The following is a 1,153,433-nucleotide window of genomic DNA, read 5'->3' as shown; positions in this document are numbered from 1 at the left end:
CCAGTGTTGATACAATGTAATGATACATAGTGCACTGTACACACTGCATGATCAGATGTATGATGCTGCGATATGTCGTCATAAGATGCATGTAACAGCACCTCATCGTTCAATGCATCGTCCCATCTGTCGTGCAGAACAGCAGATGGGACGATGCGATGAATGACTCATAAATGAGGGATCAAGCGTACACACTATACAATGTGTACGATATATAATTCCTATCTGTGGCAGAATTATATAGCGTGCAATAAATCATATCATATAGTATGTACTCCGCTTAAGTCAAAGGTATGAGCAGCACCATAGAGAGCCAATCCATGCCCCAGTTATTTTTGGGGCAATGCCTAATCATGGAAGGCGTGACCACGCCCCCTTAGGAAAAAATATTTAAAAAATAATTGTGCACGGCAGAGGGGGGTGCTGTGAGACACTCAGCCAGGGGCAAATCCAGGGGGGTGCAATCAGTGTCACCCCCCCACCACCACCAGCAGAGTAGACTGCTGCTGCAGCACAGCACACAGCAGCAGCATGTGCTGGGCTGTGGATACTGAGGTAAAATGAATAGGCTGCAGTGGTGGTGCTTTGCCCCTCCAACAAGCCTGGACCCAGATAATTAGTAACCACTACACCACCCCCTCCCCTCTTGGTGCCCCTGAGTATTCGGTATACAAGTTTGCTCAGCTAGCCTGTAGAGCAACCCTAGTCATAGGTGACAAATGGGGTTTAAGGAGTTATACAGATGCATCAGCACTTTTGGCTCTAAAGTTGACTCTTTTTTTTATGTTCACATGAGGGTGATAAGTCTCAAAGCAACACCATGGACCAAATGTTAAGGTAAATTCAGTTTTAAAAATAACTGATGCAGCTGGTCCTTTACTTTTTGTTCAGAAAGACTGATTCTGCCATAGCTGGGAATCTAAGCAGTGGGAGTACTGTCACTGCTCTGGATGGAAGATCAAGCTTTTTCTCACATTAGAGTCTCTAGTAGCTTCTAAATATGTCCTATTCCTGAATATAATTTCAAACAGACTGTGGGGCCTATACATCATCACTTATTTTTCACAAAAGCATGTGAAAATTTAAATTTTCACATACTTTTGTAAAAAATAAGTGTCAGGGCCATGCATCAAGTTCCAAAAAAGCATTTTTTTCCAGAACTTGATGGTGTTACTGAACGCCATTCTGAGATGGCATTCACCCCCGATAATCTTCACAGGCTGCTGTTTACACGGCAGCCTGTGAGGATTTACATGGCAGCCATAGCAGAGGGATCTAATTCAGTACCCTCCCTGCTGTGTCTGCACTGCCGAGCCCCGGAGCACTGCAGACATGTGGCCCGAACTCACCGAAAGAAGATAGATGAGCCAGGCTAAGGAGATGCGAGGCAGGAAAAAGGGGGGCCGGACACCTGCGGGGAGAGGGGGGTTCCGAAACGTACAACCGCGGGGGGCAGATTGTACTCCCATGGGGGAGAGAGGGCCGGATCGCACACCTGCCGGTAGTGAAGTCCGCAGCCTGTCTTCAAGCTGAAGACAGGCAGTGAAAACTAGGCGAAAAGTCTTTCACATCTGAAAAACTGCTTCGTAGAAACAGCAGTTTTTTGGAAGTGATAGTTTAGGGCAGGAGGCATGATGAATGCCTCCTAAATTGTGTTTGAAGTTCGTGTGATAATCATGTTTTGATGAATAGGCCCCTGAGTATCCAAATTCACTCTAAAATATGCTTAAGCAGTTGCAGCCCCTTGCTAGTTTTGTCTATGGCTTTGCAGCAGGGGAAAATAGAGTTGGCAGACGCAGGCTCCAAAGTCTGGACAATTAATTTCCCATAGAAGTCAAATGGGTCATTTAGATTAGAGCTACATGTGAAGGCACTGAATACACACACAGAAAAGAGAAGGATCAGGATGAAAGGGCCAGCAGATATTCCTTTTTTCTTTTGCCCATTAATTGGTTTTGCCTCAAAATAGACCTACTGTATAGGAGGTTTTACCATTTGATCTCAGTATAGATATCTTTGCCATTTTCTAATTAGAAGACCACCTGTTTCACCAGTAATGGTGTTCGAACTCTCAATAGCATCCTATACCTGCACACATTTAATGAAAGCAGAGGTTCCATACTATGTTATAGTCACCTTCATCAGAAAAGACTCCACTGTATAATAGACCGGGACATATTAACCAGTCACCAAGGTCTAACTTTGGCCAAGCTCGGATTATCCATAAGTGAGCAAAACGTTTTTTTTAGAGAGGGGGACTCATAGGAGATATCCCTTATTTATCTCTGGTTGTTCTGCCAAGAAAGTGGTCAGAATTACTTTCACTGGTAGTTCAAAGTCAGAATATACATTTAAGGGACAAAGCTATTAGATAGATGAAGACCTTAAGCTGGGTAAACACTAGATGTCGCTAACAACGCGAGTGAGCATGCATCGTCCGTGACCTGGGACCGGATTAAGGGGGGCCACAGGGGCGGTCGTCCCAGGGCCCCAACACACAGAGTACTTAGAAATTCTCCCTGAAGGACAAATCCCCCCCCCCTCACAACAACCAAAATGGGAGCGGAGCCAATACGACAAGCCCCACCCCATATTACCCATGAATCGCGGCATTACAGTATGAGGGAATGGAACTTAATGATGTGAGGTGCCCTACCCCATTACCAACCTGCAGCATAAAAATGTAAGTGTATGTGTTGTATACTGGTATATGTGTTAGTGTGTGTATACTGTTTATGTATGTGTTATTGTGTATGTATGTGTCTGTGTACACTGTATATGTGTATGTAATATATACGCTTGCCACATATATATGTATGTGTGTGCATGTTATATATATATATATATATACATATACACATACATACATACATACATACATACATACATACATACACAGTCCAGTACTTGATTACATCTTAGATCACATTTAGCCCAGGTGTCCAGGTCCATAAGGAATGTAAGGACACTCCTGAAATCTAGCACATAAAGAGGGACGGCACTCCAGGGGGTGAATTTACTAAGGTTCGATTTGGGATTCATTTTTATGAATTTCTCAAATCGACTGAAATTTTATTGAAATCGAACTGCAAAATCTCTCATTTACGAATATTCGATTTTGCATTCGATTTTCAAATCGAATTCGATTTTGTTTGATTTTAAGAAGGGATTTGATGTTTGATTTTGCATGTTCATGTACAAATTGAACACCAAATCGTACTTCAAATTCCCAAATGAATAGACCTGCATTTCCCTTAGAAGTGCCGAGGCTGAGCATTCATTGATTGAGAGAGGTAAGCCTCTGCCTCTCTCAGCCAATGAACAGCTCCCACCATTGACTTCAATGGTGAGAGCCGAAGGCTAACCTTTAGAATCCTTAACAAGCTTTTTACACTAAGGATGTATGCATCCATCTGTGTCAAATAGAACTGCTCATGCTAAAATCGAAAGCATGAAGCACGTCTATTTATTTGGGGTTTTAAAGTTCGATTTTGTTCGTTAATGAAGGGATCCTATATTCGAGTGTGGTGACACATCTCGAATGCGCGCATGTGCACCTCCACTGCTTATGCGATTGACGGTGATGGTACAGCCGATACCAAAAATGATGCAGCCTATATTGAAATTAATTTTCAGTTTGATTTGACATTCGATTTTGGCTTTAGTAAATCTCCTATACCCAAATCGAACCAAAATCAAATGGAAAATCGAACAGAATACAAAATCGAAATTTAGTAAATAAACCCCCTGGCCTTTTAGATGCAAAAATAACTGTATTAAATGGTAAATAATACCCACATCATGTTGAATTTTCGGTTCTTACAAGCACCTTTTTCAAGACATCAATCACATCAGAATAGTAGACAATCCCTGCAGGCTGTAGGATTGTCTTCTATTCTGATGTGATTGACATCTTGAAAAAGGTGCTTGTAAGCTTGTAAGTCGACATGATGTGGGTATTGTTTACCGTTTAATACAGTTATTTTTGCATCCAAGAGACCTGGAGTGCCATCCCTCTGTATGGGCTATATATATATATATATATCAGTTGCGTAACTAGGGCAGGGCGAGCGGGGTGCGTGCCCTGGGCGCCGTTGGACCGGCGGCGCGGGGGGGTGCCGCCGGCCACGGTACTGGCCCACCCGCCCTAGTTAGCCAATGTAGCGCCAACCACAATGAGTGTGGTCAGCGCTACACATTTACACAAGACCGGCGCTAGGCTTCCTGCGCCGGTCCTGTGCTTCACACCTGAGCCCGTTCCCTCCCCCTGAGCACTTGCCCAATAGCGCTAGGAGGCGGGCTCAGGCTGTGCATAACACACGCATCGCCGCCAACACTGGCGGCGATGTGTGTGTTAAACAGCAGCCAATGAGAGTCAGATAGACTCTCATTGACTGCTGCAGCACCCACTGCAAGAGCCGGACTTCCGTCCAGCTCCTGCAGTGGGTAATGGGACTGACATCATGACGTTTGTCCCATAATGCTGAGCGCGCCAGCCCGGGCGGGAGCGGCGTCGCGAGCAGGACCAGGAGCAGAGATTCAGGTAAGTATATTTTTATGTGTATATATATTTATATATTTTATTTTTTTTAACCTATCTGCACAACGGGGGAGGGGGGTGGCTACTACTGGGGGGACGTTTACTAGGAGAGGGGTGGCTACTACTGGGGGCGCCATTGGGAGGACCTCTACTGGGGGGGGCTACTCTACTGGGGACTACTACTTGGGGGGGAACTACCACTGGGGGCATTATACAAGGGGCCTACTACTAGAGGCACTGCACTCGGGGGACCACTACTGGGGGCAATAATAGGATAGGCCACTACAGGGGGCACTGGATAGGGGGGATCACTACAGGGTGCCTGCATAAGGGGACCACTACTGGGAAAACTGCATGGGGGGTGGACTACTGCTGGGGGCACTATATAAAGGGCACTGCATAGGGGGGGGGACTACTACTGGGGGCACCATATAAAGGGCACTGCATAAGGGGATACCGCTACTGGGCGCACTGCATTGAGGGCACTGCATAAGGGGGAACACTACATGGGGCACTGCATTTGGGGGGCCACTACTGGGGGTACTGAGTAAGGGGAACTAATTGGGGGCTGTATAAGGGGGACCACTACTGGGGATACTGTATAAGGGGCACTACTATGGGCCTGCATAAGAGGGACCACAACTGCATACTGGGGGTACTGTATAAGGGGCACTACTGGGGTTAAGGTGCATATGGATAGGAATGTTCAGCGTGAAAATAAAGGGGTGTGTCATGTTGACACGCCCCATTTTTAAGTGACCACGCCCATTTTTTTTCGGCGCGCGCACATCTCGGGATGTTGGGGGGGGTTCCCTTTACAAATTTGCCCTGGGCTCCAAATACCCTAGTTACGCCACTGATATATATATATATACAGTCAGGTCCATAAATATTGGGACATTGACAGAATTTTCAGATTTTGGCCTCTATTCACCACCACAATGGCTTTGAAATGAAACAAACAAGATGTGATTTAACTGCAGACTTTCAGATTTAATTTGAGGGTAATTACATCCAAATCAGGTGAACTGTGTAGAAATTACAACGGTTTCTATATGTGCCTTCCACTTTTTAAGGGGCCAAAAGTAATGGGACAAACTAAACAATCCTAAATCTAACTTTCACTTTTTAATACTTTGTTGAAAATCCTTTGCAGGCAATTACAGCCTGAAGTCTGGAACGCATAGACATCAACAGACGCTGGGTTTCATCCCTGTTGATGGTCTGCCAGGCCTCTACTGCAAATGTCTTCAGTTCCTGCTTGTTCTTGGGGCATTTTCTCTTCAGTTTTGTCTTCATCAAGTGAAATGCATGCTCAATCGGATTCAGGTCAGGTGATTGATTTGGCCATTGCATAACATTCCACATTTTAGCCTTAAAAAACTCTTTGGTTGGTTTGCAGTATGCTTCGGGTCATCTGCACTGTGAAGCGCCCTCCAATGAGTTCTGAAGTATTTGACTGAATATGAGCATATGATATTGCCCGAAATACTTCAGAATTCATTCTGCTGCTTTTGTCAGCAGTCACATCATCAATAAATACAAGGGAACCAGTTCCATTGGCAGCCATACATGCCCACGCCATGAAGCTACCACCACCATGCTTCACTGATGAGGTGGTATGTTTTGGATCATGAGCAGTTCCTTTACTTTTCTTCTCTTCCCATCACTCTGGTACAAGTTGATCTTTGTCTCATCTGTCCATAGGATGTTGTTCCAGAACTGTAATGGCTTCTTTAGATGTTGTTTGGCAAACTCTAATCTGGTCTTCCTGTTTTTATGGCTCACCAATGGTTTGCATCTTGTGGTGAACCCTCTATATTCACTCTTGTGAAGTCTTCTCTTGATTGTTGACTTTGACACATATACATCTACCTCCTGGAGAGTGTTCTTGATTTGGCCAACTGTTGTGAAGGGGTTTTTCTTCACCAGGGAAATAATTATTTTGTCATCCACCACAGTTGTTTTCCATGGTCTTCCGGGTCTTTTGGTGTTGCCTAGCTCTCCGGTGCATTCTTTCTTTTTAAGAATGTTCCAAACAGTTGATTTGGCCACACCTAATGTTTTTGCGCTCTCTCTGATGGGTTTGTTTTGATTTTTCAGCCTAATGATGGCTTGCTTCACTGATAGTGACAGCTCTTTGGATCTCATATTGAGAGTCGATAGCAACTGATTCCAAATGCAAATGTCACACCTAGAATCAACTCCAGACCTTTTACCTGCTTAATTGATAATGAAATAACGAGGGAATAGCTCACACCTGTCCATGAATTAGCTTTTGAGTTGATAGTCCCATTACTTTTGGTCCCTTAAAAAGTGGGAGGCACATATTGAAACTGTTGTAATTCCTACACTGTTCACCCGATTTGGATGTAATTACCCTCAAATTAAATCTGAAAGTCTGCAGTTAAAGTACATCTTGTTTGTTTCATTTCAAAACCATTGTGGTGGTGAATAGAGGCCAAAATCTGAAAATTCTGTCAATGTCCCAATATTTATGGACCTGACTGGGTGTATATACCGTATATACTTGAGTATAAGTCGACCCGAATATAAGCCGAGGTACCTAATTTTACCACAAAAAACTGGGAAAACTTATTGACTCGAGTATAAGCCTAGGGTGGGAAATGCAGCAGCTACTGGTAGTAATCCCCCCTCTGGTACTGTCCCCAGTAGTAATCCCCCCCTGGTAGTGCCCCCAGTAGTAATATCCCCCCCTGGTAGTGCCCCCAGTAGTAATATCCCCCCCTGGTAGTGCCCCCAGTAGTAATATCCCCCCCTGGTAGTGCCCCCAGTAGTAATATCCCCCCCTGGTAGTGCCCCCAGTAGCAATATCCCCCCCTGGAAGTGCCCCCAGTATTAATCCCCCCCTGGTAGTGCCCCCAGTATTAATCCCCCCCTGGTAGTGCCCCCAGTATTAATCCCCCCCCTGGTAGTGCCCCCAGTATTAATCCCCCCCCCCTGGTAGTGCCCCCAGTAGCAATATCCCCCCCTGGTAGTGCCCCCAGTATTAACCCCCCCTGGTAGTGCCCCCAGTAGCAACATCCCCCCCTGGTAGTGCTCCCAGTATTAATCCCCCCCCCTGGTAGTGCCCCCAGTAGCAATATCCCCCCCTGGTAGTGCCCCCAGTATTAACCCCCCCTGGTAGTGCCCCCAGTAGCAACATCCCCCCTGGTAGTGCCCCCAGTATTCCCCCCCTCCCTGGTAGTGCCCCCAGTAGCAACATCCCCCCCTCTGGTAGTGCCCCCAGTAGCGATATCCCCCCTGGTAGTACCCCCCCGGTAGTAGCCCCCCCAGTAGAAAGAAATGTAAAAAAAAAAAAACACTTACCTGTAACCCCGCTACAGGCTCCTCTGCCGCTTTGCATAATGGGAGAGACGTCGTCATGACGACGTCTCTCCCATTACCCACTGCGGGAGACGGAAGATGGCTCCCGCAGTGGGAGCAGCAGCAGCCGCTGAGAGTCTGACAGACTCTCAGCGGCTGCTGATTATACCAAACACATAGCTGCCGGCTCCGGCGGCTGTGTGTTTAGCAGTGTGTACTGCTGACCGAACTCCGTCCGGTCAGCGCTACACACGCGGTGCAGGCTGTGTCACAGTCACAGTGACACAGTCTGCACCGCGGCCCGCATGGTACGCTACTCAGCAGCGTACCATGCGGGCATGACTCGAGTATAAGCCGAGGGGGTGCTTTTTCAGCACAAAAAATGTGCTGAAAAACTCGGCTTATACTCGAGTATATACGGTATATATATAATTTATATTAGAAAAAAACAAAACACAGGTGTGGGAGCGCTAACAATATATCATAGAATGAATCTAATGAAATGTTGTAAATAGATAAATACACATTTAATAATAAAAAATGCACAAATATAAATCAAAAAGAATTCTGTACATGAATAACGGATAGAAATAAAAAATAAATACACATGTTGTCCTTATGGAAAAAGAATATCATAACAGATTAAAAAACAAATATTGAATAATGAATAAAACAATAAGTCCTCAAGATGGATACAAAAGTGCTGTATGCAGCGGAGATATTGAAGAAAAAATAATCTAAGTAATAGTCCAGAATCCAAATAGCCAGATACTGTTAGAAAAATAAAGCCAAGTGAACGTGCTGGATATTTCCAGTGGCTTACCCGTTCGATGCAGTTAATAATGTGGGTATTCGGTAGCAAAGGATCTGGGTGAAGTCTCTGCTCATAAGTCTCGGCAAGGAGAGCAGCTGATTGCGGAGTCTCGTAGTGTAGATAAGCGGTGCGGCTCTGTGACACCGAGCGGCTGGTAAGTGTGCCGCTCTTGCAGCTAGCGACGTCTCGCTAAACTGTTATTAGCAGTCTGGGGTCATCTCTTAGTTAGCCGTGGCATGTGGAGCCGAAATCAGTAAGAATTGAACAGGGCATATGTAGAGAAAAGCCGCTGGTTGGTGTAGTAACCGCTTCTTGGGGCAAGCTTCTTAGCCGTGGTCAGTGGGACCTTTGAGCAGGAAAAAGTGAGTATAGATGGGAGCACCTAACGCGTTTCTCGGCACTGGTAATCTAGCCGTTTCCTCAGAGGTATTGCTCCCATACCAGGACATCCGTATTTAACTCTCCAGGTGGAAATGCTAAATTGTTGCAGGTGGACATTGCATCTGTTACTCATTAATTTACTAGCAACACTGTGTAACAGCCTTTTCATTACAAAGTGTCTTTATCTTGTTGAATATAGATGAAAACTTTTTTCTTATTTCTTGTATATAATCAAAGAAACATATCTCAGTAATAAAACAAAACAAATTGGATCTATTAACTCAAATCAATAAAACAAAAATGTGTGTATTAAAATACAAACACAATCGGAAAAGATTAAAAATAAAAATAAATATATATGTATAAATATATAAAAAATACACACATAATTTTAATGAAATAATATAAAAAATAAGTATACAAAAATATATATGAACGTTGAATATACTATGTACAGATAATAATATCAAACATTAATTAAGATTTAAATAACAGTATCAAAACTAATTGTTGATTCTTTACTAAAAAAATAATAATAAATGAATAAAAACACAGATTACATACATACTATGGCAGAGAAAGACCTACATTCTGCGTCAAACTGGTGTCACAGTGCACCAATGACCAGAATGCAAGTACATCCAATCCAGGATGTACATGTAAAAGACAACTGAGCAAATATTTTAAAATCACTTATATAGTGTGAAGAAAAAATTGTAGGTATAAGTTGAAAGCTCCTCTAAACTTATCCTATAGATTTCTCACTGAAACCTTGTATACCATATACATAAATGGTGAAAAGTGTTAGTTGGATGCGAAGTATGCGTGCCGCCACAACGGATGGTCCCAGAAATGAGATATATTTAAACTCCAATTTGAGGGGCCAGGCAGTGGTGCAACACGGATTATTCCTACTCCAAAATATGTATATCAAAAACCTTGATGAAAACAGACATGGGGTATTGTTAATAATAATGGGCTAAGTTTACTGTGAATAATGTAAAATAAAATCTATACAATATATAACTCGCTTAGGGAGACCCAATCTCTATAAGGAAATGTGAGAATAAAAGAAAAAAAGAAAGAATAAAGAACAATCATAATGATGATAATATTAATTATAATGATAATAATACTAATAATAATAATAACTAGATATGACTATAAATATATATGTATATGTGAGTAATAGTGTATAAATTTATATAAATGGACAAGAAAAGAATTGAATAAATATATGTGAAAAAATGCGTGTGCGTTGCAGCAGTGGTCAAACCCATACAATGAGATATATTTAAACTCAGAATCTAGGGATGGCCAGTGGTGCAACACACACGTCTCTCAAGAAAAAAAGAAAAGAAAAAAGAAAAAGAAAAAAAGAAAGAGGTGGAGATGATCTCTTATAGTCCCACTGAGTATCCATGTGAATGATGCAAAATCCACCCCCAGGGACCTAGGGTCTGGATCAGCATAAGCACAGGGACGTCAACAGTGGTTAAATTCAATGGTGTCATTAAGGCCTTTGGGTGAAAGGGTATCTAGATTAAATATCCAAAATGCTTCACGTTTGCATAAGAGATTATACCTATCTCCACCTCTAGTAGTGAAGTGAATCTTTTCCAAAGCCATGATAATAACATCTTTCATCTCTCTAGTTTGACAATTATTGATGTGACTTGACAAGCTGTGTTGTTTAAAACCTTTCATAATATTCCTTCTGTGTTCTAGGAACCTAATATTCAGGCTCCGTGTGGTCCTCCCGACATATTGTATGCCACATTTACATTGAATAACGTAAATGACTTATGTCGAATTACAGTTCAAAAAACTCTTTATGGCAAATTCACTATGAGTACTATGTGAAATAACGGTATTGGTGCCATTAATCATGTATTTGCAAGTTATGCATTTGTCTCGGCCACATTTAAAAAAACCTTTTGGCTTAGGTGGTAACCAATTATTCACAGAAGGCGTCAGTATATCTGTAGGGAAGCCACTAGGGGCTAGTTTATGTTTCAAGGTCTGTGCTCTCCTGAATGTCACAGTACTAGTAGAGGGAAGTATGGAGCCGAGATATCTATCATGACGTAGAATAGTCATATTGCTGGTGATAATTTTCTTAATCTCATGTGCAGCTGTATTGAATTGAGTAATGAAATTAAATGGTCTATCAGTGAATGAATTATTTACCCTTTTGTTGGGTTTTTTGAAAAAAAGGGTAGGTCTAGGTATCTTGACAACTTCATCAAGAGCTTTATCTAGAATGGAAGTGGGGTAACCCTTGTGAATAAGAGTCTGGTAGAGATCACGGCTCTGGTTCTTAAAAGACAATTCAGTAGAACAATTCCTTTTTAGACGAAGAAACTGTCCCTTGGGTATATTATTTTTCCATGGTCTGTAATGACTGCTTTGATAATGTAAATAGTTTTGGCAGTCTACATCTTTAATATACGTAGCTGATTGTACCTTCCCTTCTGATATAGTTATCTGAATGTCAAGAAAATTAATGGTGGTAGAATCAAAATTGTGAGTGAAAGTTAAACTGCATCGAACGGGTAAGCCACTGGAAATATCCAGCACGTTCACTTGGCTTTATTTTTATAACAGTATCTGGCTATTTGGATTCTGGACTATTACTTAGATTATTTTTTCTTCAATATCTCCGCTGCATACAGCACTTTTGTATCCATCTTGAGGACTTATTGTTTTATTCATTATTTGTTTTTTTATCTGTTATGATATTCTTTTTCCATAAGGACAACATGTGTATTTATTTTTTATTTCTATCCGTTATTCATGTACAGAATTCTTTTTGATTTATATTTGTGCATTTGTATTATTAAATGTGTATTTATCTATTTACAACATTTCATTAGAATCATTCTATGATATATTGTTAGCGCTCCCACACCTGTGTTTTGTTTTTTTCTTCAACTAGTTACATGAGGGATTCACCTATCCCTTAAGTGGTGAGCTGCAATCATATCTGCAGTTCTCAGTTTTTCATTTCTGGAGCGCCCATTTTTTTGTGTGTCTTTCTATATATTTATATTAGAACCCCCCAGAAAATCCTGCGTTTGCCCCTGCCCACATAGGGTCTGTCGAAGTAAAAAAAATTGAGTATGATCGTTTGCAATTATCTAATGATCTAGTCGTCTGTTGTCTGATAAAGGGTAAATCGGACGCTACTTTGCGTCGGCACAATCCAGTGCGCACAACTGCGAACCCACCACACACATACACTGATTCACATAACGCACAAATAGACATATGCTTACACATAGAAGCTCATATGTGTATCCACATGCGTACACATAGACGCCCACGTGCATCCTCACATACATACGAACATTGCCTACATCAATGCACAGACGAACATATGCGAACGCATACTATATGTATATAATGGTTCCTCTTTACAATAAGTTAATAAAGAGAGTTATTAAAGGTAATTTTAACAACTAATTATGATGTAATATGTACTTTAATAAGATCTATAGTTTAGAACATAGTAGACATGTCATGATTGGTATTATATTAAATCACTGTTCATTTGTAGATCTCCGGTACTATCGGCAAGGAGGTCGCATCTTGCGTCCGCAAGTTATGAACTATAGAGAGTTATTGGTTAGCATGTTAACATTTTGTATGTAGTGTCTTTAGCCAGTTTAAGCAGTTCTTCGGCAGGAAACTACACAAAGCAACTGTTGGAGGACTAGGACATACCCCTGATGACACCGTATGAATCAACCAATGACAATACAATCCAGAAGCAAGAACCAATGGAAACCTGTAAACTAGGGGTGTGCACCGGCCACTTTTCGTGTTTTGTGTTTTGGTTTTGGATCTGGATCTTTCTTCGTGTTTTGGATCTGGATTGGTTTTGCCAAAACCACCCTTCCGTGTTTTGGGTTCTGGGTTTTGTGTTTTGGATCTGTATTTTTTTGAAAAAAAGCATAAAAACAGCTAAAATCACAGAATTTGTAGGTTTTTCTGCTCCTATGCTATTATTAACCTCAATAACCTTAATTTCCACTCATTTCCAGTCTATTCTGAACACCTCACACCTCACAATAGTGTTTTTATGTCCAAAAGGTTGCACCGAGGTAGCTGGATGACTATGCTAAGCGACACGAGTGGGCGGCACAAACACGTGACCCATCTAGGAGTGACACTGCAGTGGCAGACAGGATGGCAGTTAGAAAAACTAGGCCCCAAACTGTACATAATGCAAAGAAAAAAAGAGGTGCAAGATGGAATTGTCCTTGGGCCCTCCCACCCACCCTTATGTTGTATAAACAGGACATGCACACTTTAACAAATCAATCATTTCAGCGCCAGGGTCTGCCACACAACTGTGGCTGAAATGATTGGTTCGTTTGGGCCCCCACAAAACAAGCTGGCAATTAATGTGTCCCTGCACAAACTGGCTCTACGGAGGCAAGATGTCATCCTCATCCTCCTCATCCACCGATTCCTCACCCTCTTCAGTGTGTACATCCTCATCCTCACAAAGTATTAACTCGTCCCCACTTGAATCCACCACCACAGGTCCCTCTGTACGTTCTGGAGGCTGGTCTCCCTGGAAGAGCTGATAATTCATTTTGATGAACATCATCTTCTCCACATTCTGTGGAAGCAACCTCCTACGCCTTTCGCTGACAAGGTTCCCGGCTGCACTAAACACTCTTTCGGAGTACACACTGGAGGGGGGGCAACTCAGGTAAAATAGAGCCAGTTTGTACAGGGGCCTCCAAATTGCCTCTTTTTCCTGCCAGTACAGGTATGGACTGTCTGACATGCCTACTTGGATGCTGTCACCGATGTAATCCTCCACCATTCTGTCAATGGTGACAGTATCATATGCAGTGACAGTAGACATGTCAGAAATTGTTGCCAGGTCCTTCAGTCCGGACCAGATGTCCAAACTTGGTCCTGCCTGCCCTGCATCACCGCCAGCGGGTTGCTTAGGATACCTAAGTTTTTTCCTGGCAGCCCCAGTTGCGGGAGAAAATGAAGAAGGAGCCGTTGACGTGTCACGTTCCGCTTCAGCTGACAGTGTGTTCACCAGCAGGTCTTTGCACCTCTGCAGGCTTGTGTCGGCCGGAAAGAGAGACACCACATAGGCTTTAAACCTAGGATCGAGCACGGTGGCCAAAATGTAGTGGTCTGATTTCAACAGATTGACCACCCTGGAATCCTGGCAAAGCGAATGAAGGGCTTCATCCACAAGTCCCACATGCCGAGCGGAATCGCTCCGTCTTAGCTCCTCCTTCACTTTCTCCAGCTGCTTCTGCAAAAGCCTGATGAGGGGAATGACCTGACTCAAGCTGGCAGTGTCTGAACTGACTTCACGTGTGGCAAGTTCGAAGGGCTGAAGAACCTTGCACAACACGGAAATCATTCTCCACTGCGCTTGAGTCAGGTGCATACCCCCTCCTTTGCCTATGTCATAGGTGGATGTATAGGCTTGTATGGCCTTTTGCTGCTCCTCCATCCTCTGAAGCATATAGAGGGTTGAGTTCCACCGCGTCACAACCTCTTGCTTCAGGTGATGGCGGGGCAGGTTCAAGAGTGTTTGCTGGCGCTCCAGTCTTCGGCACGCAGTCGCTGAATGGCGAAAGTGGCCAGAAATTTTTCGGGCCACCCAAAGCGTCTCCTGCACGCCCCTGTCGCTTTTCAGAAAATTCTGCACCACCAAGTTTATTGTGTGAGCAAAACATGGGACGTGCTGGAATTTGCCCAGATGTAATGCCCGCACAATATTGGTGGCGTTGTCAGATATCACAAATCCCCAGGAGAGTCTAAGTGGGGTAAGCCACTGGGCGATGATTTCCCTCAGTTTCTCTAAGAGGTTGTCGGCGGTGTGCCTCTTACTGAAACCGGTGATACACAGCGTAGCCTGCCTTGTAACGAGCTGGCGTTTCTGAGATGCTGCTACTGGTGACGCTGCTGCTGTTGCTGCGTAAGGTGATACATCTACCCAGTGGGCTGTCACAGTCATATAGTCCTTAGTCTGCCCTGTTCCACTTGTCCACATGTCCGTGGTTAAGTGGACATTGTGTACAACGGCATTTTTCAGGACACTGAGGACACTTTTTCTGACGTTTCTGTACAGTCTCGGTATCGCCTGCCTAGTGAAGTGGAATCTAGACGGGATTTGGAACCGGGGACACACTACCTCCATCAATTGTATAAATCCCACTGCACTAATGGCGGATACCGGACGCACGTCTAACACCAACATAGCAGTCAAGGCCTCAGTTATACGTTTTGCTTCAGGATGACTGCTGTCGTACTTCATCCTCCTCGCTAAGGACTGTTGGAGGGTCAATTGTTTAGTAAAAGTAGTGGTGTTCCTACTTCCTCTCTGGGATGATGAACGACTCCCAGCAGCAGCAGCAACAGCAGCAGCGGCAGCAGTAGGCGTAGCAATGCAGGATCCTCCGGAGGAATCCCGGATAGGAGAGTCAGTCATGCCAGTGATATGGCCTGCAGGACTACTTCCGATCCTGACTAAGGAGGAAATTGACGAGGAGGGAGTTGACGGTGTGGTTTGCAGGCGCTTGGATACAACAGGACAACGGGATTTAGGTGTCCCTGGACTGCTTACGGTCTGAGCCAAAGTTTCTGAACTTGACAGTAACTTTTTATGAACGCGCTGCAGGTGCCGTATAAGGGAGGATGTTCCTAGGTGGTTGACGTCCCTACCCCTACTTATTTCACCTTTACATATGGTACATATGGCAAGACAGTTGTTGTCCGGATTTGGATAGAAATATTGCCAGACCAAAGAGGTGGAATGTTTGGTCTTCTGCCCAGGCATGACCGTGATGGGCTTTTTCATCCCACGGACAACAACTGTCTCCCCCGGAGCCTGATTTAAACAAACCACATCACCATCAGAATCCTCCTCGCCAACTTCCTCCTCAGCGCCAGCTACACCAGTATCCTCATCCTGTTGTACTTCAACAGTGACATCTTCAATTTGCATATCAGCAAGTGGACTGTGGGTGCTCCTTTCAGCACTTGCAGGGGGCGTGCAAATGGTGGAAAGAGCCACCTCTTCCCGTCCAGTGCTGGGAAGGTCAGGCATCGCAACCACCACCACACTTGGACTCTCCTTGGGGATTTGTGATATCTTCTTAGAAAGCACAGTTCTTCGCTGTGCTTTTGCCAGCTTAACTCTTTTGATTTTTTTAGTGGGAGGAGTGCTTCCATCGTCATGTGAAGCTGAACCACTAGTCATGAACATACTAGGGATCGACCTTAGCCGTTCCTTGCCACTCCGTGTCGTAAATGGCATATTGGCAAGTTTACGTTTCTCTTCAGCTGATTTAAATGTCTTTTTCAAGGTCATTTTCCTGAACTTTGCCATTTGGGATTGTATGTGCCCTCTACTATGACATTGGGCATCGGCCTTGGCAGACGACGTTGATGGCATGTTATCGTCTATGTCATGACTAGTGGCAGCAGCTTCAGCACTAGGAGGAAGTGGTTCTTGATCTTTCTCTATTTTATTTTTATCGGAGAAAGTTTGGTCCTCCATTTATGTTATATCGATTTGATATATACGTGCGGCTAAACACAGAAAATAATTTTTTTTTTGGTTTGGACTGGAGTGTACTTTGTGGGTTACAGCACCCTTTAACGGTCAAGCCAGCCGGCCCTTTACTTATGACACAGGCGCACTCTTGGCACTACTTTGTTGATGCACGTGCGGCTACTGCGCACACAATTCACAAACACAGAAAATAATTTTTTTTTGGTTTGGACTGGAGTGTACTTTGGGGGTTACAGCACCCTTTAACGGTCAAGCCAGCCGGCCCTTTACTTATGACACAGGCGCACGCTTGGCACTACTTTGTTGATGCACGTGCGGCTACTGCGCACACAATTCACAAACACAGAAAATAATTTTTTTTTGGTTTGGACTGGAGTGTACTTTCGGGGGTTACAGCACCCTTTAACGGTCAAGCCAGCCGGCCCTTTACTTATGACACAGGCGCACGCTTGGCACTACTTTGTTGATGCACGTGCGGCTACTGCGCACACAATTCACAAACACAGAAAATAATTTTTTTTTGGTTTGGACTGGAGTGTACTTTCGGGGGTTACAGCACCCTTTAACGGTCAAGCCAGCCGGCCCTTTACTTATGACACAGGCGCACGCTTGGCACTACTTTGTTGATGCACGTGCGGCTACTGCGCACACAATTCACAAACACAGAAAATAAATTTTTTTTGGTTTGGACTGGAGTGTACTTTCGGGGGTTACAGCACCCTTTAACGGTCAAGCCAGCCGGCCCTTTACTTATGACACAGGCGCACGCTTGGCACTACTTTGTTGATGCACGTGCGGCTACTGCGCACACAATTCACAAACACAGAAAATAATTTTTTTTTGGTTTGGACTGGAGTGTACTTTCGGGGGTTACAGCACCCTTTAACGGTCAAGCCAGCCGGCCCTTTACTTATGACACAGGCGCACGTTTGGCACTACTTTGTTGATGCACGTGCGGCTACTGCGCACACAATTCACAAACACAGAAAATAATTTTTTTTTTGGTTTGGACTGGAGTGTACTTTCGGGGGTTACAGCACCCTTAACGGTCAAGCCAGCCGGCCCTTTACTTATGACACAGGCGCACGCTTGGCACTACTTTGTTGATGCACGTGCGGCTACTGCGCACACAATTCACAAACACAGAAAATAATTTTTTTTTTGGTTTGGACTGGAGTGTACTTTCGGGGGTTACAGCACCCTTAACGGTCAAGCCAGCCGGCCCTTTACTTATGACACAGGCGCACGCTTGGCACTACTTTGTTGATGCACGTGCGGCTACTGCGCACACAATTCACAAACACAGAAAATAATTTTTTTTTGGTTTGGACTGGAGTGTACTTTCGGGGGTTACAGCACCCTTTAACGGTCAAGCCAGCCGGCCCTTTACTTATGACACAGGCGCACTCTTGGCACTACTTTGTTGATGCACGTGCGGCTACTGCGCACACAATTCACAAACACAGAAAATAATTTTTTTTTAGGTTTGGACTGGAGTGTACTTTCGGGGGTTACAGCACCCTTAACGGTCAAGCCAGCCGGCCCTTTACTTATGACACAGGCGCACGCTTGGCACTACTTTGTTGATGCACGTGCGGCTACTGCGCACACAATTCACAAACACAGAAAATAATTTTTTTTTGGTTTGGACTGGAGTGTACTTTCGGAGGTTACAGCACCCTTTAACGGTCAAGCCAGCCGGCCCTTTACTTATGACACAGGCGCACGCTTGGCACTACTTTGTTGATGCACGTGCGGCTACTGCGCACACAATTCACAAACACAGAAAATAATTTTTTTTTTGGTTTGGACTGGAGTGTACTTTCGGGGGTTACAGCACCCTTAACGGTCAAGCCAGCCGGCCCTTTACTTATGACACAGGCGCACGCTTGGCACTACTTTGTTGATGCACGTGCGGCTACTGCGCACACAATTCACAAACACAGAAAATAATTTTTTTTTTGGTTTGGACTGGAGTGTACTTTCGGGGGTTACAGCACCCTTAACGGTCAAGCCAGCCGGCCCTTTACTTATGACACAGGCGCACGTTTGGCACTACTTTGTTGATGCACGTGCGGCTACTGCGCACACAATTCACAAACACAGAAAATAATTTTTTTTTTGGTTTGGACTGGAGTGTACTTTCGGGGGTTACAGCACCCTTAACGGTCAAGCCAGCCGGCCCTTTACTTATGACACAGGCGCACGTTTGGCACTACTTTGTTGATGCACGTGCGGCTACTGCGCACACAATTCACAAACACAGAAAATAATTTTTTTTTTGGTTTGGACTGGAGTGTACTTTCGGGGGTTACAGCACCCTTAACGGTCAAGCCAGCCGGCCCTTTACTTATGACACAGGCGCACGCTTGGCACTACTTTGTTGATGCACGTGCGGCTACTGCGCACACAATTCACAAACACAGAAAATATATTATTTTTTTAGCACTTGGGGGGAGCACCCCTGATGGACAGAGCACCCCCTGGACAACACTACAGCACCCCTTTAGGACTGGGACACTGCACAGGACTTTGGAGTGGACACAGCCCCTATGGAGAACTGACTGCACAACACAGTCCAGCCAGCCCCTATGGACTTTGAAGTAGTGGACACAGCCCCTATTAACAACAGCAGCACAGCACAACACAGCCAGCCCCTATGGACTTTGAAGTAGTGGACAACAGCAGCACTACACTACACTACACTACACAGCACTAACTCCCACCCTCCCTCTTCACTGTCCACAGCCGAGTGAGAAAATGGCGCCGACGCGGGTACCTTATATAGGATCCAAAACCCGCGAGACTCGGAAGGCGGGATGATGACGTTTTGCCTCGATGTCAGATCCGAGTCAGGCGGGAAAAGTCGAGCCTGACTCGGATCGGACTCGGATCGGGGGGGCTCGGGGGGGTTCGGATTTCAGAAATCCGAACCCGCTCACCCCTACTGTAAACTAGTTCCTTTGTTAACATAGAACTCTATAAGGTATATAAATTGCGTCCCGATCCCAGTGTTCTGACATCCACTTTGATGATCACAGACCTCTGGATTGATAACTGTATACTGGGACCAGTGCGTATGTATCGGCTTGTACTATTATTGATTGCTTTTGACTCTTAAGTGTTAAATCTTTAACAGTGTTACTTTTTCATTACATAAATAACTTTTTGTGCTTTGGAACCACACGATTGGACTGGAAAGAAATTCTTTCTTAAGCGACTTGCAGCGCTAAATAGCAACTAGCGACTATTCGGTATCAATAGATGGAGTCTCATCAGCTGTGAGGTCACGCTACCAGAAATCACTCAATACTACCGGATTTCGATTCCTCAACAAAGGGTGGACGTCACATACGGATAAGAACGCAATGTGTTTTAAGCCTGTTTTGTACTCAGTGTTGTGAAATCGATTATCCTTCTTTTGGGTGATCTAAGGAGCGCTGATTAGAACTTAGGGACAAGAGAGAAAAATCTGTTTCTTTTATTGTCATTTTCGCGCTGCAAATAGGCGATTTGCAAGTAACGTATGCTGCTTCTCGGTAGTGCTGCTGCATGTTTAAACAATTGTTTTGATAGCTAGTCTTGCATTTGTTAGAACACCTCTTTATAGGTACTGCCAAGGGGGAAGTATTTTTCTGGCCAGAAAACAAAGGTATTTGAATGTGAACGTATGCTTGTTGTGATAAAAGGGAAAGAAAAATGGGAGGTTACGCGGCAGGAGAGACCCGGTAGTGTGTCTGACAGGGCACAATGACTACCGAGTAGGTATACAATAGCAAGTTTACTGGCAGCGGAAACAGGGATTGCTGTTTCCGGCGAAAACCGGAAAGGGGTTTTCGGGAAGCACACCTGAGATTAATCGCACAGCTTGTTTATAAGTTAGTATTTATAAGCCAGGCGATCGGACCGCACTTTTGCGTACACACCGCATAGTTGTGTACAATATTGTGATTGTGAAAGGGTGGTGCTGGAAGGCAGGGAACATCCTAGGCTGTATTCTGTTCCCCATTGTGTAAAACTGGCATAACGATTAGCGGTTGGTTGAGCACAGTTGGAAGAAGTTTGTGACAAAGCTTTTAAATTTGTCCCGGTGATAGAAAAGTTGCAATAGGCACTTTTCGGTCCCTCATTGTGTAGAACTGATATAACGCTTATCGGTCGGTTTGTGCACAGTGGGTGGAAGTGTGTGGAAGCACTTGTGAATTCGTCCACCGGTCGAAATCTCTAGTGGAAGTAGCTAAGCGTTGTCCCAAATGGGTGCTAAGCAGTCGCTAGGGGGGGTTGAGGAGATGCTGCTAATGAATGGGCCGGCTGGGTCAGCAAGGTATATTATGAATGTTAAATATGGCGCATACGTGACCGTATACTGTAACAAATGGGTCAGATTGACCAAAGGATGTGTGAAACCCTTTCCTAAAGTTGGCAGTTTTGATTTGGAGGTATTGAATAATGTTAGAGTTAACATATGTTTAGTGAAATCACTGAAGAAACTAGTAAAATACAATGACTGTTTAAGGTTGTGGCAGCACGAGGGGAACATGTGGTTATGTGACGTGCACGCAATGCAAAACAGCATTGTGCACGTGACGCAAGGGAGCGCGCACACATTGCAAGGTAGCGCTTCCCAAGGTAAAGTGGATCGCGCATGCGCACCTCCACTGCTTATGTGATTGACGGTGATAGTACAGCCGATACCAAAAATGATAAAAATGTAACTAGTAAGTTATATCCTGTACTAAGTAATTATAAAGAAAATGTGTATGTAGAAGAGGATGAACCCACAGTAATATCAGCCATTACACATGCTGTTAATCTGTTAGATGCACCACAAACACAAGGAAAGGAAGTGATCCCCCCAGTTGTAGCAGAAGTAGAAATTGGCGAGGGAAGTGGAGTACGTAGCAGTAAGAGACTGAACCTCCAGAGTACCGAAATCATAAGTCCTGTAGTTAACCCTGAACACAGCAATGTGGCAGGTACACATCCGGTCCGCACAAAGACCATTCCCCATGGGAAACTGGATAGAGAGGGTGTGTAGTTCCCATGAAGGATGTAACAATGCATTGTCCATGGACAAGAGCAGAGTTACATTCCATAATGTCAGACTTTCCCGATCCTAGGAAAGAGTTAGCCAAGTGTTAGAAATTTGTTAGGGATTTAGGTAATGCCCACGAGCCAACTAATAAAGATTGGCGAGTAGTGTTAAGGGCATGTCTCCTTTCCAATACCGACGTGAAAAAGTTTATCACGGCTTGTGTATTGGATGAAGATGTACCCTTAAATGACGAGGATAATCAGGCTAACATTCAACGTATAGTCACACAATTGGCCGTATATTTTCCAGTGATAGTTAACTGGAGCAAGATCTTCACTATCAAACAAAAAGATAGTGAATCTGCAGCAGACTATTTCACCAGGGCACTGCAGACGATATCCCAGTACACTGGGATAGAAAATATAAAGGATGATATACACCACAGGGAGGTAGCTATAACGGTACTCATGGATGGTCTCAAAGACACTCTAAAAACCAGGGTGCAAACCTCTCAGCCTAACTGGAGAGGAACTACTGTAGATGCTCTTAGAGAGTCAGCAATAGATCATGATAAGAACATACTCAGGAAGAAAGAGACACAAAGCGAAAGGTTAATGGCTGTAAGCATTCAGGCTTTAGAGGGTTCATATACACAACTGCAAAACATATATTTACCTGCACAATTACAAGATCTCAACACATATCAACCCGCACAGCCACAAAACACATACCAACCATGAAGGTGTTATAATTGCGATAAATTAGGACACATAAGTAGGTACTGTAAAGTGAAAAAGTGGGTGCCACCTAGGAAAGGAACACCAAATTACACACATAGAGGACACCCACATAATTCAGGAAACATCCAACAATCACCTGCTCACATAGTGGCAGTGAATACTCTGCTAGATAGTGATAGTCAGCGCTAGGGGTCAGGTCATACCTGTAGTCTACAGCCAGTCAGGTTAACAGAGAATACTAGGGATGAACCTACAATGACAGTTGATGTATCTGGTAGTAAACATACTTTTCTTGTAGACACAGGGGCGACCAGATCAGTGTTAAATTCTCCATCTAATTTACAAGTTACTAACAAGACAGTACCAGCAATGGGAGTAACGGGGAGAGTGCAGCATTATACTCTAATCAAATCGGCTGAGGTTATTATCGGGCCACTGCAAACCAAGCATTCCTTTCTCCTGGCAGTGGCGGTCCCTACTAACCTGCTGGGAAGGGATTTGTTGTGTAAAATGGGATGTGTCATTTACTGTACCTCTGATGGTATATTCCTAGATATCCCAGAGAAGGTTGCTCATGAGGTAAGGGATATATTGGACACTCCACAAAGGTTAATGCTTCACTCTACCATTTTAGAACAAAGCTCATCCCAAGTAAAAGAGATGTTATCTCAAATACCGAGTTCACTTTGGACCAAGGATGGACAGGACACTGGATTGATGGCAAATGTATCTCCTGTAATGGTAAATTTAAAAAGTGGTAGGCAAGCTCCAAAAATCCCTCAGTACCCGTTGAAACCAGAGGTAGAGTTAGGGGTTTATCCCATAATTGAGAGGTTGTTACAACAGGGGATTTTAATTCGTACAGCTAGCCCAGCCAATAGTCCTATTTTTCCAGTGAAGAAGGCTGGGGGAGGGGCTATAGATTAGTACAGGACCTTAGGGGTGTAAACAAAGTAGTTGAGAGCCAATTCCCCGATTGCCAATTGCCCAATCCAGCTGTCATTCTCATGCAGATTCCACCATCTGCAACCAACTTCACTATGTTCTGCCTTCTTCTCTGTCCCTCTTCACCATGACTGTCAATATCTCTTTGCATTCACCTACAGAGGGGTACAATATACATGGACATGATTGCCCCAGGGTTTCATAGATAGCCCCAGTATTTTCTCTCAGGCCTTACACGACTGTTTGCAATCTTTTCAACCAGGCAATGGATGTGTTCTAATTTAATATGTAGACGATTTGTTGTTGTGCTCTGATTCATTTATGTCATGTTTAAATGATACTAAACTGTTGTTACTTCATCTCTCACAAACAGGGCACAAGGTTGCAAGGGACAAATTACAGCCATGCCAGACTAAGGTTAAATACTTGGGACACTGTCTAACCAGGGACATTTGACGACTGACAGAATACAGGCCATACAGACCGTGACACTGCCGCAAAACCAGCAGCAAATCCGTACATTCTTGGGCATGTGCGGATACAGCAGAATGTGGATCCCAGGTTTTTCTATTTTGGCATTATCATTGCAGGACTTATTCTCATCCTCAAAACCCGATCGTGTCACACACACTGAGGAAACAGAGCAGGCTTTCCTTAACCTTAAGGACAGTCTGACAAAAGCACCTGCATTTTGAATATCAGATTATGAAAAACCTTTTGAGTTATATTGTACAAAGGCTGATGGCTGCGCAGCAGGTGTCCTTACACAAAAACATGGTGATGCTAGCAGACATGTAGCATACTACAGTGCACAATTGGACACTGTGGCAAGATCACTCCCAACATGTTTAAGAAGTGTAGCAGCAACCACTCTCCTGGTAAATAAGAGTGAGGATGTAGTATTAGGTCATGATATGATTGTTTATACACCACATGCTGTATCTGCTTTGCTGAATTCTGCCCAAACCAGACACGTTTCTTCAGCTAGGTTCACAAATTGGGAATTAGCTCTAATGGACCTGCAAATATCACCATTAAACGGTGCAATACATTAAATCCAGCAATGTACTTACCATATGTGCCTCAAGATGCACAAAGGGTGGAGAGAGATGAGTCGCTGGTTGAAGGTGAGTTTTGCAGTTATACTGATACACATGATTGTATGGAGTATATGAATCAGACCTTTACTGCAAGACCTGACATACGTGATACACCATTAGAAAATGTAGATTTGACATTTTACATGGATGGGAGTTGTCACAGACAAACTGACAAAGGAGAATTATGCACAGGTTATGCTGTTGTAGATGACGAGGATGTTGTAGAAGCCAAACCACTTGGTCCACCTCACTCAGGTGGCTGAATTGGAGGTATTAAGGAGAGCATGTGAGCTGGCAGAAGGTATGTCAGCTAATATCTACAATGACTCCAGGTACATGATTTTGGGGCTCTTTGGCGTCTGAGAAATGTTATGACAGCAGCAGGTACACCAGTCGTACACTCACACCACATAAAAGGACTCTTGACAGCGATCCAGCTACCAAAGGCAGTAGCTGTCATTAAATTCAAAGACTCGATGAGCAGATGAAGCTGCCAAGTGGGCAGCAGGGTTGCGCATAAATTTAACAACTGATAATATGATGGTTTTCCAGACAATAGACATGCAGAAATGAATTGAGATGCAAAATTTGTGTCCCCTACAGGAAAAGGCAGTCTGGAGGGCGAAGGGATATGGTCAGGAGTCCTCTGGACTCTGGAGAGTTGGACAAGGTAAGCCTGTTGCTCCCAGGGCATATTACCCAAACCTGGTTGAGGCAGCTCATGGTCTGACTCATCTGGGAAAACAAGGTATGTGCAAGTTGGTCAGAGCATATTGATGTGCACCAGGCTTTTCTTCTGAAAAAAAGGGCAATGTCCTGCCTAACCTGCTTGAGGAAAAATGTTGGCAAGACAATACCAACTGAGCCATCTCATATCCCTCTGACAAATGGCCCTTTTCAGGTAATACAAATTGATTTCATCCAATTACCACCCTGCAGGAATCTCAAGTATGTATTCGTTTGGAACGATGTGTTTTCTAATTGGGTAGAGGCATATCCAGCTGCCACTAATACTGCTGTTTTTACTGCTAATAAGATTGTTTAGGAATTTGTATGCAGATACGGTATCCCTAGAATCATAGAAAGTGATATGGGTACTCATTTCACTGGAGATGTTTTCCAGAACATGTGTAAGTTAATGGGTATCAATAGTAGACTTCACACCCCCTACCGACCGCAATCCAGGTGGAGAGAGTGAACGGTACTATTAAGAACAAACTGAGTAAGATCATGGCTGAAACTGGATTAGGATGGCCAGGAGCCTTACCGCTAGTCCTCCATAGCATCAGGACCACTCCTAGACCTCCTCTTAATATGTCCCCCTTTGAGATACTGTTTGGGAGGCAACCTCATTTGATTATAAGTCCACAGGATGATTTGAAGAGCAATAATGAGGTTACTGTGTAATATTTCTTATAAAAAAAGAGTAAACAGCTCAAACAGCAGCAAGAGAAATTGAAAATGTTATCAACTGATATGCCAGAAACAAACTGTCATGATGTTGAACCTGGAGAATTTGTTATGATCCGAAATTTCTTACGCTCAGGTTGTTTGACAGATCGGTGGGAAAGTCCGTATCAAGTATTACTGACAAGTACAACATTGTTGAAAGTAGCAGAGAGAGATACCTTGGTCCATTCAACCCACTGCAGAAAGGTCAACTACCCAGAGAAGATACAAGGCATGTCAATTGCGAGCCTGTTCTGGGAGAGTTAGAGACTGCAGTGGAACCTGAGCTAGAGAAATTTGCAGACCACTATTCCAGCAATGGAGTGGCGGGCTGGGTTTGTGTTTCTGCTTCCTTCCAGGGTTCTCATCATCCTTATTTGTTTCGGGATTTCCTGCCTCTGTGACAGAGGACAGATGACGGAAACTGATGGTGATATCGATGGAGTGAGGTCAGGAGAAGGAGCGATAAAACAATCAGGGTGGTATATGGCCAAACTCAGTACAGTAATTGTTAAGAGATCTGTTATCCTAGAAACTCTGAGTCAGTGTGAAGGGCTATTGTCTGAGGAATACCTCAGTGGATTCCTAATTGATGAAAAGTGCATCCAACAATGCCAGCCCAAGAATAATCTGTATTTGGGCGAGCATCCTTTAGAGGATTACCATTCCTTAATGGGTAAGGTCTTAAACCAGACTGAATGTTGGGTTTGCACTCATGTGCCTCAGGGACAACATAATGTAGGATTAGTACCATTCCCGTTAAATGTCTCTGAGGTTCTTGAATTACAGGGGGGGGGAAAGGTGGACAAGAAATTTAACATATCTAACCCCCCTAATTTGAAGCTCCACCAGTATCAGGTAGATAGATCCCTGTTATGCTTAAATATCACTGATTTCAATAAACCAGGAAATTGGGAGATGACTGGGAACAATCAGACAATGACCTTTTCAAACAGAGCTGATAATGAACCAATAGATTCTGAACTTGTACGCAAAATTATTGTAGGTGGGAGATACTTCAGGTACAGGTACACGCGTAGTTATGTTAAAGTAATGGTTGGCAGAGTACCAATAGGGTACTATGTAGATATTATACAACCGGTAATGTGTACCAGTCAAATGGAGGAAAGAGGAGCAGGATCCTTTGTTTGAATAATGTGTTCCATGATAGTGATGTATTATATTCCTTATATACTCCCAGATGATATGTATTTTATATGTGGAAGGAAAGCCTACAAGTGGCTCTCTCTCCGAGTTCAGAAGGTTTATGTTTTATTGGTAGGGTGTTACCAGAGGTTATGACCCTTACACATGGTGAAATGCTTGGTATCCATAAAAACACACCATCTCCATACCTTCATATGAGGTATGAACACAGAGACAAAAGAAACATGATTCCTGGTGAAGTACATAAAGCCACACAGTTGATTAGCGGAAGAACTGGCTTCCAAATTTTGGTAGCATTAGATCCCACCAGGATCGCTCGGGGAACTTTAAATTTTAGATACATCCAAGACCTTGCTAAATTAATCGATAATATCACTGAGATGTATGATGAAACATTCAGGTATACAGGTAAAGAGCTACAAGCTTATAAAAAGGAGTTAGTACAACATAGGCTAGTTCTAAACTATTTAACATCTATTACTGGTGGATATTTGTGACTTTGGCCACCCAATTTGGTGTCAAGTGTTCCACATATGTTACCAATAATACCAATGACCCGAAGGAAGATGGATGAAATTCTGCAGCTGAAATGGGAATTTGGAAAGAACCATAATTCCTCGCTAATTGAGATGGAGGAGAAGGTAGCAGAGTGGTTCTCATGGTTGAACCCTGTAAAATGGTTCTCCGGTCTAGGAGAGTGGCCCCATGAAATGATAGATATTGTAGGTAAGCTCCTTATCCTTATACTTGTTGTCATCTTAGTAATTGGTTTATGTGCCAGATGTGTCCTTGCTGTGTTGAAGTGTGGAAAATGTACCACTAAGGTGAACATTAAAAATGAAATCTTGATGGTCGTGGATGGTGGTGATATGGGTACTAAGGTTGATAAAGAACTGCATGACAATCCTAACATTGAATATGCCTACAGATAATAATATGCTAATAGGCTAAGGCATGTATAACAATAATTATTGTAAATGTTTCATTAAACATCCTAGGTAATGTATTCTCAATTCCCCTAAACTTCCTTTATAGGTTCGATGAGATCCCACATCCTATCCATTGTCACGTATAGATCCGCTGAGTGCGTATAAGGGTTGTTCTACCCTCTTGAAACGCATTATTAATGGTTCAATTACTAACTTGTGTCACACCGTTTAGAACATTGCATAATACATTATTATGCATGACTGGAAAGGTTAAGATGTGATAGTTTTATGTTTGCTATTAAAGGGTGGACTGTCGAAGTCAAATAATTGGAAGTGATCATTTGCAATTATTATCTGACTATCTAGTCATCTGTTGTCTGATAAAGGGTATATCAGACGCTACTTTGCATTGACACAATCCAATGCGCACAACTGCGAACCCACCATACACATATACTGATTCACATAACGCACACACATAGACTTATATGCTTACACATAGACACCCACGTGCATCCTCACATACATTCATACAAACATTTGCTACATCAATGCACAGGCACACATATGCGAATGCATATGTATATAATGGTTCCTATTAACAATAAGTTAATAAAGAGAGTTATTAAAGGTCTTTTTAACAAGTAATTATGATGTAATATGTACTTAAATAAGATCTAAGGTTTAGAACATAGTAGACATGTCATATTTGGTATTATATTAAATCATTGTTCATTTGCAGATCTCCGGTTCTACCGGCAAGGAGATCGCATCATGCGTCCGCAAGTTACGAACTATAGGGAGTTATTGGTTAGCATGTTAACATTTTGTATGTAGTGTCGGTAGCCAGTTTAACCAGTTCTTCGACGGGAAACTACACAAAGCAACGGTTGGAGAACCAAGACATACCCCTGATGACACCGTATGAACTAACCAATGACCAGGAGCAAGGACCAATGGAAACATGCCAGCTTGTCTCTATTGTTTTATCTGTGACTTTTAAGGTATATAGGCTATTGCTCTGGACACCATAAGGTGTCCAGAGCACCATCTTTGATGACCACAGGCTTCAGGATTGATGACTGAAAACTGGGTCCAGAGCACTAGCGTATGTATCGGCTGTACCTTGTATTTTTCTTGCAAAATATTACTTTTTGTGCTTTGGAACCACAATTGGATTGGAAAGCAATTATTTCATTTTAGCAATTAAGGGGTATCCATACCCTACTCCGCAGCCAGCCCCCGTAGGCCCCTTTCTATGTCCCCATTCCCCAGCCAGCCCCCTTCTACAGTACATTCGGAATGTATTCATAGCGCTTCACTTTTTCCGCATTTTGTTATGTTACAGCCTTATTCCAAAATGGAATAAATTCATTTTTGTCATCAAAATTCTACACACAATACCTCATAATGAAGACGTGTAAAAAGTTTTTTTGAGATTTTTGCTTTAAATTAAAAAAAAAAAACGCATCACATGTACATAAGTATTCACAGCCTTTGCTCAATACTTGATGCATCTTTGGCAGCAATTACAGCCTCAAGTCTGTTTGAATATGATGCCACAAACTTGGCACACCTATCTTTGGGCAGTTTCGCCCATTCCTTTTTGCAGCACCTCTCAAGCTCCATCAGGTTGGATGGGAAGTGTTGGTGCACAGCCATTTTCAGATCTCTCCAGAGATGTTTAATCAGATTCAAGTCTGGGCTCTGGCTGACAGGGGTGTAGAGAGTCCTTTCGGGCCCAGGTGAAGAGGGGGCATGACCTAATCGTGGGAGGCGTGGCCATGCCCACTTGAGCAAAAAAAATCCAAAACACACTTCTGCAGCACTGCTTCGCTGGGAAGGGGGGCGCTGTGAGCCCCTTAGTCCGACGCAAAGCCAGGCGGGGTGCGATCAGTGTGATTGCTCCCCACCACAGGCATAGGAGACTGCTGTGTGCTGGGCTGCTGTGAGAGGGAGGGAGAAGGAAGGAGGGGTGGCGCCGGGCCCTTCAGGAAGCCCAGGGAATTAGTACCCGATCCCCTCCTCTCGGCGCCCCTGCTGGCTGGACCAGTCAAGGACATTCACAGAGTTGTCCTGAAGCCACTCCTTTGATATCTTGGCTGTGTGCTTAAGGTAGTTTTCCTGCTGAAAGATGAACCATGACCCCGGTCTGAGGTCAAGAGCGCTCTGGAGCAGGTTTTCATCCAGGATGTCTCTGTACATTGCTGCATTCATCTTTCCCTCTATCCTGACTAGGCTCCCAGTTCCTGCTGCTGAAAAACATCCCTACAGCATGATACAGCCATCACCATGCTTCACTGTTGGGATGGTATTGGCCTGGTGATGAGCGGTGCCTGGTATCCTCCAAACATGACGCCTGGCATTGACGCCTAAAAGTTCAATCTTTGTCTCATCAGACCAGAGAATTTTGTTTCTCATAGTCTGAGTGTCCTTTTAGGTGCATTTTGGTAAACTCCAGGCAGGCTGCCATGTGCTTTTTACTAAGGAGTGGCTTTCATCTGGCAACTCTACCATACAGGCCTGATTGGTGGATTGCTGCAGAGATGGTTGTCCTTCTGGAAGGTTCTCCTCTCTCCACTGAGGAATGCTGTAGCTCTGAGAGAGTGACAATCAGGTTCTTGGTCACCTCCCTGACTAGGGCCCTTCTCCCACGATCGCTCAGTTTAGATGGCCGGCCAACTCTAGGAAGAGTCCTGGTGGTTCCGAACTTCTTCCATTTACAGATGATGGTGGCCACTGTGCTCATTGGGACCTTCAAAGCAGCAGATATTTTTCTGTACCCTTCCCCAGATTTGTGCCTCGAGACAATCCTGTCTCGGAGGTCTACAGACAATTCCTTGGACTTCATGCTTGGTTTGTGCTCTGACATGCACTGTCAAGTGTGGGACCTTATGGTGTATGCCTTTCAAGATCATGTCCAAGCAACTGTATTTACCACAGGTAGACTCCAATTAAGCTGTAGGAACATCTCAAGGATGATCAGTGGAAACAGGATGCACCTGAGCTCAATTTTGAGCTTCATGGCAAAGACTGTGAATATTCATGTACATGTGATTTCTTAGTGTTTTTTTTTAATTAAATTTGCAAAGATCTCAAAAAACTTTTTACACATTGTCATTATGGGATATTGTGTGTAGATTTTTGAGGACAAAAATTAATTTATTCCATTTTGGAATAAGGCTGTAACATAACAAAATGTGGAAAAAGTGAAGCGCTGTGAATACTTTCTGGATGCACTGTATGTCCCCACGGTAGTGTCATGTCCCCACTCCACAGCCTGCCCCAGCCTATTATGTCCCCACTCCCCAGCCAGTCCCCTTCTATGTCCCCGTTCTAGTGTCATGTCCCCACTCCACAGCCAGCCCCCGCAGGCCCCCTTCTATGTCCCCACTCCACAGCCAGCCTCCGCAGGCCCCCTTCTATGTCCCCACTCCACAGCCAGCCCCAGCCTCTAATGTCACAACTCCCCAGCAGCCCCCTTTTATGTCCACACTCCACAACCAGCCTCTGCATGCCCCCTTCTATGTCCACACTCCACAGCCAGTCCCCTCAGACCCCCTTCTGTGTCCCCACTCCACAGCCAGCCCCTGCAGGCCACCTTCTACGTCCCCACTTCACAGCTAGCCCCAGCCTTTTATGTCCCCACTCCCCAGCCAGCCCCAGCAGCCCACTTCTATGTCCCCACTCCCCAGCCAGCCTCCGCATGCCCCCTTCTATGTCCCCACTCCACAGCCAGCCTCCGCATGCCCCCTTCTATGTCCCCACTCCACAGCTAGCCTCCGTATGCCCCCTTCTATGTCCCCACTCCACAGCCAGCCCCTGCAGGCCACCTTCTACATCCCCACTTCACAGCTAGCCCCAGCCTTTTATGTCCCCACTCCACAGCCAGCCCCCGCAGGCCACCTTCTATGTCCCCACTCCACAGCCAGCCGCTGCATGCCCCCTTCTATTTCCCCACTCCACAGCCAGCCTCTGCATGCCCCCTTCTTTGTCCCCACTCCACAGCCAGCCTCCTCATGCCTCCTATGTCCCCACTCCACAGCCAACCTCCGCATGCCCCCTTCTATGTCCCCATTCCACAGCCAGTCTCCGCATGCCCCCTTCTATGTCCCCACTTCACAGCCAGCCTCCGCATGCCCCATTCTATGTCCCCACTCCCCAGCCAGCTTCCGCATGCCCCTTTCTATTTCCTCACTCCCCAGCCAGCCTCCGCATACCCCCTTCTATGTCCCCACTCCACAGCCAGCCTCCGCAGGTCCCCTTCTATGTCCCCACTCCATAGCCAGCCCCCGCAGGCCACCTTCTATGTCCCCACTCCACAACCAGCCCCCGCAGGCCACCTTCTACGTCCCCACTTCACAGCTAGCCCCAGCCTTTTATGTCCCCACTCCCCAGCCAGCCCCAGCAGCCCACTTCTATGTCCCCACTCCCCAGCCAGCCTCCGCATGCCCCCTTCTATGTCCCCACTCCACAGCCAGCCCCCGCAGGCCACCTTCTATGTCCCCACTCCACAGCCAGCCTCCGCATGCCCCCTTCTATGTCCCCACTCCACAGCCAGCCTCCGTATGCCCCCTTCTATGTCCCCACTCCACAGCCAGCCCCTGCAGGCCACCTTCTACATCCCCACTTCACAGCTAGCCCCAGCCTTTTATGTCCCCACTCCACAGCCAGCCTCCGCATGCCCCCTTATTTGCCCCACTCCACAGCCAGCCTCCTCATGCCTCCTTCTATGTCCCCACTCCACAGCCAACCTCCACATGCCCCCTTCTATGTCCCCACTCCACAGCCAGCCTCCGCATGCCCCCTTCTGTCTCCACTCCACAGCCAGCCTTCGCATGCCCCCTTCTATGTCCCCACTCCACAGCCAGCCTCCGCATCCCCCCTTCTATGTCCCCATTCCACAGCCAGTCTCCGCATGCCCCCTTCTATGTCCCCACTTCACAGCCAGCCTCCGCATGCCCCATTCTATGTCCCCACTCCCCAGCCAGCCTCCGCATGCCCCTTTCTATTTCCTCACTCCCCAGCCAGCCTCCGCATACCCCCTTCTATGTCCCCACTCCACAGCCAGCCTCCGCAGGTCCCCTTCTATGTCCCCACTCCATAGCCAGCCCCCGCAGGCCACCTTCTATGTCCCCACTCCACAACCAGCCCCCGCAGGCCACCTTCTACGTCCCCACTTCACAGCTAGCCCCAGCCTTTTATGTCCCCACTCCCCAGCCAGCCCCAGCAGCCCACTTCTATGTCCCCACTCCCCAGCCAGCCTCCGCATGCCCCCTTCTATGTCCCCACTCCACAGCCAGCCCCCGCAGGCCACCTTCTATGTCCCCACTCCACAGCCAGCCTCCGCATGCCCCCTTCTATGTCCCCACTCCACAGCCAGCCTCCACATGCCCCCTTCTATGTCTCCACTCCACAGCCAGCCTCCGCATGCCCCCTTCTATGTCCCTACTCCACAGCCAGCCTCCGCATGCCCTCTTTTCCTCTTACCTCATGCGGCTCCTCTCCTCTGTCCTCTCTTCCGCAGCGCTGCGTGACATCAGGACGTCACCAGCGCCGGGTTTATTAAAAAAAAAAAAAAACCTTATTGCACCGCTCCACTAGACGTGTACATAGTGGTCTATCACAGTAGCTGCATGGCCCGGGGAGGGCTGACAGCAGCAGCCTCATCCTCGCAGAGGCCGTGCAGCTATTAAATAAGTTTAAGAAGAACAACTCCTAAATGACAGTGGGGGCACGTGCCTGAGTGCCCCCCCCCTGAATCCGCCACTGGGTGCATGGGAGAAGCAGAGTCTCAGAAAAGTCTTGAAAATGTAGTGGGTGTTTTTGGGAGGTGACTTAGCACACTCATGGATGATCCATCTTATGGGAGTGTCGCGGGCTTGTCAGTGAAAGTGGTTGCATACACAAATGCTCAACCACTCACATAGGAGACCATGCTTGGACAGCTCTATAGTGTACACTGTCTATATGACTAAAGGATTTCATTTATTTCAAAAACAATTTAGCTGATGATACAGCAAACATAAAAGCTCCACAGATGGCTCACAGAAGCCCAGAATATGTAGCTGGAGATAAGATAATACATTGGTTTATTGCTTCAAACCCTTAACAACCTTGTATAGCTTACATAATTAAACTAATAAATAACGACACAGACAACAAGAGCTTGGCTAAAAGGGTCACAGCTTTTATTTATAATTAATTAACCTAACCAGGGTGGCAAGAGACGCTGCAGACTCAGTTCCAGCTTTCACCTCACTCAAATACTTGGGGAACGACTGACACATCCCCCCTTAAGACGCACTAACGATGCGAGGGTCTCACTTCCACTCTGGGCCAATCCGAGGCGCTTACAAACTGAAAAGTGCCCGGGTCCCCCCTGCGCGGAGGACAAATTCGCCAGGCTCATTGAGGGCAAGTGCCCCCACAAAGTTATCTTACGCCACATAAAGCCACTGAGTTGCAGCGTACTCCCGCCAAAGCCAGACTCCAAAGGAAACTGGCCTGCCACCCAAAACGACCGAGCCCCAGAAACACAAATCCTTATTACCACAAAGACCCAGTCCAATTGAGACGCCTTCCAACCAGACGTAAACTTCCAAGTTGGATTGCCAACGCAAAGCTATGATACAGAACCAAGCCACCCAGCGACACAGCATCTGGCACTGACACATACACACTAGACTCGCCTTGACCAACATCATATTTACGCGCCACTATCAAAGTCAAACAGAACAAGGCACCATTTTGACCATATACTCCTCCAATCCGCCTTATTCCAATAACATTCTAACCAAGAAGAGTCAACTCCACACCTTTCAACTGGACCACGTCACTGCTCTTGACAGGCACCCCACTCATAAAGCACACCCAATGTGACAACCAAGGATCAAGCACGAAACTTGCAACTAAACCACGCACACCCTTCTTCAACCTGACACCCAGAAAAACAACAGAACTGCCGTGTAACCAAACCATGTCGCTCCAGCCCAAAATTATAAGATTGGCCTACCAGCCCAACATGCTGTCAACTGCAGCAATTCCAGTGATAAACAACATTCCGTACCATGAGTACCTCACTAAACCCAACCATCCTGACACAACTTTGAGAAGAACACATAGCAACTACCTAGCAGGGATGCATTAGAGGGGAAATAAGTAACACGAGTGAAGAGGAAAAAAAACTAAAAAACCTACCCGTGAACCAGATTGGGTCAGATCAAGGCTCCCGGGAGGAAAAATTTAAAAATCCCTTCACAACCCCCCAATTGTCGAACGCTAGATGTTCCACGATTGGCTGGTAAACAACGTTTCAGGTTGATGCCAGGTGTGCAACTACTACTTGCCCTAACGTATAAGTCTTTTAGACAGCTGACTTACAATGCCCTAAATTCTGCATGTACCTGGGGGATGTCCCCTTAACACTTAACACTGCACCAAATAACTGCCCCAATATGAAAGAAATGAGTACTAAAAACTGAAGCTCATGACCTCACCCGACTAAACCCCATCCAAATCGAAGCAAATTTGTAAAGCAGGATACGGGTGGGACATATTAACCCAGTGCACCCCACCAGCAGGTGTATCTACATAATGTACAGAAGGACGTACCGGGCAAAGAACCTCAGGATGTTGGGAAAAGAAAACTAACTACTTATTACAGGAGACACACACACGTAGATTAAATTGTATAGGTAATATCATATGAATGCGTGCATACCGAAGGCCTCCATACATGCTCTACCATGTAAAATACATGACAGTATCCTGTTACCCTGTGATCCAAAGACAAAATATTTAAAACAAAAAACCCTGACGATGAAGATGCCTTATTGACTACCATCAACTCTCATCACCTAAAAAACGCCCTAAAATTTGCTGCCAAAAAGGAACAAATGAAAAGAGGCCTAAATCCCCCAGAATCGTCTGACCCCTAACACGAGCAACACTTTTAAAACTGCATGTCAATAGGCCACCGGTGGATGACGCAAACGGGGAACCCCTCCAAACAACTTGTAATAGTTAGTCAACCATAAATCGATTGGATTGGGTCATGACTACTTTCAATCTCACAATAGAATGAGATCCCCGTTGGTGCCGCCACCCGACAGTCGTCGAACCTACCCTGCAAATTAATGGTTCCAAACAAAGGAGCAAAGCAAATATTTGAAGACTTACCCTCCGCAGACGTCTAATCTCTATAAGCTTGTTAAGCCCACCCGGCAGACAATTATTTTGCAATGTCATTGTGACGAGAGGCCGCAGCGCCAACTGTATGTTAAATCTAAAACTTCAACACCAAAACGCACCAAATAAAATGACACAGCAATGCAAACTAAAACTGACGACTGGCCTTGGTTGTTGGTGACATGAACTAAACCCAATTTTGTCACCAGAAATTAACAAGACAACGACTCAGTCACGCGGACCAGGGAACATGGCCACGACAATTGGGAACAGTTCCAAACAGCAAGAAATAACGCCTTATATCCACCTCGTGCTAAGGCCGAATCCAAGAATCGACGCAGAAAAAAAACATCAAAATTAGGAGCCAAAAACCCGGACGAGCCAGCTGCACTGGTGAATAGCTACCTCGATAATTCGCCCTGAAGCCAAGGCAAATGTGGTAGCCATTAAATTGAACCAGAAAACCGTCCCAACTACGGAGTGCCTTATTGCCATCCTCTTACAAACAGACATGATGATAAGCTGGCTCTCCCCGGAATTGGCACCTCCCCTGTCCTAGATACCAATCGAACCATGGAAAGATATAGAAAACTAAATTAAATGATCCAATAAACTAACAAACTATGCTCACTACAGATTGTGCCAACCATTAAACCACCCGCAATGTGACCATGCAACTGAACAAACTAGTCACTAACAAACGACCTACTGTTATCTCGACCATATAGATCCCTAACTATAAACAGTAAAATACAACCTATCAACATGTAATATGAAAATGGAACCCAAGAAACCCTTAAAGGTGCCTGAGCAAAAAAAAAGGAGTGTCAAACCGAAGTCATTCCTTCCTGAACCCATAAAGAGAAAGCTAACCAGACAATGCGCTATAGTAACCCGTCCAATTGCCGGCATGAGCACACTCTTATCTAAGAATCTATATAACTCCAAACAGGCCCAGGAAACCACAGCCCAAGCATAACATTATTATTCCCAAAACCTGAAAAACACCCTGAAATGACACGGCCTTGTATTGCAGACCACAAACTAAAAGCCTACCCAAAATCAAACGTGACCATCAAGGCACCGAAACCCAAACTGACTACTTACGACTAAAATTCGACAAAAATTGAGAAACTATTCTGAAGGACCTATGGAGATGGCATAATATTGAACTATACTGCCTAGGAGAAATGCTCCACTAACCAGAAACTAAATGCCACCTGTGTGGGAAAAACCCCCACCAAAGAGGTACAGAGATCCTGCAAGGGGCACGAGAAAAATGAACCTACATCCACCCCGCAACATCTCCGCTCCAACTTATGCCCACAAAATTAGTAATAAACCCTGACCAAGCGGAAACTACAGAGTGTCCTGACCAGCAGAGACTAAACGAACGACCAAAATTAAGCTGAATGAAGAGCCTGCAACCACAACAAAATTTTCACCAACAGGTTATCTATAATTGGAACATAGCCTAACTAGCTTCCTTGGAGCTGACCCCTAAGGCGGGAGCTTAGCCCAGCTGAACGTCGGCAGACCCAGGCCCGGAGCTCGTCCTCGCAGAAGCGACAAGAGGGAAAAACGACAGCCCCGAGAGCCTCAGGAATCATACAGGCAACCATCGTCCTCCCGCCACCTCCGATAAAATAGGACCACCAGCAGAATAATCTCAGCAAGGCGACACCGTGACTAAGGGGGGTCGACATCACTGCAACCAACCTAAGTCTTTTCTTTTTTATTTTGTTTACTTCCAGAAAGCATACCACACCGGTGTATTTCCTTCCGAAGTGGGCAACAAAATCCCCTCTTGTCAAATATGAACCGGACAAACATGAAAACGTGCCAAACAGATGTATCAAGAAAATACCCACGCTTCTTCAGCCCGCTAACCCAACCGCAATAGGTGAATATGATCCTGCATTTAAACCAATAAATATGGTAAAATCAAAATTTTCATCCCACCCATAGTGTTCGTCTTCTTAGTAAGAATACCCCTACAACCTCATATAAGTGCAAATTTGTCTTTGCGGCTCTTTCCTCACTGAAGTGCAACTGCGCAGAAAAACTGATGTTGCACAATGTAAGTTTCCGTCTTGCTAACCCATGTCTATGTGTCATCACCTTCCTATCCTTATCACATATCCTCTTAAATGAACGCCTCGCAACCTATTTGGTAATTTTCGCGCGCGTGCCAGGTAACGGAAATAGAGAGAAGAAATAATCAATAAAATTGTGAAACAATCATACTCACCAGAACCCTGGGTCCCAAAACCTTCTACACAAAGATTACATGCGGAGGATCCACTGGCTCGACCGCCGGGGCCGCCTTGACGCGCACAGGATCATCAGCTGATCGGGTCACCGATTCTTCTCCCAACACTCTTCCCACAAAACGCAACTGTGTCATAAGCCTCACAATCCACCAAATCTTCTCAAAATTCCTCCTGCAACCACTTACACCTGCAACTACAGGAGGCAGGTGAGAAAAAGCAAGGGAGGCAACACGGTGGGAGCGTGGATGAACGCTGCATAGGGAGGATGGGCGGAATAGGGTGGGGAGGCTAACCAAGGAGGTGGAAAGGGGAGGAGAGGAAAGTAAAAAGGGGGGAAGGGAAAAAAGGGGGTGTGATGAGGAGGAGAGAAAACCAAATATGCATGTTGAATGTGGTAAAAAAAATATAAATATATATAATTTTTTGCAGGTAGCAGAGGAGGTAAAAAGGGTCTGAGGTACAGGAACATGAGGGGATAAAGGGACACGGAGTGTGTGCCTGCACAAGGGAATGTGTTAGCAAAACAGTGTGACTGATTAGAAGAGAAAAGGGGGCAGGATGCAGGCATACGATTGGAGCTGAGCAGCACCACAGCAAAATGGTCGCGGGATATAATGGATGCCAGGCCCAACCGTTTTGGCCGGACGCCAGGGGCCAATAGGATGGTGGGAGACCAAGTCCCACCATCCAGAAATAAGCAGCACGATGGCCGCTGGAGAGGAGGGGGGGTTGCCTTTATAGAGCACGGTGAGGAGGGGGTGAGCTGACGGGGCTGCCGAGTGTTGACACCGTGCAGCCCCAGGGTAAAGGGCAGGTAAGGGTGGGGGAGGAGGGCGCCCGACGGGAGAACGGAAGCGGAGGCACCCGCTGACACCCGGGAATGCCATGACGGGCTGCAAGCAACCCCGCATGGCAGGAGGAGCGACAGAAGGTGAGGGAGGAGGGAACTGGCAGGCGCCGCGGTGGAGAGAGATGTAGCAGATGAACAGGGAATTGCTATAATGGGGCTGCAACTGAAAACCATGCAGCCCCGGGGAAACTGGAGCAGCTAAGTGAGGAGGGGGGGATATACCTTGAAGGGGAAACAAACGGCAGGGAGGATGGCCAGGGTGGGGGAGATGAACGGGAATACAGAGGGGGTAATTAAAAGAGAAGAAATGTAGGACATGGTAAAAGTGAATCATAATGTACAGCCTATCTCAAAATGCAAACTACTCAGCCTGATAGTATTGCAAAGATCCATCACCAAAGAGGCAGTCATTATGCAAACAAGCCAATATATACTGATAAACCGACCACTCTCTCAATCCATGTCATTGGCTCTACCAAACATCTGACCAGCCAGCACTATAAACTGCCCAGCAACAAAGCTGTCATAAACAGCCATACAGCAAAAACACCAGTAATCTTACATATGCTCATGCTTATGCCGCCTTCGCATACTATAGTTACAGAAATTTTCTCATGTGGAAACTACTTCAAAGCAGGGGCATTTCAAGAGAGGAGGGGGCCCATGAGCAGTCTCCGTTCGGGGACCCCTCCTCTCTCTCTGGTGGCCGGCAGAGCACTCAGCCCAGCACAGGTCACCGGAAAAATGGTGCGGCAGCCATTTTCCTGATGTTTCCATACTACGCATGCGCAAAATGCCCGGAAATTGACTGCGCCGGACATTTTCCAGGCGTGTTTTACAGTGATGACACTGGTGCTGATATGGGACCCCAGAGTGGTAAGTATAATATGGGTGCAGGGTGTGCAGAAATGAATGACTGTAATTCAATTGACGTGTGTTTAACTGTCGTACTTGCCTGCTTAATCACTAGTGTATAAAATTGGTGAAGGTTCAATATGGGGAAATACTCTCATATCAATTCTGCTGCAAGTGCACAAGACAAGCTGCCCTAAAGTGACAGAATATCATTGAACTTCTGTTGGACTATCATGTTTGCGGTATCATCAGCTAAATTGTGGTTGGTGATGGGGCTCGCTGGGACAGCTGCTTTTTGGAACTGTCATCTCATGAGACCAATATTGAATTGCTCTGGTACAGTAGTAGTTTGTTTATCCGCTGCTGCAACTTGTGGTAAGTCAGATTTATAATTAACGAGGGGCTGAATAAATAGGTGGATGATCCAGAGTAGGTTGCAAAATTCAAATTAGGCAGAACATAAAATGCATCTCGGTAAACAACAATAAAATATAGGTCTGGATTTCGCCAGATATTCATCATAAATGCTCACTTTCATTGCCAGCTTGGGGGTCGTTCAAGTGGAGCTGCCAAACGGGTGCCACCCCATAGGGGAGCAGTGCAGATGCCCAGAGCAGATCACCACATGGAGAGCCCCCAGAAACTGGTGACTGGGCAGGTGGGCAGTATTTCTGTGCCTTTTAGAAGTGGCACGCTCAACTGTTCAGCTCAGAGACCTACTGCCGAGTAGTTACAGTACGAGATGCTGCATCAACATCTTGCAACACTTGCTTTCTGTCAAGACCAGGACTCTGCACTGCAGTCTGCCCTGAATCCCTCATCACTACAGCCCAAATCTCTCCTTCTCTCTGCAGTGCAGCCCGAATCCCTCCTTCTCCCTGCAGCCAAAATTCCCCCCTTCCCCTTGCAGCAGTGCAGCCCAAAACCCAACTTCCCTCTGCATATACAGTCAGGTGTATAAATATTGGGACATTGACAGAATTTTCATATTTTGGCCTCTATTCACCACCACAATGGATTTGAAATTAAACAAACAAGATGTGCTTTAACTGAAGACTTTCAGATTTAATTTGAGGGTAATTACATCCAAATCTGATGAATGGTGTAGGAATTACAATGGTTTCTATATGTGCCTCCCACTTTTTAAGGGGCCAAAAGTAATGGGACAAATTAAACAATCCTATATCTAACTGCAGTTAAAGCACATCTTGTTTGTTTCATTTCAAAGCCATTGTGGTGGTGAATAGAGGCCAAAATATGAAAATTCTGTCAATGTCCCAATATTTATGCAGCTGACAGTATATAGACCTGGTGCTAAGTGAAAGGTGTGGGGGATCTGGAAGGATTGTTGGGGTGCTCCAAAAATACTTGAACAGGGTGCTACTAGACCTGGGGCTGGCCTTGCTCATATCCCACTGGTGTCCATGATCTATACCATTTATTCTATGTGCAGCAAATGTTTTCACTATTAGGCATCAATGATATTTTAAAAACCCTCTCTAATATAGCAGTAACAGCTCCTCGTCTTGTGCATGCAAACAAAACATTTGCCTAGATACAATCACAAAATCTTAATATGTGCCCAAGCACTAGTCAGTCTCAGCAGAGCATTTGCAAGCAGACCATATAGTAGACGTGTGCTGGGAAGTCCTATAGGCAAAATAGTGAAAATTTGCATATGAAGTAATCAAGATCACAGAAATGCTGAAATACTATGTACTGCCATGTTATAGAAACTCTGTATGTCATGCATGCTGCAGATAAAGATATTTAAGGTCTCACAATTTAAAGATACAACCTTGCTTTCTGCTACTAAACAGGGAGCCTGATTCAGAGATTTACACTAAAGCAATCGTAGCTGTGATTTCTCACGGACTGCAATTGCGACAATATGCTAATGACTCCAAAGCCAACCTGAACATAGGGACACCCACTGCTGCCTTCTCATATCTGTCCAAAGACCTGGAACTTCGAAAACATCAGGAACACTGACGCAGATCGGGCAGCCACGTGAAGTCTGACTTGACTCAAACACTGTTGCTCTCCTGACATGCTGAGAGCTCTCATGCTGCTAACAAGATTGCTATGGCTAATTTATGCACGTCCAGGAAAAGGCGTTTAAATGAATGCTCTGTATGAGCATAATTTGCAAATCAATCGTTGCACGTGCAGCTTTCGCGCATGAGCAAATGGCTAACTATCTCTCAAACTACGTAATATCATCATTGTGTAAATCTCTGAATCAGCCCCAGGGTACATAATGGATCAGCAGAGATGAAATTAGAACGTAACTGAGTGCTGCACCTAAAGCACTCTTCTTCTAGACAGATTATGTCATTATATTTCAAAGAAGAAAGTGTCACATGTTATAAGACTGATGGAAATATAGAAATGTTATGCATGTTGCAGATAAAGATATATTCACAGTTTAAAGATTTGAAATGAATGAAAGAGCCAAATCCAATGACATGCCTGTACATGTGCTGATATAAGTGTAGATTTGCTGATTGTGTCATGTTGACAGCGACTATAGTTTATGTAATTAGCTGTCAGCTACTACTAAAGACACTGTAATTAAAACACTGAATACTGATCTGCACACTGATACTGTATTAAACTATCTCTGCATCATTCCATCTATACAGTGTAAGTGTACAGATCTATTCTATAAAGAAGGTGACTGTGATGAAGATGTATCCCCACATGGAGCAATGTGTCACGACCAGGGCTGTGAGGAGTTGGGGTCAGTGGCACTTACCTGTACGGATGCTCTGAAGGGCTCCTTCTGGCGGGGTGCAGGCACATGGTGGTCCACGCTGCATGCTACAGGGGTCTGGAGGCATAGTGTCCTGGCTGCTAGTGGGAGTATTGCACACCTTGGCAGTGCTGCAGCACGACATGGGCGCCGCCATCTTGGATGTGGTCAGGTGACTCCTTTTGGCCAATCCAGACAGAGCACTCCTGGGAGTCCCTAGCAACCAATCCTGCACTTCCTCCGGCTATTTAAGGGCTGATCTGCAGTCCTTTCATTGCCAGTGCAACGTTGATCCCAGCCTAGCTGGGTGTTAGTTCTGTGAGCTCCCTGTTATTCCTTGTTCCTGCTGAGTCTCACATATAAGTATACTGCTCCAGGTTCCAGCCTCCCAGACACTCTGTATACCAGCGGTGCTACTCCCTACTACCACCCCCAGAGGGAGCCCTGCTGAAGCTATCCTGACAGTCTGTGAATCCCCAGATGTCCTAGATACCTGTTGGGTGTATCTGCAGTCCGCTCCGGGTGTATCTTGTCTCCAGCATCTATTCTTCAGCAGTGGGCCATTCATGAGCAACACACATCTCAGACCAGCGTCCTTTCAATATCAGACATCTGCTCCTATAAACTCCCTTGAATCCACCCCGGGTTAATCTCCACAAGTACTTAACCCTCTTGTGACAGTTTGCACTGGCCCCATGGATTCTACCGGTGGTCAGGACCCTAGGGCATACCTCCTCCAAGGCATTGCCAACCGTCTGGAGGGATCGGAAGAGACGCAGCAACAACTGGCCCAGTTTCTACAGGAGATGTCTCGTCACCAGGATAACCTTCAGGCTTCTCTGGTCATAATGAATTTACCAAATGTTCCAAATCCACAGCCCGTACCAGTCACCCCTGCTACTACTGCTCCATCCCATCTGCATCTGCCAATACCTAATAAGTTTGACGGGAACCCCAAGTCATGCCAAGGTTTCCTCAACCAGCGTGAGGTACATTTCACACTTCAACCAGCGAACTTTCCCTCCTCCAAGGCCAAAGTGGCTTACATAGTGTCCTTTCTTTCTGGATCCGCCCTGGACTGGGTGTCGCCACTGTGGGAAAGATCCAATCCTCTGCTGGACAGTTATCCTGAATTTATGGCCTCCTTTAGGAGAATCTTTGATGAGCCAAGAAGAACGACGCTGAGATTCTACGCCAATGCAGTAGGTGAGTCAGTAGGTAGCCCAGTGAGTCAGTAGGTAGCCCAGTTCCAGATGCTGGCTTCAGAGCTGAGGTGGAATGAGGAGGCCTTGATCGCTGCATTCTGGAGTGGTCTTTCTGACTGAGTAAAGGACGATCTCGCCACTAAGGATCTTCCTTCCTCACTGAATGAGGTCATCTCACTTTGCAACAAAGTGAACCTTAGACACCGGGAACACCAAGTGGAGAAGACTAAGGGAGATCGCTATCAGTTCAGCCCAGCCACCCTTCCTAATATTCGGCCTAATCCTGAGCCATCCAATGAGGAGCCGATTCAGATCAGTAGAGCTCGCTTATCCACTGAAGAATGGCAAAAACGTCGCCGAGACAATCTTTGTCTTTATTGCGGAGGACTGGCCACCTGGTGGAATTCTGCCCTGTTCATCCGGGAAACTCCCGCTCCTAACTGGCATCAGGGACACCAGGTTAGGAGTAATTTTTCAGTCTCCATCTAAAAAAAGAGTCTACCTTGCCTCTCTCTCTAGAACTTGAGCAAAATTCGAAACTAGTGCTTTCTAGAGAGCTTTATCACCACTGAACTTGTCCAGGAGCTCTCAATTCCCATCACTACACTTGAACACAATATCACATTATCCGCAGTGGATGGCAGCCGTATCCTTAATGGGACTGTGACCTCATTGACTCAACCAGTACGAGTCCGAGTAGGGGCGCTCCATACTGAGCTCATTCGATTTTTGGTTATTCCCAAGGCCTCTCACAGGATTATCCTAGGCTATCCTTGGTTGAATAAACACAACCCTAATATTGAATGGAACACTATGCAAATTCTGTCCTGGGGGAGGCGTGTCATGAGTCTTGCCTACCATGTATCAGACCTGTCAAAAAGATTGAATTGTCAGAATATTCACGACTTCATTGTCCGTATCATTCTTTCTGTGATGTATTTAGTAAAGCCGGGGCGGATTCCTTACCAACGCACTGAGACTGGGATTGCCCCATTGAATTAATACCAGGGAAAACCCCACCACATGGCCGCACCTACCCTCTGTCCCTGCCAGAGACCAAGGCCATGTCTCAGTATATTCAGGAGACTCTGCAAAAAGGCTTCATCAGACCTTCTACCTCCCCAGCCAGTGCGGGCTTCTTCTTCGTAACCAAGAAAGACGGGGGCCTCCATCCTTGTATTGACTATCGGGGATTGAACAATATTACAGTGAAAAATAGTTACCCTTTACCTCTCATCACTGAGCTATTTGATAGGGTCAAGGGATCTACAGTTTTTTCAAAATTGGACTTACGGGGAGCATACAACCTCATTCGAATACAACCTGGTAACGAGTGGAAAACCGCTTTTAATACTCGCGACGGGCATTTTGAGTAGTTATGCCTTTCAGGTTATGCAATGCTCCAGCGGTTTTTCAAAGCTTCATTAATGAGATTTTCAAAGACTTGCTCTATTCCTCAGTGGTAGTGTACCTTGATGACATCCTGGATTTCTCTTCCTCATTAGATGAGCATCAGAAACACATGAAAGAAGTCCTGTCCCATCTTATAAGAAACTATTTGTTTTGCAAAATTGAGAAGTGTGTTGTTGAGGTTCCTTCCATTTTTTGGGGGGATATATAATATCTGGATCTGGGCTGAAAATGGATCCCAAGGAGGTGCAAGCCATGCTGGACTGGTCGCGTCCTTCCTTGAAAGCAGTCCAGAAGTTTCTAGGATTCGCCAATTATTACAGATGTTTCATTAAGGGATTCTCTACCCTAGTGGCTCCGATATCCACTCTGACTTGGAAAGGAGTGGTTCCCGCTCGATGGCCTCCCAAAGCTGAATCACCGTTCCAGTTGCAGAAACAAGTACTTATCTCCATTCCCATCCTGAGACAACCTGATGTTGATAGACCTTTCTTCTTGGAGGTGGATGCTTCTTCTGAGACAGTTGGAGCAGTACTGTCCCAGAGGTTCAAGGATAACCCATAGGAGAACAAGAACTGCTAGCAGTCAAACTCACTTTTGAGGAGTGGCAGTATTTACTCAAAGGGGCTAAACATCCCATCTCAGTGTTCACAGACCATCGAAACCTACTCTTCTTAAAGAACATTCATTGCATCAGTCCTCATTTGGCCCGGTGGGCAATCTTTTTCTTCCGGTTTGATTTCTCTCTAACATTCCGTCCAGGATCACAAAACCCAAAGGCCGATGCCCTGTCACGTTCTCTCTCCTCCGAGAACACACTAGAAGAAACAGCAGCGTCTCCAGTTCTGGAACAAAGTTTTTGCTGCCATCAATGTTCAACGTCCCCTGGGGAAAGTCTTCGTAGTTCCCGAACTCAGGAAGCAGCTGTTAACATGGGCCCATAAATCTCGCTTCTCTGGCCACACGGGGGTTCGCAAAACCTTAGAATTTCTCCAAAGGTCCTATTGGTGGCCTGCCATGAAGGCCAAGATATCTGAATTTATTTCCTCTTGCACCCAATGTGCTCAGCACAAGACATCCCTTCAGGCTCCTCCCGGAGAACTTCAACCGCTACCCATGTCGACCCATCTATCTATGGATTTCGTAACCGACCTCCCTGTCACTAATGGGTGCACTACCATCTGAGTAATGATCGACTGTTTTTCCAAGATGGTGCACTTTATACCACTCAAAAAACTACCTTCCGCTTCTGATCTGGCTCAACTCTTCATCTCTCACATATTCCGTCTGCATGGGTTACCAACCGAAATTGTTTCGGACCGAGGAGTCCAGTTTGTGGCCCGATTCTGGAGAGCCTTATGTTCAGCACTACAGGGCAAGCTAAAGTTCTCCATGGCCTATCACCCCCAAACCAACAGGTGCACAGAGAGAGTGAATCAGGACCTAGAGACATACCTAAGAATTTATACGTCCTCTTCCCAGGATAATTGGGCAGATTTTACCTGGGTGGAATTCGCACATAACAGTTCATATCATTCCTCCAACGGACAAACCCCAATTCTCGTTGTCTACGGCCATCATCCCAGAGTCCCTGGGTTCCAAAGTCTTCGATGTCCCAGCAGTCGATTCCTTGCTACAACAATTCTCCTGAATCTGGTCCCAAGTCCACTCCTCTTTATTGAAGACATCCAGTCACTACAAGTTAGGGGCAGACAAGAAAAGAAGGTCTGTCCCCAGCATGAAAATAGGGGATCAAGTTTGGCTCTCTACTCATAACTTACGACTTCGGGTACCCTGGATGAAGTTTGCCCCTCACTTCATTGGGCCTTTTGGCATTACAGAGATAATCAACCCAGTGGACTATAAATTGAAGCTACCCACTTACCTCAAGATCCCAAACTCCTTCCATATCTCCTTGCTCAAACCCTTGATCCTTAACCAATTCCTTCAAGTTCTGCCATCACCTCCGAAAGTCCATACCGAAAGAGGGGTGGAATTCGAGATAAAACAAATTCTGGATTCTATAGTCCGTTATTGTCAACTCCAGTATCTCCTGGATTGGAAAGGTTACGGACCAGAAGAGAGATGTTGGGTGAAGTGTGAGGATGTCAATGCATCCCGTCTAGTGGCTAAGTTTCATTCTGAAAACCCAGAGAAACCCAAGAAGTGCAAAGAGGTCACTCGTAAAGGAGGAGGTACTGTCACGACCAGGGCTGTGAGGGGTCGGGGTCAGCGGCACTTACCTGTCCGGACGCTCTGGCTGGGTCCTTCTGGTAGGGTGCAGGCACATGGAGGTCTGCGCTGTATGCTACAGGGGTCTGGAGGCATAGTGTCCTGGCTGCTAGTGTGAGTATTGCACACCTTGGCAGTGCTGCAGCACAACATGGGCACCATAATCTTGGATGTGGTCAGGTGACTCCTTTTGGCCAATCCAGACAGAGCATTCCTGAGAGTCCCTAGCAACCAATCCTGCACTTCCTGTGGGTATTTAAGGGCTGATCTGCAGTCCTTTCATTGCCATTGCAACATTGTTCCCAGCCTAGCTGGGTGTTAGTTCTCTGAGCTCCCTGCTATTCCTTGTTCCTGCTGAGTCTCACATATAAGTATACTGCTCCAGGCTCCAGCCTCCCAGACACTCTGCATACCAGCGGTGCTACTCCCTACTACCACCCCCAGAGGGAGCCCTGCTGAAGCTATCCTGACAGTCTGTGATCCTCCCGGATGTCCCAGTTACCTGTTGGGTGTATCCGCAGTCTGCTCCAGGTGTATCTCATCTCCAGCATCTATTCTTCATCAGTGGGCCATTCATGAACAACACACATCTCAGACCAGCGTCCTTTCAATATCAGACATCTTCTCCTATAAACTCCCCTGAATCTACCCTGGGTTCATCTCCACAAGTACTTAACCCTCTTGTAACACAATGTAGTCCATGGCCTTAATGCTGGCTGGATCACTGGACAGTTTCACCACACGGATTGGGATTTTCAGGCATTAACTACAATAAGTATATCTCAAAATAAAGCTGCTGCTACCAATTGATGGTCAGAGGAAGACTCCTCATTTCCTGGTGAGTTCGGTGGCTGAACTAGACAAGATCTGCACTTACAGTATGTGGCTGGTTTGAGGACACATGAGAACATAGATTCAACTGAGAGGTTTGTGAGATCCTTAATGAATGCTACATAGAAAGAACATAGATTGACTCTGCACCACCCATTCCATAGTAAGGCTATAAGTACCACAGAGCGTCTCTACAGTTAGACTGGTGGGCCCTACAACGCTTGATAGTGAAGCTTCCATAGATCTAGGATCCATTTATACTGAGGAGAGTATGGTCCAAACATCTTTTATACATAGAAAGGGCCTGGGTTTTGTGGCAATAGGAAGCTTCAAATAGGTCCACAATGATAAAGGTTAAATGTTCAACATAAAGGTTAAACATAGTTGCAGTTAGGTGATGAATGTGAAGCCAAAGCGGTAAGCAGGTGCACACAGTTCTTTGCTTTAACTAGCCCACAGTGTGAGAAGTCAACATTAGCTACAAACATGTGATAATTGTGAAGTCAAAGTGGCAAGCAGGAGCAGGTCAGCCCCCATGGCTGTGATCTCCTCTGATCTGGCAGCAGCAGTCAGTTCAGTGGGATCCTCTTCAATAGCCGGCATGCTTCTCTCACTCCGTCAGCAGGTGAGTACTCCATCTGAAGTCCAGCAGCATTACTTGTCCCTGGATAGCAGCTGCACTGGCTTCCCCTGACTGCTCATGCGGTTAGACATCAGGTGCGGCGGTGGGTGACGTACTGAGGATTCTTCCTTAGGTGCTAAGGGATTTCCATGTGCGGTCCTGTGTCATGGAGATTGTGGTTTCTGTCATGGGCGCCGCCATGACAGTCCTTCTCATGTGACAGTATCTCCACCAATGGTAGCATTGTCTTGGTCAGCTGACGCTGTTCACCTATCAAGTGCTATCTATGGGTATATATCCGGCCCCAAAACTCCAGGAAGTTGCCTGAACAATGTTTTTCATTCTTAGTGTATACTAGTTTGCTACTCATTCCAGGTTCCCCTGAGATTACCTCTGTGTCTTCTCCAGTGCGTTTGACCATCTCTGCTGGAGTGCTACCCTGTGCTACCTCCAGTGCAACAGTGCTTCATTTCCATCTCAGCCTGTGTGCACTCGGTATTGTCATCTCTACCAGTGAGCTAACTCCATGCCATCTTTAAGTGTAACAGTGCATCATAAACATCTCTTCCTGTGTGCAAATCCTGTGCTACCTTTAGTGCAACTGTGCATCATTACAACTAGGCCTGTGGTATTACTTAGTGTCTCCTTCCGAAGCAACAGTGCATCATAACAACTCTGCCTGTGTACAACTTAACGTCTCCCTCCGGAACTACAGTGTGTTATACAGGTTGAGTCTCCCATATCCAAAATGCTTGGAACCAGGGGTATTTTGGATATCGGAATATTCCGTATTTTGGAATATTTGCATAAAATAATGAAATATCTTGGGAATGGGACCCAAATCTAAACACAGAATGCATTTATTTGTTATATACACATTATATACACAGGCTGCAGGTCATTTTATACTATATTTTTTATAATTTTGTGCATCAGAAAAAGTTTGTGTACATACATGAAATTCATTTATGTTTCAGATACACACAGCCTGAAGGTAATTTTATACTATACTTCTAATAATTTGTGTTTTAAACAAAGTTTGTGTACATTGAACCATTAGAAACAAATGGTTTCACTTTCTCAGTCATGCTAAAAATATTCCATAATTCAGAATATTTGGATATGGGAGACTCCACATGTACCACCTATGTCTGTGTCCTATACCAAGGAGTCCTCATTCAGCGCAATTGTGCGTCTACACACCTCTACCGATGGGTACCTCAAGTACCAATTCCTTGTGTAACTGTGCCTCCTGGAAGGCATATTCCTTGGGCCACCGTCTCTCTGACTCTCTGTTACCATGGGGTTTGGACACCAGATCAAAGGACCGTGACCTGCCTGCTGGGTGCAGCTAAATACCCATATCCTGATTGGTAGGGGTCACTGGTGAAGACCTCCCAGCAGATTAGACTCCACACCATTGATAAGGTCTTGTCAACATTCAAATCCTGTGCATGAGGAGATCATACATTCAGGCCCCTCACCTCCGATGCCTTACCCAACCTAAGACCTCTGCCTCCAATCCCTCAGTGGCATGTGTGACATAGGGTTAGCTTATACGTAGCCTCGGTCCTCACAGAGTCTTCCCTTTCTCAACCCACAGCCTCCGGGACATCCAGCAGGGATCGCTTACAAGAGTCTTCTCGAGGTCTTCTGCACCTGGGTCCATTTTGTGTTCTTGTGTTGGCTTCACACAGCCAGGATCCTTTCATTGTGGCAGTTTCAATAACCGGTGCCACACCCACTGATCCCCAGACCCCTTCTGCCATCTCAGTCCTCCTGACTTCTGAACATCCCCTCTTCCTGACAGACCCATCTGCACTCCTTGTGGCAACATACTGTAGCTGCACGGCACACAGGTAGGCTCCCATCTATATCTGTCTGCCCTTTCATCTCTAGCTGTCAGACTTTTATAATTTCCTGCTAGGTAGTCCTCCTGCTCGAGGACCCAGTATACTACTGGTTAGGGTCCCCAAGCCACAGACCTCCTAAGGGCTCCTCTACTCCACAACTCAGTCTTCCAATGAGTGCAGGAAATTTTCCATGGCTAAAGTTGTTACTGGTCTGCCAGGGATCTGACAGACTGTCCTGCATATGCTTCATACAGGCCAGGAGCCATGAAAAGTTCACCCTAACAGCTACCATAAGGCTTAATAGGAGTTGCACTTTAACTTTAAATAAAAAATTACAGGGCTGCAGGACACTTCTGCGTAATTCACCCTTTCTCTAAGGACAGTAGTCTAACACCTAAAAACATGGGGTGGCTCTGTCTGACTATTTGGGTGACTGCAATTTTAGGGTCACCACACATGTAATGCTCCTATTTTATTATTTTTCTGTATTTACTGACACTATGCTGAGACACTTTGTTTTTCACTTTGCTGATATGTTGTATTTGCTGTTCTCCATGTTGGACATCTTACAATTTGCATATGCTATATACCTGTCTGTTTGTTCTTATTGCACTATTTGCAAAATAATAAAGAGAATGAAAGAAAAAAAAACACCTGGGCCCATAAATATATTGTAGGTAAAGAGGGTAAAATCCATAGACTTTCTATACACCCAGTCACCACTAAGTACAATAGATCTATGGGCCCCATCCCCCTATGTACATTAGATCTATGGGCCTAGATCCCTCCTAAACTAGAAGTAAGGTATCATATCCTAGCGCCCGTTAAACAGATTATACTTATCTTAGATTTATCAGTATTATATTTTCCTTGATTTAATTCATCTTCAAGGAGTGGTGAAGTGTGATAAATATGAGGATAACAACATGCAAAAGAGAAATGAAAAAATCTAGTGCAAATTGTTCTGTCAACAAAGTATATGAAAATGTATTTAATGACACCCAGTGGGATACCATATTAGAAGATGATGATTTAGAAGAGTTAATGAAGAAATTGGAATACAAATTACTCAAAGAAAGATGAATTTGGTAGGAAGTTAGTACTCTGGAGAGATATGTAGCCCATCATCTAATCCCCAGAGGATTGAAAATTAATAAAATGTCCTCTTTTTCCAATGCATCAGAGACTTTCAAAAAGGAATGGGAAGGAATTATTTAAGGGTGTTCATTTCAATTTAATAATTAAGGAATGACAACTAGAACTGTCAGAATTGGAGGAAGAAATCTGTGTACTAAAAACTTTGGTAGCACCGTAAGAAAATAAAAAAGTTTAACAGAGATAAATGTGAAGTTATAGGGGAAAGTTACCCACAGAAAAATTAAGGATCAACAAATGTTGTACTATCTCATAATATGGGAGAGGGGTACTTAGAGAATATTGAGAACCATGATAAATCTATAAGAAAAAGATGGAAAGATATTCCCAAAAACAGAAATCCTTGGAAAAAGTTCCCTAACATTACAAAACAATATAATACCGATAAAAAAGCAAGGTATTGGGATCCAAAATATAGAAGACCAATCCAAGAGAATTCATCACTCTATACAAGAGATGGTAATGATCGATTCTATAACAAAAGATGGGAAAATGACAGACAAAAAGAGAGGTTTCTCATAAATAAATCAAATAGGTTCCAACCCTTAGAGATGGAGAGAGAGGACCATTTTTTTTTAGAAAGGGAGAGAAGAAGATTCAGAAAGAAATTAATAAACTAACTCATAGGGGAAAGAGGGCAGGGACCAATAAAAACAAAAAAACAATTTGAAAAAGAAGGGAAAGAAATGTCAAAAAAATTCAAATAATACTATTTTAGTTGAGGCAAATGAAAGAAATAAAGTCAAGATCTTCGATCTCAGTAGACACGTATTAAATCCTCATGAAATGTTGGTCTTCGAAAAAGGTCTAAAATTTGCACCTACAAGTTACATTATTAAATTTAAGGTGTATGTAGACTTACAAAAATATGTGCGGAAACTTTCATTAAAAAGGTTTTTTGCCCTCAAGACAGGTATGGACCCTGAAATAGCTTAAGAACCCAGTACCTCTACCTCCTTTAGACCATGATCAATTTTTTATCCCACATATATCAGGGGCAATGTTGTAGATACATTTAATTAATTAGTACAATGGGATTTAGAAGAATTACCAAAGTAAAATAAAACATAATCTAACAAAGAAAGAAAGTGAAGCCCTCAAACAATTAAAGGAAAACACTAACGTGATAGTGAAACCAGCAGATAAGGGTGGAGGAGTCGTTCTAATGGACCAGGACAAATATGAAAACGAGGTACTCAGACAGTTAATGGATATGACAACATACAAAAAATTAAGGGGAAATCCCACAAAAAGAATTCTAACGAATTTAATAATGCTTGTGAAAGATCATGTCGAAAAATCAGCCATAACTGAAACAGAATCCAAATTCATCATTAACAATGAACTGGCAATACCGGCATTATATATTTTACCTAAAGTCCATAAAAATGCACACAAGCCCCCCGTAGACCGATTGTATCGGGAATAACTTTGGTTACGGCAAACCTCTCAGAATTCATAGATCACTTTTTGCAACCTCTTGTTTTAAAAAATAGATCTCATCTTAAAGATACTCTTGACATTTTAAATTTATTAAAAGAGATCAAATGGGAGGAAGACTATTAATCATTGCCGACCACTTTACTTGATTATCAAGCATGAATTAGGTCTGGAAGCAAACTCTATGTTTTTAGAAGGAAGTGATCATACAGCAGCACTGAAAGAGTTTTTATTAAAAGGGATTCATTTAATTTTAGAAAACAATTGCTTCCATTTTAAAGATCAGTTTTACCTCCAGAAAGTCGGGACGGCCATGGGCACCAGATTCCCCCCATTACGCAAACATGTTTATGGGTATGTGGGAGACCCAATATGTGTGGAGTAACACAAAATATGGGGGGAATCTGGTGTCATGGGCAAGGTATATTGACGACGTTATTTTTATCTGGAAAGGTGGATGTTAAGCTTTGGAAGAATTTTGTGAATATTTAAACAATAACACTTTTAATATTAAATTAACTGTTGAGATCAGTAACCTGACTATCAACTTTTTAGATTTAACTATTTATGTGCAAGAGGGCCAATTGATGTCACAGAACTTTATGAACCCAACAGACTCAGGAACGTTTCTTGAAGCTATGAGCTGCGACCATTCAAATTGGCTGGATTAAATTCCGAACAGCCCACTGCAGAGGCTGAAGAGAAACTGCACAGAAGACAATGTATTAAGGAACAAGCAAGCAATATGATTAAGGAATTTGACAACAGTGGATATAAAATTGATAAGATTGGGATGGCTATGGAGAGATGTATGAAGCTTGATAGGAACATCTTATTAACCCAAAAGAGTCAAGCCCAAACATCTGAAGAAGGATTCAAGTTAGCATTTATCATGGATTATAACTCCCAATATAAGCAGATTGAACGTATTATAAAATCTCATTGGTCCATTTTAAAAGCGGACCAGATCCTGAAACCCCTCCTTCCAGAAAGACCCAAATTTATTTATAGCAGGGCAATAAATATTAAAGACAAAATCACTAAGAGCACTCTTTCACCTCCTAAAATTAATAGAAGAATTACAACTAAGGGTTTCTAGAGGTGTGGGGCGTGTACTATGTGCAAATCAATAAAGGGAGAAAGGAAGAGAGTGTTACAGTAAAAATAAATGGCATTGAGAAAAAAATAGAAGACTTTGCCACATGTAACTCCAAAAACGTTATATATTCTATAGGATGCAATTGTAATGAACATTATATTGGAAGGACTTCAAGACCGCTCAAAATTAGATTAGCGGAACATCTTCACAATATCAAAAAAGGCTTAGAAACTCATGCCCTGTCGTCCCACTTTAAAGAAACACACAATTAGGACATTAAGGAGATTAAAGAATTTGGGGGGTTAAAACAAGTAAAAGCTAATTGGAGAAATAATAATCTTACCCAAGAACTAGCCAAAACAGAGATAAACCTTATTTATTCCCTAAAAACTTTGCAGCCAAATGGTATCAATGAAGATTTCGAAATTCAATGGTTCTTAGAATAATATTATATTTTATTTCTGAGATTGTTTTATCTTATTAGTGACACTTTTTTAAGAAAAAAGTTTTATTGATGTCTTTTCAAAGAACTTTTTATTATTATGGAAGTTTTTTTCTAACAAATGATATAATGTCCTTTTTAAACATAATTGTCTTATGATTCATATATATTTTAACAGCTATGATAGAGTCTAGTGCAATACATACATAGAAGATGGTATTTGTTTAACGTTACCGGCAAGTGAAAATAATCTGGATATTCTGTTGGACATTAAAACTACCAGTCCCAGACTCCTTGGAGCTGGATGATGCACACTTCCGGTCCTCGTAATGTAGACGGCGCGGCATCACTTCTGGCATAAAGATGCATTATCCGGAGGTGAATATCTTAATATCTGGGGACTGTGTTTCCAGTTTAGAAAGCCCTCTATTGGCTAGGATCAGCTGGAAGGACCAGCTTTGCTATAGCATGTGGATTTGTTTACACATGCGACCGAAAGTTAGACACGCGGGGACATCCGGTCCATGAAAATTTAATGTAGCAAGTTTTACTGGCTTGGTTTTATATATATATATATATATATATATATATACATATGAATATGAGATCAGTAGAATGTTTGTATAGAATATGAATGGGGACACATGAAAATAGATTGATTTATATGCATTTATATGTTTGGAAGTTTAATGAAGATGGCTCCTCCCAGCAATCAAGCTGTAATTGAGAGGGGTATTTAGGGAGCCTGCTGTTAGCACACCCTCATTGCCTTGATAAAGGCCCTAAAGGTCAAAATGCGTTGGTAGCAGAGGGACATCACAGGATCCATCCAGAGCAAGTGGTGGACTTATAGCTGAGGTGAATCCAGCCGGAAAAACATCTTCTCAGTTATTATATGCATCTATTCCGCCTGATTCTGGTAGGAGGCCAACTTTACCTGTGACCATGTACTTGATCTATGTTTAATGAAAGTTCTATATGCACCTTAAACATTTTTCTTTATTGTAAAAAAATTTTTATCTTGCTATTTTATTTACCATAATAAATGTGTTATATGTTCATTTCGGTTTATAAGTGGCCGTTTGTTTCCTAAGGGTATGATCTATGTGACTTCCCTTTAGGTAAAGGCTATCTTTATTATACTTTGTTGACAGGACGATTTGCACTAGATTTTTTTCATTTCTCTTTTGCATGTTGTGTTCCTCATATTATCACACTTCACCACTCCTTGAGGACGAATTAAATCAAGGAAAAGATAATACTGATAAATCTAAGATAAGTATCATCTGTTTAATGGGCGCTAGGATATGATACCTTGGCCCTCATTCAGAGCCGCTCGCTAGTGGCCGTACGCTCGTTCCGAGCGATGTTCGCACATCTGCGCATGCGTACGGTTTTTAGTACGCATGCGCGAACCAGTCAGTGCGGCCGAAAATCATTTGTACGCAATATAGCGAGTGCCTGCTATTTTGAGTGACAGAATGAGGCGTATGTGGGTGGTAACAGGGGAAGGTGCTTGAAAATGGGGAGTGGAGATCCGTTCGCAGGCGTGCTTAAAGGTCAAAACGGGCGTTTTAAGGGAGTGCATAATTAATACAGCAGCGTCATTGACCACGTCACTTGGTTTTTTTTAACTCAGAACTGCTCGCAAAATAGCGGTTCAAAACACCAACCACAAGAATAGCGAGCAGTTCATACGCTGTACGATGTACTCGATTAATCTAATAAATAGCGGACCTGACGTATGGTGCGTGCGGCCAGGGGGCGTTTTTATCAAATAAACGAGCGTATGTTTTGCTCGCTCGTTCAGACTTAGAGGTGTGAACAGACTGCAATTTGCGAACGGATCATTTGAATAGCCACCTCTTGTTTTTGAACGAACGACCGCAAATAGCGAACGGCTCTGAATCAGGCCCCTTATTCCTATTTTATGTCTATATAATTATTGGGGAAGACAGATACCTGGCACAAATAGTGAATACTTGCCATTTTTTCATGTCTAGATTCCTCCTAGTACACAGCAAAGGTCTGATCCCATAGATATATTGTACATAGAAGGGGACTAATATGATAAAACAAAATAACTTCCAGATGGGACTTTCGTGTAAGCACTAACCTACCATGTTACTACTTCCCACCATGCAAGAACCAATGTCAACTCCTATCACTCCTATTTAAAAATGCATGTGTCTTACAGCATACTTCATGTATTAGATGTATGACATAATTTCGGCACAACAACATCTAAGCACCTGATACACTGTTAGACTAAATGTTGAGTGGCACTCATATACAGTATAAATAATATGTGTAAAAAGATACAAGCGTTATGTATAGTGTAACATGAACTGTAGTAATAACATATGAACATAAACTGAAATAGATATCAAAACAGAACTGAAACAACTACAAAAAAAACCATTAAAACAAAGTTATCATCAAGTTGCTTATTGCAACAATGTTTAATCTATTTTGAGAAGAAGTGGTTGTTTCTGTGAAGCCAAGGAACTGCGGGAATGGTGATAAATAGGCTGGGTGCCCCCTTACAAAATATCCACAAAGAGGCATGATGCCAAGCAGACTGGTGGAGCCACTGCGCTCCATCATTCCTCCAGAGGTGGTTCAGGCTCTGCATGTCCATGACTTGGATTTGCATAATTATTCCGATTATGTTTGGTTCAATGGTGAGATGCCACAAACTGGTATGCAAAGTCATGTTTGACATGCGATATCCATGTGAATTGGGCATGAGTAAATCTCCAACTTGCCAAATCATGGGTTTATCACTGAAAAACACCAAATCAGTGCAACTCGATCCTTTCTAAATTTCCCCCCTTGGTCTTTGTGTTCTCTGATGTGTAGGAGCTGGGAAACACTGGAAGGGGACAGCATGTGGGTTTGGTTACCCGGAGTGATTGTCGTGCTTGTGGTGTTTCCTTTCCTTGCTGGTGTTACCAGTCTCTGTGCTCTCCTGTGGTCAAGAGCTGGGAGAAGCTGGATACTGTCAGCTTGGCACTCCTGGCTGCCCGTAAAAGAGGACAAGTCTCCCACGCACCATGTAGCCACCTGCACCCCCCACCAGCTGCTCGCAATCAGGCCCGCCAAGAGCCATGGCGGGCCCTGGTAATAGGGGGTGTGACCTAATCGCGGGAGGCATGGCCACGCCCCCTTGGCAAGAAAAAAAAATATTTGCAGCGGCGCTGCGTGCTGGGGAGAGGGGCGCTCTGAGCCCCCTCAGCCCGGCGCAAAGCCAGGGGGGGAGCGATCACTGATCGTTCCCCCGCACAGGCTAAGGAGACTGCTGTGGCTGCTGCTCAGCAGCCACGAGCAGTCTCCAACTGTGGCTCAGCACACTCTGTGTGCTGGGCTGCTGTGAGGGGGGGGGAGTGGCGCGGGACCCGGGCCCCCACCGGGCCCCTCAGGAAGCCCGGGCCTGGGTAATCTGTACCCGCTCCCCCCCCTCTCAGCGCCCCTGCTCGCAATCCCTCCTAGCCATTCACTTACAGTTCACAAGTGGGTGGGCCGGGAGGGCCGATGATGTCATCATAGCCCCATCCCCCACTATACAATGCCTGTGATCTCAGAAATGTATAGTGGGTGGTGGGGCCATGATGCAATCACATCACCATGCCCCCCACACGGCCCACCTAAGCAGCCACCATGCCCCCTATAAGCCTAACTATCTGCTCCCTCCCAGAGGATTGGGCAGAAAAGTCAGCAAGTTTGGCTTAGTACATAGACCCGTTACTCTTTTGTAATTCCTTTACAATATCTCCCCTCTCCAATTAAGGTTTATTTGCTGTATGTCAAGGAATTTTTGGTTTCTTGTCCTGCTGCTCCAGAAAATGCTTTGACACACTATGGATTGTTACCCCATGATATTATCAATATGTCCTGCTTTCTTGTTTTTATTTTTGTTTGTTCTAAACGGGTTGGGTATGAAATCCCGGCTGTCGGGATGCCGCTGGTCAGAATACCAACAGCGGCAACCCGACAGCCTGAATCCCGACACCTATAGGAAGGCATGGTAAGTATTTTCCCATTCCCTACCCTAACCCTCCATCCCCAGTGCCTAACCCTAACCTCCTCCCCCTAGTGCCTAAGCCTAACCTCCCCCTCCCCGGTGCCTAAACCTAACCTCCACCCTAGTGCCTAAACCTAACTTCCCTCTTCCCGCACCCTAATCCTAACACTCCCTCCCTGATGCCTAACCCTAACTCTCCCCCTAGTGCTTAACCCTAACCCCGCACCCTAACCTCCCCCTAACACCCCGATACTTACCTTCAGGATGCTGACGGTCGGGATACTGCCAGGATCCCGACCTGTTAGCATTTCAGGGCCAGTATTTAGACCATCGGCATCCCGCACGCCGGGATGCCACCTACATCCCTTCTAAACAATAGATTGTCTTCTGTATTAGAGGAATGTTAATCTTTTATGGTGTATTGTTTTTTTTGTTTGATTGGAATTAAATTCATGATCATGATGAAGGCAGTGAAACCAAATGGATTAAATATTGACATTGTACTGAAGGTATTTCTAGAATAAGAAAAGCAGGACGATATAGATCAAAAACACATACTTGAAATCACACTTTTACACACATGCACCATTCATTATAACATTATAAAGTCAAACAATACCTTGTAACTCTAGCATAACAATAAAAACCCTGGTGTAAGAGTAATAGGGGGACATGTAGTGTACTAAGCCTTGGAGACAGAAAGTGAAGAGATATAAAGTACCAATTCAGCTCCTGTCATTTGTCAAACACAGCCTGTAAAGTGACAGGAGCTGATTGGTTGGTACTTTATCTCTTTCTTCTTATCTCTCTCCAAGACTTAGAACATCTCCCAGATATCATGATTTTTTTTTTCAGTTCTGTTATCTAGTGCAGTTTAAGTTCATATGTTATTGCTATAGTTCATGTTACATTATACATTATGCTCGTATCTTTTAACACTGTTTATATCTTTTTACTTGAGCTGCTTTTTAACAGTCTGGGGTTTGATACCTTACAGTATATACCATAAATATTATATACATCTATGCACAGAGGGACTAGATAATACCAAATATATATCCTTAACCAAACTGGTGCCAAATCCTTGCCCTATATTATGCTTCTGATCAGGGGAATAGGGAGGGCGGTTTCGGCAGAGAGCGAGCTCCAGGCACCAAAAAAGGTGGAAGGGCGCTGCCTCTCGATTCTGTCACTGTGACTCCAGTCCTGCGGAACAGCCGACAGGACGTGATCGCACCCCTCACAAAACCACGCCCCCTTGCCCTCTCCCTGCCTTCCCGGAGACTGACGTCACCGGGTCTTAGGGCTTCATTCAGAGGCGGCCGTACGGTCTACGACCGCACGGCCGCCTCGATGTTTGTCCAGTGCGCATGCGCACGAGGGAGCCGGCGTAGCGGGTCTCTTTCCAAAGGGGGCGAGCTGTCGATGTTGATTGACAGCTCGCCCCATTTGGAAGGCGGCCCAGGGGGTGGCAGCCCAAACGGAGGCGTTCCCATGTGTGATGTCAGTGGAGAGCTTCTTACGACAAGTAATACCCTACCCTAGGGTCTCGTCATAAGCCCCGTAACCCTAGCGGTTGTTAGAGCTCAATTTCAGATTTCGATTCAATTGATTTTTTTCAATCAGCCATTGAAACTCATGAAACGGTACATTAGGAATAAATGACAATCCTTTATTAAGTAAATTAGTCTCTGCTTTACTAAACAGTGGTCTATATGATGAAGATTTTGTTGAATTTTGTGTTTCTTTGTTGGAATTTGTTCTAACTAAGAATTTTTTCCTGTTCGACGGGTGCTATTATCTTCAACTTACCGGGTGTGCCATGGGCTCAGCAGTGGCCCCGGCATACGCCAATATTTATATGTTTTTTGTTGAACAGGAAATATTCTTTAAAGATGATGCGATTTCTTCTAATATTACTTTCTATACGAGGTTCATTGATGACCTGTTTCTTGTGTGGAGGGGGTCTGATAAGAAGTTAAGGGAAATTGTTGAGATACATAATTTGACAGGTTCGCCTGTCAAATTAACTATCAGAATGAACCAAGCGAACATCGATTTTCTCGATGTTAAAATTATAAAATCAAATAATTTATTGTCAACTACAGTTCATACGAAACCCACAGACCGCAATACTCTTTTACACATGCAAAGCTGTCACCCTAGAAACCTTAAAATTGGTTTACCATACTCACAGATGGTTAGAATTTTGAGAATTAACAACCAGAAAGAAGTAGCGATTTCACAAATTGATGATTTAATCTTGAAGTTTAGGAATAGGGGTTATTCCTCTCAAGTTTTACAAGAAGCTAAACAGCGAGCATTGGTTTTGGATCACAAGGATCTTCTTAGTAAAAACAATAAGCAATTGCAGAGTCAAGTTTTTCCTTGGGTTAACAGATACAATGTTCTTACCCCAAATATCACCAAGGCAGCTAAAAAGCATTGGCATCTGATTAAATCGGATAAATCACTTCCTCTCACTAATACTGAGTTGATGCCTAGTTTTTCCCGTGGACGTAATCTGAGAGACTTATTAGTTAAGGCCGATATCTCTAACTTATCTCGAGAGGTGACCCCTAAGCATTTTTTAGCAAATATTAATCTTAAAAAGGGTTGTTTCAAATGCTCCTGCGTTACGTGCAGGTATTTATTAAGTGGTGACACTTTTTATCACCCCTTGTCAGGAAAGAAATTTTTGATACGGTTTTCATTAAATTGTAACAGTACATTTGTTGTATATCAAATTATTTGCCCCTGCGGACTTTCATATATCGGCAAAACTCAGTGTAAATTTAAAGAGCGAATGGCGATGCATCGCTCAAATATTAGATCTGCTCTAACTAATGGTCGCAGTGAGTTCCCTGTAGCCCGTCATTTTTTGGAAAAAGGCCATACGTTAGCAAGTTTATGTTACCGTATGATCGACCATGTCCCAATCCCCCCAAGAGGTGGTGATAGGGGACGCTTACTCTTGCAAAGTGAGGCTCGATGGATCCACCGCCTAGGTACCTGTGCACCAAGGGGTTTAAATGAAAATCTCCCTCTTTCCAGTTTTTAATTTTTTGGCCCTGGTTGGCTAATTCGTCAGGCTCTGGGTAGTTAATCTTTGCAATAATTATGTACTAGTATTTCCCAGGTTACACCATTATAATATACCCTAGTGAAAGATCGAGTTAGTAGTTACTTATTTATTTCAGTGTTAATGTAAGTAGTATGTTATGCTTTAAAAGTGAAGCTGTTCCATCTGTTTTGTATATTTAACTTGTTCGATCATATGCATGTATTACAGCGCTAAGGGAATCCTGTTGTCATGGTGATGGTTTGTTTGCGGGTCACATGGACGTCGCGATGACGTCATTTGTTCAGGGACGCCGGTCGGGTGTGTGGTCCCGCGCCTGGCAAGTTCCTTCACAGGGGTGAAGTCTATAAAGGTAAGATGTACGTTTTGTCTTGTTTTTATCCTGAAGATAGTGCCATTAAAGAGGCACTGAAACGTTGATAACACATTATATTTGTGTGGAGTTGGTTTTGTATAGGACGAGTGCCGCACTTCATTGCGTTGTGGATTTTTCCTGTGAAGGCACCGTCTCAAGCTTTGCCCTGTTACTGTGGGAGTGCCGGACTGCTGCATATGTGTATATATATATATATATATATATATATGCAATTTATATCTTTTTTAGTAATAAATTGCTTACATATTTTATATTTATTTTATTTCTTTATGGTTCGTATACTACATTTTGCACTTTCAAATGATATATATATAATTTTCACTACTTGCATATATATATATGCATCGCAGTGCGCGTGCGCTAAAGCATCACTGTGATCGCAGACATATCGCAGAGTATTTGACAGGAAGTGACCATTTGGGGGTGGTCAGTGAAATGCAGGCATGCCAGTTCATTTGAACACCATTACGTGCATAAATTATCCGCTGTAATGGCATACATAGCTTGAGATCTCACTGCGAATATTAGCAATTCCTGAGTAAGGTCTGACCTTGTGCAAGTGTGCGTGAGGCTCCGATGTTTCTCAGTGTTACCGATGTTTTCTCAGACTTGGGGAAGTGGGCGTCGTTATGTTGAGCTGCAACGGCATAGCGATTGCAGACAGCATATATTCGTAGTGTGACTGCGTGTGTAATTGCAGCTGCGATCGCACTTGCGATCCTTAATGAATCAGGTTCTTTATGTTTTGTATGTATGAATAATACAAAAGAACAGGCTCTATGGTAAATTTAGCAATTTTTTCCCCTTTCTTATGCTCTCGTGCGCCCATGTTGGCCACGCACCCAATTCAGTACAGATGAGGGGCGCCGACACATACCTTTGTTCCGGGCACCATGGCTCCTAGCTACACCTCTGCTTCTGATTGAGAAGTACCTAGGAAACAACATAAAACATTTTGTATGTTTAAGTGACTTGTTCAAGCTTATCTGCTAAAGGAAAATATTTTATTTTATACTTGTATGTTTATGTGACCTGTTTCGGCCTACCTGCTAAAGAATAATATATTATTTTTATACCATAAGCCTGAGAAATGATGATTTACACATTATATAAACACTATGGGGCATATTCAATTGGGCGTGAGGTTCAGCGAGGCACCCGATTACAGGGAAGGGGGGCTCCCAGTGCCCGTTACAGGGAGGGGGGAGGAGACACGGGGCTCGCACACACTGGAGGTCACACACACTCCGCACACACCGGAGGTCACACACACTCATGCACACTGACATACTCACCGCTGCTGCAGGAGACCGGGTCCCGGCACTGGAGGAAGAAGACAGTGAAAGGTAAGTAATTAAGGAATAATTAAGCTAATTGGAAACTTCCAATTCCTTAATTAGTCCATAGGGAGGGGGGTCCCAGAGTAAGTCCAGCTGATTTTTAATAAAATTAACAATTTTAGGAAAAATCAGACTTGCTCTGGAGATGCTCAAAATAAAAACCTTCCGTTGCTCAAAATCTAAAAAACCCAGCACCTGATTAAATAGCAAGAACCAGTGGAGAATATGCCCATAGCAACCAATCAGCTTTGAAGTAGCATTTATTAAGTACAGTCTATAAAATAATAGGTAGGAGCTGATTGGTTGCTATGAGCAACTTCTCCACTGGTCCACTTCTCCTCACTTTTCACTGCTTGATAAATAGACCCCTTTATCTTTACACCAACAGAAACTCGAGAGACCCCTTATACCACTAGTGTATAGAAAATTCTTTCTAATTATGGGTAAGGGCTACCAACTATGAGCCGTATTCAATATGAGCCGAGCCGCGCTACTTTTTCGCTGCCCGGACTTTCTGCCTACTTCGCCTGTTTGGCAGGCGGAAAAGTATCACGCGCGTGCACGCTTTACCCCATATTCATTATGAAAGTACGTGAAAACGGCACCTGGCGAAACTGAAATAGGCGAAAGTGCTGTCGGATTTGGGGAAATCAGTCTGACACCCCCCCAAAAGATGCTCTGACATGGGGGTTCACTATGATACCCCCTGATTTGGCTTGCTGAAGGTATTTGGGGTTTTTAAACGGGCTCAATAACTGCTAAATAGCGTTTTTCAATATGTGGTGCAGAATAGTATTCTGGAGTATTTTTTTCTGAAAATAACTATTCCCAGCAAATTTGGGGTACTTGAAAATGGGGGTCTGCATATTTAAAAGTTGCAAAAGTGTAGTTGTAAAAATTGTGAAATATCCACCTGCCGCAAGCACCTGCAATCAAAAAAACACTTTGGGCATACATGGAGATCCGCCCAGAGTCAAGTTCACTAGTTTTTAACTTTGTACCCCAACTTTTTTTTTTTCGACCCCTTTTTCAAAGTAATTGTTTGGGGGTCCTTAAGTTTTATTTTTTTATTATTTTGACACAGTTTACCTTTGGGGGACTGTCTGAAGGCTGCACGGGGGTTCCCACAATGTTGCACCTCAAAACCCCAATTCTGCACTTTTTCCGCCTGCTATTCATAGGCGAAACTTTTTCGCCTGGTACATTGCATTGACTTTCTGCCTAGGCGGAAAGTCCTTCAAATTGAATACGGGGTAAAACCACAACAGGCGAAAATGACGTCACCAGTGAAAAAGTTTCACCAGAAACACTCGAAAACAGCTTTTTGCTCCAAATTTAATACAGGCCTATATGAATAGAAACAAGAGGAAAAGGTACAGCGTGATAACATAGTGCCATAGTTCATACATAAAAAAAAATAAAACATAACATCTACTAAAGGCAGTCAAGGGGAACTTGGACACAGACCATCAGACACATATCAGCGCTCTGTTTTATCCAATACTGATATTCAGACATCATACGTTGTTTTTGAAAAATTCAATGCTTGTTTTCTTCATAATTACAATTCTGGCTGCTTTTGCATGTAGCCCACAAATACTGGGCAGCTTTATTTTCACACATCAATCTAGATTTGAGTTTGGACATGCTCCTCTCAAATCTAAATCTCTGCATATTTTATATCTGTCTGACCTTCAGTGCAACATGGTTTTGCCAAGGTGCACAGTTACTTGCTCTTTATTGCATTACTCCCACCTCAGAATCAGGCCAGTGTTTACTGTCACTGACAGGGCCGGATTAAGGCTTGTGGAGGCCCCCACCAAGCAACACGAAGCCTCGTCACACCGACCTATTGATACCTAATAGTCGCTAGTCGCTATTTAGCGCTGCAAGTCGCTTAAGAAAGAATTGCTTTCTAGTCCAATCGTGTGGTTCCAATGCACAAAAAGTTATTTATGTAATGAAAAAGTAACACTGTTAAAGATTTAACACTTAGAGTCAAAAGCAATCAATAATAGTACAAGCCGATACATACGCATGCGCAATGGTCCCAGTATACAGTCATCAATCCATCGGTCTGTGATCATCAAAGTGGATGTCTGAAAACTGGGATCGGGACGCAGTTTATATACCTTACAGAGTTCTGTGTTAACAAAGGAACTAGTTTACAGGTTTCCATTGGTTCTTGCTTCTGGATTGTATTGTCATTGGTTGATTCATACGGTGTCATCAGGGGTATGTCCTAGTCCTCCAACAGTTGCTTTGTGTAGTTTCCCGCTGACGAACTGCTTAAACTGGCTACAGACACTACATACAAAATTTTAACATGCTAACCAATAACTCTCTATAGTTCATAACTTGCGGATGCAAGATGCGATCTCCTTGCCGATAGTACCGGAAGATCTGCAAATGAACAGTGACTTAATATAATACCAAACATGACATGTCTACTATGTTCTAAACTTTATATCTTATTAAAGTACATATTACATCATAATTAGTTGTTAAAAAGACCTTTAATAATTCTCTTTATTAACTTATTGTAAATAGGAACCATTATATACATATGCGTTCGCTTATGTGCGTCTGTGCATTGATGCGGGAAATGTTCGTATGTATGTGAGGACGCACATGGGCGTCTATGTGTATGCATGTGGATACACATATGAGCGTCTATGTGTAAGCATATAAGTCTATTGTGTGCGTTATGTGAATCAGTGTATGTGTGTGGTGGGTTCGCAGTTGTGCGCATTGAATTGCACTGACACAAAGTAGCGTCTGATTTACCCTTTATCAGACAATAGACGACTAGATCGTCAGATAATAATTGCAAATGATCACTTCCAATTATTTGACTTCGACAGTCCACCCTTTGATAGCAAACATAAAACTATCACATCTTAACCTTTCCAGTCATGCATAATAAAGTATTATGCAATGTTCTAAATGGTGTGACACAAGTTGGTCATTGAACCATTAATAATGCATTTCAAGAGGGTAGAACAACCCTTATATGCACTCAGAGGATCTATACGGGACCATGGGTAGGATGTGGGATCTCATCGAACCTATAAAGGAAGTCTGGGGGAATTGAGACTACATTATCTAGGATGTTTAATGGAACATTTACAATAATTATTATTATACATAACTTAGCCTATTATTATCTGAAGGCACATTCAATGTCAGGATCGTACTGCAGTTCATTATCAACCTTTGTACCCATATCACCACCATCCACCACCATCAAGATTTCATTTTTACTGTTCACCTTAGTGGTACATTTTCCACACTTCAACATAACAAAGACACACTTGACACATATACCAATTACTAAGATGACAACAAGTATAAGGATAAGGAGTTTACCTATGCTAGCAACCATTTCCTGTGCCCACTCTCCTAGACCGGAGAACCATTTTACAGGGTTCAACCATGAGAACCACTCTGCTACCTTCTCCTCCATCTCAATTAGTGAGGAATTATGGTTCTTTCAAAATTCCCATTTCAGCTGTAGAATTTCATCCATCTTCCGGTCAATCACTTCCTTGGGGTCATTGGTATTATTGGTAACATATGTGGAACACTTGACACCAAATTGGGTGGCCAAAGTCACACAATATCCACCAGTAATAGATGTTAAATAGTTTAGCACTAGCCTATGTTTAGCACTCCTTTTTATAAGCTTGTAGCTCTTTACCTGTATACCTGAAAGTTTCATCATACATCTCGGTGATATTATCTATTAATTTAGCAAGGTCTTGATGTATCTAAAATATAAAGTTCCCCCAGCGATCCTGGTGGGATCTAATGCTACCAAAATTTGGAAGCCAGTTGTTTCGCTAATCAACTGTGTGACTGTATGTACTTCACCAGGATGCATGTTTCTTTTCTTCACCATGTGTAAGGGTCATAACTGATAACACTCTACCAATAAAACATAAACCTTCTGAACTTGGAGAGAGCCACTTATACGCTTTCCTTCCACATATAAAATACATATCATCTGGGAGTATATAAGGAATATAATACATCATTATCATGCAACACATTATTCTAATGAAGGATCCTGCCCCTCTTTCCTCCATTTGACTTGTACACATTTCCGGTTGTATAATATCTGCACAGTATCCTATTGGTACTCTGCTAACTATCACTTTAACATAACTACGTGTGTACTTGTATCTGAAGTATCTCTCACTTACAATAATTTTGTGAACAAGTTCAGAATCTATTGGTTCATTATCAGCTCTGTTTGAAAAGGTCATTGTCTGATTGTTCCCGGTCACTTCCCAATTTCCTGGTTTGTTGAAATTAGTGACATTGAAGCATAACAGGGATCTATCTACCTTATACTGGTGGAGCTTCAAATTAGGGGGGTTAGATACATTAAATTTCTTGTCCACTGTATTCCCCCCTTATAATTCAAGAGCCTCAGAGACATTTAACGGGAATGGTACTAATCCTACATTATGTTGTCCCTGAGGCACATGAGTGCAAACCCAATATTCCGTCTGACTTTACCCACTAAGGAATGATAATCCTCTAAAGGATGCTCACCCAAATACAGATTATTCTTGGACTGGCATAATTGGATGCACTTTTCATCAATTAGGGATCCACAGGTCGCACACATACAGTATTCCTCAGACAATAGCCCTTCTCACTGACTCAGAGTTTCTAGGATAACAGATCTCTTAACAATTACCGTACTGAGTTTTGCAATATACCCAGGGGAGTAGCGAGGGTGGTTCCAGTGGAGCATGAGCTCCGGGTGCCAAAATGGACAGAAGGCGCAATCCTGAGTTCATGGGTGCTACACAGTATGATGGCTGTCTGTTAGTTTTATCTTGGTTTGTTTGCTCTACATCCTAAATAAGTTAAGGATCTGACATCTGTTTCTACATTTCATGCTCCCTCAAACTGGGCAGATAGCCTCCCCTCTGGCCCTCCCTCCTCTGTGATCATCTTCTGTCACCTCCCCTTTCCTGTCAGATTAATTACATTCACTTCTCACCTCTTTAATTCCCTCCCCTCTCTACCCTGTGATCAGACCCTGTCCAATCCTTTCTTATTGGCTTCTGTCACCACCCTGTCGAAGCTGGATAATTGGCAAGATCAGCTTAAAATTAGATCGAAACGACGCCATCTTGTGAACGGCCGCAAGACACCATCTTGAAAATGAGATCTGCAAGACGCCATTTTGTGAATGGCCGCCCAGCGCCATTTTAGCTAAACTCACACTTAAGTACATATGGCGATGCTATTATTAGCATCAGGCGATTGCATATTTTACCATACCACATACACACATTAATACACACAGTTGCGCTGTTAACATGTCACACATTAGCGAATACATAATACCCCGCATGCGAACACTGTTTATTAGCTTTATGCGTACGCATCTGCCCCTAGTTAACTAGCATCTTTTCCCAAACCCCTAATACTTACACAATGCACACACACATAAAAGGTTCCATAGCTTTAAAGTGTAAGATTCAAGTTTTATTCATTTATTACAAATGCTGTGAAATAAAGGCTATTTGGTATCTAAGGTTTAATACATGATAAGTAAGTCGTGTTTGGTGTTATACTGATCTGCACTTTCTCAACAGCTTCCTGGTATCATCAGTGTGAAGATCGCAACATGCATTCTCAACTTATGGACCGTAGAAAGTTAAAGCACCAAAATGTACTTTGTAAAACCAACAGCCTAGATTTGCATGAGGTGGGAAAATGGAGATAACCAGCTGTCAGAGGCTGGTCTGTGTCCATTTGAATCAACCTGTTAAATGTCCTGTAACAGAAGTACCGTGTTGGGGAACCAATGGGATCGCAACGAACCTCTCTATTGTATAGTCTATTTCTGTGGGGGTATAAATATGTGTGTTCTGACCCCATTCTTCAGTCTTCATGCTGATGCTGTTGATGGAGGTTTCTTGCTGATGCCGGAATCTGGTCCCAGAGCGCGTGCATATGTATAACTGTATCTTGGGTCTGTATAATTTATTTGCGCTAAATTGTACTTAGATCACAGTGTGTAACTATCTGTAATTTGCTTGAATAATACTTTTTGCTTTGGAAACACATGTTCAAGGTCTGAAGTCTTTATTTTACTGTATGCTGTGTACGCAAATAGCGTAAATTTTAGAAGGTATAGGCAGGTTTTTAGAAGGTATAGGCAGGAGCGTATAGAGGTTTAAAGTCAGAATCTTTAGTTGGGGGTTCGTAGAGTGAGGTCATTTACCTATCCACACGATAAACATACGGTTATCGATATCTCACCAAAGGGTGGATAGTGGCCATACGCAGTTTACCTGCAACCACTCGATGCTGAGAAATTGCTACCCATTATCGTGTGAGTCAGGGTACACTGACTAGAATCCAGGGACAAGAAAGGAAAAAGTTTGTTTTCCTTTGTTGATAGAATTTCACGCTAAAAAGGGGTGCTGTAGTATTGTGTATGCGGCTGAGTAGCATTTGTGCACGCACACTAGAGATGCACTTTTTCGTACGCTGCTAAGGGTAAGTCATATGGTTGTGTAGTAGTCGCATTATTGTGTATGCGACTAGTCGCACAATAGCATATACGTACTTTCGGTTGTGCTGCCACCTGTTTAAACAAAGCCGTTGACTTTACATTAGCAATTGTTGCCAATAACTGGGTTAACGTGTATTTTTCTGCACAGGAAAAAAGTGTGTAACTGTGAGTACTTGTTTAGGGTGTAACACGGGACCTAAATGTTAAGGGTATAGTAGGACCCTTAAGCGTTAGGCGTAATGAACGGCCTAGTGACTCGGTAGCAGCTTACCATTTACTTTACACAAGGCAGGTGTATGGGTTGTTATTTTTGTTAAGGTTCGGCTCCCAGTGTGATTATAGTATTCAGTAATCAATGTGTGTGATCTGTTAGGCTTATTTGAACACTATAATTGAACCGCATAGTTTTGGTTAGACTATGATTGTGAGCTGGTGAGAGGGTGGACGAAATCAACTGGAAAACAAAGGGTACTTTGCTGCCCCCTAGCAGTTGAAACGTAGTCAAAAAGGGATTGCTGAGTGGAAGCGGCCTTTACTTCCGTAGGTGAGTGGAGGCATCTAGAGGTTCTCCATAGGGTTCGCGGATACACCCTTTTTCAAAGGCGTCCGCAGGTAAGTGAAAGTATCTTGATTGTCTTTCACCAGTTTAAATTTTTATTGAAAAAAGTAGGAGTTGTCCCAAGATGGGAGCCACGCAAACAATAGAGATGTTAGACAATGATGTGCTGCTAATGGAAGCGCCCCCTTCATATTATGCATACTAAGTACGGTGCTTATGCAATAAGGTATTGTGACGTATGGTTTAAGATAACGATGAAGAGTGTTAGGCCGTTTCCCAGAATTGGTAGTTTTGATAAAGACGTATTGAGTAATGTCCATGATCACATTAGTCTGATGCGTTCTCGAGTGAAAAAGGTAAAACATAACGTATGTTTAAAATTGTGGCAGCATGAAGGGGATGCATGGCTTAAAAATGTGCAAGCGACGCAAACTAGAGTTGCGAACGCATTGCCAGAAAGTACACCCACGGCGCTAAATTGCAATGAGTGCGAACCGCAAAACAGCGCGCACATGTGGCAAGGTAGCCTTGCGGAAGGTATTGCCAGTAGTTCACGCACACCACCACCACATGTGGATGGGGGTGCAGGTACAGTTATTGAAAAAAACCATAAATATGTAACAAGCAATTTGTACCCTCTCTTAAGTAACCATAAGGAAAATGTTTATGATGTGGATAATGAGCCTATTGTCATGTCTGCCATTTCCTATGTTGTACACATGTTAGATGCTGCACCACGACAAGCACAAGTGGTGCCACCATCTCCTTCAGTAACAGCACGGGAAGTGTTATCATCCTCTGCACCCGTAGAGGAAGTTGTTAATACTATACGTTGCAGCAACAGACTAAACCCCCAGCCAGGTAATAAAGTCAAAAGGTACCAGTGTGGCCGGTCTGCATCCCATCCAGACAATAACTGTTCCGAATGGGAATGCAGATGCGAACGGAGTAATGCCCACAAGGGAAGTAGTAATGCATTGTCCTTGGACAAGAGCAGAGCTAAATTCCATCATGAATTATTTCCCTGATCCCAAAAAGGAACTAGCCAAATGTCAAAGATTTTTGAGAAATTTGGGTAGTTCTCACGAGCCAACCAATAAAGATTGGCGAGTGGTGTTAAGGGCCTGTCTACCACGCAATATCGATGTGACAAAATTTATCACGGATTGTGTTTTGGATGGTGACGTTCCCTTAACAGACCAAGTAAACCAAGGTAACATTTCCCGCATTGTAACTCAATTGGGTATATATTTTCCAGTAGTAGTTAACTGGAACAAAATTTTCACCATAAAAAAAAAGAGAGTGGAGCTGCAGAAGATTATTGCGACCGGGCTCTGCAGGCTATCACCCAGTACATTGGGTTAGAAGATATTAAAGATAGCACTCACCACAGGGGAATAATTGTCACTATATTCATGGATGGCTTTAAAGAGAACCTAAAAACCCAGGTTCAGACCTCACAGCCTGGCTGGAGGGAAGTCACAATAGATTTCCTTATAGAATCCGCCATAGAACATGACAAAAACATCTCAAAGAAGACAGAGACTCAGAGTGAGAAACTAATGGCTGTCAGTATTCAAGCTCTAGAAGGAATGACGGTAACATCACAGCCACACACCTCTGCACCTGAACAGTTACACGTCCTCACCAATCCCACACCACTGCAAACACAGCCCTACCCCACTTATCACACACAGCCACAAGTCCAATACTACCCACAAACTCCATACCCCCCACAATATCCTTTTCCTCAATATCCTTACCCATACCCACCACCTTTCTCTCCTGCTCAACCCACACAACAATCCTTTCCACGAAAGTGTTTTAATTGCAACCAGCCAGGACATCTAAGTAAGAGCTGTACGGCAAAGAGGGTAGGACCCCCTAACCAGGGAGTACCTGGATATCCCCATAAAGGATATACGCAGAGACCAGCAAATATCCAACAGGCACCAGCTCCAATTGTGGCCGTTAATGCTTTATTGGAGAGTGGGAGCCAGCGCTAGGGGTTAGGTCATACCTGTGGTCTACAGATAGTCAGGTTAACAGGGGGTACTAGGGAAGAGCCAGACATGTTGGTTGATGTAGCTGGTACTAAGTATCCTTTTCTTGTAGACACAGGGGCGACCAGGTCAGTGATAAAATCTCCCATTAATTTACAGGTAACCAACGAGACAGTACCAGCCATGGGCGTAACGGGTAAAGTGCAACATTATCCTTTAACAAAATCCACAGAGGTTACCATTGGGCCATTGCATACCAGGCATTCTTTCCTCCTGGCAGCAGCAGCTCCTACTAACCTACTGGGAAGGGATTTGTTATGCAAGATGAGATGTGTCATATATTGTACCCCTGATGGTGTATTTTTAGATATCCCAGAGAGAGTTGCGCATGAAGTGAGGGATATGTTGGACACTCCCCAAAGGATAATGTATCACTCTACCAGTTTAAATGAAAATCCATCTCAGGTAGATCAAATGCTATCCCAAATTCCAGATTCACTTTGGACCAAGGATTGACAGGACACTGGATTAATGGCAAACGTAAGCCCTGTAATGGTAAATTTAAAAGGCGGTAGGCAAGCTCCAAAAATTCCCCAGTTCCCACTAAAACAGGAGGTAGAATTAGGGGTTTTTCCAACAATTGAGCGATTATTACAACAGGGAATTTTAGTTTGTACAGCTAGTGTAGCCAACAGTCCCATCTTTCCAGTGAAGAAGAGTGGTGGGAGGGGTTATAGGCTGGTACAAGACCTTAGAGGTGTTAATAAGGTAGTAGAGAGCCAATTTCCCGTAGTGCCAAATCCAACTGTCATTCTTATGCAGATCCCACCAAATGCATCCCACTTCACTGTCATTGACCTCTGTTCTGCTTTCTTCTCTGTGCCTCTTCATCCTGACTCTCAGTACCTATTCGCTTTCACATACAGGGGTGTACAATACACATGGACACGATTGCCCCAAGATTTCATAGACAGCCCCAGTATCTTTTCCCAGGCCCTGCATGACTGTTTACAATCTTTTCAACCTGCCAATGGGTCTGTTCTAATTCAATATGTGGACGATTTATTGGTATGTTCTGATTCGTTTATGTCATGTTTAAATGATACTAAACTTTTGTTGCTTCACCTCTCGCACACAGGATACAAGGTTGCTAAGGACAAACTACAGCCGTGCCAATCCAGAGTAAAATATTTGGGACACTGCCTAACTCAGGGGTTACGACATCTCACAAATGACAGAATCCAGGCCATACAGAACATGACACTGCCGCAGAATCAACAGCAAATTCGTACCTTCTGGGGAATGTGTGGATACTGTAGAATGTGGATCCCAGGTTTTTCTATTTTGGCCTTGCCATTACAGGACTTAGTCTCTTCCTCAAAGCCCGATCGTGTCATACAAACAGAGGAATCAGAGCAGGCTTTCCTTAATCTTAAGGATAGTCTGACAAAAGCACCTGCATTGGGAATACCTGATTATGAAAAACCTTTTGATTTGTATTGTACGGAAGCTGATGGTTGTGCTGCAGGTGTCCTCACACAAAAACATGGTGATGCCAGTAGGCCCGTAGCATACTACAGTGCCCAATTGGACACGGTGGCAAGATCACTCCCAATGTGTTTAAGAAGTGTGGCAGCAACGGCTCTATTGGTGAGTAAAAGTGAGGATGTAGTATTGGGCCATGATATGATTGTCTATACTCCCCAAGCTGTATCTGCTCTGCTGAACTCTGCCCAAACCAGACATGTTTCTTCAGCTAGGTTTACCAAATGGGAACTACCTCTAATTGCACCTGCAAACGTAACTTTTAAACGATGTAATACGCTGAATCCAGCAACGTATTTTCCATTTATACAACATGATGTACAAAGGGTGGAAGGAGATGAGTTGCTGGCGGGAAGTGAGTTCAGCGGGCATAATGATACACATGATTGTATGGAATATCTGAATCAGACCTTTACTGCTAGACCTGACATACGTGACACACCTTTAGAGAATGTGGATGTGACATTTTACACGGATGGGAGTTGTCATACCCAAACAGACACAGGTGAATTATGTACAGGTTATGCTGTTGTCAATGACACAGACATCATAGAAGCTGAACCCCTTGGTCCTCACTCAGCCCAGGTGGCAGAGTTAGTAGCACTAAAAAGAGCATGTGAACTGGCAGCAGGCAAATCTGCTAATATTTACATTGACTCTAGGTATGCGCTCGGAGTGGTACATGATTTCAGAGCTCTATGGCGTCTGAGAAATTTTATGACAGCAGCAGGCACACCAGTTGCACATTCCAGACATATAAAACAATTACTAAAAGCAATCCAACTGCCCAAAACGGTGGCAGTAATTAAGTGTAAAGCCCATACATGTGAGGATGATCCGGTGTCACTGGGCAACAACAGAGCAGATGAAGCTGCGAAATGGGCAGCAGGGTTAAAAATGAACATACCAACAGAACAAATTATGTCTTTCCAAACAATTGATATGTTGAAATTAATTGAGATGCAAAATTTGTGTTCAATCCAGGAAAAGTCAGTTTGGAAGTCCAAGGGATGTGGGCAAGAGTCCACCGGGCTCTGGAGGGACAGACAAGGTAAGCCAGTAGCCCCCAAGGCATATTACCCCAGCCTGGCTGAGGCAGCACACGGTCTGACTCATCTGGGAAAGCAAGGTATGTGCAAATTGGTGAGAGCATACTGGTGTGCACCAGGTTTTTCTTCACAAGCAGAAAAGAGAGTTATGTCCAGTCTGATCTGCTTGAGGAAGAACATAGGGAAAGCGATCCCTACTGAACCATCCCACATTCCACTGACTGACGGACCTTTCCTGGTAATACAAATTGATTTCATCCAATTACCACCCTGCAGGAATCTCAAGTACGTATTAGTGTGAACTGACGTGCTTTCCTATTGGGTTGAGGCCTACCCAGCGGCCACTAATATTGCTGTGTTTACTGCCAAGAAAATAGTACAGGATTTTGTATGCAGATACGGTATCCCTAAAATTATTGAGAGTGACAGGGGTACTCATTTCATAGGTGATGTTTTTCAAAATATGTGTAAACTGATGGGTATTAATAGTCGACTTCACAACCCCTGCCGACCGCAGGCCAGCGCCAAGGTAGAGAGGATGAACAGGACTATTAAACATAAGTTAAGTAAAATCATGGCAGAGACCTGACTAGGATGGCCAGAAGCATTACCGTTGGTCCTACATAGTATAAGGACCACTCCTAGACCCCATCTAAATCTGTCCCCCTTTGAAACACTATTTGGTAGACAACCTAATTTGATTATACGTCCACAGGAAGACTTGAAGGGCAACAACGAGGTAACTGTAAGGTATCTTATATATAATGAGCAAACAGTTAAAACAGCAACAGCAGAAACTGAAATTGTTGTCCCATGATATGCCTGAAACTAACTGTCATGATGTTGAACCTGGAGAATATGTTATGATCAGAAATTTCTTGCGTTTAGGTTGTTTGACTGATCAGTGGGAAGGCCCGTACCAGGCATTACTGACAAGTACCACATCCTTGAAGGTGGCTGAGAGAGATACCTGGGTCCATTCCACTCACTGCAAAAAGGTCAACCAACCGATGGAGAAACAAGGCGGAGACAAGGCTGATAACGTGGACCTGTCGATCGCGAGCTTGTTCCGGGAGGATTGAAAGGTTGTAGTGAGATACCTGAACTAAAATAAATTTGCAGGTCTTTGTTGTGGCAATGGATTGGCCTGCTGTGTTCATTTTCATATTCTCTTCCAGAGTTTTCACCATTCTGGTTGGTTCGGGAATGTCCAGTTTTTGTGACGGGGGACCGATAGAGGAGATGGTAGATGATGTCAGTGCTGATGGAGTGGAGTCAGAAGGAGGAGTGCTATGCCAATCAGAGGAGTGTCTGACCAATCTTAGTACTGTAATTGTTAAGAGAGCTGCTATTCCGGATACTCGAGGACGATGTGGAGGTTTATCGTCTGAAGATTCCTGTATTTGTGAGCTTTGTGGGTCCCTAGTTGATGAGAACTGTATCCAACGGTGCCAGCCTAAATATAACCCGTACTGGGGAGGGTATCCTTTAGAGGATTATCATAGCACGGTAGGCAAAGTATTAAACCTGACTGATTGTTGGGTGTGCTAACACGTGCCACAGGGTCAGCATAATGTATAGTTGGTGCCATTTCCGCTGAATATTACGGAAATTTTAGAATTGCAAAAAGGGAAAACATTGGATATCACATATTTTTCCTACATATGTAGAAATCTTAAGATAAATTCTATTGTATATCAAATACATTCCACTGAAAGAATTTTTAATGAATTCTCATCCAGACCAATTGGAATCCATTTATCTATAATCTTCATCCAAACCTGGATAAATCCTATGCTTGAGTAATTGAATGAGAGACATAATATAATTGTCTTGTTACCGCTCTACTCTATGGAAATACATATATTTGTAATAATCAATTAAAACATCGTTTACTATGACACACATCAGTATAAAGATTGAAATCTGACCACAGTGATTATTACTTAGATGTTTATCTGGGCCCGATTAGTTTTGTCTGAAATAATAGTAATAGTAATAGGGGCGTGTAATATATGTCAATCTTAAAGAGTGGGGGAGGTATTAGGATACATGGAGCTATCCGATTGGAGGACTCTATCTCTAGAAGTTTTGGATTGGCTACAAAGAAAATGCGGGGGTATTTGAGAAACTTCCGGTAAACGGCTCGGCTTACCTTGATAAAGCTACATAGCGAAACGCCGCGTCGGTCAGCAGCGCTCCACACTACCGTGTCCTTGTTATGATAGTCCTACATCCCAGCGCTAATATACGAGATGTATAATTTATAATGACAGAGAGATGCATATTGTAGCGTGGGGTGTAGAAGACTATTGTCAGCTGATCTGAAATTGTGATATTAATTTAGTGACACTACCAATTATACTGACTTTTGTTAAAGTGATCACAGAGTACGGTGCTGTTCCGTGAAGGAAATTTCTGAGACATGCAATTTAGCATACAAAGAAATGTATATCCAGTTTAATGAGTGGGAGTAGAGATATCTTCCATTTGCATAAACTTTTCCCATCCATCCATGCACTGGTTACTGTGAGAGACTAGATAATCTATAATATATACTAATAGGCTGCAATTTATTGTGGGAGAATTATAAAGAGATTGGAAACTATATGATATTATTTAAATGGGATGTTGATGGTGGAAGCATGTATTGACAACAAATACAAATTTTGTTGCTGTGAGCGCTGCAGCAATAAGAATAGAAGTACACAATATATATGCTGTCATAGAATTTGGTCAAAAATAGAAGTGAAGAACCACATACCTATAATAATAGAAATAATATGTGAGGTGATTGAGATTTATAAGATCAAGCCTTGGAGAAGAGTTTTCTCTCTTCGATTACTGACTAATACCCCTATACATGCTTTAATGGAAAGCATACATTAACTCATTACATGTCAATCCTAGCAGCCAGATTTTGTATATTATATATATGTGAGAATAATTTTCGAATTGGTAGTATGTCAATATCGATATAATCAGATACATGCTGACCTATATTTAACACCAATAATAGGATATTGAGTGGATTAGGAGCGCACGCAATTTTTAACTGAGTCACTTACACTACACACATAAAAATGTTTTTAATAATTTCGCTTTTTAGTCCTTGATATTATATGTATATATTATTAAAAGTTAGGTTTTATGTATGTTTATTTAGTGCACCACCATGGACATCTTCTTTCTTTCCTTCTATCAGCAATTAAAACATTGGATGGAAAATTCCTCTCGTCCAAACCACCTCATTTCAAACTCTATCAATTCCAAGTAGATAGATCACTTTTGTGCTTAAACATAACCAACCCCAATAAACCAGGGAGTTGGGAAGTTATGGGGAATAATCAGACGATGACCTTCTCACTGAGAGCTGATAATGAGTCTATGAATCATGATCTGTTGCTCTCAATTAGATCTAATGGGAGACATTTTAGGTATTGGTATACATTGAGTTCCACCAAAGAAATTATTGGTAAGGTACCAGATGGATATTGTGCTAATATTGTGATAATACAACCAGAAACTTGCATGTACCAGATGGAGGAACCTGAGATGGAAATGTGTTTAATGATAATGATGCATACTATTCCTTATGTTCTCCCCGATAATGTATATTTTATATGTGGAAAAAAAGTGTATAAGTGGCTCTCTCCGAGTTCCGAAGGTTTGTGTTACCTCGGAAGAGTAGTCCCAGAGGTTATGACCCTCACACATGTTAAAATGCTTGGTATTCATAAAACATACCATCACCATATCTTCACACGCAGTATGAACACAGAGGCAAAATAAATATGATACCTGGTGATGTGCATAAAGCCACTCAGTTAATTAGTGAGACAACTGGCTTTCAAGTTTTAGTAGCACTGGATCCCACCAGGATCGCTCGGGGTACATAAAATTTTAGATATATTCAAGATCTTGCTAAATTGATAGATAATATCACCGAGATGTATGATGACACCTTCAGGTATACAGGTAGGGAATTGCAAGCATACAAGAAAGAACTGGTGCAACACAGGCAAGTGTTAAATTATTTAACCGCTGTCACTGAAGGATACTGCGTAACTTTGGCCACCCAATTTGGAGTGAAGTGTTGCACCTATGTCACCAATGATACCAGCGATCAGAAGGAGGTGATAGACCGAAAGATGGATGAAATTCTGCAGCTAAAATGGGAATTTCGGAAGAACCACAATGCTTCAGTGGCTGAAGTAGAGGAGAAGGTAGAGGAATGGGTTTCATGGTTGAACCCAGTGAAGTGGTTCTCAGGCCTAGGGGAATGGGTCCAGGAAATGATCGCAAGCATAGGTAAACTCCTGATCCTCATACTGGTTGTCATCATAGTAATTGGCATATGTGCCCGGTGTGTTCCTACTGTGGTGAAGTGTGGAAAATGTAAAGATAAGGTAAAACGAAAGAACAAAATTATGATGGTGGTCAGCAATGACAATATGAATACTGGGGTAAATCTAGAACTGCATTACAACCCTAAACTAGGTAATACCATCATATAATGTATTATATTTAGACATACACAAAATGTATTATCAAAATGTTATTTTAAAAACACCTGAAATAATGTAAGTCCCTATTCCCTCTCAAGACTGCCTTTATAGGATTGATGCATCCCCACATCATTCCCATGATCTTCCAAGATCCGCGGTGTGCATATAATGGTAGTTTTATGTTCCCTCCCAGAGACACATTATTGATGGATTAAGAATCACCTTGTGCCATCCCATAATAAATAATAATATATATAAATGTAAGCCTAAATAAAATTTTAAAATCAGAGTGTGATAGCATGTTGTTCGCTATCAAAGGGTGGACTGTCGAAGGTGGATAATTGGCTGAGACAAGATCAGCTTAAAATCAGATCGAAACAACGCCATCTTGTGAATGGCCACAAGACACCATCTTGAAAATGAGAATTGCAAGACGCCATTTTGCGAATGGCCGCCCAGCGCCATTTTAGCTAAACTCACACTTAAGTACATATGGCGATGCTATTATTAGCATCAGGCGATTGCATATTTTACCATACCACATACACACATTAATACACACAGTTGCGTTGTTAACATGTCACACATTAGCGATGCATAATACCCCGCATGCGAACGCTATTTATAAGCTTTATGCATACACATCTGCCCCTAGTTAACTAGCGTCTTTTCCCAAACCCCTAATACTTACACAATGCACACACACATAAAAGGTTCCATAGCTTTAAAGTGTAAGATTCAAGTTTTATTCATTTATTACAAATGCTGTGAAATAAAGGCTATTTGGTATCTAAGGTTTAATACATGATAAGTAAGCCGTGTTTGGTGTTATACTGATCTGCACTCTCTCAACAGCTTCCTGGTATCATCAGTGTGAAGATCGCAACATGCATTCTCAACTTATGGACCATAGAAAGTTAAAGCACCAAAATGTACTTTGTAAAACCAACAGCCTAGATTTGCATGAGGTGGGAAAACGGAGATAACCAGCTGTCGGAGACTGGTCTGTGTCCATTTGAATCAACCTGTTAAATGCCCTGTAACAGAAGCACCGTGTTGGGGAACCAATGGGATCGCAACGAACCTCTCTATTGTATAGTTTATTTCTGTGGGGGTATAAATATGTGTGTTCTGACCCCAGTCTTCAGTCTTCATGCTGATGCTGTTGATGGAGGTTTCTTGCTGATGCCGGAATCTGGTCCCAGAGCGGGTGCGAATGTATAACTGTATCTTGGGTCTGTATAATTTATTTGCGCTAAATTGTACTTAGATCACAGCGTGTAACTATCTGTAATTTGCTTGAATAATACTTTGTGCTTTAGAAACACATGTTCAAGGTCTAAAGTCTTTATTTTACTGTATGACTGTGTACGCAAATAGCGTAAATTTTAGAAGGTATAGGCAGGTTTTTAGAAGGTATAGGCAGGAGTGTATAGAGGTTTAAAGTCAGAATCCTTAACCCCTCTGCTCTCCTTTTCCTATTGGCTTCTGTCACTGGCTCTCTCTGATTGGCTTTGCCCTTCCCCTCTTCTTTCTTATTGACCTCTGTTACCTCCCCTCTCCTTTCTTGGCCTCTGTCACCTCCCTTCTCCTTTCTTATTGGCCTGTCACCTTCACTCTCTGATGGCACTTTCCTCTCCCCTCTACTATTTGCTCCCCTCCCTCCGTCTCTCCTCATTCATCCATTGTGCTTCAATGGACTTAAAAGTGAAACATCTGATGTAAAATCCTAAACTTCAGTTATAAGGTATGAGTTTAAAATAAGTCACTGCTTTGCTATTTAAAGTAATGGAGGTGTTCCCAGACATGACCACAAAGTGTTATTTGAAAGGTCTTTTAAAAAATATTAGGAGACCTGAAATAATAATAATGGTGGCAGACAGAACATGATTAGTAGTACTCACATTAATATAGGTGCAATGTATAGTTGCGAAGAAGGAGCATAGCTGAGAAGGGAGCTTCCCATAGGTGTTCCCAATCCAGGGAAAGGTGCTTGGGGCAGTGATTGCAGTAATAAGCTGTGCACCCTGTGGAATCTCACTCAAGCACATGTATTCTGTCAGTTTAAGTTAAATGATCAGAATATATAATACAATCTCCTCTATTGACTAATAACAATGATTCAGAGGAAATAAAAGTCAGATCCTAGGTGCTATACATAAATAAAGCAGTGCCAAAGGAGCTACCCTATAATGTCAGATAGTGTATCACCGAAGCATTCCATTCCCCCAATGGTACCTCAATGCCCAGTGTTATACTGCCACTGTTTGCTGTTTTTCTCTTCATTATTCCCCTGCAGCCTGCCATACCCCACTGATACAGTTCAGTACAGGGAGTGGGGAGGGGGCGCTATGACATGCACTTTCTCCAGGCACCATGGTCCAACGCTACTCCTCTGCATATACCGCCCTGATTGTTTTATCACTCTTTCTCCTGATCCCACTCCATCGATATCACCATCAACCTCCCTCTCCGTCATCTGTCCTCTGTCACAGAAACAGAAAATCCTGAAACAAATAAGGATGATGAGAACCCTGGAAGGAAACAGAAACACAAACCCAGCCCACCACTCCATTGCTGGAATAGTGGTCTGCAAATTTCCCTAGCTCAGGTGTTCCACTGCAGTCTCTAACTCTCCTGGAACAGGCTCGCAATTGACAGGTCCACGTTATCCTTTTCTTGACTCCGTCTTGTATCTCCTCTGGGTGATTGACCTTTCTGCAGTGAGTGGAATGGACCCAGGTATCTCTCTCTGCTTGTACTTGTCAGTAACACTTGATACGGACCTTCCAACCGATCTGTCAAACAACCTGAACGTAAGAAATTTTGGATCATAACAAATTCTCCAGGTTCAACATCATGACAGTTTGTTTCTGGCATATGAGGTGATAACATTTTCAATTTCAGTTGCTGCTGTTTTAGCTGTTTACTCATTTGTATAAGATATTTCACAGTAACCTCATTATTGCTCTTCAAATCATCCTGTGGACTTATAATCAAATGAGGTTGTCTCCAAAACAGTGTCTCAAAGGGGGACAGAGTAAGAGGAGGTCTAGGAGTGGTCCTGATGCTATGGAGGACTAGCGGTAAGGCTTCAGGCCATCCTAATCCAGTTTCAACCATGATCTTACTCAGTTTATTCTTAATATTACCGTTCACTCTCTCCACCTTTGCACTGGCTTGCGGTCAGTAGGGGGTGTGAAGTCTACTATTAATACCCATTAATTTACACATATTCTGGAAAACATCACCAGTGAAATGAGTACCCATATCACTTTCTATGATTCTAGGGATACCGTATCTGCATACAAATTCCTGGACAATCTGTTTAGCAGTAAAAACAGCAGTATTAGTGGCAGCTGGATATGCCTCTTCCCAATTAGAAAACAAATCGGTACAAACTAAGACATATTTGAGATTCCTGCAGGGTGGTAATTGGATGAAATCAATTAGTATTACCTGAAAAGGACAGTCTGTCAGAGGGATATGAGAAGGCTCAGTTGGTATTGTCTACCCAATGTTTTTCCTCAAGCAGGTCAGGCAGGACATTGCCCTTTTTTCAGCCTGAGAAGAAAAGTCTGGTGCACACCAATATGCTCTGACTAACTTGCACATACCTTGTTTTCCCAGGTGAGTCAGACCATGTGCTGCCTCAGCCAGGCTTGGGTAATATGCCCTGGGAGCAACAGGCTTACCTTATCCATCTCTCCAGAGTCCAGAGGACTCCTGACCACATCCCTTCGACCTCCAGACTGCATTTTCCTGTAGGGAACACAAATTTTGCATCTCAATTAATTTCTGCATGTCTATTGTTGGAAGACCATCATTTTATCAGTTGTTACATTTTTGCGTAACCCTGTTACCCACTTGGCAGCTTTGTCTGCTCTGTTATTGCCCAATGACACCGGGTCTTCTTCACATGTGTGGGTATTACATTTGATGACAGCTACTGCCTTTGGTAACTGGATCACTGTCAAGAGTCCTTTTATGTGGTGTGAGTGTGCGACTGGTGTACCTGCTGCTGTCATAAAATTTCTCAGATGCCAAAGAGCCCCAAAATCATGTACTACCCCGAAGGCGTAACTAGAGTCAGTGTAGATCTTAGCTGACTTACCTTCTGCCAGCTCACACGCTCTCCTTAATGCCACCAGTTCAGCCATCTGTGCTGAGTGAGGTGGACCAAGTGGTTCGGCTTCTACAACATCCTCATCATCTACAACAGCATAACCTTTGCATAATTCTCCTGTGTCAGTTTGTCTATGACAACTCCCATCCGTGTAAAATGTCAAATCTACATTTTCTAATGGTGTGTCACGTATATCTGGTCTAGCAGTAAAGGTCTGATTCAAATACTCCATACAATCATGTGTGTCAGTATACCTGAAAAAACTAACTTTCAGCCAGCGACTCACCTCTCTCCACCCTTTTTGCATCTTGAGGCACATATGGTAAGTATGTTGCTGGGTTTAACATATTGCACCGTTTAATGGTGATATTTGCAAGTGCCATTAGAGCTAGCTCCCATTTCGTGAACCTAGCTGAAGAAACATGTCTGGTTTGGGCAGATTTCAGCAAAGCAGATACAGTATGTGGTGTATAAACAATCATATCATGACCTAATACTACATCCTCACTCTTATTTACCAGAAGAGCGGTTGCTGCTACACTTCTTAAACACGTTGGGAATGATCTTGCCACAGTGTCCAATTGTGCACTGTAGTATGCTACAGGTCTACTAGCATCACCATGTTTTTGTGTGAGGACACCTACCACGCAGCCATCAGCCTCCATACAATATAAATCAAAAGGTTTTTCATAATCTAGTACTCCCAAAGCAGGTGCTTTCATCAGACTGTCCATAAGGTTAAGGAAAGTCTGCTCTGTTTCCTCAGTGTGTGTGACACAGTCAGGTTTTGAGGATGAGACTAAGTCCTGCAATGGTAATGCCAAAATAGAAAAACCTGGGTCCCACATTCTGCAGTATCCACACATGCCCAAGAAGGTACGGATTTGCTGCTGGTTTTGCAGCAGTGTCACGCTCTGTATGACCTGTATTCTGTCAGTTGTCAAATGTCATAGCCCCTGGGGTTAGACAGTGTCCCAAGTATTTAACCTTAGTCTGGCATGGCTGTAATTTGCAGCCTTGTGCCCTGTTTGTGAGAGATGAAGTAACAACAGTTTAGTATCATTTAAACATGACATAAACGAATCAGAGCACAACAACAAATCGTCTACATATTGAATTAGAACAGATCCATTGCCTGGTAGAAAAGATTGCAAACAGTCATGTAAGGCCTTAGAGAAAATACTGGGGCTATCTATGAAACCCTGGTGCAATCGTGTCCATGTATATTGTACCCCTCTGTAGGTGAATGCAAAGATATATTGACAGTCTGGGTGCAGAAGGACAGAGAAGAAGGCAGAACATAGGTCAATGCTATTGAAGTTGGTTGCAGATGATGGAATTTGCATGAGGATGACAGCTGGATTGGGCACTATGGAGAATTGGCTCTCAACTACTTTGTTTACACCCCTAAGGTCCTGTACTAACCTATAGCCCCTCCCTCAGCCTTCTTCACTGTAAAAATGGGACTATTAGCTGGGCTAGCTGTACGAATTAAAATCCCCTGTTGTAACAACCTCTCAATTATGGGATAAACCCCTAACTCTACCTCTGGCTTTAATGGGTGCTGAGGGATTTTTGGAGCTTGTCTACCACTTTTTAAATTTACCATTACAGGAGATACATTTCCCATCAATCCAGTGTCCTGTCCACCCTTGGTCCAAAGTGAACTCGGTATTTGAGATAACATCTCTTTTACTTGGGATGAGCTTTGTTCTAAATGGTAGAGTGAAGCATTAACCTTTGTGGAGTGTCCAATATATCCCTTACCTCATTCGCAACCTTCTCTGGGATATCTAGGAATATACCATCAGGAGTACAGTAAATGGCACATCCCATTTTACACAACAAATCCCTTCCCAGCAGGTTAGTAGGAGCTGCCGCTGCCAGGAGAAAGGAATGCTTGGTTTGCAGCGGCCCAATAGTAAACTCTGCAGATTTGGTTAGAGGATAATGCTGCACTTTCCCTGTTACTCCCATTGCTGGTACTGTCTTGTTCGTAATCTGTAAATTAGATGGAGAATTTTACACGGATCTGGTCGTCCCTTTGTCTACAAGAAAAGTATGTTTAGTACCAGATATATCAACTGTCATTGTAGGTTCTTCCCTAATATTCTCAGTTAACCTGACTGGCTGTAGACTACAGGTTTGACCTGTCCCCTAGCGCTGACTATCACTGTCTAGCAGAGTATTCACTGCCACTATGTGAGCAGGTGATTGTTGGATGTTTCCTGAATTATGTGGGTGTCCTCTATGTGTGTAATTTGGTGTTCCTTTCCTAGGCTGCCCCCACTTTTTCACTTTACAGTACCTACTTATTTGTCCTAATTTATCGCAATTATAACACCTTCGTGGTTGGTATGTGTTTTGTGGCTGTGCGGGTTGATATGTGTTGAGATCTTGTAATTGTGCAGGTAAATATATGTTTGCAGTTGTGTATATGAACCCCCTAAAGCCTGAATGCTTACAGCCATTAACCTTTCGCTTTGTGTCTCTTTCTTCCTGAGTATGTTCTTATCATGATCTATTGCTGACTCTCTAAGAGCATCTACAGTAATTCCTCTCCAGTTAGGCTGAGAGGTTTGCACCCTGGTTTTTAGAGTGTGTCTTTGAGACCATCCATGAGTACCGTTACAGCTACCTCCCTGTGGTGTAAATCATCCTTTATATTTTTTGTCCCAGTGTACTGGGATATCGTCTGCAGTGCCCTGGTGAAATAGTCTGCTGCAGATTCACTATCTTTTTGTTTGATAGTGAAGATCTTGCACCAGTTAACTATCACTGGAAAATATACGGCCAATTGTGTGACTATACATTGAATGTTAGCCTGATTATCCTCGTCAGTTAAGGATACATCTTCATCCAATACACAAGCCGTGATAAAGTTTTTCACATCGGTATTGGGAGGGAGACATGCCCTTAACACCACTCGCCAATCTTTATAAGATGGCTCATGAGCATTACCTAAATCCCTAACAAATTTCTGGCACTTGACTAACTCTTTCCTAGGATTGGGAAAGTCTAACATTATGGAATGTAACTCTGCTCTTGTCCATGGACAATGCATTGCCACATCCCTCATGGGAACTACACCCTGTCTATCCGGTTTCCCATGGAGGATAGTTATTGTACGGACCGGATGTATACCTGCCACATTGCTAAATTCAGGGTTAACTATGGGGCTTATGGTCTCGGTACTCTGGAGGTTCAGTCTCTTACTACTACGCACTCCACTACCCTCGCCAATTTCTACTTCTCCTACAACTGGGGGGGTCACTTCCTTTACTTGTTTCTGTGGTGCCTCTAACAGATTAACAACATGTGTTATGGCTGATATTACTGTGGGTTCATCATTTTCTACATACACATTTTCTTTATAATTACATAGTACAGGGTATAAATTGCTTGTTACATTTATTATAATTTTTGGTATTGGCTGTACCTTCACTTTCAACTGCATAGGGCGGTGGAGGTGCGCATGCGCTATCCCCTTTACCTTTGGTAGCGCAACCTTGCAGTGCATGCGCGCTCCCATGCGCATGTACACAACGCTGTTTTGCATTGCATGCGCGTTCCCTTGCGTCGCGTGCGCGACGCTATTTTGCATCGCGTGCATGCTCCCTTGCTGAGCGTGCACGACGCTGTTTTGCGTCATGTGCACACCACTCAGCCACATGTTCCCCTCGTGCTGCCACAACTTTAAACAGTTATTGTATTTTACTCGTTTCTTCAGTGATTTGACTAAACATATGCTATTTCTTACATTATTTAGTATCTCCAAATTGAAACTGCCAATTTTAGGGGAAGGTTTTACAAATCCTTTGGTAATTTTGACCCATTTGTCACAGTACACAGTAGCATACGCACAATACTTTATGTACCTTGCCGAACCTGTCGGCCCTTCCATATCATCGACCATTTCTAGCGTTTGCTTAGCCCCCATTCCGGAAAATGCTTAGCAACTTATCACTAGAGAATTTCGACTTGTGAAAGATTTCTAAGAGCTATGTTCATGCACTCCTTCCCGTTGTGCACAGCCGGCCCGCTAAATGTTTCAGTCAGCTTACACAATGAGGAGCAGGACAATTGCCTATTGCGATCTATCCTGTTTGTGGCGAATTTAACCCAAGCTTCGTCCACTCGCTTCCTACTTTGAGTTACTTTCACCTGGTAGAATTTAAGTGTTCCAATAACACTTACCCTTGCCAGTGAACTCCTCCCCACAACTACCCAAGTCACAATCACAGTTTATGCAACTATGTGATCCGATCGCATTGCCCCAGAGAACCTAACTGATCAATGGGCTTTGCGATTACTATTGGGTGTTGGACCGAAAACCTACCGCTGGTTTTTCGAACCACAATATACCTGCTTTGTATACTGGCCAGTAGCAGTTTGCCTCGTCAGACACCTACCGAGTTTCCCCTGTCTCTTTTCAACAGTAACCTTTTCACATCACAAACACACGTTCACTTTCATATCCACGTTTCGTTTTCTGCGCAGAAAATTTTTTACCCAACTCTAGCAGTGCAATTTAGAAGTTTTTAACAAGTAATCATGCTATGCATATAACAAGACTGTCTATCAAAACAATTGTTTAAACACGTGGCAGCAGTACAGGAAACACGTATACGCTATTGTGCAATGTATACGCTATAGTGCGAGTCGCACTTTAGCGCCAAAAGTGACAATAAAAGAAACAAACTTTTCTCTCTTTTCCCCAAGTCCCTATTCAGCGCTCCTTAAAATCACACAATAACGGACATTGGTTTCACAACACTGAATGGTAACAGGCTTTGAAAACAGGGCCTGATTCACAGCCGGACGCTCTGAATCAGGGCTTTTTTTTTTTTTTTGCGGCCTCCTGGCCGCTCACTAAGCTGTGGGTGACCACCCACAGCTTTTGTGAGCGGCCAGGTGATGGTCACGACCATCGGGGCTTGTGACGAGACCCTCGCAAGCCCCAGAGAGCTTCCTGCTCTAACAGAGCAGGAAGCTCTCCACTGACATCACTGGTGATGTCAGTGGTACCTCCCACAAAAGGCAGGCGTCCATTTGTGTAGTTACCCCCCCTCCCCGCCTACCAAATGGGACAAGCTGTTGATCAACATCGACAGCCACCCTGTTTGTAGTGAGTCCCGGAGCAAGAGAATTTCTCTCTCGCTCCGGGGCTTGCACATGAGCGTGCGCAGTACCCCACCATCGACCCGCTAGTGAGCACTATGTGCTCGCGAGCGGGTCTGAATCAGGCCTACAGTGCATTGTTACCTGCTTATGGTGCCTTCCACCCTTTGTTGAGGAACCGAGAACTGTACACTATCGTGCGACTTCCGGTACCGTGATATCAACTGTGAGCCCCCATCTGTGGATACCCCTTAATTGCTAAAATGAAATAATTGTTTTTCAATCCAATTGTGGTTCCAAAGCACAAAAAGTTATATTTTGCAAGAAAAAGTATAACACACTGTGATCTAAACAATTAGCGCAAAAAGCAAGTAAAGTACAAAGTACAGCCGATACATACGCTAGCGCTCTGGATCCAGTTCTCAGTCATCAATCCTGAAGCATGCGGTCATCAAAGAAGGGAAAATGACTCCCTTATGGTGTCCAGAGCAGTAGCCTATATACCTTACAGTTCACAGATAAAACAATAGAGACAAGCTGGCATGATTCCATTGGTCCTTGCTCCTGGTCATTCTGGTCATTGGTTAATTCATATGGGGTATATCTTGGTTCTCCAACAGTTGCTTTGTGTAGTTTCCCGCTGAAGAACTGGTTAAACTGGCTACCGACACTACATACAAAATGTTAACATGCAAACCAATAACTCCCTATTGTCACGGACGGTGTTTCTCGGCATGGTGGTCACCGGGTATTATCTGTGAGGTCATTGTGGCGGGGGGTCTCTGGCAGCGGTGCTGGTGTTTGGCGAGGGGCATTGGCTGCGCATGGTTCTGTGCGGGCACATTGTCACTAGGCCTGGTGAGGTCTGGTGGTGTTTCCATTCCGTTGGCATGGGCGCCGCCATCTTGCCTGCGGCCATGTGATCCCAGCTGTCCAATCCTGGTAGGTCATGTGCTCATTCCAGCCAGTCACAGCACGGCACTAAGTATTTAGTAAGGTCCAGAGCCTTCCTTCCTTTGCCAGTGCAAAGTGTTTCTCAGCTGCGGCTGAGAGAGAGTACCTGTGCCTTACCTGCCTGCTTGAAAGTTCTACTAGCCTGAACCTTGCCTGCTCCAACCTGCTGGACTTACCCTGCACCCTCCATTTCCCTTCTCACCTGCCTGAGTACCCGAACCTGCTGTTTCCCTGCACCTTGCCTCCGTTCACTCCCAGCTGGACTTCATTATCTCTGCCTGCAATCTGTTACAGCTCACCATACCTGTATACTGGCCTATTCCTGCCTGTCACTATCTGGACATTCTCCCATTAACCCCACTACAGTTATCAAGTGCACTTTAGTGCTATACCTTTTTTTTTTTCCTTTGCCATTCCCATGTCTTCTAAGCCACTTATTAAAAACTCCACTTTTTCATTTAAGTCTGCTTCTGTGTCTGCTCCTATCACCACTCCGGGTCCACAACAAAATCAGAACCTCACACCTATAGTTCGTAACTTGCGGACGCATGATGTGATCTCCTTGCCGATAGAACCGGAGATATGTAAATGAACAGTGATTTAATATAATACCAAACATGACATATCTACTATGTTCTAAACCTTAGATCTTATTTAAGTACATATTACATCATAATTACTTGTTAAAAAGACCTTTAATAGCTCTCTTTATTAACTTATTGTAAATAGGAACCATTATATACATATGCGCACCTGTGCATTGATGTAGGAAATGTTCATATGTATGTATGTGAGGACACACTTGGGCATCTATGTGTAAGCATATAAGTCTATGTGTGTGTGTTATGTGAATCAGTATATGTGTATGGTGGGTTCGCAGTTGTGCGCATTGGATTTCGTCGATGCAAAGTAGCGTCCGATTTACTCTTTATGAGACAACAGACGACTAGATCATCAGATAATTGCAAATGATCACATCCAATTATTTGACTTCGACCGGGGACATAGAAGTGGGCTTGTGGGGTCTGGCTGTGGAGTGGGGACATAGAAGGGGGCTGCTGGCTGAGGAGTGGGGACATAAAAGGCTGGGCTGGCTGAGAAGTGGGGAGTAGGGGACATAAAAAGCTGGGGCTGGCTGGGGAGTGGGGACATAGCTTGGGACACAGAAGGGAGGCTGGCTGGGCACATAGTAGGGGGGCTGCTGGGGCTGTCTGGGCACATAGAAGGAGGACTGATGGGGCTGGCTGTGGGCTTAATAGGTGGCTGCTGTGGCTAGGGACACAGAAAGTGGGCAGGGGCTTTCTGGGGATATAGAAGTGGGACTACTGGGGATGGGAACACAGAAGGGGAGCTTGCTGGGGCTAGGGACACAGAAGGGTGGCTGCTGGAGCTGGGGACACAAAAGGGGGCTGCTGAGGGTGGAGACACAGAAGGGGGCTGCTGAGGGTGGAGACACAAAAGGGGGGCTGCTGGAGCTGGGGACACAAGGGGGACTGCTGGAGATGGGGACACAGAAGGGTAACTGGTGGGGATGGAGGCACAGAAGTGGGGCTGCTGAAGCTGGGGACAGAAGGGGGGCTGGCTGAAAGGCTGGGGTTGCAGAAACACAGGGGGTGATGCCCTGCATTTTTTACACTTATAGCACAATAGGAGCAGCTCTGCAGTCGGTCAGGGCAGGCTGCTGTTTTGGGCAGGGGCATTAGTTTGAAGGTAAGCAGTTTGCTGGTGCTGCCCGTGGAGATGTGAGGTGATTATTGAAGGAAGGGTTTGGGCGCTGTAATGTGAAAAATGAAGGTGACGAGGGTGTGTGTGCTGTGATATGATGAAGTGGGGAAGTGCTGTGAAAGGAGCAAATTGAAGGGGAAGGGGTGCTGTGTACAGACCTGCCTACTGACACTTTTGTCCTGTCACCCACAACATCTGCCCCACATACACTAATTCGATCATCTAGCAGACCTGGCCCGCACGCTTACCCTTGCGCTTACCATACCCATCTCTGCATACTCGCACTGTCCTCCACCAAACCTGAATCCAAAGACTCTCAGACCTTGCCAAACTCCAGACCTGCACCGCCCACAGCTTCTGCTACTGACAGGTTAGGTCAGTCATATGTGAGGGGGCTGGGGTGTATTTTTTTTTTTTTTGTGGAGGGCAAATGTGTTTTATATTCTCCCCTGAGGAGCAATGTGTTTGTTTTTCTCCCTGTGGAAGACAATATTGTTGTAAATATTAAAAATAGTAAAAGAATGAATATATAGTTGGATGGGGGACTCAAAATGTATCTCACTGGGTGCTAGTGTGTGATGAGTGCTGAGGGGGAACTATAAGCTGTTTGCTAAAGGGGCTGGGAGTGCTGTGTGGGGGAAAGGGACAGTGAGTGCTGTGTGTTGGACAATGAAAGGTACAGTGAGTGCTCTGAAGTGGGCAGTGGGTGCTGTTAGGGGGCAGCAAGGAAGTCAATGAGTGATCAGTGGGGGGTCAGTGTTATATGGAAGGAACTGGTAGAGAGACAGCTGTGAAGGGGGAAATCAGGGAGATATGCAGGGAGGACTAAATGAGACAGCTGTGAAGGGGGCAATCAGAGAGATATGCAAGGGCACGGACAACAAAGGAGGGGGTAATTAGAGCGATATGGAGGGAGGGGGCAATGAGATGGCTATGGAGGGGGCAGTAAAATAGATATGGGCAATGAGAGAGCTCCATGCATTCTAATGTCTTATTTTGGCTGGCAGTTGCAGATTCAGAGTGAGGGATCTTAATTATTTGGCACTTTTAAATGCAGCTATTCCAGACAGGCTGAAACTTTCCAAGATTTATACAGCTACCAATGGACCTTAGAACACCAGCTGGCAGGCAGGGCATTAATTGTCTTGACCTTGGTTATTGTATTTACTACATGCCCTCAGCGGGATGAAAATGAGGACGTGGCTCATGGGTATGGCATTCCCTGTGAGGCCACACCCCTTGCTAGGACACACCCACCTTTCTAGGAACTTGCGTGCCTTTGGCGAGCGTAAAACATGTCCGCCCGCACCTTCCCCTATTGTGGTGCCCCCCTGTCGGTTTGTTCTGGATCCGCCCCTGCATGCACCTCAATCACAACCCTGACTGTCACACACTATCTGGGGCGGGGTGCACAACACACTCTTTTCATGCATGCCGGCATTAATTAAGCCGGTATACATGAAGAAAATCACAAAGGAAAGCTCTCTCAGTAAGAGAGTTCCATGTCCATGACATGCGCAGAATGACACACATGCCACTGGGGGTGTTGGGTGAGATTTGATTGGATGCCTGTCACAGCACTCACCGAATAAAAGCCCATAGGCTTCTATAGGGTATTGCCATCTGAAGATTGAGTGCATCGCCTTCCGGGTCTTGGTGAATATGAGAAATGCTGTCAATCCCACATTGAATACACAGATGTATATGCAGCATACTTGCCTACTCTCCAAGGACTGCCGGGAGCCTCCTGTAAATTGGGTGCCGCTCCTGGTCCACAAAAGTAGGAAAGTCTCCCGGAATGGGGGCTGCCAGAATGTCAGTAAGTATGATATGCAGCAAAAAAAAATCACTCCACTGAGCCGACATTGGCAGTGCCTGCAACTAAGAATCAGGCCCTAGATTTATTTTTTCTCATCCCAAATGCCCCGAAGAGAGTTTTTCACTACATGTACTTTCTGAAGGGCAACTCCCTTCTTCATCTGAACTGGCTGCAAGTTATTGTGAGCAATACTTTCAAAAATGCTGAGAGATGTGGCCCTAATCCTTGGGTCTGACTCAGATGTGCATGCAAACGCCATCGCAGCTGCGATCACTCACGGATTCACAATTGCAAAAATATGCTAATGATCTACTCACCGTCCAGAGCTTAGAGACGCCTACTGAAAGCATCTCACATACGCCGCTCATGCTCAAAATCGGAAACATCGAATGAAGATCAGGCGGCCATCAGCCTTCTGAGTAAGTCTAAGCTGTTGCAGACATAGAGGGTCTCCAGGCATGCAGAAGCCTCTCCAGCTGCGAGCAAGGACACAGTGGCTAATTTATGGATGCCTAGAAAACATTGTTTAAACAGTCCGATATGTCTGCGTTTTTCTAACCACCCACCGTTATGTCCCCCAAAACCTGACAACCTGTCATTCACTTTGTGAGTGAATCCTCTACAATCACTGCTCATGCACTGTGCGGGATCGGTATGAAATACCACCGGATGCTGGAAGACCGGCGGTGAAGATCCCGACAGGTAAGTATTTTAACTATTTACTAACCTAACCCCCCCCAACTCTCCCTTAGGCGTGCCTAACCCCCCCCCGTGCCTAACTCTAGCCCCCCCTGTAAATGCCTAAACCTAACCCCCCCTTCCCCGCCTAACCCTAAGTCCCCCCTGGGAGCCCCTAACCTAACCCTCCCCCCCACGGCTGTCTGCATCCTGCTTACTTTCGACCAGTATGCCGGGCGTCAGGCTCCCGGTGTAGGTAAAATGACAGGCGTCTGTCATTAGACCCCTGCCGGGACAGTCAGGAAGCCGGCGGTCGGCATTTTGACTTCCTGACTGCTACCCCACTGTGCGGCTCACATGCATACACATAGGTTAACAATTGCTTAATCTGTGTAAATATCGGCAATGCGTCCACATCTGAAACAGACCTCTTGTATGGTCTTGCTCTGCCCAGCTCCATAGGTTAGTTTAAAACACTACCATCTTACCCTCTTATCTTGTACCACAGTACCTAGAGGTGCATAATGACACCAGAAAGAATATGTGCACCATAATGACCACATAAGTGTTTAAGCCCATTGTAACTCAAGGATCTGCTAAAACATCTTGTGGAATATATTTTTTACTTGTAGCAGAATATATGCAGGTGCGGATTTTCCATAAACCTCACAGGGAGTTTTCTCGGCAAGCAAGACCATTTCGGGGGCTGGAGTCTCAAATTTATTTTTTTCTTTTCCTTATCCTTTTTTTTTTCAAATAGTAGTGGACTCCTGCCTATTGGCCCAGGAGTCCATCAGTAATTTAATTGGTAAGTCAGTGGGAGGGGGCCAGAGGGGTGGAGTTTTAGCAGTGTTAGTGGCACCTGCTGCTGGATCAAGTTACCCGGCGACCATGGCTGTGTGTGAGGACAGGAGTAGGGCCGGCTCTAGGGGTGTTCGACCAGTGCGGTCGCACAGGGGCACCACCCATAGAGGGCGCACCCCTCCCCAACAACCCGATTTCCACGGGACAGTACTGTCCCGCTGTTCCACCCGTGGGCCGGGTGGTCAAATCGGGAGGTTGGGGACCCACACCGCCGCAGCTGTGCGGCGGTGCCGGACCCCCGGAGTGTAAATGGATGCAGCACGCACGGGTGCTCAACATCCATTCACTTATGGGAGAGAACTGGAGTAAGCACAACCAGTGAAGGAGGGCTGGGCTTTACCCCCAGCCTGACGTTATTTGGAGGCGTGCCATGCAAGCACGCCTCCTAATAACGTCACTTAGGGGGCATGGCCTATGTTAATGAGGCCACGCCCACAATTTTGGTCACGCAGCCCAGGACAGGAGCTTCAGCTTTGTTGGCGGCGCTTCGCTGGGCATAAAGAAGAGTTCCAGCTGTGTGAGTGGTGCTGCTGGGGGCAGTGTGAGACAGAGGAGAGAGGCACTGGGGGCTCTGGGCCTGATTCAGAGCCGGACGCTATTTGCGCTCACTCGTTCAGAAAAAGGGGCCGGCTATTTAAATTGAGCGCTCGCTCTTTGCGGTCTGTTGACGCCTCTATGTCTGAGCGTTCGAACGAAACATGCGCTCGCTATTTTGTAAAGACGCCCCCTGGCCGCTCATCTCCGCTATTTATTTGATTAATCGAGTACATCGAAAGGCATCTGAACTGCTCGCAGTGCTTGTGGTTGGATTTTCCTACCGCAATCATGCGAACAGTTCAGGCTAAGAAACAACCAAGTGACATGGTCGATGACGCTGCTTTGTTAATTATACACACCCTTAAAACGCCCGTTTTGACCATTTGGCACGCCTGTGTTCGGATCACCACTCCCCGTTTTCAAGCACCTTCCCCTGTTACCACCCACAAACGCCTCATCCTGTCACTCAAATTAGCAGGCACTCACTATTTTGCGAACGCTCAATTTCCGACCGTAATGACTGGTTGGCGCATGCGCATTATGACCCATACGCATGCGCAGATGTGCGAACATCGCTCGGAGCGAACGAGCGGCCGCTTACGAGCGGCTCTGAATCAGGCCCTCTGTGCGGTGGAGGACAGTGGCAGTGAAAGCGGGTGTGAGGAGCTCCAGCTGTGTGAGGTGGAGGAGATCGGCATCCGCTGTGTAAGGACCTTAGGCACATGGCCAATATGATGAAATTTCACTTCAAAAGAAGAGGCACAAACTCCAAGAGGGAGAAGATCAAGCAGGAGCTGTTTGCTTTCAAAATGGTGTGGGGTCTTTTAAGGTTGTGTGCTTGGTGGGGTCCCTGTTATTGTGGTGCAGAGGGGGGGCTAAGGGCAGCATGTGCCCTTAGCCCCTTGATGGGCTGTGGTGTAGTGGTATGGGGTTATATGACTTTTGTATAAACACTGGAGAGGCACAGTGGAATGGTGCTGGAGACACACAGGTAGGACCACTATTAGGTTTAGAAGAAAAGGCTGGAGCACAGTAATCTTTAGTAAGACACCAATTCTAGAGAAACCATATTACTGATATACATGGTACCAGAATTAGCAAATATATTAATACATTTTATAAATATAAATTTGTTTGATCAGGGAAACTCACATTTTACCCTGCCCCCAAAACTTCTGGTACTATGTATTATCTGAACATATGTTGCACGATGATGATATTGGCTTTATTCCTACACAAACAGGCGGCTTCAGGACCATGTGATCTGAATAGCGAATACAGACTGAAGACACTGTCTGCCCAGCGAGGAACAATTTCTTCAGAGATTCCCCACAGAGAAAAACCACCATATAGGTAAGGTAGTACACACATAAACAGTATAGTTTTTTTATTTTTTTTATTTTTTAATGGGGGCTGCTCTGTCTATTCACTGGAGAGAGGGTCTTGGGGCATGCTCAGCAGCTATTGGAGCACTGGGTATGCCCCCAGGGTGACAAAAATTGGGGAATTAGCTGGTAGGCATGGAATTTCATACAAAGCCACGCCCCTTTCTACAAGGCCACACACCCCAGCCCACACTTCTAGAAAGCCGACCTGTGGCCACTTTGGAAAAATTTTCAAGGGCCTCTTTACATTCCCAATACGCCCCAGAATAACTATCACATCAGTCTAATGTTACAGTGATCATGGTACTGAACATATACATAGCGCAGATATTGTTCCCGGGAATCTTCTGTGGAGATGTTACATTTAGGGGTTATATATCAATGATTTATTTCCAAGTTTTTGGGTTCTAACTAAGTGATTTTGCAGTTACTGACTGTACAATTTCACCAGCAGTGATCACAGTAGACAGGGGCTGGCTGGCAACCTTTAGCCTGGGGGGCAAATGCACACAGGCGGCCCTGGCAGAGGAGTAGCGTGTAGCCAGGGTCCCCGGAGCATGTGCGTGCTATGGCACCCTCCCCTCAAGTGTTCCAGGGAGGAGACAGGTCCATATGGGATTAATGTAAAGTAAAAATAAAGATTAGGGGCAGCCCCCTGTAGTGGTGCCCATATGCAGTGCCCCCCTGTACCCCAGGAGAGGACCCCCTTTATGCAGGCCTCCAGTAGTGCCCACAGTAGTGATCCCCCCTATGCAGTGCCCCTTGTGTCCCCAGTAGTAAGCCCCTTATGTAGTGCCCCCAGTAGTGGTCCCCCCTGTGCAGTGCCCCTTGTGCCCCCAGTAGTAAGCCCCTTATGTAGTGCCCCCAGTAGTGGTCCCCCCTGTGCAGTGCCCTTTGTGCCCCCAGTAGTAAGCCCCTTATATAGTGCCCCCAGTAGTGGTACCCCCTATGCAGTGCCCCTTATATAGTGCCCCCAGTAGTGGTACCCCCTATGCAGTGCCCCTTATATAGTGCCCCCAGTAGCAATCCACCCCCCATGCAGTGCCCCCAATAGTGGTAACCCTTATGTAGTGCCCCCTTAAATAGTGGCCCCAGTTGTAGTCTCCCCCCTATGTATTGCCCTTTATATATAGCCCCCAGCAGTGGTCCCCCGAAGCAGTGCCCCCAGTGGTAGTCCCTTCCCCCTATGCAGTGCCCCTAGTAGTAGTCCCCTCCCCTTGTAGTGCCCCTAGTAGTAGTCCCCCCCTTGTAGTGCCCCCAGTAGTAGTAGTCCACCCCTTGAAGTGCCCACAGTAGTAGTCCCCAGTAGTGGTCTCCCCTCTTGTAGGGCCCCCGGTAGTGGTCTCACCCCTTGTAGTGCCCCCAGTAGACACACGTAATAAAAAAATAAACAAACACTTACCTGAATCCCCGCTCCCGCCATCCGCTCCTCCGTCTGTCCTCCCAGGCCAGGCCGTTCTGCATTATGGGAGAGACTTCATGACGTCTCTCCCATTACCCACTGCAGGAGCCGGAAGATGGAGCGGCTCCGGCAGTGGGCGCAGCAGCAGTCAGTGAGAGTCTGACAGACTCTCATTGGCTGCTACTTAGAACAAACACACAGCTGCCGGTGCCGGCGGCTGTGTGTTTGTCAGTCAGTGTGTAGCGCTGACCGAACTCCGTCCGGTCAGCGCTACACGTGCAGTGCAGGCAGCTGTGTCACAGAGACACAGACTGCCCGCGGCCCGCATAGCGCTGCGGGCCGGGGGGCACATGGCACCCTGCCCCCCGGCCCAGCCCGTCTCTGACAGTAGACACCAGAATGTGGGCAGGGGGGCTCTTCTCACTGATTGTCCATCTTCTTATGCCAATATCTCTATAGATCATGATTGTGTGTAAAGTCCTGGAGGGTAGAAACAGAGGATATTCATGGGTCATCCCCGTCATTACAGATTTATTTGAGTTTCATTATTATGTTCATTACCACTGGAATACAAGAAAAGAGAACTCTCAATAGGCGCTAAAAGAATCAAGTGGGTTACTTAAATAGCAGCTGTGAGGAGGTGTCAAATCTCAGCAGAGAAGAGGATACAAATAAAATATCACAGCGCTTAAAATAACAGTATAGATAAATAATAAACAATGATCCAGAATTCAATTATTTAATATAAAAATTACACATTAAAAAACTGGAAATAATCCTTAAAACATAGCAACTGGATTCAACATATAATCACACGTGATGATAATGCAATAATTAGTAGCGACCTGAAGAGCAATGATCGCATAATTAAGCCCAGTGTGCAACTGTCCAAATAAGGGTCTCTTAATGGACTTAATATAATATATCCCAAATTCCAACAGTGTGCTGACAAAAAAAAGGGTCTGATGATGACCTATACGTAGCTCACCCTTGAAGAGGCGTCCCGCAAGAGAGAAGGTATGCAATGAATGGAACAGGCTGTAATATTCCTCACATATCCAATGAAGAGATGAAGCCGTGGGAGGAGCCACGGGGAAACGCGTCAGTACTGCTACTCTCTCGCCTCATCAGCCCGGAGGTTGATGGAGGGCAAGTGAGCAGAATTAAATAGTTGAATTCTGGATCATTGTTTATTATTTATCTATACTGTTATTTTAAGCGCTGTGATATTTTATCTATGTTCATTACCACTGATTTATTTATTTATTACCAGTTATTTATATAGCGCACATATATTCCGCAGTGCTTTACAGAGAATATTTGGCCACTCACATCAGTCCCTGTCCCGTGGAGCTTACAATCTATATTCCCTACCACACACACATACACATTAGGGTTAATTTTTGTTGGGAACCAATTAACCTACCAGTATATTTTTGGAGTGTGGGAGGAAACCGGAGAACCCGGAGGAAACCCACGAAAGCATAGGGAGAATATACAAACTCCACACAGTTAGGGCCGTGGTGGGAATCAAACCCACGACATTAGTGCTGTGAGGCAGTAATGCTAGCCATTACACCATCTGTGCTGCCATGTCATGTGAGATTGCTGTGAACTGAACTGAAGTGTCCCCCCTATAGACGCATTTACGTTTCGAAGGACTCGCTTCCCTCCTGGGCACAGACCAAATGCTTCTGTACAAAAAGCACCCGGGTCCGCCCGCACAGAGCAGGACAAACTCGCCATGTATATCGAGGGCCAGCGCCCTCACAACATTTTCTTGTGCCACATAAAGCCACTGAGATGCAGCGTTCTCCCGCCAAAGCCAGCTTCCAAGGAAAAACTTGCCCACCACCAACAAAACCAAGAAACTAGCCACGGAAAACAAGTCCAAAATAAACACCTTAAAACCGAAGCAGGAAGATGTACTTCCATCAGGACGAAAAATCGACCAAGGTCCAAGCCTAAAACCTATGCCTAACCACCAAACTTACACATGACCACACATGCCTGGCCAAAACCAAGTTTAACTCTACCTTGCCTTAAACAAGACCTAATGATTATGGGCACCCCGCCGCACCACATGGGAACCATCTCTGATCAGACGATGCGGACAGTTGGCCACAGCAAAATAACATCATCCCGAATCTCACGCAGTCATGCAATCAGCTCCACGCTCTTCACATACATTCAGGCAACACGCAAAATTGGCCACAGCAAACTGAAGTCATCCGGAATCTCACGCAGACTCACAATCAGCTCCACACCCTTCACATACAAATTTGATAGCCAAAATGCAACACCAATCAGCCAGATGCGCCCCATCAAACTACCGAACCAACCAACCCTAACAGAATGTACACCGAGGGCCATGCACGCCTATCCACCGAACATGTCGTCAACCATGTAACAAACTGGCAATCTGTATCAAACCATGACTCTCAGCCCAAAAACATGTAGGAATGGCCCAACAGCCAAACCTGCTCATCTATTGTTTCCTCCACTGACAGGAAGAAAACCTTAACCAGGAACCACCGCACCAAAACCAAGCCACATAAGCATACAAAATTGAAAATCATAGCAACTAACTAGCAGGGATGCAAAAGGGGGAAACAAGTAACCCGAGTGAAAAAGAAAAACTAAAAACCTCCCGTGTACACAAATTGGGCCAGATCTAAGCTCCGGGAGGAAAAATTAAAAAATATCTTCACACCCCCACTTATTGGATGCTAGCCATTCGAAAACTGGTGGGTAAACAACATTTTTAGGTTGACGCAGGGAACGCTACCAAAACTCACACCCACCAATCCCTTGAATGTAAGCTATAGACACCAATGCCAAAGCTGCGCCAGTCGCGGCACTAACACTAAAGAATGAGTTACATGACAAGCACCATCTAAACCCAGCTAAGCTAAACTTCACTTATGGACAACAGTAAACTAAAATGAAGAGAGGAGTTAAAATGTAATGTACTAACCACCGGGCCCCCAATATAAGGAATGGTTTGCAGAGAGCCATTAGAGGGATCCCCAGCCTCGGCAAGTTAAGCCGTCTGCCCCTTCCTAATCGGTTGGCCTGGAAAACCTAAGCCTGCGCAGCATGACCGAAGCCCTGAACACAGCGTATTTAAACAATGAACAATGAGGAAAACAAAGTCACTGGACACTGGACACTACATTTGCACTGACCCGAACAACCGAAATTGCAACTGAAAAGTCAAACTGAAAAGAACAACTCCTAAATCGACAGAAGCCACCTTGTTATAACCCCAAGCAACCTCCCCTAAAGCTGCAAGTACAAGGGTCTGTGGAGCCAGCACCGACGGGAAACCCCTACGACTAATTTTAAAGGGCCTCGGATAGCAGGAAAGATTATGAAGGGCCATAAAGACCCTTCAACTTACAAAAGAAAGAGATTCCCATCAGTGCTGCGACCACAGAAGCCTTAAAGAGACCACACCAGTAATACCCTCATACAAATGTCAAAAGCATGTCCCTTGAAGACCTAACCCCCAGAGAGCCCTGCCCGCCAAAAGCCTTCCAGTCCTGCCAGGCCACTAAATAAGTCTGCAGAGTTGCTGGCGCAAACACCCTCCATGCCGGCCTGCTAATCTGCCATACAAAGGGCAAGGTTAGCCCACTGCAGAAATTGCTGGAGCCAGCATCTAAAAAAACGGGAAAAATTAAAGTGAGCCAAAGCACACGCAAATTACAGCATATATACCGGGCACCTGACAGGCTCGGAGTCGAATATCGTCCCCCAGACCACACAAAACCAAATGCCTCAACAGCAATAAAGCTGGAGGAGAGGGAACCATCTGATTGCAAATGGCATGCACAACCCAGAGTGTAGCACCAGAAAAAAACCCTGCCGATTACTTAAACGACCATTCCATAAGTCAAACGACAAGACAATCTGAAACAATTCTAACAACAAAAAGAGCCAATAAGTCCTTCCGCATGTCATTCCAGCATCCTGGGTGCTACATATCAGTCAGCATAAAAAAGTCCCAGAATCTGACAAGCCAGTTGCCTTGGCAAAAGCTGTAAAGTAGTACAGGTTGAGTCTCCCATATCCAAATATTCCGAAATACGGAATATTTTTAGCATGACTGAGAAAGTGAAACCTTTGCTTTCTGATGGTTCAATGTACACAAACTTTGTTTAAAGCACAAATATAAAAAATATTGTAGAAAATAACCTTCAGACTGTGGACCTCATTCAGAGGCGGTCGCTCAGGAGCGATAGGTCGCACCCAAAGAGATCGAGAATATGCAAAACGAGCGCTCAGTCGCAACGCACATCATAAGCGCGGAAACACCCACAACAATGAAAGCACACCTCCTATCTCTACGGCCTAATTCAGCACGATTAACACCTGTTACATTGTTAATTGCCTACAAACATCGGTTGAGGCAGAAACCATCGCCAGCACTCACAATGCTTAAGGTAGACTCTGCGCTACCCTTAGCTCTGCGAGCAGTAGCGTCGTTATTGCAACGAGATGATGTGTGTGATGACTCGCTCAGTAATATATGCACGCCTTTAAAACACCCTTTTTAAGGTCAACCACGCCTGCGTGCGCACCACCACACCCCCGTTCACAAGTACCTTCCCCTGTAACCACCCACAAACGGCACGAAATGTCAATCACAGCTACGACCTCGTAGTGACTAGCGAGCAAGAGGATTGCGGTTGGGAAGACAGGCTTGCACACGCGCACTGCCATGTACACGCATGCGCAGTTGAAAAAAACATTGCTTGCTATGACAAATTGCTCCGTGCGACCGCCTCTGAATGAGGTCCTGTGTGCATAAGGTGTATATGGAACTAATTAATTTCATGTATGTACACAAACATTTTTGATGCACAAAATTATTAAAAATATAGTATAAAATGACCTTCAGGCTATGTGTATAAGGTGTATATAAAACATAAATGCACTCTGTGTTTAGATTTGGGTCCCATTCCCAAGATATTTCATTATTTTATGCCAATATTCCAAAATACGGAATATTCCGTTATCCAAAATACCCCTGGTCCCAAGCATTTTGGATATGGGAGACTCAACCTGTAATACCAACCATATCTGAAGGACATATGTGGTCACCACTAATTTGAACCAGGGACCTGGACCAAGTGCGGAGGTCTTCCTCAATCTCAGAAAACAACCAAACGTGGCGATGAGGCTTGCTCGCACTGGACACAGCCCCTACCAAATACATGCCAACAACCTGCCCAGAGGGATGAAATGACAAACACAATTAAATTAACCTAGTAACGACTACACAATACACAGCTTAACCCCAAAAGCCGACAAACCACCAAAGGATACAAGAATCATCAGTTCTGCAGAAAATTACAGCAACTAACCACGTCTAACTAAATGCCCAGATAAAACAAGCATGAATCGAAACTCTGTCTTATTATGTGCTACCGGAGCACCCGAAACCCAAAATCCGAAATAAAGCTTGGGCGGAAAAGAGGTGGTCAGCAAAGACATCGCTCCTTCCCCCGGCCCTATAAAGAGAAAGTCGTAAGAATAATGTGAAACATGAGCCGGCAGTGCCAGCAGAAATGCACAAGTGTAAAAGCAATTGAATTTCTCAAAATAGGTGCAGGAGACCGCAGAGCCCATGTGTAAACATTTATCAAAAAATAAACAACGTCCTAAATGAACCCATATAGTGCATGCGTCCAGATGTGAAGGTAACAACCGGAATAGCGATACAATATCTAACCTAGACAACAAAATGCCTGAACCAAAACTATAAATCAGCCACAAGGCCTAACGAACGCTGATAAACCAAAACCAAAAGATGGAGAAAACACCATGCAGGCTGATTCGGGAAAAGCAGCAGTAACCGAATTTCCATGGGGTAAGATAAATGCTAAATAACACACCCCTTACCTGTAAAACCTATGGAAACTCCCCAGAAGGCAAATTACGATGCGCCCTAACCTTCATTAGTCGGCCAATGGGAAGACTAAAACCAACCAGGAAACCTTGCGACCAAAAGGCAGCATAAACCTTAACAGGATATGAATACAACCACTTGGCAAGATCAGCTACACCAATGGGAGGATCAGCCTGAGCAGTGCTCCTGACAGAGTCCCCACGTACAGCTGACCCACCACCACATACATGTTGGCAATCCCTGGTCGGGTGATCAACCAACAGGTGCAATAGGAGTGGCGAAAACTACATGACGCGCGCCGCATGCACCTATGGTCATCGAAAGCCAAACAGTTCCCTTTTGCCACTCCCGGCCCATCCGGTCTCACCAGAAGGGGGTTCTGTGAGGCTGCACCTAACCAAGGAAGGCCGACACTGCTATGAAACTCACAGTCACAATTAAACGTCGTTAACCACCAGCGTCATCACCAAATAGACAGCTAGCTCCTATTTACAAGCCATAATCCTTCATGCGAGCCCTTTGGGCCGCGTGAACGTATCATGAACCAAACAAGTATATATTAAAATACATTCATATGTTCCTCAGCACGTGTGTCTCCAGATAACAGGCTGCAAAATTCAGTATGCCTGTAAGCCACAAATTAAAACAACAATAAACCCCATCCCCAATGCCCCCCGGTTCCATAACCTGCACCAAACCCTGCTTCATCCCGTTGACAAAACAAATTTACCCATGCAAATCTCATCCGTAACGCTGATGCACAAAAGCCTAAGAAACATGGTGTTGGCACAAAGCAAGTCTACGCGGGCCTCCAGGGGAACCAGATGAGTAAGAGCTAAAACTGGAGTCAGGCAAGGGAAGAAAAACAAAGCTGATCATACTCACCAACACCAGACGGCCCGGGAACCGCTCTGCCCGAAACTTCACGTGGAGGAGTCGCCGGACCGACATCTGAGGCCACCTCGACGTGCACTGGGAAAAGTAGCCGCACGAGCCACCACAACGTCTGTAGAATTGACAGCTGGGAATGGCAAACCTGAAACTAAAAGGAGAAAGGTGAGTAGTCAGAATGGGAGAAGGGGACTGGAAGGTGGGGAAGGGGTGGGTGAGAGGTGGCAAAACCCAAAGAAAATGGAGGGGGACAGGACCAAGCGCACAGAGGAGAAAATGAAAGCAGGGGGGAATGTAAAGGGGTGAAAGGAACAGGAGAAGGAGGGACCAAGGCAAGGAAGTGGGGGGGCACTGAGGGGAAGGATGTGGGGGTGGAAGCATGAACTGCCAGGAGGCAGAACAAGCATAGGGAGGGGGTACAAAAGTAAAACCATGGGGGAGGTGAAGGAAAGGGGAAAATGAGGGGTAGGCGGGGGAAGGGGTTGCCATCAAAACACAGGGCTACAGAGGGGGGGCAAACCAGGGCTCAGGAAGCCTGAGCCCGGGGGATATGACAAAAATGCCACCTGAGCAGGGCCATTCAAAGTGGCATGGGGAATGATGCAGACAGCAAGGAAACATAGGGACAGGGGGAGGGACAGGCCCCTAGAGACTCCCAATGGGGAAGCAGGAACCTTGAGGGCCCAGAAGCAAGGGGTGTATGAATTAAAGCCAGCAGCCTGGCTGAACTGGCAAGATCCTACTGAAGCAGTGGGATCCAAAATGGCCGTTGGGCTGAAAATGGCCGCCAGCCCCGACGCACGAACAGGGAAATGGCGCACCTTGGGTGTTCACAATGAACATCCCCAACCCAGCGGGAACCCGGCCACATAAATGCCGAGCCCTGCGATGAGCCAGGGAAACAAGTGGATGCCGGGCGGGAAGGGGGGGAGATGCCGCCCGCACTCACAAGCTCGAGCAGCACTGAATGTGCAGGGGAACTCAGTAGAGGCGTGGGGGAGGGGGGTGCGGACTGGGCCTGCAGGGACAGGGCATAAAATATTGTAAAATGGGGGGGGGGGGAATTTAAATAAACAGAGCTGGAAAAAGGGGGAAGAACAAAAGGGAAGGAGAAAGATAGAAGAAAATGAGGGATAGATTGAAAAGTGTAGAAGTGAGGCAGAATTGCCTGATACTTATCACTCCAAAATGAAAAAGAGGCTGTGTACAGGAAAAACCCCAACTTATATACAGTTTCTCATTAACACCTCCAATCAACCCATTGGTCAAGCAACATACCAGCTGAACAAAACTTAAACTAATCTGCCTAGCAACAAAGGCTGTCAAGCCAGCCAATCAGCAAAAAAATTAGGATTCTTATTTATTCTCAAGCCTATTCAGCAAGGGGTGTGGAGAAGATCCCAGGACTTTTAGCCCAGAGCTGGATGTTCTTCAGGGGGTGAATACCATTTTATTTGGGAGGGGGTCCCCACTTCTCTACAAATTCCAGCAGAGCTGAAAGGTTGGGGCTGGTTGCCATAATGGCAGAGGACCCCATGCTTTGTGTTGCCCTGTTATAGCGTCAGCTCACCGTCTGGTTCAGCCTCGTGCTGGTTACTGAAAAATAAGGGGAACCTCATATAGCCTTTTCCTGTATTTTCCAAAACCAGCCTATTCTCAGAGGCCCCAGACTGGTTATGGATTTGGGGTGAGCCCACGCCATTAATGTTTCCAACAATTTTTAACCCTTTTTACACATTTTAAGCAAATAAAGCAGTTTAATGGAGTATACACACGGTCAGATTTGTCAGATGAACGATTGAACGATTTAAACGATTTTACCAAAGTTTTGAACGATTTGAACGATTTTTGACTGCATTAAAATGAATGGAATCGTCCAAGTCTGACTACAAACACATCAGATGTCAGATATTGTTATCTGACAAACGGGAACGCGCATCGTTCATCGTCCGTCGTTCAGGCATGTCAGATATGTCAGATTTTCCTTCAGATATGAATGACTGAACGATTTTTAAATCGTTATCGTTCAGATCTGAAGGAAAAATCTGACCGTGTGTATGCACCAGAACAGTGGGTTTGCTGGCAAATCTGCTGTGGTATAGGGGTTTGAAATCGATGTTGAATTTTAAATGGCAGTCAAATCCAATGCATAGTACAGTAAATTATAGTTTTTTTAGACTGCAATCCGATGTCATTGTTTGGCAGTTTTTAAATAGACGCAAAAGGGATGTTTAGTAATTTTTTCCCCGTGTGGTGTTTCTTGGTATTTTTTAGATTTTCAGATGTAGCAAAAAACCTCTAATTTTCCTAGAACTGCGATCACAATGTTTAACCTTTATTTATATAGCACTGTAAAGAGACTATTTAATAATTCACATCACATCAGGCTACTTTCATTGACTATATAAATGGTGTTTCTAATCACTGATTAGAGCCAGGGTAGGGTTTACGTATCCCCTCTGGATCCTATATTTTACCCTATATGCACAACATGCTCCAATCTCTCCAGCCTTTAGCCACAGTGCTCCAGTGAACTCTGAAACTATATGTTGCCGTGAGACATTCACATCAATTGTTTATTTAAAGCAAACCCCTTCTTAATTGATATTTATCTTCCAATTCGCCCTGAAAGGTGGCCAGCGATGGACACTTCCTCTGCACACTCTGCTTTGTTTGAATAGTGGTTAATCTCAGAGAGACTTTACGATGTTGGGATATTGCTGGGGCCCAGAGCACAGAATGGTTCTTCTGTAATAACAGGGCAGATACTGACACAATAGCTGTGAGTCTGTGAACTTTTCCTTTTAACTGTTTTGCAAACATCTCAGGGTTGTCATCCTCAGACACGGAGGCACCTCGTCACTCTTTACAAAGCCTGGACCTTTTTCTTCAAAGAACTCACATTATAGGACTGGTGGGGGTATAATATTATATCTTATCTTGAGGCTACAGTCAGTAAATTTATTGGCTGTCAGTTACAGTGAAACTTTTGTCCATTAGTATGAATCTAACATGTCATATACTGATGATTTTAGACACTAACATCCAGTTCCCAGGTATGCTGTCTATGGGAAAGGTGTTTGTATTAGGATAGCAGTTCTCACCATTACATCTTTTATACAGTGCCTCCACGTCAGTCAGAATCACGTAGCGTCTTTATTGCATAATGTCCAGGAAATCTGCAACACCAGAGGGAGACTAAGGGAACACTCTGCCTACCTACTATTTATGACCTCAGACACACAAATAGAATAGAGGTGCTTCAGATTGGTCTTTAGATGCCACACTAGCACATTAATTGCTAAAGCGCGGGGACTACTAAAGTTTCAACTGTTTTTATTTAAAAAAAAAGATATTTGCACATGTACATTAAAAGGGATGGGTACGGGATGCCAACGCTCAGAATCCCGAAGGGTTAGAATACCGACACTTGTCGGTCAGTATTCTAACCCTCCCCCTCGGTGCCTGACCCTAACCTCCTCCCCGCACCCTAAACATAACCCTCCGCTGTTAGCGCCTAACCCTAAACCCCAACGCTAACCCTCCCCCCAACCCCACTACTTACCTTAGGGATTCCAGCGGATGGGATGCCGGCGCCTGGGATTCTGACAAGTGTTGGGATTCCAGTGCCGGGACTGAGCGCCGGAATCCCTGCGGTCGGGATATTGATTGCATCCCCAGAAAAAAAGGGTTACTTCAATTAAAGGAACAGATGGCAAGCATTTCTTAAATCACATTAAATACGAGGTTCATTATGGCCATATCACACACCCTTAGGTGACGTTTCCTACTAAACATCCCCTCACTGACTATATGGAAAATACAAAGTAGAGATGTGCGCAGACAACCGTGTTTTGGTTTTGGTTCTTAATCATCATTACAGCCTCAAGTCTTTTTGAATATGATGCCACAAGCTTGGCACACCTATCCTTGGGCAGTTTCGCCCATTCCTCTTTGCAGCACCTCTCAAGCTCCATCAGGTTGGATGGGAAGCGTCGGTGCATAGCCATTTTCAGATCTCTCCAGAGATGTTCAATTGGATTCAAGTCTGGGCTCTGGCTGGGCCACTCGAGGACATTCACAGAGTTGTTCTGAAGCCACTCCTTTGATATCTTGGCTGTGTGCTTAGGGTCGTTGTCCTGCCGAAAGATGAACCGTCGCTCCAGTCTGAGGTCAAGGGCACTCTGGAGCAGGTTTTCATCCAGGATATCTCTGTACATTGCTGCATTCATCTTTCCCTCTTTCCTGACTAGTCTCCCAGTTCCTGCCGCTGAAACACTTCCCCACAGCATGATGCTGCCACCACCATGCTTCACTGTAGGATACTGATGATGATGCAATAAATGCATTGAAACGTTGAAAGCTGATCCTGTGCTTGTGGCTTGTGTATTTCTTGATACCGGAGTGCCGCTGATATTGTATGTATATTTGCTGCTATATGGTAGCATGCTGCAGAGGGCACCCGGGACTTTAACTTTTATTAGTGGGAGTGCCATTCTATTGCTGGAGATTATATATATATATATATATATATATAGCAATCCCTCTGGCGGCACTCCGGATAAAAAACTTCAGACAAGAAGAGCTGTGTTTAGCAACGTTTCAGCGCCTTTAATAAGCTCTTTTGTCAAGCTTACAATACACCAATAGACAAATGATTAACCTTAAATAGCCAGCCTCCCATGTGCACGATGATCAATCAGCCACGTGTATGACGCCGCACAGCAGTCGCACAGGAAGCTGCATCGCGCCCACCCCCATGTTACCATGGTTATACACCAACAAACAAAATCAATTGCAAATATAAATAACAAGAAAACAGACATCACAACACGAAATAGACATCGCATATCACCATGTAACAGGTAATTGCATGTGAAACATACCCAAACAGCATATTAGTACATATGACAAACATGACACAAATACATACATTAAAAATAACATAATCAATAGCAGTAAATATCCAAACTGTCAGTAAAGGTGCATCTAGCTGCAAACCCAATGACGCATATACAAATGCTATAACTAAAATGAAACACATGTGCATAAATGGGAATAAACAAACATGAACATAAACTGGAATATAATGAAAAAAAGACCATAGACCAACCTAGTCGCAAAATGTAAACTGCAAAAATGTAAATCATTTGTAGTCAATAAAGACAATCTGTGACATCGATGGTGACATCGATGGTACCACAACAAAGTATAATTTAGCCAAAACAATGTAACCCCAGACTCTCATTAAGACCTCGGGGAACCATGGTATCTAATCTGATAATCCAGTTAGCTTCACACTGTAACAGCTTTTTACCCCAATTTCGTGTTGTGATGTCTGTTTTCTTGTTATTTATATTTATATTTACAATTGATTTTGTTTGTTTGATGTATAACCATGGTAACACGGGGGTGGGCGTGACGCAGCTTCCTGTGCTACAGCTGTGCGGCGTCGCACACGTGGCTGATTGATCGTCTTGCACGTGGGAGGCTGGCTATTTAAGGTTAGTCATTTGTTTATTGGTGTATTGTAAGCTTGACAAAATCGCTTATTAAAGGCGCTGAAACGTTGCTAAACACAGCTCTTCTTGTCTGAAGTTTTTTACCCGGAGTGCCGCCAGAGGGATTGCTATGTGACAGTGTGCTTGAGGACATCAGGCTCATTGAGGAGGGCACCCGGTGAAGTATACACATTTGCCATTGAGTGCCGGATTGTGGTTGGAGATATATATATATATATATATATATATATATATACACACGGAAAGCAGGTGCGGCACTCGGCACAATAAGCAGGCGGAGACACAGGAGTCAGATGTCAACGTTTCAGTGTTAGATACACTATCGTCAGGATAAAGAAACATACATACATCTTACCTTAAATAGCATCACCCTGGTGCACACGCCGCGACAGGACCGGGACCACGCACCCGACCGGACGCAGCTGAATGACGTCATCACGCCTCGCCAAATCAGCTGATGACACCATGTGTACCATCACCATGACAACAAAGCTAAACAGTATGGAAGAACATTCCGTATTAATGCACATAGAAATAACAGTATACAAAATACATACATGTAAAAAATACATACATATAGACACACTGCATGTATAAATTAATCAGAACATAGCAAAACTTAAAGATTCATTTAATCCCCTAGGAGAGATGACATCTAAACGATGTATCCACCGTGCCTCACATTGAAGTAATTGACGGGCTCTATCACCCCCCCTAAATGATGGGGGGACGTGATCAATCATGCGATATTTCAAGCATGCTAAACTGTGTTTCGCCTCCACAAAGTGGCGAGCCACAGGTTGATCGCTGGAACCACTGGTTAAGGCAGCTCTAATGGCGGAGCGATGAGTAGCCATACGCTCCTTTAACTTACATTGTGTCTTGCCCACGTATGAGAGACCGCATGGGCAGATGATCTGATATATAACGTAGGAGCTATTGCAGGTTAATCTGTGGCGAATCTGATATTTTTTGCCCGAATGTGGGTGAAAGAATGAATCACCCTGTATTAAATATCTACAAGTCACACAATTGCATTTAAAACAACCAAGTTTCTTTTTAGACAAAAAATGTGTGGATATTGTATCACTCCTTTTAGTGATATCAGATTTCAGCAATAGGTCCCTTAAATTCCTGCCACGAGAGTAACAAGACATCAACTTAGTATCTGAGAGTTTTAAAGTGGAGTCAGATGCAACAATAGGCCAGTGTTGTTTCGCTGACCGATTAATTTGAGAAGATCGTACATTAAATCTATTGACCCAAGGTAAAAAGGCACTGGTAGGACTATTGTTCTTTTTCATAAATAATGAACCCTGATCAATTTGTAGGACATGATCTTAAGTCCTATTTAAACTCTCCCTGGAATACCAACGAGAGACAAATTTATCAATCAAATTATCGATTTGAAGAATAGCTGTTCTCAACATTACTGTTTATACGCTTGATCCTGATCATCTGGGAGAATGGTAACCCATGTTTTAAAGATGGTGGATGGCAACTTTGTGCCTGCAAAGGAGCATTCCTATCAGTTTCCTTATAGAAAACGGATGTAGAAAATATATCATTTTCTCTAGAGATTTTAACATCGAGAAAAAAATAGTCTTTTGATGCAATCTAACAGTAAATTTGACTGGACTCAAGTTATGTTGATTGATATAATCAAGGAACGCAATATCTGAATCATTCCAAATGAGGAATAAATCATCTATGTATCTTGAATAAAATAAAATTTTGGAAACCATCTCAGGTGTACTGAAAAAGATATTACGTTCCATCTCAAACATATATGCGTTAGCACAACTCGGCGCTACAGCAGAGCCCATAGCACACCCATTTATCTGAAGATAAAAGACACCATCAAAATAGAATTTTTTTTTTGTCAATATAAATTCTAATAGCTGCAAACAGAAATCAATAAATGCTGTATCATACAAAGTACATTCCAGCAATAATTTCTTGACAGCCTTCAGGCCATGGCCATGTGGGATAATTGTATACAGGCTGGACACGTCAGAACAGATCATCCAAATATCCGTAGACGTAACATGCAGATCATTTAATTGGTTCAAAAAGTCAGTCGAGTCTAATAAACATTCGGGATGTTTCTGGACCAATGGTTGGAGGATGGAATCCAAAAAGATCGATGCTGGCTGAGTCAATTATGGGGCGGCCCGGGGGAGGATAAAGTCCCTTGTGCACTTTAGGAGGAGTGTAAAAAAGAGGGACTATGGGATGTTCCGGTAAAAGAGCATTAAACAATTCTTCCTTAATAATCTTAGTGTCCAGTGCTGCCAATAATAAAGATGAAAGTTCCTTTTTGAACATACTGGTGGGATCACCAGATAATACTTGGTACACTGTAGAATCCTGAAGTTGACGTAATGCTTCACTACGATAATCGCTCACATCTTGGAGAACAATAGCGCCCCCCTTGTCGGCAGGGCGAATAATTAAGTCAGAGTTACTGGATAAGGATTTCAATGCATAACGGTCATCAGGAGATAGATTAGGGTGAATATGTTGCTCTTTATTAATAATGTTACCAACATCTCTATCTAAAAGACGAATAAAAGTCTTAATACTCGAATTATTAGATACTGGTTCAAAGGTTCAACATCTCTGAATTTTACGTAACTGTGATGGAATAGTACTACCTTCATTATTAGAAAGATCAAGAGGTTTGTTAAAGAATTCCTTTAGTTTCAATTGACGGTTAAGATGGAATTTGTCGACATGCCATTGAAAATCATCAAACGGTAACGTTGGAATAAAAGACACACCCTTTTGAAGAAGACTAATTTCCCCATTTAATAATTCATGGGACGATAAATTGAAAATTATCTCTTCCGTAGGAGAGGTGTTTTTTTTCCAAGTCCCCTGCATTTTGTTCTGGTGTCCTCTATGCGTAAATCTGTTCCACTTCCCATGGTTTTTGACCGAGTAGCTGTTCATAAAGGGATCCCTCTTCTATTAATAGTAGGCTCGATATCACTAGCCGTACTAGTAGAATCTTTTTTATTTTCATTCTTTATATGCAGCTGCAGCTGCTCCTAACTATCTCTTTACACTGCACTTTTCTTAATATGGTGGTGCCCTGGGGCAGGTTGGCTGGGCCAGTTTTGGGGGGGTCCTGCGCTCTGGATTTGAACCGTAGTATGTTAGGAACCTACCCAAAAGAGCTTACCTGAATATGGTGGGTAGGCCCATAACCTTGGCCATGATTATGCTAAAAACCTCTATTGATTGCAAAATATTATTGCATTTATATATATTATTAAAAATTTGGAGTTGTGCACCTGAGATTTGTCTGTTTCTGTGCCTGCAATTAGTCTCATCAGGTAGCACCTCCCATCATATATATAGTCAGGTTGTGCAGTCCAGAAATCTTTCCCATATACTAGTAGAATCTTGGGAAGTCTCTGTATCTCGTAAATTGTGGCGATAATCCCGTGTTAAGAATGGACGTTTGGAATTAGATTGCTGTCCCCCCATTACCCATTGATAAACGCGATGCTGTTCATAGTCGGCTTCCACTTTTACAAATTTTTCTTTTTTGAATTTGATCAATTCCTTCTTGTATACAGCAATCTGATTATTGAGCTTCAATATCCAGTCAGTCTCTGTGTCAGTAGTGAGTGTAGATAAATGATCCGATTCAAAAAGAGCAATTTTATCTTTCACAATGGTCAGCTCCTTGCATTCAATAACAAGAAGCAAGAGATCTAAAGAACATTTATTTAAAATTGCAATCCATTTTTTGCAAAAGAGGGGGTCATATCTACCAATCATCTGGCAATTCTTCATTCTAAAACCTCTTGGTATCTTTTTAGATCTATAGTAATCGCTAAGGGATATTCCTTGGTATTGGAAATCAATCTCCCGTTTCTTCAATTTAAGTAAGTCCCTGTAGATACAATCCGTGGAGAGAGATTTATTATGTTCATTCATACCATCTTGTTCTAAAATGGCTTCTGCATCTGATTCTGAATAACTAAAGATATCCCCAACTGGGAATAATGCAGGGTTAAATGGTAACTCATTTAAAGAGGTTGATGATTGAGCCATAATGTAGCCAGTAGAAAAAATAATAAATAAAAAAAATTAAAAATAGTGAAAAAAGTGATTAAGTCCCAGGTGGGCAAAACAACCCAATAATCGTATTTCAAACAGGTGATATTCCGTAGATGATAGCCAAAACAATGTGTGGCTGGGTGCCTTGACAGGTTATTCAGGAAAATGAATCCAATAGATATATACAAAGGTCCGGCACTCCAAGAAAAATAGCAGCCCTGGCCGGTGCCCTCACAGCAAAGAGCAGTACACACGGAAAGCAGGTGCGGCACTCGGCACAATAAACAGGCGGAGACACAGGAGTCAGATGTCAACGTTTCAGTGTTAGATACACTATCGTCAGGATAAAGAAACATACATACATCTTACCTTAAATAGCATCACCCCGGTGCACACACTGCGACAGTACCGTATGTATGTATTTTTTACATGTATGTATTTTGTATACTGTTATTTCTATGTGCATTAATACGGAATGTTCTTCCATACTGTTTAGCTTTGTTGTCATGGTGATGGTACACGTGGTGTCATCAGCTGATTTGGGCGAGGCGTGATGACGTCATTCAGCTGCGTCCGGTCGGGTGCGTGGTCCCGGTCCTGTCGCGGCATATGCATCGGGGTGATGCTATTTAAGGTAAGATGTATGTATGTTTCTTTATCCTGATGATAGTGTATCTAACACTGAAACATTGACATCTGACTCCTGTGTCTCCGCCTGTTTATTGTGCCGAGTGCCGCACCTGCTTTCCGTGTGTACTGCTCTTTGCTGTGAGGGCACCGGCCAGGGCTGCTATTTTTCTTGGAGTGCCGGACCTTTGTATATATCTATTGGATTCATTTTCATGAATAACCTGTCAAGGCACCCAGCCACACATTGTTTTGGCTATCATCTACGGAATATCACCTGTTTGAAACACGATTATTGGGTTGTTTTGCCCACCTGGGACTTAATCACTTTTTTCACTATTTTTAATTTTTTTTATTTATTATTTTTTCTACTGGCTACATTATGGCTGAATCATCAACCTCTTTAAATGAGTTACCATTTAACCCTGCATTATTCCCAGTTGGGGATATCTTTAGTTATTCAGAATCAGATGCAGAAGCCATTTTAGAACAAGATGGTATGAATGAACATATTAAATCTCTCTCCACGGATTGTATCTACAGGGACTTACTTAAATTGAAGAAACGGGAGATTGATTTCCAATACCAAGGAATATCCCTTAGCGATTACTATAGATCTAAAAAGATACCAAGAGGTTTTAGAATGAAGAATTGCCAGACGATTGGTAGATATGACCCCCTCTTTTGCAAAAAATGGATTGCAATTTTAAATAAATGTTTTTTAGATCTCATGCTCCTTGTTATTGAACGCAAGGAGCTGACCATTGTGAAAGATAAAATTGCTCTTTTTGAATCGGATCATTTATCTACACTCACTACTGACACAGAGACTGACTGGATATTGAAACTCAATAACCAGATTGCTGTATACAAGAAGGAATTGATCAAATTCAAAAAAGAAAAATTTGTAAACGTGGAAGCCGACTATGAACAGCATCACGTTTATCAATGGCTAATGGGGGGACAGCAATCTAATTCCAAACGTCCATTCTTCAGACGGGATTATCGCCGCAACTTACGAGATACAGAGACTTCCCAAAATTCTACTAGTACGGCTAGTGATATCGAGCCTACTATTAATAGAAGAGGGATCCCTTTAGGAACAGCTACTCGGTCAAAAACCATGGGAAGCAGAACAGATTTACCCGTAGAGGACAGCAGAACAAAAGGCAGGGGACGTGGAAAAAACCACCTCTCCTACGGAAGAGATAATTTTCAATTTATCGTCCCATGAATTATTAAATGGGGAAATTAATCTTCTTAAAAAGGGTCTGTCCTTTGTTCCAACGGTACAGTTTGATGATTTTCAATGGCAGGTCGAAAAATTCCATCTTAACCGTCAATTGAAACTAAAGGAATTCTTTAACAAACCTCTTGATCTTAATAATAATGAAGGTAGTACTATTCCATCATAGTTACGTAAAATTCAGAGATGTTGAACCTTTGAACCAGTATCTAATAATTCGAGTATTAAGACTTTTATTCGTCTTTTAGATAGAGATGTTGGTAACATTATTAATAAAGAGCAACATATTCACCCTAATCTATCTCCTGATGACCGTTATGCATTGAAATCCTTATCCAGTAACTCTGACTTAATTATTCGCCCTGCCAACAAGGGGGGAGCTATTGTTCTCCAAGATGTGAGCGATTATCGTAGTGAAGCATTACGTCAACTTCAGGATTCTACAGTGTACCAAGTATTATCTGGTGATCCCACCAGTATGTTCAAAAAGGAACTTTCATCTTTATTATTGGCAGCACTGGACACTAAGATTATTAAGGAAGAATTGTTTAATGCTCTTTTACAGGAACATCCCATAGTCCCTCTTTTTTACACTCTTCCTAAAGTGCACAAGGGACTTTATCCTCCCCCGGGTCGCCCCATAATTGCTGCGAGGGGCGGACTGACTCAGCCAGCATCGATCTTTTTGGATTCCATCCTCCAACCATTGGTCCAGAAACATCCCAAATGTTTATTAGACACGACTGACTTTTTGAACCAATTAAATGATCTGCATGTTACGTCTACGGATAATTGGATGATCTGTGCTGACGTGTCCAGCCTGTATACAATTATCCCACATGGCCATGGCCTGAAGGCTGTCAAGAAATTATTGCTGGAATGTACTTTGTATGATACAGCATTTATTGATTTCTGTTTGCAGCTATTAGAATTTATATTGACAAAAAAAAAATTCTATTTTGATGGTGTCTTTTATCTTCAGATAAACGGGTGTGCTATGGGCTCTGCTGTAGCGCCGAGTTGTGCTAACGCATATATGTTTGAGATGGAACGTATTATCTTTTTCAGTACACCTGAGATGGTTTCCAAAATTTTATTTTATTCAAGATACATAGATGATTTATTCCTCATTTGGAATGATTCAGATATTGCGTTCCTTGATTATATCAATCAACATAACTTGAGTAATTGTCCAGTCAAATTTACTGTTAGATTGCATCAAAAGACTATCGATTTTCTCGATGTTAAAATCTCTAGAGAGAATGATATATTTTCTACATCTGTTTTCTATAAGGAAACTGATAGGAATACTCTTTTGCAGGCACAAAGTTACCATCCACCATCTTTAAAACATGGGTTACCATTCTCCCAGATGATCAGGATCAAGCGTATAAACAGTAATGTTGAGACAGCTATCCTTCAAATCGATAATTTGATTGATAAATTTGTCTCTCGTTGATATTCCAGGGAGAGTTTAAGTAGGACTAAAGATCATGTCCTACAAATTGATCAGGGTTCATTATTTATGAAAAAGAACATTAGTCCTACCAGTGCCTTTTTACCTTGGGTCAATAGATTTAATGTACGATCTTCTCAAATTAATCGGTCAGCGAAACAACACTGGCCTATTGTTGCATCTGACTCCACTTTAAAACTCTCAGATACTAAGTTGATGTCTTGTTACTCTCGTGGCAGGAATTTAAGGGACCTATTGGTGAAATCTGATATCACTAAAAGGAGTGATACAATATCCACACATTTTTTACCCAAAAAGAAACTTGGTTGTTTTAAATGCAATTGTGTGAATTGCAGATATTTAATACAGGGTGATTCATTCTTTCACCCACATTCGGGCAAAAAATATCAGATTCGCCACAGATTAACCTGCAATAGCTCCTACGTTATATATCAGATCATCTGCCCATGCGGTCTCTCATACGTGGGCAAGACACAAAGTAAGTTAAAGGAGCGTATGGCTACTCATCACTCCACCATTAGAGCTGCCTTAACCAGTGATTCCAGCGATCAACCTGTGGCTCGCCACTTTGTGGAGGCGAAACACAGTTTAGCATGCTTGAAATATTGCATGATTGATCACGTCCCCCCATCATTTAGGGGGGGTGATAGAGCCCGTCAATTACTTCAATGTGAGGCACGGTGGATACATCGTTTAGATGTTATCTCTCCTAGGGGATTACATTAATCTTTAAGTTTGGCTATGTTCTGATTAATTTATACATGCAGTGTGTCTATATGTATGTATTTTTTACATGTATGTATTTTGTATACTGTTATTTCTATGTGCATTAATACGGAATGTTCTTCCATACTGTTTATCTTTGTTGTCATGGTGATGGTACACGTGGTGTCATCAGCTGATTTGGGCGAGGCGTGATGACGTCATTCAGCTGCGTCCGGTCGGGTGCGTGGTCCCGGTCCTGTCGCGGTGTGTGCACCGGAGTGATGCTATTTAAGGTACGATGTATGTATGTTTCTTTATCCTGACGATAGTGTATCTAACACTGAAACGTTGACATCTGACTCCTGTGTCTCCGCCTGTTTATTGTGCCGAGTGCCACACCTGCTTTCCATGAGTACTGCTCTTTGCTGTGAGGGCACCGGCCAGGGCTGCTATTTTTCTTGGAGTGCCGAACCTATATATGCAATCCTGTGCTCTGGCACTCCTGTTTCCAATATGCATATAGCATTAAAGCTGGCTCTGGTGCCCTCCTTGGGGACATACATGCCTATTCTCCCGGGAATCGCGGGAGGTTCACGATTTTTTTGGTAACCCCCCAGGCCCCCGGAAGAGTAGGCATATCTCCTGCATATCTCTCGCTTCCCACCAACTTCCTAGTGAAGTGGGCAGGATGGGGAGATTTTACCTGGAATTTTCGGGTCCGTGTGGAACGGGTGTGGCCTCCGCAAGGGCCCACAAATCACGTTGGTTTTCTGTAAAGGGGTTGGGCTTAATGAAGTCTATCGTCTGGTCCCGCCCCCCGAAGAGAAGAGTAGCAAGTCCCCTCCTTCTGCTCTCGGAAAGCTACCCAGGAATGTCGGTAAGTATGCTTGGGGGTCAGCGCCCCAGAAGCATATCATCCAGAAATAGAGGCGGCACCCAGAGACTTACAAATCGTGTACCGTTAAAAAGGGTGTATTATTAAGACTCAACATTTCAGGGCTCTAGTCCCCTTCCTCAGGACAACATCCACAGGTTCACGATGTTGTCCTGAGGAACGGGACTAGAGCCCCGAAACTTGGACCCTTAATATATATACACAGTCAGGTCCATAAATATTGGGACATTGACAGAATTTTCAGATTTTGGCCTCTATTCACCACCACAATGGTTTTGAAATGAAACAAACAAGATGTGCTTTAACTGCAGACTTTCAGATTTAATTTGAGGGTAATTACATCCAAATCGGGTGTACGGTGTAGGAATTACAACAGTTTCAATATGTGCCTCCCACTTTTTAAGGGACCAAAAGTAATGGGACTATCAACTCAAAAGCTATTTCATGGACAGGTGTGAGCTATTCCCTCGTTATTTCATTATCAATTAAGCAGGTAAAAGGTCTGGAGTTGATTTTAGGTGTGACATTTGCATTTGGAATCAGTTGCTATCAACTCTCAATATGAGATCCAAAGAGCTGTCACTATCAGTGAAGCAACCCATCATTAGGCTGAAAAATCAAAACAAACCCATCAGAGAGATAGCAAAAACATTAGGTGTGGCCAAATCAACTGTTTGGAACTTTCTTAAAAAGAAAGAATGCACCGGAGAGCTCAGCAACACCAAAAGACCCGGAAGACCACGGAAAACAACTGTGGTGGATGACAGAAGAATTATTTCCCTGGTGAAGAAAAACCCCTTCACAACAGTTGGCCAAATCAAGAACACTCTCCAGGAGGTAGATGTATATGTGTCAAAGTCAACAATCAAGAGAAGACTTCACAAGAGTGAATATAGAGGGTTCACCACAAGATGCAAACCATTGGTGAGCCACAAAAACAGGAAGACCATATTATACTTTGCCAAACAACATCTAAAAAAGCCACTACAGTTCTGGAACAACATCCTATGGACAGATGAGACAAAGATCAACTTGTACCAGAGAACAAGCAGGAACTGAAGACATTTGCAGTAGAGGCCTGGCAGAGCATCACCAGGGATGAAACCCAGCATCTGGTGATGTCTATGCGTTCCAGACTTCAGGCTGTAATTGCCTGCAAAGGATTTGCAACAAAGTATTAAAAAGTGAAAGTTAGATTTAGGATTGTTTAGTTTGTCCCATTACTTTTGGCCCCTTAAAAAGTGGAAGGCACATATAGAAACCGTTGTAATTTCTACACTGTTCACCTGGTTTGGATGTAATTACCCTCAAATTAAATCTGAAAGTTTGCAGTTAAATCACATCTTGTTTGTTTCATTTCAAAGCCATTGTGGTGGTGAATAGAGGCCAAAATATGAAAATTCTGTCAATGTCCCAATATTTATGGACCTGACTGTATATAATCACAGGGGCTCTGCACTCACCATAATAGCTAACAATAATAATAATAATAAACAGTGGGGTTTTGGTTCACGAATTTATCAATTCAATTAAGCTTGCCGCCCCGTCAAGGTACCCCCACTTTACTGCAAGTCCCTACTCTTTTGCTCAGAATTATAAGTGTATATTAGTGTTAAACTCAAGGTATGCTATCTTGTTTTAAGCTCACAGCAACTTTGCTTTTAAAGGTGAGATAGTCACCTAGCACACCTGTTGCAAAGCACCTAGGAAAACAGCTGACACAAGCTAGATTGAACAGGTTAAAAGGGGTGCATGAGAAAATGTGATCACAAAATTATTATTAATTAAAAAATTAATCAAATAAACAAAAAGCACTAATCCACTGCACTCACCTTTCTTATATTTGGGGTGCAACATGGTATGTGACCACATTGTTTAGATAGAAATCACATGGGCTCTGCACTCACCATAACAACAATAATAATAATAATAATAATAATAATAATAATAATAATAAACGATGGGGTTTTGGTTCATGGATTGATCAATGCATTTAAGCTTGCAGCCTCCATCTAGGGACCCCACTTTACTACTCTATTGCTCAGAATTATAACATGGACATAGCCATCACATTAGTGTTAAACTCAGGGTATGCTATCAAGGTTTAAAGCTCACAGCAACTTTGCTTTTAAAGGTGAGATAGTCACCTAACACACCTGTTGCAAAGCACCTAGGAAAACAGCTGGCACAAGCTAGATTGAACAGGTTAAAAGGGGTGCATGAGAAAATGTTATCACAAAATGATTAAAAAAATAATTAAATAAACAAAAAGCACTAATCTATATATATTTTTATAATTCCACCCCCAGTAGCTCAACTTACAGTTCCTGAACTTATTTGTATAGAAAAATAGCCATGACTATCACATTACAAAAAATCTGCATTAATTTCTGTCCATCAAAAAATATTGTTGGCAATGAAATGGAAACATTTTAATAACAGTAATTTTCTCTTTCAGATTAAATTATTGTATATTATATTTAAGGAGCCATACAGGAAAATTACAAGTAACAGGGAAACAGACATATCAATGGTACAGTAGCTAGAAATTGACATATATTTGGAACTATATAGTGTAATAAACTAGCTAAGAATCGGACAAAGACGAGGGTTGGGTAACTCACTGTATCTTGATGGGCAAGTGAAGGTAAGTAACTAAGCGGGGTGGGCAGTTCAGCATGCAATAAAACTGTACCCAGGGACGTAACTAGGTATTTAAGAGTCCCATAGCAAAAGTTTCTAAGGGCCGAGAGTCAGAGTTGGAGAAAAGGACTGGGAGACAAGAGACAAGTAGCACTGGAAGCAAACAGAGTGCAAGGAATAAAAATTAGGAAGGAGGACCCTGCCCTCATGAGGAAGAACTTTATATCTTTTCAAGATTTGATAAAGATTTAATAAATCTCCCTCTGGGGCATCAAGGGTGAGATGGCAGAAAGGCAGGGAAAGACACCAAAGGACAGAGGGAGTGAGGTCAAGGGAGGAAAGGTATAGTTATTGTTTGCAACCTTACTGTATCTAAAATGTTGCAAAGTGACATTAATTCTGTTCACGCATTAAATAGAAATGTTCATAGCTGTGATGTGCGGTCAGGTGAGGCAGAGCCTTTCCTGTCATACTTCAGTATACTCCAGGGAATGGGTATGAAGTCCCGGCGGCTGAATAACCAGATACCGGCAGCCCAAAGGGAGAAGATCTTGACAGGCAGGTAAGTACCCTATCCTTCCCCATCTCCTTCCCCAAACCCTAACCTTCCATTATTGGTGCCTTTCCCTAACCCCCCCTTACCGCACCCTAAACCTAACCCTCCCAGGGGGGTGCCTGACTCTAACCTCCCCCCAAGGGTGCCTATCCCTAAGCTTCCCTCCAATACCTAACCTCACTATGCTCCCTAAACCCCCTTGTATGGCTAAGGGCTCCCCAGACTTATCTCGTTCAGGCTGGCATCCTTCGGCATTCTGGCATCGGATTAAGATAGGCGCCGGTGTTTCGCTTATCTTGCGTCCCTTGTCTAGATTTGGATGTCGGTATTGAGACCTCATAACTACATCCCTACTCTAGAGTTTTGACTATAAAAATAAGAAAAATGTAAAGAAAATTTTATAAATATCTTCTTTGTATTATTCTAATCATTTTTATAGTCAAAACAGTAAAACGTGTATTCGATTTCCACTAAGGCCCTAACTGTGTGGAGTTTGTATATTCTTCCTGTGCTTGTGTGAGTTTCATCCGGGTGCTCTGGTTTCCTCCCACACTCCAAAAATATACTGGTAGGTTAATTGGCTCCCGACAAATTAACCCTAGTGTGTGTGTGTGTGAGCATGTGGTAGGGAATATAGAGTGTAAGCTCCACTGGGGCAGGGACTGATGTGAATGGCTGAACATTCTCTGTAAAGCGCTGCGGAATATGTGTGCGCTATATAAATAACTGGTAATAAATATGTGAAATATACAGGAAGCTGAAGAAGGCAGACTAGTCACTGGCTGCCTTTGACAACGTCTGGTAAACATATCGCTCTGTCTCATCCTGAACCAGCATTGTGGACTTTCTACACTTCCATCTGCTCCTATCCTTCTATAGATAGCTTGCTACCCCTGAGCTCATCCAACTTATGCAATGTACTTGGAAGTGCAACACAGTCTTGTTCTGGTGACCCTGGAAGAATGTGGAAAAACGGGTTTCCATTGTATTTCTTGTGATGCAGACACAGCAACTTTGTGGAACTCGCCATGTTAGTTTATTTCTATCTAAAAAGAGAATGGAGAGAACTCTTGAAAACTGTATTTGTTGTTGTTATAAATTGCAGCAGTTTCTGATTCTCACCATGGAACATACTTGAAATTCCAGACACTCCACTGGCTAATACAGTATATTAATCAATGTTCATCTATTTTTAGCGTGTGTGGTATGTTAGGTCGGCAGTTTTCACGTCGACATGCATCAGGTCCGCATGAGAATGTAAACATTGTCGAAATGTCACCAGTGACCATGTCAACATTCATCATGTCTATACGGATGACATGTAGAATTACATCCCTTCTTACAGTCCACACATATCATCACATTTTCTCTTTCCTCACTTTCACATCCCCTGACCCTAGGCCAACTTTCCTGTGTGACTGGATCGTACAGCTCACGAATAACCTCTGCAATCTGGCTGGAACAATTTGCAATATGTAGCACCTATCCTTGTGTATCAATACCTATTTCACTATAGATTGTAAGTTTGCGAGCAGGGACCTCTTACTTTTATGTCGGTCTCCAACTACCCAGTTTTGATCTATAAATGTTTCCAAGAGTAAAGCACAACGGAATATGCTGCGCTATATAAGAAACTGTTAATAAATAAATAAATGATACAATGTAGACCTAACGTCCCTGGTGGCCCAGCGGTAACTTACCTGGTTCTAGTGATAGCTTCATCTCCAGCGGTGTCTTCCAGGTCCCAGTGGCCATGGGACCAGCACTTCCAGCGGAGACACCTGACAAAGCAGCGTTCTAGTGGGTATTTTACCCCTAATCCCTATCCCTCCACTAGTTCATAGCAATAACCTTCCTGCCTCCCACCTCCCCTCTGCCCTCAGTTTAACCATAACTAAACCTCTCAGATGTCAACATTCTGAGCAGGTCAACGTTCTGAGGACGTTGGCATGTCTGTCTGTCAATATATTGAACCATTTCAACATTGTGGTGTCAACATTATGAATATCGACATGGTAACTGTTGATCATGTGACCGGATCCAATTTATTTTCTAGCAACTGCTCATTATTTCAGCTCTGCATCTGAAAAATTGCTTTAATATTTCCAGCAGTTAAAATGAAAGAAAAGGCTGATTGTAGAAGTGAGATACGGATCAGTGTAACTCATGTCACTGCTATACGCATGGGGAGATGGAATGAGTGGAATGAGCTCAATGCTGTCTGTCTGCTCTGCAGGGGACAAGAGGAGGGAGCTTTTCCTGAAACACAGACCTCTGATTGGAGGCCATCACACTCAGTACTGCCATAAGGCACAGAACCAGTGTCCACTTCCAGCATCTTTATGGGTTTTTCACAGAATATATTATAATAATGTACAATAATATAATAAGTACATAAATTGTAACTGTTTGAAATACAATATGTATGTTACTAACAAAAACAGTCCCTCTCCTGGATGTTTGCATTATAACATTACTATATATTTTACTGCAGTTGTTTTACAAATGGAATTGTGAGTAAATGGATGTTAAAATGACACCAGGTATGGACCTATTAATCCCTATGCTGTGCTGAGTGTAATATTGGCACTCCAATGACTTAACCCACTAGGTGGATCAGTTCATGGCACCATATTAGGGGCTTATTTCTGTCAGAAAAGGGTATGGAGAACTCTTGAAAACTGTATTTGTTGTTCTTAGAAATTGAAGCCGTTTCTGATTCTCACCATGGAATATACCTCCAATTCCAGACACTCCACTGGCTAATACAGAATATGAATCAATTTGCAGCTATATTTAGAAACTACTCATTATTTGAACTCTGCTGGAAATTAGGGGTGTGCACCGGCCACTTTTCGTGTTTTGGTTTTGGATCTGGATCTTTCTTCGTGTTTTGGATCTGGAATGGTTTTGCCAAAACCACCCTTCCGTGTTTTGGGTTCTGGATTTTGTGTTTTGGATCTGTATTTTTTTTTTTAAAACAAGCATAAAAACAGCTAAAATCACAGAATTTGTGGGGGGGTTTTATTATTAACCTCAATAACCTTAATTTCCAGTCTATTCTGAACACCTCACACCTCCCAATAGTGTTTTTGTGTCCAAAAGGTTGCACCAAGGTAACTGGATGACTATGCTAAGCGACACGAGTGGGCGGCACAAACACGTGGCCCATCTAGGAGTGACACTGCAGTGGCAGTCAGGATGGCAGTTTGAAAAACTAGGTCCCAAACAGTACAGAATGCAAAGAAAAAAAAGAGGTGCAAGATGGAATTGTCCTTGGGCCCTCCGACCCACCCTTATGTTGTATAAACAGGACATGTACACTTTAACAAACCAATCATTTCAGCGCCAGGGTCTGCCACATAACTGTGGCTGAAATGATTCTTTCGTTTGGGCCCCCACAAGACAAGCTGGCAAATAATCTGTCCCTGCACAAACTGGCTCTACAGAGGCAAGATGTCTTTCTCATCCTCCTCATCCACCGATTCTTCACCCTTTTCAGTGTTGTATACATCCTCATCCTCACAGAGTATTAATTCGTCCCCGCTGGAATCCACCACCACAGGTCCCTCTGTACATTGTGGAGGCTGGTCTCCCAGGCAGGGGTGTATCTAGGGGTCAAGTACCCCTGGCAAACTAAGGGACTGGTGCCCCCCTCCAATGACTGCTACTACTAAAAAAACAAAAATAACACACACTGGGGGTAGTTTAATTCACACACATGAAGAAATAGGGAGAGTATAATTTTTATTTCTCTTTTTAATATATATATCTTTTATAGAACTCACTCTATTGCAAACCACTATATATAAATTTATTTATGCAAAAAAAGACAGGAAAAGCTTAAAAACATTGAATCAAAAACAAACAAAATGCATTATGGGTAACATAATTTACATATATTCAAATTGAACTATCTATACTGCAATATACTTTTTAACAACTGATACCTACACTCTACAAATAATTTACTGGGATAATAACTCACATGAATCTTTTATCTTTTATATTACCCCACATAAGAATGAAGACAGTCCATATGGACCATGTCTTATTCCCAACTCAGGGTTAGCCATAACCTATAAAGCTCATATCCAGTCTCCCAAACTGAAGAAAAATTTAATTTATTATGCTTACACTGGGGGTAGTTCAAGTTACATGCCTGTTGAAATAGGGAGACTATATATATATATATATATATATATATATATATATATTTATTTATTTTATTACATGAAAAGCAATGCTTATTAATTTCTATATGTCAACAACACAGGAAAAGAGGGCATCAATAACAAACAAGATGCATTGTGGGCAAGATAATTTGCATATATGCAAATTACCTTACAAATATAGCCTTGTGATTGATGTGGTGCTTGCACTCTTTTCCTGCGCAGTTACCATATTGGAATTCATGAGTGGTGATTGGTATGTGTTGGGTATTGTGGGGAAAGAGATGTATTTGGAATAAAAATTAAAAAAATGTACTCTCCCTAATTTTAAATGTTTCTGATATAAAGGGACATATAAGAAAGCTAATACATACTAGCACTCAACGGAGAACACTGGTAAGAGCAGAGGAGACAGAAGGAGACCTGGGATCTTTGCTGCAGCTGACTTACGGTACACTGCGCAGAGGGGACAGGAGATCATGTGCTAGTGATGTCGGGCTGAAACAGCGCCAGCACCCCTGGCAAGGGCCAATAGGAAGATATGCCCCTGCTCCCTGGAAGAGTTGATAATTAATTTTTATGAACATCATCTCCACATTTTGGGGAAGCAACCTCCTATGCCTTTCGTTGACAAGGTACCCGGCTGCACTAAACACACTGGAGGGGGGGGGGGCAACTCAGGTAAAATAGAGCCAGTTTGTACAGGGGCCTCCAAATGGCCTCTTTTACCTGCCAGTACAGGTAAGGACTGTCTGATATCCCTACTTGGATGCTGTCACCAATGTAATCCTCCACCATTCTGTCAGTGGTGACAGTATCATATGCAGTGACAGTAGACATGTCAGAAATTGTTGGCATGTCATTCAGTCCGGACCAGATGTCCAAACCGGCCCTTGACTTATGACACAGGCGCAAGCTTGGCACTGCTACTGTGTTGATGCACGTGCGGCTACAGCGCACACAAGTCACAAACACAGAAAAATTTATTTTTTATATTTTGGAGCCCTTTGGGGTTACACCACCCTTCAACAGACGAGCCAGCTGGCCTTTGATTTATGACACAGGCACATGCTTGGCACTGCTACTTAGTTGATGCATGTGCGGCTACAGCGCACACAATTCACAACACAAAAAAGAAGAATTTTTTATTTTTGTTGGAGCGCACTTTGGGGGTTACACCACCCTTTAACTGACTTATGGGACACAGGCACACACTTGGCACTGCTCCTTTGTTGATTCACGTGCGGCTACTTCGCATACATTTCACACACAAACAGAAAAAAAAGAATTGTTTATTTTACACCACCCTTTAACAGACAGGTGCACGCTTGGCGCTGCTGCTTTGAGGATGCACGTACAGTGCACACAATTCACAAACACAGAAGAAAATGTTTTATTTTTGTTGGAGTGCACTTTGGGTGTTACACCACCCTTTCACAGACAGACAGACGCACGATTGGTGCTACTGCTTTGAGGATGCACGTAAAGTGCACACAATTCACAAACAGAGAAAAAAATATATATTTTGGAGTGCACTTTGGGGGTTACAGCACTCCTTAATGGACAAGCCAGCCGGCCCTTTACTTCTGACACAGGCGCACGCTTGGCGCTGCTCCTTTGTTAATGCACCTGCAGCCACAGGGCACACAATTCACAAACACAGAAAAAAAAATTTTATTTTGTTTGGAGTGCACTTTGGGGGTTACAGCACCCTTTAACGGACAAGCCAGCCAGCCCTTGATTTATGACACAGGCACATGCTTGGCGCTACTTTGTTAATGCACGTGCGGCTACTGCGCACACAATTCACAAACACAGAAAAAAAAAAAATTTTTTGGAGTGCACTTTGAGGGAGCACCCCTGATGGACAGATCACCCCCTGGACAACACTACAGCACCCCTCTAGAACTACAACCTTTATGGGACACTGCACAACACAGTCCAGTCAGCCCCTATGACAGCAGCACAACACAGCCCAGCCAGCCCCTATGGACAACAGCAGCACAACACAGCCCAGTGAGCCCCTATGGACTGAGTGGACACAGCCCCTATGGACAACAGCAGCTCAACACAGCCCACCCAGCCCTAGCTCCCATTCTTCCTCTTCACTGTCCACAGCCAGAGTGAGAAATGGTGCCAACGCGGGGACCTTTTATAGAATCCAAAACCCGCGAGATCTGGAAGGCAGGATGATGACATTTTGCCTCGATTTCAGATCCGAGTCAGGCGGGAAAAGTCGAGCCTGACTCGGATACGACTCGGATGGGGGGGATTCGGATTTCAGAACCCGCTCATCCCTACTGGAAATATGAAAGCAATTTTTCATGTACAGTTAAAATGAAAGAAAAGGCTGATTGTAGAAGTGAGATTAGGATCATGTCACTGCTATATGCTTGCCCAGAAACTCGGATTTCACAGTGATCCATCAATGAACGGATCAGACTATGGTCTTTCAATCTCCAGCCATATGTATGCAACCCTTAATCTTGATCAGTAACACTAATACCCTAACCATCACCATTAATCCTAATACCGTAACCCTCATCCATAGGGCAAAATTTCCTAAGCGGCGGTTTGACGGCAGTTTCTATTCTATTCTCAACCACGGCGATTTGGTGGCAGGTTCTACTCTGTTCTAAACCCTGGGAGTTTGGTGGCGGTTTTGCAGCGGTTTCTAAATGACATCCCTGTTCTATTCTATCCTAAAATGTGTTTTGATGGCTGTTTTGCAGCGGTTTTGGCCTTAGGAAATCTGCAGATAGCAAAACCGCCGCCAAACCACAGTCAAAATACATTTTAGAATAGAACAGGGCTGTCATTTAGAAACCGCTTCAAAATCACCACCAAACCCCCGGGGTTTAAAACAGAATAGAACCCGACCACCAAACCGCCGGGGTTTAGAATATAATAGAAACCGCCGTCAAACCACCGCTTAGTAAATTTTGCCCTTAATCTTAAACCCTAACACTAATACCCAAAACCCTCACTATTAATCCTACTACCCTAACACCCCAACCCTTAACCCAAACCCTTACCCTAATATTCTATCTTTAATACTCTAACCCTAATAACCGCACCATTAAAGAACAGACTACATGGGCCAATTTGTTCTTATCCGCCATCAAATTCTTTGTTTCTATGTTTAGGTGCGTACACACTAGATGATGTGCTTATGATGAGATATCCCTTGAACTCTCCCCGGCACTCCAGGACACGGTATGGTGCTAAAATGTGTCCAATCTGACTAACGATCTATCATGCATCATTTGCAAATCATTAGATCATGCACGATATATCGTTATCTTACCAAACACCTAACGATGATCTTCAAGATTTCAGCAACATTTAAATAATGGGCAGGCCTAACTAGGGGATATATAAAGCAGGTGCCATTTTAGCTCTGTGCATTTCTGCTCTGTGACTAGTGAGGCTTGATTTATACCTGCTGAACGCTATACATTGCTATTGTGCTCTGCTTTGTTTTGCCTGGCTTAACAAAGTTTTTGCTGCATTCTATAGTGATGGATCCCTATCGCTATAGAGTTCTGCTAGCAGGGCCGTAGCTAGGGTAGTGCGGCTGGTGCCATCGCACAGGGCACCACAGGGCAGGGGGCGCTGTTTAGGCCTCTCAAATTTCTGTTTATTATCATTCTCACTTGTAGCTTCCTCTTATTTCATCCCCAGCATCTCCTAGCCTCTCCTATCTCTTCCCTGGCCCTTCCCCATGAGGCCATGGCCCTTTTTTGGGTGCATTATGTCCCTTTGAAAAATGAGGGGGGCGCCAATGCTCTTTCTGGCACAGGGCACCAAAAAGTCTAGTTACGGCTCTGTCTGCTAGCCTATGCTAGGTAGGGATGAGCGGTTCGGATTCTGTGGAATCTGGACCCCTCCGAACATCGGGGATCCGAGTCCACCCGAATGCTGTTTGGATGTCCCCGTCTGACTCGGATCCCACTGCGAGGTCGAACGTCAGCCCACTGAGGTCGGATCCTCGTGAGAGGATCCAACGTCAGGGCCCCACAACTGTAGGGCAGACCGCAGTGAGAGCGGTCTGCCCTATACAGCAACAAACACATAGATGCCGGCAGCGGATGTGTGTTTGTTATAGTCTGTCTGACTTTCATTGGCTGCTGCGTCCACGGAGGGAGCCAGCTGGAGCTCACTCATGAGGGGGGAGACATTGTGACATTTCTCCCATAGATTCGAGAAGCGTCGGACCAGACAGCAGCGGACTCAGGAGTGGGGCACACGGTAAGTATTGTGTTTGTTTTTTAAAATGTTTTTTTTGTGTATGGGGCATTACCAATGGGTGGACTAATAATGGGGCAAACTACAGGGGGCACTACTAATGGGGGCATACTACTAGGTGCACTACTAATGGGGGCATACTACTAGGGGCACTACTAATGAGGGCATAATACTAGGAGCACTACTAATGAGGGCATAATACTAGGAGCACTACTAATGAGGACATACTACTGGGGGGCATTACTAATGGAGACATTAATGGGGGCATTACCACTGGGGGCACAACTATAGGGGGCATTACCACTGGGGACACTACTAATGGAGGCATTAGTACTGGGGGCACTACTAATGGAGGCATACTACTGGGGGCCACTATTAATGGGGGCATACTACTGGGGGCACTACTAATGGGGGCATATTACTAGGGGCACTACTAATGGGGGCATACTCCTAGGGGCATTACTATTGGTGGCACTGCAAATGGGGCACTACTAAAGAAGGCACTACTAATAGGACATTACCACTGGGGTCACTACTACTTGGGTCACTACTAATGGGGGCATTTCTATTTGAGGCACTACTACAGGAGGCATTACATAGGGGGCACTACAATATACAAGCACCATGACTCCTTGGGCAATAGCCCTCTGTGTATACAAGCAGTGTGACTCCTTGGGCTGTAGCCCACTGTGTAAACAAGTACTGTGACTCTGCTGGCCGTACCCCAATGGGTGGGTGGGAGGCATCACAGAGGCAGGAGGGGCAGGTGGGTAGGGATGAGGGACAGCAATGTAGGTGGCCGGAGACAAATGATTTCTAAGCCCCCTGATCATCAAATCATACAGCAGATGCTGAAATTAAAGCTGCATGTCAGGCCTCATCTGCCTCATGGAGCTATTTATGTTGGAATTTAGTTGATCACAGTGGTCTGGGGGCCTTCTCAAGACCTCTTCAGCCTGCCTCAAGAAGTCATCTGCAGGCTGCATGGTCTGCGGCTGCTTTCTTCCCTGCCAGCGCCTTCTTTTTTGTGTAGCTGTTGGTGGTGGGCATGGAGGCAGTGATACCTCCCTCTCACTTTCCCAATGAGGCTCAAAACCTGGAGTCCCTGCCAACTTTAGTTCTTGGGTGGGAGTCTGTTGGAAAAAAATAAACCAAAAATTAATGATCATGTTTTAACCAATATTTCCTTTTATTCTAATTTCCTACAACTATGGATGAGTGGAAAACCATTGCTGAAGAATTTGAACGGCATTGGAATTTCCCTAACTGCAGGGGAGCCATCGATGGGAAACATATTCGCATCACCCTACCTGCCAACAGCAGATCCTACTATTATAATTATAAGGGGTACTTCAGTATTGTTCTCATGGCAGTGGTGAATGCCAACTGAGTGTGTCTTTGTAGATGACACACTCAGGGGAGGAGATCAAACACAGCCTAAACTCTGTCTTTGTGGCCAACGAGGCTTTCGCATTACATGAGAATATCTTGAAGCCATATGCGCAAAAGGAGCCTGACTAGAGAGAAGCGGATCTACAATTACAGACTTTCCAGGGCACGCCGTATTGTGGAAAATATGTTTGGAATCCTCAGTAACGGCTTCCGCATTTTCCACACCTCAATAAACCTGCATGTGGACAAAATTGACTAGGTCGTCTTGGCATGCTGTGTCCTGCATAACTTTCTACAGTGCAAAACAACTCAACAAAGGGCATCTGGCACAGCTATGCCAGGTGACCCTGACCAGTCTGAAGAGATTGGCCAGTTGTCGTCTATGGCAACACCTTTTTTTAATGGACCGGGGCAGTGCCATGGCAGGAGGACTGTCTCAGATAAATAAATTGGAGTGGACATTTGGGGAAAGAAAATATGTAAAAATAAAACCCCCCCAAAAAAACATGGTGTATATGCACTCTGTCTCTACTTACCATACCTTCCTCGGATGCCACGTTGATAACTTCGGCCACCTCCTCTTCTCCCTCACTTGGCCATCAGGAAAACTGATCCTTGCTGAGGTTGTTGCTCCAGAAGAAAGGAGATCAAATTATAATACCACAAGGTGGGGTGGTACACATCAGCGGAGGCTCCAGATCTTTTGGGCTCTTCCACCTTCTTCTGCTCTTTCACAAAAATGGTCCTGAGATTGTGAATCTTACTCCTCACCCATTTAACTTACGTCGCTGTAGTATCGACTGCTATATTGGACCAACTCCTCCAATGCCAATAGTTTTTTGGACTTGTTGACATAGTCACGACAGGTGACTCGCCAGAGACATTCCTTGGCTTGCAGAAGCTCTAGGGAGTAGAGATGAGCAGGTTTGGTTTTACTCGGATATGTTTGGATCTCAAAAACTTAATTTTCTTTGACTATCGGCTATCGTGCTTTGGATAGCCAATAAAATAAATCCGAACTTGCGATAATGTTGGCGAAAAAGAACTGAGTAAATCCGAGTAAAACCGAGCCCGCTCATCTCTAATAGGAAGCCAGTTATAAATTTGTGTTCCTTATCCGAATACATTTCTATGGAAATACAAGAAAAAAAATTTAATTGGACATTTGTCATAATTGTTTGTGATTTAAAGGGGTTTTTTTATGCTGTTGTGTTATTTTTAATGTTGTTAATAGTTATTGTATTTTTAATGTTAGTTTCAGTTATGCTGTGTTAATGTTAGTGTTTTAATGTTGAAGTTAATTTTTTATTTTTTCAATAAAGTTTTATTTAGAATTTTTTTTAGTAGATATATATACACAATAAGGCTGGGCACAGAATGGTGGACAGTGGGTCATGCATTTATAAACATTTTTGGTCAGTGGGTGGGTCATGCATTTAATCAACATTGGTGGACAGTGGGTCATGCCTTTATACACATTGGTGGTCAGTGGGTGGGTCATGCATTTATACACATTGGTGGTCAGTGGGTGAGTCATGCATTTAATCAACATTGGTGGACAGTGGGTTATGTCTTTATACACATTGGTGGTCAGTGGGTGGGTCATGCATTTATTCAACATTGGTGGACAGTGGGTCATGCATTTATACACATTGGTGGTCAGTGGGTCAGTGGTCAGTGGGTGGGTCTTGCATTTAATAATAGTCATTGGTGGCCAGTGGATACATTGGTGCTCAGCAGCAGTATCATTATACTTACCAAAATATAAAGGGCTGCGCAATCAGGTGTGCCAGCTGCTCAAATCAGGTCACGATGCTGCACAAAATGGAGACTGGGCATGTTCAGGGATATGTCAGTCAAGTGACACGGAATGGATGATAGATCGTGCAATAGATCATCATTGCCAACACACGAATGATCTGCACAAAATTGTGTACGAGATTGGCAAATCTTACTTGCTATTGTGCAGGATAAAATAAATTCTTACCTGCTGTAAGCAAGATCTGAAGATGCAATGTATGACCCGCGGGTACGCCCATCGTGATCGTGAGTGGACACACACGGTTTGGTCATATTTTACATGATTTGTCATTCCAATGTGTAGAATCGGGCGAATCATGTAAAATATTGTCTAGTGTGTACGCACCTTTATGTATGATGTGGCTCATGCACAGTCTGTGATTTCTTTTAATAGCGCAATCGCAGTTTGCAGATGTGTCCGAATCAGAATCAGCCCCTAATGCTATAAGGACATAAGTGTTCGATTCACATGTGGTTCTGAGAGAGAAGAGACAGCATGGAATGAATGCCACCTCTCCTGCCAACTGATTACTTCCTCCCACTACAGCCTCCAAGATTTTGCCCATTTTGATCCCTACCTATGGAATTCTCTCCATATCAGACTCAACTTCTCTACAAAACTTAACACGAGCTTTCAAGACCCACTTCTTTATCAAAGCCATTCAGCTCTTATCCTAACCCACAGCTCCATTCTCCTTGATCACTGTCTGCCCGTCCCCTTTAGAATGTAAGCTCTTACAAGCAGGACCCTCTTCCCTCATGTGCTTCTCCTTCCCTTACTATCATCTGCTTCATACTCCCTACCACGGCAACTAACCCTTGGTTTTTTTCTACCCTGCTGCTTGCTTGAGGATTATGACCACTAGTGGAGCAACGTTTATAAACCACATCCTTGTATTGCAATATTTTGTATTGTAAATCATTGTTTTCTTGTTTTGCTCATTCTGTTTTTGTACTTTGCTCTGTGCTGTAGAACCCTTGTATCGCTATATATATATATATATATATATATATATACACTGTATATAAGGGAGTGCCTCCTGTGTTTTGTTCTATCCCTGGGGGGTCTTGCACACCCTTCATCGGAAGAGCAGTGGACTATTTTTATATATATATATATATATATATTCCATAGACAAAAAAACCTTATGTTTCATATGTCCCATTAAGGCTGCTTAGACATGATCTGAAATTTCACAAACCCTATTGATTTTCTGCCACTCAAACTTCAAAAAGCAATGAAATTACAATCATTAAGGCTGACGCCTTAATGGACATGTTCCTTGCGCAATACAGATATGGTATGCCATCACACCCTGTGGTTAACTGCAGATTCAGCACTCTCACAGAATGAGATTGCTGTCACTCACAAAATGGTGGAGCTGCTAATTCACAGAATTGTGTGCTCATTGGAATACACACATGCAGTCTATGTAACTGAGGTCAAAGCAGTTATGTGGCTCCCACATCCCACTCAGTGCCCACAATCTTCCCATTTGATCACCAAAACAATCTTACTGGCTTCCAACATCCTTCTCACTGCATACATTTACCTAATTTAGAATACACGTTCAGCTCCCTTACTTTTAAAAATATACTCTGTCTATGCATGTACACTTTCTTCCCCTATATGCCTCCAGGCTGCTATATATTCCCTAATCCCTACTGCTGTGTGGTCTCCCAACTGTGATAGTCCGTGTTCCCTCATCCGCACCAATGTTTTTCCCCAGCCCTGCATCCGTGCCTTCTCCACAGCCACGTTGCTGTCTTTCTCTCATCTGTGGTACTCTTTCTTCCTCCATTTGCACTACTCTGATCCCCCCCAACCGTGCAACTCTGTCTCCCCCCACCATCCGCACCACTCTGTCTTCCTCCCCATCCACACCAATCTGTCTTCCCCAATCCCTACTGCTGCGTGGTCTCCGAACTATGGTAGTCTATGTTCTTTCATTCGCACCAATCTGTCTTTCTCCATCTGCACCTCCCTGCATCCGAGCCACTCTGTTTCCTTCTGCACCACTGCCTTCCCCTAAGCCACGCCGCTGTCTTCCTTTCCTCTGTGGCACTCTTTCTTCCTCCATCTGCACCACTCTGTCCCCCCCAACTGTGCAACTCTGTCTCCTCCCCCCACCTGCACTACTCTGTCTTCCTACCCATCCACACTAATCTGTCTTCCCCATTCCCTACTGTTGTGTGTTCTCCTATTTGTGCTAGTCTGTATTCCCTTAGCCGCACCAATCTGTCTTTACCAATCTGCACTACTCTGTCTTCCCATGTCCATGCCACTCTCTTCCCCCATCCACATCACTGTCCCACGAAACCGTGCCACCCTGTTTCCTCCCATCCGTACCATTGTTTTCCACCCATCTGCATTACTTTGGCTACCCCCCCTCTCTCTCTATACTGCTTAACCTTCCCTCCTCTACACACCTTTGTGTCTCACCTATCCACGCTGCTGTGTCTCCTCCCCCATCCACGTCGCTGTCCCCCCCAAACTGTGCCACTCTGTTTCCCCCATTTGCACCACTGTTTTCCACCCATCTGCATTACTTTGCCCCCCCTCTAAACTGCATAACCTTCCCTCCTTTACACACCTTTGTGTCTCACATATCCACGCTGCTGTGTCTCCTCCCCCCATCCACACCACTTTTATCCCATCTGCACAGCTGTTTTCTGCTTTGACCTCAGTTGCATAGACTGCATGTGTGTATTCCAATGAGCACACAATTCTGTGAATTAGCAGCTCCACCATTTTGTGAGTGACAGCAATCTCATTCTGTGAGAGTGCAGAATCTGCAGTGAACCACAGGGTGCGACGGCATACCATATCTGTATTGTGCAAGGAACACATCCATTAATGCGTCAGCCTTAATGATTGTAATTTCATTGCTTTTTGAGGTTTGAGTGGCAGAAAATCAATAGGTTTTGTGAATTATCAGATTATGTATAAGCAGCCTTAATGGGACATGTGAAACAGTAAGGTTTTTTGTCTATGGAATTTCATAGCTTTTTTAAAATTTATTAACTATCAGGGTTTGGATGAGCAAGCCGGGCCACCTGCAGGGGAGAAGGGCAACAAAATGGTAATAACGCAGTTGGAAGAGGGGACAGCACACAGGTGGTTGGTTTGGGAGGTGCAGAGTGTGAGATGGCTGTAGGTTTGTGGGGTAGCGGCAGCAGCGGTAGTGCAGAGCAGTGGCAGCGGTGCAGTGCAAAGGGGGCATCAGTGGGCGACAGAGGGCTCATTGGTAGTGCATATGGACATGAGCAAATCAAATCAATAAGTCACAGATGCACGAATGCAGCAGTGAGATCCATCTATGCATCTGTTGAAAATTGAATGTGTTAAAAAAAAAAAAAAGGCATAGACCCCCCCAATAAAGGTGTCCCCTTCCTCAGGGCACCCCAGGCCCAGGCTGATAGCCAGGGGTTATCCCCAGCATCCCTGGGCGGCGGGTGCTGGGTTGATGTGTGTTGTGTGGTGCATATGTTTATATATATATTGTCTTTTGCAGTAGTACTACAGGACCCAGCAGGCATCCCCCACATACTGGCACTTGGAGAACCACAAGTACCAGCAGGTGGGGCACTATGTGCCTGCTGGTATCAATAGTATCCCTGCAAAAGAAATATTCAAATAAAACAGACACAGTCTTTTAAATCTTTTATTTACCGGGACCTTCACCTGGAGGGCGACGGCCATTAAGCTCTTTTGCGCGGCTGTCGCCCATCCAGGGCTTCTGCGGCATCTTCACCTGGATGGCGGCGGCCATTTAGCTCTTTTGCACAGCCGCCCATCCAGAGCTTCAGAGCTCACGGCGGCCATCTTTGAATTTTCACAAATGGCGCTGAGGCGCCATTTTTGAAAATAGCACGCTCGGTTCTCACCATTGAATTCAATGGTGAGAACCGCTCATTGGCTGAGAGGCGGAAGGCTCACCTCTCTCAGCCAATGAGCGCTCCGCACCGGGATATCTGTACTGAAATCCCGGGCAGAGCTGTCATTCGGGTATTACACTACTAAAGTTTGTGGGTCCGGGTATCTCGTTTTTTTATTTTGCCAAGACCCTGAATTGTGTGCAGAGGACCTGATCCATGCAAAGGAGGAGGTGAGTTCTTACAGGTAATCCATTGGATAATCTACTGGACAAGAGGACAGATTGGCTTCAGGGATACTAGGTGAGTATGTGAGATAGTGTGTGCATGTGGGAGTACATGTATGTTTTAATAAAATTGTACTTTTCTACGGTGTGCTGTGTGTTCTTTTTAATATTGCTTTTGCTGTGGAACTAAAAGTACAAGCAAGCTTGTAATGCCCCACATGCCACTTGTGGTTCTCCAAGTACCAGCATGCTGGGGAGGCTTGCTGGGAACTGTAGTTCCACAGCAAAAGTCAATATTTATATTTTCAAATGCACCACACTTTACATAATCAACATGGCACCCACCGCCCACAGGTACCGGCGATAGCCTGGAATGCCCTGAGGAGGGGGACCCCTTCATTGAGATGGGTCCACGGCCTGGGCTGACTAGCGGTCAGGGGTGATGCTGCGGCTGGTGGGCCCGGTAAAAGGGCTCCCCTGGATGTGGTATCAACCCCCCCTTCCCCGCTAGATGGAGTCCGGAGCTGCTTATGGGGAATAAAGGGGAGTCCTATGCATTTTTTGCCCCTGTACTTCCAGACCCAGGGCCACACAATTTTATTTTTAATTACACACAGAAGCAGGCATCATGGATCTACCAGATCTGGGCCTGCATTCTGTGTGCTGCTACCTCCCCCGGGTCCTAGCGCTTGTACCACCGCCGCAACACACTGCCACCGCTAAAGCACGCTACTGTCCCCCCACATATAGGAGGAGGTGAGTATAACATTTTTTATTACAGGTACAGTACACCATTGGATTACCTACTGGAGAAGAGGACAGATTGGCTTCAGGGATACTAGGTGAATATGTGAGATAATGTGTGTATGCATGAGTACATGTGTGTGTGCATGTATGTTTTAATAAAATGATACTTTTCTATGGTGTATGTGTTGTGTTTTTTTACTATTGCTTTTGTTGTGGAACTACAGGTACCAGCAAGCCTGTAATGCCCCACATGCTGATACTTGTGGTTCTCCAAGTACCAGCATGCGGGGGAGGCTTGCTGGGAACTGTAGTTCCACAGCAAATGCCAATATTTCTATTTTCAAATGCACCAAACTTTACACAATTAACCCAGCACCCACCGCCCAAGGGTGCTGGGGATAGCCCCGGGCTATTAGCCTGGGCCTGGGGTGCCCTGAGGAAGGGGATTCCTTTATTGGGGGGGTCCCCAACTCCCCAGGGATCCCCAGCCTGGGCTGACTAGCGGTCAGGGGTAATGCTGCAGCTGGGGGGCCCGGTGAAAGGGCTCCCCTGGCTGTGGGCATCACTTCACCACTAGAAGGAGTCCAGTGCTGGCTTTGGGAAATACAGAGGGGCCCTATGCATTTTTTCCCCCTGTATTTTCAGAACCAGGACTGGCTCAGAGCCCTGTGCTGGTTGCACTAAATACGGGGGACCCCCTACATCATTTGTCCCCCGTATTTTGGCAACCAGGGCAGGTTCTGAAAAGCTTGGTGCTGGTTGTGCTTAATACAGGGGAACCCTACGTCATTTGTCCCCTGTATTTAGCACAACCAGTACTGAGGCTCCAAAGCCCAGTGCTGGTTGTTTTTTGGGGGGTGGGGCCACGCCATTTTTTTTTTTTAAACACAGGCAGCCAGTCCTGGTTGTGCTTAAATGCAGGGGACAAATGACATAGGGGTACTTAAAACCAACCAGCACCGGGCTAGTCAGAACCAGCCCTGGTAGCCAAAATACGGAGGACAAATGATGTAGGGGGTCCCCCGTAAGTTGTGCAACCAGCACTGGTCTCTGATCCGGTCCTGGTTCTGGAAATACAGGGGAAAAAATTAGTAGGGTACCCCTGTATTCTCCAGGACCAGCAATGGACTATTTCTAATGGCGGGCTGATGCCACAGCCAGGGGAGTCCTTTCACTGGGCCCCCCAGCCGCAGCATCAACCCTGACCGCTAGTCAGTCCAGGCCGGGGCTTCCTGAGGAGCTAGGGTCCCCCCCCAATAAAGGGTTCCCCCTCATCAGGGCATACCAGGCCTAGGCTGATAGCCCGGGGCTATCCCCAGCACCCCTGGGCGGTGAGTGCCAGGTTGATTATGTGATGTGGTGCATTTTAAATAATATTTTCTTTTGCAGGTGAACTATAGGTCCCAGCACGCCTCCCTGCTTGCTGGTACTTGGAAAACCACAAGTACCAGCATGCTGGGCATTAGGGCCCACTGCCACCTGTAAAAAAAATATAAAAAAAACACAACACACTTTAATATTGTAATATTTTATTGTACAGGTCTTCACCTGGGGGACAGCGGCCTTTAAGCTCTTTTGCATGGCTGCCACCACCCCAGGGCTTAGGCCTCTTTGCCTGGCAGGCGCCAACCCACCAGGGCTTCAGCGACTTCGCCTGGCAGGCACCAACCCACCAGGGCTTTGGCATCTTCGCCTGGCAGATGCCAACCTGCCAAGGCTTCGGCGTCTATACCTAGTTGGCGGCAGCCTGTGATAGCTCTTTTTCATGGTTGCAGGCCACTAGAACTTCTGGCGTCTTCGCCTGGCGGGCGCCAACCTACCAGGGTTCAGTGTCTTCACCTAGTGGGCGGCAACCTGTGATAGCTCTTTTTCGTGGCTGCCGCCCACTAGGTCTTCTGGTGTCTTCGCCTGGAAGTCGCCAACCCACCAGGGCTTCAGCATCTTCATCTGGCGGGCACCAACCCACCAGGGCTTAGGCGTGTTCACCTGGTCGGTGCCCACCTGCCAGGGCTTCCAGCGTCTTCCCCTTGGGGGTGGCTGCCACCTCCCCAGGGCTTCTGTGATCCTCTTCAGGTGCCTCCGCCTCCAATGACATTACAAGTCATGATTGGCTCATGACGGCCATCTTAGAAAATCAAAGATGGTCGCCACGAGCCAATAACGGCTCGCGATGTCATTGCCGGCAGCACCCGGCAGCTGCGGGACCGGCGCCTGTTCAGGTGATTGGCTTGTGGTGAGGTGCCATTGCACTGAGGTGCCATTTATTAAATGGGCGCCGCTGCCATATTCGGCAGAATGGCTGGTGGGGACTGGACCCTCTCGAATACAGGCCAGCCGCCAACGCCCTCACCGCCACCGGACCCTCCTCCAGACCCTCCGTTGACACCCGCGACCCACCGCCGCTCCCCTGCGACCCGCCGATGTCCCCGCCACCGCTTTTGTCCCTGCCGCTGCCGCATCCGTGTCTCCGCCGCTGCTACCATTGCCCACAAATGATGGCCATCTTTGTGCACCCAAGTGAAGCCACTATGACTACACCTGCTGGAGGTTCCTACTGCGGCTGCGCAACAAGTTGAAAAGTCCTATCTTTATAATGGTGCATTCTTAAGGTAATAGTTTAAAAACTGTAACTTTCTAATTTACCTGAACCCCAAAAGCATGTACCCTGGTACAATAGCTACCTAATAAAACAAACCCCAAGTCTAAATTCCACCCCTACCCTGAGTTTGCCTTCCCAAAAATCCCCCATAGACTACAGCAGAAAAAGGTTCCTTATTGAGAATGTCAGAAAAATGTGACAGTTGGAACTTTAGATTACTCCCATGTTCTACCCGGCCATGCCAAATTTCAGATCCGTACCGCCTATAGCTTTTGAGGTGTAGCCCCTTGAACACCCTGCCCCCCCTTCAGAATTCTCTATGGAACAATCCGTTTTTTTAGATGCAGCCTTAATATAAGGGCACGACTGTGCCATAATATATATATATATAATATATATATATATTATATACATATTATAAATAAAGTATAATAATAATGAAATGTTCTGTCATTCATTTTCTGTGTAGATGAAGTATTTGTAATCTATGTCTGTTCAGATTAAAGGTAGGGTACATCACTCTGTCTAAAAGAAAATTCTACAGGGGGGAAAAATATCTATGAGATTAAGCTCTACAGGAAAAGTGATGATTTAAATAAAAACATTGATGAAAGAATCCTTCGATTGAAACACTAGCTATTTATTTAAAGCAACTATCCACTTTATTGGAATCCTGTGAATAGATGCATTGTGTCCTCTTATCCCAAAGTCAACAAATGAATGAAGACAGAAAATGAGGTTCTCCTGCTCCCTGTCACCTATTTCACCAGTGCTTGAAGTTTGAATTATTACATATATTGATTTTTTTTGCTATAGAGCTGAGCAGGAGAAGATACTGTGTATCAAACCTTCATGAGAGATAACGTGCCCATAGTGTGAGCGTAGTTTTGAGAGCTGTACTACTTCCTTCAATGTATCTGGAATCAGCAGTAGCTTACGTTTCAAGACAAAGCAAGAAGACAAACAGACAACCATGGTTGGAGAACAAATCAGACACAGACAACAATGTAGTTACACATCATAGCACTGCGTAGACCATTCTGGGGAATGGTCCGAGTGCTGTCTTTATTTATAGGGGTCTGAAAAGGTTAGTCACCATGAGTCAGCTTTATTCATTGGCACAAACAACTTGTTTGTGCCCCCCTAATACTGGCTGGACATATAGATAAGATAAACATAAGACATTACGATGCATATTCTTGTCGTTATCCTCGCCTGTCATCTCATCAACATCTTCTATCTTGTTATCTTCAGACTGTCCAAGGGTCTCCACCCCTGATAGTACTTTATCTTCTCTACTCCAGGCTGTCTGGTGATTAACATGTTTTTCTGAAACTTCAAACTTATGTAACTTTTAAAATCACTCTTAAAGCAACATACACATAGATAGAGCATTTAATAATCTAATTAAGCATTCCACACTAACATTCCCCTCTTTATATCAAATGATCTATCTTTCAGTAGAAATGTCCATGTTTCTTTAGTAGTTTCTTGATGTTCTTGTTGTTCCCCATCTTTCCTTGGCCTTTATGACTTTTGTTTCCTGCCTATCATATACCTACGATAACCAGCATATGACCTTATAGTGCCTATGTTACCCATATGTTATCCTAAGGACCACATATAGATAGAGCAAATATCATTCAGTACTTATCATTGGTGTTTATCATAGGAACTATTCTTACTGTTGCTTGAAGGTCAATCATGCCAGGAGGAAAGATCGAGGAATCAGGTATCTGGACATCAGGGATTAGAGTATAGGCCCCCCCTCATTTGTAACTCCCAGGTGTTAACGAGACCTCTCCTGGGGTGCGGAGTCTAGCCCACCTGATGGTATTCACCAGTGACCCCTCCAAGCGGGATATGGGCTTTGCTGCACCAAGTGAACAGGTCGCGGCCCCCAAGATTGGTACCTGGTGCAAACACTGAGTATAATGCGGGAGGACTATATCTTTTACTTGTTACTGGTACTTCAGAATTCTTGATCTTCAATTATTTCACTCAAGCAAGAACCTTCTGCTCATCTTCTTTAGTTGTGAACTTAATTCTTATCCTTACTCTATCTCCATTGTTAATTTCTTACGGTGCGATGCTGTGAACCCAAGTGTCTCTTCCTTCCAGCTTTACTGCAGTAGGTGTAGTCAGCAACACCTGAAATGGGCCATCGTATCAAGGTTCAAGTGCCCTTCTCACATGTCTTGAGATAGATCCAGTCCCCTGGACTCAATGAATGAGTACTGTCATCAGAGTCTGGATCTGGAAGGGAAGAGAATACTTGACAATGGAGATTAGTTAAAGCTTTACACATTGCTTGTACATAGGCAGTTACATTTTCATAATTATGCTGTAACTGCTGAGGGAAGTAACATCCTGTCTTAGGTACTGTATCAAAGCTTATGTGTCTTTACAGAGGTGGTTCTAATAGAGAACAAAACTGTTGATAGACATTGTAATCAGGGCCTACCTGTTCCTATTACTTTTTTATACTGATGTGTAAGGCCCTCTCTTAAATAGCTGTAGGTAACCTTTCTGCAGCTTCTGAAAAGGTTAGAGTGGCCTTGGGGTATGTTCCTGTACGGTCTTTACTTTTCTTTATCCTGGATTACATATTTCCTGCATCCCGCATGCTGCTGCATTGAATTCTGGTGCCATCCATTGCTGCCACACAATTTGGCTTTCTTTGTACAGTTCATCTTTTCCATGCGTTATCTGTAACATGGCATATGGGCAAAAAGAACAACAAGCCTTTGGCAGACATGCCCGTTGTCCTCCCTGTCCATACACCCTGCTCATTCTTTCACAGCTCCTATGTTTTATCCACGATTCCTTCTCTCCCTTGGAAACCTGTTCCTGGAAGTGCTGCAAGGTGTCCTCATGGACTGGAGCTTCTTCTACTTGAACTTAGTACACAGTTACTGGGTCCTGCAATGCTGCTGTATCTGCAATAGCGTTACCTTTTACTTCTGGTGTCTGTTTCGGGGTAGGGGCCTATATCTTTATAATAGCTTCTTTCTGATGTTAGTTCAAGGGCAATGAATAGCTGATTAGTCAAAGTTGCATGCTTGATATAATTTCTGGTTTCTTCAGGTAGGGACAACTTTGTGGATTTCATACCTGGAATTTCTGTAGAGGTTTGGCCATCTGTCCCCCCACCAAGATTCAAGCTTCTTTGAGTGCACACAATTCTTCTTCTTGTGCTGAGCACTACGGAGGTAGTGCTGTGAAAATTAAGGTGTCTGTATTTGAAGTGTCTGTATACCCTGTGTGTATACTCCCATTAACATAGTATCTGGAGCCATCTACATTCAGGATTCTGCAAAGGAGTGTCCATTACATGATGAAGAGCCCTGACTTTAACTTACATAAGAGCTAAACAATCATGATGAGGGAAAAAAGTATGTATATTTTCTTTACTTCCTTTACTAACAACTTCTGACAACTTCTTCCTCCATATTATATGATCTGTCTTCATCTGTAATCTCAGTACCTTCTTCCTTATCCCATGATTCAACTTCATCTGTACTTTTTCCTACTTGAGGGATTATTTCACAAGGTCATTTCCCCTCTCATGAATCATTGATAGGAAGGTGAGTTACTGGATTGAGAACTTGTGCATATTAAGATGGTTACATGAGATGTGCTTTACCGAAGCCACTTCATACCTGGTTAATCTTGCAGCGGACAGGTGCTTGGTTTGTTTTCTTGACCAATTACTGTTCAGTTTTACTGGAAATACTCCTGAAATTTCAACTTTACTTAATTTGCATGATGCATTTTCTTCATTCTGTACTTGAGTCAGTGGATACTGTCTTATTGATACTGGGAGAGTATTTGGCTTCAGGGTATGTTGAACCTTCTGTACTGCTAGACGTCCCACATTTTCTTTCCTTTGGACAATAGCTTATCAGGTAGCTTGTAGGGTTCTCTGCTAAGAATAATAAATAGCTGCGGTCAACTGTTCGTTCTGTTCTTTTGTGAGGCCTGAAGTTAATACCACTCCATCCGGAGTGTACTTGATACATGCTTTTAACTTGGATACTACATCTGCTCCCAGTAGGTTAACTGGACATTTAGGTGAAATCAAAAACTTAATTGGTACCTGTAGTTGCTCAGATCCTATCTTCATTAATACAGGCTTACTTTCTTGTAAGTTGACTTCACTTCCTTCAAGTCCAGTCACACTTAAACTTTATTGGATAATAGATTGTTTGGTACCTCCTCTTCATCATAGGCTAGTTCACTTTGCTGTTTGAGCTTCTATATCAATTGTGGTTTCTATGTCGTTCGTCGCCTCTATCAGTTGGTTATTCTTATTATGGGGGTCTGGCGCGAACAAAGCCACTATATCTTGCATACCGGACAATGCCCAGAGTCTGCGTTGCTCTTGAGTTCCTTCCAAGTGTCCTGCTTCATCACCAACACCTTGGTCTTGGGTGGGACATATTGAAGGCACTTCATCTGATGGTGGTTCTGGTGTGCCCGTGCTTATTGGTGTCATATCAGCTAGAGCTTTCTCTGACCCTGCCATTAGCTCTGGTTGCAATCTCTTGCTTTCCGATATTGTCAGATGTAGCTGTTATCTCTATATCTCAGATTATCAATTCAAAAGTCCTAAAAATACAATGAGCTTCTAAGCTATAACTCATAACGTGACTTTGCAATCATCTGGAACATCCTTTAGCAGCACACAGCTAAACAAACCATAACTATCACCTGTACAATATATCCTAAATACATTTCTAAACCTTGAACATTAACTTTATCAACATTTACTTTCTTTGGTCGACCATTCTTTAATAAAACATTAATCCTGTACGTACTTTACATTTTCTATAATTTACTTTTTTTTTTCTTATTCTGCATTCCTGTCATAAATTTGCATTATCTGTGCTATATATAAAAGAATGTGGTCGCGCATTCACGTCTTAAATATGATGTACACAGCAACAAAAACTTTTAATAACTTCTTAACTTATATAAACAGCTTGGTAGTTGACGTGGCCTAGTCACTCCCCCCCCCCCCCCCTCTTTCTGCTAGCCGCTTCTTATAATCAGTTTCTTTTAGCAGCATATGGAGGAGACAGACTACCACTTGCTCGCAGGATTATTCAACTTTATGCAATTGCATCTAAACTAAAAGGTACCTTCTTATACATATAGAGTACTGCCAGATAAATATACATTTAACCTTTGTTAATTACTGTTTACGTTATTTAAAACAACTGTTACTTTTAATCGTGTATAATGCCTGTTCTGAGTGTCCTTTCTTGTGGTTCTCAATTTCCTATTGCGTAAGCTGTATGTTCCCCTCACTACATGTTGGGGGGAATTCTATGTAACGCATGTATTGCTGTACATCTGGGTGTCTTGCTGGTGGTGTAAATGCATTGTGGTGAAGGGGTATATGGAGCATTTACCTCACAGTCTGCCACACCGTGATATCCATGCCTCTCTACGTGAGTTAACCTGCTAAAACCTGCCACGTTCTAGCATCTGTGAAGCCTGCCTTCAGGAATATGACCAGTATTCCTCCTACAGGCGTCTGGTGCCTTCCTTATCTGTCATGATCTGTAGGGGTTCATCCGAACCATCTGATTTCTTACTATTTTGTAAGTATACATGTATTGTATGTGACAGGGACTTTGTGTGAAAGCTCCCTATTTGTTGGAGGTCTTGGTAGGAGGTGTATGTAATCAGCAACCCATGAGGTGCCTCTGGTCCGGATACCACCGGAGTAGGGATCAAATTAGGTCAGCAATACATGAGGCGCCTCTCGTCCAGATACTTAGCCTGGAGCAAGGCAGCTCCACAGGTGCCGCCAACCCCTCTGTCCCAACCACCGATCCTGGACAAATCAACAGAGGCAACCCATCGGGCATGCCACCCTTTTGGTTGCAGCTGTGGGATATTGATCAGCAACGCATGAGGCGCCCTTTGTCCGGATACTTAGCCCGGAACCAAGGCAGCCCACCCGGTGCGACCACTCCCCACTTGCATTTATCTAAGCAACCCACTGAATGCTGCCAATTATTTTTAGACAGCAATACACTGGCCGCCTTTGCTAGCGTATACTGTTCCAGAACAAATCAACAGCCACAATATACTCTAACAGTCGCCACTGGGCCAGTGATCATCCTTACTTTAACCAGCATGTCTATCTGTGCTCCCATGTCTGGGTAGTCACAGTGTCGTTATGATATATATATCTATCTACAGTCAGGTCCATAAATATTGGGACATTGACAGAATTTTCAGATTTTGGCCTCTATTCACCACCACAATGGTTTTGAAATGAAACAAACAAGATGTGCTTTAACTGCAGACTTTCAGATTTAATTTGAGGGTAATTACATCCAAATCGGGTGTACGGTGTAGGAATTACAACAGTTTCAATATGTGCCTCCCACTTTTTAAGGGACCAAAAGTAATGGGACTATCAACTCAAAAGCTATTTCATGGACAGGTGTGAGCTATTCCCTCGTTATTTCATTATCAATTAAGCAGGTAAAAGGTCTGGAGTTGATTCTAGGTGTGACATTTGCATTTGGAATCAGTTGCTATCAACTCTCAATATGAGATCCAAAGAGCTGTCTCTTTCAGTGAAGCAAGCCATCATTAGGCTGAAAAATCAAAACAAACCCATCAGAGAGAGAGCAAAAACATTAGGTGTGGCCAAATCAACTGTTTGGAACATTCTTAAAAAGAAAGAACGCACCGGAGAGCTCAGCAACACCAAAAGACCCGGAAGACCACGGAAAACAACTGTGGTGGATGACAAAATAATTATTTCCCTGGTGAAGAAAAACCCCTTCACAACAGTTGGCCAAATCAAGAACACTCTCCAGGAGGTAGGTGTATATGTGTCAAAGTCAACAATCAAGAGAAGACTTCACAAGAGTGAATATAGAGGGTTCACCACAAGATGTAAAGCATTGGTGAGCCACAAACACAGGAAGACCATATTATAGTTTGCCAAACAACATCTAAAAAAGCCATTACAGTTCTGGAACAACATCCTATGGACAGATGAGACAAAGATCAACTTGTACCAGAGTGATGGGAAGAGTATGGAGAAGGAAAGGAACTGCTCATGATCCAAAGCATACCACCTCATGGCGTGAGCATGTATAGCTGCCAATGAAACTGGTTCCCTTGTATTTATTGATGATGTGACTGCTGACAAAAGCAGCAGAATGAATTCTGAAGTGTTTCGGGCAATATTATATGCTCATATTCAGTCAAATGCTTCAGAACTCATTGGACGGTGCTTCACAGTGCAGATGGACAATGACCCGAAGCATACTGCAAAAGCAACCAAAGAGTTTTGTAAGGCTAAAAAGTGGAATGTTATGCAATAGCCAAGTAAATCCTCTGACCTGAATCTGATTGAGCATGCATTTCACTTGATGAAGACAAAACTGAAGGGAAAATGCCCCAAGAACAAGCAGAAACTGAAGACATTTGCAGTAGAGGCCTGGCAGAGCATCACCAGGGATGAAACCCAGCGTTTGGTGATGTCTATGCATTCCAGACTTCAGGCTGTAATTGCCTGCAAAGGATTTGCAACAAAGTATTAAAAAGTGAAAGTTAGATTTAGGATTGTTTAGTTTGTCCCATTACTTTTGGCCCTTTAAAAAGTGGGAGGCACATATAGAAATCGTTGTAATTCCTACACCGTTCACCTGATTTGGATGTAATTACCCTGAAATTACATCTGAAAGTCTGCAGTTAAATCACATCTTGTTTGTTTCATTTCAAAGCCATTGTGGTGGTGAATAGAGGCCAAAATCTGAAAATTCTGTCAATGTCCCAATATTTATGGACCTGACTGTATATTCTTTACTTGTGCACACTTCAAGGAAGGCACTTATCTAGGGGTATGCCACACCCCACTTCTAATGTAGTGTACTTTGGTTAACTTTACTTGGTGCTACTGTTATAACAAAAGACTAGCTTCTATGTGAGCAGCTATCCTGCTTCTGAGGTCTGTGTATGACCACACTATACGACCACTGAAAGCTCCTTTCCCCCCGTGCTTTGGTGGTGGTACTGTCTTATCTTTACAATACGCATTGTGGGTTTTCCTAGTGCGTCTATTCAGGCTAACTTTACCCAGCAATATGTACAGTTGGTGCAATGAAAGCTGTACAAAACATTTCATCAATATTTCAATTTCTAATGCCTACATAACATTTAACAAGCGTTAATGTCAATTCTTTCTTTTGATCTATTAATACTTAAACTATATTCTCTAGCAGTTCTCATTTAAAAACATAAACATCAAAACATTTCATGTACACTTTATACAAGTTATCTCTAACCATCCCGCTCACCATTGCCCCATGAAAATATTCCCAATCATAACTTTAAAATGTTCACTACAACATGCACACATTTCTTTATGTCCCTTGTAACAATCCTAGTTATTTTACTGTATTTCTGTTATGCCACTTAATTAGACTTATAAAGATCTCTAATGCATTCCATTTTAATTTACTTCTGTAAATATCACAAGATGGTGCTATTATAATGCTTAAAAATATGTCTAATTAAAGATTTCAAATTGTAATATGTGCAATATAAGAGGTTATACTGGAAAAATGCCACAAATTGGTACTTGTAATCTTTAGTTACTTACAAAACTCAGTCTGCCCCGCACAGATAAGGATACTGGATAGGAAACGTGATAGTGAGCAGGAAAAAAGACAGTTTAAGCGTACACACACACATAAAACAGTAGATTCCAAACACATCGGGTAAACCCGTTCGAAAAGCGTTTTTATCCTTACCACTGAACGCTCCCAGCTGCCAGAGGGATAGCAGAAACGAGTACACAGTTGCATCAAAACGGCAAAGCTTTTCATGTACTCACCGGTTTTGCTTTCAACATATCCCTCAGCAGGCAGGAGATGATCTGTTAGTGTTTCCAGATTAAGCTTTGTCCGGTCAATGTCACCAGCTGTGAGCGTAGTTTTGAGAGCTGTACTACTTCCTTCAATGTATCTGGAATCAGCAGTAGCTTATGTTTCAAGACAAAGCAAGAAGACAAACAGACAACCATGGTTGGAGAACAAATCAGACACAGACAACAATGTAGTTACACATCATAGCACTGCGTAGACCGTTCTGGGGAATGGTCCGAGTGCTGGCTTTATTTATAGGGGTCTGAAAAGGTTAGTCACCATGAGTCAGCTTTATTCATTGGCACAAACAACTTGTTTGTGCCCCCTAATACTGGCTGGACATATAGATAAGATAAACATAAGACATTACGATGCATATTCTTGTCGTTATCCTCGCCTGCCATCTCGTCAACATCTTCTATCTTGTTATCTTCAGACCGTCCAAGGGTCTCCACCCCTGATAGTACTTTATCTTCTCTACTCCAGGCTGTCTGGTGATTAACATGTTTTTCTGAAACTTCAAACTTCTGTAACTTTTAAAATCACTCTTAAAGCAACATACACATATATAGAGCATTTAATAATCTAATTAAGCATTCCACGCTAACAATAGTAAGCAATCAGCTTCTAACAATCATTTATCTAGCACAGTCTATAAAATGACAGTTAAAAGCTGATTGGTTGCTATGGGCTACTCCACATAAGTTTTGATACATCTCCCCATTAGTGTACTTGCTTATGAGAGAAGGTGCAGGCCCCCATGTTTTAGTTTTGGTTCTAATAAGTCAACATTGGGTTTTTTTGGTTTTGGCAAAACCACCCTGAAGTGTTTTTGTTCGGTTTCGGATCTCTCTAAAAATAGATAAAAAAGGCTAAAATCAAGTAACTTGGACCTGTTTTTGTACCTATAGTATTATTAACACCAATAACATTCATTTTCAGTGATTTCCAGTTAATTCTGACCACCTCACAGCACCTGAAATAACGAGGGAGGGACTTCCATGCAATGCAAAATATGGGAGATTCTGTTATTAGATCCAAGTTACGAATTGCGAGAAGACCAGAGTCAGGACTTGGTTTTATTCAAAACCCCAAAGTGATTCCAAACAGGGACTCAAAGTTCGGGGTTGTGTTCAGTTTTCATTAAACCAAACTGCTCATCTCTAGTGCTTACAAGTCACTGTGTTCCAAGCGAGAAGGCACAAATGTGTGATGGAAGATGGTAGAGGTGAATGCAATCATTTCTGATTTTACTGTGTGGACAATTAGAAAACAAGCAAATCCTGAGACTGGTTCATCCACATTTATCTGCCTTTTCTTTCTGGGTCTGATTCATTACTGATTGCAAATGCGATTACGCTTGCAATCGGCTGACTGTTGGTCTCCGCGCATAAATCGCAGTGCGTCTGCGCGGACTGGCCACTTTGATCGGGACAGCAATGGCAGTGACTACGCAGACCCATTGCAAAATGATTGACAGGAAGTGCCATTTGTGGGTGGTGATGTGGGGTGGTCGGCAAAACGCAGGCGTGAACTTAGGATTCAGAGTAGCAATTGACTGTTTCATTACTGAGAGGGAGCACTGTGACTCGCACAGGATCAGTATCTAAATAAAGGAATATATTTTAACACTTATCCCTACCAGTAGCTGATTTACTTATAGTAATACCTGTCAGATATGATTGTGGTCATCAATATCATTTAGCGTGGATTACCCTGTTAGGTCCTGCAGCTTTGATTGACATTCCAGAAGTCCCAGACCAGGTAGTGCAGCACAGGTCCTCACATTTATTAGTATACCTTAGGAAAGTAATCCGCCCTGGTACAAAGAACAGCTCTATCCTAACAAAAAATCAAAAAGGGAGAGCAACAAGAAAGGGCTGCCAAATCAGAGACCCTGCAGGCAGAGGAGATAGCAAGAAGAAATTTATTTTGCTGTCAACCACTTAAGGTCTACTGATTTCAGGGGTTCAGATGGGGGAGCCTGTAGAGCCCTGAGAACCAAAGACAAATCCAACGGAGCTACCGGATGGACAAAAGGGAGACTGAACCCTCAGAACACCCTGAAAAAATGTCCTAACATCAGGCAGTGGGGCGTTTCTTCGCTGAAACCAAACAGAGTGCCGATGCCTGAACCCTCAGGGTGGCCAGGCGGAGCCCCCGGTCTAACCCCGCCTGAAGAAAAGCAAGCACCCGGGAGACCCTAAAAACTTCAGGATCATATTTTCTATGCTTACACCATTGAAAATATGAGTGCCAAACTCTATAATAAATGTGGGCAGAGGAAGATTTCAGTGCCCTAAGCATCGTCTGAATGACAGAACTGGTAAAACCCTTGGCTCTTAAGATGGAAGATTCAAGAGCCACGCCGTCAAAGACAGCTGAGGAAGGTGAGGATGCAGGCAGGGACCCTGTGTTGACAGGTCCGGCCTTAGAGGAAGAGGCGATGGAGTGTCTATGGAGAGACTCTGAAGGTCGGTGAACCAATGGCGTCTGGGCCAAGCAGGGGCTATCAGTATTACTGTTCCGCCCTCCTGCTTGAATTTCCTGAGGACCCTTGGGAGGAGGGAGTTCAGAGGAAAAAGATACGCTAGCTTGAAGTTCCACTTCACTGCTAGAGTGTCCACAAACTCGGCTGCAGGATCCCTGGTTCTGGACCTATACCTGGGGACCCTGTGGTTGTGGCCTGAGGGCATAAGTTCTACCTCTGGAAATCTACATCTGTCCACTAGGCTCTGAAATACCTGTGGATAAAGAGCCCATTCCACTCCACAGCATGTATATCCGATTCCCAATTGAGGACTCCTGGTATGAATACTGCAGAGATTGCTGGAAGATGATGGTCTGCCCAGACCAGAATGTTTTATACTTCCGCCATGGCAGCCCGACTTTGTGTGCCTCCCTGGTGGTTGAGGTAGGCTACTGGGGTGGCGTTGTCGGACTGTACCTGGACAGGCCTGCCCTTCAGTATATCCTGTGCCTGAACAAGTGCTCTGAACACTGCACGCAGTTCCAGGATGTTTATGGACAGGAGACTTCTCAGATTTGGGAAACACAGCCTTCACAACCTTCTGGAGTTTAAACACTGGAGCCTTCCTAAGCCCTGGCTCCTCACTATCTATGTTTAACACAGCTTTGACCACCCTAATCAAGGAGGGAACATCTGCTGTAGGAAAATGGTCCTCCTCTCCTGTGAGAGACTCTTGAGAGGAGCCCCAAGTGATAGGAGGAAGCCGACCGCCTTCTGTTTTTAGGCTGTACCAGCCGAACCGCTTCCAACATTCACTGAAATGCAGCAGGGGACGAAGCCATACTCTGACCTGAGTGGGCATAAACATCCATCCAGGACAGATGCATAGGAGGCATAAACATAGTAGGTTGTAGCTGCTGAGGTTACCCCATAGTAGGGGCCGGCATAGGAGCAGATAACCGGTTTACAACCTGCGCCATGATCTGGGAAAAGGAAGCCCCAAGGGGGTTCCTGCCCAGGAGCTGGTAGATTTGACTGATGTGGTGACTCCTTGAAACAGTTACCACATAGTCCATTCTGTATGAAATCCTGAGGGAACAAGCCCGTCTGATAGGCCTTACATGAAACCAGCACAGGGGCTTTCGTCTCCTGTTTTTCACTTTCTTTGGACATAACAATATCCCTAATGTTATGCAAAGTAATATAATACAATGTGACAGTCTTTCACACCCAAAACAACCCACACACCTGTATCAGAGGGCTTATGAGGAGAAACAGCAGTGATAGTTATAACTGACAGTTATTCAGGAATAAAAAGGCAGTATAACACACAGCCGATTTACACAAGCCACATACAATGCAAAAATATAGAATATATATATAGTGATTCAAAAAGAACTAATGGCATCTACCTCCACAATAATATGCACAATCCAAAAGGTGTGTAGGCAGTACAGACCCAGCGTAGCACTCAAATAATTTTTCTAAGACTTCATATGCTTTTGCTCCGTGCTGGGTCTGTACTGCCTACATACCTTTTGGATTGTGTGTGTATATATATGAACAGCACACAAAGCTGAGTAGGATATCGAGCTCTGTATAACCTGGCCATCCAAGGAGAGGTATACAGGGAGACTAACCAAGCCTCCTGAGATCTGCAGCCACCGAGAGCGGTCTCTGGCCGTCTCATATAACAGGGAGGCAGGTAGTAGCAACCCAGACGGAGGAAACTTCATCTCTGGACCAGTGTCTGAGTTGGGGGAGGTGCCGCCAAGGAAAGCGTACTTCCCCTAGGCTGTATGTATCCACCGGGCTCACTGACCTATACATGGCCACCACGATTATCATCCTCGGCTGTCAGGAGAATCTCATGTCCCGGTAGGTCTAGTTGGGGAAGCAGTTTACCTGGTTCCTTACAACAGCGGCCTCCGGCAGGTCTCCACCGGCAGAGGTACAGAATGCCACGTGGTTCCCCGCCATCAACGGCCCACAGGGAGCCACCTTACCTGCATCCCCGATGTCTCTGGCTGCAGTCCTGGGCTCAGCGCTCACTCCGCTGACGCTCGCTGAAATCACCAGTTTCCTCACTGGTGTTGCAGCGCCGGCAGTGGTAGACAGAGCAGCAGTCTAGTCATGCTTACTCATAGGAAAAAAAAACTTGCTTGGGACTGCTAAAGCAGTCCCCTGTTCACCAGGTGCACTACTGTACACCAAACAAAAAGACTAAATGCCTGTAGCCAGGGGTGGTGTATATATGGAGGAGGACCCAGTGCATCCTGGGAGCTAAAGCTTGTAACTGTTTGGTGCCTGTATCACTCCAACCACATACCCCAAAGTAATTCCTGTGGACCCCGAAGAAGAAAGTATTTATAATCTATGTCTGTTCAGATCCCAGGTAGAGTACATCGCTCCGTCTAAAAGAAAGTTCTACGGGGTGAAAAAATTATCCATATGAAAGAGAGCTCTACAGGAAAAGTGATGATTTAAATAAAAAACATTGATTAAAGCAGAGCCAGCCCTAATCAATTTGGTGCTCTAGAAAAGATTTTGGCTGGTGCCCATAATCCCACAATAAAGCTTAATGTTGCATTCAATATGAAAATTTTTACTCCAATGAATTTCATTTCAAAGCCAAACAATTTGAAAAGAAATTAATTTAATGTAGATTAACACTACTGTTCTCCCCTCACAGCACTCCTCTCCTCTCACTGCAAAGTCTCCATCACCCCCACCCGGTACAACACTTCTCACCCAGCACCCCTCTCCCCTCACTGCACCCCTCATCCAGCATGCCTATCCCAGCACAGCACCCATCACCTGTCAACAAGAAGAGCACCCTCATCCAGCACCCCTCTCCCAGCATAGCAGCCTTCTCCCCTCACTACACAGCACCCCTATCCCAGCATAGCACACATCACTCCTCAACCAGAACAGCACTCCACACCCAGCACCCCTCATCCAGCATCCCTCTCCCAGCATAGTAGCCCTCTCCCACCAATACACAGCACCCATCACCCCACATCCAGCACCCCTTCCCAATACAGCACCCCTCATCCAGCACAGGACCCCTCTGCCAGCACAGGACCTTCCATACAGCACCCATCACCCCTTACAGCATCCCTTATCCAGCACCCCTCTCCCAGCATAGCAGCCCTCTCCCACCAGTGCACAGCACCCATCACCCCACATACAGCACCCCTTCCCAATACAGCACCTCTCATCCAGCACACCTCTCCCAGTGCAGCACCCATCACCCCTCACACAGCACCCATCATCCAGCACCCCTGTCCCAGCAAAGCACCCATCATTCAGCACCCCTCTCCCAGCACAGCACCTTCCATCTGGCACCCATCACCCAACACAGCACCCATCACCCCTTACAACATCCCTTATGCAGCACCCCTCTCCAAGCACAGCACCCCTTTCCCAGCACAGCACAGCACCCATCACCTGGCTGTGTGCGGTCCGGCGGATCTACCCAGAACTGGTAGGCACTGGCAGGCTGCAGGGAGATAAGTCAGTGCAGGTGCTCTGCCTGCTGGACTTCGCAAAGGTCCATGGGAGGAGGAGCTTCTGCGGCTGGGCATTTGCAGCAGCCCTCCTCCAGTGGCCATTTTGTTGTAACCTGTTGCCCCACTTATTGTCTCTGCTCCCTGACCTGTTTGAGTTGCCTGATCGGTGCAGAGAGCTCTGATCACAGTAGCCGCCAGTAAGGTAGCCGAGACCGCCAGAGCAGAGAGTCTCCCAGCATCCAGCATGTCCCCCTGACATGCCCCAAACCTCCTCTGGCACCGGCCCTAGGCATCCGCCTATGCATAGGGCCAGCTCTGTATGAAAGAATCCTTTGAAATAAATACTAGCTGTTTATTTAAAGCAACTATCCACGTTATTGGAATCCTAAGTGTCAATAGATGCATTGTGTCCTCTTATCCCAAAGTCAACAAATGAATGAAGACATAAAATGAGGTTCTCCTGCTCCCGGTCACCTATTTCACCAGTGCTTGAAGTATGAATTATTTCATATATAATTTTTTTTTCTATAGTGCCACACAAATGAGAATAATAAAAAAAATTACTGTGTCCACCTAGACTCTGTTCTAACAGTTCTATGATATATACCAGTGTTGGCTAACCTTGACACTCCAGCTGTTTTGGAACTATATATCCCAGCATGCCCTGCCACAGTTTTAGCATGGCCTAATAGCAAAACTGTAGCAGTGCATGCTGGGTTATGTAGTTCCATAACAGCTGGAGTGTCAAGGTTAGCCAACACTGATATATACTGTAAGATTGCAAATACTGTAATTTGGAGTTATGCTTTCTTTCACATTTCTATCCCCGAAATGAAGGTTATATAGTGCTTCCTATAATACAGACAGTGGCGTCCCTCCCCGGGGTGTCACCTGGTGCGGGGAGGAATGCTGTACTCGCGGGGTAGCCATGTGCCAACAAAAAGGAGGCGTGTCCTCACGTGCTTTTTACTGGGGGGGAGCAGGGTGGTTGCAGGAGGTGTGGACCGCCCTGTGTGCAATGCAGGCATCCTCACAGTGTCAGGAGCAGAGTGCTGCACTTACTACTACAGTGCAGCACCCGGCTCTTGTCACTGAGGGGGAGCCTGCACCTTGTTGATGTCACCCCTCGGCGGGTGACACACGAGTGCGGCCCACACCCAGCTTGTGACGCCACTGAATACAGACATTTGTATTCGTTTCCATAATGAGTCACTTATATTTCTAATCAGAGGCACTTTTAAGAGAGGAGGGGGCTCATGTGCAGGATCTGATCTGACCCCCTCCTCTCCGGCGGTGCAGTAGATTCTGGCATTGTTCCAGAGTCTACTGCGCATGCGCAGGTCTCCAGGAACATGGTGCCTGCACCTTGTTCCCGGAACATCTCTACTGTGTACGCGCGAATCACCAGGGAAATGGCCGTGGTGGCCATTTTCTTAGTGATTTCTGCAGTGCTGCAGCCAGCTCCGGGCCCACGGAAAGGTAAGTATATCTAATTGGGAGCAGGGTGTGCAGTGTGTGGGCCCCCCTGATCCCAGGGGCCCGTCATAAGCACTGCACACCTTGCACCCATTATAAATACGCCCGTTTCTAATATATACCTCTAATTAATCGAACTGTTCATGTTATTTTTGTTTTCAGTGTCCATTCATTTTGGTAGCTTCTTAAAGTAAAACTGACAAACTAAAGATGAATACATTTAAACTTTTGGTCTGAAAATAAGAAGTTGTGATATTTTTATACATTTTTAGTCCTGGAGTTGACATCTGCTAAGTTTTAAGGTCACAACCTGGATATTTGTTATGTAGACACCACAGACTTGTTGAGCTATACAAAAGGAATACATATTGGGAATCTGGCATAAAAGATAAAAAATAATCATAATAAGAAACGAAAGACAAACAAAGAAAATCTGGAGACGTACACAGCGACCCCAGTGATTGTGCTGCTGCAGGGGCCTCCGGCACAGAGCTGAGCAGGAGAAGATACTGTATATTAATCCTTCAAGAGAGATAAAGTGCCCATATCAAGCAATCAGCTTCTAACAATCACAGCCTATAAAATTACAGAAGCTGAATGGTTGCTATGGGCTACGTTACTTAGTTTTGATACATCTCCCCATTAGTGTACGTGTTTATGAGAGATGGTGCAGACCCCCATGTTTTAGTTTTGGTTCTAATAAATCAACATTGAGTTTTTTGGTTTTGGCAAAATCACCCTGAAGTGTTTTTGTTCGGATCTCTCTAAAAATTTATAAAAACAGCTAAAATCAAGTAACTTGAACCTGTTTTTGTACCTATAGTATTATGAACACCAAAAACAAATTTTCAGTGATTTCCAGTTAATTCTGACCACCTCACAGCACCTGAAATAACGAGGGAGGGACTTCCATGCAATGAAAACTATGGGAGATTCTGTTATTAGAGCCAAGTTACGAATTGCGAGAAGACCAGAGTCAGGACTTGGTTTTACTCGAAACCCCAAAGTGATTCCAAACAGGGACTCAAAGTTCAGGTGTGTTCAGTTTTCATTAAACCGAACCGCTCGCGAGATCCCCGCGCACAGGGGTAGATGTATTATAGCGGCACTTAACGTGCCACTATAACGCTTCCTGCTTCGCCTCTTTACTGAGGCGAAGCAGGAAGCACTACCGATGAGATGTATGAACATCTCATTGGCCGGAGAGGGGGGAGCATTAACTCCCCCCTCCGGCGCTACCCGCTAGAGTCCACAGTGCATCAGCCTACTACTGATGCCCTGTGTCTCAGTCCCGGCCGGCTCCACTGAGCATGCACGGGATCTCGCAAGTATCGCAAGACCCCTGCTTGCAGCCACCGCTGTCACTGCTGTGAGGATAGGGCAGCGCCAGGCTGTAGCTGTCGATAGTGACAGCTACAGCGGGCCGAGCAGTCAGGCAATTGGACCATTCATACATATCTAACCATTCATAGATAGCAACGCTGATAATTACAGGGGCACATAGCTCCCCTGTCATTTACCGCCAACCCCCGATCATACATCGGGTAGAAGCGGTGTCAGCACACATGACGTGCGCTGATACTTCTTCTGAGCTTCTTACATCTCCCCCTGTATTCCGAGCGAGAAGGTACAAATGTGTGATGGAAGTTGCTAGGGGTGAATAAAGTCATTTCTGATTTTACTGTGTGGACAATTAGAAAACAAGCAAATCCTGAGACTGGTTCATCCACATTTATCTGCCTTTTCTCTCTATGCGGCAGCATAAAGGGGCAAGGGGGGAGGAATTGTCAATGACCTTCATTTAATAGTGAGAATTCCAACTTTTGGGACTGGCTGTTGAAATCAATATTGACAATAAAATAAAACCTAATTTAACTGTAAAACACCAAGATAAATTTGGACTAAATGTTTAGTAGTAATAAAATGCAACTGAATGTAAATTAACTGGACGCCATAAATTTAAATAATATATTTGTTATTGGGTAGCCTTTGTCTGACACCTACGAACAACCGGCACACCCCATTATTCCTGGGGCACTGGGAAGAGCCGCTAGGAGACGTCCCGGGACCAGGTGAAGGGGGGGTAGCCACGCCACCCCTTCCCCCCCCCAAAAAAAAATAGAGAAATAACCCAAGTTGCAGCGTCGCTGCGTTGGGAAGGGGAGGCTCTGTGAGCCCCCGAGCCCTGCACAAATCCATGGGGGGGCGCGATCAGTATGATCGCTCCCCCCCACAGGCATAGGAGACTGCTGTGGCTGCTACTTACCAGCCGCGAGTAGTCTCCTACTGCAGTCCAGCACACAGCAGCGTGCGCTGGACTGCTGATAGGTAGAAGGGGAGGAGCGATGTCGGACCCGGGCCCCTCCAGCAATGGATCATCTGACTGTACCCTCACTTCCCAATCCACCCATCTGGACTTTTTTGTGATGCTCCTCCCAATAAGTTGCAAACTTTGCCCATCTCTAGGGCACAAATTGTTACTTTAACCATAGAAGTCAGGATAGTGGGGGGTGAGGCAGGTGGATGTGCTTTTGTAAAGTTGATATAGCCAGATGCCTCCCCACACAGCAAGACACAGCTCTAAAACTATGCTCTCTTCTTTTTTTGATCTAGTGCTGCATATTGAAAGCTAATTTTTGCAGTCTTCCACAAAGCCAGGTGCAATGGTGCTTGCATTTCATACTTATCAAGGAACTCTGTCTTGCCTGGCCCTACCACTATAACCTCTGCTCTGACACAAATCCATGTGCTTTGGCAGAACTTTGGTTGCACCTGCCAAATCACCAAAGAGGATTTTGTGGTACATGTTGGCCCTTGAGCATTTGGTTAATACAGCAGACTATCTTCCCTTTGGTCCAACTGCGCTAGCCACTTTTCTTTTGCGAGTGTTGATGTGTGTGTACTATTTAGCAGTGATATGCAGGGGAGTAGCGAATGTGGTTCCAGGGAGCATGAGCTCTGGGTGCCAAAATGGACAGAGTGCACCATCCAGGGTTCCCTAATTCATGGGGCGCTACACAGTATGACTGCCTCCTGATAGTTTGATGTCAGTTTGTTTTTCTCTATATCCTTAATAAATTACAGATCTGAGATCTGTTTCTACATTTCATGCTCCCTCAAGCTGCCCAGATTGCCTCCCCTCTGGCCCTCCTTCCTCTGTGATCATCTTCTGTCACCTCCCCTTCTCGATCAGATTCATTACATGCACTTCTCACCCCTTTAATTCCCTCCCTTCTCTACCCTGTGATCGTCTCTTTGCCCCTGTCCTCTCCTTTCTTATTGACTTCCATCACCACCGCTCTCTGATCAACTCTTTGCCCCTCTCCTTTCTTATTGGCTTCTGTCACTGCCCCTCTCTGATTGGCTTTTGCTCTTCCTCTCTCCTTTCATACTGGCTTCTGTCACCTCCCCTCTGTTCTTTGATCCCCTCCCTCCTTCTCTCCTCATTCATTCATTGTGCTTCTATGGACTTAAAAGTGACACATCTGAGGTAAATCAATCCTAAACTACAATTATAAAGGTATGCGTTTAAAAAAAAGTCACTGGTTTGCTATATAAAGTAATCGAAGTGTTCCCATGCATGACCAATGACCACAAAGTGTTATTTGAAAAGTCTTTTAAAAAATATTAGGAGACCTGAAATAATAATAATAATGGTGGTAGACAGAACATGGTTAGTAGTACTCACATTAATATAGGTGCAATGTATATTTGCAATGTTGGAGCATAGCTGAGAATGGAGCTTCCCATAGGTGTTCCCACTCCAGTGATAGCTGCTTGGGGCAGTAATTGCAGCAATAAGCTGTGCACCCTGTGGATTCTCACTCTAGTTCATGTACTCTGTATTATATAGTCTGATCATTTTACTTAAATTGACAATCTCCTCTATTGACTAATAACAATGATTCAAAGTAGATAAAAGTCAGATCCTAGGTGCTATATATAATAAAGCAGTGCAAAGCAGATACCCCTTAATGTCAGATAGTGCATTCTATTCCCCTTTGCCCAGCATCATACTGCCACTGTTTGCTGTTTTTCTCTTCACTTCAGTTTCCCCCCACAAGCTGGCCAATGGGACCTCAATGGCACAGTTCAGTACAGGGAGGGGGGCGCTATGACATGCACTTTCTCCAGGTGCCATTGTTCCACACTACTCCTCTGGTGATATGCAGAATTAATAGTAACACTAGCAAAATTGCAGATACACCAAACATTTAAGGTGATTAACCGGGTGTCAGGTTTATTTGAAGTGTAGTAGTAGTTACTGTTATAGCCGTACTCAGTTACACACTTGCTGATTTAGATTGAGCAGAGCATACAGCGCACCAGCCCACCAGCCAGTGATGTATGGAGGTAGCAGAGAAAGTGTAGATAGGCAGAATGTGCTGTACACCCAGTGTTTTAAATGCATCAACTTCTGAATCAGGCCCTATGTATCTGTGAATCTATTTATCTATTTACCATGCCTGTGTCCCTCAACTACACTACAGCGTGCCTGACTGTACCCGCAAATGTCGCCCATAGTGTTTTCTTACATATTTGTTTTCAGGTGGCGTTACTCTATTTGACAGTGGCAGCTGTGGAACTTTTAAGATGCCACCTCCACACTTTCACCTCAGGTGCTAAAACGTGGGTATTGGGGGGAAAGAGGATTCAGTAGGAAGGTTTTGCGTAGGGTGCTAAGAAACCTTGCACTGGACCTGTATGCAGGATATTCTGGTAGGGTTTCTGGAGCTAAGTGGAACACGTCCGTGTCCCCCTCGCTTCAACTTTTCCATGGTGTATAAATATTTTTTATATCCTTGTGAAGCAACCTGTAAAGGATTTGAGGGTTAGACAAGAAAGAATATATCAACATTTTAAGCAAGTTATGGTCCACATTACTCTAGAAACATGACCAATGACTGTGACGTAAATCCCCTTGGGAAAAAAATCAACAGAATTCTTCTAACTATGTGAACCACAATAACAAGGTATGCAGTCGAGATACTGACAGTCTAGATATCAACCGTCGGCATCCCGACTGTCTAATCCTGGCAAGGGTCAAATGACAGGCGTCGAAATCCCGACGCCTGTCATTTTACCTACGACAGGAGCCCGACGCCCGGCATCATTTATCAAAAGTAAACCGGGGACGGACAGGAGGGTGGGGGAGGGTTAGGTTAGGGGCTCCCGGGGGGGACAGGCAGCCCCCAGGAGGGTTAGGTTTAGGCTAGGGGAAGGGGGGGTTAGGGTTAGGCACCCCCCTCTGGAGACTTAGGTTTATGCAGCGCGGATGGGGATTAGGGACTTGGGGGGGAGGTTAGGGTCAGGCACCCCTAAAGGAGGGTTAGGGTAGGGAATTAAGTGAGCGATACTTACCTCAATTAGCAGTCGGGATCTTCACCCCTGCCGGGCTTCCGCTGTCGGGACTTGATCCGCGGCCAGAGGTAAATCATACTTCTTCCAATAGCAAATCCTTTTTACATAAGCTCTTGAATGAAATGATGCCTGGTCTCAGTGTGCATGGCTCTTCTATGATGCTTGATGCTGTATGATAGATCAATTCCTTGTTTATGAAACTCATTTCAGTCTATGGGCCAAATGTAAAAGAGTGAGAGTTTAGCAGTAAACTCACTTTGGTCGAGTTTTATCTTCAAAATGGGAAAAACATCTGGATGAGATTTTAAATCGTGAGTTTTTTTTGTAAAAAAAAACATGCGAGTTTGCTCTGTTGCTTTGTTCTCGGACTCTATTACTTTGGCAGAATTTCAAAAGTGTGAGAAAACTCACATTTTCTAAACTCTCATCCTATTACATTTGGCCCTACTGTAAGTGTCTTTATGATGAAAAACTTCATTTGGTGCTTTGATTTCGACTCACACCAGTCATTTCTTGACTTTCCTTCTTGGATATTTGGAGGCTCACAAAACATAAATTTGCAAACTCATCATAATATCTCTTTGGTAGTTTTCCACTGTTTGAACTTGCAGTTCTTTTCTATGGTTGATTGTCCACTCTGGTAGCCTCTGGTTCAGGTATGTCTACATCTGTTGGCAAATCCAATAACACAATGGTTCTGCAAATCCAATTCCACATTTTCTCTAAGTGGTGCTGTAGCTTGGAATGTGACATCTCTTGACTTGATAAGCTCTTTAGTCTTTGCATTCCAGAGTCTGTAACCTCTCTTGGCACTATCCAAGCATGATGCACTTCATAGACTTTGGTTCCAGCTTACGTATTCTCTCTTTGGGTATACGTACATAAGCAGTACACCCAAAAACTCAGATGTCTGATACTTGGTTTGCTTCCAGACCACACCTCTACTGATGTCTTGTCCTTCAGAGCAACAGTTTGGGCACAATTTTTTTAAATCGGCTGCCATGGACACTGCTTCTGGCCAAAAACACTTGCTTAGGCAAACATCTTTCAGCACACATTGGGCTCTCTTCACCTAAGTACAATTTGCATGGTCACTTACACCATTCTGCTCTGGCATGTATGCAATGGTCAATAGATGCTCAGTACCAGTCTTCTTCTGGAAGATTTTCAAAACTTTGTTGAGATATTCTCCTCCATTATCAGACCTCAAGACTTTTATATTGTGACCAGCCTGTGGACCTCATTCAGAGTCGGTCGTTGCGGCCGCACGGTCGTAAGGGAAAAGGGGCGGGATATGCAAATGATGCACTCGCAAGTTGCGTCCTTAAGATCGGATCGTTAGCTGGCCAACCAAGGGGAGGATGCGGCCGTAAAACAAAAAATACGTCCCCTTCTCGTACGCATTACACGTCATCTCCGGTCATATAAGGATTAATCGAGACCATCGGTAACCATCGGAACTGGTCGTAGAGCTTAAGGTTGACCATACCCCCTCTTAAGCACTACGATCAGGTCAGTGTACAAACCACCCATGTCACGTGTGTCATGACACTACTTTGTTAATTATGCATTCCCATAAAACGCCGTTCGCATAATTAGGCACGCCTGCGTTCGGCTCTACACTCCCCCGTTTTCAAGCACCTTCTCCTGTTACCACCCACAAACGCCTCATTCTGTCACTCAAACTACCGACCTGGCTGTGTTCAAGGAGAGAGAAATTTCTGATCGAAGCAGCTAGTTTGCGCACGCGCATTGCGAACGCAACGACCGACTCTGAATGAGGTCCTGTGTCCCTACTAATTTATTATAATTTGCAATCTTGTTCATCACTTTTCTTTGATTAAGTAGATGTGTGTTATTCTTGTGAAATCAATGATTTATATCGGGGCTTGACAAATTTTTTGAAAATCTAGGAGCAAGAGTGGAAGTATAGGAACCAGACCACTGCCCCCAACCCTCAAAAAACAAACAAAAATTACAGGATTAAGGAGCACAGTGTGTTTTGCAGCTGTTACACACACTATACTAGTCCACAAAATGACCACAGTTGAATGGATGTAGTAAACTGGAGACCCCCATTGTCCTGCACAACTCCACCCCGCTCCAGATATAACAGACCACATTTGTACATAAACCATGGTGCCAAAAAGTACTACCCTTTGCAAACCCAGCCCAGGGCCACATTACTGAGCACCTACCCCCCAGGCAACCAACCCCACAGCCACACCACTAAGTGGGTACCCCCAAGCAAACCACACCTCTGCAGCCATATTGCTGTGCAGCTACCCCCAGGCAAACAACCTCTCCCCCCACCCACTCATGTCCACATTACTCAGCAGCTAAGTCCCCCACTGGGCAACCAACCCCCACGGCCACACAACTAAGGGGGCACACTCAGGCAAAACACCCCTCTGCACCATCCCCCTCTTTGGGCCACACCAATACTCCTCCGAAGCCGCAATCCCTGGCCTCTTACCGGAGAGCTCTATGCAGCTGGAGTTAGGTGACAGCAGACAGCCAGGATGGAGGGCAGAAGTCAGCACCAGCTGGGACAGGCAGGAGTCAGTGCAGACCGAGAAAGGAGAAGTCAGCGCAGACAGGCACAGCAGTCACCGCAGGCGACACTCAGCACATGCACTCCTGTGCATGAAATGCCCGCCGCAATACTATAGGCATGCTCACAAATATACACTGGGGCTGACAAAGATCCGCTTCCTCCCTCCCTGTAAAATCTGGTCGCCAGGCAGCAAAATCTGTTCGTCATGGTGACCTGGCTCCCAGGATTTGTCGAGCCCTGATTTACATAAAGTATCTGCATCCACTTATTGACTTAACTTTCATCGGACCACACACATCCATATGCACCAGTTCCAGGGGTGCCTCTACTCTACTTGCTGACTTTGGAAATGGATTATAGCTTTGTTTGCCTGTAATGCAGCTTTCACACATGGTCTTTTCTGTATCAGTCACTAATATTCCTGTTACTATACCATTCGGCAATTTCTGGACACTGTCAAATCCAACATGACCTAACCCTCTGTGCCAGAGTTCCATAGACTGTAGGTCAGATGTCATCATCACATACAACTATTGTGTATCAAGAACATATAATTGATGGCACCAGGTACCTCTAGCTAATACAGTCCCTCTTTTGTTCCATACAATGCACTTTCCTTTTGTGAACAGGATTCTGTAGCCTCTTTGTTCCAGAACACTTATAGCTATGAGGTTTGTCCCCATATCTGGTATCTAAAGCACATCTTGGATCTGTGACTGTTTCTAGTCCCTATTTTCAAGTGGGTAATGACTGTCCAAATTTTTGTAGCTGTAAGCACCTAATTTCCAACTCTTGTTATAGGATCATATGTTCATTATAGTAAACAACTCTATTACAACTGAAATGTCTTGGAGCACCTGAGTCAATATACCAGGAAATCTTTCTGTGACACTCAAAGCTGACTCATCTTTTCTGGTGCACTTCTTGCTTTGAGTAGCATTCACATTTTTCAGTTTACATTCAGTTGCTTTGGGGTCTATTCAGCAACAGTGACTATGTTGCCCAGAATATTATCGGGCAACATCGTCACAAGATTAAATATAAGATTTATATATGATAAAATGTTAAAACTTTAACATATATAAATGTTAAATATAATCGCACATAAATATACATGTATAAAGGCTAGTATAAAGCCTGTATACACATATCAATCAATTTCAGGGGGGGTGTAAAAGGCTCTAGATTGACTTACCTGCCGCTGATCACCTGGAAGCAGGGATGAAGACTGGGCGACCTTACAAAATGCTGCAGGGACTTGTGGGAAAATTTTCCTCTGTCCCTGCAGTTTTCCGGAAATTAAGTATTTTTTTTTCATGTAATGCCATTCTGAAATGGCGTTATATAAAGGAAATATTTGAGTGATTTAACACTTTTTGCTTTGCTGAATAGCAAAAAGTGTTAATGCACTGTATAGATCAATGGCTGATCCCTACAGTGTGGTATTCAGCGAGATGGGAATCAATGGAGAAGATAATTGAGTTACCTTCTCCATTATCCCATTGCTGAATGGGGGAGCTACATAAAAAATACGAAAACCATAGTTTCCGTATTTTTTATGTAAAAAAACCCAATGCTGAATAGACCCCTTTGTGTCCATTTTTGTGATATACATAACACTTGTATTTGAATTTTCTGAGCTTCTCACTTTTAGTGTGTAATGCACTATTCTCAGCATTTAACTGAACTGGTGCATGTTCTTGGAACTGTAGCAGTTTTGTCTTGACAATTTCTGTAGTTAACTTGGTTGTGTAGGCTTCTACCGCTACAACCAGGAAATCAAATGTCGACGTTAAATTCTGTAGCATTGCCAGTGCAATCTACTCATCAGCAACTTGGTCACTGACAAACGTTAACTGCTAGGTTATGGACATAATTTTGTCAATGTAGTCACTCATACTTGTGCATTCACCCAACTTGGTATCATATAATATGCGCCTCAGACCAATTCTTCTCATCAGCCCCCCATCCTCATATGCTGCCTTCAGAGCCATCCACATGTGTTTAGCTCACATTTTCCTATGACTAATAAAATAAACGTGCTGTTCAAAACTTTAGCCTATTGTTCCCATTGCTCTTTTTATATTCTCTGGGCTTGGATTGTCACCTTGGCCAATTGTAACTTTCCACAATCTTTCACGCTTAAATTGCATTTCCATTGCAAATTTCCAAGTGGTGTAAGTTTCTGAACCTTGCAGCTTAATGAACCCCATCATGGATGAATTTCCTGTGTGTGAAAACAGTTTTGCCATCTCACTGATTTTTATTTAGCAATACTCTGCACTGACACACTATGCTGACACTATGTGACATGTATCTTTTAGCATTTAGGTGCTTTGAATTTGTGTGCCTGGGCACATAAACTGTTGATATGTGTGCGTTATTTGGAAGTGGTATGCATAGTTAATAACAAAGCTATCACAATTACTGATACACCTAACAGTCCAGTTGCTTAACCAGTTAACGGGCGCAATCGCATTGGATGCGACCGCAGCAAGCTGTGCTTCAGCTTACACAGTTGCATCCCATGTGACCATGCCATCCCTTTCTGTCCCCTGGTATTTAACCACTTAACCATTGATGGTCGTTGGCAATCCCTAGTATACTGTATACTATACCAACCCTAATAGGAGGCCCCGTATAAAGTCTTGATCGTACAGGACCACCATAATAAAAATAAAATGACCTATTACATCAATGTTAAAAATAAATAATCCTGGAATAGCCTGTATGTGCCGTGATATCAGGACGTGACCTGGTGTTATGAAGTCACTGTCCAATGACTACCGGCGTGGGAGTGGCTTTGCAGCCATTCTTTCACCGGCTACTTCTCTTTCACAGCACCGGAGTCCTCTGCGGACGCCACTGGACCCTCCCACATCCCTGCCGGACTCCCCCTGCTGAACCCCGTCGCGGACGCCACTGGACCCCCGCAATGCAAGCCGGACCCCTTGTGGACGTCGGACCCCGATGTGGAGGTAATTCCCTCTGAAGGAGGGCACCGGAGCAAATACAACCCTTTGTCGGCTGACCTGAGTGCCGGGCTGTTGTGTGTCTATATATATATATAAAAATGTGTCATTTCACATTATTACACATAACTGAATTTGTGGACATCTATGGTTTGATTTCTTTGCATGTGTGGATTGCATGGGTTGTTGCTGACATTTGGTGAAAATTTAATTACAATAGCCCCATTACAAATATATTTACTGAGAAAAATGTTGATGTGTTCAATACTTAGTTTACCCGCTGTATGTATGTGTGTGTATATATATATATATATATATATATATATACACATACATACATATACATATACACACACACACTATCGTTCAAAAATTTGGGGTCACTTAGAAATGTCCTTATTTTTGAAAGAAAATCACTTTTTTTTTATTAAATTAATCAGAAATACACTCTATACATTGTTAATGTGGTAAATGACTATACTAGCTGCAAACATCTGGTTTTTAAAGGAATATCTACATAGGTGTATAGAGGCCCATTTCCAGCAACCATCACTCCAGTGTTCTAATGGTACATTGTGTTTGCTAAGCGCGTTGGAAGACTAATGGATGATTTGAAAACCCTTCTGCAATTATGTTAGCACAGCTGAAAACTGGTTTGCTCACTAGAGAATCTATAAAACTGGCCTTCCTTTGAGCTAGATGAGTATTTGGAGCATCACATTTGTGGGTTCGATTATACTCTCCAAATGGCCAGAAAAAGAGAACTTTCATGTGAAATTCGACAGTCTATTCTTGTTCTTAGAAATGAAGGCTATTCCATGTGAGATATTGCCAAAACACTGAAAATTTCCTACAACAGCATGTACTACTCCCTTCAGAGAACAGCACGAACAGGCTCTAACCAGAGTAGAAAGAGAAGTGGGAGGCCCCGATGCACAACTATGCAAGAAGACAAGTAAATTAGAGTCTCTAGTTTGCGAAATAGATGCCTCCCAAGTCCTCAACTGGCAACATCTACAGTGAAGAGGCGACTACAGGATGCTGGTCTTCTAGGCAGAGTGGCAAAGAAAAAGCCATATCTGAGACTGGCCAATAAAAGGAAAAGATTAATATGGACAAAAGAACACAGACATTGGAAAAAAGTGTTATGGACAGACGAAGCGAAGGTTGAGGTGTTTGGATAACACAGAAGAACATTTGTGAGATACAAAATAAGTGAAAAGATGCTGGAAGATTACCTTCACCATGCTTGACAGGTGGCGTCAGGCAATGTGATGGTCTGGGGCTGCTTTGGTACTGGTAAAGTGGGAGATTTGTACAAGGTAAAAGGGATTTTGAATAAGGAAGGCTATCACTCCATTCTGCAAGCCATGCCATAGCCTGTGGACAGCGCTTGATTGGAGCCAATTTCCTCCTCCAACAGGACAATCACCCAAAGAACACCTCCAAATTATGCAAGAACTATTTAGGGAAGAAGCAGGCAGCTGGAATTCTGTCTGTAATGGAGTAGCCAGATCTCAACCCCATTGAGCTGTTTTGGGAGCAGCTTGACCGTATGGTACGCAAGAAGTGCCCATCAAGCAAATCCAACTTCAGGAAGCGTGGGCTGAAATTTCTTCAGATTACCTCAACAAATTAACAGCTAGAATTCCAAAGGTCTGCAATGCTGTAATTGCTGCAAAAGGTGCATTCAAGTTTGAAGGACAAAATTATTATTTCAAATAAAAATATTTTTTTTCTAACCTTGCCAATGTCTTGACTATATGTTCCATTCATTCTGCAACTCATTTGATAAATAAAAGTCAGTTTTCATGTAAAACATGAAATTGTCTGGGTGTACCAAACTTTTGAACGGAAGTGTGTGTATATAAATATAAATATATATATAAAATCTGTTAACACTCGAGGCTGGGATGTACAGGTACAATTACAATGGGGACCAATGGAGAGGGGGGGATGTGAATACACCCATAGAAATTTTTTCTTAAATGTTTTTAAAAATACATTCTAAATGTAATTATATATATATATATATATATATATATATATAATGCAGGACAAAACGTGTGATGTCGCTGACGATGTGCAACATAGCGAGTACACACTGCTTGATGTGGACCATATGTTGTCCGATCCGCCGACACATACGATATATCATCTAGTGTGTCCCCGGCTTTATACACTTGCTGATCTAGATGGAACGGAATTTGAGCTGGACATACAGCGCACCAGCTGGTGATGTAATGATGTATGGAGGTAGCGGAGCAAGTACACGCAGGATGCGCTTTATATACAGGACAATATGCAGTATATTCTGGCAGGGTCTCTGGAGCTAAGTGAAATACGTCTATGTTGCATCTTGGCACTTATACACAGTTTTTTGTATAGCAGTATTCCGGCGCTCCCAAGGATCGTTGTTATTTTGGGGAAAAAAAAGAGAATGGAAATAAATATAGTATAAATCTGTGATAAAAACCAAAAAAAGAAAGTATATTTACATATATTCACCCTTTATAGGTGAGATCAGTACAATGGACACAAATCAACACCGTGGTCCTACGGTGGTTGCAATAGCAACGATGAATCGTTCTGGATAGGTCTCAAATCCTGGCAGTAGTTGTTATGTGAAGAAAATAAAACATGGCTCCATAGTGCAAATCGGTTGTCATTAAGACAGAATAATAGTAAATAATATCCTGCTCACCTTATTCGATCCTTGGGAGCGCCGAAATACTTCTATACAAAAAACTATCTTTATCCGGATCTCTGTTGAAAGTTCCGATTATTCCAGGCTGCACCTTCTTTCGGTTCATTTATAAGACCACATAAGGAGAGTAGCGCCAATCATCCGAACCTACTTATACACAGTAACAAGATAGCACTGCACATGCGCAAAAGGCCAAACGATGGCCAGTAGCACACTCTATATTACAACAGAAGCTTAGATCTCTTTTTTTTACTTCTGTGTTCTCCCATATCAGCAGCGGTTTACATGCATGCACTACAAAAACCTGTGTATTATATCTGTATTATTAGATAGTCTCTAAAGACAACACTTCAGTCTGTGTCCAGACATTCCCGTTTGTGCATGGTGGCTGATAACAGGGTGTCTGTGCCTTGATTCGGGGCAGAGACCAGACCACTTTTGCTTATATCTTTACATATGTAATAATTAGCATATTGAAATGTTGGGTACTTTTTGTGCGGATAATTTTGCAGTGGGGAGCAGTAATTCCCTATTTATTTACAGGATGTCAGTACAAATGGCAAAATAATTCAACCTATCATCCAGACTGTTCACACCCTATGCATAACACATTCAATATATTCAGTGGTGCAGTAATGGGATTAGATAGCATGTCGGGACCTGCAGCTCTCAGCATGGGGGTGAGGGGGGTGGTGTACGGCAGGGCCACCGAAGCAGCAAGTAGTTCTTTGGCCACCTAGGGCCCTGCATTTCTTACTATTCATGTATGTAACTTGAGAACATTGCTCTTCCTTTACAGACTAATGTAGTGAAATAACCATTTATATTTTTGGGACAAAAGGTTCTATCACTCAATTTAAATTAAAACTCTTCTGAAAGCTGAACAATTCAATAATAATGTCTTAGTATTTCTGTCCCTGATAATGTGGATTTCAGACTAATTGGATGACAGGAACCAATTTATCTCATTAGGGACGCCTTTATCTGATGTCTGTTACCTTGGTAATAAACTGCTACCGGTCCTAGAAATAAAATCAGGATTTGTCAAGTGGCAAAAACAGGAGGAATAACCCATAATATACTCTATGTGCAGTTCAGTGATACACAGTTACTGTACCTGTTAACAGGAATAAAACATTTGCAATCAAAATCTGCAATATTTACTAGGATACTTTCCAACTCTCCCTGATTGTCAGGGAGATTTCCTGAAAGGCTAGCAATCTCCCTGATTGTACCTTACCCCTATTGTATAGCTGCCGACATTTTGGCGGTGCAGAAGGAGGTGTGGGGGCGGCTGAAGTGGGTGGTGCGGGGTGTGTGCCAGCGCGATCGCCCTTCCCCCCCTTTACAAGTCAATATTAATGGCATTATAAAGCAGGGGGTGGGGCTACAAAGATGCGCATCACTGCATCCCCGTACCACCCACTTTCGTGTGGGGCACAGGGAGCCTGCGGCGACTTGCCTGCTCTTGCAAGGGGGCCTGGAGCAGCACCCGCTTTTCGGGAGGGTCCCGGCAGAGTAGGCAAGTATGTGTTATATGCTTGGGAATAAATATAAATCAGGAGCTATATACATTCAAATTGTATAATCAGTGCATTTTAAAAGGCACAATGATCCTTATGGTTACATGCATTTTCATATAAAGGTTTCTCTTTGCCACTTATATGGAAGAGAGACAGGGTTCTCTTTGCCACCTATATAGAATCCCTTGTAAATAGGTGCTGCTTTCACATTCTCCCTGAAATGCTTTTTTCAAAATTAGGCAAGTATGGATTCTTGGTACGTGTACTGAAAACAAACAGGCTCCACCAACTCGCCAATCACTAATTTTGCTTTGGCCTCCTTAAAACAGCATCATAAAAGCAAACACACACTGATTTTAGGACATTTTTAATAGAGCCACAATATGAGAATAAAGCCTACTAATGCACTAATTTCTGTCACAACCCGGCTCGCCTCCTGAACTCGGTCCGTGCGTCCCGTCTTCTCAGCGAGATGCAGACTCCATTGTTTCCAGCCTGCTAGCCCGCAGCTCACATACAGCCAGCACTGGAGAACTGATGTCCCGATCACCTGACCGATCCAGCCAATCTATACCCAGTCTGAGCCAGCCGGGACCATCTGACACGGCTCATCCAATCCTGGCTAACCTCGGGGTATATATTCCAGCTGCTGGCTCTCAGTCATTGCCAGTACAATGTCTAGCTCAGTCCTTACCGAGTGAAGCGCAACTGTGCTCCGTTGACAGTCATATTGTTACATGCTAATGCAGTTCTGATGTTGTTTGCTGCACTAACTCTCCATGCTATTTCACACCTATATTATCAGCATCTCGAGTTACACTGGTAATCCCATCTTGAGCCAGTGTGCTGTCTCTGTGCTACGTCTGTGCAAAGCATCCACTTATATGCTCAGGTATATTGCCGTTCCGGCTTCCCTGGTTCCATTCCAGACTAATCCACAGCTACCATCCATTCCGGTGTTTGGACTGTATCTGGTCCTGTCATCATTAGAGTGCTCCCAGACTACAGAGAAAACCCAGTCCAAGCCTGGTAAATCCTTCTGCCAAGATCTGCCACTCAAGTGTCCTGGACTACAGAACCAAGTAAGAAGAGTGTCATATTACTATCAAGTAATAACCCTGTTCAGCCTGGTTAAACTACTGCTACTCTCTCCTCTGTTACCTACATCATACAATCAACAACACCGATGTCTCTGGTGGTCTAGTGGGCAGGGCCGGACTGGCCATCGGGCACTTCTGGCAAATGCCAGAAAGGCCGATGCGGCAGAGCGCAGGCTTACAGCCGGCACTGCGGTTTTCACATTCACCGCGGCTGCATCACTGCGTAATGACGTCATTACGTGGCATAACGTCATTACGCGGCAGGCGGTCATGTGAACCTGTGCGGCTGGAGGCTATTTAGCCAGCTCCTGTGAGCTGGCAACTTGCTACACTGCCCGGTGCTAAGTGCAGGGACGTCATCACACGGCCCCGTCATGACGTTATTGGACGCTGCGGCTGCCGGGTTTGAGGATGCGCGGCGGGGCTCATGGCCAGGGGTTATCAACGCCATTAGCTCCCCTCTGTCACTGTACTCGGCGGGAGGGTGTACCGCACTGCAAGGGAAAGGAAGCCATGGGCACTCCAGGTGAGAACCAGTCTCCCACATTCCAGCAGCAGCGGCCGGAGCTGAAGGGCTGCTCAGGAGGCTGCCGTGTGAGTGATCGGTGCCACAGCAAATGTGCGGGGCCAGCAGAAATGGAACAGCAGCAGGTCAGTGCTCCCATCCCAGTGTTTACCCCTTCTCCAACCAAGTGCTCCCCACCATTACTGACCCCCCATCCCAGTGTCTCCAATCCTGCAAGCCCAGTGTCTCCCACATTCCCTCCCCAACCATCCCACTGCACTCATCTCACTGCCCCCCACGTAGAACCCCCAAGCCAGTCACAGTGACCCCCCCTTCATTCAGTCTTGTGTTCCCACCTACCAACCTCATCTTCCTGCCCTTTCCCATCCTGCCCAGTCCCCCTATCCACAGTGACCCCCCCATCCTGCCCAGTGTTCCCCACTAACTCACTGACCCATCATTGCAGTGACTGCCACCCTGCCAGTCCAGTGTCTCTTCCCTTCGCTCCCCAATCAGCCCACTGTCCCATCTAACTGCCCCTCAGCAAGAATACCCAGACAGTCCAGTCAGTGCCCCACCCTCATTCAGTCCAGTGTACCCCCTTTTCCAGCCTAGGGTCCCCCCCTTACCACCACCATCTCACTGCCACCTTTCCATCTAGCCCAGTGCCCTCCTATATATCACATACAGCCTCGCCTCATCACCCACTGCCTTTCACCCTCTACCAGGCTTCACCCACTACCTATCCCTGTCACACACTGCCTTTCACCATCATACTCTGTCACCTACTGCCGCCACTCTGTCACCCATTTCATTTTGTCGCCCACTGCCTCTCCCTGGTGTTGCCCATTGCCTCTCTCCATCACCTTCTCCCTGTCACCCTTTGCCTCTCCCCACATCGACCACTGCTTCTACCCGTTACCTTCTCCCTGTCACCCACTGCCTCTCCCCGTCATCCGCTATGTCACCCACTGCCTCTCCCCGTCATCCTCTATGTCACCCACTGCCTCTCCCCGTCATCCGCTATGTCACCCACTGCCTCTCCCCGTCATCCGCTATGTCACCCACTGCCTCTCCCCGTCATCCTCTGTCACCCACTGCCTCTCCCCGTCATCCTCTATGTCACCCACTGCCTCTCCCCGTCATCCGCTATGTCACCCACTGCCTCTCCCCGTCATCCTCTATGTCACCCACTGCCTCTCCCCGTCATCCTCTATGTCACCCACTGCCTCTCCCCGTCATCTTCTATGTCACCCACTGCCTCTCCCCGTCATCCTCTATGTCACCCACTGTCTCTCCCCATTATGCTATGTCACCCATTGCCTCTGCCCGTCATCTTCTATGTCACCCACTGGCTCTCCCCGTCATCCGCTATGTCACCCACTGCCTCTCCCCGTCATCTTCTATGTCACCCACTGTCTCTCCCCGTCATCTTCTATGTCACCCACTGCATCTCCCCGTCATCCTTTATGTCACCCACTGCCTCTCCCCATCATCCGCTATGTCAACCACTGCCTCTCCCCATCATCTTCTATGTCACCTACTGCCTCTCCCCGTCATCCTCTATGTCACCCACTGCCTCTCCCTGTCATCCTCTATGTCACCCACTGCCTCTCCCTGTCCCCTGCTTCTCCCACCAGTGGCGTTAGTTCATCACAGATGCCTGCGGAGGAAAGTTATAATTTGGTGCCCCCCCCCCATCTTTACAGCCCTAAGTGGGGCGAATATATTGTAGGCGATTTGAGGAGGAGCCCCTTCAGTTCTGGGGCCCAGCACCTTCATGGTCTCCCATAGTCCTCCTGCCACTTATCATTCGGTCATGTTAGGGGGGTGATATATTTAAAGAGCATATATTTTATCACTCTGTCATGTTAAATAATTTAACAAGGCAGAGTGATAAAATATATGCTCTTTAAATATAACACCCCCTAACATGACTGAGTAATAAAATATGTGCTCTTTAAAAAAAAAATCACGCACACTGGGTGCATGCGCCCGGCATCCATTCACAGTGACCGCAGCGCTTGGGGGCTGCCCGGCATGTCCGTAAGTGCCGGGCACGCCCCCAGAAGATGAAAAGGGGGCCTGTCAAAGACAAGCCCCTTTTTCTTTGGTCACGCCCCCTTTTTGGATGCACGCACCTTAGGCGCGCGCAGAAGTGCTGCCCACACTGTATGTAGATGACAGAACCACTTTACACAGTTATTACAGAAGGATTTTTGCTTGTTTTCTTACTGCTCACTGAGAGTATTTTGTAATGAAATTTACTTCAGACAGTAAATTACACAAAATCATTATTAGCATTTACTCATAGTGCAGCTGTACACACTTCAGCACTTTACATCTGAGATAAGCCCTTAGTTGCCAACATTAGAAGATTTCCAGGGGGTACTACTGGTTTTAAGGTACGTGCATGTAACACACATTATGACATGGTCACTGAACATGGTTGTTATTTTAGACACTTTAATGTAGGTTATGTTACAAAGATAATAAGGATAGGTAGGATCAGGGTCGTAACTAGGGTGATGCGACATTCCACAGCACAGGGCACCGCAGGGCAGGGGATGACTTCTGACTCACAATCTATGGAACTCTGGCACAGACAACTAGGCTACCTGGGTTATGACAGCGACCAGAAACGTCTTGACAGAATGGTTTCAGGAATATCCATGAGCAACACCAATGTGTGAGAGATGTATAATAGACATGAAAAGCCTTCCCAAAATCAGCACCTGGAATTGGTGCATACAGGTGTGTGTAGTCCATTGGAAGTGAAAACAATAAGTGGATACAGATAACATTAATCGATGATTTCACAAGAATTACCTGTTTATTTTGTTAGAGCAAAGTAGTAATGAGCAAGATTGCAGACTGAAAGAGGTCAGTAGAAACTCAAACTGGTCACAAGTTGAGAGTCTTGAGGTCTGACAATGGAGGAGAATATCAAAACAAAGATGTTGAAACCTTCCTAAAGAAGAACAATGAACATCTACTGACCATTACAAACACACCAGAGCAGAATAGTGTACACGTGTCCTGCTAGATCTTTGCTGCGTACGAGGTAAGTCGTGGCACACATGGCGAGAGGCATGCACCGCAAGCAGATATGCGCACTGCGTTCGCACCCGCAACTCCATAGGATTGCTTGGTGTGATCTCAGTGTGGGCCGTAGCGTACGCTACTGCAGGTAACCGCAATGCACGATGCATGCGCACTTTTGTAGCGCGATCAGCAAGGATGTAAGAGGACACATCTGTAAGCGAGTGTGCAAATCGCACTATAGTGGAGAAGGCTCCATCTATGCTAAAAGATGCCAGCCTGAATGTTTTTGGACAGAAGCAGTAACTACAGCAGTATATCTAAAGAATCATGCCTCCACAGTCACTGTGAAAGTTAAAACACCAATAGAGCTGTGATCAAGAAGAAAACCAAGCATCAACTATCTCAAAGTCTTTGGGTGTCTTGCCTATCTACACAACCCCAAGGAGAAAAGATATAAGCTGGATCCCAAACCCGTGAAATATATCATGCTTGGATACTGTCGAGAGTAAAATATACAGATTTGAACCGTAAGAAGAGAAAAGCTGGTACAGGAATTGCAGAGTGAGTATGTGACACTGGATATGCCATCAACTGGAGGCAAGTAGGCAAGTCTGAAACAGTAACTACAGCGTAGATATCCAACCACAGAACAGAACCTCTGCAAGATAAAATAGTGGAAACTACCTAAAAAGAATAATGGAGTTTGCAAATATCACATTCTATGAACCCCTAAAATATCCAGGAAGCAAAGTCAAGTAACAACTGGTGTGAATGGAATTCAGCAATAGACAAGGAGATGACCAAGAGCCTGATTCAGAGATGTACGCTAACCCGATGGTTACTGCACATATCCAATTAGAAGATTGCGCATGCGCAGGATGTGTACTGTACATGTGCAGCCTTCCATCAGCGAGTCTGCTCGCAATGCCTCCCAGCCACAGCCTGATTGACAGGCTGTGGTGTTTGGGAGTCAGAGTGTGGGCGTTCCCGACTAGCATCGCCAGTTTTCCTGGAGAGAGGAGGCCGATGGTCATGATGGTGATCCAAGGCAGTGTCTGCTGACACTGCACTCGGATTGCAGGTGCAGCAAGGAATGTGTCTGATTCCTACAGACACCTCCTTCTGCATTAGCATTTTAGATGGACAGTATTGCACAGCCGCTTCTGTGCAGCTCTTCAGTCCTGAGTCAGAGATGGACGAAATTGAAGTCACCACAAAACAGTCAAGCAAATGGATCATCTTCAAAAAGATGAAAGCAGGCAAAATCATCGTCAATTATAAAGCTTATCTTCTCGCAAAGGGTTATACTCAAAGATCTCAAGTTGCTTATGGTGAAACCTACTCTCCTGTAACAAGGTACAGTATATTGCCATGTCTGCCTTGCACAAAATACTGTTATACCAATTAGACTTTGACTCAGCTTTCTTGAGAGGAAAACTATCAAAGGAGATATACAGTACATGGAACCTCCAGAGCATTACTGTGAGGATATGTTCTAAGGAGAAGTCTGTCTCTTAAAGAAAGCATTGTATGGTCTAAAACCAGATGGTCATTGTTGGTACATCAAACTAGATGCTGTACTTCAAGATATTGAATTTGTGCATTCAAAGACTGAACACATAGAAGATAAACTCTTTAATAGTGTTGTGTATGTGAATGACCTGTTAAGAGCAGGCCAAGAACAGCACATGACAAATGTCAAGCAGTTTCTGGGACGACAAATGTTCAAAATGAAAGATCTAAGTCCTGCACACTACTTGCTAGGCCTGAAAATCTCAGAAGAATAAAGTAGTCATATCTATTTATCAGCAAACCTGCATTGAAAGTATACTTACAAAGTATGCTATGTCAGATGCTAAACCAATAAGCACTCCCATTGACAACGGCATCAAACTAACTAAAATCAAGTCACCAATAAGTGAAAAAGAAAGAGCATGAGACACTATTGGGCATTGAATATACGCAAGTGTTGGAACTTCTCCTGCCATCACGCATGCAATAAGCAGAGTAAGTCAATTTGCCGTTAATCCTAAAGAAACAAGATTGGAAAGCAATTAAGAGAATCTTTTTTTTTTTTTTTTTTTTTAAATTAAGAGAATCTTAAGATACCAAAAAGGGTCATCTTCCTTGAAGTTAGAATTCACCAAATCTGGAAATTCTACCATGAAACAATTCTGTGATGCCGCTTGGGGAAGAAATTAGGATGACGGTCATTCCTATATGTGGTATCTATTTCTACTGGCAGGCGCAGCGGTAAGCTAGTAAAGTAGAAAACAACCCATTGCGGCCCAATCCACCACTGAGGTAGAATACGTGGCACAAACAGAATGAGCCATGGAAGCATTACACATCAAATGGATCTTTGGGGTAAATTTACTAAGAATTGTGTTTGACTTCTAAACCAAATTACTGGATAATGACATCAGTTTAGAAGTTCAAAATCACAGATTTACTAAGCAACATTTTTGAGCGTCTTTTGTCTTCCTATGGCATTAGTGTGGCCAGTCCATGAAGAGGGCATAATCAGCACTTAACCAGCTATAATTTACATCATACAAAGTATGAAATAATTCTGACTTATACAGGACCAGCAACCACAGTATGCCATTATAAGTGGCAGTAGGACCATCCTGTCTGAGCTGCATGTTTTTAATTCAGATGTGGGCTCCATTTCACATCATTTGAGCCACTTCGGGAATCTGGGGGGCAGAAAAATAACCTTGCACTGCCCTGGACATACATGTACACATTGGTCTCCCTATGCACTGGATAATTTATCATTATACAGTATTAATAATTGACCCTATAGATGGTCTTTATCAGTGCACTCCTAACAGTGCATGTTTTCCAGATCTCCTAGTTGGTGCACAAGTATATTCATTACTGGCTGACATTTTAAAAGATCAACAGGTACTGCTAATTATTTCATTTGTGACACTGATTATTACATGCCACTTCTATTGTGATAATAATGGTGTGGGCTAGGGAGGGGGTTTTCCAGGCATTAATAACCCCCCCTGCATTTGCCTAGGACCTCAGTGAGCCAGTTGCAGTCTGTAATTGCACTGGCTACACTCTGTGACTGACATTGGCTTCCCATTGACACACAGGACAGCCAGTTTTCTTCAATAATACAAGGTAAAAAGACCTCTCATTGCATATATTTATTCAACTCGTATACTGTATATACAGTGCACCCGGGAAAGTATTCACAATGCTTCACTTTTTCCACATTTTATGTTACAGTCTTATTCCAAAATGGAATAAATAATTTTTTGTCCTCAAAATTCAACACAGAATACCCCATAACGACAACGTGTAAAAAGTTTTTTTTTGAGATCTTTGCAAATTTAATAGAAAAAAAAAAAAAAAAACACTAAGAAATCACATGTACATAAGTATTGACTTTGCCATGAAGCTCAAAATTGAGCTCCGATGCATCCTGTTTCCACTGATCATCCTTGAGATGTTCCAACAGCTTAGAGTCCACCTGTTGTAAAATCAGTTGATTCGACATGATTTTGAAAGGCATACATCTGTCTATATAAGGTCCCACACTTGACAGTGCATGTCAGAGCACAAACCAAGCATGAAGTCCAAGGAATTGTCTGTAGACCTCCGAGACAGGATTGTCTTGAGGCACAAATCTGTGGAAGGGTACAGAAAAATATCTTCTGCTTTGAAGGTGCCAATGAGCACAGTGGCCTCCATCATCCGTAAATGGAAGAAGCTCGGAACCACCAGGACTATTCCTAGAGTTGGCCGGCTGTCTAAAATGACCGATCGGTGGAGAAGGGCCCTAGTCAGGGAGGTGACCAAGAACCCAATGGTCACTCTGTCAGAGCTACAGCATTCCTCCGTGGAGAGAGGAGAACCTTCCAGAAGGACAACCATCTCTGTAGCAATCCACCAATCAGGCCTGTTTGGTAGAGTTGCCAGACGAAAGCCACTCCTTAGAAAAAAGCACATGGCAGCCCACCTGGAGTTTGCCAAAATGCACCTGAAGGACTCTCAGATCATGAGAGACAAAGATTGAACTCCTTGGCGTGAATGCCAGGCGTTAGGTTTGGAGGAAACCAGGCACCGCTCATCACCAGGCCAATACCATCCCTACAGTGAAGCATGGTGGTAGCAGTATCATGCTGTGGGATGTTTTTCAGCAGCAGGAACTGGGAGACTAGTCAGGATAGAGGGAAAGATGAATGCAGCAATGTACAGAGACATCCTGGATGAAAACCTGCTCCAGAGCGCTCTTGACCTCAGACTGGGGTGACGGTTCATTTTTCAGCAGGACAACGACCATAAGTACACAGCCAAAATATCAAAGGAGTAGCTTCAGGACAACTCTGTGAATGTCCTTTAGTGGCCCAGCCAGAGCCCAGACTTGAATCCAATTGAACATCTCTGGAGAGATCTGAAAATGGCTGTGTACAAACGCTTCCCATCCAACCTGATGGAGCTTGAGAGGTGCTGCAAAGAGGAATGGGTGAAACTGCCCAAAGATAGGTGTGCCAAGCTTGTGGCATCATATTCAAAAAGACTTGAGGCTGTGATTGCTGCCAAAAGTGCATCAACAAAGTATTGAGCAAAGGTTGTGAATACTTATGTACATGTGATTTTTTTTTTATTATTAAATTTGCAAAAATCTCAAAAAAACGTTTTACCCGTTGTCATTATGGGGTATTGTGTGTAGAATCTTGAGGACAAAAATGAATTTATTCCATTTTGTAATAAGGCAGTAACATAACAAAATGTGGGAAAAAGCGAAGCGTTGTGAATACTTTCCGGATGCACTGTATGTATAATCAATAGAATGGTCTTAGTACAAATTATTTTTCCACATAGTCCCCATACTTGTCTAAGCATTTGAACCAACGGTACACCAATGCATCTATCCTGACATAGAGGAAATCAGTGTCAAGCACCTGAAGCCAAGATATGACGGCTTGCTGAACTTAACCGTCAGTTGCGAATCACCTTCCATCCAGGTGCTTCTTTAATGGTACAGAGATAGAAATCACCTAGTGCCAGATCAGGGCTGTAGGGAGGATGGCCTGGTGCCTCCCAATAGTAGTGCCGCGACAACCTTACGCATGCGGTTGGCTGAGTGTGGCCTGGCATTATTGTGTAGGAATAAGATGCCTGTTCGCAGCAGTTTTTAAGGAATTGCCATCCGCAACCAGCACAATTTCACCCAATAGAGGACCACATTCACAGTATCTCCCTTGGAGAGGAGATCAACAAGAAACATGCCCTTGTGGTCCCAAAACACTGTCACCATGAACTTCTTTGCTGATGGAGTTGTTTTGAATTTCTTTGAAGGTGAGGACGTGTTTCCAGGTCATGGATATTTGCTTCGTTTCTGGTGTCAAATGATGCACCCACGTTTCATTGCTTGTAACAATACGCTGCAGGAACTGCACTCGCTCCTCATGGTACCAGGTGAAATGCACAAGGCATTCCCATCCTACTGGTTTTGTGAACTTCTGTGAGTTGCTTCGGTAACTATCGTGAACTTTTTCCTGTACCCCAATTTATCATAAACAATGTTGTGCACAGTACCCGCTGAGATGTTCAGTTTTTTCAGCAATATCACTAACTCAGATGCAGTCCTTCTGAATCAGACCTTCAGTGCATCACAAATTGTTATCTATGGTGGGACATGCTTGGCCAGCCGGATCGCTGCTCATCTTGAAATGTCTGCACTGACATTATCAAAGACAGTGCACAAAAACTAAAACGGTTTTCGTGACATAACATTATCACCATACACCTCGAAAAGTTGGAGATGAATTTCAGCTACTGATGTGCTCTTTAGATACAGGATTCAGATCACATTACGCACCTCAATGTTTCCGCCAGCCCCGCCATCTTACAACTGAAGCTGGGACAGTATGAATAATATAAGGCGCAGTCTAATGCCCGTGAGGGGAAGCAGTGGTCTACTGTACCTGTTCTGGCCAGGCGGGAAATTAGAGAACATTACACACATGAAAGGTCTATTATTGAACCACCCTCGTCTGTATGTATTTCAATGAAGACTATTGTTTTTACTTTTATGTAAAAATCAAGATGGCTATCAATCATACGAAAAAGAAGGGTAGTGATGTGATTGTGATGCAAGACTTTTGGCCACCACTGTATGTTAGTGTTGTAATACACAGTAGGCAGTGATGTATAAAACAAGATATTAAGGTGGTTCCACCATATATATATATATATATATATATATATATATATATATATATATATATACACACACACACAGATTATATATATATATATATATATATATATATATATATAGTTCCTTTTACAATAGAGAGCTCACATAGTTTGTTTTACAATACAGAAAGCTCATGTGTGGTTTGTTTTTAACTACTACCATATATACCTTCTTTCCATCAAGAATTTGGTGAACTTCTATGTTAAAAATCCCCAATTTGCTCATCGCAATCATATTTTGGTCAGGATTGGCACAACAGGGAAATAAAAAATGTTGGATTTCACCAATGCCCCGGCTCAGAAAGTAGGGATTGTGAATTGCCTCAATACATCACAAATGTATGGGAGCCTTAACAGTCAAGGTTTTAAGAATACCCATGCTTGAGCACAGATGGTTCAATCAAAATCAACTGAGATATTGACTCAATTATGCTGAAGTATGCTATACTTAAAACCTTGACTGTTCATGTCTGCACTAATGAGTAAACTTATATCTGCTGCTCTTCTTGTATTGCCCAACTAACCCACTTTTTTTTAAATCATTTACCAATTTTACTACTTTTCCTAACTATTCTATTTTTTCCATTTTAATATTAGCCAGTAGGTAAAATTCTGCACTAACAATTTTAACTAAAATCTGATTATGTTTTGCCACTGTATAGTCCTGATTGTTTTGCAGCAAACCAGCAACAGTATAATGTGCATGTTGAACCTCAGACTTCCTGGGGAGGAGTTGGGCAACCACATAACCCTGGGTATGGGCAGATTTAGTCCAGTATTCTCCCTATTTATACTACTGATCTGGATAGGTTTCCCCCCAACAATGAGCTAACTGCAAAAATCATTGGCCCATTGGATGACGGTCTGCAAGGTCTTTAGGCTAAAATCCAGGTGCATTTGTATCACATGTCTTTTTGCATTAAGAACTTACATATATTCAGAGGATAACTCAAATTAGTTAATTTAGCTTACATGCGAGGATTCTCTTTGCGTTTGGTTACAAATATTTGTCAAACCGATAGAATTGTTTAATACTGACAGACTGTCAGATTTGTAATTTTCCGTATCAGTAATTATTGTGATTTTTTTCTTTATTTTGATTATCTGAATGCGCAGTACTCACAAAGGAGGTGTCACTGCAACTCTTTAGCCATCTCTTGTTATGAATATAATAAAAAAAAGTTCCATACAACATGAAGGAATGAGGTAGAGGGCAAGTTCTAGACCAATGGTTCTAAAACTCGGTCCTCAGGACCCCAAACAGTTCACATTTCCCAGGTCACCTAGAACCTGGTTTCAGAAATACCTTAGCGTTGTGCAGCTGTGCTCAAGTCCAAGGGTTGGCCAACAAAATACTAATCACTGTTGAGATTTGACTTCAGACTTTTATAATATATGGGCTGCAAAAATTTATTCCATACTGCCTAAAACAGGTATTTCTGATAATATAAAAGTTAAGTCATATAGCGCTCACCTTATTGTGTATACCTTAAATATGTTGGATCTGTATCTGATACAGACTCAATTATATGGATATGATAACAAAAACCAGCTCATGCTCACCTTACAAAGTTGTGTATTTAAATAATTGTAACCATAATAAAATATTGACAATGATACTTCAGTAAAGGTATAAATAAATTGTATTTACGCTCATATGAATATATGGGGGGGGGGGGGGTTGGATGTGAAACAAAGTGTACAAAAGTTAAAAATATGAGGATAAGGGGGGGGGGAAGAAAAATGGGGTAGAAGATTAAAAAATATAATACATTGGACTGGTATTTACATATCTCATGTTGATAAAAAATGATTTCAAAATTATTATTAAGTATCAACTTGTCATATGGTAGCCAGGAAAGTAGATGATATAGGAACAATGTATCAATTGAGGTTAATAAGCACTTGACATTTACAGACAACAGTTCTGTCATCATAGACCACCAACTGCATTGAAAGTGCACACATGGACAGGAACCCTCACGGATAGTAACTTTCAAATGATTGAATACATTAACCTCAATTGATACATTGGTCCTATATCATCTATTTTCCTGGCTACCATATGACAAGTTGATTCTTAATTTTTAAATCAATTTGTTATCAACATTGGACTGGTATTTACATACCTCATGGATTATATTTTTTCCTCATTATTAATTTTTTTTTTACTTTTTGTTTCCCATTCCCCTCACCACCCCTCATGTTAATCGTGTTGGTCTGTCTATCCCAATATATTCATATGCGCTAAAATAAAATTTATTTATACCTTTACTGAAGTATCATTGTCAATATTTGATTAAGGTTACAATTATTATTTAAACACACCGACTTCATAAGGTGAGCGTGATCTGGTTTTTATTATCATACCCATATAATTGAGTCTGTATCAGATATAGTTCTAACATATTTAAGGTATACACAATAAGGTGAGCGCTATATGACTTAACTTTTACTGTAGTTTTGAAAATGGAGGTGGCGATCTCCGAAATATAGCAGCTCCTGGACCATCGCCCCAATAAGTTAGCCTAAGCGCAGCGCATTTCCATTATATTTCTGATAATGTGTTTTATTGAACACTGTATTATTTTCACTTTTATGTAAAAATCAAGACAACTATCATACGAAAAATAAGGTTAGTGATGCAAGACTTTTGGCCACCACTGTATGTTAGTGTTGTAATACACATAAGGTGATGTAGTAAACAAGATATTAAGGTGGTTCCTCATAAGCTATATGTACTGTTCTTGTAGTACATTGCAGTGTCAGTTGTTACAGGCAATCAGCATGTACTGTACTGATCTATAGAAAACAGGTACTTCAGGTTAACAAGTTAACTGCTAAGGAGAACTGTCATTTTGTAGAGGATCGTAGCCTCAGGTTGAAAAAGTTAACTTATCACAGGTGATTGACCCTCTATTGAGGATTGTGGCACCAGATTAGCAAAATAGCTGTCAGGGACAACTGACACTTTACAGAGGATTGTAGCCTCCAGTTAATAAATTAGCTTTCAGGAAATAGCAAGCAATTATTTATCAGGGCCGTAATGCGCAACTGGTGCCGCCGCACAGAGAGTAAGGGTTCTGTGGGCAGCTCCATCGCCACCTCACGGCCCTTGCTTCTGGCTAGCAGGGTACCTGGAATGTCACCTTGCAGCCAGGATCGCTTGTGCAGTGCCTTCCTGAGCATCCTGTGTTTTGCGGATTTCTGTTTGTGGAAGCAGGTGGGATAATTACTTACCCATCAATATATATTAACTCACCTGTGCATGATAAAGACATGACCTGTTGGTGGTACTAGAGGACTGTGGATGAGAACCCCTGAAGTAGACTATAAACTCAGACAAGAAAGTCTCCTTCTCCATCCCAATACTAACTAGGGTACATCTGTCTCTTCACTATCAGTACCTAGTGAGTGAGCTGAGCCTGTAGCCAGCACTGGAAAACTGTGCACTTATATTTACAAGCCCTTGATTATTGGATGCAGACTGCATCACACCACAGCTCTCTACCTCCAGTGTGAGGAGAAGAATGGGATGGGTAACTGCTGCATCTCCAAAGTGTGGTCTTATACAGAAAGGTTGTCTGTTGGTACAGAAGCAGCAAAACACAGGAACAATGATCACGACCTGCAGGTCTGCCCGTAGGGGGAGTGGGACACATGTCAGGGATCTATGGTAGGTACAGACTCAGGAAATCTGTCATCGAATAGTGGAACGGGCTTCCTCCATCGAATGTTGCAATGCGATGGTAGCTAAGCATCTCATCAAAAGCATTCGATGGTATATGGCAGTCAGTGGTATAACATCACAATGTTCTGCGTATGCGCAATTACCCAAAATCATACATGTGCCATACTCCTGCAGCACGGCCGGCCAGGGGCGGGGCTGGAGTCCAGAGCGGAGCAATGCTGTCTATCAATGGAGGAGGCAAAGCAGCTGCAGGACAGGACTGACCTGAGTGACACCAAGCCCATACTTGCTGCCCTTTTGGCTGCTTCCAGGTTGGCACTGTGGGCAGCAGGGCTCATCTGAGTTGGGCAGGTCTGGGTGCATGAAGACGTGATTGTGTTGTCATAGTCCTGCTCCCTGCTATGCAATTACTGGCATTGTGAAGCAAAAGGCAGAGTCACGGTGACGCAAATTAATACAAATCGCTGGGGAAGTGGGCAGACGCATGACCCCAGTCTCAGAGAAACTGGTCAGGAACGATACCCTGGACTCCTGACAGAACCAGCCGAGTGAACCATGAACCCGCAACCCACCACAGCCGTGGAACCAGACCCTTGAAACTCAGGAACAGGAGAAACTAGCCACACTAATAGCCTGCCAGAGGGACTGATTAAAAGTCCAGAAAAGCACCAGATGCTGGAGAGGCACTCTTGAAGGTAACCATAGTAAACAGAAACCAAGAATGAAGGTGATTCCAGTTAGCCTCAACAAGGAAATCATGTAGGCCATAACCTTAATGGAAACCCTGGGGCAATTTACAGGCCGAATGGTAGGGCTTAAAACTCTGCAAAGTGGAGTAGTTGATAACGTCCTTTCCAGATGGGAATATGAAGAGAAGCATCTTTTATGTCTATGAACTCTAGAATCTTCCCGCCTTTCATTACGGTGATGACCAAGTGCAGCAAACTCCATCTTGAAACCTGCAAGAAAAAGATGGGGATTCAGATGCTTCAAGTTTAGGATTGGATGGAAGGACCCATCCGGCTTGTTTAAAAGGAATATGCTTGAGTAAAACTCAAGCCCTTGCTGGTGTAAAGGAACTGGAACAATAACTCTAAAAGAGAACCAGCAGCATCCAAAAGGGCCGTCCATCTGGACAGATCTTGGGGAAGAGGAGTGCGTGACTCTAGAATGTATCCTCTGGACAAAACGCTACTCACGCAGGGGTCCGGGTATGGATTGAAGCCAGACATCCCGGAACCTGAGTAAGCGGGCCCCTACCACCTATTGTACTATGTAAGGCGCTGCGGAACACTTGTGGCGCCATATAAATGAAGGATAATAATGATAATAATAATAATGGTGACATTAGGCCCTTTTTGAAAACAAAAACAAACAGATGTAATCAGGGCCTCGGTCTTTCTATCCATCTGATCCTTCAAGGTGACTGCCTGCACCTCAAGAATGATCATGGCCTTGGCCAATCTGGCTAATGGAGTGTCTGCATGGGCTGGGACTTCCCAAACCATGATGTCATCATCCGCAGAGGGATAAGAGTACCCGAACCTCCTGGGTACTGAAACTTCCAATCAGGTTTAAAAGAAGCCTCTTTCAAGATATCAGAAAAATGCGAAAAAGGCTGGAAATTTAGACAACGGTTTTTTCTTAGGCTTGAACAAGGAAGAACCAACCTCAGAATCTTCTGCTTCAAGAAAAATTAGTATACCAGGTCCAAAGATTTCTGTTGCTGGCCCTGCTGATGTCAGAGGGAACGATTCTGCTCATCTCCAGCCCACGCTGCTGCTACTGGTGGAGTTTGGAAAATAGCAGAACTGGTCCCACGCTAACCGAGAGGAGGCTCTGGTGTCTGATCCTGCTGCAGGTAGGACCTGCTCTGCTGCCTATTGGAAATGTAGGGGAAGGAAGTGCGCACACATAGCGGGCAAAGCCAGGGAGGTGGTGTTGACAAGAGGGGGAGGGCCCTTCTGTCTTAAGTGCCTCGGACCTTCCAAAGAATTAATCCGGCCCTGCATAAAGGGGCATGCGAGAGGCAAGGAAAGGGCCCTGACAACCTGTGATAGTAGTAGTGACACAGCCCAGGGTTGTCAGTATAAGATGATTTAATTCCAACACCTATTCCCTCTTTGTAGAATACAGTGTGTGCTCGTGCTCAGCTGCTGTAACAATGGTGGCAGCTTTAATGAAACACACAAAAAGTTGATTGATGCTGCCACAGACAGCACAATAAAAATAAACAAAAAAGTGTCCTATGGGCACTTTTTCCTAATAATTTCTAATGTTTACGATTCCTTAAAGTGTACAAGCTCGTACAGCCAACTCTATGCACCGGAGATACACAACCTTTTCTAGTCTGAGGGCTGCATTGAAAGATCGCACTAATTGAAGGGCAACATTAAAACTTTATTTGTTTAAATCAAATACATACAATTTACTAGTTGAAAAGACCTTGGAACATTGTTAAAAGGAGACAAAAGTGTGTGTTATGCTGCAAAGTGTGTCCATCCCCCCTGTAACAAAACATTTCCTCACCATCTGCAGCAACACCATCACAACCCCATAACACATCCTCCTGCACTGCCTCTGTACGCTCTCCATTTTGCTCCTACTGTTGTAGGGTCAGTAGTGGTGCCATTAAACAGATGCAATCCTGAAGCTTTTAGAGTGTAAATAAGCTCTCCGACATTAAATTTACGTTTTTGGCTTGTTTCAGACATGTAAATAAATGTGGGCTTGTGTGCTTTGTATGCAAAAGTATGCTTTAAAGTGCCAGCCTGGCTCTATGAGAATGAAAATAAATAACACAAAACTCTCTAAAATGCAACAGAAACTAGTCATTTGTTATTAGCAGACAATTAAATAATTCACTCTTTTGTTTTAAATAAAAACAGTGCAATTAATTTTTGAAACATTTGGGGCTTACTTCATAGTGCAGAGACCAATTAATAAAATATACTTATCTGTGCTTGAAGTCTGTCTGTCCGAATAAAACTAGAGTAATGAGTGGGAAAGCTAAATATCTTTTATTTACACTTTATTTTGTGCTTTTTATGGTGCATACACACGGTAAGATTTTTCCTTCAGATCTGAACGATAACGATTTAAAGGAAGGAAAATCTGACATACCTGAACGATGGACAATGAATGATGCGCGTTCCCGTTTGTCAGATAACGATATCTGTCATCTGATGTGTTTGCAGTCAGACTTGGACGATTCCATTCATTTTAATGCAGTCAAAAATCGTTAAATCGTTCAAAACTTTGGTAAAATCGTTCATCTGACAAATCTGACCGTGTGTATGCTCCATTAGATGCAAAAAAAAAAAAAAAAGATTAGTGGTGTATCCCATGGCAAAGAAAATAAACTGGAAAGCACAGAGCAGCACTGTCATATTCCATGTCAAAGAAAATAAACTGGAAAGCACAGAGCAGCACTGTCATATTCCATGTCAAAGAAAATAAACTGGAAAGCACAGAGCAGCACTGTCATATTCCATGTCAAAGAAAATAAACTGAAAATCACACAGCAGCACTGTCATATTCCATGTCAAAGAAAATAAACTGAAAAGCACAGAGCAGCACTGTCAAAGAAAATAAACTGAAAATCACAGAGCAGCACTGTCATATTCCATGTCAAAGAAAATAAACTGGAAAGCACAGAGCAGCACTGTCATATTCCATGTCAAAGAAAATAAACTGGAAAGCACAGAGCAGCACTGTCATATTCCATGTCAAAGAAAATAAACTGGAAAGCACAGAGCAGCACTGTCATATTCCATGTCAAAGAAAATAAACTGGAAAGCACAGAGCAGCACTGTCATATTCCATGTCAAAGAAAATAAACTGGAAAGCACAGAACAGCACTGTCAAAGAAAATAAACTGGAAAGCACAGAGCAGCACTGTCATATTCCATGGCAAAGAAAATAAACTGAAAAGCACAGAACAGCACTGTCATATTCCATGGCAAAGAAAATAAACTGAAAAGCACAGAACAGCACTCTGTTGTACCCAATAGCAAGGAAAATAACTTAAAAGCACAGTGGATAACTAGAATGGACATTCTATGTATTTAGAAAAACTTGTTGGATGGTGTTCGGGACACAGAGTCCTCTTCAAAGCAAAAAAATTCACAATGATTAAATCTCTCTTTAATAGATTCAAAGTGATAATATCATGGAGATGGTAAAATACGGTGTCTCGACCGGCTTTACCATAACCCCACTATACTCGTGTGTGTGTTTGTGTTTGTGTGTAGCAAATGAATGACTCCACAATTAAACATAAATTGAATTTATTCTAAAGCAAACTCAGGATTTTTTTTTTCTTCTCATTTTCTTTTATAGCAAATTCTATCACATACATGTTAATGCAACATAAATTTGAAAGGAGACCAAAAAAAAAAAAAAAGAAAGAAACCCAAAGAATTTATCTGTACAATTGCCATGATACACGGGAAAGTGAAAATCAAGATATAAATACAGAGATGTAACATGACAAAAAAAAAAAATCCATGCAAATATTAACCAAGTATTCATCGCTTGTGTATTCAGCCTTCACCACCCCAGCACAATGGGGAGCCCCTGACAAAAGATCCGGGATCTCATCAGTTTACACATTGACAGGGTCTATAAATAATATACAGGGTTGCTGCTTGTTAGGGGAGAGTTGCGATACATAAGACTCTAGACGTGTTCAGGCTGTTAGTAGGCAACATAAGGAAGTTCACTGACTGTGAACTGGGCAAATGAGAGACATGCCTTCAATATCTATGCATTACAGTATTTTAACATGGGAGGGTGGGTACATAAGCGGATTCCTTTTTACTTTTGTGTTGAGATAATCTCTCAATTACAAAGTGTTCTTAGAAATAACTCAAAGCTAGGACTGGTGGTCAATTAGATGGCTAGAGGTCAGCACACCCAACACCTGTGTGTTTCTCACTAGGATCCATTTAATGTTTCTCAGACTTCTGCCATTCCTATGGAATGAAAAATAAATCCTTAGTTTTATCCAATTATTTAGACAAACACCCAATGTATGCTGTATGGACATTTAGAACAGCTGTGGATTGAAGTCATTATGGTCACTAGGGGAAAACTATCCAACTTCATCATTACAGACATTGGATCTTTCTTCATGTGTTGGTAGGATGGATTAGTCAGTGTCTTTATCTGCTACATGGAGGATAAGAAATGGACTGTGTCTGCAGCACTAAAAAAAGGTTTAATATAGCACCTTCATGAGTGGCCATCTTCCATGTTTTCCTCCTGTAGAGAGTGGTGAAGGCGGCATTCCAGAAATAAGAAGTGCAGCCTGGGAAATCATCTCATACATACAGTGACAAGGTCTTTATCAATCATACAAGGAAATTGTGAGGCGTTCTATTTACAATGTGATTAAATATTTTATAAATAAATCAAATGAACTCTAAAAAAAAAAAAAAAAAATCTCAAAACAAGAGTCTAAGACTATTCCCTCATCTGTGCCGCAGAGTAAAAACTGGATACGCAAGAGCAGAATCAACAGGAGGGGGCCCGTGGATAGGTTAACCCACAGTTGGATCAGATTGGGTTGCTGCGGATGCGCTCGGATATGGGTTGGATATATCGGATACTAGATGGAAGGACAGGCCTGGGGAGACTGGATTATGAATACAATCACATTGATCTGTATCAGACAGTAATAGATCTGAGATCACATCTAGATGTGGTGTGAGTGTGGTCCAGCCTCAGTCACTTATTGTCATTTGAAATTAAAAAAAAAAAAAAAAAAAAAAAAAAAAAAAAAAGAGGGAATCTCCCTATAAAGACAACTGAACATTTTTCCTAATTTAACATTGTGGCTAATCTGCACAAATAATGTGGTTATATTAAATATGTCTTATTGTGCTTCATAGGCAAACATTGCAATACATAAAATGCCACAGTTCTTCTGAATAATAGCAGCTCACTCCTACTATAGCCTCATGTGACTAACATGAGTGAAACCCTTCAAATATTTTTAAACCTTTATTTTGATAGGGAACCTCAAATTCAGAGTGTAATCTTCACTCATACCCAAAGGTTTATATATTATAAATCATTTTAGCATATGGTTTTCACAGATAAGTAATGGAGACCTGCCAGCATCTACACCTTTAGACAAGTTTAATAAAAACAATCCCCCCAAATAAAATTGTTGTGTTTAAAAGATATAACATCCTCATATCCCCCAATAAAATGCTCTTTATATGGTAGGTCAGATGCAGCTGCTGACCTGTTAGTCCCAGCTCAACAGCGCAGATGATTGGACACATTGGGCTGGGATAATGCAATGCCAAGAAGCGGGGAAAGGAATAAGGATCCAAATTAAATAACAACATCGTCTCCACTTGCTGAATGTGAAATCGTTTTAATGTGTGTAGCTAAACACTGTGGAACCAGCTCCCTCTAAAAGGGATATTACCAGCAGCTGTAAAATTATTTTGCTGAATATTTACAAAATAAAACAGCATGGAAAAAAAAATATATATATATTTTAGGGTGCAGACCTTCGTCTGCTTGCAAATTCTAAAGCCAGTTCAAATGCAAATTCGTCTTCCTTATGGGAATTTTTTAGTTGCACCGCTGAGCCACAAATCTCTGTGTACATTCATTTCCAAAAGCAACAACAAAGAAAAAAAAAATCACATACAGTTTTGTTAAATAAAATACTGATTGCAACAAATATTGGGAGGTGCTTTTTCAGAAAAGGTTTGAGAGGCACCGCTGATCTCTTCACCTCGCAGCTCTGGATGGGGCCCTTTTTTAGGAATTCAGAACAAATGGACAAGAAAAACACAATTTTCTTGACTAATGAAACCCTTCTAGCGCTGGATCTCTGGAATCCTTGCCAGCCTTTCCAGTGATGAAGTTGTTCTTTCTATTAGTGTTAATATTTAATGGTCCGCCACTGGACACACCCTGTGTATGGGAGGTGCTGGCGTGGTCTCTGCCGACACTTTCCAAAAGCCACCCAGGACTGAATCTGCCCACTAACTGTGCGTGGATACATCCGAAGAGGAGCTGCTGTTGCTGTTTGTCGTCTGGGCTCTTTTAATGTACAAGTTCAGAAGTTTCATCTGGGAGGGAAAAAAATAAAATATATTATTCATCACAGAATAAAACAAAACAGCCTAATTAGAAGAAGAAATCATAATTGTTTCAATGGTACCGTAGGTCTCATTAACATATACATTGATATCAGGCGTTCAAACGTGGGTTCATAAAGGTGCATTAATACATATAGGGGGGAGATGTACTAACCTCTGGAAAGTGATAAATTGGAGAGTGATAACTACCAGGCGCTCAGCTCCTAACTGTCATGTTACAGGCTGTGTTTGAAAAATGACAATTAGGAGCTGATTGGGTTGGCAGTTTTTCACTCTTCAATCCAATTTATCACTTTCCAGAGCTTAGTACATTCTGCCCCATAGTCACAAAATTGTAGATGCGAATGGAGCTGCACTCTCTCTCTGTAAAGGTGTTGTTTTACATTAAAGTCACCTGCAGAGTTCATTAACACTAAGAAAATTTGGTCATAAGTAATTCTAAGGTGACCAGCTTAGAAAAGTATATGCAATAAATTGTTGGTGCTGCCCAAAAATAGCTGCATTCACTGCACTCAATGGCAACAGGTGCCCTCTAATATCTGCATATTCTATATTTCACCAAGCCATACCATTGTTAGATAAAGAACTGAAAGATGTTTCCATCCACATCTAGGATTCTCCCCAGTTCAGCCTTGTCTGGTACAGACATTACGGAAAATAAAAGTGAACTTGTAGTGATTAGCAAGCTGTGTACTGGGTGGGGAGCTGTGTCTTTCTTTACCTCCTTTATCAATAGGGGTTTTTATCACTATATTGTTTTTACAAACACACAGTTATATTCCAAAGTACATTTTAGTGTGAAACAGTCTCTTTATGGGGACAACCAGTGGATTAAAAGTATCATAGCATCTATTTTAGTTGTATCCATATATTTAATTTTGCAGTTGAGACAACACATATTCCACATGTCACCCATTTATATGATTTACAGTTCCCCCTTTTAAAATAAGAAACTCATATTCCTGTTCAATAAAACACAGGTATCTTATTCCGCAACATTTATATTCATTAGTGGGGATGGGAGAAGACAAATGACACAAACATATAATGCAATACACCGTGCCTTAGTGGGCAAATTATCTCTGTACACAAAGATATATTTAAAAACTGCATTGTTGCTTAGCTATGAGTAAGTATATAGGTGAATATATAACCCTGGCGGGCGAGTTGTGTTTACCCATTTGCTCTACTACTAAGGGACTAAAGGAAGGAAAACCACTCATTAAAATGGAAGGAACAGATACTAGGAGGTGGGAGTGAAGACAACCCACAAGACTGTTGTTGCTTGGTTCTACGAAATAAAACCTTTTATGACATCCTTTAAATATATACAAATATAAATGCATTGTTTGTACACACAACTGGATAACCAGAAATTAGAATACTTTGTTCTTTAAAAGCTCAGGAAGCACAATTTCATTTAGAGAAATAATTGGTATTTTATGCAGACTTTTTCAGTTCAGGATATTCTTCTTATAAGCAGTGCTTTCATTTTCCTTATATCTACATTTGCACTTTAGGCAAAGGAGAATATAGATAAATGCACATTATCAATTTACCCTACTTACGAGGGTGTTCACTGCATGCCGAAAGGCTAGATTCTACTCTGCCCTATCAATCACTTGTGGAAGGAGAAAAGTAGGAAGAGGAGGAGCAAATAAGGAGGAGAAGTGGCAATGTGAAGGAAATATTGACCAATGGAGAGGAGGATGAAACAAAAGGTAGGTTAAAAAGGAGGACAGGCAAGTGGAGAGTACAGAAAGGCAGGAGGACAATTCCTTTGCACCTCACTTCACCCCCCGCCCCACCCCCTCTATTGAAAGATTTCTCTTACAATAATGTGGATAGTTTGAGAAATGCAATAAAGATTTTTGTATACAAATGCGTCCACGTTCATTGTAGCTGATCGCGGCACAAACATGCCCGCAAATCGCGTTATGTGCCACGCTACGGCGCGTCCCCGATCGTGGGAGTGCATCTGCATTCAATCCTATCGAGACGCGAAAGCGCGTCTCCAATAGCGGGAGTCCGTTCCGCGCCAAGCATAGCACGATTCGCTGCGCTATGGACAACAACAATGTAGCTGGGAAGATCTGTATTTTATTCCTACATGGGCAGCCAAATCTCTCTCTAGCTCGTTCACCATAACACATGTACCCTTACCTTACTGCCTGTTAGCTGTGCAAGATAAGGTTTCAGCTCTTCCCCAATCACTGAATAGATCGCTACGAGACAGAAGACACTTGCTTTCCGGACACTGCTCTCTGTATTATCGTAGCCCTGAAGAAAAAAAAACAAGAAAGTCTACAAATGGAAAATTATACACGAACACGCTAGATATTATCTTGCAAATCAGATTATATTTTGTATATACGTTAAATCTTTTTCTGGTAGCAAATTAGAGGACACTAGCCCACCATGAAAATTAGAGAGTGGTGCAGGGAGCTTTGGAATTTTAAATTTATCAGCTAGATATTCAGACTTCTCCCCCTCTACAGTCCAGTGGCTGCTTGGGAACTTCTGTTACCTCCAAAAAAAACACCAAGTAAAGGACATGAGTACATGAGTAGACAGAAGCAGAAATAAACAATCCTAAAAAGGATAAAAAGAAAAGGAAGCATGAATAAAAACAGAACACAAAGGAAGGGTGGGCGTCCAGAGTTTCACAATGGAGTATGAGTAAAGGATTTAACAATCACAAATTGTTTTACTTATTTTTTTTATTTAATTCAGTGGGGAACACTAACACCATAGACATGTACAAAAACTGCTGAGAATTTGAAGCATGCAGCACTTTCGTTCTAAAGCTTGGTTGCAAAAGTATTAAATCTATAAAATTTGGTGAAGGTGTGCACTGAAGACCAAGTGGCTCAGCAAAGGCAAATGTGGTTCAACGAGATGTCATTCCACCAGTTATTGAAAGACCTTTAGATAGAGAGAAATGATTCAGTGAAGAGTTTTGTCTGTTGAGTAAAGGTGCATACACACGTAATGATTTTTGGAACGAATTGTCGTTAACGACGTCGTTATCGTTCAAAAAATCGTTCAGTTTCTGAGTTATAACGATGAACGATAATCATTCAAGCGCGCTCCCATTTGTAGTTATCGTTCATTCTCCATTTCAGACTATCCAACATAATGATTTTCATTAAGGGAAGGAACATTTTTCATTCATCATTGTAAAAATCGTTCATTACACTTCAAATAATTGTTCACTTTTTCAAGGGAAAATCTGACAGATAATCTGAAAGAAAATCGTTGGTTACAAAATCATTACGTGTGTATGCACCTTTAGTCTGCTTCCCCGTTTTCCATCCTGGTGATGAAAACCATTGTGATGGCTAGAACCCTCCATCAAACGCATGATCCTGCTCGTCTCTCTCATGGCCAAGGCACCTTGCTGATTTATGCAAGCAATGTAAGTAATGCAAGAGGTGGTGACCATCGAAAACTGCTCTGTGCACCAGCATTTTTATTGGGAGCTTTGATTCTTGAGGGTTTATGCATCAGCAGTGAAAAGCGTATAGAAGTAGACCACTGGAGAAGTTGCCCATAGCAGCCAATCAGCTTTGAAGTAGCATTTATCAAGAACAGTTTATAAAATAATAGGTAGGAGCTGATTGGTTGCTATGGGCAACTTCTCCACTGGTCCACTTCTCCATGCTTTTCACTGTTTGATACACAGGCCCCTTGGAGTCCAAAGACCATGTAACATGGACTGAAGAGTGATAGCCCCCAGAGCCTCAAAGGCCATTGTAACTGTTGTCCAATTCCATATGGATAACAGGAAACATGAACAAGGAATAAACAGCGCTAGCTTGAATAAATACTAAAAATAGGATGGAATGGAATATGAACCATAATATTTAATATATGAATAAAAGCAAGTCACATCAAGTTAAAATAACAATAGTAACACCAATAGGTAGCCCAAAAGCTCAGTGAATAGTTATATATTCCAAATGATCACAGTTCTCAGCGGCTGGGAAAATTAGCACCACAAAAGTGTAAAGTGCAAAATGCCGAACCTGTATCTATTACAGCCTCCTGGAATACACAGAAAGCGCACCTCCATTAGGTCAGGTAAAAGTAAAGTAAAAACTGCACAAATTAGCAAAACACTGCTGGCCCTTTTAACAGGTCAGGTCCCTTTACTGACCAGATGACATTATATTCTCTCTGCAACAAGTAGCAGCTGGTACTGTAGCTTTAAGTTATACAAGCGAAAAAGACATGTCCCAATGGGGATATACAAATGTCACGTGGAGTACTGCACATATTAATAAACATGGCACAGGTGGAAAACCATTTGGGTATCAGTAAAAATTGTAAACCTAATATCCAATATTTCACCAATACACTTGGAGCACAATGCACTCCAGTCTCAAACCGAGGAGATCCTTGTTATTGCCCACATTTAAAAAGCAAAGGTGACCTTTCCTGGAGACAACCTTGACGTTTTGAAGGTTGGAATCAACATGAACAATCATGACAGTTTCAAGTGAATGGTGTTTAGTGAACAAGACCAGATCATAGAGACTAGGGAAATGTTTTTTTTTTTTTTTCATAAAGCTTACTCTCAGCCGCTTCATAAACATCTATAAAATCTCTCAGTATGCAGACAAAGATAAAAGAAATATCCTCTAACCGCTAGCTAAGCAGATTATAGAGCTAACCGTTTTTGGTCTCTTTTTCGTGCATATATAACTCAAACTGTAATGTGCCTCATTTATGCACACAAGTACAGTGTTGATCAAATAGACACAATGAGACAGCTAAACAATGTAATTACGTCATACAATTTAACAGCTTATGTTGTATCAACATATTAATGAAAGAACTCATGACAATATATAAAATGTGACTCATTATTTGTTCCCATCCCAGTGGCAAATGCAGGATTTCTAGAAGGAGGTTTCCAAATGCTTGATTTTAGAGCGAGTGTGGCCAGTCCATGAAGAGGGCAGAATTAGTAGTTAACCAGCTTTAATATGTGTCATACAAAGTGTATTATGTGTCACAATTCCAGCACATACATGGTCAGTGATCACAGTAAGCCATTAGATGCAGCAGTAGGGCCATCCTGCCTGAGGTAAATGTTTTTATTTCAGATGTGGGGACCATTCCAGGGCATGGGAGCAAGTCCAGGAGTCTGGGGGAGCAGCAGAAGAACCTAGCACTGCCCTGGACAACAAGAGATATGGTAAGAACTTACCTTTGTTATCTCTGTTTCTACGAAGTCCATAGGGTCCACAGGGTTGACCTTGGGGTATAGCTGGATCTGGATCCACGGGCACCACGCAGTTAAAGCTTTGCTGCTCCCAGGATGCACTTGGGTCCGTCCTCCTCTATACCCCGCCCCCAGGCACCTCAGTTGGTAAGCAGCTAAGGCCGGAGGAGGAGACTAAACAGAGAGAAGGAAGATTGGAACACACAAGAAACCACACTCACAGAAATGGGAGACGGAAAACCGGTGACCAGCCACACAGCCCATATGAAGCTAGGTGCGTCAGGGCGGGCGCCCTGTGGACCCTATGGACTTTGTAGAAACAGAGATAACAAAGGTAAGTTCTTACCATATCTCTTGTTTTCTACTTCAGGGTCCATAGGGGGTCCACAGGGTTGATCTTGGGGATGTCCCAAAGCAGTTCAACTAAGGGCGGGGACGCTCCTGTGCTGAAAGGAGTACCCGGCGCCCAAAGGATGCATCCTGAGAGGCGAAGGTGTCAAACGCATAGAACCTCAAAAACGTTTGAATTGAAGACCAAGTGGCCGCCTTACACAGCTGAACAGCGGAGGCGCCACGTCTAGCAGCCCAAGAGGGACCCACAGAACGAGTGGAATGAGCCTTAATAGAGGCTGGCACAGGTAAACCCTCCTGTGCATAAGCCTCACAAATAACGGAACGAAGCCAACAGGCTAACGTTTGCTTGTTGGCAGGCCAACCCCTCTTGTGAAAACCGAAGAGGACAAACAATGAATCCGACTTCCTAACCGGAGCAGTCCGGTCCACATAGATTCTAAGTGCCCGGACTACATCTAAGGAAGCCTCACCAGCTGAAAGATCAGGTGACTGAAAAGCTGGCACAACAAGTTCCTGATTAATGTGGAACTTTGAGACCACTGTGGGCAAAAACTCAGGACGAGTGCGGAGCACCGCTCTGTCCTGATGAAAAATCAGAAAAGGGGGGCGACAGGAAAGCGCCCCCAACTCTGACACCCTCCTGGCAGAAGCAATTGCTAGAAGAAAAACGGTCTTGAACGTCAGCCACTTGAGGTCCACCACCTGAAGAGGCTCAAAAGGAGGACCCTGCAAGACCCGTAGCACCACCGCCAAGTCCCACGGAGCCACAGGAGGCACGAAGGGAGGCTGGATTCTGAGAACACCCTGGAAAAAGGTGTGAACATCCGGTAGTGTAGCAATCCGTCGCTGAAACCACACGGACAAAGCAGACACATGAACCTTCAGAGAGGCCAGGCGTAAGCCGAGGTCCAAACCTGATTGAAGGAACTCCAAGATTCTGGAAACCCGGAACACCTGAGGATCATAGTTTCTGGATTCACACCACTGAAAGTAAGTGCGCCACACCCTGTGGTAAATCCGTGCGGAGGCAGGCTTGCGTGCCCTAAGCATGGTACCAATGACCGAACTGGAGAAACCCCTAGACCTCAAGACGGCTGTCTCAAGAGCCACGCCGTCAAAGACAGCCGACCCAGATCCGGGTAAAGGCATGGCCCTTGAGACAACAGGTCCCGACGCTGAGGAAGAAGATACGGAGCGTCGATGGAGAGACACCTCAGATCGGAGTACCAAGGACGTCTGGGCCACGCCGGAGCAACCAGCACGAGAGTGCCGCCGTCCTGCTTGAATTTCCGCAGAACCCGAGGAAGTAAGGATATCGGAGGAAACAGATACGCCAGGTGAAACGTCCATTTCACCGACAGCGTGTCTACCAGACTGGCGCCTGCGTCTCTTGTCCTTGACCCGTAAACGGGCAACTTGTGATTGTGCCGGGAGGCCATCAAGTCCAGCTCCGGCAGCCCCCACCTGTCCACGAGTAGCTGAAACACCTCTGGGTGAAGCGACCATTCCCCGGGATGCACGTCATGACGGCTGAGGAAGTCCGCCTCCCAATTGAGGACTCCGGGAATGAAGACTGCCGAGATCGCTGGAATGTGACACTCCGCCCAAGCAAGGATGCGAGACACCTCCGACATTGCTGTCCGACTTAGAGTTCTTCCTTGGTGGTTGATATACGCCACCGTGGTGGCGTTGTCGGACTGCACCTGAACCGCCTTTCCGTGAAGAGCGGGACCGGACGACTGCAGGGCCCGATAAACCGCCCGCAGTTCCAGAATGTTGATGGGAAGAAGAGCTTCTTCCGCAGACCAACGACCCTGAAGTGACAACGAGCCGGTCACTGCCCCCCAACCCCGAAGACTGGCATCCGTCGTGAGCAGGACCCAGTCCGGGATCAAAAAGGGGCGCCCCTCGACCAGATGAGCTGTCTGAAGCCACCAAGCCAAAGACTGCCGAACCTCCGGGGACAACACCAGCAACTGAGAGCGGATCCGGTGAGGTAATCCGTTCCATTCCGATAGAATCAGCCCCTGCAGGGGCCGGGAATGGAACTGGGCAAATTCCACCATGTCGAATGTTGACACCATGGAGCCCAAAACCCTCATAGCCGAATGGACCGACAGGCGGCAACTGCTCAGGCAACTGTGTATTCTCAGCTGCAGGGAGGAGACCTTCTCCGGGGTCAGGAAGATCCTTTGCTGACGAGAATCCAGCAGGGCTCCCAAATGAACCATCCGCTGAGATGGAATCAGGGAGGACTTTTTCCAATTTATCAGCCACCCGTGCACTTGCAGGCAAGCGACCGTCAAGTGGAGATGATGAAGCAGTACCTCCGGGGAACTCGCCAGCAACAGGTGGTCGTCCAGATACGGTAGTAGCCGTACATTCAGTCAGAGTCCTCATGGATCTCCCCGTCATCCGAAGACACGTCCATGTACTGAGCCGCCAGTGAAGCCGGAACGGAACGCTTGGACGCCCGTGGGGGCAAATCACTGTGCAACATATTTTGAAAAGCCGATGACGAAGCCGCCAGACTCTGAACAGAGCTGGAGAGGACGTCCACCCAAGGCGGGGGCACTGCCTGAGGATACCCCTGAAAAGGTACCATCGACTGCTGCGGCACCGTGGGGGATTGCACGTATACCGGCAAACCCGCATAAGGACCCACAGTCTGAGACCCGGGAGGAGACTGCACCAGACGAGTCACACCCGGGGAACGGGGGATGGTAGGCTGGGGCAATGCCCTAGAAGGGGCCGCAGTTGGGACCGCAAGTCGGTCCGCGATTGATGCCAGCACTTGCGTAAACATCGCCCACGGAGGGTCCTGCGCCACCGGGGGATTAGAGGGTCCAGGTACCAACTGGCACCGCCCACACAGACCGTCCTGAGACAAATCTGCCCCGTCAACCCCTGTCGAACAGCGTCGGCAGGACACAGGAGCCTCGGAGCGCTCATTCCCCTCATCAGACATGACAAACTTTTTTTGCAATAAAAGTGTCTCACCGAAACGAGGTAAGGCGTATAACACCCACGCACTCCCAAGTATGCAACCCAAACAGCCCACAATATGGTACTGAGGAGCACACCGCAGTATGTGACGGACCTCACAAATACGTAGATTTATATAAGTGAGGTACCCAGAAAGAACACCCCTCCCCCACGCACCTGCGGGCCGTAGGAGAAGGAAAGGGATAGGTAAAAAGCTGACAGTAAGTAGAAAATAAGCACAGACAGCAGCACTAGCAAAAGTCACATACCATGCAGAGAAGTTATACTCACTGCACCTTCCGCTACAATCAACCTCCCAGATTCAGTGTCTGGGAGGGCTATAGCGCTGCGAACACCGTCCTGAACAGGGGAGAGATACGCAGGGGGACTGGTCCACTGTAAGCCTGCCTGGGAGCTCTGCAATGCTGCCTGAGGAAGATGGCCGCCGGAGAGCTCTGAGGAGGAGTGGCCAGGAGATAACAGCCCAGCGACGCCAGCACACATGAGAGAAGGCGCGCTGGGCTGAGGGGAGGAGCGCTGAAGCAGGGAAGGCTGCCTCCCCTGCTAGTACTAAACCCCCGGGGAAGCCGGTTCCCCGCCGGTACTTACACCCCGGGGGCCAGCGGTCACGCGGGGTATTCCTGAAGAGGGGGAGCCCGCCGCCGCTACTAGCGCCACCGGTCTGTCCCCAGAGACCGGCGGCATGAAGACTGCATTATCCCCGCGTGCAGCGCTGACAGCGCTGCACGCGGCTTACCTGGCCTCTTCAGTCCGGCACCAGTCAGTGGGAGCTCCCGGAGCCACGCTAGTACTGACTCCGGGGTCCCGCTGCGATCCCCGGATCAGTACCGGCGTCGCAGCGCCAGCGGGGCTGTTGGAGCGGCAGCGTAGACGTCCAGATGGACAGTCTGTTGCTGCCGCTCTGAAGACAGCAAAAAGAAAATAATAAAATCTACGTTTTTAAAATAAATAAATAAATAAAGCTTAGGGGCTGCTTATGCAGCCCCACTGCACAGGGTGACCCGACTCCGGCCGGGCACCAACTAAAACTGAGGTGCCTGTGGCCGGGGCGGGGTATAGAGGAGGACGGACCCAAGTGCATCCTGGGAGCAGCAAAGCTTTAACTGCGTGGTGCCCGTGGATCCAGATCCAGCTATACCCCAAGGTCAACTCTGTGGACCCCCTATGGACCCTGAAGTAGAAATACTGTATATGTCCATATTAGGCTCTATAGCAGTGCTTCCTTAACAGTGCATGTTTTCCATATCTCCTATTTGGTGCACAGGTTATTACTGGCTGATACATGTCAAGCGATCCACAGCTGGTGCTATTTATTTCATTTGTGATACTGAGAAGAACATGCAGCACTAGTAAAATTCTATTATATTACTATTTCTATTGTGAGTATGATGTTTGCTGGGGCGGGGGGGTTCCAGGCAGCCGGAAACCCTCCCTGCATTTGCCTATGCATCCCCAGGATCTCAAAATAAACATTTCAGTAAGACAGGTTTAGGGAATGGACAGAGAAAAGTCCTGTATTTCATGAAAAAGGATAGAGGGGGATTTGTACAGTATTTGTAAGGCTGCTTCTAAGGAATGTGTGCCATCTCTGTACACAGACATTATAACATGTGAAGTAAATGCCTGTTACCTGTAATAAGCCTGGAATAATATCTTGCAGAATTTGGTGCAGTGACTCCTTAGAAATCCGCTCAATGACTTTAGTCTGCATTTTGATGGCAGCTAGATTGATGGGGTAGTCAGCAGTCTGGATGATGGGGCAGAGAACTTTTATGCATTGCTCAGGGTGTATGGAGCTGGCGAGGGTGGATGCGGCTTCTTCTGCAGCTCGTACAACCTGCAACACAGAGAGAATAATACTTCACACCTCAGCTCGTTCAGGTAAACAGGATTCTCAAACTTTGCACAGATTATGTGTAGCAAAGTGAAACCCAACAAGACACCGTACCTTCTACAGTTTACATCGGTACCCGCTTAGCAACCAGTGCCACATAGCATGAGAACAGATGTAGAAATTATGTATACAATTTCACTATACTTCAAATATTAAAAGCAAACCTCCTTAAATAAAATGAACAGTCTTCTGCCTGAAGGTTAATTTGTCCTACACTGGACAAAAACAGATCATCTTTACTACACAGGTCTCTGCAAACTGTCTGTGGAAAGAAGCTACATCCCCAAGTTTATTCATTTGTAAACTATGGCAAACATGGTCAGTTGTGGGACTTAGCCGTTCATGAAGAAAATATTGTACCAAAACTTTTTTTTGGCACTGGCACTCACTTTTCAGTAATCATTTTTGTAAGCTTGTAACAAAACGTCCACTTGGAATGACTCACACATTAGGCAGGGCTGACACGGGTTCTGTGTGAAAGGGGTCAGCCCAGAAATAACCAGGGACCAAGTTGCAGTGTGAAAAAGGTTTTGGAACTGTGACCCAGATCCAGCCCATGTTCAATAACCCAGGAAAAAGGAGGGTTGGAGCCCTGGCTTCTGTCTGAAAGTGGTATTATTGCATCTGATACAGGCTCATTAATGGGGGGTATCAACTAAGCGATTTAAGCAAGCGATTGCACAATAACGATGTCGTTATCGTGCAATCGCTTGCAAATAGCGCATGCATCGGGGATGTTTTGGACGGAAGCGACCTGCGATGCGCGTGCCCGCGGGTCGCTTCCGATATCGCCCGTACATGCAGGTCAACCTGACGATCTCGTCAGGTTCTGCATGTGCGGGGATGAGGGATGTGCCGGGACTGAACGAGTGACCGTTCAGTCCTAGCACATCACTAGCTATACAAACGAGAGCACGATTGCAATGTCGCAATCATGCTGTCATTTGTATATCGCTAAGTGGATACCCCCCATAAGTTAACAGTTTTTAAACTGAAGACATCATAGCAAAAATAATTTGTAATCATTAAATGACTATTTGATCCACCTAACCTGTAAATATTGATTCTGTTCACACAAACATTCACCTATAGTATATCATTTGTCTTTTCACTCCTGATAAACTACTGGAAACTCATCTATAAATCAGGCTGACTACTAGAACCCCATCATTCAGTTCTCATAGCATCTGTACGAAATCTTCATTTTCTGTAGTCTCCTTTTGTCACCTATGGGCTAGGCTAGCATGTTTGGTGGATGATCATTGTCTTTACATATATTGTACTATTAAGCTAAATATTACATCACTTTGTATATACTGTAGTATTAAGATAAGCAGTACATCACTAGAATGCTTGTTTAATCCCAATACCTCAAATAATCTGATGGATTACTTAGTCAATCTTGTGATCGGTTGTATTGGAATGATTTCCTGTAGTCTAATGAGCTCTGGTCCCCCAGGAGTAGGACCCTTGTTTATTTGCTATATGAAAAAGGCAGAATAGAAAGATGGATGGGTTGCTTTGGGAAACCCATCTAACTACAGTTTACATCTAACTATGAACGGTTGTATGTAGTTAAGTTGTCATTAAAGCTGCAGACTGGATGTTTCTCAGTTTACGGTCAACCTCATAATTTTTACTAGATACTTGAATCTGATAAGTACGTACATCTCAGGATAAAATAATGGGCCTGTCAAAACATGGCCTGCAACTTTCCACCACTCTGGTTAAGAAACACGCTAGCAAATTGTGCAAGCAGATTGAGAACATTTAGGATACTATGCTGTGCCATGACAGTGAACACAGCTGTTAACGTTTCCCTAAACTGATTTATATGGTGATTTCCTAGCTCATAAAAGGCTGGCAGGAATGTAAGTAGAGAACTGGAATCAGTTAGTTACGACAGCAGATGTTCTCATTTTTACGACCTATTACCAAGTGTTTTAAGTAGTAAAAGGGATCAACCAGTCACACAGTACTGGATGGAGCATCAATGCAGGGCAGGATTAACAATGGGGCGGGTGGAGCTGCAGCTTCAAGCCCACCCATTAAAATAGGCCCACAACAACCACTATTGTGCGGATTTTTTTTTTTTTTGCCTGTTACCATCTCAAACATTAAACTCCCGGCCACCTGGGCTGAAGCATTAGGCATTCACACCTCCCCCAAACCACGATCAAAGCTCCGTTCCCAGATTTGTTCTAAGTTGCACCTGTCTGGGAGTAGGACCGGCAGTGAAGGTAGGAGGCTGCAGGGCAAATCAGCTGACGCTGATTGGGACAGACTTGTCCCAGCAGTGACATATCTGTAAGTGACTCCCTGACATGCCTTTAACAGGGCTCTTAGGCCCTGATTCACAGCAGACGCTCTGACAGAGCGCTCGCTCTGAATCAGGGCCGTCCCTCCTTCATTTTGGAGCGGTCTCCTGGCCGCTCGCATAGCTGTTGGTAACCACCCACAGCTATAGCGAGCGGCCAAAATGATGGTCGCAATGGTCAAGACCATCGCGACCATCAGGCTTGCGAGAGACCCTGTGGTAGGGTCTCGCTGCCGCAAGCCTTGGAGTGCTTTTGGCTCTATCAGAGCCAAAAGCACTCCCACTGACATCACTAGTGATGTCATTGGGGCCGGCCGCAGACGGTAGGCGTTCCCATGGGGACGCCTCCGTCTGGGCAGCCACGCCCCCGGCACGCCCACCAAAGTATGTGAGCAAAAACAGAGCCTGCTGGCTGGTATTTGTCCAGCCCTGGGGTTGCAGGGAGAAGTGGCACCTACTGGGGCAGAATCCAGTGAGTGCTTTTTATCTCTGTAATCTTTAATTAAATTACTCTCCATTAAAGCCTACTTCCTGCCTAAAGGGTACACTGGGCCTGATTCATACCCGCTCGTTAGGCTGCGCTCGCACGCAGTTGGTCGATTTTTGCTATCTGCGCATGCAAAGATGCAGTGCACGTGCGCGAACCAGTCACTGCGATCGGGAAGCGATCGCACGTTGTACACAGACAGCTCACAAGGACGAGTGACAGGATGAGCCGTTTTTGGGTGGTGACGGGGTAGGTCATTGAAACGCGGGTGTGGATGTGCGAACAAAGGCGTGCCAGTGCGTTCTAATGGCATTTCAGGGACGTGAATAATTAAGACGCAGTGACATAGTACACGTCACCTGGCTGTGTTTCACACTGCAGCGATTGCAGTGCTTGCGGTAGGATAGGGGCAACCACAAGTTCTGCGTGCGGGTTCCGATGGTACTCGATGTTACTGATAAATGCATACACTTCCTGGAGATGATGTGTGTAACGAAGGGAAAGTGGGCATCTTACATACAGTCAGCGATTGCAATGCTAAGACATAGTGGGCATAATAATGTCTTACCGTGCGATCGCAGGTTCTGCATACTTTAGCTGCTGACGGCTGCATGCGAACGCATCTTGCGAGAGGGACTGAATCGGGCCCACTATGCGATATGTCAGTCAGCGAACGACATATTTCATAGTGCATATGCGCGTGTGTACAAACGATATGTCTGTGAATTACATTGTTCACAGACATATCAGGTCAGACCTGCAGCACAGCCAAAGGTACATCTACTTTTGTGCACAAGTGACCCACCGACCACCCATACACTGGCATCACAATTTGATGGGCAAATTTAAATGCCCGTCCAGTTGTGACGTCTTTCCAGACATCGAGTTGGCCATTGGTAAGGGCGTAACACTTATAAAATCGTCCACTTGGGCAGCGGGACTACCGGTAGGCTGCTGGGTCGCTTAAGTATGTACAGTACTCATCTTAATGTATCATATTTGATGTATATGTGGCCTAGGATTAGCTAAAATGATAGCCACACACCCTTTTACGGTGCTCATTCCCACTGTATTGGCTTGACGTGGAAACTCCCCTCTAGAAATCCTGCGTTTGTCCCTGTAGATCTGCCCGCAGCTTGTTGTTTGATTTATCCCACTGCAGGGGCCATGGTGTGTAGCTGTGTATGGCAGTCACTTTGATGCTTGGTGCATTATATGGTGGGACCTGATGTTCTCTGTATTATACAGCAGTCACTGCGATACTGTTTTATATGGCAGTCACTGTAATGCACTCTATTATATTGTGGTCACTGCAATGTTCTTTATATTTTATGGCAGCCACTGCAATGCTCTCTGTATTGAATGACGTTTACCGAGATGCTTTCTGTATTATACGACGGTGACTGCGTTACATTGTGGTCACTGCAATGTATAGTGGTTACTGCAATGCTCTCTGTATTATGTGGTGATCACTGCGATACTCTCTACATCATCTGGTGGTCAAGGTAATGTTCTCTGTATAATATGACAGTGACTGCGATACTCTATGTATTATATGGTGGTCACTGCAATGCTCTCTGTGTTATATGCCAGTCATTGTAAAATACTCTATGCAGTATATGGCAGCAACTGTAATGTTCTCTGTATAATATTGTGGTCACTGTGGTGCTCTCTGCATTATGTGGCGGTCACTGACTCGCTGTAGTATGTGGCAGTCACTGCGATGTTCTCTTCATTATATGGCGGTCACTGTAATTCTCTGTGATGGTTGTCGCAGCTTAGTATAGGCAGCAATACTTAGCCATTGTGTTTTGCAACATTTGAGCCTCCATGCTCCATTTAAATTGGGTAGATACCCCAGAATAAATGCAGCAGGCGCTGGCAACCTAAAGTAACTGTACTAAAAATGTGATTTTACATTTTAGTTTTTACAGTGGTGACAACTCTATGTTATCTAGCCAAGGGTGTGTACTATCTACAAGGTGGGTGGATGCCGAGCTGAGGCCCTGATTCAGAGCCGGAACGCTCTGACAGAGCGCTCCCTCTGAATCAGGGCCGGCCTTCTTGTTTTTTAGAGCGGCCTCCTGGCTGCTCGCATAGCTGTGGGTGACCACACACAGCTATAGCTAGCGGCCAGGAAGATGGTCGCAATGGTCAAGACCATCGCGACCATCGGGCTTGCGACGAGACCCTTGTGGTAGGGTCTCGTGGCCGCAAGCCCCAGAGAGATTTCGGCTCTGACAGAGCCGAAATCTCTCCCACTGACATCACTCGTGATGTCAGTGGGGCCGCTCCCAAATGGAGGCGTTCACATGGGAACGCCTCCGTCTGGGCAGCCACTCCCCTGGCCCGCCCACCAAAGGGGGCGTGCTATCACTCAACATCGACAGCACGCCCCCTTTGGTACGAGACCCGGAGCGACAGATTGCCCGTCGCTAGCCGGGTCTCGCGCATGCGCACGACGGAGCCGACTCCGTCATGCGCACTGGGCCACCATCGACCCGCTTGCGAGTGCATGGCGCTCGTGAGTGGGTCTGAATCAGGCCCTGAATCTTTGCCTGGGGTGAAAGGAAGCCTAGCTTCACCCCTGCATGTATGTATACACATACAAAAAAATATTCGCTACACAAAAAACCCTTAAACTTTTTCTTGTTATAGCTTGAAGGTAGGCTCTAAACATGCCCTCCATGGAGTTAGCCACACCCACTGCACATGCCACACTACCTGTGTAGACCACACCCACACCACACAGGTCACGCTCTCACATCACTAGTGACACCGCCACAGCGATTGTCACACCCCCTTCAGCATCACACAATAGGCCCTTCATAAATTTCAGCTCCAGGCCCATGTGGACATTAATCTGGCACTGCATCAATGTACGTACTACCTCTGAGATGATGGAGGGTTATTACTGTGATAGTTGAGCTACAGCAACACTGAGTAGAATATTACCTGAAGCATCAGACTTGGAAGCAACTACTGGCAGGTGAACACAATTCTTCCTCCCAGACACTATTGAGAATCTGTGCCAAGGTCACTTAAGGATCTCCAGGCTTTGGAGAGTACACAGCTCAATACATTTAAGTAGGGAAAGTAAACTATAGACATAACATTGCAGAGAAAGACAGACACCACAAAGTGGCTGCAGTTAAGGTTTGTCATTGTAGTGATGTAACCTGACAGCATTTGGCTAGAGCTCTATATACTAACAAACTCAAAAACCAACCGCATTCTACTAAAAGAAAAAAAAAAGTCCCCAAAGTTTAAACACTCCCGAAATTTTAATCCACTAAGTGAGTCAGGTGCTTTAGGTATTTTGAAAAGTGCCATTTGAGCTCTATATGTTCGGAGTTTACGGGAGTAATGTTCAGTGGCATATCAAGATCTTCACTTAGACTGGAGAGGTGTCAGTAGTAGTATTTGGTGGCAGAGGGGACAGGTTTAACCTGGTAGAGGGAGACTGAATCAAGATACTCAGCTATCAGCAGGACAGAGACTCCCTCACCACACATCCATTGAAATCACCACTCGGTGGTTTTGCCAAATTAGAGTAAAGCCTTATTCAAGGCTGGGTAGGCATTAAAATGACATCACCACGATTTGCCAGATCAGAACGACAAATCGTGCTTATCGTCTAATGCAGGGGTTCCCAACCACGGTTCCCAAGGCACACTAAGTCCAGGTTTTAAGGATAGCCATAGTTGAGCACAGGTGACTTAATTAATACCTTAGTTATTTGGATTTAACCATCTGTGCTGAAGCATGGATATCACTAAAACCAGGACTGTTAGTGTGCCTTGAGGACCCAGGTTGGGAAACACTGGTCTAATGTGTATGCACAATTGCGTGGTCCTGCAGACAACATATGAGATTATTTGATTGACAATGTCGCATGGTCAATCAAATGATATCATGCGTATGGCTGTGTATTTTAATGAAGAACAGAACAAGGTATCGTTCCGTCTTTCACTAAATCGTGTAGTGTGTACGGTCAATCTGTGATGTTACGGGGCAAAGGGAATTGGCTACAACCATCTGCACAATTGGCCATCCTTCTAATGTGTACCCCGCCTAACTGTCCAATCCGACCGCAAGTGATCCCTTTTAGCACGCAAATCGAATATGGCCAATTAATTTCAACAGGACCATAACAGTGCAGTCGCCCGGAGAGCAGATTACATATTTAAAAAGTGATATGATTTCCTATGCGATGAATACATAAATAAAATGAAAGTGGCTTACAACTGAATCTCCTGTGTTCTTTTGAGCGACCCCACTCTGATTTATATTTTCCTATAGACAATCCAACCAGTCTATTTCCTTATACTGCATTATTCGTTACAATTATCGTATTACTTTTTACTATTTTGTTCCTTGTCAACCCACTGAATATTGCTTTTGTGCTTTTTAAGTAAGCTTCAATAAAAATATGTTCGTACGAAAAAGGGGCGGGGACGGACAACAAAAGTTAACCATGGATAGAGTTGGAAAAACACCAGGTTTATTTTATTTTAAATCCTTTTTTTTTTGGCATTAATGTTTCAATGAAAAAGTTGAATCCTGCTTATTATATTAATACTGTGAAACATTGCTACTGTATGTATTAGAAGCCTTGATCAACTATGTTTAATGCTTTCGAACATTAAAAATACAAAGTTATTAGGAATTTTTATTTCTTCTTCCTTCCACTCATCTCAGTAGGACTGAAATAAACATGAAGGAGATTAAACCATGAGGTGTTACTCTGTATATTGCCTCTTTAAGGTGTTGGAGTTGTTTACCCTTTAAGATTGAGAACGTTAGTTGTGGTTTTCTCCTATCCTATAGAATTGTTAGTGGAGGAGTTTGTGGAGTTTTAAGCTGGGTACACACTGACAGATATATTGGCCGATCAATTGATCGGCCAATATATCGGGTGCCCGTCGGCCAGTGTGTACCAGCTATATGTCTGTGAATGACGTCGTTCACAGACATATCGCGTCGGCTGGGCTGCACAGCTGATGGACAGATATCTGCAGACATACTGTCCATCGGCAAGTGTGCACGGGCAATCAGACGATGCAGCCGCGGGGAGGGGGGTGGACACGCCCGCTGCTGCCTGGAAGATAATGGCTGTTCAGTGTATATGAATGACCATCATCTACAGATATACAGCACCAGTCAAAAGTTTGGACACACGTTCTCATTCAATGGTTTTTGTTTATTTAAATTATTTTCAACATAGTAGATTAATACTGAAGACATCAAAACTATGAAAGAACACATATGGAATTATGTTGTAAACAAAAAAATGTTAAACAAATCAAAATATGTTTTATATTTTAGATTCCTCAAAGTAGCCCCCTTTTGCTTTGATGACAGCTTTGCACACTCTTGGCATTCTCTTAATCAGCTTCATGAGGTAGTATCCTGGATAGGTTTTGAATTAACAGGTGTGCCTTGTCAAGAGTCAATCTGTGGAATTACTTGCCTTCTTAATGTGTTTGAGACCATCAGTTGTGTTGTGCAGAGGTAGGGTTAGTACACAGTGGACACCACTATTTGACTACTGTTGTAATCCATATTATGGCACTAACCACTCAACTCAGTAAAGAGAAACAACAGTCCATCAGTACTTTAAGACATGAAGGTCAGTCGATACGGAAAATTTCAAGAACTTTGAGTGTATCCTCAAGTGAAGTTGCAAATACCATCAAACGCTATGATGAAACTGGCTCTCATGAGGACTGCCCCAGGAAAGGAAGACCAAGAGTTACCTCTGCTGCAGAGGAGAAGTTCATTAGAGTTACCAGCCTCAGAAACCGCTACTTAACAGCACCTCAGATTAGAGACCACATAAAGTCTTCACAGAGTTCTCGTAGCAGACAAATCTCAACATCAACTGTTCAGAGGAGACTGCGTGAATCAGGCCTTCATGGTCATATTGCTGCGAAGAAGCCACTACTAAGGATGAACAACAAGAAGAGAATTGTTTGGGCCAAGAAACACAAGGAATGGACATTAGACCAGTGGAAATCTGAACTTTGGTCTGATGAGTTCAAATTTGAGATTTTTGGTTCCAACCGCCAAGACGCAGAGAAGGTGAGCGGCCTAAACACAATTGAGCTGCAGCGCCATGCCATCCCATCTGGTTTTTCAACTGCGTCAGATGACCTGGGCTCCACAATCACCCGACCTAAACCCAATTGAGCTGTTTTGGGATGAGTTGGACCGCAGAGTGAAGGAAAAGCAGCCAACAACTGCTCAGCACCTCTGGGAACTCCTTCAAGACTGTTGGAAAACCATTCCAGGAGACTACCTCATGAAGCCGATTAAGAGAATGCCAAGAGTGTGCACAGCTGTCATCCAAGCAAAAGGGGCTACTTTGAGGAATCTAACATATAAAACCTATTTTGATTCGTTTAACACTTTTTGTTTACAACATAATTCCATGTGTGTTCTTTCATAGTTTTGATGTCTTCAGTATTAATCTACTATGTTGAAAATAATTTAAATAAACAAAAACCATTGAATGAGAAGGTGTGTCCAAACTTTTGACTGGTACTGTATCTGCAGATCACTCGATCTGCAGATATATCTGCTAAGTGTGTACCCACCTTTAGCTGATGCTAGGCAGATTTAGTACCTCTCTGATCTGGTTCACCCTCCCTATTTATCTATGGTGTGTGAATTTATTGTATTGGTTTTGCTCACCCAAATGAAGACCACAAGCAACAAGTATGTGGAATACCACCAGGGGGATTCTCTTATAATAGGCTTTTTTTTATTTTTTTTAAGGAGTCACGATGCTGTACCTGTAGTCACAGCATAATAAAAAAAAGTTGTTGTTTTTTTTAAAAAACCATTTAGTTTAAAACAAAGGTGCTTTAAACTAGCCAACCCTGTCCATGAATTAATTCTTGTCCACTAAAGGCTCACTGTGTTAAAGTCCACCTTTAGCATATGAAAAGTGTAAGTGGATGCCATTTTTATATTAGGACACAGCCTTTCTATAGATTAGAAGGACATTTTATACTGCTTTTCACAAGTGGAACTACAGTCTTGTCTCAGTACCCAACCAAGAGTTATCGTACAAGTACAAAAATTTTCACAGCAGTGGCATGAACGAAGGCCTTGGAGAGGATAACGAGGAGCATTAACAATTCACCCAAAGCTACCCAATTAATCACTTTTACAATTACCCAAAAAACTGTATAGCCAATTTTTTTTCTTACAATAACTGGGATTCGATAACATATTGAGAACAATTTCAGAGAATCGCTATTTGGAGTTCAGTATATAGCTATACAATTATGCTTTGAATCTTTCCTACTTGTTTATATGTGCTATACAGAATCTATAGCTCAGACAAATGTCTCCTGTTGGTTTTACAAGAAATATTAAATAGCTTCACATGAAGCATTAAAAAGTATAAGAGTAATATTTATTTTGTTTTAGTTCGTTCTTATTTAGGTTAGTTAAAAAAATATAACTTAAGACATGGATGAATTATGGATATTAAATTAAATAAGAACATTTAGTGTAACACCAATTAATAACCGTTATTTTACACATTAGTTTTTCCTTAAGGTTTACCAAATCTAATCAGATTTGTACAGATTAAAAGTACCTGCACTAGTTTATTCTTTTATATACAAAAAGTGTTTTCAGAAGCACTAACACCAATATAAAACATTCTACACAGACTCATCAATAAAAGAGCAAGTCATTCAGGGGTACTCAATTAGCTGCGGGGTAAAATTGCAGCGCTGGAGCTATTCAATTAGTAAGGATTACCTCACGCTCGAGTCCCTGCAATCGGACTGAATGTAAAGTCCATGGAAAAAACATCAAATCCAGCTTGCACACGGGGAAAAATCCCCATTGATTCCTCAATTTACGTGGAATTAGTGTTTCTGCGCGCGCTTCCTGATATTTTGCCACGGGAAAAAGGCTACTTAATTGAATAGCCTTTCCCTGCACCGCAAGGATTTTGGAAGGCAATTAGTCGCAGGGTAAACCCTGAGGTTAAGTGAATACACCCCATTGTGACTGAATACTATCTCTGTCCCCATAGTTGGTATAGGGTGCCCGTAATGAACACTAAAAATATGAGGCTCTTAGGAGCATGTGGACTGGAACATTTACATAATAAATTATAAAGTGGATAATTTAGGCAGCACAGACTGTGTGAATGGACACATTTTCTCTGTAAAGCACTGCGAAATATGTGCGTGCTACAAATGTGTCCTCATACATCTAGCCTCCTTGAGTGTTAAAACAGCCCTTCTAATCGCGCCATGCTGTGGTGTGACACGGTAGCGCCGAGCGTCTTTTTGTCACAGCCACCGACACAGAATTTCACATGCAGATACAACCACAGATACACAGAGAATATAGGCATGCTGCATATCATTTTAATCAGCAGAAGCTGCTTGTGCTAGCTATTTGCATCACTGTGTGAATAAGACGCATTTGAAGGTAAAAAGTTGCACGAAAGATGCTCGGTGCTACTGAGGCACACAGAGCTTCTGCGTTATGGGTGGTGCGACTTGTAGCGCTTGGAGGATAGATGTATGTGGACACATCTGTATATAAATAACTGGTAATAAACTTAAGCTGGGTACACAATGGCCGACATATTGGCCAATCAATTGATCGGCCAATATATCGTGCCCCTGTCGGCCAGTGTGTACAGACGATATGTCTGTGAACAACGTCGTTCACAGACATAACGCATAGGCTGTGCTTCACAGCCAATGAACAGATATGTCTGCAGACATATCTGTCCATCGGCAGTCGATCGCCATTATACAGGGGTGCACAGAGGGGGGGAGCCGCGAGCGGGTACTAATTACCCGGGTCCGGCACAGCTCCCCATCCACTGCAGCCCAGCACACGCTGCTGTGTGCTGGGCTGCAGTGGGAGACTGTCCGAGGCTGCTAAAGCAACAGCCCGAGCAGTCTCCTATGCCAAAGTGAGGAGCGATCACGCTGATCGCGCCCCCCCATTACCTGTGCGCTGGGCTGAGGGACACACAGCGCCCCCCTCGTGGTCACGCCTTTCACGATTAGGCCACGCCCCCTACCAGCCCCCGGGACCCGCTGCAGCATGCAGATGATGGTCGTTCAGTGTGCATGTCAGTATATCTGTCAGGCGTGTACCCACCTTTAGTCTCAGAATTCCCTGACTTTGGGGCACTGCTGTAGATGTATAAATGATCAAAGGATTGCTGAATATTTAGGGGATTATTTAGTGTGTTTTCTGCATAGTAATATAATCTGTGTAATATGTTTAATCTTGTACTATAATTTGGGGAAGGACAACATGGGAAAAAAGCTGAACTGTGGCCAGATCCTGTCCTGGGAGAGTCTGCCAACTACCCTACCGAGTGAGTCCTCAGTAATGAGGAAACTCAGATGAGAGAACAGCTTGTGCACAGCCAGTATAAATAGCAAGCCCGGGACAATCCTATCTACAGTACACAAACAAATAAGACCAGCACTATGTACAATTGTGGTAGCAACAAACAGTGAGAATCCCTAAGTATAAACACTCCACTTGTCTGAGTTGTGGATCCTGCAAAATGCTGGAATTTAAGATGTTCCCTTAAGAAATCAGTATTGAAGATGACCAATTTTGGTAATTTACTTGACATATTGAGCAGTGCCCAAATGACTGGATATATTTTCCACAAGCATGTTAGTGATTATAGGGCAATACATTCTGTAAGTAGTTTTTCACATTAGTTCCCAGTGACTGCCTGCACAGGAATGTATCATTAAATATTAACCCACAACTAATCCTTCCCCCACCCCCCTGAAAGATGTAGACTTTACTGAACAGAGTTATATAGGTGCTGTTGCAAGAACAATGAAATAAATATTGTTATATAACCTTTGAAAGGTCACATCAAAAAAGCAACATGTTTGAGCTCTCTAAACACATAGAACACCACACAGTATACTGTATATACCACACAACATAGGAAGACACATAGTGTAGCACGGCCCTAACTGTGTGGAGTTTGTATATTTTCCCTGTGCTTGTGTGGGTTTCCTCTGTGTGCTCCGGTTTCCTTCCACACTCCAAAAATATACAGGTAGGTTAATTAGGTTTCAACTAAATTAACCCTAGTGTGTAAGTGTGTGTGCATGTGGTAGGGAAATTCCTCTGGGGCAGGGATTGTTATGGTCAAATATTCTTTGTAAAGCGCTGCGGAATAAGTGTGCGCTATATAAATAACTGGCAATAAACAAACTTTGTTTAAGGCACAAAATTATTAAAAATATTGTATAACATTACCTTCAGGCCCTGTGTATATGAAACATAAATGAACTTCATGTATGTACACAAACTTTGTTTGAGCCACAAGTATTGAAAATATTGTATAAAATGACCTGCAGGCTGTGTGTATAAGGTGTAAATGAAACACAATTGCTATCTGTATTTAAATGTTGTTACCATTCCCAAGATATTTCATTATGGTATGCCAATATTCCAAAACACACACACGTATACGTGTTATGAAAACCGCACTCCCTTGAATTTTAAGGGTGTCAGCTAAAACAATAAGAGTATCAGAGGGATACTGCTATAGCGATCAGTAGATGGATGTAACTGTTTCAAGCGACTAGCAAGTTTTCTATAAATTTTGTGTACAGAACCCCTTGCGGGTATGTGGTAAAGTGCAAAAGTGTATAAATAGTTCAAATTATATCAAGTAAAACACAGGTCTGAGCCACATCTATAACAGTGCAAGTACATGCATAAGTGTTTACACAATGTGAGTAAATAGTTTGATAAAAAAGTGAAAATATATAATGAAAAAATAGATAAAATATGGTAAATATTTGCCAACAATTTATTATGTAAAGAACACAAATCTAGCCCTGAAAGCAACCACAAATTAGCCAGTTCTTACTGGTTACCAACCAATTTTAATATACAAATGTGCCAAGTACACATACGATCATATATGATATTTAATACACTTGCATGAATAAAAATAAATATAAATAGTTATGATCAATTCATAGTGCATGGAGGACTAAAAGCAACAGTTTCATATGCAAATCTTGCCCTAAAGACAACCATAAGTTGGACAGCTCCTACCAGTTGCCAACTAATTTAAATATACAAAAGTGCCAAGTGAAATGCAAATATGCTTACAATCATAAATACGATGTGTAATACACTTGTAGAAATGAAAGATAAAAAATATATAAATAAGGTTGCACTCAATTCATAGCGAATAGAGGACTAAAAGCAACAATTTCATAGATTTTAAAAGTAATTATGAAAACATGGGATAAAAAAGTCAATTACCCTTAACTCTCTTTCTTCGTAGTCCATAGGGTGGTACTTGGAGGACAGGACACCAACAGCAAAGCTTTTTCCTGTCCCAGGATGAACCAGTCCTTCCCCCTATACCACGCCCACAGCCAACTCGGTTTCGTTAACAAGCCCAAGGCAAAAGCAGGATAAGAGAGAAGGAAGACTGGTACACAGAAAAATCACACACTCACACAGAGAAGGAAACAAGTAACCAAGAGAATAAACCCATAGAAGCTGTATGCGTCAGGGCAGGTGCCCTGTGGACCCTATGGACTTCTAAGAGAGAGTTAACGAGGGTAAGTTTTACCATAACTCTCCTTTTCTTCTTCAGGGTCAATAGGGCACCACAGGGAGACAATGGGTCTCATTCAGACCAGCTCGCAAGCGGGTCGGTGTTGAGGCCCTGCACACGCGCAGCGGGCGCACACATGCGCAAGCCCCGAAGCCAGAGAGAAATTCTCTCGCCCCGGGGTTCACTACAAAAGGGGTGGCTGTCGATGGTGATCGACAGCTCACACCGTTTTGTAGGCGGGGTGGGGGGGTGGCTGGCCAAACGGAGGCATTCCCGATGGAACACTTGCCGTTTGGGGTCGGCCCCACTGACATCACTCGTGATGTCAGTGGTGAGCTTCCGGCTCTAATAGAGCCGAAAGCTCACTGGGGCTTGCGGTAGACGAGACCCTACCACAGGGGTCTCATCGCAAGCCCCGATGGTCGGCTCTGAACATAGAAGCGGCCGCCCTCATTCAGAGCGAGCGGCTCTGAATGAGGTCCAATGTCCCAAAGCAGTTGTTCAAGGGTGGGGATGCTCCTGAGCTGAGAGGAGAACCCAGTGCCCAAAGGAAGGATCCTGAGAGGCAAATGTATCAAAGGCATGGAACCTAAGAAAGGTGTGGACAGAAGACCAAGTGGCCACCTAGCATAGTTGTTCGGCAGACATACCACGGCGGGCTGCCCACGAGGGACCCACAGTGCAAGTAGAATGAGCAGAGACTGTAGCCGGCACAAGAAGGCCAGTCTGCGTGTAAGCCTGTGAGATAGTCATGCAAAGCCATCTGGCCAGAGTCTGTTGCTAGATGGCCATCCTTTCTTATGGAATCCATATAGGATGAAGAGGGAATCCGATTTCCTGATGAAACTAGCATGGTCCACGTAGATCTTCAGAGCGTGGACCACATACAAAGAGGCCTCACCTGCTGGGAGGTCTGGTGATTGAAAGGCCGGAACCACAATTTCCTCATTGAGGTGGAAACGAGAGCCCACCTTGGGAAGGAAGCCAGGGCGTGTTCGAAGAACAGCCCTGTCAAGATGAAAGATTTGAAATGGGGAGCGACAGGAAAGCACCCCTAAGTCAGATACCCTACGGGCAGATGCTATAGCTAGAAGAAACAGAGTCTTCGCAGTGAGCCATTTGGCATCTACTGAATCCAGGGGCTCGAATGGAGGTACCTGACATTCATGGAGAACCACTGACAAATCCCACGAAGCCACAGGAGGGACAAAGGGAGGTTGTATACGTAAACCACCTTGCAGAAAGGTGTGAACATTCGGTAGAGGAACAATTCTGTGCTGGAACCAGATGGACAGAGCAGAGACATGCACCTTCAGGGAGGATAGGCGAAGTCCAACATCCAATCCAGCTTGCAGAAATGCAAGGATTCTAGAAATCCTAAAAACCTGAGGGACATAGTTCCTAGTAGCACACCACTGGAAATATGTATGCCACACTCGGTGATAAATCCTGGCAGAGGCCGGTTTACGCTCTCTGAGCATGGTCTGGACAACAGGGCTGGAAAACCCTTTAGACCTTAGGAGGGATGTCTCATCAGCCAAGCCGTTAAAGACAGACGGGCCAGGTCCACATGTAGACAGGGACCCATGGACAACAGGTCTGGTAGTAGAGGAAGTTGGAGAGGAAAGTCTATGAAGAGACTTTGAAGATCAGAGTACCAATGGCGTCTGGGCCTAGCCGGAGCTACCAACAGGACCGTGCCCTGTTCCTGCTTGAACTTCCAAAGAACTCGAGGCAGAGGGGAGACGGGAGGAAAGAGGTATGCCAAATGGAAGGTCCACTTCACAGATAATGCGTCCACGAAGGCAGCGGGTCCCTTGTCTTGGCCCCGTACACTGGAAGCTTGTGGTTGTGTCGTGAGGCCATGAAATCCATGTCTGGTAGATCCCATTTGTCCACCAGGAGCTGAAAAACTTTTGGATTGAGAGATCACTCCCCTGCATGCACATTGTGACGGCTGAGGAAATCCGCCTACCCGGGTGAACACTGCTGAGATGGCTGGGATATGGCTTTCGGCCCTTGTGAGAATGCGGGACACTTCTGCCATTGCTGGCCGACTTAGAGTGCCTCCTTGGTGATTGAGGTAGGCCACTGAAGTGGCATTGTCTGACTGTACTTGTACTGGCTTGCCCTGGAGAATATCCTGTGCCAGAGTGAGGTCTTTGCAAATGGCTCACAGTTCCAGTACGTTGATTGGTAAGACCACCCTTGGCTGGAGTCCAGCGCCACTGGAAGGAGTGCTGGCCAGTGACTGCGCCCCACCTGCTGAGGCTTGCATCCGTTGTGAGGAGTACTCAGTCCGAGAACCGAAAGGGGCGCCCCTTGTTTAGGTGGGACATCAATAGCCACCAGGATAGGGACAGGCGAACCTCTAGAGGCCTGTCATCTGGGACCTGATGAGATGAAGCAGTCCATTCCACCTGGAGAGGATCAGGTGTTGTAGGGGCCTGGAGTGAAATTGAGCGAACTACACCATGTCAAAGTTGGACACCATGGATACCAAGGTCTGCATTGCAGAGTGAATTGACACTCGGCGACTGTGGCGTAATCTGCGCACTCAGTGCTGTAATACAAAGACTCTCAACTGTCAGGAAGAGTCTCTGAACCTGAGAGTCCAGGAAGGCTCCCAAATGTACCATTCTTCAAGAAGGGGTCAGGGAAGACTTTTTTTCAGTTTATCAGCCATACTTGTAGAAAGGCAATGGTTACTTGTAGATGGCAGTGAAGAATTTCTGGGGAGCCTGCTAAGAGCAAGAGATCGTCCAAGCATGGGAGCAGTCTGATCCCCTGACGGCAAAGATAGGCCGCCATAACTGCCCTGATTTTGGTATAGACTCAAGGAGCTGTAGAAAGCCCAAAAGACAGTGCTTGAAATTGGTAATGTTGCTGTAGTACAGCAAACCGGAGATACTGCTGATGAGAAGGCGTTATAGTTACATGTAGGTAAGCATCTTGAATGTCCAGAGACACCATAAAGTCCCCAGACTCCATAGCCAGAACAATAGAGCATAGGGTTTCCATACGAAACCTGGGCACCCTGAAAAATTTGTTCAGAGACTTGAGAATGAGGAAAGGCCGATGAGACCCGTTGGGTTTTTGAACCAAGAAAAGGGTAGAATAATAGCACTTCCCTCTCTCTGTGATGAGGGGACTGGAATTATTACCCCCGAGAGTAGTAAGGACTGAATGGCCTTCTGGAGGAGCATGGCTTTGCTTGGGTTTGATGGAAGTCCTGTGCAAAAGAACTGCTGGGGGGGCCCGCCTCAGGAATGAGAGGGCGTATCTGTGGGAGACCACTTCTCTTACCCAGGCCTCTGAGGTGGTCTGATGCCAGAACTGGGCGAACTGAAGTCAGCCTCCCACTCTGGGAGATCCCAGGGAGAGGACCGCCCCGTCAGGCTGAGGGCTTGTCCTAAGATTTGGTAGGTGGAAGTCTAGTAGTCCTAGGTTTGGTTTGGTCCTAGGCTTGGGGGCCTTTGTGGATGCAGACTGCCGTGCTAAAGGACTGACCTTAAGCTTTTCCTTGGGGATGAAAGGACCGAAAGGATGACATCCGAGGATTCGTAGTAGATGCAAAGGGCAGGACACCGTCTTGGAAGCTGCCAAGGTAGTCACAATCTTGTCCAATTCTGGGCCAAACATGATCTACCCAGAAAAAGGCAGAGACTCCAAAGCCTTTTTAGAGTCCGAATCTGCTTTCCATGAGCAAAACCAAACAATACGGCGGGCTACCACGGAAGTAGCAGATGCGTTGGAAGCTAGGAGGCAAGTATCCAAAGCCGCCTCCCCTGACATTTCCCCGACGCCGGGAGACCTTCGATCGGGATGCTGGGCGCCACGAGCAGACAGCCACGGGGGTGGAGGGTATGGTTTAGGGCACCCGGGGGGGACTTAGGGTTAGGCTAGGGGGAGGGAGGGTTAGGTACCCCCGGCGGGGACTTAGGGTTAGGCACCCCCCTGGGGGCTTAGGTCTAGGCAGTGGGGAAGGGGGGGGTTAGGCACTTAGAGGGGGGATTAGGGTTAGGCATTTGGGGGGGGAGGTTAGTCTTAGGCACCCCTAAGGAGGGTTAGGGGGTTAGTCAATACTTACCTATCGACGATCGGGATTTCCAGCGCTGTCGGGCTTCCGCTGGATTCCAAATAGGAGGCTGCATCTCTAATGTGGGATATGTATGACAGCTGTTCCGTGGAAACATCAGAGGGAAATATATCTTCTAGGGCCTCTGCCCAACTCTCAATGGCTTATGCCACCCAGGCCGGAGCCCTGGCAGGACAAGTAATAGCTCCTGTAAGAGAGTATATAGACTTCAGGCAAGCTTTCATCCTTCTATCTGTAGTCTCCTTTGAGGAGGTTGCAGTGTGGATAGGCAAGGTAGCGTTCTTAACTAGGCGTATCACATGGGAATCCACTGCAGGGGGGAACTTCCCATTTAGTGCAATCAGTAGCCGGAAGAGGAAAAAGAAATCAAGCGTTTAGGCAGCTGAAACTTCTTACTAGGTATATTCCATGCTTCATACATATGATTAGGTAGCTTATCCAAGTGAGGAAACTCTGGCAAAACTACCTTCTGTCGCTTAAGTAGTGGCTCTTTTGCCCTAGGAGTGAGTCCTGTCTCTTCTATTTCAATAGATTTTACAGCTCTTACAAGTGCTGGTATATTCAATTTAGAGGGGGGCTCCTCTTCTCCCGAGGGGGAGTCAGACAGAGAGGTCTGCGTCTTCTGCCTCCCCTCATAACTCAGAATCTGATAGCTGGGTGGACTCTGAAGATAACACATCACGCTTAGTAGGTTTACTAGGTAATGGTCTCTACTTTTGCAGCATTTGTTGAAAGGCTGTAGAGGTAGCTGCTAGACACTGCACTGAGGTAGAAATTACGTCTACCCATGGGGGAGGCAAAGGATTCGCAGGGAGTACCTGCTGTGGCCATCCCATAGGGGAAGCTACCACAAGGACCGATAGGTGGTCCAAAATTTTTGCCAACACCTGTGAAAAGCAAGCCCAGGGGGGTCCTGAGGAGAGGATGCCGGGGCTGAGGGGCCAGGTGCTGTATAACAAGATGCACATAAACCATCTTGAATGAGATCCTCTCTAGCCATTTCTGCTAAACAGGACTTGCAAGATACCAGAGTGGGAACAGCAGGCTGCTTGTTATTCTTGCCCTCGCCAGACATAGCTGCAAGGATAATTGTAGCACACAATCTGGCACAGTGCTGTGAGCAACCCAGATATATGTACAATATGGCAGTGTAGTGCGCAACACAGATATACAATATGTGATAGCCCTCACAAATATAGGTAGATGTGATGTACAATAAACAACCTATACCTCTGTATTCCAGGGTTATAAATAAAGGGAAAGGTATATGATGACAATTTAACAAATAAACAGACAGCAGCGCTAGCACAAGTCATATACAATGCAGAGTATACAATACAACTGCAATGGGCACTAAATTCAACTACACAGACCGCAGTGGCTGGTAGGAAATAGCGCTGTACTACCTGGCCTTTGGGAGAGGTATACAGGGAGACCGGACCCAGCATTCCCGGAGACCTGAATACAGAAAATGGCTGCTGTGAGTCTCAGAGGGGAGGGTGAGGAAGGAGTAGTGGAATAGCGCCCTGAGCAACAGTGTCACCAGCAAAGCACCCCCACACCATCACCACCTCCTCCTCCATGCTTCACAGTGGGAACCACACATGCAGAAACCATCCGCTCACCTTCTCTGCGTCTCACAAAGACACGGCGGTTGGAACCAAAAATCTAAAATTAGGACTCATCAGACCAAAGTACAGATTTCCACTGGTCTAATGTCCATTCCTTGTGGTTCTTGGCCCAAACAATTCTCCTCTTCCTCAGTAGTGGCTTTTTAGCAGCAGTACGACCATGAAGGCCTGGTTCATGCAGTCTCCTCTGAACAGTTGATGTTGAGATTTGTCTGCTGCTTGAACTCTGTGAAGACTTTATGTGGTCTCTAATCTGCAGCAGAGGTAACTCTTAATCTTCCTTTCGGCAGTCCTCATGAGAGCCAGTTTCATCATAGCGTTTGATGGTTTTTGCAACTGTACTTGAGGATACATTCAAAGTTCTTGAAATTTTCCATATCGACTGACCTTCGTATCTTAAAGTAATGATGGACTGTCGTTTCTCTTTACTGAGTTGAGTGGTTGGTGCCATAATATGGATTACAACAGTAGTCAAATAGTGGTGTCCACTGTGTACTAACCCTACCTCTGCACAACACAACTGATTGTCTCAAACACATTAAGAAGGCAAGTAATTCCACAGATTGACTCTTGACAAGGCACACCTGTTAATTCAAAACCATTCCAGGAGACTACCTGATTGAGAGAATGCCAAGAGTGTGCAAAGCTGTCATCCAAGCAAAAGGGGGCTACTTTGAGGACTCTAAAATATAAAACATATTTTGATTTAACACTTTTTTTGTTTACAACATAATTCCATATGTGTTCTATCATAGTTTTGATGTCTTCAGTATTAATCTACTATGTTGAAAATTATTTAAATAAAAAACATTGAATGGCCAGGTGTGTCCAAACTTTTGACTGGTACTGTATATATTTTTTATGTCTCTTATGTCATATTTAGGTGAGGCTGTCTTCCATCACTTTTTACTTGCATTCTTTGTGATTCTAACTATTTTCAATCAATCATTTTTCATTTCATAATTTTGTTTTTCACCATATAACCATCTCTATCTACAGGAAGGAAAGGAGGGGTATTTAATAGCGATCTGGATTAAGGATGGCATTCACTATTTGGGCTCGTCTTGAAAAAGACCCAGCAAGAGTCAGAACACATGGGTACCATGCAATATCATTGGAGGTGACTGCGATTCTTGACGCAGCTCAGGAGTTAGAGGCCAACCTTTATTGTTCATGCACACTCAGAGCTGTCAGTCGCCAGTACTTGGCGCTAGCCGGTAATTATTATTGGTCAGCCACATACGGATATTGCATATAAATGCCACATATTTTGTGTGTTTTGTTTTTATGTACATGTTTTACTATTCTATCCTGTGTAATTAAATGGAATTATGCTATGTAAATGTTCTCCTCTATTTTTGAGTGACTTCCTGAGTAATCACTAACGTGTGGAGACATCCTACCTGAGAGGATTTCACGAACTGCTTATGAAACAGAAGTTGGGACAATTATCTGAATTTTGGGAGTGTTAAGGCATACCCTTACATTTGAAAGCGCTGGTGGATTGGTATTCATTATTTTGTGTGCATCTCTCTCTATCTGCTTATATACACATATCTCAACTATAAAAAATATTCATGGACATTTGCATATTTTATATTTAAAAAAAACTATATATTATTCACAAATTCTTACACATTGAACAACACAAAATGGCACATTAAAAATAATGTTAAACTGTCTTAAAATACACAAAAACAATTGACAAATGATTACAGATTTTTTGTTAAGTTGCTTTTTATTTAAAAAAAACAAAACAAAAAAAACACCAATTTAAGGATAAGGAGATTTTAAACACTGCATGAAATATTGATTTCTTTATGAATATTCTATTGTCAAGACTTCCTGGCCTTAACACTAGGTGCTATGTTTGGTAATGTCTACATTAGACTATGTGCTCACAATGTGATATCGTGAGCAATTTCCCTTGAACTCTCCCCAGCAGCTCCCCGGCACTCCAGTACACGATGTGCAGCAAAAGCTGCACGATGTGTTACAAGATGTATCGTGCACAATCTAAAGATTTGCCAATCTTTAGATTGTGCAGGATAGCAAACAGATGCTTGCACGGATCAGGGATATCCGTGATGCATGCATCTGTATGTAAAAAAATAAACACAGATGCTCGGACGGATCAGTGATATCCGTCTGTGCTGCTGTGTTTTAAAAAAAATGAAAGCCTGTGCGAAATAAAAAAAAAAAAATATTAAAAAAACAGCGTGCCCCCCCCCCCTCCCCCCCAAAGAGCAACCAGCACCGGGCATTAGTGGCCCAGTGCTGGTTGTGCAAAATACAGGGGGACAAACATAGGTGTCCCCCGTATTTAAGCACAACCAGCACCGGGCTAGTCAGAACCAGCCCTGTTTTCCAAAATACAGGGGACAAACAAAGTAGGGGTCCCCCGAATTTTGCACAATCAGCACTGGGCTCTGATCAGGTCCTGGTTCTGGAAATGCAGGGGAAAAAAATTAGTAGGGTCCCCCTGTATTTACCAGAACCAGCAACAAACTTTTTCTAGCGGGGGACTAATACCAGAGCCAGGGGATCCCTATCACCTGGTCCCCTGGGTGAAGCATTAAACCCTGACTGCTTGTCAGCCCAGGCCGGGGATCCGTGGTGAGCTGTAGCGTTATGGTAGTCTTACCTAGATAACTGTTTTTCATCGAGGTCCATAGGGTCCACAGGGATGCCATGGGGATATTATGGTTGTAAGACCACGCAAACAACAGTTAAAGCTTCTGCTCCCACAATGCCCCGTGTCCTTCCCCATATATACTCCGCCCCTAGTCTTAGGACTTCACTTTAGTTAACAAGCCTCAAGGCAGGAGAAGGAAAGAGGAGAAGGAAGTACAATCGTACACTAGAAACACTCTTACATAAGATGAGGGAATCGGTGACCGAAAGAATATAACCCAATGAAGCCATGTGTGTCAGGGTGGGTGCCCTGTGGACCCTATGGACCTCAAAGAAAAGGAGTTATCTAGGTAAGTCTACAATAACTCTAATTTTCATTTTCGGGGTCCATAGGGATCCACAGGGATAACATGGGAGATGTCCTAAAGCAGTTCCCCTAGGGTGGGAGACGCTCCTGAGTAGAAAGGAGAACTCGTCTCCCAAAGGAAGCATCCTGAGAGGCAAATGTATCAAAGGCATAAAACCTAAGAAGTGTGGACAGAAGACCACTTGGCTGCCTTGCACAACTGTTCAGCGGAGGCACCACAACTAAATGCCCACGATGGCCCTACAGACCGAGTAGAATGTGCTGTCACCGTGCCTGGGACAGAAAGATCAGCCTGTGTGTACACCTGAGAGATAGTCATGCATTGCCATCTCGCCAGAGTCTGCTTATTAGCTGGCCATCCTCGTTTATGAAAACCATACAATACAAAAAGAGCATCTGATTTCTAACAGAGTTTGTACGCTCCACATAGATACGGAGAGCACGAACTACATCCAGGGAGGCTTCACCTACAGAAAGGTCTGGAGCCTGAAAAGCTGAAACAATTATTTCTTCATTAACATGAAAACGGGACACTACCTTAGGAAGGATACCCTCCCTTGTACGAAGAACAGCTTTATCCTGGTGAAAAATCAAAAATGGGGAGCAACAAGAGAGCGCTGCCAAATCAGAGACTCTGTGAGCAGAATAAATGGCAAGCAGAAAAAGTGTCTTCTAACCGGGATACGTTTAGGAAGCCGGCGGCTGCAATCCCGACCGCCAGCTTCTCGAATCCTCTATCCTGCCTAGGGTTAAGATTTTAGACACCTGTCATTTTCCCAACGCCGGGAGACAGGCGCCCGGCATCCCGATTGAAGGGATGTCGGGCACCGCGAGCGGACAGCCAAAGGGCTTTAGGTTTAGGGCACCCGGAAGGGAATTAGGGTTAGGCACCCCCCCGGGAGGGTTAGGCTAGTGGGAGGAAGGGTTAGGGTTAGGCACCCCCGGGGGGGGACTTAGGGTTAGGCACCCCCCCGGGTGACTTAGGTTTAGGCAGCGGGGAAGGGGAGGTTAGGGTTAGGCACTTGGGGGGGGGGGGGGAGGTTAGGGTTACGCACCCCTAAGGAGGGTTAGGGGGGTTGGTTAGGTTAGTTTATACTTACCTTAGGGACGATCGGGATTTCCAGCGCTGTCGGGCTTCAGCTGCCGGGCTCTGCTGTTTTGTTGGGCTACCGCAGCCAGGAATCGCACTGTCCCTCATGCGGCAGCCGGGATACCATACCGAATGCCTTCTAACCACTTCAAATCCACAGAGTCTAAATGTTCAAATGGGGAAGTTTGTAGTCCCTTAAGAACCAATGACAAATCATACGGTGCTATCGGTGGAACAAAAGGAGGCTGAATTCGCAAAACTCCTTGGAAAAAAATTCTAACATCTGGTATTGAAGCAATCTTCTTCTGAAACCAGACTGACAGTGCATAAACCTGCACTCTCAAAGTGGCCAGACGTAGACCTTTGTCTAATCCTAAACAAACAGATCCTAAAAATCTAATTTAGGCGCAATACTAAATGAAAACAAAATATCACAGGTGTTTATCCTAATATCAGCTCCCAATAAGTATTCTGGAGATACTAAATAATGCACAATATTAAAGGACCGGAAAGGCAGATAGAGAGCGCTTGACCAATTATTTAATATGATTATTTAAACAAAAATATCACAAGGTTTATAAAAATCATACATATAATAAAGGCTAAAAATTCAATACATTCATTCTGATGAAACTGTTAGATTGTGAGAACAGAGAAACTCGTTAAGGGACTCTAAGCAGGAATTCCAATACCGGAATCCTGCAGTGAAGACGCTGATGGAATAGGCAATGTAGCATTTCTAATTAAATGTGTTACATGAGCATCCACAGTAGGAGGTACCTCCCATTTAGTACATACAGAAGGTGGAAACGGATACAATGATGTTACTCTTTTAGTCACATAAAACTGTTTATCAGGGTTAGCTCATATCTCCTCGATAAGCTCTGAAAGCTGATCAGATACAGGGAACTGCGTTTTGACCATCTTCCGGTGGTGATTACATTTTGGAGCCTTCTTACTATGAGCTGGTTCATCGTCCTGAATATCTTGGACTGATTTATCCGCCCTTACCAAAGAAGGAACATCCACTGTGGGCGATGATCCTCCTCCCCCAGAGCTAGATCCTGGAGATGAAGCCTGTGCATCATCTGATTCTCCTGATGTGTCTGAATCCATATGTTGGGCAGACTGACAAAAAGATAACTTGCGTTTAGGTGCTTTGGTCATGACCGGTCTGTTATCAACATCAGATGGTGCCATACTAGACAGGCCATAAACATCCTTCCATGAAGGATGCATAGGAGGTGCAAACATAGTATACTGTGGACACCCCATCCAAGGAGGCATCGTAGGAGCAGCCATACAATCCACAACCTTCATCATAACCTGGGACACAGAGGAGACCCAAGATGGTTTTTGTCCAGGGACAGGTAAACTGGATTGGTGAGGTGAATCTATATAACAGACAACACGCAAACCATCCTTTATGTCCTGAGAGGACACATAAGTCGTACATGACTTACATGGAACCAGCACAGGCTGCTCCTCCTCCTGTTTCCCTTTATCTTTTGACATGGTCAATAAAGGCAATAATTGCAATGTTATAAGACAGCCTTCACAAAATCTCAATTGAATGTGAAGTACTCAGAACGAAACCTCCACCCCAAGAGGATGGAGAGACAACAGAAATAGTTATAATTGACAGATTTTAGAAATAAAAGACAGTGTCAATCAGCAGCTAGCAAACAGTCTCAAACAATGCATATGTAATAAAATTACAAATGGTTCTAAATCAACTACAGCACCGCAAAGGAGTGGTAGGACATAGAGCACCATATACCTTAACCAAGGGAGACATATACAGGGAGACTGACCCAGACCCTCCTGAGACCACAGCTACAGGGCGCACTGAGCGTGGACCGCGAGTGTCTCATATACACGTGGAGGGTAGGTAGAGCAACCCAGACGCGTGAAACCCTTTGTAGGGACTGCGTCTGGGTCAGGGGGAGGAGCTGCCTAGGGAGCGCTTAACTCCCCTAGGCTGTGTTAACCAGCCGGGTACGCTGGCTTCATGGCAGCAGATGCGTCTGCTGCCAATCCCCGCGGTCAGACGTTAAGGCCTTGGCTGGTGTAGTGAGGACACGGACAATCCCAGGTCCTGACAGCAGCAGCATCTGATGCGTCTCTGACACCAAAAGCAAGGATTGCAAAACGACAATTCCTCGTAAGCAAGGAATCGCCTTACCGACATCTCCGAACATCCGATGCAGTCCAGGTCGCAGCATTGCTGCTAGCTAAGCTCAGCCGTGACCCACCAAAATCACCAGCACAATTACTGATGTTGCGGCCTGGCGGAGGTAGAAGGAGTCGCATTATCTGCGTCTGAATATAGGCGCTGAGTACTGCTGACTCAAACATAAGAAAATAAAATAAAACATAAAAGCTTAGGACTGCCAAAGCAGCCCCCTCTTACAAAGATGAGTAAAATACGCGAGCCACCGGACAATAGTACCGTCCTCTAAGGACGGTACTTCCCGAATGAGAGCTCAGTGCAGGATTTCACTATGGAAACCCCGGTGCTGAGCGCTCATTGGCTGAAAGAGGCGAGCCTTCCGCCTCTCAGTCAATGAGACGTTCCCACTATTGAAGTCAATGGTGAGAACCGCAAAGGTAACAATAGGAGACAGCGAGTATGGATATATATTTTTTTTACAGGTACCCTATGGATTCCTACTGGACAAGGGGACGTGATGGCTTTAGGGATACATAGGTGAGTATGTTGCTTTTGCTGTGGAACTACAGGTACCAGTGGGCCCGTAATGCCACGCATGCTGGTACTTGTGGTTCCAAGTACCTGTAGTTCCACAGCAAAAGACAATAGTTTCAACACTTTCAAATGCACTATTCTACATAATCAACCCGGCACCCACCGCCTAGGTGTGCCGGGGATAGCCCTGGGCTATCAGCCTAGGCCTGGGGTGCCCTGGAGAGGGGGACCCCAACTCCCGGAATCGGTATGAATTACCACTGGACCCCTGGCCGGCGGTTCAAATCCCGACAGCGCCTGGCCGGCATAGGAAGAAATCCTGATCGTCCCTAGGTAAGTATTCACTAACCTACTCTACCCCCTAACCCTCCTTTAGGGTGCCTAACCCTAACCTTCCCCCCCTGTGCCTAACCCTAATCCCCCCTCTAAGTGTCTAAACCTAGCCCCCCCTTCCCCGACGCCTAAACCTAAGTCCCCCGGGGGGTGCCTAACCCTAACCTACCACCGGGGGTGCCTAACCCTCCATCCCCCTAGCCTAACCCTAACATCCCGGGGGGGTGCCTAACCCTAAGTCCCCCCCTGGGAGCTGTAAACCTAACCCTCCCCCCCACGGCTGTCCGCTGCGGCGCTCGGCATCCGCTCGATTGGGATGCCGGGCGCCGGTCTCCCGACGTCGGTCAAATGACAGGCATCTAGATTTAGACACCTGTCATTCGTCCCTAGTCAGGATAACAATGTCTGGAAGCCGGCGGTCGGCTTCCTGAACGTATACCCAACACCCCAGGGATCCCCGGCCTGGGCTGACTAGCGGTCAGGGTTAATGCTTTGGCTGGGGGACCCGGTGAAAGGGTACCCCTGGCATTAGCCCCCCGCTAGAAAAAGTTTGGTAAATACAGGGGTTACCCTACACAGTTTTCCCCTGTATTTCCAAAACCGGATCAGTGCCTGGTGCTGGTTGTGCCCTATGTCATTTGTCCCCTGTATTTTGCACAACCAGCACTGGGTCACTAAGCCCGGGGCTGGTTGCTCTTTTTTGGGGGGCGGGGAGGGGCACTGCAGTTTTTATTTTTTTTCACAGGTTCTTCATTTTTTAGACACAGATGCACGGACGGAGATCCATCTCCCTGATCATCCATCGTATCTCCCTGATCCATGCCTGCAAGCATCGTATGCGGATCCGAACGACATATCATACAGGCATAACCACTGCCGTAGGCAAGATCTGAAGATGCGATGTACGACCCTTGGGGATCTGCATTGTGATCATGAGTGGACACTCACGATTTGGACATTTTTTACACGATTGATCCGATGCATTGGAATCGGGCAAATCGTGTAAACTATCGTCTAGTGTGTACGCACCTTAACACTGCAAATCATCCAAATCAGAAAATGCCTATTTTCTTGTTGAATCAGATTATTATGAGGGTGAGTCTATGCTTCAGGGGTTGAAAACATTTGAATGTAAATGCAGAGATGGACGAAGCAAAACAAAGAACCATGGAGATAAACTTACTGGTGATTGCAAAAGACCTTTTGACTTAGGAACAGATTTATATTCCAGCAGTACCGGGACAAAAAGATAGGTACTCCAATCCCAAAATCATTTTGTAACCCTGGGATTTCAAGCTCTAATCGTGCGATTGGGATTAAGGGAAAAAACGGTAATAAAAACATTATTATTTCTAAAAGTAGTTTTATTTTTTCTCCACCTGTCCTCCCTGCCATCCATCTCCCCTGTCCAAATCCACAGTGTGTTCTGAACCCCATAATACCCAGTACTTAATTATAATACTGGGTATTTTTGGGACTCAAAAATGTCCAGGATCCCAGTATTGGAATCTCTACCCAAAGCACACAGCAAAAGGCATAATGGAGTGGCTTAACACAAGGGACTCAGTCACAACACATTAAGAATCTGTGCAATGATTCAAAATCGCATTTCCCCAAGCTAAGATGTCAAAATCGTATTTCCCCAAGCTAAGATGTCAAAATCGCATTTCCCCAAGCTAAGATGCCAAAATCGCATTTCCCCAAGCTAAGATGAAGAGCTCAGTCATAGAGCTGTAACTGAAGATACTTCTACCAAGTATTATAAGAAGGGGTATATATTTACCTAATCAATTATTGCCTGTATTTATTTATGTAACTCAATAACACATGGGACAAATATGTTGCTTATACCCTTTTCACCCAAGAATTTGACCAGGGAAATTGCTGGGTAAACGGGGTTGCATATCGGTGTGAAAGGGTCAACCCGGGTTGTGTGTGCCCGATCTATTGCCAGTGTTATTTTTGGGACCGCTCCGTATACGCTGTGGTGTGAAAGGGGGGACCAGGGATATGTTGCAAACTGCTCAATGGCAGATCAGAAGCGGTGAAGCATGCTCTGACATCACCATGGAGGCAATTGTGGACAAGATAAAGGCTCTCGTCCATAATGGTATCGAGTATTAGCTCCCTTAGCCATAAATTGCGCCCTTCTTCTCCGGAAACATCACGGTGCAAGGTAGAACAATGTAACAAGCTGCATCAAGCTCTCAATTGCCGTTTGTAACAGCAGTAATCGGCAAACACACAGGAACTCTGGGCTACACATTAGTAACTCGTCAACCATGATTAAAGCAATGCAGTGGGCAATCACCACCCACTTTTCATGTCTCATCTTTGTTAGCCTGTAGCGTCCACTTTTAATGACTCACACTAGTTTTGCAAGGCAGCCACAGGTGCAGTATGAAAGGCGACAACCCGGGAATAACCCGGCTCTAACGTGTAGTGTGAAAGGGGTATGAACAGAGCTGTAACACAGGTTGAAACAGTGTTCATTAACCTAGCTTGGACCCAGGATTTTGGTGAGAACCCAGTATAAGAGAGGAAATATTAAGAGAAAAAAAAACACTCAGTAAGCAGATACAAATGGAAATTACATGGATCTGTAGTTTCTTTAAGTTTCAATTTTAAGATAAAGAAAAAAACTTTAGAATTGTCTTTTAAATTGATAATATAGTGTTTGTGTGTCAGTCAGCAGTAAGAATCTGCCAATAATTCCATTTCGATTCCTTGCTGGAAAAAATAAATCCCAAAATGTGAAAAATGCCATAGGTAGGGGCAAATTGACTTCTTTATTTTTTAAAGACACTGTCTTGTGTTTTGTATCTATACCTCTATGAATACATGTAGAGTTTTACAAATACAGCCTTGCTCTGCAGAGGGTTAATTCATTGTAAAGTACAAGGGAGCCATTCATTCAGGCTTCAACAGTTTTCTTGGGCAGATTGTTAATAAGTAAGCGGACATCACTTGCTCTACAGCTTTTGGGACACAGCAGCTCACACAGAGGAAAATAGTATACAGTGTGTGGTTCTGCACGATTTTTCAGAAACTTCACAATATACTTAGAATGGAGAGATTGTAGTGAGGTGGCAGTAAAACATCTGTAACCAGACACAAATCTGTGCCCCAGCAAGGGTATAGAAGTGATATAGTACCACATTTGTATGTGTTGTAGAAGTGCTCTGTATAATATGTTACACTGCATACGCCTCAACTACAAAACAGCATTTAGCTGTAACACTCCGCTAAGGAAAAAGACCATGCTCAGTGCATGTATAGAATTGTGTTATCCTCTATTTAAGTCAAACAAACACACCGGAGAGAGACAGTTTGTGGGCTGAATCAATATATAAAGTTCCAACTAAAGTACAAAGTACAAATGTGCTGCCTACCCTGTGTGCAAGTGGTAGGTACAAAATGTTTTCCTCCCCTGTGTGCAGGTGACAGGTGCACTTCAAGTCTAACAAGAAATTACCTCAACAAGAACTTATCAATTAGATCACTGCATATTTGAAATTGTCAAAGGCTAAAAAAATGAGAGACAGACTTGTAATAAGTTCTGTGAAATGAAAGACGGCAGCTCTGTATCATTTTGTTCCATTTAAGATACAGATGTGCACTCATGTTCCTGCATGTAATATTACAGCCTAGAATGGAAAAGATTTACTATGAATCTAGTCCTGGCAGGGAGTCAAATGACTTATGTAATATACTGAGTTTGCGTCACAGAAGAAGCAGAACAGAATGTCTCCTGGAATCCGGTCAGGCAATCTAACCACCTGACTCTTCACCTGGAAGACAGAACATCTCTGTCCAATAGAAATGGCACGAAACTGATAAGGGTTTAGGGGTTAATACATTATACGAAGGATATAGTTTTATTGAATGTTTAGGATCTTGCATACTCCAGGATAGAGGCTAGCTATCCACTCTAAAGTTGAATAATTTAACCCATTCACAGACAACCTGATGCCTCTGGGAATACTATGAGGGGTATCCAATTAACCCCAATATTATTCCTGGGGCGAAAAACGGGGATTGTTCGCTGATAATCCCTGTTTTTCGAAAATTTTTCCCCCCCCCCATATCCTAATATTTTGGACATGTGATAAGCTCACAAAACCTATGTGTTCTCTCCATTGCAGGGGTGAAAGAACCAATTTTCGGGACACATCCCGAAAAAAAGCCACTATAAGTGCCGGCGTCGGGCGGCACTTCGGGGCTAATTGGATAGCCCTGCGACGATCCATTAGCAGCGATGCTAATTGTATACCGGTCTATTGATTAGTTCCAATGTTTGGGGCTGTGGTCCTCCATACACAATCTCCACTCTTCCCAGGACAGATCCATATTTTCCTATTAATACACTGCAGGCAAAGAGGAGTGACTTAATGAAAAATGACAGGGCAAACACAGACATGGGTGTGGCTTCATCAGTAACATGACCAACCCACTTGGATTTACAGGAAAGCTAAAAAATTTTTTATAAATCTTAGCAGCAGCTTGGGAAGTTATGGCCTTTTTGATGGGGAGGGGATGGGAACACAGTATTACTACAAGCAGTTAATGTCATAGCAAAACATAGCAGCCATGTTCTATTGCAGGATAATTATGGTGGTACTTATTCCTGTTCTGAAGCTTTGAGTTACTGCTGTTATGAGACAGAGATACAGGAAACCGTTATAAAGGTGTTATACAGTGAATGTGCTCATCCTAGCTTAATACCTATAAACAGAAGAGTGGCCCCAGGGACCAATAGCCACATTTCCCTCAATAACCAGCCCTCCCCTTAATAGACTAGCCCTACACACACACATTGTACAGAGCTAATTTACCTCTTTGTGGGAATCCTTGTGAGCCTCAAGTGTCTTCATGATCGTCAGCTCAGCATAATTTTTAAATCTGGCTGGCTGGTTCCGCAAAATTTCCCGCAGTACTCTTAACGCCAAGGCTCGAATTGCATACTGGAAAAAAAATATACTGACAATATCCACTAGTTGTTGAAGCAAAATATCACCACACACAGTCCAGGGAAGCTAAATCATAAAGCAAATATTAAAGAACAGCATGAAGACAACCCTACCACATATTTTTAACATTTCATGTGAAATTATCTTAAAATACCACTAAACCTTAATAGGAGTTGTCACCAAAAAAACACTAATACTGTTCCCAAAAACAGTAAATAAGTAAAACGTCCCATACTAGACATTTACTCTGTAGATGAGTGCAACCTACTGCTCTCTGTAATCAGTCATTTTAAACAAAGGGTACAGCTGGCCATCCACTATACAATTTTCTGTCACATATCTGTCCATTCTGGCTGGTTGGAATGAAAACCTGGTAATGTATGGGAGCAAATGACAGTCGATCATATGATTTTAAACACTGAGGACAAATAAAATTGTTCAAATTGGTTACATTTGTGTGTTTTAACCAATTTGTCCGAACAACCATTTTTGGCTATTTTCCAGTGTTTGTGAGCATATGGACGATTGTCATTTGCTCCCATACATTACCAGGTTTTCATTCCAACCAGCCAGATTGGACAGATATCTGACAGAAAATTGTATAATGGATGGCCAGCTTAAGTCAACAGACTTAGAGACATTTAACACTCAATGGGGTAGATGTATGAAGCCCAGAAACGGTATCAGCGCACGTTAAGTGCGCTGATACCGTTTCTCCCCGATGTATGATCGGGGGTCTGGGCGGTAAATGACAGGGGCGCTATGTGCCCCTGTCATTATCGGCGCTATCTACAAGATAGCAGTGCCGACAGCCTGGGCTATGTACGAACGGTCAGATCGTCTGACCGTTCGGCCGGCTGTAGCTGTTATCGACAGCTACAGCCTGGCGCTAGCCTATACCCACAGCAGGGACAGCGCTGTCCCTGCTGTGACGGCTACCGGCTCCAGGGCTGCACGCGGGGATCTCGCGATACTTGCGAGATCCCGCGCATGCTCATTGGAGCCGTCCGGGCCTGACACACATCGCATCAGCACTAGGCTGATGCGATGTGGTCTGTAGCGGGTAGCGCCGGAGGGAGGAGTTAACGCTCCCCCTCTCCGGCCGGTGAGATGTTCACACACACTCGGTAAAGAGGCGAAGCAGGAAGCGTTATAGCGGCACTTAACGTGCCACTATAATACATCTACCCCAATATGTGTTTAAGAAGTTCACCAACAACTTTCATGTCGGTGATCACGCCTACTCTTTCACTGTGAAATGTAATTCACATTGGGCCCTGGAAGGATATTTGGTTTACATTTAAAAAAAAAAAAAAAGATGAGAGGAAGATCTTACATCTTTGTCCCCCAGAGTCTCCAGCAAGAGAAGGAGAATAGTTTTGAAATGCTCCTCCCAAACTCCAAGGTTGTCTTCTCGTGTTATTTTCAGTAGCTCACAAAGGGCTCCTTTTCTCTCCTCAACCCGTTCATTGTGATTGGACAGTTCCTTCAAAAGGTCAGCGACCAGGTCAGAGTGGTCAATGGGAACTGTAAGATACATGAGTTGTAAAATATATTGAAGAAAAAGTAAAGATTATATATCCAATAATAAAAAACCTACTAAGTTGTGGAGGCCAACAGAAAAAAAAAATCTGGAGGCAACAAACCATCACGCAGCTGGTCCATATCGTCATCAAAGACGGCTTCCTTCAGAGCAGTTTTATCATAGCTATTTATTGAGTCAGAATAAGGGTAAGGGTTGTACTCTCGTCCACGTGGCCCACTGAAAGCACGAGGTGGTTGAGTATTTAGCAATGAAGTTTTGTTATCTAATGCCATCCGTCCTCCTTCCACCATGTCAGAACCTCCACGGAGGTCACCCACAGGAGATGCCATTCCAGCCTCTCGGGAGACCTGTAATGAGAATGAATGCATTATAAAATCATCATACTTCAAACTTTAAAAAACTTTGTATGAAGACCTGTAGGGTTGTAGCAGGCTAATAAAGTAGCACCAGATGCAGTGGTAGATGTGATCCTTACTGATTCTCACTAAATGACTGGCATTTCCAGAAAATCATGAACATCTTAAACTGAAACAGATGACTGCTTTTCCAATGTCAGAATGCACATTCAAAAAATTCATATATAGAATAGTGGCTTGCTTTCAATCATCATTATTAGTATTATTACAGCATATGTATATAATGGCAGGAAATCATATTTACAATTGTAGATAAAATGGAAAAAAGGCTTACTAGAGTAAAAAATGAAACGCCACAAAAAATATCCAATATTGAATTAATTAAACAATTGTGTATCAACAGCCAGTCATTTTAAGTTCTTAAAATACAAAATATTTAGTAGACTCCCTCCAAATGCACTGCTGGTTTCCTCTGGCTTTAGGAGTCTTAGGGGGCTACCTAGCATGTGAATAGTATTGTGTGGGGGGTGTCATGAAATCTCTAATAGCAAGCAGCAAAAACACAAGGTGTTATGTAACAGGTTAGCATGAGTATGCTGATTACAATGATACAATATTATTACAGGTCATGCAAAAAGAACCATATATGAGAAAAAGAAAACATAGTACTAGACAAAATAAACAAAATCCACTTGAGAAATCTGCACAGTCCTTTGGTCTTTATATACAGAATATTCATAATGCTAAGCAAACCTAGTGACAAAGTCTGGTGTGACAAAGCGTGTAGCCTAGCACATACGAAAGCCAGCAAGCAGCTGGTAATGTATGCTTCTAGCTACTTAAGTCAAGTTTCTGACTTTGATGTGTATTTAAGGATTTTTCCTGCTTGCATTCCACTCTGGCTTCTATAGACTTTTTAAATGTTATGAGTAATTGTATGAAGTGCACTGTATAAATCGTTATATTACAAAAACAGCATTATAAATCATTCCTAAAGATGTGTGGCCATTTCTGCTGCCTCTTACCAGGTCACCGTCTTTCCTTCCATCCCGTTTAACTGGCTCATTAAGATCCTCTTGGCTGCGGAAGCTAAATTTCTCAATGGCTTCAGTGACGCCACGAAGGGAGCTGTAGATTTCATCGGAATTCAGGTTTTCTGTGTCATAATCCAGCAAGCTGCAAGTAAAACACCAGAAAGTTTAAAGCAGGCACAAGTACATATCACCTATGGCTCTTCCATGTTGCTAAAAGCATTATGAAATAAGACAGGTGACAAGTCCAGACCAGTACACCATACCCATCCAATAAATGCTAAAACTGTATTAGGTAACAATGCTGGTTTCAGTGAATTAATATACCCTTGTATGGGTGGATGGTGCATATGGTAATTAGTCAAATCAAAGACTAAAAGTCCATTAAGTAACAAAATTCATTATAAGATTAACTGCAGGGACGGATTAACGTATGTGGGGGCCCCAGGACAACAAATTTATGAAAACTGTCAATAAAATATGCTGGTGAAGTTATTATAAACTATAATGTGTAAATACTCCCAGCACCATAAATATATGTAAAAACCATGTAGTGCACCCAGTACACATTATGCCACACAGAGCAGAAAACCCTCTGCACATATGCCATAGTGCCCCAAATGCTGGTGGTGCAGCTATATGTCGGGGGCCCCCAGTGTGTGGGGACCCCTGTGCGACCGCCCCGACTGCCCTGTTGTTAATCTGGAATGATTAACTGGTGATGTAAGATACCAAATTACTAAACTTTTCCAAATCAAAGAATTAAATATCAAGCACAAGTTACTGTATGAAGGAACATTCTGAAATTTATGGACAGGGATTTCACACCCGCAGCTCCCAGACTGTTGGTACACATACTGTATGTATGAATCAAACTACTTGTTAAAGGTTTGATCAAATAATTTTTACATGTTCTATTATTTACTCAAAGGAATAGAAACCTGTTTTATGGGAAAATCTTTAAAGAAATTAGAAGCATCCACTGTGAAGGATCAGTTAAATAAGTAGTTGGGTTGGGTATGTAATCCCGGCGGCTGCATAGCCGCCGGGTGAAATGCCGACGCCGGAAGACCGAACAGTTAGAATCCCGACGGAGAAGGTAAGTACCTTATCCCTACCCTCTCCCCCCCCCCCCCCCAACCCTCCCTTAGGGATGCCTAATCCTAACACTCCCGGGGTGGTGCCTAACCCCAAGTCCTCCGGGGGGGGTCTAACCCAAAGTCCCCCCAGGGGTGCCGAAACCTAACCCTCCTCCCCCGCGGCCAACGCTAACCCTGTCCCCGCTTACCTTCATTCGTGAAGCCTTCTGTCTGTATTCCGTTATCGGGCTAAAGATAGGCGTTGAGATTTCGACGCCTATCTTCAGTCCTATGTCGGGATTTTGACGCCGGAATTTCGTTAGACGGCTTCCCGGGTTCCGGCATTATAATTACATCCCAAGAAGTCAATATAGGAAGTAAAACATATTTGGGTGCATTTAGCTGTTACTGACTAATGTACCTCATGATATGCCACGTATGAGTGGAGCTTGACTCAGTACATAGAGACACGAGGAAAGATTTAACCAGCACAATAGCACAGAACACAACAGAGAATATTTTCAATTCAAATCTCTGTTTATGCAGAATGACGACTTCTAATGTCAACGGTGAACTAATCAGATTTTACAGCTGGTTAATGTTTAATAAGGTTGATATTCTTTACACAGTGTATTTGGGACATGCACAGCACACATGACTTCAATAATAAACGTAGCATAAGAGGAATGATTTTCCCAAGTTTATGCTGGTAAATCAACTCTGACATAGAAATGTGACAAAAAACAATTAACAACCTACCGAAAACTTTTGTTTTGTTTAAGTGCTAAACAAACAGCTCAAGCTGACAGCAAACAGTTCATGAGGAATGAAATAAAAAACCACATGCGTATATTTATATGAACTAACTAAAGTGTTTAAACTCCAAAGCACCCTAGGCTTGGCCACTGCCAAGCACTGTAAAGGTGCCTACACACATGGCGATATTTTACGCATTTGTTCCAACGCATCGGAACAACTGATCGTGTAAAATATGCCCAAATCCTGAGTCCCCTCTCACGATCACGATGAGAAGCGCGTCCCCGCAGGTCGCACATCGCATCTTCAAACCTGCCGTGCTGTAGGGCAGATCTGACAATCTCAAGTCACGATGCACTGGATAGTTTAGGAGGCTAGGAGGCACGATAGATCGTGTGTCAAATTGGCAGCTTTTTCAGACCAAATCGTGCCCACGACTGCCAGGGAGCTCTCGGGGATAGTTCAGGGGTGAATCATACACATTGTGGGATTGTGAACACATCGCTATGTGTGTAGGCACCTTAACATACTTTCTAAAACTGCTACTTAGGAAAGCCATGCTTCTTTATCTTGCAGGAGTCTGTGTAATATTTGTAGTCTACCAATATCAGTTATCACTGTAAGCATAACCAATAAGCTGTGCTTTATTGTTTTAGACTTTTGTCTCCTGTTAATACTATTTGAAACATTGTCCAAATGTGGTCAGGTGCCACATCAGTTTTTGTTGGAGTAAAAAAACAAAAAAAACAAAACAAACAACCCAAACTGCATAGATACATTCAAAATAAATATTGAGCACATAAATTAATGAACTCTTCTCGTATTTCAAGAAGCAGTAGGAGTGATGGAACAAGAAAGATTGTCATTATTGCTTTAGCAAAGAGGATAATTATATTGCAGCAGCCATTAATGCCATACAAGTGTACCTGTCCGCACAAAACGGAACCAATTGAAAGTTGAACAGGACGTTACATTATTATTCAATTTAAACCATCAATTGTATGCAACTATATATCCAGTTTGCCAAACATAACAATGATACAATGCAATGCATTTTTTTTTCTTTGTAAACATGTTTACAGGAAAGCATAAAGTATAGACAGCAATAAAACTACATTAGAATTTTGCATGTGTTAAATTTTGTATTTCATAAACAAAGAAACTTAAAGTTTTACATGTCCCATTAAGACTTCTTACACATGATCTAAAATTTCACAAGTACTGAATTTCTAAAAAAAAAAAAAAAAGGAAGATCCGATCGTTAAGGCTGACACTGGATGGATGCGTTCCTTGTGCAATACAGATATGGTATGCCACCACACTCTGTGGGTAACTGGAGATTCATCGCTCTCATGGCATAAGATTGCAGTCACTCACAAAATGGTGGAGCTCCTAATTCACAGGTGTGTGCTCACTGGAACACACACATGCAGTCTATGCAACTGAAGGTCTCAGCATCTCCACATTTCCCCAGTACCTGCTCACCCCAGCTCTGCTCGATGCAATCCCTGCTCAGCCCTTGCACATATCCACAGTCCCCACTCTAGCCTATTCTACTCCTTCCAGTCCCCATTCTGCTACATCTCGTTTCTGCACTCCTTATGCACATCTCCCCAGCCCCCCTCCCCTCTGCGCATATCCACAGTCCTCACTCACTGCATATATTCCTATCTGGTGGCGAGTCAACATGCAGCTCACTTCCATGTGGGGTCAGAGCCACATGTCTCTTCCTGGTAGGGGGCGGGGCATCATGATTCAGTCCAGTAGGTGGTGAGGTCATGGGTTACAGCCCAGTTGAGACATGGCAACGGGGGAACACGTCTCAAAAGGGGCAGAGCTGCAGGTTACAGTACAGAGGGGGGCGGGGCCAGGCGGTAACACAAACCATCAAATGATAGCTGGGCTTCCACCATTGGAACTTTCGACGAGAAGGTATCTAACCATCCGCGTCAAATGTATTCGATGGTAAAAACTATTTGATGTGCGCATGCGCAAAATTCCCCAGCAGCGCTGTTGGCAAGGTGCGGGATCGCAGGCAGGGCCCACGCTGGAGCAAAAACATACATACTGTCACTGTGACTGGATTCTCTATGTAGCAGCGCTGCTGCCACACTGTGCTGGGGGACTGGCCGGTGGGTATACTGTACAATACTATATATACATAGTAACAGATTTATACAGTGACAGTCCGGCTCCAGTCCAGCATGGCCGACACAGGTGACGGGGGAGGTTGCTCGCTGCTAAAGTGAGTCAGTCCAGTCAGTATGTTACATTACATCCAGCTGAGCTAGGCAGCGAGAACTCGGAGGACAGAGAGACACCCAGGACTTGTGTGAAAGTTTGTGTCTGTGTGAGTGACTTCTGCTGCTGCAGGGTGTGGGCTGCACACTGATTGGCTCTCTGTGACAGAGAGAGCCAATCAGAGCTAGCAATATGCCCGGTTGCTTAGCAGCAGCCTAGAGTGGGGAAGGAGGGAGGGACTGAGGGTCACGTCTCTGAGGCAGTGAGAGATAGCCTCCAGCTAACCCAGGATGAACATTCTTTGATGCGGACACTGCAGACAACAGCCAGGAAGGGCCAGGGGAAGCATAGCTAGAAAACAAGACACCAGCGGGACACCATTGCATGATTACCATTCGATGGTGACAAACATCGTAAGGCCACCATCGAATGGTAAAAATACTACAACCGGAACAAAAACATTGATGGCTAGCAACCATCGATGTCCACTCCTAACCCAGATTGGAGCAGCTGCGGGCCAGGTAATGTATGATCGGGGCAGCTGCAATCAGGGGGGTAGGGAGTGAACAAGGCAGCTGCAGGGGTGCGATCTGAGTAGCATTTGCGGGAGGTAGTCAGCTGCCGAGACTTTGGGCAGCGCGGGTTTCATGGTGTGCGGTGGTGAGTCAGTGTAACAAGCAGCAAGGTCTGAGCCGCAACTGTTGTCAAAAGAAAGGAAAAGGAGACAGAGGGAAACACCTAGGACAGGGAACCGGGTAACAGTACACACACGGACACTGGGTGTACCGATCAAAGTATGATGCAAAGAGCTGTTGGTGAAGAGACACTTTGAATTTCCCGCTCTATCCTCTGAATAATTTACACGATGTCATCGCAACTGACTGGCCCCAAACATAGCACACACGGACTAAATAAGTTTGCCCCAAGACAATGCAAGCCCTAATAAACCACTCAGGGTGATCCCACCCAGCCCCAAAACACCCGCCAATCATTTTTAATGACATTTATATGGCTAACTAATCTCCTAATCACAGAGCAAATCGGACATATTTGTACACTTAAGTGAAGCCATTTTTAGTACACCCACCAGAGTTCTCTACTTGACATGCGCAACAAATTGAAATTCCCTGTCTATAAAATTGGGCATATTTTACTAAATTAAAAAAAAAAAAAAAAATACGGAACAGGATCTAACTAACAAAAATTGTCCTCTACCCTGAGTTATGCCTTGCAAAAAATACCTTAAAAAAAGCAGAAAACTGACACACTTGACCAAACAGGAAGTGGAAGAAAAACACATTTTCAAATTTAGTTTATTTCAAATTTTTTATTTTTTTGCTCTAAAATTGGCTTGCAGCACTGAGCGACAGTTCTAGGTGGCCATACACGGGACGATTTTTAACACTATTTTGGCAGTTTCTACAGGTTGGACAAACCAATCGTTTGAAAAAAGTTGTATTTTGAGTCCCCGCTGTCATCTAGTTGGATCGCAGATCAGATGGTTTTGCAGAGAGATCTCAACTGATCGTGTACCATGTGATACACTTCTATGCATCTTATCCTATGATCTTAATGATCAATCGTACACCATTTGACCACATCTTATGAAGAATTTCAGGGGAAGCATTTCAAGGGAAATCGTACAACTAATCTTACCAACTTTGAATCTCACCATGTATCATCATTCCTGGACAAAAGTTCGTCCATGCAAGATGACGTTTTGCCTCTTTCTGAGTTCCGTTTTTTTGGAGGGAAAAATCCGAACTCCACGTGCAAACTCGAACCTATCCGAGCCTGCACATCCCTAATAAATATATATATATATATATATATATATATATATATATATATACATACACACACAGTCACTGTGGGCGGCACTCAGGGCAACTAATAAATGAAACACACAGACCGCAGGTCAAGCAGATCGACGTTTCAATGCGTCAGCATTTTCCTCAGGATACGTCGATCTGCTTGACCTGCGGTCTGTGTGTTTCATTTATTAGTCGCCCTGAGTGCCGCCCATAGTGACTATACATTTTTCTCCCACTTGCATGGGAGTTCAAACGGAGGGCACCGGACGCAATTTAGTGCTTGTTTAGGACGGGAGTGCCGGCAATCTGGTTATATATATATACATACGGAGGGCATCTGTAATTGTTTATGTATGAGTAGAGTGCCGCTGGCCTGGTCAGGAGAGTGCCGCTGGTCATTGGAATATATATATATATATATATATATACACACACATACCGTATATACTCGAGTATAAGCTGAGTTTTTCAGCACATTTTTTGTGCTGAAAAAGTACCCCCTCGGCTTATACTCGAGTGAAGTGTAGCGCTGACCGGGCGGAGTTCGGTCAGCGCTACACAGCACAAACAGACAGCCGCCGAAGCCGGCAGCTGTGTGTTTGCTGTAATCAGCAGCCGCTGAGAGTCTGTCAGACTCTCAGCGGCTGCTGCTGCTCCCACTGCGGGAGCCATCTTCCGGCTCCCGCAGTGGGTAATGGGAGAGACGTCATGAGTAATGACGTCTCTCCCATGCAAAGCGGTCGGAGGAGCTGTTAGCGGCGGGACCAGAAGCGGGAGTTTCAGGTAAGTGATTTTTTAATTCTTATTACGTCTTTTTACTTGGGGGGGGGGGGGAGGGGGGATATACTGGGGGCACTACCAGGGGGCAATTACTACAGGGGGCACTAAAATGGGGGATTACCACTGGGGGAACTACCAGGGGGGGATTACTACAGGGGGTACTACCAGGGGGGGATTACTACAGGGGGCACTAAAAAGGGGGATTACCACTGGGGGTACTACCAGGGGGGGATTACTACAGGGGGAACTAAAAGGGGGGATTACCACTGGGGGTACTACCAGGGGGTGGATTACTACAGGGGGCACTAAAAGGGGGGATTACCACTGGGGGTACTACCAGGGGGGGATTACTACAGGGGGCACTAAAAGGGGGGAGTACCACTGGGGGTACTACCAGGGGGGGATTACTACAGGGGGCACTAAAAGGGGGGATTACCACTGGGGGTACTACCAGGGGGGGGATTACTACAGGGGGCACTAAAAGGGGGGAGTACCACTGGGGGTACTACCAGGGGGGGGGGGTTACTACAGCGGGCACTAAAAGGGGGGATTACCACTGGGGGTACTACCAGGGGGGGATTACTACTGGGGGCACTAAAAGGGAGGGATTACCACTGGGGATACTACCAGGGGGGGATTACTACTGGGGGCACTAAAAGGGAGGGATTACCACTGGGGGTACTACCAGGGGGGGATTACTACTGGAGGCACTGAAAGGGGGGATTACCACTGGGGGCACTACCAGGAGGGATTACTACTGGGGGCACAACCAGGGGGAATTACTACTGGGGGCACAACCAGGGGGAATTACTACTGGGGGCACTACCAGCTGCTGCCATTTCCCACCCTAGGCTTGTACTCAAGTCAATAAGTTTTCCCAGTTTTTTGTGGTAAAAGTAGGTACCTCGGCTTATATTCGGGTGGACTTATACTCGAGTATATACGGTACATTATATATATATATATATATATATATATAAATAAAAAAAACCTTTATTTATGTGCAGCACCCTTACAGAGTATATAAACAAATGAGCAATACAAGACAACTGTGACTAGAACACATACTGTAGCAGGACAAGGACAAACTTTATAAATGTTCCTGCAACAGGGCAGCAGAGACCAAAGGGGTATGGCATATATGATAGTATAAGTAAATTAAAAAAAAGCACATGAGGGAAGAGGGCCCTGCTTTTGAGAGCTTACATATATATAATCTTATCCTGTCCCAGATGCATCTTAACATACCTAACTAAAGCACAAAAGACATGGGGCCTATGTATCATTCTGTTATATAAAATTATACAGAAATGGCAGTTTCTGCATAATTTTATGTAAACTACCTATGTAACAAAAGCACAATGCAGGAGATTTCACATAAATATCTGGCAAAGTGCTAATTAGCGCTGCAGATTGCAGTCCCCATTATTATCAATGACCCCTATGTATTAAACTCCAAATAGCTAAGCTTTTTGGCGTTTAGCCCCAGTAGTTTACACTAGTTTCAGATGGTGTAAACTACTGTAAGCCTATGGAGGCACAAGGGGCAGGAGGGAGATCTTTAGATCTCTCCCCCGCAGTCCCCAGCCGGTTCCGGAAGTTGGCACTGAATTTGTCACTTCTGTGAAAAACTTCTGCAATTTGCTGGGTATATAACTCGCAGGGACAGCGGTTACCGCAACCACTGTCCCTGCATGTTCTTTGTACATATTTTCATTAAAATATAAAAAATCCCTTGCGAGTTGGGTACATAAGTCACAGAAGTACCGTGATTATTAGTACATAGACCCCATAGTCTTTTACTTTTATATGTATTTCTGTATGTGTAGAGAATTCTGTATGTGAAAGAACAAAAATGTATTTATGTTTATACATGGTGTTTGGACTTTGCAGGGGCTTGTAGTTATGGTGTTTCCACACGGTCCGATTTTAATGAACGATATGAATGATAACGATATAGTTCATATTGTTATTGTTCAGATCGTTAATTTTTTTGTACCTTCCAACCCTCAAACGAGCAGTGATGTGCGGGCACGTATGGACGATAACAATATTGTCCATCGGCCATGCATGCAGGCCAACCTGGACGATATCATCCAGGTTACATAGAGAACCGCGATCGTTGGTCGCGGGTCACTGGGCCGTCGTTGGTGGTGTGCTGGATGAGCGATATCGATCATCCAGCACACCGGGAAGATCAGTCAGCGATATTGTTATCGCCGACTGATCGTCCCATGTGTACGCACCATTAGACAACAGCTTTTCCTGGTAGGGAAAGTGCTGTACTCTGTTTGGAAATTGTAAGACAGTGGTTATCAAACTCAGTCTTCAGGACCCAAAACAGGTCACACTTTCCAGGTCACCTAGCAGGTGCACAGGTGTAGTCATTACTCATAGACTTATTTTAAAAGAGCCACAGGTGGAGCTAATTATTCCACTCGTGATCCTGTGAGGAAAGTTGGAAAACATTAATTGTTTGGTGTCCTGAGGACAGAGTTTGAGAGCCTGTGTTGTAAGATATTTAGCAGGGTTGATCAGTGTTGTCCAGGAACCATCAGTATGTAATTTCTTCTTTATTTATGAATGGCTGTAACAATGGCAATTTATTGAGTTGGGTACAATGTGAGAGGTAAATGTACATTATATATTGTGCAGGATTAGTAACTTTGATGTTCTGTTTGAATTTTGATTAATCTATCATGATGGCATTTTCAGTAGGGAAATACAATGTCTAATTTGATTGCTATTACACTTTCCTATTGAAATATTGCTTTGATTTCTCCATCAAGTCAGGATGTATAAGCACGCATCTGGATCTGCTAAACGAAAGAAGAAGAAAGAGGTGGAAAAGGAAGCACTGAAACAACAAAAATTTATGCAGTCTTTCATAAGTCCGAAGATTCCTACAGTCTCTTAAGGAACCTGAACTTGATGCACCAGGAACTTCTCAGTTCTTGCTTGCTTGCTCTCCCTACTCAGAGGAAACCTCCAATACCACAAGCCTGCAGTCTGGAACATCCCATGACATAGAAGCAGCAGATGTACAACAGACCTCTTTTGCTTTCATTAAAGAAATTGCAGATCTTCAGACAGCGAGCATTCAGAAATCGTCTACCGCCTTGTCAGGATCACAAGATACAACCAAAAAATCTACGGCAGATGATATAATTGTAAGTTATCCTCATGATCCCGCCGACTGGGGACTGGGTAATAACATTACAGAACCCATGAGAGAATATTTTACCCGTAACCCATTAAAAAATACTTTGTCAGATTTTTCAGCATCCAGGAGAAACTATTCTGATGGTACACGACTTCTGACTCCAGATCTTTTTTGGAGAAAAAAGATTAATGGTGAAAGTGTTCACCGCGATTGGCTTATATACTCAATCAAAAGGCACTGTATTTTGCATCCCTTGTAAACTGTACAGCAGTACATCACATACCCTTGCAACAGCTGGATTTAATGGAATGGAAAAATGCTGGATCACGGTTTAAGGAGCATGAAATATCAAGTGATCATCGCAGTTGTGTAATGAAGTTCACACAAAGAGCCAAACATAGTTGCCGGATAGACCATGCCCTTGCTTTACAAATGGATAAAGAACAGAACTACTGGAGAGAAGTTTTAAAGAGAGTTGTTGCCGTTATCAAGTTCCTAGGTGAACGTGCTTCACCCTTTCGTGGGAATGATGAGTTATTTGGTTCTCCACAGAATGGGTGTTTCCTTGGGTGCCTAGAACTGAATGCCCAATTTGATACGTTTCTTGAAAATCATATCAAGCAATATGGAGGAGCAGGAAGTGGAGTAAGTTATTACATGTCCTCAACCACAGTGGAGGAATTTATTGACCTTATGGGAGCTAAAGTTTTGGATACAATAGTCAAAGAGCTCAAAAGGGCCAAATATTATTCTGTTATTGTGGACTCCACTCCGGATCTTAGTCATGTTGATCAACTAGCAATAGTTGTGAGATATGTGAACAAAGATGGACCAGTAGAACGATCTTTAGGATTTGTGGCAATACATTCCCATACTGGAGAGCACCTTGAAAGCACTTTACTATCAGTGCTTTCTGATAAAAATATTGACATTTGCAACTGTCGAGGACAAAGCTATGACAATGCCAGCAATATGTCTGGCAAATGAAATGGATTGCAAGCAAGAATTTGTGCAATAAATCCTTTAGCATTGTATGTACCTTGTTCTGCTCACTCACTCAATCTAGTGGGAGCATGTGCTGCTGATTCTTGTGTAACAGCTGTATCGTTCTTTCATTTTTTGGAGTGCCTTTATACCTTTTTTTCTTCATCAACTCATCGATGAGAAATACTCACTAAACATCTCAGCAAAGGATCTGGACACCTTTCCCTAAAAAGATTGTCAAGCACAAGATGGTCAGCTCGTGCTGATGCTACAAAAACATTAAGAAGAGGCTACAAGTATGTTGGTGATGCACTCAATGAATTGAAGGACTCAGAACAACAACCTGCGAATGCTCGAGGAGAAGCAAAAGCTCTGGAAAAGCAACTGCAATGCTTTTGAAACAACTATCTTGCTTGTTGTATGGGGAAACATTCTTGAAAGGTTGGATGCAACAAGTAAGACTTTGCAAAAAATAAATGTTTATATCGACGAAGTTGTGAATCTCTACAGTTCACTGGAGGAATATGTTCAAAAAATTAGAGATTCTTTTGACAATTTTGAAATTGAAGCTAAAGAAATGACACCCAACCATTCTTATCCAGGTGAAGGAAAGCGCTCAAAAAAAAGAAACCTTTTCATGATGAGGAAAAGAACGATGATGAACCGCATATTTCAGCAAGAGAAAAATAAATTTTCGATACCATCAATATAATAATAGATCGTCTTCTTGTGGAGTTGAAGAAACAAAACAAGTCCTACAAAAACATCAATAGGCGATTTGCGATTCTTAAACCATCAGCTGGAATACCCATAAATGAGCTGTGCAGTGTGGCAGATAACCTGCAAAGCAGTTACCCAGATGATCTTGAAGAAAGTTTTACTGAAGAATTTATCCAATGTTCTTCAATGTTACCTCAGGAGGTTAACCCATTGGCAATGAGGCAGTATATAATTGACCATGATCTCCAGGATACATTTCCCAATACAGAAAACATGTTACGTATATTTTTATGTATGCCTATTGCTAATGCCAGTGGAGAGAGGTCATTTTCCTGTCTAAAACGAATTAAAAATGAAAGAAGAACCACCATGGGCCAAGATCGTCTATCAGCACTATCTTTGATGGCGGTGGAATCAGGTCTTGTTAAACAACTGGACTTCAAAGACCTAGTGGATGCTTTTGCAAAAAAAAAAAAAAAAACAAGCAGAGTAAAACTGTAGCAATATTTGTAAAGTTAAAGTGATACTATATTTGTGAAAAGAAATTATAACTGTATAGTGATCAGGGATTTTTTTTTTTAGTTACATTGTTTGCACTTTGATATCAGGTATTAAAAGTTAATATAACTAACTTTGTCAAAAGATTGTTTGAAGAGTGTTTTAGATCAAGTGTTAAAAGTAAAAAAAAAAAAAAAGATTTGGTTAACATTGTTTGAACTTTCTGATATAAAGCATTGAAAGCCATTTGCACTTTTTTTTATATAAGGAGTTAAAAAAAATTATTTTTTGTTATAACCTTGATTTTTTCGAGTAGGCGTTAAAAGTTAATAATACATTATTTTGTATTATAAACACTGTGGGGGAATTCAATTCAAAGCGAATTGAATAGCGCCAGGAGGGAGCTCCAGGTGCTATTCAATTCAGTGCGCTATGTCGGAGAATCCCAGTTCTAGCAACTTAACAAGGGTATTAAGGCGCGAGAGCCAGCATTCTCTGACTAAAGTGCCGGGTGCGCGGCTATTAGCCTGCGCTAAGCAGTAAAATAGCTGCGCGCCCGTCACCTTTGTCGGATTTCTACTCGCATCCCCAGGGGGGCGCAAGATGAAATCCTTTGCCCGCCCAAATAGCGCTGTGTATTGAATAGCTTCGGGAGCTCCCTCCCGTTGCTATTCAACATCGCACTGAATTGAATTCCCCCCACTGTTTGCATTTTCTCTGCTATCAGGTAATCAACGTTAATATAAATTATTTTGTACTACATTGTTTGCACTTTCTATGACATCAGGCGTTAAAAGTTTAAATACATTATTTTGTATTATATATGCACATTATTTTTGCACTGTGTATTCATTTTCCATTTTAATGTTTTAATGTCCGTAATGTTTAAAGCTTTAAATAGTTGAGCATAAGGAGGAAAAACAAAAAAATTATGTAAGGGCATGAATCAGGAACTCACATATAGTGCTATGGATTGTTTGAGGGAGGGGGCCCCAAACTAGTATCTTGCCTAGGGCCCCATGAGGTCTAAATCCGGCTCTGCCTGCTGGTCACATTTACACACAGGCCAAGCAGCATTTTCAATCCCCAAACCAGACAGAAACTGCTTTTAAAAGTCTGACTTATATAAACAAATACTATATTATCTTGTGCTGTACACACATTCTACATGCAATCTACAAAGAGCATAATAGTTTTTGTCACCAAATACTGACCTGTATGTTTATTTCCAAGCAAAGGATCAATTAACACAGTAAAGACATACGGGAATCTAATTGTCCCGAAAATGTGTTAACGTATAAAATAATTAATACAAAAGAGACTGGAAGCTTACAGGATGTTGTCTGAAAGTGAGCATGCAAGAGCACAGGCAATTCTGTGTTAATGTAACTGAGGCAACAGCATATAGCCTTGCTCGGATGGCACTTTATTGATAAAATGAAGTGACCTTGAATATGAAGCAGATTTTCAAAGAAAAATGGTACTGTGTAAAGTCTGGCAGAATTTCTGATCAAAATAAGCAGTCTTGATTTAAACACTTCCTATTTATAGGAAGAAAATGGTAGCCAAACAAGGCCTACCCATTTAGCAACTAGACAACCTACCGAATTAAATGAGGAACTACTTTATTATTTGATACATGATGGGGAATATATGGCCTTTAGATCCCCCCAATCTGTGGAAATTGTGTGTACTGTTCCACTTATTGTCTGATGATCACCAGCCAATAATTACTAAGGGGACACATCATTTGAAATAGGAGACTCCCTTCTCTCACGGCAAAGTACCCCCCATGTGTGTGCAGGCCAGTATGGGGGAGAACTCGCACAATATGCCCTTCCACCATCTATGGAAAACTATTTTTTCCGTAGCGCTGGATGATATTGTCTGGTGATCACAGTATCAGCTCGCTTTCAACAAATTGCTGACTATGCGTATTTGAAGGGAGAAGTGCTCTGGAGACAACCTTTTTGCTCGTTTTGTGCTCTGGAGACAACCTTTTTACAACTTTTCTGGGAGTGCTCTGTAGTTCAGGGGTTCTGGTGGAGAGTGTGTTAAGCCATATCCTCTATAGTGTTGACCCTTTCCAACTTTGATCCTAGGATAGGTTTATTAGGTACCCTCGATAAAGACCTCTTCTACAAGTATACCAGACAAAATTGTTTATGTTTTAAAGTTGGCTGAATTAGGTATTGTCCAAACATGAATGGCCCCTATAGGCCCATGTTTTGCTGAATGGGTCTTGTTTGTTTACTCTGTTAGAAATGCACTGGCAGAATTTGACAGAATCTGAGCCAAATGGCTGTAGTCTCCCTTTGTCAAATCTGATTTCTCAGACCTTGGACCATACTTTTCTACTTTTGAAAAAACATTTCAGGGAGATTGTGAGCGCGGTGGTAAAGTGGGTGTGTACTGCTACATGTGAGACACGTGTAATACAATTGATTTACGTCCAAATGTAAATGAGCTCCAAAGCAGTTAGCAAGATCATCTTGTTGATGAAAATACATGGATACTTTTCAGAAAATGCATGTAGCCATAGGAATCATTGTGCCTATAACCAATGCTGGGAAATTATACTTATGATCCCATTTGAATGTATATATCTCTGTTATTTTTTAATGTAACAGCTTCATAATGGGGGTAAGGTGCAATCAGGGAGATTGCTAGACTCTTCAGGGAGTCTCCCTGACAATCAGGGAAAGTAGGCAAGTATGCCTTGGACTCTGGAAATGCTGTTTTAGGGCCATGCCACTAAACCAATTCCACCTTAATTCTAATACTGTTGATGACTATACATGTATTACCATATGTTTTTCTTCACTTTTTTTTGGTTGGTTCAGATTATATGTCTAATCATGCTACTTGCTACATATATGCCCTTAGTACAGTACATCTGCTTCTGACAATTGTACCCATTTGTCTTGATTTTATCTATCACTTCAAGGAGATTACAATTAATATTCCTTATTAAATAGGCTGGGTTATGTATAGGTTTCTTTTATTACTTATGTTTTTCTTTGTTTTTTTTTTAGGCAAAATCTTAAATAAACTCAATTTAAGAGGCAGGCCTGGTCAAAGTATGACTGACAGAAACTGAACATGTGTGTATATATACATAGATTTTTGTGTATATATAAATGTGTATGTATATATACATGTGTATGATATATTTATAGTGTGCAATAACTACTCACTGCTTAAGAAAAAAAGGGCTGGGTGTTTTCTCATTTGACATCATCATAACCTAGTCCCTGAAAATGTTACAGAAACTTAATAGCCCGGAACCAACTATACACTAAAACATACTAACTATTAAACTGTAAATACCTCCAAGCACTACACACTGACTTATATAAGCATGAAACAATATGCTGAATTGGGTATCTGTAAGCTTCCACTCTAAACTGTACATTCACATCCTTACCCTTCTATCCCTAATTCCCAATCATGAGATATGGAATAATATGAATGATGATTAAAATTTTATAGATTAGTTGTTAATATGAAGCAAATCTCAAAATGTCTACTCTAGTTATCAGTAACAACTATGAAAAAGCTTTGCTGCAAATGTAATGTTTACTAGAGTGACCATCTGGAAAAAAAACATTTGTCTAGTTCAATTATAGACAATGGTATACTACCACTGTCAAGTGACTGCAAAGCATACAGGCATTTTCACTACAGAGAATTTAACTACATATAGCATATTTCACAGCAACAAAACAAATTGCTCAAACACATTTAAACTTAAATATAAGAAAAAACTATTATAATAATGATCCTTAATCTCATGCACCAAAGTAAAAAAAAAAAAAAAAAATTTATCTGGTTGAGAGTAAGGCCATCACAATCACTCTTGCTAGAAGACCTTATTACCTTGGGGAGAGGCCACCATGAGAACAGTTGGTTGGAGAAGTTAAAGGACTTGAGCGACTGCTGGAGTGTCGAGAAGGTGTACGGCCCATGGTATTGCTTGGTGATCCCTACAACCAGAAAAATGAATGGGTCACATTAAAAACAAATGTGTACAAACTCCCAACAGAGCTATCAGAAGATGGGATAAAAAAAAAAAGAAATGTGGGAGAAATTTCTACATCGCCAAATAACTTACAAAAATCATATAGAGGGACAAATTCAATAAGATGCAAGCTATCGCTGGCAGCTCATGCTGTGCTCATATCTGCCCATTATGGTAGCCAATTTCTGCTTGCACCACCAAAGGCTGCGAGCAGAAAATTAGCTAGACATCCCACAAAGCTTCCAAAAGCCATTACGGTGACTACTTTGAGGCTGAATGAATACTTTTTGTAGAATCATTAGCATGTGAGAATAATTAATTTCTTATCATGTTGATAAACTCAGCAAGCTTGTATTACATGTTTAGAGCAGTCTGCAGTTATTTAAGAAAATGTGACCTGTTACACCACATGAAGCACAATCTCACAGAATGCTGCCACCTCACCATGCTGCTGTTGCTGGAATTCTTGAGGTGGTTGTGCAGAAGCTTGGTCGCACCATCCTGGAATGTTTTTGGCAAAGCACCCAATAACATTGTGAACTCCGGTGTGTTCAGTTCAAATAGAGAGATTAGGACGATTTGTGCTGCCTGAAATTAGATTATATAAAGTCATGAATGGGGAAAACATGGTATGGAGCAGAAAAGGAAATCTTCTGGAATATAGGACATCCAGGTTAATACAGGAGTACCGCTGAGCATTAGGGGATTCACTTCTAAAACCTACAACATATGTTAAGTTACAGATTTTGTTATATGATAGAAACATTACACGATGCTGGGTTAGGTTGGTAGATTGTTCATACCAACCATTAGTTCTTAATGCTAGATCTCAAGTTAAGACACCTATAGCAATTTTACTCTACATCTGTCGATAAAGTATTAACTATACATGGGATTCGTGCGGTGTAGTGACAAGTATCTGGGGAATGGGGGTTCACAGGGATTAGTGACAAGTATCTGGGACTGACTGAGCAGAGAGATCAGATCAGAAACTAATCAGGCACATGCAGTGAAAATGCAGTGATCACTTTCATACACACTCATTCATCCAACACCCTCACCACCTCACACAACTCTTCACAAATAACTACAGGTTCGAATTGTAATATCTGAGCATACTAACATTTTTAAGAAATTAAGATTTTTTTTTTTTAATAGGACCTGAGCAAGAGGCTAGAAATCCACCACGTTTACCGTAAAATCAGAAACTTGCTGCAAAACATCGAAACGCCTTGTCATGGTCAAATGTTTGGACAGAAGCATTTTCCACTGGTAGATGTGATATATATATATATAAAAAAAAAGTGGAAAAAGAGCGCCTCCTAGTGCAATCTCGTATAGACCTTTGGACCCTTCACCAATTTAAATCACCTGTGTGGTGGAGGGGTACCTTAAGCAGTGGAATAATCCACAATTAAATCAGCATATGAGAATCACTGGTCGTTCAGCACTTTTCCTTCCTCATCCAAGCAAGGAGACCATAGTGTAGTTTATTACACAAACAATTTTAATACACACAAAGTAAAAATGCCTGTACAATGTAAAAAAAAAGCAAGCTTATCTGTAGATGATCACATCACAGGAGCCCCAGGCAGTAAATCACAGCAATAATCTCAACGCGTTTCGTCCAATCATAATTCACAGGACTTCATCAGGAGGATAAGAGAGGATCATAACAAAGACCTATATATACCCTAAATAATCCTTTAATTAGTGGGCGTGTGTACCGCCACTTCGCAATTAAGATTGCGTTCCAGGAACCGGAAGTGCATTCCACTTAACCGGAAGTGGATATTCACAAGTCCGTTTTGGGACTCACCGGCGTGCCAGATATGCTGAAAGGGTCACAGTGCCCCCAGCTCCAACAGCCGCGTGTAGCTCCAGCGGGCTCCGCTTCTTAGTGGCGGCGGCCATTTTATTGTAGCGCATCCTCTTGTAACCACTCTAGTGGTGACTGGTGCCATTTTGCCTTAGTCTAGATATCAATAGAAGCCAAATAATAGTCAGGATGATCGCAAAATCAATATGACCAAACTTCCATCACTTCTGGACTCTAGGTATAAAATTAATAAATAATGAGCATATAAATATAGCAAGGGGAATAAAACCAATAACAGATCATCATATATAATAATAGAATGGAAAAATAAAAACCCCCTAAGGATCATAAAATCGATAATGATCAACAATAAGAATAATACAATAGAACAAGGACTATATTAAAGAGAGAAGAGGAATGAATAATATAGAAAACATCAAAAACACAGTAAACAGTAATAATTAGAATAATAACATAATAATCTTAAGAACATCAAAAACCTAATCTAAAAATGGGGCAATTTCGTAATTATCGTTCAAGCCATTGGGAAACATAGTATTGAAAAAATAAATCCAAAACATCTCACGTCTAGATAATGTATTATCTAAATTGCCACCTCGTTCTCCCATCTTAACGTGTTCTATGGCTTTAAATTTAAAACCATTCAATTCAGAATTATGAAACAGTTTAAAATGCCTAGGTACACTATGATTGTCCAATTTATTTTTATTACTACGTACATGTTCCTGTATACGCATTTTTAGGGGTCGCTTCATTTTGCCAATATATTTCAATCCACACCGACATTCTAGCATATAAATCACCCATGTTGTTATGCAGTTCATAAACAGGAAAATTTTTTGAATCATCAAAATTCATAAAAGATTTGTTTTGCGGATGAACATATTTATAAATAATGCAGTGGCCACACTTAAAAAAGCCTCTTCTGTTAATCTCCCAGTTGTTCTCAATTCTTTGTGTTTTCACCTTTAATTGACTGGGAGCCAGTATACTTTTCAAATTCTTGGCTTTCTTAAAAACAATTTTTGGTCTATCTGGTAGGACTGTATTCAGTACACCATCCATTTTCAAGATATCCCAATGCTTAGTCAGGGTTTTGTGTATCCTTTTTTCTTCTTTATTATATGTAGTGATAAAGAGGACCTCATTGTCATGTTTTCTTATCTTTTCTTTATACTTTAATAACTCAGACCTATTCATATTCTTTGCTCTTAACTTGGAGTCAATCAACAGATTATCAGAGTAACCCCTTTCCTTAAACCTATCCGAATATAATTTAAGTTGTTCCTCGCAGATGTCTTGTTCACTACAATTACGTTTAATCCTGCAGAATTGTGAAAATGGTATATTTGTTTTCCATTTATCAGCATGACCACTTTTGAAATGTACATAGGAGTTGGTATCCAGTTTTGATAAAATTTTTAGTTTGGATGACATTATTAGTACTCATTAAAACTAAATCCAAATATTCCACGTGGTGGTCATCAAATTTATATGTAAAAGATAAATTAGATGTATTCACACTAATAAAATCCATAAAATCATCAAATTTAGATCTAGGACCCTTCCAAACGATTAAAATATCGTCTATGTAACGTTGGTATAAAATGATGTTATCACTAAATGCATTGTTCCCATAGATGAAAGCATTCTCCCAACTCCCCATATGTAAATTGGCAAAACTTGGTGCAAAAATAGTCCCCATTGCTGTTCCACATATCTGTATATAAAAGTCACTTAAGAATTTTATTTGTATCTTAATTAATTTTATATTGAAACACAATTATTTTAAATTTTTATGTGATTCACTTAAGATAGGATCTACAAGTAGGAATTCTCTACAAGATTCTATTCCCTTTCATGGTCTAGATGTGTATAATGATTGGACATCGATAGTAACCCAATGATAATCCTCCTTCCAAATAAAATTCTCCAAAATTTGTAATATAGCTGTAGTGTCTTTAGTATATGACTTCAGTTTACAAACATATTTCTTCAGAAATATTTCTACATACTCTGAAATATGTGCTGTTAAGGAGTTGATGCCTGCCACTATTGGTCTCCCAGGGGGATTTTTCAGGCGCTTGTGAATTTTAGGGAGAAAATAAAAGATTGGTATCACTGGGTTATTTTCGATCAGATATTGGAATTCATCCATCCTAATAATATCTTGTCTCAATGCATCTACCAGAAAAATCCTAACTTTTTCCACAAATCCCTCAAATTGGCAGAGTTAAGAAATGGAATGGGAATATGGAGAAACATAGAGAGAATTCGAGACAGAGGGGACAAGGAGAATGGACTAAAGTACAGTCTAAATCCAAACCTACCTTTAAGAGATTCCCAACTCCTAAAAGAGTGGGTTTCATGAACCATAATCGATATTCTACATTAAGTAGATTGGAATCCAATAGTGATTCCGATTTTTTATCCCCAATGGCCTCAGACATGAGAGAAAGACCAATGGGAAGTATGGGATGTCAAGAACAGGTGAGACGATCATCACCACTAAAAAGAAGGTTGGCAGACGACAAGGGAGAAGGGGGGGCCTTAAGCGAATACAAAAAAAGACGAAATCTACCCAACTAAATTAAGCTATAGAGCTAAAGGATAAAGGCATTTTTAATCTCTCATCTTATCAGTTATCCGAAGCCGAGATTTCATTTTTACGCAAAGGTTTGACGTTTGCCCCCACAGCCCAGTCTAACAATTTTCAATTATTTATTGACTTGAATAAATTTATTAGGAAATTAACTTTACGTAGACATTTCTTGATAAAGGAGCCTATAGAAGTAACTAGTGTTATAAATTGCTCCAAGTCAGGATTAAAACCACCTTCAAAATACTACCCGATAGAATCCAAAAGTAGGCAGATAGAGAGATGTTTTATGAATTGGTGAAAAAAGAATTATGTGATACTATTAATACTACCCAGCGAATAGGTGTGAAAGATAATCTAACCAACTTTGAAAAAAATGCTATAAAAGGCTAAAAAAAAAAGATGAGTTAGTCCTCAAACAAGCCGATAAGGGGGGAGGACTAGTCATCATGAATAGGAAGGATTATGAAACTGAAGGTCTCAGATTGTTAAATGATGCTGTTTCCTATAAAAAATTGTATACAGAGCCCACAGAGGGATTTGTGGAAAAATTTAGGATTATTCTGGTACATGCATTGAGACAAGATATTATTAGGAATGATGAATTCCAATATCTGATTGAAAAGAAACCAGTGATACCAATCTTTTATTTTCTCCCTAAAATTCACAAGAACCTGGAAAATCCCCCTGGGAGACCAATAGTGGCAGGCATCAACTCCTTAACAGCACATATTTCAGAGTATGTAGAAATATTTCTGAAGAAATATGTTTGTAAACTGAAGTCATATACTAAAGACACTACAGCTATATTACAAATTTTGGAGAATTTTATTTGGAAGGAGGATTATCATTGGGTTACTATCGATGTCCAATCATTATACACGTCTATAGACCATGAAAAGGGAGTAGAATCGTGTTGAGAATTCCTACTTGTAGATCCTACCTTAAGTGAATCACATAAGAATTTTATTTGTATCTTAATTGATTTTATATTGAAACAATTATTTAAAATTTTTATTTGGATTTAGTTTTAATGAGTACTAATAATGTCATCCAAACAAAATTTTTTATCAAAACTGTGGACACCAACTCCTATGTACATTTCAAAAGTGGTCATGCTGATAAATGGAAAACAAATATACCATTTTCACAATTCTGCAGGATTAAACGTAATTGTAGTGAACAAGACATCTGCGAGGAACAACTTAAATTATATTCGGATAGGTTTAAGGAAAGTGGTTACCCTGATAACCTGTTGATTGACTCCAAATTAAGAGCAAAGAATATGAATAGGTCTGAGTTATTAAAGTATAAAGAAAAGATAAGAAAACATGACAATGAGGTCCTCTTTATCACTACATATAATAAAGAAGAAAAAAGGATACACAAAACCCTGACTAAGCATTGGGATATCTTGAAAATGGATGGTGTACTGAATACAGTCCTACCAGATAGACCAAAAATTGTTTTTAAGAAAGCCAAGAATTTGAAAAGTATACTGGCTCCCAGTCAATTAAAGGTGAAAACACAAAGAATTGAGAACTGGGAGATTCAAAGAAGAGGCTTTTTTAAGTGTGGCCACTGCATTATTTGTAAATATGTTCATCCGCAAAACAAATCTTTTATAAATTTTGATGATTCAAAATTTTTTCCTATTTATGAGTTTATGAACTGCATAACAACATGGGTGATTTATATGCTAGAATGTCGGTGTGGATTGAAATATATTGGCAAAACGAAGCGACCCCTAAAAATGCGTATACAGGAACATGTACGTAGTATTAAAAATAAATTGGACAATCATAGTGTACCTAGGCATTTTAAACTGTTTCATAATTCTGAATTGAATGGTTTTAAATTTAAAGCCATAGAACACGTTAAGATGGGAGAACGAGGTGGCAATTTAGATAATACATTATCTAGACGTGAGATGTTTTGGATTTATTTTTTCAATACTATGTTTCCCAATGGCTTGAACGATAATTACGAAATTGCCCCATTTTTAGATTAGGTTTTTGATGTTCTTAAGATTATTATGTTATTATTCTAATTATTACTGTTTACTGTGTTTTTGATGTTTTCTATATTATTCATTCCTCTTCTCTTTTTAATATAGTCCTTGTTCTATTGTATTATTCTTATTGTTGATCATTATCGATTTTATGATCCTTAGGGGGTTTTTATTTTTCCATTCTATTATTATATATGATGATCTGTTATTGGTTTTATTCCCCTTGCTATATTTATATGCTCATTATTTATTAATTTTATACCTAGAGTCCAGAAATGATGGAAGTTTGGTCATATTGATTTTGCGATCATCCTGACTATTATTTGGCTTCTATTGATATCTAGACTAAGGCAAAATGGCACCAGTCACCACTAGAGTGGTTACTAGAGGATGCGCTACAATAAAATGGCCGCCGCCACTAAGAAGCGGAGCCCGCAGGAGCTACACGCGGCTGTTGGAGCTGGGGGCACTGTGACCCTTTCAGCATATCTGGCACGCCGGTGAGCTCTGGGAAGGCAATCCGCTTCTAATAAGGGCCATATTAAGTATTTGAGTGAGTCCCAAAACGGACTTTTGAATATCCACTTCGGGTTAAGTGGAATGCACTTCCGGTTCCTGGAACGCAATCTTAATTGCGAAGTGGCGGTACACACACCCACTAATTATAGGATTTAGGGTATATATAGGTCTTTGTTATGATCCTCTCTTAGCCTCCTGATGAAGTCCTGTGAATTATGATTGGACGAAACGCGTTGAGGTTATTGCTGTGATTTACTGCCCGGGGCTCCTGTGATGTGATCATCTACAGATAAGCTTGCTTTATTTTTTACATTGTACGGGCATTTTTACTTTGTTTATGTGTGTATTAAAATTGTTTGTGTAATATACTACAATATGGTCCTTTTTCTTTACCTTGATTGCATATACTGCTGAGATTGGCACATATTTGATTGGGTCTCCTTGCTTGGATGAGGAAGGAAAAGTGCTGAACGACCAGTGATTCTCATATGCTGATTTAATTGTGGATTATTCCACTGCTTAAGGTACCCCTCCACCACACAGGTGATTTAAATTGGTGAAGGGTCCAAAGGTCTATACGAGATTGCACTAGGAGGCGCTCTTTTTCCACTTTTTTGTTTTATAGGATACAACTGCTTGAACTACAGTTTTTTGGGAGACAGAGCTGCCACCCTGAAGATCTGGGGAGTGCTGCATCACTTATGTCTACATAAGACTATAGTGACATTATTAAGGACTAGCGCCATATACCACTACTGCTGATATATATATATATATATATATAGATATATATAAGAGAGAGAGAGAGAGAGAGAGAGATACACACACTTGTTCAGCTGCACCAATTAGGTGGATCTCTGCTAGTAGAGGACCTAAAAATAGAAATGGGAAAGAGGGGGTACCTTTGGTGCACTACAACTTTGAACATTAATTGAATATGAGAAATTTCCACCATTTCTTGGTATATTAACAGAGGTAAAAATATATAAAACAAATTACAATACAAATCAATACATAAATACCTGCACCTACCACGAGAGGTCCACCTAAGAGCTCACACTTGTAAGGGTGTAGGTGGCAGATCACATCCATCCTTCTGTATTGGGGCAGGTTTACTAAAAGTTGTTTTATGCTTTTTATGTATTGATTTGTATTGTAAATTGTTTTATATATCTGTTTATATACCAAGAATAAAATATTCAGGTATAAGAATTATGGGCTGCCATAGGGATTTTATTTAATGAATAATATCCAAAACAAAAACAAATGGTGATTTGAAGAGTAACTAGAAGGTTGTGTTTGACCAACAGCTAATATTGCAATAAATCCCCGTAAGTGGTGGAAATTTCTCCTATTCAATTAATATTAAAAGTTGTAGCATAACAAAGGTACTCCCTCTCTTCCATATATAGATATATACACACACACACAACTAGATTATATTTATCCGAAGACTATTCAGTGTGTCCTCTAGCTCAGACAGAGCTCAACACACATGACCACTTAAGATATAATTTGTGCCTGCTTGTTATATCACGTTAAGGAGTTCTGTGAAAGGTTTCCTGTTTTTTTACGATATGGGCGATTCTGACTCATCGAAAAGACAAATCGTTTAAATCGTCAAGTGTATACGCACTATGCGCGCTCCCGCGGCATCATCCATTGCAGATCTTCAGATCTTCCCTACATGCAGCTCAACCTGACAGACTCGTTAATGATTCCCCGCAAATTGTGTAAGCTCTACTTAACAACCAGGCGTTACGGTTTCACTATATAGTTAGCAATGAAACTACGAACGACGCACGATATCTCGTTTGGTAGATTGCACAGTGTGTATGCCATAGATCGTTTGTCCGGGAGTTCAAGGGTAATCTAGACGACCATTGCATTGTGTGCAAGTCCTCTAGTGTGTACCTAGCTTTGCTCTGAGGTTTTATTTCTGTAGAATGTGCATATTATATTGATTTGTAACTATTATTTGTAAAAGAAAATCACCTAACTGAATAATTGAATATTTAACATACAAAAACATGTTAAGCAAATGTATATCTCACTAAAATGAAATTTTATAGAATGTTGCTTTACTTTTAACTTGGTTTGCCGTCAATTTAAAATGCATTGAGCTGAAACTTAAATATTCAGCATTAGGAAAAGAAGTTAATCAGGGTATCAAAATGGAATAAAAGCCTGCATAGTAACTGATGCTTAATTTTATTAAAAGTATCTACTAGTATCTTTAGAATTTTAGAATTATTAATTAATAAACTTAATAGGGTCAGGAAAAATAGGGTGAGAGGGACTTGTTAGTCAGAGAGCCTCTATTTTCCCGTGTTACCTTGCACAGTAAAGGGGCCTATCCATTAGCAGATAAATTGAACTATATATCGTTCAATCATTCAATTTATCTGCTATGGATAGGCTCTGAACGATGACAGGTGCGCACTCCCGCAGCCGATAAATTGAATCTTTCATCTCTCCAACATGTTGGTCAATTATCGCATATCGCTGCCAGATATTAGAAATATCTGGCAGTTTATATGCGGTAAACGACAAAAGATATTAGCAGCAGCTACAGAGCGCTGCAGAGAAAAAAATCCACTCCCTGAATGATGTCATGCAATATCGTTCATCTTTTGCCAAAATCTGTCATGTACATGACAGATATCATTCAGCACAGCCACCGGAATTTTCAAGGGATATCTTTTTGTCTTTCATCACTCAGAAAAACATCTGCTAATGGATTGGCAACTTAACAGGTTGCCAAATGGACAACACAATGGAAAGAAACACTTATTTTATTTATTTATTTATTAACAGTTTCTTATATAGCGCAGCATATTCCGTTGCGCTTTACAATTGGAAACATTGATAGAACAAAACAGGGTAATAACAGACAGACATAGAGGTAAGAGGGCCCTGCTTGCAAGCTTACAATCTAAACACTTACTTTAAAGAGGTGATTCAGCAAAAACTAAGCAGCAAAAATAGAGAATATGGTGGTAAAAATAAGCGTAGCTGAGAAAGGATAAAGGGTCAAGTTATAAGAACATTTTCTATTGCGGGTAAACGGCATAAAAGTGAATTACACACAATATCCAGAATATGAGCTCCGCAGGGGGATACAGCAACAAAACAAACGGGGGTATGATATAGTAAAACGTACACAGCAGTTAGAGGGTTAAGTAGCTGCTATATGATGCACATAAGCATGTAGTAAACATGGTGTGACGTAATCGGTATGGAATTCCGGCTGCCGCATGGCCGGCAGATCGGTTCCCGGCAGCGGCAGCCCGACAGATCAGCACAGCCCGGCAGCGGAAGCCCGACAGCACTGGAAGTCCCGATCGTCCCTAAGGTAAGAATACCCTAACCTAACCCTCCTTAGGGGTGCCTAACCCTAACCTCCCCTTCCCCGCTGCCTAAAACCTAAGTCCCCTGGGGGGGTGCCTAACCCTAACCTCCCCCCCGAGGATGCCTAACCCTAACCCCCCCTTCCCCTAGCCTAACCCTCCAAGGAGGGTGCCTAACCCTGAGTCCTCCCCGGGTGCCCTAAACCTAACCCTCCACGGCTGTCCGCTGGCGGCGCCCGGCATCCCTTCGATCGGGATTCCGGGCGCCAGTCCCCGGCATCGGGTAAATGACAGGCGTCTAGATATAGACGCCGGTCATTTATCCCGCGCTGAGATAAAGCAGCCGGGAAGCCGGCTGTCGGTATTAAGGCAGCCGGTTTTCCGACTGCATACAGGTGTGACTCATGTTAGGCTGGGCTGTAACCAGTGTTCTAAAGTAAAACACATGTAAGAGAAAAAAATAAAAGACTGAGCAAATGGTAAAATCCATGCTTACTATTGCCTAAGGTACGAATGTTAGCAGTGATGGCTTAGCGATAAAAAGAGAAAGGCCTGCTGCCATCAGCCATTTTTCAGTAGCTTAGGATGTAGCAATAGCATATTCTGCAGTAACTTTTCCTATTCTATTATAGTGGGCAGGACCTACATCTTCAGAATCTAAACACAGTCCAATCAGATAAGTACACTAAAACAGATTTACTAAAAATTAAGCCTAACACCAACAGTGCCTGTAATGAGCAGAACTGGAAAATCGTTACGTGCAGAGCACCCAATAATTTTTTAATCTCTATAATGAATTATGATGGTGATTAAAAAAATAAATAAATAAATAAGAATATCAGCTTTAAAACCCATTCTTGTGCCGAATCTATCAGTACCTGAGAGGCATGAGTCATAACTAATCATCTGCAGATTAATAAATGTGTTGGGAGGTTCAGGAATAATTGTGTTCTATCTAGGTATGGACATCGGAAACCCACCATCAAATGATGGCTGGGGCTTCCACCATCAAAAAACTTTCGATATGATGGTAAGTAACCATCCCATCAAAAGTATTAAATGAAACAAAACTATTAATTTGATTTGCGCATCCACAAAAGACCCTGCTTGCGCAAGCGCAATAGCCCTATAGAAAGGCTGGCAAGGGACAAGACAACACTACCATTACAAGAAACACATTGATGGTCGGCAAACATCAACCATCAATGTCCATCCCTACTTGTATCAGTCGCTCAGGGAGATCAGAGGAACAGATAATCTGTAGCTCTTTACAAGGAGCCACTAACTTTGCTCAAGTTAACATACTTAAGTTCCAAGAATACCATAAATTAAGAGTTTTGAGATGTCATCTGATTCTTAATGGGAGAATTTTGCTTTAATGATGTCAACATTTCTAGAGGAAAGAAATAATGTAGTTAACTGTTAATATAAATCTATTGGTATATAGGACGGAAGGGTTGAAGAACCCAATATAGGAATACATGGGATGTAGTTAAGAGACCGGCGGCCTCGCTCAATGACGACGCTGGAATCCCGACAAGGCGGTTAAGATAGATGTCGAAATACCGATTCCTATCTTAATCTTGACACCTGAATCAAGGAGGACCCCAGTCTGAACGAAGGTAAGCCGGGCCGCCCTTAGCGTTAGCCACGGGGGGGGTGTTAGGTTTAGGTAAGGTAGTGGGCTTAGTGTTCGGTTTTAGGGCGCGGAGTTAGGCACCCCTATGTGGGAGCGTTAGGGTCAGGCACTACTGGGTTGGGGGGGAGGGTTAGGCACTAAGGGGGAGGGTTACGTTTAGGCAAAAGGGGGTAAACTTAGGTTTAGGCACTAACGGTGAGGGTTAGGGTGTGGGGTGGGGAGGGTTAGGCGACAAGAAGTTAGGGTTAGGGGGGGGAAGGTAAGTATACTTCCTGACCTCTGTCGGGATACCAACCATTGGGATGCCGCTGTCGGTATTCTGACAGGAGGCATTGTGACAGCTGGCATTACATACCCATTCTGAATACATTAATGAAAAAGGATTTGTAAGGGAAACTGAAGAGTGAGATAAAATATTGTTAAAGGGTAAATGTGGAAATGTTGATGGTTAAATACATCCAAGCTCAGGTACAATCTGATTGGTCCATATGTATAGCAGCATTATGCAGATTTACCGTATATACTCGAGTATAAGCCGAGTTTTTCAGCACATTTTTTGTGCTGAAAAAGCAACCCCTCGGCTTATACTCGAGTCATGCCCGCATGGTACGCTGCTGAGTAGCGTACCATGCGGGCCGCGGTGCAGACTGTGTCACTGTGACACAGCCTGCACCGCGTGTGTAGCGCTGACCGGACGGAGTTCGGTCAGCACTACACACTGCCAAACACACAGCCGCCGGAGCCGGCAGCTATGTGTTTGGTATAATCAGCAGCCGCTGAGAGTCTGTCAGACTCTCAGCGGCTGCTGCTGCTCCCACTGCGGGAGCCATCTTCCGGCTCCCGCAGTGGGTAATGGGAGAGACATCGTCATGACGACGTCTCTCCCATTATGCAAAGCGGCGGAGGAGCCTGTAGCAGCGTCGGGACCAGGAGCGGGGTTACAGGTGTTTTTTTTTTTACATTTCTTTCTACTGGGGGGGCTACTACCGGGGGGGGGATATCGCTACTGGGGGCACTACCAGAGGGGGGGGGGATTAATAATGGGGGAACTACCAGGGGGGGGATGTTGCTACTGGGGGCACTACCAGGGAGGGGGGGAATACTGGGGGCACTGCCAGGGAGGGGGGGAATACTGGGGGCACTACCAGGGGGGATGTTGCTACTGGGGGCACTACCAGGGGGGGTTAATACTGGGGGCACTACCAGGGGGGGATATTGCTACTGGGGGCACTACCAGGGGGGGGATTAATACTGGGAGCACTACCAGGGGGGAAGTTGCTACTGGGGGCACTACCAGGGGGGGTTAATACTGGGGGCACTACCAGGGGGGGATATTGCTACTGGGGGCACTACCAGGGGGGGATTAATACTGGGGGCACTACCAGGGGGGGGGATTACTACTGGGGGCACTACCAGGGGGGGATATTACTACTGGGGGCACTACCAGGGGGGGATTACTACTGGGGACAGTACCAGGGGGGGATTACTACTGGGGACAGTACCAGGGGGGGATTACTACCAGTAGCTGCTGCATTTCCCACCCTAGGCTTATACTCGAGTCAATAAGTTTTCCCAGTTTTTCGTGGTAAAATTAGGTACCTCGGCTTATATTCGGGTCGACTTATACTCGAGTATATACGGTACCTTCAAATTACAATGCAAAAGGCTACTGATGATTACAGGGAACCATTTGGACCCTTCCACTGAGGATTACAGAAGACCACATTTAACACTCTGCTAGATAATATTAAATCACAAATATTTAAGTAATGCAGAATGTATATAAAAGGAGTGCGTGTGAAAACAACAAAATGCCCTTCTAAAACCAACTTGTACTTAATGTTTGGGCACCCTATCTATTGCATGCAGGCAACTAATGCTGGATATTTTTAAATAATTTTACTTTAGAGCTCAGTCAATATATATTACTTTAGGGCTGAGGATTTGGGCTTGTCGATGCCATCAAAGTTCTTATTTGATGACCAGGTTATTAATACACACACTATACACAGATCAAGTGCAATTTTGTGGTTAGTGCACACGTCTACCTGTTTACACCTCTCTTCCAGGCTTCCCTCGGGCCCAGAGGATGCTGTGCTGGGTCTGGCTGCAAGGTCATCGCACGCCCAGTTATGCAGGGTCTGGGTTTCATAAGACGGCCATGCAGAGAACCATTTCAGAAGGAAGAATTGACGGTTAGAGACCACAACACGTAATATTGCTGTAGAAGTGTGTAATACACTATCTGACATATTAAAATCAGGGACATTATCACCAAAAATATTTAGAACACTAGTGTTTACTAAAAATCAGGGTGACTTCTATGCACCTGCCTTAAGGCCAGAGAAGGAGATGGGGAAAGGTCTGTATACAAGAGCACTAAAGTAAAGCAATACTTGCTGCCAGCTGTCACACTGACCATGCTTATTAGTGATTTGACAGCTTACAGAGTATATGTAACAGAACATAGTAATACACCAGGTTTGACTAGTTTGGAGATCTGGGTGAGCCATTCTATTGAGCGAAGTCATAATTAGATGCTGGAGATATCATTCAAGTGATCAGCAGTTTGGCAATGGTAGGGATCATTGTTGTTCTACTAGAGTACTTGAAAACAGAGACATGAAAGTAACACATTAATGTTTTCTGCAAAGCACATACAATACGCTTTCTTTTTAGAATAATTGACAAACCAGAGATGATCAGGAGATAACAGGATGTAAAGCAGTAAAACCGAATTGTAAAATGACCTAAAAGCGGGTCATAGTACCCTGAAATTACTATTTATATAGAGTATTCCTTCCTCACATTACTGCCATAAACAAGTGAGACTAGTTATGGCATCATTGCTCCAATAATGGCTGGATTGAAAATACAGATTAAAAGAACATTGTTTTTATGTGACCAAGGAGAACATTATTATAACTTCACTTAACATAATGTCTCCTATTATTGCAATGAAAACAAATAGAAGTATTTTGGAAATAGACAGAAGAACATCAGGATCATTTTGTTTTCATGGCGATAACCCAAGTAGACACTGGTAAGTCAAAGCGTGCAAAAAAATGAGGTGACGAATATGAAATTAATTAACATATTGAGGCAATGAAAAAACTTAATTCAGAAAGACTATGACAGATTCCCGAAAAAAAATTTCAGTTGATAAAATTTTCAATGCATTAGTCTGTGAAAATCAAACTAACGCTCTGCCTAATAAATGAATTAAGTGACCTCTGATAAGTGATATCACTAACCCCAGCAAAAAAGTTGGATTTTATTTAAGAACTATAATCAATCACATTGATAATCATTCAAACTACAGAAAATAACATAGGGTAATATGTTTCCTAGCACATTAGACTTCCTGTCAGAAAGCCCACCTATAGACATGCTGCAAAATTAATACCATGTATGACATTAAGGAACAGTAGCTCTGTGTAATTTGGTTGTGAATAAAGTTAAATATTTTTGGTTTTGTTTGTAAGTAAATTATCCCCTGTACTGAAGCCTCAGCAGCTGTGCAGAGATTCTACATATGCTGTTCAATGGCATTGACGTTTAAAGAATTCAAGAAAATGATTTCTTTTGGAGTCTTACAAACAATGTAATAAATCGCCCTCATTAAAACACAGTACTTTACATGTTCCATTTTTGAACACGTTTTAATAATAAGAACCAAGTAATTGGTTTCTCAGAAATAGGAGGATATTAAACTAGTTGCATAAGCTCATTTGTAAGTTTTCTGTCCTTAGGCAAGTTCCCAGCTTCTATACTGATTTATTATTTTACTAAGTGCTAACTAGTGGAGCGCACAGTTTAGAGCAGAGTGTGCCTGGAGGAAGCAATCTTCATTAAAAGCTCCATCTAACAAACGACTTCACAAACGTGCACACTACAGATTTCAGGCTAATTAAATAGAAGCTCATTACAGTATCATGGTAGCAGACTATTACGTTTTTTAATGCACTGCCTGCTGCAAATCTCTACCTGGGATCTTCATCTTAATATAAACAGAAAGTCATTTTTAAAAACATGGCGTATTGTCAGTACATGGTGTCAATGTTCCCAAAGCACAAGTAGTACGTACAGGTTGATTAGGACCTGGGAAGATTCCCATAAGGTTCATAGTAAGGCTGGTTAGCCTTTGGCTTGTGTGCCCTATCTTATAAGTGCCCGATTTAAAAGTGCCAATTAAATTGTAAATCGATTATTGGCGTTATACAGAAGTGAAAGAGAGGGAAATTCACCGATCTACAATCAAACAGCAATCCAAACATTACTTGGACAAAGTGGAATGAAGAATTGTGAATTCACACTCTCCATACTACTAGCTCCTGTGGATACATAACCAGGACATTCATCACTGAACTCCCTGTCTGGTAGCTGCATACACCTGGTGCTTCCCTTCCTACTATTGCTGCTGGCTCTGTGTTTACATTAGGGGTGAGCGGGTTCGGATTTCTGAAATCCGAACCCCCCCGAGCCCCCCCGATCCGAGTCCGATCCGAATCAGGCTCGACTTTTCCCGCCTGACTCGGATCTGAAATCGAGGCAAAACGTCATCATCCAGCCTTCCGAGTCTCGCGGGTTTTGGATCCTATATAAGGTACCCGCGTCGGCGCCATTTTCTCACTCGGCTGTGGACAGTGAAGAGGGAGGGTGGGAGTTAGGGCTGTGTAGTGTAGTGTAGTGTAGTGCTGCTGTTGTCCACTACTTCAAAGTCCATAGGGGCTGGCTGTGTTGTGCTGTGCTGCTGTTGTTAATAGGGGCTGTGTCCACTACTTCAAAGTCCATAGGGGCTGGCTGGACTGTGTTGTGCAGTCAGTTCTCCATAGGGGCTGTGTCCACTCCAAAGTCCTGTGCAGTGTCCCAGTCCTAAAGGAGTGCTGTAGTGTTGTCCAGGGGGTGCTCTGTCCATCAGGGGTGCTCCCCCCAAGTGCTAAAAAAATAATATATTTTCTGTGTTTGTGAATTGTGTGCGCAGTAGCCGCACGTGCATCAACAAAGTAGTGCCAAGCGTGCGCCTGTGTCATAAGTAAAGGGCCGGCTGGCTTGACCGTTAAGGGTGCTGTAACCCCCGAAAGTACACTCCAGTCCAAACCAAAAAAAAAATTATTTTCTGTGTTTGTGAATTGTGTGCGCAGTAGCCGCACGTGCATCAACAAAGTAGTGCCAAGCGTGCGCCTGTGTCATAAGTAAAGGGCCGGCTGGCTTGACCGTTAAGGGTGCTGTAACCCCCGAAAGTACACTCCAGTCCAAACCAAAAAAAAAATTATTTTCTGTGTTTGTGAATTGTGTGCGCAGTAGCCGCACGTGCATCAACAAAGTAGTGCCAAGCGTGCGCCTGTGTCATAAGTAAAGGGCCGGCTGGCTTGACCGTTAAGGGTGCTGTAACCCCCGAAAGTACACTCCAGTCCAAACCCAAAAAAAAATTATTTTCTGTGTTTGTGAATTGTGTGCGCAGTAGCCGCACGTGCATCAACAAAGTAGTGCCAAGCGTGCGCCTGTGTCATAAGTAAATGGCCGGCTGGCTTGACCGTTAAGGGTGCTGTAACCCCCGAAAGTACACTCCAGTCCAAACCAAAAAAAAAATTATTTTCTGTGTTTGTGAATTGTGTGCGCAGTAGCCGCACGTGCATCAACAAAGTAGTGCCAAGCGTGCGCCTGTGTCATAAGTAAAGGGCCGGCTGGCTTGACCGTTAAGGGTGCTGTAACCCCCGAAAGTACACTCCAGTCCAAACCTAAAAAAAAATTATTTTCTGTGTTTGTGAATTGTGTGCGCAGTAGCCGCACGTGCATCAACAAAGTAGTGCCAAGCGTGCGCCTGTGTCATAAGTAAAGGGCCGGCAGGCTTGACCGTTAAAGGGTGCTGTAACCCCCGAAAGTACACTCCAGTCCAAACCAAAAAAAAATTATTTTCTGTGTTTGTGAATTGTGTGCGCAGTAGCCGCACGTGCATCAACAAAGTAGTGCCAAGCGTGCGCCTGTGTCATAAGTAAAGGGCCGGCTGGCTTGACCGTTAAGGGTGCTGTAACCCCCGAAAGTACACTCCAGTCCAAACCTAAAAAAAAATTATTTTCTGTGTTTGTGAATTGTGTGCACTGTGGCTGCACGTGCATCAACAAAGGAGCAGCGCCAAGCGTGCGCCTGTGTCCCATAAGTAAAGAGCCGGCTGGCTCATTTCTTAAAGGGTGGTGTAACCCACAAAGTGCACTACTCTCCAGCAAAAATAAAATAATATTTTCTGTGTTTGTGTGCGCTTTAGCCGCACGTATATATATCAATATAACATAAATGGAGGACCAAACTTTCTCCGATAAAAATAAAATAGGGAAAGATCAAGAACCACTTCCTCCTAGTGCTGTTGCTGCTGCTGGGAGTTGTTCATCATCCCAGAGAGGAAGTAGGAACATCACTACTTTTACTAAACAATTGACCCTCCAACAGTCCCTAGCGATGAGGATGAAGTACGACAGCAGTCATCCTGAAGCAAAACGTATAACTGAGGCCTTGACTGCTATGTTGGTGTTAGACGTGCGTCCGGTATCCGACATTAGTGCAGTGGGATTTAGACAATTGATGGAGGTAGTGTGTCCTCGGTTCCAAATCCCGTCTAGATTCCACCTGCATCCTCAAAGCAGCAGCGACAAGCGTGCGTCTGTCTGTTAAAGGGTGGTGTAACTCTCAAAGTGTTCCAAAAAATAAAAAACTATTTTTTTTATGTGTTTGTGACTTGTGTGCGATGTAGCCACACTTGCATCCTCAAAGCAGCAGCGACAAGCGTGCGTCTGTCTGTTAAAGGGTGGTGACACCCTCAAAGTGTGCTACACAAACAATTAAAATATTGTTCTTTTTTTTTTGGTCTTTGTGAAATGTGTGGGCTGTAGCCACACCTGCATCCTTAAAGCAGCAGCGACAAGCGTGCGTCTGTCTGTTAAAGGGTGGTGACACCCTCAAAGTGTGCTACACAAACAATTAAAATATTGTTCTTTTTTCTGTCTTTGTGAATTGTGTGGGCTGTAGCCGCACCTGCATCCTTAAAGCAGCAGCGACAAGCGTGCGTCTGTCTGTTAAAGGGTGGTGACACCCTCAAAGTGTGCTACACAAACAATTAAAATATTGTTCTTTTTTCTGTCTTTGTGAATTGTGTGGGCTGTAGCCGCACCTGCATCCTTAAAGCAGCAGCGACAAGCGTGCGTCTGTCTGTTAAAGGGTGGTGACACCCTCAAAGTGTTCTACACAAACAATTAAAATATTGTTCTTTTTTTTTTTTCGGTCTTTGTGAAATGTGTGGGCTGTAGCCGCACCTGCATCCTTAAAGCAGCAGCGACAAGCGTGCGTCTGTCTGTTAAAGGGTGGTGACACCTCAAAGTGTTCTACACAAACAATTAAAATATTCTTCTTCTTTTTTCTGTCTTTGTGAATTGTGTGGGCTGTAGCCGCACTTGCATCCTCAAAGCAGCAGCGACAAGCGTGCGTCTGTCTGTTAAAGGATTACATCGGTGACAGCATCCAAGTAGGCATGTCAGACAGTCCGTACCTGTACTGGCAGGAAAAAGAAGCAATTTGGAGGTCCCTGTACAAACTGGCTCTATTTTACCTGAGTTGCCCCCCCTCCAGTGTGTACTCCGAAAGAGTGTTTAGTGCAGCCGGGAACCTTGTCAGCGAAAGGCGTAGGAGGTTGCTTCCACAAAATGTGGAGAAGATGATGTTCATAAAATGAATTATCAACTCTTCCAGGGAGACCAGCCTCCAGAACGTACAGAGGGACCTGTGGTTCCAGCAGGGACGAATTAATACTCTGTGAGGATGAGGATGTACACACTGAAGAGGGTGAGGAATCGGTGGATGAGGAGGATGAGGATGACATCTTGCCTCCGTAGAGCCAGTTTGTGCAGGGACACATTAATTGCCAGCTTGTTTTGTGGGGGCCCAAACGAACCAATCATTTCAGCCACAGTTGTGTGGCAGACCCTGGCGCTGAAATGATTGATTTGTTAAAGTGTGCATGTCCTGTTTATACAACATAAGGGTGGGTGGGAGGGCCCAAGGACAATTCCATCTTGCACCTCTTTTTTTTCTTTGCATTATGTACAGTTTGGGGCCTAGTTTTTCTAACTGCCATCCTGTCTGCCACTGCAGTGTCACTCCTAGATGGGTCACGTGTTTGTGCCGCCCACTCGTGTCGCTTAGCATAGTCATCCAGCTACCTCGGTGCAACCTTTTGGACATGAAAACACTATTGTGAGGTGTGAGGTGTTCAGAATAGACTGGAAATGAGTGGAAATTAAGGTTATTGAGGTTAATAATAGCATAGGAGCAGAGAAACCAACAAATTCTGTGATTTTAGCTGTTTTTATGCTTTTTTTTAAAAAAATACAGATCCAAAACACAAAACCCAGAACCCAAAACACGGAAGGGTGGTTTTGGCAAAACCAATCCAGATCCAAAACACGAAGATCCAGATCCAAAACCAAAACACGAAAAGTGGCCGGTGCACACCCCTAGTTTACATATAATCCTAATGCATACTTATCAGTTTACCTCTATGATAATGTACTTTTACCTTAGCTCTGTTTCTAAGTCTTATATCATCTAGCTCCAACCACTGTCTATTTTATTATTTAACTTCTGCTCCCACCAAATCTCCACTTTTATTATACTCAATAATAAACTTTTGTTTTACATACACATTTTTCCCACACTGTACTCTTACTTACATTTCTGGAAATCTGCACTCTTACATTCTTTCCTCATTCCTACTTTTTCTTCCCTTATTCACATCATCCTTACCATGACCATGTTTTCTTCAACTCCCACGGTCACCCAGTGTCTACCTAATGTTTTGTCCTGCCTCCTGCTTCCACCTTTATGCTTTCCCCCTTGTCTCCTCCACTTCCTCTTCCCCTTATCTCCTCTCCTCTGTTTACCTTCCTCCCCATCTTCTCCAATTAATCCACTTTCATTCTCTTATACTCCACTGGGGTCCTACTACCTCACTGCTAATCCCTCCTCCCACCCCCCTCTCCATGTCACTTCACCCCATATCCATCCACAAATCATTAAGCTCCCTTCCTGCCCACCTTCTGCTGGCTCCCCTTCTAGCACTGGAGACCGCACCATCGCTACACTCTATTCATCTCGGTCCCCCAAACTAATCTCACCTCCACGCTATAGCAACCCTGATAATCTCATCCAAATCTCTACAACAAACGCTGTCCCCCTATCCTGTGCCCTCTGGAATGCCAGGTCAGTCTGTAATAAACTGGTCCCAACCCATGACCTTTTCATCTCCAGCTCCCTGAATCTCTTAGCCATTACTGAAACCTGGATTTTACCCTCTGACACCACTTCTCCTGCAGCTCTCTCCTCTGGGGGCCTCACCTTTTCCCACACCCCACGACCTGGGGGTCGCCATGGTGGTGGTGTTGGGGTCCTCGTATCCCCTGGTTACTCATACCAACCCATACCCTCTGAACCATCCCTTACATTCTCTACATTTGAAGTCCATGCCTTACGCCTCTTCCACCCAGTACACCTCAGAGTAGCTGTCATTTACCGTCCCCCTGGCCCTCCCTCCAAGTTCCTTGACAACTTTGCTTCCTGGCTCCCTCACTTTCTCTCCTCAGACCTTCCCTCCATTATCCTAGGTGACTTCAATATTCCAATTGATATGCCCCACAGAATCCTCTGCCTCCAAACTCCTCACCCTCACATCTTCACTTGGTCTCTCCCAATGGACCTCCTCACCCTCCCATGTGAGTGGCTTGATCTGGTATTCACTCACCGATTTGATATTTCTGATCACTCCAATTCCCCTTTCCCACTTTCTGACCATCACCTTCTCTCTTTTAACCTGTCCCTCTCTCCTTCCCCTTCTCTACCTCCAAAAGCCGCCATCACTAAGCGTAACATTGATGCTATCGACAGTTTCCTTTTCTTCCCTGCTTGACTCTTCTCTCCCTTATCCTCTCTCTCTCCTGTCCTGACCAAGCCACTTCCCTATACAACGCCTCCCTTACTTCTGCTATGGACTCTGTTGCTCCGGCAATCACTACTCACACTCGCAGATCTACTCCTCAACCCTGGCATTCCAAATGCACCAGATACCTGCAAAAGTGTTCACGAACCGCCGAGCGACAGTGGAAAAGATCACGCTCTATGGCAGATTTTCTCCATTTCAAATTTATGATCTCATCCTATAATGCTGCTCTCTCCCTCTCTAAACAGTCATATTTCAAGTTCCTCATCTCCTCTCAGTCCTCTAATCCCCAGCGTCTCTTCACCACTTTCAACTCCCTCCTTCGCCCACCCCCTCCTTGCTCTCTGCCCTTGACTTTGCTACCTACTTTACATCTAAAATTGATTCCATACGTCATGACATCATATCCAACCAGTCCCCCTGCTCTCCACCTCCTCCTTTCCCAGATCACCCCTCCAAATCAACTTTACCAACTCTAGCACCCTTCTCCCCTGTATCTGGAGAGGAAGTCATGGCCCTTATCCGGTCCTCCCCCTCTTCCACCTCCCCCCTTTATCCTATCCCCTCTCGCCTCCTCTCTCTTTCTGCCTGCTCCCATCTTGCCCACCTCATTAACCTCTCCCTCTCCATCAGGCACTGTTCCTTCTGCGTTCAAGCATGCCCTTGTCTCCCCCATTCTTAAAAAACCTACCCTTGATCCTAACCTTCTTTCTAACTACCGACCCATCTCTCTCCTCCCTTTTGCCTCCAAACTCCTTGAGCGGATTGTCTACAAACGCCTTACCAATTTTCTTTACTCCCACTCCCTCCTTAATCCTTTTCAGTCCGGCTTCCGTTCTCTCCACTCCACTGAAACTGCCCTAACAAAAGTCAGCAACGACCTCCTTGCTGCCAAATCCAAGGGCCACTACTCTCTTCTCATTCTCCTTGATCTCTCTGCTGCTTTTGACACTGTGGACCACCCTCTCCTGCTGCATATCCTTCACTCCCTTGGTCTACGTGACACTGCCCTCTCCTGGCTGTCATCCTACCTCTCTGACCGATCTTTCTCAGTTTCCTCTCATGACTCCTCTTCCCCCCCCCCCCCACAGCCTCTTACAGTAGGTGTTCCTCAAGGTTCTGTTCTTGGACCTCGTCTATTCTCCCTCTATACTTCCTCTCTAGGTGAACTCATCAGCTCTTTTGACCTCCATTATCATCTCTATGCTAATGATACTCAAATCTACATTTCCTCCCCTGATCTCTCCCCCTCTCTTCTAACTCGTATCTCCAACTGTCTCTCTGCCATCTCTTCCTGGATGTCCCAGCGATTTCTTAAACTTAATATGTCTAAGACAGAGCTGATCGTCTTCCCACAAAACCTCCCACATAACCTCACTTCCCACTATTTCTTTATCAATTGATGGTATACCTCACTTCCCACTATTTCTTTATCAATTGATGGTATAACTATCTCATCTAGCCCCAAAGTGCGCTGTCTTGGAGTCATCCTGGACTCATCCCTCTCTTTCAAACCACATATCTAGAACCTTTCACAGTCCTGTCGTTTCCATCTCAAAAATATTTTTAAGATCAGACCCTATCTCACCCAGGATGCTACAAAAACCCTCATACACTCACTGGTCATCTCCAGATTGGACTACTGTAACCTCCTCCTATCTGGCCTCCCCAAATCCCATCTCTCTCCTCTCCAGTCTGTCCTCAATGCTGCTGCACGGCTTATTTTCCTCTCCAAACGCTCTACATCTGCCTCCCCTCTCCTACAAGCCCTCCACTGGCTCCCCTTCCCTTTTAGAACCCAATTTAAGGTTCTCACGCTCACTTACAAAGCCCTCACCCAATCTTCCCCCATATACATATCTGATCTCATCTCCCTTCACTCTCTTCTCCGCTCTCTTCGTTCAACTAATGCACGCCGCCTTTCATGCCAGCTGATTACTTCCTCCCACTCCCGCCTCCAAGATTTTGCCCGCACTGCTCCCCACCTCTGGAACTCTCTCCCACTCCCCATCAGACTCTCCACCTCTTTGCAATCCTTCAAACGGGCTCTCAAGACCCATTATTTCATCAAAGCGTTCCAGCTGTCATTCTAACTCCCTGATACATACACCTTCCTCCCCATCTGTGTCACCCCTGTTTGTCTTCCCCTCCCCTTCTAGAATGTAAGCTCTTATGAGCAGGGCCCTCTTACCTCTTGTACTTCTCTCTACTTTAGTTTCATCTATTCTTACTCACCACTAGGGCACCTAACACTTGGCTGCTTATGCTCTGTTGCTTATCTGGGTGTCATGATCACTAAAGTAGCAAAATGTATTATCCATGTCCTGGTCCTGTATTGTATTGTTCTGTAAGTCGCTTGTCTACAACTTGTTTATGTGCTTTGTAAGGCGCTGCGGAACATTTGTGGCACCATATAAATAAATGATAATAATAATTTGCTACAGAGTGGTCTACTGCCCTGTGATGTGTGGATAAAGTCAAATTTCATAGCAATATTCAGTCCACTCCAATAAGAGTTTCAAAAACCACTAGTACCAATAAAGAAAGGGAAACAACACAGAGGCAATCAATTAATAAACTAGTTTAATTTAATATAAAATACGTAATCTGCAAAGGCCACATATTAAATATTAGTACTCATTATGTTCTTTCTAAAATTAGTTTATGAAACCTTCTCTATTTGAGGTTCCAAAACGTAATAACCAAATGAGATCATAAACCATCATAAAAAGCAGCATTAATTGCACAAACTCTGACGTGCGCCAGGATTCAATAAAACTATAAAAAATGCTTAATGGATCTGTTATACACTACTGTCATTCTTACTTCTGCTGTTCTTCATAGTTGAAAATATAATCAATTAGTACAGGTAGTTAGGGGGAATTGGTATGGAATCCCGGCTGCCGCATGGCCGGCAGTTCGATGCCCGGCAGCGTAAGCCCGACAGCACTGGAAGTCCCGATCGTCCCTAAAGTAAGTATACCTTAACCTAACCCTCCTTAGAGGTGCCTAACCCTAACCTCCCCCCCAAGTGCCTAACCCTAACCCCCTTTCTCCACTGCCTAAACCCCTGGGGGGGTGCCTAACCCTAACCCCCCCTTCCCCTAGCCTAACCCTAACCCTCCCGGGGGGTGCCTAACCTCGAGTCCCCCCGGGTGCCGTAAACCTAACCGTCCCCCCCACGGCTGTCCGCTCGTGGCGCCTGGCATCCCTTCGATCGGGATGCAGGGCTCTGGTCCCTGGTGTCGGGTAAATGACAGGTGTCTAGATATAGACGCCGGTCATTTATCCCACACCGGGATAAAGCAGCCGGGAAGCCGGCTGTCGGTATTAAGGCAGCCGGTTTCCTGACTGCATACCAGTTAGGGTAAGCTTTAATGCCCAAAATATAGCTTTACAAAATGTACTAGGGTCATTCCATGTCAAGTGATTTAACTGGAGTACTGCAATGTGTTACTGTCATGTAATAATGTTACTGGAGTACTACAATCCATTCCGGTCTTGTAATACTGTATTATTACTGAAATACTGCAATGTGTTCTTCTCAAGCAATATTGTTACTAGATTACAATCCATTTCTGTCATGTCATTAAATTGCCTTACCATTTGCTTTTATTCTCTGCATACAGTTAATACTTTCAGAGAGTGTCTCAAATATAGATTTAAGTTTAACAAAAAATATGTAGTTTTTGAGCTATGAGGTTTTGAAAATATCAAAGATCCACACATTTTGGCAATTGTGAACATACAAAAACTTAATTTTATCAGAACAGAAATAAGAGATTTAAAAAAAATAATAATATATATATATATATATATATTATTCATAACAGGCTTTCATTTGATATATCACATGACTAGACTTTAGGACGTCAACATTGCAAGACCCCAGACTCAAACATTTAAAAAAGAGATTTCTGAAATACATAGAATTTTAAATTTTCAGAAGATCGTGATGTTTTAAGATTGTCCATGCCAAAAAGCAAGTTTAAATCTCAATTGGAAGTAATATTTTTAGTAATTTTTGTTGCTTGTAGCATGTAAATATTTCAGATTTTGTACTATATTGCAGTCCAATATCAAAAAATTGGAAAAATGTTGATTGTTTGTGCTGTTTACTTCATTAATCTTGACTGTTTTTTTTTTTCTTATACCTTCGAGACAGTAATATCTAAGGGTGCATTATATTATTAATGGGGAATTATAAAAACTTGATAAATAATTTGGGTAATATTACAAATAATTACAGTGAATTGTTTTGACAAATCTAAAAGCAGGAAGATCCATTGCTCTGGTGTTTGTAGTTTGGCCTTGCATGCAGAGACAATCCAGTTGGAAAAGTGGAGTGTTGAGAAAAGCAACAAACCAAATTCTACCTATAATTTATTTTGTAAAGGCTAGACCATTAAGACATGTGACTTGATTATACATCAAATAATCAATACCAATTGTAAATTCATATATATTCTATGTAACAGAATGCAACAAAAACGTAAAATTGCCCCATGTCCTTATCGGAGTACTACAATGTATTCCTGTTATGTAATAATGTTAGTGTTCCTGTCATGTAGTAATGTTACTCTATTCATACAATCTGTCCCTGTCATGTAATAATGTTACTGGAGTACCGCAATGTGTTTGTCAGGTAATAATGTTGCCACAGTGCGCAGAATCCTGGTGTTCACATATCGGGTCTGGCGGCTCTGCTTGGCATCTGGACAGTGGACAGAGTCCACGGTGCCCGCTGCTGAAATCCTTGGCTCCCCCTCTGACTCCGGCTGCAGTCCATTTTCACGGCCGTGGCTCCCATAGGGCTTCACGTACCACTCAGAAATAAATTTAAAGGGGCGTCCAATGATGACATCACTGTGGCGGCGAGACTGAAGTCCCAGTATATAAGGAGGATCTGGGACAATTCTCATTTGCCAGAGTACAGGCTCTCAAACCATACTCCAGCGTCCTGTGATTAAGTCTGCTCGCTTCTGACCTTGGCTTTGGTTGTGACCTGACTCAGTCTCATTCTTGGTACTGCGCTTGATTTTCAAGTTTCAACCTTGGCTTTCCTCTGTGTCTGTTCCATGGTACCATCTTGTCCGTTTGGCTCTGACCCGGCTTGACGACTACGTGGTATGCCTGCATTGTACTCTGCTCTATCCAGAGAACACCAGCATCTGTACAAGGGAACAGAGTCTGCGGGCCACAACCTGCGTATTGGACGCAGCTAAGCCCAAACCTTCTTGCGGGTGTCCCTGGTGAATACCGACGTCACGTTCAAGACTGCGCCACAGTACTGGGTCTCGCAAATCTCGAAGTATGGGCTAGCATCCACTATCCATCGGTGACTTGCAACAAATGTTGCTGGAGTACTACAATCCTTTCCGGTCATGTCATCATTTTACTGGAGTACTGCAATGTGTTCCTTTCATGTAATAATGTTACTAGAGTACTACAGTCAGTTTCCTTTTTGTAATATTATAACTGAAATACTGCAATGTGTTCCTGTCAAGTAATAATGTTACAGGAGTACTAGAATGTGTTCCCATCATGTAATAGTACTGAAAAACTGCAATGCGTTCCTGTCATGTAATGAGGTTACAAAAGTACTGCACTGTTTTTCTGTTATTTAATACTAGCTGGGATACCCAGCATTCCCCGCGTTGAAGGATAGGACTATGGGAAAATCTGCTGCTTTTCATTTTCTACATTGCAGACCAACATTGGAGACCATGGGAAAATGTGCTTGGAGGAATTTAGAAAATGTCAATGCAGGTGCAGTGTGACAGTTGAACCTCAGAGTCACTGCTCTTCCACTGGAGCTCTGCCTGCCCCCCACTGGTACATATCAGCCTGTGCCTTCAGATCAGAGCAGTTTTAGACACTGGAAGATATCCTGAGCACTTGCTAAAACAAACATTTTAAATCAGACACTTCACGGCCTACTTGGCAGGCACCATGTAGACCTCCATGACCCTGACAAAACTTAAAACATAGCCATAAACCTGATCCTGGTAAAAATACACCACCATCAGGGGCATATCTATAATTGGTGCAAGGTGTGCACGTGCACACGAACCCCAAGGGCCGGGGGAGCCCACACCACACACCCTGCACCCATATAGTCTTATACATACTTCTCTGTAGTCTCCAGGGTGCTGCTCTGCAGAAAAAGATCACTGGGAAAATGGCAGCGTCCATTTTCCCGGTGACTTGCGCACACGGGCCCCCTCCTCTTTTAAAACGCCCCTGACCTCCATGCCAAATTTGGTGGAGCTAGGTACAAAACTCTTGCTGTGCATAAAGGACAATTAGTTGTGTAATGTTACTGAAGTACTGCAAAGTGTTCCTGCCATGTAATAATGTTACTAGAGTGTTGCAATGCGTTACTTTTAAATACCTTACTGGAGTACTAAAAAGTGTTCCTATAGGAAATAATATTACTGGCATACGGCAATGTGTTCCTGTCATGCAATAGTATTACTGGAGTAATGCAATATTACTGCAGTACAGCAATGCGATTCTGTCATGCACAGATCTGTCCTCATATACCTAGCCTCAATATACCTTGGGGCACAAGATTCCTGGCACGTGAGCTGCGCCGAGTGGTGTAGCATCTTTTTCACTCTTATATGCGTCTCAGTCGCAATGCGACAAACCTGCTTACACATATGCAAGTGTTGCGTATTAAATTATTCAGTGCAGTATCATGAATCGGTTTTGTTGCATCGCATTGCCTAATGCTGGGTACACACTGGCCGATCAATTGATCGGGCAATATATCGTGCCCCCGTCGGCCAGTGTGTACAGATGATATGTCTGAACGACGTAGTTCACAGACATATCGCATTGGCTGTGCTGCACAGCCAATGGACAGATATGTCTGCAGACATATCTGTCCATCGGCAAGTGTGTACGGGCAATCAGCAGACCGCCCGGCCACAGGTGTGCAGAGAGAGCGGGGGAGCCTCGAGCGGGTACTACTTACCCGGGTCCGGCACAGCTCCCCATCCACAGCAGCCCAGCACTGGGCTGCACTGGGAGACTGTCCGAGGCTGCTAAAGCAGCAGCCCGAGCAGTCTCTTATGCCAAAGGGGGGGAGCGATCATGCTGATCGTGCCCCCCTTTGGCTGTGCGCCGGGATGAGGGGCACACAGCACCCCCCCTCCCCAGCGCCACGTCAGAAATGTTTGTTTTTTTACCTGAATGGGGTGTGGCCACGCCTCCTGAAATTAGACCATGCCCCCAGTCCAGCTCGACCCGCTGCAGCAGCAGATTATGGTCGTTCAGTGTGTATTAACGACCATCATCTGCAGATATATCTGTCAGGTGTGTACCCACCTTAAGACGCACATTCAAGCAAAAATGACCCTTGGCTCAAGCCCAGTTGCATGGGACCTGGCACGCTGGCAAAAGCGTATGAGGAAATATCTGTAATAGTATTACTGGAGTACTGCATTGTGTTTATATTATGTAATATTAATGGAATACTATAATGTGTTCCTGTCCAATAACAACCGCACTGGAGTCCTGCAAACTGTCACTACAGGTAAGGTGGTTACTGTAAAGATGACATCCACTAGCAGACTTGAATACGACTGCACGATTACGACATTGTAATTGTGCAGTCGTTTGTCAGTCTTTGATGTGCCTACACTGAACAAGCAGTCATTCAGTGTAGGCTCATCAATCATCTGCAAACATGCTGAACCTGACGTTATCGTCAGGTTGTGCAGCATGTTTGCACGATGATAGATGTCTAAACGACCAGCGGGCATGCTGGTTGTTTTAGACATTTTTGCAAACGATTTATGAACGATTGAGCAATCGTTGTCGTTCAACTTAATCGTCTAGTGGATGGGCACCTTAACAAAGGGCTGGAGTGCGGCTCTGGGTTATAGCTGCAGGAGGAAAGGACACTGCCATGCTTGCTGAAAACATTTGACAAGCTATGCTTTCATCTTTGAGGAACAGGTTATACAGCCTTGAAATGTCAGGCTCATGTTACTGACAGCAAAGCTGCTATTTTTGGGCGAAAAGCAAAAAAAATTAAAAATAAAACTGCACTGTCAGCCGTCATGGCTCCACTGTTTACCTAAGTTTAACCATTTAGATCTAGTGATGAAAGGGATTATAAATCTTACACTCCTCCAGGCCCTTAGTAGTACTATGAGGAGGCAACATCTCAATTTACACAACTTTCCCTGATAAAACATTTCAAATGAAAAACTACCTCACTTTTTCAACTTGAATACAAAGTCCCACTGGTGTCCACAGTGCATCAGCTTGTCTGACGGAGTGTATATTATATCAGTTAGGATATCTAATGTGTATTTAGGTGAACTTGCTCATACCAGCCAAAATGACTCATATCCTACATTGTCAGACTGCAGAGAATGGCACACATGGGAGATATTTTGCCTAAGTTTACCAATCATATAATATGTTTAGACTAACATACATAACCAGCCTTGGACTAGCCGGACAGGTAAATCAGGTCTGCGCCTAGCTGATCTTGTTTTGGTGACTGAACCACATAGTGTAAGAGTATTTGAGAAGTGAAACAGATACAGAACATATACATAATAGATTGTATGTCAGGAATAACAGATCCACTATTTGTATAGCTGCACGCACAGCATTTCACATGGGGACTGTATTTATGGCTTGTTACAAGTTGCAAAAGCCTCACAAAAACAATGTTACATGGGTGGAGGCCATATATCTAGTTGGATTTGGTGAATTATGTTGAATAAGATGTGCCTAAAAACAGGTCATAGCTATATTATAGAGTGGCCAAAAAACATGCCCTAGTGTTCACTGAAGAGGCACCATGAACACTGGATGAACCTTTTTATTCCGCAAGTTCTCTGATTGTAATGAAAGTCTTTCTTTATAGTACAGGTTGAGTCTCCGATATCCAAAATGCTTGGGGCCAGGGGTATTTTGGATAACGGAATATTCCGTATTTTGGAATATATGCATACCACAATGAAATATCTTGGGAATGGGACCCAAATATACACACAGAATGCATTTATGTGTTAGATACACCTTATACACACAATCATTTTGTGGCTCAAACAAAGTTTGTGTACATACATGAAATTCCGTTGTTTCATATACACCTTATACACACAGCCTGTAGGTAATTTTATATAATATTTGTAATAATTTGTGCCCTAGACAAAGTTTGTGTACATTGGACCATCAAAAATCAAAGGTTTAATTTTCTTAGTCAAGCCAAAAAAATTCCGTATTTCGGAATATTTGGATATGGGAGACTCAACCTGTATAGCTGTTGTTTAGAGTAAAATGACAGCATTGTTAGGTGTATCCTTCTTATAAAACTAATTGCTGATTGTCATTTGCTTTCATACCTTACCAGATTTTAATTTCAACCAATCAACTAGTTGGATGGTTGGACAGAAAATCCTTAGGTGTGTACCCAGCCTTAGTGAAGGCATAGCAGCTATATATAGGAGTGTATTAAACCAATGTGTGTGTATATATACCCAAATACAGGACCAAACAGTCATATATGAATGAAGACACCTCTGAAGTTTGTTCCATGACTTTAGGCTTTTAATAAATACAGATGTATCCTCATACATCTAGCTTCAATACGCCACACAGCGCGACTTGCCTGGCATGAGTGAGCTGCAAGATACTGTGCTACTCTGCTAGCATCAGGTGTCTTTTTTGACAAATATGCATCTAAATTGCAATGCGATGAGACCGCTTCAGTGGCTTGTGATAATTTGATATGCGACACCAGTATATCTGTGTGCACCTGGGTCTGTATATAAAGCACAACAGAACTTAGAATCAAAAAATCTGCGGCCGTTACATTGTAGCTTTTCGTATACGGATTCAAAAACCCAGTCGCACATAGATACACAAGTGTCGCATATCAAATTATTCAGCAGTGTCTGCTGGTGCAGCCTAGTCACATCATATTGTGACAAATGCATTTTCAGCAGAAAAGATGCCCGGCGCTAGCAGAGTCTGACAGGACCTGGCGTACCAAGAGATGCTTTTTAGCATGAATGCAGCAAAGACGTATAAGGACACATTTGTATGTATCATGTGGTTGGCAAGAAGTTGATTATATAATTAGATGTAATGTATATAGCTTTTATAATAGGGGCATACAAACATATCAAATGACAGATTATCTTGAGAGTTTAGGAAGAATATATAGAATAATACAAATTGTATATTTGGACAAAACTGGAACATGTACAGGAATGGTAGTCACCTTGGTAATATGTAAATGAGCTATGTGGTCACTTTAGAAGTGAGTCGGAATGAGTTAGAAAAGCAAATATAATGTGGGTCATAAAAAGTCTGCTAAGTGTCAGCATGGCAATAAAGAGAGAACAGGTGGGGTTAAATAAACATGGTCTGTAGGTGAAGGTCTAATCTACTCATCAATATATCTCTTTCCGGAATCAATGTGAAATTACAAGAAGGTGAACTGCAGTTTGTAATTATAAAAGCCTGGTGAAGCAGAACATTTTATTCCCTGCATTGGTATAAAGATTATGAAGTAATTGGGTAGCCAAACTCCTCCTCACTTTGTACTCATTCACCTGAAGTCGGCTGCTGTCCAGACCTGGAAACTGGCAATGAGACAAGGGTAACAAGAAAAGCAGGAACAGACTTGGGTAAAGGACAAGACCTACACAAGTGGGTGGATCCCAAAGACAAATAAAAGCATTCACTTTTACTGCAGTGAAAAGAAAAAGAAAACTAATGCAAATCAGGTCACATCCACTAACAGAAGCTACTTGAAAAGTTAATAAAATAGGACTCTACAAATTGCAATGATAGTAAAACTATCCTTGATAAACTGATAAACTGTAAAAGTTAAGTTACAATGAGAACTTGTCCTCTGCGGTTTTAGATCACCACTTCCCCATAAAAAAAAAAAAAAAATTATTGCTACTAGTGGGAGAAATTACGTTAAATAATACTTTTTAGTGTCCATGGCATGAAATACAATGCAGACAGTTTTTTAACTTGGGTATTTAGAGAATTAAATTGCATGTGTGGCTCTAGGTCTGTTTTCCTTATTGTAGATCAGAGGTTCTCATCTCCAGACCTCAAGTACATCCAACAAGACATGTTTTGTGAAACTATTGCATTAAGCCAGGCATAAATTATGCAATTATTGGCAGACCGGACCTATAATTGATCGGACGGTCAGACATGAAACATCTTCCAACATGCCAGACTGATCCAATCATTGGTCGGTCACATCTGGCAGTGTATCTGCTGCCGTGGCAGAGCACATAAATTTTGCCCTGTTCCTCCCCAGATATTGTGAAGCCATTAACTGAGAAAATATCTCACAGTGTATGGCCATGATATCTAATGGGTTTCAGGCTGTCAGATAAAATGGTTGTCGATCTGACAGACATTTTATACCTGACAATGTATGCCCAGCATTAGATGTCAATCTCCCTTTTATACAAATGGCTCCATATTGGACTTACAGGTAAAAATCTGATGTGCATAGGTAAAAGATCAACCTAGTGGTAAAAAAGAAATATCTTTCACATGGATAAAACTCAGAGTAGCAACTTTGTGTGGTGGACATATGTGAGAGATTCTTCTTCTTCTCTACCCTGGATCCATTACAAGAATTGTAGCTCTTGCTGACTGGAAAGGGTGGGAAACACAAGGCTTTTAACATGTTTATCATGAGTCTTCACAATTTCAAGTTGAGTAGACATCTTGCACTGGCCTGGGAACACTAACGATATAAGCACTGGTCAAGCTACCAGAAAGCAGAGGGACAGGACAGACTTCTAATCCCAGGTATGCAGAAAGGGTTGGTTATGAAATCCCGGTTGTTGGGATGCCGCTGGTCAGAATACAGACAGCAGCATCCCGACAGCCATAGGAAAGAACATTTAGTGTTTCCCTAACCACTACCTTAATCCTCTCTCCCCGGTGCCTAACCCTAACCTCCCCGCACCCTAATCCTAACACTCCCTCCCCGATGCCCAACCCTAATGCTCCCCCTAGTGCCTAACCCTAACCTCCCCCTAAAACACCGATACTTACCTTCGGGATGCCAATGGTCGGGATATTGGTGCCAGGATACTGGTGCCGGGATTTCGGCGCCGGTATTTAGACTGTCGCACACCGGGATGCCGACTACATCCCATGCAGTAATGGTCGGTTCACATCACTGAGCTAAGACTGAAACAGTACAGGATAAAACAATCTCATCCAGATAAAAGTAAGTTGCTCCAGGTATAGTAACAGTAAAATTATTTGTTTACAAAAAATTAAGTTTATATAAGAGACAGTTAAGTGGATGAGAAGAGTTTAAAAATAACAAAAATTTTATAAAGAGGTTTCAAATCACCCATGACCTATATCTGAGAAAACAGGAAACCTTAAAGATGCAAAATTTGAAGGCAAATGGACAATATGAAGTCAAAATCATAATTATTTTCTCACTCAACACATGCACACCTCCTCACTCATACGTGATACACGCGTACCTTTCTCACATCTGAGCTCTTTGGTTCAGTAGTCCAGGTGATTATTCTGGAGACGGCGAGTCGTGTTTCGCTGGAGTTCACAAAATCTGTGGGGTCCATCTGCCGGGCCAGGGACTCTATGTACTTCAGTATCGCAACTTTCACCTGTGAGAGAGAAGCTGTCATCTGAGTATAATAGTGATGGTGGTTCAGATCACCAGTAAACAGTGATGAGGTTGCAAACTTATTATGCCATACAGGGAACTATAAATAACAGCACATTATAACAACCGAAAATATAGATACATTAATGGGGGGAGGTAGGGGGGGGAAGGGTGTTTGTGGGCAGCTCAACATGGTGTTAAGATGTGGACTGGAAATGCAACTAATTTTCATGGGTTGGGTACTGCAAATAGAGAAGATGACTTACAACAGACTTAAGCTGGGTACACACCTAAACTTTGTGCCAATGCAATGTAATGATATTTCGTATTGCCATACACACTGCAGGATCCGCCGTATATCAATGCAATATATTGTTACATGATTAATGTAGCAACACAGTGTGGTCCGTGGCATCGCCCCATATGATGTGCAGCATGTCAGATGGGAAGATGCGACTACCCAATTCATCAAAAGGATGAATTTGGTGTACATCCTACACGATGCTCATTGCGATCCATCGTGGACTGCAAGATCGCCCAATATATCGCATAGTGTGTACCCAGCTTTAGTCTTACATTGGATATAGGATGTATACTGATGATATACCAACCTTCAGGTTTGGAGTCTGAGTTTGATCCACAATGAACCTCATCAAAATGTTAAACTGCTGATCAAAAGGAAATGAATCCCTAGAGAGAAAAATATGAACTTGTGGGTATTTTGGAGAGAGATAATTTTGCCTACAGAATTGGTTATCACAAATGTAGGTTGCACTTCTATAGCAGACTGCTGAGATACATCAATACAGAGCACTTTCATAGCAGAAAGCTGAGATACACAAACATATAAAGCACTTCTATAGCAGGCTACTGATATACACCAACATATAGCAGCACTTTGATAGCAGGCTGCCGAGATACACCAATATTAAATGCACTTCCATAGCAGACTGCTGAGATACACCAACATACAGTGCATACAGAAAGTATTCACAGCGTTTAACTTTTTCCACATTTTGTTATGTTACAGCCTTATTCCAAAATGGAATACATTTTTGTACTCAAAATTCTACACACAATACCCCATAATGACAACCTGTAAAAAAGTTTTTTTTGAGATTTTTGCAAATGTAATAAAAAAATAAACTAAGAAATCACATATACATAAGTATTCACAGCCTTTGCTCAATACTTTGCTGATGCACCTTTGGCAGCAATTACAGCCTCAATCTTTTTGAATATGATACCACAAGCTTGGCACAACTATCTTTGGGCAGTTTTGCTCATTCCTCTTTGTAGCACCTCTCAAACTCCATCAGGTCGGATGGGAAGCGTCGGTGCACAGCCATTTTCAGACCTCTCCAGAGATGTTCAATCGGATTCAAGACTGGGCTCTGGCTGGGCCACTCAAGGACTTTCACAGAGTTGTGCTGAAGCTACTACTTTGATATCTTAGCTGTGTGCTTAGGGTCGTTGTCCTGCTGAAAGATAAACCGTCACCCCAGTCTGAGGTCAAGAGCGCTCTGGAGCAGGTTTACATCCAGGATGTCACTGTACATTGCTGCATTCATTTTTCCCTCTATCCTGACTAGTCTCCCAGTTCCTGCCACTGAAAAACATCCCCACAGCATGAGGCTGCCACCACCATGCTTCACTGTAGGGATGGTATTGGCCTGGTGATGAGTGGTGCCTAGTTTCCTCCAAACATAAAGCCTAGCATTCAGGTCAAAGAGTTCAATCTTTGTCTCATCAGACCAGATAATTTTGTTTCTCATGGTCTGAGAGTCCTTCAGGTGCATTTTGGCAAACTCCTGGCGGGCTACCATGTGCTTTTTACTAAGGAGTTGCTTCCGTCTGGCTACTCTACCATATAGGCCTGATTGGTGGATTGCTGCAGAGATGGTTGTCCTTCTGGAAGGTTCTCCTCACTCCACAGAGGAATGCTATAGCGCTGACAGAGTGACCATTGGGTTCTTGGTCACCTCCCTGACTAGGGCCCTTCTCCCCCGATCGCTAAGTTTAGATGGCCGGCCAACTCTAGGAAGAGTCACGGTGGTTCCAAACTTCTTCCATTTACTGATGATGGAGGCCACTGTGCTCATTGGGACCTTCAAAAGCAGCAGATATTCTTCTGTACTCTTCCCCAGATTTGTGCCTCGCGACAATACTGTCTTGGAGGTCTACAGACAATTCCTTGGACTTCATGCTTGGTTTGTGCTCTGACATGCACTGTCAAGTGTGGGACCTTATATAGACAGGTGTGTGCCTTTCAAAATCATGTCCAATCAACTGAATTTACCACAGGTAGACTCCAATTCAGCTGTAGGAACATCTCAAGGATGATCAGTGGAAACAGGATGCACCTGAGCTCAATTTTGAGCTTCATGGCAAATGCTGTGAATACTTAAGCTGGGCATACACGGCCAGATAAAGTGTCTGTCAGACCGACAGACATTTTATCTGGCAGCCTGCCAGCCGCAGATGTCCACGGCATACACTGTGAGATTGGCAGACATCTGCGCTCCGCCCCTCGGGGGGGAGGACCATGGGAAGGAACACAGGAAACGTCGGTCTGTCGGCCACGGCTGGGCATACACTGCCTGATGCGGCCAACAGGTAACCCCCTAAATATCGCATTGGACGGGCATGCTGGACAATCCGGCATGCCCGACTGAGCAATATTTAACCCTCAGTCGGCTGCATACACACTACAATTATCGCGGTGATCCGCGGATATCGGGCAGATCGCCCTGATAATTGTAGGGTGTATGGCCAGCTTTATGTACATGTGATTGCTTAGTTTTGTTTTTTTAATTAAATTTGCAAAAATCTAAAAAAAAAATGTTTTACACGTTATCATTATGGGGTATTGTGTGTAAAATTTTGATGACAAAAATTTATTTATTCCATTTTGGAATAAGGCTGTAACATAACAGCAGTCCCAAACAAAGTTTTTTTTTTTTCTTTTACTCTGAGCAGCGGCACATGCCGAGTGAGGGAAGAACCCGAAGCAGCTAAGCGTCCGATAGTGTCACCGCGCCATCTTCCCCCGCCGGCTTCGCAACACCAGTGACATGATTGCCAATTTCGGCGGGCCTAGCCAGGCCTGCAACCGGAAACATCGGGGATTACAGGTAAGTGTTCCTCGGGCCCGCTGATGCGGAAATCCATGTGGCAATCCGTGCCTCAGGCGGTGGAGACTCGCCAGAGGACGCTGTTGTGAGGAGCCTTGTGCAAACTGTCTCAAACACTAGACCACCTGGACATGAGGGATCCTGACAGCCAGGGGCTTGATGGCGGCTGCGTCAGTGTGTCAGGTGGATCCATACAGCAAAGGGGAGGTTTGCTTTCCCCTGGCGGCCCCTCCCCCGACGCGGGTTAAGATATGAGCTTCCCGCGTTCCTGGTTGCTCTCCCCAGCCTCCCTCTATCAGAGTCGGCCAGAGACCACTCTCAGGTGATCTCAGTGGCTATACATATGTAATTTCGATTATATATCTACATGCATTGCATGTGACTCAATTAAATCTGCTGTGTGTTATGCTGCCCTTTCTATTTCTGAATAACTGTCAGTATTAACCTATCACTGATGTTTCTCCTCATTAACCCTCTACTACAGGTGTGTGGGATATATTGGGTGTCAAACAATTGTCACACTTATACTCAGACTTTGTGTAACTGTAGAGATATTATGTCCAAAGAAACTGAGACACAGGTGGCTGAAGCCCCTGTGCTGGTGTCATGTATGGCCTGTAAAGCGGGGTTAAACCCACAGGATTTCACACAAGATGGATTATATGGTCACTGTTTTAAGGAGTTACCACAGCAGTCAAACTACCAGCTTCTGGACAGGAACCTCCTTGGGTTGCCTTTTCCTAGATTATGGCGCAAATTGCAGACAGGTTGGCGGCTCCTATGCCGGCCCCGATGATGGAGTTCCCTCAGCAGCTGTAACATACTATGTTTATGCCCCATATTCATCCGCCCTGGATGGAAATGTACTGTATGCTCACTCAGTCAGAATGTGGCTTCGTCCTCAGCAGCTTTCCAGCAACCGCGGCAAGCAGCTAGGCCAGTACAGCCAAAACCCAGAAGATGGTCGGCCTCACACGCCGTCCAGTCCTCAGACTCTGGTACATCTTCTGACAGGTATGGCGATATGCTGGTCTCCTCTAAGGAGTCTCTCTGTGGAGAGGAAGACCGTTTTTCCAACAGCAGATGTCCCCTCTCTGATTAGGACGGTCAAAGCTGTGCTAAACATAAATGATGAGGAGACCGTGCAAAGAAAGGCTCCAGAGTATTAGTATTCAAACGCCAGAAAATTGTGAAAGCTGAATTTCTCAAATCTGAGCACCTTTCGGAACTTATGGGGGAAGCATGGAGTTCTCCGGACAGGAAATTCCATATTACAAGAAAGGTTGAGGCCTTATACCCCTTTCCATTGGATGAGTGCACCAGATGGGAAGTTCCGCCAGCAGTAGATGCACATGTGGCACATCTGGTTAGGAGTGCCACATTGTCAATACCAGCTCCATCCTCACTTAAATGTTCCACAGATAGGAAACTGGAAACCTGTCTTCACCCTATCTGGAGCGGTTACGTGCCCGGCCATGGCTACGGCCTGGGTTTCAAAAGCCATTGAGGAATGGATGAAGATACTGGAAGATTCTCTTCCAGAAGCTTCCAAGGAACAGCTGACAATCATCTCCTACGAGAAAAAGGGTTTCCTGCACAGGCAGGTCAAACAGACTATTTTTGGGGGCACTCATAAATAATTCAATATATGAAAATGTGTAAGATATGGTTGATTAATTATAAAACATAAAATTGTATTAATACTCATTAAAATATTAGTGCACAAAGGCACTGAAAAACACAATGATAACTATAAACAAAAAATATATATTTGATAAATCCTTTCTGGAAAAGTCAAAATTGTACTTCTATAGCAGGATGGAGAGGGCGAAAATATTTATAAAGCAATCTTTATCTCACAAGAAAGGAGAGAAGAAAAGTATGCCAGCAGACACGGGCAGAAATTAGTCAGTTGTCAACAGTGTAATATATAGAAATCATCTAAAAAATTAGCTTATCATACACCTGCAAAAGGATATGTTCCTGTGTTCAAAATTATATCCACAGACCACCTTATGCAATAGGTCCAATCAATTAATATTCAGAGAGGCTCATTTAACCTTAGTAATACAACAATCACCAGTTCAAAATCTTAATAGCATCACATAGGTGCACTGTCAGTAATAAACTGTTTTACAGTATCTTTGTTAAGGTACTTAAAATGACATAGCATTAGATCAGCATTTTCATGTCATATAACTAAACAGGCATTAACAACAGATGAAGAAAGGTAAAAGTAAGGAAGTAAGGCTGCATACATACGTAAAGATTTTCTGTCTAACCATCCAACTAGTTGATTGGTTGGAATGAAAATCTGGTAACATATGGGAGTAACTGATTATCAGCAGTTTGCTCCTAAATGCCAGAACACAGATGAAAATGGTCGTCAGACAAGTTTGTTAAATGTTTGATCTAAACAATTTGTTCAACAGTTTTTCTCCATTTTCCGGCATTTGGGAGCAAATTCCTGATTGTCATTTGCTTTCATACCTTACCCATACATGCCTACGCTCCCGGTTTTCGCGGGAGGCCCCGGATTTTTCGGGTAACCCCCCGCACCCCTGGAAGAGTAGGAATTTCTCTCGCATTCTGCCCACTTCCTAGTGAAGTGGGCAGAATTAGGAGAATACCCGCGGCAATCGCGGGTCCCCGTGAAGGGGGCGGGGCTTAAGCTGTGATTCTGCATGAATCACAGCATTTGGCCCCGCCCCTATGTAAATTGTGCCCAATCGCGTAATTTTACAGTGAGGGGGCGGGGCTTAATGACACGATTCGTCAAGCCCCGCCCCCGTCGGCCCCCTGCTGCTTCTCTTACCCGGGCTTCTCCCGGGAAGAGAATATTAAAGGTAGGCAACCCTGACATTACCAGATTTTCATTCCAACCAATCAACTAGTTGGATGGTTGTACAGAAAATCTTTACGTGTGTATGCTTTCACTCAGGAAATGTGCAAGCCGAGTGATGAGAGAGTAGAGAGACTAGAGTCTATAGAAACAATAGTATGGTAAAAGTTTTTTAAGGATCTGTCGGGTATTAGGTGAACCTTGTTACCATAAAGGTATTGCAGGGCTCACATGCGCCCAGAGCAGTCAAACTGCTACCAGAGGGGATAGAAAAGTACCTGTGTCACCATTCGATGTCTGCAATAAGAAAATGGTCTGAACTGTGCTGCAGCTCACTGTCCTGTCAGCTGATTTGCGCTCCTTATCCACACTTAACAGGCAAGTCGACAGGTCCGACTATGGAGAGTGTGACACCTGAGGTGTGTCGCACAACAGCAGTCACGTGGTCTCGATCAGCTGATAGGGCCCTTGATGACGCGCATTTCGCCCGGAGGCTTGTTCACAAGGAGGAGTGTCCAGATAGATTATCTCCTATGTTAAGGAGGCAGCATCCTATTTGGGAGAGGCAGCATTGGATGCGGTTATATTACCCTATAAAGCAGGGGTGGGGAACCTATTTCTGCAGAGGGACATTTTAATATATATATATATATATATATATATATAACATTAATCGTGGGCCCGGTGCAGGCCACGACCCTCTGTGTGACATCATACGGGAGGCGGAGGCACAATCGCTGGTGATTACAGCAATGCCTGGAACATGCTGAAGATTCTCCGGGGAGCTTTAAGGGCAGCAGTATGACCCTCTGAAGCGTCCTAAGGACGCTCCAGGCAGCACTGCTGCATAGATTCTGGCTGCAGGATGCCATTCTAGGCACTGCTAGACAGATGAGGCTATCAGAAAAAAAAGCTGCCATACTTCCTGACCTTTTCTGGGTCCCATCATAATTTATGCTTTAGAGCTCCCCATATAACTCTCAGACCTCCCCTAACCCCTAACAAATGATGCCACACAGACATGCCCTGGCTTTACACATTATGCTGCACATTAATGCCCTTTAAACATTATGCCATGCAGTATTGCCCAGTCTTTACACACTTTGCCACATAGCCATGCCCGGCTTTTACACATTATGCTGCACATTAATGCCCTTTAGTCCCCCTATGCATTGGTCCCAGTAGTAGCCCCCCCCCTATGCATTGCCCCCAGTAGTTGACCCCTTATGCAATGCCACTAGCAGTAATCCCCCTATGCATTACCTCTAGTAATCCCCCATATGCAGTGCCCCCAGTAGTAATCCCCCCTATGCAGTGCCCCCCGTAGTAATCCCCCCTATGCAGTGCCCCCAGTAGTAATCCCCCCTATGCAGTGCCCCCAGTAGTAATCCCCCCCTATGCAGGCCCCCAGTAGTAATCCCCCCCTATGCAGGCCCCCAGTAGTAATCCCCCCCTATGCAGTGCCCCCAGTAGTAAGCCCCCCTATGCAGTGCCCCCAGTAGTAAGCCCCCCCTATGCAGTGCCCCCAGTAGTAAGCCCCCCCTATGCAGTGCCCCCAGTAGTAAGCCCCACCTATGCAGTGCCCCCAGTAGTAAGCCCCCCCATGCAGTGCCCCCAGTAGTAAGCCCCCCTATGCAGTGCCCCCAGTAGTAATCCCCCCCATGCAGTGCCCCCAGTAGTAAGCCCCCCTATGCAGTGCCCCCAGTAGTAAGCCCCCCTATGCAGTGCCCCCAGTAGTAATCCCCCCTATGCAGTGCCCCCAGTAGTAAGCCCCCTATGCAGTGCCCCCAGTAGTAATCCCCCCCTATGCATTGCACCCAGTAGCAATCCCCCCCTATGCATTGCACCCAGTAGTAATCCCCCCCTATGCATTGCCCCCAGTATTGGCCCACCTAATGCCCAGGTCACTCATACCTATTTGTGGGGCAGATACCTTCAATTGGGCCTAATGCCCCCTATGTAGCCCGGGCCTTATGCACACCTATATACCCACAGGCCTATTGCCTGAATTTATGCCACGGTCCTAGTGCCCTACAACCCTGGTGGTCTAGGGAGGGGTTAAATAATGGTCACCCAGGGCCGCCTACCCGTACGGTGGAAGAGGCTGCGGGGGGGGAGCTTTGTCAGCTCTTTTTCTTTCCACCCCCGCAGTCCTCAGCTTCATTCTTCTGCCGCTGGCCTGTCCTGGACAGCGGTGCAGCCTCTTCCTTTCTTCCTTCTTGATCACGCAGTCTTCAGGCCTCTTACGCGGCCGCCGGAACTGTTGCCGCAACGCTCTTCTCTTCAGGAGGTCTTCACTCCTCCCCTCCGCCGCCGGTACTGAAGTTTCCCGCTCAGCGGCGTCTAATTCAAGACGCCGCAAGTGGGCGGGTCTATGATGCAGTGACCCGCAATTGGCTCATTGCGTCTGCTTCCTATTGGCTGCTGGACCGTGAGCAGTGTTTGGCTCGTGGCCAGTGCCAAACAACCACCGCAGCTACTTGGCTTCCGGGCAGCGAGCTCCGCTTAGCTTGCGTCCGAAGCCAAGGTTCTCCCGCCACCACTTTACCGCCGACGCTGGTGGAAGGGACCAAGCGGTCCCTTCACCAGGTACCAGCCGCGGTGGCTTACCCGGCGCTGGGAACAAACACAATGTCCCAGCGCTGGGCACGAATGCTGTGCCGATGCTGGGATGAGACACTTGATCCCAGCACGGCTTTCCACAGCAGCAGCCAATGAGAGTATCTGACTCTCATTGGATGCTCTAACAGACAGTGTTGTATCTTTCTGAGGGGGACACGCTGTGCTGCAGCCAGCTGTCAGGGATTGGCCACAGCACAGCGCGTCCCCGGGGCCCGGCTACTCTCTAAAAGTGAGTCCCCACTACTGAATCCCAGGTATAATACGCGCTATAGCGCTTATTTGCGAACACTGAGACCATAGCAGTGGTTAATCCTTTTGCACTGGAATGGGGAGTACCACTCAAAGGTACAGACGATCCGTCTCTTGCCAGAAGTGCGACTGTCCCTGTCATGGTGGTTTTCCGACATACAGTCTCAACAAGGGTCGCCCATTCTGGATTCCAGATTGGGTACTCCTCACGAACGATGCCAGCCTCCGCGGATGGGGCGCAGTGATAGGTCGACACATGTTTCAGGGAAAATGGACAACAAGGGAGAGCCTTCTGTCCATAAATGTCCTGGAACTAAGGGCAGTATTCACAGCGCTTGTTCAAGCTCAGAAAATACTAAAGGGCAGGCCTGTCCAGGTACAATCTGACAACGCCACCGCAGTAGCCTACCTCAACCATCAGGGAGGCATACGGAGCTGGGCTGCAATTATGGAAGTGTCAAACATTCTGGTCTGGGCAGAATGTCACCTTCCAGCAATATCGGCGGTGTTCATACCAGGAGTCCTCAATTGGGAAGCGAACTTCCTAAGTCGGCAGGATATACTCGGCGGAGAATGGGCTCTTCATCCACAGGTATTTTAGAGCCTGGTGGACAGATGAGGTCTTCCAGAAGTAGACCTCATGGCCTCAAGTCACAACCACAGGGTCCCCAGATACAGAACTAGGGATCCTGCAGCCGAGTTTGTGGACGTTCTGGCAGTGAAGTGGAACTTCAGACTGGCGTATCCGTTTCCTCCGTTTTCCCTTTTTCAAAGAGTCATCAGGAAGGTCAAGCAGGTAGGAAGGACAGTAATACAGATAGCTACTGCTTGGCCCAGACGCCATTGGTTCACCGACCTACAGAGTCTCTCCATAGACACCATGGCCTCTTCCTCTAAGGCCGGACCTGTTATTACAAGGTCCCTGTCTGTATCCAGATCTTCCTCGCCTGTCTTTGACGGCATGGCTCTTGAGACCTCCATCTTAAAGGCAAAAGGTTTTTCCAATTCTGTAATTCAGACAATGTTGAGGGAAATGAAACCTTCCTCTGCCCGCATTTATTACAGAATTTGGCTCTCGTATTTTCAGTGGTGTGCACTGAGAAAATGTGACCTTAAGGTGTTTAGGGTCTCTTGAGTGCTTTCTTTTCTTCAGGCTTGTTTAAAGTGGGGTCTCCGTCTGGCCACCCTGAGGGTTCAGGCATCTGCACTTTCAGTTTGGTTTCAGCGGTTTTCAGGGTGTTCTGAAGGTTCAGCCTCCCATTGTCCTCCTGGTTGCCCCATGGGATTTGACATTGGTTCTCAGGGCTTTACAGACTCCATTTGAACCCCTGAAATCACTAGAGCTAAAGTGGTTGACAGCGAAGACAGTTTTTTTTCTGGCTATCGCTTCGGCCCGTAGTGTCTCTGGTTTGGCAGCCCTGTCTTTCCGATCTCCTTTTTTGATATTTCATCAGGATAGAGCTGTTCTTCGTACTAGGGCGTGTTACCTTCCTAAGGTGGTATCCCGGTTTCATATGAATGAAGAAATTGTGGTTCCAGCTTTGCAATCTTCTGGCCTTTTGGCTGGTGAAGCATCACTGGATGTTGTCCGTGCACTACGCATCTATGTAGATCGTACCAACTCCATTAGAAAGTAAGATTCTTTATTTGTGTTGTATGGTTGTCATAAGTGAGGCTGGCCAGCTAAAAAACAGACTTTGGCCAGATGGATGCGTATGACAATTTCTCAAGCGTACACACAAGCTGATCTTGTTGTTCCAAACACGGTAATAGCACATTCTACAAGATCTGTGGGACCATCATGTGCGGTCCGTTGAGGTGCCTCTGCTGAACAAATATGCAAGGCAGCCACGTGGTCTTCCATCCACACCTTTGTCAAATTTTACACATTTGACACTTGCCTCTCAGGATGCTTCCTTTGGGCGTAAGATGTTCCTTTCTACTAAAACACAAGAGCGTCCACACCCTTAAGGGAACTGCTTTGGGACATCCCCAAGGTATTTTCTGTGGACCCTATGGACCCCGATGAAGAAAGTAAGAGTTATGGTATAATATACCTTTGTTAACTCTTTTTCTTCGAGGTCCATAGGGTCCACAGAGCACTCACCCTAACGCACCTGGTGTTAATGGGTAATCTTTTCTTTTGTATTTTCTATGATTCCCTCTTCTTGGAGAGAGTGTTTCTGGAGTACATGGGTCGTTCCTTCTTATTCTTTGTTTTTTGCCTTCTCCAGCTTGGGCTTGATAACAAACTAACTGCCTTAGCCAGGGGCGGGGTATATATGGAGGAAAACCCAGTGCATCCTGGGAGCTAAAGCTTGTTAACTGTTTGGTGCCTGGATCACTCCAACCACACCCCCCAAGGTTTCTTTGGGGTCCATAGGGTCCACAGAAAATAGAGAGTTAACAAGGTATGCTATACCATAACTCTTATTTTTTTTAGCCCCTTCCAACCCCCAAACTACGGATGATGCGCGGGCACGGATGGTCGATGACTACCATCGCCCGTGCATGCAGTCCAACCTGGTAGATATCGACCAGGTTACATAGTCACGGGTCGTTTAGGGGTTGGTGCTGTGCTGGATGTTTGATAACAATCATCCAGCACATGCAGGACGATCAGACGATATCTTTATCGTTGTCTGATCTGACCGTGTGTATGTAGCTTCAGAATAACAGACTGGAAACTTTAAAAGGAGGGTGGAGCTTGAAATCATTGTTTTTCCTCTGTTAACCATGGTTACCTGCAAGGAAACACGTGCAGTCATCATTGCTTTGCACAATATCCTTACTAGCAGCAAGGATATTGCTGCTAGTTAATAAGTACCTAAATCAACCATCGGATCATCAAAAACTTCAAGGAAAGAGGTTCAATGGTTGTGAAGAAGGCTTTAGGGTGCCCAAGAACATCCAGCAAGCGCCAGGACCATCTCCTAAAGTTGATTCAGCTGTGGGATCGGGGCACCACCAGTGCAGAGCTTGCTCAGGAATGGCAGCAGGCAGGTGTGAGTGCATCTTCACGCAGAGCGAGGCAAAGACTTTTGGAGGCTGGCTGGTGTCAAAAAGGGCAGCAAAGCAGCCAAATCTCTACAGGAAAAACATCAGCGACAGACTGATATTCTGCAAAAGGTACAGGGATTGGACTACTAAGGACTGGGGTAAAGTTATTTTCTCTGATGAATCCCCTTTCAGATTGTTTGGGGCATCTGAAAAAACGCTTGGCTTGGAGAAGGAAAGGTGAGCGCTACCATCAGTCCTGTGTCAAGCAAACAGTAAAGCATCCTGATATTCATGTGTGGGGTTGCTTCTCAGCCAAGGGAGTGGGCTCACTCACAATTTTGCCTGAGAACACAGCCATGAATAAAGAATGGTACCAAAACATCATCCAAGAGCAACTTCTCCCAACCATACAAGGACAGTTTGGTGACGAACAGTGCCTTTTCTAGCATGATGGAGCACCTTGCTATAAGGCAAAAGTGATAGTGGTTTGGGCAACAAAATATCAAAATTTTGGGTCCATGGCCAGGAAACTCACCAGACCTTAATCCCATTGAGAACTTCGGTCAATCCTCAAGAGGCGGGTGGACAAAACCCCCCCCCCCCACAAATTCTGACAACTCCAAGCACTGATTAGGCAAGAAGGGCGGCCATCAGTCAGTATGTGGCCCAGAAGTTGATGGACAGCATGCCAGGGCGAATTGTAGAGGTCTTGAAAAAGAAGGGTCAACACAACAAATATTGACTCTTTGCATAAACTTAATGTAATTGTCAATAAAAGCCTTTGACACTTCTGAAATGCCTGTAATTATACTTCCGTATACCATATAACATCTGACAAAAAGGTCTAAAAACACTGAAGTGGCCAACTTTGTGAAAACAAATACTTGTGTCATTCTCAAAACAACATATACACCACTTCCATAGCAGACTGCTGATATACACCAACATATGCATCACTTCCACAGCAGACTGTGGATATACACCAACATATACAGCATCCATAGCAGACTGCTGACATACCCCAACACTTCCACAGCAGACTGTTGAGATACTCCAACATTATATACAGTACTTTCATGACAGTCTGCTGAAATACACCAACATATGCCTTCTTCCATAACAGACATCTGATATACACCAACATATACAGCACTTCCATACCAGACTGCTGAGATACGCAAAAGACATTATACAGGTTGAGATTCCCATTTCCAAAATTCTTGGGACCAGGGGTATTTTTTATATCGGAATATTCTATATTTTGGAATATTTGCATACCATCTAATTACAGAATGCATTCATGTTTTAAATACACCTTATACACAGAGCCAGAAGGTAATTTTATACAATATTTTAAATAATTTTGTGCATCGAAAAAAGTGTGTACATACATGAAATTAATTTGTTTCATATACACCTTTTATACACAGCCTGAAGGTCATTTTATACTATATTTTCAATAATTTTCTGCCTTAAACAAAGTTTGTGTACATTGAAGCATCAGAAAGCAAAGGTTTCACTATCTCAGTCATGCTAAAAATATTCCGTATGTCGGAATATTTGGATATGGGAGACTCAACTTGTATACAGTACTTCCATAGCAGACTGCTGAAATACCCCAACATTATATACAGCACTTCCATAGCAGACTGCTGAAATACCCCAACATTATATACAGCACTTCCATAGCAGACTGCTGAGATACCCTAACATTATATACAGCACTTCCATAGCAGACTGCTGATATACACCAACATACAGATGTGTCCTCATACACCTTTCCTTTTTTGCCTCATTTGGCATGAGATACCAGCATGGCTAAGACGCTCCATGACAAGTTTTTTGCTGCAAAAGTATTCGTATAAAGTAGCAGATTAAAGTAGCAAATTTTGAGAAAAATCCCACAGCGGTGCTAGTTCGCAAATTCAAAGGCATAGCAAATTCTGCCATATGGCTAGGTTTTAGGAATGGTGTACAGTATGTGGGCACATCTGTATACTGCACTTCCATAGCAGGCTGCTGGCATACACCAACATATACAGCACATCCATGATAGACCGCTGAAATACACCATTATCTGACCAATTAAAACAGGGGTGAACAATTATGCTAGCTGGGGTGCCACGTAACAATTTTTAGTACACTGTTGTGGGCCCCACAGAAAATATTTTGGACATATCATTGACATTGTTTATTGCTCTGCCTCTTAAACTCCTGACTTTTTATAAATGCCATATGTATGGTAAAGATGCCAAAAGAACATAATGGCAAAAGGAGTTGTTTCTGCCCTATTGCCCAGGTACACAACCTTAATTGTACAGGTTTATAGTATCATAGACAGATGCACAATAGCTTTGTCAGGGAGTCTAATTTTTCATGGGCCCCAGTACGTCAAGAGAATGTTACTCTCCATCTCTGCAGCTCTCTTGCGCACCGTGCACAGGTGGTGTTCTGCAATCTTTGATTCTTCCCAGCTCCAAGCTCTTGTTAGGATAATATGAAATTGAAACATTCAGGGACCCAGTGAACAGTCACGAGGGGTGCCAATAAAGATCCAACCCCCACATCACTTTATACAGTTTATAACCAATGAGAAGGCCAACACAATCAGACACAGCTGTGCCTAGCTTGCTGATCAACTATGAGAGTGAACCAGTAGTGCGCTAGATGTCAATGTGGAGTCATAGCAGACTGCTATCAGCACCGATGGCTCCCTTACCATGCCTGTCACGGGGCCAGATCTAATTGCCTGGAAGGACTCATACGGCCCGCAGGCAGTATTTTGTTCACCCCTGAATTAAAATCTACATTCTTATCACACCAGGATAAAGGCAAAGAAAACTGTACATAAGGATTAGCATTAAAATAATATTTGATGATCAACAGAACTTATTGCTGCATGCAGAGAAAGAATGTCTACAGGTATAAAAAGGTTGGTTTAAGTGGATACACAAAAGGGTGAACTAAGGTATATGGATGTGTTGGTTGGTTATGGAAATAACATTTTACAATGTCAAAACGTTTAATTCTTATCCTGGTCATTAAATAACATACTGAATATGGGACAAATAGCACAGCTGTGCTCTCCCTCTAAAAAAATAGACTTGCATTGATTAATAAAAGATAATGGCAAATTTTAGCAAGTAAGCTCTGTATGCCGTAGATGGAACATACATCAAAATGACATAGTATACGGGAGATCACAGATGACAAATTTACAGACAACTTCACAAATATAGATATTGATCATTAAAATAAGCAGATTACACAATTACATAGAGACCATGGAATGAGAGAGAGAGAACTGCTAGCAAAAGCTTGCAATAAATGTATATATTTCATCTCTCACCAGATGTACATGTGTAGGTCTAGGACTCTTCCAGTAATAAAGAAACGTTTCAAGAGAAGCTCACTGCATGCCTGAAAAAAAGCACTCATGTGGATGAAGCCTTAAAGCTGGGTTCTCAACTCAGTCCTTGGGACCCCAACCAGTACATGTTTTCCAGATCCCCTCACAGAATCACAAGTGAAATAATTAGATTCACCTGTGGATCTTTTAAAATGTGTCAGTTAGTAATGAATACACCTGTGCACCAGCTAGGTGACCTGGAAAACATGTACTGTTTGGAGTCCTGAGGTCAGAGTTTGAGAACCACTGCACTAGACGACAGGCATATTCACCGATGGTTTGGGTGATTAACCTTTGCCCTGGACAATGCAAGATTGCCGGTACACACTAGAAGATTTAATGAATGACAGAATGATCACTCGTTCCATACATTATTAAACTACACATCCCTTCATGCGATATCGTGTAATTGGCTGTGCAGCACAGCCTATCACACGATATCGCATGCGACCCGTGGGAGCATGCAATCGGGTATACACACTGCACGATAGTCACGTGTTGTCATTCTGATTTTGCCTCAAAACGACATATCGTCCAATTTATTGAGTAATGTGTACCCAGCCTAAGACTAGCCTCTACTTAAGATTGCACAGACTGGTCTTTGGAGACAGAGGTTAATGTGTCACTCTAACATGAAGCTACTTTGCTTATAAACAGACTTTTGTTATCATAACTGTTATTATCTTATTATACTTTCTGTATATTCTGCATAAAGCTCTTCCGTTTAAAAAAACAAACAAACATGTTTGACAAGCTAAAAACTCAGACAAAAAAGCAGTAACTGTTTGCCAACACTTCAAGTAAATACAGTTTGGTCTTGATATACACGGACAGGAAAACATTAAATGCCACTGAACATGCTTATCCTAGTTTTATTCGATAGGTGTCATCTTATCAACAGCCTTATAAGTGCATGAGAATCTGTTTTGAGCACCCAACACCTTTCACATACTGGGACATGTAGTTCCAAAACAGAAGATCATTTGGTATTTGTATTTGTCTGGTGTTGTTGCCATAGCTTTATTTAATAACTAGATGTTCTCTACAAATTGCAAATCGTGCATGATCATTGCTGTGTAACTTGTGGAGCGGATACACAGATTGCTTTAAAACACCTCATTTACTTTAAGAGATCCAAACTGATGTCCCAGTTTTAGTCAAACGCCAGAGTGTGGACTTTTCATGCTGTAATGACGGAATCAAAATATTCCCAATAAAATGTGTTGTGTGCAAAAAATGGCATCTGCCAATGCAGTCATCCATTCCTCACCTTGTCACATCCAAGGCCTTCTGGACTTTGGCCTGCACGGAGCCCAGCAGGTCAGCACCCATTTTCTTCAGGAGTTGGGTGAGTAATATGAACAACCAGTCCTGCAGGTCATCCTTGTGAATAATGACGAAATCCACCAATGTTTCTAGGAACATGCTGAATACCTGATTTGGGGCAAGGAGAAAGAATTGGAGATTCAACTGTAAACTCATTAGAACTTTAAAAAGGAAAAATCTAAAGCAGAGCTGAGCGAAACCTTGAAAATGTCAACTGTCTCGAAAGTATGACTATATTCTGTATCTGGTCATAAACAAATTGAAATGTTTAGAGCGGTTCATGTACCAGCGAAGCTAGGCCCTTCATGGGCTGAGCCAAATTTGTGCAATAAGGTCTACTTAATAAATAAAATATATGGCATTACTTTATGGTGAAGCCTACGAAAATTTGTCTTCCTCCACAGCGTAGGTTTGTTTTTAGGAGTCGTAAAATGACACACAGCTTAATCTTACATTCAATTAGCCCCGTTAATTTACCGGGAGTGAAAAAGAGTAGTAGCCTTGGGCTTTAATGCCTGGGGCTATTCAATTAGAGCCCCTTTTTGTCACCCATTAAATTACAGTCATTAACACATAGAATTCGGGATAAATTCACGGACTTGTGTGTTAACATAGTCGTGGCACCTGTTAACAGGCTATTTATCGGGGATTTCTTTTCGGATCTAATAAGATGGAAAAAAAAAACCCATGCTAACTGCAGCCTGCCTTCGGAACTAATAGGACCGGGGATCAATTAGTCCGGAATATATATATACACACACCTATATCTATGCACATATATAGCAGATATGTAGAAGTAGAAATATATATATATATATATATATATATATATATATATATATATATATATATACACACAAAGCATAAAGAGCCGGCACATCCTTATAATAATAGTTAAAGTTTTAATCCATCACAAAACGATCCACAGTTAGCATCCATCAATAAAGTGCATATTCGTGAAAAAATTGGTCAGGGCATAGGGGTGACTGGAAACCAAAACGCAATTGGAGCAACATCAAGTAACAGTCAGTAAATCCATATGATACTTATCACAGGTCAAACCCCAGCGTGTAATGCCAGACAGCTGTTTCGGTGGTTACTGTGACACCTTCATCATGGGCAGCAAAAAACATCCCCCAACAAACACAATATATACCTGTATGTTAATTGGCCAAACATACACACCTGTATCAGGAAATTATCCGGGATTACAAGACCCGGGAATGGAGTAACACGTGGTTATGCGAGCCTCATCCAAGCTAAGGAGGTATGCTCCGAAAACCGGAACTCGTCACTGGTTGCCATAGCAACCGCTAACAACGGGCTAATGACAGCGATGGTGGCGCTCAGGGAACAGAGCTAGCCACCCGCATGTAAAGCCCAAAGTAATCAAATGAAAGCCATAGCATTGCGGCATAAGTACACTCACAGCCAAAAGGTGACACGACAACATATAAAATCGCCGTTGATAACCACTGACATAGCATGAGTGACGTTCCTAAACAAATGGAACTAGTTACCTGTTGCTATGTCAACTTATAAATAGATTGCAAACTGGATAGGTCTCAAATTCTGGCAGTAGTCATTATGTGAAGAAAATAAAACATGCCTCCATAGTGCAAATCGGTTGTCATTAAGTCAGAATAATAGTAAATAATATCCTGCTCACCTAATTCCAATTGCATAAGCGCCTTAGACATTCATTTTAAATCCCGATGTCCGTCGGTAATGAAAAAATATATATCTCTTAAAAATTATTTTATTTAACTTCCATTAAAATTATTTCATATATGGCCATACAAAAAAAAGAAAATCAATAAAAATATAAAATAATTATAAAATAACCATAAATAGTGCCAAACCGTAATGTAAAAAATGTGAAGAAGGCACCAATAGCAGCAACGCGTTTCACAGACCCTGTGTCTGCTTCCTCAGGCTGACCTGACCTATCTGTAATGGGACATTGTATTTTCTTTATTTATCTTATTGTATCATATGCCGACTATCTTCTCCATTTATTCTACTTTTTTCTATGTGCAATATGTGTTGTTAGTACTTGTATATATTGACCTCTTGTTCACACCTTGTCTATATCAGTGGATTTGTTTGGAATCTATTTATGAGTTGACATAGCAACAGGTGACTAGTTCTGTTTGTTTAGGAACGTCACTCACGCTATGTCAGTGGTTACCAATGGCGATTTTATAAGTTGTCGTTGTGTCAACTTTTGGCTGTGAGTGTACTCCGTGTACTCATGCCGCAATGCCATGGCTTTCATTTGATTACTTTGGGCTTTACATGCGGGTGGCTAGCTCTGTTCCCTGAGCGCCACCATCGCTGTCATTAGCCCGTTGTTAGCGGTTGCTATGGCAACCAGTGACGAGCTCCGGTTTTCGGAGCGTACCGCCTTAGCTTGGATGAGGCTCACATAACCACGTGTTACTCCATTCCCGGGTCTTGTAATCCCGGATACCTTTCCTGATACAGGTGTTTATGTTTGGCCAATTAACATACAGGTATATATTGTGTTTGTTGGGGAATGTTTTTTGCTGCCCATGATAAAGGTGTCACAGTAAACACCGGCACAGCTGGGGTTTGACCTGTGATAAGAATCACATGGATTTACTGACTGTTACTTGATGCTGCTGCAATTGTGTTTTGGTTTCCAGTCACCCCTATGCCCTGACCTCTTGTTTTACGAATATGCACTTTATTAATGGATGCTAACTATGGATCGTTTTGTGATGGATTAAAACTTTATTATTATAAGGATGTGCCGACTCTTTTTGCTTGATACAGTAACATATGTGCTGTGCACTCATCTTTTTTAACTGGAGTGTGCTGTTTGGCTCAGGAGGACATATATATATATATATATATACACACACACATACAGTATACACACGCACACATTTATATATGCAGATGTGTCCTCATACATCTAGCCTCAATACGCCACACAGCGCAACTTGCCTGACGTAAGTGAGCAGTCATGCCTCGTGAGACTCTGCTAGAACCGGCTGTATTTTGTGGTCGAAAATGTGAATAAGTTAAAATGCGATGCAACTAGCACTCACCAGGAGACTGTGCTGATTAATTTACTTTAACTTAGATATCTGTGTGCACTTGAGTCTGTATATGAACCACAACAGAACTAGGAATGACAAAAGCTGCACCTGCTACATTGTAGCACTTCGTAAACAGATTCAGAGACTAAGTCACATTAGATATACAAGTGTCACATATTAAACTGATCAGCACAGTCTCCTGGTGCATCCTTGTTGCATCGCATTGTGACAGACGCATTTTCGGCGCAAAAAGATGCAAAGAAGACACCCAACGCTGTCCCGTGAGGGGACCTGGTGCGCCAAGAGGGACTTTTTAGCGTTTGTACATATACACTCTCACACATTACATTATATATGTATATATATACATACATATATATATATATATATACATACACAGTTAGGTCCATATATATTTGGAAACTGACACAACCTTTGCTATTTTAGATGTTTACACAAAAATATTGAAGTTAGAGTTACACAATATAATTAATACGATGCAGACTATCAGCTTTAATTTTAGGGTATTCACATCCAAAGTGGAGTAAGGAGTTAGGAATTACAGCTTTTTAACATTTAGCCCCCTCTTTTTTAAAGGATCATAAGTAATCGGACAACTGACTCAAACGCAGGTGTGTGGGCATTGCATTTGGCAGCTGTTGCTGTGAGCATACAACATGTGGTCAAAGGAGCTCTCAATTCAAGTGAAACAGGCCATCCTTATGCTGCAAAAACAAACATAAAAATCCATCAGAGAGATAGTGGGAACCTTTGGAGTGGCTAATCAACAGTTTGGTATATTTTTAGAAAAAAAATAAATAAAGAATGCACTGGTGAGCTCGACAACACGAAAAGGCCTGGATGTCAACGGAAGATAAAAGAACCCTTTACATGGTAAATAAAATCCCCTTCACAACATCCAGCCAAGTGAAGAACACTCTCCAGGAGGTAGGTATATCATTATCTAAGTCTACCATATAGAAGACTTCATGAGAGCAAATGCAAAGGGTTTACTACAAGTGCTAAACATTCATAAGCCTCAAGAATAGAAAGGCCAGATTAGACTAGGCCAGTTCTGGAACAGCATTCCTTGGACAGATGAAACTAAGATCAACCTGTACAAGAATGATGGGATGAAAAAAATATGGAGAAGGCTTGGAATGGCTCATGATCCGTAGCATACCATATCATCTGTAAAACATGGGGGAGGCAGTGTGCTGGAATGGGCATGCATAGCTTTCAATGGCACTGCGTCACTAGTGTTTATTGATTATGTGACAAAAGACAGCAGCAGTTGGTTGAATTCTTAAGTGTACAGGGATATACTGTATACTCAGATTCAGCCAAATTCAGCAAAGTTGATTGGATAGCGCTATCAGATGGACAATTACCTAAAACATATTTTGCGAAAGCAACACACAAGGTTTTTTTTTAGGGAAAAAAGTGAAATATTTTGCAATCGCCGAGTCAACCACCTGATCTCAACCTAAACGAGCATGTAGTTTACTTGCTAAAGTTAAACTTAAAGGCAGAAAGACCTATGAACAAACAACAACTGAAGACAGCTGCAATAAAAGACTGGCAAAGGCTGGGCATACTCTACCTGATGCAGCCGAATTTCACTTTGAAAATATTGGATCGAATAGGCATGCTGAACGATCCAGCATGCCCGATCGATCAATATTTTCAGACTGTTCGTCAGCATACACTGTGCAATTAATTGGCTGATCCGCCTATGGATGCCAAGATCTCATCCTCCTCCAGGAACACCTTGTGACACCTGTTGTTGAAGATGAGACATCAGAAAAACTATGCACTGTGACGGTACTAGGCTGTACTTCAGGAAGTTGATCACCCAACTACGCTGTGCCAATGTCTCAGTTGCCAGCTGCAGTTGAGACCGGAGCAGAGATTCTGACCTCGCCTTGATGAAACCGTCCACGTATGGAATTATCGTCACTCCTATGAACCGCAAGTGTACTGCCATGAGAGCCATTACTTTGGTGAAATACTGATGTGTCATTGCACATCTAGACTTAATATGCCATGCAGCGCAATATATGCCTGGCGTGAGTGAGCCACCAGATCCCATGCAACTCTGCTAGCATTGAGCGTCTTTTTTAGACAAAAATGTATGAAAGATGCAATGCGATGTGACTGAAACGCACCAGGAGGCTGTGCTGAATAATTTGATATGTTATACTATATTTGTGTGCAACTGAGTCTGTTAACAGAACTTGGTGTCCACTGTATCATAGCACTTTGCATGCTGATTGAGAGTCTCAATTGCACAAAGGTATACAAGTTGCATATCAAATTAAGACGCACTGCAAAAAAAAAAGATGCAAAAAAAAATAAAAGACACCCAGCGCAAGCAGTCTCTCACGGGACCAGGCGTGCAGAGAGGGGCTGTTTGACAGGACTGCAGCAAAGATGAGTGGACACCTCAGTATACACTGCAAACCTGAGGAGGCAATGATGCCCCTTCCAGATTAGCATTTTATAACCATGAAAACAAGAAACTAGTTCCATCCCATGGAAGTGATGACCACACGGAGTGACTCCATCTTGAACTTGGCAACTCACGGTTGTAAGCTGAAAGTCTTAAGGTGGGCTGAAAAGACAAGTCTGTTTTAGAACTAAGAACCTGTCTTGTCTAGTGGAACGGGGAATGAAATTGACCCCTGAAAAGAGAGACCTCTTATTTCATCCCTTGGAAACAGTGTTGCAAAAAAATATGCTAGGACGGAGGGCCAAGGAGCTCTAGGATTCGACCTGATTCGATGATGTCTCTCACTCACTGAAATCAGAAGCACCATATAGACAGGCCCCAACCATGGACCGGTCCAGGTGAAGAGGAGCCCTGTCATGCTGACTGCTTATCAGCAGGCTCAGGGCTGGACATCTGCCCTATTTTGACTGTGTCTATGTGGTAGACGCCATGACTACAGGAAAAATAACCTCCTACTGGTGCTCCCTGCATCTTTCTTAAAACATGAAAGGATTAAATCAGGGGCCCACTTGTTTTCGTGGGCATCAATGCAAGGAATGAGCTCTTACTTAATGTTGCTTCATCGTTGATGGAGTCCAGACCTAAGATAAAAAGAACAATTCTGGGCAAAAGGAAAGACCTCTAATACCCTTTTGGGTTCAAAGTCAACATATCATTTAAGTGGGAGTGTGTCTAGCCGTAATGGTCAAAAATCTTGACTGCATCATCCATATAGGTCAGCATGTCCCTGGTCAGATTCACCAAAGGAAATATCACCTTGTTAGCCCAGGCCACCATCAAAACAGGTCTGAGAGAAGCCCTAGGCATTGACGAAAATCGATTTAACAATCCCCTTGCATTGGCTATTCAAGCTGTCCTTTAAGGATGCTGCATCAGGAATGGTGATGGTGGTGTGCTTTGACCAGCCAAGGAATGGGGGTATCCACCAGAGGCGCATTCTTGCATTTAACCATATCTGCATCGTAAAAGTATAGCAAATTACTTATTGCGTTTCAACAAGGAAACTGGCTGACGCTCAGGTTCCACCAGATCCTGGAAATGCAAGGCTTGGCGGAATGCCAGTACCAATTCCTCCACCAATTGTCACTGGAGAAATTCCAATTCCATGTAGCTGGGTCCTAGGCAACCTCCCCCTCCTCCAACTCAGAGAGATACAAATCTAATTCATCTAGAAACCGGACCCACACAGAGCAGAACTCATATGTTATTTTTACATAAGGTAACTTCCTTAATATATTAACTATATTTTGTAGTATACACAGTTGTATGTTTACAATTTATGTCGATATCAAATTTAATGCTGCATCTCATTGGGGTTAATTTTTCCTATGCTAGGCTAAAGTCATGGCACATCTATGGTCTGTAGAAATTTTTTAGTTAATATGTAGATCTCTCTAAGAACAATAAAAGAGAAAAGGTGACACATGGACTATGACACAACAATTGTTACAAAATGTACACTGAAGGACCAAAAACAAAAAATTCAACATTTATAACTTGAGCCAGAGACAGCTGCCTAACAGTTTTCCCGACTCACACTGTTACTCATATACAATCAAAACAATGGAAGGGGCCCAAAGGCGCTGTCTTTCTTAAACTAGTCCAATGGATGGTGTAAATCGCATGGACTTCTAATCGCATGGACTTCAGTTTATTCTCTGAATGTGGCCTTCCCCGTATTCACAGTACATAGAGAAGAGGGAAGGATAGATTCTTTAAGTCAGAATTCTTCAAAAACCACATGGAAGAAAACCTCTGCGGCACTCACCTAAATTAGGTGGTATACGTTCATGTAAAGATTTCTTTGTGCATTTCACGGTAGCTCTATTACCTGACCTGAAATCTTCTGCCAATATTTAATTTACGCATTTGATGCTCTTTTGAGAAACTTTAATTCCACAGTTACCTACAGATTCAGACGTGTAAGATAGAGATGACCAATAATTGCCCTCCAGCGGGGCTTTCAGTTACGTGATTCTGTTTGACGTTTGGAGAGAACAAACAAGAATGAGGTGGCGATGCTGCGTTATTATAGCTGCCGGTCACACAGTCAGCGCACATAGCATAGCAGCAACTATCACTATTCAAATTCCTGTGTAGCACCCCCACTAGTCCAGCAAAGTGCAGCAACTCTACGTGGCATCGATTCCACAAGTGAACAGAAGACCTCTGGAGAGATGTTGACTCATGTCGTCTGGATAGCTTCCCACAGCTCCCTGGTATTTGAAGGTGCAGGATATTGGGTGTGAATGGACCTGTCCAGCACGTCCCATAAATGCTCAATTGGAATCATGTCGGGCAAACGTGGTGGCCACACCACTCGTCGGAACTCTCCTAGAATCAATTCTGGACAACTTGGGACTGATGACATGGTACATTATGCTGCTGGAATATTCCATCATTGTGGGAGTACATGAAGGGCTGCAAATGGCCATCAAGCAAAGCAACGTAACAGTTAGCGGTCAATGATGTGTTTAGGCAGGCCAGCGGACCCAACCCATGCCACATGACCACACCCACACCATTATGTATCCGCCACCAGCCTGCACGGTGCCTTGTTCACAACTGAGGTCCATGACCTTTTGGTGTCTGCGCCACACCCAAACCCTACCATCAGCCTGAAACAACTGAACCAAGACCCATCAGACCACATGTTGCTAGTCCTCCATGGTCCAATTAGCAACGTCTCAAGCCCAGGAGAGGCGCTCTTTCCGGTGTCGTAGTGTTAACAGGGGAACTCTGGTGGGTCTTCTACTCCCATATCCAATGGAAGCTAAAGAACGCTGCACTGACCTGCAGGATATGCGACCGGTACTTCCTGCATTTATTGTGATAGCCAGTGTCGCTTATCTGTTACCGCAGACAATTCTGGCCAGACGATCTTAATGGTCACGATCATTAAGCACCCGTGATCGGCAACTGCACTGTCCACGGTGGGTGGTAATGCCTTCCATGCATTATTCCAGATACACATGTGACACCATTGATCGAGGAATACTGAATGTCCGCACAACTTCGGAATGGAATGTCCCATCCGTTGGGCACACACCATCATGCTCTGTACGATCTCTGATAATTCACGTCACCTTGCCATGAGCAGCCTAGCCGGTGTTCAAACTGACTCACGAGATGTCAAATTACAACTGATGCAGGCCTTGGCATTTCCAAGACATTACAGCACAGTGACGCCAACTACCATTACCTTTACATACTGTTAACCCATTACTTTTGGCACTTCAGTGTATTTACAGGATGCAGTGTAAGCACAATTGAAAACCTTAATAAAAAACAGTGAACTGGAAAGAGTTAAGGCTGCCCAAGCCTCCCTCCATCACCGCATCCTCTCCCTGTAGTTTAAGATGCGGAGACTCAATCTGATGGGTTCAATGGTCACGCAAAGCAGCAACTCGTGTGGCCATTGACTATGGCACCAGCTTCTTCTCAGAGAATTATTACTGAAATCGGAGGTCACTGTAGCAGAAGCAGCCACATCGCTAACAAAAATACAGATGAGTGCTTCATTCTCCTACAAATGGAGACTGTACAGGGACCAAATAATGACCACCATTATGTACACTATTATTGCTTGTTTTTGCCAAAGGCAGTTTATTTAAATAAAACAATAACACTTGTATGAGATGCCCATTAAATTTTTGCACTAAATTGTATAAAGACATGAACGCTCATAAGAACAAATATTAGTGAAACCATGAGTAGATTACCGCTGTTATCCCACATTATGCTCAGGGCTGTAATACCATGTTGCTCAATGGGGCTGGTGACACAACCCACACTCTGCATAATCACAACACAAATGCAGACAATATACACTCCTTCATTTTAACAGTGTAATGCTGCATTTTTAAAGCACCAAAAACTGAAAATAAAACAAAAATCAATGTTTAACCAACTCCAAGGAAACCCTTGCTTTTCAAATCTGCAAAGAAAAAGAATAAGTGAGAGAATGGGGACAGTGACAGACAAAAATAAATAGACATTAAAAGGACTTACTCTCTTGGGTGAGATCCACAGCAATGCAGAGCATGCAATAAAACAAACCACACGTTAGTATTTGTCATGAGAACAACAAAACCCCTCTCACAGACTCCAATATGGCCTGTCTGCTACCAGAGATGTCCGATTATTCACCAACTCCCTGTTTATACCCGAAGGTCATTTTACACTTTAGTAACATTTAAGGGAGCTGTATACAGGTCGACCTCTGTTTGTCTTTCCCACAATATGGATCAGAAAACACTACCTTAAACAGCCAGTTCTGATATAATTCCTATTTTCTTAATGTCTCAAATAGAAATACTACTGTCCCTTGCTGCTTTCAACATTACATTTAAATAAATGTAATTCACACAAATGTCATCATTGTAATCAATATTGAAATGGTGTAAAATTAAGCTGAAAACAATCATTCAACAATAATCTGCACTGTAAAAAATATTAACTTAATATTACAAGGCACTAAATATATTTACAATCAACAATACATTTTTCAACACAAAAACTTATGTGAGAGCTAACATTTAAAATAATAGATGTGAAGTGGCAGTCATGTGCCAACGATATGGCAAACAACTCAATGTGTATGATCCTGGAATATAATCATTTGCATTAATAATTATGTAATAAATGTTATAGACAATATACCATGATATAAGAAAAAAAAAAAAAGCATTGTGAAATTGACAGGAAAGGTTACAGCAAGTAAAAGGGTCACTGAAATGTAGTGCAACTATGATAGGGGGTAACTATGATAGGGGGTAAAACACAGATTCATAGGAAAATCTCCTAGATGTAGCCACCTTGGGGATTAGATGTATTAAAAAGGAATAGATTATCTGTGTTGATTCATACTGTACTGACATTAATATAGTGGTGTTAATGGTAAAACACTATACCTATATCTGCATGTCTAAAGGGAATTGGTATGTAATGCCGGCAGCTCATTAGCCGACAGATGAAATACCGACGCCGGAAGCCTGAATGGTCTACATCCCGACTGGGTCTGGTAAGTACCCTAACCCTCCCTGGTCCCCGCATCCTAACCCTCCCTTAGTGGTTCCTAAACCTAACCTCCCCCCCGATGGTGCCTAACCCTAACCCCCCTTCCCGCTCCCTAAACCTAACCCACCTGGGAGGGCACTAGTCCTAACCTCCCCCTTGTGGTGCCTAACCCTAACTTCCCCCTTCCCATAGAATAACCCTATCCCTCCCAGAGAGGAGGTCTAACCCCAAGTCCCCCCCGGGGGGTGCCTAAACCCCCTCCCTCTGCAGCGAACAGCTAGAAAGCCCCGTTAACCTTCGTTCGGGATGCCGGCTGTCGGGATTTCAACGTGGGACAAAAGATAGGAGTCGGAATTTCGATGCCTATTTTTAGTCCTCGGTCGGGTTTCCATTGTCGGAATTCCGACGGCCGGCATCCCGGCCAACGCTAATCTGACTGCATATAGTCTAAAGTACTTCACAAATCATAATTGGGTTTGATTCCCACCATGGCCCTAACTGTGTGGAGTTTGTATACAGCCATGACCAAAAGTTTTGAGAATGACAAGTATTGGTTTTCACAAAGTTTGCTGCTTCACTGTTTTTAGACCTTTTTGTCAGATGTTACTATAGTATACTAAAGTAAAATTACAAGCATTTCATAAGTGTCAAAGGCTTTTATTGATAATTACGTAAAGTTTATGCAGAGTGTCAATATTTTCAGTGGTGACTCTTCTTTTTCAAGACCTCTGCAATTCGCCCTGGCATGCTGTCAATCAACTTCTGGGCCACATACTGACTGACGGCCGCCCATTCTTGCCTAATCAATGCTTGGAGTTTGTCAGAATTTGTGGGTTTTTGTTTGTCCACCTGCTTCTTGAGGATTGACCAAAAGTTCTCAATGGAATTAAGGTCTGGGAAGTTTGTGAAAACCAATACTTGGATCATTCTCAAAACTTTTGGCCATGGCCGTAGTCTCCCTGTGCTTGATTGGGTTTGCTTCGTGTACTCCGGTTTCTTCTCACACTCCTAAAATATACTGGTAGGTTAATTGGCTCCCAACAAAAAAATTAACCCTAGTGTATGTGTGCATGTGACAGGGAATATAGATTGTAAGCTCCACTGGGGCAGGGACTGATTTGAATGGACAAATATTCTCTGTAAAGTGCTGTGGAATGTGAATAAAGAACTGGTAATAAATAAAAAAATATATACATTTCTCGGGGGAACAAATAATAATTTGCACCAATCTAACAAATCTACAGGGAGAAATAAAAACACATTACATTGTTGGTTGCAGCAATAAGGTTCGGTAAAGGGCAAGCAACCTCAAGTAGGCTCTGGTAAAGGATAAACAACTCGTTTAGGGCTCTGGTCAAGGGCAAGTAACTCATTGTGTGGTCTAGTAAAGAATGGGCAACCAGCCGCGGGTTCTGGAAAAGTGCAAGCAACCTGCCGTGAGCTCCGGTAAAGGGAAAGCAAACCCCTGCGGGCTCCCGTAAAGCGCAAGTAACCTACCGCAAGCTCCATTAGGGGGCAGGTCATTTAATGCGAATAGTGGAAACCACGCATGCAAATTCCCCCACCCTGTTAAAGTGCAGAAAACCTGTCACTTGCTTTGGTAAAGCACTGCCAACTCACCATTGGTTACAGTAAAGTACAGCCAACCTCAAAGCCCATGGAAAAGTGCAGCTAAATCACTTTATTTGACAAGAGTTTCATAGAGAAGGTCACACAATGGCCAATACAGCTTTAGAAGCACTAGTTGCAAGCACTGCTAAAGAAGCATAAGTGGTCCCTAAATGAATCTGGATATGCAAGAAACAAGCCACAACACAATAATTAACGTGCAACATGCAAGGTAACCAGAAAAGCAACGAGAATGCATGGGAGATGTATAAATACATTCTAGCCTAAAATTTAAAATAATGTGTGAAAATGTAAAGAGGAGCGGGCACTCCTAGAGTTTAAAACCCAGCAGAGCACAACGCTAAAATAATCCAATAGGTTATGGATAACAAACGTGGTACTGAGATGATTTGTAAAAATAGAAAAAGTGTATTTGAAAAACAAAACAGCGTACAGGCTTCATACAGCATAGTAGTATGGCTGAGTTTCATCTATGCTGTATCAAGCTCGAACGATGTTTTGTCATGCATTAAAAGTACACTTTCCTTTTTGCAAATCCTCTGAGTAACACATCTGTTATTTGTTGCATTGTGCGTATATATATATATATATATATATATATATATATATATATATATATTAATATTATACTCAAGTCCGGTCAAGGACAAGAAAGAGACCAGCACAACAACTCAAATATGCAAAAAGGTTGTGATGTCATAACATCATAAAAATGGCCATGCTCAATAAGAGTAGATACAATTGGCAAGCAATGGATCACTTAGCAGGAAGCAGTATATGCTGAATACTTAGCATTTAGCCTGCTGACCATAATCGCAGCCCTAGAGCATGGCCATTTTTATGATGTTATGACATTACAACCTCTTTGCATATTTGAGTTGGTGCGCTGGTCTCTTTCTTGTCCTTGACAGGACTTGAGTATACTGCATTTATTTTATATGTGAATACAGCACCTAGATGTCTTTTTTTAAGTGTGTGTGATTTTTCTACTTGGAGATATATATATATATATATATAGATAGGAGGTGAGTAGGAAATTTCAGGTAAAAGTAATTGGTACGTTCTCCCTGTAAATATAGGGTGTCAGCTGGACCACGTGGTGGAGCATTGGGTATGCTCCTTATTGAAGGTATGTATAAGGTCTTATGGAGCATACACACGGTCAGATTTGTCAGACTTATCAGATTTGTCAGATGAACGATTGAACGATTAAACGATTTGAACGATTTTACCAAAGTTTTGAACGATTTGAAAGATTTGAACGATTGAACGATTTTTGACTGCATGAAAATGAATGGAATCGTCCAAGTCTGGCTGCAAACCCATCAGATGTCAGATATCGTTATCTGACAAACGGGAACGCGCATCGTTGATCGTCCATCGTTCAGGCATGTCAGATATGAACGATTTTCCTTCAGATATGAACGACTGAACGATTTTTAAATCGTTATCGTTCATATCTGAAGGAAAAATCTGATCGTGTGTATGCACCATTAGCGACTCACGTTAAAATATATAATGAGGTTATATGTGTAAGTGTGATTCTGTGCAATATATATATACCACAAAGAAAAAAATGTGTTTGTGCAAAACCAATATATCATAAAATAAATTTGTATTTTAATTCACATAAAGCAAACAACATATAACAATCAGGTAATAGTGAGCCTCAAAAAGCTGTACCACTGACACTCAGGTTTGAGTGGTCCCCTGTGCAAAATCTGCATACAGTAAAGTGCAATGTGCTATAAATATTGTAAATATCAGACTTCCCTGCCTCTTGCCTAAATTAACTACTAAGATAAGCACCTGAATGATTTATTGCGCTTTTTAGAAACCTTCATTTAATATTTTTTAAATCCTTTTAAAGTGTTTTTGGAACACTCAATATTAATTCTCCTGTGCCTATTATATCAATTGCTTTTTATTCTTCTATCAGTATATGTTTTACCTTATATTTATCTAGTATATAGAAGGGAAGTCTATGATATTTACAATATTTATAGCACATTGCACTTTACTGTTTCAGATTTTGCACAGGGGACCACTCAAACCTGAGTGTCAGTGGTACAGCTTTATGAGCACATGGAGTCTCACTATTACCTGATTGTTATATGTTGTTTGCTTTATTTGAATTAAAATACAAATTTATTTTATGATATATTGGTTTTGCACAAACACCTTTTTTTCTTTGTGGTATATATGTATTGCACAGAATCACCCTTACACATATAACCTTATTATATATTTTAACACGAGTACGCAAGTTGCTAAGACCATATACATGTGTGTATATATACAGTTAGGTGCATAAATATTGGGACATTGACAGAATTTTCATATTTTGGCCTCTATTCACCACCACAATGGCTTTGAAATGAAACAAACAAGATGTGCTTTAACTGCAGACTTTCAGATTTAATTTGAGGGTAATTACATCTAAATCAGGTGAATGGTGTAGGAATTACAACAGTTTCAATATGTGCCTCCCACTTTTCAAGGGGCCAAAAGTAATGGGACTATCAACTCAAAAGCTATTTCATGGACAGGTGTGGGCTATTCCCTCGTTATTTCATTATCAATTAAGCAGGTAAAAGGTCTGGAGTTGATTCTAGGTGCGACATTTGCATTTGGAATCACTTGCTGTCGACTCTCAATATGAGATCCAAAGAGCTGTCACTATCAGTGAAGCAAGCCATCATTAGGCTGAAAAATCAAAACAAACCCATCAGAGAGATAGCAAAAACATTAGGTGTGGCCAAATCAACTGTTTGGAACATTCTTAAAAAGAAAACGCACCGGAGAGCTCAGCAACACCAAAAGACCCGGCAGACCACGGAAAACAACTGTGGTGGATGACAGAAGAAATATTTCCCTGGTGAAGAAAAACCCCTTCACAACAGTTGGCCAAATCAAGAACACTCTCCAGGAGGTAGGTATATATGTGTCAAAGTCAACAATCAAGAGAAGACTTCACAAGAGTGAATATAGAGGGTTCACCACAAGATGTAAACCATTGGTGAGCCTCAAAAACAGGAAGACCAGATTAGAGTTTGCCAAACAACATCTAAAAAAGCCATTACAGTTCTGAAACAACATCCTATTGACAGATGAGACAAAGATCAACTTGTAATAGAGTGATGGGAAGAGAAGAGTATGGAGAAGGAAAGGAACTGCTTATGATCCAAAACATACCACCTCATCAGTGAAGCATGGTGGTGGTAGTGTCATGGCGTAGGCATGTATGGCTGCCAATGGAACTGGTTCCCTTGCATTTATTGATGTGACTGCTGACAAAAGCAGCAGAATGAATTCTGAAGTGTTTCGGGCAATATTATATGCTCATATTCAGTCAAATGCTTCAGAACTCATTGGACGGCGCTTCACAGTGCAGATGGACAATGACACGAAGCATACTGCAAAAGCAACCAAAGAGTTTTTTAAGGCTAAAAAGTGGAATGTTATGCAATGGCCAAGTCAATCCCCTGACCTGAATCCGATTGAGCATGCATTTCACTTGATGAAGACAAAACTGAAGGGAAAATGCCCCAAGAACAAGCAGGAACTGAAGACATTTGCAGTAGAGGCCTGGCAGACCATCACCAGGGATGAAACCTAGCGTCTGGTGATGTCTATGCGTTCCAGACTTCAGGCTGTAATTGCCTGCAAAGGATTTGCAACAAAGTATTAAAAAGTGAAAGTTAGATTTAGGATTGTTTAGTTTGCCCCATTACTTTTGGCCCCTTAAAAAGTGTGAGGCATATATAGAAACTGTTGTAATTCCTACACCGTTCACCTGATTTGGATGTAAGTACCCTCAAATTATATCTGAAAGTCTGCAGTTAAAGCACATCTTGTTTGTTTCATTTCAAAGCCATTGTGGTTGTGAATAGAGGCCAAAATATGAAAATTCTGTCAATGTCCCAATATTTATGCACCTGACTGTATATCTATCTATATATATATATATATCTATATATACATACACACATATATATCTATATATGTGTACATACACACAAATATATATATATACACACACACGCGCATTTAAAATGCTATGTTTTACATTAAATCTATACATCTCCACAGGTGAGCATTATAAAGCGGTGTTTTTCAAAGCCCGTCCTCATGGAACTTTAACAGTGCATGTTTTCCAGGTCATCTAGTTGGAACACACTAGACCTACAGGTGGTATTAATTATTACTGGGGATACCTTGAAAATAAGCATTGTTAGATTATCAGGAGGACAGAGTTTGAGAAACACTGTTATAGAGCAATGTTTATTTAAATACATGTACCTTGCTGTGTGGATCAGCAAACATCCGAGTGAAAATCTCACACAGCCTTTTAAGCTCCACGCGGCTGCAAATAAACACACATAAGTTACAAGATGCTAAACTACGTTCGCTGTTCATGTTATTATAGTTTACTACAAAACTACTAATAAATTAGGTATTGCAATCCTTTAATAAAGAGGAAATAAGTGGGAATGAGAAATAAATATGCAATTCTGTATATAGAGTAATAAAAATTAGTTATGGTAAGAACTTACTTTTGTTAACTCTCTTTCTTCAAAGTCCATAGGGTCCACAGGGAGACCTTGGGGTATAGCTGGATCTGGATCCCAGGCACCACGCAGTTAAAAGCTTTGCTCCCAGGATGCACTGGAACCATCCTCCTCTATACCCCGCCCCCGAGCCAGAGGCACCTCAGTTCGTAATTAGCCAAAGGCCAGAGGAGGTAAAAAAAAAGAGAAGGAAAACTGGAGTACTCGAGAATCACCCTATGGACTTCGAAAAAAAGAGTTAACAAAAGGTAAGTTCTTACCATAACTCATTTTCTTCTTCAGGGGCCATAGGCTCCACAGGGAGACCTTGGAGATGTCTCAAAGCAGTCCATTTCAAGGGTGGGGACGCTCCTGCGATGAGAGGAGAATCCGGCGCCCAAAGGAAGCATCCTGAGAGGCGAAGGAATGAAATGCATAGAACCTTAGAAAGGTCTGGATAGACCACCATGTGGCCGCCTTACAAAGCTGAACAGCTGAGGCATCACGTCGAGCTGCCCACGAGGGGCCCACAGACCGAGTAGAATGAGCGGTAACAGAAGTCGGAACAGGCAGGCCTGTCTGTCTGTAAGCCTCTGATAGTCATACAAAGCCATCTAGCCAATGTTTGCTTGTTAAAAATAGTTATGGGTTTCGCGCTATAGAGTAGTACCTCTGTTTGCTTGTTGGCTGGCCATCCCTTCTTGTGAACTCCATAGAGCGCAAATAAGGAGTCTGATTTCCGAAGGGAACTTGTCTAGTCCACATAAATTCTGAGAGCACGGACCACATCCAAAGGAGGCCTCACCTGCCGAGAGGTCAGGTGACTGAAAGGCCGGTACTATAATCTCCTGATTAATGTGGAAATTGGAAACCACCTTAGGAAGAAACTCAGGGCGAGTGCGAAGCACAGCCCTGTCCTTGTGAAATATCAGAAAGGGAGGACAACAGGAGAGTGCCCCCAATTCTGACACCCTCCTGGCAGATGCATTTGCCAGCAGAAAAAGAGTCTTAGTGGTTAAGCACTTAATTTCCACTGAATCTAGTGGTTCAAATGGAGGACCCTGGAGGGCCCGGAGAACTACCGTCAAATCCCAAGAAGCCACAGGGACGATGAATCCGGAGAACTCCCTGAAAAAAGGTGTGGATATCCGGGAGCGGAGCTATCCTTCGCTGGAACCACACTGACAGTTCAACGAGGCCAGGTGTAGGCCGATGTCCAAACCAGCTTGAAGGGTTGCTAGTATTCTGGAAACACTTCGTAATCCCTTGTGCGACACTACTGGAAATAAGTATGACACACTCTAATATATCCTGGCTGAGGCAGGTTTACACGCTCGAAGCAGCTAGAGAATCCCCTGGACCTTAGGATGGATGTCTCAAGAGCCACGCCGTCAAAGACAGACGATCCAGGTCTGGGTAAAGGCAAGAACCCTGATACAACAAGTCCGGACGCTGAGGTAGCAGGAACGGAGTGTCGATGGAAAGACTCCGCAGATCTGAGTACCAGTGACGTCTGTGCCAAGCTGGAGCCACCAGCAGGACCCTGCCTTCATCCTGTTTGAACTTCCGAAGAACCCAAAGAAGCAGAGATACTGGAGGAAATAGGTACACAAACTGGAAGGTCCATTTCACTGACAGAGCGTCCACTAAGCTTGCTTCGGCATCTCTTGTTCTGGACCCATACACTGGCAACTTGTGATTGTGATGGGAGGCCATGAGGTCCACCTCTGGGAGACCCCATTTGTCCACTAGGAGTTGAAACACCTCTTGAAGAGACCATTCCCCTGGATGCATGTTCTGACAGCTGAAGTTCGCTTACCAATTGAGGACTCCCGGAATGAACACTGCCGGGAGGTGACACTCTGCCCAAGTCAGGATGCAGGACACTTCTGTCATTGCTGCCCGGCTCAGAGTTCCTCCTTGATGGTGGATGTAAGCCACCGTGATGGCGTTGTCGGACTGAACCTGCACGGCTTTTCCATGAAGAACGTGTCTTGTCATCATGAGGGCCCTGTACACAGCCCGAAGTTCCAATATGTCGATTGGAAGGATTGCTTCGTTCGCTGTCCAACGGCCCTGAAATGAGTGCGGGCCAGTTACTGCGCCCCAACCCCGGAGACTGGCGTCCGTTGTCAGAAGTACCCAGTCCGGGATCCAAAAAGGGCGACCCTTGGTAAGATGAGTTGTTTGTAGCCACCAAGACAGAGACAGGCACACCTCCGGAGAAAGCACCAGCGTCTGAGTCCTTATCCGGTGGTGTAACCCGTTCCACTTGAATAGTATCAGCCCCTGCAGGGGCCTTGAATGGAATGGGCATATTCCACCATGTCGTATGTGGACACCATGGATCCTAGAACCTGCATTGCCGAGTGTACCGAACCCGAAATCTGCGCACTCGCAGTTGCAGAGAGATCTTTTCTGGAGTTAGAAAAAATCTCTGCTGATAAGAATCCAGAAAGGCTCCCAAATGAATCATCCTCTGTGAGGGAATTAGGGAGGACTTTTTGCAAATGATCAGCCACCCGTGCGCTTATAGACATGCGATCGTCAGGTGCAGGTGTTGCTGAAGTACCTCTGGAGAGCCCGACAGCAAAAGGAGGTCGTCTAGGTACAGCAGGAGTCGTATACCCTGACTCCGTAGGTGCGCTGCCATGATGGCCATAATTTTGGGAAATCCCTCGGAGCTGTGGAGAAGCCAAAGGGCAGCACTCGAAACTGAAAGTGTTGTTGCAGTATAGCAAACCGCAGATAATGCTGGTGGGAAGACATTATTGGGACATGTAGGTATGCATCCTGAATGTCCAGTGATACCATGTAAGCCCAGGTTCCATAGCCAGTATGATGGATTGTAAAGTTTCCATCCTGAACCTGGGCACCCTGAGGAACTTGTTCAGAGATTTTAGGTTGAGGATAGGCCATTCGGCTTTTGAACCAGAAACAGAGTAGAATAGTAACTAGTCCCGCGCTGAGACAGTGGAACTTGTACAATGACCCTTGCTTTCAGCAAGGACTCTATGGCCTCCTGGATCTGCAAGATCTTGTTCTTGTCCAGCAGAGGGCTTGTGCAGAAAAACTGGTGGAGAGGCCTTCGACGGAATGAAAGGGCGTACCCTTGAGAGACCACTTCTTTTACCCAAGCATTCTTGGTGGTGTGACACCAGCGCTGGGCGAACTAAAGAAGTCGGCCTCCCACTCGGAGATCCCCCAGAGGGAGGCCCGTGCCATCAGGCTGAGGAAGTAGGGCGTCTGGCACTCCAGCCCTGTTTCTTAGGCTAAGGAAGAGGTTCCATTGAAGGCGCAGACGCTGATGGCAGAAAAGCGGACTTAGATTTTTGCTAGTGCTTGTACAATTTTGTCCAGGTCTGGGTCAAACAATATCTCTCCATTGAAGGGCAGGGCCTCCAGGCCCTTTTTGGAATCAATGTCTGCCCTCCAGGAGCGTAACAGGGAGCGCCGAGCAGACACGGCTGCGGCCAAGACTCTGGAGGTCAGTAGACTGGCATGCAAAGCAGCCTCACCAATATAAGCAGTCGCATCCCTCATGTGGCCCATTAAAGAAATTTGAGCTTCAGGAACCGCCTTGAGAAAGGTGTCCTTGTCCTCCAGGACCATCACCCAGCTCTTTATTGCCTTGGCCACCCATGAAATAGCCATGGACGGACAGGCCACGGCTCCCGAGAGAGAGTAGATCGATTTCAGGCAAGTCTCCACCTTCCTATCTGTAGAATCCTTCAGAGAAAAATAAAAGGACAGCATTGGCAGCATAGTACTTTTAATCAGACGAGTAACATGAGAATCTACCGCAGGTGGTGATTCCCACTTCTTGCAGTGACCCTCAGGGAACGGATAGCATGAGGCCAAACGCTATTGCGGTTGATACCTCTTACCAGGTGATTGCCAGGCCTCCGCCATGTGGACTATCAACTGGTCAGAGAGAGGGAAAACTGCTGAATTCACCTTTACCTGTTTAAATTGAGGGTATTTGGATTTAGGGGCAGGAACCTTTACCTGTTTAAATTGAGGGTTTTGGGATTTATTTGCCCCTAAATCCAAATACCCTCAATTTAGATCTATATCTAGCTATATCTAGTGTGGATCGGTCCGCCCATACCAATGCGAGAATATTAATATTTGATTTAGGCTCCACCTCCTATGAAGGGGAATCAGAATCAGACGCCTCAGCCACTTCCCCATCATCCGATGACACATCTGTGTCCTGCGTAGACTGGGACGACAACACAGGGCGTTTAGATGCAGTCTGAAAGGCCGTAGACGAAGCTGCCAAACTCTGAACTGAACTAGATAAAACATCCACCCATGGTGGTTGTACAGCTTGGTAAGACCCTGGAAGGGAATGCCAGACTGTTGTGGTACCGGAGGGGATTGCATATAGTGCGGTAACCCCTGGTAGGGAGTGACAGTCTGTGGCACAGTAGTAGACTGCAACAACTGCGGGTTACCCTGATAGGGAAGGATGGCTTGTTGGGGTAACACCATATGGGGTAAAACGGCCGGGACTGTCAGGCGACCCGCAATGGAGGCCAGCACCTGAGAAAAAAAATGCCCAAGGGGAATCCTGTCCTGTTGTTGGGGGATTTGAGGGGTCAGGCAACTGATAGCACATCACACATAACCCATCCTGAGATAAATCTTCCTTTCCCACCCCTGCAACACAGAGCCTGCAGGAGAGCAGAGTGGATGCAGCAGTGCGCTCGACCTCCTCGTCAGACATGTCTGACAATATATATATTGAGAAATCAGGAAGAGCGATACTAGACACTCACAAAGTATGAAAGTCACTGGCCCAACAATATGGCACTGTGCAGCACACAACTGTATGTGACAGACCTCACAAAAACTCGAGTCTATATTTGTGAGATTAGAGAACCTCCACAAATACACCTGTTAGGGCTGTAGAAAGGGATAGGGATAGATATAAACGGACAGAATCGGAAAAAAGACACAGACAGTCAGCGCTAGCATAAGTCACATACAATGCAGATAGAAATCACCTACTGCAAATTGAAAATACAATCAACTGCCCAGATTCAGGGTCTGGGAAGGCTATAGTGCTGTATACACTAACCCCAGGGGAGAGGTATACAGGAGGACAGGTCCGCACGCTGCCCGGAGAGATCTGCGATGCACCAAGAGAAAACGGCCGCCGGATACCTCAGAGGGGGCGTGGCTGTAGGAGGAGAGCAGCTCAGCAAAGCCAGACCTTAGCGGAAAGGCGTGCTGAGCTGAGGGGAGGAGCCGCTAAACAGGGAAGGCTACCTCCCCTGGCCGGCAATTAATACCCGGGACGCTGGTTCCTGCTACCAACTTCAAGTCCCTGGTGGTCTAGTGGAAGTGCAGGGTATTGGGGGCAGGAAGTGGTGATCCGCTCTCACATGTCCCCATACGTCTGGCAGCAGTCCAGGGAGTCCCGCAGGGCCTGGCTAGCACAGACCCCGGTGTCCTGCCGAGATCCCCAGATCTGTACTGGCATCTCGAAGCCGGCGGGTGACGGAGCGGCAACGCAGGCGTCCTATGGACAGTTTGCTGCTGCCCGCTCTAAAGAGTCAAAGTAAAAAAAAATAATAACTCAAAATAAATACAGATTTGCGGCAGGCTAATCAGCCCCCATGCGCAAAACAGTGACCTGATTCCGACCGGGCACCAACTAGAACTGTGGTGCCTCTGGTTCGGGGGCAGGATATAGAGGAGGATGGTTCCAGTGCATCATGAGAGCAAAGCTTTTAACTGCGTGGTGCCCGGGATCCAGATCCAGCGATACCCCAACGGTCTCCCTGTGGAGCCTATGTACCCTGATAAAGAAATAAAAAAGGTAAGAATATCTTCCCTAAATGCACTTCAAAAATACAGATCTCTTTATTTACTAAATCTCAGCCTAAAAAAAAAAGTCTACATATACATGACCATTGGCATCAAATAAAGCCATGATTCCAACCAAGCACAGCAACTTGCCCTAGAATCTGGTTGACACAGTCAGCCTGCATGTAGCAACACTTGCCAGTAGGGTTACACTTAAAGCACTAACAAGATCTAAAAGCAAAACTACAAATTCTGTCTTCAATCTCTTAGAAGTCCACTAAAACTTATTTGCATCTTTAGTACGTGTAAATCATGTGTGTCTAAATGTAGTTTCGCTAAACTAAAGTTATCTTATGTATTTACCATTGCAGATAAATAGAATTAGTATAGTATCTCTCCTTATTACACCTATCTATGCATAGTGATGTTATGTTGACATGAGATATAGATTGATAAATATACTTTACCTGAGTGTCCTCTGACTCTTGAGCAGGTTCTGCAACCCAATCAGTCCCTCTTTCCTTTCTGACCAATTGGAGCTAGCGCAATGATTAAGGACCTCTGCAACATCCTCGGTCTGACGCAGGTAGTGCGGAATTCCACCATTTCTTGAGCCATAAGACCTTTCTGAGCATGCGCTAGAGGCGTCACTGTTCGCGTCATCATCAGAATACATTCCATAAGGCTCGTAGCGTCTTCTCACTGGCTTTTTCTGAGGACAAGAGCTAATGTTAGCAACAAAAAACTATTCCCAAGTATTATTCACTCGTACGGACACGAAGCTCCAGTATTCAAATTCATTCAACTTCCCAGCAGCAAGGGAGAGTCCAATCAAATAAAGAAAACCACTAATATCTCCAAATCTATACTTAAATAAGGCAGCGTCTGTTGAGTTATTAAAGTATTTAACATTGTATTTACATTCCTATACAACAGTGTGTAAACTGTTTTGTGTTATCAGCTCAGACATACTTTAGTGTCCCAGCTGGGTACACACTGACAGATATATTGGCCAATCAATTTATCGGCCAATATATCAGGTGCCCGTTGGCCAGTGTGTACCAGCGATATCTCTGTGAACGACGTAGATCGCAGACATATCAGTCAGCTCTGCTGCACAGCCGATGGCAGATTTATGTACAGATATATCTGTCCATCGGGAAGTGTGTACCGACCGCCCGTACACTTGCAGCGGAAGCCGCGGGGATGGGGCAGGACGCACCCCCCAGGCGAGTGGGGCCCAAGGCTAGAGACAGATGATGGTTGTTCAGTGTGTATTAACGACCATCATCTGTTATTTTATATATATATCTATATATATATAGATATATATATATCTAGTGTTCCCTCTAGCTCCGGCGGCAGGCAGGGCGCCGGAGCTAGAGAGGGCGATGTTGTGCGTCCGAAAGGGGGCGTGGTTACTAAAAGGGGCGTGTCTATAAGACGCGTCCCCCTTTTCGGCATACTTGGGGGCATGCCCGGCGCTTACGGACATGCCGGGCAGCCCCCAAGCGCTGCAGAAAGGGAGAATAGACGCCGGGCGCATATTCCCCGGCGGTGACCGGGTCACCGCATGTTTGTCCACCCGCGGGACACTGCGTCCCGCGGGTGAGAACGGCTCCCGCAGGCTGTTAGGGCAGGGCGCTTTTTACCCTCCTCCTGGAGGGCAGGGTGCTTTTTGCCCTCCAGAAGGAGGGCAGGGCGCCGTGCCCCGCTAAAACAGCCTAGCGGGAACACTATATATCTGTTCAGTGTGTACCCAGCTTTACTGCCAAAAAAATCTACCCATCTCAAATACACATAATGTCTGGTAATTTTAATTTAACTTTTACATACATATTTGTAATCATTATTAGCAGCTTATTTATAGAAAGTAACATGTATTTTACGTTTATAGAGAAAATAATAATAGCTCAGCAAAGCAAACAGTATTTTAGGACTTCTTTGTAAAAACTAATTTATTTCTATTCTTTGATGGCTTACACCAGATGTTTCTGGTCCATAACTTTCAGTGTGCAGGGTTTTAATATATTCAAACTGTATATTCTGGCACATGAAACAAAACATGGCTGATGAAAAGAAAACTTGCGCTGTACATATAAATAAGCGGCTGCATAATATTTGTCCTTTCACGACCACACTGCACAGCAGTATGGACCCAACATTGCCTCAGCATTATTTGTAAATAATAATTCTGCAAAAAACTAAAGGAATTTTACAGAATAATGACACAAAACATGAATAAACCCTTAACACTTGTCAAGCAACCTGACTGCGCTCCTCTCTCATGCTGCAGGAGGGTAAATCCAGATGAAGTTGTTCAACACAGGTTGCTGGATCATTAAAAAAATATATTTTTTTGTCACTTATCTCTATATGGTCAATAGTTCAATAACACAAGTATTTTTCTTTTACTCGCTTCCTTTTAGAAATGGCAGCCAACTTGAAATCATGGTGGACAGTGATTTTCCGGTTTGTAGGTGTTTTACGCAAATCTCTCAGGACTGGGAGGAAGTATGGACAAAAAACATTATTCTCACCAAACTTTGGGCTACATTTTTGGTTCACATTGATTATAGTATAATGATTTAAAAAGGGGCTAAACCAAACACAAATATTAGTGAGATGACTTTTCAAGGTGAAACAATACCAGTTTGGAAAGTGAACAATGAGATAAGGTAATCAGAAATGCCACCCAAAGTTTGTGGATAATAATGGTTTTTGTGACAAGCCTCTAAACACCTTCTAGCCCTGAGATACCTGAATTTGCGTTAAAACCTATATACATGAACATCACTGTCCGCCATGATTTAAAGATGTCTGACATTTTTTAATAGTAGTAAAAAAAACAAGAATAATAAATAAATGATTTGCAGTTTTGGACTATTGGCATATAGGAGTGAAAACTAAAAAAAAAAAAAATTATTTATTTTTTATATTGTGTAGTGGATATGCGCCTTGAGAATGCTGAATGTCCAGCTGGCTACTACTGGAGAGCTGTAATGCACTGATATCTATATATATTTTTTTTTTTTATAGAATCACCTTTTTGATTGGTGGTTTACCAAATGAACACAAACCAGCATCATAACTTGTACAGACTAAAACAATGCCCAGTACGGCAGAAGCAAGAACACAGAAAGGCAGGTTAGTTAGGAGGACACAATATACAGAAACTGCCTAACCCTGACACAAGGCAAATAGTGATATTTCTTTAAACAGAAGTGTGCTGAATAAGCAGGAAAAGCAGGTTAAACTCACTGGCAGGCATCAGTGTTTGAGGATATAATGAAGATACGTGACTTGTCTGATGTTATCACAAAGTGATATGTACACCAAATATCAATTATGCTTGAGCAGCACATGACAGACACTAAAATATTTGTGTTTTATGCTCTTTTTAGGGCAAACAGATTTCAGAATAATTTACATAAGGGTCGTACCATTCATCTCTGCTCAGTCCCGGAGTCATAAGAATGAAATATTGCACAATATAGAATCAATTTAGAGTAAAAAATAGAGTAAAGTTCACTTGTAAGAGAATTAGTGGAAAGGGTATGTACATTGTTACTAAGCAGTAACAGAACACTGACCACTTAAACCAATGCCTGGACCAGGTATGAGATGTCACCAGGCAATAGACTACACAAAATATGTTTGGTTGTATAAAGCCTATAATAAAACCATACACAGATAATATACTACATACTAATTAATGGAATGCCAGATCTGTAATAAACTGGACTCAACCTATGATCTTTTCATCTCCAAATCCCTGCATCTCATAGCCATTACTGAAGCCTGAATTTCACTCTCTGACACCACTTCTCCTGCAGCTCTCCCCTCTGGGGGCTGCACCTTCTCTCACAACGCTCGGCCTGGGGTCGCCTACCAACTAGACCATCCCTTACATTCTCCACATTTGAGGTTCATCCTATATGCCTCTTCCAACCAGTACATCGAGTAGCTGTAATTTACCGTCCCCCTGGCCCTCCCTCCAAATTCCTTGACAACTTCACTTCCTGGCTCCCTCACTTTCTCTCATCAGATCTTCCCTCCATTATTCTAGGTGACTTTAATATTCCAATTGATATCCCCACAGAATCTTCTGCCTCTAAACTCCTTACCCTCACATCTTTATTTGGTCTCTCCCAATGGACCTCCTCACTTTCCCATGTGAGCAGTGCCAGATTAAGGTCCACATGGGCCTGGAGCTGAAATTCATTAAGGGCCTATTGTGTGCCATTGCAAGAGCTGTAACTATCGCCGTGGGGGTGTACCTAGTGATGTGGAGGCGTAACCAGTATCGGTGAAAGTGTTATCTGCACATGGGGTATGGGCTAGTGCACAGGTTCTCAAACTCGGTCCTCAGGACCCCCCACACAGTGCATGTTTTCCAGGTCTCTTCACAAAATCAAAAGTGCAATAATTATAACCACCTGTGGATCTTCTAAAATGTGTCAGTGAGTAATGAGTACACCTGTGCACCTGCTGGGTGACCTGGAAAACGTGACCTGTGTAGGGTCCTGAGGGCCGAGTTTGAGAACCACTGGGCTAGTGCATATGCAGGCAATGCTCCGGTGCCCTTCCACGAGAAGCACAGTGTGTAGTATACAAAGTAGGATGGCACATGTCTTGATAAAAGTGGTTCAACACTGAAACGCTGACAAGGAAGCAAAGTTGTGTTGTGGTTTATTGCTTAGCTGTGAAGTCTCACTGAGTGCCGTCCTACTTTTATATACACACACACACACACACACACAAAGGGAAACACTCCTTGTTAACGTGACTTCCCATGACAAAAAAAAGAAAAATGGCGCATAGTGATGAAGTAAATTTGTCTCTATTAAGTAGCGCATGGATCATGATGTGACATCTCTCTCATATATAGAGAGAGAGAGAGAGAGAGAGAGAGAGAGAGAGAGAAAGAGAGAGAGAGAGAGAGAGAGAGAGAACGTACCTTATTAATAGTTATACTGAGAAGATATTAGTTCTAGACACCATAGTGTGAGCAAAATAGTGTCGATTCCACACACAGTTGCCCAATGTTTTAATTCAATGCATGCATCCCAGTAACAGAGTTCAGTGGTATTCCTGGGAAGTTACAGGGGGGGTGACTAAGCAGTTGCTGGCGTAACGCTGTAAGTGGCTGCATCCTGCTCACATAGGAGGCCATACTCGGAGAGCGAAACTGCACCTGCCATGGGGTGCAAGATAATGCATCCGATTGTGCACCAATGGTCTAAAGACACTCCATGGAACTGCAAATCAGAATCAGCCCATAAGTGCCACATATACAGCGATTTTATATATATATATATATATATATATATATATATTATATATATATATAAATAATTTATTAATGTTAGTGTACCCAATGTTCTAAACCTTACCCGGATAAACAATATACAGGAAGGAGTGCAGGTACAAATAGCATCAATCAAGCAATGGCCACAAAATATATACAGTGTATATATATTACAGATAAAAACCCATAAAATAGATATCCTAAAACTGATTTTATCATTGTATCCTGAGGTGATGAGTGATAGCCAGCAGTACAGAATGTCTTGAAATTAACCAGCTCAGGTTTATACTGATCATATTACATGGAATTCTCAAATTCAGGTGCATTTATGTACTGTATAAAAAAAATATGAGATATGGTAAGAACTTACCCTTGGTATCTCTATTTCTACGAAGTCCATAGGGTTCCACAGGATACCTTGGGGTATAGGTGTGACGTCAGTCGCAGGGCACCAAAGAGTTAAGCTTTCAGCCTCCCAGGATGCACTAGGTCCCCCTCCTATACCCCGCCCCCGGGCCAAGGCACCTCAGTTAGTTACCAAGCCATAGGCCGGAGGAGGAGAAGGAAGAGAGAGAACAAAGATCTGGACACATACAAGAATCACATTCTCACCAGAGGGAGACGGAAAACCGGTGACCAGAGCAAAGCCCATCTGCAGCACAGGTGCGACAGGGCGGGAGTCCTGTGGAACCCTATGGACTTCGTAGAAATAGAGATAACAAGGGTAAGTTCTTACCATATCTCATATTTTCTACTTCAGGGTCCATAGGGTATCCACAGGATACCTTGGGGATGTCCCAAAGCAGTATCCTTTAAGGGTGGGGACGCTCCTGTGCAGAAAGGAGAATCCGCCGCCCGAAGGAAGCATCCTGAGAGGCGAAGGTGTCAAACCTGTAATACCTCACGAAGGTATGGACAGAAGACCACGTAGCAGCCTTGCAGATCTGTTTTAACTGCCGAGGCACCACGTCGAGCTGCCCACGAAGGACCCACAGACCTAGTGGAATGAGCCTTCAGAGAAGGAGGGACCGGTAGGCCTTCATGAAGATAAGCTTCAGAAATAGCCATACGGATCCAGGCTGCCAAAGTTTGCTTTGAAGCACGCCAACCCTTTTTACAGAAGCCATAGAGGACAACAAAGCGTCCGACTTCCTAAACAAAGAAGTGCGGTCAACATAAGTCCTTAAGGCCCGCACAACATCCAAAGAGGCCTCACCCACGGAAAGACCCGGTGAGTTAAAGGCCGGAACAACTATTTCCTCGTTAACATGAAACTGGGAAACAACTTTGGGAAGAAACTCGGGCCGAGTGCGGAGCACTGCCCTGTTCCCATGAAAAACCAAGAAAGGGGGTCTACAAGAAAGAGCCCCTAACTCAGAAACACGTCTGGCTGAAGCAACGGCCAGAAGGAAAACAGTCTTAGCTGTTAGCCATTTAATATCCACTGAGCCCAGTGGTTCAAACGGCGGTCCTTGGAGAGCCCTCAGGACCACAGCCAAATCCCAAGGCGCCACAGGTGGAACAAAGGGCGGCTGAATACGGAGAACACCTTGCATAAAGGTGCGCACATCCGGGATTGTAGCAATCCTACGGTGAAACCAGACAGATAGGGCCGAAACCTGTACCTTCAAAGAAGCAAGGCGAAGCCCATGATCTAGTCCCGCTTGCAGGAAGGCGAGAATCCGAGACAGACGAAACTCCCGCGGTGCATAACCTCTCGGTCGACACCACTGGAAGAACGTATGCCACACGCGATGGTATATCCTCGCGGAAGACGGTTTCCGAGCTCGTAACATGGTACGCACCACAGAGCTGGAAAACCCCCAGGACCTCAGCATGGCCGTCTCAACAGCCACGCCGCCAAAGACAGCCGAGTCAGGTCCGGGTGAAGACAAGGACCCTGAGACAGAAGGTCCGGTCGTAGCGGCAACCGCAGAGGACTGTCCACGGACAGACCCTGAAGGTCTGAGAACCAGTGCCGTCTGGGCCACGCGGGAGCTATCAACAGGAGCGTCCCTCCTTCCTGTTTGAATTTCCGGATTACCCGTGGAAGAAGGGAGACCGGAGGGAACAGGTATGCGAACCTGAACGTCCACCGGACGGACAGAGCATCCACCAGAGACGCCCCTTCGTCTCTTGTGCGAGACCCGTACACCGGCAACTTGTTGTTGTGCCGGGACGCCATGAGGTCGATTTCTGGAAGACCCCACCTGTCCACCAGTAGTTGAAAAACGTCCGGGTGCAGGGACCATTCCCCTGGATGAACGTCCTGGCGACTTAGAAAGTCCGCCTCCCAATTTAGCACTCCCGGGATGAAGACCGCTGATATGGCCGGAAGATTGCGCTCCGCCCAAACCAGGATCCGAGAGACCTCTACGAGAGCCGCCCGACTGCGAGTTCCTCCTTGCCTGTTTATGTAGGCCACGGTGGTAGCATTGTCCGACTGGACCTGCACCGGGTGACCCTGGAGAAACCGCTGTGCCTGCAGGAGAGCATTGAAGACCGCACGGAGTTCCAAGATATTTATTGGAAGCTCCGCTTCTGTCGGTGTCCACCTGCCCTGGAACAAGTGTGGACCCGAAACTGCTCCCCAGCCCCGAAGACTGGCGTCCGTTGTCAACAGGACCCAATTTGGAACCCAGAACGGACGTCCCTTGTTGAGGTGGGTCGTCTTTAACCACCACGCAAGGGACAGGCGAACCTCCGGGGTGAGCACAATCGTCTGGAACTTCAGAGACTGAGGCAGCCCGTTCCACTTGGACAGGATCAGGTGCTGCAGAGGTCTGGAGTGAAACTGGGCGTATTCCACCATGTCGAACACCGACACCATGGAGCCCAGTAACCTCATCGCCGAGTGTAAGGACACCCGGCGGCTGTGCAGACAACTGCGCACCCTTGACTGTAAAGCAGAGATCTTGTCCTCCGTCACGAAGATCCTTTGCTGTCCCGAGTCCAATAAGGCTCCAAGATGCAGAATCCTCCGAGACGGGATTAGAGTGGACTTCTGCCAGTTGATTAGCCAGCCGTGCCGTTGCAGCAGTGCAATGGTCAGGTCCAAGTGGTGTAACAGGAGCTCTGGAGATCCTGCCACCAATAACAGGTCGTCCAAGTACGGCAACATGCGGACTCCTTGCAGCCGCAGAGAAGCCGCCATGACCGCCATAGCGTCCTGTATGTCCAATGACACCATGTAGTCCCCAGGTTCCAGCGCCAGAATGATGGACCGTAGGGTCTCCATCCGAAACTTCGGGACCCGCAAAGACTTGTTGAGTGCTTTGAGGTTGAGAATCGGACGATATGACCCATTGGGTTTCTGTACCAAAAATAGATTTGAATAGAAACCCTGGCCCCTCTGGGAGAATGGAACAGGCACTATAACTCCAGCCTGGAGCATAGTGTGCAATACCTTCCGCAGCTCCGTAGCCTTGTTCCGGTCTGATGGTAGACCCGTGGTGAAGAATCGAGCCGGGGGTCTGTGCCGGAAGGAGAGGGCGTACCCGTGAGAGACCACCTCCAGAACCCAAGTGTCTGTCGTAGTGAACGACCAACACCGGGAGAACTGCAGCAGGCGGCCTCCCACCCTGGGATCCCCCAAGGGGAGACCCGGACCGTCAGGCCGCAGGCTTGTCATCTGGCTTGGGGGCCGGACGTCTGGTACTCCATGCCTGTTTCCGGGGCTTACCGATTTCTTAGGGCCAGCCTGTCGAGGAAACGACTGTGGTTTGGGCCTGCCCTGGGCCCTAGATGACCGAAAGGACGATGGTCCAGAACCAGAAGGAGCAGCGGCCGACGGGAGACAAGCAGATTTGGCTGCCGCCAGCGTGGCCACAATCTTATCCAGATCCGGACCGAAGAGAACTTCTCCGGTAAACGGCAACGCTTCCAGACCTTTCTTGGATCTGCGTCCGCCTTCCAGGATCGCAGCCACAAGGTGCGACGAGCAGCTACCGCTGCTGAAGAAATTCTAGACACCAGAGTACTAATGTCTAGAGCCGCCTCGTTGATGTAGGTGGCCGAATCACGGAGATTGCCAATCAACTCCGCCTGTTCGGCCGGACAGTCGGATTCAAAAGAAGCCTCTAATGAATCCGCCCAGCGCTCCATCGCTCTGGCAACCCAGCAAATGGCCATAGCCGGCCGTGCTGCCCCCCCTGCAAGGGAATAAGCGGACTTCAGGCAGATTTCTACCTTGCGGTCCGTAGCATCCTTAAGGGAGGACATGGATGGCATCGGCAATGTGGCACTACGGACAAGACGGGTCACGTGAGAATCCACCTGTGGAGGGGATTCACACTTAGCAAAATAATTATCCGCGAACGGATAAGCCACCGCCAGGCGTCTCTGCGGCTGGTATCTTTTGCCAGGTTGTTTCCACGCCTCCTCTAAATGGTCCACCAACTGACCCGAAAGAGGAAAGACTGTGGCATCGCCCTTCACATCTTTGAAAAAGGCATACTTAGATTTAGCCGCTGGGGGAACTTCGTCCTCAATCACCAAGGCTGTGCGGACCGCCCGAATAAGTCCAGGAATATATACTTTGGACTTAGCATCAGCGTCCTTAGTATGGAAAGGTTCCTGATCGTAAGGATCCAGAATCTCCCCTTCATCAGACGTCCCTTCGTCATCCTCATAAGGAGCGGACAGAGACGCCACCGGCCTTTTATGAGGCCGCATCACAGACTCCCCTTGCAACACATCCGACAAGTGCTGTACAGAACTCGTCAGGGAGTTAACCCACGCTGGCTCCTGAGAACCCGGGAGCGGGGAAATAGGGAGACTGTGGGGTACCACCAATTGTCGTGGGAACCCCTGCATGGGTGACGACACCACAGACTGCTGGGACAAACCCATCGGAGTAAACGCGGGCTGCGGAGCTAACTGGCCCACTAAAGCTGTTAACGCCTGAGCGAAACAAGCCCAGGGCGGCTCCTGTACCGGTGCTGTAACCGTAATAGGCCGCGCCATGGACAAACACTGCCGGCAAAGGCCCTCCGCGCTACCCTCCCCCTCCGCTAACGGTACTTTGCACGTGGTACACTGTAGCCGGAGGGGAAAATCACTTTCAGACATTATGGCACCACGTATGTGACCTCTCTCACAAATTAAGTATTAAATAGGCGAGAGACCACCCTGCAGCACCGCACCGCAAGGGCTTTAGCAGAAAGAACAGGGACAGTAATAAAGCTGACAGTTTAGAGAAGAAAAGTTACAGGCAGCGCTAGCACAGTCACATAGTGCAGGAATTGTTATTTCTCTGCATTGTAACAGCGCTGATCACTCAACTACACAGACACAGGGCCTGGTAGGACACAGCGCTGCATACACAGACCTGAGCCACAGCGGAGGAGAGGTATGCGGGGGGACCCAGACCACGATGCTTCCTTCCAGCAGCGTTCACCATGCGTTGCAGAGAAGATGGCCGCCGAGGAGCAGAGAGAAGCTGGCCTGGGGGAGGAGCGCTGACACAGGACCAGTCAGCACAGTGCAGAGAGGGCTGTGTGCAGCGGGGGAGGCGCCGGCTGTGAGACAGGGAAGGCGCGCTCCCCTGGCATGCATTTAACCCCTGGGACGCCGCAGCGCTACCGCTCTGCTGCGGTCCGCTGTCCCAGGGGGTAGTGGAAGCGCAGGTTGGTCGCCTGGCTCCACGCTGCAGCCAGTCCCCAGGGAGCCCCCTGCCTGGGGACTTAGGACCATGTGATCAGCGGGGACCCACCGCGGGACCCCGCTGCTTACCTCTGTCCCCCTTGAATCCGGCCATGGTCCGGAGCATCTGGGGTCACCGCTAGCTGTGACCCCAGACGCCCACCAGCATCCCCGGATCAGTACCGGCGTTCTGGTACCGGCGGGGTGTAGGGAAGACAGCATGGACGTCAGGACTGACTGTCCATGCTGTTCATCCAGATGTGCAGCCACAGCTGCATGAAGAAAAAGCTTCAGGGGCTCTTCTAGCCCCCACTCCAACAGGTGCACCCGACTCCGGCCGGGCACCAAACTAAACTGAGGTGCCTTGGCCCGGGGGCGGGGTATAGGAGGGGGACCTAGTGCATCCTGGGAGGCTGAAAGCTTAACTCTTTGGTGCCCTGCGACTGACGTCACACCTATACCCCAAGGTATCCTGTGGATACCCTATGGACCCTGAAGTAGAAAGGATCATTTTATAGTATTCTGCACACCCCCCCATTTGCTTCACGCTGAGTACAGTACCTGATCTCCACTTTGCCTACTAGTTCCTCTCTTCTAACATGCTCCTTCCTCTGCAGAGTGTGCACTGGCAGCGCAGTAGTATGACGTCAGTCTGCAATTAAGTGAGCTGGAAGATCTGGAACCCTGGAACCTGAATGTCATGGCTCACAGCTGGGCTGTGCATGCATGCCTGTCATAAGACTGAATACTGTCTTCATAATGGCATCGGAGCTCATCGGGGATGTCCGTGATGAGCTGCAGTCTGACAGCTCTACCCCCTTTGTTTGAACCTCCGCAGGTGGTGGAGGCGTGAAGGGGGGGGCGTCGCTGCACACGATATAGGGGGCGGTGTCTAATGACTGAGGGGGTGTTGCCTCTGGGGGGGCACTGGCAGCCTGCTGTAGCAGGAAAAAAGTTTTCCTGTGTACAGCAGCACAGTACATAGATTCTGTGGGCCTGTTTTGATGGGAGGCCTGGAGCTGGAGCTCCATCCGCCCCATTGTTAATCCGGCCCTGCATGTGAGTGGGCAATCACTTGATCTGGTCTTCACTCACCGTTGTGATATTTCTGATTACTCCAATTCCCCATTCCGCCTCTCTAACCATCACCTTCTCTCTTTTACCTTATCCCTCACTCCTTCACTTCCTCTACCTCCTAAGGCCACCATAACGGAGCGCAACATTGAGGCTATCGACACAGTTTGTTTTTCCTCCTTGCTTGACTCGCTTCTCTCCCCTATCCTCTCTGTCTCATGCCATGAACAAGCCACTTCCTTATACAATGCCTCCCTTACTTCTGCTCTTGACTCTGTTGCTCTGGCGATCACTACTCAGCCACGCAGATCCACACCTCAACCCTGGCATTCCAAATGCACCAGATACCTGCAAAAGTATTCACGAACCGCCGAGTGACAGTGAAGAAAATTGAGCTCTAAAGCAGTCTTCCTCCATTTCAAATGTATGCTCTCATCCTACAGTGCTGCCCTTTTTCTCGCCAAACATTCATATTTCAAGAATCTTATCTTCTCCCAGTATTCAACCCAAGGCGTCTCTTCCAGGTGCATATTAAAAGAGGAGGGGGCCCGTGTGCAGTCTCCGTCTGGGATCCCCTCCTCTCAACCTGGCGGCCGGCAGCACACTGAGCGCAGCAGACTCTAGGCATTAATGTAGGCTCTAGTGCTACGCAGAGTCTACTGCAAATGCACAGGGGAAATAGAGCGGCAGCCATTTTCCCGGTGATTTCCCTACTGCACCTGCGCAAAATGGTGGGAAAATGGCAGCGGTGGGCATTTTCCAAGCGATTTGTACAGAGATGGTACCGCCGATGCAGGACTCCAGAGCGGTAAGTGTTTAACAAACAATCCCACAATTTCATTATCAATTGACGGCACAACTATCTCGTCTAGCCCCAAAGCGCACCGTCTTGGGTTTATCCTCGACTCTTCCATCTCAAAATATTTTCAGGATCAGACCCCCTCTCACCCTGGATGCTACTAAAACCCTCCTTCACTCACTGGTCATCTCCGGAATGGATTACCCTCTTCCTATCTGGCCTCCCTGACTCCCACCTCTCTCCACTCCAATGTGTTCTCAATGCTGCTGCTCGGCTCATCTTCCTCTCCAAACATTCTACATCTGCCTCCCCTCTCCTACAAGCCCTACACTGGCTCCCCCTTCCGAACCAAATTCAAGGTTCTTACACTCACTTACAAAGCCATCACACAATATACTCCCATTTACATCTCTGGCCACATCTCCCTTCACACTCCTGCCCCCCACTTCACTCAACTAATGCATGCCGTCTCTCCTGCCAACTGATTACTTCCCCACACTACTGCCTCCAAGATTTTGCCTGTGCTGCGCCCTACGTCTGGAATTCTCTCCCTCTCAGACTCTCCACAAAACTGCAAACAGGCTCTCAAGATCCACTACTTCATCATAGCCTTCCAGCTCTTAACCTAACCTGTTTTTCTACCCCTCCCATTTAGAATGTAAGCTCTCACGAGCAGGGCCCTCTTCTGTCCTGTGCTTCTTCTTAGTTAAACTTTCATCTACCCCTTACTCCCCACAAGGGCACCTAACACTTGGTTGCTGACTCCCTGATGCTTATTTTGAATATTATGATCGCTAATGCAGCAATGTGCATAAACCATGTTCTTGTCCTGCATTGTATTGATCTGTAAGTCACTAGTTTCATGTTCACTTATTTGTTTATGTACTTTGCAAGGCGCTGCAGAAAATATTTGGCGCCATATAAATAAAAGATAATAATACAGTGCAACTATCTATACACAAATGAAGAGGTTTTGTAGACTGAACCAATATTCATCCCATCAATTCAGTTGGCAATGACGAAACTATGTTTTGACGTCAAAAATGTTGGAAGAGAAACAGTGCGTGTGTGTGTATGTATGTATGCGTGTGTATGTATGTATGTATGTATATATATATATATATATATATATATATATATGTGGATGTAGCTGTAGCTGCCTTAGATATAGGTAGTCCTATCTAGCCTACCACCAAAGACTATAAGGATACATAGTTAGTATCTATAATGGCGCAAACCAGATGCCTGCTGATAAAAAAAAAAAAATGGTACTGGTGTGCTTTACGGACTCATTGCAAAGAGAGCCCAATGAATGTTTTAAATGGTACTTGTGTACTTTACGTACACATGTACCGAAAGTTGTCCCCACCTAAAGAAGAAAGTTGGCCCCTCACGGGCTCGCCAAGCTTCGGGCTCGGTGGCTCGCTACGCTCCCTCTATGCCCACTTGGATGGTAGGGAATGACGCTGGACACTGGCTGATGACGTCAGGGTCCTCTCCGTGAAGGGGATTTAGACATTACCATGATTGATAATAAGTGTAGGACACTTGGGTTCTCTCTGCAATGAGTCCGTAAAGTACCAAAAAAAATCTGTAGCAACTCTTGTTAAATGAAAAAATATGACTATATAAGTAGATGGCATGCGTGTCTACACTGGTGCAAACCGGGTACCTGTTGATAAAAATATCTATATACAGCTACAGAAATTCTTATCAGCAGGTATCTAGTTTGCACAAATGTAGACACACATACCCTCTACTTATACAGGTTGAGTCTCCCATATCCAAAATGCTTGGGACCAGGGGTATTTTGGATAACTGAACATTCCGTATTTTGGAATATTTGCATATCATAATGAAATATCTTTGGAATGGGACCCAAATATACACACACAATGCATTTATGTGTTATATACCCCTTATACACACAATTTTGTGGCTCAAGCAAAGTTTGTGTACATAGATGAAATTCATTTATGTTTCATATACACCTTATACAAACAGCCTGAAGGTGATTTTATACAATATTTTTAATAATTTGTGCACACTGAACCATCAAAAATCAAAGGTTTCATTATCTCAGTCATGCCAAAATAATTCTGTATTTCAGAATATTTCGTATTTCGGAATATTTGCATATGGGAGACTCAACCTGTATACAATTTTTTTCATTTAACAAGAAGCTGCTACTGAATTTTCTTATCCATAAAAATCTGGTTTGCGCCAATATACAGTAGATACACTTACTATCTATCCATATCTTGACAACACTATTTCTCTCACAGACACATTTGTGTGCGTGCTGGAAAGGGACTATGACAATGTGTGACCTCGTTGCTTCCAAATACATAAAGTATATGTTGATAACTAACAGTGGGCCATTGTGGATGTACATACTAAAATGATACAAACAAAGCCGCAAATATTAGAATTTGCCGAGAACCTAATATCATATAGTTCTATATCATCTTCCTATGTAGCAACCTATTATCAATAAGTTGACACAATTAACGGTCACTGTAATATGTTACAATTATATAATTGTTCCTACTTTTCTAAATTGTTATCCCCTAGCTGCTACAGCTGGGTATATCCCCAGATAACATGCTTGCTCTGATTGTAATCACACTACACTGGACAAAGCACAGCTTTTTTTTCACTTTCTACTGTCTTATTTAATATTTTGCTAATTTTATATGATAGTGCCAATATAAATTTAGGCAATAAATATATATTTTAATTACTCTGGTTAACCGTTGACTTGATACAGGTGCCCTCATACATCTTTGCTGCAGTCACGCCATAAAGTACCAGGTTCTATGAGTCTCTGCTAGTGCCGGGCACCTTTTTTTCCCGAAGAACCATCTAAATCGCAATGTAATGCGACTAGGACGGACCAGGAGACACTGTAATTGTATATCTGTGTGCAAATGTGAATCTCTGAACCAGCATACGAAGTGCTACGATGCAGCGACGAAGCATTTTTCCACGCCAAGTACCATTGTGCTTCGTATACAGGCTCTGTCGCACACAGATATACAAATGTTGCATACAAGTCTCCTGATGCAATCTAGTCGCACCTAAGATGCATTTTCCGCAAAAAAGGACCCACGACACTAGCAGAGATGTACGGAACCTGGCAACTCACTCATGTCCGGCATGTCGCACTACGTGGCGTATTGACGATATATGTAGGAGAATACATCTGTAGGTGACAAACATTTTGCTCATTTTAATGCATACCTAATAAACTTTGTATTTTTTTTTTATTGAGTATACAAATGTGTGCACCTACAATTAGCTTTCTATCTTTTGTCCACTTTTAATAATGGCTAGAATCTGATTGGTTGCTATGGGCAACATCTCTACTTCTAAAAACTATCACTTTAGTAAATTTACCCCTTAGACCAGTGGTTCCCAAACTTTTTTGAATCACGGTGCCCTAGACTATCAATATTGTTTTCATGGCACCCCTAAGCCGAAAGTCTGTTTATTGAGGAATTCAGAATTTTTTTTAGCAACTAGTAAAGTGAAGTAAATTGTGCTTACCTGACACATCCTTAGGTTCAGTTATGTGGTGGTGGACAGGTATGAGCTTCTGTTTGTCCACATATTTACATTACATTTACCATAAATAATTTCATTTGGTGCTGGACCACCATCCTGAGGCATCCCAGGGTGCCACGAAGCACAGTTTGGGAACCACTGCCTTAGACTCTAGGGTGTTCCCTATTAAATATATTATTATTCCCAAAAGCAGTCAGCCAGATAATTAAATGGCAAATGTCTTGCTGCCAATTACGGATAAGAGGCTCCCCCTACTTATACGGTCTTCCTCCACCAGCATAGTCTCCACTCAGTAAGGCTATTTCCATGTTTGGAGAGTGCACATTTACTGCCATAGCACTGAACTACCAAAGCTAAAACACATGATATGTGACATTAGTGTATAAGATGTCTTCCAAGCTGCATTCCTACCATATGCTATTCCCAGTATCTCTAATGCCTTTGACAGACAGACAAACAGACAAGTGTATAACCCATTTAGCACCTGAATCCATGACCCTTAGCTGTGATTTTGCAGTGCTGGAGGTTTAACAGAATGCAAATAAATATATACCCCAGTCTTAATGCACGATTCCAAAGGCTTGTACAAGGTGCATTGCGTGCAAACACTATAAAAGTCTTTTACTCTAATTTTCATAACAGCTTTGAGAAATTTAGAACATTACTATCAAAACATTGACTAATTTCTTGCATAAACCACTGACTTACCTCTTTGTTTGTTTATTATTACATATTTATGACACAAACCTGTGCTGCCACTGCTAACATACTGAAGACATGACATTTTTAGAAAAACTAAGGTGTGACCAGACCCTTTGCAGAAATAGAGCCAAGAATCACAGGAGGTTGGGAATAAGGTGGAATATCCTACGATGTAATAGATCCCAACAATTATCTAAGACACGGGTTCTCAAACTCGGTCCTCAGGACCCCAAACAGTGCATGTTTTCCAGGTCTCCTCACAGAATAATTAGCTCCACTGTGGATCTTTTAAAATGTGTCAGTGAGTAATGAATACACCTGTGCACCTGCTGGGTGACCTGGAAAACGTAAAATGTGTGGGGTCCTAAGGACAGAGATTGAGAACCACTGATTCTATGTCAATATGCTACATAGGGCTGTATGCAATTACAGGCGAAAAGCCGTTCTCGGCGAAAAGTTTTCGCCAATGACGTCATTTCGCCTGTCAGAAACTTTACGCCGTATTCAATTACAAAGACTTTTCGCTGGTGTGAAAAGTCTGCGACTTGTAACCAGCGGAAAAGATTTGCCTCTGAATGGAGGCAGAAAAAAGTGCAGAATTGGGGGTTTGGGGTGCAAAGTTGCGGGAAATCCCCAGCAGCCTTGGGACCGTCCCCCAAAGATAAACTGCGATCACGCCAAAAAAGTACTTTCGTTTGGGGGGCAAATAAGTTCAAAGTTGGGGCACAAACTTAAAAAAAAAATATAGCAAAATAGACTCCAGGGGGTCCCCCAAGTATGCCCCATTTGTTTTTTTGATTGCAGGTGTTTGCTGAAGGTGCGTTTTTTACATTTATTAAAACCTCACTCTAGCAATTTTTAACCATGCTTTCACCCATTTTCATGGACCCCAAATATGCGGAGACTACTTTTTTAAGCAAAAAAAACCTGTTAAATGCTATTCTTCACCACTTTTGTAAAGATGCTAAATAGCAGCAATTGAGAGCATTTAAGTACCCCAAATACCTTCAGCAGGGCTATTCGGGGGTATCTATAGTGATCCCACATGTCAGTGCATTTTTTGAGGGGTGTCAGGCTGATTTCCCCAAATCGGACAGCACTTTTTCACCTGTTTGAGATTCACCGGGACGCGTTTTCGAATCCTTTGGAATTGAATAGGGCGAAAAGCGGCCACACGCATAGAAAGAGTTTTCGTCAAAAACACACGATGTAGGCGAAAAGTCCGGGACATTTCGCTGGCAATTGAATACAACCCATAGAGAGAAATGTCCAAAGAATATGAATAGTGTGCAACACCTATACCTAAGCAACACTACTAGAATGTTTATCTTTGGACAGTCAAACCTTCTCTGAGGTTGTTGTGTGTTTTTTATCAAAAACCTTAATGCTATATATAAATGATTACTAATAACACGTGGACTTTGTTTAACTTAACATAAATGACTGTACCTTATTCCGGGGGTCTCCCAGCAGCTAAACAAGAGATTAAGATTGTTGTTAGAATTATATTTATAGATGGCGAAAACGGAGATGTTACATAGATTGTATCAGGAGAACATAAAACAATGTACAGAAAAACAGCGACCAAGCTCTTGTATAGTTAAAACTAAAGTTAACATAAAGCTGTATTTTGGTGAATGACTAATTACTAACTGTTTTGTCTATCCATAATGTTAATGAGGTTTAAGTTTGAAGGATAAACTCATTGGTATCACAGCAGAACATGGATATTCATTACACAGCTCCACACTTTGGGATTGTTGTCATAATTCCTCTTACCAAAGCATCTGCCACCGCAGCTTCCAGATCTGTACTGGAGCTAAGAACCCTCATTGCATTCACGGAGGAAGGTATTCTGCCCGACTGTCCCATTCCATAGCGATCTACGACACACACACAAAAAAAAAGGTAATGATTCAGAGCCATTTGTTCCCGTTACGCAGACATTCCACGGGGTCAGACTTTTGAAGGCAACTGACAGGCAAAGTCCTAATCTACAGCAGAATATTCTCGCTCTGTACGCAGACTGTGCTGTATAAAATTGCTACACGTCTGGCTATGTTTCCCACCACTTTCTAACTGACAGCAGACAGAGAGCTTCCAGAGTGTGGAGTACAAAGGAGAAGTACAGCTGCTCAGCTCAGAATCAATTTGAATAATGTAATAGCTTAACACCCTGCATTTAGTTTATACAGTATGTTGCTAGATACAGTAGATGGATATGGTCAATGTTTAAAGTTATACTAGTGACACTGTTAGACTGCTTTAAATAGCATTTTAACTGTATCAACACACTGATGCCAGCAAAGGGGCTTCAACGTATAAAGTGCAGACATACAATATCCCCACTGTAAATCTCGAACTAGATTTCAATATTATCCATACATTAATAATTAGCAGTGGCAAATAAGTTAGGTAGAATTATTACCTCAGGCTGGTCTACTTCTTGTAAAGCTTGTCTCTAAGATCAGGGATTGGGAACCTCCTGCCTGGGGGCGGTATAAGGCCCCACGGAATCAGTGTAGAGTACATAGAGTGGCACCCTGCAGCCAGAATCTATGCAGCAGTGTCACCTGGAGCATCCTTAGGATGCATCAGACAGTCACACCGCTGCCCTTACAGAGGATGCTCCGGGCACTGCTGTAATTTCCGGCAATTGTGGCCCTGCTCCGTGTGAGGTCACCTGGAGGGGGCGTAGCATGCACCGGGCCTGCAAATAATGTTATATATATATCAAAATGGCTGTATACAGTTATCCGTATGAGCTCTAGTTAGGTCATACCGTACTGTGCTGCGTTACATTCTCACACAGCATATACTGCCCTGCAAATAGTATGTAAATGCTGGCAAACTTCATGGATGTTTAGTTAGCAACTAGAAACTATCCACAAACTGCAACATATAAATTTTGTTTAATCAAATATACTGCAGTGTTTGAATTGATTTCACTGAACATAGGACAATGATGGATTTCATCTAACAAATACCTGGCCCAGATCTATTGTACCAGCCCAGCATCCTTGGATCAAGTCTAACAGGCAGAAAATCAATACAAATATGCTGTCTTAGGTTAGATAATCTTCAGATAGCCATATGAAATTGTGATAACCCCCACAAGTATGGTGACCATATCTTAAACCACATTTTGCAAATGACCAAAGGTGTTAAGCTTTTTCCTTTAATTATCTAAATACAAAGAGTTTGCCCATCTGAAGTCAAAAGTAAAACGGTAGGAATTCTGCACAAAATTAGTTGGACTAAAAGGAAGCAGCAACTAGCATCTGTCCATCAATAGCCAACAAGCAGTCTGTGCATACCATGTCTCTTTAGCTGTTATACATACAGGGAATTCTGGAATATGTAGCAACAGCTGAAGACCAGGAGCTTGTCTATTTGTGAATATCAAGTTTATGAAAATCTAAACCTGAAGCAACAATCTATTGGTGCTTAAATCAATGGACAGAAGTGGTCTCCAAGGCATTATAACTTAAAATGAATCAATTCACCTGTATGAAAGTAAAATTAAAATAGAACGGTTGAAAAGAAAGTTAGCGGTAATGTGATGGATAATACAACAAAAATAAAAAAATAAAAATGAAGCAAAATTACAGATGTGAATTACTGGCCCTGTGTTAATGCTTTAATAGTTTTAACTATGTACCATATTTTACAGCTCCAGTCTCAAAAAATATGAGATATGGTAAGAACTTACCCTTGTTATCTCTATTTCTACGAAGTCCATAGGGTTCCACAGGATACCTTGGGGTATAGGTGTGACGTCAGTCGCAGGGCACCAAAGAGTTAAGCTTTCAGCCTCCCAGGATGCACTAGGTCCCCCTCCTATACCCCGCCCCCGGGCCAAGGCACCTCAGTTAGTTACCAAGCCATAGGCCGGAGGAGGAGAAGGAAGAGAGAGAACAAAGATCTGGACACATACAAGAATCACATTCTCACCAGAGGGAGACGGAAAACCGGTGACCAGAGCAAAGCCCATCTGCAGCACAGGTGCGACAGGGCGGGAGTCCTGTGGAACCCTATGGACTTCGTAGAAATAGAGATAACAAGGGTAAGTTCTTACCATATCTCATATTTTCTACTTCAGGGTCCATAGGGTATCCACAGGATACCTTGGGGATGTCCCAAAGCAGTATCCTTTAAGGGTGGGGACGCTCCTGTGCAGAAAGGAGAATCCGCCGCCCGAAGGAAGCATCCTGAGAGGCGAAGGTGTCAAACCTGTAATACCTCACGAAGGTATGGACAGAAGACCACGTAGCAGCCTTGCAGATCTGAACTGCCGAGGCACCACGTCGAGCTGCCCACGAAGGACCCACAGACCTAGTGGAATGAGCCTTCAGAGAAGGAGGGACCGGTAGGCCTTCATGAAGATAAGCTTCAGAAATAGCCATACGGATCCAGGCTGCCAAAGTTTGCTTTGAAGCAGGCCAACCCTTTTTACGGAAGCCAAAGAGGACAAACAAAGCGTCCGACTTCCAAAACGAAGAAGTGCGGTCAACATAAGTCCTTAAGGCCCGCACAACATCCAAAGAGGCCTCACCCACGGAAAGACCCGGTGAGTTAAAGGCCGGAACAACTATTTCCTCGTTAATATGAAACTGGGAAATAACTTTGGGAAGAAACTCGGGCCGAATGCGGAGCACTGCCCTGTTCCCATAAAAAACCAAGAAAGGGGGTCTACAAGAAAGAGCCCCTAACTCAGAAACACGTCTGGCCGAAGCAATGGCCAGAAGGAAAACAGTCTTAGCTGTTAGCCATTTAAGATCCACTGAGCCCAGTGGTTCAAACGGCGGTCCTTGGAGAGCCCTCAGGACCACAGCCAAATCCCAAGGCGCCACAGGTGGAACAAAGGGCGGCTGAATGCGGAGAACACCCTGCATAAAGGTGCGCACATCCGGGATTGTAGCAATCCTACGGTGAAACCAGACAGATAGGGCCGAAACCTGTACCTTCAAAGAAGCAAGGCGAAGCCCATGATCTAGTCCCGCTTGCAGGAAGGCGAGAATCCGAGACAGACGAAACTCCCGCGGTGCATAACCTCTCGGTCGACACCACTGGAAGAACGTATGCCACACGCGATGGTATATCCTCGCGGAAGACGGTTTCCGAGCTCGTAACATGGTACGCACCACAGAGCTGGAAAACCCCCGGGACCTCAGCATGGCCGTCTCAACAGCCACGCCGTCAAAGACAGCCGAGTCAGGTCCGGGTGAAGGCAAGGACCCTGAGACAGAAGGTCCGGTCGTAGCGGCAACCGCAGAGGAATGTCCACGGACAGACCCTGAAGGTCTGAGAACCAGTGCCGTCTGGGCCACGCGGGAGCTATCAACAGGAGCGTCCCTCCTTCCTGTTTGAATTTCCGGATTACCCGTGGAAGAAGGGAGACCGGAGGGAACAGGTATGCGAACCGGAACGTCCACCGGACGGACAGAGCATCCACCAGAGACGCCCCTTCGTCTCTTGTGCGAGACCCGTACACCGGCAACTTGTTGTTGTGCCGGGACGCTATGAGGTCGATTTCTGGAAGACCCCACCTGTCCACCAGTAGTTGAAAAACGTCCGGGTGCAGGGACCATTCCCCCGGATGAACGTCCTGGCGACTTAGAAAGTCCGCCTCCCAATTGAGCACTCCCGGGATGAAGACCGCTGATATGGCCGGAAGATTGCGCTCCGCCCAAACCAGGATCCGAGAGACCTCTACGAGAGCCGCCCGACTGCGAGTTCCTCCTTGCCTGTTTATGTAGGCCACGGTGGTAGCGTTGTCCGACTGGACCTGCACCGGGCGACCCTGGAGAAACCGCTGTGCCTGCTGGAGAGCATTGAAGACCGCACGGAGTTCCAAGATATTTATTGGAAGCTCCGCTTCTGTCGGCGTCCACCTGCCCTGGAACAAGTGTGGACCCGAAACTGCTCCCCAGCCCCGAAGACTGGCGTCCGTTGTCAACAGGACCCAATTTGGAACCCAGAACGGACGTCCCTTGTTGAGGTGGGTCGTCTGTAACCACCACGTAAGGGACAGGCGAACCTCCTGGGTGAGCACAATCGTCTGGGACTTCAGAGACTGAGTCAGCCCGTTCCACTTGGACAGGATCAGGTGCTGCAGAGGTCTGGAGTGAAACTGGGCGTATTCCACCATGTCGAACACCGACACCATGGAGCCCAGTAACCTCATCGCCGAGTGTAAGGACACCCGGCGGCTGTGCAGACAACTGCGCACCCTTGACTGTAAAGCAGAGATCTTGTCCTCCGTCACGAAGATCCTTTGCTGTCCCGAGTCCAATAAGGCTCCAAGATGCAGAATCCTCCGAGACGGGATTAGAGTGGACTTCTGCCAGTTGATTAGCCAGCCGTGCCGTTGCAGCAGTGCAATGGTCAGGTCCAAGTGGCGTAACAGGAGCTCTGGAGATCCTGCCACCAATAACAGGTCGTCCAAATACGGCAACATGCGGACTCCCTGCAGCCGCAGAGAAGCCGCCATGACCGCCATCACCTTGGTGAAAACACGTGGTGCTGTTGCCAGGCCAAAAGGTAACGCCCGAAACTGGAAGTGGTCGCTGCTGATTGCAAACCTGAGGAACTGTTGATGGCGCCAAAGAATAGGGACATGCAGGTAAGCGTCCTGTATGTCCAATGACACCAAGTAGTCCCCAGGTTCCAGCGCCAGAATGATGGACCGTAGGGTCTCCATCCGAAACTTCGGGACCCGCAAAGACTTGTTGAGTGCTTTGAGGTTGAGAATCGGACGATATGACCCATTGGGTTTCTGTACCAAAAATAGATTTGAATAGAAACCCTGGCCCCTCTGGGAGAATGGAACCGCCACTATAACTCCAGCCTGGAGCATAGTGTGCAATACCTTCCGCAGCTCCGTAGCCTTGTTCCGGTCTGATGGGAGACCCGTGGTGAAGAAGCGAGCCGGGGGTCTGTGCCGGAAGGAGAGGGCGTATCCGTGGGAAACCACCTCCAGAACCCAAGTGTCTGTCGTAGTGGTCGACCAACACTGGGCGAACTGTAGCAGGCGGCCTCCCACCCTGGGATCCCCCAAAGGGAGGCCCGGACCGTCAGGCCGCAGGCTTGCCATCTGGCTTGGGGGCCGGACGTCTGGTACTCCATGCCTGCTTCCGGGGCTTGATCGATTTCTTAGGGCCAGCCTGTCGAGGAAACGACTGTGGTTTGGGCCTGCCCTGGGCCCTAGATGACCGAAAGGACGATGGTCCCGAACCAGAAGGAGCAGCGGCCGACGGGAGACAGGCAGATTTGGCTGCCGCCAGCGTGGCCACAATCTTATCCAGATCCGGACCGAAGAGAACTTCTCCGGTAAACGGCAACGCTTCCAGACCTTTCTTGGAATCTGCGTCCGCCTTCCAGGATCGCAGCCACAAGGTGCGACGAGCAGCTACCGCTGCTGAAGAAATTCTAGACACCAGAGTACTAATGTCTAGAGCCGCCTCGTTGATGTAGGTGGCCGAATCACGGAGATTGCCAATCAACTCCGCCTGATCGGCCGGACAGTCGGATTCAAAAGAAGCCTCTAATGAATCCGCCCAGCGCTCCATCGCTCTGGCAACCCAGCAAATGGCCATAGCCGGCCGTGCTGCCCCCCCAGCAAGGGAATAAGCGGACTTCAGGCAGATTTCTACCTTGCGGTCCGTAGCATCCTTAAGGGAGGACATGGATGGCATCGGCAATGTGGCACTACGGACAAGACGGGTCACGTGAGAATCCACCTGTGGAGGGGATTCCCACTTCGCAAAATAATTATCCGCAAACGGATAAGCCACCGCCAGGCGTCTCTGCGGCTGGTATCTTTTGCCAGGTTGTTTCCACGCCTCCTCTAAATGGTCCACCAACTGACCCGAAAGAGGAAAGACTGTGGCATCGCCCTTCACATCTTTGAAAAAGGCATACTTAGATTTAGCCGCTGGGGGAACTTCGTCCTCAATCACCAAGGCTGTGCGGACCGCCCGAATAAGTCCAGGAATATATACTTTGGACTTAGCATCAGCGTCCTTAGTATGGAGAGGTTCCTGATCGTAAGGATCTAGAATCTCCCCATCATCAGACGTCCCTTCGTCATCCTCATAAGGAGCGGACAGAGACGCCACCGGCCTTTTATGAGACCGCATCACAGACTCCCCTTGCAACACATCCGACAAGTGCTGTACAGAACTCGTCAGGGAGTTAACCCACGCTGGCTCCTGAGAACCCGGGAGCGGGGAAATAGGGAGACTGTGGGGTACCACCAATTGTCGTGGGAACCCCTGCATGGGTGACGACACCACAGACTGCTGGGACAAACCCATCGGAGTAAACGCGGGCTGCGGAGCTAACTGGCCCACTAAAGCTGTTAACGCCTGAGCGAAACAAGCCCAGGGCGGCTCCTGTACCGGTGCTGTAACCGTAATAGGCCGCGCCATGGACAAACACTGCCGGCAAAGGCCCTCCGCGCTACCCTCCCCCTCCGCTAACGGTACTTTGCACGTGGTACACTGTAGCCGGAGGGGAAAATCACTTTCAGACATGATGGCACCACGTATGTGACCTCTCTCACCAATTAAGTATTAAATAGGCGAGAGACCACCCTGCAGCACCGCACCGCAAGGGCTTTAGCAGAAAGAACAGGGACAGTAATAAAGCTGACAGTTTAGAGAAGAAAAGATTACAGGCAGCAGCGCTAGCACAGTCACATACAATGCAGAAAAATAACAATTCCTGCACTAACAGCGCTGATCACTCAACTACACAGACACAGGGCCTGGTAGGACACAGCGCTGCATACACAGACCTGACCACAGCGGAGGAGAGGTATGCGGGGGGACCCAGACCACGATGCTTCCGTCCAGCGCTTCCAGCAGCGTTCACCATGCGTTCTGGAGAAGATGGCCGCCGAGGAGCAGAGAGGAGGCTGGCCTGGGGGAGGAGCGCTGCCACAGGACCAGTCGGCAGCATGCAGAGAGGGCTGTGTGCAGCGGGGGAGGCGCCGGCTGTGAGACAGGGAAGGCGCGCTCCCCTGGCATGCATTTAACCCCTGGGACGCCGCAGCGCTACCGCTCTGCTGCGGTCCGCTGTCCCAGGGGGTAGTGGAAGCGCAGGTTGGTCGCCTGGCTCCACGCTGCAGCCAGTCCCCAGGGAGCCCCCTGCCTGGGGACTTAGGACCATGTGATCAGCGGGGACCCACCGCGGGACCCCGCTGCTTACCTCTGTCCCCCTTGAATCCGGCCATGGTCCGGAGCATCTGGGGTCACCGCTAGCTGTGACCCCAGACGCCCACCAGCATCCCCGGATCAGTACCGGCGTTCTGGTACCGGCGGGGTGTAGGGAAGACAGCATGGACGTCAGGACTGACTGTCCATGCTGTACATCCAGATGTGCAGCCACAGCTGCATGAAGAATAAGCTTCAGGGGCTCTTCTAGCCCCCACTCCAACAGGTGCACCCGACTCCGGCCGGGCACCAAACTAAACTGAGGTGCCTTGGCCCGGGGGCGGGGTATAGGAGGGGGACCTAGTGCATCCTGGGAGGCTGAAAGCTTAACTCTTTGGTGCCCTGCGACTGACGTCACACCTATACCCCAAGGTATCCTGTGGATACCCTATGGACCCTGAAGTAGAAAGATGATGATTTAATGACATCTGCATCTTCACTGGTCGGCAGTACCACAAATGAATACACAGAAAGAGAGACTCATCTCTTTCACTATACCTTTAAGGTACAAATGGATAGCTAATATTCTGTACAACACTATCTTCTCAAGTCCACAAAAGTTTTTGATACTCTTCCAATAATGTAAGTAATGGTGCATTACACATTGTCAGATTTTGTGTCAGATCTGAACGATACCGATTTTAAAAATCGTTCAAACGTTCATATCTGAAATAAAATCTGACATGTGAGCCTGCAACGATGCGCGTTCCCGCATGTCAGATAACAATATTTGACATCTGATGTGTTTGCAATCAGATTTGGATGATTCCATTCATTTTAATACTGTTTGAAATCGTTCAAATCATTGGTAAAATCGTTCAAATCGTTAATCTGACAGATCTGACCGTGTGTATGCACCATAAGGATATTACAATTTTTGCTACAGCATACCGTCTCCTCCTTTACAAAGTTTGTGAGAGCAAAAAGATCAGAATTTAGGATATCTGCAAACATGAATTATTGTTAAATATTTGACAATAATTTCCTTTGTACTGCTAATTCAGCTGACTTTTTTCTATGTCCAGTGAACAGTGGGGAAACAAAAAGTAAAATGTTTGCTAATACCAGTTTGATTTACCCTGAAAAAGTGTCCATCACACCAATGTGCTCAGTACAATAACTATTGGCTGTAAATTTTCAAGTGATGACCTCCATTCTCTGATTACAGAGGTCATAGGACATCACAGCCAACACAGAAGGGTGAACAAAATGTTTTATTATTAAATCGTTGTCACCTTCTGTTTATACTATTTCAGTAAGGATGAAGGCCAAATACAGAAATTGACATTTTAGTTGAAGGAGTAACTTAGGAGAACAAATTTTTGGGAAATTCTCTAAACATCCTCTCACCTCTTCTACAGAGTTTACTGGAATAAAATTGGAAACACTAACAGGGGAATTCAGCACGGACTTTTCGCTCCACATCGGAGATTTTCCAGGGATAAAGTATCGGGCGCGCACCCGCTTTATCCCCATATTCAATATAAAAGCTACAAAAACGGGAACCTGCGAAGTGGGATCTGCGAAAAAATACGAAATTTTCGTGGAATAAATTGAAGGACCCCCCCTAAAACTGTAAAAACATGAGGGATCACTATGGGTACCCCCGTTTTAGCCTGCAAATGAAAGTCGGGGATTTAAATAGCGGCTGCAGGTGTTTTTTCCCCGACATTGAAGAAGTGTTTTTTTTTAGTGGTCCCATCAAATTTGGGGTACATGAAAATGGGTACTAGCATATTTTTAAGTCCCTAAAGTCTTTATTTAAAAATTCTGCAACTATGCACCTGCTGCTAATAGCCTATTCGAGAAAACACCTGCCGCATATTTGCAGAATAGCCCTGAACCTATTTCCCTATTTTTAAACACTTTTTTCCCATATTTTTTTTTTTCACCCCAAATTTAAAATAATTTTTTTGGGGTGTCCCTATTTTTTTTTAAAACTTTTTTTGACACAGTTTATTTTAAAATGACTTTCCCAGGGATGCAGGCTATTTTTTTTTAAGCCTGCACCCCTAAACCCCAATTCTGCACTTTTTTTCGCCACCTACTCAGTGGTGAAAAGTTATCCCAGTTTTTTTTCAAAGACTTTTCGAACCTGCGAAAAGTCTTTGAAATTGAATACGGTGTAAAACCAAAACCAGCGAAAATGTAATCGGTGCGAAATTATCGCAAAAAATGACTTTTCGCTCCATATTGAATACCCCTGTTAATTTCCTAACTAAAGAAGAATATCTGAGAAAGAATGACCTTTACATGATGTCTAAACAAAAGGGCACTACACATCTGGGAGGGATGCCTACATGCTGCCCTGAGAGGAAAAGGAAGAGCCTGTAGACTGAGCATAAAGGAAGAAAGAGGAGGGGCCTAAAGGCTGGGCCTGAGAGGAGGAAGAAAGAGGAGAAGCCTAAAGGCTCAGTCACTCAGAGGAGGAAGAAAGAGGAGAACCCTACAGGTTGGGCCTGAGAGGAGGAAGAAAGAGGAGCAACATACAGTTTGGGCTTGACAAGAGGAACCTGGAAATAAAGCATCAAGCATAACTGTCTACAAATATCTGTTAAGGCACCCTTTACTTTAGCCAAAATAAACCATCATATGTATTATTTCACTTGTGCATTTATAGTTGTAGTCACTCACACAGGATACGTCCTATAAACATATAAGAGTTCCAGGGTGAGATTTGTCAAACCTTCTAAATAGAAGTCCATAGCAACCAATCAGATTCTAGATATCATTTATCTAGTACATACTATAAAATGATAGCTAGAATCAGGTTGCTATGGGCAACAGCCCCACTTAACCTATTTACAAGGTTTGATGATTCTCCCCCCAAAAAAGGATGGTTCGTACAGCTGCTAAATTCAATACCTGACTGAGGTCTGTGCCTGTAATATACATTTAAATCAGAAAATGTTCTTTCCTGATTAAAGAACACAAAGTTTAGCCACCACAATGGCACAGTAAATAGCATTGTTGTCTCACATCGCTGGTGTTATGAGTTTGATTCCTGACCAGAACCCTGTGTATGTGGAATTTTTATGTCCTCCCTATGTTTATGTGGGTTTGTTCCCACACTCTAAAAATATTCTGGTAGGTTAACTTGCTGCTAACTAAAACAAAAAAAACAGACACCGATGTATGTGTGTGCTAGGGAATATAGATTGTAAGGGCTATATGTGAATGACAAATATTCTTTGTATAGAGCTGCATTATATGGGGACACTATATAAATAAATGAAAGTGTTACATTGCTGGTTCTACATGTATGAAGAGCAATAGCATACAGAGAGGGTACCTTAATGTGTGTTTGAGTGTTCAGCAGGTAATTGAAAACTAGTGTTCTGAGGTTCTTAACCACACTATTTTCAGTGTTTTTTAGGATTTATTTTAATATTTTGTCTATCCACTTTACAGGAAGTGTGAGCTTAAGAAAAAAAAAAAAAGACTCTTTAGCAAGACAAAGCAACACATAATGGCATGAGATGATGGATGTAAAGGCACCATGCCAGCAGAAAATACAAGCACATATAATGATGAAGCTCTCATGCAATTAGCACAGGTTCACCTGACTGCCCCACAGACTCGGAGGTGGAGAGCGCACTAGTGGACCTGGAATGACGTCGAGAGGCTGCAAAAAGGAAGGAATGGCAAACACCCAGAGGGTTACCACAGATAACAAGGAGACAAACAAGCACGCATACGATCCTAAGATTACTAGGGACCCATCTGATCCCAGGGTTATGGCAATGGCAGGAAGCAGAGTATGATCTTAATGAATACTCTGGCTGAAAACATTTATTGTGACGCTAGTGCATGTTTACAGACGTTTCATAACCAATTCTCCAATATCTGTAAAATGGACATCTGGAAATCAAGCTCACCTGTACTCTATAAGGTAAGAAAAGTCTGCCCAGCTCCAGTACAACAGTTTACTATACAACCCTATCTGCTCCTCTTTAAAAAAAGGGGCAGGACTGACTTTACATGCACAAGTGAATAAAGGCAAAAATATTCAATTTTGAGAAAACTGACACCTGCTAGTGAAGACAGGAAACTGGTCAGGCTTCCTCTATAGTGCAGCAGTATCACCAACTGACATGTAACTACAAAGTGAAGAATGTAATACTAGCCACTTGCTGTTCACCCTGGGACTTGTAGTTTCACAAAAGCTTGAGGACAGAAATAGAAATGGTTCAGTGGACAATAAATTACTCTGAAAGTGTCCCTATAATTTCTGGTGACTCACTTGGCTGAAGTAATGTCACTAACTAACTCCTTTTCACATTGTGTTAAGGTTCCAAATACAGAGAACATACAGCGTTCCTGTGTACTCCTACTGAAAGGCTGTATGAAATAGGACAGGCTAGAGATTTCTATGCAGTGGCAATGAATTTAGATTCACACCGTGTGGCATGCATATCACATACTTAATGATACAAAGAAACCTAAATCAATACGCACAAGAAATGTAAGTATTCTCAATGCAACAGTGACAATTATTCTAACACAAATACAAGAGAAAGGAGAGTCACAAGGTGTGTTTAGTACGCTTTAAAATACAAAAAGATTGTAACAAGCCAGAAACTCTTACTACAGTTTAAATCTGACATGTAATTTGCATATTTTGCATATAATGTTTACATTTTAGCAATTTAATTCACTTAATAGCTAAGTGGCTACAAATTAGTAAGTCATTAAAAATAAAAGTTCATAGCTTCCGTTCAAGAAGTAAAGGATATTTTACAGAATACACAATAAGTTCTGCAAGGACAGTGCACAGTGAGGTGGTTTGTTTAGTCAATTATTCTGGCTGTTGTAAGGGTTGGGTCAGGAAAAAGGATCTTGATCTAGCAATACTCACCAAGAGGTGCAAAGCCCCTAGCGGGACTTGTATCACGGCTGCTCTCACGGCTGGTGTCGCGGCTGCACCCCTGACTCATGCTGGGTCGGGGGATGCGGCTGCTCCGGGCTAGCATGCGATGTAAAAGCAGCACATTAAACAGACAGAATATATAAGAAAATCTACAATTAAGCAAGTGGTTAGTGCGGTTATATAGTAATGATAGAACATCATCTTTAGCTGCAAGAGAGAGCAGACAGGTCAAAAAGTACAGACAGCCATTAAGATTTTCTCAGGCAGTACAGTTAAAGGAGACCTTAGGTTAACAAAATAAAATCTATATTACAAAATGGGAGTATATTTCAGTACAAGGCAGAGACAGATTTTAGGTCTGCCTGTGGCAATTGATGTGACTACAATATTCACTTATATTTATTATGCATTACACACACACACATGTATTTCTTCCTGTCTCTCCTACTATCAGAGGCTTTTCATAGTAAAGCTAACCTGGGTGGAGATAATGTCCACTCTTGTCATAGTATGTAAAACATTGTTTGTTTTGGTTTTGGATCTTGTATTTTAGATCATGGGCTTTTCAATGTAGAGGAAAATATACGGTATTTAGATGCAGATTCTGCAAGAGAATCTACGAGGGTTGTTCAAAAAGTATTGCCTAAATGCTCATAACTCTGAAATAATATGCAATATTTATTTGAAATTTTGTCAGTTTGTAGTTGAATATGTCTGCTAGCTATATATGTATTTTTGTTTAGGTAGTCCAAGGAATCCAAGATGAAACAAAGAGCCGTCATTGAATTTCTGGAAAAAGAAGGCTGCAGTGCTACAGAAATCCACAGAAGACTGAAAAAAATGTATGGTGAGCGTACAATTGACTATAGCAATGTCAGAAGGTGGATGAAGCGGTTTCAATCGGGAGAATCGTCCGTGTGCGAAAAACCTCGTGGTGGCAGACCATCAACTGCAGTGACAGCAGAGAACCGACACAAAGTCGATGCCATGATCCAGAAAGACCGTTGTGTCCCCATCAGAGATGTCAGTGATGAACTTGAATGTAGCCATGGCACTGTAAAAACACTAATCAATGATTTGGGATATCGTAAAGTGTGTGCTAAATGGGTTCCAAAGCAATTAACCAGGAATCATAAGGCCCAGAGGGTGGAAGTGTGTAATGACCTTTTGACCAACTTTAAAGCCAACCCTGACACATTTTTGGAAAATGTCATTACAGGAGATGAGACCTGTCTATTCCTTTATGACCCAGGAACAAAGGCCCAATCAAAGCAATGGAAACACCCAAGTTCAAATAGGCCAAAAAAGTTTAAATCACAGCGATCCGTAAACAAAGTTATGGCCACATTCTTCTGGGATTGCCGAGGTGTTATTCTAATCGATTACTTGGAACCAAACCAATCAATCAACAGTGATCAATACATTATTACACTTAAGAAGCTGAAAGAAGCCATCCGCAAAAAAAGGTCAACAATTTCACTGTCAAATGTCATCTTACACCACGACAATGCCAGACCTCACACTTCGATGGCAACATCTGCGGCCATTGCCAAAATGGGGTGGGCAATAATGCCACATACACTATACAATCCTGATTTGGCCCCTTCTGACTTTCATCTGTTTGGCCCTCTCAAATACTGTCTCCGGGGTCAACATTTTGAAGACATAGAGGTTGTTAAAAACGCCATACGTTCCTGGGTCAAACACCAACCACTAGAATTTTTCCAAAGTGGATTCACAGCTTGGTTTGAGAGGTGGAGAAAATGTTTGAGGGCAGATGGTGCATTTTTTGAGTAGAGTCATTCTGTTAATAAGACTTCAAAGTATTTTACTGCAAATTTTCAAATCTGTATCTATAATAAAATTTGAGTTGTGAGAATTTAGGCATTACTTTTTGAACAACCCTCGTATATTTCAGTCTAATTTGCTATTCCTTGGTGTATAGTGTCAGGCCTCAGCTGTGCTAATAAAGCTGTGCATCCTCCGATGGAAATTATTGCATATTGTAATCTCTTATATAGTACCAATAGGTTTTATTAATCTTTAATGAAAGTTATTCTTCTAAATTATGAGAATTGAGAAGAAATCCAACATAAATATAAAATTCTCATTAAACTGGTGTTTTGTCTTCGTAATGTGGAAACTGCAGCATTCATGGAATGAAATCCGTAAATTACACACACAGACTATATACTGAAGTCCCCAGGTCTCATCCAATCAGATAAATGGGTTGGGTAGGAAGTCGGGATGCCGGTGGTCAGAATCCAAACAGAATTTCATAAGTATCCTAACCCTAACCCACCTTTTCCGCAGCCTAACCATAACCCTCCCCCTTCTGCAGCATAAAACTGAAAGCAGCTTAACCCTAACTCTTCCCTCAGTGCCTAACCCTAAAGCTGCATACACACACAACGATTTTGTAAATGAACGATTTTAGTAAACGATTAACGAAAATAGTTTACTAAAATCGTTCATTTACTAGATGTAATGAACGATTTTTTTGAACTACAAACGATTTTTGCATATTCCCTTAATGAAAATCGTTGAGTTGGTCAGTCTGACTGAACTACAAATGTGAACGCGCATGAACGATAATCAATATAGTTAACGATAATCGTTCAAAGAATCGTGTGTGTATGCACCTTAATACTTACCGTTGGGATGTCAGTGGTCTAGGTTCTGGCGCTGGACTTCTGACCACCAGCATCCCAAATGGCGGGATGCAGACTACATCTAAGATAAAGCCATGCCTTAATTGGTGACATACAAGTGATGGAAGGGACCTTGAGTCTCAACTGGGGAGAAGGTGGAGGCAGCACTAAAAAGTCTATTTAAATATCTTCAACATAACCTTGTTTACTACTGTTTTCTTCTCATAATATATCAGCCCCTACACAATTTATGACTTATCTAGAACATCTTTATCCTGGATATCTCTGTATTATATAATGGCTGAAGTCTTGTAGAAATCCAGCTCAAATAAAAAAAACAAAAAACCTAGTTTTGATTTACTGGAAAGGACAAGACATTACAATAGGATGCTATTATATTGTGACCATAGGAGTGGTGGGTTCCATATTTTTCTATCCAGAAATATTCAGAACTCCGAAAACAAGAAGATAATATTACTGCTACTCAATAATAAAGTCATCCAGAAACACAATCAAATACAAGTGTCCTGTCTGAAAAGTGTATCGAAGGGAAAAACTGTTAAATATAATTTGTAATATTTAGTTCCTACAGTAATTCCAATAAATTATTTCAACTGAGTTTAACTTTCAAGCATACTGTAGCGCCCTTTCACTTGCCTGACGTACGGGCTCTACTCCAGTTAATGCACTTCATTTTTAGGGTTATCCCACTCTCACGACTAATAAAATTCCCAGAACATTTCTGTCATATTTTGCACAGTGCCTCTTAATTGAAGCTGACGATTAGTCAGTCAGCTAGATAATATCTAGATTCAATTTTACTACCGGTTCGAATCTAAAGATTATTATTAACAACTCAGTCCACAGATGCCTCACATTTCTCTATTTCTTTTGTTTTAAAAGTGACAACTGCTTTACTACAAAATGTTACATGGTATTCAAAGTTTATTTTAAAAAAAGTATTGCTCACAAACCACAAATATTTCTGGTAAAAAGTACAGTTTAAATTGTTTGAATATTTTAACATTACAGCTGAATCATGGTTGGAAAATGACACCTAAAATCCCCAATTTTACCTATTCCTATCCTGCTTGGACTGGTCTCTCGGCTGCAGCCCTGGCTGCGTGGAATCTTGCTCCTTTTATCAGAGGACGGTATCTGTGGGACCCTCTGAGCGCTGGTCGCTAACACACCGTACCCACTTGACAACACTTTTCCTGGAGAACTGGAACGGCTGCCAGCTACAGAGACAAAATATGCAGAAATGAGCAGATCTCTAGCTACCACCATTCTTCCTAAAAGCAACTAATCAGGGTTCTACAGAGCCAAATGATACCCAGTAAGCAGTGCACTAACACCTCTATACAGGAGACATGGAGAATTCTAGTCAGTGAAGATAGGTCCTGCGTGACAAAGTACACATTTGGGGCTGGTTGCTCGCCCTGGATGGAGGAGTGAAAATGAAACAATGGTGCAATTAGACTGTCTCAGTGAGAGAACACAATGTCTGCTAACTAGAAGAGCGAAAAGTGTTCAGCCAATTCCATGAGTTGCCTGGCAGAGAGCCATCGGGTGCTGTACAGGCCTCATTGTCCCAATTTTGTGATAACTTGGCACATAAAACACATTACAGACATTCCAGGGTATTACTGTCGTCAATAACTACATAAAGATGCACTACAGGTTTCACACACAATGATAGACAGAAAATGAAAAAGGGGGATGACGCCTCAAGGAGAACTTCTTACCACTGGCTGGATTTGCTGATCGGGATCCTTTAGCATGAAAGAAGGTAGAGGACAGTAAAAAGGGATTTAGAGAAAGTCACAAGCAGCATTGTGGATCTGGATGTTGACATGTACATTTAATCAGCGGCCCATATACAGTAAAACATAAGAAACATGAGAGGCGCAGAAGACAAAGTAGGGTCAGGGACCTAGGCTTACAAACACTGCTCAGCATTCAGTCCAACAATCCCTTTCAAACAACATAATCCACAAATCTAGAAAGTCAGACAGCCCCTGGAAACTCCTTGTGCTTACGCTGGGACTGAGACACAATTTTCGCTCTGCTACGCCCACGTGTGTCTGCTTGAGTGGAGGTGGCACTGCTGGTGCTTCCAGAACTCTGCCTCCTTGTACGGATACGGCCTGTTCCAGAACAAAAAGAAAATCTGGTTAATGGAGTCCTTCAGTCACACACCCTTGTTGACAGAAATCATCTTCTCATACCTGTAAAGCTATATATTAGGAACTGTACTTTGATCAGCGTGTATGTCCCTAATGCGGATAAATAGACCCTGTGTCATACAGAAGGATCAGTATTACAGCTACACATTTTCTATTTTTGATCCTTTCTGTAACAATTCTTTTGCTGTACAGTACATTGTTTTGTGTTGCATGAATTGTACTGTGAACAGAGACTGGATTAAATCACACAGCAGTCACTACTTCTCCATCAGAATGTCAAATAAACGGATAAAAACATACAGGTCAGCTGACAAAAAAAAATGTAGGGTTCACAGAAAGTTGACACCTCTACTTGCATATCTACTGAACAGATTACTCCATACCATACAACTCTGGTTACATGTGAAATAATTTATAACAGTAAAGGACGGGGACAGTACTAATCACTGTGTGAAAAACATTCCGTGTGATAAAAATAAATAAATTTAGTCTACACAACAAGCAATCTTGCAAATAATATGAGATATGGTAAGAACTTACCCTTGTTATCTCGATTTCTACGAAGTCCATAGGGTTCCACAGGATACCTTGGGGTATAGGTGAATATGTCAGACATCGGGCACCACAGTGTTAAGTTTTCAGCCTCCCAGGATGCACTGGGGTCCCCCTCCTATACCCCGCCCCCGAGCCAAGGCAAATCAATTACATAACAAACCATAATCCGGAGGAGGAAAAGAAAGAGCGAAGAAAGATCTGGAACACACAAGAATCACATTCTCACCAGAAGGAGGTGGAAAAACCGGTGACCAGTTGAAAGCCCATCTGCAGTACAGGTGCGACAGGGCGGGAGTCCTGTGGAACCCTATGGACTTCGTAGAAAGAGATAAAAAGGTTAAGTTGTTACCATATCTCATTTTCTACTTCAGGGTCCATAGGGTATCCACAGGATACCTTGGGGATGTCCCAAAGCAGTATCCATTAAGGGTGGGGACGCTACTGTGCTCAAAGGAGAATCCGCCACCCGAAGGAAGCATCTTGAGAGGCGACGGTGTCAAATGCATAATACCCCACAAAAGTATGGACAGCAAACCACGTGGCAGCCTTGCACAGCTGAACAGCCGAGGCACCACGTCAAGCTGCATACAAAGGACCCACAGACCTAGTGGAATGAGCCCTAACAGAGGATGGAACAGGAAGGCCTTCATGAATATAAGCTTCCGAAATTGCCATGCGAATCCATCTTACCAAAGTTTGCTTAGTGGCAGGCCAACCCTTCTTACGGAAGCCATAGAGGACAAACAAGGAGTCCGTCTTCCTTAAAGAATTGGTGCAGTCAACATAAATCCTTAGAGCCCGCACCACATCCAAGGTGGCCTCACCAACCGAGAGGTCTGGTGAATTGAAGGCCGGCACTATGACTTCCTCGTTGATGTGGAAACTAGATACCACCTTCGGGAGGAAACAAGGGTGAGTGCGAAGCACCACCCTGTCCCTATGAAAGATGAGAAAGGGATGTCAACATGAGAGAGCCCCCAATTCTGAGACCCTTCTAGCCAAAACAATGGCCAGAAGGAATACAGTCATAGCTGTAAAGCCATTTCAAATCCACAAGCCCGGTGGTTCAAATAGCGGACCTTGGAGAGCTCTCAGGACCATAGCCAGTTTCCAAGGAGCCACTGGTGGAACAAAGGGAGACTGAATACAAAGTACACCTTGCATAAAGGTGCGGACATCAGGAAGAGTAGCAATCCTACGCTGAAACCAGACAGACAGGGCAGAAACCTGCACCTTCAGGCGAAGACCATGATCTAAGCCCGCCTGTAGAAAAGCCAACACTCTGGATATCCAGAATACCTGAGGATCATAGCCTCTAGGGCGACACCACTCAAAGAAAGTATGCCATATTCGATGGTAAATTCTTGCAGACGTAGGCTTCCGAGCTCTTAGCATGGTGTTAACTACAGAGCTGGAAAAACCCCTGGACCTTAAGAGGGCTGTCTCAACAGCCACGTCGTCAAAGACAGACGACTCAAGTCCAGGTAATGACAAGGACCCTGTGACAACAGGTCCAGACATAGAGGCAATAGCATCGGAGTGTCTACGGAGAGACTCCGAAGGTCTGAGTACCAGTGACATCTGGGCCATCAACAGGAGTGTGCCGCCTTCTTGCTTGAATTTTCGAACCACTCGAGGAAGAAGGGAGAACGGAGGAAAGAGGTATACAAACTGGAAGGTCCACCGGACCGACAGAGCATCTACCAGTAGAGCCTCCGCGTCTCTTGTGCTTGACCCGTACACAGGAAGCTTGTTGTTGTGTCGGGAGGCCATGAGGTCTATCTCAGTTGAAACACCTCCTGGTGAAGAGACCATTCTCCCGGATGCACGTCCTGACGGCTGAGAAAGTCCGCTTCCCAGTTGAGGACTCCCGGGATGAACACTGCCGAGATGGCAGGGAGATTGCCCTCGACCTAAGACAGGATGCGGGACACCTCTGCCAGCGCTGCCCAACTTCGGGTTCCTCCTTGGCGGTTTATGTAAGCTACAGTGGTGGCGTTGTCCGATTGTACCTGCACAGGTTTTCCGTGGAGTACATGTTTTGCTTGCTTGAGAGCATTGAATACCGTGCAAAGTTCCAAGATGTTTATTGGAAGTGCAGCTTCTGCCGGGGTCTGCCTGCCCTGGAACAAGTGTGGACTCGTGACTGCTCCCCAGCCTCGTAGACTAGCGTCCATCTCATCATACTGAGCCGTCTGAGACACTAAAGGCCGCAATGATGACTCCACCTGCAAACGTCCGACAGGTGTTGCACCGTATTGGACAAGGAATTCACCCACGCAGGCTCCTGTGAGACCTGGAGGGCGAAAGCGGGAGACACTGGGGTACCATAAACTGTCTGGGGAACCCCTGCATGGGTGACGACACCACCTACTGCTGTGACAATCCCATCTGGGGGAACGCAGGGGGCGTCGCTAGCTGGCCCACAAGGGTTGTAAGTGCCTTAGAAAAACAAGCCCAGGGCGGTTCCTGCACAGGCGCAGTGACAGAAATCAGGCGTTATAGAAGATAACACGCCCTACATAACCCCTCAGAGTTTCCATCACCCTCCGCTAATGGTACACTACATGTGGTACACTTTAGCTGAAGAGGAAAATCACGTTCACTCTCATACATGATGAGTGTAACGGAGTGTATGCGACACCCCTCACAGACAAATGCTTGTATAGTGAGGCAATGAACACCCTGCAACACCGCACCACAAGGGCTTTAGCAGAGGAAGAACAGGGATAGGAAAATGGCTGACAGAAGTGAAAGTACAGGCAGCAGTGCTAGCAGTAAGTCATATACAATGCAGAAATAAATCCCTGCACTATCAGCACTATGATCAACTACACAGACCAGAGCCTGGTAGGAAACCGTGCTAGACACACCGACCTTAATCCAAGGAGATGTATGCGGGGGGACCCGGACCACGATGCCACCGGTATTCAGCGTCCAGCAGCGTTTGCACACGCCTTAGAAATGGCCACCAAGGAGCAGTATGGAGGCGGGCACAGGGGAGAAGCGCTGACACAGCCCGCCAGACCGCTATGGAGAGGCACTGTGCAGCGGGGGAGGTGCCGGCTGTATACAGGGAAGGCGCACTCCCCTGGCATGCAATTAACCCCTGGGACGCCGGACTTTGCCGCTCAGCCACGGCCCGCTGCCCCTGGGGTATAGTGGAAGCGCAAGTTAAAACCTGGCTCCACGTGCAGCCAGACCCCAGGGAGCCCACTGCCTGGGGACTTAGGACTTTCTACATCGGCGGGTACCCTCCACTTACCTGCCTCCTTGAATCTGGCCACAGTCCAGGCAATCTGGGGTCACCACTAGCTGTGACCCCAGACACCCACCAGCATCCCCGGATCAGTACCGGCGTTCTGGTCCGGCGGGGTGGAGGAGCGACAGCATAGACGTCAGTACTGTCTGTATATGCTGTGCAGCTCATCTTGTGCAGCCACAGCTGCCTTAAAGAACTTCAGGGGCCATAACAGCCCCCCTCTGTTAAAGGTGATCCGACTCCGAGCCGGGCACCTACGAAACTGATTTGCCTTGGCTCGGGGGTGGGGTATAGGAGGGGGACCCCAGTGCATACTGGGAGGCTGAAAGCTTAACTCTGTGGTGCCCGATGTCTGACGTCATCGCCTATACCCCAAAGTATCCTGTGGATACCCTAAGGACCCTGAAGTAGAAACAATGTATAAGCCTAATGCACAAACAGTGCAAACCACAATCTAAAAAGTGACAATTCAGTATAGAAAATATAGGTAAAGGATTATTCCTTGTATGAATAAAAATAAGGTATTTGAAGCAGCTGCGATTAATTCTACGCAAACAAAATTATAAATGTACTGTGAATAAGTATGCAACTAAGCAAAAAGCATAGAATATAGAATAGAATCTCAACTGTATGCTAAAACATAAATACACTAGAGTAAATATACAACTATATCAAATAATATATATAAAAATAAATTAAAGTGAATATTCTAAATACTCTGATTCAACTTGAGCATGAAATTAATGTATTTTGTATCCATGTATGGATTCAGTAACAGATGATTCTGGTCCTTGGAAGCATTGTAGCAAATCTTGTGATTATATATGGAAAAACATACCAGCACCAGAGTACTCTATTTCAAGTAGGAGTCCCTTAGGCCAAAATATGGTTCTTTGTCTGCTCTTTCTATTCAGGACTTGTAACAAGATGTGCAACCGCCTAAACTTATAGACCTGAATTACACAAAACAGAAAAAAATGGCAATGCACAAGAGCACTTCTATCCAATGCTGTTTAAATATAAATTTTATCTGTATTGTTTTTCCCTGACTTTCCCCTCAAAGACCTTTTATGGATTCCAAAATTACTCAGACTGCTCTTTTACGTGTTTGATGTCCTTCAGGTATCGCACAGTACTATAGAGATGGATTCGCAATGGGCTGTACCTACAAGAAATTTATAATTTAAAGCTATTGGCTGTTGAATACCCATCTATATGTTTATCCAGTCTTTCCTAGCTTGTAGATCTATTCTATTCACAGTGCATCCTGCTGTTTGAGCAGCTCCCGGCTAAGGGCCGTATTCAATTAGCGGCGAAAACTGATGGTTTTTTGCCATTGGCGAAAACTGACGTTTTTGCCATAAAAAATGCCGAAAGTTTCGCCAAAAAACAGCAACAGGCGAAAAAATATGAGATATGGCAAGAACTTACCTTTGTTATCTCTATTTCTATGAAGTCCATAGGGTTCCACAGGGTATCTCGGGGTATAGGTGATGACGTCAGGCATCGGGCACCATAGAGTTACATTTTCAGCCTCCCAGGATGCATCAGGGTCCCCCTGCTATATCCTGCCCCCGAGCCAAGGCATCTCAGTTACGTACCAAGCCATAGGCCGGAGGAGGAGAAGGAAGAGAGAGAAGATCTGGACACACACAAGAATCACATTCTCACGGACGGAAAAACCGGTGACCAGAGTAAAGCCCATCTGCAGCACAGGTGCGACAGGGCGAGAGTCCTGTGGAACCCTATGGACTTCGTAGAAATAGAGATAACAAAGGGAAGTTCTTACCATATCTCATATTTTCTACATCAGGGTCCATAGGGTATCCACAGGATACCTTGGGAATGTCCCAAAGCAGTATCCTTTAAGGGTTGGGACGCTCCTGTGCTGAAAGGAGAATCCGCCGCCCGAAGGAAGCATCCTGAGAGGCAAAGGTGTTAAAAGCGTAATACCTCACAAAGGTATGAACAGAGGACCATGTGGCAGCCTTGCAGATCTGGACTGCAGAGGCACCACGTCGAGCTGCCCACAAAGGACCCACAGACCTAGTGGAATGAGCCCTCACAGAGGATGGAACCGGAAGGCCGTAACGAAGATAAGCTTCTGAAATTGCCATACGAATCTAACCTGCCAAAGTTTGCTTTGAAGCAGGCCAACCTTTTTTATGGAAGCCATAGAGGACAAACAAGGCGTCCGACTTCCTAAAAGAAGAAGTGCGGTCAACATAAATCCTTAAGGCCCGCACAACATTTAAAGTGGCCTCACCCACTGAAAGATCAGGTGAATTAAAAGCCGGCACAATGATGTCCTCGTTGATGTGGAAACTTGAAACCACTTTAGGAAGGAATCCAGGACGAGTGCGCAGCACCGCCCTGTTCCTATGAAAAATCAGAAAAGGGGGTCTACAGGAGAGAGCCCCTAAGTCAGAAACACGTCTGGCCGAAGCAATGGCAAGAAGGAATATTGTTTTAGCTGTAAGCCATTTAAGGTCCACTGAGCCAAGTGGTTCGAACGGCGGTCCCTGGAGAGCTCTCAGGACCACAGCCAAATCCCAAGGAGCCACTGGTGGAACAAAAGGTGGCTGAATGCGAAGAACACCTTGCATAAAGGTGCACACATCAGGGAGCGCAACAATCCTACAATGGAACCAGACTGACAGGGCAGACACCTGCACCTTCAGGGAAGCAAGGCGAAGCCCATGGTCTAGGCCAGCCTGTAGGAAAGCCAACACTCTAGAGAGGCAGAACTCCCGAGGGGCATAACCTCTAGGTCGACACCACTGGAAGAACGTATGCCACACACGATGGTATATTCTTGCAGAGGATGGCTTCCGAGCTCTTAGCATGGTTTGCACTACAGAGTCAGAAAACCCCCTGGACCTTAACATGGCTGTCTCAACAGCCACGCCGCCAAAGTCAGCCGAGTCAGGTCCGGGTGAAGACAAGGACCCTGTGACAGCAGGTCCGGCCGCAGTGGTAACCGCAGAGGAACGTCCACTGACAGACTCTGGAGGTCCGAGAACCAGTGCCGCCTGGACCACTCGGGAGCTATCAACAGGAGCGTACCTCCTTCCTGTTTGAATTTCCGGATTACCCGCGGAAGAAGGGAAAATGGAGGAAAGAGGTAGGCAAACTGGAACGTCCACTGGACGGACAGAGCATCCACCAGAGGGGTCTTTTCGTCTGCTGTTCGAGACCCGTACACCGGCAACTTGTTGTTGGGCCGGGACGCCATGAGGTCTAGCTCTGGAAAACCCCACCTGTCCACCAGAAGTTGAAAGACGTCCTGGTGCAAAGACCATTCTCCCGAATGTACGTCCTGCCGGCTGAGAAAATCCGCTTCCCAGTTGAGGACTCCCGGGATGAACACCGCTGATAGAGCCGGGAGATTGCACTCCGCCCAGACCAGGATGCGGGACACTTCTGCGAGTGACACCCAACATCGGGTTCCTCCTTGTCGATTTATGTAGGCCACGGTGGTGGCGTTGTCCGCCTGGACCTGCACGGGGTGACCTTGGAGAACCCGATGTGCCTGCTGGAGAGCATTGAACACTGCGCGGAGTTCCAAGATGTTTATTGGAAGCTCTTTTTCTGCCTGAGTCCACCTGCCCTGGAACAAGTGTGGACCCGTGACCGCTCCCCAGCCCCGGAGACTGGCGTCCGTTGTTAACAGGACCCAGTTCGCCACCCAAAATGGGCGACCCTTGTTGAGGTGGGTCGTCTGCAACCACCAGGCTAGAGACAGGCAAATCCCCGGAGAGAGCACCATCGTCTGGGACTTTAGACTCTGAGCCAGTCCATTCCATTTGGACAGGATCAATTGCTGCAGAGGTCTGGAGTGAAACTGGGCATATTCCACTATGTCGAATACTGACACCATAGAGCCCAGCAACCGCATCGCCGAGTGCACAGACACTCGGCGACACTGCAGACAACTGCGCACCCTTTTCCTCCGTCACAAAGATCCGCTGCTGCCTGGAGTCCAACAAGGCCCCGAGGTGCAGGATCCTCTGAGACGGGGTCAGGGTGGACTTTTGCCAGTTTATCAACCAGCCGTGACGCTGCAGCACTGCAATCGTCAGGTCCAGATGGCGTAGAAGGAGCTCTGGAGACCCTGCCAACAACAGAAGGTCGTCCAGATACGGTAACATTCGGACTCCCTGCAGCCGCAGGTGAGCCGCCATGACCTTGGTGAACTCTCGTGGAGCTGTCGCCGGTCCAAAAGGCAGTGCCCGGAACTGGAAATGTTCATTGCGGATTGCAAACCTGAGGTATTGCTGATGGCGCAAAAGAATAGTGACATGCAGGTAAGCGTCCTGAATGTCCAATGACACCATGTAATCCCCAGGTTCCAGCGCCAGAATAATGGACCGAAGGGTCTCCATCCGAAACCGAGGCACCCTCAAGGACTTGTTGAGGGCCTTGAGGTTGAGTATTGGACGGTAAACCCATTGGGTTTCTGCACCAAAAACAGATTGGAATAGAAACCCTGGCCCCTCTGGGAGAATGGAACAGGCACTATAACTCCAGCCTGGAGCATAGTGTGCAAAACCTTCCGCAGTTCCAAGGTTTTGTTTCGGTCTAGTGGAAGGCCTGTGGTGAAGAACCGGGATGGAAGCCTGTGCCGAAAGGAGAGGGCATACCCGTGAGAAACCACCTCGTGAACCCAGGTGTCCGTCGTAGTTATCGACCAACACTGGGCAAACTGAAGCAGGCGGCCTCCAACTTTGGGATCCCCAAATGGAGGCCCTGACAGTCAGGCCGCAGGCTTGTCATCTGACTTAGGGGCCGGACGTCTGGTACTCCAGGCCTGTTTCCTGGGCTTGGCCGATTTCTTGGGCCCAGCCTGTCGGGGAAAAGACTGTGCTTTAGGCCTACCCTGGGCCCTGTAAGGCCGAAAGGACGACGTACCAGAACTTGAAGGGACCGTAGCAGACGGGAGTATTTTGTCCAGATCCGGACCAAATAGGACTTCTCCATTAAAAGGCAAACGTTCTAAGCAAATAAACGTCAGGGGCTATTCTTAGCCCCCTCTAAACAGGTGCTCCGACTCCGAGCCGGGCACCAACGAAACTGAGATGCCTTGGCTCGGGGGCAGGGAATAGGAGGGGGACCCTGATGCATCCTGGGAGGCTGAAAAGTTAACTCTTGGTGCCCAATGCCTGACGTCATCACCTATACCCCGAGGTATCCTGTGGATACCCTATGGACCCTGAAAGTTTTCTCCATTCTAGACCAGGCGAAAAAAAACGTGAAATGCCCATTTTTGGCAAAAAATGTGGGGATTTCTTTCAGCACCCTTTGGACACTCCCCCTAGTGATAAACTACAGGAAAAAAAAAATCATAAGTTGGGTACTTTGGCGAAAGACCACTGCGCAAATTATGGCCAAAAAAAAAAAAAATTGTTGAAATATGGTTTTAATGTATTGGGTCTGATTTTTCGATGGGCTGTATGGATGAGTCAAGTGTTTTAAATATTGCACGCGATCGCAGCAGGCGGTTTTTTAACAGTTTTTAAAACTGTTTTTACGAAACAAAAATATACTTGCACCCATTTTAACGTACCTCCAATTTACGTGGAACAGTAATTTCCTGGAAAAAAACAGCTTTCTATCATTTTTCCGTATTTTTTTTTTTTAGCCCAAAATTTGCAAGGTCGTTTTCTGACAAAGTACGCAACTTACATTTTTTTTCCCCAGCAATTTATCATTACGGGGGGGGATATTCAAAGGGCTGTGAAATAAATACCCACATTTTAGGGATTTTGCATTTTTTTTCGTCTGGTCTGGGATGGAGAAAACTTTTCTCCAGTTTTTTTTTTTCGCCTGTTGCAGTTTTCACCTGTATTTTGGCGAAAATATCACACTTTTTGGGGCGAAAACGGGCCTAAATCGTCCCTCTCCTCGTCTAAACGCTATAAATACCTCCAGGTTGCTCATTGGGAGAGAAAAATGCTTATAAACTCCTTCAGCCAGCTCGTGTTTTGAGCAGACTAGCCACTCCTACTTCCGGGGGAGCAATCACCTTTTGGTATCTGTATTTACAAAAGGATTTGAAAGAGAAGTCAACTATTCAGATGTAGTGGGAGACTGACCTCTGTCACAATTTCACACCAAAACTAGAGATGAGCAGGTTCAGATTTACTCGGATCTCAAAACGGCATTTATTGGCTTTCGGCTATCACGTGTTTTGGATAGCCAATAAAATAAATCCGAACTAATCCGAACTTGCGGTAAAATGGCGATAAGAACCGAGTAAATCCGAACCTGCACATCTCTAACCAAAACAATAGGATTGTATCCAACTCAAACAGAACAAGCACCAAAACACACACACCTAGGCGCCTGATCTGAATATGGAGATATCGACCTTAGTACCCAATCCACGCTGCAGCTTCTTAATAGAGGTAATTGCCACACCTCTTAACAGTAAAAACCAAGAAAAAAAGAATAAAAAGCGCTGCTTATCCAACTCACCCTTCACATTTCTAATTATACAAATCATGCAGAAATGCATGTTAAGCTACTTAATAGACTACCTCACCCTGGTGAAATTGCATAAAATGTGGCCAATGTGTTCGAAGCTCTGTTGGCGGCGGTGTGCCTTTGTGGGCGACCTTTTCCATGTTTTTTGGGGTTGCCCTGTTATGCACTCATTTTAGGATGCTGGAATCAATCTGCTCTCTGCTGTTTCTAATTCCCCAAGTGTCCCCGGTAACCAGCTTTGGCTTTCCTACATTGGTACCCTCTGTCTACACCTAAGTCTGATCGTCATGTATTAGGTCATATTCTCCTAGCTGATCAAGCCACTCCTTATCAAAGGTGGTTTCTAAGGTTCAATTTAATTGTAAAACGGAACCCTGGATGCCTCATATTCTACCTTTGCCTTCTCTCCTATTATGAAGTGGTTTCCCTGGCACCTCTATATTACCGATGAAGCTAGTGCACCTGCTTCTTGTCCCATTGTTAATCTTCTCTCCCCGCTTCTCTCCAAATGAAAATCTTAGTGACAATCCCAGAGCTGGTTGTTTTGTGTTCGTAACTGCATCTCATTGCGGCTAATGCTAAGGGTGCCCCGGACTTTGTTCGATCTGGCGTCCTTTGGGAGTATCACGGCCGCCGGTCTCATAACTATATCCCGTCTTGAGAGCCCGTTTGAATGATTGTAGAGAGGTGGAGTCTCTGATGGAAAGAGGGAGAAAGTTCCAAAGGAGGAGAGCAGCACAGGCAAAATCTAGAAGGTGGGAGTGGTAGAAAGTAATCAGTTGGCATGAAAGGCAGTGTGCATTAGTTAAACGAAGAGGGCGGACAGGAGAGTGAAGGGAGATCAAATCAGAGATGTAAATGGGAGAAGATTGGGTGAGGGCTTTGTAAGCAAGTGTGAGAACCTTGAATTGGGTTCTGAAGGTGAAGGGGAACCAGTGGAGGGCTTTTAGGAGAGGGGAGGCAGATGTAGAGCATTTCGAGAGGAAGATGAGCCGAGCAGCAGCATTGAGGACAGACTGGAGATGTGATTTGGGGAGGTCAGATAGGAGAAGGTTACAGTAGTCCAATCTGGAGATGACCAGTGAGTGTATGAGGGTTTTAGCACCATCCTGGGTGAGATAGGGTCTGATCTTGGAAATATTTTTGAGATGGAAACGACAGGACTGTGAGAGGTTCTGGCTATGTGGTTTGAAGGAGAGGGATGAGTCCAGGATAACAGCGCACTATAGGGCTAGATGAGATAGTTGTGCCATCAATTGATAAAGAAATAGTGGGAAGTGAGGTTATGTGGGAGGGTGGGAAGATGAACAGCTCAGTCTTAGACATGTTAAGTTTAATTAATCGCTGGGACATCCAGGAAGAGATAGCAGAGAGACAGTTGGAGATACAAGTCAGTAGAGAGGGGGAGAGATCAGGGGAGGAAAGGTAGATTTGAGTATCAGCAGCATAGAGATAATAGAGGTCAAGAGAGCTGATGAGTTCACCTAGACAGGACGTATAGAGAGAGAATAGGGGAGGTTCAAGAACAGAACCTTGGGGAACACCTACTGTAAGAGGCTGTGGGGGAGGGGAAGAGGAGTCATGAGGAAACAAGGAAGGATCGGTCAGAGTGGTAGGAGGACAGCCAGGAGAGGGCAGTGTCATTCAGACCAAGGGAGTGAAGGATTTGCAGCAGGAGAGGGTGGTCTACAGTGTCGAAAGCAGCATAGAGGTCAAGAAGAATGAGCAGCGTAGAGGCCCTTGGAATTGGCAGCAAGGAGGTCGTTGCTGACTTTCGTGAGGGCAGTATCAGTGGAGTGGAGAGAACGGAAGCCAGACTGAAAAGGGTCAAGGAGGGATTGGGAGGAAAGTAAGGAGGTAAGGCGGTTGTAAACAATATGCTCAAGAAGTTTGGAGGCAAAAGGGAGGAGAGAGATGGGTCGGAATGTTAGGATCAAGGGTAGGTTTTTTTAAGAATGGGAAGACAAGGGCATGCTTGAATGTAGAAGGGACAGTGTCTAATGAGAGGGAAAGATTAAGAAGGTGGGCAAGATGGAGCAGGCAGAAGGAGAGAGGTAGCGGAGGAGGAGGGAGGGCATAGGGTCAAGGAGGGAGGTGGAAGGCGGGAGAACCGGATGAGGGCCATGACCATCTGACATATTGTCAGATTTATTATCTGAATTATATTTGTCTTTTGAAACTCAGCAACACTGTCATAACTGTTCATTCATTTTTTTTTGCCATCTTTACTCAACCGAGAAAGAAAGAAAAAATGATTAGACGAATCACAGTAATTTAAGCATTTATCACATATAAAAACCTATTAGGCGGCATAGACAGTAGCAACATAGTCTTGTTTTTAAATATCTGCACACTTTCCATTTTTGTTCACCTCTATTTTTTAATATTTCGGTTTAATTGACTAATTATTTTTTTTTTTAAGTATACAAATAAACTTTTGACAGTATTTGGTAGAAGTCTCCTAGTGCACTACCATAAAACCTTTATTGTTTTGTGTACTGCAACCAACAACCTCTCTGAAGCACAAAAGATCTAAATAACTGATCAAGCACAGTTCTATAAAGAAACAAGATTCTAATTATAGAAGTGCCTTAGGAAATGGAGTGCTGAAAGAAATCGATCGATTCTATCTTTTTAATAGTAAATATTCTGTAGCCTCAAGTACAATGTAGACATAATTAAAGTTTCCCTATTCAGTGCTGTGCGTAGCTCTAATTAATAGCAGAATGCCACCAAATGTAGTAAGTATACTATTCAAGGTATGGGGAGAAGGATTCAGAGACAAAAAACTGCACTGGAGAGCAAAGTTTGTGCATAATTCTAAAGCACACACTTTTTTATTTAGGAATTAAAATTTCAGGTCTGTTCAGTTGCATATTAAATTTTTTAATTTTATATTAGGTTTCTCTTAATTATTCTTTTGTTGGTACCTTTTTCTGCATTTTACCTTTTAGAGCACCATATTTTCCTCTATCAGCAGACTTTACAACTCATTTTTTTTTTGTTCACAGGAAGCCTTCTTCCCCATATGTATACTTATTAAATTTGGTGGCATTCTGCCTACTAGTTGAAGTTACAGACAGTTCTGAATAGGGAAACTTTAATTATGACCAAGTTGTATATACATTGCACCTTCAAATTCATTGCCCTCAATGTTGCAAAAGGAGCTTTTAACTAATGGGTGAAGAAATTGCATTATTTCAGGCTTTTGAAGTAGCACATCTGTGCTCAAGTAAAACCCCCATCCTGTCACCTCTTCACGTTAAGATAACAGGTCCCCTCTATCCAAGCGATAATCAGTGATTTTACTTCTATTGTACAAAAAAAAAAAGAAAATGCATTGACCTGCTTTTGTGCAATAGCAATAAACAATAGAAGAGTCTGGTAACTCGTAAAATAAATAAAAATGTATTCATATAAATCACAAAAAAAATATAATTTACACATTTCAACATTAAGCATATGTGAAGAGCTATAGTGACAAAATTGTAACAATTTAAAAAATGGACATATACCAGTGGAGTAAGATTCAAATACAAAGTAGCAAATAAATATCAATTATTCCAATAGACCGTAGTTAGATACTATATATAGTTTATATTGTATCAGGGTGTAAAAAGCCTAATGGAGCACATCCACTAGCAGACTGTGAAAAGACTTCTAAACCCCAGTTACTTATTTTACTTCTATATATGGAGTATTCACCTCTGCCTTTGAGCATAGTTCTTCACTAGAGAACTCTCTGCACTGTATAAGGAATATATATCCTCACACATATTTGAGATTTGTGCACGTTGTATTTTGTGTGTATTCTGTGTATGTGGACACGTGTGAGGTTCGATACAGAACGCCATTATAGATCTGGAGTTGGGCTGGGGATTTTCAAAGGGGCTTCATATTACCCATCATAGTCTTCTGACATTGTTCTCACTTCCTTTATTTTGTTATCTACCCAAAACAATTCAGTATTATTATTTTCAGGCTAAATTGTACTCCTTCCCTGTAGCATATTTTGTGGGGGTGCTGGGGATATTACACGGATACTGTATCTCCAAACTTGTTGCAGAAAGAAAACACTGAATGTACTTGGGGAGGGAACCTTTCATGTCAGGGCTACGATTCCTTCTACTTTGCTATAGATCAGTGCAGCTCTAGAACAGCCTGTGGTCTATAAACATATGTTTGAGAAATAAAACCATTTGGGTCAAATAAATACAGTCAACTAAAACAAAGGCCATGCAATATAGCGACATCTGTCTGTAATCTTGACACTTTTTATAAAGAAGGAATTGACAGAACAGAAATATTTAGGATTTAGACTGAAGGTTCTATGCTGTAGAACAGTGGTGTCAAACTCGGGCCCTTCAGCTGCAGTGGAACTACATGTCCCAGCATGCACTGCCAGAGTTTTGCTATTAGGGCAGGCTAAAACTGTGCCAGGGTATGCTGGGATATGTCCCATAGCAGCTGGAGGGCCCGAGTTTGACACCACTGCTGTAGAATGTTCCATGTATCTGTTATCAGCAGTACTGGCCCAGAACCTTCTCACTTCTATATAGAGCAGTGTTGGCTAACCTTGACACTCCAGCTGTTGTGGAACTATATATCCCAGCATGCCCTGCCAGTTTTAGCATGCCCTAATAGCAAAACTGTAGCAGTGCATGCTGGGTTATGTAGTTCCATAACAGCTGGAGTGTCAAGGTTAGCCAACACTGATATAGAGCATTGTCTTTATACTCAACATTTCATTAATCCAGCATGTGACAGGATGTTTAAAAGAAAACTGCAGACAACAGAATAATCTACAAATTGTCACAGCCCAAATATGTCACTCTCACATCGCTGGAGCCCTTACAGGATGTACTGGAAAGGTGGAGACATACAACAAAGGTGCACTGATGACTGTCTAACTGTGAAAGGCAGGGAGATTTCACAGGAGGAGGGACCCACAACAGATGGCATGTAGAGCTACATAAATATTCTGTGTATAATGATGTAACAAGGATGTATCCTGTGCGCTAGATGAAAGCTGCTACCAGGCAGCCAGCCAAAGTGAATGCACAGTACACAGACACGTTACACAGCATGCAGAGCACCAAGAAGCACAGATGAATACCAGAGAGAAACCCTGGTCGGACAGATCTCTGCCACACAATCAGCTTACCCTCAGATTTAGCAGTGGGACCATCTTTAGGCAAATTAACATAGAAATAAAAATAGGGAAAGGAGACAGTGGGGATAATTAGTGAAAGAACTAATCAGCAATTTAATGATGTTAGTATGTGATGATTAACCCCTGAGAGTCAGGAAACTATGCTTCAATGTGTTGCATTCCCTAAGGATTTTGTGTACCAACAGAACCTGGAAATGTGCCCAATGTCTGACCTGAGGATACTAAACTCTTTATAGGGGAAAGGATGAAGAAAAGGAAAATCACAGTGTGTGCAGAATATTTAAAGACTGTGTAGGGGGAATTCAATTGTTTTGCTGGCAGCTTTTTTTCTAAGACGCCATGCGGAGCAATTCAATTGTTGCTAAGTAAGGGCGCGAAAGCTGCCGGCACCTGTATTTTTATTCGCACTCTCAGGAGGGCAGAGCAGAAATGTTTAACAAACCCCCTGGTTAGGGTGCGCTAACCACAGTTAGCGCGCCCTAACCAGAACTTTAGACGGGTTTAGCAGTTTTGCACAGCTAAACCCGGACGACAAGGGCAATAATTAAGGAGCGCCCAGAACAGCTGAATTGCAACAGTGGGCGCTCATTAATTGTCACGCCTTAAAAAATAATTGAATCGCCCCCTGTGATCTTTCCAAGTATAGTGAGCTGACTTCAATCTGTAGAAATGCAATGTATAGTGCACAGGCCTGCATGGAGTGCATATGTGACTGATCTGCTGTAAACATGGGAAGGTTTCTTCTCACCTAAGGATGCATAAGACCCTGGTGGCAAAGCAGCAGCTGAACTGAAAGGCGCAGATGTGGTAGAAGATGCAACTTTGGACTTGGCGCTGGCTGCTGCATTCACATCAATGTCACTGCGGGAGCGCTGCAGAGAGCCAGGAGTGGCTGCAGACTTTACTGCAGAAACTGTATGAATGGGACAAAACCAGAAGTCAGAGCAATGATTCTTGTTCTAGTACAGGTACTGCACACTAAGACTTATGGTCGACACTCACCTCTGGACGCAGAACTGCCCGGTGGGCTTCTTTTGGCTGACAGGGTGCGGCTGTGAGAAATACAAACATTGAGTACAGAGGACAATCTATATTGACAAATGTACAATACATATTCAGGGCTAAACCTGAAATGTGACTGACTTTAGGGATCATCACATTCTAATACACAGAACAGTTGCACAGAATTCTGCCAGCTTTACTTCAAATACAGGTAAGGTACACACTCACACAGCACAGGGAGCCGAAACGTTTCTCATCAGAAGATAAAGGATCATTCAATACACAACTGTCATGAGGAAGAGATCTTGTAATATATATTACCCTAATTATAATATGGTTGTGTACCTTGTCGACACCACTTATATCGTTTCTTATTTATCTCATACAAAAACTAATTACATTACCATCAGACACAATTCGCTTGTAAGCCATCATTATGATTCTGCTATATTAATACAGTTATTAATTACAGTGCTATTGAGGGAAATAGTCATTGCAGAACCTTAACTGTAAAACACACATTAGAGGTTCTAGACTCACTTAAGGCTTTCCTGGGAACTGGATGAGGACCGGTCTGACTGAGGGAGGGAGACGATGCTGTCTGAGTTTTTCAAATGGGATTGAAGTGCCTTTTGATATGAGGACTCCAGACTGTGGAATAATTGTTCTGCTTCTCTATTGAAATGGCTGTGGAAACCCCAGTAACACCTAGCAAAACAAGATTATGCATATGAAAATAATTGTGCTTTGCTAAATCCTTTTTACTTGTATATTCTAAATTGAGTGTAAATAGGCAATTTTTACGATGTAGGAGTATAAATAAAAGTTCATATACCATGAAGAAGAGAAATTGACACTGTTGATATATTAACATTACAAATTACAATCAAATTACATTAGACTCTGTAATGGCTAGCATTACTGCCTCACAGCTCTGAGGTTGTGGGTTCGATTCCCACTACTGCCCGGTGTGGAGTTTGCATATTCTCCCTGTGCTTCACATACTGCAAAAATATACAGGTACGTTAATTGGCTCCCAACAAAAATTATCCCTAGTGTGTATGTGCATGCGTTAGGAATATAGATTGTAAGTTCCACTATGTGTGCGCTATATAAATAACTGGTAATAAATAAATAAATCCTCAGCTAGTATCATGTATTGTCCATCAATAAGATGAAAGACAGGAAAGTACTGATGTAGAAGACAACAAAGCCTCACTTACACAGTATAAAGGTTTGCGTATGTTGCTAGAAAGTGCTTTCATATAAGGCAAATTGGAGACAATTTTTTGACTAACACAATGTTTGCTACGTGTATATATTTGATTCCTAAAAATATTGAAAACAAAAGCTGAATAAAACCTCCCAAACATGAGCAACTTTATATCATAATACTTGTAAAAAGTAGGAATATATTTTTCTAGTGTCAGCAAAAACAAGACTGACAATGCCAATTTCTCAGACAACCAGGTCTTTAATTCTGCAACTTCATGCTGGTTAATAGTTACAGACCGGAGATTTGAGATACTTACTTTCGTGCGATTATCCGTGCTTCTGAATCAGCATCATTGATTCCCTTCTTGATGGTTTCCACTAACACTGATATGTGCCTGGAATGGAAATTACTCATTCATAAGGCTGTAGCCACCAGAAGTAGTACATTTAGGAGAATAACCAGCAAATTTCTATTCTGACAATTGAGACAAACACTCCTGCCAATCACTGCCTGTCTCATTTTAAGGGATCATTAATTCACCCATTTAAATGGGGAAACAAAACAAGGCTGAGTGCACATTCCTTAAGAGTTATCCTCTGGTTGCGGTAGTAACCCTTAAGGTGGACAAAGCAAGTCTTCTAATCTGTTTTTCCTGCAGCTAAAGTATAGTTGTGTCCTCATACATACAGTTATAATTTAGTACAGCAGTGTCCACATACACACAGTTCACCTGTGTTCACAGTCACACACAGTGGGATACGTTCAGAAGGGATACTGGCGCCAGAATCCCAACACCTGTCAGAATCCTGGTGCTGGCATCCTGAACGACGGAATCTCAAAAGGTAAGTAAAGGGTTTAAACACCGGGGGGAGGTTAGGTTTAAGCACTAGGTTGGATTCAGGCACTGGGGATGGAGGGTTAGGGGGAGGATTAGGATAACTACCGACAGGTGTAGATGTAATACAGAACAGCCATGTAAGTATAATAATGTCCATCCTCCCACATAGTTCACTATAATACAGTCCAATGATGTCTATAACCACACTCCCTTTCAATACACAGTCATGTCCAGACACACTTATCTATAATATATTACAGCCATATACACAACAGTCCACTATAATGCAGTACAGTGGTGTTCAAAGTAAACACACCCTCAGCTATAGTTCAGTTGTACTTGCACCCACAATCAGCTATAATTAAGTACAGCTTAATCCAGTGCATCACCTAAATACAGTACAGTCATGCCTAGACAGTCATCTATAATACAGCTGTGCCCAGTCAGCTATAATATAGTATAGCCATGTCCACACACACACAATCCGCTCCATATAGTACAGCTATGTCCACACACACTACAGTACAGCTAAATTCAGTCACCTATAATATAGCTATGTGGAAACAGCTATACTGTATTATAGCTGTGTGGTCATGGATGTACTGTATTACAGCATTATTTGGACATACTGTACTGTGAAAGCTTTGAGTCAACATGCTGTTCAGTGGCAAATGCAGGATTTCTACAGGGGGGTTTCCAAATGCTTGATTTTAGAGTGAGTATGGCCAGTCCATGAAGAGGGCATAATTACCACTTATCCAGCTTTAATATGCGTCATACAAAGTGTATTGTGTGTCATAATTCCAGCATATACAGGACCAGAGATCACAGTAAGTCATTAAATGCGGCAGTAGGGCCACCCTGCCTGAGCTGAATGTTTTTATTTTAGATGTGAGCACCATTCCAGGGCATGGGGGCGCGAGTCTGGGGGAGCAGCAGAAGAACCTAGCACTGCCCTGGACATATATGTAAATATTGGACTCTATAGCAGTGAATCCCTAACGGTGCATGTTTTCCAAATCCCCTAATTGGTGCACAGGTGTATTTATTACTGGCTGATACAAATTAAAAGATCCACAGGTGGTGCTATTTATTTCATTTATGATACTGAGAAGAACATGCAGCGCTAGTAAAATTCCTTTATATTACTATTTCTATTGTGGTCATGGTGTGGGCTGGGGAGGTGGGTTTCCAGGCAGACTGAAGCCCCCCCTGCGTTTGCCTATGCTGTTCTGTGTTACATCTGGACACACTGTACTGTAACAGTAGAGTGTCAACACAAATATAGCTATAACACAAAACATCATGTTCACCCACAGTTATCAGAGTACAGCTTGTCCACCAAAGCTATAATAAAGTAAAGCGTCATCTATAGTACAATAGTATGTACACTCTGCTACAATACATTACAGCAGTGTCCATACACATACAGTCAGCTATAACACAGTGCAGCTATGTCTTCACAGTCAACCAGTATACAGCACAGCTTATCCATACAGCTAGGAATTATACAGTACTCCCACACACACTGTGATGACAGTCCAGCACATTCAGTTATAGGGTGTGATAGGTTAGGTCGACATTTATCTTGTCAACATGGTCAAAATGTTGACATGTCACATGTTGACATGGATTACAGCAGTCACTTTTCTGGTGCCCGGCGGTTGCAGCATCTTCTTCCGGGTAACAGTAGTCAAGTGCGTAGCAGTCTTGGCGCAGGTGTCTTACGAGTAGCGGTTCAGGTATTATTTCCCTATCCCTAATCCCTCCCAAAATATGTAAAGACTGACACCCCCTCTAACCCTAAACCTCCACCCGCAGCCTAAAGCTGGGTACACACTAGGTCGACAGGTCGGCTGTTCGGCCAACCTGACTATCCGTAAGTGTCTGCCCGATGTGTCATGCTTGACAGTTAAACTGGGCGGGCATTTAAATTGCCCTTTCAGTTGAGCTGTCAATCACCGTTGGGTTCCCACAGCATGTGTACACACCAGCAGATGACATATATACACTGCTCAAAAAAATACAGGGAACACTTAAACAACACAATGTAACTCCAAGTCATTCACACTTCCGAGAAATCAAACTGTCCACTTAGGAAGCAACGTTGATTGACAATCAATTTCACATGCTGTTGTGTAAATGGAATAGACAACAGGTGGAAATTATAGGCAATTAGCAAGACACCCCCAATAAAGGAGTGGTTCTGCAGGTGGTGACCACAGACCACTTCTCAGTTCCTATGCTTTTTGGCTGATGTTTTGGTCACTTTTGAATGCTGGCGGTGCTTTCACTCTAGTGGTAGCATGAGACGGAGTCTACAACCCACACAAGTGGGTCAGGTAGTGCAACTCATCCAGGATGGCACATCAATGGGAGCTGTGGCAAGAAGGTTTGCTGTGTCTGTCAGCGTAGTGTCCAGAGCATGGAGGCGCTACCAAGAGACAGGCCAGTACATCAGGAGACGTGGAGGAGGCCGTAGGAGGGCAACAACCCAGCAGCAGGACCACTACCTCCACCTTTGTGCAAGGAGGAAAATGAGGAGCACTGCCAGAGCCCTGCAAAATGACCTCCAGCAGGCCACAAATGTGCATGTGTCTGCTCAAACAGTCAGAAACAGACTCCATGAGGGTGGTATGAGGGCCTGATGTCCACAGGTGGGGATTGTGCTTACAGCCCAACACCGTGCAGGACGTTTGGCATTTACCAGAGAACACCAAGATTGCCAAATTCGCCACTGGCGCCCTGTACTCTTCACAGATGAAAGCAGGTTCACACTGAGCACATGTGACAGACGTGACAGAGTCTGGAGACGTCAAGGAGAACATTCTGCTGCCTGCAACATCCTCCAGCATGACCGGTTTGGCAGTGGGTCAGTAATGGGGTGGGGTGGCATTTCTTTGAGGGGCCGCACAGCCCTCCATGTGCTCTCTAGAGGTAGCCTGACTGCCACTAGCTACCGAGATGAGATCTTCAGACCCCTTGTGAGACCATATGCTGGTGCGGTTGGCCCTGGGTTCCTCCTAATGCAAGACAATGCTAGACCTCATGTGGCTCGAGTGTGTGATCAGTTCCTGCAAGACGAAGGCATTGATGCTATGGACTGGCCCGCCCGTTCCCCAGACCTGACATATGCACTGTACACACCTGTCGATACACTATACATATATTGCCCTTTCCATTGAACGGGTGATATATCTATCAGTGTGTACCCAGCTTAATCCTCCCGATGGTACATAAGCATAACCGTTGGCATTCTAGGAATTCTGTGGCTATTGACATGTTACCTATCAGCATGTTGAACCGCATTGGCCTGATGCACGTCATTATAAATGTCAATGTCAACCAACCATAGCACCCCCAGCTGGGGATCCAATCACATGGTTGATAGTGACCAGGTCGTCACAAGAATGTCCACAGTGTCATCTATAATAAAGTACAGAGTGTACACAGTGAGCTATAATACAATACAACTTGTTGACATAGTGAGCTGTAATACAGTACAGCGAGTCCACAAAATCCGCTATAACAGTACAGCATGTTAACACAGTCAGCTATAATACAGTACAGCATGCTCACACAATAGAACAGTACAGAGTGTTCATAGTCCGCTATAATACAGTAAAATGTTTCCACAGTCCGCTACAATACAGTACAGTCTGTCAAACACACAGTCAGTTTAATAAAGTACAGTATTTACACACAGAGTCAGCTATATTACAGTTTGGTGTGTGCAATATATTAATACTTTTTGCTAAATTAGTTAAAAAAATTAAATAGGATTTTTGGTCAACTTACCGTTGAATCCTTTTCTCTTAAGCAGGCTGAACATTGGACAATGAAATTGTAGGTTGGGGCTGGAGTGGACACTTAAATGAAACTGTAGCTTTAAAAAGCAAGCTCCTCCCCCCTGCAATCCCACAATTCCAGTACTTCTTTAAAAGAGTCTGGAGTGGAGTAGCAGGAACCCCCTGAAACTGTTAGAACAACCAAACCACTAGGGAAAAGACTGGTCAAGAACCAAACACCAATGTTTACCTTTGTCCTTATCGACTGACCTAGGCTTACCTCTGATTCTAGAGATCGGACTGAAATACTCTTTTCATCGAAAGGACTGACTAGACTGTTGTTTAAAAGGAAGGCCTTAAAGACCTAATAAAAAGCAAATATCAGGTGGCACTGTCAGAAAGCTGCTGGTTCAAGGAGGGTGTCACTCTCCTGACTAATATGGATAAAGATGTATAATGGAAGAACCTGAGCTAAAATCTTGTAGGAATCAGGACATTGTATCTATTTCTAATGGTCAATTACCCAAATAACTCTACAAATCACAATGAATGGTATAGCATGGGTGCTAATAAATGCTAAAATAGACAAAACTGTATAATAGTCAGTGACTCAATTAACTCCACACATCACAAAGAATGGTATAACATTGATGCTATTAAATGCTGAAAATAGACAAAAACTGTATAGGCTTGACTGATGGTAAAAATAAACTCATTTAATAATGCATGTCATATCATGCCGTTTGTGTCACGTGATGGATGACGCCAAACCACATGTTGATAGGTGGGATTGGGTCATGTGATTCCAGATATACAGATCATGTGACCGAATGCCGCTGATCACAACAAAGAAAGAGTATGTATACTTCTCTTTATTTTAAGCAAACTAATTTTGAATAATATAAATAATGGAATATAAGCACTAGTCTCCGTTAAGAACAGGAGATCGTTACATTTCTGTATATGGCTTGATTGATGATATATCTCTTACGAGACTTAAGCTGGGTACACATTTAACGATATGTACCCAGACGAACGGTCGTCCGACAGGACCCGGCGGGGGTTCCGGCATCGGCGAGTGCATACACACTTGCCGATGTCGGAAGCGACATCACGATTGCGGGGGCCATGCTGCATTCGGCAGCATGGCCCTCGCTGTCGATGTCGCCCGTCGGATGCAGGTCTAAAGGGCGATGCCGCTGACTGTGCGCAAGAGTGCGCATCGTTAGCGACATTGAGTGTACACACTAGACGATGTTGCTGACATGTCGTCCGATCCGGTCAGATCGGACGACATATTGTATAGTGTGTACCAGCGCCTTTAAGCCTAGCAGACATTTTTTGCTTTTTGTCTTTTCCATGGTTCTGGTCCACGAGGGAACCTCCCCTTGTGACACCAACCCTGGTTTTTCTGAACTATTGTCTATAAATGATGTATCTTCACATTAGACAATTCTTCTATCATAGTAGAAGCTATAAATAGTGCAAATTACTTGGCCCAGGCTGGCTCTTCCACAGAGCTGGTGAAAGTTTCTGACACCTGATTTGATTCACAAAAATTGGGCTTCCCCCTCCAGCCTTTTTCATACATTTTGCAGAAGGTGTATAGATGTGAGAAAAGCCTCCTTCTAGACGAGAATGGGATTTAAATGGACACCCCATAACAATCAGGACCACAAGCAGTTAACAAACTCATTTATTGCTGATGCCTGCAAACTGGCTCCCAATGAACAATTAAGGATGGACAGAGCAAGCCCTTTAAATAAAGGACATCCTGCAAACTTCACATCCACACAGCCCTGAAGAAGCCCGCACAATCTCTAGCGGGTGAAACGCATTGGCCATGCCCCCTCTACTCGCCGAGTCGCCGGACGGACCCCAGGAACAACTACACCAGCGGTGAGGGATTTGTGCACACCCTCCGCCGGAGCGACTGAAGAAGCAGCTGCCCCTTTCCAACTAGACGGCAGCCGTTGTCTCACAAAGGGAACCGGCGCCCTGCATCTAGAAGGAGGCTTTTCTCACATCTATACAACTCTTGCAAGCAGCCACCGGGCTGCCACTCAGAATGAGGTAGGGGGTGCATGCACTCACCAAACATTCATTTATCTACTAGACCATACCCAACGTCCTCTATACCATCGTTATTAACCTGCAGATAGCTGAACTGTATTTCCGATGATTCTGTGACATCACAACAATGGACAGTAAATCTACACCTGCATCACACAAATTCCATCAGCATTGGTATTATTATAGATAGGACTGTTCCAACAGTCCCACTTTACCTGTATTACAATTTCCATTGGACGGTATACTGTTTTTCTTTCACCATACCGTCAGACATTTGTGATTGCGAATTTTTATTGTGTATTTTAAATTGTGCAACATATTTTCCCATGTACACATTGTGCATTTTTAATTGTGTATTTTGAATTGTGTAACATATTCTCATCTATACTTATTTCAGACCTTGTCATTTTATTATCATTTTACTATTTTAACTACATTAAATTCTATCCCATTATGCTGACTCATTAGTCCAATATCTTTAGATCTAGTTACAATACTCAATAATAAGCTCTTACATTGCGCTACCTACTAGACATACCTTTGTACTATCAGATCCCTTTCTTGGTGATATTGGGGAAACCACCAGTGTCTACAGCTGCAATAGTAACTCACCCCCACACTCCCAGTTTTAAGGAGTGCACTTACACCACTTCATTCATATACCTATTTTGCAGAAGGTAATACACACCAACAGTATAAACGCTGATGTAAAACGCAGCATATATACAAGAACAGAAGTACAACTAATATCTGATTCAAGCATAAATAATTTGTCAGATACTTAGCTAACTCCCATGGAGTTGAGCTAAGGAGGGGGGAGGGAAAGAGCTTTGCAGTCATCTCATAATAGCCTCTTTTTCAGCTGAAGGACTGAACCACTTCAGCGGGTTGTTCCTCCAGGTTAAAATCCTCCTCCGATTAGCCAGATGCCTAACCTCAGCGCGTTCCCCTTAATGCAAGTTGGCACTGAGCGCATCTGCCACTACTGTCGAACCCTTTCACATAGGGTGAGAGAAGGGCTTTGCTACCAAAAATTAAGCCACTTCTCCTTCGATAAGGAGTGTGGCCTTATCCAGTCTTCAATTCCTGTAGCGTTCCCATGAGGCTGTTTTAGCAGGGCTTCACTCCCTGCCCGATTTCTAAAGGGCAGAATGCACCTGCCCCTCTTGCTGGCGACCCGCTAAAACAGCCTACCGGGTGCCGTCCCCACCCGCGGGCCGCAGTATCCTGCGGGTGGGAAAAATAGCGGTGTAGCGTTCACCGCTGGTGTATGGATGCATGCGCCCAGCATCTATTCACTGAGATAGGTGTGCTTGGGAGCAGCCAGGCATGTCCATAAGTGCCGGGCACGCCCCCCAAGAGTGATGAAAAGGGGGCTTGTCTTAAAGACACGCCCCCTTTTCTCGTGGTCACACCCCGTTTTCGGGTACGAGCAGGAACACTATTCCTGGATACGGCTTAGGAGATCTGTAAGCCCACCACTATGAGTTCTGGGTAATGTCATTTCAGGATGAACTTCCAGCCAGCGTCTCCATGTGTACTGCTGGTAGTCTGCATGCGCCTGGCTGCTGCCCTTGCTCCTGTGAATCGCACCGCAGCACCTCCTGCCTTCCCCATGCTTGAGTTCCTGCTTCTGTGCCCCGCAATCCGGCCTGGAACCATCTCTGCCTCAGCTCTTAGAGAGCCTGCAAAAAGTAAGGAGACCCCTTCGCACCTCATACACACCCAGCCCAGACATCTAGGAGAACAGGGGGGGAATAACAGCCAGTAGAGAAGAAGAAGAAAATTATACTAACCCAGTGCTTACCTACTCCTTCAGCACTTAAAAAAAAGGGGGATTTAGAGGGGAGGAGCTTTTATAGAGCTAATAATAGATCAATAAAGTGCTGACTCCTCCATACCTCATTAACTTCATCTGTCCGAGAAAATAACGCTTATAGGTGTTAAGCATACACTATAAACAACCAAAATGCTGCCTCTTTATAGAATTCACAGTATGGGAGGAAAACGTTTTACTGTGTAGAGGGGGGAGGAATACATTAAAATGGTGATTTTTATTTTTTTAAATAAAGTAAAATACAAAAGCTGATTTAATAATAGACTGGAGGTGATGTTTGTTCTCAGGATTCTGAGTTGCCTGTAAAGCAATGCGATTTGTTCTGTGTGATTTAAGTGTCATACCTCCCTTCCCATTGGGCACAAGGAACCACTGACATTATGAAACTTTCCCCCCTCCTGTCAGTTATCAGCGATGGCATAAGAAATGTAAAGTCTGGCTCCCCTGACACATTACAGGATCTTAAACATTAGAATGGCAAGTTGGCATCAGAGGGGTTTACTAATGAAATACTTCTATGAATGGACACATTTGATTTTCTTTAATTTCAGTGGAGACATTTGTTAACATTCAAGACAACTGGGAGCACTCCAGCCAATAGTGCTACACACCATACCATGTGAGAACAAGGTGATATTATCTCACACTATACATCTTCTATGATCAGTGTATTCAAACATATATATGCAGATTTCCCATAAAATAGTTACACAAAGGAATAGTATGTGATGTAACATGAGATTTCTTTTGGTGCACAGTGAAGTGTGTAAGAAAGATGGACACAGCTGTGGAAGTAGCTGTTCCTTCCTCACCTTTCCAGTGAGTGTGTTTGCCATTCTTGTAGGAGTAGATCCAAAAATTCATAACAGCGCCTATAAAGACACAATAGACATTACATAAGATATAAAACCCCATGGTAATATCAGCAGTTGTACGCAAGCTTTTATGGTCAAACTACGTATAACACTGAAAGTCATAGATGATCATGTAAACAGAACAAAAGAAAACGCTCATAAAACAGCTTACAAACAGTAATAAATAGTAATGGGTACAAAAAGATTGTTGAAAATATTAATTATAAAAAGGTATTGTTAAAGTGCAACAATACCTGATTCATTTTATTACTACACATCACATATGTCATATAAAACATAATAAATATAAATAGCCATAAAAAGGAGATTTATGGTCTCACCTGGTTAAATCCTTTTCTTCGGAATCCATAGGGGACACAAGCACTACCTTGGGTATAGGCTGGAGCAGGAGGAGTCCGGGCACCAACTAATTAAACTTTTTCTCCCATCAGCCCAGGCTCCTTCCCCCCTATACCCGCCGCCAGCCACAGGCAGCTCAGTTTAGTTAGCAAGCCTAAAGCAGGAGCGAGAAGAGGAAAAGGAAAACAGACAATCATAGGGGCCCAAACACCCGAAAACACCAAAAGGAGGACTGGAAGCAGAGTAAATACGCCACAAGCCTGGTGCATCACAGTGGATTCTGAAGAAAAGAATTTAATCGGGTAAGACCATAAATCTCCTTTTCTTCTTCATGCCACAGGCATTACCTTGGGACGTCCCAAAGCTATCCCCATAAGGGAGGGGACGCGCCGAAGCTGAACTGACAACCCTTCCTCCAAAATCCACAACCGTGATAGCAAAGGTGTAAAATGAATAGAATCTTCGGAAAGTATGGGCGGAGGACTCCTATCAAGTTGCTCAGCCAGGCACCTTCACGAGCCGCCCAAAAAGTACCCACCGATCTGGTGGAATGAGTCCTCACCACAGACAGCACAGGAAGGCCTGCACCATGGATAGTCAAACAGAGCCAATTGGCCAAAGTCTGTCCTGAAGGAGGACAAACCCTTCTATGACAGATGTAGAAGACAAAAAATAAAACCTATCCTATGGAGTTCCTGGGTCTAAGTAGCAAGGAACGAAGGGCCCCCACAAAGTCCAAAGTGCCTCCTATGAAAAACAATTAGGTTCCCCCCCAAAAAAAAACAGGGACCCCGACTTCCAGAGTGATGAAAAATCTAGAGAGTACCCTAGGAAGGTAACTCAACCGGCTTCGAAGTATAGCCCTGACCAAGAGAAAAAACAAAAATGGGGCGAGAAAGGATAGCGCAGCCAAGTCTGACACACACCAGGCCACCGCAATAGCCGGCAGGAAGACAGATGCTCATGTAAACTAACAGGTGTCCACCGAGGGCAAAAGGTTCAAAGGACAACTACTGCAGAGCGCAAAGCACCAAAGACAAGTGCCAAGCTGTCCTCTGAAGAACAAACGGGAGCTGTACTAAGAGTACTTATGAATAAAGGTCCATACTTCAGGGAACAGAGCAAACTGACTCTGGAAGAAGAACGAAAGAGCATCTCCATCCCTGCAAAGAAAAAAAAAAAAAAAAAAGGTGGAGACCCAAATCCAGACCCGCCTAGAGCGAAACCGTGAGAGAAAAAAAAACTTAAATTTACTGTCAGAACACTAAGCGAAGTAAGTCCGCCACAGCGGTGAAAAAATCCTGCAGAGAAAGGCATACATGCATTCAAGCATAGTATTACTGACTGCACTGGAAAAGCCCTAAGTTCGCAGGATGGATGTTTCAGGAACCACCCCTTTGAAACGAGACGGATCACAACCAGATGGAAGTACGGGCCTGAAAAACCGACCTCCAAGGGAAACACAGCGGAGCATCCACGGAGAGGCCGAGGAGATCTGCGTACCAATATGCTGTGGCAATCAGAGGCTAGCAGAAAAAAACGTGCCACCCTCCAACAACAACTTGTGGAGGAACTAAGGAGATAGTGTCAATGGGACAAAGAGGTACAGAAGAATTAGCTTACGCCGGCCAGTCAAGGTGTACACCCGAAAAGCTTTCTGTATTATGGTGCAATCGCAGAATCTCAGTCGTTTACGAAAGTGCCAGAAAGAGGAAATCCGACAAGCCCTAATGAAGAACTAGGAACTGAAAGACATCTGGGTGAAATTCCCCTAACCTGGCATGAAAACAATAGCAGCTGATGAAGTTTGCTTTCCAATTCCGAACATCAGGAAAGCAAACTGCTGCCAGAGCTGAGAGAAGACTAGCCAGCTGAGAAAGCAACTCGCCTCCACGAAGGAGTTACAACTGCGATTGCTGCTCTGATGGTTAATGAAGGTGACTGCTGTCATGTTATCGAACTGTGCCTGGACAAGATGATGCTGGAAAAGCGTCAGAACCAGCAAAGAGCCCTGAAGACTGCAAAAATCTCCAGAACCTCTATTGGCAACCGACTCTCCAGAGCCATCCACCGACCCTGAAAGGATTGCTGACAGATTACCGCCCCTTACCTGTGCAGACTTACATTGGTGGTGAAGAGAACTCATTTTGGAAGCCAAAAAGGGGCGACCCTTGTCCAAGTGGGAATCCTGGAGTCACAAGAGGGAGAGCCGAACCTCTCAAGAGAGAACAATTCTCCACGTCTTCAGCCAGAGATGAGACCAGCTCCACCAGCACAGAGCTCCCATTTGAACAGGCCAGGAGTGAAACCCTGTTGAAGGCGAAGACCAGAGAGCTCAGGAACCCCGTACAAAAGAGTTATTGACCCTCAGTGATGACACAAGAACTTGTGAATCCTGGCCTGCAGGTCCCGAGCTTTTCCAGCAGGAAGAAGACCCGCGCTGAATCCTGAGGGAGAGGAGGAGGAGGAGGAATTTTCAACTGATGATCCCTCCATGGGACTGGAGGAGATCCACTATGAGTTGGATATGTTCTCTGAGATCTTCCTGTGACCGAGTGAGGATCAGAGGGACATTTAAATAATGCTGAATCCAGATACCCCTGCAGGGCAAAATGAGCTGCCCTGACCACCATGACTTTTATGAATACCAGAGACCGCCCACTTGAGGAAGCTCAGGTAACTGAGCTGAATAAGAACTTAACAATAAGCCTCCTGGATGTCCAAGGAGGCTATGAAAACCCCCGGCGACAGGGCCAGAAAAGTACAATGCAGAGACTTAAAGCCCTGTGCGAGGAGTGCTCAAGACCCTCCGATTATGAAACTGACTTGCTACCTATCGTTCTAAAAAGGAACACTCTACACGGAAATTGGGGACCACAATAACCTGTCTAGGGCCTTCAGGTTGAGGATCAGCCGGAAAGAACCAATCGGCTACTGAAACAAGAAGAGGCTGGCCGAGAGGCCAGTGCCCCATTTGAGACTGGGAAAGTGAAACCATTACTTTGGAAGTCAGCCAGGGAGTGAAAAACTACCACAGGATCCCTGCTTTGCCTGAATCCCCCGGAAAACCTCTGGAACAAAACTGGCTTACAGGCTTCTTCTGAAAGGCTAGGGCGTAACCTCGGGAGACAACCCATGCACGCAGGTGTCTGAGGTGGTCGCTAACCAGTTCTTTGAGAACAGCAGAAGTCAGTAGATTTGGTGGTAGATCATCCGATAAACCAGGGCTGTTTAGCTCGGACCTAGAACCCCTGATTGAGTAACCCTGGCACCTCGAGCAAGGCTGGCCCATGACTTTTCCCTGAAGACCAAAGCAGCGAAAAATCTACTGATATATATATATCAATAGAGCTCAATATATCATAACAGACTGAATTGATTAGTAGTCTATATATACAGAACAGTAGTTCCAAAGGAATTAGGTACTTGTACTTGATGCATCTGTTGCAATATGCAAATGAATCAGCAAAGCGTATTAGTGTTCTATTAAGTTGCATACATGAGATAAAGAAAAGACATGAGATTTTAGTTGGTAGGACATTCAGAATATCTAACTATATATGTGTGTATATTCTGAATAGCCTATCAACTTAAACTTAACGTTAGGTATGTAAATACGGATATGCTTTGCTGATTAATTTGCAGATTGCAACAGACTGATCAATTTAGTCTGTTATTATATTTTGAGCTCTACTGATACATATTTCACGGCTGTTTACAATTATTTATATTTTTTATAAGACGTGATCTGTAATAATAAAATTTATAAATTTTTTGGAAAACCATCTGTTATTGTTGCACATAAAACTCTGAATTTATAATTAATATTTTTAACAATCTTACTATTTTATTGTTTCCAGGTCAAATTTGGAGTTGAAATACTCCTCGAGTAGGTGGCATAATTTTATGGCAAGCTGTTCCTGAGCGCCACAGGACATTCATTTTCTTAGCCAGTTTTTTAACCAGTGACTAGTCAATTACAACAAAACATTAAAAAAAATTTAAAAAAACAGATTTGTGCAGCATCAGTTAAAAAGTAATATGTACAGTGCTTGGAGTGGGGAGGTATACAGTCACCTCCAAGCACCACTATCTATAAAGCTGCAGTGATCAGCAGGTCACAGGCATGTACTATATTTGGGGAGACGCCAGCCGATTTATTTTCCTGCACCGGTGTCCAGTGCAAAATACGTTATTTGCACCGCACTGCTGAGAGGAGCTGCGGCTTAAAGAGGATGAGGAGCAACCAGAAGACACAGTAAAAGGTGTCTGTGGGCTGGAACCGGATGGGGGCTGGCTGGAGTGACACTGGGAGGCTTTGCTGGAGATACAGAAGGGGGCTGGGTAGAGCTGAAGAAATACTGGGGGGGCTTTGCTGGAGAGACAGGGGGGCTAGTGCTGGACAGAAAAGGGCTGCACAGACAGAAGGGAGCTGTAGAAACTGGAGCTGGGGGGATTTGCTGAAGAGACTGAAGGGGGCTGAAGAGAGAAGGGGATACAGCTAGAGACACACTGGGGCTTAAAGAGAGAAGGGGATACAGCTGGAGAGACACGGGGGGCTGCAGCTGGACACAGTGGGGGGCTGCAGTTTGAGAGAGACTTGGGGGCTGGCTGGAGAGAAAAAAGGGGGCTTGAAAGACAGAAGGGTGTTGGCTGGAGCTGGAGAGAGAAGGGGGTTGGAGCTAGAGAGACAAAATGGGGAATGAGACTGAAGAGTAACTGGAGGGAAAAGGCTGCAGATTATACAAACCTGGCAGGATTAGAATGAAAAAGCTTGGGGACAGTACTCTTCATTAAGGCACCAATTCTAAAGAAACATTACTAATACAAATATTACTCCATCAGCAAATACAGTTTAATAATATCAACTTGTTTGATCAGGAAAGTTCAAATTCTGCCCTTCCCCAAAGCTTCTGTTACTATGTATTACACAGTATGGTTGAACCTATGCTATATTACGACGACACTGGTTGTATTCCTAGGCAAACAGACATCTTCTGGACCATATGATCTCCTATGTGAATAGTGAAAACCAACTGATGTCACCATCTGCCCAGAGAGGAACAATTTCTTCAGAGGTTCCCAGCTGCAGAGAAACCACATATAGGTAAGGAAGTATCTTAAGCAACTGGTCTGTACCTGCCAGGGACCCGGGAATAATTAATCTTATATTATCAAAATCCAGAATGCTACTGGGGACCTGAGGAGCCCATTAGAGGTTCTATTCAAATTTCCATATCCCCACTTTTAAATTCGCATAACGAGCACTGAATAAATACCTAGATAAAAACAAAACTAAAAATAGAAGAAAAACACATTTACTTATAAAACTAATTGACAGCAAATTTAAGCAATATCAGAAGTGATGAGAAAACCTTCAAACTCTAGAGAATGTAAACGCAGTACAAAAACACAAAACCGAAGGAGCAGCCAACAATCACAATATAGAATCCAGCGATGATGGTTGTACAGAGAACAACTGTCACTGCTCCTGAAGCTCCAGTTAAGCAGACAAGAGATGTAAAGAGAGACGTATACTATACACAGAGAGCAGACACTACAAACCTTCGCACTGCGACAGACTTGGAGGTGCAGTTACTGGTGATGATCGGTATCAGCCTTGGGACATGTGTTTGCTGCAAACATGGAAAGAAATCTTCAATTATTCTATAATCGTCATAATTTATAAGACAAAACACACAAACCAAACTGCTTGTTCTATAAAAAAAAAAAAAAAAAAAAAACTCTCTGTGTGAAGATCATTTAATCCAGACCCCATGTGCTTTAAATTAATTAATAAGAGGTTCTGCAAATACTTACACGTATGATTAAACGAATAGCTACCACGCCAGAGGTGGCCATAACTTTGGCACTGTTAGGAACTAAATTGAAAACCGTGGGCATAATTGCTTCTGCTCCGTGGTCAAATTTGTTCCCCAGAACAGATGAAAGATGCCTGATGTAAAATTAAAAAGAAAATAAGTCAGCATCAAAGTACAAACTGCAAAGCTGAAAGCATTAAAATATTAAAATCGTAAACCAGGAATACAGCAGCCAGTGACCATCTTGTATTTATTCATTTGCTGAGCTGCTAGAAGTAACAGTGTGTATTTTAAGGTGTAGTGAACATTCGCTGTTATTAGGGAGAGTCTAATGTCTGTCAGGACATGTTTGCATGCTACTTACCCCAGGGTAATGCAGGTTTCTCGGACCACCTGTGAACGCAAATCCTTGGCGGACAGCTTGAAAGCTCCATCAAGAAGACGCAGGTGCTGGAAAAAGGTGTCATATTCAGCAGCACCAGCCAAGAGAAGAGATCTGATTTTCTTGAGCTGCAAATATAAATAAAAATGATAACTACAATCAGGCCAGGTGATTTTGTTTTGTGTACAATACTGAAATCTAATACTGAAATCAGCAATCATATTATACTGCATTTGGATAATATCAGATAATGGAGGAATAAACAACACAATGTATGTTTTGAGGTTAATACATAGTTGACTATGATAAATTATTTATGTATGCACTATGCACAAAAAAACAAGAGATATGGTAAGAACTTACCTTTGTTATCTCCGTTTCTACGAAGTCCATAGGGTCCACAGGGTTGACCTTGGGGTATAGCTGGATCTGGATCCACGGGCACCACGCAGTTAAAGCTTTGCTGCTCCCAGGATGCACTTGGGTCCGTCCTCCTCTATACCCCGCCCCGGCCACAGGCACCTCAGTTGGTAAGCAGCTAAGGCCGGAGGAGGAGACTAAACAGAGAGAAGGAAGACTGGAACACACAAGAAACCATACTCACAGAAATGGGAGACGGAAAACCGGTGACCAGCCACACAGCCCATTTGAAGCCAGGTGCGTCAGGGCGGGCGCCCTGTGGACCCTATGGACTTCGTAGAAACAGAGATAACAAAGGTAAGTTCTTACCATATCTCTTGTTTTCTACTTCAGGGTCCATAGGGGGTCCACAGGGTTGACCTTGGGGATGTCCCAAAGCAGTTCAACTAAGGGCGGGGACGCTCCTGTGCTGAAAGGAGTACCCGGCGCCCAAAGGATGCATCCTGAGAGGCGAAGGTGTCAAACGCATAAAACCTCAAAAACGTCTGAATTGAAGACCAAGTAGCCGCCTTACACAGCTGAACAGCGGAGGCGCCACGTCTAGCAGCCCAAGAGGGACCCACAGAACGAGTGGAATGAGCCTTAACAGAGGCTGGCACAGGTAAACCCTCCTGCGCATAAGCCTCACAAATAACTGAACGAAGCCAACGGGCTAACGTTTGCTTGTTAGCAGGCCAACCCCTCTTGTGAAAACCGAAGAGGACAAACAAAGAATCCGACTTCCTAACCGAAGCAGTCCGGTCCACATAGATTCTAAGTGCCCGGACCACATCCAAGGAAGCCTCACCAGCAGAAAGATCAGGTGACTGAAAAGCTGGCACAACAAGTTCCTGATTAATGTGGAACTTTGAAACCACTTTGGGCAAAAACTCAGGACGCGTGCGGAGCACTGCCCTGTCCTGGTGAAAAATCAGAAAAGGAGGGCGACAGGAAAGCACCCCCAATTCTGAAACCCTCCTGGCCGAAGCAATTGCCTGGAGAAAAATGGTCTTAAACGTCAGCCACTTGAGCTCCACCGACTCAAGCGGCTCAAAAGGAGGACCCTGCAAGACCCTCAGTACCACCGTCAAGTCCCACGGAGCCACCGGAGGCACGAAGGGAGGCTGGATCCTGAGAACACCTTGGAAAAAGGTGTAAACATCTGGCAGTGTAGCAATCCGTCGCTGAAACCACACGGACAAAGCAGACACATGAACCTTCAGAGAGGCCAGGCGTAAGCCGAGGTCCAAACCCGATTGAAGAAATTCCAAGATTCTGGAAACCCGGAACACCTGCGGATCATAGTTTCTGGATTCACACCACTGAAAATAAGTGCGCCACACCCTGTGGTAAATCCGCGCGGAGGCAGGCTTGCGTGCCCTAAGCATGGTACCAATCACTGAACTGGAGAAACCCCTAGACCTCAAGACGGCTGTCTCAAGAGCCACGCCGTCAAAGACAGCCGACCCAGATCCGGGTAAAGGCAGGGCCCCTGAGACAACAGGTCCCGACGCTGAGGAAGAAGGTACGGAGCGTCGATGGAGAGGCACCTCAGATCGGAGTACCAAGGACGTCTGGGCCACGCTGGAGCCACCAGCACGAGCGTGCCGCCGTCCTGCTTGAATTTCCGCAGAACCCGAGGAAGTAAGGATATCGGAGGAAACAGATACGCCAGGTGAAACGTCCATTTCACCGACAGAGCGTCTACCAGACAGGCGCCTGCGTCTCTTGTCCTTGACCCGTAAACGGGCAACTTGTGATTGTGACGGGAGGCCATCAAGTCCAGCTCCGGCAGCCCCCACCTGTCCACGAGTAGCTGAAACACCTGTGGGTGAAGCGACCATTCCCCAGGATGCACATCGTGACGGCTGAGGAAGTCCGCCTCCCAATTGAGGACTCCGGGAATGAAGACTGCCGAGATCGCTGGAACGTGACACTCCGCCCAAGCAAGAATGCGAGACACCTCCGACATTGCTGCCCGACTGCGAGTTCCCCCTTGGTGGTTGATGTACGCCACCGTGGTGGCGTTGTCGGACTGCACCTGAACCGCCCTTCCGTGAAGAGCGGGGCCGGACGACTGCAGGGCCCTGTACACAGCCCGCAGTTCCAGGATGTTGATGGGGAGAAGTGCTTCTTCCGCGGACCAACGACCCTGAAGCGATAATGAGCCGGTCACTGCCCCCCAACCCCGAAGACTGGCATCCGTCGTGAGCAGGACCCAGTCCGGGATCCAAAAGGGGCGCCCCTCGACCAGATGCACCGTCTGAAGCCACCAAGCCAAAGACTGCCGAACCTCCGCGGACAACACCAGCATCTGAGAGCAGATCCGGTGAGGTAACCCGTTCCATTCAGATAGAATCAGCCCCTGCAGGGGCCGGGAATGGAACTGGGCAAATTCCACCATGTCGAATGTCGACACCATGGACCCCAGAACTCTCATAGCTGAATGGACCGACAGGCGGCAACTGCTCAGGCAACTGTGTATCCGCAGCTGCAGGGAGGAGACCTTCTCTGGAGTCAGGAAAATCCGCTGCTGACGAGAATCCAGCAGGGCTCCCAAATGAACCATCCGCTGTGATGGAATCAGGGAGGACTTCTTCCAGTTTATCAACCACCCGTGTGCTTGAAGACAAGCAATGGTCAGGTGGAGATGTCGAAGAAGCACCTCCGGGGAGCTCGCCAGCAGCAGAAGATCGTCCAGGTACGGCAACAGACGTAGACCCTGACCCCGAAGGTGGGCAGCCATAACCGCCATCACCTTGGTGAACACCCTCGGAGCCGTGGAAAGGCCAAAAGGCAACGCCCGAAATTGGTAGTGATGGTTCAGGATAGCAAACCTCAGATACCGCTGATGTGCCGGTGCTATGGGCACATGGAGATAGGCGTCCTGGATATCGAGGGAGACCATATAATCCCCGGGTTCCATCGCCAGAATGATGGAACGTAACGTTTCCATCCTGAACCCGGGAACTCTGAGGTATCTGTTCAGAGACTTCAAATTCAGGATAGGGCGATGAGAACCATTGGGTTTCTGTACCAGAAACAGAGTAGAATAGTACCCCGTCCCGCGCTGAGACTGCGGAACGGGAACAATGACCCCTGCTTGTAGCAAGGATTCTATAGCTACCTGAATCTGACCAGCTTTGGTCTTGTCCAGAGAAGGACTCGTACAGAAAAACTGGTGGGGCGGCCTGAACCGAAAAGACAGGGCGTACCCCTGAGAGACTACTTCTCGAACCCAGGCATCCGTGGTGGTATTGTGCCAACACTGGGCGAATTGGAGAAGTCGGCCTCCCACTCTGGGGTCCCCCAGAGAGAGGCCCGTCCCATCAGGCAGCAGGCTTATCCTCCTGCTTGGAAGAAGGGCGCCGAGCACTCCATGCCTGCTTCTTGGGCTTGGGTGCGGCCTTGGTCGCCGAATGTCTCGGGAAGGACTGGCCCTTGGCCTTACCCTGAATCCGAAAGGACCGAAAGGCAGAGATCCTCACTTTAGCCGGCGCAGAGGCCGAAGGGAGAAAAGCCGACTTGGACTTAGACAAAGTATCCACTATTCTGTCCAAATCCGGACCAAATAGTAAATCACCATTAAAAGGCAAGGCCTCCAGACCCTTTTTTGAATCTGCATCAGCCCTCCAGGACCTCAGCCACAGGGAGCGCCGAGCAGATACCGCTGCAGCCGACACCCTAGAAGTGAGCAGGCTGGCATCCAAAGACGCTTCCCCAATATAGGAAGCTGCATCCCGCATCTGTCCCACTAACGCTCTCTGGATATCCGGAGCCTCATCAGGAAAGGTATCCTCCAAGGCATTGGCCCATGCCTCAATGGCTTTAGCCACCCAGGAGATAGCCATGGACGGGCGAGCCACCGCCCCGGAAAGAGAATAAATGGACTTTAAACAAGTCTCCACCTTCCTGTCCGTGGGATCCTTCAAAGAGGAGATAGACGGCAATGGCAACGTCGCGCTTTTGATCAAGCGGGTAACGTGGGAATCCACCGCCGGCGGAGTTTCCCATTTCCTGCAATGAGCTTCAGGAAAAGGATAGTTCGCCGCCAACCTCTTCTGTGGATGGAACCTCTTACTAGGTAACTGCCAGGCCGCCGCCATATGATCCGATAATTGATCAGACAGGGGGAACACAGTTGAGGTCACCTTGGCCTTTTTAAAATTAGGAAACTTCGACCTAGGAGCCGGCGCATCATCCTCAACATGTAGGCTAGCCCGCACCGCCCTAACTAAGGCTGGAACATTAATGGAGGACTTAGCTTCCACCTCCTGCCCCATGACATCAGAGTCAGAGTCCTCATGGATTTCTCCATCATCTGAGGACACTTCCGAGTCCGACAACTGCGCAGCTAGTGAACTCACAACCGGACGTTTAGACACCCTTGGTGGCACATCACCTTGCAACATGGACTGAAACGCCGAGGATGAAGCCGCCAGACTCTGTACGGAGCTGGATAGAACATCCACCCAAGGCGGAGGAGCCGTCGGAGCAAAACTCTGCAAAGGCACTACAGACTGACGCGTCCCTGGGGAAGACTGCACATACACAGGCAGTCCCGAGTAAGGACCCACAGTCTGGGCCCCGGGGGAAGACCGCAACATTTGTGGAACCCTCGGGGAATGGGGGATGGTGGGCTGCGGTAACGCCCTAGAAGGGACCGCTGATGGGACCGATAACCGGTCCGCAATAGACGCCAGCACCTGTGAAAACATCGCCCAAGGAGGGTCCTGTGATACAGGGGGGTTGGAGGGGTCCGGTACCAGCTGGCACCGCCCGCACAGACCATCCTGAGATAAGTCCTCCCCATCAACTCCAGCAACACAACGTCTGCAGGAAAATAGCACAGGAGCCACAGAGCGCTCAGTCTCCTCATCAGACATGATACCGTAAATCACAAGAAATAGGTATCACCAGAGGAATTACGGTTTTAACACCCGCGCACTCACCAGTATGCGACACAACAGCCCAGATATGGTACTGTGTAGCACACAACAGTATGTGACTGACCCCACAAATACGTGTTTTATATAAGTGAGGGTCTCAGAAAAACGCCCTTCCCCCACACACCTGCCGGGCCATAGGAGAAGGAAAGGGATAGTTATAAGCTGACAGTAAGGAGAATAAGTCACAGACAGGCAGCACTAGCAATAGTCACATACAATGCAGAAAAGTTATACTCACTGCACCTTCCGCTACAATCAACCGCCCAGATTCAGTGTCTGGGAGGGCTATAGCGCTGTGTACACTGTCCTTTAGCAGGGGAGAGGTACACAGGGGGACCGGTCCACTTGATACCGCCTGGGAGTCTGCGATGTGCCAGTAAAGATGGCCGCCGGAGACCTCAGAGGAGGAGTGGCCGAGAGATAAGAGCAGCTCAGCGACGCCAGACTCCTAGTTGAAAGGCGCGCTGAGCTGAGGGGAGGAGCCGCTAGACAGGGAAGGCTGCCTCCCCTGGCTAGCAATTAACCCCCGGGTTGCCGGTCCCGCTACCAGCCTGATACCCTGGTGGTCTAGCGGACACGCGGGGTATTCCTCAATTGAGGGGGAGCCCGCCGCCGCTAGCGCCTCCGGTCTGTCCCCAGAGACCGGAGGCTCCTGACTGCATTGAAGTATCCGCGGGCCGCCGCACGCGGCGACCCGCGGCTTACCTGATCCCCGTCGCGTCCGGCAGCAGTCAAGGGAGTCCCCAGAGCCCGGCTAGTACAGGCTCTGGGGTCCCGCCGCGATCCCCAGAGCTGTACTGGCGTCGCGGCGCCAGCGGGGAGGAGCGGCAGCGTGGACGTCCTAAAGGACAGTCTGATGCTGCCGCTCTAAAAGTGTAAAAAAAGTAGAAAAAAATAAAAAATTTCTCTTTTAAAATAAAGCTTAGGGGCTGCTCCTGCAGCCCCACTGCGACAGGGTGACCCGACTCCGGCCGGGCACCAACTAAAACTGAGGTGCCTGTGGCCGGGGCGGGGTATAGAGGAGGACGGACCCAAGTGCATCCTGGGAGCAGCAAAGCTTTAACTGCGTGGTGCCCGTGGATCCAGATCCAGCTATACCCCAAGGTCAACCCTGTGGACCCCCTATGGACCCTGAAGTAGAAAAAAAAACACATATACTGTGCACTTTATAGCTACATTTAAAAGATGCACCTATAATAACACACTACATGATCAGGCGCTAAGTAGGTTGATAAATTGGGAGCGTGGCTTAGCAAGACATGGAGTAGGACATTGGTCCTTGTGTTCCCCAGCCTTAGTGATCCCGTCTATCCACCTGCTGCCCTCTGAGGACTTTCCTTTGATCACCTCTAGATGTCTAACCTACAACTGCTGCCTGTGGAAGCGCTTGGGGCCGTATATAAGTTACCGTTTCTCCTGTGCCTGTGTTTTGGCTCCGGCCCCCTGGTTTGCATAGCCGCTGCGGTGCCATTTTGGATTGCAGGCACTATCTTGGATCTGACGCACCCGCGGCCAAACTGATTCCTCTGGTCACCTGTGCCTTCTCCTTCACTAACTGTGGGACAATCTAGAAATATGTTGCCCGGATCCTGAGCTTCTTCTCTGGGTGTTGAGGGAGGTGACTGACAACCGCTGTGCACTCCAGGTCCTGTCCCCGGTGGCGGTGACACACTGACATTTTGATTTATGTGCCCTGATAGTGCTGCTGTGAGCTCCGCTCTCCTGCGGCCATTCTGTCACTGAGTGGTGACCCTGGAGGCTACTTACCTGGCCTGTGACCTGTGATACCTCCTGTTCCATTTTCTCCTGTTGCATCATTGTCTTCTTGGGGCACCATGGAACTCCCCCTTAACACCATTATAGCCTTGTGTCAGAGAGTGGCGACTCGGCTAGAAGCGCTGCATGCTGGTCTGTCTCTTCTACATCAAGATATATAGGGGTATTCAATATGGGTGCGATAACATCGTTTTTTGCGTTAATATCACTTGTTTTAGTTTTACACCGTATTCAATTTCAAAGACTTATCGCAGTTTTGAAAAGTCTTTGATAAAAAACGGTGATAACTTTTCACCATTGAATAGGTGTCGAAAAAAAGTGCAGAATTGGGGTTTAGGGGTGCAGGCTTAAAAAAATAGCCTGCGCCCCTGAGATTGACATTTAAAAAAGTGTCAAATAAAGTTTTTTAAAAAAATAGGGACACCCCAAAAAATGTATTTAAAAATTGGGGTGCAAAAAAAAAAAAAATGGGAAAAAATTGTTAAACAATAGGGAAATAGGTTCAGGGCTATTCTGCAAGTATGCGAAAGATGTTTTCTAGAATAGAATTATAGCGGCAGGTGAACAAATGCAGAATTTTTACAAAATGACTTTAGGGACACCAAAATATGCTAGTACCCATTTTCATTTCATTTTCAGTGCTCTTCTGCATCACTTCTTCAATGTCGGGAAAAAAACACCTGCTGCGGCTATTTAAATCCCCGACTTTCAATTAAAGGCTAAAACGGGGGTACCCATAGTGTTCCCCCATTGTTTTTACAACTTTAGGGGGGTCTTACAATTATTTTAAGAAAAAATGTGTAACTTTACGCAAATCCAACTTCGGAGATTCCCGTTTTCGTTAATTTTATTTTGAATACGGGGATAAGCGGGAGCGCACACAATACCTTTACGCAGAAAAAAACTCCGATATGAAATGTTAACTTCGCCAGGGAAGTTAACCTTTCATATTGAATACCCCTCATAGGGGTCTATGTACTAAGCAGTGATAAGAGACAGAGTGAAAAGTGATAAGTTGCCAGCCAATCAGCTCCCAACTGCCATCTCACAGGCTGTGTTTGAAAAATTACAGTTGGAAGCTGACTGGCTGGCACCTTATCACAGGCTTATTACTTTTCACTCTGTCTCTGATCACTGCTTAGTACATAGACCCCATAGACCCCATAGACATTACACAGTTTCCAATTGTTAAGACTGAGATTTGTCTTTCTTCCATTGCGACCTGTAATGCTTTTGCCAGTGCTGTACTGGTCTCTTTGGAAGCTTCGGGGGTTGTACATTGAAACAGTCAAATCTGGGGACATATGTATGGTATCCTGCTATATGTTGTCATTTGTTTACCTACCTGTGGCTTTCAGTATCTGTAATTGTTTTTTTTTTTTTTTCTGGGGTGTTAACGCCCTGGCTTGGACTGGGGTCCCCGGACTGGATTGATCCTCCTTTATTTGGTCTGTATGTCTATTAATGTTTCATTACCGTCTTCACTATCTGTGTCAGTCACTTGGTTTCTTTTTGCATTATCTACATATTTAGTTATTGATGTCTCCTGCAGCTATTTCTTATTATTCGTTAGTACTTATTAACCTCCAGGGTTTAATCCGTGATCTTATTCTCCTGTTCTTTTTTTGTGTGATATTTGTTTTTAACTGAAATTTGTCTGGAATACTCTTATGTGTTTGCTATATTTGACAGTTATTTTGTGGGCCCTTTAATCCTGGGCTGAGAGCTCCATGCTCTTAGGGCTCACGAATAGCATGTTGCCCTCACTTTCTATGGTAGGGTGGGTTTGGTTGAGTCATGTAGTTGAGGTTGGGGGTGTTAGTTTGGGGATACAGGTATGCCGTGAGTTGGGGATATGGTTATACAGGGTGGGGGGAATAGGGGGGTGGGATGTTCTTATTTTTCCTGCTTCAGGGAGTTTGGATAATATATGCTTTAAATGCTATTTGCTTTCTTTTATTGATCTGCTGTTTGTTTAGTTTATGACCATTTATTTGAGAGGAGATGATATCTGTATATCCTGGTCTGATAATGGGTACTGGGGTCCTCCTTATTTAGAATATCAATAATATATTGATTTTTTTTAATGTCATGCCAGTTTTTCTATATTCTGCAGGCACTTACAGTACTTTTACTGTTATTTTGATTTACTGTAGCAGGGGTCTGAATTGCGCCTTCGGGCACCCGTATTCTATATATATTCCTATTATGGGGTTTCATATCTGTTGGCGATCTAAGTGCCATAAGATATCTCTGTTTGATTTTGATTGTCTGTAATAAGGCTGTTACAGCATTTTCTTTATTTCTATTTATTTTGGTTTTCATTTGTTAAGTTTTATATATGTGGAATATTCTGATGTGTAATAGGCCTCTGTCTATTTTTTATATGTATGCTGGTTTTATATATTGTTTTATATTGTTATTATACTGGAAAACGTTTGTTTTGATCCTTAATGTAATGCACGATTGTTCTGTCTCAAATTTATTTTGTTTGTGTGGGTGTAAACTTTTAAATTCCAAAAATAAACATGATTAAAAAAAAGTATGTTGCTAAATTACTAATATTGAGAATGTATATATAATCAGCCAATCATATTTCACCAATTGAAAACATAAAAGCATGCAGACATGGTAAAGAGGGTCAGTTGTTGTTCAGACCAAACAAAAAATGGAGAAGAAATGTGATCTAAGTGACTTTGAATGTGGAATGATTGTTGGTGCCAGACAGGATGTTTGATAAACTGCTGATCACTTGGGATTTTTATGCTCAACAGTCTATAGCAGTGATTCCAAATCTCTGTCCTCAAGGCACACTAACAGTCCTGGTTTTAGTGATATCCATGCTTAATTAGTACTTTAGTTATTTTGATTTAACCATCTGTGATTAAGTCACCTGTGTTCAGCTATGGCTATCCTTAAAGCCTGGATTGTTAGTGTTCCTTGAGGACCGTGGTTGGAAATCCCTGGTCTATAGAGTTTAGTGAGAATGCTGCATAAAAAACATGCAATAAGAGTCAGATCTGTGGGAGAAAATGCCTTATTAATAACAGGTCAGTGGGGAATGGCCAGGCTGTTTCAAGCTGACATGAAGGCAACGGTAACCCAAATAATGATGCATTACAACAGTTATGTGCAGAAGAGCATCTCTGAATGCGCAGCAAATTACAGTAAATGAGCTAAAGAAGCAGCAGACCAGAGTAAATTATGGTAAGAATGACAATAGAGCACCTAAAATGTGTTAAGCTGCTTCCTTAAGGTGCGTATCCACTTGCCGATGGGGTAATGATAGTACGATTACAACAGTGTAATAGCAGTTATTCCTCATCCCCTGTAATGCCTACATTGAACGATATGTCGTTCAGTGCAGGCACCCTACTTCATCCCTGAACATGCCCAATCTGTTGTTATCGGTAGATTGATCGTCCTGTTCAGGCGATGATTTATGTCGGAAACGTAGTTTCCGACGTTAAACTGCACGATTTATGCACGATTAATGAGCGATTGAACGATAACAATGTAGTTATTGTTTAATCACTCATTTATATCGGCAAGTGGATAAGCGGATTTACTTCTCAATACAAATAAAAAGTGATAAATATAAGGTCAGAGGAAATGCTTTCTCCCCTATGTGGTGGGAACAATGTTGCATATAACAGTGTAAATAGGTGGCAATAAATAAAAAGTACTTGAAAAATGAGGAGTAAGAAAAAAACAAAAATATTTTACAGAACAAGTAATGTTATAGTTCTTTTGCAAGGTAAAAATGGTGCTGCGGCTCAAGTGCAATGCTGCAGGTGTCTCTCCCTATCTTACCCTATATTTTTGCCTTGTGTCCGTCAGTCTGTTGATGGGATCTATTATACTGCTGCCGGTGTCCCGATCCTCTCCCCTGCGCTTTTCCGTCTTCTGCAGACAGGCGGGTTATGCAGTGTGACCTCCGTCTTAAGCAGGGACTCTGTGGCTGCATAGAAATTACGTGCACTGTTCCGGCGTCTTGTTTCATTGAAGAGTTTTATGTTTTGCTCTCAGGAGTCTCTAACAGGAAGAGAGTATGAGATGCAGCTGGACTATGCCTCCAGCCCGTCCCTGTCCTTATCCCAGGACCGCGCTCTGCTGTGCTGATCAGTCCACAAAACCCTGACTGCACCACACACAACGAGCGCTGAAGTGCAGCAGCCATGTCAGTCAGGGGCAATGTTACCACTCTGAAATCTCAGATTTCCCTGTTCTTTGCTCCATTCTGGTTTTTCCTGGTGAAAGCCTCAAAATTTCCTGGTTATTAGTTAGGGTTATTCTAACTGTTTTTGCACACTGGTCACTGCACAAACAAAGGAAATCAGACAGGGACGTTCATTTTGTAAGATTTGACATCAAAGTAAGCTTTTCAAGCATCTATTGAATTGTTTAAACCCCAAAAAAAGTCGTCAGGGAGGAAAACCAGGAAATTTGAGGCTTTGACTAGGAATAATCAGGATGGAGCAGGGTACAGGGAAATCTGAGATTTCAGAGTGGTAACATTGCCCCTGACTGACATGGCTGCTGCACTTCAGCGCTCGTTGTGTGTGGTGCAGTCAGGGTTTTGTGGACTGATCAGCACGGCAGAGCGCGGTCCTGGGATAAGGACAGGGATGGACTGGGGGCATAGTCCAGCTGCATCTCATACTCTCTTCCTGTTACAGAAACTCCTGAGAGCAAAACATAAAACTCTTCCATGAAACAAGATGCCGGAGCAGTGCATGTAAATTTCTATGCAGCCACAGAGTCCCTGCTTGAGACGGAGGTCACACTGCATACCCACCTGTCTGCACAAGACGGAAAAGCGCAGGGGAGAGGATCGGGACACCGGCAGCAGTATAATAGACCCCATCAACAGACTGACGACACAAGGCAAATAGGGTATGATAGGGAGAGACACCTGCAGCATTGTCTTTGAGCCACAGGCACAATTTTTACCACACAAAAGAGCTATAACATTACTTGATCTTTAAAATATGTTTACTTACTCTTCATCTTTCAAGTACTTTTTATTTATTGCCGCTTATTTACACTGTTATATTGTTACATTGTTCCCACCACATCGGGCACACAGCGCTTCCTCGGACCTTATATAGTAGACCAGAGTGTTCAACTCCTGTCAGCTAAGAACAGGAAACAGAGTCCACAGTGGGAACAAGCTGATCAATACTGGACAGCTGAAGATGTTTGCCCGATATGAATTTCTACAGCAACATACAAACCACATAAATCCATAGATCCATCCTACTTTGTATCAACATATTAGGCTGATGGTGTTGTAATGGTGTGACATTTTCTTGGCACACATTAGGCCCTTTTATATCAAATGGACACTGCCACAGCCTACCAGAGTATTATTTTTGACCATGTGCCTCTCTATGGACAGGTGCTACCTATCGTATAATTACTACATTCAGCAGGGTAAGGAGCCATGTCACAAATCACACGTCACCTTAAGCTGGTTCCATGCACATGACGGGGAAGTCCGTTTACTAGTGTGGCCTCCACAGTCACCTGGTCTCAAGCCAATAGAGAACCTTTGTGGTGGAATGGGACATTTGCAGTATGAATGTGTAGACAACAAATCTGCAGTAACTGGGTGATGCCATTGTGAACATGGACCAGAAACTCTGGGGAATGTCTCAAGTACATTGTTTAAGACAACTGTTCTGGGGGAGAGGGGGGTTAAACTAGAAAGATAGCGTTGCCACTAGACTTCTTCCGTGGGGTGGGGTGCCGCACCCTTTCCCTTTATTAAAAGTTAAAATGTGCCCTGCTGGGATTGCTGCGCTGACAGCCTGCAGAGCGGTCTCAGCTCGCTCCGGCTTTCAGCTCTTCCCGGCTGCATGGCTCCCCTGGCGAGTGAATAGATTTCGCACGCCATCTAGTCACACTGCGGAACAGCTTGGGTGAAGCCCAGCACCTCTGTGAGTGCTGGGCATGCCATGCCCCCTACAGTGATGAAAAGGGGGCACGTCTCAAGGTCACGCCACTTTTATAGTGACCATGCCCCTTTTTGGGCAGCGCCTTTGGTGCACCTAATTGAGAGGCCCCTTGTCCCCTAGAAGTAACACTAATTAGATTTACCTAATAAAGTGGCCACTGAGTATGTAAATATATCATACAAAACTGCTCTCCAAATACAACATTTTATAGGACACACATCATCCCTGTCCATATATAGGCTATATTCTATAAGTTATGGTTTCAGTATGTTTTGTGGAGAATCACAAGGTTGACAACCATTCTATAGACACCATAATGTCAACACATACAAAATGTTGACATGCTCAGAATGTCGACTTGCAAATATGTTGACCCTGACAAAATGTCGGCAACCAATTTTAAGCCTAACACCAACTCTATAATGTCTATTGTTGACCTTTTGACCGTGTCGACATTTAATCATGACGACCTTTTGACTGTCGACAATATGATTACATCCCGGACTAACATCATTCCTCAACATATATAAGGATATATGGTATAGGAGTGGCTTCATTAGAATTGTATCACAGTGTCCTCCAGGTGGCATGCCAGAGAGATTAGGTATAGAAGTGACATAGTTATTCTCCAAATATAAGGATATATGGTATAGGAGAGACACCACAATCTTCAATTATTAGGACATTGGTACAGAAGTGACAGCATTATTCTCCAAATATCAATATATGTATTACAGGAGTAATATCACTACTTTCCAAATACAAGGATACTGTGTATTATATACTAGTGACAATAATATTCAAACATAAAAATATATGGTATAGGAGTGAAAGATTCTTCACAGAGGTCCCCTTACATTCAGGACAATGAAAATTACCTATGGTAACCAGAACTACAAATACAAGATGGACTGTAGGCAAAGACCACAACAGTAGCAGCTAAACAAACAAAAGATTTCCAGAAATCCTGCAGGTGCCTTACCGCAGTAATTCTCTGCTCCCAGTCATGCTTATCATCCGACAGTATTTCCCGTATTTTATTGATCGATTCCTCAAGATCTCTGCTTGAATAGATCTACAAGAAAGTAAACTCAGTAAAGTTCTGCTTGCAAATATTCCTTCTTATGGATCGTAAAAGATAAAAGATTTTAGAAAGATTATATCAGATTTTCAAAGTGTTCATTAACACACTTAGAGCCGTATTAAAATTGAGCCGAGCAGCGATACTTTTTCACGGCCCGGACTTTCTGCCTACTTCGTCTGTTTTGCAGGCGGAAAAGTATCGCACGCGTGCACGCTTTACCCCGTATTCAATTTGAAAGTACGCAAAAACGGGACCCGGCGAAACTTGAACAGGCGGAAAGTACTGTCAGTTTTGGGGAAATCAGCCTGACACCCCCCCAAATGATGCTCTGACATTGGGGCTCCCTATGGTACCCCCCGATTTGGCTTGCTGAAGGTATTTGGTGTTTTTAAACAGACTCAATAGCTGCTAAATAGCGTTTTTCTATACGTGATGCAGAATAGTATTCAGGAGTATTTTTTCCTGAAAATAACTTATCCCAGCAAATTTGGGGTACTTGAAAATGAGGGTCAGCATATTTTCAAGTTGCCAAAGTGAAGTTGAAAAAATCGTGAAAAATCCACCTGCCGCAAGCACCTGCAATAAAAAAAAACCTGGGGCATACTTGGGGACTCCCCCAGAGTCAAGTTAGCTAGTTTTTAACTTTGTACCCCAACTTTTTTTATTTCGCCCCCTTTTTCAAAGTCATTTTTTGGGATGTCCTAAGTGTTTTTTAAAAAAATTGATAGTGTTTACCTTTGGGGGACTGTCTGAAGGCTGCACGGGGGTTCCCGCAACGTTGCACCCCAAAACCCCAATTCTGCACTTTTTTCTGCCTGCTATTCATAGGCAACAATTTTTCGCCTAGTACACTGCATTGACTTTCCGCCTAGGCGGAAAGTCTCTGAAATTGAATAAGGGGTAAAACCAAAACAGGCGAAAATGACGTTATCGGCGAAAAGTTTTGTAAAAAGGTCATTTCAGGAAAAGGTCATTTCCTGAAAGTTGCTAGTTTTGAAGTGGAAAGAGATAACACCCTGTAGCAATTAGCTCAGTGAATTGATCTTGCATTAGGCAGTGATCTGTTCTCTTGTGTAATTGTGTCAGCGAGGACTGCAGGTGACAGGTAGTGTCTTGATGTGATGGGAGTGGAGACAGCAGTATTCCACAGACTGATGATGGGCACACACTTGCACGAATGGAATCGGTCAGCAGACCTATCCGCTGTCTGTGCGGCTGATAGGTAAGCAATACACACTTACCAATCGGCCACTTGATATGTCTAGGTTGACATCACAACTGGGCGAGCATTTAAATTTACCCATCCAGTTGTAATTTCAGAGCCGGCGGTCCCTGCAGCCAGTGTACAGGCAGTTGGCAGGTCGCCCGTACACACATGCAGCATCGGCTGTGCTACAAGGCTGACCTAATATGTCTGAACAGCATCATTCACAGACATATCGGGTGTACCTACACACCCGCCAAATCCTATCAAAATACCGACAGCGGCATCCCGGTGGTTGTTATCCCGACAGGGGTCGGGTAAGGTAAGTATACTTCCCCTTTCCCCCCCTAACTCTCCCCACCCCGCACCCTAACCCTCCCCGTGCCTAAACCTAATTCTCCCCCCTTAGTGCTCAACCCTAACAAAAAAACAACCTGTAACCCTGCTATGCTGAATAAACCTAGCACTCTCCCTGCAGCTAACGCTAAGGGGTAAATTTCCTAAAGTGAGATTTTTTTCGAAGTGAGTTTTAGAAGAGATGTTGCCCATAGCAACCAATCATATTCTACTTAACACTTAACTAGCACCTTCTAGAACAGTGTTGGCTAACCTTGACACTCCAGCTGTTATGGAACTACATAATCCAGCATGCACTGCTACAGTTTTGCTATTAGGACATGCTAAAACTGTGGCAGGGCATGCTGGGATATATAGTTCCACAACAGCTGGAGTGTCAAGTTTAGCCAACACTGCTCTAGAAGATAATAGCTAGAATCTGATTGGTTGCTATGGGCAACATCTCTTCTAAATCTCACTTCTAAAAACTCTAGGGCGCCCCAGACTTACCTCGTTCGGGCTGGCGTCCTTCTGGATTCCGGCATCAGGATTAAGATAGGCATCGGTATTTCGGCGCCTATCTTAGGTCCCGTGTCGGACTTTCAGCGTCGGAATTCAGACTGGCAGCATGCCGACCGCTGGTCTGGTAACTACATCCCATTGTAAGAAGCAGGGATCCCTAGCAGCAAAAAATAATCGTGTAACATTGATACAAGAACGCTGTGGTGTCAAACGTACTTTTATAAGAACTACATTCCTAAAACTACTTTACTACAAGTAATGGAATGTAACATGAGAAGAGTATGGAAAATGCATCTAAATTAAGTTTGTATAAGCACTTTAGGTTCTTGCAAGTCAGAAATGTACAAGTCAGAAGATAAGACATGCTGCATTGTGAAATTACATTCTATTTGTAAGGAATGAAATGTGCACTTTTACTGTGGTACTGTATGTGTGAATGACCATTAAACATGCACAAGACTGTAAAGTAACAAATTCAACAGGGAACATGAATATTTATGTGCAGTGGACAAATGCTGGATCTTCAGTTTGACAGATAAACCAAACAAAACCGTTAATATCTAGATGATAAAAACAGCATACAACATATGTGACTATATGCATCAGAAAATAAAAACAATTATAATATTTTACAGTAATAAACATCAGACATTTATTTGGCCCATCAGTTGCATTCTTGGGGCCGTTGTCTGACATTTATCAATTGCAGCATTGAGACCCATTGTTACCTGTACAGTCGGAACATCTTCAAATGCTCTGATGAAGTCCTCCTCATCGACTGCTCCTGCACCTCCTTCCTTTGCTATTTACAGAGAGGAGAAATGACATCAGCGACTTTGGACTGTGTGCGCATCACTAGCTATTCAACAGTATAGCAAAAAAGCTACAATCACCTAATCACTATAGGATGTACCCAGCAACAGAACGGCGCAATGTAACGGTACATAGCATGCACCATACACACTGCATGAAGCGGTGTACAATAGTACAAAATATAATTATGCATGTAGCAGCATGGCGTCGTTCATTTCATCGCTCAATCTGCAGATGGGACGATACGATGAACGACCATCATGAACGGATCTGGCTTACACACTGCACGATCCGTATGATATATCATTCCAATCCACAACAGAACAATATATCGTACGAAAGATAGTATAGTGTGCACCCAGCATGTATACAGCAGTTAAATGTCTCCAGGGAGGCCACCAGTAACTGTTAAGCGGGCGTGGGGCCTAAGAAAAAAATATATATATATATTTGAATCTTGCTCTGCTGTGACATTGGGAAGATGTTTCAAGCCTTGTAAAATAGTGGAGAAGTTGCCCATAGCAACCAGCTTCTAGCTAACAGAGGAAGGCAACCTGTGGAAATCCAACTGCTGTGGAACTACACATTCAAGCATGCCTTGCCACAATTTTAGCAGGATCTAACAGCAGAACTGTAGCAGGGGTTTTTTGGATCTATAGTGTCACATGTTGCCTATCCATGCTCTAGAAAATGTTCGGTAGAAGCTGATTAGTTGCTATGGACAACTTCTCCACTCTTAAAGCTTGATACATCTCCCCCTAGATTCAGTAACTATAGAGCTGCCAATAATTGTGTTGAAGAGTGAAAATAAAAATATCAACTGCATAAATATACAAGAAATTAGTATGTTTTCCTATATTTGTACAATAAACTACACATTTTGGGTATTGTGTGACTATAAAGCAGTGAATTCTGGCAGAATATTTCACATTGAAACTATACTCAGTTCAAGATGCAGATTCCCCCTTTCACCGAGGTATACATTGATCCCTCTTGGAAGAAACCAAAATACACTTGTAAGAAAACATAAGCCAGGAGCTACAGATGCACCTTACAGACTGAATATTAATAGTTTATTCCAGGAAAATATAACTATCCATTGAACTAAGACAATGTTTCACTTTTAAAGGTTCTCTAATAAATGTTACGTTTTATATTTACTCATCATATCAACATCATATTAACAGTATTTTTCTAAAGGGTGCCCCAGAATAGGCATAATTTGTCTTTCTTTTTTGCCTTGAGCAAAAATATCCCTTTAAATGTTTCATTATAGCCCTGACTACATAATAAGCTTGTACACAGCACCAATGAGAAGGGCACTTTTGTTATTAAAAAAAAAAAAAAAAAAAAAAAAAAAAAGAATAAATATATACTGTTAAGCACATGTATGAAAGTTCACAAGTAAACACAGAATTAAATTCACATCCCTATACTTACCTCCTGACTTGGTGGCCACAGTGGTTGTCCCCGGCCTTCGAGCTGTCCCCATAGTCACCGGTTTGCGAGCAGAAGGTGGCGGTGCTTTGGAGGACACAGTGGAGCTGGCTGATGAAGGTCTGTTTCCATCAACTGAGTCTTCATCATCAAAGTTTTTATCTGTAATGAAAATTTTCAGGTAGCATGGTTACTCAAACTCAGAGCACATGTAAACATTTGACAAATAATTCAAAAAAGTTCTTGAATTTATATTACTTGGCCACATAAATGTCCACCACATCTTTCAGACTGACTGCGATGGACTTATGTTTGACTGAATGACAACTTTAAAGCTTTGTAAAGTATAATTATGAATTACATTGTTTTGAAAGAGAACAAATTTGGAGAAGAAGCAAAACAATGGGAACATAATCTGATCTCATTAATATTGTCACAAATACGGCAGTTGAGCAGTAGCAAATGCAGGATTTCTACAGAGGGTTTTCCAAATGCTTGATTTTAAAACAAGTGTCTTCAGTCCATGAAGAGGGCATAATCAGCACTTAATCAGCTATAATATGTCATACGAAGTATAGTGTATGTAATCATTCTGACATATACATGACCAGCAATCACAGTATGCCATTATATGCAAAAGTAGGGCCACTCTATCTGAGCTGAATGTTTTTTATTTCAGATGTGGGCTCCATTCCAGAGCATTTGTGCTAGTTTTGGAATCTGGGACGGGGGGGGGGGGGGGGGGGGGGCATAGTACAAATTGGTCTCCTTATGTACTGGATAGTGTTTTACAGGGACATGTGGTCAGGGTAAGCAGGGGAGAGAGCCTCCGCTATCATACTCACTGTCAGACTGCAGAGTCTTGACTATAAAAATGATTGGTATAATACAATGAAGGTATTTATAACTTTAACTCAGCCTCACCTGACAGCTGACACTGCCTGGAGCTGGGGGCTGGGCCACGAAGCAGTCAATAAAACAGAGAAAAAGAGCTAATGGAGGCATGCCTCACTGTGAGGGGGCATGCCTTGAGCTCTGATGGACACTTTTGACGATCAGGTGACCACTCCAGGAAATACTCAGGCATTGGAGCTCAGTAGCAGCACTGAGGAGGGAAGGAAATTGGCATATGCAGACGGAAGCACACAAAGGAGAAAAAGGATGAAAAAGGATGAGAGGCCGGTGCTAGGGGGGTACCTTTTGTGCTAGGAGGAGTTATGTGCGAGGGGGTTATGTGCTATGGGGTATCTGTGTGTGTGTGGGGATCTATTTGAGGGGGGAGATCTGTGCAGGTTCATATATGTGTTTGTAAATTTGGCTCTGATACTAGCCAGTGCCTCCCCATCCATTGACCTCACCACACGTCCCTGGTGTATTATTATACATTATTAATAATTGAACCTATAACTGTTCTATATCAGTGCAGCCCCTACAGTGCATGTTTTCCAGATCTCCTAGTTGGTGCTAAAAGATCAACAGGTACTATAGTGCTAATTATTTCATTTGTGACTATTAAGGAGATCTTAAAAAAACATGCAGCTATAGCATTATATGCTATATCTCTATTGTGGTCATCAGGGGGTGGGCAAGGTTTCCAGGCAACTGTAAATCCCCCCCTCCCTCTCCTGCGATTGCCTATGGCTGAGGGTGATACTACTGTCTTGGTGCCAGATACCATAGAACACCTTCAGAGGTCTTGTTAAACCAATGCCTCAATGGGTCAGAGCTGTTTTGGCGACATGAGGGTGACTTTCATAATATTAGGCAGGAGGTTTTAATGTTATGGCTGATTGTGTGTCTATATATGGATGTACACACACATATACATGTGTATTATGTATATACACACACACAGCAGTAATTATTATTATTATCATTTATATGGCGCCGCAAGTGTTCCGCAGCGCCTTACAAAGTACATAAACGAATTGTAGACAAGTGACTTACAGAACAGTACAATACAGGACATGGATAATATATATTGCTACATTAGCGACCATATCACCCAGATAAGCAACAGAGCATAAGCAACCAAGTGTTAGGTGCCCTAGTGGTGAGTAAGAAGTAAATGACACTATAGTAAGGAGAAGCACAAGAGGGTAGATGGCCCTGCTCATGAGAGCTTACATTCTAAAATGCAGTTCATGCTAGGCTGTGTTAGTGGAGTGCCCTGCCCGTTTTCAAAATGCTAACATGCCCTGCCCTTAAGGCAGTAACACGCTGAAACAGCCAGTCAGGTGCTGCAGTGTTCCGCGGGAGGAGTTGCGCACTGCATATGTTTACGCTGCAGGGAGAGCTTTGGGGCTGCCCAGCATCTCCATGAGTGCTGGGCATGCTTCCTACAGTGATGAAAGGGAGGTGTCTTAAGGACATGCCCCCTTTTAAAGTGACCATGCCCCCTTTTAAAGTGACCATGCCCCCTTTTCGGGCATGCGCTATAGTGCCCTTTTTACCCACAGGCCCCCTGCCCCACTCCAGCCCTAGAGTGAACACTAATATATTATACACACATACATATATATACATACACACACATACACACACACACACAGTATTTGAATATTCATACACACTCCGTTTGTGCGGCACTCACAACGATCAAATAACTGTGCCACCTGCTGGTAACCAAACTGGGAAACGCCAAAAATACAAGTTGCAAGGCGGTAGTCGGGGCTAGAAAAACTTACTGCTGAGACAGGAACGGAGATCTCAGTTCCTGTTTTGGTGCATTTTCCTAGTCCCAAGTGCCGTCTTGCAACTTGTATACAGGGGAGAAATGCCGAAGGCAAATCCGTTCACCTGGCTGAGTCTGTGCGGAAGCCGCTGCGCTTTACAGCAGCGGGTTCTCTTACAAAAGTGTTCCCTACCCCATAGGGTAGTGAGCACATTTGTGTGAATCGGGAATTTGACTGGCTGGGTAAAGAGTGGGAGAGGGGTTGCCGTTTAAACGGTGCGGAAAAGGCAATTCGCACCCCTCGCCAACATTTGAATTCCCCCAGGGTGTGTCTCTGTCTGTCTGTATATATATATATATATATATATATATATATATATACATATACATACACACACAGTATATACACATACATATAAACACCTATTAATATATATATTTACATACATGAGTATATACATATATTATTGTGAAAATTTCTCTACCACATTATATTATATATTTAAAAACATACAGAATGACATGAATTCAGATCTAAAAATACACTTATCAATGAATATAGCTATACATTATATATTTACTGTTAACACATACAAGCATACACCTCTCCATCCACACAGAGCTATAGACCACACAGACTGGTCTGCCCTCCATCACAGACAGGAAGACAAAGAGCAGCCAGAAAATGCAGAACGTGATATATGCACAAGGGAAGCAGACATTCACACCCAGGCAGCTGGCAATCAGAAAAACCATCAGCAGAAACGGGGAATTACTGTACATCAGACAGAGTTTATCCTTCTGTCATTATGGCGACAGAGCTTGTAAGGCCGGCGATTACACCACTCCCTCTTCCATCCGCACATTGATCACACTGATACACAAATAAAGAGAATGAAAGTATCCACTCTTACTGGTACATATCCTTTGGCAAATGAGCTTCCTCAGCATCCCTTCGCTCTCCTCCCACACTGGATCCACATTGGAAGGGGTTTAGTGAAAGGAATACGCTGAGCTGTCTGAACACACAGAGAGACAGCCAACATGCTGGGAAAGTCAGATCCTTCCCCCGGTGTGCATGTGTGGTGCAGTCACAGGAAATGAAGCCCAATCCGCTGGTTAGGTATAACTAGCCCACACTAATCCCAGAAGAGCATCAGCAGCGTATCTGGAACAGCTGCTCTCTGGCCAGGACTGAGTACTGCAACCCCTGGGGACAGACTGAGAGAATGCTGTAATGCACTAACAGGTAATGAAAGGGTTTACAACCAGGAGGGCTTTTTTATCTAAAGAAGATGAAGGAGAATGTAAATGAGAATGCTGCCTGCTTACTGCAGGAGACAGCCAGAGGATGGAGCTAGACGCTCTCCTCACAGTGCTGTTCTATCAGCTGTCTCTGCAGCATAGCAACTGGGTGATGTCATGGAGGGTGGTAACTGACAGCACGAACAGACCCTTACTGTGTAATTATCACACTGGGATCCGAATAACTGCTCATATCATTCTGACTCAGTGCTAAGAGGCCTCATTACCAAGACATTTATTACCAGAAAGCACATTTCACCAGACAGTATGTTGCAGACATCTCCAGAAAATGGATTCCAAAATAAAGTAAAAAGCAAATGGAGGGCATCTTAAGCCAAAACATTACCCAATCTGTACATCTCTATTTCAGTCAAAATTAGGAAGCTGCCAACATGTACCACTAATACTAATTATAAGCTTTGCATTGACTACACCACATATAATACACACACTTCTCAAGATATGTCTAAACACACAAGAAATACTATAGAACAGGGGTTCTGAAATACAGTATGAAAGTACCAATCATGCACAGGTGAGTTCATCTTTTTTGCTGGTTCAGTAATCATCCCACCTGCTTCCACAGACAGAAATCCTCAAAACAGGACCTGTTAAGAAAACTCAAGGGTTGAGGTTGAGAACCACTGCTATAGAAGTATGCATTACCAATGCAGAAATATCATTAAACATAGGTGAGAGCGGTAGTACTTCCAATCTCTCAACTCTGTTCAGGCTTCTAAACCCCAACAAATTTTTTATATATTTAAATCTATTTTCAACCATTCCACACCAAATACAACAACTACCATCAATGCCCAAGACAATAATTCTTATTTCCTTCAAAAATAGACTCAAGACTTACCTGTTCACCCAAGCATTTCACGAATGTCCCATGTTTAAGCTTATTTTGTGTTTTGTACTGTAAAGGCAAATGTAAAGCACTTTGAGTCCTTTAGGAGAAAAGCGCTATATAAATAAAATTATTATTATTATTTATATAGGACTATTCTCCCATAGGACTCAAAGCGCTTCACATATTATGCAGCCATCTTGGGCATACTCATTTGCTAATCTAGGTCACTCATCTCAGTCCCTGCCCCATTGGAGCTGAGGGGGCAGTTCAATTTTTTTTTGGCTGCCCAAACGCAATGGGCACCCAAAGGACCAATTCAACTGTTACTCCATTTGGGCTCCCATGCCACATATGTGCGTGCTGAAAATAATGGGGTTTTGACACATATAGCAACTAACCCTGTCTAAAGTCCTGCTTTGGGTGTCCAAACCGCCGACTTATTGCACATTTTTGCTCGCCTTCTCAGGAGGCAGAAATGTGTCTAACCGCAGCTATGCACACCCAAACGGAGCAACAATTGAATTCTGGCGCCCATCAATTTAGGTGCCATATAAAACATTTGAAAAGCCCCCTTAAAGTCTTAAGCTGGGTACACACCTGAACCATGCGCCAATCATCTGTCCTTCCGATGGTGTGATCATGTGTCCCAGCATGAACACTGTGCAAACGTTGTGAACGACACCTGTGTGTACTCTACATCGCACGGTCGCATCTGAGGTGCATCACATCAGATAAGACAACACGGTAAACAATGTGTAAAGCTGACAGATTGGAAGTATATATTTATTACCAGTTATTGATATAGTGCACACATATTCTGCAGCGCTTCACAGAGAAAATGTGGCCATTCTCATCACATCCCTATGACATGCACACTAGGGTTAATTTTGTTGGTAGCCAATAACCCTACCAGTACATTTTTAAAGTGTGGGAAGAAACCAGAGTACCCAGAAAAACCCACGCAAGCACAGAAAGAACATACAAACTCCACACAGTTAGGGCCGTAGTGGTAACCAAACGAAGATATCAGTGCTGTGAGGCAGTGATGCTAACCATTACGCAGTCTGCGCTGCCCCTGTAGTACACAGTGCACAATAGTCGTGCAGAAAGGTCGCAGGTACCATGATTGCAAGACAAATCGTGTAGTGTGCCCCGAGTTTAAGGGAGATGTAGCAAGCCTTTTAAAAGAGGACAAGTGGAAAAGTTGCCCATAGCAACCAGATTACTTTTACATAATATAACAGATAAATGATAGCTAGAAACTTATTGGTTGGGTTGTTATGAGCAAGTTCTCTACTTGCCCTCTTTACAGTATTTGATACATCTCCCTCTATTAAATTCCCTACCACAGCCACACATACTAGAGTCCATTTTTCTTAGTCGCAAATTAGCCTACGACATTGTTATTGTACTTTGGGTCTCATTCAGACCCGCTCGCAAGCGCCTATGCGCTCGCAAGCGGGTCGATGTTGAGGCCCTGTGCTCGCTCAGTGGCCGCACTGCGCAAGCCCCGGAGCGAGAGAGAAATTCTCCAGCTCCAGGGCTCACTACAAAAGGGGCGGCTGTCGATGGTGATCGTCAGCTCGCACCGTTTTGTAGGCGGGGGGGGGGGGGGTGGCTGGCCAAACGGAGGCGCTCCCGACGGAACACCTGCCATTTGGGGGCGGCCCCACTGACATCACTGACATCACTAGTGATGTCAGTGGTGAGCTTCCGGCTCTAATAGAGCCGAAAGCTCACTGGGGCTTGCGGTAGACGAGACCCTACCACAAGGGTCTCGTCACAAGCCCCGATCAACCTGGCCGCTCGCTAAAGCGGTGGGTGGTCACCCACAGCCTAGCGAGCGGCCAGGAGGCCGGCTCTGAACATGATTAATAGATATGACATGAAATGGTATCCTCTTGCTCAACCAACAACCAACTTCTTCCTTGCACCCCTGGGCACCTTTTCTTCAGTTGATCAACAACTGAAGATGAAGCCTATGCCCAGAGTTGCATACACTTTATGGCACCTAAAAGATATTATCCTCCTCTTAAGGCCCCTACACACTAGACCAGTGGTTCTCAAACTCTGTCCTCAGGACCCCACACAGTTCATGTTTTCCAGGCCACCCAGCAGTTGCACAGGTGTACTCATTACTCACTGACACATTTTAAAAGATCCACAGGTGGAGCTAATTATTTCACTTGTGATTCTCTCCTGGAAAACATGCACTGTTTGGGGTCCTGAGGACAGAGTTTGAGAACATGTGCATTAGACAATATCTTGGGTGATTTGGCCGATTCCGACGCATCGGATCAACAAATTGTTCATATCGTCCAGTGTTTACGTGCGCTCCCATGGGTCGTCCGTTGCATCCTCAGATCTTTTGTACATGCAGAAAGATCTGAGGATGTAGCTAGCGATGCCATGCTGCGTGCCGTCGCTCCGTTGCTAGTTGCATCAGCAAGTGTGTATGCACTTGCTGATGCCGGCACCCCGCCGGGTCCCGTCACTCATGAGATTGTGCTGGGTACACATCGTGTAATTTGTACCTAACTTAATTTTACCTACGCCCCCGTAGTGTTCACTCTAGCTCCTTTGGCGCGCGCTTCTGAAAAGGGGTGTGGCCATTGAAAAGGGGGCGTGTCTATAAGACGCGTCCCCTTTTCGTCACTCTTGGGGGCATGGTCGGCACTTACGGACACGCCGGGCAGCCCCCAAGCACTGCTGAAAGGAATAGATGCTGGGCACATGTGCCCGGCGTCTATTCACCGGCAGTGACTGGGTCACCGCACATTTCCCCACCCGTGGGACATTGCGACCCGCGGGTGAAGACAGCTGTTTTAGCGGGGCGATGCGAGGTAAGGGCAGGGCGCTCCAGAAGGAGGGCAGGGCTACCCTCGTTATCTGGAACAGAGGCCTGCCCCGCCCAAAAAGCAGCAGCCTGTCAATCAGGTTGCGGCTTTGGGGAACTGCAAGCGATCTTGCAGAGGGGGACCTGCACATGAGTAGTACAGATCCTGCGCATATCAAGGTCTCACAATCGTCATTGTACTCAAACCATCAGGAATGCAGTGGCTAAAAGATTTCCTCAAATAATACTGTTCTACTTATCCGCTCTGTCAGTCTCTACATTATTGAAGCGAATATAATTTACTTCTGCCATTCAAGGGCATCAACCATATTACATCACATTCTTATCATAACTTGTCTTAAAATATCTCCTAACTTGACCACTCTGCAGTACGCAAGATCTGAGTCTCTTATCCATTCTCATTAGCCATTCCCAGTTCAGGACATTTCTAGGGCAAACCTCCAAGCGTTCCCTGAAATCTTGCCACCAAACTTATAAATTTCCTAAACCACCCACTTAACATCCCTAGACTATTCTACTCAATTAACACTCCTCTATTCTATTTGATTACCCCAGGGGCGGATTGGGATTGAAAACCAGCCCGGAAAATTTCTGGAAGCAGCTGTATTTAGCGTGGGGTCTGATGAGGGGGTGGGAACTATCGAGGGGGGCAGGATTCCTCCTGATAGGGCCTGATTTTGAGTTGGGCACAACTATTATATATTATAAAATTAAAGCACAAGAAGGGGGCGCCACATTGTGCATCAAATCGTAAAATAATTTATTGCAATCATAAAACACTTAAAAACGGCATGCGTACCAATATGTGGTTGAAACCACAACAAGTATAATAGATTCATACAGAGGGGATGTAGTTGACACCCTGGGGGTCAGGATGCCTGCGCTCATAATACCAGTACCACAATCCAGACGGTAAGTATTAGGCTTAAGGTTAGGCACTAGGGGGAGGGTTAAGGTGCGGTACGTCACAACGCCAAGCCACGCTTGGAGTAGTGGCGTAACTGGATTCGGGTAAATTACTGGGAAAGACTCCAGCAACAAAATTCTTTGGTCCATGCTAGGACTGATACGGTGGTTTCACCTAAAGCAATTAGACTGGGACCTATTCCCTTTTAACATTTTGTAAACACATAGGACACCTTAAATATATTTATGTATACAGTGTGTATGTATATATATATATATATATATATATATATATATACACACACACACACACACATACATACAGTGCCTTACATAAGTATTCACCCCCCTTTGCACTTTTCATGGTTTGTTGCCTCACAACCTTGAATTAAAATGGATTGTTTGAAGGTGTGCATCATTTCATTCACAGAACATGCCTACAACTGTGAAGTTGTGTTTTTTTTTTTTAATATTGTGAATCAAACAACATTTAAGGCAACATAACAGAAAACTTCAGCGTGTATAACTATTCACCCCCCTAAAGTCAGTACTTTGTCGAGCCACCTTTTGCGGCAATTACAGTTGCAAGGTCGCTTTGGATAAGTCTCTATGAGCTTGCTACATCTTGCCCCTGGGATTTTTGCCCATTCCTCAAGGCAAAACTGCTCCAGTTCCTTCATGTTGGATGGTTTCCGCTTGTGAACAGCAATCTTCAAGTCTGACCACAGATTCTCAATTGGATTGAGATCTGGGCTTTGACTAGGCCATTCCAACACATTTAAATGTTTCCCCTTAAACCACTCGAGTGTTGCTTTAGCAATATGCTTCAGGTCATTAACCTGCTGGAAGGTGAACCTCCGTCCCAGTCTCAAATCACAGGCAGACTGGGATGGGATGTGTTGGGTTTGCGCCAGACATAGCGTTTTCCTTGGTGGCCGAAAAGTTCAATTTTAGTCTCATCTGACCAGAGCACCTCCCTCCATACATTTGGAGTCGCCCACATGCCTTTTGGCAAACTCAAATCGTATCTTCTTATTTTTATCACTAAGTAATGACTTTTTTTCTGGCCACTCTTCCATAAAGCCCAGCTCTATGGAGTGTACAGCTTATTGTGGTCACATGCACAGATACACCAGTCTCTGCTGTGGAACTCCTTCAGGGTTACCTTTGGTCTCTGTGCTGCCTCTCTGATTAATACCCTCCTTGCCCGGTCTGTGAGTTTTGGTGGGCGTCCCTCTCTTGGCAGGCTTATTGTGGTACCATGTTCTTTCCATTTGATAATGATGGATTTGATGGTGCTCCGGGGGCTCATCAAAGACTTGGATATTTTTTTATAACCCAACCTAGAATTGTACTCTTCGACAACTGTGTCCTTGACTTGTTTGGAGAGCTCCTTGGTCTTCATGGTGTGATGCCTCTTGCTTAGTGGTGTTGCTGCCTCTGGGGCCTTTCAGAAAAGGTGTGTTTATACTGACAGATCATGTGACACTTAGATTTCACCCAGGTGGACTTCATTTCACTAATTATGTGACTTTTGAAGGTAATTGGTTGCACCAGAACTTTTGAGCGGCTTCATAGCAAAGGGGGTGATTACATATGCACATGCCAATTTTCAGAATTTAATTTATAAAGATTCTCTTTTTATATACAGTATATGTTTCTTATTTCACTTCACCAAATTAGACTATTTTGTGCAGATCCATCACATTAAATTCAGATTAAAAAAACAAAACAGGTTGTAATGTAACAAAAAAAGGTAAAAAGCCAAGGGGGTGAATACTTTTGCAAGGCACGGTACATACACAGTATATATACACACTTCACATCCCACAAGTTGTGGTAGTGATTTAAGTGATGTTATATGTTGCATCATGTGGATAAGTTGTGACTCACAACGTGTCACTGCCAGTCCAGTAGCGGCCGCTCGTTCCAGTCCTGGAACAGCCCTGCCACTTCCCGGCTCCTGCTGCTCTGGACTGATGGTGACTGTTGGAGGCGGCGCCGTGAGGTGTACCTCACGTGCTCCGCAATGCCCCATGGGAGGAGCTTTTGCTGCTCGGCATTCACAGCAGCCCTCCCTCAGCCATTTCACTACTGAATGAGCTTCTGCACATGCTCAGAAGCTCATTCATGACCGCTACCCGTTTGTAGCTGAGCTCCGTATCACGGTAGCGGCCGTTAGAGCCGCCGTCCGCGGGTTACAGGGGACCGGCCCAGCAGAGGGGGAGAGGGGACCAGACCAGTGGGAACTTTCCCGCAGTCTCAGTGGCCCAATCCGCCCCTGGATTACTCCTATACAAAATTTATTAACAGACAATACATATTTTCTCTTTCTACACTCATACAACCCTCTGATCCCAGACCATCATCAACAAATTCCTATGCACCTGGTATGACTATGTGACTGGTCAGAGCTGCTGAAAATTCAAGGTATCCAAGCCTCAAATTGGAAATATTGATAAGATGTTGCTGTGTGACTGGATTATGTAGCCCAAAAAGAACACTTGCTATCTGGCTGGAGCATTTGCAATGTATAGTACTCATGTATCAAATTCCTATTTCCTTGTGAGCACAGCCCTCTCACCTGTCTATTACCTAGTCTCGATATATATTACGGTTTTGGTCTTAATTGTAAAGTGCAACAGAATATCTGGTGCTATATAAATGACTGTTAATAAATAAATAAAAAAACCTAGTGCTACATACCACACCAGAATTGGTATTGTTTTACTGTTGTGTTTAAGCAATGCTGGTGGATGCTGATGTATATAGCAGTAAAAAAAAAAAATGTAGATGCGAAAAAACAAAAATGGCTGAATGTATCAAATAGTAGAAAATTGCAAATGTGAATGAACAAGCTTCTTGCATTTTGAGCTATTCTGGTGGTCACAGGTTACAAGCAGATGCAAGTGGCATAAAGCAAATAAATGTTCATTGCTCAAAGCAGTGGTTCCCAAACTTTTTTGAATCACAGCGCCCTACAGTAACAGCATTGTTGTCACAGCACCCTAAGTTTAAGTTTGTTATTGAGAGATTCAGAAAAAAATCTAGTAAACAGGATTTTGGTACTTACCGATAAATCCCTTTCTCCAATTCCATAGTGGACACTGGAGTATAGACCGTGCTAAGTGGGAGCTGGCCCTTTAAATTCTGTTGTGTAACTAGCTCCTCCCCCTCTATACCCCCCTACAACCCCAGTCTTAGGAAACTGTGCCCGAGGGGAGCCGAGAAAAAGACAAACGGAAGAGGAGAAGATAAAGCAAGTACACAGAATATATTAGAAGGTTGAAATAACAGCAACACAACAAGAGAAGAGACTGCAAACAGTTCTCTAACAATCATAACATAAAATGATCTCAACCCTGGCAGGAAGGAACAGCACAGGGTGGGCATCAAGTGTCCCCTATGGAATTGGAGAAAGGGATTTATCGGTAAGTACCAAAATCCTGTTTTCTCCTTCATCCACTAGGGGACACTGGAGGCTTCAGACAGTGGGGATGTCCCATACCTCCCATCACGGCGGGAGAGAGCGGACAACCCTGCAAAACACACCGACCATACTTGGCTGCAGAGGCCTCAATGGTAATTTATAAAAAAACGAATAAGGGTATGCCGGCCAGATCAAGTAGCCGCCCAGCAAAGTCACTCCATGGTAAACCCCGCAAGTAGCCGCCATCGAGGATCCCAGTGAGCATGTGGGATGTACTGTAAGATAAGGCGGAGGCACAGTAAATGAGGCCATACACGTCTGTCTGAGGGTCAGACAAATCCAACGGGCCAGCGACTGCTTGGAAGCTGGCCAACCTGGATGAGCAGCATCTTGTTTGAGAAGAGGTCTAGCTGAAATGTCCTCCCATAAGGAATTGCAGAGAATGCCGCAACCATCTTCCCCAGGAGTCAAATGTAAACATGCACCTGACTGATGTCGAAGGACCGTTCTCACTATCTCCTGAAAAGAAGTTGCCTCTTTCTGAGGGAGGAACACCCTCTGACAATGTCCGTGATCATTCCCAGAAACTGTAGCCTCTGCGTCAGTTGCAGATGGGTCTAGGGAAAGATCAGGATCCACCCTTGACGAATGAAAGGGCTGTGGAGTCACTGTGATGTGCAATAATTTGTCCCTGGAATGTGTCTTCAGAGGAGATCATCCAGGTAAAGGATAATAGTGATCCCTTGATTCCCAGGAAGAAGACTCATCATCACAGCCATGACTGAATACCCTGATGGCTATATGATAAGCCGAAGGGAAAGGCCTGAAAATGGAAATGTGAATTTCGAACTGCAAATCTCAGAAACACCTGATGAGGCGGCCAGATAGGGGTGTGAAGGTAGGCGTCCTTGATATCTAGAGATATCATGAATTCGCCTTCGTCTAGGTCCGCAAACACCTACTGAAGGAACTCCATCCTGAACTTGAAAATCCTTAGGGATGGATTGAGATCCGTCAAGTTCAGAATAGGTCAGACCGAGCTGTTCGGCTTCGGAACCACGAAGAGACTGGAGTAAAAACCCTTTCTGGTCTGATTTCTTGGACCACCACTCTCATGGATATAAGCCTGTCTATTGCTTCATGTAAAACGACACTCCTGTCATTGGAAACTGGTAAAAAAAACCTAGGTGTAGGTTGAAGCTGAAAAACGAGCTTGTATCCATACTTCACTGAAGTCCCAAAGACGTGCTCCCATTCTGGGGTCCCCCAGGAGAGAGGGAAGCTTGAGAAAACCATTTATCTAGTTCCCAATAAATACACTTCCCGTGAATGAAAGTGCCTACACAGCGTTCTTGCATTCTGTCATTGATTAAGCCACAGCACCCTAGGCGACGAAAACGCCAGAGCTGAAAATATTGCCAACGTCTTTGGACGTCAATCTCTCATACCGTCAGCCAATTTCTCCAAGGTAAATCGCCACTTCACCTATATTGCTAACAGAATAAGCTTCCCTTACAATCGCAGGACGCAGACACCTGCATATAAATGGGCTTGAGAGTATTCTCTTTCAAAGGCGTGGCCCCAGGAACCGGTAGCATAGTCTTCCTAGATAGTCTACTGTAGGGGTAGTAAACTTAAAGTGGCATCCCGGACTTGTCACTGGTGTACTTGCCTTATCAGGTGAGCCACTCGAGCGCCTCACCAGATTTTCTACTATCTGTAGGAAAGGGATAACCACCACCGGGACATCTGTTCCCAAGCTGACATCAGAAGAGAATTTGTAAAAGCTTGTCTTTGTTTCTTTAGAAAGATAGACTGTCGTGCAAATACAATACCTGGTGGATAGGATTTCTCTAGGCCAATTTGGGGCATATTCGCACTACGAAAACTGGAATATTCTCCTCCGATAGGACTGATGGCAACAGTCTCTTTGAGACCTGTGGAGAGGATCCAGTTGTGTACGGGAAATAGTCACGCTTTTGAGATCCCATCCTTGGATTCAGCTAAGGACCCTGCCCATGCTGGTTTTTCTAGAGCTGCTGACCTGTAGACCCCTGTTTTTTGCCGAGACGCCTCCAGCTCAGCAGAGAGATGGGACTACATTTGCTCCAGGTACTGCACTTGGGAAGAATACACAAACTTCACACAACTAGCTTTGGTGGGAATCGAACCAACGTGCTGTGGGGCAGTAATGCTGCCAATGGAGCACATTGTAACCTGCGTCATTTAAGACGGTGGATCGGACGTCCCTGACGATTGTAATTCAGGATTGTCACACATTAGGGAGTTAGATGACTGCCCTTGTAAATTCATACTTTTCGCAGGTAAATAACTTTTGGGATGACTTAGTGCCCCTTTCAGTCATGATACATACAGACCCCACAACAACAGTAAAGTGTAGTGATAAAAGGTCAAAAGAAGAAACTGATATACAGAGAGGCAGGAGAGAGCCACACTTGTCCTAATAGCGCTCCTAGCAGTGGCAGAAAATGCTAGGCATAGAAGGAAGCAACCATTGCAATAGTATTGCCTTAAATGCTCTCCTGACCAGCCTAAACCCCACTATCTACTTACAGTAAGGGTAGGCATTCAGTTTCATGTAGCAGCATTTATTCTTTATGTAGCAGACTGTCCCTCTATGTTAATGGCTGCCAGCACTCTCGAGGGAAGCGCTGATGGCTGCTATGAAGAACGAGCAGGTCTCCGGAGCTAGCCTCCGCGTTCCCCCCCACCCCCCCAGGCACCTAAACTGAGTTATATGCGCGCTATGGGCCTGATTCAGAGCCGGACGCTCTGACCAGAGCGCATGCTTTGAATCAGGGCCCTCCTCCATTAAAATGGAGCGTCCTCCTGGACGCTCGTATAGCTGTGGGTCACCACCCACAGCATATACGAGCGTCCAAAAAGATGGTCGCGATGGTCTTGACCATCGCGACCATCGGACTTGCGAGGGAAACCCTGCGGTCGGGTTTCCCAGCCACAAGCCCTGGAGTGATTTTGGCTCTATCAGAGCCAAAATCACTCCCACTGACATCACTAGTGATGTCAGTGGGGCCGGCTTCAGACGGTAGGCGTTCCCATGGGAACGCCTCCGTCTGGCAGGCACGCCCCCGGCACGCCCACCAAAGGGGGCGTGCTGTCAATCAACATCGACAGCACGCCCCCTTTGGTGCGAGACCCGGAGCGATGGGAAGCTCGCCGGGTCTCGCGCATGCGCACGACGGAGCTCCCTCCGTCGTGCGCATGCGCAGTGGGGAACATCGACCCACTTGCGAGCGTACTGCCGCTCGCGAGTGGGTCTGAATGACCCCCTATGTCTGCTTCATTAGCTGTTGCTAGTGATTTGTTTTGGCTGCCCCGCTAATTGGAGCAGCCTGCTGCTGTAAATATCGCTCTTATGTTAAGCTGGCTACCCCGCTAGATGGGGAGCCAGGGTATACTTACGATGCTGCTCCACTGCTGGCTGACAAATGAAGGTCTGCTATGCGCGCTGCAAGCAGCGGCATGCGGTACCTCCTATATGCAGACCGTTCTCTGTAGTCAGGTTGCGAGCGGGTCCCCCCGGGAGCTCCATCGGTGCAAACAGTCAGTGCAGCTGCTGTCTGTTCCCATCAATGTAGTATTCTTTTTCTTCAGTGCAACAGCGCTCTATTTATTAAATCTATTTATTAAAATCCTGAGGAGAATGTGAACAACACACTAGTTCCCCTCAAGCACAAACTAAAGGGGCACATCCACTAGACGATCGACTCCCTGTCCAACCTCTAAACGATTTTCCCATGATTTTTCCCTTGAAATTTTATCTTTCAGTCTGAACGATTTGCAAACGATCTTTAATAGATCAAGTGAAATTGACCTGCATGTTCAGTCGACTGACGAGACGATCAAACGACCAGCGGGAGCGCGCATCGTTGAACGTTAACGACCAAACACTGCACGATTTATAAACGATTGAACGATAACGACGTCGTTATCGTTCAATCGCTGCTAAAATCGTGTAGTGGATGCCCCCCTTACGACTGGGCTTGTAGGGGGGGGTATAGAGGGGGAGGAGCTAGCCACACTAAAAAATGTAAAGTGCCAGCTCCCACTTAGCACCGTCTATACCCCAATGTCTGAAGCCTCCAGTGTTCACTTTACTACTTTTCTCCTTCATCCACTAGGGAAGTAAATTGTGCTTACCTCGCTCTCATCCTTAGGTTGGTTATGTGGTGGTGGACAGGTTTGCACTTCGTTTGTCCACATATTTACATTACATTGACGAGAAATACATTTGATTTGGTGCTGGACCGCCAACCTGAGGCACCCCAGCAAGTGTCACCCCAGGCTGCTACAGTGCACAGTTTGGGAACCAGTGGCTCAACGGATATGTCTTTACACAGACAGTTACAGCATACAAGATGATAAAGAAGTCTACTCCTTTCAATATAGTCAGAGGATGTACAATTTTACAGAGCCTCATCAGCCCTTATAGTAAGAGGACACAATACAGCAGGTGGTAATTCTGCACATATACCTATAATACTAAAAGCCCCCATACACGGGGCGATAAAGCAGGCGATCTGACTGATTGGTGCGATTTGCTTTCTATATCACAACGTGTATGGCCTTGATGTCGGGCCGAGTGTGCTCCCGTGGGGTCGTACATCGCACCCCCTGATCTTTCTGCAGAACCATAAGATCAGGGGATGCGATGTGCGATCCCATGGATTGCTATGCGAGTGAGAGAGGGGGGAGCCGGCATATCGGGCGTTCTGCCACCCGATCACACTGTGTGTGCGCGGACCGACCGATAAGTCGGACGATGGATCCCCTGTCGCCTCGCACGGTGGCATAGCACCGTGTATCGGGGCCTTATCACACAAATCAGGAAACTGTCTAACAAAATTAAATTTCACAGGAACTGGTCAATTGCAGCCATCCTTTGATATATTTACTGTAAAGAATTAAATTATGTATGTGGTGTAAACAGTAATATAATTACCTTATACCTTTCTCACATGTACCGGAAATCATGACACCATCAACAGTGTTTTTCTCACAAATTACCTGCTGTCTTCTATGGTCTGCATTTTACACAGAGACAGACGGGAGACCCTTTGTGTGCATTTCACAGAACGTGTTTTAACTTAACATTAGGCTTTTGCTAATCTCAGGATGCAGTTGTTATTATTAACACTTCCTATCAGAACAATATGCTCCAAATGGCAAAGCCTTATAAATCAAATATACAAAAATACAATTGTGCAGTCCATAAATTTAAACATACAATCCTACAATTCTACAACTGCACACAACGCGTTAAGGGGGTATCCAATTAGATGAAAACTTTCCGCTAATCTCCCGATAATTTAGTTTTCGCAGCCATTGCGAGAATACGACTACATTCGGTTTCGGAGTTTTCGCAGTATCCAATTGCAAGCGAGCTTCCGCAAAGATCTCCCGAATACAAACCAATTGTGCGTTTGGGGAGTAGGAACTTATCGCAGTATTTAAGGGCTACTGGGGCGTAGTCCTTGGACCATATTGACAAGCGTGTTTCCATTGTTTGCCTACACAGTTCCCATGTTGCATAATTTTTCTGAAAACATTTATTCCACTTTAGTGTATTCACTGTGTTTTCTAGCAAAATTAATGTTCTATTTAGATGGGGGGTGTGAAAAAATAGATATAAGTATATATTTGGGTAATTTTAGGCCAGTTTTTGAAAAAACTTCAAAATATACCTCTAACACACACCTGCAATCTTAAATACATCTATCCTACTCATACATCACCCCCATATACCTGATCAACATCAACTATCCCATTTTCCTGCACTTTTTCACCCCAAAAATGACATGTCATTATTGGTTAAATTACGGTAAGCTAAATTAAAAATGTTTTTTGCCTAATTAGTCATTAAGTAAGGCTGTTCCAGTGGTTCTGCACCATCGCAACATTTTTTGATAAAAATAGAGGTTTTGCACAACTTATCACCTGCTCAGAGGTGGTGAAAAAAAAATCGCTAATAAAACAAGCCCAAACCCCTGAAAAATTCTCGCTCGCTTGTAATTGGATAGTTTTTTGCGAAAAGCCAGTGTTTTACTATGGAGATTTCTTTTCTCGAGAAAACGAAAATTAGAGAAAACTTATCTGGAGAAAAATTACGAAGTCTTCTCTAAATATATGTAATAGGAGAGGGAGAAAAGTTAGTTCACAAAAATTGTACCACGTGATTGCGGGTTTACGGGAGAAAATGGGTTATCACATCTAATTGGATACCCTACTAAATATAACATGCTAAAAATGCATTAAAACAATTCCCTTTGATGAAACCACAGCACATAAGTTTATGCAGTGATGGACATCCACAGATACACTTCCACCTGTAGATTAAAGTACTTTGCTATTCGACACATATCCAATTAGGCGCAGGGTTTACCATGTGGGGAAAAGGTCTGGGCTTAACGCCCGGAGCTATTTAATTATTCTGCATTTTCCTGCACAGTAAACCCTCGAGTAATGCATGGTAAGCCATAGTTTCCACATAAAATGCCGGAATCTATGGGTTTCCCTGCGCGTTAATACCCCAGGGCACCACCATAGTAAGAAAAGTGCAGTGTAAAGAGTTAGTTAGGAGCAGCTGCATATAAAGAATGAAAATAAAAAAGTGAAGTACATATATATTAAACACACAGTGAAGGGTTCTGGTGGTGCCCTGGGGCAGCTTGGCTGGGCCAGTTTTGGTGGGTCCTGCGCTCTGGATTTGAGCCCTAGTATGTTAGGGACCTACCCGAGAGAGGTTACCTGGATATGGTGGGTAGGCCCATAACCTTGGCCATGATTATGCTAAAAACCTCTATTGATTGCAACATTTTATTGCATTTATATATATTACTAATAATTTGGAGTTGTGCACCTGAGATTTGTCTGTTTCTGTGCCTGCAATTAGTCTCATCAGGTAGCACCTCCCATCATATATATAGTCAGGTTGTGCAGTCCAGAAATCTTTCCCATATACCCCAATTTAATAGGTCCAAGCCAACAATTAGGTAAACCATGTGACTAATTGGATATGCCCCCATGTATTCAGAAACCATTTCACTGAAACCAGAAGCTTGCAAAAAATGTATATAATGTTTATATTTAAAGTTCATTTCTTATACACCTTCCTAGTTCTTATGCTGGGTACACACTTACACAACAGCTCGATCAGCAGATCATTCATTGTTTGAACGAATGATATATTGACAAGTGAGTACCCAACAATAGTCTACTGAATCAACCCATATAAATACTTCCTCCATAAGTAGAATCGATGCAGTATAGCAGAGTTTTGTGGCAGGATCTTCATATCATGTATGGAGCTGCTCAAAAATACTCTTGCCGGGGTATTGGTAAAATAAAAGGTGCTCTATTCTCATATATCCCTGAGGCAGTGAAATGTCTTGGATGTTTTTTTTTTATTGTTGTTTTTAGGGGGGCAATCAGGCTCCCGAAATGCATAAAATCTACTAGCGTTCCAAGGTTAAATGCATTGTGGAATGCACAAGCTAAAAGAGAATCTCTGCGCAAACTTCAACAATAAACAGAAGAATGCACTCAAAGGGCACTGAGGGAGTTTTGTATAATTTGTTAATTTTACCAATGTCTAGTGTGACCACAAAGTGTTTGCAACAACGTCTAAAAAAAATTACCTTGAATTTATTTTAGGACTGTCCTTGAAAAAGTATTGCTTGCTTCATTGTTCTATTAAGAAACCAACAATGTGGAACTTTTTGTAAACATTTGCAGTGTCATGTAATTATATATATATATTTTTCTTTTTCTTTCTTTTTTCTTGTATTTGGATAATGTTGTCACAATCCGATAAATACAGATAGCAATATCTATATATAAATATGTTCCATGACTCTCTTAGTTAACCACGAGCAATATTTGTAGTTTAAATTACTAATATATGTACTCAATTAATGGTTATGTACAAATATATTGGTGATAGGTCATTAGAGAATTTGGTGGGGGGGGTGGGGGAGAGACACACTGATGAGATAATTAGAGTTATGGTGTATCATACCTCAGTTAATTCTGTTTCTTCGAGGTCCATAGGGTCCACAGGATCTAACTTGGGGTATGTAGTTGGAGTGATTCATTGAACCAAACTGCTTACAGCTTTGAAGCTCCCAGCATGCACTGGTCCTCATCCCTATATACCCCGCCCCCAGCCACAGGCATTCAGATTGTAAACAAGCCTAACGGCAAGAGACGGAAAGTGAAGAAGGATGTACAATGTACCCAAGAAACACTCAAAATACGAAGCGGGAATCAGTGATACAAAAAAGCAAAGAACAGATCCCAACTGAGGCCAGGTGCGACAGGGTGGGCGTCCTGTGGACCCTATGGACCTCGAAGAAAAAGAGTTAACTGAGGTATGTTATGCCATAACTCTAATTTTCTTCTTCAGGATCCATAGGGTCCACAGAATCTACCTTGGGGACGTCCTAAAGCAGTTCCCTTAAGGGTGGGGACGCTCCCAAGCAGAGAGGAGAATCCGCCACCGAAAGGAAACATCCTGGGAGGCAAAAGTATCAAATGCATAGAATTTGATAAAGGTATGGATGGAAGACCAAGTGGCCGCCTTGCACAGCTGTTCAGCCGAGGCGCCATGTCTAACGGCCAACGATGGTCCCACAGACCGAGTAGAATGTGCTGTCACCTTGTTCGGGACAGGGAGATTAGCCTGTGTATAGATCTGAGAAATAGTCATACGCAACCAGTGAGTCAAAGTCTGTTTGTTAGCTGACCAGCCTCGTTTGTGAAACCCATATAACATAAAGAGCGCATCTGATTTCCTGATGGAGTTGGTACGATCCACGTAGATATGCAAGGCTCGAACCACATCCAGGGAAGCTTCACCCTCGTTCATATGAAAAACGTTACACCACTTTTGGAAGGTAACCCGCTCTAATACGGAGGACAGCTCTATTTTGATTAAAAATCAAATATGGAGAGCAACATGACCGTGCCGCCAAATCAGAAACTCTGCGAGCTGAGGAAATAGCAAGAAGAAAAAGCGTCTTTGCTTTTAACCATCTAAGGCCCACCTTATCCAAGGGTTCAAAGGGAGCACCTTGCAATGCCCTGAGAACCAGAGATAAATCCCACGGTGCCACCTGAGGGACAAACGGCGGGTTGCAGGCAGAGAACCCCCAGCAAAACTGTTCTAACATCCAGCAGGGAAGCAATTCTGCACTGGAACCACACTGACAATGCAGAAACCTAAACTCTCAAGGTAACCAGACCAAGACCTAAGTCTAATCCAGCCTGAAGAAAAGCACTCGGGAGACCCTGAAAATGTTAGGGTCATAATTTCTGTGGGAACACCAAAGAAAAAATGAAAGCCAAATTCTGTGATAGATGCAGAAGCAGGCTTCCTTGCCCTAAGCATCATCTGGATGACAGAAGTAGAAAAACCCTTCGCCTTTAAGATGGAAGACTCAAGAGCCTTGCCGTCAAAGCCAGCCGAGGTAAATCCGGATGTAGGCAGGGACCCTGCACTAACAAATCCGTAAAGGCAGTGGAAGTGGACTGTCTATGGATAGACACATCAGATCTGCGAGCCAATGTCTCCTGGCCAGGCAGGAGCTATCAGTATTATTCTGCCGCCTTCCGGCTTGAACTTTCTGACCACCCTTGGGAGGAAGGGAGATTGTAGGAAACAGGTATGCCAACCTGAAGTCCCACCTCACCTCCAGAGCGTCCACGTAGGTGGTTGAGGGGTCCCTTGCTCTGAACCCATACATTGGGACCTTGTGGTTGTGACGTGATGCCATGAGGTCTACGTCCGGTAATCCCCACCGTCCACCAGGATTTCAAAGACATTCGGATGAAGAGCCCATTCTCTGGCGTGTATGTCCTGACAACTTAGAAAGTCAGCTTCCCAGTTGTTGACTCCTGGGATAAACATTGCCGAGATTGCTGGAAGATGGCATTCTGCCCACTGAATGTGGACAGGTCTGCCGTGAAGGTTCTGTGCTAGAATGAGCACGATAGCTCCAAAACATATCTGTAGGTAACTTTCCTGAGCCGTCCATCTTTCCTGAAATCTGGGACCCATAACAGACGACCCTTGTTTAAATGAGTCGTCTGAAGCCACTCTGCGAGGGAGAGATGAAAATCAGCTGATACGGACCATCCCAATGAGACAGAATCCATAGTCGTAGGGACCTGGAGTGGAACTGGGCATAAACCACCCTGTCGAAGGTGGATACCATGGAGCCCAGCACCTGCATTGCTGAGTGAACTGACTGATTGCAGAGCAGTCTGCGCAGCCAAAATTGTAGGGCAGCAATCTTGTCCACTGGCAGAAGAATCCCCCAGCAACGCCCCCAAATCTACCATCGGCTGACTTGGAAAAAGTATTTTCTTTCTCAATTGATTATATACAGGCAATGGTCATTTGGCGATGGTGTTGAAAAACCTCTTGAGACTGCCAATCTCAGGAGGTCGTCCAAGTATGGTAGTATCCTGACTCCTTGTCGTCTGAGATGAGCCACAATGACTGCAATTATCTTGGTCACTGTGCCCTTCTGTCCACCCCCGAGGGGCTGTGGACAGACCAAAGGGCAATGGTAATGTTGCTGACGAACAGCAACACTCAGAAACCTCTGGTGGAACAGCCTGATTGACCGCATGGCTTAGAACCTGAGGAGGGAGTTGTACAAACCACCTTCTGGGGATTGCAATCGTAATGCACTCTCCCTACGGGAGAGGAGGCAAAAAAACATTAGCCCTTTTTGGAATCTGGAACAGTCTATCTGGAGCGGGTCCCTACAGTAAACAGGCTAACATGGTCGAAATCGACCATGTTTGCCGGTTTGCTCGGACGACGTTCGATAACAACCATTCATGCCCGCACATTGACCATCCTTTGGTCGTTTGCAGGGGCATTGAAGTGAACGATTTCAACGATAACGATAAGATCATTTAAATCGTTCACTTTATCTGAACGTATGTACGCAGCTTTAGCCTAAAGCTGGCCACACACTAGACCAACTTTCATCCAACCATCCAACTTGGTTGTCTGGTTGGAATGAAAATCTGATAACGTATGAGAGTAAATGATGATCAGCAACTTGTTCCTAAATGCCAGAAAACAGATGAAAATGGTCATCAGACAAGTTTGTTAAATGTTTGATCTAAACAATTTGTTCAAACAACAGTTTTTGTCCATTTTCCGGCGTTTGGGAGCAAATTGCTGATTGTCATTTGCTTTCATACCTTACCAGATTTTCATTCCAACCAATCAACTAGTTGGCGGGTTGAATGTAAGTTGGTCTAGTGTGTGGCCAGCTTAAGTCACATAAAATGCATATATTTGCAAAAGGGTATTAAAATCAACTATCTAAACCAAAAGTTTGGTAGGATTTTCATGCATATAAATACATTTGCAAGTGGGCACTACCACCTTGATAGGATAAAAGTGCATACAAATATACTTGTAAATCGTCACTAAATCAACTAACACAGACAAGAAAAGTTGGTAGGATGTGCTATATACCTTGATCCTAGGAAAAAAGGTATACTCAGAGGTTAAATATCCCCTCAGTAAACATTCCATTGCAGCTGAGCTTCTCCACCTAATTAGGAGAGAGTGGGATGGGCAGCTCAGTCTTCACAAGTAAAGGTGCATACACACACAACGATTTTTTGAACGATTATCATTAAACGATATCGTTTAACGATAATCGTTTGAAAAAATCGTTCACTTTCTGAGTGAAACGATGAACTATTATTGTTCATGCGCGTTTACGTTTGTAGTTCAGTCAGACTTGTCAACTCAACGATTTTCATTAAGTTAATATGCAAAAATCGTTCATTACATTTAAATGAACATAGTAAATGAACAACTTTAGTAAACGATTTTAGTTAATTTTTTCAAGGTTGAAAATCGTTTACTAAAATCGTTCACTAACCAAATCGTTGTTTGTGTATGCACCTTAAATGTGAAGTACCATTTAACCCCTACACACCTGATAGTTGAGGGTAAACATGGAACAATAGCAGTGATCGTTATACAGTAGAATCCTCAGCCTGGGACTGCCTAAGCAGTCCTGCTGTAATAACTGGTGCGTCTAAACTTGCCAAGCACCAAACAAAAAAACTGAATGGCTGGGGGCAGGATATATAGGGAGGAGGACCACTACATGTTGGGAGCTTCAAAGCTGTAAGCTGTTTGGTGCAATGGTTCACTACATACCCCAAGGTAGATCTTGTGGACCCTATGGATCCTGAAGAAGAAAATAACAGTACGTCCATTATAATATTACACACTGATCTCTATGCAGAGATAAATATCCAACAAGATACTGGGGCAAAGTAGAACATGTTCTAACATCAACCTTTGTAAAGCACCTGTGTGCACCGTCCGTCCCATCCATGGATAATGATTAGTGAACTCCAACAGGGGTATTCAATATGGGAGCGAAAAGTCCGTGCTGGACTTTTCGCTCCACATCGGAGATTTTCCTGGGATAAAGTATCGGGCGCGCGCCCGCTTTATCCCCGTATTCAATATAAAACCTACGAAAACGGGAACCTGCGAAAAAAAATGAAATTTTCCTGGAATAAATTGTAGGACACCCCTAAAACTGTAAAAACATGGGGGATCACTATGGGTACCCCCGTTTTAGTCTGCAAATGAAAGTCGGGGATTTAAATAGCTGCAGGTGTTTTTTTTCCCGACAAGTGTTGCAGAAGAGCACTTAGGTTATTTTTTTTTTAGTTTTTTTAAGTGGTCCCATCAAATTTGGGGTACATGAAAATGGGTATATTTTTGCGTCCCTAAAGTCTTTATTTAAAAATTCTGCAAATATGCACCTGCCGCTAATAACCTATTCCAGAAAACACCTGCCGCATATTTGCAGAATAGCCTTGAACCTATTTACCTATTTTTAAACACTTTTTTTCCATTTTTTTTTTCACCTCAAATTTTCAAAATTTTTTTTGGGGTTCCTCTATTTTTTTTTTTTTTACTTTTTTTGAGTTTATTTTAAAATGTCATTCCCAGGGGTACAGGCTATTGTTTTTAAGCCTGCACCCCTAAACCTCAATTCTGCACTTTTTTTCGCCACCTATTCAGTGGTGAAAAGTTATCCCCGTTTTTTTTTTCAAAGACTTTTCGAACCTGCGAAAAGTCTTTGAAATTGAATACGGTGTAAAACCAGAACCTCCGAAAATTACGTCATTGGTGCGAAAACATCGCAAAAACAGAGTTTTCCTCCATGTGGAATATCCCTGCAAGTATTCATCTCTTCTTCATTTAAAAAAAGGTTGTGTTTTATACTACTGACAAATACTGCTCATTACTGAAGGAAAAACCAATGCGGTTTACATGAAATTGTTTTATTGTACACATGAACATGTTACCTGGACATAACTTCATCCTATGTAAACAAGCTACAGATGTGTTGTTCATCTAGCCTCAATACGCCATGCAGCTCAATATGCCTGGCATGAGTAAGCGGCAAGGTCCCGCGCAACTCTGCTAGCGTTGGGCATCATTTTTTTATGAAATTGTATCCGGTTTGCAATGCATTGTGACTAGGACGCACTAGGAGACTGTGCTGATTAATCCGATATGTGAAACTTGTATATCTGTGTGTGACTGAGTCTGTAAACGGAACTTGGCATGGAAAAAAGATGCAACACTTCGCATGCTGATTAACAGACTCAGTCGCACACAGAAGCATTACGACTGAAAGCTGTATTCAATTCGGAGCGAAAAGCCGTTTTTGCTCGTTTTTCCTGAAAATTATACTTGAAAATGTATCTCCGTATAAAATTCCACTCTGAAATAGGCGATTTTTTTTTCAACTGCTATTCTGTTGAGAAAGTGTGTGTAAAATCTACATTTTGGGGTGCAGATGTTCGGAAACCACTCAAAACCCTCTAAATCATACTTGCTGCATGTTCAAAACTCCTGTGGTACAGTGTCACAAACCACTGAATGTGCTACATTGAAAACTGAGGTGTTTCAATAAAAGTGTATTACTGTACATTGCAAAGTTTTATACAGTATCAGGGTCCTGTTCTTTTTGCATTTAAAAAAAAATAATAATCCAGATATATTTTAATTTTCTGAATATGTTAATAACCTAAAGGCATTTCATGTTCAACAAACATAGGGAGGGTTTCCGGTTGCCTGCAAACCCCTCTCCCCAGCCCAGACCATGACCACAATAGTAATAGTATATAATACAATATTACTAGTGCCGCATGTTTTAAAGATCACAAATGGCCAGTAGCCAGTTTTTGGAGGAAATATGGAAAAAAAAAAAAAAATCCCCAGTTTTTTTTCCACACACCCCTTTATAAGACTGCAAGCTGGATGCATACATGGTTCCCCCTGTGCCAGCAGTGAGGTGGTTAGCGGGACAATAAGCAATAATATATTGCTTTAACTACCTTTTTATAAACGTGAATAAAATCCTGAGACACAAAATTTGCAGGCTCCAAGTCTGCACATATGCATATTTCTCCCTTTGTCTATTATATTAACCTTTGGTTGAGTGAGAACAGAATAGTCTCTACCCACAATGCTGCTGGTTAGTGCCTACAGCCTTTGTATGCTCATTACTGCTGGGCATACTTCGTTATGTTACCATGTTGTGCAGGGCATGTATGCATCCTATTTGTAGATATTTAAAAAAAATAATTTTTCAAAACTTTCTTTATTTCAATAATGATAACCACATAAAAATGTTACGTAACGCTCTCATCACGTCTATCTGAATGCATATCGATGTGCATGGTCCATGCACAGCCCAGTAGACATGCTACACAGCAGATTGGGGGCAGCATGCTGCCAATGTCAATTGACATCTGATCTTGACCATCCTCACAATTGTGAAGGACCACCGATATTTGCATTTTGAACACAGAGGAGGAATGAAATTGTTTTTACACAACCTTTAGCGCCAAATCTCCCGTCTAGCGTGGCGGGGTGATACTGAATTATTGTGCTGATCGGGCGGGAGTGTCTGGGTGGCCATTACTTTTCACACGTTGCGCCTAAATGCACTGTGTTTAGACATGTAACGTAGCTAAACCCATCTAAACTATTAGGCACGCTGAAGAAAATGCAGTTTGGGCACCCAAAAGCCATGCTTTTCACACTGTACTGTTTGCCACCTCAAGAGGGAGCAAGCAGAAATAATGGGTGGCCGCTGCACTTGCGTCCAATCGGCACAAATTGATAGCTCCGTTGGGCCCAAAAAAACAATTGATTTCCCCCCAGTGCTAGCATTGAGCTCTAGTTATTAAGAGAAAGATTCCTGCCAACTCTCTGTAAATTAGAGACTGTCAATACCAGCCTAGGTCCATTGTCGCTATCACACTAATTAACAATCCCTATCTGCAAGGTCTAAAGCTGGGTACTCAGTGATTTTTTTTTAAACAATTTGCACGATTCTGATGGATTGGAATGACAAATTGACAAAAACGTTAAGTGTGTACTCTCTATGTCGGGCAGTGCGAGCTCCCGTTGGGTTGTCAGCGCATCGTCAGGTCGGACCTACATGAAGTCTAATGTGTACCGGCTGCCCGATATGTCGGCCTGTCGGCAGGGGGTTCGTCAGTCGTCTCGCTGTGTACACACAACGATTAGTGTGTACCCAGCTTAAAACTTGTGTGTCAACCATGCTGTCATAGATTGACCATAGGCCATCAAACAGGTTAAAGGAAATATTGAAAAATCAACACAAGGTCAAATCACTTCAGGTTTATACTACCGGGACAAAATATTTAATCACACATTTTCTTTATACAGATCAATACATTGCTGTTTAGTGGTCTCTAGCCTTTAGAATTAAATTTCACCAACAACTTTTCAAATGACTGCCAAGATGCCATTGCGTCTTAATATTTAAATAAAATGTTGCTACACATTGCGCGGATTAAGAATGCCTGAAATTGTTCTTAAAAAAAAAAAGAAGAGATAGTTAGGACAGAAAAACTCTCCCAGCCTTTGCAGGCTACCCCGACATTGTTTTTGAGTAATGCTTAGGGAAAAGATTTACAACAACCGAGTAATTGCCAATTAAAAGTAATTTCTCAAGAGAAGTGTAATTGTGTGCGACAGCATTCAGGGCTATGGGGCCCTTCTGAAGTTTCACATTTATTTTGGCATAGATTTAGGATGTCACCACTGCAACAAATGTTGTTGAATAAGTTACACAGGGTGTATATGCTTCTGTTAATGAAACCCCCAATAAAAGGAACAATATGTTCCTAATATAAAAATCCATTCTATAACTTAGAGAATAAGACATTGTAAACCCTCTTAAGTGAAGTCAAAGTTTTTATACATGTACGGGATGCCGGCGGTCAAAATCCCAACGCCGGCATCCCAACAGGGTTAGGATACAGACACCTGTCGGTAGGTATCCTAACCCTCCCCCTCTCCCTACCCTAAAGGTGCATACACACTTGACGATATATCGTACGATCCGGCTGAGAATGGGCGGATTGTAATATATATCGTTCACATCGTCTAGTGTGTACGCTTTATATCATGTACGATAAGCGTTCCCGTGCGTCGTTAGACAAATGTCTTGTCTGTACATGCCGGTCAATTTGGCGATATCATTAACGATTTGCAGCATATCGTTGAATGTGTACAGACAACCGAATGGTGTGTGGTATGGATTTAAGGTTTTATTTAAGGTTTATGAGAGCAAACGACATATCGTTAATGACGAAACGATTTAAACGAACGATAATCGTTTGTTAAATCGTCTAATGTGTATGCACTATATCCTCTGTCTGGAAGTTGAAGGGAAATTGTTAACGATGTTGCATCGTTTGCACATCGTCTAATGTGTACGCTCTCCTCAACCTCCCAACCCCCCCCCCCCCCCAGGGTGCCTGAACCTAACTCACCCCCCCAGTGCCTAAACCTAACCACCCCTCTCTGCACCCTAAACCTGTCTCTCCCCATGCTAGTGCCCTAAAACTCCCCCTAGTGCCTAACCCATTGCTTACCTTCAGGATGCCAGCGACGGAATTCTGGCAGGTGTCAGGATTCCGGCACCTCATTCTAAGTGCCGGCATCCCCTGCGCTGGGATACTGAACGTATCCCGTTCTCAGCTAAGTCAGGTTAAAATGTAAAGGACAGTCTGACTTACAGCTCACTGTATTCATAATATAAGTGTTGCTGCCCCACTTGAAATAGAAAAGTTAATGTAGTGTGTAAGTGCTGACTGGACCTACATGCTTTTCACACGCGTCCTTTACTGCTAGTAAAAACGCTTATAAAACGGCAAGATGTAGCATTTTAGAATTCAATGTAGGCTTTTTGCTGTATTTATTTGCTGCAAATGTAAAAAATGAAAGTAGCATCCCGAAGCATGCTGCTGTACCAGATGGAATCCAAGAAATCTCCCAACACGTATGGTTTATAGTGTCACTTTGGTGTATGTGCTTTGCACAAAGGATGTTTAAAAATAAAAAAAAAGCATTTGTGTTAACTCTTGTTATGCGATTTTTATGTTACTTTCAACACACTTTTCTACTTGAGTATTTTGTACTTCTGGTTCTTTATTGCAATGTTTTGTCTATGGTTTACAACTGTCTTATTCCTGTATTCTACCTTCACACAAAGAGATTTAAAAGAAAAAAACGCTTAAAAAAACAAAAACAAAAAACAAACAGTGTTTATGAGGCTTTAAGAAAGAATATATTTCAGCTGGATGGCAGTCAACAGATAGACAATAAAAAGGTCAACAGTGTCTAGGTAGACACCAGCTGGTAAACTGGCAATAGGTCGACAGTTACAAAAGGTCGACATGGTTAAAGGTCGAAGATAAGGGTAAGGCACTTACCCAGAAGTTTAGGGTTAGGCACCAGGAGGGAATGTTAGAGTTAGGCACCAAGGGGAGGGTTAGGGTAAGGGTGAAGATTAGGGTCAGAAATCAAAATGTGTTGACCATTTTTGTGCAGACCATTCAAATTTTAACCTTTTGGCCTGGTCAACCTTCGTCCATGTCGACCTTTTGTATCTGTCGGCCTATTGCCTGTCTACCTGTTTGTGTCGATGTTTTGACTGTCTTTCAAAATAGTATAGATCTTTTAATTGACACCCACTTCAGCTGTTAGTTCCTAGACAAAAAGCATCTGGCCCTTACACACTTCTCATAAATTGCCACAGATTCTGAAATATATTGAAATAAGTGGCTTTTGGTATTGAGTACCTAATCAAGTTACATATTCTAATACCTTTCCAAAAACAGAAGTTAAATAAGAGGATCATCTACACCTGATGTTGCACTCACCCCCCATTCCCACCACATAAAATGTAAAAAGAGAGAGAGAGAGAGAGAGAAAAGAGGTCAATAGAGAGGCACACTTTACAATAAAATCCTGCACACTAGGACAATGATCCAAAACACCATTCAAGAGCAACACGAATACCCCTTTTAAACTGACTAAAAATCCCAGGTTGATGCACGTGAACTCGCATCCAGCTAGCTTGCAGGGTTGAGCACAAGTCATTCCTGTGTCACCCTGCAGTGAAAACGGAGCGACCCGGGTCACGACGCATGCTAGCTGATTGGCCGGCTTTAGCCAAAAAAATTACTGATTCTAATTACATCCAGAGGTGCATATGTCTGAACGACGTTGCTCATAGACATATAGCATCTGCCCTGCAGCACAGATGATGTCGACAGATCTTGCAGATATATCAACACGTCTGGCTGTGTGTCTGGCGACCCACCAACCGCCCATACACTTGCTGCAGGCCAGTGACTGACATCTCAACTGGGCAGCCAGTTAAAATGCCTGCCCACTTGTTATGTCAGCGCAGACACACTGGTCGAACGATTGGTAAGTGTATATGCACTTACCAATGTCGGTGGCCACCCTGTAGACCAGGTGTGTACCCAGCTTTAGGGAATATCTGAAGAAGAATGTGTGACTAACGAAGACAAGTTCTCCAGTGTGACATATGGGAAAGGGCCTGAAAATTGTTTTAGGCTTGGTGTCTATGGTAAGAAGCTGCTGGAAGAGCCCCATTACACACAGCTGATATATACTCTGTGGCTACAAACATTCTATGAGTGTACTATACATCTGTACCAATACATGAACTATCCCTAGAAGCACAGCCAGAGGACTTGGTTTTCTCAAAGTTTGAAATAATAAATAAATGGGCCACATGATAAATCCTAACTCTCATAAAAGGACATGAAGGCTTCCGGTGCAAGTGATCAGTGATAATTGTATCATGTAAACAAGACTATAGTGTAAAGCAGCTTTAGAATGAGTGGTGTCTAGCATGTAAGCTGCATCAGATTTGCCAGAAGACCTCCCCAAGATCCGCAGACTGCTCACATCTCATCTAAGTGGGATTTTCCCTGCTTTTTTTTTTCCTGTTCTCTGATATATAGCAACCATAATATGCATATATTCTATATGTGTATGGATTTGCTTTACTAGTAATGGAACTTTAACAGCATATCGGTCTGTGCTAGGAATGATCATACAATTGGAGCACTCATCAGGTCGGGATCATCTATATTTTCATTAAGTTAAATTTGCAATGTTATGTTAGGTCATATTTATTACACTATCGACCCGCCCCAGCTTCGCACAGGAGCAATTTCATCTCACCAGCAGTGTGGGCCCTGGGCAAAGCAATGCACTGGGGCCCCTACCCACCCATTGTGTCCCCAGTAGTATGCCCCTTATATAGTGCCCCCAGTATTAGTACCCCCAATGCAGTTTTCCCAGTAGTGGTAACCCCTATTCAATGCCCCTTATATAGTGCCCCCAACAGTAGACCCCCATGCAGTGTTACCCCTTATGCAGTGCCCTTTAAATAGTGGTCCCAGTTGTAGTCCTCCCCTATGCAGTACCCCCAGCATTGCCCTTTATATAGAGCCCCCAGTAGTGGTCCTCCGATACAGAGCCCCCAGTGGTAGTCCACCCCCCCTATGCAGTGCCCCTAGTAGTAGTCCCCTCCCCTTGTAGTGCCCCTAGTAGTTGTCCCCCCCTTGCAGTGCCCCTAGTAGTTGTCCCCCCCCTTGTATTGCCCCCAGTAGTAGTCCCCCCCCTTGTATTGCCCCCAGTAGTAGTCCCCCCCCTTGTATGGCCCCCAGTAGTAGTCCCCCCCCTTGTATGGCCCCCAGTAGTAGTCCCCCCTTGTATTGCCCCCAGTAGTAGTCCCCCCTTGTATTGCCCCCAGTAGTAGTCCCCCCCTTGTACTGCCCCCAGTAGTGGAACCCCCTTGTATTGCCCCCAGTAGTGGAACCCCCCTTGTAGTGCCCCCAGTAGTAGTCTCCCCCTTGTATTGCCCCCAGTAGTAGTCCCACCCCTTGTAGTGCCCCCAGTAGTAGTCCCCTACAAGCACAGACTAGTGCTTTAAAAAAATAAAAATAATTTAGTAACAGGCAGCGGCTGCAGGGGGCTGGAGGGCCCCTTGAAGCTTTGGGCCCTTGGGCAACTGCCCTACAAGCCCAATGGAAGAGACGGCCCTGCACAGCCCCCTGCATCTCATAACAACCTACACCATGTCACCACAATCCCCTGCATCTGAAGAGTGTAGCCACAATCCCCACTGCTGGGGCTTGGCCACTGAGATGTGCTGGGAAGGGCAGGAGGATCATGGATGATAGATTTGTATTGCTTCTACCATCAGCATTATCAGCAGCACGTTCCCAGGGCTGGGATACCTGTGCATATTTCCACAGCCTCCATACACATGGCAATAATCTACCCTGAATTTCCTGGGCTTCCTGTTCGAGAAAAGAGCTGACTTCCATGGGAGGAGCCCACTGTTTCAGAGGGGGTGTGGCTGAGCGGGATCATCACGCTGGATAGGAAGCACTACATGGTGGAGGAGTGGTGGCCAGAGTAGAGATGCACATCGGAATACGTTATTGTTCCAAAGGTAGTGTTTTTACCATTTGATTGTGGTGGTCTGATGTTTGACACCATCGAATGAAAATCATTTGATGGCGTTCCGATGGTTGGTTGTTTTAAATTCCTGATAGCTATGCTTCCTCTGCCTCATTCCTGGCTACTGTGTCTGCATCTGGGAACCTTCATAGGTACGTTGGAGGGGTTCTCTCACTCTCTGTCTGCCTCAGATGTGACCCTGCTCAGTCCCTGACTCCCGGCTCTAGGCTGCTGCTAAGCAACAGGGCACATTGCTATCTCTGATTAGCTCTCACTGTCTCAGAGAGCCAATCAGAGCGCAGCCCTCGGCCCTGCAGCAGTCACTCAACCAGCACAACAGTTTTTTCTGTAACTTGCCTTATTCCAAGCCTCAGTTTCAGATGCTGTCTTGCTGTTTTCAACACCCTGGCCAGCTCCTATACTGCAGCTTGGTGCAAGATTTTTTTCTGTTACTTGCTTCACCAAATTCGTCAATGGTTCATACACCTAAACCTCCCTCTGCTAATGCTGTATAGAATTATAGAAGAGTGAAAACCCCATCAAAATCCATCTAGTTGTCCAAGAGATTAGCCTGAACGAACAGAGACCCCTAAACAAGGAACTTTATTTTAAAATAAACTATATATATATATATATATATATATACATACATACACATATACATGCATACATATACACACACATACATATACACAGGTTGAGTCTCCCATATCCAAAATGCTTGGGACCAGGGGCATTTTGGATATCAGAATATTCCGTATTTTGGAATAATTGCATGAAATACCTTGGGAATGGGACCCAAATCTAAACACAGAATGCATTTATGTTTTATATATACCTTATACACACAACCTGCAGGTAATTGTATACAATATTTTCAATAATTTTGTGGCTCAAACAAAATTTGTGTACATACATAAAATTAATTTATGTTTCATATACACCTTATACACACACCCTGAAGGTAATCTTATTCAATATTTTTAATAAATTTATGCTTAAAACAAAGTTTGTGTTTTACTACCTCAGGCATGCTAAAAATATTCCGTATGCCAGAATATTTGGATATCTGAGACCCAACACATTATATATATATATATATATATATATATATATATATATATATATATATACACATACACACAGAGAGAGAGAGATTTTCAGATTTTTATCATCAAGCAGTTCAGTTGCTTGTACATACCAGCCTTAAGTTATAAAAATTGTAACATCATATACAGTGCACAGTACGTCTTAGCCCACCAAGCAGTTTAAATAAGACATTGGTGACTGCAGTTAATGAAAGACAATAACACCTCCCCATTCCTGTGTTTCACCAAAGACTTAAAACGATGCAGAGCGCTTCATTTTATTGCCTTTGGATACAAAGCAGATCACCTCTGATGCAATATGAAGATATGGTTATATATTAATTGCATTGCTATTTTCCCCTTTGTTTAAATTTTTTGGCTATATGGTGTTACTGAAGAATCAGATGGATTAAGAAGTGGAGCAGGGAGGCTAGATAGTGCAGCATTAACCCAGAGAGTAGACAAACATGGGGATCGGCTGCTTTACTTTCCAGTTTTAGCTCAATATGAACATTTTAGTCATAGTAAATCACACCACCTATTTCCCAATAGCCAACAAAAATTGAATACAGGGGATCGGTATGAAATAACGGCGGCTGTTTAGCCTCCGGTTCAAATCCTGACAGGAGAAGATCCCGACACCGGCTGGTAAGTACCCTAACCAACCCCCCGTGGCTAACACTAAGCATACCCTGTTCGGGCAGGCGTCCTCCTGGGTTCCGGCGTCGGGATTAAGATCGGCATCGGTATTTCGATGCCTATCTTAAGTCCCCTGTCGGGATATAGGACGGCAGCATTTAGTCCGCCGGTCTATAAACTGCGTCCGAATACAGATAATATAACAACAGGATAGAAATGAAATTAGTCTGATTTTATTAATGTTATTAGCAAATATACCTTTTGGCAGAACAGTGTTAACACTCAAAAACACAAAATACCCCCACCTCTACCAACAAACAGGTCACATTTTTTATGGGTGAATTCCAATTTCCCCTATCCAAAAGGAGGTGTGGCCTAAGACTAAGATGTTGCCTATAATAACCTGAACTGTTTATTCAGAAATGTTCTAAGGCAAGTCCTTTCACAAATTAACATGAAAAACAATGTACTATAGGCCTACAGATGCAACAGAAAGAACCAGCAGTGTTACACAGTTTTAAGCTATAGATCTAGGAGGAGCAGCCAGCAGTAGTATCGAACTCTAGCCCTAAAGATCCATTAGGAGATGCCAGTAGTAGCACACAGGCCATGGTCTATGAATATAGCAGAACAAACAGGCAGTGATAAAGGCCCTGATTCAGAGCCAGACGCTCTGACCAGAGCGCTCGCTCTGAATCAGGGCCCTCTCCATTAAAATGGAGCGTCCTCCTGGACGCTCGTATAGCTGTGGGTCACCACCCACAGCATACACGAGCGTCCAACAAGATGGTCGCGATGGTCTTGACCATCGCGACCTTCGGACTTGCGAAGGAAACCCTGCGGTCGGGTTTCCCAGCCACAAGCCCTGGAGTGATTTTGGCTCTATCAGAGCCAAAATCACTCCCACTGACATCACTAGTGATGTCAGTGGGGCCGGCTTCAGACGGTAGGCGTTCCCATGGGAACGCCTCCGTCTGGCAGGCACGCCCCCAGCACGCCCACCAAAGGGGGCGTGCTGTCAATCAACATCGACAGCACGCCCCCTTTGGTGCGAGACCCGGAGCGATGGAAAGTCCTTCGCTCGCCGAGTCTCGCGCATGCGCACGACGGAGCTCCCTCCGTCGTGCGCATGCGCAGTAGGGAACATCGACCCACTTGCGAGCGTACTGCCGCTCGCGAGTGGGTCTGAATGACCCCCAAAGTTCTAAGGCCTATAGATCCAGAATGAGAAGGCAGCAGTGATACAGTTATAAGGCCTATATATCTGGGAAGGAGATCCAACAGTGGTACACAGCTCTAACCATATATACAGAGGAGGAGCCAGCTCTTGAAAATAGCTTCAACCCTAGTAAGAGGAACTAACAGTGGTTTACGGATTTAGGTCTGTAAATGCATATTAAGGAACAAGCAGTAATACACACAGCTCAAAGACTATAGATTCATGACAACAGGCAGCGGTACACATCTATAGTTCTATAGTTCCAGTAGGAGGAATCAGCAATTGTACATAATTATAGGCTTATTGATCCATAAGAAAGGACCAGCAGTGATACACAGCTCTAGGTCTATAGATCCTAGGAGAGGAATCGGTAGTGGTAAACAGCTCTATGCTAGTAAGTCCAGGAAAATTATTGGCAGTAGTAGATGGATCTAGACCTATAGTTCAAGGAGAATGACATGTACGCTCGAGACCTGTAGACCCAGGAAGAAGAATAGGCAAGTGGTACACAGCTCTAGACCTATAGACACAGGAGGAGAAGATTGCAGTGGCACAGTACATAGCTCTAGGCCAAATCAGTACATAGTGGCACAGTACATAGCTCTAGGCCAAATATTGCTCTATGCCAGAACAGAAGGAGAAGCCAGCAGTGTTATATTGTTCTGGGCCTCTGGAATCAGGAGCAGAAGCCAGGAGAGGAACACAACTCTAGGTCTATAGGATTAGGAGGAGAAGCCTGCAGTGGTAAAGAGCTCTAGGCCTACAGATCAGGAGAAACTAGCAGTGGCACACAGCTCTAGGCCTATAAGTTCTAGGAGTAGAAGCCAACAGTGGTACACAGTTCTGCACAAATGACATCATATTGTTTGTCTTTTTCAAACGTTTATCGTTTTACTCTTCACCATTTCAAAAAGTGTCTTGTTGGTAAATTATTTTACACTTTAGTTTTGTATTGTACCTGTAAGCGGCAAGTGTATGTATGCCTGCCTATAACTGTCCTGTCTGTCCTGACAACTGAAATTCTAGACAGTTATTACACCTTTGTCAGTATAGGAGTACCATGATTGAGTGCAATTTAATAAAAAAAACAACCAAAAGACCATTATGTTTTGGGCTTTAAAAGGGCAGGTGAATAGAGAGGAAGATCAATTTAGCCTGAAGTGGTGGTCAATTGTCTTGGTTATAACAATGTAAAAAAGGCAAAGAACATAATAGCAGAGAGTGTGGGTGTATATTAAATATGTAGAGTTGCTTGCCCTAATCACTCATTGATGCAATGATAGTAAATCATTCCACATGCAGTACTGCAATACAAGGTAATAATTTACTTATTAGCAGTAGTCCGTACTAAACTGAATATTACGTGGCATTGTCATCCAGATTGTATGTTGAACAAATATTCAGGAAAATATAGGGTTTCATTTCATAAAGGACTTCTGTCATTACAGGGGTGTAAACAAAGAGTCCACTTAAAATAACAGAATTTGTTAAACTAAATTATTAATAAATATACAGAATTCTATGGTTGAAAAGGTCCAGTGTCTGTCTATTCATGTTTATTTAGGTTTCACGTAACTAGTTTTTCAATTGTTGCTGGTGAAAAGTGATATACTCCTCTATGATCTGCAGTAGCCTATATCCAGTTGTGCGGGATAATCTGTGATGGAGGACTGGCTGCTATTTTCATCTTGCCTGTTATATTCCAACAAAAGAAGGATGTGATCTGGCTGAGAGAAGCCTTTGGTTAATCTAAACCATTCCACAGCTTAATTATTTGTATCTCTGTGTATAAACGTTTAAATAGACAGTCAATTATACCCATACCCTACTGTGCATACCCTTGTCAGCTATCATATTATTGGGAGGAGAAAAAATATCCTGTATTTAACTGGAAAATTTGCAAATGTCTTGGGTATAAGGGCAAACAACTTGGGTATGAGGGCAGTGAGAGCGCTCTCCTTCTCCTGCAGAGCACAGCTCTGGCAGACAAGCAAAACCTGACAGCTCACCTCTACCAAAATAAAATCCGTCTTCACAGATATCTCAGCTACCCCCACAGCCCAGCGCTTACATCCCAAACTACAGCTCATCTGAATTGTAATATTCAAGTCTGCACCAGCTCATACAGCTGAAAAGAATGGTCTGGTATGCTAGAAAATACTTGTATTGAAAGCAGGACTTGGTTTCACAAGTTAATCCCCTTTCTTGCTCAAGAGGCTTAGTTAGATCTGTGGTCAGAGAATGCACCATATGGATAGAAACAGCAAATCACTAGATGCACAATATTCATTATCATATGACAGAATGGGGTTTCTCTGTGGTTGTCAGTATTAAATGTTATTTTAAGTAGCATGATTTAAAGCCCAAACTGCAATAAGTAAACATTTTTTTTTTTATATACGGTATATATAAATTATTTTTTTTCACTGCCGGGGCTTGTGCGACACGATAGGAGACTGTCCTTTAAAAATACAGTTATTTGCCCCCATCCATTACACACTCTGAAGAAAGCACACTTACCAGATACACATCAAAAAGAATATGTTTCATAAAGACATTCAAGTACACTTTCCTGCGACACTAGCAAAAAGTAATATATTGAAAAATCTGAGTGTTTATACAGAAAATTCTGTATTTTTCTTCCCTCAAGAAAATAACCTTACAATTTCATATCCAGTCTGTCTACTTTACATAACATGCAGTTTGTGAATCTACTACGGGTGACATGAAAAGGGATGTTCGGAATATTGAGTTCCCAGAAAGACCAATCCAGGGACCTTGTTTTGTGTAATATCTGATTGGAGCGACGCAGTGTCTGCCGGCACCATTCTGCCGCCTGGTACAAGTGCACCCACTGCCTGATGTTACAACACGATACAATGCTCTATTGCCGATTGTATAACAGATTAACCAACACAATTTGGGACTAATATCGGCTTCAGTGTTTCTGTCTGTAATCTCCCCCCCAAGCATTAGGTCCGAGAGTGAGGCACTGAACAGCTAATTTAATGTTAACAGAGGCAAGCACCAACAATTTCACTGCCTGTATAAATTGTACGCAATAGACATCATACGCTATACATAATTAGAGGTACAAAGATATACTGGAAAAACAAATGATCATCTTGCATCAAGGTTCTACTAATTAATGCACACAGGGGAGAGAGTCCTTGGGGTAACCTAGCAACAGGGAGAGATTGTATCTAGCAGCCTAGATCCTGTGACTGGGAACCATTTCAAATTACAGCTCCGACACACCAGTCACTGTAGTGCAAAACACAGATCAGATCACCCTATATCTATGCACAAAGCTCAGTACATACCCAATGATGACTGGATCATGGTCCCGGATTTTTGGACTTCGTCGAATTTGGTGAAAATCACATTCAAGCTGTAAACATAAAGAGAAGCGTGAGATAAAGAGCATGGAGCAGTAGAAATTACATGAACGTAGCTTCACAGCTAGCACGCAGCTCCCTCTAGCAATGTTTCACCTAAACTCTCAGCTCAATGCACACGTAAGATCTGGCCTGGATTTCTGAAGCAGCAGCACTGCCATATAATTCATACTGTGATCCACAAAATCGCTGCTAGATGAGTGACTGCGGACACTGGGAACTAAAGACGATTTTCTGCACTTCACTAAATCAGGATAGGTCATTAGCAGTCTGTTCCAAGTGATGTATAAACAGAAAAGTCGGCTGCACGCAAAGTCTCCACACTGGAGGGGGCAGAGAGCGAGATCAGCAGTACAGCGTCACAAACAGCTCTGCATGAGCTACAAATACACTAGGCTTGTTAAAGGAAACGTACCACCTAATATGACGCCGCCTTAATCTTTGTTCTATCAGCTTCTACCACTTATTACCTAGATATCAAACTGGCGAGTAAACAAAATGTATTACATTTTTTAAAACATGTATGATCAGTGCATAAAAGCTTTGCACTGAACTACTAAAGACATTGAGCACATTTTAAACTACGGTATTCATTTTTCTAACTTAACAAAGAGGTAAATACATATTAAAGTTGCAGCTATTACCCTGGTTTCTATAGAAGTATTCTTAAACCTGCCCATTCATGCAATAGAATGGAAAAACAATATGGACAAGATGAGCACTTAACTGTGATTTGCTTGTCATTTTTTACACAACCAATAACTGAAATCAGAAAATGAGAGTGTACAGAGGCTGTAAATTGACATTAGCCACTAAATGGGCCCCAAAAGATGCAACAGCTCAGGGTAGAATGCTCCTGGACAGAGATCCAGGTGGTCAACGCTGGTGTCAGCTCTGCAGACTTTACTTCTCATTAGAGTGTGTTTTCTTACTTCCAAGTTGAGCTGTCTCTCAAGTAGAATTATTACATAGCTGTATGTCATACAGGAAGGTTTACCATGATAAAAGGAAAGCAATGACGTCAGTGGAGAAGTGTCCAGGTCTAGAGGCAAAGAGATGACATTTGCAACCCCTGGAAATGACTTCTTTTTATGCCCTCTCTGTAGAGTCTATGGGAGGGAATTAAATTCAAAGCGATGTGAACCCAGGCATCGAGGCGATGCTGTACACATATTGCCCATTTATGGTAGTGCCGATATAGCAACATCTGAAGCAGCACATCGTGTCAATCACTTTGAAATGAAAAAATGGCCAGCATAAAGATTTCCCTGTATAGTGCATGATTATGTATATAATTTCAGGTCAGCGCATCATAAGAGGGGTATGCAATGAGTTTTTGGATGTGCAGTGCATAGGAAGCATAGACACAATCTGACGGCCTGGTTGTGAACTGTAATATGACTAAAGTTCTTTGAAATTTCAGGATATAGAACCATAAAATAAGCAGCACTGCACACAGAAGAAGCCAGCCTGCTCACTTCCTTCAAGAAACTTGTTATGGAGCTCAACAGAGGCCACTGGAGAGCCATGATCTTCTACAACTACAGAAGCGGTCTGTGACAGCACGAGAGTTTTGACCGACTGCAAGCTGCATTTGGGAAGGAAGCACCGTCCCAAACCACTGTGTTTGAGTGATTTGCAGAATTTCGGCGCAGAAGACAGTCCCTGGAAGACGAGGAGCGCATTGGCCAACCTGTGTCCGCCATCACCGAGGACAACGTTGTTGCCATGCGGGCCATAGTTGAGATGAGGTGGACACCAGTGTGACCGTGGCTCAGTTAGAGAAGGAGATCGACATCTCATCGGGATCCATCTGCTCGATATTCCATGAAAAGCTTGGCCTAAGCAAGGTTTGCGCATGCTGGGTGCCCCATCAGCTGATTTCAGAGCAGGGGGAAGCTTAGGTGACATGGAGCCATAACATGCTGGCCAGGATTGATGGAGGTCGCTCAAACTCTGTCTGGGAGATCATCAGTGGCAATGAATCCTAGATCTACAGTTTCAACCACGAGGCCCAGTGGACCCCAGTTGGAGTTGTGCTACCACAGAAATACAGACGTGAGCGCAGCATGGCCAAGCAGATGGTGGCTGTTTTTGTGGCCAAGACTGGTCATGTAGCTACCGTACCACTTGTGCAGCAGCGGACCGTCACTAATGCCTGCCTTAAGTGATGGACACCATTTCCAGGCGTCGCCCAAGAACTCGCACTTGTGGCGCCCTTCTCCATCACGACAATGTATCTGTCCACAGGTCCAGGAAAGTGGTGAATTTTCTGGCCCATAAATGTATCCAGTAATCTGCTGTACAATCCAGATCTGGTCCTCTGCAACTTCATGTTTCCACAAATCAAACTTCGGGCAACTTTTTGACGAAAAAGCGTCTAAGTCTCAACACGATGCAAATCGGACACCCCGGGAGATTGCTGATTAATTTGATATATGACACTTGTATATCTGTGTGCAACTGAAAACGGAACTCTGTGAGGGGAAAAAAGCTGTGGCCATTGCATCATAGCATGTCATATGCTGATTGAGCACATCAGTCTAAATCTCATTGCGATTTAGGGCCTTATTCAATTAGGCTGAGAAAACCCGTTATCAGCGATACTTTATCACCGATGACGTCGTTTTCGCAGGTTTGACTTATCCCCATATTCATTTTCCCGACTTTTCGTCAGAGCGAAAAGTCTATGGCCCATATTCAATTAGGGTGCTAAAAGTCCGTGCTGGACTTTTCGCTCCACATCGGAGCTTTTCCTGGGATAAAGTATCGGGCGCGTGCCCGCTTTATCCCCATATTCAATTAGGAAGCAGTGACAATGGGAGACTGAGGAAAGGTAAGCATCTCTAAAAATTCGGTATTTTACGGGTTTTGTTCCTCGGACCCCCCTAAATATGTCCAGAAATGGGGTTCACTCTGGGCACCCCCGTTAGCCCTGCAGAATGTGTTCTGCATTTTTAAATAGCCGTGGCAGGTGTTTTTTCCCGAGATTAGAACAAGTGATGTAGAAGAGCATTATTTTTTTGATTTTTTAAGTGGTCACATCAAATGTGGGGTACATGAAAAAGGGTACTAGCATATTTTTAAGTCCCTAAACTAATTTTTAAAAAATCCTTCAAAAATGCACCAGGCGCTTATAGCCTGTTCTACAAAACACCTGCCGCATACTGACAGAACACCCCTGAACCTATTGCGCTATTTTTAAACACTGTTCCCCTTTTTTTTAACCCAAAAATTTAAATATTTTTGGGGTGTCCCTATTTTTTTTATTTTTTTTTACACTTTTTTTTGACACAGTTCGTTTTTAGGGGTTATTCCCAGGGGTGCAGGCTATTTTTTTTAAGCCTGCACCCCTAAACCCCAATTCTGCACTTTTTTTTGCCATGTAAAACATGGCGAAAAGTTATCCCCGTTTTTTTCAAAGACTTTTCGAACCTGAGAAAAGTCTTTGAAATTGAATACGGTGATTATTGAAATAGGCGAAAATGACGTCATCGGCGATAAATTATCGCCGATTCCGACTTTTCGCAGCCTAATTGAATACGGACCTATGCACTGGGACCTGCTAAAAAGTATCACCATTGAATAGGTGGCGAGAACAAGTCCAGACTTCCAAAAACCACCCTGCACCCTTTGGACAGTCCCCCAAAGTTATTCTGTGTCATAAAAATTTAAAAAAGGACAACAGGACACCCCAAAAAAGGTACTTTCATTTTGGGGGGCAAAAAAAGAATAATTGGGGGACAAACTTCTAAACTAGCTAAAAAGATTCAGGGGACGGTCCCCAAGTATGCGGCAGGTGCTTTTTTTTTATTGCAGGTGGATTTTTCACGATTTTTAAAACTTCACATTAGCCACTTTAAAATATGATAGTACCCATTTTCATGTACCCCAAATTTGATGGGACACCATATTTTTCCCCAAAAAAGTTGCTAAATGCTATTCTTCACAATTTTCCCAAAGCTACTATACAGCACCTATTGAGACCGTTTAAAGACCCCACATACCTTTTGCAGGGCTATTCGGGGGTACCAATAGTATTCCCCAATGTCAGAGCATCTTTTGTGGGGTGTCAGGCCGTCTTCCCCTAAAATGACAGGACTTTTCACCGATTTCATTTTCGCCAAAATTAAATTGAATACGGGGAATCGCTGGGACGAACACAGTAAGTTTGCACTTCCAAAACCTCCGATGACGGCGAAAAGTCCGGCAACTGACTTTTCAACTCAAATTGAATATGGCCCTTAGACACATTTTCAGCTAAAAAAGACCCAAAAGAGACACCCGACGCTAGGAGTGTCATGGGACCAGGCGTGCCAAGATGGGATGTTTGGCGCGACTGCAGCAAAGATGAGTGAGGACTGATACAGTATGTACTTTGAAAAAATGTAATGTTCACTTTGTCAATATGATACAGCACACCCTTCGTATCTACCCATATTAAGCAATAGTTTATAGGATAAAGAAAATGAATTCCGTTAAATAATACATATTGTGCACCTCATGTCACTAAAGGTTAACCAAGAATGACATAAGGGGGGCTCTGACACTACTGAGTAATAATGTTCACAGAGTCACATTACTGCCCATATAGCATTATAACTAGGGGTGTGCACCGGCCACTTTTTGTGTTTTGGTTTTGGATCTGGATCTTTCTTCGTGTTTTGGATCTGGATTGGTTTTGCCAAAACCACCCTTCCATGTTTTGGATCTGTATTTTTTTTTTAAAAAAGCATAAAAACAGCTAAAATCACAGAATGTGTTGGTTTTTCTGCTCCTATGCTATTATTAACCTCAATAACCTTAATTTCCACTCATTTCCAGTCTATTCGGAACACCTCACAATAGTGTTTTTATGTCCAAAAGGTTGCACCGAGGTAGCTGGATGACTATGCTAAGCGACACGAGTGGGCGGCACAAACACGTGACCCATCTAGGCGTGATACTGCAGTGGCAGTCAGGATGGCAGTTTGAAAAACTAGGCCCCAAACTGTACATAATGCAAAGAAAAAAAAGAGGTGCAAGATGGAATTGTCCTTGGGCCCTCCTACCCACCCTTATGTTATATAAACAGGACATGCACACTTTAACAAACCAATCATTTCAGCGCCAGGGTCTGCCACACAACTGTGGCTGCAATGATTGGTTCGTTTGGGCCCCCACAAAACAAGCTGGCAATTAATCTGTCCCTGCACAAACTGGCTCTACGGAGGCAAGATGTCATCCTCATCCACCGATTTCTCACCCTCTTCAGTGTTGTGTACATCCTCATCCTCACAGAGTATTAACTCGTCCCCACTGCATTCCACCACCACAGGTCCCTCTGTACGTTCTGGAGGCTGGTCTCCCTGGAAGAGTTGATAATTCATTTTTATGAACATCATCTTCTCCAGATTTTGTGGAAGCAACCTCCTACGCCTTTAGCTGACAAGGTTCCCGGCTGCACTAAACACTCTTTCGGAGTACACACTGGAGGGGGGGCAACTCAGGTAAAATGGAGCCAGTTTGTACAGGGGCCTCCAAATTGCCTCTTTTTCCTGCCAGTACAGGTATGGACTGTCTGACATGCCTACTTGGATGCTGTCACCGATGTAATCCTCCACCATTCTGTCAATGGTGACAGTATCATATGTAGTGACAGTAGACATGTCAGAAATTGTTGCCAGGTCCTTCAGTCCGGACCAGATGTCCAAACTTGGTCCTGCCTGCCCTGCATCACCGCCAGCGGGTTGCTTAGGATTAGTTTTTTCCTGGCAGCCCCAGTTGCGGGAGAAAATGAAGAAGGAGCTGTTGACATGTCACGTTCCGCTTCAGCTGACAGTGTTTTCACCAGCAGGTCTTTGCACCTCTGCAGGCTTGTGTCGGCCGGAAAGAGAGACACCACATAGGCTTTAAACCTAGGATCGAGCACGGTGGCCAAAATGTAGTGGTCTCATTTCAACAGATTGACCACCCTGGAATCCTGGGAAAGCGAATGAAGGGCTTCATCCACAAGTCCCACATGCCGAGCGGAATCGCTCCGTCTTAGCTCCTCCTTCACTTTCTCCAGCTGCTTCTGCAAAAGCCTGATGAGGGGAATGACCTGACTCATGCTGGCAGTGTCTGAACTGACTTCACGTGTGGCAAGTTCGAAGGGCTGGAGAACCTTGCACAACACGGAAATCATTCTCCACTGCGCTTGAGTCAGGTGCATACCCCCTGCCTATGTCATAGGTGGATGTATAGGCTTGAATGGCCTTTTGCTGCTCCTCCATCCTCTGAAGCATATAGAGGGTTGAGTTCCACCGCGTCACAACCTCTTGCTTCAGGTGATGGCGGGGCAGGTTCAAGAGTGTTTGCTGGCGCTCCAGTCTTCGGCACGCAGTTGCTGAATGGCGAAAATGGCCAGAAATTTTTCGGGCCACCCAAAGCGTCTCCTGCACGCCCCTGTCACTTTTCAGAAAATTCTGCACCACCAAGTTTATGGTGTGAGCAAAACATGGGACGTGCTGGAATTTGCCCAGATGTAATGCCCGCACAATATTGGTGGCGTTGTCAGATATCACAAATCCCCAGGAGAGTCTAAGTGGGGTAAGCCATTGGGCGATGATTTCCCTCAGTTTCTCTAAGAGGTTGTCTTACTGAAACCGGTGATACACAGCGTAGCCTGCCTTGGAACGAGCTGGCGTTTCTGAGATGCTGCTACTGGTGACGCTGCTGCTGCGTAAGGTGATACATCTACCGAGTGGGCTGTCACAGTCATATAGTCCTTAGTCTGCCCTGTTCCACTTGTCCACATGTCCGTGGTTAAGTGGACATTGGGTACAACGGCATTTTTCAGGACACTGAGGACACTTTTTCTGACGTTTCTGTACAGTCTCGGTATCGCCTGCCTAGTGAAGTGGTATCTAGACGGGACTTGGAACCGGGGACACACTACCTCCATCAATTGTCTAACTCCCACTGCACTAATGACGGATACCGGACGCACGTCTAACACCAACATAGCAGTCAAGGCCTCAGTTATACGTTTTGCTTCAGGATGACTGCTGTCGTACTTCATCCTCCTCGCTAAGGACTGTTGGATGGTCAATTGTTTAGTAAAAGTAGTGGTGTTCCTACTTCCTCTCTGGGATGATGAACGACTCCCAGCAGCAACAGCAGCAGCAGGAGGCGTAGCAATGCAGGATCCTCCGAAGGAATCCTGGATAGGAGAGTCAGTCATGCCAGTGACAGGGCCTGCAGGACTACATCCGATCCCGACTAAGGAGGAAATTGACGAGGAGGGAGTTGACAGTGTGGTTTGCAGGCGCTTGGACACAACAGGACAATGGGATTTAGGTGTCCCTGGACTGCTTACGGTCTTAGCCAAAGTTTCTGAACTTGACAGTAACTTTTTATGAACGCGCTGCAGGTGCCGTATAAGAGAGGATGTTCCTAGGTGGTTAACGTCCCTACCCCTACTTATTTCACCTTTACATATGGTACATATGGCAAGACAGTTGTTGTCCAGATTTGGATAGAAATATTGCCAGACCAAAGAGGTGGAATGTTTGGTCTTCTGCCCAGGCATGACCGTGATGGGTTTTTTCATCCCACGGACAACTGTCTCCCCCGGAGCCCGATTTAAAAAAACCACATCACCATCAGAATCCTCCTCGCCAAGTTCCTCCTCAGCACCAGCTACACCAGTATCCTCATCCTGTTGTACTTCAACAGTGACATCTTCAATTTGCATATCAGCAAGTGGACTGTGGGTGCTCCTTTCAGCACTTGCAGGGGGCGTGCAAATGGTGGGAAGAGCCTCCTCTTCCCGTCCAGTGCTGGGAAGGTCAGGCATCGCAACCACCACCACACTTGGACTCTCCTTGGGGATTTGTGATATCTTCTTAGAACGCACAGTTCTTCGCTGTGCTTTTGCCAGCTTAACTCTTTTGATTTTTTTAGTGGGAGGACGGCTTCCATCGTCATGTGAAGCTGAACCACTAGTCATGAGCATAGGGAAAGACCTTAGCCATTCCTTGCCACTCCGTGTCGTAAATGGCATATTGGCAAGTTTACGTTTCTCTTCAGATGATTTAAATGTTTTTTTCAAGGTCATTTTCCTGAACTTTGCCATTTGGGGTTGTATGCGCCCTCTACTATGACATTGGGCATCGGCCTTGGCAGACGACGTTGATGGCATGTTATCGTCTATGTCATGACTAATGGCAGCAGCTTCAGCACTAGGAGGAAATGGTTCTTGATCTTTCCCTATTTTTATCGGAGAAAGTTTGGTCCTCCATTTATGTTATATTGATATATACGTGCGGCTAAGGCGCACACAAACACAGTAAATAATTTTTTATTTTTGTTGGAGACTAGTGCACTTTGTGGGTTACACCACCCTTTAAGAAATGAGCCAGCCGGCCCTTTACTTATGGGACACAGGCGCACGCTTGGCGCTGCTCCTTTGTTGATGCACGTGCAGCCACAGTGCACACAATTCACAAACACAGAAAATATTTTTTTATTTTGTTTGGAGTGTACTTTGGGGGTTACAGCACCCTTTAACGGACAAGCCAGCCGGCCCTTTACTTATGACACAGGCGCACGCTTGGCACTACTTTGTTGATGCACGTGCGGCTACTGCGCACACAATTCACAAACAAAACAATATATTTTTGTAATTTGTTTGGAGTGCCCTTTGGGGGTTACAGCACCCTTTAACGGACAAGCCAGCCGGCCTTTTACTTATGGGACACAGGCGCACGCTTGGCACTACTTTGTTGATGCACGTGCGGCTACTGCGCACACAATTCACAAACACAGAAAAAATATTTTTTTTTTTAGCACTTGGGGGGAGCACCCCTGACGGACTAAGCACCCCCTGGACAACACTACAGCACCCCTTTAGGACTGGGACACTGCACAGGACTTTGGAGTGGACACAGCCCCTATGGACAACTGACTGCACAACACAGTCCAGCCAGCCCCTATGGACTTTGAAGTAGTGGACACAGCCCCTATGGACAACAGCAGCACAGCGCAGCACAGCACAACACTACAACACTACACTACACAGCCCAGCCAGCCCTAACTCCCACCCTCCCTCTTCACTGTCCACAGCCGAGTGAGAAAATGGCACCGACGCAGGTACCTTATATAGGATCCAAAACCCGCGAGACCGGGAAGGCGGGATGATGACGTTTTGCCTCGATTTCAGATTCGAGTCAGGCGGGAAAAGTCGAGCCGGACTCGGATCGGACTCGGATCGGGGGGGCTCGGATTTCAGAAATCCGAACCCGCTCATCCCTAATTATAACCCATCTTCAGGCTGGGGGAGGCAGAACCTGTTGTGTGAGCTGCTTGTTTTTTCAAGGGGATATCTTGTGTTTTTGTCAGCGCACCTGGTTCTGAGTATATTGGGGAGGCAAAAAACCCTTGGTCAGCACACCCAAATCCTGTAACATTCATATGATGTAAGCAGCAGGTAGCCACAAGACAACAAGGTCATACATAGCCAAAATTAGTAAAATATCATGAATGTGGGCACTGGTGGGATAATGGAAGATTGAAAAAGTTACTTACAGATGTAAACAAATTTGTTGGTACCTTTCCACGAAAAATAACCACCCATTTTTCTCTGGAATAACTTGAAACTGACAAAAATAATTGCCATCCATCATCGTTTATTCCATATTTAGTAGAAATCAGACCCTGCATTTGATTTTTGATTCAACAGAATATTTTAAATAAAACAAATTGAAATGTCATGGACTAAAATTATGGTACCCTTAACCTAATATTTTGTTGCACAATCTTTAGAGGTAATCACTGCAATCAGCCATTTCTGCAGCTCTCAATGAGACTTCTGCACCTGTCAACATGTAGTATGGGCCACTCTTCCTGACCAAACTGCACCTGCGCTCTCAGGTTTGATGGGTGCATTCTCTAGACTGCATCATGTTTCAGCTCTTTTGAAAGCTATTCGATAGGATTCAGATCACGGCTCATAAAAGGCCACTTCAGAATAGTCCAATTTTTTTTTTATTTATCGATTCTTTTTTTTTTTTAATCAGGTATTTTTATTAAATTTCTTTTAACAATTGGTAAAAAGAAATCAAACGAAAATTACATACACAATAAAGTATACGACCATAACATCACAGCGAAATATAAAAGTTAGTACAATGATGGACCAACTGACATTCTATCTGAGAATTTAGTATCAAATTTACAGAATTTAGGAAATTTCGAAAGACATACATACAATTAACATTCACAATAACAATTTTGTGCATAGAATGTATATATCGGCTGACGGAGACATAACAATAGAACAGTAAAGTAAACACAATGAATTATTACCAGTCAGGAAAAGCATAACCGGAGTCCTGCCACAGGGACCAGACCTTATCAAATTTACTAGGACATTTTTGTTTTTGGTATATATAACATCCATGGGATATTGTCAGATTAACTAAAGCCTCTCATGATAAGGTGGTGGGGGGGATCAGAGGCCATCCACGTGCGGGCAATGCACACCCGAGCTAATGTTAAAAGATTATTGACATATAATCTGAGAGGAATAGAAAGGGACTCATCTAAGTCCAAACCAAAAAAACAAATACGTGGGTTAAATAAGGGAACATGGACACCATGTTCCGTACACAATCAATCACACTAGTTCAAAACAGAGCAACTCAATGACAGGACCAAAGGAGATGCCAGAAATAAGCAGAAGGAGCAGTGCACTTAGGGCAAGAGTCCACAATAGAGCCACCAAACACAAAAAGCTTAAGCAGGGTCCAGTAGACCCTGTGCAAAACATATAATTGTATCTACTGATACCTGGCATACCGAGAAGAACCTATAAGAGGTTTCCAGTCATCACTAGACAAAGTACCCAGATTATTATGCGAACGAGTTCTAAGGTTAGTCAATCCCTCTACACTACTTGAAGATGAGTGAGGAGTAAGTGACAGAGACAGATTTACTAGAGTGTAAAGAACGTACAACGCACGCACTGGAGTCTCAGGAAAACCAGGAACTGCCCCCCTCCACCGTGCACAGAGAGCATGTCGGAGTTGAAGGTATCTGTAGAAAAATAGAGAGTCGGGAGGCCATACGTAGATGACAAATGCACAGAAGAATTGAGATCCCCATCTTGATATGACTGGCCAATAGCAACTTCCCCCATATGACCGCCAAGCCGAGCTTCAGCCCCCCAAGTTCTGAAAAAGTCAGATTACCCCAAAACGTAGAACATGAGTCAATCTCAGTTTCTTCCAAACAAAATTTCCCCACCAAGCCACATTCTTCGGGCCTGTTGTAGTAGCGGTGGGCAACAAGAGAGCGAGGTACGGGTTAACAGAAACTGTAAAAAAGTGAACTTCAATCCCACCTTTGCAAGGAGAGTCAAGGAAAGATCCCCTTGATCTAGTGGGGTGCCTCATTCCTTCAACTGAGACAGTTGAGCAGCAAGATAATAAAAGGTGTAGATCAGGCAGCGCTAGGCCACCCCCTCCCCCTCAAGACTGGCAAAGTGTTTTATAAGCTATACCGTGGTCTTTTATATACTAAAAATAAATGAGGCAATGTAACTGGAAATTATTTTAAACTGGGAAAAGGGTATATACATCGGGGAATATTGCAAAATATATATATATGAAAAAGGGGGATAGAGAGACATGCGCCCGATAGTGTAGTAAATTAAATAAAGTGATCATTGGTGCTCAAAATTAATGTGCATACCAAAGAAAAAAAACTTTAAGGCTTATCTGGTTTCCAATGGTGTAACTCATATAAGGAGGAGTATATGGGATGTCATCTACTGGAACACCTTGAAAGAGGCTCATTCAAGCCAGGGAAAGAAAGGGTGATATGGTGTAGTTTGTTTTTACAGAAATAGCAAGACAGAACTACAATTAGCTGCGTACCATGCATCGTTGTATATCAAGCATGAAGTATGTATAACCAAGACATCTCCTAGTATTCCTTTCTCCTCAGTATTCCTTGGAGGAGTATGCAATACTCATAAGCTTTGGAATAGATACAAGATTGATCCCCCGTCAGTATGTTTTATCACATATTTTATTTGGATACATTAACATGGGGAAACAATTTGTAGGGAAACACATAAAAAAAAAAATGAATGCTTATCTTTCAAAATGGTACCCAGTCCTCTTAGATATAAGTGTCCAATGTCTAGAGAGCCTGGGTCAGGTTGCCTCAACGCGTCCAGTATGGACTTCTTCAGGAGTGGTACTATGATTGGGCACTGCCTACTATTTATACCCTGAACAGAGATGAATAATCTCTGCAGAATTGCGCCAAAACGGGGCCTCTGCGCATGCGCAGTGTGAGGCTGCCATTTTGGATGACATCACCTATGTCAGCGCTAACTCGTTAATTAGTGTTTAGCGCTAGCTACAGGGCTGACTTATTGGAAGGGGTTTGTAGCCCATACATCGGCAGCTAGTTTACTAGCCCAGCCGCATGCATGTGGATTAAAACAGCCTAAGCGGTAGATGAGAACTGCTGTTTATGTATGGCAGCGGCCATCTTGTTGGTTTGGAAAAACTTATACCTACATGGCGGTGGCCATTTTGTTGGTTTGTTATTATCCACTAAGTAATGGTTCAGCATAGTGCACTATGTACCCAAATTACAATGTTATAAATTAGCACATAAGTTTAACAATGTAGATAAGCTAATGAGACTGCAACAAGAGAACTATATGAATTACTAAAATACGAATAATAAGAAATAAAATAATATATTAAAAAGGGATTCTAAAAATTACTAGAAATAAGACCATAAAAAAAAATCTAAAAACAGTCATTTGTAATATTGTCACATATCGGAATTGGCATAAATTACCAGCGGTGCAGATGCTTGTATTAAAGGAACAGTGCTATTTCATAGCTATCATGCATGCCATAAGGGACTAAAGTATTTAGTTCAAAAATCCAATACATTTCCCGTTGTGAAAGTCTATTCGCCAGATCTCCACCTCTTGCGCCCAGCTTCACATGTTCAATGCCTTTGAACGTCAGGAGTTCTGTATTCGAGTCATGGGTTGTTTTAAAATGCTTGGATACTGAGTGACTCAATTTTGTTCTTAATGTTCCTTACATGTTCCTGAATGCGATGCTTTAGATTCCTTTTCATTTTGCCAACGTATTTCAATCCACATGGGCATGACAGTAAATAAATGACAGAAGTAGTGTTGCAGTTAATAAAATCTTTGATGTTATATTGTTTTGAGCATTGTACATTGGCAAATGATTTCCTGTTTGGGTGTAGGTGTTTACACATGTTCATTTTCCACATTTGTATGATCCGACACAATTTTCAAATGGTCAATTTTCATTATATCCGTGTGACTGACGATACTTGGAGCCAGAATGTCTTTTCAATTTCTTGCTTTTTTTGAAAATAATGGACGGTTTTTCAGGTAAAATCTTGCCTAAGACTGGGTCCATCTTGAGTATTCCCCAGTGTTTATTCAGAACTTGTCTGATTTTTCTCTCATCATTACTGTACTGGGTGACAAAGGGAACCATGTTCTCTTTTTTCTTTTTAGTTGTGTATTTCAAAAGGTTCTCTCTCTCTAAGGCTTCCGTTTTGATTAGTGCTTTAGAGATGAGTGGTTCTGGGTAATTACGATCTTTAAATCTCTCAGCAAAGGTGCCTAATTGTTGTGAACATATTTCCTTGTTACTACACTTTCTTTTAGTGCGGTGAAATTGAGAATAGGGGATATTATTCTTCCAACTTTTGACATGTCCAGTATTATAATGAAGACAACTATTTGTATCTACGGACTTAATAAATGTTCTAGTTGAAATATGATTTTCAGTACCTTTCAAAATGATGTCCAAAAATTCAATTTCAGTTTTTTGTAAATTTGAGGTGAATTTAAGGTTAAAATCATTAACATTAATAAAATCCTTAAAATCCCCCTCTTCCCCTGTCCATATAATGATGATGTCATCAATATATCGTTTGCATAGATAAATTCTGTCTCTGAAGGGATTTTTTTCGTAAATAAATTCAGCTTCCCAGTTACCCATAAAAAGGTTCGCATAACTGGGTGCGAATATTGGACCCATGGCGGTACCGCATATTTGCAAATAAAATTGATCTAAAAATTTTAAATAATGAGTTAAAATAAATAAGATCAATTCGCAAATAAAATCTTTGTGTTGGGTATCTAACAGTGGGTCTTCATCTAAGAATTTTTTACAAAAGCAATAGATTTCAAACCTTTATTGATTTGAACAAGTTCATTAGAAAACTCACCCTGAAAAGGAATTTTCTTCGTAAAGATACAGTAATAATTTCTAATTATGTAAATTCAACTTCTAAAATCAGGTCTTAAACCTATTTTCTAAATACTATCCACTAGAATCAAAAAGCAGAAATATTTAAATTTTTTATGAGATGGCTAAAAAGGACTTAATTGATACCAAAACCAATGTAGCTATAAAAAACAATCTTACACATCAAGAAAAATATGCTCTGAAATCCCTCCAGAATAATAAGGATCTAGTTTTAAAACAGGCAGACAAAGGTGGTGGTTTAGTAGTAATGAATAAATCTGATTACACTAAAGAAGCTGTGCGGCTCTTAGGAGATCAGAAGTCTTACAAACCTCTCACTAGAGACCCCACTGAAGAATCTGTCAATTGTCTGAGAGATACATTAGTAAAAGGCCTACATAAGGGGATTCTAACAAAAGATGAATATCAATACCTCATGCAATCAAATCCGGTAATCCCAAATTTTTACCATTTACCAAAAATTCATAAAGATCTAAATAATCCGCCAGGTCGACCTATTATAGCAGGTATTGACTCCTTAACCTCACACATCTCAGAATATATAGATATTTTTCTAAATAAATATGTTAAGGAGATTCCATCATATTTAAAAGACACTACTAGTCTTCTGAACTTAGTACAAGGAATTCCCTGGAATAATGATTTTTTTTATGGGCCACTGTTGATGTACAATCTCTTTATACTTGTATTCAGCATCCTAAGGGTATTGAGTCGCGTAAAAAATTCTTAGATGAAGACCCTGTTAGATACCAAACACAAAGATTTTATTTGCGAATTGATCTTATTTAAACTAAATTATTTTACATTTTTAGATAAATTTTATTTGCAAATATGCGGTACCGCCATGGGTACAATATTCGCACCCAGTTATGCAAACCTTTTTATGGGTATGGGAAGCTCAATTTATTTACGCAAAAAATCCCTTCAAAGACAGAATTTATCTATACAAACGATATATTGATGACATCATCATTATATGGAAAGGGGAAGAGGGGGATTTTAAGGATTTTATTATGTTAATGATTTTTACCTTAAATTCACCTCAAATTTACAAAAAAACTGAAATTTAATTTTTGGACATCATTTTGATAAGTACTGAAAATCATATTTCAACTATAACATTTATTAAGTCCGTAGATACAAATAGTTATCTTCATTATAATAGTGGACATGTCAAAAGTTGGAAGAATAATATCCCCTATTCTCAATTTCACAGCATTAAAAGAAATTGTAGTAACAAGGAAATATGTTCACAACAATTAGGCACCTTTGCTGAGAGATTTAAAGATCATAATTACCCAGAACCACTCATCTCTAATGCATTAATCAAAACGGAGAGAGAGAGAGCCTTTTGAAATACATAACTAAAAAAAAAAAAAAAAAAAGAAAGGACATGGTTCCCTTTGTCACCCAGTACAGTAATGAGAGGAGAAAAATCAGACAAGTTATGAATAAACACTGGGGAATACTCAAGATGGACCCAGTCTTAGGCAAGATTTTACCTGAAAAACCGTCCATTATTTTCAAAAAAGCAAGAAATTGAAAAGACATTCTGGCTCCAAGTATGCTCAGTCACACGGATATAAAGAAAATTGACCATTTGAAAATTGTGTCGGATCATACAAATGTAGAAAATGCAACATGTGTAAACACCTACACCCAAACAGGAAATCATTTGCCAATATACAATGCTCAAAACAATATAACATCAAAGATTTTATTAACTGCAACAATACTTCTGTCATTTATTTACTGGAATGCCCATGTGAATTGAAATACGTGGGCAAAACTAAAAGGAATCTAAAGCATCGCATTCAGGAACATGTAAGGAACATTAAGAACAAAATTGAGTCACTCAGTATCCAAGCACTTTAAAACAACCCATGACTCGAATCCAGAACTCCTGACGTTCAAAGGCATTGAACATGTGAAGCTGGGCGCAAGAGGTGGAGATCTGGCGAATAGACTTTCGCAAAGGTAAATGTATTGGATTTTTTAACTAAATACTTTATTACCTTATGGCATGAATGATACCTATGAAATAGCACTGTTCCTTTAATACATACATCTGCACCGCTGGTAACTTATGCTAATTTCAATATGTGACAATATTACAAATGACTGTTTTTAGATTCTTTTATGGTGTTATTTCTAGTAATTTTTAGAATCCCTTTTTAATATATATATTATTTTATTTCTTATTATTCGTATTTTAGTAATTCATATATTTCTCTTGTTGCAGTCTCATTAGCTTATCTACATTGTTAAAATTATGTGCTAACTTATTACATTGTAATTTGGGTACATAGTGCACTATGCTGAACCATTCTCTACACATTCCTTATATTTGTTTTAATCATTGTTAAAATGTATTTTAAGTATTGTAGAAATGTATTATCTCACAAGATGGCTGCTATCGTTTATAAAAAAAACTGTCCCAATGTCTGTTTCACAGACAAAAAATAAGATGGCCACCGCTACATCCACTTAGTGGATAATAACAAACCAACAAAATGGCTACCGTCATGTTGGTATACGTTTTTCCAAACCAACAAGATGGCTGCTGCCATAAACAAACAACGGTTCTCATCTACTGCTTAGGCTGTTTTAATCTAAATACATGCGGCTGGACTAGTAAACTAGCCGCCGTTGTATGGGTTACAAACCTCCTCCAATAAGTCAGCCCTGTAGCTAGCGCTAAAAACGAGTTAGCACTGACATCTTAGGTGATGTCATCCAAAATGGCCGCCTCACACTGAGCATGCGCAGAGGCCCCGTTTTGGCGCAATTCTGCAGAGATTATTCATCTCTGTTCAGGGTATAAATAGTAGGCAGTGCCCAGTCATAATAGTACCACTCCTGAAGAAGTCCATACTGGACGAAACGCGTTGAGGCAACCTGACCCAGGCTCTCTAGACATTGGACACATATCTAAGAGGACTGGGTACCATTTTGAAAGATAAGCATTCATTTTTTCTTTTTAGGTTTCTCCCTACAAATTGTTTCCCCATGTTAATGTATCCAAATAAAATATCTGATAAAATGTACTGACGTGGGATCAATCTTGTATCTATTCCAAAGCTTATGCGTATTGCCTACTCCTCCAAGGAATACTGAGAAAGGAATACTGGGAGATGTCTTGGTTATACATACCACATGCTTGATATACAACGATACATGGTACGCAGCTAATTGTAGTCCTGTCTTGCTATTTCTGTAAAAACAAACTACACCATATCACCCTTTCTTTCCCTGGCTTGAATGAGCCTCTTTCATTTTGTTCCAGTAGATGACATCCCATATACTCCTCCTTATATGAGTTATACCATTGGAAACCAGATAAGCTTTAAAGTTCTTTTCTTTGGAACGCACATTAATTTTGAGCACCAATTCTCACTTTATTTAATTTACTACACTATTGGGCGCATGGCTCTTTAACCCCCTTTTTCAAAAATCACCTTATCTGCTGGCCAAAACAGAACACTAAGAAGACTGCTGCCGCCTTTTAATCAAGGATCAGTGATTTTTAAAATTAATTGACTACATCACATTTATACTACACTTTTCATATTCCATTCGAGGGAATTACTACATTTGTGCGCTGTCCCTAAACACACACGTTTATATATATATATATATATATATATATATAACATTTTGACATTTTGGCTGAATAGTCATCTTGATAAGATTCACACGACCAGTGACTGAAAGAGGGAGTTGTCGCTATACAGGAAATTTGGTTTTTAAAATGTCAATTTGGGGGGTGAGATTTAAATAAACAAAACCAGCCAGAGAATATGAAATCTGTATACGAAGATACTTAAAATGGGTACACCATCTAAGAGGAAAATTGTATGTAAGTGGTGGAGGAGTATCAAGGAAAAAAAGGAAATACAACAGATTTGTCCCAATTTGAAAACTGGAATAGAAACCGAAACCTTCCACTAATTCAAGGAGAGCGGGTAAAGAGCTCTTCATATTTGTAGAGGAACAAAATCATATTGTCTGCATATAGACCAATTTTTTCCTCTTTGTCCATGACTCTAAAGCCAGAGATCAGTGAGGAGGCTCTAATAGCACAGGCCAAGGGTTCTATAGGAAGGGCATACAATAAAGGGGACAGTGGTGGGCAACCCTGCCTAGTCCCCTTCTCCAATCTAAAAGTATCAGTAACAAAGCCATTTCACACTAACTCTGGCAGCCAGTCAAGAGTAAAGGATTTTAATCCATGCCAGAAATTTAGGCTCCACTCCGAATTTAGATAGTACCTCCCAGAGGAAAGGCCACTTCACCAAGTCGAATGCACGTGGCGCATCCAGAGACACAAGTACTGCATCATCTATCTCCTCACCAGCCACATGTAGATAGGTAAATACCCCTCTAAGATTAATAGCAGTGGATCTTGCCGGCATAAAACCAGTTTGGTCAGTATGGACGATTTCAAGAACCACTGCATTAAGTCGGGAAGCCAAAATTTTTATATCAGATGACAGTAACGAGATAGGATGATACGAATCAGTATATACTGTGATTTGGAATCAATATAATTATGGCCTCTGCCATAGAGGGGGAAAGTTAACCAATCTTATAGAAATTTTAAAAATATCTCCAATAGCTGGGGAACAAAACCTCAAATGTGTCTTGTATAATTCATTGGAGAGGCCTTCAACCCCAGGAGCTTTGCTGTTAGGTAAGGATTTAATAGCATCCTCCACCTCTTCCAATGAAATAGATGAATCTAAAAACATATGTTGCGCACCTGACAAAACAGGTAGAACTATTTGATCTAAATAGGAGGACAATTCAGAATAGGGGTAGTGAGCTCTAGATTTATAAACATCAGCATAATGAATAGAAAATGCAGTAGCAATAGAGGGTATCCTCATGGATCACTCCAGCAACATTCTTCAATCTGTACACAGTGGTAGGGGAAACCTCAGCTCTAGCTAAGTAAGCCAAAAAGCTGCCAATGCGATCCCCTTGGATAGAATAGTCATGAATAGCAAACAGGCGTCGTTTAGATTTGTCAAATAAAAAAAATGAGTCCACTTGTGTGTATATAATAAGCCATTCTACTCTGTCAGCAGGGAGGACACTAGCAAGGTATATTGCTTCAAGTGCCTTCCACTTATTCACCAATTCTTCCTCACGCTTTCTATTAAAAGCTTTACGCTATGCTATCCTAGACATCAGAGAACCGCTCAGATATGCTTTGAAGGCATCCTAGGAAATTTCAGGTCACGGGACAGTAGCAGAGGGGAATGGTCGGAAACAACCCTCGACAAGTATTCCCATCTTAACAAAAGAGTGAAAGTGCAATACAAAAGCCTTATCTATATGCGAGAAAACTTTATAGGACCCAGAGAAACAAGAGTAACAATGGGCTAAAGGGAAACGCTGGCGCTAAGCATCTATCAAACCCATTTCCGCAATTAAGAGTGAAAAAGGGGTCGGGCCACCTCCTGATATTTGAGGATCCTCCCTCCATCTATCAAGTGAATCATCCAGTACTCTGTTAAAATCTCTAATACAAATAATAGGAGTATTAGGAAATTCCAAAATAAAATCACAGGCCTTGGCAAGGGTAATCGAGCTAAAAGGGGGAGGTATATACATTGATAACAAAATAAGGGGAGAGGCATGAAAAGTACCTGCAATAAAAACATACCGACCCAGGGGATCTATTTGCAGCTTATTGCAGGTAAAGCACATTGTTTTGTGTATTAATAAAGATACCGGAGGGTGTGACTTGGTAGGCAGCCTGAGCAGACGTGCCTGCTGTGAGCTCCTGCCTGGCTGTTCTATATACAGAGCCTCCTTCTATGCCCTGGGCTCCCTTCGACACCTAACCAGTGCCTGACATCTGTGGAATTCGTGTGCCCACTGGAGATCGGGTGCGCGGAGCCGGGGACCGTGGAATTGCGGTCCTGCGGGTTGCAGCCTATACCTCCCTCAGCAGCCGGGGCCTGGATTTCCAGACCTCTAGGCTGTGCTACTGCCGGAGTTGCAGTCGCCGCAACCATCTGTGCCTCACTTACCCCGACTGGGCACTCGCTGCCCACACACGCCGCCCTCTCTCTGAGCCGGACACGGAGGAGCAGGCCTCAATCTCCCCTTCTGGCTGCCCTTTTGAGAGGACTCCTGGTGCCAGCGGCCATTTTGGGGGAGCTCACTAAGGACTGAAGAGGAGCGAATTATACTCCCATCATCACTGGAAGCTCTCGGTCATTGCTCCCTTCTTCCTGTGACAGGCTGACAGCATAATCTGCGGGTGATAGAGGGGTGAGCCCATATCTACTATACAAGTGCTTTGTATTCTCACACACAGAACAAGGAAGTGTGCTAAGTATCTTTGATAGGTTGTTTGCTGCCAGCACAGCTCCTATACAGTCTCATCAGTACAACACCTATATATTGTCCTGGATATTGGAGCTCCCCCATGTAGATACTATTGAGCTCACTCTCTGCCTTCGTGGGTTGACATATGCGCTGCTGTAAGACCATGACCCACTAAACTACCCACACACTATGGGGGACGGCGCGCTGTGACCACCGCCCGGGTGTCCATTCTATTCTTATTCACGGGCTCTACATTCCTAACCAATGTCTCCGCTGTGACTTCTATTTTCACGACTCTCTCACTTTACTGCTCCTTTAATGGGAAAGACCAGGAAAGCAGGGCAGACGCCTAGCACCAAGAAATCCCGAGATAACTCCTCACAGCCTAAACTATTTCGTCATCTCACTCCAGAAGTTGAAACTTTTGATAACACCTACTCTACTTTGAATTCATCAGTCTTCCAAAATTACTGGACTAATGACATCCTCACCGAGTGCAGACCCTGATAAGGCAATTGATATTACAATGGCGGATGTACTAGCCCACCTACGCTCTCTTCCTACCAAAAATGACTTTCCCACCGAGCAGGACTTTTTGTACCTAGAAAAGAAAAATAGTGCCACCGTCAAAGCAGAGATTTCTGCCCTACAGACGGACATTTCTCAAATAGCTCATCGGGTGTCTGACGTGGAGGACCACCTTGGCAACATGGCCTCTTTCAAACGGCAACTTCGAGACACTGTTTCTACACATGCGCAAGAGATTAGAGCTATGCATCGCCGATTGGATAATTTAAATAGGGGAAGGCGTAACAATCTCCGTATTCGAGGGATTTCTGAAGATGTCCAGGATCCATGTTTGGTTGACGCACTCACAAAGTATTCAATGAAATTACGGATGCGGACCCAGATGCCGTGATCCTCTTTGACCGAGCACATAGAGCGTTACGTCCAAAGGGACTTCAGACTAAGGCTCCTAGAGACATAATTTGTCGTTTGCATTACTATCACGTCAAGGAGGAAATTCTTGGTAAAGCCCGTAAATTAAACAGCATTGAGCTTAATGGCTCTAAAATACAAATCTTTCCTGATCTTTTCTGGAACACTCTTCAACAAAGGTGCCTGCTTAAACCACTCACTGACACTCAAACAGAAAAACATTCGTTTTTGTTGGGGCTTCCCAAGGGAGTGTCCAAGCCTCATATGAAGGTCATCAGGTTACCCTCCAGGCGCCTAAGGACCTGGAGAAGTTCTGTGCTACACTGACGATCTCTATGCCGGATCTTCCAGACTGGACTCAGTTGTTCTCCCATCTTGATCCCCCAGCTTTGCCGGTTGCAAGAGCCCCATGGACACCGATGCAGGAGCGAAAGTGTGGTCCAGCTTCCCCGAGATCTGATCATTTGGCCTCTGGCACCTGACGGTCTGTTACATTATTTTGTGTATTACAGTATGTTTGCGTTTCCTCATAACCTGACTAGGAGGCTGCTTATATTTGTTGCCATTTATGTCTATTTACAATTACACGATTTTCTGTTTTACTGAAGGATGCACTATTCCCTAGTCAACCTGATTTATTGTAACATACCATACTACTTGCTATACCAGGCTGTTTTTGCTTTTTGTCTCTATTTATCCTATTTCCCTTTGAGTAATTTGTCTCATTCATGGTCGTTCTAGTAGAACTTGTGATATTTATGATTGCCTATTTTGCTCTTATTTTGTTTTCATTTTTGTTTCATATTCAATGTTTGTTGTTTATGCATTCTCTGTTTCACCCCCCGGAGAGGTGGCCATGACCGCCCTACCCCAGTTGGGTTGATCCACATTTAAACCTTGGACCATGGGGTTTTTACTCATGTGTTCCAACAGCGGACCCGCTACTTTTTTATATATGTTTTTATATGTGTTCCACTAATGTTATGTTTGTTAGTTTCTCCTTTTGGTCATTTCTTCTCACCTTATTTTTTTTTTCTAGCTTTCTTTTTTTATTTTTTGCCTCATCATTTTTTATTTCTATGTGGGTTTTGGTAAGGTTTTACAGTCTCTGGAGCCACTGAAAGAGGGATTTTTAGTGCTGGATGGAGAGTATAATTGGTCTCTTGACCCGGGCATGGATTGCTCCCCTAATCCCCGCCGTCTACCATTGAGGGATCATCGTAGGGTCCTCTAGCTCCTGATCATCAATTGATAGATATATGGAGGATTCAACATCCCACTATAACTTTTATTCAGCTCCTCACTATGTATTCGCGCATAGATTATTTCCTTGTAGACCACAAACATTTGCACTATTATACTCATAGCCATATAGGTCATATATTACGTGGTCGGACCATGCCTCTGTTTATGTCTCTGTCTGTCTTCCTAATATGCCCCCCAGAAGGTGGATGTGGAGACTTAATGAACTCCTACTACATGAGCCTCGCACTAAACTTGATCTTCAAACAGCTATTTCTGATTATCTCTCTTTTAATGAGACCCCGGATGTTTCAGCTATAGCAATTTGGGAGACACAAATGTGTGGTTAGGGGGAAATGTATACAACTAGAATCCCAACTAAAAAAAGAGATTGGCTCAACGACAGCAACTCTTGAACCACATTAAAACTCTAGAAACGGCACATAAATCCTTAGATGTGGACGTCCTCCGTGACCTCACAGATGCTAGGCTGGCCCTTAATAAGCTTTTGCAGGATAGGACTAAACTAGAAATGAGGAAGTGTCGACACAAATATCACCTTTGGGGCAACAAACCTGGCTCCATGCTTGCCAGAGCTCTGAAGGCTCAGCGATTGCAATCATATTGTCCACAGTATTCGGGACTCTGAGGGGTATAATGCTCACACATTTTCTCAAATTGCTGCAGCCTTCCAAAGCTACTATATGAAATTATATGACTTAAGGGGGGGGTCACACTTCCACTGCCTCTTCTGTATTTCAGGAGGCAGTTAGGGACTATTTCTCTTCTGTTAATTTCCCGAAGCTTATAGGAGAGGATGTGTCCTCCCTTGAGCAACCGTTTACTCTGGAGGAACTAGATAATGCCCTAGCAGTTACACCAATTGGGAAGAGTCCGGGCCCTGATGGATTCCCAGTAAGTTATTGTAAGGCATTTAACTCTACTCTCATGCCCCTCTTCTTGAAGGCTTGCAATGCAGTTTCAGACACTATAGATTTTTCCCCTCAGACTCTCGAAGCTCATATCACGATAATCCCCAAAGAGGGAAAAGATCCCACCCAATGCTCCAGCTATAGGCCTATTTCCTTACTGAACAATGATATAAAGCTATTTGCCAAAATGCTTGCCGGTCGGTTGGGTTCTTTGCTCCCTGACTTGGTTCATGAAGATCAGGTGGGTTTTGTTAGGGGAAGAGAAGCCAAGGATAACACCTCTAAAATCATAGATCTCATTCATCATGTTAACGGTGGTGGAGGGCAGGTAATCCTCTTGTCCACAGATGCTGAGAAGGCCTTCGATAGGACTGACTGGCAGTTTATGGAAGGTCTTCTAAGGTGCATGGTATTGGGCCCTTACTGCCTTCATCAAAAACTTGCTCTTTACTGCTCCCCTTCTGCCAGGGTAAGGGTTAACGGAGCACTTTCAAATCCCTTCATGATTCTAAATGGCACACGTCAATGGTGCCCACTCCCCTTATTTTTTTGCTGTGAATGGAGGTATTGGCAAGAGCAATCCGGGCTAATAAAGATATTAAGGGTATACAGGTTGGTGATCATGAATATAAACTGGCATTGTTTGCAGACAATCTCCTAGCTACCATCTCTGAACTGGTGACATCTCTCCCAGCACTTATGCAGGAGTTTCAAAGGTTCAGCTTTGTGTCTAATTTCAAGATCAACTATACTAAATCGGTTGCCCTTAATGTTTCAACTCCGGCTAGTGTAGTGGTGGGCCTTATGGATTCTTTCCCGTTTCTTTGGCAGCCTTCCCAGCTCAGATATCTAGGGGTCATATTATCTCCAACCAATGATGATTTATTCCAACTCAACTTCCTCCCACTTCTTTAAAAATTCAAGGCTGAGTTTGATAAATGGTCCTCGTTAAATCTTTCCTGTTGGGGAGGATTAATAATGTAAATTGAATATTTTACCCAAAGTCCTACAAGCGTTACCAATTGCGATTCAGACTTCCTCTTTTAGACACGCCAAAGTTTAGTTGGACGATTTGTTTGGGGATCCAGTAGACCCCGACTTTCACAGGCCATTTTAACTCAAAACCATACCAGAGGAGGACTTCAACTCCCTCATTTCCTTTGTTATTACTACTCCGTGAATTTAGCCAGGATCGTCGAGATGTCTAGACTGTCTGTCTATAAACAATGGCCAAGTATTGTGAGCCACACAAATATCCCATCACATGTTCTCCCCTGGATCACTAAACTCCCCTGCCTCTCTCACACCCCACATTAGATCCCACCCTTAATTGCAGGTTTCAGAATACCCCTTTATTTAGCCCTGGTGTGTCGTTGCCTGCACCTTTTCTAGATAATCCTCATTTTCCTCCAGGACTTTTAGTCTCTTCCCTATCTAGTTGGTCCGAGGCAGGTATCTCCCGTATAGTTCATTTAATTAGAGTGGTTTACGATCCTTTACTGACCTCCAGTAGACACACCGACTCCGGTCAACGTTCGTTCTTGGCTTATCTCCAGCTTCGGCATTATATTCTCTCATTCAATACTGACCGCCCCAGATGGACTCTAACCAAATTGTAATCTCTGTGCCTGACCGAGGCCCCACCCAGACTTCATATATCTTTAGTATATCAGATGTGTCCAGCAACCCCAACTGTAGGCTTGTCTTCTTATGTACATGCCTGGCAGGTAGAACTGACAAGGGAGTTGACTGATGAACAGAGATCACAGATATTTTGTATTACATTTGCTAGCTCTTTCTCTTTGCAAGTTTTAGGGACTCAATATAAAATCCTCTCTAGGTGGTATTGGTGCCCAGTGCACATCCATCAGATGTTTCCAAGTCTATCAGACCTATGATGGTGATGTATAATAAAACACAGGGCTCCCTGCTCCACATCTGGTGGCAGTGTTCGGAGTTGACTGACTTTTGGAAAACAGTACGGAGGTTATCTATAACTATCACTGGTCTAGAGTTAGCAAACACGCCTGAATTTTGGCTTCTTAACTTCATGGATATACCCATATCACAATTTAAAAGGTCCGTACTTCGGCAATTGATGAATGCTGCGAGAGCAACCATACCGTGCTTTTGGAGATCCTCAGTTCGCCCCCCCTATCTCTCGGTGGATCCAGAGAATAGATCACTATATGCTTATGGAGGAATTAACATCCTCTTCAAAATTGCCCTCCTCTGACTTTACTACCACCTGGTATCCTTGGTTAAGCTTTAAAGACACTTTAGATTATGCTGCTTATACTGCCACTCCTCCTCCCTCTACAACCTCTTAGTGGACAAAAGCAACCCATTTTTATTTTATTTATTTTTCTTTTCTTTGTTTTCTTGTCTGTGGTTTCCTTTTAATCTTTTTCTTTTCTCTTGTTCTGGTTTATATTGGAGTTTCTCTACCCACTATTTCCCATATTATAATTTTGGGACTATTTACAACTCCATGACTTTTTTTTTCAGATAACAAATGTCATTTGTAAAATTTATGCGATCTATTTCCCCTTTTGTCTTTTATTTTTCTCTCTTTGTATAAATGTCTCTTGTTTAGGCCATCTTTGGCCAATTGATTGATTGCATGTACTATTTATGGTCTTCTTTGACTTTAATAAACACAGATTTGGAAAAAAATACAGAAACCGCCCTGGAGTGGAGTGAAAGGACCATCCCACCCAAGACTTTTTAAGCGACAGGATATGCTTACCCAATTAAATGTGTTTCTAATAAACAGACTATTCCCGGGGACTGAGCTTTAATTTGACGCAGAACCAGAGAACATTTAACATTATCATTCAGACCCCGGACAGTCGAAGAAAGGAGATTTAGCATAGCATTAAGGGGAACCATATAACAGGAGAAACAATGTGCCAAAGCTCTAACTCAGCCAAATACATCCAAATATATATTTGAGAACACCCTGTCAGCCAATCTTCATAATGATTAAATGGTCGTATAAAGAAAACATCAATAATAAAAAGGACGTAAAAAATAAACACAAACACCCAAAACCGACCATCCCCACCCTGCATGGGATGCAGTCAGTAAGCCGACAGTAGAAATGCCGACCACTGGCTTCCTGACTGTCAAATCCTGGTAGGGTACTAATAACAGTCGACGAATTCCCAATGCCTGTCATTATACCTACGCTGGTAGCCCGACGCCCGGCATACCGATCGAAGGTAAGCCGGGCGGCGCGCGGAGGGTTAGGTTAGGGGCTCCCCCGGGAGACTTAGGTTTAGGCTGTGGGGAAGGGGGGGGGGTTAGTGTTAGGCAAACCTAAGGGAGGGTTAGGGTTGGTGATACTTACCTATATCCCCTGTCGAGATTTCCACTGCTGCCGGTCTGCCAGCGTCGGGATTTGAACCGCCGGCTATACTGATTCCCCCTGCATACCTACCCCAACACAGGTATACCTACAGCCATGGGCAAAAGTTTTGAGAATGACAAGTATTGGTTTTCACAAAGTGTGCTGCTTCAGTGTTTTTACACCTTTTTGTCAGATGTTACTATGGTATACTGAAGTAAAATTACAAGCATTTCATAAGTGTCAAAGGCTTTTATTGACAATTACATTAAATTTATGCGAAGATTCAATATTTGCAGTGTTGACCCTTCTTTTTCAAGACCTCTGCAATTCACCCTGGCATGCTGTCAATCAACTTCTGGGCTACATACTGACTGATGGCCACCCATTCTTGCCTAATCAATGCTTGGACTTTGTCAGAATTTGTGAATTTTTGTTTGTCCACACACCTCTTGAGGATTGACCACAAGTTCTCAATGGGATTAAGGTCTGGGAGTTTCCTGGCCATGGACTCAAAATTTCGATGTTTTGTTCCCTGAGCCACTAAAGGGGGGTATCCACTAGACGATAAAGTTGAACGATAACAATAAAATCGTTCGATAATCGTTTGAAAATGTATTGTTTTAGACATCTATCATCGTTCAAACATGCTGGTCAACCTGACGATATCGTCAGGTTCAGCATGTTTGCAGATGATTGATTGTGCCTGCACTGAACGACATATCGTTCAGTGTGGGCACCCTGTAGTGAACAACTGAACGATATCGTTATCGTTCAGTCTTTTCACTGTCGGGTAGTGGATACCCGCCTTTAGTTACCACTTTTGCCTTATGGAAAGGTGCTCCATGATGCTGGAAAAGGCATTGTTTATCACCAAACTGTTCTTAGATGGTTGGGAGAAGTTGCTCTTCGAGGATGTTTTGGTACCATTCTTTATTCATGGCTGTGTTCTTAGGCTACATTGTGAGTGAGCCCACTCCCTTGGCTGAGAAGCAACCCTCACATGAATGGTCTCAGAATGCTTTACTGTTTGCATGACACAGGACTGATGGTAGCGCTCACTTTTCCTTCTCCGGACAAGCGATTTTCCAGATGCCCCAAACAATCTGAATGGGGATTCAGAGAAAATAACTTTACCCCAGATCTCAGCAGTTCAATCCCTGTACCTTTTGCAGAATATCAGTCTGTCCCTGATGTTTTTCCTGGAGAGAAGTGGCTTCTTTCCTGCCCATTCTTGCCATCCTCCAAAAGTCTTCGCCTCACTGTGCGGGAAGATTCACGTACACCTGCCTGCTGCCATTACTGAGCAAGCTCTGCACTGGTGGTGCCCCGATCCCGTAGCTGAATCAACTTTAGGAGACGATCCTGGCGATTGCTGGACGTTCTTGGGCTCCCTGAAGCCTTCTTCGCAACTATTGAACCGCTATCCTAGAAGTTCTTGATGATCCGATAAATGCCTGATTTAGGTGCAATTTTACTAGCAGCAATATCCTTGCTTGTGAAGCCCTTTTTGTGCAAAGCAATGATGGTTGCACGTTTCCTTGCAGGTAACCATGGTTAACAGAGCAAGAACAATGACTTCAAGCTCCACCCTCCTTTTAAAGCTTCCAGTCTGTTATTCTAACTCAAACAGCATGACAGAGTGATCTCCAGCCTTGCCCTCGTCAACACTCTCACCTGTGTTAACGAGAGAATCACTGACATGTCAGCTAGTCCTTTTGTGGCAGGGCTGAAATGCAGTGGAAATTTTTGGGATTGAGCTCATTGTCATGGCAAAGAGGGACTTTAAAACTAATTGCAATTCATCTGATCACTCTTCATGACATTCTGGAGTATATGCAAATTGCCATTATAAAAACTGAAGCAGCAGACTTTGCGAAAAACCAATACTTGTGTTATTCTCAAAACTATTGGCCATGGCCTAGAATAAAACGAAAAACTAAACCCTCAACCTATAAGAAAAGAAAAAAAAGGTAATAAGGTTAACTAAACCCACAACTTAGAGGACATGTTGTCCCCAGCTTAGAAGGATCTAAGCCACTAGAAAACTTCCAAAAAAGGAATAAACAATTGCACTGTACATACTTGCTATAAAAACCCTATATTAAATATAGACTTACTAAAACATCATATGCATATCACCAGTAAGATTATTGAAATTATACTGCAATAATTCAAAATAGAAGAAATGCAGTATCATAGAAAGAGAAAATGGTCAATATATGTAAAACAAAATACTCAAGTATAATAATGTCCACCATGGTGGAACAGCACAATTCTGCACCTGTAGATTAATCCAGGAAGAGGCCTCACGTGGAGAGTCAAAGAAATGGGTACAGTTCCCGGCCACAACCCATAGTCGATCAGAAAAAAGCAGAGTACGGCAGCTTAAAATCTTTTAGCCGTCGTTTCACTTGTAGACACTGTGTGCAGGATTTTTGGACCTTTGCAGTTGATATACCGCAACTTTATGACCATTGATTTCCAGTGGGCCCTTGGTATCACGAAGACGAAGAATGGTATCACGGTCCTTATAATGAAGAACTTTGGCAATGAATGAACGTGGCTGCGCTCCAGGTGGAAGAGGACTGATACGGTGGGCTCGTTCAATTGCAAACTGCGGAGTGAAAGAGTCCTTGCCAAAGACGCTGACCAGCCAGGATTCTAAGAATTGCACCGGATTGGCGCCCTCAGATTTCTCAGGAAGACCAAAGAACCGAACATTATTCCTGCAAAGACAAACCTCAATATCAGTTAATTTCTATTGACCAGCCGCCATCCGAGATTCTAAAGAAGATAATCTCCCAGAAACAGGAGTACTAGAGTCTTCCAAATTAGATATACGATTCTCCTCTTCCCCAATTCCATCTAATATTTTGCATATCTTGGTGAATAAGAGATATCAGTATGAACCTCCTCAACACTGTCCGCCAGCCTTCTCGCAGAATCTGTAATGGCCTGCAAAAGCATTTCCATAGTAACTTCAGTTGATGCAGCCATAGCAGGTGAAGACTGAGTAGGACTAGAAACTGAAGGTGATGGAGGTGCAGGTGAGGAAGGGCCTGGACTGTCACAAGCAAACTTTGACAATTTAGCAGCAGCAGAGGAGTGAGACTTCTGCACCATTAGGTAAGTAAAACAGACAGGCAGATACAGAAGCGATATAGTACAGCAAGACGCTAGGTAGAGTAAGAAACAATCAGCGCCCACAATGCAGGGTATTAGGAGGGACCACAATAATGAAACGTAGCTGTGTCTCATGCACAGACAGGCAAGCTTCACATCTGCAGCTTCAATTTTCAGGAGTCTGTGTAGCACATAGGGTTTAGGGAGACACACACAGTCCACATGGTCACCAGGTAGCAGAGATGAACACAGGAGATCAGGGACAGCAGCTAGTGTGTACCCGTGTGCTTCAAAATGCGTTGCCTCACCACCACACAGCCTTCCAGAAGATAACCAAACTAAGGACACTGCAGCCACCAGGGAGTACCAGGAGCTCTTCCAGGGAAGTCAGAGAAGGGCACCGAGGTGCAACCGCCTTCCCCGGGGGTCAGAGAAGCCACAGAAAACCGGAAGATATAGCCGCACTGCTAGAGGCCGGATTCAAGATGGTGCAGCGGCGTCTTACACAGGCCGATGACCGGAGCCCTGCACTCCATGGAGAAAGGACAAATGACCTTCAGGCAGCCGGGTAACCGCCGGCCCTGAGGGTCAGAGGAGTCGCAGGAGATAGAGGACAGAAATGCACTGCATGGAGCTGAATCCAAGATGGAGCCACGGCGTCCCACACAGGGCGGAAAATGGAGCACAGCGTTCAGCAGAAGAGGCACAAGACCCTCAGCCAGCCAGAAATCCTCTCAGAGGTAAGTTGGACACTGGAGACCGCAAACCTCGCCAAATAAAAGCCTTCTGGGCACAGGATACACAACCAGGATCACTAGACTGGAGGGCAGAGGGACCTGCTTCCTACTCCATGCCTAGTTAAGCCACGCCCCCCCCTTATTTATCCATTCTTGAGTAATAATCTCATGGGAGGACCTGCGACTTAGAGAGCTTTCTGTACTGCAACATGTTTCATTCCAGAATGCCTTGGTAGTCTTGAGACTTCATTGTGCCCTGCACAGATGCAAAGCACCCATGTCAGACGAAGCAGAGCATCCCTAAAACATAACCGAGCCTCCTCCATGTTTCACATTAAGTATGGTGTTCCTTTCTTTGAAAACTTTTTTTCATCTGTGAACTTAGAGCTGATGTGATTTGCGAAAAAGCTCCAGTTCTGACTCATCTGTGCAAAGGACATTCTCTGAGAAACATTGTAGTGTGTCAATATGCATTTTAGCAAATTCCAGTCTTTTTTATGTTGTTTCTTCAAAAGTGGAGTCCTTCCGAGTCCTCTATAAAGCTCAGTGTTGCTCAAAAAGCATTGGTGTGATCAAACAGTGACGTAGATTGACCTTCGAGTTCAGCTTGTATCTCTGGAAGTTTTTCTTGGCTCTTTTCCTACCATTCTATGACCTAGCAAAAGCATGCAGGTATACATGAGACCACATGGAAAGATTCATTGTTTCAATGAGCTGTAAGGGTCCAAACAAATTTGTTCACAACCTATATACATAAGGTGTTTTTAAGAATGCAACATTTATATCAATATTTTTCTATTCTAGAACAGGTTCCAATTAAAAATATAATATAGGATGTAGTGTGGCAACTAAAAGTTACATGCTTTTAAGCAACTATTATACATTTCTAAATAAGCTTTCATAGAGGATACAATGTTACACATGAATTGATGCCAATGTGCAGCATCATTTACAATGTGTAAAGTCACAAGATACTGGGCCTGATTCTGAGTTGGGAGTAAAGCAAAAAACAAACAAAACAAATCAAGTAACTGTGCACCTGGCAAACAATATTGCAATGCAATGGGTGCATGCGGGATAACTCCTGGCTGCTTTTGCATATAGCCCACAATTGCTGGACAGATTTATTTTTGCACTGCAATTTAGATTTCAGTTTGGACACAAATCTCACATTTTAAATATGCCTGACCTGCAGTGCAACAAGGTTTTGCCAAGGTGCACAATTACTTGCTATTTTCTTTGCTTTACTCCCACCTCAGAATCAGGCCGTCTATGACAATGCAGATGACAGCTAATAGAGTAAAGTTATGTATTTCCAGGTTGTTTAGAAATATGTCAAAGGCACAAATATAAACTTAGGATCACACTGCATATTACAATATCTGTGTATTGAAAAAATAATGTACAGTTCATTCAAATAATCAAAAATCAAAATGACTCACTGCATCATGTGCTGGATAAATACACATATGGAGATAAGCATCACACAGATGTAGAACTTTATGAAATTGCTGAAAAGGATATTTAGATGCATAATTTCACATTGATTATTTTGTAGCACCTATTATAGATGTCTATACTCAGAAGATCTGGTACCTATATGTCTGTTGTCAACTCTGAAGGATTATGGAAGGCACATTAGTATGAACACATTGAGGGGTAGACATACTGAACCTTGGAGAGAGAGATAAAGTGTAAAGAGAAAGTACAAATCAATCAATTCCTGTCATTTTACCAGCTGTTTTTTGAAAAATGACAGTTTAGGAGCTGAGTTGTTGGTACTTTATCTCTCTCCAAGCTTTGATAAATCACCCCCTTAATCATCAACTGCACAGGTTCATCATTTGATCAGTAGTCACGGTCAGCAACTGAATGATCCTGTTGAGATGTTGGCTAGGATTGGTAATCGTACACAAAGCAATCTGTGACTGAGATTTAAAAAAAAAAAATGCCAAAATGGCTGGCAACATAACAGCATTACAGGCCCCATAAAACCTTATGTATACAATAATTGAGTCAATTATTTTCATTAAAAAAACGTGGAGCCCATAAAAACAAGCAATAGATTTTGTAGCTGTGGCAAAATTAGAAAGTTAAAGAACTAATCTGACAGCAATGTTTTTACAGAAAAGCTGGGCACACACTATGTGATATGTTTACCCAGCAACGGTCCGATACATCGCACCATCCTTAGACACTGTACAATGCGTGTACGACGGAGTGATGTGTGGTTCCATGCTGCATTTAGGAGCATGGGGTTGTTCATCGCATTGTCCCATCTGCCGTGCAGACCAGCAGATGGGAGACTATGAACAATCTGCAGGAACGGGCTTACACACATTATGCGATCCATGCCATATATAGTTCCGATCTGCGTCGAACTATATATTTCATGCAAGGGATTGCATAGTGTGTACCCAGCTTAACTCATCTACCTCTTAACAGGCAGCCCAACCCCATAGGGCCATATTCAATTTGGAGCTAAATGTCATCGGAGGTTTTGCCGTCGAAAACTTATCCCGCGCATCCCCGTATTCAATTCCATGTTGGCGAAAATGGGACCCAGCGAAAACGAAATCGGCGAAAAGTCCTGTTGTTCTTGGGGAAATCAGCCTGACACCCCCCTAAAGATGCTCTGACATGGGGGTTCACTATGGGTACCCCCGAATAGCCCTGCAAAAGGTATTTGGGGTCTTTGAATGGTCTCAATAGGAGCTATTTAGCGTCTTTGGGAGAGAGGTGAAGAATAGCATTTAGCAACTTTGTTTGGGCAAAATAAGTAGTCCCATCAAAATTGGGGTACATGAAAATGGGTGCAAGCATATGTAAAAATCGCTAATGTGAAGCATTAAAGAGCACCAAAAACGCACCTTCAGCAAGCACCAGCAATAAAGAAAAAACCTCCCCCATACTTGCAGACCCCCCCAAAGGCTATTTCGCTAATTTTTGAAGTTGTACCCCCACTTTGAAAATTTTCAGCCACTTTTTCAAAGTGCTCTTTTGGGGTGTCCTTTGTGTTTTTGTTAGCGTTTGAAGCAGTTAGCGTCAAGGGGGTGTACAAAGGGTACAGAGTGGATTTCACACCTCTGCACCCCAAATCTGCACTTTTCTCCGCCGGGTATTCATAGGCGAAACTTTATCGCCTATTACATTGCATTGCATTTTCGCACCGGCAAAAAGACGCTAAAATTGAATACTGGGATAAGTGAAATCGTCAAAAATTATGTCATCGGCGAAAAAGTTTAGCCGAAAACTGCTTTTCGCTCCAAATTGAATACAGCCCATTGACTGGCGCATGCTGTATGCTCCAAGTCTCAGCTACTTGTCAGCTGCACAAACCAATCAGCAGGCCAACAGGAATAGGTTAGAAGTCAACAACCAAATCTAATAAAATTCAGGGGCTTAAACACTTCAATGTATAGATGTAAAAATAAATTACATTTATAATTCTTCCTCTTATATTAGTATAAAATATTTGCTGCTCCTACTTAGCATTTCTATTATACTCCCAGGAATACCACAAAAATATTTTTATATTCTTTTTACCTTCTGATGAAACTACTACCCTTAATAGTAAAGAAACGCATTAAGGAACAGGGAAATTCTGCCTGCTTGCAGCCGCTTAGAAGATCCTTTTCTCTACCAGCCGGAGAACTTACATAATTTAGCGTACTCCCTCCCTTGGAGTGACTCTGCCATGTGTGGCCTGGCCACCCTATACAACACAAGGAGCAGTGAGAATACAGCCAAGTGCACAACACCACATGGTGCGGTAAGATCAGAGTGTGAGACAGTGCTCCTCTTAGGACTGCCTTTATTATATAATACCACTAAACCCAGTGGATCACAGGACTTGTATCAAGTTAAAAGGGAGGTTGGAGATAAGCGCTTAACCTGGTGATATACTTTGGAGACCAGGGAATACAGTGTTATCCCCAGGCTGGTTTTTGCGGGTACACCACTCGGCAAGAAACAACCTACCACCGGGCACTTTAGGAGCCTGTAAGTGGGGACAGTATCTGGGAGCTGTATAAAAAGGACCAGATCCTACAGACTTTGCAGCTTTTTCATAATCCAAGGACTGGGCCTCTAATAAGATAAGAGGTGAATTCATTTATAAAAATATTATTTTAAGTTTAAATCATTATAAAACAAGAGATATGGTAAGAACTTACCTTTGTTATCTCTGTTTCTACGAAGTCCATAGGGTCCACAGGGTTGACCTTGGGGTATAGCTGGATCTGGATCCACGGGCTTAAAGCTTTAGCTGCTCCCAGGATGCTCTTGGGTCCATCCTCCTCTATACCCCGCCCCCGAGCCACAGGCACCTCAGTTGGTAAGCAGCCCAGGCCGGAGGAGGAGACTAAACAGAGAGAAGGAAGACTGGAACACACAAGAAAACCATACTCTCAGAAAAGGGAGACGGAAAACTGGTGACCAGCAACACAGCCCTTTTGAAGCCAGGTGCGTCAGGGCGGGCGCCCTGTGGACCCTATGGACTTCGTAGAAACAAGATATAACAAAGGTATGTTCTTACCATATCTCGTTTTCTACTTCAGGATCCATAGGGGGTCCACAGGGTTGACCTTGGGGATGTCCCAAAGCAGTTCAACTAAGGGCGGGGATGCTCCTGTGCAGAAAGGAGAATCCTGCGGCCAAAGGATGCATCCTGAGAGGCAAAGGTGTCAAACACATAAAACCTCAAAAACGTCTGAATGGAAGACCAAGTGGCTGCCTTGCACAGCTGTAGAGCGGAGGCACCACGCCTAGCAGCCCAAGAAGGACCCACAGACCGAGTGGAATGAGCCTTAGCAGAGGCTGGAACAAGTAAACCTTCCTGTACATAAGCCTCCCTGATAACAGAACAAAGCCAATGGGCTAAGGTTTGTTTGTTGGCAGGCCAATCCCTCTTATGAAAACCAAGAGGACAAACAAAGAATCGGACCTTCTAACAGAAGCAGTCCGATCAACATAAATTCTGAGAGCACGGACAACGTCCAACGAAGCCTCGCCAGCTGTAAGATCAGGGAACTGAAAAGCTGGCACCACCAGTTCCTGATTGTTGTGGAACTTAGAGACAACTTTAGGCAAAAACTCAGGACGAGTGCGAAGCACTGCTCTGTCCTGGTGAAAAATTAAGAAGGGGGGACTACAGGAAAGTGCCCCCAACTCGGATACCCTCCTGGCCGAAGCAATTGCCAGGAGAAACACTTGAGGTCAACCGACTCAAGAGGTTCAAAAGGAGGTCACTGCAGGACACGAAAAACCACCGCAAAGTCCCAAGGAGCCACTGGAGGCACAAAAGGAGGCTGGATTCTAAAAACACCCTGGAAAAGGGTGTGAATGTCAGGCAGTGTAGCGATTCTACGTTGGAACCACACAGACAGAGCCAATACATGAACCTTCAGGGAAGCAAGACGTAAGCCCAGGTCAAGACCAGACTGCAGAGATGCCAAAATCCTAGAAAACCCTGAACACCTGAGGATCAAAGTTTCTGGACTCACACCACTGAAAGTAAGTGTGCCACACTCTGTGGTAAATCCGTGCAGAGGCAGGTTTACACGCCCTCAGCATGGTACTGATGACAGAGCTTGAAAAGCCCCGGGACCTTAAGACGGCTGTCTCAAGAGCCACGCCGTCAAAGACAGCCGACCCAGATCTGGGTAAAGGCAAGGCCCCTGAGACAGCAGGTCCCGACGCTGAAGCAGAAGGAAAGGGGCACCTACGGACAAGCTCCTGAGATCGGAGTACGAAGGACGTCTGGGCCACGCTGGAGCCACCAGCAGAAACGTGCCCCCGTCCGGTTTGATTTTTCTTAGTACCCGTGGTAGCAGGGAGATCGGAGGGAACAGGTACGCTAGGTGAAATGTCCATTTCACCGACAGATCGTCCACCAGGCTTGCGGTTGCGTCCCTTGTACTTGAGCCGTACACGGGTAACTTGTAATTGTGACGGGAGACCTTCAGGTCCAACTCCGGCAGTCCCCATTTGTCCACGAGAAGTGGAACCACCACTGGGTGAAGCGACCATTCCCCCGGGATGCACGTCGTGACGGCTGAGGAAGTCTGCCTCCCAATTGAAGACTCCCGGGATGAAGACTGCCGAGATTGCTGGAAGGTGGCATTCCGCCCAAGCCAGGATCTGAGACCCCTCCGACATCGCAGCTCGACTGCTAGTTCCCCCCTGGTGATTGATGTACGCCACCGTGGTGGCGTTGTCGGATTGCACCTGAACTGCCCTTCCGTGAAGAGCGGTGCCTGACGACAGCAGAGCCCTGTACACGGCCCGCAGTTCCAGCACATTTATGGGAAGAACTGCTTCCTCCGCAGACCAACGGCCCTGAATAGACAACGAGCCGGTCACTGCCCCCCAACCCCGGAGACTGGCATCTGTTGTGAGCAGAACCCAGTCCGGGACCCAAAAGGGGCGACCCTCCATGAGATGAGCTGGCTGAAGCCACCAAGCTAGAGACTGGCACACTTCCGAGGACAAGACCAGTGTCTGGGAACAGATCCGGTGAGGTAACCCGTTCCATTACGATAGGATCTGCCCCTGCAGGGGCCTGGAATGGAACTGGGCAAATTCCACCATGTCGAATGCCGACACCATGGACCCTAGGACTCTCATGGCCAAGTGTACCGACACCCTGGCACTGCTCAGGCAACTGTGTATCCGCAGTTGTAGGGAGGACACCTTTCCCGGAGTCAGGAAAATCCTTTGCTGACGAGAATCCAGAAGGGCTCCCAAATGAACCATCCCTTGTGATGGGATCAGAGATGACTTCTTCCAATTTATCAACCACCCGTGTGCCTGAAGACAAGCAATGGTCAGGTGGAGATGTCGAAGTACCACCTCCGGGGAGCTCGCCAGCAGAAGATGATCGTCCAGATACGGCAGCAGCCGTATACCCTGGCCCCGAAGGTGGGCGGCCATAATTGCCATCACCTTGGTGAACACCCTCGGAGCCGTGGAAAGGCCAAAAGGCAATGCCCGAAACTGGTAGTGTTGTTGCAGGATAGCAAACCTCAGATACCGCTGGTGTGCCGATGCTATGGGCATGTGGAGATAGGCGTCCTGGATATCCAGGGAGACCATGTAATCCCCGGGTTCCATCGCCAGAATGATGGAACGTAACGTTTCCATCCTGAACTTGGGAACTCTGAGGTATTTGTTCAGATACTTCAAATTCAGGATAGGACGATGAGAACCATTGGGCTTCTGTACCAGAAACAGAGTAGAATAGTACCCCATCCCGCGTTGAGACTGCGGAATGGGAACAATGACCCCTGCTTGTAGCAAGGATTGTATAACCACCTGAATCTGGGAAGCTTTGGTCTTGTCCAGAGAAGGACTTGTGCAAAAAAACTGGTGGGGTGGCCTGACCCGAAAAGACAGGGCGTACCCCTGAGAGACTACTTCTCGAACCCAGGCATCAGTGGTGGTATTACGCCAACACTGGGCGAATTGGAGAAGTCGGCCTCCCACTCTGAGGTCCCCAGAGGGAGGCCCGTCCCATCAGGCAGCAGGTTTATCCTCCTGCTTGGAAGAAGGGCGCCGAGCACTCCAGGCTTCCTTCTTGGGTTTAGAGGTGGTCTTAGCCGCCGACTGCCTTGGGAAGGACTGACCTTATGCCTTACCCTGAACCTGAAAGGAACGAAAGGCCGAGCTCCGGACCTTGGCAAGCGTTGCTGCTGAAGGGAGGAAAGCTGACTTGGATTTAGCCAGGGTATCCACTATTTTGTCCAAGTCTGGACCAAATAGCAATTCTCCATTGAAAGGTAAGGCCTCCCAGACCTTTCTTTGAATCAGCGTCCGTTCTCCAGGACCTCAGCCATAAGGATCGGCGGGCAGACACTGCTGCAGCCGATACTCGAGAGGTCAGCAGACTAGCATCCAAAGAGGCTTCTCCAATGTAGGAAGCAGCGGCTCTCATCTGTCCTAACAACGCCCTCTGGACATCCGGAGCATCGTCCGGAAAGGTATCCGCTAATGCGTTGGCCAAACCCTCAATGGCCTTGGCCACCCAGGAGATGGCCATGGACGGTCGGGCCACTGCCCCTGAGAGGGAGTAAATGGACTTTAAGCAAGTCTCAACTTTTCTGTCCGTGGAATCCTTCAGCGAAGATATAGACGGTAATGGCAAAGTAGCGCTCCTTATTAAACGGGTGACATGGGAATCCACCACCGGTGGAGTTTCCCATTTTTTACAATGTGCCTCAGGAAAAGGGTAATTAGAATCCAACCGCTTCTGTGGTAGGAATCTCTTACTGGGCACCTGCCAAGCCACCACATGATCCGTCAACTGATCATACAGGGGAAACACCGCAGAAGCCACCTTAGTTTTTTTTAAACTAGGATACTTCGACTTAGGAGCTGGTGCCTCATCCTCTATTAGGAGAATGGCTCGCACCGCCCTAACCAGAGCTCGCACATTAATGGACGACTTGGTATCCACCTCCTGGACCGATGTGTCCGAGTCAGTGTCATCATGAACCTCCCCATCATCTGAGGACCCCTCGGAGTCCGATAAATGCACCGCCTGCGCCATTAGTGTGCGTTTTGACGCCCTAGAAGGCATGTCATTCTGCAACATTGACTGAAAAGCCGAAGACACGGCCGCCAAATTTTGTACTGAGTTGGAGAGCACATCCACCAGGAGAGGTGGAGCCGCCACAGGGGCCTGGAAGGGCACCACAGACTGCTGCGTCACAGGGGAAGCCTGTATATAGAGGTAACCCCGCATAAGGACCAACAGACTGAGACCCGGGGGGGCTCCGCAATAATATGAGATATGGTAAGAACTTACCCTTGTTATCTCTATTTCTACGAAGTCCATAGGGTTCCACAGGATACCTTGGGTATAGGTGTGACGTCAGTCGCAGGGCACCAAAGAGTTAAGCTTTCAGCCTCCCAGGATGCACTAGGTCCCCCTCCTATACCCCGCCCCCGGGCCAAGGCACCTCAGTTAGTTACCAAGCCATAGGCCGGAGGAGGAGAAGGAAGAGAGAGAACAAAGATCTGGACACATACAAGAATCACATTCTCACCAGAGGGAGACGGAAAACCGGTGACCAGAGCAAAGCCCATCTGCAGCACAGGTGCGACAGGGCGGGAGTCCTGTGGAACCCTATGGACTTCGTAGAAATAGAGATAACAAGGGTAAGTTCTTACCATATCTCATATTTTCTACTTCAGGGTCCATAGGGTATCCACAGGATACCTTGGGGATGTCCCAAAGCAGTATCCTTTAAGGGTGGGGACGCTCCTGTGCAGAAAGGAGAATCCGCCGCCCGAAGGAAGCATCCTGAGAGGCGAAGGTGTCAAACCTGTAATACCTCACGAAGGTATGGACAGAAGACCACGTAGCAGCCTTGCAGATCTGAACTGCCGAGGCACCACGTCGAGCTGCCCACGAAGGACCCACAGACCTAGTGGAATGAGCCTTCAGAGAAGGAGGGACCGGTAGGCCTTCATGAAGATAAGCTTCAGAAATAGCCATACGGATCCAGGCTGCCAAAGTTTGCTTTGAAGCAGGCCAACCCTTTTTACAGAAGCCATAGAGGACAACAAAGCGTCCGACTTCCTAAACAAAGAAGTGCGGTCAACATAAGTCCTTAAGGCCCGCACAACATCCAAAGAGGCCTCACCCACGGAAAGACCCGGTGAGTTAAAGGCCGGAACAACTATTTCCTCGTTAACATGAAACTGGGAAACAACTTTGGGAAGAAACTCGGGCCGAGTGCGGAGCACTGCCCTGTTCCCATGAAAAACCAAGAAAGGGGGTCTACAAGAAAGAGCCCCTAACTCAGAAACACGTCTGGCTGAAGCAACGGCCAGAAGGAAAACAGTCTTAGCTGTTAGCCATTTAATATCCACTGAGCCCAGTGGTTCAAACGGCGGTCCTTGGAGAGCCCTCAGGACCACAGCCAAATCCCAAGGCGCCACAGGTGGAACAAAGGGCGGCTGAATACGGAGAACACCTTGCATAAAGGTGCGCACATCCGGGATTGTAGCAATCCTACGGTGAAACCAGACAGATAGGACCGAAACCTGTACCTTCAAAGAAGCAAGGCGAAGCCCATGATCTAGTCCCGCTTGTAGGAAGGCGAGAATCAGAGACAGACGAAACTCCCGCGGTGCATAACCTCTCGGTCGACACCACTGGAAGAACGTATGCCACACGCGATGGTATATCCTCGCGGAAGACGGTTTCCGAGCTCGTAACATGGTACGCACCACAGAGCTGGAAAACCCCCAGGACCTCAGCATGGCCGTCTCAACAGCCACGCCGCCAAAGACAGCCGAGTCAGGTCCGGGTGAAGACAAGGACCCTGAGACAGAAGGTCCAGTCGTAGCGGCAACTGCAGAGGACTGTCCACGGACAGACCCTGAAGGTCTGAGAACCAGTGCCGTCTGGGCCACGCGGGAGCTATCAACAGGAGCGTCCCTCCTTCCTGTTTGAATTTCCGGATTACCCGTGGAAGAAGGGAGACCGGAGGGAACAGGTATGCGAACCTGAACGTCCACCGGACGGACAGAGCATCCACCAGAGACGCCCCTTCGTCTCTTGTGCGAGACCCGTACACCGGCAACTTGTTGTTGTGCCGGGACGCCATGAGGTCGATTTCTGGAAGACCCCACCTGTCCACCAGTAGTTGAAAAACGTCCGGGTGCAGGGACCATTCCCCTGGATGAACGTCCTGGCGACTTAGAAAGTCCGCCTCCCAATTTAGCACTCCCGGGATGAAGACCGCTGATATGGCCGGAAGATTGCGCTCCGCCCAAACCAGGATCCGAGAGACCTCTACGAGAGCCGCCCGACTGCGAGTTCCTCCTTGCCTGTTTATGTAGGCCACGGTGGTAGCATTGTCCGACTGGACCTGCACCGGGTGACCCTGGAGAAACCGCTGTGCCTGCAGGAGAGCATTGAAGACCGTACGGAGTTCCAAGATATTTATTGGAAGCTCCGCTTCTGTCGGCGTCCACCTGCCCTGGAACAAGTGTGGACCCGAAACTGCTCCCCAGCCCCGAAGACTGGCGTCCATTGTCAACAGGACCCAATTTGGAACCCAGAACGGACGTCCCTTGTTGAGGTGGGTCGTCTTTAACCACCACGCAAGGGACAGGCGAACCTCCGGGGTGAGCCCAATCGTCTGGAACTTCAGAGACTGAGGCAGCCCGTTCCACTTGGACAGGATCAGGTGCTGCAGAGGTCTGGAGTGAAACTGGGCGTATTCCACCATGTCGAACACCGACACCATGGAGCCCAGTAACCTCATCGCCGAGTGTAAGGACACCCGGCGGCTGTGCAGACAACTGCGCACCCTTGACTGTAAAGCAGAGATCTTGTCCTCCGTCACGAAGATCCTTTGCTGTCCCGAGTCCAATAAGGCTCCAAGATGCAGAATCCTCCGAGACGGGATTAGAGTGGACTTCTGCCAGTTGATTAGCCAGCCGTGCCGTTGCAGCAGTGCAATGGTCAGGTCCAAGTGGTGTAACAGGAGCTCTGGAGATCCTGCCACCAATAACAGGTCGTCCAAGTACGGCAACATGCGGACTCCTTGCAGCCGCAGAGAAGCCGCCATGACCGCCATAGCGTCCTGTATGTCCAATGACACCATGTAGTCCCCAGGTTCCAGCGCCAGAATGATGGACCGTAGGGTCTCCATCCGAAACTTCGGGACCCGCAAAGACTTGTTGAGTGCTTTGAGGTTGAGAATCGGACGATATGACCCATTGGGTTTCTGTACCAAAAATAGATTTGAATAGAAACCCTGGCCCCTCTGGGAGAATGGAACAGGCACTATAACTCCAGCCTGGAGCATAGTGTGCAATACCTTCCGCAGCTCCGTAGCCTTGTTCCGGTCTGATGGTAGACCCGTGGTGAAGAATCGAGCCGGGGGTCTGTGCCGGAAGGAGAGGGCGTACCCGTGAGAGACCACCTCCAGAACCCAAGTGTCTGTCGTAGTGAACGACCAACACCGGGAGAACTGCAGCAGGCGGCCTCCCACCCTGGGATCCCCCCAAGGGGAGACCTGGACCGTCAGGCCGCAGGCTTGTCATCTGGCTTGGGGGCCGGACGTCTGGTACTCCATGCCTGTTTCCGGGGCTTGACCGATTTCTTAGGGCCAGCCTGTCGAGGAAACGACTGTGGTTTGGGCCTGCCCTGGGCCCTAGATGACCGAAAGGACGATGGTCCAGAACCAGAAGGAGCAGCGGCCGACGGGAGACAAGCAGATTTGGCTGCCGCCAGCGTGGCCACAATCTTATCCAGATCCGGACCGAAGAGAACTTCTCCGGTAAACGGCAACGCTTCCAGACCTTTCTTGGATCTGCGTCCGCCTTCCAGGATCGCAGCCACAAGGTGTGACGAGCAGCTACCGCTGCTGAAGAAATTCTAGACACCAGAGTACTAATGTCTAGAGCCGCCTCGTTGATGTAGGTGGCCGAATCACGGAGATTGCCAATCAACTCCGCCTGTTCGGCCGGACAGTCGGATTCAAAAGAAGCCTCTAAAGAATCCGCCCAGCGCTCCATCGCTCTGGCAACCCAGCAAATGGCCATAGCCGGCCGTGCTGCCCCCCCTGCAAGGGAATAAGCGGACTTCAGGCAGATTTCTACCTTGCGGTCCGTAGCATCCTTAAGGGAGGACATGGATGGCATCGGCAATGTGGCACTACGGACAAGACGGGTCACGTGAGAATCCACCTGTGGAGGGGATTCCCACTTAGCAAAATAATTATCCGCGAACGGATAAGCCACCGCCAGGCGTCTCTGCGGCTGGTATCTTTTGCCAGGTTGTTTCCACGCCTCCTCTAAATGGTCCACCAACTGACCCGAAAGAGGAAAGACTGTGGCATCGCCCTTCACATCTTTGAAAAAGGCATACTTAGATTTAGCCGCTGGGGGAACTTCGTCCTCAATCACCAAGGCTGTGCGGACCGCCCGAATAAGTCCAGGAATATATACTTTGGACTTAGCATCAGCGTCCTTAGTATGGAGAGGTTCCTGATCGTAAGGATCCAGAATCTCCCCATCATCAGACGTCCCTTCGTCATCCTCATAAGGAGCGGACAGAGACGCCACCGGCCTTTTATAAGGCCGCATCACAGACTCCCCTTGCAACACATCCGACAAGTGCTGTACAGAACTCGTCAGGGAGTTAACCCACGCTGGCTCCTGAGAACCCGGGAGCGGGGAAATAGGGAGACTGTGGGGTACCACCAATTGTCGTGGGAACCCCTGCATGGGTGACGACACCACAGACTGCTGGGACAAACCCATCGGAGTAAACGCGGGCTGCGGAGCTAACTGGCCCACTAAAGCTGTTAACGCCTGAGCGAAACAAGCCCAGGGCGGCTCCTGTACCGGTGCTGTAACCGTAATAGGCCGCGCCATGGACAAACACTGCCGGCAAAGGCCCTCCGCGCTACCCTCCCCCTCCGCTAACGGTACTTTGCACGTGGTACACTGTAGCCGGAGGGGAAAATCACTTTCAGACATGATGGCACCACGTATGTGACCTCTCTCACCAATTAAGTATTAAATAGGCGAGAGACCACCCTGCAGCACCGCACCGCAAGGGCTTTAGCAGAAAGAACAGGGACAGTAATAAAGCTGACAGTTTAGAGAAGAAAAGTTACAGGCAGCGCTAGCACAGTCACATACAATGCAGAGAAATAACAATTCCTGCACTAACAGCGCTGATCACTCAACTACACAGACACAGGGCCTGGTAGGACACAGCGCTGCATACACAGACCTGAGCCACAGCGGAGGAGAGGTATGCGGGGGGACCCAGACCACGATGCTTCCTTCCAGACTTCCAGCAGCGTTCACCATGCGTTGCAGAGAAGATGGCCGCCGAGGAGCAGAGAGAAGCTGGCCTGGGGGAGGAGCGCTGACACAGGACCAGTCAGCACAGTGCAGAGAGGGCTGTGTGCAGCGGGGGAGGCGCCGGCTGTGAGACAGGGAAGGCGCGCTCCCCTGGCATGCATTTAACCCCTGGGACGCCGCAGCGCTACCGCTCTGCTACGGTCCGCTGTCCCAGGGGGTAGTGGAAGCGCAGGTTGGTCGCCTGGCTCCACGCTGCAGCCAGTCCCCAGGGACCCACCGCGGGACCCCGCTGCTTACCTCTGTCCCCCTTGAATCCGGCCATGGTCCGGAGCATCTGGGGTCACCGCTAGCTGTGACCCCAGACGCCCACCAGCATCCCCGGATCAGTACCGGCGTTCTGGTACCGGCGGGGTGTAGGGAAGACAGCATGGACGTCAGGACTGACTGTCCATGCTGTTCATCCAGATGTGCAGCCACCGCTGCATGAAGAAAAAGCTTCAGGAGCTCTTCTAGCCCCCACTCCAACAGGTGCACCCGACTCCGGCCGGGCACCAAACTAAACTGAGGTGCCTTGGCCCGGGGGCGGGGTATAGGAGGGGGACCTAGTGCATCCTGGGAGGCTGAAAGCTTAACTCTTTGGTGCCCTGCGACTGACGTCACACCTATACCCAAGGTATCCTGTGGATACCCTATGGACCCTGAAGTAGAAAATTGCGGGACACCCGGGGAATGGCGCCGAGCTGAGGGGAGAAGCAGCTAAACAGGGAAGGCTTCCTCCCCTGGCTAGCTATTAACCCCTGGGTTGCCGGCATCCCGCTTGCCGCTAAATAACCCTGGTGGTCTAGTGGACTGACGGGGTATTCCTCCGATGGAGGGGGAGCCCGTCGCCACCGCTAGCAGCCCCCGGTCTGTCCCCTAGAACCGCGGGCAAAGGACTGCATGTAGAGCAAGAAGCAAGACCCGCGAGCCTCCGCTAATCGGCGGCTCGCGGCTTGCCTTCTCCCCGGCGACTCCGGCAGCAGTCCAGGGAGGTCCCCAGAGTCTGGCTAGTACGGACTCTGGCTTCCCGCCACGATCCCCAGTGTGATACTGGCGTCGCGGCACCAGCGGGGAGTAAGAGCGGCAGCATGGGCCTCTGTACAGACAGCCCTTTGCTGCCACACTGAAGAGCCCATGTTAAAAATAAAAAACTAAAAGGCTGGAAACATTTTCTGGGGAGAACACTGGAATATTTTGGCTATATCTTGAATCTGTTAAAATAAGGACACAAATTGGCTACTCCTAATTTGGTCTATCCAAGGTGGACTTTTTTTGCAAATTGAATGCACTCCAATTATATGAGCCAAAATTGGAAACATACTGAAACAATCAGAATGTATCTTTTGGTATTTTACATAGGTACAAAGTAGTTTTAGTATATTTGTGTGTATATGTATTTTTTAATTAAAATGTTGAATTATATTAATACTTGCTCTCCTTCTTGTTGTTGCAAAATAATATTTTTATAGGTTAGAAGTCTCCTGGTAGGTATCTCCTGAATTATAGGGTTCCATGATAAACTCCCAAATGCTAGATTTCGTTAGGCATTTTTAATTTGTGCTACAAAATCACCATGGTGATCCTAACATTAGGACTCTTGAAGTCTAATTCTGTGGTACCCTAAAAAAATCTCTCAATGAAGCATCACCAGTTCCAAAATTACCCAACCATGGAATTCCATAATCTTATAAACATCACATCTTTCTAAAACCCAGACGTGTGTGGAGGAATGTCACTTTGACACATCAAAAAAGTCTGTGCATAACAGTTTATCATCTTACATACCTGTGCACTACTTATAGTTTGGACACTGTGCATCTTGCACAAACCAAGTTTCTAAGGAGTTTTGTATTGTTAACTATGTTTTTAGAAGCTCAAAGCACAGTTCCTCAGAAGATCTCCCACAGATACTGTACGCCCTAGGGGTTTGTGCGTAAAAACCTGGCAGTAGATTCACAGGGGATGGGGAGGGGTTTAATATTTCACCATAATCAAACAGAGCAAATAATGAAACAAATTAACAATCCCTACATATTTCTACTGATTACAAACAATGAGAGACACTTTTAACATCTGCTGAGGAAACTGCTGCTTTGGAACTTTGACAGCATATATGTGATATTGCATGCATCATTTAGGATTTAATAAATATATTTTCCTGATGGAGGAAACCTTAAATAAACAGATTTCAGCAAAATTGTTGAAATATTTTACAGCTGTTAGAAATTGCCACTGGCTTATCCAAACACACATAAACCATACCCAGCAACACATGAAATTAGGGCGCACTGGAAAAATAAGAGCTTACCGAGACTGCGGGAGTCCTTTCTTGCCAAGGTCAGCACGTACACGCTCTCCTACATGTCTGTAGATTTCTACCAGGCAATTTATTGCTGCGTCTCGGACCTGCAGGAGCCACAAAACAGCCAGATGTTAAGGACAATGTGTCCTGGGATTAGGTTTATGTACATTCCTCTGGACAATGCTAGGCCTCTACAAAACGTAAAGCATGATTCAAACTAGAAGGATAAATGGGATCCAAAATGCACAGCTCAATCACAGTGTTTTTTGAGAAAAAAGTAATTTTAGGAGATCACTACCATTAACAATAGGCAAATAATTACAACAGTATCACTGCATTAATACACTATGTGTGGGTGATGGGTGGACTTTAGGAATATATGCAGGAAGAAATACAGAATAAAATGTTTTTACTAGCACTGATAGAAAATAAAATGAGAACAAGTGTTTGAAATCAGCATTTTTAGTATTACCACTTTAAATATCTGATAAAAACCATCATCTTTGTGATAGGTTAGAGAAAGATGTAGGTAGGTATAGCATTGATTCCTTTTCTTCTAATAAATGCACAGGTCTATATTTTTACTAATTTAAGGTATACTTCTTCCTCTACAGACCACTATTGTATAAATGACTGGGTTAATAAAGGTTTTGACCCTTTTAGCGTTGGGATCAATCCATCCCCCAAGGTTATAATCAGTCTCCCATGGCATGGCAATACATAGTCATTTACCCAGGGATATTTAAGGTAGACAAGCACCAGCCTCATGAGTCTCCCCACGTCAAGCTGAAGCCTCTATTAATGGCACAAACTCATTACATCTTAAATATATATTATATATTTCCCACTGAAGTTGCATCCAGTCAGAATGTCGACACGTTCTGAATGTTGACATGGACTGACAAAAAATATGCCAACATGGTTAAAATGTTGACATGCTCATAATTATGGACATTTAACATGTTAAAAACAGGAGTGTCCACACATTTTTACGGTTAGGTGAAAATAACAAAAAAAACAAACAACAACTGTGGTCTTTCTAGTGTCAATAAGTTAAATGTCGACATTCTGAACACATCGATACTCTGAACACATCAACATTTCATACCACGCCCATTGTAGCGACTTTTGAAATATGGAATACTTGCAAAACTAAGATTTATACTGTAAAAAGAATTAACATGGCTATCGTAACCAATTTCAGATTAAGGCCCGTATTCAATTAGTTTCGCGTATGCGATAAAGTTTTCGCCTTCATCCCGTATTTTAGTCGCGGAAAACTTATTGTGCGTGTACCCACGATTCACCCTATTCAATTCCAAGAGACGCGAAAACAGCAACATGCGATGTCTGAACAGGCGAAAAGTGGTGTCAGAATCGGGAAAATCAGCCTGAACCCCCAAAAAGATGCAGAAACATTAATAATAATAATAATAATTTTATTTATATAGCGCTTTTCTCCCATAGGACTCAAAGTCGCTTTACAGACATCAGAAAACATGGTACATTGTATAAGGATTTGGTGTTGCAAAAAAATAGAAAACCACACCGAGATAATTAAAATCAACCAAAGCCTAGAGAGCACAATAAGCATATTGCAGGGTTGGTGCAGACATTTTGGGAAATAACTTCCATGGGTTATATATTCCACTCACAAAGGTACCAAATGAGGCAGCCATCTTGGGCGCACTACGTAGGATTACCTTGGGTGGAATAGGTTACGCCTAGAAGAGATGACACAAAATGGGTGGTTGCAGTGTCCTGATGCTAGGAGTAGGGTCCCACCATAATCGTCAGGTCCATGTATTTTTCATCCCATCCACGAGTGTAAGAGGTGAGGCAGCCATGGTGGGCGCACTACGAAGGTTGCACTGTGGGTGATAAACCATACAAGGACCCATGGCATATATGGGAAAACTGACACATGTGTGGCAGTATGATATACCCATTGTGAATAGATCCACATGAAGTACATCCTGCCCATGGAGGATGCACTTCAGTGGATGTATAGCACACCAGTATATCATACAGTGGAGGTATAGCACACCAGTATAGCATACAGTGGAGGTATAGCACACCAGTATATCATACAGTGGAGGTATAGCACACCAGTATATCATACAGTAGGGTGGAAGTACATTTTACAAAACAGGGAGTAGTAAATACAGCAAATAGTGCTGCAGTTCGGGCATGAGATTTACGGGTGACTGAAACATTTGAAATATGAAATGCACTGAATGAATACATCCATGTGTTTGTTCATCCTGCCAAGAATGAACCATCCGAGGCAGCCATCTGGGGCGCACTGCGTAGGTTACATCTGGCAGGGTGTGCAAGTAGCGGAAGTATAACATCCAGGTGGAGAAAAAATAAAAAGAATAAATGGTGACCACATTTTAAGTTAAAACCATGCTAAACTCAATCAGAAATTAAAAAATTATAGAGTGATCTGCAAAAAGCCACAGCATATACTTCGCTTGCGTGTGTGGGTTTGTCGCATCCAGCAGTTTGTGGAGTTCGATTTGGCTGCAGCATGAGACAGCAACCAAACGCAGTCTCAGGGAGTGTAATTGAAGGTGGGGTGGCAGCATTCCTGTGTGTTCGTGAGATTGTTTAAATTTTGGTTAGAAAGTAGTCAAAAGTCCAAATCCAGTTCGAACTCCGGTTCTAACTCCATGCTTCAGATGACATGCTTAATATGCAGGCTACAGTGGCAGGCCAAGCCTGTGTGTGCAGGATTTAAACATTGGGGATCAATATAGTAGTGCCCGATTAGCCCTAATACTACTGTTTGGGGTACTTAAGTTCAGACAATTGCCACTTATTCGCGTCTTTGCACAAGTCGTGAATAGCGAAAACAGTATTTTTGGGAGAAAATAAGTAGTTCTGTCAAATTTGGGGTACCTGAAAATGGGTGCTAGCATATTTTTTGTCTCTAAAGTGCAGTTTTAATCATTGCGAATTTCCACCCCCATAAAAGCACCTGCAATCCCAAAAACACTTGACCCCTTCTTAGTGCACCCCCAGAACCTTATTTCGCTAGTTTGCATACTTGTACCCCAACTTTGTGCTTTTTTGCCGCAAAATTCAAAGTACTTTTTTGGGGTAAGTTTTTTTAGGAATTGACGCAGTTGTCCATCGGGGGCCTGTTCCAAGGGTGCCGAGTGGTTTCCCCACCTTTGAAACCCCAAAACAAAAATTTTGCACTTCTTTTATCCTGCTATTCAGAGGCGAATCTTTCTTGCCTATTACATTGCATTTATGGATGCGAAAAGTGGATGAAATTGAATACGGAGATAAGTTATCACAATTGGCGATACTTTTTCGTGGATCTCGGCTTTTTGCTTCTAATTGAATACGGGCCTAAAGCAGTTATGTGCGCTCCTGATTATCAAATTGAAAAAAATCGGGCGTATTAATTTATTCTACAAAAACCAGCATGAAATAAAAAAAAAAAAATAAATAACCATGGAGAAATCAGCATATACCCTAAAAAAAATAAAAAATATATGGTGACAAAGCATATTTTATAGCAATAAAATGTTATAGTTATTTTAAGTATGCATTAAAAACAAGCGGATTTCTTTGTAATTTTAATGCGCATTAAAGTGTTAAAAAACACTTGCAACTCCCACCTGTAATGGTAAAAACACCTGTCCCATCTATACAGTACCCCTATATAGAGTAATGGGCAAAATTTTTAAGCAGGTGTGGAAAAAAAAATGCTGTAAAGTAAGAATGCTTTCACAAATAGAAGCGTTAATAGTTTTTTTTATCAATTAATAAAATGCAAAGTGAATGAACAGTAGAGACATCTAAATCAAATCAATATTTGGTGTGACCACCCTTTGCCTTCAAAACAGCATTCATTTTTCTAGGTACACTTGTACAGTGTCAGGCATTTTGTTGTGGAAGACAGGTTAATTTCACAGGTCATACACCATGGTAAGACTGAGCACAGCAACAAGACACAAGGTAGTTATACTGCATCAGCAAGGTCTCTCCCAGGTAAAGAATTCAAAACAGACTGGCATTTCAAAATATGCTGTTCAAGCTCTTTTGAAGAAGCACAAAGAAGTTAGCAACGTTGAGGACCGTAGACGCAGTGGTCGGCCAAGGAAACTGAGTGCATCAGATGAAAGACACATCACGCTTACTTCCCTTTGAAATCAGATGATGTCCAGCAGTGCCATCAGCTCAGAACTGGCAGAAAACAATGGGACCCAGGTACACCCATCTACTGTTCAGATAAGTCTGGCCAGAAGTGGTCTTCGTGGAAGAATTGCGTCCAAAAAGCCATACCTTCGACTCAACTATGCACGAAAACAAAGGAACAAGGGTGCAGAAAAATGGCAGCAGGTGCTCTGGACTGATGAGTCAAAATTTTAAATATTTGGTTGTTCAGAAGACAGTTTCTTCGCTGAAGGGCTGGAGAGCGGTACAATAATGAGTTTCTGCAGGCAACAGTGAAGGTTGGTAGAGGTTCCTTGCAAGGTTGGGGCTGCAATTCAGCAAACGGAGTTGGGGATTTGGTCAGGATTGTGTCCTCAACGCTGAGAAATACAGGCAGGTACTTATCCATCATGCAATACCATCAGGGAGCTGTCCGATTGGCTCCAAATTTATTCTGCAGCAGGACAACGACTCCAAACATGCAGCTAATGTCATTAAGAACTATGGCCCTCATTCAGAGCCGTTCGCTATTTGCGGTCGTTCGTTCAAAAACAAGGGGTGGCTATTCAAATGATCCGTTCGCACATTGCAGTCTGTTCACACCTCTAAGTCTGAACGAGCAAGCAAAACATACGCTCGTTTATTTGATAAAAACGCCCCCTGGCCGCTCGCACCATACGTCATGTCCGCTATTAATTAGATTAATCGAGTACATTGTACAGCGTATGAACTGCTCGCTATTCTTGTGGTTGGTTTTTTCAACCACTATTTTGCGAGCAGTTCTGAGTTAAAAAAAAATAAGTGACGTCGTCAATGACGCTGCTGTATTAATTATGCACTCCCTTAAAACGCCCGTTTTGACCTTTAAGCACGCCTGCGTTCGAATTCCACTCCCCCGTTTTCAAGCACCTTCCCCTGTTACCACCCACATACGCCTCATTCTGTCACTCAAAATAGCAGGCACTCGCTAAATAGCGTACGGCCGCACTGACTGGTTCGCGCATGCGTACTAAAAACCGTACGCATGCGCAGATGTGCGAACATCGCTCGGAACGAGCATACTGCCGCTAGCGAGCGGCTCTGAATGAGGGCCTATGTTCAGTGTAAAGAAGAACAAGTAGTTCTGGAAGTGATTATATGGCCCTCACAGAGTCCTGATCTAAGCCATCATCGAGTCTGTATGGGAATATATGAAAAGACAGAAGGATTTGAGCAAGCCTACATCCACAGATCTGTGGATAGTTCTCCAATATGTTTGGAATAACCTCCCTGACTAGTCCCTTCAAAAACTGTGTGCAAGTGTACCTAGAAGAATTGATGCTGTTTTGAAGGCAAAGGGTGGTCACACAAAATATTGATTTGATTTAGATTTCTCTTCTGCTCATTCATTTGCATTTTGTTAATATGATTTTTGAAAGCATTCTTACTTTGCAGCATTTTTTCCACACCTGCCTAAAACTTTTCCACAGTACTGTACCTCTCCCAGATCTTTTAATCCATTATTCTGCACGTTGCTCAATTTCACCCCAATAATGACGTGATTATTACCCTAATTAAGCTAATCATAAACTTCTAATGGCCTAACTAATCATTAAGGAGGATGTCCTAGGGATTTTCTAAAAACAAAGTTGGGATTTGCGCTAAATTATATGTATCTGAAAATTATGAGGATATAAAAGTATAATAGGGATATGGTAGAACCCACACAAAGATCAAGACGCCATTTTTAATATCATATAATGTTTATATATGTATTTTGAATAAAAGTAACAATAATAACAATAAAAACACAACAATACACCCACATTAATAATCTAGCAATAGCAGCATGAATATTAGCAGCAGCCCACTGGGATCTAATGTGCTATAATAAGAAATCCATAGAGTCCAGACCTGAACCATCGATAGACCGCTTTGAAAAGTGCAATTCTGTGTATATAAATACAGATTTAGCGTCTGCAAAATAAAGCTCTTTGATAAAGCTTCCAGCAGGGGAGCTAAACCGGTCAGAGGACTTGTATTACCATTGGATCTTCCATTTGAAAAGTGACCTTTGAAAGTTACCATCATTTGTTTCCATTGTGGAATATATGCATGGACTAATTGGAGGTCTGTGATCTAAGAGGACAAATCACCGATACACCATCAATTGGGGCCGTCACATGCTGACCTGATTTCCGCCCACAAAATTATTGGGACACCTAGCCGCCACTGCACACACAGCGTTATAATCAGCAAGAGACACTACACTCTGTGACAGGTCCGGAGACCTGTGTACACAAAAGCGGACTCTGGTATCCATTTTCGGTTGGATGTGGTGAGGTTCCCTTGCGGATCCTAAATCTGTATTTATATAAACAGAATTGTACTTTTCAAAGCTATCAATGGTTCAGGTCTGGACTCTATGGATTTCTTATTATAGCACATTAGATCCCAGTGGGCTGCTGCTAATATTCATGCTGCTATTGCTAGATTATTAATGTGGGTGTATTGTTGTATTTTTATTGTTATATTATTGTTACTTTTATTCAAAATACATATATAAACACTATACGATATTAAAAATGGCATCTTGATCTTTGTGTAGGTTCTACCATATCCCTATTATACTTCTATATCCTCATATTTTTCAGATACATAATATCAATTAGCGCAAAACCTATCTTTGTTTCTAGTATCCTGTGACCATTTTGTGATCACAGTATGAGTTTATATAAGCTCATAATTGTTTTGCTGCTTTTTCTAGACGTAGTGATATATAACTTATATTTTTATTAACGCCTGCTTAGTGGTTTTTTTTTCCCTAGGGATTTTCTGCAACATCCCAACATTCTACCTTTAAAAAAGAAATTTTCCCCGACTTTGCACCGGCTCTGAAGCTGTAAGAAAAACCCAAGAGGTAAAGCCTATTGAAATTACCGTGGCTGAAATGTTTGCAGTTGATTGAATAGGAAAAATTTCACAGCCGGTTGCAATTTCACATATCGTGGGGAAAAAAAAAATCAACACGCCAATTTAATATATGCCACATGGTCTTCGGTCATCCAAGTCCCAACCTTGGCACTCTGCACACACCTACCACCACTGAGTGCCAATGGAGAAAATCTTGCTCTAAAAGCTACTTCATCCACTTCCAATGATCTACTCTACTTAAATCGAATGGTCATTTCTACTTGCTCATATACTTTGAACTCTGTCGCTTACGACAGATGACCACCCCCTTCTCCTAAACACCCTTCACAGCACTGTCCTATCCTAACTAACCAACACACCTAATCAGCAGTCTATCACCCTTAACCCTCCAGTCATCTTTCACTGTCAACAACTTCAAGCCCTTCCCTGTTACCCCACACACAGTGCTGCAGAGTAATCATACATTCTTCCTCTATGCAATCCATCCTGAATGTAGCTAGCGAGCGAGACTCATGTTGCTTATCTGCTGCACAATACCTGTTAATACCAATAAAGTCTTCCCATTACCTACATAAGTCTAACTGAGCTGCTCATGCTCACCTACAAAGTCCTCAAATTCTCCTCCTCTATAAACCGCTGTAATGTCACAAGATAAACCTCAGCTTAAACACTCTATTCTGCCTAAAAATGTATGAGAAACTGCGCTTCATTTTACAGGATGCTGCACTGTAGTCCACTGAGGTGGTCATACAACACCTCCTAAACAAGAATAAAGAACCAATATGTGGACAGTCTGCGCGTCCTTTCTAGGATGAGGGTGATAGTGTCCCAAACTAATGGAAGACAGTTCAAAAAATATGTTTTTTCTTCTTCAGGTTTCAATAATTGGGGTAATTCCAATAGATAAAGTCCTCACGATTGACGTGCAAAATAAGAAAGAAAAAACGCTATATAGCGTATTACAATTTTTAATCACATCAACATAAAACTAAAATAATAAAATTACCCTCCACCAACAAATCTATCAGCGTACCAGAGATGGTGGTGTATAATGCACACCCATTCACATTTAAGCCAATAATTTCCAAAGTCTCCCAGGAAAAACCTGGATATGGCAGCTCCTGGATGTGTATCTTTAGCCCGGATGTAATCAATTCCCTGGTGCTGTGTTCCTTTCACCGATGCGTTTCAACTCCTTTAGAGTCTTTTTCAAGGTGTGTGTAGTTGGTGGTTTTACAGTCTTTAAATACCCCTCTCCAACCTCTGATAGGTGGGTTGCGGGGGTGGAGTCTCATCTATCCATCCGTTTATTTTATACAAAACACAATCTAAATTGTGCTTTCCATACAAATCAACCAGTCCTAACAAATAAACATTGAGTTTACAAATAAATACTAGAAACAGCGTTTTTCCCTGGAACGCATATTCCAGCGGAGAAAAACGTCACTTCCAGTATGCCTTGTTTCCGGAAGTTCTATTATAAAACCTCTGAACATCCTTTCCCATTGATGAGTGTATTCCCACTTATTTTATACAGGGTGAGATTAAGAGCTCAATAACACTAAGTTGATTTAGGGGTCTGCCTGTTCGTTCGGGCTAATCTCTTAAGAGTCTTGGACTGAGCAAGATCACATCTGAGGCAGACAGAGTGAGAGACAGCCTTCAACGAACCCATGCAGATGCCCTGATGCAGACACAGTAGCCAGGAGGGTGGGGACGCTCCTGAGCAGAAAGGAGAATCCACCGCCCAAAGAAAGCATCCTGGGAGGCATACGTATCAAAAGCATAGAAATTTATAAACATACTCACGGAAGACCAAGTTGCTACCTTGCAGAGCTGTTAAGCAGAGGCACCCTGTCTTACAGCCCACGATGGTCCTACCGACTGAGTGGAATATGCCGTCACCTTGTTAGGAACAGGGAGATCAGCCTGAGAGTAGACCTGGGAAATGGTCATACGAAGTCAGCATGACAAGGTTTGTTTGTTTGCTGGCCAACCTCTTGTGAAAACCATATAACAAAAAGAGTGAATCAGACTTCCTGATGGACTTGGGCCGATCCACGTAGATCCGGAGGGCTTGAATCACATCAAGGGAAGCCTCACCTGTAAACAGGTCTGAGGATTTAAAGGCCGGGACTACAATTTCCTCATTAACGTGAAAACGGGAAACAACCTTTGGAAGGTATCCCCCGCCTTGGTACGGAGAACCGCTCTATTTTGATGGAACACCAAATATGGAGAGCGACATGACAAAGCTGCCAAATCAGACAATCTGCGAGCTGAAGAGATAGCTAGGAAAAAAGCGTCTTCACCGTCAGCCATCTCAAGTCCACCTTATCCAATGTTTCATCGGGATGCGTCTGCAGTGCCCTGGGAAGCAAAGACAAATCCCACGGTGCCACCAATGGGAGGAATGGAGGTTGCAGCCGCAGTACTCCTTGCATGAATTTTCTAACATCCAGCAGTAAAGCAATCTTGCGCTGGAACCAAACAGTCAAAGTCAAAGCCGAAACTTGGACTCTCAAGGTAGCCAAGCGAAGACCTAAGTCTAATCCAGCCTGGAGCAAACCAAGTACCCTGGATACCTTGAATAACTTAGGGTCATATCTCTTGTTGGAACACCACAGAAAAAATGACCGCCAAATCCTGTGGCAAATGCGAGCAGAAGCAGGCTTCCTTGCTCCAAGCATCGTCTGCATCACTGAAGGAAAAAACCCCTTGACCTTTAAGACGGAAGACTCAAGAGCCAAGCGGTCAGTCAAAGCCAGGCATCGTAAATCCTGGTATAGGCAGGAACCCTGCATTAACAGGTCCTGCCGCAGAGGCAGTGGAAATGGGCTGTCTATTGATAGACGTATCAGATCCGCAAACCAATGTCTCCTAGGCCAGGCAGGAGCTATCAGTATCATACTGCCGCCTTCCTGTTTGAATTTTCTGACGACCCTTGAGAGAAGGGAGAATGGAGGAAACAGATATGCCAACCTGAACTTCAATCTCACCGCCAGAGCGTCCACGAAGGCTGCTGGGGGGGTCCCTTGTTCTGGACCCGTACCTGGGGACAATGTGGTTGTGACGTGATGCCATAAGGTTTACGTCTGGTATTCCCCACCTGACTTGAAATAGTTCCGGAAGAAATGGGCCTATTCTCTGGCGTGTATGTCCCAGCGACTTAGGTAGTAAGCTTCCCAGTTGAGAACACCTGGGGTAAATATTGCTGATATTGCAGGAAGATGGCATTCTGCCCATAGCAGAATTCTCGCCACTTCTTCCATGGCCGCTGGGCTTTGAGTGTCTCCTTTATGATTTATGTAGGCCACTGTTGTCGCATTGTCGGACTGAACCTGGACAGGCCTGCCCTGTAGAAGGTCCTGTGCCAACATAAGTGCTTTGTGTACTGCCCGAAGCTCCAATATATTTATTGGTAGATGACATTCTTGGTCTGTCCACTTTCCCTGAAAAGTGTGACGACCTGTCACTGCTCCCCATCCTCGCAGACTTGCATCCATGGGGAGAAGTACCCAATCCAGGATCCATAATAACGGACGACCCTTGTTTAAATGAGTAGTCTTCAGCCACCAGGCTAGGGAGAGGCGGACCTCCGGCGAGATGTGTACCATCTGGGTTTTTATCCGATACACTGACCATTCCACTGGGCCAGGATCCACAGCTGTAGGGACCTGGAGTGGAACTGGGCATAAGCCACCATTTTGAATGTGGCTACCATGGAGCCTAGCACCTGCATCGCCAAGTGAACTGACACTGTTTGCTTGCAAAGCAGTTTGTACACAAGACTGTAGTGTTACAATCTTGTCCTCTGGAAGAAGAATCCTCTGTCCCAGAGAGTCCAGCAGCGCCCCCAAGTGCACCATCTGTTGAGTTGGAGAAAGTGACGACTTCTTCCAATTGATTACCCAGCCGTGCTCTTGTAAGCAGGTAATGGTCACCCGTAGATGACTTTGTAACATCTGCTGAGATTGTGCCAATATTAGGAGGTCGTCTAGATATGACAGTATCCTGACTCCTTGTCGTCTGAGATAATCCTCATGACCGCCATTATCTTGGTGAATACCCGAGGGGCTGTGGCCAGCCCGAAGGGTAGTGCCTAAAACGGATAGTGTCGCTGATACTGCCAACCTGAGAAAGGCTTGGTGAGATTTTGTAATCGGGACATATGCATCTTGTATGTCCAGGGAGACCATAAAGTCCCAGGCTCCATCGCCAACACGATTGACCGTAGGGTTTCCATCCGGAATTTGGGCACTTTGATAAATCTGTTGAGGGATTTCAGATTCAATATAGGGCGGTGTGGCCCATTGGGTTTTTGAATTAAAAACACAATTGAATAGTAACCCCTTCCCTGTTGCGTCACAGGGACAGGGACTATAACACCTGATTCCAGGAGGGCCCCAATAGACTCCCAGTAGGCCGCGGCCCTGACTGGGTCTGTCAGAAGGGTTGTGCCCACAAACCTTTGAGGGAGATGCCTGAGGAACGTGATGGCATAACCCTGAGAGACTAGCTCTCGTACCCAGGCATCTGTAGTGGTCTGATGCCATGCCTGAGTAGACTGCAACAGTCGGCCTCCAACCCCAACATCCTCCAGGGGGAGGCCCACCCCCATCAGACAGTAGGCTTAACGTCTGGCTTGGAAGCAAGGCGTTTGCCTGGCTAAGACCCTTTGAGTTGTGCCCTCTTACCAATTTGTTTGGCCGAGGACTGCCTTTTTGTCCTACTCTGTGGACAAAAGGACCGATAGAGCTGCCTCTTAGAGGTAAACGTGGATGGTAAATCCGCTGACCTCAGTGTTGCCAAGGAAGTCATTATATCATCCAGACCTGGACCAAATAGTACCTTCCCTGAGAATGGCAATGATTTCAGAGCCGCCTTGGTCCCTGCATCCGCCAGAGGGACCTGCAGGCTGCCACCGAGTTGGCAGAGATCCTAGATGCTAGGACACCTGCGTCGATCCCTGCCTCCACAATATACATAGCTGCTTCTTGCAATTGACCAAGAAGAACCGGCTGCTCTCTAGATGGGTCTATCATAGATGCCTCTAGTGCCTTACTCCATTCCTCCATAGCTTTAGCTACCCAGGCTATAGCCATAGCGGACCTGGTAACAGCTCCCGACATTGAAAACATTGATTTTACATTATTATCAATCTTTCTATCGGTAACCTCTGTTAACGAGGATGCTGCTGTGATGGGCAGCATAGCGCTTTTGACCAGTCTCGTCACATGTGCATCTATCGTTGGTGGAATCTCCCATTTGTTACAGGCTCCTGGAGCAAATGGATATTGAGAGGTCAAATTCTCAGTGGGCTGAAAATGCTTATTGGAATCTCCCAAGTTTCAGCCATAAGATTAGTCACTTGTCCAGACCGAGGAAAATAATCTTTAGACACCGACTGGCGCCTAAAGACTGGCTCATCATCTATCAGAGCAATTTCCTCTACCTCTTTTATGTTGAGACCAGTTCTAACCGCTATAACCAGAGAGGGAACGTGACAACTTCATAATCCTCTATTTCATAGACTGATTCAATACTCTGAGTCTGACAATGTAGTTGAGTCAATATGTGACACCTGACGAGGCCTTCTCTTATGCCCCTGCTTCTTTATCCCCACTGGCTTCTCCACCTGTGGAGAGACTGAGGATGGCAATACACTAACTAGAATGAGCCTCAGCATAATCCCAACAGGGATTTATAGGAGGCATATATATAGGATGATGAATAGGCTGTGGGTACCCCACAGCCTGGGGTGCTGCCTGTGGTACCACAGCCGGAGCGTGCACCTCAGTAGCTTTGCCTATCAAATAGGACAAAACCTGAGGCGTGATAGCCACCATTTGTGGCTCTACCGTTTGTACAGATGCATTAGATATATGATGCAATAATCTGCTACATATTCAATCAACATCCTGATTAGACAGGTTTGTAGAACAGAATTTACAAGACAAACCAACTGGTAAGCTCACATCCTGCTCATTACCTTCAGACATGATATTATAGCAATGGTTGAGGTACACAGTATACATGCAAAAAACTTGGCTTTATATCAATGACCCCCCCCCCCCCCTCCCCACTCACACACAATCAGATGAATGAGGAGAGACACAGTGATAGTTTGAAAACAATAGGCAGTGTACAAGCAGCCACAACTTGCATAGTCACATACAACGCATTAATACGCATGATTGCGTCAGCAATCTGAGCTCTGATCAACTAACCAGCCCCAGCGGGTAATGGTAGGATATAGAGCACACTATATGCCAAACCTGGCGGAGAGGGATATAGAGAGACAGACCAACCTCTGAGAACACTGCCGCAGAACTGCCAGAATGCTCAACTGCGCGTGTTTCTACCACGAGGAGGTCCTTTATACCAGACGCCTTGGCTCTCCAAAACCGGAAGTTTGAGTCTGGGGGGAGGAGCGGCCGGGGAAGCACCTATCTCCCCAAGGCTGCGATTTTTGACGGCCAGGTACGCTGCACTACAAGGTGGCAAGACGTGTACTAGTGCGCTCTAGTACGTCTTACCACCTGTCCCTGACAACAGACGATACGTTCCCGGTCGCCTAGTGAGGAGTCATACTGCAAACGCAGCCGCCCTCTGATGCGTCTCAACACCAGAGGTAAGGGACTGCTTAGCACACTTACCTGCATCTCCATTTCCCCCGACCGCAGTCCCAGGCCTCAGCAGCAAGTCACAGCCCAGACCAGCCAAAAACCCAATGGCACAAGGCGGATGCTGGCGTTGTTGACGGAGGTAGTAAGAGTCGCAGTGCAGGCGTCCTTTACAGCGCCCACCGCTAAACTCTGAAAAATAAAAAGCTTGAGATTGTCTAAGCAGTCCCACTGTAAAAACAGGTGCTCTTGCCGCGCACCAAACGAAACAACTGATTGCCTGTGGCATATAGGGAAGGGGACCAGTGCATGCTGAGAGCTCCAAAGCTTTGCTGTTTGGTGCATTGGATGCTATCCAACTATATATCCCAAGGTAATGCCTGTGGACCCTATGGAACCCGAAGAAGAAACATTTATGGTTAGTAACCATCGGATTCTGATGTCCATCCCTATGTTGAATCTGCAGACATACTCCGGCCTCCACTATGATGCCCTCTCCAGCATGATGTTCCCGCTCAGCCACACACCTTTGGTGAACAGGGGGCACCTCGCATGGAAGCCAACTCTGTTCTCGGACAGGGGCTTCACGGCGAGGAAGCTCAACAGGAAGCCTAGGAAATACACGGTACATTGTGCAAAGAGGACATTGCTCACTGCTATGTTCGGCAGCTGGGGAGGGGTGCGCCTGGAGGCTTCAGAAATATTCATAGGTGCCCCAGCCCTGGGAACATACTGCTGAAAATGCTTATTGTAGCTGCAATACAAATCTCTCATCCATGATCCTCCTGAGGTGAGATGCAGGGGGCTGTGGTAAGAAGCAGGAGTGAGAAGCAGGGGGCTGTGGTAAAATGCAGGGGGCAGTAGTGAGTAGGAGACTTGTGAGATGCAAGGAGCAGGAGTAAGAAACAGGGGGGCTGTGGAGAGATGCAGGGGCTATGGTGAGATTAAATTGCTTCCATGCAAAGGCGTCACGGGTCGCTAGTATATAGAGATGGATATATATATATATATATATATATATATATATATTTATTTTTTCTGGTTATGTGCTTCAGAGGTTAGAGAAACTGCAGGAAAGTAAGTTCCGGTCTAGATTACCAACAGGGTTAGACTTAATTGAGAGGTACATTTGAATAAGTTTTAATCTTTAAAATATTGTGTGGTTTAATAGGGCTGTAATAGTAAAGCCCAAGGCTAGACATTGTGTGCTTCAGAGCACTGTGGGCTGAGAGAGGTAGCTTCAGTACCACCAGAACTGAAAGGACTAAGGCCCTCATTCAGAGCCGTACGCTCTGAGCAGAGCGCACGCTCAGAATGAGGGCCGGCCTCCATGAAAATGGAGCGTCCTCCTGGACGCTCGTATAGCTGTGGGTCACCACCCACAGGCTATACGAGCGTGCAGTTTGATGGCCGCGATGGTCTTGACCATCGCGACCATCGAAACAGCGAGCCGGAGCCATGTGGTTGAGGTTTTCAGCCGCAAGCTCCGGAGTGATTTTGGCTCTATCAGAGCCAAAATCACTCCCACTGACATCACTAGTGATGTCAGTGGGCCGGCTTCTGACGGGAGGCGTTCCCGTGGGAACGCCCCCGTCAGGGAGGCACGCCTACCAAAGGGGGCGTGCTGTCAATCAACATCGACAGCACGCCCCCTTTGATCAGACACAACGAGCGAAGGACTTTCCTTCGCTCGTCGTGTCTGGCGCATGCGCACGACGGAGCTCCCTCCGTCGTGCGCATGCTCAGTCCAGAACATCGACCCACTTGCGAGCGGACAGCCGCTCGCGAGTGGGTCTTAATCAGGCCCTAAGTTCTAACGATAGGCAATGGCACTAGTAAATTTCAAGCGCAGAGCACTGTGTAGATTATAATACAAGGTATTCAAAAGATGTTTGCAGCACTGTAGCCGGGAAAGTTAGATCCTGGGCTGCAGTGAAGGAGTGACGCAAGCCAGTGCTGGTCACCAGGCAAAGTATGTGCAAGTGTTTAAAATTATAAAAATGTATATAAACATATGTAGTAAAAAGTATATACGGTACCTTAAATCACTTGTGGAACAATGGGGTTCAAATTGTCCCCACAAGCAGCTAAATTTTTCTCTTGCAGCCTCCTGACCTTGAATTAACTCCAGAGGAGCAGGGAAAGCTAGGAGTTACAACAAGCTAATAAGTATACTGAGGCCCCGAGGCCTCAAGTATCAATAGCAGGGAAATTGCTATGCCAGGGCCTTGCTGACTGTCCTCTGGAGCCTTTATAGGGACAGGATTACACCCTGCTATATATAGGAGAGGGAGAATCCCTATACCCTGAGAGTGGTGAGGTAAGCCCACTTGGGTTGCTCTATAAAAAGGGGTTGATTTAATTAGCTCACCCCCATGAACATGCCACAATTATGTTAGTTCCATACTCATTGATTTATGTTTTAGCCCAATAGAGGTAACCTTTCCATATACCAGCTAGTGAAGCAAGTATAATACTTTAAAGGACAGCAAAATCAGTCACATTTCTATGGTGGAACATCTGACAGGCAATAAACATCCTGACAGAGGCGGCCCTAGCCAACTTGGTGCCTAGGCAAATTTTTGACTGGTGCCCCCTAGCAGATAATTCCACCACCAATCTTGTTTTTCCGTGGATGCCAAATATAACACATTGGTTTAAAACCACCCCCAGCCCCAGTCATGGATGCCCACCTTTCTCCCAGCCAGCCAGCTACACATTAATTTTTTTAACACACCTAACATACCCAGAGTTGGAGTGAGAAAGCAAAAAAATTGTCAATAGCCATGGTATAGCGGTGTGTCTTATTGAAAGTAGGTAGCGCTATATATTTATATACTCTATATATATATATATATATATATACATACACACACATATTAAATATAAATATATACACACACACATATATGTGTGTGTGTGTGTATATTATATATACATATATGTGTGTATATACACACATATATAAATGTATGCATATATATATATATATATATATATATATACATACACACACACACATATCTAGATATCTCTCTCTCTCTATCTATATATATATATATATATATATATATCTATCTATATGTATATAAAACATACCAATGAGATTACACCATCTCCTCTCCTCTCCGTCAGTCACTGTCAGACGCAGCACTGACAAAACCACTCTAATATAGTATGCTGCTGGCGCTGTGGCGCAGCACAGCTAAATGCAATGATGCTGTGCTGTGTGTTGTTATTACGGTCTCTCTTACCTGCAGCCTGCCTTCTTCTCAATGGCTAGTTGGGGGGCCTGGGCGTCTATTAGATGCAGGCGGAGCCGTACGTTGTTACTCACGGCTCTGCTCCGCAAAGGCCCATGGGAGGTGTGGCAGCGGCAGGGCATGCCTCCCGTGGCCATCTTGGTTTATCCTGTAGACAGAATAAGCTTCTATGCAGAAGCTCATTATGACTAAGGGCCGGGCGGATGCGGATCCCGGTCAAAAGTCACGACCGGCCTACCATCCGATGCACTGCCCGATCGGAGAGGCTGGGAGCAGTGGCTAGCAGCAGAGGGAGGCAGAGGCAGAGCCCTGGAATGCCCCTAGGCATTGCTTATAATGCCTAGGGCCGGCTCTGCACCCTGAACACAGAGGGGTCTGACGCTAATGGGATAGCTGTACACAGAACCTATGCTGCAATTTAACCAGTACAGTAGTAAAGGATATAACTGTGTGTACTCTGACAGAGCAGTTGCATTGCAAAAGTGTTTTAAAATGTCCACCCTACAAGCAACTCATTATTTGTAATATGAATGTTTAGCAAAATATTGCACAAAATATATTTTATTCATGGCTGAATATCAGATCAGAATGATATGAAGGAAATGTAAAGCACAGATAGAACCACATAACTAAGACCATGAACAAGCTCTGAGGCTCGTCCTAATCTGCTGTGAATGCACTGTCAGCCGCTAACACATTAAAGCCCCCCAAAATCAGATGTTTTCTTATGCAATAAATACACATATCCAGAAAGGAGCACAGCGTGTGCATATTTACAGTAAGAAAAATAAAACAGAAATTAAATATATAAGTTTTGATTCTTTTTATCTACTTTAAACTGCTACTTATTGTTACATACAAAAAATATAAATTTTTACATACAAAAATCCATTAACAATTTAAAGTAGATACAAAGAGTGGAAACTTATATTTTATTTTGATTTTATTTTTTCTTATTGGAAATATAAACACACTGAGCCTGTTATTTAGAATCAGCAACAGTGTCATCGCGCCACAGTAAGTGTTAATTGATTCCATTTTCAAATCCTACATTTCCTGATCTCAACCTTGGTCCTGGTTCAAGTATCAAATTTCACTGTAGATTTCTATATCACAATTAATACTTAAAAAAAAAACCATGGTACATATATGTTTATATATTTAATGTGAACGCTAACAAAAATGAGAGTTCTGGTATAACATACTTTAGATAACTCCTTTTCTTCGAGGTCCATAGGTTCCACAGAATCTACCTTGGGGTACGTAGTGGAAACGATCCATTGCACCAAACAGCTTACAGCTTTGAAGCTCCCAGTATGCACTGGTCCTCCTCCCTATATACCCCGCCCCCAGCCACAGGCATTCAGTTTGTAAACAAGCTTAACGGCAAGAGACGGAAAGTGGAGAAGGAAGTACATCGCACACAAGAAACACAACATACGAAGAGGGAATCAGTGATACGAAAAAAAGCAAAATAACAGATCCCAACTGAGGCCAGGTGCGTCAGGGAGGATGCTCTGTGGACCCTATGGACCTCGAAGAGTTATCTAAGGTATGTTATACTATAACTCTACCTTGGGGACGTTCTAAAGCAGTTCTCTTAAGGGTGGGAACGCTCCTGCACAGAGAGGAGAATCTGCCACCCAAAGGAAGCATCGTGGGAGGCAAAGTATCAAATACATAGAATTTGATAAAAGTATTGACAGAAGACCAAGTGGCTGTCTTGCATAGCTGTTCAGCCAAGACGCCATGTCTAACCGCCCACAATGGACCCACAGACCGAGTAGAATGTGCTGTCACCTTGTTTGGGACAGGGAGGCCAGCCTGTGTATACACCTAAGAAATAGTCGTACAAAGCCAGCGAGCCAAAGTCTGCTTTATGCTGGCTAGCCTTGTTTGTGAAACCCATATAACACAAAGAGCGAATCTGATTTCCTGATGGAGCTGGTACGATCCACGTAGATACGAAAGGCTCAAAACACATCCAGGGAAGCTTCACCTGTAGACAGGTCTGAAGACTGAAAGGCCGGTACTACAATCTCCTCATTCATATGGAAACAGGAAGCCACCTTTGGAAGGTAACCCGCCTTAGTACGGAGGACAGCTCTATTTTGATGGAAAATCAAATATGGAGAGCGACATGACAGAGCGGCCAAGTCAGAAACTCTACGAGCCGAAGCGTCCACCATATCCAAGGGTTCAAAGGGAGAGGTCTGCAATGCCCTGAGAACCAAAGTCAAATCCCACGGTGTCACCGAAGGGACAAATGGAGGTTGTAGCCGGAGAACCCCCTGCAAGAATGTTCTAACATCCAGCAGAGGGGCAATTCTGTATTGTAACAAAACTGACAATGCAGAAACCTGAACTCTCAAGGTAGCCGAGACGAAGACCCAAGTCTAATCCCGACTGAAAAAAGCAAGCAACCTTGAAAATCTTAGGGTCATATTTTCTGTGAGAACACCAAAGAAAAAATGAATACCAAATTCTGTGATAGATGCGGGCGGAAGCAGGCTTCCTTGCCCTCAGCGTCGTCTGAATCACATGGACCGAAAAAACTTTGGTCTTGAGGACTGCAGACTCAACAGCCAAGCCGTCCCATGCCGTCAAAGCCAGTCGAGGTAAATCCTGATATAGGCAGGGAGCCTGCACCAGCAGATCTGGCTGTAGAGGCAGTGGAAGTGGAATGCCTATGGATAGACACGTCAGGTTGGAGAACCTATGCCTCCTGGGCCAGGCAGGGGCTATTAGTATCATCCTGCCGCCTTCCTGCTTGAACTTTCTGACGACCCTTGGGAGGAAGGAGATTGGATGAAACAAGTCCCATCTCACCGCCAGAGCGTGCACGAAGGCGGCTGAGGGGTCCCTTGTTCTGGACCCGTACCTGGGGACTTTGTGATTTGGACGTCCAGCCATGAGGTCTACGTCCGGTACTGCCCACTTGTCCACCAGGAGTTGAAAGACATCCGGATGAAGAGCCCATTCTCCGGCGTGTATGTCCTGGCGACTTAGGAAGTCTGCTTCCCAGTTGAGAACACCTGGGATGAACATTGAAGAGATTGCCGGAAGATGGATTATGCCCACAGCAGAATTTCCGCCACTTCCTTCATGGCTGCCAGACTTCGTGTGCCTCCCTGATGGTTGAGGTAGGCCACTGTTGTCAGACTGAATCTGGACAGGCCTGCCTTGTAGGAGGTCCTGCGCCAGTACGAGTGCTCTATGTTCTGCACACAGCTCCAAGATATTTATTGGTAGGAGACTTCCTGAACCGTCCACCTTCCATGAAAGGTGTGATGGCCTGTCACTGCTCCCCATCCTCGCATACTTGCATCTGTGGTGAAGAGTACCCAATCCGGGACCCATAACGGACAACCCATGTTTAAATGAGTCTCCAGCCCCCAAGCGAGGGAGAGCCGAACCTCTGGCAAGATGCAGATCATCTGAGACTTTATCCGATGATACTAACCATCCCAATGAGCCAGAATCCAATTCTGCAGGGATCTGGAGTGGAACTGGGCATAAGCCACCATGTCGAATGTGGATAAAATGGAGCCCAGCACCTGCATTGCCAAGTGTACTGACACACTTTTCTTGCAGAGAAGACTGCACACACGAGACTGTAGTGCCACAATCTTGTCTTCTGGTAGAGGAATCCTCTGTCCCAGAGAATCCAGCAGCACCCCCAAGAACACCATCTGGTGGGTTGGAGGAGGTCGTCTAAATATGGTAGTATCCTGACTCCTTGTCGTCTGAGATGAGCCGTCATGACTGCCATTATCTTGGTAAATACCCGAGGAGCTGTGGCCAGCCCGAAGGGTAGAGCCTGAAATTGATAATGTTGCTGATCTACCGCCAATCTCAAAAATCTTTGATGGGATCGTGCAATCGGAACATGCAGATATGCATCCTCTATGTCCAGGGAGACCATGAAATCCCCAGGCTCCATCACCAGCATAATTGACAGTAGGGTTTCCATACGGAATTTTGGAACATGGATGAACCTGTTGAGAGATTTCAGATTCAGGATAGGGGGATGTGACCCATTTGGTTTTTGAATCAAATATAAAATTCAAATAATAACCCTTTCCCTGTTGCGTCACAGGAACGGGGACTATGACCCCTGACTTCAGGAGAGACCCAATAGACTCCCGGTAGGCCGAAGCTAAAGGAAGGTTTGTATCCAGGGAGATGCCTCAGGAATGTGATGGCATAACTCTGAGAAACCAGTTCTCGAACCTAGGTATTCGTAGTTGACTGATAACAGGCCTGGGAGTCGACCTCCAACCCTGAGACCCCACAGGGGGAGGCCCGCCCCATCAGACAGTAGACTTTCTATCTGGCTTGGAAGCAGGACGTTTGCCTGACGTGTCCTGTGGGCATGACTCAGTCTAGAGGAGTACTGACCTTTCACCCTACTCTGTGGGCGAAAGGACCGAGCTGCCGACTGACTAAATTTAGGGGTAGTCGCAGATGGCCAGAGAAGTCATTATGTCATCCAACTCTGGTCCAAACAGTACCTTCCCCACAAAAGGCAAAGATTCAAGAGCCTTCTTGGATCCTGCATCCGCCTTCCAGGTTTTTAGCCAAAGGGATCTTCGGGCTGCAAACGAAGTTGCCAAGACCCTAGAAGCCAAAATAACCTGCGTCACTGACCGCGTCCCCCAAATACACAGATGCTTCTCGTATTGGATAGAGAAAAGACTGCTGTTCTCTGGTAGCATCAGGCATAGTACCTTCCATAGCTGTTATCCATTCTTCCATAGCTTTCGCTACCCAGGCTACAGCCATAGCTGGTCTGGTAATAGCTCCAGATAATGAAAACATTGATTTCAAATGATTGTCAAGTTTTTTTTTTTATCTGTAACCTCTTTTAAAGAGGATGCTGCAGGAATGGGTAACTTAGCGCTCCTAATCAACGTTGTGATATGAGCGTCTATCCTTGGGGGAACATCCCATTTGTTACACTCACCAAGTGCAAATTGGTATCGAGAGGTTATATTCCTTGTAGCATGGAAATGCTTCCCAGGAGTACTCCATACCTCAGACATAAGATTCATCAGTTGCTTCGACTGAGAAAAATACTCTTTAGCCACTTTCTGACGCCTAAAGACCACATTGGCTGTCGGTGGGACCCCCTCTTCCACTAAACTGAGGACAGTTCTCACCGCTCTCACCAGAGAGGGGACATCCACAAGAGACTGATGGTCTTCTTCCACTGAATAAGACCCAGAACTCTGAGTATCAGAGTCTGAAGAGGAGTCCGGGTTGTCATGAGGCAACCTCTTATGCCCCTGCTTTGCCGCCACTTGTCTATCTGGCTGCTGAGGAGGAGCTATAGAAGGCGACATACTCGGACTAGAGTGAGCAGTAGAATCAATCCAACAGGGTTTCATGGGGGACATATACATTGAAGGATGCAACTGCTGTGAATATCCCATAGTATGGGGAAAGCCCGCACTTCTGTGATTTTGCCCACCAAGTGCGACAAAACCTAATACCACCCGGGTGGTTCTGGCGCTCTAGATGCACCGGCTTGAATAGGTAGCCATTTACAACAGAGGCTACACAATCCGTCCTGATTAACATCCTGCTCAGACAGGCCTGCCAAACAAGACATACATGATCTTAGTACTGGCATATCATCCTTCTCACCTACACCTTTAGACATGACAAATGTATAAATGGTATAAGGTGTGACCCCCCCCTTATCAATGAAACCCCCCACACCTTTCAGAGGGATGAGGATAAACACAGTGAAAGATATAACTGGCAGTTTGAAAAAAAAAAAAAAAAAAGGCAGTAAAAATACAGCAGCTAGTATTTAAGTTGCATACAATGCATAAATACACACAATTGCTATTTGCAAAAGGACTCTGAATCAACTGGCCAGCCCCGCAGGGGTAATGGTAGGATATAGAGTGCTATATACCAGACCCAAGGGAGAGGTATACAGGGAGACAGACCAAACGCTACAGCAGTACACACACACACAAATGCAATCTGCGAGCGTCTCACCACGGGGTGGTCAAATATAGCGAACCAGGCACTGAACTCCGTTCCGGAAGTTGCGTCTGGTTTGGGAGGGGGGGGAGGGAGGCGTGGAGAGTCCCCTAAGCTTCGATTTTGACGGCACGGGTACACTGGCCTCATAGTGGTAGATGCTAACTAGTGCGATCTATTGCGTCTACTACCTCTCCCCGGCGACAGACGATAAGGACCAAGCCGCCTTAGTGAAGACACATCACATGAGGCTTCACCCGCACCCGATGCGTCTCCTACACTGGATGCTAGGACTGCGGCACACTAACCTGTACAGAACTACAGTCCGGACCTGCCGAGAACCTCAGGGCATATAGCAGTGCTGGTGTTTTCGGCCCCGGCGGAGGTAGGAGTCGCAGTACCTGCGTCTTTACTGGCGCCTGGTACTGCTAACCTCGGTAGTTCAAAGAACAAAGTAAATCATAAAATAAAAAAACCTGGGACTGTGTAAGCAGTCCCGCTGTATAATAGGTGTGTCTGGATACTTGCAGCACCAAACAAAAAAACTGAATGCCTGTGGCTGAGGGCGGGGTATATAGGGAGGACGACCAGTGCATGCTGGGGACTTCAAAGCTGTAAGTTGGTGCAATGGATCGTTTCCACTACATACCCCAAGGTAAATTCTGTGGACCCTATGGACCCCGAAGAAACTAAGCTTCCTGTGTTATTACCTTTGATCTTTCAGTTGCAAATAAGCTTGAGTGAGAGACTGCTGCATGCAATGTCCAAGTGAATCCCCTGCACGGTCTCCTCTCCCAGACTCCCCTCTCCCCCTCAATCCTCAATCACTGCCCCCCTCCTTCCACCTCCATTCCCATCCGCACTCCACTCCTGCACAAGCACAGAGGAAAGACTTGAAAGCCAAGGGAAAGAGTAAGAGAGAAAAAGTGAATAATACATTTTTGACGATTTCCAAGGACATTTCATAATTGCCCCAGTCAGGGTCAAACTTTTCTGAAGAAAATACTTACTTACAATTTTAGAGCACGGTACAACCTTTTTCTTATGTTTTAGCGTATGCAAATTGGATTGGTAAATGTATAGGCATACCTTTATTTCATCCATTTTACCCATTTTTAAAGTGCATGTGTGAACAAAGCCATAATCTACTATCTCCTCCAGGGAGAGATATATCAAGCAGTCCGGACCTCAGCAAAAGACGCTAAGCCACGCTGAGGCCTGCCGAAAACCTCAGGGCATATAGCGGTACTGATGTTTCGGAGTTGGCGGAGGTAGAAGGAGTCATGGTACATGTGCGTCATTATCGGTGCCTGGTAACGCTATACTCTGAAGTTCAAAAATCATAAAACAAAAAGCCTTGGACTGCTTAGGCAGTCCCGCTGTATAACAGGTGCATATGGTCTTGCCGCGCATCAAATAAAAAAACTGAATGCCTGTGGCTGAGGGCGGGGTATATAACGAGGGGGACCAGTGCATGCTGGGAGCTCCAAAGCTGTAGCTGTTTGGTACATTGGATCACTCCAACTACATACCCCAAAGTAGTTCCTGTGGACCCTGAAGAAAATAATGATTCATCTAAGGCATACCTTCATATCATCCATTTCACCTATTTTTAAAGTGCATGTGTGAACAAGCCATAATCTATTATCTCCTCCAGGGAGAGATATATCAAGCCCTGTAGAGTGAAAGTGGAGAAGTTGCCCGAAGCAACCAATCAGCTTGTAACTGTCATTTATCTAGCACAGTCTCTGTAATGAGAGTAGGGGCCTATGCAATTGTTCTTTGGGCGGCGATTAATAATGGTTGCCTGACAAAGCAATTAAATTGTTTTGGGCGCCCATTAACTATTGTGCTTGTCGTGCAAAAAGTAACGCAGTTAACCACGCACAGGCAGCGAAATCTGTCTAAAGTACTCCTTAGGGCATCCAAACTGCTGTTTGGGCACACAAACAGATATTTTGCACATTTCTCAGGCTGCGAGCAGAAAGTAGGCAACCGCGGCACTGGAGCTGCATCAGAGCAACAACTGAATTGCTCCTTTGGATTCCCATTACTAACAGCCACAATAAAAACATTTGAATTCCCTCCTTAAAAGCTGGTTGGTTGCTTTAGGCATTATCTCCACTTTATCACTCTCCAAGGCTTAATATATATCCCCCAGTCTGTTTTTATGGAATCCTAAACGGAGATCCTTCACAAGAGCGCAATAAAAATTGTGACAGAAATTTAGAGATAAATTACCAGGAAAAACAGGTTGAAATCAGGAAATCTAAAATTTCAAAGTGGAAACAATGTTGTGGCATTACATACACTTTAGAACAATATGGGGGGAACAAGTGCAAAAAAAAATTATAGGTGTTAGCGCCTGAAAAAGTGCATTCACAGCCTCAATGCTTGTTCATGTAACTTTTTTTGTGGTAAGACTGACTGACATGCAATACCAATTTTCTCCAATAGATGGAGCCATATACACATCCATTATTTACTGACAGTAGCTTACAGTGCACTACAGACAGGTTAGGGTGTTTCAGATAGTACAAAGAAATGCCCTAAACACATTAAGAAAATGTAGAAAATTAAAACCTACATAGTTTTACTTTAAGCTAAACACAATACAACATACGGTCTAAAAGTAAAATCGTGCACACTCTTGCGGACATAGCCTATGGAACTACACATCCAAGGCTTGATATAGCTCCGCCCTAGTCTGTCTTTATGGAAGCCTAGACTGAGATATATCACCAAAACGTAATGCAAATTATGACAGAAATTTACAGGTAAATTTGATATTTGGACCAGGAAAAACAGGTTGAGATAAGGAGATCTCAAATTTTAGGGGTCTACGTACTAATAATCACGGACCAGCTGCGATTTCTATCATATCGCCTGGAACATTTTCATTTTTAATAAAAATATCCTCGCTATGTACTAAGGGGAACTAGCAGTGACAGCGCTTGCGGTAACCGCTGTCCCTGAGAGTTATAACCCCGGCAAATGGTAGAAGTCTTACACAGAAGTGAAAGACTTCTCCGGGAGAAGCTGACACTGCGCAGCTTCCGGAGCCGGCCATGGGCTGCAAGAGAGAGATCGAAAGATCTCTGTCCTGCACCTGGAGCCTCCATAGGCTTACAGTAGTTCACACCATCTGTAGATGGTGTAACTTACTAGAGCTAAACTAAGGGTCATATAGTAGTTCCCATTGATAGTAATAGTGACTGCGATCTGAAGTGTTAATTAACACTTTGCCGGGGATTTCTGTGAAATCTCCTGCATTGTGCTTTTAGTACATAGCTACAATAGATAAAATTATAACCCTTTTCCACTGCCACAAAAACCTGGGTTATTGCAGTGTCAACTCTGGTCGCGGCTGAGTGGAAAAGGGTCCTAGGAAAAAATCCCAGGTCGATTGACCCGGCATTTCTTCCAGGGTCTCGAGTGGGGTTTTACACGGGTAAAACTCAGGACCCATTTACCGCATGATTGGCTGGCATTCAGAAGCTGTCTGTGACAGCTGTCATCGGGGAATGAGAAATTATATCCTCCATGTATGGTCCGGACCGTTAGGTTTTTACCCCATCCCACTTCATACGGGGAGGCTGTAATCTCTCCCTCCCCGGTGACAGCTGTCACAGACCGCTTCCAAATGACACTTTCCCTGGAAAAGACCCCCTCCCCTGGTCGCCGGTCTGCTCCAGTCTGGCGTTCAGGGGAGATCTGGAGTTTACAGTGCTTTGTGATGACATGTCCCAGTGCAGTATAAACTGCATCGATCCGGGATATTCCTGGGTCAGCGCCGCAGTGGAAATAGGATAAATCCTGGGTCTGACGCGGGATTTTGGTGGAAAAGGGGTATTATGCAACTACAGTTTCTGCATAATATTATGTAAAAAGCAGCTTGAAACATAGGCCCCTTAAAGTGGAACATTGAAGTTGCAAATACATTTTAGAATATATGGGGGGGGGAACAAGTGCATAAGAAAACAAGTTTTAGTGGCAAGTAAAAGTGCATTCACAGCAGATTTGGACAATTCTTAATGCTTGTGTTCACTTCACGTAACTTTTTTGTGCCAAGACTGACTGACATGCAATATGACTTTTCCCCAATAGCGGGAGCTATATACACAATCATTATTTACATTTATCTGACAGTAGCTTCATTACCACAGGCACAATTAGGGTGTGTAGGACAGTACAAAGAAATGCCCCTAACACAATAAGAATCTGTAGAAAAATAAAACCGCTTCCCAACAAGTTAAAACACAATACAAAATATGTGCTAAAAGTAAAATAGAGCGCAGTCTTGCACCTTGGAACTGTAGGAAAAAATTCAAAGTCGCAGTCTTGTTAATCATAGACAGCCTTTGGAACTACACATCATAGCAAGCCTTGCCAATGCTGGGACCTGTAGATTCACAAAAGTCTTATCACAATGGTTACAGAAGGCATTAAATAAAAGCTGTGAGGTTTCTCTATTGTTAAAGAAACATCTAAATTCTAATGAGGAATTTAGCCCTTTAGTTGCTGTGGGTTTTCTCACCCTTGTGCTGAGGTAATTCTTTCACATTTGCGCTAATCACATTCCAACATCAATATATTTACATTTTTTATGCTGTACTTGTTTTTATCAGAAGAATTTGTATTTTCACAAAACACCATTAGTATTTTTGTATTTTCATAAAACAACATTATTTTTTTTACTAATTCTAACTCCAAAAAAGTCAATCAAATGGAACAATTTTTTTTTTATTGAAATTTCAGGAATGGGAATCAAAAGCAAAAGTGATTTTTTTTTTCTGTCTTATAAACACCACAAGAAACAGAAACAGAGATAACAAAGGTAAGTTCTTACAATATCTCTTGTTTTCTACTTCAGGGTCCATAGGGGGTCCACAGGGGATGTCCCAAAGCAGTCCTTATAAGGGTGGGGACGCTCCTGTGCTGAGAGGAGAATCTGTCGTCCAAAGGAAGCATCCTGAGAGGCAAAGGAAACCAATGCAGAGAACCTTAAAAAGGTGCTGACAGAAGACCACGTGGCCACCGTGCAAGGCAGAATAGCCGAGGCGCCACAGCGATCCGCCCACGAGGGACCCACAGCCCAAGTAGAATAAGTATCAATCAAAACAGAAAGGCCTATCCTATGTGTAGGCCCCTGAGATAGTCATACAAAGTCATCTAGCCAATGTCAAATTATTGGCCGGCCATCCTGTCCTGCGAAATCCAAAGACCACAAATAAGGAGTCTGATTTCCTGAAGGAACGGATCACATAAATCCGGCAAGGCCGGACCATATGAGACCACACCAGCCGAGAGAACTGGTGACTGAAATGTCAGTACCATAAGTTCCAGAATAATATAGAACTTAAAAACCACTTTAGAAAGAGACACAGGGCGAGTGCAACTCACAACCCTGACATGGTGGACTAACCAGAAGAGGGAGCCACATGAGAACACTCCCAATTCCGACACTCTCCTGGCGGATGCAAACGCCATAAGAGAGAGAGAGAGCCTAAGTTGTAGACCCTGTAATGGCTATCAAAGCTAGTGGTTCAAATGAAGGTCCCAGGAGGGCACGAAGATCCACTACTAAATCCCAAGGAGCCCCTAAGGGAGATAAAGGGGGGCAGAATCCAGAAAAAACACCCTGAAGGATGAACCGGATACCAGAGAGGGGAGCAATTACACAATCAAACCATACTGACAGTGCAGAGATCCACACTGACAGAAAGGCCAGGCAGAGGGCGAGACCCAAGCTAGCTGTAAGGAATGCCAGAACTTCTGGAAATCCTAATCACCGGAGGATAGTAGCGACAGGTACGATACCATAAGAATTATGTATGCCACAGTCTGTGGTAGATCCCAACAAAGTCTGGCCTATGTGCTCTAAACATCTCAATAATGACAGAGCCAGGGAAGCCTTAGGACCACAGTAGGGACGCAGTCAAAGACAAACGATCCAGGTCCAGGGAAAAACAAGGACCCTGAGACAACTGGTCCGGATAGTGAAGCAGTAGGAACGGAGTATCGATGAGTAGACTCCGAAAATCAAAAGTACCAGCGACGTCTGGGACTATCTGGAGCCACCAGAAGGAAAGCCCCTCCGTCTCAAAGAAAACTGCCGAAGGCCTTGAGGAAGAAGGGAGACCGGAGGACACAGGTACACAAAGTGGAAGGACCACTTCACTGACAGAGTCACTGAAGGTTGCTTTAATACCCCTAGTGCTGGACTGTAACACCGGTAGTGTGTGATAGAGTCAGAAGGCCATGAGGATCACCTCAGGGAGGCCTTCTCTGCTCACCAGGAGTTAAAACCTCTCTTGGAGAAGAGCCTAGTCCCCGGGATGCACGTCATGACGGCTGAGGAAGCCCGCTTCCCAGTGGAGAGCTCCCGGAATGAACACTGCAGAGATGGCCAGGAGGAGACCCCTGGACTATGTCAGAATGTGTGACATTTCTGTCATTGCCACCCAACTACCAGTGTTGCCTAGATGGAAACCACTGTTGTGACACTGTCGGTCTGAACCTTTTCAGGTTTACCGTGACATATGTGTTAGGCCAGAGTGAAGGACCAAGACAGCCTAAAGTTCCAACAAGTCAATTGACATGGCGGAAGCGACAGACGTCCAACTGTCCCGAAACAAATGCGGACCAGACAATGTCCGTAGCAAAGAATACCCTGGACGAGATGGCCATAGCCACCCAGACAGAGACTGACCCTCCACCGGAGAGAGCATCATCGTTTGAACAGCGATCCGTTGGAAAAAAACTCGATCCATCTGGAGAGGAGCCAATTATGGCAAGGCCTGGAATGGAACTGAGCACATTCCACCCTTCCAAAAGAAGACACTCTGGATATTTGACCGCGCATCACAGAGAGTAATGACATATGTCGACTGCGTAGACATCCGCACACTCCTAGCTGAAGAGTGAAGATCTTGTCTTACCCCAGAAGAATTCTCAGATTCTGAGAATCCAGCAGGGCTCCCAGATGAAGAATACCCAGTGAGGGATGCAGGGAGGACTTTTTCCCCGTTGATTAAACATCTGTGCCCTGAAGAAGCCACAGCTATCCTGACCTGGCTGTAAAGAACCTCGGAGATCCTGCTAAGAGCAGGAGGCTGTCCAGATACTGGAGCAGTCGGATACACTGAACAGGTTAACTGTCAGAAATCCATAAAGATGGTAAACCCCGATGGGGCAGAGGACAGTCCCAAAAGCCAGAGCCCGAAAATTGCAAGTATTGCTGTGGCACAGCAACCTGAGCCCATGCTCATGAGAGGGCTCTATATACTATAAAGTCCCCAGGTTCCAAACATCGGATGATGGAGCATGGTGGACTCCTCATGAGTCCAGGCAGATTTAGGGATTTGAGACAGAGGATAGGCAAATGAGGACCAGTCGGCCACTGCCCCAGAAAGAAAGTAGAACAACCAGTCCCTCGCTGAGATAGTGAGGCTGGCCTAAATAGCTCTGCTTACCGCAAAGACTGTATAGCTTTCTGGATTTGTAAGGCCCTGATCGGTTCTGAAGAAGGGCCCGTGTAACAACACCTGTGAGGAAGGCCGCCTGAGCAATGAGAGGCCGTACCCATGAGAGATTACAACTCCTACCCAAGCATCCGTGGTGACTTGACACCAGCACTGGGTGAACTGAGAAGTTCGGTATCTCACTCTGGAATGCCCCAGATGTAGACCTGTACCGTCAGACTGAAGGTTTATCCTTAGGCTTAGAAGCAGGGTCGTCTGGAAGTCCAGGTCTGCCCGGTACTGGATATGGTGGCCCCCGTGGAGGCCGACAGCCTAGGAAAAAAACAGGCCTTTAGACTGACCCTGAGGACCAAAAGACTTAACAGATTTAGTCCGATTGTAGTGGGAGTAGCTAAAGACGGTATCTTCCCATTAGTGATACTGCCAATGATGCCACAATCTTGTCAAGGTCAGGACCAAACAAGATCTTCCCCATAGATGGTGTCTGCACCTATGCTTTCCCAGAGCGCAGCCATAGGGTATTGCAGCGGATACAGTCGCAGCCGAAACCCTGAAGGTTAAAAGACTGGCATCCAATGTAGGTATTCCCACATATGACAACTGTATATTTCATGTGAGCAGCAAAAGACATTTGAACCCCAGACGTGTTGGAGGGGAAAAACGTTACAAATGCATCAGCCCAGTATGCAATAGTATTAACCAACCATGTGATGGCCATGGTAGGACGGGCAACAGCCCCTGAAAGCGAGTATATTGATTTCCGGCAAAGTTACTACCTACGGATCCGTAAAATCCGTCCAGGCCGGAATGGGAGATGTATTAACACCTGTAACAGACAATTACCATGCAAATCCACCCCAGGAGGTGATTTCTATTACTTGTGATGACCCTCAGGAAATGGGAAACAGGGGGCTTTTGTGACTCCTCGTATCTGGCGACAGCCAGACTCCTGCCCTGAGATTCACCCGCTGACAGAAATGGGAAATGTATGATATTGGTGCAGGATTGACATTCTCTATATCCAGAATGGAACTGGCTACCAGCCTCAAAGCAGAAATAATAATAATACTTAAAATCGTCTGCCCCCATGTGAGAGGGAAGAGCCCAATACATCATCCAGTTCACGGTAGAGCCAACTGGGAAGTAACCACAGGGCGTATATCACGCCATTTTGTATTTCATAGAAAACGACATCCACACAGGATGGCTGTTGTGGTAATCCCTGCAAGTGGAATGACAGACCGTTGCGGTACCGGAGGTAATTCATGTACTGTGAAAAACCCTGGCAGGGAGCAATAGTCTGTGTCACAGGGGTAAAGTGCAAGAAACTGCGAGATACCCGGAGATGAAAAAGGCAGTATGGTGAAGTAACCCTAAGTGAGTTACGACAACAGGGCCCGCCCGGCGATCCGCAAAGGAGAGGATCCTGAGAAACAAACCACCCAAGGGGGTCGTGTAAGGGGCCTGGCACCAGATGGCGCCGCATACATAAGCCTTTCTGAGTCAAATCCTCCGCACTAACACCTGCAGTCCAAGACTTGCAGGATAGCAAATATGGGTGCAGTATCGCGCTCTATCCCCTGGTCAGACATATCTGACTACCCATCTTGGCGGAAATAATAAGCAGCGCCATACCGGTCCTGACTGACACTAGGAGTAGCTGCAGGGACCCATTATCAGCGTATGCAACACACGGTTCCACCTAAAGTATGGCAACGTGCAGCACGCAACAGTATGTGACAAACCTCACAAATATTGACAAGTATATATATGTGAGGTCTCAGAACCACCCTAGGTACACCTGTATTAGGGCAGATTGTAAAGAAAAGGAATAGATATACACTGACAGGTGAGAGAAAAAGAAGACAGTCAGCACTAGCATAAGACACATACAATGCAGAAAAATATATACATACATTAGCATGACATATAATATACTGCAAAATGTCACTACATTCAACTGCCCAGATTCAGTGTCTGGGAAGGCTATAGCGCTGTGTACACTCACCCAAATGGCCAGGAATGCAGGAGGGCTGGGCTCACTGTCATCCTAGGAGTTTTGCAGCACCAAAGGGAGAAAATGGCCGCCTGGAGACCTCAGAGGAAGAGTGGCCCGCGGAGGAAGTAGCTCAGCGACGCCAGACTGTAGTACTGAAAGGCGCGCTGAGCTGAGGGGAGGAGCCGCTAGACAGGGAAGGCTTCCTCCCCTGGCTAATAATTAACCCGCCGGGATGCCGGCTCCCGCTATAATCCCTGGTGGGCTAGTGGACACGCGGGGTATACCTCACTGGAGGGGGAGCCCGCCGCCACCGCTAGCTCCTCCGGTCTGTCCCCAGAGACCGGAGGCATAAGGCTGCATGTACACGCGGGTCACCGCAAGTGGTGACCACGCGACTTACCTGTCCCCGTCGATCCGGCAGCAGCCCAGGGATTCCTCCAGAGCCCGGCTAGCACAGACTCTGGGGTCACGCTGTGATCCCCAGATCTGTACTGGCGTTGCAGCGCCAGCGGAGTGTAGGAGCGGCAGCTTAGACGTCCATTGGACAGTCTGATGCTGCAGCTCTGAACAGTAGTAAAAAAGAATAAAAACAAAATAAAACTCTTAAAATAAATTTTAAGCTTAGGGGTTACTAAGCTGGCCCCCTGCGCCAAGGGTGACCCGACTCCGGCAGGGCACCAACTAAAACTGAGGTGCCTCTGGCTTGGGGTTGGGGTTATAGGGAGAGTGGACCCGGTGCATCCTGGGAGCTAAAAGCTTTAACTGCGTGATGCCCGGATTTGGTTCCCAACCTATACCCCAAGGTCAACCCTGTGGACCCCCTATGGACCCTGAAATAGAAATTTCTTCTTTAAAATTTAGCTGTCAAACTTCCACTTCTGTTTCCCATGTAGCTGGGAGCTTAAGGTCGGAGCTCCGTTAACCGCTCGGCCACTTACCCACGGCATCGTACGCCGCTCCCCCTGCCCCCGGAACACCCCAGGCAAGAAAACCAGGTCCCGCTCGGATCAGCGCTGGGATGGCAGCGGTTCCTCTGTTACAGGCAAGTGAGGATGTACCTCGGCTCCTGTGCCCTGAGGGTGACGATTGCTCTCAAAAATCTGGGGAGAATTATGCAAAGTCCCCTTCTCCATATACAGACTCCCCAGTCACATATGCCACAGTGGTACAGGCAATTAAGGATACCATGGGGCTAATGCTAAAATCACAGGCTGACACTTTTACTCAAGCAATAGCAGCACTTCAGATACGTCACGTAGCTCAGTACACATGTGGATACTGTGGAAAATAAAGTGGGGGCCAATTTTCACGATATACATGAGCTTAAAAAGCATTGTGCGGCATTAGAGAAAACAAACCATCAATTATGCTATAAAGTGGATGACCTAGAGCAGGGGTTCCCAACCACGATCCTCAAGGCACACTAACAGTCCAGGTTTTAAGGATAGCCATACTTGAACACAGGCAACTTAATTAGTACATCAGTTATTTTGATTAAACCATCTGTGCTTTAGCATGGATATCACTAAAACCAGGACTGTTAGTGTGCCTTGAGGACAGAGGTTGGGAATCACTGACCTAGAGAATAGGTCAAGGCAGAACAATTTGAGAGTTATCGGGCTGCCTGAATCTGTGAAGGGTCCCGAGCTGTTTAATTTTCTGCATCAGACCTGGCCTGATTTATTAGACCTGCGTGACTCCTGCGCTGATCTTGTTATTGAGAGAGCACACCGTCTAGGGACTTTGAAAACAGAGGATAATAATAGACCCCGTGTGGTTATTTTTAAGTCCCTCAACTTTGCTCATAAAGAAGTAATTTGGGCCGCATGGGAAGAAGCTCATTTTCCTGTTCCAAGATTAGTCGGTGGAAATAACCAAGACGCGGAAGGAATTTAATCCGATCCCAACGTATGAGTATTATTTTTGATTAATTGTCTTATTGACCAGCAGAAAATCTCTTTTCCCTTTTTTTTATACTTGCCCATACTTATTACAACAAGGTCATTGTGCCTCATATATAACAAGACAATTGAGGCCGCGGCCCTCCTATTTGAAGAAGAGAACGCCAATGCTTCACTTTCCTTTATGTGGGATAATGATGACATTCCTTTGGGCTAATTAATGATGTCAGGAGAATGTAAATGGACTCACCACTTTGTTCCATTGGTATTGACTATTCGAGGATATACATGTGATATATTAACAAATGGTGGTTCTTTTTCTTTTTTTCACATTTTTTGCAACAGTGCTGTTATGCCTCTGGTTCTCATTTCTATTATTCCGCATTAATACTAGAATTATATGTTGTGGTTGCGGCGGGTTAGGAGATCCTCCTGATCCTTTATCCAATGTTCTGGTTCAGATTTTTCCTATTAGTGGAAGTTCTATTTTGCGTATGTTTGAGGAGACTTTTGTCTCTTCAGATGTTTGTACTTCTTTCTTGATTATATTAATTCCCTCTTATTTAGTCCCTTTTACTTTTATTTTTTCTTTATGTCTCCAGTTTATTTTGCAATTTTGTATTATATGTTATCCCTTTCCTCCTACTTTCCAACTCTTTCCCTCACCTTCTTCCCCTGACTGTCTATTTAGCTGGTCACTGGATATGTGCTGTAGAGAGTTTAATGTGATATACCCTGAATTTAAATGTCTAGTTAACTGTTAGTTAATAATCTCACTAGGACTTTGTAATGACGTCGATTAAAGTGGGCTCATGGAATATTGGAGGCTTTCACTCTCCAATCAAGCGTAAAAGGGTATTTACTTATCTTCAGAAACAAGGAGTAGACCTGGTCTTATTGCAAGAAATGCACTTATTAGCTCTTGAAGTACTCAAACAGAATATTACAATATAAGGTGGTTGCTTCGGCACATTTTTCAACTAAGGCTAGAGGGGTTGTAATACTGATGCATAAACGTTTACCCTTTGCACTACACTCTTCTTTCTCAGACCCGAATGGCAGATTCTTGATTATAGATATTGAATTTCAAAATACCAGATAAACTGTATGTAACATATATGTGCCCAATGTGTAGTAGATTTTTTTTTTAGTTACTGTGTAGACATCTGCACGCCTCCCCTGACGCTGTGTTAATAGTAGGAGGTGATTTCAATATTATTTCTTCTGCAGTTTTAGACAGACAAACTTCAGCTACAAGGCGTAGCATTCCCCCCAAATTGGGTATTCCCTTTTTTATGCAACAACTTCATCTTATAGATGTATGGCGTTCTCTCCATCCAACCGAAAAAGAATATACCTGTTTGTCCGCGGCACATGGTTCTCTTTCTAGAATTTATTATATATTCCTTTCTAGTATTTTGTTCCCAAGGGTGATAGATGCTGGAATTGAAACAATATGCATTTCAGATCACGCATTAACAGCTGCAATTGATAGTGAATTTCCATTGAAAATAAGGCGCCCCAACTATTTAGCTTCTTCCCTAAAATTTCGTTCCATGCTGGAATCAGCTTGGCTATAATATGGATTATGCACAATCTAACCCTTTAATTTTCTGGCAGGCATCTAAACCGGTTATAAGAGGAGAGAGAATTTCTTATGTCAACCTATTTGAGTTGTCAGAAAGAGCTCACTGAAGCTTTTCAGTTGTTTATAACTAGCCCTACCCCAATTAATAAGGATTCCGATCTGAAAAAGAAATTAACATTTGATACTATGGTTCTCATTATCGTGATAGGTCACAGTATACTCGCGACTTCAGGTAGTATCTATTGCTAAAAAAGTCATATCACAAAACTGGACTGTAAAAACCCCACTCTTTATGTTAGCAGTCAAACGCAAGCTTTTACAGATTTAATACTTTGATCGCAGGGCCACACTCCCAGATATTGAGAAAGGTGTATTACGGTTTCAGAAAAAATGGGGATTCTATATTTCAAAACTTGACAATGAGACCCAAATGCATATCAATAAGATTTTTGAATTTACAGAGTGGTCATCTTCGGATGATTCTAATGGCTAATATTTGGGGGAAAAAATGACCCCAAAATTGTAGATTTTTTTCATTAGCAAGTTATGTAAATAAGAGCTATTTAAAGCTGATCAATATACCGTATATACTCGAGTATAAGCCGAGTTTTTCAGCACAAAAAATGTGCTGAAAAAGTCCCCCTCGGCTTATACTCGAGTCAAGTGTAGCGCTGACCGGACGGAGTTCGGTCAGCGCTACACACTGCCAAACACATAGCCGCCGGAGCCGGCAGCTATGTGTTTGCTGTAATCAGCAGCCGCTGAGAGTCTGTCAGACTCTCAGTGGCTGCTGCTGCTCCCACTGCGGGAGCCATCTTCCGGCTCCCGCAGTGGGTGATGGGAGACACGTCGTCATGACGACGTCTCTCCCATGCAAAGCGGCCGGAGGAGCGGACAGCGGCGGGACCAGGAGCGGACAGCGGCGGGACCAGGAGCGGGAGTTTCAGGTAAGTGTTTATTTTTTTTTTAATTGTTATCACGTCTCTCTCTACTTAGGGGGGGGGACTACAGGGGGCACTACCAGGGGGCGATGACTGCAGGGGGCACTACCAGGGGGCGATGACTACAGAGGGCACTACCAGGGGGCATTATCAGGGGGCACTAAAAGGGGGGAATACCACTGGGGGAACTACCAGGGGGGGATTACTACAGGGGGCATTACCAGGGGGGGATTACTACAGGGGGGGATTACTACAGGGGGCACTAAAAGGGGGGATTACTACAGGGGGCACTAAAAGGCGGGATTACTACTGGGGGTACTACCAGGGGGGGATTACTACTGGAGGCACTGAAAGGGGGGATTACCTCTGGGGGCACTACCAGGGGGGGATTACTACTGGGGGTACAACCAGGGGGAATTACTACTGGGGGCACTACCAGCTGTTGCCATTTCCCACACTAGGCTTATACTCGAGTCAGTAAGTTTTCCCAATTTTTTGGGGTAAAAGTAGGTACCTCGGTTTATATTCGGGTCGACTTATACTCGAGTATATACGGTAATGTTTTTAACAAAAAAATGTAAATAATTTTTTAATAGTTAAAACATGATTACATAATGTGGGAGTAAACTTACCTAACCTTGAACTCTATAGCCATGCTGGGATTTGGAGATATATCAGAGATTGGCTACATAAAACAGATCATTATACAGATTCGGTTTTAGATCAATCCTTTACCCCTCGTTGCCATCTATTAGCGTTATTGCATTTTCACAAAGAAGAATTGCCAGAAGAAGTTACTCACAATCCTCTCTTAATTTCAGCTTGGCGAGTATGGCATTTTACACAAAAACAGAGAAACCTTAATAGTCACTATTTTTATTTCTCCCATTAGTGCTTAATCCTGAATTTCAAAATGGCACTGCTTCGGTGCCCTTTGGTTCTTGGGAAAGAAAGGGGATCATATGGGTCCGTGTGCTGGTTGACATTAAGACTTGCGAACCATTGCGGGTGGCTGACGTTTCCACTACATATAACCTACCTCAATCTCACTTTTGGGCGATCCATCAAGCTCAACATTATGTAAGCTGGGTAATTAGGATGTTCTCACCTTCAGACTGGTCTAAAGCTGGCCACACGTCTAAAGATTATCTGTCCAACCAGCCAACTAGTTGATTGGTTGGAATGAAAATCTGGTAACGTATGGTAGTAAATGATGATCAGCAATTTGCTCCTAAATGCCAGCAAACAGATGAAAATGGTCGTCAGACAAGTTTGTTAGATGTTTGATCTAAACAATTTGTTCAAGCAACAGTTTTTGTCCATTTTCCAGAGTTTGGGAGCAAATTGCTGATTGTCATTTGCTTTCATACCTTACCAGATTTTCATTCCAACCAATCAACTAGTTGGCTGGTTGGACAGATAATCTTTAGATGTGTGGCCAGCTTTACTCTCTAGATCTTTTATTAGCTCGTCCTATGGGGGGAGGAGGGACGATATCCCTACATTATAAAATTCTTCATCCTGCAATGGATCAAGAAAAAATAACTACAGGTCTCTCTTCATGGTCAAAGTTATTCCCTCACTTATCTATGGCTAAAATATTGAATTAATTTTCTTATTCTCAATCTAGACTTCCAGCAAGTATGTATAGGGAAATGTTTTATAATATATACAATGGCTACATTCCCCCCATCGCAGGTTTGTGATGGGAGCGTCGGACACTAGCAATTGTCCTAAATGTGGGGCTGCGGAGGCAAATTTTGTTAATTGTATGTGGGAATGTCCCCCGATACGACAGTTTTGGTCGTCAGTCAATAGATATGCCTCATCTTGCCTGGTTAACTATTTACCCCTATCGGCGGAATGGGCAATATTGGGCATTCTACCACCTGCTGTTCGAACTCCATCTGAAAGTAAGAAATTGTTAATGATAATCTCTGTAGTTGCCTGTAAAAGTATACTCCAAATGTGGATTAACCCACTGCCTCCATCAATATCACTATTTAGGGATAAATTATTTCATGTCTTTCGGATGGATTGGATAGAATCTACTTTACAAAAAAAAGAGGTTAAAACAACTTCTTTATTCCAGTTACGAAAAAGGGTTTATAGACTTGCTATCTACATCTAGTAAACATCAAATTTTCTATTGTTTTCGATTCACTTCATGGTATGAGACTTGTATATTGCTTAATGACCCTCCGATTGTTTTTAACCCTCCGGGTTGACAGAGAGACATTTGATCTTATTTTTCTGGGAGAGGGGAGAGGGGGTCCCAGCCGACTACGCCAAGGGAAAAGGTTTTATGTATATAAATCGTGATATTGTACGATTGATTGATATATATATATATATATATATATGTAATATCAGTTTAAATTGTGATTTTTTTATGCTCTGATGAATAAAGAAAGATTGAATAAAAAAAGATTACATAATGTGATAAAAATACTTTAGTTAAAAACACATTATATATACATATATAGCTATAATTTGCAGCTTTTTCATAATCAAAGTCTGTAGGATCTGCTCCCTCTAATGAAATCAGCATCACGTTTAGTGCTGAACCACAGAATTTATTTTTATACAGCTCCCCACTTGCAGGCTCCACAGATACTGTCCCCACAGATTTTATTTTAGCTCCAACACAAGAGAGAGTGGACGCAGGTCTACTCCCTTTAATTTGTTCAGGCGACAGTCCTCGCCCGAACAGAACGCCCTTGCATTTATACAGGGGGAGCGATCTCTGCCCTCCAGCCTGACACCACCCTGTACTCTTCCCTGCCCCAATGCGCTGTATCGCTGAACAACCTACTGCCCGGCACTCCACCCCCCGCCCCAGATGGACTGGGAGCCTACAAATGGTAAGAAAGTGTCGTCGGCACAGCTCGGCATCAAATCCAGCATCCGTGTCAACAAGGACACATTGAGGGTGGCCAGGCAACAGGAGATGCGGCGCATTTGGGGGGAGTGCCAGGCGATGGCTGTTTCTTGCCGGGTGGTGCGCCCGCAAAATACAGCCTGGGGAGAACACTGCACATGTACATACACACATAGGTTGAGTCTCCCATATCCATAATGCTTGGAAGCAGGGTTATTTTGGATATTTCGTATTTTAGAATATCTGCATACCATAATGAAATATCTTAGGAATGGGACTCAAAGCTAAGCACAGAATGCATTTATGCTTTATATACATCTTATGCACACAGCCTGCAGGTAATTTTATACAATATTTTCAGTAATTTTACCAGGAGCCACGGCCGCTGCTTCTATAGATCTTTCAAGGCAGATGCGCCGGGAGGAGGGGGTGGGCGTGCTGCTGGCTGCCTGGGCCACAGCAGGGCAGCCTCACTGGGAGGAGGGAATGGGGATGCCGCCGGCTGCCCGGCCCGGGGACATAGCAGGGTAGCCACCCCGGAGGAGGTGTTTGCCTCGGCTACCTGAGCTGGTGCTACAGCAGCAGCCGCGGCTACATAACAAACTCGCGGGGAGGGAAGTCATGCAGGCTGCCCGATCACTGCGGGCCAGAGTGATCGGGACACAGCAGCAGCCGCGGCTTCCAGGAGCACAGCAGTGTCTTCAATAGAAGCAGCAGCTTGTCTGCAACAGCAGCGAGGGGGGTCCCACTGGGAGCCCAATTACTGTGGCAAGCGGTGATCGGGACAAACTGGAGTGGCAGCCATGGTGCAGGGGTCCAGCAGGTCCCTCTGATATAGGCGGCTGCTTGAAGAATAGCTTCCCGCAGCCGCCTAGTGGGCACTTCTGTCACATCGGATGCGACAATATCAGTGAAAGCCCAGTCTGGTGTAGTCTAGGGATGGACATCGGTAGCCCGGCATCGTATAGTTGCCAGGCTTCCAACATCAATTCATGCGATGCGACGACAAATAGCCATTGCATCGCAACAATTCGATACTATAACGATGGCGATGGTTATAGTACCGTCTGAAAGGGGGCGGGGCCTCACAGCACCCCCTGCCCATGTCACTGTGGAGGCGTGCCCAGCATTGTGACGCCAGGCTGCCCTTAGGCTCCCCCTATACAGAAAATAGATGCTGCATCTATTCTCCTGCTGCACAGCAGAGCAGCGGTGTGCGCTCCCCCTCCACAACCAGCCATTGGATGGGCATCAGAAAGCTGCATCAGATGGTTGGCAACCATCGAATTTCCGGTATTCGATGGAAAAAGTACTTCCATCGAATCGGAAACATGGATGGTTGCTAACCATCGGCTTCTCATGCCCATCCCTAGTGTGGACGCGGCGAGTGGTTAAACGCTTCCTATGTGTATGAAGAATATGGTTGCCCAACAAAGCTTACCACTTTAAAAACACAAGGTTAGGAAGCTCTTCCAACACACTGTGAAGGCTGGCAACAATGTTAACAGAATTTTACTTAATGAAGTAATAAAAAGTATTGAGTGCTTCTTTCACAGACAAATGATCACAGCACGAATAACTAACTGCTCTTACTGTGTGTGCTAGGACAGCTCAGCATTAATGAAGGTACACAAGATTTCTGCAGCCAGCCTTATGATCAGAGAAACAATATAATCTATTACATGTTGCTTTCATGGGCACACTAAAGCTGTGTACACACCTAGATACAATCATCTGCCCTATCACCCGAAATAGGTGTATGCAGTACGGTTGCAGGAGCATTAGTCGATAAAACAGCTTATAACGCATCTGCAATGGTCCCATAGACGCACGTACGCACTGAGCTATGTCTGTACAGTGTGTACAGGCCTTACAGGCAACTAATAGTGAGTCCAGCTGGGGACATCACTCAGATAATCGAATAGGTGTGTACCCAGCTTAAGGCTCTCTCCAATTCTTTGATAAATCTCCCCCTTAGCTTGATGTGATCTAAAAAGTCAAATCAGTGAAGACTACATTTCCTCAGGGAGGCCTGCTATAGAGTGGCAATAATTGGAGATAAATGTATTATGGACACGATGTAACAAGAAGTTAGTGGTAACATATCTAAGCATAGTCTTCATTGTAGTGAAAAGTGAGACAAATCTTAATAGTTTACATTTTTCAAAATGCAACATCTATCTTACTGCATAAAATACAATTCTCTGGACAGTGGACTCATAGAGCTTCCAAAAATCAATATCTCGAATAATGAACTGTACTGAGATACTAATCAGTCTTCTTTCCCTCTCTTAAAGCTTGGAGGCTGGACAAGAAGAATATTTAGCAGCAGACTCACCTGACTGTTGGGGTCTCCTAGCAAGTTACATATATGAGGTACAATCTTACTCAACGTCAGGCCGTTGGCTCCATATCTATGGAGAGAACAGAATTGACCATTAAACAATTTTCGGCATCAAAAAATCAACAGGTGTCTGTTCCTCAGTAAGGTAAAGGAAACTCACGTGTTAAGAGTTGCAATAAGGCAGAGACAAACTCCTTCCCGTGAACGGAAATTCTTGTGCTTGAACCCACCTAGCATCCGATCCCATACATACTACGAAAAGATAACAAGTTTTGTCAACACTTATATTAAGGTTATTTGTGTTCTTTCACATTGGACTTGTACAATAAGCTAATGACACTTTCACAGCTATAGAACCCTGACAGCGGCCGTATTGGCATTTGTTCAAATAGGAATACAGGAAAGAATATCCGATTTTAAATTGCTGGGATTTGGCAGCTAATATTCAATCCACAAAGATGGAGTCATACACAGATTATTATTCCTAAATGTAATCGTTGGTGGCTCCCACAGCCACAGAATTGCACAGTGAAAGAGTAAAAGACACTGATTTAATAAATCAAATACAACTGCGATATAGAATTGTTCTACTATTGGGATAATAGTGTAATATTAAGCTAAATAACGGTAGAAAAAACACTAACAAAAGGTCTAAGTCATTATCTAAAGATTATGATAAAATGATTACTTATTAAGAAGCCATCTTTGACTTCAGGGAGGAGATTTAACAATTCTTTCACATGTTGGTTTTGAGGGCATCTACTTGGTGCCTTCATCAAGCAGCGACGATACAGTGCTGGCAGAATTCACCAGGCACCGATGGCTTAAGGTCAGGGAGTTGGGAGGCTACAGAGATGGTTATATATGGGTTCCTATGGGAGTAAGTCCTCTGTGGAAGTATATACATTTTTGGCTGAGGTGACAGTATACAAAGGAGCTCAGGACGTTTTACCTGCGGGCTGGGTGAAATCTCCATTATCTTTATCAGCAAGGCTTGATCTTGTTCTCGGACTGAATCCTTTGCATCCCCTAAGCGATCAATTAAATTCTGCAGAACTGGAATTAAAGAACAATGAGTCTTCAGCATAATCCCAGCCACATTGTCACTATGAGTAACATTTTTAGGATATTATTTCTATACAAGTGTATCCGGAAAGTATTCACAGCGCTTGCGCTTCACTTTTTCCACATTTTGTTATGTTACAGCCTTATTCCAAAATGGAATAAATTAATTTTTGTCCTCAAAATTCTACACACAATACCCCATAATGACAATGTGTAAAAAGTTTTTTTGAGATTTTTGCAACTTTAATTAAAAAAAAAAAAAACAAAGAAATCACATGTACATAAGTATTCACAGCCTTTGCTCAATACTTTGTTGATGCACCTTTGGCAGCAATTACAGCCTCAAGTCTTTTTGAATATGATGCCACAAGCTTGGCACATCTATCTTTGGCCAGTTTCGCCCATTCCTCTTTGCAGCACCTCTCAAGCTCCATCAGGTTGGATGGGAAGCATCGGTGCACAGCCATTTTCAGATCTCTCCAGAGATGTTCAATCGGATTCAAGTCTGGGCTCTGGCTGGGCCACTCAAGGACATTCACAGAGTTGTCCTGAAGCCACTCCTTTGATAGCTTGGCTGTGTGCTTAGGGTCGTTGTCCTGCTGAAAGATGAACCGTCGCCCCAGTCTGAGGTCAAGAGCACTTTGGAGCAGGTTTTCATCCAGGATGTCTCTGTACATTGCTGCATTCATCTTTCCCTCTATCCTGACTAGTCTCCCAGTTCCTGCTGCTGAAAAACATCCCCACAGCATGATGCTGCCACCACCATGCTTCACTGTAGGGATGGTATTGGCCTGGTGATGAGCGGTGCCTGGTTTAAACCAAACATAATGCCTGGCATTCACACCAAAGAGTTCAATCTTTGACTCATCAGACCAGAGAATTTTGTTTCTCATGGTCTGAGTCCTTCGGGTGCATTTTGGCAAACTCCAGGCAGGCTGCCATGTGTCTTCCGTCTGGCCACTCTACCATACAGGCCTGATTGGTGGATTGCTGCAGAGATGGTTGTCCTTCTGGAAAGTTCTCCTCTCTCCACAGAGGAATGCTCTAGCTCTGACAAGAGTTACTATCAGGTTCTTGGTGAGAGCTACATCACCTCCCTGACCAGGGCCCTTCTCCCACGATCGCTCAGTTTAGACGGCCGGCCAACTCTAGGAAGAGTCTTGGTGGTTCCGAACTTCTTCCATTTACGGATGATTTAGGCCACTGTGCTCATTGGGACCTTCAAAGCAGCAGTTACTTTTCTGTACCCTTCACCAGATTTGTGCCTCGAGACAATCCTGTCTCGGAGGTCTACAGAATTCCTTGGACTTCATGCTTGGTTTGTGCTCTGACATGTACTGTCAAGTGTGGGACCTTATATAGACAGGTGTATGCCTTTCAAAATCATGTCCAAACAACTGAATTTACCACAGGTGGACTCCAATTAAGCTGTAGGAACATCTCAAGATTGATCAGTGGAAACAGGATGCACATGAGCTCAATTCTGAGCTTCATGGCCAAGGCTGTGAATACTTATGTACATGTGATTACTTAAGGTGCATACACACGTAACGTTTTTTTGAACGATTTAACTATAACGACGTCGTTACCGTTCAATCGTTGAAAAAATTGTTCAGTTTCTGAGTTATAACGAACGATTATCGCTCATGCGCATTCCCATTTGTTATTCATTTATTTTCTAGCTCGCACTTATTTTGACTTAAACCTAGCGCTGCATTGTTTTTCATTTCTTTTTTTTTATTTCCCCGCTCACAGCACCACCCTAACTTGATTATGGGGCTTTGCACACCCTGTCTTCTAGCTGCTAACACTTATTATTGAGTGTAGATGTTCAAAACAACACATTTTTTTCCTATTAGATGGTGTTAGTTTGCAGCAAAAGGATAAGCTTTCCACCAGTTTGTAATTGACTATGAGGATAACAGCAAGCAGCGTAAACTGGCAAACTGTGAGAAGCAGTTGACAGTTTACCAGAGATTTGGTTCATCTCTAATTCATAAATAGACCGCAAAAGTGATAAAGTAAAACCTGTTATGGAATATTTTTTTACATGCAATTTAGATTTTCTAAATCATAGTACTTGTTTAGATGATTGTGAATTATGTTCTAGTAAGTAAATACCTAGATTTGAAAAAAAAAAAGGTTACACAGACACATGTATGTGGGCAAACTAGGGATGACTACTGACGGCTAGCAACAATTGATGGTCTGATGCCGATGGCAAATAGTTCTGCCTTCGATCTTCACCAATGGTGAACATCGGTGATGGAGGTATGATGGGCAGGTGCAACCTGCACGGCTGGGGGGTCATCGTCATACCCACCAAAGATTTAAAACCATTGACAGCTGAACAGTCGATGGACAACACTAAATCCAACACATTTTGGCCACTGGAGAAAGACATGGGAAAGCCTTTAGGAAGGAAGGTGAACAGTAATAAACAATTACATTACCTGTGCTAATCTGAGTTCTGAACCGATCTTGCAAACGTGTAACTAAAGCAGATAGAATGTCCATTCCCAGTAATGCAACCTATAAAGATATATATATATAAAAAAAAAAAAATAGAATATTGTGTGAATATATTGTAATATATTTCAGAAAAAACACAAAAATAAACAAATGCAAAATAGCAGAAAGCTAGGAAAGTCACATTGTGCATTCTATTTGAATATGCAAATGATGCAATGCATCATGGGAAGTAAATATTTTTTTTACACACAAAATTATTGAAAAAAGGTATTTTAGATCAACAAAGCCTGGTAAGTGTCTGTGAATAAAACATTGTTTTGATTGTTGTATCATTTCAGTTATTTAACTACCAAACAAAATCACCACAAGTTGCCTTGAGTTTTCATTTTTCCTATCATATTTCAATACACTGATCTCTTTAACCATCCTTCTCTTGGGGTGAGCTACTGACCAATGAACGTATAGTGAGGTCAGTACTGCTAACACCATAAACAACACTTAGTGCCACTAGTGTGCAAACACTAGATGGGTACAATTTTTGGAAACCTTTGTTTCTATATTGTTAACAAAAGAAAGTGAAAGTCTATGAATTACACATAATTTACCACTAGATGGCAGTAGATGAGGAAAGTGACATTAATTTGTCAAGTGAGTTTTTCACAGTAGCATTAGTAGGGATGGGGACAGCAATGTTCACCGAGAGCAGCACTAGTGATAGAGTAAAAACAAGGAGTGAGCCAGCTGGCAGCCCAAAGCAAACAGCACTACAGTGTCACAAAAAAAAACCCATTGGGAGGCAGGGAAAAACATTGGGGGAGAAATCTAGCGATGGTGATGAAACATTGCAGGGTTAAACATCGAACATCTGAACCATCTGACCGATGTTTCTGATGAATGAAATGATACCCATCCCTAAACATCACAGTACATCAATTACTTTCCTGTTACAATAACACCATTCTTGATCATTGACAGATTTCTCTTAACCAAGGAAAAAAAAAAACATGTACGTGGAAAACACTAGTTCCATGAAATTAAAACAATTTCCTTTACCAAATACCCACTTCTCTCACACAAAAAAAAAAGAGGATACTCAGTAATCTACATTGAGTCATTAATGCATTTTACTAACAAAATATTTATTGAAAATTTTGCAAAAGATAACAAATGGATACAGGGACACATTCCAGCAATAGAGAAGTCATTATTTGAATCACAATAGAGAAGTCATTATTTGAATCACAAAGACAAAACTGTGACTAGCAATCACAGTTAAATGTGAATTTGCAAACTATTACATACAGCTCATCCTCATAATACAACACCTCACAATATAGGTCACCACTACACAGTTCCAGTATATGCGAAAGCTATATAGAACTTACCAATCGGGAGCTTAAAGTGTGTTCCCTGACATTACAACCAGGGGGGGGTGGGGGGATGGGCGGGGATGGTATGGGCGGAGGCGTTTACATTTGCCCACCCAGTTGAGCTGTCAGTCACCGGCGGTCCCTGTAGAAAAACCACCCATATCCACAGCCAAATGCACCAGTATCAGACCCTCAAACATGACCTGTGCCATTAGGTACAAAATGCTCTGCTCCTGGACTTCCCTCTTAATTTATGATTGCTGTCATCTGTGCTGAAACACCTGTCTCATCAATTATCTAGTTCAACACAGGTGACTGCTCCTGGACTTTACACCTAATGTATGATTGCAGAGTGTTTTGTACCGAATGGAACGGGTCATGTTGGAGGGTAGACAATATATATTGGCCATCTGCTGTGCTGCAGAGCAGATGCGATATGCCTGAACGACGTTGTTCACAGACATATCGGGGTTACACACCTACCTACACCCTAGTGATATATTGGCCATTCGATTGAATGGCCGATATATCGCCCAGTGTGTACCCAGCTATAGACACTCATAATGGTAGCTTCAGTTATAACTGCAGCTGTGAGTTCTTGCAATTACAATTAGTTACTTCTTAAATCCATTGTAGTCAAATGAAACCACAATCACAGCATGAAAATAACTTTGTTTAGGCCAAAATGTATTTGTTTACTTACAAATTAGAAAACACAGACAAATGACTAGCAAGATGGGTAATCTTAATTTCTAACAAAAATCTGTATATATCAAAACATTACATAAATGATAGAATGGTTCCTAAATACTTAAATTAAGAGCTAAAAGATGATGTTTATGTTGACATAGGGGTTCAGTTAGTGCACAGGTTCTCAGGACCCCAAACATTGCATATTTTCCAGGTCTCCTCACAGAATCACAATTGAAATAATTAGCTCCACCTGTGGTTCTTTTAAAATGTGTCAGTCACTAATGAATACACCTGTGCACCTGCTGGATGACCTGGAAAACGTGATTTGTGTGGGGTCCTGAGGACCGAGTTTGAGAACTACTGAGTTAAAGGTTTCACCCAAAGCAAAGAGGGGATATTTAATCAAATTACCACTATCATCAATTGCACACAACTGCAACACTGAATTATACATTACTGTTTTAGGTGAGAATTCCCCATTTTTGTATGCAAATCAGATAGCTATATAATAAGCATGAAAGCGAGTCTGTGTCTGTGGATTCAGAAAATTGGATTTACCAGTAAATACTAAAATCCCATTTTCTCCTTCATCCACTAGGGGACACTGGAGCTAAAGACACTGGGAACGTCCCATATCGAACCTCCAAGGTGGGAAGTGCTGAGAACTAGCCGAACCCTCGATTAAACTGAAACAGGAACCATCAAAGACCAAAGGACCAATCTAAAATCAAGAACTGAGGACCCAGCATAGTAGAGCACCGAAGACACTCAACTCCTTGCGGGACCGTCAATGGAACAGAAGAACGGTGACCATAACGGACAACAGAAGATGGAACGTTAGAACACCATAAGCACCACTGACACAGACCAACCTGACCATTGGCATCAAGAACCAAACAAGAATCCTTAGGAGCTGGGAAGCAAAACGAGTAAAACACTCGAGAAACCCGACCAGATCAGAAAAACAGAAAGATGCAACAGCCGCTGACAGTAGAAACCAGGCACTGGCGGCCATCAAAGGTTACATAGAGATATGCAATAGAGATAAGTAATAGAGATATTACCCCATTAGTGGGGTAATAGCGGAGTCCACAGACCTCTCCAACCAGAGTAAACAGGAAGTCCAGAGCCAAGGACAGAACAATTGTCCAGGACCCAACATGAGGTCCGTAGATTATGGGGATTGTAACCAGTGGAAGGAGACTAACACCTCGCAGATGAACAGATAGCCGGACAACCCATGCTGGAACAGACAGATAAGAGAGCAATTTGACCCCTTCAGCGAGCCCAGATGAAGATCAGCATCTACTCGCCAGAAAAATAAAACCACCCCAGCATAAACCCCAAACGACAGACAGCCTCCAACGTGAAGGGAGAATGTAGTGGGTACCAGCAAATGCGGTGGTCGCAATTACTTGGGGCGGGGCAGGGCAGGTCCCGAAGCCTTGTATACGGCGTCCCATACGGGAGTTTAAAGGCAGATACTACTGTGCCTGCCATCCTATAGGGAGAGACGTCAGAGCGTTTCTCCCATGGTTCCGGAGAAAGGCGGACGGCAGCGGACACAGGATCGGGGCTTAGGTGAGTATTCTGTTTTTTTGTGTGTTCGTGCAGCACTATTACAGGGGGTTTATTACTGGGGGCACTTCTACAATCGGCTTACTAATGTGGGCACTTTTACAAGGGGCTTACTACTGGGGGCACTATTACAGGAGGCACTATTACAGGGGCTGGTATGGGCATGTTGCAGAATCTGATGACCATTAAAGAGTCATGTGTGGTGATTTGATGGCATGTGGGGAGGTTGAGGGGCGCTGAAAGGGCATGTGTGGTGGTCTATACTAGCTTTCATATATTTTTGTAATGGACGATGGTCTGGCTCCTAAACTTTTAAGATGGCTCCTACATTTTTAAAAAATTTGTAGAGCCCTGCATTAGTGGGGTAATCCCGCTTACCTGTGAGCGACCAGAAGTCCCCTGGACGCTAGTGGGAATTTTAATGTTTTTTTTCTCCATGACCTCCAAGCAGTAAGACAGTAATGCTAACCATTGCACGATCTGTGCTCCATGTTTCAAAGTGTGTAAAAAGAATGCCCCCACGCATGGAAGGAGTGCTTGCTTCTTAAGCTATCTAGTGGAAACCTATAGTGAGTCATGACATAGCTTGGTCAGGAATTGGTATGATTTACCGCTGGCCATTCAAATCCCGGCAGCGGCAGCCCAACAGGGGTGAAAATCCCGATCGTCGGAAGGTAAGTATTGACTAACCTATTCTACCCCCTAACCCTAATCCCCCCCTCTAAGTACCTATCCCTAACCTCCAGGGGGGGTGCCTAACTTTAAGTCCTCCCTCCCTGGGAGCCCATAACCTAACCCTCCCCCCCACCGCGGCTGTCCGCGCCAGACTTACCTTCAATCGGTAAGCCGGGTGTCTGGCTACCTGCGTAGGTCTAATGACAGGCATTGGGATTTCAACGCCCGTCATTAGACACTTGCCGGGATTAGACAGTTGGGAAGCCGGCGGTCGGGATTACGTCCGGCGGTTTCCCAACTGCTTCCCCCTGGTCACAAAATCATCTGAAGAAAAAGCAATGCAGCTATACCATCCACGTACTAAAGGTGTATGACCACAGTACTAGAAAATGGAGAGAGAGAGCGCATGCCCCAGAAAGTGCACCCAGCTCCCCCTCAATATAAACACTCATAGTAAGCAGTGCCCCATTAAATATTGACTCCTACTTTTATACTGCGGCAGCGCAATGCAGTACTATTTAGGCTGCACTGTCACTCCTCTCATACAGTATGACAGGCAGTGCAGCCACAATTGTAATAGGGTTATGCCAACTTCAGGCGACAAGCCAAAGGAGCTTCTACATACTGCCTCAAGACATTAATATAGCTTATAGCCAACTAAACATACAGCCGCTGCTGCGCTCTCAAACGACTACAAGTAGACGCCTGCGCTTCACACATACAAACACAGGCGCGGCCACCAACAACCACGGTCTCAACCGGCTCAGTGAAAATGCCGGCACCGGCGCTACACTCGTACAAGCACCGGCGCAGCAACCAACAGCCGCACTCTAAGGCAGCTCAGTGCGGACGCCGGCGCTACTATATACAAGCAGTGACGCATCCACTAACAGTCGCACTGTAGAGAATTGACTGCTCCAAAGCAGAGCTCTGTAGTGCCGATGAGGCCCGCCCCCAAGCTAGCGCTGACTAGATAAAATGCCCACTTGTATATAAAATTATGGGACCACTACCGGGGAGCCATTTTTGGGCGGACCATATTTCTATCAAATAGACTATAGCCGAGAATAAATGCGTTGTCCCCTCTGAATTGCCCCTTACACAGCCCCTAAGGACTAAGTTAATTGCCCGGCTCCAAAAGCATGCGCTGTGTGCTATATAACAGCCTGGTGGAGGGGAAGGGAAGAAGGAAAGCTGACCTGAGGCTGACTGCACATTGATATGGCTGTTCATTGTGAACTGAGCCACCATGTCAGTTTCTGCCGCTAATATGCCCCTAGCAGCAGAAGGACACGGCGTCTCCTCTATATAATAGTGGAGGAAAGCAGGGATTATAGCGTTCTGTATGTGACTGAACCGCACTGTCACTAAGACCAGACTTTCTCCACTGCTCCTGCTACTGAGGAGCAGTGGTATATTTACATGCTGCTGCAGCCAGGATGCTGGGCATAGGGGGCAGTGAGGAACCCGAACATAAGCCATTTCCAGCTGTGGCGGGCCTCACAGAGACAGGTGTCTCAATAAAGGCCCCACCTCGGGGCATCAGACACAGGAAGCAGTAGCCGTGGCGGTCCCTTCCCAGCGGCTGATGTTAGGGACCCATCTTATGAGGTTTACCTTGACGTGGTGGATGGGCAAACAATTTTGGCCAAACTTGTACTAAGAATCTCACGTATACTCCATTTTATTTGTAGAGTTTATCAGGATTATTTTGACTATCATGTACTTGGTACTCAGTGTGTGCACGTGTGTCCTTTGTCCCCTACATTATGCCCTCCAGCAACTCACCTACCTGTGTATCCCACCAGAAGCCACTAGCCTCCCCCTGTGTCATCAGTAGCCAGCAGGTTTGGATATGGTGCCAGGGCACCAGCTAATTACAACTGGCGTGCCAGAAGGCAGTTGCAAACATGGACAGACAGTGCTGAAGCACTTTGAATCTGGCGCCGTTGCGAGCCAATAGAAGCTCACTGACCCGCAGTCAATCAAGAGCCACCACCGCTAATTGGTTGCTGGTCAGCGAGCTCTGACTGCCTCTCGACCGGCGGCGCTGTCTCTCCATGTCTGCCAGCCGGTGTGTCAGCTGTAATCAGTTGGTGAGCCAGCACCAAATCAAGACAGGTGACACCCGGGCCCTCAGCAGCCCTGACTGTACAGGTCCACCTTGTGTCCGTGACTGGGTGAAGGGGGAGTGGCGGGCCATAGAGGCTACTCGGGCACCATAGCAGCCACACCCCTCGCACCCACGGTAGTTACGCTACTGTTTGCATGCATGTTAGCAAACAGTGGGAGGCAAGGACAATGTAAACAATAAAAGCTGTAGGTGTACTTCAGGGTCCAGTCTAACCCGGGCAACGCCGGGTATCCTAGCTACCAAGAAAAATAAGTACATCAATAAAAGTCAGTTGGCATCGATACATTGACTTTTCATTATTTGGAACAGCTCAGAAGAACTACTGGATTACGTTAATAAAAACTGCTTGAATTTGGAATTTAAGACCTTATATAGTCGGCTATAAGCCTTATAGTGCAGAAAAAGTTTTATTCCTAGACCTCAAAATATACATTAAAGACAGTAAACTCCACACGAAAATCCATATTAAAGAGGTAAATGGGACTAACAAGTTGGCTTACAATAGTAACCACCACAGACAGTGGATAAACAACACACCCGGAGAACAATTTCATCGTTTAAGCCGAAACTGCACAGAAGACTAAACTTTTGAACAATAAAGCAATAAAGTACCGTTCCTACAAGAACAGCTTGACAGAGTTTCAAATATAGTGTTAAAGAATGTGTACATTTATATCACCATTTGTAGACTAATTATTAATCTATATATGTGTGTGTGTGTGTGTGTGTGTGTGTGTGTGTGTGTGTGTGTGTATGAATATTAAATTCTCAGTTATAGTCACATACAGTAATGTGAGTATTATTCATTGATGGCCTAGACACTAGTTTGGTTGATTGATTATGCGGCTCTTCCATTGTCCTGATGCGGCTCCCCTGACTGACACCGACTGCCTCCTCTGATAGGCGCGCAGCTGTTCAGAAGATGCTTGTCCTTTGATGCAGCAGTCTACTCCAAACATGAGGCATGTTTGGGCAACGTGGTGACGTCACACCGCAAACAGGAGGCGTAGCTCAATTTGTGACTGAACCAGTCCGCTACAAGGTAAGAGCTGTGATGATTTTTTGATTTTGCGGCTGGAGCGACACACGGGGGGGGGCGGCTGGAGCGACACACGGGGGGGGCGGCTGGAGCGACACACGGGGGGGCGGCTGGAGCGACACACGGGGGGGCGGCTGGAGCGACACACGGGGGGGCGGCTGGAGCGACACACGGGGGGGCGGCTGGAGCGACACACGGGGGGGCGGCTGGAGCGACACACGGGGGGGCGGCTGGAGCGACACACGGGGGGGCGGCTGGAGCGACACACGGGGGGGCGGCTGGAGCGACACACGGGGGGGCGGCTGGAGCGACACACGGGGGGGCGGCTGGAGCGACACACGGGGGGGCGGCTGGAGCGACACACGGGGGGGCGGCTGGAGCGACACACGGGGGGGCGGCTGGAGCGACACACGGGGGGGCGGCTGGAGCGACACACGGGGGGGCGGCTGGAGCGACACACGGGGGGGCGGCTGGAGCGACACACGGGGGGGCGGCTGGAGCGACACACGGGGGGGCGGCTGGAGCGACACACGGGGGGGCGGCTGGAGCGACACACGGGGGGGCGGCTGGAGCGACACACGGGGGGGCGGCTGGAGCGACACACGGGGGGGCGGCTGGAGCGACACAGGGTGGGTTGCTGGAGCGACACAGGGGGGGTTGCTGGAGCGACACATGGAGGGGTTGCTGGAGTGACACATGGAGGGGATGAAGTGACGAGAGGCTGCTGATGTGACATGAGGGGGACTGGAGTGACACATGGAGGGGCTGGATTGTATTATGTGAATCTTTTTTTTTTTTTTTTTTTCAATGTATTGTTTGTGGATGTGGATTTTTTCAGTGTATTTTACGTGGACCTGGCTTGCTTCGGTGTATTTTATGTGGATCTATTTTTTTTCAATATACTTTTTTATATTGTTCTGGCTTTTTCTTTCCCTTTAATAGATACCCTCCACGGTGATTGTGTGCCTGTGATTTTACATGCTCCTACAAAAATCATACTAGCTGACAAGGCCACACCCCTTTTTGTATGTACACCTTCAGTGCGCGCATGATCTCAGCTCTATGACACACCTACAGATATATTTTTTGGTTCTTTGACGAACTGGTTAGCCATCCCTGGCCTAAGGCAAAAGATTAACATCTCAACACATGTGCCTCTGGCCTTTGTTGTAACACACACAAAAGTTAGAACCACCCCCACTAGTTTCAGTTGACTAAGGAATAACCACGCCCATTAGGTGAGTGGGACAGAGAGAGCTCAGAGACACACTATCACTGACACTCGGCCATAGCAGAAGGCTGGGATTTCAACACTCAAAGGGGAAGCTGGAGTCTGCAGTTTAAAATAGCCGATTCCATGTACTTCTTCACTCTCCCCCCAATGAACCATGTGCTTGGAACAATAGCATGGCCTGGGAAGCATAGGTGTGTGGATACTGGCTGTATTCTGATAAGATTATGTGGTTTTTATTAAGATGGAATTGTTAGATATTGGAATCAGCTTATATGTTATGCATTCTGAAATACTATATATTATAATAGTATTGCAAGGAATGTCTGATGAAGTTGGTGTAATGGAGGAGGCGAAACCCTTGGATGGATATGTGAATTACTGGATGCGTTATGATCACTGATGGATATCAGTGTTGTAGGGTGATTTACAGAGCTATAGCCTCATGGGAGTTTCCTCACATTCAAAATTGAGTTTATCTTTAAACCATGAGGTTTGGATACAAAGAACATTTGCCATCCCATCCCCCATACATCCCACAGCCTCATACTAACTCTTTCTCGCTCTGTAATTATCTCTGTATATCTTAAATTGGATTTAACTAATACTGTTTATGATATACTGTATGTGAACTTTATGAGCATCATGAGCACCAATTTGTTTATATAAATACACTTTTACTTTAGAACATCTGGTGTGCAAATCTTATTGAACTGAAATTATCCTAATGATTTAAAGATCCCTCGGTAAAACTTTGCGAGTTAAGATATTAATTATAATCTGTTAGTAAAGCATAACAAATAGAATATTTGCTTCAGACATAGGAGATTAAAACAAGCAGCAAAGGTACAAACAGACAAACAGGAAAGAACTAATCACCTACAGACCAAAGAAATTGTCATAACTGGGTGATCAAGTCCCTTTCATTACCCAATATAATGGCACTTTTATAGATATAGAGAAAATCCTTAATACCCATTGGCATGTACTTTTACTAGATGAGGAACTGAAGCATATTCCACCACAACCAAAAGTGATATACCGCAAAGCAAAGAACTTGAAACAGTAGGCTCGATTCTATTCAGCACGCTGTAAATAGCTCCGGGAGTGAGCTCCCAGAGCTATTCAATACACCGCGCTGACAAGACCGACTAATGATTTCTTCTGTCATCCCTCCGGGGATGAGAGAAGAAATCCGACAAAAGTCCCGGCGCGAGGCTGTTTTCTGCCCTTAGCGCCGGGAAAACAGCCTCGCGCTGGGAAGTTAGGTCGGGGAATGCCCGTTATCGCGCCTAAACACCCTGTTTAAGGTGCGATAACGAGCCTTCCCCAACCTAACAGCGCGATGAATTGAATAGCTCCGGGAGCTATCTCCCGGCGCTATTCACATCGCGCTGAATTGAATCGTGTCCAGTAACTTATGAAGTTTCCTCCCGGTACAAACAAAACCAAAACCAACAAATAACGGCTTCTATTTTTGTCTAAATTGCCCTGGTTGCAAGAACCAAAATTCAAACAAAACCAATACGGACATTCAATTCAAGGGTTACAAACAAGGAGTTCAAGATTAACGGCCACCTATCTTGTTGAACCGAAGGAGTCGTTTATCTACTGGAATGCCCTGGTGGAATCCAGTATGTGGGCCAAATGAAAAGAAAAATCAGAACATCTCTTTAATATAAGAGGAGGGCTAAAAACCCATAGCCTGTCAGCCAATTTTGCTAAGAAACACAATATGGATGCAACAGGTTTCAAATTTATTGGAATCCAAAATGATAATTCCTCACTGGAGAGGAGATTTGGTGACTACTCTAAAAATAAATGAGACAAGATGGATTTACCAATTGAAAACCAGCCCAACTCAGACCATAAACATTGTGGGGGGTTTTATTACCTCTTAAAGGTTGAGGCTGACACATTCTATTCCATATATATTAGCGCTCGGCTTTAACCCCAAGGGGTTAGTATTTAATTAAGGGTATCCCAGCTAGTTCTCCATAAAATAGAGACACACATGCCGTGTAAATCTATATGGACTAAACATCTATTTTGAGGTCATACCAAGTCTAGTGATCAAAGTAGGGATAGACATCAGAAGCCCACCTTCAAATGATGGCTAAGCTTCCGACATCAAAACTGTAAATAGATGGTAACTAACCATCGCATCAAAAGAATATGATGGGGGGAAAAAACATTCTGATGGTTCACAGATACGCGCAATAGCAGTTTGTTGCAGTGGATCTTTCTTTTTGGGTTGAGGGGTAGATTCGGCCTGTCACAGTTTTACGTGCATCTCTTGATAAAACTTGATATTTTGCGACTTTCAGAAGTCCTTTACATCTATACACAAATGATGGTGCAGGGCCTGCTGGCTCCAAGAGAGTAACTATCACTTCTCCATTACTAAAGTCTGTTGACAGTATATATGCCAGCCACCACTGCTAATCATAATCACATGTCACAAATCCAGCTACAACATGCATAGCTGGAGTTTTTGTACAACCTTCAATGAGGAAACAGCACTGAAATGGTTGGTTTCCATTAACTAGGTTTGCTTCTGAACAGTGTGGTTTCAAGTAATTATCGTCAAGGTACTCCTAACAATTAAGATTTGGGTGAATACCACCACCCACGGCTTCTGGAGCAGATTACCAGGCTTACACTCCAGGACAAGGGAGCCAACCTACAGGCACTCTATAGATATATGCAGCAAAATTACAGTTGACTGACCAGAGCTTTGTATGCAAGTACAGGTTTCTTCCTATTGACTCCTACCCTTGTTTTTACCATGATGTTTTTGAATCAATAACATTACACCTGACAACAGATAGACTCTTATGTGCTTGTCCTTGGTAATCAACTTTGTTCATCATCAACAAGGCATGAGCTTTATTTTTTTCTCTATGAATAATTCCTTGTGGATCTTACCTAACATGACATTGGGGGGATTTAAATTATCTAATTTATAATTAATTAAATTATACGCGGGAATGTAGCTCCCGGATTAAGTGCCCATAGCTATTCTATTACCCACTCAGTAAACCTGCAACTAGTGTATTTCCGCTCGGACCCTACTAACTGTGGGCAGAAATCCACGCTAACTAGTGCATCGGGGCTAGTTGCTGTGTTACCGCAAGCAGTAACAATCGTGCCTGGCACTTAAGCCGAAGATGCAGTTTATTGCTACTAAGCCTCGGGCGTTACTGCGATAAAGTGCATATCACAGCTTAAGTGCCTGGCACAAAGCAGTCAACTAAATAGCTCCGGGCAATTTTACCCAGGAGCTAAGTTTCTGTGAAAAAAAAAGAATTTTCCCCAATGTCTCCCATATTATCTCCCCCGCCCCCACACACACACCCTATTGTTTTATTACACAAGATTTTATATATTACATTAAAATTAACATGCTTTTTATAGTAATTCTTATTAATTTTCATCTTTGTGAGTACTTTTCCTTAATCAATATTAGGTTTCAATTCAGCGCTGCTTTTTACCACAAAGGAATTAATACTAGTTGATTGTGACAGAAGTATAGCAATGTTTGCTGCGCAAACATCCTGCTAGGGGGGGAAGTGGCTATTGGTTGAAGAAAGTTTAGTGAGGACGGTTCAGGATAAGAAAGTTTATTGTGCTTAGCCTTAAGCTTCCCCCCAGTGAAAATGCATAAACTCATTATATTGTCTAATAGCTCAAATGAATACATAAAAATTTGAAAATGGCAATATCACCACTTTTCAGCTTTGAGCAATATACCATATCTAATACTTAATTTTACTATTAATATATACCAGAACAAAATGCAACGGAGACTACAACTCTCACCAGAGGCTTATAGCATATCAAAGGACCAGTTATATTATTTATCACAGCTAAGTGCTGGATCATTGTATACTTGCATACAATGGTGACCTGTTCTGTAGGGAGTCCTTTCACTGTCACTATTTCTTAGACATGCTTGTTAATTTATTTTGTTGCACATGCTTGTTAATTTACTAGTCAGCTCTGCAATAGCAGCTGTATTTACAGCAAACAACTCAGGGCTCTCTTGTAAGAGGGAAATAAGGTAAACAATTAAATATGCAGAAAGTACACCCAGATGTACCAAAGTTTTATACAGAGGACAACGCAGCAATACAAATACACCAAAAGTGTATGAAACAGTTTAATCTTATCACAGCTTTCATCCACTAGGGGACACTGGAGGTGCTTATGCTGGGGTATAGAGGCGTGGATAGCTGGAGCCGGCACTTTAAATAATTTAGAAGTGTGAAGCTCCTCCCCCTCTATGCCCCACCAGCCCTCAGTTTAGAAAATGAAGGCCGAGAGGAGATGGAGAACAAGCGGAGTAAAAAAGGGAGAGAACACACAATAACTGAATCATACAACATACGGAACAAGCCGAACAGGCAGGCTAAGAGCGCAGAGGTGGGCGTCCAGTGTCCCCTGTGGAATCAGAGTAAAGGATTTACCGGTAGGTACCAAAATCCCATTTTCTCTTTCATCCACTAGAGGACACTGGAGGTGCTTATGCTGGGGACGTCCCAAAGTATTCCCCATGGGCGGGAGCGCTCTGCGGCGCCTGCAGGCGGGCAAAACGGGATGCCGACATAGCAAACGTATCAAATCTGTAAAATCTGACAAACGTGTGAACTGAAGACCAAGTGGCCGCACGGCACAACTGTGACATGGAGGCTCCTCTACCGGCCGCCCATGACGCACCCACAGAACGTGTGGGATGAGCTGAAATAGACGGAGGCCAACGGTCGGCACTAACATAAGCCTGATGAATAGTCAGCCGGATCCAACGTGCTTGGATGCTGGCCAACCCATGCGAACAGCATCATAGAGGAGAAAAAGCGACTCGGACTACGGAGGGACGCTGTCCTGGCAACATAGATCTGGAGAGCCCTAACCACATCCAAGGTAGAAGGACCACCAGAGTCTTCCACCAACGACGGTACCACAATAGGCTGATTAATATAAAAAGCCGACACTACCGTGGGAAGGAAGGCGGCTACCGTCCAGAGTTCTGCCCTATACGCATGAAACACAAGGTAAGGTGGCTTATAGGACACAGCACCCAATTTCCGAAACCCTACGAGCCAAAGCGAGAGCCAAGAGGAAGACCGTCTTCCAAGACAGGTACTTAAGATCAACCTTCTCCAAAGGTTCAAACATGGGCGACTGAAGAAACAGAAGCACCAAGTTAAGGTCCCTGGGAGCTATTGGAGGTACAAAAGGAGGCTGCACGCGCAAGTCCCGTTGAAGAAACGTCTGCACCTCAGGAATGAGGGCCAATTTCCTTTGAAAGAAAATGGAGAGGGCAGAAACCTGCACCTTTAAGGTTCCCAGACGAAGGCCAGAATCCAGACCCGTCTGAAGGAAAAGCAAAAAACCGGGACAAACTAAAAGTCCTAGATGGAAGAGCCTGACTGGAACACCATGAGATATAAGCACGCCAGATGCGATGATAATGTGCAGCTGAAACTGGCTTCCTGGCGCGTAGCATGGTGGGAATAACCGTGTCTGGGATGCCTTTGCGTCTTAGGATATCGGTTTCAAGAGCCACCTCGTTAAACGCAGCTGCGCTAAGTTGTGGTGTATGAAAAGGCCCTGCTGTAGAAGATCCGGGCGCAGAGGAAGGGGCCACTGATCGTCCAACAACTTCTCCGAGGCCAGTTTGGAGCCACGAGAATTACAGAGGCTGTCTCTTGTTTTATCCTTTCTAAAAGACAAGGAAGAAGCGGAATCGGAGAAAAAATTTAAACAAAGTCATAGATCCACGGACTTGTCAGAGCATCTACTGCTTCCGCCTGCGGATCTCGACTTGACATGTATAATGGGAGCTGATGATTCAATCGTGACGCCATGAGGTCCACCTGAGAACATCCCCATTGACGTATCAGCGCGTTGAACACGTCTGGATGAAGCTGCCATTCTGACTGGTTCTCGGCCCACCGGAGGATCTGAGTTACTTCTCGCATAGCCATGCGACTCAGAGTCCCTCCTTGGCGGTTGATGTGACGGCCGTCGCATTGTCGGACTGAACTCTTACCGGACGAGTCTTTAAAAACTCTGTTGCCTCTATCAGAGCATTGTAAATCGCTCTGAGTTCCAATACATTTATGGGCCACTTCTGTTCTAGAGGGGACCATCGACCCTGAAAGTAATAATCGAGGACTACTGCTCCTCGACCCTGAAAGTAATAATCGAGGACTACTGCTCCCCATCCTCGAAGGCTGGCATCCGTTGTTACGATGATCCAGTCCCACACTCCAAATCTTCTGCCTGCTAACAGATTGTTGGATTGTGTCCACCAAAGAAGGGCTACTCTGGTAACCGGGCTCAGACGGATCTGTCGATGTAGAAGCAGATGAGACCCTGACTCCTGTGTTAGCAGATACAGCTGAAATACCCTGGAGTGGAACTGGCCAATCTGTAGCGCTTCGCAAGCAGCTACCATCTTCCCAAAGAGATGCAGACAAAGAAGCATTGACACCTTCTTTGGTCTGAGGACCAGTTGAACCAATAACCGGATATCCCTGGCCTTGTCTGTTGGAAGAAAAATCCTCCGTGATTTCATATCCAATATCATGCCCAGAAACAGAAGTTTCTGGGATAGACTGAGATTCGACTTCCTGAAGTTGATTATCCAACAGTGTTGGATTAGAGTGTAATGTCAGTAAGGTATGATCTGATAGAAGAGACACCGATGGAGCCTTGAGTAACAGGTCGTCCAAATAAGGGATTATGTTCACTCCCGATGACCGAAGGAGAGCGATCATGACGTTTGGTGAATATGCGGGGAGCCAAGGATAACCCGAACAGCAATGCCCGAAACTGATAGTGATCTTTCTTTTTTTTTTCCAACATATTTTTATTAAGGTACATTACAAGAAAAATACATGAAGATAGTAAAGCATCAATGACCTCATAACAAATACATCTTTGTCAATACATTATCATTCACAGTTAATAAAAGTAAATATACCAACATTTTCCAAAGTATTATATATTTAATTAGTGATAATTATAAAATAAGAATATAGCAACATCAACCTGTGCTCGTCCACTCCAGAGGCCGCCGATCCATCCATGGGACAAAAAAGATGCAAGACAGCAAGCAGAGAGAGAGAGAGGGGGGAAAGAACAAATGTCTGACTATAATATAAAAAAACAAACGAATTAAATGGTGATAGGAGTACCAGGATGTAAATTGAAAACACTGTTGTATTGCCAGTTTGGTTGAGGAGGGTAGTATTTGGACGTATTTGCCCCAGCATTGGAAAAGCGCAGGGGTTAAAGTTTCCTTGTCTAAGGATGCCTCCAGCCAATCCATGTTAAACAAAAAGAGTAGTCTAGAAGTGGCCATACAAACAGTTGGTGGCAAATCATGAATCCACTATTGAAGGATGGCCTTCCGACCTACTGCTGATAGGATCATTATGAGCTTTTTATCAAATTTGGGAACCTCGGGTTGGTCAGTTAGATGCCCAAACAAAGCCCAGGACGCAGTACATCGAAAAGAGATGCCTAGCACCTCTGACCCATAGTGATGTAATTCACTCCAAAATTTCCTTACATATCGACATTCCCAAAGGCAATGCATAATGTCTGCATCTGTAGTTGAGCATTTGGTGCATCTCGACTTGTCCGATATACCCATCAGGTAACGTCTTTTGGGCGACAAGTACGCCCTATAAGAGTTTATACGCCATCTCTTGATATGAACTGGCAGGAATAAGCTTTAAGTTAGTTTGGAAAGTTTCTAAAATTAAACTTGGAGACATAGAGGGGATCTGGGAGGACCATTTACCTAATTCCGGAAGTTCCATTTCTGGATCTATTTCCGTGCGCATATACGTGTGTATATTGTTGAGCAGGAATATGTATTAGTGCGTGTGAGAGAGTCTAAGGGGTTTATATAATCCTGGTCATTTAATTGGGGGAGGACAGAGCGTAGATAATGTATGGCTTGGTAGTAATAAAATTTGTGTTGGGGTCTAAGTCCATATTTTTCCATGGCTTCATTACAGGTGAGGGGGAGGTATGAGTCATTCAAGAGCGTGTGTAGATTTAGGATTCCAGAAGAGCGCCAGGTGGTAAAAGGCAATGTTGTCCCGCCTTTCTGGAAGTCTAGATTGCCAATAAGGGGTAAAGTTAAAGAGTGGAATTGCTGGAGTTTAAGTAATTTTCTAGAGGATTGCCAAGCCTGGATGGTAGATGTGAGGAGAGGGTTGTCTAGATTCAATGACTGCAATTTCGACGGCCGCACATGTAGTATATAGCTAAGGGAGAGCGGAGCGCATAGCTGGGACTCCAACCTGGCATCTGCATATATATTGTTGTCAGTGATAGAGTCTATGGCGAAGCGTAGAAGACAGGCTAGATTATACTGCCTAATATTCGGTAAATTCACACACCCCCCTTGGTACGGTTTGCGACAGTTTTTTTGGGCTAATTCTAGGTCTTTTATTATTCCAGATGAAGTTAGAGACAGTTGATAATGATCTTTCAATATGGCAAAACGCAGAAAGGTCTGGTGTGGTTCCCAGATGGGAACATGGAGATAGGCATCCTTGAAATCCAGGGATAATAGGAACTCCCCTGGTTCCAAGCTCGTTATGACTGACTGCAGAGACTCCATTTTGAAACGATACATCTTCAGATAGAGGTTCAAGGACCTGAGGTTTAAGATGGGCCCTGACCGAGCCATCCGGCTTGGGTACTACAAACAGGCTTCAGTAAAATCCCATACCTCTTTGATGTTCCGGAACCGGAACTAGCACAGACTATACCACTAGAGACTGGATAGCCTCCTGTAGAACCCTGGCCTTGTCTACAGGTGTTGGCAGACTTGTAGTGAAGAACCGAGGTGGAGGGGGAGCTTCGAAGTCTATTCGGAACCCCAGGGAAATTAGTCTGCGGATCCACGGGTATGTAGAGGTCTGGTGGTTCCAAACTTGTTGAAAGTTCTACAGACGGGCACCCACTGCAGAAGGTACCAGGTGGAACGGAAGACCGTCATGCCACCTGTTTTTTTTTTTTGTTTTTTTTTCCGCTGGTTTAGGCTTTGGTCTACGTGCAACCCTATGTGGACGACCTCTACCCCTGCCGTCTAGTTTGCATGGGAGCACCTCTACCACGAAAGGAATGAGGCGCACGAAAGGAATGAAACAAAGGTCCATTGTAAGATCTTCTGGGGGTCGGAGCAGTTGACGGGAGGAAGGAAGACTTACCCCCCGTGGACTAGAATATCCATTTGGCTAATTCTGGGCCAAAGAGCATATCGCCAGTGAATGGTAAACCCTCTACCGCACGCTTAGATTCTGCATCCGCATGCCAAGCGTGCAACCAGAGGGCCCTGCGCCCCGAAATAGCAGAAGCGGATATGCGAGCACTAATCTGACTGATATCTTTTGAAGCTCGCCCAGGTAAACTGCAGACTCACATATGTGTTCTGCAAGTAGACGTAACTCTGCTCTAGAGGTACCAGAGTCCAAACCAGTAATCAACTGGTCAGCCCAGCAAAAACCACCGCCTTGTTAACCCAAGCGGTAACAAGGGTGGGTCTAAGTTGAGCACCCGCTGCAGTATAAATAGATCTTAGCGTTGTCTCCAACTTACGATCCGAAGGATCTTTTAGTACTGTAGCCCCCCGGTACTGTGAGTGCTGTTTTCTTAGAGTGACAGGAGACGGACGCATCTACTGGAGGAGGAGTTTCCCACTTGTCCATCATGGATGATGGAAAAGTGTAGCTAGATGGAAACCGGCGCGGAATTTGGAACCATTTATCCGGTTGTTTCCAGGCCAATGAGAGCTGCTGTTGAAGTTGCAGTGAGAACGGAAAAACCACCGAGCTCTTTGTTCATGAAATAATTCACACTCCTGGGATGCAGGAATTACATCCTCAGGTAAATTCAGTGTTTTTCTAACCGCCAAAATTAGAGATTCCACCCCGGGAGACGTTGACTCCAACTCCTGAAAGGTACCGTCCTGTAACGTGTCCTCCCATTCTCCTCTTCGGTATCCTCCGTAGTGAGGAATTCTTCATCTGACTCCTCTGACTGGAGAACAGTCGTCAGAGTACGCTTTTGTTGGAGGTGCAGATGCCGCTGTACCCATAAGCTGTACCAGGGTGTCTAAAGACTTGGTTAAATCAGCCACCTAGAGAGGCTGAGACTTACGTGCCTCAGCTAACTCTGACGTTAAGTCCGTCATTACTCCTACCATGTCAACGGCCCATGGAGGAGCAGGTGTGGCCGTAATAGCCATAGGTGGATCTATTGCTATACAAGCATCACATAACGTGGATCCAGCGGCATGTGGCCTGTATAGTTTGTTGTTACACTTAGAACAGACAAACATCTTTTGAGCCGCTTTAGTTCCGTTTGACATAGATACACACAGTCACCCAGAGGTACACCAGAAGTGAATTAGAGATAAAACAGAAGGCTGGTTGGGACACAGAGCAAGAGGTACTCCCTCCCACATATTAGATTCCCTGCACTTACACCCCAGTGTCTTGCCAGGGATGTAGTCAGGACAATCAGCCTTCTGCATGTGCTGCACCCTACCTATAATGGAGAGATGCAGGCAACAGTGGGTTAAACAAACAGCAGCCACAATGTTCTCACAGGCACAGCCGCGTAAATGGGACAGGGAGCCCGCGCTGTTAAGCTCCGCCCCCTTCAAGCCCACAGGGGCTCTAATATGGCTGCCACACTAATTAATCACCTCCCCCTGCAAGCCCCGCTGTGCTCAGCAGCGGGGAGAGGGGAGATGCAATTCAATAAGCAGCGCTGTAGCCGCTGCTCAAGCCCCGTTGAACAGGAACCTCTAGCCGCTCAGTGGTGGGAAGAGGGGAGAAGCGCTATTATTAGCGCCATAGCGCTCTCTGCATCCCGCACTGGCCGCGGGGCAGGAGACGGGGGATGCGCAAGTGATTTACTCACTGTGCTCCCTGGACGGCTTCCCTCCGAACAGCACTTCCTTCATGAGGGGGAGTCACCTGACCGGCAGCCGCTTCTGAAGACTGCCCGGCAGCCCGGCTTTGTAGAAGTGCTGTGTGTGTGGCGGTAAAGAGCGGTCAGTGCTTTAGTATAAGCACTGTGCACTCCTTCCTGCCTTCTATTAAGGACAGGACGCCAGGTACCTGGACCCCACCTTTAGAGAGGTGGCGAAGGGTACCTAATATAGTGTAAAAAAAGATGTTAGAAAATAATAAAACTAAATAAATAAAATAAATGTATTGCTGGAGCACAGCAGGTTGTGACCAGCTCCGTAGGCACATTTTCTAAACTGAGGGCTGGTGGGGCATAGAGGGGGTGGAGCTTCACACTTCTAAATTATTTAAAGTGCCGGCTCCAGCTATCCACGCCTCTGTACCCCAGCATAAGCACCTCCAGTGTCCCCTAGTGGATGAAAGAGAAATATATTTAAATAATAAAGGGCAAAGCACTCAAGCCATTACTCTGGTAATTAACTCTTTGGCAGGATACCCCCTTTTAATCCATAAGAATTCTTCGGACAACTACTTATGTGATAGTTATTGCACACAGGCTAAAGCTGCAATCCGCCAGATAGGCTGATAACCGAGATAAGCAGCTAGTTTCCTTCTGTTGAACATTTCACTATATCCTTTTGATACTTTTTATTTTTGGCAACACTATTTTTATTAAGAGCCTGATCAGCTCAATCTCCAACAATGGGCGGAATTCAATTGTTTTCGCGGCCCGCATCTCCCGTCTAAAGTGACAGGAGATTGCAGGCCGCTATGCAATTGTTCCAGATTTTCGTGCTGATCGCGCCCAAAGTGGTCGGGTTTAGCCGCGTAAAGCAGCTAAACCCGACCAAAGTGCTGGGTGCAATCGCGAAAAATGATGTTTGGGTGCCCAAACATGTCATGTCACCTTTCGCACATTTCAGCTCTCATCCCCCGGGGGCTGCGAGCTGAAATGTAGCGCTGGCAGCTGATCGTGCCCGACAGGAGCAAGAATTGAATAGCTCCGTCGGGCGCGATGGGGGCAGGAATCAATTGAATTCCGCCCAATGTGTCATTGGCATTTAAACCACCTGTGATTAGAAGCTTATTTGTAAATTTACTTGTATGTTTATATATGATTCATACATTGTTACTATTATTTCTATATTTTAAATTATATGACTACCTATATGTTCTATTCAGAATATTTTTACATGTTAAAAATAAAACGTATATTTATTATTATATATACATGTTGTGGATACTTGTCAGATATTTTCAGCACAGTAAAATAAGGCTCTTTTGGGCTATAAGACAAAAGGAGGTACCGGAAAAAGGGGCAAACTGTTAGTTTACCCTGGTTAGTGTTACACAGTATAAGAAATCGAGTTTGCAGTGCGCTCCTCTGTGGTCTGAGGGTCTGTACTGGAGCTGCTAATGAGGTCACTAATCTCTTATATTTAAAACCATAAACTGAACTAGCTAGCGCTCACCTACTGAATTAAACTACATGAGTACATTGTGTCCTCTCTCAATGATTTCAGATACAGATAATGAGTTTGAAGATTTTTATTTACACAGTATAAACTACCTGCCCAATGTATCACCAATAGCAGAACCATATATATGTAGCTTATTTAATTCTAGTCTGCTGCAGTCAACAGTACAGCTGCAAAATATTGCATTGCTTTAGCAGAATCCCAGCTGTCAGGATGCCGCTGGTCAGAACACAGACAGCGGCATCCCGACACCCGTAGGAACGCACATAAGTATTTTCCCATCCCCTACCCCAACACTCCCCCTCCCCAGTGCCTAGGCCTATATTTTAATATTGTTAAATTACATGATATGAATTTTATGTCTTATATAAACCTAGAATAAATAATGTTTACATGGTACTACCCTAGAGAGATTTATTCATAATTGTTTCTTTACTACCTTCATTTGTACTTGAAAAACCTGGTATTTTAATATTCTTCTAATATATTAAAATTTTTAAATAGTATTTATGTCTTATATATTCCATATAACATCTATACACACGTTATTCATTTTTGTTTCATATGTTTCTTTTTATATTTATACAAATGGACTTACATTGACTCCTTGTTTATATTTGGCACAATGTACCCCAATGACTTCCGGTGGAATGGAACGTGGACCTAACTATGTATGTCCGGCATAGGGAGAAGTTGAGACACAAGGCATCACACATCCGGCGACGTACTTCCGGTGGTCGGAACGTGCAGCGTCGGACGTGATGGCGCACTTCCGGTTACGGACGAAGAACAATTTCCAGGGTGTAAATCACTCAATTAGTGGGGGTATATATAGGAGCCCAGTGTAGAACCTCACACTTCTGAGGAAGGACCACCAAGGGTCTGGAACGTGTTAAACTGAGGTATTTTTTGGGGATTATCGGAGGTGGAGCGGTATCCTTTTAGGATTGGAGCAACAGGTTTCTGAGACTTGGGAACACAAATTTCCAAATTACCATCTGAAAGAATTACCTTTGCCACTGGACAGACAGTTATCCCTAAAGACTTCACTAAGGCTATGGTGATATATACATGTTTAAATTGATTAAATGTGAGTGCAATATAGTAATAAATATGTTCTTTTTTTTTTAAACAATATGCACTGTTTGTTCTATTTTTAATTGTATTTGAGATCCTAAGTTATCTACTGGAAATCAGAAGAAATATTAGAGATACTGGGTGAGAAGAGAAGCTCCGATAAAGGATAGACCTTGGATATGGTGATATATGCAAGCTTTGATATTATTAAATGTGAGCACAATATTGGAATAACACTATATTAAATTCATGATAGTATTACACTATATTTGCTTTGTTCTTTACCGAGAAACAATATCTTCGGAGGAGTGGAATTGGGGATATACAAACCTCATTAATGATTCTAAAAGTGGAAAGAAAATTTGTGTAAGAGACTATGAGGGGAATTCAATATGAAACGTAAACTTCGCTGTCAAAGTTTACGTTTCATATCGGAGATTTTACCTGGGATAAAGTATCAGGCGCGCGCCCGCTTATCCCTGTATTCAATATGAAACTAACAAAAACGGGACCTGGCGAAGTGGGATTTGGGTAAAGTTACGAAATTTTCCTTAAAAAAATTGTAGGACCCCCCTAAAGTTTTAAAAACATGGGGGATCACTATGGGTACCCCCGTTTTAGCCTGTAAATGAAAGTCGGGGATTTAAATAGCCGCATAAGGTGTTTTTTTCCAGACATTGAAGAAGTGTTGCAGAAGAGCACTTAGGTTATTTTTTTCGTTTTTTTAAGTGGTGCCATCAAATTTGGGGTACATGAAAATGGGTACTAGCATATTTTGATGTCCCTAAAGTAAGTTTTTAAAAATTCTGCATTTGTGCACCTGCCGCTATAAATCTATTCTAGAAAACACCTGCCGCATACTTGCAGAATAGCCCTGAACCTATTTCCCTATTGCTAAACAATTTTTTCCCATTTTCTTTTTTTCACCCCAATTTTTAAAATAATTTTTTGGGGTGTCCCTATTTTTTTTTTACTTTTTTTTGACACCGTTATCTTTTAAACGTCATTCCCAGGGGTGCAGGCTATTTTTTTTTAAGCCTGCACCCCTAAACGCCAATTCTGCACTTTTTTTCGCCACCTATTCAGTGGTGAAAAGTTATCCCCGTTTTTTTTCAAAGATTTTACGAACCTGCGAAAAGTCTTTAAAATTGAATATGGTGTAAAACTAAAACCTGCGATAATGACGTCATCGGTGCGATATTAACGCAAAAACTATGTTTTCGCTCCCATATTGAATACTCCTATTTATCATCAGAAAAACTTGGGAGAACACGAGCTTATGCGTCACTGTGGATTTTGTTGTTATGCTTGGATTCTATGTCTGCCTTCCATGTTTTAAGCCATAGCGAACGCCTGGTGGAAATGGGCAAAGCTGAAATATGAGACTGTACCTGAATAGTATCTGTTAAAGCGTCACTTAAGAGCTTCAAAAATCTGATCAGCTAAAGAGCTAGCTTCAGACACATCCCCTGATTGAAAACCAGTAATCATCTGGTTCATCCAGGGATTAAATAGCCTTTATCACCCATGTGCTGGCCAGAATTGGATGCAGCGAGATTCCTGACAAAGGGAATAAAGATTTAAGTACTGCCTCAGTCTTTCTATCCATAGGTTCTTTAGGAGTTACAGACTGTGTTGTGGGAATAACAGTATTCCTAATCAACCTAGCAAATAGGAGCATCCACCATGGGTGGAAATTCCCAAAGCTTGGTATCCTCTTCCGAAAAAGGATAAAGACACTTACATTTTTCAGAATATGAGTTTGGAATCAGGTTTTAACCAGGCTTCTTTTAATATTTCCTCAAAATGTGAAAATTCAGGGAAAACAGATATTAATTTCTTTAAATGTAAGAAAAAACATGTAACTACAGTAGTCTCTGGAATAGCTCCTTCCTGTAGATGCAAAGTCTCCCTGACCGCATCTATCAACACAGAAACTCCTGAATCTGAATGGGAGTCACCCTCCCAGTTTGAAGTGTCTTCCCAGTCATAATCCAATCCCCCTTCTTCCTGGAAAGAAGTAGCTGAAGCCTATTCTCCAGGAAATTTCACTGAGGAATGGCCTGTCTCTTAGCGGCTGTGGCCCGTCCGGACGTTACCATTTTATTTAGGGACGTTACCATCTGAGCGAGACACCGTCCCATATTCTGAGCCCATCTGTGCTCGAGGGATCAGACAGAGGAGGAGTTTGAGCACAGGGTGTCATATAATTTGCCAGAGAGTGACATAATGCACATATGGCCTCAACCATAAACCTGGCCAAATCAGATATCACTGGCTGTTCAGCCAAACTTCCCGGTAATGAATCCCCCTGTGAACAACCAGCACAGAGCGACCCTGGATCCGTACCTTTCGGGAATTTTTTCTCACATTTTAAACAAGAATAAACAGTGACTGATCCCTGTTTTTTTGGAACCCTTGCCTAGTTTATACATAGTCAAAAAGACAAGAGAAGACAAGTAACCAAAACAGATCGCTACCCTAAATTCCTATGGAAAACGTGTAGCACTGATTAAATAGCAAAAACCAAGGAGAGGCCAATTAAGACTCTAATTTACCCATCTGTTAATTGCAAAACAAAAAAACCCAGACTCCTAAAAGTCCAATTATGTGCAAAAACCAAAAGTAAACAAATCTTATATACCCCTGTATGTTACTGCCTAAATTCCTGAGAAAAAAAAGTGCAGTAAAAAAAGTTGTTTATATACTATAAGCCCAGAAATCACCAGGTTTCCACTCATAAGTTAAATGCTTATCTTGTTAGTACACATCCATCCCCCTGTATCTGCTGTGAGCTCCTCCACACAGAACTTCAGCCGCTCTCATCTGATGTTATGCTGCATGGCTTTGCAGCCGCGTGAGCTGCTGCCAATGAAATACCTGGGGGAGGCATGGCGTCCTGCTCACTCAGAACACCTGATGTAATCATAGCCTCCAGCAGCCCAAATGATGTCACCCACGGCGTGGCCACATGTGCAACAGCGCCGCATCCTGGAACCAATCAAGCTTTAGTGCAATATTTTTATTTTCAATAAGTTTGCATGCAAATAAAAACACAAATAAAAGGTTTAGTTTTTAAGGAAAAACTTCACACAACCATGCTTACATAAACTTGTCCTGGCTGCAGATACGCAGAAAAGGACAAGGAATGGGTAAATACCATTGGAAGTTTTCATCTCTGCATATATGACCTGTATAATGTCTCTTCTATACTACAAGGCTTTTATTAACAAACTAAGGGCCTGATTCAGACCCGGACGGTATCTGCAGTCCGTTCGCAATTGCCGATGGTTGCTAATCTGCGCATGCATCACAGTGCGCATGCGCGAACTACACTGTGCGATCACAGATCCCTCGCTTGCAAAACCAGCCCAAGAGTGAGTGACAGGAGAGGCCGTTTGTGGCTGGCAACAGGGGCAGTCCAGTAAAAACGGGGGGTTGGAGATGCGAACGCAGGCGTGCCCGAGTGTTTCAACGCCGTTTTAGAGGCGTGCATAATTAACAGGCAGCATCATAGTACACGTCACCAGCCATTTTTTTCCTCTGTTTTCCTTGCAATGTTTGCGGTAAAAAAAAGCTACCACAAGCACTGAGGGCCTGATTCTGATCCGCTCGCAAGCGGGTCGATGATGACCAAGTGCGCATGCACACGACAAAGGCGCCTCCGTCGTGCGCATGCGCGAGACCCGAAAAACGACGGCCAAGCCGTCGTTAAGGGTCTCGCACCAAAGGGGGCGTGCTGTCGATGGTGATTGACAGCACGTCCCCTTTGGTGGGCGTGCCGGGTGGCGTTGTTGCCCAGACGGAGGCGTTCCCATGGGAACGCCAACCGTCTGGGTCCAGCCCCACTGACATCACTAGTGATGTCAGTGGGAGTGCTTTTGGCTCTGATAGAGCCAAAAGCACTCATGGGCTTGCGGCAGCGTGACCCTACCGCAGGGTCTCGTCGCAAGTCCGATGGTCGCGATGGTCTTGACCATCGCGACCATCATTTTGGCCGCTCGCTATAGCTGTGGGTGGTCACCCACAGCTATGCGAGCGGCCAGGAGGCCGCTCCAAAAAGGAGCAGGGACGGCCCTGATTCAGAGTGAGCGCTCTGTCAGAGCGTCCGGCTCTGAATCAGGGCCTGAGTTCACATCCGATAGTTGTCGATGTACCAATGTTTTCATAAACTTCCAGGAGATGACGTGGAGCAGTGGGCATCTCTGCATACGCTAAGGGGAGTCTGCATACACAAAGTGAACACTGGTACAGGTACGATGGGCGTGCTTATGCCTTGGCGAGTGATCGCTCCCCGCCGCGTCACTTTCAAATATTTGCATACGCATGTGAGCGCTCGCTCATAGCGTCCGGGTCTGAATGAGGCCCTAAGTTCATAGGTTCCAGCTCCGCTACCTACCTACATTTTTCTTTTGATAATAGAAAGTTTTATTACAATTCTATCAAGTAAACAACTTAGATTACAACAAAGACAGGCAATGATGCATGACATGGGGTGACAGAATTGACACTTAGAATTTTCAAATATTAATATCCACAATCTTACAACTGATGTTAGGACAATATGACTGATATGAGGCGCAGTATAATAGCCGTGAGGGGAAGCAGTGGTCTATCTGCTCTGGCCTGGAGGGAAATGAGAATGAAAGAGCATTACACATGCGAGAGGTCTTGTTACCTTTGCTTATTGAACCACTATCATATTACTCTCCCAAATCCATGCACCCAGAGGAATGAACCTAGACCCTGGTTTCTGGAGCACTGCTGGATCACCCCAAGAGGGAGAGATCCCAGAACAGCTTTCATTCTAAGGGGTCAATCCAATTAACCGCGAAGGATGCGAGTTGCCGTTGCCATGGTGCTAAAACGCCAGACGACCCCTACAGTAAGTACAAGCTCAAAATGAGCCCTGCTCTGTGGCGCAGTTTAAAAAGCTGTGGGCCTGGCTCCAGCCATGCCTGCCTGGAGCCTGAGAGCGGATCTTTGTCTTTTAGCTCCTCCTCTTCTTCCACTCCAGGAAGCAGGAAAAAGCAGCTGCAACAAAGTTGCAGTGAAGAAAAACACAAAATGTGGCCAACATCACTGTGCAGCTGGAGATGAAGGTGCTGTGGGAGGAGTTCAACCAACTGGGCACGGAGATGATTGTTACCAAGGCTGGAAGGTAAGAGGAATTTCTCTGTGCTTTCAGCATGTATGTTAATAAAGCGCCATCGTTCTTTACCTTATGCCATTGGTCCAGTCCCTGGCTCCTGATCTCTCCCTGCAACCTGTTGTGTCTGGTGGCACCGTGAACCAGACCAGTTACCAGGGCACAGCACCAGTTTCCAGGCTTGAAAAAAAACTGAGGGGAAAGGCTGGAAGCTGGCACTAGAAAATGTTACTAGTATAGAAATAAGATTTCATGGTTATTATATTATTGATACCTAAAATTATGCAGAAAATGTAGTTTCTGCATAAATTTCGAAAAATCGCCGTTATAAATAGGCCCCAAAAGTACTTTAACTGAATCTGTGTATAACAGAGGTTCCCAAACTCCGCCATTACAGTCTAGGTTATTAGGACATCCATGATTGAGCCCAGATGTTTTAATCAAGTTGACTATACTCATGCCTGAGGTGTGAGTTTGCAGGCTTATAGTTGGAAAAAATTCAGGCCAGGTGTTTCTTTTGGCCAGTGTTGAGAAGCAGCTGATTGCAGACATCTGTCAGCTTGTTTTAAAACTTTCAAGTAGAGTGAACAGGACTCCCGATAGTGGACAAGCTGCCCAGGTGATAGGCCAGGGGCTGGCTACTGTTAGGGGTCCTGTACCTAAAGGCCCCCATACAACAATTGATTGCAGCAATTGTGCAATTTGCAATCAATTGTGTATAAAAATCTTTCCCTTTTTCAATCGACTGTGGCAAATCTGCAATCGATTTAAAAAGGGAAAGATTTTTATACACAAATCGATTGCAAATTGCACAATTGCTGATGTATGGGGGCCTTTAGGGTCTACTGAAGAACTTGTATTTTCTGTAGTGAAGACTCTGTTTTGCTATGAGAACTGACCTTTCCTGTTAACACTGCAACTGCCAGTGAAACTGCCTGTGGATAGAAATAAACTTATCTTGGAATTTACTCCAGTGTAAGCGATTCCTGTCACATGTGGCACCCAAACAGGGACCCTTTTGCTGGACGCTTCTACGCTGCAAAGAGCCCGGATAGTGTTACCGGTTCCACCCACAGCAGCAGCGAGGCGCATTGCAGGATGCTATCCGCTGCACAGTGGTTTGGTGAGTCTGAATCGCAGCTGGGTAGGTGTGGCAGGCCAGCCATAAAACAGTGTTCACATTGTTAACATTTGTTCCTGTGTATGTGGCTTGAAAGCCAGGGGATGGTGCGGGAGTGTATTTGCAAATTGTGCACAGTATAAACTGTTTGTTGGCTCCTATACATGTGGCTGTGGAGGTCAGGGAACATTGTGCAATGTGTATCTGTGACAGGGTTGATATATTTTGATGGTAATCTGGCTTACCAAAAATATTTGATTAAACCAGCTAAATTTGTCCACATAGTGAAGTGGCAGGGTAAAATGGAGAAGGTTTGGAAATTTTTTTAGTGAGATGGCCAACGGTCAGCAGACCCTTATACAGGGCCAGCAAACTCAGATTCAGCTGCTGCATGAGGAATTGGTGGAGATAAGGAAATGTGGATGGCAGCGCGAGGTGTTGCATAAACTGACACCATCAGATGATATAGAAGCGTTCATGTGCACCTTTGAATGTACGGCTGCCGAGCTAAAAAGGCCTGAGAAGCAGTGGGCAGTGAGGTTAGCTCTCCGTCTTACAGGAGAAGCCCAGAGGGCTTATGTGGATTATGTGAAAGCTATCCTCGCCAGGTTCGGCACGACGGGACCTAGCAAAGCCCAAAGTTTTCACAACTGACCACTTCTCAGAGACCACAATGGTTCAACGGTCTGAACTGACCCAGCAAAGTAAAGCCTGGTTACAGTCTGATATGAAGAACCCTCAGCGTATCGTGGAGGTGGTTGTTTTAGACCATGCTGTACGGATGTTAGATTGTGGGATTCAACAAAGTGCTCTCCAGGCTGATCCCCAAACAATTGAGGGGTTGGCAGTCATACTGGCCAGTTCCTAAACCTAGGACCCAGCTGTTAGGCCAGTCAAACTGAACCCGGACGGCCCAAACCGGGGTGAGCCGATTGACTGTAGCACGGGTAAATCATCCCAACATGTTATCAGTAGAGATGTGCGCCGAACCCGTATTTTGGTTTTGGATCTGTATCTCCTCGTGTTTTGGATCTGGATTTGGTTTTGCAAAACCACCCCTTGTGTGTTTTGTTTTTGGATCTGTATTTTTTCTGTAAAAATAGCTAAAATCACAATTTGGGCCTGTTTTTGTTCCTACAGTATTATAAACAACATTTATTTCCAGTCATTTTAAATAAAGTTTGACCACCTCACAATATTGATTTTTTTCATCTAGTTTAGGGCCAAAAGGTTGCATCCAGCTAGCTGGCTAAGCTAAGCGACAGCAGTGGACGGCACTAACATGTGGCAGTTCAGCTTCCAGCACAAATACAGTATGTTATACAGTGTGGGTTGGATACACCAATAGTGCACTTACTGTGACCGTAGGGCGGGGCCAGTGGTGTCCTTAATGCGGAAGTGCCAGCGGTGATGGCAGTGTGGCGGTGTTGGCAGAGTGGGGGACCTGGCAGTTTCCTGAGTGCATAGTGCCGGCAGAGCGGGGGTGCCGGCGGTGTCCTCAGTGCACGTGTGCTGACAGTGTCGGCAGTGCAGGGATACCGGTAGTGTCCTCAGTGTGAGAGTGCTGGCAGTGTGGGGTCGCTGATGGTGTCCTCAGTACATGGGGCAGCAGTGCAGGTGTGCTGGCAGTGTCCTCAGTGCAGGGTGTCGGCAAGGCGGGAGTGCCAGCAGTATCCTCAAGGCACGTGTGTTGGCAGTCTTCAGCAGTGCAGGGGTGCCGGTGGTGTCCTCAATGTTGGAGTGTCGGCAGTGTGGGGTCGCTGACTGTGCCCTCAATACATGAGGCAGGGGTGCTGGCGGTGTCCTCAATGCGAGTGTGCCAGTGGTGTCCTCAAAGTGTCGGTTGTGATTGCAGTGTGGTGGTGTTGGCAGAGTGGTTCTCCTGGCAGTTTCCTGAGTGCATAGTGCCGGCAAAGCGGGGGTGCCAGCGCTATCCTCAGTGCACGTGCGCTGACAGTGTCGGCAATGCAGGGGTGCCAGTGGTATCCTCAGTGTGGGAGTGTCGGCAGTGCGGGGTCGCTGACGGTGTCCTCAAAACGTGGGGCAGGGGTGCTGGCAGTTGCCTCAGTGCAGGGTGTTGGCAGAGCGGGGGTGGCAGCGATGTCCTCAGTGTGGGGGTCCTGATGGTGTCGGCAGTGCATGGGTGCCGGTGGTGTCCTCAATTCAGGGTGCCAGCAGTGTTGGCAGCGGGGGATGCTGCCAGTGGGGGTTGGCAGCAAGGAATGCCGGCGGTGTCGGCAGCGGGGGATGGGCAGCATCTTCCTAATTTCCTGTGCCCATATTCAATGGGCTTAACGCTGATTGGCTGAAATCCGTGATAGACTGCTCTCTCAGCCAATAAGCATTAATCCTGCTCGAGGCAAAACCTTGCAATCTGACAGCGGGTTCGCAAGGTTTTGCCTCGATTAGGGGCAGGCAGGGAGATCCAAGCTGTGTCTTGGATCCCCGAAATTCAGGTAGGTCCAGTTCCCGGAGAAACGGACCTGCTCATCTCTAGTTAACAGTATGTTGGCAGGCATTACTTCTCCGGAAGAAACCACCTTGTTCTGGATGGCCATGCAGATTGAAGGCCGGGAGGTCAGTGTTTTGATTGATACGGGAAGTGAACTGTCCCTTGTGTTGGCTAATCTATTACCAAAAGGGGCTGATCAGATATTACCCTCATTGACAGTAGTGTATCCATGGGGATGTGGAAGAGTACCCCCATGTACAACTGTTGGTGGTGCTAAAAGGGCAACCTATAAAGATGGTAGCTGCCATAGCCCCATGGTCTCCCTAAGCAGTGATCTTGGGCCATGACTTTCCGCTACTACAAGTGATAACTGCCTAGCGTGACAGTGAAGGTCCACCTAAAAAGTACTGTATTGTGCCCAAGTCCTGTAACCATAAAACCTTCAATAGCCCTAGAGAGGGGGAAGAAAAAAGGTTGTCTATGGTATGGCGCACAGAGAAATATATATAAAAAATAAAAAACAATCTTTATTGGGTATACGTTAAAATGCCCCAACATGGGACATAGCCAGCGAAATAGAGGTTAAAAGTAGAAAAAATAATAATGATATGATATTGTGAAAATAACTGAAATTGGTGAAAAATAAAAATGAAGTGAAGACTTAATAGAATTGAATCACAGTATTCTTGTAGAGTAGTGACATTATATTACCCACAATGTGGATGAAATCCCACTGTGAACTGAGCTCATCTCAAACATAGGTATACTACTGAGGCCTCTATATAATATGAGTACCCTTCAGATCTATTGCTAGTATATGTTGAGATAGCGTAAAGATCATACTGTGATTATACCAGGTGAATAAATTACTGCTGTTGTAGCTGTGCTACAAAAGTTTCATCACATGGATACAATCTTGCCAGGTGTGGGTTTCAATTGACAACGGAGTTTCTACATAGCCGTATTGCTCATATTAGAATAGAGTAACATGGTGTAAACTTGTTATCATCATACATTTATATTATAACTTCTTTAGTTCACAACACATGTAGTACACACAGCAGGCGAGCCAACGCGCGTTTCGCTGTAAGTCAGCTTTGTCTTCACTTACCCTAGTTAATATTGCTTCTATGGGATCTATTGTTAATTGATAGATACAATATATAGCCATATCAATAGTGGAGAGATTCACTGTAAATAATCGTATAGTGGCAATAAGCGCATATGTGAAATAATATGTATTAACCGGACAAGATTTTGTATTGAGATAGTATGTGAGTAATAAAACCTTCCATACCATAATAATTGAGACTCTTCTATTTGCCCGTATATAAGGGCAAATACGTAAATTAATACTTGTCTGTACATGTGACATTTTGACTCAGAGTTTCACTCATATAACGATCTAGGAATAATAATACAGTCACACTGCAAGAGTTTTTCTTTAATTTTTATTTTTCACCAATTTCAGTTATTTTCACATTTTCATATCATTATTATTTTTTCTACTTTTAACCTCTATTTCGCTGGCTATGTCCCATGTTGGGGCATTTTAACGTATACCCAATAAAGATTGTTTTTTATTTTTTATATATATCTCTGTGCGCCATACAACCTTTTTTATTCCCCCTCTCTAGGGCTATTGAATATATACTTGTATTTGTCTTTTGGCAGCACCCCATATCTACCAAATTATTGAAGGGTTTTCTATAATATTATTGTGTGCAGATGTTTTTGTTCCTTTTTATCTTCTTAACCATAAAACCTTCCCAGGTCGGTGAACAGCAAGAGGAAAGTGATCCGGACACTAATTGATCACCATTGGATAAAACTGTCTCCTTACAGGACTTTGCAAGGGATCATCAAAATGTTGAGAATTTTGTTAATGCACTTGAAAATGTTGTAATGATAAATGGTAAAATAGAAACTGCTTCACTGCCTGACGGCACACCATACATCATGTTAAAGAATGATTTGTTATACTGGGTTGCTTATTTGCAAGGAAAAAAGATAGACCAGTTAGTATCTCCCAGAAAGCATGAGCAGTTGGTACTGAGGGCGGCTCACACACATTTATGGGATGGCCATTTAGGAGAGTAGAAAACCCTACAATGTGTTCAGTTAAGGTTCTTCTGGCCAGGTATTCGTGCTGCAGTAAAAAAGTAGTATTACTAGGAATGCCCAGTATGCCAGAAAACAACAGCCCGGCCAGAATTTACAGCACCCCTGGTTCCCCACAACCTATCGTGTCCGCACCTTTTGAGCGGATTGGTATGGACTTGGTAGGACCGGTCGAAAAGTCTGCTCTTGGACATCAATATATCTTAGTGGTGGTTGATTACAATACCAGGTAACCCGAGGAGATACCGCTGCAGGGTGAGTGAATGCGCTTATGGGTGCTAGGGTGTGTGAGAAATGATTAGTGAATGGGTTAATCAGTGGTGGGTGGGGGAAAGTTATTAGGTGCTGTTTGGGGAGATCTTTAAGGGAGCTAATAGTGGATGAAAGTGTAAATGTGTGCTAGGAGGGTGAAATGATAATGGAATGAAGATGAATAGGTTAATGGATTCTCAGTGTGGATTTGTGTGTTCTTGAGGGAATGGTTTTAATTCATGGATTATTGAGTGGAATGGGTGGGGAGAAGGTAATGGTTGCTAAATGAGTTAATGGGTGCTGATAAAATGGGTGAATGTGTTGCTGGAGGTTACATGAGGTTTGTAAATGAGAGTGGAGGTGAATGGGCATATTGTGGTGTGTGATGTGTAGGTTCATGCCAGGTTGTTTAAGCAGGGTGCAGCTCCGTACCCATTTTGCCCCTTTTGGAGCGCCTCGCTAAACTCTGGAAAAAAATAGTTTGGATTGGAGGAGAGTTGAGCCGCACTGACTCCTTTAGGGCAAAAAAAAATAGGATTTTGGTAATTGCCGTTAAATCCATTTCTCTGATTCCATAGGGGACACTGGAGTATATACAGTGGAGTAAAGACTGGTGTGAGAGTGGAGCCCGACACTTTAAATTTCTTCAGAAAAGTAGCTGGCTCCTTCTCCTCTATACCCCACCCGAACTCAGTTAAGATTAACCAAGCCCGAGTGGAGCCAGGGAGCATAGCCAACAAAAAAGTAGAGACAACAAGCAGGAGAAGCCAACCAAGAAGGTCCAAGACCAGGAACAATCACTTCAAGTGACAACTGAACCACAGACCTCAGACAAAGCTGCAGCGAAAACCGCCATCACTGACACTGCAGAAAGGCACAGCGCTGGTGGGGCGTCCAGTGTCCCCTATGGAAGCAGAGAAATGGATTTAGCGGTAAGTACCAAAATCCTATTTTCACCGCCTACGAAGAAGAATCACAAGAAAGATGCAACCTGGAAGGCCAATACCGGCCGCTACAACAGAGTTCAACAATGTGCAGCGCTCATATCGATCAGAAGAAAAGATTAATCCAGAAGGAAATGAAACAAAGCTCCAAATTTTTGTCAAAACGTAACAAGGATAAGAACCAACTGTCGAGGAGGACCCAGGAAAAAAAAAAAAAAGGTCCACAAACCCAAGCAATTGGAAAGATCAGCAGGTTATCACCACGAGGTTGAGAATCCAGAAGCAGGAACACCCCCGGAGACAGTAGAACTCCCCGAAGGAGATAAGACGGAACAGCAGAAAAACTGATAAGTATAGAATATACAAACTCTACACATTTAATGCTATATTGGGTATCGAACCCACAACCTCACACCATCTGTGCTGCCCCTGAGAACCAACTGTGGGCTATGGTAAGGCATGAGAGCAACAATAGATTATAATCTTGCCGCAAATGGACATTTAACACGCTAGGGAACCTTGAAACCTGAACAAGACTACCGGCGAACCAGAGCAGAGTAAAACCATCCTTAAATATACTCCAGGTAACAAATGTTTAAAATTTGTGAACAGGAAACCAGAAGGCAACTAAGGTAACTTAATTAGAGAAGGACCTGAGGAAAGTGTTACCAATGCACATTCTATAGAAACCATGTAAAAGGACAGGGGATGACCTAGGATCACAAACACGCAAGTCTACTCTCTACACCAAGCTCCTAGTGCCATGTGGATTCCCGAACAGGGTGAACCCTAGTGCCCTGGACCCGGAATTCCCAGACGGCTTGCCACCCCCCTCTACAAAACAGGCAGCCCTGCTTAGCTTGTAAGATCAGATGAGCTTGGCTGTGTTTAAAATCTTAGTCTTAGGTATTCAACCCTAGACTGTCCCAGTCTAGAGCTATAGAACATGGGCTCTAGACCATAGAGCCACCTGACTACTTCCAGAGTGACAAAACTGTAGTCTGAAAAACACGGAAAGGTACGAGAGCTGTTAAGTATGGACCGGACAGGGGGTACCGAAAGATCTAGACAGTCAATGTTGTGAATGGAACCTGGCACTTCCTATTTTGCGGTCAGAAAGCTTACTAATTTAGCTACCTGCCATTACGTCAAGTTCTGCTAGAAGCAAAAAAACTCGCCATGCTAGACGTGCGAGTTGCACAGAAGCTCGGTATCTTTAAATTGTTTCAAGTGTCAACCTCTGAATGGAACCTTCTACCTGTGAGCCGTTCTAAACCGCTTGGACATTTGCAGACAACCGAAAGCGGAGGTATGTAGAATACCAACTACATCTGTAAAAGGACAGAGATACTACATTCTAAATCCCTGTCTTTAGTCTGGATCTGCTGGGAGATGCGGCCTGTGTACAAACTTAGGAGAGTTGTTGGACATGTGTAAAAACTCAGGAATTATACACTGACTCACAGAATCACTGCACTCCTATGGGAGGAACATAATTATTAGATTAAAACCAAAAACGGGAGCAGGTTTTAGACCCAGCTAACTGCCCATAGACCCCAGAGAGTTATAATGAGATGTACTTCTATAGATACATTTACATAACGAATAATATATTTTTTATATATATATATATATATATATATATATATATATATATATATATATATATATTAGGGATGTGCAGGCTCGGATAGGTTCGAGTTTGCACGTGGAGTTCGGATTTTTCCCTCCAAAAAAACGGAACTCAGAACGAGGCAAAACGTCATCTTACATGGACGAACATCATCATTCCTTGTCTTTTGTCCAGGAATGATGATGTTCGTCCATGTCAGATGACGTTTTGCCTCGTTCTGAGTTCCGTTTTTTTGGAGGGAAAAATCCGAACTCCACGTGCAAACTCGAACCTATCCGAGCCTGCACATCCCTAATATATATATATATATATATATATATATATATATATATATATATATAAACATACCAGGAGAAAGCGGCACTAGGAGTCTGTCAAAAGATTTAATTGTGATCCTTCACAATATCAAAGCCAACGTTTCGGGGCTATGTGCGCCCCTTTGTCAAGGTAAAGAAAGGCCAGAAATCTGAAAAGTTCTTACCTTATATCCCCAAAGAAGCCGGCCGAAGTGCCCGAACCCAGACGCCGCCCGGGACCCCTCGTGACACCGGAGTCCCGCTCTGATGACGTAGACACGCTGCGTAACCCTGGTAACCTAGGCAACCGGGATGCCAGCGCGAGGGAATCTAACCTATAAAGAATAGACCCCCCCAGTGAAGGCTTAGGAGTCCAATTTATCTAGCACTGCAGCATATTTACGCTGGCCAAGAGAGCCAACAGGCGGAGACAGTAAATACAATAACCTTCAGTGCAACATAGTCGATCCTTCTAAATAAGGGAAGGGAATGGAACCTGCAGCCTGGGCCATCCCTGGAGCAGGACTAATAGCATGCACCACCGTGGCCGCCTATGGTTCATTTTAGTATACAGTATGTGCTGCCGAAGCGAGCACTAGACTAGAAGTATATGAGCTCTGGTGAAAGGCCGCCTAGCATATGGGTAAAAATAATACAGTAAGGTTTATGAGCTTACAGGAAACTCATACCACCCGAGGAAGAACATTCAAACACCACACAGATTATGACTTGTCCTTATGTGCAAGTTATATATACACATTACATAAGTATACATTTACATATAAATATACATATTACACATAAAATATACAAATTACACACATCTGGACAAACATTAAGTTAGGTACAATAGCTTAGAGGTCCACAGCTTAAGTCCCAGCGATTGTATGGTAAAATAGTTCTCAGAGCTATTTTTAGTTCTGTGTCTAAGTCTGAAAAGATACATAGCTACCTATAGCTATGGTATCTGCATATGTATCTACAAGAACATTTCAAGCATTAGAATGCAGAGTTGTGCTGAAGTAGAGCGGGTTAACGCTCTAGGCAGTCACCTATACATAACCCATGTCCAGAGCACCAGCGACTATAATGTATTTTCTGGCATTTCAGGAAGAGGGAGAAGGTATCCTGCCAAGAACGCTGACAAGAGGCATGGACGTCTCATCTTGCCGCGCTGATGCAAGCCCCCCCCACCCCACAACCCCCTACACCCCTCACACCCCCGCGGCTGCTTTCCGCTAAAGCAGGGAAGTCAGTACTATCACTAACCCACCAAGGGCACCATATGACCGATGGGTCTGGGGCGGGAGCTGCGCATTGTTTGTCACGCCTAAGCACCAATTACTCTGGGTGCGGATGTGCAGCGCAGCGCTGTCTGCCTGCTGCTACAGCCTGTGAAGCAGCTTCAAGGCCCTCAGTTACTAAACAGTTCCTTCCAGGGAATACCCTGGGGCACCCACACTACATCATCCACCCCCCTTGCTAACTAGGAGGGTGGGGCATACTTACCAGTCCTGTAAATGTAAAAAGGGCTGGAGACAGCCCTCTGTGCACCCACTCCTCTCGGGCACATAATCTAAACTGAGTTCGGGTGGGGTATAGAGGGGGAGGAGCCAGCTACTATTCTGAAGAAATTTAAAGTGCCAGGCTCCACTCTCACACCCGTCTATACCCCACTGTATATACTCCAGTGTCCCCTAGTGGGTGAAGGAGAAACATTCTTATTAACACAGTAAATTGCTAAAATACTTGCCTTTTTAAGCTATTTCGGGGTGATACAATTATTAGTGCAGGCGGCTGTCAGTGACGGGCGCCCAAAGGAGCAATTCAATTGTTGCACCATTCGGACATGAACTGCCGCCAGCGGTTCTGCTCGTCCCCTCCAGAGAAGGCAAGCGGAAATAAGTCAGAGGTTTGGGAGGGAAGCGGTACGTAGTACCGCCGGACACACCTATACACCCCCCCCCCCCTCCTACTCGCGGCTATGCGCTCCCGACTACCGGCTTACTTGCGTTCGGTAAGCCAGGCGTCAGGATTTCGGCGTGGTGCTAATGATAGGCATTGCTATTTAGACGCCTATCATTAGTCCCATGCCGGGCTTTCACTGTCGGGAAGCCAACGGTCAGCATTTCGACCAACGGCTTCCTGACTAAATCCCGTTTGGGAGCACTAACCAGGACTTTAAATGAGTTTTAGGCACGATTTGCGGCAAAATCCTGTCTAATTGGCCACGACAAACAAGATAATTAATGGAAGCCCAAAAACAATTGAATTGCTAAATTTTGGTACGCTTTACAATTCAGAATAAAACATTAATAGAGCAGTAATAAAACAAGACTGGTTAATAACAGACAAAAAGGCAAGAGGGTCCTTCTCGGAAGCTGACATTTTATTTCCTTTAAAACACGGATAAGATGACCATGGTTTTACAGAGGTGTCATCCTACATCTATACATGCCTCCAGATCCCGTGCAACTCTGCTAGCGTCGGGCATCTTTTTATACCAAAAATGCAACTTAGTCACAATGTGATGTGACTAGGACGAACCAGAAGACTCTGCGGATTCATTTGATATGCGACAATTATATATCTGTGTGTGACAGTCTGTAAACAAAACTTGGCCTGGAAAAAAGCTGTGGCCGCTGCATAGTAGCACTTCGCATGCTGATTCAGACAATCAGTTGCAAACAGATATACAAGTGTCGCATATATATCAAATTACCATGGGGTATTGTGTGTACAATTTTGAGGACAGAAATGAATTTATTCCATTTTGGAATAAGGCTGTAACAAACTGTGGAAAAAGTGAAACTCCGAATACTTTCCGAATGCACTGTATGTGCTGTGTAAGGTGCTGTGGAACACTTGTGGTGTCATATATTAAGAATGATTATGATTATTATTATTAATAATAATAAAAATAAATGTTGTGTATGTAACATGCCTCATTATCAGGGCCAGAAAAAAAATGGGGCGGATGGAGCTACAGCTCCAGGCTTGCACATAAAAATAGACCCATCATCATGACAGCATGACGACGACCAGCAGGCCATATGTTCTGACATAAATCATAAGCATTAAAATTGTACCTCTATTTTCATCACAAAATGATGCAAATTGTATACTTTTTAATATTTAGGGAGACATTGGGGTTGATAGTATATAGGGGGTACACACCCACATGGCAATGGCCACATCTACATGGAATTGGTCACAATAACACAGCGCTTGTCATACCTACTCCCCTTCCCAGTATAGGTCATTGAACATTTTCAGCCCCAGGCCCATGTGGCCCTGCTCATTAGGAAACATAAGAATTATAAACTTCCCTTGTGCAATACACTGCAGAAACAGTCACACCCTGGAATTCGTGCCTGCACCATGTGTGACAGCGTCTGCCAGACACATGGAAAACACCAGCTCACCAAGCTAGATAGCAGCAACATTTGTAACTTATGACTGACAAGGCAGATAGAAAACACAGGCAGGGTACAGTACAGCATATGGGATACAAGTATCAGACAAAACATTAACGTGGGAGTATTTAGCAGAGAAATGAGACTGCAGAATTACTTGCCTATTTATAGGATAATGAGAGGACCCTTGCAAAAAGGAAAATGTCATAGTCAGACAAGACCAGGTCTCCTCCTCCCTTGCAAAAAGGAAAATGTCATAGTCAGACAAGACCAGGTCTCCTCCTCCCTTGCAAAAAGGAAAATGTCATAGTCAGACAAGACCAGGTCTCCTCCTCCCTTGCAAAAAGGAAAATGTCATAGTCAGACAAGACCAGGTCTCCTCCTCCCTTGCAAAAAGGAAAATGTCATAGTCAGACAAGACCAGGTCTCCTCCTCCCTTGCAAAAAGGAAAATGTCATAGTCAGACAAGACCAGGTCTCCTCCTGCACAGAAATCTTGTCCTCATGTACAGGAAGAAACATTCAAAGATGACACTAATCAGTTAAACTTAATGCAACCTGGTTTAAAAATGAAATATAGAATCATAACGCCCCATTTTTTTATTGACAGCAGACGTCAAGATTCCGGCTAAAATATTAGCAACTAGGATTAATCATGTAATATTAGATATAATCCACCCGGATCAAACTGGGTATATTCCTGGTAAATCCACAGCCATTAATCTTACGTTTATTTACACATCTTCAGGTCTCCCATGAAGAAGAATCATTACAAGCAATTGTTTCTCTAGATGCTAATAAGGCATTTGATTGTTGAGTGGCCTTTTTTATGGGAGACTATGATAAGCTTTGGTATAAAACCCATATTTATAAAATGGGTGCATCTTTTATATTCTGCTTCAAAAGCCAGAGTCTCCGTGAACGGTTTTAGATTATCTTCCTGTCCCGTAGCACGCGGAACGAGACAAGGTTGTCCTCTTTCACCGGCAGTGTTTGCCATTGCAATCGAGCCCTTAGCTTGCTTATTACGATTCCATCAGGGAATAGAGGGACTTGATTTGGGCTCAAGGACAGATAACTTGGCATTATATGCAGATTATTTATTGTTTTTTATTAAGGATTATAAGTTTTCTATTCCCATAGTCCTTGATCCTATTAATCAATATGGTAGCTTTTCAGGCCTATCTATAAATTGGACCAAATCTTGTATCCCTCCACTAAGGACTTCATGTGTAGCTAATCTCTTAACTACAGATGTGCCCAGCTAGATTGTTGCTTATTGCGCGCCATGCAGGCCTCCTGTGTCACGCCATGGAACGTTACGTGATGGCTGTACTGTGGCGTACTGTGGTATTCTACAACGAAAGATAAGCCATGGCATGTAATACACTGCTTAACCACCAGGTGGCGAGTGCTCCGATAAAATTTGTACTGCGGTGGGATGTTGAGAGAAATGCTTTCAGTTCCGTAGACTTCTTTAAAATAACAACTTCAGTTGCTCTGTCATTATGTAATGCTTAGTGTGCGTCTTCTGGTCAATGTTAGCTAATATACGGCTGCTTTATTGGGACTTGGTACAGTAATATGCATCTACTGTAGGGTCACTTTTGGGGACAGGTACTTTGCAGCACAGTAATAGAGAGATGTCCACATACATCTATCCTCCGTGCACTACAAGTTGCTCCACACATAGCGCAGGAGTGCTGTGTGACTTGGTAGTGCTGAGCGTCTTTTATGCATCTTATTACCCTAAAATGCCTCTTATTAGCACAATCAGCTTCTGGTGATAAAAATGATATGCAGCATGCCTATGTTCTGTGAGCCAGTACAGGGGTGTATCTGCAAGCAAATCACTACGTTAAAGTGTTATAGTCGCTATTAGTGTAACGTAACGTTTCGCGTGCAGATACAGCCAAACTGGCTCACAGAATATAGGCATGCTGCATATCATTTTAATCAGCAGAAGCTGCTTGTGCTATCAATTCGATTCACTGTATGATTCAGATGCATTTGAAGGTAAAAAGTCGCATAAAAGACGCTCGCGCTACAGAGTCATCATGTCTTAGTGAAAGCTGTTTTATTTTTTTTTAAAGTACAGGACTCACACATACTGTACTGTTAATATTTAATACTTTATTACACATTCTTCTACAGCCCTGATTCCATGACCAAAATGCTATACTATGGTGTACCCAATCATAGCTTCTGTCAGTCACTCATCAGGCGGTGATACAGAAAATGCATTGGAACTCTGACGCATGTGCTGTGTAGTTTAGGAAAAGTAACACCTGGTGGACAAATAATATTACTTTTTTTGAGTGCTACGCTACGTTCCGTTAAGAAACATTCTGTGTGGCGCGAGTTGCATGGCGCGCTACATGGCTGTATGGAGCAACAAACTAGTTGGGCACATCTGTACCTTCCCAGTACAGTGGGTAGACAAATTTAAATATTTGGGTATATCGGTCTCAAATACATCCCAAGATTATATTCAATTTGTACGTTAAACCTCAAATGGAATATTTAAAAGCAAAGGCGAGAAGCTTGATAAAACTACTGAAGTGATACGCTGTACTAACTGTATTTTGCCTTGGTATTCAAAAAAAATAATTAGCAAAAAAAAAAAAAAACTACCCTTATCTGTGACAAGTCGAGTTAATTTAATCAAGAAGGTGATACTCCCAAAACTAAATAGTTACAATGTGTCTGCGCTCAGCTCTTGTGGCAACCCCCTTGTTAAACACTATGGCAATAGTATAATCAGTATGATGGTGCAACACATAATGATCTCACACAATTGTATATACTTAGTAAGTAATGTGTATTTATCATTAAAACATTAATGGAGTGCTCCTGTAGGAAAGTTTCTTTAATGACAATAAATACACATTACTTACTAAGTATATATATGTGTGTGTATATATATATATATATATATAATAATGTGTATATATATATATATATATATGTATATACACATATATATATATATATATATATGTGTATATATATATATGTATATACACACATATATATATATATATATTATATATATATATACACACACACACATATATATATATATATATATATATATATACACACATATATATACTTAGTAAGTAATGTGTATTTATCACTAAAACATTAATGGAGTGCTCCTGTAGGAAAGTTTCTTTAATGACAATAAATACACATTACTTACTGTGTGTGTATATATATATATATATATATATATATATATATATATCAGGCTTGCCTACACTCCCGATTTGGCCGGGAGCCTCCCGAATATAGGGTGCCGCTCCTGGCCCCCCGAAAAGGCAGGCAAGGCATCCGCCTGCCCCACCCCCCCAACAGTATTGATAGAAACCCCCGCATGGGGGGGGAGAGAGGGTGGTGACGCGATTCGCTCTGAACTGCCTCATCGTGGCCCCGCCTCCTGCTTCACAACGCCCCCAATACTTTATCATCGCCCGACAACACCCCCTGCTGTATACAGACATTCAGCTCCCTCCCGGAAGGAGGGAGCTGAACGTCGGCAAGTATGATATATAATTGTGTGAGATCATTATATGGTGCACCATCATACTGATTATAGTATTGCCATAGTGTTTAAAAAGGGGGTGCCACAAGAGCTGAGCACAGGCACATTGTAACTATTTAATCTATATTGTAAGAGATTTGGATCATCTTTTAGTGTCAGCAGCTAGCAAGTACATACACAGAAGTAAGCGCAGGTTCCCATTGCAGACTTAATATTCCCTAAACTAGGGAGTATTAATCTTTAGACAGATACAGTTTAGTTTCGTCTCTGATTTGGGCTGAAAAGCGGGCCCGAATAAAGCTTAACGTACTGACAAGGTATAGAAAAAAGGGGTGGACATGCGCTACCCCATTTTCGTTTATATTATGCCACCCAGTTAGCTTACCTATGGTGGTGGATTAAAGATCTGGATCCGTTAGCATTGCCTAAATTAATGGTTGCACAACTAGAAATTTCTCACACACCATTATAGATGTTGTTGAATGGTAAGGTGTTTCGTAATAACATTCCTCTTATTGCCCAGGTGACTAGAGTTTGAGAATACGTTAAGGAAACTGTATGGTGAAGGGGGCTTAGATACGGATACACCTCTTTGACACTCCAAGATGTTGCCCAAATTAGAGGGAGTTTGGGGCCATGAGCTTTGAAGTGAGTGGTCTCTGTGGGTTAACTATACTCTTCAGGGGTGTTGAAATCATTCTCCCAGTTACGAGAATAAAGCATTCCCACTACGTGTTTTTTTTTTAGATTTCTTCAGTTAAGGCATGCCTTGTCTGCTCAATTTTCTGGGGGTCCCCCAGATATTATTGACGACTCGTTAAAACAAAACAAAAAAAAGTTTATAATGACTACTGATTCATGTAGATCTTTATCAAAGTTATTCTTTTTTGCTGGATGTTTATTATTCAGAGGAGTTATTGGATCTTAGAACTAATGGGAGAATGATTTGGGGGCTCTATGTGAGGATAAATGGAAAATGCCATTGAAATGCCCACAGGTATCAACGGTTTTCATTTTGTTTTCACAAATACAACTGTTTATATTGCATAGGATATATATTACTCCAATACGTTTACATAAATTTGGCGATAGGTCAAACTCTAAGTGTCCTAAATGTGGGGCTGATGACTCTACATTTGGTATGGAATTGTCCACAGGTTCTACATTTCTGGACTGATGAAAATGGGACTGATACACCCACTAAATAATATATTGCAAATCTATGCAGCCTAGCTAAAGTATGTATAGCCTGTACGTGGATGGCCCAGTGTTTAAACAATGGGGGTAGTAGAGGAGAGAAAATAATAATAATATATATATATATATATATATATATTTTGTTTGTTGTTGCTTTTGGTTGTTTGTGTTTTAGTTTTGCCTTGATCTGTTTCTGTGTTTAGGTAGGTAACTGTATAGACTGTACGGTTAAAGTCGCATATCCACTTATAGACATACAAATGAGAGCACGATTACGACATTGAAATCATGCTGTCGTTTGTATGTCTAGTGATGTGCCTAGACTGAATGTTCACTCATTCAGTCCAGGCACATCCATCATCCCCGTAAATGCTGAACCTGACGGGATCGCCAGATTGACCAGCATGTACGGGCGATGATAGATGGCAAAAACGACCAGCGGGCGCGAGCATCGCTGGTCGTTTTTGTCATTTACATGCCCGATTTTCAGGCGATTGCACGATAACGACGTCTTTATCGTGCAATCGCCTGTCAAAATCGCCTAGTGGATACACGCCATAACACCTGTGATGTGCAATGTATATGTTTTCTGTATGTTGTCCAAGATTGGTCTTATTTTTTTGACATGGGAAAATTAATTAAAAAAAAAAAAAAAAAATTAAATATAGTATAGTTATAGTATAGTTAAGATGGATACACACTGGTGCGATGTCGGCCCGATTTGCCGTTTTTGTAGCGAAAAATCGCCTACATCATTCAGTGTGTACAGGCGATTACGCGTTACCGTGGTCACCAATCATGGTCGCTAGGTATGATGTGCTGCACATCAAACCTAGCGATATCACTAGATACCAGTAGTAAGTTAATAAAGGACAAACTGTGATCGTTCCGTCGTTCATTAACTTGTTCCAGTGTGTACGGGCAATCCCAGTTTAAAGGCATTTGTTCCGATGTTGGAACGAATGCCCATCACTCCAGTGTGTACCAAGCTTTACAGTCCTGGCCAAAGTGATTAGTTATTTATATAGTGCCACCAATTATGCAGTGCTGTACAGAGAATATTTTTCATCAGTCACTTGTTATCAGTCCCTGTCCCACTGGAGCTTACAGTCTAACTTCCCTAACACACAAATAGGCACACACAAGTACTGTACATTTTATCCAGCATCCTATTCACATACCAGTATGTTTTGGAGTGTAGGAGGAAACCTACGTAAATACAGGGAGAATAAACAACCTCCAGACAGAAATTGACCTAATTGGGAATAGAATTTCTCACCCAGTGATATGAGACAGTGAAACTATCCACTGTGCCACCCATGCTACCTCAGACAAAAGACCTCTTATTCTGTTCGAATGACCAGCTGATCCTCACCACACTACAGACAAAATACAAATTAAGCTCTCTGGACACGCAGAGCGAACACTCCTGCAATACAATGGTCAATGTCTGTCTCACAAAATGCCTGGACCCGAAACCTCAAGAAGCTGTACACCAATAATTTTCAAAGCGCCCAAATCTCCAACACATTTTGAGAACACCATCCTGAACTGGGTACACACTAGCCGTACGATAGTTCTGACCCGCATGGGAAAGATATATTGTACAATATGCCGTATAGTGTGTACCTAGCTTTAGAGCTAGTCCTACAGTCTTTTTAAGATCTTTTACGTCATTGTATATGATACTTAAGTCTGACCCACACTTGCAGAGGAAAAAGAACCATTACCAAGATGCTATGCAGATATAGAAGTCAGCACCACGACTGTTACTGGGGTCAGGACATGAAGCATTACCCCCTTAAAAGCAGCAGCAGTAGTCATTATTGAAAGGAACTCATCAATTCACCAATGATGGAGAGTCTATGTCACTGCAGCACCCACATATTTTTGGTCACATTTGCCTTCCAACTTATCTATCACCATGTAAGCTGGACTATGGTGACCTGTGCATAAATTATTCTGCATTTGTATTGCCGATATTATTGGCCTCATTAATAAGGCGCTGCAAATTTTCGCAATGTCGTACAGAGCAAGATACAAATGTGGTTCAGCATAAAAAACAGAATAACACATACATAACAGGTGTGGGCATATAACCATTATATAACTAGGATGAGGTAGTACATATCTGAGGAGAAGGAACAAACAATGGCAGGGAGGGCCCGGCTTGTGAGAGCTTAATTTCTAAAGGGAAAGGGAACAGTGGGCCTGATTCAGACCCGCTCGCAAGCGTTTGAGCGCTCGCGAGCGGGTCGATGGTGTGCTCTGCGCAAACGCAGCGGCCGCACTGCGCGTGCGCAAGCCCCGGAGCGAGAGAGAAATTCTCTCGCTCCGTGGCTCACTACAAAAGGGGCGGCTGTCGATGTTGATCGACAGCTCGCCCCGTTTTGTAGGCATGGCGGGAGGGTGGCTACTCAAACGGTGCTGTTTGTGGGCGGCCCCACTGACATCACCAGTTATGTCAGTGGGAGAGCTTCCGGCTCTATTAGAGCCAAAAGCTCTCTGGGGCTTGCTGCCACGAGACCCTACCACAAGGGTCTCGTCGCAAGCCCCGATGGTCTTGACCATCTTGGTCACCCACAACTATGCAAGCGGCCAGGAGGCCGTTCAAAAAAAAAAACCGCCCAGATTCAGAGCGAGCGCTCTTTCAGAGCGTCCGGCTCTGAATCAGGGCCAGTGTCCCTTGTATATAAATCTAGAATGTACAGATTCTAATGTAGAATGCCCACAGTGTGCTTACAGTGATTCTGTACATAAAAGTATTTGAATGAGGACACACTTTAAAAAGGCTGACGTAAACTGTTCATCTACTTAACCTGAACTATTCTTAGTTGGATGTTGGTCTTTGAAACACGCAAGTGATTTCTTGACCTTTGGAAATTATTGTTTCCCCCTACTTGTTTCACTATTATGAATTATTTTTTAAGTTTGATCATATGAAAAATTAAAATGATTTTCATCTATATTCTTATAGCTCACTGCAGCAATGTGGATTATTACACAGGAGTCTGATGCAGAGTTGAACATATATCCGTTTGCATGAATTTGCACTGCACATTCTCTAGAAATGGACACACGGAAGTTCAGGCTATGCAGATTCATACGCATTTCAACCTGGATTGTAACGGATGTGTTCACATGTAGAGCGCTAACACACTTCTTCGTAAATTTGAGAGTTTCAGAAACCTCAAATCACCAGAGTTTCTGTGATGCAAATAAAGTTTAAAAAAAAAAAAAACTTGATCAGCCACGATTCTTAGTAAATTTACCCCTAAAGGTGCATACACACACTATTTTTTGAACGATTATCAATAATGATATCGTTTATCGTTCGATCGTTGAAAAAAATCGTTCACTTTGAGTTGAAACGATGAACGATTATCGTTCATGCGCGTGTACGTTTGTAGCTCAGTCAGACTGACCAACTGAACGATTTTCATTAAGGGAATATGCAAAAATCGTTTGTAGTTCAAAAAAATTGTTCATTACACTTTAAAAAAATCTGACAGATAATCTGACAGAAAATCGTTCATAAAATCGTTGGTAACAAAATCGTTGTGTGTGTATGCAGCTTAAGATTCTAAATGGCACTCTACTTTTCCACACCTCTTTATGGAAAACTGTTGAGGTAACTCCCCTACTCTCAATCGGTTCTTTCTTCCAGGGTGTACACTATGTAGACAAAAGTGATTGGACACCCCCGCGCAAGCAAAATGCATACCATGGCGCACAAGTTCCAAATGGCCACTAATGTGGCAGTTTCAACAAGATCACTTCGTAGGGAGGCACTTGCAGTTATATGTAAACAATGAATGTTTTTATCAGGACGACAATGCCACCTGTCATGTTTCCAGGACAACGATTTACTGGTATACAGAAAATTCGGTAACCCGGATGGACTGGCAGGCTCAGAGTCCACATCTTTACCCAATTGAGAATCTCTAGGACGAAATTGGAGCTACGGGTGTTTCCTAGGACGAAGACCTTCCTGTACTTAAGGTGGAATGTCAAAACATACCACCTGCTGTTGTCCAGGAACTTATGGACAGTTTGCCAAGAAGGGCGTCTGTAGTTCCACCGCTCAATCTTGTTGATCTATTTGCTGCCAGTGTCCAATCACTTTCGTCTACATAGTGTACAAGGAAATGTTCTATAATATTTTCCATAATGGTCGTCTCTCCCCTCAACGTAGGTTTTTAATGGGTCTGTTGGATTTGGGTAATTGTCCTAAAGTTAATAGCCCTCGGCTACAATTTTACACTGTATGTGGGAAGGCCCTCTTATATGACAGTTTTGGACCTTGGTCAATAGATTTACTTCTAAATTATTTTCCACGATCAGCGGAATGGGCAACATTGGGCATTCCTCCTGCAAATGTTCAATTGTGAGGTGGGGGTAGAAAAATTTTATTGATAGTCTTTCTAGCCTGCAAATGTATACTACATAAGTGGACTAGTGTGGATCCTCCACCATTGTCATTGTTTAAGAATGAATTGTTTTCTTCCTCGTACTTCATGGCAGCCATTACTCTGGGATTATATCCCATTTCTCCAGCATAGACCGGAAGTTTTTTTTTCCCCTGGGACTGCCCACTTCATGTATTTAGCCTTGCTCCTCCTCCTTCCTAGTCTTTTTTCCTGTGTCCTATTCAGTGTATGGAAGTTTTTTTTTTTTGTTCTAGATGGCTTACCTCAGTTATCTGTGACCAGCACCTCTCTGAAGTCACGGCCTGTGGCCGGGGTGGCGCCCCAGGTGAGAAGCAGGTGAGCAGTGATACAGCTACAGGCGAATGAGCTGGCAGTCACTTGCCTAAAGCTCGCAACCTGAATTCCCGGCCACTTATGTGAATGCCCCGTTTCTGTGGATGGAGGTTTCGGATGATGCGGCCGGTCCCAGCAGCCAGTGCAGGGCAGTGTGCATACGCCCTGTCCGGGTCAAGGGGCTTTAAATATGGCGCAGAGCACCGGGACACCTGAGCATTTGGAGCCCTCCGCTCAACAGGACTGTGTTCCTTTTGCTGCATTCGGTTCCAGTATGGATAAAGAGCCTTCTCCTCAAAAGCCAGCAAGTGCCCAGATGAGGTAAGTCCTCATAGAGGGCACTTTTATTCCTGCTAGTGTCAGTTAGGGTTTTTTAGTAATGGAACACTATTCAATTCTGCAGTGTGTCTTCAGCTCTGGGAAGCGAAGAAGAAATCATTCAAAAAAAATAATCTTTCAAATATCTGTAGTCTGTGATAAGCCTCAGGAAAACAAGATGCTGTGTTATGCAATGACTCTGTTGCAAGAATTGATGGAGTGGATGAAAAAATCCTGGGTCTAAAGAAGAATTTAGGCAGTAAAGGCCACCATACATCAGCAATTGATTGCAGCAACTGTGGCAATTCTGCAATCGATTGAAAAAGGGAAAGATTTTTATACACAATCGATTGCAGAATTGCCACAATCGATTGAAAAAAGGAAAGTTTTATACACAATCGATTGCAAATTGCAGAATTGCTGCAATCAATTTCTGATGTATGGGGGCCTTAACATGGAGCTAAGAGAACTAGGCCACAGACCAGTTAGGATTATGATTATGGGGCGATGTCGCCCAAAGTTGTTTCTGAGACTGATTTGGTTAATGTCTCTAGTATAGAATCAGGAGAAGTTCAAGAAGATGCAAGAATATTTAAATTTGGAAATTATGGACAGCGTGTTGAAAAATATCTATAAATACATGAATTATAAAGAGACTGTGGAACAGTCTGGTGAACAAGATTTGCTGTTTGAAGACAGGTGAGTAGATTTTTTCCAGTACATAAAGAGATGAATGGAAACATTTGGATAAGCAATTGGGTAATCTGAAAAGAATAGATCGTATTTATCAGATTAATGATGAGCAGTTTCTCGGATGGTGTACTGTGCCTAGAGTAGATGCTGCATAGCAGAAGTAACTTCGAGAACAACTATACCTTTAAGCTGGCCATACACCAGACTAGTGGTGGGTACACACGTAGCAATTTAAAAGGACGATTTGAATTATATCGATATTGTTACCCATCAAATCGTCCTTTTAAATGGTCCCTAACAATTTACCTTCAAACAGCGATGTGCGGGCACGTATGGACGATAGCAATATCGTCCATCGGCCGTGCATGCCGGTCAACTAGCTCGATATAGAGTAAGTTACTATAAGGACCTGTGATCGTTGACGCGCAGGGCTCGACAACTCCCGAGGGCCAGGTCGCCATGGTGACTAGATTTTGTTGCCTGGCGACCAGATTTCAGGGAGGGATAATCCCAGGAAACAGTTTACCAGCGGAGGCTCGTGGGCGGCCATTTAGGATCCCAGGAAGTAGTTCCCCAGCGGAGGTTCCTGGGCAGCCATTTCATACGTGCGCTGACTGACTCACCCTCCGTCCCGGCTGTCTGGCTCCTCCGCCTGCGGCGATACCCGCTCACAGTCTTCCTCATACGTCCTGGCTTTCTGGCTCCTCCGCTTGCAGTGACACCTGCTCCCTCTCCCGTCTGGCTGGCTGCATAGAGCTCCGGTAAGAGCTTGTGATAGAAGGGTGGGCTCCGGGATTGCTTTAGCAGTGCTGTAATTATTACAGCACCGCTAAAGCAATCCCGCACCCAGCCTTCTATCACAAGTTACAGTGTAATAAACTGCTCTGCGCTCAGGTAAGAGCTTCTATGCATGGCCCTGGATTGCGGCCGTGCAGGGTATGGCCACCGCCGACAGGGGGGGGGGATTCTCTCCGAGATCATTGTGCCCCCTTTCCCCCAGTAATGTGTCAATTCACTCCGGGATCATTATGCCCCCCCAGTGATGTGTCAATGTGGGGGGGAGGAATAACTGCATAGTGTGGCTGCAAAGGGGTGGGTTTGCCTGGGAATTGGTTACCAGTCGAATAGGTGCACAATGGGGACACTATTAAAGGGGGCTTACTACTGGGGGCACTGGGCCTGATTCAGACCCGCTCGCGAGCGCTGAGCGCTCACAAGCGGGTTGATGGTGCCCAAGTGCGCATGCGCACGACGGAGGCGCCTCCATCGTGCGCATGCGCGAGGTCCGAATAACGACGGCCAAGCCGTCGTTAAGAGTCTCGCACCAAAGGGGGCGTGCTGTCGATGGTGAGTGACAGCACGCCCCCTTTGGTGGGCGTGCCGGGGGCGTTGCTGCCCAGACGGAGGCATTCCCATGGGAACGCCTACCGTCTGGGTCTGGCCCCACTGACATCACTAGTGATGTCAGTGGGAGTGCTTTTGGCTCTGACAGAGCCAAAAGCACCCCTGGGCTTGCGGCAGCGAGACCCTACCGCAGGGTCTCGTCGCAAGCCCGATGGTCGATGGTCTTGACCATCGCGACCATCATTTTGGCCGCTCACTATAGCTGTGGGTGGTCACCCACAGCTATGCGAGCGGCCAGGAGGCCGCTCCAAAAAGGAGCAGGGACAGCCCTGATTCAGAGCGAGCGCTCTGTCAGAGCGTCCGGGTCTGAATCAGGGCCACTATTACAGGGGGCTTACTACTGTGGGTACTTTTACAGGGGGCACTATTACAGAGGGCTTACTACTAGATTGAGGGGCACTGAAAGGGCTTGTGTGGTGGTCTATATATATGCTTTCATATATTTTGCTAATGGACGCTGGTCTGGCTTCTAAACTATTAAGATGGCTCCTAAATTTTACAATAATATGTCAAGCCCTGTTGATTGCGGGTCGCTATAGTCGACGGTAAGTATGTGGTGTGCTTGGGTGATCGATATCACCCAGCACATCAAGAAGGGTGCATAACGATCTGTCAGTGATATCGTATCGCTGATAGATCTCTACGTGTGTGCGCACCACAACTTTCCTCCAACCATCCAACTAGTTGGTTGGTTGGAATGAAAATTTGGTAGTGCAAGGTAGCAAGTGACAATCAGCCATTTGGTTCCAAACACCGGAAAATGGACAAAAGCTGTTGTTCAGACAAGTTTATTTAAATCAAAAAGATTTAGCCATCTTGCCTGATCTACCTTTTTCGTGTTTTCTGGTGTTTGGGAGCAAATTGCTGATTGTCATTTGCTCCCATGCATTACCGAATTTTCATACCAACCAACTAGTTGGATGGTTGGAGGAAAGTTGGTCTGGTGTATGGCCAGCTTTAGAAGATGGTGCTGTATTAAAAGATGGATAGGAAGATAAAATATGCATTTTCTTTAAAGAACTTTCTAACTGTGTCCTTAAAGTCTGGTGTTGCTGTGGCGTCTGTTTCCCTGGCCTTGAGGCTGTGGGATTCTGTTATTCGGACAGATCTGGAGGAGAAAATTTTGAGACAATATTTACAGAAGAGTATGGGAATAATGCAGAATGCCATAGAGTATTTGTGTGAAGCTTTTCTTGATGTGTTGGAAAACTCAGCAAAATCTATGACTGCGTGCGTGATGGCAAGAAAAGCATTGTGCCTGTGACCATGGACATCAAAGAACAGGTTGGTCTTGTTGCCATATGAAGGCTCTCTCGTTTGGTAACAAGCTGGAAGCAATCATTCAGAAAGAGACGGGTGGTAAGTCCGTAAGGCTACCGTAAGCTAGATGAAGCAGGTATCCTGGGCCATCTTCCAAACAAAGTTATAGACCAGGATGTCAATATAGTGGAAGATATTCTACAGGGAAGACACACCAGTCCTTTCGCCAATCCTATAGGAGAGGCAATCAGAAGTCATGACTACTGCAAGCACCTCACATCAGTATCTGTAGGGGACAGACTCTTGATATTTGGCAGAATATTGGCAGAGTTTGCTCAAGACAAATTGGTATTGGATGTAGTATCACAAAGATAGCAAAAATAAATTTATGGGGCGAAGTTTGGCAAGATAAAAAAACCTCACGCCCCCCCGATACGCTTTGTAGCCAATTACAAAAAGTGGTCAGCACTGAAAACCCTGCGAAGTGTAAAAAAAAATTATACTCAGCTGTCCGGGGGTCTCCGCGACTCACAGGGGTCTCCCTTTCATCTTGTTACTGGGGAGGGGGCTGCTGGGATGCTCCGTTGGGTGCTGGGAGGAACAAAGGCTGCTGAGAGATGCACTTAATTGAATACCCCCTTAGAGGTCCAAAAATGAACAAATGTGGAATCAAAAGCCCCGAATGTGGCTATGGAAGTCACAGCTTTAGAAGAAAGTTTAAAAGTATTGATAAGTTCCGGAGCAGTAGAGTTTATACCATCTACAGAAATGAGGAAAGGTTTTTACTAATGACTAAGATTTTTTATAGACCTGAAGGACGCTTATTTCCAGTCCGCAAAAAGTATAGACGATACCTGAGATTCTGTACCAAAAGTAGACCCTTCCAGTTTACCAGTCTTCCGTTTGGTCTGGCAACATCTCCAAGAACCTTTACGAAGGTTCTCTTAACTCTTATAGCCCCTCTACTAATTTCAGGGAAGTCAGAAGCGGTGGTGAAGGAAGCTTTATTTAAACGATAACAATAGAATTCCTTCAGTTTCGTGGCTGGATAATAAATTGGGAGAAGTGTCCATTAAAACCATTACAGAACCTACAATTCTTAGGCATACAAATTGATACTCTTCTGTACACAATTAGACTTTCAGAAGAAAAAAGCAAACAAATTTGAGAAATAGCAACACTGATTCAAAGATGCGGCAAAATATCTCTATGTTTGGCACTGCTTCTCTTGGGATGATGACCTCTGCCATAGGCAGTGTTCTCCCCACGCTGTTTAACTCATGCAGTCAGTTGAAAAGTAGCGCTGACTGACATTTCATACAGACTTGTTGGCTGCATCACAATGCCAGGCCGCGTCAGACTGCTGCAGTAAAGGCTGGGCGTGGCTGCCAAACAGGAAGGGGAACAGTCTGTGTACACTGTAGAGAGGGAGTGCAGTGTCCACTCTCTGCCACAGCATCTCCTGCAGCTGGGTTAGTGGCAAGGACCTCCTGCGGTGTGGGAATGCCGGCGCACTGCCGGGCAGTGAGGCCACAGTTAGCCGTTCTCTCATTAGACCTCCAGGGACATTATAAAACTCAAAAAGGCACTGTTTGCTGACTGAGATGTCACTGGCAGGTCGCCCAGAGGGGAGGAGTCATTCCCATGTTCTCCCCTCCGCACATTATTGGTTCGCTTCCTCTTTAGGCAGCAAATAATTGGTTTTCCACCCCTACTCTCTTACACGGAGACTCCAAGGTACGAAACTGGCTGCATGTAGTGACCCCTGGCTCCTCACACCTCTCGTACTCAGTGGAGACTTGATGCAGAACATCTTGCAAGACCCCTGTCAATCACTCACCTTCTTGCATGCAGCAGACTTACTCATGCCATTGAAGTAGTCTGATGGCTTTAATGCATACGGACAAACAGGCATCTTAATACAATTATGAGCCCCAGCATATATTGGTGACTGGCAGGGCTTTCTGGGACTTGTAGTTTTCTCACAGCTGGGGAGCCGCAGTTGGCTGAAGTTTTTTCATATTTCTAAACCTTCTTGAAATTCAGGCTTTAAGCACTACCAAAAAAAAACTGAAATGTGTTTGATGTACTGCATGTTAAATGTCTGCACAGAGGTGATTAATGTAGCATTAAGAGATTTCCTTGGTCTGTTAAGAAATGGGTTTGATGAAATGTCTCCGTAGTGCCATCATTTGAAGAGAATCACGTGTTTTGTAGTTTGATCACTGCCCCAAAAAAAAATAATTGGCTGTCATAAAAAAGTTCACATTGTAATGATGCTTTGCAGGGACCAGATCAGTGAGCTGAAAATCTTTTTTACGCTGAGACTCCTGAGGACTGGATAACTAAACAGCATGGAGAATTAGCATTATAATTATACAGAAACTAAGGAATATTTTGTTTACGTACTTTGCACCAGTGTGATATTAGTGTTTTGAGTAGTTCCTTGTATGGATCTGTGAGTAAGAAAGATCAGTTTGCCAGTGCCAGATTTACACACAGGGGAGCCTCCACATAGCTACATCACAAGCGTGGGGGGGCACTGTGGTATATGTGAACTGAGGTTTCTATGTGCCATAATGTGAGCTGGGGTCATTAGTGTGTTTTACACATTTGTGTTGCTGGGAGCATTTACACATACTTTAGGAATATTGACAATTTTATTTGTTGTGGGCCCCGCACACTTTAATTTAGCCCTATCTCAGTGTCTCAATGGCAGTGTGTTTCAAGTCACTTATACCCCTTTCACACTGAAAATTAAAATCCCAGGTAATTCACTTTTACCTGGTAATTTGCTAAACACAGGATTATTCCCTGTGTGAAAAGGTGAACCCGGGACTAAAATCCCGGGTATCTGACCCTGGTTTTTTGCAGGGTCGTAGACCTGGGAATTAAGTCCCGGGTTGACCCTTTCACACAGGGAAAAAAAACCTGTGTTTTTCAGCAAATTATTGGGTAAAAGTGAATTACCCGGGATTTTCATTTTCCTGTGTGAAAGGGGTATCAGACAGAAAATGCAAAAAACCTGGCACGCAAAATGCCAGGAAAAAGCTGTGTTTTTTGCCATTTTCTGTCTGAAAGTGGTATTAGTGGGGCAATATCTGGGCTGTAAAAATATATGTTCAGCCAGCAAGTGGGGCAGCATCAGGGCTGTATATTTGTGCTGGTTTAAGGAATCGCATGAAGCAAAGCACATAATAATATGATGCTAATTTCACTAGAGGGACCAGATCCTGCAGACTGATTATGAAAATGCTGCAGACAACTGGGTCTCTAAGAAGTAGGGAAGAAATAATATATAAAATGTTAATCTCAATTTTAAATTATAATAACGTCAGAATTTCAAACAATTTATTATTGTGAAGGCCCCCAACTGGATACTTCTTGATAAGTTTCTGGGGAAAACACTGCATAGGTATTGTTCCATGGGTAAGGTGGAGGATGAGGGAATTACAATGGATTGTATTAAAGGTACAGTCAAAATGCAACTTCCTCTGCATTTTCAAATAACACTAGAATGTACCTCAAAAGAGTCACTGTCCTGGTGGACAAAAAGACAGAATTTATCAATCGCGGAACAGCAGTGTCAGAACCACAGTTTCTGGTGTTAACAATGAACGCATGTTTGACAGGCTGAGTGCACATCTGTTGCAGCAAGTACAACGGGGACGTTGGACTCCTCAGGAAGAAAGGTCTCTTCAAATCAGTGAGATGAAAGCGGTGTGGAAGGCAATATTGTGCTTTCCGACTCAGTTGGAAGGAAAACATCTGAGGATACTTTCAAACAACATAGTGGTGGTGGCCTATTTGAATCGTCAAGGTGGCACTAAAAAGTTGTTTTCTAATGGTGGATGTATCAAAAATCATGGAATGGGCTTAACACCACCTAAAATCCTTATCAGCTCTGCATATGCCAGGGAAAGACAGGTTGGGTAAAGGATGCCAGCAGTCAGAATCCTGACAGGGTTAGGATACAGACACCTGCAGGTAAGTATTCTAACTCTACTCCTAAGGCCTAACCCTAACCCCAATACTTACAGTCGGGATGCCGGCACCAGCATTCTGAGCTCCAGCATCCCGACAGCGAGGATATAAACTAAATGCCAGAAAGACAATACCCTAGAAGATTTTCTCAGCAGAAACGAGGTCCTTCCAGGGGAATGGGAGCTGGATGTGCAAGTGTTTGAAGCCATGGCAAGGAAATTTGGTCACCCAGAGATAGACTTGATGGCTTCATATGAGAACGTACCTAATTTCTTCTCCAGGTACAATCTACCACAAACAAGCGGTGTAGATGCATTCTCTCTAGTTTAGAAGTTCATGCTGGGGTATGTGTTTCCTTCATTTCTGATAATTGCTCGCACATTAAAGAAAATGAGAGGAGCAAGTGAACGCGATCATAATTCTTCCTTATTGGCCAAGAAGGGCTTGGTTCCCGACAGTGATCAGAATGGCTGTCGGGGAGACATGGACGTTACCAGTCAAGATGTGTCTGTTACACAAAACTCCGTTGTTCAATCCATATCGAGTTTTTCTTGACGCCACGGAAAAAGAACGGAAATTATTAAGGTGAAAAGGATTATCCAATCAAGTGATTCAGCTTCTTATGCAAGCATCTTCACTGATATAATGTAGAGTTTGGAAAAGTATTTCTTGGGCAGATTCTAAGTTGATTTTATGAAGGCCAGTACACCCCAAGTTCTGCAATTTCTGCATGACTGTTTTGTAAAAGGTCTGGCAGTATCAACTATAAAGGTGCAAATAGCAGCCAGAAGTGTGCTGCTAGATAGATTTTCAGAAGAAGACCTGGTAAAGAAATTCTGCTAAGCTATGAAGAAAATAAGGCCACTTATCTGAACCCAATATTAAATTCCTGAAGCTGGGTACACACGTAAAGATTATCTGTCCAACCATCAAACTAGTTGATTGGTTGAAATGAAAATCTGGTAAGGTATGAAAGCAAATGACAATCAGCAATTTGCTCCCTACGAAAGAGAGAGAAAGAAAAAGAGTGTAAAAGCACACTGGCCCTGATTCAGAGCCGGACGTTCTGACAGAGCGCTCTCTCTAAATCAGGGCGTTTTTGTTTTTCTATGGAGCGGCCTCCTGGCCGCTCACATTGCTGTTGGTTGCCACCCACAGCTAATGAAAGCGGCCAGGATGATGGTCATGGTAGTCAAGACCATCGCGACCATCGGGCTTGCGACGAGACCCTTGTGGTAGGGTCTCGTGGCCGCAAGCCCCATAGAGATTTCGGCTCAAGCTCCCCCACTGACATCACTTGTGATGTCAGTGGGGCCGCCCCCAAACGGAAGGCGTTCTCATGGGAACGCCTCCGTCTGGCCAGCCACCCCCCCCGGCCCGCCCACCAAAGGGGGCGTGCTGTCACTCAACATCGATAGCACGCCCACTTTGGTGCGAGACCCGGAGTGACGGATTGCCCGTCGCTATCCGGGTCTCGCGCATGCGCACGATGGAGCCGGCTCCGTCGTGCGCATGCGCTCTTGACCACCATCGAGCACTCAGCGCTTGCGACCAAGTCTGAATCAAGCCCACTGTACAATAATCACTATTCTTAAAGATCCTGCTCTATTACTGCAAGCTGCCTATAACTAATAATATGTCCTCTGTTGACCTTCGTGTCCTGAGCCTAAGCAAGTGGGTCAGGTGAGTACGGGCAATGTAATCAGCAAAATACACATTCGATTCAGAAGCAACTAGTTCCAGGTACCAGTGGAGTAGCCTGGTAGTGGTAGCAACTACACTTTTACAACTGTGCAGCACTACAGTGGTGGACAATTTACACAATGCCTGGTGTCCAAGTAGCACCAGTAGGAGTGGTCAGTAACTACTTTTGCCAAGAACCCCAAGACCATACGCAAAACGGACTCCCACCTCCCAACAGCTCTTACAGGCCCCATTCATCTGCGATGGATTGCCACGATCCCGCGACCCGGTATCGCAGAAATCCAGCAAGTTTGATTTTGCCGATTTGACGATTGCAATCAAAAAATTATCGCGATCGTCAAATCGCCGGCATTTAACATGGCAAATGTCTGCGATCTGGCGATGGATCGCAGAACATCGATGGTGGGAGGTCGGCGTTTCCACCCGGAAACGCCGGCATTTCCCATCGCATCGCCGAATCGTGAAACACACTTGCAAATGTATGGGCACCTTTCCTGGAAGAACGAAAAGACAGGCTGTAAAGTGTAAAGATAATTGTGCATGTAGAATACATAAAAGAAAAGTTAGCTCATGGCAACACGTGCTCTTAAAAAAATATTAAAATCTTAAATATACAAGTGAGTTGGTAAGAAAAAAAAAAAAAAAAAACACTAGTAGGAGCCAGAGCCGTAACTAGACTTTTTGGTGCCCTGTGCTAGAAGAAGCATTGGCGCCCCCCTCATGTTTCAAAGGGACATAATGCACCCAAAAAAGGGCCATGGCTTCATGAAGAAGGGCCAGGGAAGAGATAGTAGAGGCCTGGAGATGCTGGGGATAAAATAAGAGGAAGCTACAAGCAAGAATGATAATAAACAGACATTTGAAAAGCCCAAACAGCGCCCCCTGACCTGTGGTGCCCTGTGCGATGGCACCGGCCACACTACCCTAGCTACGGTAGGAGCTTTATGTGATAAAATATTCACAACAGGCAGAGAGATCACTTGTCAGCAGCAATCTGGATAAAGTAGGTTATTAAAGGAGAAAGTAAAAGGTGCAGAGAGGAGGAAGCTCCAGGTTCTCCCTGTTCTCTATCAAGATCAATTTTGTGCGCTGAATGTGCAGATGGGTCTCAGCCACTACTAGCACATGTGCCTGTCCTCTCCTGAAGACTGAAAATAGAAGCGTGCAAAGTCACCTCCAAATACACAGCACATACTGGCACTAATCAGACACTGCTGTGCCACTCACTTTCAACAAACAGCTGAGTGTGTCACTCACATTCATATGGTAATAATCAGCACAGGCCAAGAATCTGTTTCTGCTGCTGCATATGTGGAAAAAGTTTGTGTTCAGGTCAGGAATTTAGTTAATGATTACTGCCATCAGCTGAGCAGTGACAATAAACTTTCACATGACAAAAAGATTCACTGCATAAACATGGAGAGCCCTCATCTAGTATAGGGGAGAACCCAGCTCGTGATGTCTGCTGTGCTTTATGTTTCAGCTAGGCTAAAAATTTTACACAGCTGTACTCAGTTCTGTAATAGATCAGAATTTAACATTTCAACTAGCATGCTACTGTTCACAAAGGCCAGTTATCCTGAACAATAAAAATGTATTAACATTTAGTTACATAGCGCCAGGATATTCTGTCGCACTCTACAACCAGGTAAGCAATCAGAGGTTCCTGTATTAATGCAAAGTGCAGATGAATTCATTATAGAGCAGGCTTGTTGAACTGACAGAGGGCCTGATTCAGAGCCGGATGCTCTGACAAGAGCGCTCGCTCTGAATCAGGACCCTCCTACCTAAAATTGGAGCGGCCTCCTGGCCGCTCGCATAGCTGTGGGTGACCACCCACAGCTTATGCGAGCGGCCAAAAAGATGGTCGCGATGGTCAAGACCATCGCGACCATCGGGCTTGCGACGAGACCCTGCGGTAGGGTCTCGCTGCCGCAAGCCCAGGAGTGCTTTTGGCTCTATCAGAGCCAAAAGCACTCCCACTAACATCACTAGTCATGTCAGTGGGGCCGGCCCCAGACGGTAGGCGTTCCCATGGGAGAGCTTCCGTCTAGGCAGCAACGCCCCCAGCACGCCCACCAAAGGGGGCGTGCTGTCACTCACCATCGACAGCACGCCCCCTTTGGTGCGAGACCCATAGCGACGGCTTGGCCGTCGCTATGCGGGTCTCGCGCATGCGCACGACGGAGCTCCCTCCGTCGTGCGCATGCACACTAGGGCACCAGCGACCCACTTGCGAGCGGGTCTGAATCAGGCCCAGACTGCGGTGTGAATTAGTATTGCTGCAGCCAGCAGTCCTCAGCCCACACATTTGCTGTTTTTCTCCCTCATTAAGAAGCCAGCACAGGAGGGATTGTTCTGGTCACCAACTTCTTCCTCCTGCACACAAAGGGCCGTATTCAATTAGGCTGCAAAAACCCGTTCTCGGTGAATCTTTTTCGCCGATGACGTAATTTTCAAATTTTTTCACTTATCCCCGTATTCAATTGTAGAGTTTTCGCCGGTGCAAAAACGCAATGCAATAGGCGAAAAAGTTTCGCCTATGATTACCCGGCGGAAAAAAGTGCCGAATTGCGGTCCTGGGGTACAGAGGTGCGTAAACCACTCTGCAACCTTTGTATACCTCCTTGACGCTAACTGCGTCACAAAACTCTTAAAAAAAGCACAAAGGACACCTCAAAAAAAGCACTTTGAAAATGTGGGCAAAAAAAGTTCAAAGTGGGGGTACAAATTCAAAAACTAGCAAAATAGCCTTTGGGGAGTATGGGGAAGGTGTTTTGTTGATTGCAGGTGTTTCCTGAAGGTGCGTTTTTTTGCGCATTTTAGAGCTGGACTTTAGTGAGTTTTAAATATGCTTGCATCCATTTTCATGTACCCCAAATTTGATGGGACTACTTAATTTTCCAAAAAAACAGTGGTAAATATTATTCACCACTTGCTCAAAGACGCTAAATAGCACCTTTTGAGACCACTTAAAAACCCCAAATACCTTTAGCAAGGCTATTCGGGGATAACCCACAGTGAACCCCCATGTCAGAGCATCTTTTGGGGGGTGTCAGGCTGATTTCCCCAAAAATGACAGGATTTTTCACTGTTTTCGTTTTCGCCGGGTCCCGGTTTTGCCGATTTGGAATTGAATATGGGGATACGCGGGGACGAGCGCAGTAAGTTTTCTACCTGAAAACCTCTGATGGCTGTGAAAAGTCCTTTTCGCTTCAAATTGAATATGGCCCAAAGTGTGCACAGGAGCATGCATAAATGCCAGCTAGCATTCTGGAGTAGAGAGCACACAGTAATGGGCCTCATCCATCTGCGACATGTTGGATGTTGCCGAATTTGACGATAGCGATCAAAAAATTATCGCGATCGTCAAATCGCCGACATTTGACATGGCAAATGACGGATGGCAGAACATCGATGGTGGGCGATCGGAAGTTTCCGATCGTATCCCTGCATTGCAATGAACCGTCGCAGATGTATGACCACCTTTAGTTTGGGGGGGAGGGAGGGGAAAAAAAAAAAAAAAAAAACACACACTAGAGAACATGCAGCCAATAAGAACTGCACTTAATTGTGGTTGATGTGTTTGTTCCCAAACTATAACAATGGTCTATTGAATTGAGGGGAGTAGTGGTTACAATTATGCAGATCATAAAATAGGTTGCAGATCGCTGGTATAATTATGTAAGCATTGTCAGTCCAAAAAGCCAGATTCCAAAACACACCTTGAAGTGGCTGGGAGAGGAACAAGCTATATATACCACACAAGTCTGTAAAAGCTTGCACATCTTATCCATTTCAAAGTCATTTCTTATGTATGTAATAACAATAATCCACTCTTGGACTTCATTTTGGGCATTGGTAAAATCTCTGAACCATTATGCTGGCAATACATGGGGTGAAATTGCCAAATGTGTAGGCAAGAAACAAGCACAATGCCCAATAATGGTGAAATAATAATAGTCTGAGGCCTCACCAGACATGCCAGTGCATCACTGTTAAGAGCCTCCATTTGTAGTAATCTACCAACTGTACTAACATGGTCCAAAAGTAATCCCACCTCCTGGAGGAGCAATCAATTCAGTTTTTTATAGTGCAGAACTTCCAGTGAGCAGGTTTGGGCTGGGAATTGCATGTAAAAGGGGGAATTAAATTGTTTTTTTGCACACCCGTTAGTAATGGGTGCCCCACGGAACGATTCAATCGTTGCTCCGAACGAGCGTGAATGTCACGGGCGCCCAGATTTCTGCCTGAGGTGGTGAGCAGAAATCTGCGCCAAAAACAATTAAATTTCCCACTAAATGTTCTCATGTGGTCTACAGATGCAGTAACATTGTAGGATATTCTTTTTTTTTTTTAAACTACTTTCCTGGATTGTAACAGTCCACTTAAAGCCTTTTCCCATCTGTACCAATTGCTTACATCAGGTTCCATTCCAACACCTAGCCATAAATACTACTCATAGGTACTGAATTCTCTTTAGGATGATGCCTTGGAACACATTTTTGAGAAAATCTAGATATAATATTACGTGTTGGTTATCATCTGGCCCAGACTAAACTCATAATTAAAGCATGACTGACCCTTGATAAAAGTATTGACTCTCTCTACACATGTTCTAGAAGCTTCTGGGGGCAGGAATTGTTACTTCCTGCACATTAGTGTTAATTTACACTACATTTAGGTACAAAGTTTGGGCTGAAAAACAACAATGGGACTCTGGCTTTCATGGTCAAACTTACACTAGACAGACTGATTATGTGCAAATGTTTAACCTAAATGCAGTGATAATATAAGAACCCTCCGCTGTGTGCACCGGTATGGTAGTATGAGCTGAATAAAATAATTCTCTGGGCAAGCATCCCATTACTTATGATACAGTAATTTGCACAATATACTTACAAAAGATGAAGATGAGTATTCAATCGTGCTTGTAGCTCCTGTATAAACCGATCAGGAGCTATTCAATTGTTTTGGGCACCCACCACTTATCGCAGATGTCTGCCCACACACTCCAGAGGAGCAAGCTGAATCTGCCCAAAGTAGAGCGATTCAAATTTTTTTTTATCAGACGCCTTAAATAATGGACCCCCAACTGAGCAATTCAATTGTTGCTCCGTTCGGGGGCCTGACAGCAGTGGGTTTAGCAGTTTTAAATCCATTAAAAAACACTGCTTAGGGCAAAAGTGCCGACTTCTCACACATTTCTGTTCGCCACCACAGGAGGCAGCGAGCAGCAATAAGTCTACCTGTGACTATGTGTGGCCTAACAGAGCAACAATTGAATTGCTCTGTCAGGCACAAATTAGTTAAGGCACCCAATAAAAGAATTGAAATCGCCCCCTATGAACGGGCACCCCAGATGGGCCTGTATTGGGTCTGATGGCATGGGGGGAAGCCTGAGGGGCATTATTGGTATTCTATAGAAGTTTTCATATATTTTGGTTATGGACAATAATTGGCTCCTTAGTTTTTAAACTGGTACTTAGATTTTCGAAAATAACTTATTGAGCCCTAGGTTAAATTACATAGGCCATGTTGTATGTTGAGGTGCTGTACTGATGGGAAATGGGTTTTTAAACTAGTAGACGGGACATAAGTGTTTTTTCTAAGATTTTTGTCACATATAAAAGACGCTGAAAAATTAGACTAGACATGTTAATGTAACCCCACACTACTGTAAAGACTTTAATTTGCTGAAAAACACTGACTATCATTTTTCCACCATCAATAATATTAAAAAATAAATAAATAAATTAAAAAAAAAAAAAAATCGAAAAATCAACTATTTGACATGTTTTAACTGACATTTGTTTTTCCAAATGGCCAAAGGGGGTGATTCAATACAGCAGGAGTTGAATAGCACCGGAAAGTTGGTCCCAGTGCTATTCAAATCAGCGTGCTGTTTAGTCCGACACTTACAAGTTAAATAGGAGAAGTGGCAATAGATCATCAGCATTACAGTCCAATCTCCTAGTGGTAATAGATCCCCAGTTGTATAACCCCGCTCGCAGTAGAATATGTCTGTGTTTTCTGTTTAACTGCTTATGGCCGCTAAAAGCTTTCTATATGGTCCTGCTATCTCAGTGTACACTTTTTGTGGGTTTAGAATGATATCAATACTTATTCATGCACGTCTCTTAGGTTGCTCTTTGTTACCACAATGTCCGCAAAACTACATTTCTAATTGAAATCTCATTTCTCAGGTGTGCGTATTGCAGAAATAAGCTGCGACGTGCCTAATTTTTAAGCTGCAATTTCACTTTCGTAAAATCTCCAACTAAATTGACCCAAAAGAGTAACACTTCCTATAGTGAGCAGAGAACTGCAACTCCTGTCCCTGTGGCGCATCCTAACCACAATACTCTGAAATTGAATGTGATACTTTGTATAAGTGATATTTTGGCCTTATGCATACAACCCAATTCAGTTGTTCCCAAGCTGGGTGCTGTGGCACCCTGGTGTGCCTCGGGGGACTTGCAGGGGTGCCACGGGTTGGTGGTCTAGAACCAAATCAAATTATTTATGGTCAATGTGATTGGCAGCCAGCAGCTCTGATGTTGCCTATTATAAAATATGTGGACAAACAGGAACACAAACCTGTCCACCACTACATAACTGAACCTAAGGATGACAGGTAAGCACAATTTACTTAATTTAAGATTATTCTCTGCCGTTCTCAATAAGAATTTTTTGGCCTAAGGGTGCCGTGAAAAAAATGCTGATACTCTAGGCATCAAGAAAGTTTGGGAACCACTGCCCTAGTTTATACACCCATACATCACAGATTCAAAATGACTTTACAAAATATTACATGTTTTGTTCCCATCCCTAAGCTTGTGACTGTGTTTTGTTGACTTAAGCTGGCCATACACTGTGTGATATGTATCGTGCGACGCGATGGGGGATCCGATGTCCGACATATCGGACGCTCGCCACACAGTGTGCGATCAGGTGGGCGACCCCCCGATATGCCGGCTCCCCCCTCCCCCACCTGCATAGCGCTGCATGGGATCGCAATCGCATCCCCACATCGACTGAACCTACAGTAAGATCTGGAGGTGCGATGTACGACCCCACGGATGCGCACTCTGGCCGATATCATGCCGATACACAGTACCAGTCCGTTGGATCGGCTGCTTTTTCACACCGTGTATGGGCACCTTTAAGGGACTTATGTAACCAGAGGTCCAACTTTTTAGCTATGTGCAGCTGTCTCAGCCACTGTAACCATAGTACTGGCAAAGAACATTGGTGTTTCTAGAAGTAGTATATGACAGCAGACTGTGGGCCTGATTCAGCTATTGGAATAGAGTAAGATATAGCAAGTAACTGTGCATCTTGGTAAAACCATGCTGCACAGCAGGTGGTGCAGATATAAAATTTGCAAAGAGATTTAGATTTGGGAGGAGTGGGTCCAAACTGAAATCTAAATTGCAGTGTACAAATAAAGCTATGCAGTATTGTGGGCTACATGCAACAGCAGCCAGTATTTACCCCACATGCAAAAGAAAACGGGATTTTGGTACTTACCAGTAAATCCTTTTCTCTGATTCCACAGGGGACACTGGAGGTGCTTACACTGGGGGTATAGAGGCGTGGATAGCTGGAGCTGGCACTTTAATTCATTTAGAAGTGTGAAGCTCCTCCCCCTCTATTCCCCACCAGCCCTCAGTTTAGAAAATGAAGACCGAGAGGAGATGGAGAATAACAGGAGTGAAAAAGGAGAGAAGCTCACTCAACAACAAAACCATACAACATACGGAACAAACTGTACAGGCAGGCGAAGCTCGCTGAGGTGGGTGTCCAGTGTCCCATGTGAAATCAGAGAAAAGGATTTACCGGTAAGTATCAAAATCCCATTTTCTCTTTCATCCACTAGGGGACACTGGAGGTGCTTACACTGGGGACATCCCAAAGTTCTCCCCACGGGCGGGAGCGCTCTGAGGAACCTACAGAACAAGGCTGCCAAAACATGGGGCTGAAGCCGCAAACGTCTCCAACCTGTAAAACTTCTCAAAAGGTGTGAACCGATGACCAAGTGGCCGACCCAGCAGAATTGTAACATGAAGGCACCCCTACCTGCCGCCTACGACGCACCCACAGAACGTGTGGAATGAGCCGAAATGGACAAAAGAGTCTGATGATTATTGCTGATATAAGCTTGACAGATAGTCAGTCTAATCCAACGTGCCAACGTCTGCTTTGACGCTAGCCAACCCCTCCGAACAACACCATAGAGGACAAAGAGCGACTCAGACTTGCACGGGGACGCCGTTCTAGTAACAGATACGGAGAACTCAAACCACATCCAGGGTAGAACACACACCCGAGTCCTATACCAAAGAAGACACCACAATAGGCTGGTTTATGTGGAAAGCCGACACCACCTCAGGAAGGAAAGCAGCTACCGTCCCGAGTTCCGCCCAATCATCATGAAACACAAGGTAAGGAGGCTTATGGGACAGAGCCCCCAATTCCGAGACTAACGCCAGGAGGAGGACCGTCTTCCAAGACAAAAAGTTATCAACCTCTTCAAGAGGTTCAAACATAGAAGACTGAAGAAACAAAAGTAGCAAGTTTAAGCTATAGGAGGTACAAAAGGTGGCTGCACTTGCAAAACCCCCTGAAGAAAAACGTCTGCATCTCAGGTATGAGGGCCAACTTGCGTTGAAAGAAAATAGAAAGAGCAGAAACCTGCACTTAAAGATCCTAGGCGAAGGCCAGAATATAGTCCCGTCAGGAGAAAAAGCAAAAAACGGGATAACCGAAATGACCTAGACGGAAGGCCCCGACTGATACACCATGTGAAATAAGCGCCAGATGCAATGATAATGCGTAGCCGAAACAGATTTCCTGGTGCAAAGCATTGTAGGAATAACAGAGTCTGCGATGCCTCTGTGTCTTAAGATAGCAGTTTCAAGAGCCACCCCGTTAAAAGCAGTTGTGCTAAGTTGGGGAGGACGAAAGGGCCCTGGTGAAGGTCCGGACGAAGAGGAAGGGGCCACAGATCATCTGCCAAGAGGAACCAACTACTCCGAGGCCAGTTTAGAGCCATGAGAATGGCCAAAGTCAACTCGTGTTTTATCCTATTTAGGAGACTAGGAACTAGGGGAATCGGAGGAAACAAGTAAACCATGTCGTAGGTCCATGGAACTGTTAAGAGCATCGACTGCCTCTGCCTGCAGATCCCAAGTTCTTGACACGTATCTCGGTAGCTGATGGTTTAATTAAGACGCCATGAGGTCCACCTGAGGACGACCCCATCGTCGTACTAGAACGTGGAACACGCCTGGTTGAAGTCTCCATTCCCCTGGATGGATATCCTGGTGACTTAGGTAATCTGCTTCCCAGTTGTCCACGCCCGTAATGAATACTGCTGACAGAATTACTGACTTGACTTTCTGCTCACCGGAGAAACAGTGTTACATCTGGCATGGCCAAGCGACTTAGAGTTCCTCCCTGATGGTTGATGTAAGCGACGGCCGTCACTTGTTTGACTGAAATCTTACCGGAAGAGACCTTAGAAACTGCTCTGCTTCTAGCAGAGCATTGTAAATAGCTCTGAGTTCCAATACATTTATGGGCCACCTTCTTTCCTGTGCGGACCACCGACTCTGAAAGTGATAGTTGAGAACCATCACTATTATCCAATCCAACATTCCAAATCTCCGACCCGCCAAGAGATTGTTGGATGGTGTCCACCAGGGGTGCCACCCTTGTTGCCAGGGCCAAACGGATCAGTCGATGTAGATGCAGGTGAGACCCTGACCCCTGTGTTATCAGGTCTAGCTAGGAAACCCGGGAGTGGAATTGTCCGAATTGTAGTGCCTCGAAAGCAGCTACCATCTTCCCCAAGAGACGCAAGGACATGCTGAACCAACAACCGGATATCCCGGGCTTTGTCTTCCGGAAGGAATACCCTCTGTGATGCCGTATCTAGTATTCTGAGAAACTAAAGTCTCTGGGACGGACTCAGATTGGATTTCTTGAACTTGATTATCCAACCATGTTGCGTTAGAGTCCTGTATGTTAGTGAGGCGTGGTCCAAGAAAAGAGATTCCGATGAGGCCTTGATTAACGGGTCATCCAAGTAAGGTATTATTTGCCCTGATTCAGAGGCGCTCGCTATTTCAGGGCGGGCCGTTTTTATTTCCTCTGGCCTGTAGGCCGCTCGCTACACTGTGGGTGACCACCCACAGCTTTAGCGGGCGGCCTGGCGATGGTCACGATTATCGCGACCATCGGGCTTGCGACGAGACCCTTGTGATAGGGTCTCATCCACCGCAAGCCCCAGAGAACTTCCTGCTCTCATGCATGAGGTCATTAGGGCCGCCCACAAACGGCAGGCGTTCCTTTGGGAACGCCTCCATTTGTGCAGCCACCCTCCCCGCAACCCGCCTACAAAACGGGGCGAGCTGTCGATCAACTTAGACAGTTGCCCCGTTTTGCTGCGAGCCCCGAGCGAGTGATGTTCTCACTCGCGCGTGCGCACTGCCCGTCCATCGCTCGCGAGAGGGTCTGAATCAGGCCCTATGTTCACACCAAATGACCAAAGGTGTGCAGTCATGACAGACATAATTTTGGTGAAAATGCCGGCAGCCGAGGATAACCCGAACGGCAACGGCCAAAACTGATAGTGGTTTTGTAATATCGCAAAACGCAGGAAACCTGATGCGGTTCCCAAATAGGAACATGGAGATAGGCATCTCTTATGTCCAGAGAAATGAGAAACTATGCCGGTTCCAAGCTCGCAATTATCGACTAAAGAGACTCCATCTTGAAACGATACATCTTCAGATATTGCTTTAACGACTACAGATTTAAGATAGGCCTGACTGAACCATCTGCATCTGGCTTGGGCACCACAAAAAGGTTTGGGTAAAACCCCATACCTCTCTGATGCGCCAGAACCGGAACCAAAACTGCCGAATTTTGCAGAGACTGAATAGCCTCTTGAAGAACCCTGGCCTTGTCTGTGGACAGCGGTAGACTCGTAGTGAAGAACCGATTTGGAGGTGGGACTTCAAAATCTATACGGCACCCCACGGAAAGCAGTTTGCGAATCCATGTATCTGAAGAGGTTCCAAGCCTCTTGAAAAGCCTTTAAGCGAGCTACCACCGCAGGCGATCCCAGGTCATGCCACTTATTTTGCAACTGGTTTCTGTTCCTGTCATTGTGCCACTGTATGTGGGCGACGTCTACCTCTGCCGCCCCTTGCCTGAGTGGCAGCACCTCGAGCCCTGCCACGAAAAGGTTGTGGGGCACGATTGAAAAGAGGGACCAGTGTAAGTCGGAGCAGTTGGAGGAAAGAAGAATCACCTCCAGTGGCCTGAGATATAAATTTGTCCAATTCTGGACCAAAAAGCAAATCCCCGGTGAACTGTAAACTCTCAATAGCCCGTTTTGATTCTGCGTCTGCCTGCCAAGAGCGCAACCAGAGAGTTCTGCGGGCATAAATGTCAGAAGCGGATATGCAAGTACTGATCTGACTTGGAAGCCTCGCCCAGGTAAACAACCAACTCACGCATGTGTTCTGCAAGAAGACTTAATTCTGCTCTGGAAGTCCCGGAATCCAAGCCCGTAATTAACTGGCCCGCCCAGCAAATAAAGGTTTTGATAACCCAATTGCTAACAAACGGAAGGTCTAAGTTGAGCTCCTGCTGCAGTGTATATAGATCGCAGCATAGTTTCCAACTTACAATCAGAAGGGTCCTTAAGTAACGTAGCCCCCGGTACTGGAAGCGTTGTCTTCTTAGAAGGAAACTGAGGCATCTACAGGAGGAGTAGTTTCCTACTTTTACATCATGGTTGATGGAAATGGATAGCTGGAGGAGAAACGACAAGGAATCTGGAACCTCTTATCCGGCTGTTACCAGGCCATTGAAAACTGGTTTTGAAGCTGTTGGAAGAAAGGAAAAACAGCTGACCTTTTTGGTTGGTTATCAAAAAGTTCAAACTCCTCAGTAGCAGGAACTATGTCCACATGTAGATTTAGGACCTGCCTAACCGCCAGAAATAAAGGCTCCACCCCGTAAATCCTGTGGCGCGTAGCAGTAATCTTCTAAAACCTCTACAATGGACCCTCCTCAGTATTCTCATGAGCGAGGAGTTCCTCGTCCGACTCCTCTGACTGGAGGACAGTCGTCAGAGGACGCTTTGAGTAGGTTTTTGATATGAAGTGGAGGGTATCATAGCAGCGGTACCCATCACTTGTACCAGGCTGTCTAGAGATTTGGTTAACCCTGCCACCCAGGGAGGTTGAGACCTACGAGCCTCAGCCAACTCGGACGTTAAAAATCGCCATTACTCCTACAATGTCAGAGGCCCATACGGGATTGGGTGTGGCAGTAATAGCCATGGCAGGGTCTATAACTAAATAAGCATCACATAATGTGGAGCCAGTAGCATGTGGCTTAGTTTGTTTGTTGTTACATTTAGAACAAACATCTTTAGAGAAGCCTAAAGGGGGGTATCCACTAGACGATAAAGTTGAACGATTATGATAAAATCGTTCAAACATCGTTTGAACATTGATTGCAAATCGTGCAGTAATTGTTTCTAACGATGTACGATGCGCGCTCCCGCTGGTCGTTTCATCGTCTCCTCCATCGACTGAACATGCAGGTCAATTTCACTTGATTGCTTACAAATCGTTTACACATCGTTCACGCTGAACAATCAAACGATGAACCACTATCTGCCCACTATAGCTGAAAGCTCTCAATCACAGATTAAAACAACATAGTTTATTGTTAGATCTTTTGCAAATCATTTGCATATCTTTTGCAAATTGTTCAGAGTGGAAGATCATATTTCAAGGGATACTTCAAGGGAAAATCGTGAAGAGGTTGGACAGGGATAAAATCGTCTAGTGGATGCCCCCCATTAGTTCTGCTCGTCATTTAAAACACACTACTCACACAAACTCTATAAAGAATAAAGATAGAATACAGTATAGAAACAGAAAGCTGATATTGGTAAACAGAGGAGGAGACACCACTCCCAGCCAACAGATTTGATCCCCTGCTTAATATACACACCCCAGCATATAACACTTACAGCCCTTTGCAAAGGATCCTGTATAAGGGATGAAAGCAAGAGAGTCCAGCCTTCTGATATGTCAGCTGCACACTACCTATAACGAGGGAGAGATGCAGGCATTGAGCATAAACAAGCTGTCTGTAACAGCTCTTTGCCGCGTAGCATAAAGAGAGTGCCTGCGCAATATAGGCTCCGCCCCCTTCTTCATGTCCCAAGACTCCAAAATGGCTTCTAACGCTGGAGCCAGCACCTTCCCCTCTGTCAGCCCTGCTCTACTGCAGCCGCTAACCACGTTTACCACATTTTATAAACTGAGGGCTGGTGGGGAATAGAGTGAAGGAGCTTCACACTTTTAAATTAATTAAAGTGCCAGCTCCAGCTATCCATGCCTCTATACCCCAGTGTAAGCACTTCCAGTGTCCCTTAGTGGATGAAAGAGAAATGTATGTATTTGCACCCATTGCATTGCAACATGGTTTGTCCAGGTTCAGTTACTTGCTATAACTTAAGGTGCCCATCCTTAAGATATAGCAATTAAAATGAGCGATTGAACGATAACGATATCGTTATCGTTCATAGTTTACAAATAGATAAGAAATTTTGAAAATGACCAGCGATGCGCGCTCCCGCTGGTCATTTAGACATCTATCATCGGACAAACATGCTGGACAACCTGATAACGTCAGGTTCATCATGTTGGCAGATGATTGATGTGCCTACACTGAACGACTGCTCGTTCAGTGTAGGTACATCACAGACTGACAAATGACTGCACGATTACAATGTCATAATCGTGCAGTCGTTTTCATGACTTTAAGTGGATGGACACCTTTACTCTATTCCCAAAGCTGAATCAGGCCATGTGTCCGCATATTGCATTAAATGTATTAAACCTGAGACACAAAGTGAAAGTGTGTTATTTGATGAAGTCGAATGCAACCTAAAATCTGCCAAAAGAGACTTTCCAGGTTACACAAGCTTTTTGCAGACAAGCACATATAACAAATGTGTACCATAAATTGCCTGACAGAGTGCACACACAAAGTACATGTAGGAAAACTCAACGTAATCTACCCTAAGGTCAGCGCTAACCACCCCCCTTAGGGTAGAGTTCATGATAGTTGGTCTGAAACCTGTTGTTTTAAGCCTTGTTGGTATTCATGGCAGATTTCCAAAGGTCGGTGTGCAGATGGCTTTACCAGCAGCAGTGGGCTAGATGTTCATCACTCAGTGTCGAGATATCCCAACATCTTAGAGAACTCAACACCAGCAGGGTGTGATATCTGGCAGTGTTGGATGGGAGTATGGGCTCTAGTAGGATAGTGGGAGAGACTGGATGGTGAAATAGCCAGCATTAATATGTTTTTTGTAGCGGTGGTCCTGGAGCTCCTTCCAGTACAGTCTGCATCAGAAATGTACATCTCCTCAAGAACAAAAGCAAAGTTTGGCTAAATTAAGGTATCTATTTAGGTATACAATCGGGAAGCCAGCTGCCTTAATACCGGCAGCCGGCCTCCCGACTGTCATAACCCGGCGAGGGATGAAATGCCGGGCGTCTAGATGTAGACGCCTGACATATCCCCGACGCCGGGAGACAGGCGTCCGGCATCCCGATCGAAGGTATGCCGGGCGCCGTGAGCGCACAGCCACAGGGGGGGAGGGTTAGGTTTAGGGCACCCGGGGGGGGACTTAGGGTTAGGCATCCCCCCCGGGAGGGTTAGGCTAGGGGGAGGGAGGGTTAGGCACCCTGGGGGGGACTTAGGGTTAGGCAGCGGGGAAGGGGGGGTTAGGGTCTGGCACTAACAGGGGGGATTAGGGTTAGGCACTTGGGGGGGAGGTTAGGGTTAGGCACCCCTAAGGTGGGTTAGGTTAGTAGACGAGATTTCCAGCGCTGTCGGGCTTCCGCTGCCGGGAACTCTGCATCCGTCGGCCAGGCACTGCCGGGAATCGAACCGCCGGCCATTCCTCTATCAGGACACCTCCCCAATTAAGATTTTTTGACGCTCCTTATAAATGGTATTTTAGTTGTGCTCAAGCTATGAAGGATATAAACAATGCCATCAGCTAATTATAACAACTAAAATAAAAACTTAATTACAGCATAGCATGAAGGGATACACGCGAGAGAAGCAACAGTAAGAGTGGCTACACACGGTACAGTATTTTAAACAATATTGCCGTTTTCTACCAATTGGAACAAATCGTTTAAAATCTGCCGATGTGCGCTCCCGCTGGTCGTCGGTGGGGGGCTGTGATCTTTTGAACATGAAGAAAGAACACGACCAGTCTTTAACGATATGATACACATTGTTCTGTGTGCACGCACAACGAATAATTTCATGGACAACGAACGATTTGCTGTCACTTTTACTGCCCACTCCCCTCCACATTTTGTGCCACCCAACGGGGAGACAGAAGATGCATCGTGAGGCTGTTTTCTGCCAAATGATATATCGTTAACAACCCATCTATATAATTTGATAATTTTTACAATCGTTCCATGTGTATGCACAATATCGTTTGTCTGGTAGTGTTCAAGAGTTCACGGGAAATCGTTAACTCGATCGTATCAGTGCCTACATCTTTCCGTTTGTACGGGCCTTAAGAACCAGCTGCACCTCTCTCAATTAAACAAAATTAATCTTGGCACAAAATTTCATTGAGACAAGCTATTTCAGACATGCTTCTAAAAGGGAATATTTAAATATGAATTGTCCAAAGCTCTCTGTTCTGCTTTGCATTGTAAGTTAATTAGAAATATGCTGTAAGAGTTTCCTCTTGAACAGTGCTGATTTCATTCATAGGAATTTCATGCTGACGTAAACTTAGGCATGGAAAGCCAACGAAACATGTCCGAACAATCATCCCTCTGTCAAAATCACTGAGGTTCTCTCTTGCAGCTGTACCAGCTAAAATGACTGGACTGTGTAGCACTAGAAGACAAGCCGCTGCACCTTTTAAAATGTCTAACCTCCAAAATGTTAATTTTTATTTATGATGCATTAAGGCAATTTTACTTTACATTGACATCTTGTTAAAGCATGGTAAGTTATTCCCTCCGAATTTCAGCAAATGGCAAAACCCTCCTAAAGCAATAAAATAATAACTAAGATTTAAAATAAAACAAAACACCAAATGCTGTGAAGTTTTTAATTAACACCAACACTTTATTATGCATTTTAAAAAATAGTAATAATCACACAAGAATAATGAATGCCTCCCAAAATGAACATTGAATATATGTTGCCCCATGTAAAATTATTACAAGATGCACATAAAAACACAAGCAACTTGCTGCTAAAAAGGCATCATCCTCTCCCCACAATAAAGTACAACTTTTCTGAACAAACACTTGCTGCCATCTGATAGATAAAACACACCTTCTTAACCAATAAGTCTGAAGTCCACTGAACCTCAGATTTAGACTACAGTTTGTCAAAGGGTGTTCCAGCCAGGATAACGGTCCAAAAGTTAATTCTGAAGGTGCGTACTCACGGGTCGATATTATGGACGAGTGAACGAAAACAATGTCGTTATCGTTCAGTCGTCCAAAAAATAGTCCAGTTTCGGCCCCAAAACGATGAATGATAATTACCAGTGCGCACTCCCGTTTGTAGTTGGTAGTTGCCGTTCATCGCCCAAACTTCCTGTCCAACCAGACGATATTGTCAGGTCGAACATGTTCGGGGATGAGGGAGGGAGTTCGGCACTGAACAAATTCGTTCTTGATTTAGTTCAGTGTTTGTGCTCAGTGTCGTTAACAACACTGAGCACACTCCTGCCGGGTGGCACACAGGACGATTTCGTTCGGGGAGGAAATTGTCCCGTGTGTACGCACCTTGACAGTTTAATATATTTATTAATGGAGTAACCCGTGTAAATGTTCATAGGCACCTAAAACACAGAAACATCTACTCATTACAAATATTGAGATTATGAGCAGCTCAGCTGGATGCAAATAAAAGAAAATTGATCCTTCTCAGAATCCAAATTAAATATTTCAATTACCTCCCAAGTACACTGTATTCAATTACTGTAGTAATACAAAATGGCTGCTCCACTAAGCTAACATTTGTAAAGGCAATTATACAATACAGTGCTTTGAAAGGAGGACAATCCCACAGAACTTCTCAATACAGTACATTAGAATAGTGATTATACAGCACTGCTTTATACAACTCAACACAATAGTTTTCCGGGTCCCCCCACTGGGCAAATGACACTATAAACTGACATACTGAATCATCATAGAACAAATTGTTACAAACCAGTTAATCTCTATATGGGCCAGCTGTTTTGTTTTACAACACCTCCTCCTTAGAGATGGCCCTGCCTGTACTCCTTAGGTCCTGGGAATGATTACCACCCTGCAATTACTACATCTTCAGCCAGACAGGAGGCTGTGTAGCAATTACCTCATAACAAAACCTGTTTTCAGGTAGGATACACTTTGTTCGTCCACATGTCACTATTTAAAGAACATATATTATGTCTGAATATGACGGCATTCAGGAAACGCTAGACGAGACAGCAGACAGACCATGGTACAAATGGGCGTGGCCTGTCCATAGAAGCCTCCTGATCGCCCAGCACACTGTGCACATTTACAAAACAAAGGATGAGCAGACACCCAACATGACCTTTCAGAGAACAGAAGTCTGACCAGTTCCTCGTACCCATTACGGAGTAAGGATTAAACCAGTAAATAGCATTAAGACTTAAACATCCTTCCTAAATAGCACTGGAAACAGGAAATAGAAGATGATGCAATTTACTCAATTGTGGTAATTCTGTACTGAAGATGATCTAGGATTGCTTTCTACTTTGCCAGCATAAGAGTAAACTTTATGGTTTCTTTCATATATTTACACTTTGAATACCTTCCCCTTTTCTTTATTCTGTTCCCCTCCCCCTAGCTCATTTTCAAAAGCATTATTAAAAGAAAAGAAAAAAACTAACAATATCAAAAATAAGATTATCCTCACTGTTTCTGAAGGTCACACGGGATGGCCAGTTTGCAGATTATGTAGATTGTGAAATGATTTTGTTCACAGAAAAACATCCATTTAAGGGGTTAAACATTAGAACTGGTGTAGAACAACTGGTCTACTATGGTGAATACACAGGGGGGGTTCAGGTATGCAATGGGAAACAGATCGCACTTTTAGAACAAGGGCCTAGCTTGTGATAAAGAGATTTGCACAGACAGAGAAGAGTCAACAGCAGCAAAATACACAAACTGTATTCATTTCAATCGCCCACTATAAAATGGCAGGAATATTTTGTGCGCCATTACTTTTTCACAAGCTCCCAGTTAGAGAACGAGGAATGACCATTCCAACTGAGCTTCACATATTTTATCAGGCAATGCCAAATACAAAAATAATCTATTCCTGCCTGAACATTACAATCCCTCTATGAGCTAGCCTGTTCAGCAATTGCCTTCCTACCATCAAACTACAATACACATTGGACATTAACGTCAACTAAACCTAAAGAATGTAACTGCTTATTTGACTACGGGATGTAGTGATATTGGCTGCCATCGATATACCGACGCCAGAATCCCACCGCCCGGCATAATGCCAACGCTGATATCACGAATGAGATCCGGCGTCAGCATCCCAAACCGCTGAAATGCCGAACCTACTTGGCCTGGTAAGTATGTGCTTGGCTTCGGGGGAAGGGGGTGGGGTATAGGCACCCCCGGGAGTGTTAGGTTAGACACAAAGGAAAAATGTAAAGTAAAAAAACAGGCATTTAAAAAAACAGGTAGCTTTACGTGGCTAAACCCGGTCTATTTGAACGAGAAATCCGCAAAATGGTATGGGTGCCCAAAAACAAGTGAATATCTCCCATCACTTTACAGCCATGGCCAAAAGTTTTGAGAATGATACAAGTATTTATTTTTACAGAGTCTGCTGCTTCAGTTTTTATGATGGCAATTTGCATATACTCCAGAATGTCATGAAGAGTGATCAGATGAGATGCAATTAATTGCAAAGTCCTTCTTTGCCATGACAATGAACTTAATCCCAAAAACAACATTTCCACTGCATGAGTTAGAACATCATACTGGAAGCTTTAAAAAGAGGGTGGAGCTTGAAATCATTGCTCTTCCTCTGTTAACCATGGTTACTTGCAAGGAAACACGTGCAGTCATTGCTTTGCATAAAAAGGGCTTCACAGGCAAGGATATTGCTGCTATTAAGATTGCACCTAAATCAACCATTTATCGGATCATCAAGATCAAGGAGAGATTTTCAGTAGTTGTGAAGAAGGCTTCAGGGCGCCCAAGAACGTCCAGCAAGCGGCAGGACAGTCTCCTAAAGTTGATTCAGCTGCGGGATCAGGGTACCACCAGTGCAGAGCTTGCTCGGGAATAGCAGCAGGCAGGTGTGAGTGCATCTTCACGCATAGTGAGGCAAAGACTTTTGGAAGATGGTCTGGTGTCAAGAAGGGCAGCAAAGAAGCCACTTCTCTCCAGGAAAAACATCATTGGACTGCTGAGGACTGAAATAAAAGTTTTCTCTGATGAATCCCCTTTCAGTACGTTTGGGGTATCTGGAAAAATGCTTGTCCGGAGAAGGAAAGGTGAGCGCTACCATCAGTCCTGTGTCATGCCAACAGTACAAGTATCCTGAGACAATTCATGTGTGGGGTTGCTGCTCAGCCAAGGGAGTGGGCTCACTCACAATTATGCCTAAGAACACATCCATGAATAAAGAATGGTACCAAAACATCTTCCAAGAGCAACTTCTCCTAACCATCCAAGAATAGTTTGGTGCCGAACAATGCCTTTTCCTTCATAAGCAGCACCTTGCCATTAGGCAAAAGTGATAACTAAGTGGCTCGGGGAACAAAACATCAGAATTTTGGGTCCATGGCCAGGAAACTCCCCAGACCTTAATCCCATTGAGAACTTGTGGTCAATCCTCAAGAGGCGGATGGATAAACAAAAACTCACACATTCTGACAAACTCCAAGCATTGATTAGGCAAGAATGGACAGCCATCAGTCAGTATGTGGCCCAGAAGTTGATTGACAGCATGCCAGGGCAAATTGCAGAGGTCTTGAAAGAGAAGGGTCAACACTGCAAATATTGAATCTTTGCATAAACTTAATGTAATTGTCAATAAAAGCCTTAGACACTTATGAAATGCTTGCAATTTTACTTCAGTATACCATAGTAACATCTGACTAAAAACACTGAAGCAGCAAACTTTGTGAAAACCAATACTTGTGTCATTCTCAAATCTTTTGGCCATGGCTGTAGGCAGGAGATTGGGCATGATGAATAGCCCCCTTGATGGATATAGTTTTTATCTGCAGGTAAATTAATTCACTGGTTTAATTATTTTAGATTTAAGGGGGGAAATTCAATTGTTTTCTCGTGCCCGTAAGTAATGGGCACCCGACAGCAATGTTCAATTGCTTTGTCGATGGGCATGAGTGCTGCGGATGCCCATTACTTATCATGCATGGTTTAGACACAAAGCAGCTAAACCCATGCAAAGTAATAAGCCCAAATAATAGATTGGATGCCCAAAAGTCTGATTTTTCGAGATTTCTGCTAGCCACTTCAGGAGGGTGCAAGCAGAAATAATGCCCCACCACCTCCCTCCCTCCATTAGCATAAACAATTGAATAACTCCCGGTCATTTTAGACGTGAAATTGGGCGTCCAAAAACGATTGAAATGCCCCAATGCAGTTATTACAAAAACGAGCTATAGTGCGTATTTTATTTGAATATGAGGACCGGGGACTCACTTTTGCAAAATGAGTGGGTCCCCGGGGACGCGTCTCGCTGTGGCCAATCCACAGGCTACCGATTGAATGATTGATGTCTCCCTGGCTCGGCCAGGGAAGACTATAGAAGTGGAGGTGGAGCCAGCCAGCCCGCCAAAGTTCACATGCAGCTTTCTCTTGATGCTGCAGCTTCCAGGGCACCCGGATGGCCCTGGTACTCTGCAGCAGGATAGGCCACGGCGAGAAGACGTCCCCAGCACCAGGCGGCAGAAGGGCCCCGAATGGTTCCAGCAGCAGGATGTCCCCGGCACCAAGACAGGCTCCGGCAGGAATACGTCCTTGGCACCCGGCAACAGGACAGGCCCCACCTATAAAAAGTGGAGGACAGGCCCTGGCAGCAGGACAGGCCCCAGCGGGAGGACATCCCTGGCACCCGGCGGCAGGAAAGGCCCCGGCTGGAGGTAGGCCCTGGCAGCAGGACGTCCCTGGCAACCGGCGGCAGGACAGGCCCTGGTGCCCGGATGGCCCCAGCACTCGGCGGGAAGATTGTCTCGGCACCAGGAAGGGAGGTAGGCCTGGTACATACACGACAGGTGCTGTGGCTGGTGCCTTTTTTAAATGTACATGTACAACAGTGTAGCAATAGCATCTAATATATAACAGCAGTGATTGCAAATAATATGGGTGGGGGAGGGCAGCTCCTCTTCTTTAAGCTTCTCTTCAATCTACCCTTACCTCCTATAATAGGGATACAAGGGTCCAGTGTTGTGCGATGCAGAATTTCACTTGACTACAAACACTAACTTTCATGTAGAAGCACAATAGCAACTTACCATTAAAAGGTCGAGCAAATCTCAGGAATTGTACCTTACAGATGTTAAGACACACTATTAACGGTTACCCTGACATTCTAATGCAGCTCTGTTACATTGTAAAGTATTAGAGCCTATACTTAATTACAGATAGCTAAAGCTCCTCCAACATCCCAAGGACATTGCTTTCATTGGCTCTACACAGTTAAAATAAACAAACTTAATCTAGGTACACACTATATGATGTGTGTTCCCAGCAAAGGTGCGATGTGATGTAACAAAACATTGCACGCACCATACATACTGCACAATCCGGTGTACGATAGCGCAATGTGTCATTACATGGTGCATGTAACAGCACCGTGTCATTTATTGCATAGTCCCATCTGCTGCGCAGAACAGCAGATGGTACGATGCGATGAACAACCGTCGCTATCGACGGATCAGACATACTCTATATTATTATTCTTTATTTATATGGCGCCACAAGTTATCCGCAGTGCCTTACAAAGTACATAAAGAAATAATTTGACAACTGACTTACAGTACAAAATAGGACAAGGACATGGATAATATACATTGATACATAAGTGACCATAACACCTAGATATGCAACAGAGCGTAAGCAACAAAGTGTTAGGTGCCCTGGTTTGGGGTAAGAAGTAGGTGAAAGTAAAGTAAGGAGAAGCACAAGAGGGTAGAGGCCCTGCTCGTAAGATCTTACATTCTAAAGGGGAGGGGCAGACAAACAGGTGTGACACAGATGGGGTAAACGGAGGAAGGAGCATGTTGCAGCAAGTTAGGATGGGAGCTGGAAGGCTTTGATGATGTAGTGGGTCTTGAGAGCCCGTTTGAAGGATAGTAAAGAGGAGGAGAGTCTGATAGGGAGAGGAAGAGAGTTCCAAAGGTCGGGAGCAGCACAGGCAAAATCTTGGAGGCGGGAGTGGGAGGACGTAATCAGTTGGCATGAGAGGCGGTGTGTATTAGTTGAGCGAAGGGGCGGCCAGGAGAGTGGAGGGAGATGAGGTCAGAAATGTAAATGGGAAAGGAATGGGTGAGGGCTTTGTAAGCAAGTGTGAGAACCTTGAATTGGGTTCTAAAAGGGAAGGGGAGCCAGTGGAGGGCTTGTAGGAGAGGGGAGGCAGATGTAGAACGTTTGGAGAGGAAGATGAGTCGAGCAGCAGAATTGAGGACAGACTGGAGAGGAGAGAGATGGGAGTTGGGGAGGCCAGATAGGAGAATGTTACAGTAGTCCAATCTGGATATGACCAGTGAGTGTATGAGAGTTTTGGTGGCTTCCTGGGTGAGAAAGGGTCTAATCTCGGAAATATTTTTGAGATGGAAACGACAGGACTGTGAGAGGCTCTGGATATGTGGTTTGTAGGAGATGGAGGAGTCCAGGATAACTATATGATATATTGTTCCGATATACAACGGAACTATATATCATACGATATATCATAGTGTGTACCTAGTTTAAGACAGTATCTGAGTTACTGTGACATAACTGGGCCATCAAGTCTGCAAAGTAGTCAGTCACTGTAACTGTTCTGTTAGAGCATCACCTAGCTCCATAGCATCCTTCTAGAGGACAGAGCATAATGAACAGTTACACTGGATACACACTAGACTGATGGGTCGGCAGTTTGGCCAACCTGCCGACCTAATTAACGATTGGTAAGTGTATACACACTTACCAATCGTCCGTCCAATGTGTCGGTCCTGACGCCACAACTGGGCAGGCATTTAAGTGCCCGCCCAGTTAAGCCGTCACTCACCGCCAGGTCCCTGCAGTATGCGCACAGGGGATTAACAGGTAGCCCGTACAAACCAACAGATGAAACGATATATCTGCAAGATAAAGCTTCATCTGCTGTACTGCACAGCAGATCGGATAGCAGTGTTCTCTCCAGAAAATATTTCCAGCCGGGTGGCATCAAGAAATAGCAGAGTGGGGGCCTTCGCAATAATAAAAAAGGTTTTAAATCCTGACCTTATGATTTAAACTTGGGGCACTCTCCCTGGCCTATATACGCCGCAATGCGAAAGGATGGGCACTTGCGCCCTGCGGCACAAACAATTGAATCGTTCCCAGACACTTTAGACTAATTGAATTCCCCTCAAATAGTTTTTTTTTTTAGTAGAGTATCTAAACTATTTGATTGTCCTTTGCCTATCCTGTCCTAGCTAATTCAGTAGGTGGAATAGGTCCAATCTGCAACAGCTGACCAGTCCCTGTGGGCCTGTGGAGTGACAGGCATACAATGTGTCATCCATGTGCTAATGTTTGTTTAGCTCTCCACTTAGGAGTAGATAGTTGCTGCACCTCTTGGAAATGCACTAATGCATTAACTCCATTACTAACTGCTCCTCCCATTTTATGCAGATTACAGTATATATTGGGGTTGGAGAGGATTTATCAGATTACTGGAAAAAGAACTGGCTCAGTAACCTACCTGTTAATGAACCAATGCAACTCCCTCCCACCCCAATGCACCGCGTTCAGTCGTCCAGGACCCTCCACTAACATGTCCTTTTATTGCCGAGGACACAGATTCCAGACGGACTGAGATGTGATGTCGGCACAGCTCGGAGTCACATCCGACATCCGTGTCTGTGGCAACAAGGACATGTTGAGGGTGACTGGGCAACAGGGAACGCGGAACACTGGGGCAGGAGGGAGTGCGGGACAGTAGGTTGTTTCTGCCAGGCGATGCGCCCGCAAAAAACAGCTGGCGGGAGAACAGAGGGATAGGTCTGTGAACGTTGTAGTTCACAGACATACCCGCTGTATACACTAGCAGATGGACTTTATCGCCCATTCAATGGAGCAGGCGATATATATCCAGTGTATACCCTTACTTTAGGAGGAAGAGCAAAAAAAAAAAAAAAAAAAGAACAGCAATTTGCACCTTGGTAAAACCATCTTGCATTGCAGGTGGGACAGATTTAAAATGTGCAGAGAGATTTATAGTTGGGAAGGGTGTGAATTAGGCTTGATTCTAGATTTCAGAGTAAAAAATAAAGCTGCCTATTTATTTGCTACATGCAAAACAAATTAGTATTTTCCCTGAAAGTTTATAAAAAATAAATAAAAATAGATGAATGCTACTTTTTTGCCCTTACTCCTAACTTTGAGCCATGTGTAACCCTGCAATTATTTAATGTTTATTATTCAGCTCAATAATACAGTCTTTAATATGTCTATTCATTTTCAATACTAGCCTTGGTTGCTCTTTAAATATTTAATTTCCTTAATGATTTGCAGTATAGCAAGTTTGACTATAGTAATTTCCTCACTCTCTACCCAATAGGGACACAATGGGGTCAAATTCAATTAGGTGCGAATTGTGGGGTGCAAGTTGCTATTTTCTCTTCGAAATCGCATAGCAAATTCATTTTGCAATCCAATTAGCAACTCGCACTGAATCAGGCTGAATTCGCATCTTTCCATTCGCATCTCCCTGAGGATAAGAGATGGAAAGGAAAATCTTTAAGGTTAAAATGTCGGGACACTGTGCTCAACCCCTTGGACACTCCCCTAATGACTAATTAGGCATTTGGAGGTTTCCAATTAGCTTAATTAGTCCAATAATTACATGTCATTTTTTGGGGTAAAACAAAATTGTCCTCAAATGATCACAAAATCAACTTTTTCATCAGTTTAGACACCCCCAATTTAATTACAATAAGTGGTACTTGTGTACTTTATGGACTCACTGCAGAGATAACCAAATGAATGTCTTAAATACTACTTGTGTACGTTACGTACACAAGTACCGAAAGTTGTCCCCACCTAAAGAAGAAAGTTGTCCGCTCGCCACAAGGTTATATTCCCCCTCTATGCCCACTTGGATGGTAATGACGCTGGACACTGGGAATGACGCTGGGCACTGGCTGATGATGTCAGGGTCCTCTCCTTGAAGGGGTTTAGACATTACCATGATTGCAATGAGTTTGTAAAGTACACAAAGTACCCAATAAGTTTTAAATTAAAAAAATATTGTTTATAAAAAAAAAAAATTCACCCTTTTTTTTTGCATTTTTGTTTAGTTTGTGATTAAACGAAAGGAGTTTGTTTTTTATAATAAATTTCTTAAAAAAAAAAAAAACACACACACAAATCAGCCATTTGACATTATGTAAAACCTCCAGTACCTTCCTAATGCCCACAAACAGCCTTCTATACGGTCCTGCTAACGAAATTATCAATTTTGGGGGGTCCAGGAAGGTCTCCCCACTTTTTCATGCACTTCTCCCAAATCTCATTTGCCAGTCAATTCGCACCCCTCCACTGCGATTAGGCATTTTTAAATGGATTGGAAAATTCATGGGGCCGCGCTTCGATGCAAAGTTTGAGAGTTTATAGAAACAAACTCGCTACTCACAATTCGCACCTAATTGGATTGACCCCATAACTCAATTCTCATCGAAGGGATGTAGCTACCGGATAAAGTGCGCCCATTGAGAAACTATAAAGCATGGCGTGTGGTATGATCCAGCTGAAACTACATTGCAGCAAGTTCCTGTTTTACTCCAACAAGCTCATATCTACATCAACTGAGCAGAACAAAAGATAATATAAACAACATTTCACACTGCAGTAGTCTCACAGGTCAGAGTTGTATTGGTGGCAATACCCTAGATCTGATGCATATGTCAGAGTCTGCAACAAACATGATTTTAAAGTGGCAAAATGCACCCTGCCCTGTGCCTTCTCCACGAGCGAGCCGCAGTTACCAGACTCTGCCGGGGGAATAGTTGCCGTGCTCATGCGCACGGCATCTATTCGCAGTGAGGAGAGATCTTCGTCTAGCAGGAACACTACGTACTGACTATAACAGAGTATGTAGTTGGCTTGTCAACATTCAGAATGGCAACATGCACTATGGGGATCCTGGAACACTGTCACTTATAACATTTCATGGATGCTGGCAGTAAAATGGTTAGTATGACGGGATGATGTAATTGTTTTGGACGCCCGTAGCTCCCGTCTTAAGTGACATGAGCTATTCAATTGTTTGTGCAACAAGCAGCTTCTCCTATGCTAAGTGCCAGGTGCACTGCAGTTAAGGAGCCCAGCACTCGAACCCAGCCTCAAAGCACTACTTTAGGAAGATTACTGCTCACATCTCAGGAGAATACAAGCAGAAATCCACGGTAAGTGCAGTCTCGGACCTAGGCGTCCGAAACAATAGTTCCTGCAGACTCATTTGACATGCGATGGCAGTACAATTGTAAACATTACAACCTTCAAGTTTGCATTTGTTATGCTGGCGCATGTGAAATGCTTTAAGCAGCATTTCACACACGTCAATCTTCCGGCGCTGTCGTTCTGGGGTCTACATATGGCTTGCTGTATGTCATCAAAACATATTAATCCCACTGAATGTACATGTCACAGTCACTATCTTTTACTCCAGTAACCTCATGGGTAGGGTTCCCGCTAGGCTGTTTCAGCGGGGCGCCGTGCCCTGCCCTATTTCTAAAGGGCAGAAAGCATTCTGCCCTCTAGTGCGGTGCCCCGCTGGAAACAGCCTGCAAGTTTTGTCCCCTCCCACATACCGCAGCGGTCACAGTTGGTGAATGGATGCCGGGCGCACATTGAGCACAGCGCTCGGGGGCTGCCCGGCTTGCCCTTAAGTGCCGGGCATGCCCTCAAGAGTGACAAAAAGGGGACAAGTCAAAGACACGCCCCTTTTCGCAGAAGTGTCCTTTCTCTAGCTCCGGTGCTCTGCTTGCCGTCAGATCTAGAGTGAACACATGGGACATTTTGTTACGAATCTCTGCCATAGTCTACATGTCCTATTAGCAGTCATTAGATGTGTGTCTACATCAGTGAAGTGCGATCAGGTGAGGCAGAGCCTTTCCGGTCATACATGAGGGCCCCATACATGTGCGATGATGATAAGTTGTTAAGATACATGTGTGATGATGATAAGTTGTTAAGATGTGTAGTAAGATGTCCCTTGAAATTCGTCCCTTGAAATTCTTCATACGATGTGGTCAAATGCTGTACGATTGATCGTTACGATCTTCCAATACGATGCATAGAAGTGTATTAAAATTGTATTCCAGATCGTAGATCTTACTGTTTTGCAGTAAGATATACGATCCAACTAGACGAGTTAGGGGACGCACAGTGGCATCGCATGCACACTGAAAAACCACACTATGTGCACGATTGATTGTTACGATTTATCGAAATCGTGCACATCGTGTAAAAAAATTGCACCATGTATGGGCCGCATTAGGTATACTCCAAAGTTTTGAATATAAAAATGCTAAGAAAAAATGTAAAGAAAATATTATAAATATCCTCTTTGTATTATTCTAATCATTTTTATAGTCAAAACTCTGGAGTAAAAAGTGTATAGCAGGTGAGGCACTGCCTCCCTTGTCTACCTTTTCTGCACATCCCTGATCAAAACACACCAAATTTCCAGTGCTATATACTGCTGCACCTTTGTATAATGCCCACATGTACCCTCAGGTTCATGTATGTATCTGTAAATCTGTATGTAGTTCTGATACTAGCCAGTTCCTCCCCAGCCATTTACCTCACCGCACGCGACTGGTCTACATACACCTATCCTCAAATCGTAACAAATAGTCCCGATTAGCGTGCCACAGATTTTACGACTTAGTCACACCAAAACTAATCATAAGTACCTAATACACTATAAGCGATTTAAGATGTAAAATTTAGGCAAAAGTAGTACAACAGAGGAAAAAGATACAAAATAGAGGAAAAAGATACAAAATAGAGGGAAGCGCACACAATCTAGAGTAAAAAGGCAAAAGACAGGTCCGATAAATGACACTTGCCTTGCATTGCTATGCTTAATCTGTGACTTTATACCAATTTATTTGCTACAAAAATACGAATCCTAAATACATAGTACACTATAAGCAAGTAAGTTGAGGAAAAAGTGCACAGCAAAGGAATCACACCAGGCTTCTCGAGCCATATGGTGTAAAAAGGACGTGTGTACCTAATAAATACCTAATTTCACTTATTTCAATAGTGTTTCTACTCTGTTGAAACATCCCAATCTCCACATCATCTGCCAAGCAGGTATGTGTTACATACACAAATAGAAAAATTCTAATGATCTAAGGAAGATAGGTTGGCAACTTCAATAACACAAGGTGACCCTTCAGCTGCAAACCTACCAAAGGCAAGAGAAAGCAACCCAATTACTGTCCAGCTTGTCTCTGCATATCATTAGGCCCTGAAAGTGCAGCCATTTTCCTATAATAGGTCATCTGAGCAAGAATAGGGTTTAAGTAAGCATAAAACACATCAATGCAGACCCGATCCAGGGAGCACTTTATTTGCTATCCCCCCTCTTTATATTTACATTATATGGACAAAGGGGGTGGGGGGGGGGGGGCTGGACTGCACATCCCAATTTAAACATAATAAGAGGTGCTACCATGCTGGGACCTGTAGTTCTAATGAAGGAAAAAAAAGGGGAAAAATGCAGATGCGCACTCTAAGAATACCGATCAAAACATATAATAAACTGCATCTTTCCCCTTTTTTCTGCATTAGAACTACATGTCTCAGCACGGTAGCATCTCGTATTATGTTTGATTTAAAATGTGCAGCCCAGTCCCCCCCTTTTTCCTATGTATGTTTGTATGTAAGGTACACTTGAAGGCGAGACCCCTTTCTCCTGGACTAGTACTCCTCCCACCTGCCCCAGGTGATTTTAATCAGTATGGGTCCTTTGCATTGGAGTACACACATTTAATAGGTACTATTAAAAGGTAAGTGTTAGATAAATTTATATAAGGTGTCTGTATTAGGTATTTTGGGTACCCACCTGATGAGATTCACAGTGACGTGGTAGGTGGGCAAACCTCTTTGGCCAAACATGTACTAAGAACCTTATTTTAAAACCATGTTAATTGTTGAAGTTTATTATATATACAGTGTTCTCCCCAGGCTGTTTTTTGCGGGCGCATCGCCCGTCAGAAACAGCCTACCGCCCAGCACTTCCCCTTGCCCCAATGCGTCGCATCCCCGGTCACCCTCAACGTGTCCTTGTTGACACACTTTTTGAGAGTGGAACCAATGTGCCGCTTCCGGGGAAACTTGCTGGCAGTTACACCGTCCCCACGTGCAGTAGGGTCCGGCTCTGCTTCCTGCGGTTACCCTTCCTGCGGGAACTTCCTGTGGTTACCCCAGTGAAGCTGCCCATGTGGAAACAGCACAATCAGCTGTCAGGTAACAAGTGACTGCTGCGCTGTGTTACACACAGTCACCTGTAGCCCCGGGTGCCGTTGTGAGCGGCGTAATGCGGGGACACCGGGCTGTACTATGCCGGAAGCAGTAGCATAGTCTGATGTTACTTCCACTCCAGTATTACTGCTGACGCGCATGGGGTATTCAGTACGTGCACTAACTAGCTACACAATTTACTGTAGCTCTCTGTTCCCATACACACTAGTGCTGTCTTGTTTCAGATAGATGCTCTAAATTCCCCGAAGCTCTTATATACAGCTAATACATGCGTGTTTTTTCGTATATGCATAATGTGCTGTAAAACCATTGAGTTCTGGTGTAATCACTTTAGTGTTAATGAGGAAAACTTATACTTCATAAGGAATAATGACTTGGGGGAGACGGGGGCATTTCTACCGGCCCGTGCCATTTTTCCAGAGTGTCCCCAAAAGAATCTGTTGGGACAGTATTTGGGAGCCTGCAAGTGGGGCCAGTATCTGTGAAGCTGTATAAAAATATATTCTGTGTAGCCTGCAAGTGGGGCCAGTATCTGAGGGTTGTAATAATAATTTCTTTGGTGCCAGCAAGTGGGGCCTCTAAGAAAGAAGGAGAATATAGAAATTGTTATTTCAAGTTTAAATCATTATAAAAAGGTCAGGATTTAAAACATTTAATTATTGCAAAGGCCCCCACCCCACTACTTCTTGATGCCACCCAACTATAAAAATTTTCTGGGGAGAACACTGTACATATTTTGATAATCAGTATTCTTAATGCTTGTGTACATCTGCTTTTTGTCCCCCTTTTTTCTGCATTATTATATGGACAAAATAGAGTATGTACCTGTAATGGCTAATCTACAGATACGAACATTGCACAATATGGGCAACATTGTAAGTGTAAAAACTGTGAGGACGTTTTAGAAGATCACTCACATTGGCTATGAAAACAGTTTAAAGGGACTTTAACATTTAATGAAACTGCATTTTGCATGCAAAAAGTTAGGTGATTTTTATTTTTTCTAGAAATAGACCTCTGCACTTAAAAAAAAAAAAAAATATATATATATATATATATATATATATACATATATACATACATATATACACACAGAGAGAGAGAGAGAGAGAGAGAGAGAGAGAGAGAGAGAGAGAATCAAATGATTCATACACAAATTGGCTATAAATGGTTTTAATAAATTATAATTCATCGACCGGTCAAATAAAATCACAACCACCTATAATACATACACAAATATATAGAGAAAGCAACGTTGCAAATGTTATATTAATAAAAACATTTAGCTTAAATAGCAGCACTACATAGGATTCAAGGAGGTGGATCATAAACTATCCAAAAAGATTTTTTTAAGTCCCAAAAATGTAAGAAAAAAAAATAAGGGGGGATAGTTTAAAATCATCCACATCTGCAGTAGTTGTGATAATTAGTCATATCCAAGTGTATCCAAGTTACACTTTTACTTAATAAAGTTTGTAACAAGCTCCATAGAACTTCATACCAGCACTTGAATGTTACCGATTCCTTGCAGAGTCCCCCGCAAAGAATCCACGGTGGGGCTATGTAGCCGAGATGGAGTGGCGGTGGGGGGGAAGAGACACAACCTCCTTAGGAGAGATATAGTTTACGGCGGCTAACCTTGCATGGGCATAATTCCTTCCAGCCGTATCTCAATCACAGTCTCAATCCCAGCACCGCAAATGTCCAGATAATGTACTTCTCAAGTCTTCCAAATATTGCAGAAGTATCCCAAGTGGGTCCAATGTTGTCCTCTAACTGGTTTCACTCCACACCATGGAGTGTCTCTCCGCCCCCGCGACTCCGTCTCAGCTACATAGCCCCACCGCGGATTCTTTGTGGGGGACTATTCAAGTAGTTCTATGGAGCTTGTTACAATCTTTATTAAGTAAAAGTGTGACTGTAAACTGTAACTTGGATATTAATAATCCTAACTACTGTAGATGTGGATGATTTGAAACTATCCCCCCTTTTTTTTTTCTTACATTTTTGGGACTTTAAAAAACCTTTTTGGATAGTTTATGATCCACCTCCCTGAACCAATCCTATTTAAATATAGTGCTGCTATTTAAGCTAAATGTTTTTATTAATATAAAATTTGCAACGTTGCTTTCTCTATATATTTGTGTATGAATTGTAGGTTATTATTGTGATTTTATTTGACCGGTCAATTAATTGTTTATAGCCAATTTGTGAAGTGTATGAATCATTTTATGCCGCTTCTCTATATATATTATTAAGTGCAGAGGTCTATTTCTAAATTTGTTATACCTGTTTATAAGGTTATTTTATGTGCAACCACAAGCACATTTTTGCTGCTGGGTTTGACAGTTTAATTGATATTATCATTAAATTTACATATCAGCACTGGGCTTCCTTTTTTCTTTTAACTTGATTATTTTTTTTAATTAATTAAATTTTCTTAAATTTTTACCTCATCACTTCTAAAAGTTACCAATTTGTACTGCACCCATGGGATTTGATTATAATGGTAGTGACCCCAAACCGCTGGGTTCCTGTTATAATTATCCTAGTCTATCTAGAACTAGAAAGGCCAAGGTGAACATTTTTTTTATTAATTAGCTTACTAAAGTCAGGCAACATGACCATCCACATCCACCAAGTTTAGGTATTGCCACCCCCTAAGCTCTCAGTTTTGTAACCTTTTGGGTGCCAACAAAATTAAGGATTAAGCAAGGGAAATGACTCATTTCCAGTGTCAAAGAGAAGGATTCTTAACTCATCAGCCCCCCACCCACCCCAGCACTGCAGACACCAGAAGGAGCATGGTGACCAACAGCATTAGAGTTGTAGGTAAAGGTAAAATATACACACACACACTGTACTTTATGTCATATACAGCCTGTACTTTAATCCCCCCCAAACCAAATAATGGTGGCAATGGGAGAACAAACAAAATAAATCCGCAAATGATTTAAAACCATTTCCTACATATTTTATTAGCTGGCAGGTCCATTTATCCAGGGAGAGTCTAAGAGACACTATTTCAATCACTTAGGGGGGAATCTAATTTCAGGCGTAAAATCTAAAAAACCCTGTGGTGCTGGATTTTTCCCGCAATGGCAGGGTTTTGCTATTCAATTAGGGGACTGAAAAATTAGTTGTGGTAAAACTTACCTTTGTTAACTCTTTCTTCAAAGTCCTTAGGGTCCACAGGGAGACATTGGGGTGTAGGTGGGACCTGGAGGACCGGACACCAACAGCAAAGCTTTTCAATCCCAGGATGCTCCAGTCCATTCCCCTATACCCTGCCCACAGCCTGAAGGAACTTCAGTTTTATTAACGAGCCAAAGGCAGGAGCAGGACAGGAGAGAAGGAAGACTGGTACACTGAAGAATCACAATCTCACACAGAGAAGGAAACAAGTGACCATTAGAAGAAACCCATAGAAGCCAGGTGCATCAGGGCTTGTGGAACCTATGGACTTCGATGAAAGAGTTAAAGGTAAGTTTTACGATAACTAATTTTCTTCTTCAGGGTCCAGAGGGATCCACATGGAGCCATTGGGGATGTCCCAAAGCAGTTCAAGGACGGGAACACTCCAGCGCTGATAGAATCCTACGCCTGAAGGAAGCATCCTGAGAGGCAAATGAATCAAAGGCATAAAACCTAAGAAAGGTGTGGACAGAGGACCAAGTGGCTGCCTTGCATAGCTGTTCAGCTGAGGCGCTACGCCTGGTTTCCCACGAGGGACCCACAGAGCGAGTAGAGTCGGCACAGGAAGGCCCATCTGCATGCAAGTCTGTGAGATAGTCATGCGAATACATCTGGCCAGAGTCTGTTTGTTAGATGGCCATCCCTTCTTGTGGAATCCATATAGGACAAAGAGGGAGTCAGGAGTTCCTGATGGAAGTAGTGCAGTCTACGTGGATCTTTAAAGCACAGACCACATCCAAAGAGGCCTCACTTGCCGAAAGGTCTGGTGAATTAAAAGCCACCAGTGTGTAGCCACCAGGCTAGGGACAGCCGAACCTCTGGGGGGAGGCTCATTGTCTGGGATCCGAGAAGATGAGGTAGTCCGTTCCACCTGTAGAGGATCAGGTGTTGCAGGGGCCTGGTGTGAAACTGGGCGAACACCACCATGTTGAAAGTGGATACCATTAATCCCACGGCCTGCATTGCAGAGTGAATCGACACTCTGCGACCGTGAAGCAGCCTGCGTAGTCTGTACTGTATCGCTGAAATCTTGTCTGCAGTCAGGAAGATTCTCTGAACTCGAGAGTCCAAGTGGGCTCCCAAATGCACCATCCTTTGAGAGGGTGTCAGGGATCACTTCTTCCAGTTGATCAGCCAACTGTGCATGTGTAGAGAGGTAATGGTTACCTGCAGATGGCGTTGATCCCTTGACGACGAAGTGAGGCTGTTATGACTGCCATGATCTCAGTAAAAACCAGAGGGGCCGTTAAGAGGCCAAGCAGTAGAGCCTGAAATTGGTAATGTTGCTGTAGTATAGCCAACCGGAGATATTGTTGATGAGAAGGTGCTATAGGCACATGTAGGTAAGCGTCCTGAATGTCTAGGGAAACCATAAAATCTCCAGGCTCTGCTGGCTGATTCCTGGCGGATAACCCACCCATCTGAATCCGATATCACATTTTTCTCTCGCCCACACTGGACTTATTCAAGAATTGATTATTGATTTATTATTATTTATAAGTCATCGACATTTACACTCTCCCTCCCCCAACACTCACTCAACCCTTGGTCATGGCGTTTCAATGATCTCATACTAGATACTTATTGTAAATCCCAGATTGAATCCTCTTTGAATTCTTATATCGAACAAAATGACCAGGATGACATTTCCAAGGTAACGGTTTGGGAGGCACACAAATGTGTTCTGCAGGGTAAATGTATACAATTAGGTTCTTATCTTAAAAAACAGAAAACACAACAAAGAGATACCCTTCTTGCAGAGATCAAATCCCTAGTAACATCACACAAAGCCTCTTTATCTCCTCATTACTACTCTAAATTGGAGGAAGCTAGAGCTGCCCTCCATAGACTTTCCATGGATAAAATTAAGTCATACCGAAAATGTCGTAATCGATTTTATCAATGGGGAAATAAACCGGGTAGGATGTTGGCTAAGGCATTACGTGAGCAACAGGCAGTCACATTCATACAAGCCATAAAAGACGAAAATGGTCAGACTCACAACGAGACTAAAAAAATTGCTGAGTCCTTTCGCTCCTATTATACTAAACTTTACAATCTAAATAACTCTTGACGCTTTCAATCATCAAGAAGCAATAGCATCGTACCTCCATTCACTTAATCCCACGCTATCTCAAGAGGTTGATACGCTTGATTCACCTCTTCTTGTCGAGGAAGTTGACCAGGCAACTTCCTCTTCTCCGACTGGTAAAAGCCCCGGACCAGATGGAGTCTCTTCAGCCTACTATAAGGCTTTTAAGGATAGACTGACTCCCATCCTAACTCATGCTTTTAACTCAATTTCAGATAGGACCCATTTCTCTAAACAATCGCTTGAGGCGCACATCACTGTTCTGCCTAAAGAAGGTAAAGATCCCACCTTATGCCCTAGCTACAGGCCTATCTCACTCCTCAACATCGACTTGAAGATTTTTGCTAAACTCTTAGCCAACCAGTTGAAACTCCTGCTGCCCAAATTGATTCAGGACGACCAGGTGGGTTTTGTCCTAGGCCGTGAGGCTAGAGAAAATACCACTAAAGTTATTAATTTAATACATCATGCCTCCCTTTCCTCCTCACAGTCTATTATACTATCGACTGATGCAGAGAAGGCTTTCGACAGGGTTGACTGGAAGTTTACGTCAGGCCTTCTGCGCCACTTGGGATTGGGATCGGCCCATTTGCATAGAATTCTGGCTTTATACGATGCCCCATCGGCGAGAATAAGAGTAAACGGGTCCCTCTCTTATTCGTTCAACATATCAAATGGCACAAGACAGGGATGTCCACTCTCCCCTCTTCTATTTGTCCTTTGTATGGAGGCTCTGGCGAGGGCCATTCGGCTTAATGAGAACATATCTGGCATTCACATAGGCGGACAGGAACACAAACTAGCCCTCTTTGCAGACGATCTCCTTGCATTGATTACTAATCCAATTACTTCTCTCCCGAACCTCCTACTAGAGTTCCAGAAATTTGGTTTGCTTTCAAATTTTAAAATTAATCAATCTAAATCTGTGGCTATGAACTTGACTGCACCTCTGTCCCTGGTAAACGGTTAGAAACAGTCCTTCTCCTTTGTCTGGCACCCTACTAGACTTAAATATTTGGGAGTCTATCTGACCAAAGATCTTTCCCAATTGCTCTCGAATAATTTTACGCCATTATTACAGTTATCCGTAATGATCATACTAAATGGCGCACCACACGTCTATCCTGGATAGGTAGAATCAATGTGGTGAAAATGAACTCCTTACCCAAAATTCTTTATCTTATGCAAACCCTTCCTATTCATAACCCCCCATCTTGGTTTGCGGAAGTGGAGCGTCTCATCCGTAGGTTCGTTTGGAATAGTTCCACACCACGTTTTAAGCTTGCTATGCTATACCGCCGCAAACGTGAATGTGGTTTGCAGCTTCCTCACATTACTAGTTATTATCATGCTATCATGCTTAACCGTATGCTGGAGTGGTCTAGAGCAAAGGGTTCCAGGCAGTGGATTAGGATGGAGGAGAGCAGTCTGGGACAGGCTACGGAAATTGTCCCTTGGCTTCCCAGACTCCCAACCATTACATCCACTTTGCGTTGTTGGAAGAAACTTAGTCGTCTCCCTTGTATTTCGTCCATTACTTCCCCTCTCACATCCTTTCTAGGTAACCATGACTTTTCCCCAGGACTTCACATATTTTCCTTTAAAAACTGGTTGACTAAAGGGTTCTTTCGTATGGGCCAGATGGTTTGTTCGTCGGGGGTGCGTCCTTTCTCAGAACTCCAGGAGTCTTGTGACTTTCCCCAGTCCGAATTTTAGAAATATCTTCAAGTAAGACACTTTATTACCTCCTCATGCAAACTTTCTGATCTCAATAGGTCCCCCACTTTATTTGAATCTCTATGTTTAGCCTCTCAAACTCAGTCTCATACTATATCTACATTAAATTCAGTAATTATTGGAAATTTGTTTATTCACAAAAGCATGGCAAAAAAAACTTCAAGATACAGTTCAGGTTATCGACTGGGGGGTGGTTTTTAGTAATACATTTGCTGGTTCATCCTGTGTAGCTACTTTGGAAACGCTTTACAAAGTTCTAACACGCTGGTATAGATACCCTGTCCTTCTAAATAAAATGTTCCCACAGGTTACTAAGAATTGCTGGAGATGTAATTCGGCTCCGGGTAGCCTTCTACATATATGGTGGGATTGTCCTTCCCTGGTCCCATTTTGGAGGAATGTGTTTGAATGTTCTAAATCAATTCTTGGAGGGGAGGTCCCCAGAGACCCTGGGTTTTGGCTTTTGAACATAACCTCCTCTTCCACGGCCTCATATAAGAATTTCCTATTATGGCATCTAAATAATGCGGCTAAAGCCGTCATCCCTGTTTTATGGAAATCTACTTCTCCTCCCTCCATTAAAGACTGGTTTAAGAGGATAGACTATTATATGGATATGGAGGACATAGTACCTTTTTCTAAGGGTAGATCTACCGACTTTACTGCCACTTGGCTACCTTGGTTGATATTTAAAGACTCCATATTATACAAAAATTTCAATGGCGTACTTACTACATCCGTTTCTGCAACGTCCCCATTTATATTGGTTTAAGCTTGGGAACACTCAAGTATATACATGTGTTCTAGACTGGTCAATGCTAAATTGTCTCTTCTTATACCCCCAGTTTGTCTTCTGTTCAATCCCCTCTTCCCTTCTGACTATCCTCCATTTATCTCCCCTCCCTTCTTGTTTATTTCTTTTTAATTCTTTTATTTCTCTTATATATTTTTTTATTTTTTTTATTTATTTATATTTCTCTGGGTTATTAATTAAAATATTCTGTATTTTTGAAGTGACTTTTTATATGGATAATTTTATGTATTACTCCGAATGGAATAAGCAATTGTTTATAAGTGTATACACTTTATCTATATGTATTTCAGTTGGAATTGTTTGGTCCTTTTTCAATAAAAACAGTTTGCATTAAAAAAAAAAAATCTCCAGGCTCCATAGCTAGGATAATAGAACGGAGTTTCCATACGAAACGTGGGCACCCTAATGAACTTGTTCAGAGATCTGAGATTGAGGATAGGCTGATGAGACCCATTGGGTTTCTGAACTAAGAAAAGGGTAGAATAATAGCCCTTATGCCGTTGTGAGATGGGGACCCAAATTATTACTCTTGAATTCAGTAAGGACTGAATGGCTTTGTGGAGCAGCAGGGCCTTGGTTGAGTCTGATGGAAGTCCAGTGCAAAAGAACTGTTGTAATTTTTAACGCTGTTGTATAATACTTCGTGCCATATATAGCGCGGTTTCATATGATTTTGGGTCCTATATAGCGTGTTTACACACTACATTGTGCCCTCCTCAGGAAGGAGAGGGCGTATCAGTGGAAGACCACTTCTCTTACCCAGGCATCTGACGTGGTCTGATGCCAAACCAGGCCTGTTTGGCCCTAGGCTTGAAGGCCTTGGCTGCCGTGGAAAAGACAGACTTTTGGCTTTTCCTTGATGGTGAAAGGATGAAATCCAAGACTTTGTATTATATGAAGATGGCAGGAATGCCGTCTTGTTAGTCACAATTCTATCCAACTCTGGACCAAATAGGATGTCCCCCGAATAGGGTAGAGAGACTAGAGCCAATTTTGAATCTGCTTTCCAGGGACGGAGCCAAACTATATTATTCTTTCCTCTGCCCACCATAGTAATGATACAATGCAGTAAACATGTTGCAATACGGTGAAATATGGCACAATGTAGTGTGTAAACACGCTATATAGGACCCAAAATCATATGAAACCGCGCTATATATGGCACGAAGTATTATACAACAGCGTTAAAAATTACAGCATGTCTTATACAACAACACTATATATGGCACAAGGTAAGGTGTAACAGCGCAATATATTTACATAAAGGTAGCACAATATAGTGTGCAACTGCACTGCTGGTAGCCCCCCTGGAGCGTCAGCGCTTTATAAAGGCACAAATTAGCTGCAAAAGCGCTACATCCGATACCAGGGAGCGTACAACTGCGTTAGATCTGGCACCATGTACTGTGCAACGTGGAGTCAATTATGCAATATGACCCTCTATACCTTAGCATGTCAGGGTACAGTAGAAGAAAGGGATAGTTATAACTGACAGTATAGAAAATGAGAAATTAGCAGTAGCACAAGTCACATACATAAAAAATCAAAAAGAAAAATCACATTTGCTGCAATGGGCACTAATATCAACTACACCGACCACAGTGGCTAGTAGGAAATAGTGCTGTATGACCTGGCCCTTGGGAGAGGTATACAGCGAGACTGGACCCAGCATTTCCCAGAGACCTACTTGCCTAAAATGGCTGCTGTCTCTCTCTTAGGGAGCGGAGGGTGAAGGAGGAGCAGCCCAGGGAACACCAGGGCCACAGAGGAACGGCACCCTGAGCTGGGGGAGGGGCTGCAGGGAGAGCACCTTTTTCCCCTGGCTGACGTTAACCACCGGGTCCCATTGCCTTAATTATGCCTCTACGCCAGTATGTTAATGCCCAGGTGGTCTAGTGGAGTGGTGAGCTGCCGCCCCAGTGTCCACATCAGCGCATACGGTCTGTCTCTGGAGACCGGAGTAAAGAATGCATTATTATGCGGGTCCCTGAGAACGGGATTCCGCCTTAACTGTGCCCTGGATTCCGGGCTGCAGTCTGGGGGTCCAGGGAGCTTGCTAGCTAATCTCCCTCAGAGCCCCACCAGGAGTACCTAGCACAGGCTTGGAGTCACAAGGCCGCGGAGAGGTGATGGGGTGACAGCACAGACGCCTGGAGGACATTCAGGTGCAGCTCAACCTTCTGGTTGAAATAAAAATTAAATAAAATGAAAATAAAAGCTTCAGCTGCAAAAGGCAGCCCCCTGTTATAATGATGGTCCAGCTCCCTGCCGGACACCAACAAAACTGGAGTGAAGTGCCCTCAGGCTGTGGGCGGGGTATACAGGAAAGGACCGGAGCATCCTGGGATTGAAAACCCTTGCTTTTTGTGTCTGGTCCTCCATGTCTCACCTACAACACAATAACTTTTTTTCTCACGCCTCCAGAGCAAATCCGATTTTTCCTAAAATCGTTAATTTTAGGCAAAATCAGCAGAAACTCACCCTAGGGCCCCGGCAGAAAGAGGACTAATTAAGCAATTGGAAGCTTCCTTAATTACTCACCTACCGAAGCGGTGCCTTCAGCATCCAGCGTCAGGAGCAGAGTCTTCTGCTGCAGGGTGAGTACGTGAGTGTAAGAGTGTGACACTCCACCTCCTCCCCCCCCGTGTGAGAGTGTATAAGCCCCCTCTGTAGCCGGCCCTGGGAGAGCTAAATTTCCCAGCAGCACTTGCGCCTCTCAGCAGGCCCCTCCCCAGTGACAACATGGAGGGGGGGGCGCACCGGGAGCCGCAGGACAGGTTTTTTTTTTTTTCTCTTTTACGCGCGGCAGGGTTTTCAGAACTGAAAACTCCGTGAACACATTTTTTACAATTGGATACCATGGTTATCGGAAGCACGAATACCCGCGGTAATCAAAAATTGCGTGCAAGGTTTTTTACCTCGCATCCAATTGAATCACCCCCTTAGTGTAGCTACTGATATTTGTATAGCTGCATATTCAAATAACCTGTTAATTTTAGGCTTCATCATTATCAGCAGATTATTGTTAACAATGACAGTTTCAGAGCAGCTCTTACCAAAGTAAAGAAAAAAAACAGAGTGGTCTTGCTTTAAAATTGTATTGAAGAGTGCTTGCTCCCTGGAACTAGGATGAAATTGTGGGTGAAAAGCTAGGCAGTCATAACCAGATCCATAACAATCAATTTAAGACAGATTTTAATTAAAACAGAATTGCAGGTATAGAAAAGCGATAGCCAATGGTTTGTTAATTAGTAAAATGTATTATTTTTTTCTTTATTTTGGCGATTGCACCTCTGTATAACATTTTAAACAAAAACACAAACAAATTCCAAAAGTCAGACTGTCACTACTGTCCACACCTTGGGTAATGCCCTCTATTTTTACATATTCCTCATTAATTTCAGGGCAACTGGACAGATGTAATGCTGAGTACACACTATGCTATATCAGTGTTCATGGTAGGCAGTTTTAGCGAGGCGCTGCGCTCTGCCCGATTTTAAAGGGGCAAAATGCAACCTGCTTTAATAGCAAAGCCCCGCTAAAACAGCCTGCCCTGTGCATTCACCACCTGCAGGCCACAGTGTCCCACGGGTGGGAAAAGTTGCAGAGACAGATCTCCGCCTGGTGAATAGATGCCGTGCGCATGCACATGGCATCTTTTCACCATGAGGGAATAGCTTGGGCACGTAGGTGCTGGGCACGCCCCCAAGTATGACAAATTGGGGGCGTGTCGCAAGGACACCCCCTCCCCAGTTGGTCACGCCCTTTTTTGAAAGCCCATGCCCGCGCCCTGCCTGCAGTCTAGCGGGAACACTGCAATATCTTGTTTGCTCAGCAGACCTACAACATATCCCATAGTGCACCTGTCCATGTGTAGCAACAATATGTTTGTGAACGTGGCTGTTCACAGACTTATGAAGTCGGCAGTGCAGCACAGCTGATTCAGATATATCCTGCAGGTATGTCGGTATGGCGGACCCACTGACCACCCATATGTTGGCCCAGGAAATTCTCCCACTGATGTAACTAGCAGTTCCTGTGGCCAGGCATGTCTGGCGGCATATTGGTAAGTTTGTGCATACCACTTACCAAATCACTGGATCAGTCAGCCCATCGGGACCCTGGACGAGCCATTGCTCCTGTGTTTACCCAACATTAGCCTATGCGTGTCTTTTCGACACAATACGGCCTTACTTCTATAATTGCTACATAGAGAGGGGGAGAACTAAAGTTGAAGGAGTCATCCAGAAGTTGAACCTCATTACCAGATACTTAAAAAGCTGAGCAGTCTCTAACACTGGACATTTTTGCAGGCTATTTACTTCAGTGTGGAATTAAGGTCCAAAATACACATCAGACTGTCTGGAACAGACCCGAGAAATATGAGGATGTAATGTTACAATGATGTACGTAAAGTGTGCACAGGACCAGTGTAACTGGCCTGAAAACTGAAACACAATCTGATATTGGGGGTTGATGCGGTGATAAGCAAGCAATAACATGCTTATTCCTACCTTGTAATTGCTAGAATTCACCCAGGACGTAGCAAGCACATCGACCATCCTATCAAGAAGAGTCTGATCCTGTTCAAGATCAGCTGATTTCTTTTTATCTGACAGGTAATCTATCATATCCGGTCCAACTTGGAGCCGTTTGCCAACATCCTTCTGCTGTATCTGGGCTAACCAGTAATCCATTCCCTGCTCCATGGCTAGGGGGCGTTGGCGCACACGCTAGCAGAAAAGGCAATCTAGAGGCAATGTGTCGTAAGTCACAGATCCGTCAGCAGATATATCCCCGTGGTCTTCACTTTTATGAAAAAAGCTGGAGGGCTTGGTCGTCAAAGATGCAATCCTGGGAATGAGAGCAATTCACCATGTGTCTGAAGAGCAGCTGCTGTGATATTAAAAGTCTAATTTAAATATGCAGCAATAAGGGGATAGGCACTAACGTTAAACTGCTAGTCCAGAGGTACATAGTTCTGCAGAATGTCCTGAAGAGAGAGAAAGTCAGAGTTAAAAATAGAACTTAGGCCTTGTTTTCTTTTCGATATTAATAACCAAGCTTAATAAGGTCTGTTTACTTAAAATAGCACATAGTTAAATATTTCTGAATGAGCGATCTTATTAAAAAATAGAGGCCATTTCTAATTGTTAAGGGTCAAACGGTCAACCTACAGTTTTGTGTCTGGGTTCATTTTAATCACAGCATTTGTACACAATGACATGTTGCTGTATCAAAAGAGTCTGCAGCAAGCATAAATATTTTATTACACATAATAAAATAGATCTCTATCTCAAACAATAACATGGGGGGAGGGAATATACTTGTTTTTGGCTGTCTGATATCCCATCTACAGTGAGCAGAAGCTATTCAATTGTTCATGCTAATGGACGCAAGTGCCACGGCGCTCATATCTATTTGCACCCTCCTGAGGTGGCAAGCAGAAATCAGCAAAAGGTTGGGCCTTTGGGCATCCATTACTTTGACAGAGTTTAGCTGCTTTACACATCTAAACATATTGCATTTTGCAGCAACTTGCACAATTAGTAATAGGCGCCATCGGCACTCATGGCAATTAAAATAAACAATTGAATAGCTCCTGTCGGGCACCTATTGCTTACAGGCACGAGAAAACAATTGAATTCCCCCCTAGGAGTGTGCAACAGCCTTAGCTATCATCACTGACATTATATTAACATACGTGTCTAATGGAGCGTACACACGGTCAGATTTGTCAGACTTGTCAGATTTGTCAGATGAACGATTGAACGATTAAACGATCTGAACGATCTGAACGATTTGAACGATTTTACCAAAGTTTTGAACGATTTGAACGATTTGAACGATTGAACGATTTTTGACTATATTAAAATGAATGGAATCGTCCAAGTCTGACTGCAAACCCATCAGATGTCAGATATCGTTATCTGACAAACGGGAACGCGCATCGTTGATCGTCCATCGTTCAGGCATGTCAGATATGAACGATTTTCCATCAGATATGAACGACTGAACGATTTTTAAATCGTTATCGTTCATATCTGAAGGAAAAATCTGATCGTGTGTATGCACCACAACTGTGTATTCATGTTTTGGGTTAGTTCGTAATATAAAAGTGAAATGTCATCAAAATCTTGGCCTTTTAGCATACAGTTTTGATAACAATTACAAGTTCCAACTCAAACATTGCTCATTATTAATATACTGGTATATTACGTAGTGCAAAAATTCTGCAGAATGGAAAACAAAATAACAGAATTACAAGGCTGCCTCATACTTAAGCTGCATACACACACAACGGTTGAGTTAATGAACGATTTTAGTAAACGATTTTCTACCTTGAAAAAATGAACTAAAATCGTTTACTTAAGTTGTTCATTTACTATGTTCATTTAAATGTAATGAACGATTTTTATGAACTACAAACGATTTTTGCATATTACCTTAATGAAAATCGTTGAGTTGACAAGTCTGACTGAACTACAAACTACAAATGTGAACGCGCATGAACAATAATCGTTCATCGTTTGACTCAGAAAGTGAACGAGTTTTTCAAACGATTATTGTTAAACGATAATCGTTCAAAAAATCGTTGTGTGTGTATGCACCTGTTTAAATAAATACTTGTTTATGGCTACTGAGCCCTGTATAATACTTTAGCTTAAGTCAACCTTCACATTTTTTTTTTTACTATTATTTCATTATACTGCAATTTCATAAAGCATATACACTGTTTTATCATGCCAAGCAAAACTATGTTTGTGCATCTAATACCCCTTTCACACAGAATTATTTCAAAATCCCGGCTTTGACCCAATATTTGAGTGCCGGGTCATTTTGCAGGTTCTAGCCTGGCGGGTCATTTTGCAGGTTCTAGCCTCAACCCCCTTTCACAAAGAAAAGCAAATTACCGGGTAAAGAACGTTCACCCGGTAATGTCCTGATCAATACGGGTATTTTTTGTGTGAAAGGGTCAACCTGGGTAGGAATTCCTGGGTCTCCGACCCTGGTAAAAACCAGGGTCGAAGTCCCGAGAATTATGTCCCGGGTTGACTCGTTCACACCGAAAAATGACCCGTGTTGATCAGCAAATTACCGGTAAAAAATGCTTGACCCGGTAATTTGCATTTCTGTGCGATTGGAGTAGAATTGAATAACAGTAGAGTTATGGTAAAGCTTACCTTCGTTAACTCGCTTTCTTCGAAGTCCACAGGGAGACATTGGGGTGTAGGTGGGACCTGGAGTATAGGAAAAAGCTTTTCAATCCCAGGATGCTCCGGTCCTTCCCCCCTATACCCCCGCCCTCAGCCCGAGGACACATCAGTTTTGTTAACAAGCCCAAGGCAGGAGCAAGATAGGAGAGAAGGAAGACTGGTACACTGAGGAATCACACAGAGAAAAAAAACAAGTGACCAGGAGAAGAAACCCATAGAACTAGGAGCGTCAGGGTGGGTGCCCTGTGGACCCTATGGACTTCGTAGAAAGAGTTAACGAAAGTAATTTTTACCATTAATCTCCTTTTCTTCTTCAGGGTCCATAGGGCTCCACAGGAAGACATTGGAGATGTCCCAAAGCAGTTGTTCAAGAGTGGGAACACTCCTAAGCCTATACGAGAACCCTACGCCCAAAGGAAGCAGCATGAGAGGCAAATGTATTAAAGGCATAAAACCTGAGAAAGGTGTGGACAGAAGACCAGGTAGCCGCCTTGCATAGCTGTTCAGCTGAGGCACCATGCCGGGCTGCCCACGAGGGACCCACAGAGTGGGTAGAATGAGCAGATACTGAAGCAGGCACAGGAAGGCCAGTCTGCCTAAGCTCAGTGAGATAGTCATGCAAATCCATCTGGCCAGAGTGTTAGCTGGCCATCACTTCTTGTGGAATCCATATAGGGCAAAGAGGGAGTCCGATTTCCTGATGCAAGTAGTGCGGTCTACTTAGATCTTCAGAGCACAGACCACGTCCAACGAGGCCTCACCTGCCGAGAGATATGGTGAATTAAATGCCAGAACCACAATTTCCTCATTCAGGTGGAAGCGAGAAACCACCTTGGGAAGGAAACCTGGGCGTGTACTAAGAACATCCCTGTACTGATGAAATATTAAAAATGGGGAGAGACATGAAAGCGCCCCTAAATCCGCTACCCGACAGGTAGATGCTAGAGCCAGAAGAAACAGTCTTCGCAGTGAGCCACTTCACATCCACTGACTTCAAATGGAGGTTCCTTTAGTGCTTGGAGCACAACTGACAAATCCCATGGAGCCACAGGAGGAACAACGGGAGATTCTATACGTAGAACACCTTGCATGAAGGTGTGAACATTCGGTATAGTAGTAATTCTGCGCCGTAACCAAATAGACAAAGCAAAGATCTGCACTTTCAGAGATGCTAGGTGAGACCTAGATCCAGTCTAGCCTGAAGAAAGGCAAGAAGTCAAGAAACCTTCAAGACTTGAGGGTCATAGTTTCTTGGAGCACACCATTGCAAATACATATGCCATATTCTGTGGTAAATCCTGGTTGAGGCCGGTTTACGTGTTCTGAGCATGGTCTGGACTACAAAGCTGGAGAAACCCTTAGCCGTTAAAAGGGATGCCTCAAGAGCCAAGCCGTTAAAGACAGACGGGCTAGGTCCGGATGTAGACATGGATTCTGAGACAACAGGTCAGCTCGTACAGGAAGCTGAAGAGGAGCGTCTAGCGTTCCCGCTAGGCTGTTTTAGCGGGGCGCGGCGCCCTGCCCTCCTTCTGGAGGGCAAAAAGCACCCTGCCCTCCAGGAGGAGGGCAAAAAGCGCCCTGCCCTAACAGCCTGCGGGAGCCGTTCTCACCCGCGGGATGCAGTGTCCCGCGGGTGGAGAAACATGCGGTGACCCGGTCACCGCCGGAGAATAGACGCCGGGCGCATGCGTCCGGCATCTATTCTCACTATCTGCAGGGCTTGGGGGCTGCCCGGCGTGTCCGTAAGTGCCGAGCAGGCCCCCAAGAGTGACGAAAAGGGGACGCGTCTTATAGACACGCCCCCTTTTCCAATGACCACGCCCCCTTCTCAGCCGCGCGCGCCTTCGACGCGCGCACGGGCATGCCCTCTCTAGCTCCGGCGCCCTGCCTCCCGCCGGAGCTAGAGGGAACACTAGCGTCTACGGACCGCCTTTGCAGATCGGAGAACCAATGACGTCACGGCCAAGCTGGAGCTATGAACAGGACTATGTCCCCCCTCCTGTCTGTACTTTCGAAGCATTTGAGGAAGTTGGGATATTGGAGGGAAGAGATATGCCAAATGGAAGTTCCATTTCACTGACAATGCGTCTATATGAAGGCCGTGTCAGAGGTCCTGTGTTCTGGCTCCATAAATTGGAAGTTTGTTGTTGGTCTTGAGGCCATGAGATCCACTTCCAGAAGACCCCATCTGTCCACTAGAAGCTGAAAGACTTCTGGATGTAGAGACCATTCTCTCCTGCATGCACGTCGTGACAGCTGAGGAAATCCGCTTCCCAATTGAGAATCCCTGGGATGAACACAGCAGAGATGGCTGGCAGATTGCTTTAACCATGTGAGAATGCGGGACATTCTGACTGACTTCGAGTGCCCCCTTGGTGATTGAGGTAGCCCACTACCGTGGAGTTGTCAGAATGAATTTGTACTGGCCTGTTTTTAAGAACATTCTGAGCCAGAGTGAGAGCTCTGTAGATGAATCGAAGTTCCAGAATATTGATTGGTAACTGCCTCGATTGGGGACCATCTGCCCTTGAAGGAGTGCTGGACATTTACTGCGCCACACCCTCGGAGGCTTGCATCCGTGGTGGGGAGAGCCCAGTCTGGGATCTAAAAGGGACGACACTTGTTCAAATGGGAAGTCTGTAGCCACCAGGTTAAGGACAGGCAAACCTCTGGAGGGTGGCTCATCGTCTGAGATTTGAGCAGATGGCGTAGCCCATTCCACCTTGAGGGGGATCAGGTGTTCTAAGGGCCTGGAGTGAAACTGGTTGAACTCCACCATGTCGAAGTGGACACCATTGATCCCAAGACCTGGATTGCAGAGTGAATTGATACTCTACGCTTGTAGAGTAGTCTGTGCTGGATTGCTGAAATCTTGTTCACTGAAGTCTCTCTGAACTTGAGAGTCCAGGAGGGCTCCCAAATGTACCGTCCTTTGAGATGGTGTTAGAGAAGATTTTTTCCAGTTGATCAGCCAACCGTGCGATTGAAGAAAGGCAATGGTTACCTGTAGATGGCGGTGAAGAGTCTCTGGGGAGCTGGCCAACAGCAAGAGATCATCCAAGTATGGGAGCAGTCTGATCCCTTGACGGCGAAGAGAGGCTGCCATAAATGCCATGATCTCTGTAAAGACCCAGGGGGGCTGTTGAAAGGCCGAACGTCAGAGCCTGAAATTGGTAATGTTGCGGTAGTATAGTAAACCGGAGATATTGTTGAGAAGGTGCTACAGGTACATGTAGGTAAGCGTCCTGAATGTCCAGGGAAAACATAAAATCTCCAGACTCCATAGCTAGAATAATAGAACGGAGAGATTCCATACGAAACTTGGACACCCTGATAAACTTGTTCAGAGATTTGAGGTCGAGGATAGGTCGATGAGACCCATTGGACTTCTGAACTAAGAAAAGGGCCCCGTTGTGAGGAAAGGACCCAAATTATTACTCCTGAATTCAGTAAGGACTGAATGGCTTTTTGGACAAGCAGGGCCTTGGTTGGGTCCGATGGAGGTCCTGTGCAAAAGAACTGCTGAGGGGGTCGCGTCAGGAGTGAGAGGGCGTATACGTGGGTGACCACTTCCCTTACCCAGGCATCTGACGAAGTTTGATGCCAAACCTGGGTGAACTGAAGAAGTCAGCCTCCCACCCTGGGAGACACCAGGGAGAGGCCCGCCCAGTCAGGCTTGTCCTCAGACTTGGCTAGTATAAGTCTAGTAGCCCAGGCCTGTTTGGCCCTAGGTTTGGAGGCCTTGGTTGATGTCTGTCGTGGAAAAAAACAGACCCTTGGCTTTGCCTTGAGGGTGAAAGGACCGAAAGGATGAAGTCCGATGCTTTTTATTACATGCAGAGGGCAGGAATGCAGTCTTGTTAGCCGCCAAAGTGGTCGCAATGTTATCCAATTCTGGACCAAATAGGATGTCTCCTGCAAAAGGCAGAGACTCTAGGGCCTGTTGTGATTCTGAATCTGCTTTCCAGGAATGTAGCTAAATAATAAGGCAGGCCACTACCAAAGTGACAGATATCCTGGAGGCCAGGAAAGCTGCTTCACCTAAGTAGGAGGCTGCATCTCTAATGTGAGATATGTAGGACAGCTGTTCCCTCGAAGCATCAGGGCGGAAAGTCTCTACCCAACTCTCAATGGCTTTTGCCACCCAGGCCGTAGCCCTAGCAGGACGAGTAATAGCTCCTGTAAGAGAGGATATAGATCTATGACAAGCTTCTATATGTCTATCTGTGGTCTCCTTCAAGGAGGTTATAGTATGAATGGTGGCATTTTTAACCAGACGTGTTATATGAAAATCCACTGCTGGTGGAACTTCCCATTTAGTACAATCAGTAGCTGGAAGAGGGTAAAAGGAACTGAATCGTTTTGGAATTTGAAGCCTTTTCCCGGGCATATTCCAAGCTTCCTCATGTGATCAGATAGTTGGTCAGAGTGAGGAAACTCTGGTAAAACAACATTTTGTCATTTAAAAAGTGTGTTTTTTCTTAGGAGCGGTTCATTCTCTTCTATTTGTAGAATAGTTGTAACAGCTCTCACAAGAGCAGGTATATTTAGTTTAGAGGGTGGCTCCTCTTCTCCTGAGTCAGATAGAGAGATCTGCATCTTCTGCCTCCCCAGATGATATCTCGGAATCAGATAACTGTGTGGATTGGGAATATATCTCGTAAGTTTAGTAGGCTTAGTAAGTGAAGGATTTTCTTTTTGCAGCATTTGCTGAAAAACCGTAGCCAAACTCTGTACTGAGGTAGACAGTACCTCTACCCATGGGGTAGGCAAAGAATTTGCAGGGTGTACCTGCTGTGGCCATCCCATAGGGGGAGCTACCACGGGGCCTGCTACTTTGTCGGCAAGTTTTGCCAGCAAGTTTTGCCAGCATTTGTGAAAAGGCAGCCCACGGTGGGTCCTGAAGGAGAGACACCGGGGCTGATGGGCCTGGGGCAGTGTAACAATTAATGCAGAATGAGGTCCTCTGTGGCTAAGCCCGCAGAGCAGGATTTACAAGACACCAAAGTAGGAGCAGCAGCATCAGGCTGCTAGTAATTCTTTCCTCTACCAGCCATAGCCACAAGAATAACAAAAATGAGAGTTATGGTAAGAACTTACCTTTGTTAACTCTCTTTCTGCAAAGTCCACAGGGAGACCTTGGGGTGTAGGTGGTGGAGCTGGAATCCAGGCACCATGTAGTTAAATGCTTTCAGCTCCCAGAATGCACTGGTCCACGCCCCCGAGCCAGAGGCACCTCAATTCGTAATGAGCCAAAGGAGGATAAGAGAGAAGGAAGACTGGTACACACAAGAATCACACCCTCACAGAGAAGGATACGGGAAACCGGTGACCAGAAACATAGCCCATATGAAGCCAGGTGCATCAGGACGGGTTCCCTGTGGACCCTATGGACTTCAAAGAAAGAGTTAACAAAGGTAAGTTCTTACCATAACTCATTTTCTTCTTCAAGGTCCATAGGCTCCACAAGGAGACCTTGGAGATGTCCCAAAGTAGTCCTTTTAAGGGTGGGGATGCTCCTGCGCTGAGAGGAGAATCCAGCACCCAAAGGTAGCATACTGAGAGATGAAGGTATCAAAAGCATAGAACCTCAGAAAGGTCTGGACAGGAGACCACATGGCCGTCTTACAAAGCTGAACAGCCGAGGTGCAGCGAGCTGCCCACAAGGAACCCAAAGACCTAGTAGAATTAGCAGGCATTTCTTCCTGTTGTGGATTCTGCTACTGTGTGTAAGCCTCTGAGATAGTCTTACGAAGCCATCTAGCCGAGGTTTGCTGACTGGCTGACCATCCCTTCTTGTTAAATCCATATAGCACAAATAAGGAGTCCGATTTCCAAAAGGGAACTGGTACGGTCCACATAAATCCTGAGGACGCGGACCACATCCAAAGAGGCCTCACCTGCCGAGAGATCCGGTGATTGAAAGGCCAGGACAATCCTCATTAAATATGGAAATTACAAACAACATGAGGAAGGAACCCAGGGCGACTCCGAAGCACAGCCCTGTCCTGTTGAAATATCAGAAAAGGGGAGTGACAGGAGAGCACCCCTAACTTTGACACCCTCCAAGCTGAGGCAATAGCCAGAAGAAAAAGAGTCTTTGCTGTTAACCATTTGAGTTCCACCGAATCTAGGGGTTTTAATGGAGGACCCTGGAGGGCCCAAAGAACCACTGTTGAGTCCCAAGGAGCCACTGGGGGGACAAAAGGAGGTTGAATCCGGAGGACAACCTGTAGGAAGGTGCGCATATCCGGTCTGGTGCTGCACGCACGTTATAGTAAAAAAATTTAAATAAATGAGATCATAAAATAAAAGCTTGGGCTGCTTAATGCAGCCCCTGTTATAATGGTGGTCCAGCTCCTGCCGGACACCAACAAAACTGAAGGCTGTGGGCAGAGGTATAGGGGGAAGGACTAGAGCATCCTGGGGTTGAAAAGCTTTGCTGTTGGTGTCCGGTCCTCCAGGTCCCACCTACACCTCAATGTCTCCCTGTGGAACCTATGGATGCTGAAGAAGATATAAAAGTTAATTTACCCCAGCTTGAAAAGTATAACTTAATTGTGAGTTATTCCTGAAAAGTTTTAACAAAAGCAGCTATGACAGTATATGGATATATAGCATCATGGACAGCACTAACTAGAACAAAGCCCTCAGCAAATTTTGATAACATTGTTTAACAGAAAACACTGTACATAAAAAAAGCTCTTATTGGAGCTTTTAATGCACAGACAATGTCAAAGCCCACCAGACATACCAATAATGACATTACAAGATGCTTGTCTCCTCAAGTCACTGGCTTCAGTGCTATTCATGCTAATAACAGTTATGCATACAAAATGCTGCTGTACTTGTTTTATGAGAGATTACTGTAAAAAGGAGTCTCCAACAGCAGGATAACCAAATACCTTAACAACAGTTAGAATGAACAATGCAGAGTACCCTATAAAACAGCAGCACTAGTGTCACAGCAGAGGAGAAAGCAGAGCAACCTGGTAGAGGACAGTGTTAACCAGCTGCTTGTTAAAACCCTGGATATCCAAAATAAATTAAGAATGTTTCGAAATAAAGATGGACTTAAGGACTGGGGACTCCTTGGAATGGCTGCAGAGAAGCGAGAGGTTTTATGCTACAACCCCTGAGGCAAATCAGTGCTACACTGTAAAATCATTTCTGCTCACATGGGAGGATCCCAACAACCAAATTTGGTTGTATAGAACAAAGGCGCTGAAAAGTCCATTCCATCAAAAGCTTGTAAATTGTAAGACTCACAACACAGAAAAACATTGGGACAAAATACTTATCACACCATGGATATTATCCTATATGCCATAATTATTCATACCAAAATCATCATAAAAACTAAAAGGCACATGATTAGCATGGGAACAGTACTTATCATAGTAGGGTCTATGATACAGAACTATTAACCAATGCCCACAAAAATATGAGATATGGTAAGAACTTACCCTTGTTATCTCTATTTCTACGAAGTCCATAGGGTTCCACAGGATACCTTGGGGGTATAGGTGTGACGTCAGTCGCAGGGCACCAAAGAGTTAAGCTTTCAGCCTCCCAGGATGCACTAGGTCCCCCTCCTATACCCCGCCCCCGGGCCAAGGCACCTCAGTTAGTTACCAAGCCATAGGCCGGAGGAGGAGAAGGAAGAGAGAGAACAAAGATCTGGACACATACAAGAATCACATTCTCACCAGAGGGAGACGGAAAACCGGTGACCAGAGCAAAGCCCATCTGCAGCACAGGTGCGACAGGGCGGGAGTCCTGTGGAACCCTATGGACTTCGTAGAAATAGAGATAACAAGGGTAAGTTCTTACCATATCTCATATTTTCTACTTCAGGGTCCATAGGGTATCCACAGGATACCTTGGGGATGTCCCAAAGCAGTATCCTTTAAGGGTGGGGACGCTCCTGTGCAGAAAGGAGAATCCGCCGCCCGAAGGAAGCATCCTGAGAGGCGAAGGTGTCAAACCTGTAATACCTCACGAAGGTATGGACAGAAGACCACGTAGCAGCCTTGCAGATCTGAACTGCCGAGGCACCACGTCGAGCTGCCCACGAAGGACCCACAGACCTAGTGGAATGAGCCTTCAGAGAAGGAGGGACCGGTAGGCCTTCATGAAGATAAGCTTCAGAGATAGCCATACGGATCCAGGCTGCCAAAGTTTGCTTTGAAGCAGGCCAACCCTTTTTACGGAAGCCAAAGAGGACAAACAAAGCGTCCGACTTCCTAAACGAAGAAGTGCGGTCAACATAAGTCCTTAAGGCCCGCACAACATCCAAAGAGGCCTCACCCACGGAAAGACCCGGTGAGTTAAAGGCCGGAACAACTATTTCCTCGTTAATATGAAACTGGGAAACAACTTTGGGAAGAAACTCGGGCCGAGTGCGGAGCACTGCCCTGTTCCCATAAAAAACCAAGAAAGGGGGTCTACAAGAAAGAGCCCCTAACTCAGAAACACGTCTGGCCGAAGCAATGGCCAGAAGGAAAACAGTCTTAGCTGTTAGCCATTTAAGATCCACTGAGCCCAGTGGTTCAAACGGCGGTCCTTGGAGAGCCCTCAGGACCACAGCCAAATCCCAAGGCGCCACAGGTGGAACAAAGGGCGGCTGAATGCGGAGAACACCCTGCATAAAGGTGCGCACATCCGGGATTGTAGCAATCCTACGGTGAAACCAGACAGATAGGGCCGAAACCTGTACCTTCAAAGAAGCAAGGCGAAGCCCATGATCTAGTCCCGCTTGCAGGAAGGCGAGAATCCGAGACAGACGAAACTCCCGCGGTGCATAACCTCTCGGTCGACACCACTGGAAGAACGTATGCCACACGCGATGGTATATCCTCGCGGAAGACGGTTTCCGAGCTCGCAACATGGTACGCACCACAGAGCTGGAAAACCCCCGGGACCTCAGCATGGCCGTCTCAACAGCCACGCCGTCAAAGACAGCCGAGTCAGGTCCGGGTGAAGGCAAGGACCCTGAGACAGAAGGTCCGGTCGTAGTGGCAACCGCAGAGGAATGTCCACGGACAGACCCTGAAGGTCTGAGAACCAGTGCCGTCTGGGCCACGCGGGAGCTATCAACAGGAGCGTCCCTCCTTCCTGTTTGAATTTCCGGATTACCCGTGGAAGAAGGGAGACCGGAGGGAACAGGTATGCGAACCGGAACGTCCACCGGACGGACAGAGCATCCACCAGAGACGCCCCTTCGTCTCTTGTGCGAGACCCGTACACCGGCAACTTGTTGTTGTGCCGGGACGCCATGAGGTCGATTTCTGGAAGACCCCACCTGTCCACCAGTAGTTGAAAAACGTCCGGGTGCAGGGACCATTCCCCCGGATGAACGTCCTGGCGACTTAGAAAGTCCGCCTCCCAATTGAGCACTCCCGGGATGAAGACCGCTGATATGGCCGGAAGATTGCGCTCCGCCCAAACCAGGATCCGAGAGACCTCTACGAGAGCCGCCCGACTGCGAGTTCCTCCTTGCCTGTTTATGTAGGCCACGGTGGTAGCGTTGTCCGACTGGACCTGCACCGGGCGACCCTGGAGAAACCGCTGTGCCTGCTGGAGAGCATTGAAGACCGCACGGAGTTCCAAGATATTTATTGGAAGCTCCGCTTCTGTCGGCGTCCACCTGCCCTGGAACAAGTGTGGACCCGAAACTGCTCCCCAGCCCCGAAGACTGGCGTCCGTTGTCAACAGGACCCAATTTGGAACCCAGAACGGACGTCCCTTGTTGAGGTGGGTCGTCTGTAACCACCACGTAAGGGACAGGCGAACCTCCTGGGTGAGCACAATCGTCTGGGACTTCAGAGACTGAGTCAGCCCGTTCCACTTGGACAGGATCAGGTGCTGCAGAGGTCTGGAGTGAAACTGGGCGTATTCCACCATGTCGAACACTGACACCATGGAGCCCAGTAACCTCATCGCCGAGTGTAAGGACACCCGGCGGCTGTGCAGACAACTGCGCACCCTTGACTGTAAAGCAGAGATCTTGTCCTCCGTCACGAAGATCCTTTGCTGTCCCGAGTCCAATAAGGCTCCAAGATGCAGAATCCTCCGAGACGGGATTAGAGTGGACTTCTGCCAGTTGATTAGCCAGCCGTGCCGTTGCAGCAGTGCAATGGTCAGGTCCAAGTGGCGTAACAGGAGCTCTGGAGATCCTGCCACCAATAACAGGTCGTCCAAATACGGCAACATGCGGACTCCCTGCAGCCGCAGAGAAGCCGCCATGACCGCCATCACCTTGGTGAAAACACGTGGTGCTGTTGCCAGGCCAAAAGGTAACGCCCGAAACTGGAAGTGGTCGCTGCTGATTGCGAACCTGAGGAACTGTTGATGGCGCCAAAGAATAGGGACATGCAGGTAAGCGTCCTGTATGTCCAATGACACCAAGTAGTCCCCAGGTTCCAGCGCCAGAATGATGGACCGTAGGGTCTCCATCCGAAACTTCGGGACCCGCAAAGACTTGTTGAGTGCTTTGAGGTTGAGAATCGGACGATATGACCCATTGGGTTTCTGTACCAAAAATAGATTTGAATAGAAACCCTGGCCCCTCTGGGAGAATGGAACCGCCACTATAACTCCAGCCTGGAGCATAGTGTGCAATACCTTCCGCAGCTCCGTAGCCTTGTTCCGGTCTGATGGGAGACCCGTGGTGAAGAAGCGAGCCGGGGGTCTGTGCCGGAAGGAGAGGGCGTATCCGTGAGAAACCACCTCCAGAACCCAAGTGTCTGTCGTAGTGGTCGACCAACACTGGGCGAACTGTAGCAGGCGGCCTCCCACCCTGGGATCCCCCAAAGGGAGGCCCGGACCGTCAGGCCGCAGGCTTGTCATCTGGCTTGGGGGCCGGACGTCTGGTACTCCATGCCTGCTTCCGGGGCTTGACCGATTTCTTAGGGCCAGCCTGTCGAGGAAACGACTGTGGTTTGGGCCTGCCCTGGGCCCTAGATGACCGAAAGGACGATGGTCCCGAACCAGAAGGAGCAGCGGCCGACGGGAGACAGGCAGATTTGGCTGCCGCCAGCGTGGCCACAATCTTATCCAGATCCGGACCGAAGAGAACTTCTCCGGTAAACGGCAACGCTTCCAGACCTTTCTTGGAATCTGCGTCCGCCTTCCAGGATCGCAGCCACAAGGTGCGACGAGCAGCTACCGCTGCTGAAGAAATTCTAGACACCAGAGTACTAATGTCTAGAGCCGCCTCGTTGATGTAGGTGGCCGAATCACGGAGATTGCCAATCAACTCCGCCTGATCGGCCGGACAGTCGGATTCAAAAGAAGCCTCTAATGAATCCGCCCAGCGCTCCATCGCTCTGGCAACCCAGCAAATGGCCATAGCCGGCCGTGCTGCCCCCCCTGCAAGGGAATAAGCGGACTTCAGGCAGATTTCTACCTTGCGGTCCGTAGCATCCTTAAGGGAGGACATGGATGGCATCGGCAATGTGGCACTACGGACAAGACGGGTCACGTGAGAATCCACCTGTGGAGGGGATTCCCACTTCGCAAAATAATTATCCGCGAACGGATAAGCCACCGCCAGGCGTCTCTGCGGCTGGTATCTTTTGCCAGGTTGTTTCCACGCCTCCTCTAAATGGTCCACCAACTGACCCGAAAGAGGAAAGACTGTGGCATCGCCCTTCACATCTTTGAAAAAGGCATACTTAGATTTAGCCGCTGGGGGAACTTCGTCCTCAATCACCAAGGCTGTGCGGACCGCCCGAATAAGCCCAGGAATATATACTTTGGACTTAGCATCAGCGTCCTTAGTATGGAGAGGTTCCTGATCGTAAGGATCTAGAATCTCCCCATCATCAGACGTCCCTTCGTCATCCTCATAAGGAGCGGACAGAGACGCCACCGGCCTTTTATGAGACCGCATCACAGACTCCCCTTGCAACACATCCGACAAGTGCTGTACAGAACTCGTCAGGGAGTTAACCCACGCTGGCTCCTGAGAACCCGGGAGCGGGGAAATAGGGAGACTGTGGGGTACCACCAATTGTCGTGGGAACCCCTGCATGGGTGACGACACCACAGACTGCTGGGACAAACCCATCGGAGTAAACGCGGGCTGCGGAGCTAACTGGCCCACTAAAGCTGTTAACGCCTGAGCGAAACAAGCCCAGGGCGGCTCCTGTACCGGTGCTGTAACCGTAATAGGCCGCGCCATGGACAAACACTGCCGGCAAAGGCCCTCCGCGCTACCCTCCCCCTCCGCTAACGGTACTTTGCACGTGGTACACTGTAGCCGGAGGGGAAAATCACTTTCAGACATGATGGCACCACGTATGTGACCTCTCTCACCAATTAAGTATTAAATAGGCGAGAGACCACCCTGCAGCACCGCACCGCAAGGGCTTTAGCAGAAAGAACAGGGACAGTAATAAAGCTGACAGTTTAGATGAAGAAAAGATTACAGGCAGCAGCGCTAGCACAGTCACATACAATGCAGAGAAATAACAATTCCTGCACTAACAGCGCTGATCACTCAACTACACAGACACAGGGCCTGGTAGGACACAGCGCTGCATACACAGACCTGACCACAGCGGAGGAGAGGTATGCGGGGGGACCCAGACCACGATGCTTCCGTCCAGCGCTTCCAGCAGCGTTCACCATGCGTTCTGGAGAAGATGGCCGCCGAGGAGCAGAGAGGAGGCTGGCCTGGGGGAGGAGCGCTGCCACAGGACCAGTCGGCAGCATGCAGAGAGGGCTGTGTGCAGCGGGGGAGGCGCCGGCTGTGAGACAGGGAAGGCGCGCTCCCCTGGCATGCATTTAACCCCTGGGACGCCGCAGCGCTACCGCTCTGCTGCGGTCCGCTGTCCCAGGGGGTAGTGGAAGCGCAGGTTGGTCGCCTGGCTCCACGCTGCAGCCAGTCCCCAGGGAGCCCCCTGACTGGGGACTTAGGACCATGTGATCAGCGGGGACCCACCGCGGGACCCCGCTGCTTACCTCTGTCCCCCTTGAATCCGGCCATGGTCCGGAGCATCTGGGGTCACCGCTAGCTGTGACCCCAGACGCCCACCAGCATCCCCGGATCAGTACCGGCGTTCTGGTACCGGCGGGGTGTAGGGAAGACAGCATGGACGTCAGGACTGACTGTCCATGCTGTACATCCAGTTGTGCAGCCACAGCTGCATGAAGAATAAGCTTCAGGGGCTCTTCTAGCCCCCACTCCAACAGGTGCACCCGACTCCGGCCGGGCACCAAACTAAACTGAGGTGCCTTGGCCCGGGGGCGGGGTATAGGAGGGGGACCTAGTGCATCCTGGGAGGCTGAAAGCTTAACTCTTTGGTGCCCTGCGACTGACGTCACACCTATACCCCCAAGGTATCCTGTGGATACCCTATGGACCCTGAAGTAGAAATTAAGGTTGTAAATAAAACGCACCACCGTGTACAAATATGTTTTACAAATTTGGGCAGGGAGATAATTTAGGTTACCAGTGGAACTGAATTATATTTCTCTTACATTTTGTTAATTTCTTTGTTGAGCTACATAAAACTTTTCTTGTTATTGATTACACTGTTAACTGAACCCATATCCCAAAACACAACCTATTTTAGTAATCTTAACTTTGGATCATATGGGTATAACGGACAAAAACAGTCAAAATGGCACCATATGGACCCTACTAGAGGCTCATATCCTGCCATAAGTGTCACTGAAGATATGCTCATTAAAAGGTAAATTAAGTGATGCAACTATCATGGAGTTGTCTTCCTGGGGGCAACAAAAATGTGCAACCTTTTAAAATCAAAAGCAATTTTGCTTATTTACACATAAATCACAAGTACCTCACTAGTATATTGTCAGAATACATACATACGGTACAGTATATCCTAGTTTGTGTCCATATAGGACAGGACTATATGAAAAGGGAAATTGAACTGCATTGTCTATCCTGGAAAGGAGCAGGTAGGAAGTATTGTTATGTAAAGCTGGACACACACTAGACCAACTTTCATCCAACTAGTTGTCTGGTTGGAATGAAAATCTGGTAAGGTATGGTAGTAAATGATGATGAGCAATTTGCTCCTAAATGCCAGAAAACAGATGAAAATGGTCGTTCAGACAAGTTTGTTAAATGTTTGATCTAAACAATTTCTTCAAACAACAGTTTTTGTCCAGTTTCCGGCGTTTGGGAGCAAATTGCTGATTGTCATTTGCTTTCATACCATACCAGATTTTCATTCCAACCAATCAACTAGTTGGCTGGTTGGATGTAAGTTGGTTTAGTGTGTGGCCAGCTTAAGACAACTGATAATTATAGCTTGATCATTTCCATGGCTAACTAAGCAAAGGATTTTTGTGTCTCACAGTTAAGTGTTTGCCTGATATGTAGCCTGAGGATACGCTACTTGTCAGAGTAATATGGTGCAGGCGAATCATCTGCAACAGATACCTGGCGGCCACTGTGTACATGACCTGTGGAAAACACTTTTTGCATAACTTACATCTATATTCGTGGCAGGAAAATAAACTTTATAAAGTTTACTTTGAATAGTATAAATTTAGGAGCATACCATCCTTTGATTAATTATACCCATCAGCTAGAACATTAAAACCACTGACTGGTGAAGTGAACAACATTGATTATCTCGTTACAATGGCACCTGTCAAGGGGTGAGATATATTAAGCAGCAAATTAACAGTCAGTTCTTAAGGCCCCCATACATCAGAGATGGATTGCAGCAATCGTGCAATTTGCAATCGATTGTGTATATAAATCTGCAATGTATGGGCTTCACAGATCGCAGATTGCAATCAAAAAGTGATTGGAATTGTTTAATCAGATTGCTCAACATGTTGGATTTCACAGATCGATTGGGGCTGTAGATTGCTAGTGTATGGACATGATCAGCAGATTTGCAGACCGTCTCTAGCAAAATGATGGGCCTTTCAAGATTGCCAGATCTGTGTTTGCTGAAATCGATCTGCAAATCACTGAAAAAGATCTAGAATGTATGGGCGCAGATTGCTCGATTGGGAAATCCTAAAATCGGACAATAAATCTTCAAACTGTTCAATTGTGGTTTTCAGATTGCTGATGTATGGGGGCCTTAAAGGTGCATACGCACACAACGATTTTGTTACCAACGATTTTATGAACGATTTTCTGTCAAATTATCTGTCAGATTTTTTAAAGTGCAATGAACGATTTTTTTTTAACTACAAACGATTTTTGCATATTCCCTTAATGAAAATCGTTCAGTTGGTCAGTCTGACTGAACTACAAACCTGAACGCGCTTGAACGATAATTGTTCATCGTTTTAACTTAGACAGTGACCGACTTTTTTCAACGATTGAACAATAAACGATATCGTTAACAATAATCGTTCAAAAAATCGTTGTGTGTATGCACCTTTAAAGTTTGTGTGTTGAAAGCTGTAAAAATGGGAAAATGTAAGTATCTGAGTGACTTTGACAAAGACCAAATTGTGCTGGTTAAATGACTGGGTCAGAGCATCTAAAAAAAGGCAGGTCTTGTGGGGTGTTCCTGGTCTGCAGTGGTTAATACCTACCAAAATTAGTAGGACAACCAGTAAACAGACAGGGTCAAGGATACCAAAGACTCATTGATACACATGGGGAGTAAAGGCTAATCCATCTTGACCGATACCACACAAGAGTAGCGTTCCCGCTAGGCTGTTTTAGCGGGGCTCTGCGCCATGCCCTCCTCCTGGAGGGCAAAAAACACCCTGCCCTCACAGCCTGCGGGCGCCTTCTTCACCCGCGGGTCGCAGTGGGGGAAATGTGGTGGGGAAATGTGCGGTGACCCAGTCACCGCCGGTGAATAGACGCTGGGCGCATGCACCTGGCATCTATACTCCCTGTCATCAGCGCTTGGGGGCTGCCCGGCGTGTCCGTAAGTGCCAGGCACACCCCCAAGAGTGATGAAAAGGTGACGTGTCTTATAGACACGCCCCTTTTTCGGGTGCGCGCGCGCCGTAAGTGCATTCTCTAGCTCCGGCGTCCTGCCTGCCGCCGGTGCTGGAGTGAACACTACAAGAGCTACTGTGCACAAATTGCTAAAAAAAAAATGAATGCTGGCTATGATAGAAAGGGGTCAGAAAACACAGTACATCACAGCTTGCATTGTATGGGGCTGCGTAGCCGCAGATCGGTTATATTTCCCGTCCACTGCTGAGAGCTCCTACAATGGGCACAAGTCTCAGAACTGGACCATGGAGCAATGGAAGAAGGTGGCCTGGTCTGATGAATCACAGTTTCTTATACATCATGTGGACTGCCAGGTGCGTGTGCATCCTTTACCTGGGGAAGAGATGGCACAAGGATGCACTATAGGAAGAAGGTAAGCCAGCGAAGGCATTGTGACATTATGGGCAGAGTTCTGCTGGGAAACCTTGGGTGCTGGCATTCATGCGGAAGTTACTTTGATACATACCATCTACCTAAACATTGTTGCAGACCAATTACACCTCTTCATGGCAACTGTATTCCCTGATGGCAGTGGCCTCTTTCAGCAGAATGATGCGCCCTGCCAGACTGCAAAAATTGTTCAGGAATGGTTTGAGGAACATGGCTGTCTGAAAGGAACCATCCGTTTACATACTTTATTAAATTTACTACACTGCAAAAAAAAGGCATGTTTTTTGCAGGCCGCTGAAAACCGGCATATATGAAATAGCCCTCAAGATACTACAGGAATAATCCCTTTTCTCAAACACAATGCAAACATAACTCTTATCCATCCTTTCATCATCTCCCACCACAATTAGTACAACCTCCTACATGGTATTCCTCTCAAGCATCTTTCTCCACTTCAGTCCAACCTAAAAACTGCAGTAAGATTGAGCTTGTTCTCTCACCATTTCACTCTGAAAATTCTACAATTGCTCCATATATCCTACAGAATTTAATTTAAATTGTTCTCCCTTACCTGTAATGCCCTCACCACCAACACCTCTTCATACAATTAACGCTTCATCTGCAAGTACTCTGCCTCTCGTCCTCTTAGGGCCGGATTCGCCCAAAAAACAAACTAAAAAAACCCGGTAAAAACGGCAGATTTCCGCAAACAAATAAACTGCGAAAAAAGTTAGGAATTTGCATCTGTACCCCAAAAAAATGCTGACTTACATCGGAAATTATTTTAGAAGTGTACGACTGGCCGTAATAAAATTATTTTGGGGGGTCTTAAATTGCATCGGTTGGCAGTAATTTGCGTATACAGAAAAACGTTAACAAAATGATAGAATTTAATTTTTTTTTGCAAGAAATTACTGTTCCACGTAAATTGGTGGTATGTTAAAATGGGTAGCGTTCCCGCTATGCTGTTTTAGTGGGGCGACGCAACCCTTTCCTCCTTCTGGAGGGCAAAAAGCACCCTGCCCTCACCGCGGGTGTCCCGCGGGTGGGGAAATGTGCGGTGACCCACATGCGCCCGGCATCTATTCTACCTGTCAGCAGCACTTGGGGGTTGCCCGGCGTGTCCGTAATTGCCAGGCACGCCCTCAAGAGCGACGAAAAGGGGATGCATTTTATAGACATGCACTTTTCAATTACCATGCCCCCTTTTCGGGTGCGCCCTGCCTGCCGCCGGAGCTAGAGTGAACACTAAATGGGTGCAAGTATATTTTCATGTCGTAAAAGTGCAATATTAATAAAAACAGTTAAAAATGCGCCTGCTGCGCCCACGTGCAATGTTTAAAACACTTGACGCATCCATATCTCCCCCGAAAAGCCAGACCCAACACGTTAAACCCATTTTCAAAGTTTTATTCTTTTCTCTCCAAAAATTTGACTAGTAGTTTTTGGCCAAATTACGCAACTTTCAAATACAAAATTGGGTAAATCATCATTAGGTGGGGTGTCCAAGGGTTCTGAAAGAAATCCCCATATTTTAAGTCAAAAATATGGATTTTGCTTTTTTCTTTTCTCCTGATCTTAGCTGGAGAAAACTTTTCGCCTGTTTTTTTGCATCTGTCCTCACCCTTTTTCTTTTGGGCAAAAATTGTGCATCTCGGTGGCGGTGGCGAAAACTAATTGAATCCGACCCTTAAATCTACCTCTGATCTTTACCTCCCCTCTGGCATAGAACCACCTCTCTACTCCTATCTAGAAGGCCATGCCACTACCCACTTTTGGATTTCCCAACTATGCCTGATCAGACTTTCCCAAAGACTTTAAACATTCCCTGGAAAGCATTCTCTTTGGGGGAGATTTAATTAGCCGCAGGATTTACCATGGGGTATTAGCTTCTGGATTAAGTGAACGGAGTTATTCAATTGTTTCCAGCAGCTAACACGTGGTAGCCTGCGACTAGTCCAGGAAGCACTAGTTAGCACAGATTTCTATTCACACGTCAGGAGGGAGCAAGCAGAAATCCGCATTGAATGCACCCCTGGGGCTAGTTTCGGACATTAACTGAATAGCTGTGGGCACTTTAACCCAAGAGCTATAACCTAGCGGCAAATGCCTCGGCTAATTAGATTGTCTCCTTTAATAGATCTTAACCTATTGCCATATATAATACTCACACTATAATAGTACACTCACACCTACCATTCTTCCCATTTGTTCTATTCACACTAGTACACCCTCACACCTACACTATGCCCAAAGATAATACACAGTTGTACACCCTCTCACCTACGCTACTCACACTGGTACACCGTCTCACCTACCCTTTTAACAATTATATCACACTGGTACACCCTTCCTCCTATTTTACTACATATACTGCTCACACTAATGCACCCTTACAACTGTTCCAATCACTACTGAGCCACACTCGCTCCCCTCTTGTATAGCCTCTGCCCTCTTCCAAATTAAATGTAAACTCTTAGACCATCATGGAATGCCTTTTTAGTATGTAATGAACGTCCGTTTTTTTGTGGTTTCCCTTCAGTCCAGTGCCACAAAGCACTGAGACCATTAATAAATCAACTATTACAAGAATAATAATACTTTATAAGCTAACTTACATTTTAGTTTGCATGGTCCTTTAACCTTTCTACACGTTGATGTTTTCTGATATCATTTAGATGTTAAAGAAAACATAGAAACAGAATTTGACGGCAGATCAGAACCACTTGGCCCATCTAGTCTGCCCTTAAAGTAGATTATACTACATTCCTGGATAATTTTCAGTGTAAAGCTGGGTACACACTGACAAATATATAGGCCGATCAATTGATCGACCAATATATCTGGTGCCCGCCGGGCAGTGTGTACCAGCGATATGTCTGAACGACGACATTCACAGACATATCGCGTAGGCTGTGCTGCACAGCCGATGGCAGATATATCTTTCCATAGAGCAATGCGTACGGACGGTCTGCAGACCACCCGTACACATGCAGCAGAAGCCGCGGGGAGGGGGGCGGGACACGCGGCCAGAGACAGATGATGGTCTTTCATTGTGTACGCTTTGCAGATATATCTTTGCAGTGTGTACCCACCTTAACAACTTAGGGCCTGATTCATTACGGATCGCAACTGCGATTGCAATAGCCAAAATCAAAACAGGGATTGCAATAGCGATTACACACGCAGTCTCACTGCAATAGTATGCTAATCCATTGCGATCTCTATGCAATCGCAGCACAACATAAGGACGCCCAGTTCACCTTACACACCTCCATAATCCTTAGCAAGACTGCGAAACCATCGGTAACATTGAGTACCATCACAGCCTCATGCACACTTGCACTAGCTCTGACCTTACTCAGGAATTGCTAGCATCATTGCACGTTATGAGTACTCAAGCTGCGTAAGGCATCACAGTGGATAATTTATGCATGCCCATGCAACGGCGTTCAAACGCACTGGTAAGCCTGTGTTCGCCGCCCACCACCCCCCCCCCCGTCGCCACACGCAAACGTCACTTCCTGTCTACCACTCTGCGATGGGTCTGCGTAGCCACTGCGATCACAGTGGCCTTTTCGTGCACTGCAATGGATGCGCAGGACGCAACAATCAACAGATTGCGTGTGCGTAATCGCAGTTGCGAACAGTAGTGTATCAGGCCCTTAGACCAAAGGTGTGAAGAAAAGAAAGCTCATTTACATAAAAGAGATAATTTTTGGAGCACTATCAAATTGTAACAAAATGGTTTAGATCTGGGTATAGAAGTATTGTGTTGCATTCAATTGTTTCAAAACATTGCAGTTTTATTCAGAGAATATGACATCACCTCAGCTAATCAATAGTAATCTTGGCAGACAACAGCAGAATTGCTTTTAGTTTGTAAAAGATAGACCTTCAAGGAGACTCCATATTTTCCTTTATCATGCTACTGAGGCCTACACAGACGGCTAAGCATATCCTGTGCCACTCTCAGTGTAAGCCATAACCAAATATACGAAGATAAACAAGCAAATACAATACTCATAATAAGACAATAAAGAGCAAGTCTATGTAACACTCAGCAATCACACCTTGTTCTCTGCAAATCTGCAACCAAACCCAGCAATAGAAGGCAGCTGTAATCCTTAATGAGAGAAACCACTTTGATCAAGACATTGGAGCTTTGAACATTAATGTGGTATACGCATGCCCTGCATTTTCCTAAATTCTATACACACACATGTACACAGTCATTATTTGGCAAACATTTGACAGGTGGGTTTGCCCAACATATATTCATGAATCAAATATTTATTTACTAGACAGCTACAATGATTCTACCAAGACCTGCTTTATAACAAATGTCAATTACAAGCTAACTATTCTTTTATGCACAATTTTCATAACATAATAGTGACTTTATATTACACTGTTTAGGTGTTGGGGCAGCACTGCAGAGGCATACTGCAAAGAGGAGCAACCTCTATCTGTGTCTATGCACATGGATATGGCCAACAGATAAACAGCGAGGTGACAGGGAACACGGTCAGTATACGATGTACAGTATATAGAGACAAATATTATACCAAGCTTAAGTGCAGATGTAATCCAGAGTATGTACCTTCTGCTGGGATGTATACCAAATGCAGTTTTGCTAGTATCACTGCTCGGCTGTCAGCATTGTAACTATACATAGGGCTGCTGACACAGCTACTATACCAAGAAGTAGAATAATACTATACATAGAAATAGCAGAGAGGTGTCCATATAAACTGCAGAAAGTAAGCATGTTATACCTAAAGATCTATTAATATACCCCAGTGACCAGCTCAATGTTTGGTCATCAGGTAGCTTAGCATGACCTGGGCAGTGTGTGTGAACTAACGAACACACACACGCTGCAAGGGGAGGCCTAGAGGTAGGGAAGCAGCACGGAACTACCAGGCCGGTGCAGTGGTCCTGGCGGGGATCCGAGTGCTGACGCGCGGTTTCAGAGGCCCGGCTCAGGCTTAGGCCCACTAATGCCCCACAGCCTGCTCTTTCCTAGCTTTACCTGACATGGAGGTGACGGGGTGGCCACTCTTATTGCTGCGGCAGCCGGCTGTCCCGCTGCTCCTGCCCCCGCCGCATCGCTCCACTCTGTCCCAGTTCGTCTACGTCCGACTCGACTCCCCGCCCAGGCTCCTGAAAGAAACCGTCACTGCGCAGGCGCTGCCTCCCACTGTCCCACACCATAGAGCCCGGCGATTACCGAGACGACCGACGCCATCTTGTGCGAGGCATAGGCTCATGAAGCAGCCATTTTTCAATTGGGCAACTGGTTTGCTTTTTTAATTGAGACAACAAAATGTTCCTGCAGCTGTATGATAATCGCTTAGGTATTGTTATTTAACATCTTATTGAATTATATGTATAAACTATCATATTTAATATTTATTTTCTCTAGATATCATATGTAGCAGTAACTGTCACATTTTCCAAAACCTTCTGCTATGTATCCATGGGGGAGATATATGAAGTTGCAGGCTCCGGGCGTTATTTGTCAGGACCTGCTTCGCTCATTTAGCGTAGCAAAGCAGGTTCCTGCATCGGCAGCATGTATAAAACTGGGTAAACATTCAACGTTATGTCGCTCTGATCCTGCGGATCGGAGCTACATTTCAGGTACATCGTCTAGTTTGTACCCAAGATATGCGAATTCCCAGGGATCGCTAGTTCCAGACCCAGCATCGGCAAGTGTGTATGCACTTGCCACATGCAGGGTCCTGTCGCCAGTGATGTCATGTTGGGTACACATCATGTAGTGTGTGCCCAGCTTTAATTCTATGGTTCTGAAGAGGAAGAGTGTTAATTCACCTGTTCAGCAAATTGCGCTCACCCTCTTTCAATAGGGTCACTGCCAGCGCTTGCATGCATACTGCGGATGCGCCAGTCAAGTTTCTCCAAGCGGCACCCGAGGTGTAATTGAAAAAAAAAAATTATTGTTTTTGAATGCACAATCCCTGGCTGTCAGATCTGACAGCTAGAGACAGTGCTATGTATATAGCAATGACAGCTGCAACTGTCGAAATCGATAGCTGCAGCTGTCAAAATGGTCAGTGCCACTGATTATTCATACATCTGCCTGCACATCGGTGCCCTATCTTGAAGTTAGGAGCGCCGATAATGACGGGTGCATAGCATTCTGTACTACATTCATACTACATGCAGGGTACAGGTAACTGCAGAACTATTAGAGAGTAATAGTTACTGTATTGCCCTCTATTGCCCATGTCCCATACACTGGAGGAGATGTATGACGGGGGCGGCTATCATGCGGTAAATACCTGGACCTGCTTCCCATTTTTATCACAGGAAAAGAGGTGCAGTCACTGCCTGCATGTATTAACAGTAGGGGTGTGCACCGGCCACTTTTCGTGTTTTGGTTTTTAATCTGGATCTTTCTTCATGTTTTGGATCTGGATTGGTTTTGCCAAAACCACCCTTCCATGCTTATGCTTCTGGGTTTTGTGATTTGGATCTGGAAAAAAGCATAAAAACAACTAAAATCACAGAATTTGTGGGTTTTTCTGTTTCTATGCTATTATTAACCTCAATAACAGTAATTTCCACTCATTTTCAGTCTATTCTGAACACCTCACAATATTGTTTGTAGGACAAAAGGTTGCACCGAGGTAGCTGGATGACTATGCTAAGCGACACAAGTGGACAGCACAAACACGTGACCCATCTAGGAGTGACTCTGCAGTGGCAGACAGGATGTCAGTTTGAAAAACTAGGCCCCAAAGTGTACATAATGCAAATAAAAAAAGAGGTCCAAGATGGAATTGTCCTTGGGCCCTCCGACCCACCCTTATGTTGTATAAACAGGACATGCACACTTTAACAAACCAATCATTTCAGCGCCAGGGTCTGCCACACGACTGTGGCTGAAATGATTGGTTCGTTTGGGCCCCCACAAAACAAGCTGGCAATTAATCTGTCCCTGCACAAACTGGCTCTACGGAGGTAAGATGTGGTCCTCATCCACTGAGTCCTCACCCTCTTCAGTGTTGTGTACATCTTCATCCTCACAGAGTATTAATTCGTCCCCACTGGAATCCACCACCACAGGTCCCTCTCTGCGTTCTGGAGGCTGGTCTCCCTGGAAGAGTTGATAATTCATTTTGATGAACATCATCTTCTCCACATTTTGTGGAAGCAACCTCTTACGCTTTTTGCTGACAAAGTTCCCGGCTGCACTGAACACTCTTTCGGAGTACACACTGGAGGGGGGCAACTCAAGTAAAATAGAGCCAGTTTGTACAGGGGCCTCCAAATTGCTTCTTTTTCCTGCCAGTACAGGTACGGACTGTCTGACATGCCTACTTGGATTCTGTCACCGATGTAATCCTCCACCATTCTGCCAATGGTGACAATATCATATGCAGTGACAGTAGACATGTCAGAAATTATTGCCAGGTCCTTCAGTCCGGACCAGATGTCCAAACTTGGTTCTGCCTGCCCTGCATCACTGCCAGTGGGTTGCTTAGGGTACCTAAGTTGTTTCCTGGCAGCCCCAGTTGCGGGAGAAAATGAAGAAGGAGCTGTTGACGTGTCACGTTCTGCTTCAGCTGACAGTGTTTTCACCAGCAGGTCTTTGCACCTCTGTATGCTTGTGTCGGCCGGAAAGAGAGACACCACATAGGCTTTAAACCTAGGATCGAGCACGGTGGGCAAAATGTAGTGGTCTGATTTCAACAGATTGACCACCCTGGAATACTGACAAAGCGAATGAAGGGTTTCATCAAGAAGTCCCACACGGAATCGCCCGTCTTAGCTCCTTCACTTTCTCCAGCTGCTTCTGCAAAATGACCTGACTCAAGCTGGCAGTGTCTGAACTGACTTCACATGTGGCAAGTTCGAAGGGCTGGAGAACCTTGCACAACACGGAAATCATTCTCCACTGCGCTTGAGTCAGGTGCATACCCCCTCCTTTGCCTATGTCATAGGTGGATGTATAGGCTTGAATGGCCTTTTGCTGGTCCTCCATCCTCTGAAGCATATAGAGGGTTGAGGTCCACAGCGTCACAACCTCTTGCTCAGGTGATGGCGGGACAGCTTCAAGAGTGTTTGCTGGTGCTCCAGTCTTCGGCACGCAGTCGCTGAATGGCGAAAGTGGCCAGATTTTTTTTTTTGCCCAGATGTAATGCCTGCACAATATTTGTGGCGTTGTCAGATAACGCAAATCCCCAGGAGAGTCTAAGTGGGGTAAGCCACTGGGCGATGATTTCCCTCAGTTTCTCTAAGAGGTTGTCGGTTGTGTGCCTCTTACTGAAACCGGTGATACACAGCGTAGCCTGCCTTGGAATGAGCTGGCGTTTCTGAGCTGCTATTACTGGTGTTGTTGCTGTGTAAGGTGATACATCTACCCAATGGGCTGTCACAGTCATATAGTCCTTAGTCTGCCCTGGTCCACTTGTCCACATGTCCGTGGTTAAGTGGACATTGGGTACAACCGCTTTTTTTAGGACACTGAGGACACTTTTTCTGACGTCTCTGTACAGTCTCGGTATCGCCTGCCTAGTGAAGTGGAATCTAGACAGGATTTGGTACCAGGGACACACTACCTCCATCAATTGTCTAAATCCCACTGCACTAATGGTGGATACCGGACACATGTCTAACACCAACATAGCAGTCAAGGCCTCAGTTATCCGTTTTGCTTCAGGATGACTGCTGTCGTACTTCATCCTCCTTGATAAGGACTGTTGAGGGGTCAATTGTTTAGTAAAAGTAGTGGTGTTCCTACTTCCTCTCTGGGATGATGAACGACTCCCAGCAGCAGCAGCGGCAGCAGTAGGCGTAGCAATGCAGGATCTTTTGGAGGAATCCCGGATAGGAGAGTCAGTCATGCCAGTGACATGGCCTGCAGGACTACTTCCGATCCTAAGGAGGAAATTGACGAGGAGAGAGTTGACGGTGTGGTTTGCAGGTGCATGGATACAACAGGACAAAGGGATTTAGGTGTCCCTGGACCGCTTACGGTCTTAGCCAACGTTTCTGAACTTGACAGTAACTTTTTATGAACGTGCTGCAGGTGACGTATAAGGGAGAATGTTCTTAGGTGGTTAACGTCCCTACCCCTACTTATTTCACCTTTACATATGGTACATATGGCAAGACAGTTGTCCAGATTTGGATTGAAATATTGCCAGACCAAAGAGGTGGAATGTTTGGTCTTCTGCCAAGGCATGACCGTGATGGGCTTTTTCATCCCACGGACAACAACTGTCTCCCCCGGAGCCTGATTTAAACAAACCACATCACCATCAGAATCCTCCTCGCCACCTTCCTCCTCAGCGCCAGCTACACCAGTATCCTCATCCTGTTGTACTTCAACAGTGACATCTTCAATTTGCATATCAGCAAGTGGACTGTGGGTGCTCCTTCCAGCAGTTGCAGAGGGCGTGCAAATGGTGGAAAGAGCCACCTCTTCCCATCCAGTGTTGGGAAGTTCAGGCATCGCAACCGCCACCACACTTGGACTCTCCTTGGGGATTTGTGATATCTTCTTAGAACGCACAGTTCTTCGCTGTGCTTTTGCCAGCTTAACTCATTTGATTTTTGTTGCGGGAGGAGGGCTACCATCGTCATTTGAAGCTGAACCACTAGTCATGAACATAAGGAAAGACCTTAGCCATTCCTTGCCACTCCGTGTCGTAAATGGAATATTGGCAAGTTTAAGTTTCTCCTCAGATGATTTAAATGTTTTTTTTTTTAAGGTAATTTTCCTGAACTTTAACATTTGGGATTTTATATGCCCTCCACTATGACATTGGGCATCGACCTTGGCAGACGACGTTGATGGCATTTTATCGTCTATGTCATGACTAGTGGCAGCAGCTTCAGCACTAGGAGGAAGTGGTTCTTGATCTTTCCCTATTTTATTTTTATCGGACAAAGTTTTATCCTCCATTTATGTTATATTGCTATATACCTGCGGCTAAGGCGCACACACAGAAAAGAAGAATTTAAAAATTTTTTTGGAGTGCACTTTGGGGGTTACACCACCCTTTAACAGACGAGCCAGCCAGCCCTTTACTTATGACACAGGCGCACGCTTGGCGCTGCTCCTTTGTTGATGCACGTGCGGCTTCTGTGCACAGAGGGCCTGATTCAGAGCCGGACGCTCTTTCAGAGCGCTCACTCTGAATCAGTGCCCTCCTTCTCTTTTTTAGAGCGGCCTCCTGTCACCCACAGCTATAGCGAGCGGCCAAAAAGATGGTCGCGATGGTCTTGACCATCGCGACCATCGGGCTTGTTGCAAGACCCTTGTGGTAGGGTCTCATCTGCCGCAAGCCCTGGAGTGCTTTCGGCTCTATCAGAGCCGAGAGCACTCCCACTGACATCATTTGTGATGTCAGTGGGGCCGGCCCCAGATGGTAGGCGTTCCCATGGGAACGCCTCCGTCTGGCCAGCCACGCCCCTGGCACGCCCACCAAAGGGGGCGTGCTGTCACTCAACATCGACAGCACGCCCCCTTTGTTACGAGACCCATAGCGACGGCTTGGGCTTCGCTATGCGGGTCTCGCGCATGCGCATGACGGAGCCGGCTCCCTCGTGCGCATACGCACTTGGCCAACATCGACCCGCTTGCGAGCGCTCACCACTTGCAAGCGGGTATGAATCAGGCCCACAATTCACAAACACAGAAAAGATGAATTTAAAATTTTGTTTGGAGTGCACTTTAGGGGTTACACCACCCTTTAACAGATGAGCCAGCCGGCCTTTTACTTATGACACAGGCGCACGCTTGGCGCTGCTCCTTTGTTGATGCACGTGCGGCTTCAGCGCACACAATTCACAAACACAGAAAAGAAGAATTGTTGATTTTTTGTGGAGTGCACTTTGGGGGCTACACCACCCTTTAACAGACAAGCCAGCCGGCCCTTTACTTATAACACAGGCACACACTTGGCGCTGCTCCTTTGTTGATGCACGTGCAGCTACTGCGCATACAGGGCCTGATTCAGACCCGCTCGTGAGCGCTGAGCGCTCGCAAGTGGATTGATGTTGGCCCAGTGCGCATGCGCACGACGGAGGCGGCTCCGTCGTGCGCATGCGCGAGACCCGGATAGCGACGGGCAAGCCGTCGCTCCGGGTCTCGCTACAAAGGGGGCGTGTTGTCGATGTTGAGTGACAGCACGCCCCCTTTGGTGGGCAGGCCAGGGGCGTGGCTGCCCAGACGGAGGCGTTCCCATGGGAACGCCTACCGTCTAGGGCCAGCCCCACTGACATCACAAGTGATGTCAGTGGGTGAACTTCTTGCTCTGTAAGAGCAAGAAGTCCACTGGGACTTGCGGCAATGAGACCCTACCACAAGGGTCTCATCGCAAGTCCGATGGTCGCGATGGTCTTGGCCATCGCGACCATCATTCTGGCCACTCGCACTAGCTGTGGGTGGTCACCCACAGCTATGTGAGCGGCCAGGAGGCCGCTCTAAAAATACAATAGACGGGCACTGATTCAGAGCGAGCTCTCTGAAAGAGCATCCGGCTCTGAATCAGGCCCACATTTCACACACAAACACAGAAAAAAAGAATTGTTTATTTTTTGTGGAGCGCACTTTGGGGGTTACACTACCCTTTAACAGACGAGCCAGCCGGCCCTTTACTTATGACACAGGCGCACGCTTGGCACTGCTCCTTTGTTGATGCACATGCGGCTACTGCGCATACATTTCACACAAAAACACAGAAAAAAAGAAGAATTGTTTATTTTTTGTGGAGGGCACTTTGGGGGTTACACCACCCTTTAACAGACTTATGACACAGGCGCACGCTTGGCGCTGCTCCTTTGTTGATGCACGTGCAGCTACAGTGCACACAGGCCCTGATTCAGAGCCGGACGCTCTGACAGAGTGCTCGCTCTGAATCAGGGCCATCCTCCTTGATTTTTAGAGCGGCCTCCTGGCCGCTCGTATAGCTGTGGGTGACCACCCACAGCTATAGCGAGCGGCCAGAAAAATGGTCGTGATGGTCAAGACCATCGCGACCATCGGGCTTGCGATGAGACCCTTGTGGTAGGGTCTCGTTGCCGCAAGCCCTGGAGTGCTTTCGGCTCAAACAGAGCCGAAAGCACTCCCACTGACATCACTTGTGATGTCAGTGGGGCCAGCCCCAGATGGTAGGCGTTCCCATGGGAACGCCTCCGTCTGGGCAGCCACGCCCCCGGCACGCCCACCAAAGGGGGCGTGCTGTCACTCAACATCGACAGCACGCCCCCTTTGGTACGAGACCCAGAGCGACGGTTTGCCCGTCGCTATCCGGGTCCCGCGCATGCGCACAACGGAGCCGGCTCCGTAGTGTGCATGCGCACTGGGCCACCATCTACCCGCTTGCGAGCGCTCAGCGCTCGCGAGCGGGTCTGAATCAGGCCCACAATTCACAAACAGAAATAAATGTTTTTCTTGCACTTGGGTGGAGCACCCCTGATGGACAGATCACCCCCTGGACAACACTACAGCAACCCTTCCAGACTACAGCCTTTATAGGACACTGCAGAACACAGCCCAGCCAGCCCCTATAGACTTTTGGAGTGGACACAGCCCCTATGGACAACTGACTGCACAACACAGCCCAGCCAGCCCCTATGGACAACAGCAGCACAACACAGCCCAGCCAGCCCTTATGGACTTTGGAGGAGTGGACACAGCCCTTGTGGACAACAGCAGCACAGCACAACACAGCCCAGCCAACCCTAACTCCCACCCAGGGCAGTTTCTAGGGTCTGAGGCTCCCAGTGCGAGCAGTCAAAATGCGCCCCCCCCCCCTCGAAGCAGTAATATTGTGGAGTGGGCGTGGTGTCATTGTGAGGGGGTGTGGTATCACTGTAAGGAGAATGACAGCCACTGTGACTACTGAGTACAGGGGTGTCTAACCTGTCAGAGGCAAAGCACTGAAAAATATATGTAGCCAAACAAAAGACAGACAGCATGCGCGCGCTCAAAAATGGGGTGTGGCCTAGATGTCACAAGCTCACGCCGCATTTCTGTGTGCATGCCTTTGGTGTGACATTTGCAGAAGTATGACCTTGTATCACACCCGTTTTTAGTCGCGTTGGGAGCGAGCCCAGCACATTGAAAATACAAGCCAGATCCACATAAAATACACTGCAACAAACCACTTCCACATAAAATATATTGGAAAAGCCAGAGGCACATAAACTACGTTTTAAAACCACATCCACCTCAAATACAATATTAAATCCAGAACCACATAAAACACATTGAAAAAACATGATTCACATAATACACACTTCATTCCAGCCCCCTCCCTTGCCATTCCATCCCGACAGGTCTTAGGCTTCCCCCCCACTGGCTCTCAGGCAAAAGTGCCCATTATGCAGTGCCCCCTGTAGTTGTCCCCATATGCAGTGTCCCCTGTATTTATGCCCCTTATGCAGTTCCCACAGTGGTAGTGTAACTTATGCAGAGCCCCCATTAGTAGTGCCCCCTGTTGTCATGTCCCCTGTAGTCATGCCCCCATCAGTAATGCCCCCAATAGTAATGGTCCATGTTGTAGTGCCCCAGTAGTAGTGTCCCCAGTTGTATTGCCCCCAATAGTAAGGCCCCCTGTAGTAGTGTCCCCTTTATAAATTCCCCAGTATTAATGCCCCCAATAGTAATGCTCCCTTTGTAGTAGTGCCCCAAGTAGTAAAGCCCCAAGTAGTAGTGCCCCCAGTAAAAGTGCCCCTGGCCCCTGAGTAATGCACCCAGTAGTGGTGCCTCCTAAGCAATGACCCCAGTAGAAGTGCCCCCGAGTAATGTCCCCAGTAGTAGTGCCCGGGTGCCCCCAGTAGTGGTGTCTCCCCCAGCAGAAGTGCCCCCCTTATAATGTCCCTAGTAGTAGTGCCCGGTTGCCCCCAGTAGTAGTGTCTCCCCAGTAGAAGTGCCCCCCTTGTAATGTCCCTAGTAGCTTTGCCCAGGTGCCCCCAGTAGTGGTGGCTCCCACAGCAGAAGTGCCCCCAGAGTAATGTCCCCAGTAATGGTGCCCCCAGTGGTAGTGCCTCCCCCCCAAGTATTGTCCAGGCTGCCTGCACACAAAAACAAAAAACAGTAATACTTACCTTCAGCCCCGCTCTGGCGTCTGCTCCGCTCAGCTGCCCCTCTGCACTATGGGAAAGACGTCATGACGTCCTCCCATAGTGCACATTGTGGGAGCCGGAAGCAGGAGCCTCCGTCTCCATCTCCGGCTGCTCTGCTCTGCCGGGCGCCCGCTGGTAACTGAATCTCAGCGGGCGCCCGGCAGTTAACAGGCTGTTTCTGAGCAGGGGTAGGAGGCGGCGCGCCCCGTGCGATTGCACGGGTCGCCTGCCCCTAGAAACGGCCCTGCTCCCACCCTCCCTCTTCACTGTCCACAGCCGGAGTGAGAAATGGCACCGACGCGGGGACCTTTTATAGAATCCAAAACCCGCGAGATCCGGAAGGCGGGATGATGACGTTTTGCCTCGATTTCAGTTCCGAGTCAGGCGGGAAAACCCGAGTCGGAATCGGTTCCCGGCTCGGATCGGGTAGGCTCGGGGGGGGGTTCGGATTTCAGAAATCCGAACCCGCTCATCCCTAATTAACAGTAGGTTTGCCGAAGAGGAAAAGTGTTAAATTAACTGGTTGCCGAAGAGCACTCTCCCTCTTTCAGCTTACGACCGGCGCTTGTAGTGCATCTACGCATGCGGTCAGAAATCCCCCAGCGGCACCCGCTGCTTTATTGGAAAAAAAAAGTTATTGTTTTTTGAATGCAAAATCCCTGGCTGTCGGAACCGTCAGCCAGAGACAGCACTATGTATGCGGCAACGACAGCTGCAGCTGTTAAAATCGATAGCTGCAACAGTCGGACCTTTCATACATCTGCCTGCCCATTGGCGCCCAAATTTGAATCCAAAGGTATATTTGATGTTAGGGCACTGGTGGATGATACTCCTAATTCCCCTCTCCAAGTTCAAGCACTTGTAGACAAATATGCTGTACCACATTTGCACACTCTAGCTCTGTATCAAGCTTAGCATTATGCCAGCTCAGTCATTAGACATTTTTCCACACAAGATTGGTCCAATTCTTTAGATGTTACGTTAGCCAGACCTTCGTCCAGTACGAAAGCTATATCAATATACTACCAATTATTACATGATCCTTTAGATCTGACGAAATCAAGCATGGGCATTTTTTCTTGGACAGACCTTTCCCCATATTACAATAGATCTCCTTTTGAAAACTTTTTCCTATTCTATAGGAATACTATCTTCAGCAATGTATAGGGAAATGTTTTACAACATATTTCCTAATGGATATCTCTCTCCACATCGTTGATTTCTAATGGGTATTTCTGACTCTGGTGCTTGCCAAAAGTGTAATAGCCAAGACACCACATTTATGCACTGTATGTGGGAATGCCCACTGGCCTGTTTTTGGAAACAAGTTAGGCTATTCGCAATGACAATGAATGGGCGGTTTTGGGTTTTGTTAGATTGTTTCGCCCCACTACTCGCCCGACAGGAGCTATTCAATTGTTCTTCCTGTCGGGCGCGATCATCTGCCAGCGCACCATTTCAGCTCGCACCTCCCTGGGGGTGCGAGCAGAAATGGGCGCAAAGTGACCTGTTTGGGTGCCCAAACAGCACTTTTTGCTATCGCGTCCAGCACTTTGGTCAGGGGTAGCCATATTACGCGGCTAAACCCGACCACTATGGGCGCGAGCAGCATGAAAATCTGCAACAATTGAGTAGCGCCCCGCAATCTACCGCCACTTTAGACCGGAGATCGGGTGTATTATAACAATTGAATACCGCCCTAATGTTGATAATATCCACTGTTGTTCGTAAATGCAGTTTACACCAATGGATTCATAAGGAACCTCCTTCTATACATTTATTTTGAGCCAAAATATTTCATGTATTCCATATGGACTGGCTGGAAGCTTCATTACACAAAAAAGAACATACTGAAATTTTTATTTTCAAATTTGGGAAGGGGTTATAGACTCTCTGTCAGGGGACTTGAAAACTCAGCTACACAAAAGTTTCCATTCTACTCAATTGTGTGAGACTAGAATTCCCCCATGGTTTAATTTGATTATAGTGCGGCCACACCTGTCTGTTCTGGATTTTATATACTGTGTATCTCAGGGGCGTCTTTAGAGAGGAGGGGACCCGTGTGCATCCCCCGTCACAGGCCCCCTCCTCTCACCCCCAGCGGCCGGCAGCCGACTGATGCGGCTGGCCGGCCACCACAGAATCAGTACACTCTGAGTACTAGAATGTGCCCAGAGTCCACTGCGCATGCGCAGATTGCCAGGGAAATGGCGTGGCCACCATTTTCCCAGCGATTTCCTCACAGTCATGCGCAAAACGCCGGGAAAAATGGCCGTGGCTGCCATTTTCCAGTGTTTTGAGCATGCGAGAGAACTCGACATGGGATCTCGGAGAGGTAAGTTTTAGATAATATGGGTGCAGGATGTGCACCCATTATAAATACACCCCTGGTGTATCTCATTTCCTACTTTTTTTTTATATACCAATTTTTGTATCTTAATTTAAACATATTGTATTGGATATTGCATGATCCATGTATCATTCTTATTATTTCCATCCTGAATAAAAAAAAAAAAAAAAAAAATACAGATATAAGCAAGATCATGACAGAGGCGCATAGCATCACACTGCACCCAGAACTGTGACAGTTAGCGCCACCTTTATGGTGTTCTCTACAGCGGTGTTAATGGTACTCAGTCCAGTCAAAGCTATAGTCTGGCACTCTGCTAAAGTGTTTGATATCGTATGCGCAAGTGGCAGCAACATATTTCAGGATGGGGAAAACCTCAAAAAAACGTAAACACAAACTCAGAATTTCTTTAACCGCCTATGGTAAATCGTCACCTGTGCTAGTGTTAGATCATTGTGTTATTGCTCCTTTTTGCTTCTGTTTCAGTTGCTACATTTCAGGCATATTAATATAGATTTTTATTTTAGATTTTAGGGGGGTTTTTTTACATTTCAATTGGTTACACCACTAAAACTCCCCTCTTCAAAATTCAAGCACAGAGACAGAAGCCATTGATACTAACAGTTGGAAGAAAATGCATTAATGGGGGTCAATCCAAGTAGGTGCGAATTGCGAGTAGCGAGTTTTTTTCATGAAACTCGACGACTTCGCACAAATGTGCGCAGCTGAGAATTCTCCAATCCAATTAAAACTGCCTATTTGCGGTACACACAGTGGAGGTTTGTGAATTGACTGCCAAATGCCATGTGAAAGAAGTGCATGAAAAAGTTGGGGACCCCCCAAAATTGATAATTTTGTTTGCAGGACCATATAGAAGGCTGATTTTTAAATGGTGTCAAATGGCTGATTTACATTTTTTTTTTTATGCAGAAAAAATGACAAACAAAAATACTGTAAATAAATTTGGGATGCCTAAACTGAAAAAAAATTGACTTTAGGGTAATTCTTGTTTTTTAGTTTTGTTTTGTTTTTACTCCCAAAAAGTAACTAATTAAGCTAATTGAAAATTTCCAATTTCCTAATTAATTATTAAGGGGATGTTATAGTTCAGCATGGTGTCCCAACATTTTAACCTTAAAATAAAGATTTTCCTTTCCATCTCTCGCCCTCAGGGAGGTTTGAATGGAAAAATGTGAATTCACTCTGACTGGTTCAGTGCAAGTTGCTAATTAGATTGCAAAATTAATTCACTATGCGATTTTGAAGAAAAAAACAGCAACTCGCAATTCGCACCTAGGCCCTCATTCAGAGCCGTACGCTCTGAGCAGAGCGCACGCTCTGAATGAGGGCCGGGCTCCATTTTCATGGAGCGTCCTCCTGGACGCTCGTATAGCTGTGGGTCACCACCCACAGGCTATACGAGCGTGCTTTTTGATGGCCGCGATGGTCGAGACCATCGCGACCATCGAAATTGCGAGCCGGAGCCTGCGGTTGAGGTTTTCAACCGCAAGCTCCGGAGTGATTTTGGCTCTATCAGAGCCAAAATCACTCCCACTGACATCACTAGTGATGTCAGTGGGCCGGCTTCTGACGGGAGGCGTTCCCGTGGGAACGCCCCCGTCAGGGAGGCACGCCCCCGGCACGCCCACCAAAGGGGGCGTGCTGTCAATCAACATTGACAGCACGCCCCCTTTGATCGGACACAACGAGCGAAGGACTTTCCTTCGCTCGTCGCGTCTGGCGCATGCGCACGACGGAGCTCCCTCCGTCGTGCGCATGCTCAGTGCATAACATCGACCCACTTGCGAGCGGACAGCCGCTCGCGAGTGGGTCTGAATCAGGCCCCTAGTGCCATATTCAATTAGCGGGGAAAAGCCATTTTTGTCGATGAAGTATCGCGATTGACGTAATTTTGCCATACGAAAAGTTTCCTCCGTATTCAATTCCGGAGACTTTTCGCCGGTGCGGAAAATCAGTGCAATGGAACTGGCAAAAAAGTTTCGCCTATGAATAGGGGTAGAAAAAAAAATGCAGAATTGGGGTTTTGGGGTGCAAACCTCGGACAGTCCCCCAAAGGTAAACTACATTAAAAAAAAGTTTAAAAAACACTTTAGATCACCCAAAAAAATGATTTCATTTTGGGGGCGAAAAAGTCCAAAGTTGGGGGACAAATTTAAAAACTAGCTAAATAGACTCCAGGGGGGTCCCCAAGTATGCCCCAGGTGTTTTCAAGTTTGCAGGTGGTTGCGGCAGGTGGATTTTTTAAGTTTTTAAAAACGTCACTTTAGCAACTTTAAAATATGCTTGCACCCAATTTCATGCACCCCAAATTTGCTGGGACTACTTATTTTCTGCAAAAAAACCTGCTAATTGCTATGCTTCACCACTTCTGCAAAAACGCTAATTAGCAGCTATTGAGAGCATTTTAGTACCTCAAATACCTTCAGCAGGCCTATTCGGGGGTATCTATAGTGTTCTCCAATGTCAGTGTATCTTTTGGGGATGTCAGGCTGATTTCCCAAAATCTGACAGCACTTTTCGCCAGGTCCGAATTCGCTGGGTCCCGTTTTCGCTGAATTCTAATTGAATACGAGGATAAGCGGGGACGAGCGCTATACTTTTTCGCATGGAATACCAGCGATGTTGGCAAAAATTCCGGCATGCGAAAAGTCAGAGACTTTTTCGCGTCTAATTGAATATGCCCCCTAATTGGATTGGCCCCATGGCATGTTGCTGGCATCATTGCACCGACCAGTACATATGAAGCAATAGAGTACAATTCATTGTTATTTACAGTATTTGGCCCTCATTCAGAGCCGCTCGTTAGCGGCAGTACGCTCGTTCCGAGCGATGTTTGCACATCTGCGCATGCGTACGGTTTTTAGTACGCATGCGCGAACCAGTCAGTGCGGCCGAAAATCGTTTGTACGCTATATAGCGAGTGCCTGCTATTTTGAGTGACAGAATGAGGCGTATGTGGGTGGTAACAGGGGAAGGTGCTTGAAAATGGGGAGTGGAGATCCGAACGCAGGCGTGCTTAAAGGTCAAAACGGGCGTTTTATGGGTGTGTATATTTAAAACAGCAGCGTCATTGACCACGTCACTGGGTTATTTTAGAGCCAGAACTGCTCGCAAATTTGTGGTAGCAAACACCAACCACAAGAATAGCGAGCAGTTCATACGCTGGTCGATGTACTCGATTAATCTAATAAATAGCGGACATGACGTATGGTGCGAGCGGCCAGGGGGCGTTTTTAACAAATAAACGAGCGTATGTTTTGCTCGTTCGTTCAGACTTAGAGGTGTGAACAGACTGCAATGTGCGTACGGATCATTTGAATAGCCACCCCTTGTTTTTAGACGAACGACCGCAAATAGCGAACGGCTCTGAATGAGGGCCTTTATTTATAGGGTGCCACAAAGCGCATTATTAAAAACAGAACAAGGACAGATGATAGTGAAAGACCTACTTGTGAAAGATTAAAGTTAAAAAGAAGAAGGCAAAGCTGGGACCAAAGGGTGCAAAGCTGGTACCAAAAGGGGAGATGGATTTTTGTGTTTTAACATTTGATTGTCAATAGCAATTTCTTACTGCCCATAGTAAATCTCAGGGTATCAGAGAATAGCCCTAATACAGCCCACTCAAGGCTAAAAGGAACATAGTTCACCACCTGATGTTCCGCATATTTACGTACCAATAGCCAAAAGGACAGTCCCATAGAAAATGGATACCCCCAGATACCCCTCATGAGGGGGTATCCTGGATCTGGTTCTAGAGATTTATTAGATAAGCGGTTTATATAATTTCCTGTTGGTATGCCAGCATACTTACCTCATGTTTTTGTTTTTGATCCTATCCGATAACAAAAACCTGGCACACCTGCACTCGGTCGGCAGACTGAACCCAATACAAGCACGCTGTTCTTTTCCAGGTTTCCAGTAACATTTCGGCCCGGCTCTCGAAACACCAAAGCAGATGATCTATTCCATTTGTTCGACAACACGGACAGAGAAGAGGAGGAGAATTCCAAACCACTCCTTGACCCAGCTAGTATACTAGCAATTACAGATGCAACCACAGCAGGATTTCCCACTGGCAGATCATTAGTGACGGAAGGGTGATACTCAGGGATTTATTTACTACAGTGTGGGTTTTTAGAAGTGGAGATGTTGCCCATAACAACCAGTCAGATTCTAGCTGTTATCTTCTAGAAGGTGCTAGATAAATGTTAAAGAAAATCTGATCGGTTGCTATGGGCAACATCCCCACTTCTAAAAACCCGCATTTTAGTAAATAAACCCCTTAGATTGTGGACCAACACATCACAATTTTCGTTATATCTGGGATCTGGAAAATTTACCATTTCCTCTCCAGATCTTATTGGTGGCTGACTCGATCAAGAGATATACAGGAATACATCTCCACCTATGACAAGTGTACCCAATGCAAGACCCATAGGATGAAACCCCATGGGCCCCACTCGCCATTACAGGTCAACTCTGGTCCAGCATCTCCATGGACTTTAATCACTGAGCTGCCAATATCTAAGGGGTGTAACACCATCAGGGTTGTAGTGGATTGGTTCACCACTTTGTGCCCCTCAAGGGCATAACCTCAGCCATGGAGTTGTAAATAATCTTAATTCGGAACATATTCCGACTCCATGGTTGCCCCAGGGACATCACATCGGATAGGGTTTCCTCAGAATATCACCCTCAGTCTAATGGTCAGACAGAAAGTGAACCAGGACCTTGAGACCTTCCTGCGTATGTATATCTCAGGCAATCAGTAAGACTGGGTAGACTATCTCCCATGGACAGAATTTGACCACAACCTGCACTACCACTATGTTCAGTGTTTTTCAAACTGAGTCACAACCACCTTGTGATGGAGTTGCATGATCTGGCTCCCATCCCATGTCTCAGATATGTGCAGCATATTGCATGGTCATGCGATGGGAGTTGGATGGACCTGCTACTGCCTTGTCATATCAGTTCTTCTGAACAGCAGGGGGAGGCTACAGTGAAGGCACATCCAATAGGGCTGCAGAAGGAGAAGAGTGTGCGCTCCCACCTCTTTGCATGCTTATAAACAAATTAAGGGGGTGTCTAGGGGTTCTCATCCCATGTAGTAACTCATTCTACTTTCACTCTGCAGCAACACCATCACAAGCCCATAGCAACACAACCTCCTGTACTCCACCTGTACTATCCCCACTTGACTCCCATTAGGGTTATTAGTGGTGGCATCAAACAGATGCAATCCTGGGGCTAATAATTGCACTCCATGTGACATTAATAATAATAATTTTATTTATGTAGCGTTTTTCTCCTAAAGGACTCAAAGTGCTTTACATTTACAGTACAAAATACAAAACAAGCTTAAACAAGGGACATTAGTGAAATGCTTGGGTGAATAGGTGAGTCTTGAGTATATTTTTGAAGGATTCTAGAGTGGAGGCCTCTCGAACTGTGCAGGGAAGTGAGTTCCATAAGGTTGGAGCCACAAAACTGAAAGCTCGACCCCCAGACGAATTCCGTGAGATTCTAGGTACTGTTAATAGTCCTTTGTCAACGGATCGCAGTAATCAAGTGGGACAGTAGGGAATCAGAAGCTGCTTCAGGTACCCTGGGCCATGGTCATGAAGGGCTTTGTAAGTTATTAATCCAATCTTGAAAGCAATTCGCCATCTGACAGGCAGCCAGTGAAGGGAGTAGAGAATGGGTGTTATGTGGCTGGAACGGGGCTGGTTGGTTAATAGCCTGGCAGCTGCGGTTTTGTACTACCTGCAAGCGGTGTAATTCTTTTGCTGGGAGACCGAGGTAGAGGGCATTGCAGTAGTCTAGGCGTGATGATATAAATGCATGTATGACTTTAGGCAGATTTTCTGAGGGAATTAAGTGCTTGATTCTGGCTATGTTCCCCAGATGAAAGAATGAGGATTTGATTTTGGCTGATACCTGATGTTTAAGTGTCAAGCCACTATCCAGGACAACACCAAGATTCCGCACATGTTTAGTGTTTTGTAATTCTGAACCCCCAAGCGTAAGTCCTGTTGGTTGGCTATGCTGTAGCCCTGTCCTGTGACCTATCATAAGAACCTCTGTTTTATCAGGGTTCAGTCGCAGCCAACTGGCACTCATCCACTCCTGAAGCTCAGCTGAAGACATTTGACTTAGGAAGATTTTCTTTTTCCTCTACAGACATGTAAATGAAAGTGGGCTTGTGTGCAAATGTCTGCTCTAAAGTCACATACAAAATTATCTAATAGCAACAGAAACCAGGGGCCAAATGCAGGGGCTGGCTGGCAACTTTTGGCCTGGGGGGCAGACACAAGTAAGTGGCCCGATTTCTCCACCAGCGCATTGCAATGGAGAAAAGACACATTATAATAGCCTAATTAGGTGTGCCTAATGTGGGTGTGCTTTAAATAATGTAGAGAGGTTTGCAGTGACAGCCAGATTAGGGAGCATCGCAGTGACTGCCATATAATGCAGAGAGGTTCGCAGGGACCATCAGATCAGGGAGTGTCGCAGTGACTGCCCTATAATGCAGAGAGGTTCGCAAGGACCAACAGATCAGGGAGTGTCGCAGTGACTGCCATATAATGCAGAGAGGTTCGCAAGGACCATCAGATCAGGGAGTGTCGCAGTGACTGCCAGATAATGCAGAGAGGTTCGCAAGGACCATCAGATCAGGGAGCGTCGCAGTGACTGCCATATAATGCAGGGACGTTCTCAGTGACCACCTGATCAGGGAGCATTGCAATGGCTGCCAGATAACGCAGTAATCACCAGATTATGCAGAAATCATCAGTGACCCACATATAACACAGGTATTCTGAGTATACAATAGCCCTTACACACAATAATAATACCCCCCCACATTCACACACATTATTACATCACCCCCAGCACCGACAGTATTAAAACACCCCATCCCCCCAAAGATAAAAATAACTACAGCCCCCCATTGCATAAGTATTCCAACACCCCCCCCTTCCCTCTCAAATGTCATGTAAACATGTAGACCTCCACTAGCACTTACCTGCCTGGAAGGCTGCTCTGTTTCTGGTCCCTGCGGAGCTCCAGGGTACAGGAAGAGATGACACAGACAGGATAGACTAAAGAGAGGGCGGATACTCAGGGTGAGGGGGCGGGGTCTTCAGCAGGAACAGGAGGAGATAGATTAATATAGTCAGACAGGGTAAGAGAGGGGACGGGGCCTCCCGGGGAGGGGGTGGGGCCTTAGCCGGGGAGAGGAAGGAGCTCGGGAAAGGGACAGAGGACACAGAAGTAGGTGCACAGCCCCTGCAGCGGAGTGGCCTCGGAAGGAGCGCTGTTCAGTGTGCAGCCACAAGCTACATAGGGTGACAGACAGCCCGGTAACAGGCAGAGAATGCTGCCCAGCCGCTCTGATGCTGCTATAGTCGGAGCGACTGAGAGCACTTTCTGCCTGTCACCCGGCCGTCAGTCATGCCTGTGCACTAGTGATACCGACCCTCACTAAGGCAAAAGTCTACCGGCCCGGGGGGCATATGGCACCCTGCCCCCCGGCCCAGCCCGCCACTGGCCAAATGTAATAGGGTGAGAGTTTAGAAAATGTGAGAGTTGAGTCCGAGAACAAAGCAAAAGAGCAAACTTGCATGTTTTTCATACTCAAATAAACCCTCATGATTAAAATCTCATCCAGATATTGAAGATAAAACTCGAACCATGTGAGAGTTTTGTTCTCGGAACGAGAATACTATTCTTGAATACAAAGAGTTAATCAAGCCACACAAGTAATATATGTTAAAAAAAGGCATTTATTGCAAAGTAAGGAAAGAATACTTAACTTGCTTGAATAACACATCATCTACTTAGAACATCAATGGCTTTTCTTCACAGGAGCCTTGGAGCTGGGATCTCATACATCAAGCACAGACAGAAGGCTCCCTGTATACTGACAGGTTACCTCTTATATAGGAAGACACCCCCATGTACCGTGTTTCCCCGATAATAAGACACTGTCTTAATTTTTTTTTTTGGTCAAAAAAACTCCATAGGACTTATTTTCTGGGTAGGGCTTATTTTAATTAACATTGACAGCAATTTCAATAATTCAATACAATTCTTTAGTTACCTTAATTTTTATTCCTATTTTACTCTCCTCCGCGGCGCTGCTGTAAATGACGCTGCCACGCACACCAGCTGCTGCGCGCTCACTGTGAGAGAGTGAGACGCTGCAGCTGTGATTGGATGCCACTGTTAAATCTTTAACAGTGGCATCCATTTCATGCGGTTGGCGGAGCTGAGGGCATTTTAGTGTAGCACAGGCAGGGACCGGACAAAATGGGGATTTTGTTAGGTCTTATTTTCGGGGTTGGGCTTATTTTGGACCATTTTCCAAAAGTAAGGGTAGGGCTTATTTTCGGGGTAGGTCTTATTATCGGGGAAACACGGTATAAGCAGTTTACAAGTACAAAGGTCATGTTAGGAAATATAAAAGTAAAAGAAAGAGAAAAGAATGGACAGTAGGGGTCACTGCTGCCTCAATTATGAAAGTTGGACATGTTGTAGACATACTGTATAACTACTTATGACGTGTACTCAGATAAACTGAAGGTACATTCTATTGACAGAGGCTTAGTAATGTCTGGCCACAATGGGACACTATTTGCACTTGGGATTAAACAGTGAACTTTGGGTATTGCTAACCTTTCCTGACACAGCCACTTATATTGCACATAAATGAAACTGCTGAACACAGATGTATATAGCTAAAAACACTACCTGATGTCTTACACAGATATACCCATATATCTATTACCTTTATATATTTATAAAATCACACAACAATATGGATTCCAGCAACCATATTTGGTATCCCTACCACATTCCACCCTTGATTCTATAATGTACTAAGGTAATACACATTATCAGGTAAACAAACATGTATAAACACAGTCAGTTGACACTTGAACATATTGAGTCCTTGATGGTATCTGTCATTGTCCTGTGTGAGATCACACCAGATCTCCCCACCCTTGCACTGTGGGTGAATCCATACAATTTAACAGTCTTTCACTGTTGTCATTGGCACTGTAATATAGGGTCAAATGTAATAGGGTGAGAGTTTAGAAAAGTGAGAGTTTCTAACACTTTTTAAACTTTGCCAATGTAATAGAGTCCAAAAACAAAGTAACAGAGCGAACTTGCATGTTTTTTTAGACTTAAAAAACTCTCACGATTTAAAATCTCATTCAGATGTTTTCCCATTTTGAAGATAAAACTTAACCAATGTGAGAGTTTACTGCTAAACTCTCACTTTTTCTAAACTCTCACCCTATTACATTTGACCCATAGTCTCTGATATACAGTAAATATCACAAGAAAGCTTCTGTATCAAAATCCCAGAATAAACATGAGGGACGTCATCTTTCTTGATAGCATATCCTGAAAAAGAAAGGAAAACAGGGTGAGTCTCAATATCTAATACAATATAATACATCAGCCCTATAGATATAATTTGCAACTTAACTGTCTCAGTGTATTTGCCTAACAGCAAAATCTACACCTTTCCCTTACTAAATCTAACTAAACTAACAGAATTAAACATTTTCTTTGATTAGCTACTACTGTATTAACCAGAAATACACATCCTACTATAATATCTAATCTATATGTAACATGGAAATTTACAGTTCTCTTACATAAAACATTCACACATTAACACTGGCAATTTGTGGACAGTAAGAAATTCAAATGACCCTCCAGTGTTCTCCGTGCTGTGTTGGTTTAAAGCTTCTCAATTGTCTCAAAGATGTTTGTTGTCAAACATGACAGTTTTCTGCATTGTCTCTGTCCATGGTTGGAAGTAAGGCTTTGCTTTAATGTGACATCAGCTCCTTCATAGCTTCACAAGTATTTGCACAATCAGTGCTGCATCTGCGATGAATTTCACCATTCAGGCTATGGGCATGTGTATTAGCATGTACAGAGGGGTGAGCGACAATCACCATAAGGTAGTAGGTGTCCATCGCAGTGCGGCAGAATTGACTCCCCCACGTCCAGTGGGCACCGGGCCAATAAAAGCTATCTGCCACACCTGTCCTGCTCGTTCTCCTCTGTATATAGAGCCCATGTCTTTGGTTTGCTTTTGCTTGTAGTTCCACAGCTGATCAGTTTTGCATTTCTCCACAATGTTTCTTGCCAGCAACTGTGTCATGGGAATTTATTTTCTCTGGGCCCAGGTATACGTGTCTTCTGCTCCTCAGCACACATGAGCCATTTCTTCACACTGCACATGAGCAATTTCTCCCAGATTGTACAGTTCTCTTTGCTCTCCAGGGGTAAGCGCCACTGTTCTGCCTTGAACTAGTACATCCATAACTAGTTCAAGGCAGAACAGTGCCATCTAGTCCAGTGTGGGTATTGAGATGACCCACGGACACAGGCCTACGAACGCACAGGGTAGTGCCAGCCCAGATTGCTTTGCTTTGGACTTGCCAGTTGTTCTGCTTCCATGTCGGCATCCAAGAGGTGAAGCCTTGCAACATGGCCCAGCTGTCTGTGTAGAAATGTCCTTTCATTCTCAGTGTGGCTGATCCATCAGTGCACCACACAAGTTGCAGCTGGTTTTCTTTTAATTCGGCATATGACTCCACCTGAACTAGTCTACCACCTATTTGCAGCAGGGGTAACTTCTTGTCTTCACGTGTCTGCCTGTCAGTCTGCAAAGATGGCTGCATTGCTGCAGCAACAGTCCATAAAAATTCTGTATCAGCGCAGGCAGCACTATAATCCAGTCCTGGTAACGTTGGCAACAATAGCTTAAACTTGACAAGCCCAGCAGTCGGCTGTGATATAACTGGTACAACGTGAGGGCCTTGACGCTTAATGCAAATTCTTTCCTGTAAGTACCATCGTCCATGTATCAAATGCTGATCTTGCATGCCTCTGTTATGCACAATCCATTTCTCTGCTTTAAACTCCTCAGCAATTGACATGTCAGCTCTGGTAATTCCTGTTATTGACTCAACATCTGTAAGCTGATTTAAAACAATTGACTGATAAGGTCTTATCAGGGAATACACTGGGGTCTAATCTTTCTTACCATTCACAATCAGCCTTTCTGCAATACAAAACACAGTGCTTATATCCCAAATTTTTCTCTCTTGCTCTCTGTTATTAAACAACATTTTCATTTCCCCACTCAGTATGTATGTTGTGGGTGTAAAGCTGTTGTGCAATGCCATATGTGATGGCTCACTGGTTATCAGTATCAGTGTGTTTCCCACCACTACTGTCTCATCAATATCTGATAACTTATAAACATAATTTGCAAAGCATGCATTTTCATCATTATGAAACTTCGCAGTAACTTTCTGATAATCATTATCATCATGGGGGTAGTTCTCTGTCTCAGGAGAATGTTCTTTGACTGTAATCCTGCCCATTTTCCACCCCCTGGCTCTGGGTAATTCCCAATCATCACTGGGCATCATAACCACTCCCCCATCTTTTTCTAATGGGCACTCAGACATTTCCTGGTTTTTGTTCAGTTCACCCCACACAGCAAACTGGGCAGTATGTGGCAATTCAAGTGTACCATCAGGTGTGCCATCATTCAACTCACAAACCAATGGCATGTTGTGAGAAACATAATTTTCTAATACATCTTGCACACATTTGTTTCCATTCAATTCAGAATCATACTCTTGTTCTAACACTGTGTGACTGTCAAGATATTCTGCAATGTCACAAGAATCTAAAGATACATTCAAAGTATCTACCTGAAAACTTTCTTTTTCAAAGGCAGCTGTGCTTTTATAGCAAATTATTTTTATTAGATAATGGTACCCAATCATTACAAACATTGAATAGAGAAAAAAGCCATTTCAAGATTTGTGATACAAAATGAAACACAAAATAAAAATTTTTAGTCAGATACTAAAAAAAAATTACAAAATTCTTGATCATAATAAAAAAAGGAAAAGAGAGAAAAAAAGAAAAACCTCTATAATAAACATAAAAATATTGCGTAGTGAGACACTGATTCGAGATTATAACATGCAGGGGGAAGACAAGACAATTGGGTAAAAAGGGGAAGGAAAGATACGAAATTATACAAAGAGAGAAAAGGGGTAATATAGAAGAGGGGAGAAAAGAGAAAATTGCTGCATGATTGGAATGAAGATCAACCACGAGGCCACAATAATGTTTTAAGGAGTATATTGGTTTCGTTAGGTCACACATGACCCAGACCAGGAAACAGATATGACTTACGCAGGTGTAGGTGGGCTAGAGAGAATGGTTTTATAGGAAACAGAGTCCTTAAAGTCCATCCAGCGAGTCCAGGTATCTCTAAAGGATTCGTAATCGCCATCCGTGGAGGTTATCAAATCATCCATTTCCATATATAAGTCTATTCTTGTGAACCAATCAGTCACCGCGGGAGGGGAAGAGGTGCGCCATCTCACAGGAATTACAGCCTTTGCCGCGTTATTCAAGTGACACAATAAAGACCCCTTGTACCTCGAGAGGGACCCAGATTACAGATGGAACAACCAGAACAGAAGGTCCGTGGGAACCGGTTCATCAAGAATTATGGCTGAAAGGTGAATAACTTCTGACCAATAGGACTGGAGAAATGGGCATTGCCACCATATATGGAAAGGGTTACCCGGAGCATTCGAGCAGCGCCAACATATATTGGGCACCCCAATCCCCATTTTAGAGAGAGTATCTGGGCATCTGTACCATCTTGAGATGAGCTAGTCCTGAGTCTCAACAACGGTGGTACTCTTGGAGCAAGCGTGTGCTAGTGCAAATATTTTTTTCCATTGAGTTTCATCTAGACTAGACCCAAGGTCACGGTTCCATCGTTCAGTAAAGCTGGGGAGGGAGATACCAGCATCTGAGGAGAGAAAGCTGTATAGTAGTGAAATAGTATGGGAGGGGGGAGTGGAGCTTGTGCACAGCCTCTCAAAAGGAGTATAACCCCTACTTAAAGTCTGGGGAGTTCCTAACGAGTGTAAAAAGTGACGAACCTGGAAATAGCGCCAGTATTTGTTAGCCTGCAATTTCCATCTCTCACATACCTCTGCAAAGGATAGAATGCTACCATTGCCAACCAGCTGTTCGACTCTGAAGAGGCCTGCTCTCAACCAAGAGTGGAAGGCTGTATGGTCCATCCCCAGAAGGAAACTATCATTATAGAGGAATGATGTTAGAGGGGAATTAGGAGCGAATATCGAAGGGGATCTCCTCATAATCTTCCAACAGGAGAACGTAGGACCAATAGTGGGGTGCGTGATATTGGGGAGGACAGGAAGCCACGGAGCTATCGATAGGGGGATCTCAAGAGCTTGTTGTTCTATACGTATCCATTGTTTAGGGGACTCGGAGCTAGTCCATTCTAAAATGCGGTGAAGGAGGCAAGGATGCGCTGAAAACAAAATGGGCCCAATCCCAATTGCCTCAAAACTCCTGACATAAAGTCCCAATCAACGGGATCAAACGCCTTCTCAGCGTCAGTAGATAGCAAAATAGCTGGGGTATCCATTGAGGAAATATGGTGGATAAGAGCTATTAGCTTGGAGGTGTTATCTCTGGCCTCGCGTCCCGGGACAAACCCCACCTGGTCGCTATGAATGAGAGAGGGTAGGGAATGTTTTAATCTGTTTGCGAGGAGCTTTGCAAATAATTTGACATCGACATTAAGAAGGGAAATCGGTCGATAGCTGGGGCAGAGAGAGGGGTCCTTACCATCTTTGGGAATGACTGTTATGTGGGCCTCTATAGATTGTTTAGAGAAGGATGAAGTGGCTGAGATGTTATTAAAGGCCTTCAGGAGTAATTAATGGTAAAGCCATCAGGGCCAGGGCTCTTACCAGAAGGGGTGGTCTTAATGACTTCCTCAAGTTCCTGTAAGGAGAATGGAGTTTCCAACTCATCTCTGACCAGGGTATCAAGTTTGGGAAAACTAACTTTGGAAAGGTACGCATCGATGGCTCTATGTTTCCCATCAGCATCAGGAAAAGCCATGGAGGCTGGCAAATTATAAAGCGAGGAGTAATACGAACAAAAGGCCTCTGCAATTGGTATCATGGAGAGTTTGACCCCTACTGTCCTTGATAGAAGAGACAAACGAACGCATTCTTTGGGTCCTGAGAGCACGTGCCATCATTTTTCCGGGTTTATTACCCCAATGAAAGTAGCGGCTCCTACATTTCCGGAAAGAGTATCTAACTTTTTCCAATAAAAGTTTATTTAAGGCAGAGCGAGTTTGAGTTAATTCTAGAAGAACATCAGGGGACAGGGAGGATTTATGAGCAGACTCCAAATTATGAATATTTTGCAATAGGGAGTCTATTTGGCCAAGACATTGTTTCTTTAAAAAAGAGCCTAATTGGATGCATTTTCCCCTCAGGACACACTTGTGCGCTTCCCATATGGTGAGATTAGAGGTATCAGGGTTATCATTACATTCAATATAGACGTCTAATGCCTCTAAAAGCTGTGTTCTACAATAGTCATCAGTCAGCAATGACTCATTGAAGCGCCACGTTCTAAAAATAGGGCTAGAGGGAGCGAGAGAAAGGTCAACACTAATAGGGGCGTGATCTGACCATGTAGTTACACCTATCGAGGTAGCTTGGACCAGATGAAGGTGGCGATGACCAATAAGTATACAGTCAATTCTAGAATAGGATTGGTGGCAACTAGAATAATGGGAGTAGTCCCTGTCAGAAGGGTGAAACAACCTCCAGATGTCAGACAGCTGGTGAGCATGCAACAAATGCCTTACCTTTCTCAGCGATCGAAACGGGACGGAGGAGGAACCGGTTGAGGTATCTTGAAAGGGGTCAAGAGCCCAGTTGAAATCGCCTCCAACTATCAGAGTTCCCTGTCGAAGCTCCTCCACCCTGTCCAGAACCCTCTCTAGGAAGGAAGGCTGACCATGATTAGGGGCATAAATATTGACAAAAGTAAAGAGATGGTTGAAAATGGAGCATTTAACCAATAGACCCCTCCCCTCCTCTAAGCAGTGCACTTCCTGGTTCACAATAGGCAAATGTCTAGCGAACAAAATGGCGACACCTTTAGATTTAGACAAGGAGAAATTAGAATAAAATGCAGTAGGGTACCAATGGTTACTTAGCTTCATAGGAGTGGAAGAGTGACGAAAGTGGGTCTCTTGTACAAGAACCACATCTGCGCCTTCAGAGTGAAAGGATCGAAGGGCTTGGGCTCGTTTCTCAGGGACATTCAGTCCTCTAGCGTTAATAGATACTATACAGAATGGAGCAGCCGGGGGGGCGAAATACTAAAAAATAACCTGTGTATGAGGAGGCACTGAGGTTGGAACTGCAAAAGCATTAATAGCAGCAGAAAACAAAAAATTTAATTAAAAATGAGAAGAAAAGGGAATGGAACAAGAGGAAAGAAGGGGGGAATGCAACAGCAGAGATATAGATCAATCCCATACTTAAAAAATGTGGTAATAAATAGCACCAAAAACCCGCTACCGGACAAAAAAAGAACCACAAGGGCTCCCATGTCACGGGGAGAGAGAAAACATGAAAAAAACAAAAACAAGTAAATAAATTTAGCGGCAGGGGGCACACGGGGGGTAGTAACCCCATCATCCTAAATGAAAAATATACGTGAGAATAAAAATATTAAAAACTTAAAATATATATTGTACTATCATTATATGAAAGTATAGAAATTCAACAAGACAGTTTCCTGTAAAGGGAAAATATAACGAGGGAAAACCAATTCCTAACCTCTTCCAAGGGAAGAGTAACAGTGAAAATCGGGAATACCTCAGAAAAGGGATAACCATGTAAATACGGTCTTAGGAAAAACATCCTAACTATAATATGCATATATATAAATATAAAATCAATTTCAACAGTAGAAATATTATAGTAAACGGGTAGAGCAGGATAAATTGATTATCCGGCTTCAGGTGGGATTAGTGTCACTTGTAGATTCATTTCCTTTAGCTTTCTTCTGTTGCTTCTGTACTGTATGCCATTGATCTCTCTTAGGCCGACCTTGAGTGGTCGAAGATGGTGACAGAAAGGCTTGCCAATCCGGGAGAGCAACAGGATCTAGGCCCAAAGATGAACAAAAGTCTGGTAAATCTAGTGGTGTTTGGAGAGACACAAGCTTGCCAGCATGAGACACTTGGAGGGAAAAAGGGAAACCCCATCTGTATTTGAGATCATGTTTATGGATAGATTCTGTTAAGGGCTTCACTAAACGACGTTGTTGAAGGGTACGCCAGGAGAGGTCCGGAAATATCTGCAGATTCGTACCATTGAACTCCACTCCCTCCAGGTTACGGACTTTGCGAAGTATATCCTCTTTTTGTGAGTAATAATGAAGTCTACATATGACATCTCTTGGGTATTCGGACGCCAGGCCCCTAGGACGCAGAGCTCTATGTGCCCGATCAAACTCGATGGATTCACTGGGGTCCAGCTCAAGTAACTCTCCAAAGATTTTGTTCAGGGCATCGAGTAGGCCAGAAGGTGGGTCATCTTCTGGAAGACCTCTGACCCGTATGTAGTTTCTGCGTCCTCTGTTATCAAGGTCATCAAGTTTGGATTGGAAGAGCTGCATGGTAGAGGACTGTTGGGAGACCAAGGTATGAAGGTGGGACAGTTGGTCGTTTACGGCATCTTTTTCCTCCTCGAGGACCACTACTCAGGAACCCAGCTGTTTGACGTCTTCTTGTACTATTGAAATCTGGGATTGGAATGAGTCCTGAATTCTTGACTCTAGAGCCTGAATGTCCTGTTTGGAGGGGAGTGACCTAACATGAGTCAGAACTTCAGTAATTTTGCCCCGTAGCTGAGACATCTGAACTTGAAAGTCACTAGGCGAGGGGGATTGAGCCATTTTAGTCGGAGATGATGAAGCCGAGTCCGAGGCCAATGAAGAAGTGTCAGCGGACTGGGAAATGGAAAGATATGAATGGAGATTTGTTTGGGATGGAGTAGGGCGTGGCGTCCTGGGGTCTTTTTTCTGTGTATCTTTTTTTGGTTTTCCCATTAGGAAGAGACGGAAACGGATATTTCACGTTAATATATCATCATGAATGAGTGGATGAGGAGGGTCACATTCCCCTGAGGATATGGTTACAAAGCAAGCATGGAGCACATGTAAGGAGTCAGCAGCTTACATAGTGAGGTTCTTCCTCTTCACCACCAGAGGGAGTCAGATCCACAAAGATATGAAAATAAGCCTTATAATTCAATAGCCGTTTCTAGGTACAAAAGGCTAATTAGTGACAAGTGACCATAAGTGCTTGGGAGAGTGATATGGGAACTCTGAAGAGTAGGACCGAGTATGGGTTGCTGTGTCTCGGCAGGTACAGGGTTAAATCTGTGGTGCTGGGTGCAGGGTCACTCACTGTGAATCAGGCCAGCTCGTCTGCAGATGTAACAGGCCACCAGAGCTCTCGAGGGTCTTCTCATAGGAGTCCACAGGACAAAGACATGCTCTGCTGAGTCTCCTCACTAGATGGACGTGCAGAGCGAGAGGTCAGGGTCGTGGCGCACCGCAAGAAGCGAGCTTGAGTGGAATGAGAATACGATTCTTGAATACAAAGAGTTAATCAAACCACACAAGTAATATATGTTAAATAAAAGACATTTATTACAAAGTAAGAAAAGAATACTTAACTGCTTGAATAACACATCATCTACATAGAACATCAATGGCTTTTCTTCCCAGGAGCCTTGGAGCTGGATCTCATACATCAAGCATAGACAGAAGGCTCCCTGTATACTGACAGGTTACCTCTTATATAGGAAGACACCCCCATGTATAAGCAGTTTACAATTACAAAGGTCATGTTAGGAAATATAAAAGTAAAAGAAAGAGGAAAGAATGGACAGTAGGGGACACTGTTGCCTCAATTATGAAAGTTGGGCATGTTGTAGACTATTTGTGACGTGTAATCAGATAAACTGAAGGTATGATACTATTGATGGAGGCTTCCATATGTATGGCCACATCTCTGGACACAATAAGACACTGTTGACAGAGGCTTAGTAATGTCTGGCCACAATGGGACACTATTTGCAATTGGGATTAAACAGTGAACTTTGGGTATTGCTAACCTTTCCTGACACAGCCACTTATATTGCACATAAATTAAACTGCTGAACACAGATGTATATAGCTAAAAACACTACCTGATGTCTTGCACATATATACCCATATATCTATTACCTTTATATATTTATAAAATCACACAACAACATGGATTCCAGCAACCATATTTGGTATCCCTACCACAAGGTTATTGCTAAACTCTCACATTTTCAAAACTTTCACCCTATTACATTTGGCCCACAGATATTTGTTTTTAGCAGGCAATTGAATAACTCTCTGTAATTCCCTTACTTTTGTTTTAAAAACAAACATTGCTAAATTAAATGGCAGAATTTTTTGGCTAATTCCTTAATGCAATATATCATAACTTTAATAATGAAGTGTGCAAATCCCTAAAAAATAAATGCTTATGAGGGGAGTAGCCTGAGTGCCTAAGATGGCAGATGCTGTTTGCTGGAGCTTCGCATCTTCACCAGGGCTGTTTTAACAGCATAGTAGGCCATGGGCAAAGCAATGCACTAGGGCCCCAACCCACCCATTCACGGGAATACAAATGCAAGTGGTCAATAAAATAAAACTTTTAGATCTATTGTTACTTTCAACAAAATCAATGTTGCCACTACAACTGTGATTAAAGTATGGGGCCCCCCTGAGAGAGGGGGGCTGTGCTCCCCTTTAATCAGAGTGGCCCTATGCATGAAGCGAGCAGTCGCACACTCCACGTAGATGACCCCCGGGCCAACCAACCCCTGCTCGATGGCCCATAGACTCATGGGGCACTGGGCAGCTTCCCAGTGTGCCTATACGTTAAGATGGCCCTGATCTTCGCTACTTTAATAGACCAGTGCTAGGGATGGACATCAGAAGCTGATAGTTAGCAACCATCGATGTTTCTGATTCAATTGAAGTACTTTTTCCATCAAATACCAGAAATTCGATGGTTGCCAGCCATCGGATAGCTGGCTGTGGAGGAGGAGCACACACCCTTGCTCTGCATAGCAGAGCAGAGGGTCTGCAGCAGGCATCTATTCTCTATACAGGGGGAGCCTGGGGGCAGACCAGCATCTCGGAGAGTGCTGGGCATGCCACACAGTGACGTGGGTGGCGGGTCCCGTGAGGTTTCGCCCCTCTTTCACACAGGCTTCACCCCTTTTTCGGTCAGTTCTATAACCATCTCGATTGTTATAGTATCAATTTGTTGTTATGCGATGGCTAGTTGATTTCATGTCGGAAGCCTGGCAGCTATTTGATGTGGGGTTTTCGATGTACATCTCTAACCAGTGCAACCCATCTAATGACCCGGGGGGGATCTGCCCCTGATTCCCGCAGTATTCGAGTGTGGCATCTGCATACAGAGCTCTTTCTCCAGGCTTTGCTGCGTTCCACCCCTGAGAAAGGCGCACCGCTCAGGCCTGAGGTGCCATCTTGGAAGTGACTTGATGAGCCTCTTCAACGGCTCTGGGGTAAAGTCCTCTCAGGGATGGAGCTCAGCTTGGCACTGTCAACTTTTGGCATCCAGCCAGCCATCACTATCGGCAATGCCCTCCTGTACTCCAGGGAGTCTCTCCAGCTGCCTGTGTGTCAGCTGTATGAAGAGGTGCTTCACTGAGCGTTATCATCCTGGCACTGTTCTATCCCTGTTTAAAGACAGAGCTCTGCATAGCGTTGCCCTCCCAAAGCAGCTGGCTTGCTCCATCCTGCTGCCCTGCTCTATACTGGGGCCTGGCCAAAGGGACACTGAGGATGACCAGGAGCCTGGTGGATTAGTTCCTTACACAATTGTGCGTCTACAGCAAGAGGTCCCTACAGCTTGTGTGGCAGCCTATTTAGAGTGGGATGGGGCAGCCTCTCTGGTCCTATAGCCTCCATCTCCCAGGGGTGGACTCTGCCCTGCTTTACCCACCTGAAGCGCTACTTCTCGTATAGAATATTTATGTACTTGGGAGCCACCCTTTTACAATGCTTGACATGTGAAAGTGGCTGAACTGTCCCTTCTAACATGCCCTCCCTCTAAGCTCTGCATGGAGGGCTGGCAGTGTGTGCCCTGATGCCCATACATTGCCCTACTACTCCTGCTGATGTTCATTCTCCTATCACAACATACCTTATTTTGCTTGGATCATAATTGCATATCCTGCTGATTTAATTATTCCAGTCATCATTCCTGCTGTGCTCAATGTCCCTCCCAATAAATATTTAGCAAAGGGCAGGGAACTCATTGCTACCTCCATCATTCACCAATTTCTTCACCACAGTGATCCTGCCTCCAGTTCTGAGGTCTCCAGGCCTCCATCTCAGAAAACCTTAAAGTCATCTGATTCTGAAGCTGAGGTAATCAACTGTGAAATACTTATATTTCTAAAGACCCTTTCTAGCAAGTCAGATTTTGAAGAACTCGAGTCTCACTTAGAGGAGAAATTTGGATCTCGCTTAGACCTTCTGAAGACAGATGTTACCCATGTTATTGGATGCAGCAAAGGGGACTGGAGAGACCCTGCAGAGTCTGCATGACCTGGTGGGTCACCAATCTGCTGAACTCCACTCTGTTCAGGCCAACCTTGAGGATCTGGATAATAGAGAACATCACAACTAATTAAGGGTATGGGGAATGCTAGAAGAAATTCCACAACATGCAATTTTCACAAAAATATTCAGTGAACAGGGACCCAGGTACACAGATTATGGACCTCATTCAGAGCCTCTCGCAAAAAGTGAGCGCTCGTTCTGAATGAGGGCGGCCGGTTTTTTTTTTTAGAAGCCGGCCTCCTGGCCGCTTGCTAAGCTGTGGGTGACCTCCCACAGCTTTTGCGAGCGGAAAGGTGATGGTCGCGACCATCGGGCTTGCGACGAGACCCTTATGGTAGGGTTTCGTCTGCCGCAAGCCCCAAGTGAGCTTCCAGCTCTAATAGAGCCGGAAGCTCACTACTGACATCAGTGGTGATGTCAGTAGGGCCGCCCACAAGGAACGCCTCCGTTTGTCCAGCCACCCCCCCACCCCACCTACAAAATGGTGCGAGCTGTCGATCAACATCGGCAGCTGCCCCGTTTGTAGCGAGCCCCGGAGCGAGTGAATTTCTCACTCGCTATGGGGCTTGCGCACGCCGCGCGTGTGCAAAGCACAACCATCGACCCGCTTGCGAGCGGGTCTGAATGAGACCCCATCTTCAACGGGGCCCACTAAAGACTTGCCCATGTGGTTTACCCGCTGGGGCCCCTCCGAACATTATCTGCTGGCTACATTATTATACAATAAAAAATTAAATTTTTCAAATTGTCGCCAACTGGACACTATTAAATTTGATGGTAGCAAGGTCTAAATATTTAAGGCCTTTCCTTGCACACTTTGAAGCAGAGAGGTCTTCCCTTTTGTCCACGCTCTGGAAGAAGGATATCAAGTATCAATGGGACTTTCCCTATAACCTTAATGTGCAAAAAGATGGACAGCTCCCTTCTGCTAAAAATTACTGTCTGACTTTTGTTCTGCCCTAGACATTCAGACAGGGCCTCTCCCAGACTGTTCTGCATTTTCCTTCAATGGCAAATGGTTTCTGGATCACAATGTCATAAGAGACGCTCCAGACCTCACTCTGGGCCTGATTCAGCAAGGATCGCAGTTGCTAATTCGCACACAATCTGCCGATTGTTATGATCTGCGCATACATATGCATCACAGTGCGCAAACTAGCCACTGCGATCGGGAATGCAATCGCAGTGACTATGTAGATCCATCCCAAAGTGATTGACAGGAAGTGTCGTTTGTTGGTGATGGCGGGGTGTCGGTGGAACAAAGGCGTGCTAGTGTGTTTGAACGCTATTGTATGGACGTGCATAAATTATCCACTGCGATGCCGTATGCAGCTTGAGGACTCACAGCGTGCAATGATGTTAGCAATTCCCGAGTAAGGTCAGACCTTGTGCAAGTGTGTGTGAGGCTGCGATTGTACTCGATTGTACCGATGATTTTGCAGTCTTGCTAAACATTACGGATGTGTGTAAGGTAAGGTGGGCATTCCTATGTAGTACTGCAATGGCATACCGATCGCAATAGATCAGCTTACTATCGCAGTTGTACTGCGTGCGTAATCGCTATTGCATTCGATCGATGCAAACCGTAATGAATCAGGCCCCCTGTCTGCTCAGAGTCAGAGGACCCTGGGTGACTGTAGTATTTCTGTGCTAAAATGCCTTTTATGCTCCTATGCTCCATGATGCATTTCCTTCTGTTTCACCTGCTCTGATATTTTTAACAATGCTCTAGCATAGTCTCTCTACCAAACCCAACAGGGGTTTAAGCTTATAATTTCCTTTACTGCTGTAAGGCAAATGGGGTTGAACACTCCTAAGAAGCATTCTCAGTCACTGCGCTTTTTTAGATCAGAATGAGTGGACATAGGCCCTGATTCAGAGGTGCACGCTATTTATGTGCGCTCACTCTGAATCAGGGCGTCCCTATTTTTTTTTTTGACCGGCCTCCAGGCCGTCTGCACAGCTGTGGGTGACCACCCACAGTGTGTGCATGCGGCCTGGCGATGGTCACGATTATCGCAACTATCGGGCTTGCGAGGAGATCCTGTGGTAGGGTCTCAGGTCTTGCAAGCCCGAGTGGACTTTCTGCCCTAATAGAGCATGAAGTCCACTACTGACATCGCTAGTGATGTCAGTAGGGCCGCCCACAAGCGGCAGGCATTTCCTTCGGGAATGCCTCTGTTTGTGCAGCCACCCCCCCTCCCCGCCTACAAAACGGGGCGAGCTGCCGATCAACATCGACAGCCGCCCCGACAGCGAGCCCCGGATTACAGAGTACATTTCAATGCCTATCTCTCTATGTTCCATAACTTGCAGACACATTTTGCTATTTCCTTGACGATGGAACTGGAAATCTGCAAATAAACAGTGGTTTAGAATGGCACCAAACATGGTCTGCTTATCATGTACTAAACCTTAGATACCAAATATATGTATTTCACAATAGCCTTGATAACGTATAAAACCTTTAATATTAACCTAAATGCTAGGAAACCTTTTGTGTAAGTATGCAATGTGTCAGTGTGGGGATATTAAGAAAAGACGCTAGTATGCGTTGTGCGTCTACGTGTTTGTGGAGTACACCATGGTACGTGCTTTGCTGGGTTGTTCATATTATATGTAGTAATAAATGTACGTATTGTTTTTGTCAGGACTTTTAACAGTGTTCTATTGTGTGGGAAATGCATGACGCTAAATAACAACATAGCGCCGTATATAGCTGATACTGTGTGAGGAACGCAAAATAGCGCTGTGTAGCCATTCGCAAAATGGGGTCATGTAGCCATTTGCAAAATGACATTGTGCAGATTTTGATTTTACAATTTAAGTCTCAGCCAGCCATCCAGCTTCGACAGTCCACCCTTTGATAGCAAACAATACGCTATCACACTCTGGTCTTAATTTTATTTTTAGACTTACCCTATGACATATTATTTAATGTTATATTATGGGATGGCACAATGTGGTCATTAAACCATCAATAATGTGTCTCTGGGAAGGACATAAAACTACCCTTATACGCACACCGCGGATCTTGGAAGATCATGGGAAAGATGTGGGGATGCACCTAACCTATGTCGAAACTGGATTATTGGCTGAGACAAGATCAGTTTAAAATTGAATCGCAGCGACACCATCTTGCAACTGGCCGCAAGACGCCATTTTGCGAAATAGCCGCCTAAGCGCCATTTTAGATAAACTCACACTTTAGTACATGTGGTGATAATACTATTAGCATCATGCGAATGCATCTGTGACCATCGCCATAGGTTACGGCAATTCACCAAAAGCCCATTTCATTACTTTACGTATTATAAAGGATATATATTTCAGAAATGGCTTTACAGTATGCCAAAATTTAATTAGCTGAATAGAGCAAATGGCCAAGTGACAACTAGCCTGTGTAGATAAGCTTCCTAGAATAATGTCTGCTCTCACTCCAGGTGGTCCGGCTAGAATACACACCTACATTAGCAGGCTTCCTGCAAGGACATGATTTCAAAGACTAGAGTGTCATCTTAGGTCTGTCTCTTGTAGCTGGGCTATTTGCATTTCACACAAGAGACTGGGAGAATAAAGAGTTTTTCTTTTGAAGCCTGGGACAGGTGGGGGGGACTGCTGACAGAGTGGGCATGTGGAACTATCTGGCTCAGCATGTCACACTGCTAAGATGTTCACTTAGTGAGAGTTAAGTGCACCCTTCCTCATACACACATTAATACGCACAATTGCGCTGTTAACGGGTCGCATATTAGCGAATGCATAGGACTTTGTATGAAACCGCTGTTTTATTAGCTTTATGCGCACGCATCTGCCCCAAGTTAACTAGCGTCCTTATATCAAACCCCGAATACTCACACATTACATATTCACACATAAGGTTTAATAAGCTTTAAAGTATATGATTTAAGTTGGTTCAGTTAGTTTAAATGCTGAGAAATAAAGATATTTGATAACTAAGGTTTTATACATGCTAAGAAAGCCATGTTTGGTTTCGAACTGATGCGTACTCTTTCAACAGAATTCCGGTACTATCGGTGTGGAGATCGCATCATGCATTCTCAACTTATGGACCGCAGAAACTACAAGCAACAAAATGTATATTTTATGAACAACTGTTAGGATGCAGCATGGGGAGGCGGGAGGGAAAAGACCCTCTTCTTGCTGAATATTGATTGATGGAGGTTTTCTTTCTGAATGCCGGGATCTGGTCCAGAGGCGCTGCGTATGTATACTGTACTTGGGTCTGTATAATTCCTTTGCGCTAAATTGTACACAGATCATAGTGTGTAACTGACTGTACTTTTACTTGAATAATACTTTGTGCTTCGGAACCACATGTTCTGAGTCTGGAGTCTCTATTTATTGTATGACTGCATACACAAATTAGCGTCATCCTTAGAGGTTTATAGGAAGGATTTTAGAAGGTACAGGCAGGGGTATATAGAGGTTCATTTTATTATCGTCACCTATAAAGGAAGTCTTGAAGGGGATAGGGACTTACATTATTTAGGATGTTTAAGATAACATTTAATAATACATTTCATGCATGGCTAAGCCTATACATCATCTGATGTTACATTCTAGTTCAGGGTTGTAATACAGTTCTTCCTTGACCTTGGTATCCATAATATCATTGCTCATCACCATCATCTCGGTTCGCCCTTGTGCGTTTTCCACACATTGGGAACACACCTGACACATAAGCCAACTACCAAGATGACAATCAGTATAAGGATTAGGAGCTTACCCACAGTGGCAACCAGTTCCTGGACCCATTCTCCTAGACCGGAGAACCATTTCACAGGGTTCAACCAAGTGAACCACTCTTCTACCTTCTCCTCTACTTCAATCAGTGAAGCATTATGGTTCTTCCGAAATTCCCATTTTAACTGCAGAATTTCATCCATCTTCCGGTCTATCCCCTCCCTGGGGTCACTACTGTTGTGACCAAAGTTACACAGTATCCTCCTAGTGACAGCTGTAAAATAATTTAACACTAGCCTATGTTGCACAAGTTCTTTCTTATAAGCTTGTAACTCCCTACCTGTATACCTAAACATGTCATCATACATCTTGGTGATATTATCTATTCATTTAGCAAGGTCTTGAATATACCTAAAATTTAGAGTACCCCGAGTAATCCTGGTGGGATCCAATGCTACTAAAACTTGAAAGCCAGTTGTTTCACTAATCAATTGTGTGGCTTTATGTACATCACCAGGTATCATGTTTCTCTTGTCACAGTGTTCCTAATGCGTATGAAGATATGGGGATGGTGTGTTTTTATGGATACCAAGCATTTCACCATGTGTAAGGGTCATAACTTCTGGAACTACTCTTCCTAGGTAGCATAAACCTTCTGAACTTGGAGAGAGCCACTTATACGCTTTCCTTCCACATATAAAATACACATTATCAGGGAGTACATAAGGGATAGTATGCATCATTATCGTCAAACACAGTTCCCTAGCAAGTGATCCTATCTCTGGTTCTCCCATTTGACTCATACAAGTTTCTGGTTGTATTACCTTGGCACAGTACCCTTCTGGTACCCTACCAACCATTTCCTTGGTGGAACTTAGTGTATATTTATACCGGAAGTGTCTTCCACCTAGTCTAATTGTGTGTAAAAGTTCAAAATTTATAGGTTAATTATCAGCTCTTAGTGAGAAGGTCATCGTCTGGTTATTCCCAGTCACCTCCCAAATTCCTGGTTTGTTGGAGTTGATGATGTTCAAACATGAAAGTGATCTATCTACTTGGTAATGGTGGAATTTAAAATGAGGTGGTTTGCACATAAGAAATTTTCCATCCAGTGCATCCCCTCTTTGCAATTCTAAAACCTCAGAGACATTCAATGGGATTGGCACTAACCCTACATGATGCTGTCCTTGAGGCATGTGAGAGCACACCCAACAGTCAGTTTGGTTTAAAACTTTGCCCACCATGGTATGATAATCCTTCTAAAGGATACCCACCCCAATATGGGTTATATTTAGGCTGGCATCGTTGGGTGCATCTCTCATCAATTTGGGACCCACAAAACTCACAAATACAATATTCTTCAGATGATAGACCTTCACACTGTCTTCGAGTTTCCAGGCTAACAGATCTCTTAGCAATTACTGTACTGCATTTGGTCAGATACTCCCCTGGTTGGTTTAGCACTCCTTCTCCTAACTCCACTCCATCGATATCACCATCAGCTCCCCTCTCCGTCATCTGTCCTCCATCACAGAAACCAGAAAACCCGAAACAAACTATGATGATGAAAACTCTGGAAGAAGACACAAACGTAACCCCAGCATACCACTGCATTGCTGGAACAGTGATCTACAAATTGCTTTAGTTCGCTCGCAATTGACAGGTCTACGTTATCTGCCTTGACTCCGCCTTGTCTCTCCACCGGTTGGTTGACCTTATTGTAGTGAGTGGAATGGACCCAGGTATCTCTCTCTGCCACTTTCAAGGAAGTTGTACTCGTCAGCAACACTTGATACGGACCTTTCCACCGATCTGTCAGACAACTTGAAAGTAAGAAATTTCTGATCATAACAAATTCTCCAGGTTTGACATCATGACAGTTTGTTTCTGGCATATCATGTGACAGTAAAAAAGAAAAAAGAGAAGTATTGTCTCTTTGTTGGCGCACATAAAGAGTAGAAAAATTGTATAAAATGTAACTTTTATTACATCAATGCTTAAAATTCACTTTTACCTTTGTAGTGAAATATTGGATAAAGAATAAATTGTTGAAACAGAAATATGTTCTAAATGTCGTTCTTGATAATAAGTTGTTAACAATACATGTATCTATGACTTATTATACATTCTGTTGACCTATTAAATGAATTAATAATATTAATTCGCTAGGCATAAATAATCAAGTGGTATTTATGCGGCCTTGAAAAAAACTTTTATTTGTGAAACGTACGTCGGCGTGAGCGGCCCTGACCGCTCTTTTATGTTCTATGATATGACCTAGATTGTACTATTTGTATTCCACTATACAAGTGACAGTGGAAGTATGACACGCTAGAGCCTAAAACTCACTCTACATGCGCAGCAAATACATCCAATAGGGGGTGCTGCAATGAAATAAAAATACTGTTTGCACAGTCTTTATAGAGCATTATACCAATACCCAATAGGTGGTGCTGTAATTAATATATATCTATGTGCAAATTACTATTATGCAGCAAACACACCCAAGAGGGGGCGCTGTAATAGAAAGACTGTCTGCACAACTTTTATAGAACAATATACAAATACCCAATAGGTGGTGCTGTACTTAAAATATATTTATGTGCAAATCACCACATAATGCTGTATTAATACAATGTGGATCACTCAACAGAGGGTGCTACAATTATAATACATGTGAACATCAAGCATCCTAGAACATAAACTTACTCTAATGTGCAGCAGATATATCTAGCAGACAGTGCTGCCATAGGAGGAAAAATAGTTTTGCACAATCTTTACAGAGCAATATACCAACATCCAATAGGAGGTGCTGCAATTAATATATATCTATGTGCATATTACTATTGTATAGCGGATACATCCAAGAGGGGGCGCTGTAATAGAAAAACCATTTGCACAGCCTTTTTAGAGCAATTTACAAGTACCCAATATGATGCTATAGTTGAAATATATTCATATGCAGATCTCTATATAGTGCTATATTAGACACATCCAAGAGGGGGCGCTGTAATAGGAAAACTGTCTGTACAGCTTTTATAAAATAATATACTAATACCTAATAGGTGATGTTATAATTTAAATATATTTCTATGCAAATTTTTAAATAGTGCTGTATTAATACAATACGATTTACCCAACAGGGGATGCTACAATCACATTATATACTAACATCAAGCATCCTACAGTACTATGTTAATGTAAAACAGAATAATTAATTGATATATACTATTGCTTAATCCCCAATAAAGTGCTGTTGAATTGCAGCATAAACAATCAAACAGGGGATACCTGAATAAAGGCACGTGACTGTATAAAGGACATTAAGTAGAACTTACATACAATATATAATCGCTTATTTGAAGGTATTACTCATTTATCTACCTATTAGCGTTTTAATATAGAATCTGTATATTCAATTTATATTACATAAAGGGAATATCTATCAGCACCTAAGGGTGCGCAGGCTGTGTGTTTATTTCACCTAATCTTTCAAATTAACCCCTCATACTCCTTGTGTATGGTGAAACTAACATTATAATTAAAGAATCATCATATTCTTACTCCAATGGGAAGGTGGCGTTTGCATGTTGGATACTGGATACATGATCCCATGTGGCAATAATCCAGGATGGAATGGTAAACTTTCCATAAGGGGTTCTTAAATTAAAGATATATACATATATGTTCTTTTCTGCTGACATACAGCTTATGTGATAATTATAAATTATATTCAAAATTGATGCACCAAAGAGATAATAAATACCACTTGATTATTTATGCCTAGCGAATTAATATTATTAATTCATTTAATAGGTCAACAGAATGTATAATAAGTCATAGATACATGTATTGTTAACAACTTATTATCAAGAACGACATTTAGAACATATTTCTGTTTACACAATTTATTTTTTATCCAATATTTCACTACAAAGGTAAAAGTGAATTTTAAGCATTGATGTAATAAAAGTTACATTTTATACAATTTTTCTACTCTTTATGTGCGCCAACAAAGAGACGATACTTTTCTTTTTTCTTTTTTATATTTATTTCCTTATTGTCCTTGGCAGCACCCCCATAGATTAATTATTCATGAGATACATATCAGTTACTTGGGGCCACTATTAGAAATTATTTTTGTTCAAACCAAAACCTAGTGCAAAGGCGTATCCCCAATCCCCTATTCCTAATTAAATATATCATGTGACAACAATTTCAGTTTCTGCTGTTGCTGATTCAACTGTTTACTCATTGTTATAAGATACCTTACAGTAACCTCGTTGTTACTTTTCAAATCTTCCTGCGGACTTACAATCACATGAGGTTGTCTACCAAACAGTACTTCAAAGAGGGAGAGATTGAGAGGGGGTCTAGGAGTTGTCCTGATGCTATGAAGGACTAGCGGTAATGCTTCTGGCCATCCTAGTCCAGTTTCTGCCATGATTTTACTCAGTTTATTTTTAATAGTACCGTTCATCCTCTCCACCTTGGCGCTGGCTTGCGATCGGTAAGGGGTGTGGAGTCTACTATTAATACCCATCAACTTACACATGTTCTGGAAGACATCACCAGTGAAATGAGTACCCCTATCACTTTCAATAATTCTAGGGATACCAAACCTGCATATGAACTCCTGAACAATCTTTCTAGCAGCATTATTAGCGGCAGCTGGATATGCCTCTACCCAATTAGAAAATACATCTGTACGCTCTTATGCATATTTGAGATTCCTGCAGGGTGGTAATTGGATTAAATCAATTTGTATTACCTGAAAAGGTCCGTCTGTTGGAGGAATGTGGGATGGCTCGGTTGGTATTGTTTTTCCATTGTTTTCTCCTTAAGCATGTCAAGCAGGACATTACCTTCTTTTCAGCTTGGGAAGAGAAACCTGGTCCTGACCAATTTGCACATACCTTGCTTTCCCAGGTGAGTCAGACCATGCGCAGCCTCAGCCAAGCTTGGGTAATATGCCTTGGGTGCCACCGGCTTACCTTGTCCATCTCTCCAAAGTCCAGAGGACTCTTGCCCACATCCCTTGGATCTCCAGACTGCCTTTTCCTGAATGGGACACAAATTTTGCATCTCAATTCATTTCTGCATATCAGTCGTTTGAAACATCATCATTTGGTTAATTGGCATGTTCACTCTTAAACTTGCTGCCAATTTGGCAGCTTCGTCTGCCCTGTTATTGCCCAGTGACACCGGATCGTCTTCACATATATGGGCTTTACACATAATGACAGTCACTGCCTTAGGCATTTGGATCGCTGTCAATAGTCCTTTTATATGTTTTGAATGTGCGACTGGTGTGCCTGCTGCTGTCATTAAATTTCTTAGACGCCACAGAGCACCAAAATTGTGTACTACCCCGAAGGCGTACCTAGAGTCAGTGTAGATATTAGCAGATTTGCCTTTTGCTAATTCACACGCTCTTCTTAGTGCCACCAGTTCCGCCACTTGGGCCGAGTGAGGTGGACCAAGGGGTTCGGCTTCTATGATGTCTTCGTCATTTACAACAGCATAACCTGTACATAACTCTACAGTGTCAGTTTGTCTATGACAACTCCCATCCGTGTAAAATGTCACATCTACATTTTCTAAAGGTGTATCATGTATGTCAGGTCTTGCAGTAAAGGTTTGATTAAAATATTCCGTACAATCATGTGCATCAATATACCTGCAGAACTCACCTTCCGCCAGCGATTCACCTCTCTCCACCGTTTGTGCATCCTGAGGCACATATGGTAAATACGTTGCTGGGTTTAACGTACTGCACCATTTAATGGTGATGTTTGCAGGTGCTATTAGGGCTAGTTCCCATTTTGTGAACCTAGCTGAGGAGATATGTCTGGTTTGGGCAGAATTCAGCAAAGCAGATACAGCATGGGGTGTATAAACAATCATATCATGGCCTAATACTACATCCTCACTCTTACTGACCAATAGAACAGTTGTGTCACGACCCTGTCTAGTTGTCACCTTTTTGCCTTGAGACTTGCCCCTGTCAGCTGTCCCATGGATCTGTGTTTGTAGTTCTCCTGGGGGATCTGCTCTGACTTCTCTATGCATTCCTGTCACAGTAATTACTGCACCTGGTCTCTCCTGTCAGTGAGCACTACTAGCCCTGATTGGAGTCACAGGTGTGGTTCTGATTCTCAGAGCTGCAGAGATGAATACTACCTCTGCATGTTGTGCCTTCCACCACTCAGAATGCTACTGCCAGACCACTTGTCCATATCCACCAATTGCTGCCAGACCCAGGGTATATGTTTCCTCCCCTGACAGCATTCTGGGCCAGAACATCTCGTCTTCCCGTGGTGTATGGTTCATGCTGTTTCTGCATTTCAAGTGTATCCCTGAAACCTGTTACAGCTATACCTGGCAATCCAGTTAACCTGCTGGCAGCAACCCCTGGTGCATACCGTAAACCTGCTACAGTAATACCTGGCATCCAGTCGTTCTGTTACAGCAATACCTGGCCTGTGCTCTGCTGCTAGTCCTACTCCTGGTTGGTCCCTGGCACTCTGTAAACCTGCATCGTGTCACCCTGCCTTGCTTCCTGCTGTGGATCAACTCCTGCTCCTTTTACCTACCTACTCCCTCCCTGAACCTAAAATTCCCAATTATCCAATCCAGCCTGCACCTGAGTTCCAACCTTGTCACAGCAATTCCGGATCACCCTGTTTAACTCTTGTCTCAGCATTACCTGATTTCCCTTCAGCCATTGTCACATTATTCCAGTCCAGAGTCAAGTTCCAAGCTCATCAGTTTTATCCACGTAGCCACCCAGCTACCAGCGTCTACCCACGGCTATCCAGCCGCTCCACGTAGCCACCCAGCTACCAGCGTCTACCCACGGCTATCCAGCCGCTCCACGTAGCTACCCAGCTACCAGCGTCTACCCACGGCTATCCAGCTGCTCCACGTAGCCACCCAGCTACCAGCGTCTACCCACGGCTATCCAGCTGCTCCATGTAGCCACCCAGCTACCAGCGTCTACCCACGGTTAACCGGCCGCTCCACGTAGCTACCCAGATACCAGCGTTTACCCACAGCTATCCAGCCACTCCACGTAGCTTCCACGCTACCATCCGTCTGCAAGCCCATCTACTAGTAACCCGACCAGCTCAGTCAGCCTACCTGCCGGTCCCAGTCCGGTCCCTCCAAGTTCCTTCTGGTTACATTCCAACGTCTCAAGTTTCCAGTTCCAGTCACTCATCACCAAAGGCAGTTCTCACTGCTGTCCACTTCTTATAATAAATGAGCTATTCATCATCTGTGGTTCCAGTCATGCCGGCCTCCGTTGAAACCCGATCACCACCTGAGACAGGTAACTCGCAGACACCAATTGTGACAAGTTGCTGCTACACTTCTTAAACAGGTTGGGAGTGATCTTGCCACAGTGTCCAATTGTGCACTGTAGTATGCTACGGGTCTATTGGCATCACCATGTTTTTGTGTGAGGACACCTGCTGCGCAACCGTCAGCTTCCGTACAATACAAATCAAAAGGTTTTTCATAATCAGGTATTCCCAATGCAGGTGCTCTTGTCAGGCTATCCTTAAGGTTAAGGAAAGCCTGCTCTGTTTCCTCTGTGTGTACGACATGATCGGGTTTCGAGGAAGAGACTAAGGCCCTCATTCAGAGTCAATCGCTAGATACAAGCGGTCGCTTTGAATGAGGGCGGCCGCTTGTGGTGTGAAGTGCAGCCTCCTGGTCACTAGCTAAGCTGTGGGTTACTACCCACAGCTCTAGCGAGCGACCAGGTTGATGGTCGCAATGGTCAGGACCATCGCGACCATCGGGGCTTGCAACGAGACCATATGGTTGGGTCTCGGCAAGCGCAAGCCCCAGGGAGCTTCCTGCTCTGATCGAGCAGGAAGCTCCTCACTGACATCAGCATCGGGAACGCCTCAGTTTGGCCAGCCATTCCCCCTGCCCGCCTCCCAAACGGGGCGAGCTGTCAATCACCATCGACAGCTCGCCTCCTTTGGTGCGAGACCCATAGTGATGGAGCGCCCGTCGCTAGCTGGGTCTCACGCATGCGCACGTCGGAGCCAGCTCCGACGTGCGCATGCCCAGTGTGCAAACATCGACCCAGTTGCAAGCGCTCAGCACTCACGACCGGGTCTGAATGAGACCCTAAGTCCTGTAATGGTAAAGCCAAAATAGAAAAATCTGGGATCCACATTCTGCAGTCTCCACACATTCCCAAGAAGATACGGATTTGCTGTTGGTTCTGCTGCAGTGTCATGGTCTGTATGGCCTGGATTCTGTCAGTTGTCAGATATCATAATCCCTGGGTTAGACAGTGTCCCAAGTATTTAACCCTGGTCTGGCATGGCTGTAATTTGTCCTTAGCAACCTTGTGTCCTGTCTGTGAGAGATGAAGCAACAGTAGTTAAGTATCATTTAAACATGACATAAACGATTCAGAACACAACAATAAATCATCTATATATTGTATTAGAACAGATCCATTGGCAGGTTGAAAAGATTGTAAACAGTTGTGTAAGGCTTGGGAGAAGATACTGGTGCTGTCTATGTCTAGAATTATCAGAAGCAAATGCTTCCTGAATAAGATGATCCTTATAATGAACAAGGCTTTTAATTAAATTTCTGACTCCCACTCTCTCACAAGCCTTGGAGATCCATATTACTATGATATCTAAGGTAGGCAAGGATCCGGTCCAGTGCTCCAGCTACCACCGAATTTGTCTTCTAAATGTGACTATAAAACTATTTGTGAAGCTGATAGTGAATCAATTGAAAGTCTGGCTCTCTGACTTTCATCAGACCAAGCTGATTTTGTTCCGGGCAGGGAGGCCAAAGACAACACCACTTAAAAGATTTATTTGGTTTATTCTATATCGACTCTCACACACGCTCCTGTTGTTCATTGATGCCGAGAAGGTGTTTGACCGCTAGGGTGAGAGTTTTGTTGTGTGGGTGCTGGAGCACTTGGGCTTAGAAAAATTGCGATGTGCCTGTATTTTTGGTGCTCTATGATAACCCCTCGGCTTGGTTCAGGGTGAATAAGATTCTTTCTGACTCAAAATTTTCAATGGAACTAGAGAGTGCTGCTTTCACTCCCCTTGGGGTAGATTTACTAAAGCTTCTAAAACAGACAAGTGTTGGTGTTGCCCATAGCAACTAATCAGAATAGAGACATGTTAGCTAGAATCTGATTGGTTGTGATGAAGGATGTGCTGGGATCAAGTGTCTGATCCCAGCATCAGCAGAGCTGCAGGGACAGGCAGAGGGGATGTGTCCTCCATGGGACACATCCGTTGCCGGCGCTGGGACAGTGATGTCCCCAGTGTTGGTGCAGATGCCGCGGGCACCTGGTGAGGGGACCGCCTGGTCCCTTCCACCAGTGCCGGTGGTACAGTGGCATCGGGAGAAGCTTGGCTCCGGGCTCAAGCTCAGTGGAGCTTGCCGCCCGGCAGCCAAGAAGCGATGGCAGGTGTATGGCTCTGGCAGCCAATAGGAGGCAGACGCGACGAGCCAAACACGGCTCACCGGGTCATAACCCCGCCCTCTCACGGCATCTAGTTTTAGAAGCCGCTGGGCAGGAAAGGGGAGTTCAGCAGCAGAGAGGGAGGAGAGAAGACCTCCTGAAGAGAGCGCCGCGGCAACAGGTCCAGCGGCTGTGGAAGAGGCCAGAAGACACCGCTGGCAAGAAAGTAGACAGGCGGCGCCAGCTGGAAGAAGAGAAGAGGCGGTGCCACTGGCCAGGACGGGCCAGCGGCCAAAGAATACGGCTAAGGACCGGAGAGGACTGCGGGGGAGGGAAGTAAAAGAGCTCCACGAAGTTCCCCCCCACAGCCTCTTCCAACGGAGCAGGTAGGCCCTCCCATATACCCCCTCCCTAGACCACCAGGATTGTTGAGCACTAGGCCGTGGGTAAATAGGTGGGCACAAGGCCCGGGGCTCAGTAGAGGGCAGTAGGCCCTATAGAATTCTCTTAAGCCCGGTTAGGAGCCAGTGATCTGGGTGTTAGGCCCAGATCACTGAGGTTACAAGTAGGCGGGCACTAGGCCCATGGCCATCAGCCAGGCGCTAGGCCTGTTACCTATCCAGGAGGGCATTAGGTCCGTTCTAATAAGTGAGCCACACAGTTAGGTGGCCCATAGGCCTGAGCCCCATATAAAGTGGTGCTGGGCATTAGGCCCAGGCCACTACCAGAGCCCATCATTAGGCAGGCCCATAGGCCCAAGCCACACTATAGGAAGGGGACTCCTATGCCCTGTATTAGGCAGGCTTAAACGCCTGAGCTACTGGTAAGACCTTGGGCGTTAGGCCCAGGCCCCTGAGACCATTAAGAGTAGACCACTGGTGTAGAAAGTTGGCAGCCCCCGTGCACTTGATTAGAGGTATGAGCAGAAACCCCTGTGGAGAGCTATCCGGTTCCCATCAATAAGCTAAGTGTTTCTCCAGTCACTAAGAAGAGGAGCTGCCAACTCTGGATAGGCAGGTAGCAGGCATTTAAAGGGACAGCACCGTGTTTTGCTCTTGTGTACTTATAGTCTGTGATTGGTGTTCCGTGCAGGGTAAAAGTTTTTAGTTATTGTTATACATGTCGCACTACACACACTGTAGGTTGAGGGCGATGTCGTTTTAGTATGTAAAAAGAAAGTATGGTGGTCGCTCACATCAGCTTAATGATATTGCTCAGGTGCTTGTAAAGGGCGGGGTTTATACTGAACCACATAAAAAAGAAGATTCCCTCCAGCACACTGCAGCAATATTAGCAAATAAACTTGAATAGAGATTCAGAGGTATTATTTGCATACATTTGCAAATATATGATTAAGCACCGGGCCGGCATCAAGGCTCCTCTATACCGGCATCCCTAACATTAAGGGGTTCCCGTCCGAGGCGCAGAGCAGCCCAAAAGAACCCAGCCAAGGACCACTCCCAGGGCATCACATGAAAAATGGAAGAAAGGTGATAGTGAAGTGTAATGTATACATGTGTCAAGATAATCAATAAGTGTTAATATAATAAGAAAGAATTAAAATTACATAAATAATAAACAAACAAATGAAAAGGTGATGAAAATATATCTATGTGAATTAAGTGGTGTTGCCCTTCCTACTGGGCGGACGGTGAACCTTGCAACCCGGTGCAAGGACGGGTCTTCACCTGGTGCGTGAGTAACGATAGGTGAATATTCAGGATCTGAGGCCAAAAGTGCCAATAATGATCTTCACTTAAAACCTGAATTTATCCCTCGGTTCGGTAGGGCGTGTCGGTCGACATCAAGGACGGCACTCACATCATCTCCTTCCTCCTAGGTCATCGTGTTCGTGTTCTATTTGGGAGTTCCAGGACCGTCTGTTCAACACATGGCCTGAAGGTGAGAGGGTGTGATGCAAGGTAAGGAACTGAAGTACACCTGCACGGCAGCAGGCACTGCACCGCACCCTTCTTACAGTTGCTATGGACAACCCCACCACTTGTCTGTTTTCGAAAATCTACCCCTCTTCTTTATTATATCCATGAAAGCACTTGCTAGGATGATTAGGGTGAACCCAGATATTTACGGCTTCTCAACTGGGGGTATGAACACAAACTGGCTCTTTTTGCTGACTACCTGTTATGAGCTGTCTTGACAGCTCATATCTGCTGCAGGTTCTGGCCAGAGCTGAGAGGGTTAACAGGCAAAGCCAGCCACAGTGAGGTTTGGTCCAGGCTGATTGCTCCCAGCTGGGAAGCCTCTTTGAACATGCAGCACTCAGCTGCTTATAGTGGTAATTGCCAGAGACTGGTCTCTTTTGCTCACACAGGATTGGCTCTGACTTCTGCTATAGGGCAGGCAGCCTATTCCTTCCTTGCCGGAGAAAATTTATTGTGAAAGTCGTGCCATCCGTTCCCTGTTCCTGTATCTGCTGTTTGGTATTCCTGGTTCCTGTCCTCGCTCTGCCTTGCGTTACCTAAACCTGTTGCAAGTATACAGGAATATTTATTGTGCTGCAAATCCACTCTGCAAGCCATTGGTATTGTGTATTTTTGCTATTTCATCTTGCAATATATGTATATATCTCTTGTTGCTATTATACTCCGCAAAACACACGCTGGTTAATATATTGCTATTCCATTCTGCATTATATGTTATGCTGCAATTCCATACTACCAGCTGCATGTGCATCTGAGTTTATTGCTATATATCTTGCAATATATATCTGTTGTTTGTGATTGTCACTATTTTATGTAGTTGTGTTTATATGCAATGGTATTATTGTCCATAGTGCACACTACTCTGTACCCTTCGATATCATTACTTATCATTATTATTACTAGTATTGCTGATATTCAATCTACCTATTAGTGTGCATTCTATCTTGCTTGTTTCCACAAGGCTGCTCCATGGTTAATATTACCATTGTACTACAACTCTAGTTTTACATTGCTAACTCTCTCTGTTAGTATAAGCCCCTACTGTCCACAGGTTAAGACCTAGCGCCATCCTAAGTAACGGTGAGTGCATCATACTCTGTGGGAACAATGGGTGGTTGTTATAGGCAGAAACCCTCCCCAGAGTGACTCTAGGTGACATTCAAATATAGGGGAGATTCGGTACACTACCGTTTAGCTATTGTTTTCGAACCCCGTGGTTTCTCTCCCCAATTTGTCCAGTGAATTTCACCAATTTAGAGACCTCTCCAATTTTAAGATTAATTTCTTCTTCAGGGTCCATAGTACTCCACAGGGCGTATAAGTGGGACCTGGAGGACCGGACACCAACAGCAAAGCTTTTCAATCCCAGGATGCTCTGGTCCTTCCCCGTAGCCCAGAGCCTGAGGGCATTTCAGTTTCGTTGGTGTCTGGCAGGAGCTGGACCATCATTATAAAAGAGGGCTGCATTAAGCAGCCCAAACCTTAATTTTATGATTTAATTTTATTTTTAAACCAAATGGGCGAGTAGCACCAGACTGTCCTCTGGATGTCTGTGCTGCGCCCCATCACTTCTCCATGGCACCGTGACACCAAGCCTATGTTAGGTACTCCCAGTGGGGCTCCGAGGGGGACTAGCTAGCAGGCTCCCTGGACCCCAGACCGCAGCCAGGAATCCCAGGGATAGGTAAGGTGGAACCTCGTCTTAGTGTAGTCTTGCCTCCAGTCTCAGGAGACGTACCGGAGGCGTTGATGTGGACACTGGCTCACCCACTACTCCACTAGACCACCGGGGCATAACGACACAGGCGCAGATGCATATTATAATGGCCAGGGGATCCGGTGGTTAACGTCAGCAAGGGGATAAGGCACTCTCCCTGCAGCCCCTCCCTCAGCTCAGGGTGTCTTTCCACTGCGATCTTGGTGTTCCCTGAGCTGCTCCTCCCTCACGCTACGCCCTCTAGGAGACGCGCGGCAGCCATATTAGGCAAGCAGGTCTCCAGGAAATGCTGGGTCCAGTCTCCCTGTATACCTCTTCCACATGCCAGGTTATACAGCGCTATATCCTACCAGCCACTGTGGTCTGTGTTGTTGATTTAAGTGCTCATTGCAGACATGTAATGTTTTTTTTTCTGCGTTTGTATGTGACTTGTACTAGCACTAATCTCTATTTTCTACACTGTCAGTTTATACTTGTCCCTTTTTTTCTATTATACCCTTGCATACTAAGGTATTAGGGGTTCATTGTACCTCACATCTGCTACTTAAGTGCTATTTAAGTGTGAGGACTATTATATAGTGCGGTTGCACACTACACTGTGCCATATATAGCATGATTGCACTCTACATCGTGCCATATTACACATACTGCAAGGTATTCACTGCACTGTATCATACTGTGTACTCTATTATCCTTGTGACTATGGGGCCTATTCATCAACACTAAAATAAAGTTTTTAAGGACATTTTCCTTAAATAACGTTATTTTGGTATTCATGTAGCCACTTAGCACAGGAGATATCACAGATATCTCCTTGCTAAGTTCCCCTGCGTTAATTTCCACACTCCCCATACATTAGTGGATCGGGGGGGTACGAAACTTAACGCATCTGTAGGCAGTGCTGCGCATGCGCTGGTTTTACAAATGTAACAGCGCATGCGCAGCACTGTTTCCAGACGCGATAAGGTAGTGTAGGCAGGGAAAAGTATCTATTTCCCGAAAAGCTGTCATCGCAAAAATGACAGCTTTTCGGAATAGATACTTATGGAGAGGTGGAATGATGAATTCCACCTATAATTAGCTAGAACTCCATGAGAGTTCTAAAGCTAATTATCTCCAGGGAAGTTTTACGTTTAATGAATAGGCCCCTCAGTCTGGCAGAGGAAAGAAAAACAAGCAGCCTTATGCTGCTCGTCCTACTCTGATATCTTGTAAGTACTGCTCTGCGGGCTAAGCCACAGAGGACCTCATTCAGGATGGTCTCTATATTCTTTGTTACACTGCCCCAGGTTCATCAACCCCAGTGTCTGTCCCTCAGGACCCACCCTGGGCTGCCTTTTCACAAATGCTGGCAAAACTTGTGGACCAAGTAGCAGTCCCCATGATAGCTCCCCCTATGGGATGGCCACAGCAGGTACCCCCTGCAAATCCTTTGCCTTCCCCATGGATAGACTTACTGTCTACCTCAGTACAGAGTTTGGCTAACACCTCTATGATTTTTCAGCAAATGCTGCAAAAAGATAAACCTTTACCTACTTATGGTGGGTACACACTGGACGATTTGCAACCTGAACGATATCGCTGAACGATTTTGATGATCTTTTCAAGATCAAACCTTGATCGTTCAACAACTTTATGCAAACGTTTTTCAAACGATTTTACAAACGATCAACGATCAGCGATATCGTTCAGATTAATAAATATTATGGTTTCTTTAATAGGAGAGTGGTTGTATTTATGAGGCTTTATTATTTTTAATTTAAAAAAATGTGGGCAAGGCTTACATGAGGTGATAAAATTGTGTCGGCCATTTTAAATCACTGCATTTATGCTCTGTGGCTAGTTTGGTTTCATGTATTCCTTGCTGAACGCTGTTACTTAGCTAATTGCTGTGGTTTGTTATTGCTTTGGCTTTGAACAAACTGTCTGTACTATCTGTCGTGATGGATACGTACCGTTATCAATTGATGGTTGCTTATGCTGGAGTGGTGGTGATAAGTGACTGGGAGAGGATTGAGAAGAGGAGAAGGCTTCGTTCATGCTGGAGCGAAGGAGTGGTTGCAGCAGAGGGATTCGTTCACTCATATGCCGCTGCTCATGCAGATTCGCGAGAACAACCCGGATGACTTCCGGAACTTCTTGCGAATGGATGATTCTACATTTCAAGAATTGCTGGCCTTGGTGACTCCTTACATACAAAGGCAGGACATCAGGTTGCGTAGAGCCATTCCCGCAGAGAAGAGGCTCACTGCGACACTGCATTTCCTGGCTACAGGGAGATCTTTGGCCGACCTCAAATTTGGCACACTCATCTCACCGCAGGCTTTGGGTCTTATTATTCCGGAGACCTGCAAAGCCATCTTTTACGTCCTCAAGCCGGAGTACTTTAAGGTATTAAAATTTTAAATCTCCTAAATCTGCTACTACTGCACACTTCTTTCTATATGTCTTCTAAAATGTGTTTAAATAGGTATCTGCCAGTCGTATATCCCTGCTACTGCTCCCTACTATATCTCCTTCCGAATGTATATAAATAGCTGTTTATCCATCCTCTGTCTTTGCTGCTGCTGCTGCTCCCTACTATATCTCCTTCCGAATGTATATAAATAGCTGTTTATCCATCCTCTGTCTTTGCTGCTGCTGCTCCCTACTATATCTCCTTCCAAATGTGTATAAAGAGCTGATTATCCATCCTCTGTCTCTACTGCTGCTGCTACCTACTATGGGCCGTATTCAATTTGAGGTTTAAGTCCGTTTCCGCATTAATTTACTACTGATGACGTCATTATCGTCTGTTTTGGTTTTATTCCGTTTGCAATTTGAAAGACTTTCCGCCTAGGAGGAAAGTCAATGCAATGTATTAGCCGGTAAAGTATCGCCTATGAATGGGAGGCGGTAAAAAGTGCAGAATTGGGGTTTTGGGGTGCAACATTGTGGGAACCCCCGTGCAGCCTTCAGACAGACCCCCAAAGGTAATCTGTGTCATAATTTTTTGCTAAAAAACTTAAGGGCACCCCAAAAATTAACTTTGCATTTGGTACAACAATAAAAAATTTCGGGGGACAAAGTTAAAAACTAGCAAAATTGACTGTGGGGGGGTTCCTAAGTATGCCTCAGGTGTTTTTTTCATTGCAGGTGCTTGTGTCAGGTTGTTTTTTTACTCAATTTTTTTAAGTTGTTTTAGCAATTTGATAATATACTCAACTCCATTTTCAAGTACCCCTAATTTGATGAGCATAGTTGTTTTGCCCTAAAAAGAATTCTAAATGCTCTTCTGCATCACCTTATTAAAAGATGCATTTATGCACCTGCCATGGCTATTAGAAACCCCAACTTCATTCAGTAGTTAAAATCTTTAGGGGGTCCCTAGAATATTTTCCGAAAATTCCCGTTTTTTTAAACATGTAAAAAAAATTTACAAAAAAAATGACATAAGCCCCCCCCAAAAAAAGCCAAACCAGCCCCAGGCTTGCCAGCTAGTGGTGGTTTCTAAAAATACGGGAAACAAAATGTGTAGGGTTACACCGTATTTTAGAAACCAACACCAGGCTGCAGGGACTAGTACTGGTTTTAAATATAGGGGGCAATGCGAGTCACACCACGTTGGAACTGTCAGTAGCCAGAGCCTATCAGCGGTCGCTCTACAGTCAGCGCGGCTGCTGATTGGCTCTTGGGACTGCCAGCTCCGTGGATGTGCCGTCAGCTAGCATTCGGGAGCTATGAGTATGTGTGGCAACACACATACTCATAGCTAGTACGTGGATTGGGTAAACGCGTTTTTTTTGTGTTGCCAAGTCCCGCAGATTACTGCAGAGACCAGCGCAAGACTATAGGTAAGTATGAAATCTTCCTTGCAGGGCCATGTTTTTCGGATGTTCTACTGGAGAAGGTGACAGATTCATCTGGTATAGGTAAGTATGTGTGAATGGGTAGGTGTGTGTAATAAAGTTATACTGTCACGGTGTGTGTGTTGTCTTTTTTTAACTATTTATTTTATAGTGAAATTACAGGTGCCGCGTGTCTGCTGGCACGTGTAGTTCCACAAGTGCAAAATGACAGGCATGCTGGCATTTGTAGTTCCACTGTAAAGTACAATAGTGTTACATTATTTGGCCCCCCTATTACCCCCATACCCACCGCTCCAGGGGTATGGGGATGATCCCCAGGCTTCAGCATAAGCCTGTGGTACCCCTTTTTTGGGGGTCCCCAACTCCCCCGAGATCACCAGCTTGCGTTGACCAACTCGGGGTGTAATGCTTTGGACCTGGAGCCCCAGTGATTGGGTCTCCGGGCTGTGGCATTACACCCCGGTCGGTTGGGTCTGGTGCTGGTCTTAAATATAGGGGGTACCCCACGTCTTTTTTGCCCCCTATATTAAAAACCAGCACTAGTCCCTGCAGCCTGGTGTTGGTTTCTAAAATACGGTGGAACCCTACACATTTTGTTCCCCGTATTTTTAGAAATCACCACTGGCTGGCAAGCCTGGGGCTTGTTTGGCTTTTGGGGGGGACCTTAAATAATTTTTTTTGTAAATTTTTTACTACTTTTTTTACACGTTAAAAAAAACGGTAATTTTTGGGAAATATTCTAGGGACCCCCCTAAAGATGTGTAGACACGGGGGATCACTATGGGTACCCCCATTTTTAACTACTGAAGGAAGTCGGGGTTTAAAATAGCCGTGGCAGGTGCATTTTTTCTGAATTTTTTTAAACTGCATTTTGGGACTTAAAAATATGCTAGTACCCATTTTCATGTACCCCAAATTTGATGGGACCATTTTTAAATATGAAAAAAAAGCTAAATGCTCTTCTGCACCACTTCTTCAAAGTCGGGAAAAAGACACCTGCCGCAGCTATTTAAAAACCCGACTTTCTTTTGTAGCCAAAAATGGGGGTACCCATAGTGATCCACCATGTCTGGACATCTTTAGGGGGGTCCTAGGATTATTTTCCGAAAATTCCTGTTTTTACTGCCGATCCAAGTATCGCCGGGTCCCGTTTTCGCCTAGTTTCAAATTGAATACGGGGATACACGCGCGCGCGCGCGATACTTTAACGCCTTGAAAACAGACGAAGCCAGCATTAAGTCCGGCCCGCGTTAAGTTAACGCGGCTCGGCTCAAATTGAATACGGGCCTATATCTCCTCCAAAATGAGTATAAATAGGTGTTTTCCCATCCTCTGTGTCTACTGCTCCTGCGTCTCTGCCCAAATGTTTTAATGTTATGTTTAAAATATGTTACATTTTTTTTTCTTTTTCTAGTTCCCTTCGTCGGTCGAGGAATGGCAAACTATTGCCAAGGAATTTGAGACCCAGTGGAATTTCCCAAATTGTGGCGGAGCCATAGACGGGGAAACATCTCCGGATTTCACAACCAGCAATCACTGGATCTTTGTATTACAATTACAAAGGATTCTTCAGTATGGTAATGATGACGGTCGTGAATGCCAATGATCAATTCATCTTTGTTGACGTTGGCAAAAACGGAAGGTCTTCCGATGGTGGCTCTTTCTGAGAGACCGTCTTTTTTGAGAGGCTAATGAACAATCAGTTAAACCTACCTTCGGGGTCGCAAACCAAATATGGTTTGAATTTCGTATTCGTTGCAGATGAGGCATTTGGTCTTAATGAAAATTTAATGAGTCCATTTCCACAAAGGGGATTATCAGCAGAAAAGATAATCTTCAATTACAGACTATCACGTGCAAGGTGCACTGTTGAGAATGCCTTTGGCATAATGGTGAATAGATATGCATTTTCCATACCAATAAATTTCAGGCTTGACAAAATCGAGTGGCTTGTGTTGGCATGTTGTGCCCTCCATAATTTTCTATGAGCCAAAAAAATGGGACAACCACCAGCCTGAAAATATAGACCATACTGATGAAAATATTGTCCTAACCTCTCTGAATCCCCCAAGATTTCCCTCGGCTGCCTCTGCCCGGGCAAAAGAGGTCAGAGAGAAATACATGAATTATTTTAATGGAGAAGGTGCTATATCATGGCAGGATTAAATTTATTCTTGTATGGTGTTTCTTTATGTTTTAAAAAACTTAAATCTAATAAAACTATTTACACCTTGTGTTTTTTTTGTATGGTACTTTGTAACATAAATTTTTGCGATATTAGAATAAGAAATATAATAGGGGCCATTATCCAGAACTTCATCATGAAAGTTAAGTATTCAGTTATTATGAGACAGAAAGTATTTATGGAAGGATGTGAGTAACACAGTAGATGGGAGATTTGGTACTGTAGGTGGTTAACTACTTTACATTAGATTATATAGGTAATCTATTTGAGTCTGTGTAAAAATAAATTTAAATACTAAAATCTTTACCAGTCAAGTTGAAAAAAATACAACTACTGACGTGTTTCCACTTTAGTACACAGTTGTTAAATGTGAAAGAAAAAAAAAACATACACCTAATCCTACACTTATTTAACATATAAATATCTATGTGTCCAAAAAGCCTAAGCTCCCAAAATCACATTTTTAAATATAAATTCTAATACGCCGTTAAAAAAGAGACCACACCAATTTTTAACTTAGTAAAAATATTTTTTTTACTTTTTGGACAGGATTCATTGAGTCTTATCAAGACTATAATTGCCTCTGAAGATAAGATTACACAAATAGAGTGTAAAAAATAAGGCATTTGAAATAAACTCCATAGAGTACAGAACAAGATTCCTGATGTGAACATTGCACCAGGTACAAGGTAAGAATCCAGGATCTGTGCACCGTTTTTGAGGGAACACAAAAAATACTTAGAGAAACACAAAGAACAAGAAACAAAGGGCAGATGAGGTGGAGTAGCCATCGCTATTGTACTACGACCATTCTACAGTCCACCATGAAACAAAGAACCAAATAAAGACAAGGAGTGAGCAGTTTTTAAAACATGGAAATTGCAACCGCATAATTATAACAAATTAAATATTTAAAAAATCTTCATCGCCAAAAACAGTGGTGCGAGCACTGTCCAGTGCAGAGTGAACACCACTGGCTGAAGTACTGGGAAGGGTAGTAGGGGGCGAGGGGCTATGTGACACAGAAAAGGGGTGGGACTGTAACGGAGAAGGGTTTTGAATTTGTGGATCCGTGAAAGTTACTTGTGCTGCGGGGAAGTTGCCTGATGAGGCCGTTGGGTTGGGCTGCTGCCTGGTATTTAAGACTATGGTACCTGCCATACTCAAGTCCCCCTCAATAGCATGTACCAAAGCCATATAGACCAAATGCTTGAAAGGCTTGACCTGTTCCGGAGGAATGGTCAGCATTTCATTGGCGAGATTTAGGCCAAAAATTTTATTTGCATCCGGGGGTTTTGAAAGAACCTCCTCCGCATGTTTTTAAAACTGATCACTTCTTGATGTTCCCGAAGTGGAAGCCTTGCTTGTCCCTTTCCGCTTCTTAGCGGGGGCCTTGGATGGAGTCTCCATCACAGGCACTTCCACTTCTTGTGGCCCGCTGGACACCGGGTCAGGATCCTCAACCGCCAACATTAACTTAAAATAAATTAAATTAATTATCAAGATTAGCAAATTTAAAAATGTAATGCTTTAATAAAAAGCCAAGGAATAAAAAAAAAAAAAAAAAAAAAAAAATTACAAGAATACTCACAAACATGCCAAATATAAAACTCTCTGGTCCAAATAATGCAAATAAATGGCAATAAAAAATAATACATAATTAAATTTATGGTCAACACATGCCTAAATTTGATTCAACATAAATGACCCACTCCCGCACTTCTGGTGCAAAAAATCATAAAAAAGCCAAAACAACATGGATTAAAATCTGAAATGTTAATACTAGTAAGAAACCTTACAAATTTACCCCACCTTACCATTCCTTAAGGGTGCCTAACCCGAAGCTCCCCTTTCCCTAGCCTTAACCTATAACTCCCAGGGGGTTGCTCAAAGACCCCACCACCCCCTTCCCCCCTCCTCCCTTAACCTAGCCTTCCCCTCCACCACTATCCCTGCCTGGCTTACCATTGAACGGGATGCCATGCGTCTGGACTCATGCGTAGGTATAATGTCAGGCATCGGGATTACAACGCCTGCCATTTATCCACTGCAGGGATTAAACAGTTGGAAAGCCGATGGTCGGGATTCCATCCATCGGCTTCCCGACTGCTTCCTATTAAAATACAGAGACTAAATTTTGGTGATAATTTTTTTTTAACAATTTACATAATAAACTTTAGTAAAAAACTTACAGCATCCTGACTCACGGTCTCCTGTGGCACCACATCAGGCGACTGTGGCACAAGCGAGCTGCGGGAACTTAGATTTGGTTCTTTATCCAGGGTAAACAGCAGCAGGTCGTAATACTATAGCAATGGCTTACGCACCTCAGCTGCCCCTGCTCCAGATCTTTGTGTTTCTAAGTATTTTTTGTGTTCCTTCAGAAAGACGGTACGCACACCCTGGATCCTGTTCTTTACCCACTCAATATTCGCATCAGGCTTATACTCTGTACTGTATTGGTGTATTTTTCAAATGCCTCATTTTTCATCACTCTATTTAAATAATCTTTCTCTTCAATCTCCAGAGGCACTCATTTGCTTGATAGAGATCAATGAATCCTGTCCAAAATGTAGTGTCCTTTGATGAAGGCATGTCTGAAATTTGTAAAAATAGTAAAAAAAAAATATATATATTTTTTTAAAATAACATGCCCCCAGTAGTCATGCAGGCCCCCCTCTATGCTGTGCAATGCCCCCAGTAGTAATGCAGGCCCACCTATGCTGTGCAATGGCCCCAGTAGTCATGCAGGCCCCTTATGCTGTGCAATGCCCCCAGTAGTCATGCAGGCCCCCCCTATGCTGTGCAATGGCCCCAGTAGTCATGCAGGCCCCCCCTATGCTGTGCAATGCCCCCAGTAGTAATGCAGGCCCACCCCACTATGCTGTGAAATGCCCCCAGTAGTAATGCAGGCCCCCCTATGCTGTGCAAAGCCCCCAGTAGAAATGTAGGCCCCCCCCTATGCTGTGCAATTCCCCCAGTAGTAATGCAGCCCCCCCTTATGCTGTGCAATGCCCCCAGTACTAATGCAAGCCCCCACTATGCTGTGCAATGCCCCCAGTAGTAATGCAGCCCCCCCTCTATGCTGTGCAATGCCCCCAGTAGTAATGCAGCCCCAGGGGTGTATCTAGGGATCCAAGCGCCCCTGGCAATGTAATGTACTGGTGCCCCCCTACCCCCCTTAGCAGTGCCCCCAGTAGTAATCCCCCAGTAGTAATCCCCCCCTATGCTGCATTGCCCCCAGTAGTAGCCCCCCTATACAGTGCCCCCAGTAGTAATCCCCCCTATGCTGCATTGCCCCAGTAGTAGTCCTCCCTATACAGTGCCGCCAGTAGTAGCCCCCCTATACAGTGCCCCTAGTAGTAATCCCCCCTATGCTGCATTGCCCCCAGTAGTAGTCCCCCCTATACAGTGCCCCCAGTAATAGTACCCAGTAGTAGTCCCCCCTATACAGTGCCCCCAGTAATAGTACCCAGAAGCAGTCCCCCTATACAGTGTCCCCAGTAGTAGTCCTCCCCTATACATTGCCCCCCCTAGTAGCCCCCCCTATACAGTGTCCCCAGTAGTAGTCCCCCCCATACATTGCCCCCCGTAGTAGCCCCCCCCGTATACAGTGCCCTCAGTAGTAGTCCCCTATACAGTGCCCCCAGTTGTAGACCCCCCTATACAGTGCCCCCGGTAGTGGGCACCCCCCCTAAATTGCCCCCAGTAGTGGCCACCCCTATACAGTGCTCCCAGTAGTGGCCACCCCCATAAATTGCCCCCAGTAGTGGCCACCCCAATACAGTAACAGGCACCCCCCCATAAAGTGCCCCCAGTAGCGGACACCCCCTATTTCAGCGCCCCCCCCATGCCAGGCTTACACACAGACACACAAAGAACAAAAAAAACTCAACTTACCTGGTCCCCGCTCCTGACGCGACCGCCGCTGTCCAAGTCCCGGCCCGCTCTTCTCCTGCATGGGAGAGACGTCATGACGTATGACGTCTCTCCCATCACATGCTACGGGGGGAGTCGGAACACGGAGCTCCTGAGTGAGCTCCAGCCGGCTCCCTCCGTGGACGACGCAGCAGCTAATGAGAGTCAGGCAGACTCTCATTAGCTGGCTGCTATTACAAACAAACGCTGGCGGCTGTATGTAAACTGTGTAGTGCAGACCGCTCTCACTGCGGTCTGCCCTACACTTGTGGGGCCCGGGGGACTTGTCCACCCCTTGGCTACTGGTGGCACTGCCGGGCGGCGCCCTCCCCTTTGGTCAGCGCCCCTGGCGAGTGCCATCCTGGCCAATGGGTAGATACGCCCCTGTGCAGCCCCCCCACTATGCTGTGCAATGCCCCCAGTAGTAATGCAGCCCCCCCACTATGCTGTGCAAAGCCCCCAGTAGTAATGCAACCCCGTCTCTATGCTGTGCAATGCCCCCAGTAGTAATGCAGGCCCCCCTCTATGCTGTGCAATGCCCCCAGTAGTAATGCAGGCCCCCCCAACTATGCTGTGCAAAGCCCCCAGTAGTAATGCAGCCCCCCCCATGCTGTGCAATGCCCCCAAAAGTTGTGAAGTACTTCTGCAGCCCCTTATGCCTCTGTAATAATGACCCCCAGAACATTGGTGGACAGTGGGGGACTTTACTTACCGTTTTTTGGGAGGATCACACGCAGCAAACTTCATTCTTCTTCCACTGAGTAGCAGAAAGGGTGTGTCTGGCTCCCCGCGTGGCGCCAAATCGTTATCGTTATCATTACATCATTTTGCAAACAACACGTAGTACATGCAGAGCGATTAAACGTAAACGATAACGATATCGTCCTAATTGTGCTGCATGTAGCCGCGATGAACAATGTCGAAAACAACCAGCGGGAGCGCACATCGTTGGTCATTTTTGACATTATGTAGAATGATTTTTGAACAATTTTTGAACGTCAAACGATTACGATATCGTAATCGCTTGATCTTTCATTAAAATCGCCCAGTGTGTACCCACCATAAACGTATTATGATTAGGGGTGAGCGGGTTCGGTTCTACTCGGTTCCGTTCGGATTTAAATACCGAATCTTATTGGCTATCCAAAACTCGTGACAGCTGATAGCCAATAAGATTCGGTTTTTAAATCCGAACGGAACCGAGTAGAACCGAACCTGCTCATCCCTAATTATGATATCTTCCCAATCCACATAGTTATCTGATTCTAAGATATCATCTGGGGAGGCAGAAGATGCTGATCTCTCTCACTCTGACTCCATCTCAGGAGAAGAGGAGCCACCCTCTAAAGTAAATATACCTGCTCTTGTGAGAGCTGTTAAAACTATTCTACAAATAGAAGAGGATGAACCCGCTCCTAAGAAAAAACATGCACTTTTTAAGGAACAAAAGTTTGTTTTACCAGAGTGCCCTCACTCTGACCAACTATTTAATCATATGAGTGAAGCTTGGAATATGCCCGGTGAAAAGTTTCAAATTCCAAAATGGTTCTGTTCCTTTCATCCGCTTCCAGCTACTGATTGTACTAAATGGGAAGTTCCCACAACGGTGGATTCTCATGCAGTGGCGTAAATTCATCCCGGAGGCAAGTTATAATTTATTGCCCCCGACCCGTCACAGCCATTGACACTGTAATGTAGCATTTCGCATGCAGATACACTTGCAGTCGCACCCAGAATATAGGCATGCACAGATAATTTTAATCAGTAGACGCTGCTTGTACATCCTCTTTGCATCGCTGTGTGAATAAGACGCATTTGAAGGGAAAAATTTGCAAGAAAAGATGCTCAGCGCTACCAAGTTACTCTGTGTTATGTGTCGCACGGAGGACAGATGTATGTGGACACATCTGTATGCATTAGGGGCCCATTTATTAATGATCGCATTTTGCAATGCGATCAGGGCATGCAGTACCGCCCCTGATCGCATTGCAAAATGCGATCCTATCTGCCGGATGTATTATCCGAGACATGCAGGGAGACGGGCTCCGAAAAGAGCCCGTCCCTGCGATGTCTCCGGAGGGCAGTCGGGGCTTCTGTGCATGCGCAGTCCCGCGGACTGCACATGAGCGGCGCCCATTGCCAGATCTGCCAGATCCTTCCGCCGGCTGATATGCGGTAAGACCCCATAGGTTACAGTGGCTAACGCTATCTTTAGATAGCGTTAGCTGCTGGGGCCAATATCGGGAATGCTTCACATTCCCGATATTGATACATTTTGCAGCATCGCATCCCCCATAGAAATCTATGGGGGAGGCGGCTGCCGGCGGCAATGGAGGAATCGCAGCAAGTATTGGAGATACCTGCTGCGGTCCCTCCTTCATACATCCGGGGGATACTTAGTATTTGAGGTAAACCCCCGAAAACAGGCGTTTTCAGTTAATTTACCTCAAATTCCCTTTGATAAATGGGCCCCATGGTCACAGATAAGATAGTGACCTGTATGGTGCAATTAGCATGAGGCTCAGAGTCCTCCTGGCGAAAGCCGCCTGATGTGGGCTGGGGAGCCCTCCTGATACCCCTGTTATAGGGGAAACCACCTGATGTGGTGGCTGAGTTTAAGTCAAGATATTGTAAGACTGCCATTGTGGTGGGACTGCAAGTCACAAAATACCCAGTCTACTGTCGACTGCATCACATGCCGGGAAGTTGCTCCACCAAAGATCTGCCCCCCAGACTCAGTTGCTGATGCCCCAGGCCCCCGCCTCCCATGCCCTCTTACTCGCCGCTATGTTCGATGCATCCTTGTTGACATCCAGCTCCCGGAAGATCTGCAGCCGTGCTTATTCTCAGGCCAGCCACTCAGGACTCTGCTGCATGGGTCCACGGCTAGGGCTGCTGCCAGGGAGGACTGGGATGGAGAGTTGTGGGTGTGGGGAGGGTACCTGGGACTGCTGCATGAGTCCATTGCTAGGACTGACCACATGGAGGGTTGGGACGGGGAGTTGGTGAGGGGATGCGCTGGGACTGCTGCACAGGGCCGAGCAGCTAGGGAGGAGTGAGACAGAGAAGCTGCTGAGGAGCAGTGACACCAATGAGTAGGGCCAGGCTATAGATAGACGGAGGCGGCAACTGATAGTCTGACACAGAGCTCTTCACTAGTGTATGGTGGCTTCTCAGGTGCCGGGAAGAGGTGTCATGTATTGGGCGGCCGTGACGGTACAATCTGGGTACATAGTCACAGCCCTAAGTGGGATGTATATATTGTGAGGAATGAAGGAGGTGCCCCTTCAGTGCTGGAGCCCGGTGGCAGGTGCCTCCATTGCCTCCCATAATTCTGCCCCCTGTTCTCATTTAACACGTCTGTTTAAACAAGCCACCTTGCCCATTCATACTGCAACCCCCTTGAAAGAGACCACAGATAGATGTATAAAAGGTTGTCATAAATCTATATTCTCTCTTACAGGAGCTATTACTCGTCCTGCTAGAGCTACAGCCTGGGTGGCAAAAGCCATTGAGAGTTGGGCAGGGGCCCTACAAGAGTCTTTTCCCCCTGATGCTTCGAGGGAACAGCTGTCCTACATATCTCACATTAGAGATGCAGCCTCCTACTTAGGTGAAACAGCTCTCCTGGCCTCCAGGATATCTGCCACTTCGGTAGTGGCCTCCCTTATTATTTAGCTACATTCCTGGAAAGCAGATTCAGAATCACAACAGGCTCTAGAGTCTCTGCCTTATGCAGGAGACATCCTATTTGGTCCAGAATTGGATAAAATTGTGATTACTTTGGCGTCTAACAAGACGGTGTTCCTGCCCTCTGCATATAATACAAAGCCAAGAATATCATCCTTTCGGTCCTTTCACCCTCAAGGCAAATCCAAGGGTCAGTCCTTTCCACGGCAACAGACATCAGCCAAGGCCTCCAAGCCTAGGGCCAAACAAGCCTTGACTGCTAGACATACACCAGCCAAGTCTGAGGACTTAGCTCAGTTTCACGAGATTCTCCCTGGGTGCTCCCAGGTTGGGAGGCTGACTTCATCAATTCGCCCATATTTGGCATCAAACCACGTCAGATGCCTGGGTAAGAGAAGTGGTCTCCCACAGATACACCCTCTCCTTCCTGAGGCAACCCCCCCCAACAATTCTTTTGTACAGGATCTCCATCGGACTCAACCAAGGCCCTGCTGCTCCAAAAAGCCATTCAGTCATTACTGAATTCAGCAGTAATAATTTGAGTCCTCTCCTCACTGTCACAATCCGGGCTGTCAGGCTGCCAGTGTCGCTGCTCTTACCTTGTCGGGTGCTCTGGCGCAGTCCCTCCGGCGGTGGAGCTGGGTACAGGGGGTCTCCACAGACTGAGGGGTCCCATCTGGAGAGAGGTGTGAGCAGGTGTGACTGACAGCACTTCTGTGCTGGAGACTGCTGGGCGCGGCCATCTTGGATTCTGGTCAGGTGTCTGGTTGGAGCCAATCAGGTCACAGCTGTCCAGGGAATACTAGCAACCAATCCTGCACTACCTGAGGGTACTAAAGGGCTGTCAAGAGGTCCTCTAGTTGCCAGTGCAACGTCTTTCACAGCATATGCTGTGAGCTAGTACCTGTGCTTCCTTGCGCCATACATGCTGCAGTTCCAGAGTGTCTCAGTGTAACCACCTCATAGCTCTGTACCACTCCAGCCCTGCATACCAGCTTGCCACCTGTACCCGCTACCAGCTGCGGACCGGCCGACCCCGGTCGCTGAGTACAGTCCACATCCATTCAGCTGAACTGCCCTCCGTGTACCCAGTCACCACATGAGTCATACTCCATTAAGACTGGCTGCCTTTCAGTTCCAGCAAACTAGCCTCCATTCCGCATCCGACTCCACTCCGGGTCCAAGCCCACACCAAGCCGTGACACTCACAACGGGGCAAGGGCTATTATTCTACCCTTTTCTTAGTTCAAAAGCCCAATGGGTCTCATTGGCCTATCCTCAACCTCAAGTCTCTGAACAAGTTTATCAGGGTGCCCAGGTTTCATTTGGAAATCCTCCATTCTACTATCATAGCTATAGAGCCTGGAGATTTTATGGTATCCCTAGACATTCAGGACGCTTATCTACATGTACCTATAGCACCTTCTCATCAACAATATCTCCGGTTTGCTACACTGCAGCAACATTTCCAATTCCAGGCTCTGCCATTTGGATTCTCATCGGCCCCTCAGGTCTTTACCAAGATCATGTCAGTTATGATGGCCTCTCTTTGTCATCAAGGGATCAGACTGCTCCTGTACTTTAGACGATTTCTTGCTGTTGGCAAGCTCCCCAGAGCCTCTTCACAGCGATCTGCAAGTAACCATTGCCTTTCTACAAATGCATGGTTGGCTGATCAACTCGAAAAAGTCTTCCCTGACACCCTCTCAAAGGATAGTACATTTGGGAGCCCTCCTGGACTCTCAAGTTCAGAGAATCTTCCTAACGGCCGTCAAGATTTCAGCACTACAGCACAGACTACGCAGACTGCTTCACAATTGCAGAGTGTCGATTCACTCTGCAATGCAGGCCTTGGTATCAATGGTGTCCACCTTCGACATGGTGGAGTTCACCCAGTTTCACTCCAGGCCCCACCACCACCTGATTCTCTCCAGGTGGAACCAGCTACCCCATCTGCTCAATCCCAGAGGATGAGTCTTTCCCCAGAGGTTTGCCTGTCCCTAGCCTGGTGGCTACAGACTTCCCATTTGAACCAGGGTCATCCCTTTTGGATCTCGGACTGGGCTCTCCTCACCATGGACGCAAGCCTCCGAGGGTGGGGTGCAGTAACCAGCCAGCACTCCTTCCATGGCCGATGTTCCACAGTCGAGGCAGTGTTGTCAATCAGCATCCTAGAACTTCGAGCCATCTACAGAGCTTTCACTCTGGCTTAGAATATTCTGAAAAACAGACCAGTACAAGTACAGTACAAGTACAGTCTGACAACGCCACGGCAGTGGCCTACCTCAATCACGGGAGCACTCGAAGTCAGTCAGCAGTCCCACATTCTCACATGAGCCAAACACAATCTCTCAGTCATCTCTGCAGTGTTCATCCCGGGGATTCTCAATTGAGAGGCGGATTTCCTCAGCCGTCACGACATGCATGCAGAAAAATGGTCTTTACATCCAGAAGTTTTTCAGCTTCTAGTGGACAAATGGAGTGTTCTGGAGGTGGATCTCATGGCCTCAAGGCAAAACAACAAACTTCCAATTTATGGAACCAGAACAAAGGACCCCGACACAGCCTTCATAGACGCATTGTCGGTGAAATGAAACTTCCATTTAGCAAATCTCTTCCCTCTAATATCCCTGCTTCCTCAAGTGCTTCGAAAGTTCAGACAGGAGGGAGGCAGAGTCATATGAATAGCTCCGGACTGGCCCAGACATCACTGGTATTCTGATCTTCAAAGGCTCTCCATAGATGTTCAGCCTCCTCTTTAAATAGACCTGTTGTCTCAAGGTCCATGTCTACATCCGGATCTAGCCTGTGTGTCTTTAACAGCTTGGCTCTTGAGACATCCCTCCTAATGGCTAACGGGTTTTTTCAGCTCTGTGGTCTCAGCCAGGATTTATCACAGAATATGGATAATACATATTTCCAAGAAACTATGACCCTCAGGTCTTTATTGTTTCTAGAATTCTTGCCTTTCTTCAAGCTGGATTGGATCTAGCCCTCCGCCTAGCATCTCTGAAAGTGCAGGTCTCTGCTTTGTCTATCTGGTTTCAGGGTGTTCTATGAATACAACCTCCCTTTGTCCCTCCTGTGGCTCCATGGGATTGTCAGTGGGTCTCCAAGCTGTTCAGGAACCTCCATTCGAACCCCTGGAATCAGTGTATGTCAAATGGCTCACTGCGAAGGCTCTGTTTCTTCTGGCTATAGTATCTGCCCGTAGTTTATCGGATTAGAGGTGCTTTTATATCGCTTCCCCTTTTTGATATTTCATCAGGACAGGGCTGTTCTTCGAACACGCCCAGGCTTCCTTCCCAAGGTGGTTTCTCGCTTCCACCTGAAAGAGGAAATTGTAGTTCCGGACTCTAATTAACCAGCCCTCTCAGCAGATAAGGCCTCTTTGGATGTGGTCCATGCTCTGAAGATCTACATGGACCGTACTGCTTCCATCCAGAAATCGGACTCCCTCTTTGTTCTATATGGATTCCACAAGAAGGGATGGCCAGCTAACAAACAAACTCTGGCCAGATGGATTCACATGACTATCTCACAGGCTTACATGCAGATGGGTCTTCCTGTGCTGACTACAGTCTCTGCTCATTCTCGCTCTGTGGGTCCCTCGTGGGCAGCCTGGTGTGGTGCCTCAGCTGAACATCTATGTAAGGCAGCCACCTGGTCTTCTGTCCACACCTTTCTTAGGTTTTATGCCTTTGATACATTTGTCTCTCAGGATGCTTCCTTTGGGCGTAGGGTTCTCTTATCAGCTCAGTAGCATTCCTGCCCTTGAACAAGAGAGTTAACCAAGGTAAGTTTTACCATAACTCTCCTTTTTTCCTAATCAACTGCCTTAAATCTTTCAACCCCTCCCCATGTAAAAAATACTGTCCATCACTCCTTCCCCTATACCTAACACCCCTCCCACCTTAATTATCTTGGTATTCTTATGCCAAACTGAACTGATGACTTGTTCAAATTGGATTTACAGACAGACAGTTAGGGGTGATCTTCAGTTCACATTGAGGAGGCCTCACTCCGAATCCCTGCTGACATCCTTCCCTGAATTCTGGTCTTTCTGCTCTCTTTCCACCCTACTCCACAGTGGGCCCTACTCTGGCTTGCTGGAGAAAAACTGAGAACCTGCCTTCTATATCTGGATCAATTTCTCCTCTCAATTCCATATTTCAAAATTCACAGTTTCCCCTGGAATAGGGGTGGCCAGTTGCAGGTTGGTCAGCTAATAATTTGGGGTTTATTTGGATCCTTTGCCATATTACGTGACTGCGTGGAGCTGCCTGACGCGGTGTTCTGATCTTATGCCCACATTTATTAATGGCCATTATATTAATACGCTGTCCCGGTCCTCATCCTTTGCATCAACTATTGACCTCATTTGAATAGTGGTGCTGTTCTAGAACTCACATACACTATTTGATCTATTGATCTACCAATTGCTGGACTTGGCCCTACCCAATTTTACATCTTTGTGGCATTAAGATTGCCAGTTCTTTCTGGAAGACTCCCTATAGGAAAAATTTAGCCAATTTATGCATGGTAGTTTCCAAAGTATGTCTGTTATAGAAACCCACTTCAAATTCCTTTCCAGGTGTTACCACAGTCCTACCATTTAACACGCTTGTTTCCTTCTGTCCCTGATCACTACTGGCATTGTGGGACTCATCCCAGTTTTCAGTTCCATATTGGTGGACATGTCCTGGGATGACTGCCTTTTGGCGAAGGGTTTTCTCCATCTCTAGAAAACTTTGTGGTTCTGATATTCTGACAGATTATAGATTTTGACTTTTCAATTTTATATCCATCCCATCTGGAAATACAAGAAAGCCTTGATGAAACATCTGAACAACGCTGCCAAAGCGGTGATTCTGATGCACTGGAACCCACCTCTGTCCCCATTCATTCATTCAGCAGTGGTTCTGCCATATTGTATATAGATATGGAGAACATTACCCTCTCAGGCTCAGCCTTTAATATTCCAGATTGTTCCACCTGGTTCTACTGGGTGGATTTCAAAGACTTCCCAGGAATATCACTCATTGATTACCCCACGTAGACATCCTCCCTCCTTTTCCCCCTTTTTTTTGTTTCCTTATTACTTATTATTTAGTTTCTGTCCACTTGATGATCATTTTATATTGGGTTTTTAATTATTCTTGTGTATCTTACATTCACCTACAAAGCCCTCACCAAATCCTCTCCCGCATACATTTCTGACCTTCTCTCCCTTCACACTCCCACCCGCCCACTTCGCTCAACTAATGCATGCCGCCTCTCTTGCCAACTGATTACTTCCTCCCACTCCCGCATCCGAGATTTTGCCCGTGCTGCTCCCTACCTTTGGAATGCTCTCCCTCTCCCTATCAGACTCTCCACCTCTCTACAAATCTTCAAACGGGCTCTCAAGACCCACTACTTCATCAAGGCCTTCCAGCACTCCTCCTAACCCACCTCATGCTCTTTCCTTCCTATCTTCCCCTTCTGTGTCACGCCTGTCTGTCTGCCCCTCCCCTTAGAATGTAAGCTCTCATGAGCAGGGACATCTTCCCTCATGTGCTTCTCTTTACATTTTCTTCTACTCTCTACTCCCCATTAGGGCACCTAACACGGGACCGCCAACTCCCGGCAGCTTATTGTGAGTGCTTTAATCACTATTTCAGCAATGTATATAAGTTGTGTCCCTGTCCTGCACTGTAATGTACTGTAAGTTACTTGTTTCTTGTTCACTTATTAGTTCTATGTACTATGTAAGGCGCTGCGGAACACTTGTGGCGCCATATAAATAAAGGATAATAATAATAATAACTGTTAAAATTGTACCAATGCTTTAAGCTTTTATATATGTTAACATTTGTGTGGTGTCTCTCCTTTCATTTTGTATGTGTTGGTACTCAAAATAAAAAAGAAAAAAAATCTTACCTGTACTAGAAGATGTGGCTCAGTCTAGAACTAGAACAGCGAGCGAAAAAGTGCTTAGTGGCAATCTAGAGATATAATGATTATGATTGCTTTGCGCCCACTTCCCTCCAAGGACAAATGCACAGTAATTAACTTGATTTCATAAACATGTATCTTTCAAGTCCTGCCTGAATGAGTAATTTCAACCTCTCTCCCCAGTGTCAGATGCAGGAATAATCAAAAATGGTAACGAAAAATATTGAAGGTCCAGCTATAGGTCCAGAAAAGCACATCTGGAGTATCCTCAGTGCAGCCAGTGTGGCAACACTTCAGTCTCCACACCCACCCCTTATCTCAGAGACCAAAACTTAATTTAGTTGGACCATGTACTGGGTATCATTAGCCATTACTCTTGGAATACTGCTTTCCTCAGTAGGGAAGCCTAACGAAAACCTCACCAGAGCCATAATCCAAACTTCCCCTGATCAATACCTGCTTACAACATGGAGCTGCTGGTGGTAGATATGAAACTTGAACCTGTCTATCCGTATCCATAGATGGGCACTGTCCTAGAATTAATATAGTAAATCAGTTTCCAAGTGTACTAGTTATAAATTGTCAACTTCTATTTTCTTCTTTAAACTTCTTTATTATTATTATTATTATCATCATCATCATCATCATTTTTACATGGAGAATTAATTCAACAGCCTGTAGTGGTCAAATGAGAACCAGTCTCCGAGATGACAGGTCCTGTAAGATCTGACCACAAATGAAGATCTTTACATGTAAAGTAGAAAGTAGAAACAATTACATTTAACAGTATTGGAACACTTAACTTCACTCATTTTGCAATAGCATCTTTTTTTGTGATTACAGAACATTATCAAGAAAATTACCTCATTACATGTGTTGACATCTGCATGATGTAGTGTGGAATACGCCCTCTGTACATCAATCAGTTTGAATCATAGCTGTCACTGATCCTTTGTTCTCCATCTGCAACTATGCTATTAAAGCAAATTAATGAAACGTGTATGTAAGGTTTAACGTGTAGACACACCCACAGCTGAGTATGTTACTATTAAAATAAGAAGCTGCACAATGGCGTGCCCTGCTGACTCATGAGGACTCCACAAAGTGGGACATTTCTGTATCCCAAAAACTGTGTTCAGAATGCTGGGACACAAGCTCAATTCCAGGATGTATAGCATCCTTCATTACTACCTCACAGCACTGGTGTCTTGCACTCAATTCCCACCAAGAACATATCAGTGTGGAATTTGTATGTTCTTACTGGGTTCGCCTAGATTTTGTCTAGGTGCCCCGGTTACATCCCACAGTAAGAAACATATTGGTACTGTAGGTTAATTGCATTCTGACACAAAAAATTAACCCTAATGTTTATGGTAGGGAATATAGATTGTAAGCACAACTGGGGCATGGACTGATGTGAATGAGAATATGTGTGTGCTATATATATAAATAACTTAATAAATAAATAAAATAAATAAATAAATATTTATATATATATATATATATATATATATAGGGGCGATCTATAGTGCAGAAAAGTTTTATTTATAAAACATGCAGTTAAAAATAACAACTGCTTTCGAGTACTTTCGTACAAGATATCTCGCAGAGTGGGCTGATTACCACTTGTCAATCAGACTGGGAGGCTCTGCGAGTGAACTCGAGATGGAGGGCTGCACATAAGCAGTACACATCCTGCGCATGCGCAATCCTCCCACCATCAGAGGCGTGCGCTAACCATCGGGCCCATAGTACTGACACTCAGGGCAGGATGCATGGAATGTAGTCAGCATTCCGACAATCAGGATGCCGATGGTCACAATACCCACAGCAGCATCCCGACTGTCAGAATCCTGATAGATTGCGGGGGTAAGTATTTGGGTCAGGGGAGATTTAGAGTTAGATTCAGGGGTTAGGGTTAGACTTCGGGATGGGAGGGTTAAGTTGCGGGAGGAGTGGGTTAGGGGGAGGGTTAGGGTTAAGCTGCGGAAGGGGTGGGTTAGGGTAATAATACTTACAGAAATCTGTTGGGATTCTGACTGTTGGGATGCCACTGTTGGTATTCTGACAGTCGCCATCCTGACCATAGGTATCCTGTACCTAACCCAGATGCACAGTATTCACCTACATCTTTATGGACCCCTGGCCAGAAAAAATGCTGCAAAATTCTCTCAGATGTTATTTCTACCTCTAAATACAAAAGTGTCCTCTTGCATCTTTGCTGCTTTTGCTGCAAATCACTCCTCGCATGGCGCGAGTCGCGTACTTGAGTGTGGGTATGCTCACTGCATTCGCACCTGTGACTCCATAGGATTGCATGGTGCGAACGCAGCACATGGCATGGCGTAGCGTTGTGCATACACCTGCGGCTAATTGCATGGCACGATGCGTCCGCACATTGGTAGCGTGATCGCCAAAGATACAAGAGGACACATCTGTATACTGCAGTTATGTGACCATGATCCAAGTCTAAGACCAATCTTCTATATGCTTTAGGAATTTTCAATTGTTCCACAATATCTTCTCCTTTTTTGGATACTTGATACAACAAATCTTGACATACTGCCATGTGAGGGTATGACAACATACTATCAGGTTCTACTGGGTTTCCATCAATCACTTTTACATTCTTTATAGCCTTTACCAGAGTAGGGTCTTTTAACTATTAAAAGATATATTTTTTTACTCCAAGATCAGCCATACCGTCAACTGATTTCCTACTTTCTCTGCCCCACTGCTGCTCTTGTCATTTTCTGACTCCCCAATCTTGCTTGAAAAAGGGAACACTTCCATTGCCACTGTATCCAGGGCCAGATTAGCTATCTGGCACTTCCGGCAAATGCCAGAAGGGCTGGCTCGAGGAGTGCGCTCATCTGTCTGAGTCCGGAGGTATGTCCCCGCCCTCCACCCACCTGCTGGAGTTCAGCGCACTGCTATCCTGATGAGCCAGTCTGGTCTTAAATCCTGGCCAAGCAGCACTGCCTCCCGGCACTCTGCTCGGCCAGGATACTGGGAGACGGGGACGTGCTGCAAGGCCAGGCCCCTGTGACTTGTGGCATGCCCACATGAGACTTAAATACGCCCCTTTTGGGGTTAGTTTAAGTCCCTTTTATGTGCTCGCGCACCTACGCTGCACGCACAGGGGGGACTGCCAGTGCAGGCTAGCAGAGCAAAGAAATATACTCTGCAATTTACATAAGCACTATCACATTGCATAGTTTCAGAATTAAGTGGACAGTTAGCAGCAACATGGCCCAAGCCATCACACCTAAAACATCTGATCATATTTTTTTGGTCTTATATTAGATGGAACCTTCCTGGCACAGATGGCCAATCTCTAGGTTCCAAGCCTACTGTTTATGGATGTTTAAGTTCATTACACTGCCCACCACCCTTTTCCCCTGTAACAGTCTTACAAGAAGTCACTAGAGATTGCGGGAGTAGGGGCTGGTGGGGTACACTCAGTAGTTCCTCGGTTACTACATACATCTCCATTTCTACAAGCTGGTCTGCTGTTCTAGGGTCCCTGTGGCTCACCCACATGTGCAGAACTGCAGGCAGGGATCGTAGATATCGGTCCATAACGTCCCTTTCCATGATCTTTGGCCCTGATAGAGTCTCTGGTTGTAGCCACTTTGTCAGGTTGCGGCCTAGGATCAGCCGTTACTCACCTCAGAGCCGGCTTCCCCTGACCTCCCGAGCGATGAGACGGCAGGCGCGGCGGCGGGTGACGCGCTGAGCATTATACCTGGAGTCTGCTAGGACATCCATGTGCTCGCTCCATGATGTGGTTTCTGCGGCTACCATCATGGACGCAGCCATGACAGTCTATATCCGGATTAGCCCTTTACCCAATGGTAGTGGTGGTTGCTGTCAGCTGACACTATTCTCCAATGGACTGCTACCTTAGGGTATATAACCGGGCTCTGGACAACAAGAAGTTGTCTGTACAATTTCGTTACTTCCAGTGCAGACTTGCTGTTGCAGCGTTCCAGGTCCCACGCTCTTTTGCTTCTAGTGACTTGTTCCTAGTGTTTATCCACGGTGTGTATACTCAGTGCCTGATTCAGACCCGGTTGCAAGGCTACGTTCGCACGCAGCCTGTCGAAGCGTATATATGCTATGTTACCGCAGCACAATAAGTACACACCCAACACTACATAATGCTGCCTACTTCCCTTCACTTACGTTCTCGCAAGACAGTGAAAACATCGGTAACATCGGGAACCATAATTTGCTAATGTTTGTGTGTGTAACTAGACGTTCAGATGCGTATGCCATTGGGGCCTAATTATGCACACACCTGAAATGGTGTTTAAACGCCCAGGCATGCCTGCGTTTCTCTAACCACCCCCCATCACCACCCCCAAATGGTCACTTTCTGTCAATCACTGTATGAAGCCTCTGCGTGCTTGCTGTGGTCGATTCCTGATCGCAGCGGTTGGTTTGCGCACTGCGATGCATATGCATGTGCAGAATGCAAACTGACAGGCAGCCTTGCGACCGGGTCTGAATCAGGCCCTCAGTACATCTACTGAGTACAATCTCCTAGAGTCATCTCCTGTTTCAGTTCTGCCTTTAAGCCACAGTGTGTGTACATTTCTGGTCAGACAACAGTTGAATAAACTAAACGTTGGCAGAGGGTTACAGCTCATCTTCACACTGTATAGAAGTCCTGTGAGTGTCGCTGCTCCTTGTATCTGGTTGTCCACATTATTTCGTAGAGAGAACCTGGGCACATTGTTATACCTTTTGGGACAGAGACTGATATTTTGTACATGTGCAACTTGTACATGTACATGTGTAATGTATTGCAGGCTCCATTGCTGCTGGTGTACACAAGCGTGCACCCTGGGCGTGGTGACAGTGGCTGCTGGGCGTGTGCACAGTGCTGCTCATGGTCACACAGTTGGGAAGCACAGTCTCAGTGACTGGGAGAAGTGTGGGGAATGGGGACAGTTTGGGCTGTGGCTTAGGAGTCAGACAGCATCTGGCCCTCCCAGCGGAGAGGCACACTGAGAGTGTGCCTCTCCGCTGTGTTGCAAAGCCGTCAGCCGCCACAGCCGGCCCATCACACTGACAGCCCTGCACTTTGCCGTCCTGGCACTGTGAGACACGATGTTATGACATCCTGCGCAGGCTCAGTGTACTACAAATACTGGCCTCATAGTCTGCAGGGGAGGAGATATGTTCTTTTTGTTAAGAGTAATTTTCATCTTGGGCTCTACTTGGTCTAGAACTTGGTCTAGAATAGACCCTGGTCTGGTATGTGTCTTTGAACAGGATGTTGGTAAGCATCCCTTTAGGAAGTTTAGAGAGATGGGTAAGTAAAAGGGCCACAGGTGAATAGGGAGAAAATAAAGTTTCTTTCAGACTCGGATTAGTAAAGCACCAAGCCACTGCTTGAGAAAATGTTGCTATGTCTGGAAGGTCTAGGCCACCCTTGTCTTTGGGTTGAATAAGTTTATGTCTCGCTATTCTTGGTTTCCTGCACTTAAAAATAAATTTTATAGAAGCTTTCATATATTTTCTAACATCTGCCTTGGACAGGAAGATAGGGAGCATTTGGTGGGGATAAGCTAGCTTTGGTAAAAAAATCTTTTAATAATAGCAATTCTAAGATACAGGTAAGACATCCAATTTTCCATCATCTTTATTAATTTATCAGTGATCGGAGAAAAAATGGCAATGTATATATATTTAAGGTATGGAGTTAAATAAATCTCTAAGTATTTAATTTTAGAAGAAGTAATTGAAAAGAAAGGATAGGACATTGGTATTGCAGATCGGACCTCGGGAAGGAGAGGACCTCAGATTCTGTAAATTTACTTTATATCCAGCGAAAGAGCTGAAACTGTAAATCTCTGTCAACACAGCATGCACTAATATGATGGACGGGAGACAAATAGCAGCATATCATCTGCAAATAAGGAGAACTTCAACTCTGTGTAGCCAACCTGTCTGTCATGATTGGCTTGTAGAGAGATGGCAATGGTTTTTAGTACAAGTGCAAATAAGAGCGGTGATAGGGGACAACCCTGACGGGTACAATTATATCATTTGTTACAATACGAGAGGAAGAGGAGGAATTTAACGTTTGGACGAGGGATAAAATCTGAGAAGGGAAGCCATAGTTCTGTAGAGTTTTATAAAGATGATGCTACTACTAACAGAAAAAAATGCCTTTTCAGCATTGAGAGATAAGAGGATATGGAGATCATCCTCATGAAGTCCTCCAGGCTCTGTAGAGCTGCCAAGACTTTATGTATATCTGAAACCAAATTTCTGCCCCAAACAAAGCCTGTCTGGTCATGGGTAACAGTGTGGGTACTACAAATTTATAGTATTCTGCGATTATTTTTGTAAACAGTTTGTAGTCTACATTAAGTTTGGATATGGGGCGATAAGATACAGGTAGTGTAGGGTCTCTACCTGGTTTAGGTAACACTTTAATTATAGCTTCATTAAAATTAGAGATGAGCGGTTTGTTTTTGCTGAAAACCAACTTTATGGTTTCAAGTAGAACAAAGTCCCGGTTCGGGTCTTTCAGTAAGTTCGGATTTCAGTTCTAAAAACCGGATCTTGGGTTTTGGATTGCATGTAATCAAGTCCAAATTACATGATTTTAGCTGTTTTTAACAAATTTAAAGAAAACCAAATCCAGAACACGACAATGATTTTAAAACCAAAATCAAAACACGGGGGTCTGGACACATCTCTAAAATGAAGAGGAAGCATATTTCCGACAAAATGTGATTGAAAAAGCAGGTAATGCTGCATACACACGTAAAGATTTGCTGTCCAACCATCCAACTAGTTGATTGGTTGGAATGAAAATCTGGTAACGTATGGGAGTAAATGATGATCAGCAGTTTGCTCCTAAATGCCAGAAAACAGATGAAAATGGTCGTCAGACAAGTTTGTTAAATGTTTGATCTAAACAATTTGTTCAAACAGCAGTTGAAGTCCATTTTCCGGTGTTTGGGAGCATATTGCTGATTGTCATTTGCTTTCATACCTTACCAGATTTTCATTCCAACCAATCAACTAGTTGAATGGTTGGACAGAAAATCTTTACGTGTGTACCCAGCTTAAGAGTTTTAACCAGGAAGAGACTGAGAGGTTTATAGAATTCATCTGAAAGGCCATCAGGACCAGGTGATTTAAAAAGTTTAAGGCTTTTAATGGCTGTAATGAGCAATAGGCAAAGTAGAGCTTCCATTCAATTGGGGCAAATGACTCCTATTCCAAAAAGAGAAGCTCTATATGGTCTTGGAAGTAGAAGCGGGGATAAAAAGTATGTAGTATATTGAGTATATTGCTTACCTCAGTATGTCATGAGGGACCCAAGTCATCAGATAAGTACATAACCGCAAAGCTAGAGCACTGACCTTGTAATAAATTGGAGTTAAGCCATCCAATTTCATCACCATAAATATGAAACATATATTTATTTACTGATATTAGTTTTGCTGCATCAAGGTAACATTTCTAGCTCTACATTCTGTATACCGTTCTCTAGTAGATGGGGATGGTGGACAATGAAGTCATTGATAGGTTTGTGTCAATTCAGTTTGTGTTACATTAAACTACTCCATCTGTAGTCTATTATGTTAAGAAGTGTACAAAATAATGTTATCCCTAAGGAAAGTACGTAACACAAACTGAAAACACTGGTGAGACACTTAAACACTGCTTGCATATACTTGTGTGACACTGGGTGCCTTTTCTGTTGTAGTATGTGCTGGCTATCTTAATGTAGTTGTGTACCCTGGGCCCATAACCTGTTGGAAATGTTTGCACAACTTGGTGTTCTGGCAGAGTTATGTAGATGCATAACTTAAAGACCCCAAGCAGCCAGTCCAGTGGAACTTAACCAGGGTGTGTAGTTTATTTGTGTACAGCAGCTCACCAGCTCACCAACTGGTGACTGTAACATATACTTCAGTAAGGGTGCAGGCGCTGGAATAGGGGTAATAGTGATTACTGGTCTCAGGAGCTAAGAAGAGGACAGCGGTCCTTCATTGTATCTCTCATACACAGTGAAACAAGATGGCTCCGCGCATGTGCAGCTAGGGTAGCGGCAGCCATCTTGGTAAGGGAACAAAAGTGTCCCTTGAGACCCATATTGTTGGATACTGCGCAGTAGATGACTTCACTTCTAACAGCAATAATATTGAAATCACTCCCCCAGAGCCAGGGAGGTATCAGCAAAGGGATAAAGTAAGTTAACCAGGGAAAGATTTGTTGTATGTTACATAAAGTAAAAGAGTCTGAGATACCAGCAATTTTAATGTGAATTACTATATATCAGCTTCCTGGGTCGGATGTCTGCTCTCCTACAGTGAATGAGAGGTGTTTGCATATAAGGATTTCAAATCCTCTGGATTTAAAATTATAGGAGGTAAAGGCCACAACTTCAGTGGCAAATGCAGGATTTCTAGAGGGGGGTTTCCAAATGCTTGATTTTAGAATGAGTGTGGTAAGTCCATGAACAAGCATAATTAGCACTTAACCAGCTTTAATATGCATCATACAAAGTCATTAAATGCGGTAGTAGGGCCATTCTGCCTGAGCTGAATGTTTTTATTTCAAATGTGGGCACCATTCCAGAGCATTGGAGCAAGTCTGGGACTCTGGGGGCAGTGGCGTCACAAGGGAAGTGTGGGCAGCGCCCGGGTGTCACCCGCCGAGGGGTGACACCAAAGTGCCAACTCCTCAGTGACAGGTGCCGGGTGCTGCACTGTAGCATTACATGCAGCACTCGGCTCTTGACACAGTCAGGGATCTGGCACTACACACAGGCTGGTCCCCATCGTCGCTCCTGCCTTCCGTCACCGTCAGGTACTCTCATTGCAACAGGGGAATGGTTAGTTGCCGTTACCTCCAGGAACAACTCTCTCTCTGTCAGCGGCACCGCCACCAACATCCCTGAGGTACGGTCCCCTTAGCACAGGAGCTCTGCTCCACTTAACTACCTCAGGCAACGACTCCAACTGTCAGTCCTGCAGTCCCTTATATCTCCCTCCTCCGGGTACCCTGCACGCTCCAGCTTCTCTATACTCCCCAATGTTCGACCGGGGAATCTTTTCCCCTATTTACCATCCTTTGGTAGCGTCCTGCTCTCGTGCCCCCCACAGTTCCACAGAGCCCCTTTGCTTGGGCAGAACCATATTCTCCCCCTTGCAGTGACAGTTTATACAAGACTTTTTCTGACAGAATTAAGTGATTTCAAAACGTTCCCCCTTACTTAAACACATTTACAAATATATATATATATATATATATATATATATATATATACATATATATATATATATATATATATATATATATATATTAAGCAGAGAAGTAGTGGTATATGGCGCTAGTCCTTGATAATGTCACTTAGAGTCTTATAAGAAAACAAGTGATGCAGCACTCCCCAGATCTTCAGGGTGGCAGCTCCGTTTCCCAAAAGCTGTCGTTCAAACAGTTAAAACCTATAAAACAAAAAGTGGAGAAGGAGCGCCTCCTAGTGCAATAACATATAACCTTTTTTGGACCCTTCACCAATTTTAATCACCTATGTGGTGGAGGTGTACCTTTGACAGTGGAATAAAACACAATTATATCAGCATAAGAGAATCACTGTTCATTCAGCGTTCTTCCTTCCTCATCCAAATAAGGAGATCCAGTCTTATACAATCCAGTCTCAGCAATGTATGCAATTAGGATAAAGAGAAAAGGACCATAGTGTAGTATTTTACACAAAAAGTTTAATCACACATAAACAGAAATAAAGTAAAATGCCCGTACAATATGAAAGGTAAAACAAGCTTATCTGCAAATGATCACAGGAGGATCCTCCTGATGAAGTCCTATGAATTAGTGATGGACGAAACGCGTTGAGGTTTCAGTTGCGAATTACTGCCCGGGGCACCTGTGATGTGATATATATATAAATATTTAACCTGGAAACACTCATTACTATCTTTGGTGGCACAGCTTTATACTAGGGGTGAGCGGGTTCGGATTTCTGAAATCCGAACCCCCCCGAGCCCCCCCGATCCGAGTCCGATCCGAATCAGGCTCGACTTTTCCCGCCTGACTCGGATCTGAAATCGAGGCAAAACGTCATCATCCCGCCTTCCGAGTCTCGCGGGTTTTGGATCCTATATAAGGTACCCACGTCGGCGCCATTTTCTCACTCGGCTGTGGACAGTGAAGAGGGAGGGTGGGAGTTAGGGCTGTGTAGTGTAGTGTAGTGTAGTGCTGCTGTTGTCCACTACTTCAAAGTCCATAGGGGCTGGCTGTGTTGTGCTGTGCTGCTGTTGTTAATAGGGGCTGTGTCCACTACTTCAAAGTCCATAGGGGCTGGCTGGACTGTGTTGTGCAGTCAGTTCTCCATAGGGGCTGTGTCCACTCCAAAGTCCTGTGCAGTGTCCCAGTCCTAAAGGAGTGCTGCAGTGTTGTCCAGGGGGTGCTCTGTCCATCAGGGGTGCTCCCCCCAAGTGCTAAAAAAATAATATATTTTCTGTGTTTGTGAATTGTGTGCGCAGTAGCCGCACGTGCATCAACAAAGTAGTGCCAAGCGTGCGCCTGTGTCATAAGTAAAGGGCCGGCTGGCTTGACCGTTAAGGGTGCTGTAACCCCCGAAAGTACACTCCAGTCCAAACCAAAAAAAAAATTATTTTCTGTGTTTGTGAATTGTGTGCGCAGTAGCCGCACGTGCATCAACAAAGTAGTGCCAAGCGTGCGCCTGTGTCATAAGTAAAGGGCCGGCTGGCTTGACCGTTAAGGGTGCTGTAACCCCCGAAAGTACACTCCAGTCCAAACCAAAAAAAAAATTATTTTCTGTGTTTGTGAATTGTGTGCGCAGTAGCCGCACGTGCATCAACAAAGTAGTGCCAAGCGTGCACCTGTGTCATAAGTAAAGGGCCGGCTGGCTTGACCGTTAAGGGTGCTGTAACCCCCGAAAGTACACTCCAGTCCAAACCAAAAAAAAAATTATTTTCTGTGTTTGTGAATTGTGTGCGCAGTAGCCGCACGTGCATCAACAAAGTAGTGCCAAGCGTGCGCCTGTGTCATAAGTAAAGGGCCGGCTGGCTTGACCGTTAAGGGTGCTGTAACCCCCGAAAGTACACTCCAGTCCAAACCAAAAAAAAAATTATTTTCTGTGTTTGTGAATTGTGTGCGCAGTAGCCGCACGTGCATCAACAAAGTAGTGCCAAGCGTGCGCCTGTGTCATAAGTAAAGGGCCGGCTGGCTTGACCGTTAAGGGTGCTGTAACCCCCGAAAGTACACTCCAGTCCAAACAAAAAAAAAAATTATTTTCTGTGTTTGTGAATTGTGTGCGCAGTAGCCGCACGTGCATCAACAAAGTAGTGCCAAGCGTGCGCCTGTGTCATAAGTAAAGGGCCGGCTGGCTTGACCGTTAAGGGTGCTGTAACCCCCGAAAGTACACTCCAGTCCAAACCAAAAAAAAAATTATTTTCTGTGTTTGTGAATTGTGTGCGCAGTAGCCGCACGTGCATCAACAAAGTAGTGCCAAGCGTGCGCCTGTGTCATAAGTAAAGGGCCGGCTGGCTTGACCGTTAAGGGTGCTGTAACCCCCGAAAGTACACTCCAGTCCAAACCAAAAAAAAAATTATTTTCTGTGTTTGTGAATTGTGTGCGCAGTAGCCGCACGTGCATCAACAAAGTAGTGCCAAGCGTGCGCCTGTGTCATAAGTAAAGGGCCGGCTGGCTTGACCGTTAAGGGTGCTGTAACCCCCGAAAGTACACTCCAGTCCAAACCAAAAAAAAAATTATTTTCTGTGTTTGTGAATTGTGTGCGCAGTAGCCGCACGTGCATCAACAAAGTAGTGCCAAGCGTGCGCCTGTGTCATAAGTAAAGGGCCGGCTGGCTTGACCGTTAAGGGTGCTGTAACCCCCGAAAGTACACTCCAGTCCAAACCAAAAAAAAAATTATTTTCTGTGTTTGTGAATTGTGTGCACTGTGGCTGCACGTGCATCAACAAAGGAGCAGCGCCAAGCGTGCGCCTGTGTCCCATAAGTAAAGAGCCGGCTGGCTCATTTCTTAAAGGGTGGTGTAACCCACAAAGTGCACTACTCTCCAGCAAAAATAAAATAATATTTTCTGTGTTTGCGTGCGCTTTAGCCGCACGTATATATATCAATATAACATAAATAAAGGACCAAACTTTCTCCGATAAAAATAAAATAGGGAAAGATCAAGAACCAGTTCCTCCTAGTGCTGTTGCTGCTGCTGGGAGTTGTTCATCATCCCAGAGAGGAAGTAGGAACATCACTACTTTTACTAAACAATTGACCCTCCAACAGTCCCTAGCGATGAGGATGAAGTACGACAGCAGTCATCCTGAAGCAAAACGTATAACTGAGGCCTTGACTGCTATGTTGGTGTTAGACGTGCGTCCGGTATCCGACATTAGTGCAGTGGGATTTAGACAATTGATGGAGGTAGTGTGTCCTCGGTTCCAAATCCCGTCTAGATTCCACCTGCATCCTCAAAGCAGCAGCGACAAGCGTGCGTCTGTCTGTTAAAGGGTGGTGACACCCTCAAAGTGTGCTACACAAACAATTAAAATATTGTTCTTTTTTTTTCTGTCTTTGTGAATTGTGTGGGCTGTAGCCGCACCTGCATCCTTAAAGCAGCAGCGACAAGCGTGCGTCTGTCTGTTAAAGGGTGGTGACACCCTCAAAGTGTGCTACACAAACAATTAAAATATTGTTCTTTTTTTTTTGGTCTTTGTGAAATGTGTGGGCTGTAGCCGCACCTGCATCCTTAAAGCAGCAGCGACAAGCGTGCGTCTGTCTGTTAAAGGGTGGTGACACCCTCAAAGTGTGCTACACAAACAATTAAAATATTGTTCTTTTTTTTTCTGTCTTTGTGAATTGTGTGGGCTGTAGCCGCACCTGCATCCTTAAAGCAGCAGCGACAAGCGTGCGTCTGTCTGTTAAAGGGTGGTGACACCCTCAAAGTGTGCTACACAAACAATTAAAATATTGTTCTTTTTTTTTTGGTCTTTGTGAAATGTGTGGGCTGTAGCCGCACCTGCATCCTTAAAGCAGCAGTGACAAGCGTGCGTCTGTCTGTTAAAGGGTGGTGACACCCTCAAAGTGTGCTACACAAACAATTAAAATATTGTTCTTTTTTTTTTGGTCTTTGTGAAATGTGTGGGCTGTAGCCGCACCTGCATCCTTAAAGCAGCAGCGACAAGCGTGCGTCTGTCTGTTAAAGGGTGGTGACACCCTCAAAGTGTTCTACACAAACAATTAAAATATTGTTCTTTTTTTTTCGGTCTTTGTGAAATGTGTGGGCTGTAGCCGCACCTGCATCCTTAAAGCAGCAGCGACAAGCGTGCGTCTGTCTGTTAAAGGGTGGTGACACCCTCAAAGTGTTCTACACAAACAATTAAAATATTGTTCTTTTTTTTTCGGTCTTTGTGAAATGTGTGGGCTGTAGCCGCACCTTCATCCTTAAAGCAGCAGCGACAAGCGTGCGTCTGTCTGTTAAAGGGTGGTGTAACTCTCAAAGTGTTCCAAAAAATAAAAAACTATTTTTTTAATGTGTTTGTGACTTGTGTGCGATGTAGCCACACTTGCATCCTCAAAGCAGCAGCGACAAGCGTGCGTCTGTCTGTTAAAGGGTGGTGACACCCTCAAAGTGTGCTACACAAACAATTAAAATATTGTTCTTTTTTTTTCTGTCTATGTGAATTGTGTGGGCTGTAGCCGCACCTGCATCCTTAAAGCAGCAGCGACAAGCGTGCGTCTGTCTGTTAAAGGGTGGTGACACCTCAAAGTGTTCTACACAAACAATTAAAATATTGTTCTTTTTTTTTTGGTCTTTGTGAAATGTGTGGGCTGTAGCCACACCTGCATCCTTAAAGCAGCAGCGACAAGCGTGCGTCTGTCTGTTAAAGGGTGGTGACACCTCAAAGTGTTCTACACAAACAATTAAAATATTCTTCTTCTTTTTTCTGTCTTTGTGAATTGTGTGGGCTGTAGCCGCACTTGCATCCTCAAAGCAGCAGCGACAAGCGTGCGTCTGTCTGTTAAAGGGTGGTGTAACCCTCAAAGTGTGCTCCACAAACAATAAAAATATTCTTTTTTTTTTCTGTCTTTGTGAATTGTGTGGGCTGTAGCCGAACTTGAATCCTCAAAGCAGCAGCGACAAGCGTGCGTCTGTCTGTTAAAGGATTACATCGGTGACAGCATCCAAGTAGGCATGTCAGACAGTCCGTACCTGTACTGGCAGGAAAAAGAAGCAATTTGGAGGTCCCTGTACAAACTGGCTCTATTTTACCTGAGTTGCCCCCCCTCCAGTGTGTACTCCGAAAGAGTGTTTAGTGCAGCCGGGAACCTTGTCAGCGAAAGGCGTAGGAGGTTGCTTCCACAAAATGTGGAGAAGATGATGTTCATAAAATGAATTATCAACTCTTCCAGGGAGACCAGCCTCCAGAACGTACAGAGGGACCTGTGGTTCCAGCAGGGACGAATTAATACTCTGTGAGGATGAGGATGTACACACTGAAGAGGGTGAGGAATCGGTGGATGAGGAGGATGAGGATGACATCTTGCCTCCGTAGAGCCAGTTTGTGCAGGGACAGATAAATTGCCAGCTTGTTTTGTGGGGGCCCAAACGAACCAATCATTTCAGCCACAGTTGTGTGGCAGACCCTGGCGCTGAAATGATTGGTTTGTTAAAGTGTGCATGTCCTGTTTATACAACATAAGGGTGGGTGGGAGGGCCCAAGGACAATTCCATCTTGCACCTCTTTTTTTTCTTTGCATTATGTACAGTTTGGGGCCTAGTTTTTCAATGCCATCCTGTCTGCCACTGCAGTTTCACGCCTAGATGGGTCACGTGTTTGTGCCGCCCACTTGTGTCGCTTAGCATAGTCATCCAGCTACCTCGGTGCAACCTTTTGGACATAAAAACACTATTGTGAGGTGTGAGGTATTCAGAATAGACTGGAAATGAGTGGAAATTAAGGTTATTGAGGTTAATAATAGCATAGGAGCAGAAAAACCTACAAATTCTGTGATTTTAGCTGTTTTTATGCTTTTTTTCAAAAAAATACAGATCCAAAACACAAAACCCAGAACCCAAAACACGCAAGGGTGGTTTTGGCAAAACCAATCCAGATCCAAAACACAAAGAAAGATCCAGATCCAAAACCAAAACACAAAACACGAAAAGTGGCCGGTGCACACCCCTACTTTATACCAAAATGGGATCCCCTAATTCCAGGGTACCACACTAACCCTAACCCTCCCTTAGGGGTGCCTAACCCTAACCTCCCCCCCAGTACCTAACCCTAATCCCCCCTCTAAGTGCCTAAACCTAACCCCCCCTTCCCCGCTGCCTAAACCTAAGTCCCCCGGGGGGACACAACATCGTTATTGAATAAATTACTTGAATTAGGAGCCATTCCACGAGATACGTGGCTAGTATGTGCAGATGTAACGAGTTTATATACAATTATCCCACATGGGGATGGTTTAAGGGCGTTCAGGGATACTTTGTCTCATAATTCTCTGTATGATCATGATTACATCAACTTGTGTGTTGACATGTTGAAATTTGTTCTGCCGAAAAACTATTTTTTGTTTGATGGCGGGTATTACCTGCAGCTCATGGGTTGTGCCATGGGCTCAGCAGTGGCACCCGCGTATGCAAACAATTATATGTTTGGTGTTGAGCAGGAGATATTTTTTTCAGATGATATCGTGGCTGGTAAAATCCTGTTCTATACTAGGTTCTTATACGATGTGTTTATGATCTGGTAGGGCAGTGATAAAGCACTAAGAGAATTATTTGATGCTCATAATAGCTCGCCAAGCCCTGTGCAATTTACCGTTAGAATGGATCAACACTCCATTGATTTCCTGGATGTTCTTATCACCAAAAAAGGTTCAGCATTGACCACCTCGGTCTTTATTAAAAAGACTGATCGAAACACTCTGTTACATAGGAATAGTTGTCATCCTAGAAGTCTTAAATTGGGACTTCCGTACTCCCAGATGTTAAGGGTATGGCGTATTAATGATGACACTGATACTGCTGTCCAGCAGATCGATGTACTTATACAGAAATTCATTGCACGTGGCTATGACATCAAATGCTTACTTGATACTAAGAATAGGATTATGCAGGTTGAAAGAAAAACTTTGCTAACTAAATCTGAATCTAGTGACAGAAAAGAAATACTCCCGTGGGTTAATAAATTTAATGTCTTATCCCCTAATATTAATCGGGCATCTAAAAAGCATTGGCCCATTGTAAAATATGATAAGTCCTTGGGTTTGGCCAATTGACATTATGTCTTGTTATTCCAGAGGGAGAAATTTACGGCATATATTGATGAAGGCCGATATTACTAATCGCATGAATACTCCTCTTAAAAAACATTTTTTGGCAGTAAGAAAGAACAGATGTCACAGATGTTCATGTGTGACATGTAGATACTTAATCCCTGGGGATAGCTTTGCTCATCCGCATTCGGGTAAACAGTTTTCCATTCTTCACCATTTAACATGCAGTAGCACATTTGTCGTGTACCAGATTATCTGTCCATGCGGACTTTCGTACGTGGGTAAAACCCAGCGTAAATTTAAAGAACGCATGGCAATGCATCGTTCAAGTATTCGGACAGCATTGTCATGTGGCTCTAGTGATCAGCCGGTGGCCCAGCATTTTCTGCCATTCAATCATAATTTGGCATGCCTCCGCTACAGGATGATAGATCATGTCCCACAGCCAAAAAGAGGGGGTGATAGAAACCGTTTGCTATTACAGTGTGAGGCGAGATGGATTCATCGATTGGATGTAGTTGCACCGCGTGGTTTAAATGAGGCTCTCACATTATCGTGTTTCTAATAACTAATTACTAGAATTTAATAACATCAGTATCTCTATATGTATGTGAATGTTAGTCATTGCTGCAATGTGTGTTGACATGCATAGGTCTTTTTGTATAGCATTGCATGCCTGTAATATTCCCTTATTATATCCGTGTATTATTGAGGCTATTATGTAACTGGGTATAGCATGGGCATGTGATAGACATTTTTATATATAATGACTTTTATATATAATGATTATTATTGTGATCATTGTGAATGTGTTTTGATATCCACATATGTAACATTGTTGGTATCTGTAATGCTGTATAGCCATTCCGCTCGTTTGACAATCATTTCATGTACATTATTGTGGTAATTGTGGTTGCTAGGCAACCAGGCACAGTGCTATTGCATTATATGTCCTGGCTCTGTTTGTGTTTGTGTTTCTATGGTGATGTGGTCCTGTAGTGATGACAGCTTAGTTGCTGACGTCATCAGGAGGCGCTGTCAGTTTTGTCATGTGATCTGACTGGCTTGTGTTTAGCACATTGGGCAGAGGGGTGTATTTAAGGTGAGCCATTTGTTTGTATCTGTATATGGTTGAAGATAGTACTAAAAGTACTGAAACGTTCTATTGATCCTCTGGTCTCTGCTTGATTTATTGAGAGGGGAGTGCTGCACCTTCATGCTTCTATATATATATATATATATATATATATATATATATATATATATATAGAAGCATATATAAATATTTAACCTGGAAACACTCATTACTATCTATGCTGGCACAGCTTTATACCGAAATGGGATCCCCTAATTCCAGGGTACCACACTAACCCCAACCCTCCCTTAGGGGTGCCTAACCCTAACCTCCCCCCCAGTACCTAACCCTAATCCCCCCTCTAAGTGCCTAAACCTAACCCTCCCTTCCCCGCTGCCTAAACCTAAGTCCCCCGCGGGGGTGCCTAACCCTAACCTCCCCCCGGGGGTGCCTAACCCCCCCTTCCCCTAGCCTAAACCTAACCTCCTTAGGGGGTGCCTAACCCTAAGTCCCCCATGGGAGCAATAAACCTAACCCTTCCGGTTTTGGCATGCGTTCCACGGTGGTGGAACGCATGCAGCTTCCGGTGGTCGCATTCACCTTGGTCTAAGATGTTGTTAATTGGGTCTTTGTCTCCTGGTGAGCACTGAACACGCGACTTCCGGTGTTGGCGTGTGTTCCACGACCGTGGAACGCATGTCACTTCCGGTTATCGCGTTTTTCCAACAATACTATGCTGTTAGCGCTATTATAGATAGCGCTGATCTCACTGCATGATTTGTATACAGTCAGCAATACTCTGCTTCAAGTGAGTGGCTCTAGTTGAAGAATTCAATAACATTATTATGGTTGTACCACTTTTGCTACCCAGCAGGCTATGCGGCTGGGGGTGGCACCTAGTGTTAATTGTTTGGGCTATATAGTCTGGCTATTATGGTGATGGTGTATATTCTGCACTTGGCTGTTTATCAGAATCTGTTGTTGTATGGTTGCTGAGGTCTTGATAAAGATCCTGGATTGGGATCGAAACGTCGACTGGACTGAACCCTTGTATCTTGCTGCTATGGGTATTTCAAATCCTGTTTTTTGCTTATATAAACAAGTTTTTTTCATATATCTGGTGAGTGCCGATTAATTTCTCTGTATATATATATATATATATATATATATATATAAATATTTAACCTGGAAACACTCATTACTATCTATGCTGGCACAGCTTTATACCGAAATGGGATCCCCTAATTCCAGGGTACCACACTAACCCTAACCCTCCCTTAGGGGTGCCTAACCCTAACCTCCCCCCCAGTACCTAACCCTAATCCCCCCTCTAAGTGCCTAAACCTAACCCCCCCTTCCCCGCTGCCTAAACCTAAGTCCCCCGGGGGGGTGCCTAACCCTAACCTCCCCCCGGGGGTGCCTAACCCCCCCTTCCCCTAGCCTAAACCTAACCTCCTGAGGGGGTGCCTAACCCCATGTCCCCCATGGGAGCCCTAAACCTAACCCTCCTCCCCGCGGCTGTCCACACTTGGCGACCGGTGTACCTTCGATCAGGATGCCGGGGCGTCAGGCTCCTGGCGTATGTCTAATGGCAAGCGTCGGCATATTGACGCCTGTCTTTGGACCCTTGCTAGAATATGACAGTCGGGAAGCCGGCTGTCGGGATTAGGTCCACCGGCTTCCCGATTGCATACCCTAAGAAAGAAAGAAAAGAGGGACAGTGATGGGAAGTGTACTGGATATAAAAGAAGAGAGAAATTAGAAGAATGAACAAGAAAAAAAGAAAACTGGGGAACCGCTTCCCGGGATCCCTAGGACAGAAGAATAATAGGCAGAACATATGCCTTTATCATTGATAATATATTTGTAGTGACAAAAGTGATGGAGCTACCCACCCTATCAATCATAAGAACATTGTATTGCTTAGGATCAGGGTCACCATCAGGGGGGGACTGCCGATACTATAATCCCGGGCCCCGGCAGAGAGGGGGCCCGGCCGGCAGCAGAGTGCATAAGGACTAGCAGTATTTTGAAGTTGGTGCCAGCAGCGAGTTAATCATAGCTGGTGAACCGGAAGCCAATCAGGAGTGGCTGCAGCGGTGGCTCCTGATATGCTGCCAGCTCGCGAGATTTATTGGCTCGCGCCTGGCACCAAATCGAAATGCCGCTAGTCGCTGCCGGCCGGGCCCCCTCTCCGTCTGGGACTGGGGGTGAGTGTAAGCAGCAACGAGGAGCAGCAGCATGGCAACCACCTGCCTGTGAGGAGAGGCTGCCCGGGTGAAAGCAGCTGGGGGAAGAGGGAGCAGCAGCGAGGTTGAAGCTGTAGTATCACCCTCAGCCTGCACTCTCACCCTGTACTCTCACCCTGTACTCTCACCCTGCACCCTAACCTTTCACCCTCAGCCTGCACTCTCACCCTCAGCCTGCACTCTCAGCCTGCACTCTCACCCTGCACCCTCAGCCTGCACCCTCACCCTGCACCCTCAGCCTGCACTCTCACCCTGCACCCTCAGCCTGCACCCTCACCCTCAGCCTGCACCCTCAGCCTTCACCCTCAGCTATCACCCTCAGCTATCACCCTCAGCCTTCACCCTCAGCCTTCACCCTCAGCCTTCACCCTCATCCTGCACCCTCAGCCTTCACCCTCACCCTGCACCCTCACCCTTCACTCTCACCTTGCACCCTAACCCTTCACCTTCAGTCTGCACTCTCACCCTGCATTCTCAACCTGGACTCTCACCCAGCACTCTCACCCTGCACCCTCAGCCTGCACTCTCACCCTGCACCCTCACCCTTCACCCTCAGCCTGTACCCTCACCCTTCACCCTCAGCCTGCACCCTCACCCTTCACCCTCAGCCTGCACCCTCACCCTGCACTTTCACCGTGCACCCTCACCCTGCACTCTCAACCACACCCTGCTCCCACACCTTTCTCTAAACTGGTTTACCCACCAATTGATACCACACCTCCACTGTAGCTCCACTCACATTCACAGAAACACCCACCTCTGACAAACTGTCCCCCCACCCGCCCAAAGTAAGGGGCCCTGTCTGTTTTGCCAGTATGGAGCCCCACAATTTCTGATGGCAGCCCTGCTTAGGATATAAACTTTTATAAAAGTAAATATTGCATTATATTGCAACACACAAAATATCAGTATAGAAAGATGAGATATAGATATTAACAATAAAAAGGACACCAGAAGAAAATCAAATGCAAATATTAGTATATAAGAGAAATCATTAACTATCAGAAACCAGGTTGACAGAAAAATAACAATAATCAGAACATGAGACTATGGGCCTGATTCAGACCCGCTCGCTAGTATGCGTTCACATGTAGCCTGCCGATTTTTGCAATCTGCGCATGCGTATAAGACGCAGTGCACGTGCACAAACCAGTCCATCGCGATCGCACCCTGTACACAGATGCCTCGCTAGAATGAGTGACAGGACGAGCTGTTTGTGAGTGGTGACGGGTTGGTAGATGGAAACGGGGGTATGGTGGTGCGAACGCAAGTGTGTCTGTGCGTCTGAACGCCGTTTCAAGGGTGTACGTAATTAAGATGCAATATCAGCATACACGTCACATGGCTAAATTACACATAGCAGCACTCGCAGTGTTTGCGGTAGGGTATGGTCAGCTACAAGTGCTATGTATGGGTCCAATGGTACGCGATGTTACCGATTGTTTAATACACTTCCTGGACATGACGTATGTTACTAAGGGAAAGTGGGTGTCTTGTGACAGGCTGGTGGGTGTTTAAATACATACCGCGATCGCACAGCAAGACATAGTGGGCGTGCTAATGTCTTGCTAGCGATCGCAGGATTTGCATACTTTGGCAGCTGACAGCTGCATGCGAATGCATCCTAGTGAGCTGGTCTGAATCAGGCCCTATATGCATGAACAGCGGGCAAGAAATATACTTAACATAGATCATACAGAGGAAGGTTAGGAGGATGTTTCAGTATACTGTACTCCATGGCTTCTTCATTCAGAAAGGCTATGGCATCCTCTCCCGAGGTAAAGTCTTTGAAGCCTTTCTCTTGGAATATTCTCAATTTTTAAAAGAGCAAAAGTTTTCTGTACTTTGATCAACTTGGTGCAACACATATAACATCAGAAGAATGGTCCTGAGACAGAAGTAAACATTATTCATCCACATAATCCTGTTCAATTTATGGGCAGCAGTCCAGAGCACCATTTTATGGGTGAAATTAAAGCAGTAGAAGATAACTGCACCCGGGCGGGCAGTGTTGGGCCTCTTTCAATAGCAAAGTTGGGGAGAACATCTGCAATGCGCAGAAGTTGAGGATGATCTGAGTGAAGAAATATATCCAAATCAGGGCACCATAAACTTTTATGCAAGCCCACTAGGCGGGGGTTACTCCTGCGCGAACAATTCTCCAAAACATCTACTTTGTTGAGTAGTTGGTAGTTTACTTTTTTGTAGAGTGGCCATTTGTTGTTGTGAGTCAAATATGGCTTGTTCATGTTCCCCAATTCTAATTTAGTTTGCCACAACCTAACTGTGCATATAGGCCAGCTGGGCCTGAACATCTTTAATAGTCTCAGCGAATGTTTCATAATAGTGGCCATAGTGTCTTTAATAGCATGCACTCTGGGCCTGATGCAGAGATGTATGCTTGCTAACCCAATGGTTAGCGTACATCTCTGATGTTTAGGGGTCTGCACATTGCGCATGTGCAGAACGGATATTGTGATCTCACTCACAGTCCCCCCTAGCCACAGCATGATTGACAGGTGTGCCTGGCCACCGTTCCCAAAAACGGGAGATTGTCGACCTCCGTTTTCTGGGAGGGCAGAGTCCAGGGTCTGCGTCGGTGGACACAGATTTCCTAGCCTTACAAGTATCACTGAGTAGTATCCTGTCCTCAGCACTGGCATCTCACAGTGCAGAGTAGCCCCAGTAGACAGCAGTGTATATTATGAGTGTAGCAGTAGACAGCTGAAGCACAGGGCAGCCTGTTGAATCCACCACTGAGTCCCGCTGAGACCACGCCATCACTGCTCGATCAGACAGTTTCGGGGCTGGGTGAAGCTGGCGGCAGGAGCCCAGCGGGCATCTTGTGTCCCGGGCATGTTCTGATTCAGTCTCCATGGAGTCCCAAGAGGTAGGGGAGTGAGAGTGATGGTGTTTGAGGAACTGTGCTGGAAAGTGTAGAAATCTCCATCATGGACACAGCTTAATGGTGCTGCTTTGTCTCTTCTCTGTGTCCTAACCATGCCTGCCTGCTACATTTACTGCTGTCTCACTCTTTCTGTCGAGCTTGCATGACAAAGTACCACTTGGTTTACTTGCTCTACATTTTGAGGCCTCATGTTCCATCTTGTGCCACTTGAAGCACTTCCATTTGTTTTTTTTGGTTTTGTGCTCTTTGTCAGTAGAATAGAATTCTCAGCATTAGTCTCAGCAGGTATGTGCTCTGGAAACTGCAGTAGCTTGGCCTGTACATCCTCTGTTGATAGACTGGCAGCGTATGACTCCAAAGCTACTACTAGAAAATCATACACTGGCGTAAGGTTTTGCAGCATTGGCATTGCGTCTTCCTCCTCGTCTACTCGCCTACTAAGTAATAGTTGAAACAATGAAAATCTAGGCGCAATAGAATGTCAAGTTGTCCTCTATGTATACAGATAAACCTAAAGCAGCCACCCACAAAATAGCTCTAATCAACTATTAATGTAAACAGTACAGAATAAGTGAACTCAATTTCAATCACTAAAGGGTATGCTTAGTAAAATCATAAATAATACATTTATTAAAAAGAAAAAACAAAGTATAACATTAGACATAAAACGGATACAAAAATTATTGCAATCCACATATAATGAAGCATAAATGTTTAAAAAAACTACCCAGTCACTGGTAATAAAAATTATACTTCCACTGGTTTGATTGTGTCCACTTTTAAATTCAAGAAGGATAAGAGCTGCAGTTAATTAGTGTCCTTAGCCGCATTAGGCCATGCATAAGACTTGAAGAAATGTCTCTATCTTTTGTGAAGATTTATAGCAATTTTACATATGGCTTATAGCGGCAATAAACTTTAAACGTGTTCTTATGAACAATTGTAGCAATGGTATGTAAAGCCTGTAGCAGCAATAGGGTTAGAATTTGATACAATGTCTCTGTGATCCAAAAGCAGCTATGGCAAAAAGATTGTTTGTGAGTAGTTTATAACAGCAGGATCAAGGTGTGGCAAGATAGGCTTATAAAGCACGCCAGTTTTTATATGGAGATCATGGTTCCGGTATAATTACTCAGATCACAATTCCCACACGAAACCTGGGGGGTAAGGCTGGTCCGGTAACAGCCGTCCGCTGTGTAGCGTCTCCTAACCAGGCGAAAATTAATTGCTGAGATATAGACAGCATACTATCCTTTCATTAATTTATTTATATTCTTGCACGCATTTAGCTTGATGCCGTACAAAGTGTGCCTCAGGTTGATTGTTCTCATTAAGCCTTTGTCAATATAGAATGTCTGTAATGCAACCCACATTTTGTGTGCCATCACTTTCTCGTAAATAATGGACTACATGTGCTGGTCTACAGCTAGACCTATGGTGCCCATGGCCTTATCTACATCATCAGGATTGGGGTTTCCACCAAGATCACTAGTGACTTTCCACAATCTTTCCTGCTTTAACTGCATCTATATGGTGAACTTCCATGTAACATAGTTCTCTGAATCTGTTAGCGTGGCAAATCCCATCCTTGCATTTAAACTGTACATTTTCACCCAGGTATGACTAACGGTCTTTTCTGTACTAACTCAGATCCTTTTATTCCGTGTGGTTACAGCTGTATACTTTAAATAGCTATTGTACACATGCTGCGCCTATATTGACAGTTGTCAGCAGTGTGTGATGGAGATCAGTCCACACAATTAATAACTTAACCAGGGATTGGTTTATTAACCAGGTAGAACAGCATGATGTGAGACAACACGGGGTTAATACAGTAGAAGGTTGCTGCTAAGCCTGACTCTGAGAAGGGCTGGGACTGTCACTGTGTGAAAATATATATATATATATATATTATATATATATATATATATATATATATATACAGTACATATATATATATATATATATATTATATATATATATAATGTCCTTGTGGCTGGCTTTACAAATAATCTATATAAAGCGTGTGTATGTGTATATATAAATATATATTAGGGGTGAGCGGGTTCGGATTTCTGAAATCCGAACCCCCCCGAGCCCCCCCGATCCGAGTCCGATCCGAATCAGGCTCGACTTTTCCCGCCTGACTCGGATCTGAAATCGAGGCAAAACGTCATCATCCCGCCTTCCGAGTCTCGCGGGTTTTGGATCCTATATAAGGTACCCACGTCGGCGCCATTTTCTCACTCGGCTGTGGACAGTGAAGAGGGAGGGTGGGAGTTAGGGCTGTGTAGTGTAGTGTAGTGTAGTGTAGTGCTGCTGTTGTCCACTACTTCAAAGTCCATAGGGGCTGGCTGTGTTGTGCTGTGCTGCTGTTGTTAATAGGGGCTGTGTCCACTACTTCAAAGTCCATAGGGGCTGGCTGGACTGTGTTGTGCAGTCAGTTCTCCATAGGGGCTGTGTCCACTCCAAAGTCCTGTGCAGTGTCCCAGTCCTAAAGGAGTGCTGCAGTGTTGTCCAGGGGGTGCTCTGTCCATCAGGGGTGCTCCCCCCAAGTGCTAAAAAAATAATATATTTTCTGTGTTTGTGAATTGTGTGCGCAGTAGCCGCACGTGCATCAACAAAGTAGTGCCAAGCGTGCGCCTGTGTCATAAGTAAAGGGCCGGCTGGCTTGACCGTTAAGGGTGCTGTAACCCCCGAAAGTACACTCCAGTCCAAACCAAAAAAAAAATTATTTTCTGTGTTTGTGAATTGTGTGCGCAGTAGCCGCACGTGCATCAACAAAGTAGTGCCAAGCGTGCGCCTGTGTCATAAGTAAAGGGCCGGCTGGCTTGACCGTTAAGGGTGCTGTAACCCCCGAAACTACACTCCAGTCCAAACCCAAAAAAAAATTATTTTCTGTGTTTGTGAATTGTGTGCGCAGTAGCCGCACGTGCATCAACAAAGTAGTGCCAAGCGTGCGCCTGTGTCATAAGTAAAGGGCCGGCTGGCTTGACCGTTAAGGGTGCTGTAACCCCCGAAAGTACACTCCAGTCCAAACCAAAAAAAAAATTATTTTCTGTGTTTGTGAATTGTGTGCGCAGTAGCCGCACGTGCATCAACAAAGTAGTGCCAAGCGTGCGCCTGTGTCATAAGTAAAGGGCCGGCTGGCTTGACCGTTAAGGGTGCTGTAACCCCCGAAAGTACACTCCAGTCCAAACCAAAAAAAAAATTATTTTCTGTGTTTGTGAATTGTGTGCGCAGTAGCCGCACGTGCATCAACAAAGTAGTGCCAAGCGTGCGCCTGTGTCATAAGTAAAGGGCCGGCTGGCTTGACCGTTAAGGGTGCTGTAACCCCCGAAAGTACACTCCAGTCCAAACCAAAAAAAAAATTATTTTCTGTGTTTGTGAATTGTGTGCGCAGTAGCCGCACGTGCATCAACAAAGTAGTGCCAAGCGTGCGCCTGTGTCATAAGTAAAGGGCCGGCTGGCTTGACCGTTAAGGGTGCTGTAACCCCCGAAAGTACACTCCAGTCCAAACCAAAAAAAAAATAATTTTCTGTGTTTGTGAATTGTGTGCGCAGTAGCCGCACGTGCATCAACAAAGTAGTGCCAAGCGTGCGCCTGTGTCATAAGTAAAGGGCCGGCTGGCTTGACCGTTAAGGGTGCTGTAACCCCCGAAAGTACACTCCAGTCCAAACCAAAAAAAAAATTATTTTCTGTGTTTGTGAATTGTGTGCGCAGTAGCCGCACGTGCATCAACAAAGTAGTGCCAAGCGTGCGCCTGTGTCATAAGTAAAGGGCCGGCTGGCTTGACCGTTAAGGGTGCTGTAACCCCCGAAAGTACACTCCAGTCCAAACCAAAAAAAAAATTATTTTCTGTGTTTGTGAATTGTGTGCGCAGTAGCCGCACGTGCATCAACAAAGTAGTGCCAAGCGTGCGCCTGTGTCATAAGTAAAGGGCCGGCTGGCTTGACCGTTAAGGGTGCTGTAACCCCCGAAAGTACACTCCAGTCCAAACCAAAAAAAAAATTATTTTCTGTGTTTGTGAATTGTGTGCACTGTGGCTGCACGTGCATCAACAAAGGAGCAGCGCCAAGCGTGCGCCTGTGTCCCATAAGTAAAGAGCCGGCTGGCTCATTTCTTAAAGGGTGGTGTAACCCACAAAGTGCACTACTCTCCAGCAAAAATAAAATAATATTTTCTGTGTTTGTGTGCGCTTTAGCCGCACGTATATATATCAATATAACATAAATGGAGGACCAAACTTTCTCCGATAAAAATAAAATAGGGAAAGATCAAGAACCACTTCCTCCTAGTGCTGTTGCTGCTGCTGGGAGTTGTTCATCATCCCAGAGAGGAAGTAGGAACATCACTACTTTTACTAAACAATTGACCCTCCAACAGTCCCTAGCGATGAGGATGAAGTACGACAGCAGTCATCCTGAAGCAAAACGTATAACTGAGGCCTTGACTGCTATGTTGGTGTTAGACGTGCGTCCGGTATCCGACATTAGTGCAGTGGGATTTAGACAATTGATGGAGGTAGTGTGTCCTCGGTTCCAAATCCCGTCTAGATTCCACCTGCATCCTCAAAGCAGCAGCGACAAGCGTGCGTCTGTCTGTTAAAGGGTGGTGACACCCTCAAAGTGTGCTACACAAACAATTAAAATATTGTTCTTTTTTTTCTCTTTGTGAATTGTGTGGGCTGTAGCCGCACCTGCATCCTTAAAGCAGCAGCGACAAGCGTGCGTCTGTCTGTTAAAGGGTGGTGACACCCTCAAAGTGTGCTACACAAACAATTAAAATATTGTTCTTTTTTTTTCTGTCTTTGTGAATTGTGTGGGCTGTAGCCGCACCTGCATCCTTAAAGCAGCAGCGACAAGCGTGCGTCTGTCTGTTAAAGGGTGGTGACACCCTCAAAGTGTGCTACACAAACAATTAAAATATTGTTCTTTTTTTTTTGGTCTTTGTGAAATGTGTGGGCTGTAGCCGCACCTGCATCCTTAAAGCAGCAGCGACAAGCGTGCGTCTGTCTGTTAAAGGGTGGTGACACCCTCAAAGTGTTCTACACAAACAATTAAAATATTGTTCTTTTTTTTTCGGTCTTTGTGAAATGTGTGGGCTGTAGCCGCACCTGCATCCTTAAAGCAGCAGCGACAAGCGTGCGTCTGTCTGTTAAAGGGTGGTGACACCCTCAAAGTGTTCTACACAAACAATTAAAATATTGTTCTTTTTTTTCGGTCTTTGTGAAATGTGTGGGCTGTAGCCGCACCTGCATCCTTAAAGCAGCAGCGACAAGCGTGCGTCTGTCTGTTAAAGGGTGGTGTAACTCTCAAAGTGCTCCAAAAAATAAAAAACTATTTTTTTAATGTGTTTGTGACTTGTGTGCGATGTAGCCGCACCTGCATCCTTAAAGCAGCAGCGACAAGCGTGCGTCTGTCTGTTAAAGGGTGGTGACACCCTCAAAGTGTGCTACACAAACAATTAAAATATTGTTCTTTTTTTTTCTGTCTTTGTGAAATGTGTGGGCTGTAGCCGCACCTGCATCCTTAAAGCAGCAGCGACAAGCGTGCGTCTGTCTGTTAAAGGGTGGTGACACCTCAAAGTGTTCTACACAAACAATTAAAATATTCTTCTTCTTTTTTCTGTCTTTGTGAATTGTGTGGGCTGTAGCCGCACTTGCATCCTCAAAGCAGCAGCGACAAGCGTGCGTCTGTCTGTTAAAGGGTGGTGTAACCCTCAAAGTGTGCTCCACAAACAATAAAAATATTCTTTTTTTTTTCTGTCTTTGTGAATTGTGTGGGCTGTAGCCGCACTTGAATCCTCAAAGCAGCAGCGACAAGCGTGCGTCTGTCTGTTAAAGGATTACATCGGTGACAGCATCCAAGTAGGCATGTCAGACAGTCCGTACCTGTACTGGCAGGAAAAAGAAGCAATTTGGAGGTCCCTGTACAAACTGGCTCTATTTTACCTGAGTTGCCCCCCCTCCAGTGTGTACTCCGAAAGAGTGTTTAGTGCAGCCGGGAACCTTGTCAGGGAAAGGCGTAGGAGGTTGCTTCCACAAAATGTGGAGAAGATGATGTTCATAAAATGAATTATCAACTCTTCCAGGGAGACCAGCCTCCAGAACGTACAGAGGGACCTGTGGTTCCAGCAGGGACGAATTAATACTCTGTGAGGATGAGGATGTACACACTGAAGAGGGTGAGGAATCGGTGGATGAGGAGGATGAGGATGACATCTTGCCTCCGTAGAGCCAGTTTGTGCAGGGACAGATAAATTGCCAGCTTGTTTTGTGGGGGCCCAAACGAACCAATCATTTCAGCCACAGTTGTGTGGCAGACCCTGGCGCTGAAATGATTGGTTTGTTAAAGTGTGCATGTCCTGTTTATACAACATAAGGGTGGGTGGGAGGGCCCAAGGACAATTCCATCTTGCACCTCTTTTTTTTCTTTGCATTATGTACAGTTTGGGGCCTAGTTTTTCAATGCCATCCTGTCTGCCACTGCAGTTTCACGCCTAGATGGGTCACGTGTTTGTGCCGCCCACTTGTGTCGCTTAGCATAGTCATCCAGCTACCTCGGTGCAACCTTTTGGACATAAAAACACTATTGTGAGGTGTGAGGTATTCAGAATAGACTGGAAATGAGTGGAAATTAAGGTTATTGAGGTTAATAATAGCATAGGAGCAGAAAAACCTACAAATTCTGTGATTTTAGCTGTTTTTATGCTTTTTTTCAAAAAAATACAGATCCAAAACACAAAACCCAGAACCCAAAACACGCAAGGGTGGTTTTGGCAAAACCAATCCAGATCCAAAACACGAAGAAAGATCCAGATCCAAAACCAAAACACAAAACACGAAAAGTGGCCGGTGCACACCCCTAATATATATATATATATATATATATATATATATATATATATATATATATATATATATATATGATGCACAGGAGGACTGGTACTCGGTTGCTGCTAGTAAAGATGATGGAGGGTGCCTTCAGTGGACATAAAATACACCAAAAGAAAGGACTGCGGCACTCTAGAATAGTTTCTTAAAGGAAATTGTATTTGGCAATGTGTTTGCCAACGTTTCAGAGCTTGCGCTCTTTTCTCAAGGCAGCCAAATACACAATACAAACATCGATATAACAAACATGAAATGCACAAAACTCTTACCTTCAATAGGTAATGGGAGACAATGGTCTGTAACAGAGCGTGTCCACGCCGGGGCTGGGGTCCCGTCAGGATGACATCAGACAGCCGCAACATGGTTGCCAAGCAACCTGAACATATATATTATAGATAGATATTTGTATATATATATATATATATATATATATATATATATATATATATATATATATATACATATCTGAATATATAGACATAGAGATCTATCTAGCTATATATTTTTATTAATATATATATTCCTATAGATATATATCTATAGATATATATATATCAATATAAATATATAAATATATATATCAGTGCGGAGATGTCAATCAGTCTTTCTGCTGCTGATTAATAAGAGAGAAATGCACTGATTTCCTGGGTTTACACGCAGCTGCGTCTCAGCCAAAACAGTGCAGAGCTTTCTTATTATTTTGGGGAGGTGGGGCAGTGGAGGCGATAATTTAAATTAAATATGTGTTGACTGGCTGAAAATTACCCTGAAGAGGAGGACATAATATTTTATAAACTTGGAACTTTCATCTGTGTGGAATAATACTTTTCCTGAATATCCTAAAATAGAAGCACAGAATTTATTTTTCTTTTGCATGTATATTGTTTTAAGGTTTGATAACACCTTTTGATTTCTTCGGGTGCTCTGGTGTATTTGCACAGTGAAATACCATATTGCTCATATGTCAATATGTGTTAGTTTTGGTGTCCACGTATAAACACTAATATTTTTGGTGGGATTATCTGTTAGGGGGCACCAAATTGGCTAGGGCTGGCTCTGTCTCACAGGCTATTACATTTACCACTATGGGCTCTATTTACTACAATCCGCATTGGTAATGCAGATTGTAGTGTGATATTACCGAGTGAATTCGCATTGCGAATTCAGGCAATATCACAGGGATTTACTACAAATCCCTTGCAGGGACAGAGCTTGCGATAAAGCTCTGTCCCTGCAAATCCCCTTCGGAGCCTTATCCCGGTATTTTCGCAAAAAATACCGTGATTAAGTGCCCGCGCATGCGCCGACCGGTTGCCGCTGCTACCCTCCCTCCGGCGTTAAGCCCCGCCCCCCACGATTGTGGACCCCCCGCGACCCCCCCTCCCCCCCCGCGACCGCCCTCTCCCTTACTTACACTTACCTGCATGCTCCGGGCCACCGGTGATGATCTCCATTCTTCCGGTCAGGTGATCTCCCATACTGCACTGGGGCCCGATCACCTGATGACCGGGCCGCAGTGCACTGTGGGAGACCAGCTGACCGGAGGGGAGACATCACCAGAGGCCCGATCACCGGTCCCTGGATCAGGTAAGTAATGTTTTTTTTTACTTTTTTTTTTTTACTTTTTTTTACAGTAATCAGCTTGCGGTCTGTTTAGACCACACAGCTGATTACTGAAACCGACTTTCCCAGCTCTGCTCTCCCCGTTAGAGCAGGGCAGGAGGCTGGTAACCTGGGGAGACCCTGGATAGGTGGCGTTATTATCACAGGGCTTTCCCCGGTATTTTTTTACAATTTATTTTTAGTAACTTTGGTCGGATCACATTTCCCATTACAATTATGGGAAATGCGATCTGCTTTACTAAAAATAAGTGATACTTAGGGGTTGGAGTAGAATTTTACGAATTCTACTCCAATTGCCCTGTAATAACTATAGGTGATACTAATATAATGTGAAAAGGGTGTGAAAACACCCTTTTTCACATTATTTTAGTAAAAACAATGTTTATAAATAGAGCCCTTTGTCTTCTACATTTCTATTCCAAGCTGTGAAAAAATGTGCATCATATGAATTCTGCTCAGTGGATGACTTCTATATCTCTAGCCATGAGTCTTTTATATATGTATGTCTCAGAATGGGATTGTATTGCCAGTGGAGGTAAGTACAGCTAACCCTCCCCTCTCCCCCCCAACCCTAACCCTCATTTAGGGGTGCCTAACCCTAACCTCCCCCCTAGTGCCTAACCCTAACCTCCCCCCTAGTGCCTAACCCTAACCTCCCCCCTTTAGTGCCTAAACCTAACCCCCCTTCCCCGCACCCTAAACCTAACCCTCCTGGAGGGGGGGTGCCTAACCCTAACCTCCCGCCGGGGTTGCCTAACCCTAACCCAGGGTCGTTTCTAGAGAGGAGGGGACCCATGTGCAGTCTCCGACATGGGCCCCCTCCTCTCTATCCGGTGGCTGGCAGGGCACTGAGCTGTATGAGGCCAGCGCCGGAGTTATAGACTCTGGGCACTAGAGTGCACCCAGAGTCTATAGAGTAAGTGCAGGTCACTGGGAAAATGGCCGCGGCGGCTATTTTCCCTGTACTGTGCATGCACAAATGACAGGAAAATGGCCATGCAGCAATTTTCCAGTCATTTTTACAGCGCCGGACCCCTGCCCTGATGTGGGACTCCGGAGAGGTAAGTAATACTATGGGTGCAGGGTGTGCGGCGTGGGGCCCCCCTGGACCCATTATAGATACGCCCCTGACCTAACCCCTCCTTCCCCTAGCCTAACCCTAACCCTCCCCAGGGGGTGCCTAACCCTAAGTCCTCCTGGGGTGCCCTAAACCTAACCCTCCACCCCTGCGGCTAAGAGGATGGGAGCCCGTACTTACCTCATTTGGGCCCTTGTCGTTCTGAATTCCAACATCAGGATTGTGACAGGCGTCGGTATCTTGATGCCTGTCATAATTCCCTAGTCGGCATTCTGCAAGCCCGCCGGTCACATAACTACATCCTGTATATCTCTGCCGTGGTCAGAGAATTAATTGCTTCTTTTTTTTTTTTAAAGCATTTTATTAATTTTTTCAATAGTACAAAATAGAAATTATTGACATTGGGACCATACAATTAGTCATCAACAGATAAACAATGCAAGAATAATACAGGGTACATACATAAGGATGACTCAAGAAGCAGATAAACGGCAAAAGTACTCCGCATGGCACATTCATGTATCAGTAAAAAAGTCTTTGTGGTCCATCAGGCAGAAGTCACAACAAGAAGAAAATACTATGATGATCCTGCAGTAGCATGGGCTGAAGCATAACACAGGATTATGATATGGGGAAGCAATACTGTATATGTGAGACACAAGTTTAACGACCCGTATAACACAAACCAATACCAGCAGCACCATAAAAAAATAATAAAAAACAGAAAGATGTAGGCAATAAAGGGAGAAAAGGGTGGGGAAGAGGGGAGACAAGACAAAGGGTCTTAGCTTAAAGCATATGTTTTCCATTAACTAGATGTCTAAAGTAATAAGGCACTTAAAGTGAGAAAAAAAATGTACTGCATACTGAAGCATAAATAATCATGAGACCTGTCTGAGAAGATACCAAGTGGTGGATTCAAACATGTTCTGGATCTGTTATTGAACAGTAGGGTCTAACTTAACAATATATGTTTCCCACTTTTTATAAAAACACTTCACCCCCATCTCAATCTCCGGCAATGCGGCCTGGCGATCATAATAGATGAGTTTTTTGCACTACAGCCTTAACCTCAGCAAGAAGTAAAGGAGGGTTTTTTTTCGAACCAATGCATAGCCACCGTTACAATAACAGAGAGTGACGGAGCTATATGTTTAAAATTAGAACCCAAGTTCCAATGTGAAAAATTTAGAAACAGACATGGAATAGGAAGTTTGATCAGATGGAAAGAAAAGACTTGGGGGTAAATTTACTAAAGGTCGATTTGCAGATAGATTTGAGGAGTGATTTAGCTCTTCTCAAATCGACTCAAATCGGATGCAGTGAAAACCGTTTTTTCACTGCATTTACTATTATTCGTTTTGTTTTGCGATTTGCAAAACACATTCGATTTGAGTCGGTTTTGAACAGTTATTTGCTGTTCGATTTGGCATGTTCATGTCCAAATCGAATGGCAAATTGCACTTCAAAACGAACTGCAAATCCCCGACATGTTAGAACTGCTTCATGCTTTCACTTTCAGCATGAGCAGTTCATTCTCACACAGATGCAGATCAGTGAGATGCCTGCATGTATCTGCCTGGAAAAAGTGACTAAAGAGTTAAAATTTAAAAAAAAACGAGGTCCCCCCCAAAACAGAACCAGCACCAGACTGCTGAAACCCAGGGCTGGTTGACTAAGTACATGGGAAAAATTATGTAGGGTCTCCTTGTACTCAGTACAACCAGCACTGGGCTATGGGAAGTAGGGCTGGTTCTGGATTTACAGGGAAAAATTTGCATAGGGTCTCCCTGTAAATCACAGAACCAGCCCTGGACCCTTTCTAATGGGGACTGATGCCACAGCCAGGGAAGCCCTATCACCGGGCCCCCCAGCCACAGCATTAGCCCTGACCGCTAGTCAGCCCAGGCCAGGGATCCCTGGGGAGTTGGAGACCCCTCCAAAAAAAGGGCTCTCCCTCTCCAGGGCACCCCTAGCCTAGGCTGATAGCCTGGGGCTATCCCCGCCACCCCTGGGCGGTGGGTGGCAGGTTGATTGTGTGAGTGATGTGTAAAAATAGAAGTAATAAAACATTGTCTTTCCAGTAGAACTGCAGGTCCCAGCAAGCCTCCCCTGCATGCTGGTACTTGGAGAACCACAACTACCAGCATGCGGGGCATTAAGGGCCCACTGGGACCTGTAGTTCACCTGTAAAGGAATGTTTAAAGAAACACACACACACCTTACACAGTATAAGTTTAATACATACATACATACGCACTCACACATACTCACCTATATTACCTCCACTGGTCCCCTTGTCCAGTAGGCATCCATGGGTTAAAATAAGAAAATGAAAAACCCGACCATCGCGCTAAGGAATAATCATTCTATGCAGAATGATTACACTGCACAACAATGAAAATGTTTTTCAATGTGAAAATAGTTACTTCTAATTGATTTCAGCATGCAAAGAATGAATATGACATTTAAAACTCTCAGTTAGCTCTGAGTTCCGAGATATAGCCCATTTATGACGATGTAGAGGTATTCCTAGAGAAGTGGGACGAATGGAGAGAATCTTACCAGCAATCTGAGTTCCGCGCAGAGGGGGAAAGGGCCTAATGACCCAATTAAATGAATCGGTTATTTGTCCCCTCCCCTATTCAAATATATGTGATTCACAGGATTACCCACACAAGATAACTGTGGTGCACTGAGTGTCAAGCATAGTGAGCGATTCCACCAAGACATTTCAGCAATGGAACAAAGATATCAGGTTATATGAATCACTACTGTTCTACAGTGACAAGAGATGCCCCAGAAGAGGAGTACAAGCGATAAGCAAAGAGAAAGCACCCCCATGAATAGGCCACTATATTAGATAGTACTTTCGTATGCTATATGTTTGTTTCTTATGCTGTATGTTTGTTTCGTTTTGTGTTCTTAGTTGTGATTGATTGAATTAAAACAAATGTTATTTATTTTCTATCAAGAAAATATCAGATTATTTTAAAATAGCTTTTCACTATGACTATATTACTAATGTACATCCAGTAGAGTGCAAGTAGTGTAGCTCAAAAAATAGAGCTAGTAAAACATTCTGAAATCATTTTAGTTTTTCTTGACCTTAAATTAGTAATGTAGGACTATTTTTAGAAAGGAAACAAATTAAAAGTATTAATTTGTTGTAGTGTTATTCCTTCCCGAATGAAGCACACAGACACGGCTTCCTCCTTTGAAGCTCCATGTCTGTGCGTTCAATGGCTGAGAGAGGTCAGGCCCCGCCTCTCAGCCAATGAACAGCTCCTCCATTGTACTCACTGGTGGGAGCCGCAGGACTGGTCGATTTGAGGCCGATTTGAAGTCTGATTTTACATTCGATTTGGCCTTTAGTAAATACCAAAAGCAAAATTTAATACAAATCGAATGAAAATCACACCTCAAATCACTCAAAATGACAAATCGACCTTTAGTAAATTTACCACTTGGTTTATAAATGCTATTATCTTATCCCAAAAATGCCTTATTTTGCCGCATTCCCAGAAATTGTGGAAGAATGAAGCATCCATCGCACAACATCTGGACAATAACCAGATTCACTCGGGACCATGGCTCTGATTCAGGGCCGCTCGCAAAAAGCGAGTGCTCGCTCTGAATCAGGGCGCCGCTTTTTTTTTAAACCGGCCTCCTGGCTGCTCGCTAAGCTGTGGGTGACCACCCACAGCTTTTGCGAGCAGCCAGGTGATGGTCGCGATGGTCACGACCATCGGGCTTGCGACAAGACCCTTGTGGTTGACGAGTTGTCAATAACATCGACAGCTGCCCCGTTTGTAGCGAGCCCCGGAGCGAGTGAATTTCTCACTCGCTCCAGGGCTTGTGCACGTGCATTGCACACGCCGCACCTGCGCAATGCCCCAACATCAACCTGCTTGCGAGCGGGTCTGAATCAGGCCCCATGTGTTTTCTCTGTGCTTGCGAGACATATGCTCTATGAAGAACTTTTAGGTGAACCTCCTGTAGATCCATTGAGTGTAAGTATTTTAAAGAAGTGGAACAATGCTGTATCAACACCTCAGAAGACTCCAGGGAAGGGATATCATTGAGCCAATTTTTCAGTGTACCAGCCCAAGGGCAGTGTTTTTTACTTTTAAGTACAGATGGGTATAAATAACGTATCCTAAATTTATTTGTACGGCTAAAAGACAAAACAGACAATATATTATCAGAGTCACCATTTGTGGCAACAGGCAAAGCGGGGGGTCTCGTTTGAGCAAAGTGCCTAATTGTAGATACATAAAGAAGCACTTATGAGGAATGCCAAAGGTTTCCCGCAAATAGTAAAATGTGTGGATAGAACCTCCAGGGTCAAAGATATCCCAAATGGCAGTGATGCCAAGCTATTTCCAGGTCACAAACACACCACTATCCAAACCAGGAGGGAAACAGGGATTATAGAAGGTATTATAAGCTAGTGTGGTTTCGTTCATGTTTCTTATTGATAGTGCACCACGCCTTGTAAGTATGTGAGAACAATACATTGGAAACTATTGTGCAAGGAATCTGTTTCTTGGGAGTATGCAATAGAGCACTGGAGGAGTACGGATAAAAAAGGGCTTCTTCTAGGTGACAATTAGTAAAATGAGTGTTCCGCAGGAGCCAGTCTGAAATGTATCTGAAGAGAGCCGCCTGGGCAAAGGCAGAGACATCTGGGAGGCTGAAGCGACCCTCCGACTTAGGTAAAATCAATTTGGCATATGCGATACGGGCTTCTTGGCATTCCAAATAAAAGTGGTAAACAGGGAGCGAATGTCTTTAGCATCGGATATAGATAATGATAAGGGAAGCATCTGAAGGATATATGACAATTTTGGGAATATGACACTTTTAATCACTGCTATGAGCCAGATAGTGATAAAGGCAAAGACATCCAATTAGTGATCAGGGCTTTAATCGAGGACAACACTGGTTTAGAGTTTATAGAGTAGAGGGAAGATAACGCCTTTGGAATAAAACCCCCCAAATAATTTGGAGGGGAGCTGCAACTGGAGAAACGTGATAGAACAGGGTTAGAACTAAAATAGGAAGAGTCCGTGGCTAAAGGCAATAGCTTAGACTTGGAGTAGTTAACTCTGAAGCCGGCAAACGTACCAAAACTATCAATAAGAGCAGTAATAGCTGGCAAAGATTGGAGAGAGTTCGATATAAATAGAAGCATGTCATCAGCGAAGAGGCCTAATTTGACCTCAAGGCCATTCACAGAAATGCCTGTAAAAAGGTGGGAAGCCCGCAAGGCTATTGCTAAGGGCTCCAAGGCTATAGCAAAAAGGAGGAGTGATAGGGGGCAGCCCTGCCTAGTACCTTTAAGTATAGAGAAGGGGGGGAAAGATAATTATTGCTTAAAATTTGGGATGATGAACCAGAGTAGAGGGATTGAAGCACAGCGATGAAATCCCCCAGGGCACCAAAGTGACGAAGAGAGTCAAAAAGGTGTTTCCAGGTAACTAAATCAAAAGCCTTCTCAGCGTTTAATGAAAGGATTGCACGATGGCCAGGTGCCCCGGAGGATTCCAACCACTGCATCACCGAAAGGACTTTTCGTATATTTACTACAGAATGATGCCCCCAGATAAACCCTGATTGGTCTTAATGTATTATAGAGGGTAAGATGAGCTTAATTCTATCTGCCAAAATTTTCATAAACAGTTTGTAGTCTGTATTCAGTAAAGATATAGGTCTATATGAGCTAGCTAGTTCTGGGTCCCAACCAGGCTTATGTAATACTTTTAACAGAGCTGAATTAAAGTAAAGAGGGGGAGTAGTACCTACAAGTAGGGAGTTAAATACAGAAAGCAGAGTGTCCTCGATTCTGGGGCGTAGAATTTTATAGTAATAATTGGAAAGGCCATCAGGACCGGGTGCTTTACCCAATTTCAAATGACTGATGGCCTTTGTAATTTCTTCTACTGCTATGGTCACTACCAAGGAAGAAGCCTGTTCCTTAGACATCTGTGGCAAAGAAACTCTACTCCAAAAAGCAGCCCTCTCAGATACATTTACATCAAGATGAGCATATAGGTCCACGTAAAGGGAGTGCAAGATAGCGGAGATGGCTTTTCCCAACTTAGCTATGGTGCCATCAGGGCGCCTCAAAGACTTAATAACTGTAGGGGGGCGTTGGCCACATAAAAGACTTGACAGCAATTTACTGGATTTATTACCATGTCGGTAGAATCTGAAATCTGATAAAAAAGTGTATTTTGACTCTGATTGGGACAACAATGCATCAAAAGTAGCTTTGGTGGATAAATATCTCTCACGATTGAAAGGGGTGGGGGCATCTTTAAATGTCTGATAGGCAGTTGTCAGTGTAGACTGCAGATCAATATAGTTTTTTTGATAAACCTTATCACATAAAGAACAATAAGACATATTATCCCCTCTAATGACCGGTTTGGACGCCTGCCAGGCCCAGAATAAAAGCGGAGAGGTACTTTCAAAAGAAGAGTTATTAAGTTTATATGCCATCCAGGAGGCATCCAAAGCAGCCCGAAACTTAAGAGAGTGAGCCAGGTGTGATGGAAACCTCCACTGTTTATACGGACCCTTATCAGTAGATACCGTTAATTTTACCCAACATAATGAATGTTCAGAAATGCACATTGACTCTATATTTGAGTCAAATACCTGAGGAAAAACAGTTGTGGACATCAAAATATGATCTATACGGGACAGGGTCCCATGTGCTGCAGGCAAACACATAAAACCGCGTTTTAGAGGGTGTGATGCTCTCCAAACATTCGTTAGGTGTAACTGTTGAGTGATATAATTAATGCCCACTTTCGGAGCTTGCACAACAAAAGGCGAGGGGGAGGATCTATCCATGCGAGTGGACGCCACAATATTAAAGTCGCCACCTAGCACAATAGGGACATCACCGTACGTGTGTAAACGGGAGATAAGGGAAAGAAAAAAATCTTTTGAATAAGAATTAGGGGCATATATGTTACATAATATACTGTATACCTGGAGGAGCCCAAGGTAACATCAGCAATAAGCCAATAGCATATCTTCCCTGAGGATCTATCACAGAATAATGCAGTGTCACACTAATATGATTGTGCACTAAAATAACTGCCCCTCTAGCCTTAGAGGTGAAAGGCGCTGACACCAGGACCTTCCAGTGTAATGAGTTTAATTTCAGAATCTCAAGAGGTAGGAGGTGGGTTTCCTGATGCAGGACAACATCAATATGCATTTTGTTTAAATATATTAACACCTTTTTCCTTTTCGCAGGTAAATTAAAAAACCCCACATTGTGGGAGCCCACTATAAAACTAGACATGGCAGTAGCAGCTCAAACCACATAGCAAAAGGAAAAACATGGCCAGTATGTGAACATATTCCAGCAATAAACAATAAATTGAGAACCCAATGTCAGGGGGGACAGTACAAGACACATAAGGAGAAAAAGGGGAAGGGGGAAAACAAAAACAATAAAAACAAAAACCGAATAGAACAAAGTTACAAGGAAGAGCCCCCCTCTCTAATAGACGCGCAGCTCCTACCATTAAATCTAATTATCAAATATAGACAACCTGTAATGAAGTATTATACGTAACACAAAATCACGTATAGAACCAAAACAAGAGGGATCGCTCTCAGCAGTTCCCAGCTATATGCACTAATATGAAAACACATTATAGCAGGTGTGGGAGTAAGGTACAAAGAGCCAACATATACATTAAGAATAAATTGTGGAGAAGGCCTAAAGTGGCCGCCAATAAAATCAGAACATTAGCAACAAAAAAATACAAGGGCATAAATATAAGGCATCCTGACACAGAAAGAGGCAGACTATAACGTAAGAACAAAGATCAATGTAAAGGTTATTAAACACTTAAAGTACAAATGTACATGCAATTATGCTTTCAGAACCTGTAGCATATACATACAAAAATGAGGCATGAGGAAGCAAAGGGGAGTAATAGCAGCAGACCAGCCTCAACAAATCAGGTAATAACAAGAAAAATAAAGTAGAAAAAGAAGAATTTCATGTAATTTTGTCACAGTTCTCACGGGATGGACTGGAACAATCCGCAGCCAGAGCAGTTTCCATTAGATAACTTTCAGCTTCCGCCACCGTTGAAAAATCTTTAAAAGAGTTTCCTTCAAAAAGGCGTAACTGAGTGGGGAACAATAAAGCAAACTTTTTATTTTCCTTGACGAGGCGAGAACATAGCGGGTAAAATTCTTTCCTGGCACGGGTGACCTCTGAGGAGTAATCCTGGAAAATAAAAATCCGAGATTCCTCCCAGCGTAAGTCTCTATTCCAAGGACCGATAGAAAAAGAAAGAAATGTCCGTTGCAGTGCACTCAACAAAAAATGACACATAAAATATAACTTTTAATGGTTTGATACATAATATCTAAAGACTAAAAATTAAAAAAAGGGGTGTGTGTGTAATGTAAATGAATGTGTTAATAAAATGAGTGCGCTCCTAATCCACTGGATGTCCAGATGTAAGTATCAAATGACTGGTTAACATATACATTCAAATAGGTGGAAATAATATCCCCTTAATGGTATAATCCACACGTGAGATTGATGTATGATCTATATAAGTATAGATTTTATTCAAATAATATGAGGGACAGCGCCCCTTTATCACTCTATAAACATTGATATCTGGTCATTTATTATATCAAAACAAACGCTTGACAATATCCACTGTTACATGGTAAATAATTCCTTTCTCTGATATTATATATCACACACTGCCTAGATTATATCATATATAACAATGTGTAGAGAGTATCATTTCACTGTTCAGGAAAAACATACATTGGAGAATAATTCTCCTATTAATATTATCATTAATCAGTTTTCACTGTATTCCTCCTACCTACTGTTATCCCATCACCTCAAATGTGTGGTTCCTCTCTCTAATTGTCACTCTTACAGTGATAAAGTCTTATGCTTGTATCATGAGCATTTCAGCATTATAAATATCCTACAGCTTTTAATATGGTTGTATGTCTCCCACAGGGATTTCTGACCTTATTTCATATATCATATATCATACATCCTCCCATCATTATGTGTGCAAATGTTGCTGGGAGATATTTTATGCAAATATTGAGTGTCTTTATTTCCACTGCTCTGTTCTATCCACAGATCTTTATGTGCTAAGCTACATATCCGGGGGAGGTCCCCTCCTTGATATATCACTGCACCGAGTAATGGTGCGTACACACTGGGCGATTAAAGTGGACGACTGAACGATAACGATATCGTTATCGTTCAGTCGTCCACTTTATCGTCCATTTTTAACACAAAAAAGATGAACGATGACGACGACGCGCGTTCCCGCGGGTCGTTCGTCATCCTCGTTCATCGGGCTGACATGCAGGCCAACCTGACGACCTCGTCAGGTTACTGCATGTCAGGGAATGGGTGAGAGAGCCCGGCGTTGAACGATATCGCTAATGATATCGTTCAGCGGCTGTGCTCAATGTCATGAACGACATTGAGCACAGCCTGCCGGGGACACACTAGACGATATCGCTCAGGGAGCATATCGTCTAGTGTGTATGCACCTTTACTGTGTCAGTTGTGGTTAACAATATTTGTACACCTTATCGTTTTGTAGACTTATGTCTCCATTTCAAATAGGTTTTACCACAGCAGCCTCTTATAAATTACACTGCAATACACACATCTCTTTATCTGTTAACAACAGTCTCCTGCTAGTTGCGCTGCAGCATATATATTTTAGTCATTGTTAGGTAAATATTCCTGATCTTGCAGCGCTCACTAGTAACATATCATATTAGGACATCACAAAGTGTGGAGTGCCGCTAACCGATGCAGCGTTTCGCTAGGGAAGCTTTGTCAAGGTAAGCCGAACCGCTTACCGGACCTTTGACCCCATTAGCGAGACATTTTTTTAAATATCATGGGGGGAATCCGAATGGGCTACGAGCATATGGGATGAAGAAAATTAATTTGAATATTAGAGGAGGGGATGTGGATAGAGAATTACTGAGACAAGAAACTCGATTAATTTTTCTCATGAACACCTTGACACCAATGGGCTTGAATGAAGAAAACAGCTATGTACCTTTTTTAGGGGAATAAATTGAGTAAGGATATGTGAGTCACATTAGACATGGGATTTGATTTCAGATAATAATAGGGACAACGATGAAGTCAGTTAAAAATTTAGAAATTTGAGGACTGTTTCCAAATTTAGAACCTTAATAACAACATGGAAATAACAAATAGGATATATGTCTGGATTTAGGAGTACAACTATCCTCTCTTATCACTAGTCATATGAGGAACTTAGGATTTATAATTTTCCTCTCTTATTTAATATGCACTTTTTGACACAATTATTTTTATGTGGAGCACAAACACATTTTAGTTTATATATTTTGTTCACATATTTGTTAATTCGAGGATACCTATACCCTTGAGTCTTGGAGACGATGATATTTGTGGGCACATAATGATATAAGGTTAAACCTATTAATATAATACTTTTGAATATATATATATTTTATTATTATTATTATTTTTTATACATATTTTTTACATATTTATATATTAGCACATATATTTATTCATATTATGAGCACTTAAGTCTTTATATTAATTTGTTACACATTTAAATGAGGACCATTATGGTTTATGCAATATTTGGACACGTTATTAATAATATAGGTTCAATTTAAATTTAGTAAGTATTATATATTTAATTTTTTTTAAACAGAACTTTTATGTCAACACATTTAGGTACACTAATGTTCTTTAGTATATACAATTAATATATTGGGATGAGGATCACTATACTGTATTTATTTATTGTATTATATTATAGAAAGTGAGCTGATTAATATTAAATTTAATACAATAATGTATTGAGTGGTGTAAATGATAATATAAGTAGTGGAAACTCACATATACTCATTAGAAAATGTGGAAGTATATTTTGAAACTCCTATAATTTAGAAAATAATTATAAACTTTATAATAATAAGAATAGATGTGTATTAAAATCCTTTAAAAAGAACCAGCAGAATCTACTTTCCGGTAATCGTTCCTTTAACCTGAATAAACCCTATATCCGAAGGGACCCAATGTAAGTATTAACTATCCCCCCTCTATATTCAATAACATAAACCTTCATGGATAATGTATGATTAGGACTGGAGATGTTCTTTATTATTATTATTTATATGAAGACAGCTCTCTGACTCCGATTGTAGTATTATTTATATGTGTACAAGTTGAGCGATCGGGAATGGATTGCTCGAGTCTGAAGGACGTGATTAGGAAGCATTAGTATTCACTGAAAGAGAAGGAATCTGTCAATCTGAGAGAGAGGGGGAGGTACTAAGAGACATGGAACCATGTGATTGGAGAAATCCAGCCCAAGGAGTCTTGGATCGGCTATGAGAAGTATGTGAGGGTACTTAAGAGACTTCCGGTAAGCGGCTCGGCTTACCTTGACAAAGCTACCTAGCGAAACGCTGTGTCGGATAGCGGCACTCCACACTTTGTGATGTCCTAATATGATATGTTACTAGTGACCGCTGCAAGATCAGGAATATTTACCTAACAATGACTAAAATATATATGCTGCAGCGCAACTAGCAGGAGACTGTTGTTAACAGATAAAGAGATGTGTGTATTGCAGTGTAAGTAATAAGAGGCTGCTGTGGTAAAACCTATTTGAAATGGAGACATAAGTCTACAAAACGATAAGGTGTACAAATATTGTTAACCACAACTGGCACAGTTACTCGGTGCAGTGATATATCAAGGAGGGGACCCCCCGGATATGTAGCTTAGCACATAAAGATCTGTGGATAGAACAGAGCAGTGGAAATAAAGACACTCAATATTTGCATAAAATATCTCCCAGCAACATTTGCACACATAATGATGGGAGGATGTATGATATATGATATATAAAATAAGGTCAGAAATCCCTGTGGGAGATATACAACCATATTAAAAGCTGTAGGATATTTGTAATGCTGAAATGCTCATGATACAAGCATTAGACTTTATCACTGTAAGAGTGACAATTGGAGAGAGGAACCACACATTTGAGGTGATGGGATGACAAAAGGTTCAATAATAGAAGTAAAAGAACTCTATAATTATATATAAAGAATCCTAACAGTTATGTGTGATATTATATTGTAAAGAGTGAACTGTTCGTTTATATTGTAGGAGGAATATGGTGAAAACCAATTAATGATAATATTAATAGGAGAATTATTCTCCAATGTATATCTTCCTGAGCAGTGAAATGATACTCTCTACACACTGTTATATATGATATAATCTAGACAGTGTGTGATATATAATATCAGAGGTAGGACATATTTACCTTGTAACAGTGGATATTGTCAAGCGTTTGTTTTGATATAATAAATGACCAGATATCAATGTTTATTGAGTTATAAAGGGGCGCTGTTCCTCATATTATTTGAATAAAATCTATACTTGATATAGATCATACATCAATCTCACATGTGGATTATACCATTAAGGGGATATTATTTCCACCTATTTGAATGTATATGTTAACCAGTCATTGATACTTACATCTAGACATCCAGTGGATTAGGAGCGCACGCATTTTATTAACACATTAATTTACATTACACCCCCCCCTTTTTTTAATATTTCGCTTTTTAGTCTTTAGATATTATGTATCAAACCATTAAAAGTTATATTTTATGTGTCATTTTTTGTTGAGTGCACTGCAATCCTATCAGTCCTTGATATTATACATTGTCCGCGGTAGCACCCCCACTTTTCCAAATGAGAGAAAGTGATTTTTGTGGGGTCCAAGATAATAATATAAGGGCATATTTGGTGTCTGGTGCAACCGGTTATTCTATTTGAAATTGTAATGTTCCTCTATGTGAGCTTGTCTCATTCTTTTTCCGGTTAGCACAGACGATTAACCTATACCTATATAGATAATAGAGATTGACGGATATATAGAGAAAAAAATTGTAAATTTGGAAGTCGAGCCTATACCTGAACATTTAAATACCAAATTGAACTATGTCCATCCCTATAGAGACGAATGGTGGAACATTTAGTCTAAGTCGAGAATTAAATGATAGACAAACCAAATTAAAGAACTGCGGGGATTCCCTGTTGACCATAGATCCCAGAAACCTGGATGGCATCCAGGGAGACTGGACTAATGATCTTTTTCAGTTGAAACAGATACTAATTAAACAGATCAAGACAGTATGGAATAAGGCCACATTTGAAAATTATATAAAGCAAAAGATCACAACTAGAGGCCTGAGACCACGTGTCTTCCCATCATTCGAACTAGTGAATGATACACTTAAAGAAGAATGGGAGAAAGTTCTAACTGTATGCTCTCTTAACTTAATCGACATATTAATCAGACATGACGAAATTTTACTTGAAAGATATTCAAAAGAAATTGCCTATTTGGGAGATAAGCTTAAACCTTTTGAAAGTATAGACAGATTCCAAAAAACCTATGATAAATATAGAAGTGAAGTGGACAGTATTGAAAAGGAGATCATTAATAGAAAAAGGAACAAACTTCAGAGAGATATTAATGATTTTGCAATAAACAATGCATATCAATGGTCACATATAAGGATAAAAACAACAGATAATCGATTTAACCACTCTACTTCTGAGGCTGAATCTTCTGAAAGCGAGGCTACCCATGATCATATCTCCCAACGAGGAACACAAAGGACTTTTTTAGGGCTTACCCCCAGGGAGAACAGGGATGGTCTGAGACCAGATATCACAAGATTAGAAGGGGAAGAGAAAGAAGAGAGAAAAGAGGTCTCAGGGAATGGAGGGAGGAACACAGGGAAATAGAGTCAGACAATTGTCTTAGGATCATTAATTTAACTGATAGGGTACTGACAGTACCACAGATGGAGATCCTTAACAAGGGACTCTCTTTTTCTCCAACACAGACATGTGATAGATTCGAACTTGAAAAGGATTTGAACCTTTTTGTCAGAAAACTGCTCCTTAAAAATGTTTTTCTTAATAAGGAACAAAAGGGTGAAACTTTGGAGATGAGTCCTGGTACGATGAGTATATCTAGAGAGGATTGTGAAGCAATCTCTACCTTGGAGGAACTTAGGAATTTATCTATACAGGAACCTCAAGAATTGTCTGAAATTATTATTCCTGAACAACTATCTGATACCCCTCGGGTTCAATTGAAAAAGAAATCCATATTCTGTCCGGACTTTTCGATATGTCCACAAATTAAGGTCTATATGGATTTGGTTAGTAAAGATCTGAACAGTCTTGAGACTATTAAAAATACCAAAGAATCTAATCTTACGAGAGGTGAGAGGGAAGCCTTAAGGGAAATAAAACGATGGGACGATACGGTAATTAAACCATCAGATAAGGACGGGAACATCGTACTTTGGCCCTGTGATCAATATATAAAGGAACTCAATAGGCAATTGGACAATGGCTCATTTTCTTGATTTATACAATAACATGATAGGGATAGCTAGGAGAAATGGGGTGATTTCCAAGAAGGATTTTGAATATCTGAAGAAAGAGAATCCTAAAATACCATCACTCTATTTGCTCCCTAAGATCCACAAAAATGAGACTGATCCCCCTGGGAGGCCCATCGTCTCAGGCATGGGAAGTCTCACAGAGAATGCGAGTAGATTCTTGGATTCACATCTAAGAGAACATGTTACGACTCTACCATCATATGTCAGGGATACACCTGATGTATTGAGTAAGATACAGGATGTGATACTGAATAAACATACGTGGCTTATAACTTGTGATGTAGAGAGTCTCTACACGAGTATTGGCCATGAACATGGTTTAAGAGTGGTTGATTATTTTTTGAGCATGGGTCACGAAACAGATTTCAGTAAATTTCTAATATCCCTTTTGAGATTCGTCCTCACCAAGAACTACTTCGTATGCAACAACAACTTCTACCTCCAGGTACGAGGGACTGCGATGGGGACCACATGTGCCCCCACGTATACTAACCTCTACCTGGGATGGTGGGAAAGAGAGGTAGTTTTTGGTGAGGATAATGATTTGCATACTAGCCAGATAATATTATGGCTGAGATATATTGATGATCTCTTAATATTGTGGGAAGGAGATATACAAGTAGTCCAGGAATTCCTGACAAAACTAAATGATAATGATTTGAATCTCAGATTAATGTATGAAGCGAGCAAAGAGAGTATTAATTTTCTTGACATTACCCTAAAAATGGAGGAAGATGGACATCTTTCCTCAGACTTATATCATAAAAAAACATCGACAAACAGTATACTGCATAAAGAAAGTTCACATTTCCCTTCAGTGCTGAAAGGCCTACCCAAAGGAGAGTTTCTCCGTATGAAGAGAAACTGTTCTGAAGAACACACATTTTTGGAAAGGTCGGCAGAACTGACTAGAAGGTTAAAATGTCGAGGATATAGTAGTAGAATGATTAAAAGAGGTTATAAGGAAACTCACCGATATACAAGAGATCAATTATTAACACCGAAAAAGGAAAAGGGCCAGGATGAAACTGTCAGATTCATAGGGACTTTCTGTAAAGAATGGAGATACATCCAGAATGTTCTACAAAAGCACCTGAATGTATTAAACACGGATGATGATCTGGCTAGGATTATTGGAGGAAAAATATCAATGAGTTGGAGAAGATCTAAGAATTTAAAAGATATTCTAAATAGAAGCCACTTAGAACCACCAGCCAGACAGTTATACTTTAAGAAAGGATCCCGAAAATGTGGAACATGCAAAGCATGTCCAATAATGACAACAATGGAATCATATCATGACAGATTCAATAAAAAATGGTACATCAATGAATATATCACTTTCCATACTACAGCAGTGATATACAATTTACAATGCCCATGTCATAAAAGTTATATCGGAAAGACCAAAAGACCTTTCAAAAAAAGGATATTTGAACATCTAAATAGTATAAAAATGCAGAAAGAGATCGTGGATTGTTCAAACCTTTGACCCCAATAGCGAGACATTTTTTGAAATATCATGGGGGGAATCCGAATGGGCTATGAGCATATGGGATGAAGAAAATTAATTTGAATATTAGAGGAGGGGATGTGGATAGAGAATTATTGAGACAAGAAACTCGATTAATTTTTCTCATGAACACCTTGACACCAATGGGCTTGAATGAAGAAAACAGCTATGTACCTTTTTTAGGGGAATAAATTGAGTAAGGATATGTGAGTCACATTAGACATGGGATTTGATTTCAGATAATAATAAGGACAACGATGAAGTCAGTTAAAAATTTAGAAATTTGAGGACTGTTTCCAAATTTAGAACCTTAATAACAACATGGAAATGACAAATAGTATATATGTCTGGATTTAGGAGTACAACTATCCTCTCTTATCACTAGTCATATGAGGAACTTAGGATTTATAATTTTCCTCTCTTATTTAATATGCACTTTTTGACACAATTATTTTTATGTGGAGCACAAACACATTTTAGTTTATATATTTTGTTCACATATTTGTTAATTCGAGGATACCTATACCCTTGAGTCTTGGAGACGATGATATTTGTGAAGGAAATTTTTGGGCACATAATGATATAAGGTTAAACCTATTAATATAATACTTGAAAATATATATATATATATATATATATATATATAGATATATAATAATTTATTATTTTTTTATACATATTTTTTGCATATTTTTATATTAGCACATATATTTATTCATATTATGAGCACTTAAGTCTTTATATTAATTTGTTACACATTTAAATGAGGACCATTATGGTTTATGCAATATTTGGACATGTTATTAATAATATAGGTTCAATTTAAATTTAGTAAGTATTATATATTTAATTTTTTTAAACAGAACTTTTATGTCAACACATTTAGGTACACTAATGTTCTTAAGTATATACAATTAATATATTGGGATGAGGATCACTATACTGTATTTATTTATTGTATTATATTATAGAAAGTGAGCTGATTAATATTAAATTTAATACAATAATGTATTGAGTGGTGGAAATGGTAATATAAATAGTGGAAACTCACATATACTCATTAGAAAATGTGGAAGTATATTTTGAAACTCCTATAATTTAGAAAATAATTATAAACTTTATAATAATAAGAATAGATGTGTATTAAAATCCTTTAAAAAGAACCAGCAGAATCTACTTTCCGGTAATCGTTCCTTTAACCTGAATAAACCCTATATACGAAGGCTGGCCATGCTACTTATTAGCAATTTAGCGTTGTGTTTTGTGTACTATGTGGTTTTGACAAATTGCTATTTATTAGCAATTTAGCGTTGTGTTTTGTGTACTATGTAGTTTGGACAAAATGACGCTGTGTGACCTATTTTTAAGATGGAGTCTGGTTGCCATTCGCAAGATGGCGTCGCTCCAAGCTAAATTTACACTAATTCTGTCTCAGCCACTAAACCAGCTTCGACAATATCTATACATTTTCTTATTTTATTATTTAAACACCTAAGTAAAATATTAATATTTAAGTTCTTTTATATAAGAATATGCCACTAAACCATTGTTTTGGATAATCTTTTTATTTACAGGTTTTAGCAAAACAGAAGAGGGGGAGAGAGACAGAAGGCAAAAAGGGGAAGGGGAACAAAAGTATAAACACATCCAAACAAGACATAAGAAAAATATGTCAAGTGGTAGGACAATGTAAGGGTAGTGAAGAAGATAAAAGCACAAGAAAAAAGACATTTGCAAGAACCCATAGTAAGTGCTAAAAATATCCAAATGATCCAATGACTACAAGCCCAAGGAGATGGCGGGAAGGGGGTAGGAGCATTTTGAAAGGTCAACCAGGGTGGTCAAGTGGAAAAAAAGGGAGTGGCTTGATTATCTTTTATACTTGAAATATGCTCCATCTGGTAGGTAAACCATATTGGTGCTTTACTGGAGTCAAGGGAAGGCAGGAATTTTGATTTCCAATGAAATGCAATTCGGCATTGTACTTTATTTAGTATGTGCCAAATTAGTTTTTGGGTGAATTTATGGACTCCAGGAATGAGTCTAGACAAAAGAGAGAAGGTTGGTGAAGTTGGGATGGTGACATTAGTGACCTGAGTATGAGGTGGTGTACCCCAGTCCACATTGGGGACAACTTTGGACAAGACCTAAACATGTGATGCAGAGTGCCCTCCTCACCACAACCCCGCCAACATAGCAAAGAGGAGGTAAGGTGGATTTAGTGCAATTGCGGCGGGACCATATACCAATGATGGTGTATCGAAGGTATATTTTCAACAAATCTTCCCAATAATGGATTAATGATGCAGAAGATATTAAGTTAAAATGTATCTGGTCCCAGACTTCCGGTGGGGGTGCCTTCATTGAGAATGCATCTTAAAAGAGCTCCCGGCTAGCGACCTCAATTACCCTATATTTGGGCTAGCCTACTCAACCTCAGTGCTCCACGACCGCACCTCAGAGCACGGGATAGGTGCCAGCAAGGATCCAGCTCATGGGTCGACTACCTAACCACACCGGAATCCAACTCCATAGATACGGAGCACTGGGTGCAGCCATTATATTCCCTGTGGCCTAGCACACTTCCTTCCTCCATTCTCTTCCAGCTCCCTTCTCTACCACCTTCATTCTAGAGATTTGGGCCCAGGCTTGCTTACCCTGCATGCATGTGGGATGCGGGAGACAAGGGAGGAGCAGCCTGCGGTGCATCATTTGATCACGCCCCCACCACCTGGGGCTGATACGTCACCAGCAGCCTGTTTCTGGGACTTGGAGAGCTAGAAGAGACTCACATCCCCAACTGCAGCAACATTCTTTTCCTCCTTCTCCCTAGACCCCCTTCCTCCTGAGCCGGTGACCTAGAGAGACTTCATATCTGTTTCCAGAGACCTGCAGAGGCCTTTTTTTAGAGTCAAACCTTGCAAAGCTGCTTCCATGCTAACAGCCAATGCCCCTCTGGTCACATTGACAACCGGGATTTGTCTCCATTTAGTGGTGACCTATACCCTGGTGATTGGTGAGGGTACATCCACAAGACATCTATTTCACATGAATATTTTGGGATGCTCTGCTGCCATTTTACCTGCTCAGGTTTTGGGTTTTTGCCATGAGAGGAAGGCGCTGTTAGCAGAACCCACAACTCATTTACTGGATAGCTGGTATACTGGCACCACTCTGGACATTTTCTGGCTTTAGATTTGTCTCATCAAGACTGTAAGCACACAAGGGGTTTTCCTTATCGTTCCATTATTACTGGCATTACAGGTTTACCCTTAGTCACTGTTATGTTTACCCTTAATACACGTGCCTGCTTTAAGGTTTGGTTATAATCTATATATTATTTTTTTTCACTATTTGTAATAGTCTAGCCTCAATGGTATACTATAATCTACTGTCACAGTACACACAACTGGTAAAGTTTGATTATAATCTCTATGCCAATTTGCCTTATCACTTGAATATATAGTTATCTCAGGCGTACTAATATTCACTGTTATGGTTCGAATAACCACTTGTGTTTGGCTACACTCTTTTCTTTAAACTGCATTGCAATTTGAGATAGAAGCCAATTTTCTCAGCAATATAGTGATCTATATTATACTGCGTATCTCTCTACAAACTGCAGTTGCCAGCTAGAAACATGGTGAAAGGCCGCCCAATAGCGCCTAAGACCCCCCCCCCCCAAAGTAAGACTACTGCATCCTCTGGTTCTCCTTGTGGTTCAGATTTTCCACCAGCTTCCCCCTCCCTTTCTCTATCTGTTCCACCTATACAGATTCCTCCTACTCCTATAGCTGCTCTGTCTGCTGCAGCAGTAGCTCAAGAAATGCTCTTAGTGCTTAAAACAATCATGGAACAGCAGTTTCAGGAGTTCAGAAATACTCTGTCATCTGTAATATCCCAATTGGAATGCAATACTAAAAGAATAGTGACTTTAGAACAAAGAACAAGTGACACTTAGGATACTATAGTGACGCTCCAGTCCTCATCTGATCACCATGAGGTTACTATAAAATCTATATTAGACAAAATTGACGATCTAGAGAATAGGAGCTTACACAACAATTTACGCTTCATAGGCATACCAGAAACCATTACAAGTCAGGTCTTAACAAAATATTTACAAACAGACCTAAACTGCACTTTAGGCCTCTCAGACATTGAAACAAACATGATTATCGAAAGTGTGCGTAGATCGGGCCCTGAAAGGTATTCACTGGGCAACCGCCCCAGACCGGTTATAGCCAGATATTTACATTTTAGAGACAAAGAATTGGTATTGAGAACGTACCGCAAGGCCGCTTCTGTAACGGTGGATTGCTCTTTGAAAACCGCTACCAATTCACTTTACTATTTCCTGCTAGGCTCAAGGTTATAGTTAATGGGAATATCCATTTTTTGATTATCCTCACTCTGCAAGAAACTTTGTTTCCTCATTGTCATTATCCGATAACTTCTCTTCTCATTCCCCTAACTGAAAAACAGGGAATCTGATATCTATAATGTTACTTTTATAAGAAAGACACATAGGAGTATATTTACTAAAGTGAGAGTTTTTAGAAATGGGGATGTTGTCCATAGCAACCAATCAGATTCTAGCTATTATCTTCTAGAAGGTGCTAGTTAAATGTTAAGTAGAATCTGATTGGTTGCTATGGGCAACATCTCCACTTCTAAAAACTCTCACTTCAATAAATATACCCCATATAGTACTCAACTCTGTTGAGAGTTTTCCCCTTTATTTTTTCTTTATTTAAATTATTTTAATGTTCTTACTTCTGCTGTTGAATATTATGCAGTAGGTTTATGTTCACAATGCCTGTATGATACATAATATGGGAACATTTTTAAATTGGTTGGAAAATTTAGGAAAATGTGAGGATTGGAACAGGTTCAAAGCTTCATCGAACTGTGGGCTAATTGTGTATGTTTTCTTTTCTCATATGACTACTGGCAGGTGTGATTGGCATAACTCCTCAATACAGGTCACTGTTTCCCCCAGAGGCTGGGATTGGTGTCCAGAAAAGTTGGCAAATATGCCTTGCATGTTGATCTTTTACAAAATGGGTGTTGCTTAATGTCCTGGAATGTACTTGGGTTAAATTCCCTTTTGAAACACAGATAAGTGACTACTCAATTAAAACAACTGTCCCTGGAGATTGTATTTTTACAGGAGACCCATTGGGCTGCTTCCCAGACAATGTCTTTACGTGATACCTGGATACGGGAATGTATATCTGCTTCCTTTACTTCTAAGAAACGCAATTTTATTCCACAAACGCTTACAGTACTCCATAGTTGATTCCTTAATAGACAGTGAGGGTAGATTCATATTATCAGATGTACTCATAAGAGGAACACTATATACATTGCTTAATCTTTATACCCCTGCAACCCTAACACGCAGTATTTCCATGCTATATCTAATCTGTTACTGCAATGTAAAATTTATAATCTGATATAATCATCAAGGCCTTCCAGCTCTCATCCTAATCCACTTCTTCCAGCTCTCATCCTAACTCAGCTCTTTCCTCCCTATCTTCCCCTTCTGTGTCACACCTGTCTGTCTGCACCTCCCCTTTAGAATGTAAGCTCTCACGAGCAGGAACCTCTTCCCTCATATGCTACTCTTTACATTTTCTTCTACTCCTTACTCCCCATAAGGGCACCTAACACTTGACTGCCAGCTCCCTGCTGTTTATTGTGAGTGCTTTAATAGCTATTGCAGCAATGTATATCAATCGTGTCTTTGTCCTGCACTGTAATGTACTGTAAGTTACTTGTTTCTTGTTCACTTATTAGTTTTATGTACTATGTAAGGCACTGCGGAACACTTGTGGTGCCATATAAATAATGGATAATAATAATAATAATAATAATAATAATAATAATAATAATAATAGTGGGTATAGATTTAAAATAGTGTTGCAGATTTTCATTTTGATAGATTTGGAGTGACTTTCCCCCAGTCTACTCTGGGAGATGCAGGTCTTCACTTATTACAAAACATTCATAGTCTTCATAATGTTTATAGACCCTATACTTTTCATTCATATGTACATCGATCTTCTTCGAGAATAGATTATTTTCTGCTCTCTGGTCAGGTGCACTCAAGGGTCAACTCAGTCGACATACACAATATCCTTATTTCTTTTTTTTTTTTTAATCTCTTTATTTTTCAAAAGGTAGATAACAAGCAATTAAGAAATAAAAAATAACGTACAGCCATAGAAAAGAAAAACAACTGAAGACATCAAACTATCTTGTTTTCTTGAATTTGGTTTTAAAGAAATTTGGTATAAAAACCAATAACATCTAATAGATACAATATAGAATAAAAAGAAATGGATGAGAAGGAAAGAAAGGGTGATGGGGGGGGAGACACCAAGCAGCACAGTTGATAAATAAATAATAAAAATAAATAAATAGAACTGTTTCAAAAGTACAAAACGAGGATCAAACCAGACCTGGAGTGACAGTACCAGGAAGCCCACACTTCATGAAATTTTGGTATTTTGTCATGGAGTAGAGCACTAATATATTCCTTGGAAGCAATGTACCAGATTCTATTGAGCAATGCAGGAATGGGGGGTGAATGTGTTTTTTTCCAGTTAGTAGCAATCAATATCTTAGCGGCGTTAAATACATGACCACATAGTCTGTTATAAGGTATAGAAGTGTCGGGAAATGGTGTGCATAGCAAAACATGTAATGGATCCTTAATGGGTGTAGAGCTAAAGATACTACCTAACAGTGACATGACATCATTCCAGTATGTTGAAATCATCGGGCAGTCCCACCATATGTGGAAGTAGGAGCCTTTATGTCCACACTGATGCCAGCAAAGGTCTGATGTCAATGGGTAGATGGAGTTAAGTTTTTCAGGGACCATATACTATCTGGTATAAAGTTTGAAAGCAGGTTGGTGTTAATGGATGACTAGAAACCATCTGACGAATCATTGACCATTCTTCATCATCTAGATTCCTACCTAGATCAGTCTCCCAAGCTAGTTCAAATGGTTCTTTGAATTCAGGGGCAATATAGAATAGAAATAGCACCTTTAAGACCAGGGTCGTAAGTACAAAGGTGTTCAAAACAACTGAGGGCCTCCTCAAACGTTCGAGGGGTAAAGTCCCCAGCCACATGTAACACTCTAGTGATACATGACGTGACTGCCATGTATCGAAGAGACCAGCCTCGGCCATGTGTCTACGCAAAGCACCTGATGGATGACGCTGAGGAAAAGCGTTACGTGGGCTGATTCTATATAAATCTGAAGATAAGATAGTGTTAAAGTCTCCCCTTAGAATTACTATACCTCTACACAGCCTTTGTAGATCAGAGAAGAGTGTAAGAAAGAAACCCGCTTGACCTGTGTTAGGAGCATAGAGATTAACAAAAGTCACAGTTTGATGGCCAATTTGACCTACCATATTAATATATCGTCCCTCAGAATCACTTTTAGTGGAGAGGACTTGAAAGGGAACAGAGGAACGAACCAATATAGCTACTCAATTTTAAATAGAGTATGAGGAATATTCAACAATAGGGAATCTACAAGATATTAATGAAGGATAAGAGCCTTTTTTAAAGTGAGTCTCCTGTAAAAAAATAAAATCCCCCTGATGAGCACTAATCATTTTGTACAGAAGTGAACATTTTTGAGGAGTGTTGAGGCCCTTCACATTAAACGAGAGCAAGGTTATAGGCAAAATGGGAAAAAAAACAAAAATAAATAAAAACAAAGGGCCAACAGTGGACATCAAATAAAACAATCAAGGACAATGCCGCTTGGTGTCGAGGAGAAGGGGAGGAAAGGTTAGGGGAATGTGGACAGATCACCTCACTACAGGAAGATCAAAGTTCGCAATAGCAGAGCCCGTATGGAAAAAAAAAGAGAAAGATCCATCTCAATTAAAGAGATGGATCCAATAGGCTCAAAAATTTGGGAGAATAACTAACCAGACTAAAATTGAATAAAGTGAGAGTAAAGGACTTCAGATAAACTCTCACTAGTCCCACCGAGGATAGGGGGGGTCGATAGAGAAGGACGGTCTATATACTAGCCACCCAGAAAAATTAAAAACAAATATAATTCACATAAATAGGTCACTATACCTGCAATATAAAACATACACAAATAGTCCTGCAATGAAAACAAATATATATATATATATATATATATAAATTTATACAGACTTAGCAAAATTGAGTGTAAGGTCCGAGTCTGCACCACCAACGCCAGCCTTCAAAGGTACAAAAAAAGCCAAAATAGAGGGATCCAGAATACCCATACAATATAGAAAGTGGCAGTGGCAGAGGACCGGGAAAACACAGCACATCAACCTATATAGATATATAAAACAAATAAAATAAAATAATTAAAAAACAAACAAAAAAAATAATGCAATAAAGAATATACATAGAAACAAACAGTGAAAAAAAGTATGGAGTCAGGGCATCCACCGTCTGCCGTGATCCCCATAGATGGAACTACAAACTAGGCTCTAAAGGTAGCCAGATAAAGGCAACGGCAGCAACCCAGAAACCAAAACATATTAATAGAAAGCCCCTGGAGGGGCAATGCAAATGGAAACACTGTTATAACATGCGTACGTGTACAGCTTTCAAGTAGGAGAGATATCTTGGCTGCGAGAATGAGGTAGAGCAGGAATGACAATCTTCAGCCTATGTAAAAGTTCTTTACCCTCTGCAGGGTCTCGCACCGACACCGAGCGGTCACCGACAACCACAATCAGACGGAAGGGGATGCCCCACTTGTATTTATAACCATTGTCCCATAGGGCCTTGGTGATTTCCCGAAGGTCTCGGTGTTTGAGAATGGTAGATGGTGCTAAGTCCTGAAAAATCTGCAGATTACTATTTTCAAAAAAAATATGGGGTGACTGTCTACTAACAGCGACAATCATCTCTTTAGTTTTGAAGGACAAGAACTTTAAAACGACATCTCTAGGTGGGTCGCCATCTTTAGGTTTAGGACGTAAGGCTCTGTGGGCAACTCTCAATGAGGAGAGATTGCTCCGTAAGGGTAGGAACCATCATCAAAAATAGTCTATGCATATAGGGTTCCAATTGTTGAAAAGAGACGGATTCAGGGATATTGCGAATCCTAAGGTTGTTCCTCCGTTCTCGGTTTTCCAAGTCTTCATTTTTATCACGAAGAAAAGCAAGCTCCTTATATAGAAAATCTGTGTCTTGAGAGATTTCTCGTAGGCCTCTGGTGTTAGATTCAACTTTAGTCTCCACCTCAGAAATGCGACCATTAAGTGTAGCAATTTCATGCTTAAGGTCCACAGATAGTTGATGAAAATTTGCGGTTATAGATTTACTGAGGTCAGCAATCATAGTTTGAATGTCACTTTTAGTAGCAAAAATGTGTCCAGGTGAGATCAGGGCCTTGAGAGCCTGCAGGGGAGGCTGGTGGAGATTCTGACTGCTGACGGGAGTCAGGACGGGAGAGATGTTGCATGATACCTTGTTGGGTACTTTTTTTACCACCTCTAGCTGAGGATTTATGCATGATATCAGGTAAAATCAATGAAAAACGATGCAGGTATAGTGAGGTATATTCCGGGTGAACAGGAGATTAATGAATTAGAACATAATCATATCGGTAGAATATATAGATAAATTAATCCTGTACCAATAGATTCTCCAAATGTGTGCAAAAATAGAGGGCTCCTAATTGTTGATGGGGTAGAGAGAGCCAAGGGCACAAATACTGGTAACTGATAGGATACAGTATGCACCTTAAATAACTCACAGTGCTGGAAAATGAGAGGAGCAATATATTCACTGCAGAGCCACAGGCATAGGGAACAATCAGCAGTACCTTGTCTGTTTGTGTACCAAATGTGGAGACAGACCTCAGTGCTTTATGCAGCCAGGGATCACAGCCCTTAAAAAGGGACCGACTGCAGGGTAGATAGCACAGCTTCTCCCACCAGGGTCTCAGCAACACAGCCCACCTATCAGTGGAGCACTCCAGGGGCACAGCGAGACACAGTATCAGTGGCAGTGTCTGCAGAAGCCAGGACCCGGCGACATCTGCAGGCGATCCCAATGCCGAGGACCAGAGGCTCCAGCCAAACAGTCACAGGGCACAGAAGACCGGTCACAGAAGGCATCAGGCGTAGCGTGCACACAGCACGGCAGGGATGCAGGGCGCAGCAGACCGCAGCACCAATGATCTCCGCAGTGGAGGTGGAAAGCAGGACCCAGCGGCACCCACTAAACAGTCACAGCATCTAGGACCGGGAGCTCAGCACCAGAAGTCGGGATCTGCAGCATAGCGGCCAGCCAGCACGAAGACCCGGCCACAGACAGCAGCAGGTAGGAGACTGAGAAGCATTAAATTATTCCGCATCCCAAGCAAATCGGTTGTACAGCGGTATGTAGAGGCAGGGCTAAAGCCGACGGCAATGGTCCGGACCACGCGTCAGGCCAAGGGCGAGAGAATGAACAGGCAGGTGTTAGAGAGCCACCAAAACAGGCACCTCTGTGTGCAGGATTAGTTGCCCAACGTCAATAAAGTATAAAAAAAACTCATGAAAGCCACTAATTGGGCACTTTTTTAAAGAATAATGCAGGAGCTATGTAGTAGCACGTCCACTCAATATGGCTGACAAGCCACGCCCCCCACAATATCCTTATTTCTGACCACGCTCCTATATCCATTTGTTTCACGACTCAAGAGCCTGCTGTCTCCTCTAGATTTTGGCATTTACTGTCCTCTCTGGGCCATTCCAACCATTTTGCTCAGTATCTTCAGAACAAATGGCAGGAATTTACCGATGATAAATTAGAACATTGGGGGGCCAGGCCACGGAGAGCATGAATTAACACACGTCTTGGTGTGCTCTCCGGACCCATATATCCGGCAGTGAAAGCCTGACGGCTCCCCCGGGATCCCGTAGCGGTGTCTGGCTGGCGGAGGATACAATGACCGCGGTGACCGCCTTGGTTGCAGTTGTGGGGGCTGTCTTACCCGGCAAGATGAGGTGGAAGGAGACGGGGCCTGTTCACGTGTCACGCCGGTGCCATCTTCCCTGCATGTGCAGAGTCCCGGCAGCGGCTGGTATCTGGCTGGAGGCGCTCCTTCCCGGCGGCTAGTGTCAGTGCGGTGCTCCAGCAAGTGATCTCCCTGAAGTGGTAGATGGGAGGTGAGATTAATCCCCTCTGATCTTTAAAGTGGCCCCAGCCCTGGTGCTTCTATTACAGTGCAGTGCTATAGTACCTGCATAAAGTTATACAGGCGGGACCAGCCTCTTCCTCTCAATACCTCCTGACACTGCTAGTATTGCTACAGTTCTCATCTGTATCATATATATAAAAAAGAGAGACAGCTTTCTATATACTCCTCTACATTACTATTTCTCAGCTCTATACAGTAATATATGATCAGCCCCTCTCATATACACTCTCATGCTGGGGAAAAATTCTGCTGCTGCTGCAAAGTTGGAGAAATTCTCCAGAGTGCCCCCTGCTCAGTCCACTTCTACTGCACGGGGAGATAATTCCCCTCCTACGTCCCCAGCAGAGCCATCAGATGCTGCGCTTCAATGCGTTCTTGAGGCAGTGACAGCTTGTGAGACTAGGTTGTCAGAAAAAATTGGAAAGGTGCAGTCAGATCTATCAATTATACACCATGACCTGCAGTGTGTGCATGAGAGAGTTGGCGAGGTGGAAACCCGCACTTCAACCCTGGAAGATAAGATAGCACCTTTAGGTGTCCGAGTCGACTCTATGGATTCACAGCTTCTTTCCATACAGAGGAAAATGTCTGATATGGAGGGTCGCCTAAGGCAAAATAATATCCCATTCGTAGGGTTATCAGAGAAGGAGGAGGGTCAAAACCCTGAAAAATTCCTGGAAAATGGCTGTCTGACACGTTTGGCTCTACTTCTTTTTCATCATATTTTTCAATTGAGAGAGCTCACAGGGAGCCTGCTAGACCCTTGCCGCCTGGGGCACCGCCGCGTACTCTAATAGCTAAGTTCCTGCATTATCGCGACCGGGACTCTGTCCTCAAACTGGCCCGCACTAGTGGTCCATTACAATGGAACGGGACTCATGTCTCAGTGTTCCCGGATTTTGCTATGGAAATACAAAAGGACAGGGCCCAATTTCTCCCAATCAAAAGGCGCCTACGGGACCTTAATATTTCATATGCCATGTTATACCCATCTAAACTCCGAGTAATTTCTGATGGTGAAACCAAATTCTTCACGACTCCGCGGGAGGCGGCGCTCTGGCTGGATCGCCGCAGACCTGCCAAGGATGCAATGGCTAATGATTGACATCATGCTATCTTGCGCTATATCAGTCATTGTATCTATCCCAGTACTTGAATAGACAAAGTATATATATATATATATATATATATATATATATATATATTATATATATATATATATATATATATATAAGGGTCAACTGCTGCTGACATCATATATATCTGGATATTTTTCTAATATCTGTTATTTCATATTGTCTGGGTACTATATTCATTTACAACATTTATGTGTTGAGATTTCTAATCTCTTATAGATAAATTACCAAGTGAGTTCCGCTGGTTAGGTACCGACTAATTTTACACTGGAATTTTCAAAGATGTGTGTCTAATCCCGGGGCTTTACTCAGTGTCTGGAGACCTCCATGTGCTATGTTCTATTGCCATTATATATTTTGCTCCAGTTATTTTATTAGTAGTACGGTAATATATTATTATTGTATTGCCTAGTTAAGTTTAATAGTGTGGGGTAGGGTGTTCAGGTACAAGGTATGCCTTGGTTGGGTTTGGTATACAGGGTTGGGGAGGTTTTAGGGAATGAGCTCATATCATTTGGTATGGGATATTTTATTTATTTTTGTGTGTAGTGGTTTTCTTCTGCTATGTGTGGTATTGTATATACTTCATCTGTATGGTTCCAAGGCTGTTTAAATATTCTCTAAGGTATATCAAATGATGGCATTGCCAAAGGTTAATATTCTTACTTGGAATGTGAGGGGTTTAAATGATAAAGTCAAAAGATCATTAGTGTTCAGACAGGTGAAAGTATGCTTCAGATATAATTTGTCTGATGGAGACTCATTTGATTGGAGGGAAATTGATGTCTTTGAAAAAGCCGTGGATTGGCTGGACATATCATTCTACGCACACTTCTGCATCCAGGGGTGTGTCCATATTAGTGCGTAAATCTGTCCAATTTTTAATGGAGCAGGTGCAGTGTGATGCCTGGGATAGATATGTGTTCCTAAAATGCAAAATTAACTCTATATCTGTACTATTATTGGCGGTATGCATTCCACCACCATATTCACATGAGGTTCTCAAAAAGGTGGCTGAATTTTTGGCCATATTCCCAGACACACTTTCCTTGTGCCTGGGTGATTTTAATATCCTATATCCATTGTTAGACAGGCATAGAGTGTCTGTTCCAGGTACACAGGGGAGGGGAATTGGTTTTTCAAATATGGTCCAGGGAATGGGCTTGGTCGATGCCTGGAGGATGAGATATCCTAATGTGAGACAATATTCTTGCTTCTCCTATACACATTCATCATTTTCCAGGATAGATATGGCATTAGTTACATCAGGTTTATTACCGAGAGTACATAAGATAATTTATGAGACTAGGGGTATATCCGACCGGAATTGGTATGAAATACCGCCGGCCGGTTCGATCGTCGCTAAGGTAAGCATAAAGTAACCTAACCTAACCCTCCTTAGGGGTGCCTAACCCTAACCTCCCCCCCAAGTGCCTAACCCTAATCCCCTCTCTAAGTGCCTAACCCTAACCCCCCCTTTCCCGCTGCCTAAACCTAAGTCCCCCGGGGGGGTGCCTAACCCTAAGTCCTCCCCGGGTGCCCTAAACCTAACCCTCCCCCCCTCGGCTGTCCGCTTGCGGCGCCTGGCATGCCTTCGATCGGGATGCCGGGTGCCTGTCTCCCAGCGTCAGGGAAATGACAGGTATCTAGATATAGACGCCCGGCATTTCACCCTCGCCGGGATATGACAGTCGGGAAGCCGGCTGCCGGTATTAAAGCAGCCGGTTTCCCGATTGTATACCATCCGACCATTCCCCATTAACAGTCACTCTGGACATGGAGGGACAACGGGGTCAACAATTCTGGAAATTTAACCAGTTCTGGTTGTCTCGCATGGGATCTGGGGCGGAATTAGAGGCCGCATGGACAGAATTTTTTGAATTAAATAATGGCACTGCATCTGCTGCAATTATCTGGGATACCTTTAAGTCATTTCTAAGAGGTTCTTTAATTCAGAAAGTTGCTAATTTAAAGTCTTCCTATAAAAAAACTGAAGTTGATTTGGAAGCTTCCTGCAAATCATTAGAGTTAGCCTATATTTCTGACGGATCAGAAGCGAATAAAAGAGCATAGTATGATGAAGAAATATTATGGAAGGATTGCTTAATGGACAAGACCCAATATAAAATTCTCTTTAATTCGCATTTACAATATGCAACAGGTGATAGACCTGGATCATATTTAGCTAACCTGGCTCGAATAGAACAAAAGTCATCCAATACGGTGGTTAAATTAGTTGGTTCAGATAATGTTGCATGTGTGCGAACACCAGAGATAGCAGAGGAATTTGTAAGATATTATCATCAATTATACAAATCTAGGCTGGTCTATACTCAACCAGAAGTGAGAGAATTTTTGTCTGCTATTTCCCTTCCGACACTCTTTCCGGAGGCGAGGGATTTGTTGGATTCACCCTTGACACTAGAAGAAATTGAGGTGGCCTTAAACTCGTTTCCTAATGGTAAAGCCCCAGGGTTAGATGGGATCCCACCTGAGTTATACAAAAAACATAACAAAATACTTGTACCCCAATTATTTGAGCTTTTTAATCAAATGTTCACGAATAATACATTACCTAAATCTATGTCTGAGGCATTAATAATTGTATTACCTAAGCCAGACAAAGACACTACTCAGCCAGATTCATATAGACCTATATCACTACTCCCCACAGATATAAAAATCTTAGCAAAAGTATTGGCCTCCAGGATTAATCAGGTTATAACCCACCTGATTCATTCTGACCAGACAGGCTTTATGCCTGGTAAGTCCACGGCAGTCAATTTACGCCGATTATTCACACACTTACAGCTAAAGCGGGAAGATGCACAAACCTCTATTATTGTCTCATTGGATGCCGCTAAGGCGTTCAATTCCGCTGAATGGTTGTTTCTCTGGGAAACCATGGAACGCTTTGGTATTGGCCCGGGATACATTAAGTGTGTAAAACTCTTATATATGAATCCTGTGGTGAGGGTGTCAGTGAACGGTTTTGTGTCTACATCATTTTCACTTTATAGGGGAATAAGGCAGGGGTGTCCCTTGTCACCCATTCTATTTGCTATGGCTATTGAGCCTCTGGCCTGTATGATTAGAGATCAATCAAATATTCATGGGTTTCAGGTAGGTTCAAGGATAGATAAAATTGCACCTCAAATGTATATATCACTGAACGTACAGCCGCAGATTGAATATCTCAAGTCCCGCGTCCCGATATGGAGTAAATTGCCACTAACTTTAACGGGTAGAGTAAATTTAGTTAAAATGGTTCTCCAACCCAAAATCCTATACATTTTGAATCACTCCCCGGTATATATTCCTTAGAAATTTTTCAAACAAATTGATGGTCTGTTGTTCTCATTACTCTGAGTTAACAAAAGAGTTAGGATTAAATTGGACACTTTAACCAGACCTCATGATTGTGGTGGTCTGGTGTTACCCCTTTTCAAATTATATTAATTTGCTGCACAATTATCACACATATGGGAATGGATAAATGATAAAACGGCGGTATCCCTACCTGCCCTAATACTGGCTGAGTCCAAGACGGGTTTGTCGCCATTGCGTCTACTCTTGAGTGATAATATACACATAGTTAGTATGCCCTTAATTAAGCAGGCCATCAATATTCGGAGACTTGCCTCTCGCATACTGCAGGTGGAAGGTATAGATCCAGATAGTCCACTAGCTCATGCCAATAACCTTAAGGAGCTCTCTGCCCTTCAGGTCGGAGAAACATGGGGTCAGTGGGACGTAGTGTCCCTGTGACAGATATTTCAGGCGGGAGTTCTAAAGTCCTTTCATCAATTGCAACTTGAATTTGATGTCCCCAACCATTTTTTCTTTTGTTATCTTCAGCTTAGACATGCTATTAATGCCCAATTCTCTGAAGCCCCTTTGATTATACAGGAATCTCCTATTAAGGATGACTGGAGTGTAGCTCTTTCTAGTCCACGTGTTGCCACTATGTCTGTCAGATAGCAGATACAGTATTTCATACTACATGGAGTATATATGACACCTGTCCGATTATTGAGAATAGGGGCCAGGACAGATTCAAAGTGTCCCAAATGCAATTCGTCCGAGGGTAATTTTTGGCATCTATTATGGTTATGTCCTGTAGTAAATTCCTTTTGGCAAAGCGTACTCAGGGATATTGTTTCTATGGGCATACCTCAGGATATTCTTACCCCTGCGGCATGTACTTTGGCTGTAATAAATGCGGACGCAATTGACAAACCTGCTATACGTTTTACTAATAATCTTTGTGCGCTTGCCAAAGTGTGTATAGCAAGGGATTGGATGGCAAATGTTGGGCGAAATCTGGAAACCTGGATATCTCTAGTTGGAGCGGTTGCAGCACATGAAAAATATGTCTATACTGCTAGAGATATACTGTATCTCAGAAGTACTATAATGTATGGGACAGATGGTTAGATTCACCATATAACTGTTGGTGGGCTGCATCACTGAGCAATTCCTCAGAATAAGCTTACAGTACTACATGTGGGATGCTGTAATTGCTGTCACTAATATGATTATATATACCAGATTAATATTTTTATTTGTTCTATATACAGAGGAAAGATTGTAATGTACAGAGATATTTAAATAGTAAGAAGTGAAACCACACATGTATGTATTTTTTTTTTTTTTTTGTTATGTTTATTGTTTTTATTTCATCAATGTAATTTTTACAATGTATTAATGTTTATTAATGCACATTTATTTGTATATCCAAAACAAAAGTTAATTAAAAACTATTGGATTTAAAAGAAAAATTAGAACATTGGAATGATTCTGACCTTTTTTGGGCAACTTCTAAAGCTGTGCTAAGGGGCCATATTATTGCTTACCAAGCCCAGAGGTGATGGGAATACCAACTGAGGTAAGACTTGCTCCACCAGTCAGTTTCGTCAGTTTATCAAGTTTATGTGTCACACCCCATAATTCTAATTTATTAGATTACAGGCAAAAATATAAACTTTTTGAAAGTTTCTGTTTGCTAATGGTCAAAGACAGGTTAAACATACAACAAATCATTACTACCGCTGGGGCAATAAGGCTGGCTGCTTATTGGCAAATATGACCAGGGTGCAGCAATCTAAAAGTCACATTACAGCAATTCGAGACCCCACGATTAATTCAAAGGTACATTCCACTGCAAAGGTACTCTCCAGATACCATTCATACTATACAACATTATACACAGCCTCTCCGACTGCCCCTCTGCTTCATAACTGTTTATTAGATGAAACCATACTGCCCGAACTCTCCATTGCTTAATGGGAGGTCCTTAATGGAGATGTTGAAGGGAACGAGGTACCGTATTTATGGTGATATCTCAGGTTCCCAACAATAAAACTCCAGGACCGAACGGTTTTATCGGGAAATATTTAAAACTTCGGAACCACACATTGGGCCTGATTCAGACCCGCTCGCAAGTGCTATGCGCTCGAGAGCGGGTCGATGTTTGGCCACTGCGCATGCGCACACCAGAGCCGGCTCCGATGTGCGCATGCACAAGACCCGGCTAACAACGGGCGCTCCGTCGCTCCGGGTCTCGCACCAAAAGGGGACAGCTGTCGATTTTGATCAACAGCTTGCACAGTTTTGGAGGCGGGCAGGGGGGTGGCTGGCCAAACAGAGGCGTTCCCGCATCAAAAAAAAAAAACGCCCTGATTCAGAGCGAGCGCTCTTTCAGAGCGTCCGGCTCAGAATCAGGCCCATTGTTCCTATTCTCACCTCACTTTACAAAGGGATTCATAAAGATCACATTGTCATGGCTGCCGACACTTGAGACTCCTGGAAGGAGTCAGGCCTACTGGGCACTATAAACTGAGGTGGTTTTAGGAATTACCTTTTCATGGAATCTCAGTAACATAGAATAAAAGTAAATAGAATTTATTCACAGGCACAAAATATATAGCAACGTTTCACATAAAGCCTCAACAACACAGACGTTCAGATATGCAGTAGTCAATATAGGAGTAAACCCCCATATATAAATAAAGTCTCTGATACTAATGTGGTAGGGAACCCCAAGTCCAATATGAGGCTAAGACCTCAGGATGCAATAAAGGACGTTACTAGGGTTGAGCCCTGTATTGTGATGAAAATCTGGAACAGGGTTGAGCCCTGCAATGTAGTGAAGATCCGGAACAGGGTTGAGCCTTGAGATGTGGTGAAAATCTGAGACAGGGTCAGCCCTGTGATGTGAAGCAGGGTTGAGCCCTGTGATGCAGTGAAGATCTGTGAAGCAGGGTTGAGCCCTGCGATGTAGTAAGATCTGGAGCAGGGTTGAGCATTGTAATGTGAAGAGGATCTGGAGCAAACTTGAGCCCCGTGATGTGACTAGGATCCGGAGGAGGGTTGAGCCCTGCGGTGTGACGGGGATCCGGAGCGGGGTTGAGCCCCATGTTGCACGAAGGGTACGGCGACAATAACTGAAACGGTGCAGTTGACAACTGTAGTAAAGGTGAGTTCAAAGTCCACGGAAGTAGAAGACAGCAGGCAGAGTAAATAATCCAGCAAGGGATGCAACCACAGCAATGCAGCAGAATAACAATACTTAGGCAATGGCAATGCTGAGCTCTGTAGTAACCAGGATCAGAAGTTTAACTGGAACACGGGTAGAGATATAGCAAAGTCCACAGCAAACCACAGGCACAGCAGGGATCTGACAGGTGTCCAAGAAAGACCTGAAAGTAACGTTGCACAGACACTGAGACACAGTTAGTAACAGGCTTTATACTAGAGCTCTGTGATCCATAGGAAGTTCAGAACATGTGACCCAAATGGAATCAGGTTTGAAATAATAAGCAATCAGAAATCCCACAACCTGACAACACCTTTGAGACAGATGATCATTTTAACTCTCTATCCCCTGTATGTGGAGAACACCAGGATAGCTCCTCCAACGACCACAATGGAACTTTGGCAAAAGTAGTTTATCTTTACATACTGAAATAGTCACAGTCCTGACAGTACCTCCCCCTTTTTGGGTGGCCTCCGAACACCCACCAGGTTTTAAAGGGAATTTAGCATGAAAATTACGTATCAATTTAGGAGCATGGACATCAGAGTCTTTAATCCAAGATCTCTCCTCCAGGCCATAACCCTTCCAGTCTACAAGATATTGCAATTGATTTTGATGCTTACGTGAATCCAGAATCTTATAGATCTCAAACTCCACACCTCGAGAAGTTGTTATGGGAGGTACTTTAGGCAAGCTGTCGTGAAATCGATTCAGAATCAATGCTCTAAGCAAGTAGATATAAAAGGAGTTAGGTACACGCAAGGTTGGAGGTAACTGTAATTTACATGCTACTGGATTGATAATCTTTACAATACGAAAAGGCCCAATATACCGGGGAGCAAACTTCATAGTAGTACTTTAAGTCGAAGATTTCTAGTAGACAACCAGACACGATCCCCAACAGAATATTTAGGAACAGCCGAACGTTTTCTATCAGCAAAAATTTTATAATTATGAGAGGCTTTCCTAAGACACTTATGTACCTGTCTCCAATTCCAGAAAAATGTTGGAGAGTAGCTTTAGCTGCTGGAACGTCCACTGTAGGAATTGATTGAAGCTCAGGAACTCGAGGATGCCGACCAGAGTTGGAGAAAAAAGTACTTACAACTGTAACAGATGAATAATGAAAGTTATGGGCAAACTCAGCCCAAGGCAAAAAATCCAGCCAATCATCTTGAGAAGAGGAAATATACATTCTCAAGAAGGTCTCCAACTCCTGGTTCACTCTTTTGGTTTTTCCATTTGACTGAGGATGATATGCAGAAGAAAACTGTAATTTAATTTGCAATGATGAACATAAGGCCCTCCAAAAACAAGCAACAAACTGGACACCCCGATCAGACACTATCTCAGAAAGAAGTCCATGAATACGGAATATCTCTTTTTTTTTTTTTTATAACACAATTTATTAAAGTTGTAGAAAGAATACAGTACAAAATGCATTATGAGTATCATTACATAGCCTAACATATTATAGGGATATCATCAAATAATATAACTAACTTTTCATAATCCGTAGGCAGAAAGGATTCTTCAATGTTACCACACAAAAGGCAATGAAGATGATCTTATTGCATCATTATACCATAACATAAAGAAATAAACATATAGTATCTAATTGACAAAAACCTTAATAATTTTGTTCTTTTTTTTTGTATAGAGCTCAATAAAAGAGTAAAAAATGAAAAGGAAGAAGAGAAAGAGAAAGAAGGGGGGAGGGGGGGAGTGAAAACACATAGGGATGATAAGGTAATCTAATACCAAGGGTAGACAAGACTGTACAATTTTTACAATAAGACATAAGGTATTATGAAACAGACCACACAGAGCGGAATCTATATCTTCAAGTAATCAAACATTAGTCTCCAGCTGACGCATTAAAAACCAATTAGTGGGTTCAAAAATCTTTTGAATATGTTGCTGGGTTTCAGCATATAGTTGATCAATATAAGAGTCCCACTTTTTATAAAAACGAGTGACACCTTTCTCTATATCAGGTAGAGTGGCTTGTCGCTCAAAGAACAAAATTTGTAAGAGCATATTTTTAATACCAGTTACTGTAGGAGGAAACCTAGAGGTCCATTGATTTAATATAAGTTTCTTAGCTATAGTGAGAATAACTGTAAATATGGGTATAATAGATTTGCCTCTAGCATCAAGATTCCAATTTGAAAAAAGTAGGAGGAGGCAAGCAGCAGGATTTTTAGCTAATCTTAAAGAGAAAATAGTATTTATAAAATTAATGGTTTTGTCCCCAAAAATTTTTATTTTGCCACATTGCCAAAAATTATGAAAAAAGGATGCATCTGCAGCTTGACATTTCAAACATCTACCAGATTCATTAGGTGCCATATATTTTCTCTGTGATTGAGATATATACGCTCTGTGTAGCATTTTCAAGTGTACCTCCTGTAAGGCAGCAGATTGTAAATATTTCAATGAAATAGAGCAATGATTTAGCCATTTCTCCTGAGGTTCCAGAGAAGTAATATCGTTTGACCATTTCAGGTATGACCGTTGCCAAAGAGCTACTTTTTGTGGAGCTATAAGCTCTGGGTATAAAAATTTGATTCTAAAAATATTATTACGTAAAAAAGTAAGTAAAGTAACTACTTGATCTACATCTTGACCTTCTAATAGGGCTGGGGGTTGATTTTGCGCAAAATGTCTAGCCAGTAGGTACATAAAGAAATTATTATGCTGTAACTGATATGTGTCTTTTAAATAGGGAAATGTAAGGATTATACCTCCCGGATCGAATATGTCTCTTATGGCGGCAATTCCTGCAGATTTCCAAGAAAGAAACGTTTTATTCTCTAAACCCGGAGAGAAACAGGGGTTTCCCCAAAAAGTGTTATATGGAGAGCTGGTGGGATTTCTACCTAGTTTTTTGTTAATGGAGAGCCAGGCCTTATATGTACCTGTAAATAAGACATTAGTTAATATGTTAGCAGGTAATAAGCGTTTCGGGGTATGTAAAAGTGCGCTAGGTGAGAAGGGGTGAAACAGAGCCTCTTCTAGATCCCAATTAATAAAAATAGATCTCTTCATCAACCAATCAGAGATGTATCTAAAGAGCGCAGCTTGTGTAAAAGAGTCAATGTCAGGAACTCCAAATCCTCCGTCACCCTTCTGTAATTTAAGCTTTGCAAAAGCTAGCCGAGGATTTTTCCCCGCCCATATATAGTTAGAAAAAAGGGAATTAACTTGCTTAACATCTGTCTTAGTAAGGACAATAGGGAGCATCTGTAATAAATAGGAAAGTTTAGGTAAAACTATACTTTTAATAACTGTTATTCTGCCTAATAATGATAGTGGGAGAGGCATCCAGTGTAATAATGTCTGCTTGATTGATGAAATAACTGGCAAAAAATGTACATCATACAAAGATTTTAATCGAGTTGGGATTTGTACTCCGAGGTATTTAAGGGAAGACTTGCATATTGGGAAAAGGGAAAGGGAAATATATCCCCCCAGGGGAAGCATCTCCGATTTTGTAAAATTAACCTTGTATCCTGCAAAAGATCCAAAGCAATTTATTATAGAAGTAATATTCGGAATAGAACGAAGGGGATCGGAGATGAATAGTAACATATCATCGGCAAAAAGAGCCAACTTCACCTCATAGCTACCTTAACGTATTCCCGAGAAGATTGGGGAGTTGCGCAGGGCTATAGCCAGAGATTCTAATGCAATATCAAATAAAAGTGGGGACAATAGGCAGCCCTGACGTGTACCTCTATTAATATAGAAAAAGGGGGACAAGTATCCGTTACTCAGAATTTGTGATGAAGAATTATAATACAGATGTTTGAGGACTGAGATAAAGTCATCCGGAGCACCAAATCTATGAAGGGCTTCGAATAGATGGTCCCAAGTAATTAAATCAAAAGCCTTTTCGGCATCGAGTGAGAGGATAACACTATCAGTTTGAGATCCGGACAACTCCATCTTTTGCATTACTGTCTGAAAGAATCTTCCTAATGTTAACTACAGAGTGCCTTCCCCAAACGAACCCTGATTGATCTGAGTGTATAATAGATGGTAAGATAAGTTTAAGTCTGTTAGCCAATGTTTTCATAAATAATTTATTGTCAGAATTCAATAGGGAGATAGGTCCGTAAGATTGAGGAAGCTCTGGGTCCCGTCCCGGTTTTGGCAAAACTTTAAGCAGCGCTGAATTAAAATAAAGAGGGGGAGCCTCTCCCGATAACAATTTGTTAAAGACAAGTTGTAATGTTTCGCTGATTTTAGGAGCCAAAATTTTGTAATAGTCATTTGTAAGGCCATCAGGGCCAGGGGCTTTACCTGGTTTAAGGTGATGGATGGCGTTTGTTACTTCTTCTATAGTTATAGGGGCTAGGAGTGAGGAAGAATGGTCATTAGTCATCTGTGGAAGAGTAATACTTTCCCAAAAAGCTGCCTTCTCAGTAGCATCAATCTGCGGTTCAGAGTATAGAATAGTAAAGAAATTTTGTAGAATGCTGGATATTTGGGCTCCTGATCTAGTATTATTTCCATCTGTGGATCTAAGTGATTTAATAATAGACGGGGGGTGTTGGCCTTTCAATAAATTGGAGAGCATTTTGCTAGGTTTTTTACCATATCTATGAAAACGGCAATGAGAATGAAAAGTGTATTTAGTCTCAGTCTGTGTCAGAAGAGTATCAAACAACGCTTTCTGGTGGAGATATGTCTCCTTAGCTGCCGAGGAGGGATTAGTTTTAAAATGTTGATATGCTGTGGTTAGAGCGGCCTGTTTCTCAAGATATGTACTGCGAAACATTTTATCTTTATGGGCACAATAGGACATGATATCACCTCGGATCACTGGCTTTGAGGCCTGCCAGAACAATCATGAAGAATCTCTTTCTGTATCAACATTGTTATGTTTATAACTGATCCTAGCAGATTCTAACATAGCACGAAACTTTAAAGAGTGGGCATGCCATCCCGTAGAGCATTATTATACATGTTTATCCACGGCTCATGGCACGCTTTCCCTTATTGATTACTTGCTACTGTCTGAAATATTGTTCCCTCAAGTACTGGAATCTAATATTGAACCTATATGTCTTTCAGACCATTCTTTATGTTGGTTTAAAATGTCATGCTCTGTAGATAAAGGCCCGTTTATACAGTGGCGTTTTCCTTCACACATATTCATGGCACGGATCTGCATACAATTTTGGATATAGATCAATCCTTTTTTACCACATCAACATCTGCAATCTTTCTTACACAATCATCAACAGGAAATTCCCACTATAGTATCCCAGAATCCGCTTCTAATGTCCTCTTGGACTGTTTGGCACACCAGCAGACACAAGAAGGGGCTCAATAGCCATCGCTATTTCTTCCCTTGGTAGCCATCCCTGAATTCCAACACGGTCAGGCAGCACAACCTTTCCTCTCTTGGCAATAAAAAGGAAAATCTCATGTCAGGGCATTGGTGGATGATACTGCTAAAACCCCCATCCAAGTTCGAGCACTTGTGGACAATTATGCAATACCACACTCACACACCTTAGCTCTATACCAAGATCAGCATTATGCTAGCTCAATCATTAGACATTTCTCCACACAAGATTGCTCCAATCCCTTATATGTCACATTAGCTAGACCTTCGTCCAGTAGGAAAGCTATATCAACTTATTACCAATTATTACATGATCCTGTAGATCTGACGAAATCAAAGGAAATCTTTTCCTGGACACAGACCTTTCCTCATATGACAATAGACCTTCTTTTGAAAACTTTGGCCCTGATTCAGAGCCGGAAGCTCTGACCAGAGCGCTCGCTCTGAATCAGGGCCCACCTCCATTAATATGGAGCGTCCTCCTGGACGCTCGTATAGCTGTGGGTCACCACCCACAGCCTATACGAGCGTGCAGGATGATGGTCGCGATGGTCTTGACCATCGCGACCATCGCCAGTGCGAGCAGAAGCCTGCGGTTGAGTTTCTCAACCGCAAGGCCTGGAGTGATTTTGGCTCTATCAGAGCCAAAATCACTCCCACTGACGTCACTAGTGAGGTCAGTGGGGCCGGCTTCTGACGGTAGGCGTTCCCTTGGGAACGCCTCCATGTGGCAGGCACGCCCCCGGCACGCCCACCAAAGGGGGCCTGCTGTCAATCAACATCGACAGCACGCCCCCTTTGATCAGACACAACGAGCGAAGGAAAGTCCTTCGCTCGTCGCATCTCGCGCATGCGCACGACGGAGCTCCCTCCGTCATGCGCATGTGCAGTGCACACCATCGACCCACTTGCGAGCGGACAGCCGCTCGCGAGTGGGTCTGAATCAGGCCCTGTATCCTATTCAATATGAACAATGTCCTCATCAATGTATAGGGAAATGTTTTACAACATATTTTATACACAATGGATATCTCTCTCCACATCATAGATTTCTAATAGGTATTTCTGACTCTGGGGCCTGCTTAAAATGTAACAGGTCAGACACAAATTTATGTACTCTCTGGGAAGATTCACAGTAAGAGTGGTTTATCAGGAATAAAAAGCTCATAATTTAGAGGTGTGAATCGATTGATAAAGAAGCTTTGAGGAGTAAATTGATAAAGAAGCTTTGAGGAATCAATTGATGAGGAGTCAATTGATAAAGAAGCTTTGAGGACTGGAGTGTACTTGACTGAGATGTGGCCTGATGGCCAGGTTGCAGCATTGAGAACTGATGTGTACTTGGCTGGGATGTGGCCTTGTGGCAAAGTTGCAGCCTTGAGGCCTGATATGTACTTGGCTTGTGAAGTGGCTGAGACAATAATAACTAAAGTACACTCAGACGCAGCAGTGTGACTGAAACAGTAGTAAAGATGGTGCATTATCTTATATCTTATGTCCCTATTTAAAAAATGGGGGGGGGGGGGCGGGGCGCCAATGCTCTCTCTGGCACAGGGCACAAAAAAAGTCTAGTTACGGCTGTGCTCATCTTCAACCTTGAGGGTAAATTTACTAAAGTGAGAGATTTTAGAAGTGAGTTTTAAAAGTGATGTTGCCCATAGTAACCAATCAGATTCTACTTAACATTTAACTAGAACCTTCTAGAAGATAATAGCTAGAATCTGATTGGTTGCTATGGGCAACATCACTTTTAAAACTCACTTCTAAAAACTCTCACTTTAGTAAATTTACCCCTTGGTCTCTTTTGAGACCAGAGCAAATATCAGTTGTAAAGACAGGAGGACCTTGGAAGAGAAGTGTACCAGGAGAGCTTGAAAAACATAAGGCAAACAAGTAACTTTTTGAGATCTCCAAACATGATGCAGAAGAGTTCAGGGTAATTTACAAGAATGAAAAGAAATATGCCCACGCTCGGTTTTACCCATATCATACATGGTACCAGCAGCATGGCAATATTAATGCCAATAATGTATACAAAACAGAAAAACTTTTGCTATCGGCGCTAAGAATAATATACTGCAAATTTATGTGTGTGCAGCAAATAAAACAAAGGGGATTTTGTCATGATTTGATCAAAGCATTTAAGCCTACAGCCCAGCATCAAGGGACCCCATTTTTCTGCAGGTCCCTAACGCTAGCATATATGCCTAGCACATCATTACATTGCAGTTAAATGTACTCACCTCCTAGATACAGAGGGACACATCTATACAGGGCTGGCTGTTAGCCACACCCAACTAGGCCTTTTATAGCCTTAATTGAAAGCTGCCATGATAGCACAAGGCAAAATTTGGAAACAAAACAGAAAAGAAATATGCCCGCGCTCGGTTTTACCCATATCATACATGGTACCAGCAGCATGGCAATATTAATGCCATATATGTATACAAAACAGAAAAACTTTTGCTATCGGCGCTAACAATAATATACTGCAAATTTATGTGTGGGCAGCAAATAAAACAAAGGGGATTTTGTCATGATTTGATCAAAGCATTTAACCTGCAGCCCAGCATCAATGGGCCCCATTTTTCTGCAGGTCCCTAACACTAGCATATATGCCTAGCACATCATTACATTGCAGTTAAATGTACTCACCTCCTAGATACAGGGGGACACATCTATACAGGGCTGGTTGTTAGCCACACCCAACTAGGCCTTTTATAGCCTTAATTGAAAGCTGCCATGATAGCACAAGGCAAAATTTTGAAACAAAACTGGGACCTGCAGAAAAATGGGGTCCCTCGATGCTGGGCTGCAGGCTTAAATGCTTTGATCAAATCATGACAAAATCCCCTTTGTTTCATTTGCTGCACACACATAAATTTGCAGTATATTATTGTTAGCGCCGATAGCAAAACTTTTTCTGTTTTGTATACATATATGGCATTAATATTGCCATGCTGCTGGTACCATGTATGATATGGGTAAAACCGAGCGCGGGCATATTTCTTTTCTGTTTTGTTTCCAAATTTTGCCTTGTGCTATCATGGCAGCTTTCAATTAAGGCTATAAAAGGCCTAGTTGGGTGTGGCTAACAGCCAGCCCTGTATAGATGTGTCCCTCTGTATCTAGGAGGTGAGTACATTTAATTGCAATGTAATGATGTGCTAGGCATATATGCTAGTGTTAGGGACCTGCAGAAAAATGGGGTCCCTTGATGCTGGGCTGCAGGCTTAAATGCTTTGATCAAATCATGACAAAATCCCCTTTGTTTTATTTGCTGCACACACATAAATTTGCAGTATATTATTGTTAGCGCCGATAGCAAAAGTTTTTCTAATTTACAAGAATACAGCTGCTAATAATGTCTGGTGAGAAACAACTGTTTCCAGTTGAATTTATAGTTCAACACTAATATCGATCGGAGTAAATCAGGGGGGTTAAGGTCTAATGCCCTCATTCAGAGCCGTACGCTCTGAGCAGAGCGCACGCTCTGAATGAGGGCCGCCCTCCATAATTATGGAGCGTCCTCCTGGACGCTCGTATAGCTGTGGGTCACCACCCACAGCCTATACGAGCGTGCAGTTTGATGGCCACGATGGTCGTGATCATCGCGACCATCGCCACTGCGAGCCGGAGCCTGCGGTTGAGGTTTTCAACCGCAAGGCCCGGAGTGATTTTGGCTCTATCAGAGCCAAAATCACTCCCACTGACATCACTAGTGATGTCAGTGGGCCGGCTTCTGACGGTAGGCGTTCCCTTGGGAACGCCCCCGTCAGGGAGGCACGCCCCCGGCACGCCCACCAAAGGGGGCGTGCTGTCAATCAACATCGACAGCACGCCCCCTTTGATCAGACACAACGAGCGAAGGAAAGTCCTTCGCTCGTCGCGTCTCACGCATGTGCGCGACGGAGCTCCCTCCGTCGTGCGCATGCTCAGTGCAGACTATTGACCCACTTGCGAGCGGACAGCCGCTTGCGAGTGGGTCTGAATCAGGCCCTAAATCTGCAGTTTTAGAAGAATTTTAAAATTGGAGAGCTTACCAAAACAGCCAAATCTTTAAAGTGATTAGGAAGGAAGATAATGCGATTTGTAAGGGTTTGCAGGATATAATCGGCAAGAGATTTTGTGCTCACATTTGTCCAGTCGAACCCCAGAGATATTTAAAATTTTAGAGTCAAGAGACTTAATCATAAAAAAAATTAAGGACGACAAGGGGCACCCTGCCTTGTATCATTTGGAATCAAGAAGGGTTAAGAAACAAACACATTGACCAGAGGAGATGCCAACGGTTTGCAGTAGAGTGACTTAATATCCCTGAGAAGGCAGCCTAAGAAAGCATAATGAAGTAGTAGTACGTGATCCATTAATGTCCATGAGACCCTGTCAAACACCTCTTCAGCGTCAAGCACCACCACTAGGAAGGGAGCATCTCTTAAGTTGGAATAATGGATGAGCTTAGTTTAATAATGACATGGGGAGATAACTTCTACAGTTGGTGGAATCCTTGCCAAGCCTAGCGATGACCACTAGTTCAGCCATAGTGGTGGCACCATGAAAAGAGGTGCCAGTGAGATTAGCTCCTACTATAGGAACTAGAATTGAATGATTTTTTTTTTAATAATAAACGGCAGGGAGACAGACATGAAAGTATTCTTAAGATATTTGAAAACTAAATGAATTGCTTTATTGAGAGCAGCAGTTTGGGCAGTTGAGAGAACAGGTACAGGGCTGGCGCCACCATTAGGCAGCTTTAGGCAACTGCCTATGGGTGCCGGCCACTGGAGGGTGCCGCTCACCGCCTAGAATGACAGAATGATTGTACTGTGCAATGCAAGCGATGCGCCTACTGAATGGGTATTGGGGCCTATCCATTACCCGACTTTGTGAACAAACCGATCAAAACCAGCATTGGTCACAAAGTCAGGTAATGGATAGTCGGCAAGGACCAGCGATGCGCGAGCATGCTGGTTCCTTGCCGTCCCCGACTGTCTACTGAACATGCCCGTCAACCTGATGACGCTCGTCAGGTTCGGCATGTTCAGGGATAGGAGATCGGGCTCCTTCACTGAATGATGTTCAGTGAACGCCGTTCAGTGCGGTGCCCGCACCTCGGCAACCTGAAGGTCTGAATGCTAGTCGCCTAATGGATAGGCACCCTAAGTTACACACACTGCTATCGTCAGTTCTCCTGTCTGTGTTGTGAACTGCATGGCAGGAGAGGGGGAGAGCAAGGGAGGGAGGGGGATGAAAGAATAACACAGGACGGACACTGCAGTCTCGTCTCTACAACTCTTCTGCCTGTGTTGTACACTGTACAGCAGGAGAGGGGGGAGAGGGGGGGAGGGAGGAGGCTGAAAGGATAACACAACCTGGACACTGCTCTCCTCCCATTGTACAGGCACAGATCTGCTCTTCTGCCTGTGTTGTACACTCGGCCATGACATGATTGGGGGGGTAAGCTACAAGGATCTCTGGGGTCTATTCATGTTGATAAATCTGTTATTGAGCTGTCCACATAAGACTCCATCTTGTCACAAGATGGTGTGTGCCTTTAAATGTGTATTCATAGCTTTAAATGTCTAATATTACAAAGAATGATTTCTGCAGAGCTTTGAGCTAAAAAACCTTGACTTCAGCAGATGTGTCCTACTTCTAAGATAAGCATGAATAAGACTTACCCCTAACCCCCTAGTACTCCCATGTATAAATTCTAAGATAAACGGTAATGAGGAACAAGGAGAAACTGATGTCCTGCCAATACTAGCCTTGTAGAATAATGAATGCCTGTATTCTTTCCTGTAATTCAATCTCTTTGTAGATACGCCTATAAAGTGTAAGCTATTCTGTCACTAAAGTTAGATGAATCTTGAACACACAACTGGTAGTGTGTTGATTCCATCTCCAGGGTGTATACTCTGTAATGCAAGAGTCTGACATACACTAATGAACTTAGGCTGGTGATTAATTACTATAGATTGATTGAGATCTATCACTTGGAGCTTCCCACCGAGATTCCTAACCCTGATCCGTGGACGGACACGTTGGGAGTGACCCTGACAGTGTATTCTAGTTAAAACCCGGGATGAGTACTTTTGCTCAAACTGGACTGCACTTTTCTGGGAAACTCCCGTGTCTGTTTGGGGATTCAGGTAAGGAAATCTGTGTATCTCAGATTCTTGATTTTGTTTTTTGCTTTGGGTTTTATTTTATGAACTTACATGTCCAATGAATCTTTAGAAATTGTATACAGATAATAATCCTTATAGATTTACATATGAGAAATGTAAATGTGTTATTGTGTTTAACAGTCTGATAATTTGTTTCCCTGATTAGCATAAGTATTGTCCCTTGATTCATCTTGTGATCTTTATATTTCCAGAGTGAATAGACATAGAAGTAAATTTTATTTGTTAGTAGGTTGCCATATTGATGGAGATTATCTCCAGACTATAGTATTAGGATTTGTTTATAACACTTTTGCCAATCAATCTACATCCCAAAGGTACGGTGATAGTGTGCCCAGGACTACCAAGGAGACCCACCTTAGTAACAGAAATGGTACAAAAGAATCTGTGTCTGGTTTCTGCCTCTAAATAGAAGTACCGAGTACTAGGTAGAGTTTAGGTAAAACCTACCAGGTACAGAGTGGAGTTTGGATAAACCCACTGGGTAGAGTTTAGGTAAAACCTACCAGGATAGAGGTTTGTAGAAGCCACATAGAGCGGAGTTTAGTAAACCCGCACATACCTACAGTGTCAGGTCCTGGGGTGACAGAAGGAATGGATATGGCACACTTGATCCAATTAAAATTACAACAGATATGTAAGTTACATGGGCCCCTGTATAAAGAGTGTTAAACCAGATCTTGTTAAAGAAAGATTCACAAAAAAAGGGAATAAGAAATTAATTTGTATGTACCTTAAGGATTATTTTGAAGTAACATCTGTAAGGACAGTAAGTCTAAATTGTTCAGTACAGAATATTGCTAAAAGTAGCTATGCCCTGATCCAGACTATAAAGCATGTGATGATTTAGATTGTGATGCTGTAAATTGTACAGTTTGTAAACTGAAGGTATCATATATTGATCCCAGAAAAGATACCAAAGATTAGAAGAAAAATACATAGAAATGTGAACATCCTCAATTAAATTGTGAAGAGTGCTAAATTGTTTATAATTTTAATGTAAAGATACAGTGCATGTACAAATTGCAAAAGTTAGATTTCAGAAATGTGTTAAAATAGTTAAGTTTAATCCTACGTGTGTGGGGACGCCCATACAATGTATTATTGTAGTTAAGTTTAAAAAATTGGTTTTGAATCAGATGCTGACGTTTTGCTATTATATGTCTGATAATCTCCCTTTAAGACATTCTGAAGGACGGGGAGAGTTTTCAGCAGTTTGTGCAGAAAATAATGAGCTTGCGATGCAGAAGACCTTCAGAACGAAAATGTCTGATGATTTAAACATAAAAGATACATAAATTAAGGTGTATATTCAGTGATATTTAAATGTAATTTTAATGAGATATTCAAAGATTTGAAAGTATGACATAATTGTTCAAAAAAAGCTCAGTGAAAAATCTCCGTGTATGATGATTTTTGTAATTTCACAGGCTAGCAAGCAAATCACAATTGTTTTTGTTTTTTTATTTTAAAATGAGCCTTTGTTTGGTTGCAAAAAATAAATATGTATGAGTGTTGTATGGTTATGGTATTATGGGGACAGTGTAAGTAATGCTGTCCACCTCTTCCTTGATCCTACACAAGGATTTATTAAGCTATTGTTATTTACATATATGTTACCCATAATGAGTAAGTTGGATTGTAGCATTGAAGTGTTAACAAAGTGTTGTAATGTAACAATTATTGAGAAGGTAACATTAATGACATAAGGATTGTCCTCATCTCAGTAAACCTATGTGTACGTGTATTAGAATAGAACACGCATAGCCAAACAATCATAGGAACATACTGTAGCCCTCAGAATCATCTACCTCTCAATATGACCAGTCATAGGGCGGAATTCAATTGTTTTCGCGGCCCGCATCTCCCGTCTAAAGTGACAGGAGTTCGCGGGCCGCTATGCAATTGTTCCAGATTTTCGTGCTGATCGCGCCCAAAGTGGTTGGGTTTAGCCGCGTAAAGCAGCTAAACCCGACCAAAGTGCTGGGCGCCCAAACATGTCACTTTTCGCACATTTCAGCTCTCATCCCCCAGGGGCTGCGAGCTGAAATGTAGCGCTGGCAGCTGATCGTGCCCGACAGGAGCAAGAATTGAATAGCTCCATCGGGCGCGATGGGGGCAGGAATCAATTGAATTACGCTCATGCAATATATCGTACCCATCTGGGGCTGCTAAGAATGTTATTCAGTTCAAATTTATGATCAGCATTAAATGCTACAATAGCAAAGATGGGGAAGCGATTTTAGCTTCCAAACCAAGACTTCTTAGAAGAATAACCTTTGTTACAAGTAACATGCATCAAGAGATCTCATTAATGTTGTCAACACTGAAAATCTATACTGAAATTGTTTGCAAAAGTCCCTGATATGTTATGGGCACAAAGTAAAATAGATATAAAGCTACTGCCCATTTAAATTAAACTTAAACTTAAAGATCAGCTCAAGTAACCCAATAGGCAGAAGGTTACATGAAAGTAGAGGTATTTAGGGAATGCCGTTCCAGTTGAAACTTGCTTTTGTTCCTTATTAAACGGAACACCCCAAATATAAATGGATTGCCCTCCTTTAAGATAACTTATGATTTAAGAGAGATTAATAAAAGACCAGGAATGATGATGTTCGTCCATGTAAGATGACGTTTTGCCTCGTTCTGAGTTCCGTTTTTTTGGAGGGAAAAATCCGAACTCCACGTGCAAACTCGAACCTATCCGAGCCTGCACATCCCTAATTGTAAGGGATGAATACTTTATGTGAACAAATTGTAACTTTTGTATAATGCAGATAAGGGATTGATACCACAGAAACCCCTTACATTAACATATAAATAAACTGAAGTAGAACAAGTTATTGTGAATGCATCAGCATTGGTCTTACCTGATTATAGTAAGCCGTTTATACGGTTTAGTCATGAGTCTAACTCACATGCTTAGGGGGTCATTGAATAATCACATGGAAACTCTTGTCACCTAGACACTGTTAAGTGCTGACATAGTGTTAGGACACCCCTTAACTCTTATAGTATCACAAGTGAGTTATAAAATCCTGAGTAGAGCTTAAAAAAAGCATTTATCTCTTGTTAAGCTTACAAAATACGAAGTAGCTTTGTTGTACAAGTAATATCACTCTTAAAGATACAATGTTGAAACCCTGCGTCATCATTACTTTTGCAGGTTTCAAAAGATAGGAGAGTATAGTGATAATATACAAATAAATAGTGACAGTGACAAGGAGGACACTGAAAATATGCAAACTTTTTACTTTTTATTTTCCTGATCATGACTGTGTTGAACTAATGCAACAGGAATCATTGTCCTTATTTAACTTTTCAAATGTTTCTTTTGCAGATGGAGTTCCATACACAAGATATGTTGGCTACGTCAGAGCACTGTCTACTGCATTCCAGTTATCCCAAAGGCTTGTAGTGATAGATAAATGAAGGTACACTTGAGAGACTACACTTGAAGCTGAAGACAATAGTCTGGTAGACCAGGCCGCACATGTTGCTGCCATAAGTCATTGCTTCCAAGGGCAACCCACTTATGTGGTAGATCCTGCCCCCAAGATTGACTTAAGTACCCTCACAAAGCTCCAAGAACAAGCTCCAGAGGTTGAGAAAAGCAAAGCTAGGAGCTAAAAGCAAAGCTAGGAGCTAAGGATAAATGGTGAGTGGGGGGAAAGTCAATGTTTAGGTCTACCAAAAACACTTTACCCAGTTATGACTCCGGGTTTTGCACAGATAGCACAGGCCTTTGAAACAAGGTGTCTAATATGTGCATTGGACAATCTGGGTAATACTGTCCCAACCCCTTAGAAAAGTGCTCCCCAGACTCAGTGTTCCTTACAAAGGATACAAATTAATTTTATACCACTGTCCAAAAGTTCCGAATGTGATGCCCTCTTGTATGAGCCTCATCAGTCACTAACCCGGAGGGTAGGCGTGTTGGAGGGCAGATGCAAAGACAATGGCCAAAGGTAATTAAGATAATTAAGAAAATTATTTTCTCCAGTGTATTAAGAAAATCATAATTAAGGTCAACTGCAGATATGGTGTACTATGTATCAATCTTACAGAAACAATTAACTAAAATCAAAAACAGAAACTAGACAGCGCTAACAGATAATTAATTTAATAATAACAATAAAATAAAATGTAATGGATACATATATAAAATAAAAAACAATACATATAAAAAAAATCAACAGTCGGCCGGTGTTGAAAAAAAATATAAATATATAAAAAAAAGTCCCAAGAGAACAAATAGATGAAGCTCAATATCAATATTGCAATTTCAGCATAGGGTATAAAAATTAATCAGTGTCCTTTGCCTCTCTAGATAATTTTGTTCCTTTCGTTCCTTAGATATATGACAAGCAGATCTCCAACAGCAATATTTATAATGCTATGCAATGTCAGTCAAGCAGAGAACAGAGAGGAATCATTAGGCTTGGTTTAGAAATTGCTTATATATATATAGTGAAATAAGCAAGCAGTCAAGTCAGGCAAAAAAGACAGCAGTTTTAAATGCATGCAAACAGGATTCCAGCGGTAAGATAAGCAACTCAGATTGTCAGCTGAAGGCAAGTGCAGTCATAAGCTCGTCAGTTGTTAGTTTGTGTCCGCATGGTTTAGTTGAAAAGATATTGAGTCACATGTAGTAAATACCTTGATCCACAACAGTGGACATATGAGCGCTGACAAAAAACTGCTCCGCTGTGGTTTTAAAGCCTGTACTTACAATGCTCCCGGGAGAATATTAAATCGATCAATACTGGCCAGTTAATTCAATTCAAAGAGGGAAATATATATATATATATATATATATACATACATATATATAAAAAATATACACATAAAAATCATATACACACTTATATTAAACACATGCACATCCATAAACATATAAGTCCGCGCATGTATATATCATTAAAAATGTAACCAATATGGAGCCTGTGCACATATAACGTGTATGTACACCATAAGGCAGCACATATGTGAAACCTAGAATATGGTTAACATATTGTTGACAATCAAAGTCTAGGCCTAGATATACTCTCTAAACTACCCTAACTAGAAAATAAAGGTGCCTCTACTTATGTGTAGCAATCGAGATATAAGGATATAATAAAACCAGTAACAATGATGGATATAGTTTATAATAACTCATAGTAACCTATAATAAGATCTATTTAACTAAAATACATAGTCAGGTGTTTTCTTATATTCCAGTCCTTTATCTTGCTACAGGTAACCACTGTTTACAACCAGGAGATTGGATAATAATTTGGAAATATACCAAGAAGGCTATTGAGCCCAGATTTGAAAGTTTATTCCAAATCCTGATGAGTACATTTGTTTCAGTGAAAATTCATGGGAGGGACACCTGAATATATGTCTCCAATTGCAAAGTCTTCTTCCAAGGGGAGTTGGAGTAATTTGAGATTATGAATAGATACATGTTCCTAGGCCCCAAGCCTGACAAATGCTTGTGGAAATGTATATTTTACTTTCCTTTGTTATAAGTTTTATTTTAGCTTTAAAACTTTAAGTTGTTATCACGAGTGTTAAGCTGAATAACTGCATATATAGTTTTATACAAAGTGTCGAAACTGAATAATTGGCTGAGACAAGTTCAGTTTAAGATTTAATCGCGACAACGCCATATTGCGATTGTTCGCAAGACGCCATCTTGAAAATGAGATCGCAAGACGCCATTTTGCGAATGGCCGCCTAAGCGCCATTTTAGATAAACTCACATTTTAGTACATGTGGCGATAATACTATTAGCACCATGCGATTGCATCTTTCACCATTTCTCATACACACATTAATATGCACAATTGCGCTGTTAACTAGTCGCATATTAGCGAATGCATAGGACTTTGTATGAAACCGCTGTTTTATAAGCTTTATGCGCACGCATCTGCCCCAAGTTAACTAGCGTCCTTATATCAAACCCCGAATACTCACACATTACATATTCACACATAAGGTTTAATAAGCTTTAAAGTATATGATTTAAGTTGGTTCAGTTAGTTTAAATGCTGAGAAATAAAGATATTTGATAACTAAGGTTTTATACATGCTAAACAAGTCATGTTTGGTTTCGTACTGATGCGTACTCTTTTTACAGTATTCCGGTGTTATCGGTGGGGAGATCGCATCATGCATCCTCGAGCTATGGATCGCAGAGACTACAAACAACAAAATGTATATTTCATGAACAACTGTTAGGATGTTGCAGGGGGCGGAAAGGGAAAGATCACCAGCTGTTAGAGGCAGGGAGAGTCTATTTGAACTAGACTGTTAAATGCTCTGTAACAGATGCTTCTCCCCTGGGAACCAATGACATCAGCAACAAACTTCTCTATTGTCCTGTCTATTCTGGGGGGGGGGTATAAATATGTGTGCTCAAACGCTGGGTTCTTAGTCTTCGTGCTGAATGCTGAATGACGAAGGGTATCTTGCTGATACCTATCTTCGGGTCTGGAAGCGCTGCGTATGTATACTGTACTTGGGTCTGTATAATTCCTTTTGCGCCTAAATTGTGTCTGGATCAATTGCGTGTAACTGTCTGAACTTTTACTTGAATAACACTTGTGCTTTGGAACCACAGATTCCAGGTCCAAGTCTTTATTTACTGTATGACTGCGTACGCAAATTAGCGTCATCCTTAGAGGTTTATAGGAAGGATTTTAAAAGGTACAGGCAGGGGTATATAGAGGTTCTGATCCAGTATCGTTACATCCTATGTATGTTGTTGGAGTTCCATTAAAATTGATGAAAAATCTTATGGTGGATGAATTCGTGTATACCTGTGCGAAAACATTGAGATAATCTTATTCATTTTTTTATTTGGTATGGGTCAACTTATCAGCTTTTTGAGCACATATTGGTGGCATATATATATATATATATATATATAAATACACACGTTAGGCAGCACTCCCAATATCAGAACACTGAATGCCGGTGCCCTCCTAGGTATCCCAAAGTTGAGAATCCAATATAAAGAACAAACAGGCGGCACTCGGTATAGGAATCTGCAGATCTACAGACACAGAAATAACTACTTACTGTGTCTGTGGATTCCTATACCGAGTGCCGCCTGTTTGTTCTTTTTACACATACATATATATATATATATATATAGTTATATGCATACATACATACATACATACAAGCAGCTACAAAAGACACAGAGGCTTCCACAAAACATGATGTATTCAAATAAGCATGTTAGACACCAACATTTCGGGACCACAATGTCCCTTTGTCAAGATTATATAATATTATATATACACACACCTCAGTATGTAGTCCGGCACTCCAGAACAACAATCAAATATCTGCAGGCGGTGCCCTCACAAAGCCATTCAGTATAGAGAGTAAAGGTGCAGCACTCGTCCCAAAAAAAATAACACTCAAGTCACGATATATTCATCAACGTTTCAGTGTTTATACACTATCCTCAGGAGGTAAAAGAGTGAGACTTAGGGTCTCATTCAGACCCGCTCGCAAGTGGGTCAATGGTACCCAAATGCACATGCGCACGACGGAGGGAGCTCCGTCGTGCGCATGTGCAAGACCCGGATAGCAACAGCCAAGCTGTCACTCCAGGTCTCGCACCAAAGGGGGCGTGCTGTTGATGGTGAGTGACAGCACGCCCCCTTTGGTGGGCGTGCCAGGGGCGTGGCTGCCAGACGGAGGCATTCCCATGGGAACGCCTACCGTCTGGGTCCGGCCCCACTGACATCACTAGTGATGTCAGTGGGAGTGATTTTGGCTCTGATAGAGCCAAAATCACTCCAGGGCTTGCAGCAGCGAGACCCTACCGCAGGGTCTCGTCGCAAGCCCGATGGTCTTGACCATCGCGACCATCATCATGGACGCTCGCATAAGCTGTGGGTGGTAACCCACAGCTATGCGAGCGTCCACAAGGCCGCTCCAAATTTAACTAGGACGGCCCTGATTCAGAGTGAGCGCTCTGGTCAGAGTGTCCGGCTCTGAATCAGGGCCTTACATCTTACCTTATAAGCACTTCAACCTGTGTGTGTGACCGCGCCGAAGATGGGACAGTGCATCCGCCCAGTGTCCCTGGTTGATGACATCATCGCGACGTCCATGTGATCAGAAATGAAAAAACCATCACCAGGGAAATGTAAACAATTACGAGCTGCAGGAAAACATTAATAGAATACATAGCAAATTAATACACAACTTTAAAGAACCTAAACAATCTTACATGGACTGCAAAACATAAAAAAATCAAGTGGTAAAATATGCCTATATAAATCAGACAATGTTATTATGTATTAATAAAGACAAATTAGCTAAATATATAAATAAACAAGTAACAACTTCACGAAAAATGCAAATAGGTACTGTATATATCAACGCAAGAACTACACCTAGATCAATCAGATTAAATAACTAAATATTAGTAGAAACATGAGAAAGATAGATTCTCATTCAAACCGCGGGGTGCAATAACACAGAGACGGTGTATCCACCTCGCCTCACATTGAAGGAGCAGGCGTCCCTGATCACCCCCTCTCATAGGTTGTGGGACGTGATCGATCATTCGATAACAGAGACTAGATAGGTTATGTCCCTTTTCTGCAAAATGACATGCAACAGGATGTTCGCTGGTACCATTTATTAGAGCAGTTCTTATACTAGAGCGGTGCATCGCCATCCGCTCTTTGAATTTACACTGGGTTTTCCCTATGTAAGAGAGCCCACAAGGGCATATAATTTGATACACCACAAAGGTGCTATTACAAGTAAGGGAATGTTGAATCTGGTACTGTTTGTCAGAATGTGAATTAAATAAATTATCACCAGTTAATAAATAACTGCACGTAACGCATGCGCATCTAAAACACAAGCACCTTCCCCTGTTACCACCCACAAACGACTCTGTCACTCAAAGTAGCGTACTACAAGCGCACGATTCCTGACCGCAGTGACTTGTTCGCCCATGCGTACTTTGACACATACGCATGCGCAAATGTGAGATAATTGCCCATAGCATGCGTTCGCAGCTTAGCGAATGGGTCTGAATCAGGCCCTATGTCGTTAGAGATCTTAGTAATATCTGCTTTTACCAAGAGGTCACGTAGGTTCCTCCCACGTGCATAAATGGGCATTAAATCCTTATCAGAAAATGGGATTATTTTTTATCTGACTTGATTACATGCCAATTTTTTTTAGCTGCAGCTTTGACCCTGGGCGAACGTAAATTATAGTGCTTAACCCATGGGAGAACTTTCCTCAGCGAGTTTTTAATACTTTTTACGATCTAAATTTAATGCTCGATCTTTAGCTTTCCGAAGTAACATTAGAGGGTAACCCCTCTGCACAAACTTGTCAATTAGTTCTTCTCTCATACTATTAATACACAAAATTCTTACCATTTGCGAATAGGGCAATCCTATCATAAGGTTCCTAGGGTGGCAACTATGCATGTGGAGTAAAGTGTTGCGGCCAGTAGATTTAATGTGAACAGTAGTGTTCAATACATTGTTCAATTTCTGAACAATAACATTCAGAAAATCAATTACATTTTTATCCATTCTGACTGTTAACTTTACTGGTGAATCTGTAGCATTATGTAGTTAAATAATCTTATTCAGGCTACTGTCACAGTCATCCCATAGGATAAACAAGTCATCTATAAACCTAGTATAAAAACTGATTCGAGATGCTATATCACTGTCATCAAAAAAGATTTTCTGTTCGATGTTAAACCTAAAAGAATTGGCATATTCCGGGGCCACTGCCAAGCCCATGGCATATCCGATAAATTGCAGGTAATAACACCCATCAAACAAGAAAAAAATTTTTGTTAGCACAAACTCCAATAATACCACACAAAACTCCACAAACTTCTCATCATGTAAGCCACTGGCAACAACAAGCTTATTACAGCTTTTAATCCTTCATAATGAGGGATCGCAGTGTAAAGGCTTGTGACATCCACACACGCCAGCCAACTTTTCTCTGAAATCTGTTCAAGACAACGCAATTTGTTTAGAAACATTGTTGTGTCCAACAAAAAGTTCTTGTGTTTCTGAACTAAAGGTTGCAAAATCGCATCAAGAAAAATCGAAGATGGTTGCGTCAATGAGCCTCTAGCTGTGATAATCGGGTGGCCTGGAGGAGGAAAACCTTGTGCACCTTAGGTAAGGTGTAAAATAAAGGAGTAATCGTAAATTTTGGAACCAGAACATCGACAAATTCTTTAGCGATGATCCCTAAGGCTAAGGGTGTCTTGTAAGACTATGGCACCATAGTCTTACAAGACAGGCTGGTCGTATAATTAGATTGGTGTTCTCAGATAACGATTTGATAGCACTATGCCCAGCCGGAGACAGACTGGGATGTATTCGTAGTGGCTCTTTGACTGCATTATTAACGTCAACATCTAGTAGACATATAAAAGTTTTAATGCTTGCATTATTTGACATAGGTTCAAAATTAGAGGGTCTCATGATCTTTTTCAATTGGACTGGAATAGTGGACACGGATTTTTCTTTACCTTGGGGCTTGTTGTTAAAGAATTCTTTCAACTTGTCTAATAAGTTGGCTTTTTTCAATTTGCCATTGAAGATCTTGAAATTGTACATTAGGAATGAAAGACAGCCCTTTATTTAGAACAGGGGTGGGGAACCTTTTTTTCTACCGAGGGCCATTTTGATATATATATAACATCATTTGCTGGCGTGGTGCAGGCCACGCCCCCTCTGTGTGATGTCACACAGGGACGGGGCCACAATCGCCAGTGATTACAGCAATGACTGGAGCATCCTGATCAAATGATTCTGGGGGCCTTATACGGTCCCCGGGCCTGAGGTTCCCCATCCCTGATTTAGGAAGCTGAATTCAGCCTCATTTAATTCATACGAGAGTAAGTTAAAAATTATTTGCTCTTGGGGAGGGGAGGTTTTCTGCCATGACCCCTTCCTCTTTGACTGATCACCTCTCCAGGTAAATCTTGCGAGTCGCCAACATTTTTTGACCTGGTGCAGGCCCCTAAAGGGATGCTTCTACTGGAGGATGGATCAGTGTCACTTGCCGTGCTGTAACCTCAGCAGATGACTCAGTGTCAATCTTAGTTTTAGGGTATCTCTGCCTGAAGAATGTTTTTTTAGGTATATTTGATCTGCCTCCTGTCTACCACTGATATACTCTATGTTGAGCATAATCATCCTCAACCTTAGTGAGTTTTCCCTTCTTTAATTTCAAAAGGTCTCGTTTATATATTGAAATCTGGTTATTAGGTTTAGCAATCCAATCTGTCTCAGTATCGTTAGTAAGACTCGGTAGGTGTTTCTCCTCAAAAACTGTAATTTTCTCCTTTACGACTGTAAGTCCTTTTCTAAATTGCTCGATAACGAGGAGCATTAGATCGAAGGAGCATTTATTTAATATTCCAATAAATGTTTTACAGAACTGTGGTTCACATCTGCCAATGGTCGTGCAATTCTTAATTCTGAAGCCACAAGGAATCATTTTAGACCTATAATAATCACTCAAACAAATTCCGTGGTATTGGAAATCAACCTCACGTTTTTTACATTTTAACAAGTCTATATAGATACACTCAGGTGATAGTGCCTCAGCCTGTTAAAAAAAAGCATTGTTTTTCCAGAATATTATCAGCCTCCGACTCAGAATAGCTAAAAATATCCCTACCGGGGAACAGCAGCGGGTTAAATAATAGCTCACCCTCCTGGGTAGAACCCTCTGCCATATTGACTCAGATAATTAAAGAAAGTGCCACTGTGCCTTAATTATAATAAAATACTTATCAAAACTAGAAAAAAGTCAATAAGAAAGCTAAGTGCAAGAACACCTTTTGACAAACATCATACAAATGGGTGATCATTAGCAGCTTCCATCAGGTGATTACTTATAAAGAGTCTTATAGTTATAAGTCATTTTGCAGAAAAGGAAAATAACCAATCTGGTCTCCGTTATCGAATGATCGATCACTTCCAGTGGCGGGCTGGGCCGGGGGGCAGGGTGCCATGTGCCCCCCGGGCCGCAGCGTCATGCGTCATGCGGGCCGGTGCAGTCTGTGTCACTGTGACACAGACTGCACCACGTGTGTAGCGCTGACCGGACGGAGTCCGGTCAGCGCTACACAGCACAAACACACAGCCGCCGGAGCCGGCAGCTGTGTGTTTGCTGTAATCAGCAGCCGCTGAGAGTCTGTCAGACTCTCATCGGCTGCTGCTGCTCCCACTGCGGGAGCCATCTTCCGGCTCCTGCAGTGGGTAATGGGAGAGACGTCGTCATGACGACGTCTCTCCCATAATGCAAAGCGGCCAGGCCAGAGGAGCCGGTGGAAGCGTCGGGACCAGGAGCGGGAGTTTCAGGTAAGTGTTTTTTTTTTTTTTTTATAAAGTCTCTCTCTACTGGGGGGGGGAGATTACTATGGGGGCACTACCAGGGGGGGGATTACTATGGGAGCACTACCAGGGGGGGATTTCTATGGTGGCACTACCAGGGGGGGATTTCTATGGTGGCACTACCAGGGGGGGGAATACTACTGGGGGCACTACCAGGGGGGTGAATTACTACTGGGGGCACTACAAGGGGGGGACTACTACTACTGGGGGCACTACAAGGGGGGGGACTACTACTACTGGGGGAACTACAAAGGGGGACTACTACTACTGGGGGCACTACCATGGGGGGATTACTATGGGGCACTTCCAGGGGGGGGATTTCTATGGTGGCACTACCAGGGGGGGATTACTACTGGGGACACTACCAGGGGGGTGGATTACTACTGGGGGCACTACAAGGGGGGGACTACTACTAGGGGCACTGCATAGGGGGGAGGGGACTACTACTAGGGGCACTACATAGGGGGTGGGGACTACCACTGGGGGCACTGCGAGGGCCCACTGCTGGGGGCTCTATATAAAGGGCAATACTGGGGGTACTGCATAGGGGGGAGACTACAACTGGGGCCACTATTTAAGGGACATTGCATAAGGGTTACCACTATTGGGGGCACTGCATGGGGGGGGTGGACTGCTACTGGGGGCACTGCATAGGGGGTAACACTATTGGGGGCACTAGATAAGGGGCTTACTACTGGGGGCACAAGGGGCACTGAACAGGGGGGACCACTACTGGGGGCACAAGGGGCACTGCATAGGGGGGATCACTACTGGGGGCACTACCGGAGGCCTGCATAAGGGTGTTCTCTCCTGTGGCACACGGGAGCACTGCATATGGGCACTACGACAGGGGGCTGCCCCATATCTTTATTTTTACCTTACATTAATCCCATATGGACCCGCCTCCTCCCTGAAACACTTGAGGGGGGGCGGCGCCGTAGCACGCATGTTCTTCGGGCACCCTGGCTACACGCTACTCCTCTGCCAGGGCAACCTGCATGCATTTGCCCCCCAGGCTAAAAGTTGCCAGCCAGCCCTGATCACTTCCCACAACCTATGAGAGGGGGTGATTGGGGACGCCTGCTCCTTCAATGTGAGGCGAGGTGGATACACCGTCTCTGTGTTATTGCACCCCGCGGTTTGAATGAGAATCTATCTTTCTCATGTTTCTACTAATATTTAGTTATTTAACCTGATTGATCTAGGTGTAGTTCTTTCATTGATATATCCCTATTTGCATTTTTCATGAGGTTGTTATTTATTTATATATTTATCTTATTTGTCTTTATTGATACATAATAACATTGTCTGATTTATATAGGCATATTTTGCCAGTTGATTTATTTATGTTTTGCAGTCCATGTAAGATTGTTTAGGTTGTGTATTAATTTGCTATGTATTCTATTAATGTTTTCCTGCAGCTCATAATTGTTTACATTTCCCTAGTGATGATTTTTTCATTTCTGATCACATGGATGTCGCAATGACATCATCAACCAGGGATACTGTCCCGTCTCCGGCCTGGTCACACACAAAGGGGTGAAGTATTTATAAGGTAAAATGTATGTCTTATGCTGCACCTTTACTCTCTCTCTCTTTATAACAAATCAGGCGCTTTAGTAATGGTTACAACAACATTTTAAAAAGTTGATCAAGTGTAAGTTGTAGTACAACTGATGAAGACCATAAAAGGACAAGGGCGCCTCCTAGTGCAAACAATGTGTAAATTACACCACTGTGTATTCAAAGAATATAGGTGAACCCATACCAAAATTAAATTAATTAAAGGCTTATCTGATCATTTGAAGTATGATTCCACACGAGGTCCAAGCAGTAATTGTAAAATAATTCTATTGCGACTCCATAGGACATAAAAACATAAAATAGACCTAGTGTAATCCAAAATAAATGAACAGAACACCACTGATATGATTATTCGTACATTATTTCAGAGAAAAATTGCTCATCTGAATGCTGCAACAATCACCAACACGTTTCGTCAAGGTGGACCAATGTCCTCTCTCTTGGACTTCCCCAGGGGTAATGTGTGTCCTCCAACACAATAGCAGATTTATATAGGGCCATCTAATTAATAAATGGCCAACACAGGACTTCCTGTATTCTGAATATGGTATATCCCCTGCATGTACACACAAAAAAACAACCTAAAACATGTGTTTAAAAACTATTATGCGGTAGGGGATAGATTCCTCATTCCTACCATAACTTTACCAGTTCCCACAGGCATTCAAAAGTGTATTTACACTTAAAAACATAAAACAGTCGGACCGTAAGTGACATATCGCATTACTTTAGGTATCGCCATGCAACAGGAAATAGGGGGTACAGCAATATAAACAGTATCCCAGTGCACCTCTGCAAAGTGAACCTTCACAGAAGGTTCTTAGTTGGCTGCACCTGACTAGTTTTAGAAAGGAAACAAACTATCAATTCTTCAATCCTCAAAGGGTACCCAATATCGATTCCTGCCTGTCTAAAGCTTCTAACAATCGATTCCTTCCTATACCTTCTAAAATTGTCGCTATTCAGCATTATGAGTCGCACAAGAAATAAATGCTTTCAGACTTTTTGAGTGTGGTTCCAAAGCACAAAAAGTTATTGTTCAATATAAAAACAGATGGTTACACACTGTGATCTAAATACAATTAGCACAAGTGAATCATACAGACCCAAGGTACAGTTGTTACATACGCACGCGCTCTGGACCCAGATACCAGCATCAGCATAGAAACCTCCATCAACAGCACAACAAGAAGACTCAAGATTGGTTTCAGAGAGTACAAATATATACTCTTACAGGGAAAGACAATACAATAGAACAGATTGGCATGATTCCATTGGTTCTTCTTCATGGTGCTTCTGTTACAGGATAGTTAATAGGTCAATTCGAATGTACACAAACTAGCCTCCAACAGCCCTTTGTGTCCTTTTTCCCGCTGCATGCTTAACTAAGCTGATAACATTACAGAGTACATTTTACTGTTTTAATTCTCTATAGTCCATAATTTGCAGATGCATGTTGCAATCTTCTCACCGATGATACCGGAAATCTGTTGAGACACAGTGGATCAGGACAACACCAAACACGGTCTGCTTACCATGTTCTAAACCTTAGATATCAAATAACCTTTATTTCACAACATTAATAATACTGAATAAACCTTGAAAATTACAGTTTAATGTTAGGGAACCTTTTATGTAAGTGTGCAGTGTGTAAGTATTGGGGAATTAAGAAAAGATGCTAGTTAGCTCTGTGCGACTACGTGTTTGTGGAGTACACCATGGTACGTGTTTTGCAGGGTTAATCATTTTATATGTTTTATTGACTCTGTATTTATGTGATGAGGACTTTTAACTTCTTTCTATTCCGTGGGAATCGCATGATGCTAATAGCATCGCTGTATGTACTTATAATGGGCGAGATTCACTAAAATGGCGCTGGGCGGCCAGTTGCAAAATGGCGTCTCATTGCCATTCGCAAAATGGCGTTGCGCAGATTTAATTTTAAACCGATCCTGTATCAGCCAATTATCCAGCTTCGACAGTCTATCCTTTGATAGCAAACATGCTATCATACTCTGATTTTAAAATTAATTTAGGCTTACATCATGACATATTATTTAATGTTAATTTATGGGATGGCACAAGGTGGTTCTTAATCCATCAATAATGTGTCTCTAGGAGGGGACATAAAACTACCCTTATACGCACTCAGCGGATCTTGGAAGATCATGGAAAAGATGTGGGGATGGACCAATCCTATAAAAGAAGTCTTGAGGGGGAATAGGGACTTACATTATTTAAGATGTTTTAAAATAACATTTTAATAACACAGTTTATGCATGTCTAAATCTTATACATCATATGATGGTACCTTCTAGTTCAGGGTTGTTATGCAGTCCTACATTTACCTCAGTATTCATGTTGTTACTACTGACAACCATCATAATTTCATTCCTTTGATTCACCTTATCTTTACATTTTCCACATTTCAACACAGTAGGAACACACCTGACACATATGCCAATTACTATGCTGACAACCAGTATGAGGATTAGGAGTTTACCTATGCTCTCAATCATTTCCTGGGTCCACTCTCCTAGACCTGAGAACCATTTCAATGGGTTCAACCAAGACATCCATTCCTCTACCTTCTCCTCTACTTCAGCCACTGAAGCATTATGGTTCTTTCGAAATTCCCATTTTAACTGCAGAATTTCAACCATCTTCCGGTCTATCACCTCCTTGGGATCTCTGGTATCATTTGTAATGTAAGTGCAACATTTTACACCAAAATGGGTGGCCAAAGTTACGCAATACTCTCCAGTGACAGCTGTTAAATAATTTAACACTAGTCTATGTTGCACTAGTTCTTTCTTGTAAGCTTGCAACTCCCTACCTGTATACCTGAATGTGTCATCATACATCTCTGTGATATTATCTATTAATTTAGCAAGATCTTGGATATATCTAAAATTTAGTGTACCCTGAGCGATCCTGGTGGGATCCAATGCTACCAAAACTTGAACACCAGTTGTCTCACTAATTAACTGTGTGGCTTTATGCACGTCACCAGGTATCATATTTCTTTGGTCTCTGTGTTCATACTGTGTGTGAAGATATGGTGATGGTGTGTTTTTATGAATACTAAGAATTTCACCATGTGTGAGGGTCATAGCTTCTGGAACTACTCTTCCCAAATAACACAAACCTTCGGAGCTCGGAGAGAGACACTTATACGCTTTCCTTCCACATATAAAATATACATCATCGGGGAGAACAGAAGGAATATAATGCATCATAATCATCGGACACAATTCTCCGACATCAATCCTACCCCAGATTTTCCCATTTGACTAATACATGTTTTAGGTTGTACAATAACTGCACAGTACCCTTCTGGTACTCTGTCAACCATTACCTTGGTGGAACTCAGTGTATATTTATACTGGAAGTGTCTTCCACTCGACCTAATTGTTCATAATTCATAGGCTCACGATCAGTTCTTTGTGAGAAGGTCATCGTCTGATTATTCCCAGTCACCTCCCAACCTCATGGTTCATTGGAGTTGGTGATGTTTAAACATAAGTGTTTTATCTACCTGGTACTGGTGGAGTTTAAAATTGGGTGGTTTGGTGTTAAGAAATATTCCATCCAGTGTCTTCCCTTTTTGCAATTCTAAAATTTCAGAGACATTTAATGGGAATGGCACTAATCCTACATTATGCTGTCCTTGGGGAACACAAGAGCACACCCAACAGTCGGTTTGGTTCAAAATTTTGGCCACCATGGTGTGATAATCCTCTAAAGGATACCCACCTAAATACTGATTAGGTTGACACCGTTGGATGCAATTCTCATCAATTAAGGACCCACAGAACTCACACACACAATAATCCTCAGATGATAAACCTTCACACTGTCTCCGAGTATCCAGAATAGTAGATCTCTTAACAATTACTGTACTAAGATTGGTCAGACACTCCCCTGATTGGCATAGCACTCCTCTTCTCGACTCCACTCCATCAATGTTACCATTAGCTCCCATCTCCACTATCGGTCCCCCATCACAGAAACCAGAAATCCCGAACAAACCAGTATGATGGAAACTCTGGAAGAGAATACAAAAATGAACACAGCAGACCAGTCCATTGCCGTAGCAAGGACCTGAAAATTTCTTTCGTTCAGATATCTCACTGCAACCTTTTAACTCTCCCAGAACAAGCTCGCGATCAACAGGTCCACGTTTTCTGCCTCGTCTCCACCTTCTTTCTCCACCGGTTGGTTGACCTTCTTACAGTGAGTGGAATGGACCCAGGTATCTCTCTCCGCCACCTTCAATGAGGTTGTACTCATCAGCAACATGATAGTAACCTTCCCACCGATCAGTCAAACAACCTGAACACAAGAAATTTCTGATCATAACAAATTCTCCAGGTTCAACATAATGACAGTTTGTTTCAGGCATATCATGTGACAACAATTTCAGTTTCTGCTGTTGCTGTTTTAACTGTTTACTCATTGTTATAAGATACTTTACAGTTACCTCATTGTTACCTTTCAAATCTACCTGCGGACTTATAATCAAATGAGGTTGTCTACCAAACAGTATATCAAAGGGGGACAGATTAAGCGGGGGTCTAGGAGAAGTCCTGATACTATGAAGGACAAGTGGTAGTGCTTCTGGCCAACCTAGTCCAGTTTCCGACATGATTTGACTCAATTTGTTTTTAATAATACCGTTCATCCTCTCTACCTTGGCACTGGCTTGCGGTCGGTAGGGGGTATGAAGTCGACTATTAATACCCATCATCTTACACATATTTTGGAAAACATCACCTGTGAAATGAATACCTCTATCACTCTCAATAATTTTAGGGATACCGTATCTGTACACAAACTCCTGAACAATTTTCTTGGAAGTGAACGCAGCAGTATTAGTGGCAGCTGGATATGCCTCAACCCAATTAGAAAACATATCAGTGCACACTAATACATACTTGAGATTCCTGCAGGCTGGTAATTGGATGAAATCAATTTGTATTACCTGGAAAGGTCCGTCAGTCGGATGAATGTGGGATGGTTCGGTAGGGATCATTTTCCCAATGTTTTTCCTTAAGCAGGTCAGACAGGACATTGCTCTCTTTTCCGCTTGAGAAGAAAAACCCGGTGAACACCAGTATGCTCTCACCAATTTGCACATACCTTGCTTTCCCAAATGAGTCAGACCGTGCACTGCCTCAGCCAGGCTTGGAAAGTACACCTTGGGAGCCACTGGCTTACCTAGTCCATCTCTCCAGAGTCCAGAAGACTCTTGCCCACATCCCTTGGACTTCCAGACTGCTTTTTCCTGAATGGAACACAAATTTTGCATCTCAATTAATTTCAGCATGTCAATCATTTGAAAAGTCATCATTTGTTCAGTTGGTATATTCATTTTTAACCCTGCTGCCCATTCTGCAGCTTCATCTGCCCTGTTGTTGCCCTGTGACACCGGATCATCCTCACATGTATGGGCTTTACACTTAATTACCGCCACTGTCTTAGGAAATTGGATTGCTGTCAATAGTCCTTTTATATGTCTGGAATGTGCAATTGGTGTGCCTGCTGCCGTCATAAATTTTCTCAGACGCCATAGAGCGCTGAAATCATGTACTACCCTGAAGGCGTACCTAGAGTCAGTGTAGATATAAGCAGATTTACCTTCTGCTAATTCACATGCCCTCTTTAGTGCCACCAGTTCCGCCACTTGGGCCAAGTGTGGTGGGCCTAAAGGTTCAGCCTCTATGATGACCTCGTCATTTACCACAGCATAACCTGTACATAACTCTCCAGTGTCAGTTTGTCTATGACAACTCCCATCCATGTAAAATGTCATATCTACATTTTCTAAAGGTGTATCCCTTATGTCAGGTCTTGCAGTAAAGGTTTGATTCAGATATTCCATACAATCATGTGTACCAATATACCTGCAGAACTCACCTTTCACCAGCGACTCACCTCTCTCCACCCTTTGTGCATCATGTTGCACATATGGTAAATACATAGCTGGATTTAATGTACTGCACCTTTTGATGGTGATGTTTGCAGGTGCTATTAAAGCCAGTTCCCATTTTGTGAACCTAGCTGAGGAGACGTGTGGTTTGGGTAGAGTTTAGCAAAGCAGATACAGCATGGGGAGTATAGACAATCATATCATGGCCTAGTAGAACATCCTAACTCTTACTGATCAATAGAGCAGTTGCAGCTACACTTCTTAAACATGTTGGGAGTGATCTGGCCAGTGTCCAATTGTGCACTGTAGTATGCTATGGGCCTACTGGCATCACCATGTTTTTGTGTGAGGGCACCTGCTGTACAACCATCAGTTTCTGTACAATACAAATCAAAAGGTTTTTCATAATCATTTATTCCCAATGCAGGTGCTTTTGTCAAACTAACCTTAAGGTTAAGGAAAGCCTGCTTTGATTCCTCTGTGTGTATGACACGATCGGGCTTTGAGGAAAAGACTAAGGCCCTCATTCTGAGCCGTACGCTCTGAGCAGAGCGCACGCTCTGAATGAGGGCCGTCCTCCATAATTATGGAGCGTCCTCCTGGACGCTCGTATAGCTGTGGGTCACCACCCACAGCCTATACGAGCGTGCAGTTTGATGGCCGCGATAGTCTTGACCATCGCGACCATCGCCACTGCGAGCCGGAGCCTGCTGTTGAGTTTTTCAACCGCAAGGCCTGGAGTGATTTTGGCTCTATCAGAGCCAAAATCACTCCCACTGACATCACTAGTGATGTCAGTGGGCCGGCTTCTGACGGTAGGCGTTCCCTTGGGAACGCCCCGTCTGGAAGGCATGCCCCCGGCACGCCCACCAAAGGGGGCGTGCTGTCAATCAACATCGACAGCATGCCCCCTTTGATCAGACACAACGAGCGAAGGAAAGTCCTTCGCTCGTCGCGTCTGGTGCATGCGCACGACGGAGCTCCCGCCGTCGTGCGCATGCGCAGTGCACAACATCGACCCACTTGCGAGTGGACAGCCGCTCGCGAGTGGGTCTGAATCAGGCCCTAAGTCCTGTAATGGCAAGGCCAAAATAGGATCCACATTCTGCAGTATCCACACATTCCCAAGAAGGTACGAATTTGCTGTTGATTCTGCAGCAGTGTCATATTCTGTATTGCCTGGATTCTGTCATTTGTCAGATGTCATAATCCCTGGGCTAGGCATTGTCCCAAGTATTTAACCCTGGACTGGCATGGCTGTAGTTTGTCCTTAGCAACCTTGTGTCCTGTTTGTGAGAGATGAAGTAATAAAAGTTTAGTATCATTTAAACATGACAAACAAATCAGAACATAACAATAAATCGTCCACATATTGTATTAGAACGGATCCATTTGCAGGTTGAAAAGATTGTAAACAGTCGTGTAAGGCCTGGGAGATGATACTGGGGCTGTCTATGAAACCCAGGGGCAGTCGTGTCCATGTGTATTGTACACCCCTATATGTAAAAGCGAATAGGTACTGACAGTCAGGATGAAGAGGTACAGAGAAGAAAGCAGAACAGAGATCAATGACAGTGAAATGGGTTGCATTTGGTGGGATCTGCATAAGAATGACAGCTGGATTTGGCACTATGGGAAATTGGCTCTCTACGACCTCATTAACCCCTCTAAGGTCCTGTACCAGCCTATAACCCCTTCCACCACTCTTCTTCACAGGAAAGATGGGACTGTTGGCTACACTTGCTGTACGGACTAAAATTCCCTGCTGTAACAATCGCTCAATTACGGGATAACCCCTAATTCTACCTCCTGTTTTTATGGGTACTGGGGAATTTTTGGAGCTTGCCTACCACTTTTTAGATTTACCATTACAGGACTTACGTTTGCCATTAATCCAGTGTCCTGTCCAAACTTGGTCCAAAGTGAATCTGGAATTTGGGATAACATTTGATCTACCTGAGATGGATTTTTACCTGTACCAGTAGAGCGATACATTAACCTTTGGGGAGTGTCCAATATATCCCTCACATCATGCACAACTCTTTCTGGGATATCTAGAAATATACCACCAGGGGTACAATATATGACACATCCCATCTTACATAACAAATCCCTTCCCAGTAGGTTAGTAGGAGCCGCTGCTCCCAGGAGGAAAGAATGCCTGGTATGCAATGGCCCGATAGTGACCTCTGTGGATTTTGTTAAAGGATTATGTTGCACGTTACCCGTTACACCCATTGCTGGTACTGTCTCGCTGGTCATCTGCAAGTTGGCGGGAGATTTTATCACTGACCTGGTCGCCCCTGTGGCTACAAGAAAAGGATATTTAGTAGCAGCTACATCAACCATCATCACCGGTTATTCCCTAGTACTTACCGTTAACCTGACTATCTGTAGACTACAGGTATGACCTGACCCCTAGCGCTGACTCTCACCCTCCAATACAGCATTTACGGCTACAATTGGAGCTGGTGACTGTTGGAAATGTCCTGCACTCTGTGTATATCCCTTCTGAGGATATCCAGATACACCCTGGTTAGGGGGTCCTACCTTCTTCACCCTACAGTGCTTGTGTGGGTTGAGCGGTAGGGAAAAATTGTGTGTAATATGGTGGTTGTGGATAGTATGGGATTTGTGGTTGTGTGTGATAAATGGGGTAGGGTTGTGTTTGAGGTGATCCAAATTTGCATCTAAGGACGCTGACATTGTATCCCTTGCGTGAACATCGGCCATCTGAATGCAGAATGGCCACGGGAACTGAGATTCCAGAGCCATTCTCACTGCACATGTGATCGCAGTTGCAGACTGAGACATGTCCTGGAAATGGTCACAACACACCTGCGCTTGAGTCGCTACCCTCCTTTGCAGCCCAGTTTGCGAAAAAATCCTCACCACGAGCGGCAACAATAATTAAACCAATCATACACTATACGACTCAAACACATTTGCAGATTACCGATAATCGCTCAGCTGCATAAACATTGGCATTGTGGCCACCTCGTGGTAAATACCACAGGCATAGTGTAAGAGATAATCACTAGTAAATACCACAGTATATAAGGATGGCCATGAAGGGGTTACCTTCAATGGCATGAACTCATCAACAGAAAACCATTGATGGTTATCCCTGCTGTGGATTAAAGAATTTGATTCTGAGATGGACACACTGTCGATGTTCCTGCATTTCAGCAATTTTTTGATTTTGCATTTGTGTATTTCTATGTTTTAAGGTTAAAATGTGTCCTTGCTGGTCACAATTTGTATGTTGTGGGTCCTGCTGGGCATAGTGTGTATGTGAGAATGTCTAGGGACTGAATATTCTGGTATCAATATAGTCAGTGCTGAGCAGATTGCAATGGGCACGATAAGCATGAAGTTATTGTTGGGCGCAGGCTGCATGTACAATATAATAAAATGGTAATATATATATTTATTAGGCAGGATATCACAGTAAATTCCTCTAAGGGCCCATCTGCTGCAAGAAGGTGGAAAAGAGAGGGTCTGTGACAAGGTCATAATGGGATACATTATGACCTTGTCACAAACCCTCTCTTGTCCACCTTCTTGCAGCAGAGGAGTCATTGCTGAGATGATTGTTATTAGAGACAACAATACAGCAGGAGTTTCTTATGTTGTAATTGGCTATTTTAACACCACATAAATAAGACTATACAGTAAAGAGGGAAGAGCCACCCAGTAGAGAATAGCAACAACTAGCCAGCCCTCATCCTCCCGAGTCCCTACAGTACTTACATTTATTTTTTACTAGAGCTAGTACTTGTGCTGGCCGCCGTGTGAGGAGATGCCGCTTGTCACTGGCACTGGGATCGACAGGGAGGTAACTGCATGCTGAGCTACAGTAGGTGACCACCGCTACCCACTATCCCGCGGTGGCTGGCCTATTACTATTCAGTGTAATGATGTCAAGCGGCTTGAGTTACTCCAGCTGGACCCCGCCCAGTCACATCCAGATTTGCACATGCGCAGTCTAGATTTTCTATGGGGCAAAAGGGAAACTGGGGGATTGTGTTAGCTTTTAGGGGTAGAGTGAGCTCTCACATTAAGTCGGGAGGCTAGGAATGTATGCTGTGGAGAACAAAGGGAAGGCTAGGCTAGGAATGTATGCTGTGGTGAACAAAGGGAAGGCTTGGCTAGGAAAGTATGCTGTGGAGAACAAAGGGAAGGCTAGGCTAGGAAAGTATGCTGTGGAGAACAAAGGGAAGGCTAGGCTAGGAACGTATGCTGTGGAAAACAAAGAAAAGGCTGAGATTAATATTTGCATATTTCTGCAACCGCTATTAAGAGAGTAATTGCGATCACAGCTGCATTACCAACCATCTCTGAATCAGTCTCATGGTGTTGCCAGCATTTAAAAAAAATTCCAGCATCATATAGCAATAATGCTTCATCGGATCTTGGAGAACTACAACGCCCATCATATCACATGTACTTTTTTTTTTTCTAAAAAACATACCTTATTTCAAGCACTCCTCCACACTGCATACCCCATATGAAGTATGGAAATAATAATGTATAATGAATTTGAGTAGTTGGTTAATTTTAAAAAATAGAGACTTTAACGGAATTGAAAAAACCTGGGACTGTCCTTCTGTATTTAGGGAAACTAGTGCAACCAACCAATTAGATATTTGTTATTTTCTAGACAAGAAGATTGTCAAATTGGATTGGTCGCTAAGGATTACAGCATCTGTATAATTAATGGGATGCAATCGGGAAGCCGACTGACGTAAGCCCGACAGCCGGCTTCCCGACTGCTTTATCCCGGCGAGGGTTAAATGACAGGCATCTAAATCTAGATGCCTGTCATTTTTCCAACACTTGGCGCCGCGAGCGGAAAGCCACGGGGGAGGAGGGTTAGGTTTACGGCACCCGGGGGGACTTAGGGTTAGGCACCCCCCAGTAGGGTTAGGCACCCCCGGTGGGAGCTTAGGGTTAGGCACCCCCCCGGGGGACAGGTTTAGGCAGCGGGGAAGGGGGGATTAGGGTTAGGCACCCCTAAGGAGGGTTGGGGGGGTTAGGTTAGTAAGTACTTACCTAGGGATGATCGGGATTTCCAGCGCTGTCCGGCTGCCGCTGCCGGGATCTCTCCAGCTGTCTACCTCACGCTGCCGGGAATCGAACTGCCGGCCATGCGGCCGGCGGTATTTCATAACGCTTCCATAATTAATAATCTGTGCACAGGTCTTGCTAAATGTCCTAATATTTGCAGCACAGTGATGAGGCATAAAGAGGTCTGGAGAAGTTTGTCCCAAGAGATTGCTCTCATCCAGTTGTTGAGGAACTACACAACCCACAGCATGTGCTGTCACAGTTGAAGCATTGCCGATTAGCAGAACTATGGCAGGGCATGCTGGGATATGTAGTTCCACAACAGCTGGAGGGTCGCATGTTGAACACTCCTGCGTCCAGGGGTCTTCAACCTTTGGCCCTCCAGCTGCTGTGAAACTACACATCAGAGCATACCCTGCCACTGTTTTGATATAAGAGCATGCTAAAACTGTGGCAGGGCATCCTGGGATCTGTAGTTCCACAGCAGCTGGCGGGCCAAAGGTTGAAGACCCATGGACTCTAAACCAACAACCACACATACATCATTGACTTTCATGGGCATATAAAAAGTGATTTTTCCATTCGTAACTCCTTCACCTATCTTGAAGCGCTGTTGGCATATTCCATACTTGCTTACCCTCCTGGAATGGCTGGGAGGCTCCCAAAAATTAGATGGCGCTCTCTGTCATCTGGAAAGTTGGATAAGTCTCCCAGGGGCTGGGCTTCTCTGGTGACCCACTTTCCATGTGAAGTGGGCAACACATGCAGCTGATGATGCAATTAGCTGGGAATCACGTCATCGTGGCTCTGCTCCCTTCTCCACAAAGCTGGGAATCTCTGCTTTGCATTACAAGGGTGGAGCTGGGATGATGTCATTGCATCATCAATGCCACCAGATCAGTCGTCCTCATCCAAGCTCCAAGCCAGACCCACTAAGCCCTGCCCCCACAGTGACGACCTGGTGGACTCCTCTCAGAGAAGGCAGCCAAAAGGTAGGCAAATATGTATTGTAGACATTGGCTATTTTGTACATATGTAGTTCACTGGCCCGATTAGCTTTTGAAAATTATGCATTAGGGGGTTGATGTACAATACAATGCATCTGCATCTTCCCCACCTCCCTGCAAAAGATAACAGTAGTATATGTGCCAGATGTACACCAGCAGATAACAGTATTAAATGTGCCAGGTTACGCCAGGATATAACCGTAGTATATGCAGGCTTGCTTACCCCTCCTGATTTGGCCGGGAGCCTCCAGATTTTCGGGTGCTGCTCCTGGCCTCCCGGCAGCCAGCAACCCTCCCGACCTTCCCCCAGAATAAACTAAAAACCTCAACAGCGTCATCGTGTCATCGTGGCCCCGCCCCCTACTTCACAATGCCGAAAATAACAGCATTGTGAAGAGGGGGCAGGGCCATGATGACGCGATCCGCCCCAATGTGACGTCAATGGCCGGGCACCCCCCACCGCTGTTAGCCGACAATCAGCTCCCTCCCGGAAGGAGGGAACTGATTGTCGGCAAGTATGAGTATATGTGTACTAAATGTGCCAGATTTATTCTAGGAATAACAGTAGTATATGTACCAGGTGTACCGGGGGCATTTCTAAAGAGGAAGGGGCCCGTGTGTAGTCTCCGACACAGGCCCCCTCCTCTCTGTCTAGGGGCTGGCAGCACAATGAGCTGTGCACGGCCAGCACCGGAGTTATAGACTCTGGGCACTAGAGTGCGCCCAGAGTCTATAGAGTATGCACAGGTCACCGGGAAAATGGGCGTGGCGGCCATTTTCCATGTACTGCTCATGCGCAAATGATGGAAAAATGGCTGCAGCGGCCATTTTCCAGTCATTTTTACAGCACCAGAACCTTGCACCAAAGTGGGACTCGAGAGGTAAGTAATACTATGGGTGCAGGGTGTGCGGTGTGGGGCCCATGTGCCCCACACTCATTATAGATATGCCCCTGAGGGGTACGTTAGGAGAGTAGTATAAGTGACTGGTGTATGCCAGGAAATAACAGTAGTGTATGCACCAGGTTTACGCCAGGAGATAACAGCAGCAGTGACGGCTCCAGAGGTGGGGCTGCAGCACTGTCCAAAATTCAGATAAGGGAGCTACAATAACTGCTTTTCCAAATGCTGCAAATCATCGCCGTCTGGGACTCACTGGCATTTGGTGTAGCTCCCCTATTTTTATTTAGGACTATGCTGCAGCCCCACCTCTGGAGCCGCCACTGAACAGTAGTATATGTGCCAGGTGTATGCCAGGATATAACAGTAGTATATGTGTCAGGTTTGCGCCAGGTGATAACTAGAGATGAGCGGGTTCGGATCTCAGAGACCCGAACCCACCCGAATTTTGGGGATCCGAAGCGATCCGAGCGCAGCTCGCATCTCCCTGCCTGCCCCGGATCCCTCACCCGAGGCAAAACCTCTCGACCCGACAGTTTTATTTTGAGTGGGCTTAACGCTGATTGGCTGAGAGAGCCATGTGTCAAGGCTCTCAGCCAATAAGCATTAAGTCCATTGAAAATGCACTAGGAGAGAGAAAAAGATGGCGCCCGCCATCCCCCGCCACCTGACACTGCCAGCACCCCCACTGGCAGCATCCCCCACTGCCGACACCACAGCCCCACGTACTGAGTACACCCTCAGCGACCCCCACACTGCCGACACTCCCACACTGAGATAACCACCAGTACCTTTGCATTGCCGACACTGTCAGCACACATGCACTGAGGACACCACTGGCATCCCCGCTCTGCCGACACCCTGCAATGAGAACACCCCTGCACTGCCGACACCACAGCCCCACGTACTGAGTACTGTATAACACACTGTATCCATTTTGGAAATTAGAAGCTGAACTGCCACATGTTAGTACCACCCACTGTGCCACTTAGCTTAATCAGCCAGTTAGCTGGATGCAACCTTTTGGCCTTAACTAGATAAAGCAAATAATATTGTGAGGTGGTCAAAATTGATTGGAAATTACTGGAAATAAACGTTATTGAGATTAATAATACCGTAGGAACAAAAACAGACCCATTTTTATGTGATTTTAGCTGCTTTTATAGTTATTTTAAGAACAAAATCCAGATCCAAAACACGAAAACAAAACACCAAGGAAAAAAAATCCAAAACCAATACACGAGGGTCGGCGCACATCTCTAGTGATAACATTAGTATATGTGCCTGGTAGGGAGGCCAATCCTGGGATAGGGATCAGTGGGATCCTGGGATTTGGGCCTAAAATTGGCTTTTTTTTTTTCTATTTGTTCCTAATGTATAAATATATTTGTATATGGTGTTCTGTGCACAGAGCCTTGCAATAAGGATACATGGAGATAGTGAATTTGTCAAAATTTTCTTTTTTATATTATACAACGCTTTCTACTTTCTACTATTTGAATATCATCATTGTCATCCATTTATGTTATTAGTAGAGATGAGCGGGTTCAGGGCCTGATTCAGACCCGCTCGCGAGCGCTGGGATTGCGACGGGCAAACCGTCACTCCGGGTCTCGTACCAAAGGGGGCGTGCTGTTGATGTTGAGTGACAGCACGCCCCCCTTTGGAGGGCGGGCCGGGGGAGTGGCTGCCCAAATGGAGGCATTCCCATGTGAACGCCTACCGTCTGGGGCCGGCCACACTGACATTACAATGTCAGTGGGAGTGCTTTTGGCTCTGTTTGAGCCGAAAGCACTCTAGAGCTTGCGGCAATGAGACCCTACCACAAGGGTCTCGTCACAAGCCCGATGGTCTTGACCATCGCGACCATCTTCCTGGCCGCTCGCTATAGCTGTGGGTGGTCACCTACAGCTATGCGAGTGGCCAGGAGGCCACTCTAAAAAAACAAAAGGCCAGCACTGTTTCAGAGTGAGTGCTCTGTCAGAGTGTCCAGCTCTGAATCAGGTCCTCAGTTCCCTGAGAAATGAACCCACCCGAACTTTGGGGATCCAAGGCAGATCAGAGTCGACTCGGGTTTTCCCGCCTGACTCGGATCTGAAAACGAGGCAAAACGTCATCATCCCGCTGTCGGATTCTCGTGGGTTATGGATTCTATAAATGTCCGGCGATCGCCGCCATTTTTCATTCCTGCTGTGGAGAGTGAAGAGGGAGGGAGCTGGCATCTGTGCAGTTCTGTGGTTATACTATTAATTGCACGCTGATGCTGTGCATAGGGGCTGGCTACTGTTGTCCATAAGGGCTGGCTGTTGTCTATAGAGGGGCTGGCTGGCTGTGTCACAGTCGAAGGGGGTTGAGGCTGTGTTCCTGGATCAGTTTGGTTAGATACAGGTGCTCTCAGAAGAAGGCTGGGTCTGATGAAGTTTCTACGCATGAAGGAACAAATAGTCAAGAGAATCCTAAAAGAGGAATGGCCGGTGGGTACTGGTCTCGAGGTATAATGGAGGACAGCGGTAGCACACAGCTACTTGGTGCGGCTGGGTAGCCATAAGGTGATGGTGGCAGCACGGAAGCTACTTAGAGCGGCTAGGGAGCCGTAAGGTGATGGCAGTAGCACAGAAGCTACTTGGAGTGGCTGAGAAATAGAAAAGCTCTGGGGAGCACAGTGCGGAGGCTCACTTAGACTAGCTAAGGAAACTAGTTGCACTGGCAACTAACTGCTGCAACAGGAATCCTTTTATTTAGGCTGCTGAAGGCTGATTGGTGGAGGCGGAGTCACATGGGCAATCCAACATGCCCGGCCCATGGACCGGAGCGCTGTTGTCTATTCCCTCAGATTCCGGAGCCGGAAAAGACAGCGGATGCCGGAGAGGTGGCCCAGACAGAGCCCAGTGAGGAGGAAGTGAGCACCCGCAAAGGTAAGTAACAGGGTCTGAATCTGGGGTCTCCGTGGGGATTTGTGACAGACTGTTGTCGTGTCTATTTGGGTTGACTGGCTGTCATTGTCCTGTCCCATAGGGGCTGGCTTGCTATAGTGCTGTGTTGTGTTGTCCAGGGGGTGCTCTTCACCCACCCCTAGTGTGTGTTAGCCACACTTGTCATCAGTGCAGGGGTGCTGTGCTGCTGTCTGTTAAGAGGCTGCTGTCCTCTTCAGATGTTCACTCATGAAAAAAAAATAAAAATAAACAATTTTTTTTGTGTGGCCTGTTAACCACATCTGTCATCGGCATAGCTGCGCAGTGGTGCTGTGCTGCTGTCCATCAAGGGATGCTACCCAAAAAATAAAACCAACAATTTTTTATTGTGTGCGTTTCAGCCACATCTGGCTGTCACGGTCATCAGCATAGCTGCGCAGAGGTGCTGTGCTGCTGTCTGTCAAGGAGGGCTGCTGCCCAGAAAATAAAAATAAACCCAACTATTTTTTTGTGTGCATGTTAGCCACACTTGTCATCTGCGTAGCTGTGCAGGGGTGCTGTGCTGCTGTCTGTCAAGGGCTGCTGCCAAAAAAAATAAAACCATCAATTGTTTTTGTGTGTGTGTTAGCAAGATCCACATGCCAGTCTTGTAGCTGCTGGCAGCAGTCATGATGACGATGCAAGGCCGTCATCGTCATCTATGAAGGCCGATGTACTAGGGCTTAAATCAGGCTAAAAAAAAAAAAATCAACTTTTACCCTGTTAAAGCAAAACATTTTTTAAATCTAGGTCAGCTTTACAGAAACAAAAAATTGGCAATATGCTATTCACTACATGAAGTGGCAAGGAAAGGATAAGGCATTGGCCTGTATTTATGATGACTGATGGTTCTAATAATTTAAGCCCCTCTGCTTTTAGGAGAGGTACAAAAAAAATAAAAATTGTTAAGACGAGTAAGACACCGGAACCAACAGTATGTTCTCAAAAATCACAAATCCCTGAGGACAGTCCAAGTGTGTCCGCTGTTGCCATGTGTGAGCCTGACCTTTCTAGCAATACTGTACTTGAAGAGGATCCTCCTTCCACCATTTGTGTGCCTTCTGACGTAGAAATCGAGAATGCTTCTGTGGTGCACAAGGAGGATGAGGAGTAGGATATTTATCTAGTTTGTGATAACAAGGATCATGAGGATGTTGATGGCGAGGGCGTTTGTGTAAAAACTGTAAATCAGGCAACAGTTGTTGTTGCCCATGGTGGGAAAAATCCTATTGTTGCCATGCCTCGGCAAAGGACCAAAAAATCCACTTCTCATGTGTGGAATAATTTCCACCCAAATCCGGACATTTGCCTAGCCATTTGCGACCATTGCCAAGTATAAGTGAGTAGGGGTAAGGACCTTAACCATCTTGGCACCTTCTCTCTGTTACATCACTTGCAGCACATTCATCAAATCAGAAAGGGTATTGAAACTTTGGGGAAAAAAACAAACAAACAGCAATCAGTTCAGTGTCACCAAGCTGCTCCCTTCTATCTGGATCCAAGCGCCTGCAATATCCACCACCAACACCTGCATCAACATCCTCATTCTTGATCAGAAGTAGTCCTGCATACAATATCATAAGGACTGACTCCTCTCCTATTCGTTGTTCCTCAGAAAGATCCTTAAGTGTTAAGCCTGGTGCTGCTGCTGTTGCTATAAGTGGATCTTCATCCCAGAAGGGGACCAGGAAGAGGACTATTTGTATTAATTCAGGAAGTTCAACCAAACAATTGACTGTCACACAGTCCTTTGCATTAGCGAACAAGCATGACAGCAAACACCCAGCTGCACAGTGGATTACTCACACCATAACAACTATGCTAGTATTAGATGTGCATCCAGTGTCTGCCATTAATGCAGTGGGTTTTACTCAGTGAATGAAGGTCCTGTGTCCCCACTACAATATGCCTTCTAGATTCCACTCCTCTAGAATAGCAATTCCCAATCTATACAAGGGCATTAAAAAAAAAAAACTTATTAATGTCCTCCAAATTGCTGTTGTGCCCACTGTCCACTTAACCACACATATGTGGACAAGTGGGACAGCACAAACTAAAGATTACATGACTGTGACAGCCCACTGTGTAGGTGTATTGCCTCCAACAGTCATTCAAAGGCAGGCTATTCTGTGTATCACCAGTTTCAGTAAGAGGCATACCGCTGAGAACCTCTAAGACAAACTCAGGGAAATCATTGCAAAATGGCTTAACCCACTTGGACTCTCCTCAGGATTTTTGATTTCTGACAATGCCAGCAATATTGTGAGAGCATTACATGTGGGTGAATACGATCACATCCCATGTTTTTATCATACAATTAATCTGATGGTGCAACATTTTTTTTTAAAATGACAGGGGCGTGCAGGAGATGCTCTCGGTGGCCTGAAAGATTTCTGGGCATTTTTGACACTCAGGAACTGCATGTCAAAGATTGCAGCACCAGCAAGAGCCGTTGAATTTGTCCTGCCATCAGCTAAAGCAAGAGGTAGTAACTAGGTGGAATTCTACCCTCTATGCTTCAGCAGATGGAGGAGCAGAACAAAAGGCATCCAAGGCTACACTACAGGTAATGACATAGGGAGAGGTGCGGGAATGCACATTAGTCAAGTGCAGTGGAGAATAATTCTTTGAACTTGCCACATGTGAAGTTAGTTCAGACACTGCCATCTTGAGTCAGGTCATTCCCCTAATTAGACTTTTGCAAAAGCAGCTGGAGAAACTGAAGGAGTTGCTGAAACGGAATGATTTTGCTAAGTACAGTATGTGGGACTTGTAGATTAAGCCCTTCATTCACTTTAACAGGATTCAAGGATCAATCTCTTGAAATCAGATCACTATAATTTGGCAACCATACTTGATCCTAGGTTTAAAGCATACCTTGTGTCTTTCTTTCTAACGGACATAAATCTGAAAAGATGCAAAGGGGCTGGTGGTGGAAAAATTGTCAGCTCAAGCAGAACATGACATGGCAGCATCTCCTCCTTCAGTTTCTACAGCTGCCAGGAAAAACTAAATTGTCCTAAGAGACCCACTGCTGGTGGTCATGCAGATCAGTTAGCAAAATCTAATGACATGTCTACTGTGACTCTCTGATATGGTCACCATTCAGAGAATGGTGGATGACTATTTTAGGTATAGCATCCAAATAGGCATGTCAGACAGTCTGTTTCACTAATGGCAGGAAAAAGAGGCAATTTGGAGTCCCTTACATGAACTGGTTTTGCTGTCCTTAAGTTGCCCACCCTCCAGTGTGTACTCCGAAAGAGTTTTCAGTGCAGCCAAGAACATTGTCAGTGATCGTCGTAGGTGGTTACGTCCCCAAAATGTGGAAAAGATGATATTCATCAAAATTAATAAAAAATTCCATGAAGATCTTTACCAGAAATTAAGTTAAAGAAAAGACTGAGTCTGTAATGGTGTATTATAGCGGGGACGAATTCAAATTGTATGAAGAGGAGGATGCACACACTGATGGGGATGATGATGATGACAGCATCTAATCTAATGTATTGTAAAGCCAGTTTGTGTATGGGGTCATAGCCACCAATGTTCACTGCTCATTGGCAGCTTGTTTTGTGGGGGGTCCAAACAAATGAATAATTTCAGCCACAAGTGGCAGTCCCTGTCGCTGAAGTGATTGGTTTGTTAAACTGTGATTGTCCTGTTTAACAAACCAATGTAGTAAAGGGTGGGTTGGAGGGCCCAAGGACAATTTCATCTTGCACCTTTTTCCTTTCCATTATGTGCTGGTTGGGGCATTGCTGTCTGACATTTTTAATGTTATGGTTTATGAATGTCCAGAAATTGTAATGGCCACAGACAGCATCTCCTGCATGCCCCTTTCATTTTTTTTATAGAAAATTCTGAAACAATTGCTGCTTGTTGTGTCAACCTGATTGCACAAGTTGCACAACAGTGACATTCAGCCAAGGGTTCTCAGCCCTTAAGGCTGCTTCATGGCCCAAAGGCCAGCTGTCGTCACTCCTCACCAGCCCTCAAGGCTGTAATGGCTGCAAATTGCCAAGAGTTGTAGGCCTCAAGGCTGTTGCATCAGGACTAATCATAGCTCTGTCTGTATTCCACTACTACTCAGCCCGAAGGCTGCATCAACAATTAACTATCAACTATCAACTCTTCAGACAAGGCCCGGACCACCAATTATCAATTCTTCAGCCAGGGCCTGCACCACCAATTATTAATTCTTCAGCCAGAGGCTGCACCAATTATCAATTCTTCAGCCAGAGGCTGCACCAATTATCAATTCTTCAGCCAGCCAGGGGCTGCACCAATTATCAATTCCTCAGCCAGGGGCTACACCAACAATTACCAATTCTCCAGCCAGGGGCTGCACTACCAATTATCAATTCTTCAGCCAGCCAGGGGCTGCACCAATTGTCAATTCAGCCAGCCAGGAGCTGCAGCAATTATCAATTTTTCAGCCAGGGGCTGCACCACCAGTTATCAATTCTTCAGGCAGCCAGGGGCTGCACCACCAATTATCAATTCTTCAGCCAGCCAGCCAGGGGCTGCACCAATTGTCAATTCAGCCAGGGGCTGCACCAATTGTAAATTCAGCCAGGGCCTGCACCAATTGTCAATTCTTCAACCAGCCAGGGGCTGCACCAATTATCAAATCAGCCAGCCAGGGACTGCACCAATTGTGAATTCTTCAGCCAGGGGCTGCATTAATTATCAATTTCTCAGCCAACCAGGGGCTGCACAAATTATCAATTTTTCAGCCAACCAGGGGCTGCACCAATTATCAATTCTTCAGCCAACCAGGGGCTGCACCAATTATCAATTCTTCAGCCAGCCAGGGGCTGCACCAATTATCAATTCCTCAGCCAGGGGCTACACCAACAATTACCAATTCTCCAGCCAGGGGCTGCACTACCAATTATCAATTCTTCAGCCAGCCAGGGGCTGCACCAATTGTCAATTCAGCCAGCCAGGAGCTGCAGCAATTATCAATTTTTCAGCCAGGGGCTGCACCACCAATTATCAATTCTTCAGGCAGCCAGGGGCTGCACCACCAATTATCAATTCTTCAGCCAGCCAGCCAGGGGCTGCACCAATTGTCAATTCAGCCAGGGGCTGCACCAATTGTAAATTCAGCCAGGGCCTGCACCAATTGTCAATTCTTCAACCAGCCAGGGGCTGCACCAATTATCAAATCAGCCAGCCAGGGACTGCACCAATTGTCAATTCTTCAGCTAGGGGCTGCATTAATTATCAATTTCTCAGCCAACCAGGGGCTGCACAAATTATCAATTTTTCAGCCAACCAGGGGCTGCACCAATTATCAATTCTTCAGCCAACCAGGGGCTGCACCAATTATCAATTCTTCAGCCAACCAGGGGCTGCACCAATCATCAATTCAGCCAGGCAGGGGCTGCACCAATTATCAATTCAGCCAGGCAGGGGCTGCACCAATTATAAATTTTCAGCCAGGGGCTGCACCACCAATTATCAATTCCTCAGCCAGCTAGGAACTGCACCAATCATGAATTCAGCCAGCCAGGGGCTGCACCAATTGTCAATTCAGCCAGCCAGGGGCTACATCAATTATCAATTCTTCAGCCAGCCAGGGGCTGCACCAATTATCAATTCAGCCAGACAGAGGCTGCACCAATCAATTGAGCCAGGCAGAGGCTGCACCACCAGTTATCAATTCTTCAGCCAGCCAGGAACTGCATCAATTATCAATTCAGCCAGCGGCTTCATCAATTATCAATTCTTCAGCCAGGGGCAGCACCACCAATTAGCAATTCTTCAGGCAGCCAGGGGCTGCACCAATTATCAATTCAGCCAGGCAGAGGCTGCACCAATTATCAATTCTTCAGCCAGGGGCTGCACCACCAATCAATTATTCAGCCAGCCAGGGGCTGCACTAATTATCAATTCAGCCAGGCAGGGGCTGCACCAATTACACTGCACAACAATGAAAATATTTCTGATGTGAAAATAGTTACTTCTAATTGATTTCAGCATGCGAAGAATGAATATGACATTTAAAACGCTCAGTTAGCTCTGAGTTTTAAGATATAGCCCATTTATGACGATTTAGGGGTATTCCTAGTGAAGTGGGACGAATGGAGAGAATCTTACCAGCAATCTGCGTTCTGCCTAATGACCCAATTAAATGAATCAGTTATTTTTCCCCTCCCCTATTCAAATATATGCGATTCACGGGATTACCCACACAAGATAACTGTGGTGCACTGAGTGACAAGCATAGTGAGTACCTCCACCAAGACATTTCAGCAATGGAACAAAGATATCAGGGTAGGTGAATCACTACTGTTGGACAGTGACGAGAGATGCCCCAGAAGAGGAGTACAAGTGACAAGCAAAGAGAAAGCATCCCCATGAATAGGCCACTATATTAGATAGTACTTTCATATGGTGTATGTTTGTTTCGTATGCTTTATGTTTTGTTTTGTGTTCTTATTTGTGATTGATTGAATTAAAACAACTGTTATTTATTTTCTATCAAGAAAATATCAGATTTTAAAATAGCTTTTCACTATGCTATATTACTAATGTACATACAGTATAGTGCAAGTAGTGTAGCTCAAAAAATAGAGCTAGTAAAAACATTCTGAAATCATTTTAGTTTTTCTTGACCTCAAATTAGTATGTATGACTATTTTTAGAAAGGAAACAAACTATCAATTCTTCAACCCTCAAAGGGTACCCAATATCAATTCCTGCCTGTCTATACCTTCTAACAATCGATTCCTTCCTATACCTTCTAAAATTGTCGCTATTCAGCATTATGAGTCGCACAAGAAATAAATGCTTTCAGACTTTTTGAGTGTGGTTCCAAAGCACAAAAAGTTATTATTCAATATAAAAACAGATGGTTACAAGCTGTGATCTAAATACAATTAGCACAAGTGAATCATACAGACCCAAGGTACAGTTGTTACATATGCACACACTCTGGACCCAGATACCGGCATCAGCATAGAAACCTCAATCAACAGCACAACAAGAAGACTCAAGATTGGTTTCAGAGAGTACAAATATATACTCTTACAGGGAAAGACAATACAATAGAACAGATTGGCATGATTTCATTGGTTCTTCTTCATGGTGCTTCTGTTACAGGATAGTTAATAGGTCAATTCGAATGTACACAAACCAGCCTCCAACAGCCCTTTGTGTCCTTTTTCCCGCTGCATGCTTAACTAAGCTGATAACATTACAGAGTACATTTTACTGTTTTAACTCTCTATAGTTCATAATTTGCAGATGCATGTTGCGATCTTCTCACCGATGATACCGGAAATCTGTTGAGACACAGTGGATCAGTACAACACCAAACACGGTCTGCTTACCATGTTCTAAACCTTAGATATCAAATAACCTTTATTTCACAACATTAATAATACTGAATAAACCTTGAAAATTACACTTTAATGTTAGGGAACCTTTTATGTAAGTGTGCAGTGTGTAAGTATTGGGGAATTAAGAAAAGATGCTAGTTAGCGCTGTGCGACTACGTGTTTGTGGAGTACACCATGGTACGTGTTTTGCAGGGTTAATAATTTTATATGTTTTATTGACTATCTGTATTTATGTGATGAGGACTTTTAACTTCTTTCTATTCCGTGGGAATCGCACGATGCTAATAGCATCGCTGTATGTACTTATAATGGGTGAGATTCACTAAAATGGCGATGGGTGGCCAGTTGCAAAATGGCGTCTCATTGCCATACGCAAAATGGCATTGCGCAGATTTAATTTTAAACCGATCCTGTATCAGCCAATTATCCAGCTTCGACAGTCCACCCTATTATAGCAAACAACATGCTATCATACTCTGATTTTAAAATTAATTTAGGCTTACATTTTGACATATTATTTAATGTTAATTTATGGGATGGCACAAGGTGGTTCTTAATCCATCAATAATGTGTCTCTAGGAGGGGACATAAAACTACCCTTATACGCACTCAGCGGATCTTGGAAGATCATGGGAAAGATGTGGGGATGGACCAATCCTATAAAAAAAGTCTTGAGGGGGAATAGGGATTTACATTATTTAAGATGTTTTAAAATAACATTTTAATAACACATTTTATGCATGTCTAAATCTTTTACATCATATGATGGTACCTTCTAGTTCAGGGTTGTTATGCAGTCCTACATTTACCTCAGTATTCATGTTGTTACTACTGACCACCATCATAATTTCATTCCTTTGATTCACCTTATCTTTACATTTTCCACATTTCAACACAGTAGGAACACACCTGACACATATGCCAATTACTATGATGACAACCAGTATGAGGATCAGGAGTTTACCTATGCTCTCAATCATTTCCTGGGTCCACTCTCCTAGACCTGAGAACCATTTCAATGGGTTCAACCAAGACATCCCTTCCTCTACCTTCTCCTCTACTTCAGCCACTGAAGCATTATGGTTCTTTTGAATTCCCATTTTAACTGCAGAATTTCATCCATCTTCCGGTCTATCACCTCCTTGGGATCACTGGTATCGTTTGTAATGTAAGTGCAACATTTTACACCAAATTGGGTGGCCAAAGTTACGCAATACCCTCCAGTGACAGCTGTTAAATAATTTAACACTAGTCTATGTTGCACTAGTTCTTTCTTGTAAGCTTGCAACTCCCTACCTGTATACCTGAATGTGTCATCATACATCTCTGTGATATTATCTATTAATTTAGCAAGATCTTGGATATATCTAAAATTTAGTGTACCCTGAGCGATCCTGGTGGGATCCAATGCTGCCAAAACTTGAACACCAGTTGTCTCACTAATTAACTGTGTGGCTTTATGCACGTCACCAGGTATCATATTTCTTTGGTCTCTGTGTTCATACTGTGTGTGAAGATATGGTGATGGTGTGTTTTTATGAATACTAAGAATTTCACCATGTGTGAGGGTCATAGCTTCTGGAACTACTCTTCCCAAATAACACAAACCTTCGGAGCTCGGAGAGAGACACTTATACGCTTTCCTTCCACATATAAAATATACATCATCGGGGAGAACAGAAGGAATATAATGCATCATAATCATCGGACACAATTCTCTGACATCAATCCTACCCCAGATTTTCCCATTTGACTAATACATGTTTTAGGTTGTACAATAACTGCACAGTACCCTTCTGGTACTCTGTCAACCATTACCTTGGTGGAACTCAGTGTATATTTATACTGGAAGTGTCTTCCACTCGACCTAATTGTTCATAATTCATAGGCTCACGATCAGTTCTTTGTGAGAAGGTCATTGTCTGATTATTCCCAGTCACCTCCCAACCTCATGGTTCATTGGAGTTGGTGATGTTTAAACATAAAAGTGTTTTATCTACCTGGTACTGGTGGAGTTTAAAATTGGGTGGTTTGGTGTTAAGAAAGTTTCCATCCAGTGTCTTCCCTTTTTGCAATTCTAAAATTTCAGAAACATTTAATGGGAATGGCACTAATCCTACATTATGCTGTCCTTGGGGCACGCAATAGCACACCCAACAGTCGGTTTGGTTCCAAATTTTGCCCACCATGGTGTGATAATCCTCTAAAGGATACCCACCCCAATACTGATTAGGTTGACACCGTTGGATGCAATTCTCATCAATTAAGGACCCACAGAACTCACACATACAATAATCCTCAGACGATAAACCTTCACACTGTCTCCGAGTATCCAGAATAGCAGATCTCTTAACAATTACTGTACTAAGATAGGTCAGACACTCCCCTGATTGGCATAGCACTCCTCCTCTCGACTCCACTCCATCAATGCTACCATTAGCTCCCATCTCCTCTATCGGTCCCCCATCACAGAAACCAGAAATCCCGAACAAACCAGTATGATGGAAACTCTGGAAGAGAATACAAAAATGAACACAGCAGACCAGTCCATTGCCGTAGCAAGGACCTGAAAATTTCTTTCGTTCAGATATCTCACTGCAACCTTTTAACTCTCCCAGAACAAGCTCGCGATCAACAGGTCCACATTTTCTGACTCGTCTCCACCTTGTTTCTCCACCGGTTGTTTGACCTTCTTACAGTGAGTGGAATGGACCCAGGTATCTCACTTCGCCAGCTTCAATTAGGTTGTACTCGTCAGCAACACGATACGGACCTTCCCACCGATCAGTCAAACAACCTGAACACAAGAAATTTCTGATCATAACAAATTCTCCAGGTTCAACATAATGACAGTTTGTTTCAGGCATATCATGTGACAACAATTTCAGTTTCTGCTGTTGCTGTTTTAACTGTTTACTCATTGTTATAAGATACTTTACAGTTACCTCGTTGTTACCTTTCAAATCTTCCTGCGGACTTATAATCAAATGAGGTTGTCTACCAAACAGTATTTCAAAGGGGGACAGATTAAGCGGGGGTCTAGGAGAAGTCCTGATACTATGAAGGACAAGTGGTAGTGCTTCTGGCCAACCTAGTCCAGTTTCCGACATGATTTGACTAAATTTGTTTTTAATAGTACCGTTCATCCTCTCTACCTTGGCACTGGCTTGCGGTCGGTAGGGGGTATGAAGTCGACTATTAATACCCATCAGCTTACACATATTTTGGAAAACATCACCTGTGAAATGAGTACCCCTATCACTCTCAATAATTTTAGGGATATCGTATCTGCACACAAACTCCTGAACAATTTTCTTGGAAGTGAACGCAGCAGTATTAGTTGCAGCTGGATATGCCTCAACCCAATTAGAAAACACATCAGTGCACACTAATACATACTTGAGATTTCTGCAGGGTGGTAATTGGATGAAATCAATTTGTATTACCTGGAAAGGTCCGTCAGTCGGATGAATGTGGGATGGTTCAGTAGGGATCATTTTCCAAATGTTTTTCTTCAAGCAGGTCAGACAGGACATTGCTCTCTTTTCCACTTGAGAAGAAAAACCCGGTGCGCACCAGTACGCCCTCACCAATTTGCACATACCTTGCTTTCCCAAATGAGTCAGACCGTGCGCTGCCTCAGCCAGGCTTGGGAAGTACACCTTGGGAGCCACTGGCTTACCTAGTCCATCTCTCCAGAGTCCAGAAGACTCTTGCCCACATCTCTTGGACTTCCAGACTGCTTTTTCCTGAATGGAACACAAATTTTGCATCTCAATTAATTCCAGCATGTCAATCGTTTGAAAAGTCATCATTTGTTCAGTTGGTATATTCATTTTTAACCCTGCTGCCCATTCTGCAGCTTCATCTGCCTTGTTGTTGCCCAGTAACACCGGATCATCCTCACATGTATGGGCTTTACACTTAATTACCGCCACTGTCTTAGGCAATTGGATTGCTGTCAATAGTCCTTTTATATGTCTGGAATGTGCAATTGGTGTGCCTGCTGCCATCATAAAGTTTGACAGACGCCATAGAGCGCTGAAATCATGTACTACCCTGAAGGCGTACCTAGAGTCAGTGTAGATATAAGCAGATTTACCTTCTGCTAATTCACATGCCCTCTTTAGTGCCACCAGTTCCGCCACTTGGGCCAAGTGTGGTGGGCCTAAAGGTTCAGACTCTATGATGACCTCGTCATTTACCACAGCATAACCTGTACATAACTCTCCAGTGTCAGTTTGTCTATGACAACTCCCATCCATGTAAAATGTCATATCTACATTTTCTAAAGGTGTATCCCTTATGTCAGGTCTTGCAGTAAAGGTTTGATTCAGATATTCCCTACAATCATGTGCACCAATATACCTGCAGAACTCACCTTTCGCCAGCGACTCACCTCTCTCCACCCTTTGTGCATCATGATTTGCTTTCTGCCAACTCACACGCTCTTCTTAGTGCCACTAGCTCCGCCACTTGGGCCGAGTGAGGTGGACCAAGGAGTTCGGCTTCTATAAAGTCCTCGTCATTTACAACAGCATCATCTGTACATAACTCTCCAGTGTCATCCAGTTCCCATCCATGTAAAATGTCACATCTACATTTTCTAAAGGTGTATCACATATGTCAGGTCTTGCAGTAAAGGTCTGATTCAAATATTCCATACAAACATGAGCATCAGTATACCTGCAAAACACACCTTCCACCAGTGACTCACCTCTCTCCACCCCTTGTGCATCCTGAGGCACATATGGTAAATACGTAGCTGGATTTAACGTACTGCACCTTTTGATGGTGATGTTTGCAGGTGCTATTAAAGCCAGTTCCCATTTTGTGAACCTAGCTGAGGAGACGTGTGGTTTGGGCAGAGTTTAGCAAAGCAGATACAGCATGGGGAGTATAGACAATCATATCATGGCCTAGTACCACATCCTAACTCTTACTGACCAATAGAGCAGTTGCAGCTACACTTCTTAAACATGTTGGGAGTGATCTGGCCAGTGTCCAATTGTGCACTGTAGTATGCTATGGGCCTAATGGCATCACCATGTTTTTGTGTGAGGGCATCTGCTGTACAACCATCAGTTTCTGTACAATACAAATCAAAAGGTTTTTCATAATCATTTATTCTCAATGCAGGTGCTTTTGTAAAACTAACCTTAAGGTTAAGGAAAGCCTGCTTTGATTCCTCTGTGTGTATGACACAATCTGGCTTTGAGGAAAAGACTAAGGGCCTGATTCAGACCCACTCGCAAGCGGCTGTCCGCTCGCAAGTGGGTCGATGTTGTGCACTGCGCATGCACACGACGGCGGGAGCTCCGTCGTGCGCATGCGCCAGACGCGACGAGCGAAGGACTTTCCTTCGCTCGTTGTGTCTGATCAAAGGGGGCGTGCTGTCGACGTTGATTGACAGCACGCCCCCTTTGGTGGGCGTGCTGGGGGCGTGCCTCCCAGACGGGGCGTTCCCAAGGGAACGCCTACCTTCAGAAGCCGGTCCACTGACTTCACTAGTGATGTCAGTGGGAGTGATTTTGGCTCTGATAGAGCCAAAATCACTCCGGGCCTTGCGGTTGAAAAACTCAACCGCAGTCTCCGGCTCGCAGTGGCGATGGTCGCGATGGTCAAGACCATCGTGGCCATCAAACTGCATGCTCGTATAGGCTGTGGGTGGTGACCCACAGCTATACGAGCGTCCAGGAGGACGCTCCATAATTATGGAGGGCGGCCCTTATTCAGAGCGTGCGCTCTGCTCAGAGCGTACGGCTCTGAATGAGGGCCTAAGTCCTGTAATGGCAAAGCCAAAGTAGAAAAACCTGGGATCCACATTCTGCAGTATCCACACATTCCCAAGAAGGTACGAATTTGCTGTTGATTCTGCAGCAGTGTCATATTCTGTATTGCCTGGATTCTGTCATTTGTCAGATGTCATAATCCCTGGGTTAGGCATTGTCCCATGTATTTAACCCTGGACTGGCATGGCTGTAGTTTGTCCTTAGCAACCTTGTGTCCTGTTTGTGAGAGATGAAGTAATAAAAGTTTAGTATCATTTAAACATGACAAACAAATCAGAACATAACAATAAATCATCCACATATTGTATTAGAACGGATCCATTTGCAGGTTGAAAAGATTGTAAACAGTCGTGTAAGGCCTGGGAGATGATACTGGGGCTGTCTATGAAACCCTGGGGCAGTCGTGTCCATGTGTATTGTACACCCCTATATGTAAAAGCGAATAGGTACTGACAGTCAGGATGAAGAGGTACAGAGAAGAAAGTAGAACAGAGATCAATGACAGTGAAATGGGTTGCATTTGGTGGGATCTGAATAAGAATGACAGCTGGATTTGGCACTATGGGAAATTGGCTCTCCACTACCTCATTAACCCCTCTAAGGTCCTGTACCAGCCTATATCCCCTCCCACCAGTCTTCTTCACAGGAAAGATGGGACTGTTGGCTACACTTGCTGTACGGACTAAAATTCCCTGCTGTAACAATCGCTCAATTACGGGATAAACCCCTAATTCTACCTCCTGTTTTTTTTTTTTTTTTTTTCACATCATATTTATTGGATTTTTCATTAAAGTATACATTTAACAACAATTGGTTCATGTCTTAGTATACAATTCTTTAACAATGTATAATCAGCCATATAAAATAACTCAGGGAAATTACATGTATATGAAACATATTTATTCTCAGTCTTGTTAATCCCGGTAAGACAGAAACCTGTACCAATGTTTAGAATTTTATCCAGAAATAAAAATAAAAATAAAAATGAAAGCAATGACAGAATATAATGAGATAGTATTATTTAAGGAAAATAATACTATATAGCTTAAATAAAATAATAACAATAATAATAGATAAATAATAAAAAATGAACGGACACATACATAGATCTGTCACATACATATAAGCTAGTAAAGTAATTAGGGATGGACAATTGAACAGAGATTAAATATCTCCTTTTGATAATATCTTATAAAAAGCAAAATTCTTTGTTATGTAGCTTCTATACAATTTTTATACATATACCACTCTGTCGATTCAAAAGCTGTAAATATTTGTCTCTGCGTTTCTGAAGGTAAATTGTCGATATATGGTCCCCATTTACTATAGAACTTTTTTACTCCCTTCTCTATCTCCGGAATAGCTGACTGTCTATCATTATACAATACTCTCATCAACAAATGAGTTACTTCTGTTAGTTTAGGTGATCTATGCGATATCCAAGATCTCAGTATTGTCTTCTTTGCGACTGTTACTAGAATAGTCAAAAAAGGCTTTATATTTTTTTTTCCCTCTGCTTCTAGATTCCAAGACAAAAAATTCGCACCAAGAAAAACTAAAGGGTCTAACTTAAAATGTGTTAAAAAAGTATTGTTTATGAAAGTAAGTACTTTATTCCAGAATCGTTGGATATATCGACAATACCAGAAATTATGAGCAAATGTAGCTTTTTCCCTTCTGCATTTCGGACAAACACCTGTTTCTGAAGATATATAACGACTCCTCTGATGCTGGGAGATGTATGCCCTATGAATCGTTTTTACATGCATCGCTTGGAGATCAGAGGAATGTAAAGTACTCAATACATCTTCATATTGATCAATTAATATCTCCGCCTGTACAAAAGACGGTATATTTTTCTGCCAAGCTTTAATAGTATTTTCCCATAAAATGTTCCTATCAGGACGTATCAGGTCAATATACAAATATCTAAGTTTGTATTTAGTTTGTTTAACAAATGATAGTAGAGACATCAAAGGATCTGTTTTGTCAGGAGATAACATAGCCATTGGTATTGATGCAATGAAATGTTTCATTTGAAGATAGGCATAAAAAATTGTTTAGTGAGACCGTATCTATCTTGCAACAATTGAAATGATAATATTCCTCCCCCTGTATCAAATACATTGGCAGTAATTCGAATACCTTTTTTAATTAAGCGTAAGTATACTGCATTTTCCAGTCCTGGAGTGTACAAGGGATTTCCCACAAATGGTATCATGTTGGAATGTCTTGAGTTTCTTCCCAGTTTCTTATTTATGGCCCACCATGCATTATACATATCTCTAAACATTATATTACTAAATAGGTGTGGTGGTACTTGTGCTATCGGGGTATGCAGTAAGGCACTAGGTGAAAAAGGAGTCAAAAGAGCAGCGTCTAAGGCCACAATCGTAAAATCATTTTTATTTAACAACCAGTCTATTATATATCTGAAGAGTATTGAATGAGAATATTGTAATAGGTCTGGTAATCCTAGTCCTCCTTCTGTGCGTGAAGACTGTAATTTTGCACGGGCAATTCTAGATTTCCCTCCTTTCCAAATAAATCTCTGGAAAGTAGTGTTTAGTAATTTTATATCTGAATTAGATAATTTCAGTGGGATCATCTGCATTATATATATAAGAGTTTAGGAAATAGTATAGCCTTGATCACTGTTATTCGTCCCAAGAATGAAAGGGGTAGTAAACGCCAACTATCCAATTTTTTTATAATATTTTTTATAATTGGGGTATAGTTAAGTTTATACAATGAGAATAAACATGAGGGAATATAAATACCTAAGTATTTAAATTGTGTGGTAACTATTTTCATATTTTGTAATGGTCCAGAGTCAGGCAAGATGAATGAGTCAGTATTCAGGGGCAAAATTTCACTCTTATCAATATTAATCTTATAACCGGAAAACTTTCCAAATCGCTCTATTATTTCAAAAACTATCGGAATAGCATGTTGAGGATATGACAAAAAAAGTAACATGTCATCTGCGAATAACGCTAGTCTTAAATCTATACCTTTTATTACAATACCTTGAAATAAAGGTGATTGACGTATAGACAAAGCCAGAGGTTCTATTGCAATTGCAAAGAGTAAAGGCGATAAGGGACACCCCTGTCTTGTTCCTCGAAATATGAACAGTGGATCTGACAAAAACCCATTACATAATACTTGCGATGTGGAGCTAGAATATAATATTTTTAAAAAATCTATAAATTTTTGTGGGAAACCGAATCTACTTAATGTGTCAAATAAATGGGTCCAGTGAATCATATCAAACGCTTTTTCAGCATCTAAAGTCAGTATGGCCTTTGGTATATTAATTGTAGAGATTTTACTGTGATGCAATACTGACAATACCTTACGAACATTTACAACCGAATTTCGTCCAATTATAAATCCTGTCTGATCGCAATGTATTATAGAAGGAAGTATATTTTTCAGGCGTTCTGCCAAAATTTTCGTTAGTAATTTGTAATCGATATTTAATAAAGATATAGGTCTATAAGAGCCAGGGTTGGATAGATCCCTTCCCATTTTTGGAATTACATTTATCACCGCCGAATTAAAATAAAGAGGCATATTTCCCGAATTCAGAATTTTGTTAAATACTTCAGTCAGTATAGGTGTAATTTTAGGTGACATGAACTTATAAAATTCTGCCTTTAGGCCATGTGGGCCGGGAGCTTTACCTGTTTTCAATCCCGATATCGCCTTTGAAACTTCCAGTTCCTCAATCTGCGATACTAAGACATCACTTTGTTCTTCAGATATATTTGGCAAATGTAGATTTCTCCAAAAATGTAAAGACTCAGAGGCGTCAGAAGACGGTTCTGAATAAAGATTTGAATAAAAGTTCTTCATTGTTAATGCTAATTGTGCATTGGAGTTAGTCAATTTGCCATTAGATAAGCGTAGTGGGTGTACCATCATCCTTGGCCTCTGTCCTTTCAATAAATTTGTTAATAGACGACTAGATTTGTTTCCAAATTTATAGAATCTGTGTTCTTTTCTAAAGGAATAATTAGATTCCATCTTAATGAATAAATTATCAAAATGGATTTTAGACTCTAAATATTTAGTTTTAGTAGATGATGTAGGAGAAGTTTTATAAGTTTGGAAAGCATTTGTTAAAGATTGCTGTGCCTTAAGGTAATCTTCAGCTATTATTTTTTTTCTTGTTGACGTATATGAGATTATATTCCCCCGTATAACAGCCTTAGAGGCCTGCCAGAACAATATTGGGGCATCAGAACACGATTGCAGGTTATTCAATCTATATTCTTCCCATGCTGACTCCACTTCATTACGAAATTTGATGGATTGAGACAAGAAAGAAGGAAATCTCCATGACCAATAAGAACTTTTTTCCCCTATTATCTCTAGGTCTAACCAGACCAGCGCATGATCCGACAAACATATGGGCTCCATTTCTACACGTGAGATCCTCGGCAGCAAGGACGAGGATGCCAACATGTAGTCAATCCTAGACATAGTACCATAAGCAGCCAACAAACAAGAAAATTCACGATCTGTGGGATGAAAGACCCTCCAAGTATCTAGTAATTGTAATTGTTTTATAAACATAGGAATACCTAGTTTTGGAGTACTACTTCTACCCATTGTCGGAAATTGCTTGTCTAGTTGGATCGAGGATACCAGATTGAAATCTCCACCAACAATCATAGGGATATTTGTATAAGGACTAAGATCAGCTATCAATTTTTGAAAAAATGATTTGGAATATACATTGGGAGCGTAAACATTACAAAAAATAAATCTTTGTTTCTCTATCAGAATGTCACATAAAACAAATCTTCCCCCACTATCAATTTTAGTAGATCTCAATTCTATCTGTAAGTGTTGTTTAGCAAGTATTACTACTCCTCTGGCTTTTGAGGAGTAAGGGGCTGAAGCAATGACTTTCCATTTTAATACATTTAACTTGAGAATTTCACTAGGAATCAAATGCGTCTCCTGTAGGAATATTACATCTAGATGCAACTTATTTAAATACAATAGAGTTTTCTTGCATTTTTGTGGAGAATTAAATCCACCGATGTTCCAGGATCCTATTTTCAAATTAACCATTGTCATTGATAAAAATTTGTTTAACCATATGCCACTCAAGAATAATTGTAAGCATGTATATGTCAATCCGTAGGTACATGACAGTCAGTACATTAATAAAATAAAAAAAAGAAATGAAAGAAAAAAGGAAAAAACAATCATTTAAAACATAATCTAATAAAAAACAAACAAAAAAATGAAAAAGACAAAAAAGAAATAAAAACAAGCAGATATATATACTGGATATACACATTGACAGCTTCTGATATATATATACCAGTGGAATCAACCACTCACTCAAGTATTTTACTATCATGAGCTGCGCAATGTGGTCCTCCGGTTGAAGAACGTAATCCATACGTCCTCAAAATAGAGACTTTTTACTTTTTTCATTAACTCCTAACCAATACCGTCTTTATCACAGTATTACAAAAGTGACCGCAATGACAAATATGAAATATAATTTGCAATATATAATATATTGAGGAATAAAACATAAGACATATCTCAGAATTCTCCCTCAGTACTCCAAACTGATGAAATAGTTATCATTTTGGGTAATATGTGTCTAGAACATGTCACATAATTCACCAGCAAATATAACTACAAATTACTCTGAGCTTTGGTGTAGATAAACTTTACCAATAGTATTCATTTAGTTATGCACACAAGGGAAAAAGTGAGAGTATTCCCTCATAAACATAGTTCAAGTAGATCCCGGCAAAAGAGAGGGTCTGCGATCATCTTCTAATTCTTTCAAGTATTCCTCGGCATCCGCAATTGTGAGGAAATCAGTAAACGACGTGCCCTCATATAAACGTAGACGTGCAGGGTATAAAAGCGCAAATTTTTTGCTTTGCTGAACAAGACATGCACACAATGGAGAGAATTCTCTTCTAGCTTTGGAGAGTTCAGCAGAATAATCCTGAAAGATGAAAAGTTTGTTTCCTTCCCAGACTAAATTACGCATTTTACGTGATGCAATCCAGAGTGTCTCCTTATGTAGGTAATTCAGGCATCGAAATAATACCACCCTAGGCCTGGATCCATCAGAGTTACGCTGAGGTCCCACACGATGAACTCTTTCTATTATAATGTCAGCACATTTATCTTGTACAGTAAGTAACGCAGGCAAAGTCTTGCGCACAAAATCTGCCAGCTCAGCTCCTTTTATCGATTCAGGTATACCGACCACTCAGAGATTATTGCGGCGTGATCTATTCTCTAAATCATCCACCCTATTCCACAGTTGGTTATGTGTTTTTGTGACTTTAGCCACTGATTGCTTCATCTCCTGCACATCATGAAACATTTCCCCCATGCGCTGCTCCGCCTGCAAAACTCTGCCTGATATCTGGGCAATCTGATGTTTAATATCCTCTGTCTGGGCCTGCAATAATGGGTTGATGGCCTCTCTCACCGCCTGAACTAATCCCCCATATGTAACCGGAGTGTCCGCTGCAGGTAATAATAAGTGCTCACCCTTATCTCCAGTAGTCAGGGAGCTAGTGGAATATTCAGAAGTCTCCTCTGTAAACTGCGCAGGAGAAGAATCTTCCTGCTCTGCACTCGTAGCGGTGGACGGCGCCATCTTATTTTCTGTTCGGCGCTTCTCCTGCTTTTGCCTCTGCTGTTTAGTCGGCATGAGAGGGAGAAAATATTTCTCCATACAGCGCCCAGCTCTCCACTTGTGTAGGGTTCTCACTACGGCCAGTTGTAGAGGCTAAAATAGCCTTGCAAAAGGTATGTTGGACGGGTGGTAACGGAGCTGTCTCTATAAGCTGCTTTCCATGCGGCAGCCGGAACCGGAAGTCCTACCTCCTGTTTTTATGGGTACTGGGGAATTTTTGGAGCTTGCCTACCACTTTTTAGATTTACCATTACAGGACTTACGTTTGCCATTAATCCAGTGTCCTGTCCAAACTTGGTCCAAAGTGAATCTGGAATTTGGGATAACATTTGATCTACCTGAGATGGATTTTTACCTGTACCAGTAGAGCGATACATTAACCTTTGGGGAGTGTCCAATATATCCCTCACGTCGTGCACAACTCTTTCTGGGATATCTAGAAATATACCACCAGGGGTACAATATATGACACATCCCATCTTACATAACAAATCCCTTCCCAGTAGGTTAGTAGGAGCCGCTGCTGCCAGGAAGAAAGAATGCCTGGTATGCAATGGCCCGATAGTGACCTCTGTGGATTTTGTTAAAGGATTATGTTGCACGTTACCAGTTACACCCATTGCTGGTACTGTCTCGCTGGTCACCTGCAAGTTGACGGGAGATTTTATCACTGACCTGGTCACCCCTGTGTCTACAAGAAAAGGATATTTAGTAGCAGCTACATCAACCATCATCACCGGTTATTCCCTAGTACTTACCATTAACCTGACTATCAGGTATGACCTGACCCCTAGCGCTGACTCTCACCCTCCAATACAGCATTTATGGCTACAATTGGAGCTGGTGACTGGTTAGGGGTTCCTACCTTCTTCACCCTACAGTGCTTGTGTGGGTTGAGCGGTAGGGAAAGATTGTGGGTAATATGGTGGTTGTGGATAGTATGGGATTTGTGGTTGTGTGTGATAAATGGGTAGGGTTGTGTTTGAGGTGATCCAAATTTGCATCTAAGGACGCAGACATTGTATCCCTTGCATGAACATCGGCCATCTGAGTATCCCTCAGGTTACTCAGGATGGCTGGTGTCTTCATTCTGTCAAGGTCAGTGAAGCTGCATCAAAGGCACAGACGCTGGCCTCAGCATGCCTGGAAAACAGGACCAACAATGGCCACATTCTAAAGAAGAGTGAGCATCATCGCCCCTTCCCCATCCCTAAACGGCTGCTGTGACTTAAGCAGCACATCCACTAGCAGACCAAAAAACGATTGCACAATTACGCAATTGTAATCATGCAGTCGTTTCACAGTCTGTGCTGTGCCTACACTTAACGATTGATCATTCAGTGTAGGCACCCTCCATCATCTGTGAACATGCCCAATCTGTCATTATCGACAGATTGACTGGCATGTTCACCCGATGCGGGAGCGCGCATCGCTGGTCGTTTCTGACATACAAGTGCACAATTACTGAGTGATTGCACGATTACGATTTAATTGTGCAATCGCTCAGTATTTCGGCATGTGGATGTGCGCCATTAGGGTGGACTGCGACCGCCGTCACAGTCAGTAATTGCCACGTGCACAGTACAAACGCTGTCCATTTTACTATCATTAAATCATCAGGTTTACGTGCAACTCTTAATCAGGCCCATAGACATGTTGTAGCCACCAGGATTCATATTGAGACACTCACTGTTGGCTTTGCAAATCCAAGTGACTGTGTAAAAATTAACAGCATCAGTCACATGTCAGTTGATTATTGAACTTCTGAATAACTCTTTGGTCATGCAGAATGGCCGCGGGAGCTGAGATGCCAGAGCCATTCTCACTGCACATGTGATCGCAGTTGCAGACTGAGACATGTCCTGGAAATGGTCACAACACACCTGCGCTTGAGTCGCTACCCTCCTTTGCAGCCCAGTTTGCGAAAAAATCCTCACCACGAGCGGCAACAATAATTAAACCAATCATACACTATACGACTCAAACACATTTGCAGATTACCGATAATCGCTTAGCTGCATAAACATTGGTATTGTGGCCAACTCGTGGTAAATCCCACAGGCATAGTGTAAGAGATAATCACTAGTAAATACCACAGTATATAGGGATGGCCATGAAGGGGTTACCATCAATGGCATGAACTCATCAACAGAAAACCATTGATGGTTATCCCTGCTGTGGATTAAAGAATTTGATTCTGAGATGGACACACTGTCGATGTTCCTGCATTTGAGCAATTTTTTGATTTTGCATTTGTGTATTTCTATGTTTTAAGGTTAAAATGTGTCCTTGCTGGTCACAATTTGTATGTTGTGGGTCCTGCTGGGCATAGTGTGTATGTGAGAATGTCTAGGGACTGAATATTCTGGTATCAATATAGTCAGTGCTGAGCAGATTGCAATGGGCACGATAAGCATGAAGTTATTGTTGGGCGTAGGCTGCATGTACAATATAATAAAATGGTAATATATATATTTATTAGGCAGGATATCACAGTAAATTCCTCTAAGGGCCCATCTGCTGCAAGAAGGTGGAAAAGAGAGGGTCTGTGACAAGGTCATAATGGGATACATTATGACCTTGTCACAAACCCACTCTTGCTGAGATGATTGTTATTAGAGACAACAATACAGCAGGAGTTTCTTGTGTTGTAATTGGCTATTTTAACACCACATAAATAAGACTATACAGTAAAGAGGGAAGAGCCACCCAGTAGAGAATAGCAACAACTAGCCAGCCCTCATCCTCCCGAGTCCCTACAGTACTTACATTTATTTTTTACTAGAGCTAGTACTTGTGCTGGTCGCCGTGTGAGGAGATGCCGCTTGTCACTGGCACTGGGATCGACAGGGAGGTAACTGCATGCTGAGCTACAGTAGGTGACCACCGCTACCCACTATCCCGCGGTGGCTGGCCTATTACTATTCAGTGTAATGATGTCACACGGCTTGAGGTACTCCAGCCGGACCCCGCCCAGTCACATCCAGACTTGCACATGCGCAGTCTAGATTTTCTATGGGGCAAAAGGGAAACTGGGAGAATGTGTTAGTTTTTCGGGGTAGAGTGAACTCCCACCTTAAATCGGGAGGCTAGGAATGTATGCTGTGGAGAACAAAGGGAAGGCTAGGCAAGGAAAGTATGCTGTGGAGAACAAAGGGAAGGCTAGGCAAGGAAAGTATGCTGTGGAGAACAAAGGGAAGACTAGGCTGGGAAAGTATGCTGTTGAAAACAAATGGAAGTCTTAGATAGGAAAGTATGCCGTGGAGAACAAAGGGAAGGCTAGGCAAGTATGCTGTGGAGAACAAAGGGAAGGCTAGGCTAGGAATGTATGCTGTGGAAAACAAAGAAAAGGCTGAGATTAATATTTGCATATTTCTGCAACCGCTATTAAGAGAGTAATTGCGATCACAGCTGCATTACCAACCATCTCTGAATCAGTCTCATGGTGTTGCCAGCATTTAAAAAGAATTCCAGCATCATATAGCGATAATGCTTCATCGGATCTTGGAGAACTACAACGCCCATCGTATCACATGTACTTTTTTTTTTTCTAAATAACATACCTTATTTCAAGTACTCCCCCACACTGCATACCCCATATGAAGTATGGAAATAATAATGTATAATGAATTTGAGCAGTTGGTTAATTTTGAAAAATAGGGACTTTAACAGAATTGAAAAAACCTCGGACTGTCCTTCTGTATTTAGGGAAACAAGTGCAACCAACCAATTAGATATTTGTTATTTTCTAGACAAGAAGATTGTCAAATTGGATTGGTCACTAAGGATTACAGCATCTGTATAATTAATGGGATGCAATCAGGAAGCCAGCTAACGTAAGCCCGACAGCCGGCTTCCTGACTGCTTTATCCCGGCGAGGGTTAAATGACAGGTGTCTAAATCTAGATGCCTGTCATTTTTCCAACGCTGGGCGCCGCGAGCGGACAGCCACGGCGGAGGAGGGTTAGGTTTAGGTCTTCAACCTTTGGCCCTCCAGCTGCTGTGAAACTACACATCAGAGCATACCCTGCCACCATTTTGATATAAGAGCATGCTAAAACTGTGGCAGGGCATCCTGGGATCTGTAGTTCCACAGCAGCTGGCGGGCCAAAGGTTGAAGACCCATGGACTCTAAACCAACAACCACCCACATACATCATTGACTTTCATGGGCATATAAAAAGTGATTTTTCCATACGTAACTCCTTCACCTATCTTGAAGCGTTGTTGGCATACTCCATACTTGCTTACCCTCCTGGAATGGCTGGGAGGCTCCAAAAAATTAGTTGGCGCTCTCTGTCACCTGGAAAGTTGGATAAGTCTCCCGGGGGCTGGGGTTCTCTGGCGACCCACTTTCCATGTGAAGTGGGAAACACATGCAGCCGATGATGCAATTAGCTGGGAATCACGTCATCGTGGCTCTGCTCCCTTCTCCACAATGCTGGGAATCTCTGCATTGCATTACAAGGGCGGGGCTGGGATGATGTCATTGCATCATCAATGCCACCAGATCAGTCCTCCTCATCCGAGCTCCAAGCCCAGACCCACTAAGCCCTGCCCCCACAGTGACGACCTGGTGGACTCCTCTCAGAGAAGGCAGCCAAAAGGTAGGCAAATATTTATTGTAGACATTGGCTATTTTGTACATATGTAGTTCACTGGCCCGATTAGCTTTTGAAAATTATGCATTAGGGGGTTGATGTACAATACAATGCACTTTATCCCACAACTGCAGGTGCAACATCTGCATCGTCCCCACCTCTCTGCAAAAGATAACAGTAGTATATGTGCCAGATGTACACCAGCAGATAACAGTAGTAAATGTGCCAGGTTACGCCAGGATATAACCGTAGTATATGCAGGCTTGCTTACCCTCCTGATTTGGCAGCGAACCTCCAGATTTTTGGGTGCTGATCCTGGCCTCCCGGCAGCCAGCAACCCTCCCGACCTCCTCCCAGAATAAACTAAAAGCCTCAACAGCAGGGGGGGGGGGGGGGCGGTGATGCGATTCATTCTGAATCGTGTAATTGTGGCCCCGCCCCCTGCTTCACAATGCCGAAAATAACGGCATTGTGAAGAGGGGGCAGGGCCATGATGACGCGATCTGCCCCAACGTGACGTCAATGGCCGGGCACACATCCTGCTGTTAGCCGACAATCAGCTCCCTCCCGGAAGGAGGGAACTGATTGTCGGCAAGTATGAGTATATGTATACTAAATGTGCCAGATTTACTCTAGGAGATAACAGTAGTATATGTACCAGGTGTACCGGGGGCATTTCTAGAGAGGAAGGGGCCCGTGTGTAGTCTCCGACACAGGCCCCCTCCTCTCTGTCCGGCGGCTGGCAGCACAATGAGCTGTGCACGGCCAGCACCGGAGTTATAGACTCTGGGCACTAGAGTGCACCCAGAGTCTATAGAGTGTGCACAGGTCACCGGGAAAATGGGCGTGGCGGCCATTTTCCCTGTACTGCTCATGCGCAAATGATGGGAAAATGGCTGTGGCGGCCATTTTTCAGTCATTTTTACAGCACCAGAACCCCGCACCGAAGTGGGACTCCGGAGAGGTAAGTAATACTATGGGTGCAGGGTGTGCGGTGTGGGGCCCATGTGCCCCACACTCATTATAGATATGCCCCTGAGGGGTACATCAGGAGAGTAGTATAAGTGACTGGTGTATGCCAGGAAATAACAGTAGTGTATTCACCAGGTTTACGCCAGGAGATAACAGTAGCAGTGACGGCTCCAGAGGTGGGGCTGCAGCACTGTCCAAAATTCAGATAAGGGAGCTACAATAACTGCTCTTCCAAATGCTGCAAATCATCGCCGGCTGGGACTCACTGGCAATTGGTGTGGCTCCCCTATTTTTATTTAGGACTATGCTGCAGCCCCACCTCTGGAGCCGCCACTGAACAGTAGTATATGTGCCAGGTGTATGCCAGGAGATAACAGTAGTATATGTGCCAGGTTTGCGCCAGGTGATAACTAGAGATGAGCGGGTTCGGATCTCAGAGACCCGAACCCACCCGAATTTTGGGGATCCGGAGCGATCCGAGCGCAGCTCGGATCTCCCTGCCTGCCTCGGATCCCTCACCCGAGGCAAAACCTCGTGACCCCGCTGTCGGGTCGCGAGGTTTTGTTTTGAGTGGGCTTAACGCTGATTGGCTGAAAGAGCCATGTGTCATGGTTCTCAGCCAATAAGCATTAAGTCCATTGAAAATGCACTAGGAGAGAGAAAAAGATGGCGCCCGCCATCCCCCGCCACCTGACACTGCCGGCACCCCCACTGGCAGCATCCCCCACTGCCGACACCACAGCCCCATGTACTGAGTACACCGTCAGCGACCCCCACACTGCCGACACTCCCACACTGAGATAACCACTAGTACCTTTGCATTGCCGACACTGTCAGCAAACCTGCACTGAGGACACTGCTGGCACCCCCGCTATGCCGACACAGCCAGGAAACCTGCACTAAAGACACCGCTGGCACCCCCGTACTGCCATTCCATATACTGAGGACACTGCCAGCAACCCCTGCACTAAAGACACCACTGGCACCCCCGCACTGCTGACGCAGATAGCAAACCTGCACTAAAATTATCGCTGGTACCCCCGCACTGCTGACATCAATGGTACCCTTCACTGAGTACACTGCCAGCGCCACCATTCCATGTACTGAGGACCCTGTCAGCAACCCTGCTGTGCCGACACTGCTGTCACAGTAAGTGCACTATTGGTGTATCCAACCCACACTGTATAACACACTGTATCCATTTTGGAAATTAGAAGCTGAACTGCCACATGTTAGTGCCGCCCACTGTGTTATTTAGCTTAATCAGCCAGTTAGCTGGATGCAACCTTTTGGCCTTAACTAGATAAAGCAAATAATATTGTGAGGTTGTCAAAATTGATTGGAAATTACTGGAAATAAATGTTATTGAGATTAATAATACCGTAGGAACAAAAACAGACCCATTTTTATGTGATTTTAGCTGTTTTTATGGTTATATTAAGAACAAAATCCAGATCCAAAACACGAAAACAAAATACCAAGGAAAAAAAATCCAAAACCAGGGGAGATCCAGATCCAAAACCAATACACGAGGGTCGGCGCACATCTCTAGTGATAACATTAGTATATGTGCCTGGTAGGGAGGCCATCCTGGGATAGGGATCAGTGGGATCCTGGGATTTGGGCCTAAAATTGGCTTTTTTTTTCTATTTGTTCCTAATGTATAAATATATTTGTATATGGTGCTCTGTGCACAGAGCCTTGCAATCAGGATACATGGAGATAGTGAATTTTTGTCAAAATTTTCTTTTTTATATTATACAACGCTTTCTACTTTCTACTATTTGAATATCATCATTATCATCCATTTATGTTATTAGTAGAGATGAGCGGGTTCAGGGTGTGATTCAGACCCGCTCGCGGTCACCCACGGCTATGCGAGCGGCCCGGAGGCCGCACCAAAAAATAAAAAAAATAACGCCTTGATTCAGAGCGAGCGCTCTTTCAGAGCGTCCGGCTCAGAATCAGGCCCTGTGTGTGAAGATATGGTGATGGAGTGTTTTTATGAATATCATTTCACCATGCCATGTGTAAGGGTCATATAACCTCTGGGAGTACCCTTCCCAGATAACATAAACCTTCAGAACTCGGAGAGCCACTTATACGCTTTCCTTCCACATATAAAATACACATCAACTGGGAGTAGATAAGGGATAGAATGCATCATTATCATCGGACACAATTCTCTGACATCAATCCTACCGCAGATTTTCCCATTTGACTAATACATGTTTTAGGTTGTACAATAACTGCACAGTACCCTTCTGGTACTCTGCCAACCATTACCTTGGTGGAACTTAGTGTATACTTATACCGGAAGTGTCTTCCACTGGTAATGTTGCATATAAGTCCACCATCTACTGGTTCATTATCAGCTCTGTGTGAAAAGGTCATTGTCTGATTGTTCCCAGATACCTCCCAATTTCCTGGTTTATTGGAATTGGTGATGTTTAGACATAACATGGATCTATCCACCTGGTACTGATGGAGCTTAAAATTTGGAGGCTTGGACTTAACAAATTTCCCGTCCAGCGTTTTCCCCTTAAGTAATCCAAGAACCTCAGACATTTAACGGGAGTGGTACTAAACATACATTATGTTGTCCCTGAGGCACATGAGTGCAAACCCAACACTCAGTCTGGTTTAAGACCTAAGGAATGGTAATCCTCTAAAGGATGCTCACCCAAATACAGGTTTACTGTTGGACTGGCATCGCTGGATGCACTTTTCATCAATTAGAGATCCACAGTATGCACACATATAGTATTCCTCAGACAATTGACCTTCACACTGACTTAGAGTTTCTAGAATGACAGATCTCTTAATTACTGTACTGAGTTTGGTCAGATACCGCCCTTGTGAATGTATTGCTGCTTCTCCCGACTCCATCCATCGGTATCACCATCGACCTCTGCCTCCATCATCTGTCCACCGTTACAGAAACAAGACATCCCGAACCAAACAAGGATGATGAGAACTCTGGAAGAAAATAGGAACGCAACCCAAGCCCGCCACTCCATTGCTGGAATAATGGGCTGTAAATTTCCCAAGCTCAGGTATCTCACTGCAGTCTTTAACTCTCCCGGAACAAGCTCGCAATTGACAGTTCTGTGTTATTTGCATCGACCCCTCCTTGTATCTCCACCAGATAGTTGACCTTCCTGCAGTGAGTGAAATGGACCCAGGTATCTCTCTCTGCCACTTTCAAAGATGTCATACTTGTCAGCAACACTTGATACGGACCTTCCCACTGATCTGTCAGACAACCTGAACGTAAGAAATTTCTGATAATCACAAATTCTCCAGGTTCAACATCGTGACAGTGTGTTTCTTGCATATCAGGTGGCAACAATTTAAATTTCTGCTGCTGCTGTTTCAACTGTTTACTCATTGTTATAAGATACTTTACAGTAACCTCATTGTTACTCTTCAAGTCTTCCTGTGGACTTACAATCAGATGAGGTTGTTTCCCTATCTCTTTCTATGATTCTAGGGATACCGTACCTGCATACAAATTCCTGAATGATCTTTTTAGCAGTAAACGCAGCAATATTAGTGGCAGCTGGATATGCCTCTACCCAGTTAGAAAACACATCTGTACAAACTAATACATACTTGAGTTTCCTGTAGGGTGGTATTTGGATTAAATCAATTTGTATTACCTGAAAAGGTCCATCTGTCGGAGGGATGTGAGATGGCTCAGTCGGTATTTTCTTCCCGACATTGTTCCTCAAGCAGGTCAGGCAGGACATTGCCCTTTTCTCAGCTTGAGAAGCAAAACCTGGTGCACACCAATATGCTCTGATCAACTTGCACATACCTTGTTTACCTAGATGAGTCAGACCATGTGCTGCCTCAGCCAAGCTTGGTTAGTATGCCTTGGGAGCCACCGGCTTACCTTGTCCATCTCTGCAGAGTCCAGAGGACTCTTCCCCTCATCCCTTGGATCTCCAGACTGCCTTTTCCTGAATGGAACACAAATTTTGCATCTCAATTAATTTCTGCATATCAATAGTTTGAAACATCATCATTTGATCAATCTGTGTTTTCATTCTTAACCCTGCTACCCATTTGGCAGCTTCGTCTGCCCTATTATTGCCCAGTGACACCGGATCATCCTCACATGTATGGGCTTTACACTTAATGACGGCCACTGCCTTTGGCATTTGGATCACTGTCAATAGCCCTTTTATATGTTTTGAGTGTGCTACTGGTGTGCCTGCTGCTGTCATAAAATTTCTAAGACGCCATAGAGCTCTGAAATCATGTATGACCCCAGAGGTGTACCTAGTGTCAGTGTATATGTTCCCAGATTTGCTTTCTGCCAACTCACACGCTCTTCTTAGTGCCACTAGCTTCGCCACTTGGGCCGAGTGAGGTGGACCAAGGAGTTCGGCTTCTATAAAGTCCTCGTCATTTACAACAGCATCATCTGTACATAACTCTCCAGTGTCATCCAGTTCCCATCCATGTAAAATGTCACATCTACATTTTCTAAAGGTGTATCACATATGTCAGGTCTTGCAGTAAAGGTCTGATTCAAATATTCCATACAAGCATGAGCATCAGTATACCTGCAAAACACACCTTCCACCAGTGACTCACCTCTCTCCACCCCTTGTGCATCCTGAGGCACATATGGCAAATACATTGCTGGGTTTAACATACTACTGGTGTTATTTGCAGGTGCTATTAGAGCTAGTTCCCATTTCGTGAACCTAGCTGAGGAAACATGTCTGGTTTGGGCAGAATTCAGCAAAACAGATACAGCATGGGGTGTATAAACAATCATATCATGGCCTAATACTACATCCTCACTCTTACTGACCAAAAGAGCAGTTGCTGCTACACTTCTTAAACACGTTGGTAGTGATCTTGCCACAGTGTCCAATTGTGCACTGTAGTATGCCAAGGGTCTACTAGCATCAGCATGTTTTTGTGTGAGGACACCTGCTGCGCAGCCATTAGCCTCTGTAGAATATAAATCTGGTATTCCCAATGCAGGTGCTCTTGTCAGACTATCCTTAAGGTTAAGGAAAGCCTGCTCTGTTTCCTCAGTGTGTGTGACACGGTTGGGTTTTGAGAAAGAAACTAAGTCCTGCAATGGTAAAGCCAAAATAGAAAAACCTGGGATCCACATTCTGCAGTATCCACACATTCCCAAGAAGGTACAGATTTGCTGCTGATTTTGCGGCAGTGTCATGGCCTGTATGACCTGTATTCAGACGGTTGTCAAATGTCATAGGCCCTGGGTTAGACAGTGTCCCAAGTATTTAACCTTAGTCTGGCATGGCTGTAATTTGTCCTTAGCAACCTTGTGTCCTGTCTGTGAGAGATGAAGCAACAGTAGTTTAGTATCATTTAAAACATGACAAACGAGTCCGAGCACAACAACAAATCGTCAACATATTGTTTTAGAACAGATCCATTGGCAGGTTGAAAGGATTGTAAACTGTTGTGTAAGGCCTGGGAGAAGATACTGGGGCTGTCTATGAAGCCCTGGGGAAACCGTGTTCATGTGTATTGTACCCCTTTTGTATGTGAAGGCGAATAAATACTGACAGTCAGTTTGAAGAGGGACAGAGAAGGCGGCAGAACAGGGGTCAATAACAGTAAAATGGGTTGCATTTGGTGGAATCTGCAAGAGAATGATAGCTGGATTTGGCACTACAGGGAATGGCTCTCAATTACCTTATTACCCCCTCTAAGGTCCTGTACTAGCCTATAACCCCCCCACCACTCCTCTTCACAGGAAAGATGGGACTGTTGGCTACACTAGCTGTACGGACTAAAATCCCCTGCTGGAACAATCTCTCAATTATGGGATACACCCCTAGCTCCACCTCTGGTTTTAAAGGGTACTGAGGGATTTTTGAAGCCTGTCTTCCCACCTTTAAGTTGATCATTACAGGAGCTACATTTGCCATTAATCCAGTGTCCTGTCCATCTTTGGTCCAAAGGGAACCCAGTATTTGAGATAACATCTCTTTTATCTGTGATGGACTTTGCTCTAAGATGGTAGAGTGAAGCATTAACCTTTGTGGAGTGTCCAATATATCCCTTACCTCATGCGCAACTCTCTCTGGGATATCTAAACATATACCATCAGGGTACAATAAATGACACATCCCATTTTACACAAGAAATCCCTTCCCAGTAGGTTAGTACTGTCATTACAGGTTCATCCCTAGTACTCCCAGTTAACCTGGCTGGCTGTAGACTACAGGTGTGACCTGACCCCTAGAGCTGACTGTCCTGCTCCAATAAAGCATTTACTGCCACTATGCGAGCAGGCGATTGCTGGAAGTTTCCTGCATTCTGGGGATGTTTTGGAGCTCTCTGGTTAGGTGGTCCCTGTTTCCTTGCTTTACAGTCCCTAATTAGGTGTCCCTTCTGGTTGTTGTTATAACACCTTTGTGGTGGGTATGGTTTGAAAGGTTGTTGTTGTGTGGGTTGGGAAGTGTGGAAAGATAATGGCTGAGGATGTGGATATGGGGGTTGTGGCTGTGTGTGGAATGTGTTCTGAGGCAAGGTATGTTGATATGTATTTTGTTGCAAAGTTTGATATGTGTGGTATGGCTGTGTAATTTGTGACTGCGCATGATATGTATGGAGAACTTGTAGCTGCGCAGGTGAGTAGGTGTCTGGTGCTGTGGATGCATTGTTTCAAGAGCTTGAATTCTAACAACCATTAGCTTCTCACTCAGTGTTTCACGCTTCCTGAGGATGTTTTTGTCATGTTCAATAGAAGTTTCCCTGAATGTGTCTACCGTAATTCCCCTCCACCCAGGATGTGAGGTCTGAACCCTGGTCTTTAGATTGTCTTTAAGACCATCCATAAGTACTGTGATGACCATTACCCTGTGGTGCGTGCTATCTTTTATGTCCACTATCCCAGTGTACTGGGTTATAGTCTGCAGCGCTCTGGTGAAATAATCTTCTGAAGACTCACTCTCCTTCTGCTTAATTGTAGAAATTTTACTCCAGTTTACTACCACTGGAAAATATACGGCCAATTGGGTGATTATGCGAGTTATGTTGTCCTGATTACTTTCGTCAGTTAAGGGACTATCTCCATCCAATACACAAGCTGTGATAAACTTTTTCACGTTGGTATTGTGTGGAAGACATGCCCATAATACCACTCGCCAATCTTTGTTGGTTGACTCATGAGTATTACCTTAATCTTGTATAAATCTCTGACACTTTGCTAACTCTTTTCTAGGGTCAGGGAAATCTGTCATTATGGAATGTAGCTCTGCTCTCGTCCATGGACAATGCATTGCTCCCTCCCTTGTAGGCACACCATCTGCATCCGGATTCCCATTGGGAACTGTTCTTGTCCGGACTGGATGCATGCCTACCACACCGTTACCTTTGGCTTTGGTACTTGGGGGGTTCAGTCTATTACTGCAACATATAATAGTATTTCCACCAGCTCCCACTACGGCTTCTGTGGGTGGTAGCACTTCTACTACCATTGGTGAGGCCACTTCCTGTACCTGCTGTGGAGGAACATTTAACATTTGAACTGCATGAGAAATGGCTGACATTACAACAGGTTCATCATCTGCTTCATAAACATTTTCCTTATAATTACTCAGGAGAGGGTACAAGTTACATGTTACATTTTTATAATTTTTGGTATGGGCTGTATCTTCACCTTCCACCGCGTAGGGCAGTGGACGTGCACCTGCACTACTAACTGTACTTTCGGCAACGCTACCTTGATGTGCATACACACTCACAGGCTGCGTCCACTCACCTTCACCCACTGTGTACAACCAACTCGCTAATCGTTACAGTCAACCTACACAACAAGCAGCAGAATGCCGCCTATAAAATATCCTGCCTTCCGGATAGAGAACACACAGTACCCCTAACCAAATCCCTTTTCGAGTACTTTCCACTGCTAGAATTTAAGAGTTCCAATAACCCTTACCCTTTTCAGTGATTTCCTCCACCACAACTCAGTTCATAATCACGGTCTGCCCCAACTGTGCAGTTCAATCGCAATGCCCAAAGAACCTAACTGATCAATGGATTTTGCGATCACACAGAGCCGATTTTAACTCTAGGGAACACACAGTACTCCTAGTAATAGGGAACACACAGTACCCCTATTCTGCAATACACCTGCTATGTGTACCCTAGGAAACACAGTAATCTAGCTCTAGGAAACACACAGTACCCCTAGCAACAGGGAACACACAGTACCCCTATTCTCATCACAAATATATGCAGAAATAAAAATTACGCTATTGTGCGACTAGTCGCATACACGATAATGCGACTAACACACAAAAGCACGGACAGACAATAAAAGAAACAAACCTTTCTCTCCTGTCCCCTGGTACCTAATCAATGCCCCTTAAGATTACACAATAAAATACAATGATTCCACAACACTGAATGGTAGCAGGGTTTCGAACACAGTGCGTTCTTGCCTGCTTATGGCGCCTTCCACCCTTAGGTGTGGAATCAAGGTCCGTTTGCTATCATGCGAATCATGGTGGCGTGATATCAACTGCGAGCCCCCAACTATGAATACCCTTAAATAGCTAGAGAGAAATAATCGCTGTCCAGAACATAATTGTGGTTCCAAAACACTAAAATTCGTATTGCATTCAAAAAGAAAGGCACAACACTAATAATCTAAAAGCATTTTACTCAATGGTTTCATGCTGATGACGGAAGATGGCATCGTCACGGGCAACACAAGATGGCATCGCCCAATATTAACTTAAGATCTGGTCTCAGCCAATCATCCGGCTTCAACAGTGTACATTAAGCAAGCACTGGTGTCCTGGTATTAAGCTTTTGCTGGGGTAAGAAGCAGACATTGGTGCCCTGGTATTAAGCCTCTGCTGGGGGGTAAGGAGCAGGTGCTTGTGCCCTGTTATTAGGCTTGGCTAATGGAGAAGCAAGCGGTGGTGCCTGGACATTAAGCCACTGCTGGGCAGGTAAAAAGCAAGCACTGGTGCCCTGCTATCAATCCTCTGCTGTGAATTAAGAAGGAAGCAATTGTGCCCTGCTATTAAGCCAATGCAGGTGGGGATCAAGCATGCACTGCTGCCTGGAAATTAAGCCACTGCTGGAGGGAAAGAAGCAAGCTCTGGTGCACTGGTATTAAGCCTCTGCTGGGGTGTAAGAAGCAAGTCCTGGAGCACTGGTATTAAGCCACTGCTGATGGCTAAGGAGCAGATGCTGATGCCCAAATGTTAAGCCACAGCAGTTGGGGATGAAGCATGCACCAGTTCTGGGACATTAAACCACTGCTGATGGGTAAAACGCAAGGGCTGGTGCTGGTGTATTAAGCCTCTGCTAAAGGGTGGGAAGCAAGTGCTGGTGCCCTGGTATTAAGTCTCTGCTGGGGGGTAAGGAGCAGGTGCCCTAGTATTAGGTTTGGTTAAGGGAGAAGAATCAAGTACTGGTGCCTGGACATTCATTAAGCCTCTGGTGGGGGCAAAGAAGCGGGTGCTGGTGCTTGGATGTTAAGCCACTGCATGTGTTGATCAAGCATGTGCCCATACCCGGACATTAAGCTGCTGGGTAGTAAGAAGCAGGTGGTGGTGCCCGGATGTTAAGCCACTGCAAGTGGGAATGGAGTACATGCCAGTGCCCGGACATTAAGCCACTGCCTGGAGGGTAAGAAGCAAGCACTGGTGCCCTGGTACCAAGCCTCTGTTGGGGGATAAGAAGCAAGTGCTGGTGTCTGGACATTAAGCCCTGCTTCAGGAGAAGCAAGCGCTTGTGCCCGAATGTTAAGCAGGTGCTGGTGCCCGGATGTCAAGCCACTGCAAGTGGGAATGAAGTACACACCGATGCCTGGACATTAAGCCACTCCTGGAGGCTAAGAAGCAAGCACTGGTGACCTTGAATTAAGCCTCTGTTGGGGGAGAAGAAGCAAGTGCTGGTGCCCTGGTATTAAACTACTGATGTAGGTTTAGGAGCAGGCACTGGAGTTTGGATTTTAAGCCACTGCTGGAGGGTAAGAAGCATGCACTTTTGGCCTAGTTTTAAGCCACTGCTGGAGAGTAAGGACCAGGTGCCCTGATATTAGGTTTAGCTAAGGGGGAAGAAGCAAGCGTGCTGTCTGGACAGTAAGCCTCTGCTTCAGGAGAAGCAGGCACCCATATGTTAAGCATCTGCAGGTGGGGATCAAGCACGCACCTGTGCCTGGACAATGCACCACTGCTGGAGGGTAAGAAGTAGAGATGAGCGGGTTTGGATCTCACAGATCCAAACCCACCTGAATTTTAAGATCCGGGTTGAGAACCGAACGTGAGTTCGGTTCCCCCTCTGTCCCTGGATCTCAAACAGAGGCAAAACCATAGACACGAAATCTCGCGAGCTTCATCTCTATGCATATAGGGGACCATGCAGCGGCCGCCATTTCACTCAGGCTGTGGAGACTGAACAGGTAGGGTGGGTAGTGTAGGGCTGGGAGAGGTAGTACTTACCTGTGCTGGTGTACTTCTGATTAATCTGGTGCTGTCACTGCTGTTCTGTCTGCTGTGTCCATCTGGGCTAGTGCTGTGCTGTCTGCTACATCCATCTGGGCCCAAGTTCTGGACCCCCCCAAAAAAATATATTGTATTTTTATCTTTTTTCTGTGTGCGCGTGTTACTCTTAGCCAGTCAAGATACAGCAGCAATGCAAGTTGCAACTTAGTGCTGCCCGACATCAGTCTGTGCTCTGGTCCCAAGTTCTGGATCCGAAAAAAGAAGATAATAATTTGTATTTTTTTTTTCTGTGCATGCATGACTGCACGTGTGTGAATTTTGTAACAGCACCTTGGCTACACTATTGGTGCTTGTGACAGCTTGAAGACGCACAAAATATGGAGTGGTGTCATATGACAGGAGAGCAAGGCCAAGAACACATGTTGTAGCTGCCGCCAGCAGTCATCATGATGATGCAAGGCCATCAACTTCCTCGTCCTCTATGAAGGCCCATGCCCCAGGGCTTAAGTCACGCCATGGATATGGTAAAGCTACTTTTACTGTAGTTAAGAAAAAAAAAAAAATCGAAAGGCAACTTGCCTTTTGAATAACAAAAAATTGGCAATATGCCATTCACTACACAAAATGGCAAGGAAAGGATAAGGCCTTGGCCTTTATTTATGTTGACTGCTGGTTCTGATAGTCCTTCTGCTTGTATTAGTAGTGGTGGTGGTACCATTAAAAATTGAAAGTTAAGAAGAGTAAGACAGCTCCGCAAAAACAAACTGTGTGCCCATAGAAATCGAAATCACAAATCCCTGAGGAGAGTGCAAGTGTGTCCGCAGTTGCCATGTGTGAGCCAGACCTAAATACTAGTGTACTGGAGGATTCTCCAAGTTCCAACATTTGTGTGCCCTCTGTAAATGTGGGAAAGGGCATTCAACATCTTGCAGATGTAGTTGGTGAGGATGCTTCTGTGGAATTGCACATGGAGGAGGATATTTTGGTAGTTGAAGGCACTAAGGATGATGAGGATGTTGTTGATGAAGATGTTGGTGATGAGGATGTTGATGCTGAGGATGTCCTTTGTGTAAGTAAGGCAACAGCTGTTGCCCATGGATTGAAAAAGCCAAAGCCCATTGTTGTCATGCCGGGGCAAAAGACAAAAAAATCAACTTCTCACATGTGGAATTATTTCCACCCCAATCCGGACAACAGTTGTCAAGCCATATGTAACCATTGCCAAGCAAGAGTGAGTAGAGGGAGGGACCTAAACCACCTAGGAACCTCCTCCTTGTTACGTCACTTGGAACGCATTCAAATATCAGAGTGTATGTTGCCAAGTTCCAAAACGCAAAATGTAACAAGTCCAGTGTCACCTACCTGCTCCCTCTCTGTGGGATCCAAGCGCCTTTGATCTCCACCACCAACACCTGCATCATCAACATCCTCATTCATCATCGGGAGTAGTCCTGCTGCATCCAATGTTGTTATTCGAAGCATGATTGACTCCTCTCCTATCAGTGATTCCTCAGAAGGATCCTTGATGACTCTGCCTGCTGCTGTGAGTGGATCTTCATCCCAGAAAGGGACCAGGAGGAAAACTACTTGTAGTGTATCCTCCAAACAACAATTAACTGGCAATCGTTTGCAAGGGCAAACAAGTATGACAGCAATCATCCAGTTGCACTGCGGATTACTGACACCATAACAGCTATGCTGGTATTAGATGTGCGTCCAGTATCTGCCATTACTGCAGTGGGTTTTCAACAGTTAATTGAGGTCCTGTGTCCTCGCTACCAGATCCCTTCTAGATTCCACTTTGCTAGAAAAACAAATTCCAAGTCTGTACAAGGACATTAAAAAAAACCTTATTAATGTACTTAGAAATGCCATTGTACCCACTGTCCACTGATATGTGGACAAGTGGGACAGGGCAAACTAAGGATTATATGACTGTGACAGCCCACTAAAAGATAGCTGATACAGAGGCAGGCTACTCTTTGTATAACTGTTTCACTAAGAAGCATACCGCTGAGAACCTCTTAGAAAAACTCAGGGAAATCATTGCTAAATGGCTTACCCCACTTGGACTCTTCTCAGGATTTGTGATTTCGGACAATGCCAACAATATTGTGAGAGCATTACATGTGGGCGAATTCCAACACAGCCCATGTTTTGCTCTCACAATTAATTTGGTGGTGCAACATTTTTTTAAAAATGACAGAGGCGTGCAGGAGATGCTCTCGGTGGCCCGCAAAACATCTGGACATTTTAGACATTCGGCAACCGCTTGTTGAAGATTGCATGACCAGCAGGTACTGTAAAAATTTGCCCTGCCATCAGCTGAAGCAAGAGGTAGTAACTCGGTGGAATTCTAGCCTCTGTATGCTACAGCGGATGGAGGAACAGCAAAAGTCCATCCAGGGCTATACAACAACTTATGACATGGCCGTGGAATGGGAATGCACCTTACTCAAGCGCAGTGGAGAATAATTTCTGTGTTGTGCAAGGTTCTCAAACACCTTGAATTTGCCACACATGAAATTAGTTCAGACACTGCCAGCTTGAGTCAGGTCATTCCCCTCATCAGACTTTTGCAAAAACAGCTGGAGAAACTGAAGGAGGAGCTAAAACAGAGCGATTCCGCAAGGTATGTCGGACTGGTGGATCAAGCCATTGATTCACTTCACCAGGTTCCAAGAGTAGTCAGTCAATTGAAATCTGAAAAATATATTTTGGTGACCATTCTGGATCCTAGGACTGAAATCTAAAACTATGCAAAGAGCTGATGGTAAAAAAAAATTGTCAGCTGCAGCCACACGTGAAACACAATCGTCTCCTCCTTCAGTTTCTGCAGCTGCCAGGAAAAAGCTAAATTTTCCTTACAGAATGCCTGCTGGTCAGGCAGATCGTTCACCAAAAAATTACATCTGGTTGGCCTAAGAGAACTGCCTACTAGTGACATGTCTACTGTGACTATGTGTGATACGGTCAACTTTACATTCACAGAATGGTGAAGGACTATTTCAGAGATAACATCCTAATAGGCATGTCAGACAGTCCCTTTCAGTACTGGCAGGAAAAAGAGGCAATTTGGAGTCCCATACACAAACTAGCTTTGCATTACTTAAGTTGCCCACCCTCCAATGTGTACTCTGAAAGAGTTTTCAGTGCAGCTGGCAACCTTGTCAGTGATCGTCATAGGAGGTTACTTCCTCAAAATAAGGAAAAGATGATGTTCATTAAAATGAATTACAAATTCCACGAGGAATACCTCTACCAAGAATTATATCCAAAAATTACAGAGGCGCCTATGGTGGATTCCAGTGGGGACAAATTAATATTGTGTGAGGAAGAGGACGTACACACTGATGGGGATGAGGACGACGACAACTTGTAATGTAAAGCCAGTTTGTGTATGGGCTCATTTTCATGTCCAGTGCACATTGGCAGCTTGTTTTATGGGGGTCCAAACAAACCAAAAAATTCAGCCACAATTGGCAGTCCTTGTCACTGAAATGATTGGTTTGTTAAACTGTGAATAGGACATTATACAACATAAGGGTGGGTGGGAGGGCCCCAGGACTATTCCATCTTGCACCCTTTTCCTTTCCATTATTTGCTGGCTGGGGCATTGCTTCCTGACATTTTAAATTAATGTTATGGTTGGTTTACGAACCAATGATTTGTTTTAAAATTAATTTATCATCAATTTTACAGCCAGGGGCTGCACCAATTAATTTATTTTTATTATTAATTATTCTGCCCGGGGCTGCAATTGACTGGAAACGAGTGGAAATAAGTGTTATTGAGGTTACTAATACTGTAGGAACAAAAAAAGCCAAATTTATGTGATTTTAGCTGTTTTTTTTATTTTTTAAGAAAAAATACAGATCCAAAACCAAAACCCGAAAACAAAAACACAAAAGGTGAGGTTTTGGCAAAACCAAACCAGAACCAAAACATGGGGGTCGGCGCACATCCCTAGTAAGAAGCAAGCATTTGTGCCCAGGTATTATGCTTGGCTAAGGTGGAAGAAACAAGTGCTGGTGCCCTGGTAGTAAGCCTCTGCTGGGAGGGTAAGAAGCAACTGCTGGTGCCGTGGTATTAAGCCTCTACTGGGGGGTAAGAAGCAAGTGCTGGTGCCCTGGTATTAAGCCACTGCTGGAGGGTAAGAAGCAAGCATTGGTACCCTGTTATTAAGCCACTGCTGGAGGCAGAGATGCAGGCGCTAGTGCCCGGATGTTAAGCCACTGAAGGAGGGTAAGAAGCAAGTGCAGGAGACCTGGTATTAAGCTACTGCTGGAGGGTAAGGAGCCGACGTTGATGCCAGAATGTTAAGCCACTGCAGGTGGGAATGAAGCATGCGCAGGTTCCCGGACATTAATGCCACAGCTCATGGGTTCTAAAGTGCTAGAGTACTGATATTAAGCCATTGCTGTAGAATAAGGACGATGTGCTTGTGCCCAGTTATTAGGCTTGTCTAATGGAGAAAAAGCACTGGTGCCCAGACATTAAGCCACTGCAGGTGGGGATGAAGTACACGCTGGTGGTTGGGCATTAAACCACTACTGGTGCCCTGGTATTAAACCTCTGCTGGGGGTAAGAAGCAGACATTGGTGTCCTGGTATTAAGCCTCTGCTGGGGGGTAAGAAGCAAGTGCTACAGAACTAGTATTAAGCCAGGGCTGGAGGTTAAGAAGCAGACATTGATGCCTGAATGTTAAGCCACTGCAGGTGGGGATGAAGCATGCGCCGGTTCTGGGACATTAAGCCACTGCTGGAGGGTAAGAAGCAAGCGATTTTGCCCTGGTATTAAGTCTCTGCTGGGGGGAAAGAAGCCAGCACTGGTGCCCTGGTGTCAAACTATTGCAAGAGGGTAAGGAGCAGGCACTTGTGCCTTGGTGATATGCTTGGATAAGGGGGAAGAAGCAAGCACTGGTGTCCAGACATTAAGCCTCTGCTGTGTAATAAGAAGCAAGCGCTGGTGCCCTGGTATTAAGCCACTGCTAGAGGGTAAGGAGCAAGTTTTGGTGCCCTTGTATTAGGTTTGGCTAAGGGAGAAGAAACAAGTGCTGGTGCCTGGACATTAAGCCACTGCTACGGGGTAAGAATCAGGTGCTGGTGCCCGGATGTTAAGTCACTGCTGGAGGGTAAGAAGCAAGTGCTGGTGCCATGGTATTAAGTCTCTGCTAGGAGGTAAGAATCAGGTGCTGGTGCCTGGATGTTTAGCCACTGCAGGTGTGGATGAAGTACACGCCGGTGGTTGGACGTTAAACCACTGCTGGTGGGTAAGAAGAAAGCACTGATGCCTTGCTATTAAGCCTCTGCTGTGGGGTAAGAAGTAAGCACTTTTTCCATGGTATTAAGCCTCTGCTGTGGGATAAGAAGCAAGCACTGGTTCCATGGTATTAAGCCACTGCTGGAGGGTAAGGAGCAGGTGCTTGTGCCCTGATGTTAAGCCAATGCAGGTGGGGATCAAGCATGCACTGGTGCCTGGCAAGTAAGCCACTGCTGAAGGGAAAGAAGCAAGCACTGGTGCACTGGTATTCAGCCACTGCTAGGAGGGTAAGAAGCAAGTGCTGGTGCCCTGGTATTAAGCTGCTGCTGTGCAAACACTTGTGCCATGGTATTAAGCCTCTGCTGTGGGATAAGAAGCAAGCGCTGGTGTAATGGCATTAAGGCCCTGCTGGAGGGTAAGTAGCAGGTGCTTGTGCCCTGAGGTTAAGCCAATGCAGGTGGGGATCAAGCATGCACTGGTGCCTGGAAATTAAGCCACTGCTGAAGGGAAAGAAGCAAGCACTGGTGCACTGGTATTAAGCCTCTGCTGGGGGATAAGAAGCAAGTGCTGGAGACCTAGTATTAAGCCAGGGCTGGAGGTTAAGGAGCAGACGCTGATGCCCAAATGTTAAGCCACTTGCAGTTGGGATGAAGCATCCACCAGTGCTGGGACATTAAGCCACTTCTGGAGTGTAAGAAGCAATACATTTTGCCCTGGTGTTAAGCCTCTGCTGGGAGAAATAAGCAAGCACTGGTGCCTTGGTGTTAAACCACTGCCAGAGGGTAAGCAGCAGGCACTTGTGCCCTGGTAATAGGCTTGGATTAGGTATTAAGCCTCTGCTGGGGGAAAAGAAACAAGCACTGTTGCCCAGGTATTCAGCCACTGCTAGGAGGATAAGAAGCAGGTGCTGGTGCCCTGGTATTAAAGCTACTGCTCATACTTGCCGACATCTCGGCAGGGGAATCCGGGAGGGGGCTGGCAGGTCCGTCCAGCAGGGAGGATGGGGGTGGGTCAAAGAGGCGGAGCGGGGGCGTGCCGACGCGATCGCATCATAGTGGCCCCACCCCCCGCTTTATAATGCCAATATTACTGGCATTATAAGACAGGGGGCGGGGCTATGATGACGCGATTCGCGCTGAATCGCGTCATCACACCCCCGCACCGCCCACTTTTGCGGCTGGCACGGGGGTTAGCAGGGAGCAGGCATCTATTCCGGGGGACTTGCCTAGTCTTGCGGGGTGTCGGGAGCGGCACCCGATTTTCGGGAGGCTCCCAACAGTTGCGGGAGAGTAGGCAAGTATGCTACTGCTGTGCAAACACTTGTGCCCTGGTATTAAGCCTCTGCTGTGGGATAAGAAGCAAGCGCTGGTGTAATGGCATTAAGGCACTGCTGGAGGGAAAGTAGCAGGTGCTTGTGCCCTGAGGTTAAGCCAATGCAGGTGTGGATCAAGCATGCACTGGTGCCTTGAAATTAAGCCACTGCTGGAGGGAAAGAAGCAAGCACTGGTGCACTGGTATTAAACCTCTGCTGGGGGGTAAGAAGCAAGTCCTTGTTCCTTGGTATTAAGCATCTGATGGGGGATAAGAAGCAAGTGCTGCAGACTTTATAAGCCAGGGCTGGAGGTTAAGGATCAGATGCTGATGCTCGAATGTTAAGCCACTGCAGGTGGGGATGAAGCATGCGCCGGTTCTAGGACATTAAGCCACTGCTGGAGGGTAAGAAGCAAGCAATTTTGCCCTGGTTTTAAGTCTTAAGTGTTGCCTTGGTAATAAGCAAGCCAACCCGCCCCCCTTACCTTCGATCGGTAAGCCAGGTGTCGGGTTCCCGACATAGGTCTAATGACAGGCATCGGGATTTCGACGCCTGTCATTTGACACTCGCCGGGATTAGAAAGTTAGGAAGCCGGCTATTGGCATTGCGTTTGCTGGCTTCCTGACTGCTTCCCCTGCTGGGGGGTTAGAAGCAAGTGCTGTTGTGCTGGTATTAAGCCACTGCTGGAGGTTAAGTAGCAAGTGCTGGTACCCTAGTATTAAGCCTCTGCTGGGGGGGAAAGAAGCAAATGCTGGTGCCCTGGTATTAAGCCACTGCTGGGGGGTAAAAAGCAAGCACTGGTGCCCTGGTATTAAGCCACTAAGGAGGTTAAGGAGCAGGTGCTGGTGCCCTGGTATTAGGTTTGTCTAAGGGGGAAGAAGCAAGTGCTGCTGCCTGGACATTAAGCCTCTGCTGGGGGCTAAGAAGCAGGTGCTGGTGCCCTGGTGTTAAGCCTCTGCTATTAAGTAAGAAGTGCTGATGCCCTGGTATTAAGTCACTGCTAGGAAGTAAGAATCAGGTGCTGGTGCCCTGATATTAAGCCACTGATGGGGTTCAGAAGCAAGTGCTGGTGCCCTGGTATAAAGCCTCTGTTGGGGAATAAGAAGCAGGCATTGGTGCCCTGGTATTATGCTTGGCTAAGGGTGAAGAAGCAAGTGCTGGTGCCCTGGTATTAAGCCCCTGCTGGAGGAAAAGTAGCAGATGCTGGTGCCCTAGTATTAGGTTTGGCTAAGAGGGAAGATAAAAGTGCTGGTGCCTGGACATTAAGCCTCTGCTGGGGGCTAAGAAGTGAGTGCTGGTGTCCAGATGTTAAGCTACTGCATGTGTGTGTAGTACCCAGGTGTAGTATGAAATGGTGACTGTAGCTAAACTGTTTTACCTGGTGAACTGGATTCTCATACAGATTCTTTCCACTTTTCAGAGAGGTAAGGAAGATCAGTCCAGAGAAAGGGTCATTCAAACAGTCTGCTCTGCAGAGAGCTGATTTATTAGAAATAACTGCAGTTTTGTGAATTTGAGAACTGGCTTCCAAACCCAAGCTGCTTACCAAAATAATCGGTTAACAATAATCTGGTTCATATCACAACACTCAGCAATATAATATGCAAATGCAGTAATACATTTAATTCAAATATGGTAGGGCAATTAACTTCAGATATGTATTCACTTCTCTGTCAATACTGTAAACATTCAATAATTAATTACTTTGCATTCTGTATAGGAAACAGCTACGATCATGAACAATATACTTCACAGTGTCATATAAAATCAAGTGCAAAATAACATTTCTCTATAAAAACTACGATCTCAAAAGATTGGCAATAAACCACCATGTTTCTCATTAGTACGCCCAGGAATAGTGTCCCTAATCTTCACTGATCAGCACGTTGGAGCTCATTATAAGAATACCCGGGTATTAAATTGTACTTGAAATGGTTACAGTCTTTGCAGAAAATACACTTCCTATAAGATCAGTCTCTATAATTGTGCAGTCCTTCACCTGGCATGTTTTACAATGCAAAGGATACCTGTCCAGATGCCAGCACGTGACTTTCAGCATGTAGCATGTGACCTGCACACACAACCTCTCCTCTCTTTGGTGCAGTAGTAAGATCAGTAAAACTGAGATCTTTCAAGTTCTCGTCTTGACATAGAGGGGAGTCTCCTCCTCACAGCCACTGTTACCCTGATCAGCTGCTGATCCCCACTGTCTGTGCCCTCAGTCAAGGCTCAGTGCAGCATGCACACACTCCTGGCAGTTGCTTCTCTCCAACAGCTCACACTACACAGCTCCTGCCATGCTCCACATGGCTGCTTCTGCTCTACCTTTTCTAGTTTCACTTTCCATCCTGGGCTCAGCAGTGCTGCTGCTGCTCACAGGTGGCTGCTCCTGGGTCCTAGAGTCAATCCCGAGCAACACTCACTGTGGACAAGAAAGAACTACCAGGCTAAGCAGTTTCTCTGGGGGTGCCACATCTGGTTCAAGCACGTGCCCATACTTGGACATTAAGCCACTGGGTAGTATGAAGCTGGTGCCCGGATGTTAAGCCACTGCAAGTGGAGATGAAGTACCCGCTGGTGCCCTGCTGGAGGGTAAGAAGCAGGCATTGGTGCCCTGGTATTATGCTTTGCTAGGAGGAAGAAGCAAGCACTGGTGCCCTGGTATTATGCTTTGCTAAGGAGGAAGAAGCAAGCACTGGTGCCCTGGTATTAAGCCTCTGCTGGGTGTCAGAAACAAGTGCTGGTGCCCTGTTATTAAACCAATGATGGAGGTTTAGGAGCAGGAACTGGTGTTTGGATTTTAAGCCACTGCAGGGTGGGATAACGCATGCACCAGTGCCACTGCTGGAGGGTAAGAAGCATGCACTTTAGCCCTGGTTTTTAGCCACTGCTGCAGGGCAAGGAGCAGATGCTGATGCTGTTATTAGGTTTGGCTAAGGGGAAAGAACCAAGCGCTGGTGTCCAAACATGAAGCCTCTACTGGAGAAGAAGCTGGGGCTGGTGCCCATATACTAAGCAACTACAGGTGCCCGGACACTGCACCACTGCTGGTGGGTAAGAAGCAAGCGCTGGTGCCCCGGTATTAAGCCACTGCTGGAGGGTAAGCAGCAGGCATTTGTGCCCTGGTATTATGCTTGGCTAATGGGGAAGAAACAAGTGCTGGTGCCCTGGTATTAAGCCATTGCTGGAGGATAAGGAGCAAGCATTGGTACCCTGGTATTAAGCCACTGCTGTAGGCTGAGGGACAGGCTCTGGTGCCCGGATGTTAAGCCACTGCAGGAGGGTAAGAAGCAAGTGCTGGAGACCTGGTATTAAGCTACTGCTGGAGGGTAAGGAGCAGACGTTGATGCCCGAATGTTAAGCCACTGCAGGTGGGGATGAAGCATGCGCCGGTTCCTGGACATTAATGCCATTATTAATGGGTAAGAATCAAGCGCTGGTGCCCTGGTATTAAACCTCACCTGGAGGGTAAGAAGAAAGTGCTGGTGCCTTGGTTTTAAGCTACTGCTGGAGGGTAAGGAGCAGGTGCTGGTGCCCTGATATTAGGTTTGACGAAGGGGGAAGAAGCAAGCGCTGGTGTCCGGACATTAAGCCTCTGTTTCGGGAGAAGAAGTGGGCGCTGGTGCCCATACGTTAAGCCAATGCAGGTGGGGATCAAGCACGCGCCGGTGCCTGGACATTGCACCTCTGCTGGAGTATTAGAAGCAAGCACTAGTGCCCTGGTAATAAGCCACTGATGGAGGGTAAGAAGCAGGTGTTTGTGCCCTAGTATTATGCTTGGCTAAGGGGGAAGAAGCAAGTGCAGGTGCCCTGGTAAGCGTCTGCTGAAGGGTAAGAAGCAAGCGCTGGTGTCCGGACATTAAGCCTCTGTTTCGGGAGAAGAAGTGGGCGCTGGTGCCCATACGTTAAGCCAATGCAGGTGGGGATCAAGCACGCGCCGGTGCCTGGACATTGCACCTCTGCTGGAGTATTAGAAGCAAGCACTAGTGCCCTGGTAATAAGCCACTGATGGAGGGTAAGAAGCAGGTGTTTGTGCCCTAGTATTATGCTTGGCTAAGGGGGAAGAAGCAAGTGCAGGTGCCCTGGTAAGCGTCTGCTGAAGGGTAAGAAGCAAGCGCTGGTGTCCTTGTATTAAGTCTCTGCTATTGGGTAAGAAGCAAGTTCTGGTGCCCTGGTATTAAGCCACTGCTGGGGGTCAGAAGCAAGCGCTGGTGCCCTGGTATTAAGTCTATGCTGGTGGAGAAGCAGCAAGTTCTGGTGCCCTGGGATTTAGCCACTGCTGAAGGATAAGAAGCAGGCGCTGGTGCCTGGATGTTAAGCCACTGCAGTTGGGGATGAAGCAGCTGCCGGTGCCCGGACATTAAGCCACTGCTGGAGGGTAAGAAGCAAGTGCTTGTGCCCAGATGTTAAGCCACTGCGGGTGGGAATCAAGCATGCACCACTGCTGGAGGGGTAAGAAAGCAAGTGCTGGTGCACTGGTATTAAGCCACTGCTGGAGGGTAAGGAGCAGGCGCTGGTGCCCGGATGTACATGTCTGGATTCCGTGTCTGCCATCCCCATGCGCAAAGTGCTCTTGTGGCTGCAAATGCAGAAGCCAACATTTTAGAAGTTAAAATTCCTGAATCTACGGCCACTTCAGAGAGATAAGAAGCTGCCTCTCTAACATATGCAACCATGGAGGCCAGGACACCTAAATGCGTGCCAGAGGTAGGTCCTTCCTCAATAGAGTTGGCCCAGCACCCGACATCTTGCCATTTAAGCTGCTACAAGGCCTGGATGAGAGAGCACCTGCATTTGACAAAGTAACTTATAATGATTTCAGCATCCTATATGTGAAGATCTTTCAGAGTTGTCGTGTTAGGGATAGGCAGGAGGGATGACCTAATAAGATGTGTAATATGGGTATCTAATGGCGAAGGAGACTCCTAATTTGCTCAATCTGCTGCTGGAATAGGGTAAGCAATATGCTTGGAAACCAAAAAGCGTCTACTAGGGAGAGTCCACACATCCAGTAAGAGGTCTTGCAGCTGTGCTCAAGACGGAATTTCTGCAACAGTCTTTTTTTTTTTTTTTTTTTTTTAGACAGGTGCCTTGGATCTAAGAGGTTTCAAAGTAAGCATCACAGACAGGAATTGAACCTGTTGCTCAACTCTCATTATTACTGTGCCCCAGCTCACTAGCTATTGGCCGAGTCAGAGTCCTCCATTAGTAGAATGGACTTTACTGCGCTGATAAGAGCCTCAACAACTACTGGGGAGATAGCCTCCTTTGGGACAGAAGACATCTCCATACCGGAGGTAATGGAAGACCTAGCCTCGTCATCTGCAGACACCTCTGAACCACCACAAGATAACGGAGTGAAGAATTTGCGTGGAGCCTACATCTAGGAGACCTATCCTTATGTAGCATTTGTTGAAAGGATGCTAACACCTGAGCCAACCCCTGGACCGGGGATGCTGCGTCAAGGGAAACTATTGCACAGCGACAGGGACAGACGGCAGTGGAACGGACATGCGGTCTACAAACCATTATCCGAGTCAGCTGTGATGCCCAAGACAGTTCTTGGCTGGAATTCGTGGACAAAATCACCCTAAGTCTAAGCAACTGGCACTCAGGCCATCCTGCTCCAGATTGGAGGTGAAATTACATTTAGACACTTCTTACAAGTGCTCAATACTGCGGCACTAACGTCCTCGGAATGTTTGTTTGTAGACATCCTGAGAGTTGCAGAAAAAAAAAAGAGATATGGTTAGAACTTACCTTTGTCATCTCTGTTTCTACGAAGTCCATAGGGTCCACAGGGTTGACCTTGGGGTATTGCTGGATCTGGATCCACGGGCACCACGCAGTTAAAGCTTTTACTGCTCCCAGGATGCAACAGGTCCATCCTCCTCTATATCCCGCCCCAGCCACAAGCACATCAGTTGGTAAGTAGCCAAGGCCGAAGGAGGAAAAAACAGAGAGAAGGAAGACTGGAACACACAAGAACCATACTCACAGAAAGGGAGACTGAAAACTAGTGACCAGCCACATAGCCCATATGAAGCCAGGTGCATCAGGGCGGGCACCCGGTGGACTCTATGGACTTCGTAGAAACAAAGATAACAAAGGTAAGTTCTTGTTTTCTACTTCAGTGTCCATAGAGGGTCCACAAAGTTGACCTCGGGGATGTCCCAAAGCAGTTCAACTAAGGGCAGGGGACGCTCCTGTGCTGAAAAGGAAAATCCGGCACCCGAAGGATGCATCCTGAGAGGCGAAAGTGTCAAACGCATAGAACCTCAGAAAGGTCTGGATACAAGACCACGAGGCTGCCTTACATAGCTGAACAGCCGAGGCGCCACGGCCAGCAGCCCACGAGGGACCCACAGAGAGTAGAATGAGCCTCAACAGAGGCTGGAACAGGTAAACCCTCCCGTGCATAAGCCTCACAAATAATCAAACGAAGCCAACGGGCTAAAGTTTGTTTGTTGGCAGGCCCACCCCAATAGCCAGGAGAAAAACAGTTTTAACCGTCAGCCACTTGAGCTCCACTGACTCAAGAGGTTCAAATGGAGGACCCTGTAGGGCCCGAAGCACCACCGCCAAATCCCAAGGAGCCACAGGGGGAACAAAGGGAGAACCCCCTGGAAAAAGGTGCGGACATCTGGCAGAGTAGTGATCCTACGCTGGAACCACACATAGTGCAGACACATGAACTTTCAAAGAAGCTAGGCGTAAGCCTAGTTCCAAACCAGACTGAAGGAATGCCAAAACCCTAGAAACACAAAACGCCTGCGGATCGTAGTTTCTGGACTCACACCACTGAAAATAAGTATGCCACACTCTGGTAAATCCTGGCGGAAGCAGGATTGCGCGCCTGAAGCATCATGCTGATGACAGAGCTGGAAAAACCCCAGGACCTTAAGACGGATGTCTCAAGAGCCACGCCGTCAAAGACAGATGACCCAGATCCGGGTAAAGGCAGGGCCCCTGAGACAACAGGTCCCGACGCTGAGGCAGAAGGAACGGAGCATCGATGCAGAGGCCCCGAAGATCGGAGTACCAAGGACATCTGGGCCAAGCCTTAGCCACCAACAGAAGCATGCCACTTTCCTGTTTGAATTTTTCGAAGGACCCGAGGTAGCAGGGATATCTGAGGGAATAGATACGCCAGCTGAAATGTCCATTTCACTGACAACGCGTCCACCAGGCTTGCGCCTGTGCCTCTTGTCCTGGACCCGTACATGGGTAGCTTGTGATTGTGACGGGAGGCCATGAGGTCCACCTCCGGCAGTCCCCACCTGTCCACAAGTTGTTGAAGTACCTCTGGGTGAAGTGACCATTCCCCAGGATGCACGTCGTGATGACTGAGGAAGCCCGCCTCCCAACTGAGGACTTCCAGAATCAAGACTGCAGAGATGGCTGGAAGGTGGCACTCTGCCGAAGCCAGGATGCGTGACACCTCTGACATCGCTGCTCAACTGCGAGTCCCCCCTTGATGGTTGATATACGCCACCGTGGTGGCATTGTTGGATTGAACTTTCACAGCCCTTCCTTGAAGAGCGTGACCGGACACCTGGAAGGCCCCGTACACGGCCCGAAGTTCCAGAATGTTGATTGAGAGAACTGCTTCTTCCGTAGTCCATTGGCCCTGAAGTGAAAGTGGATCTGTCACTGCCCCCCAACCCTGGAGACTGGCATCTGTCGTGAGCAGAACCCATTCCAGGATCCAAAAGGGGCGACCCTTGGAGAGATGTCTGAAGCCACCAAGCTAGCAACAGGCGCACCTCCGGAGACAACACGAGCATCTGAGTCCTGATCTGGTGTGGTAACCCATTCCATTTGGATAGAACCAGCCCCTGCACGGGCCTGGAATGGAACTGGGCATACTCCACCATGTCGAATGCCGACACCATGGACCCCAGAACCCTCATTGCTGAGTGATCAGACACTCGGCAACTGTTCAGGCAACTGCGCACCCACAGTTGTAAGGAGGAAATATTTTCCGGAGTCAGAAAGATCTTTTGCTGATGAGAATCCAGCAAGGTTCCCAAATGAAACATCCGTTGTGATGGAATCAGGGAGGACTTCTTCCAATTTATCAGCCACCCATGCGCTTGCAGACAAGCAATCATCAGGTGTAGATGATGTAGAAGTACCTCCGGAGAGCTTGCTAACAATAGGAGGTAGTCCAGATACGACAGAAGCTGTATACCCTGGCTCCGTAGATGGGCAGTAATAGTAACCCATCCCACGTTGAGAAGGCGGAACAGGAACAATGACCCCTGCTTTCAGCAAGGACTCGATTGCTTCCTGAATCTGCAAGGCCTTGGTCTTGTCCTTTGAAAGACTCGTGCAGAGGAACTGATGGGGAGGTCTGTGACAAAAAGAGAGGGCGTACCCCTGAGAGACCACTTCAAAGAACCCAGGCATCCGTGGTGGTGTTGTACCAGCACTGGGCGAATTGAAGAAGTCTGCCTCCCACTCTGTGATCCCCCAGAGGTAGGCCAGTCCCATAAGGCAGAAGGTTTATCCTCCGGATTGAAAGAAGGGCGTCTAGCAATCCACGCCTGCTTCTTAGGCTTAGGGGCCTTGGTCGCTGACTGCCTCGGGAAGGACTGTCCCTTGGGCTTTCCCTGAGTACGAAAGGACTGAAATGCCGAGTTCCTAGCCTTAGAATGTGCAGATGCCGAAGGTAGAAAAGCGGACTTAAACTTAGCCAGGGTATCCACAATTTTGTCCAGGTCTGGGCCAAATATCTCCCCATTAAAAGGTAAAGGCCTTTCTTGGAATCCGCATCCACTCTCCAAGAACGCAGCCACAAAGACCGGCGAGCAGACACCGCTGCAGCCGATACTCTGGAAGTCAGAAGACTGGCATCCAAAGATGCTTCTTTAATATAGGAAGTGGCATTCCTCATCTGTCCCACTAAAGCACTCTAAATTTCCGGAGCATCCTCTGGAATAGTATCTTCCAGTACATAGGCCCAGCTCTCAATGGCCTTAGCCACAGACGGACGGGCCATTGCCCCTGAGAGAGAATAGATCGATTTTAAACAAGTCTCCACTTTCCTGTCTGTGGGATCCTTCAGGGATGAAATGGACGGCAAAGGCAAGGTAGCATTTTTGATTAAGCGAGTAACATGAGAATCCACCACGGGCGGGGTTTCTCACTTTTGGCAATGACCTGCAGTAAACTGATAACTAGACGCTAAGCGTTTCTGCGTCTGGAACCTCTTACTAGGTGACTGTCAGGCCTCCGCCATATGATCAGTCAGCTGGTCAGATAAGGGAAAAACAGCCAAAGGCATTTTTGTCTGTTTGAAATTTGGATACTTGGATTTAGGAGCTGGTGCGTCATCCTCTATATCAAGAATGGACCGCACCGTCCTAACTAAAGCCGGCACATTAATGAAAGACTTAGTTTCCACCTCCCGGACAGGGGATCCCGAGTCAGAGTCCCCAAGCAATTCCCCATCATCCGAGGACGCCTCAGAGTCTGATATTTGCACGGACTGGGATGACATAACAGGGCGTTTAGATGCCTTCTAAGGCTTGTCACTACGTAATAGTTTGAAAGGCCGAAGATGAGGCCGCCAAACTCTAGACTAACCTGGAGAACACATCCACCCATGGTGGTTGAGCCGCCTGAGGGAGACCCTGAAAGGGAATAACAAACTGCTGTGTCACTGGAGGAGACTGGATATACATAGGTAAACCCGTATATGGACTAACAGTCTGAGACCCAGAGGGAGACTGCAATAAATGCGGTATACCCGGGAATGGGGATGGCTAGTTGGGGCAACCCCCTATGGGGGAGAGCAGTCGGGACCGCCAGATGGTCCACAATGGAAGCCAATGCCTGGGAAAACACCACCCAAGGAGGGTCCTGAGAAATTGGGGGGTTAGAGGGACCAGGTAACTGCTGGCACCGCACACACAGCCCATCCTGAGATTAATCCTCCTGATTAACACCTGCGACGCAGCGTCTGCAGGAGAACAAAGTAGGAGCCGCAGAGCGCTCAACTTCCTCATCAGACATGACAAAATATATATTATACAAATATATATAACACAATAGGGAAGTTCAGTATTGGACTCCTGCGCACCCACAAGTATTCAGCACACAAGCCCACAACTGTATGTGACCAACCTCACAAATACATGAATTTATACAAGTGAGGTCTGAAAAAAACCCTTCCCCACACACCTGCAGGGCTGTAGAAGGTATAGGTATAGACTGACAGTAAGTAGAAAAAAGCAGACAGTCAGCACTAACAATAGTTAAATACAATGCAGAAAGTTAATACTCACTGCACCTTGTCACTACAATCAACCTGCCCAGATTCAGTGTCTGGGAGGGATATAATGCTGTGTATGCTGTCCTACCAGGGGAGAGGTACACAGGGGAACAGGTCCACGCACTGCCTGGGAGTTCTGCAGTGCTGCCAGAGAAGATGGCCACCGGAAACCTCAGAGGAGTGGCTGCAGGAGGGAAGCAGCTCAGCATCGCCAGACCCGAGCGGAAAGGCGCGCTGAGCGGAGGGGAGGAGCCGCTAGACAGGGAAGGCTGCCTTCCCTGGATAGCAATTAACCCCAGGAACGATGGCTCCCGCTGCCAGCATTATTCCCTGGTGGTCTAGTGGTCCCGTGGTGTATTCCTCGGGAGAGGGGGAGCCAACCGTTACTGCTAGCGCCTCCGGTATGTCCCCAGAGACTGGAGGCATGCGACTGCATATACTCGCAGGTCACCACGGCTTACCTGATCCCTGGCAATCTGGCAGCAGTTGTGGGAGTCCCCAGAGCCCGGCTAGTCCCACTGCGATCCCCAGATCTGTAACTAGCATCGCCAGCTGGGTGTAGGAGCGGCAGCTTGGACGTCCAATGGAGTCTGATGCTGCCGCTTTGAATAGTCAGTTTAAAAATAAAAAAATTAAAGTTAAAAAAAACTCTAAACATAGGCTTAGGGGCTGCTAAGCAGCCCCCTCACACTAAGGGGGACCCGACTCCAGCTGGGCACCAACTAAAACTGAGGTGCATGTGGCTCGGGTGCGGGGTATAGAGCATGGACCCTGTGCATCCTGGGAGCAGCAAAAGCTTTAACTGCATGGTGCCTGTGGATCCAGATACAGCTATACCCTCCAAGATCAACCCTGTGGACCCCCTATGGACCCTGAAATAGAACCTCCACACACCAATAATACACGAGAGCGCAGAGCCAAACGGGTACTCACCCCTGCCAAGGATGTTCCAGTGACCAGTAACCACAGCAGGTACAAGGACATAGGCAAGGTACACTTATTAAAACACATAGCTGAATGCAGAATATGGGCTAATGAAGCTCAACAAGCCAGCCACAAGTAGCAGGAAGGAACAATTTAACTAGCTAGCTGCTGAGAGCATGGTATGAAAGGAGACTGGAGCCCACTTCTCTGTCCAGCACAGAGGCAAGCATTGTGGTAAAATGCCCGCTCAGTGAGGAGTAAATCTGCCTGGGGCTTGCTGGCCACTGAGGGAGAGTGCGCACCAGGGTTGGGGGAAGGGCTACACGACCCCAGGGAAATGGCTGCCACTGCCATCAAGCAGCCCCCTGCCCATGTAATATTCCCTGGTGGTCTAGTGGGCAGTGCGGTCAGACCAGGAGCCTCCACTGTCAGCTTCGCCGGAGGTCTCCTGCTCCGGCGGTGTAAGCCAGTGTTGTAGCCACCGGCTATAGGATGCCTTACACTGCCCACTCTTTGTAGTAAACACTATAAAACTAAAAGTAAAATATAGGAAGACATAAAAACATCCCCCCCCTGAAAATGGTGCCCAGCTCCTGCCTTGGCACCAAACTAAAAACTGAGGTTCCAGTGGCTGGGGCCGGTGTATAGAGGAGAGGAGCCTAAGCTTGTTTGCAAATTTCATGAACCGTTTTGTGCCCAGACTCTACTCTCCAGGCTTTACTCGGAGTCATCACTATGCCCTCTAATGGAGGAAGAAGAAAAACCTGACTATTTTTCCCTGTGGATCAGTCCCATTCACACGATTTAGTGCCGTGTGTTGGTATCTCATCTTTGGTATCAATCTTTAACACTGAAACCATGAATGGCAGCTGTCTAAGTGGTTATCACAGCTATAACACGGCAACTTAATTTGTGTGTTACTTCCACTAAAGTAAAACGGTAAAAAAAAGTGTTTTTTTAGCCTGACAGACAAAACCGTTGTGCGAAGTAGCCCTAACAGTTCTCATTTTCCAGATATGCAATCTGTTGCCATTGTGTAAAGCAGTGGTTCTCAAACTCGGGCCTCGGGACCCCACATAGGTCACGTTTTCCAGGGCACCTAGTAGGTGCACAGGTATAGTCATTACTCAGATTTTTAGAATATCCATAGTTGGAGCTAATTAGTTCACCTGTGATTCTGTGAGGAGACCTGGAAAACATGCACCGTTTGGGGTCCTGAGGACCGAGTTTCAGAACTAGTGGTGTACAGTATTTTAGTCTCACTATAACTCAAAGATCCACACATTGTGATATATGAAATGTTAGGAGTCCTGAGTAGAGTATGAAAGACTGACATACTATACTGTACTGTAGTTAGTAAAGTAGGCACTGAAGAGTAGATATGTTACTGTATGTCCCCCGAGCTGCCCACACCATTGGAACAATCTCCCTCGTTCCATCAGACTACCCCCTCAACCTGCATTGCTTCAAGCAGGTGCCAAAAAGCCCACCTGTCCATAAAAACATATCTGTCCACCACTTCACTGTCACCCGTCAATACTCACTCCTGGTGTCTGCCCTTAGCTCCCTTTACTGTACGCTGGCTCACTCCTTATACAGTATATTGCGCCTCCCTTTAGACTGTAAGCTCCATGAGCAGGGCCTTCCTCCCTCGTGTTCTCATCTACTGTACTTGCATACTTGCACACGTGTCACACATCCTCCTTGGCCTCTGAGCCAGTGTTCGCAAATATGTGCTATAGCGTGTATTTTAACAGTTATCGAGAACCAGGGACTCACTTTTTCAAAATTGGTGGGTCCCCGGGGACGCGCTCCGCTGCGGCCAATCTCGAAATGATTAATGTCCGTGGCTCGGCTTCAGAAAATAAAAAGCAGGAGACCGGAGTTGGGTCAGAGCCAGACCTCTTTGGCGCCTTACTAGATCGTGCAGCCAGTGGCAATACAGGGACATGCGGCTCTGTGGCACAGCGTGACACAGCCCCTGCACCTGGAGTGAATACCTCCAGTAAGTGTAAGCACCTAACGGGTAGCAGGTGCGGGCTTGGTGAGCCGTTGACTGGTGCTCGAGGCCGGCTGCGCTCATACAGGGAAGGGGGGTTTCCAAGTAGCTAGAATTCCCCCCCCCCCGCTCGCTGATCCTTCCACGCAGCAGACCAATTTTTTTTATTATTATTATTATGGAGCTGCAGCAGTTTGGAACTCAACTCTCTCAAGAGCCATTGTGCAGTGGACCTCAGTCAGTCACTTCTCCCGAGTCCCGGACCCAGTGGTAGTACGTGGCAGGCACTGAGGTGAGGGATGCTGGCAGGAGTGCTGCAGTACATCGCTGTACCAGACTTACAGATCCTCCGTGGGCTGGGCTCCTAATAATAATCATGTGAGAAGCAGCTCCTGACCTGTCAGATACTCCCAGAGAGTCCCTCCGGAGAAACCTGCAAGCAACTCTCCCATAACGACCCCCCTACCCCAATCTTCATCACCAAAGGATGGTGATGTATCATTCAGGTTCAGCAAATTGTAGTATTTGACTGTAATGGCTTGTGTAGTCCTTGATATGAATGTAATTCTATAAAATACATACATTATTGTTTCAGTGGCTGCACCATTATGAGATATATATATATATATATCGAGTAGTGTGGATATTTTGTGCTCTGTCTGTTGTTTTAGCCCTCTGTTGAGATTCCAAAGTATACTCTGCACAGGTTATTAATCAAGCTGCATTAATGGGATGAGTTTATATTCCCGACAAGCGGGATGCTTGTCAGGATTCCCGACATGACTCAGGATGCCGACGTCGGGATCCCGGCAGATTGCATCCCGATCGTCAGGACAGCGGGGACGGGTAAGTTTCAGCTGCGGGGGAAGGGGGGGACTTAAGTTTAGGTGCCCTTGGGGGCGGAGTTAGCATTAGGCTGCGGGAGGTTAGGGTTAGGCTCTGGGCAGGGGGGGGTTTAGGTTCAGGGAGGTTTAGTCTAAGGGTGTAGGAAAGGAGGGTTAGGGGGTAAAAAGAACAGGGGGACTTACCAATCCCCTGTCTGGATTTTCACCATCGGGATGCCGCTGTCAGTGTACTGACAGCTGGAATCCCCTACATCTGTATTTTGTACTGATTCCGCATGAATAGCTTGCCTAAAAACAAGAGATATGGTAAGAACTTACCTTTGTTATCTCTGTTTCTACGAAGTCCATAGGGTCCACAGGGTTGACCTTGGGGTATAGAAGGATCTGGATCCACGGGCACCACGCAGTTAAAGCTTTAGCTGCTCCCAGGATGCTCTTGGGTCCATCCTCCTCTATACCCCGCCCCCGAGCCACAGGCACCTCAATTGGTAAGCAGCCCAGGCCGGAGGAGGAGACTAAACAGAGAGAAGGAAGACTGGAACACACAAGAAAAACATACTCACAGAAATGGGAGACGGAAAACCGCTGACCAGCAACACAGCCTATTTGAAGCCAGGCGCATCAGGGTGGGTGCCCTGTGGACCCTATGGACTTTGTAGAAACAGATAAGAAAGGTAAGTTCTTACCATATCTCGTGTTCTACTTCAGGGTCCATAGGGGGGCCACAGGGTTGACCTTGGGGATGTCCCAAAGCAGTTCAACTAAGGGCAGGGACGCTCCTGCACCCAGAGGATGAGACAAAGGTGTCAAACGCATAAAACCTCAAAAACGTCTGAACGGAAGACCAAGTGGCTGCCATGCACAGCTGAACCGTGGAGGCACCATGTCTAGCAGCTCAAGAAGGACCCACAGACCGAGTGGAATGAGCCTTAACAGAGGCTGGAACAGGTAAACCTTCCTGTACATAAGCCTCACGAATAACAGAACAAAGCGAACGGGCAACAGTTTGTTGGCAGGCCAACCCCTCTTACGAAAACCAAAGAGGACAAAAAGAATTGGACCTTCTTACAGAAGCAGTCCAGTCCACAGAAATTCTGAGAGCACGGACAACGTCCAATGAAGCCTCACCAGCTGTAAGATCAGGTGAATGAAAAGCAGGCACCACAAGTTCCTGATTGATGTGGAACTTAGAGACTACTTTAGGCAAAAACTCAGGACGAGTGCGAAGCACCGCTCTGTCCTGGTGAAAAATTAAGAAGGGGGGACTACAGGAAAGCGCCCCCAACTCAGATACCCTCCTGGCTGAAGCAATTGCCAGGAGAAAAACAGTCTTAAGTGTTAACCACTTGAGGTCATCCGGCTCAAGAGGCTCAAAAGGGGGTCCCTGCAGGACCCAAAGAACCACCGCCAAGTCCCACGGAGCCACAAAAGGAGGCTGGATTCTAAGAACACCCTGGAAAAAGGTGTGAACATCCAGCAGTGTAGCGATCCTACGTTGGAACCACACAGACAGAGCCGACACATGAACCTTCAGAGAGGCCAGACGTAAGCCTAGGTCAAGACCTGACTGAAGAAATGCCAAAATCCTAGAAACCCTGAACACCTGAGGATCAAAGTTTCTGGACTCACACCAGTGTGCCACACCTTGTGGTAAATCTGAGCTGAGGCAGGTTTACGCGCCCTCAGCATGGTACTGATGACAGAGCTTGAAAACCCCCGGGACCTTAAGACGGCTGTCTCAAGAGCCACGCCGTCAAAGACAGTCGACCCAGATCCGGGTAAAGGCAGGGCCCCTGAGACAGCAGGTCCCGACGCTGATGTAGAAGGTACGGAACGTCGATGGACAAGCTCTTGAGATCCGAGTACCAAGGACGTCTGGGCCATGCTGGAGCCACCAGCAGAAACGTGCCTCCATCCTGTTTGATTTTTCTTAGCACCCGAGGCAGCAGGGAGATCGGAGGAAACATGTACGCTAGGTGAAATGTCCATTTCACCGACAGCGCGTCCACCAGACTTGCGCCTGCGTCCCTTGTCCTTGAGCCGTAAACGGGCAACTTGTAGTTGTGATGAGAAGCCATCAGGTCCAACTCCGGCAGTCCCCATTTGTCCACGAGAAGTTGAAACACCTCCGGGTGAAGCGACCATTCCCCTGGGTGCACGTCGTGATGGCTGAGGAAGTCCGCCTCCCAGTTGAGGACTCCCTGGATGATGACTGCCGAGATTGCAGGAAGGTGGCTCTCCGCCCAAGCCAGGATGCGAGACACCTCCAACATCGCCGCTCGACTGCGAGTCCCTCCCTGGTGATTGATGTATGCCACCGTGGTGGCGTTGTCGGATTGCACCTGTACCGCCCTTCCGTGAAGAGCGGTGCCAGACGAAAGCAGAGCCCTGTACACGGCCTGCAGCTCCAGAACATTTATGGGAAGAACTGCTTCCTCCGCAGACCAATGGCCCTGAAGAGACAATGAGCCGGTCACTGCCCCCAACCCCGGAGACTGGCATCTGTCGTGAGCAGAAACCAGTCCAGGATCCAAAAGGGCGACCCTCGATGAGATGAGCTGGCTGAAGCCACCAAGCTAGAGACCGGCGCACTTCCGGGGACAAGACCAGCGTCTGGGATCGGATCCGGTGAGGTAACCCATTCCATTCGGACAGAATCTGCCCCTGCAGGGGCCTGGAATGGAACTGGGCAAATTCCACCGTGTCGAATGCCAACACCATGGACCCCAGGACTCTCATTGCCGAGTGGACCGACACCCTGCAACTTCTCAGGCAACTGTGTATCCTCAGTTGTAAGGAGGACACCTTTTCTGGAGTCAGGAAAATCCTCTGCTGACGAGAATCCAGAAGGGCTCCCAAATGGACCATCCGTTGTGATGGGATCAGAGATTTATCAACCACCCGTATGCCTGAAGACAAGCAATGGTCAGGTGGAGATGTCAAAGAAGTACCTCCGGGGAGCTTGCCAGCAGAAGATCGTCCAGATACGGCAGCAGCCGTATACCCTGGCCCCGAAGGTGGGTGGCCATAATTGCCATCACCTTTGTGAACACCCTCGGAGCCGTGGAAAAGCCAAAAGGCAACGCCCAAAACTGGTAGTGATGTTGCAGGACAGCAAACCTCAGATACCGCTGGTGTGCAGGTGCTATGGGCACGTGGAGATAGGCGTCCTGGATATCCAGGGAGACCATGTAATCCCCGGGTTCCATCGCCAGAATAATGGAACATAACGTTTCCATCCTGAACTTGGGAACTCTGAGGTATTTGTTCAGAGACTTCAAATTCAGGATAGGGTGTTGAGAACCATTGGGCTTCTGTATCAGAAACAGAGTAGAATAGAACCCCATCCCGCGTTGAGACTGCGGAGTGGGAACAATGACCCCTGCTTGTAGAAAGGATTGTATAGCCACCTGAATCTGGGAAGCTTTGGTCAAGTCCAGAGAAGGACTCGTGCAAAAAAACTGGTGGGGTGGCCTGAACCAAAAAGACAGGGCGTACCCCTGAGACTACTTCTCGAACCCAGGCATCCGTGGAGGTATTGTGCCAACACTAGGCAAATTGAAGTCGGCCTCCCACTCTGAGGTCCCCCAAGGGAGGCACTCCAGGCTTGCTTCTTGGGTTTAGAGGCGGTCTTAGCCGCTGACTGCCTTGGGAAGGACTGACCTTTTGCCTTACCCTGAACCCGAAAGGAACGAAAGGCCGAGCACCGAACCTTGGCAGGCGTTGCTGCTGAAGGAAGGAAAGCTGACTTGGATTTAGTCTAAGTCCAGACCAAATAGCAATTCTCCATTGAAAGGTAAGGCCTCCAGACCTTTCTTTGAATCAGCGTCCGCTCTCCAGGACCTCAGCCATAAGGATCGGCGGGCAGACACTGCTGCAGCTGATACCCGAGAAGTCAGCAGACTAGCATCCAAAGAGGCTTCTCCAATGTAGGAAGCAGTGTCTCTCATCTGTCCTAACAACGCCCTCTGGACATCTGGAGCATCATCTGGAAAGGTATCCTCTAATGCGTTGGCCCAACCCTCAATGGCTTTGGCCACCCAGGAGATGGCCATGGATGGTCGGGCCACTGCCCGAGAGGGAGTAAATGGACTTTAAGCAAGTCTCAACTTTTCTGTCCATGGGATCTTTCAGCGAGGATATAGACGGTAATGGCAGAGTAGCGCTCCTTATTAAACGGGTGATATGGGAATCCACCGCCGGTGGAGTTTCCCATTTTTTACAATGTGCCTCAGGAAAAGGATAATTAGAAGCCAACCGCTTCTGTTGCAGAAATCTCTTACTGGGCGCCTGCCAAGCCACCGCCATATGATCCGTCAACTGATCATACAGGGGAAACACCGCAGAAGCCACCTTAGTTTTTTTGAAACTAGGATACTTCGACTTAGGAGCTGGTGCCTCATCCTCTATTAGGAGATTGGCTCGCACCACCCTAACCAGTGCTCGCACATTAATGGACGACTTGGTATCTACCTCCTGGACTGATGTGTCCGAGTCAGTGTCTTCATGAACCTCCCCATCATCTGAGGACCCCTCGGAGTCTGACAAATGCGCCGCCTGCGTCATTAGTGTGCGTTTTGACACCCTTGAAGGCATGTCACTCTGCAACATTGACTGAAAAGCTGAAGACGCGGCCGCCAAATTTTGTACTGAGTTGGAGAGCACATCCACCCAGGGTGGAGGAGCCGCCACAGGGGCCTGGAAGGGCACCACAGACTGAGACCCGGGGGGGCTCCGCAATACTTGCGGGACACCCGGGGAATGGGGGACGGCCGGCTGGGGCAACGCCCTAGTAGGGACAGCAGTCGGGACTGACAGACGGTCCGCAATAGACACCATCACCTGAGAAAACATCGCCCATGGTGGTTCCTGCGTCATAGGTGGTTTTGATGGGCCAGGAACCACCTGGCACCGTCTACACAGGCCATCCTGTGACAAATCCTCCCTATCCACTCCTGCAGAACAGCATCCGCAGGAGACCAACACCGGAGCCACGGAGTGCTCAATCTCCTCTTCCGACATGACAAAATGCTCCCTGAGAGATCTGCGCTGCCACAGAGAAAATGGCCCCCAGAGACCTCAGAGGAGGAGTGGCCGAGTAACTGCAGCTCAGCAACACCAGACTATGAGCTGAAAGGTGCGCTGAACTGAGGGGAGGAGCCGCTAAACAGGGAAGGCTTCCTCCCCTGGCTAGCTATTATCCCCTGGGTTGCCGGCATCCCGCTTGCCGCTAAATAACCCTGGTGGTCTAGTGGACTGACGGGGTATTCCTCCGATGGTGGGGGAGCCCGCCGCCACCGCTAGCAGCCCCCGGTCTGCTAAGGACTGCATTTATAGTAAGACCCGTGGGCCGCCGCTAATCGGCGACTCGCGGCTTACCTTCTCCCCGTCGACTCCGGCAGCAGTCCAGGAAGGTCCCCAGAGTCCGGCTAGTACGGACTCTGGCCTCCCGACGCGATCCCCAGTGTGATACTGGCGACGCGGCGCCAGCGGGGAGTAAGAGTGACAGCGTGGGCGTCTGTACAGACAGCCCTTCGCTGCCACACTGAAGTTAGAAATAAAAATGAACAGGCTTTTTTTTTTTAAATTAAAAAGCTTTGGGGGCTGCTCCTGCGCAGGGTGACCCGACTCCGGCCGGGCACCAACTCAAACTGAGGTGCCTGTGGCTCGGGGGCGGGGTATAGAGGAGGATGGACCCAAGAGCATCCTGAGAGCAGCTAAAGCTTTACCTGCATGGTGCCCGTGGATCCAGATCCAGCTATACTCCAAGGTCAACCCTGTGGACCCCCTATGGACCCTGAAGTAGAAACATGCATAAGGCATTCTGGTCTGTTACAGGTCATTCCTGTTCCTGCTGGGAGGGGAAAACAAAAGTAGGGTTTGAGAGACTGGAGATGGAGGTTAGTGAGTAAATTTGTAAGTGCACTAAAGAGAGATGTAGAGAGACAATAAGCTGCATATTTGCTAATTATTGGATTTTAGACCCGATAATTATAACCTCTTATCTCGGCTATTTGTGGTAATAAGAAATCACAGATCTCCCCGGACGTACAATTAATCACCCGCAGGGACAGCCCCTGCAATGTGATCATTTCATTTTTCCTTCGGGAACCAGGCTGTTCTGCACATGCGTGGTTTACTGGCCACGCATGTGCGGCACTGATGCTGGGGAGGGTTCCGGAGGAAACCTCTTCTGGTAGTTTCTGCGGAATGTAAGCCACAGGCTACAGCAGCTAACGCCATATTCAAATGGTGTTAGTGGCTGGGGCTAAACAAAGTATTCCGGAGCTTGATAAATCTGACAGCTTTTCGGCCCCCATAGAAATCTATGGGGGCTGCTTCTGCTGTAGGAAATGGAGGGACTGCAGCAGACTTGAAAATATCTTCCGTAGTCCCGCCTTCATACATTTTGGGGATCCTTAATTTTGGGAATGTGCCGCTAACATTATTTAATAAATAGGCCCCTGAGGGAGGTTAAATAACCCAGACATGAGTGAGAATGGACACGATAAATAATTGGACACAGGAGAGGCAGATGTTATTAATTATCATAAGTGTCCCAGGATGCATTATATAAATATATAACAGAGTAGGAACTGCGTTGGTAACTGCTGTGATACTTGTTAAATAGGTTTCCCCCTGCAAACATTTGGAAACCCCCCTCAAGGAAACCTGCGTTTGCCCCTCGAAGCAGCACGGCTGCAGTAGGGCATCGGGACCAGCACCCAGGGCTGCCATTAGTGTTCACTTATGTCTGCAGCATGGGGTCAAGGGGGGGGTTGCCTGGGCGGCTGTCCATACTCTCAGCAGCATCGAGTGATTGGTGGCCTTTCATGCGGAGCTCAGTGTGGTGTGCACAATAGCTCCTGAGCCAGCTCAGCACACCAATGTACACAGGAGCTCCTCGCAGCAGGCGCAGTAATGACGAGCAGAGAATCTGATGTCACTGCTGCCAGGCCCTGATGAGAATATAGAGCTGTCCCAACACAGTTCTTCTCCATATGTGCCTCTGCTCCAACCCCCATGTGTGCCTCTGCCCCAACCCCCATGTCTGCCCTTGCCTGCTATCATGTGTCCCTCTGCCCACCCAGCCTTGTTTAATTTATACTGGGCCCCACCGTGCTGCATCCTTGTAGCCTGACAATGCTGGACTTTTCAAGGAGACTCAGATTAAGCTCGATCCTGGCGTGACTCAGAGACGGGGATGCGTCAACATGAAATCACGTAGGTGCATGCCACCTCCCGCTAAAGTGATGCAGTGATACAGCAGCGCAAATAAAAAAAATTTACTACCAGGGCCAATGTGTTTTTTTCTTCATGTGAGGGCCAAATGTGTGTGTTTTTCTTCATGTGAGGGCCAATGTGTGTGTTTTTCTTCATGTGAGGGCCAAATGTGTGTGTTTTTCTTCATGTGAGGGCCAATGTGTGTGTTTTTCTTCATGTAAGGGCCAATGTGTGTGTTTTTCTTGATGTGAGGGCCAATGTGTGTGTTTTTCTTGATGTGAGGGCCAATGTGTGTGTTTTTCTTGATGTGAGGGCCAATGTGTTTTTTTTTCTTCATGTAAGGGCCAATGTGTGTGTTTTTCTTGATGTGAGGGCCAATGTGTGTGTTTTTCTTGATGTGAGGGCCAATGTGTATGTTTTTCTTGATGTGAGGGCCAAAGTGTGTGTTTTTCTTGATGTGAGGGCCAATGTGTGTGTTTTTCTTCATGTGAGGGCCAATGTATTTTTTTCTTGATGTGAGGGCCAAATGTGTGTGTTTTTCTTGATGTGAGGGCCAATGTGTGTGTTTTTCTTCATGTGAGGGCCAATGTGTGTTTTTTTCTTCATGTGAGGGCCAATGTGTTTGTCTTTTTCCTACTTTGGCCAATGTCATCTGCTACATGATTTACAGAAAATCTTAATTTAGATGGGACCCAGAAAAGGTCAGGTAGGACCCCATTTTTCTAAAGTGAGGGGTCCCTGGGACCCACATTTCTTTTGGCTCAGCGCGATCACTGCCTCTCTGCCCCTGGACTCCAATCATCTGTTCTTGGTTTTTTCAGACAACTAGACCAGTTATTTGCACCAACACTAACAGCTACAGTACAGCTTTCATATACATATTGCATCTGTGGACAATAAAGCTCACCCTCTCAGCCTTTTGATAAAACCCCTGTGAGAGGAGAAACGCATTAAGAGAGCTCTGACACCTGCATTTGTTCCTTTGAAACATCAAACAGATTACACGGAGACCTTTTCCAGCCGGGATTTATCCATCCACTGCCTCACACCCTGGTGGCAGTGCATACAACAAGGATTAACCGAGTACCCAGGCTCCTTGCTGGAATTTCTAGACCCCCTGTGGATTGCATCCACGGTGAGCGGCAGACCGGCCTGTTGTAATCAGCATCCCCGCTGCATGTGCCTTTGCCGGAGGGAGACTGCGCTGTACTAGTGTTCTCCAGCTCAACACAGGTGATACACTATTTCCCCCATGCAGCGTAACAATCTTGGTTCTCACAAGAGGCACACTGCATCCACACTACCACTTTAACACCATACAAGCCTCCAGGGATATCTGGATTACCACTGTTTAGCAGACGGGGAGCGGTGAGTCTATTGTGCTTAGGAATACCCTATTCTTGCTGGCTTTCCCTCTGGAAACAGGAAAGCATCTATATCACCATGCTCATGCCAGTTGTGACATTCTTTTACAATCCGAACTCACAAGCATCTTTTTTCTGCTAAGCAGGACTCTATATTATGTATTTTGACCTTTTTTAAACTTAATTTCAGGATTGACATATATCCATTTCTTGTGGGTACTGATGCGTATTTGCACCTGCTGATTGTTCATTTAATATTCAGAAACTGTAGGTTTTTTTTATGTGTAATCCATTATTAAACATTTGGTAAATGTATTGCTCTATTCTGCTTTTTTTGCTTTAGTGATCCCAAGCGCAAACACTTCTATTTTTATTGTGCCTTTTGAGAGAGGTTTTGTGGCAGTCTGCTTTATATGTCAGCTGCTGTGAATTCACTCTAGATCCCTGTTTGATTAAGCGCATCACTCTATTTGGTTTTTAATAAAGCTTACAGTATCTACAGCACACTCTTTACAGCACTATCCTACTGTATGTAGAGCATTGTCGAGTTCCTTTAAGAGTACAAATTTTTTAAACCTTCAGCCAGGCGTGTAACTACAATAGGTACAGTACATTGAGGCCCTATAGTAAAAGATTTGTAAGGGTCCCTATGTACCACCCAATAGTGAAAAATGTATATATGTAAGTTTGACATGGAAGATGGGCCCACATCAGCTCTGGACCCCACAGCTGCTGCACCCCCTACATCTGTCGTCATTACAGCTAGCTGTGTTTGTGCTGAGTTTTTCTTTCCAAATTTGTAAAATAAGTTTACTTTACATAATTTTTTTCTACTGTATACTGTTAAATAGAAAGACAAGAAACGGTGTAGAAAAAAAAAGTGTTTATTTTAAAAAGAAAACAAAATATAGAAAAACAGTCAATACGTGCCCCCGAAAGAGGGCTATTTGAAGAACTTGTTCTGTGGGGAGGAAGAGGAAAAAAATAAAAAAAGTATTACAACACTAATATACATAGCTGTTGAATATATTCTAAAATCTTCACATCCACAATGAACTATAAGTAGTAGATTAATGTATACTGTAGTAAGCATTGAGGTACTTTATCTCTGGTGTAGCCCATCTAAAATGGCCTTTTGAGCCATGTGGGCCCTGGTGATGGTAAAGGCGGAGACGAATTAGCGGTTTTAAAAATAAAAAAAATTACATAACTCAGATTCCAATATGGTGCTCTACTGTATATTTATAATGTATACTCATTCACATTGAATTTGTATGTGTACGCCCATAAGGATGATGAGGTAATCAGTAAAATGCATAGTAAATATGGGCAGATCATCAAGAATGCAAACCATACTTGCCGACTATCTGGCTGCTCCTTCCGGGAAGGAGCAGCCAGATCGGCAGAACAGGGGGTGTGGCCAGCAAAAGGGGCGTGGCTGGGTGGGCTGACGGCCGTTTCCGGGTGTGACAGGGGGTGGGGCCACACGGTCGCGTCATTTCGGCCCCGCCCCCGCTACACAATGCCGAAATACCGCTGAAGGAGATTTCTCAGGTACTGACGGGGGGGAGACAGGGGATCGGCGGCATGCGGGAGGCTTGCCTGCCTTTCCGGGGGGGCGGGAGCTGCACCCGTTTATCGGGAGGCTCCCGCCCGAATCGGGAGGGTAGGCAACCCTGATGCAAACAAGCAAAGATTTTCGTTCTTGACCTACAGCACCAATAATCGAAAGTATCAGTTTATATGTGAAATGCTGAAACAATCGTCCAATGCACACTAAACATAAAGGGGCCCATTTATCATTCAAAGATCCCCATAAAGAATCATGAAGGATTAGCAGCAGATATCTGGGTTTCTATAGTGTATGCGATGCTGTCAGATGTAACAAGTTCCGGAATGCAAAGCATTCTCGGAGCACCCCAGACTTCCACCCCAACGCTCTTAGCTGCAGGTGTAGCTGGAACAAGCAAGCTGCTCGTTACACTTGGGAGCACACAGAGCCGTTTAACCTCTTCACATACAGTGACAGCTTTTCTAATACAGCAAACATGATCTCTGGAACAACAAGCATTTATGCTAGCGTGGCCACGCTCAAACACCAGAGATCAAGTAAAGCATATGTGGTAACTTACTAAGAAAAGTTACTCATATACATGCTTGCTACATACGCTTTTAACTTAATTTGCTATGTGCTGCTCCTAACAAACTAATATCTATACAAGACAAGTGGACTCAATTAGATACGCACTGCAGAGGATAAGACGATATATCTGATTAACAAACCATTGCTTTTGCCAACTACATAATTGCTACTAACTATTGACAGTGTTACATTATATTATAATATTTAACATCTGTGGAATATTATGTACCCGTTTTAAATATTTTTTGGATTTACATTGATCAAGTAAAAAATATATATGCCCAAGTTTCTACTATATTAAAAGGAACCACATATATATTTATTCATATATTATAATATTTATATCCTTGAGAACTATAGTGCAGATATTCTTTATGTTGTGTTCTGTATTTATTATTCAAGGCCTTTACAAGCTTTGTGCACTTGCAACTGGGTACGCTCTTTCAAATACAAACTAAATACATAGCGCCAAAGGAAAGGCGTTTCTGCGACTCTCCCTTTTTTTTCATATAATTGTTATTACCGTAGCTGTAGGTGAGCAACAAATTCTCTTAGAACCCTTACTTCTAAGGTTATTAAATACATTACTGGTGGTAATATAATGAATGTAAAAAGTCATAGAATAGACTGTTATGGCAGTATAACATCATCTATAGTACCTGGTATTCCACGGTGGTCTCCCACAAAACTACTAACCAGGCTCAACACTGCATAACTTCCAAGATCAGACGAGATTGGGTGTGTCCAGTGTAGTATGGCCGTAGGTGATCAAAGCTTATTCATAGACCTCTTTTACTACTCACCACCAGTAAATTCATTAACTATAAACCATGTAAATAGTCATAGAAAAGAATATTATAGAATATAATTACCTACAACACCTGGTATTCCCAGTGTGATGTTCTGGGTTGTTTGTGGACCCGGGGTGGTAGAAGGAGCGATGACAGAAGCAGATTTGAAAATAAAACTAGGATTTTTAATAAGTGCTTGAGTAGACATATAATGGCAGTAAATAAAAGTCCAAGAATATATAAATGTGCACAAGAGTTCTGTGGTGGGAGTAAAAGGGTTATTGTCCAAGTAGAAAAAATTAGAGCTGTCCAGGTGTGCAGGTAGTGAAACTGAAAATAATCAAACCAGGTATACAGGTAGTGAACTGAAGCGCAGGATGTCAACAGGCTCAGGCACTCAGGTATGGGCAAGGGTGATGGAGGAAGCGGGGTAGTCCAGTGGGAGCTAGGAGCTGACAGGCAGACTGGCAGACAGCGAATTCACAGGAACAGGAAAGCACAGAGAACTCCCTCTCAGCTAGGCTGAGATACATGTTGCACTGGCAAAGAAGGAAGGCACTGATCCTTCCTAAATACCCCATGCCGTGCTGTTACTGGCCGGAGGGAACATGTGACTCACCAGGATTGGCCAGCCGCATCACATGGCCAGAAGGCAAGATGGCGGTGCCCATGCCAAACGGAATGGAGACGCCGCCAGGCCTTACCAGCGCAGAGTGACAACAGGCCCGCACAACAACGCGCGCAGCCAAAGCCCCCCGCCAGACACCAGCTCCGCCACCAGACAGCCCGCGCCACAATGACCTCACAAGTAACACTCGCCTAGCGCCATGCTGAAATACCCTTGCCGTGACAGTCCCCCATCCTTTTGGGGTGGCCTCAGGACACTCACCAGGCTTCTCCGGATGGGCAGAATGGAATCTCCTGATGAGTGTGGGAGCGTGGACATCACGAGCATCGGTCCAGCAACGTTCCTCTGGACCGTAACCTTTCCAGTCCAGCAAATACTGTAGATGACCTCTGCATAGACGAGAGTCCAAGATCCGGGCGACCTCAAACTCAACTCCTCTCTCCGTCTGGACTAGAGGAGAAGCAGATAGAGCACTATGGAATTTATTCAGGACCAGGGGCTTCAATAAGGAAATATGGAAGGAATTAGGGATTTTTAGGTATGGGGGTAACTGTAGATGATAGGCCACTGGATTAATGACTTCTGTTATGGAGAAGGGACCGATGAAGCGTGGTGCAAATTTCATAGAAGGAACCCTCAGACGAAGATTCCGGGTGGATAACCAGACCTGGCTTCCAACTTGCATGCGTGGAACGCTTCTTATCGGCCTGGGTCTTATAGCGAGAGGATGCCTTCAACAAATCAGACCGTACTTGAGTCCAGATGGCAGCAAAATTCTGCACTGTGTCCTCCACGGCCGGAACATCGAAAACAGGCAGGCTTCGAAATTCGGTAACACGAGGATGAAGGCCATATACAACCTGAAATGGCATTTGGTTAGTTGACGAGTGGTAGGAAGCATTATGTGCAAACTCAGCTCACGGCAGCAAGGCAGCCCAATTGTCCTGGGAAGATGACATAAAAATTCTTAAGAAAGTCTCTAGATCTTGATTAACTCTCTCGGTGGAGCCGTTGCTTTGCGGATGGTAGGCCGTGGAAAAGTTTAACTTCACTTGAAGAACAGAACACAAAGCCCTCCAGAATTTTGCAGTAAACTGCACACCACGGTCAGAGACAATTTCAGCAGGAAGGCCATGTAGACGAAATATGTGTTGGACAAACAACTGTGCCAGGTCAGGGGCAGAAGGTAACTTCTTCAACGGTATATAGTGGACCATCTTAGAAAATCGGTCTATTACAACCCAGATAGTGTTGAATCCTTGAGAGACTGGCAGGTCTGTGACGAAATCCATGGAGAGATGCGTCCATGGACGTGATGGAGTAGGTAATGGAAGCAATTCCCCAGCTGGAGCTTGTCGTGATGATTTATGCTGGGCACAGGAGGAGCAGGAAGAGATGAACTCCATTATATCTGCCTTCATAGAAGGCCACCAATAGTGTCTTTTCAGGAACTCCAAGGTCTTCCGAGTGCCTGAGTGCCCTGCGAAGCGAGAGGAATGTGCCCAAGTGAGAAGCTGCTTCCTTAATTCCGGGGCCACAAATGATTTTCCCGTAGGAGGCTGAAGTTGTAATGTGGCAAAAACTCTTGATTCCAAGACAGGGGTATTGCCTTGATTTTCAGATTGATCATCACAGAGGAGAGATCTCGATAGGGCATCAGCCTTCTGATTAAGTGCTCCAGACCGGAAGGTCAGGGTGAACTGAAACCTGGCAAAGAATATTGCCCAGCGGGCCAAACGAGGACTCACACATTGGAGGTTTTTGTGAAATAGGAGATTTCTATGGTCTGTAAATACAGTAAATGGAAACTTGGTGCCTTCTAGCAAATATCTCCATTCCTTCAACGCCAACTTTACAGCTAGTAGTTCTTGCTCACCTATGGCGTAGTTCCTTTCGGCAGGTGAGAATTTTTTAGAAAAGAACCCACACTGATGTACTCGGTTGTCCTCATAACGTTGAGACAAGACTGCTCCCACAGCTTCAGATGATGCATCTACTTCCAACAAGAAAGGCCTGTCCAGATCTGGTTGTCGAAGAACTGGTGCTGAGATAAAGGCCTGTTTTAGAAGATGAAAGGCAGACTCTGCCTCAGGTGACCATTGGGCAGGATTAGCACCTTTGCGGGTCATGGCTGTAATGGGAGCCAGCAGTGTAGAAAATCCCTTAATGAAGCGTCTATAATAATTTGCGAAGCCCAACAATCTCTGGATGGCCTTCAGTGTCTGAGGTCGGGTCCAATCCAGAATTGCCTGTACCTTCTTGGGGTCCATTTCTAACCTGGAGCCAGATATTACATAGCCGAGAAAAGGTACACTGGGCACTCCAAAGACGCACTTCTCCAGTTTGCAGTAAAGGTGGTTTTCTCTCAAATGGGTCAGAACTTCTTTAACATGTTCTTGATGTTTAGCCACAGAGGGTGAAAAAATCAGTATGTCATCCAGATAGACAACAACCGAAACCTATAACAGATCCCGGAAAATCTCATTAACGAAACTTTGAAAGACAGCAGGGGCATTACACAATCCAAAAGGCATTACTAAATACTCGAAATGTCCATCTCTGGTATTAAAAGCGGTCTTCCATTCATCACCAGCTCGGATACGAATGAGGTTGTAAGCCCCTCTTAGATATAATTTAGAAAAAATGACAGAGCACTTGACCCTATCAACCAACTCAGTAATCAGGGGAAGAGGGTATCAATTCTTTACAGTAATGTCATTAAGGCCTCGATAATCGATACATGGTCTTAGACTACCGTCCTTCATGCCAACGAAGAAAAACCCAGCTCCGGCAGGTGAAGTAGAGGGGCGAATGAACCCCTTCGCCAGGTTGTCCCGGATGTACTCGGTCATGGCTTGAGTCTCAGGCAAGGACAGCGGATAGGTACGACCATGAGGTGGTATCTTATCAGGTATCAATTCAATTGGACAGTCCCATTCCCTATGAGGGGGTAAGATATTTGCTTGTTGTTCAGAGAAAACGTCGGCGAACATCTGATATTCCTTGGGAATGGCAGAAGAAACAAATGGAACTGTCTTTCTCACAGGTCGAATTTTTGGAAGACAGGATTTCTGACAGTCCATACCCCATGACAGAATCTGCATAGAACTCCAATCAATCCTGGGATTATGTTGACGTAACCAGGGTAGACCAAGAACAATTTCTTGAGAGGCCTCTGATATCACCAGGAATTTTAAGGACTCAGAATGAAGTGCCCCAATTCGGACCAATACTGGTTGAGTCTCTTTGGTGACTATCCCGTTAGTTAGAGGGTGTCCGTCTATAGAGGTCAGAGAGATGGCATGGTTGAGAGACAAACAAGGAATCTGAAATTTATCTATGAAACTAGACGTTATGAAATTTCCGGCTGCTCCCGAGTCGAGTAGAGCAGTAGCAAAGACAGGTTTGGGTTTAAGATCCAAGGCTAGGGTAATCGTGAAATCTTTAATTTTTGGAGACGGGTTCATAACTCCTAACTTGATGTCTCCAGGGTCAGTTAGGATTTGGCATTTCCCGGTTTACGGGGGCAGGAGATCAGCAGGTGACCGGACTCTCCGCAGTACAGACAGAGGTTCTTTTGCATTCTTCTCTGACGTTCTTCTTTGGAGAGGTGTGTATGATTCTCCTGCATAGGCTCCTCTTCAGTAGGAGAAGGAATGGGACGGGTAGAAATGGAGGGGGTAAATGACTTTTGCCGGTCAGTTCTGTTTTTTTCAGCCTGACGTTCCCTGAAGCGTAGGTCAACTTTGATACACAACGAAATCATGTCGTTCAGATTAGTAGGAAGCTCTCGAGTGACTAGATCATCCTTTAGTCGGTCTGACAACCCATGCCAGAAGGTCGAGGTGAGGGCTTCCTCATTCCATTTGAGCTCTGATGCTAAAATTTGAAATTGCACGGCATATTGACTGACAGGACGGACCCCCTGTCTCAGTGTCATGATGTTTGATGATGCTGATACAGTACGCCCAGGTTCATCGAAAATCCTCCTGAAGGATGACACAAAGCCTGCATAATTATCCAGCAGCGGATCTGAGCGCTCCCAGAGTGGGGAAGCCCATTCCAAGGCCTGGCCGGATAACAGAGAGACTATATAAGCCACTTTAGTTCTTGCAGTTAGAAAGTTGTCAGGCTGCAGGGTAAAATGTATGTCACACTGATTTAGGAATCCTCGGCAGAGTTTAGGATTGCCGTCAAATTTATTTGGTAATGGAAGATGTAAGCGGGGAGATGATCTGCCTCCTGTATTCCCAGACGCTGATGTGGATGTAGATGCTGGTACTTCAGGGGTAGAAAGGAAGTTTGCAAACTATCCTGACGCTTGGACATCTCTTGCAGAAATTGAGCCATCTGATGCTGCATGTTTTCCAGATTTTCTAGACGACCAGAAATGCACCGGAACAAATCCACTCCTGACTCCTGATCCGTGGCCGGCTCCATGGGGCCAGTGCAAACTGTGATGTTCTGGGTTGTTTGTGGACCCGGGGTGGTAGCAGGAGTGATCACAGAAGCAGATTTGAAAATAAAACTAGGATTTTTAATAAGTGCTTGAGTAGACATATAATGGCAGTAAATAAAAGTCCAGGAATATATAAATGTGCACAAGAGTTCTGTGGTGGGAGTAAAAGGGTTATTGTCCAAGTAGAAACAATTAGAGCTGTCCAGGTGTGCAGGTAGTGAAACTGAAAATAATCAAACCAGGTATACAGGTAGTGAACAGAAGCGCAGGATGTCAACAGGCTCAGGCACTCAGGTATGGGCAAGGGTGATGGAGGAAGCGGGGTAGTCCAGTGGGAGCTAGGAGCTGACAGGCAGACTGGCAGACAGCGAATTCACAGGAACAGGAAAGCACAGAGAACTCCCTCTCAGCTAGGCTGAGATACACGTTGCACTGGCAAAGAAGGAAGGCACTGACCCTTCCTAAATACCCCATGCCGTGCTGTTACTGGCCGGAGGGAACATGTGACTCACCAGGATTGGCCAGCCGCATCACATGGCCAGAAGGCAAGATGGCGGCACCCATGCCAAATGGAATGGAGACGCCGCCAGGCCTTACCAGCGCAGAGTGACAACAGGCCCGCACAACAACGCGTGCAGCCAAAGCCCCCCGCCAGACACCAGCTCCGCCACCAGACAGCCCACGCCACAATGACCTCACAGGTAACACTCGCCTAGCGCCATGCTGAAATACCCTGGCCGTGATACCCAGGTGGTCTCGCATCCAAGTACTAACCAGCCCCAACACTGCATAGCTTGGGCATGTCCAGTGTGGTTATGGCTGTAGGTGAACACAACATAAAGATTCACTGCGCGCATAAATGCTTGTTGTTTCAGAGTTCACGGCTTCTCTCTGTGAGGTCCCAACTGTAGCGGACGCTTGCTTGTTACAGCAGTGGTCAGGACCTCCACAGCCCTTCTGTATGCCCTCTGAGACCCAATTCTCATGTAGGGCAGCTCGGACCACCACAGACTTCCACCCCAACGCTCTTAGCTGCAGGTGTGCTGACCGTAGCTGGAACAAGCAAGCTGCTCGTTACACTTGGGAGCACACAGAGCCGTTTAACCTCTTCACATACAGTGACAGCTTTTCTAATACAGCAAACATGATCTCTGGAACAACAAGCATTTATGCTAGCGTGGCCACGCTCAAACACCAGTGATCAAGTAAAGCATATGTGGTAACTTACTAAGAAAAGTTACTCATATACATGCTTGCTACATATGCTTTTAACTTAATTTGCTATGTGCTGCTCCTAACAAACTAATATCTATGCAAGACAAGGGGACTCAATTAGATACGCACTGCAGAGGATAAGACGATATCTCGGATTAACAAACCATTGTTTTTGCCAACTACATAATTGCTACTAACCTTTGAAGTACTGTCAGGTAACAAGTAGTAACCAGGTCCAACACAGCATAGCTTCCAAGATCCAACGAGATTGGGCCATACTTGCCTACTTTTGAAAACTAGTTTCAGGGAGATTGCAGGTGGTAGCATAATGTGCTGCGCTAAAATCGGGATGGTAGGCAACACTGGATTGGGCATGTCCAGTGTGGTGTGGCTGTAGGGGAGGAACAATTTTTATTTTAGATCTTACTTCTTACCGCTTGTCAGTTCATTAAAGAGTTAATAAAATAAATGTAAATAGGCACAGGCGACTTATGGCAGTATAAAATCACCTACAACACCTGGTATTCCCAGGTGGTCTCCCATCCAAGTACTAACCAAGCCCGACACTGAATAGCTTACAAGATGAGATTGGTAATGTCCAGTGTGATATGGCCGTAGGAGAGGAACAATTTTTATTTTAGATCTCTTACTTCTTACTGCTTATCAGTTCATTAAAGAGTTCATAAAATAAATGTAAATAGTCATAGAGGCGACTTATGGCAGTATAAACTCACCAACATTTTGTATCTGTTAAACCGTTAACACAACTACAGCGTTCTTCGCATTGGAGCTCATATTCCAGTCTGCGGACAGACTTTTAGGTTGCAGTTATTACGCTGAGCGAGCAAAAATGGGGGTCCTGCTCCACAGTTTCTGGGATCCCATCACAATTTATGCCTCACTCCCTGTAGCATGTAGCAATGCGCTATAGTGCATATTTTGCACTGAGAATGACATGAGGGCCTATTTACTAAACCTTGGAGAGATAAAATGGAGAAAGATAAGTCCCAGCCAATCAGCTCCTCACTGTCATTTTTTAAATGCAGCCTGTAAACTGACAGGAGTGGATTGGCTCTCTCTAAAGCTTAGTGAATAGATCCCACAGTGAAAAGGGAACAGGGGGGCAGAGGGCTGGAAAGGGATAGTGCACAGGAGAGCAGATGGGATACAGACATGGAGTGGGTAAGGACGGCACAGGAGCGCAGAAGGGGTACAGACATGGAGAGGGAGGGTGAGTAGATGGGGTACAGACATGGAGAGGGTGAGCAGATGGGTTACAGATATGGAGAGAGTGAGCAGATCGGGTACAGACATGGAGAGAGAGGGTAAGCAGAAAGGGCACAGATATGGAGAGCGGGTGAGCTGATGGCACAGACACGGAGAGAGGGTAAGAGGGGGCACAGAGAGGGTAAGATGACACAGAGAGAGGGTAAGAGGGGGCACAGAGAGGGTAAGACGACACAGAGAGAGAGCTTGAGGGGGGCACAGACACAGAGAGAGGGTAAGAGGGGGCACAGACACAGAGAGAGGGTAAGTGGGGGCACAGACACAGAGAGAGGGTAAGTGGGGGCACAGACACAGAGAGAGGGTAAGAGGGGGCACAGACACAGAGAGAGGGTAAGAGGGGGCACAGACACAGAGAGAGGGTAAGAGGGAGCAGAGACAGGGAGAGAGGGTAAGAGGGGGCAGAGTCAGGGAGAGAGGGGGCATAGGAGAGCAGAAGGGGTACAAACATAGGGAGAGGGAAACAGGTGCCACAGAGGTGGAAGGGCAGAGTACATGAGAGCACAGAAGGGGTACGAACATGGGGAAAGAGGAAGAGGGAGCACCTGGTGAGAGTACAATATATAATAAGTTTTTTACAGTAGTTGCTATAACAAACATGTGCTAGCTTTGTACACCACAGCCTGCAGCAACATTATTATAACAGCAGGATACCATGGTCAGCTTCCTTAAATAATAACAGGACACTACAGTCTGTCCCACCTCTATTATAATAACAGGATTAATGGCTAGGCTTCACTTTGTATCATAAATATCTATTTTCCATCAACTGCTTGGAAATATGAACTGCAATAATTAGACAGTGAGAGTGCATCCACTGCCAAGTAAGCAATCAGGTAACCGTAAAGAGGGAGGGGCCACATTAAAGTCAATTTAATTCCAATAAAAATACTTGCAGACAGACTTGCAGCAATGTCTTTCCTAGAATGTACCATAATTGGCAGAAATAGTGAGTATACTGTATATGAGACACATGCTGCCTGAGCTGAAGAGAGCTGCCTATGCCACAAAAAGGATCCTGCCAGGAATGGCTGTCATCTGGCAGCCCAGCAGAGATGTTTGGGAAATCAGGCTTCCTCCTCCTGTGCCAGACCAACACACCACAGCAGAGAACCACTCCAAATAGAAAATGAATTTTGGATTCCAAGGGAAGAGGGTAAAAGCCGGAAACATAGTAAATGCATTAGAAAAGCCAGAAATTATATTACATGTATCGAAAAAGCCGGAAATCTATAGTAAATGTATTACAAAAGCCGGTAATCATAGTAAATGTATTACAAAAGCCGGTAATCATAGTAAATGTATTAGAGAAGCCGGAAATCATAGTATATGTATTAGAAAAGCCGGAAATCATGACAAATGTATTAGAAAAGCCGGAAATCCATAGTAAATGTATTAGAAAAGCCGGAAATCATATTACATGTATTGAAAAAGCCGGAAATCATAGCACATGTATTAAAAAAATCTAAAAAGTTTGCATGTACGAAAAGCCCCGGCTAATAGGATAGCATGATACACATTTTTGGTGACAAGTTTGCACAATTGTAAACTTTGACAAACTACAGCTTTTTACACCTAGTTGGATCTGGCCCTTAATATGATTTCCAGATTTTTTTCAATACACTTTACATGGTTTCCGGCTTTTTCAATGCATTTAATAAGATTTCCGGCTTTTTCAATACATTTTTCATGGTTTCCGGCTTTTTCAGTACATTTACTATGGTTTCCTGCTTTTTCAATACATTTAATAAGATTTCCGGCTTTTTCAATACATTTAATAAGATTTCCGGCTTATGCAATGCATTTAATAAGGTTTCCGGCTTTTTCTATACATTTACTGTGGTTTCCAGCTTTTTCAATACATTTAATAAGATTTCCGGCTTTTTCAATACACTTTTTATGGTTTACGGCTTTTTCAATACATTTAATAAGATTTTCGGCTTTTTCAATACACTTTTCATGGTTTCCGGCTTTTTCAATGCATTTACCCATACCCGGTTTCAAGTGAAGATCATAATTATATTGTAACCTGGGCCTAATGCCCAGGCACTCACAGGCTCAGGCCTGCCTACTTACAGCTTAACCTAGTGGCCTGGGCCCAATGTACAGGACCACTTTATGTACTGGGCTCAGGCCTTTCGGGCCTAACTGCGGTGCACAAGAAAGGGGACTTGGGCCTTATGCCGGGGTCATTTTATTTAATGGGGCTTAGGCTCCTGTCTACTTACAGTAGTGGTCAGAGACTAAAGCTGGCCACACACTAGACAAACTTTCATCCAACCAGCCAACTAGTTGATTGGTTGGAATTAGGGATGTGCAGGCTCGGATAGGTTCGAGTTTGCACGACGAGTTCGGATTTTTCCCTCCAAAAAAACGGAACTCAGAAAGAGGCAAAACGTCATCTTACATGGATGAACATCATCATTCCTGGACAAAAGTCCAGGAATGTTGATGTTCGTCCATGTAAGATGACGTTTTGCCTCTTTCTGAGTTCCGTTTTTTTGGAGGGAAAAATCCGAACTCGACGTGCAAACTCGAACCTATCCGAGCCTGCACATCCCTAGTTGGAATGAAAATCTGGTAACGTATGGGAGTAAATGATGATCAGCAATTTCCTCCTAAATGCCAGAAAACAGATGAAAATGGTCGTCAGACAAGTTTGTTAAATGTTTGATCAAAACAATTTGTTCAAATAACAGTTTTAGTCCATTTTCCGGCATTTGGGAGCAAATTGCTGATTGCGATTTGCTTTCATCCCTTACCAGATTTTCATTCCAACCAATCAACTAGTTGGATGGTTGGATGTAAGTTGGTCTAGTGTGTGGCCAGCTTAAGGCTCAGAGCCACTCAATGGGCTCAGGCCTAGAATCTGCCTTCTGGTACCTTATAAGAACTACGCCTAGTGCCCAGTTCAGTGACAAGGTGGCCTTATTGTTATCTGGGCCTAGTGCCCACCTCTCTGGCCACGGACCTAGAGCCCACCTAACGATGGCACAATTTGTGACCTGGGCATAGCACCCATGTTATACACCTAATTGGGGACAACACCAACCTAAAGGGTCTAGGGCCCTCTACAGAGCACGGGCCTAGTGCCCGCCTAATGCCTGACTGTGGCCACGGGCCTAGTGCCCGACTACCCTGATGATCTAGGAAGGCGTTAATAACAGAAAGAGAGACTACCTGTGCGATGGGAGAGGCTGCGGGGGGGAGCTTCGTAAGCTCTTTTGCATCCCACCCCCGCAGCACTCTCCGCTCCTCACTTGCATTCTTCTGCCGCTCCTTCGTTTCTTCACGCAGCCGTCGGCGTCACCGTCCTTGTTGCTCGCGACGAGTTCCGGTCTCTTTCCCGTGCGCAGGAGCCTTTGCCACGTGGTGTTTTTATTTGCTCTGCCGCCGATCGATTGGCTCTACCTTCCGGCAGCGTCTGACGTCAGACGCAGCAGGCGGGGCGAGATGAGACGCAGCGAGGCCGCTATTGGCCCGCCATGGCTGCCATCTATTGGCTGCTGGGGGCAGCGCCAGATTCGAACGCCCGCCTCTCCTTAATGGCTGCCTCTGCCGCCGCTGGGATTCCTCTGTGCCGCTGCAGCAGTGGCTGTGCTGAGCAGCATGGAGCTGTATGACATTGGCTGCACACATACTGCGTATCAGGTACAGAGCCCCCGAGGCCGGGTGACTGAGGTTAGTAATTGCTGTCAGTGACTCCTTACACGCTGTGTCCCAGCCTTAGTTTAATTTTCACCGTTTCATGACTCACAAGAAATATACCATCTGTATTACGAGGCTGAAGTTAGCTTCTTATTCGAGCTCCAGCTTCTTATTCAGTTTCCAGCTTCTTATTCAGAACATGTTATATTAAACATTTTTATCAAATAGAAACAATAAGCTTACATTGAATAAACAAAATATGGTATCTATTACACAAATTTCAATTGTACTTTGCCTGGCCCACAAAGTTTTTGGGCATGAAATAGGGTGGTACAGTGGGCACAAGGACCAGATTTTCTATATTTGAATAAGTAGCTGTAGTTGTGCCAGGGTTAACTAGCCTTGGGCAACAAATTTGACACTTGCAATCCACAGAGGGGGGTCACTTACATATGACCCACTTGCAAGTGGCCTTGCCCAACAAGTTTATGGGCATGAAATAGGGCATAAAAGTGGGCACAGGCACCAATTTATACATATGAATAAGTAGTTGTGCAAGGGTTAAAGAGCCTTGGGCAACAAATTTGACACTTGGAATCCACAGAGGGGGGTCACTTACATATGACCCACATGCAATTGACCTTGCCCAACAAGGTTTTAGGCATGTATAGGGCAGTAAATCTGGCACAGGCACTAGATATTGTCATTTTGAATAAGAAGCTATAATTGTGCAGGGGTTTAACCACATTTATCTAGGGATGGGTAAGGGATCCCATCGGTCGGGATGGCGACGGTCAGAATACCGACAGCGGCATCTTGACAGTTAGAATACAGACAAGATAATGTAAGTACCATAACCTACCTCTCCCCACACCGTAAACCTAACCATCCTCCCTTTTTGCCTAACCCTCCCCCTAGTGCCTAAACCCTAATCCCAAAACTCCCACTATTCCCGGACACTTACCTTTGGGGTTCTTGCACTGGTATATTGATTGGCGGTATACCGCATACCAGGATGCAGACTACATCCATTTATCTATTCTTAGTGAATAATAACCTTTCTGCAGTCTCCAAAATTCATATCTTAAATGTGACCGTTCTGTGATCCAAATTTTATGCTATAGAATCATATACACAACTACAGCTACTTATTCATATATAGAAAATCTGGTCCCTGTGCCCAGTTTACAGCCCCTTTTTCATGCCAAAAAGCTTGTTGGGCAAGGCCAATTGCAAGTGGGTCATATGTAAGTGACCCCCCTCTGTGGATTCCAAGTGTCAAATTTGTTGCCCAAGGCTAGTTAACCCTGGCACAACTACAGCTACTTATTCAAATATAGAAAATCTGGTCCCTGTGCCCACTGTGGTTAAACCCCTGCACAATTATAGCTTCTTATTCAAAATGACAATATCTAGTGCCTGTGCCAGATTTACTGCCCTATACATGCCTAAAACCTTGTTGGGTAAGGCCAGTTGCATGTGGGTCATATGTAAGTGACCCCCCTCTGTGGATTCCAAGTGTCAAATTTGTTGCCCAAGGCTCTTTAACCCTTGCACAACTACTTATTCATATGTATAAATTGGTGCCTGTGCCCACTTTTATGCCCTATTTCATGCCCATAAACTTGTTGGGCAAGGCCACTTGGAAGTGGGTCATATGTAAGTGACTCCCCTCTGTGGATTGCAAGTGTCAAATTTGTTGCCCAAGGCTAGTTAACCCTGGCACAACTACAGCTACTTATTCAAATATAGAAAATCTGGTCCCTGTGCCCACTTTACCACCCTATTTAATGCCCCAAAACTTTGTGGGCCAAGCAAAGTACCATTGGAATTTGTGTAATAGATACCATATTTTGTTTATTCAATGTAAGCTTATTGATTCTATTTGATAAAAATGTTTTAATATAACATGTTCTGAATAAGCCGCTGGAGCTCGAATAAGACGCTGGAAACTGAATAAGAAGCTGGAGCTCGAATAAGAAGCTGGCCGAATAAGAAGCTAAACTTCTACATCGTTATGTATTTATTTATGTGACTATATGCTTACACGTGTGTTTGTATATGTGTGTAAAATATATATATTTTCTGACACTCACTGCATACTGCAGCGATCTGACCCCGTTGCCCTCCACCATGAAGATGATGGTAACCACTCTCTTCAGAGTCACTCAATCGGCGACACTCAGGGATTTAACAGACAACCAGGTAGCAAAAGCCAACGTTTCAATGCTGGCGCAGCATCATCAGGGCAATGATGAAAAAGCACCAGCTTTGAAACTTTGGCTTTTGCTACCTGGTGGTCTGTTGTCTTTTAAATTCTCTCTCTCCCTCTCGAAACGTATCAAATTTTTATGAAAGATTCAACTATAACGATATTGTTGAAAACCTTTTTCATTTTTAGGGCTGAATGAAAATCGTCCAAGCGTGCTCCCGTTTGTAGCTTGTGTTCATGGTTCATTCTGACTGTCCAACATAATGGTTTTCGTTCAGAAAATAGTTCATGTTTGGCAAAATGAACGAAGAATGACGACCCCTCCCACTACCCACCGAACTCCAGTCATTCCCGCGCTTGCAGAGCCTACAGACGCCACGTTGACGCAGAGACCCGGACAAGCTATTTCATACGGTAAGTATCCCCCTCCCCTCACTCACCACCAATGTTGAGGGGCACATATGGCTGACTATAATAGAGGGTTATGTGTTTATACCTGACATGCATTGGGAGGTGGGTGGAGGGAGAGGGACAGAATGTGTCAGCAATGCGGGGGTGGGGGGGAGGAGGAGAGGGACAGAATGCGCCAGCAATGTGGGGGGAGAGGGGGAATAGAGGTGCTATGCAATGTATTGTGGTGGAGGGGGTATGTGATATTATGTGTGTGTTTGTAATAAAAAGATTTTTAAAACTTTTTTTTTTTTCTTCTTCGGGGTCCATGGGGTCCACAGCTATTACGTTGGGGTATGATTTCCGGTCACCAAACAGTTAACACAAACGAGCTCTCTGCTCCCAGGATGCATCGGGTTTCCTCCTCATATACCCCACCCCCTGCCTCAGGTAGCCAGTTCTTCCTGTTTGGTGTGCTCACCACATAGACAGTGGGACTGCGGGAGCAGTCCTGCAGACGAGTAACAAAAAAAAAAATAGAGAGAGTTTTACTCTCTATCTCAGTGGGTGGTCTGAGCTGTCCTGGAAGCAGCCTCGCGCCTGATTGGAGGTGCACCGGCCACGCGCTGCAACTACCTCATCCGGCGCTGCACCGCTAGCCTTGGCAGGTCCATGGCTGTGGATTCAGCAGGGGCTCTTATGCCCTGGACCGCAACTGGATCAAGGGAATGGCAGGTAAGCAGGTGTTTGCGGCGGCCGATGACGCCGGGACCACGTGGTGGTCTGGCCTCCGGCGGTGAGACTGGCCGGAGGCGTGCTACAGTCAGAAGGCATACGGCTTGTTCTCCTAGCCTAGACCGCCGGGATTTGATGTTCCTGACCAGCTGGGGCTTGTGGTGGCGGCCAGAGCAGTTTACCGTGCAGGTCCAAGCAGCATAGGGGAGGTACACTTCCCCGGCGGCCCCTCCGCCAGTCCACATGCTATTTCAGTCCTCTGGCACAGTTGATTGTGGATTGCTCCTCCCAGCCTCCATATAGGGCAGCCAGCGTGTATGTCAGTTGCTCTCTGAACGCTGCTCCTACAAGAGAGGACGCTGGGCAGTCTCCCTGTATACCTTGCCTACTGCTGGTCTAGGTTTTTACAGGGCTCTATCCTACCTAAGCTTGGGCTGATTGTGGTAGTGAGAGCTTATATGCATATGGCTCGCAGAGTATTTATGCATGACATGCGATTGTTGTTTATGGATACTGTTTCTTCTGTAAAATAACTGTAATTCCTGTATACTGTCACTGTCTCTTCCCTTGCTACAGGTGTGTGGGTTGAGAGTAGAAAGCAGCACATATATGCTCAGAACCAGTGGCATAGTGTTATGTCTAAGGAGTCTGAGGGTCAGGTGGCGGGAGCCCCGTTGCTGATATCCTGTGTAGCCTGCAAGGCAGGTTTGTCCCCACAGGACTTTCTACAAAATGGGCTTTGTGGCAACTGTTTCAGACAGCCACCACACCAATTAAGTTTGCCTGTTTCAGGCCCTGAGCCTCCTTGGGCATAATTTTCTCAGGTTATGGCTCAGGTGGCGGAACGGCTGGCTGCCCTGGTTCCACCGGTTTGGGATTTGCCTCAGCAGATGCATCCGATGCCCATGATGTGGCCGCCTTGGATGGACCCTGCTGCTGGTAAGGTTATGGCATCATCCTCGGGGGGTTTTCAGCCTCAGGCTGTCAAGCCAAAGCAGCCTAAATCTAGGCACCATGTACTGCCTTACATGGGTGAGTACTCCAGTGCTGGTTTCTCACACTTGTTTATCCCGGCTCTGGGATGTATGACTTCATGTATTTTGTTGTGTTTGCCTCGTACACTGTTCTGAAATTTGTTTTATTTTTGCTTCACAAATCTGTCTCCTATTTGCATTTTGGTTTCTGCAATACATGTGCAATTTCTCATGTGCCTGGTTCTACCAATCTGAGTAGGACGTATGTTAAGGGCACTCATTTTCTCTGGATATTATTTGGAATCTTGTCCAGAATTCCTGTTACGGTAGTTTGCAGTAACATTTACTAAAAAATGCAAAACCAAAAAACATGTCGTTTTTTTTTTTAACCCGAAAAAGCCATAATTTAGGGAAACACACAGGTAACACACGGTATCCAGGTAACACATCAGGCGGTAAGCCATGCTCCGCCCAGAGTGCTTGTTTAGCTTTGCCCATGGGTGTATCAATTGCCACTCGGGCTTGGGTTGCTTGCAATATTGAGATATTCAGGTTGGATACTGCGGAATGCAGGTCCTGGTGGTTGTGGGTAACAGTCACAGCTGTCCAGTTGCTGTGTGGGCTGGTGTCTTATTCCTGTTGCAGCGGTGGAGGATGTGTCATATTCTTGTGCAATTTTCTCTCCTCTATATAATAGTACCACATATATTGTGTGCTGGGAGCTGTTATTACCCCTCATATCACTATAATCCCCTCTTCTCTATATAATAATACCACATATAGTGTGTGCTGGGAATGGTTATGCGCAGTCCGGATTTTAGATGTGGCAGTGGGGAAACCAGGGGATTAACAATACTTTCTAGGGTAGCGGCAGCTCCCACCTTGAAGTGGGAGGCTGCCGCGGGAGGGTAGGTATGTATGTAACACATGGTACAAAGGTAACACATGGAAGAATTTAAACTTGAGGATGTGAAGGTGAACACTTGATGAGTAGGTAGCAGAAGGTAGTATAATGATAACACAACATTAAAACAATTAAATCAACTTTTTTATTTTCCAAATTTTGCAGGACACTTAAATAATGACTCTTTGTTTTGAAAATGATCTTTTTTTTTTTTTTTTTTATAACTAATATGGCCTTCTTGCCAGGGAACGGAACCTTCCCCATTAATAAAAGTAACATATTGGTCTCAAATCTGTTTGGCAGCAGGGTACTAGTTGATGGAACTGGGGGCCGAGAGACAGAGGTCAGATTATCAACAATTTGCTCCGTTCCATCCACTGCAGGAGAAATCAATTGAGTGTAGCTCTTTCTCCTTAATAAATTGTGCAATGCACAGGCTGCTAAAACAACTGAATTAATTTTGTCAATCCGGTTGATAGAGGTATGAAAAACTCGAAATCTGTTAGCTAGCAGTCCAAAGACATTCTCAACGCATCTGCGTGCCCAGGACAGACGATAGTTAAATATTCACCTATCGTGGGTTAGAGTTCTTTCTGGAAAGGGCTTTAATACATGTTGTCCTAAGGCAAAAGCCTCATCGGCCACAAACACGAACCCAAGTCCATGAGCGCACTAATCCTGGGGGGGGGGGGGCAGATGGAGGGTCTTGCTAACGATCCGTTCATAAAACTTCGTGTTCTGGAAAGAACCCCATCAGAAGACCGGACGTTTTTGCCAACATCAACAAATAGGAGCTCCAAATGAGCATTAACTACAGCCATTAGGACGATACTGAAAAAGCCCTTATAGTTATAATATAAAGAGCTTGATTTGCTTGGAGGGGGGGGGTGATTTTGACATGCTTGCGATCTGTGGCTCCCCCACAATTTGGAAAATTCCATTTCAAATTGAAAGCCGAAGCATCAGCCTGCCATTCCGCTTCCGAAGTTGGAAACTGTTAAAGAAATGAAACAAAAAACAAAATGAATACAAATGTTAAAGTAAAAAAAAATGTAGTCAACAAAGAAAATCCAGGATGTTAATTTCCTGGTCAAAAACACATTAGTAGAGGTTAGTTTAGTAATTATGTGACACACACATCATTAAATATGTTTTAATTAAATTAGTACATGGGGACTATGCCCCCTTGTGCAAATGGGGGGGTGTTTTGATTTACTTAGAGAGGGGGGGGGCAATTCAAATGTTTGGCCGGTTTATTTAAAAAAAACACGTCCGACAGCAATTCAGTTGCTGCTCTGTCAGCGCGCATTAGCTGGCCGCTTTGACATTTATGCACGCACTCAGGAGGGTGGGAGCAGAAATGTCATAGAAACACCCTGGTTACGGTGCTTCCCACAGTTACGCCTCCCTAATCCAAATTTTTTATGGCTGTAACCGCTTTAGACGCCTAAATCTCGTCTCATATGGCGTCAATGAGGCCGATAAATAATGAGCCCCAAGAACAATTGAATATCAAACTGCTCATTTATCATGACCACAAAAACATTTCAATGGCACCCATTATTTGTTGGTTCGATGTTAGTAAATTTACAAATGCATATAAAAATAATAGACTTGTAATTATTCAACTAAAAATATATTTGCCCTAGATTGAGAAGGGGGAAAAAACAACACTGCTATCTCTACCTTTAGGCAAAAATTAGGCTTGCATAAGAAATCTCTATAGGTGGAACATTGGAGCATCCTGGTAGGATTTCTCAGGGCTAAAGTATCGGGTGCGTAGCCGCTTTTTACACTATGCAATTAATATGCTGTGTTAACTACCCTGTAAAAAGCAAATTTGTTTTAAAATTTAGGGGATCAATTCATTGCACCACCATAGTCATGTTCTTACATGGGGGATCACTACGGGTATCCCTTTGTTTGGCTGTTGCAGGTATTCAGCATTTTAAAATAGGCGTGCAAGGTGCATCAGTGGACCTGTGAACAAGGGCTGGAGATTAACATATCTCTATTGATTAGACAGACACAAATTACTTCTCATATTTTGGAAAAATGAAAATAACTGCAAGCATATATTTTGAGCCATAATTGTTTTTAAAACTAAAAAAATTGCAGCTGCCACAACCATCTGCATTGCACAATACACCTCTTGCACAATTTGCCCCCCTTCCCCCCCGGGCTACATTTTAATGTTTTGGAAGTTTGGGCTTGTTTATTTTTACAAAAAACAAATACACAGAATTAAACAATATATAAAGGCCCGTGTCTTAAGGGACTTTTTCTAAATTAATTTACATCGATTACTTTAAGGGGTCTTTGTAAAGGCTGCATTGTAGGTTTCAAAACTCTGCCCCCCTAAACACCAATTCTACAGTTTTAAAGAAACTGTAAATGTATTCCATTTTTGATTATAACACTTTTAACACCTCCCCTTAAAAAAATAAAAAAACTATGTGGGTAAAAGTAAAGCAGATGAAAATGACCTATTCGTTTAAACATTTAAATTTAGATTTAGACACTTTACAAATGCTCCATGTAACCAATACATTAAACCCTAATAATGAAAACATATAAAACATTTAAACATTGTGAGTTTATAGAACATTGCAAATACTTTTTAAAGACCAAAAATAGAAATACCTTAAAATAATCAGGCTTCAAGGCCCTGTATATAGCCATACAGATCTTCGGAATAATCAGTCCCAAGGCTGGGGGGGAAATCAACATCCCAAACTTTAGATCTGTGACGGATCTTCCTGTCGCTAGGTAGTGAAGGGGGGTGTGGATCATTAGGTCTACATTGTCTAGATAGACAATGTTTGGGTAGACAATGGAAGATAGGCAATAGATAGACATGGACTGAAGGTCAACTGGTAACAAGGTCGACAGGGACTGAAGGTCAACGGTCAGAAGGTCGGCACACTGAAGGTTGACAGGCAGTAGGTCAACACTCATATAGTCAAATGCCTCGACGGTTAGGCTCTTGCCTCGACGGTTAGGGATAGGCTCTTGCCTCAACGGTTAGGCTCTTACTCCTAGGGTTAGGCACATACCCCGACGGTTAGGGTTAGGCTCTTACCCTGTTGGTTAGGCTCCAAGAGGAGGGTTAGGGTAAAGATTAGGGCTAAAAAACAAAACAAACCATGTGTCGACCATTTGCATGCCGACCATATGAGTGTTGACCTAATGACCATGTCGACCTTCAGTACATGTTGACCTTGTTACCAGTCAACCTTTAGTGTGGTGACCTTCTGACCCTGTTGACTTACTGCCTGTCAACCTTCAGTCCCTGTCGACCTACTGCCTGTCGACCTTCATATCTGTCGACCTTGTTATGAGTCTATCTTCTAACCCTGTCGACCTACTGCTTGTCGACCTTCAGTACCTGTCGACCTTGTTGCTAGTCGACCTTCAGTCCCTGTCTATCTATTGCCTGTCTATCTTCCATTGTCTACCTAAACATTGTTTATCTAGACAATGTAGACCTAATGACCGGATACCAGCGAAGGGTTGCCACAAGCCTCTCCTCAGCAGATATAGACCTCCGCATGGCTGTATCCTGCCTCTGGATGACAGGGGTAACAAGCCTCAACAATTCCTGGAAACTCTCCTCTTCCATACGCAAGAAATTCCTGAAATCATCAGGATTATTCTCATGTATCTCCATAAAGAGGGGCATATGCGACATGGTTTCCCTCCACAACAGCCACTAATTTGTCCAACAGGAACGAGGCCTTCTCCTCCTCTCAGCCCTCGTCCTGCCAGACAACATGGCAACTCCAGCATAAGCCACCAGAATACTCTGACTTATGGGATCCATCACACAAGCACAAATAACATACTTTGTTAAAGGGCAAGCCAGAAACAAAGCCAAGCAAAATAGCTATGCTGTAAAAGCTATAATGTTTAGCAGGTATAAACACCAAACTAGCCACAGAGCATCAATGCAGACTTTTAAAATGGCCCACATCTTTTTATCCTGTCAGGATAGCCCCTCCCACCTTCCTCAACCATTTATGCATTTGCCAAACCTTTTTAAAATAATGGGCCAATCAAAGGATTTTCTATGTCACCTTCATTTACATTGTAACGATTTAGTTCATCGTTCAAAAAATCGTTCATTATTGTAGTAAAGAATGATTTTGTGAACGATGGTTGCGATAATCGTGACCATCTCCAGGCCGCTCGCACAAGCGGGCTGGAGGTGGAAAAAAAAAACGCCCTGATTCAGAGCGAGTGCTCGCCAGCAGCGAGTGCCTCTGAATCAGGCCCCAAGTCTTTTTACTCGGAGTGCTGCTGTTGGACGTGTATATTTCAACAGTTTACATGTGGTGGACTGATTGTGGCTGGCACCCGGCAAAGTTACATCTTTACCTATTGAGTGCCGGATCATGGAATTGTGTGTGTGTTTGTGTGTGTGTATGTATGTATATGTATATATGTGTGTGTGTATATATATTAGGGGTGAGCGGGTTCGGATTTCTGAAATCCGAACCCCCCCGAGCCCCCCCGATCCGAGTCCGATCCGAGTCAGGCTCGACTTTTCCCGCCTGACTCGGATCTGAAATCGAGGCAAAACGTCATCATCCCGCCTTCCGTCTCGCGGGTTTTGGATCTTATATAAGGTACCCGCGTCGGCGCCATTTTCTCACTCGGCTGTGGACAGTGAAGAGGGAGGGTGGGAGTTAGGGCTGGCTGGGCTGTGTAGTGTAGTGCTGCTGTTGTCCACTACTTCAAAGTCCATAGGGGCTGGCTGTGTTGTGCTGTGCTGCTGTTGTTAATAGGGGCTGTGTCCACTACTTCAAAGCCAATAGGGGCTGGCTGGACTGTGTTGTGCAGTCAGTTCTCCATAGGGGCTGTGTCCACTCCAAAGTCCTGTGCAGTGTCCCAGTCCTAAAGGGGTGCTGTAGTGTTGTCCAGGGGGTGCTCTGTCCATCAGGGGTGCTCCCCACAAGTGCTAAAAAAATAATATATTTTCTGTGTTTGTGAATTGTGTGCGCAGTAGCCGCACGTGCATCAACAAAGTAGTGCCAAGCGTGCGCCTGTGTCATAAGTAAAGGGCCGGCTGGCTTGACCGTTAAAGGGTGCTGTAACCCCCAAAGTACACTCCAGTCCAAACCAAAAGAAAAATTATTTTCTGTGTTTGTGAATTGTGTGCGCAGTAGCCGCACGTGCATCAACAAAGTAGTGCCAAGAGTGCGCCTGTGTCATAAGTAAAGGGCCGGCTGGCTTGACCATTAAAGGGTGCTGTAATCCCCAAAGTACACTCCAGTCCAAACCAAAAAAAAAATTATTTTCTGTGTTTGTGAATTGTGTGCGCAGTAGCCGCACGTGCATCAACAAAGTAGTGCCAAGAGTGCGCCTGTGTCATAAGTAAAGGGCCGGCTGGCTTGACCGTTAAAGGGTGCTGTAACCTCCAAAGTACACTCCAGTCCAAACCAAAAAAAAAATTATTTTCTGTGTTTGTGAATTGTGTGCACTGTGGCTGCACGTGCATCAACAAAGGAGCAGCGCCAAGCGTGCGCCTGTGTCCCCATAAGTAAAGAGCTGGCTGGCTCATTTCTTAAAGGGTGGTGTAACCCACAAAGTGCACTACTCTCCAGCAAAAATAAAAAAATATTTTCTGTGTTTGTGTGCGCTTTAGTCGCACGTATATATCAATATAACATAAATGGAGGACCAAACTTTCTCTGATAAAAATAAAATAGGGAAAGATCAAGAACCACTTCCTCCTAGTGCTGTTGCTGCTGCTGGGAGTTGTTCATCATCCCAGAGAGGAAGTAGGAACATCACTACTTTTACTAAACAATTGACCCTCCAACAGTCCCTAGCGATGAGGATGAAGTACGACAGCAGTCATCCTGAAGCAAAACGTATAACTGAGGCCTTGACTGCTATGTTGGTGTTAGACGTGCGTCCGGTATCCGCCATTAGTGCAGTGGGATTTAGACAATTGATGGAGGTAGTGTGTCCCCGGTTCCAAATCCTGTCTAGATTCCACCTGCATCCTCAAAGCAGCAGCGACAAGCGTGCGTCTGTCTGTTAAAGGGTGGTGACACCCTCAAAGTGTGCTACACAAACAATAAAAATATTCTTCTTTTTTTTTCTGTCTTTGTGAATTGTGTGGGCTGTAGCTGCACTTGCATCCTCAAAGCAGCAGCGACAAGCGTGCGTCTGTCTGTTAAAGGGTGGTGACACCCTCAAAGTGTACTACACAAACAATAAAAATATTGTTCTTTTTTTTTGTCTTTGTGAAATGTGTGGGCTGTAGCCGCACCTGCATCCTTAAAGCAGCAGCGACAAGCGTGCATCTGTCTGTTAAAGGGTGGTGACACCCTCAAAGTGTGCTACACAAACAATAAAAATATTGTTATTTTTTTTTCTGTCTTTGTGAAATGTGTGAGCTGTAGCCGCACCTGCATCCTCAAAGCAGCAGCGACAAGCGTGCGTCTGTCTGTTAAAGGGTGGTGACACCCTCAAAGTGTGCTACACAAACAATAAAAATATTGTTATTTTTTTTTCTGTCTTTGTGAAATGTGTGAGCTGTAGCCGCACCTGCATCCTTAAAGCAGCAGCGACAAGCGTGCGTCTGTCTGTTAAAGGGTGGTGACACCCTCAAAGTGTGCTACACAAACAATAAAAATATTGCTATTTTTTTTTCTGTCTTTGTGAAATGTGTGGGCTGTAGCCGCACCTGCATCCTTAAAGCAGCAGCGACAAGCGTGCGTCTGTCTGTTAAAGGGTGGTGACACCCTCAAAGTGTGCTACACAAACAATAAAAATATTCTTCTTTTTTTTTCTGTCTTTGTGAAATGTGTGGGCTGTAGCCGCACCTGCATCCTTAAAGCAGCAGCGACAAGCGTGCATCTGTCTGTTAAAGGGTGGTGACACCCTCAAAGTGTGCTACACAAACAATAAAAATATTGTTCTTTTTTTCTGTCTTTGTGAATTGTGTGGGCTGTAGCCGCACTTGCATCCTCAAAGCAGCAGCGACAAGCGTGCGTCTGTCTGTTAAAGGGTGGTGACACCCTCAAAGTGTGCTACACAAACAATAAAAATATTGTTCTTTTTTTTTCTGTCTTTGTGAATTGTGTGGGCTGTAGCCGCACTTGCATCCTCAAAGCAGCAGCGACAAGCGTGCGTCTGTCTGTTTAAGGGTGGTGACACCCTCAAAGTGTGCTACACAAACAATAAAAATATTGTTCTTTTTTTTTCTGTCTTTGTGAATTGTGTGGGCTGTAGCCGCACTTGCATCCTCAAAGCAGCAGCGACAAGCATGCGTCTGTCTGTTAAAGGGTGGTGTAACTCTCAAAGTGCTCCAAAAAATAAAAAACTATTTTTTTAATGTCTTTGTGAATTGTGTGGGCTGTAGCTGCACTTGCATCCTCAAAGCAGCAGCGACAAGCGTGCGTCTGTCTGTTAAAGGGTGGTGACACCCTCAAAGTGTGCTACACAAGCAATAAAAATATTCTTCTTCTTTTTTCTGTCTTTGTGAATTGTGTGGGCTGTAGCCGCACTTGCATCCTCAAAGCAGCAGCGACAAGCGTGCGTCTGTCTGTTAAAGGATTACATCGGTGACAGCATCCAAGTAGGCATGTCAGACAGTCCGTACCTGTACTGGCAGGAAAAAGAAGCAATTTGGAGGTCCCTGTACAAACTGGCTCTATTTTACCTGAGTTGCCCCCCTCCAGTGTGTACTCCGAAAGAGTGTTTAGTGCAGCCGGGAACCTTGTCAGCGAAAGGCGTAGGAGGTTGCTTCCACAAAATGTGGAGAAGATGATGTTCATGAAATGAATTATCAACTCTTCCAGGGAGACCAGCCTCCAGAACGTACAGAGGGACCTGTGGTTGTGGATTCCAGCGGGGACGAATTAATACTCTGTGAGGATGAGGATGTACACAACACTGAAGAGGGTGAGGAATCGGTGGATGAGGAGGATGAGGACGACATCTTGCCTCCGTAGAGCCAGTTTGTGCAGGGACAGATTAATTGCCAGCTTGTTTTGTGGGGGCCCAAACGAACCAATCATTTCAGCCACAGTCGTGTGGCAGACCCTGGCGCTGAAATGTTTGGTTTGTTAAAGTGTGCATGTCCTGTTTATACAACATAAGGGTGGGTGGGAGGGCCCAAGGACAATTCCTTCTTGCACCTCTTTTTTTTCTTTGCATTATGTACAGTTTGGGGTCTAGTTTTTCAAACTGTCATCCTGTCTGCCACTGCAGTGCCACTCCTAGATGGACCACGTGTTTGTGCCGCCCACTCGTATCTCTTAGCATAGTCATCCAGCTACCTCGATGCAACCTTTTGGACATAAAAACACTATTGTGAGGTGTGAGGTGTTCAGAATAGACTGGAAATTTGGCAAAACCAATCCAGATCCAAAACACGAAGAAAGATCCAGATCCAAAACCAGAACACAAAACACGAAAAGTGGCCGGTGCACACCCCTAATATATATATATATATATATATATATATATATATATAGATATATATATATATATATATATATAATATATTAATCTCCAAGGAGTTTGTTCACTGTCAATGAACAAGGCCACTCTCCAAAGTCAGTCCCTTAAATCAATAATTTTTATTTTGGCTGGTTAATGCCACATGAAAGGTAAATATCCAAGTTAACAAATGCCTTATGTCAACGTTTCGGTTCCTGTCGAACCTCCTCAGGATATTATATTCCAATCAAATCATCTGTTGCACATGACCAACATAGTGATAAAAGTTTCTGTGAAAACAAGCAAACAAAAACATATAGAAATAGTCTATCAGGCACCATAAACCATTAAAAACTAAAGTGCACCCATATGGATTTGCTAGCACATAAAATTGCAAACAACAATTCTGACCCCTGTGTATATTAGTATCTATCACGCTAGACAATGACACTGCAGTGTCTGGATACAAACAAATGTCAACCACGATGACCTGGTGACGAAATATAAATAATATTTCGAGCATATATGTACCTGCACACAACATAGATGATACAAATATACATGCACCATCACATGGCATAGCTACACAAGAGCAGAACAACGAAAGACAATGTATATTACAGTTACATGCCCAAGGTGGGGCACTTGTCTGGAATGGGCAAGCAACAGTCAAAGATATACTTAAATCAAAAATCTAACACATCAATAAGACATCTAGAACCACAGCAAGGATATGAGAGAAGTGCTTACCAGTGCATACTGTTACTGTAAATGGCCATAGTCCAGAGGTGCATACCAAACACCTCATGTCAGCATCCATAACAAACGTGTAACAAACTAGCAGCGACTGAGGGTTTAAAATGCTGCACATACAGAAGTGCGTGCCAGCCAGTGAGTGTTAGACACGCCCGTCTTGCTAACTACGGTGGTCAAAAGGATACAACATAAGAAAAGTCAAAGTAAGAAAAATGGCTTGCGTTCCAACAATGGACGAAAGTGCAGACTGCTGTGCGTGCCACAGATCAGGTAGCGCTTGTCATGGTATGGCGTGGGCTTGGACCCGGAGTGGAGTCAGATACGGAATGGAGGCTTGTTTGTTGATACTGGAAGGCAGCTGGTCTTAACGGAGTATGACTCATGAGGTGAGTGGGTACACGGAGGGCGAGGTGCCGCTGAAGGAATGCGGACTATACTCAGTGACCGGGGTTGGTTGGTCCGTAGCGGGTACAGGTGGCAAGCTGGTATGCAGAACAGGCGAGGTACAGAGCTGAGAAGTGGTAACACTGAGACACTCTGGAACTGCAGCAAGTATGGAGCAAGGGAGCACAGAAACTAGCTCACAGCTATGCTGTGATAAACGTTGCACTGGCAACCAAAGGACCTCTTGACAGCCCTTTAGTACCCTCATGTAGTGCAGGATTGGCTGCAAAACACTCCCAGGACAGCTATGACCTGATTGGCTCCCACCAGACACCTGACCAAAATCCAACATGGCCGCACCCAATAGTCTCCAGTACAATGCACTGTCAGTTTCACCTGCTCACACCTCCCTCCAGATGAGCCCCCTTAGTCAGTTGGGACCCCGTGTGCCCATTGCCGCTCTCCAGGACCCTGCTCCACCGCCGGAGGGACCGCGCCAGAGTGCCGGGTGAGGTAAGAGTTGTGATCCTGGCAGCCTAACATCCAGAATCATGACAGTACCCCCCCCTTTATGAGTGGCCTCCGGACACTTCTTGGGTTTTTCAGGATTCTCCGTATGGAACTGAGGTACTAATCAAGGAGCATGGACATCCTCTGCCTTTACCCAGAATCGTTCTTCAGGCCCATAATCTCTCCAATCCAACAGGTACTGAAGTTGACCATAGCAAAAATGAGAGTCCAAGATCTGCTTGACTTCGAATTCTACGCCTCGCTCAGTGCTGACTTTAGGGGAGCGTGGAAGAATTTTCCGTAAGCGGTTTAGGACAAGAGGTTTCAACAAGGAAATGTGGAAGGAGTTTGGTACTCTGAGGTAGCGTGGAAGCTTTAGTTTGTAGGCCACTGGGTTAATCACTTGAGTGATAGGAAACGGACCAATGAAGCGAGGGACAAAACTTCATGGATGGAACCTTGAGGGCGAAGATTACGGGTCGAAAGCCAGACAAGGTCGCCCTCCTTTAGGCTGGGCTCCACTCTTCTCTTCCTATCGACTCCAACTTTGTAACGGTCTGAGGTTTTTCGTAGAGTGGAATGCACTTGAGACCATATTTGCGAAAAATTCTGTAGTGTAGAGGTCACTGCTGATACATCAAACACTGGCAATTCTTTAAATTCTGGTACTCTGGGATGCAGGCCAAAAACTGAAGAATGGAGTACTACCTGTGGACGAATGGTCCAAACTTTTGTGAGCAAACTCTGCCCAGGGTAGAGTGTCCGCCCAGTTATCTTGAGACGAGGACATATGGATTCGTAGAAAAGTCTCCAGGTCCTGATTGACCCTCTCCGTGGAACCATTAGACTAGGGGTGATAGGCCGTGGAAAATTTTAATTTAACTTGAAAGATGGAACAGAGGGCCCCCCAGAATTTTGCCACAAACTGTACTCCGCGATCTGAGACAATCTCGGTTGGAAGACCATGTAAACGGGAGATGTTGACGAGAAATAATTGAGCTAGCTCTGGAGCGGAAGGCAGTTTCTTCAGAGGAATATAGTGTACCATTTTCGAGAACCGATCCACCACTACCCAGATGGTGGTGAACCCGTTGGATATAGGTAAGTCGGTTACAAAGTCCATAGATAGGTGTGTCCAGGGGCGAAGCGGTACAGAGAGAGGCAGTAGGGTACCGGCTGGAGCCTGTCTGGATATTTTATGTTGCACACACTGTGGGCATGAGGAAACATACTCTGTTATTTCGGACTTCATGGCGGGCCACCAATATGACCGTTGTAGGAATTCCACGGTTTTACGGATACCTGTGTGTCCGGAAAAGCGAGAGGCATGAGCCCAATTCAATAGTTGTTTGTGTAGATCCAGGGTCACAAAAGTTCTCCCAGGAGGGGGTTGAATGCAGGTATTGGCGAATACCTTGGATTCCAGAACTGGAGTTTCTTTAATATGTTCCAGGACGATAAATCAAAGTAAAATTGAAACTGGAAAAGAAAATTTCCCAATGGGACAGACGAGGATGTTTTTCATATACAGTAGGTTTCGATGACCCGTATAAACAGTGATGGGGAATGTGGCTCCTTCGAGGAGATTCCGCCATTCCTCAAAGGCCAATTTAATTGCCAACAATTCCTGCTCCCCAATGGGGTAATTTCTCTCGGCTAGAGAAAACTTCTTCGAGAAAAATTCACAAGGATGGAATTTGTTATCCTCTAATTTCTGAGAGAGTACTGCACCCACAGCTTTGGAGGACGTGTCTACTTCTAGAAAGAACAGGCTGTTAACGTCCGGTTGTCTCAGCACTGGATCCGAAATAAAGGCTTGCTTCAGGATTTGAAAGGCAGTTTCAGCCTCCAGAGGCCATCGCGATGGGGTTGCCCCTTTTCGAGTTAATGAGGAAATGGGTGCCGTAAGGGTGGAAAACCCCTTGATGAATTTCCGGTAATAATTCGCGAACCCGAGGAATCTTTGTACCGCCTTCAGCGAATTGGGGCGAGACCAGTCCAGAATAGCCTGTACTTTCTTAGGATCCATCTCAAGGCCAGAACCCAAGAGAATGTAGCCAAGGAATGGAATGGTCTGTACCTCAAACAAGCATTTCTCTGCCTTACAGTATAGATGATTCTTACGTAGACGAGTCAGGACCTCCTTGACTTGAGCCCGGTGTTTGTCAACACTAGAGGAGAATATTAGGATGTCATCTAAATATACTACCACGGAGACATAAAGTAAGTCCCGAAAAATCTCATTCACAAAATTTTGGAAAACAGCAGGGGCATTGCAGAGACCGAAGGGCATCACCAAATATTCAAAATGACCGTCTCGGGTATTAAATGTGGTTTTCCATTAGTCTCTGGCCCGGATCCTGATGAGGTTAAAGGTCCCTCGTAGATCTAATTTGGTGAATATCGTGGCACCCTTTACACGATCGAACAATTCCGAGATGAGGGGTATCGGATAACGATTTTTGATAGTTATGTCGTTTAGGCCCCAGTAATCGATGCAGGGACGCAGACCTCCATCTTTTTTGGCCACAAAGAAGAGCCCTGCACTGGCTGGCGAGGAGGATGGTCGAATGAATCCTTTTTGAAGATTTTCCTGAATGTAGGCCGACATGGCCTCAGACTCAGGTAAAGACAGCGGATATGTACGACCATGAGGAGGATCCTTGCCGGGAACCAAATCGTTAGGACAGTCCCACTCCCGATGTGGAGGCAGAGTATCGGCACCTGTTTTAGAAAAGACGTCACTGAAAGAGAGGTACTGGGGGGGTATTTGCGTAGTTGCTGCCATACAGAGCTTATTGACTGGTTTAATCTGAGGAAGGCAGGATACATGACACGCTTCTCCCCAGGACAGGATTTGCATAGTACCCCAGTCTATGTTGGGAGAATGCTTGCACAGCCAGGGATATCCGACAATGACTCTGTGAGAGGCTTTAGGTATAACTAAAAACTGTATTGCTTCCCACACGGATCTGCACAGGTTGAGTATGAAGGGATACAGTCCCATTAGTAATTTGGGTACCATCCACGGCAGATAGGGTAAGTGCATGTTCAAGGGAGAAGACTGGAATTTGGGGTTTCTGGACGAGTTCAGTGGTGATGAAGTTCTCGGCAGCCCCTGAATCAAGGAGAGAGAGAACAATTTTAGGACGTGCGTTAACTCCAAGGTAATGGACAAGGCAGACTCAGCTTTAAGTGGAGACGAAGACATAACTCCCAACCTGGTGTCTCCGGAACCGGTTAGGAGCGGGAGTTTCCCGGACGGGTAGGACAGGCAGCGACCAGATGACCAGTCTCTCTGCAGTACATACACAAATTTTCTTGTCGATGCCGCTGTCGCTCCTCAACAGAGAGACTAGTTTGATTAATCTGCATTGGTTCATCGCTAGTTGGCTCAGGCGGAGGGGCGATGGTAGTAGTAGTGGGCCGGAACTTGAAACTATCTCCCCTCTTATTTTCGCTCTGACACTCCCAATAGCGTAAGTCCACCTTATTGCAGAGAGAACTGAGGTCATTTAGGGTAGTAGGAAGGTCCCGTGTGGCAAGGTCATCCTTAATGCGATCCGACAGCCTGTTCCAGAAGGTGGAAATTAGGGCCTACTCGTTCCATTTTAGCTCAGATGCCAACGTCTGGAACTGGATGATGTACTGGCTAACTGGGCGATTTCCTTGACGAAGGTGCAGGATCTCGGCTGCTGCTGACGTAGTTCTTCCTGGTTCGTCAAAAATCCTTTGAAAAGCAGAAAGGAATTCGGAATAATTATCCAACAGAGGATCGAACCTTTCCCAAAGGGGTGAAACCCAGTCTAGAGCCGAGCCAGACAATAGGGACACAATATAGGCCACCTTGGATTTTGGTGATGGGAAGTTCATAGGATGTAGCGTGAAATGCACATCGCATTAGTTCAGGAACCCACCTCAAAATAAAGAAGCCCCATCGAATTTATTAGGCGTCGGGAGGTGCAGATGGGCTGGTGCGGATGGTGCGGGAATGACAGGGACCGCTGGTTGGTTCGTGGCAACAGGCATATTCACTGTGACCAGAGAGGCCTGCAAGGTATCCTGACAAGCAGACATCTCCTGTAGCCATTTGCCGCTGTGAAGCCTCTAGACCCTCCAAACGGCTGGCAATGCTTTGGAGCAGGTCAGCCCTCGGATCCTGTCCACTAGCTGAATCCATTTGGCCAGTGCAAACTGTCACGGTATGGCGTGGGCTTGGACCCGGAGTGGAGTCGGATGTGGAATGGAGGCTTGTTTGTTGATACTGGAAGGCAGCTGGTCGTAACGGAATCTGACTCATGAGGTGAGTGGGTACACGGATGGCGAGGTGCCGCTGAAGGAATGAGGACCATACTCAGCGACCGGGGTTGGTTGGTCCGCAGAGGGTAGCGGGTACTGGTGGCAAGCTGGTATGCAGAACAGGCGAGGTACAGAGCTGAGAAGTGGTAACACTGAGACACTCTGGAACTGCAGCAAGTAGGGAGCACAGGAACTAGCTCACAGCTATGCTGTGATAAACATTGCACTGGCAACCAAAGGACCTCTTGACAGCCCTTTAGTACCCTCAGGTAGTGAAGGATGGGCTGCAAAACACTCCCAGGACAGCTATGACCTGATTGGCTCCCACCAGACACCTGACCAAAATCCAACATGGCCGCGCCCAGTAGTCTCCAGTGCAATGCACTGTCAGTTTCACCTGCTCACACCTCCCTCCAGATGAGCCCCCTTAGTCTGTGGGGACCCCGTGTGCCCATTGCCGCTCTCCAGGACCCTGCTCCACCGCCGGAGGGACCGCGCCAGAGTGCCCAGTGAGGTAAGAGTCGCTATCCTTGCAGCCTGACAGCCCAAATCATGACAGCGCTGACAATATGTAAACACCAAGGTTGCCTTAGGCAACCAATTACAAAGCACTAATCGCGCTTACAGTGTGTAAGCACCTGGGTAAGTAGATGTACAAATGGCCAGTGTTGCTGATGTGTATAACCAAAAGGCACAAGTCAGTATTACTAGCTCAAAAAAAGCATGATAAAAAACAACGGTGAATTAGCATGTGGTGTGAACATATTCATAAAAGACATACACAACTACAACAATGCACAATACCCACCACTATAGGTGTTATGCCTCTACAAAATAGTAAAAAAAATCAACTTGATGCACAAATAGATAAATAAAAAAAATATACAAAATATATATATCATAAAAAGATATATGTATAATAAAAAATAAAGAAAATGAAAAAAGATGAAAAAATAAAGAAAATGAAAAACAGTAGAGATAATCAGAAAAATATATAAGAGATATGATAATACAATATGGGAATAGACAAGAACATGCATTTTAAGTGGGACATAGTGTCACAAGGATAGAACTGAAAAGCTCTGATATCATGTCAATGAGAGGAAAACATAGATACCACAGTTGTTTAATGTAAGTGCCTGTAGTATACGAGCATAAAAGAGAGATGCATGGAAAGAAGTGCTGAGCCCAAGGAGACAACACAGATGCCATACAGTATGACTTCTATGCGCACCAAATGTGCCTGTATATATTCTTATATTAAGGCTGCAACTAAAAAAACTGATTTCTCTATAGAGAATTCCGAAGGGGGGGCAGGGTGTTTAAGGGGCTACAACTCAAAAGCTATAGGGGGTGCTGAGCTGAAATTTGGTAGGGGTGGGTAGAACTGTCGCACGGTGCTGCATGCCAAATTTCAGGGCAAAAACAAACAATTAGGACATGGGAGTAATCTAAAGCTCCAGCTGTCATTCTTTTCTGACATTCTCAATTAGGAACCCTTTTCTGCTATAGTCTGAGGGATTTTTGGGAAGGCATAACTCAGAGCAGGGGTGGAATTTAGACTTGGGGTTTGTTTTATTAGGTAGCTATTGTGCCAGGGTACGTGCTTTTGTGGTTCAGGTAAATTAGAAAGTTACAGTTTTTAAACTATTACCTCAAGAATGCGCCATTGTAGATTTAGGACTTTTCAACTTGTTATGCAGCCTCAGTAGGAGCCTCAAGCAGGTGTAGTCATAGTGGCTTCACTTGGGTGCAGCAAGTTGCCCATGGTTTGTGGGCAATAGCGGCGCTGGAAAAAAACAATGGTAGCGGCGGGGACATCAGTGGCGGCGGTGGCACGGGTTTCGGTGGCGGGTGTTGGCGGGACCCAGCGGCGATGGACGGTCCGGTGGCGGTGCGAGTGTTGGTGGCGGGCCTGGATCTGAGAGAATCCAGTCCCCGCAACCCATTCTGCCGAATACAGCAGTGGCACCAATTTAAAAAATAATGCCTTAGCGCCATTTTTGAAATTCAAAGATGGCCACCACGAGCCAATCACGGCACGTGGCAGCCATCTTTGAATTAAAAAATTGGCGCTGAGGTGCATTTTTTAAATGGGCACCACTGCCATACACGGCAGAATGGCTGGCAGGGACTGGATCCTCTTGGATCCAGGCCCACCGCCAACGCCCGCACAGGCGCCAGTCCCGAAACTGCCGGGTGCCGCCAACGATGATGTCGCAAGCTGTGATTGGCTCGCGGCTCCCGTCTTTGATTTTCAAAGATGGCCGCCCCGAGCCAATCACGACTCGTGACGTCATTGGAGGCGGCAGCACCTGTAGAGGACCACAGAAGCCCTGGGGAGGTGGCAGCCACCCCCCAGGTAATGACGCCAGAAGCCCTGGTGGGTTGGTTCCCGCCAGGCAGATGCCAAACCCCTAGTGGGCGGCAGCCATGAGAAAAAGCTGACACAGGCTGTCGTCCACTAGGTGAAGATGCCGATGCCCTGGCGGGTTGACATCCACCAGGCAAAGTCACCAGAAGCCCTAGTGGGCAGTGGCCACGTAAAAGAGCTAACACAGGCTGCCGCCCACTAGGCGAAGATGCCGAAGCCCTGGTGGGTTGTCGCCTGCCTGGTGAAGACGCCGGAAGTTCAAGTGGGAGGCAGCCATGAAAAAGAGCTGACACAGGCTGCCGCCCACTAGGTGAAGATGCTGAAGCCCTTGTGGGTTGGAGCCCGCCAGATGAAGACACCAGAAGTCCTAGTGGGAGGTAGCCACGAAAAAGAGCTGACACAGGCTGCTGCCCACTAGGCAAAGACACCAAAGCCCTTGTGGGTTGGCGCCCGCCAAGCGAAGTTGCCGAAGGCCTCGCGGGTTGGTGCCCACCAGGCAAAGACATCAACACCCTGGCGGGTTGGTGCCCGCCAGGCGCAGATGCGCTAGTGGGCGGCAGCCAAGTAAAAGAGCTGACACAGGCTGCCACCCACTAGGTGAAGACACCAAAGCCCTGGATGGTGTCATGGCTACAGACACTTGGGACTCCTGAGGAGAGGCAGGCTTAACAGGCGGTATGAACTGAGGTGGTTTAAGGAATGACCTTCTCATGAAATAGCACCAGCATGCAATGTTAAAAGTAAACAGGCTTTATTCAAGGACAAAACTGTGTAGAAAAGTTCTAGATATTCAAACATAATGTCCACATAAAGCAACGTTCGTAATATCACGACAAACAGGTGCTGGGGTTAGCCCCATGAAGAACTAAAGTTCAAATAACACAAGTTCATGGCATACAAACAAGCAGGTACGGGGTTGAACCCCGAGACATGGCTGAAATCCGGTAAGCGGAGATGCAGGGTTGAGCCCCAAGATGTGACTGAAATCCGGTAAGCAGAGGTGCGAGGTTGAGCCCCGAGACATGAGTGGAATCTGGTAAGAGAAGGTGTGGGGTTGAGCCCTGAGACATGACTGAGATCCGGTATAAGGAGGTGCGGGGTTGAGCCCAGGGATGTGACTGAGATCCGGTATGAGGAGGTGCAGGGTTGAGCCCCGGAACATGACTGAGATCCGGTATGAGGAGGTGCGGGGTTGAGCTCCGAGACGTGAGGGAAATCCAGTATGGAGTTGAGCTTTTATGATGCAGTTACAACTGTGTTAAGATGAACACGGTGAGGCCATGAATCAATAGCAGAGCTGGGCTAATAGTACAGTGGAGATCTAATAGCAGAGTCAGGCTTGGTAAAACAGCAGAGAGCCAACAGCAGCGCTGGGCTCTGTAGTGCAGCCGAGAAATTGTAGAAGAACTGAACCAGGAAAAGGCCCAAGCATTTCGAAAGTCCACAGCATATACCAGGCACAGCGAGGATCTGGCAGGAGTCCAAGGAAAACCTGAAGGTAACGGTGCACAGACAATAATTCTCAGTTAGTAACAGACTTTTATACCAAGTGCATGTAATCCATTGGAAGTTCAAAACATGTGACTCAGAAAGAACCAGGTTTGGAAAACCAAGTAATCACAGACCCCAACAAGCTGACAACGCCCAAGGAACAGAAGATCATTTTATCTCTCTGCATACTCCATGCGACAAAAGCCAGCAGCCCAGAAGGATACTCCAGCGACCACAACGGAACCTCGGCAAGTGTAGTTTATCTTTATACAGAGATATGGCTCGGGTTCTGACAGACGGTTGGTGCCCACCAGGCAAATATGCTGAAGTCCTGGTGGGTTGGCATCTGCCAGACGAAGTCGCCAAAGCCCTGGTGGGTTGGTGCCCACCAGGCGAAGATGCCTAAGCCATGGGGTGGTGGCGGCCATGTAAAAGAGCTTAGAGGCCGCCGTCCCCCAGGTGAAGACCTGTAAAATCAAATATTACAATATTAAAGTGTGTTATGTTATTTTAATATTTTTTTTTTTACAGGTGGCAGTGGGCACTAATGCCCAGCATGCTGATACTTGTGGTTTTCCAAGTACCAGCATGCAGGGAGGCATGCTGGGACCTATAGTTCACCTGCAAAAGAAAATATTCTTTAAAATGCACCACATCACACAATCAACCTGGCACCCACCGCACAGGGGTGCTGGGGATAGCCCCGGGCTATCAGCCTAGGCCTGGCATGCCCTGAGGAGGGGGACCCCTTTATTAGGAGGGGTCCCCAGCTCCTCAGGGACCCCCGGCCTGGACTGACTAGTGGTCAGGGTTGATGCTGTGGCTGGGGGGCCCAGAAAAAAGGCATCAGCCCCCCATTAGAAATAGTCCTGTGCTGGTTCTGGAGAATACAGGGGGACCCTACTCATTTTTTTCCCCTGTATTTCCAGAACCAGGACCGGATCAGAGCCCAGTGCTGGTTGTGCAACTTACGGGGGATCCCTACATCATTTGTCCCCTGTATTTTGGCAACCAGGGCTGGTTCTGACTAGCCCAGTCCTGGTTGTGCTTAAATACGGGGGACTCCTATGTCATTTGTCCCCTGCATTTAAGCACAACCAGGACTGGCTGCCTGTGTTTAAAAAAATCTAAAAATTGCTTGGCCCCCTCCCCAAAAAACCAATCACCCCCGGGCTATGGAGCCCCAGTACTGTTTGTGCTAAAGACGGGACAAACGACGTAGGGGTCCCCCATATTAAGCACAACCAGCACCAGGCCTTTCAGAACCTGTCCTGGTTACCAAAATACGGGGGACAAATGATGTAGGGCTCCCCCGTACTTAGAGCAACCAGCACAGGGCTCTAAGCAGGTCCTGGTTCTGGAAATACAGGGGGAAAAAATGCATAGAGCCCCCCTGTATTTCCCAGAACCAGCACCGGACCCTTTCTAGCGGGGGGGTGATGCCACAGACAGGGGAGCCCTTTCACCAGGCCCCCCACCCAAAGCATCACCCCTGACCACTAGTCAGCCTGGGCCGGGGATCCCTGGGGAGTTGGGGACCCCCCAATAAAGTGGTCTCCTCAGGGTCCCCTCCTGGTCATGCTTCATATGGGAAACCCCTGCATCGTTTGTCCCCTGTATGTAGCACAACCAATACTTTTAATTTTATTTTACACATTCAATTTTTAATAGATGCGTAGATTGATCTCACTGCTGCATTCGTGCATCTGTGACTTATTGATTTGATTTTCTCAGGTGCATACACACTACCAGTGAGCCCTCTGTCGTCCACTGATGCCCCCTTTGCACTGCACCGCTGCCACTGCTCTGCACCACCGCTGCTGCCGCTACCCCACATGCCTAAAGCCGTCTCGCACTCTGCACCTCCCAAACCAAACTCCTGTGTGCTGTCCCCTCTTCCACCTGCCTTAGTGTACCATTTTGTTGCCCTTCTCCCCTGCAGGTGGCCCGGTTTGCTCATCCAAACCCTGATAGTTAATAAATTTAAAAAAAACTATGAAATTCCATAGAGAAAAAACCTTACGGTTTCACATGTCCATAGAGGCTGCTTAGATATGATCTGAAAATTCACAAAACCTATTGATTTTTTGCCACTCAAACTTCAAATTGCAACGAAATTACAATCATTAAGGCTGACGCCTTAATGGACATGTTGCTTGCACAATACAGATATGATTTGCCATCACACCCTGTGGTTAACTGCAGATTCAGCACTCTCACAGAATGAGATTGCTGTCACTCACAAATGGTGGAGCTGCTAATTCACAGAATTACGCCCTAAATAAAGGCTAGGTTGTTTATTATTTTATGTTTCCTGACTTTCCATGCTGGAAAGTAAAGTATCATTTATTTACCCTCATTAAGCACCTAAACACTGCACCAATCCACCCTCTGCCGAGCAAATTACCCCCAAGATATCACAATATATATAAAAAAAGTGATTGCAAAATACATGCTATAGTGATTTTACACAATACCGGAGGTGAAGGTCTTGGTTTTTAAACATGACTGGGTCCCACAAGATGCACTGTGTGCGCGCCACAGAGCAGCCAATCACCGCTGGCAGTGATTGGTTGGGGAGATGCTGGGGGAACGTTCTGCTGCATACTATTGGTTCTGGTTGAGGAAGTGCTTGGTGCTGGATTGGTTTGGGCTGGCTGATCCAGTGTTGGCGCCAATGACCAGCTCCTGTCTAGTCCACTCTTATCCCAGGTAACCTGACAGTACCCTAATACTGCTGCCATTACCCTTATACACACCCCAGTACCCACGGCAGTGCCCTAATACTGCTGCCAGGACCCGTATACACACCACCATTACCCAGACAGTGCCCTAATACTGTTGGCAGGACTCATACACACTCCAGTACCCTAATAATGCTGCCAGTACCCTTCTACACACCCAGTACCCTGACAGTGTCCTCATACTGCTGGCAGGACCTTTATACACACCCCTGTACTCTGACAGTGCCCTAATACTGCTGCCAATATTCTTATACTCACCCCAGTACCCTAATACTGTTGCCAGTAACCTTCTACACACCCGGTACCCTAGTTAGTGATTGCAAAATAGTGAGGGATGCGCTGTGTGCGCTCCTAGTGTTCATTCTAGGGCCAGTGCTGGGCATGTGACCGGCATCCATTCACAAGTGGTGACTGCTGCACCGCTAATTTCCCCACCACAGGCTTTTTTTTAGTGGGGTGCCACTAAGAGGGGCAGGGCGCATTCAGCCGCATCTTACCAACCAATTACACAGTGGAATCTCATCCAATCACCGCCAGCTGTGCGTTTCACCTGCTCCAGGTGTTGGACTGGTCGTGCTTTCTTCTAACTTCCCCCAGGCAGCCCCTTACCCAGGTAAATAGTATTTACTTTTATTATAGCCAGTGTTTGCAAAATGCGCGCTATAGTGCGTTTTTGCACGCTACAGAGTGTGGGGGACTCAGGCCCTCATTCAGAGGCGGTCGGAGGATGCAAGTGGTCACTCAGAAACTGGGCGGCCGCTTGCATCCTGACCGCCCGCCTCTGTTTCAGTCGTTAGGATGTGGGTTTACACCCACAGCTCTAACGACCGCTAGGGTGATGGTCGCGATGGTCGTAGATGTCAGTGGGGCCTCCCCCAAAACGGCAGGCGTTCCCATGGGAATGCCTCCGTTTGGGCTGCCACCCCCCCGGCCCGCCTTCCAAACGGGGCGAGCTGTCAATCAACATCGAAAGCTCGCCCCCTTTGGAAAGAGACCCGCTATGACCGGCGCTGTCGGTCGTAGCGGTCTCATGCATGCGCACGAAGGAGCCGGCTCCCTCGTGCGCATGTGCACTGGACAAACATCGAGGTGGCCGTGTGGTCGTAGACCATACGGCCGCCTCTGAATGAAGCCCTCAGTTTTTAAATATAGCCAGGTCCTGCAGTATGCTCTGGGACTCACAGACCTGTTGCAATCCTCACTGTCTCCCCAGCCAATCACTGCCGGCAGCATCTCCACTGAACGGCTTCCAATTGGCCCAAAAAGTCTAGCCACTCCCCCAGTGTTGTGGTACAGTCAGCAGCGATCTCCAGTCTGACCAGCAGCCATGTGGAACTTTACCCTGAAAGGGAGTTATGCTGTTGCTGTTCCCAGTTCTCAGTCTCACCACCAGCTGCGAGGCACCAGCGTGTCAGCATGCACACAGCATGGTGATTAGGTTTTGGTGTGGGATTTACCTACCCATGATCTCCCCAGGCTGTCAGTGTGCACACAACAGGATAGTCTCGTAATGTCAGTGGGGCCGCCCCCAAACGGAGGCATTCACATAGGAACGCCTCCGTTTGGGCAGCCACTCCCCCGGCTCATGGACCAAAGGGGGCGTGCTGTCACTCAACATCGACAGCACTCCCCCTTTGTTATGAGATCCGGAGCGACGGATTGCCCATCACTATCCGGGTTTCGCGCATGTACATGACGGAGCCGTCTCAGTTGACCCGGTTGCGAGCGCTCAGTGCTTGCGACCGGGTCTGAATCAGGCCCAGAGCCTACCCTGCATTGATTCAGGGCACTGAAGGGTTAAACAGCTGGGAGTACTATTAGGACAGCTGACCTGTGAGTGGAATCTGAGAGAGCAAACAGCTCACATTACAGTATGTTATTTTATGAACACACATTTTTCTTTTTCACTGCATGCAGCTATCACTAACCAACAGTGGGTATTCATTAGCATTACAATCTATATTTCACCAGTAGTGGACCTTAGTGCATTAACATTAAAGCCTAACCTATACTAATATCAGTGGGCTAAACAATTGTGTGGACCCATTTTAATCCATGTGAATGTGCTCATATTGGAACGGCGATGGAGCCTGATTCAGAGATGGACGCTAATGTCATCGAAGCTGCAATTTCGCATGGACCGTAGCTGTAAAAATATGCTAGCATAGGGATGCCCACTGCTGCCTTCTCATCTGCTTCCGACGTCATTTTCCAGCGTAAATACCAGTAGCATAGACCAGCCATGTAGCCATTGTGGAAGGTCTGACCTTCAGATGCACTGCATAGGAAAATAGCAATGTCTAATTTATACATAAACACAGGTAACAGCGTTTAAATGGTCAGACACACCTGCGTTTTTCTAACCACCCCCCTGTTACCTCCCTCAAAAGCTGACTACCTGTCACTCACTTTGCGAATGGGTTCTGTGTGTGCTTAATCGCAAGACAATCGCTGCACGTGCACACTGTGAGTTATATGCATGCGGAATAGCAAAAAATCGCTTGATCTGTGTAAAAATCATTTCATACTGTACATCTCTGACTCAGGCCCTTAGGTGCCGAGTGATTATTTAGCAGTTGAAAACCGATTGCTTCAGCTTACTAACCCACATCACATAGCTGCTATAATTGTGTTTTATAGTTCTTGAGATTTCTACACTATTATTATTTACCCACTTGATTTTATTTTGCCAGTTGATCTTTGTGGATCTATCTAATTTAGACAATGTGATTATTGCCCAACTGCCCCCACCACCAGCACTGTCCCAACTGTTGCCTGCCCTTAGCCACCCATCTGCCCCCAGCACTGCACCTGTTGGCTATGTGAGATGAAGCAAATATATTTATAAGCATTATCTGTTCTTAACTCAAAATGAGTGTGACTTTCCCTAGTGTACAGTATGTATAGGGCATGTGAGATGGTCTGATGGCATAAGGTAAGCTCAAAAAGCATAAATTGTGATGGGACCCAGAAATTGTGGAGTAGGACCCCACTTTTTAAAGTTAGGAGTCCCTGGGACCCACATTGTTTTTGCTCAGTGCGATCACTGATAGCACATTAGCAGAGCCTGGTGTCCTAATGTTATTGTTGTACAGGGGAGAATCTCTAGTGCCCTGTATTTAGCGCAACAAACACAGGGCTCTGAGCTGGTTCTGGAAATACAGGGGGGAAATACATAGGGCCCCCCTGCATTTCCCAGAACCAGCACCGGACTCCTACCGGGGGAAGGTAATGCCGAAGCCAGGGGAGCCCTTTCACTGGGCCACCCAGCCACAGCATCACCCCTGACCGGTAGTCAGCCCAGGCCGGGGAATCCTGGGCAGTTGGGCCCCCCCCATTAAAGGGATCTCCCCTCTCCAGGGCACCATAGGCACAGGCTGATAGCCTGGGGGCTATCCCCAGCACCCCTGGGAGGTGGGTGCTGGGTTGATTTGTGTTGTGTGGTGCATATGAATATATATTGTCTTTTGCAGTAGTACTACAGGTCCCAGCAGGCATCCCCCACATACTGGCACTTGGAGAACCACAAGTACCAGCAGGCGGGGCACTAAGGGCCTGCTGGTACCTATAGTACCACTGCAAAAGAAATATTAAAATAAAACAGACACCGTTTTTTAAAATATTTTATTTAGCGGGACGTTCACCTGGGGAGCGGCAGCCTTAAGCTCTTTTACATGGCTGCCGCTCCCCCAGGACTTCTATGGCATCTTCACCTGGAGGGCTACGGCCTTTAAGCTCTTTTTCCTGGTCGTCGCCCATCAAAGGCTTCCGCGGCATCTTCTGTCTTCTATGTTCTGTCTTCGGCAGCTCTTCTCTGCTGCCTCCCCACCGCCGACTGAGTGCACGGCAACTCGCGCTGGCAGTATTTAAGCCAGCCGAGGGGGCGGGGCATTGATGTCGCAAGCGTGATTGGCTCATGACGGCCTTCTTTGACTTTACAAAATGGCGCTGAAGTGCCATTTTTGAAAAGGGCACGCTCGGTTCTCACCATTGAATTCAATGGTGAGAACCGCTCATTGGCTGAGAGGCAGAAGGCTCACCTCTCTCAGCCAATGAGCTCTCCGCACTAGGATTTCTGGACTGAAATCCCGCAGCGGAGCTATCTGTCATTCGGGTAGTAGTGTCCTTAGAGGACACTACTAATGTCCATGGGCTTGGGTAATTCATTCTTTTTTTTTGCCAAGACCCAGGATTTGCCTACTTTGGAATGAAGAGGACATATCTATGCATAGGAGGAGGTGAGTATGGAATTTTTATTACAGGTACACCTTCGGATTACCTAGTGGAGAAGAGGACAGATTGGCTTCAGGGATACTAGGTGAGTATGTGAGATAGTGTGTGCATGAGTGAGTACATGTGTGTGTGCATGTATGTTTTAATAAAATGATACTTTTCTACAGTGTGTGTTGTGCGTTTTTTTAATATTGCTTTTGTTGTGGAACTACAGCTACCAGCAAGCCCGTAATGCCCCGCATGCTGGTACTTGTGGTTCTCCAAGTACCAGCATGCGAGGGAGGCTTGCTGGAAACTAGTTCCACAGCAAAAGCCAATATTTATATTTTCATATGCACCAAACTTTACATAATCAACCCAGCACCCACCGCCCAGTGGTGCCAGGGATAGCCCCGGGCTATCAGCCTGGGCCTGGGGTGTCCTGAGGAGGGGGACCCCTTTATTGTGGGGTCCCCAACTCCCCAGGGATTCCCGGCCTGGGCTGACTAGTGGTCAGGGGTGATGCTGTGGCTGGGGGGCCCAGTGAAAGGGCTCCCCTGGCTGTGGCATCACCCCCCGCTAGAAGGAGTCTGGTGCTGCTTCTGGGAAATACAGGGGGACCCCTACGTCATTTGTCCCCATATTTTGGCATCCAGGACTGGTTCTGAAAATCCTGGTGCTGGTTGTGTTTAATACGGGGGACCCCTACGTCGTTTGTCCCCTGTATTTAGCACAACCAGTACTGGGGCTCCAAAGCCTGGTGTTGATTGTCTGCTAGGGGGTGGGGCTACGCCATCTTTTTTTTTTTACACATTCAATTTTTAGTAGATGCGTAGATGGATCTCACTGATGCATTCGTGCATCTCTGACTAATTGATTTGATTTTCTCAGGTGCATACGCACTACCAGTGAGCCCTATGTCACTCACTGATGCCCCCTTTGCACTGCACCGCTGCCACTGCTCTGCACCACCGCTGCTGCTGCTACCCCACAAACCTACAGCTGTCTTGCACTCTGCACCTCCCAAACCAATCTCCTGTGTGCTATCCTCTCTTCCACCTGCGTTAGTGTACCATTTTGTTGCCCTTCTCCCCTGTAGGTTGCCCCATTTGCTCATCCAAACCCTGATAGTTAATACATTTTAAAAAAAAGCTATGAAATTCCATTAACAAAAAAACCTTACAGTTTCACATGTCCCATTAAGGCTGCTTAGAAATGATCTGAAAATTCACAAAACCTATTGATTTTCTGCCACTCAAACTTCAAAAAGCAATGAAATTACGATGATTAAGGCTGACGCCTTAATAGTCATGTTCCTTGCTCAATACAGATATGGTATGCCATCACACCCTGTGGTTAACTGCAGATTCAGCACTCTCACAGAATGAGATTGCTGTCACTCACAAAATGGTGGAGCTGCTAATTCACAGAATTGTGTGCTCATTGGAATACACACATGCAGTCTATGCAACTGAGGTCTAAGCAGTTATGTGGCTCCCACATCCCACTCAGTGCCCACAATCTTCCCATTTGATCACAAAAAAATCTCACTGGCTTCCAACATCCTTCTCACTGCATACGTTTATCTCATTTAGAATACAAGTCAGCTCCCTTATTTTTAAAACTATCATACTCTGTCTATGCATGTACACTTTCTTCCCCTATATGCCTCCATGCTACTATATATTCCCCAATCCCCACTGCTGTGTGGTCTCCCAAGTGTGATAGTCTGTGTTCCCTCATCTGCACCAATGTTTTTCCCCAGCCGAACCGCCGTGCATCCATGCCCACAGTTTGAGTGATTGACTTTGGTTCTGACGGGCTGGGCACCAGATTATGGGGGGTTTCTTTAGGTGGTCCCACACTGTTTTTATTTATTTTTACTTAGTTTTTTTCTGAGTGGGCAGTGTAAGGCGTCCTTTAGGATGCCCCAGCGCAGGTGGCCGCAGCACTGCCAACTGGGTCATAAACTTTGGCCATGGACTACTACACATCCGAAGCCACAGCCGGCACTCATCGGGGAAAACAAAGACAGTTCCATGCATGCAGTGTCATCGCTGGAGCAGGAGACCTCAAGCGGTGTTGGCAGTGGAGGCACCCAGTCTAGTGTTCACTCTAGGTCCGGTGCCCTGCCTGCTCCCAGACCTAGAGAGAGGGCAATTCTGCGAGCGCCCGAATATGGAGCATGGTCAAAGAAAAGGGGCGTGTCTTTATTACGCAAACCCTTTTTGTCAATCCTGGGGGCGTGCCCGGCACTTACGGACAAGCCGGGCAGCCCCCAAGCACTGCAGTCACTGTGAATTGATGCCAGGCACATGCATCCGGCATCCATGCACCGGTGGTGACCACTGTGCCGCCGTTTTGACCACCCACGGGAGACTGCGACCTGCCAGTGGAGACAATACCCGCAGTCTCAGTGGGGCGCCGCGCTGGAGGGCAGGGTGCTTTCTTCCCTTCATAAATAGGGCAGGGCGTGGTGCCCTGCTGAAATAGCCTTGCGGGAATGCTACAATCTAACTGCGCCCAACACTAGCCCACCAGGGATTACTATATGGAGCAAGGGCAGCTTCATGGCAACGCCGGCCATGTTCCCAGAGAGTTACGCCAGATGGGTAGGCTGGTGCATATCTGTTTGCCCCTCCCCCACCCCTTGAGTGTGCTTTCACTTTGCGACCAGTAAGCCCCAGACAGATCCTTCTCTCCTCCTCTCTCCTAGATGCTGAGCAGCCATTTTACAGCATTATAATCAAGGGAATTTTATTAAAACAAAACAATAATAACATACAATGAGCATCAAAAAATTATTGATTAATAAGCTTCGGTTCTGCTGATTATTATAACAGGGAGAAAAAAGTTCATGCATAAAAAACACACTTGTGTCCTCATTTCCCCTTCAAAATGACATTAACAGCTCACACTGCCAAATTGGCCCCGGTAGGAAAAAACACACACACTGGTCCCAGTAGGAAAAATCTAACACATTTGCCCCTACATGAAGAAAAACACACACATTGGCCCAGATAGAATAAAAAAAATACAAACACATTGGCCCCCACAGGAAAAAATATAACACATTGGCCCCCACAGTAAAATATAAACACATTGATTCAACTTCATTGCACTGTCGCCTGCCCTGCTGTGTCACTGCATCACTGTAGCTGGAGGTGGAATGAAGGTACATGATGTCATGTCACCGCATCACCGTCTCTAGGTCATGCCAGGATTGAGCTGCATGGGAATCACATGGAAAAGTCCAGCATTGACGGACTACAACGGATGCAGAACTGTGGGTGCAGCTAGGCTTACATCAGAAAATGTGGGACCAGTAAATATTAAACCAGTAGGGCTACCCAATCGGAGGCACACAGATAGGGGGAAGTGGGCAAAGGCATATACAGTATGGGGAGGCACACATTGGGGGCTGGGGCAGAGGCACACATTTGGAGCTGGGGTTGAGAGAAGCATGTGCGTGTGTATATGTGTGTATGTATATATATATATATATAATATATTTTTATATATATATATATATATATATATATATATATATATATATATATATATATAGCTCTCCATACTCCCCAGGGCCTGGCAGCAGTGACATCAGATATGCTGTCTGTCATTACAGTACACTGGCTGTGGGGAGCTTTTAGTCGGCTCTGCAGCACTTTGCTCACCACACCGATGTACAGTCTCTGGACATTCCCTGCTCACCACACTGAGCTATGCATGACCGTACTGTAGTGACAGGCAGCCAATCTGATGGCCTGCTAGGCTGCCTTTCACAGAAGTCACTCCATGCTGCCGGGCCGGCGTGCATGGACAGCCACCTAGCAGCTGTCGGGCAACTCCCCCTCCCCAGGTTCAGGCCCCCAAACACACTTTGCCCCCCAAACACACCTGGTGGCCCTGGGTGCGTCACCCGGCGGCCGCCGCGCAGAATCCACTTTTGTGTAGCCACTCTGCATTAAGCCAGCCCAGAGCAACAGTCATCATTTAACCCCCACCCGCTACCCACTTACACTTACCTGAGGATGTCTTCACTCCGGGTGCAGGGGGCTGTCGTCGTCACGCCAGGTCAGGAGCCGTCCCTGTAGTGCCTCCGGCACAAAGCATGATTGTAAAAGCACCAGAGCATTCCTTCTGCCTTTTATTTCCTACAGCCGGCCCAGGGTCAATCAATCATTCCATGAAAAGCCAGGGATTGACCACAGCGGAATGCGTCCCCGGGGACCCACCCATTCTGAAAAAGTGAATCCCCGATACCGGGTAAAATATGCGCTATAGCGCGTATTTGCGAACACTGACTACCTTTATACCCTCCCTACCCCCGTTACTGCCTGCACCTACCAATGGTGGGCAATAAGCGGTCCTCCAGCTATTGAACTACAAATCCCAGCATGCCTTGCAACAGTTTTATCATGGCCAAATAGTAACACTTTCAGGGCATGCTGGGATGTGTAGTTCTGCAACATATGGGGCCGCTTATTGCCCACCGGTACTGCCTGCTCCTAACCTTTGTTTTCCCCAGTCCTGCCTTAGCTGCTATCAACCCTTGCCTCCTCCCTGTCTTCCCATACTACCCCACCTACTATCTACACTTGCACCTTCACTACCCCCAGTGGTCCCCCAGCTGTTATCCTGACCCCAGCACTGCCCATAATCACCTCCTTGCCCTCCCAGTACTGCACTAGCTGCTAACTACCCTTGCCCCCTTCCTACACCCAGCACTACCTGTCCCTAACCTCCTCCTTGCCTGCAGTACTGCCCCAGCTCCTATCTACCCTTGCCCCCTTCCAAACTCAAGTACTGCCTGCCCCTAACCCCTTCCTTGCCCCCAGCACAGTATAGACAGCTGTCTTCACTTACCCCTCTCTACACCCAGCTCTGCCTTCCCTTACTCTGCTCTAGCTCTACCCCAACTTCTCCCTGCCTTTACCCCCAGCTCACTGCAACTGCTGCTTGTCCTTATCCCCCTCGATCCCTACTGCTACCTACCCCTAGAACTGTCCCAACTGCTTCCTGCCCTCAACCCTCATAATATGTGATGAGACCCAGAAACAGTAGAGAAGGACCCACATTTTTTAGAGTGAGGGGTCTCTGTGACCCAAACATTTTTTGCTCAGCACGATCACTGATGAGTGGTGCAGATATTTAGTAACTTCACACAGGTAATTTTGTATCCAGTGGCAGTTATGCATTACAAGAGGGAGAGCACTTAGCTGTGTTTATTCCTTAGTTTTTAGCACCATGTATCAACCTCTATGGACAACTTGTTATTAATTAAAGGAGGGAGGGTGGCGGGCCACAAACTTAGAGGTCCCAGCATTGTACTCAAACTTCTATTTTCTGAGACATTGCTAGCCCCTACAACTTGTTATTAATGTAGGGAGGGAGGACGGCGGGTAACACACTTAAAGGTCCCAGTGCAATGCTCAACCTCCTGTTTTCAGTGCCGCTGTTAGAGTGAGTGGAGTGGTGAATAATTTTGCTCTTACCCTCTGCTTAAAATACGGCATTGCTGAATCCCACAGTCACAGTGACCTTTAAGTGTTTGGCTCCCTTTCCGCTCTGTGGGCCTGATTCAGAGCCGGACGCTATTTGCGCTCGCTCGGTCAGAAAAAGGGGCTGGCTATTTAAATTGAGCGCTCGCTCTTTGCGGTCTGTTGACGTCTCTATGTCTGAGCGAGCGAACGAAACATGCGCTCGTTATTTTGTAAAGACGCCCGCTGGCCGCTCGCATCCTACGTCATCTCCGCTATTTATTTCATTAATCGAGTACATTGAAAGGCATCTGAACTGCTCGCAGTGCTTGTGGTTGGATTTTCCTACCGCAATCATGCGAGCAGTTCAGGCTAAAAGATAACCAAGTGACGTGGTCGATGACGCTGCTTTGTTAATTATGCACACCCTTAAAATGCCCGTTTTCACCGTTTGGCATGCCTGCGTTCGGATCTCCACTCCCCGTTTTCAAGCACCTTCCCCTGTTACCACCCACAAACGCCTCATTCTGTCACTCAAATTAGCAGGCATTCGCTATTTTGCAAGCACACAATTTCCGACCGCAATGACTGGTTCGCGCATGCTTATTACAACCCATATGCATGCGCAGTTGTGCGAACATCGCTGGGAGCGAACGAGCGGCCGCTTACGAGCGGCTCTGAATCAGGCCCTGTGTGTGGCCCGCTGTGTGTACAGCTATATATATATCTACTGACTCTACCTTTTGCTTTACATACCCTCTCTGATAGAGTGTGCAAGGTAATTACTCAGAATGTCCAGAAATAATACTACACAGGACGTAAGCGCTATGAATATCTAATAATCTTTATACCCAAATATCACTATTTAGCGTTGCAAGTTGCACAAGAAATAATTGCTTTCCAGACTTTGAGTGCGGTTCCAAAGCACAAAAAGTTATTATTACAATAAAAGAGTATTACGCGCTTTGATCTAAACAATGAGCGCAAAGGATTATTAAATACATAAGGAACAGTCGATACATACGCATGCGTACCGGTCCCAGTTACAGTCATCAATCCAGAAACCTGCGGTCATCCAAGAAGAATGGCTACTGACTAGGACCGGGACACAAGCTATATACCCTAACAGATCATGATAACAACAATGTAGACAGACAAACATAATTCCATTGGTTCTTGGTCTTTGTAGTACGCTGTAGTTCATAGGACAGTTCACTGGGGTAAAGTAAATAAAACAAAGGGGATTTTGTCATGATTTGATCAAAGCACTTAAGCCTGCAGCCCAGCATCAAGGGACCCCATTTTTCTGCAGGTCCCTAACACTAGCATATATGCCTAGCACATACCTAGCATGCCGATAGCAAAAGTTTTTCTGTTTTGTATACATATATGGCATTAATATTGCCATGCTGCTGGTACCATGTATGATATGGATAAAACCGAGCGCGGGCATATTTCTTTTCTGTTTGGTTTCAAAATTTTGCCTTGTGCTATCATGGCAGCTTTCAATTAAGGCTATAAAAGCCTAGTTGGGTGTGGCTAACAGCCAGCCCTGTATAGATGTGTCCCTCTGTATCTAGGAGGTGAGTACATTTAACTGCAATGTAATGATGTGCTAGGCATATATGCTAGTGTTAGGGACCTGCAGAAAAATGGGGTCCCTTGATGCTGGGCTGCAGGCTTAAGTGCTTTGATCAAATCATGACAAAATCCCCTTTGTTTTATTTGCTGCACACACACATAAATTTGCAGTATATTATTGTTAGCGCCGATAGCAAAAGTTTTTCTGTTTTGTATACATATATGGCATTAATATTGCCATGCTGCTGGTACCATGTATGATATGGGTAAAACCGAGCGTGGGCATATTTCTTTTCCACTGGGGTAAAGTCCCAGTTCTCCAGATTACATTGTCTTCCTTTAATTGATTTAAACTAGATAGAGACACTACATTACAGTGTATACATTTTAACCAATAATTTCCTATATTCCATAACCATCAAACGCAAGATGCGACTCCCTCGCTGATAGGTTCAGATATCTGGAAATAAACAGTGTGTCAGTTTAGTACCAAACATGCCATGTCTATCATGTTGTATACTATTAATATCAAATGCATACATTTTACATCATAATTAATAACTTTAATATAAACCATAATGTGCAGGAACCTTTTATGAGTGCGTGTATATTTATGGTTATATGTAAGGATGCGTTGTGTGTCTACATGCAGTGGAAAAGGTGCAGGGTTTGTGTTACAGTGCAAAACATGCGCTGTGTGTTTTTCTATTTATAATTGCAACTGTATATATATATATGTGTGCACGCATTGTGGATACCCAGGTGAGCGTTTAAGTGTATGTGTATATATATATATATATATGTGTGTATATATATATATATATATATATATATATACATATTCATAACTCCAAACAGTAATATTACTTCTGTCTGAACTAAAATAATGACAGACAATGGAGTTTGTCCTGTTCACAGGTTGAGCAAGCTTTGGCAAACAGTCTGATAATTTTAACAAAAGGCTTTCCTATGTTTATTCAGAATACAATTGTCAGTCCCTCTTAACCACATCAGCATGGGACACAAGGCATACAATTTGTAACGATAGCTAAACATCTGACAATTGTTTCTAAATCCACTCTCTCTGAGCATATCAGTGTCTGTGTTATACTTCAATTGTCAAAGACATACTGTATCTACAGTATATGCGGAGCAAACACTCACAGTGGGCCTGATTCAGACCTACCGCCTGGGTCCGGCCCCACTGACATCACTAGTGATGTCAGTGGGAGTAATTTTGGCTCTGATAGAGCCCAAATCACTCCAGGGCTTGCGGTCACCGAGACCCCATCGTGACCATCATCATGGACGCTCGCAAAAGCTGTGCATGGTAACCCACAGCTATGCGAGCGTCCAAAAGGCCGCTTTGAAAAAAAAATAACACGCCCTGATTCAGAGCAGGCGCTCGTTCAGAGCGTCCGGCTCTGAATCAGGCCCAGTATCTTTGTGTATTCTTAATTATATGTCACAGACATGTCAACAAGAGTTTGTCTGTCATCACTGAAATGTCTATTAATATATGTATGTGAAATTGTGTGTAGGGACAGCGCACAAATATAGTAATTCCCTCAAATGAAATATAAAAAGGGTAATGTAAATGTGATGTAGACAAATTATTTAAAAGTCACTATACCTTCATTATAAGGCAGCAGCAGTCTTCTTAGTGTTCCGTTTTGGCCAATGGATATGGTGATTTCTGAAAAGGGGGTTAAAGAGACATGCGCCTGATAGTGTAGTAAATTAAATAAGGTGATAATTGGTGCTCAAAATTAGTGTGCGTACCTAAGAAAAGAACTTTAAAGCTTATCTGGTTTCCAATGGTATAGTTCATATAGGGACGAGTAAATGGGATGTCATCTACTGGAACACCTTTGAAAAAGGCTCGCTCAAGCCAGGGAAAGAGAAGGTGATATGGTGTAGTTTGTTTTTACAGAAGTAACGAGACAGGACTAAAATTATCTGCGTACCATATATCGTAGTAAATCAAGCATGTAGTGAGTATAACCAAGATATGTCCCAGTATTCCTTTTTCTCCTCAGTATTCCTTGGAGGAGTAGAAAGTGCACACAAGCGCAAATTGAAGGCCTCAGCGAAATGGGCTCAGGCTCTTCTATGACCCCCATCCCATGGCAGTCAATGAGGATGTGCTGTCAACAACTGCCATCAAGTATAATGCGGCTTGTAACGCAGCTGCCTCTCTCCTTTTTTTTTGCTCCTTTATTCCCCTACCCATTTATCTTTAATAAATGTATGTATTGTTTTTGTAAGGACTTTTAACAGTGTTCTATTGTGTAGGAAACGCACGATGCTAAATAATAACAAATGCCACAGTTTGTAGACCGCATGACAGTCCCAGTACCACCTGTCCCTGTGCCACAACTTCCCATGGCTGAACCACCCTGGATGCTGACTTTTTCACAGCCTGTACAGGGGTTTCAGGTATCCTTGTCCTTTCAGCAGATGCTTGATAAGGATAGGGCTCCTAGATGTAGACCTGCTCCATGCAAAAGTTCCACTCCGTTATCTGGCAGAGGTTTGGATTCAGAGATATATTCAGATGGTGAGGATGGTGCTTCCATTGCTTCAGATGTGGATACGTTTTATGTCTCACAGAAGGCTATGTCCCCAGTAGACATAGAGGCTCTTATCAGAGTGGTGAAAGCTATTCTTCTAGTGGAGAACTCAGAGCAACCTCCTAGATCCAAGGTGCCTGTCTTTAAAACACAGAAAAACACAGTGGCGGAATTACCATCTTCTCTACAGCTAGAATACCTCCTGGCTGAGGCATGGACTCACCGTAGCAGACACTTTAATTGTTTCTTTTTACCCTCTCCCTGCAGCAGATAGGGCTAAGTGGGAGTCTCCTCCCTCGGTTTAATGCCCACATTACTTGGCTTATTAGGGGATCCCTCCTTCCTATCCCTAATATGGCATCTTTTAGAGTTCTGACGGACAGTAAACTGGAGAATTTCTTTTTTTATATATATATATATATTTTTTATTAGAAACTTGTTTACATATTAAAATTATGCAATTCATTTTCACATTTTTCCAACAACAATTGTATTTTAACAATATTGTGTCAAACATTAAACATTATTTCCGAGTCCTTGTTAAGAGATATATGCGCGTACGGGAACCCTTTCCAATTTACCCAAATTTGAGTCTATTCTACTAATTCTATCAGGTCTTCCCCTATTAACATTCAATTTTCATACCACTGTGTTGGCATAAAGCACTTTCTAATCTGTATTTTAATATTCATAGACATTATTTCAATAAAGCTTTCCCATGTATCGAACAGTAGTTTTACTTGTTTTTCTTTTTGTATTGATGCCTCCACCCACTCCATCCGGAGTATATAATACAATTTTGCCCTAAATAATGGCATCTTTGGAGGTTGATTATTTATCCACATTTGTAACACACTCTTACGCGCTGCTGATGATACTGCTAATAATATTTTCCTGGGACCTTTATGTATACTAAATCCCTCAGGTAACATCCCAAAAATAGCCCATTCTGGAGATAGAGGGAATGGGCTAACTAAGGAGGAAACTGTAAATTGCCACACTTCATAAAAAAAATTTTTATATGGGGAGGACATTGCCACAAACAGTGGTATAAATCAGCCATAGATGCCTTACATTTTGGGCATCTATGATCCTCTGTTAGCCCCATTAAAAATCATTTTTTTGGAGATATATATGCCCTATGAATTAAATTATATTTCTGTATATGTAGTTGCAGGGATAACACGTACATGGCTCGCAAGTGAGCTTAATAATTTTTCAATTGTGAGTTCTGGAAAGTTCTCCAACCATTTTGTCATACCTGCTGACACTTTTGAATAATCTAAGGGAAGGTATAACATATTATGAGTTGAAATTGCCTTTCGAGGTGGGACCGGTTTCTGCAAAAGTTGATTCAATGGATTATTCAAGTCTACTGTCGTTAACCTCTGTGCAATTGTACTAACAAAGTGTTGAGCTTGCATAAATGCCAAATTGTGTGAAGTAATTATTCTATGATCTGTGCTGGCCTGCACGTAAGTAAGAGGTTTACCCATAGACTTATTCATCAACTGTCCCACTCCTCGTATTCCCTCTACATACCACTGATTAAAGGGATTTTCTGCCATTCCATTTTGAAAATTTGGATTTTGTAGAAAAGGCAAAAACTGAGATACACATGGATTCATTGAAAACATTTTACACAAAATAAACCATAATTTCCTAATAGACATTAAGATTGGGTTATTACATACAGTAAGGTCTAGGGCCCTCATTCAGACCCGGACGCAAGTGGCCGTTCGTACGTTCGGCGTACGTACCGAAATATGTTAATTTAAGTGCTCGCTCGTAATTTCGAACGCAAGTTAAACTTCCTCCCCAAAGTCTACCGACCCCTCCTCTAGCTAACGAGCGTGCCAAATAGCGAACGTACATCCCAATGTGGCTTGCAGGGAACGCACGCACAAGTATAAACCGGAAGTGAGCCTGTCAGATTCCGATTACCTGCTCGTTTATTCTGCCTACCTCCCTCAATCGTATCATGCCAATCAATATATCAATTAGCTTAATTGCTCGTCCCAAGTTTTTTATTTTTTTATTTTGACATGCAATAAACTTTACTCTTGTCCGTGTTTGTGTTTACCCGCAGAATATGTACGGCTTAAACATTCGCTTTTATTTGTCAAAATACATGTTTGAGGCAATTATCCATTTGTTTTCTGTGTTTTTACCCACGCATATTTTACTGGGTTCATTTCTTTATTTAAATTAGCTTACGCATTTCACTGCATCAAGCCTATCATAACTCTCAATAGATTTGTGGCCCTGTCGAACACATGACTCATACACTAACCAATAGAATTGGTCCTGTTAATTACCCAAATACATTAGCCAATCAAATTTTTTTTCTGGTCTTTATTAAAATTGTTTTATTAAAAAGACACCATTGCCATCATGAGAGCCTCGGCATTCACCAAGCGCGAGCTCATGGTATTAACCGAGGTGATGGACAGGCGGATCACCAGCCAGCCTCCCCCCATCACCAATCGGGAAAAGCGTTCCGCATATGCGGAGGTACGTGGCCGCCTGTGTTCCTTCGGCTCATGCTGCCAGATCGGCCAGCTGGAGCGCAGGTGGTCCGATCTGCAACGGCGGACGCCCCGCTTGCTGGCATGCTTTCGCATGCAGATAGCGGAAAGTAAGTTTATTTGACTTTGTTTTTCATGTTTATCTTTGTGGCCCTAACTGCGTGTGCATGTTTTCATGTATGGCCTGTTTATTTTTTGTACTCATATCTGCATGTGCATGTTTTCATGTATGGCCTGTTTATTTTTTGTACTCATATCTGCATGTGCATGTTTTCATGTATGGCCTGTTTATTCTTTGTACTCATATCTGCATGTGCATGTTTTCATGTATGGCCTGTTTATTCTTTGTACTCATATCTGCATGTGCATGTTTTCATGTATGGCCTGTTTATTTTTTGTACTCATATCTGCATGTGCATGTTTTCATGTATGGCCTGTTTATTTTTTGTACTCATCTGCATGTGCATGTTTTCATGTATGGCCTGTTTATTCTTTGTACTCATATCTGCATGTGCATGTTTTCATGTATGGCCTGTTTATTTTTTGTACTCATATCTGCATGTGCATGTTTTCATGTATGGCCTGTTTATTTTTTGTACTCATATCTGCATGTGCATGTTTTCATGTATGGCCTGTTTATTCTTTGTACTCATATCTGCATGTGCATGTTTTCATGTATGGCCTGTTTATTCTTTGTACTCATATCTGCATGTGCATGTTTTCATGTATGGCCTGTTTATTCTTTGTACTCATATCTGCATGTGCATGTTTTCATTTTTTGGGGTTCGACAATTAGCGTTTAACAAGGTGATGTTCGAAACTAACCTCAATTTGTTTTCCATCATTTAGGGGCAGAGCGAAGACTATGGCGTCATCGCCGTCAAAGACTGCGCTCTCGGCCCCTCTCCCCAACCCCCAGCCAAACATCCTCTCCCCAAAATACCCTAAATTCCCCTTCTTCTTCCCTGCCTGCCCATACCCTGTGGCACATCCCTCTGTGCTACTTCCCCTCCATCCCAATTCCCCCTTCCCTCCAACCACCCTTCTCGTGACTACCCCCTCACCGGAATCCGTCATCACCCCTCCCACCTCGTTGGGGAATTTGCGGACGAGGGAGTTGGTTCTGGGCCAGCCATCATTCGTAACGGTATGTTTCCCTTTTATCCTTTTTTGTGGTTTAAAATGTTTTGATCTAATCCTGTGTCTGTGCCTTTTCCTTTTTTTGGTTTGTCAAAAGTTTTGGTATATCTCTGTTTGTCTTTACCTTTTACTGCTGATTTCCCCATACACATATCCCACATGGCAAAACAGTCAAACTTGTTTTTTGTTTTTTTTTGGTGTCCATTTTTGGGGCCTTTGGTTTTTTTGGTTAAATGTGCTTTTGGTCACACTATTGTCATTTTTGGATAGCTCTGTTTTGCTTGTTTTTTCTGGGTGATTCTTAAATTATGTATTAAGCCCCACAATTTTCTAACCCACAGAGGACCAGAGGCGTTTGGCGGACCTAGCCAGGTGCGTCCAAGTGATGCGGGGCCACGTGATCGGCCTGCTGGTGGTCCTTGATCGTATGGCAGGGATCCTGCGTCCATAATTTTTTTTTTTTAGAGCAAAATTATTTTTCATAATAAAAAAAGTTACATTTATAGTTCAGTCTCATTCCTTGTCTCCAAATCTTAGATTGTTTACACTTACATAAGTAGACTCTTGCAGCAAGTATTTGCAACTAATGTCACTAAGATTGAGTGTTGTTGATTTTTAGAAAACAGGCACATGAAACAGCTAACAGTAACAATCGGCTTGGGGCATTTTTGGGTTTTACATTTTTTCAATTAGTACATTTTACATGTTCCAATTTTGGAGGCAACCTGCTTAGCCCGAGATTCCAAAGCATACTGATTCTACATAATACCTTTTGGTGTTGGTTTTGACCCAGAAAGCATATTTAAATTTTGAGCAAATTGCGACATTACAGGATTAACCCTTAAGCAATTTTAACGTGGGTGAACCTGGTTACACTTGCTTGTAATGTTCAAGAAAATTTGGGAAATTACAATCTCAAAAAATTTATTCAAACACATAACTAAAAAACCAAAGTGTGGGCTCACAAACAATACACACAGTGATAACAAAATGTACAAACCATCAAACACCATATGAAAAAAGTAAAGAAAAATCAAGAACTGGTTGACGAATGAGCATGCCAACATGATTCCACAAATGTGGCGTTGCAATATTGGGTCCAGAATATATATCCAATGTGTCCCCATGAAGGTTTGTTTTGGGTAGCAGGAAGTAGTCATCGTTTCAGTCCAAAAGATTATGAAATCAAACAGAAGATGGGAAATAATAAACAAATTAATTAGATGGTCTCCCAAAATCCTTACCACATTGTGTCAAATAACTTCTTTTGTGCCAATAATTACCTAAAATATCTGGCCACCACATCATCGCGTATGGCCCCCCCACATACTGACCTCCGACCAACCTCGGGGGGGCCATCCTCAGGCAAGGCATCCTCTGGCTGCATTGGGACACCACTCCTTATGGCGATGTTGTGAAATATCCCACACAGGACCACAATTTTCGAAACCATATCCGGCAAATACATGAGCTCGCCACCAGAGTGGTGGAGGCATCTGAATTGGCCTTTTAAAAGGCCGATACAGCGCTCCACCACTTGCCTGGTGGCTGTAAGTGTGGAATTAAAATCACTTTGTGGCCCTGGTGTGGGAGCCAAATAAGGAGTGAGCAGCCAGGGCGTGTGAAAAAGAAGTGACAACATCAGGATCACTGTGTATCAAGCTTAACATTGTTATGTACTAAAGGTCTCCACTTACCCAGAAGCCACGCATCACCAGCTTGTAGGTTGTTTAATTTTTGCCATATCCCTGATTGCCGGATGACGAATGAGTCATGTGCACTCCCGGGTAATTTTGCATTCAGGGACAGGATCTGGAGGGAGGCATCACATACCACCATTACATTCAGGGAGTGATAGTGTTTGCGGTTCCGAAAAATGGCCTCCAGCCGTGCTGGAGGCTGAAGTGGTATGTGAGTACCATCCACAACCCCTATGATGTGTGGGAAGCCAGCTATTTGGTAAAAATTGGCCTTGGCCAAACTAAGGGCACCCATATCCAAAGGCATTTGAATAAAATGATGGAGGTGCTTGAAAAGGGCCTCCATCACTGCCCTCAGGATCCTGGAAAAGGAGGATTGGGAGATTCCCACAACTATTCCCACCGTGGTTTGAAACAATCCTGAGGCACAGAAATGTAACACCGTCTGAAATTGGGTAAGTGGTGGTATTGCTGTAGGACTGTCAATTTGCCACTCAAGATCACTCTCTATTAATGAGAGAGTGCCTATGATGATTTGGGGCGGAAGACGGTAGCGTCTTAACACCTCATCATCGGGCATTCCAAAAAGGGTGACACATGTTCGATATATCTGGGGCCTTGCACGCCTACAATGCCTACACCTGGGACGAGATTGAGGTTGGTCGGCTCCCGGGAGCATGGCCACAACAATCCGACCAAGATCAACCTGAAATGGCAAGAATTGAATGTAAGGTTTTTTTGCCCCAAAAAATTTTTTAAAAAAACTTATCATTACGATACAATCCAATGATGCTTACATGCCGGGGTATTGTCATGATTTACCAAGACTGCCAATAACTTACCAAAAAAAGACACGACAAATAAAAGAACCACACCAAAAAAAGCGGAAACTCCAAAAATACACACAGAAAAAAATGCCAAACACCGCCAAATACAATTCCCGCCAACAATCCACTCCGACCAACGTAACCTCCAACAACCAACACCCGCCACCTCGACTCGAGACACCCAAAGCCATAAATAGTGTTTATTTTCCCGCTCAAATTAAGGAGGGATCATAGGAACGCACAATCAATGATGCGGACGAAAAATAAGGACGCATGTATAAATACGTCACGACCCAAAAAAAACGTTCTGGTGTATTTCTTGTTTGGATGTAAGAAATGGCTACAGACCAGCCAAACAATGGCCAAGAGGCGGCCGGTAAGTTTTTCAGGCATTTCCAAACAAGGATTATTTTGAAACATAATATAGTGAAAGTTTGCAAGCTTAAATTTCTCAACGTTTAAAAAAATAGGTGAGGAGGATGACATGGAAGAGGCTGCTGGGCCCAGTATTCCGGGCAAAGCAGGGAAAAAGAAAAGGCAGCCACAATTCACAAGAAAGGAGATTGAGGTTTTGGTTCAGAAGTGTGTGGACATCCTGCCACAGGCAGACAGGAATATGGGCGTAAGCCAGAAGTGGAAAATGTGGGAGGAGATAGCCAGTGCCGTCAATAGGGTGGGTGATTATGTCCGTCTAGCCCGGGATGTCAAACGGCAGTAAGTAAAAACTTGACCACCCGAAAACCAAAAAAAAACAAAATGCAGGAATAATGGTTACTTTTTCAGCCACAGATGGCAAGACTTCAAATATCGCCTGAAACAAAAAATGGCGGACAGGGCTAGGCATGCAAGGGGGACAGGTGGTGGTCCCACCCCTGTGTCATTGGAGTTGAATGATTTGGAAGAGCTGGCACAGGGGTGTGTGCAGGCTGTGGAGGTGTTTGGCGTGTCCAACATGGATACGGACATGCCAGACTTTGCGGCTCCTCATGTTGTCCCAGGTAAATGTTGTGATGTAACCAACTCTGAAATGTTATTGTGACAATATGTAGATTGTAATGTTCCTCTTTTCTCTTTTTTCTCACAGAGACACAGGCGGATGAGTCTGCTCCAGAGGGGAGCCTTGGCCGGCGAATTTCTGCTGGCTCTGCAGGGGAGGAACAGTACATCCGGCTGAGGACCCTGCAGAAGCCAGTCCTGGGCAATCCCCCTCGCAGGCAGTGGCACTCCTCACAGAACTCAATTTTAAATCGGATTCCCATACGGAGATTCTGCAGAGGATGGACGCCAGTCTGCTACGGGTGGCTGAGGCCCTGGAGCAAAATGCGGCGGCCAACGTGACCATTGGTCAGGCCCTGGCTGAAAATACCAGGGCCAACATCCGAATCGCCAATGCCCTGGAGCAGCTCGTTCGCCAGCACATGGTGGAGCCGACTTCCCTTCCTGCCGGAACATCTGGATCCTCAACCTCTGGCACAACAACAACCATTCCTCCAAATGTGCCTAGCCCTGTGCCTAGTCCAGAGGCCACAACATCTGCCTCTGGACAGGCCAGCCAGAGGACATCCCGGAGCCGGTCTGGCACTCACCATACCCCAGCCAAACGGGGAAAGAAACGATGACAGCACTGGCTACTTTGCCCACACACCTTCTGTGCTTGCCCCATATTCCTTTCTGGCCAAAACTTCCCTCTCCTTTCTTGTGAATTGTTTTTTTATTTTTATTCAATTGTGTGCCAAAAATATAATTTCTTTCGAAAAAATGTGTCCAATATTAGTGGGTAACAAGGACCCCAAAAATGTACATGACAATGCACATGATTTGTGTAAAAGTGTGTTTGGAAAATAAAACATACAAATTGTTCACAACTGTATTCTGACATTATTTGACAATTGTTTAAAGTTAATTCTGGCACACAAGGTAAAAACAAATTCGGAGTTTGGGACTTGCAAAAAATCAAGGGTTAAAAAAAACTGTTACTTTAAAAAACACTTTGGAATAAATTAATTTAAAAAAAACAAAAAAAGGCAAAAGGTTACAATACACACAAAGATGAATACAATCTTGTTACAAAATGCAAAAATACTAACCAAATTGTAAAATACATTACTACCAAAAAACGCTAATTGATTGTGTAATCCAGAAATTAGCAGCCGACATTTTCAGCTGCGTACGGTTTTGTGCTATTACAAAGTGAAACAAAAAAAAAAAACAAGCTGGTTTTCAATCCAAAGTTGATTGTTTATCTGACAAGCCGTGATAAATCGATGAAACACCGTGGAGTCCCGGGCAAAAGGACAAGGCCATCGCCATTGTGGTCGAGTAATCCAGACAATAAGCTGTGCGAGCAGTTTGAACGGAAAGAGGATCAGCCAGTGACGTATGAGTTGGTACGAACACATTGGACCTTCGCATGAGCTAATTTATGTACGCCCCAAAAACGCCTCGCCACGCCTGTGTTTTTCCATCTCCTCCCCCGTGACCGCCCAAAAACGGCCTGTTCTGTCAATCACATTTGACATGTCACTTACTGTTCGCAATTTGCCGAACGAGTGAAAAAAAGCTCGCAATATGCCGTACGCACATGCGCAGCGTTACACCGATGCATGCGCGGTTTCTCAACATCGGAACGCAACGAGCGTACTGCTGTTAACGAGCGGCTCTGAATGAGGGCCTATATTCACATCATGTAAGTGTAAAAATGCTACAAGGTGTATTTCCTTCAAAAACCCCTGTCGTGTTCGTATATACATGTGTATGTTGGATCCAGTCCCTTAGATGTCTGAGAAGGGCCACCTGGTTATACCACATCATGTTTGGAAAATTAATTCCTCCGTGGGTTTTCTTTTGCTGAAGTTTATTCATATTAATTCGTGCTTTTTTATTATGCCAAATGAAAGTTCGAAATTGCTTATTTATTTCCAGGATATCCTTATTAGACACTAACAAGGGAAGGGTTTGTAGTGGGTATAACAGTCTTGGAAATGATACCATTCGTATTAAATTAGCTCTGCCCATATATGATAATTTCAGATGTTTCCAACTTTCTAATTCTACTTTAGGGCGCTGTATTGCTGAGGAGATATTATTTTTATACAAATGTCCTATGTCTTTTGGTAACTGTATACCTAAATATGGTATTGAGTGTTTCGCCCATCTCTTTCCATTATTGTATCACCTGTAGCATCGGGTCCAAAACTAAATTAAAAAGAAACGGGGATAGTGGACATCCCTGTCTCGTCCCTCGGTACATTTCAATCACTTCACCCTGCAACCCATTCACCAATAGCTTTGTAACCGGATATTACATAAAAGCGATCATTGCCCTAAAGTCTTCCCCAAAACCCCGTTGGTACAAAACTTTATGCAAATATTGCCAAGATACTGTATCAAAGGCTTTTTGAGCATCTAAGCTCAAAAGCATATTTGTTTGATTTGAGGGAGCCACTAACGATGATACTGCTACTGCTGTTATCGCCGATCTTATTCCTTTAACAGAGTGGTGACCCCTTACGAATCCTAATTGATGCTCCATCAATAATAGAGGCATGATGCTCTGTAGGCGAGTTACCATTATTTTTGCTAATATTTTGAGATCTACATTAAGCAATGTTATTGGGCGATAAGATGATGTTAACTGGGGATCTTTCCCATTTGGGGATTAAAATAGTATTAGCCGAGTTAAATGATGGATATATTGGGTGTTGTCTATGTATTAAACAATATAGTTGTTTTAATATCGGAACCACCTCTTTCTGAAGTATCTTATAATATTCAATTGCAAAACCGTCAGGGCCTGGGGATTTATGTGGAGGCATTTCTCTGATGGCTTGACTAATCTCCTCAGTTATTTCCTCCTCTAATGCTTCACATTGTGAGGTAGATAATTTAGGCAACCTCGCCTCATCCAATAGGCTTCCTGTTAACTCTGATTCATCTGACTGGGCTTTATATATATTATCAAAATACATTTGAAATCTTTTTAGAATGTCCGAAGACTTTGTGAATATTGTTTCTGGTCCATCTCCTCTAATGGCCAGAACATGGTTTTTATACCTACTCGGCTTAGATATTTTTGCCAGTAAGGAACCCGACCGGTTTCCCCACCTAAAGAATTTATTCTTACTAAAATCCAAATTTATTCTAGCTTGTGACAGTAGATAGCTTTCTAATAATTGTCGGCTTGCCTGTATTTTTCATATAATTCACTCGTTACCTCTGTCACGTATTCCTGATAACAAACAATTACCTCACTCTTCGGAGAGTTATATTTTTCCTTGTTCTTTCTATGCTGTATATGCAATAATTTGTCCTCTCATTACTGTTTTAGAGGTTTGCCAATATAATATTGGATTGTTTCTATGCTCTTTATTATTCTTATCATAATCTGCCTAATTCTCCCTAATGTTCTGCTGGAATTTATCTGATTTTGATAAATATGTTGGAAACCTCCAGATTCTAACCCTTTTATCCGTGTTCATTAAATGTATTGATATTGACACCATTGCGTGATCAGAAACTAATATGTCATATATGCTACTAGAAGCAACATAAGATACAAGTTGCTCTGCTATGAATATGTAATCAATCAGTGAAAAAGAATGGTGTACCCCTGAGTGAAAAGTCTATGTTCTCTCCTTTTTATGTAATAATCTCCATATATCCACCACTCCTAATTCCATCATTAATCTTTCCATTTGATTCCTAAGAATTATATTAGTTTGTTTTACCGTGCTTGATCTATCCATGTGGGGATCTACCACAGCGTTAAAATCTCCCCCCAATATTAAATTAGGAGTATCTCTTCCTAATATCATTTGTGTGATATGTGAAAAAAATAGTGCTTGTGCATTACTAGGAGCATAAACATTTAGGAGCGTGTATCTCGTTTCACAAATTTGAATATCTAGTAGAATAAATCTACCCTGAGGGTCAATTATTACATCCAGTATAGTGTAAAATATATGCTGGTCATAATTATGGCCACCCCTCTTGATTTTGTTCGATGTGATGCCACCAGGCAATCCCCTATCGATCCATCCATTAATGTTATATTATCCCCCTTTTTCCATCTTGTTTCCTGCAGGAATATAATATCAGAACCTGAACGTTTCATATGCTGTATTACTTTTTTACATTTTACCAGTGAGCTCTGTCCGTTTACATTCCAGGAAGATATAACCATTTGGGGTAATCGGGAAGGAAGTAAGATAGAATCAGGTTTTCTAATAGGTATCATCCGATTCCACTATCAGGTATTTGTCGACTCAAATTATTTAACCTCCTTTTGGGGCTTGTGAGAGTCTATAATAATTTATAGTGTTTATTTAAAACATACTGTATGATTCATCAGAAAAAGCCATTTTCCTTTACACAAATATCATGAGATTGAAGCACGAGCAGTTACAAGACAACAGCAGCTGAAGGATCCCAGAATAGGATACTAAGTCTGGACACTGTGAAAAAACGACTAACTGAAAGATGCATTGACACATCCTATGTACTTATTAAACCAATCATGTGTATTCTTTTCTGTCAAACCATTTTTGGCAAATGTTTGTGACAGCAGTTTTCTGAACTTATAAAAGTCAGCTCAAAGAGGCTGTACCTGTGAGAGGTAAGTGCAATTCATCACAGATTGTGTTGAGTTTCCTTATCTTCCCAGCCGGATGTAAGGAGAATTGATAAAGCACAGGAGTAGTGTTTTGCATACTGTGATCCAGGGGTAGGAAGCCTCATCACCCCAACATTTCTGGGGGCTCGTCCGGGATCCCCGACTGCCTGTCTGTACTGACGAATATCCACTTAAAAATTTTGAACTGCAGAAGCAGAATCAGATTGGTGAGTATTGAAAAACAAATGCGCATTTGCGCTTTTCAATGCTCTCTTCTGCGCTTCCTAATTAGTATTGTGGGGTTCAGTATGGATGGGCTAATCGGGGATCTATGAATATATTGTATGCCAAACCTGCTGTTTTAAAGTATAAGTTGTCTTGTCTTGAAGTGAGTGAAAGGAGTGTGATTGTATGTGTGCTAACTGTGAGATGTATATAAAGGAACCAGATCTTTAAATGGTCAACCAAAGACTGCACCTCTCATCTGCTATTAGAGGCTTGTCCTGTCTTTTGAGACGTGTGATCCCTGGGTTGAGACATTCACTGATCTCCTTGCTCTCAGAGTAGCTGTAAAAAGTGACACCTAGCGCCTAAACACGGCAAAAGTGCAGAGAAAGGTGCCCATTGATTTGGGATAGGGTCCTTCACGTTTCCTCGTTGGTACCCCTAGGGGCGCCTGGGGCTGGAGGGATGTACATGTTATTCATCTGTGTAGCATGCCAGAAGGATTAGAACAGTGGGTCATAATCTGTGGGAGTGTTATAGTGGCATTGGGAATACTGTATTGTCTTTTTAAGGACAGGGATAACAGGTCTCTAGAGTCTGATATATGAACCACATATAACTAAAGTATGAGGGGTGTACTTGTGTAGTGATATTAGAGTAAACCAGATCTTTTATAAGTCCTGATCTAATAGCTATAATAAATCAGAGGATCCCTGTGGTATATACTTGCCTCAAAGGGTGTCAATATATTTGGCTACAAGGATAGATAAAGACTGGGCTGGACTAATAAATTAGCTACCCAGTAATTTGTGCAGGGATAGTTCAGTAGTAGCTTGTCCAGTTATTAGGGGGTTGCCAGCTTATAGGCATTTGAAGCTGATAAGATAGGTTTTGTTGTATAGTTACCCAGTAGGAATGCAGGATTAAGTGAATGTTCTTTTGAATAAAATAAAGATTCCTCAGGGGATTCAGGAAAGACTAGCGAGCGGTAACCCATAATAGGGGCTCATGTCAGTACAGGCATGGTAAAAGAATTACCATGTGCTCCTGCGGATCTAGTTGAATCCAGGGAGGGGAAAAGTGCACATAAAGATATTCAAAAGATACTATAGAAAGCAGGGATGCCCAGTGTGGGTTCCCTGGATCCTGTAAGATGGGAAACCTTTGCAAAAGAAAACAAGGCTTGGATAGAGTGTAAGAAAGTAGGCAAGCAAGTACAGGATTGGTTAAAGGTAGCCAAAGACATACATAAAGAACAGGAGGTAACACAAGACACTGAGTTTATGGAAGATTGTGGTCCAAATACTGTGAGGCCTGTCCCAGTGATCCCTTTTGTAAATCAACAGGCATCACTAACAGCCCCTGAGTTAAGCCCAAAATACCCAAGTTTGGCTCCATTTACCACACCAGTAAGGGATGGCAGGAAATGCCCAGGAGGTGGTAAATGTGGACCTAATGCTAACACTAATTGTCCATTTTGTGGGAATCAAGTGCCCTGGCCAGGGGAATCCTGTGATCAACAAGGCTTAACTAGATCACCTCATTATCCATCACCTCCACATTTATCACCAGTTACACCACCAGCTCCTCCACTGCCTTATGCAGGAGGACATTTCAGCCCCATTCCCATACAAGGGGGGGCAGGCACCTTAATGCCTTGTATGTTTAATAAAAACAGACACAGCACACGGGTGTGGAAGAAGCAAGCCACAGGCGCTAATGATGAACATTGTGGCTGTGAACACTGTGGGGGTTAACAGATGTATTTTCAAAAAGGGACAGGTCCACCCCCATACCAAAACACATCTGTAGAGGCTTATTCTGTAACTACACAGGAGGTGTTTGAACCAAATCCCTAGAATGCAGCAGTTATGATAAGAGTAAGAACCCAAATTCAGTATAGACCCTAGACAGACCAGAGATAATAGGAAAGTATCTCCAGAAGAAGCAAAAAGGAGAGGGTTATGTTTCTTCTGTCATAAAGCAGGGCACATGAAAAGGGATTGTCAGAAATATAAGGAATGGGAAGAGAAAGGATTTTCTCTTCCCATTCCTTATATTTTGGAGTAAGGGTTCAAACAGCGCATAGCCCATAGGAAATAGGCTGTCCAGTGTCAGGTCCCCCACAATCCATTATTAATACCTCAGGTCCCAAGGGAATAATATAATTGACACTACCTGGGGGTAAACAAATTGACTGTATAATAGACACTGGCGCAAGCCATACCGTTTTAAGGGCAGAAGATGTTCCCAAGAAATATGTAACAAATCAGACAATTCCTGGAACAGGACTAACAGGACATACCATATCCTTACATGTTAGTAAGCCCATAAAAGTTGCAGTGGGATCAGAAGAAATTAAAGTCCCTGTAGAATTCCTGACCTCCACATCCTGTCCAGTTAATTTGTTAGGAGCAGATATCCTTAATGTATTACAAGCTACCATTGAGTACAGGGATTGTAATGTAATACTGAAAGGAAGTAAAGGGCAGGATCTTCAATGTCAGCTAGCTGCACAATATATTTGCTGCAACACCAGACACAGATAGAAGTGATGATCCCTGACTGGCTTTCAGAAGTCCCTAAAAAAATGATGGTCTAAAGGTAAAACAGATGTGGGATTACTGGATGTACAACCTGTTACACTCACCTTAAAACTAGGTGTAGTGCCAGTAAAGATTAAATAATACCCATTGATCAGAGATCAGGGAAAGGCTCTACAGCAGCAGATTGCTGCATATCAGAAAACAGGGGTTATAAGAGAATGCAGGTCCCCATGGAGCACCCCTTTATTTCTGGTAAAAAGGAAGGTGGGGCAGATGGTAAACAGAAATACCGGTTGGTGCATGATCTAAGAGAGGTAAACAAATGGTTGGTGGTGGACGTACCTATAGTGCCTTATCCACTCACCTTATTAAACCCAATGCCAGCAACAGCAACTCATTTCACAGTAATAGACTTGTCTATTTTATTTATTTATTTTCTGTACCTCTTACATCAGAGTGTCAGCTTTATTTAGCTTTTACAAGTATGGGCAAACAGTATTGCTGGACTAGATAACCCTAAGGAGGGGCAACCTCTCCATCTGCATTTACAGAGGCAATGTCCATCATACTGCAAGGGTGAAGACCACAGTTTGAGACCACCCAGTTGTTGCAGTACATGGATGATTTGCCCCTGTGTGCAGATATAGAGGGACAGTGTCAAATTGAAACCAAATCATTACTTATTTTTCTGTGTGAACAACATTGCAGAGTGTCAAAAGAAAAATTGCAAACAGTTCAAGCACAAGTTACCTTTTTAGGACATTGTATTTTTCAAGGTACAAGACATTTGACACAAGATAGGATATCAGCTATACAGAAAGTGCCAGAGCCCACTACCACCTGGCAACTTAGAGCATTTCTAGTTCTAATAGAGTATTGATGGAATGGATTGCCAACGCATCCCTCATAATGCAGCCCCTCTATGATGCGTTCACAGATACAAAAGACAAAACAGTAACATTAACAGCAGAACAGAAGAAAGCTTTTATGCAGATAAAAACTGCAGTTACCCAAGCACCAGCACTAGGATTACCCAGATATGACAGACCTTTTATGCTATTCTGTCATGAAACACAAGGACATGCTCAAGGGGTATTAGTGTAGGAACATGGGGTAAACAACGGCCCCTTGCACATTATTCATTGCAGGTTGATAGTATAATCAAAGGAGCACCCTCTTGTATAAGAGCAGTAGTAGCTGCAGCTATGCTTAAAGACAAGGCAGCAGATTTAGTGCTGGACCACTCATTGATCATACAGGTTCCCCACTCAGTAGCAGAAATACTTAAGCAGGCTGGAACTAAGCATCTTTCTGCAGCCAGGTTAACTAAGTATGAGGTAGACCTACTAAGCCCTATCAATGTGACCATTAAGAGGTGGACAGTATTGAATCCTGCTACGTTGTTTCCACGCAGGATTTAAAAGAGGGGAATAGTGAGGGAGGCATACATACACCTGCTGATAACATACCAGGTAATGGCAATAAGGAACACAACAGTGAGGATAATGAGGGGGATAATGTACTGCAAATACAGTCATATAAAAATACAAATCAAAATTTTTTTTGACCATGATTGTCTTGAACTTATGAAAATAGAAATGAAGGAACTAGAAAATGTGACAGATGTTCCCTTTTCTAATTCAAACTGGGAATTGTTTGTAAATGGCTTTAGATATTATCATGAAGGGTCCCCAAGAACAGGGTATGCAGTCACCACCTTAGATGAGGTATTGATTCAGCAACCACTCCCACCTTCCTGCTCAGCACAGGAAGCAGAGTTGAAGGCACTCACTGAGGTATGTATAATGGCTGAAAATCAGACAGCAAACATTTACACTGACTCCAGGTATGCTTGGGGTGTGGCCCATGATTTCGGGCCTATTTGGAAGAGTAGGGATTTTATGGGCTCGGCAGGTAAAACCATTAAGCATGCTGAGCTCATTAGAATGTTGTTTGCAGCCTTACAGCTTCCAAGTAGAGTAGCCACCTTAAAGGTGCAAGCACACACCAAGGAGAAAACAGCTGAGGCCAAGGGGAACGCCAAAGCAGATGCTGTGGCTAAGTAAACTGCCCTGTTACCTATGCCAGCCCTCTATGGTATAGAAACAGACACAAAGAAAGACCCCTTGGACATACAGGCTTTACACCAGTTTCAAGAACAAGCCATAGAAGGCAAAAAGAGTGGCTGGGAGAAAGAGGGAGCCACTTGTGTTAATATGCATTGGGCTAAAGCCACCAGGTGGTGCCTCCAAAGGGCCTTATATCCCCTGATGACCCAGCTGGCCCACGGTCCAGTGCATAATTCAAAGGAGGCCATGGTAAACACGGTGCTCCAGCACTGGATAGCACCAGGCTTTAATGCAGCAGCTACAGCATACATAGCATCATGCCAGGTGTGTGGGAAACACAATCCAGGACAGACCGGAAAAGTACCACAAAGGCATACACCAAAGCCATTATACCCGTTTCAGAGACTACAGATAGACTATATTCAGTTGCCTAGGGTGGGGACATATGAGTACGCCTTCATTTGCACAGACCTCTTCTCTAACTGGCCAGTGGGCATGTAGATACTAAATGGTACCCTCAAACTAAAGATACAAAAGATTATGGCACAGGCAGGCAAGACATGGGTGGACTGTCTGTACATAGCTTTATATTCAGTAAGAACCACCCCCAGTAAGAAATATAAGTTATCACCTTATGAGATACTATTCTTAAGACCTCCTAAGACAGGGTGTTAGTTCCCCCAACAGTTGCAGTACAATCATGCAGATTTAACAGACTATGTAGCTACTCTTTGTAATCAAGTGAATAACATCCATTTTTTAGTTTTCTCCTCCCTTCCAGACCCAGAAGCGGTACCTAGTGTACATTCATTGGAACCGGGCGATTGGGTATACACTAAGAGACATGTCAGAAAGTCTCTGGAGCCAAGATTTGATGGTCCATATCAGGTTCTGTTGACTACACCAACTTCAGTGAAAATTGGAGGAAAGAGCACGTGGATACACACCTCACATTGCAAGAAGTTGACGGTCAAGATTGAACCACCATCATGAATCCTTTTTGTGTGATAATGTTGGCTATACTTAGTCTAAGGGTATTGCGCACACACCAGGGGACAACAGGTGGACAAATAGAGTACTCTAGGGTAGTCTATGGTAACCAGACTTACCAGTTACACAGATTTAATGTATCCTGGTCAGGAGGTTCGATATATGTAAAAAGTTTGGGACAATACAATATAAGGCATCTCTACTGGGCACCAAGGGAGCATGATAATATTACTATCATAAGTGGAATACAAATTAAGTGTTGTACTGGTAAGTTTATGGGTTATAAAGAATTTAAGAAAACGTGGGCATAGGGTATTCAGTGTGTCAATAGTATGGACCCTGGTATACCCATAGGAAGCCTAACAACTATAGAAAGAGGTGTAGTACTAGTTTGCATTAATACCATGCAATTACCAAATAATTCAGTAATAATGGCAAGGGTGTACGTCCTAAGAAGCAAGCCCACTATAAGGAATGACTCACTAGTTAAAGTTCCCTCCACTTGTGTAAAAGTGGGTACCAAAAGACAAACCACTATATTAAGATTTAATATTTCTTTCCCCCCAGATCCAAAATGCTATAGCAGACAAAAGAGAGAATGGTATGATACATTGTTAGGAGCAACAGGTACAGGTATAGGGTTACTTAATAGTATAGATATAGAAACTTTAGCCAGCAAAATGAGTAATGCAGGAGAAGATATGAAAAGATTAGTTACAATGCAAGCTACATGGATGCCTACAGTATTTACTCCATTACAGGCCAGTATATCTTGGGATAATGAATATTTACAGGTGTTCAATAGCACATTGCTTAACACACTTTACCTGTCAACAAATGTTTCTGAACTGTTTAATTGGACTGAATGTTCTTTCAGAACCATGCATCAACATATGCAAAAGGGAAAACCACAAACACAGTTAATGACAGGTAACAAACAAGTATACAGAAGTATGTTTAATATATCTTCTTTGTTATGGATACAAGTTCAGGGAAAGAAGATGTACAGTTTGAATTTCAGGTGACTGAGATACCTCCCCATAACCTTACAGTTAATCTCCAAAGTATCATTAATGCCATTAATAATACAGAAAAACTTGCTCACCACTGACAGAAAGTAAACTATTCTGCCCATCATGCACAAATGCAGACAATAGTAGAAGCAGAGAAATTAGTGGAAGTAGCCACACAATTAAAAGATAATTTACAGGACTTCCGGAGGCGGGGCATCCTAGATGGCCGCATTTTAGAACTGCTCCGCACCTTTTTGCAGAAATTTATTAATACCTTCACCTAAAATCACTTATTCCCCAGCAAAAACATTAAAAGACTAAAGGGGAGTCTGGCTGGATCAGACAGATGTCTTTTTGAGGAGGGTCGGTAGCTCTTTCATATCTCTCCGGAGTCCGGCCAAGTTTTGGCGCGAATCGGCATGGCAGCAGGTCTACTGAGGACAGACCCTGTAGCCGCCTGAAGACAGACACCTCTCGTTCCGGTGGACTGGTGAAGCTTACCTTATATTTTTCTCCTGCTCTTGAGGTCTGCTCCTTGCACCGGCTGGTGCAGCAATTGAACATTCGGAGACACGTGGCCCCCGTGGCATATATAGGACAGACCCTGCAGCTGCCTGGGGACCGACGCCTCTTCTCCCACCCCTGGCGTGTTGCCCTCCGGTGATCCGGCGGGTCTCGGCCTGCCTCCTGCTCCTGAGCCCCGCTCCACGCACTGGCTTGCGTGGCTGCCGAACGCTCGGGGACACGTAGACTGGGCTGCACGCTTGGGTCGGGCCCTGCAATCGCCTGAGGATCAGCGCCTCCTCTCCCGCCCCTGGCGTGTATCCCTCCGGTGGACCGGCGGGCTTCAACTGGCCTCCCTCTCCTGCTACTGAACTCGTGACTGTTGGGCATTCGGGGACGCGTGGCCTCCGCTGTACATAGAAGAAAAACCCTACAGATACCTGAGGTTCGTCGCCTTCTCTCCAGTTGCTCATCTGCACTTCCATACGACCACTGCTATAGAATATCCCTAACTGCGGCCAATAGCTGTATCCCCTGGCTGGTGGTGACCTGTCTAACACAGTCGGGAGCCTGCTTTACCTACCTCTCTTGTGGAGGTTGCTTTGGAGGGGGGCTGTGTGCTCTGACACTAGTTATTTGCTGATTGAGGCTCCTTTGCATGGCCCCGAGCGGCTGAAGAATTTTTCTCTGTGGGGGCTGGACGCTTCCCGTTGTTGAAAGCTGGATGCCTAGTGTATATCTCCTATCTGTGTGAGCTGAGGTGTGTGGCTTCCCCTTAAGGTTAGATGGAGGAAATCGCTGGCTGGCTTCTCGGTCACCCGGTGGCTGCTTCTCTACACACTTATCCTCCCTGCTTCAACGCTTTGACTCCTGTTTATCACAGACGGCTGATCTTGCCTTGGAAAAAAGGAGGGAGAGAACGCTGACTCCTGGAGTTGCCAGAATGTGAACTTGCTGATCTATATTGCTACCCCCGGTACCAATTTTGTATATGTCATCCTATTCTTTCTCCCTCTTTTAATTGTCCATATTTCTGATTCATCCTTGTTTTCATCTCCTTTCTTGGTTCTGTCCCCTCCTATTGTATGTCCCATTCTTCATCCCATTCCCCACCTCCACCGTCCCCAGTCTCTTTACCTTCTCCTTGTCCACTCCCCTATCTTTGCAACTACCCAGTCGTCTTTAATTAATAAAAGTGCATGGGGACGCTGTAAATGAATATTAATATTGTAGGATGCTGCAAACTTTATATGACCAACTAACTCTATCTGTTTATTTTGTATACCCTGTGATTATTTAACTGAGTCACTCCTTTTCACTTAAATACAATCTTATTTACAACTGTTTAATTCTGTTTCATAACGCAGATTAAGTCTTATATTATCTATTAACATTATTAGATGCGGATTGGAAACCTCCAGCTGTGTGATACCATTTTCTGCTGTTATATTTTAAGTACTGTTGCCACCTAGTGGTAGCTTTCTTTATTCAGATTCTTGAGGCAGTATATTCTTAATGGGTGACTTTTGTGAATATATGTGATTATTTTCGGTGTGCAAGGGGACCTAGCCGCAGGTTTTTTAGTGTATATACTCCATTGGGTGTAATCTACTCATAGAATATTGCATATTGTAATGCCCACTACTACTTTTCTGTGAGCCTTTTTCTTAATTTTTGACTGTCGGGTGATGGACAGATATTTGGATAGACCACCACACTCGGGAGACTCTTCACAACCTACTCCTTCTAAGATGGGTAGAAATAGACCGGCGGGGAGTAAGTCCTCCTCCACGCCACATGGATCCTCAGAAACCACGTCGGGTCTACTGGACACTTCCTGTCCCGAGCAGGGGGTTATAGTAGCCCAGACGTCTATTGTTGATATGATCGAGGCAATTTCCAGAACACTTTTACCCCAGATTGACAAAAAATTTGATGTCATGCAAACATCCCTTGACTCAGCTTTGGCCAAGATTGATGCCAATACCTCCCGTATCTCTGGAATGGAGCAGAGGTTGAGCGATGCGGAGGACACAATTCATTCTTTGCAAGTTAGCCTTGATGCCTGCTCTCGCTCCTCGGGGGCACTGGTGGAGAAATTGGATGATCTCGAGAACAGAAATAGGCGCAACAACCTGAGATTTATCGGAGTTCCTGAAACGGCGAGAGGTCAACGTTTGATGGAATATCTTTCTACCACCCTGCCACGGGCTCTCAAACTGTCTCCTGATCTGCCCCCACCACAAATAGAAAGGGCCCACAGGATTGGACCAGAGAGAGATGTTGCTGCAGGTCGCCCAAGGCCGGTTATTGCTCGATTCTTGTACTTTAGAGTCAAGGAACAGATTCTCATGGCCTATCGAAAGTCTCCTCAGTTACAAGTAGATGATACCAGAATTTTGATTTTCCAGGACTTTTCTGCTTCTGTGGCTCAAAAACGGAAAGCCTTTTCTCCAGTTTGCAGTTTCCTGGTGGAGAACAATCAACGCTTTGCCCTCATGTTCCCTGCTAAGTTGCGTGTAGAAGTAGATGGCCGCACTATGTTCTTCGATGATCCTGATAAGGCCAAGGCTCATTTTCTAAATAGGCGTTCTCCTTCGAGGTCTCCAAATTTAGAGATCTTAGAGAAGTATGTAGGATATATTGGGTTAATAATTGTTTGGATTAACTTGCGGCTGGTCCCCGCGTTCGCTGACTATTTCTGGCGTTCCTTATTGGTCCGCGGAAATGGTCTAAACTGATATTATTGGTAATCTTCATTTCTATTGCTATTTTTTTCGGTACATTTCCCTGTTTTGGAGAATGTACAAGAGTTTTTGGAAGGGAAGAAGGAAAACATGATGACTCAAAGGCACATGTACTTATTTGCTTTTTGATTATAATGTACAGCAATTTTTTTGTTGTTGTTTTGTTTATATTAAATGTGATGTATTGTTGCAAATGTTTGGTCTGCCGTGCGGATGGCCCCCCTCAACGATATCTCCTCGAAGGCTGGGACGGGGAGATATTTGATTTTCTTACAATGTATTTTTTGTTCGAATCCCCCCCTAAAGGTATAGGTTGATGACGTCACCTTTGCTTTCAACTCCTCAGATAGATAGTGCTTTAAAGATAATCTCTTGGAACGTGGGAGGCCTCAATACGCCTATTAAAAGAAAGAGGGTTACTACATTTCTTAAAAAACTTACACCTTCTATAGTGTTTTTGCAGGAGACGCACTGGAGGGCTGGAGACGATTCCATGCTGAGAGACTCCTGGATTAATGAGTGTATATCTGCTCCCTTTAGAAATAAATCACGAGGGGTAGCAATATTATTACACCGAGCCTTACCATATATGATTCATGATAAATACTTGGATCCAGGGGGGCGTTTTATTCTTCTAGACATTTCTATCTCACACACTAGGTATACTCTACTGAATCTTTACGCACCCAACACTCCAGCCGACTTTATAAATGATCTTTCTCAGTTTTTACTGACAAGAAATACTCAGAATTTAATAGTGGGGGGCGATTTCAATACAGTAGCGGACGCAGTATTGGATAGATCTACCCCCCCGGTGAGACCTCACTCGGTTTACTGTCAACATCTGGCACTATTTGAATCTCTCCATGGCTTAATTGATCCATGGAGGATCTTAAATCCTACTGATAGACCCTATACGCATATATCGGCAGCCCATAGAACTCTATCCCGTATTGACTATATTTTAGTGGCGGATGCATTATTTTCAAAAATACAAAACGGAAACTTAGGTGATATAGTCATTTCCGACCATGCCCCAATCAGTATTTCTCTGTATAATACTTCTTCGGTAGCTGCCTCCCGCCTTTGGCGCTTCCCCGCATACTTGTCTAAATCAGAGGATTTTCGTAATTTTCTAACAACCAAGTGGAATGAATATCTTGATGACAATATAGAGCATTGGGATGACCCTGTGCTCTTTTGGGAGGCGTCAAAGGCGGTGATGCGGGGCCATATTATTAATTATGTCTCTAGAAAACGTAAAGAAGCCAATATTCAACTTAATTCTTTACAAGCGGCCATGTCCTCGGCCTTCCAACTTTATATTTCTAACCCAGTTAGAGAGACTTTCGAGATCTATAAACAGGCACGTAAACTGATGGAATCCTTCTTACTTACTCAAGCCAAATGTAAGTTAGACTACGCCAAAAACAAATATTTTCGATGGGGAAATAGACCAGGAAAACTGCTAGCTAGTATGTCCAGGGCTAGAGGTGGGAGAAGCTTCATACATATGATTAAGGATCCAACCTCTGGGATCTCATATTCCCAGACAGATTTAATCTCTACACAATTTCAAAAATATTATGAACACCTTCACGAAGACAGATCTCCTACTGAGATCAATGATACTATCTCAAGCCTTAAAAATCACAAGACTCCGGGCCCAGATGGTCTATCGGGAGAATACTACAAACTATTGCAACATAATATAGCCCCCACGCTATTAGAACTTTATAGGCGTATACACAAGCATGCTCCTTTATACGCTTCTTTTAATTCAGCATATACTATCTTCCTACCTAAGCCAGATAAGGATCCCCAGCTAGTGGCTTCCTATAGACCAATCATGTTGCTTAACGTAGATTTCAAAATATTGGCCAAAATAATGGCCACACGATTGCAAAGTATACTTCCTGACCTCCTTACCCCTCACCAGCTAGGCTTTGTACAGGGTAGGCACTCCGTAAAGGGCATAAGAGCAGCGATAGCAGCTACAATAGTCTCCTCTGGTAGCCCGTCTTCCAATAATATGCTCCTCAGCCTAGACTGTCATAAAGCGTTTGACACTGTTCTCTGGCCTCACCTTAGTGGAGTCTTGATGCGGCGAGCTTTTGGCAAGGAATTCATAGATTTAATTCGCTATTTTTATTCCTCTCCTAAGACTTCATTACTAGTAAATGGGATGCGTGGGGGAATGGTGGAGATGTTTCTCCTATCCCCCCTTATCTCTTGATCCGCTATTACGGCTCATCCAACAAATCTTAGATATTCGGGGTATTTTGATAGGCAACCGTGAATTGAAAATTACTGCTTTTGCAGATGATATATTGTTATATATTTCTAGACCCTCTTCTTCTTTAAATCATGTACTGACTTTGCTTCAAGAATTTGGAGCTGTGTCGGGTTTGCAGATCAACTCAGAAAAATCGACTGCCTTATATCTTCGGCCGGGATTCATGCGCCCCTCTTGGCATGCTAATACCCCTTTTGTGGGCAAAAAAGAGCTTTGTGTATTTGGGAGTTCAGATTACCAAAAATCCTGCATCCCTTTATAGTATGGACATTACTAAAGCTCTGACGAAACTCCGCAGTGAGCTGGGGGGGTGGGGTCGTCTCCAGCTCTCCTACTTGGGCAGGGCTAGTCTGCTAAAAATGGTGTCCTTTCCTAGGATAATGTATCTCCTGCAGTCCCTTCCTCTCCTGTTGTCCTTAGAGGATACTAAGAAGATAAATACAGAGTTTGTAAATTTTATTTGGAATAAGGGGCGTCGCAGAATAGGCCTTGTTCGTTTACAACAATTGAAATCGAATGGAGGCATAAACTTCCCTAATGTTACTCAATATAATCACGCGGCCATTTTGCGTCATCTCCGAGATTGGCTGCATGGCACAGACACATATACTGATTCTAATTTGGAGGGTGGCTTCCTCCTTGATTGTAACTTGGTATCTTTCCTACACAAGTCAGACCATGATATTCCTCCTAACTTGAGGGAAAATCCTCTTCTATGAAGCACACGCAAACTGTGGTGTATTTTGAGACACAAATCAAATCTAAATGCTAACAGGTCAACTTTTAACTCTTTTGTGCTTAATCCTGAGTTTCAGCGGGGTCAGGCGGGCCACCCATTTACCACATGGGCGTCAAACGGACTTGGGTCAGTTGGGTGTCTACTAGACTATAATACAAAGAGGCCTCTCACGTTCCAACAGGCGGTGGAGAAATATGGCTTTCTCTTATCCTTTCCATTTGCATACTATCAAGCCCAACATTACGTTAGTGAAACTATTAAGTTTTTCTCTACACAAGATTGGTCGAATTCTTTAGACCCCCTATTGGCTAATCCTCCACCCATTTTTATTGCCATCTCTATTCACTATAATTTTCTACGAGTAAAGCTTGATTATGAAAATATTCAAACAGGGCTATCTCGTTGGTTGAACCATTTTCCGGAACTGTCAACTGATGATCTACTTAATGTATTAGAAAAATCTTGTTACCTCATACCTGCTAGCTCTTATAGAGAATTATTTTTGAATATATTTCATAGGACGTATATAAGCCCTCACAGAAGCTTTTTGATGGGGTCTTCTTCTTCACACAGATGTTATAGATGCCAGGAAGACAATGCAGATGTATTTCACTGTCTCTGGGCGTGCCCTCTAGTGAGAATATTCTGGTTGGCTGTCAGGAAATTTGCAATGGACCACTTAGTGAACTTTTTGCCCTTTACTGCGGAGTGGGCCATACTAGGCATTTTACCAGCAGGTCAGAGGATATCTAGGGGAGGGCGGAAACTTCTTTTGGCAATAAGTGCCGCAGCAAAGAAAACTATCCTTCAGATGTGGATTCAGCCAGAAACCCCTCCTTTTAGTCTGTTTCGAGAGAAGTTGTTTTATCTTTTCAGGATGGACTGGATAGAGGCATCCTTGGAGAAGGAGAGTAGGGTTTGCAGATTTTTTGAGATGTGGGAGAGTTATTTGACCACTCTGCCATTGAACACAAGACAGCTACTTCACAAATGCTTTTCCCCTACATCATGGTTCGAGTAAGAATGGTGGATAATGATCCGCCGATATTGATGTAAAGGGGGGGGCCTTATCCGCACGGAGGCATGATTTAATAATAATAATAATAATCTGTTTACTGCTGGAATTTTGTATGGTATCAAATTTTATTATATGCTGTACGGGATTGTTGTGTGTTTTAATTAAATAACTGTACAAAATTGTATATTACTACTTTTTGTGTGCCAAAGAGTCATAATAAAAATATTTTTGAAAAAAAAAAGATAATTTACAGCACTATTGGTGGGATGTGTTCACAGGTAACTCACCTTCAGTGGTCTCATTCACCCAGTAATCGTTATAATCATTGTATTAATTTTGCTCATTTTGTGGAGTTGCTATCTATCTTATAATTTTAGGAAAATGGTAAATAAACCATCTGCACGGTAGGGACTCTCTCTGTCACACATAAGAAGAGTGCCACCGAGTGGGAAGAGTGTTCAGCGCGTGAAAGAATTACACTGATCACACCTGAGAAGAAATGTGTTTTCTGTAGTACTGATGTTGGAAGAAACCCCTCTTTCTAGGGAAAGATGCCCCGGGATTCTTGGTATTCTGGTGATGAATGATGCTTGCATCTACTTGCATAGGGTGACTATGGAAGTAATATAGTTACTATGAAAGCCATGACTCCAGTAAGGGAAAGATAGTATGTTTTAATAAAAAGAGGGGATTGTGAGAGTCTATAATAATTTATAGTGTTTATTTAAAACATACTGTATGATTCATCAGAAAAAGCCATTCTCCTTTACACAAATATCATGAGATTGAAGCACATTACGGTATACTGAACGAGCAGTTACAAGACAACAGCAGCTGAAGGATCCCAGAATAGGATACTAAGGCCCTCATTCAGAGCCGTACGCTCTGAGCAGAGCGCACGCTCTGAATGAGGGCCGGGCTCCATTTTCATGGAGCGTCCTCCTGGACGCTCGTATAGCTGTGGGTCACCACCCACAGGCTATACGAGCGTGCATTGTGATGGTCGCGATGGTGGAGACCATCGCGACCATCGAATTTGCGAGCCGGAGCCTGCGGTTGAGGTTTTCAACCGCAAGCTCCGGAGTGATTTTGGCTCTATCAGAGCCAAAATCACTCCCACTGACATCACTAGTGATGTCAGTGGGCCGGCTTCTGACAGGAGGCGTTCCCATGGGAACGCCCCCGTCAGGGAGGCACGCCCCCCGGCACGCCCACCAAAGGGGGCGTGCTGTCAATCAACATTGACAGCACGCCCCCTTTGATCGGACACAACGAGCGAAGGACTTTCCTTCGCTCGTCGCGTCTGGCGCATGCGCACGATGGAGCTCCCTCCATAACATCGACCCACTTGCGAGCGGACAGCCGCTCGCGAGTGGGTCTGAATCAGGCCCTAAGTCTGGACACTGTGAAAAAACGACTAACTGAAAGATGCATTGACACATCCTATGTACTTGTTAAACCAATCATGTGTATTCTTTTCTGTCAAACCATTTTTGGCAAATGTTTGTGACAGCAGTTTTCTGAACTTATGAAAGTCGGCTCAAAGAGGATGTACCTGTGAGAGCTTGGTGCAATTCATCACAGATTGTGTTGAGTTTCCTTATCTTCCCAGCCGGCTGTAAGGAGAATTGATAAAGCACAGGAGTAGTGTTTTGCATACCGTGATCCAGGGGTAGGAAGCCTCATCACCCCAACAGGCTCATCCTGTCCCACCGAGCAGGTGAGTTCCCCCAGAATCTAATCATGCTGGGGTCCTGTACACACTTTTCTTAAACATTTATGTGAATGCAGGGGCTCTGGCTCATCCAGACCCAGCATAGGCTTGGGTGACTAAAGCTGGCCCGCTGGGCAGACACTTTGGAGGAAGGACTTGTGCACATAGAGGTGACTTGGTTACTATGGTTACACACATAATAGAAGCAGCTTCTTATCTCTTCAAAGCAGTTATAGATTCAGGAATTTTAACCTAAGATTTCTGCTGCTGCAGTTGCAGGAAATAAAGCACACATGGATTACAATAAGGCCCTGGAAGCCCTTCCCTATTCAGGAGATGTTCTATTTGGTCCAGAATGGGACAAGATAGTAACTACATTACCAGCATCTAAATCTGCTTTCTTACCATCTGTCACCACTTTGAGATTTAGGACTTCAGCAGCTCATTCCTTTCGTCCACAGGGCAAGGCCAGAGGTCAGCAATATCCCAGAAGCCAGGGTTCTGCTTCTAAAAGCTCCAGACACAGAGATAAGCAACCCTGGTCTACTAGATGTCCAGCTGCCAAACCAGCAGACAAGTATTCTGCATGATGGGGTGGGCCTCCTCCCAGTGCACTTCTGTATGGGAGGCCATCTTCTTAATTTTTCGGCATTGTCGATGCAGACCGCAACAGATGCTTCAGTTGGAGGCGTGGTGTCTCAGGGCTATGCTCTCACCTTTCAACAGCACTCACCTTCCTGGTTCTTTTCCACCAGTCTTCCTACACAGCCAGAAAAGGTAGAAGCTCTCAGGAAACCTTTCTCAGGGGTGGTTATTCCTGTTCCCCCTGTCCCAGAGTGTGTTAGGCTTTTACACCAATCTAATTCTGTTTCAGAAGCCAGATGGTTCTTTTCGACCTATCCTCAATTAAAAACACCTGAACAAAATTATATGGATTCCCAAATTCTGCATGGAGTCCCTGATCATTCTAGCATTGGAGCCAGGAGACTTTATGGGATCGTTGAATATACAGGATGCCTATTTGCATATCCCTATATGGGCCAATTACCAACATTTTCTCAGGTTTGCTATCCAAACCAAACACTACCAGTTTTAGGCATTACCATTTGGATTGGCCACGGCCCCTCGTCTGTTCATAAAGGTCATGGCAGCACATCTGCACCACAGGGGTGTCAGAATTTTACTTTACCTGGATGACTTGCTTCTCTTAGCAAAATCTCCAGCAGTTCTCTTGGATCACATCCATTTGATGGTAGAGTTCAATCACATGAATGGATTGGAAGAAATCCACGCTGTTTCCATCCCAGGAGATGCTCCACCTGGTAGCCTTGTTGGATTTCAGAGCTCAGAGAGTCTTCATAAGCCAGAATTCGCACCTGTCATAGTCAGCGTCGAGTGTCCATACACTCGTGTATGCAGATTCTGAGGTCATTGGTTTCAACATTCGACATGGTGAAGTACGGTCAGTTTCACTCCCAGCCTCTCCCAGGAATCCTTCTGAAGCATTGAATCAAGTTACACTCAAACTTCAAGGCTTGGACTCTAATTCTTCCTCAGGAGGTATGTCTCTCTCTACTGTGGTGGCTCCAGCGCTCACATCTGGACAAGGGATGCTCCTTTTGGATCCAGATCTCTGTCCTACTCACCACTGATGCAAGCCTTTGGGTGTGTGGGGGGCAGTAACTTGTCATCTAAGTTTTCAGGGCCATTGGACGCATCAGAAGAGCCAGCTCTCCATGAACTTCCTGGAACTTCATGCCGTGTTCACCGGGGACTTTCATTGAAGATGCAGTCGGGCAATACATCCGTAGTGGCCTACATAAATCGCCAGGGCAGCACTCGCAGACAGGGAGCCATGCACAGAGGCAGCCATATTCTTCACAATTGGGAAGCGGACTTCCTAAGTGGTCAAGACGTCTGGGCAGGTGAGTGGGAGCTACAGCCGGATGTCTTCCAGCTGTTAGTCTATCGCTGGGGCCTGCCTGACATTGACATGATGGCATCTCGCTACAATCATCAGTTTCCAAGATATTGCTACCGCACAAGGGATTTAGAGGTTTGCCTGGTAGATGCACTAGCAGTTACTTGGACCTTCCCTCTGATTTATGTCTTCATTCCGATTTCAAAGATTCCTCGGTTCCTTCTCAATTTCAAACTGGAGGGAGGTACTCTGATCCTGGTGGCTCCGGATTGGCCTCGGTGCATGTAGTATGCAGATATCCTGTGCCTCTCCATAGATGCCCCTCTGCATCTTCCATTGCAGCCAGATCTTCTTTCTCGGGGTCCATGTTTCTATCTGGACCTGGCCTGGCTCGCTTTGACAGGGTGGCTCTTATCTTGAGACCTCCTTCCTAAGAGCATAAAAAGGATTCTCCAGAAGGGTGGTTCGGACAATGCTGCAGGCTAGGAACCCTCCTTTGGCGCGTATTTATCACCAGGTTTGGTGTACCTATTTTTCTTGGTGTTCAACCAGAGATTTTAACTCCCATTCTTTCATCCTTTTGTGGATCCTTTCCTGTCTGCAGTCTGTTCTGGACCTGGGCCTCCAATTATCATTCTTGTAGGTTCAGGTTTCGACCTTGTCCGGCCTATTTCAAAGGCAGATATCTCTGCTGCCGGATGTGCAAACTTTATTTCCAATGGGTTCTCTATGTTCAGCCACTGTTTGTGTCTTCTGTGGCTCCCTGGGATCTTTCTCTAGTTTTCCGAGCTCTCCAGTCGGCTCCATTTGAACTGTTACAGATGGTGGATTTGCTCTGGCTCATGCCTAAAACTTTTTTTCTACTAGCCATCGCGTCAGCCCGGATGGTGCCGCATTGGCGTGCCCTATTGTGTCGCTCCCCATTCTTGTTTTCCATTCAGACAGGGCTGTACTGCAGACTAGCCTGGGCTACCTTACCAAGGTGGTATCCCACTTCCACATTAAACAGGAGATTGTAGTACCTGTACTCCAGACGACGGATCCTTCTCAGCCGAAGGCTTCGTTGGATGTGGTAAGGGCTCTCAGACTTTAAGAGGACCAGAGAGATTCGCAAGCCAAACTCTGTTTGTCTTATATGATATACATTACAGATATGCCACTGGCCAGATAAACAATATCTGTGGATGCGGGCATGACGGCAGGCCTGGATCTTTGAAGGATCTGGTGCCCGTCTGCCATAAATGCAGAATTTGGCAGTGGGCGTGCTATGGCAGTGGTTCCTATTTTAAAAATGGCCACAGCAAGCCAAACACAGCTTGCTGTGTCATCACCATGCCCCCTTGCACCCAACGCGAGGCAGGAGCAGTCAGTCGGCAGAAGAGGAGCGACGCAAGCAAGTTCTTAATAAAGAAGACATCAAGGAAGTTCTGATTGTCTGCAGCCATGCAAAATAGCTTACAGGCAGCCGCTCCACAGGTAAAGGTCCAGTTTAATAAATTAAGTTTAATTAAAATATTAAGTGTTGTCTGTTTATTTTGAAATTTATTTTACAGGAGGAGTAGAGGTACCAGTGGGCCATTAATGCTCTGTGTGCTGGTACTAGTAGTTCCACAATTACCAGCCCCTTCATTTGTTTTCTAATATTTTTAGAACCAGCACCGAATCCATTAGCTGGCCATGTTCCTTGTGCAATTTAGATATGGTAGGCCATCACTCCCTGTGGTTAACTGCAGATTTAGCACTCTCATGGAGTGAGATTGCTGTCACTCATAAAATGGTGGCTCTGCTAATTTACAGATTTGTGTGCTCACTGGAATACACACATGCAGTCTATGCAACTGATGGTCTGAACAGTAATGTGGCGCACCCATATACTGCATGCATGTATTCCAGTGGGCACACAAATATTGTGCAGCAAATATCGCCAGTATGCCACAATCTGGCGTGATGCATGCGCATGTTTTAATATTTCTTCAGGGTCCATAGAGATATTATAGTTGGCGAGATCCAGGCACCAAACAGTTAAAACTTCAGCTCCCAGGATGCCTTGGGTTCTCCTCCATATATACCTTGCCCCTAGCCATAGGCCTTCAGTTCATTTGGTGCGGCAGGATCAACATGCCCCTTTGTAATGAGACTGCTCAGGCAGTCCTAAGCTTTTATTTTATTTCTATGTTTTGGGTTGGCAGTACTAAGCGCCTGAGTTAAGACGCAGGTACTGCGACTCCATCTACCTATGCGGGGCTGCAACACTAGAAACTGGGCTGGGATTTCGGCGGGGCAGGGCTGAGCTTGATAGCAGCAATGCTGCAACACGGACTGCAACTGGACACATGGAGATGTCGGGTAAGGCAGTACCTCGCTTATGGGGAATCTCGTTCGACAGTCCTTGCTTCTGGTGTCAGAGACACACCAGAAGCCGCTGCAGTTAGGGCCCAGGATTGTCCGCATCCTCACTAGACAGCCAGGGCCTTATCATCTGACACTGGGGATTGGCAGTAGATGCTTCTGCTGACACAAAGTCAGCATACCCGGCTGGTTGACACAGCCCAGGGGAGGTAGGCACTCCCCTGGCAGCTCCCCCCCTGACCCAGATGCAGTTCCTATGAAGGGTTTCACCTTCACATGTATGAGACTCTCATGGTCCACTATTAGTGTGCTGCTGTAGCTGTTGGTCTCAGGAGGGTTTGGCCAATCCACTTGTATACCTCTCCCATGGTTAAGGTATATAGAGCTCTATATACTACCATTCCTGGTGGTCCTCCAGGACGAGCAAGGGAACAAGCTTCCTCTAGGTCAACTAGTTTTCACAAAGAACAAGGTGACAAACTAAGAGGTCTGGGCAGGCAAGACGTCCAGCTTCTAAACCGGACAACAAGCCTTCGGCCTGATGAGGCGGGCCTCCTCATTGGGGTCCCATGGTGGCAGGCCAACTTCTTCAGTTTGCGGATTATTTGCATCAAACAGATGCCTGGGTCCGAGAAGTGGTTTCTCAGGGGTATGCCCTCACTTTGAAAAGGCATCCTCCACTGAAATTCTTTTGCACAGATGTGGTCAAGGCCTTGGCTTTCAGGAAGTCATTCTTTCCCTGCTGCAGGTAGGGATAATAATCCCAGTTCCTGTGTTGCAGTAGGCAAGGGGTTATTATTCCAATCTAAATTTGGTTCAGAAACCGAATGGGGCCTATCGCCCTATACTAAATCTAAAAACCCTCAACAAGTTTATCAATGTACCTAAGTTTCATATGGAAACTCTCTGGTCCATTATTTTGGCAGTGGAGCCAGGGGATTACATGGTTTCCCTAGATATTCAGGATGCATATATGCATGTTCCTATTGTACCATGCCACATACAATTTTTACGGTTTGCTGTCCTTCAGCAGCATTACCAATTTCAGGCTCTACTCTTTGGCCTATCAATGGCTCCCTGGGTATTTACCAAATAATGCCAGTCATGATGGCCTATCTCTGGTATTAGGGAGTCAGAATTCTGCCATATCTTGACGACCTTCTGATATTGATACAGACTTTGTTTTACAAAGCCATCTTCAACTGACCATAGCCTGCCTACAAAAGCACGGCTGGATAATCAATTGAAAGACTTCATCCATTTCTCCAACACAGCAGATGGAACATCTGGGAGCATTGCTGGATTCTCGGGCACAAATTGTGTTTCTACCAGAGGACAAGATTGTGGCCCTGTCATTACGAATATGCAAACGGCTACACAAGCAAAGGGTGTCCATTCTGTTATCACTGCAGGTCCTTGGATCAATGGTATCTACATTCGACATGGTGGGGTATGCTCAGTTCCATTCCAGGCCACTGCAAAGGTTGATTCTCTCCAAATGGAATGGACAGTATCATCTAATAAGGTCTCAGAGAATCATTCTGACTCACTCTCTCCTATGGTGGATGAGAAAGGATCATCTGAACAAAGAGCGCCCATTCTGGACTCCTCTAAATTGGGTGCTTCTCATCACAGATGCCAGTCTTCATGGATGGGGGGCAGAGACAGGTCATCACACCTTTCAGGGAAGATGGACAAATCAGGAAAGTTATCAGCCAATAACCATTGACTCTGAGCGGTGTACAGGGCACTTATCATGGCAAAGTATCTGCTACAGGGCAGGTGTGAGGTTCTGATTTTGTTGTGGACCTGGGGTGGTGATAGGAGCAGACACAGAAGCAGACTTAAATGAAAAAGTGGAGTTTTTAATAAGTGACTTAGAAGACATGGGAATGGCAAATGAAAAAGTCCAGGTATAGTAATAAAGTGCACTTGATAAGTAGTGGGAGTTAATGAGAGAATGTCCAGATAGAGACAGGCAGGAACAGTCCAGTATACAAGTATGGTGAGCTGTAACAGAATGCAAGTATGATGAGCTGTAACTGAAGGCAGGTATGGTGAGCTGTAACAATGCAGACAGAGGTAATGAAGTCCAGCTGGGAGTGAAAGGAGGCAAGGTGCAGGGAAACAGCAGGTTCAGGTACTCAGGCAGTGATAAGGTATATGGAGGGTGCAGGGTAAGTCCAGCAGGTTGGAGCAGGCAAGGTTCAGGCTAGTAGCGTAAACAAGCAGGCAGGTAAGGCACAGGTACTCTCTCTCAGCCACAGCTGAGAAACACGTTGCACTGGTAAAGGAAGGATGGCTCTGGGCCTTCCTAAATACTCAGTGCCGCGCTGTGACTTTATGGAATGAGCACATGACCTACCAGGATTGGACAGCTGGAATCACATGGCTGCAGGCAAGATGGCAGCGCCCATGCCAACGGAAACACCGCCAGACCTCACCAGGCCTAGTGACAATGTGCCTGCACAGAACCATGAACAGCCAATGCCGCTCGCCAAACACCAGCACCGCTGCCAGAGACCACCCGCCATAATGACCTCACAGGTAATACCCGGTGACTACCATGCCGAGAAACCATGGCAGTACTGGCTTTTCAGGCTCCAGATCTTTCTGTAGGTGAAGCCTCCCTGGATGTAATTCATGCTCTCCTTATCTATGTGGAGCGCACAAACAAAGTTAGAAAATTAGATGCTCTTTTTTGTAGTATATGTTTTTCACAAACGAGGATGGCCAGCTAATAAGCAGACTTTAGCGAGATGGCTAACATGGCTAGCTCTCAGGTGTACACATCTGAACAATTGTGCAAGGTAGCCACGTGGTCTTCTGTGCACACTTTTCTTAGGTTCTATGCCTCTGATACTTTTGCCTCTCAGGATGCTTCCTTTGGGCAACGAGTTCGCCTCCTTTCTGCTTAGGAGCATCCCCACCCTAGAGGAACTGCTTTAGGACATCCCCATGGTCTCCCTGTTTATCCCTATGGACTCTAAATAATTAAAATGAGAGTTATGGTAGACTTAGCTAGATAACTCCTTTTCTTCGAGGCCCATAGGGCACCCACCCTGACGCACCTGGCTGCATGGGTATTTTTTCTTTCAGTCACAGATTCCCTATTTTGTGTTAGTGTTTTCTGGTGTATGATTGCTTTTCCTTCTCCTCTTTCCTTCTCCTGACTTGAGGCTTGTTAACTAAACTGAAGGTTTATGGCTAGGGGCGGTGTATATTTAGTGGAGGACCTGAGGCATCCTGGGAGCTGAAGCTTTAACTGCTTGGTGCCTGGATCTCTCCAACCATAATATCCCCATGATATCCCTGTGGACCCTATGGACCTCAAAGAAAAGGAGTTGTTTAGGTAAGTCTACCATTATATATATATATATATATATATATATATATATATAATGAAAAACAAGAGAATTGACAATCAGGCGACTAGTTTGCTAGATGTGTAAATTCACACACAGTAAAATGTACAGTAGATAAGTTAATGGTTTCCAAATGTAGTTATACCTCAAACCATATAGAGGGGCGTGTTTCACGCTAATTAATAAATATAACGAACCAATAAATAGCAAGGTGCTTAGTGCAAAATATGATATATCTGATTACATCTAGATAAAAAAATAAATTTTTGTTGAACTCATATAGACAACAAAGTGCTAGTGCAAAAGTATAATGAATCTGAAACAAAGTGCTAGTGCCAAGTATAATAAAAATTATGACAATTTATTGAAAAACAGTGCACATAAAAATATATAAATAAATATGACCATAAAAACAACGACTGGCAGTAAATAGATAAAAACAAAGTAGAGGAAAGTTGATATTTTTAAGCAGCTTCTCTGATTGAAGGAGAGAGGTAGTTCTCCACAGTGCATGAGGCAGCCAACAGTCCTGGGACTCATGCAGCACATGTTACAAGGTCAAAAAATTACAACCCCTTGCCAAGCCCACAAGTCGGGGTGGACAGAACAAAAGGATTCGTAAAACCTCCAACCAACTGGAGAAAGAATTGATTTTCAATCTGTCATCTCGGTCCTTTAATGATACGGAAATATCTGTTTTGGATAAAGGTTTAACCTTCATTCCTAGTAATCCTCATCAGGAATTACCATGGAAAGTGGATTTATACAAATTTGGCCACTCATTACGTATAAAAGAGTTTTTTCAGCACAAACCATCAGCGATGCCAGATCCTTTTGATGATTTTTTTAGATCATATCCACATTCGAATTTTGACCCTTAATCATCTAATGCTTCCTTGAAAACGTTCTCCCACCTACTTGATGAATCTGTGTCTAAGTTTGATAAAGCTTCCCAGACCCATCATCATAATCTATCATGGGACCAGAAAAAAGCCTTGCAGAATTTGGCCAAATGTGATGACATAGTAATACGCCCCACCGATAAGGGCATTGCCTTTGTTATCATGGACACCACCAAATACCTCATGGAGATTTGATCAACAACTTGCTGACATTAACACTTATGAACGTCTTCTACAGGACCCTTCCATGGAATATAAGAAGGCTCTTGATCAGATCCTGACTACAGCCTTACAGAACAAATTAATTAATAAAAAATTATTTGATGCTTTAACAAATCATTTTCCTTTGGTACCGGTAATGTACACGATCCCTACACAGCATAAAGATGCCAAAGATCCGCCGGGCAAACCTATCAATTCTGCCCGCAGATCTTTGTTACAGCCCATTTCGCAGTTTCTTGATATTTTGTTGCAACCAATAGTCATGTGTAAACCTACTTTTTTGAAAGACACAATGCAATTTCTGTTGAAACTAAAGGAGTTAGGCAATATACTGGATGGCACTATTATGTATACCCTTGATGTTGAGAATTTATATATCATCATTCCCTGTGCATTGGGTTTAAATTCCATGCAATGTTTTTTGCAGGAGAATAATTTTACTAACCTTTATATGGTTTTGTTCCTGGAATTGCTGGAATTCATTTTGACAGAAAAAAATTTCTGCACAATAATAATTTTTTTTTACATTGCACGGGTTGTGCAATGGGGTCCAATGTGGCCCCATCGTATGCCAATGTTTTAATGTTTGATCAAAAGTGACAATTTTTCTTTCTTAATTCCAGCATTTCCAGGCACATAATGCTCTATACAAGGTATATAGATGACCTGTTTCTTCTATGGACAGGCAGTAAGGATAATCTCATCAAGGTTATTGAATCCATCAACATTTGAGATAATCCAGTTAAATTCTCTTTTTCTTGTAGTACATCAGAGATTACTTATTTGGATGTCAAGGTCAGAATTTGCGAGGGACACGTTTGTACCAAGGTTTTTCACAAGCAAATAGATCGCAACACTCTTTTGCACTTTAGTAGTTGTCACCCACCATCTTTAAAGAAGATTCTCCTGCAGTCTCAGATGATTAGGTCTGCTAGGATTACTTTGGAACCAATGGCAGTAGCATCTGCCTTGGATCAGGTACCCAAACAATTTTTAGAACGAGGCTATCCTGAGAGTATTCTTAAAGATGCTAAAGAAAAAGTGCGTAACATTCCTCGTACAGATCTTTTAAGCAAAGGAGAGTAGAGTAAAAAAAAGAATAAGATTCCCTTTGTATCAGTATATTCTATGGCTAGTCAGGTTCTTCCATGGGCTACATGAGCATTATGGCCAATAGTATCTGGTGACCGTGAGTCAACTTTTTTTTAAACTAAGAAAATTATGCCCTGTTATAAACAGGGCCGTAACCTTAGGGATATTTTGGTCAAATCAAGAGTTACTACACCCTCTCAGGTATCCAAGGCACCACTCTCTTTTCAAACGAGGAAACCCGGGTGCTACAGATGTGCTTCTTGCATTACCTGTAGGTATTTGGAACCGGGTAATTACTTCAAACACCCGCATATGGGTCGCAAATATTATATAAGACATGTTTTGACATGCCAAACACAATTTGTAGTTTATATCATCATGTGCCCCTGTGGGCTCTACTATGTGGACCAAACCATCCGTACATTTAAAGAGAGGATGGCGCTCCATCGCTCTGCCATCAGGGTGGCGTTAGAGGGACATGAAAATGACCAGCCAGTTGCACGTCATTTTAAGATTACACAACATACACTGATGTTCATAAAGTACAAAATAATAGACCATATTCCCAAAGACATTAGAGGTGGAGATCACAGTAGGAAACTGAGCCAATTCGAAACCCGCTGGATCTATCGATTGGATACGATGGCACCCAGGGGATTAAATGAGATTATGGCCTTAAATGCATTTCTTTAGAGGTGTGATTAAGGGCCTGATTCAGAGCCGGATGCTCTGACCAGAATGCTCGCTCTGAATCAGGGCCCTCCTCCATTAAAATAGAGCGTCCTCCTGGACGCTCGTATAGCTGTGGGTCACCACCCACAGCATATACGAGCGTCCAAAAAGATGGTCGCGATGGTCTTGACCATTGCGACCATCGGACTTGCGACGGAGACCCTGCGGTAGGGTCTCCCAGCCACAAGCCCTGGAGTGATTTTGGCTCTATCAGAGCCAAAATCACTCCCACTGACATTACTAGTGATGTCAGTGGTGCCGGCTTCAGACGGTAGGCGTTCCCATGGGAACGCCTCCGTCTGGCAGGCACGCCCCCGGCACTCCCACCAAAGGGGGCGTGCTGTCAGTCACCATCGACAGCACGCCCCCTTTGGTGCGAGACCTGGAGCGACAGCTTGGCTGTCGCAGTCCGGATCTCGCGCATGCGCACGACGGAGCTCTCTCCGTCATGCGCATGCGCAGTGGGGAACATCGACCCACTTGCGAGCGTACTGCCGCTTGCGAGTGGGTCTGAATGACCCCCTAAGTCAGCTAGTATATTAGAGAGGATGATTGTATTATATGTATTTTTTGGTGTGGGTTGCTGTGTAATATTAATTGCAGAATAAATTTGTACTATTTGCTGTTCTGCTAATTTGTAAATGTTTAGTAATTGGAATGCTTTTTTTATTTATCCATTAACATAGTCTTTAAAGTGCTATTGTTTGCATTAATAAACAGCATATTGTATTGGCTGTAATATACCCCTTAAGATAACATATCAATTATTGCAGTATATTTGGATACAGTATAAGGAGATGTCTCCCATTGTTTTTAAATTTAGTATGTTTTAGCAGCACTTTTTTTCCATGTGACTGCGGTCGATGGTCTTTCATATGCACTAATTGTTATGTATGCTACCTATGGGGAGAGCAGTGGCATCAGAGGTTGCTTGGCAACCTCCTGCTTCATCGCCCACGTCACTTCCAGTTTTGGGGCCACGGAGGTCCTGCCTCCTCCTGGGACAGCGCAGCATGGGAGAAGACATGGCGTTTGATCTGTGTATATAAGGTAAGACACCTGCACTGTTTTGTTTGTTTGTTTGTTTGACATATCTTGGTGCTACATCCTGAAGAAAAGGTCTAAGGACTTTGAAATGTTGATGATGCCCATTTAACCTTTTGCTACATCGTTTTTTGGAGTGCCACCTGGTTCTTTATTGGAGGACTTTGGATCATTGTATGAATTATTTTGGGAAGGCACCCTTAACGCTGATCAGATTATCCAGAGTGCCAGGCTATCTGGGGACTTATATAGCGCAGTATCTTGACTTTTATCTGCAACCTTTTGTGAGAACAACTAAGAGTTTTCTTCGTGACACTAGTCACTTTTTGAATGAATTAAAAAACATTGATTGTTTAACCCCAGATGCCTTATTGGAAACTATGGATGTTGTATCCTTGTATACAACTATCCCGCATGTTGATGGGATTATTGCGGTTAAAGAAGCTTTGTTGTGGGGGGCGTGGCCGGGCAAGCTAAGATGGCGGATGCCTAAACCCTGAGCTCCGCTATAGACTACGCATGCATGTTCCCGGATCCCGTGCTAACCTGGTCCCCAGTCGCCGGAGTGTACTTTTCCTCCCCCTGACTATCTGTGCCACCTGACAGAGCCGCCGGCCTGAAGCGGGGAGTCCCTAAACGGTCTCAATACAAGCGCCGAGTGCTCAGCACAGCACCCGCCGGCGTCATCTTGCGACTCCCATCTCCTCTCTCCGGGCTGCCTCCTGCTCCATGCCGTGGCCTCCTCCTATCGGCCGAAGGCTTAGACGAGCGCTCGGAGGTTAGTGCTGCTGCTGGCATCCCTGAATTGCCTGCGAGGAGCCTCCTAGCGGGGCCCATACCCTGCGGCCTAGTGCTGACCTGAAGCCGGGGACTGGAGTACAAAGCCCATCCTGTGACACACAAGCGAGACTCCATACAAAGTGCCCTGTAAGCCAGGAATCCAGGGCAAAAGAGTCACCCCTTTATCGCTGAGTAAAGCCTTGCCTGTCTTATTCAGAGGTGAGAGTTTACACTAATATTCATCAGCTTGTGCCACCTATGAAGCTTTAGACATAGAACTACAGGCAGACACTGTGAGAACAGCTCCTGTCATACTCCAGTGATTTCTCTGTGAAAGTCTTCAGATTACTGGATTTCCTATACTTGCTCCATTGAATATTGAATATGTAATTGTCCAAGATAACGCCTGATGAGCGGGTCCAGGACTGGATGTCTCTTATAATGGACTGATTATTAACTCACCCATACAGTAATGTACTGAAGACCGGATCTAACACTATCATCTCAGGCTCTCTATCTGCCTAAATCTACTACTGGTGTTTCGATATTATATTTATTTAACACCATGCCGACAAAGAAAGGGGGGAAAAACCCCCACCAACTAGCCCTTATTCAATTCCCTAAACCAGCTATATCCAGAAACGAAACACTCACAACCACTCCAACGAAACCCTCAGGATCTGCGGTAATGCCTTTGTCAATGGGATCCTCTCCACAGACAGGTGCGGGTCTAGATCTGGATCCATCGGCTCCCCTCACTACCCAGACAATGCTACATCTATTTACCGCTTTTCGTACAGACATCCTCACTGGTTTGGAAACTTCAGTCCAATCGCTCCGAGCGGATCTTGTGGGAATTGCGGGACGTACAGATCACATGGAGTGCAAGATGCAGGAGTTGGTGGAATCCCACAATGACCTTCTCACAGCTCACTCTGAGCTACAGACCGAGATGACTTCCACCAGAGATAAATTGGCAGATCTCGAGGACAGATCAAGAAGAAACAATCTAAAGATCAGAGGCATCCCAGACTCCGTCGCTCTTGGTGAGCTCCAGGAATACGTGATTAAGCTCTTCCAGAAATTACTCCCATCAGCGTCTGAGCATGACCTGCTTATCGATCGAATTCACCATCTGCCGAGACCAAGGGGGGGATCCTCCAACTTCCCCAGAGACACCCTGATGAGGATTAATTTTTTCCACATCAAGGAAAATATTCTAAAGGCGGCAAGATTAACGGAAGGCTCTGATGCTTTGGGCGGCTTACAAATTTTTCCAGATCTATCCCCCTACACTCTGGGTAAAAGGCGCTCATATCACGCTATCACTGCTGCTCTCCGAGAAAACAACATCTCCTATCGCTGGGGATTCCCTGTCAAGATTTTGATACAATACGAGTCCTCCACATATGTGATTTCTTCTATTGAAGCTGGAGTCAAGCTTCTCGCAGACTGGGAAGATTCCAGCTCATAGCTAAGATACTTTTGGGCATGAGTATATAATGTTCTAGATTTGATACATACCCAACGTCATATGTGGATACTGTAAGCTGTTTATCTACCAATAACTATATCCATGTCTTTTATTATTTGCTAGTTCTACCTCTTTAGCGTCACTATACATGTTGTACTTGCAGGTTACCAGATCTTGTTATAAAAATCGAAATTCTGATGATACTGGAAACTGCAAACTATGTTTCTATTGAGATTTATATCTATGCAATTTCGATTGACACTTACTATGTTTATAGATATTGGATAATTTCCCACTGTCTAGCCAGCTTCCGGCTAATATTGGTAGTGATGTTATTGCCATTTTTCAATGTCCCATATTATTTAGGATTGTTTCATTGAATTATAGATCCGGTCAAATGTTTATCTTGATCTTTATATTTCTTCATAATTACAGTTATTTATGATGGTTAGATTACTGTATGGGTGAGCCCTAGGTTGGCCACCACCCCACTGTTCTTCTCTTTTTGGTTTTGGGTCATTTCAGTTTTCTATTCCCCATTCCCCCTCCCCCTACATCCTGTGTTACCCTCATATGCCCCCCTTTCCTTTTGGGAATCTGGACCATTAACACTTTTACGCTTATACAAGCTTCCTACCATACCCCATGGTTACGTTTTTTAGTCTAAACACACATGGCCTTAACTCCCCAAATAAACGACGTCTTGCTCTTGATACATTTCACAAAGAAAAAGCTAAAGTAGTCACCCTCCAGGAAACCCATTTCTCTTCATTAGCCCCCCCAGCCATTAGCAATACCAGATATCCCACTGCTTACTATTCTAATGGCCCTTTTAAAAGGAATGGAGTAGCCATTCTGCTTCATCGTTCAGTGCAATTTGAACTAACATCAAAGATAGCAGATAAGGATGGCCGTTACCTTATTGTAATTGGGAAATTGGAGGATAAAGTGATGACACTAGTCTCGATTTATGCCCCCAACTCACGTCAAGCGTCTTTCTTACGCAAATTTCTAGAAATGCTTCAAAAGGTTAGACAGGGACACCTTGTACTAATGGGGGACCTTAATCTGGTGTTAGATGATAAGCTTGACAGAACACCACTGGCTCAGGGTTACTCTAGGAGGGGAAGTCCTACTGGTGCCCTGAGGCGTTTACTCGCTGAGTTTGATTTATACGATGCATGGAGGACAAACTCACCTCAAGTTAAAGATTACACGTATTTCTCACACGTACACAATTCTTACTCTCATATTGACTACATACTAATGGATAAGTGGACATTGCAGCACACCCTTAGATCTACCATTGTCCCAGTAGTATGGTCTGACCATGCCGCGGTGACATGTACGTGGAATCTCTCCCGATCTACATTGCCCCCTAGACAGTGGAGATTCCCTAGCTACTTATTATCTTCCCCAGAGGCAGTTAGTGCACTGTCTGAAGCTATGTAAATCTACCTAGAGACTAATTCTCCCCTAGATACCTCATACCCTACATTTTGGTGTGCCCTGAAAGCTGTTTTAAGAGGGGTGGCCATCCAGACGGGAGCTAGACTTCGAAGGCAATATCTTAACAAACAGACAGCTTTAGAGGAAAGCCTCCATCAGGTGGAGTCACTGAATAGAACTCAACCCTCGAGCGTGCTCAAAAGAGAACTAGTCTCTATCCGAAATCAACTTCATAAGATGTTTCTATCCCATATGCAATTGGCCTATACTAAAATGCAACAACAGTTCTATACCTTGGGAAACAGATCTGGCAAGTTTTTAGCTAGTAGACTTCGGACTAGACATGCTAGAAATAGAATTAAATCTATACGATCCCCTGACGGACGTACCCTTCTAAATCCCTCAGATATAGCTAGAGAATTTTCTAGGTACTATGCGAAGTTGTATAACTTAAAAGATGACTCCTCAATCCCTCAACCAAATGCCACTCTTATTTCTTCTTTCCTGAGGGACTTGGAGCCCCTGCATTGAGTGAAGAGGATCTAGAAATCCTTAACTCTTCATGGTCTACTGAGGAGATCTTGGGGGTGATTGGTTCCCTGCCTTCGGAAAAGGCTCCTGGTCCAGATGGATTCACGAACTCTTTCTACAAGAAATTCGCAACAGAGCTTTCCCCTATACTCAGAGATCTTTTTTTGTATACTACTAAAATGGGCTCCTTCCCTAAGGGAAAGGATCCCTCTCTATGCCAGAGTTATAGACCCATTGCATTGCTCAATACTGATGTGAAAATTTACTCTAAATTAATCGCTAATAGACTATCCCCCTATATCCCAAAATTAATCCATCCGGACCAGGCAGGATTTGTTCATGGTAGACAAACATCCGACAATACCCATAGAGTATACAACCTTGCCGAATTCATGCTCAGGGAAAAACGCGAGGCTGTACTTCTTTCCCTAGACGCCGAAAAGGCGTTTGATCTTCTAAATTGGGATTTTCTTAATGCTGTCTTAGTAAAATTTGGGTTCCAAGGTGAAATGGTGACCTCTATCTCGGCATCCTATAGCTGCCCATCGGCATCTGTATTAAGCAATGGATTTCCATCTCCAATTTTTGAAATAACAAATGGTACTAGACAAGGCTGTCCCCTCTCCTCGTTTATGTACATTCTTGCTGTCGAGCCATTTGCTGCTACAATTAGAGGTTCTAATGCATTTCCGGGAATTAAGGTGGGTTCTTCAATACATAAACTGAGTTTGTTTGCAGACGACGTAATCCTATTCGTTACCAACCCAGGCTCTTCACTTCCAGCCTTACACAACATCATCGATCATTATAGCGCTTCGTCATTCTATAAACTTAATACTACTAAAACAGAGGCCCTGCCTTTCCATATCCCACCCGAAACATTGACAAGATTTAAAACAAAATTCAAATACATATGGAAGGAGAACTCCATATCATATCTAGGGATTCACATATCTAATACTATGTTTAACTTAGCAGAATTAAATTTTAAGCCCCTTTTGACCCATATAGATGACCTATTGAAACGTTGGTTAAGTTTTGAAATATCTTGGTTGGGTAGACTAGCCGCGTTCAAAATGTCGATTTTACCAAAGCTTATGTATTTGTTCCGAACAATCTCCTATCTAGTCCAAAAAAATTATATTCGACAGATCCACTCCTTAATTTTGAAATATATTTGGAGGGGAAAAACCCCTAGAATCGCCTATTCTCGATTAACTAGACAGGGCAAGTTAGGTGGGCTCGAAGTCCCCAATGTGTTCACTTACCATTATGCTTGTCTAGTGGCTCAGACTGGTCCCTTCACCGTGGGACCAAACCATGGGTAGATTTGGAGAGGGAACTATGCTCATATGCCCTATGGGAATTTCTGTGGACCCCCAAACAACTACGTCCTCTGGCGAAAGATACTCCTCGAGCCATTGTAGATTCATTAATGGCCTGGGATCTAACTGCAATCTCTACTAGGGGACTCTCTTTACCGACTAGTAACCTCTTCTTAGGAACCCTCTCACATTTAATACCTGATCAAACATTTCCCAATGGCAATCTTGCGGCATCTCCTCTATCTCTGATCTGATTATTAATAGATCTATTAGAACTTTTGCCTCCCTTCAACAACAATACAACCTACCACACAGGGAATTATTTACGTATACCCGTATACACCATTGGTTATTGAGTATATTTAAAATCCCGGGCTCCCTACGCATTCCACCTGCCCACATCCTATCCAGATTGTCATCAGGGAACTCCAGAGGTTCGATATGGTTTTGGTACTCCATATACCAAGATAGAGAGGAAATGGGTAAATCTCCCTTGCAACTCCAATGGGAAGCTGACTTACAAACCACATTAACACCTCCTCAATGGGAATCCATATACTTAACAGCCCACCGCTTCTCCAGTTGCCATAACCACCTTGAAATGCAATATAAATTGTTACAGAGACTCTACTTCACGCCAGCTAAACTACATAAAATTTGGCATTCTCAATCGAAGTTTTGCTGGAGAAACTGTATGGAAGTAGGCGATTTATTCCATATCTTCTGGAACTGTACTGGCATACGTCCTCTATGGAATGAGGTGTTCGCATTAGCCCATAAAGTCCTACAAGTACGCATCCAGGAATCCCCTGCTCTGGCACTGCTACATATTTACCCTTCGGGTCTATCTAAGGCGGATTGCTACGTTCTAGGGCATATATTTATTGCCACAAGAGCAGCTATTGCTCAACATTGGAAATGCTCATCTCCCCCCCCTCTTTAAAATAATCCGTAAGATTCATTTTGCCTTTTTAATGGAAACTGTAGGCTTACCGGGCCCCTCCTTGACCTCTTCCCCTTTAGTGAAGTGGTCTAGTTAGTCAAAGTTTACTGCAGCTGGGGAAGGTGCATTACTTCTCCTCGAAACCCCTTAGATTCCTATCTTATTGAAAGGTTTATTGTTGTCTTATTTCCCAATGATGTTTTATTACAATGTAATCATAGGGTACAAGAACAATCTGTTGTCCATACTATTTGCTTCTTATTCATTGTTTGTACGATTGGAAATGTTGTAATTTTTTCCTGATTCCCTTCCCTCCCCCCTCCCTTTTTCTCCTTTCTGTACCCCTTCCCCTCCGTGATTCACGGACAAAATTCTAATAAAAAACTATTGATGATAAAAAAAAGAAGCTTTGTTGCAGGGTCCTTATGAAGGTCCTCCTATTGAATTTATATGTGAACTCTTAACCAAAGTACTGACGTGTAATCATTTTATGTATCTGGGCAAGTATTATATCCAGATCGCTGGGACGGCGATGGGATCTAATATTGCGCCAGCATACGCGAATATTTATATGAATAAATATAAACATGAACATATTCTGGAGAAATATTCAAAAAATATATTATATTATCGTAGATTTATAGACAATGTTTTTCTAATATGGGGCAATGATGTTGAGTCTTTTGATGCTATGGTCCTACATTTGAACACTCTGGATAGTCCAATTCGGGTTACAGCATCGATTGATGCTGAATCGATGAAGTTTTTAGATGTGACGATTATAAAGAGTGGGTGCACACTTGAATACACTCTATATAGGAAACCCACAGATAGGAACACCTTGTTAAGAGCTTCGAGCCACCACCCCAATTCCCTCAAATCAAATCTACCGATTTCACAATTTTTGAAGATATTAAGAAATAATTCTGATAGTGCTAGAGCACAACTCCAATTGGATGAATGTAAATGGAGGTTTGTTGAAAGGGGTTATAATACAAAGGTAATAATGAAGTGCCTCACCAGGGCAAAAAGAATTTTTGATGACCGATTAAAGAATGTGACACCTGCGGATAGAACATGCAACAGAATGATTTTGAACACCCGATGTGATACCAGTAAGGATGGTACAGAAGACAGTCAAGAAACATTGGTCTTTGATAACCAGTGATTCAGCCTTTAAAGGTTAAGTGACCAGAAGCCCCTTCTAAGTGTAAGAAGGGGCCCTAACTTGAAGGATACTCTTCTGAGACCTAATATGCAACCAACAATTCCATCTGATGGGAACTGGTTATCACAACAAAATGGTTGCTATAGGTGCCTTGGATGCACGACGTGCCGAGGCATGGCCACTGGCAAATTCTTCTGTCACACCAAATGACAGCCTGACACTAATAAACTACAATTAACGAATAGACCACAGCTGCAAACTCCTATGGGTCTGTGTAAACCCAATAAAAGATCACCTACTGATGATCCCAAACATAAATATTACACTGGTGGAGTTGTGCTAATTGGACTTAATTACAAATAAATACTTAACGTGGCAGAAATTAATTCAAGACACCAAATAAATCTAACATATATTTAATAAACACACAATACGCATGTCAATAGTGGTATACAAATGACATATAACAATCACCTTATTAATATTAAGGTGATTGTTATATGTCATTTGTATACCACTATTGACATGATTATTGTGTGTTTATTAAATATATGTTAGATTTATTTGGTGTCTTGAATTAATTTCTGCCACGTTAAGTATTTATTTGCAATTACAAGTCCAATTAGCGCAACTCCACCAGTGTAATATTTAAATTCTTCTGTCACAGACATACTTGGAAAAAGATCTTTTTGCAGTATCATTTAACTTGCACAATGGATCATGTAATTTATTCATTGACATGTCCTTGCGGTCTCTCATATATTGGAAAAACTATACATACCTTTCGTGAGAGGATGAACCAACATAGGTCCTCCATACGGTTGGCTTTCAAAACTGGAACCTCTGACAAACCTGTGGCTACCCATTTTTTTAAAGCAGGACATCAGCTCTCAACATTACGCTGTATGATTATAGATTGGACAGCACCCTTACAAAGAGGGGGGGATCGTGGCTTGAAGCTACTGAAGAAAGAAGCGTGGTGGATATATCATTTGGATACAGTGGCCCCTAGAGGCCTGAATGAGATGAACTCACTTTCTATTTTTGTATGAATATTGAGTGTTCATGTAGGTTCCATATTAGTAGTCTTTTATTTTTCTTTTTTCCTTTTTCTTTTTTATTACTATTTTTTTCGATAGCCGGTGATTGGGTCTACTGCTTTATTAATGAGTGATTTATGCAATTGTTCTATAGTATAGATTGTTTATTTCTTAAATGTTGTTAATGTGCTCCCAGGTACCCGTTTGCACTAAGTGTATATATCGTGATATTTCTATTTATAAAAAATGCTGGCACATTTGATTATTGAAAACATTGCCACATATGTTGGTGAGTGTTATTTTGACATCACCTCCGATGATGGTAATGATAGCCTGCTCGTTGAAATACTAGCAGTCTACTAACAGCATCTGCAGTGGAACGCAAACGATCACCCAGTTGCTAGGTGATGCATTCCAGGCTCTATGAACATACCGGAAATGCTCCTGTAGGCGATGCTTTTATGAAGCAACACGGGACAGTGCCTGCACGTGTGAGGCAGGTACTGTATTGTTTAATAAATTTTTGCGATCTTGCAATGTAATTCTGCAGTGGAATACAAACGATCACCCAGTTGTTAGGTGAAGCGTTCCGGACTCTATGAGCGTACCGGAAGTGCCCTTGTAGGTGATGCCTTTATGAAGCAACATGGGACAGTATGTACACGTGTGAGGCAGGTACTATATTGTTTAATATATTTTAGTGATCTTGCAATGTAATTCCTAGAACAGTGATCTATAGATTTGTATATGAGGAGAATTTGCTGGTTTGTGCTATAGCAATGCTGATGCTTGTTTGGAGTGTCACTGCTGAGTTGTATTATGATTGATTGCAATGGCTATTTAGTAGCTGGTGGTTTCCTGGGAACACATATCTTTATCTGTTGTCTGGTGATATGGCAGGAGCTGGTCTTGAGAAAAGTCCGTGTATGGACTGAAACGTCGACCAAAGGCTATCGCTATCTACATGGATGTTACAATAAAATAATGAGTATATTTTCAACATTTTTAAAGAGCCTGGTGAGTGCACTTTTTTTCTGAATATTATGTCTTTTCCCCTTGGACTGGCTTAAGTATTTGCACCCCAGCTGATGCATTTTCTATAAAGTGAGTGCTACTCTATTTTCTCTCTCTCTCTATAAATATATATATAGAGAGAGAGAGAGAGGGGCCTATTCATCAACACTAAAATAACGTTTTTAAGGACATTTTCCTTAAATAACGTTATTTTGGTATTCATGAACAGACTTAGCACAGGAGATATCACAGATATCTCCTTGCTAAGTTCCCCTGTGTTAATTTCCACACTCCCCATACATTAGTATGGGGATGTGGAAATTGTGGTATTCATCAAATTCCAAAAATTATGAATTTTCGGAATTTGATGAATTTACTATTCGCCACTGTGAGGTGGCGAATAGCAGAATCGACTTACCTGTATCCACGTGTGCAGGTCCCCCGACGAGTCCCTCTGGCGCTCTGCTCCGTCCTCAGGCTCCGGAGGCTGGTCGGACATGTGTGCTCCCCAGCAGAGCACAAGCAAGTTTAGAAAAAAAAAAAGTTTTTTTTTTTTTCTAATCTGTCATGTGGTATGCTGGGAAACCACATGACAGACCAGCAGGACACAAACTTACCGCATCTGTAGGCAGTGCTGCGCATGCGCTGGTTTTACAGATGTAACAGCGCATGCGCAGCACTGTTTCCAGATGCGATACGGTAGTGTAGGCAGGGAAAAGTATCTATTTCCCGAAAAGCTGTCATCACAAAAATGACAGCTTTTCAGAATAGATATTTATGGAGAGGTGGAATGATGAATTCCACCTATAATTAGGTAGAACTCCATGCGAGTTCTATAACCTATTTATCTCTAGAGAATTTCTAGGTTTAATGAATAGGCGAGAGAGAGAGAGAGAGAGAGTTATATCAACAAAGCTGACGCTGGTGAGCAACTTTTTCTGTGTAAGGCTGGAGGGATCCGTCCTCAAAGGGAAGAAATAAAACAGGTACTGGCTCACAATTGCTGCCCTTTGCACAGAGCCAAGGTAGGGCTGGAGCAATCAGACAGTCCAGGTGGGACTGCAATTGGAGACCAGTGTGTGCTGAATAGCCACTGGAGGCTAGGAAGCTGGGGTTCTACAGGAGGTAGGTAGAACCCTAAACTTCTAAAAAGGTGGCAGCCAGCTAAAGACCAGGCCGGAGCCTTTGTTAACCTGCGAGAGGAAGCAGTATAGCCGACAATTGAGAAGCCAGTGGTTAAGCCAGGCCAGGTTAACTATCCCAGTGTTACTCTGCAGAAAACAGAGTGTGAGACTTTGGGACTATGGGCCTGATTCAGAGCCAGACGCTTGCTCTGAATCAGGGTGTTTGGTTTTTTTTTGGAGCGGCCTACTGGCCGCTCGAATAGCTGTGGGTGACCACCCACAGCTATAGCGAGCGGCCAGGTTGATGGTCGCGATGGTCAAGACCATCGTAAGCATCGGGCTTGCGATGAGACCCTTGTGGTAGGGTCTCATGGCCGCAAGCGCCAGAGAGCTTTCGGCTCTAACAGAGCCAGAAGCTCTCCCACTGACATCACTGGTGATGTCAGTGGGGCTGCCCCCAAATGGCAAGCATTCTGTTGGGAACGCCTCCATTTGGCCGGCCTCCCCCCTGGCCCACCTACCAAATAGGGTGTCACTCACCATCGACAGCTCGCCCCCTTTGGTGCGAGACCCGGAGCGACGGATTGCCCGTCGCTAGCCGGGTCTCGTACATGCGCACGATGGAGCCGGCTCCGTCGTGCGCATGCGCTGTGGGCCACCCTCGACCCGGTTGCGAGCGCTCAGAGCTTGCGACCGGGTCTGAATCAGGCCCTATGTTTGCAGACTAGCTGCCCAAAGGCAGTCAGGGGCGAAGAATTGAGTCAGTGCTCTGTATTGGGGGCTAAGCTTTATTTTCTTTCTACAGTATGCTGACCGTAAAGCACTTTTCTTTTATTTATAACCATGAAAAGTATGTGTGGACCCTGATTCAAGCACCTAACACTGCACCAATACACCCATTTACCAAGCTAATTACCCCAAGATCAATCATATCCTTATCATTTAAATCTTGCATTTTAATGTACTTACCAACCTGTGAGCAATTATCACTGCATGGGAACACATGAACAATATAGATATCTATCATCGTCCATGCATGCTCGCCAACTTGGTCAATATCGATGGCCAAAGCGTTCACTGTCATCGATTTGAACGATTTGCGCACATCGATATCGTCCAAGTTGAACATTCCCTGACATCCATTTTACATCCACTGCATGGGAGAAGACGCGCAGCTGACTTCTCAAAGGAAAAGCAAGTAAGTAGGCCACCTCTGGCCACCAATGATGGAGGGCAGTGATTTGGGTACCTTTTTGACAGCCTGCATATTAGTCCCACTATAAAGGCCAGCATTGCATATGGGCCACATAAGGGGCCATTACAATGCTGGCCTTTATAGTGGGACTAATATGAGTGCTGGCAAAATGGTGCTGACTCCGGACACATATTGGCCACATAAGGGGCTCATTAATATGGGGGCATTACATAAGGGGCTACTATTTAAGGGGGCATTGCTTAAGGGGCTACTATTTAAAGTGGCATTGTAGAAGGTGTTACTAAAGTGGGCATTACATAAGGGGCTACTATTTAAGGGGGCATTGCATAAGACGCTACTACATATGGGTGCATTACAGAAGGTGCTACTATTTAAGGGGGCATTGCAGAAGGGGCTAATGCATACTGCGATGAGGTTGAAGCAGGGTTGAGTCCTGTGATATGGTGAGGTTCCAGAACAGGGTTGAGCCCTGAGGTGTAACTAGAATCTGGAGCGGGGTTGAGCCCCACAATGCAATGAAGGTTGAAGCAGGGTTGATCCCTGTGAAGCGATGTGGTTCTGGAACAGGGTTGAGCCCTGCAGTGTGACTAGAATCTGGTGATGATAACTGTAATGGTGCAGTTGACAACTGTAATGAAGATGGGTTCGATGTCCACAGGAGTAAGAGACAACAGGCAAAGTAAATAGTGCAGCAAAAGGTGAAACCACAGCAGTGGAGCAGAAAGCAATACTTAGGCAATGTATATGCTGAGCTCTGTAGTGCGGCTGGTAACTGGCATCAGAAGTTTAGCTGGATTGTGAGCGGAGATATAGCAAAGTCCACAGCAATCCACAGGCACAGCAGGTATCTGGCAGGAGTCCAAGAAAGACCTGAAAGTAATGTTGCACAGACACTGAGACACAGTTAGTAACATGCTTTATACTAGAGGTCTGTGATCCATAGGAAGTTCAGAAAATTTGACCCAAATGGAATCAGGTTTGAAATAATGAGCAATCTAGGAATCCCACAACCTGACAACACCATGGAAACAGATGATCACTTTAACTCTCTATCCCCTGTATGTGAAGAATGCCAGCAAGCAGGATAGCTCCTCCAATGACCACAAAGAAACTTTGTAAAAAGTAATCTATCTTTATGTACTGAAATAGTCGCAGTCCTGTCAGTACCCCCCCTTTTTGGGTGGTCTCTGAACACCCACCAGGTTTTAAAGGGAATTTAGCAGGAAAATTACATATCAATTTAAGAGCATGGACATAAGAGTCTTTAATCCAAAATCTCTCCTCCAGGCCATAACCCTTCCAGTCTACAAGGTATTGTAATTGATTTTGATGCTTACGTGAATCCAGAATCTTATCAATCTCAAACTCCACACCTCAAGCAGATGTTATGGGAGGTACTTTAGGCAAGCTGTCATAAAATTGATTAAGAATCAATGGTCTAAGCAAGGAGACTTGAAAGGAGTTAGGTACACGCATAGTTGGAGGTAACTGTAACTGACATGCCACTGGGTTGATAATTTTTATAATACGAAAAGGACCAATATACCAGGGAGCAACTTCATAGTAGGTACTTTAAGTCAAAGATTTCTAGTAGACAACCAGACACGATCCCCAACAGAATATTTAGGAACAGCCAAACATTTTCTATCAGCAAAGACCTTATAATTATGAGAGGCTTTCCTAAGACAGTTATGTACCTGTCTCCTAATTCCAGAAAAATGTTGGAGTGTAGCTTTGGCTGTTGGAACGTTCACTGTAGGAATTGATTGAAGCTCAGGAACTCGAGGATGCCGACCAGAATTGGCGAAAAAGGACTTACACCTGTAGCAGATTGAAAGTTATGAGCAAACTCAGCCCAAGGCAAGAAATCCATCCAATCATCTTGAGAAGAAGAAATATACATTCTCAAGAAGGTCTCCAACTCCTGGTTCACTCTTTTGGTTTGTCCATTTTACTGAGGGTGATATGCAGAAGAATACTGTAATTTAATTTGCAATGATGAACATAAAGCCCTCCAAATCTGAGCAAACTGGACACCCCAATAAGGCACTATCTCAGAAGGAAGTCCATGAAGACAAAATATCTCTTTGATAAATATTTGTGCTAATTTGGGAGCTGATGGAATCGAGCTAAAGGACAAAAATGAGCCATCTTGGTAAGACGATCCACCACTACCCAAATAACTGTACACTCCCTAGACTCAAGGAAGATCTGTAATAAAATCCATTGAAAGATGGGTCCATGGTTGGGTGGGAATGGGTAGTGGATGGAGAGGACCAGCTGGAGACTGCCGGGAGGACTTATGTTGTACACACTTAGAACAAGAACATATAAACTCTTGGACATCATTTTGCATGGAATACCACCAATAGGAACATTGCAAAAATGAGTACATTTTACGAACCCCTGGATGTCCAGAGAAATGAGAATTATGAGCCCAGGAAAGAAGTTTACCTCGTAACTCTGGTGCCACAAATATCTTCCCAGGAGGAGGATCAGGAATGATGGAAATTGAGAAAAAGCCAGAGGGTTTATTACATGGTACCTTTGATCCTCATTTTGTTCTTTCTCTTCCAACATTGAGCGTGAAAGTGCATCTGCCTTTTTATTCAATGAACCTAGATATTACATGAGGACAAAATCAAAATGAGAAAAAAAGAGTGCCCAACGAGCTTTTCGTGGGTTCAGACAATGGGCAGTTTTCAAATACAACAAATGTTTATGGTCTGTAAAAATAGTAATAGGATGCTTTGTGCCTTCTAATAAATATCTCCATTCCTCCAAAGCTAACTTAATAGCTAACAACTCTTGGTCCCCGATGGAGTAATTACTCACAGCACTAGAAAACTTTTGTGAAAAGAATTCACAAGACACGGTTCTCCCATCTGCAGCCACTTGAGACAAAATAGCCCCAACTCCATAAGTGGAGGCATCCACTTCTAGCATAAATGGCTTCTCAACATCAGGTTGAACTAGAATGGGGGCCATGGAAAAAGCACCTTTGAGAGTCTGAAAGGCATCCAATGCCTCTGGGGACCACACTTTGGGATTAGCCCCTTTTTGTTGTCATAGCAGTAATTGGAGCTACAATCATTGAAAACACTTTGATAAACTTTCTGTAATAATTGTCAAAGCCTAAAAATCTCTGAATAGACCTTAATGAAGTGGGCAATACCCAATCTTGAATAGCCTTTAACTTCTCAGGGTCCATCTGGAGTTTGGAACCGGAAATGATATACCCCAAAAAGGGTATAACTGGGCCTTCAAAAACACACTTGGAGATCTTACCATAAAGCTTATTAGCTCAAAGATGACTTAATACCTCTTTAACATGGGTACGATGATCAGAAAGATTCCTGGAAAAAAATCAAAATATCAAGATAAACAATAACAAACTGATAAAGTATATCTCGGAAAATTTCATTCACAAACTCCTGGAACACCGCAGGAGCATTACTTAAACCAAAAGGCATGATGAGGTTCTCATAATAGCCATCTCACGTATTAAACGCAGTTTTCCACTCATAACCCTCTATAACTCTGATCAAGTTGTAAGCTCCCTTTAGATCAAGTTTGGTAAACAGTCGAGAACCCTTAACTCTGTCAAACAATTCTGTAATGAGAGGCAAAGGATATTTATTTTTTAACGTGATCTCATTTAGACCTCTAAAGTCAATACATGGACGAAGACCACCATCTTTTTTCTTTGCAAAAAAGAAGACTGCTCCAGCTGGAGATGAAGAAGGCCTGATAAACCCCTTTCTTAATTTATCTTGCATGTATTCCGACATGGCTTGAGTCTCAGGAACAGAGAGAGGGTATACTCGACCTTTGCGTGGCATTTTACCAGGAGTAAGTTCAATAGGACAATCCCAGGGACAATGCAGTTGAAGTTAGTCTGCCGCCTGCTCAGAAAAAACATCAGCAAATTCATGATAAGGCTGTGGGAGAGAAGGTGGAACATCTACTTTCACTTCAGCCAATTGTACCACAGGAATCAAACATTTTAATTTGCATTTAGGACTCCAAGAAAGAAGTTGAGAACAAGTCCAATCAATATGAGGGTTATGAAGAGTTAACCATGGTAAACCAAGAACTATATCATACATAGAAATGGGGAATACCAAACTTTCTTCATGCAAAGCTCCTACCCTCAACCTCATAGACTTTCATGATGCGTAACATATCCATTAGAAATTCTAGTCCCATTAACAGCAGAAAGGGAAAAAGAACGGGTTAATTTGACAACAGGAATTTTTCATTTCTGAACCAAAGACAATGAAATAAAATTGCCAGCTGCTCCAGAATCTAGCAATGCAGAAAACTCTTGACACAAAGAACCAAAATCAGGAATGCTCACAGAAATTAAACAATCCTTTTTGGGGGAAACTTTTGAAAGTACCCATAGTTTGACTTACCTCCATCAACTAGGGTTGATCGTTTCCCGGGCTTATTGGACATTTAGCCAAGAAATGTTCTGAGGATGCACAATACAAGCACAAATTAGAACGCCTCCTACGTTGCTTCACAACTTCAGACAATTTAGATTTATTAATTTGCATAGGCTCATCAGATGTACTATGAAAAGAGTGAGATTGGGAAAGAGAACTTTTAGAACACTCAGAGCGACTCCTCTGAACCCCTCGTTCTCACATACGCAGATCAATTTTAATAGTCAATGAAATTAACTCATCCAAATTCTCAGGAAGATCCAGAATCACCAACTCATCTTTAAGTCTCTCAGAGAGACCATTCCAATATGCTGCTCTTAATGCCTCATTATTCCATTTAAGTTCTGCGGTTATAGTTTGAAAACGAACCACATACTGACCAACTGGAGCTGTTCCTTGCTTTACTCGCAAAATATCCACAGACGCGGCCACTGATCTTCCAGGTTCATCAAATATCCTTTTGAAAGTAGAAACAAAAGCTTGGTAATTAGACATTAAGGCATCATTTCTCTCCCATAAAGGGGAGGCCCACTCAAGAGCAGCACCAGACAATAATGACATAATATAAGCCACTTTAACATGAGAGGTGGTAAAACTTTGAGGTAATAATTCAAAATGAATCTCACATTGGTTGAGAAATCCTCTACATGTTTTACCATCATAAGAGGTAGGAGTTGGTAAACCTAAATGAAAAGCAGAAACCCCTGATGTACTTGCAACAGGAATCTTAAGTTTATCAAGACCTGTGGAAAGATCTTGAAGACATTGCAAAACTTGAACTTGAGTGTTTTCCTGTACTTCCAAAAGAGCGGTCAAACCCTGAAGCACCTGTACCCCAGTAGCCTGTTCCAGATCTGGATTCATTTTTAGGTCTGTGCAAACTGTCACGGCTGCTGACACTTGAGACTCCTGGGAGGAGACAGGCTTACTAGGCACAATAAACTGGGGTGGCTTTAGCTAATGACCTTTCATGAAATCTCGGTAGCACGGAATAAAAGTAAATAGAATTTATTCACAGGAGAAATATAATAGCAATGTCTCATATAAAGTCTCAACAACACAGAGGTTCACATAAGCAATAATGAGCATAGGAGAAAACCCCCCATATATATAGTCTTTAACACAGAAGAGCTAATATGGTAGGGAACCCGAGTCCAGTATGAGGTTAACATCTCAGGATGGTATAGAGGAGCTTCACCAGAGTTGAACCCTGTAGTGATGGAGATCCGAAGCAGAGTGAGCCCTGTGATGCAGTGAAATATGGAGCAGGGTTGAGCCCTATGATGCTGTGAGGTTGAAGCAGGGTTGAGCCCTGTGATGCGGTGAGGTCGGACTAGGGTTGAGCCCTGTGATGCATTGATGTTGGAGCAGGGTTGAACCCTGTGATGCGGTGAGGTTGGAGCAGGGTTGAGCCCTGTGATGCGATGAGGTTGAAGCAGGGTTGAGCCCTGTGATACCGTGAGGTTCCGGAACAGGGTTGAGCCCTGCGGTGTAACTAGAATGCGGAGCGGGGTTGAGCCCCATGATGCAATGAAGGTTGAAGCAGGGTTGAGCTCTGTGAAGCGGTGTGGTTCCGGAACAGGGTTGAGCCCTGCAGTGTGACTAGAATCTGGAACATGGTTGAGCCCCGCGATGTGGTGATTATAACTGTAACGGTGCAGTTGACAACTGTAACGAAGATGAGTTCAATGTCCACAGGAGTAAGAGACAACAGGCAAAGTAAATAGTGCAGCAAAAGGTGAAACCACAGCAGTGGAGCAGAAAGCAATCCTTAGACAATGTATATGCTGAGCTCTGTAGTGCGGCTGGTAACTGGCATCAGAAGTTTAGCTGGAACATGAGCGGAGATATAGCAAAGTCCACAGCAACCCACAGGCACAGCAGGGATCTGGCAGGAGTCCAAGAAAGACCTTAAAGTAACGTTGCACAGACACTGAGACACAGTTAGTAACAGGCTTTATACTAGAGGTCTGTGATCCTTAGGAAGTTCAGAACATGTGATCCAAATGGAATCAGGTTTGAAATAATGAGCAATCTAGGAATCCCACAACCTGACAACACCTTGGAAACAGATGATCACTATAACTCTCTATCCCCTGTATGTGAAGAATGCCAGCAAGCAGGATAGCTCCTCCAATGACCACAAAGGAACTTTGTAAAAAGTAATCTATCTTTATGTACTGAAATAGTCGCAGTCCTGTCAGTATCCCCTCCTATTTGGGTGGTCTCCAAACACCCACCAGGTTTTAAAGGAATTTAGCATTAAAATTACGTATCAACATTAAGAGCATGGACATCAGAGTCTTTAATCCAAGATCTCTCCTCCCGGCCGTAACCATTCCAGTCTACAAGGTATTGTAAGCAAGCTGGATAGCTCCTCCAATGACCACAAAGGAACTTTGGAAAAAGTAACCTATCTTTATGTACTGAAATAGTCGCAGTCCTGACAGATGGTGGTCAGACCTTGTGTGCAGGGACCTCCGACGTTTACAGAGGATAAGAAGGTGCCTCCTGTGCAGTAAGTACAGTATTGCTGTACAATTACAGTATAGTGTACAGTAACAAATACAAAGCACTACTGTGACATACATTGTACTGTAGGGTGTGGGATAACTGACAATGAGTGACAGTCACTACTGTACCTCATACCCATATTTTCGCCAGGGTCATTAGATCGACTTGTACTAATAGGCAACACACTATTGGTTGACATGGGGCTTGTTTACCATGGTCTCATTTACAGTAATTAGGTCACATCATTGACATGGTCCAAATTTGTAATACAGTATGACCCGCTCTACAGAACCCTAACACTCCCCTTGTGCCTAACCCTAACTATCCGGTAAGCACCTGCTGTAACATAACAAACGTACTGTAAAGTAATCCTAACAAAAGGCAAGTTGACCTAACATACTGTATGTGTGGCTATAATGACTGTATTTTGTCAGCAAAAATTATTTGGTGACATTTTATCCATTATCTATTGCCACAGTGGTAAATAATGTGTCGATCATGAGTCCCAGTCAACCTTTTGTTCCAGTTGACCTAATGCATGTCAACCAAATCTATGTCGACCTAGACACTGTTAATCTAAAGTCCGAAACCCTGATACTGTACAGTACCTTGTCACATGACATGAATAAGCACTACAGTAACCTGCCTAAGGGACACTACTGTGTGTTGTACTGTACAGTAATGTGAATCAGTGCTGTAGCTAGGGCTCACAGTGCCCTGTGCCAGCCCTGCCCCCTTTAAGTCTGACATTATAAATAGGTGGCGGGTTCACCTTTCCTCCAAACTATAGAACAGTATTGCACTGCCCAGAGAGTCTTAAGAATTATAAACACCGGGGTGTGCCTATAGCCTCCAAAGTATGCTAAGGGCAGCAATTCTGGCAGCAGGGTGCTGATCTTGGCACCCTGCAAGCCAAAAGCACAGCTTGTGGGGTGGGGTGGCAACCACTTGGGCATACAGTACCTACTGTAGTTATGTAGTATATACTGTATATTTTTTTACCATACCATGTTGGGCCAGCTTCACAGACTAATATTTTTACTACAGCATACTGTGTTTGTTTGTGTTGTTATTCAGGTCGAGACTTGTTGTACAGTAGGAATTTTTGGTATAGTCCAATTGTTTACAAGCAAACTTTACTGTAATGTACATTACAATGTTTTGTTTTTCCACAGTAAGTGAGGTGTCAGAGGTGCCAGGCACAGGAGGCCGCAGCCGGCCCAAGCCACCTTTCCAGGCCTCGTAAGTACTGTACATTACTGTACATCATCTGCTACTGTATTTCTCTTCTTTTTTTTCCCTTTGCAGAATGTCTTTCTTCCTTCTCTACTCCAAAAGGCTCATACTGTACACACTAGACTATATGCTCCATGAGCGATATTGTATAGTGTTTATCATGCATACACACTGGACGTTCTGAAACTATATGAACTATAACAATGTCATTATCATCCAACTTATCTTCTACTGTGTACTGTATGCGGCAAAAGTCCTATCTCTAACCAATTATGCTTACACATGAATTCTTACTGTACAGTACTTGTGGTTTTTCTAGTACAGTACAGTATGTTTCGGTCACCTTGTCTTATACTGCCAAAAAAGTGTAATAGTACATTCGGGCTCCATTTACAGTATTGACATTTTTTTAATTGCTTTTTGTCAAAATTACATTATGGTTTTTTTTCCACAGATCGCCACCACCGCCGCCCTTCCAGGCCCCATAAGTCCTGCATACTACTGTACATTGTCTTCTACAGTATCTCTCTAGTTTTTTTTTTCCTTTTCAGAATGTGTTTCTCCCTCATTTACTCCAAAAGGCTTATACAGTACAGTAAAGTACACAGTAAACTATATGCTCCATTAGCAATATTGTGTAGTCTTTGTCCGGGCTCTCCCAGGCAAATGATATGAGCATATTGTACACACTCAATGATATCGATAATGTTATTGTCAGATTCTCCTGCAAGTTCAGGTGATGAAAGACATTGTTAACAATCCTCATGACCCAGGGGTGTATTTATAATGGGTGCAGACCCTGCACCCATATTATACTTACCACTCCAGAGTCCTAAGTCAGCGCTGGGGTTTGCAGTCTAAAAACTTATGGAAAAAGGCAGCTGCGCCCAGTTTTCAGGTGTCTTGCGCATGTGCAGTATGAAAAACAAAGGGAAAATGGCCAATGTGGCCATTTTTCCCATGAACTACGCATGTGCTGTAGACACTGGGCACACTCTAGTGCTCAGAGTCTATCAGTGCAACGCTGTGCTCAGGACCTGTTTCAGAGCCGCTCGCTCTGAATCAGGGCCGGGCTTTTTTTTTTTTGGAACAGCCTCCTGGCCGCTCGCATAGCTGTGGATGACCTAGACTATCACGACCACCGGGCTTGCGATGAGACCCTTGTGGTAGGGTCTCATTCATCGCAAGCCCCAGAGAGCTTTCAGCTCTAACAGAGCCGGAAGCTCTCCACTGACATCACTCGTGATGTCAGTGGGGCCGCCGCCCAAACGGCAAGTGTTCCCTCGGGAACGCCTCTGTTTGGGCAGCCACCTCCCCAGCCCGCCCACCAGGCGGGGCGAGCTGTAACTCAACATCGACAGCTCACCCCCTTTGGTGCGAGACCCAGGGTGACGGATTTCCCGATGCTAGCCGGCTCCGTCATGCGCATGTGCTGTGGGCCACCATCGACCCAGTTGTGAGCGCTCAGCGCTTGCGACCAGGTCTGAATCTGGCCCTCAGTGCACGGCCAGCCACTGGACTAAGAGGAGGGGGTCTGGGCCATCTCCTCTATTGAAAGTCCCCTGGCAGGAGCGTACATCATTAGCGATATCAAGCATACACACTGGACAATCTGGACGATTGTCATTATCATCCAGATCATTAAACTTATCATCTATAGTGTACTGTATGCAGATAAAGACCCATTTCCAACCTCGTCTGCTTACACACTAATTCTTACTGTACATTACTGTACTTCAGCTTTTTTTTCAGTACAGTGCATTATGTTTTGGTCACCTTGTATTATACTGTCAAAATAGTGTAATAATAGTACAGTAATAATATTGTTGGGCTTTATTTATTGACATCTTTCAAATAGTTTTGTGACAAAATGACATTGTTTTCTTTTCACAGTTCCAGAAATGGAGGAGGAGCCCCAGGAGGCCGTAGCCACCCCCAGCTGCCTCTCTAGGCTTCGTAAGTACTGTACACTACATTTTCTTCTATCTCTACTTTTTTCCTTTTCACAGTGTTTCTCTCCCTCCTGTACTCCAAGGACCCATCTCCAACCTCTTCTCCTTACACACTAATTATTTCTGTATTTGTGGGTTTTTTTTCAGTACTATACAGTATGTTTCGGTGACCTATCTTAAGGGGCTTACAAACTAGATGATTTTGATGAATGGTAACAATATTGTTCAATGATATATTGTTCATATCATCTAGTGTGTATGCAGTAAATCACCAATGATGTGCTCCCGCTCCCTCATGTCATCAACAATATCCCCAGTGGGCTGTAAATGCAGCCCAATCTGGGGATATTGTTAACGATGCCATGCTGGCGAATTCAGCATGGCCTCTCCTCCCACCCCATTGTTTTTGGTGCATACACTTGACATCACCAACACCACTGCTGGGCCTGTGGCTCACGATATCGACTCATACACACATCATCTAGTGTGCATGAGCCATACTGTACAGTAAGTGGAAACTGTAAATAAAGTGTAATAATAGTTATAGTACTATTAGGCTGCATTTATTGACATTTTTCCACATTGTTTTGAGGCAAAATTAAAAACATTTTGTCCACAGTTCCAGAAACTGAAGGGGACGAGCCACCCCATCCCGGAGAAGTCATCTGATAGTGGTAATGATTAGTGCCAACAGTGCCACAAATGTATGCCTTAAAATTCACAGTTAGTTTGTTATACAGAGACTCCTCTTTCAAACAGAGCCCACTACTAGTCATGAAATCACTATAGTATCTATGTCTGGGATGCACTGTGTGTGTCTCCAGACCGGCTCCAATGGGCATACGCAGTACTATGAGACTCCATATACCACAGCATAGTTCGACTATCAGGATGCTACGTTTAGTACTGTATAGAGCACCACACATCACTTTTTTGAGTACACAGTGCATCAACAGTACAGTGGAATAAAGTAGCATCGAAATGCCAGGTAGTGGGAAGCTGTGGCCAATGTATTGAGTTCAGTAGGGTTGGATAAGAATACTGAACTTCAATTGCTTGGTCTTTATGCAATGCTGGGAGTGTGTCTTTTTGGTCAACACAGATACCTGTATAAATGACAGAACTCACACACCACCAAGGGATTTATTTTTAATCCTGTAGTGAAATAAAAAAAAAATGTCCCTTACCAGGTCTCAAACCCGGGATGCCCACTCTGCATAAAGCGCTCATCTAAACCTCTAGCCTACATATGCCATCCATGTCAAAATCCGCACTTGTCATGTACAGCTGATGCACTGTGTGTGACTCCCGACTGGCTCCACTGGGTATGCGCAGTATGAGACTCCACTTGCCACAGTATAGCGCGACTGGCAGGGCATTACATGGCGTATAGAGCGGCTCCACTGGGCATGTGCTGGAGATCTCATATGCAAATCCCGGAGCTGGCAGCCACCACAGACTGATGTGCCCACAGTGCTGCAAGTGTTTGGCTTAAAACACACAGTTAGTTTGTAATCCAGAGACCCCTCTCTCAAACAGAGCCCACTACTAGTTTCTAAGTCATGAAATCACTATTGTATTTAATTGTGGGAATGAGCTGACAGTTACGTAAGTGTGCGGCATAAAATGCACAGTCAGTTTGTAATCCAGAGACCCCTCTTTCACTCAGACACCACTACTAGTTTCTAAGTCATGAAATCACTATAGTATTTAATTCTGGGAGAGAGCCGACAGTGACGCAAGTGAGTGGCTTTAAACACACAGTCTGTTTGTAATCCAGAGACCCCTCTCTCAAACAGAGCCCACTACTAGTTTCTAAGTCATGAAATCACTATAGTATTTAATTCTGGGACAGAGCTGACAGTGATGCAAGTGTGCGCCTTAAAACGCAGAGTCATATGTAATACAGAGACTCCTCTTCAAACAGAGCCCACTACTACAGTAGTTTCTAAGTCATAAAATTACTAGTATCTAAGGCCCTCATTCAGAGCTGTACGCTCTGAGCAGAGCGCACGCTCTGAATGAGGGCCGTCCTCCATAATTATGGAGCGTCCTCCTGGACGCTCGTATAGCTGTGGGTCACCACCCACAGCCTATACGAGCGTGCAGTTTGATGGCCGCGATGGTCTTGACCATCGCGACCATCGCCACTGCGAGCCGGAGCCTGCGGTTGAGTTTTTCAACCGCAAGGCCCGGAGTGATTTTGGCTCTATCAGAGCCAAAATCACTCCCACTGACATCACTAGTGATGTCAGTGGGCCAGCTTCTGACGGTAGGCGTTCCCTTGGGAACGCCCCCATCTGGGAGGCATGCCCCCGGCACGCCCACCAAAGGGGGCGTGCTGTCAATCAACATAGACAGCACACCCCCTTTGATCAGACACAATGAGCGAAGGAAAGTCCTTCGCTCGTCGCATCTGGCGCATGCGCACGACGGAGCTTCCGCCGTCGTGCGCATGCGCAGTGCACAACATCGACCCACTTGCGAGCGGACAGCCGCTTGCGAGTGGGTCTGAATCAGGCCCTAAGTCTGGGATGCACTGTGTGTGACTCCCAACTGGCTCCACTGGACATGCGCAGTACTGAGACTTCATATGCCACAGCATAGCATGACTAGCAGGGTGCTACATGGCTTATGGAGTAGCTCCACTGGGCATGCAGCGGAGATTCCATGTGCAAATCCCAGAGCTGGCAGACACCACAGTGCCGATGTGCTGACAGTGCCACAAGTGTTCGGCTTTAAATGCACAGTCAGTTTGTTATCCAGAGATCCGTCTTTCACTCAGACCCTACTACTAGTATCTAAGTCTGGGATGCACTGTGTGTGACTCCCGACTGGCTCCACTGGGCATGCACAGTACTACAGTATGAGACTCCATACAGCAATCATCAGGCAGTGATACAGAAAATGCATTGGAAATCTGACACATGCGCTGTGTAGTTTAGGAAAAGTAGCACCTGGTGGACAAAAAGTTGTATTACACATTATGATTTTTTTCCAGTGCTACGCTACATTCCCTTATGAAACATTCTGTGTGGCGTGACTCAAGGTGTATTGTGTGGTGTGAGATGCATGGCGCTACATGGCGTATGGAGCAACAGACTAGCTGGGACCATCTGTAAATCAATCTCAAAATAAACTGTAAAAGCTTGATTCCATTCTTAGAATCTCCAAGAAGACTTCAACAAGACAAGCCAACAATGACAAACAAAGGCAGGTTGCTACAGCGTGAGTACATGGAGCAGAAGTAAGAAAAACAAGTTCTCACCTGTGGCCACAAATTAATCCATGTACCCCGCTCTCTACACCTTCCTTCCTTCTTCGTGTGTTGATGGTGGGAATATTTTAGTGGGACCTCCACATAATATGGCAATGATTAGAAAAACGATGAAGTGTCTTTGAAGATTTTTTTTGTGTAGCATACACAGAGCTGGCAAAGTATTTTATTGTCAACTGACATCAATCATTGAAGACTTTTATGTACCAAAATGTTAATACCACATAAACCAATCAAACAATTGTTATACTCCCCTAATGGAAGATGTCCAAACTTATCATTATGATCATGTATCACCTTATCATACAATTATGACTTATAGCATTAAAAATATAATTTAACCTTTGTACAGAATATCTAACTTCCTATTCCGTAAGGTGCTCACTAACCACCATCTATTGGCAAGCTGGAAATAGCCAGCAGCTGGACATTCCTCCTCAAACTAATGCTGAAGCTGCAAGATTCAAGATCTTTGCAAATATAAGCAAATACATTTTATTAAAGGCAAGGTTACTTTGAATACAATCATACTAGCAACTCTTTTATTCAGCATCGATATTGTTCTCAATTATCCATATCACTTGCCATCTGCAAGCTCATTGATGTTGATTGATTTGGAACTTGACAAGGTGTTAGTGATCCCTGGGTGTTTCAGTGTGGAGATTGGGAGGGCACTTAAAGTGATTGAAAAAAGTGATTTAGTGCCTATTTTGCAAGTCTGTTATATGCATGTGGATCCTACCAGACTGATGTGTCTAGGTAGTTGAGTTTAATGCCCTTTTAAAAATATATCTATGCATATACTGTAGTCTTGCCAAACTGATTTGTTTGACAAGACTACAGTATATTGCGTTACGTAATTGATTTTAATGTCCTTTTGCAAGGATTTTATGTGAAGTATGCTACTGTGGAAAAAGTTTTTATTTTTTTGTTTCTTAATAACCCCCAAACAGTTTAAGGGGTTAGAGAGTGGCGAAGGGTCACTTGGCATTGTTAACCTTACACTTAATGTAGGTTACTTGCAATATTTCTCAGGAGGTTTGGTTAGTCTCCCCTTTATACCTCTCCTTGGATGTCCAGGTTATACAGAGCTCAATATCCTACTTAAGGGCGGCACACATACACTAGACGATTACACCCTGTCCAAATTCTATCAGCAATTTTCTCTTGATTTTTAAACAATGTTCAAACGATTATCAAATGATTTTCAATTGATTTAACGATCACCAATATCATATCATTCAAAATGATTGACAGGTTTCAGATGAGGGGTGTATAGTGGGCAGATATGTTTCTTGAGGGGTGAGCGTGGCTATCATGAGGGAATAAAGAGGTGGGGGCCATTTTAATCATTGCATTTATGCTCTGTGGCTAGTTTGGTTTGGTTGACACCTGTTGAACGCTGTTACATTGCTAATTTGCTGTGGTTTGTTTTTGGCTTGTCTTTAAACAAACTGTGCTTATTTTCTTTATCATCATGGATCCATATTATTGCTATCGTGTGATGACAGTATATGCTGGATTTGTGCATTTGGCTAATAGGGAGAGGTCTGAGAAGCCGAGAAGGATCCATTCATGCTGGACCAAGGAGTGGCTGCTGCAGAGAGATTCTCTCTCGCACATGTCACTACTATTGGGAATTTGTGAGAACCATCCTGATGACTTCCGGAACTCTGAGGATGGATGACTTCACCTTCCGTGAGTTATTGAATCTGGTGATGCCCTAATATCCAGAGGCAGGATACGAGGATACGAAGGGCCATACCCCCTGAGGAGAGGCTGATCGCTACCCTGCAGTTCCTGGCAACCGGCAGATCCCTTGCTGACTTGAAGTTTGGCACCCTCATCTCACCGCAAATCTACTGCTGGTCCCCACTGTTCCCCCCTAAAATGTGTTTCATGTGCTGTCCTCATAGTATTTACTTGCAGGTTCCCGCAGTCTGAACTAATCTGTCATACATCATGTGCAGCCCCTATACTATATGCTGTTGGACCCCACTGTACCTCCCTGTAATGTGTTTCATGTGCTGTCCTCATAGTATTTGGTTGCAGGTCTCTGCAGTGTGCCCTAATTAGTCATACATCATGTGCAGCCCCTATACTACAGTATATGCTGCTGGACCCCACTGTAACCCCCTGAAATGTGTTTCATGTCCTGTCCTCATAGTATATTTAGCTTCCAAACTGCATTTGGCTTACATATCTTTTTATACAAATTCTGTAATGGTTTTTGTTTTTCTGCAATGTTGTTTTTTAATTTGCGTTTTTTTTCTTTATAGTTTCCATCTTTCATTGAGGATTGGCAAACAATTGGTCAGAAATTTGAGGACAAGTGGAATTTCCCAAATTATGGTGGGGCAATTGAAGGGAAACGTGCGCATTGTCCCACCGACTCACTGTGTTATAAATATAAAGGCTATTTTAGCCTAGTGCTGATGGCCATTGTCAATGCAAACTATGAATTCATTTATATTGATGCGATCATCTGATGGTGGCTCATTCAAAGACACAGAATTCTACCAGTGTATGATGTCCGGTACCCTGAATTTACCACCTGCTTCCCAGTGCAAACATCATTTGAACTACGTCTTTGTAGCCGATGACACCTTTGGTAAACAAAAGCATGTAATGAAACCCTATCCCCAGAGGAGTTTATGCAAATAAAAATGAATATTTAACTATCGTCTTTCAAGAGCTAGGCGCACAGTCGAAAATTAATTTGGAATCATGTGTAGTAGGTTCCGCATCTTCTATACTCCAATACATTTAGGGTTGAAACAATAGAATGGGTAGTGATGGCTTGCTGTGCCTACACAACTTTCTAAGGCACGAAACATCGTCACAAACACAGGTACCAACCTCTGTTTTGGAGCGTCAGAAAAATATGGTGAATAGTGAAGTGTGGCCGTCACTCTCCAGATCCTGACTCCCTATGGTGGTGTCAGGAGGTGCCAAAGAGGTCAGGGAAGAATACCTGAATTTTTTTAATGGTGTGGGTACAGTAGAATGGCAAGACAATTGCATTTAAAAAATACCTTTTCCAGTAAACAATGTATATCAAATAAAGTACATTTTGTTTTATCTTCCAAATGTTGTCCTTTTTTTTTTAAACTCAATTTTCTAAATTAAAGTTTATTATAAACATAAGTATTACTAATTCCATTCTAAACTAAACTATTTTTTAAACATTATTCTAATTGTTTAAATAATTATTCTACAGTCAATGCTCTTACAATTTGTGTGTATTTCTTTTACCTTAAAATATATAACAAACAAGAATCACAATTTAACTGCAGCATACATTTCCTTTTTCTGGTGGCCTTAGCATCAGGCCTATAAATGGGTAATATTATGTTTGGCAAAATTAACCTTTGGGAAAAATTTAAATCAAACTATACTTTACAACACCATCTCCTAACCCAAACACACTATTCTCCTCACCCAAACAGCATCCCACTCCAAATCTCTTCCAGCAACACCCCCATATACCCCTCAGAATGTAAATAAAGACACCACACATTGGTTGTTTTATTTGTTTTTTTTAGTTTTCTGTTTTTCAAACTAAAAAATTAGGACAGGATTCATACAAACATACCAGGCCAATGAGTGCATCTACAGCAAGGACTATTCCAATAGAAACATAGAATCAGGCACTTCAACAACTGGTCATGTACAGTAGAGACCATTTTAGTGATGCCAACATCGACCAAGTAAAGGGCAAGATCCAGAACATAAAAACTGTGTCCCCATAAAGAGCACAATAAATACACATACAGTCAGGTCCATAAATATTGGGACATTGACAGAATTTTCATATTTTGGCCTCTATTCACCACCACAATGATTTTGAAATTAAACAAATAAGATATGATTTAACTGCAGACTTTCAGATTTAATTTGAGGGTAATTACATCCAAATCAGGTTAATGGTGTAGGAATTACAGCGGTTTCTATATGTGCCTCCCACTTTTTAAGGGGCCAAAAGTAATGGGACAAACTAAACAATCCTAAATCTAACTTTCACTTTTTAATACTTAGTTGCAAATCCTTTGCAGGCAATTACAGCCTGAAGTCTGGAACTCATAGACATCACCAGACGCTGGGTTTCATCCCTGGTGATGCTCTGCCAGGACTCTACTGCAAATGTCTTCAGTTCCTGCTTGTTCTTGGGGCATTTTCCCTTTAGTTTTGTCTTCATCAAGTGAAATGCATGCTCAATCGAATTCAGGTCAGGGGATTGACTTGGTCATTGCATAACATTCCACTTTGTAGCCTTAAAAAACTCTTTGGTTGCTTTTGCAGTATGCTTCGGGTCATTGTCCATCTGCACTGTGAAGCGCCGTTCAATGAGTTCTGAAGCATTTGACTGAATATGAGCATATAATATTGCCTGAAACACTTCAGAATTCATTCTGCTGCTTTTGTCAGCAGTCACATCATCAATAAATACAAGGAACCAGTTCCATTGGCAGCCATACATGCCCACGATATGACACTACCACCGCCATGCTTCACTGATGAGGTGGTATGTTTTGGATCATGAGCAGTTCCTTTCCTTCTCTTCTTTTCCCATCACTCTGGTACAAGTTGATCTTTGTCTCATCTGTCCATAGGATGTTGTTCCAGAACTGTAATGGCTTTTTTAGATGTTGTTTGGCAAACTCTAAACTGGTCTTCCTGTTTTTGTGGCTCACCAATGGTTTACATCTTGTGGTGAACCCTCTATATTCACTCTTGTGAAGTCTTCTCTTGATTGTTGACTTTGACACATATACATCTACCTCCTGGAGAGTGTTCTTGATTTGGCCAACTGTTGTGAAGGGGTTTTTCTTCACCAGGGAAATAATTATTTTGTCATCCACCACAGTTGTTTTCCGTGGTCTTCCAGGTCTTTTGGTGTTGCTGAGCTCTCCGGTGCGTTCTTTCTTTTTAAGAATGTTCCAAACAGTTGATTTGGCCACACCTAATGTTTTTGCTATCTCTCTGATGGGTTTGTTTTGATTTTTCAGCCTAATGATGGCTTGCTTCACTGATAGTGACAGCTCTTTGGATCTCATATTGAGAGTTGACAGCAACTGATTCCAAATGCAAATGTCACACCTAGAATCAACTACAGACCTTTTACCTGCTTAATTGATAATGAAATAATGAGGGAATAGCCCACACCTGTCCATGAAATAGCTTTTGAGTTGATAGTCCCATTACTTTTGGCCCCTTAAAAAGTGGGAGGCATATATTGAAACTGTTGTAATTCCTACACCGTTCACCCGATTTGGATGTAATTACCCTCAAATTAAATCTGAAAGTCTGCAGTTAAAGCACATCTTGTTTGTTTCATTTCAAAACCATTGTGGTGGTGAATAGAGGCCAAAATCTGAAAATTCTGTCAATGTCCCAATATTTATGGACCTGACTGTATGTCACAACGTTCAGTATACAGGGGAAAATGAAGTCCAAAAGCCAAAGTCATGGCACATAGACCTTACTCAAGGTCATTCTGAAGAAAAAAAAACAAAGAAAAAGGAATGAGCAATTTTTTGCAACTCATTAAAAAGAACGGAATTAAAAAAAATCTAATTGTAAAAATAATCTTCACCCTCTAGAGTAGTCTGTGCACCACTCAAGGAGGTGCTGGGAAAAGAAGATGGTATCGCTGGTCTACCCGATGCTTGGTAGCAGGGCCGTAGCTAGAGTAGTGCGGCCGGTGCCATCGCACAGGGCACCACAGGTCAGGGGGCGATGTTTGGGCCTGCCAAATTTCTGTTTATTATCATTCTTGCTTGTAGCTTCCTCTTATTTCATCCCAAGCATCTCCTGGCCTCTCCTATCTCTTCCCTGGCCCTTCCCCATGAAGCCATGGCCCTTTTTTGGGTGCATTATGTCCCTTTGAAAAATGAGGGGGGCACCAATGCTCTTTCTGGCACAGGGCACCAAAAAGTCTAGTTATGGCTCTGCTTGGTAGGTGTGGGGATATTTCAGAGGAGGAATTGGCAATAGAGGATACGCCATTTGATGCTGTGGGACGGGTAAAGTGCCTGAGGCCGAGGGGGTGGGGTGCTGCCTAGGGTATAATCTAATGTTCCTGTTGTTCACCAATTCACCTTTAAGACATCGAAGCATGCCATCATACACTATGCATTTGAAATGAGCAGCTTGGTTTGACGCCATGGCCCTCATTTAATGGGCGATCATCATGCCAAAACAACTTTCTGCATCCGGTAGCTTCTGAAGAACCTCCTCCACATGTTGCAAAAAACAGTCACTCCTTGACAGTCCAGAGGATGGAGTTCTGGTGGCTGCCTTTCTCTTCTTGGTGGGCGCCTTGGAAGACAGCAGCTCGATAGAAGACTCCAATACCTCTGTGGCTTGCTGGAGGGAGGTTCTGGATTGACCTCCAAGTCGACCACTTATACCAGAAAAATTATTTTTGAAATAAAAATATCTTCAAATATTTACCATTTGTCAACCAATGTAGGAAAAAGATGCATACTATTTTTAATTAAAAAAAACACAAAGTTTATATGTTTTTAAAATTAAGCAAAAAATTACCCGATCCAGACTCCCAGAATCTTCATTGCGGACTTCTGCTGCCTCTAGCTCCAGTGAGCACCATGACCATCTCTTTGGCTCCTTCTCCAGGACAAACTTGAGCAGGTCGTAGTACCACAACTTTGGCTTCTGGACATCATCTGCCCCTGCTCCTGAACGTTGCAACTGCATGTATTTCTGGTGCTCCTTCAGGAACATGGGTCTTAGGTTCTGGATCCTCAACTTTACCCACTTGATGTCGGCATCACTTTCAAGGTCTGTAGGTCACTTATTGGTTTAGTACCTGATTTTTTTAACGTCTCCATTGGAATAGTGCTTCTATGTTACTTTCCATAAGCACTCATTTCTATGAATCCTGTCCAGAATGTACGATTGGCACCAGCCATTCTGTAGATGAAAAGAATACAAAAATTGACAATAGAAATAGCTTTTAGCAAAATTTTTAAATATAATATGTAAATTCATAGATACTAAAAAAACAAATAAAAAAATAGAGCCACATACATATATTTTAAAAACATCTACAGTAAACAATGGTGGTTTATTGAGAGAGGTTTGCTTGTTAAAGTAAATTACCTTTACCTAAGCCACAGTCTCTGCACCTGAATGAATGCCAGGAGTGCAGCATCCCTTTGAAGCAGTATTGTAAAATATATATGTGGCCACCCAATGTCTTATATTATTAGTATTAGGAGAGGCTGACCTTGTAGAAATGTGTAAAAAAAAATATATATATATATATATATATATATATATATATATATACACTGTATATACAGTGCATCCGGAAGGTATTCACAGCATGTCACTTTTACCACATTTTATCCTACAGCCTTATTCCAAAATGGAATAAATTCATTTTTGTCCTCAAAATTCTACACACAATACCTCATGATGACAACATGTAAAAAGTTTTTTTGAGATTTTTGCAAATTTAATAATAAAAAAAATAAGAAATCACATGTACATAAGTATTCATGGCCTTTGCCATGGAGCTCAAAATTTAGCTCAGGTGTATCCTGTTTCCACTGATCATCCTTGAGATGTTCCTACAGCTTAATTGGAGTCCACCTGTGGTAAATTCAGTTGATTGGACATGATTTTGAAAGGCATACACCTGTCTATATAAGGTCACACACTTGACAGTGCATGTCAGAGCACAAACCAAGCATGAAGTCCAAGGAATTGTCTGTAGACCTCTGAGACATGATTGTCTCGAGGCACAAATCTGGGGATGGGTACAGAAAAATATCTGCTACTTTGAAGGTCCCAATGAGCACAGTGGCCTCCATCATCCATAAATGGAAGAAGTTCGGTACCACGAGGACTCTTCCTAGAGTTGGCTGGTCATCTAAACTGAGCGATCGTGGGAGAAGGGTCCTAGTCAGGGAGGTGACCAAAAACCCAAAGGTCACTTTGTCAGAGCTACAGCATTGCTCTATGGAGAGAGGAGAACCTTCCAGAAGGACAACCATCTCTGCAGCAATCCACCAATCAGGCCTGTATGGTAGAGTGGCCAGACGGAAGCCACTCCTTAGTAAAAAGCACATGGCAGCCCACCTGGAGTCTGCCAAAATGCACCTGAAGGACTCTCAAACCATGATGAGACAAAGATTGAACTCTTTGGCGTGAATGCCAGGCATTATGTTTGGAGGAAACCAGGCACCGCTCATCACCAGGCCAATACCATCCCTACAGTGAAGCATGGTGGTGGCAGCATCATGCTGTGGGGATGTTTTTCAGTGGTAGGAACTGGGACACTAGCCAGGATAGAGGGAAAGATGAATGCAGCAATGTACAGAGACATCCTGGATGAAAACCTGCTCCAGAGCGCTCTTGACCTCAGACTGGGGCGACGGTTCATCTTTCAGCAGGACAACGACCCTAAGCACACAGCCAAGATATCAAAGGAGTGGTGTCAGGACAAATCTGTGAATGTCCTTGAGTGGCTCAGTCAGAGCCCAGACTTAAATCCAATTGAACATCTCTGGAGAGATCTGAAAATGGCTGTGCATCGACGCTTCCCATCCAACCTGATGGAGCTTGAGAGGTGCTGCAAAGAGGAATGGGCAAAACTGCTCAAAGATAGGTGTGCCAAGCTTATGGCATCATATTCAAAAAGACTTGAGGCTGTAATTGCTGCCAAAGGTGCATCAACAAAGTATTGAGCAAAGGTTGTAACAACTTATATACATGTGATTTCTTAGGTTTTTTTCTTAATTAAATTTGCAAAAAATGCAAAAAAACATTTTGCACGTTGTCCTTATGGGGTATTGTGTGCAGAATTTTGAGGACAAAAATTAATTTATTCCATTTTGAAATAAGGCTGTAAGATAACAAAATGTGGAAAAAGTGAAATTTTGTGAATACTATCCGGATGCACTGTATATATCCAATTGTAGAGAGAGCACTCACCAGTCTTCTTTTTATGCCAAAGATAAGGGTTTAATTACTCACATATTGTAATGTACAAAGCGGTCGACATTTCAGGCCCCAGGCCCTTTATCAATACCAAAAGATCAAAACATGCATCCCAAGCACAAAACAACACACATCACTTATGGGTCTATATATACCAGACATGTTCATCATACCACACCCCTAGCTAGCAAACCAGAAAGTGCTGGTAAATAATAGGGTTATATAAACATTGTCACATATCCTGATGAAGTTGTATACAAAATTATTCATCAAGGGTATAGTTATATCCAGCTTACAGGCAAAAGTGTAATTATAAACCGTATAGAGAGCAGGGACATAATGACCACCATATGTATGTTCTGATTCACAGGAACATGTACAGTACTTATACAAAACAATCAGCTGTAATGGCTCATAGAGGCTTATCCGCACCTACAGACTATACCTGTAAAATATAGCTTATGTTTCTGTTAGTGATCACTTCATAACACAGGATCGCAGACTTAGCCATGCTGTTTCCAAGCAGTCGCATTCCAAACTCATGGAACGCAACCCGGAAGTTCCGTCATGGGCTGTGGCTATGTTCTCTACAGCCGACAGTCAACGTGACCTCATGCGCTCCACAGACAGGGAGCGCAAATCAGAACTCTTATCAGAGTCATAGGGATCACTTATTAGCTTAGAAGGCCAGAATAAGAGAACAACATAGAAATATGTCTGGTATATCACTGACTCTAGTGATTGTGTACATATACAAATTCCTTACTTAAAAAACACACATCTATACAAAAATCATAAATCATAATATTACTAAAGTTGTGGACCATTGAATAAAAAAAAAACTTAAACAGGAAACATCAATCTAAACAAAAAATCAAATATGAAAATAAGGAGAGGGAGCTGAAAACATTATATTAGTTTTTAGATGAACATATTCAAAAGGTTCATCTCATTCAGGCCCCTAGGGGCCACAGTGTCCAATATATGGATCCACTTGGCTTCTTTTTTCAGGAGTAGTAGATCTGTCACCTCCTCTACCCGGGGAGGGATTCAGTCAATGAGCATAAGCATAATTATCAGTGTAAGGTGGACACCTGATGTCCCATCTTGAGGAAATGTAAAGCCACAGGCTTATCCGTGGCACCTGTATTATAGGCAAGTCTGATGGAAGATCGGTGCTGTGACATCCTTTCTCTAAAAGTACGGATGGTCTTGCCTATATACATCAATCTGCAGGGGCAAGTCAAAAAGTAGATTACATGAACCAATTGGCAGGTTAATCTGTAAATCAGATGCATCCCAGGCATTTGAAGCAGCCATTGTTAGGAGATAGCCATCTCGTCCTGTCCTGGGCTTCTGGGCGCATATCTGGTCTTAACAGAAAATATTTTTAGATATTTTGAAACGTTCTAGCATGTTTGACCCTCCTTCTAATAATGCTAGTTTAAAAAGCTTTTTAAGAATTGTTGATCAAGAATGTTGTGAAGAGGCACAAGTCCAAAAACCATTCGATAATTTATCTAAATCAGAGAGAAAGGCATTAAAGTCATTATGTGATGATACCACCATTGTAATCCGCAATGCCGATAAAGGCGGTACAAGATTTTGACAAATATGAAGAGGACATCAAAAAACAACTGTCAGAGACAGATACATATATGAAAATATACTTTGACCCACTTATTAGACTTAAGAGACAAGTCGATGACCTGTTGAGTTTGGGACATGCCCAGGGGTGGATCAGTGAGGATGCATTGGCTTTTTTTGACTGTGGACCATCCAATTTGTCTAATTCTTTATACACTGCCAAAGATTCATAAATCCCTCACTGACCCCCCTGGATGTCCCATTATCTCAGCGAGAGGGTCTTTGCTACAATCAGTGGCCCAGTTTGTGGAACACTACCTACAACCCATTGTAAAATCCACTAATACTTACCTGAAGGACACTGGCCATTTCCTTAAGGAACTGAAACTCTAAGTCCGCGATCCTGGGTTATGAAGTGATCACTAACGGAAACATATGCTATATTTTACAGGTATAGTCTGTAGGTGCGGATAAGCCTTTATGAGCCATTACAGCTGATGTTGTGTCTAAGTACATGTTCCTGTGAATCAGAACATAAATATGGTGGTAATTTTGTCCCTGTTCTCTATACGGTTTATAATTACACTTTTGCCTGTAAATTGGATATAACTATACCCTTGATGAATAATTTTGCATACAACTTAGCAGGATATGTGACAATGTTTATATAACCCTATTATTTACCCGCACTTCCTGGTTTGCTAATAAGGGGTGTGGTATGATGAACATGTCTGGTATATATAGACCCATAAGTGATGTGTGTTTTGTGCTTGGGACGCATGTTTTGATCTTTTGGTCTTGATAAAGGGCCTGGGGCCCGAAATGTCGACCGCTTTGTACATTACAATATGTGAGTAATTAAACCCTTATCTTTGGCATAAAAAGAAGACTGGTGAGTGCTCTCTCTACAATTGGATATATGCTGGCTTTGTTTTGGGATTATGCTTAATTTAAATGCCTGAGATAATGCACCCCAGCAAGACTATGATTTTGTGAGTGCCATTCTGACTTTGGATATAAACTATTCTTGGATGGTTGGGAGAGGTTGCTCTTGGAGGATGTTTTTGTACCATTCTTTATTCATGGCTGTGTACTTAGGCAAAATTGTAAGTGATCCCACTCCCTTGGCTGAGAAGCAACCCCACGCATGAATGGTCTCAGGATGCTTTACTGTTGGCATGACACAGGTCAAAGACTTTTGGAGGATGGCCTGGTGTCAAGAAGGGCAGCAAAGAAGCCACTTCTCTCAAGGAAAAACATCAAGGACAGACTGATATTCTGCAAAAGGTACAGGGATTGGACTGCTGAAGACTGGGGTAAAGTTATTTTCTCTGATGAATCCCCTTTCAGATTGTTTGGGGGCATCTGGAAAAATGCTTGCCCAGAGAAGGAAAGATGAGCGCTACCATAAGCCCTGTGTCATGCCAACAGTAAAGCATCCTGAGACCATTCATGTGTGGGGTTGCTTCTCAGCCAAGGGAGTGGGCTCACTCACAATTTTGCCTAAGAATGGTGCCAAAAGACCCTCCAAGATAAACTTCTCCCAACCATTAAAGAATAGTGCCTTTTCCAGCATGATGGAGCACCTTTCCATAAGGCAAAAATGATAACTAAGTGGTTCAGGGAACAAAACACAAACATTTTGGGTCCATGGCCAGGAAACTCCCCAGAAATGAATCCCATTGAGAACTTGTGGTCAATCCTCAAGAGGCGGGTGGACAAACAAAAACCCATAAATTCTGACAAATTCCAAGCATTGATTAGGCAAGAATGGGCTGCCATCAGTCAGTATTTGGCCCAGAAGTTGATTGACAGCATGCCTGGGCGAATTGCAGAGGTCTTGAAAAAGAAGGGTCAACACTGCAAATATTGACTCTTTGCATAAACAATGTAATTGTCAATAAAAGCCGTGACACTTATTAAATGCCTATAATTTTACTTCAGTATACCATAGTAATATCTGACAAAAAGGTCTAAAAACACTGACGCAGCAAACTTTGTGAAAACCAATACTTTTGTCATTCTCAAAGCTTTTGGCCATGACTGTATATATATATATATGTATATATATATACACATATATATATATATATATATATATATACATATCATATATATATATATTATATGTGTGTGTATATATATATATATGTGTATATATATATTGTGATAGAAGCACTGGAGAAGTTTGGAATGGCTTCTATGTGTGTCCCAGATTCCTGTCCTATGTGTTTTGAAACCCCCAGGAGAAGTCTGTTTGAAAAAATAGACTAGAAATGTCGGCTTTGGTGAAAAGCCAGAATGGGTCATGGGGGTGTGGATGTGAGGAGAGGGAGGGCTCCATCCACAGGCCACTCCAGGTGTTGGGCCTTTCAGCCTGGTAGCAGGCTCAAAAGGGCTTGCACCTGGAAATGGCTGATATAAGCTGGGTTTAGTTGTGGCTGAATCTCACACATGGGAGAGCAGGTCCACAGGCTAGCTTGCTCTGAGAAACTGTTGATACAAACTTGTAAGTACTGTGGATTTGAACTTGTTTTAGTGCTCAGATAGTAAGGGAACCTACTGTCTAGTTAGAGCCCAGATGGGCTAGGATATTGTTTATGTTTTATTTTGTTTATGTGTCTGGTACAATAAAGACTGGCTCTGACCAGCTTGTACAAGAACCCCAGAACTGTGTCCTGTTTCTCCAGTTGCTGTGTGTGTAAAGAGGGAGTCCACCTACCCCAGGAAAGGAACCCCTATCCCGACTGTGTCACAATATATTATATATATAGTCAGGTGCATAAATATTGGGACATTGACAGAATTTTCATATTTTGGCCTCTATTCACCACCACAATGGCTTTGAAATGAAACAAACAAGATGTGCTTTAACTGCAGACTTTCAGATTTAATTTGAGGGTAATTACATCCAAATCAGGTGAACATTGTAGGAATTACAACGGTTTCTATATGTGCCTCCCACTTTTTAAGGGGCCAAAAGTGATGGGACTATCAACTCAAAAGCTATTTCATGGACAGGTGTGGGCTATTCCCTCGTTATTTCATTATCAATTAAGCAGGTAAAAGGTCTGGAGTTGATTCTAGGTGTGACATTTGCATTTGGAATCAGTTGCTGTCAACTCTCATTATGAGATCCAAAGAGCTGTCACTATCAGTGAAGCAAGCCATCATTAGGCTGAAAATCAAAACAAACCCATCAGAGAGATAGCAAAAACATTAGGTGTGGCCAAATCAACTGTTTGGAACATTCTTAAAAAGAAAGAACACACCGGAGAGCTCAGCAACACCAAAAGACCTGAAAGACCACGGAATACAACTGTGGTGGATGACAGAAGAATTATTTCCCTGGTGAAGAAAAACCCCTTCACAACATTTGGCCAAATCAAGAACACTTTCCAGGAGGTAGGTGTATATGTGTCAAAGTCAACAATCAAGAGAAGACTTCACAAGAGTGAATATAGAGGGTTCACCACAAGATGTAAACCATTGGTGAGCCACAAAAACAGGAAGACCAGTTTAGAGTTTGCCAAACAACATCTAAAAAAGCCATTACAGTTCTGGAACAACATCCTATGGACAGATGAGACAAAGATCAACTTGTACCAGAGTGATGGGAAGAGAAGAGTATGGAGAAGGAAAGGAACTGCTCATGATCCAAAACATACCACCTCATCAGTGAAGCATGGTGGTGGTAGTGTCATGGCGTGGGCATGTATGGCTGCCAATGGAACTGGTTCCTTGTATTTATTGATGATGTGACTGCTGACAAAAGCAGCAAAATGAATTATGAAGTGTTTCGGGCAATATTATATGCTCATATTCAGTCAAATGCTTCAGAACTTATTGGACGGCGCTTCACAGTGCAGATGGACAATGTCCCGAAGCATACTGCAAAAGCAACCAAAGAGTTTTTTAAGGCTAAAAAGTGGAATGTTATGCAATGGCCAAGTCAATCCCCTGACCTGAATCCGATTGAGCATGCATTTCACTTGATGAAGACAAAACTGAAGGAAAAATGCCCCAAGAACAAGCAGGAACTGAAGACATTTGCAGTAGAGGCCTGGCAGAGCATCACCAGGGATGAAACCCAGCGTCTGGTGATGTCTATACGTTCCAGACTTCAGGCTGTAATTGCCTGCAAAGGATTTGCAACAAAGTATTAAAAAGTGAAAGTTAGATTTAGGATTGCTTAGTTTGTCCCATTACTTTTGGCCCCTTAAAAAGTGGGAGGCACATATAGAAACCGTTGTAGTTCCTACACCGATTTGGATGTAATCACCCTCAAATTAAATCTGAAAGTCTGCAGTTGAAGCACATCTTGTTTGTTTCAATTCAAAGCCATTGTGGTGGTGAATAGAGGCCAAAATATGAAAATTCTGTCACTGTACCAATATTTATGCACCTGACTGTATATATATATATATATATATATATATATATATATATATAATCTTAAAATATATATCTCTCTCTATAGAGAGATATATAGCAGGCAGAGATCCATGCTTTGCTAAAATTGTAATATATTGCTGTGGTACTCCAAAACCCCCGAAAAATATATCAAAATGTATATATACAGCAGCATGAAAACAGCAGCAGACCCATATATATATATAATTGATTATATATAGAGATTTCACACTCTCTTTCTCTCTATGGAGGCAAATAAATTCAGTATGATGTACAATAGCCGCATGAGGGAGCTACCACAGCTATTAAATACACCGCACTGTTTGGGCAGCTAAAGGTTTTCTTGTCGCACCCCCCTGTTTCCTGGCCACAGGGTATGTAATGCAGTGCGCAGCTACAGTGGCCCCCTATCTTTAAAATTGGAGTGGCAAGGGGGAAGATGTCATCCTGCCCCCCTCCCCCCCACCCAGCCCTAGCAAAGAGGGAATCTACTCGTGGGGTGTGGGCACACTGGCGCGTGGGCGGTGTCAGCAGCACTAGGGGGTTGGGTAGTCCTAGGGGTTGTCCTCCACTGACACTGAGCGGTGTCAGTCAGTGTAGTGGGTGGAGGCATGTAGCTTTCTCTCAGCACTGCGGCTGTAGCCACACCTTTGCCCTTGATCCTGAAATCTATTAACAAACTTTAAGTCTAATAGATTTCAGGATAGGGGGTATCCATCTAACATCATACAGGCTTCTATGAATAGAGCCAGGAATACTAATAGAGACACCCTACTACAAAATAGGACTGTAATTAACAAAGATACAGAAAAGGCATCTGATTATCGGTTTATTACCCAATACCATAGAGCTAATAAGGAACTCTCATAAATATGAAAAAAATAACTTGCACATTTTGAAACTTGATCCAATCTTATCAGATTATTTACCGGAATGTCCCACTATAGTTTTAAAAAAAAGCATTAACTTAAAATCTTTGACCTGTAAGAGTCAATGAAAGATTCACGACACTAATGGCCCATCTAAAACATTCTTGGAGCTTACTGGATGTTTTCCTTGTAGAAAATGTAAAATATGTCCATTTGGTGACAAGGGTCCGAAAATTGTGGATGAATATGAGGGACAGCCAAATAAGAGTATAAATCTTTTATTAACTGCCACTCAACATTTGTTGTCTACCTTATAATTTGTCCATGTGGACTACGTTATATTGGTAAGACTAAACGAAAGCCGAAGATCCGTATGTTGGAGCATTTACGGAATATAAAAAATGGTTTGTTGAATCACAGTGTTTCGAAACACTTTAAACTATTTCATAACTGCAATCCAGCAGGTCTAAATTGTAAGGGGATCGAGTTTGTTTCAGTTAAAAGAGGAGGTGGTGACAGAGAGAATGCTTCTTAAAAGGGAGTCTTTCTGGATTCTTACTCTTAATACCCTAACACCTGTGGGTCTGAATGAGGGTTATGAGATCACCCCATTTATAGAATGATCTGTATAAACTAGGGATGAGCAGGTTCGGTTCTCTGAGAACCGAACCCACATGAATTTCGGGGATCCGGGGCGATCCGAGCCAAGCTCGGATCTCACTGCCTGCCCCGGATCCCTCACCCAAGGCTAAACCTTGCGATCTCGCTGTCGGGTCGCAAGGTTTTGTACTGAGCGGGCTTAATGCTGATTGGCTGAGAGAGCCGTCTGTCACAGATCTCAGCCAATCAGCGTTAAGCCATTTAATATGCACACAGGAAGCAAAAGAAGATGGTGCCCGCCATCCCCCGATGCCTAACTCCACTGGCACCCCACACTGCCGACACCACTGGCACCCCCACTGGCAGCATCCCCCGCTGTTGACACCACCGCTGCTGACACTGCCGGCACCCCTGCACTGCTGCCCCATGTGCTGAGGACACCATCAGCTACTTTAATTTTTTATATATTTTTTCATGTAATGTTTCATGCTATTTTTAATGTAATTTAATATGAAATTATATACTGTATGTGGTGTAATGTAATATATAAGTTCTTATAATGTTATTGATTTGATTAGACCTAGAACTCCTGTATAAACCTGATAAACTTGCGGAATATAAGGGTTAAGAGTAATTTATAGTACTCTCTAATTGATATGCATTAAATAATACAAATTTATGGATTATCTATATTGCTATCTACATGAAATTGTACAAACGGTGGTAAGGGAGTTCTAGTGTCTGATTCCACTCTGATGAGCGTGTTTTGTTTACAAGTATAACTCCAGCTATGCACTTAGTTGGTTGGTTGGCAGTCATGTAAATTCCCGGGCGTCAGTGTCACCCAGGCCAGCCCTCTGACAAAGTCATCTATCAAAATGCATTAGGGCGTGGCCTAAGTGACGTGATCCTGACTCCACTGATGTCCCCGTGCTCCTTCCTGATTCCCAGTGGTCCGGCATGCTGCAGCAGTTTGACAGCAGCTTGAGGCAGGTTTCCGAATCTTCAGGAGGATGGTTGGTGATTGCTGTGGAGTATTATTGTTCATGTCATGTGTTAACCACTCCACAGCATAGTTATACTGGGTATGCACACATCTCGGGCAGTCTTGCACTAATTTTTAATTAGAGTGTGTTTAAATAAACTTTTCATGCACTATGGAGCGCCCCTCTCTGCTTTGCTTTTATTAAATTTCTTCACCTGTGGGATCCGGGGACTCCATCTATACAGGAGGGAGCAGTGGTCCATTCACATTGAAAAAAGGACACCAGTGCTTCAACACTTGTTACATTTGTTGTTAAGTGTTGGTGAGCTGAAATGCACACCATATTGTGTTGAATTTAGCATAACCGAGTCGGATCCAAGCAGGCTCGGAGTTTCCCGCCTGGTCGGATCTCGAAACCGAGGCAAAATGAAAGAGTCAGAAATCTCACGGTTCACGAGGTTTCATCTCTATGATTAATGTAGTATATAAAGGACCACGCGATGGACGCCATTTCACTCCGGCTGTGGAGACTAAACAGGGAGGGTGAGTAGTGTAGGGCTGGGAGAGGTTCTGGTGCTGTCTGCTGTGTCCTGGGCTGGTGACTGCTGATCCATTCTGGTATCTGGTCTCGGTGCTGTCACTGTTACTGTGCTGTCTGCTGATCCATCTGGGCTGTCTGCTGTGTCCTTGGCTGGTGTTGCTGATCCATTCTGGGCTGGTGTTTTTCATGTCTGCTGTGTCCATCTGGGCTGGTGCAGAACTGCAGATGCATCTGGGCTTGTGCTGTGTCCATCTGGGCATAGTCAAAAAAAAAAAAATCAAAGTGTCTTTTATATTTTTCTGGGTGTGTGTGCGCGTGTTAGGCGTAACCGAAGTACCGCACAAGATCCAGCCCAACTCCAGTCATGCTAAAAACAAAAAAATCGAAGTGTCTTTTATATTTTTCCGTGTGTGCGTGCGCGTGTGCATGTTAGGCTTAACCGCAGTACCGCAGAAGATCCAGCCAGCAACGCAAGTTGCAAGCTAGTGCTGCCCAACTCCAGTCATGATCAATCGTTGCTCTGGGGCAAAGTTCTTCTGGAGCTGACAAACATTAAAAATCTTTTGTCTTTTTTTCTAATATTTTTGTGTGTGTGCACGACTGCACATGTGTGAATTTTGTAACCGCACCTTGGCTACACTATTGGTGATTGTGACACTGCTTCAAGACTACAGTAAATATGGAGGACTGTCACATGACAGGAGAGCAAGGCCAAGAACCACATGTTGTAGCTGCCGCCAGCAGTGCAAGGCCGTCAACTTCCTTGTCCTTTATGAAGGCCCATGCCCCGGGGCTTAAGTCATGCCATCCATATGGTAAAGCAAGTTTTACTTAAGTTCAGAAAAAAAAAATTAAAGGATATTTGCCTTTAGATAAACAAAAAATTGGCAATATGCCATTCACTACACGAAGTGGCAAGGAAAGGATAACGCTTTGTCCTTTCTTTATGAAGACTGCTAGGTCTGATAGCCCTTCTGGAGTAGTAGTAGTGGTGGTGGTCCAATTAAAAATGTGAACGTTGTTAAGACAGCTCCAGAAAAACCAACTGTGTGCCCTGAGAAATCGAAGTCACAAATCCCCGAAGAGAGTGCAAGTGTGTCCGCGGTTGCCATGTGTGAGCCTGACCAAAATACTAGAGTATTGGAGGATCTTCCAAGTTCCAACATTTGTGTGCCCTCTGTAAATGTGGGGAAGGGCAGTCAACTTCTTGCACACATAGTCATTGAGGATGCTTCTGTGGAATTGCACATGGAGGAGGAGGATATTTTGGTAGTTGAAGGCGCAAAGGATTATGAGGATGTTGGTGATGAGGATGTTGATGCCGAGGATGTCCTTTGTGTAAGTAAGGCAACAGCTGTTGCCCATGGTTTGAAAAAGCCAAAGCCCATTGTTGTCATGCCGGGACAAAAGACAAAAAAATCTACTTCTCACGTGTGGAATTATTTCCATCCCAATCCGGACAACAGTTGTCAAGCCATATGTGCCTGTTGCCATGCAAGAGTGAATAGAGGGATGGACCTAAACCACCTAGGAACCTCCTCCTTGTTACATCACTTGGAGTGCATTCATCAAATATCAAAGTGTACGTTGCAAAGTTCCAAAACTCAAAACGTAAAAAGTCCAGTGTCACCTACCTGCTCCCTCTCTGTGAGATCCAAGCGCCTTTGATCTCCAACACCTGCATCATCAACATCCTCATTCATCATTGCAAGTAGTCCTGCTGCATCCAATGTTGGTATTCGAAGCATGATTGACTCCTCTCCTATCCGAGATTCCTCAGAAGGATCCCTGATGACTACACCTGTTGCTGCTGTGAGTGGATCTTCATCCCAGAAGGGGAACAGGGGGAAGACTACTTGTAGTGTATCCTCCAAAAAACAATTAACTGTCAAACAATCGTTTGAAAGGGCAAACAAGTATGACAGCAATCACCCATTTGCACAGCAGATTACTGACACCATAACAGCTATGCTGGTATTAGATGTGCATCCAGTATCCGCCATTACTGCAGTGGGTTTTCAACAGTTAATTAAGGTCCTGTGTCCTCGCTACCAGATACCTTCCTGATTCCACTTCACTAGAACAGCAATTCCAAGTCTGTACAAGGACATTAAAAAAAAACCTTATTAATGTGCTCAGAAATGCTGCTGTACCCACTGTCCACTTGACCACTGATATGTGGACAAGTGGGACAAGGCAAACTAAGGATTACATTACTGTGACAGCCCACTGGGTAGGTGTATTGTCTACAACAGCAACTGCAGCAGCATCATCATCAAAAGACAGCTGATACAGAGGCAGGCTACTCTTTGTATAACTGGTTTCACTAAGAGGCATACCACTGAGAAACTCATTGGAAATCATTGCTAAATGTCTTACCCCACTTGGACTCTCCTCGGGATTTGTGATTTCGGACATTGCCACCAATATTGTTAGAGCATTACATGTGGGTGAATTCCAACACGTCCCACGTTTTGCTCACACAATTAATTTGGTGGTGCAACATTTTTTAAAAAGTGACACGGTCGTGCAGGAGATGCTCTCAGTGACCTGCAAAATATTCGGACATTTTAGACATTTGGCGACCGCTTGTCAAATATTGCATGACCAGCAGGTACTGTTAAATTTGCCCTTCCATCAGCTTAAGCAAGAGATAGTAACTCGGTGTAATTCTACCCTTTATATTATTCAGCGGATGAAGGAACAGCAAAAGGCCATCCAGGCCTATACATCGGACTATGACATAGGCCATAGAGAGGGAATGCACCTTACTCAAGCGCAGTGGAGAATAATTTCCGTGTTGTGCAAGGTTCTCAAACCCTTTGAACTTGCCACACGTAAAGTTAGTTTAGAGACTGCCAGCTTGAGTCAGGTCATTCCCCTCATCAGACTTTTGTAAAAACAGCTGGAGAAACTGAAAAAGGAGCTGAAACAGAGCGATTGCGCAAAGTATGTCGGACTGGTGGATCAAGCCCTTGATTCACTTCACCAGGATCCAAAAGTCATCAATCTATTGAAATCTGAAAAATATATTTTGGCCACCATTCTGGATCCTAGGTTTAAGTCCTACCTTGTGAGTTTTTTTCCAACACACCAAAATTTAAAACTATGCAAAGAGCTGTTGGTAAAAAATTGTCAGCTGCAGCCGCATGTGAAACGCCATAATCTCCTCCTTCAGTTTCAACAGCTGCCAGGAAAAAACTAAATTTTCCTTACAGAATGCCTGCTGGTCATGCAGATCGTTCACCATAAAATGACATCTGGTCGGGCTTGAGAGAACTGCCTAATAGTGACATGTCTTCTACCATGACTATGGGCCTGATTCAGAGCCGGAAGCTATTTGCGCTCGCTCGTGCAGAAAATAGGGGTGGCTATTCAAATGAACCGTTCGCTCTTTGCGGTCTGTTCACGCCTCTAGGTCTGAACGAGCGAACAAAACTTGCTGTCGTTTTTTGAAAAAATACGCCCCCTGGCCGCTCGCATCCTACGTCATGTCCGCTATTTATTAGATTAATCGAGTACATCGACCAGCGTATGAACTGCTCGCTATTCTTGGGGTTGGTTTTTGCTACCACAATCTTGCGAGCAGTTCTGGTTATAAAATAATCCAGTGACGTGGTCAATGACGCTACTGTATTAATTATGCACACCCATAAAACGCCCGTTTTGACCTTTAAGCACGCCTGCGTTCTGATCTCCACTCCGCGTTTTCAAGCACCTTCCCCTGTTACCACCCACATACGCCTCATTCTGTCACTCAAAATAGCAGGCATTCGCTATTTAGCGAACAAACGATTTTTGGCCGCACTGACTGGTCCGCGCATGCGTATTACGATCCGTATGCATGCGCAGTTGGGCAAACATCGCTCGGAGCGAACGAGCAGCCGCTTACGAGCGACTCTGAATCAGGCCCCATGTGTGATACGGTCTCCATTCACAGAATGGTGGAGGACTATTTCAGAGATAACATCCTAATAGGCATGTCAGACAGTCCCTTTCAGTACTGGCAGGAAAAATGCGCAATTTGGAGTCCCATACACAAACTGGCTTTGTATTACTTAAGTTGTCCACCCTCCAGTGTGGCAACCTTGTCAGTGATCACGTAGGAGGTTACTTCCTCAAAATGTGGAAAAGATGATGTTCATTAAAATGAATTACAAATTCCACAAGGAAGACCTCTACCAACAATTACATCAAAAAATTACAGAGGTGCCTATGGTGGATTCCAGCAAGGACGAATTAATATTGTGTGAAGGAGAGAATGTACACACTGATGGGGATGTTGAGGACACGGACAACTTGTAATGTAAAGCCAGTTTGTGTATGGGATAATTTTCATTTCCATGTTCAATGCACATTGGCAGCTTGTTTTATGGGGGTCCAAACAAAACAATAAATTTCAGCCACAATTGGCAGTCCTTGTCACTGAAATTATTGGTTTGTTAAACTGTCCTGTTTCGTATACAACATAAGGGTGGATGGGTAGGCCCAAGGACTATTCCATCTTGCAACTTTTTCCTTTCCATTATGTGCTGGTTGGGGCATTTCTGCCTGACATTTGAAATTAATGTTATGGTTGGTTTAGGAACCAATGATTTATTTTTAAATTAATTTTTTATAAATTTTACAGCCAGGGGCTGCACCCAATTAATTTTTTAAAATTAATTTATGATCAATTAAACAACCAGGGGCTGTACCCAATGTTGTTTTTTAATTAATTTATTATTATTTTACACCTGGCTGTCACTGTCATTGGCGTAGCTGCGCAGGAGTGCTGTGCTCCTGTCTGTCAAGGGGCTGCTGCCCAAAATAATAACACATTTTTTGTGTGCATATCAGCCACACTTGTCATTGGCATAGCTGTGGATGGGTGCTGTGCTGCTGGCTGTCAAGGGGCTGCATGAATATTGCAATGAAAACTTTTTTTTTAAGTTATTGGGTTAAAAAATTATTTTTATTTTTAATCTTAAACATAGCAGAAATGTTATCCTAACAGCTTATAAAGTTATATGCTCTAAAAAACTAAAGCCTAATTCTGCCAAAAGAAAGACTGACACCACGGCTAAACACAAGAGCCACCTTCTGGATGTGAATTGTCTCATTTGAGGAAAACCCAACCCTCAGATGAGATGGATCTCAGCCAGTGGACAACATTGAAATCACCATTAAAAAGTCACAATGGAAGACTACAGTGTGGAGAATCTTTCTTCACAGTCAGGAAAGGCCTCAGAGAACATGATAAAAGATGCTCTAGGTGCTGCACTTCAAGGGATTTCTCCATCATGTTCTGCAGTGTGGAAAGGTTTCATTCACATGTTTTCTATAAAGCAGTTCAAAGTTACAGCCTTCAAAGTGTCTGGCTATAACACCCACCTTTGCTAGGAATTACCAAAGATTATTACAAGCAAAGGATTCATCTGTCCGGAATCTGTCTGGGAATTCATGGAATATATTTGGCCTGACTGCACTAAGACATCCAGTAATTGTGTCACTGTGTTCTGTAGCCTACTTTATTCCTACCTGAATCGCAAACTGAAATACGTAATAGTAAGCACAGACAACATGGAGGCCTTTGTTATTCCGCTGCCTGCATGCCAACCAATACCTCCCAGACTACACCCACTGGGGGACCAGGTCTTGATAATGACCATCCCCATCTGTTGCTATTCCTTCTTCTTCCAAACAATCCATGCTGGACTTTCTGTCCAAAAAGGGTAAGCAGGGTACAGAAAGAGGAGCTAGATGTCCCCAATGACATTGTTTTTCTTCTATCATAGATGATGTGGAGAGATAATAGCTTCAGATGTTGGAACAGGGGCTCCCACCTATTTGGCTTTCCTCCAGAGAACAGAGCTCTGTTCCTCAGGAAGTGTCTATGCCTGAGCTGATAGGTAGGTAGTCTCTGTCTGTTGGTAAACACCCTTCAGGAGATGGCAACCCAGAATAACAACAACTATAATATAATGTGTCCCTTGATCAGAACCAGCCTGACCCCTTAACAGTAACATACCCCATATGGCCAACTCATAACATGACACCCAGTTTGCAGCCTCCTCTTCCTTATGACACTAATCCAGTCGCCATGATTGATCAATCAGCTATGTGTGGTCCACCCAATTTTTGGCCTTCTACATTCTATTCTAAGTTTCTAACATTCACATATCTAAGAGAAGTGGACAGTAGGAACACTGGCAATTTGAAGGCCACTAACAAACTCTGTTTTTTTTAATGTCTCTGTACAGGTTGGGAAATTCTGTTACAGAACAGAAGGTTTGCAAAGAATTATTTAAGTCAATTGTCTATTTATTTTTGGAAAGCACGCTTCCTGGTCCCCTTTTGGGATAAAAAAAAATCAACTCCCAGCAAGCAGACATGGCGCCCAAGAAAGAATTCCCAAGAAAGACCCAACATAATACTTAAACCTTAAGTCTGAAATGTTGCATTTGCTGCTCTGTTACGCTTGTTTGCAATATATCTCATATGGTTAAGTGGACAGTGGGAACAATGGCAGTTTGAAGGCCACTAACTATGTTTTTTTTTATGTCCCTGTACAGGTTGGTAAATGCCTTTATAGAAGATTTGCAAAGCATTATTTAAGTCAATTGTTTATTTATTTTTGGAAAGCACGCCTCCTGGTTACCTTGTGAGCCGTGAGGTGGTCAAAATTGACTGGAAACTAGTGGAAATAAATGTTATTGAGGTTATTAATACTGTAGGAACAAAAAAAGGCCCATTTTATGTGAGTTTAGCTGTTTTTTTTATTTTCAAAGAAAAAATCCAGATCCAAAACCAGAACACGAAAACAAAACACGGAGGTGAGGTTTTGGCAAAACCAATCCAGATCCAAAACCAGGGGAGATCCAGATCCAAAACCAAAACACGGGGTCAGCGCACATCTCTGATATATAAAAACAAAACACGGAGGTGAGGTTTTGGCAAAACCAATCCAAATCCAAAACCAGGGGAGATCCAGATCCAAAACCAAAACACGGGGGTCAGCGCACATCTCTTATATATATATATATATATATATATATATATATATATATATATATATATACATTAGGGGTGTGCACCGGCCACTTTTCGTGTTTTGTGTTTTGGTTTTGGATCTGGATCTTTCTTCGTGTTTTGGATCTGGATTGGTTTTGCCAAAACCACCCTTCCGTGTTTTGGGTTCTGGGTTTTGTGTTTTGGATCTGTATTTTTTTGAAAAAAAGCATAAAAACAGCTAAAATCACAGAATTTGTAGGTTTTTCTGCTCCTATGCTATTATTAACCTCAATAACCTTAATTTCCACTCATTTCCAGTCTATTCTGAATACCTCACACCTCACAATAGTGTTTTTATGTCCAAAAGGTTGCACCGAGGTAGCTGGATGACTATGCTAAGCGACACGAGTGGGCGGCACAAACACGTGACCCATCTAGGCGTGAAACTGCAGTGGCAGACAGGATGGCATTGAAAAACTAGGCCCCAAACTGTACATAATGCAAAGAAAAAAAAGAGGTGCAAGATGGAATTGTCCTTGGGCCCTCCCACCCACCCTTATGTTGTATAAACAGGACATGCACACTTTAACAAACCAATCATTTCAGCGCCAGGGTCTGCCACACAACTGTGGCTGAAATTATTGGTTCGTTTGGGCCCCCACAAAACAAGCTGGCAATTTATCTGTCCCTGCACAAACTGGCTCTACGGAGGCAAGATGTCATCCTCATCCTCCTCATCCACCGATTCCTCACCCTCTTCAGTGTGTACATCCTCATCCTCACAGAGTATTAATTCGTCCCTGCTGGAACCACAGGTCCCTCTGTACGTTCTGGAGGCTGGTCTCCCTGGAAGAGTTGATAATTCATTTTATGAACATCATCTTCTCCACATTTTGTGGAAGCAACCTCCTACGCCTTTCGCTGACAAGGTTCCCGGCTGCACTAAACACTCTTTCGGAGTACACACTGGAGGGAGGGCAACTCAGGTAAAATAGAGCCAGTTTGTACAGGGACCTCCAAATTGCTTCTTTTTCCTGCCAGTACAGGTACGGACTGTCTGACATGCCTACTTGGATGCTGTCACAGATGTAATCCTTTAACAGACAGACGCACGCTTGTCGCTGCTGCTTTGAGGACTCAAGTGCGGCTACAGCCCACACAATTCACAAAGACAGAAAAAAAAAAAGAATATTTTTATTGTTTGTGGAGCACACTTTGAGGGTTACACCACCCTTTAACAGACAGACACACGCTTGTCGCTGCTGCTTTGAGGATGCAAGTGCGGCTACAGCCCACACAATTCACAAAGACAGAAAAAAGAAGAAGAATATTTTTATTGTTTGTGTAGCACACTTTGAGGGTGTCACCACCCTTTAACAGACAGACGCACGCTTGTCGCTGCTGCTTTAAGGATGCAGGTGCGGCTACAGCCCACACATTTCACAAAGACCAAAAAAAAAAGAACAATATTTTAATTGTTTGTGTAGCACACTTTGAGGGTGTCACCACCCTTTAACAGACAGACGCACACGTGTGTCGCTGCTGCTTTAAGGATGCAGGTGCGGCTACAGCCCACACAATTCACAAAGACAGAAAAAAGAAGAATATTTTTATTGTTTGTGTAGCACACTTTGAGGGTGTCACCACCCTTTAACAGACAGACGCACGCTTGTCGCTGCTGCTTTGAGGATGCAAGTGCGGCTACATCGCACACAAGTCACAAACACATTAAAAAAATAGTTTTTTATTTTTTGGAGCACTTTGAGAGTTACACCACCCTTTAACAGACAGACGCACGCTTGTCGCTGCTGCTTTAAGGATGCAGGTGCGGCTACAGCCCACACATTTCACAAAGACCGAAAAAAAAAGAACAATATTTTAATTGTTTGTGTAGAACACTTTGAGGTGTCACCACCCTTTAACAGACAGACGCACGCTTGTCGCTGCTGCTTTAAGGATGCAGGTGCGGCTACAGCCCACACAATTCACATAGACAGAAAAAAGAAGAATATTTTTATTGTTTGTGTAGCACACTTTGAGGGTGTCACCACCCTTTAACAGACAGACGCACGCTTGTCGCTGCTGCTTTAAGGATGCAGGTGCGGCTACAGCCCACACATTTCACAAAGACCAAAAAAAAAAGAACAATATTTTTATTGTTTGTGTAGCACACTTTGAGGGTGTCACCACCCTTTAACAGACAGACGCACGCTTGTCGCTGCTGCTTTAAGGATGCAGGTGCGGCTACAGCCCACACAATTCACAAAGACAGAAAAAAGAACAATATTTTAATTGTTTGTGTAGCACACTTTGAGGGTGTCACCACCCTTTAACAGACAGACGCACGCTTGTCGCTGCTGCTTTAAGGATGCAGGTGCGGCTACAGCCCACACAATTCACAAAGACAGAAAAAGAAGAAGAATATTTTTATTGTTTGTGTAGCACACTTTGAGGGTGTCACCACCCTTTAACAGACAGACGCACGCTTGTCGCTGCTGCTTTGAGGATGCAGGTGGAATCTAGACGGGATTTGGAACCGAGGACACACTACCTCCATCAATTGTCTAAATCCCACTGCACTAATGTCGGATACCGGACGCACGTCTAACACCAACATAGCAGTCAAGGCCTCAGTTATACGTTTTGCTTCAGGATGACTGCTGTCGTACTTCATCCTCATCGCTAGGGACTGTTGGAGGGTCAATTGTTTAGTAAAAGTAGTGATGTTCCTACTTCCTCTCTGGGATGATGAACAACTCCCAGCAGCAGCAACAGCACTAGGAGGAAGTGGTTCTTGATCTTTCCCTATTTTATTTTTATCGGAGAAAGTTTGGTCCTTTATTTATGTTATATTGATATATATACGTGCGGCTAAAGCGCACGCAAACACAGAAAATATTTTTTTATTTTTGCTGGAGAGTAGTGCACTTTGTCGGTTACACCACCCTTTAAGAAATGAGCCAGCCGGCTCTTTACTTATGGGACACAGGCGCACGCTTGGCGCTGCTCCTTTGTTGATGCACGTGCGGCTACTGCGCACACAAGTCACAAACACAGAAAATATATTTTTTTTTGGTTTGGAGTGTACTTTGGGGGTTACAGAACCCTTTAACGGTCAAGCCAGCCGGCCCTTTACTTATGACACAGGCGCACGCTTGGCACTACTTTGTTGATGCACGTGCGGCTACTGCGCACACAATTCACAAACACAGAAAATAATTTTTTTTTTGGTTTGGACTGGAGTGTACTTTCGGGGGTTACAGCACCCTTTAACGGTCTAGCCAGCCGGCCCTTTACTTATGACACAGTTGCACGCTTGGCACTACTTTGTTGATGCACGTGCGGCTACTGCGCACACAATTCACAAACACAGAAAATAATTTTTTTTTTGGTTTGGACTGGAGTGTACTTTGGGGGTTACAGCACCCTTTAACGGTCAAGCCAGCCGGCCTTTTACTTATGACACAGGCGCACGCTTGGCACTACTTTGTTGATACACGTGCGGCTACTGCGCACACAGTTCACAAACACAGAAAATAATTTTTTTTTTGGTTTGGACTGGACTGTACTTTCGGGGGTTACAGCACCCTTTAACGGTCAAGCCAGCCGGCCCTTTACTTATGACACAGGCGCACACTTGGCACTACTTTGTTGATGCACGTGCGGCTACTGCGCACACAATTCACAAACACAGAAAATAATTTTTTTTTTGGTTTGGACTGGAGTGTACTTTGGGGGTTACAGCACCCTTTAACGGTCAAGCCAGCCGGCCCTTTACTTATGACACAGGCGCACGCTTGGCACTACTTTGTTGATGCACGTGCGGCTACTGCGCACACAATTCACAAACACAGATAATAATTTTTTTTTTGGTTTGGACTGGAGTGTACTTTCGGGGGTTACAGCACCCTTAACGGTCAAGCCAGCCGGCCCTTTACTTATGACACAGGCGCACGCTTGGCACTACTTTGTTGATGCTCGTGCGGCTACTGCGCACACAATTCACAAACACAGAAAATAATTTTTTTTTTGGTCTGGACTGGAGTGTACTTTCGGGGGTTACAGCACCCTTAACGGTCAAGCCAGCCGGCCCTTTACTTATGACACAGGCGCACGCTTGGCACTACTTTGTTGATGCACGTGCGGCTAATGCGCACACAATTCACAAACACAGAAAATATATTATTTTTTTAGCACTTGGGGGGAGCACCCCTGATGGACAGAGCACCCCCTGGACAACACTACAGCACCCCTTTAGGACTGGGACACTGCACAGGACTTTGGAGTGGACACAGCCCCTATGGAGAACTGACTGCACAACACAGTCCAGCCAGCCCCTATGGACTTTGAAGTAGTGGACACAGCCCCTATTAACAACAGCAGCACAGCACAACACAGCCAGCCCCTATGGACTTTGAAGTAGTGGACAACAGCAGCACTACACTACACTACACTACACAGCCCTAACTCCCACCCTCCCTCTTCACTGTCCACAGCCGAGTGAGAAAATGGCGCCGACGCGGGTACCTTATATAGGGTCCAAAACCCGCGAGACTCAGAAGGCGGGATGATGACGTTTTGCCTCGATTTCAGATCCGAGTCAGGCGGGAAAAGTCGAGCCTGATTCGGATCGGACTCGGATCGGGGGGGCTCGGGGGGGTTCGGATTTCAGAAATCCGAACCCGCTCACCCCTAATATACATATATATATGTATATATATATATATATTACTCCGGATTCTGTGGTGAGTTACAATGTTAATTATCGGGGTCCGTTCAGACCAAGCTTATGTATGTATATTTCATATGTAGGCTTTGTAGCCTGCTTTCTTCCCTCTATCTTTTGGTAGACAGTGATGGATGTTTATAAATAATTGTAGGAATCAAATATACGTTCCTTGGACGATGTTTGGTGTTCCACTTGAGTCTTCCTATGTGATTGCTTTGTCATGATAATCACTCTCCTCCATAGAGCATCAACAACATGTGGAAAAAAATATCCATGTATAATTAATCTTAAATTCACATCCCCATGGAGACAGAGAAAGTTTCAACATGCAGTCCCAAAGTTCCACGAGTACTGAAGGCGTACCCCACTCACAATAGGGGCAGAATGTGTGTTCCTCAAAAGGTATCTTTCGAATGATCCTTCACCCACATATGTGCATTCAGCACTAGATCAAGGTGCTGCGTACCATTACTCACTTGGTGGTATATAGATAAATACTTATAAAGGTATATTTGTATATTTCATGCGGAACAAGCATACTAAAACTCACACTATATTCAGGATGATCTCTCACATCACAGTTTCTTTGAAGTTCCAACACGTCAAAGTGGGATTCTACCCAAGATCCAAAGATGTTTCAACGTCCACCAGGCAAGTATTTAGTAAAAATAATTTGATTTATCCAGTATCACAATTGAAAAATATTACACAAGTCCAAAGTATGTACAATATGCAAAAACCTATATAAAAAACTGTAATCACCAGAAAATTGGTTAAAAAAGTATATCTTATGAGGTAGAGACAATTCCATCAATGTAAAAGTATGCAAAAAGCCAATCTGCAAAACATCATACCTCAGTGCTGCTGCATACAGCACAGAGCAGCTCCCATCCCGATCGTTGGCTGATTACTCACCTGGCCTGAATGAGCTCGGTACAGCTGCTGACTCGCTAGTCCCCTTTGAAAGAATAAAGTAGTTTTTCCGCACTAGTCACTCTCTTATTCTATTTATTTATAAGAGGTGTGTGGAGGATAATAGTCCTTATACAATATGGGTTATAGATTATTGTACCCTTTAATCAAATCCTACCAAATGTAGGAGTGCTACCAATACCCCTCCAATAATAGCTTTAATAAACAAAAAGTAGAAAGGAGAGGGGATTATTACTCAGTGCACTTATCCTCCACTCACAAACAAGTGGTTACTGCAAAAAATGTTAAATAGAAAATAAAATATAACTTTTATTAGAAATCTATAAAAAATTAGCGAAATATTAAAATTGAATAAACAAACAGTGTAAGTGTTATTAAAATTTTTCCAGAATGGAAAAAATGTGCCCTCACGTAATCAGCAAGTTATTGGTATTATAATTATTAAGCTGTTCATATATTGAATAAATATTCTTAATTGTATAATAAAGTGATTATTAATACCTCTTTATGGATGTGTTTGTATCTTTTAATACAGTTTTGAATTACCTCAGATGGTTTATGTATATAACTTTTACTGAATTGCCATTTATACAACACACTGTATCTGTTTGTGAATGTGTTTGTATCTATTAATACAGTGTTTTAAATTACCTCAGATGATATATGTATATAAACATTACTTAATTGCCATTAATGCAACACACTGTATCATATTCCTTATATGGCTACCATGGTTTGGAGTGTACTTTGGGGGTTACAGCACCCTTTAACGGTCAAGCCAGGCGGCCCTTTACTTATGACACAGGCGCACGCTTGGCACTACTTTGTTGATGCACGTGCAGCTACTGCGCACACAATTCACAAACACAGAAAAAAATTTTTTATTTGGTTTGGAGTGTACTTTTGGGGTTACAGCACCCTTTAACGGTCAAGCCAGGCGGCCCTTTACTTATGACACAGGCGCACGCTTGGCACTACTTTGTTGATGCACGTGCGGCTACTGCGCACACAATTCACAAACACAGAAAATATTTTTTTATTTGGTTTGGAGTGTACTTTGGGGGTTACAGCATCCTTTAACGGTCAAGCCAGCCGGCCCTTTACTTATGACACAGGCGGACGCTTGGCACTACTTTGTTGATGCACGTGCGGCTAATGCGCACACAATTCACAAACACAGAAAAAATATTTTTTTTTAACACTTGGGGGGAGCACCCCTGATGAACAGAGCACCCCCTGGACAACACTACAGCACCCCTTTAGGACTGGGACACTGCACAGGACTTTGGAGTGGACACAGCCCCTATGGACAACTGACTGCACAACACAGTCCAGCCAGCCCCTATGGACTTTGAAGTAGTGGACACAGCCCCTATTAACAACAGCAGCACAGCACAACACAGCCAGCCTCTATGGACTTTGAAGTAGTGGACACAGCCCCTATGGACAACAGCAGCACAGCGCAGCACAGCGCAGCACAGCACAGCACATTACTACTCTACACTACACTACACTACACAGCCCAGCCAGCCCTAACTCCCACCCTCCCTCTTCACTGTCCACAGCTGAGTGAGAAAATGGCGCCGATGCGGGTACCTTGTATAGGATCCAAAACCCGCGAGACTCGGAAGGCGGGATGATGATGTTTTGCCTCGATTTCAGAATCCGAGTCAGGCGGGAAAAGTCGAGCCTGACTCGGATCGGACTCGGATCGGGGGGGCTCGGGGGGGTTCGGATTTCAGAAATCCGAACCCGCTCACCCCTATTAAATGTACAGAAGGAGAAATTGCACCTCCATAGTGCTGGTGCAAACTCTGATGGTGCCACCAATAGTGTATTAATGCTCACAGCGGAGGATTAGCACCGCAGCCGACAGGTCTCTCAGTAGGAAACACATTGGCTGTGATATTAGTATAAAGATGCATTTCCGCTGAGAGAAAATACGCAGACGCGGCTAGAATAACGTGCTTTTCTGAATCAAGCCCTCAGGCTGCAATGAAAGACGCTTAGGTAAGGAGCCTGTGCAGTGTAGGGAATAAGCTGCAGAGATGGCATTTGAGGATAAAGCCGTTTGTATGTAGGGAACACAGATGGACATGAGGAGAAGAATCTGTTATGGAGGGGTCATGCGGTAACAAAATCAACACATCAGCAGTGCGACATCTGTGCATGTACAGATCTCTCACCATCATAGTCTGCAAACCTATTGAGTTTGTGTACAAATCTAAATAAAGTCCCTTGATCGTTGACCCTATTGGCTGCAGCATACCTATATAAAACAGGTTCATTAAGTTGCCCAGAGAATAACAGGTCCTTTAGCCCACTTGGTTCTAGCTTAACTATATAAAAATGGCTAGATGCAAGTGGGCTAAAGGACCAGGTCCTTCTGCCTACGTGCCTGCTGCATACTTATATAAAGCAGGTTACTTATAGTGCCTGGAATATTAAAGGTCCTCCAGCCCATTTGTTTCTAGCTTAATTAGATAAATATGGCTTGATTCAATTCTGCTAATTGGTCCTCCTGCCTACTTGGTTGCTGCATACCTATATACCTGGTTTCTCCTTGAGCAATACCATACAAGAACTTGGAATATCAGATAATTTGACTATATCTATAACCTAATTCTACAAAGTCTTCAAACTTTTATACATCTCTTCCTTAGTGAGAGGAGGCAGAAATTGGTTGACATCCTAATCATAGCTAAGGGAACTGTATGTCTTTAGAGGAATCTAAAGTAAAACTTCTTCAGAGAACTACCTAAATGCCAGGCAATTAAGCTGGGTGCTATTATCTGTAGTGAGGAGTGACCACTGCTACCAAGACTTTTGTGACCTCTGCTCAGCTACATTAAAAATAGAGATTGTTTTTGTCAGGAGCTCATCAGAACACAAAATCAAAGATAATTGTATTAAATTATATGTTGAAATGTTAGATAGCGTATCGTATGTCACGGCTTCTGACACTTGAGACTCCTGGAAGGAGTCAGGCCTACTGGGCACTATAAACTGAGGTGGTTTTAGGAATGACCTTTTCATGAAATCTCAGTAACACAAAATAAAAGTAAACATAATTTATTCACAGGCAGAATATTATAGCAAAGTTTCATATAAAGTCTCAACAACACAGAAGTTCAGATAGGCAGTAATCAATATAGGAGTAAACCCCTATATGTAAATAAAGTCTCTGATACAAATGTGGTAGGGAACCCCAAGTCCAATATGAGGCAAGACCTCAGGATGGTATAATGGACCTTACTAGGGTTCAGCCCTGTAGCCTGATGAAAATCCGGAACAGGGCTGAGCCCTGCAATGTAGTGAAGATATGGAACAGGGTTGAACCCTGAGACGTGGTGAAAATCCAGAATGGGGTTGAGCCCTGTGATGTACTAAAGGTCAGAGTAGGGTTGAGCCCTGTGATGTACTAAAGGTCAGAGTAGGGTTGAGCTCTGCAATGCAGTGAAGATCTAGAGCAGGGTTGAGCCCTGTGATGTAGTGAAGATCCGGAGCAGGATTGAGCCCTGTGATGTAGTGAAGATCCAGGACAGGGTTGAGCCCTGTGATGCGGTAAAGGTCCGGAGCAGGGTTGAACCCTGCAGCGTGCCAAAGATCCGGAGCGGGGTTGAGCCCCGTGATGCACTAAGGGTCCGGCAACGATAACTGTAATGGTGCAGTTGACAACTGTAGTAAAGGTGAGTTCAATGTCCATGGAAGTAGAAGACAACAGGCAAAGTAAATAATCCAGCAGGAGATGCGACCACAACAATGGAGCAGAATAACAATACTTAGGCAATGGCAATGCTGAGCTCTATAATGCGGCTGGTAACCAGTATCAGAAGTTTAACCGAAATACGGGCAGAGATATAGCAAAGTCCACAGCAAACCACAGGCACAGCAGGGATCTGGCAGGAGTCCAAGAAAGACCTGAAAGTAATGTTGCACAGACACTGAGACACAGTAACAGGCTTTATACTAGAGGTCTGTGATCCATAGGAAGTTCAGAACATGTGACCCAAATGGAATCAGGTTTGAAATAATAAGCAATCAGAAATCCTACAACCTGACAACACCTTTGAGACAGATGATCATTTTAACTCTATCCCCTGTATGTGGAGAATGCCAGCAACTAGGATAGCTCCTCCAACGACCACAATGGAACTTTGGCAAATGCAGTTTATCTTTACGTACTGAAATAGTCACAGTCCTGACATCGTGGTGCTACAGGTATGAAAATTATACACAAACACCTGGTACAATGTAGAAATAAGTAAAATAGCTACCAAAATAATAGTATCTGATCAAATTACATTAAATGTAACTATTGCAACATGCTAGAACAGAAAACTAATAATCTGATTGGCCAAACTATTATGGATAAACTTGGAGAAATAATGTTACGGTCATAATGGAAAGGATACTATTACATGTATGTATAGAGAACAGTATCCATTTATATAGAGAGCGAGAGAATAATTACAATTTAGAAAAGTTATACAGTACCTTTGTGATATTTCTTTAAAAGTTTTCACATTTATAAACAACTTGCTAAAGAACCTGACATTGCTGGGGTTTAAATCTTCAAGGTATTAAGTTTTATTATGTGATATCATCCAAATCCATCAAGTGGAAGGCCCAGATCAGGCTCCCTGGCTCAAAGTTCTGCCCGGCACACTACACCATAGGTCTGACCGGGACTTCAACCACTCCATTAGGCATCCCAGACCAATTGCCACCCCTCTGTGAAGTTGTCATCCAAATCCATCCAGTGGAAGGCCCAGAACAGGCTCCTGGGTCAAAGTTCTGACCAGAGTACACAAACGGGAGGGCCGACTGGGACCTCAACACCCTAGTATGTCTTCTGGGATCCAATGTTACCACTCAGTGAATATTTTCATCCAAATACAACCAACGGAAGGCTCAGAACAGAACCGGTTAAAGTTCTGCCCAGCGTACACCAATGGGAGGTCTGACCAGGGCCCTAATCCCCTTAAAACCTGGCCAAGATCCAACTGGACCACCTCACGTTGGTTTCATCCCAATCGGTACAGGGGTGTCCTAATGCATAACCAGACAGACAACAAACAAACAGACCAATTAATTGTATAAAATTTGTAACAATAAAACATATATACACTGAATTAAACAAACCTTACCATAGTGACATCTTTTCGCTTATAGGTTTTCTTATGAGCTACAAATGAATGCAAGTGTGCAGTATTATGCTGTACTGTATATGCTGTGAGCCAAGAAACTCTCAAGACAATGGTAATAATTTACTGTGATTATATATTTTCAAAACATGAATATTGTAAACAGGTAGAACTGATCTGCTGATGCAATGAGGTTGCTAAGAGGGTAATGATATAAGTGGGACAGATATCTGTAGCTGTATTGCAACATGTTTCAACCAACCTTATTCCCCTTCCCTAAAAGCATCCCATTAATTTTGTGAACTGCTGCAAGTATGCATGACATTGAAGAAGCATTGATTAACATGGCACACTTCCATCTGTGATGAAATAGAGTAAAGTGCTGTAGCCTCAGATTGGGACTCTCCCCCATAAATTGAGACAGTTGTGAAGCATGAAAGAGAAAGTTATTTAGCAACAGCTCACATTATTGTCCATAATTCTTTGTTTTTGCACATACATTTTCACTAGGTGAGAAATGTATTGCTCATGTGTCCACAGTATTACTATGCAACTGTACTGTGGCTATGAAATAATCTATGGAATAATCTATCTAATAAGTGAGAAAGTGTGTCTGTCTGTCTGTTTGTCCTTTATGCACAACCAGAGTTTTGAACCTAGCTACACCAAATTTGGCATGGTGGTATAGCTTGCCCAGGATTAGGGTTTTGCCTAGGTTTGAATTTTGTAATGACCACACACTGTCACACAATCTCTAAAAAATGGGGACACTCTTACCAGTGGTGTAAATTCATCCCAGAAGCCTGGAGGCAGGTTATAATTTGGTGCTGCAAACTCCCCCCCCCCAACTCATCACAGCCGCTGACACTGTATCGTAGCAATTCGCATGCAGACAGGCTATAGATAGACAAAGGCAGCAGCTGATGGTCTGACATGGAGCTCTCCACTATTGTATGGTGGCTTCTCAGGTGCTGGGAAAAGGTGTCATGTATTGGGCGGCCATGACGGTACACTCCAGGCACATAGTTACAGCCCTAAGTGGGGTGAACATGTTGTGGACAATGGAGGAGGTGCCCCTTCAGAGCTGGAGCCTGGCGGCAGGTCCCTCCATTGTCTCCCATAGTTCTGCCCCTGACTCTTACATTGCACAAGTACCAGGGCTGGCTCCATTGGAAATTGACAGTCTGCCAAAAACCTGTGTGAAAGCTACAAAAGTATCCTTTAAAGCTGAGTACACACTAGACGATATTTTACACGATGCTTCGGAATGACAAATCGTGTAAAATATGTCCAAATCATGAGTGTCCACTCACGATCACGATGCCAATGTGTGTACCCACTGGTCGTACATTGCATCTTCAGATCTTGCCTACAGCAGGCAAGATTTGACAATCTTGTACAGAATTTTGTGCAAATTGTTTGTGTGTTTGCACTGATAGACAATCTAATGAGCAATCTATTGTCCATTCCATGTCACTTGACTGACATATCCCTGTACACGTCCAGTCTCCATTTTGTGCAACATCGTGCCTTGGAAGGAGATGTATGCAATTCCAGCAGCTGGCACACCTGATCGCGTGGACCTTTGTATTTTGGTGAGTATAATGATAGATAGTGCTGCTGAGCACCAATGTATGCAAACCCTGTCCACCAATGTGTACAATGCATGACCCACCCACTGACCACCAATGTGTTTAATAATGCATGGCCCACCCACTGACCACCAATGTGTATGCATGACCCACTGTTCACCAATGTGTACAATGCATGACCCACCCACTGACCACCAATGTGTTTATTAATGCATGACCCACCCGTTGACCACCAATGTGTAAATGTATGACTCACCCACTGACCACCAATGTGTATGCATGACCCTCTGTTCACCAATGTGTACAATGCATGACCCACCCACTGACCACCAATGTGTTTATTAATGCATGACCCACCCACTGACCACCAATGTGTATGCATGACCCACTGTTCACCAATGTGTACAATGCATGACCCACCCACTGACCACCAATGTGTTTATTAATGCATGACCCACCTGTTGACCACCAATGTGTAAATGCATGACCCACCCACTGACCACCAATGTGTATGCATGACCCTCTGTTCACCAATGTGTACAATGCATGACCCACCCACTGACCACCAATGTGTTTATTAATGCATGACCCACCCACTGACCACCAATGTGTATGCATGACCCACTGTTCACCAATGTGTACAATGCATGACCCACCCACTGACCACCAATGTGTTTATTAATGCATGACCCACCTGTTGACCACCAATGTGTAAATGCATGACCCACCCACTGACCACCAATGTGTAAATGCATGACCCACCCACTGACCACCTATGTGTATTAAATGCATGAACCATCCACTGTCCACCAATGTGTATTAAATGCATGCCCAACCCACTGTCCACCTGTATGTATTAAATGCATGACCCACCCACTGTCCACCTGTATGTATTAAATGCATGACCCACTGTCCACCATTCCGTGCTCAGTCCTATTTTGTATATATAATATATATTTAATTCATATTATAAACATAATAAAATAATGAAATGATTCTAAAAACTATTGAAAAGGGAAGAAGAAAAAATTAACTTTAACATTAAAACACCATAGGATTAACAACATAACTAAAAACAACATTAAAAACAACAACACAATGCAACATTAAAAACAATAAAAGAGATCAACATTATAAATACTAATAAATAACCAAACTCATTAAAATCATTATAAATTCTTTGGATAAGGAACACAAATTGGCTTCCTGGAGCTTTATGAAGCTAAAGAGTGTCTCTGAAGGGTCTCCTGTCGTGACTATTCCAACAAGTCCAAAAAACTATTGGCATTCAGGAGTTGGTCCAATATAGCAGGCCATACTACAGTGACGCAACAGTTAAATGGGTGAGAAATAAAATCCTGAATCTCTGGACAGTCTTTGTGAAAGAGCGAAAGAAGTGGAAGAATCCAGGAGATCTGGAGCCTTCGCTGATGAAGTGTACTGGCCCACCTTGTGGTATTACAATATGATCTCTTCCTGGAGCAAGAACTTCAGTGACAGTCACTTGTCCTGATGGCCGAGCGAGAAGGATAAGAGGAGGTGGCCGAAGTTGCCTGCGTGGCATCCGAGGCAGGTTTAGTAAGTAGAGACACAGCGCCTTAGTGCACTGCTGATGGCAGATTCCCGATGTTGGACAATGCAGCTTAGTTAAGCAATGCACAGGAGGCATAGTGCCTCCTTCTGCATTACCATATTTGTAAGGATCACAATTGCAAAGTTGCCTGTGTGCAGCCTTGCAATTATGATCCTTACAGAATCAGGACCACAGTGCATACACACCATGTTTTTTTTTCAACATTACTTTTTTATGTCCACTCTATTTTATTTTATCTGAGATTGTCCTCCTACCATGGCACTGCCCCCAGTCCATTAAAACAGGTTATATATGAGGTGAATCCTAGAATAATTCACCTCAGGGTGCGCTCATTCGAACATCAGACAATATAATACATTAATATTTTTTATTTAAAATTAAATACATTAAAAAAACATATAAGAAATGTTGTTTATATATCAGCAAGAGTGGTATATAACACAATTAGCTCATATTCAACACAATTTATATCCTTTGTATTATATATAAGCAAACAAAATTTGCATTTGTGCAAATGGTTAAATCATCTCCTAATGATTAATTTCACCCCATATATACAATAAAATAGGGCATGTACTCCTCGCTCACTTGTTTTGCCAGTGCAGTCCTTGTGGTTTGCAATGGAGGTGTTGCCATAGATGACAACTGCCTAATCTCATGATGCTGGTCTGGGTCTCCTGGCATAGCTGTGCCTGATGCCCTTTGTTGTTTTGCACCATAGAAAGTTATGCAGGACACTGCATGCCAAGACGACCCAGTCTATCTGATACACATGTAGGTTTATTGAGGTGTGGAAAATGCGGAAGCAGTTACTTAGAATTCCAAATGCATTTTCCACAATACGGCATGCCCTGGAAAGCCTGTAAACGTAGATCCGCTTCTCTCTGGTCAGGCCCCTTTGCACATATGGCTTTATTATATTTTTGTGTAACGCGAACCCTCGCCAGCCACAAACACAAAGTTTAGGCAGTGCTTTGTCTCCTCCACTGTCGGAAAATTGAGGGTCTTGGAGGTGAGCCTCTGGTAGAATGCTGACTGTTTGAATGACCCACCATTCGAAGCACAGCCATTCTTGCCAATATCTACAAAGACAAATTCGTAATTGCCATTCACCACTGCCATGAGAACAATGCTGAAGTAACCCTTATAGTTATAATATTAGGATCCGCTGTTGGCAGGTGGGGTGATGCGGATGTTTCCCATTAATGGCTCCCCCGCAGTTAGGGAAATTCCAACATTGGACTTGGCAGGGACTCCAAACTTGAGTCTGATTAAAGTGTGAGGGGGATGTCTCTCTTTCCCCATGACCACCACCAACTGCACCTCCCCAGAAAATAAGGCAGCGCCAAGGAAGAAAACAGCTTATTCATATATTTGCAAATGTATGTAACTAATACCTTTGAATATCTATTATCATGTAGGATTTAAGTATTTTTGATTTTGCTACAGTGTGCTGGAGGGCAAATCCTTCTGTGTTCAGTGTAAACACCACCCTTTACAAGCACCTGTGCTATGTCATTAAGCTGATTTGAGCAACTACCATATTTTTCTGCAGTTTGGAGAGGCATGAAGGGAGTCAGCATTAGGAGGAGGTGCTGATCCTTATAGTGCCATGTGGAGGTTATTTTGGGGTACCTCCAAGGTAAGTTAGCTCTCAGCTTATATATGTACTGTTATCATGCAGTACACCAATTGTAATTATATGACCCAGAATGGGTGCTACTATTATGTAGCAATAATTATTTTGGGCGAGCATTTGGGAGTGGGGCCCTCGGGGTTGTTCTGGCTGGAACTTTCTCATGGCATCACCACTTAATTCACAAAGGATATATTTATCACTTCTCTAATTGTTTGTATATTATTTATGTCATTTTAATTCTTTCACATTTCATTAACACTTATTGATTTATCCTTACACATCTATCACCTTTTTTCCCCTTTTCATGTGATGCCCTGGGGATGGTCCTTGGCTGGAATTTTTTGGGGTGCCTTGCTTCTCGGACGTGAACCTCTTAATGTTAAGGACGCCAGTATAGAGGAGCCTTGCCGATTGGTCTGGTGCTTATTCATATATTTGCAAATGTATGTAACCAATACCTCTGAATCTCTATTATCATGTAGGATTTAAGTATTTTTGATTTTGCTACAGTGTGCTGGAGGACAAATCCTTTTTTTCTGTGTTCAGTGTAAACCCCGCCCTTTACAAGCACCTGTGGTATGTCATTAAGCTGATTTGAGCAACTACCATATTTTTTGTTTGAAGAAAGCAGCCGACCATGGAGCCTGCAGATGACTTCTTGAGGCAGGTGGAAGAGATCTTAAGAAGGCCCCCTGACCACCTAGATTTTACTTCACACATTACTAGCCCCATGCGTCAGATGAGACCTGAAATGCAGCTAGAGTTTCAGCATCTGCTGTATGAGTTGGTCATCAAGGCGATGAGAAATACTGTATTCTCCAGCTACCTACTTTGCTGCTGCTCATCACTGCCCACCTGCCCCTACCACCTGTAATGCCTCCCACCCAGTCACAGCCACTCTCTCACCCACCAACCCATCTACCTCAAGCGTCTACCATTTCCTAATAGCTACTCTATGGTATAAGACGGTGAGCATGCTGATTGGACACGGTCACTAAACAAATGGCGTAAGGATAGATTGTTGGAAGCCGGGGCCACAATCTTTACCTCCGCCATGTGTTCCTTGGCCTATTCAATCCGGCGTCTGATTCAACATATATCATAGAGCAACATAAATTTTGGGGCTGATAAAACTTATCATAATTGCCTCTTACAACCATTTACATATATTACAGAAATGGATAATTAATTTATACGTTTTAATGCTGTTGCCTTCAGTATCAAAAAGTTTTATGTTTCCCAATAGTTGCTCTATGGTATACAGGTATGTTTGTGATGATACTGATTGGACACGGTCACTAAACACATGGCCTAAGAACAGATTGTTGGAAGCCGGGGCCACAATCTGTACTTGTGCCATGTGTTTTTTGGCCTATTCAATCCGGCGTCTGACTCAACATATATCATAGAGCAGCATAAATTTTGGGACTGATAAAACTTGTTGATAATTGCTTTTTACATTAAAAATGTACATACAGTTTAAAAAAATGCATTTTAAAAGTTATTTTTTCCATGTTTGGATTGCAAATTTTAAAGTGTTATCATTAAACACTGTTTTATTATACGCAGCCATGTTGGCAGCAAATTTTACACGGTTTTAAAGTGCTTTTACACCAATTTTCTACATTTATAAAAAAAAAACAACAAAAATAAATAAAAACTTTTTTCTTTCACAAGAAATAAATGTGTATTGTGTTTTTCTTTCTTACTTTGCAAAACTGGTAATTCAGATCTTTAACAATAGCCTTGCAGGTCTCCGGGATGATTACGCCCGAAGCCGGAGAGGAGATGAGGGACCCAAACATAAGGTCAGCCATGGACCTTCCTGTAGCCAGGTACCTCAGGGTAGCCATCAGCCTCTCCTGAGCAGGGATAGCCCTCCGCAGCCTAGTATCCTGTCTCTGGATATAGGGGGTCACCAGAAACAGCAACTGCTGGAAGGTGACATCATCCATGCATAAGAAGTTGAGGTAGTCGTCCAGATTGTTCTCCTGAATCTTCATCAGCAGGGACATGTGAGAGCGAGTATACCTCTGTAGTAGCCACTCCTTGGTCCAGCATGCTCTCCTCCTTTTCTAGGCCCTCTCCACCACCTTAGCCCCAGCATAGGATAGCAGAACTCTACACCGATAGGGATCCATCAGCACAGAATGCAGGATAAAATGCAGGAAAAACATACTTTGTTAAGCCAGGCAAAATAAAGCAGAGAATAGCAATGTACAGCATTGAGCAGGTAAACACCAAGCCTCACTAGTCACAGAGCAGAAGTGCACAGACCTAAAATGTCTCCTGCTTTATATACCCCGTAGTTAATGCTGCCCATTGTTTAAATTTAGCTGAAATCTTCAAGATCATTGTCAGGTGTTGGTAAACCAACAATTTATCATGCGCGATCTCATGAGTTGGAAATCGTACAAAATGCACGATAGATTGTTGGTCAGATTGGACACTTTTTAGCACCATATTGTGTCCTGGAGTATTGGGGAGCTGCCGGGGAGAGTTAAAGGGAAATTGCTCACAATATTGCATCGTGAGCATATCGCCTAGTGTGTACACACCTTAAGTGTCAAACTTTTGACTCATGCAAGTTCATATTGAATCCAGAGTTAGTCCTTTTTAAAGTGACCATATATATTAGTCAGCCCTCTGTGTTTGAATGCTAGGACATAACTAGAACTTTGTGGGACCCATTGCTAGATCTTAAAAGGCCCCCCAGAGGTAAAAAAAACCCTCATATTTGCCACCACAAAGAGCACATTAAGGTTATGCCACACAGTAGTACCCCATATACACATTATGCCATGCAGTAGTAGTGCCCCTTATAGATTATGCCACACAGTAATGCCCCTTACACTACACAGTAAAGCCCTTTACACATTACATCACACAGTAATGCCCTTTACAGATTATGTCACATAGTAGTAGTGCCCCATATAACACATTGTTCCACACAATAGTAGTGCCCCTTGCACATTATGTTCCCCCAGAACCTCACTTCACTGTCTCCCTTCAACAGCCTCTCGCCTACCGCTGTGTGCCATCAGCAGCTAGCAGGTGTGGATTTGGGGCCAGGCTGCCAGCTAATTACAATTTGAATCTGCTGCCGGTCGCAAGCCAATTGGAGCTCGCAGACCAGCAGCCAATCAGGAGCCACCACTGCTGATTGTCTGCTGGTCCACCAGCTCTGATTGCCTCATGATTGGTGGCGCTGTCTCTCCATGTCTGCCTGGCGGTGTATCAGCTGTGTAATCAGCTGCCATCCGGGCCCCCCTCAGAGGCCCTGACTGGACAGGCCCACCTTGTGTGCATGACTGGGAGTGGCGGGTCACAGAGGCAGCTTGGGCATCATAGTAGTTGCACCCCTTACGGTAGTTATATACTGTAGGAAAGCTTCATAGATCTTTTATCATGTCACATTGAGAACATTTTCTTTACTTGTTGTTTTATGCCCTTATAAAATTCATAAATGTGAGGAAGATCCCACAATATCCTCATGAATCACTTTCTTTTAATACCTTTAGGTGGGTTTCCCTATTAAATACGTTGCTGCAAAATGTAATACCTTTCAGAGCAACACCCCTTCTAAACATGAACTTTAATATGATCCAAAGTCATGAAGTTAAATGGTATACAATCGGGAAGCCGGCTGCCTTAATACCGGCAGCCAGCTTCCCGACTGTCATATCCCGGCGAGGGATGAAATGCCGGGCGTCTAGATGTAGATGCCTGACATTTCCCCAACTCAGGGAGACAGGCGCCCGGCATCCCGATCAAAGGGATGCCGGGCACAGTGAGCGGACAGCTGCGGTGGGGGAGGGTTAGGTTTAGTGCACTCGGGGGGGACTTAGGGTTAGGCACCCCCTCCGGGAGGGTTAGGGTTAGGCACCCCCCCAAGGGGGACTTAGGTTTAGGTGGCGGGGAAGGGGGTGGTTAGGGTTAGGCACTTAAAGGGGGGATTAGGGTTAGGCACTTGGGGGGGAGGTTAGGGTTAGGCACCCCTAAGTAGGGTTAGGGTTAGGAGGTTAGGTTAGATTGTACTTAACTATCCACGATTGGGATTTCCAGTACTGTCGGGCTTCCGCTGCCGGGAAATCTGCTGTTGTCGGCCAGGCGCTGCCGGGAATCGAACTGTCGGCGGTATTTCATACTGGTTCCAGTTAAATGTATGTTCAAGGTAATCTAAAAAATGAGTACACCATTTATTCTGTAAAAGACTAAAACACACTCATCTATGGGCTCTCCTACAAAATATAAGACCTTTTGATATAACATTTGTAAACCTCAATCCATTAAATTATAACTCATTTATAAACAGCTCAACAAAGTAGACACAATGGCCCTCATTCAGAGCCACTCGCTAGCGGCAGTACGCTCGTTCCGAGCGATGTTCGCACATCTGCGCATGCGTACGGTTTTTAGTACGCATGCGCGAACCAGTCAGTGCGGCCGAAAATCGTTGGTACGCAATATAGCGAGGGCCTGCTATTTTGAGTGACAGAATGAGGCGTATGTGGGTGGTAACAGGGGAAGGTGCTTGAAAACGGAGAGTGGAGATCCGAACGCAGGCGTGCTTAAAGGTCAAAACGGGCGTTTTAAGGGAGTGCATAATTAATACAGCAGCGTCATTGACCACGTCACTTGGTTTTTTTTAACTCAGAACTGCTCGCAAAATAGCGGTTGAAAACACCAACCACAAGAATAGCGAGCAGTTCATACGCTGTACGATGTACTCGATTAATCTAATAAATAGCGGACATGACGTATGGTGCGTGCGGCCAGGGGGCGTTTTTATCAAATAAACGAGCGTATGTTTTGCTCGCTCGTTCAGACTTAGAGGTGGGAACAGACTGCAATTTGCGAACGGATCATTTGAATAGCCACCCCTTGTTTTTGAACGAACGACCACAAATAGCGAGCGGCTCTGAATCAGGCCCAATATTGCTTCTTTGTCATAATGGGCAAAGAACGCCCTTGTATCTAAAAACTCACCACATCGGCTGGGGGTCAAACTTGAAGCTTGATGTCATTTTGCAGAAAGTGTCAAAATTAAATAAAGGGTGTCGAGAGGGTGTATTTAATGGGCAGGAGCTCATTCCCCTCCACAAAGAAAATTTGATTGCTGCACCAGGTCTGAGCTGGTGGATATTGTGCCTCAACTGGCTTGTAGTTTCAATCATGCATTTTGTTCCTTCCAGTAGCATTTTAGTAGAAGTGTTTATTAGGTGCATTGTTTCCAAATCATTATTTATTTAATTAACCGTTTCTTATATAGTGCAACATATTCCATTGTGCTTTACAAATGAAAGTTAGTTTACAGTTCATACATACACAAATACCACATGTAACTAGCATTTCTGCTAGGCTTTCAGCGGGGCGCCACGCCCTGCCCTATTTCTGAAGGGCAGAAAGCACCCTGCCCTCCAGCGCGGCACCCAGCTGAAACAGCCTGCGGGTTCTGGCATCCACCCGTGGGCCGCAGTGTCCCACAAGTGGGAAAACCAGCAGAGCAGCGGTCACCACAGGTGAATGGATGCTTGGGCGCATGTGCCCAGCATTCATTCACAGTGACCGCGGCGCTTTGGGGCTGCCCGGCATATCCGTAAGAGTAATGAAAAGGGGACACATCATAAAGATACAGCCCCTTTTCATTGGCCAAGCCCCTTTTTGGGCACACGCAGATGTGCCCTAGCTCTAGGTCCGGCGCCCTGCCTGCCGCTGGACCTAGAGTGAACACTAGTTACAAAGGCAGGGCAGATGCCCCCTCACTCTCAAGAATAAAATAATTTATAAATGAGCTTAAACTGAGCAGTAAGATAGGTGAGCAATAGAAAAGTTAACTTAATGAAAACAAGTGGTAGAAGGTTGTATTTTGGTGCATCTCTTGAAAGTTTTCACTTCTAGTTTGCAGCAATGTACCCTAAGAATGAGGGCCTGATTCTGCAAGGATCATAAGTGCACGCAGGCAGCTTTGAAATTGTGATCCTTGCAGATATGACAATGCAGCAGGAGGCATCACGCCTCCTGTGCATTACTTATCCGAGCTGTGTTTTCCATTGCAGCATCGGATAATCTGAGTACCATCGGCTAGCTACTGAGACCCATGGGGTCCCAGAGCCAGTTGCTGCAGTTTAGAGGAAGAGGCCAGGAAATCTCCATCAGCCGACGGAGATCCTGGCCTCTTACCTCCCCCACAACGGAGGCGACACGCCTCCGTTTCAGGAAACGGAGGGCATCGCCGCCCATAGCAACCAATCTACTTAACATTTATCTAGCACCTTCTAGAAGATAATAGCTAGAATTTGATTGGTTACTATGGGCAACATCTGCACTTCTAAAAACTCACACTTTAGTAAATGTACCCCATAGTCTCACATGAACATACTGTAGGACAACATGCTGTCAACCTGATTGTATATTATATATTTTGCCCTACTCTTTTCTTCCACAGCCTGTTGGATCACTGCCTCCTCATGATGTACCTTCCACTGTCTATATATAACATGTACATAAAACAGTCTTTTGAATCTGACAACTGATTTCAGATTCATACCTGGAGTTTGTACTTCACCACAGATCTGAACTTTGCCAAAAGAGGTATTATATACTACTGACAAAAAGGGTACACAACAGTGGCGTAACTAGGGTATCACCCGCGCATGCAGGGGGTTTCCGAGTCCCTGGAAACCCCCCCTGTTCGACCGGCGAGCAGCGCTGCTTAACAAATTATTTTATTTTTTTTTAAGAAATACTGACACTGCCTGGGCTGGCTGTAGGGGGAGCTGCAGCGCGCAAGCCCCTCCCAGCCAGTTCCCAGGCAGGCAACGTGACATCAGCGCCTCTCATGCAGCTGTCAGCGGCGCTCTGTGGACTGCGCCTCCGGAGCTGTTGAGTTCGGCCGGGCCGCAAGATGTAAGTGGCCGCCGAATTGTTCAAGCTGCAGTATGTGTCGGGGGAGCGCCGGGGATCTTGCGGGCGGGGGCTGGGAGTCCGAGTATTATTTTTTTTGAATGGTGTGTCACCATTCAAAAAAAAAAATACTCTGACTCCCAGACCCCGCCCGCCCCAACCCCTGGCACTGCCGTATTCTACTACTACTGCTATTATACTGCTATTCTACTGCTGGGGGGGGGCGGGGGGAGGCGGGGGCTGGAAGTCCCAGTATTTTTTTTTTTTTTTAATGCAGGTGCCATAGTATTCTACTGCTGGGGGGGGGGTGTAGCAGAGAGATGAGAGGTAGGGGCAGCGGAGCAGCCTCAGACTCCTGATGATTAACTCCTTGGATGCAGGAAGTGAGTCACTTGTACAGAGAGGTGTGTGCTGCTGTGAGTGACAAGGTGTGTGTGACAGGGTGTGTGTGCTTCTGTGTGTGTGGCTGTGTGTGACAGGGTGTGTGTGCTTCTGTGAGTGTGGCTGTGTGTGACAGGGTGTGTGCTTCTGTGTGTGTGACAGGGAGTGTGTGCTGCTGCTATGTGTGACAGGGTGTGTGTGCCACTGCTGTGTGTGACAGGGTGTGTGCTGCTGCCATGTGTGACATAGTGTGTGTGATTCTGCCATGTGTGACACAGTGTGTGCTGCTGCCGTGTGTGACAGGGTGTGTGCTGCTGCCGTGTGTGACACAGTGTGTGTGCTGCGGCTGTATGTGACAGAGGAAAGAATTAATGGGGAATATTATTGATTTGTTGTTTATGTGCTATAAAAGCCTCTTGCTTGGAGTCCCAGTTAGCCACTATCTCAGATTATGTGCTGCTGGGGATACAATATATACAGCATATATATATTTGCTTTTTAAAATGAAAAAAAAATCAACAGTTTGGAAACCCCCCTTTAAAATTCCTGCGTTTGCTCCTGGGTATTTGGAGCCCAGGGCAAATTTGAAAAGGGAGCCCGCAACCCCCCCCCCCCCCCCCCCAGCATCCAGATATTAAAAAAATGGGCATGGTCACTTAAAATTGGGGCGTGTCAACATGACACACCCCTTTATTTTCACGCTGAACATTCCTACCCATATGCACCTTAACCCCAGTAGTACCCCTTATACAGTACCCCCAGTATGCAGTTGTGGTCCCTCTTATGCAGGCCCATAGTAGTGCCCCTTATACAGCCCCCAATTAGTTCCCCTTACTCAGTGCCCCCAGTAGTGGTCCCCCCAAATGCAGTGCCCTATGTAGTGTTCCCCCTTATGCAGTGCCCCCAGTAGCCATCCCCACAATGCAGTGCACCCAGTAGTGGTATCCCCTTATGCAGTGCCCTTTATATAGTGCCCCCAGTAGTAGTCCCTCCCCCTATGCAGTGCCCTTTATATAGTGCCCCCAGCAGTAGTCCCCCCCATGCAGGTTTCCCAGTAGTGGTTCCCCTTATGCAGGCACCCAGTAGTGATCCCCCCTATCTAGTGTCCCCTGTAGTGGTCCCTGCAGTGCCCCTAGCAGTAAGCCCCTTATATAGTGCCCCCAGCAGTAGTCCCCCCCGTCATGACGTCTGTCCCATTACCCACTGCAGGAGCCGGACGGAAGTCCGGCTCTTGCAGTGGGTGCTGCAGCAGTCAATGACAGTCTATCTGACTCTCATTGGCTGCTGTTTAACACACGCATCGCCGCCAGCGCTGGCGGCGATGCGTGTGTTATGCACAGCCTGAGCCCGCCTCCTGGCGCTATTGGGCAAGCACTCAGGGGGAGGGAACGGGCTCAGGTGTGCAGCACAGGACCGGCGCTGGAAGCCTAGCGCCGGTCCTGTGTAAATGTGTAGCGCTGACCGCACTCATTGCGGTCAGCGCTACACTGGTGGCTAACTAGGGCGGGCCGGACCGTGGCCGGCGGCGCCCCCCCCGCGCCGCCGGTCCCACGGTGCCCAGGGCAAGCACCCCGCTCGCCCTGTCCTAGTTACACCACTGGTACACAAACATTTGCATGTGACACATTGAATGATTTCTTATATTTCATGAATAGGAGAACTTAAAAAAAATAGGAATGCTATATTACATTCTGGAGAAAGTTTTGCCTTAATGATATTAGTCATATTAACTTTGGTTAACTTACAGTAATGACTCATTTACATTGTTTACGAGAACATGTGAGGGAAAATTATTTAATACATATAAGTCAAACTACTTACTAAAGGCGCACATCAACTAGCAGATATTAATGGACGACTGAACGATAACGACATTAACATTATCGTTCAGTCACTCAATCATGCACAAATCATGGACACTAATGTCATAAACGACTAGCGATGCCCGCTCCCGCTGGTCGTTTCCGCCATCATTCATCGGCTGAACATGGCGGTCAATCTGCTGATAACGACAGATGCCTACACCGAATAACTAATCATTCATTGTAGGCACTGCAGGGGGTGGGGAACGACAGTACGATTATGATGTCATAATTATACTGTCATTCCGCTATCTAATAGTGGATGTGCGGCATTAGGCTTCTGAGCACCAATGACTACAAAGTTCCAAAATGCATTGCACTTTTCATGTTCACAATTGGTCATTAGCCTTTTTAAGTCTTCACAGAGAAAAGATGCAAAACTCTCACAACACTGAGGTACTGTAGGTCAGACATTTTAGTCAGTGATTTAGGATATTGGGGCCTATGGATCTGATTCAGAGCCGCTCACTAGATGCATACTTTCGCACAATGTGTATGCAATTTGCGTAGGCAGTGCTATCGCACAGCATTGCATTAGCACGCCCAGTATTTCTTAGAGAGCGATCACATAGTGTATGCAGACACTCACCAGCCTGTTTTAAGACTTGTGCACGTCATGTCCAGGAAGTGTATGCAACCATTGGTACATCGGATGCTATCGCAGCACTTGAGGTTGACCATACCCTGCCGCAAGCACTTCAGTGTAAAAATAAACCAGCCGACATTTACTAAGATGCTATCTTTTAATTATGCACACCTCTAAAACACCATTGAGATGCTCAGGCATGCCTGCGTTTGCACCTCCACTCCCCCGTGTTTAAAGGCTAGCCCCTGTTACCACCTACAAACAGCTTCCCCTGTCACTCACTCTGCTGGGCTGTCTATGTGCAGTGAGCGAATGCATTGTGAACTTTCGCTAAGGTATGTGCACTGCGATGCATACACACTGCATACCATCGGCAGCAGCTAGAGTATGCATCTTACCGAGCGTGTCTGAATCAGGCCCTATGTATCAAGTCGTATTTTACATGAAATTTTGCAGAAACTGCAGTTTCTGTATAATTTTATGGATCAATCCTATGTACTTATTGCAGAAATCTCCGGCAAAGTGCTAGTTAGTGTGAGCGGGGTCATCGGTGCAGGGTCTGATCCATGCCGGAATCCAGTGTCCACTGGACCCGCAGGTGTCGGCGTTCCGAGCACTGCAGTGCAGCGACGAGAGACAGGGCTGGATGAGCTTGCATCTGAAAAGATTCAAGCTCTTCCAATCAGAGATGCTGATTTTAAAATTGGCGCCGTTTGCGAGCCAGTAATGGCTTGCGGGCGGACAGCCAATCCGGTTCTGGCATGGCGAGCCAATCACGGCTCACCACGTCATGGCTCCGCCCCCTCACGGCTCCGCATATTAGGCGGTGCTGAGCGGGGCGGGACAGTCCGTCGGCGAGGATCGAGCAAAGAGAATTGTCCGCAGGAAAGAAGAGCTCCAGAGGAGCTGGAAGACACCACGATCAAAATCTGAAGCCAGAAGTACCACGGCTGAATGAGGAAGATGGCGGCTGGTGGTGGAGAGTGGAGCCAAAGCTGAGGACCGGAGAGCTGTGCAGTGGTGGGAAGTTAAAGAGCTTCACAAAGTTCCCCACTGCAGACTCTCCCAACGAAAAGGGTTGGCGGCCGTGGGCCACCTTCACCTATCTTTAACTCCTCCCTAGACCACCAGGGTTCGGGTGTTAGGCCCGTGGCACAATCAGGCTCTAGGCCTGGGGGCAGAGAGTCGGGCACTAGGCCAGGGCCTATCAGTGGGCATTAGGCCCAGATCACTAGATTGTCACAGACAGGCGGCCCTGCATTATAAAGTGGTCTGGGCATTAGGCCCAGATGACTAGATTATCACAGACAGGCAGCCCTGCATTATAAAGTGGTCTGGGCATTAGGCCCAGATCACTAGACTGCCACAAACAGGTGGCCCTGCATTATAAAGTGGTCTGGGCATTAGGCCCAGATGACTAGATTATCACAGACAGGCGGCCCTGCATTATAAAGTGGTCTGGGTTTAGGCCCAGATCACTAGATTATTACAGACAGGCGGCCCTGCATTATAAAGTGGTCTGGGCATTAAACCCAGATCACTAGATTGCTATAAACAGGTGGCCCTGCATTATAAAGTGGTCTGGGCACTAGGCCCAGATCACTAGACTGCCACAAACAGGCGGCCCTGCATTAACAGATGGTCTGGGTATTAGGCCCAGATCCCTAGAGATTGGTCATAAGTAGGTGAGCCTGAATTATAAAGTGGTCTAGGCATTAGGCTCAGATCACTAATGACCGCCCATAAGTAGGAGGGTCTGCATAATAGAGTGGCCTGGGCATTAGGCCCAGATCACTAGGTACTGGGCACTGGTGGGCTTGTGTGATAAGGTAATCTGGGTATTAGACCCAGATCACCCGTGATAGACCCAGCTAGGTGGGCCTAAGTATTAGGCTCATGATACTGGGCATTTTTTCCTCAGGAGTCAGTGCAAGAGGCTGTCTGGCCTCAGCGCTGAATTTACGCAGTGGGAATTCTGAAAACCCAGTCTAGAGGAGCAAGGTAAAGACAGCAGTGTTTTCCTAAGGGCACAGACAGGGCTGGCCGGCCGGGAAGAGAGAGGGGCAGCAGTGTTGAGAGTGTCTCTGCTAGATCTGTATTGCCACTAAGCCTAGTTTATGTAATGTGTAAAAGAATGTTTATTTGTTGGCTGCATTGAATCTTCTCATTACATTAGCAGAGAGTTTGTGAAGAAACGTACCTTGCCTGCACACCTAGTTTCCGGAAGTGAAGTTCATGCTTTCGGGCATACAATCAGGTAACCCAGTTGGTACAGCATTGTATGTGTGATTTGTCTATGAAGGAAGGGGGATTGGAAGGAGCAGACAACTCGTCAAGGTGACAAGAGGTCTGGAGTGAGTATCTCTCAGTGTCTGTCTGTCCTTCACCTGAGCGTCAGATAGGGGATCTCGCACAACAGTGGGAGATCCAAAATCTATATCTCTCTTTCTCTGTCTGTTCTTTCCTTGAGCACCGGTTAGGGGATCTTGCACAATGGTGGGAAATCCAAAGTACACCTGAGTGTGTGAGCACTACATAGGTGATTCTTGGGTAGCTGAGGCTTCGTGACAATGATGACCATTCACCCAACCGGTGAAGGTCGCGGTCATCCCTAGCGTTTATAGTGTCACCAAGGACAGGAGGATTATTATTGATTATCCAATTTTCTTACAACATCAGGCTTGTTTGAACCCGATACTTAATCGGTGAAGAGGATCCGGCTTATAGGTCATTTGGTAATTTGGGAACAAAGACTCCAGGATTCTGCAGTGGGAAAGTGGTGAGTGTTGGCTAACGAGCTTTCAATAAATTTCACATTAGCACTTCAGATCGCAGTCCCCATTATTATCACTGGAGACTACGGTCTGACCCCTCTGTACTAAACTCCAAAAAGCAAAGCTTTCTGGAGTTTAGCTCCAGTAGTTTACACCATCTTCAGGCTCCCAGTGCGGGAGAGAGATCATTCGATCTTTCCCCCGCAGCCCCCGGCCGGCCCCAGGAGCTGACACTGTGCAAATGCGCAGTGTCAGCTTCCACCGGGGAAGTCTTTCACTTCAGTGAAAGACTTCTCCTAAATATCACAACCGCTGTCCCTGCGAATTCCCTGTAGTACATAGCTGGGATATTTTTATTAAAACTTAAAATATCCCCGGCGAGTTAGATACATAATAATCAGTACCGCAATTATAAGTACATAGACCCCATAATGTCCCAGGCAGCCGTAGGAGTTTACTGTGTCATATCTAGAAGGAAATGAAATAAACATAATCTAATGAAACATAAATCAGTTATAAATGTCAACATACTTTATATACAGATAGAAGTGTTATGTATTAATATAATCTGTGCTACTCTTTTTGCTTACACAATCCAAGAGGAAGTAAGGCTGATATTCAAATTCAGGTCTATCAAAATCCAAGTCAAGAGGAAATGATTACCCCACTGTTTTATATTGTTTTTGTAACCATAAAATAATGAGACACATAGCTAAAATGGTATATAGAATACTGGATACAAAGTATGAGCGTAACACTACTTGATAGAATTCATAGAACAGCTGTCTGGAAATTACTGCATAGTTTCCTCTCCTTGCTCACTGCAGTTTTAACATAGCTGTGAGAAAATGTTGCCATTGCACTAGACCATACAAATAAAGCTAGTCTATGTAAATTGTTTGCAAAACTTAGGTACATAACAGAAAGAAAGCTGTTTTCCTTAATTACATCTTTTAGTTCCTCAGACTGTACATATCATGGTTGCTCTCACTTATCTAAATGCACTATAACCAGAAAATCAATGTTCCTTATCAAGGTAAGTTGCAACAATAAGGAACATTGTTGGTGGTATTTACTATGGGGCACCACATCCCAACAATGAGAAAAACATTATGCCAAACACATTCAGTCCATCCCGTCACACATATGCACTGCAAACTAATTGCAATTGGCATTGGGCTCATCTACAGACCCCCAAATCATTCTTCTCCAGCATGGGTGCTCCATAGAGGTAAGCTGGGTAACAGACAAGCAGACGTGTTCTGAAAACTTCTGGTATTCAGAGCATGTTAAATTGCGCTTCTGAAATATCTCCATACATTGTGTGCTGTTATTTTTGTGCCTTCAGCAAGGCAGAAACTGCGGTTTCTGTATTTTTCATGGGACCATAGGTGAGACTAACATAGGTGCACAGAGTGTGGTTGCTTTGGGGCCCAGACTGACCCAGGGCCCGGTGCTCCCTCTGCACCTATTGTGCCAGGCCTCGGTCCATGGCCCCGCACCCTCCTCACTATCCCCTCTCATCAATTTACCTGCAGCCTGCTCAATCAGTCTGTGAGGAGAGAGATGGAGCCAACCGGGTGTGTGCCTGCCCAGCGCAGCACATCCATGGGACAGGTAAATCGAGGGGAGAGAGGATGGTGCTATGGGGCCCCGCTAGGTCTAGTTATGCTCCTGCATGGGACAGATGAGCTTGATGAATAGCCCCTCAGAAACGTGAGCTTGTAGTACATTTTAAGGGGTTGGCCAACAATGATTAAAATCTGAACAAACCCTGCCACCATCACCATCCTTCAATATACAGTATAACAAGCATCAGTTGCCTTTTTTTAACAGCTGTCGCATGGGGCTCTATTAACTAAAGAAAGAAAAGACGTATGTCTGGAAAAAGTAGGTGTTTTCATCTGCAATAGTACTTCTACCTATTTAGCAATGGCTATGTGTTATTGTTATTGGATGCTTCCACCAAGTAGAACAGCAATTACCAGTATGCACAGGGACGGCATTGCATAGTATCACTTGTAGTGCACACTATTGGCACTACAAGTGGTACTATGCCAAAATTGTGCACTACAAGTTTTGGCCCTCTAATAAATGAAATAAATAGTAGTGTATAACTAATTATTTGAGCCTTCTTAGAATTAAGATCAGTACCTCTAGCTGTGGGGACCCGATCATTTGTCACTACTCCCCAGGAGAGGACTGGGCCCAATACTGACTGGGCTCCATGCACAAAGAAAGGGACACAGCTGGCATTTCCTATATGAGACACACAGTGCAGGCAAAAATGCTGAAAGCAGTGATGGACCACTATCATGCTGAAAAGCCAAAAATTCTAAGGAGAAATGACTGAAGACAGGCTATGTGAATCTACATGTTTTGTATGTGTAGTAGATCTTTTTGGGATCAGCAAGTAATTTGGGGATTATGCAAAATAAGTATTAGGACCTGGGGAGTTTTTGGACTCAGGATGGAATCAGGAGTCGAAGCAGGAACGGTCTTGTTAAACTGAAAGGCAGCTGGTTTAATGGGAGTATTTGGATTCATGGAATTAAACAAATATATAAATACTGTAAAAAATAAGTCCATGGGTGAACTGAGGATAAATATCTGGCAGAGAATAAAAGTCCAATTGCTGAGGAACTGCAAAACAAATGTCTGATAAAACAAATCCAATAGATGTGAAGCAGAGAAGCAGGTGTCTGGTAATGAATGAATCCAGTTGATGTGAGGCAGAGAAACAGGTGCTTGGTAATGAACGGACAGAGAAGAAATTCCAATAGAGGTATGCTAAGGATCAGAGGTCTGTAAACTGCAGTGGGTTCTGAGTGCATGCTGCTGGTCAGTAATAAGTGGAGGGTGAGACATGGTGTATAGCTGGTGCAGGAATCATGGGAACTGCCTGGAATGCTGATAGGAAGCAAAGGAGACACTGCTGAGACTGCAATATACCAAGGCTAGGGAGCACAGAGACCTCTCACTCAGCAAGGCTGAGAACATGTTGCACTGGCAACTAGAGGGTGTGCTGAACACCCTTAATTACCATGGGAAGGTGCAAGATAGGCTGCTGAGAGTCACATGCATAGCTCCAACCTGATTGGCCCATTCAGGTCACATGCCCAAAACCAAGATGGTGGTGCCCAGCAGTCTGCAGCATGGAGAAGCTGCCAGTCTTACTGTACAAGCATGGCCTGTTCCCCCGGGACCTCCTTGAGCACCTTGTGCCAACCTCCAGGAACCAGCACCCCCACTGGTAGGACCATGCCCGAGCACTCACACAGGGAGAGACGGCGAGCCAGCAGGTAAGGACGCTATGATCGTGACAGTACCCCTTCCTCTATGGGTGGCCGCTGGACACTTCCCAGGCTTCTCTCGGTTGGAGGTATGGAATTTGTGGATGAGACTAGGAGCATGGACATCCTCAGCTTTGATCCAACATTGCTCCTCAGGACTGTAACCCTTCCAGTCCAGCAAATGTTGTGTCCATATCATATACGAGAGTCTAGGATTTTTATCACCTTGAACTCCTCCCCCTTCTTGGTAAGAACTTTAGGAGATGATGGCAGGACTTTGAGAAATTTGTTAAGAATAAGGGGTTTCAATAGGGAAATATGGAAGGAATTAGGGCTCCTGAGGTAGAAAGGAAGCTGCAGTTTGTAAGCCACTGGGTTGATAACCTCGATGATGGAGAATGGCCGATAAAACGAGGTGTGAATTTCATAGATGGAACTCTGAGGTGTAGGTTGCGAGTAGACAGCCAGACCTGATCCCCTACTTGCATTCTGGGAACAGTTCTGCACTTTTTATCTGCACCCATTTTGTATCACTGAGAGGTCTTGAGGAGGGTAGCATGAACTTGTGACCATATCTGGGTGAACCTCTGCAGGGTAAAGTCAACAGCGGGAACATCATAGACTGGCAGGTCTTTAAATTCAGGAACCCTTGGATGGAGACCATAGACAATCTAACATGGTGACTGACCAGAAGATGAGTGATACAAGGAATTATGTGCAAACTCAGCCCACAGAAGAGAATCTGACCAATTATCCTGGGAGGATGACATGTAAATTCTCAGAAAAGTCTCTAGGTCGTGGTTCACCCTTTCTGTAGAATCATTGCTTTGAGGATGGTAGGCTGTGGAGAAATTTAAATTTGACTTGCAAGACGGAACAGAGAGCTCTCAAACTTTGCCACAAACTGAACCCCATGATCCGACACCATCTCAGTGGGGAGTCCATGCAGGCGGAATATGTGCAGTACAAAGAGATGAGCCAACTCAGAAGTGGAAGGTAGCTTTTTAAGTGGAATATAATAGACCATCTTGGAAAAATGGTTGACTACCACCCAGATGGTGGTATATCCATTGGAACCCGGCAAGTCTGTCATGAAATCCATTTACAGATGTGTTCATGGATGGGTTGGAATGGGAAGAAGCATCAGGTCTCCAGCAGGAGCTTGTCTAGGGGTCTTGTGTTGGGCACACTGGGTGCAAGAAGCAATGAACTCTGCCACACATGTTTTCATAACGGGCCACCAATAAGAGCACTGCAGAAATTCCAACATCTTGCGGTTACCTGTATGGCCTGAGAAGTGGGATGAATGAGCCCAGGACAGTAGTTGTTTCCATAATTCTGGAGCCATGAAGGTTCTGCCAGGGGGAGGTTGCACTTGAATACTGGCAAAGATTCTGGAGTCTTGGACTGGTGTTTCTTGGAGGACTTCCATATTGTTGTCATGAGTGAAGGAGCATGACAGGGCATCTGTCTTTTGATTGAGGGATCCTGATTAAAAAGTCAGTGTGAAGCTGAAGCGTGCAAAGAATATGGCCCAGTGAGCCAACCTAGGACTGATACATTGTATATTCTTTAGAAACAACAAGTTTCTATGGTCTGTATATACTGTGAAAGGGTACTTGGCACCTTCGAGGAGATAACGCCACTCTTCTAGGGCTAACTTGACCGCCAGCAATTCCTGTTCCCCAATAGCATAATTCTTTTCTGCTGGAGAAAATTTTTTAGAAAAGAAGCCACATGGGTGGATCCTGTTGTCTTCAAATCTCTGTGATAGGACAGCTCCCACTGCCTCCAAAGAGGCATCCACCTCCAGAAGAAAAGGCCTGTTGGTGTCTGGCTGCCTTAGCACCAGAGCTGAGATGAATGCCTGTTTTAACAGTTGGAAGGTTGTTTCTGCCTCGGGAGGCCACATGTAGGGACTGGCTCCTTTACAGGTCAAAGGCTGTGATAGGAGCCAACAGAGAGATGAACCCCTTAATAAATTGTCTATAGTAATTAGCAAAGCCGAGAAGTCTTTGGACTGCCTTTAAGGAAGTGGGGCAAGACCAATCCAGGATTGCCTGAACCTTTTTTAGATCCATCTCCATTCCTGAGACCGAGATGATATATCATGGAATTGAAGGGACTTCGAACATACATTTTTCAAGCTTGCAGTATAGATGATTCTTCCTCAGCCATGACAGGACTTCTTTGACATGGGCTTGATGTTCTTGGAGAGTGGATGAGAAAATTAAAATATCATCCAAATATACCACCACAGAAACGTAAAGCAGATCTCTGAGGATCTCATTCACAAAGTTTTGGAAAACTGCAGGGGCATTACAGAGACCGAACGGCATCACCAGGTATTCAAAATGCCCATCTCAGGTATTGAAGGCAGTTTTCCTTGTCACCGGATCGGATCTTGATGAGATTGTAGGCCCCACGTAAATTAAGCTTTCAGAAGATAGAGGCACCCTTGACTCGGCCGAACAATTCTGTGATGAGTGGTGGAAGGTATCAATTCTTTATAGTGATATCATTCAACCCTCTATAATCAATACAAGGTCGGAGACCCCCATCCTTCTTGGACACAAAGAAAAATCCAGCACCAGCAGGAGATGTGGATGGGTGGCTGAATCCCTTACTCAGGTTCTCCTGGATCTACTGTGACTTAGGTTTGGTTTCAGGTGACGATAGGGGGTAGGTACAACCTCGAGGAAGAGATTTTCCTGGCATCAGATCGATTGGACAGTCCCAGTCCCGGTGTAGAGGTAAGATATTAGCTTTGTTTTTAGAAAACACATCCGAGAAGGATCTAGGGGCCTGATTCAGACCCACTCGCAAGCGGCTGTCCGCTCGCAAGTGGGTCGATGTTCTGGACTGAGCATGCGCACGACGGAGGGAGCTCCGTCGTGCGCATGCGCCAGACGCGACGAGCGAAGGAAAGTCCTTCGCTCGTTGTGTCTGATCAAAGGGGGCGTGCTGTCGATGTTGATTGACAGCACGCCCCCTTTGGTAGGCGTGCCGGGGGCGTGCCTCCCTGATGGGGGCGTGTTCCCACGGGAACGCCTCCCGTCAGAAGCCGGCCCACTGACATCACTAGCGATGTCAGTGGGAGTGATTTTGGCTCTGATAGAGCCAAAATCACTCCGGAGCTTGCGGTTGAAAACCTCAACCGCAGGCTCCGGCTCGCAGTTTCGATGGTCGCGATGGTCAAGACCATCGTGGCCATCAAACTGCACGCTCGTATAGCCTGTGGGTGGTGACCCACAGCTATACGAGCGTCCAGGAGGACGCTCCATTTTCATGCGTACGGCTCTGAATGAGGGCCTATATGCCTTAAGAATTTGCAGGTCTTCTAATGTCTGAATTTTCCTTATAGGTTTAATAATCAGCAGACAAGACTTCTGGTAAGCATCGCCCCTGGACTGTACTTGCATGGAGTTCCAATCCATTTTGGGATTGTGTTTACACAGCCAGGGATATCCTAATATTACATCATGTGATGCTTTGGGTATAATCAAAAAACTGAGGAGCTCAGAATGAAGGGCTCCTATGCGAACTGTTAGAGGTTGGGTCAGTTCGGAAATTGTACCGTTGATAATGGGATGGCCATCGACAGACAATAATAGCATGGTTGAGGGAGATACAAGGCACTAGAAGCTTTCCAGCAAGTTTGAGAGTAATAAAGTTCTCTGCCACACCAGAATCCAGGAGGGTAGAGACTAACACAGAGCCTTGCTTCAAGTCTAGGGCTATGGGTAGAACAGACTCAATATTTCCTGGGGACAGAGGGCCTGATTCAGAGCTGGACGCTCTGACCAGAGTGCTCGCTCTGAATCAGGGCCCTCCTACCTCAACTTGGAGCGGCCTTATGGACGCTCGCATAGCTGTGGGTTACCACCCACAGCTTATGCGAGCGTCCATGATGATGGTCGCAATGGTCAAGACCATCGGGCTTGCAACGGAGACCCTGCGGTAGGGTCTCGCTGCCGCAAGCCCTGGAGTGATTTTAGCTCTATCAGAGCCAAAATCACTCCCACTGACATCACTAGTGATGTCAGTGGGGCCAGACCCAGACGTGCATGCGCACGATGGAGGGAGCTCCGTTGTGCGCATGCGCGAGACCCGGCTAGCGACGGGGTAGCCATCGCTCCGGGTCTCGCACCAAAGGGGGCGTGCTATCGATGTTGATTGACAGCCCACCCTGTCAATCAACATCGACAGCACGCCCCCTTTGGTGCGAGACCCGGAGCGATGGCTACCCCGTCGCTAGCCGGGTCTCGCGCATGCGCACGACGGAGCTCCCTCCATCGTGCGCATGCGCATTTGGGTACCATCGACCCGCTTGCAAGCGTCCTGCGCTTGCGAGCGGGTCTGAATGAGACCCAGAAGCATTACTCCCAACCAAGTGTACCCGGAACTGGTTAGGAGCGGGAGTGTGTCTTGGCATGTGATGTCTGTTCCAGGAGTAGCAGGAATAGGAGGATTAGTAGGACGGAACCAGAGGCGATCAGGCCTATTCTTCTCAGCCTGTCATTCCCGGAAGCAGAGGTCCACCTTGTTGCACAGAGAAATTAGGTCATTGAGGTTAGTAAGGAGGTCTCGGGTAACTAGATCATCCTTAAAATGATCAGAGAGGCCATTCCAGAAAGCCAATGTTAGGGCTTCCTTGTTCCATTTTAACTCTGAAGCGAAGGTCTGAAATTGGAAAACATACTGACTGACTGGACGAATCCCTTGTATGAGGCGCATAATTTCAGATGATGCTGAAGTTGACCTTTAGGTTCATCAAAAATCCTTCTAAATGCTGCCAAATAGTAAGAATAGTCATCCAGTAGAGGATCTGATCTCTCCCAGAGTGGGGAAACCCAGTTGAATGTCGCTCCAGAAAGCAGGGACACAATATAGGCCACATTAGTCTTCAGAGTAGGGAAGTTAGAGGTTTGAAGGGTAAAGTGCATGTGGCACTGGTTGAGAAACCCCCGACACACCTTGGAGTTGCCACCAAACTTACTGGGCATAGGTAGGTGCAGACAGGGTGAAGCACAGGGAGTAGGGACCATCGGTGTGGACTGGGTGGAAACTGCTGGAGTAATGGATGTGACCACAGAGGCCTGCAAGGTGTCTTGCCGGTGAGCCATCTCCTTGAGAAATTGTGCCATTACCTGTTGCATAGCATCCAGGCCTTCTAGCTGACTGGCGATACCTTGTAACAAATCCGTTCTGGACTCCGGTCCAGTGGCCAAATCCATTAGGCCAGTGCAAACTGTCAGGATCTGGGGGGGGTTTTGACCAGGGGTGGAATCAGGAGTCGAAGCAGGAATGGTCTTATTAAACTGAAAGGCTGCAGGTTTAATGGGAGTATTTGGATTCATGGAATTAAACAAATATATAAATACTGTAACAAAAGTTCATGGGTGAACTGAGGATAAATGTCTGGCAGAGAATAAAAGTCGAATTGCTGTGGAACTGCAAAACAAGTGTCTGATAATAAAAGAAATCCAATAGATGTGAAGCAGAGAAGCAGGTGTCTGGTAATGAATGAATCCAATTGATGTGAGGCAGAGATACAGATGCTTGGTAATGAACTGACAGAGAAGAAATTCCAATAGAGGTATGCTAAGGATCAGAAGACCTGATTCAGACCCGGTCGCAAGTGCTGAGCGCTCGCAACCGGGTCGATGGTGGCCCACAGCGCACGCGCACGACGGAGCCGGCTCCGTCGTGCGCATGTGCGAGACCCGGCTAGCGATGGACACTCCGTCGCACCGGGTCTCGCACCAAAGGGGGCGAGCTGTCGATGTTGAGTGACAGCTCGCCCCTTTTGGAGGGCAGGCCGGGGGGTTGGCTGCCCAAATGGAGGTGTTCCCATGAGAACACCTGCCGATCGGGGGCGGCCCCACTGACATCACAAGTGATATCAATGTAGAGCTTCCGGTTCTGTTAGAGCCGAAAGCTCTCTGGGGCTTGCGATGGGCGAGACCCTACCACAAGGGTCTCGTCACAAGTCCGATGGTCGTGATGGGTTGACCATCGCGACCATAATCCTGGCAGCTCGCAATAGCTGTGGGTGGTCACAGCTATTGCAATATACCAAGATTGCAATATACCAAGGCTAGGGAGCACAGAGACCTCTCACACAGCAAGGGTGAGAACATGTTGCACTGGCAACTAGAGGGTGGGCTGAACACCCTTAATTACCATGGGAAGGTGCAAGATAGACTGCTGAGAGTCACATGCATAGCTCCAACCTGATTGGCCCATTCAGGCCCAAAACCAAGACGGTGGTGCCCAGCAGTCTGCAGCATGGAGAAGCTGCCAGTCTTACCTGTACCAGCATGGCCTGGTTCCCCAGGACCTCCTCACGCCAACCTCCAGGAACTAGCACCCCCACCAGTGGGACCGCACCAGAGTGCTCGCACAGGCAGAGACCGTGAGCCAGCAGGTAAGGCCACTCTGGTCGTGACAATAAGATATTGGTGCTGACTTTAGCTATGTTGCTGACTGCTTTTGGGTGCCGCACTGACCCTCATTGTATGTAGCAGGTACAATAAGCATGCTGTTCTATCTACATAATAACTGTATAAGGTTGTTCTGTCTCATTAATGCGTGAGCCCCAAAGACTCCCACACTGTGGGGGAGAAGGGAAAGCCTTAGAAGAGGAGGACCTGCCGTGGGGGTAAGTATGTGAGTGTGGGGTCAGAACAGAGCCGTGACGTGGGGAGGATGACAGCAGAGATGTTATGGGGCCAACTAGAGAGTCGGCCGAATCTGAGGTGACCCATCATATGCAGGGCCCGTTAATCTAATTAGATAATAATCATACTGCTTCTCTGCTCGGTGATCCACTGCTCCTGGAGACGTTACCACAGTGTGATATAACTAATGTATACTAATATAATAAGAATCTCATGTCTGTTTGATACAAGTTGGTGCAAAAACTACTGAACCGATTCCATAAAAATTGAGGTGGAAACTCCTAGAAATAACCTGCACTTTGCTTGAATTCAATCTGTCAAGTTAAAGCTGAACAATAACAACATTTATTGACATCAATGCAAGAGATAGGTCTGGCACCTTGTGCATGGCCTGTAAAGTGGGGGGAGGGAGAGGTGCTTTGGGCCTGCATCCACTTGAATAGGATAGGCTACATACCAGTCAATGAACAGGGTGCACTGTGTCATTGGTATGAGTGGTGGGTGAAGGCCCTGCTGGTCACGTGGGCCACTCCTGTGACGGGACCCCTGTATGAAAGCAATACAACTGGAACACCTCAAATAAAAAAAATGTTGGCAGAAGCGATTTCATCATGGATACAAAGGCTAGCATCCAATAAGAGCACAGGTAATTGTTTTTCTTTGGTATTCTGATTTGTGTTAGGTACTAACAGAAAGGTAATAATATTACATAGTTAAAGAGCACATGGTATTAGTGCCTGCTAGCATCCAGTAAGAGCACAAGTAATTGTTTTTCTTTGGTATTTTGATTTTTATTAAATACTAACAGAAAGGTAACAATCCCCACTATTGGTGTGTAACAGGGCCGGACTGGCCATCGGGCACTTCTGGCAAATGCCAGAAGGGCCGATGGCCAGATTGGCTGATCTGGGCGAGCGCAGGCTTACCCGACTGGGTTCACCTCTCGCCACAGCCGCATCATTGCATGATGATGTCATGACGTGGCATGACGTCATTACGTGAGCGGCGGCTAGGCTTGAGGATGGCTGCTGCACACACATCGCGGCTGTGCGGCGATGCGTGCGTTAATAAGCAGCCAATGAGAGTCAAACAGACTATCATTGGCTGCTGCACCCACTGCGAGAGCCGGGCTGGAGCTCACTCATGAGCTCCGCCTTCCAGCTCTTGCAGTGGTTAATGGGAGAGATGTCATGACATCTCTCTCATAATGCAGAGGGTGCCAGCCTGGGAGTACTGACGTGTGGTGGCGGAAGCTGTAGCCGGAGCGTGGATTCAGGTAAGTGTATTTTTTTATATGTTTGTATCTGCACTGCATCAAAGGGGGGGCACCACTACTGGGGGGAATTCTACTGGGGACTACTATTGGAGGGGCTACTGCTACTGTTGAGGGCACTGCATCGGGGGACCACTGGGGGGGAACTACTGCTGGGAGCACTGTATCAGGAGGGGGGACCTCTACTGGGGACTACTACTGGGGGGCTTCTACTGGGGGCACAATATAAGGGGCTTACTACAAGAGGCACTGCACTGGGGGGACCAATAATGGGGGCACTGATTAGGGGAATCACTACTGGGGGCCTGCATAAGGGGATCACTACTGGGGGCCTGCATAAGTGGGACCACTACTGGGGGCACTGCATAGGGGGATCACACCTGGGGGCACTGTATAATGGGCACTGGATAGGGGGGATCACCACTGGGGGCCTGCATAAGGGGGACCACTATTGGGGGGACTACTACTGTGGGCACTATATAAAGGGCACTGCATAAGGGGGACCACTACTGGGGGCACTGTATAAGGGGAACTAATGGGGGGCTGCATAAGGGGGACCACTCCTGGGGCATTGCATACTGGGGGTACAGTATAAGGGGAACCAATGGGGGGCTGCATAAGGGGGACCACTACTGGGGGTACTGTATAAGGGGCGCTACTAGGGGCCTGCATAAGAAGGACCACACCTGGGGACATTGCATACTGGGGGTACTGTATAAGGGGAACTACTGGGGTTTAGTGTTCCCGCTAGGCTGTTTTAGCAGGGCACGATGCCCTGGACAGGGCAAAAAGCACCCTGCCCTCCAGAAGGAGGGCAAAAAGTGCCCTGCCCTCACAGCCTGCGGATGCTGTCTTTAGCCGTGGGTTGCAGTGTCTCGCAGGTGGGGAAATGTGCGGTGACCCAGTCACCGTCAGATTATAGATGCTTGGCGCATGTAGGGCACTATATAAGGGGGCTGCCTGGTGTGTTTTAAGTGCCGGGCATGCCCCCAAGAGTGATGAAAAGGGGATGTGTCTTATAGACATGTCCCCTTTTCAATGGCCATGCCCCCTTTTCAGGCGCTCGCTCACAGAAGTGCCCTCTCTAGCTCCAGCACCCTGCCTGCCACCGGAGCTAGAGTTAACAGTAGTTAAGATGCATATGGAAAGGCATGTTCAGAGTGACGAGAAAGAGGTGTGTGTCATGTTGACACACCCAATTTTTAAGTGACGATGTCCATTTTTTTGACGCGCACATGGGGGGGTCTCCATTTTTAATTTTGTCCTGGGCTCTAAATACCCTTGTTACGCCACTGCTTGTATGTTGTTCTATTATTAATTATATTTGTATGAGCATAGACTAAGAAGTGGGAGGGGTCATGAATAGTAAGGGGAGGAGTCTATGCCAGGAGCCAGATGCTGACGCAAGGTGAGCCTGTGTGCTCTTGAAATGCCAGGGCCTCTTTTTAGTCCCAGTCCGGCCCTGCTGTGTAATATGATGGCCACTGTGTTTACACTGCCAGTAAGATATTGGACACTGTTGGGCCAGGCAAATTGCAAATGGGTAATATGAAAGTGACCACCCTCTGTTGATTCAAAGTGTCAAATTTTTGGCCCAAGACACTTAACCCTTGCAAGACTACAGCTACTTATTCAAAATTAAAAAATATGGTGCCTATGCCCACTTTACCACCCTATTGTATAAGGGATACACTTTTTATTTATACATTGTTAACTTAGTGATCCATGAATAAGAAGCTGGAACACCAATAGGAAGGGAATAAGAAGCTGGAGCACAAATAAGGAGGGAATAAGAAGCTGGAGCACTAAAAAGAAATGAATAAGAAGCTGGAGCACAAATAAGGATGAAATAAGAAGCTGGAGCACAAATAAGGAGGGAATAAGAAGCTGGAGCACTAAAAAGAAATGAATAAGAAGCTGGAGCACAAATAAGAAGTGAATAAGAAGCTGGAACAAAAATAAGAAGGGAATAAGAAGCTGGAGCACAAAAATAGAAGGGAATAAGAAGCTGGAGCACAAATAAGAAGGGAATAAGAAGCTGGAGCACAAATAAGGAGGGAATAAGAAGCTGGAGCACAAATAAGAAGGGAATAAGAAGCTGGAGCAAAAATAGAAGGGAAAAAGAAGCTGGAGCACAAATAAGAAGGGAATAAGAAGCTGGAGCACAAATAAGGAGGGAATAAGAAGCTGGAGCACAAATAAGAAGGGAATAAGAAGCTGGAGCACAAATAAGGAGGGAATAAGAAGCTGGAGCACAAATAAGGAGTGAATAAGAAGCTGGAGCACAAATAGGGAGGGAATAAGAAGCTGGAGCACAAATAAGAAGGGAATAAGAAGCTGGAGCACAAATAAGGAGGGAATAAGAAGCTGGAGCACAAATAAGGAGTGAATAAGAAGCTGGAGCACAAATAGGGAGGGAATAAGAAGATGGAGCACAAATAAGAAGGGAATAAGAAGCTGGAGCACAAATAAGGAGGGAATAAGAAGCTGGAGCACAAATAAGAAGGGAATAAGAAGCTGGAGCACAAATAAGGAGGGAATAAGAAGCTGGAGCACAAATAAGGAGGGAATAAGAAGCTGGAGCAAAAATAAGAAGGGAATAAGAAGCTGGAGCAAAAATAGAAGGGAATAAGAAGCTGGAGCACAAATAGGAAGTGAATAAGAAGCTGGAGCACAAATAAGAAGGGAATAAGAAGCTGGAGCACTAAAAAGAAGTGAATAAGAAGCTGGAGCACAAATAAGAAGTGAATAAGAGGCTGGAGCACAAATAGGGAGGGAATAAGAAGCTGGAGCACAAATAAGGAGGGAATAAGAAGCTGGAGCAAAAATAAGAAGGGAATAAGAAGCTGGAGCAAAAATAGAAGGGAATAAGAAGCTGGAGCACAAATAAGAAGTGAATAAGAAGCTGGAGCACAAATAAGAAGGGAATAAGAAGCTGGAGCACTAAAAAGAAGTGAATAAGAAGCTGGAGCACAAATAAGAAGTGAATAAGAAGCTGGAGCACAAATAGGGAGGGAATAAGAAGCTGGAGCACAAATAAGAAGTGAATAAGAAGCTGGAGCAAAAATAAGAAGGGAATAAGAAGCTGGAGCAAAAATAGAAGGGAATAAGAAGCTGGAGCACAAATAACAAGTGAATAAGAAGCTGGAGCACAAATAAGGAGGGAATAAGAAGCTGGAGCACTAAAAAGAAGTGAATAAGAAGCTGGAGCACAAATAAGAAGTGAATAAGAAGCTGGAGCACAAATAGGGAGGGAATAAGAAGCTGGAGCACAAATAAGAAATGAATAAGAAGCTGGAGCACAAATAAGAAGTGAATAAGAAGCTAGAACAAAAATAAGAAGGGAATAAGAAGCTGGAGCACAAAAATAGAAGGGAATAAGAAGCTGGAGCACAAATAAGAAGGGAATAAGAAGCTGGAGCACAAATAAGGAGGGAATAAGAAGCTGGAGCACAAATAAGAAGGGAATAAGAAGCTGGAGCAAAAATAGAAGGGAATAAGAAGCTGGAGCACAAATAAGAAGGGAATAAGAAGCTGGAGCACAAATAAGGAGGGAATAAGAAGCTGGAGCACAAATAAGAAGGGAATAAGAAGCTGGAGCACAAATAAGGAGGGAATAAGAAGCTGGAGCACAAATAAGGAGTGAATAAGAAGCTGGAGCACAAATAGGGAGGGAATAAGAAGCTGGAGCACAAATAAGAAGGGAATAAGAAGCTGGAGCACAAATAAGGAGGGAATAAGAAGCTGGAGCACAAATAAGGAGTGAATAAGAAGCTGGAGCACAAATAGGGAGGGAATAAGAAGATGGAGCACAAATAAGAAGGGAATAAGAAGCTGGAGCACAAATAAGGAGGGAATAAGAAGCTGGAGCACAAATAGGGAGGGAATAAGAAGATGGAGCACAAATAAGAAGGGAATAAGAAGCTGGAGCACAAATAAGGAGGGAATAAGAAGCTGGAGCACAAATAAGAAGGGAATAAGAAGCTGGAGCACAAATAAGGAGGGAATAAGAAGCTGGAGCACAAATAAGGAGGGAATAAGAAGCTGGAGCAAAAATAAGAAGGGAATAAGAAGCTGGAGCAAAAATAGAAGGGAATAAGAAGCTGGAGCACAAATAAGAAGTGAATAAGAAGCTGGAGCACAAATAAGAAGGGAATAAGAAGCTGGAGCACTAAAAAGAAGTGAATAAGAAGCTGGAGCACAAATAAGAAGTGAATAAGAAGCTGGAGCACAAATAGGGAGGGAATAAGAAGCTGGAGCACAAATAAGAAGTGAATAAGAAGCTGGAGCAAAAATAAGAAGGGAATAAGAAGCTGGAGCAAAAATAGAAGGGAATAAGAAGCTGGAGCACAAATAACAAGTGAATAAGAAGCTGGAGCACAAATAAGGAGGGAATAAGAAGCTGGAGCACTAAAAAGAAGTGAATAAGAAGCTGGAACACAAATAAGAAGTGAATAAGAAGCTGGAGCACAAATAAGAAGTGAATGAGAAGCTGGAGCACAAATAGGGAGGGAATAAGAAGCTGGAGCACAAATAAGAAGTGAATAAGAAGCTGGAGCACAAATAGGGAGGGAATAAGAAGCTGGAGCACAAATAAGAAGTGAATAAGAAGCTGGAGCAAAAATAAGAAGGGAATAAGAAGCTGGAGCAAAAATAGAAGGGAATAAGAAGCTGGAGCACAAATAACAAGTGAATAAGAAGCTGGAGCACAAATAAGGAGGGAATAAGAAGCTGGAGCACAAATAAGAAGGGAATAAGAAGCTGGAGCACAAATAAGGAGGGAATAAGAAGCTGGAGCACAAATAAGAAGGGAATAAGAAGCTGGAGCACAAATAAGGAGGGAATAAGAAGCTGGAGCACAAATAAGGAGTGAATAAGAAGCTGGAGCACAAATAGGGAGGGAATAAGAAGCTGGAGCACAAATAAGAAGGGAATAAGAAGCTGGAGCACAAATAAGGAGGGAATAAGAAGCTGGAGCACAAATAAGGAGTGAATAAGAAGCTGGAGCACAAATAGGGAGGGAATAAGAAGATGGAGCACAAATAAGAAGGGAATAAGAAGCTGGAGCACAAATAAGGAGGGAATAAGAAGCTGGAGCACAAATAGGGAGGGAATAAGAAGATGGAGCACAAATAAGAAGGGAATAAGAAGCTGGAGCACAAATAAGGAGGGAATAAGAAGCTGGAGCACAAATAAGAAGGGAATAAGAAGCTGGAGCACAAATAAGGAGGGAATAAGAAGCTGGAGCACAAATAAGGAGGGAATAAGAAGCTGGAGCAAAAATAAGAAGGGAATAAGAAGCTGGAGCAAAAATAGAAGGGAATAAGAAGCTGGAGCACAAATAAGAAGTGAATAAGAAGCTGGAGCACAAATAAGAAGGGAATAAGAAGCTGGAGCACTAAAAAGAAGTGAATAAGAAGCTGGAGCACAAATAAGAAGTGAATAAGAAGCTGGAGCACAAATAGGGAGGGAATAAGAAGCTGGAGCACAAATAAGAAGTGAATAAGAAGCTGGAGCAAAAATAAGAAGGGAATAAGAAGCTGGAGCAAAAATAGAAGGGAATAAGAAGCTGGAGCACAAATAACAAGTGAATAAGAAGCTGGAGCACAAATAAGGAGGGAATAAGAAGCTGGAGCACTAAAAAGAAGTGAATAAGAAGCTGGAACACAAATAAGAAGTGAATAAGAAGCTGGAGCACAAATAAGAAGTGAATGAGAAGCTGGAGCACAAATAGGGAGGGAATAAGAAGCTGGAGCACAAATAAGGAGGGAATAAGAAGCTGGAGCACTAAAAATAAGTGAATAAGAAGCTGGAACACAAATAAGGAGTGAATAAGAAGCTGGAGCACAAATAGGGAGGGAATAAGAAGCTGGAGCACAAATAAGAAGGGAATAAGAAGCTGGAGCACAAATAAGGAGGGAATAAGAAGCTGGAGCACAAATAAGGAGTGAATAAGAAGCTGGAGCACAAATAGGGAGGGAATAAGAAGATGGAGCACAAATAAGAAGGGAATAAGAAGCTGGAGCACAAATAAGGAGGGAATAAGAAGCTGGAGCACAAATAGGGAGGGAATAAGAAGATGGAGCACAAATAAGAAGGGAATAAGAAGCTGGAGCACAAATAAGGAGGGAATAAGAAGCTGGAGCACAAATAAGAAGGGAATAAGAAGCTGGAGCACAAATAAGGAGGGAATAAGAAGCTGGAGCACAAATAAGGAGGGAATAAGAAGCTGGAGCAAAAATAAGAAGGGAATAAGAAGCTGGAGCAAAAATAGAAGGGAATAAGAAGCTGGAGCACAAATAAGAAGTGAATAAGAAGCTGGAGCACAAATAAGAAGGGAATAAGAAGCTGGAGCACTAAAAAGAAGTGAATAAGAAGCTGGAGCACAAATAAGAAGTGAATAAGAAGCTGGAGCACAAATAGGGAGGGAATAAGAAGCTGGAGCACAAATAAGAAGTGAATAAGAAGCTGGAGCAAAAATAAGAAGGGAATAAGAAGCTGGAGCAAAAATAGAAGGGAATAAGAAGCTGGAGCACAAATAACAAGTGAATAAGAAGCTGGAGCACAAATAAGGAGGGAATAAGAAGCTGGAGCACTAAAAAGAAGTGAATAAGAAGCTGGAACACAAATAAGAAGTGAATAAGAAGCTGGAGCACAAATAAGAAGTGAATGAGAAGCTGGAGCACAAATAGGGAGGGAATAAGAAGCTGGAGCACAAATAAGAAGTGAATAAGAAGCTGGAGCACAAATAGGGAGGGAATAAGAAGCTGGAGCACAAATAAGAAGTGAATAAGAAGCTGGAGCAAAAATAAGAAGGGAATAAGAAGCTGGAGCAAAAATAGAAGGGAATAAGAAGCTGGAGCACAAATAACAAGTGAATAAGAAGCTGGAGCACAAATAAGGAGGGAATAAGAAGCTGGAGCACAAATAAGAAGGGAATAAGAAGCTGGAGCACAAATAAGGAGGGAATAAGAAGCTGGAGCACAAATAAGAAGGGAATAAGAAGCTGGAGCACAAATAAGGAGGGAATAAGAAGCTGGAGCACAAATAAGGAGTGAATAAGAAGCTGGAGCACAAATAGGGAGGGAATAAGAAGCTGGAGCACAAATAAGAAGGGAATAAGAAGCTGGAGCACAAATAAGGAGGGAATAAGAAGCTGGAGCACAAATAAGGAGTGAATAAGAAGCTGGAGCACAAATAGGGAGGGAATAAGAAGATGGAGCACAAATAAGAAGGGAATAAGAAGCTGGAGCACAAATAAGGAGGGAATAAGAAGCTGGAGCACAAATAGGGAGGGAATAAGAAGATGGAGCACAAATAAGAAGGGAATAAGAAGCTGGAGCACAAATAAGGAGGGAATAAGAAGCTGGAGCACAAATAAGAAGGGAATAAGAAGCTGGAGCACAAATAAGGAGGGAATAAGAAGCTGGAGCACAAATAAGGAGGGAATAAGAAGCTGGAGCAAAAATAAGAAGGGAATAAGAAGCTGGAGCAAAAATAGAAGGGAATAAGAAGCTGGAGCACAAATAAGAAGTGAATAAGAAGCTGGAGCACAAATAAGAAGGGAATAAGAAGCTGGAGCACTAAAAAGAAGTGAATAAGAAGCTGGAGCACAAATAAGAAGTGAATAAGAAGCTGGAGCACAAATAGGGAGGGAATAAGAAGCTGGAGCACAAATAAGAAGTGAATAAGAAGCTGGAGCAAAAATAAGAAGGGAATAAGAAGCTGGAGCAAAAATAGAAGGGAATAAGAAGCTGGAGCACAAATAACAAGTGAATAAGAAGCTGGAGCACAAATAAGGAGGGAATAAGAAGCTGGAGCACTAAAAAGAAGTGAATAAGAAGCTGGAACACAAATAAGAAGTGAATAAGAAGCTGGAGCACAAATAAGAAGTGAATGAGAAGCTGGAGCACAAATAGGGAGGGAATAAGAAGCTGGAGCACAAATAAGGAGGGAATAAGAAGCTGGAGCACTAAAAATAAGTGAATAAGAAGCTGGAACACAAATAAGAAGTGAATAAGAAGCTGGAGCACAAATAGGGAGGGAATAAGAAGCTGGAGCACAAATAAGAAGTGAATAAGAAGCTGGAGCACAAATAAGAAGTGAATGAGAAGCTGGAGCACAAATAGGGAGGGAATAAGAAGCTGGAGCACAAATAAGAAGTGAATAAGAAGCTGGAGCACAAATAGGGAGGGAATAAGAAGCTGGAGCACAAATAAGAAGTGAATTAGAAGCTGGAGCAAAAATAAGAAGGGAATAAAAAGCTGGAGCAAAAATAGAAGGGAATAAGAAGCTGGAGCACAAATAAGAAGTGAATAAGAAGCTGGAGCACAAATAAGAAGTGAATAAGAGGATGGAGCACAAATAAGAAGTGAATAAGAAGCTGGAACACAAATAAGAAGAGAATAAGAAGATGGAGCACAAACAAGGAGGGAATAAGAAGCTGGAGCACAAATAAGAAGTGAATAAGAAGCTGGAGCACAAATAAGAAGTGAATAAGAAGCTGGAGCACAAATAAGGAGGGAATAAGAAGCTGGAGCACTAAAAAGAAGTGAATAAGAAGCTGGAGCAAAAATAAGAAGGGAATAAGAAGCTGCAGCACAAATAAGAAGTGAATAAGAAGCTGGAGCACAAATAAGAAGTGAATAAGAAGCTGGAACAAAAATAAGGAGGGAATAAGAAGCTGGAGCACAAATAAGAAGGGAATACGAAGCTGGAGCAAAAATAAGAAGGGAATAAGAAGCTGCAGCACAAATAAGAAGTGAATAAGAAGCTGGAGCACAAATAAGAAGTGAATAAGAAGCTGGAGCACAAATAAGAAGTGAATAGGAAGCTGGAGCACAAATAAGAAGTGAATAAGAAGCTGGAGCACAAATAAGAAGTGAATAAGAAGCTGGAGCACAAATAAGGAGGGAATAAGAAGCTGGAGCACAAATAAGAAGTGAATAAGAAGCTGGAACACAAGAAGTGAATAAGAAGCTGGAGCACAAATATGGAGGGAATAAGAAGCTGGAGCACAAATAAGAAGTGAATAAGAAGCTGGAGCACAAATAAGAAGTGAATAAGAAGCTGGAACACAAGAAGTGAATAAGAAGCTGGAGCACAAATATGGAGGGAATAAGAAGCTGGAGCACAAATAAGAAGTGAATAAGAAGCTGGAACAGAAGAAGTGAATACGAAGCTGGAACACAAGAAGTGAATAAGAAGCTGGAGCACAAATAAGAAGTGAGTAAGAAGCTGGAGCACTAATAAGAAGTGAATAAGAATCTGGAGCAGAAATAAGCAGGGAATAAGAAGCTGGCTGCATAAGAAGCTAACTTCAGCCTCGTTTGAACAGCTAGGTCCATATACTTTCAATGGCAGCAGAAAGGAGCATATATACCAAGAGGGCTATTTTTCAGTAGGAACAAGCAGGAACTCAATTCCTTAACCTCTCATTAACTATGATGTAATGTTCTCAGCCAAAATGTATTTTTCATAAATTAAGTTTTATTTTAAATGCCCTTTTGAGTGCCTTCTTTTCTAAAAACTATATATATGTATATGTAATTGTTTTCCTATATCTCCACCTCCACAGTTACTAAACCTATTTTTTTTAGAAAAATAGCCCTGTATACAAATATAAAACTATCTGGTCAAAACGCAAATACGTATCCCTCATAATTGAAATTGGGAGCAGAAGATTTTTTCCTCCTTTTCTCCTGCCTGATGAATTAAGGGAGAAAGTTTAGCTTATAATAACTAGGGATGTGCAGGCTCAGTTCTACTCGGTTCCGTTCGTTTTTTTTTCCCGAATCTTATTGGGTTTCAGCTGTCACGAGTTTTGGATAGCCAATAAGATTCGGTAAAAAAAAACGAACGGAACCGAGTAGAACCGAGCCTGCACATCCCTAATAATAACAACAATATGGTTTGTCACAGATTACACAAGTGTAAGCAGATATAAGAAGTAATTAAGGAGTGCTCAGTAACGGTCTCTCCTAGTTCATATGTATTTTAGTGATTTGTGCCAATGTATAGTTACCTGTATTTTATTTATATTTCAGTTGTGGATGTCTGCTATGGTGCATGTGTGTAAAGTTGAAATGCAATTAAACACAATTCACTTCACTGTAATTTTATAGAAGAAATAGCTTTAAAAATAATATTTGTTCCCTAAACAGCATATCTATTATTATTTATCATAAATATATTCCAATTGCAACCACTACTATTATGCATGATCGCACCGCATTTTTTAAAGATTTTGCATTACTGTTTTCCATATTAACACAAATGTCTACTTACTTACGAAGCAGTTATAATCCCTAGCTTTTGTGGTGACATGAGTATGGAGAAGTGCATGTGTAATGAAGAAGAGTGGCCATAATGAAGGCAGCTATCAGGAATGCGGCCTGGGATTGGTCGCTACTCACCACTGTGCTGGCGGCTCGGGCTCTCAGGCGTCCAGACGCCAGGTGTGAAGGTGAGTGGTAGGCTGAATATTCTCCCCAGGGACTGCTAGGGCTTTCATGCACGTGTCCTGGGTGCAGCCATGTTAGTCTAAATCATCTGATTAATTTCTCCCAATGGCAGTCCTGTGTGTCACAGACTGCTGGCCGATCCCTCCAGATATGCCAATCTGAGAATCGCTGCCCGTGACTTTTACAAGTTAACTCAGCACGTGTGGTTAAATAAACCTGATAGCTGCCACCAGCAAAGAGGAACTTTAGTGCTAACCGCAGGGTAAGCCTTTGCTCTTACCTGCTGTACGGTTATGCACACTTAGTAAAAATAGGTAACATGGGCCAAATGAGGCCTTGAGTCATAAAAACACAGTTCCATAAGTAGAATTAATGTTTAAATTCAAGAATACCTTCAAAGCTTAATTACAAAAAGTTACAAGATTATAATAATATTAAATAAAAGGGTTCACACAAATTACTCACAATTTCCAAGAAATAAAAGAAAATAACAAATTTGGAGAAACTAACCACACCGTTGATTTAAGTGGTCCGGGGATGAGGCAATCCCAATATTGAACTTCGGATTATCTGTAGCTTGTCGATAGCCTCTACCAGAATGAACAACCAACTATAGTTGAATCACATATTTATGCCTGCCTTTCAGGCACACGCCGACCCCCCCTCGGTTAGATGATTTTAACCCTTGTCAGCTCAGAGTGTATTGTCCCTCTAGCTGGACTCCAGGGTCTCTCTGCCATTTGGGCAGGGGTTATTTTATTATACTTTCTGTTCTTAGAAGTTGAGCTCCAAGATTTATGTCAATAAACATTCCTCTGGACTTAGGTGAGGTTATCTATACCTTTTGAAGACTGTGTGTCTCTGGTATAAGCAATCCTGCTTTGATCTCTGTTCAGGAACAGTACACAAAGCTCTTAATTACTTTCTTTTGTAGCAGAGCCTGGTCAGATGTCTAGTAATTTCCAGGGACATCTTTCTTCTGTGCCATATACGATTTGGACATTAATGGCTGGCAGGGAATCAAACTGCCTATAACCTCTCTTTCAACCTGTTTTCAAAGGCTTGTCATCTCCCACACACTAATAACATTACATATACATACATAAAGGAAAGTTACAAATTTTACTGATGCAATCATGTGCAGTTATGCCCATGCGGACACAAAATTCACTCTTTCGCTACACTGTGGTCTGTCAGCTGATCTCACGATCCAATGACCAACTGCCTAGGGGTATTTAAGTCGGTCTCCTGCAGCAGGTAGTTGCCTGAACAACTTCATTCTCCAGTGATTACTACAATGTCTGATTCTTGGCTTCACCATTGCACACTATGTTCCAGGCTACCTCCAGTTCTCAGTGAGGACCACCTGTGAGGTTTCACTGGACTTCCAGAGCAGTTCACACCATTGAACTCACCTCAGCCCCTAACTCCACGGCTACGATTATCATTTCTAGTTTCATGACAGTTTGTTCAGGCCTAAAATATGCAAGCTGCTTGATTGGAGGATAAGGCAGGGTTTTTTGAGTCACTCTCTCGAGTGGACACTCATGAGACTATTCTGCAACTCATGAGACAACAGCTATTTATTAAACTTTCTGGTTTAATAAATAGATTTTGTTCTGTTCCTTCTGTGCAATTTCCAGTTAATTTACAAGTTCCTCTAGATACATTTCCTGTGTCTGTTTCTACAGAGTCTCACATTTCATCTTCCTCTATGGCAGGAGAGTGTTTTGGGTCTACTAGTATATCTATTGAGTGTCCTTTGTCCTCACCATTAACTATTACCAATGATCTAACTCTTCTCAAGAGTTTCTCCCAGCTATTGGTACAACTCCAATGTCTTCTCCCCAGAATTTTTAAAGTTATTCCCAAATTTCCTTGTGCTACTCCTGACATGTCTAATATCGCTCCAAAGCAAGCTAAAGTAAGGCCGGGAACTACATCTTTGCTTATATTGTGGTTATGATGACCATTTTATTAAAGACTGAAGCGGTCCTTCAAGAAGTGGTGGAAAGTGTGTATTCCCCAATGACTGCGCTTTCGGTTCTTCCCATCAACCATTGGTGATTCTTATTTCTCTAATTTCAAGCAAAGAGGGAATGTCTTCCAAGAAAAGGGAGATTCAAGCTTATGATTGGAGTCTTGTTAAAAGATGCTTCTTCTCTCATCCTGTAAATTTTGGGAGAATATTTCAACCTCCTAAAGTCAGGGACACTTCTCATTCTGTTTCTACCAATCACAGCCCAGATTTTGCCTCTGCTGGTCACATCCCGATTTTGCTCCTATCGGTCACAACCTGGCTTCCGTCTCTACCGGTCACAGCCCGTATATTGCCTCTGCTGGTCTCAGCCTGGATGAACACAGAGGCAAAAGAAATATGATACCTGGTGATGAACATAAAGCCACTCAGTTAATCAGTGAGACAACTGGCTTTCAAGTTTTAGTCGCATTGGATCCCACCAGGATCGCTCGAGGTACATTAAATTTTAGATATATTCAGGAACTTGCTAAATTGACAGATAATATCACCGAGATGTACGATGACACATTCAGGTATACAGGGAGAGAATTGCAAGCATACAAGAAAGAATTAGTGCAACACAGGCTAGTGTTGAATTATTTAACTGATGTTACTGGAGGGTATTGCGTAATGTTGGCCACCCAATTTGGAGTAAAATGTTGCACCTATGTCACCAATAATACCAGCTACCCCAAGGAGGTGATACACTGAAAGATGGATGAAATTCTGCAGCTAAAATGGGAGTTTCGTAAGAACCATAACGCTTCAGTGGCTGAAGTAGGGGAGAAGATAGAAGGATGGGTTTCATGGCTGAACCCAGTGAAATGGTTCTCAGGCCTAGGGGAATGGGTCCAGGAAGTGATCGCCAGCATAGGCAAATTCTTAATCCTTATACTGATTGTCCATCATAATAATTGGCATATGCGTCCGGTGTGTTCCTATTGTATTGAAGTGTGGAAAATGTAAAATCAGAGTAAAACGTAAGAATTAAACTATGATGGTGGTCAGTAATGGCAATATGTATACCGAGGTAAATATAGAACTGCATTACAACCCTGAACTAGGAAATACTATTATTTGATGTAATAAATTTAGACATGCATAGAATGTATTATTGAAATGTTATCTATAGAACACCTCAGATAATGTAAAGTCTCAATTCCCCTTCAAGACTGCTCTTATAAGACTGGTGCATTCCCACACCTTTCACATGATCTTCCAAGATCTGCGGTGTGCGTATAATAGTAGTTTTATGTCCCCACCCAGAGACACATTATTGATGGATTAAGAACCACCTTGTGCCATCCCATAATAAAACTAAATAATATGTAAATGTAAGCCTAAATTAAATTCTAATAGCAGATTGTGATAGCATGTTGTTTGCTATCAAAGGGTGGACTGTCGAAGCTGAATAATTGGCTGAGACAAGTTCAGTTTAAGATTTAATCACGACGATGCCATCTTGCGATTGGTCGCAAGACGCCATCTTGAAAATGAGATCGCAAGACGCCATTTTGCGAATGGCCGCCTAAGCGCCATTTTAGATAAACTCACATTTTAGTACATGTGGCGATAATACTATTAGCACCATGCGATTGCATCTTTCACCATTTCTCATACACACATTAATACGCACAATTGCGCTGTTAACTAGTCGCATATTAGCGAATGCACAGGACTTTGTATGAATCCACTGTTTTATTAGCTTTATGCGCATGCATCTGCCCCAAGTTAACTAGCGTCCTTATATCAAACCCCGAATACTCACACATTACATATTCACACATAAGGTTTAATAAGCTTTAAAGTATATGATTTAAGTTGGTTCAGTTAGTTTAAATGCTGAGTAATAAAGATATTTGATAACTAAGGTTTTATACATGCTAAACAAGTCATGTTTGGTTTCGTACTGATGCGTACTCTTTTTACAGTATTCTGGTGTTATCGGTGGGGAGATCGCATCATGCATTCTCGAGTTATGAATCGCAGAGACTACAAACAACAAAATGTATATTTCATGAACAACTGTTAGGATGTTGCAGGGGGCAGGAAGGGAAAGACCCCAGCTGTTAGAGGCAGGGAGAGTGTATTTGAACCAGCCTGTTAAATGCTTTGTAACAGATGCTTCTCCCCTGGGAACCAATGACATCAGCAACAAACTTCTCTATTCTCCTGTCTATTCTGGGGGGGTATAAATATGTGTGCTCAAACGCTGGGTTCTTAGTCTTCGTGCTGAATGCTGAATGACGAGGGGTCTCTTGCTGATGCCTATCTTTGGGTCCGGAAGCGCTGCATCTGTATACTGTACTTGGGTCTGTATAATTCCTTTTGCGCCTAAATTGTGTCTGGATAAATTGCGTGTAACTGTCTGAACTTTTACTTGAATAACACTTGTGCTTTGGAACCACAGATTCCAGGTCTAAGTCTTTATTTACTGTATGACTGCGTACACAAATTAGCATCATCCTTAGAGGTTTATAGGAAGGATTTTAGAAGGTACAGGCAGGGGTATATGGAGGTTCATTTTAATATCGTTAGAAGAGATGAAGCAGTAACAGTATCTAGACTCAATGTATAGTATGTTCACAATATAGAAGCTTTAAGCCAAATTGAGTGTTGCAAATGAACTGCAATTTAAAGTAAAGGTTATAGGACAGTCTAGACTGACCCTTGAGTACCTTACGGTTGCTTAATAAGATATGTGTCTTATAGTGAGACTAACCTGCTATAATGTATATAGTTGATAACTTTTCTGACCTGATACATGGACATGTGAAGAAAATCAAGGAACTAAAAGACCAGTTCGGGAAAACACATAGTAATCCAGAGTATGATCTTGATGATAATGAATGGTTTTCCTAAACCCAGCTAAATGGTTTAATGAATTTAATAGATGTATATCAGGAATTCTTTCACTTATTGATAAAGGTTTAGCTTTGTTTGTAATCATTTAGATTGCTATAAAATATGCTAGTTTTCTGTGAAGTTATTTACACTTGACTGTTATTTCTCCCAGGAAAATACACTAAAGGCCTTGATGATGACTCAAGTCTATGATAACATTTGTGCCTAAGACAACATTCCAAGTTGTATCATTTGTGGAACCAGCCCCATTGAGGATGACAAGCAAACATGTGGACAATGCAAGACTATCATCTTTTCCCTGAATATTCATGACGAGATGGACTGAATAAGAGACAATTAGAGACTGAGGACCATGGACTTACTTTATGGGGAATGGAACAATGTGTAATCCTATGTATAGGTTCCTGTAGATGGGACTTGTGCGTAAATGTGCCTATACTTAGTATAGCAAGATCATGTTCCTCTTAGGTAGATAGTATAGGGTAAAGTTATGAATAAAAGATGGGAAAATGATAAATCTGTTATTGGGCTATCAACATAAGACTCCATCTTGTCACAAGATGGTGTGTGTCTTTAAATGTGTATTCATAGCTTTAAATGTGTAATATTACAAAGAATGATTTCTGCAGAGCTTTGAGCTAAAAAACCTTGACTTCAGCAGATGTGTCCTACTTCTAAGATAAGCATGAATTAGACTGAGTATCCCTAACCCCCTAATGCTCCCATGTATGTATTCTAAGATAAGGGATAATGAGGAACAAGGAGAAACTGATGTCCTGCCAATACTAGCCTTGTAGAATAATGAATGCCTGTATTCTTTCCTGTAATTCAATCTCTTTGTAGATACGCCTATAAAGTGTATGCTTTTCTGTCTCTAAAGTTAGATGAATCTTCAACACACAACTGGTAGCGTGTTGATTCCATCTCCGTAGTATACTCTGAAATGCAAGAGTCTGACATACACTAATGAACTTATGTTGGTGATTAATTACTATAGATTGAGATCTATCAATGTCTTCTGGACTGTTTCTCCTCTCTGCCTGCAACTACAGGCATATCGCAAGTGCTGCACTGAGGGAGCCTCTGTACTAAAATAGCAAAGATATCACAGGTGGGTATCCACTTATAGATATACAAACGAGAGCACGATTACGACATTGCTGTCGTGCTCTCGTTTGTATATCTAGTGATGTGCCTAGACTGAATGTTCACTCATTCAATAAAGGTACATCCCTCATCCCCGCACATGCTGAACCTGACGAGCTTGTCAGGTTGACTAGCATGTACGGGTGATGTCGAATGTCAGAAGTAACCAGTGGGCACGCGCATCGCTTGTCGCTTCTGACCAAAACATGCCCGATGCATGCGCGATTTGCAAGCGATTGCATGATAACGACATCGTTATCGTGCAATCGCTTGGTTAAATCGCTAACCTCATACTTTTTTACAATTTGACATATGGGAAATTCGATCTGCTCAAATTTACCAAAGAAGTATGGGAAATGCCATCTGCTGATGCTGAAGTATGTAATTTTATATATAGCACTGTATATTGTGTGTATATTGTGTGTATGTGTGTCAGTAAGTGTAATGGCGAATGGCGCTGTAGACAGTATATATTATACTGTCTACAGCGCCATTACACTTACTGACACAGCACAATTTTTTTTCTGGGGGAGGGGGGTGTCAATAGGCTGAAGTTCTGCCCAGGGTGCCAGGGAACCTTGCACCTGCCCTGGACAGGTAATGAACAAGAAGATAGGAACATCCATTTGATGCACAAGGGCAGGGACGGGTTAACAATGGGGTGGGTGGAGCTACAGCTCCAGGCCCCACTATTAAAATAGGCCCACACACGATCTGCAGCTCTGCTGGAGACAGGAAAAAAATATTTTCCTGTTACAGCCTGCCTGCCAGCGGCCACTCAAAACCCACCCACCAAAACTGTCTGCCTGCCAGCCCACCGGCGGTTTAAGTACCAACGTTCATATTTATAGTGGGAGCGCAGTTGGAGGCTTCATAAGCCTAGTTGTGAATCACACAGTTCCTCTTCCGCGCTGCATGCAGGGGCGTAGAGAGACTGGCTGGACCCGCGTGAAGGGGCATGGCCTAATCACAGGAGGAATGGCCACGCCCCCTTAGGATTTTTATTTTTTTTAAATGCGGTGCTGCATGCTGGGGAGGGGGTCGCTGTGAGCACCTCAGCCCAGCGCAAAGCAAGGGGAGGTGCTATCAGCATGATTGCTTCCCCCCAAAGGCAGAGGAGACTGTATATAGCACTGTATATTGTGTGTATGTGTGTCAGTAAGTGTAATGGCTAATGGCGCTCTAGACAGTATATATTGCAATTTTTTTCTGGTGGGGGTGGGGCAATAGGCTGAAGTTCTGAAGTATTTTCCTGTTACAGCCTGGCTGCCAGCGGCCACTCAAGACCCACCCTCTGCCTGCCATCCCACCGGCGGTTTAAGTACCAACGCTGATATTGATAGTGGCAGCACAGTTGGAGGCTTCATAAGCCTAGCTGTGAATCACACAGTTCCTCTTCCGCACTGCATGCAGAGGCCTAATCACGGTAGGCATGGCCACGCCCCCTTAGGATTTTTATTTTTTTTAAATGATTTTTGCAGGACGGGGGAGGGGGTCGCTGGGAAGGGGGTCGCTGTGAGCCCCCCAGCAGCGCGCAAAGCCAGGGGTCGCAGTTGCAAGCAGTCTCCCACTGCAGCACAGCACACAGCAGCATGTGCTGGGCTGTTGTGATTTAAGAGGGAGGGGTGGCGGTGCCAGACATGGGCACCCCGCCGGGCCCCTCCATAAGCCCGGTCCCGGGTAAATAGTACTCCCTCTCTCGGCGCCCCTGGCTGCATGATGTCAGAATAGCTCCTCCGGTTGCACCGTCAAGCCCAACAGAAGCTAAGCTCAGCCTCAGCTCCATGAAGGAGGTCCGAGCGATCATGACAGCTGATCAGGGACAGGATGCTAATGCTGCAGATCGAGGAAGTGGTATATTGGAGTGTCAATTTAGTGCCTCCCTGTGCAGGGGCTGGCTGGCAACTTTTAGCCTGGGGGGGCAAATGCATGCAGGCGGCCCTGGCAGAGGAGTAGCGTGTAGCCAGGGTGCCTGAAGAATGTGCGTGCTATGCGCCCCCCCTCAAGTGTTCCATTAATGTAAAGTAAAAATAAAGATTAAGGACAGCCCCGTCGTGGTGCCCATATGCAGTGCCCCCCTGTGCCCCAGGAGAGGACCCCCTTAAGCAGGCCTCCAGTAGTGCCCCCAGTAGTGATCCCCCCTATGCAGTGCCCCTTATACAGTGCCCCCAGTAGTGGTCCCCCCTGTGCAGTGCCCCTTGTGCCCCCAGTAGTAAGCCCCTTATATAGTGTCCCCAGTAGTGGTACCCCCTATGCAGTGCACCTTATATAGTGCCCCCAGTAGCAGTCCACACCCCATGCAGTGCCCCCAATAGTGGTAACCCTTATGCAGTGCCCCTTAAATAGTGGCCCCAGTTGTAGTCTCCCCCTTATGCAGTATGCCCAGTATTGTCCTTTTTATAGAGCCCCCAGCAGTGGTTTCTCGATGCAGTGCCCCCAGTGGTAGTCCCCTCCCCCCTATGTATTGCCCCTAGTAGTAGTCCCCTCCCCCCTATGCAGTGCCCCTAGTAGTTGTCCCCTCCCCTTGTAGTGCCCATAGTAGTAGTAGTCCCCCCCTTGTAGTGCCCCAGTAGTAGTCCCCCCCTTGTAGTACCCCCAGTAGTAGTCCCCCCAGTTGTAGTCCCCCCCCCTTGAAGTGCCCCCAGTTATAATCCCCAGTAGTGATCTCCACCTTGTAGTACCCCCAGTAGTGGTCTCCATCTTGTAGTGCCCCCAGTAGTAGTCCCTCCCTCTTGTAGTGCCTCCAGTAGTGTTTCCCTCTTTGTAGTGCCCCCAGTAGTAGTCACTCCCTCTTGTAGTGTCCCCAGTAGTGGTTCCCCCTTTGTAGTGCCCCCAGTAGTAGTCCCTCCCTCTTGTAGTGCCCCCAGTAGTGGTTCCCCCTTTGTAGTGCCCCCAGTAGTAGTCCCCCCCTTCTGGTGCCCCCAGTAGTAGTAGTCCCCCCTTGTATTGCCCCCATTAGTAGTAGTCCCCCCCTTGCAGTGCCTGCAGTAGTGGTCTCCCCCTTGTAGTGCCCCCCAGTAGACACATGTAGTAAAAAAAAAATAAACACTTACCTCAATCCCCGCTCCCGCCGTCGACGTCCGCTCCTCCGTCTGTCCTTCCTGGGCCGGGCCGCTATGCATTATGGGAGAGATGTCATATGACGTTATGATGCCTCTACCATTGCCCACTGCGGTAGCTGGAAAATGGAGCGGCTCCCGCAGTGGGTGCAGCAGCAGCTAATGAGAGCCTGACAGACTGACAGTGACACAGACTGCCCGCGGCCCGAATGACGCTGCGGCCCGGGGGGCACATGGCACCCTGCCCCCCAGCCCAGCCCGCCACTGTCCCTCTGTAAGTGCACTGCCATGTAATATATATTGCAATGTGGGTGTAAGTATATATATATATATATATATATATAGTATGTCTGTAAGTGTATGTATGTGTCTATATAGGTGTGTTTGTATTAAAAGCACGCGAATGCTAGAATAAGCATGAGAGGACATAAGCACCCTGTTTTTTATTGTGCTAATACTGGTTAAAACTGGTTTGGGGGTTGCAGTCTCGTTATAGGTTAGGTTAGTGGTTCAATCAGTAGTGACAGCCTATCAGAGACCTGTTTGGGCGGGCTCTGTTTATGAATATTAGGGCGCTGGGAGGAGTCAGCTTTCTCTTTTCCAGTTGTGATCTCCTCTGGATAAGTACCCAGTGTCATAAGGCTTATTAATTCCTCTTGCCACTGTATGTTATTACATTGTTCTACATCATATTTTCTCCTAACCATACTGTCTCTCCTCTACTGATTCCTCCCTACCTGTGTACCTTCCCTCCGTCAAGCTCCTCACTTCCCCCGTTTGTTCCTCCGTTTATTTGTTGTATACCTCCCCCTGCTGTGCTCCATCTGCTATGCCACGCCCGCGCCGCAATGCCCCCCCCCCAGCGGCTGGCCGATGCAGCAAGGCCGCTTGCAGTGGCCGCCGCTTCCCCTTACACGCGTGGCGCCCGCGCGTGTGTCATCACGGGCGCTGGTGGCGCCCGCTTCCAGCGCGGGCACCGGCATCCTTGCGCCCTCACCGTCGGGCCTGCAGGCCTGGCTGGCCCGCAGTGGGGGGCCTTCCCCGAGCCCATCCCAGTCACCAGGGGTTGGCGGCAGGAGCGTTGCTACGGCAACCGCGGCTCCCGTCGCTGGCCCCGCTCAGCTGGCGGCGGCCATTTTAGGTGCGCAGGGCCTGCAGAGCCCTGCGTTAATGGCCGCCGGCTGCCTGGACTCGGCTGGCAGCGCGGGGATAAGAGGCTTTGCACCCTCACCGCCGGGGCCACAGGCCTGGCTGGACTGCCGGGGGGCCCTTCCCCCCATACTTTTAATACAGCAGGGGCTGGCGGCGGGAGCGTCGTCGCGGTAGCCGTGGCTCCCGTCGTTGGCCCTGCCCATATTACAGCGGCGGCCATTTTAGATGTGCAGGGCCTGCAGAGCCCTGCGTTAATGGCTGCCGGCTGTCGGGACTTGGGGAGGGCGGGATCGCTGACCCCAGTACCCGGCCCCGCATGCTTTGATTCCCAGGCGCCTGCAGAGCCACAACATTTGCGCACCCCTTTTAATGCTACCTCCACTGCTTTAGGGGCAGGGAGGATGGGGCGCAACACCCCTAGCAGAGCGCAAACCCCCTCAGGTATTGTGCTTTTCTCCAGCCCGGCTGGGCTGCAGGCTTCTCCTAGTAGGCGTAGTGCTGCTGCGGATGGACACGGTAGTGTCTCCGCTCGCAGCACCCCCATTACGCAGCAGTATGTGCTACCTCTCGCGGCGCCATTGACGCAGGCTCCCAGCATTGCGTTTTATGGCCCTGCGCGGCATAATTTGCCTTTGCACAGCCCGGCATTGGGGGCGCAGTGGTCCCCTTATTTTGCCCAGGGCTTAGCGCAGCAGGTGCTCCCAACCGTCCCGCCAGCGTTTCCGCAGCAGGGCTTCGACCCGCGGCTGTCTCAGGCGGCGGGTCAGTTCATGCTTCAAGTGATGCCGCCCTATGCGGGACAACAATTTTATTCTGCCCCTTCATGGTTCCGCTTGCAATATCCGGTTTCACACCAGGCGCCAGACTATTGTGTAAGGCAGGAGCCAATCCAGCAGCCACCTCTGCCGGCGGCCCCTCCTCCGGTTAGGCCACCCACCCCCCCATGCTCAAACCACGCGCAGGCGAGGGCTTCCCCGTCCGCAGTGGTCCCAACCCAAGCCCCTGCAGCGACCTCTGTTGCGCACGAGATCGTGTCTAACACTGTCGTTCCAAGTCCACAGGGTTCATCTACTTCGGCCGTCATTGCTGGTGATGCTGTGTCTACAGAGGATGCCCAGCCGTCGTCAACCCCGAACGTGATGGGCATGCCACGCGACGCGAGTCAGGAGGGGGTTTCCGCCGTGGTGTCAGCTACCCTGTCGACTTCCGGAGCAGGTGAGATACCATTGCACCACAGCCACATTGATTTGTCACACTCGGAGGATTCTTCTGACTCTTCCAGTTCAGTAGATAAACCACGTAAGCTAATGTGCTATTTCGTTCAGCAATTGAAAGGGAAGCGTAAAAGCCCGAATAGAGCGCGTAGTTCTGCAGGCAGCTTGGTTCCGGATGCGACGGGTGATGCCGTACACTGCTCTAACACTGCCATTTTAAGAGGCGTTAGGTCGAAAGTGAGGGAGCGTATTAGAAAGGGCAAATATGTAGACATGTTTGCCATTACGCATGACGCCAAAAAAGCTTTGGATACAGCTAAATCTGGGGGGGCAGCAGCGGAGGAGGCGCGGCGCAGCTACGCCAATTGGCTTTGCGGAATGTATATTTTTGTGGCTTGCTATACTGAGACTAGGCCTGCCGAGTTTCTGAACATTCTGAAGTACTTAAACCTCGTTCACAGCATTCAGTTGTCCGCTAGGCACAAAGTGTGGCGGCAGTATGACGAGGCTTTCCGTAAGAAGCAGGATGGCCAGAAAATTCTTAGCTTCGGCTATAAGGACGTGGAGGTCTGGCTTGAGGTCACTCAGCAGAACAAACCCACCACAGAAGCACTAGTGGGCCGTAAGCAGCCCTTTGTTGCCCGTCCAGGTTTTAACACGGCAGGAAAGGGAAAGTGTTTTGCCTTTAATAACGGGCAATGTAACAGAGGAGCCAGCTGCCGTTTTAAGCACATCTGTCTGTCGTGTGGAGGTAATCACGCAGTTAAAGAGTGCAAGCGCACAGGCGGGCAGGCAGCGGGACAGGTCGAGCAGCGAAATGCTAAATAGAGCCGTTTCACCAATACAGTTAGATGTGTTGGAACGGTGGTTGGGCCGCTATCCGCTTAGGGCGGAAGCAGCCTTTTTGTTGCAAGGTTTCCGGGAGGGTTTTCGTTTGCCAATAGTTAGGTCAGTTGCGGCGTTAGCAAAAAGGAACCTTAAATCGGCTAGGGATTATCCTGATATTGTGAGGGCCAAAGTAATGGCGGAGGTGGAATTGGGCCGCATTGTTGGCCCTTTCTCTTCTCCTCCTTTAGTGGATTTGTGCATTGCTCCCTTGGGAGTTGTTCCCAAGAAGGAGGTAGGTAAATTTCGGTTGATTCAGCACCTGTCCTACCCGGAGGGAGGATCAGTTAACGACGCTTTGGACCTGAGGGACTGCAGCGTCACTTACTAATCTTTTGAGGACGCCCTCCGGATAGTGCAGGGGTTTGGTAGGGGAGCGCTATTGGCAAAAATAGACATAGACTCGGCTTTCAGGTTACTTCCATTGCACCCCGACTCTTTTAGGTTCATGGGTTTTAAGTTCGAGGGTTCATATTTCTTGGACAAATGTTTGCCAATGGGTTGTTCCTTTTCCTGTGCCTTTTTCGAGTGCTTTAGCTCATTTTTGCAATGGTGCATTCGAGCGGGTTCAGGAAAAACTGGGATAGCCCATTACTTAGATGATTTTTTATTAGTTGGTCCAGCTGATAGCGTTGTCTGCAGCGAGCTGCTTTTATCAGTGCAGGGTCTTTTTCACGTTATGGGAGTGCCCATTGCGGCGAAGAAGACAGAGGGGTCTACCACAGTTTTGTCCTATTTAGGTATCGAGATTGATACCTCGATGGGTTTTTAGGGCTCTGCCTCTCTGCAAAGAAAATTTAATTGAGGCAGTTGCAGTCGTTACTCGGCCTACTCTTGCCGAGTGATCCCTATGGTAGGATCTTCTGCCGTCGGTTGGAGAGGGCCACGGCGGGCGTTAAAAAGGCGCACCATTTAATTTGTATGACTAGGGAGCTTAAGGAGGATGTACGTTTGTGGTGTGCTTTTTTACGGGATTTCAATGGCGTGAGGATTTGGTTACCCAAATTGGTGGCCAACTCTGAACTCCAGCTTTATACTGATGCGTCCGGAGCTTGAGGTTTTGGGGCCTTTTTCGAGGGGCAGTGGTGCGCGGAGCCATGGCCAAAAAGCTGGCAGGACGCCGGTTGGACATCTAATATGCTCCTTTTGGAGCTTTTCCCGATTGTAGTGGCAGTGGAGATTTGGGCTGCGCAGCTTAGCAATCGTAGCATAAGTTTCTGGTGCGATAACTTGGGGGTAGTTCAGGCCATTAACAATCAGAGGTCAGTCTGCCCTCAGGCTCTCAGTTTACTGAGGCATCTGATACTTTTGTGTCTGAAGGGGAACATTGATTTCAGGGCTCGGCACGTCCCTGGCGTTGAAAACGAGATAGTGGATGCTTTGTCTCATTTTCAATGGACCAGGTTTAGGTCATTGGCGCCGGCAGCCAGCGTTCATGGCTTATCTTGTCCCGCTCATGTCTGGCAGATCATCGGGCCGGCATCGATGGACTCGCATTGAGAGCTTTGGCACCGAGCACCTTAAAGTCATATACGGCAGCGTGGGATTCGTGGCTGGCTTTCTTAGCTGAAGTAGATCGGGGTAAGAATATTGAGGATAGCATGTTGCAATTTGTTTGGATGTGGCATGAGCGGGGCCGGTCTAAGGCCGCAATGTCCAGCGCTTAAGCCGGCATCTCGTATTTTTCGCGCCTGCGTGGCTTGGTAGACCCAACCAAGTCGTTCCTTCTGGCCAAGGCTTTAAAAGGCTGGGCTAGAGAACAGGCAGGGCCAGGTGACTCTCGGAGGCCGGTTGACACTGGTTTGTTGAGAAACCTCCTGGTGGCAGTAGCAGGAGTAGCTTTGGGACAGTACGAGGCCTTTTTGTTTCAATTAGCTTTTGTTTTGGCTTTTTTCGGAGCACTGCGGGTAGGCGAGTTAGCGGCCGCTAGCAAGAGAGCAACAAGCTCGGGGATTCTTTTGAATAACGTGATGGTTAAGTCGGATTTGATCTTGCTCAAAATTCAAAGATCAAAGTCCGACCAATTAGGTAGGGGGCATTGGCTGTCGATCCCTGCGCATCCGGACCCGAGCATATGTCCAGTAAGCATAGCTAGGCGTTACAATTTTCAGCGTCCGCAAGGCAGTTTGCAATGGCTAGTTCATGAGGACCTTTCGCCACTGACACGTTTTCAGTTTTCTGCAATTTTTAAGCGGTATTTGGTAGCGCTTGATTTGCCGGTTGAACTTTACGGCACACACTCGTTTAGGATTGGCGCGGCTACTTGTGCGGTAGCAGCGGGCTCTTCCAGCGACGCAATCAAACGGTTGGGTCGTTTGAGGTCTTCCGCTTATAAAGGTTATGTGAGAGGCGACATGCTGCCTAATTAGACAGCGCTTCTGGCGAGTTTGTTTTTTGGGAAACCCAGTGCCTTAAGCTACCCGCCGCTAGGGGGGGTTGGAGTTCTTTTCACCTTTTGCCCTCCATTGAGATTTTGGTGTTGTTCACCTCCATCTGGGTCACTCAAATAACTCAGTTTCCCCGACCTTGTTGTTGGTTATTTGAAATTCGAATTAAACACTAACGTTCTTTTAAATAATTTCCCCTTACAGGTTGTGGTAGGGTGTTTGATAGGGTGTGGATTATAGGCCATTCATATGTGTTTTGGGCTTGCAGGCACCCCCTTGCCCGTTAATGTACGCTGGATTGGGGTGCGAGGCTTTCGTTGGAGTGGTCTGTTGTCTCTTCTTTGGGAATCAGAGAAGAAATGGGGTGCCCCGGATTGCTTGATCATCCATCTAGGCGGCAATGATTTGGGCACTTGTAAGGGCGTTGAGGTTATCCTGGCCATTAAAAGGCGTTTCCAAATAATAGCCGAACGTTGGCCGCAGGTGCATTTGGTTTGGTCAGAGGTTATTCCTCGTAGGTTTTGGCGAGGGGAACAAGGTGGCGCGGCTTAGCATAGGGTGAGGAGGAAATTGAATGCCGCAGTGTCTCGTCATGTAGAGGGTCTGGGAGGGCGTGTCATTAAACACCCCCATATACGTTTCGAGGAGGTTGATTTCTACAGAGAGGATGGAGTGCATTTGGCAGGGGAAGGTTTGGCATTGTTTGTTTCGGCTCTTTTGTCGGGCATTGGTAGAAGTTAGTGGTCCTGTTAGCTGGTGGCGGTTCGTTGTCTAGGGACCTCGTTTGGCGGAAAGCAGTGCTCCTCGGCGGCTCAATTTAGTGCAGCTGAACTTGACTAGCATCCCCCCTTTGAGAGAGGCGAGTCGGTTGCTGCCTTAGGGGAGGACCAGGTCTCCATCTTATGGAGGGATCAGCACTGTGCTAGATTAAGGGGGGATGGTACTACTCAAGGCAGCTCACATCGGGTGGGGGATTCTCCACCTCCTTCTTAGTAATACTCTTAAATGGGCTGTAGCCGAGTTAGCACTGCTTTTTCGCCACCATGCTCGATCATTGCAATTTTAATTCATAATCTGATTTCAATAAATTTGGCTGCGACCTCTTTTTTGCAAATCTATATCGTTGTCAGTGTCTTTATTTTAGTTGGATAAGTTTAAGTTAAGTATGGTAAAATAATAAAACTATGGTTGACTTATAGATTTGCACATGTAAACATATGTTCATGTACATATCCCAGGTCACCTCATTCTCTGTCACACCCTCTGCTCTGGCTGGCCCCGCTCCCTCTCTGCTGTTCTCACCCCCCAATTGCTCTTTCTAGATGCCCTCCCCCTTTGCGCAGTCCTGCTACCCTTCCTCCATCCCGACACCTATACTTACCTTGTTCCTGGCATCCGGTAATATTCTAGGTACCGTCTCCCTTGCAGAGGGAGCTAAGGTGCTGTAATCCTCAATGTATCAATATAGTAAGCTTAAAGTTCCCATAGGAAACAGTAAACAAAGGATCAGCACACCATTTTCAAATGCAAAATAGTAAACTTTAGTAGTGTAAAAAATACAGCCATATTAGAATTCCAGAAAAATGCATGTCACAACATTACTTAGCACCAGCCAAGAAGTGAAAAATGTACAATGAAAGACGGCCGTTTCTGTGTTCTCAAACCTTCATCATGGGCACACTTATTACCTATTGAGTTGACACACTGTATTTAAAAGGAGGTGGGCGCCAACCTGAATCAGAGCAATAAGACTCACCTGTAACGGAGACATCCTCCGATGCACACGATGCCGCGTGCCGGATGTGTCCATCCACACCCCATCACAGAGCGCACATGGTATGCGTATGACGTCATCACACATGGAGAGCAACGTCGGCGGAGGTCTCAGAAGCGATTGATGACGTCTGGGTAGCTATAGCAATCAAACAATATAAACAATACTAACTGGGAATCATACCTGACATCCCTTTCAGGGAGTTATAAGTAAGTTTATAATTTAAACAGGAGTCGTCCCTCAAAAAGTCTAGCTGGCACCCACCTCAATTATCAAACTACTGGCATGATGGTAAGAAAAAAGAAGGCAAGGTTTGCTCATATACCCCAAATTCCAGACAAATAAATTAAATAAAGAATATATATTAATGCAAAACTTACAAAAAACATAAATTTATATAAATAATAATATTCCAAAAACACCCAAAGAAAAATAAAAATAACACACATATCTCTAACCAAAGCACCAAAAGGAACCAGAATATCAAACAAATATATACCAAAAATGTTAAAGAATAACATAAACAAACTTAATAAAAAGTGAACAAAGTAAATAAATGAAAAAACACTAAAGGTACCCTCAAACAAGATTAAGAATATACAACAATCTCCATATTAGAAAAATATTATCGCAGCAGCCCTCACAGCTAATATATGGATTTGATGATATATCACAAAAATACATTGAATGAATTCTCCTCATTCAACCCCATTGGTCGTAGTGATTCAAACCTATAAATGAATTCACATTCCTTCTGGAGTAAAAGTTTCCCCCGGGCTCCACCTCTTTTAGGGGGTTTATTTTGATCAAGTGGCATAAAATTAAAGTCTTTGATGGTGTACCCTGATCCACTTTAGTTAGAATTTTATTGATTGATGAACGATGCATGGCAATTCGTTCCTATATTTTCTGACAGGAACATGTCCAGCTAGAAGGGCCTAGCTGGACAAACAGAAGGGGGACTGGCTGGACACATAAAGGGGGATGGCTAAACACATAAGGGGGGATAGCTGGACACATAAGGGGGCTGGCTGGACACTCATAAGGGGGGCTAGCTGGACACACATAAGGGGGGCTGACTGGACACTTTTGGGGAGTAGGTTGTACAAACATAAAGGGGCTTGGTTGGATGCACATAAGGGGGCCTGGCTGGACGCAGAGAAATGGGGTCTGGCGGAACGCACACACTGTAGGGGCTGGCTGGATGCAAAAGACGACAGGCTTGATATCTTTTGCCCAATTTTTTTTTTGTAGAGATAAGGTAGTGGGGGAAGGAGGGGGGGCCCTGCCATTTTTGTCATTCTTGGGCCCCACAATTTGTGATGGCAGCCCTGCTCGCAGGTCATCCAATGTTGTAACCTGTTATAAAATATCGACAATTCACACAGCCTCTGCAGCGAAATGCCCCATTTTTTGGTGCACGCCAATTTTCATTGGGTGTACTTATGTCTGCATTTGTCACCAGGTCTTTTAGGTTGCTGCTACTTTTATAGGCAAAAAGGGGTTTGTTCTGGCAAGATTCTTTCAATATGGGATCTGTCTTGATAATATGCCAGTGCTTAAGAATAGATTCCCTCATTTTGTGTGAAGATATCAAAAAAGTGGTGGGAAACACGATACGATTGGTGCTGGAATCTTCAGATTTAGGTCTGAATAATGATTCACTATCAATGGATAGACAACGTTGGATTGCTTCATCGACCTAATGGTTATTGTATCCACGTGAAATAAAGTCCGCCCACATATCTTTTAGTGCTTGTTGCAATTGATCAGGATCCAAAGTAATTTGTATCACTAGGATTAGCTGGGAGAAGGATAAACCTTTTTTGAGGGGTTTAAGATAAAAACTCTCCGCAATCAAAACTGTATTAAGATCCGTAGATTTTGTAAAGATATTTGTTAGAAATTTATTGTCAACTATCGAAACCAATACATCCAAAAAATGTATCCTGTGAGGGCTGCTGGAGATTGTAAACCGAATAGTACTGGTGATCTCATTTAAATAAATTATAAACTCATTGAAAGTCTCAATACTACCTGTCCAAATGAAAAATACATCATCTTCCTCAGGATGTTCCAGGCAGGACTGCAGCAGAAATTCTGACTGCAGGGTTCCATTCCAAGCACCCTGCTAGCCAAATGCAGGTGCCGTGGGGTGGCGAAGGTGCCACCCACAGGGCTCTGTGCTGTGCAGCGGCACCACTTGCACACCCCTAGTTACAGCCCTGTCTCCATGGACTGGTTAAGCAAGAAAAATTTCTTACCACAACCATTTATACCAATATTTTTCTGCTCATACTTGCTATCAAATATAATATTCTTGCATATTATCTAATTTACTTTTATTTAATTTCCATCACTTATATAATCTAAAATACCATGTATTAAAATTGACAGTGCCCTCTGTAATAAAGCCAATCAGCATTGCCCCTTAATCTCCGCTATTGGCTTCCAGTGATACACCTGACCAACCCAGATCACAAAGAAAAAAAAAAAGTAAACTCTATCTTTCTCTATATAGAAGCAACATGACTCTTTTGAATACAAGACTTGAGCTTCTGTACCTTGCAGCAGCCTTCAACAACAATTCACAAGGGCAGTCAATCTAGACCAAATCCAACTAATGTATTCCCGAAAGAATGAACCTCTTGGGATCATTGGCCATATAATATGGAACACTTGTCTGCAGCTGAAATCTCTGCCTCGAGGCCCTCATAATGAATGGTCTCACATGGCTTTTTCCTTGGCCTCTCTGAACTTTCTAGGAGTACTTGAAATATATTCTACCTTGAAAAAGCATCTGCAACATATGTTCTCCTGTTGCGCTTCTCCAGTGGCAACCTTACTGACTTTCCTCTACATAGCTTTGAAATATGAATCTTTTGGCTTCAGATAAGTGCCTCCAATTCCTCATAGTGTGCAGATATCATATACAAAGAAAGTGCATGGCTGGAAATAAAGTATCTAGACCTGGCTCAAAGGACATAAAAGAGGTCACCTGAAAGGAAAGGGAAGTCGGCTTATAGAACTCATAGGAGTTGTTTTTTTTTTTCTGTCATCACCAATAGTTACCATTGCAGTGTCAAGTGTGCAAAACATTTTTAAATAATAATGATGGAAGGTAATTGGCTTCTTACAACATTGACCATAGAGGGTATGGTATAAAACAGATGTGATGTCTGAGGGTTGGTTTGGGCTGGAAAAGGCGTGGGAGGCTGAAAAGGAGACTTGGGAGGTGTGAATAAACCTGGGTGGCTTGAGCCAGGACTTCCTCATGTATTGCTGCAGAGGGTGATGGGCCCGAAGGCAAAAACAAGAATGGAGTGTCTTTATTAAACAGCAGGTTGGTATAAGAACTGGAGACGATAATACCGAATAAATAAGCAGAATCGGATTGGGACCAATGATGTTGGCTTGAGAGCTAGATCAGTTTGAGACCGATATTGATGATTTGAAGAGCTTGATGGATTTGAATCCGATGTTGAAGAATTAAGGAACTTGATCGGTTGGGACCGATGTTGATGATTTGAGGAACTTGATTGATATGAGTCCAATGTTGATGAAGCAATGAACTTGATCGGTTGGGACCGATATTGATGACTTGAAGAACTTAATTATTATGAGTCCCATGTTGGAAGCATCGGATGAAACCGATGATTGGATGTATCGGCTGGAACTGATGGTGGCTGTAAGAACAAGTCTCAGTGGCAAAAACCAGACTAGTGTGCAAAATGGTAAAGGGGAATTGTTCACCAGATATAGGAACTTGATATAATAGGCTGAGACCATTCAGATACAAAGTACCTGGGAGCTCAGCACTGAGCTGTAACTTTAGCAGCGATGTTGTACTGGCAACAGAGGCCAGTCTGGAAATGAATTTATAGGGGATGATCCCCAGGGATTGGATGGTTCAATCAGCTGGTCTGGGAGGAGCACTCTGAGTGGAGGAAGAACGTCAGATGACAAAGTCCCAACGTGGCTGCACCCATACTGTTGTTTAGGAGCAGCCTGTATGCCATCATGCTGGGAAGACACGCTATGAGCAAGAGGCTGCAGAGAGCAATCTCCATGCTCATTAACAGGACACTGAGCGGATGGGCAGAAGTAGCGCAGACAGACATCAGAGCTAGCCAGGAGCGATGTGCAGTGTGAGTGGACCTCTGTGCTATTCTGGAGAGGCCCCGGAGCAGTAAGAAAGTGGTTTTAATAATTCGGAGTGTGACAACAGACTGTAAACTATTGTTTCCCAAATTTTATTCCTCATGCACCACTAATAATCCAGATTTTGATTTATTTTTATTATCATTTATTTATAAGGCACCACATTGTGTCCAGTGCTCCTTACAGAGTATGTAAACAGGAACAGTATAAACAAAAAAAAGGGACTTACAGCACAAAACATTGCATAATGTGGACAAGGTTTATAAACATTGCTGCAGCAACAATCATAATGACCAAATAAGCAGTGGGGCGGCTAGACCCAAAGGTTTAGTGCTTTTGGTAGTGGGGAGGAGATGATGGTATAAGTGAGAGAAGTAAAAGCACATGAGGGAAGAGAGTTTACAATCTAAAGGGGAGTGGGAGACATACAGTAGTGACAGAGAGGGGAGAGACAGTGGGAAAGGAGCATGGAGTGGTGGGTTAGGGTAAGAACTGTAAGGCTTTGATAAAGTAGTGGGTCTTGAGAACTGGATTGAAATTTTGTAGAAAGGAGGAGAGAATGATAGAGAGATATGGAGTGGTAAGGAGCAGCATGGGCAAAATCTTGGAGGTGGGAGTGGGAGGAAGTAATCAGTTGGTAGAAGTGGTATTCATTTGTGGAGCGAAGTGGTCAGCTGGTAGTGTGCAGGGAGATGAGTTTGGAGATGTAACTAGGAAAGGATTGGGTAAGGGCCTTTGTAAGTGAGTGTGAGGAGTTTGCATAGGAATCTGAAGGGGAAGGGGAGCCAGTGTAGGGCTTGTAGTCAAGGAGTAGGCAGATGTAGTGTGTTTGGAGGAAGATGATGCAGCCAGCGTCATTGAGAACAGATTGAAGAAAGTAGGGAGGCCAAAACAAAGGAGGTTAAAAGTAGTCTAGTCTAGAGATGACCAGTGAGTGGATGAGGGTCTTCGGGTGAGAAAGGATCCTGGAGATATTTTTGTGATTGAAACGGCAGGACTGCTAAATGAACTGGGTGTGTAGCTTGAAGGAGAGGAAGAAGTCAAGAATAACTCCAAGACAGCACTCTTCTAAGAAGAGAAGAGATGGTGGTGCAATAGATAATGAAATTGAAAGAGGTAAGGTTATTCAGGAGGGTGGGGAGATTATCAGCTCAGTTTTAGACATGTAGGAGTTTATTTACTAAGTGCCGGGTTGTAAAACACGATACTTCTGTTTGTGTTTATCCCCAATAATTAAAAGTGCAATGCTTTTAATAGTTCTGTCTTCCTAATAAAAGCACTTCTCTTTTAAATATCGGGCATAAACACAAACAGAACTGACTTAGTAAATTAACCCAGTAAAGTTTAAGCTGGGACATCCAAGAGGAAATAGTAGATAGACAGCTAGATATATGAATGATTAGAGACGAAATGTGGATCTGAGTGTCAACATAGAGATGATATTGGAAGTCAAAGGAGCTGATGAGCTCACCTAAACAAGTTGTATAAAGGAACACCAGAGGTGCAAGAATAGAACCTTGGGGAACACCTACTGGTAGTGGAAGTGGGGGAGAAGTGGAAGGAGACAGAAAGAACGGTCAGAGAGGTAGGAGGACAGCCAAGAGAGGGCAGCATCATGCAGACCAAGAGAGTGAAGGATTTGTAAGAGGAGATGGTGGCCCACGGTATCAAAAGCTGCAAAGAGGTTGAGGAGAATGAGCAGAGTAGTGGTCCTTGCATTTGGTAGCAAGAAGGTAATTCTGACTTTACGTAGGACAGATTCTGTGAAGTGTAGAGGATGAAAGCCAGACTGAAATGGGTCAACCAGCGAGTGGTAGGAAAGAAATGCAGTGAGCCTGTTGTAGACAATCAGCTCAAGGAATTTGGAGGCAAATGGGAGGAAATACATTGGGCAGTAGTTAGAGAGTTTGATAAAGGAAATACGAGAGCTGGGTTCTAATATAAAATTGGTTGTGTGTTGGAACTGTGGATTGTTTCTCAGTTTGTGAGTAGCATGGAATGCATGTTAAGCAGCGGATTATTCGATAAAGTTATAGATCAAATAAATAAATATTCAGCGCTAATGTAAGGAAAGTAGCTCAGTATTAATTAGATATATATGTTTGGTAAAGGAAATACGAGCGCTGGGTTCTAATATAAATTGGTTGTGTGTTGGAATGGTGAATGAAAAATACTGTATGTACTTTATGGTAAAAATGTATTATCAGCATTTATGCTAAGAAATGTGAGTAAAAATTATGTATATTAAAACACTTTATGTTAAAAATGCTTAAAATGTATTGCTGGAGTTTATGTTAAAACCTTTATATAATATACATATAAAGACTAAAATAAAATAAAATATAAAAATATAGACAGGCAAAACAACACTTCTATATTTAAACCAAGTGTCTGCAGTCTGCAGTCATCTGCTCTGTAATGTTTATAGCCCTTTTGTTGTTTCTGTGGAGAGTCCTTAAGTCTAGCACAGCGGCAGGTTGATCAGGCACAGCGGCAGGTAAACTGAGCAATGGAGCTGAAATTTCGAAGGTATCTGCTAGCCCTATCTATCCCTCTCTTACCTTCTGGCATCCAAAGCATGGCAGCAGTTCTTCTCACTTGCTGCTGCTAGGACAATGCACTCTGGGACCCACTCTCGATGTAATCAGCTGGCCGGGTGTGTGACATCACCCGCTAGTGCTCAGACTGTGGCTCTTGTGTTAGTAAATGTTAGTTGGTTCTACCTCAGCTCTCACCAATGCATTTCATACCCTGCTGGGTACTTTTTCAAGGATATGGCAGGCTCATTGGAACTTGCATTTATTTGCGAAAACTTTTCAAAAAACTTTATTGTTTATTAAAAGCGGAAATAACTTTAAAAAGGTGGCATCCTAATGTTCTACATAAAGTGCTTTAAGGATATAAAAATGTATATAAATAACAAACAGTGTATAAAAGATGTAAGGGTGATATGTAAGAGATGTAAAAGGTGTGACAATGTAAAATTATACAGGATTTTTTTTTAAAGTATATAAAAATATAAAAAAAATTATAGAAAATTAATTCTAAAATTAAATAAAGATTATTCTTAAAAATTGGATGAGCATAAATTTAAAAGGGGGAATCTGGTGTCTGTGCAGGTTCTCAAGCTTCTTCCAAAAATGCATTGAGTTCTATATCTATGTTAGTGCAAAATGTATTTTATTATTATTAATAAATTGTCAAAACAATAAAAAAACAGTACAGATATGTAAAAACAATTGCAGGGTCATTGTCAGGAAACATAGTTCAAAAATAGCAAAACATTTCAAAGAGATAAACCCAATAATCAAAACCGCCAGTAACATCATAAAACATAAAAAAATATATATATATAACCAGAAAAAATAATAATAAATAAATAAAGGACATACAAAAGAAAAATAAAGGAAACAACCAGACAATAGGGTGAAAAGGGGAGGGGGAGGGAAGGAAAGGGGAGTAGATAAATGTATATCAGAAAAAGAGAAAGCAGTCGCCTCAGGTCGAATAACATATCCATCAGTACCCATGAAAAAGGGGTATAGGGACAAATAATAAAAAAAAGTAAAGTAAAGCTGTAAAACAACCTATTAACCAGGTGCAAGAGCTCAGGCATTACTACAGACCAGGACAGACCTAGGAAATAGAAGAGCGGGTAGAGGATAGGATATTTTTGAAGGTCACAGAGTCTTTGAAATCCATCCAGCAGAACCAGGTGTCCCTAAAGGACTCATAATCAATATCAGCAGAAGTCAGTATATCATCCATTTCCATCTATCCTAGTAAATCATTCCATAATTATTGGAGGAGAGGAGGAGCGCCATTTTACTGGAATGACTGTTTTAGCATCGTTGTTCAAATGACATAGCAAACTTTTCTTATATTTCGAGAGGGGTCTGGATGATAAATGAAACAGCCAGAAGGTTGGATCTAAAGGGACTGGTTTATCTACAATTTTTGCAGAAAGGCTAAGGACTACATTCCAGAAATACCAATCCCCATCTTAGAGAGGGTATCTGGACATCTATAGCAATGAGAAAGCAATTTATATTGGGTCTCTATGACACCAACACTAGAAGAGCAGGCATGAGCTAATTTAAATATTTTCCCCCCACTAATCTTCAGTTAGGCCGACCCCAAACTCACAGTCCCAAACTTTAGCAAAATTAGAGAGAGAGAGGCTAGCATCTGCCGACAGAAAATTATAAATCAGTGAGATAGTATGGGTCAGGGGAGTAGAGCTAATACATAACACTGTACAACAAATTAATACTTTTAATTTGTTTCCTTTCTAAAAATAGTCATACATTACTAATTTGAGGTCAAGAAAAACTAAAATGATTTCAGAATGTTTTTACTAGCTCTATTTTTTGAGCTACACTACTTGCACTATACTGTATGTACATTAGTAATATAGTCATAGTGAAAAGCTATTTTAAAATAATCTGATATTTTCTTGATAGAAAATAAATAACAGTTGTTTTAATTCAATCAATCACAAATAAGAACACAAAACGAAACAAACATACAGCATACGAAACAAACATACAGCATACGAAAGTACTATCTAATATAGTGGCCTATTCATGGGGGTGCTTTCTCTTTGCTTATCGCTTGTACTCCTCTTCTGGGGCATCTCTTGTCACTGTAGAACAGTAGTGATTCATATAACCTGATATCTTTGTTCCATTGCTGAAATGTCTTGGTGGAATCGCTCACTATGCTTGTCACTCAGGGCACCACAGTTATCTTGTGTGGGTAATCCTGTGAATCGCATATATTTGAATAGGGGAGGGGAAAAATAACTGATTCATTTCATTGGGTCATTAGGCCCCGCCCCCTCTGTGCGGAACGCAGATTGCTGGTAAGATTCTCTCCATTCTGCCCACTTCACTAGGAATACCCCTACATCGTCATAAATGGGCTATATCTCGGAACTCAGAGCTAACTGAGAGTTTTAAATGTCATATTCATTCTTTGCATGCTGAAATCAATTAGAAGTAACTATTTTCACATCGGAAACATTTTCATTGTTGTTCAAAGGGAGTATGAGGCAAACAAAGAGTCTTAGGGGGCCGAGAGATTGCAGGAAATGATGTAACTGAAGGTAATGCCAATATTCACGTGAGGATAAGTTCCATTTCTCACACACCTCACCAAAGGGCATAAAGCTACTCCCACTCATCAGCTGTCCAACCCTAAAAATTCCTACTGTGAACCAGGAGTAGATAGTCTCAACAACCATTCTATAGCTATGTTTAATCCCTTTGGAGTCAGTGTTCCCAATCAGTGGATCCATTTGGTTTCACATCTCTTCAGAGCAGTAACCATGTTTACCCTTCTACAATTTGTTGAGATTTTTTTGATTCCTAGAAACTTTAGTCCACTTGGATTTTTGTCATGTTTATCCCAAAAATGTTGTGGAACACTATGGGGCATATTCAATTGGGTGCGAGAATAGCAAAAACCCCGCACCTGCGAGGTTTTTCCTGCAGGTGCGGGTTTTTTGCTATTCAAATAGATGCATGTTTTTTCTTTTTTTACTTGCCGGGAGCTTTTAATTCTCGCACCTCCTGAGCAAGTGTGATTTTTCCTAAAATCGTAAATTTTAGGAAAAATCAGCGGGACTTGCTCTGGCACCCCGGCCGAACCCCCCCTGTGGACTACATAAGCAATTGGAAGTTTCCAATTAGCTTAATTAGTCAGTAATTGCTCACCTTCCGAAGTGCTGTCTTCTTCATCCAGCGTCGGGTCCCGGACTACTGCAGCAGCGGTGAGTATGTCAGTGTGTGTGATTGTGTTTGAGTGTGTATGAGTGAGTGTGTGTATGGGTGTGTGTTTGTGACCGCCGGTGTATGTGTGCCCCCCCCCAGTGTCAGTGTGGCCCCCTGGAATGGCCGTTGGGAGAACTACATCTCCCAGCAGCCCTTGCCACTCCCACCAGCCCCGGTAGCCCCTGGGACTCCCAGCAGCCCCCTCTCCAGTGAGAAGATAGAGGGGAGGCCACTGGGAGCCACGGAGACCTCCGGGCAGTTAAGTGAAGAATTTTTTTTTTTTTTTTTTACGCGGAGCAAGGTTTATTACCTTGTTAAACCTCGCGCCCAATTGAATATGCCCCTATGTGTGGTTAGATCTTTCTTTATATTATATATATGTTCCGCAATTCTTGTTTTAATTTTTTTTGCTTTAATGCTTTGCATTTAAGACAATGAAAAATGCCTTTGTTTAAAGGGTTCTTTTTTCCTTTTCAATGGGTACATAACTTTTTGTTTGATTTTGGTATATGTTTTCAATGGTCCTGTGGTTTGAATTGTAAAGGATAATCATGGTTACTTTGGGGTTTTTTTGTTTCCTTCTTATGTTTTATGAGTACTTTCCTATCAATGTTGGTTACCTTTAAGATCTTTGTTTTCTAGTTTCCGTTCTTTGTATTCTTTTTCTAGGCATTTTTATATTAGAACCCAGTGCTCGTGTTTCCTTTACCAAACATATCTATCTAACTAATACTAAGCTGCAATTCTTACATTAGCGCAGAATATTTGTCTATTTTGTAGTTTGAGAGTGTCAGGATCAACAGTGTTTTTTCTTTTTTATAAGAATGGGGAGACAAGGATGTAACTATTTGTACCGAAGCAAATCCTGGACTATTGAGGGGGGGGGGGCATAACAGAGTTTGGGAAACTGCTGTAAACCTCCCATGGGCAGGGACTAAATTTGCACTCTCTGCAAAGAATATATATATATACACAAACACACACATAGGGCTGCCTGCCTGCCTGCCTGATGTGTGTATATGTATATATATATATAGACATATATATATATATCTATATATATATATATATATATACACACAGCCAGGTCCATAAATATTGGGACATTGACAGAATTTTCATATTTTTTCCTCTATTCACCACCACAATGGCTTTGAAATGAAACAAACAAGATGTAATTTAACTGCAGACTTTCAGATTTAATTTGAGGGTAATTACATCCAAATCAGGTGAACGGTGTAGGAATTACAACGGTTTCTATATGTGCCTCCCACTTTTTAAGGGGCCAAAAGTAATGGGACAAACTAAACAATCCTAAATCTAACTTTCACTTTTTAATATTTTGTTGCAAATCCTTTGCAGGCAATTACAGCCTGAAGTCTGGAACGCATAGACATCACCAGACGCTAGGTTTCATCCCTGGTGATGCTCTGCCAGGCTTTTACTGCAAATGTCTTCAGTTCCTGCTTGTTCTTGGGGCATTTTCCCTTCAGTTTTGTCTTCATCAAGTGAAATGCATGCTCAATCGGATTCAGGTCAGGGGATTGACTTGGCCATTGCATAACATTCCACTTTTTAGCCTTAAAAAACTATTTGGTTGCTTTTGCAGTATGCTTCGGGTCATTGTCCATCTGCACTGTGAAGCGCTGTCCAATGAGTTCTGAAGCATTTGACTGAATATGAGCATATAATATTGCCCGAAACACTTCAGAATTCATTCTGCTGCTTTTGTCAGCAGTCACATCATCAATAAATACAAGGGAACCAGTTCCATTGGCAGCCATACATGCCCACGCCATGACACTACCACCGCCATGCTTCACTGATGAGGTGGTATGTTTTGGATCATGAGCAGTTCCTTTCCTTCTCTTCCCATCACTCTGGTACAAGTTGATCTTTGTCTCATCTGTCAATAGGATGTTGTTCCAGAACTGTAATGGCTTTTTTAGATGTTGTTTGGCAAACTCTAATCTGGTCTTCCTGTTTTTGTGGCTCACCAATGGTTTGCATCTTGTGGTGAACCCTCTATATTCACTCTTGTGAAGTCTTCTCTTGATTGTTGACTTTGACACATATACATCTACCTCCTGGAGAGTGTTCTTGATTTGGCCAACTGTTGTGAAGGGGTTTTTCTTCACCAGGGAAATAATTATTTTGTCATCCACCACAGTTGTTTTCCGTGGTCTTCCGGGTTTTTTGGTGTTGCTGAGCTCTCCGGTGCGTTCTTTCTTTTTAAGAATGTTCCAAACAGTTGATTTGGCCACGCCTAATGTTTTTGCTATCTCTCTGATGGGTTTGTTTTGATTTTTCAGCCTAATGATGGCTTGCTTCACTGATAGTGACAGCTCTTTGGATCTCATATTGAGAGTCGACAGCAACTGATTCCAAATGCATATGTCACACCTAGAATCAACTCCAGACCTTTTACCTGCTTAATTGATAATAAAATAACGAGGGAATAGCCCACACCTGTCCATGAAATGGCTTTTGAGTTGATAGTCCCATTACTTTTGGCCCCTTAAAAAGTGGGAGGCACATATTGAAACTGTTGTAATTCCTACACCGTTCGCCCGATTTGGCTGTAATTACCCTCAAATTAAATCTGAAAGTCTGCAGTTAAAGCACATCTTGTTTGTTTCATTTCAAAACCATTGTGGTGGTGAATAGAGGCCAAAATCTGAAAATTCTGTCAATGTCTCAATATTTATGGACCTGACTGTATATATATTTATTTATATACAGAGCCGTAACTAGACTTTTTGGTGCCCTGTGCCAGAAAGAGCATTGGCGCCCCCCTCATTTTTCAAAGGGACATAATTGTCGAAGCTGGATAATTGGCTGAGACAAGATCAGTTTAAAATTGGATCGCAGTGTCGCCATCTTGCGACTGGCTGCAAGACACCATCTTGAAAATGAGATCGCAAGACGCCATTTTGCGAATGGCCGCCTAAGCGCCATTTTAGATAAACTCACACTTGTGGCCATATTACTAGTAGCATCATGCGATTGCATCTTTCACCATTTCTTTCAAGTACGACAAAAAAAGTTTTTCAGGTCAACGAGTTCATCACATCTAATACAACTAATTGCGTATATATAATAGAATGCGAGTGTGGTCTTCAGTACATAGGGTGGACCACAAGAAAACTAAGAGAAAGATGGATGGAGCATCTAAGAAATATAAAAAAAGGTTTTGATAACCACTCTTTATCGCTACATTTTAAAGAAAAACATTCTTGTTTAACTAGTGGTATTAGAGTCATGATGGGCATAAAAAAAGTAGAAAACCACTGGAGATCAAAAGGGGCAGAATCCTCATTAGCGAAAAGTGAAATGAAATCTATATACGAGATGAAAACTTTAATACCAGATGGTCTAAATAACGACTTTGAATTAAAATGGTTTCTAAGAAAATAACTGCAGAAACCTCCTTTTAGTATTACTATTAGCCTGGCTTGAGCGCCACTAGCGTTCCCGCAGGGTGACTAGGTTTTTAAGGTTAAGAACTGGAAGGTAGATGCATTATAAGAGTCTGTTATTTTTTATGCTTAAACGTATGTATTTATTTATTTATAGCCTATTTGCACATTGCAACTAACTCTCCTTTTATTTAATCAATGTTTACCCATTTATTATGTTGTTTCATAATGTGTTTTTACCCATTGGACATTATTATCTATATTATATGCACTTTATTATGTTATTTGCACAATGGAGGATCATATATATTGTTATTGATATAGCCGCTTTTTTTACTTATAAGGTACCATTCCTACACCTTGGGACATTCTCCACACTACTGGATCCATGCTTAAACATTATAAGCATGTACAGTAAAATATAGGAGACATCATCCGCACAGCTAGAAAGGTGGAACGCATTGTAGACATCCGGGAATACTGAGTGGAACGCACTACGCAGAGAACCCAGAGACAGCGGCGATTCCCCACTGTGATGCTGCTTCCGGCGGAAGCAGCGGTTGTGCGTTCCATGACAATGGAACGCACAGCGTGTTGGGAATCTACACCATAGCGGGGCGTACCGTCACTTCCGGCGGAAATAGCGGGCATGCGTTCCAAGTGAATGGAACGCATAGCGCCGCTTGAACACACCCACTTAGGCAATTAAGAAAAAAGCGGGCTTATCATTCATCTGGACCTCTCTATATAAATCAGGCACCTCTAGACACTTGTAGATACCTTGACAAAGGCTTTTCTGGGCGAAACGTGTTGGTTTTGAAGGGACTGCCAGTCTTCACCAATACAGAGAGATAACCTGTCCATCTGCAGGGAAGGTGATTTGCTGTGGGGGTAGCATTGTAACCCCTTCTGCTTTTACACTGTGCCTTTCCGTAAAGGTCAATTCTGGTACGCTGCCATCTTTATTATATTTCCTGAAATTGTATTTGGGAAGTTTTTAGACTATGTAAAAATAAATGTTACTTTACTTCACATGTTGGAATCCATTTTGTGATCTTTTTGAGGTGCTGTCATATATGAAGAAGTTTTTAAAGAAGCAATTGTGACAACTAGGAGGATCTAAGAAACCAGTTTTTTCATTGTCTTTTAAGGATATTTTAATGAATTTTTGAAAAGAAATCAGTTTTCACTGTTTTGGGAGACTGACATTTATATATTATTCCAGTGACTCTACGTTTCCAGTGTGTTGTTTACCACTATAATTATATTCCCTGTATCTCCTAGAGGGAGCGCTGGCATTTTCATTTACCTTGTTTTGTACCTTGGGTGACGTGTGTAGGTCACCAGATATATACCAGCTGCATTCTTTAGTTTTTGGAGCGCGGAAAATTATTGATTTTCTTTCTATCACACATTACATATTCACATCCAAGGTTCCATAAGCTATAAGGTATAAGATTCGAGTATGCACATTTATTATCATTGCTAGGAAATAAAGGTTATTTCGTAACTAAGGTTTTATACGTGATAAGTAAGCCATGCTTGGTATCGTACTGATGCATACTCTCTCAACAGTATTCCGGTAATATCGATGGAAAGATCGCAACATGCATTCTCCACTTATGGACCGCAGAGACTTCAAGCAACAAAATGTACATTATATGAACAAAAAATACAACACTGCGCACTGGGCTCTTAACTAGTTGTTTGTGGTGAGCTGCTGATAGTAAGAAAGGGGGAGTGTCTTCCCTCTTAAAGTATATCACAAAAGGGGAGGATACAATCGGCGCTCAACCAATGAGGGTATGGAACAATATTGTATAGCGTAGGAATCAATGAAAATAGATCAAAAATGATGTGCCCATATAAGTGTGAATCAAAGTAGATGGTATTATGGATATAAAAAACTTTACTATAAATTATGCAATATAATCACATGAAACAATAAGAAAAAGTCGCCTGCTGAATCCGTAGGACAGACTCAAATGCTGGTATATGATGTTGCTAGTAGCAACCACAAATGTTCTGTGCTCAGATCGTCCGTCAGCACAATGTAGATGATAATGAGACCCTATTGACCGAGGATGAAAGTAAATTATGTCCAATAGCGGCGTCCCGCTGGTGAATTAATCTGCTGCTGTGAACTGTTGTAAATAGATGATCTATGTAATAAGTCAATAATAAAGTAGAAATAACTTATTGCAGGTGTACTTGGTCTTCTGCCCGGGTAGGAGAAAATACCACACAGTAGGTCAGTGCAGGGACTCCGGACTGGGTCCCATCGGCTAGTTCCCGAGCGGGTGATGTATCTAACCAAAGACCTATCCCACACTCAGGATGCTAACCCTGGTGGTCCCCTGTCACTGGAGGGGAAAAAGCTGGAGACAACCGTGCCCGATCACTGCCCGCGTCCCCCTCCGTACGGAGACTCACCTGTCCTGATGCTGCGTGTGGCTGGATCCCTTCTCCTCCCGTGCTCAGTCTCCTCTTCCTGCTTTGCGTGCGGCGTCCTCAGTTCCCTGATACTTCCGGGTGGTGTGTTTGCTGTGTCACGTGTAGCTCGCCGGTCACGTGATCGGCTCAAGTTCGGTCTCAGGTCTCAGTGTAAAATCTATTGCTGGATAGGTCTAACCATGGAATATGCGGGTATAATGTCCTCCAACGCGTTTCGACCACTTTGTGGTCTTCCTCTGGGAGTATAAGTGATAAGTGTAGGGTAGGCAGGGTATATCATGTGTAGTGAACCCCCGCCTCTCATCATGATTGGTTCTCGTTAGTCTCTCGGATTGGTATCATATATGTCAATCATTGTACTTAATAGTAAATCTGCAAATCTCGTTTGCTAGACATCTCACTGTTAAAATGCAAATATTTTCCCTAATGGTGGCCTCATACGTTAGCTGTCAGTGGCTCTTAAATGCGCTTCACCTCTGCTTCTAGTCACATGCTGGGTCTAGTGTTCCCCTTCTGTTTGTGTCAATCCTGGCAAATAGATGTTTTGGAAGAATGTTGTTTGTCTTCGTAAAAGGTGAATGGAATTGATGTATGGACAACAGGTACCTATAAGTAACTAGGTGTGCAGAGGATTGTTCAAGATTATTACAAGATGTATTGTGACATGTAATCAGTCACATATGATAGACCTCACCTCGTTATCTATATTTAGACCTTTGGGGGTCAAAGTATCCATGGTGATCATAGCCCTCAATTCTTCTCTGTTAATCTGTTTGATGCGGTCACCCCCCCTCCAATTCGGTGTTACTAGTTTTAATGCTGCAAATAGATTTTGCAGCATTAAAACTAGTAACACCGAATTGGAGGGGGGGTGACCGCATCAAACAGATTAACAGAGAAGAATTGAGGGCTATGATCACCATGGATACTTTGACCCCCAAAGGTCTAAATATAGATAACGAGGTGAGGTCTATCATATGTGACTGATTACATGTCACAATACATCTTGTAATAATCTTGAACAATCCTCTGCACACCTAGTTACTTATAGGTACCTGTTGTCCATACATCAATTCCATTCACCTTTTACGAAGACAAACAACATTCTTCCAAAACATCTATTTGCCAGGATTGACACCAACAGAAGGGGAACACTAGACCCAGCATGGGACTAGAAGCAGAGGTGAAGCGCATTTAAGAGCCACTGACAGCTAACGTATGAGGCCACCATTAGGGAAAATATTTGCATTTTAACAGTGAGATGTCTAGCAAACGAGATTTGCAGATTTACTATTAAGTACAATGATTGACATATATGATACCAATCCGAGAGACTAACGAGAACCAATCATGATGAGAGGCGGGGGTTCACTACACATGATATACCCTGCCTACCCTACACTTATCACTTATACTCCCAGAGGAAGACCACAAAGTGGTCGAAACGCGTTGGAGGACATTATACCCGCATATTCCATGGTTAGACCTATCCAGCAATAGATTTTACACTGAGACCTGAGACCGAACTTGAGCCGATCACGTGACCGGCGAGCTACACGTGACACAGCAAACACACCACCCGGAAGTATCAGGGAACTGAGGACGCCGCATGCAAAGCAGGAAGAGGAGACTGAGCACGGGAGGAGAAGGGATCCAGCCACACGCAGCATCAGGACAGGTGAGTCTCCGTACGGAGGGGGACGCGGGCAGTGATCGGGCACGGTTGTCTCCAGCTTTTTCCCCTCCAGTGACAGGGGACCACCAGGGTTAGCATCCTGAGTGTGGGATAGGTCTTTGGTTAGATACATCACCCGCTCGGGAACTAGCCGATGGGACCCAGTCCGGAGTCCCTGCACTGACCTACTGTGTGGTATTTTCTCCTACCCGGGCAGAAGACCAAGTACACCTGCAATAAGTTATTTCTACTTTATTATTGACTTATTACATAGATCATCTATTTACAACAGTTCACAGCAGCAGATTAATTCACCAGCGGGACGCCGCTATTGGACATAATTTACTTTCATCCTCGGTCAATAGGGTCTCATTATCATCTACATTGTGCTGACGGACGATCTGAGCACAGAACATTTGTGGTTGCTACTAGCAACATCATATACCATCATTTGAGTCTGTCCTACGGATTCAGCAGGCGACTTTTTCTTATTGTTTCATGTGATTATATTGCATAATTTATAGTAAAGTTTTTTATATCCATAATACCATCTACTTTGATTCACACTTATATGGGCACATCATTTTTGATCTATTTTCATTGATTCCTACGCTATACAATATTGTTCCATACCCTCATTGGTTGAGCGTCGATTGTATCCTCCCCTTTTGTGATATACATTATATGAACAACTGTTAGGATTTGCATGAGGCGGGAAACCAGAGACCACCAGTTGTTAGAGGCTGGGCTGTGTCTATTTGAACCAACCTGTTAAATGCCTTGTAACATATGCCCTCTCCTTTAGGACCAATGGTATTAGCAACAAACTTCTCTATTGTGTTGTTTATTTCTGGGGGGTATAAATATGTGTGCTCTGACCCTGGGTTCCTAGTCCTCGTGCTGAATGCTGATTGACGAGGGGTTTCTTGCTGATGCCTACATCTGGACCAGAGAGCGCTGCGTATGTATAATTGTACTTGGGTCTGTATAATCTCTTTGCGCTAAGATTATATGAGGATCATAGCGTGTAACTGCTGTACTTTTACTTGAATAATACTTTGTGCTTTGTAACCACAGGTTCTAGGTCTGGAGTCTTTATTTACTGTATGACTGCGTATGCAAATTAGCATCATCCTTAGAGGTTTATAGGCAGGATATTAGAAGGTATAGGCAGGGGTATATAGAGGTTCAAAGGCAGTATCATTATAATGCACCCAAAAAAGGGTCATGGCTTCATGGGGAAGGGCCAGGGAAGAGATAGGAGAGGCCAGGAGATGCTGGGGATGAAAAAAGATGAAGCTACAAGCAAGAATGATAATAAACAGAAATTTGACAGGCCCAAACAGCGCCCCCTGACCTGTGGTGCCCTGGGCAGTGGCAACGGCCGCACTACCCTAGCTACGGTCCTGTATATATATATATATATATATATATATATATATATAGAGAGAGAGAGAGATAGATACACTATATATATATATATACATATGTACATCCAACAAATAGCCGGCACTCCTCCGCTGCTTAAAAGATAACTTGCGCCCGGTGCCCTCTGTATTACCTCACCTAGGAGGGCGAGGATTAAATATGTCTCCAAATCAGCGGCACTCATGGCGACTTGATAAATGACACAAACCCCGTTGTAATGTCAACGTTTCAGGGTCTTTAATGGCCCTTTCGTCAGGATATTAAGAATACATACAAAGTGTCCTACCTTAAATGTGCAAACCCACGAGTGAGCAGACGCCGGGAGCCCGTCGCAGACGCGGCTAACCTCTGACGTCATCTACAACATGTGACCACCCATCACCGTGGTGATGATACAAACAAATATACGGAAGCCTGGAAGGTACAAGCAGGTATGGTAAATGCAATATCAAAGCTAACATTGAGTGATTCCTATCTCAATGATGTCCATTATTGACCAAACAGACAAATCTATACAGTTCCTAGGTAATGACCAGCTTATTCAAAAATTAATACAGTCACCTACAAACACATTAGTTACAAACAAATTTTGCAAACATAACGTATGTCATGTTAAAGTTGATATCAAAATAATAAACAATGACACAAGGATCACCTGCTGGTTCGACAACAGGCAAAGTACCATCTAAGTGCTTGTTCTATCTTATAAATAGCATTGTAAGCCCAGTTGCTCGTTCAAGCCTTTTGGGGATAAAGTATCGAGTCTAAATATCCATTTAGACTCTAATTTTAACAGTTGTTTAGATCGATCTCCCCCTCTCAACATGCGCGGCACGTGATCAATTATTTTATATCTTATTGATGCCAAATTGTGTTTGGCATCCAAAAAATGTTTGGCCACCGGTTGTTCACTGTGACCCCTCTCCAGGGCTAATCGGATGGCACTCCTATGCAGGGCCATCCGCTCCTTAAACATTCTGTCGGTCTTGCCGACATAGTTTTTACTGCAAGGACATGTAATGATATAAATAACATATTTGGTTGTACATGTTAAAAAATGCCTAATAGTATATACTTTGCCTGTCAGAGGATGATTAAAGGTCGTACCACTATTCATGTACCTGCATGTGATGCAACTGGCACACTTAAAGCAGCCCTGTTTTTTTATTCCCAAGAGATTCCCTGAAATATTTTGTATTTCAGCTGTGACATCCGTTTTCACCAGCATATCTTTTAAGTTTTTGCCCCTAGTATAGCACGGCATGATTCTCTTATTGTTTAAGCTCGTCAGATTTTTATCACTCGCAATAATGGGCCAAAGACGTGTAGTTTGTTTCTTAATGTTTGTACTCTCAGGGTTAAAATGATTAACCCAAGTGATCCTGTCCTCATGTTTTTTGTTTATTTTCATGTTCGTTTTAAGAAGCTGTTCGCGTGTCAGCCTTAAGGCTTTTTCTTTCTGCTTCTTAAGGTCATTTAATTTGTATCCCCTTTGTACAAATTTCTGCAGCATTAAATCAAGTTGGATTTCTACTTCATCCCTATTACTAATGATCCTACACGCTCGTAGGAACTGGGAGTAGGGAAGTCCCTGTTTAAGTCCATACGGATGAAAACTTTTAAAGTGCAAATAATTATTTCTATCCGTTTGTTTCGTAAATAAACTGGTCTTAATTGTATTGCCAACTCTCTGAATGGTAACATCTAAGTAATTAATTGAGTGTGTATGATATTCGTAAGTGAATTTGATTGGATGATCACAATTATTATGTTCACTTATCACACTACAAAATTTTTCAAGTGGACCATTCCAGAAAATCAAGAGGTCATCTATATAACGTAGATATAGAAATATATGTTGACTAATATCTTGATCAGTAAAAAACAAGTCATTCTCCACTGTAAACATGTAACAATTCGCGAAGGCAGGTGCTACTGATGAACCCATTGCACACCCTGCCAATTGGAGGTAATAACTCCCGTCAAAATAAAAATAGTTCCGCGTAAGAGTTAATTCCAGTAGATTGATGATCAATTCAATGTCTGGTCCGCAATACTTAGTATTATTCATCAAAAGCTGCCTCACTGCAAGTAGCCCACTTTGGTGTGGGATGCTTGTGTACAGACTCTTTACATCGGCTGTACATAAATAAAGAGGATCCGGTAACTCTGGTAAGTTTTGTAAAATCTGTAACAGTGTTGTGGTGTCTTTCAAATAGGTTTTCTGATGTTGAACACAGGGTTGTAACACACTGTCAAGATAAATGGAGACCGGTTGATAAAGGGAACCTCTAGCGGAGATAATTGGTCTCCCTGGCGGTTTGATGAGTGACTTATGAATTTTTGGGACTGTGTATAACAATGGCGTTTTCGGAAAATCCAAAGTCATAGCTTGACAGAGGTCTGAACTCAATCTGCCATCACTTACAGCTTGGATGAGGATCCCATCTAGTTCCTTCTTGAAGACGAACGTGGGATCTCCCCCAAGTTTTCTATAAGTTCCCGAATCCGACAATTGTTGGTAGATCTCTTCCTTATAATCCGACATATTTTGTACCGTGATAGAACCCCCCTTATCAGATGGTCTGATAATGATATCCTTATAACTTCTGAGGTCTTTCAGCGCTTGATGTTCCTGCCTGCTCAAATTTGAATAATACTGTTCATTTTTCCCATTTAATGCTGTATCTTTCAGTAATCTAGAGAACGTTTTAATTGAATGATTATTTAAAGTTGGATCAAATTTCGATCCCGGTTGGATAGCCTTAAGTTTTGGTGGAATGATATCAACTACTTGATTAGTAGGTATTTGATTTTTAAAGAATTCTTTAATATTCAGAGCATGTTCTAGTTTAAAATTCTCCACCTGCCATTGAAAGTTATCAAATTTGTTTGTTGGTACAAAAGATAGTCCCAAGTTGAGTACTTTCATTTCTTCTTCTGTGAGGATTCTATCTGACAAATTGAAGACTAAGCTCTCGGTACCGGAGGCGGTTTCTTGCCCTTCGGTCTTCCTCTGCCTTTGGTTTTGTTTGGCCCTCCGTGTACGGGTATTCTTACACCAGAAGCCAATGCTCTGGTGGATACGCCTAAAGGGAAGGCATTATCCTATGAGGATGTAGAAGGTCGTTCTTTTTCGCTAGCGGTGCTATTAGAGTCACCTGAGGTGTCAGTTTCAAAACGAAACTTTTGTATTCTTTTGGGTCTGAATGTACCACGTGGTTGTTGGGCCCCTGTGAGCCAGGAGTAAACATACTGTTTTTCATAGTCATTGTTAACTTTGACCAATTTTGACTTTTTAAACTTAATCAGATCACGGGTATACTGATCTATTTGTTTCTCCAGCTTCACTAGCCATTGGTTGGAAGTGTCTTTTTCCAGTGGAGAGGGGTCACAGTGAACAACCGGTGGCCAAACATTTTTTGGATGCCAAACACAATTTGGCATCAATAAGATATAAAATAATTGATCACGTGCCGCGCATGTTGAGAGGGGGAGATCGATCTAAACAACTGTTAAAATTAGAGTCTAAATGGATATTTAGACTCGATACTTTATCCCCAAAAGGCTTGAACGAGCAACTGGGCTTACAATGCTATTTATAAGATAGAACAAGCACTTAGATGGTACTTTGCCTGTTGTCGAACCAGCAGGTGATCTGTGTGTCATTGTTTATTATTTTGATATCAACTTTAACATGACATACGTTATGTTTGCAAAATTTGTTTGTAACTAATGTGTTTGTAGGTGACTGTATTAATTTTTGAATAAGCTGGTCATTACCTAGGAACTGTATAGATTTGTCTGTTTGGTCAATAATGGACATCATTGAGATAGGAATCACTCAATGTTAGCTTTGATATTGCATTTACCATACCTGCTTGTACCTTCCAGGCTTCCGTATATTTGTTTGCATCATCACCATGGTGATGGGTGGTCACATGTTGTAGATGACGTCAGAGGTTAGCCGCGTCTGCGACGGGCTCCCGGCGTCTGCTCACTCGTGGGTTTGCACATTTAAGGTAGGACACTTTGTATGTATTCTTAATATCCTGACGAAAGGGCCATTAAAGACCCTGAAACGTTGACATTACAACGGGGTTTGTGTCATTTATCAAGTCACCACGAGTGCCGCTGATTTGGAGACATATTTAATCCTCGCCCTCCTAGGTGAGGTAATACAGAGGGCACCGGGCGCAAGTTATCTTTTAAGCAGCGGAGGAGTGCCGGCTATTTGTTGGATGTGTATGGACTGGTCTGTTGTCCCGTAACAGACCTGGTCTAAGCAAGGCACCCAGCGCATTTTTTTTTGGCTTAAACATGCTTTCTGGATTGAGTTTATACGTTATGTGTATTGTGATTTAAATCCTGGGAAGGCACTCAATTTGGACATTTCAAAAGAGAATATTTGTTTAAGGGCTAACATTGTCTGTGAAGATTCAGACTGACAGAATGGAACCTGTGGAGGAGTTACCAGTAGGGATACATTTACAAACAGGAGATACTTTCAGCTTCTCAGATGTTGAAGCAGAATTAATTCTATTTAAAGAACAACTTGCAGATAAAGAAGAAATCACCTGTGAAGACATCTTTAGAGCCCTCATAAGATTAAAAAAACGAGAGGTAGATTATTTATACCACGGCATTACATTGTCGGACTACTTTAAAAGCAAAAAAATCCCTAGAGGGTTTAGGGTAAAGAATGTACCAACCATAGGAAGGAATAACATTCCCTTTTGTAAAAAATGGGTAGCGATTCTCAATAAGTGCTCCCTGGACCTCATGCTATTGGTTATAGAGGAGGCTTCCAGGGAGTTACTTATAACGAGAGAACATATTAAGTCCTTCGAAATACAACACAAAGAAT

The 1,153,433-nt window shown here is 44.2% G+C and overlaps 1 protein-coding gene, 1 non-coding gene and 1 pseudogene across 14 annotated transcripts; 1 reads left to right on the top strand and 2 right to left on the bottom strand.

The window, feature by feature from the left end:
* Positions 1-192,777: 192,777 nt before the first annotated feature.
* On the bottom strand, positions 192,778-676,375 carry CLASP1 (cytoplasmic linker associated protein 1). Of its 13 annotated transcripts, XM_088473663.1 has the most exons (42): positions 676,221-676,375; positions 652,132-652,610; positions 551,370-551,448; positions 548,804-548,907; positions 548,012-548,103; positions 547,846-547,921; positions 505,748-505,845; positions 458,514-458,581; positions 419,282-419,440; positions 417,757-417,830; positions 414,865-414,957; positions 400,781-400,926; positions 400,415-400,550; positions 400,160-400,230; positions 394,193-394,252; positions 385,161-385,238; positions 384,169-384,336; positions 383,629-383,678; positions 383,375-383,539; positions 382,618-382,641; positions 367,004-367,111; positions 366,710-366,736; positions 366,038-366,202; positions 362,299-362,406; positions 361,003-361,065; positions 350,002-350,105; positions 349,672-349,695; positions 331,594-331,838; positions 325,062-325,125; positions 308,476-308,639; positions 292,561-292,639; positions 291,807-291,950; positions 271,358-271,450; positions 257,796-257,939; positions 257,210-257,316; positions 241,290-241,440; positions 240,009-240,255; positions 239,699-239,889; positions 238,228-238,356; positions 205,853-206,059; positions 197,796-197,912; positions 192,778-195,602 (listed from the first exon to the last, which is right to left on the bottom strand). In XM_088473663.1, exons 2-42 carry the CDS (start codon positions 652,324-652,326, stop codon positions 195,516-195,518), a joined length of 4,704 nt encoding a protein of 1,567 aa, XP_088329789.1. In that variant the 5' UTR covers positions 652,327-652,610; positions 676,221-676,375; the 3' UTR covers positions 192,778-195,515. The 13 variants fall into 13 exon arrangements, with proteins under 13 accessions (XP_088329789.1, XP_088329776.1, XP_088329777.1 ...); XM_088473650.1 differs by lacking the exon at positions 271,358-271,450; XM_088473651.1 differs by lacking the exon at positions 271,358-271,450 and having other exon boundaries at positions 291,816-291,950.
* On the top strand, positions 551,810-551,934 carry LOC148522838 (U4atac minor spliceosomal RNA). Its single transcript, XR_015878502.1, has one exon. It is a non-coding gene; the product is annotated as a U4atac minor spliceosomal RNA (small nuclear RNA).
* Positions 676,376-922,095: 245,720 nt separating the features above from the next.
* LOC148522836 (5S ribosomal RNA) lies at positions 922,096-922,214 on the bottom strand (annotated as a pseudogene).
* Between the last annotated feature and the right edge of the window lie 231,219 nt (positions 922,215-1,153,433).

The sequence above is a fragment of the Taudactylus pleione genome, unplaced genomic scaffold (assembly GCF_031769625.1).
Source record: "Taudactylus pleione unplaced genomic scaffold, aTauple2 ptg000138l, whole genome shotgun sequence".
Lineage (NCBI taxonomy): Eukaryota > Metazoa > Chordata > Amphibia > Anura > Myobatrachidae > Taudactylus > Taudactylus pleione.
The sequence above is the reverse complement of the archived record's forward strand: the minus strand, read 5'-3'. Positions and strand labels throughout refer to the sequence as shown.

Excerpts from the sequence above, each read along its gene's own strand:
- CLASP1 (XM_088473663.1), bottom strand. The coding sequence starts at position 652,326 with ATGGAGCAGGGAATGGATTACTGGTTAGCCCAGATACAGCAGAAGGAT. Across the intron at positions 400,231-400,414 it reads CTATTCGTTTAATCATACGT|CAAACACATGTCCCAAGGCT; the intron begins GTAAGTATTTGC and ends CCATGTTTGCAG. Across the intron at positions 308,640-325,061 it reads TTGCTGATCCACACAGCAAG|GTATTCAGCATGTTCCTAGA; the intron begins GTACATGTATTT and ends GCCCCAAATCAG.